The sequence below is a fragment of the Cygnus olor genome, chromosome 3, assembly GCF_009769625.2.
Source record: "Cygnus olor isolate bCygOlo1 chromosome 3, bCygOlo1.pri.v2, whole genome shotgun sequence".
NCBI classification, from domain to species: Eukaryota; Metazoa; Chordata; class Aves; order Anseriformes; family Anatidae; genus Cygnus; species Cygnus olor.
Window position 1 is genome coordinate 57,086,257 of NC_049171.1, and position 839,268 is coordinate 57,925,524.

General features: G+C 39.7%; 8 protein-coding genes and 3 long non-coding RNA genes across 27 annotated transcripts; 4 read left to right on the forward strand and 7 right to left on the reverse strand.

The window, feature by feature from the left end:
- Positions 1–7,172: 7,172 nt before the first annotated feature.
- Positions 7,173–17,468, forward strand: RNF146 (ring finger protein 146). 4 transcript variants are annotated; one of them, XM_040551275.1, is made up of 4 exons: positions 7,173–7,270; positions 11,988–12,144; positions 14,240–14,305; positions 15,709–17,468. In XM_040551275.1, exons 3-4 carry the CDS (start codon positions 14,286–14,288, stop codon positions 16,766–16,768), a joined length of 1,080 nt encoding a protein of 359 aa, XP_040407209.1. In that variant the 5' UTR covers positions 7,173–7,270; positions 11,988–12,144; positions 14,240–14,285; the 3' UTR covers positions 16,769–17,468. The 4 variants fall into 4 exon arrangements, with proteins under 4 accessions (XP_040407209.1, XP_040407210.1, XP_040407212.1 ...); XM_040551276.1 differs by lacking the exon at positions 7,173–7,270 and adding an exon at positions 7,836–10,397; XM_040551277.1 differs by lacking the exon at positions 7,173–7,270 and adding an exon at positions 10,416–11,173.
- Positions 17,469–21,191: 3,723 nt separating this feature from the next.
- On the reverse strand, positions 21,192–60,185 carry ECHDC1 (ethylmalonyl-CoA decarboxylase 1). 7 transcript variants are annotated; one of them, XM_040551283.1, is made up of 8 exons: positions 59,974–60,185; positions 58,246–58,343; positions 57,877–58,016; positions 53,311–53,532; positions 47,146–47,288; positions 43,489–43,541; positions 41,472–41,552; positions 21,192–22,673 (listed from the first exon to the last, which is right to left on the reverse strand). In XM_040551283.1, the coding sequence occupies exons 4-8, from the start codon at positions 53,528–53,530 to the stop codon at positions 22,268–22,270; spliced, it is 903 nt and encodes a 300-aa protein (XP_040407217.1). In that variant the 5' UTR covers positions 53,531–53,532; positions 57,877–58,016; positions 58,246–58,343; positions 59,974–60,185; the 3' UTR covers positions 21,192–22,267. The 7 variants fall into 7 exon arrangements, with proteins under 7 accessions (XP_040407217.1, XP_040407213.1, XP_040407216.1 ...); XM_040551279.1 differs by lacking the exon at positions 58,246–58,343 and having other exon boundaries at positions 59,974–60,021; XM_040551282.1 differs by lacking the exon at positions 59,974–60,185 and having other exon boundaries at positions 58,246–58,401.
- A 795-nt stretch (positions 60,186–60,980) lies between these two features.
- On the reverse strand, positions 60,981–70,542 carry LOC121068406. Its single transcript, XR_005818858.1, has 3 exons — positions 70,497–70,542; positions 67,983–68,107; positions 60,981–62,126 (listed from the first exon to the last, which is right to left on the reverse strand). It is a non-coding gene; the product is annotated as an uncharacterized LOC121068406 (long non-coding RNA).
- A 37,437-nt stretch (positions 70,543–107,979) lies between these two features.
- Positions 107,980–130,490, reverse strand: KIAA0408 (KIAA0408 ortholog). Of its 4 annotated transcripts, XM_040552039.1 has the most exons (8): positions 129,031–130,490; positions 121,926–122,041; positions 120,627–120,733; positions 116,368–116,565; positions 113,756–114,097; positions 113,330–113,409; positions 110,612–111,977; positions 107,980–108,682 (listed from the first exon to the last, which is right to left on the reverse strand). In XM_040552039.1, the coding sequence occupies exons 4-8, from the start codon at positions 116,500–116,502 to the stop codon at positions 108,509–108,511; spliced, it is 2,097 nt and encodes a 698-aa protein (XP_040407973.1). In that variant the 5' UTR covers positions 116,503–116,565; positions 120,627–120,733; positions 121,926–122,041; positions 129,031–130,490; the 3' UTR covers positions 107,980–108,508. The 4 variants fall into 4 exon arrangements, with proteins under 4 accessions (XP_040407973.1, XP_040407972.1, XP_040407970.1 ...); XM_040552038.1 differs by lacking the exon at positions 121,926–122,041 and having other exon boundaries at positions 120,627–120,728; XM_040552036.1 differs by lacking the exon at positions 121,926–122,041.
- On the reverse strand, positions 129,291–160,042 carry SOGA3 (SOGA family member 3). The gene is given in 7 exon segments (XM_040551104.1): positions 129,291–130,615; positions 130,617–131,906; positions 132,534–132,605; positions 154,413–154,571; positions 157,998–158,222; positions 158,538–159,667; positions 159,961–160,042. Coding segments are annotated over 7 exon segments (3,036 nt in total). The 3' UTR covers positions 129,291–130,537.
- A 1,084-nt stretch (positions 160,043–161,126) lies between these two features.
- Positions 161,127–165,980, forward strand: LOC121067478. Its single transcript, XR_005818311.1, has 2 exons — positions 161,127–161,329; positions 165,199–165,980. It is a non-coding gene; the product is annotated as an uncharacterized LOC121067478 (long non-coding RNA).
- A 16,505-nt stretch (positions 165,981–182,485) lies between these two features.
- Positions 182,486–197,688, forward strand: C3H6orf58 (chromosome 3 C6orf58 homolog). Its single transcript, XM_040551105.1, has 6 exons — positions 182,486–182,813; positions 186,876–186,959; positions 191,648–191,832; positions 192,949–193,082; positions 193,589–193,827; positions 197,336–197,688. The coding sequence occupies exons 1-6, from the start codon at positions 182,486–182,488 to the stop codon at positions 197,521–197,523; spliced, it is 1,158 nt and encodes a 385-aa protein (XP_040407039.1). The 3' UTR covers positions 197,524–197,688.
- Positions 197,689–204,539: 6,851 nt separating this feature from the next.
- THEMIS (thymocyte selection associated) lies at positions 204,540–292,975 on the reverse strand. The gene is given in 11 exon segments (XM_040552920.1): positions 204,540–206,681; positions 211,644–211,800; positions 220,235–220,388; positions 263,889–264,439; positions 264,442–264,837; positions 264,840–264,860; positions 264,863–264,931; positions 267,994–268,030; positions 268,032–268,453; positions 276,580–276,738; positions 292,537–292,975. Coding segments are annotated over 11 exon segments (2,067 nt in total). The 5' UTR covers positions 292,628–292,975; the 3' UTR covers positions 204,540–206,671.
- A 16,242-nt stretch (positions 292,976–309,217) lies between these two features.
- PTPRK (protein tyrosine phosphatase receptor type K) lies at positions 309,218–727,322 on the reverse strand. Of its 4 annotated transcripts, XM_040551724.1 has the most exons (33): positions 727,149–727,322; positions 639,312–639,434; positions 590,846–591,117; positions 538,783–538,864; positions 536,899–537,014; positions 524,212–524,386; positions 488,051–488,344; positions 409,359–409,661; positions 398,955–399,064; positions 397,160–397,361; positions 394,157–394,262; positions 386,630–386,903; positions 383,669–383,705; positions 349,619–349,757; positions 342,442–342,602; positions 340,292–340,327; positions 337,368–337,379; positions 336,021–336,205; positions 334,188–334,275; positions 333,131–333,207; positions 332,921–332,938; positions 330,259–330,295; positions 328,475–328,572; positions 327,622–327,738; positions 326,727–326,881; positions 325,511–325,646; positions 323,485–323,634; positions 322,665–322,838; positions 318,793–318,924; positions 318,438–318,563; positions 314,593–314,756; positions 313,105–313,240; positions 309,218–310,675 (listed from the first exon to the last, which is right to left on the reverse strand). In XM_040551724.1, the coding sequence occupies exons 1-33, from the start codon at positions 727,258–727,260 to the stop codon at positions 310,622–310,624; spliced, it is 4,401 nt and encodes a 1,466-aa protein (XP_040407658.1). In that variant the 5' UTR covers positions 727,261–727,322; the 3' UTR covers positions 309,218–310,621. The 4 variants fall into 4 exon arrangements, with proteins under 4 accessions (XP_040407658.1, XP_040407659.1, XP_040407660.1 ...); XM_040551725.1 differs by lacking the exon at positions 332,921–332,938; XM_040551726.1 differs by lacking the exons at positions 337,368–337,379; positions 340,292–340,327 and having other exon boundaries at positions 727,149–727,320.
- A 31,585-nt stretch (positions 727,323–758,907) lies between these two features.
- On the forward strand, positions 758,908–765,209 carry LOC121068162. Its single transcript, XR_005818668.1, has 3 exons — positions 758,908–759,038; positions 760,148–760,262; positions 765,126–765,209. It is a non-coding gene; the product is annotated as an uncharacterized LOC121068162 (long non-coding RNA).
- Positions 765,210–778,724: 13,515 nt separating this feature from the next.
- Positions 778,725–805,846, reverse strand: LOC121068394 (vesicular inhibitory amino acid transporter-like). Of its 2 annotated transcripts, none has more exons than XM_040553538.1 (2): positions 805,524–805,846; positions 778,725–779,898 (listed from the first exon to the last, which is right to left on the reverse strand). In XM_040553538.1, the coding sequence occupies exons 1-2, from the start codon at positions 805,830–805,832 to the stop codon at positions 778,750–778,752; spliced, it is 1,458 nt and encodes a 485-aa protein (XP_040409472.1). In that variant the 5' UTR covers positions 805,833–805,846; the 3' UTR covers positions 778,725–778,749. The 2 variants fall into 2 exon arrangements, with proteins under 2 accessions (XP_040409472.1, XP_040409473.1); XM_040553539.1 differs by lacking the exon at positions 805,524–805,846 and adding an exon at positions 797,555–797,922.
- Positions 805,847–839,268: the final 33,422 nt, after the last annotated feature.

Genomic DNA, 839,268 nt, shown 5'->3' on the forward strand with positions numbered 1-839,268 from the left:
CACTGAGTTCTGAATCTACAAATAGTGACTAGCGATCAGTTTAGCACAAGGAACAGGCTTTTGTCACGGGCTGTAAAAATGAAATCTGTAAGTTTTAAAAAGAACTCTGGAGATTTTCCATGTCTTAGTGAATCCTCAATTATGGTAGAAATATACCACTTTAACGAAAATGCTTGCGCAGCATGGGGATCCCACGCTCTACAACAGTTTAGACGAAAGGTGTGTGGTGAGTGACAAGCAACAGGGCTTCATAGAACAAAAGTGTCCTCAGAATGCAATCAGCATTTGTTTTTAATACAGTTGTGCTTTGGAATTCAACCCTCAGCCCATCCTCTGGCCACTAGCAAAGAGCCCAGGGTGCACTGTCTCTTGGGTGGCACGGTGGAGTCTTCACAGCTTCTGTTCTATACATAGGGTTTGCTGAAGGTGCAGGGGTGTGGACAGAGGGGCATGATACCATACATCATCCACTCCTTTACTGCTAGTGTAACTTACAGCAACTCTGAGGTTCTCCACGCTAGCTCCCAAATCTGCTTTGATATAAACTGACTCAAAACCACAGCAGGAGGAAAATGCTTTCTCCCATCTCTCTCTAACTATGCCAAGTGCAGCAAGGGTCAAGCTCTTGGTATATATAAGACATTGGCATATCTGCAAAGGTTTATATAGTATTACGTACATTTGAAGAACCAGAAGCAAATTCTTTATGAATAGAATCACTGAAATATGGATTCATAGTTCTCCATTGTCAAAGCATCAGGAAAATATTAATGGTGGTGTAGACACTTACCAGAGGAAGCAGTGTCTTTTAAAGACTAATCTAGTGAATCTACTTTTCAAGCCACTGTATTCATTAATAATTTAGTGGCGAGCATCAGACATCAATTCCAGATTGATGACACTGTAGACAATGGTAACAACAAAGAGACACATAAGGGAGAACAGAACTGTGAAGGAAGCAGATGTAGAAAGACAGAACTGAGGTGTTTTCTCGTGTTATAGCAAACAGGTATGAACTAATATGCATTAAGGAAACCATCACTGGAATAGATGGGATGTGTCCATGCCAAAGGCACTAGCACAGAAAAAGATACCATCTGCATTCTGACTGAAATAAAAGCTGGTAATAAGGACTGATAATAGTGTGGGTAACATTTTAGAACGTAAAATCTTACTAGATCTTAAGCAGATCATTTCACATCCCCTTATTCCAATCTGTTCAACTAGATACTTTTGTGTTCCTTATTCCTTTAGTCTAGTGAGGTGTAACACATTTAAAAGTCTTTGTGTTTTGGCACAATCTGCTATTGCCTTTAACTGCCATTCATGAAGTGTAAAATAAAATTGTGCATTCACTAGTGCATTTTCTCAGTCGATCTGAAGCTGCAGTAAACTGTCACAAACCTCCCGAACACAGGCAGGGATATTTTTTTTCCTAAATACCGTTTTCCAAGGTGCTGCTTCTCTTATGAAGCTGTATGCAATGACAGTAGCTGTGCTTTAAGTCCCTGTATCCCCCGAGAACCCTGACTTGCTTTCCTTATTCAGGTCAGATTCCAACTGAAACCAACATGAATTCGGCCTCAGGATTCCTGTGGCCTCAACTTCCACAGGATCGAGCTCTGGTTTGGTACAGGATTAAGCCTACTGCTGATCAAAAAACTCACTGCCAGTAAAGGACTTTTCCTTTTTTATAATCTCTGTTCTTTGGCCCAGCACCAAAAAGACCTTTCTAAATAGCAGGATAGGTTACAGAATCACTGAATCACAGAATTGAAGGGGTTGGAAGGGACCTCGAAAGATCATCGGGTCCAACCCCCCTGCCAAAGCAGGTTCCCTAGAGCAGGTTGTCCAGCTAGGCATCCAGACGGGCCTTGAATATCTCCAGAGAAGGAGACTCCACAACCTGCCTGGGCAGCCTGTTCCAGTGCTCCGTCACCCTCACCGTGAAGAAGTTCTTTCAGATATTGGTGCGGAACTTCCTGTGATCCATTTTGTGGCCATTGCCCCTTGTCCTGTCCCCACAGACCATTGAAAAGAGGTTGGCCAAATGCCTCTGTCTCCCACACTTCAGGTATTTATAAACACTAATAAGATCCCCTCTCAGTCTTCTTTTCTCAAGGCTGAACAGACACAGGTCTCTCAACCTTTCTTCATAGGGAAGATGCTCCAGGCCCCGTATCATCTTTGTGGCCCTCCGCTGGACTCTTTCCAGGAGATCCCTGTCTTTTTTGTACCGGGGAGCCCAGAACTGGACACAGTACTCCAGGTAAGGCCTGACCAGGGCAGAGTAGAGGGGGAGGATCGCCTCACTTGACCTGCTGGCCACACTCCTTTTAATGCACGCCAGGATCCCATTGGCCTTCTTGGCCACCAGGGCACACTGCTGGCCCATGGCCAACCTGTCATCCACCAGGACCCCCAGGTCCACAGAGCTCCTTTCCAACAGGTCATCCCCCAGCCTGTACTGATACATGTGGCTGTTCCTTCCCAGGTGCAGGACTCTACACTTGCTCTCGTTAAACCTCATTTGGTTTCTTCCTGCCCAGCTCTCCAGCCTGTCCAGGTCTCGCTGAATGGCAGCACAGCCTTCTGGCATGTCAGCCACCCCTCCCAGCTTTGTGTCATCGGCGTACTTGTTGAGGGCAGATGCTATTCCCTCATCAAGGTCGTCGATGAAGATGTTGAACAAGACCGGACCCAGCACCGACCCCTGGGGAATACCACTAGCCACAGGTCTCCAGCCAGACTCAGCGCTGCCGATCACTGCCCTCTGAGCTCAGCCAGTCAGCCAGTTCTCAACCCACCCTACTGTCCACTCGTATATCCCACGTTTTCTCAGCTTTGCTAGCAGGATGTCATGGGAGACAGTATCACAAGCCTTGCTAAAGTCAAGGCAGATGACATCCACTGCTCTCCTCCCATCTACCCAGCTGGTGATGCCATCATAGAAGGCAATGAGGTTGGTCGAGGACGACTTCCCTTTGGTGAATCCATGCTGACTACTCCTCATAAGCTTCTTCTCTTCCAATTGCTTGGAGAAGGCATGCAGAACAAGCTGTTCCAACACCTTTCCAGGGACAGAGGTGAGACTGACTGGCCTGTAGTTTCCCAGATTCTCTTTCTTGCCCTTCTGGAAGACCCGAGTGACACTGGCTATCCTCTAGTCTTCAGGCACCTCTCGTGTTCTCCAGGACCTTTCACAGATGACAGAGAGCGGTTCGGCGATCACCTCCGCTAACTCCCTCAGCATGCATGGATGCATCCCATCGAGGCCCATGGATTTGTGTGCATTGATCCCACTCAGACGCTCCTGAACCATGCCCTCCTCAACCAGAGGGGAGCTCTCCATTTTCCAGACTCTTTCTCCTCCCTCCAGGGTGCAGGAGTCCCGAGGGGGAGTCTTTGAAGCACAGACCGAAGCAAGGAAGGCATTCACTATCTCCACCTTCTCAGCGTCCCCCGTTACCAGGACACAAATTCCAGGTTGCCACATGGATGTTTGCCCTTAGATGCAACCATGTCACATTTCCTAAAAACAGTATGAATTACAGGCAGGCCATTCTAGGCTTTTATAAATAACTCAGCAGCTTAACCAAATGTATTTGTTTTATAATTACTGATTAAATTTAGAATTTTAACATTAGATTTTTGATATCTTATATTCTCTGATACCTGTGATTTCTGTTTTAAAACATGAAAAAGTGCAGCTGACAATACTTCTAGGCCTAAAAAGCTTTTGATGAGACAATTTGCTCATTTAGTTACGCTGAAAGATTTAGTTTTGTATTTATGTGGAATGAGTACTCTGATGCGTTCGGCCTCTCTTCCTAGTATCATTAACTATCTGAAAGGAAGGTGTGGGAAGCTGAGGGTTACCTGTTGGCACAGGTAACCAGTGATAGGACTAGAGGGAATGAATCATAGAATCATAGAATATCCCGAATTAGAAGGAACCCATAAGGATCATCAACTCCAACTCCTGGCTCCACACTGGTCTACTCAAAAATTCAGACCAGTGTTAAAACTAAACCCAGGGCACAGGATGGGAGGTGGAAGTTAGTCCCTGTGGCCGAGGGGCAGCCTTTTTCTCTGGCAAGCCAAATGGCCTGGGGGAGCCAGCCTCAGAAAAGGGGCCCTTAGCCTCCTCAGCCCTCCTCCTTGTCCACATGAGGGCATCTTCCAGGCTGCTCCCAACACATCCGCCTTTGGCCACACATGGGCCACTCCATCACAGAGGCTTGCTGAGGTCACAGTGGCCACCACTGCCCCGCCTTTGCTCCAGGCCCTATAAAACAGGACCCCTGCAGCTGGCCCACCACTCGCTAAGCTTCTAGGCACTCTGACGGCCGGCTTGTGCGGCAGGAAGAAGTCCAGAAGCAGGGAGGTGAGCGGCAGGCCTCCTCGGTGTGAGAGAACAGCAATGCAGTCCAAGGAAGCACTGAGAAGGAATGCACTTAACAAGAAGAAGTGTCATGGGCAGAGGGGTAGTGCCTGCAGCACAACAGACACCAGTGCTTGAGGGACCTCTGGCGCGCAGCCCACAGACACTTACAGGCGGTACCACTGGCACCGCAACGATGCGGGGAACAGGCCGCCCCCTCAGCCATACAGCGACAGGGGGCCTGGGCCTTCCCAGTGGCACAACGGTGGTGTGGGGCGAAGGCAGGCACGTCAGGCAGACAGCCGCAGGGAGCAGAGATGTGCCCATAGTCCGGAAAGCAATGTGGGACCCAGCCGTGGCCGTAAACCAGATGGCAGCGTCAAACCCACAAATGGAAATCAGCCGGACAGTGGCATGGGACCTAGGGGTGGAACTGGGCGACCCCCTGGTTTGGCACCCTGGCCTGAAAACATTCCTGATGGAAGGCATCCCGTTTGGGCAGTCCCTGGCAAGGAGTGCTTATCCTTCTGCCAAACATCGTGGGGCCCATGGAGGTGGATCCACCAGCAGACGCGGAGGAACCAATGGAAGTGGATCCACCTCGGCCAGATCAGACCTGCAGCTACCCCGGTATGTCTTCATTCTCTGTCATCTGAGCGCACCAACAGCGTCACAGGAGTGCCCGGCGAGCTCCCTACTCATCACGCAGGCTCCATCCCAAGCATTAGCTTGGAGCCACCAAACACCATAGACATCCTGCAGGCTCATCTGCAAGATGTCCTGGCAATAAAGAACTCTGTTGCCGATTCTCAGGGGTTGTGTGAGTGCTTCTTTCCCACTCCCCAGCCCTTGGGCGAGAGGTGGCATCCCTTCTGCACAGAGCCTCAAGGAAGAGCACAAGAGAGGAACCAGCTCCCTTCGGGCTGCTGCACTGGGGTGACAGGAGGAGTCCCTGAGTGCCACCATGAGCCTTTAACATTTGTGAAAATAGACTGAGGGGTGAAAATAGTAGTGTGTAAGCGATTATAGGTGGCTAATTTCTTATATTAGGAGTGAGCTTCTATATCTGAGTAATTGGCAATGACAGACATGGAGAAGGCTGAGGTACTCAGCAACTTCTTTGCCTCCATCTGCACTGGTAGACGGGCTTCCCAAGTCTTTAATTTCCCTGAACCCGTGGATGGAGGCTGGGGGATCAAAGTCCCACCCACTGTAAGTGAAGAGCAAGTTCTAGACCACCTGATGAATCTAAAGAGGTACAAGTCTATGGGACCTGATGACATGAATCCCAGGGTCCTGAGGGAACTGGCTGATGTAGTTGCCAAGCCTCTCTCCACCATAGTTGAAAAGTCCTGGCAGTCGAGCGATGTCCCTGGTGAGTGGAAAAATAGAAAGGTCATGCCCCTACTCTTCAACAATTGAAACAAAGAATTAAACAAAGAGCACTACTCTTCAACAATTAAAACAATTAAGAGACATTTCTTCTCAGAAAGAGTGGTCAGGCATTGGAACGGGTTGCCCAGGGAAGTGGCCAAGTCACCGTCCCTGGGGGTGTTCAAGGAAATCATCGAATCATAGAATATCCTGAGTTGGAAGGGACCCACAAGGGTCATCGAGTCCAACTCCTGGCTCCACACAGGTCCACCCAAAAATTCAGACCATATGACTAAGAGCACAATGCAAACACTTCTTGAATTCTGACAGGCTTGGTGCTGTGACTACGTCCCTGGGGAGCCTGTTCCAGTGCACGACAACCCTCTCAGTGAAGAACCTCTTCCTCATATCCAGCCTGAACCTCCCCTGTTGCAGCTTGACACCATTCCCTTGGGGCCTATCACTGGTCACTAAAGAGAATAGATTGGCGCCTGCCCCTCCACTCCCCCTCGTGAGGAAGCTGTAGGCAGCAATGCAGTCTCCCCTCAGTCTCCTCTTTTCCAGGCTGAACAGGCCAAGTGACCTCAGCCGCTCCTCATACGTCTTCCCCTCTGGGCCCTTCACCATCTTCGTAGCCAAAGGAAAGGTTGGGCCTGGTGCGTAGGGACATGGTTTAGTGGGTGACATTGGTAGTAGGGTGATGGTTGGACCAGATGATCTCAAAGGTCTTTTCCATCCTTAATGATTCTGTGATTCCATCTGAAGTGATGCATGGATTATCGTTTCACACCATGGTTTATTCATCTGCTGTTGACAAGAACATGGTGTACCTTTCAATTGTTTCTGCTGGCGGCAGAAAACACACCTCTCCTTCCCGTACACTACCTCCAAGGCAGCAGCTGCGGTTTTGTGACAGCCCAGCCCCCAGCTACACCCTGGTCCCGTCCCACAGGCAGGAGGCCAGAAAAGCATCCAGCCCTCCTCGGGGCAGAGCTGGGGCCGTGACTTGAGGGAAGGCTGGACGCGGTGCTTAGGGACGCGGTGCTTAGGGACGCGGTGCTTAGGGACGCGGTGCTTAGGGACGCGGTGCTTAGGGACGCGGTGCTTAGGGACGCGGTGCTTAGGGACGCGGTGCTTAGGGACGTGGTTTTGTGACTGACACTGGTGGGGGGGGCGATCGGACCAAATGATCACGGCGGTCTTTTCCAGCCCTAACGCCTCTGTGACTCTGCAGAGCTGCCAACGCCCGGCCTTAGGCAGGGCGCAGCCCCGCCGCCATGTCACCTCCTCGGGATAACAACGGGAGTGGCCGCGCCCTCCCCCCGTGACGCCACCGGAGCGCGCGCCCCTCCCCTCCGCTTACGGCCCCTCCCTCCCGGTCGCGTCACGGTGGCGCGGCAGCGCCCCCCCCCCCCCCTCCCGCCACCCCCCCTCCCGCGCGTGACGTCGGCGCGTCCCGCGGCGGCGGCAGGTGGCGGAGCGGTGCGCGCAGGGCCCGGCCGGACCCTGCGGGTGAGTCCCGGGCGGCGGCACCCCGGGGAGGGGGGGGGCTCCAACGGTCACCAACGGCCGCCAACGGCCTCGCCCCCCCCTACCCCCCCCGCGGCGGGGCCGGGCTGCGAGGCCCGGAACAAAAGGGCAGGCCGCGGGGTGCCGGCGGGGCCCCCCCGTGCCCAGGCCGCAGCAGCGCGGTGGGGAGGGAGGCGGCGGCCGGCAGCCGGCGGCGGTGCCCGGGGAGGCGGCGGCGCGGCGGTGGCGGCGGCGGCCCTGCGCGGCCCCTCGCGTTGCGGCGGGGCCGGGAGGCGGGCGGTGCGCGTCGCCGCCGCTGGAAATGGGGGGGATTGGGGCTGGGTGCTGCCGGCGGGGTGCTCGGGGGCTGGATTTGGTCGCGGTGCTGGAGCGGGGACGGGCACAGCCCGGAGGGAAGCGCACCGGAGGTGGTGGTGCTCGTCCCAGTACCGCTTTTCTGTGACCCCAGCGAGCAATCCTGTGCGGTTTGCCCGTGGTCCTGTACTATGGAACTGTACACCGGGTAATCCCAAGGAAGAGTAGGGAAGGCAGCTATAAAAAGTTGTGCTTTTGTCAGGTTTGTGATATGAAAAACACAGCAGCCCCTAACACAGGGGATTGTTTAAAATAGGCCTTAAAGTGCCTCCATAAATGCATCGCCAAAAACGGCCTGCTGTAACAGTACTGAGCGCCCGGTACAAAACCCTGATATCGATTTGGTCGCTTTGAGTAAATCTTAAATATCGAATGTTTGCGAGAGCTCGCTTGACAGTTCTGTGTGGTTAATGCTGTGGCTGCCTTCCGAGGGAATCAAAGTGCCAATTGTTTGAATCGCTACAGTGCGGAATCTGTACGGGGAGGAAGAAACAAGTTCTTTTTGTTTCCTTCAAAACCCGCTGCATCAGTTGAGATGTAACGCAGTTGTCATTTGCCGAGAGGGATAGAACTGCAGGGTTTCGAAGGAGTTTGAATAGTGGGCTCTTGGAAACGGTGGAAAAAAAAAACCTTTATTGGAATTGATTTTTCCCCCTCTCCTTCTTCTGTGCATGATAATCAAGTCTTTCTGTTTAGAGATGTTCCTGTACTTAGTTTGTGTTTCCGAAGCATTGATAACTTCAAATGAACCTATTCTTGCTTTGTTTTCCTACAGGAACTTTGACACTATCATTTTGCTTGAGTGAGAAGCTAATGTTTTGCTCTCTTAAATAAAATGAAATATATACTTCAAATTCAGTGGTCCAGTTGTAACACAGGACAAGAAATTCATTTTGAATAAATATGCAGCAGTTCAATACCAAAATGGTTGACTGCTCTGCACTTGACTATTTTTCTGTGGTTTAGTTCTAAATCTATACAAGGTGTGTTTTTCTTTGTTTTTGTTTTTTAATTAATGTGTAACGGCACTGCATAAAGAATGACAGGGAAGTTGAAGCTTCATCACATCAGTAATTCCCAAAGATACTCTAATTTTAAGAAAGAGGTACAGAGAAGTCACTATTAACAGGAGACAGTGAGATTATTTATCTGCTGTGCTGTGCATTGCCTGGTGATGGTTTAAAAAATATCTGAAAGGCTCAGTACCTTTAGCTGACGCTGTGTTGAAAATAACAGGCCTTCAGCTGGGAGAATGAGTTTTTTTCCCTCCCCTTATTTAAAAAAAAAAAAAAAGGCAAAAACCATACCAAAACCACTTCTTTCCTTCTTTTCCTTGTATTTGGCTCATGGTGGCTGGTAGGGAAGGACGGAGTTCTGTCCCCTGCTTCCACCTTCTTCCACCCTCCCTCCCCCAGGAATCGAGGTATGAGGTAGGGAGCTTGATGGAAACAGTCAAGTACTTAACTACATAAAAGCATTTACCGTTTTTATTTTGTAGTGCTGCACCCGTTGATTTTTCAGCCTATGGGGACACAAAGGATTAGCTTGTGGTAACTAGTTTAAAGTAATCTGTAGGGTGCTGCAGAATTTATCATCTAAGGCAGGATTTAAATAAGGCTGTAGGTAACACCACATTTACATTCAGGAGCTGGCTTCTTAAATATGTGCATTTCTGGAATATTTTCTTAAAAGTTATTGTTGCTTTTTTTCTTTTTGCTCTGGTCTCCAAAGCAAAAGAAAAATGGGGAAAAAAAAAAAAAGTAGTTTGGGCTCCGATAGGTTACTGGGAATCTGATGTGCAGCAGTTGACTGACAAGAAAGGTTTTGTTCCGTCTTGGTCTAGTAAAAGCTGGATGTTTTCCTCAAGGAAGACCTCGGGTCGCTTTCGGATGGCAGCTCAGGTAGGAGGTCAGCCACTTTGGAGTCATAAAGCTGCGTGGAAGAGGCTGGCACAACTTCTCCCAGCAAGCGTCCCTGGAGACTTCAAGGGAACAAAGAGCAGTCAGACACCGCCTGAGCCTCAGCGTGGGAGGAGCTGTTGCCCAGCTGCTGATGCCAGGTCGAAGCCCTTGCTCCTGGGCAGTGGGATTGTCCTTCATCTGTTGCGTGTTGAGTGCCCGTTTCAAAATCGGCGTGTGATGGGACGCGTGGGTTTAGTGAGTGCGCAAGGGGAAGGGACTCTTGCAGGTTGCCACAGTTAGCGTAACTCCCCGTACGAGGTGCTCGTCTAACGTAGGAAGTTAATTGCTAAGTAGAGAACACAGCTCTTAGCCACTTAACTTCAAAGGAGCAGAGTCCGGGAAGGGGTGTGTGTGTAACCACAAGCGTCTTTTATCCCGTTTTGTAAAATTTTCATGGCTGGCTTATTAAGTAAATAACAACGTAATGAAGAGCAGAGGTTACCTGAAGTCAGTTTGTGAACTAGTTCTTTTTAAGAGCTATGCAGCATTTAGAAAGTTGCCTTACCATAATCCCATAATTATGCCCTAATTGGATTCTTCCAGGTATAATTACATGCATCGTGTATGTGCGTGCGTTTTTTTCCTAGGAGATCTGTCAGAGCTGACCCAGCGTCCTTCTCCCATCTCCACGTAACATTTGGTCTTTGAATGCTCCACCTCTGACAGTGGATTGTAGGAGGTAGCAGATAAAACCTGCAGAAGGAATAGAAAGCCAGGACCTGAGCTGAAGGGCTGGGCACCACACCCACGGCATCGAGCTTGTTGCAACCGTCTCTTTGATCATAGCAAACACGGTATTTTGTCTGAGTGGATTAGTAGAGCCAAAATTTCAGTGGGATTGCAGCTCTCCATTTCAGATTAATGTGTGAAGAAAGGGGAAGTTGCTGGATTGATGAGGGGAGAACCATCTCCCTTTTGAAGGGGTGCTAGGACAAGTGGATAGGCATGTTAATTTTTGCATTTTTCCTTTTGAACGCTTGCTAAAAATAGCTGGACTGAATGCTACATGGAGCTCAGCTATAAAGAAAATAACACGTTTGAGTAATTTATCTTGCACTGAAGTCATCTGAACATTTCAATCCGACATTATTCGTGATAAATGTTCAATCATTTGATGGACCGTAGCACAGAACACCGTAACACTAAATGGTCCATGTTCTTTCTGAGACTTACCACTCCTTGACTTTGCTCTAGTCTGTACATAAATCTGATCTGCACCGTGTTTACACTGAAATCATTCTTTCATTGAGCAAATTGAAATCAAATATGTGACATTCTTGGGTCTGCTTCAAAGCATTCGTATATGTAAGATTTTGCAGCAACTGAAAATTGTAATTCAAAATGCCTCAGAAATATCTTGAAAGCTACAGCCCAGAAGAGAGGAAGATACAGCTGTATGGCTCATCAGTCTTTCTACATACGATTCCCAAAATACTTTCCGTAACTAAGGGTGGCTCTTTCAGGTCAAGACCTTCCTGTTTAGAGCTTGAGAACAGGACAGTGAAATCCTGGTGGTCTCCCTGCTCTCACCCAATTTGCAGATTCCTACCTGCCTACTGTAGTTATTTAGGTAATTGTTAAGACACTGGTTTCCAGTGACTACTTTGTATTTATGAAATGAATTGGTTCAAATTCTGGTTGGTGACATACTGCAAAATGTATTTTGGCTGACATTAACTGGTAGCCTGAAGAGGGGCACGTTACCTCAGAGTCGCAGAGCCTGAACCGCACCCTTGTCCTCTTTTTCAGAGATCACATATATTTGTTTCAGGACTGAACCTCAGAAGTGCTTGGCACTTTATAAAGAGGGCCCTAAGCTGCAGAGTGCTTGAGATGTGGACAGGACCTAGGGAAATCACGTGTTTGCATGCATGGTTTTCTCCTCAAACATCCGATAACAGCCCCTGTTTACAGACAAGATTCAAAGCTGGACAGGCCTTTGGAATAATACGATATGGCTCTTTTTATATACAGGTTTAGGAAGCTGTTGTTACTTGTTAAACTCTCCGAAAACAGGAAGTCATTTACTAGAGGTTAAATATGCACAAACATAACATGCTCCTAACTTTAGTCTTGTTTCTCATTTTGTATACATGGTTACTTTATGGAAATGAGGCATTAACTGCAGATATAATAAGATAATTGCCTTTTATACTACTTTAGAAAAAGATAATTTGCATAAGTTAGACATCAAAATAATTGACATCAAACTGTAGGCCAAAATTGGTAATTGCAAAAAATACGACAATGTCTGATGGTGTCTGTATCAGGTAGGTTAAAGGATGGTTATTTCTTTTCTGTAACAGGACCATGGCGTTGTGTTTTGCTCGCTCATACCTGTGTACAATGCTGTTGTAATGGTGATACTATTTGCTTTCCATTAGTGTGCAGAGAAGCTGAAACGCTGCAGTGTACCGTTGGGCAGGACAGACAAGGAATGAGCCAGCCTTGGGAAAGAGGACCTGCCATCCTAGCTGGAGACATCTGAAGAGAGGACATCTTAGTCTCGTGGCATGCGTCAGTAGAAATTACCCAGAGAAAGTAAGCTGCTGTTGTTTTGTTAATGGACTTGAACGTGCCAGCTTGTTGACAAACTGCTTAGTTGTAGCTAGAATTTGACCCAGAGTCCAAAATATTACTGTTTTGGGGTAAGGTTATGGGAATTTACTTGCTCTTTGGACAGAGTCCCAGAAGGCCTGGGGAATTTTCATATAGTTTTTATACATTACCTATTCCATACTTTGTGTGTTGATGAAAGCACTCTAGGCTATGCATCTTAAGCTTACCAAATGAAATGTAGGTTTTAATATTAATTAAAAAAAGAGATAATGGAAGTGAGATCTGCCAGGATTGTAGACCAGCTCCTTCACAGTTGGCTTTAGGCTGTATTTATGTTAAAACGTAGCATTCGGATGCTTGTTGTTCCGTTTTTTATATCTGAACTGATGATCCAAATACTTCAAATAATTTTATTTTTAGAACTTGTCACTGATTTTAATTTATTCAATAATGTAATTTTCCCTGTTAGCCAAAATTAATAAAGTAACCCAGCTCTCCAAAAAACAGAGCTTAGTCTTTGATAACCATTTTAATATGAAGCCTTTTTTGAATAAATCTTGTTATAAAATATTACTGTTAATTTCAGGGAAAATACTCTGCACTCAGATTTGTTTAGTTATTAACGCCATGAAGCTGGAATGAATGTGCTCCCACAGCCGTAACTTAGCAGAATAGCAGCTCTAGATGTTTTTCCTCTTTTCCAAAGGGCTTACCTGTTCGATAAAAATCTACATATATATGCCCTAGTACTAATTTATAGACAAACTCTATGAACTCGATCTGATACTTAAAAAGGTAAACAGTAAGGGATTAATTAGCATATTCTTTTAGAAACAAAAAGTGAGAGCCTCAGTTCAGTTGATCTAAATCTTTAAATGGATAATTGTCCTGCATTCTGAGCACATGCAACTGCAGTTGTGCTTGTCTTTTAGTAAAAGTTTTATGTTGCGGGGTTGTGCTTGGTTAGAGATGAGGGTATTCCTCTAGCTGTATTAATTTTATGTTTTCCTCTAATTTGTTAAAAATCACTTAAGACTTTCAAAATAAAGCATTTATTCCTCCTTTCCATTCATATGCTGCATTATTAGCTTGACCTAGTAAGGAATCAAAGAACCTTCAAATTAATAGGTGACCTATTGAGCACAGCTCAAATATTAATGAGAACTCTCACACTGCTTTTTGTTTACTCATGATACAGCATAATACATTCACTCATAATAGTAACAATACCAGAATTTGATTTGTCAAAATGGGGTTCATTTTTAATCCCAGCAGTCTCCAAATTCTTAATTATGATACACAAATTATAGAGAAGTTACTTATCTTCATGTTGTTTTTATCTTTTCTTTGAAGAGGATAACCTTATAAAATGTATTTAGGGAAAAGAAGCCTTTTGTAAACTGTAGCGTGGAAATAAAAATCTCAGCTGCTGTGCCTTTCTGCACAGTAGTATGTCATTATGGGAACACTTGAAAATTCAGATCTTTTTTCCTCAGCCATGGTTGGTACAAATTAATCAATACATGGTTTTCTCTTTCAGCTCTTCTGTTGTGAGATACTGATTGAGTTGTGTTCGTGGGTATTCTGAAATCTGAATAGCTTTTCTTCTCTCCTTTTTCTAATAAGTTCCTCGTCATAAAAACCTAGTTTTGGTGTAAAGTTCTGCTTCCAAATATAACCTGGAAAGTGTGAAGCTGCCAGAGAGCAACTAGTTCACAACACTTTCAGAATGTGTCTCTCACATAGATGTGCAAAATAAAGACAATTACCAGGTGGTAATGCTGTCTGTATCTGCACGCTGACTGAAGAGCTAGTATGCATATTTGTTCTTAATCTCAGAGAAAGAAATTCAGATACAAAGGTGGACAGAGTTATATGCCACTTCAGAAATAAAATATATGAACGGTAGAGCTTAAAAAACCCGACTTGATTAAAAAATTAGATTAAAGAAAGGCATTGCTCTTCTGAGAGGAAATTACAGTGACAAAAGGGAACGGGTAGCATATAGAGATGCATTATTGTAAAGATAAATATAGACACAGAAGCATAAATCTTTTTTTTTTTTTTCTAATCCCAGCATGTGTTCGTAAGATGCATAAAGCAGTGAAGGCTTTTACTGTAACATGAGGGATTTTCTCTTGAGGTAATGCGTTCTACTAGAAATATATCTAATACTGGAACAGGCTGTCCAGGGAGGTTGTGATACCACCATCCTTGCAGGTTTCAAAAAAGTCAGCTAGACAAAGCCATGACTGGTCGGACTTGATACTGGTGGTAGTGCCGTGTGGAGCTGGAATCTGGGCTCTTGTGACCTTAACGGTCCCTTCTGGCCCACCCTTCTGTGGTGACTTTGGATGAACTATTCTCTGCTGTTTGTACAAAGAGGACTAGTTATACTGAAAGGCTTTTTTGCTGAGTATCAGCCCTATGCTGCCAAATTCCTTGGAGATTTGAAATGAAAAAGGCACATTTTTAGGCCCCATTCCCCCAAAGCCCACTCTTCGCCCTCATTTGATATCTGCTGGTTTGTTTTGATGAGAATAAATGAGATCATAACAGGAAAACAACCATGAAAAAGACTATGAAAGATTGCCATAGGTAAAATGTAGTCTAGCAGGCATTTGTATGTCTAGGCTAGAGTATTTTGCCTATTGAAATCCTATAAAATGCCAGAGTAGCATTATAGTTGGTTATAAAATTTCTGTTTAACAACAGAGAAAAGACACAGCCAGAGAAGGCACAGGCAATGACTTCACAAACAAATCATGGCTGCGTATTTCATCTCCTGTGATAGATACACTGCCCCTTCTGCTTGGCTGGAACAATTCCTTTTGAGGTACCCTCAGCTAGATGAGCAAGTTCACCTGTTTTTTAGGAAAGAGAAATCCAGGATAGCTTTTGAAAAAGCCACCTCAGTCTTCAAATCCAGTTCTTCCTGTAGCCCTGTGGTTGTTACGAGCCCTGTCTGAGGGCTGGTACGCTGTGGTGACTAAGAAACAGCGAGTGGGAATACTCCAGCCTGGTTCTGCTGCCGGGCATATTTTGTACTATGGAAACCTAGCCTGAAGTACTGTTCTGGTAATCCCCTAGTCAAACTGATGATCACCAGTACTGTACAGATGGATTATTTTGTGGGTAGGTCACCTCTTGAGAAAAGAATCGTAGCCTCTTCAGATTTTCTGAGGAGGCTCCAAAATAACAGGCTGGCTGGATGCTTTGTAGTACCTTTAGCCTGCATGAAGCTAGCTGATCAACACTGCTTCAGAAAAAGGAGAGAGGAAATTCCAAAGTTTGGCATGGTATTGTGTTAAAAATGAAACAGAAGATTAAAGATCAGCGATTGAGAAAAGAAATTCTACCGATATTCAGCTTAGTTTGTTGACTCAGAAAACAGAGTGTTAACCTATCGGTTAATTTAGAAGTTGGGCTTCATAAATGATACCTCATCTTAACCCAAGGCAAGTGTCTCATTCTGTGGATGGTGAGGTAAGGTGCCAGTTTAGGTTGACACAGTAAACTGATTTACATCTCTTTGATCTTCTGCAGGATGGCTGGCTGTGGTGAAATAGATCATTCGATCAACATGCTTCCCACAAATAGGAAGACAAATGAGTCATGTGCTAATGCAGCACCTTCCCTGACAGTCCCTGAATGTGCTATCTGTCTGCAAACGTGTGTCCATCCAGTAAGTCTGCCTTGTAAACATGTTTTCTGCTATCTGTGTGTGAAGGGAGCTTCTTGGCTTGGGAAACGATGTGCGCTCTGCCGGCAGGAGATTCCAGAGGATTTTCTCGACAAGCCAACCTTATTGTCACCAGAAGAACTCAAAGCAGCAAGCAGAGGCAACGGAGAATATGCTTGGTACTACGAAGGTAGAAATGGTTGGTGGCAGTATGATGAACGTACCAGCAGAGAGCTGGAAGATGCCTTTTCCAAAGGTAAAAAGAGCACTGAAATGCTGATTGCTGGGTTTTTATACGTAGCAGATCTTGAAAATATGGTTCAGTATAGGAGAAATGAGCACGGACGCCGCAGGAAAATAAAACGGGACATTATAGATATTCCAAAGAAGGGAGTGGCTGGGCTTAGGTTGGACTGTGACGCTAACACTGTCAACCTGGCGAGAGAGAGCTCCGCTGACGGTGCAGACAGCACAGCGACCCCGGGGGCTGCAGCCGTACAGCCCCTGGTGCCCGTTTCTGCTAGGCCCCTGCCGTCACTCGATGGTCAGCTGATGAGTCCTTCAACACCATCGCCTGATGCAAGCACTTCTCTAGAAAACTCTTTTGCCCAGTTGCAAATAAATGGAGACAGTATGGCCGAAAGGAGCCACAGGGGAGAGGGAGAGGAAGACCACGAATCATCATCGTCCGGTAGGGTGCCAGCCCCTGACGCCTCTGTGGAGGAGACCGAATCGGATGCTAGCAGCGATAGCGAGGATGTGTCTGCCCACCTCCAGCAACATCCATCCTCTGCCCAGCAGAGACACTTGAATGCAAACGCAAACCAGTCAGGAGTGGATAGACCAGTGGCAGGGGGAGGGGTGGTAAACGCAAGCGTAAGGTCTAGAAGGCCAGATGGACAGTGCACAGTCACTGAAGTTTAAATCTGGAGCCATGCGATTGAAAAACTCAGTCCCGTATCTGTAAATTTTCTGTCCACATTGGCATTGCACTCAAACCTAGCAGTGTGTTTGGTGGGAGGGTGGGGTGAAGGGGAGAACCAGATTTGGCCTAACTTAAGTCTCTTAACATGTCTCAGCTGGAAGACTAACTGTAAGAAACTGGGTCGTCCTGTTAATGGTTTGAAAGCTGCTTAGCAATACCCAGTTTTCTTGAAAATGTCTTGTGTTTATTTTGTAGCATCCTCCCCTTGGAGATACTCGGTCCCTTTTTGGCCAATGTATATCTACTGTACAACTTGAATTGTTTTCATTATCTGACTGTTGCATTAAGTGTCTTACTACTTTCTGCATGGATTGATGTATGAAAAGAACACTAAAGCAATGCGGGAGCAGGCAAGATGTTGGGTGTGAGCAGGATGCTTAATTTAATGTGAGAAAATAGATGTGAGTTTGGAGTTAAAATGTGTTTTTACTAGACAAAGAGCAATCATTTACCTTCAATGGAAATGTAAAAATGCTGTTAACTTTTGTTGCAAATTCTTACCTATACACTTCATGGCATTTTCACTGGCTTTGCCATCTAGTCCTTGTAGTTCTGTTTTTGAGGTCTTTCTTGATCTGTCTCGTTTTTGTTACGGAATTTATAATTTAATAAAATTACATTTTACCAGTAACAATCTTAGATATGTCTCCAGTTTAATTGAACTTCACTGGAGGAACTTTAAAGAAAACTATCATAAAACAGCTTCCTGTGTTTTCTGAAAGGGAGGATTGGTTTAGAGTGGTATCTAAGTTCTTAACATCCCTGACTGACTGTATCTCAAACAACACTGTAGGAGTGTGCCTTTCTAAAGAAAAATCCTGAGTTACAGGCTTAATGTTTACACAGGCTTAACGCTCCTCATCTGAAGAGCTGATCAACTCACTTCACTGTTACGGTAGACAAAAGTATCGCGGTCTTATTTATTAACAGCAGAAACATTGAAATAAAAGAGCGTGAATAATCAAACCTGACCTTAAGCTAAAAAACATGTTATGGAATACATTGCTATTTATCTGTTCTGCACAGCAAAACTAGCAGCAGCACAGAAAAGATAATTCTGGGCTTGTATTAGAGATACATCTCCTGGATACTACATCTCCCAGTTTCTACAAACTTGAAAAGTACAACAGTTTTTTTTCTATAGCAGTTATTTCTCATTCTGAAAAATGGTGGTTGGTCATCTGTTGATTTGGCTTAATCTTTAAAATAAAGCTAATTAAACCCCAATTCTTAGTGCATATATCCCTGAATAGGAAGGGCCAATAGCTGAAATGCAATTATTTCAAATCTTGAAACAAAAGGTGCTAAAAACCGTACACTTAAGCTTCTAAAACATTTTCCTTACAATGGCTGAAATGCCTATTCATAGACAAAGCTGTGAAAGTCTTCCAGTTTCTGGGTTTTATTTTTGCCTGCAAGGTGAGACAGTGGGTCCAGTGAACAAAGGAGATGGCACAGGAGGAGACTTAGATGGAATAAGGAGTATTACTTTCTTACCGCTTCATAGTTCCATAAGGCGATAAGGCAGCAATGTGAACTTTGGAAGGAAAGAACTTGGAATGTCTTTTCTTCCATTTGTTAGTTGTCACCTGCCTTTTTTCTTTCTAGTTAGCATGCGATGGCGCTAATCAAAATCTAACTCTGTGCTGTAAAAACACAGAGTAAGAATGCTTCCGGTATTCGCGTGCATTTCACTTAATGCGCGGTTATGCACTGTTATAGCAAGATGCAAAATACAAGACTTGCTATATATGCTCAATTTGAGGACTTTCAGCACAAATAACATACAATGCATTTTATTAGTGGTTATCCATGGGGGTTCTTGTCCAAAGTAGAGGCAGACCTCCATTCAGGCCAAACACCCATGATGCTGCCTTTGGCTCCTGCTGGCTGACCGCAGCTGTGAATTACTGAAATTAGTTAAAGTAAGGCTGATAACTGCTTAACAGCTAATCATCGGAGTGGCAAATACACACCCCAGATCAAGCTAGGAAGACACAGTAACCTGTAATTCCCATCTTATATTTAAATCATTACCATCAGTAGGATACTTGTTCTCTATTTTAGCCAAGCTACAGCCACGCTGCATTGTATGTTTTTCTGTAACTCTCTGCATACACGATTTTTCAACTTGTAGAGAATAGCTATAGAAACTCAGAATGGAGAGGACAGAGGATATTAAAATACTATAAAATCTGTACTGCATCTCTTCATTTCCAGAATAGATAGCTACAGATACAGGACTCCTCCAGCACAGTAAAAAACACACAGCAAACCACGCATTCAGGAAGAACACCTCGGTTGCCCATTTGGTAAGTATATTCCTGCGGCAAATATGGGAAACTATCAGCATTGCTAAAAGTGACCCCCAGTGTGACTGTATCAGGCGATTGAACACTCGGCTCAGAATCCACACCCCCAGTAAGTACTCGGGGTGTCCCAATACACAGAGGCAAGGAACAAGACAGGCGTTTCACAGTGTAATGTGAAACCTCGTTTGCTGAGGAGGGAGCTGGCAAACTAGCCCCTAGGAAATAGAAAAGCTAGCGCTCCATTTAATTAGGAGACTGGGAGGATCAATTTTGAACATGGGTTTCTAATTCATTCTGTGCATTTAGCGCTTGTTTGGTTTTAGGTCATTTCTAAAGGGGAACAAAAAAGTAAAGCTTGTAGTCTTTAATAAATTGTAATATATCTATATATAAATGCCTATTAGCTGCTGGTTACAGGTATTTGTCACTGTAAGATGATGATAAAGTGATCTATGAAATTGAGCATTTAGGTTTGCAATTGCTAAAATGGGATTCCATTTCATCTCAGTCTGGAGCCCTTGTGATATCACTCATGGTAATTTAGTTAGACTGGTTTTCATAATAAGGGCTACGCTTGTTTTTAAAACAGAAAAAAAAATATTATAGAATACAGCATTAGGCTGAGCACAAAAATCCTTGATCAAAACAAACACCTATAATTACCTTGAGAATCTCCTATAGCAGTGTGTGGTATGTTTGTGATTCCAACAGATCAGACGACAAAATGAGTTTCTGTAACCTTTTCTGAAAGTGTCTTAGCCATTTCTAGCACCAGTTAATTATTTGTGCTGTTATTAGAAGCAAACATTGGCTTTGATACAAATCAGAGAGGATAGCTGGAGAAATGCATTTGCTGAAATGAGAAGTAAACTCGTCTACGAATTGAACTGGAAAAAGGTCCCCAGTAAGATACACATACTAAGTTATACTTACTGTCAGCACAGGTCTACTTCAAAATGTGCAAGTAAAACACGCTGCTTCTCTGCTAGTTTCCTCCCTTTCAAATTTATATCTCGCAGTTCGCAGAATATGCTATTGGACCTTACAACCTGACACCTGAAAAATAAAAATATTCAAGGGTCTTGTTCAGGTTCTAAGTAATACTCACACCCATTTTAAAAAACATAATCACAATGTTAGTAATGGCAAATTTATTCTTGTTGCTATAAAAGATCTAACTAGCTGCCATTGAAAGTACTTTTTTTTGACTAATAACAAAGTGATGTGCTACTGCTTCAAAAAGTTGAGTAGGAATTGGGTGAGCATGGAGTGAAACACGCTCTGAAAGTTCAGTGATGTTGGCAGTCTGGAATCCCTCATGAATCTTGATGAACTTCATGAAAAGCACATCAGCTTCATTACTAAACAGTTAAGTTTTGCCTTACTGTATTAAAACATCCTTACCTCCTAAGTCATGGGTTTGAAATCCAGCTGCACTGGACTAACAGTGAGCTGTTGGATAGAAAAAAAGGGTGGAGCACAAAACAGACCACTACCCTCTCCTACCTGTTCCCATTCCTGTCTCTAACTTGGAAGTAAACATTGAATGTTATTGTTGGGGAAGAGAGGTTTGAAACCTTTCAACAGTTTCAGTTGCAAAGGGAGAAAGGAGGGATCAACAGGACAGGGTAAGTTGCTTATCTTCTGTGAGGTGCCAGCTCAGAACACATCCCTTCCTTCAGCATTGCTTCAGGCTATACACACTCCCCACTGTGAAAGCCATATAATAAAATACCCAGCGGAGCATAGCATATGCTCAAAAGCTTTAGAATCTTAGCAGGCAATCCAAGCCTAATTCCCACTGTTAATCTGTCCCAAAATCCTCACCATCTCAAACTCAGTAATTCTGCCACACTGTAGATACCATAACATGGATTTCCCTGCAAGGAATCACCTCATTTTCCTAAGGGAGCTTGTACCACATACCTGTTAGTTATGCCTGGTCACAGCAAGAATGCACGTCAATGCAAAACATCCCAGTTTCCTCCTTAACATGCTCCCTTGGGGGGGACATGGGTCCCAGGCTCAGGTATTGACCCTGCTTGATTTAGAGATAAGTGCCTTTTAATCAACAATACAGGAAACTCTCAGTCATGGATATGTCTGTACATTTTTGCTACCAAATATATTTCATTTTAAATCAAGAATCATCTCCCAAAGCAGGGACTCAGTCTCAGTTTCTAATTTTTAAAGCAAATACTGTCCCCACTGAATTATCTGGTTATTCACACAGTCACTGGCATGGATATCAAGTTCCAAGTTGTCTGGTCTTTCACAGCCCAAATGTGCCCTGTGAGTAAATGTACTTTAAAAGGCAGACAAGTCCTTCCAGAATGCTGAAGTACTGAGACCATCCAGTCAACAAAATACCATCTGGGAGCATTACGCATCGTGGCTTTCTAAGATTTCAGCTTGATTTTAAGTGAAGAATCAGGTCAGCAGCTTTACACGTGCTCAGTATCAGATCCAGGCTGTGGGAATGTGCAGATATATATGTAAGATCTCTGGTTCCCAAAACAGTCAGTAGACACCTAAATGCATTTAAAGATTTGGATCCATGTCAGTGAACAAGGGCTACAAGCTCTTCAGTGAGCTAGAGCTGCTTCTATATAACAATCACCATTAAAAATGCCATATCACTTTCTCAGCAATTATACCCAGAACTGACTGAAGATGAAAACAGAAAAAAATATCATCTCACCAGTTACCATCCCTACAAAGTTGCTTTAAGACACTGGCCACATGTTTGGGAAGTCAGGTTTTACAGCTTTAGGTGCACCTGCTCTGTAAATAAATAAACCTCTCATCTCTCAAGCAAATCATTTCCATACCAGTTAGAAAAACAAAATTAACTCCAAAGAAAATAATCTTCAGCCTCATTCCAAAAGCATTATAGTTCTATTCTCAGCACAGTATTTACCTTTACATACTAATTTCACTAATCTCCATTCAGTGGGTGATTAGAACAGTAAATTTTCTGGCAATTTCTCTGCGGTTGCACACCAAATATGTCTGCCAGACACGAATGACAGGAATGTTAAGAACTGGCATTAAATGATTCAGTTTTAACACCTGTTTCAGTGAAAGCTTTGCAAAATATCAAGAACATTCCTTATGCATTGACCATCATTTATGTTTTGGCCTTCTAACCAGTGCCTGCAAATTGACAGGCCCACCCCACACAGTTCCAAAAACGTCCTTCTCTGTCCGTAAGGCATCTTCCAGAGGTAGCTCTCTTCCTGCTGTGACCACCTGTTTCACAGCCCGAATCACACTAGCCGGACCCTCTGTGTACTGACTCAGCCAGGCTCGAGCTTCTTCTAGAGATCTGCTTTCCTCTGAAGGCAGCAAGGTTTCCTCCGAAAGCCCGAGGCGCAGCGCTCTTTCGGGGTCCACCTTGAGGGCCCCGCTCAGCAGGCGGAGGGCAGCCCCGCTGCCAACGATTCGCACCAGCCTGGCAGCTCCTCCCCAGCCGGGAACCAGACCCATGTGCTTATGGACGAATCGAATTTCGCTGCCAGGCGTCATCAGCCTGCCAATGGAAAAAAACCACAACACATTCAGAGGTCAGACTTTAGCTTTCAGCTCTCTGGCGTTCACTTCTCCATTTCCTCCTCCCCGCTGCTTCCAAAGGATAATCACAGAATCATTAGGGTTGGAAAAGCCCTCCAAGATCATCTGGTCCAACCATCCCCCTACCACCAATGTCACCCACTAAACCATGTCCCTAAGCACCACGTTCAACCTTTAAATGCAACCTGACAGCATGATAATTAGAGCCGGAGCTATAATACCTTAATTTTTACATCATCCCGTGACTTCAGCTGCAGCTCTTGGCCCTTCTCAAAATGAGACCTGTAGACTGTCGCAAGTAAAGATGCTTAGTGCCCACACCGATCCCTGTAGTCAGTTCTAAAAAGTGTTTGAAAGCAGAATTGCAGAGATGGAAGGTACATTACACTTACAGTACTAGCACTGCCCCTTTAATTCATGCCTAAAGCAACAGAGTTTTGGCTAAACTACGGCACAAAGCTTACTTCTTGAGGGGATGGATCATGCTCTTCTTAGTACTGATATGCACTAGGGGAGTTCTGTCAGCACCGTGGTGCTTGATTATAGTTTTGTTGTTGTTGTTGCTCTATTTTAGAGTCTGCCTGAGTTTGATTTTCTAACTACTCGCTGCAGTAAGGGAAGTCAGGATGGATCTTCTATTTATGACTCCCAGCGTGTAACAGAATTGCTTTCTATCTATGCCTTACAGTGTGCAACAGAATTGCTCCTCTCCAGAAGACAGTCACTTTCCCGTTTTCAAAGATTTCACATCTTTGCTTCATTTCTGCAGTCTGTCACCTCCCCTGTTTAAGAACTCACCTTAGGGTTGATTAAGCTATCTCCCTGGAGGAGCTCTGCTCTGCTGCAGCGGGCTGTACTCTCAGTGTTCACATTGGCACATTAGGTTAGTGGAAAAAGCCTCCCAAAATAGAAACACACAGAGCAGATGTACAGAAGCAAACCAGTACTTGCTCTTTCTGAAGATGTTCTGTGGCGTGGTTAGCTGCTGCCGCTTCCAAGACAAGGGATGGAAATTCCACTTGTGAAGTAGATTAGCTTCCACCCGAGCACTAATTGGCTTTCTGAAGATAAATCATGTAATACTGAGATCTACACTCAAGTCTGTTTCCTAACAACGCAGTTTTCTGTAATAAAAATACCAAGGTGAACAGCTTTAAAAAGGGAAGGAAAAGGAAACGTTTAAAAATGCAACTACTACTGGGAACTCACAGTTCCCCTATCTGCTCAGTTATTGTTAATTGTAAGGTTTTTTGGTTGCTTTTTTCTTAACCAGAGCACTATCAGCATTCATGATGTAATATAAAGCGCCAGGGCTGAAGAGCTTACACTTTATCCCAGTCCCAACACAATGCACAAAGGCAACAGCTGACGTGCCAGATTGCATGAAAGCCATTTTGTAGAGATAGCGGAGGAAGGTTATGTGACAAAAGGAAGAGAACAGAGCATTGCAGGGGAGGAAAGGTTTTTAGCTAACATGAGCAAGTGCTTCCCAAATGCAGCAAATCCCAAGGAGTTCAGGTCTCTCCTCTTCAAAAGGAAGGTTTTGCAAGTATTCCAAAACTCCTTTATTGGCTCAGCTTTGCAATTTGCTGACACCCAATGTCCCACTGGGAAAACACGAATGAAAATATTATTTAGGATTTAATTCTGGCTGTGCTGAGCAACTTAAAGCATTAAAAAAGTGGTGATATGCAGCTAGTCACGTGATGCTAGACTATTTGTAGGCAGTCTCATGACACAGCCCCGATAGATCAGTGAGACAGTGTTGTATTTGTTGAATACAACAAACTGATTTCCCAGATTGTCCCAGGCACCTGTGTTCAGGCCTTAAGGACAGCCATTTCAGTGAACATCCTCTGGAAAGTGCAGGGATTCATCTGGGAAGTTCTCTCGACGTAGTTGGAGGTGCACGTGTGAGGTCAAATTTTACATTAGAAATACAGCCAAACCATCAGTACCAACATGAAAAAAAGCTGAAAGAATTTACTGTGTGGGAAAGGATATGTTACCCTGCTCAGTCATCACTTACTTCAGCGAAAATGGAACCAAACATGCAGAAAGAAAAATAAGTGGTTGACAGTGAAACCCGTACAGAGCCTTGTGAGCCTGCAACTTCCAGGATCTCATGGGAATTCCCCTCTCCCTAAAATGCACCTTTCAACAAGCTCCTCAGAGAATAAGTGGTGCTCAATAGAAGATGCAAAGGTAATCTCTGGCTGTCTTCAAACTCCAGAAAGATATCTGTTTTTTTTTTTTTTTCAGGCACGAATCCTCTCCTAAGTTATTCCACTTGTTACAGAAACCACCTATCACACTCTCCATTAGTTACCACTGCTCACATGCAGTCCCTAGGCTCAGGGAAGCAAAGGAGACCTGAGCTCATTCCAGGAGGCCTTAAATGCTGCTGCTGAACTAGCCTGGGACCAGCCTCAGGACATCACCAGCTGCAGCCCTGCATAAATATTTCCCCTTTTTTATTCTGTGAAAGGAATTGAGTCTATCTTCTGAGACATGACAAATTTGATCTACTATTAGATAAATTTATGTAAGAAAAGTACATCAAACACTGCTAAACACAAAGATGTAGACATCAAAAAGCTGAAAAGACAGAAGCACCATTCTATTCTTGAGCTGCTCGTAGCTTATTCATCTAGTACTGGCCTTGTCTGAGACAGGAGAGTAGATGAATACAAAACGAGCCTCTGATTTGACGCAGTGTGCCTGTGCTTGTCTTCCAGGTCAGGAGAATTAAAATCTGGGTCTCCTATAACCCAGGGGAAGGTCGTACCACAGGGCTCCTGGATACATGCCCTCCCTGTCCTAAGAAAAACACCAATCTGTTGCATGACACTACTGAAAGAAGGTTTATCAAACGTAATTCACACACAGTGTAACTGAAGACCTTACAAGCTGAGAAACAGCCTTCAGGATTGTGAAGGGCAGTGAAATCCTTACGTCTTAAAATGGAGAAGAAAGCTTAAGGTAACATAAGCACTGAAGTGCAGCAGAAGCCTTCTGTGAGAACACTGTAATTCCACGTTACAAACACTGCAACACCCCTAGGAAGAAAGCACAGCTACCATGGGAAGCATCCAATGTTGGGTTAGTCATCCGAAGCAAACAAGAGCTACAGCAAATGTTCCTGCCGTATATTTTAAAATGTTCTCAGATTCAGTAAATGTTACAAACCCTTCACCTTTGATGGAGGATTCCTTCGCTCTGACATTTCCTTGCGCCCACAAAGCGCTGACTGTCACATCACTTCACTGACAGTGCATCCGAAAAAAAACCTCGCCTGCCACTAACGACACAACCTAACAAACCCCATACTTAAACAGGCCTGCTGGCTTCCTCAAAGGCAGCACTCCTTGCGAGCAAATGTCAGTGCTTTCCGGTGCTAAAGTACCTTCCAGCTACTCAAAGCTGTTGCACATACAATGAAGGCTGAAAAGATAATGCAAACAAAAACGTGCTTTCTCAGTTTTTTGAATCTTCTTTTTATAGCACTCGTGTTACTGACCTGTTCCAACAGGTATCGTCAGTCCCTTGGGCAGAACAGAGATGATATTAAGGTCTGTGCTGGCCCTCGCTTCTTCATTTCCTACACTTCTTGGGTCTGAATTAAATTCTGACAAGGCAAGGGCACTAATGACAAATGCCATCTTCTATTTTATGCGTTTTAAAAACTCTTACCACTATGCTTCTGAAAGCCATGATGGAAAGAAGGATGCCTACAATATTAGGCATGTTGTCAACAACCTGGATTTTGTTGCCACCCCTCTTTGGCTCCCAGTGTCACGTAAGGACACAGCTCCTTACTTCCAGTCTTCTCCTGTGAGCTGGCATGAGTCGGACACATCACGGAGGGACGCAGCCAGTATCACACGGTGCTGTAGCACCTGGTTCTCAGCTATGGTTATTCTGGAGCAGGCAGCCAGAGCTGCAGGAGATGACTTTCATCTCTCTCACAGATACGTTGGCCTCCTGCAGCCTCCCACCGCTTGCTCTCAAACCAACAGCCAACACAAGTAATGGGCAAAGCTTATGCCTTTGGGTCGTGTAAGTTCTTTCATTAAATCTACTAACTTCCTCTGTGCATTTTGGCAACTTTATGTAATAACTCTATAACTTTTGGTAAATCTATAACCAACACAAAAAAAAAAAAGCAGTGTCAAAGGCCTTAGGATACAATTAAAAGGCATCCATAAGTTCAGCATGCTGTAGAGCAAGAGATATATACGATATAACAGCATATAATAGAATTAGACATTCAAATACAATTAGACATTTTTGCAAAAGGTCGATGCTAGACACCCAGACACATGAAAAGCAACAGTCATGGACAGCCACACAGGTATTTTGGCTGACTGTCATCACTCAGAGAAACCAGAAGCACACAATATTGATATCTAAGGCTTTCAGCCAACCATCCAAACCACACACACGTGTACTTTAAGCACAGCAAAAGAGAGACATTAAAGCAAGAATAAAATTACGAAGAAAATGGTAACAGAAAGAAGGTAATCAAGGGCCAAACATTTTTTCTAACCAGCAAACAACAGAAGAATAAAGTTCATGTACAATTCAGTCACAAACTTTTCCAATGTCTACATTTTCCTAATACACTCATCAATATGCCATCAGCTTAATTAACTCTTGTTAAATTAAGCAACAGCCGTGCTATGCTGACAGGTGGCTAAAACAGCTTTTTAAAATAAACACTGCTGGGGAGTGAAAGTTACAGACTTTGTTAGAGGTCATACCTTACATTATCTGTGCCTGGTGCTGATCATGCAAATGGAAATCGTTTTGCCAGGTGGGCATGAAACTTTGATGACCTTGCTTGCAAGTGACAAAAGCTCACCTGTAACTAGTTTAGGATTTTCCAACTGTGCTTGGTGAGTCCTACCAGGACAATCAGCAGTTGCGGCAGGTCTCAAATCCACACTGAGCAAGAAATCCCGTGTCTATTCCCTACATCTTCCCTGTTCTACTGCAGCTTCTCAACACTCAAAATACAATCCCTGCCCCATCACTTCACCTGCACGTTGCACTCCATCCTCTCACTCTACCTTCCTAACGCTTCTTCGTCACCCCAAGTGGCATGGGGGATCCCAGTACTGATGGTGGCTCCTTGCAGCAAGTGACTGTGGTGACTCAGGCTGCAGAGATAGTTACACAGGTAATATCCATAATCCAACTTCCCTTCTCCACTTGCTGATGCATGCAAAACCCACCAAAAAAAATAATTTAAAAAAAGAGTGCTACTCTTAAGCACAAAGTGCTGCTGAACACAAGCAATAGATAGGGTGGTTTTACTCAGCTAAGGTGTTATTTGTAACCGTAAGCGAAAACAAAGCAAAAGAGATTTGTGTCTGTTGAATTTATAGCATAAGAGTAAGAAATAAACTACCAGCTCCTTTATCTGCACAACAAAAGCCCTGATTTGCGAACAGAAGCCCTTTATTTCAGCTCGGTCCAGCACACCACATAAATAAAAATAATATCTTCTAGGCAGCACACTACATCTCTGGCTTTGCAAAGAAAATAGCTTTAAAGCAGACAAATGAAGAACATTAACCATTCAGATGAGGTAAAACAGGGCAGCAGGATGCAAGAGCATTTCCTTAAAAGAAAGAAGCCAATGTGTGTCTTTCATGGGAGGCAGAAGCACTGCCATAGGTCTCTAGAGCTCAGGACAAGCAATAGGACCCAAGTAGCTGGGATCTCCCATACCGTCCGTAATGGCACATAAAAACCGAGGTCAATCTGTGCCTGAGGAGATGCAAGTGTGTAAAAGGGCCTTCAGCCAACAGCAGGATGAAGCTCTTCCCATGGCTACAAAACGACCACACAAATCTACGATCAGCGGTTGCGGTACATGCTGGGAACACCTGCCCTGCCCCGAAAACCAAGTCCCGGTGGTCTCTGAAGAATCCTGCCCTTTGCTGCACACATCCAGCCCATCCTGGGGCTTTGGTTTTTTGGCTCGGGCAGAGCTGCCAAGGGGTCTTGTTGTAAGGAACAATTGCTTTGGCATTCAGGTGCAGCTGGCCTGAAGCCTGGGCAAGGGCCACTGCACCAGCATCAGGCACTGCCACCACTGCACCCTACCTTGAGTTGCTCCTGTAATGCCTTCTCCCCTTCTTCTTTGGCATGGGAGACAGCCCTGCAAGTCTTAACATGTATCGAGCGCTCAATCCTCCTCCAACATCTGCATTCCAGATCTTACAGTCAGAAAGATACACTAGATGCCATGTGCCTTCCCATTTAACACATCTGAACCCTGCCCTCCCCACCACGCACATACAGGTGGTTAAGCATGTAAGAAACTGCACAGCTTTCTTAGTGCTAAGAGAGCTCAGGTTCAAATTCTTGAGGACTTTTATATGCTCTGTGGTAATTTGCTGTAAAACTCATCTCTAGCTTCTCCAGCATCTTGTAACAGCAAAAGCTATTGCTGAATATAGCCCTGAAAACAAGACCTAAACGAACCACTGCCTTCACATCTTCACAAAGCCACGGAAAGCCTGAAATGAGAGTACTGTCTAAAGTTAATTGGTTCACGCCAATGGAGACCTAACCTGGAAACCTAAATATTAATACTTAATTGTATTACAGCATTGTGCTCTATTAGTGACAACTTGTCTTGTATAAATATTTAGTCTCTCAAAATATTCTTAGGACCGTAAATCTTATCAGAAAGGCTAGGAATATTTTCATCAGTATTTAATTGCAGCGTGTATGGGGTTTTATTTTTAATTAAAAAAAAATATATATAGTTTTAGCCTTGTTAGGTATTCTAACACACAAGCCTTCCATGGTTATTACAGAAACTCACCTTAAGACAACAAATGAATTAACCAGCCATTTTTTCAATCAAAAAGGCGTTTTGAAGCAGCAAGGTACTGTGTGGAGAACATTCTGCAGAAGAAATATGCAGTACTACACTAAAATAATTGAGGTAGTCAGCAAAGCTGCTGATGAGCAGTTTCCTGTCCTTACTTCAGTTTTTGTGACAGATGCTGTTAGAATTAGACCCTCAAGAATAAGACAGTCTCCTCCAAAAAAGCAAGTCGGGACTAATTAATCCATCTCTGCCTATGCAGTGCAGTGTCTCTTTTATCACTATACCACCAAATAACTACCCAGGCACTCTGTAAAGTGATTATCTAGATAAAACAGCTAAAGATTTTTCTGAAATTCAGCTATTTTACTACATTATCTATTACCAAAAAACCACGCACCGTAATTCTATGAAAATACTAACAAGTGGGTTCATCCTGAGTTAGTCATAATTTCACCTGTCTTTCAATCTCAATTGGATAGGCTTTAAAGGGCTCAAAAAGCCACGACTATATACTTAATCGACGACTCCCTGCTAATTATATTTAGCAGATTATCAAACTGTAGCAATGCAATGAATATCTGCCAGCCATAACTGCTCGGTGCTTTCCCAGCACAGCTTGCAGTACTAATTCCCCTGCTCCTCTCCCATACCTTCTGCCTCATGGAGAGGAGCCTCTCATGTTTCTGACCAGTGCACAGAAAGATTAAGACAATGAGGCATCACAGCAATTGCTGCTTCAGAGCCGTGGCATCATGAAGTGAGACTCCCAAAGCGAAAATACCGTAAAACTTACAAAATGAAGGAATTGTCCACGATAGTCCATGCAGACTGACATCATAAAAACAAACTGACAAATCTTTGCTCTTTCTGAAAATCCTTTAGTCACGAATATCCACTTGACGGACACCTAAATGGTAACCACTACAGAACATAAAAATAAAGAGAAAATGGTTTAAGAGAGTTTGGGGAAACTATGGCCCTTGTACATAGCTTAGATACAATCGCACAAAGCTGCTCCGCAATCCCAAATTTCACTAGGGTAAGAGAAGATCGTGTACATTAATCATCCCTCCTATTTATAAACTTTAATCTGTACTCTTTACTACAAGACTGCAATGGAAAGAAGTAGGTCCAGCCACTATTTTAATAAGCCCATTAGAAAGTCATCCGTCTCAAATCCTTTCAGTGATTTAAAAAAAAAACAAAACACGCATAATAAATAAATAAATAAACAAACTACCTTCTCTACTTGAGATTTAAATAAATTAAAATGATATCCAAGAACCAAAATTTAAAAATTCCCACCTAGTCTCCCAAGTACAGAGTGTTCTAGGCACCTTCTAAAACTCAGTGTCAAAGGAGTAGGCTTAATGCCAGCTTATGAAATCTCACCAACACAAGAGCTCACTTTCCCCTCAGCTCTTTTCAAACTGCGTTGCAGATTATATGGAATTTTATTTATAGTTACTGAATTATTTTGTAACACTCTCAGTGCATTCATTACGCCCCCCCTCTCCCCCAAAGTTTACTTAAAGTAGCCTAGGAGAAAATATTTCGCTTCTCCCCAGCATCTATTGCCTTTACCTTTCATTGCTGCCCTCCAGTCCGATTTTCCAGGAAAATCTGGAAACCCCAAAGAATTAGGGTCAAAACCTGGACTGAGAAAGAGCCTCCTAATGACAGATGTATTTTCTTGAGGAAGAGCTAACATTGCTCTGGGTCGGCTGGGAAATCCAAGCCACTTCCCAGAGGGGAGCAGATGGACCTAAACAATGAGATGCACATTTGAGGGGGAACCTTAAAATAACCATTTATAACCGTGACTATCATGTCTTCTAACATCAACCCAGAATCAAATAAAATGTGGAAAAAAGAACAAAAAAGTCATATTTTCACTTAAATCACAAAACATTTGGTAGATGCTAAAATCCTGAAAAGTGGAGTCGTGGATCAAAAAAAGGTGAGGCATGGTAATGAAAGAAGAGTTGGAGGTAACAAAAAATTCAGGCAGAGATGGAATACAGAGAAATCGAAGCAAAGACTGGTAAACAGACATAAGGTACTTTAGGAGGAATGCAGTCTCTCTACTGCCCAAACTTTGAGGCATTCAAAGGAAGGTGAGCTCCCAGAAGGCACAGAGTCAACTCAAAGAGACTGCAAGATTTCCAATTTCAAATGAAGTCACTCCAGGGAAGAAGCACAAAATAATACTGTTTACTAGAAAAAGATCCACCGGATAACAGGATTTAAATTCTAATAAGCAGATTACAGAAATCAGAAAAACCAGCACCTCCTCAGTAGCAATGCCTGCACACAGAAAAACTCTGAAAATGCCTATCAGCAGTAAAAACTTGTGTGTTAAAGCAGCAGAACACACTTTGCCTGACCTGGCAAGAACCAGACTAAAACTGGTCCAGAACGTGGCTGTGTAAGAACGACCAGAGCACTGAAGGAGGTTTATTTCTCAAGCACTTCCCTGATCAGAGGAGAACTGCTAAAAATAGGGCCAGAAAGACTGTTATGGAAGGAAAAAAACAGGGAAAGAAGTTGTTGCTAACACCTCGCAAGGGGAGCAGGGGGGCAGCCTCAGCCAAGAAAAGGTAGGAATGGCCCCCTAAAAGCCTCCTGAGGTGATGGTGCTCATCGTAACACTGAATGTGATCCATACTGATGGCTCTTCTAATCTCTTTCTGTACCAGGATCTCCCAGAAGTCAGCAAAGGATGAAGGCTCCTCGCCCAGCAGTTCTGGATTAGGGTTTTTTAATCTAATTCTTTATTTCAGGCTGACACTTCCTTGCCTGCGGCGTCACAGAAAAGAGAAAGAGAAAAGTGTGCTATAAAAAGTCACATTTCTTCTTAAAGGGATAAATTAAGCTGAATATTGGAAATTATAGCAAGACTTTTTTCTGTAGCAAGAATGAAAAATGGAATTAGATGACAGATCACAGGGCAGGAAATAGGTGCCCAAAAAAGCATGACTGATTAAAACCCCACAAGCACTATTAAGGGAAGTAAGACGATCCTTTTTTGTTTGTTTTTTCGTCATTTTTAAAAATAAATAATAATAAAAAAAAAAGCAAGAAGGAAAATGATTTGGCCTAACTGGCCCTTGCGCTCCATGGTGCCTGGTCTGCTTCCCTCCCTGCAGCTGTAGTGCAGGAACCCATGGAGGGCCGCTGCATTTTTCCGTCCTCGCCAAGTCCCGATGCCCTTCTCGCTAACACTCTTCCAACTCCCAGCTATGACTTTATTTCTGTTCCCTGCGTGCCAGTGGTCCCAGTCACAGACACGCCGCAACCTCCACTACCACACCGTTATTTTCAGAGCAGCTTCCAACCTGACATAGCACTTTGGTCTTACCCGTGAAGCAGGTATCAGCTACGCTTTACAGGCTGCTGAAGTCTAAACGCACAAGTGAGTGAAAGCCAAAATAAGGCTCACACAAAAATTACTCATGCTGGAAATCTAAAACGTTACATGAGCCTTCCCTCCCAAAAAAGGAACTGGAGCCATCTGGATTTCGTTCAAATAAACGCTTTCAACAACACATATGCCTTTTGGACTTGAGCAAAAATTTCCATTAGAAATGGAGATATTTTCCAGATTTTTCGATGAAAAATGACCATTCGCGGGTAACATTCTTTTGCAGCATATATACCTGTGCTAATAACCTGTTTCCCAAATCTTTATTTCTGTCATATATGTTTATCAAGACCAAAGAAAGCAGAACAAAATCCTCCTGGACCAAATTCAAGAGCCTCTTAAATCAGGAACATTTCAGTCATATTCTTTGCTCGTCTCCACCTGCTGACACAGAAAGGGGAGGGGAAGTTTTCCCAAAAACCTGACTCAGAGATTGGTACCTGAAATGTCAAATAGGCAGAGATCACTTTGCTCTGCTGAACTCAGCTGATTGGAAAGTAACAACATTTCTTAACATCAACCCTAAGAGTTGCAAGATCCAACCTGCTCTATTACTTTATGATGTGTTTGAGATATCACATTTCTGCAACCCACGGCTTTAAAGGATTTAAAAACTACCATAGCATCACACTAACACACCTTTGCAAGAACTAGGGTAACAAGACACACATCGAAATTCAACCATCTCTGTGTGCAGTGTTACTGATGCTGAATTTGCACATCCTACACAACAATTTCTGATTGCAGCAGAAAGATCATTTGAAATCACTGCTGATGAAATTATGACATGATGCCATTTTGTCGAGTTACCAGGTTAATGAACCCATACCATTTTTTTCCCCTTTTTAAAACAATTACATTGGCTGTTTCAAGTTTTCCAGATACATTTACATTGGTTATATGATTTCAGAACTCATCTCTCTCTCTTTTTTTTTTTTTTTTTTTTTTTTGGAGTGGGGAAGTGGTATCACAATGGCATATCTCAAAAAGGCTTAAATGGGATGGAGAATTTAACACTAAAATTCTACATTACAAACAGTAACTAGCTTCTTCACCTTTTCAATATAGCACATTACCTATACTGATGGGGAACTACAGACAGTTTCGGCTCACTACCTGGTGGTAAGTTCAAGACTAGCCAGACAAGGCACAGGCACACTTTCAGCAAGCTGTTGGAAAACCTCCACAAACATGCCTAAGCGTGTGACCATTTCTCTTGGCACCAGAAGTATAATTTCCCCTCGTATCTTTTTATTTCTGATTTTTCTGTCTCTCTAACACAGACAAATCCATACTAACTGAAATTACTGTTTTTTCCTCAGTCCATATATTTGCTTTTTGTTTATGAATGCATCAACACATAAAACAACTGGGGGATAACACCTAGTAACATACCATGGATACACCAGGAGTTCTTAAACATACAACAGTTTAAGTAAAATAGGAATTTATTTGATGTAAGTACTTACAATTTTATTTATTCTTAACTGCGACTGCTGAGTTACAACAGCAGCAACTCATTTCTTACTAACTACTAACTAGAAGATTGTATTCCCATCCCCTCCTGTTCTTCGTTATCCTCTCCCAGACACTGAATTCCTCCTATATATTGATTCTAGCCATTACTAGCCTGCTGAAAATCACATAAACTCACTAGAGGAACAACAAATGTCCAGCCTTTCTGTTGCTTTTAGGTTTGATAATTGATTCATACCAGCATTTTCACTGGTGCTTTGCAAACCAGTAAGCAGTGAGCTGGGAATGGCAGCAGGAACATCGTCATCCAACATTAAGGTGAGCTGTTCAGCCAGTTTGCCCTTCCCATGAAATCACAGCTCAGTATAACCCCACCTCAGAATCAGCAGACTTGAACATGTAAGTCCTTCTCGGACTTTACATTAACCAACTTGTGGAGCAATCTGATATTAAAAATAATTATTTTGGTAGTGAAGATCTGCAATTGAGTGTCAAATCCAAATACCTGGAGGCAGTTTATCTAAACTGGGGCTGAGTCACTTCACAGATGCAATCATAACAGCTGATTTCCGTGCATTTCTACTCTTCCTAAACTAATTCTCCGTGAACCTCGAATGCTTCCCTACAGTTGAATGACAGCCTGGTGTCTCAGCAGGAGTCAGCATGGATCCAGCTCTGCATTCCCTAAAATCTGTCTTATCTAGATTTTCCATTGTCTGGGCTATCTCTATTATTACTGCACAGCAGAGAATCGGCTGCATACAGGGTTATTCAAGAGAAAGGACATAAGGTTGCATGGTAGAAGTGGTCAAAAAGGTAGATACATGCTGATGACAAAACACTCAGTCTTCTACAATAAGATAATTTGTTTTCCCAATGGGGAAAAAAAAAGGATGAAGTAAATCCCTACCAACAACAACAACAAAAACAGCCTCAAAAAGAAAACTTCAACTCAAATTCATGTTCTGTTGCTGTTATTTACATTTCCAGTAAAACCAAACGGTAGTAAATCTGAACTGTAGACCGTATGCAAAAAAATCCTTTGTGTGGAAGACTGTAAACACGTGAACTTCAAAAGCCAATAAAAACTGGTAATAAAGAAAAAGCAATACTAGTCCATAAACATAATTCCAAAAATATAGGTTCTCAAGTCCATTTCTAGCAGTGCTGTGATTGCTTAACCAGACGTCAAGTCACACAGCTAGGTCACATGGCCTCCTTAGAGGCAGGAGACGTGAAACTTTTAAAACCATAATCCATCTCTCTGAAAATTCGTCAGAAAATTGTACTAACAAAGCTCCCAGGGCTCTAAAATGGAAACTGATGCATGACTGCAATGAAATTCTAAAATTACCAACTGATTTGAAGGTTTTATGTGTAGATACACACACACACGTTCCCTCTCATTCATATATATATATATATATATATGTACATATATATATGAGAGGGGAAGTTAATACAGTTAAACGAGTGATTTGTGGCATACAGCAAGCACCTGAAGTTGTCAGAACCCATTCTTAGACCTAGCTACCGATTCTGTCCCTGACAATGTGCAGCGACGTTATGGAGTCACTTCTGATGAAAAGTGCTTTGTCAGCCTGGACTTCGCAAGAACTCGTGAATATGTGAATTCCATCCCATAACATTCATATCATGCTCTGCACAGAGAAAAGAGCTGCTATGTACTGAGGTCCTCTTTTTTTCAAATGGCAACATCCTGTATACCTAAAAGCTCCTTCTGATAAAAATGAAAGCTGAAATCCTTGCATACAGCAAAATATTTACAAAGAAGCTACTGTGTTGTGCTCTGACATTCTGAAGCCAATTCTTGGAAAAGCTTACTGTAGAATATTAACATTTCTAAAGCCTTTTTCTTCTCTCTCTCTTTTTTTTTTTTTTTTTTAAGGGAGCAACAAATGAATTGTAACCTAATAAAAGGATGACTGTCTACAACCAAGAAGTCAGTCACAGTGGGCCTACATCTATGTAGCACTTGTACTTTCTTCTGCTCCTGTCATTTTGTCTGTTACATTTAATGCACTAAGCGTATGCCTGTAAAGTATATAAACAAGTCCTCACAAACACAAACAGCAAAAGTATCTCTTTGTTTGACGGAACACATCTATCACCTTAAAATAATAAGAAGCACGCCTACATGTTTCACAAAAATGCAGAAAACATTTAATTCAAATGCAGCTAGGCCAATCTGATATCAATGCAGTACTACTAGGATAAGCTGCCTCCCGTTAAAAACTTCATTCTGCCATTAGAGACAGAGCAGAAGACTGCTCAGAACGCAAATGCTTCTTTAAATCAATGGTGCTTTTTACAAGATAAGATACTACTCGGCACAAACAAGAGTAATGAAATTGGCCCTTTGTAATTTAACTATGAAACATCAGTGCCACCTGAAGAAATTATAGTTGATTTATTTTCTAAAAAAGAAAATAATACTTCTGCCTCTACTGATGAGCCCATTTTGAGGTCAATATTATGAGAAGGGTGTAGCTTTCTATCTTGGTACTCTTGCCCTCTGCCTGGAGACACCATCTTTTAAATTGGATTCACAATTGACTATTTTGACTGCAGTAGTATTAGAGAAGAAAAAGGGGGGGCACTGGGGAAGAGACTATATTTTTCAAAAGCACCAGGTACAATGAGGTTCATTTGTCAAGTGAGATAGGGCCAGATTTTCAAAGCTGTTGAGGTGTCTAAACGACCTACAGATTGCCCCAGTGCAATTTCTCAGAGGCATCAATGTGAAACAGAAGACAAGCCTGTTCAGAATTCAAAGTCAGTTGTTCCGGCTATTGGCTGGTGGCCCACTGATGCTAATATGCTCAGAGATCATTGTGTTCTGCTAATTGCACAGACAGATCCCTTATCTAACTCTTTCTGCCCCATATTTAATTTTTACTTCATTGCCCAGCAAACCACTATAATTCTTGTCCGAATTCCTTAACCAACCCTGTAAACTCAGCTCTCCTTAAACTCATGCATTGTGCATACAAAATACACTTCAGGTTTCTGTACACAGAGAACTCAGAATGGGTATTTCATTTCACTTCTTTGTAAAATTGCATCACTGAATCAGGTGAAAGCCGCCCCCTCCCCCCCATCAGCCCTCTTCTACCTCCTCTTCCCAACCAGCACAGGGGAACAGGCAATGGGGGCTGCGGTCAGTCCCTAACACTTCATCTCCGCCGCTCCCTCCCGGTCACTCTCTGCCCCTGCTCCACGCGGGGTCCCTCCCACGGGATGCCGTCCTTCCCGAACTGAGCCTGCGGGGGCTGCCCACAGGCAGCAGCTCTTCAAGCACTGCTCCCACACGGCTCCGTACCACGGGGTCCATCCCCCAGGAGCAAACTGCTCCAGCACGGGTCCCCCACGGGTGGGCGGCAGCTCCCCCCAGACCCCCTGCTCCTGCGTGGGCTCCTCTCCACGGGCTGCAGCTCCGGCCCGGGGCCTGCTCCTGCGGGGGCTCTCCATGGGCCGCAGCCTCCTCCAGGCCACGTCCACCTGCTCCACCGGGGGCTCCTCCACGGGGGGGGCTGCAGCGTGGAGATCTGCTCCATGTGGGACCCATGGGCTGCAGGGGGACAGCCTGCTCCACCAGGGGCCTCTCCACAGGCTGCAGGGGAACTGCTGCTTCCTGCCTGGAGCACCTCCTGCCCTCCTGCTGCACTGACCTTGGGGGCTGCAGGGCTGGTTCTCTCACATTTTCCAACTCCTCTCTCCCAGCTGCTGTTGTGCAGCAGGTGTTTCCCTTTCTTAAACATGATCTCCCAGAGGCCCAACCAATGTCACTCCCTGGCTCGTCTCTGGCCAGCAGCATGTCCCTTTGGAGCCGACTGAAACTGGCGTATCTAGCATGGGGCAGTTTATGGATTCTTCTCACAGAGGCCACCCTTGCAGCCCCCCACTACCAAAAAAACCTCGCCACGTGAACCCAATACACACAGCCATTTGTGCACTCCACTGAAATGGCTCCAGCGTCATGCAGAACTGCAACGTACACTAACATTTGGTGGCAGAATCCCACAGCCATCTTTGCAGACTCAGAAAAAATACACAGCAGTGGCACACTGAAAGCAGTCTAGACTTCTTGAAACTACCAAAAAGCCTTGCTGCCAAAACAAGTTTCATACATACACTGTTTTATGTTACTCAGATTTACAGATATAATTGAGATAAATAATTATAGTGTCAGAAGCCTTATCTTCCCAACTTTCATATCAGAAAAAAGTCTGAAAGGGTTATAATTACCTTGCACTTGTCTGGAGAACTATTTTTTTAAATAATTTGTTTACAACCTTATAAGGACCTTGCTTCTTATGATGAGATGTACTGCAACAGTCCATAAAGTAAGATAAGATTGAAGATGATGTCTTGAGAAGACATCCTCTTCCAAACCGAAGTGGAGTGACTTAAAATGCTTCTGCTTTTCATCACTGCCCTTATGTCAGCAATAAATGTGCCAAAGTTCATGCAAGACCTCCCTAATCCAATTTTACATGAGCTGGCTGAAAACAGAGTAAGAGACAATTAACCACAACAACTGCCACTGGAAGAACAGTGTTCTACATCAGTAACATATTAAACCACATCAGATATTTTAAAATTGAATTTGTCCACACCTCTGCTCCAGTATAGACGTGCATCATGCTGCCAGAGTGCATTTCTGAGAAGGTACATAAGTCATTTTAGTTCAAGTGAATCACTTCAACAGCATCAGTATAGTACTGCATTAACTAAGGTAGAGATGAAAATAAGAAAGTTTTTCAGGCCAAGACCAAGACCTTTATTAGTTTAACATGATAACTGTGAAAAATAGAAGTGGATTTGAAAAATTAAATCAAAAGCAGCTACAACTCACTCACCCTCATTAAAAAAAAAGAACTGTAGTTTATTCAAGGAAGAAAACAAACCTCTCTGATCTCTGTTCTCAGGTTCCTCTTTTGGTATCTAGTGATTCAGGACAAAATTTCTGTTCCACAACTATCTGTTCATAGTCCTCAGAGAACTAGGATTTTGTTGCCCAGTATTAAAAGCCTCAAATTCAAGCGCAACAACAACAGCACAGAAAATGTTTCTCTATCTTTTTTTCTGTTATTAAGTCCCATTTGCTTCTTCTGAATTGCTATTATTTGGTTGCACTGGATGGGTGTGTTAGAAAGCAGTGGAAGACGGATCAACAGCTGTAGTTATTGCGAAAATTATGGCAGCACATCAGAGGAATTGCAGCTGCTCACTTCATGCAAATAAGAGCTACTTGACAATGATTATAATTATACAGTATGTCAAACAACATAGCTGGAGTAAGAGTAGAAAGTATATGTTTTATAAAGGCAAAAGATTTCCATCTCATTATGCTCACATGCCTTAAACTCCTCCTTAGGGATAACAGGATCCACTTTCTGTCAGTGGACTCAGAGATATAGTAAGATCTACTAGGCCTCCCAGGTAAAACTGCCCAGTCAACACTGCAGCTATCAAACATGGCACTTCTTACCAGGTATTTATAGTACAGCATTACTCAGAGGCCATAGTCAGAGCTTAATGCTTAGCTATATCTACACTAAATGCTGTGTAGATATGAAGAAAGATCCAGCTGAATGTAGTTTCAAAGCAAAAGTTTCAAAGCCATTCACTGCTTCTGAGTGGCTCAAACAACGTGGATGCCATCTCCTCTTTGCAAAGCCTGGTTTTGATACCTGGAACAGCATTAATATTCTAATTTACTTTTGCATGTAAGTACTTTCAGCTTTTGGCCAACTTCTTTGTCACTTCAGGCACTAAGGCCCTCTTAAAGAGCACATTTCTTTCTCTTCAATAAAAACTTCACTGAAAGTTCCTCATTTTCAGAGAGGCTGTGTGCAGTGCTAATCCTGCTACATCTGTAGGCTGTCTGTCTGCACATTAGCAACTGTTTAAATAAAGTGACATTTTATTATGTTAGTTTCCTCCAGTTCCTGTTCTGCATTCAGCCTCTTTAATTAAAGCCCTCTATTTTTGCTGGTTGTTTCATGCCGGCAAATCCCTGCACCTGTGTGGAAAAAAACAGGAATAGAACCTTATTTGCTTTCCTCTGCATCTCAAACCTGTTTCAAAAACTGTACGACAATTGCGCTGCAAATAGTAATTCCACAACACTAAATACAAGCTAAATGGACAGTTTTATTTATTTTTACTTACAACTGCAACAAAAAGAGACATAAGGCGATATACAATTATGCAGTCTTCCTGCCTCTCACTCACGTACAAGATCTTGGAACCACTTTGTCTGTGACAGACAGTTGCTAAAGTTCATCGCTGTTCTTGTTTTACACAGGTTTTTCAAACTGTGTAACTCAGCAGTAAGTAATCTTTCATTTGTACTATCACAGGAAAAAAAGTTGGAGTTTCCAGAAGTCTGCTAACCAAGGCCCAATTCCAAATGCCTTGAAAGGCAACGAAGCTGGTGAAGGGTCTAAAGAACAAGTCTTATGAGGTGCACCTGAAGGAGTTAGAGTTTTTTAGCCTGGAGAAAAGGAGGCTCAAGGGAGACCTTATAACACTTTACAATTACCTTAAAGGAGGCTATAGCAGGGTGGGTGTTGGTATCTTCTCCCAAGCAACAAGTGATAAGACAAGAGGAAATGGCCTTAAGTTGCACCAGGGGAGGTTTAGGTTGGATATTAGGAAAAATTTCTCTCTGAAATAGTTGTGAAGTATTGTAAGAGGCTGCCCAGAGAAGTAGTTGACACACCATCCCTGGAGGTCTTCATTTAGATGTACTGCTTAGTGACATGGTTTAATGGTGGATTTGGCAGTGCTCGGTTTAAGGTTGAACTTTTATTATTGATATTGTTGATATTAGAGGTCTGTTCTAACCTGAATGATTCTATGATTCTGTGATGGGACTCCAAGTTAAAGTGGTACCTAAAGCTTCCAACTTTTCACAGCAACAGTCATTAAATCACTGATAGATACAACGTGGTGGCTACTGAAACTGTTAATCTTACCTGAAATCACATGCTGTGGTAAGCTCTGCTCCTCCTCCAATAGCTTTTCCTTGGATTAGTGCAACACTGATCAATGGCAATCTACGCAAGAGAATTTTGCGAGCAAAATTCATTCTTTTATTCTTAGAAATGATCAAAGGCAAACTATCTTTATAGTAAAAGCTCAGAAAAACATTCTGCTCTAACTCATTCAATCTTTGAATTCAAATATATTGATTTTTTTCAATAACATCTTTGCAGGTTAGCAGCACAATACCAATTCCACTTCCACTAAATCCATTATTTCATAATTAATATGGGAGCCATGATGCAACAGCAAGACAGAAATATCTAATGGAATCACAGTAAAGCAGATCATGTACTATACTATGAAAAAAAAATGCATGCTACGATTATACCTGAGAAGACTACCTGCAAGAAGGAACGACAGGACAACAACACAACACTCTACACTAAGCCCGGACAATACAGAGAGCAGTAAAAAGGGACCCTAAGAACTGCACAGCTCGGTTATAGAGAAACAATGAGATTCAGCATGACAACTTCAGCAAGCTTCTTCAAACAGCAGTGCTATCATCTCAAACATCAATAAAACTTTTTTTCAGAGGACAAAACTGTCCTTTGAGGATAGCAATAATCCGCTACCTCTGATGGTGTTGTATTTAATCACGTTCAAGGTAATTCAAAGGACAGAGGGAAGGAAGAGTATGTGGGGAGAAACCCGTTTCCTACTGTCATTGTGAAATCAATATTAATAAACAGTGACTGACTTAGGATAAGGCAAGTACCCTAAGAAAGGAAGATAACTGGTCAGTCCCAGACTTGTGTGCTGATACATCTTTTACCACAAAGAGGCATTTAACTCATTAAGCAGTGTTAAAACTACATTCAGAAGTCAGCCTCCCAATCACAATCTGGTATTTGGTTTTACTTCTACTTTAAGAGAAGCACCATGAATTTCTTATGGCCCAAGTCCATTTGCCAGCTGCAGCACACTTAACACAATAATTTGTGCAACGGTAACCTCATTATTCCTACGGTCTGTGGGGAACCAGAAGATATGGGTCCAAGCACTCTACATCCACACTTATCTCATCTGTTTGAGGCACCTCCTTCATGATCACAGTTTGCCTCAGCTCCCTCTGAGGGAGAGCAATCCATCTAAGATAGATCTTTCCAGATAGCAATTTAGTGCTCCACCTGAACTACAACTGGAATACAGTGCCATATACTTCAAGTTCAGATACCTGAGGTGAGATTTTAATCTTCATACATCTTCCTCTTTGCTTTGCCACATTGCTTTTGATTATACCAAGGCCAAATTATACAAATGGATTCTAATTCTGCTCCTGAGGATTCCTTCCAATACAGTACTACTAAGAATAAGTCTCCAATCTCCTGGGCAGTTTTGCAGAATCATGTTAGCTCATAACATTTTCCCATGTATACTATTTGAAAACACAAAATATTTATCTTAACAAAGCCCCAAGCAGTCAAAAAATGGAACCTGCCATACATGCATGTAATAGAAATGTGATTTCTTAAGGGAAGCTGAATCTAAAAGAAAGGAAAAAAAATCAGGAGTACCAGATGGTAGAACTGAATACATTCCTCTTATGAAGTGGGAAGATTAAATAAATATATTAAATAAATGTTACCTGCGTGGGCTGCATAAGCTAGCCCTGCTTGTTTGTTAAGAGCAAGCAATTTCTACTGAGTTACAGAAGCCAGCTTCAGAAACATTAAAGGCCTGTGCTTTCTTAACTATAGTTATCTCCCATCTCTCCACATAGAAACCTATAGGTATTTTTCTGTACCAATCTCTGGAAAGTCTAATAATAGTTGCAAAATGTCAAGGCCTAATTTAAAATCCACAAATACTTACATCATTAACATATGCAAATACAAGGTCTGGGATTCAAAATTTAATATTTAAAACATCCGATTAAAGAGTTAGCCAAAACATATTTCAATCATTGTAATTACTTCATAAAGAAGGGTAAAGAAAATATATTACCTCATGAGTCTGGTTAAGGTGTTTTGCATAAACATGCACATATTCATCCCATCCTATAAAGAATGGAAAATTCAAAAATGTGAATTGGTTAACCTTGTCCATATTCCAGTCCAACCCCACTAAGCACATATAGAAAACCTAGTATAGATTGAGTTAAAAGACAAACACCCTCAATCATTTATTAGAATTGCAGTTATAATTAAGCCACTATAAAAATAATTTCAATACCAACTTGCTGTGATGTGAAATTTTACATCCTTTCCTCTGAATCTCCTGTTCTCATTCCTCCCAGATAAACACCCATAAAGATGAGCTTTAAACATTTGTATAGGACCACGGATGGCTGCAAACTCCATACCATTCTAAATCCACACAACTTTATACAAGTTAAAATTTACCAGCTTTTTATTTTAATCATTTGGATCAAAAGTATTTCAGACAAAAAAAAAAGAAAAAAAGATTGTAAAACAAAAAGGAGGAGAGAAGTAACATCAGCTTGCAAACAGTAGCGACTAGGGAATAATTGTTCCTTTCTCTTCCAGTACAAGAACAAAGGCTTTAAATAAAATCAGTTGCTGCCAGGTTCAGAACAAATACCTCTTCCTACAACATACACAACAGAACACTTTGCAGAAGATTACTGCAACCTTTAAAGGACTACACAAATTGAAGAACAACTACATAATCTCACAACAGAAAAATCTGCAAAAGGTTACTAAATACAAGGTAACACCTTTAGCCTAGTCTCACGTCATAAATTGCTGGAGACTAAGAAAATATACTGAATTAAAATCATTATCTCTCTGCCTTCCCTCTTCTTACATTCCTCTCCAGGCATCTAGTGTTGACCAGGAACAGACACACATGATTAAGCCAAATGATACCGTATGACGATGGTTGTATACGTACGTTAAATGAACTGCACACGTGACATTTAATCCAAATTAAGAAAAATAATGCTTGGGTATAGTGAAAATAAAATAATAATAATAAAGTAGGTAACAATTCCAGCTTGTCTTCCAAGAATGGCAGGAAGAAAAAGAGGAAACAACATATCTGTATTGGTATTTACTGATTTCTAATGATCAGTTTTACAGGGGTTTTCATGTTAAAGAATCTGCCTTAATTAAAAGTTTCTGACTCATACCTCTGAGAAAGAAAACACGCAGTAAATCTTCAGCACCTCTTGGAATAGGAGCTTGCAACAAGAATAGGCCAATTTCAGCCAATTTATTGTTAATTTATTCACGTACTCCCAAGACCTACTCTGCCCGTAGCCAACCAGAATTATGGTATTCAGGGACAGATTTCTGGCAGACAGAAGATGCCATGACAGTGGCATGAGGAGTGGCCAGCAGGCTGAGGGAGGCGATTATCCCTCTCTGCTCTGCCCTTGTGAGGGCCTACTTGGAGTGCAGGTCTGGGTCCCCCAGCACAAGAAGGCTGTTGATCTGTCAGAATGGGTCCAGAGGGCTACAAAGTTGATCAAAGGGCTGGAGCACCTCTCCTAGGCTAAGAGAGCTGGGGCTGTTCAGCCTAAAGAAGAGAAGGCTCTGGGGTGACCTTATTGCAGCTTTTCAGTACTTAAAGGGGGCTTATACAAAAGATGGAGAGCAAAAGACATCGAGTTACTTGAGTCCTGGACAACATACCCTTCAAGTCTTCCTGATAAGAAAAATAAGGCTACTAGTCAGAGTATTTTTTATCTGAATAAGAAAGAGATTCACTGGAGTTTAGTGGAATAATCACATTTTCAGCTCTAATATGGTCCTCAGAGTCAGAAGCAAACTAGAGAAGAAAGGCAGGTGAAATACAGTATGCACTACATACAAAGACAAAAAAGGATTAATAGCTTGGGGTGCAGCTGGGAGATACAAGGAGAAAGAAAGTCACCTTCATAAAGTAGAAAAAGAAGCTGTACCCCTGGCTCTTTTTGTTGCAAGAACTTACAGTCATAGAAAAAATAGAATCACAGAATCATCTAGGTTTGAAAAGACCTTCAAGATCACCAAGTTCAACCATCACCCAGACGTACTGAGTCCCATCACTAAACCACGTTCCTTGGTTCCATGTCCACTCCTCTCTTAAATACCTCCAGGGACTGGGAACTCCATCACTCCCCTGGGCAACTCGTTCCAATGCCTAATCACCCTGTCTGTCAAGAAATTCTTCTTAATGCCCAACCTAAACCTCCCCTGGTGCAACTTGAGACCTTTTCCTCGTGTCCTATCACTTGTCACCTGAGAAAAGAGACTAACACCACCCTCAATGCAACCTCCTTTCAGGTAGCTCTAGAGAGCGATGAGGTTTCCCTCAAGCTTTCTCTTCTCCAGACTAAACAACTGCAATTCCCTCAGCCACTCCTTGTAGGTCTTGTTTTCTAGTCCCTTCACCAGCTTCATTGTTCTTCTCTGAGCATACTCAAGCAACTCAATATCCTCTTGTATTGAGGGGCTCAAAACTGAACACAGCATTTGAGGTATGGTCTTATCAGTGCCACATACAAGGGGACAACCACTTCCCTAGCCCTGCTGGCCACACTATTTCTGAGGCAGGCCAGGATTCAGTCCGCCTTCACAAACCATTTCCATCTGCTCAGAAGTCCTCTGCTGCTTACTGCTTCGGAACCTCTGTTGTAGGGTTTCTAGACAGAGAACAAGGGAAGCAAAAACCTCCTTCATGCCTCCTTCCTCCTAGTTGTCCTTTCAAGAACCTCTTCTGCTTTTCAGATAGCCGGCTTTTCAAGTTTCACTCCAGAATTAGGTTATTCGTTCTTGGGAACCAGGTTTACAAGGACAGAAAGAAAACATTTTTCTTTAACAATACCACTATTAATTTGCCTGCTATGATTTGGTCACCCTAACTTTAGCACTCACCAAAAAAGAACAGGCAGGGGATCTGGGTTTGTTTCAGGATTAGGAACAGATGAACATGAGAGGAAGAGGAGAAAGAGGAAGAAAAGAAGGAGGAGCCACTCGGGTACAAAAATCCTTCAACATTCTTGGCCGTTATTTTGCTTTTCCTGCACCAGAAGGAAAGGCAGACCATATCGCAGATTATGACAAATACCACGTTCATCCAGCCAATTGGTTGAATAAAATAAAAGTGATTTCTGTCATTACTAAAAGCTCTTCAACCCCCAAATTACAGATGACTCCTCTAACTGGACTACGAGATCATTGCCAAAGCTCAACTGAACAAGAGTTGCATTTGTTCTTCCATTTTATTCAGGTCCAGACACAGTGTTGACAAAATTGAAACCTTCTTGTAACAGCAGCCACGCTGCTTAAGTTTGTTTTTGACTTGAGAATATATAAGAAATGATTACTTGTCTTTGCTTTTAAAGGTCAAACTAATGAAGCACAGGTTATTTTGTGTAAATTCACCATATACTGTTCTGAGAAACTGAAATGAGATTTTTAAAAGAAAAGGCTAAAAATAATAAGTCATGTAGGAATTCAGAGTTATGAATCAATTACAGTAACACTTAAGCCATGGCTTAAAGTGGCCTCCAGCATTTTTCCAACCATTAAAAGCTCCATCCTGTGCTTTGCATGTAAAATTGCAGCATAAACACAGTGAAACACCTCTGTCTGATAGGGATCTCTGAATATCAGAAAACTCTTTTTTCTCCCAAAACTTCGTATCACTACTTGCCTGGCAGTTGGATATTGCTTTGACAGCATTCAAATCAGATCCTGAACAAAAAGTATTTCCTGCACCACAGATGATAAGGCCTTTGCCATCCTTCCAGTTTTCCAGTTCAGCTACCTTCTCCTGGAGTTCTAGCATCATAGTGCCTGTTACAAGAGATGAGAAGCAACACTTAGAACAAAATGGCTATGATCAGCGTATTTTACACTACATTCTTCACTACCAAAATCAAGTCATCATTAAGATGTGATAGGCTTAAAAACACAAGGGAAAGCATCACCTTAAATCCCCCCCCAGCATTGACATATGTTTTTAATCCAAAAATGTACTGCCTGAAATTCTGATGAGTATTCTGCAACTTGCATTACACTTACCAAAACAAAACAAAAAAGTGTAAGTAGTGCAAGCATAAATTCTACCTGAGTTATTCTTGTTTGTAATTGCATACATTCAGGACACACAAACTTCTTGTGTCTATCCAGATCAGTCCATCGAGTCACTTTCATGTCACTGCCATTTCACTCTGCATATTCAAATGAAAATATATACAAAAAAAAAAAAGGCGGCAGAGTAAACAGTGTTGAAGGCCAATGACATTTAGAAGTGTCCATCCAAAAGAAAACAGATTTAAAAATGGAAGCAAAATAACTTTTTTAAAAGAACAATAAAAAAGGAAATTTCTCTGAAACACCTCTGATTCCCTCCCTGGTAACTGTCTAGAAAAGCTGTCTTTACAAAGTACATCCTAGACTTCAAACACATGGATTAAATAGTACCATCTTTTTACTTCATATATTCTCATATGTTCACTTAGGAGCTTTCTCATACTATAGACAATTATAACTGTGCTAATCCCCAGAGTTACACAACAGACTTTTTTGGGTTACTTTATTTCTGCTCTAAAGAAACTGGAAAAAAGGATGAAAGGAAGAAAATTATCAGTGCTGTGAGACAGCTATGTAAAGCTCACATTTTAAATGTGGAATTGAGAGGCTTGGACACTCCAGACATTTCATCATGAGTTGCTGAGAGTAGAATCTAGTTTGTTCAGTGAAAAGTCATTTTATGTACTGCCCAAAGCAACTGTCTGAACTTGCATTGGCAGGCTTTACTTCCAGAGACCTTTGACCACACCTACCTTTCTTCATCAACTATATATGGAATTTGAACAATTATTGCAACAGCCCATGCCCATGATTCTTTTCATCTTTTATTGCATAACAGTGAGGTGTGAATTAATATCTGACATCCAAAAGTATTCATTCCTCAGCAAGAAAAAAATTCTCATCCATTTACAGGTCTTTGTTTTTAATCTACTTCACATTATAGAATATCCAAATTGGAAGGGACTCACAAGGATCATCAAATCCAACTCCTGGGTCCCCAGAGGGCCCCCCCCCAAAAAATATATATATATTAAAAAAAGTCAGACCATGTATCTGAGAGCTTGTCAAAACACTTCTTGAAGCTTCTCTGGGCAACCTGTGCCAGTGCCTCACCACCCTCTGAGTAAAGAATTTCGTCCTTATATCTCATCTAAATCTACCCTCCTTTAGCTTAAAGCCATTATTCCTTATCCTATCTTCCACACCAACTGAGCATACCCAAATTAACTTAAAGCTCTTCCTCTGTGAAGGACTCTCATATGTTCTTAAGAGAAAAACATTTATAGAAAGTTATTTTAAAATGCAGCATACCTACAGGCTGATGATGCTCTCAGCTCTACCCTCCTTAGACAAGGATGTATGAGAACAGACGTACCTTCTTCAGATGTAAATGTGCTTTTATCTCAAGGAATCTTTCATTTTTTTCCATGTCTCTTATTTTTTTGACCCTACACCTGTACACACTGAACATTTCCTGTCCTAAAATTGCCCGTTAGCAGCCATCCTAACATCCTGAGATTTTTTTCTTTCTACTTGTTTTCCTTGCTATTCCTTATGAAGTATGCATCCCAGCACCAGGTCAGGAACGAATGCTTTGTAAAGGACCTCCACCTTGGTCTTGGTCTCAGCCACTGAAATAGCTGAGACCATGTTCCTGAGGAAAGCAAAAAGTGGCCATTAAATATTATATACCAGAACGATTCTGGTTTTTTATGACATACTATATACCAGAACTGCGCTTTTACCAGTTCCTTTCCATTTGCTTTTATAATTTGCTCAGGCTTTTTGTGTGTTGCACATTACATCTGTTTTCACTGAATTTCACCTTTTTGATCTTGAGCTCTTTGTACCACTTAAGCAAGATTACTTTGAATTCCATTCCCCTGCTCCAAATAACCTTCTTGCAAGTTCTTCCAATCCGGGGTCATATGATAATTTCAGCAGTTCACTTTCTATTCATCACCCAAGATACGAATGAAAACACTGAGCAGAACTAGGCTAGCAGAGGCTTCCACGAATCTTCACTTGAAATGCTTTCCCAGCCTGACAGCATATTCAATGTCTTTCCTGCAAACACTGTTCTTTAAATAGGTGTGCTTCAACACCATGGATTTTGCTTTTTGTGTATTTCTCAAGTTTTCTTACAAGAAAGGTATTTGGACTGGCATCAAAGCTTTGCCAGAGCCAAGACATAGCACAACCATTGTTTGTGGTGCTGTTAATAACAAAAGCAGTGAGGTACTGAAGAGTCCTTCCATAGAGTATTATGAACCAAAAATCTAGATAACCAAAAAACTGAGCTTATAAAAAGGAACTGTATGAGCCAGCTGCATGCAATAGCAGGTGGGACAAGAGAAGGAGGTGAGCACCCGTCCCCTGTCCCTGACAGAGGATTCCCTCCATTACCGTGTACACTAACACCACCTAATTATTATTTCACCAACAGACACATCCCAGGATGTCTGATACAATGATGAGGACACAATAGTAAAGTAAATCCTCGTTCTGCCAGTCTTGGTCCTTCAGCATATGATACCAGTAAGTTCATGCTCCTCACAGCACTGAATGTACTTGCAATAACTCATCTGTTTGCACCTTAACTGTTATCTAAAAATAAATAACTTATTATTTAGAAATAACAATAAATTATTCTAGATTCTATATTATAATTCTAGAAAATAAGTTTATCATCATTACCTTCTAGTTCTTGCAGTCTGGCTTCCTTCTCTTTTAAATAAAGTTCAACTTTAGTTCAGCAAGAGTTTGGGTTGCTGAAATTGGTTCCACCAGGCTTAAACTGACATTATTAGCATTTGTTTCCAAAGAGACCATTTCAAACAGGTGGCTATCAGATTCCAATTAAGAAGAGAAAAAAGGCATAACAACTTCCACATTGCCCATTAGCAATTTGCCAACAATTTTGTTCTGCTTTCAGTTCCATGAGTTGCTCAAGCTTTGAACAAACATAATTCCTCTGAGATAAAAAGCTGCCGTGTAAAGTAAGTGCCTGGCAAATAGAATTTCTCTCAGCAGTTTAATGATGTTTTGCAGCTTTCTAAAGGAAGCATATAGGTATATATAAATTCATATCTGCCACTCTCAAGAAGCTCTGAGACACAACATTAACAGAATTTCTTTGAGGCAGGGTATTTTACAGGCTCTGGCAAGCGAAGTTAACCAGGTCTTGCTGGAGCAATTTAAGGGTCGTACATCCTATTCCTTTCCACACTTCCCCTGAAGGGTATTACTCAATACACTGCAAATGGAAAAAGATCAAGTGCTTGCTAGTTCCTCAGCACCTATGGTTTACAGACAATGACGTTAAATTGAAGTGAAGAGCAGTGTATAAATTAACATACCATACCATCACTTGTTTTGGCCAAGGGGCCAGCATGACTCTGCTTCTACTCTCCTTGCTGCAACAACAAAAAAATCTCTAGCAGAGGTGCACAGTCGAAAGAAGCAGTTATCTCCGAAACTGCCACTGTAAGATTTTCCAGAACAAATTTCTGTGGCTATTACCTAGCAAAATGGAGTACTGCTCTCTAGAGGGCTCTACACACTACTATGAAACAGAACTGTCTGGTCCCATGGATCGTTTGCTGTATGCTAATCAGGGTCTGCAACAAAGACACAACTATTAATTTCCTCTTAGTTTGTTGTAGCTTCTGTTTGCTACCAGAACATTTAAGTCATTCACATTCACTAATCATTCATTTTCACAGCAGTCATATAATGTTACAGACCACCAACTAAGCCAGAGAGAAAATACCTGCTAATTTTGAGTGTCCAGTTTGAGAGGTCTGATATGATTTCAGTACATTAACGTTATATAGCACTCAGTATAGTCAAAGCACAACTACCAGTGGCCTAAACAGCAGTTGTGACTGCTCAGCACTTCTGGAAATCAGTTCTAAGACCCTCCCTTCAAGCACCCAGAAAACAAGGAACACAGTTGTAAGTTCAAAGTTTAGAATCATAAAATCACAGAATATCCTGAGTTGGAAGGGACCCACAGGGATCACTGAGTCCAACTCCTGGCTCCACACAGGACCACCCAAAAATCAGACTATGTGTCATTGTCCAAATGCTGCTTGAACTCTGGCAGGCCTGGGGCCGTGACCACTTCCTTGAGGAGCCTGGGAGCCCGACCACCCTCTGGGTGCAGAACCTTTCCCTAATCCCCAGCCTGACCCTCCCCTGTCCCAGCTCCATGCCGTTCCCTCGGGTCCTGTCGCTGTCCCCAGAGAGCAGAGCTCAGCGCCTGCCCCTCCGCTCCCCTCGTGAGGGAGCTGCAGGCCGCCATGAGGCCTCCCCTCAGCCTGCTCTGCTCTAGGTTTAGTTTCAGCAACTTGACTTACATTACATCTGATTCCCATAGCAGGCTGGGTTTCATCTGTCCTTCCTCTTTCTGCTATTATTGCTCACTTCTCATGACTCTACCAAATAAAACAACAAAAAAGCTACGAACACCCAGCCCACAAACTGTAGTTTGAACAGCTCTATTTTAAGTCAAAAAAAAAAAAGAAAAAACAACCTGTAGAAAAAGAGCAAACCACAGTGTAATTATGATTGTATAATAACTTGTATGCTGACAGGGAAGTATTCAGAAAGACAATCTCCATGCTAATGTCTTTTAACTACAACTTTTCAAGTTAGGCAACAATTTTACACATGAGCTCTTAAGAAGAAACAAAAGAGCAACTGCAGAGACAACTGGGTGAATTACCACAAATTCTGTGGTTCTGTTAGGTTTTCTTTCAGCTAACAATCATTTGCGGACATTCTCCATGTAAACAGCTCTGTGCTTTGCTACTGTGTTGCAAGCTTATTTGCTGACAGCAAAGGAACAGTGAGGACTGGGCAGGAAAAGAGAACAGCAAAAAAGTAATCAACAAGATGACAAATGTATCCATTTCAAAATATTAAGAGATAAAGGCATTCTTACAGACTTACAAACGGCTCAAGTTCAGGCACATGCAGACCCTGAACTTGTGCCACTTATGTCTGAAGAGAATTGAATAAATTGGAATGTTCCTAGACAGTTAAAGAGAAAGAGCAAATACACCTATCTTGGAGGTCAAAAGCTTCTCATTGTACAAGACTAATAAAATATAGCATCTGGTTTTGATAAGTATTGTCCAGTATAAAAGCATATAATTAAGAAGATTCCTTATCTGCAACACCTGAGAATACCCAACTCATCAGATCTTTCATAAACATCTGTATTTAAGGTACAAGACAAATGAAGAAGAAATGGAAGCCAGTCTGGGAAACTAGGAAATACCAAATTGCAGAAGCTCAAGTTAGAGGGAAGATTTTAGGTAAAGAACAACATAATAAACTGGCCCTTTCAACACCATCTACAAAACAAAGCTTATATCTTCCTATCCCCATAAAAATACCATATATTTCCAGAGCAGTAGAGGCAAAATAAAAGGAGAAATAAGCAAAAACACAGTAGCAGAATAGTCTTCACTGAAAATAAAAAAAAAAAAAAAAAAAGAGAGGTATGTTCTGTGAGACATTCTTTAAGTCATTCTTAAATGACTCTCTCTTCTTGCATTTATGATGTTTAGGGCAAAAGTACCATGAAGAAGAGAGGACATTTACTACACCTGTGGTTAAAAATCACACCTTTCTTCTTTTAGCTAAGGAATGGTAAGGCACAGCTTTTCACTTTGTTTATGCAAAACCCTAGAAGAGCTAACTGAAGGGGGGTGGGGGGATCAAAACCAAACAAACAAAACCCAGCATCTCATCTCCATTAACTAATTAATACCTGTGAAGGCATTCATTAGCTGTGGGTTGTTCAAGGTAAGTATTCCAATGCCATTATCTTCTTTGGAAAGGTTGATGGATCCACCAGCAAACTGTTGCAGTTTCTTCTTTATCAATTCTTCCTCGTAGCCATGAGCAATATTATACAGTGATACCCTTCTCTGCTGTAGTATCCTTTCCTTTGTAGTCTGAAATATTTTTTTCCATAGAGAAACTGCCATTTCTGGGAGAAAAAAAAAAAAAAAAAAGAAAAAGGAAATTTTGCTCCGAGATCCAGCTCAGTTTTCTTTCTGAAAGAAAGATAAGCAGGACAGCAGAAACTAGTATCAAGACGATGGCATCACAGAAGTCTACAAAAATTTGCTCATTACAGACTGTATTCACAAAATTCTTAGTTTGAAGCTACTCCCACAAAGTTAACAGTTTGAGTTTTATGCAGTGATTTTAGCAGTTAAGACAGAAATTACCATCTTTTAAAATCTTTTCTTGTAAAAAGTATTTGGGTACAGAACACAGAAAAGGCTCAAGAAATGTAGTAAAATACTTGCATGTTCCATTAGACCAACATACTCTGTACTAATCTTCCAACCCTCTTCCCCTCCAAAACAAACAAACAAAACACACACAAAAAACCCACATCTGTGTTGGAGAAGAAATCCTACCGAAACCTCTAGTTTTCAGGAAGAGGACTTCCTGTTTTTCTGTAGGCAACTATTACAATAATACCTTCCTGGGAGAAATATTGGAGAACTCAAAAATTAGGAACCAAAGACCTTTCCCACCTTCAGGTCATTCCCTGTCATCTAATTCCATTAACCTATTTATCATGTTCCATCTTAAAACTAGTTAGATTGCCTAGCCCCTGAAAGCCATCCGTATGTTTTCCCAGTATCTCTTGTTGCACTTGGAATTGATCTCCTTCGGAAAACAGAGCACCAGAACCTATGCAGAACCTATCTAAAGGAGGAAAAGTGTAGAGCAGTATTATAAATTGAGCATTGCCCTTGCTTTCTACAGAGCTACATAATATTGGTAGTCTACTTCCATGTACCAGAACACCCATGGCTCATCCCTCCGCTATTTCCACTCTACAAAGTAACCACGTACACCAGGACATAACAAGGAAGTCATTACAAAATATTATTATTTATCTTTTGTAATTAAAATTTAATAAAGTTAAAATCTGACTGAATGCAAGATCAATTAGTTCATATTTAACATCAACCTACTGCTCTGTATCTATGCACATTCAAATATCTGCAACATCTCAGCTATCATCCTTCAAAGCTTTTAAAATTGCTTTTATTTATTTTTATTTTTTTAACAGTGGAAACATATTTCCAAAGGCAATTTCTTAGCCAAATTCTTCGTTTGGTATTCAGGCTCTCAGAAGAGAAACAGTCTTCCATTTTCTCATATCATCTAGTACAGCAAGGTGCCAGAACACTAAATAAATAAATAAATAAATAAGCATAAGGGAGTAAAGTGACAAATTTATTTAATTCATTCAACTTTGACTTACGGCAATCCACGCAAAGCACTGAAAGCAAGCTGTTTCCCTAAAACTTTACTCCCCAACAGACATTCATGCAATAAAACCTCCCACCCAGCTACTAATTTTTGGTCAAGAGAGAACAAACGCTAAAAGCATGGATAGGTGCAGGCTCTTGCTGCAAAACGCAGCTTGCACTATGCTTGATTCAACACAGAGCAATTAGTTTCCCATTTTTAATGAATACAAAGCCTCCCCAATCCTCATAAGAAGACAGATGAGACTTAATTCTCTAGGAAACCACAATGATTGGCTTGACAGGAAAAAAAAAAAAAAAAAAAAAAGTCTGTTCTTAACCTACTCCCTTGCCAAATTATACTTGTTTGATCATTTTTATACTACCTAGATGTTACTTGTCAAAAAATGTACAGAGCAAAACAGCTTTAAGATATGGAAATTTCATTGCACCAAAAAAAGAGTCTGTCATTTTTAACTGCGTGGTTACATGCATTAACAGCTCTTTAATATTATCACTATGGCAATAAAGAGCATCAGCAAGCGCTGGATTAGAAAACAAATTGGACATCTTTGCCTGCTGATCATGACTCATGATTAATGACTCATGCAAGGTATTATCATTGAATTACTTTTTAAAATCCATCTCTTACAGTGCCGGTCAGTACCTACTACTTTTTTAATAAATACAGGATTATTTTAACAGCTCAGTTAGAGAAAGCTAACCACTCAGGAAAAGCGTGAGGTTTAAGCTTCAGTGCTCTCAGACTGAAGGAATTTTTGCTGATCTCTGACAAACAACACTCAAAATTTCAGTAAGTATGGAGCAATCCACAGCATGACCGAGACTGAGTTTTTGTACTGCAAGTGAAAGGAATGCAAGAGAAATCTGTTGCAGTAACCAGCACAGTGTTGTAGGACAAGCCAAGAGATATTGTACTAAAATAACATAAAATAATTGTCTATTTAAATACATTCACAGAAATCAAGTCTTAGTCTAACATGCTCTATCCATTAACGTCGATAGCACACACAATTTATGCATGGCTTTTATAATGACCCGATTTCTGACAGCACAGGAATAACGAACAATATGGACAATTTGCATCTTTCAAATTCTGAAAATTGCTAGAGCTTTAATGTATCGCTGGTAACAAGGAACAGATATGCTGATAGTATGGACATCAAGAGTTGTACATTCCACAATCTTTAGTTATATCAGTAAGCAGGTTTTGTACCTCTTACATAAAGCAACAGTTTAAATTCCATATGGTACTCAAATGATTTTTTTAATACACTTACACATGGGCTAGAAGATCATGGGTTAACACAAACACATGTTGGAAGTCAGTATCAAAGGAATGATTACACGATGTGAAGGTGCCATATACACATGTATATGTAGAGCGTTATACATTTTCTGTGTATGTATATATATCAGAGGCCTTCTGAACACTTTGGTAACTGCCTAGTTAGAATTCAGTTCTCAAATTAATATAAAAAACAAAATAGAGAAAATATCAGCATTGATATTCCCTCTCTGGTGGGCAGATTCCTTGGGAAAATAATAAACCCCAACTCTCAACCGAGCATATCTGTCCTTGCCAAAAAACCACTATTCTGTTGCAACCCTAATTTTTCTTTTAAAACGCATTGTATCAAACAGCAACCTTAGTCAGTACTGCCAGCTGCGATTGCCAGAGAGCATAAAGGTGGCTGGCCAAAGCAATGGTTAAAGGATACACAGAGCAACCTCCTGGATGGGTAGAACTAAGACAAACCAGAGAACTGGATGCTGGGAACCCAGGCGAGCATTCGAGCTGCATGCTCAAACAAGAAAAGCTGCACTATAGAGCAGCTACACAGAAATAATCTGCAAGTTAAAATACGCAAGCAGGGAAAACTCTAACTCCAACATAGTGTCTGAATTACTGACACAAATCAGGGAAAAAGAAAAGGGGGAGAAAGGATGCAGGGATGTGCTATCACCAAGCAGCTTACAATGACTGGCTGTGATATATCAGAGAAATAAGGATGCCCTTTCCTTTGGGTCAGGAAGTCACAGGTGTGAAGTGAAGACACAGACCTGTGCATCACCTGCAAAGAGACATCAGCTGAGTTTCTGGTTTTGGATAAAGGTATCCTGAGATAAAGTGTAGCAGGAAAAAAAAATGATCAAATTTATAAAGTCCTTAAAAATATCAAGAAGAAAACATTCAAATCGCATAACAGAAGAACAATTGGAAAGAAAAATATACGACACTGCCAAATGTGTTAAAGGCAGCTGACAGGTCAAGAAGCACAGGAGAACTTGACCTGACAAGGACCTCCAGCAGCTGTAATTTCAGTGACAAGCACAGAAGCGTGAAGGCAGGGCGTGGAGAAAGGGATAGAAGATGTAAACTGATGATGATCATGAGATGATTCACAGCTTAACCGTGCGTGCGTGTTAACAGTCACTGTCAAAGGCATCCATCTGTGCTAGGGAACAGCGAGGGTGACTGATGGGTGCTGCACTGGGTTCCCTCAGTGAGTGACTCCCGAATGGAAGGCAAGTGGCGAGCCAATGCTGAGGACCAGCACAACTGCCTCAACGGTGTGAAAGCAGACAAAAGATTAGAGTGAAGGGGAAATACAACCAAAGCATGAAAATAGTCCATCTGTACAAAAAAGGTAGGTTGAAAGTGAGTGATAATCGTTAACACCAACTGACTGAAACCTGGGACAGCAGGCTGGTAAGTGTTGGAGGAAAAGAAAAAGAAGAAATTCTAGCGTTGGAGGTGGGGGTGGAATTCAGAAACTGCAAAGAGGGCCAGCCTGGATGAGAAACCAAGACAAGGGCATGGGCCTCGTAGTGAAGAGGAGTCCCCAGACCCTGGCTTCCAACACAAGAAAGGTGAAGGCAGGAGGTATCACCCCAGCACTGGCTGAACAGGCTGCTGATACCAGCTGCTTGTCAGCACCCCTCACCTGAAGGTTACAGAGCCCTCCATCTACCTATCTCATCTGCTTATGCATCACTCCTGTTTCCTTCAGTGATGCATGGCCAGGCAAACTTACCTTACCTGCAGGTTCTTCCCATTCCAACAACTACCAGCCGAGGAAAGCTGCGGGCAGACGCCTCTCCGGCTGGCTTTACTTCAGCCGGAAGAAAGCAGTGAGCAGATCTTAAGCAGGCCGAGGGATCAGAAGCACAAAACCTACCAACAAAACATAACTTACAAATACAGAAACAAAGCTTGGGAAATTCTACTGCCCCACGAAGGAAAACACACCTCGTCTATGGCATCTCTAGACAAAGCAGGAACTCCCACCAAGTTCAACGGGAGCTGCCTAAGGCTCATACCTTTCTCAAGGTACCTGAGAACTTGCTCTCAAACCTGCTGAACCTTGTTCAAATTTTTAGGATGTTGTTGTTGCTGTACCTACATCATTGACAAATTAGGCAGGATCAATAATCCCTGCAGTTCAGTGTGAAGATCCTTAAAGAGCTTTGCAATTCCTCTAAAATCAGACTTTAGAAGTACCTAGAATTAGAGAGGACTTTTTTTAGCCATTATAATACATTCAGAGAACAAGCAGTTTGGGCCTCCCAGTTTCCACTTGCCAGCGTTAGAAACGATGTTTACCTGTCCAGAACTGAGAGAACAGGATGTGAGACATCACGCTTCAAATCACACACCATGAAATAAGTTTTGGAAAAAGATTTTTAACATTGCAAGTTATAAAAAACTTTGTCGGTGGTTTTAGTTTTAATATGGTTTACCCTTTGCATCTCTTTCCTTTTATACTTGCTTTTATGCTTTTTCTCTTTTCAGCTTCTACCTCTCTTTTTTTCATTGTTTTTCATTCTTTCTGAACAGATCAGTTTTTGGGATGGTGTGTGGTTTCCAAATTATTTGTTCTCTGCTTAGTATTGTACTTTTAACAGTCCCTGCATGCTAAGTTTTAGACTGAAATTGTCTCTCTGTTCCTAACCAATTATATTCCCTTTTAATCATGCTTCAATTATTTTTAAGATTTAGTAAACAAATCACACAGAAAGTTACTCAAATCCAGTGAAATATAACGGCCTTCACGGATGCAAAACGGCTGACAAAAGAAGTCCTTCCATAAATACACATGACAGTACCGAATAACATTTGGTTCTGGTCCCATGGTGAGCACAAGAACTGAGTTTCACAGCAGAGGGTGAGAGCAAGAACCTGTTACCTTCTGCAAAAAGCACACAGACACCTCATTGCTAATGCATTGATCTAAAGAGGTCTGTTTGTATAGCAGTGAGAGAAAACTCATTTTAAGTTCACGTAAAGCTCACTGTCCACTAGGTGTATTTTGGACACCTTTACAGGGAACAGATGCACCACCTCACGGGATCGGAAATGACCACAACCAGCTCATCGCTTGCCTTTCAGCCACCAAATCCTGACCCATAAAAAGCATAGCGGTGAATTCATTCTGGCTGTCACCTCTTGTGACACTTTCCCGATAGGCCTTGAAAATCACACGAAGTTTTGTAGCCAAGCAGCGCTCTAATTCCACGTAGCTCAGGTTCCTTGGTACTGCCCTCATCACCACCACCACAGCCAGCAAAACCGCACCAGAGGTCAGGAGGAGGCACGCAGCAGCGGTGTCACCCCCCAGCCCCCTGTAGTGACACGGGGCACTACCAGGACAGCGAGGCAGCTCCGTGGCAGGACACACGCATATTTTAGACAGCAGCCATCAGACTCGAAGGGGTGAAACGCCTTCCCCAGCAGAGGCTTCCTGCCGCCCGCCATGCGGGAGCGCGCTGCAGCTCTTCACCTGACCTAGGCGGGCGATTTTGGCACCGACGTTTTCTTTTTCCTTTAAAACCAGAAGCCGATCTCCGCGCCGCGGAGGGCCGAAGGGGGCGGCAGCCGCTCACAGAGCAAGCCCCGAGGTCTGCGGGCTGACGCTGGGCAGATGGCGGGACCCGCAGCCCCACCAGCACCCTTTGCGGGCAGCGACACCCCGCGCCGCGCTGACAACCCCGACACCGACACGGGCACCCGGCCCCGTGCTGCCCGCCGCCGCCGCCCCGAGCCCCGAGCCCCGGCACCCCCCTGCGCCCCAAGGCGCCGCCGCGGCCCCGCTCGGCCCCATCCCCGTCCACCGGGGGAGGCAGGCACCGACCTGCCCGCGGCCCGGCCCGGCCCCGCCGCTCCCCTTCCCCCGGCCGGGCGGTGCTGCGGGGAAAGCGGCCCCGCCGGGAACCGCCGCCGCGCTGCCGGGGGCCGCTGCTGCCAGGGCAGTTCGTTTTTGTCTCCTCCAGTAGTAGTGTGCATAGCTGGAAGCCGGGTTTTCAGCCAAAAACCCTGAGTTCCTGCCCAAACCGGTGTGACGGATGAGGTTCAGCACGGCTAAGTGCCGGCACAACAGCCGCACGCAGCGCTACAGGCTTGGGGCAGACTGGCTGGAAAGCTGTGCAGAGGAATGGGATCTGGGGGTGCTGGCTGATGCTCGCCTGAACATGAGCCGGCAGTGTGCCCAGGTGGCCAAGGAGGCCAATGGCATCCTGGCCTGTATCAGGAACAGTGCAGCCAGCAGGAGCAGGGAGGTGACCGTCCCCCTGCACTCAGCTCTGGTGAGGCCGCACCTAGAGTGCTGTGTTCAGCTTTGGGCCCCTCACTACAAGAAGGACATCGAGGCCCTGGAACATGTCCAGAGAAGGGCTACGAAGCTGATGAAGGGCCTGGAACACAAGTCCTGTGAGGAGCGGCTGAGGGAACTGGGGTTGTTGAGTCTGGAGAAGAGGAGGTTCAGGGGAGACTTCATTGCTCTCTACAACTACCCAAAAGGAGGATGTGGGGAGCTCGGGGTCGGCCTCTTCTTGAAGATAACCAGCAATAGGACTAGAGGGGATGGCCTCAAGTTGCACCAGAGGAGGTTCAGGTTGGAAATTAGGAGACATTTCTTCTCAAAAAGAGCGGTCAGGCATTGGAACGGGTTGACGGATGGTGGAGTCACCGTCCCTGGGGGTGTTCAAGGAAAGGTTGGACATGGTGCATAGGGACATGGTTTAGTGGGTGACATTGGTGGTAGGGGGATGGTTGGACCAGGTGATCTTGAAGGTCTTTTCATACCTTAATGATTCTATGATTCAAGAAGTTAATGTCCCTGTCCCCATCCATCCAGGATGACACCTTGCACCACAACACGTGCTTCTGCCCCCAGAGCTCTGCCTGCAGCCAGGCTTAATTTAAATCAGTTTATTTGGATGTCCCAACCCCTGCAGCCACGGCTCCTGCCCACGCTAGGCCTGCCCACCACACCCATGCAGCTTATTGCCACAGGCCCTGCGCTGCCATCATAAGAAGCAATGCCCACCCTCCGTGCAAACCCGTGTCCGGTTTATGTGTTGTTCTAGGTGTGAATAGCTACAGAAAGGAGGGCTCCTGGCCACTGCCTCCCCAGCATCAGGTACCGCTCACTGGCACCAGCGTTCTGCAAGCTGTCCCTGCATGGAAAGTAATTCGTCCTGAAGATTCGATGTAAACTTAGAGCTGGCATGAAATGGCACTGTCATATACAGGCCTGCCTGCCCTGTCCTTCCCCTGGCTGTTGGTTTCACCTCCTGGGGGGATGTGTGCTGCCCCACCAGGAACCAGATTGAGGAAAATAAATGCGCGTTTCAGTGCAGATCACTTTGAATACACAACTGCTTTGCGTATTCAAAGCAATATGCAAATGTCTGCTGCTCTTTATTGCTATGTCTTTGTTAATATACATATGTAAGATGACTCACTTCTAAGTATTTGTAGCCTGGATAAAAAATGTGCTTGGAAATACTTCTGCACCTTTATTAAAACTGTTTTTCAACGCAACTGTCAATACAAATGGCATAAAGTTGGTCTAGTTGATTAAATATTATGATTGAACATGCAAAGGATTTCAATTAATCATACATTTGGAAAAATAAAATCTTTGCAGTCTGAACAGATATTTCTAATTTTCTATTGTTAAGAGATGCTGTAAAAATATGAAATATTCTGGTCTCAGATGGCAATATCTTCATAGAACAGACAGTTTCAGTTTTCCTTATTATGACATTCCCAGTATACACAGAAATATTACAAGAGGTGAGCTTGCCTCTTATTTCAGTGTAAAGACTTTTCTCTCGTTTGCAGAGGAGAGATTTTCCCAGCAGGATTCAGTCCTGTATTTATTTCTGTAAAACCTCAGTCCCAAGTCAGAAATCTGAGTGAGTGAAGCAGCTTTCAGCATGTCCTGCTCCAAGGTCTTATCCACTTCTGATGAAGCAATGTCCAGGCATTGTCCTAGCTGTCCTAAGCAGAGGAGAGCGGTGGTGGTTGGAAGCTCGTGGTTTTCCAGGGAACATATTGCCACCTAGCAGCGCTCAGAGAAAGTAGCACAAACCTGACCTTAAGTTTCATAGTTTGTCTCACTTGTTGTCATTGTGTTGTACCATGTATAACATGATGATTGGAAAAAGTTATATTTAGACTACGGAGAGAGGACTCGAGGAAAACAGACTAATAATACCCTCTTCTGATTACTTATGTGTTGAAAATTCCACCAGCAGGACGGTGACACTAGTTCCTGCATGCTTTAATATACAATAAGAAAGAGAGAGAGAGAGAGAGAGAGAGAGAGAGGCACACAATTCTGTAAATAGCTTCTTGTTCTTATTCATGCAAATAATCCCACTGATTTCAATAACACTTTCTCCTTGTAATGCTAAGCCAGTACTACCATAGGAGAGCCAGGTCATCACCTGAATTACTGAGTATGTTCCCGTTTCCTATCACTGACCCCAAAGCAACTTCATTACAGCTGATGACTGTGTACTGGCTAAAAGAACAAAGCCTCGCTCTCAGATCCAAGGCTGCCAGACTGAAATATTGAATTCCAATATATACAGAGCTCCATGGTACTATTTTTACAAACTCCTTTCAGAGTCATTGAACAAACCAATGACAGATCGGGGCTTACATCTTAGGAATTATTAGATACTAACTGACACACAACCCCATGGTCAATTCATAACGAGTCCCTTAACTGTAATTTTCAGGATGAAAATGTCATCGACTCTGTTTGGAAAAATAACAGGCCAATGGTCCAACATATACTCCAGAGAGTAGATCCACAAAAATGACTCAGTACCTGCATTCTATTTCTAAAATCTTTCTCAAATTTAAAGTTTGAAATCCAAAATCATGATGCTCTGTTTCTCCTCCTCAAGCAGCTGTCTAACTTTGGAGGCTCTCAAGTCCCATTGGTGCCTGACAGCCTCACTTCATGAGAAGAGACAATTTATATCAGACTGGCTAACAACACTAGCACCCCAGTTGTCTCTCCTGTCCTCACTGCAGATACTTGAAATACCCCTGAGCTGCTGCAGCTTTCTATACACAGCCCCACGTGCCAAGTTAAATTTGGTTTGATTTCGTTGGGCTGGGGCTGGCTGGGGACAGCGCAGTCACTGTGCATACTTCAGGACTGTAACCTTATCAGTCACTTGTATGTCAGCCTGTCCATCTCATGAACCAAAGCCACCAGCACTCAAGACTAGGGTTGCTTCCCACCTAAGATTCTGTCACTGAACATGTCCACAAAGGGCTCAGCTCTTTCTGGGTAGCTCCATACCCGTCCCACCATGGTGTGTTGGTTCAATGTTGTCTACCCATGCCATTTAAGGGTCTCCATCCTGTGGGCAGAGCTGACCTGGCTCCACCAAGACACAGCTGGAAGAAGAGGTGAGGAAGCATCTGCAAGGAAGCATCTGCCTGTTGTACAATGACATGGGGACCATCACCCATCAGGGCTGAGTGCCCTCTTCTGCCCCAGAAAACGAGCTTGTTTCTCTGATCACCAGTCTCTGCTGTGTTCTAGGGAAGCTGAGGGAGACCAGCCCAGGCCTTCATGCCAAAAGCTATTTCACTTGCTGTAGCATAATTAAATATTCATTACGCCAGAGAGAAGGAGAGAGGTTCAGCATGGCCACAGCTTGGTGTTTGCTCAGTCTCTCAGTGACCCAGCAAATATTGATGTATTTAAACATTAATACCTACTGTAAGTTATTACATGCAATATAGAGCAGTTTGAACAAGCATGATGAAGCAAGTTCTTGTTCTCCAAAGACCTCTGTCTGGTTATGGCCCAGCACTGGAAGAGCAGGCTTGGTGTGGCTGCTGCCAGAGGGCCAGCGAGCCCCTGCCATGTGGTCCCACCTTTCGCTGTTACCAGCACCGTCATTTGTTGGACATTCATTTGCTGGCATGAAGCGTATACCATACAAAAATAAGCTTGTGTGGGGTTTACCTTCCTACACAAGAGCTTATTTCCCAATACTGCTTAATTTACAGTACGTCTTGAATTAGTAGCTCACCCCCACAGAAGGATGGTGGTCCCATGCTTCTTTCTCCTCCTTTCTTGGAATATTGGTGACAGTACTGCAAGCCAGCTGAGCTCACCCAACAGGCAGAAAACTGTTTTAGCACAACATCTAGTGTTTGGTTTGTTTCCAGGGCCAATGAACTGAACCAGACTGGCTTGCTACCAGGTGACCCTCAGGAACACAGAAATAGGGGAAAGAAGTTGGAGGAAACCTTAGGCAGAAGGCTGTCCTGTTTTAGCAGCACTGAGCTATCAAATGGGCTCAGTCATGTTTTTATTCCTGGCTCCCGTGGTGGACAGGGCATTGCCAATTTGAGGAGAGGGATTGGGTTAGAAAATACGTGCCCCAAAACAAAGCTGAAAGCTGCGTGAGCATCTCTGAGGGGCAGCTAGTCACTGCATCGGGTTAATTGTACCGGAAAAGCTCAGCCTAAATCCCTCTGAAGATCCAGCTCTATTTCTTCCCTCTTTCTCAGTTGTCTCTTGCCACTGTGTTCTATAAAATTTCATATTTTAGAAAAAAAAAAAAAAAAAAAAAAAAAGCATTGTACCTTTTTCTCCAAGAGCCTTTGAATCACATAGAAGTAGGCCAGGTGATAATTGCACAGCACATTGTAGTGCTGCTTAAATGTCAGCTGTTAATTAAAAGCCTTCTCTGAAAATGGGCCATTAATTAGTACAAAAGCAGCCATCCTTTATGGGTTCTGACTAACCAGTGAGGAAAAAACAAAACAAAAAACATTATTTTAACATTGATATTGGAGTTGTTAATTTTTATTTGATGGGGTTTATTTACTATTTAAAGAAAAAAAAATAAAAATATAACTTACTGAATTTATTGTTCCTTCTTTTAAAGAGGGTTTAAAATAGATATTCTGGCATGAGAATCTTCACATGTGCACAGATTGTGACAGAAAATATTTCAGTGTTAGGTCCAGATGTCTCTAGCAGTTGTATAACCTTAGTAGGAATGCTAAAACACCGTAGATATTAAAACACAGCTCTAACCTGCAGAACAGCCCGTTGTGGCACTTAATGCATGTCTTCCTGCTCACAAGCAAATGGCACTATCTGCATGAACAATGTTACACAGGCACCAAAATATTTGCTAAATCAGGGCCAGAAAGTAAGGCACACATTTCCTCTGAAGCTTTTCTAAACCACCCTGAATTATTAGGGAGAATCATCGTATCGATAAAAGGTCCACATTTCCCAGGCCAAAGACTCATGCAGCTTAACCATTTCACTTTTTTTCCCACTCTGGCCCAGGTTCAACAAGGCAATTAAGACCCTGAGTAGTCCAGTCGAAGTCAGTGACACGCAAGCACTTTGCTGAATCAGGCCCATCCTGCCTGCCAAACCTCGTGCTTTCTCTCCTTGCAGTGCATTAAAGATTTCCAAAGAGCAGTTGCAGTTTTTATCTGTAGCTGCAGCATGAAATCACGGTAGGTGTTGGCAGTTTCGTGCCTACGCCTCAGGTCCATCCACCAGCAACCACGGAGCGAGCTGGTGAAAGATTTCGGTCTTTTGCAGTGGTGCCATGGCATTTGCGTGAACTACATTGAGGCACATCGCTGGAGATGCATAATAATAACAAATAATCTCATTTGTGACAAAGGCTTTATCCATATGGCGGCCAAATCTTGTAGCTTTATCTCACATAGCAGCTAGAGCAAAGGCAAGCACTTGCTTCTCCCGAAATCTTCCCGCTCCGGAGGAAAAACATGATGGATGCAATGCTAGGGTTGCTGCTAAATGAACAGAATTGGATGTTGTTTTAAGGTAGCATTGTTCCCTACTTTCATTTACTTTTTCATTGGTTTTCATCCTTCTTGCCTGACCATCATTCTTTTTGCCTACCGTATTTTCATACTTCACATTTTATAGATAAAGAGCAAATTGTAGTGGTGAGAATTAGGCAGCAGCGGGAGCTGCAGAGCATTTCTCTTTAAAAGCAGAGGTGTTTTTATTTGTCTGAAGTGCATGTTATGTAAGTGTATCGCTTCTGCAGCTGAAATATTTCAAAAGATAAATAAGGAGCTTCTCAGCTGGGCTGAGGCGGAGCAGCCTGCCTACTCCTATGACCCCAGCCCCACTGGGGCTGCTAGGCCTTACACCGAGATGCTGACCAGCTTAGAGCTTGCCTGGTAATAGACCATAATAAATGGAAACACAACGCATTTAAAAATACTACAGTGGTAGAAGAGGAAACTGATAAAAGGAAACTTCTGACTGTCTTCAGAGATTTCATGGTAACCCACGAAGATTTTTAAAATAGCATTAAAGAACTAATACTGGCTGCGATCAAGCTTCTGAATAAGTTAATTTAGGAATAAACTCGTACCTACACGTTAGAGTTTTTTTGTTGTTGTTTTTTGCTTTTTGGGAGGGGGTGTATATATTTTTTTGTTTTTCACAAGAAAAAGCTTGAATATCTGCTGTTCTTAAAGCCTTTAAAGATAACCAGCACCTGCATTTTTCCTCCAATGAAAGCATAATCCTGCACATGTGTAACATTCTAACTCATCACCCTTTTTATAATGTTAAAATTTACTGCTCCTGTGGTATAACTCAAAGCTAAAGCCAAAGGCAGAGAGATGTGGAGGCCAAACAGACCCTTTGTGATTCCTGTTCTGTCACTGACACTGCACTGACCCATCTCTCCCTGTTGACAGATAACAACTGGATAAACAAACGAAATCTCTATTAACTGACTTTTTGGAAGTAAATAATTTAAGCCCAAAATATCACCGAACCTGAATAACACAGGGACATGAGTATCTTTGAGTTACCTTGTAATTTGTGCTATGTTTTCACTGGCCATTCAGTCTATCCATATCTTACTAAAGGCAATCTAGGTAGGTGCACAGTGCCAGCTGGCCTAAAGTAGCAGGGGAACCAAATCACTTGATTACCAGTGGTAATTAGGGGAACCTGTGCTAACTAGCAGGCTGGAGTCAGCTGGACCTTAAATTAATGTGATGTGTGTCACTGCAGTGGGCTGCTCCTGCTCGCATTGGTTGTATGTCATCTGCTTGTACCTTCAGACACCATTATTGTGGGATGCTGCTGAAGATATGACCAGCCTACCCTGAACAGCACAAAGCAATGAAAAGATCATTACATCACTTTTATCATCTGTCTCTATCGCCTTTCAAATACATGTGAATAAAATTGAATTTAAATTATTAGCAAAAAGTGTTGATCTTCGTAGAATACATTTCTTTCTGCTATTTAAATAACATTTTTTCCCCCGGTAATATAGTAAAATAACAAATTTTACAAGCTTTTAGCTGCTGAATCAAGCAAATAAATCATAATTTAGAATGCATTCAATGCAGACAGTTGTTTTTTCTGCTTCTACAGAGGTGGTGATGAGGCACTGTGCCACCATTTCAGAATGTGGTTAGGATTTGTGTGGTTTTTCCCCCTGCACTTGTTAGCCAGGTGTTACTGGCTGGCTGGGTCGGTCTGCTCAGATGGGAGCTGACGTGTGCATGCGTGCATGCTCACAGCGCTGAGCACGGGTCTGGGAGCAGCTTCGCGGGAATCCAGAGGAGCTATGTGACCTGACAGCAGGGACGCTCTGCTGGTGGGGTCAGGCTAACATCTCTGCTGAGAGCAAGCTAGCATTCCCCATCAGTGAAGACAGCAGACACTGGCAGGAGGAGCCTCCTGCCCTTCCATTCACCTCCCTTCCCCTTCTGCACAATGAGAGAGAAACAGCTAGGCAGACTTCTTTTATAAAGTGTTTTGTAAGACTAGATACTGGTATTATTATTTACCAAATGTGATCAGACATTTGTGGCCATATATATTTCAGCAGCTTCTGATCTGGCGTGCTGCGCAGTATTGCCTTTGTTGTTTCTTCATCAGCACAGGATGAGATAGGTATGGAGCATCATCAAATCTTTATAAACAAAACCAAAACAAAACAAAAAAAACTGGAAACTAAAATAATGGAAATGAATCTTTATATAGGTCATACATAAAGATGCTGTGTAGGGAATTAGCCTCAACTCAAGCCCAGGTGGTGAAAAGCCTGCCTGGGATCTGGCACCCAAACTGCCTACAAAGTAGGAGACCAAAGCACTGCCTTAAATGCCTGTGATTCAGGCCTTTGAGACGAAGGTGGAAAAAAGGGGGTTGAGGCATGGGACAACACAAGCCTGTAGGATATCTTCTACAGCAGAGGCCAACAGCTCTGCAAGAGTTTTGTTTCCCCAGAATGTCACCCCAGAAGTTCAGAGAAGCTTATAAAATGGGTGAGGAGGTATGGGTAAGTGCACGTTAGCATGTACTTCTTCTGTGGTGCTGTAGGTTCAGGGAAATCCTGGTGGTCAAGCACCTTCTCCCCTGTATTTACAAGGAAGAGTGTTCACTGGGAGGGGTTTATTTGGGGCTGGCATCCCCACTGACAGCTCCTGCAGCTGCTGTGTCGCAGCCTGGTAGAGGAACACATGCTCTCAGTCTCCAGGGCTCCCTGACACCGTGGCTGGTGCTGCAAGAGAAGGTCAGCAGCAAGCGTGGACCTGGTAGCCCATAACAAAGGGGAAGCCTTGGAGAGAGCCAGATCGTCTGGAGTAGAAATTTGCTTTATGCATTTGTCCCCATCTCTACCCTTTCTCTTCTTGATAACCAACTTGATTATGGCATCAGTTTTTTCTCCTGGCTCCTGCAGTAAGGAAGGTTTGCCTGTCTTTGCTTTGATTTTGAAGCATAAAGATGCTTTTGTAAGAGCCCACCTGGCCAGATGGCTGCTGCTGCTGGTCTTAATGCTTCAGTAAGCGAATGCAAATTGTCAGATTACATCGTCCTCTGAACATACATGAGTTTGCATGCATTGCTTGTTTATGGCATAATAACTTCAGAGCTAATCATCAATGCAGCAAAAGAAGCAAGGCCCAGGAATGGGGACCACCCACATCTCTCAGTATATCTTGTCTTGGGCTACAGGCTCATGATTGTGTGCTGAGCTAGTGTGGATCAGAGGCATTGCAGTGGTGTTTCTTTGCGTTTGAGAACAGTGCTGCTGAAGTTTATATGGCACTCCATCCTCCTCTGGGATCTCATTCCTAACTCTGTGCAACTTCCATCACATTGGCACAAGGGTTCTTGTGTCCATATCATGAACTAAGACAATGTTTTGGTTTGGCTAAAAAGTAACACAGCCAGGTAAATAAAAGCTGATTTTCAGAGAGATGAGCTCTCTGATCTAGTCCATCATGTGACTACACACTCAGTTGTGCCAGACACAGCAAAGGAGGGAAGTGCAGTGTAGGAAAGAGACACCAAGTGAGAAGAAAGAAGGGGTCACTTTAGCAAGCATTGTAGCAGAATAAAGGTCCATGGACCCATAACTGAGGCTGCTTTAGCAGAAACTATTATTTCTGATGATTCCTACACCAAGTTATCTCCAGTTTTGGTAGATTACAGAGACGCTAACCCTTCTCGGCATCTTTTCAGCCTCAACATTAATGTATTGTCTGTTACAATGACACAACATTGCCTAGGTGTGCATCTGAGCTATCGTAACAGCTTTTTAAAGAGAATAAATATAAAATGTCCTGCTTTCTCGGGTCCCCAGCATGTTAATATCCTTTTGACGTTTCATCTGCATTGACTTGTGCTCTGAGATTCCTTTCTGGACCCAGTCTGTCCGATATGTGGAGCTGCACGTACCTTACAGCCATTCATACCAAGGAAACCTCTGTTTTTTCCTACACAGGCAGTGAGATACAGCAGCTATTAGCACTGTTTCTGGCACGTATAGCTTTTCTTTGGCACCGGGCTCACACCCATATGCACTGAATCATAGGGCTGTATCCGTATCTGTCACCTACAAGCAGAATGAACCCAGAGAAGGATTTTATTGTTGTAATATGGTCATCTGCCTTATATATTCGGGGCTTCCTGACACACTTTCCCAGGTTTTACAGCCCATGTGATGTGGGTAGTCTAAGGACTTTGACTGCCTTGCCTGATTCTCCCAGGAACATGACAGCAACGTGGGGAGTGGAGCAAATCTATACAGACTGCAACCCATGAGCAGTCGAGCTTTCATCCCCTCATAGTAATAACATTTATTTCTTTTCAAGGGGCTGCTCCTCTCTTCTTTCCTTATAAAGTAAAGCCAGGAAGGAACAAGGAGCAAGACATTAATAACAATGGCAAGTTTATACTGTGAAGACAGAAGGTAAGTGTCAGAAGAATAAAAAGGAGGAGGAGAGGGAGAAGACTGGTGAGGTGTTGTGCATGGAGAGCTTGCTTGGCCTGGCCGAGACAGGAGACAATCAAACCTATTTGCAAAGACAGTGTTGGCAGGTCAACACTTTTGATATGAAGCAGGAGTCCTTTTTGTGGCTGTGGCTTTTGAGCTTTGCAGCTGCAGAGCTTATGCTGACAGTTGAGCACAGTCTGTGTGGCATATCAGCACCCAGGTACTGTCCTGTCTGGGGTGGCTGAATGACACAGAGCAAAATCCATTTATTGAGGCTTATCTGGGAGAAGCAAGATGAATTTCTCTAGCGTTTCTTCATGGTGACCCATCTGGAGAAGAAACCAGAAAGCAATCTTTGCTTTATTTATATAGATGGATATGTGTGTGTGTGTGTACAAATTATATTGGTCCATGTTGAAAGGGTGGCATATTTCGATAATCCTGAGGTATCTACTCTACATAGCCTTGCCTTGGCATAAAACCAAAACGGTAATTTTAGTGGTGGGAAACTGGTCTCAGACCTCTCTCTTTTGAGGTAAGGTTGGATGTGGAGAGTGGACACAGAATTATTGTCCAAGCACACCCTTCAGCAGGGGCTGCACTGAGTTTCCAGAAGAAAACATGATGAGGGGCTTGGTTTAGTCCCGGGGACTGGAAGGTCATATAAACAGCAGGATTCATGGCAAATATGACAAACGGGAGAACTCCATGACTATAGCAGAACAGAGGAACAAACGGCATAGCTGGCACTTTGGTGACATTAATGATATAACTCCAGGAAATGCAGCACAGCAATCAATATGTATTTTGGTCTGGCCTGGTATTCATGAAGCAAGTTTGACTTTAAGAAGGAGATACAGAAGCCTTGCATCTTGGGCTTACCTTGGATCATAGACTTCAGGAGTTACAGCTTCTTGTTAGAAGAATGCTTCAACTTCTCATTTATTGCTGTCTTCAACTCCTTGTGAGGGATGCCAGGCTTCCCGCGGTGGAGATGCCAGAGGAATGACACCAACAGGCAGGCCCTCAGGCCCTGGTAAGGATGAGGAGGTGAGGAAGGCAGTCCCGGTCTGCAGCATTATGCTTCACCACAAAGGCTCACGGGAGCCTCGTGCATTACATGTGCCTTGGCTTGATTTCATCAACTGCTGCCCTTGCAAGGAGAAGCCACCAGCTTCCATGGGGTGCTTCATGTTGGCAGAGAAATATTGTGATGGGAACCAATGGCTGAGAGTTAGTGCCAGGTGAGACATCTTCCATGCTCTCACGTGAGAAAATAGATGCCGGTATTTTAAGCCTACATGGGTGGAGTGAGGAATCAACCACAACAACAAATGCCAAGTGAATGAGTGGAATTTTTAGCTCTTGGTGTGCATTTGACTCAAATGTCTTCCAATCAAATTCCCAAGTAATTGTGCTCTATGTGGGAATAAATGGGTGAAGTCACAGAATCACAGAATGGTTTGGGTTGGAAGGGACCTTAAAGATCATCCAGTTCCAACCCCCTGCCATGGGCAGGGACACCTCCCACCAGACCAGGTTGCCCAAAGCCCCATCCAGCCTGGCCTTGAACACCTCCAGGGATGGGGCATCCACAGCTTCTCAGGGCAGCCTGTGCCAGGGCCTCACCACTCTCTGATGGGGTCCGTTTTGCTCAGCTGGTCACACTGTCCTGGCCTTGGCATTTATAAATCAGGGTCGAGTGCCATCAAGTGCCATCCTGAGTCAGCGTGTTACAGAAGGGCAAATGCTCCCTGGGAATAAAAACAAGCACTTTGAATAATATCATTGTGGGCAGGGCGTGTATTATGATATAACCTAAATTTCAGTCAATGGTGTCACAAAGTACAAGATGTTGTGGCTGTCCTACCAAGCCCACCTCCAGCTGTAGCTGCCAAGGTGGGAGCTGCCAGCTGTTCCTCTGTAATCCAACAGCCCAGCGTCATGCCCTCCCGCTGCCCTGGCTTCAATCCTGCAGCCAGAGACAGGCAGCAGAAGTTGAATCGCTGTAATTGTAAAACGGCCTTGACACAGTCAGCAGACAGAGACAGATGTGTGTCCATCTTGCTGTGATATAATCCAACACGTGCTGTTAAATGTGTTTTCAACTGTGTTTCAGGAGGTGGTTTCCCATTCCTGTTGAGTGAAGAAATCAGCTGCCTGACAGCCACAAGCTGCTTTCTGAATGTGGTATGGAGAAGGGGTGACTGGGCCTCATCAACAGTGAAGAGGAATGGGCACTGTGTGACCTGGTTGAAGCTGGCTTTGGCTAGAGATGTGCAAAGTGACTGGTTTGAGCAGCTGGTCCCACCAAACCAGGCTGAAGTGCCTCCAGCCCAGCCTTGTTCTTTTTCCTTATTGATCCAGCTGCTCATGGGGCCTAAGTGATTTGGCCACGGAAGGCGAGCAAAGAGCCAGTTTCCTAACATGGTGTGCAGAACACACCTATTTGTCACTTTAAGCTGAGATTTTTCAAGCTCCCCCCAGCAGGACTAGATCCCTCTGCATCCACAGCCATACTCAGCTAATGGCCCAAGCCTGCTAACACGCAGCAGCTACAAAGCAAGCTTCAGCTTTGTGGCCACTGGTGGTGTTACAAAACAGCTGCAGCAGACTGATGGATCTGGCCAGCATGGTAATCAAATATTCGGGAACCTGTGTGGGAACAAATGGGAGAGTGTAAAAACAGTTGACTGTGGGAAGGTTTTTGTGGGAGAACTGAGGAAAAAATATCCTGTGGTGGCAAAGACTGATGATATTTTGAAATTGCTCATTGTGAAGCTCAGTTATTGCTCTGCATATCTGTGCCAGGGAATACTCTATTCCCTTCCATACAGTTACCAGGGAAATTAAATAGGAGGTTGCTACTATTTCAAGGCTCAGAATGAAAAATAAGAGTGCTGGTTTGCTGCAGCAGAGTGAATTTACAGGGAGTTTCTGGGACAGGCTGTTGAACCAGACTGAAAAGTGCCCAGGGAACTTTATTTTTCTTGTCAAAAGCAGCCCAAGGCTGATTGTCCAAGCAGGACAAATTACAGTGGATGTGTGCACCTCTCACCTTGCCCGCAGTGCAGAGGGACAGAAGTTGGATGTGCAGATGCTACTCAGTAAAGCACAGATCTGCCTCTGTTAGAGGTGTTGCAAAGACCTCACTGGGGGGAGTGCTTTTCTGCTGTTAAACTACTGCTGTGCCTCACTTATAACCTCTGGTCGTTCTTCTGACAGCTGCATGCAGATACAAGGAGGTGGCTAAGAGAGGCTGAGCACTGCTGACGGGGCTAAGAGAGGCTGAGCACTGCTGACGGGGCTCAGGGAAGTGCTGGGGCTGAAATAGCGACCAGTGGAATTGCTGTGGCACAGCACAAGGGCATGCCCGCCCTTCGCCAGGCAGTCTGCTTTATTTTTCCACCAGGAACCCAAAACAGCTCAAGTGTATATTGATGCAGGGATCTGGCATTAACAATGAGGATAATGCAGAGAAGCAGAGATATTTGCTATATGGATTATTTATTTATTTATTTATTTATACAGCTTCCCGAGGAAGAGAAGCACAGAGGGAGGTGCTGGTCTCTTCTCTATGGTAACTGATGGCAAGACACGTGGGAACAGCACAGAGCTGCTACAGGGTGGGTCAGATTGGGCATTAGGGAAAATGTCTTTACTGTGAGAGTGGTCACGCACTGGAACAGGCTTCTGAGAGGTGATCGATGCCCCATGCCTGTCAGTGTTTGAGAGGCATTTGGACAATGCCTTCAATAACATGTTTTAACTTTTGGTTAGCCCTGAATTGGTCAGGCAGTTGGACTGGATGATCTTTGGAGATCCTTTCCAACTGAGCTCTTCCATCCCATCCCATCCCATCCCATTACATCAAGTCACTACAGAAAGAGTAGTGGCAAGCAAAATCCTCCCCTAAGTTATACCCTGATAACGTCATAAAATAAGACATGGTACAACAGTCTGAAATTCCCTCGTAGTTCCTCCAAAATGCTCCGTCTTCCTCTGTGCTCTGTAATGGCACATGAATAATGCATCCTCTGCCATCAGCACTCAGAGTCAGAGGGATGAACAATCTCCTATGAGAAACCGTGTCTTCATTTCATTGGCAGCGTATCGAGTGCCAAAAGTCCCCAGTGAGCTGCAGAGCATCTCTTTGAACAAATGACAGGGGATCAGGGCACAGAAGAACAGGATGTTAAGCAGACAGTGCCGAGCGGCGCCTCTTTGCCACTGGGACAAGCTGAACTGGCTGACTCCCATGATCGCTGGGGCAGTGTGAGGTGAAATGGGAGAGCTCAAGACCCCTGAAAACAGAGCAGGCCAGACAACGCTACACCTCGAAGTACGGCACTGCTGTGCCCTGAATTCATGCCCAAAGTGACAGGAGTCATTTTCAGATGCTGCTTCAGACCTCTGCTCTCCTCCTCGCTCTCCCTGCCTGTAGCTACAGATGTCTCAGTTCTCCGCTCAGTGACACGCAAACAACTGGCCATGTGTCTGTCAGATTTGTGAAATATTTACCAAAAATATCACAACTTGTGGTTTTGCTAGAAATGCCACAAGGGGGAAGAACTGCATTATTTACAGGGCAGCATTCCTATAAAAAATTTGGTCTGTTCAGGCAAATGAGATTGCTCTACATACCCTTTGTTGGGTGAGGCAGGGAGGGAAAGAGAAGGAAGGAAAAGACCCAAGGAAAACTCAAACTCTTCAAACAACTCTGCTTCTCTAGCTTGGCCAAACTGACAAGTTCTGCATCACACTGGGGTTAAATAAATAAATAAATAAATAAATTCTGGCCTATATAAAATCAATCTCTTTCAAAAGTATTCATAGCTTTGCTCCTGGACAAACTGCTTTTGCTTAAATTTTTCAGTAATCTGTTCAATGAAAGAAGATTATAAGGGCTCAGTTTAACAGAAAGTCCAGGTCAACGATTGACTAATCCCTCTCTTTTTAGTAATACATCACATTAAAAAAAAAAAAAAAAAAAAAAAAAAAAGCCCTAATATGGTTAGTCAAAGTGCCTGTAGGCTAACTGGGTATGATTTTCATTGTAAAAAGTTGGGCTTTGGTTTTGCCTTTTTTTTTTTTTTCATCATTCTAATGATGTCTAAGCACCTTGGTGAAAAATGAAAATCCCAGTCATGTTTCAGGTTCATTTCAAAGCACCAGTGCTTGCCTAGCATGCGGAGCTGCAATTTTTGCTGACACAGAGCTCCAGAGCACATCTGTACGATGGTGGGGTAGTAGGTTTTACAAAAAAGAAGCAGAGGCCAAAACAACCTGCTGCTTCAGATTAGCACATCAGCTTTGCAGCCTATGAAATGTAACTGCTGTAAATGTATGTATACATGTATAAGCATCGTTATGCTTATGGATTGACATAATAAAGACATGCTTGCGTGACATCGTCATTTGGATGCTCTCAGGTAACTGAGTAATGAGGTAGTGTAATGACATACAAAGTGCAAATTGCTTTAAAATATTCTGGGATGTTACCAAACTTTTACATGAGTGGTTTGACTGTAAGAACAGAAAGAAGAGAGGCACTGAATTAGCACTCCTAGGAAATGAATAAACTGTTACAGCCAGATCAGGAAGACAAACATAACATTTTCTCTTCTCAGGAAGTAACGAAAGCTAAGTTAATACTGCAAAATATAACAAGGACTGTTTGTCGTAAGTTAAAAACAGTGAACTCCAGCTGTTCTCATGGTCCTGGAAGGTTCATTTTCAATGATAAAATGTTTCTTCTTGCAGGAGCATTCCAGAAAAGAGATCTCATCCTGTGACTGTGATGAAAGTCAGATTGCATGAGACATAGGTTTACAAGCTAGTAGAGAAGCTCTCTGATGCCCCATTAAAAGCAAAAATTGAACATGCCAAATGAGGATTTTAGCCCAATTTATAAAAGATTGTTAGAAAGAGACATGCCTCTTCTTTTGACTGGAGGTTCAGCCTCTATTATGAAAGCTGTCTCCTGGCTTGCCAAGGAGCACTTTCTATTGCCAATCCACCATGCTGAAGCATCCTGGGGACAAAGTAACTTCTGGCACAAACCAGGCTAGCCTTAGGGTGTCTAACTAGTAAAACTTTGGACTGTCTAACTACAAAAGTATCTCACTAACCAGAACAGATCTAGCATTTGGACTTTTTTGTCTTCCAGTCCAAATCTGCTTCCTCTTTACTGTTCAAGAAAATCTGCTGTTTCAGAGCTTTGCCTCTGCACGGGAATAAAAGATGCTTTAAGTCCTTTTGAGAAGGAGTTGCCTCAGTGGTAGAAGTCAGTCATGTTAAGGATCTGGATCCCCAGTTCCGCTGTGATCATAGATTATTCCTTATGGATATGGAAACAAACTTGTGTGGTGGTGAGAGGAGAAAATTAAATGTAAACTGTGCTCCCAGGCAATAAATCTGACAGAACTCCCTTTCCTTTTGGAAACATGTCCCACATAAAGTCTGTTTGGATGGAAAAGAAATGATTTCATAGTTTCTGGAGCTCCTCACTACTGTTTATGTCAGTTCTCCCAGGAAAAAAAAGGAAATCAAAATTGTGGTGAGATTTTTAAGTCTGCCTTCACCTGAATTAGAGCCAGCCAGCCAGCCATCAGAAACAGTCGTGTCACTTCTGAGAGCAAGCACAGAAAGAAGCAGTGTTGAGGGGGAACGGGTTTTGTGTCCCCTTCACAAGCTATAATAATGCCAGCTCATGAATGAATTTAACCAAAATCACACAGGAAGAAAGTCACTTGTACTGCAGGCAAATTAAGATCAGATCCACAGAGTGGTTTGCTCGCTAGCAATTATCCACACATATTGAGTAAATAACTAAATATGTGTAAATAACTTCCCTGTGTTAACAGGAAAGAGAAGTCAGTGGAAGTTAGAGTTACATATTTGTTTCACATTCTTCTTTTAAGATATGTAAAATCAAAATGGGAAAGCAGTAATAGGTAGAAACTGCTGAAATTTCCTTCTATCCAGAGTTCATTCAAAGGATGCCCAACTAAAATTGTTAGTGTAAGACAATGCTGATTTCACCCATTGAAGAATTCATATGTTAAAAGTAGCTTGCACATGTGTAACTTCTCATGGTTTTTGAAATTCTAATAAGAGATATGACCTTAACCTAAAACCTCATCCAATTGTGTAACACAATCTGTGTTGAAAAAACATTCCTCTTTTAAAAATGTGTACTACCTCTCACTCTTGTAGAAAGATCTATGAGACCACATAACTCAAATTTTTTATTTTTTATTTTTATTTTTTTTTTTTTTTAGTGAGGAATCATGATTGAAAAGTGATTTACCTTGGGAGCTTCCGCAAACCTCAGCTCAAGTCTATCAATAGCCACCATTTTTGTCAGGGACCAAGAAGTAAACATTAAGTCACTGCTACTAAAATTGGTGGCTAGGCAAGATGAAAAAAGCAGGTAAATATCAGGCTAAGACTGTCAACCATAATGATCTCTGTCAGTTGTTGAACTGGACCTATTCAATGACAATGGCTTCAACAAAAAGTTGCAAATTATCACGTCAAGGAAGAAGAGATACGAGCCAGACCAGCAAACTGAAAGACGCTATCCTAGGAAACAAGCAAATAAACAAAGTGACCTAAAGAGTTTGATCATGAAAAAAGGTGACACGGTTACAGCATGCTTCATGAAGAATTCTGTGAGGTTTAAAATATCTCTAAGTGTATAGACATGGTGTTACAAAATCAGTGTCTTGAAAATTAAGCCAAACTAATACATGTGAGAAATTACAGAAATACCTATACCTGCCCCTGTGTAAGTGTGCAGATGTATGCATACATATATAAACACAACAACAAAGAACTTACTGAATGGTATGCCAGAGTCTCCATCTCTGTCATCTTTAGTCCCTTTCTAAAGGGAGTAACACCCTTGGAGTTGGTGATGCAGGAGGGGTCTGGTTTGATGGGAATATGCAGTGCAGGATATGAGCATCTGAAAGAGGAGTTTATCAGGGCAGGAAATGGCTGAGTGGTGAAAGCCCAGGGTTGAAGCTGGAGTTCAGAGGCAGGCAGTAAAAGCCAGCAGCCTGGAGACAGAGCAAATTCAGAGCCTGCTTCCGCACACCCTCATTTTCCTGGCTGCTGGCTGCAACAGAAAGTGAGGAAACTTATCTGGCTATCAAAGTGAGAAAGGTGCTATTTGGGGTGTGACAAAACACAAATAGGTAGTAAAACTGTGAAAGTTTTACTTAACCCAGTCCCACCTATTTTTGTGTTTTACTCTAAATAACACACAAGTTCACAGACATTTTCCCCACATCAGAGCCCCTCAGAAAGGACATGCTGTCAAAGCCAAACCCTCTTCCAAAACCCACTGCCCAGAAGCACTGCGAGACGGCACGTGTTTTAAGGCCAGCCAGCGTAGTGCTGACAGTTTTGTTCTGTTGCCAAAAAGCTGTGTTACCAACTGCTTGTGGTGCAAGAACCCAATGTGACCGGAGGATGGATGGAGCTCACCCTGGTGATTGCACCCGGTTGCACTGGTTTGTCTTGGAGGCTATATTTTTTTAGCCTTCTGTTCAAATGCAGTTTGACCTATCTTACCTCTGAGCACATTTCATGATCTGGGGCTGCGAGTGCCGGAGCTGCTTCTCCACCCTACTGCACTGGTGGCAGCAGGGGGAGGTCCTGCTACCCATACACCAGGACAATTCTTACCAAGCTGCACAGATGGCAGCTCTCACATCTAGGGCAGAGCTTGTGCTTGCAGGCTCAGCAAAGGAATAGAGGACACACTGCTGACAACAGGGAGATTCAGAGCAGGCTATGGCACTTATCCATGGCTAGACTGCACAGAAACTTTGTAAGTGCAAAAAGTTCTCTTCACAGAGGTTTGTCTCAAATCCCCAAAATACTTTGGTGCCTAATTTCCAAGGAAAGAAATAGCAATTAAATATCCTGCTACATAAAAAATGCAGGAGGGAATCACTTCACCTCTGATCTCAGAATTGCTGTATTACCAAGATGCAGCTCTGCAAAAATCTCACCAACAGGAACAACATTAAAGGAGGAAAGGCAAATTCTAAATGAGTGCTGTGAACAGCTTCTTGAGATCCAGAGGTTGTCTCCCAAGGGCATCACACCCCAAAACTGTTCTGGAACAATTTGAAGGATGTTGGGTTTCAGGCTATTAAATTCCTCCTTACAGGTTTTGGATGCAACCAATTCACAAAAATCAGAAAACATTCATATTTGCCTCACCATTGCTGCTACATAATAGTTTAAGAAAATGAAAATGAACAGGGCTTAATCAATTCTTCCCACACAAATATTTACTGTTCTGTCTCCTCCTTCTCCAGATGTACGTTGGGATCTTCCCCCAGCAGGACATGGTGAAGCAGCACAGGAAGAGTGAGTCCCTCCCTCCCTCTCCCAGTTTTCAGAGCTGAAGGCAATGCTGAGTCTGGCTGCATGATTTCAGAGCCTTGCCCTTCTCATGGGGCTGCCATTTCTATTCGTATTTTTCTGATGTGCTCAGTGGGTCTTTTTGCCTTTGGCCCATGGTGTGCTCGGGTCTCAGCTTCTGAGCCCTGCCTACAGAATGCACAGGCACTTGGAAGCATTAGCACGCAAGTAGCTTCAGAACTTAAATCTACTCTTACTGTGGGGCCAAGTCCTTTAGGAGAATGCTGCAGCTTACAAGAGAGAGACCGAGGAACTGATTTGCACTTCTGTTTCTAATTCTGCCATGGGAGGTCCCACAGAGCACAAACACGTGAAGGAAGGATAAAGTCCACACGAGAACACATTTTGTATGAGGTTATCATGGTTTAGCAAATGTAATGCTTGTTTACCAATGGGGGTGTTTTCCCTTCAACACATTGCTTGTCTCTGCTAGCAGATACTGAAAGCACCTGGGAACACTGGGAAGACTTGCTGTAAATCGTGATCACAACGGAGAAGAAAACAGGGAGTCTTTGGTTCCTCCAGTCCTTTGCTCTCCTCTGTGCTCACCCTAGCAAACCTGATGCCTCCCCCTGCTGCTGGGGCTCAGCAGAACTGCCTTGGTTTCACGACAGGCACCAGTTTTCTGCAGGCTGCCAGACAAGCCCACCACCCACATATCCCCATCATCACCCCACTGCCTGCAGAACAGGAGGAGAAGTATTACCCATCCTATGCACTTTGGCCTCTTTTTCTCTCAGCAATGACTAGGAAGTGCTTTGGATGAAGGGTTCATCAAAATACTGGGCCTTATCCTTACCACGCCAGTTTTGGTTACTTATCCGCAAATAATTTTATCTGGAGTTTACCATTGTTCCTCTTTTACTTACTCCATGAAGGTTAGCATTTTTCCCCTGCATCTATTTTACACCTTCACATTTTCTCTTTTAATAATCTTGTTGTCCAGTCACTTGCTGTGCCTCAGGACTGTGGCTTCACGACAATTGGTACCAGACCTGAGCACTGCCTAGCCTAACAGGACAAATGAGATCAGACCACCCCATTCCCCCAAAATTAACCCAAGCCCACAGCAGCTATCTGTGGCGACCTGAAGCTGTCCATGAGCAGCAGGAGAACAGATGATACCTGATGTGGTATGAAGTTAAAACAGCGTCACAAAGCTGATAAAAGCATCGGTGTTTGTTGAACACGTGGGAGCTGGCAGAGTGTGTTGCTGTTGGACTGGCTTCAGGTGAGGGGTGAAAACTCTCAACAGATCAACCCTCCCGCTATCCCTTTGGGAACTCTGGTGTTTGGAAGCCTGTTACGTCCATGCATAAATAACATTTTGTCTTCCCTGATGGCAGCAGAGCTCTGGGACTAATATTGTTACTCAAATGTTGCAGAAGGAGGGCTCATACACATTGCCATTTTCTGAGTCCTGAAAACCTAGTTGCACTCAAAAGGAAAAAAAAATTGCAAAACCACACAGCTCGTATGTATTGTAAAGATGGATTTTTAGAGTGTAAAGAAAAGAAAAAAGAAAAAAAAAAGATAGGATTTAGGGCCAAGAGAATAATTTTCATATAGATTAGCTCTATGGACAGCTTTTTAGGTTTATGTAAGAAGTGAAATTAATCCATTCAAGATGTATACTCAGCCCTTTCCCACAAATAAAATAAAGCACCCAATCACATTTCGACAGTAGGAAGCAATATGTGTGTTGCAAGCTGGTCTGGCTGGGACTGAGTTAAATTTTAAATTATTCCCATCTGTTTCATATATCCTGATGCATTTATCACAGTTAAAATACTTAAGAGCACCATTTCATGATAACCCAAGAGAATAAGCCTCCACTGTACCTGGTTCTATACACTCACTCCCCCCATTTCCCTAACCCATGAAACTCACTTTACAATCTTTATGCGAAGAAGAAGCCAAAAGCCAACAAAAATGTGTGTATGTTTGGTAGAGGAGCCACAGTGTGCTAGGGGAATGTGCAGATAGTTTTCCAAATCCCTCTGGCCCTGCTTGTGTTCTGATAGCACTGCCAGCTTAAATGCAGTACATAAGATTGAGCAAAGGTCTGGTCTAGAGCTTGTGCAGGACCATGTTCAGCCTCTCTACAGCAGGGAGCCTTTGGGCAACCATTTTCCGGCAGTGTTCAGACACAGAGGGATCAGCAGCATGGATAGGACTGCCCTGGAGTAGGATCCTTGGTGTGAAGATCTGGGGGACGAGAAAGCAAAAGCTGAAAGGAGAAAGGGGAAAACAGTTCCCCATGGCAATGGTGGGTAAGAGAAGAAAGAAGGGTTTCAAACTAAGTGCAGCATTGGAAGTCCTGTTTAGCTTTTTAGAAAGCTCTCCAATGGCAGGGATAGCAAGGCACAGGAAGGGAGCTCTCTCAGGGACTTCAAGTCTGGCTGATCTTTCCTTGGTATTTGAGAGACGTCCTGAAGCTGCTTCCATCTCTCTCATCATTTTTTGAACTATGCCAGATGGCAACTACTTTTTCCTGGGATTAAACTAGCCTGACCAGAGAAGTGTTCCTCAGTTTCAGGCCTTACATCACAAAAAATATAACTTTTCTTTTATTAAAACTCTGGGCATCTGGGAGTTTCCCAGGCTATTCCAGGTGCTAATAGTTTTAGTGCCATTTTCTTATGTGCAGAAAAGGCATGTAATTCCCTGAGAATTCCTGTGTTAGTAGGGGGTCTCCCGCATCAGCCAGAGAAAGATAGTCCATAAGAAATATAGCTAATGGCTATATCAACTATATATGACCATATAGTGTGTGTGTATATATATATATATATATATAAATATAAATAAAAGGTTTGTGTTTTGGGGGGAGTGAGAAACAACAGTGGTAGTCCTATAGCTCACTCTGGCAAAGCCATAAGGCTGCAAACACGCATGCAGCCCTTGCTGAAGACAAGCTAAGCTAGCCCAGTGCTTTCCACCTCTCTGTTTTCAGAACAGCAGGCATTTCTCAGGGGAGAAGCAGACCTTTCTTCTCACTTTCCTTAGCTTGTTTTTTGTTCCACAAACTCCTTAAAGTGCAGTCCATGCACACCATTGGTCACAGGTACGGCTATGGGAGACAGCTTGCTCAGACTAAATTTATAAGCTAATTGGAAATGCAAGGGTGCAGAAGGGGAAGGAATGGACTGGTGGAGTACTGGAAGCTTGGCAATTTTCGTGGCAATTCACTACCCAATTAAAAATAATCAATCAATATAATGACAGTAACAAGTAGCAATTTGTTGTCATGGAGTACAGAGCAGGCCCACAGGGAGCAGGTTCCCGTTGCCCATCCTACACCAGCAAGGTGCTCTTGAAATGTGGAATTGGGGCCAGCAAAGCATAAAAATCCATTTGACCTGATTTTTGAAATGTTAGTACACCCACAAGTGTTCCTGACATGAGAAGGAATTGCACGTGTCAGCATCTCTGCAAAACAAGGTCCTAACAAGCACGTGTATGACTGCAGCAGTGGGATGTGGGCAGTGACAAAAACCAGCCTGCTGGTGCTCAGGTTTATTTACAGTCTGTTTCAGTCAACAGAGTTCTGTTTCTAATGAGATGCCATAACCCAGACCATTTCCCAGGAACACCTAAATCACTAAGGAAAGACCTATAAAACTGGGTAATGCTCTCATGAGGTTTCTTTTAAGATGTTATAGCCTAGAAAGCTATAAAGTAAATAAAGCTTTTTTTCACATCTGTAAGCAGAGATTTTGAAGAGTCAGATACATTGAGATTATCCGGAAGAGAAGAATTTCTGTTCGTAGTGCCAGGTATTCGTACTATTTTTTCTTGTCTGTGGAGTTCATCTAATACATGCTCTGTTTTTATGTCTTAAGTGATTCTCATTACATCTTCATGGAACAAAAGCCATTCTCCAAAAGAGCTTGCTGCTCAGGCATGTCTGACTTTTACAGAATTCTGCTTTATTGCTCTCTTTAATGGAGCTGCTGCTATTGGCAATGCCTCCCCACTTAGTGTTGCAGGCAGGCTTCTAAAGCAACCCTCTAGTAAGTTTGCAGCGCTAATGCACAGCAATTATTTTGGTGCACACTCACTTAGATATCACTCTGAATGTGATATTAATATGTGGCTCTCTGATGTAACACGTGGAAACAAGATATTTAAAATGCTGGTGAGTACTTAACTGCTGTATTTGCTAATGCATTCTTAAAGCTTTCAACACACTTTAGCATAGACAAATTCCCAAGCAGGAGAGCTGCAGTGCATGGTGCCTGCCTGTGCCATCTACCATGCTCCTTGGCCCTGGCCATCCTCACCAGCTGGCACCCCAGGTGCTAGCACACAGACACTTTGTTAGCAGTGGGCATCTTTGGGGCCACCAGGAGAGCAGCACTGGCACAGCTGGGAGCAATAGCACTGAATCAAGTTGGCGGGACTAGGCAGGGAAGGCTTCTGCTGCACTCTGTTCTCGGTGAATGCATAGAATCACAGAATGGTTTGGGTTGGACTGGGCCTTAAAGACCATCCAGTTCCATGGGCAGGGACACCTCCCACCAGACCAGGTTGCTCAAAGCCCCATCCAACCTGGCCTTGAACACTTCCAGGGATGGGGCATCCACAGCTTCTCTGGGCAACCTGTCCCAGGGCCTCACCACCCTCTGAGTAAAGAATTTCTTCCTTATATCTGATCTAAACCTACCCTCTTTTAATTTAAAGCCATTACTCCTTGTCCTGTCACCACACTCCTTGACAAAGAGTCCCTCCCCAGCTTTCCTGTAGGCCCCCTTTAGGCACTGGAAGGCCTCTACAAGGCCTCCCTGGAGCCTTCTCTTCTCCAGGCTAAACAACCCCAACTCCCTCAGCCTGTCTTACTAGGAGAGGTGCTCCAGACCCTTGATCATCCTCATGGCCCTGCTCTGGACTTCCTCTAATATGTCCATGTCCTTCTTGTGCTGGGGGCCCCAGAGCTGACCGCAGTGCTCCAGGTGGGGTCTCACAAGAGCAGCGCAGAGGGGGAGAATCACCTCCCTCAACCTGCTGGCCACACTTCTGTTGACACAGCCCAGGACATGGTTGGCTTTCTGGACTGTGAGCGCTCATTGCTGGCTTGTGTTGAGCTTCTTATCAACCAACACCCCCAGGTCCTTCTCCTCAGGGCTGTTCTCAATCCATTCTGCACCCAGCCTGTATTTGTGCTTGGGATTGCCCTGACGCAGGTGCAGGGCCTTGCACTTGGCCTTGTTGAACCTCATAGGGTTCACACAGGCCCACCTCTCATGCCTGCCCAGGTCCCTCTGGATGGCATCCCTTCCCTCCAGCGTGTCGACTGCACCACAAAACTTGGCTTGGTGTCATTGGCAAACTTGCTGAGGGTGCACTTGATCCCACTGTCCATGTCACCAACAAAGATGTTAAACACTGCCAGTCTTGATACTGACCCCTGAGGAAAACCACTCATTACCGATCTCCACCTGGACACAGAGCTGCGGGCCACAACACTTCAAGTGCTACCATCCAACCAATTCTTTACCCACCTAGTGGTCCATCCTTCAAATCCATGTCTCTCTGATTTAGAAACAAGGATAGCATGTGGGACAGTGTCAAATGTTTTGCACATGCCCAGGTAGATCATCATGCCAAAATACCAGGTAGATACCTTGTAAAGCTCACAAAAGCAAGACACCTGGCAGAAAGACTGCTCACCAGTCCCAGCCTTGTTCTCATGGCACTGCTTATCCACAGTTAGATCCTCTGCTCTGAGGCTTTGGCAGTACTGGAGGATGTGGAGAGGTGGCTGCTTTCTGCACTGGATTCCCTCACTTTAGTTCAGCCTGGGCGGCGGAGGGAGCCATGCCTGCGGGAGCTCTCTGGAAATCCACCCCTTCCCATCAGGCTGGTGCCCAGGCAGAAGTGGGGCATCACTCCCACCAGGAGCATCCTGCTCCCTGGCTACCACTTCGGCAGCACGGCCCCTCCTCATCTTCACAGGGAGAAGGGAGGAGGCTCTGACCAGAAACCCGTGGACCTTATGTACAAGGGGAGGCTGCCACAGCCAACACCAGAGAAGTCTGACAGGCCTGGGCTGCAAGTCACCACAGCCGTGACTGAAACTGTGGCAAGGCATGGTGCAGAGTAGTGCAGCTTTATGCTCTGTGCTGCTTCAGCTCGCTTTTTTTTTTTTTTTTTTCCTTTTTTTTTTTTTCTAGCATTCGTAGTAGCACCAGAAGTGTGTGACAGGTTGTGCAGTTGTCAGCACGCTGCCAGGTGAAGTGACATGAAACTTGCAGTCACTTCAGCACAACAGCACGGGTTGCTCCAGCCCCAGGCAACCTGGCCCCAAACCACCTCAGCTGTGGTGCCATCTCACTCATGCTGCCCTGGGGCCACTTGGTGGGGACACCTGCTGTGCAGCCGTGCTTCACACTGGAGAACACAAGGTCACACAGAGACCAGGTTCAGCGTCCTGACCGAGGCACACACAGGCCTGAGGCTCAGCTGGATGCACGCTGATGGCCGTGCAGAGGCAGAGCCAGGCTCAGCAGGCCATCTGAAACCCAGGCTGAGACCGCACCCCAGCTCCCCACCTACTGCCACGTGATGTACAGCATGGGCATATATTCTGTGGGATACAAGCACGGCTATCCAGCAGCAGGCAGTGCTGCAAACACAGGTTAGTTAATTCCTTACTATTATACATCCCTTTTCATCCCCAGTGACGGTTAATAAGCAATAAATAAATAAATAAAAATGCTATGATACTTTAAGAATAGATCTACTGTGTGAACATATGGTTGTAATTACTTTCTTTATGAACAAGTCTATTATTTTTCTTTCCTTACATCTCCTCCTTGCTACAGGAAGCATGCCAGTTTTCAGGCATCTTGCTTCATTGTTATTGGAATGAAATTTCCAAAACGCAGTTTGTTTAACAAAGGCTCCTAAGCCTATCCTAGGAGTCACCCTTAAAAACTGGGCTGAAGCAAGCCTGAATGAACTGAAATCTCTAACAGTCATGGGCACGTCCTTGCCTCTCCATTTTCATTCTTCATTGCTTTCTATTACATTAACATCTTGCATGTTTTCACTCCCTCTTTTTTTTCTCCTGATTCTTCTTCCCCAAGCCCAGCCTCCCTTCACCTTCTCCCCATTATGTTTTCTCTGGCTCAATCCCTCTCCTGCCCACAGCTTTCCCACCAGCCTTCATGCCATCCCTGATGTTGTAATGCAACACGTGTCCCTTTGTGGCCCCGGAGATTTCCCTCCATTTCCCAGTACCTCAATTCCCTCCCAGGAGCTTGAAGTCACCCTCCCTCCTCATTTTCCCTCCTTGCCCTCTTTTCCATGATTCCCTGTCTCACCACCTTTCCCCTTTCCATGATTTCCTGTACCTTTTCCACATCCTAGCCCCCCATCCTTTCCCAGTCCCCATCTCCCCTTCCCTCTGCCCCCTCCATTGCCTCTGTCCCCCCCAGCCCTCTCTCCTGGGTCCCTCGCCCACCCCCAGAGCCATGTCCCCAGCCGCCTGTGCTCCCACGTCAGCTGAAGCTGGGACTTGGGATATGCAGGGGGGCTGTGGCTGTGCCGGAGCCGGGTCGGGTGGCTGCAGGCGTTGGCAGGCTCTCTCCACCTCTGTGCTGCTCTGGCTCCAAGAGGTTTGTTTTTAATGAAAACAATCCTGCTGGATTAGGGGAAGCTGCCTCTTCCAAAATACACATTGGATTTCAGTATTAGAAGGGGAGAAGTGGCCAAAGTAACGTGACCCATGAAATGCCTTTGAACTCTTGTGTTCCTGGCACACCAGCAGAAGGCACGGTGTTGCATCCAGCCACCAGAGCAGTCCTGCTTTCGTGGCTAAAACCACTCCTGCTACCACCATGAGGGCAACCGCACAGCCCTGCCTCCCAGCTGAGAATGTCAGAGTATGACACAAATGTTAATTAATGAGTTGTCAGAACACTGTGAGCAGATAAATGTTGTTCTTGTTCTCTCACACAAGGATCCAGATCAGGCATGGTGACCTAGTGTTTCCAGTGCCACTTGGCACCTTCATTCTCACATCCATTCGGTACCAGAAAGACAGTCCAGCTTGGTATCCAACATTATTTTATTTAGCAATATCATTTATTGCCAAATAATTGTTAAGATCAAAGTCGGTTTGAGTTTCAGGGAGGTTTTTTGGCCACTGAATGTCCAATACCGGCCATTTCCAGCCTGCACACATACTGACCTTTCAGGCCAGCGCTCAGCATTTCGCTGCAGCTCAGAAGCGCTCCCAGGAACTGGGTAAGCAGTCCAGTTCGAGGCAGAGGCAAACAGATGGGTGTACTTCAGCATCACCCAGGGAGATACTTGCAGGACCAAACCACATGTAGACCATGAGTGAGTTCGTTGCATTAGAGTGAGTGTCCTCCCTGCAGGTGAGCGGGAAAGAGGGCTGTACAGGGCTGTTCTCCCTCCCACCGTGGGGTGCTAATGCAGGAAAAAGGTATGGAGCCAGCAACCTCTTGAGGATGGATCTTCAAGTGCACCAGTCTTGATGGCCTCTGACATTTTTGCCTGTCCTAAAATAAGACTGTGTTGCCTTTGAAAATGGCATTATGGCACGAGAGACATGCCTACCAAACCAGAGATGTGATGAGCCCTTCTCCTGACTCAACGGGAGCAGTCACCAGCAGCTGTTAGCAAAACCTCACAAAAACAAGAGGAGAACCAGTGAAGGCTGCACAGCACATTGTGGTGCTGAAGTTTGCCAAGGCACAAGCCGGGGATGAGCACATGAGCTAAAGGCAGTGTGTTGACAGCTGAAACCAAAGAAAAAGCATCGTGGACTTCTGAGGAGCAACAGAAATCAGGCTTCATGTGCACAGAGCTCACTGGCGTGGCAGACTGGGGGATGCTGAGCATGGGAAATGCCTGTTCCTTCCAATAGTCCTTGGGAAATCAAGCTTTGTGCTTCTGGGTTAAGTAAGATTACACTGAAGGACACTTGATTCATGTAATTGGTAATTCCTCCCAGTGGAAGTGATCCTGAATATCAATGGACTGCTCCAGCTGGAGAAGACATCTCTTATTTCAATGTCTGCTGGGTACCGACAGAAAGCAAGCCAAGGAAGGAAATCCATTGCATTTTTAAATTGCAATTTTTTCTTTCAAAAGAAACTGCAAAACATTAGTAAGATCTCAAGCTGGAATTAAACTTGTCCCTCACTATATTCACCTGTCACAAAACCTGTCAGGAAATGCACCGTTTCAGGCCAAACGGTGAGTCTGTTGTCTTTTGGGGCGGCTGTCCCAGGGTGGGAGCCTGTACAGATTTAACTGCAGAGTGCCACAGTCACTGCCCTTACCCCCTTGCTTCCACTGCTTTCTGATGATAGTCAGACCCTGCACAAAAGGCACGTCAGTGCTGCAGCCCGATAGAGGATAATTCATTCTCCTTTGATGGGTTAATTAGCTGAGGTTTTAATGTGCTGAACTGCTCAGCACGGGGTTCAACAGACCCAGAGCCATTGCAACAAGGGGACAGACATAGCTGGGAAGGGGAAGGAAAAAAGAGAGAGATGTTGTGTCAGCCAGCAATTGGTCTCTCACCAGCCTAAAACCATCTACGTACCTAGGGGGAGAAAATTCTTCAGGTCTAATGCTCATTTCTATTTTAGTCTAAAAGGACAGTCCAGATAATGAGCAGTCTCCTTGAAACAAACCCTCAAATCCTCTCTAGGTCTGACCTGCATGAACCAGACTGGGTTTTTGTGTGCAATTAAACAGATACAATTTCACACCGTCATCCAAAAGGACATGACTGGCCTGCTGCACAGTCCCAAAGCCTGCCTAGCACCAAGGTGGGGGCAAATTGCAAAACGAGTCAGGGAATGTCTCAGTCTGGACGTCAGATTTTATTTTTCCCCTGGGCCTGTTTGCAGCTGGATGTCTCCCCAGATCCTGCCCGCCGGGTCAGGGCACAGCGATGCTGCTGCGAGCCATCCTGGGCCACGTGTGCTGAGCTAAGCGTGCACATATGCGTGCGTGACCGTGTCCACATGTAGATCCTTTCTCACAGACATAGCAGAGTTTTCTTCACAGGCATGGAAACTGGTACACATATGATTTTTGTCCTGACTTGGCACGGCTTCCCCATCTTGCTGCCATTAGTACATTTTTTCCTCTCAGTGGTCCAGCCCTAGGGACCACCCCGAGCTCTTCTTGGGATATGTTTGGCAGCTAGAGGGGTTTGCATGCCAATTGGATTATATTTTATACATCAGCAGCAGTGCCTGGAACAGCGCCTGATCTTTCGGCTTCCTTCTGTGGTGACCTTCTCTTTCGTTCGACTGCTGCGTGCTCCGAGGCCTGTCGGTCTGCCAGGTGCCAGGGAAGCAGCAGCAGGACAGAAATCCTCCAAGCACGTATCTGCCCTTCCCACATCAGTATGGGCACTACAGGAAGGCTCACGAGGAGCAGCCTGTGAGCAGTTCAGCTCCTGTCGGACAGTGTCCTCTCCGTCGAGCAGTGGGCCAGCAGGAGCTCCTGGGTTTGACAGCTTTGGCTTGTCTGAGTTAACAGCCATGCGGTCAGCCCAGCTCTGGCCTGTAAAAGACAATGAGATCTCCTGTCACCCCTTGGAGATGATATACGTCCTTCGGCTCGTGGCCATGTGAAAGTTTGTGCGTTTGTACCGATCCTGCCCTTGCTATACAGCAATTTGGGTGTGCTCTCCAGCACTCTCTCAAGCTACTATCGGCCACCTCTTTATACCACATAGTGCGTGAGATCAAACTGGTATCCCACACCATGTGGACCAAAGGATAGGGCCTACATTTTCACAGACCTCAAGATACTGCTAGCATCAATATGTTCCCTGGGGATGCTTAAGAAAGATGCTATTCTCTCACACAGGTCTGCAGACTGCACAGCACAACCTCATGGACCACACGTAGCGAGGAGTGGGACCACATCACGTGCTCTCCTGGGATCCATGGGAGCCTGACATGGAATGACCCAGCTGGGCTCCTCCCCTCCTGCACTCCCTCCTGCACTTTGACCTCTGCATTGGGAATATAGTCCTCTGGCTATACACTTTGCTTTCACCCCGGAGACACTTTAACAGCCAGGAACTCATGGAGGACCACGGTCATTGAAGGCTCCTGCAGGGAAGAGGCAGGAGCACTGTCCCCTGGTCCTGCTCATGGTGCCACTGTGGCTGCGGGCAGCACAGAGGAGGTCAAGCACATCACTGAGGAGTCTGTCTCTGGCTCCAGAGGACTGATGTTCCCTGGCACCGTGGGCCTTTCACACAGTGCAGGAAGTGTAAAAGCCCTTGAAGCGAAGTCTGTATCAACTCAGTTGGTGTTTTTACTGCCTATTCTGCTATAAATGAGAACCGGGCCCCAAATTATCCCAGTTAACGTATCATATCAATATGATTTCATGCCGTGTCATACCATGAAGGACAAATGAAGGGTCTAGTCTTGCAAAAAATATTTAGTACCTACAGAACACTCTCAAACAGCCCTCGGTGACTATTTATAGCAGGTGTGCATTGCTCCATGGTGCTCTGAGGTCTGGGGTCTGCTGTAGCAGACGGATGCACAATCTGGAGCAAGATGTATTTGCCCATGGCTAGTAAATAACAGAGTTTGCTGTAGGTCTTCTTCCACTGCTGTTTGCCTCTCACTTTTAAATGCTACTCACTTTCTCTGCCAGAAAAGTAGATTACTACTAATGATCAGAATAAATTATGTTCCTAAAGTAATCTCCACTGAAATGCAGACCCCTCCAAGGTTAATCTCCAGCATAGCTCTGCGTGCTATGTTAGGGTGCAAATAGGGAAAAAGAATACATCTGTAAATAATGAACTGAAAGAATTGTCACAAGCATTTCCAGTAACATACTTTTTTTTTTTTTTTTTTTTTTTTTCAGATGTTCCTTTGCTATCACCTTCTCTTTTTCCTTCTCACCTTTGGCTCCAGTTCAGTGAAATGTTTGTGCACATATTTAGCATCAAGCAGTTAATCATGGCTTATGTGCTTTGTTGAATTTTGGCCCTGTTATTAGCTACCCGCTTCGTATCACTAAGGAGAGTCCTGTATTACACCAACAATCTGCAGACCTCACCTCGGGCTCTGTGAGGTTACTTCAAACATTGGCCCAAACAGACTTGTTCAAGAGCATTGCAAGTTGCTGTTTCCCCTGGGAACACATGGTGCCATCACTGTCTGTCTTGGCCAGTGTGTGCCTCATTCTTGAGAGGGCAACCTTGTGCGTCCTCTGCAGAGAGCAGACTCTAAATCAGCGGTTTCGTGTGACACTGCACTATCACCACCTTGCAGCAACAGCACTGGAGACAGCAGACACAAAATTAAACTCTCCATGGCGTTCACAGCAAGGGGTAGGAAGAGTATACTGTCGGCACACGAGTTTCTCTCTAATTGTGCATGGACTTGCACTGCATTAGCCTAAAGGCACTTTCCTGCTCACGTGCCCATTAATATATACCTCATTCAATTGACATCTGCTTCTCTATTTTTGCACTACGGCTTAAGGTAAAGTGAATCTGGCAGAACACAAACTTTGTTTTCCAATTCAAGCCCATTCGAGAAAGGCTTCTGCTGGGACTGCAGGTTCATGGAGCGACTAGAGGGAAAGCTGCAGAGCCAGGCACAGAGCCACTTTTGCAGGGAGAGAAGACTCATGTAGTGCCATCTGCCCTGTAAATGCTTTTGGCAGTGCAAACATACATACCATGTCCCCAGTGTGTAGCACTTCCCACATAGAGAAGATTAACATCCCTTGATAAATCACACCCCTCTTCCTCTGGATTTCACTCTACTTGGACAGATTCTTACAGAAATGCTCTTTAAATGCTACATTCTCAAGCTGGCTTTAGTCCCTGTCATTTTACACAGGCATGAATTAGTGTGCTAACAGGAATGCATGTTAAATGCTTTGTTCATGATTGAGCAATAAGGATGGAAAAGCTGTAATGACTGTTCCATGATGCAGACACTATAAATAGAGTGTATTAAAAGAGGATGGTCTCTAACACATTATGTTCTAATCAATAACAACAGGATGACTCCAATTATATTTTATTGTGTCTGATCGAGAGAAGTATTTACACGGAAGCACTGGTGTGACTCACAGCAGTGGTTTAGCTAGGAGTCAGATTCAATTAGGAATATTTCAGACTAATGGCCATTGTTTCCTGCACTCAGCTACTGTCCCATTCACAGGTCTTGGTCAGTCAACATGGTTGTCCCTTCTCTGAGCTTGCACTACCTGCATACACGGCTGTCTTCACAAGAGCACTCTCTAAGCTCATTGAACCATAAGATTCATATCCTAGCTGGATGCAAACCTCAGCAAATGGAAGAATTCTTTGTATAGGGAAGTCTACAGACCCCAAGTGCACATGATCCTTCAAGATTTTTTAACCAAAGTAAACAGGAGAGAGGAAAAAGTACAAGGAAAGAGAGGAAGATGACAGGTCAAAACAATCTGCCCAAAGCTGCACAGCAGATGAGTGGCACAGAGAGGAAAAACACTGAGTTTCCTAACTCCTGCATTATTAGATCTAACTGCAGTCCTCCAGGCATCAGGTTTTATTTTCACACAGGTCTGAGTTCTGCTGCCTTACCTTGTACCAATGGCAGACTAGATGTGGGTACACAGCAGACTGACTGTGGTACCCAGGTCTCACTGACACATGGCAGTCAGTCAGCAGTTCACATGGCAGAGACCTCACGTGCCCATATAAGCCTGAGGAAATCCTTCACTTGAACACGATCAACCTGCAGACTTCAAATGCTCAGAACACAGGTAAATTAAATCTGAATACTCATTAACTGTATTAACACCTAATGAGAACTGGACCTATGATAAGCACATGACTTCAACTTTCAGCCATTTTCCCTCCTCAAAAATGAAGTGATGGAAATACTTAGCAGTGAGAAAAGTGCATGTTTTATCTTTCTTTCTGTATTGGGTTTATGTGGCAAGGTTGGTTAGCAGGCAGGCTCCATGGGAGGTTTCTGTGAGAAATGACCAGATTTAAAGCTTGGCTAATGCTGTAGGAAAAACGTTCGATCACATACTGCATTACGATGGCAAGTACAATGTAATTATTGCAATTTCATATATCTATTTTACATAGCAGCAATTACATCCCTACTTAATACTTTCTGACATCTTGTGAAGATGACTCGTTGGGAGGTGAAAAGCAGGGAGGCAGAACACAGTAGAGCATTTGTATCTGTGCGGAGGTTGCCAACGGCAACTAATAGTGTAAAGCTCATTTCTGTCTCCTTAAAGTGTCAAATCTGAAGACACTGCTTGTGCTTTTTTGCCTTTTTCAGCTGCCAGGCAAAGACAGAAAAATGGAAAGAGAGAGAAATAGGTAGCAATAAAGACCAAAATACACGGTGGTGTCAAAGATAAACCAGATTTATTTGTCTCTTAGACGCTGTTATGAGCTGGAGAGAGGAAGCCCACTGCTGTCAGTGAGTTACAAACATTGGAAGCCAGGACTGAAAACATCTATTAGAACATCATTGGAAGGCTAGATCCCAAAATAGCTTTGCCTTTGAGAAGTATGAAGTTTGCTTTCTATTATTCTACACCTCTTATCTTCTGAGATTATGGGATGTGACGACATCCTTGGGAGCTGTTAACGTCTGCATCCTGACTTCCAAAGAAACTGTACATTATTGGGATGGACATTCTGATCCATCCATTCTTCAGAAGCGAAAAGTCATTTCTCACTCACTTTGGAAAGTCTTGGTAGTACTCAAGTAGCCAGAGCAGGCACAGGTACCATGTCACACTTGTACTAGGGATGTCCAATGGTTATTCTGACACAAAATGTGAATTCACATTGCCAAATAACTACTTCCCAAGGCTCTGGGGATCTAACATGCCGCAAAAGCATCATGTGTGCTAAGTTACCATGGTCAGTTGGTAACATCCTCCTCCTCCATTACTGGCAACACTATCCAGTTTCACAGGCAGTACTGAGGCCCATAGGGACCGAATGACTGCAGCCATGTAAATAGCATCACCAGGGTAAATATGTAGACACACACAATGTTAGGAGGAGGTCACGCTCAATACTTTCAATACCAGACTATAGTTAGTACCTCTGCTATGACCTAGTCACTCAGAAATGAGTTACTGCTGATCTCTTGAAACTTGTTGAGCCTGTGGGCTCATTTGGAAGATTTATCTCATTCCGCAGTAAGGTGTCTCTTAATATTTGTCTGCACATTAATAAGAAATGTGGGGTTTGGGATGCCTCTTGATGTGGTAGATTAGACTAGAGCATTTGGAGATGCAGTTGTAACACATGTTTTGGCTATAACATTTCCAGAGATAGTTTCCATCTGATTCTGCCTACAGCAGGAACTTTCAGCACAAGGACATTTTTCTTTTGGTCTCTCCATCTCTCATATTTGTTGTATATTATTCATGCCCACAAGTTCTGATCAATGTGTGTTTACATGTGTCTGGCACTATCAAGCCCTGTTGCCTCTAAAAGGTACACCACTAGATTTGTGTTTTCCACATTAAAATGCATGTTTATTATTATTCTGATGTTTTTAAACGATTTCCCAGCATACCATTACACTCTGCTTTATTTTGTCTACCCTACTTTAAAGGGCATCTTTTTCTGAACCCTAAATTTGGCTGAACACTAAGCACTCTTTTGCAGTCTAAGAGAACGGTTCATTTTTACTGAAACAAAATTATCTATTTAAACACTTTTTTTAATCAAGCCAGGGATCATTAGCACTGGCCAGTGCTAAGCAACAGGCCTTCGTGCACTGCATTTGTATGTTTTAGCTGAGTTACCGTACTCTTTAAAGGAGGAGAGGTCTGTGTTTTACCAAATGAGAAAACTAGCAGCTTTGAGTGAGACTGTATCACAAAGATTTCATAACAGCATGTTCCAGAGCAGGGGCTAATCTGCTTCGTACCTGTGTTGAACTTGCATCCCTGCTTTTGCACACAGCCTGAACTTAGGCTCCTTTCAACTATCACTTGCCCCATGGCAGGTGGCAGCCGTGCAAGCCCAGCCAGTGAATTTTTTGTGAGCAGGACTAACTTTTACATATATATTTGAAGTGCAGCTTTCAGCTGGATTTTTCCCTATACAGTTTTACTGCTTGTCTGTCCCTGAGGAACGTCTAGTATTTCTACTAGTCATTGGCAAAACTCCCGTTGATTTCAATGCGAGTTAAATTTGGCTGCAGAAAGAGACATGTCATTTAGTCTGTGTGATGGTTTTTGGTCTCTCATTAGCATCTGCTGCCCACTGCTATACAAAACAAAATGACCAGTTTCTAAAAAGAAAGATGATTCTTCCGTATGCGTGTTTTCTAACGACATGAGTAATAAATAGTCATGGCAATTTCATTGCCTGCATGCAAATGTCTGAAGCTTCTAGAAAATCACTTTTCAGAGCCACCAAGTGAACCTGCAGGTCTCCTTAGCTGTGACCCAGCTGCTAATTCCATATACAAGCACTACTTAGTGACTCAGAGACAACCACTAAGTGACATTCAGTGGCTTAGCAGCTCTCAGGTCAGTGCTTGCCCCAGCTTCACTGTGTTGTATGGACATGCCCCAGGGCATCCCTGTTAGGAATTAACTTTGTGTTGGCATCTGCCTGCTTTGCAGTAGTGGTGAAAATAACTAATGTATGTCAGAATGCAAAAAGAAGGGGGTGGAAAACAGTATGAAATATGCTCTGGGTCAATTGATAATACAGGGAGAGTTTCTTATCCAAAACAAAGTTTGCTCCTGCCTATTTTGTGAGGACTGGATGGTATTAGAGGCAATTCCAAAGCACAATTAGAGGCATGGCAAAATTCCCCATAAAGGATGCTTGAAGAGTTTGGGGCAGTTTCTGTTGGACTGAGTCAAAAAAGGTTTTGTAAAAAGGAACAAGACTAAAAGCACATAAAATGACCTAATCAAGAAAGTGGATGAGGAAGTTACATTTATTCTTTCTTTCATAAGAGCATGGGGAGGAATGAAAGAAAAGCAGTTAAAAAATGTACATTTTCACCATGTGCATAGACAGCCTATGTTCTCATTAAAGCAGGCACCCCTTAAGACAGAAATGCAGGTTAGGTTTGCTTACAGCTGAAAGCAATTTCAAGAGCTATAACAGTACTAGTGTGCAGGGTCCAAATCCTAATCTTAGCTGGTGGGGATGGTCTTGCATGTGGCTGTAATGGCGAATGTGAGAGGTATGGGTTCAATTTCCTTCCCTACCCTGCAATCTCAGTTTGGTGTGGAGGGAGGAAAGACAATAGAGGGCCAGATGCTTAAACGTGGTTTGGAAACCAAACTCCCATGAGAATGACACATGTCAGTGCCTTTAAAACATGGGTCTCTCTGTGCCTCTGCTCTCCAGCTACAGAGCACAAACAATGGCATTGCACTGCATCCAAAAAACACAGAAGTGCCAATCCATCAAGGCTTAAGAAGTGCACAGATACATATTCCTGTGACCAGGGATATGAGAAATATTATCTTCAGAATTAACTCATCTTTCTAATTCTGTGGTTTTTTTTTTGCTTGTTTGCTTTTTTCTCCTTGTCCCAAAGTACACGATATTGCTGACCTCTGCGAAGGTCAGACTGGGCTAGTACAGCAGCAGTGGTCCTCTCCTGGAGGGGGATATTCTGATGCCACAGAGTCAGGAGAGCAATAGCAGTGCGTGATGAGTCCTGCCTGTGACTCAGCATCCCTCTCCCCTTTCTGCGTTCTTAAATTTTTAGTGACTGAGTTTGTATCCATGCCTTTGCTCCAGCATGAACCTTTGATGACAAAGCATCAATGAAGGTGATGAAAAGCAAAAGTGAACTCAGCGTGAACCTTGGAACCAACTGTTGCCAACTCTGGGATGAACCTTTACTCCTCTTCCATACACAGGTACCGTGCTGAAACTACAAGACCCAGCATGCAATACCACATCTTCATTGAAACAGAATATCAGCTGCATAGGAATTAAACATCTTGGTAACAAAATATCTCCACTTATTATTGTGTAGGCAAAAGTTTTTGGATTTGGTCTTGCTGCCCCCAGGAACCTGTGTTTGAGGTATATGATATAGCAAAGTTTGGAAGCCAGCAGGTTTAAAGCACCCCACAGCTATTACAACTCCACCAGAGGAAGAAAAACGGCTATGCAGCACTTTTTGACTGCATTCTACACAGAATTGGTGTATAAAGCACATAACAAATATCAGAAGATGGACTTTGGCATTATATCTGGCCATGCTTGAATAATCAGGTCAGGCGCATTTGTTCCTGTTCCAGCCTCTCCTGCAGATACTGGCTTCCGTGTTTTATTCTGGTTCATGCAGGCCCCACAACCATCTGCAATTTGGCAGCTTCTGCTGAGTTAGAAAATGTCAGCGGGAGAGGGGAGGGGTGACTAAAGAGAAGAGAAAAGACAGAAACTTTTCCAGCCATCAGCTTGCCTTTCTTTTCAGCATGGTTTGTGTGAGCTCTGCTGGCAATACCTACAACTTCTTTCTTTCATTAGGACATCTGATTGTGCTAACTGCAGCTGCCCACTGCTTGATTAAAGATGTGCTTTTAACTGAGAAGAGTGCAATTAAATGTGAGAGTTGTATGGATCCAAGACCTTAATCAGGGGCAGGAGAATAAAGTATTGCAGACTTGGAGCATACTGCCTGGAATCTGTTAACTCAACGCTGACAGGCAGAGACCAGCTCAGTTTTGAATCCAATATGCCTTATATGGAAGAATCAGCAACATTTTAATAATTTTTATCCACTAGGTTGATAATAGGAAGTTCCTCTGATGACACTCTGTGAGACTTGTCTGCTGGTCTTTGGGATGCCCACAACAATTTTCCAGAACTAGGACAAAAACTCAGCAAATTTTGCCAAAGTGTAATGTGGAGATACTTGTTAATTGAAGAAAGGAATTCTCTTTGCATCTTTTCACGTCTTTCATCCATGGCTCCTTTCCAGATTACTCCCACAAATTCAATGATAAGAAATATTAGGTGAAAACTGATCTTAAACATACTGGTCATGATTCAAGACAGAAAAGACTTCTAATGATTTCAGTGGATTTTGGATTTGTTGCTCTTTGTTTTACCCTGAAATAGGGAGTTCCTGTTGTCTCTCTGCTATGTCTGCAGAGTGACTAACATAATCTAAACAGACAAGTCAGCCAAAGAAAGTATTATTATAACCATTATTTTGCAGAAGGGAAATAAAAGTTCAGACCTGCAAAACTATGCAAGTGCTTCACTCACTCCTGCAGAAACAAGCACTGGGTTCCTCTTTGGCAATCTGACCCAGTGCTTTGAGCGAGATTAGCCAAATTGTCTATTGGTACAACAAGAAACCTGAGCATAAATCCCCACAGTCGCAGTCCCATGCTCTATCTTGATGCTGTTTCTGTTCTTGGATTAAGATGAACAAGAACAGAAAACTAATAGTAAACATGCAGTGATTAGACCTGAAATTTAAGTACAAGGATGAGGCTCTGCAGAACGTATGTACATTTTAAAAAGGGACTCTTCAAATTGTAAATATAGATTTACAGAACTACCTACCCACACAGTTCACTGGCTAGAATAAGCTTGACACAGTTATCAAATTACTTGAGATAGTGATCAAATACCTAAATAATTCATACCTTGCTAACCTGTGGAAGTATGTAAAGGCTGTACCCAATAAGTTACTCTCTGTGAACTGAGTCTGAGAACAAACACTACCTCCTCGGTCTTCAATGTTCTTTAACTAGAGTTAATATAACATAGCTCTGACCTAGTTCATAGATTGATATTTCACAATGGCATGATAACATCATTGGACTGGAGCACTCTTCTGAATGTAAAACCAGCTAGATTTTCCCTTCCCTAATATTAAGTGAGATGACATCAATGACAACATCACTAGACTGTGCAAATTAGGCTAATCTAGGAAAAAAAAAAAAAAGAAAGAAAAAAAAAAGACAAACTGAACAAGTTGGACTAAACCAGAGATCTGAATCTGTCCAATTTTAGATGAATTCAGTTTGGACACAGTTTACATTTGACCTCTGTGTGCCAAGTGACTGAACAGAATTTCCCCAAATCATCCTGAATTGGGGAAATCTTCAATTTTATTCCAAGTCTTTTTTCTACAGCCTTTCTCCAAATCACAGGAAAATGTACATTGGGAAAAATATGAACTTACTCAAACTGGCCCTATAGATATAGCAGCAAACCTATAGTGTTAGAACAAGATACCACGAGACAGGATTAGGACTGCTTTAGCTGAAATGAGTAATAAATGACTCGGTCCAACTCCCTACGCTAAAATGTCTCAACGTTTCCTTTCACTGGGGTGTTGGTTGGGATCCCAAGTCCAGTGTAACGCCACTGTTTGTTTCAGTTTAGCTAACACTGATTCTAACGGTGTATGGGCCCCACTGTTGCTGTTTCCATATAGTGAACTAAGAGCAAAAGCAAGGAGGAAGCAATAACAAATAGGTCAGTGTGTATATACACGTGTTGTGTACATGTGCTGTGTGCATGTGTGTATGTATACACACATAAAAGCAAAGCAAGCACTCTGAACTGGTGAGCTTTGATTTTTCTCAAACACTACAGAGCCCCAGAGGTGGTGTCTCCAGCAATACATCATCCTGCTTCTCCTAAACATATTTAAATGTATAGCTCCTATGAAACACAACAGCCAAGACCAAAAGACATATGGTCTGGCACTGAATGGCACTTCCTAGGAAAAACAGAATATCTAACACATAACTACTCTTAGGAGGTTGTACAGGCAGCATAGTGATGCTTAAATCACAAGACCACTGTTATCTTAATTCCTGAATATTGCAAATTAATCTCACCGTCCACTTTCCCCTCACTACGAGAGAAACAAGTTGGTTTATTTCCCAGAGACAAGAGTAAAGGGACAAATCAATTCTAAAAACCTTGGTGGGCTGGCAGCAGATCACTGGCTGGAGATTTTTAAACAGTTTTAAATTCTTCTTGGCCCTTTATACATCTAGTTCAATTTTTGGCTACCTTTCAATAGAGAATGAGGAATTCTTCACTTTCTGTCCAAACTGCTGTAAAGTTTTGCCATAAAAAGAATTAAAATTGCAGAAGCCCATCCAAGAGGTGGTTGAGAGAGACAGACTCCTGCACAGAAGAGCAGAAAACAAAAGCTTTCTCCCCACTACAAAAAAAAACAACCAACCACCACTAACAACAAAAAAATTCAGCCCCAAACTGGCTGCTTTAGAGCTTGTTGCAGGAAGACCACAAATGACACTTTTCTCTGGCTTCTCAGAGACAGGCCATGGAAACCTCTTGTGTTTTGCAGGTCTGGAGGCCTCCAGAAGAGGAGCTGGAAGGCTGAGAGAAACTTCTAGGCAGCTATTTTTGCCAGGCCCTTTTCCCTTCAGCTTGGGTGGCTGATTCTTCACCTCCCAATGGAAGGAGAGCCAGGGAAGGAGTAAAACTATGGAGGGGAGAAATGGAGGTTCAGCTTCTCTGCATGGACAAGAACGTGACTTCATTTCTTTAATCTTAAACTGCCAAAGCACTACAAAAGTCTCCAACCCATGCAGTGTCATTTTGCAGTGCCTAAGCTAGAGGATTTTTCTAACTCTATTTCCACTCTCCATCCACCTTCTCTCCACACCCTGCAGTACAAGAGGCAAAATTAGGATCAGAGCTTGTACAGTAGGCTTACAGTATTTGGAAGGAAAAGGTGGTATGCATAAGCACATTTTTTTCATTAAAAGATTTGACTGTGTTTACTTACTTAAAAGAAAATGAGCTTTCAGAAACTGCTGGATCCCATTAACTGACATGCTGGTTTTAATATGTAAAGCATGTCAGTACCATTTTTTGGGGAGGAGTCTGTTTACTTACAATATTGGAGATAATTTACCAGTGTTTAATATGAGTCTGACCGTGGTACCCATCTATACACAAAATGGCATCCTAGAGCCAAAACAGCTACACTGGACACTGTCAGACTTCCTGGAGGGAAAATTGTTAACATGTCAGTTTGGACAATATCATCTCACCCAGAAGATCATGCACTTTTACATAGATATATGTATAGACAGGAGATGTGGCAGTGTAAGAGCCAGCTTGTGAATATCTTACCTCCTTTGGTAGCAGGCTACTTCTCTGAGCAGGCACTTTGGTTTCAGAAGAATTCCCCGTGGGACTTCTTACCAGGAATAGCTCAGGTAGCTCATCTGCCTTCAGGTGATTTTGAAAAATGAATCTCAAACTCGCAATGAGAATGCCTTTGTGGAAACTACAAGGATTCTGCAAAGAAACAAGCAGTCCATATGTACACATATATTTGTCTGTGGTGCATTTCCATCAATAATATCTTAAGCAGCTCTACATCATATATGGTACCAGAATTGACGAACTACTGCAGATATCTCATGAGGTAGAAGCAAAACTCAGTATGATTTTCTGTGTCACCATCCAAACTGCACATATGAGTGGAATTTTCTTTAAAGAAAGTCCTTTTCTTTAGTTCTTTTCTCTCTCCACAAGCATGATTTCTTGATGCTACAAATTCTTCCAGTTGCAGTATACTGCTTTAGGGAAATCTAAGGGGCACTGATAAAAGACTATGCAGGCACATCTGCTACATCCCTGTGACATGCTACCAAGTTAGTAGAAGTCCATGCACCCACTGAGACCAAATATTAAAAGAACCTTTGCCTTTACTGGGGTGACTGGTCAAGGGACTTTAGCTCACTCATTACTATCAGCCAGTACAACTTGCTTACCTGTATTATACAGCTGTGCAGTGCTTGCTCTCTTCCCTCCGTTTCATATTGGGATCACATCTACTCCCTAGTAAAGGGAAACATTATCTCATGCAACACAGCCCAGATATTTTGGGCTCACACATTAGATGAAATGACATAAAAGTAAGATGAAGGGATTTTTCCCTATGATGTCATTTTTTCAGTGATTATTGGCCACGGTGATTGTCCACCCACACAAACACGCATCACTGGGAGGAATCAGTCTCTGGAACTTTCAACAGAAGCACTGTAGACTGAGATTACTGAAGAAAAGGCTTAAATCAGCAGCCTCTGGATAGGTACTAGGAAAATTAGTTCCTATAAGAATAAACACTAACTAGTAGTTGCATATTTTTTTCACTGATCTTTTACATAGGGAGTAGTAAGGGATTTAAGACTACGTGAAATGGATCTGATCCAAATTCATGAGATGCTCTGTCCCAGGACAGGTGCTACTTCTCCTTCATTCCCCAGATGTCCATAGAGAAGGGCATCCCCCCAGAAAAGACCATAAGACTGTAATTTTTGTCCCAGTCTGGTGAAAAACGTCCTGTACAGAGGACTGACGTTGCTTGTACTCTCATCAGGCTGCCTGGCATGACCCGTGGAGCTGAGGTACAGCCCGGCTCTTGTTGTACTCAGGCAAAAGGCTGATTTACATTTATGTTTCAGGAATCTCCACATTTAAACAGTGTGACCGAGTGTCCCCTTGTTGGGAATCCTGCGTGGGTAGAAGATACAATCTGCTGTGCATTCAGTAATGTTCATGCTACGAGCACTATCATGTTCCTGGTGGTAAAACCAGCTGCTGCCAATGAAAGGATTAACAAATGAAACAAGCATTCCTCAATAACCACCACACCATCAGATATGGGAAGAGGAAGGATTGGTGTTAATCTGACATCCATTTCAGTATCTCTTGCTATTATCGGCTCACAGAATGGGAAAAGGGTACATACAAAGATGCTGACTGAGAGAAGACAATACATTACGGGAAGTTTCAGGTGGTATGAAGCAGGCAGCACACAGACATCTTCCATTAGAAGCAAAGAACTATCCACAACAATTACTACAAGTGTTACACCCTCCTATTTCCTGTTTCCTTTCCGGCTTTTATTTGCACACTTTCACTTTGATCTTATTGAGGGTTCAAGTCTCCTTACACCACTAAAAAACCAATACAGTTCTTTGTAGAGTAACATAGCTTGCAAGGCACCCTTAGGTATGAGCTCCCATAACCACACAGCCACTGAACGAACCGTACATATCAGGAACACATCTCTGCTGACACAAGCACTTTGCAAAACAGAAAAGAAATGTGGGTAAGGGGTAGAAGCAAACCTCACAAGCAGATCAATCATCATTTCAGAAAGCAAAAGCAACAAGTTTTATATAATGTATGCCATTAACAGTTGATGAAGAAATTGCATTTTCAGTAAAGCGAACCAATAGATCAACTTCTAATATATTTGTGAATGGCAATAATAATATCAGCATTTTTAAGAATAGGCTGTCCAAAAATATTTTGATGGTGGTACAAATAGAAAGTCCTGTGGTATGGCATATACATAAAGAGCAATGGCAATAAACAACCTAAAAATATACATCCACCGGGAATCGAGGAGGGGTGGAAAGGCCAGAGGCAACAAGGGGCTTTGATTTAGTGCACCGAGAGGAAATGCATTCTGCCTTCCAGTTTAAAGAGCATGTACACGATCAGAGTCCACTACAGATCTGTTCAATAGAGAATATCAGCAGTGTAATTGCTACAGCTGTACACCGCAGGTCTCAAAGCCAAAGGAATTCTTTGCATAGCAGCACTGTGAGAATTGCATAAGTTCTCTCATGCTAGGAAATTTAGGCTCGGTCCAGAAACAACAAAACTCTGAGGGAAATGGCCTACCTGCTGGGCTGCTGTGGAGCTTGCTAAAATGCTGTCAAAGACATTTGGATAGAAAATTCCTATTTACAGGTACAAGTTCTTAAGTAGACAACTGGAGCAATAAACTGGTGCTCTGAGTGCTCTGGAGAGTTATATTACACTGATTGCCAACTCTTTGCTATACATAACAGTTAACTCCTTTACAGTAACAGTCAAAGAGAATTGCATTGTTGATGGAGAACAAGCAAAGTTCATCCCTTCAGCAATGTTTTAAAGATATATAAGAAGTCTATCACTAACACTGTAAAGATAAAACATTTAGGGGAAATAAACTCTGTCTTTGAGGAACAATATCCAGAGGTTTCAAGGTAATTTTTTCCCTCTACTCCTTCTGCCCCTGTCAGAGGTTCTGACCCAGCCTGGTTTTGCAGCACTCGGGTGGCCTGCTATGTTGTATATGGAGGCAAGGCCTGGCCAACTCTTCTCCGTGTTTCCTCCCCACTGTGCTACTCCCTAAAAGAGTTTGATGATGTCTCCATCAGTTTGCAGATATTTCGGTGGGCAGCTGATTTCTCATGTGCGAGAGGGTGCCCTTCAATGTGCCTGCCCTGTTATTTAGTTTAAGGTTTTTACGCTTTGAAAATTCGCGGCTGCATTTATTTCAGTGCCCCTAAGCATACACTAGCAAGATCCTAGACTTGTTCAGAGCACAAGTAAGAAGACTCTGTATCAACATTAAGACTTGAGATGGCATGTGGAAGAATAATAAAAACTTATTTTAAAAAATGGCTTAGAAAACAATCAGCTTCCATAGGTGACACCAGCATTACAAGTAGAGTCAATTCTACGTAGATAATTTGTGGTTCTTTTACAAGTGTGTCTGTGTGCATGTGTATAGAGCCTCTTTTGCCCAAGAGCTTCCAAGATAAGTACATTTTCCTGTCATATGGGGGAACCTGGAGCTCTTTCCTCCTACAGCAAGTGCAATGAAGCCGGTACTATGGTTCAGTAATCACAGTTCTGGGAACTAAAAAACTCACAGCAGTGCACTGGCCTTGTCATGGGTATGACTGAAGAGAATATTTAAATAGCTTCAGCAGCAAGTTTCTAAAATTGGTATATTCATCTAGCCACCTACAGACCTAAATCACCAGTTTTGATACTTTCAGGCATCGGAATCAATGTCTATAATTAGATGGACACAGAAAAATCTTGACAAAATGGACTCGTTCTTTATTTCAAAAACCTTCTGTTCATTAACCTTACATACATCAGGGAATGTTGTAAGTATTTGATCCTTTCTCTGTTATTCAACAATGTGATATATGTCCAAAGTGATCAAAAAATAAATAAATAAAATTAAATGAGCTAAAGAAACTCCTTCACCGACTAATTAAGGGAAACTGTTTCATTGTTACATTCGTCAAACAAAAGTGCACCACCATTTTTCAGAACAAAACTGCTTAACATTACCATGAAGGTAATTGAAGGAAGTTTGATTGCAGTCAGCACTCTGAAATTAAGAACCATAATTTTACAGTTCTGTCATATTACCTTTTCCTCAGCTTTAGGCATTTAAAGCTGCTCAGCTACTTAGGCATTTGAAAGGTCAATTTGCAAGGCATTTCAGTTTGCCAGTTTTCACAGTTAGAGAAACTTTTAAGCAGTGTTCCCAATTCACTATAAATCATTTGTAATTTTTCTAGTTCTAAGGAAGTTAATGGAGTGCAATCTCTAAATTAGGTCAAACAAGGAAATTTATAGTACTCTTGATTTTTCACTTGAGCACACGGATTTTTGTGTCTGTCCGAATTGTATATTTTCTTCAAGATTCTCTGTTCTTATACCATTTCCAGTAATTATTTTGCAATAACGTCCAAGTGAATTTTGATGAATTGTTGATCTGTTTGAAGCCTTCATATATCGTTATGGGGTTTCCTGCCACTCACACATAGAAAGTACCAGGAAGTTTAGATTGGGCAAATTATTCTGAGCATGCTTTTGCCAAGCAGGCAGCCACAATGGTGTGGCTAAGGTTGGATTTACGGCTCTAACGCCTGCTCAGTCCAACACTGGCTTGCCCAAAAAGTTATTGATAGTACTTTGGAGGGTATATTGCTCAGAACAAGCTGCCCTCTGCTTTCTCTCTCTGCAAAACTATAGTCATGTAGAGGAAAGAAGAATAAGGCGCTAAAAGGAAGCAAAAAGGTGTGGATTCTCATCATGACTGGAGTAAGACAATATATCACTATCAAATTAAGCACAACTAATTTTCCCTATATTGCCACACAAACAATTCACTAGGACAAAAGCCTATACTCTCTCTGAAATCCTTTTTACATTCACATATGAAATGTGCACATTAATGGATTCTGGGATGATTTCTGAAATTCCTTTGAACACACTATGTTTCTCCAGGAGAAGAAGAAAAGTTGCAAGACAAGATTAGGCTGATGTTGAAGTGCCTCTTTACTCCTTTTAACCTAGACATGTTGTTTAAAGGTAATATTTATCATCTTTACCACACTACGCATCCAGCAACAGCCTAGAAAAGGGTGCAAAAAATCCAGGATGAGGGACACCGTCTTTTCAGCAAGAGTCTGGGTAGTATCTGTATTTCTTTCATACTGTGGGAAGGAACAAGCCAGGCTCTGTACACGTCATCGCAATGGCCCATCATGCCGAGTCAGGTGATAGCAAAAACACACTTCCAATGCCATTTGCCTGGGATTTCTGGCACCACTGTGATGATATCTCGATGCAGTATTTCCGTACTAGATGCAGCTTGCTGCCAGAGTGCACGTAAACTTTGTAACTGACTGCCACGAGTCAGTCAGGGAGCGGTACGTTAGCAAGTGGCTCAGGCACTCTAGTCTAGGAGGAGAGTAAAAAAGGAGTGTGTCTGCAGCACTGGGAACAACAACGGCCCTTGTTCTCCTGCCTTGAGTGAAAGTAAACAAGGCCATTGTTCTCTGACTTTGCCAAACCTCAAAGTATAGAGCTAGAAGGAAAAATAAGTTTCACAGAATTGAGCATATACAACCCTTATCTTCCCTTCATAAACTGTATGTTATGCTAGTTGAAACTACCGAAGTGTTTACAGTATGCTATATATATAATGGCACATTTAAGCTTTTTAAAGGGATTCGGTCATTTCAGGAATGTCTCTGGTGCTGAAAAAGGTTAATGTATTACAAATCATATAACATTTTAATTCAGAAAAAATATGTCTGGGTATTTTGACCTAGTATCATAAGGGTTAGGAAACTGAACGAGGATGCCAGGAAGCATGACTGACAAATCAGTCGAGCTAGTCTGCTTCAGATACATATTGTGCAAGGCATTATCGCTGCAATCAGTCACAAAAATGCATATTTAGTTTTTGTACATTAAATACTACACCTGTGAACCTATGTAAAAGATATACAAAATATAAATGTCATCAGGACTGTATATTTCAAACTTTTTAAAATAAACACAAAGTATATATATATATGTCGGCATATAGGTTGTAGTTTCAATGTCAACACTAGCACAGTTTTTCTCTTCTAAATACAGACCTGTATACTTCCTAGTCCAACACATGCACCTACAAACACATGATCATGCATACAGCTTTACGTTCTGCTGTTTGCAGAAGAGTCAGAATATACAGCACTATACATTGTTCCAACTCAAAATTGATTGGCAAATTAAGGAAGATGCCACTCAAAATAAATTCTTTGTGAGCTAGTACTAAAAAGAAAAAAAAAAAAAGGAGAAAACCAGGGGTATAGTTGTTCCATCTTAATAAAAACACTGAAGACCATGATGATGACCTAAGATTCAAAACGTTTTGTCTGGCATGTGATGGGGTCACTCTTGGATAAGATAGGACAGGGTAGAACTGGTCGCTGTGACACAGGTCGAACACAGTTACAATGAGGTGCAGAGCTTTCACACCACCACCCAATCCATCTCTGGGTTCAGACTACTGAGGTCTCTGAACGAAAGGAGACAGAGCAGTTGTACGCCGTCCTTCTCACAGCAGGCGGTGCTGATGGTGATCTCGATGCCCATCTGGAAGGTAAGCGTCGATTTGCTGGTCGGGCTGGTCGGGAGAAACCCTTCCCACTTGAACATTTAGCTGGCACAGATATCTGGAACACAAAGGCAGCTCCTTGCTTTAACACGTTAGGGCACAAAAGTCTTTTGTGGAATGCAATAGGAATGTAGGAAGACATTTGGGGTGACCGCAGAGCAGGTGGCCTGAAGCTATTAAAGGAACGCAGCAATTCACAGAATGCAAAAGAACAGCTACTTCTATGTATAGGGATTCTCACATCAGTTGCAGTTTAAAATATGTGGAGACAAGTGTCAGACGCAAGGAAAGGGACAAAATGTTAATGCAAGACAGAACTGAACATTCCCTGTTAATTTTTTTTCCTTTTTGGAAGATTTGTGAATGAACTCTGTATACTGTTCTACACATAGAAGTCAGAATGCCATCTTACATTACTGGAGTCTACGTACTTTCAAGCACTTTTTGATAGATCCTATTTCAGCAGTCACATCTTGCTAAGAACTCTTTTTCCATTAGCACAGCATGAAGCTGTTTACTCTTGCTAAATAATTCAGAATGCTTATTTATTAATGCAGTGTCATGTCTGCATGCAGAGCCTTATATACACCAGAAAAACAACAGACTTTGATATTAGCTACAGTGATGTAAATCTGAAATAATGAAAATAAACCAAATTCCTCTGTGCCTCATGCCATGTGTAGCTCTTTATACCTCTGTGTCGTGAATGCTGCTGGACTTAGAATGGCACCCCCTAACCAGGCAGTATCCTACACTTTATTCAACATAAACGGCCACATAAAGTGTGAGCAATTTAGAGTGGAGAAAATGATCCAATTGGCTTAGTAAAGTTATTCTTGGCTGATATCAATATAAATTCAGCCATTATCTGATCATTATTTCTTCCCTACATACTTATTGGTGAAATTTCATTTTCCTATCAAACTTTCACTGGATAAAAAAGAAATCAGAGGTTTTCCTCTATGCTATAGCAAAGGTGTTTCTGTTAAGCAAGATGCTGCATCACCGAAAGGCTGACATAAAGACAAGCAGTAGAAAATCTATATGGTCAGATTCTCAGCTGTTTAAATTCACATGGCTCCACTGAAGTCTGTGAATTTGTGACAGTTTAAGGCATACCAGCTGAGAGTCTAAACCCATTTAAGTTTCTCAGCTCTGAACACATTTGCCTTCTCTTTTCTGAGATGCTAAGGGGCATGTCTATTTGTGTTCTTTGGCCAAGGAGCTCTTCAGAAAAACTGATTTTTCTTTCTTTGTGGCCTTTCATAAAACCTGCAACTTATAGTATATTTGAAAAAAAAACAACAAACACATCTGTTTTTCTCATTAAGAAAGAATGTTGGCAAAGACAATACTGCTAAACTTTTGCAAATACATTCCTGCCAAATATAAATTAATTAGTTATGCCATACTCTTCTGTTCCTGTGAGCCTATTCTTGAATATATAGGACAAGCCTGGAACTGAGACATGAGTAAGAGGAGGTCGCTTTATTACTGGAAGCTTTATGGAAGCTACAGCACCCATTTTCAAAGGCAGTTCCAAGAAAATCCTGAAACAAGCAGCACCCAGGACTGAAGAATCCTGTCTCCTCTAGGATTTTGACATTACAGAGTGTGCTTAAGACTTTTGGAAAGTCTTATGAAACAACTAGCCAGCTAAAGGAAGAGGGGAGAGAGTTAAAATCTGATTGCAATTTTCATTAGTTCAGTCCTTGAATAACTGCACTGCGGTTAAAATCTAGTTTTACGCAGCAGCAGCAGAGAGGAGAATCTGGCACACAGCTTCACTGGTCATGCTTACTTACATGCTTCTGCCTTCTCACAACTCTATTATCTTCAAAGGAAATCCTGATTCATCCAGATCCTCGCCTGAAGTATCTATTTTTATGTAATTATTTACACTATCATGTTAGCTTGCCTCACGTTAGAATCTGAAGCTCAGTACAAAGCTGAACTATTTTGCTCTTGCCATTCTTATGAACCTTACCTCTGGTAACTTCTGTCTCTCCTTTCCTTGCTTGAGTTGCTGCCCAATATGCCTGGCTGAATTCCTCGGAAATTCTTGCTTTCCTTGCTCAATCTGAAGCATTTCTAAATACTGACTCAACGTCTCACAACCCCCATCAGTAGATTCAGTGTTTGCCCGTGTCCATTTATCTTTGCAGCGTTTTTCATTACACGGAGAAGTCACCGTGGATTTTTCATAGTTTTTCAAAAGCTTTTCAACAACACCGTAGTTTGACCTTGAGTCAGCTGAGCGCGGGCGACCGGATAAATTACTTGGTCTCCAGTCATGCTCATGAAGCATGTGTCTATAACTGCTAGTATTTGGAAGTCCATTTACTTGCTTTTGATGCCCTGCTGATCTGACAGCTTTGCTGGGGTTGCTAGTTTCTTGTTCCTTTGGTGCAGAGAATTTAGGATTTGAAACACAAGATGTATCTACAGTTTCTGTCCTGCTAATAGCAGAGTCACAAGGTGGGCTGCAGGGTTTGTGATCTTCTGATGCTGTTCGAGTCACCTGGTTTTCTTGCAAAGCATTGCTACGTTTATCTGTGTGAAATACAGTCCGGTTAAATTCATCAATCTTTGCTGCTAAAGTTTCATTTCTTGGGGTCTTTCTCAAAGTATACCTAGAGTCTCCCAAAAGATCACTGTGCAGGGTAAGGGTAGCAGGGGCATAAAAGTCATTACTGTAAACAGGACTGCTTTGACACTTGGGATTTTGTTTCTGGTGCATCTTGTTGCTCTGAGCCATATTTCCATCTGAGCAACTTTTCTGGGATGACAGTGGGGAGGACTCACTTTTACTGTCTTTGCCAGCATCATATGCCCACGTGTTGTGGCAGAAACTTGTTGGTACATTGCACTCATTTTTGGTTACAGGTATTACAGCAGTTACCATCACAGGACCTTTCACAGTCTGCCCTTCATTTGTCACTGCAGTTTCATTTAGTTTTATAGGCAAAGGATTCACCAGTTTCCTTCCACTCCTACAGTCCTGAACTTTGCAAGTGCTTTTGATGCTTGGATCTCTCACAGGTGCTTCAGAAAGCTGTACAACTGCAGAAAGTGAGTTTGCTAGGTGTCGAGAAGTGCTCCGTGGAGGAACTGGTGGAGCTTCTTTCTTTTGCCAGGGTCTGAAGTCTGCTCCTCTGTCACCAATAAGACCACCATAGGACATGTCCTTCAAACCCTTGGTGGAGCTCATCAGATTCTTCCTATTATTATGCTCCTCTGTTTCAAAAGCAACTGAAGTCTGTGATTCACTGCTGGACACATGGTTCATCTCAGGCAGAATAACTGTGTTTTGGGTTTCTTCAAATTCCCCCAGGAAAGGAAGTGACTTCATTCTGGACATAAAAGAAGAGGTATTTTAGGGATGAGCAGTAAGGGTTTTCCCTCGAGACCTCAGCATGGATCCATTCTCTCTGAGAGCAGGTGTTTTAATGCTGGCTACTTAAAAGGATTTGGGAGGGGTTTTGCTGCAGCTGATACACACAACATATTTGAAAAATACGTGAAGAATTTGAAGAAAGCTCAACCCAGGGAATTTTGTGTTCCTTTCTCTTGACACTAAAATTATTTTTCTGAGTTTTTAGTGATAGATAGTTAGATGACTAGTTGTTTTCTTAACTGTCCTATAGCAAGGATAGTGGCATCTTGTGAGCTTTAATGACTCCAATGAGAGTCTACGTAACTATGAGCTGAATGAGGAAAACCTCAGTACATAGTGCATCCCTTGTGTAGGTTTCCTAACATCACACATGATGGTACAAGCGTGTCTTGAGATCTGTTCAAAAATCACCCTTCTTGGCCTGGATTAGAAACTAGGCATCAGCTATGAATCTATTTTCTTAAAAGATGCAAATGCTAACCTAACTGCAATAAAAACTTAGTGACAGCCAGCACATTGACTGTATGGTTGCATAGGGGAGTGTAAGGAGTCCCTCTGCTCTTTGAGTGCATTGAGCTTGCCACAATGCAGATTTCCTAGGGAGCTCAGCAGTCATAGCTTAGACATAGCCCATCTCAGTTTCTTTCATGATGTGTACCCCGTCACACCATGAGTAGTCTTACCTTCTGAGCATTTATGCACAACTCAAGAGGAAATCTGGTGTTTAGCTTCCTAAAGGAGACCACGAGCATTGAATTTTTAACAGATTGTGGAATATTCATTTACTGTACTTTTCAGGGTGTGGTTTACTACCTTTCCATTCATACAGATGTATGGTTGCTCTTCCTTCTCTTGCTTTCTTCACTGTCTTGGATTGTAATTCCCTGACGTATCTCCAACATTTAAGGCTAAATCTGGGTTTTATGTAAGAAGCCTCCCAGCCTAATATACCCATACAGCATTGTACAGAACTGCATGGAAACAGCACCAGGGCAAAGAGAAATATCTGTTCACTTCCCCAAACCTCTATAAAGCCATTAGAAAAACACATACAATGTCATCTCATACTAGTACTTATCTCATTTTGTAGGTTCTACAGATAAACTCAACTCTTCTAGTAAAACATGGCCTTTTATTATATTTCAGCAAATTTAATTTGAAAGTTTTATGCACTGAAAGACTGAGAGGATAGAAAAACTGCTCAGCTGCTAATAAATTCAAGAGCAAACCTCCCTTCAAAGTGAACAGGAACACAGCTTTATTATTAATTTTCTTCCTCTAAGATAAAGAGTCCAAATATGTTTTTACCTTCTGTGGTTTGACTTCTTTCGAATTTCCTCTTGATAGCTGCATAATTCTTCACTAACTCTGGCAAGTTCTTTTAGAGCCTTTGTAAATATAAGAATAGTCTTTTAACATAAGCCTTTAAATGGTATCTCCAGAATTATTTTGAAACTTGTGGTGATTTGAATTTAAGATTCACAGCAAAGGGAATTAGCAAAGTGAAAGATATTAAAATGCCCCCAGGTTAGGAATTGATGTAAAGTGCATGCTGTTAACACATTTAAACAGTGGGAAGACACACAACAGTGGCAAACTGAGCAGGAAATAGAGGAAATAAAATGTCTGTAAAAATAAAATCTGGAAGATCAGTTCTTTACGTTAACCCTGGCAGGCCAAAGCTCTCAGTATTTTCCTCACCCTTGTAACTGAAACATGCTAGACTTTACTTACTACATTGAGATCACCAATATAATTCTTGGCATTTTTCTTGGAAGTTCTGATGCTGATACTGTCTTCAGGTTCCTCGTGGCTCTCAAAGGCCAAATTGTCCATTAGCAAAATATTGTTCTTGCTCTTGGCTCTGGTTTCTTTACATTCAGGTCCTGTTTTACTGAGCAAACTTCCTTTTTCCATCCTGTCATTTACCACATTGTGTTGATAGTTCAGCTCCACTGTGTCACTCTCTTCTGAAGTAGGGGAATGCATGGACAGCTGCAGCATCTTGCTCTGAGTGGCCTTATTATCATGGACATTCATATTGTTCTCCCTTCTAAGTTTTACCTCTTGGTAAAGCTGAAAAAAACAATAGAACTTTCTATTAAATCACAGCACTCTTCTCTATGACTTAGTGATAAGTCCAGAATGGCATTATTTGGCAATGTGCTGTCACCCCCATATTTTCTTTCACACTATCTGCTAAGAACCAGTAGCTTTATTAGTAAATGAAAAGGTGTTAGTTCCTGTTACCCAGCACATCAAAACCAGGGAACTTTGACAAATTATAAAGTAGAAAAAATAGCAACATCATAAAAACCTCTTCTGCTTACAGTATCATTTCTTGTGCCAAGAATCCCATGGCCCTTTATAAACATTCATTGTTAACTTGCTCTTATGAAGAAAGCACAAAGCAAGCACCTCTGGACAGCCATCTGCCTGCTCTCTCACAGTGTGTAAGGACAACCCAACAGCTTTTGGAAGGACAGTGAAAAAAAATGACAACGTGAAGAACGTGGACATTTCGTGGGTAGTGCTGTGGATCTGAAGTATTCTCATGTTCAGAGACTTGACACTTGACCTCATCCTAAACTCTCAAATTCACTCACAAAGCCCAGCTGCTCATGAAACCTGAGGACTAAACTTTGTAATTTCCAAGAAATGACGGCCTCATATGGGTTCAGCACAGCAACAAGAAGGAAGGATACTACCTCGTAACTTAGCAATACCATCTCCTAAATCACATAGGTCTTCCTGGAGGAATCCATGAACCAAGTTAGTATTTAGTGGGCTAGAGAAAACTACCAAATGAAATTACAAGCTGATAAGGTAGCACAAATTTTGTTGAGGAAAATTCTCTACAGATGATGGCATTTAAAAGGCATCTCCCCTTTTCTCCACCCTTGTGGCTTTTAGTGAAGAAACATCAGGCAACTGATATCAAAGGTAGCTACTTATAGACATAGCTTAAGAAGGGACATTAGGATACCAATAAACTTGGGGTATCATCTCTAGTTTTGTCTGGTCCTGTAGTACCCAGCTATTTGCCTCATCCATTCTCTTCAGCTCCATTCCATTCTTTATCTCTTTTTCTGTCCCTGTCACACTTTTGTAATCCATATGCTAATAAAAAACATTGAACAAACATGGCCTTCACTGCCATTGTCAGGACTACTAATTATCAGAATACCGTTTCACAACACATTACTGTCATTCCAAAACAGGTCATAAACCTAACAAGCTTATTTTCAACTACATACACAGACCACATTACTAACTTTTGAAGCCTCCTCACTTCGGTGGTGAAATTAGGTAAGACAGCAAAGAAATGTCTTAACACAAAGGACAAAATGCAGCAGAGACTGTCACACCAAAGTCTGTAAAAACTGTAGGTAATATATGGGAGAGCTGACATTATGGAGTTATGTTGCATGCTGAGGCTGCAATTCGTTTTCCTTCTCATACTTCCTTGTAAGCAGTCTCTGCCATACATTCCTCTGCTGCTCAGCCACAGGGAGGTGTTGGCAGAGAGCAAGCAAAACTACTCCATGCGTATATTAGCATGAAAAATGTGGAAAACTCAATGATGAAAAAACTTGTCTCTGTATGTTGCCAAAGCAGATTCCATTTATGCATTTCAGGGTGTCAGAGGGTTCTGTTGAAGTGACAATTTGGAGATAAAAGAGTAACAAAAAATTACCTACACTGTTTCTGGAAGGAGATGCCTTAGAAATGGCACAGAGTGAGTATTTGTTAGTATGTGTAAACACAAGTGGTGTCAGGGCTTTCATACTATTTATTGTAGCCGTTTTCTCTACTAAATGCTGTCCATAAATGGAGCAGGTTCTAGCCAGAAAAGTTCTGCATCATACAGCGTTTGATGTATCACATTTTTTTTTAACATTGCCATTTATAACAGACCTGTGCCATGTAACTCCCGCCCCCCCCCATTTTTTTTGGCCAGAGAATTACGATACCTAGATTTTTTTGTTACTAAATATGCATTTTCCTAAACCCCATACATGCAGATCTGTTCAGCATGTCTGAACATGTATAAAATGAGCACTGTGGCTCACGGCCAGAAGAACTGGCAGCAGTATATATAGCCAACAATACAGCAAACTTGACAGAGTTACATTTAACCTCCTACATCGTATTTGTGAGTATTAAATGAACAATTTCAAATACTGATTAACCCCAGGCTTCGTATCCTACCATCAGCTATTACAAAATCCCAGTGACAGATAGGAGATAGGATATAACTCAGAGAAAAATAAATCAAAGTGACCTCTAGTCATTGAAAAGACTTAAGTAAAAATGTCAGTGTTCAGAGATTTGTTTAAAAGTACCTCTTCAATTTTCTTCTGCATGACCTTCCATTGACATTCCCATTCTTTCCTTTCATTGTCAAATCTCTCCAGCAGCTCCATCTTCTCCTTATTCCAGTTCCTCTCTGTATTCTCCAGTTGTTTACGCAGGTCCATGGTTACAGTCTGTGTAACAGCAACAAGATAGCTCTGCTTTTTTCTTTCTTCCCTGAATGTTTCCTGAAAGTTTATAAGTCTTACTTGTCTTTAAATCTAGCTTTCAGAAAAAACAAACAAGCAAAAAAAAACAACCAAATAATTAATGGAAATGCACTTGCAGAAGAGAGCAGCACAAGATTGCATGATATATATCTGCAGTATGACTGGAAGATGAAGAACTAAGTGTTATAAGACACAAACCTAGGGATAGACAGGCCCAATCTGAAAAGAGGAGGGATGCATAGCTGGCATCACAGGATTCTCCAGTGTCTGCCGCAACAGGCTGTGTACCATGGCCACTTCACATCTTTGTTTTTACTCCTCACTATAAACATGCTTTCAATGAAATTCGAGTCTATGTGATACTGAATGGCACTTCTGGACCTTGGGATCCTGTGAGGTCTGCCCTTGAGGGTGACAGCTATATTTACATTTGTTCAAAAGACAACTGCAGGTGTAAAGGTATCATGTTTGCTGACGCACTCCTTTCACACATGCATTTAGCATGGAAAATACTATGACATTCTTTCAGCAGTTAAGACTGTAAACGATACATGAGAAGAAAGTTCTCACAGCTATACGAATGCTTTAGAACACACAAAGGAAAAGTCAAGAGAAAAGCAAGTATTAGGTAACACACACATAGCATAAAGCATCATTCTGACTGTAAGTCACTATAAAGAGTTCATGTATTTTGGATTCACGAATCTACATCTATAAATGCTAGTTCTAGGACCAGCACAAAGAAAACTGGAAACTGTTCTCCAAGAGCACTAACTCAAATTTATTTCAAAACCTTGCTCAGAATATTTCACTCATTTGTGCTTCAGTTTCTCAATCCTCTTCAGAACTCTTTGGTTTCCTTGTATGTGTGAATGAAAAAATATTAATAGAACTACTAAACACATATTTTAAAGGAAATATTTGGATCTGCTCGTTTGACATTGGAGCAAAACAATTACAGATTTACTGGGCCTGATATTCCTCCTGCTTTGTTAGGCTTACAATGGAAACTCCACTACCGTCAGCACACTTACTATGCCAGCTAGGCCGAAGTAACATTCATTCATTCAGTTACAGTGGATTCTGTGGTATAATAGCTGGTAAATACACACTGATGCTTGCGTTGTTAACTTTGTCTCTGAAGGCATGCTGTTGTGTTCGTTAGGTGGACCTGGAATTCACTTCTAGTCACAAAATGCCTCTGCATTGCCTTGGTCTCCCGCCAGAAACCAAGTGTACAGGCAGGCAAATGGCTTATCAGAGAGTTAACTAGAGGTAAACCCTAGTTTATGTTACTGGAATTTGTCCATTTCCCTGACTGACAGTCAGTGATTCTCAGCTCACAGGAACAGCCCATTTTACCGCCCACATTTTCTTTGATGTAGTGAAAATTCACCCTTGAGCTTCACACAGTTCTTCTTCATCCCGTATTTTATTGGGCAAGTCTTGTTGATTCAGCTGTGGCTACTATATAATCAGTGCTTACCAATGTCTGCATTATTTCAGCTGACTGGTAAGCTGATGCCAAACTTGGAGTCAGCTTCTTTCATTAGCAAGTGAGCAGAGAGCTCTGCTGAGCCCGGTGTCTTTGTGTCAGAGGAAGGCCTCCTACAGCATCTCACACCTGACAGCCATCTTGGGCCCAAACCTAACCCCGGGCTTGCAGAACCATTTACCCCCAAACAGTTTGGGATTGAGGACTGAGAGAGTAAGCTAGCTATTCTCCGGACATCTATGCTAGCCTGTTTCACAACAGTGTAACCAAGCCACCACATAACCTGGTACTGGAGCTTACTCTTTCAGTCTTTGGCTCACACCTGCCTAGGAGCTCTGAAATGGCAATCTGTCCCTCAACTATTTACGAACAGATTTCAGGCCCTTCTTCTTCCACCTGCCTAAAAATGTGTGGGGCAGTTTTACAAACACATAAAACTTCCTGAAATTAAGAGCTGCTCAAAGACAACACAGCATTCTATTCACGAAAGAGGTCAAGCACTGGCTTGGTTGTGGCTTCTTAGGGAAGGTGGCCAGGCTATAGAGACTGCAGCTCTTCAGGCCAAAGCTTTGTGCCAAACTTCACTAAGTGTTGACCAAAAACAACTTACAAAAAAATTCTCACAACAACAAAGCAACAAAAAGAAAATCTTAAAACAACTTACAAAAAAAAAAAAACACAACACCTTAAGATCTGTTGCAATCTAAGCACTTATTGCTAAATAACTTTACAACTGCTTCAATACTTCCTCACTTCGTTAGTTCAAAGGTCATAATTTTTAGCAGTATTTTTTTTTTTTCTTTTTTGGCTGCATTTATGCCTTTATTTCTCAAGACACCTCAGAGAAATAAACAAAAGTCACCTCTCTAGTTACTCTACTCCACTGGAGTCTTTTAAATACGTGTCAGAAAGAAACAGAAATGTGAAAGCACTGTAAAGTCATGAACTAGAGAGGCAGAAAGAATCTGTCTATAGCTTGCAGAAGTGGTGATTTTGCCAGTGTACTGTAAGTACCAATGGCCATGCTTCAATTGGCAGCATATTACTAGTAAGAAACTCAAGACTATACATCATATATATATATATAAGAATAGATGTGTACTCCTTTCAAGCATGCATATATCATTAAAAAAGCCCCTGGTGGTTTCTTTGTGCTGGGAACTATTGTTACCTTTGCATTCATCTTAACAATTTACAAGCTGTTTCATATGGGACTGTAATTATAAAAAGAACCCGAGATGATTAAAATGCAATCAAGTCTTGGAAGAGGTGAAGAGCTTAGCAACAGAAGTTACAGATAGTTACTTGTAGCTTTAAGATCCACAAAAACCTTGTATTGCTTCTTATGTTTCTCTGATATCCTCTTGACATAAACTCTGAGAAAAAAACTTCTGCTATTGTACAGTGGGTAATTTCCTCAGAGAGTTTTAACTCCTGTTTCTGTGGCTCTATTCCCTTTTTTTTCTTGGTCTTTGTTTATTGTTTGTTTGTTTGCTTGATTATTTTATTCCCTACTAGCAATAAAATCCCATGTGTAGTTCAGGTAGTATACCCTCTCTCTGTATGGTGTACCCAGATGTCCTGAGGGATATTGCATATGGCTTAAGCAACACACAGGGATGAAAAATTACACTTTTTCATCTGCTGTGTGGATCAGAGCAGTATCTGTGCTCTTGCAATATTGGCACGTTCTGCATGTCCTAGACAAGGTCAGACGCTCATTGCAGCAATCAGCTTCAACCAAATAATCAATTTTGTCTACATCAGCTGTGTTTTCCCTTAACTTTTCCTTTAGCCCTCCCTTCTTTCAAGCAAAAAAAAATGTTTTAAGTTATTATTTGACATTACTGTTACTATTCCCCCACGTCTTAACTGTGTCTTTTTTATCTACCAATTAAAAATGCAGAACAGTTTGAAATCAACCTCTACTAACTTCATAAAATAATCTGCAGTGACACCAGCTGAGGAGATGTTATTTTTCAACAGAGATCAATTAGACTGGATGTGCATGACCATTCAGATACACATAACTTTCACTGATTTTACAAAAAAAAAAAAAAAAAAAGAAAAAAAACACAATTAAATGATATTTCCAAAAGGTGCTATATTTTGGATGACTAAAGAAACCATAAAGTAATTTATTTGTTCAATTATAAAAGAGAGTCAGGTGCCACGATACTGTGCACTTTATACTTGGAAGGAAACTACATTAGAGAGAGAGAAAGAGAGAGAGAAAGGGGCAAGGGGAGGGGGAAGGAAGGAGGAGAGAGAAAATGAGAAAACAGAGAAAGTGAGGAAAAGAGAAAGAAGGAAACAGAAACTCCACTGCTCATATGATACCTGTCATCCCTTTCTGTTGATATATCTGTGCTTGCACTAAAGAAATTGACTAAACTAATGCTGAGTCTTTATCTAAGAATAAAAAACGTGCACCATACATAAAACACCATATAACGTATAAATAGAAACATCAGAGAGATGTTTAAATAACTGTTTGTCACATTAGTAATTTGCATTCTTTAAAATTATGTTAACTGTTCAAAGCCGTTCAAAATGACTGATTTCAAATAAACCATAACCATACCTTTCATGGAATAAGAAATCCTTTGGAAGTTTTTCAGTCCATTTCTAAACAGCAGTGAAAGCAATGAAGTGCGTAGCTAGCTGAGATCCAGTTCTGCAAATCTTGATCTTGAAAAGAAACGAGAAAGCTAAGCAAAGCACAACCTTTCACTTGGGGCAGCATTTGCAACTCTCTTCAAATAACTCCACAACTTTTGCAAACTGAAAAACAGTTCCGCTCAGCATCATCCCAGCAGCTGGCTTCCACGTGACGTCAGCGCACGGAGGATGGCTTTAAAGCCATCTCTTCCAACCCCCAGCTCTGTAACTTTATATCTCCTCATATTTTGTGTAAACAACTCCAAGTCCAGGACATTTTTAGGTTTTATAGTGCAGTCCAGTCTTTAAAGCTTGCCAAAGCAGCCAGTGTTAACATTACAGTTATGACAATAGGCAATTTTAGGTTTCTTTTATTAGCGTCCATGTTGTGAAGGAAGATTCTTCTCTGTCTCCCAGACCCAGTTTCCAGGGTTATATTTTTTAGTACGATCATTTTGAGCTTTGCAATTTGACCCTCATAAAGTGCTTTGTAAAAGGAGTTTGTTTAAAGAAGCAGTTTAGTTGGTTAATAGCTATCTTAAAGAGCTAAAAGCAAACGACTCCTCCCTAAAATCTTTTTCTGCGTTCATATACTATCACTTACAAAGTGCAGAATTACTGGGCATTGTGTAATCTGACTGTCCCACATTCTGGGAATGGTGATAATGGTTTCTTTGAGATATGCCCAAATATTCCTGCTACTTTATAAGCTTTCTGGATCAGATTCCCTGGTCTGTTAAGATACTTTTTGTTTCAGCAAAGTGCTTGAAAGCCAACGGAATCTCCTTTGCACAGGGAAATTCATCCCTGGCATAAGGCTAGCAAGGAAGCTCCAAAAGCACCTCAGCCTGGACGTAAAGCACTGGGAGTGCCCACAGCAAGTGTCGGCACAGGAAGGGACATGGAAAGGGGAAGGAGAGTGTGACAAAAATGACCAAGAAAGTGAAAGCTTGTAGGAGACCCTGAAGCCACTCTGCAGCATGAGGAGCTCTGGCTGGCTCCTTGCCTCCCTGCTGACCACTGCACCTGCACTGCTGCACGACGTGTCACACTGCTCTCCCGCGGCACGGCCAGGGAGACCCCAGGCAGGGCTGCGCACACGTACTGCTGACCCACCGGGTACTCGCGTCTGTGGGGAGCGATTAGGAACGGCCACAGCCTGAAAACTCACATTTCAGGGAGTGTTTGTCCCATTCGGGCCCTGAGAGGTGCCACCACGTACCTGACTAAGGGAGCATAAAATTCTGGGCAAATTGCCCCATCAGATGTTTGTCTTCAAATGCACCAAGCAGAGGTGATGTATGTTTTTGTGGGCAGGGCAGCTGATGACAAGAGGATCTGCGAGACGGAGGACATGATATGAGGATTCACACCTCCTTGCTCAGTCAGCACCCTCCTCCTCAGGACAATAAGATGCATGTGTGATAAAATCTACGCACAGCACAAAGATTTTAGGTCTGGGTGCATTTTATAGTAAATACCAAAGCAGGTTTCAGGGAAAACACATTTTTTCTCCTTATATGGTCTAGCTGTAAGTCTCAGCAAACACATTACTTGGGTGCTTATTCTGTCCCCATGTAACATAAATAATGGGACTTGGGCCATTTGTGAAAATTTTACAGACAATCTAAAACCAAACAAAGACCCCCAAGTATGGGACTGAATGTTCCTGGAGAAAACCCTCAGCCTCTAACTGCTGAGGAATTACAGTTTTCCCGTTCACAAAGCAAAAGTGTGACTTGTTTGAGGAGGTTACTTCCAAGCAGGCCAGCTGCCATGGCTGGCAGCAAAGCTGAATGCCTGGGGGCAGAACGGAGCACGCAGCTGGAGGCTGGGTGCCACAGTGCTGCTCCTCCCCGCAGCCGGCACAGCTGCGCCCCTGCAAATGGAGACAATATGAAGGTTTTTTTTTCCCTTTTTTTTTTTTTTCTTTCTATACATTTCCCATCAGTATTGGCTATTATCCTTGTGTATTTAATATTGCTAACTCAAATTCCCTTATCTTGCTATGAGAAGTCCTGGAAATACAGCACAGCAAAAGCAAAGGAAACAATGGACTAAATCACAGCCTTGAGTTTTCACTCAGGCAAAATCCTACATTTCTGACAGTGAGAGGAATTAGAAATGTGTGAGACTGAGGGACTCATGTAGAACTGGACCCCACTCAGTTGAGTGGGGCTCTCCAGGTGACACTGCAGCTTCACATCCGACCTTTGCTGAGATGGGGGGATCTGCATGAGGGTGTAGGTGCTTGGCTTTCACTAACGAGACAGAGGGCTTCATTCGTGAGGACCATGAAGGAGCTCTGCTCCCTCGTATCCTGGGCTCCCTGAAGTTAAACCCCCATGGAAGCCAGGCAGAACTGCTGTCCTGGATGGCCACAAGCTCTATTTCACTCACATTATTTTGTAGGATGACACTTGGAGAAAGAAAATTTCCTGACCTACACATAGCACTGGAAGGACAGTTCAGAGACAGCTCAAGGCTGGGTAGGGAAAACTAAATGCTTCTGTGCATGAGTCAAATGGCCAGGTTAAACTTCTAATATGGGAAAGGCAGAGCAAAGTTAGGATAAAAAAAACAACAACAAAACCCCACAAAGTGAGCTATTAAAACCTGGGCTCATTGCTCCTCACACCCCTAAGTAGAGCAGTAATGGCTTTTGCTCTGGGGGAAAAGTCATCCAACAGAAACTGTCCATCCTTCAATATCACCAGAAAAAGCAGCAAATGTGGCTTTCTGGGCTCTGGTACAGGCAAAATAAGCAGGCAGGCCATTGTAGGTTGATTAATTCTGACACGCTCCTTCCATAGGCAAAGTGCACTTTGTCCATGCCTGGTATCAGCTCAGCTCGTGTTGGAAGTCAGCACTTCAACAGAACAGGCGCAAGGGCATTTTAATCTGCTCCTCTGCTAAATTTCTCTTCATCGTGCAAGGCTGAAGACAAAGGAGTGTGAGTTTCAGCATGGACTATAATCTGATTACATACTCAGGTAGCGTGTGCTGTGGATAAATCTGTGCCCAAGACTATTTCAGAGCACCTTTAGTTCTGCTGTACTAGCTTGGTGACAGCACACCCATGTTGTTCCGTCAGCATCAAGTGGGTAAGAGGAGGGAAGAACAGCACTGCTGCCACTGCAATCAACCCAACCACTACATCGGATCCCTGAAATATTACAATTTACACCTCAATAATTTTGGCAAATACATCTCAGCTGTGGATATATCTCAGGAAATGGGCAGAAAGCAGTACAAATTTTGCCTCCTCTAACCATTGTGCACTTCTGCAATCACATCTGTCTTAACGGAGAAACAGAGCCAACAAAGTGTTATGTCATGCCAGTTCTCCAAGGGTATATTGGAAATCGGTGGCAGATACTTTAGATGTTTACTTTAAATAGAGCCACTGTAATTTTCCCCATAGGCAACTGCATGTGTAATGGCAAAAGTTGGGTTTGAATATCACTTCCCTCGGCATTAAATCAGAGACAGAAATGTAAGCCAATGGGAGCTGGGCCCCTGATACTGATGCCTTTAGAAGTCTCCTACTCACCTATCAGATTCTGGGGTGATTAAGGGGAAGGACATCTAATATCCTAAAGCTCTGCTTGTTTTTGTAAACAACACCCAAAGTTCATGTGCAGTTCATCTCTTTTTATAACACATATTTAGACAGCCAAGTTTTTGGCAATTTTCTTTTTTCCGACTGCCAGGCATGTTTCTGCACTATAGCACCTGCTCTCTTCTGGTTTTGATTCTGAAGCACTGGTGACATGTGTCAGCAGACACTTATTCTCTCTCTAACTGGAGCTTCAGGCATGGATATTTTTGGTTGAAAGAAATATCACTGATCCTGGAGAAGATGATCTTTCTAGTATCATGGGAATTTTTCAGTAAGAATAAAGAAAATATTTGTAGAGGTATTTTCTCAGGGTATTCAGAGCTGACTCTAAATAGGAAAGAAAATTAATTGTATTTCTCTGTTTGCAGGGAAGTAAAAAATGCATCTATATTCTAAGTGACATAAAAATTCATCTGATTTACTTCCAATTTATACAAGTGTAAAAATATCAGAATTAGATCTACATATGCAAGATCTCTTCTTTCTGAAAGAATGTGGAACGAATTCCCTGGGAACACAGGAAACAGAAATTTAATATTTCAGAGAAATGCAGAAATAAGGCTATCTTGGGGCTGAAATTTAGTAAAGTTTTTCGCAAGAATAGAATATTAATCCCAGCATCCAGACAAAATTCAGCTTCGCATTAGTTCTATCCACAGAACGAAACTCCTGCACCCATTTAAAACATGTTGCTTAATTACATCCCCTTCAGCAAAAGGTTGTACAGCTTTTTTGTGCACTTTTAAATCAGATTTCTAACATTTACTCCCTAGCATACTGTGTTACCAAATTCGTTTTAATAGCCCTATTAGCAGCAGTAGATATTGTATCTCTCAGTTTTATAGGACTGCATACTTGTGCAACTCCTACGTTGTGCTTCAAAGGGACTGCATTTCATCAACTGATGAAATGACTTGGGGAGACTTGCACAGGGTAACTGCAGTGGTGATGTGTGAGAGGAAACATACTTCATAAAAAGGTTGGTTAGCTTTATGATGCACATTGACTTCCTTAACATCTAAGTTTTATGCTATAAAAGAAGACTTCAAAATATTAATCCTACTTAAGGAGAATCTATGCTTTATTGTGGAAGCACTTTCCTTACACTTGAAGAAACATGTATAAATTTGGGTTAATTTAGCTTCCTCTCATCATGGGTTTTAGAGAGCAACAATAAACATTTCTTTAGTCTGCGATACCCACTGTGTTCTGCTATTGCAGCATGTTCTAAGAAGCACTTCTTTGCTTCCAGAAGAGGATTTGTGAACCTCTATAGGTATAACTGAGATTTTAACTGATAGGTAATATGGCATATCTGGCTTGTTGCCACATAAAAGCGAAATCTTATATTCTTCTTATTACTGCTCTTCAGAATTAGATGCTGTGCGGCAGACAAGTTAATGAATCAGCAGTGTGCTGTCTGGCTCTTCTCTGTCTGACTCCCACACACTCCTGCTAGAGGATGCGGACATGTTCAACTGCATTTATCCGCTCACCTCTGAGATGAACTTTGCCCACCAGGCCAATAACTGAGAGGAGAAAATCTGCAGCCTTTCTTGGCAAGTATAACTGTCACATTTCTTTGTGAGACAAAGCTATTTCAATTTAGCAAAGCACAGAACTCTTATTTTTTTGGCTAGATGTTATCTTCTGGCTATGGGTCTGTACTGATTTTATCAGCTTTCTCAGAGGCTTCTGAAATAGTGAAAAATGGAGAGCTGTGAATTTCTCTGCAATATCCAGTGTGAAAGTTAAGCAGCTCTGATCACTCCCATCAAGCTGAGGGCAGCACATGAAGAATGCATTTTATTTCATAGAATCACATGGGCTGGAAAAGACCTCCTAGATCATCAGGTCCAACAGTTAACCCAGCACTGACAAGTCTACCATTAAACCATGTCCCTAAGCAACACATCTTACATGTCTTTTGAAAATCTCCAGGGATGGTGACACAACCACTTCCCTGGGCTGCCCATTCCAATGCCTCACAACCCTTCCAGTGAAAAGTTTTTTCCTAATATCGAACCTAAACCCCTCCTGGCACAACTTAAGGCCATTTTCTCTTGTCCTATCACTTGCTGCTTGGGAGGAAAGACCGATGCCCACCCTGCTACAACCTTGTTTGAGGTAGTTGTAGATGTGCGATAAGGTCTCCCCTGAGCCTCCTTTTCTCTAGGCTAAATAACCCCAGCTCCTTCTCTGTAGTTCCTTCTCTGCACTGAGGTTTGCAGAGGTCCTCACTGTTCTTGCTCATCACAGATTCGAAGACTGTGGGGACCTTCTAAAATGATTTTGGATGCTTCAGGATCCTTTAATTTCAGATTGTAGCCTGTACAACAGCTCCCTAAATGTCCCCAGAAGTCTCAACGTTGACTGGCTTTCATGATGCCTGACAGAATTAGGAAGAGGAGTCCAATTCATGTAAAGGAAATCTAAAACTACATGAAACAAAAATCCCTGTGACTAATCAGTGGAGTTATAATTGCCAGTTCTGTGCAGAGGATTTCTCGGCCTCTTGACTCAATAGGTTCATGGTTACTTTTCTGATTTCTGAGAAAGACGCAATTTTTTTCCAAGTTATTTCCAAGATATACTCGATGTATAAATTCAGTGTATTAAACTTTCCTACTATTTTACAGTAGTAGTTACTGATCCACTCAGTGTAAAGCAAGCTCTCTCTAATCCTTTTGACTACATACAAGGCTGAGAAAGGCATAAACAAGTATAGGTTAAAACCTGAGCCCAGAACTTCAGATCAGGTTTGAGCATGATTTGTCATCCTTTATGGGACTGAGCCTCTAACATTTAAGAAAAAAATAAAATCTTTTCTTCTCCCAAGGGCAACAGTAAAACAAAAAGAAACTCAAAAAGTCGGTCTTGCTCTAAGATTTAATACGACAAGCTGAAGCCTAGAACTATTATATTTTAATATCCAAATGGCAAAGCCATGAGTAAAAACAAACCAAGAGAATTTCTCAGATAGTTGCTGCAAAATCTGACCGTGACAAAAGCAGCAAAAAGGCCTTTGCTCAGTGGTTTGAGAACTATCTTTAAGGTTACAGAAATTCACTGTGAAGGTAGGTTGTGACTGACCATATCCTGCTGTAACAGTTTCTAATATGTGTAACTTAACTTTTAGGCAACAGAGCATAAATTAGAGCATCTTAGAAACTACTCAAAGTTCTCCTGGGCCTGACTTTCTCTTTAAACAGGACACCAGATGAGGTTATCAATTAATCTCTTTACTTATATGTTGACTATCATTTCTTTTACCCATATCTTGATAATTACAAAATAAATAAGAACAACAATATCCCCTGATAGGAGTAAGTATTTGCATTAAATTAAGGTTAAGTGATTTAACTGATCAGTGTTACTACACCTGCAGAGAGTACACAGGAGAGCTAGACAAATACGGAGAAAACTAAGAGTTTTGTTTGATACTGAAAGTAGTAAGTTTACTATCTTTTTTGTTCTTGTAAAATAAATTCTATTGTCCAACCTCAGCTTACCTATAAGGGGTTTCTCTAAAGACATTGTCTCTGCTATTTCAGGTAGTGGGCTACAGCCCTTGGCAGGATTCTGATTAGTTGGAGAGAGGCACGGAGGTGAACTCTTCTCACATACGAACAGGTTAAGCGAACAGTGCTGGCATGGAAAGGAAATCCTTATTGCCAGCTATAAAAGCAGCTGCTTTATTCACTACCACTTATTACTAGATCCTTTATTATGGCATCTGCACAAGACTTTAATTAATACACTCACTTGTAAATGATCAACTTTGGAGAATTCAAGTTTGTGTGACTCTGGTTTCAACACAGGCTGAAAAAAAAATAGATAAAACTGAGCTCCAGTGGGGCACTTCAAATGAGGTTTTCATAGTGGAAGATCTTGTGTTTGTAGCAACTGCCTATGTTCAGCGTTATAGGAAGATCATGAGTGGCTTCTGCTCTCTGTGCAGCCTCTTGTAGTCAAGACAGAAATATTCAGTGACTGATGATGCACACAAGCCTCCCTACCTATGGTTGCTCACCACCACCCACGTGGTTAAACAAGGGTCACTCAGCAGGCCAAGAGTTACTGTGTTCCTTCGTTCCCAAGCTGGAGGGAGAAAACCCAGAGCCCTGGTAGATACAGAGTACACGAGAAAATGTTATCTAATGAAGTAGGTTGCTAGGAAAAGATAGTTGGCATCAGAGAAGGTGACTTCACCATCTTCAGTTCAGCCTGTATTGTGACCACCTTTCTAGAGCACACACACAATGCAGACAGCCTACATCTCTCAGAAGAATCCTTGCCTGCTCTGATACCTCCTCCTTGTGTATCTCATTCTCAGGGCTCCAGCTCCTTGCCACATTTCCACACCAGAGCGTCCTATCTCCATTCTCGTTTTGTCCCTCCATGGTGTCTAATACACTTAATACAGTGCTGAAAAGTATTATCAAAACCAGGCAAAATATATACAGACTGTGAAATATAACTGCAGAACACACATCAAATGTGGTTTCACTATTCATAGGTGGCTAGAATACAAAATATTTCTGAGAGTGGGAAGACTCTTCACACCCACTCTGCATATTTCTCTTTTGCTTCTGATTTGGTACAAATTAATGAATATTAAATTGGTTCCAGACACTTAAGAATATTTTATTCAAAAATGATAAAAAGTAGGCAAAGTGAAAAATATTCTTTTCTGTTTGCTTACCTGGAACGCTGTGATGAGCGGTCTTTCTATTCAACTGGGTGATTTTTAGTTTTTTTTTTTTTTGCAGTTTTTTTGGGTTTGGTTTAGGTTTGGCAAACAAGTAGTCTTCAGTGTTTTTACAGCAGTGGCTATTACAGAAACTATGTCTCTTGCACGTCTTATCTTGGAGGGTGGACAAAATAAACAAACTGAAAATAATACTACAATGAACAGTAAATGATGAATGGCTTACAGTACAAAAAACAGTGTAAAAAGGAAGACAAGCTTAAATATTGTTGTGTATGAAAGGGATGAAAATAATACAAGGATGAGAATAAGTAAAATGATAGGCTGGAACATCTGGGAAAGTAAATACAAAGACAAAGAGAACAGTCAATTAATGGAATAGCAAGTCCAAAGTTTTAACAAAATAAATAGTGAATCAGACTACGCTTGTGGAGGGACCAAGTGCCCATCTCCCATTGACATCAGTAGGAGTTCTGCATGGTCAAACCTTGAAATGCCAAATTCAATTATTACTGTTATTTGTTCAGAGAAAATACCAATTAGATTGCTTTAAATTTGTATGAGCCCATGCAGTGCTCTGCCTCTAAGTTAATGGGAGCTCTACAAGCTCAGAGGTATTGCTAGATCAGAAAGTGAGCATGCCAAATGTCTTTTCTGTTTGATTTCATGCAGTACATGTATAGTAATTGATTAGCTTCAAACTCACTGCGTCTGTGACTTTCTGATACAAGGAAACAAAAGACTAATTAGTCAGCATAGGGATAAGAAATAATAGCTTTCAGCTTCACCTGGTAACTACTTTGACTGTAAACTAGCAGGACAACACAAGTAAATTAACATAGCAAGAGACTTACTAAAACATCTGGATAATACCGTGAGCAATAACAGCATTTGCCAACTATAGGACTGCAATATAAGATAAGGGTAGGTAATTTTCATTTTTCATGGCAGAAGATCTTGAGTCAGCAAGGAATTTGCTCCCCAAAACCTCTTTGGAACAACTCTGCACGTCACATGCAGGATGCTCGTTGGCTCTTTCCTTAGAGGATGAGAGAAGAATAAAAAAGAACTGCAGACAAGATGCTAGTCACTGTTGCATGTAAGCAGTGACCCACAGCCTTTTAACAAAAGATACAACCAGTTACAGCAATTCCAATATTCACACACTACTGTGTGGCTCTGTGACTTTATAATTTTTCATGGTTTATTTTTCTCCGTGGTTTGTCATATTCTTTACAATTTTGGAAATTGTATGCTTCCTCCTGTTTAAAATTAATACATTTTGGTTTTATTCATTTAGCAGGGACCCAACCACCAAGAAAATAACCATGCTCATTTATGTGCCAAAAATGCTATCATACACTGCTTTAGAAGGCACAACTCTGGCAAATGCAGCTGCAAAGCCAGAAGAAGGAGTAAAATCTTTCACCTCCTACAGTACATAATATTCTCTATTATACCTAGAGTATAATTCTTTTAAATTCATGCAGACCAGATTTATTCACCGTTCATGAGTAGGCCCCTTGGTAGAACAAGGTTTCATATGGCCAAATGAGGATTTTAAGTAATTTAAGAAATAGAGACTTTTGTCCACAGTTTAGTGTAAGAATTTTAATATGCCATACATCAAATTTTAGGCTTAATTCATTTGGCCAAGCCTTTTTACCTGTAGGCCGTAATAAGTAAAAGTCTACCTGACTCACTGACAAAGGTTCGTCTGCACTTCGATCATCTGAAGACTTTGGAACTTCAAGTCTGTCGATGAAAGTCTGGAGCTCTTTTCTGAACGCCTTCATCTGCGCATTGATCCGGTAGAGAAGCTCATGCTCACGTATTCTGCTGCCATCGTCTTCCTCATCCATCAGTCCAAACAGGTCCCCATTAGCTACGTAAATTCTTGCCTCTGTTATGATGGTGCTTGTGTCAGAAATTAAGCGATCTATTGTCTTGCCCAGTCGCTCAGCTTCACAGCGAATGTCCTTCATCTGCTGCCTGTCAGTGAAGCTTTTCTGCCATCCAGACGGTGTTGGATAAAAAGACCTCGTGGGTGTCAGGCACCGGATGTTTCGTACCTCTTCAGAGTCACTTTCCCCACCAATGGGCCCTTCCCTTTTGCGGTGAGGGGGGCGGGAATCGTCATCACTCTCCTTTTTTCCTGCATCACTTTCTGCATCACTGTCTCTGGGGCTGCCACGGATCCCAAGATGAGAGGCTAAATCATAGCGCTGCATGTTGGACATGAGAACTCTGTTCTCATACTGGAGTTGCATGACTTTGCCACTCAGCTCATTGATTTGCATTCGTGCAGCTTTTAGCTCCTCCTGCAGTGCTTCTGTCTTGGCACTATCATGGTGCCTGGAGCTCTCATGGGCCCCAGACTTGTACTTGTATTTGTTCAACTCAGCCGTTATGCGCTTGTTTTGTTCTTCCACATCAGCTAAATTTCTCCTCAGCAATTCTGTTTCATCTTCTACTAGCTGCAAATGCTGTCGTAATTCTGACAGAGATTCACTCTGTTCTCCCAGGAGCGGATTAGCGGTCCCTGAGAAATCGTCTCCTCTTAAATCATCAAGCTCTGCTTTCAGTCCTCGATTTTCTACTTCTAGCTCCACTATTTTCCTCCCAAGAATGTTAGCTTCCTCCTCCACAAGTCTCAATCGAAGCTTAAGTTCAGCTTCTCTTGTGGTAGGTGGCCCACCTGCTTCACCTTTTGGCAAGGGACTGTCCAAATCCCCATAAAATGATCTGTATTTTTGCAGCTCATGTTCAAATCTGTCCTTCTCCTTATCAATCTTGGCCATTTTCTTTCTCATCAAGGCTGCTTCTTCTTTGACAAACTGTAGCTGGCATTTCAGGTCTTCATTGTCCTCCTTAGGAAAAAAAAAAAAGGAAAAAAAAGTATTTGAAGAAACTTGCTGTAAAACAGGAGACCTCCAGTGGATGGTCTTAAATTACAAGATCAACAATCACAGGTACATGGCTTTAGAAACAAAGAGGATTTCCCGTGATCATTTTTTTCATTGATCAGTAGGCAGAAGAGAGGGAAATAAATATTTCAATTTAAAAGAGGGAGAAAGCCTATTTTACTTGCAATGAAAGTCTGCATAGTCTCCAGAAAATACCATTGGGGCACCTTGTATTTTCTAGACTTGCAATGCTGCAACAGACTTTACAGCGCTCAAAAACCCTGAAATCTCTATACAACAAGCATATAATCTTGTTCCACTGGTGCTCTGTTTACTTATTTTGCCTAAAATATACAGAGCACATGTAAGCTGGTGGGTTCTGTTGCAGCACCAGTGGTTCATTTAGGTGGTCCCTGACATCATGCCAGCTGACTGCAGGTATGGGGTAAGAGTTCTCCATTTCGCAGCATATATGTATAACGAAAAGACCAAAGAAAGCAAGCAATTGAAGTGCAAAACTGCATATCATGTACATCATTTCTAGAGTGTCCCTGAAGCCTGAGGATCCAGAGTACTGTTACTTCGACATACCTCTGTTGGTGTCTGCTGTGACTTTTTTTCTGATTTTTGTAGGTCTTTGCTCCCTCTTCTTTTCAGTGATTGCTGCAACAACAAAATGAGAGGCCCTGAATATTTCACTAAAGATGTATATAATTTAGTCATTCTTTTTAAACAGTGAAACAAATGCAAACATAAAAGCAGTAATTTCTTTTAATCCTTGAGATGACGCAAACCACATAGGCAAACCACATAATCAATGTCAGTGACATCCCACCAGTTGACCTGGGCATACATCTACAAGCACATCTTTCTCTGTGTCCCACCCACAGGCTTCAAGCTTGCAGTGGACTACCATCGCACCTCTCCCAGGCCTATGCTGTAGACAACTCCGCGCAGACAAACACACAGATCTGGTCACTGGGGTTGTTCTGTTCTCTGAACATATTCAATAAACATGATTTAAAGCTGCTCACATTACAAAGTCCTACACAAAGTGAATTAGCTTATGACCAGCACCACACAAACACATCTGTGTACCACCATATGAACACGATTCTTTGGTACTTTCACCTGTGCTATGTAGCCAAAGTGAACAGAAAAGAAATTCCTGCTTTTAGAGCAGGATGCACTGGGTTCAAAACCTGCTGGAAAAAAATCTCATAATTGCTAACAATAAAAAGATCATTAGCAGGCAAGTGGTAGCAGTGGAAAACAACTGTAACCATCCCACTGTCAACACTCAATACATATCATCAAGAAAACAGCAGGAGAGAGGAAAGTGCCTGAGAAAATATGTTAATACATAACATCCCACTTGCAGCTGTTCCCAGTTTTTATGCTCCCCAGGTAAAATGTAGCCCCTGCAGCAGGGCAGTAATACAACTGTCACCAACTCCCTCTGAGATTATTCTCTGGTAAAAAGGGCCTTTGTGCCACTGAGAATCGAGAAACATGCATTTCCCTGCACCAGCCAGGGAGAAAACAGCTGTATCTAAAAGCCATCCAGTTCTATATAGTGGGAATTCAAATCTGTTCATAATCCTCAAGGAACAGAGTACAATGGGCAAGTATGCTGTACATTACAATCCTTTGCTGTATTCTATTGGTACCTATGCTGGTACCAATTGTTCTCCTTCTTCTGCAGATCACCTTCCTAATGAATATTAAGCTCCGTGGACTGCTCACTCCAAAGGAAAAGGCAATGCCATAGAAGTGACTCACATGTAAATCTAAGCAACCTTAAGAGATGGTTTCTTATAAGGCTTTTTGCTCAAAATCCCTATAGAGTTATACAAGAATTAAAATGAGCTCAGATTCAGAAGAACTAAAATTCACAGATGGATTCACCAAGAACCAGAATCAAAATTTTTTTGTCTCTTGAAGAAATGCTGAGTGCTCTCAGTAGATAAAACAATAAAGCCAAAGATGATTAGTATCTCAGCTAGATACCTGAGAATCACAGGATTCTAGAAGAATCTAGAAAAGACACAAGAATAGTTAAATTAATTCACCTCTTCCTTTAAAAACAAAGCTAACTACTTAGGGACTGAGTCTTATCCTGTTACAGAATTGGTATGTGCATGTGGAAGGCTTTTTGTTGTTTTTCTTTTTGAATTGCAAATCTATAAAGAGTTAACCTTTCAGAGATGCACCTTCCTCCTATGTATTACCATTAGTTATACCACTATAAAAAGCCCCTTTCCAGATCAGTTATCACTGCAAACTTTTGCTTGCACCAGATTCTTGCCAATGCCACCCACTGATAAAGTAACTAAGGGATAGTTAAACTATATTTCTGCTTGATTACATAAATTCCTTCTTGCCAAGCTCAGCATCTCTCCACACATAATGAGGTTCTGAAATGCTGAGCTACATCTTCTTGTGTACCCTACAACTTTTCAGAAGGTATGAGATATATCTGAAACCTTTGAAATTTTTTCATGACCAAAAAAAAAAAAGAATCCTAGAGGCAAAAAGTATTTTTACGGACTTGAGATAAAACTAAAAACTTGTGTTTCTCCTTTCTCTCTCTCTTTTTTTCTTTTTTTTTTTTTTTTTTTTTTTAATGTTAAAGCCCCTTTTGATATAGTCAGGATAGTACCATTTTAACTACAGCAATAGTTGTGGCTATTTAATGACTAGGCACACTTTTCTATTCTGCTCTACTTGAATTACAGCAAACCACGCACAGAGCTTATATTAATCACCAATGAAACGATGGTGTTTAGCAACATAATTTCATAGCAGAAAGCAATGAAGAACATACACAATTCAATGGGCAGGATGATTTGGGTACGTAGGTTAGACTCAGCGGGAATTTATATAATCTCTTTTCTTGTGAAAAACACCAGGACACAATTTCTGATCACTAGAGGTTACGAACTCATTTACACACCTCAGCTGACAGATGGCATCTTCAAAATCACAGTGCCCCATAAACATCATGTTAGGACACTGAGGCAATACTCATACTGAATGAAGAATGCCACATATCAAGCAGTATATCCTGCTATAAATAATCAATTTTGAGAGATTTATTCAGAGTTCAAAAGTTGTTTTTTCAAAAAGCTTTGTGTTTGATCCTCTTTTAATATAACTCTCCATTTGCTGATCCTTTTCCCATGGCACAGTGTACCACAAAGCATATTGTAATTGCCCCTAGAGGCCACCTCTACGGTTTCTCAACTACAGCAGAAAAAAACTGCCCCTCAAATTTTAGAACTGGTTTTGAGAATTCATTGCAAAGGGTAATTTTAGAGCTCAGAAAATTTTTCTTCCATATTTTTAAAAATTACATGCAGTTCAGTCTATTTAATGACTATGAATTTTAAAAAGAGGAAAAAAAAAGTAACAAACACAAGACTGCCTTTGTATTATCTGATCAGTATGCTACCCAGACAGCTTTATGGTTTTAATAACCTCGAACCAAGCTACCCATCTGCAAGAGAAAAGAATAAGCAAAAAATGCCTATCGTACTGTTTCTACAATGGGGAGTTTGCTGAACTGCTCAAGTAGTAATGAAATATTTCAACAGTGCTAGGGATAATAAGAGCAGCAAGTGGGGCATATATCACTGTACTGCATAAGCTCTGCTTACCTCTGGAAGAAGGAGGTACAGCCAGGTTTGAGCTGGCTATTCCAGCATTCGCTGTTGTGAGCACACATAAGGCTGCATCAGCGTGCTGGCAACGCTGAGAGATTTCCACAGTCTAGATAAGCCCACAGACAATGTCTGCATTATGTGCACACCAGATCACATGCAATGGGCAATTCTGTTGCGATGTTCAGCAGCACCAGTTCTCCAGTGACCCCTCACTGGAGTTTATCCAATGTCTTGCTGGAGATGCTAAGCACTTCTCAGGACCAGATGGCAAAATCCTTCTCTTGCCAGCCTTAAGCTGCAATCCAAATGTGCAATCCTAACCACCTGTAATGCTGAGTGCTTCACGGATACGAAAAGATCTGGAATTTACTCTATAAAAACACAATGTAATGAAATAACAGCACCACACTCAGAGTAGCAAAGCTGTAAAATGAACTCAGTTCTCACTACCTGACTCTAAACTACAGTAAATCTCCTTGCAATTTATAAAGAAGCCCTGAATAAAACATACCAAGATTTCAAGACACTTAGGTTTATTATTGAGGGTAAATAATCTAAAAATCAATGTATACAACCACAGGAGGAATTCCTAACACATAAAGGAATCTGTGGGTGCACAGGGCTCCCCAGCCAGCCCTTATCCCTCCTCACAGAGCAGGACAAGGCAAAGGATGTGCAGCATCTGAACCTCCACAGCTGCAACTGGCCCCCCTCATTCCTGCACAGTTGCACTGTACACGCTCACAGTTAGCTGCCTCCTAACTGCTGTGACAGATCTACAGAGCTTTCAAAAATCAAAGCAAACCTAACACTGTCTTTACAGTCCTGAAGTAACATCTTTACAGTCCTTGAGCAACCTGGTCTGGTGGGAGGTGTCCCTGCACATGGCAGGGGGGTTGGAACTGCATGGGCTTTAAGGTCCCTCCCTATTCAAACCACTCCGTGATTCTGTGAAAAGTCACTGAATATTGAACAACTTTGGGGCAGCACAAACTTGCCTCTGGTGCAGAGTGACCGTGATCAGGGAAATGGAAATTTGCCCTAAGACTCTCACTGTCCTTTCCCTTCAGGCAAGTATGGTCGGTTAGCTCATGGATCTGGATCAAAGCAGACAGAAGACAGATTTTTCAGCTTACTGCCACTGAGTCTAATTCAACGTATCAGATTATGTAGTAAAAAATAACTGGACACTCTCCACGTTGGCAAATTGAAAATACACTGTCTCCTGAAAGCAATCTTTCTTTTTTAAAATGTCTCCCTTATTCTGCAACTCTACCAACCTTTTTCACATACAGACTCCGTAAAATGCCAGCCACTTTGGCGGCTGTTTACCAGTAACAAACTCAAGACACTGGCTTTGTCTGTCATTGGCACAAGTATCTAGAATCACACAAACCCTTTACTCCTTCTTTTTCACTCCACACTGTTTCAAGGGCAGCAGACCCAATTATTTCAGTATTCTACTTGCTTGCAAAATTAAGGCGAGAAAGTAAATGCAGGGGATATGGGAAATGCAATGAACCACAGCACCCAAGTCCATGAACCAAACACAGAGCTGTGGGTCTAAGCATACCCCTAATAGCTCTAGAAATGTTCTCTTCATATTAAAACCTGTGTATTTGAAAACACTGCTGAAGAACAATATGAAATGAGAGCAAACAAGGAGAGAAAAATAGATCTTATTTAGTCTTTTGAATGTCTTCATATTTCAGAAGAGAAAAGAGCAACTATCCTGCAATATTTGTATAATTTTATTTGCATCTATGAATTACTTCACTTATCATTTTCAGATCCTTTACCATTATTCATTTGTCAATTAAAAGAAAAAAATAAATAAATGAAAAGAGGGAAAAAGATACACATTTGTGTTTTACCTAGAAAAATCCTTTACATTTTGTATGAAAAACACATTACTAAAACAAATAATAATTGAATAATAGAATGGTTTGGATTGGAAGGGACCTTAAAGACCACCTAATTCCAACCCTATTGCCATGGGCAGGGACACCTCCCACCAGACCAGGTTGCTCAAAGCCCCATCCAGCCTGGCCTTGAACACCTCCAGGGATGGGGCATCCACAGCTTCTCTGGGCAACCTGTGCCAGGGCCTCACCACCCCCATAGTAAAGAACTTCTTCCTATAATATAATTATATTATCATACAATTATAATATAACTTCTTCCTATAATAATGATAACTCTGTGATGCAACCAGATAAAAACATTCTTTGCAATGAATAAAACAAAGCAGCACATTTGCTTCCATTACACCTGCTTCCTCTGTTTTCCTATTTGAAAAAAATCCTGAGCAGTAGAAGATGAAAGTTGCCTTTCCAAAACTCTGGGTATGACCAGGTCAAATAGCCAACCAACTCTGATACTTTGTTTTCTGTGATCGCACACTCCCTCATCTACCAGAATATCTGGAAACAGTGAAAGTGAATTCCTGAAGAGGAGTATGCCTCCTGCCATTTGAACCTTTTAAATGATGAATGAGCTAGACATGCTTAGTTCCCCAGCACTATCCAACTAGGCTTCATTAGGGATGCAGAAATCAGAGTCAGCTAACACTCAGCTCCCTAATCCTGAAATGCAAGAGTAAATCTCAGAACATGAAACCTTTGAAGCGAAAACAGTGGAATAAGGTATTTTGTTGCACAGTGATGCTAGTTTAATCTATTACCTAGTGCTTGTCTAAGTTGCTGTTTATTTGTCAGCTTAGTTTTCTGAGAGAAAAGAGTTAGTCTTTCTGTCAGGGTTTGCACAGTGCCCAGTACAATGCACTCCAGATGTTATCTGGGACTGCCAGTATGACAGACCATATACCAACACAGTTCAAAACACCACCATACGACAACAGCAATAATCATAAATTACAGACACGGACGTGGCAGTTATCAGTAAAATACATTTTAGATTTTACCAAATCAAAATAAAGTTTTACATGCACTGCTCACTAGAGATGTACACAGAAGCCAGTTCTGCAAAGCTGGGGGCTGACCACAGGTTTACAGTGGTTTCAAGTTCATTTTATACTGAAGAGTATGCACAGTCAGCTCTTAAAGTCACTCAGTTGGATTCACAAGGAATGGTGGCATCACGAACATGCACATGCACGAGAACATGTTTAGGTTTGTAGGCATGCAACAGAGAAAGAAGCTTTGCAGCTCACCCTACAAGTTTGTGCACCAGAGACAGCACTTCTGGTTACAGAAGAACTCACACAAAAATCAAATTTTACATTCGATAGGATGCAAAAATTTGAGATGGATTCAGTTAGGAAAAATTCTGAAATCTACACTTGGTCTAGAGGTCTTCACAGTGAGAAGGAGATTTTCTGTTAACAGGGGAAAGAAATCCATTTCTCAGCAATCACCACTCTATCTTCTCACTAGAAAGAGGGGTCTTCTTTTTCTCTTCATCTCTTTTTTGTCTTCATTTCCTTGGGGAAGTTCTATTGCAAAGCTAACATTCTGCAAATTGGCTGAGAAATATTTTCTATAACATGACATGAGGGGAAGTTTTAAAGGTTTTTAGGAATTTAGATTATTGAAAACTTAAGACCGGATTGCAGTGCTCTGAAGCTATGCCAGTGTGATCCTGCCACAAATTAAATCTATGTTTTGTTGAGCAGCTCATGTCAAGAATGCACACTGCAAAAATAAACCAAGGAGACTAGAGTCTAAAATGAAGGGAAGACATTTGTGCAGTTTGGACATCCCCACACCCACCTTTCTCCCTCTATCACGTATCTTATGCTCTCTGGTCTATTACACTCATAAGCCTGCACCCAGTGCTTTTCCCAGTATTTTTACCAGAAAAAGATGGAGATGAGGGGAAGCAAAATCTTGCAGCACTGGCTAGAGCAGGGGACCAGTGAAGTCACTGACTACAAAATGCTGAGAAAACCCGTGACTAGCTCCCATGCCTCTTCCTCTTAAATGAAACTTGCTTAGATTTTTAAGGGAGATGCTCATTCCCAGCAAGGGAAGGGGCTGTAGATTGTAGGCTGACTTAAAATCTTCATGTAGACGTTGCCTTAAGACTCTCATTTAAAGGTTCCCTTTGCTAGGAATGAGGAAATTTCATTCTAAAATGAAGTCTTCAGCTCATTATAAATATTTGATCACTGGGATGCATTTTTAACTAGCCGTCATGAGCAAACATCCACTCTTCTGCATTTATCATAAATGTCACTGAACCAGCAAATCACCTGCAAATTAACACCACAGCAGTCCTAATGGGGTCTCACATGAATCAATTCTTGGTCCTACCCTAATTAACATTCTTCACTCCTGCCTGGGAAAAACATAAAATAATCGTGGATTTAAACCACAGATAGAGGTTGGAGAATGTTAAAAAGGAGAGTCACTCATACAACCTAGGTGCAATGAAATAACACCTGTTTTACCATGACTAAATGTGATAATACACATGTAAAAACAAAGAGTGAAAGCTATGCTAAGACAACAGGAAAACAGCCTAGACAATACAGAAGGAACCTGAAAAGCTACATCTCTGAAACAGACTACAGGGTCAAAGAGGATAATCAGCTGAAGTGATGTTCAAGTGTACTTTTGTGACTGTAAAAGGTTTATAAATCAAGGTTTTTGTAGCAGGGGGGCTGCAGGGGTGGCAGAGCCTACCAGTTGCCCCATGTCAGATCAGAGCCAGCTCCAGCCAGCCGCAAAAGGGACCCACTGCTGGCCAGAGATGAGCCAGGGAGTGTCACTTGGTGGACTTCTGGTAGAGCAGATTTCAGGAAGGGGGAAAAACAAACAAACAAACAAACAAACAAAAAAAAAACATGACTGTGTAACGGCAGCTGGGAGAAAGGAGTTGGAAAATGTGAGAGAACCAGCCCTGCAGCCCCCAAGGTCAGTGCAGGAGGGCAGGAGGTGCTCCAGGCAGGAAGCAGCAGTTCCCCTGCGGCCTGTGGAGAGGCCCCTGGTGGAGCAGGCTGTCCCCCTGCAGCCCATGGGTCCCACATGGAGCAGATCTCCACGCTGCAGCCCCCCCGTGGAGGAGCCCCCGGTGGAGCAGGTGGATGTGGCCTGGAGGAGGCTGCGGCCCATGGAGAGCCCCCGCAGGAGCAGGCCCCGGGCCGGAGCTGCAGCCTGTGGAGCGGAGCCCACGCAGGAGCAGGGGGGCTGGGGGGAGCTGCCGCCCACCCGTGGGGGACCCGTGCTGGAGCAGTTTGCTCCTGGGGGATGGACCCCGTGGTACGGAGCCGTGTGGGAGCAGTTCTTGAAGAGCTGCTGCCTGTGGGCAGCCCCCGCAGGCTCAGTTCGGGAAGGACGGCATCCCGTGGGAGGGACCCCGCGTGGAGCAGGGGCAGAGAGTGACCGTGAGGGAGCAGCAGAGACGAAGTGCTATAGACTGATCAGAGCCCCCATTCCCCATTCCCCTGCACCGCTCAGGGTGAGAGGAGATGGAAGAGGGTGGATGGGGAGGAGGTGTTTTTAGTTCTCACCGCTCTAGTCTGTTATCAGCTGGCAATAAATTACATTAATCCCATTATGCTGAGTCTGTTTTGCCTGTGACAGTAACTGGTGAGTGCTCTCCCTGTCCTTATCTCAACCCATGAGCTTTTTTCATCATGTTTTCCCCTCCTGTTCTTTTGAGGGAGTGTGAGAGAGCAGTGTGGTGGTCCTGAAACTACCACGGTGACCAAATGGCTTAATTTAGTCCTAGGATGTAGATGTCAAAACTGAGGTTCCCTGTGCAATCTCTAGAAATGGATGTTCCTCTCCACGGAGTCATGCCGCCCTCAGACCAGTGGAATGAACCACTTTCAAGAAGTGCCCATCTTTCTTCTCTGAGGGAGGCCAAATTCCTAATTTAGGTTAACAGATTAATTTTTAGATGGCTAAATGATGTTAACCCTAAACATGCAGTTTAAAACAAACAAACAACAACAAAACAAATAAAGAATTGATGCTGGACTCTTGAACTTAGCACAGTAGCAGGAATACATGTTGCCTGGCTGGTAACTTGCTTTCAGCTAATTCAGATGAGAAGGGAGGTGCATAATTTTACCCATTACAGTTCAGGAAGAGTTCAGGAAGAGTGCAACAGTTCAGGAAGAGTTGTGGTAGGCTGTTTGTAGCTTTCAACTTTCACGGAAGACCAGCAACTTTTTCTGAGAAGTAGGTATTGTTTAAATAAAATGTCTTGAGGTATTCTATGACCCATGGTATTCAAGAGGCCAGACTGGCTGATCATATTATACAGTTCTGGCCTCAATTGCCAACTGTATGAAACTGTACCAAAGTCTGGGAACTCAGCAACACCACTTGGAGAAGCACACCACAAGGAAAATGAACCTTCTGAGTGTATCTGTGTATCATCAAGGCAACATTACAGTTCAAAACTCTTCCAGGGGCACTGTTACTGGTGCTTCTAATTAGTCACTTAATCAAAGATCTAAACTGCAAGCATCTGTAAAAATTGAAATAATTCAGCCAAGCCTGTAATATAAAACACTCTTGGTAATTAGGCCGCTTTGATGTCATCATCAGTCATGCTTTACAGGGACATAGAAGCCTCTCATTATACACAACACTGATGGAAACAGATGCATGGCAAATACATTGTAAGTGCAAGTATTCATCTGTGACCTGAGCAAAGAGATTGGTTATTATCCTAACCTGAACTCATGGCTGAGAGTCAAATTCAATTAACACAATCATACAACTAGGATCAGACAAAGAAAAACAGAATTGATATCCACTCACTCTACACATCTCAATAAGTGCTATTGATAATTTAAACAATAGGAAGAAAAAACATATAATATGCCAAAACATCTCAGCAGAAACAAACACTTCAAAAAATTTACCTGCACCTATAAAAGGTTAATCCACTGCCCTTTACTTCAGATTAATAAATGCAATGTTTGCAATTCGTAACTGTGGAGCATTATCAAGACCTGGATCTTAAAATGCCAGAGGGTTGCATTTCATGATGTTACAAACACTGCAATAAGAATAAACCTCCAGGTTGCAGTGAACAAACATCATAAGCTTGGTGTTCTTGTTCCTGCCTAGTACAATTCATAAGAGCAGTGTGGCTGATCACAGCGCCCAGCACACCCTATAGCTGGGTGCTCTCCCTGTTAAGCGGCTCACCTCCATACACCACAGAATATGGCTGTAAATATATGCAAATGTAAGAGTCTAAAAGAAGGCAGCTCAAAACATGCCATTCTGCTCTCCTAACTGTAGTACAATTACAGGACTGTTAAGAGATAGAGCTCAACTATCACACTGGTAATCAATGAAGAATCACGTTGCACAATCAGTCTTTACTGTTGTACAGCCCAGCCACAGAAGCTATTTGTTGGGAAGTATTCCCCACCACTGTGGCAGGTATAATTTTTTGTTATGCTTCATTTTTCATACATCACTCCCCTTAATGCATGTAAGGTATCTGTCTGATGGAAGGTTTAATACTCTGAGAACACACACAGAGTTATATTGCACAGAACAAACTAGTTGCACAAAACAGGGGGCACGTCAGAGCAGCAGGGAAAATGCCCTGCTTGATGTACCTGCATCTGATCTCCTCTTCACTGGCCGGGTTCTGCCTAAGAAGACAACTTTACAGACTCCAAAGTCTCCCTGTTTAACAGAAGTAACCTGGAAACCATTTCATTTCCTCCCTTCCAGAACTGACCTTTTCTACCCCTCTATGCTCTGCCGCAAAATGAGATGTTAGATTATGCTTGTTATTGCCAATTACAGACAACAGAAGCGAGAAAAAAAATCAAAGAATCACAAAATAGCTAAGGTTGAAAGCAACTTCTGGAGACTTAACACAACCCTGCTCAGAGCACAGTCAAATAAAGCAGGCTTCCCAATGCCACGTCCTGTGGGGTCTTGCATATCTTGAAGGATGAAGACTCCTTCCTCTACAACCAACATGTTCTAGTGTTTGATCACCTTCACAGCAAAAATGTTTTCTTATGCTTAAACAGAATTGCCAGCACTGCAATTTTTGCCTATTGCCTCTTGTCCTGTTACTGGACAGCAATGAAATAAATCTGCCTCCACTTTCTTCCTACCCTCCTATTAGGTATTTATATATATTGATATGATTCACATGCATGCACGCACCCCCTTATTCTTCTCCTTCCAGGGTCCTGAGGACACCCAATGATCTGCCTTAGTGGCTCTGACCACCTTCACTCACATACTCTGCCATGGGCCCAGGAGCCCCATTTCAGCTCAGCCCAGGACCTTCAGTCCCTTCTTGAGCAGTGTCAGAGGAGCACAGGCTTCCAGATCACCACAGCTGTACCCAGCCATGGACCCTATTGATCCAGACCCCTAGGGTACTGCCAGAGGCCTGAGCATGTTAATAGGCCTTGATTACCCTGACGAGCTTCACATGGGGCTTCCATCCACACCCCATGGGTCCATGATGTCCACCTAAGCTCAGACCTGTGCCTTGAGTCCCTGCCTCGGCTATGATAGCTGTACCCATCTGCAGCTTTGTCACTGCTGTGCTTGGCCACAGACCCTGTCGATCTTAACCCTGACCTGTGGCCTGAATTCTAGGTTGACCTTGCTCTTTCTTCATCACTGGACCTGATCCCAACCTGTGGATTGACTTCCCCAACTAATTTCAGACCTTCCTCGTCACCACAAACCTGTCAGATGATCTGGCCTCAGGTGATGACAGCTGCCTTCCCCAGGCCTGTTCTGCTCTCCATGCTCAGGCACTGAACTGGTCACTGGTAGGGCTCCCGCCCTCTCAGCTGTGTTATTGCACGTGGCTCCTGGCTCCCAGTCATTGTGAGCAGTTGGCCCTTGCTGTTCCCTGAGAGGTATGCCACTATGTACCTGCTTCCAGATGGACTTTGAGCTGCTGATTACAACTGTTTGAGCCTAGTAGTTCATCAGCCAGTTTTCAATCAACCTCACTGTCCAGTTATCTATCCCACACTTCATCAGCCTGTCTAGGAGAACATTATGAAAGATTGTTGAAAGCCTTACTAAACTTCAGATAAACAACATCCAGTACTCTACCCTTATCCACTGAGCCAATAATCTCTTCATAGATAGCTATCAGTTTTGTCAAGCATGATTCTCCCTTTGTAAATCCATGCTGACTATTCCCAGTCACCTTCTTGCGTTTACTATGTCTGGAAATAGCTTCCAGAATTATTTCTCCATTGCCTTCCCAGGGATCCAGGGAACACACTGTACAATCTGATAAGTGCACTGGAGACAAACACAAGAAACATTATCGAGCATTTGCAACAAAACATTCAAGTTGGATTGCCTCTTTCTTTTTTGGGGGCAGGGGGCAGGGGAGGGGTGGCAGGGTGGGGAGGAAGTGGCTGAGACAAGAACTTTGAAAGAAAAGGACCAAAATGTATGGTGCAATCAAAAGTGAGTATCACAGTACATCTTTTGCTTCTCAGAGTAATCAGGCATTGACGGGTTGCCCAGGGAAGTGGTGGAGCCACCATCACTGGGGGTGCTTAAGGAAACATTGGACTTGGTGCTTAGGGACATGGTTTGTGGGTGAATGTAACACACAAAAAAATTGTTTCATGTGGGGTGGCTGAAGAACTCAATTTAATAGTTGCTTCAGTTAGTGTTTCTGATTCTGTTTCTGACCAAGCACTTTATGCTAGCCACCTAGGTTCACAGAACCATCATTCTGAAAAAGTAATGAGTAACATATTGAATAGTAAATTCTGCAATTTCTGTGAGAGTTTTGCTGCATATGGCTCTCTTGTCCATTTTCCCATTTGAGGTCTTGCCAGTCTCTTTCACCTGTTTTTACACTGGAAACCGCACTGACATTACTCCCTGAGGGCCCATGACATGCTTCACAACAGCCACCTGTATTATGACATGACAAGGTTCTTATTCCTCATGCTGGCAGCTGAGTTCAGCCAAAACACAAAACAGTGCATACCTCCACGGTGCTACTTTCTGCTTACTTTCTTAAGGCAGGGAGAAACGACCCATGGCTGTGAGGCTCTGCCAAAAAGCCATTAGGAATACAGGCACCTGAAAGATGCACTGGTAAATTCCATATGCAGAATAACTAATAAATCTGCTAGGTGACAAAGTGACCAGGATTTTTAACTTTGGACTTGCTATCAGCACCAACGAATATAACAAAAAAAAAATGTTTCATGTGGGGTGGCTCAAGAACTCAATTTAAGACCATGAGAAAAAAAAAAAACAAAACCCTGAAGACAAAAACAGAGCCATTGTAATATTCCCTTCAGGCTGAAGCAACCTTAGCTTTGACCTTTATTAACACAGTGTAAATGCTCTGTTTTTCCAGGTGTTTCTTGAAGGGACTAGTGCACTTAAGCAGTGGACTGAACACAGTGGTATAAAGGGCAGAAATCATTTATTACTGTTATTCATCAAAGCTTTGGTGAGACTTCCAGTAAGACTACGATATTTGGTGTATATTGATTCTGTACTATAACATGTATCTAGACCTCTGGTTTGGCACTCAAAAATGTCTGTATTCTGCCTCCATTCCAGCTGATAGAAAGTACTTTTGCAAAGGCATCTGGATTTCCTCTTAATCTAGAGAATCCTGGTCTACCTCTATAGTCCCCTTCATGCTTCTGTAGCAATACAAAGAGGTTGAATTTGGCCTATTACCCAATTTCTTTCCTTAAGAAACTGAGCAAATCACACATAATGTCTTACAATTAAAAAAAAATCCAGACACCTGCCAAAAATGACAACAGATAAAAATAAAATTGCAGTTGGAATTTAAAAAGCATAATATATTACTTTTAAATGACTGAAGGTAAACCAAGGAATAATGGATTTCCCAAACCTTCATTTGTTAACATCGTATGGTATTTTGAAGACCTTACTAACGTCATTAGCAACATTGCCTACTGAGATAGAGATAAAAAAGCCCTTTCCTCTCCTTCAGATCTCAAGGAAGTCACAACCTAAGGTCTGTAAGTAACACAGATGTATCTTTTCCAGCCTTCCCCTTTGTGAGCTCACACTCACAGACCATTTTCTCTGATAACCAGTTACCTGAGCCACAGTCACCACACGTTTATTTTACAAATATAGTTGTTGAATAATGGAAGCAAATCTGTACCAAAAGCAACTTTGAGAATCATGATCCAAACAATAAATGATCTCAGGTGTTGACTTAAGACCAGGATGTAGGGGAGTTGTGTCCTTTCCCTAATACATAGTTTCTAAGTGTTTGGAAGCTTGTCTCTTACTCTGTTTTCATTCTGTGCCTCCACTCAGTATAGTTTTATTTAAGACAGCTATTACCTATTTTATTTTTTTATTTTATTTTATTTTTATAGAGCTTAATAAAAAGGGACACTGATTTTACCTGTAGCATCAATAATAACATTTTTGACTGGAGAACTTGCAAATCTAAGGCTGCTCATATCCATCACAGGAAAAAAAAGGCAAATAAAGTAATATCCTGCCAAAAGGAAGGAACTCCCTTGCCTCCATCAAGGCAGAGCAATAGCACTATGTTTACAGACTCAAAAATGTTGCTCAAACTTAACTTCATTTTGTGATGGCTAAATTCTTTTCTGTTTTATACGTATGCCAGATATATTCTTTTTGACTACAGATGCCACTTTTATTAATGCTTTCCCATTAGCAAGCAAATCACCCACTCCTTTTGCATGTCCTTGCAAGCTTTATGCTGATTTAATAAGAATCCACAAAGCAGCACATTAGCTTCAATGACTCTCCAAAAAAAAGCCCTTCTTTCCTCACAAAACCTCTTCACAATGAGATATCTTTCCACCTTTATTCTTTTGAAATCTTCCTCTATTTATTATATATGTTTTGAAGTTTATTATTATTGACAATCAGGCTGTTTATTTTCAGTTCTGATAAACTCTCTTTGAAGCACATAGCTCATGAATTGCTGATGGCTAGCACATAATTAAAATGTAATTTTATGAGGTTTAAGTGTAAACTGCTTTGCAAATGTACTTTTTTTCCCCCTCGTGGCATGACATTTTCAGAGAATTATTAATACAGATTTTGTAACAGAAATTAATTTATTTCTCCATTATTATTCTTTTCACATGCTCAGAAAACTAAACTCAAGTAAACTCTGCTTATTCTGCTCACTGTGAAATCAGTGGAACTGATCACAGTGTGCTCTGAGCAAAGAAGTCAGAATCACACCCTCACAGGTTATGAACAGTATTCCCTGCCGAGTACTGTTTGTAAAGGAACAAAATATTTAGGCAGGATACCAAATGTAATAGAATTCCACATAAGCAAGTCTGACAAAAGTAAATGGGGATTCTGCGTCTGCAGGGATGTGACACTTAGAGAATAACTGAGCCAGGTTTGGAGACACAGGATTTTGTTTGCTTTTTCGTGAATAAACCAAGGCAGAGATTTGTTTCTAATCTTTTTTAAAAGAAATTTCATAATCATGCTGCTGTTCACCAAAGCAACTTGAATTTTCATGAGGCAACAAACAGACTCCAGATCACTAAAGCACTCTGCTTAAAGGGACCTCTAGTAGCAGTGCTGCCGAGACTTGATATTTGGGTCCTCCAAAAAACCCAGGGAGGAACTGGGCTTGTGAAAGACTTATTAAATCCTACCCTGCTGCCATCTGGTGCCAGGAGCAAGTAAATTACTCTTCGAAGAATACTGGTTTACTACACTGATCCTATGAAGCTGATCAGCTCCATCAGCAGGCGTAATAACATCTCATCTCTCTCTCTCTACCTTGTACCTGCTCCCTCCATTGTAGCTGTTTGAAAAGACACTAAACTTGAAATGGAAGAATAGGGGCACAATTAGGAAGTTACTGGAGAATGACAGAGAAGACTCAAACATTTTCCATCAAAGCAGCACAACCAGGTGACTATCTCCTGTGACTTGTATGCATGCAGCATGGGAAAGAAACACAAGCTAAAAATCCACACCCAGTTACAGAGCTATGACCTTGCTGGGATCACATGGGAGACAGGACGGGATAGCTCACATGCCTGGAGTGCTGCCATAGATTGATATGATCTCTAATGGTGAGGGGAAAAAAAGACTTTATGCAAAGTTCAAACGCATTGCACTGTTATGGGTGCCGGGCTAGCTACAAGCTATGGGTAAGGATCAAAGGACAGAGAAGCATGGGTGACATCTTTTTGGATATCTGCTACAGACCACCTGATGAATACGAGGAAACAGATGAAAGCTTTTTCACACAACTAGAAGAAGACGTGATTTCTGCAACACGTTGAAGACATTAACATTGTTAATATTTTAGAAAACTTCAGCAAAGTGATTCTCTCTCCAAGAACAGAATATCCTGGTTTGCTCATATTAAGTTATTCTAGCAACTGTTCTTTTGAGAGGTTCCAGTATGCCTCTGTTCTGGAATATTTTTGTGTCAATACACAATATATACTTTGTGCTTTTGTAATTCATCCAATCATGACTGGCCCAACAGTATCCCTTCCAAAATTTTCCATTCCTATAGATCACCAGGTAATTATTTCTTGGAGTTTACCAGCTTAAATTGCAGAAAAATCTGTATTTATAAACTATCACATACTCTCCCTCCCTAGCTGTCAATCTGTACATTTACTCAAGCTGACAGATTATGTTCCAACTCCAGAAGACAATGCCTAACTACTCCTGCTACTATTGCTCCATATTGGTCTAAGAAAGGCTGAAGCCAGGCGTTACAACCAGAAACATTTTCTCTTGTGCTCATAGTTGCTGATATAATTGATATAGTTGCTGTTTCACAGTAGAGTGAATGACCCTCCACTGCCCTCAATCCAGATGCAAAAGTGAAGAGTTAAGACTTGGAAACAAAGGAAGGCTCAGAACAAACCAAAGAAGCTGAGAGATTGATGTGAGCGGGCAGAAGAATCAGGGGGAAAGAACAAATTTTGGAGAAGAGAGAAACTGTAAGAAAAGGGGATAATATATTTGCAGTAGAATATGAGGAAACTGAGCTGGAATAGTCTTAAAATACAGGGGGTGGTTGGACACTGATAAAGAGTTGGAAGGAAGAAGGGAAGATGGGAAAGGGAGGGAAAAGGATAAGACTGGGACTTAAGAACCAGAAGACAGAAAAACAGCCAAGCAAAGGCTCCATTACAAAGATCACACATTGGGGGGGGGGGAGAAGGGGGGGAAGAGGGGGAAAGACATGGGATCAAGATCCGGAAAGAACGTAAAGAATCTGAGACTTCAAGAGTTATAGGAGACAGAGAGACAGAGTAGAAATCCGTGGTTGTGGTTAAATGACAGAAGAAGAGACTTAGAGAGAAAAATAATGAGAGATTTTTATCAAGGAGACATAGGCTGATATTGGTGATCAAAGGGACTGGGATGAGATTATCCCTTACCAGTTCTTTTCACAGCTCTCCAGTTTTGTTTTTTGTGGTGGTGGGTTGTTTGTTTGTTTTTCTTCTTTCTTTCCTTGACAGCAGCTTTTGTTGTGAAATATCCAGCTACTGTCCTGATTTCTGTTCAGTCTGAGCACTCAGTGATGTATGGAGATCTAATCTGTGCCCACAGGTTACATAAACAAGGCAGAACAAATGTTGCAAGAGTAAGCAGAAAGGTGTAATTACTTTCCTGTGGTCCCGCAGCCGGTTTGTATCAAAATCAGGGACAGAATTCAAATTCCTCCTTGCAAGTCCAGTACCCAGCTCCCTAGATCATGCTGCCTTCCTCCATCTTCATGCAACATACAAAACAGACTGACAAGACAGGCACCACGCCAGGAAAACACAGATCCATGCAGAGAGATGTAAACTCCTCTGCCTGCATTCTGAATTGACTGGGCACAAGATGTCTCTGGTTCATGCCATGTAGCAATGGTTATCTCAAACTCTCTACCTGAGCCAATAACCAGAGCTTAGAAAAAGAAAATGTCAGCTTGATGACATTACTCTAACGTGGCTGTAAGAACTGAGCTATCTTGCATCTGCCCAGCTTGGAGCACTAGCAGAGCAATCTATTTCTATCCATAAAGACATACGTCTCTGAAAAAAACACTGTGCCTCCTGCAATTACATATCTGCATTGCAATGAGGATTTATAAAGCCCAGGGTCCAGTACATCTGTCATACTCTCCCCCTACTTCGTTTCTCTCACAACAAACCTTCTAAAACACGGCTAACTGGGCATTTCCTATATATTATATATTTCCTATAGCAAAGGAATGAATTCTTATTTTGTGTTCATATTTCATCATTAAAAGGTCTGTAAGTGTTAATTAGGCTTCAACAAATGCTTACCATATTTTGAATTATTAAGCTTCTGTCAGTAGGAGTATCGTTGCCAATTTGAATACTACTTACTTTTCTTACTGCATATCTAAAATGAGTATAAGAACTAAAAACAAATTAATGAATATGTTAAGGAATGTAAGTCATTAACTTCTTTTTTTTTTTTATATTTAAAAATTGCTTCTAGCTACAGTTGCTTTCTCTTTCTTTCAGGAAACACTTTATTTCTCTAGTTTGTTCTTAGCTTCCAAAAAAAAAAAAAAAAAAGCATTACAATTAATAATATCGAACAATAAAGAGGAAATCAGAAGTGGTTGCCAGAAATAAATTCTGAAAATTGACAACCTAAATTAAAAATCTTGTGTTTCCATGTGGATGCATGCAGGAATAACACTGCAAAATGAAATACCTGCAGGCTGGGGGACTGCAAGTAAGAGTAACTGATAGAAAACATATGCCTTGCTAGAACACCTTCCAAACCTTGGATGCTTGCAAGCTTCTGCTGCAATCAACAACAACTTCTGTTTGTCATGATATATATATATTATATGCATATATATTTATATATATTTCCAAAAGCTCCAAACCAGGAAAGGAAATTGCAACTATTTCCTATCTCTCTGTACTAATACATTCACAAGTCTATATTCACCCCAAAAGGTTCAGTGGAGAACTCTGGATTTGCCTCTACACTCTAGCTTTGTCTACACAAACACGTCTGCTAGCATTTACATTATAGACATGTTTGTGGTCAAGTCTTGTATATTAGAACAATATAGAATCTACACAGAAAGCTTTGGCTCTGGTCACACTCTGGAGACCAACTGACAAAAAATGCTGTTTCTGCCTCCAACAATTTCTATTAAGTCTTTTAACCTTTCTTTGCTACCTCACACCATTCATCATAAAAGGAGAACAAATTTCCCATGGCAGTTATAAATAAATAGATTTTGAGAAGAATGGGAAGTTATCAGCTGGTGCACAAAATTAGGTCTGTGTTTCTGCAGTACTCTAGGTAACATAAAAGTACAGAAGTCGGATATATATACTCTGAGCACTGCTACTATGCTGTAAAATCAAAAAGCTTCATTGGCGTTAGAGTGAATTCTGTCATTAATTCAAAGCACAGTAAAGTGAAGAACATAATCCAGACAAAAGGCCTTGACTCTGCATTCCTATTTATGCTGATTAGAACTTACTTAAGGAGGAGGTTCCATTGGTTATAATGGGTGTACTGAAATAAGAAAGGGTTGTAATACTGTGAAACCACAGGAAATAACTCACAAGCAAACAGATTAATGTTATGACTATCTGACAGTGACATACAAAACCTCCAATTGCTGAAGAACAAGAAGAAGCTTTTGTCACAGAAAAAATCTAATTCACTTTAGACTACTATGGGTTGTCCTCACGGTTGTTTTACGTTAACATTTTCATAGCTTTTTCACAGATTCTAAATTTCAAATTTGTAAGCATTAGTGTTCTTCATCAGCATCCTTCCGTTGGCTCCCAAAGTCATGGCATGTTTGCAAAGTGCATAATAATTTGCCTTTGCTTCAAACTTGCTTTTCTCTGACTTGCATCTCCTCAACCATTCTCCAACATCTCCCACCCTGTGCTGAAGGTCCTAGCCTGACAAATAGCCTCCTCCTGCTCACTGAAACTCAGCAGCCTGTGTGAAATATATAAATGAAAACTCCTGCCTAATTCTGATGACACACATAATAACTGGGCATGGCAGCTCTCCCCAGATCAGTATAAGGATGTATTTCTGTATTTCTTCATCAGCTCCATCTCTACTCTGGTGTAGAGTCTTAATGTATTTCTGAGCTCTGGCTCAGTGCCCCATTCTGTGCCAAAGGGAATCATTCATCTGCTTCAGCTTCAGGAAAATAGTATCATGTAGAAGAGCCCCTAGCTTAAATACAACATTTTTTGTTCTGGAGCCTGAAGTATCCTTCCATGGATGGCTTCCGAGGGCAAAGACAGAAAGATGCAAATATCTAAGCTAAAAAAGAAGTGGAATATGAGAACAGCAGAACCACAGTTCAGCCTAGTGGGCCAGAGGGAAGAGACAGGATAAGGAGAAAAAGACCACTGATGAAAGAGATGAGAAAGCCTAATTATTGGGTTAATTTCCTGCAGCTACACAGCTCCCAAAGAATGCAGGGTATTAAATTGCCACTACATTTCACTATAGTGCAAAGACCTATAAGAAGAAGCGAGGGAAAAGCAAATAAGCTACCTGTGGTACAACCCATCACAGGGCAGGAGGAAAGGATTCAGAAATAGGAATCTACAAGAAAGTAGAGTCTGAAGGACAAGAAACATTGAAAACTTGGTGTAAAGTCAAGCTTAACAAGAAGTTGTAAGGACAATTACAGAAAGATCATGCTGTCATAAAGAAGATGGTCCCGGAAACTGAGTGGTATTTGACAGCATAGACCAGAGTGAAAACAGAAAAAGGAAATCTCAGAGGGGAGAGGAAGCTAAATAAGGCTCAGATTTCATGCCCTTTTCAAATCTGCAATTATCTGGAAAAGCAACAGAAGGTGACAAAAAATAACCACCTGTTTATCCTCTACTAACATGGTTGAAATTCAGTCCCTGTAAAGGAAACATATGAAAATTTTTAATACTACATCACTTAGAGTAAGCATTTGCAATTCTTAAAAATACTGTAACTTATCATACAACTGAGAATCTCCTGTCTTTCTTAACAACTGAAATACATCTCTTCTGCTTCATGTAAGATCAAAGTAGATATTGGCATTTCTGTTAGGGAATATTACTAAATGTGAAAATCAGCGTCATTCATTGAATTTTGAACATTGAACATGAGAGTTGTTTCTAAAATCTGTTCCGAGAATTCATTCTTATTCAACAGTTTCTCCTTTTACTGCATGCTTTATTATCTCTGTCAGCCAGGCTATTACCACTGTAATACAATTTTCTGCTTACTTAATGGGATGGTATCTTGCATCTATCTAATGGCAAATGGAGTAATTTTGTAGATGAATTAGATGTAAAATAAAATTATGCTAAGACTGAAAGGCTAGGTAGAGTCCCCCACTCTCCAGTACTCCGAAAGAGCATGCCTGAACAACATGGAGATGTGTCTCGATTCCCTGTCTTAGTGTGCCTGCCAGTCCCTTGCAAAGGGAAAATACTGGTCTTTGTAAAAATGTGGGGGGAACATCATTTGTGAAGTCAGATGCCTTTGACTCCTTTCAACATTCTATCCACACATCTTAACTTAAGCACAAAGTCTCAAAGCTTATGAACTCTGTTACTATCAGTTCTATACTCCCCTCCCAGCCTGAGAAAAACAAAGCCACAGTTTGCTTTCCATTTCTTCTAGAAATCACTCAATATTTTAGTTCATTCTCAACTTCCCAGTCACCAATCTGTATCTTAGCACTCTTTGCTACTTTCAACTTTTATCTGGCTTATTTTATGCCCCCGAAACAAGTTACAGGAAGAAAAATGATAAGTTTAACAATAAGAATTTGAGAACTTCAAATAATTTGTGTAGAAGTAAATAGCAACACTAACCTCTTTCATTTTTTCCAGTTCATTCTGTAGTGCTTGTTTTGCAGTTTCAACTTCTATAAGCTGCTGCCTTAATTTTTCATTTTCATCTTCTGTTATTGTACGTTTCTCTTCCACATTTTCTAACTCATGATGAAGTCTCACTGATACATCTTTTGCAACCTAAATGAAGTGGTATTTCAAAAGAAAGAAGAAAAAAAAAAAAGAATTACAAAAGAATTAGTGCTGAAGTGCTTAGTGTCTAAGCAACCATTTACAGGTCAATTCTGATGTTCTTATGGAAGCAGCATGTAAGGAAACGTAGACAATGGCATACACAGATAGAATTCCAAATATTCAAAATTCAAGACAATTCCTACAAAAAGCTGGCATGTTCTTCCTGCGGACTTCACTGGAACCACTGGTAACCAACTATTTCTTTGTTTCTGTTACATCAACAATGAAACAGTATCTTCATTATTCGTGGTGACAGTGCAGCAACTGTTTTCTTTCAACCACTGCCAGCCCATGCTTTTCAATGCACTAAGGGATATGCCCTTCAAACACTTGACATGTGGAAGCGTCAGGGCCCACCTTCTCTAGGCCTACTGTATCTGTCCATTGCATAGAACCATAAATGGATGAACCTTTATTTCTACCCTTTTAGTTTCTCTCTCCTTCACAGACAGATAATCTATTTGGCATTTAGTACTACTGGTTAATTTAAACAGTAAAATATGAACAAACAACATTCTTACTGACTTTGTATTTATCCAAACGTTGTCAGTATTTTTAAATTAAAATGAATATGAGGTGGTTTTCTGTAGTTGTTTTTGTTTGTTTGTTTCTAACTTGCATTTTCACAGGAAGAGTTAAAAGGAACATGACAATATCTAATTCCTTTTCCTCAGGTAAGGTAATAAGAATTTTGCCATTCAAGCTATCTGCACTGTATTTGGTGAAACCACCAGAAACTATAATCATACACTAAAAATGTTTAAATATATGCTAATCACTGCTATGATGGTGATTTAGACATACAATTTGAAAAGGCAAATTTCATGCTTTTTTAGAACATCAGAAAGTAAAATTTACCCTTCCTAACACTATTTAGGGGAGCTCAGAGAGCTCGCGTTAGGGCTTTCACTACAGCGATCCTTATGTCAAAGAACTCTCTTTGACATACTAAAGCTCTAAAGAAAAAATATTAACTGTAAGCAAGCAGTCTAGAAGAATCCGATCTATCAGAAAACAGCAGCAGTTCGTGAGTCAGCCTCCCCTGACAAGAAACACAGTGTGTGTGAATTACTGATACAACACTGCAGTATAGCACAAGACCATTCAATAACCTCCCCCACTGCACACACACTCAAGACACATAATGCCCAACAGAAAGAGAGGGTGGAGGGGAATTTCAATTATAAGCATACTCCAAAGAGACTGCAGGATGAGCTGAGAATCACACCACAGGGCTGTATTTTGATGGCTTTTCCCATAGTCAGTATTAAACTGCTCATCTAGTTGTCCAACCAAAGTAAATGGAAAATCATTGGGGAAATATTTTTAACAGCATCTTATCAGAATCTGTCTGCAGCTCATAATTACACTCTGAATCAGTAAAAACAATGAAATAACAAAATCCTTACTGGTAGTGATGTTTTGCAACAAAATTTGGCGGAGTGGTAATTAATGCAGGTAAATCCTACAGAGCATTCGAGATCACCGGGGAATTGGGGCTTACTTATTCAAGATGCATTTTAACACAGCTATATGCAAGACCATACCTCTGAAGAACCAAGTCCCGTAATATATCACCCTAGTAAAATGGAGAACGTTATTTTGGAAAGAAATTCTTCAGAAGCAGATTTGGGATCGCTACAAAGAACTGCACATGAGTTACAAATATGGCTAGCAAGAACAAGAAATTCAGTTTGGCAGAAATATGGACTTGACAAACATCCCTACCCCAAAGCACAACACAATCATCAAATCATTATTCCTTCCCAAGTAGTAAGTTGCATGGTTATTAGGAAAGACACGGGAGAAGTCCTTATTGAAGACAGTCCTTTGTTCAACCTGAGGCCTTAGCTGGTACCTCCTATGTGGCAGGTAAGCGCCTAACTACAGAGTCAACTTCCCTCCCAGCCCTCTGTTTAAATCACTTGCTAATACAAAGTAGCATAGAGCCAACAAAGAAATCAACTCTAGAAGCTGGAATCACAATGTTCACTTGGGACAGGAAGGTTCCCGTTCAAATTCTGCCTGCAAGGTGTGTAGCACAACCGTTCACATCATTTTGAGCGTGCAAAATGCCCCTTGTTTTGATCAGAAATTCTACCTGACCCCTGAGTAGGGTGCATCAAAAAAACATTTCACTAGTTTTATTTCTGACCAGGAAGGCACAAGTTTGTCTATAGCCAGCTACTTATAGAACTGTCATGGCCAAAACAGCAAATGTGTTTTTTTAATGTGCACAGAAAAGGAGTATCAAATAGAAATACTGAGAAGTATATTAGCATTTTTAATGGCATTAGCAAGAAAATTACTGGAACATGCCTTGGCCTGGTATCTATGTTTTAGTAAGAATGATGACAAGTGGGAAACTTCAGAAAAGATGATCCAAGTCTGAAAAACAGGGCTAGGCATAACAGACTCTCAATCCATTGCATTTATCCAAAAGAAGTTTGAAATTGACCTGTTCATGACCATGTACTAAATTATCATTTCCAACTGCAGTCCACAGAATTCAACACAGGTGACTAGTCCCAGGCAGCAATAAGCTCCAATTTGCTCTAACAGAAGTCTGCATTTCCATGAGAAATGCCTGGGAGACCCATCAACTGAAGAAGGTTTAGAAGTGCTGATTCAGTAACAGCCTTAACAAAATCTACAGTATGGAAGCAAAAGTTAAGCAACTTCCAACTAGCAAAAGAAACTTTTTTTTTTCCCCTGTAATTGGAGCAATCTAGAATGAAGATGATACATTATTTACTAATGTCAGTCTTTAAACAAAGACTGAAACTTGTCCTCTGCAACGGGCTGTGGTTCATTCAGATGCTATGGATTAAATACAGCTGATGACACACTGAAGTTTGATGGGCTGCATCTACATTTTCAGGTGGATGTGGAAAATCCTGGCTTCGCTGAAAATAGTTTTTCTACTGACACCCACAGAGTCAGGATTTTATGTATTTAATATAACAGTCCTCTGAAATCTTTACAGAAGAGCACTGCAATCCCCTACAAGTCAGTGGGGCTGTTCAGTGAGGTTGGTCTAATTTTGCAGTGGTAGGACATGGTTTGTGTTCATCATAAAAGATCCAAAACTCTAGACCCCAATTTGTATTTGAGTCACTTATTGCACATTATCTTCACGAAAAATGATTGGACCAAACCTGAGAACAGCCTACCCACGAAGCCTCACCACCGGGCCACTCACTGAAGGGCTTCTATTACTACAGTAGGCTTGGCCGCTGCAATCCTACGTGCCGTGTGGGGTGCGCGGTGTACAACAGAAGGGATGGAAACGCCTGAGTCATGAGGACCGAGAGCACGTCCATGTCTCCATCCCTGGCGCTCCCTCTCCTCGACACCTGCTCACGCCCGTACCTTGAGGTCCTGCTCCATGCTGCGCAGGAGCTCGCCGTCGATCTCGCCGGTCTGCGCGTAGCGGAGCCTCTTGCGCTCGGCCTTGCGCAGCCGGTACTGGAGAATCCGGCAGTTCTTGTTGGCTCGCTCCAGCTCGTGGCGCATCTCTTGAAGCTGACAAGCGTCCTCCTCGAAGAAGCTGTCCCTCATCTCGTCCATCTCGGTCCTCAGCTCATCTATCTCGTTCTGGCACCGGGGCGAGAAGGGGCGGGGACGCAACAGGTGGGTCAAAAACACAAATGCCAGCAAGCACGGGGGGAAGGCGGCCAACACGGAGCGTGGGGACCGGCCCTGGTCCCCGCGGGGACACCGCCTAAGTGCCGCCGAGCTCGTCAGGGGCGCCGCAACGAAGCAGGGAAGCGCGGCTGAGAGCCCGCCAGGGTCTCAGAGACCCCGCCGGGAACAGGGCGGCAGGGAAGCCCCCCAGGCCCGGGGCTGTGCAGCGCAGCTCCCACCTCCCACTACCCACTACCCACCACCTCCCACCCCCCGGCCCCTCACCTTGAGGCTCTCGTTCTCCTCCCGCAGCTTCTCCATCTCCTCCTGCATCTCGTCCTGCAGCTGCGGGCTCAGGGAGCCCTCCGGGGTGCCGCTCCGGCCGCCGCCGCCCGCCTCGCCCTGCCGCAGCCCCTCGGCCCCGGCCGCCGCCGCCATGGCAGAGGGCGAGGAGGCGGAGGATGCAGGGGGAGGCTCGGCCGAGGCGGCGGCCGCCGGGGAGGCGGAGGCGGAGGCGGCGCCGGGGCCGGGGCCGCCGCTGCCGTGGTTGCTGCCCTTGGTTTGCATCTGGGCGGCCGCCGCCAGCCCCTTCCTGAGGTGGAACTGGATGAGCTCACTTTGCAGGCATCCCTCCCGCCAGAACCCGCCGCCGCCCGCCGCCCCGCGGCCCTTGGCGGCGCCCGACGAAGATGGAGGCGCCGGGGCCGCCTCCCCCGCGCCCTTCAGCGGGGACCGCCCCGCTTTCCCCCGCCACTGCCTGGGCGGCGGCGGCGGCGGCGGCGGCTGCGGCTGAGGCTGCGGCGGCGCCGCCGCCCCCTCCCGCTCCCGCTCCCGCTCCCGTTCCCCCCCGCCGCCGCCCGCAGGGGGCGCCTCCTCGCCGGGCTCGGCGGCGGGCGGTGCTTCAGCACCGGCTCCGGGCTGGACAGCGCCCGGCGGCGCCGCGCCCCGCCCCGGCCGCTCGGCGGCGCGGCCCCGGCCGCCCCTCGGCGCCTGGCCCGGCGGCGGCCGCGGGGCCCCTGCCCCGGCCTTGGAGGAGGCGGCGGTGGCCGCGGCGGCGGCGGCGGGCGGGGCGCGGGCGGCGGGCGGGGGTCGCGGGGGGGCGTCGCGGGCCCTGGCCGGGGAGGAGGCCCGCGGCTGCTTCCTGCCGCTGCTGCCCTCCGGGTGCAGGCGAGGCTCGGCGGCGGCGCCCCCTGCGGGCGGCTGGCTCATGGCGGCGGCTATCTGCGGGGGGAGTCCATCGCCGGCGGCGTCCTCCGCCTCCTCCGGCCGGCCGGCTGCGGGAGGAGAAGCGGGGAGGACGGTCGGGGGGGGGAACCGCGAGGAGGCCCCGGCCCTGCCCCGCCGTGTGCCCGGTGCGGGCTGCTGCTGCACCTGCCTGCCTCCCCCGGGGCCTCCTCCTTCAGCCTTGACAGGGCCTCTTCAGCACAAAGTGAGGCCTCCAAGGCACGCAAACCAAGAGCAAAAGGGCCACTGAATCAACTTTTACACCCATCTTTGCATCAGTTTGTTTCCCAGAAGCATTGTCAAGACCTAAGGAGCGGTTCAGGCTTGCTAGCGGTTACACTGAAGCAGCACCGAGGCAGAATCCCTCCAGCACATTTCCAAAACATAGGGATTAAGGAAGGAGTACACCCCAGCCCGGCCCTAGATGTGACACGGTATTCACCTGCGGGTGCTCAGGTGGCAATTTTCCCCCGCAGGGCCTGACCTAGAGTTTTCATCGTCACAGCAGATGGCTGAAATGGGCCGTTAGGTGCCATACCGTGCTGCAAAGATGTTCCGTAAGGCATTCTAAAAATAATAGCTATGATCCATAAACTGTTTTCACATAGCCTTTATTCAGTCATCCTTAAAGGGAAAATGCGGGCCAAAATAGCATTCTTAATGTAGCCTTATGATTCCCAACTGTCCCACCGCAAAGTACAGAGTAAAAGCCAACTGGTCAAAGCCAATGTAGACATTATACCCTACCCTGACAATTGGTTTACTCCCTGCAACACACCAGACAATGACACTGTGTTTGCTCTGCACTCACTGGCTGGGGTACAAGGTTTCCTCTCAAATGCACTGTCATTATCACCCTGATTTTAACCAATACACTGAAAATTAATGCTCAGAAGAACATAATTTGGCAGGATCTTCCCAGGCATTAATAAGCAAAAAGGGAGCATGGGAGTGTAAGCCTACCAAAACTTAGACTTGCACCACAACGCCGATTTGCTTTGCTTCTCTAGCAATCACCATAAATACAATTCCCGAACTGCTCTTTTCAGAGCTGGACAGGTCCAAAAAGCCACTTTTGACAGCCAAACCTAAAGAAACTGGAAGAAGTCAGGGCTCATCTTAGATCCTGCATCTTCCTCTTAACTCTGACTCTTGCCTACTGTTTTTCTAATTTATTTTTTTTTCCCCACAACCCAAGCCCCGTTTGAGCCCAGGTCTGAAACCTCCGAAAACCCTCACAAAACTCTGCGACCCCATCTCCCCTCCAGTGGCAAGCCCACGTGGCGCCAGGACGCTGCGTCTCTGCAGGTGGAAAAAGCGCAGAAACACACGCCGGCAACAAAAGGGGAGAGTCCAGCGGCTCCACCCGGCAGCGTGGGGATGTCCCCAGCCCGTGGCCCTTGTCCCCCGACCCCTGTCCCTCCCGGGGGTGGCAGCTGGCGGGGCACGCCTGCCTTTTGTCCGGGTTTTAGAGGCGTGGGAGGCTTCTCGCAGCTCCCCCTCCACGCCCGGCGCTTTTGTTGAATCTGAATCTGAAGTAACATCCCCCCCACACCTTTAGAAATAATAATTAAAAAAAAAAAAAAAAAAAAAGGAAATAAAAAGGAAGAAAGGCTTGAGGCTAAAGCAGCCGCGTTACTCACCACCGCCCTGCCTGCTGCCCGGCTGGCGAAATGCATGCACAGGGAGCCGGGCACCGCACACGAGGTCCCCAGCGCTGCCGGAGCCGCTCAGGAAAATGAAGCAATATTCATGAGCTGACCTCACCGGGCCGGGGAGAGGGAGGAGAGCAGCGGAGGGAAGAGAAAAGAAAAGATGAGACGGCGAGGACCCCGCCCAGGCCTGAAGGCTGAGTTGCGTCCCCTTCCTTATCTATCTGCACATGGTGCCACCGGATTACGGCGCAAATGGGGGAAGGACGCGCCCGGCTTCCCTTCCCGATCCACCCCGGCGATCGATCCCCATCAATTATTTAGCGGCTCCTCCAGGGGAGCCGGCTTCGAGCGGGCGGGGATGCCGGGCGCCTTGTACATCAGCAGCAGGCCGATAAGAGGGAGGCTTTCCTTTGTTCGCCGCCTTTATCTGCGCTCGCAGGGCAGCGGATCCGCACCGCGTCCCCTTGACAAAAGCCTGCTACGAGCCGGGAAAGGTGGAAACAAAGGCGAAGCACTGTGGTCTATTGAAGATAACCCCCGGGCGTTATTTCTTCGCGTGAATATAGGGCTAACCTACCAGTGACTGTTTATTCATGGCGTGGGCAAAACCCGGAGGCAGCCATCTGATTAACCTGGGGGAGCTCCACCTGCTTGGTGCACCGCCAGCTGAGTTTGGCTTTGCTCTGGGGCACCTTAGGTGGCTTGTAACGTGTCGAGCTGAAAATCTTTCCCGATGACAAAGAGGAGCAGAAAAGGGGCTTTCAAAGGGGCTTTCCCTCCTTCTCCCTGCCTCCGAGGAGGGCAGAGCGGGTGCTCAGGGCGTGTTTCCACCCCACGGCCCCACCCGTGTGCGTATTCATACATCCATACGTCGTGATGCACAGTATATATACACAAAGACATTACGCATACATATGTACATAAATGTTTGTGCATATACACATGTATGGCACACGTGTCTCAATATAAATATATGCCCTTGTGTGTATATATATGTACATATGTTTGGATGCGGGAAGATACCGCCCCTGTCTGCATGTCCTCCAGTTCCGAACTGCATGAAGTGGACATATAAAAATGCGATGAGTTGAGGACAACCAGAAAATGAGAAATGAAAGATTAATGCTGAAGGATATGGGTTTTGAAACCCACCATAAATATTGACTGCAGCCATACCGACTAAACAGAGCAATTGTTTGAAACAAGAGGAATAAAAATAAAAAATAGTTCTGTAATTGGAACTGAGAAATACACCCAATGTGTTGTAGTTTTCCTAAGAAAGTGGTGGGTAGATTCTGGTAGAAGATAGATTCTGGACTCCTTGTCTCCCTGAATATACAGAATTAAGGCAATGAAGCCATCACAATAACAAACCATTTTATCTGTACAACATCTTCCAGAAGGAAAAGCATAGCAATTCCTACCTTTAAGCACTGAACAGAAGTTAGCATCCTTTCTGCTCCCTCTGTATTGTCTGGATAGACTTCCTGTGTTAAAACAAAAATGGGGTGTGATAACATCTCATGCTGCCTACTACGAGTTGCATTGCGCTGTTGGAAAGATAAAGATCCTTATTGTCTCATGTTAGTGTCCAACTGAAAAGCAGGTCATCATATTATCTTCACCTATATTGTCAGGCCATACATCTGATAGTAAAGATATGGTACTACTATTTATGGTAGAAAAAAATCGCCTACCTCTCAGTTTCATTTGGGATTGTTGACTTTCTTCTCAAGCTTTCTATTCTAGCTGAAACCTCAGTGCTGACACAGTTATAAAAATTGACATGGGTACAAAATTGCTTCTGTTCATATCATTTATTTTTGGGGGAGGAGGAGGAAGGGTAGCACAGGTGTAATCTTTTGCTGATAAAAGCTGTATTTCCATTAGGAAATTTGCTGCTAGACCCTGTAGGCCTTTTACATGACCAGCAGGTCCTGTTCAAGAATAAGTCTAGCATGAAAAAAACTATTACAGAAATGTTAATACAGTAGAAACTCAATTTATTTATTTATTTATTTATTTTCTCCATCCGCCTGTGGATGGAAATAATATACAGAATGAAAGACCTAAACTTTACATAGAAAACAAGGGGCTTTCAGCTGACTACAACAATGCAGGAATTAAACAGTGTCATGAAGTGAAATATGTTAGCACAAATGTCCACGGCAGACAAAACAGTGAAAATCAAATATTAGAAGTTGTTTAGGAAGAAACACAGAAGAAAACAGGAAATATCTTTATTGCTCTGGTATAATTTCACGGTACAGACAGATTCTGATTTCCAAGTGTGGTTCTGGTCCCCTCATCGCAGACATGGTAGAAGGTGCAGAGAGGGGCAGCCAGGTTCTGAAGTAGCTCTGTGCAAGGAATGACTTCAGGCTAGAAGAGGGATGACTGAGCGGAAATATAACTCAGGTCGCTGCAACCCTTAGTAAGGAGGCTAAAAAGCATTACTTCATTTTGTGTTACTTTTTGTGCTATTCACAGTCTCTTCCCATAAAGGATGAGATGCAAATCTGAGTGAAAGAAACAAGCAGATGATGAGTTCCAAAATAATAAAGAAGATGGTTCTTGTGGTTAAGCTCTGGAACTCCCTGCCATGGTGTGTTGTGAATTTAATGGTCTACATGGCTTTAGAAAGTGATTGAACAAAGACAAGGAAGGAAAATTAACTGAAGGCAATAAGGCAAAACTAACAGCTCAAGAAAACCTCTGCAATGCCACTTGTTTGATCTGGGAAACTGTCTGGGAGTGATAACATTACCTTGTTTTGTGTTGATCTCTAGCATCCACTATCAGCCACAGGCAGACACCTGTCAGTGAGCTAAATAGGTCTTTGGTTTGACTCCATAAGAAAATTATTAAACTGTTATGTATAGATATATCGCTCTCTACATTTGCTTCTCTCTTTTCATCTTTCTGTTATTTTCTTCATTTCTTTTTCACTATTCCTCCTTAGATTTCTTGTCATGCAGAGCATTGGTAATTTGCTGCACCCTGGTAGACTTTTTCAATACTTTTTTGCCTTCAATGGCTAAAAGTATTTTGATCCCAAATTAAAATTGTGAATAACTTGTTTTCTAGTCTCCATTACTACTTGTTCGCATACAGAGAGATTTTTTAATCCAGCCTGCAACTGTAGTTAGTTATAAGTAGTTGTACAAAAGAAAAGGCAGCAGATTGAAAAGGGAAGAGAGAAAGAGAAAGGAGATGCAGAATTTCTTCTCCAAGCAGAGTTTCAGTCTAAGCCATATAAGTGTTTTTTCTGAGGTGAAGATGAGAATCACCTTACATAACACCCTAAAAGCATGACCTCCAATCTTTCATTAAAAAATACTTTACCAGCAGATTTCAGAAGCTGGTTGGAGAGGATATTTTTCCAGGAGGCTCCCTGGGTGGCACTTGGCTGCTGTACTTCGGCCACATCACATCACTCACCTCATCTGCTCTCTTGGGAAGCTCCTGGGCTATGCGGGGGCAGAAAGAGGAGCTACTTGAGTGTGCTGTGCTAGCTGCATGGTGCTGGCACTGCCCCAGCTGGCAGCTTGTCTCCCTGCCCAAGGAGATGTGCTGGACACGACTAATTATACATCAGACCACAGTCTTTTTTCTCTTTCCATGGAAAATAGAAGGTTTGAGACTTCAGTTCGCCAATTTCTAATATGTTGACTAAATGGCCCTGATGTCTATTGTATCAAGCAGTAATTTGAGAATAAACAATTAATACTTTATCACTGGTCTCTTTTCCTATTTATTTGGAAATGGAAAAGCTTTCCAGATATATTGCATAGCAGAACTGCACAGCATAAAATCATGATACTGGAAAAAAAAAATAATAAAAAGCTTTGTGTTAAAGAGGAATAACACTGGGGAAAAAGTAAAACTAAAAAGTAAATAACATTTAAGTTCATACTACTCATGAAATAGGAACGTGCTGGCAGCACCAAATAGTTTGTTTGAACTGGGTTATTTATTTTGGCACACACCATTTATTACACCATATTATTCTATAAGATAATGGTGATCCTGGTTTTCACATCTCTCTTCTTTTTCCTCCTCTGTAGTGACTGCTCCTCAGCCAGAGGCTGCTACATCATGGCACACTGAGGCTGCACCTTCTGTTCATCCACGGCCTCATACCCACAGAGGCCAACACAGGGACAGCGATGCCATCTGCACCCCCCCAACAATTCACCCCAATGAGAGAAGGAGGTCGTGCTGCTTTTTGTCACTATGTAAAGGAAGCTGTTGGATCTGAACCACTGCCTTCAGCCTTCACATTTCTAATGGACCTCTCATTTCCCAGTTTAGGGAGTCTGCTTGTCATGTGCCGTGTCATACAGGTCTTGGTCTGTTCAGTCCTTGCATTCCAACAGCTGGGCAGTTTCTCAGCCTCGCAGGGGTGACCAGGTACAAAAAATGAAATTAAGATTAGAGGATTCTTCAGAACACCTGGGCAGTTTCTCAGCCTCATAGGGGTGACCGAGTACAAAAACGAAATTAAGATTAGAGGATTCTTTGGCTTTGTCACTGGGGAATAAAACTAGGTAAAATTAGGTCTGTTGTTTATTAGAACTCAATTGTAGTCATAAAATAAAGGCTCGGTTCTATTTTTGTTGTCCAACATTTCATTCAGGCTTTCTGAAGGCCGCAGGAAGTTTTATGTCCTGCCTTTTATTCCTTCAGAAATCAATTGTACCTATTGTTTGGAAATAATGACAGAACTGAGCATGCCTTGAAACAGGTCAGGGCATCTCAACCATTCCTAATGAAAAAATGACCTCATGCAGGCTCCCTCTGCCTCTTCTGGACTTGCTATACTTTCTGCTACCAGAATGATTTTTTTAAAAATAATTTGTGAATTTTGAATTTATTTAAGATATTATTTACACTGGAAAAACAAACAAAAACAACAACAAAAACACAGTCTTTCTGTATCACTGTTTCCTGTTACTTTTCTATGGGTCTTTCTTTCATTTTCAGAGGCTAGGATTATCCCAAACTTACATAAATCCTATCATGCATGCATGTGTCTGCGTAGGCTATATATTGCATTCTTACCTAAAGCTCATTGATTACTTAATGAGGCTACCAGGGGAGGAACTGTACAGAAGATGTTATAGCTAAGACTGTAGGAATGAAAGAGTGACTGCTAGAGAAAAACAATACCTTTTTTTTTTTTTTTTTTTTTTTGGCACTAGCACATTACCAGTAGGCTTAAGTAGCCATTTCCAGAGAGAGGTTTCAAACATAAAGGCAAATGACTGAAGACAACCTCAGAGCTGTTCTCTAGAGCTAAACAGATGGTCTTAAAAGTAGTAACTCATGAGCAGGCTGTGCTCTCGGGTCTGCCCACTTCGTCCCCTGAGGGAGGCAGTGTGGACCTGTCTGCCTGCTCATGCACACCCAGCCACAATGGGTGCATTGCGGAGAGGTGGCTCATGTTCAGTGTTAGCGTTGTGTTACTCATCCTAATGTCTAAGGTCCTCATCATTATGTGCTCCAACAGGTTGCACAGCTTCTTACCCCATCACACTCTACAGCTTAAAGTAAGTAACCACAACAGTTACACATGTTGTGTAACAGTTGCACCCAGGGGCATTTACAGCCTCCTTCTTCTACGCCTAAAGAGAGTTTGGAAGAAGCAGGATCGTGCCATGAGTGGGTGATCTTTCTTCATTATTCTGTTACATTCCAGCAGCTGGCCATCAGATCAGTTACGCAGGTGTAAAACAAAGCTGCACAACCTTAAAGGTGCTTTGGTGCCCAATTCCCTATGAGTATGAAGGGACTTAGACCCCGACCTTGGAAACAGAGAAGCTGAAGTGAGGGAACAGGTGATGAAACAGACTGCATTTCGTTATTTTGTTTGTGTTTTCTTTTGTATTTATTCCTTACTTAATGCTAATTTATTTTTTAATCTCCATTTTGTTAATTCAGAATGCTCATTTTGATTACATATGGATGTGTATAATTATTCAAGCTGGAACTGTATCTGATTATTTCGACTTCCAGGTGGCATCACATTACTATATATGTAAGCTTCCAGGTGCAAAACTGGACACAGTTTTACCAAGAGCTGGTCTTAAACGATTGTTTCCCTTCCACCTCTGGTGCCTCCTGAATTGCTCTCCACTTTATTGTCATCTTCTAACTGATAATCTGTCTCTTCTTTCATCTTTATTCTCTCTGGTAATTATTCACTATAACTTGTATCTCAGGATCAATATCTTTTTGCATGTATCTAAGCCATTTTTGTGCTTAATGCGGTTTTTGAAGATAACTCTTTGACTAGAACTTTTGAAAATGTTGGCAAATTTATTTGTGTTCTTTATGCTCCTAAATGCCTTTAAGAGCTTAGCATAAGTCATTTTGAAAATAAGTTTTTCATTCCTATGTCTTAATGGCTTTGGAATATGATGAATAGAGCTGGAGATTTTATTTGTTAAATTACACTTGCAAAGGTTAGGGAAAAATCACTGTACTTACACAAGCTAAAAATTAATAAGTCAATAGTGAATCAGTTCCTTTGTTTACCAATTTATTGGACCTTCTATCATGCGTATTATGCTGTTATCCACATCCTGGATTGTATCCAAGCTTCTTACATAATGCCCTGTTGGTTGTTGAGAAATGGGAGAACTGCTGGCACACATCAAAACAGTAAAATCAGGATATCAGGTTTTCCACCTGGTACACATAAACACCGCCTGCATAGGAAAAGCTCTGTGGGTGTTTCGACAAGCACGTATAAGAGGATTGATGCATGACTTTTGATTCAGGGACTGCATGTGAGAATGACAATTGAGAAAATAATTTGACCCAAATATCCTTCCTCGTGTACACTGATATTGCTTCACAAGGCTTTGAACTAGGGATAGATTACGCCTACAATGGCTTCTGCTCTCTCTCTGGGCTGCCGGAGAGCAGTTTTGTGTGTGAATGAGGCCAGAGTTGCGGTTTCTATGGTGACTTCACCCGCTTGTCACCCATCCAGCAGCCCCTCTTCCACAGCCTTTGGTGTGTTTTCAGTGCGATCGTGCCCGTGTGGGGGTAGGGAGAGAAGGAGGAAGCGAGGAAGGAGCATTTCCAAAGAGCAGGCAGGGAAATCATAGTCAGTGTGTTATGTTTTCAGGTGCTTTGATAGTCTCAGATGATCTGGAAATGGGAATAGGAGAGAGCTTGTCACTATGGGACAAGCTGCAGGGGGCTACTTTGCTTCACCACCTTGACCCCCTCTAGCAGAAGCACGGAGAGACAAGGCACCAGTAGCCTGATATTTATTATTCTGAGTCCCAAGAGGGTGACATTACTCAACACAGCACATTTACTCTGGTGTAATTCTATTAGAGGAGAACTAGCAACAAGGTTCAGTGGCGTAGGGGCAGGGCAGGTAAGATCGGCGCCTGGCCACGAGGCTCTGTGTCACATTGGCACAGCGGTACCTAAACCTGCACAGCTGCCCCCAGGGAGTCACAGCACTGTGGGACAGATCCAAGACAATCCTTTTTTGATCCAAGGCACTGGAGACCACGATTAAAGGGTACCCTTAAGGATAAGGCAATGCTTGGGCAATGGGTTGAAAAGGGTGCTGAGGGGACCTTTCTGTCTCCCTCTCCAAGCCTGAACTGCGGGGTTAACTTGGTATCTGTCTTAGCAAAGCCAGTAATAACTGCAAGCTATGAATTAATTCATATTAATTTAGTTTATTTTATTATTAATGTAGTTGTTAATAACTTCAATGACCATTGCTGATGTCCAAGGAAAGCCCTGCTGCAGACTCATGCTTGCTCAGATCCTATAATCCACTCTTTCCAAACACACCCTCTAGCCCCCTGCTCCAGTTTGCCTAGTAATTGTGAAAGAGGCACATGTAGGAAGCAACCAAACCTTGTATTACAAGGTTCTTTGCCGTTCCCTTAAAATCCTCTGGGATTAAATTCCGGGTCCCCCGATAGCAAATCTCACACTGTCATTAAAATGGCCAGGCCAAGACGTTAGATTTCATTGGCCATTTTACTTAAGGTCTTTGGTTAGCTGGCACAGGTTTGTTCACAATGATTTGAATATTAACATATTTTATTTATAATTTTTATTAAATAAGCTGCCATAAAGTCAATACATCTTTTCAAGTCACTGATTATTTCTGCCATGATTAGAAAAAAGCAATGTTCTGTTCACTTGAAATGCTTCATATAACCTAAGAAACTCTACAAATCATAGTAATGAGTTGTACTATAAATTCCCAAAATGTGTTTAGAAACAAACTTTATTAAAGCAGCAATAGTCTTTGCTATATTTGCACGTAACAAATTTTTGTATGACAGAAAAAAAAATAAGCAAAATAAAACTCACTTAACATGGTAAAGCAGATGTTCCAAATTTTATAATGAAGCTTTTCTTTAGAGAGGAAATGCTATAGCTACTGGAAACAAGAGGCCTCCATACTCACTTGGGACTGCCGAGGCTTTTGCACAGAGCAGAGAAATGCCTTCTGCTCTCCTGTTTGATGCTGGGTGTATGACACAGCTTTGAGTGTCACAGGCTCCTAAAGTCATCATAATATTTGCTACCATCTCTTCCCCTCCTACCCTTGAGATCTAATCTTCAAAAGAGCCATGAAAAACAAGTTAATTTAGGGAAGTTATGTCCTCGCTCTCAGACTAGATTGATTTTTTTTGCTTGTTTCTTTTTGTTTTTGTTTTTAAAAGTATTTTTACCCACTTTTCTTTTACATGTACTTCCCACCAATCCATAACAACAACAAAAAAAGCCACCTGAGTCAAAGCACAATTCTGTCTTTTGGTTTATCATACTTTTAATAGCTTGAAACACTGAAAACTCCAGTGCTGAAAGCTTTGCTGTCATTAAAGCCCACAAAAAAGACATGTGGAAACTTCTTTTGAACCCAGAATCTCTTTCAGCAAGGATAATTGGCTTCTTCAGCTACTGCTACAGCGATGGTCTCTCTCATTGTAGGATGTTTTGTGAGCCATTGGGAGTCTGAGCACTGAAGCATGAATCTGATTTGATTACATTTATTTTTATAGCCTTTCATCTGCATTTTCTAGGGCATGCGTGAGAATTTCATAACTATAATAAAGCAGTTATATTCGTTTGCACATTGGGTACTCTCTGTCTAAGGCAACAGAGATATACCAAAAACAATGTTGCACTCCGGCAAAGAAGAGAAATTGAGGCGCTATGAAGCAGTCTCATTTTATGACTTCACAGAGTAAGGAAAGTTCCTGCTAGCATCATTCTTGGCATACTAGCAGAATCTAGTAGTTTTCCCACATGCACAAAGGAGGGTGTTGATCTCTCCATAAAGCACTTTAATGCACACAAAGAAAACTCTAAGGCAGGTGTGTACTGCTATATAAGTAATACTGATGAAACAGAAAATGCAGGGAAGCTTTATTTCCTATCATGGGAAGCTGAAGGTGCATAGAGGGATTAAGTGCAAAAGTTCATTTGTATATTAAAATAGTCTTGATGAGAATGTGAGTTTAATACACCACAGGTAGAAAAGTCTTGCTGACAGTGAGGGCATCGTACATCAGAACTTCTCCAATCTGCACAACAGAGGTAACAGCTTCTGTTCCTTTGTTACACTCTTATCATCTTATTTATGATCAGGTTCAATTGACAGAGACCGGTATTGCTCTCATGCTCAAGGAGAGCATTATGAAACCCTGTGCTTTAGGACTGATAATGCTAAAATTCAAGTACTCTTATTGCTACAGATCCCTCTTCTCTTTACAACAACAGCAGCATCCTTCCCAGCTGCTCTGCTGTATCTAATCTCAGAATGTGCATCTTTTCTTTTGAGGTTATTGCCTCAAACAGGATTGCTCCATTATGTTCTGCTGAGCTCTACTCAGTATTGGTTTTTAGACACTAAAAATATTTACTTTATTTCACCTCTTTCTTGATTTTAGTTCAGGATTAAGGCTTACAACTTATTTGTTCACTTTATTTATTCATTTATTTATCACTTCTATACATACAAACAATTCGCACACCTGAATTAAAGGCATTACATCTTTTGTGACTAAACACATCAGCAGCAGTTAGCAGCCATGATGACCTCAGGTAAGCAAAGCAGAACTTCATCAATAGTTGTTAAAAGCCAAGAAAAAGCCAAGAATTTCACACACACACACACACACACACACACAAAAAAAAAAAAGGCAAGGAAAAAAAAGCTGAGCAGGTGTCCAAGCGATCATGGAAGAGCTGAGCAAGGACTCCCATAGAGAAACCTTCCTCTGGCCCAAACAAAAAGAGGAAACAGCAGAGCCAGCACTTGTAGATTCATGATGTGGGAAGGGAAGATAACCAGAAAGAACCAGCAGAGTTGGAAAGTTCATGAGAACAGAAGATAAGTTTTCACGTTTGTGAAAAATTTGACAGCAGCAGTGCCTATGTGAAGTTCTGTCTGGTGTACAATCAAGCAAGTACCATCTTAAATCAATACCAAATCCATTTCCAAAGAGATCAGCAGCTCATACAATTCCTCCTTTCTCCCTCGATATCCTGGAAGAACAAGCACACTCTTTGTGTGAGGACAATAAAAGAATTTCTGTGGGCTCTTGTAACGAATGCACAGCAGCAGCTAGTCACCATTGGCTGATGCTTGCATGACAGAACAGGGTGCTAGAGTCTGGTTAAAAATACTGAATATTTTGATTTCCTCATAGCAGACCTGACATAAAACTGGGAAAGAACACTATGATTACTAGATCTTGAACTAATGAAATGCCATAAGACTTTCATCGTATGCAAAATATTTCTTGTACAGGCACAACTGTTTTCCTATGTGTAAAGCAACCGAAAAATGCACATAGATATTGCCATGTCTTAATCAGTAGACAGTGGAAACACTTTCTGTCACTTAACTGTAAAATATCAGTGATGTTAATGAATACTTTTATTAACATCATATTTTAGTTAGTAGTATTAATACATGATTATTTTCTTTGGTACAGCAAGAGAAGAATGAAGACGTCTGTCAGATGCCATTGTTATTTAGAAGTGGAGGGCTCTTACGTTGTTTGCTCTATCCATCCTTGCTCTGCCAATCAAGAGCTAAGCATTGTCACCCAGTTCTCTGACACCTTGGTAGACAAACCTTACACAGCAAGGTCAGAGCTGTGGTGATGAGCCAGAGCCTGCCAGAGCACAGGAGAAGAAATGCAAGCCTTGCAGAAGGGCTGGCAAAGCCCAGCACAGCTCTTGCCTGTTCCAGGTGTATTTTCTTCAGTTCTTGCGGGGGGATTTAGAAGCTGAATACTTCTTCGACCTCCCTCTGTTCCTGGCTGGGGTAGAAACAGCATGGGAAAAAGGAGGTATTATGGAGATTGTATCTATCATCTTTGTCACAGAGGGGCAGCACTGATCAGAGGCAGAGGGGTCTGAGCAGGAGCAGACTCCCTCCTCTCTCCCGTGAGGAGTGGTCTGCAAGCAGCAGGAGAAGGGAGATGGAGCTGGTCATCCTGGAAACAGCACATGACAAGCAGGGTGTAAGGCTGCTGCTAGCCTTGACATGTTTTTTGGTGTCATTTGAGAGCACTCACTGGGTAAATTATGCAAGCAAAGCAACTGTAATCCAAGTGCATTAGTATTTTTCAATCTTAAGCAAATGAGCAGATTGGCTAAAAATATTTACACGTGATGGAGCAGGTCTCCTCTAATAAGGTCACCCAAGACCTCTAATACTCAATAAGTTCTTTATAAAGTTTAGCTCAGTCGCATTCCTGAAAACTATGAATTTGTTGTACATCCATGTAGTGGAAAGAGTTTGTTTGAGTAGTGGCTTGTAAAAGTCTAGAAGACAAATGAGACTGCTTTTCTGTAGCTCTCACACAAATAAATAAATAAATAAAAAGATGTGGTCAGACACCAAGCCTTTTGGAAGCATTTTGCAAATCTTGGTGAAGAACCTTTTAAAGCTATGTCTTGTAATCACTATCAAAGCATTGGAGAATAATCAAACTATTTTTCCAGCAAGTCTAAATCATAACTCAAGTCCATGTGCCCTCATCAATTAACCTTTCAATTACTCTGATTCAGGACATTCAGATAATGGAGACCTTCACCAGTGATGTGAAATGAGCCCATCTATGACGGCAGAGTAATTTTTATGACTGCCTTATGAACACATTAGTGCGCAGGCAATGTCCCCTGAGCAGGGATTTCTGGAAATTGCATAGACCAATACCTCCCTGAGGCAGGGACAGCTGCTAGTCCAGTTCCCAGACAGCAAAATTGGGGATTGCTCCTTTCAGCATTTCTGAAACTCTCAGGTGGAGAGGAACTTATCTGTATCTCTATCACCATCTTGAGATTCAGCTTCAGTAGTTGGTTAGTGCTTGAATGGTGATGCAACGATGTGTCACAGCCACCACAAACATTCTACCCTGCAATATTTCTCTGCCTGGTTCTCCAGTGGCCAAAATCCTCCTATCTTGATTTATAAAGAAAAGTATATTTACATATATTTACTGCTGTGCTCAATTAGAAGTACAAATCACATTGTAGACCAGCCATTGCATATAGCCTTTGGGATGCACTTTAGGACAAGCGTACAGAAAAGTTGATGTGGATTTGGCCATTAGTCCCTTTCTGGCAATAGTAGAGTATTTATTAATACCGATCCTGTGCACCACCATATTACCTGGCAGTACAAGTTTCATCTGGACCAAAGCAAGCTGACTTAGTTGAAGCATGTGATGTTTATGCCAGCTTAAGGATTTTTTTTTCCTGACTGCAGGAGCTGGTACCTGATCCAGCAAAAAAAAAAAACTGCTGAGAAAACTTAATTTTTTAACATTTTTGAAAGAACTTTTGCTGTCAAATATTTGTTAAAAATCATTATGTATCACATTGTTACAATATTTCTGATCTGGCACAAGGAGCCCTAAAATCAGATGCACCCTCTCATTGCATCCATCTGTTAACAAATACTAACTGGGAGTGGAATGAGGATATTTTTTACTCAAATGCTAAGATTTTGCTTATGTGCATGTTTACCAGTGTATTAAAACCAAGTTCTATTTCAGTCTTCTGATTTTTTTTTTCAGTTACTTGTGAAAGTAATGGAGATGGAAAAGTTATATAGCATCATCTAGTGGACATGTGCAAATGTACAGGAGCTTGCAATTCCACTATCCTTATTCGCTCAAAATATCTGGCACCAGTACTAACTACAAAGGAAAACGTGAGTTAAATTCATTATTTCCAGCTGTCAGCCTGTGGACCGTAAGAAAAAAAATAGAGTATTAGGCTAGAAACTGTGTCATGCTCACATTGTTATCATTCACAGCTGTAGAACAAGGATATCAAAGACCTTGTTGCAAGGGGGTATTTTTTGTTTGTTTGTTTGTTTGACAAATGAGCTTAAGCCAAAGAATTTTGGTGTGGGGTTTTAGTGTAAGGATGGTAAAAGCCCATGATCAGGGCCTATTTTCATTCTGATGTACTCACTTGGCTTTGACAACATAAAATAAAATATTATTGAATTATTTGTTTAAAGGTACAGAATCAGGAGAGGAATGCAAGTTTTCTGGCTCCAAAGCTGAGTTTTTGCAATTAGATTAATTAAGAAGAAAAAGCCACGTAAATCCAGGAGAGAGTTGCAGTCTTTTTATATTCACTGCCCTGCAACTATCTTCTGCCTCCTTTGCAAAAGATCAAGATTTCAAGGTTTCATGATTATTTGCGTTTGACTGTGTGCTATGTTAGTATGTCCATCCATGTTAGCCTGCAGTGAGGTCAATACTGAGGTAAAACAGTGTCTCTGGTCTGTCATTTAAATCCAAGTACGATGTGAGACTTTCTTATACACCAGGGTGCAAGACAGTTCGGCTGTCGAGGTCACGTTGGGCCTGATGCCTATGTCAGTGACACTCCTTGCCATCTCTGCCTGGTATTGTCCTTCCCCAGGAGCCGCAGCCTCTATTGCTGAGGAGATCAGCAGCTCCCTTCACCACCTGGATGGCATGAGGAATTCGGCTCGTGGCTCCCCGTCCGATCCTGCCGGATGGTTTCCCTCGGCCCGGTACCCACTGTGAGCAAGCTCCATGTTGTGGCTCCTCGCAAAGGCCACGGTGCAGGCAGGGAGAGGACAAACTCAGCTGGGACTGCAAGTCACAGTGGCAGGAGGACAGAGAGCTGTATGGGAGGCTGAGGGAGAGCTGCACCTTTTCTTTTAACAAAGATTATGGCAATTAAATATGAAAATTAAATATGACTCCAGTTGAATAAGGTCATGTGTCACATTCATTTCAGGAAATGGCTCTAAGGGGGGACCAAGGATATTTTCGAAGCTGCGCATTTTTTCCCGTGAAGTGAGCAAATCTGCAGAGGTTCTAGTTTAATAGCACTTTCTGGGGACTAAAATTAATTTAAAATCCATTTAAAACACAATATCTGTTTCTCTTGCGTCCCTTAGAAAATCCAAGGCCCAATTCTGGGGCCTTGGGCCAAATATGGGCCTGTGCATTAGAAAGCCCTGTCCTACAACAGTTGCTCACGTGTGTTCAGCAGTGTTTTCATTCATTTTCATTATTGTCCCAAGCATGGGGACTTCTGTGGCACTTACATTTATGTTTCCTGTGTAATATAAGCAGATACCAGCCAGCTACAGGAAATATCATGGCACTATTTCTCACAGGGTGGTATGTGTGGGCAGGTACATAGACAGACATGAGTGTATTACCTATATTTTGGAGGAATCTTTGAGCACTGAACACTTGCGTTATGGAATTGATATTAGTGTATATGAAATTGTGGCATGTGAAAAATCTCAGAAGCAGAGTTCTTGGGAGCATCCAGGTATGGGAGTTTATGAAGTGATCTAAAAAGAAATGAAAGTGAACTAAGTGAAAAAAAGCATGAAAAAAATGGAGAACAGAAATAATTATAATATTTTTCAGAAAAGCATTTGGTTTTAAAATTGTGTGTTCTCTCATCTTTCAACTAGGTGATGTGACATCGCTCCATATACTATCATTTGGTCTCATCTCAAGATAATAGTAGCACTGTTGTGCAAATATCTTTCCATATCGTATAATTTCTCACTTTTAATATCTGTCCATGTATATGTTTGCTCCTTACACATCTTTTCTAGGTATTATAATACCATGAGAATATTTCAGAAATTACTGATTTGATGTAGGCAGTATATATTAAATACACATCTTAAACAGATTTCAGATTTGTTTCTAGCGAGTTATTCACACTTCTCTGAACAAGTCTAAAATCTATTTTTCTTGAAAATCACCCTTATTTCCTCTGTCATTGCAAATGAAACAGCAGAGCCAAATTACTGTGTTCTATACCAACACAGAATATCAATTAGAAACAACAAGAGTGTTATTCTTTCACATGAGACAAGTAAAATTAGTCAATAAAAGTAAGGATGATTTATACATCATGTCTGTTATTTTACTGCATTTCTTTAGAGTAGTCTTGTACCAAAATTTATTTTTCCTGCTTACACAGTAAAACCTAATTTATTTCTTTGAGAAATATTTTTGCTAGCTCTACTTTCCTTTCTTGCAAGAAAGCTTCTCCCCTCCCCCTCCATTTTTTTTCCTAAGGAAAATGGCTGCAGCTGGAGGAAGATGAATCACAGTCCTCTGTAAATTTTCTCTGCAGTCTCTGAGTTTCAAGAGGTGAAAATATCTCCTGATTTAAATTTCTGAATTAATTGTTTACTCCTTCCAACTGGCAAAAAGATAAAAAACGGCTTTGGTCCAAGTTTCTAATTGATTCTGTCATTTTGCATACTTCACATCAGATAGTCTGGGTGCTAACATCTAGCTAAAGATTTACTGCTTTGGATGTTAGTGCCTTTCTTTTAATGAATCTTTGCCATTATGCTGATTTTTTTCTAATTAGTTATTCCCACTTATTCTCATTTTCATCTAATTAAAATGCCATACTAAAAATATAAGTGAGGATTCAGTTAATTTGTCTTATAAATGGATGCATAATTAATGAAAGATTGAAATAAAGCCAATTCAGAATGTAATTCTGATACTTTTTCTGCAGTTTGCTTTTTCCCTAGTGATATACAAACAAACAGCCAAAAGATTTCCTTGAATTTATAAGCAGATTTAGCTCTGCATTTGAGTAACTCTCTCTGGACAAACTAGATATATATTATATTGCCTTTAAACTCACCCTGAAGTTAGTAGGAAGCCTAAAAATATAGGTTAATTCAAATTTTCCTGTTTTCTTGTTTGTTTGTTTGTTGTTATATATATATATATATATATATTATTTAACACTGGTCCTGCAAGCAGGCCTTGTATGTAGGCTTGATCCCAAACCATTATGTTTACCTTGCTGGAACTTCATTTTCTTTTAATATTAGCAATTAGAACTCTGGAAATGTTTGATTTACACTCGTTTTTGCAACCACTTACCCAGCCAGCTGTTTACCTAGCCAGCCTCATGGAAAAATGACTGTTTCATCAGGAAAAGAAGAACTACATATGGTACATATCCCACCATAGCTATGAATCTGGTATTCTTTTTAGAATTGAAGTGTTTGGCTTAGATTGGGAGCATTATTCATTATCAGTTTATTTTCACTTAATTCTAATTTGTGTATGTGTGTGTTACTGTGTGATCAATTCAGTAGATAGCTCCTGTTTAAAAAAAAAAAAGAAAAAGTGATTATTTTATTATGCCAATACTTCATCAGCAGAGATTATCAGCACAGTTTAAAGCCTGAATTGTCAGGATCCGCAGCACAGGTTAATTCTTCTGTTGAACGAGGATCAGCAGGTAACATGAAAAGACTTTTGCAGATGGTAGAACAGGAGCAATAGATAACACAAGAATGATGTTTTCCAAAGGAGGATTTATAGAGGAGCCATGATATGAAGGCACAGCACCTACTGTTTGCTCTACCACACATACGATGCAACTTCCCCTGGGATTCCTGGTGCTCTTAGCACAACTTGTATTGCTGCATTAGTGGTGGAGTCCACCCATGTGGCCATGGGCTTTGGCTGATGACCTTTCCTCGCAGCCACACCCAGGAGAAGTGAAGTAGCAATTTAAAAATCCCTTTTATAGCCCTGTCATGGGGTTTTGCTGGAGGACACTGAAGCCAGAGAGATCCTCCTTTCCAAATATTAAAGACGGGTGACAAAAGGAAATAGAATATCTGTACAAAGCAGTAACTGCAGACAATAGCAACAGAGATTGGTGAGATTGGTAAGCAGTCTAAATATATTCACTGCTACAGGTTTACCCAATAAAATATATGAAGAATAACTTCAACTACAGTGTGGTCTTGTTTTCCTTGGAAACACTCATAACCACTGGTGCAAGTGTCAGTGCCATGGCAAAGGGTGCCAGGTGACTGCAAGGCTTGTCCCTACTGATATTCCATCTAGAATAAAACTCATTCTTCTTCCCCTTAGGATATTTGCCCTAAATGACAGTGAGTTAATCCTACCTTTCAGTGTTGTCTTATGTGGCTAAAGAACAGTGACATCCCCAGCTCACCTAAAGATTTTCTCACCTGCAAATCTCTGCATCAGTTCTGAGTTCATTCGAATTAGGGTAATGATGCCTTTTCTTTACTGGCTTGCAAATTCCTTCCCCAGTGTCCCATCAGGCCTAAGGACTGGGACCAAACATGGGCCACCATTTCTTCTTATAGTCCACTTCATTGGAAGATGCCCAGAAGAAAGACTGCTGGACAAAATCCCTCTGACTGTTCTCCTTCTTTGCACTCATTGAGGATACTTTGATATTTTACAGCCTTCATATGCATGTTTTTTTCTATTTGACACACACACACACAAACACACACACCCCAAGTATTGTTATATTCCGAACAGTATACTCTTTAAGAGTAAGAGACAATTTACCTAACTTTAACTGTTTGTAAAAAAATAAAATAAAAATAAAATAAAATAAAATAATAAAATAAAGTAAAATAAAATAAAATAAAATAAAATAAAAATAAAAATAAAAGACACATAACTGTTTAAATTTTATCTGCAGTGAGTGCAAAGAGGTTGACATATCCAGAAAGAGATTCTTATTAACACCTCAGGAACCTTTAACAAAATGGGATGCATTACCTACTGGAAGTGTTTGTCTGTCTGCATTGACTGTATAAGGAACCTATACAACCTAGACATGATGCCTAGCTGTTACGTGACTAACATTAGGACAAGATAAATACCACCATAAATGATGGTATCTTGTTATATAAGCTTCTTTTCAACAGCTTGGTTTTCTCCATTGACACAGAAATAGTGCTGTTAATACATCACCTCAACTAATCTAATTTAGTATTGATGCTTATCAGCAGTTCTGCAGTTATCTTGAAGAAAACTCTGCAACCCAGCTGAAAAGTATGGTGTTTTCTCTTGAAACCCGGTAACAACTACACATCAGTTCAGCATACCACTATCCACAAGATTTTCCAGGTCTTTCTTCTGTTACAGTGTCTATAAGGGCACAGCCATACCGACTAACTTGTGGAGTGGTTATTAAAACAGTCGTGAATAAAACAGTGATGATGACATTACCAATAGTCTTCCTTAATATTCCACTCATTTAAAATGCTGACTTCCCCAAAGTAATGGTTATGACTCAAGACCTGCCACTGGCACCACTCAGGTCCTGTTGACGCCACGTGAATCCTCTCCTCTGCTCAAGGCGGTAAACAAACATGACTGGATTCCAAGCTTGAAATGCCAGTGTGGAGACGTCTCAAAGGCAAGCTGTTGTCCTTAAAGTATTACAAAAACTGTTGCAACTTATTTGCCCATGACGATAAGTGGGAAAATAGTGCAAGATCTATAAAATTAACTATAATATTTTGCAGGAATATTTTTTATGTTTTTTTTTTTTTTTTCCCTTGAAATAGAACTCTTAAAGATGAATTGGATTGTCAAAGTCCTGTTAGCAAAAGACAAAAGGTTCAGACTTTAAAAGACGAAGGAATTCATCAGAAGTTATTTGTATTTTACAACTTATATCACGTAGTGTATAACACAAATCTTTATACATTAGCTCTAAAATTGGCATAAGGCAGGCATTTATATCATTGATTTACCTTAATTATTTATTATTTATATAATTCTTTATTATTATATTAAGTCTTTTGAGAATTTAATGTTTTTGCATCCAGATTAGTAATTCGTATTTGTATTCCTGCCCTGAATAGTGTTAACAGGGACTGCCTTTCTAGATAAAAGAGTGGAGGACAGGCTTCGTGCCACAGTAAAGGTCCATACAAATCTGGAACAAGTCAATTTGCTACATGCAAATCTGCCATCAGGATGTATATATATGGAATTTCTGTGAAAACTGAAGGTATTTTTTCACATCTCTTTACTGTAAGCAATGAAACTGAAATCACTTGTGTAGTTCTCACTAGGAGAACTCAAATTCTCTACTTTGACTGTATAAAGGCATAGAGGATTTAGACTCCTAAATCAGGCACTTTTTTAGTGATGGTGAATGTTATCCCCACCATTAATCAGTCTTTCATGTTCCCAATCAAAATTTCTATCCTAGCATGATTATAGACTTTGCACCCTTTATTTCATAGAATCATAGGTTTTCTCTATATATCTTGCACTTTAGATAACGCCTTTCATCATCCTTGCTTTTCAGGTGAGATTCACTGCTCATTACCTCAGTTACAGCCGTATATATATATATATAGTGCAGTTCTTGGCATTTACCTTCAAGGTTATGTTACATAATGCCTTCTTTCAAGAAAAAACAACTAAATTTAAAAACATTTCTGAAATTATTACAGAAAATTAAGTAACAACAATATTAATTTTATTTAATCTATATGTTTATGACTGAAACTAAGCCTAAATTTCAACTCCCTTTACAGTCAGCCAAGAACAATACATCTCTCAGTGATGTATTTTAAAAGAGTAATGTTCTGGACATGCCTGTTTCTCTGCTTTGGCCATAGAAGAAATCTGCATAGTTAGATTAATCTTGAAATGTTCACAATTTGCTGAGATAAATTCCATTCATTCAAACATAATAAAAGGACAACTTGGTCATTTGAAATCTCTATAAGGGACCATGATTAGGAAAAGTGTTCTCAAGTCTATGCTAATCTCTATTTGGTTGAACAAGTTTTTTCAATAACCTTTGATTGTTTGTTTGTTGTTGTTGTTGTTTTTCTCATTAGTAGAGCCACAAATAAAAATCAACCATTGAAAAAATTATGTTGTTTTCTAGAAAGTCTCCTTAATACATAGAAAAGATGGAAAATTTTTGAACTGAACTTATACATTTCTTTCAGGTCTACTGTTCAAATTTGCAGACAATTTCATCTTGCTCTCATCCAGGTTGTGCGTTTAGGGTACTTTAAGCACACAAAGACTGCCCAAATCACAGAACTGCTTCAAAGAAAGCAAGCATTTGCAATTTTTCTCATGTGAAAGCATGGCTACAAAGATACGAAATACATTTGTTTGCTGACTACTGTTTTGCAACAGTTCCTTATCTGAGAAAAAGCAGCTGAATATTATACAATCCTAGAAGTAGATGAGGTGAAGGTAACTTGACAATTTCATTTATGTTGAAGTGTAACTAATTCAAATACCAATTTTATCAGTGCAGGGGTTGCCTTTGTATTGCTTTTGGAGTCTGCAAGACCATGGAGATTTAACAGGAGACTTCAGGTCTTTATGGTGAATATTTTTACACAAAACAGACTGACGCTAAAAATACAGGTAGACAGTTGCTACACGTCAACCTGGAACTTACAACATTTCATGGTTTGAAGGCTGTGAAAAGTTGTCCCAAGACCAAAATATAAAGATATCAAAGGCAGCACGTGGCTTATGCCACTGTTGCTCCTTGGTGGGCACCCAGACCTTCCTCAAAGCACCTCATTTGGAGTCACTCAGCCCTGTGTCTGATTTAGGGGTGAGCTCTCTGATACTGCTGTCTGATCTTTACCTGGAGGAACTAGGCAGAGAAAGGGGAAGATGGCAATTAGCAAAAGTCACAGGGACAGAAATGTTCATAATGCTACTGTGCAAAGCAGTACTGCAGCATGGCTCTTTCGGGAGGGTGGGTATACATTGTGGGCATACATTTCTTGTCAGGCTGATCTCCCTTAAACATCTGCTCTAGCTCCTCACACCTCACCAGGAGGACAGAGGCAGAAGCATTACTCACAGCTTGCTCACCTGGCAATGCCAGGTCAGGGTCACAGAAAAGACTGAAGGGAGACAGCAGACCTCTGCAGTCTGAGTCATCCTTTTTGCCCAGCCCTCACCTTTCATGATAAAAGCCCTGCAGCCACAAACACCTGGGTCACAAACCTCCACAATGCGGACCTACGGTGGCATACACGCTCTTCTTCTCATAGCAACTGTTACCCTGAATCCAGCAGCTGCTGCAGCAGCCCAGAGTGACAAAGATGCCACTGGAGAACAGGTCTATCCCCCGCTGTGGGACGTTGTCCCTGAAAACCTGCTGAATTTCCCAGTTAAGGGCAACAAAATTGTCATCGATCCTTGGAACTATCGGGAACGACTGGGAGTGTATAAGAGCTTGCTAAATTCTTCAGCCATATATTTTACCAACTTTGGATCCCAAAACTTTGGCAATATTCTCTGGGGATTACCATTGCAGCATGGGTGGCAATTCCGTACAGGTATGAACTGTGTCCTTAAGTTGCTAGAACAGCTAACTGTTTACCAGACCCACTTTGGGGAGAGGGTCTTTTTCCCCCCCCCCCCCCCCCAAGGTTTCTACCTTGCAAGCTTCCTATAGCATCATATTGTAAATTTTTACATAGAGTGCTAAGCTGGTGATTTGGAAGACAAATTCTCAATGAAGGCAACACTTTTCTTTCTTGAGTAATATCTACTGGATTTTCTAATAAGAAAAGATATTACTAAACATAGAACTGATCGGAATCCAGAGGGACCGTGGTTTAGAAACACTAACATCTCAAATGAAGAGGGTAGTATTTCAGGTATCCGAAAATCTTTGAAAACATATTGCCAGTCTTTTCAGCTTGTTGCAGGTAGATATTAGGGTCTGCATTCTGCAGTACTCTTCATAAATTGTTAACTGATAGGCTTTCTTTGGCTGCTGATGTTATGATCTTTTGCTGGTGGTTTGAGTTTAATTTCTAATACATATTGTTGAAAGCCTGCCTCTCCCACCAAGAATTTTTCGCCCTCTTTGCCTTATTTGATCAGATTAGAAGTAGCCTTAATACATTTTAAAATATATATTTTTTACAAAAAGTCTTTTTTTTTTTTTTTTTTTTAAAGTAGGTTGATTCATTCTTGTTCTCTAGTTGGCCGTGCTGGGAAAGCAGAGACAGAAACTTGTAAAAGGTCCTTTGAGGCTAAAGCTGCAATACCTTATCTAGGGCTTTGTTAGAGAACTTGTTCTCCCACGTTGCTTCCTTGCTTAGCAGGCAGGCAGCATGCACTGAAACCTTCCACACAAAGCTGGTGTTGACTTGCTTTGTTCTAGCAACCAGGAAAGGCAGGAAGAGGGGAATAACAGGCAGTGTTGTTTGTAGAAACTCATGCCTGGTGTTAAATCCTTCTTGCCATGTGTAAGCAAATGCCTGGTTTTTGTTTTATGGGTTGTGCTCTATAGTTTCTTGAGGTCCTGCTTTTACTGAAGGCATATGTTCACCTGGAAGAAAAGAGAGGCACTGTAGCTGGTGGTGAAGAAAGGCTGTCAGCATTTAATTGTACCTAACTGAAAATTAACCACTAAGTCAAAATGAGGAAAAGGAGGTAGAGAAAGCAAAATCTGAGCAGGCAACTAGCTGGAAAGCAGAGAGCAGCAAGGAGAATTTGGTTGGATTTTAAGCAGAAAAAGAAAGAGAAGATGAAGAGGATGACTGATGCAGCAGGAGAGTTGATCCAATGAGTGGCAGAGACAAAGGTACCTGGATGCAGAAGCTACACTTGAGTGGGGAACTGCTGGAAACAATCTGGTTATCTAGTGTGGCCTCATCTGCAAAGTGAAGCTGTGCCTGGTTGCAGTGACAGTTCTCAAATAGAGATGATGGACATGGTGGGAGAGAGGAAGATTTGCAACTGGTTACACAGACAAATAAAGACTTGCTCTCATATAATCGGTCCATAGACAAGGAGATATATTTTTGAAATTACATGAATGAAAAGAGGGAAAAAATAGTAGGAGAAATATCACACAACTAGAAAATGGTTTACAGAAAGAAATGTAAGAAATGTTGACGGATAAGGGGAGAAGAAAGGTTTAAATTTTAGTGTGTATAGTAGTAAAGTTAGCAAATATTTAAGCTTAATTCTGATAGGCAGCTGGGCTAGAAGCTACTACTTTAGTAAGAGTGGTACAAATATTTGTAATGACCTACTCATGGGCATAAAATGAAATCATTAATTTGCCCAAGTTTATGGTAGAGACAATGTTGGCAAGGCAGGATGTCTTGATGGGCAAGCCGGAATAGCTGATAAGAATGAGATTATGGAAACAGAAATCATTACTTTGGAGATGGAGCTAAACTGAAAGTGTCCTACCTACTCAAACTGAGGAAACTGGGTACTCCCACTTGAAGGAATTGGCATATTGAAGTACAAATCCAGGAGCAAGGATTTTAAGAAAGTTTCAGGTGCTAAAATGTCTGAAGAGCGGGAGAAGTATTACCTGTACTTAAGAAGAAGGAAAAAGGGCACAAATATTCTTATTCTTACCTTAACAGTAGGTAAGACATTGGAATAGGCATAGAGAAAAGAATTAAAAAAAAAAAGACATGGAGCTAAATATAAAAAGGGATAGATTAGTTTATGCTAATCTAAAATGGATTCTTCTAGACTAACTGGGTATTCTCTTTTACGATATATTTGATGTTTCACCCAAGTCTAGAAATGCATTTCCTTCCTCTATAGAATCAAAACATTGAATGAAAGTCGTTACACTCTCCAAAATAAGACAGAAAAAGGGAATTGTAAATCTGACAATGGAGCACCTAAAGGAGAGTTTAACAATGAGTGTTGCTAAGGGAAGTTTACAGCAAAGTGAAGGATATGCTCAGAGTTCTTCAATTATCATTCTTGAGAACAACTGCTCCTTTATTTTTTTCTGTTAACAATCTTGTTACAAAAAAAATAGCAAGGAAATCTTGCTAATGAGAAATCATGCACAAACTTGCTAATGATATACATCTGGGAGACACTGTCAATACAGAGAAAGATTGGGATAGCTTGGATAAACGTGAAGACTGAAATAATCATGTTAAGCACAAGAAATAATGGGGAACAGAGAGCACAAACCTGGAGTGTAGACCTGGAAGTGGAGTTAGTGCTTCAAGATGCAAGCAATTTAGACATATCCCATAATTATCACCAATACTTTCCAGGACTCTATTGTCCCCAAATGCCTAGGTTAATGATCTTTGGTAAATTTCATGTGTAATTCTTCTGAAACATTTTTTCTTTTTTTTTTTTTCTTTACCTTTGTCTTTCTCCATTCAACTTCCTTGCACACCAGTGAACTACTGATGCCTACTGATGGCCTGTGTGGAAATAGGATCTTGCAGGAAAGAAACAAACAGAAAATCAAGTCTTTCTGCAACTCTTAAAAAAAAAAAAAAAAAAAAGTCACATTGTACTGCATTCCTCTCCACTGCAAGTTCCTGCTCTTGATGTTCTGCTACTGAAAGGCATGGGCTTTGGTTGCTAGCATGCTCCAACACATCCTCTGTCCAGTCAGATGGAGAGGATAATTAGGATAATCTTTATACAGATGGTCCATGATTCCATTTTCTCTTTGAGTAAAATGCATCAGGTGCCTAAAAGAAAATTTGTTTTGTCTTTTAAAGAATGCAATGAACTTCACTTCTGATCTGACAGAAGTGACAATGTCTGTATTCATCTGACTTGTCAGAAAGTAAGTGCTCTGCAGGACAGGGGTTGAGAACTTCTGGAATTGCTCATGTCATTGAGGTTGACCATGGCAATTTCATGTCATGTTCTTAAAGCAATTTTCCTGACTCCCTAAATGACTACATACCATGTGAAGTATATATCCAAGTGCTTTAAGGAATTATGCTATTCCTCTGTGTCATGTGCTCAAAGTAAAATACACCTTACGTGCTGTCACAGATAACTGTGAAATGTCTCGCATGTTTGTTATGGCACAGATGCTTGAAAACTCTGCTAATCAGATACAACAATGTTTGCATGCTTAGCTTAACAGGAAGGCAATGTTTGTATGCATCATTAAACTGGAAGGGATTCTGTATCACACAACCCAATTAGGTGACACAATTACTAGCACGTTTAATTTGTGCTATTCTCTTCATTAAACAGCTCTCCTACACTAGCAGCCTTGCAGCTACTGAAAATGATGCATCAGCTGTGCGTGTGTTTATGTCCGTATGCACATTCATATTTATATCTCTATAAAAATATCATTGTGATGTCCTAGTTTCAGATAGTTCCATAAACTCTCAGAATACATTTACAGTGAATTTTACAATGTGAACCATAAAACATAGTCAAATTACTATGCGTTCTGTGAAATATTGACTGAGAAATTCAACTACTGTACCAACAGTATTTAATAAAGCAGAACAACAGTAATTGTTCTGCTTCTCTGAGCAAAATTTTGCACCCTTTACTGGTATAATTTTTTTCCCTTCTCAGTGGGATTTCTCATGTAAAAAAGGTTGAGAAATATTTGTGCATTCTTTCATTTTATTCAGGCAGACTAGCAGATCCTTCCAGTGTGACTTCTTGTGGCTATGAAGATGGAGACCTGTGTATATCTGTAAGAAGCTGGTGGTCCTGTAAGTATATGCTATTACACTGTTATCCGAAGTATGATTAGTGTCCTAGAAGGCAATTCAGAGTCTTTCTTCCTCTTGGACTTCTATACTACAAAGTAATTGCAGTGCTACACAGTTCTTCATTGAAAACTTGCAGCAAGACAGCAAAATATGAGTGAACATGGGGAACACCATGATGGGTATCTGTATTTGTAGGCACTTGTAGAAATTACCGTTTTCAATCACTCTAGAGCAGAGTTCTTCAGTTTAAATGCTAATTCCTAAAACTAAAAGTTAGTGTGAGAATGTCAACCAGGAATCTTTTTGGTTCTTGCATCACCCTTAGCAATACAAACCTGACAGGACTTTTTTTTGCCTTTGGCTGCATCTCCACAACTTCACTGTGGTTGGAGGGATACAGAAAATGAAAGAAAGGGAGACTTTTTGCCCACAATGTTCACACAATGCCCACAATGTTCAAACATCTTTGCTACCTTCATCACAGTGACAACATTTTTCCAGTGGACTCTCAAGTATCCAGCAAAACACAGTTATTATTTTGACATGACATACATAAGCTGCAAGACAATTTTTATTCACTTTAATATTGGCTTTGGAATTCTAGTAGGCTGAAATTTTATTATCGTTATTATTATTTTCATTATTCCAGTAAGTAGCAACAAACTGAAGACAGAGAGAGAGAAAATGTAAAGATCGATTTTCCAACATCAATGTCACTGACACTCTCAATGTTTTCCTCAACATGTCTGAAAATACACATCCAGATTAAAAAAAAAAAAAAAAAAAAAGACACCTAAAATCCCCATGTTGTTCTGATAATTCTGTTAATTCATAATTCATAGGTTCCCCCTGTTGAAGTGGAGAGATCAAGTAATTGGTTTTGATAGTCTGTGTTTTTTTCTTAGCATGAGACACAAGAATTTATTTGTAAAAAAGTGTACCATAAGTATAACTAAAAATGGGTCTTTCACTTGCACGTAAGAAAATATTAGACATTGTAGGAAGCAGTGATGGTGAGATCAAATCATATTTGGAACAACCTTTGCGTTAAGCAATACCAATAAAAAACAAAGTAACAAATGCTACTGAAGGAATAGCTGTGAGCTAACTCAGCCAAAGTGCTCACTAACTCAGTGCTATTGGCATCAATATTGGTAGATGGGGCAGAGTATCTTATCCTTCTGTAGGATGTAAGGGTAGGTCTACTGCATCCTCTGAAAGTACCATGGGAGAAATTACGGTGTGTGGGACAGCAAACTGTAACTGGATATTTAAATAGAAAGGAAAGAATAGTTGTATTTGCTTTTCTCTAAGAACTCTGCAGAACAAGAAAGGATGTGATCTGGAACGCCTCATGCAAGTCAAGGGTATACATTTATTGTTCCGTAGGACATCCCAATGAGTAACACTTTAAGCATCAATAGAAAAGACACCAATACTACAATGCTCTTCGTCTCAAGTGCAAGTACTGAGAGCAGCCCTGATGAGAAGGACCTGTGTGTGTTGGTTTATGAGAAGCTTGACATGAGTTGGCAATGTGAGCTTGCAGCCCACAAAGCCAACCATATCCTGGGCTGCATCAAAACAAGCATGGTCAGCAGGTCAAAGGAGGTGATTGTCCCCCTCTACTCTGCTCTCGTGAGACTCCACCTGGAGCATTGTGTTCAGCTCTGGGGCCTCCAGCACAAGAAGGACATGGACCTATTTGAGCAAGTTCAGAGGAGGAACACAAAAATTATCTGGGTGCTGGAGCACCTCTCCTATGAAGACAGGCTGAGGGAGTTGGGGTTGTTCAGCCCACAGAAGAGAAGGCTCTGGGGAGACCTTATACTGGCCTTCCAGTGCCTAAAGGGGGCCTACAGGAAAGCTGGAGAGGGACTCTTTGTCAGGCAGTGTTGTGATAGGACAAGGGGAAATGGTTTTAAAGTAAAAGAGGGGAGATTTAGATTAGATATTAGGAAGAAATTATTTACTCAGAGGGTAGTGAGGCACTGGCACAGGTTGCCCAGAGAAGCTGTGGATGCCCCATCCCTGGAGGTGTTCAAGGCCAGGTTGGATGGGGCTTTGGGCATCCTGGTCTGGTGGGAGGTGTCCCTGCCCCCTACCAGTGGGGTTGGAGCTAGATCATCTTTAAGATCCTTTCCAGTGCAAACCATTCTATGATTCTAAGTACACTTGAATCATTAATGTTGGAAAAGACCTCCAAGATCATCTGGTCCAACCATCCTCCTACCACCAATGTCACCCACTAAACCATGTCCCTACGCTCCAGGTCTAGCCTTTCCTTGAACACCCTCAGGGACGGTGACTCTACCACCTCCCTGGGCAACCCATTCCAATGCCCAGCCCCTCTTTCTGAGAAGAATTTTCTCCTAATTTCCAACCTGAACCTCCCCAGCACAACTTGAGGCCATTTCCTCTTGTTCTATCACTAGTTAACTGCAAGAAGAGGCCGCCTGTGTAGTTTATTCCCGTCTGCTCTATTTACAGCCAGTGTGCTATGTGGAAAAAGAGTTCTCAAAAAATGTGTACATAGATTTTCACAGAGTTGGTCTTACAAGGTAATTTTTCTGAGCCCATGAAAAAAAACATAAATAACAGTGGAATTTTCTCATTTGATAGAACAGAAATATTTAAATAATTTGTCTGCACCGAACCTGAGTCACATATTTCATACAGTCTAAATAGAAGGATGGTTTTATTTCTGTTATTGAAAAGCTGAATGAACATATTCTTTCATAATATAAAATAATAACAATAAAAATTCCTGTTTATTTGGTCTGAGTCAAAACCAATAATTTTAAGCTTTTTTTTTTGCTTTTTTTTTGCTTTTTTTTTTTTTTTTCCTGAAACTGGAACTGACTCTTTTGGAAAGATTATCTACTATTTTTTCAGAAATGGAACTGGCAGGTAGGACAGGAGGAATAAAGAAAAAGCCTGACCTATAACTTACAATCAATACCTATAACTTATTGTAATAAAATTATGTAAAACTCTTTTATATATATATATAAAAATTTTAAAGGCTTCTAGTTTTAATATTCTTTCCCTTCATTAGAAAGAGAAGGCCGTCCCCTCCTTTTTACCTAGTACATTTTCCCTCCATCACTTCTGTCCATTGCTCCCTCTGCTTTCCTGCTGTCTTGCCACAAGTCCCCCTTTCCACAAGACCTGCAGGCGAGCTGCGGTGAAGGGCTCTGTCCCTTCCCTCCATGCCAGTGCTTTATTGTAGAGGCTCTTTGAATGAAGCTTCTGTCAGTGAACCAGCAACTGAATATATATATCTTCATGTGATCAAAGGCATGAGCACAGAGTAAATGTAAAACGTAAAATTAGAGTAAAATCAAAGCTCACTGTGATACTCAATCCAGCTGCTAAGTTCAGTTTCCTATCTCTGAGGGGGACTAGGTACTCTGGGGGAAGGTGTCCCACACAGTGACAAGTAAGAAGGGTCATTGCATAGCCCTGTACAAGTAGAGGAGCTTCCCGGAACAAAAACCTGCATTCCTGCTCTTCATTTACTTCTAAACACTGCAAGTCTGCTTGATACCACTTTTGTTGCCTCCAGAAAATATATAAACTCAGTCTTGATTTACCATATTGCAGCAGCAACACACAAAAAGTGTTTCAGACTGCAGAAATGCCTCTTACTGCTCTAAGGATGTACGTGCTTTTGATTGGCCTTCAGGGTGACCCTGTCTGGCATGCATAGTCATACCAAGCCAGGAATGAGCTTAAACCAGAAATTCATATTTAATATGCCCCAAGGTGTGTGAGACAGTCCTTGTTACACTGCTACTTAAGCATGAGCAAATGACTTCTCAGCTTAATGGCTCAGAGCTACCCACCCAGGAGGGGAAATATCTAGGCTTTAGCCTGTTCTTCACTGAAAGTCATTAAAATTTATTTCTACAGAGAAGGACGCAATTAAGGGGAGAATTTAAAATTCTCTTCCTAAATGAAGGACATCAAATATCTGTATGGGCACTCTCATACAAGATGTGGTCCAGCACAGGCAGGAACTGAATCTGGGTTTCCTACCTACCAGATCTGACTGCTCTAACTTATGGATCAGACCACAGGAAGCCATCATCCTAAAATAAATCATACCAAATTGACTGAGGTCATTTCCAAGTTTTCAATGAGTGAAATGTCTCTTTTAAAAATAAAATCAGTTTCCAGGAAAATATTGCCAGGACTTGCCTTTTCCTTTCTTATACTCTTAGGATGTATACAGAGTTTTTTTATGAAAGCAATACTTGTGATGTCATGTTGGAGGACCTCTTCATCTTTCACCCTGATCATCATTTTCTGTGCTCAGTTTGCAACTAGCATTTCAAAAGCTTTTAATGTTCTATCCATGGTAACCTATAAAGATCTAATTTTACCTTCAGTTTTTCCATTTCTGCAAAGTATAGCACACTGTCAGCTCATGCAAGACTATTAACGGGCAGTATATAAATCTATTGCAAATCAATATATAAACCAATATTGCAAATCATATCTGAATCAATACAGATATCATCACTAGTGCATTTCAGCACATACATCTATCTCACTGCTGAACATAGTTGTATCACTGGCAATTTGAAATGACCGCATTTGGTGTTGGAGAGTTTCCATTTCTCTGTGTGGGAACTTTTCATTGCTAGTGGGTAGTGCCTCTGAATTTTTAATTATCATTACAGGTATGAATTACTACCTGGCCGTCATACCCTTTCTGGGAGCAGTGGAAGCTGGCCTCTTTCGAGAGGTGCTGTATGAGATAGAATTACTGCCACCAGAGGAGCGAAGAGATGATTTCTGCTATAGTGTTGCTGACTGCCGTTCTCGCATTCCTGAGCTCATGGATAAGTGGAAGGCCTATTTTGAAGTAAATAATTTTCCTTTTTTACTTTTCATGTTTTGTAGGAGATGATACCAGAATATTACTTTAAAAATATTAAGATTTAGGGAGCTTGATTTGCTTTCAATAACAGCTTGATAAAAAAGTAAGAAATAGAAAAGTGGAAAAGCATGACATAGAGTGACACAATTATTTTGGTGTCTGTCCTCAGACACTGTTTTGTTAACAGTTACACTTGTAGTCTTAATATTAACGTGTTAATTTGCTAACATTAGCATTCAAAATAGAACATTACCCTTGAGAAATGGCCTCGTGTTGGTTTTGTAGGGCTCATTTATTCCTCTGAACATCTAAACAACTTGAAGTTCTGAAACTTCACTGAGAAGGGTATTTATTTATGCAAGTACGTACTCTCTTTCCTCCTTATTCAGTTGCTCTCTAATCCCAAAGATACCAATATTTCTTATTTCATAGATTTAATGACTATTTTTAAAGGTAGACTTCTTCATTCAATATCTTTGTTAGTAGTCAAGTAATAGATAACAATCAGAAAATTAGAACTGTAAGTTTCTCTTGATAACTGTGAGCAAAGGGAGAGGTTTTCAGAGCAAGATTGGATTTGTTTTCTTCAGACTCTTTATTGTAAACAGTATATTTAGGAGGTTGTTATAAACGATCTACTCCTCAAATAGCCATAATGATAACCATTAAGACTCATTCTTATTTTTTGAAAATCTGCAGCAGTTGCAGCTCAAAGAGTACAAACAATTTTTCAAGGAATCCAATACTTTAGCACGGAAGCTTCAGATACACAAGTCAGATAGACTCAGATACACAAGTCCACTGAATTCTGACAGAATGCCTACATTATGTGGGAAAAATGCTCCATTGAAATTGAAGAATGGCAAATCCCTTTAACTTCAGTGAGAACATTAATTCACTTTATAAATCTATATTAATCATCCTTTTCTTCCTATGTCAGATATTACAGTTACTTACAAAGTAAAAGCAACACATTCTAACTACTCAAAAACAGTTTTCCTTAGGTTGCAAACTTACTCTTTTGTGTGATACGTCTGAAAAATTTATTGGGTTTGAACCACCCTCTCATTTCTCTGCCTTTTTCCCTCCCTGCTGCTGTAGTATCTGCTGTCTACAGAGCAAAAAGCTATGGGCCCTGCAACGTTCTCCTCCTTCATACTGGATGACGCTCTCCATTACATGTGGAAGGCGCATGTTGCCTCCATTGCCTATGCGCTGCCCAAGTTCCAGGACAGGTATGGGAATCAGAGAGGTGGCCAGGGGAACCTTCCCACCCCCATGACTGTTTGTAAGGATAATGTCTGAACAAAGACTGTATGAGGTTTTGGGCTTCTGCTCTTTAGGCTCTACCCTTCCACGCCCTTGGTGCACAAGGTAATGGGTGAGAGATGACGCCCTTTAGGCTCTGCTCATCCACTCTGTAGGAGCGTGGGTTATCTAGTGAGACATGAAGCCCCTGTGCCTCAGGCTGCAAGGGGCAGGCAGGCTATGGGCTAACAAAAAGATGGTGATTCCTCTCTGGGAGCCAGGACCTGAGCCAGAAGCAGTGTCTAACCTGGCCAGAGGCAGTGATGCCAGGAGAAATTAGGTGTAAAGTGCTGAAAGAGACTTTAAGTCACTGTGACACCAAGACCACTCAGGATTTTATAATGAACAAAATACATTTGGGATAAATGATAAACTACTTTGTTCTACAGTGGATTTCAATTATCTGTTACATATTTATTTTGATTTATTTCAGCTTAAGATATCTCCCTGATCCAGAAGCAAATTTTGGTGAAGACTGGGCTAATGCTGTAGATTTCATTGCAGCCACACATTTCTGTACAGATTTACAAACCACAAACAACTTCCAGGCTTTCTTGCCTCAGAGGATGCTTGTTGAAGGGGATGTCTTGCCATCCATCAGTGGCTTCAGTCCACAGCAAAACAGAGTCCTGCTCTCAATGAGAGCTCTCCACAAAGCAAATCAATTAACAGGTAAGAGCCCCACCTACCACGATACCACCATATGCACTTTGTCTTGTTCTTTGTTTCTATAGCTTCCTCCACATGAATGCGGTGATTTTCAATATAGTATAATCACTTCCTGGAGATAAAACAGTAGAGCTGAAAATACAGCCACAAGTAAACAATGCACCAGAGAGCAAATGCATCAATGGGATAACACTGATGGTACGTGGTAAGGATTTCACATGAGACAAAGGCATCATATGTTGGAGCAGATGACCTTACATTTTTTTTCTCTAATTTACACATGAACTTTACAAACAAACACTAGCTTGCATTTCATCATTTACATTTGGAACCATTAAAAATGTAAATGAACTTACTAGATCAGTTGAAGTCATTACAAAAAATGGAGAAATTATCACAAACAATGGTTTGTGTGTCAACAAGTGTTCTGTTGTTTTGTTGTTGCTATTTGTTTTATTTTGTTTTCTCTCTCAATCTTTTGTCTAACAGAAGATACCTCCCCCAGTAAAACAGTTATTCTTAGACAATCGCTTTATCTAAAATAAGTTCTGCATCACCATCCAGCGGTGAGACATAGAATTACACTCTTCTGAGGTTTCAGTTCATTCGTAGAGACGGCTGGGCTGGACGGTTTTTTCTTTTTTTTTTTTTTTTTTTTTTTTGTCCTTTATGAAGGAAAGCTATTCTGAATCTTTAAAGGAAAACACCACATAAAAATATGATGTAAAGCTAGTATTCAGAGCCATAGCACTTTTTTGAGATCTTTTGTCTATACACTTCAGTGAAAATTTTCTCTCTAGCTGTATTTATACCTGGAAAAGGCTGTTTGACGAAGCTATTCAGTGTTACAAAAGAGCATCCCAGAGTTTTCCCTTGCATATAATGTGAGGGTTGCCTCATAGTTTGAATAAGGAACTTTACAGCTCTGTCCTGTGCCTTGTAGCTTATGTCATAGTTCAGGGTTTCCTTACCTATCTCCAGTTCGTGTCCCCACAGTGGGAGGGAAGCACAGCAAGTAAAAGCAGGACCAACAGGGCAGCAAGCAGGGAGCAAAGAACCAGGGCAGTGGAGCAGATGAGGGCAGCACTGGAGGGAGAGAGGAGAAAAGGCATGGATGCTGAAGGCAGTAGGGAGGAGAAAAGAGAGGGATGAAGATATTTCATGTGGGTGCAGCTATAAACAACTAAGTAGCTGAAATTCCTGGCTTTGCAGGCTGGAGATTTCCCTAACTGCCTTGAAGGAATGGGCTTTGCATTCCAGTGAGAGTTAAATGCAAGCTATCTCAACCTGGTGATAGCTTTGCAGATCAGAAATGGAGCTCTAAACTATATTTAACTATATGTGGATCCGGATCCACAGTCTCAGAGGGGATCTGAATAGCTAGAACTTGTTGCTACAGCACTCAAATGACAAAAAGTGACATACCGTTTTTGTAGAGACAGATTCTTCAAACTTTTAAACATGTTCTGTGAGAAGTGGAGTCCTCTTGTGGTGCTGCAAACTTCAGCACAAGAGAGAAGGTTTCAGTAATTCATAGGATAGGACCCTGTCCAGCCCACAGTGAGTTTTGTTTTCTTGATTCAGTTTGGTTACCCTTTATTTCCCTCTAGCTGCCTCTCCCAGTTTAGCAGGGAGCCATATGGAAACATTGCTATGCTGCTATGGTGATTTCACACGAATTGGCAGCTCAACACCACCATGCTCATTCCACCTCCTCAAAAGGATAGGAGGAGAAAATACGATGAAAAAAAGCTCATAGGTTGAGATAAGGACAGGGAGATCACTCAACAATTATTGTCACAGATAAAACAGACTCAGCGTAGGAAGATTAATGAAATTTATTGACTACTGATAACAGACTAGAGCAGTGAGAAACCAAAAGCAAACTAAAAATACTTCCCCCCTTCATTCACCTCCCTCTTCTGTTACCTCCTCCCAACCAGCACAAGGGAGTGGGGGCTGTGGTCAGCCCCTGATGCTTTGTCTCCTCCACTCCTTCACAGTCACTCTTTGCTGGAGCAAACTGCTCCAGCACGGGTCCCCCACGGGCAGCAGCTCCCCCCAGCCCCCCTGCTCCTGCATAGGCTCCTCTCCACGGGCTGCAGCTCCGGCCCGGGGCCTGCTCCTGCGGGGGCTCTCCATGGGCCGCAGCCTCCTCCAGGCCACATCCACCTGCTCCCCCGGGGGCTCCTCCACGGGCTGCAGCGTGGAGATCTGCTCCATGTGGGACCCATGGGCTGCAGGGGGACAGCCTGCTCCACCAGGGGCCTCTCCACAGGCCGCAGGGGAACTGCTGCTGTGGTGCCTGGAACTCCTCCTGCCCTCCTTCCTCACTTGCTGTCTGCAGGGCTGGTTCTCTCACATTTTCCAACTCCTTTCTCCTAGCTGCTGTTACACAGCAGTTTTCCACTTTCTTAAATCTGCTCTACTTGACATGCAACAGGTGTCACTGCCTGGCCAGCAGCAGGTCCCTTTTCAAACTGTCTGGAGCTGGCTCTGATCTAACATGGGGTAGCTGCTGGGCTCTGCTCACAGAGGACACCCCTTCTGCTCCCCTCCCTCACCCCCAACCTTGCCATGTAAACCCAGAACAACTGCCTGTTAAGTTTCTCCACTAACAGTCAGAAAAAGCTTTACTGTTCGTGCTCTGCCCCCCAGGGGTATCTGAAGGCAGATGGGCAGCAGCCACGTTAGGTGAGACCTTTCCTGCTCTCCTCACAAGACTTCCTGGAGAAGGGTAGGCTCTCCATGGCTGCCAGGACAGGCAAGAGGACAGACAGACTGCTGCCTTCTCTTCTTACCTCACCACCTCCCTGATAAAAAACAGTCGGAATCCAATTCTTCATGTTTTGCAGGTGAATAAGGAGAATAATTAAACTCCTCCTGGTTTTCTTGTAGACTTTTTTTTTTTTTTTTCCTTCTCTTAGATTTCCCCTGTGGCCCTTGTTTCCATCATAAAGATCAGCACTGAGTTGTGGGGATCAGGCAATGAGCATTGTACAAACTGGTGCTAATGCTGGATGGGTCAGCCACACTTCATGGAGAACAACTGGTTGTTGCCTGGATGAAGATGTTGGGGTCATTTGCTTCTTTAGCTTGAGGCCTTAGCTGGGCAGAAGGGCAAAATCATGGTAGATTTAGAGTGAAAACAGTGATGTGCATGGTTGTAACCACCAGGCCATTGTTTCATAAGCTATGAAGCTATGTGCAATTGCAGAACAAGACCCTAACATGCATCTTCAATCATTTTGACTTGCAACACTGGTGACAAGGGAACAAGCCAAGTTGTCTATCAATACAAAGGAACCTGAGCTGCATGAATGGCCTGTGTCTCCCTACATAGCTGTAGGCAATTATTACCCCATTGGTGTGTTCCAGCTTTGTCTACATTTCACTATCCACAGGAGAGTGGTAGGTGTTTGTCGCTAGACGTACACTTCATCCCTTGTGAGCCATGAGCTGCGTGTGCTCCATGTTAATTTGACAATGTCATGTTGCGTTTCTTTCCAAGGAGGACTGCTGTTGAAGCTCTGGAAAAAGGCTATGTCTACTGAAGCAGGAAGAAAAATGGGCCGAAAACTGATTGAAGACTTGGCTTCTGGCCAGAATTTTGACCCAGTGGGAATATATAATGATTTGAAAAGAGTTGATTTGACAGCACGCAGTTTCCTGAGAAAAAGCAGTTCCAACATTGATTGATTTAATCTTGTAGCAGCTATGTATCTGGTAAACTGGTCTTGGTAATTTCTTACAGCAGGATTTCCTGAGTAGCCATGTGTGCATCTCTCTCATATTGAATCAATATTTTTATCCTTAATTTTCCTAATTAGCTCATTTGCTTAACTTGTTTCCTTATAAATAAAATGCCTCACAGAAAATCTGACTTTAATACTTTTTCTTGACTTCGGAAATAATGTATCATTATTGGAGAAAAAAATAAATAAAGGCAAATTATATTCTGTTTCAGACTGTTTTGTTTTGTTTTGTTTTTTTCCCCTATATAAAGGGATCCCACCAGATATGTAATTACTCAGGCCCTTGATGGTCTAAAAGATGACCACCCAAAACTTTTCTTTGAAGTTATGATCCCAAGACAATGCCTTGACAGTTTTTCACCAAAGTTATTTTACAGACCAGCTGCAAATAACTTTGAACCTATCAGGCTTTTCAGATTAAACACTTGAATGTAAATGGATTTCCCTCCTATGATGCTGTGTAACAAATAAGTGCCTCACCTGGTACTCAGGAGCCAGTCCTGAGAAGTCCTGAATTCAATGAGCTTACTCTGCAAAAGTTCTTACATGACCAATAAAAATTTCTGTTATTAGATTTGTTACACTTACCATGAAAAAACATTGATCTATCTACCAATTTATGTAATTATGTAGTGTGTATAGCCACAGGTTGCTTTTCCATTTGTACATTAGATGTGATTATTGAGAAAAAAGGACTGACTTTGCAGTATGCATTGTCCTGATGTCTAGCACACTCAGACCCAGATGCTTTCCCAGTCTTCTGGGTGTTAACAGAATATGAAGAATTAATTATAAAAACTTGGTATCAGAGGTTGAGGAAACTTCACCGGAAGAGCAGGCATGGTTGGAGATCCCTTTCCTTGGTGGAGGGCACAGGATGGTGGCACAGCCTCCGCCAGCTGCGTCCTTTCAGGTTACAGCTTGAGCTACATTATAGTTCAAAATAACACAAGCCTTAGAATCATGTCAAAATAACGGAAAGCAGCTTTGCTTTGCCACCATTTAGGTCTGCCCTGACTCTTTTGGTGGTACCTAGCATCTTGGTTACTAAATGTGTCCCATTGGCCTCTCAATACACCCTGACTTGGGGCGAGAAATGCATGTAGCACCCTCTCTTTGACTTCCTGACACAGGCTCAGCAATCAGAAGTTTTCCATGGATATCAGGAAAGAGAAAAGCTCATCCTTTAGCTGAGACACAAGCTCTACGCTGGGGAGAGAGGAGGATGCTGCAGGTGGAGCCACAGCACACTGTATCTCAGAGCTTGCAAGCAGCTCTGGGATGGGGAAGCAGCCCCTGGGGCTCCTGCTGCAGCGTGTCCCCATGCTGCAGGAGCTGCGCAAGGCAGCCTCGAAGCAACACTAAAACTGCAGCATTTCCATACCAAATGGGCAGCCACCCTGCTCCCTCTGGGCACAAGCCTGAGTTTCTCTTTGCACCTGCGCTCCAGGTCCAGAACACCTGAGAAATATCAGCAGCTTGTGGTGCTTCTCAGGAGTCTCCACACCCCAGTGGCGGTCCTGGATTATTTGCTGGATACCAGGTCAATGAGAAGGAAAATATTTGTGTCTTTCTAGGCCACTTTCCCAGTTTGATCAGTCCTTTCTCCCCAAACTTGCATGATGTTTGTACTGTAAATTAAGAAATAATCATCAAGATATTGAGTGGTTAAACACTGTTCTGTCCTTTAATGTCCCAGGACAAAGGTTTCAATTATTCATTGTCATTTTATGGATAAACTCTTAATGTACCATCATTAGCTAACAATTTTCAAAGGAAATAAGTTAATGAGGTCTAAGAAAATGCAGGAGTTTTTACCTTAATTACCTGGTTCATAGATCAGAGTAATTAGATTTCAACAGACTTTAGGTATAATCTAAAAGTAATTACTGCAGCTGCCAGCTGTTAAAATGCTAGGTTAATTGTGCTCCAGAAAAGTTTGAAAACAATTTTCAACCTTTTCTATGGTGAACTTAGATTTAACCTCAGGTGAGTGTTAAGAAAACAAAAATAGCCATTAATACAAATAGGGCAAACAAACTCACGAACTTACAAACTTGCTAACTGCTGCACTTGAGGGGATATTTGTAAAACACATGTTTAAAAAGCTAATATTTTCTTACCTAAATTCATGACAACATTGGGAAATATTTTAGTTTTTTGAAAAAGAACCAACTTAATGAAACATCAGGCATTTATGTATTTCAAACACTTTGTGCCTACCGGACAGGTAAAGTCTTTAGGAATTGGACAGCAATTGAACTCTGGAGATTGAAGCACACATGAAAGTTTAGACAAAGCACAGGGTAGTGGATTCCTACAAGTAAAGCAGATCCAGATAGCCTGAAACAGAACAGATGCACCCTAGTAAGAAAACATACAGGTGTCAGAAAGTAGGGAGAGAGAAAATGAATAAGAGAAGGCAATACAGATGTGGTAGGATATCTCTGGAAGACGACAGGAGAGGACTGGAAGAGTCCGCTCACTCGTTAAGGCTGGCAAAGGCTGACAGGTTTTGCCAAAATAATAATAATTAAAACAAACAAACAAAAAAAAAAACAACAGGGGTTTGCCCACCAAGGCAGACTGGCAAATCTTAGGTGTTCTTGCTCAGCATTAGTCTGGCATTTTCAGCCCTGTTCTCATGATTTTCACATATGTAATCTCTTTGCTGAGGGCTGCTCGGCATTAAGCAGGGCCAGTCTCTGTTCCAGAGAGGTGCTGATAGAAAAAACTGCAAACACATCTGGCTGCAGCTCCAGAAAGCCAGGAAGTTCAACTTCTTTACACACTTGCAAATAAAGAGCCTCGGGGGATTGAAACAAAAAACGTTTGGGAGGCAGGGAGGGAAAGGCTAGAAATGGATATGTGCTAAAGAAAGAACTTAGGAGAAAAAAAAGTCCACCAGGAAAGAGTCTTGTCATCCTGAAAGCCCAGTCGATGGTGCTGAACCCTGCTGCCCTCCCACAGCTGCACAGAACTGGTGGAGAACTTTCCTCTCGAGTCTGCTTTGCTCACTTGCACTATCCAGGCTCACATTAGGCAGATCAGTTCTGTATTTCCCAGGTATGTGACATTTCCACTGCCTTTCTTACAGGGCTGACCGCATGTCTGAGGAAAGGTCAGAGGTGAGGCTGTTGCCCTTGCCTAGGCAGTTGCAATTGGGAATACAGCTGGTGCAATTAACCCAGCCACAGAACAGACCTGTGCATTAAGAAATAGCGTCCCAAATTGTCATATAATGGACATATATAAGAGATGACCTCTTCAGCGTTCTCCCTTTTTTGTTTCATAAAGGGAAAGGCTCTTCTCCTTATTTAGCATAGCTACTTCTGTTTTCACAGAGCTGTGAGCAGGCGCCAGCAGGCACTTCTTCAGCTTTCTTAGTCATTAGGACATAGAGCTTACAGGGCTCACGTGCAAAGAAGTCATTAGCAAAAATGTAGAAAATGTAGAAAATGTAGAAAAACATTTTTTTCTTTCAAGCAGGATTCTTGATTTTGCCTTTCCCTGTGATCCCTAATCTGTGCAGAGTGATTTGGGCTCTCTTCCTTTCCAGCCTATGCTTGCTAATGCATAATTAAGTGCTTTTTGCTAGTGGGAAAAATCACTCTCCTCTGCGTCTGTTAGGTGTGGAGGGAGAGCAAAAATGTTCTTGCCCAGAGCAGCCTTTAACCTGGCGGCTACTGGGCTCTGCTGGGAAGCAGAGGAGGTCGATTTGGACCCTGCCAGACAGAAAACAGAGCTGAACCTAGTATAAATACTCTGACTGCTGGTGCACAACATAAAGACCTGCATTTCCCCAAAGCAAACTGTTCAGTTACTTTTTCAGACCAGGACGTGTTGACTCCTCCCCTCGCAAAGGTATTGCCAGCTGTGGACCTCCAGTTCCTGCTGCCAAAGGGGGTGAAATTGAAGACGATACACTATTTTTTACAACATTTCTCTCACCCTATCCCCACTGGCTCCAGGAACAACATGTTGCCTGTTTTAGATCTCATGTTGAGCTTTCATATATGAAGTGCAAAGAGCAGGTACCTGTCAAAGGTCTGAAATCTACTTCAATTTAATTTACAAAGAAAAATCCTGGCTTGATACCACCTCTCCCACTGCCATTTCATTTTTGCAGTAATGCTGGCCGTCAGAGCACTTGCTGGGCTTTGTTCTATTTTAGTCTGCAGTGCTTAGATCCCATATCCACAAAGGCATTTTGGCTCCTCACACCCAACAGGATGTTTTCAATATGATTTCACTGTGTGAATATGCTTGTAGATTGGAACCTGGACTCATGAATCTTCTCTTCTGTACTACAGAGGAGATGAAATGGGCCATGAGGTGTTTGGAGAATGACTCGCACTGTGTGCGAGGGAAGGGCTGGTGAGGATGCCTGGGAGAGTCTAGGGGCTGCAGAGCTGCCCCACTGCACCAGCAAAAGGATGCTCCAGCTGGGAAGCACAGGCAGCCACCCAGAATGGGGTGCAGAGGGCAAGGAGAGGAGGTAGAACCATCTCAAAATTAGTCATAAGGTATTTATACCTACTTACAATGACTGAATTTCTGTAATATGTTCACCTAGAAAAAGTAAAACTTTTTATTTTATTTTATTTTATTTTATTTTGTTTTGTTTTGTTTTGTTTTATTTTATTTTGTGATTCATTCCTAGCCAAACTCTTCAGGTTGAAACTGCAAAGAAAGCAAAACTTTGATGTCTCCTCCTTCCATCTGCAAACCATTTGTGACTGTGGAGGAGTTGCGTAAGCTATTTGTGCGAATGTTTGCAGGAAAAGACTGCATCAGGTATGTCTGGACAGATAATCAGATAAACAGAATCACAGAATCACAGAATGGTCATATACACCAGTCTTGGTGACTGGAGGAAAGCTTCATTTCAGAAAGAAACTCTGCTTCTACCTCTCCTTCTGTGCAACTTTAGGTCCCCAAGTAGTAACAGACCTAAGGCCTATCTGGTGCGGTAGCAATGGATTTGGAGCAGAGCAGACGCAGAAAGAAATTGCGAGCCATCCTCCATCCTGCACAGCCTCCAGCAGCTGCCAGCCAGTGTGAGCATCAGCCCCTCCTGCTTCCTCAGCCTGAGCTGCAAAGGGTGTCCTAGGGCATACAGAAACCCGAGAGAAGCAACCACCTGCCACTAATAGGTGAAGTAGAAGCTAGAAAACACTTTTCTCTTCTGGAACTACTAGTTTTAATATGGCATCAAGGAGCTGTAAATTAGCATAGTACAGGGGCACCAAGGTGAAAAATGTTAGGAAAACACTTGAGTAGACTTAGGAGAGGTAGGAAAAGTACCAGATATGTTAAGTGAAGAGATAGCAACAATATACAGCGGCTTATTGGGAAGAGTGTCGTAGATAAGCATTTGTTTGACACATTGTATTTAAACAAAAGGGGTTTTGGCATTTAAAGAAGAATGCTGAGGGAAGATTCTTCTTATCTTACCAGACACAAAGGCTGGATATATAAAAAGTGTGCATGTTGATCATCCAAACAGAAAATACCATCTCACTAAGGGCTTATGAACACATGGAGTGCTGCAGAAGCAGCTGTTCCTGAGCAGGCCTTTAGTGAGAGCACAGTGGAAATACTCCTTAGCATTAAAAGAGATAAGCCCTTAAGCTAACAGGTCTGTGCAGAAGCTTATGCCAATCTTTTGCAAAGCAAATGTCTTATTATTTAAATACACTTGTGTTCTCTTCAGGCATAGTCTGTGTTCAACTGAAAATGGCTTTCCCCTCTTCAGCACAGTCTTCCTGAGCAGCAATGTCTGGGAATGATAACCAGGTCCCTCAAGGATCACGGTGACATTACAGCTTTGTCAAACACGTATTAGCAAACAGCATGAAATCACTGCGGTCATCTGTACAGCGTAAGGGAGTCTCAACACTTACCAAATCTTAAACATTGAACACAAGCCTTCTACTACAGTCTTGCCTCATGCCTCCTCCCTCCCCTGCATTTTGCCCAGCAAGACAGTCCTCTACCCACAGCACAGCACCACAGCCTCTCTTCCACGCCAGTAAGTTCATGCAAATGCCAGTGCCCCTCTGTGTCATGGGAACTGAACAGCCAGGCCCGTTCTCTTTCCTGTGATAAGATATGAAGTTGACTGATGTGCCTGAGGAAGAGATACTGGAGACATCTCTGCTACTAATATATTTACAAGGTTCATAAAATCTGCCGCCTTTACTCACATGAACAAAACTCATTGAGCTCAACAAGGTTGAATGCGCAAGACAGGATTGTTGCACATGACAGGGGTGGCAGGTTGAGACTCCTTATGTGACAGAATCTATGCAAAGAAGAGAAATCATTTCTTTGGAAGCATTTTAAAAGAAAGAAGCTGCAAAAAAAAAAGGGCTGATATGTCTTAGTTGTGGGATTCTTTTTGTTGGTTTGGTTTGGTTGGTTGTTCGTTTGTTTTCACAGACTAGGTCCCAAATGCTTTTACAGAATGTTTGAAAGGTGTTGGGTTTGTCAGTAAAGTAGCTGCATCTCCCCTTATTCATACTCATCCCAGCACCTAGGAAAACTAATGAGAGCCTTTTTTTTTTTTTTTTTTTTTTTTTTTCTAGGCTCTCTCAGCCTTTTCTTGTATGTCAGATGATCCAAGACCCTGATCATCTTCACGGTCCTTTGCTGGACTCCCTCCTGTGTGCCCATGTCTCTCTTGTGCTGGGAAGCTCAGAAGTGGACCCAGCACTCCAGGTGTCTCACCAGTGCTCAGCAGAGGGGAAGGATCACCTTCTTCGACCTGCTGGTGACACAATGCTTAGTACAGCCCAGGAGGCTGTTGGCTTTTCTCTCTTCATTTCTAGCTACAAAACTCAGGCTTCTGGTATTTCAGGGAAAGAAAATTGTGATGGTAATATATCTTTCAGAAATCCAATAGAAGACAACATCACATTCAGGAGAGAAAGAAAGAAAAAGACAACCAGTAAAATACACAATAAATTCTTTTTATTCACATACCAGACCATGTTTGCTGGTATATAAAAAACAAACAAACAAACAAATAACAACAACAACAAAAAACTGGCTGTTTTGAGCTGCTACAACAAGAAATATGGATTCTTGTGCAAAATTCTTAAAAAGTATTTCAAAAACCCACAACTGATATGTCAGCCAGTTACAAGATCTGTACAAAAATGCAAGCCCCCGTAATAGCAAGTGATATTCAAAATGCTGCATGCTACATATGCATAGAATCAAAGCACTCTGAGATATTCTTAATACTTAAATTGAAACAGATTTTAATGAGCATGAGCATTTATCTTGAATAAATCAATGTAAGACAATATTGAGAAATCCTAAATTAATTTGCATTAGTGAAAATTAATCATTCAGTAGAATTTTAATAGGAAATCTGAAGATACTGTACTGTCTGCTTGAAAATACTTCTTTAAGGCATATTAAGGCATTTTTTTGTGAGCATTTGCTTTTTAACTTATCAGTAGGATGAAAAATATGGTATGTCTAGGCTTTCTAAACATGTTCCCAATCTCCACCCTAAAACCATCTGGGAAGTTTGACTGTTCTGTGCAGCTGTCTGGCATTTCTGGATACGCCACTCTGATCAAGCTGCTGTGAGTCTGGAAACTCTTGGCACATCAACTATGTATTTACACATCAGTTCTCAGTAATTTTTTCCCTTGAGAGTTAAAGCGTTGCCAGAGGTGTATGTGTTTGCCCCAGATCTAACACATCTAGATACACAGCACTCACTATGCATGTGCTGCCCTGTTCTTATTTTATATGCCATAGGTGGTGGTCATCAGACTCAGTCTACAGGCACTTACACTTCTGTTCTCTGCCAGAACATGAGGATTAGGTCCAATACCACCGGAAAATGTTAATACTGTACCCATGCAGCTTCTGTGTGATTGCACAGAGGGATCTCAGACAGGAATACGGCAGCTCTAATGCCAGCACTGGTTATGTGCTCTCCGCCATGTGCACGGAGATGCTCATCCGTGTAAGCAGAAGCCCTCACTGCTGCTGCTCAGCACTCGCAGGGAAGGGAAGGGGCACACAGGAAGCTCCCTCCTTATGGGCCAAGGAGGTTTTGTATCCCAGATATCATGTAAGCGTTTGGTTTTTGTTTTTCATTTTCAGAAGTATAAACTGAAATAAAATGCTTTCCTGAAAGGAAAGCCTCTTCTTCCAGGTGCTTCTGTGGGAATGCAAGGTACCAGAAGGAACAGGAGAAGCTCTTCAGCGTTGCTTTTCCCTGACCTCTCAAAGGGCAGAGTCTTCCTTTTTCTTGGTTAGGAGCAGCGGCATGGACACTACTCCTTCAGTGCCAGCTTCTGTTCTTCCTTCCTGGCTGGATTTTCAGCAAATTGCTGAACATAGTAGCAAAATCTACAGATCTAGTGTGATTCTAGAGAACTCAGGCTGTGCAAGGTGCCATAGAGATGGCAGTATTGCCTAATTTAGGGACTACTAGTCCTGCTGAGTAGCACTTCCCCCCGGGAGGACTGGCATTGCTTTCCAGGGTGAATTGCTTGTGTTACAACAGTACTACTTGTGCAATAAAGGATTGTTCATCATCTGAAAGAGTGGAAGAATCTGGCTATTTGTAGTTTTGAGCCTTAACATGCAGCATATGTGACCGCCTAAAGAAATGTAAGTTCACCTTCGACAACCCTTCATTCCCTTTTCTACCTCTAAAAAAAAAAAAAAAAAAGGAAACAACAACTGTGCAGCCGTTTTAGTAAGGGATTTTCCTTTTGCATATGCCCTACAGTGGTTCAGAAAATCAACTGGTATTTCAGGTGCAATAAGAATGAAGGATTGGACTTGGCATCATTACCAGAATTCATGAATAAATATGTACAAAAAGAACTTTGTCCCTTCAAAGGGTCATGAGACATTATCTGGTTTGACTTCTTATTTAGGATGAGTAAGCAGTTTAGTTTCTCAAGGGGTTATTATAGTTAAATTACAACCTCATATGCTCTTCATGAGACAAGGACGCTTTCATGAGCAGCTTTTTCTTACAGTCATAGTTGATTTTATTATGTGAAGGATACAGCTTCCTATTTGTCTCCAGATAATTTCAGAATTATTTTGCTTCAGATGTCTCTGAAAAACAAAACAAAATGACAGGGTGAAACAGGAAACCTTTACATTTGGGTTTAAAAATTACACAGGGAGTGCAGGTGAATGAGCATTTGAGTCAAATTAATGGCTGTGAGCTAGGGTTCATCTGTGCCATAAAATGGTTTGTCAGTGCAATTATACCAGTAATCCCAAGACTACAGCAAAAATAAAGCTAATATATGACTTTGACACAGCTATGCCAGCAACTTAGCCTGTGTGTGCGAAACTCAAACCAGTAAATTTTTCTTTTACTAGCATAGCTTATGCAATTTAGGGAAATATTTGACCTATATGGGTAAAAGAGCTCATTTAGTCAATACAAGCTGTGACTCCAGCAAAGAGTCTTTTCAGTGTGTCTCCAATGTGACTATAGCCATGAAGCCCATGTGGTGTTGCTGGTCTAAGAGACATGGGAGTAGAGAGACCACCATCTTGGTGAGGGCTCCAGAGGCTGTGCTCTGGGCTGGGGTAACAGAGCCACAGGTCTGGAGGGAAGTTAATTAATAACTTCATCACAGAATCATAGAAACAAAGAATCACAGAATGGTTTGGGTTGGAAGGGACCTTAAAGACCATCTAATTGCAACCCCCTGCCATGGGCAGGGACACCTCCCACCAGACCAGGCTGCCCAAAGCCCCATCCAGCCTGACCTTGAGCACCTCCAGGGATGGGGCATCCACAGCTTCTCTGGGCAACTTGTGCCAGGGCCTCACCACCTTGCTGTTAATATTTAACACCCATTGTTAACATTTAACAACAATATGCCAATGGGCTAAGGCTTCATCAGTGGGCTCCATTCCCAGCTCTCCCACACCACAAAAATGCACGTTTTAATCTGTCCTCCGGAGGAATAGCAAGGTCAGTGTGTGTTAGGTAAACATCTAGATAATCATGGTAGGCGGGTAGTCTCCCCTGCCCTTAGGGTCTTTAAACCGACAACTGCTTTGAGATGGGCTTCTTGAAGTCCTGCTGTCTTTGAATTGCAGCTCTCAGAGCAGCACCCTGTTTGTTCCCTGTCAACTCCTTCTTGCTTCTGCAATCAGCATTGATTGTGCCATGGATAATAATCCTTGGTTCACACATTAAGAAAAACTGAAAATGCCAAGCAGTAGAGAAATTACCAAACAACAAAAACTGTCAAAGTAGGTGATGCTCCTAAATCTGCATTGAAAATCGCTTAAGAGTGGGAGTATTTTCAAAAGTGTTGAGAACATACTACTCCAGTTATGGATTTGTCATCCTAATTTCAATGTCCCCAATGCTGCAAAGTTTGCCTCAGCCACTAAGCTAAGAGCAAGGGATGCTAGGAAAGAAACAGCTATCTTGGAGGACCACTGGTGTGAAAAGTCCAAATAAATGTCTTAGAAAATCAGTGCCAAAGGATTAATGAAGATGCAGTGGGTCACAAAGGTTGGTTTTCATTTCTAGTACTGACTCTAACCTTCTCCCATACAGGAACCTTCATCTCATCATAACCAATGCAAAAAAAAAAATTCCACCTCAATCTGTTTCGTACAATTGATTAGAAATAAAATAAGTCCAAATTTAAAATAATAATAAAAAAACTTTGTTCAAACAAAGCCACCTAAATGTTCAGCTTGTGGCAGAAGGAAAACACAGCTGTGTAGATTTTTCATTCCCTTCTGCATTTCTATCTCTTTTCTACTTTTTGTCTCCCATTTAAAATGCACCCAGGCTTAGTCAACTGAGACCATTCCTTTTGCAGCACTCGTGTGATGTTCAAGTCCAGAAAGCAACATCCCGAAATAGCCCGACACCAGTGCATGCTTTCAGCTCTCCAGGTGGCTGGACTGTGTTGTTTCTGTCCTTTCCCAGCCACGAGACTACATGCAACTATCAGCACTGGAGGCAGAGGCTGCATTCACTGTTTTTTGCTATTCTTTTACATCACTCCATGCCTCCATCTCATTTTGTTTCCAAGAACATGGGATAAAACATTATAGCAGCATCAGCGCTATTCCAGCTCAGTTCAATGAACCTTCTCTCTCTCTTTTTCTCACACCCAACAAAAACAGCTATTAACGTCTTTAATGCCTTCTGAAAGACTGCCAAACCAAGGAGTTTCCTTATTAAAACCAAACCAAACAAACGAAGAAAAAACCCATGGCAGTAAAAGGAAAAAACTTGTCGTGTCCTTAAAAATAAAGCGACACATTTAAAATTCTTTTTGGGGTTTTCCTACTTTCTCTTGTATCTTTAATGAAATGACAAAATATGTTAATGGTGGCTGTTGCTATAGCAAGCTAAGGCATCTGTACTCAAGTCTCTTGCTTAATTGCTTATTGCTCTGGAGTGATGAGGTCATGTTAACATCATTGACCCTCTGGGCACATTTATTCTATCAAAATTAACATAGCAATGACCCAAGGCAAATCCCTGTTCTTTCTTTCTCCCTCTTAGGTTGAGGACTAGCTCTAACTCGTACCACTCTGGCATGCTTTGGCCCTGACTGTGGAAAGATTTTTTCTGGCGTTGATGAAACACTGCAAATAAAAAAAAATGATTTTTCTCACAGAATTATTGGCTGTTGAGGATTGCTTCTGAATTTCATTAAAACCCTTTTTTGTTTGTTTGTTTTTCCTAATAACTGTATGCTATAGTAATTTGGATCACTAGATTTCATGTTGATACCTCATATATCCAAATACATTTTTAAAAGATATTAATAAGTAGCATAAATGTCCTGAGAGAGAATGGGACCATGGGTGGGAAATGGCTTACTGCTCAGTTCTTGAAGTGAACAAATGTGCTCGAATGTTAGGCCTTTGGCAGAGATACAAAATACTACTAAGTTTTTTGTATTATTTGTCTGTAAGTAAGTCCCAAAATAGTCTTTTTAATTACACCCTACAAACAGCTGTGTAGCACACAGATCAAAAGCTGATTTTTAAGCTCCAATAATCATTTTACCTGGCTAGAAGTTTTATAGGTCTTTTGCCCACACTAAATGTTAATTTCATATGCCTACGTTAAATCCATATTTCTTAAAATGCTCACAAATGCAGGTGAGGAAGCCATAATGGAAGATTTCTGATGGTCAGGGGGAGACCAGCAGGCTGGAGGAGCTATGTGCTTCTTGGCTAGCTAATGATTTCAGAAGGCAGATAGTTCTGTCATCCGCTGAGGATGACAATTTAAGGGACTGCTTCGTAATCTAAGACAGAAAGTGATCTCCCCGTAGGCGGCAAAGGTCCTTTCTTTCATGTTTTGCTAGAGCCCTCAAACAAAGCAACTAATAAAGTGAAGCCTCATCTCTCTTGATAGTGAGTTTAAAGGGCAGGTGGATAAAGACTTAAAGGAGCTGATTTAACAGGAGTAAGTAGAATAATTACAGGCTGATTTTATAGGCTGGCATTGCTTCTTGAAACTGTACTTTTGCTTTCATGCAAAAGTCCTGAAATTCTATAGTCAATAGAACTATTTTAGACAAAAATTTTCATTCTCTCTTTCTCTGCACTACAGACAAAGCTCACATGCTCAGTGGTATGTGGACTGAGGAAGTATATGAAGCACCCTACTTTGTTTCATTTTTCAGTCTTTCCTGTAACTTTTCAACTTCTGTGGCAGTGAGCAGGAGAAGAATTGGCCACACAGCTAAGGTAATTGCCCTGGAAGGCATGGAAGTTATTAGGCAAATCACAAGAAGCTGCAACGTACCTCTGCCAGTGCTGGAGGAGGGGGCAGACATCTCCTGCTCACCCTCCCTCCTACTGATGCATGCAGAGCCTGGGAGAACCTCCACTGCCTCAAGTCCTCATTTAAAGCCACTCTTTGTGCTGAGTTTAGAGGGCAATTTTTGTGGGGGAGGGCAGGGGAACCAGTGGGATAACTGAGAGAGTGAAAAAGTAAGAGACCTTGTTTGGGGAATACTGGATGGGGAAATTGAGGGCTTCTATTTGCTTTTGTCATATTTCAAGATAATTCTACTTGGTTATATATGTTTTCTGTCATGTTCTGGGGGTTTTGAACTTTCCATAAAATAATAAAATAAATAAATAAATAAAATAAATAAATAAATAAAATCTTATTTCAGATTCAGTATACTGCCCAACTCAAATGCAATAGAAATGTTGCATGCCATTTTAAAATAAAAAGGAAGTATATTTTGAAATAAAACAAAAATAAAAGATAATGTTTTTCTAAATCATTAAAACAAATTTCAAACTTTTTTGGGGTTTTAGGCATTTCTCTTAATAAGAGAATTTATTCTCTTATTTTTATTCTCTTATTCTCTCAATTCAGCTAAATCAACAAAAGTTCATAGAGGGTTCAGCTATGAGCCAAAAGAGTTGGAACTATGCTGTTTCACTCAGATCTAGAAAAAAAAAAATAATTGGGTTTGGCTGGAAATGATTCTGGAAATTTTTTAGAAGACAAAGTCCTGTTCACTAGCACTTTAAGTCTTCTGCAAACTGACAGAGCAGAAACACAAGAATTTAGTGGAAACAAATAATTTCCTGAAAGTTTTTCAAGAGACAGACCTTAATTGTGGACTACAAGGTGTCCAGTTCTATACAGAAGAGGATGATTGTATTTAGAGTATCAGTATTTGCTACACCAAACTGATACAAATCAGAAAAAAATAGACAAGCTTTCAGACACAAAGCTTTTCTCAGGGTTTTCATGTATTTTGTAACTAACTGTTGGTCTAATTAAGGTTTTGTCTCCACCTGCAAACCTGATCTTGACTGTGCACTTATATCACCAGAACAACCATAGCTCCAACTTTGACAAAACCGCAGGTCACCAATATTTGTGTCTACCTCTGCCCTTACCATGTTGTTTACAGAACATATGTGGCAATGTTGGTGGCTCCCATGGAAAACGTTTCCTCATTGTGAAGGATGATGGTTACTGGTAAGTCTGAAAATCACTCTGAATGCTTTTGTTTGCATCCATATGTGATCATAGGGGACACTCACCTTCGATCTTCAGAGAGTACGTCCTTATTTCTAGTGGTGGTGTCTTGAAATACTTTTCTTATGTTTTCAATTACATTGTCATCCACATACTCATAGTTGTGCGCTTCTTCCTGTTCCTTTTCACCCTCCCACTTTCCAAGTGGGTTATTTGTTAGACCTGAGTAATCAACAAATAAATAACTGTAAGGAAATGGAAGATTCTGCCCTTGCCCAGAAAAATGTACAATTCACACATGCAACCGCAAAGGTCAAAAACAAAGGTAGCAGTGTTCACTTTTTGCATTTTCACAGACCTAAAGTGACTTGCTCAGATTCCCAAACAACATTTGTACCAGATCAAGAATGAAACCCAGATGAGCATTTTATAAAATGGTCTTCACTCTTCTAAGAATTCCTCTTTCAGATTTTGCAAAATATTTGTGCTTGAAAAATCCGTGGACAAAGCAGATAATCTGTTGTCCTCTCCCTGATAGCTATCTGTCCACAGACAATTCTAAGGTTTAATAAAATGCTTAAAAAGCGTGGCCACTGACAGTGTAAAAGCAAACTCTTACCATATAAAGAGATGAGCAGTCCACCTACCTCATGCAGCACCTACCAACCCTAATGCAGATTTGCTCCTGTGCTTGTGTGTTTCTTTGCCTGAAGAGAAGAATCTGTAGCTAGGAAACTGTGATGTTATTCTGAGATTTCCTCGAACTAAAATCCCTAATTTCTTCTTATTCAGAAGGAAAAATAACAAACAGAGATGAAGGCTTGGAAGTGGTGTGAGGCTGAAGTGAAAAGATTTGAAGTACATTTCTTTGTGTCTACCGAGACCAACCTACAGCAATACTGAGGACAAACCTTTCAAAAAGTGGTGGCCTTTGCCCACTAGGGGAGAGACCCTCACACGAGGCCTGTTTGCAGCTCCAGCTCCTGAGTGTGCTCCGCTCTGATTCATGGCATCGCAGCAGCTTGATGCTATCATTCACGTGTGATTGGCAGTCTGCTGCCAAAAGGCCCCGTAGTCTCCTGCCTTGCCCGTGTGCTCTTATTGCACCCCTGAAACTTAAGGTAGTGGCATGAGACACATGGGACTGTTGATCACACAGAGCAGGACCTTACAAGGATCAGTCATTGAGTGCCCCGTGTCCCCTCTCTGGACCCACCATGTCTCTTGGCACATGCTGCGGTGGGGAAGAGATGGGTGGCTGCAGGACAAGAGCAGACCGCACTTTGGGTTTTTCCACATTTAATTGAACTGGGAGGACACTCTTTCAAAAGAAAGAAGTTTCTTGTGAAATGGAAAACAGTGTGAAAGACTGCTTCTGGAACAGCTGTTCCTGTCTGATTAATTTGCTACAACATAACCTGAAACAACCTGCAAATGTGTCAAGCCCTCATGGCCTATCTGACCTCTCAGCAAGGCCATGTTTATCAAACATATCCTTCTTTATGGCACTGAGTTTCTCAAACAAGAATTCTCCCAAGCTTGTTCTTGGGACTATGGTGCTCCCCTTCACCAAGAAAATACCTGTATATTCATTCTCTCAGCAATCTCCAGACTCCACTTGTGTTTGTCCTAAAACTCTCCATGGCTGAGGTGTCTCTCCCTGAAAAACTGGGCAGGACTCATCTCTTTCTGAAGTTGTGATTCACCCCTTTTTAGAAATTTGAAGGCTAGAAATAACCATTAAGTTCATCAAGTACACCGGGACACAATTTACCATGGACCAGTTTACCCACAAGTACCCCTGTTACCTTTCAGGAATGAGTAAATTAGCAATGTATTTCCAGATCTTGATATCAAAAGGGGGGAGGAAAAAAAAAAAAAAAAAAAAAGAAAAACCACACCACCCTGTGATGCAAATTTAATGAAGATCTCACTCAAACATGTGGCCACTCTCTTATAAATAAACATTTCCAGGTTTGCCGTTCATTTGCAGGTTGGCTGTGTTTGATATCAGTAAAAGTAAACTAATGAATAAAACAGGCACCGAAGGAATAAGCTAATCCTTGTGATTCAGCAAGGGAAATATTTTTTGTGCACTTAGACTTGCTAATATGGATACAAAGTACAGGTTGCACACGGATGGCATAGCTAGACTTTCTTCTTTCCCAAACATACACAATCAAAATGATATGCTTCTAAGCAAGACAGCTCAAGGAGAAAGGAAATTAATGTCATCAGGCCAGACTAAATCACAGCTGTCCCCAATCCCAAATCAGTGTAGGATGCCTTCTGAAATGTATATATTTACACTTCAATAAAGCATTAAGCAATGAATGGGACAAGCTGAATGATCCCAACGGGATTCTGAATAGTGAAATCAATGCAATTTGCTTCCCTGCTTGAAAAAAATCTATTAGCCTCAACACTGAATTACTGAATCAGATATGCCATCTTAGCCTGCTAAGAAAACAAGGTTTATGTCATCATGCTGTCTATCCATCCGTCAATCTCTTCAGTACTTTTAATTTATTTATTTATTTATTTATTTTCCAATTTCAGTCAAATTTGAAAAGGGGGCAGAAGTCACAACGTGGTTATAACAAAGAGAGTTGAATTAGTTCCTCTATTGAAAGAAAGGCATGCAGAACACATCTGTTACACACTCCACTTGGCAGCAGACAGCAGGATAAATCAGCATGTTCGTATTGGTTGGCCACTCAACACACACATAGCTCCAGACCTGCTCTTTTTCATTTGATAGGAGTGCCATAAGGAGAGTTTTGGTTATTATCAGGGAATGAGGGAAAGGAGCAGTAGGGGACAACAGACCTGAACCCTTATTAAACCAAATTTCATTAACTCTGCTCTTCCTGGAACAATTTGTGTAATTATGTTTGGCTTTATAGTGGAAAGGGAGTACTCTGCAGACTAATAATTTCCATTTATCTCACTCATATCCTCAAGTGGGTAGGTTTGGTTTTTTTTTCTTGTTGATTTTTTTTTTTTTTTTTTTTTTTTTTTTTTTCCCCCTCTGAATATACTTACAATTCTTTCACAGACTTCAAGGTCACAAATAGTTGTTATAACTATCCATTCTGGCCTTTTCCAAAATGCAGGCAACAGAAGTAACCCAACCCATCAGCTCCACTGCTAGAATGCAATCAGTGCTAAAAACACCAATTCATATATATACAAGGCTGCACAACTAAACATGCCTTGCTATGACCATAACACAGCTTTATAGCTGTGGTAAATATTTCAGCCCATGATTTATGCTGCATAAATTAACATTCAGCCACATTAATAACATGTACTGTTTATAGATATGCCTAACCTGAAAACAATAGTTCTGAGTAATTATGCACAATAATACTGTGAATTAAACAAGGTAGAACTGTGTCCTTATTTCTGAGCATCACTTAAGTGAAAAAGCACAGAAGTGAAGAGCATATGCATAAGCCGAAGTGTTTTTATGAACAGTAGTGCTTTATTTGCTGCGGGCCTGGTTCCGATGATCCTCGATGCTAATGAGAGCTAATTCCTTAGGGAGTGCTACTGAAAGCTATTGAGTGATAGCAGAATCAGAGCCAATAAAAGTAATGGACTGTTCCCTGGGCTGGTATCCATCAGCCATTCCTTCACTTGATGATTTGGTGTGTCTTTAAAAACTGCTAAGAGCTACAATCAAAATATTTCATATGCACTGTAAGGTTAAAATTTAATTTATATTTAATATTTATTATTTAATATTTATCTGTCTGGAATTTAATAGGCCATTGTTTGGAAAAGATTAATTTTAAATTTTGTTTCTTAATAAAAAATAGATTTACAGAAAGATACAAATGTTGACTTCTTTCACTGTCCTTTATTTCTAAGTATTCTTCTTTGCCACTTCTTCTCTAGTCTACCCTGCTGGTTTTATTGGATCCTTACAGTCACTGATGTCCACTGTTCCATTACTGCTTCTTTCTTGTAAAATAAACCCTCAGTATATCAATAACTTTCACAGATGAGAAACATTTACCACAGGTTTTAATGAATAGCATATTTTGGGTGCCATCGTACCTCAGCGCAGGAGGGTACAGAGGAGGTCTCAGTGCCCCAACATGCACCCCACCTGCTCCCAGCTGCTGCTCTGCACAGTCGCTTCCTCCCAGGGCTGCTGCAGCTGGAGAAGTGCCACAAAACTGGATGGCACAGGCAGAAAGTGGGAGAAGTGACTCATGCAAAGTCCCCCCCGGTCACCTGGCACGTAACCCTGCAACATCTCCTCCTTGTAACCTCTTCTGCATGCTCCTGGAGCCTCTGCGTATTACTGCAATTAAAATCAGTCAGATCTAATAAACGAGGGAAATACGGAAGGATGCAGAGCACTTTCTTTCCCCTGCTGTATGTTAGATTTTACTGAAGAACAAAACAGACTGAAAATCTTTAAACATAATCTACCAAGGTGTACTCACCATCCTATTAAATGATGTGATCTCTTTATTTTAAGTCATTTTCTCACCCTTTTTTTTTTTTTTTTTGCTTATCTCAGAAGATGCACCAGCAATGAATATGCTTTTTGATAATGGCTCAAAAGCCAAGGAAAAGAGTACAATTATTTTTCTAAAGATAGTGGAGCCAAAGGATGTAATAACAGTTTTGCCCTAATCAAAGATGGAGTTAAAGTGTAGAAGCTGGAGGGAATTGTCATACATGTACACAGTATAGGATTCCTAATTCATATTGCTTATCTTTATACATCAATTCAGAACACTAGTATAGATTCCCCGAGACATTGTGAAAGAAAGAAGAAGTTTTTTTTTTTTTCAAAATAATTCAGAATTCTATGTTTTGCTTAAAGCTTTTGAAAATATTAAGTTCAATTCATTTTATTATTTGGTTTGGAGTATAACCCCATAACCAAATGTATTGCCCTAAATGACAGAACAGCAAGTTACAGCACAGGGGCAGAAATTTCTTAAACTATCTTCATGCCAAAGCTAGTATACATTTTATGTGTACTCTGAATTGCAATCAGAAGCTCCCTTCCTTTTTTTTTTTTTTTTTTTCCAGCCCACTGGCCTCCTAAATCAAGTGCCTAAAGTCAGAAAAGCATAAATAACTTCCCTAAAATGTCTTGGCATCAATAAACAAAATCAACATAAACATTTTTTTTATTGCAGAATGTAACAACTCCAGAAACCTAAGGCATATACAAGAAGATTAGGTGATGTTTTCAAGACTCCACTTAGAATAAATTTCAAGGTTAAAGCAAAACAAACTGATATAGCAGATTTCAGATAAGAGTTATGATCCTGGAGAAGTGCTGCTATTTCTAATGAATTCAAACTCAGTCAAATCTAAGAAAATAAGATAATATCTTTAGTGGCCAATTCAAGTTTAACTGCAACACAGGAAAAAAAAAAAAAAAAAAAGTTCTATTTCTTAGAAACAAAGATAATAAATCCTATCTTCACTAACATGAACTCTGCAAGGAAACACAATAGAGGCCTTAAAACTGAAAGAAAAACATGTTGCCTTTTCTTTTCAGATCTGGCCTATGGTAAGAAATAGCAATTGTGCCTGTAAATGTTTTTTTGAAAGCACAGATTCATTATCCTTATTAGGAATTTGAAGCTGGTTGGTGCTTTGGAGGGTGGCTTAACATTCACTAGTAGAAGTTTAAAAATTAGTCAGTGAATGGTGCATTTCCTCCCACTCAAAATCCACAGGAGTGTGTCTGTGTTATTAGTCTTGACATATTTTTCTAATCCATTATCCTGTGAATTAGCAGAGCAGAGTATACTTTCTGGAACAGACAAGCTTGCTGCACGCAACAGTGGACTCCTGGGGATCTCTTGACTGGCCAGGAAGAACTGCTTTATCATCTAATCCAATCTCCTGTGTAATTTTGCAGTTATCTTTGAATTAAGCTCAGTAATTAGGGCTATACTAACACACAGCTTTCAGAAAAACCTTTAGCTTTGATCTGGGTATGTCAGTGCACAATCCATCACAATTCTTTGGTCTAGGTTATTAAATCTGCCTATCTCCAACATGTAACTCACACTATACTCAAATTTAGGTAGTTTGAAAAGAGAGGTACTCTAAGACAGTTAAACAAGAAGCAGTTTCATAGCTTTGTAAAAGAAACTTTATGACTCTTGATTTTCTATGTGTGTGCTGAATAGAGGTCCTAAGAGTTTGTTTGAAAACCCTCAGAAACAGAGTCTATTCTTTATCTGATATTCAGTGAGTAGTCTAAGCTAATGTAGCTTATAGGGTGAGCTTAAAAACTAGCTGCAACTTTCATGAGGAATAAGGCAGCAGACATGTATGGGGTTTGAAATCAGAAGCATGGGTAAGAACGCGGCCAGATGGGAAGAAAGTGATGCAAATCTTTGCAGCACAGGGGCAAGCAAGCCTTCAGCAGCCCTGACACCAATGTTTTCTCTAGTACACTTGGGCATACGCCTAGGACTATTTGCAAAGTTCAGGTCTCTATCTATAAACTCAGGGAAAAGGAAAAGAATAAATAGAGGTAGGAAATGATTAGGGAAAAAAAAAAGAGAGCCTGACTGATACCTGAAGTTTGAAATAAATGGTTCCTACTGGAAGCAGGAAGAATTAAGTCAGTAATCTACCATTGTCTTTTTGTTTGAAACATCAAACACCTGAGCACTATTCTTACAGTTCAAGCACCTCTAAAAGTGATTTGGAAATGGGCTGGGAAGCCTCCTTGCTGGGGATGAGGAGAACAACAGGACCTCATTAACCATGCACATCTTAAAGTCAATAAGCAAGCCTCAAAGAAAAATGTAGCTCTACATATTTTGAATTGAGATCTCAGCTGGTGTCTGGTATGTGGCCATCTCTCTCCTGACTTAGATCTGCTCACTGTACAGAAAGACAAACCAATTGGGCAGCAGCCAAAGTGAGCACAAACACCTGACAGTTTTATGGCAATATACAGGAACACAAGATAGTCCCAACTAGAATGGAAAGATATGGCCACCTCCAAATGCTGTTATTGGACAAAAGCCTTAATAATGGTAACTCCAAACTTCTTTTCTCAGCCAGGGTATCTCAGTTTAGAAACTAGTGCACAGTTCCTGTAAGAGGCACAGGAAACAACTGCATGACACTGCTCCTCACTACAGGAACTGAGCTGCTGAGTTCAGAAAAATCTCTGAAAAATCTTGACTATAAAGGCAATATGTGACTTCAGCCTTTGTGGCTTTCCCAGTCTGTTAGGAGTCTAAACCCACCAAGGTAAAGCACCTTCATGGGCACTGAGACCCATGCTTGTGGAGAAGCCAGTCCTCATCGTAACCTTTAAGTCTGGCTTACTTCAGTAAGGATGCCTTGGTCATGTTTTCTTCAGATGTGTCCCTCCCCACTTCTCGTGTCTGACTCACCCCACAAAGACCAACCCATGCGAGTGATCCAACTGATCCCTGTAGCCTGGACAGAAGTGATGTGCAGGTAGTTTCCCTGGCACCAGAGAGTTCATCATTAACCCATCCCGGCAATAACTTTGTTCTGGAGCTTAAACAGAGGATGTCATTCTCCTTAACTGCCAGAGTGGAAGCTTCACCATTTACCACTATAAAATCTAATCAGATCATTAAGCAGTAACAAAATGGATCCTACAGGGAGATTCTTCAAAGCCACAGAATAACGAATATGGGATTATCTTTCAAAATAGCCAGATACCTAAATACCTTCAGAAAAACTGTCCACAAATAATCAACTTCCACAGCAGTACAAATCAGTGAATATTCAACATGCTGCAGTAATCTTTCAATATAAAAGTTGTTTATGTTGCATTTGCATAGTTTTAGATAGGCAGTCCTTTTTAGGAGTCTCACACACTGAATGAGAAGACAATAAATAGAAATTTTATGGGAATTATTCTTACAATGATATCAATTATCAGTTAACAAATACTGTGAGGATGAGTATTTGTTCCTTAGTCTTCCAAATGTTCCACTGTTGTAATTAATGTGATGTGGTCATATTTCAGATACAACCCATGACTGACAGATCAATGAAATCAACTGAATTTTTTATATTAACTTCAAAGCGTTTTGGAATTGTCCTCATATCATCTAGCTTCTCAACTTCAATATGTTCTGAAAAAAGGAAAAAGTTGAAAGATAAGTAGAAAACCTAACCATTTATCAAATATTCTTGGGAAATCCAAGCAAATGGCAAATTTTAAAGCAATTAATGGTCAAGTAATTTTCTCAATATCATTTTTTCTTCAAAATACAAAAGTATGAGTTGAAGACATCTTCATATACTTAGCGTAAACTGCTTCCTCATCCTTAATACCTGTTGGAATCAGCATTTTTTGTAACTAATGATATGAAGTTTCCTAACGGAAAAGGAAAGTGCGTCTTTTCACACAAGTCTGTTCCTATAAACTACTGAATATTCATGTTACAGTGTCAAACAGAGTTTAACACTATGCTGCTGTTGAAAGCTTGGATGAATTTGCCTTATGGCATTTATGGAGGAAGAACAGAAATGTTTGCTTTTCATTGGTTTTGACAAATCCACAGTTTCCAAATTAAATCACACAAAGCAATCCTGCGTGCAGGTTATTTATTGGGGTTGGGGTTAAGATTTGTTGTATTAATAACTCAAACCATAAATCTTAACTGACCTTTAATCACAGCGGCTTCTACTAATGTAGGTTTCCCAGTCATGTCCTTCACATTGTCATGATGCACCAAAACATTTTGACAGCTAACTTGTAATTCTGAAGCATCAGCAGCTTGATTTGCACATGATTTCTTGGTGGTGTCTACACAGAAATTCTGAAATTACATAGAAGAACACATTGACTTCACATGTAAATTGGTACTCCAAACTGGATACTTTCAGAGATGTGATGCATAAGGGCAACATTCTTTGGGCTACTTATGTGAAATTTAACCACAAATCTGTTTGTCAAAGCAACTCATTAATCACATTTCCCATAATGCTCGTCTTTACGACAAATACTTCACAAAGTATCATGGTTAGAAGACACTCTTGGTGAAGAAATTACCTTTAGAAGATATCTCAAGACTGCCTTTTCTTTATTTGGGTGTATGGACTCATGTAAACACAGGGAGGGATATTTACTTATGCCTTTTGGTTGATACAGGTTTCTTTCTGATTAACTACTTTTATTGTATTGTTCTTTTGTTTGATGCATTCTGATATATATTGCATCACAGGTTCGTATGAACTCTGACATTTCAATTACATTTATACAGTGGCATTCATAGCATGGTGAGTATAGTTAGAGGATAGGAATAGACAATTAAGACATAATTAACTATGGTATTATAACATTGTAGAAAGTAAGTTATGTGGCGGTAATACTTGCACTCCTTGAATTTCATGCTTGATACATACATTTTCATATTTTTTTTAACTGTGAGATATTAGTTATAAATTCTTTCAGTCAAAAAAATATTTTTATCTGTGCAAATAAGTGTCAATTAAAAGTGTCAAAAAGTATATCTTCATTGAAACTATACAGTAGCTACAGCATACTTACAGTCCAATTACAATCTTTATACTAGAAAGTCTGCATTTATTTTAAATAATAAGTATAGATTTTCCATTCAAAATCATATGTAGATTTTCCTCGGCAATGATAAAATCGTTTCTATTCAGAGACAGAAGGTTGCACTGGTAAAACTGACAGTAGTGACCCAGCAATAGTGTCTGATCTTTTCAGGATCAACCCACAATTTGTGAAAGCACAACATGAACTCAGTTTTTATGACAATCTGCCCCTTCTGCAAAAGATATCAGCTAGCAACAGGAAAGTCGCTGGTAATTGAAATAGAAAATTTGAGAGAGCATATTAAGCGGAAGAGCTCAGGACGAAATCTGAAAAATGTATGGACAATTTTCCTCAGTGGGTGGGTCATGACATGACATAAGTGGAAGACCATCATTTTTCAGTTAGAAGAACCCAAGGTAGTTATCTCCATTTTCTGAAATAAACACTGAAACCTCAATCTGCAGGGGTTGACTGAGTTACAGTATTCAATGCAAGTTTGTGCAGTACAGGATGTACAGTGCTTGCTAGCACTCTCCGTGATTGCAGAAGAACCTCTGATACCAAGCAAAGCTTAAAGCAGTGATGTAATTCATGGAAACATCAGGGATTTGTACAAAAAGAAACACAGCTGAGGAATATTTTGCAAAGAGGACAGAAATGTCAGAAGAAGTTCTTAAAAGAAAAATAACCCAATGGAAAAAACACTGTTCAAACTAGGATGATACTCATCCAGTGTATTGTAGAACAGCTTCACTGGAGTTACAGGACCTTTGCCTTTCTTCCACCAGCAAAGTGTGGCCTTTATTTAATTTCTAGCTCTTTTCTTGACCATCTGCACCTAAACACACTTATATGTTTGTTGCCAGCCTACCCTGGCCATATGAACACATTTTACAAGTACTTACTGAGAAACGTCCACCTTTTGCTTGAGGAAAATACATGCTTAAATAACAATTTTTCAAAGCTCTCACTAAACATGTACTGTCCTCCATATCAGTCATATCTGTTTGTCACAAATGAAAGGTCTTGGGAAAGGCAGGGAGATATTTTTATTCATTGGCAGATTGTTCCTGTGTCTAAGTTATTGGGGATACTTGCCACACAGAAAGCTTTCACTCAAAAGACAATTTTCAGGTAACTGGGGGACCTTAATTTAAGCACTAGAAATAAAAAAATAATGCTTTCAACACGATTTCTCTTATTTTCCAGTCAAATCCCTAATTATCATATTAATCCTAGCAATCAATATCAGGAATGAGTATGTTCAGGTTATTTGTTTTTTGTTACCTTAACTAACTTAAAAACAAGCCATGCTGTCAAAATGGAAAGATTCCCTCATTAGGAAGAATGTAACTGAAGTTTGTGCTAATCTTATCGGTCATCAGCAAAATCACACACTGTGATACAATGGTTACCTGGGGCACACTGCAAATAAATTTAAATATGCAGAACTCAAACATTTAAGAACAAACAGGATAACAGAAACTGGACTGTCACTTCATTATATGCTGAAATCTGATATCACTTTAACATTCTTAATGGAGCTATAGATAACAGTTATACCAGAGACAGAGATAAGATGCTTTTTAAACTACACACACACGCACGCACACACGCACAAAAAAAAAAAAAAAGGCAGAGCAAAGTCTTACAGTCATCTTTCAAATACTAGGCAGGCTTAACAGTACAGGGTTTTCATCTACTCAGAGTCATTGGTCTGCTGATTTAAAGAAATGAGGATACCAGCCATGGTTTTCAGTACTGTTACTGCCAGAAGAAACACTGATTCAGTTAAAAACTTTATGTTCTGAACCACAGTCACTTCTTGTAACAGACTACACAAGAGGATATCCCAAATCTCAACATATGGAAAATCCAAACAACTACAGGTGTGTGAATTAAAAAAAATTAACTCAATAGCTAAGCATCGCCCATTACATCTCTAGGTTCACTCACTGTCCAAAAATAACTCAGAAGACAGTCTTGTAAAGGTAAGGTAGTGTAAGACTGCACAGTCCTTCTCAGGAAATAAGAGGTGTTAAATCAAACAGGATACAACAAAGTGTGAGGCTCATGTGAGAACTAAAGATCTGGGGATGAATCATCCTAGTAAGAACAGAAGTTGCAGCATTCTGCAGAAGCTGTAAATGAGTCCAGAGTTTATCCAAGATGCATAAACTGAAAACACTGAAGTAGCAAACTGAGTTTCAGAGCAAACAGTTTGAATGAATTTCCCTTGATTACCTGAAGAGCTTAACACTCTACTACTTGTGTGCATGTGCATGAACTCATATTATATAGCAGTTTCCCTCCCCTTGCCTGCTCCAGAAGCAGTGACATCTGACATCAGTTCTTGTTCTTATGAACAGCATCAGAGAAATAGCAATGTTTTGCCCATCTACAGCACCTGTCACAAAAAAAAAAAAAAAACTCTTTCAAAAATGTCAATTTCCCCTGAAATTTAAGCATATGTTAGCATCCCCTTCTCACAGTTCCAAGGCATATTCTTCTCTGTCTTCACAAAATCAGGCTATAAATAGTTACCTCCCTGCAAATATTTCTTTCATTACTATGTGTAATTGTTTTTGAACTCGTTTACATTTCTGATAGCAAAATCATGTGGCAATGAATTTGAGAGTTTACTTCTGCATTTCTGCATCATGTAAATTGTCCTTTTTTAAAAAATGGTCCTACCAAATAATTTCATGCAGCCATTGTATTCACTCTCTGTTTACTTTCTCCCCGCATTCAGGTTTTTACAGACATATTTAATCTCTCTCCAGAGCCGACTCTTGTTCAGGTTGAGGAGCTCTAGTCTATAGCATTTTTCCTCTTAAAGGAGCCAAATTGTAATCCATGATGCAACGGATCCTGAAATTTCTGCTGCTTTTCAAGATAACGGCCCCAAAAACTACTGAAGGCAGTTCAGTATACTGCATATACTGCTGACAGCACTATTTGGTCACAACTGCTCAGTAAGCCAAGGAAAAACACTCTGAAGGAGAGGCCCAGCAAAACTACTATAACCTCTGAGACAGAATAGAAGAAAGAGAAGCTCTTAAAGCACACAAGGCGAAAAAGCTGTTAAATCTGTTTATAAGGAAAGGAAATTATACATGTGTCCATAATACACATTGTTTTGGTTGCTTTTTTTAAGGGAAAAAAAAAAAAAAAGCCTCAACAGTATCTAGAACATTCAAAGTAAAGAAGGAGAAGCAACATTTGTTTAAAGTGCAGAAAAATGTGGGAGTAAATATGAAACCAACAGCTGTCATAGTCTCTGAAAATGCTGTGAGAGATGTAGAGGCATAAACCAGTCTGACAAAACTATGCCTTTCCAGACAGAAAGTCAAGCTGTTATATGATTACAAATGACTCTAGTGAAGAGGAGCACTCATTTGTTGGAGCAATCAGTGCTGGACATGGCACTACACCTTTGGAGTACATTTATTGTGAGTCACCCATGCTAGCAGATACAGATCATAAACCTTTTACTGCAGTCTTTAAAGACAGTTTGGAGTGGCACTCTTGCTGCCTTTAGAAACTCAAGCCAAAGCTCTAGGCATATATTTTTGCTTTGGCATATACTCCACTGTTATATTTACTTGTAAAATGCTTAATTGCTGCATGCACCTTTCCAACAGAAAAACAAAACAAAAAAACTGCATATATAGAAAGAAAGTGTGATAAATGGTTTTGCAGTCAAAATACATTGCATACTTTCCGGACACAAAGGACAATTTATCAGAACAACCTACAAACAAATGTTCTACAAGAGAGTCAGACAGCAGAATATTCATGGGGAAGCCCAAACCAGGGCAAACAAAATTTTAGTTCTTAATATTTTGGAGAGTATTTTAAAGAAATTATGAGAGGGAGGTACAGAGAGACACATCAGTACAAGTATAACAGGGTAGTCATAGTTGCTGATATGTAGAGAAAACTTCATGAGTTTCAGAGCAACCTACAGAATGAAAACCTACCTACAGCAATAGGGATAATTTTGCTCCAAACTTTTTTTATACCTGCATGACTTTCTGTAGGGACAATTAAGAACTGCAGTGAATCAGAGAAGAATTCCAGGTTTTGATTCCCATACTGCACTGATACAGAACCAAGATAAACGCTATCATAATCAGAGCCATAGGCAATCCTGAGACAGAGACTAAAATTCTCTCTCGATTTACAAGACTGTAAACTGGAGTAAGTACATTTCTTTAAAATTTTTCATCCAGATTTTCATCAATATTAGTCAAAATAAAATTTCACCAACTATATAAATAGAAGAAGGAATGAGCACTTCAATGTAACAGATGGGAAACACAAAATCAAATAATAGAAATACACAAATGGAAACTGCTGACACCTCTTAAGAAATTTACATTATTATGTCAGACAGTCAGGATTTATTCCACTTGAAAGGAAACAATTACCTTTAGATTATTACTCATTTGTATCCCAAGGTAGCCTTCTTACATGATCTATTGGTGAGACAACTTATCTTGCAGATCAAAGTAATTTTTGCAAGGGCACAGTGTACCTGTGGTTAAGGGTACTGACAAGGGTCTATGATTTTGTAGTGAAGAATTTTAACAGCCTTCCCCATTGCACTGATTCCAGTACATGATATCAAACCTTCATTTTCCACAGTCCAATGGAGTGTGGAAAAGGAGAAGAGCTAGTTAGAAGATGCTTGAGAAAGGCCATGGGCAATAAAGAGGATCCTCATTTAGCCTCATTAACATACAGGACGGGAACACTTTAGAGAATTATTATTTGCCTCCAGAACTCGTAAGGTACTATAAACTACAGATGAACTATTTTTGCCAAAGAAGGGGTCAAGGTTATATCATTTCAAAGGCAGGAACAAAATTACATTAGTTTGTGAGCTCTTCTCTGCCTAAAAGGCACATGGAACCTCTGGTTAAATTACTGGGTTTTGATCAGGGTTCAGAGTTTTAACTGGTTTCTCCCTCAAAAGGTACTTTCTGTATGTGCTTGCAATATTGCAATTAATTTGATGTTCGTTGTCAATAGTCCAGCTTTTCCCAAGGATTACAATGAGGATGTTACATAATAAAGCCATGATAGACCGTAGGCAGATGCCACTGTAGGTACATTCTTAGGGTTTAAAACGCATATTTAAAAAGCAGTATTTTCCTGAAAGTAGGGAAAGAATTAGCTTATCCTTGCTCAAAGCATGAATAAGAATATCTGCATTTCAAAAACAAAACGGAGCAGAGAGTCATGTTTTAGCTATATCCGTTTCTAAATAAATAAAACCAACATATCAGACTGAATGGTCTTCAAGAAATCAATGGCACGTAGAACACGCTGAGTTTGCATGACTATTGCGATGGCATACTGACTAACAAAGAATAAACAGCAAAGGAAAAGGCATGTCTGTAAGACGAGAACAAACTCTTCTGGTAGTCAAGGAGGGTGCTTGCGGTGGGAGGGAACCTCGGCAGCCGCTAGATGGCTGTATTCCCTGCCTTATGCCAGCCTGGGCACGTCAAACTTCTTTGCAAGGGCTTACATTTCGTCGGTAAAACAATAGGTAAAAACGTAGCACACCTCTCGCCTGAGAAAGATTTCTCCTTCTAGTCCACCTGCTTCCCCCCATCTGAAACCACAAGCAAAACAAATCTCGCAGTTGTATCTGGGGCTGGGCAGAAAGAAAATATTTGTCTGATTTGATAATTTATTGTGTAGTGTTATGCAGTGAAATGCTAAAACCCAATAACTAAACAGACCGAGGTTTGATCATTTAGGGGGAGCAGAAAATGGGAAAAAACAAGCGTTCCAGACAACAGGATAACTTTTAAATTAGGGCTGTTGTATGTGCACAGCACAAGCTTTTCAATGAAATCTCATGATGGCTTTGAGAAGGTAATTAAATACCACTACTCTTCATGGATAGTTCCCACAGTTCAGGTAGAAAATCTACACTTGATTGAGCTAAAATAAATTGTATTATGTTATCAAGAAAAAATGTGCAAGTGTGTACCTTTATTACATTCTACTATAATTCTTTGCTTGCTCCAGAATTTCAGAACCCCAAGCTTTCTGTTCTTAATCCAATGACTTTCATGCACTCATTCAATGTTCTCAATACTTATTTAACCATTTATTGCTGAATGAGATCTTTTTCTTTTCCAAAGTCTGTCCAAGACTGGCACAGAGTATGTCTCAAGAGATTTTGAAATGAAGCTTTGCTACCAAAGGGTCCTTTATGCCTGTGGGTAACTAGAACTGTCAGTCTCATTCCCAGGCATTTTTCTGCTGTTCTGTGTGTATACAAGAAAAGAGAACAGAAAATAATGTAGGGCATCCTTGAGGGGCCTGAGTTGAAACAATGCCTTATTTAGTCAGCACAAAATCACCAGGCTTACGTATTCAGATATTAGTGATACAAATCATAAAGGGTATTTTAAGATCTTTTTTAGCAATAGTTTGAATGCAAAGTACAGAACTCTCAGCTCCATCTCTTCATTATCGCCTTCTCATGAAACACATAAAGGGGTAAGGGCTTGTTCCCCAGAGCCTCAGCAGAGAACAGTTTTCTCATCTTTATGTAATGTATATGATATTTGCATTACATTTGTTTTTGCAAATACACCTGCTCATCAAGGTCTGCCTTTTTTCTGAGCATTTAGTCTTTACCATCACTTTTTTTTGTTCAATACATCGTGTAAGGAAGTTAAGTATTATTTTCCACACTTTATATGCTGGCAAAGTGAAACATGCTCTTGTCCATGTAAGCCTCAAAAACTGAGTGGGAACCAGTGACGTCCACCCAGCTGCCGCCTTTCCACCCATCCCGCCTCCTCGCTGTGCTTTTGGTGCAGGTGGCACTGCCTGCCCACCTTGCCTGTTCATCTCAGCCACAATGGTGAGTGCTCAGCTACAGAAACGAGGGCTCGGTTGTCTGAGGTTGGACAAAGAAATGCAGTTAGCAGCCACCTGTGAAAATTCTGGTTTCCATGACACTCACTGCATGAGAAGGCACCTGTGAGCTGAAGTGAGAACAGGACCCTGTTGTTCAGGTGCCTTAACCCCAAGGCAGGCTCTGCTTTTCCCCCGGCCAACTCATCCACTGAGCAGTGAACTTCTTGGGAGGAAAAAAAAATCTTCTGAAGGTGTAAATTATTAAGATCTGCTACTGTATCACAAATACAACTCACCTCAGCAAATGGAAGTGCTTGTTTGTTCAAAGACTATGAAATGTTGTATTTTGTGAAATCACCACTTAAGCAGAAGATGCGAATTCTTCTCATTTATCTTAATGGGACATTAACTGGAAATTTAATTACAAGGGAGAGCTAATTATCTGCAGGTTTGCCAAACTGCAGATGGAATCTACTCAACAGAATGAAATCTGAATGCTGAAGTCAACACGAACAGAAGTTCAATTTAATGTGGGAAAATCTGAAATGAAACCAAATGAAAAGAAGAAAAAAAAATCCTGTAACTCCTCTCAGAGAGTCTCAAATAAGGCACCCCTCACTGCACCATTCTCCTGGCTGCCTCTCCCTCAATCCTCTGATCTTTGCCCCTAAAAAAATAAATAAATAAATAAATAATAATAAAAATAGAATAAAAAAAAAATAAAATAAAAATAAAAATAATAACCATACTGGTCCAGGTCAAAATATGTCTCACTATCTTTTCTTCACCATTGTCATAAACAGACACAGTGGAAGAGCAAGGACAGAGCCAGACTACCTGCTCCCTCCAAACACACTCTCAGCCTCTAACTATATTCAGCTCAGGGAATTTCCTGAGTTTGATGTGGTTTGTCTATTAGTAACCCTCAAAGGGTCTCTCTTCCAAGTATTTGTCCAGTCTCCCCTTGAACTCCTGATCCACTTCCAGCCTTGTTGTGGCTCCCCTTGGTCTGAATGCATCCTGCCCCATTTCCTCTAATTGTGGCCCTGCTGAAACAGTTGGGGAGAGGGAGCAAGAATTTTAAAATAAATTGTTTTCAAGTTCTTGCTGCTGTGCTGCCCTCCCTAGCATTAGTCTGCAGGTCCAGCTGCAGAGCTCACACTGTGCTTCCTCTTACTGAATGACAGAAAATGCTGTGTGTGGCAGACAGCAGCCTCAGTGAAGCAGCGGGGCATTGCATTGGTAGGAATTAAATACTTCAGAGCAGATTCTGATCTCAGAGTCTGTTTGTAAATCTGGAGTCACTCCGTGCAGCTCAGAAGCATTATCCTGGATTTACTTACTCATATGTGAGTTCAGAATCAGGCTTCTTGTTTTTCAAAATCATCTGATTTCCAGGCCACAGTAGGGAATATAACAGCAGGAGGGCGGGAGAAATGGGTTATTTTATTAGTAAAATGCATTCCTATTCTAACAGGTATTTCTGTAACATTCGAATCCCTTCAAGAATTTATCCTCTCACATACTTATATACATATAAATGTACATAGAGATATAGGTACATAAATATTTCAGCTTGTCCACTAGAAGCTAAAGTGTTTTGGCAGAAGGAAACTATTCTGCCCCATTTTTACTTCCCCATTTACTCTTTATCATCTGATGTAATTTCAAAGCTCCGAAATGGAATTCACTCACAGTTGTGTTAAACTGTACACTGGTGGTTACCAAATCTGGCTAAGTCACTGGGGTTTTGGTTTATTGTTAATATTGAAAAACATACTAGGGAGTAGTTGGATTCCTTCTCATTAGAAAGAAAATTTTGAATCCTGGAATTTCTAATTGTGAGTATTTATAAAATATATTAAAAGGGGACATTTCAGACTCTCGCAAAAAGTGAGCTGTTATCAGTTTGGATTTTGAATTTCCTCATTTCACTCTGGGGAACAAATGTAAGGGGACAGTAGACCTTCAAGAGTATGTTGTCTCTGGTTTAAAAATAAAAATTTGAGTAACACAAAATGCCCATTTCCGCTTCCCACATCCCTCCACATCCATCCTCCTTCCTGGGCACTGGAGCTGGCTGGACCTACAGAGGTCCAAGAGCTCTCCCCAGCTTATCTCCATGGCAAAGACCAGGCCCTGGTCACCAGCTGACTTCAGAGCCAGGCTGTGGGTTCAAACAATGAGCTGCCTCAGTACCAAGCTGTGAGATAAGAATTACATATTCTCTTGTGCTCATAACATTTTTCAAGTGTTTGTTTTGTTTTTGTTTTGTTTTTTTACATCTGTTCCATTTCTGTGTTCTCTCCAGAGGGATGGGGTTATAGGACAGACCTGGTGCTCCAGTGATCTTCAGAGCTACACCTCTGAGGCCTTTTAAGCCTATCCAAAAAGCCAGAGGTCAGAAGAGAGGATCTGGACAAACACCAGCCTCTTATTTCTTGGATCGATGTTAAATATTGGCTTGCAGAAAAATAACTGGAAAGCCAGCCTAGTAAGAATCATGAAAAAAAGTGACGGCAGTACTTTGCTTGTATACTAAGAGAAGTCTAATGGCAGAAAATGTTTCATATTCAGCCACTGTATGACATATCATAGAAGGCCTGTAACACATGTTCATATTCATATGTAACAGATTAGTTCATAACTGTTCATAGTACATAGATGGACTTGCCGTATCAGTGACTTCCACCACATCACAACTGTGTTTTACTTCCTTTTTCTTCTTCATGGTTATGTGGCAATTACGCATTTTCTTCCCTTGTGGTGATTGTAACAGTGTCCTTGACAGTCTTTTTTGATGCTCCTAAAGGAACCATTCTGGAGATAGTAGTTACTCATTTTCAGTGTATTCTGTTTATTTAGGATACTATTAAAAAGATGAAAATAAAAACGTATCCTGTGCCTGTATCGCAGAGCTAAGGCTTAAGTTACAGCTCCAGCTCAGGTGAACTAAAATTCTTCAAGTATTGCCTCTTAAAATTATACTGTCTTTCACACTGAAACTGGAACTAAATCAAATGAGAAAGGATTAAGCAGAACTTTTCCACAGCTGCAAAACACATAAAACAGTGGAAAAACTCTATATGGGAGAGTAGAAAGTTAGTTAAGTAAGAGAAAGTTGTTGTTGTTGTCATTGTTGTTGTTTTGTTTGTTTGTTTGTTTGTTTTTTAACAAAACTCCTCAAAGTTATTTCATTTTGGGAAATAAATGGTATATTATTTTAGTGAATGCTCTCGTGGAAACCAAATGCACATACTATTCTTTATTTGGAGTTGAACGTTTAAGGGAGCAGAAGAGTGACCTCAGAACTGTTCATCATTGCCTTCTCCTCCCTCCTTCCCATTGTGAATGCTACATATTCGTATTGTATGATGAGGAAACATTATGCCTATCAAGGAAACAATGTGGAGTCTTGTTAGACATGCCACATGCCCTCCCCCGGTAGTGGCACAGAAAACAAACTGAGATTGTGAGATGTAGCCAGTTTTCAGCTTGCATCACTTGATTTTTCAAGGCTGTCTGACTCAAAACAGCATGTACAGTGGTGGGATGAAAGTGTACCCCATACCATTCAGATGATACAGGTCATCTCCCACACATGACCAAGGATTTTAGACAGACTTGAAGGTATAAGCAATTCATCTTCATTGCTCTGATCTTATGGATGTATCATACAGGACAGGCAAGTATTTCCAGTTGAGACAAAAGGCCTGGGTGAATCACATCCGGGTGAATGTAAAGTCTGTATTTGATAACCTTGGAAATGTCTTCACTCAGCCCTTGTGGAATGTCAGTCTTCAAGCCTACAAGAAGGACCAAAAGATCTTTCTTTCATTCTCAGTCCCTGGGGAAATCTATTGCTTACATTCTCAGTTCATGCCATTATCAGGATCCACCTTGTCTCCTGGTGAGCTCTCCCAACACTGATCACAAAGCTGACAAAACTGTGTTCAAATCAAACAGATTTCAGGCAACTGATTGCCACAGCATGTTTTCCATGTGTAGTCATGCTCCCAGACATCTGTCTTGAGCAGCTGTCTTCTTTATAGTCCACCTACCAAAGGCATTGTTCTTACCACAGCTACGGCAGATTGGCAGTCCATTAAGTAAATATTGATGCATTGAAGCATAATTAAGGGAATCCTGCTTTTACAGGAGTCCATATCTGGTTTATATTTGATGGACATAGAAGGGTCTATGATAAAATCTTGTAAGGTATTTAAATATTTAGGTTATTTTTAGAACTTTAAGGCTTTTTTTTTTTTTTTTATCAGTCAGACAGCATGTTTGACAAATAGGTCTCCTTTCACTGCTTTTCTCATTCTGATACGGGACAATTCCTTCATTATAGAATGATACTTCAGCTATAATAATGCTTGGGTTAAAAATAGGAGAATCAGGATTTCATTAATCTCACTGAATAGCTTTTTCTCACATCTGTTCATTGAGTGCACTAGCTCAAAAGGAGAGCATGAAACTTCAGCCATGTAAAGTATGCATTTGTCTTAAAAACTAATTATACCCCAAAAACGCCTGAGTTGTTAGTTCCGCCATTCTGCAGATGACACTAGTGATTACACAGCCTTGAAAGTGGATGTTGTTTCTCCCAAGTTCACGTTCATTTGTATTCAGTATATGTCCAACTTCTTGAAATATTGAATTTTGCATATAGCCTCAATGTACTAAACCAGGCCTTTTAAACAGCTTGTTCAACATCTTTCTGGAAGATCCTATGTGCAGAAAACTTTCTAAACGATAAGTATCTGCATATCCTGACCAAAATAATGAAGTAAATAATTGTTATTTTAACAAAGCCCAAGAAGACAGCCACACTGGTATTTTCTTTTAATACTGTTGCAGCTGACCAATGTATTAACAGCTGTTGGCATGGACAGTCCTGCTGTGTCCTGTCCTAATGGACACTGCTGTTAAATTCTGAGCTGCCAAGACAACTACACACATCTACAAAAGTATTTGCCAAAGTGACCACAGACACACACCAGATGGAAGATTCTCAGACCAAATACCTAATCGCTTGGTGGACAATGCTTGGAAATGTCTCTTAACAAGAAAGCACTTTTCAGATTGCTCTGAGGGCAAAGTTGTAGATCTGTCATGAGTTTTATCACATAGAACTGTTTTAGTTTCCTCAGTCCATTGAATTACCTTGGGAATGTAGAAAAAGTTTTATTTCTGCAGCATAAAATTTGGTCCCACTCACTCTTTGAATAATCTTAATAGTTCATCTGTTTTTCAGTTCAGCAACCAGCCTATAATGCTATTTTCTCCTGAGACTTCATGCTCAACATTCAGATGGTCAGCCAGGTCTTTTTTTTTTTTTTTTTTTTTTTTTTTCTGGTGTGAATACTTTCTTCTCAGGACATGGAAAATGAGATGACCCCATGCAAGCTGGCAGATTTTTTAAAAAGAGATTATTATGACATCAATCTTGAGTTAGTCTTGAGAATTAATGTTTATAGTCCTATTACTTGCCCAAGTAAGACAACTTTCACACGCTTATCAACAGCAAGTAGTTTGAAAATGCAGAACTGACGTACCCTATGTGATAAATGTCACATTAGATTATTAGTAGAGCTTTCATCTTTAACAACTTATGGGCAAGTCCAGATCCGACATATGCACTGATTTTGGCTGGTTTCATTGTCCTGTAAGTAGTGTGACTGCATTCAGCTAGTTAAATGCAGCAAGAAGAGTGAAGCCCTGCACCTGGGGAGGAACAACCAGTATATGCTTGGGCCCCCCCACCTGAAAAGCAGTTTTGCAAAAAGAACCTAGGAGTCCTGGTGGACACCAAGGCCCCCTAGTACAAGACAGACAGGGATATACTGAAAAGAGCCCAATGTAGGCCCACCAAGATGATGAAGGGACTGGAGCACCTCTCCTATGAGGAGAGGCTGAGAACTGGGACTGTTCAGCCTGGAGAAGAGGAGTATCAAGGGTGATCTTATCAAAGTCTATAAATAACTGAAGGGAGGGTGCAAAGAGGACAGAGCCATGTTCTTTTCATTGGTTCCCATTGCCAGGACGAGGCAATGAGCATAAACTGGAACACAAAAGTTGTGTCTCAATATGAGGAAGCACTTTACTGTGCAGGTGACTAAGCACTGGCACAGGTTGCCCAAAGAAGTTGTGGGGTCTCCTCCTTGGAGATCTTCAACAGCCACTGGGACATGGTCCTGGGCACCCTGCTCTGGGTGTCCCTGCTTGAGCAGGGGCTTGGACCAGATGGCCTCCAGAGGTCCTTTCTAACCTGAACCATTCCGTGATTCTGTGATAGTTTGGGAAGGTCCATTGTGGGGCTAGGGACATTCTCATTTTCAGCTTGATCTGATGATGACAATCTGGGAAAACAAGTCATGCCAGTACCAGCTAAACTACATATAGAACTAGGTATGGAATTGGCAAGAAGCTATGGAACTGGTATTTTCTGAGCTATTAAAAACTTGTTCACGTTACTTCCACAGCTTCCATTATAAACCCATTTCAGACACTAATGAAGATTCTGCAGTTTTAAAAAAAAATCTACCTGCACAACTTTTCTTTCTTAAAAGGAACCATTAATTCACTCTACACAAGCCAAACAGATTTGTGTAAAATACTCTGGAAAAAACAGCAACCCCCAAACCCTGCAATCATCCATCATGCCTAGCATTCTCTGGCAGAGGTGCAAATAAATCAATCACTACAAAACTGACCAAGTGGGACATAATATGCATGTATTACATGCCAAACCACTGGTCCTGTATGCGTGGAGCATATGCCAGACCATTGGTCCTGTTCATCATCTGGCTGCCTCTTTTTCCCGTCACGTAAGTTACACGAGAGGTGTTCTACCATAATTCACAGTACAGCACAGAAATTTGTCTTATTAGCACAACTTTAGTGGCAGCAAAACCGTATGATTTCTGAAGGCCTTGCCTTTTTCAAAGGAGAAAATTGGAATAGTCAAGCATCTCTATGCATTGAGGCCAATGTCACAGCTGGAGGGTGTACACATCCTACTGTGGCCAGCTCTGAAATCCATCCAGATCCCAGGGGAGTCCATTAACCTATGTTTACTAACCAAGTTGGTTAAACTGTACCAAATATTACTGGTGCTGTGTGAGTCCTCTGCTTACAGTCAGGCCTTGTTTACTTTCCTCAAGCCGCTGAGGAGCCTGTAGGCAGCAGGGCTGGCTACCTGGACCTGGACTGCTCTCAAGGCCCACTGGCTCAGCTCTCAGCTGCAGGTCCAGGATCAAAAAGGACAGCCGTCTGACTGAGCTGGCAGCATTGCCAGCAATGGGACTGTGTTTTCTAAGCTGAAATGAGTGCTGATCTCCAGCATCCCTTCATTTTCTCTGTCTAGATTGCAAAATGGTGGCAGGTAGGAGAGAAGGAGGCCTTTTGGCTGAGGTAGAAGGAATTAATTGTGGCTGTCTCAGGAAACTACCCAGCTCAGCCATCTGTAATCGCTCGCGTCAGGGAAGAAAGATTTGCTACAGTCAGATGTGAGAAGCAATATCTCTCTCCAGAGCTGCTTTTTGCTGTTTCTTTCACCAAAAATACAGTGCTGTAGATGAGCACAGAATTGAGCAGATGATTGATAGAAAAATGCTCCAGTGTCGGAGAGGCTGGAATGTCTGTCCTAGCTCTGCCTGTGGCTGGCTACAGCGAGCAAATGAAGGCTGCTGTAAATCATGCATGCAAAGAGAGACGTGGCGGAGGTGAAGTTGCCTGAGCTGAAACAAAATGGCAAACCTGAAACGACCCCCACCAAGTCACAGAGGGATGAGGTGCTTGATGCTTTTTTCAAGATGGTTGAAGAGTGGCTTGCTGCAAGTTTAATGAAAGCAACACACATTCTCTAAAGCATTTGGCTGGTTTGGGCCATTGTACACTTCTTGCCCCAGTGAGAAACAAATCAATACAAGAAAAATTCCTAATCGTCTGGAATAAATTAGTTTGTTAAAATCAGTGTGCATACCACTATGAGTAAAGCTATGTACGTGTGTAAATGCCTACAGGAGCAGAGCCTTAAAGGCTTCAGCTCTGCCAACACTTTCACACATACTTAAGTTTACTACAGAGAATAATTCTATTTGGCAAAGGGAAATCTCACTGTGGTGTTGTACAAGCCTAGGAGCTTGCAAGATCAGGACTCTATGTTTTCTACAGCAAAGCATGTTTTGGCACTAATGAAATCATGGAACGTAGCTGAATAATCAGATACACAAATCCTGTAAGTCTTAATCTGAAAGTACTCAGGGAAGGAACTATATTCTTCACAGATAAAGTCAGTGTTCAATAAATTGTGGGTGCTACCAAAATTCAAATAATAAATAAAGAAAATAACTTGACATCATTTATTTATTTCCCTCTTTGTGGACTTATGAGAAGGCTGACATGAATAAAAGAAGAATGTACAGCTTTTTTATCATTAATTCTGTGGTTTAATAGTCTTATATTTACTTACGTGTAGAAAACTTCAAAACTAACAAACCCATCTATGCTGTCTGGGTGCCTGGTGACATTTGAAAGAATATAAATAATACAGATCTCAGGTTAGCCTCACCCTCCAACACTTACTTCAGTTCCTTGGATAGCTAATAAGCTTGACAGCAGGCAGCACTGCATGTGACAATGGCTCTTGAGAAAAAAAATCTCTAATCTACCTGGATCTGGACTAAAATCTCTCATTCATTTTACGTGGATCATCAGAGAGCATCTGTGAGATAGCAACAGTTTCTGGATAACACAACAGAGCTTGCCAGCAAAAGCCTTCCCTTCAGCATTACTCATTTCCTAAGACAAGCAGTCTCAAATTCAGCATTCTTGACTGAAATCATGGAAACAAAATATTGAGAACTAAAAAGCTGTGTCATAGGCAACCTGAGGATACTTCCAAAGCCTCCTTCCAAGCCAGAATTTATTGGGTCAGCAAATTCTGGCTCCTCCTAGCCCATTTGGCCACTTGTATAACCAGCATGTTAGCAACAGGAAAACATACCCCTCTGTGACAGTAACCAGCTCCCATTTTGAGGCCTCTTTTTACATTGGCATAGCAAAACCAGACTTCATTGCAAATAAGAAGTAGCCCTAGGGAGGAACAAGAAGCCATGCTTGCAGTGTAGAGCTCTTTGAAGCCCTTGAATTTCATTGCACTCTGGTTTTAGCAAAACTTTATAGAAAGTGGTCTGTGTGGTGCTGTGACCCAATTGTTTCATTATAAGTTTGGGGACTAGGTGAATGAAGAAATTTGGGAAGATAATGGGTGAAAGATTCACACATATATTTGAAAGCTTCATGATGTCTTTGCTGAACTGCCTGATTTCTAGTCCAAAACAGAAATGTTCCTGGAATTTTCCAGTAAAATTTCTAAAAGCTTTAATATTGATCCATCATACATATATGTGAAATTTTAAAAAATGCATTTTAGAACAGTTTCTTTCAATATTTCCAGTAGTCTACTGGTTTTGCAGATTAATTTAGTAAATGTTAAAAAAATATTTCTCACTGCCTTAGAACTGAATATTAGTAAGTCTGCAGTTACAATAGTTTTTTTCAGCAAAAATGGTTTGCAGCATTCATATAATGAAAGATAAAAAGCAGAGGCTATAAAATACTCTTCTGATAAAAACAATTTACTGATAGAAATTTCTAGGTTTAGATAGTCCTCATCATATTTCTCTTACAAACTTAAGAATGTTCTTCATAACAATTTCGTAACGTAACTATCTAAAACTTCTCTATTAAACCCTGGATTCAAGCAGGTATTCATTTTTAGTGATTTTACAGACACAATTGGTACATCGCTCCTGGCAGACTGGCAAGATAGCACACAGGAATTATCTCATTTAACTGTAGATCAATGCCATGACTGCAACTATAAAATTGTAGGCAAATTGTACAGTAACTACAAGGTTATTATCAATCACTTTTAGCTCTGCAGTGGCACAGGAGAGAGGACAGATACCATAATAGGCTCTCTGCTGAGTACATTTCATTAATATACTCTGTTTTCTTCTAGAGTCTTGCACATCTCTTGCTCCTGATGGCTACTTTTGTCTTGCTAGTGATAAAAGTAAGGAAATCAAACCAGGTTCAAAGCAGTACAGTAAATACATCAGAATCAGTGATGTTTTTCTTATAGATGAACAAGTTAGAGGGGAAGACATATGAGGAGCGGCTGAGGTCACTGGGCCTGTTCAGCCTGGAGAAGAGGAGGCTGATGGGGGACCTCATCGCAGTCTACAACTTCCTCGCGAGGGGGGGGTGGAGAGGCAAGTGACCTATTCTCCGTTATCACCAGTGGCAGGACCTGCTGGAACGGTGTTAAGCTGAGGCAGGGGAAGTTTAGGCTGGACATCAGGGAGAGGTTCTTCACCGAGAGGGGCTGCACACTGGAACAGGCTCCCCAGTGAAGCAGTCACTGCACCAAGCCTGTCTGAATTTAAGAAGCGATTGGACTGTGCACTTAGTCACATGGTCTGAACTTTTGGGCAGACCTGTGCGGTGCCAGGAGTTGGACTTGATGATCCTTATGGGTCCCTTCCAACTCAGGATATTTTTTGATTCTATAAGTTTATTTACTTATATGGTATTTATTAGAAATGCATCACATATGCATTTAATAGAATTAACCAGTATTTTTCTGAACATGGTAGCATTACAGAGGCATAAAATCAAGAGGCTGATTAAACCCCAGTGTTGTTCCTCAACAGCTCATCAGGTTTTAATAGATAATGCACAGGCACAGGAATAGAGCCATGTGCTTTGTCACTGCTGTTCATTATAATGGCTGCAAAGTCATTAGAAGGACGGGCCCAAACAAACCTGGACAAGCTTGAGAAGTCGGACCATGTGAACCTCGTGAAGTTCAACAAGGCCAAGTGCAAGGTGCTGTAGCTGGGTTGGGACAATCCCAGACAGGAGTACAGGCTGGGTGGAGAAGTCATTGAGAGCAGCCCTGCAGAGGAGGACCTGCGGGTTCCACTGGACAAAAAACTCAACATGAGCCAGCAGTGCATGCTTGTAGCCCAGAAGGCCAGCTGCATCCTGGGCTGCATCAACAGAGGGGTAGCCAGCAGGTCAAGGGAGGTGATTGTCCCCCTCTGCTCTGCCCTTTTGAGGCCCCACCTGGAGTACTGCATCCAGGTCTGGGGCCCCCAGCACAACAAGGATGTGGGGCTGTTAGAGCGGGTCCAGAAGAGGGCCACAAAAATGATCTGAGGGCTGGAGCACCTCTCCTGTGAAGAAAGGCTGAGTGAGCTGGGGATGCTCAGCCTAGAGAAGAGAAGGCTCTTGCAAGACCGCATTGCAGCGTTTCAGTACTTAAAAGGGACTTAAAAAAGATGGAGAGCAATTTTTTACATGAGCAGATATTGATAGGACAAGAAGGAATGGTTTTAAACTAAAAGAAGGGAGATTTAGACTAGATGTTAGGAGGAAATTCTTCATTGTCAGGGTGGTGAGGCTCTGGCGCAGGTTGCGCAGAGAAGCTGTGGATGCCCCATCCCTGGAGACGTTCAAGGCCAGGCTGGATGGGGCTTTGAGCAACCTGGTCTGGTGGGAGGTGTCCCTGCCCATGGCAGGGGGAGTGGAACTAGATGGTCTTTAAGGTCTTTTCTAACCCAAACCATTCTATGAGTCTATGAAAGTTATTTAAAAATCTGTCCATGAGGGAGACGAAAATTGATTGATCTGTACTGTTTGCACAGAACCACGGAGCTAAAAGATGGGATGTTGGGGTTGTCTTGCCCCCACCAGCTGCAGACTTGGTACAATACTCCCTAAGTATTCAAGACCTGTTCTTACTCCACCTGTGAGCCACCTTTTTAGATCTCTTGTGAATGACACCACAGTCAGAGAGAGTATCATCATGTAACTCCTGGGCTTCTAATCATGCCATCAACATCTGTCAACCACTCACCCTTTCCAGATTTTGCCATGAAGTCAAGCTTTAGGCTACCTTAATGTACTGATAAACTGGACAGATCCAGATTTGAAGCAGCGATGCAGGACTTTACCCTTTCCTAACATAAATGTTTTCTGCCCATCTCAAATATTTCCTTGTAACAGTACCCCGTTAAAAATATTTATTTATTTAATTTCTGACAAAAATCCTTCATTTCAGGTAAACCTCAGACTTCATTTCTCTCATGGACATGGTGGAACTTAATGTTCTGGGCCAGGGAAACAGTTGTAACACATACTGTCACCAGATGGTCTCCTGAAGATTTTACTCCAGAGGAAAACTGAATATGGCAATTACTTGCTCCAAGATTTCTTGTTACCTGCCTGTATTTCATCTTTACACCATGAGCAGAGGAGGAGGGACTTCCCAGAGAGTAAAGTGGTAAATTTATTCCTCCTACCAGTATAAAGTGGGTGTCATTCAAGGAAGAACTGTCTGCTGATGATCCCTAACTACTTTAGAATAATTTTCCAATAGTAATACCTTAGAGTATTTCACAAGGCTATTCTAGCACAGAACTTCTTGATAGGCTTTGATGTAGATGTACAGGGACACATTACATCCTCATGACAAATGCATCCTTTCAAGGGCATTAATTCAACCCATATAACAAACTCTTGACTTAGAAATGACACGGTCCTTGTGAATTCAGTATATAGGCTATTGGTTCAACAAGCTTTGTATCTGGGATCTTAGTCTATTTTCCTCCCCAAAAGCTACAGAGAAAAATTCACGTCCAGAGAGTTAGTTCAGGACAAAACAGGTCTGCTAGCCAAGAAACCTAACCACTAGCCTGCTGAGTGTCTGCAGGCAAGTCATCTGCTGTCTGTTCCCTCTGCCATGCATTCTATGTCTATGAGGATGTCTGCTGGTACTGCTGTTCACTGCATGTTTCTGCAGGGCTAAAAGACCCCAAGACCCTCCCTCCACATGGTTCTGTAGGTGATAACAATGACTGTAAGTATCTATTCCAGGAGGTTTTACCATCACACCATTTCCTAGTGGAATTTCATTTCATTTCATCCAAATATCCCACTCTTATTTTCCAGTGATTAGTCAAATCAAGTCCCCAGATGTGAGTAACCCTCCAGCTGCTTAACTGCTGAAGCTTTGGACAGCTGCAATACAATTAAATACCTCCCCAGGATCCTTGTAGCTAGCACTAGTCTTTTATTTCCTCTTTTTTTTTTTTTTTTCCCTATTACCCATTACCCTTATACACTTGTTTTGTATAGCTGGTGCAAAACCAATATTAAAAACAAACAAAAAAAATGCAACAACAAACACCCTTGACTTAGTTCGTTTGCCTCTATAAAATAGACACGTGCACACATACATTTATGTGTTTATAAAACATTCATATTTTGGATATGGAATGCTGGAAACCTTCTAAGTGTAACAGAGGTATGAAGTCAGAAGACTTCCAGTAAAATATGCCTAAGGATTTAAAGATGTGTTAATTTAAATACAGTCTGCTAATAAAGAAAACTGTTTAAATTTCTGTGCATACTATCAATGAATCCTGCCTCCAGCTACCTACTTGTCCATCACCATTAATCAGTGACCTTGCAGGGGTATGGTTTATCTGAACCCTGAGAAAACCTATATTAGCGACTCTGAGAAAACTTAAAATTGATTCCTCAAGAACAACTGTTGTTTTTTGAAGGTTCACTGTATATTCCTGTCACCATGACAATAATAACTGAGCATCTCACAGCGTTATTTGAAACACCACAGGGACCTGACTTACACAAAATAGAAAACAGATTGCAGTACACTGCATTCCACTGGGTTATGGCAGGTAAGTATGGATGAACACCAAGATTAAAAGACAGGTACAGAATCAAATCTAGTAAGCAATAGGATCAGTTCATAGCTTGCCCCACTGCCCATAATGTCTTTATAGGACAAATAAGCTTTCTATTTCAGTTACATCATCCATAACACTAGCCTTAACTTTGATACCTTTCTTTCTGCAGATTTTTTTTTTCAGATGGCAAGCTCTCTCAGCAAGGATTACATTTCTTCACTGCTTGTGAGCTAGACAGCCCTGACACATGTTTAGCAGCATTTATATAGTTACAAGTCTGTTTTCCTGACTTCAGATTAGTTTTGTCAGAAGTAAAAGCTAATGTGCAAGAACGGCAGCTCATAGCTGGACCAGGGTTACATGGAAACAAGCCTCAGACACAGCTAAGACAAATACACCAGCAATTAATGCTGAGGAGAATGGACTGCAGAAAACAGAACACAACCTTTATGAAAACCAACATGAGAACTGAAAAGGAGAAGTACTTCACCTGGTGTAATTGCTTGGCTCCTCAGAAATGAAGTGCCCCATTAACAGCTATATGTCCACTGTGCAGGTGAGACTGTTGTCAAATCTCTTACTATTCAGTCAACAAACCTAGGACAAAATCATGTGCTGTGCAGCGGAAAACTTACAGCTCAGAAAGAGGGAGCCTCAATGGCTTTAAACAGTCTTCTTATCATGCAACTTTTAGCTGCCCAGGAGCTATAACTGACATCAACCACTTTTATGCCCTACTACCTTATTTTTACCAAGGTCCTTCAGAACAGAGGGAACATTGCAATGAAGTACTTGAGCTACCATGCAAGGATGTATTTATTTCAGTCAGATCCAGAGAAGAAGGCATGCACAGAGAGATGGGAGATAGGAGAGAGAACAAAATTAGGGAAGTGAAGAGGAGCTGTTTTAAATTAACTCATTGCATCTGTCTTAAGTCATACAAAAAGATAATTTTACCAAGAGCAAGCCTTCCAAACGACATTTATTTTCTAGAAATAATTTAATGACACACCACTACTTGAGTGCCTGGGTACTTACATACAAATAAAATGGCAAGTCCCTGCACTTCAGCGTTGTCATCTAAATTAGATTTTGAGACCAAGTCCTCTGCGGGTATAAATTAGCATAGCTCCACTAACAGTGGAGGAATTATTTATGCCAGCAGCACCAGAAGGGGAATGGTATTGGGAAGAGACATTTTTTGACTGCAAATAGTATGGGGAAAAGGCATTTCTTGACTGTAAAACACTACCCCAGTCCTGACAGTTTTTATTTAAATTATTAATCCTCTGGGCATCTACAGTGAGTCAATGATTTTTCAACATTTGTAGCTCTGAACATTTGTAGAGTTGTAGAGATGAATCCATATATAGATTTTAAAAGCCATAGGAACAGACCTTGCAGCTTGCAAAACGAGGTAAAACAAGCATGAGACTTGTAGAACAAGGGGATTCTATAACCAAGGCTTTTCTGCTGTTTATGTAAAACACCTGAAACTTTTGCTTTAAAGGCCACAGACATCAATAGGATAAATGGTCATAAAAATTAAATATGCTCACATTTAAAACAAACAAGCAAAAAATCCTGATGTGTTAATTATTGTCAGAGCCATTGTATTCTCTGAGCTGTCAGGTAATTTGGTGGAGAATATAAATCTTTCTAAAGAGAAGTAACAAGCAGTAGAGAAGGCATGAGCACACCCTCACATCATGATCTGTGCTGTTAGTAGTTAGTATCCACAAATGAAATGTAATCTCCTGCCTGAATGGATATCAGTCACGAAAGAGTGGTAAAATGTTAATTTTTGCTGTATGGAATTTAATGTCTTGTCAAAAAAAAAAAAAAAAAAAGTATACAAATTACAGCCAGAAGGAATCATGTCTTTAATTCAGTTTAGTGAAGAAAAGTATCCAACACGTTACCCATCATGATCACAGGACTCAATGACATGTCTGCATTCAGGCTTGCCTTGGAGCCAAAGCATTTATAATTTATTGCAACTGGTTATGATTTCATCAAACAGAAGGACTACAACTGGTCAATTCATCTTTCAGTGATACATTGATAGTCCTTCAAAGGTCATACAATATTGCTATATTTTTTTTTCTTTTTCTCAGGAGATGTTCAGTAATGGTACTTTACTGCTGACATGCATCAAGACAGTCATTTCTGAAATGTTCCTTGTGAATGTTGGGAAGCCAACAACTATGCTCCTATTTTATCACTGTTAATTTCTCTTATTTAATATCACTGATATGTTCCTTCTTCCAAAAAACATATCCAAATGGACCCAAGATGCAAATCAGAAAAGCAAGAAGAATTTTAAAATATAGTTTTAAAATATAAATTTAAATTATTTATTTATATTATATAAAATATGTTTAATTATTTAAAGAGAAAAATATTTGCAGTAGTAAGAGATGAAATAGTGTTCTGAACATAAGCACTACCAAATACTTCATCCTTTAAACTTGTACTGAATGCTTTATTGGGAACATTTCAGTCATCAGTCATGTTCTGCAAGTTGAATGACAGTGATGTTTTCCCAGGCTGATCAATCATTAATGGGGATTATATATCACCCCATTTATTGTAAAGTGTAAAAACAGAGGCTAAGTGGATAAAAAACTTTTTGACAGATGAATATTGCATTCCTTATTTGACTACGCAGAAGTGAATCAAATTCTAATATGAAAAAATATGCTTTTTCTGGGCTTAGTTTCTTTCTCCACAAAAATGCTGTTTAAACAGTAGAGATAGCATCTTTCCTTAACTGAGCAAGTTCTTAAGTGAAATGCAATGTTAGGTGGTACAAATGTTCTCTTACTGGTGGAATATCAGCAAATAATCCTATCAGGTTTAATAAAGAGTCTTATGCAAGGTTATCTGAGTACATAAGCTATGACCATTTCAGGTAAATTGATAAAAAACAAACTTACTAGGTTTTAAGTGAGGGTTACCAATATGGTGTGGTGTTTTATAAATCATATTTATCTGTAAATTAAATCTATTCATATAAATCTTCCAGATATGAGAAAAATCAATAAAATAAAGATCAGAAAGCACCATGCAAAAGAATAAATTTATTTCATTGCACCTGTTAATGAAATATGGAACCTGAGTGACTAGAATTTGGGGACACATTTACTAAATACTGAAGAAAAAAAAGAATTTCAGTATAAAAATATTCTGTTAGTGATTTATCTCCCATTGAAAATTATCTAGGACAGCAATTCTGTACAGTAAGTTATTGTGTAATGAGCATGAATTAAATGGATGTATATACTGAAAAGAAAATAGAGTTCAACATTTTTTTTATTTCTGTGGTGCTATATTTGGCAATATCCAGTGAGGAAGAGGAGAGGAAGGGAGAGGGAGGGAGAGGGAGAGAGGAGAGAGAGGAGAGGAGAGGAGAGGGAGAGGAGAGAGAGAGAGGAGAGGAGGAGAGAGGAGGGGGAGAGAGAGGAGAGGAGAGAGAGAGAGGAGAGGAGAGAGAGAGAGGAGAGAGAGAGAGAGGGAGAGGAGAGGAGAGAGAGGGAGAGGAGAGGAGAGGAGAGGAGAGATGTGTGCACGCTTTCTGTACACAGGAATCAAAATTCATGAGAGTACAAACCATAAATGTTTCTTCCAATGTAAATGCTTTTTCAAATGTAAATTCTTGTAATTAAAGTCTTCTTTGTCCCAACAATGTATTAAATCTTACTAGATTTTTTTTTTTTTAATTCAAACTGCTACTTTACATCTTCAACAGGAGTGAAGATTAAGGTTTCAGAAATCCCTGTTATACTTCTTGTTGTAAGAAAACACAGGACATCCTATAAGGCTGAACTGTCAAAATAAACACCTTTCATCTTTTCTAATTAATTGAGTGTGGGCACATTTGCAGAGAAAAAGGGCACTCTTCAAGAATTTCAATTATCATGACAATATTAATTTTTATGTAAAAAAAACAAATCTGAGAAACACAAAATTTTCCCAGCCCTACTATGGAATTCTGCTACATCTACATTTTTGTTGATCATCTTTTCACTTCAGTAGGAATGCTATATGCACAACAGAAGAGCATGAATCCTCAGACCTTTGTTTTGAGGACCTACATGCAAATTAAATGGTGTTTATTTTGATTCCTTGCAGAAATGAACTTCACCCTTGATATGCAAACTTCCAGACCCCATGAGACTCCTGAACAAGACTGAGACACTAAGACACATGCCACACACCTGGAAGAATGAAAAAGGCAAGGTCCTAGAGCAGTTCGTAGGATGGGGTAGAAATAATCCTCAAAGAATGTGATTTTCCCACAAATGTGTGTCACAGGTTCCAGGAGGACGCATGGACAACTAAGCCTCAGCTTTCCCTGCTGAAGCTCTAACTCCTGAACCAGGGTTCAGCTCATCCTTCAGACCTTGCAGCCATATAGCCCTGCAGTGGCCAAGTCACAGAGCCATGGCCTTGGGGCTTCACTTGGACTGGTTGCAGGCCTCATGAGGATCAGCGACTGTAACATGGCAACCCTTTCTCTAAACAGAGGCACAAATCACAGCTCTGTCATATCATTCAGTTTGGGTTACATACTGCACCATGGGCAGAGTTCACTCCAGATAAAGGCACACAAAAGTAAATAACTACAACTGCCTATCTACATGCTCCACATGTTCTTGCTTTGGCTACAGGCAGGAAACTTCATTAATACAGTTAAAAGGTGATTCAGCTAACCACAAAGTGGCTACTTAGCTCTATAGGCACTGCTGACAGTACAAGACATAATGGGAGCTTACAAATGTAGCACGCACACGGCCACCTCAGAAATGCTGCCTTTGTCTGCAGTGGAGCTGTCCCAGCCCATCAGTCACTGCAACATGTTGGCACAGCACTGAAGAAACATGCATGCCATCTTCTCTCTTAAAAAAAAACAAACAAAAAAAAACCTTCCAAATTCACACTTCTTGGAAAAACTTCCAATTCCATTAAAAAAATGGAGCTGTATTTGTTTAAACCAAGTCTGCATGTGTCCCAGGAGGTCCATCTATCCAACCATGGACAGCCTAAAACAGAACACAGGCGTCAAGATATAGTCACAGCTGAGCAGCTACAAGAACAGTAAAGCAGTCAAAAGCATGCTCGTAGTATGGGTTTCAGAACGGAAACAGTTTGGCACGGCCTAATGAACTGTGTCAACTAGAAAAACCAAACCTTCTGACAGGTGTTTTCATAATGGAGTAGAGGTTTCTTTGTGGTTACATCTACATGTTGAAAAAAAAACCCCTAAGCATGACATTTTGGTTAAGGGTGCATACAATGTATAAGCACTTCTGAATACATAAAATACTTTTAAGGAATTTTTGATATCAACAAATGAGTATAGCAGAGTGTCACTGTATTATTAGAACTGTGTTGTACCTGCTATCAGGTGGAAAATTGTATTAATATTTGAAAAAGTCAAGAAAAATATTCCTAGTGATATGTCGTTTGAAATTATCTGAAAAGTTCCATTAATTTCAAGTTGTTTGCACATTCGTTTTATGTCATCAGGTATCAAATCTCATTTTGTAATTATATAAGAGATCATTACCAAAAAAAATAAAGGAAATGTGTTTAGGTGCTCAAGAAAGACAAAGTAGTTTAACCTGTTGTCCATATAATTTTTAAAGTTTATACTACTGTTATTGCTTTTCTTTTTGAAAGCTGCTTTGATTTATTACTACCAACATATAGCCACAAATTGAAAGCATAGATTAAAATGTCTTACTTGACCTTTTCACAGATATCCCATGAATATAAATTTTAATTTTATGTATTCAACAGCTGCTGGCCAGGTTATACATTGTAAAAAGTATTATTTGAAATACTATTCTACCGTATGAATTACATAGTTCCATGGCAAATTTTATTGTTTTTTTGTTTGTTTGCTTTATGCTAACAGGCACTCTAGAAACCATTGGATTACCTCCACGAAGTTATGCTTTGTATTTTATTGCAGAGGTATATGAAAGCTTCTGGTCTATGACTGGATGACCTTGGCACTTCATCAACACAAGAAATACCCTGATATTAACTTTTCCCACAAAACAAATCTTGACTTTTATTTATTCATTTAGAGATGAAACATCAGTCAGCTATTCATGCACAAAACTTTGTAAACAGATGCAGAACAACAACAAAAAGCACTTTCCTAATTCTGTTGGAATTTTATTCTTGTTTACATTTGCAGCACTTTCACTCTTAGCCTTGTCCTTACTTCCCTCAGGCACTGCAGTCTCCATAAATTCTAAGTTCTCTCTGCTTGGCACAAACTAAAGTAAAATACAGTAATGAGCTGTACTGACTAGAGGGGCCACAACCACCCCGGGCAGAGGCCTACACCCAAACAGACCTCCCAGGGACTGGATAAGCTGCCCAGACCCTCAGTTGCAAGGAAATCCTGAATCTGGAAGTCCCCCTAGGGCCTGAAGGCAGAGGTGGATGTTGTGGGTGCAAGTGTGCCCAGATGGATGAACTTTTTGATCAAGTCACGATGTTGCAAGAGGAGTTCACCAGTCAGTGTAGTATCCAGGATTCTGAGCAAGGGATTGGTGCATGGTATTGTGCACTGACATGGGCTGAGCAACAGCCCTGCCTTAAGTTCTGACAATGGGAAAGCAAGCCAGCTTCCAACCCTGAGCTGATGGGCTTGATTGACTTACAAGACAATGCAGACCAGACCCTTGTCTCTGCTTGGAGCCAAAGGAAGAGTTTTCCCCTTGCCCCCGAAGTGCTCTTATGCAACAGATACAATGCCCTGGGCCTGGAAAAAAAAAGGGAGTGCATGAGTAATGGTCAAGGCCCAGGAAAGGTCAACCATATGAAATTGGACCAACCAACCACCTGTATTAGAACTAGTGCCACCAAAAAAAGTGTGAAGGGTGTTAGTAATTGGAGGTTCCTCAATGCAAGGCACTGAAGCACCTATTTGTTAACCAGACAAATTCTCTAGAGAGGTTTGCTGCCTGCTGGTGGCCTGCATTTATGATGTCACGAAGATACTACCAAGCCTGGTAAAGCCAGAGGACTACTACCAATTCCAACTCTTTCTTGTAGGGTCAAAAGAGGCTGCAATGAACAGACTCTAAAATACCTAAAGGGACTGTGAATGTCCCTCAGAAAGATGTTGAAGTGAATGGGAGCACAAGTAGTGTTTTCCTCTATCTTTCCAGCTGGAGAGTGGGACCCAAGAAGAAGGAGAAGAATGGATGAGGTGAATGACTGGCTGTATGGCTGGTGTCACGCTCAGGGTTTTGGGTTCTGTGATCTTAGAAGTACTTTCAAGACAGCGGGTATGTTGACACCGGATGGGTTGCACCTGAACAGGTCAGGCAACAGGTCGGTGTTTTGGGAAGCAAACTGGCTGGACTTATCAGCAGGGCTTTAAACTAGATTCACCGGGGGGAGGGGAGTGACAGAGAAGAACCAGGGAGCACTTTAGGAAGCAACAGGGAAATACCTGTGAATTGTCCCAAAGGAATTATGGAGGGCTCCTCTTAAAATTTGATGCAGCTGATAGCCCAGCTGGAGTGCGTCTACATAGATGAATGCAGCATGGTAAACAAGCAGAAAAAGTTGGAAACCATGGTGCACTTAGAAAACTGTGACCTAATTGTTATCACAGAAATGTGGTTGGATGAATCACACAGCTGGAAAACTGAAGTTGAGGGCTACAAGCTTTTCAGAAGACAGGGAAGGAAGGGTGGGTGTGTTGCCTTCTATGTTAAGAAAATGTAGGTTGCAAAGAGCTGCCTCTCAGAAACAGGCACAAACAGAGAGCTTGTGGATAAAAATTAAAGACCAAACCAATAAAGGACACCTTGTGGTTGGGGTCTACTACAGGCCACCTGATCAAGGGAAGCCTATAGATGAGGCCTTCTTGCTTCAGCTACAAGAATCATTGTGCTCACACACTCTCGTCCTGTTGGGGAATTTCAACCACACAGATGTCCGCCGGGAAGAAAACACAGCAGGCCGTAAGTAATCCAGAAGCCCCCTGGAGTGCATCAAGGATAAATTCCTGGTCCAGGTATTGACAAACCAACCATAGGAGAAGTGTTACTGGACCTCCTGCTCACCAGTGTGGACAAACTCATTAAAGAGGTTAAGACTGGAGGCAGTCTGGGCTGCAGAGACCATGCTGTGGTTGAGTTTGTTTAAGTTTTTAAGAATATGGGCTTGGCAAAGAGCAAAGTCAGGACCATGTAGAAGAGAGAATTTGCAGCTGTTTAAAGAGTTAATGGATGAGATCCCCAGGGACACTGACCTTAGAGACAAAAGAACTGACCAGAGCTGGCAACTCTCTAAGGATACTTTTCTTAGAACACAATAATTCTCCACCTCCTTGTGCAAGAAATTGAGCAAGGAAACCAGGATGGCTGTGCAAGGACCTGCTGGGCAAACTGAGGCATAAGAACGAAATGCACGGGCACTGGAAGCAGGGACATATGGCCTGGGCACAGTACAGGGATGCCATCCGGATGTGCAGGGGTGGGATCAGGAAAGCCAAGGCACAGATGGAACTGAGCTTGGCAAGAGATGCAAAAATAACAGGAAGGGATTCTATAGGTACCTTGGCCAGAAAAAAAGGCCAAGGAGAGTGTACCCCCTCTAATAAATGAGAAGCAAGAACTAGTAACAACAGACATGGAGAAGGCTGAGGTACTCAACAGCTTCTTTGCCTCAGTCTTCACTGCAAGTCAGGCTTCCCGCATCTCTAATTTCCCTGCATCTGTAGATGAGGGCAGGGGGAGCAAAGTCCCTCCCACTATAAGCAAAGAGCAGGTTCAAGACCACCTGATGCAACTGAAGAGGTACAGGTCTAGGGGGCCTGGTGACATGCATCCCAGGGTCCTGAGGGAACTGGCTGATGGAGTTGCCAGGCCTCTCTCCATTAGTTAACCTATCAGGCACATGCCTGGCCAAAATGAAAACCTCAAAAAGACTTGCCAGACCTTTACACCAGCTGTGCCAGCTTCTCATCAGCTCCTTTGCCTCTCTTTACTTTCTATTGAAGCAGATTGATGTTTTTTTCTGAATTCTATTTTTTTTATTGGAATTAGTTACATCAAAACTACATCTTCAAGCACCCCTATGATTTCATGTATTGTTTCCTATCATATCCATAAACAACAAATTTCTTTCCTGGTTCACAACAATTTTCTGATCTTTACCCAGGAACTAGCTGAACTTACCCAGGAATAGCATCAGAATACTGTTTGCAACTTGTCCTACAAGGCAGTGAAAAAAAAATTGTACCTCCTTGTTTGCTAGCTTTTTACTATTCTTTGAAGTGGTACTTTAAGTTCCCATTTATTGTAACCACAATGGTACATTAGTAAACAAGAACACTTTCTGGGAATTATCATTTCAGCTGTCCCAGAGAAGCTAATTTTTTAAATTTAGTCTAAGTTACACTTACTAGGCATCCTTAATGAACTGTGGCCTCCATGGAAATAAGCCACCTCCCTCTTTTACACCCATGGAATAGGGGCCTCCAACATGCAATTTACGGATTTTGCCAACTGAATCTTTTCTAAATGATACTTATTTCAAGTGCTTTCCAAAGTGTTTTCAGTTTCAGCTTGAATATTTGTTTGTCTTTACAAATTTCTCAACTGCTTGTTCTGTCTTTGGCCTTGTTTATAAAGGTAGTGCTTATAAAGATAGTGAGAGTAGGAGCATACACTTTCTTGCCATTAACTCGTTGTAAATATGCCTATAGAACATTAAATTGCCGTGGTTTGAGCAACTTAATCCTCTCTCAATACCATGTAAAATATTTAATACTTTCTGCATACTGAGTGTCCACAAAAAAGCAACAAATTAAAGAAAAACAAATTAAATGTAAATTCACAGCCTAGCACACTTCTGTATATAGTCAACCCATCTATTTCAGTTAATTCTTTGCAACAGGGTTGTAGTGATGATATGCCAGCAACCCCCAGAAAAAGTTGCATTTTCTTGTCTTGCTTTCACTTTCACTGTCTTGACTCTGGAGCTGGTACCTCATCAGTGAGAGAACCTTATTACAGTAATGACCAAATATGACACACAGCAAGGATTAAAGTGTTATCCAACTTGTACATGCATAAGCAGGCTGCCTGGAAATAGAATTCAGACTGATATTTTCATTTGCAAACCTGTATTTTCCTACATCTGAGCAGTCAATGGAGCATCTTCTTTTCTAAGTAAGATCCAATTATAATGAGAGCTTAGATTGACAGAAAACATCATTATAACTGAATGAGCTGTCAAATCCATGATTAATAAGGTTCTTCATTTAGGTTCAACAATAGCAGCATCAGGCCACTGCCATATTATTATTCAATAACTTCTAACATTTATAAGAAGATTTACTTTCCATTTTGGAGGGTAGAAGGAGATCTCACATTCAAATGTTCACATGGGGCAGGAGTGGTTTCAATATTTCATGAGAGGATTTTATCTCTGTGTTTTTGAAGATGAACACTAACAATAAGCATTATGCAAAACCTAAGATTGCTGTTTAAGGAGTTAGCTCCTGTTTTCCTCCTAGCTTCTGTATTTTGCATCCATTTTCTTACTGCCTGAACCATGAGAGCAGAGCAGGAACATCAGCAGTGTTAGAGGCTTGTGGCCTGGGTGTCCATAAGGTCAGATGTTGACTGACTGTATGGAGTACAACTAAGAGGCAAATCAAAATCACTCTGGTCCTTCTCTGTTCAGTGAGGCTCAAAGCAGAAGATAAAAAGCAGACATTTCATGCTCGGTACTGTGTATGTAAGCATTTTTAAATCGTTTTGTGTGGTTTAAGGAGATTATTTTTTTTCTGTACACTACTTTTCCTTTTTATGTGAGAAACAATGAGGTCAGGATAGTTATAAATTAGGATATTCACAAGGAGAAAATGTCATACTTAGAAAAATCCTCCTCCTCCTCCTCCTCCTCAATAAAAAAAAAAAAAAAGAAAGGTCTTGTAACGAAAATGCAATTCCCTCCATATATAATTCTGCCTTCCCATCCCATTTCACAATTTGATAGAAGATAACTGGATATCCCATTTTTCTGTTTCACTAGTTCTCAATTTCACCTTCCTAGCATACCTCCTTAATCCTCTCTTCCATCCTAATGGTGGTGCTGCTCCATCACTACAGGCAGTATAAATGATTTGGCTGTAAAAGCTGTGTGTGAGGGTTGACTTGGAAAATGGACTTTTGGGTCAGCATCCATTTATAGATCATCAGTTATGTCCCACTACTTTTTATTCAAATATGATCTATCAATAAAAAATACATATAACCCATACTGTAGCAGTCTCTTTCCTCATTTTCTTTCTTTGCTGACACCTTGTATGTTTACACAAACTAACCTTCAACATGCAACTTTTAGTTTAATGCTATCTGTCAAAGTCCCACAGACTGGGGAAATTTAAGGAGGCAATCTGAGAAGTGTCTCAATTTCTATCCATAACCTTTCACGTCTCGAAACTCGCTGCTACATTCTGTAAGCCACCAGGTGAAGACATGGCTTAAGATGCTAGATATGCAACAGAAGGTGCAAACAGGCAAGAACAAAGGCTCATGCCTACTGTAAGAATAAACTTTGAAGTGGTTAAGAAAAGATCAAGCTTAAAATGTGTTAGTGAGCTTCAAGGTTAACACCTTGCAAAGTTATATGGGACAAGTTCACACCTCTCTTCTTTCTTGTTTCTTCCTCTTTCAAATATCCACACTTCAGAATTAAGCTGTCCTAGACGACAGCCAGTTTCATTTTGCACCTGTTCAGTAAATTAACTTTCAGTTGAAAACTTTTAAGCAAGGTTAAAACATGTCTGGGTATTTCATTGTCACTATTTTTCTGGTGTTACTGTGGTTCCTTTTGTGGCAGGCAATGAAAAAAAAAAAAAAGAGAAAAAAAAAAAGCTTAATATATATATATGCATAAATGATGCCTGTCTCTATAAATACCCCAAAAATGGGAAAATGAAGCATTATGTCCCATTTCATAGAGGAGACAGCTACATGAGCAAGTTGCTACAAAGTAAATGAGCGTGGATTTACAGCTCATTAACTACTCCATGGCAACTGTCTGGGTGGTTAAGGCTCCAGAGTAAATGTGAGGTAGCTCTGACCCTTACAGAAGGGAGGTAATGTATCTTGCATTTACCTGAGATTTAAGCATCCATATAGAGTAACTAATGAGCTGGAAATCCACACCCTCGCTTCACACATGGCAGTTCCTTCATGTATCTTGAGGCAATGATAGTTATGCGATTTGCCTCGTGTCACAGAAGAGGCATATTAACGACAAGGGAATGTAACCCAGACCTGAGGAGCTCCTGCCAACCCCACTCCTCACATGGCCAGAACTTTCTTGTAGAGATGCTGTTCAACTGCTCGGAACATCTTCCTTCAAATGAGATCACTTCACAAGCAAACTCAGATGCTCTTTTCCTCGTTAATACTGCAGAACATGAACATAGCACTTATGTAAAACAGGTGGATCAGTAAAAGTATCTCTAGATACAGTTTCTTCATTTCCCATACAAAATATTATTATTATAATTATATGATATACATATAATAATATGTTATTTATAATATGTTATATAATATGTTATTATTTTTTATAATAATAAAAAGATGCTTTGGGAGTAGCTTTATTCTGCTTTATGCATCAGGTTTAAACCTCATCATGTCAGATAGTGTCATTCCTGGTCTTTCTTTTGGAGCTAATCTGGACTCCAATCTTCTGTACTCTAAGCATTCTTTAGCCCCAGTGCTGCCCACCAGGGTGGTGCATGTCATGCCACGAACTAACAAAGAGGTTTCTTTTTTTTTTTTTTTTTTTCTGCAGTGTTTCCTGCCAGGTGATATTCTGATAAGACTCATCATGCTCTTTCAAGTGAACCACTGATACAAGCTATTGTCTACAGCCATTGTAAGCCTGTGAGCCATGCTCTGATTTTTCAGTGGCACCACTGGAATCACAATAGTTATAACTACAGAACAACCTGTGCCTCCCCAAAACTCTTGTCGCTATTAAAAACAAACAAAAAACAAACAAACTAATGAGAGGATACTCTGAACCACAGCTTTGCAACATATTGCTATTTAAAATATTTATCAGTAAAATTATTTCATGTCTTAGGATAAAACTACAGCATAATGCTGTTAAATACTTTGACAAAGGTTTGTCTAAATTATACATCTCCATCCACAGAGAAAGGAAATTCATTTTCTCAGTACAGTCATTGAACACATGACATGTATTTTCTCAATACAGTCTTTGAACACACAACCTCTATAAACTCTCTCATATAGTAATTTATAAGCCTCACTATTCATTTTATTATCACATAGTTTTTATATCATGTCTATGTACTAACACATTCAAAAAGCAGAGAGGGAAAGCCCAGGGCTGTGAGTGTCTTTCCAAATTTTAATGGATTTGATGAGTCTCTCCATGGCATTCTCCATTTCCTCATAATCGCTGAATTCCTCATTGTAAGGACTCTGGAAAATGTGAGTCATGCCTACAGATCCTTTGGGCTTTGACCCTGATGTCACACTGACAGCAAGTTTCTCATTTTATTTCATAGGGCAACGTATTTCAAAGCATAATCCCAACCTTTTGGGATACTTTCAGTTCTGGGATGCCTGGCTATGACAGTACTGAAAAAGCTTGAATGTCATGAAGAAAGGCATAACGTGAATGGGAAATGTTAGTACTTTCTTTTACACTGACTGTATTCAACACTTTAGTGACTCTGATGTACATCCTTGATGTACATACCTTTTTTTTTTTTTTTTTTTTTTTTTTTTTTTTAAGAGCTGCTAACAGATTGGGAACCTGCATATTTGCCACTGCATGTCACTAGGGCATATTGCTCTCTTACTAGGTTATCCTTACCCTCAAGTAAAGCATCCAGAGAATAATTATTTTAACAGCATATCCCACAGCAGAATGTTAAACTGCTCAACACCGTTTCATTTGTGCTACTCCACAGCAAGTGCCTGTGCATGCCCAGTAGAGAATGAAGTTTTCAGAAACTGGATTCTGGTCCTTGTTTCAAATCTTGTCAGCCACCCTCTAAGGCTCAGGGCCCTTGCACTGCCAAAGCAGCAAACAGGGCTACATCAATGTTGTCTGATTGAACAGGTTGGTGCCTGTAAGCATTCGTGGGCTCCACTTCAACCTATGCCAACAAGCTATTTCTCAAACTGCTCCTGGGCACAATCTGGGCATTCAAACACCCCAAGGCCCACTCCAGAATGCAGTTTGCAAGCAGCCAGACAAAGCTGGAGACTGAAAGAGTTACTAGCAGAGACATCAGCAGTTTATGCCAGTTGGTCTTCAGAGCCCAGAAAAGTCCCTGAATGTGTTTAAGCAGGCATGTGATAAGTGGCACTTCAGCAGCCAGCTATCCACAGGCTTGATTTTCTGACCTTCTTGCTATGAAGAGAAGGGCAAATTAAGGCAGTGCAGACTGGAGAACAGTGACATTGGAAGTCAGATGGCAAGGAACCCGGGCTGAAAAAAGCATTTCAGATCCCCCACAAGTTATATTTTTGGAGAGTTATTCTGCTGCAGCGCAACAGACTTTTTAAAAAAACCTTTTTTTGTCCAGCTTTGTATTATACAAATATATGATTTTATGTTGTTCGCTTTCTGCATGAGAGAAAAAAACATTCCAGCCAATTCTGCTCCTACTGACATTAATGGCTGTTGGCTTAAACACCCTGTCCAGTATTTTCCTTCTTCTTATCAAGGGTGCCATATTTTTCTGTGGTTGATATTATATTTTTTTCTTCTAGGCATCCCTTTTATTTGATATTTCTTATCTCTTTGTTCTCCAAGACATTCACTTTTAGCTTTAAATTATGCAATTTGCTTTTAACCAGTTGGCATTTACGTCAGTCAGCATATCCAAATGTTCATCTGTACTTCCTTAATTTCATATACTGTATCAGCAATTCCTGCAGCAGTAATGGCTTTCTGCAATGAGACTTACACCTCAGATTGCCCTGCTAGTTTTTCAGGCAATTATCTACTGCCTGTCCTTCTGGCAGGCACATTGCTATCTTCCCCATTTTATTTTGGTTTTGAGAATAACATCAATCCACAGTAAGTGCCTACTACAGACTTGATGCTTCTCTGTGGAAATTTTAAGCTTTTCATATCATTTAAAAGAGAAAAGGATTTTAATACCAGTTCTTCATACTGAGAAAACTGGGAAAATTCCAGACCTTTTTTTAGCTGGGGCTTCAGGGTTTCCTCCACCTTTAACTCCTTCCTCTTGATTCATACAGAGTCTATCAGTGGTCCCAATCCTCTGTCATCCAGATCAGAGCCATCATTGCCTGGTCTAGTTTTCACAGAGATATGGGACACAAGAGGGTATGGCACACATGCAGGCCTCAGCCCAGTGTGGTATCAAGATGCATAAAGGTTTGCCAGGAAATTGTCATGGGCCCTCATGTATAGACGTAGCTATAATGATCTCTGCAACAGGTCACCGATACAAAGTCCTTCAGCTGGGACTCCCCAGCCTACAAGAAAGCATGAAGTGGCTTGATACCAGTCAGCACCTACAGCCCGCTCCAGTTTTACTCCTAAAAACCTGGCTGAAGATCAAAGTTCTGCTAAGGTTTGGAACGTGCTGCTGGGGAAGGAGGTGAAAACCCATGTGTAACTTAGGATTTTCCTGTAGCTCCTGTCTGACAATGGCTGTAGCCTTGGCTTCAGCTCACTGAAGGACTGAAGAGCAAGAAGAGGAGGATGTGTTGGAAGAAACAAGGAAAAGGAAAAGCCAAGCTTCTCTGAAAGCTTGAAATTTCCTTGGGGAACCAAGGTCACAGAGGTCTGGGGGGAGCTGAAGGGCGCTGACAAATGCAGTCTTGAGGGACTCAAGGCATGTAGGTCTGGGGGAAATCAGGCACATGTGTCAAAGGATGGGTATTAGGAGAAGAAGAACCCTGCAGCACATTGTCTTGTACTTGGAGGAGTGAGAAGCTGCAGCACGGGGGAATGTGGAGGACTGGGAGCCTGACTCACCAGGAAGGCCACAGTGGGGATGAGGTTTTGACAGATTTCAAGAACTGGTCCACAGTGACAAGGTGGGATGGTCATAAACATTAAGGACTGTGCTTCCAGCCTTCCCATCCTATTTATGAGGGACTTACAAAGCTACTGGAAAGTTACATGGAGAAATTACATGGGATGTGTGGAGAGAGAGGGTCAAAGGTTGAGGGTCAAGAGTCAAGGACTCCAGGGAGAGGAGAGCTTTTTTTTCAGTGGGGACAGAGAAGGAGGGAGAGGAAGCACAGCTGAAGCCTCAGGAGCCACAACGCTGCACTTGTCAGAGAGAAACCCTCCTTCTTACGCTTGCACATGCATTTTTGCATCCGCTAATGAACCACACTTTCTTACCTCATTTCTAATGCCAGAAGATTATTAATTCCTGGTCTGTTCTTATCTGCTCCTTTCTGGCTTTCCTGCATGCATTTCCTAATACGTATTTATTTAGAAAGGTTAGTAAATTGCTGCACAGAAGAAATATTTGTATTAAACCTGCTGTATAAAGGCCCCAAAACCATGAAAAATCCTCTGGAAGCAGAAAAGAAATAGTTAGGAGGAAGGAAAGAACGCACTGCAGGAAAACTCATTTGCTGAAAAATGCAGCTTATGTCTTATCAATTTAATTCCAGATAAGTCTTCATTTTGTTGTGAAGACAGATGCGATAAATATGTTAATGGCAGATTTCGGTAGTTCAGTTTGTAGAACTGCAAAGCCAGATGGAAGTGATAATTTTTCTTTCATTTTAATTTTGAAATAAAAAGCAAGAAAGCAAAAAGTTCCTGATATCGTAACACTGTAATGACTTTTTGAAGGATAATGGACCTTAGCACTGAATGATGATTAACTATCTTGCCCTGATACTTACTATTTGATTAAATTCCAGTTTCACCAGCTGGAATTCTCTCAGCTTTCTTGCTAGAGCTGAGCAGATTACTGCCTGTGACTGACTTCTCCAGTTCCACATTCATAAAGGTATTTAGCAGCAATCGCAGCTTGAAGCTTGTGAGTATTTCACTGATACTAATGTTCCTTAGTCTAAATATATGCCTAAGCAGACCACTGAAAATAGCCCTGGTTGGAGCTAACCTCTTTTATCGTTTATCAGAAGCCAAATGCTGCTTTCATTTATTTGTTTATTTATTATTGTTCCTTAGGAAGTGTATTTAGTGCCTTTGAAGAGCATCGGGAATAAATTGTGGTTTTCCACAAATTGATTACCATTCCCCCAGTACTAACATTCATTTTTGAATGAATATTCACTCATATTTGGTGAGAAGTATTGTTTCAATTAAAATAAAATAATAATAATAATAATAATAATAATATAATAATAATAATAATAATAATAAAATCTACTTGGGGGACATATATTACCAGCTTCCTAAATCTGTAATATATTTACTGCTTGAAACTCAGTACAGTGTCAGCTATAATTTCTTTCAATCTGTTGGTCACATAGTACTGTGTCAGTCTCTCAGCTGAATCACAGAATGGCTGAGGCTGGAAGGGATCTCTGGAGATCATCTGGTCCAACGCCCTTGCTCAGGCAGGGTCATGTAGAGCATCTTGTGCAGGACGGCATCCAGGCAGGTTTTGAACAACTCCAGAGAAGGAGACCCCACAGCCCCCTGGGCAACTGTTCCAGTGCTCTGTCACCCTCACAGCAAGGAAGTGTTTCCTCATATTCAAATAGAACTTCCTGTGTTTGTGCCTGTTGCCTCTTGTCCTGTCCCTGGGCACCACTGGAGAGTCTGGCCCCATCCTCTTGACAGTCTCCCTTCAGATATTTATACACATTGATGAGATCCCCTCTCAGCCTTTACTTCTCCAAGATAAACAGGCCCAGCTCTCTCAGCCTCTCCTCATATGACAGATGCTCCAGTCCTCTGATCATCCTATTAGCCCTGGAACGAGTCCAGTAGCTCCATGTCTCTCTTGTACTGGGGAGCCCAGAACTGGGCACAGTACTCCAGGTATGGCCTCACCAGGGCTGAGTAGAGTGGAAGGATCACCTCCCTTAGCCTGCTGGCAGCACTCTTCCTAATGCAGCACAGGATATCATTGGCCTTCTTGGCCACAAGGGCACATTGCTGGCTCATGGTTGACTTAATGGCAACAGGTAATTCTGATAAGCAAAAGGAAAAACAGAAGACATTTGATGCCTTGAATCTTTTCAAGGGAAGGAAGCTGCAAGTATCAGATAAAAAGCCTAAGGAAATTTTAGGAAACACTTTCCAAGCCTCTTCTGCCTAGGGTCCCATCTGAAACATTACTCCAGAGTTACTAAGTGAAAACTTGGATTGTTATACTCTAACAGTGGTTCTAGCTCTGAAAAGAGCTTTCAAATGCACATCTACTTGTTCTTTTTAGATGAATTTTAACTTCAAGAAGGTGATATCTTGACTGGTTCCTCCCATGGGGACTTATCTCCAGGACCTCCTTGGCAAGTGAATAAGGTGCCTCATTCTCAAATCACTAGCATTAACTTCTAGGGGTTTATCAGGTCGTTCTCATTTTCTAGCTAAGCTCACCAATGAGAAAATGAATGTCTTAAACTATTTAATTTTAAGCCACCCTGAGAAATTTAATTTTTAAGACCCCCACTGAGAACTTTACTCCAATGGCTCAAGTGAGGAAATGTGGATTTCCTGTGAGTGCTTTATCCCAAGTTTTGCCATTCAACCAAGGGTACAATCATTTTTTTCATCACTGTCCTTGACTGGTGGTAGAAAACCAGTAGGGTTTGTGGGTAGAGGTGACTAGAGGTAACATTTTTTATTAGAGTTTAATCATTCTTAAATACCAGATTCATTCTGTAGTTCAGTGCATGCTATTTAGTTTCATTTATTTAGTTTGCATGTATTTTCTTGGGGGTTTTCTTTTCTTTATTCAATTAGCAACTAATACAAAACAGCAAACATGTGGGCTAGATGTTTCTTAACCAAATAAAATGATGAGATGAGAGGGAAAGGCAAGGTCTACAGTGCCTTGTAGAGAAGAGAGCAGGGATCCCCAGGCTCTGGAATTGAAAGCTGCGTCAGCAGGAGCTGAGCCAAGTTAATTAGCCCTGTGAAGAGAGTGGGCAGAGGGTTTGGTTAACGCAGCTATACATTTGAGAATTCATCTGACGTCTCTGGACTTCGCTGTACTGTGCAGACATACCTGTTTCTGTAGTACTGCACCTTGCACACAAGCTGAGGCAGTTTGTGCACTCTTCTGAGGTCACAGTCCATACTGGCTGCCAATTTCATACAATTCAGTGACTAACATGACCAAAGACACCCAGGAAAATGTGGACTGTATAGTCCTGTTCATGGCCCTAGTGTTCCCATTACCAAGGCCAGGGAACAGCAGGCAGAGACAGCTGGAGCTTCTCCACAACTCACAACCTTTCTGGAAGAGCTAAAAAGCTAGAGGTCACCCCTCCCTGGCAGAGCATCCTTCAGTATTGAAATTAAACAACCAGATCGTGGTCCTTTGTGGACTCATGCAGCAGCAGTGTTTAATCTTGGAGTACGAGGCCAAGCAGAGCTTCCCAACCAGTGAGCAAGGAAGCCAATCACCACCCTCCATCACACAGGCAAGCAGGGAGCTGCTTGCAAGAGGAGCCATGGCAATTCATGCATCACTAAAGCTTATTCCAGGCTGCCACTTGTTAGGCTTAAGTTCAGCTCATTAGGACATTTGTCCGTTATTTATGCAAATAAGTCTGCACAGAGTCACAAAATATGCAAAGTGTGCCATTTATCAGTTTGGCACCATCTCCAGCTTTCCGAACCCTCAGACATCCTTGTTATATTTAGAAGAAAATGCAGTCTCCCCTACTACTGTTGCTGGCAGAGAGGCTAAGGCAGAGCTTATCAGCTATGATCCACGTCCTCTCAGAGGACTTGCTGTGCTTGGGATAGAACAGATAACGCATTCTCTCTGACTCTAAACCTATTACATTAACACTCAGGATGTTTAATCTTATGAATACAGAATCTCTGCTTGTTTCGTCTTTTGAGGGAAAGAGATTTATGAATCTGCATAACTCAAAGCATTCTGACTGCAATTTATGACTTATTTATAACAAGCACGTGACAAAATATGTCCTCTGGAGCAGTCTGCATAAATGTGCTTCTTGGTCTGGACAGCTGCAGTCTAATGTTGCTCATGAACATGCAAAGGAACCTCAGCCCATCCCTCTTGTGCTTATTGCTCTCTCCTCACTTCAGGAAAATAGTATTTTCTGCATGAGTCTAGTCTAGAGTCAACATCTACCTGTTGCTCCCCACACAGAGCCACCAGTCACAGTAGAAAGTCTGCGTCCTCCTGACCATACAGCTCTACCACAAACACAGCAATTAGGGAATTCTTCCCCAGCTCTGTACCACAAGCCAGTGCCAGGCTGAAGGCTTCCCTATTAGCTCCAGGGCCTAGCTTCTCATCTATCCTCCCTAGTCTAGCAGAATGGCTTATTTAAGCTGATACAGGCTTCACTGTACGGAGCGTTTTGCTGTATTACCCTTATCTGAGGGATCCACCCTACCCCTTCACTTCTTCTACAGTCTGTTGCAATCACCTCCCAGGACCTCTGTGGAGCTGAGGACCTACATGGGGTCCTGGAACTGGCATGATGGGACGGACACTTCGAGCAGGGAAGGAAGGGGACTCACAAAATATCCCCTTTCAGGGCTGCTAGAGTTGGAACTTAGTTTGATAGCAACATTAAGAAAAAAAAAACACCTCACTCCACACCACCACCACCACCCTCCACCCAAATACAATGCCATGAGTTATATCACATTTCAAGCACAGCACAATCATTCTGCAGTCTCTTTTCTAGGCCTCAGCCAATGCCTGAAAGCATTTCCAATGTATGACCATCTTCCCCCATAGGAAATTTGCATGACACAGAGAAACTGACCTAAAAAACGTACCTACTGGACACTCTTTCATTGAAGTTCATCAAAGTGCTTTTCTTTAATTCTTTCAATTTATGCAAGAAAATTATGGTGGGTTGAACCCAACAAGCAGCTGAGCGCTCACCCAGCCGTTTGCTCACTCCCTCTCTGACATCAGGACAGAGAAGAGAAAAAATGAGAAAACTCATGAGTGGACATAGAAATAAATTTATAAGTGAAAGAAAGAGGAAGAAAAAACAAGTGATGTCACTCAGCACCTCCCACAGGCAGGCTGATGTCCTGCCAGTGGCACTATGGCCACCTTCCCAGAACAACCACTCCGCTCCGTTTTCTTGCTGGGGGGACAGACTGGAAAAAAAAAAGAAGGTCTTGATGCTGTGCATATACTGCTCAACAACAGTCAAACACTGGTGTGCTATCACACTGTTTTAGTCACAAATTCAAAACACAGTATCTCACAGGCTGCTGTGAAGAAAATAAACTCCATCTCAGCCAGACCCAATATAAAAATTAATGAGCAAATGCGTTGTCTTAGATTAATCACTAAGAAAATTGTCCTAGAAGGGGCACTTAACTTTCTTAACATCAAAAGTTATTCTAAAAGAGCTGCCCTTTTATTCCAGATATATTTGCCACTTGAGTATGTACAAAAACATGCAGTCAAAAATATCTATATAACCTGACTTTCTGTGAATTAATTCAGCTGTTTCCAGCTGAGCAAATTCTCTTAACAAATATCATGAAAACATATGCTACCCCTTAATAAACATTTAAATATAGCCACTTCAAGTCTTTCCCTTCACTTCTGTATTGGTGCAATTAAGGATTATCTGTCCAAAATTATAAGGCCAAGCTTTTCTGCTGTGAGTCGGCATGGTTCCGTTGTTTTTCACGGATCAATTAACACACACTGGAGATTTTAACCATTGTTGTCTATAATGGCTAATTTGCCTATTACAGGGAACTGAGAGCCATCTGTGTACAGTACCATAAGAATACACCAGTGAAATGGAGACTATAAACCAACAGAAAATGACCTATGATTGTAAGAGATTCAAAGACATAGACATGGTGCAATACCTTACCTTTGTAGACTGTAGTACATCGGATGTAACTTGCTTAGATACTGCAGAAACAGTTTTTGGTGCAAGTGCTGCTGGCTTTTTGGGTGGCCTGGGAGGTGGATGTAGGGTTTGGTTTTCAAATCTTCGTACCATATAGTATTCCTCTTCACTGATCTCTTCCACTGTTGTCTTAGTCATGGGAGGTATGACTGTCTGGACATCCTTGCTGAGCAAATGGACTGACATGTTTAAGCGATACACGGGAATCTCCCAGCTCTCTACTGGACTGCTGGCACTACTGATCAGCAAATAAGAATCTGTGATTTCTTCTTCAAGCTGCAGACCAGGTACAGCAGCCAAGACATCCTCCTTAATGGAAAGGTCCCTCACGGACACTTTGACATTAAAAGGCAAACGAAATTCTTTGCAAATCTCAGAAAGCTGGTACTGCTTTTTGTCATGAATCACTTCCACAAAGCCACCTTCCATGTACATAGGCAGGAGCACTTCCTTATATGCATCACTTAGTATTTGTTCACAAGCTAAAACGTCTATGACTTTCTTTCTTCCTCATACAGAACTTCACTAGTCTGACGTTGTTGAACTAGAAATTGATCTCCAACCGATACAGAGAAAAGCTCTGTATGAGGAGAATCAAAGGCTTTAGTTGCTACAACATGAAGCTGTTCCCTTTCACTTCTTGCTATCTCTAAGTCATAGGCAGTTGGAAACTCCCGAGGTCTTCTCTTGAATTTTCCTTTGTAGGTCATAGGGATTAAAAAATGTCTTTTGGGGGAGTCACTTCTGATCTCGGAGGCTAGGACTCTTGTAGCCTGGTACTTTTTGTGGATGACAATCTCTTTCCCTATATGCAATAAGTTGTAAGGTTTCTGTCTTCCTAAAGGCCCCTCCATTATCTCAGCAACCATGGGAAATTCCTTACTTGTTCTCTCAAATACATCTTCCAAGACAGTGGCTGAAGGAAAGAGCTATATCATAACAGTCTGTTATATCCTTGACCTCAACATCCAGATCAGAGAGGATATGAACTATGTCCTTCCGAACTGAAAACAAAAAGAAATACATTTCATTATTTTTTTGTTTGTTTATTTTTCAAACTGATATTGGAATAAAATATACATGTCATGTTAGCCAGATACAAAATTACCTTCCCAGTGTGTGCAACTCCATATATGCCTGTACAATTGATTGGGCCAGTCAAAGTCTAACTGTTTTAATTTGAGATGTATGGCTATCAGATATGCAGCAGACCTCAGAAAGGGAGAGAGAAATGAAATGAGATAACATGAGAATAAGGTATGCAAATATACGAAAGTTTAGGAAAAAGGAAGAGGAAAAATCCAGTTTGCTATTTTTCTTATAGCACCTCCAAGTTTTTAATTATCTATTCCTCTTACCAAACCCTTTTAATTGAGTACAAGATGTATTTCTATTCTTTTATTTCATAGTAAGTTCTGGTTTCTTCTGACAAATGGGTGGGGAAACACTTTTAATGAATAAGAGCATTTGAACCCATTAACACAAGAGGTTGTTATGGCCAATCTGTGACAAATAAAATTTTTATATTTGTAAGAATAAAGAAAACATCAGTAATTATTACAAAATAATATCACTTCTTAAAAACGCAAAACTTTTGTATAACAAAGTCTAAGTTTATTATTACTGAATGAGGAAATTTCCACTATAATGGTCCTCTGTGGAACTCTTGTATCTTTTTCTGAGGCACCTGGATTTATTTACTGTTAGAACTGAGCCATTGCCTTTAACAGTCTGACAGGGAACAACAACATTTTTATCACAACTGAACTTGCAAAATTTTGGATGTAAAACTTCCAAGCTCAAAACTGACTATGCAATTAAGGTTTGTTGAAGAATTTTGCTCCAGATCGGTGGTACCACAGATCACTGACCAAGGCAGTAAAATTTAACAAGCAAATATTATTTAATGGCTCTCTTCATTAAGACTTATTCTGCATAGACCTGCACACATGTATAGTATATGCTGGACCCACACTTCCTTGTAGCAGAACATACTAATATTTTATACCTAAAGTTGGTATCAGACATGTATTTTACGTGACAGACTTCTATGAGAGTGATTCAGGATTTGTTTACTCCCACTCTACTTTTCTCATATTAACACACTCAGGTGACAAATACCCTGACCACCACAAAGAAAAGTCAATGAAGGAGGAACAATTAGAGAAAATGAAAGAGAAAATGAGCAATTGAGGGAGTTCCAGACACGAAATTTTGTTCATTATTAAGAATGAATAAAAGTACAGAGGATTCCTGCTCACAGCCTGTGAAAATGTAATCTGCTATCCCTCCTATCAGGAATCCTTTTTAATTGTGGATAGTATTTCTCATACCTTATCTTATGTCTATTTATAGTTCTAAAATGGTGAAAATGCATTTTTCATGGTCCACAAGAAAGTAGTTAATCATGTACCATGAAACCTACTTTTGAAGTTTGTATTAAATAGTTACTTAGGGCATATTTAATGCTTCTTAAATGTTGAGCACACTATGAAACATAAACAGGCACGCAAATAAAATCAACAAATAAAACTCTCACTGGAATATCTGATTGGAAGACAACCGAATACGAAATATTTCTGAATCTTCTAAAAGTTTTTTAGAAACATTAAATTCTTACTGATCCTGAATATGTATCTAAATGGTCATAGGAATGCACTTAAGTGAATCCAGCTGCAGGATTGGGGCAGGATCCCTGAATATAGCTAGAGCTGCAGAAAACTAAGTATTTTATCTTGTGAAGATATACTTTCCCAAACTCACACATTAAACCACATAGCAAGCACCGTGGATATCTCATGAAAAGCATTTAGCAACTATTGTGATAACAGTCTCTGCTCATTTTTATTTCTGTCTCATGTATTTTATCTCTTTACTTATGTCATTCCCCAGAGAAACTTCCATTGTGAAACTTTCCTGCTTACTATCCTTCTGAGTGACATATTTCTCTCACTATTCCATTTCTGTGGAGTTTAGTGGTATACTTCCAGTAAAAGGAACAGGCAGCAAAACCTTCCCAAAAGCTAAGCTCCTATCCTCCAAACTCTAACAGGGTGGGTGCATCAACAAGAAGAATTGCAGAAATTGTCTAAGTGTTTGCGCTGTCCTCAGGCAAGGTCGAACATGTTAGTTTAAGCTCATTTTTTGCTTATGTAGGAACCTCAGTTCAGATAGGATATGCTATGCAAGCATACATGGGTCATTGCTATAGCTCAGCTATTCAAGCCACAGTAACTCAGGAACATTTCACTGTGCGCTTATACCTTCAAATTTTATTCCCACAACTAATTTCACTAACAGGTTTAAACTAAGGAATAGATATAAACATTGGTAAGAACAGAACCCAGCACTTTCAGTGCCACTTTTCAGTGGAACAACTAGAACAGTATTGACTTACCATGAGAAAAAAAAAAAAAGATTTTCTTAAAATAAAAACTAAAAACACAAATTACATCTCTTAAAGATATTGGATTTCTAATTCTTTTCCATTTCCTAAAACCCAGAGGTTTAAGAAATTATCTGTTTATATTCTATCAAAATTTCTTTTCACAATAGAGTAAATAATATTGGTGTGCATTCTGCAGAATCCTCAGTCTCAAATACACAGTGCAGTACCTAAAATGTAGTTGAGTGTGCTATAAAACATAAGTCTATATATTTTTTCTATCTCTAGCCAGAGCCATAAATGATCAAGTGGCTTTGCCATGGCTTCTCCATGAGATACAAACAAACAAACAAAGAAAATCTGAGAACTAAATTATTTCCTAAGCTCTGCTTTTCCCTATGCAATATGTAACCTTTTGAAAGATGATTTAATTGTAGCGATCAGTAAAATGGCAACAGAAAGAAAAATAAGGAAACTATCTGAATTAATATCTGATAAAGGAATAAAAACGGCAATATTATTTTTATCTTTCTGCAACTTGAAACCAGCATTAGAGGCAAATATGGGTAAGGAATTCTCAACCAAACTGAATTCTTCCTGCCTATTTTGAGCAACTTATGTGTGATTCAGTATACTCTGCTATACAGATAAAACAGATCATTGACTTTAATTTCTACTTACATTTCATTACTGCCTGCACTTCATAGACAGGTGTTAGGAATCAAGCAGCCATCAAAGTTCTCTGGCAGTGGATTAGAGGAGTCCCACGTATGTAAAGTGTTGGAAAGTTTGACAATCCGGTTTCTGCACCTAGGGATTTTCCATTCTGCAATCTCTTTCAGGGTGTATATTTGATCATCTTCGCATTCATAGAATTTTCCTTCTTGTGAAAGGGGCAAAGTAAAGGAATGAGACTGGTTGTTTCTGACCACACCGCAGTTGACAGCCATTGTTCCATTTACCTCTTCCACAGAGTTGAAGGTGATCTGCTCGCCATGTTTGATAGTGAGGTTTGCCAATTTTATATCCTCAGAGCTGTAGAAGCATGGATGGCCAAATCTTGTTGACCCAATAGCAACTTTTCTTGTAATTTCTTCAATGCTGATATATGGAGTTTTATCTGCCACAACCTTATAAAGACCTAAGAACAGAAAACTTGCATTATAAAAAGGAAATGTACAAAACAGGCTGTGCCAAATTTTAGACTGTGCAATAAAATGGGGAGAAAAGCCTATCAAAGAGTTCATGGCTGATAGTTCAGTTGCTAGAAATTTAATTCTACAGAGATAACATCAACAATGTGATATAAAGCATAGGGAGCTGGAATTAGCCCTCTCCACTCTGCAGCTACTATATTTTTGACATCCAGCATTTTTACATTTGTGATTCAAAAAAAAAAAAAAAAGGCCTTTTTTTTTCTTTCTTTTTTTTGCTACAGAAACAACAGATGTATTATCTTAAGTTCTTATCTTTCTTCTCAGGAAACCAGCCTTTAAGAAATAAATGCAGACAGGATATAAGGAAGAGCAACAGAAATGTGATCAGTGAAACACAGGTTGAAGTTTCTCCCTAAACATCAGTATTACATATTCTTCTATGTGCAAACTGAGGATTCCAAGACCAAGTATGTTTCAAGAAATAACACAACTGAAAAAGGAGCATGTAATGATAAGAATGAGCAAGGGAAATTGATCTTGGCATCTCCGATAGCCCAGACCATCAGACGGAGTGATTCACAGTTTGGGTGCTGGAGCACTGTGGCCATCACGAGGCAATTAAAGTGCTGAAGTACTGCGAGGCAGGAGCTGCATCTGAGCTTCCTTAGCCCCCAGGGACATTATTATTTCATGTTAGTCATGCCCCTTGGAGCTGGCTCATTAGGAGTTCACATCAGAAGAAAAATGTGTACGTTTCTATATTTGTGTGAGTGTTTTCACAGAGGAAGATGAAGTGGACAGTTTAGAGGACTAAACAGTAGGGTTTAGCTGAGCTGTGTGATTAAGCTCTCTTCTTCCCAAGATGCAGTAGTGTGAATGTTGCCTCATGGCACTGCAGCTTTTAAGTTGTAGCTACAGCTACAGTGACAAAGAAGCCAAGCTCCCAGGGGGATGCCGTGCCTTTTTTCCTGTCTCCCTCCAAAACCAAAGAGCAGAAAACCCATGGCCCCATTGCCCCACACTTTTGCATCCTTTGGACCATACAAAGGGCACTGTATCCTTGCAGTAAAGGAATACTCCCACCTTTGCAGTTATGAAGGAGGAATGTGATGGGAACTCAAGGAATGCTGCTTGACACTGCTAGAGATATTTGCAGGGCAGTTCTACAACTCATAAGTGGTTCACATCATGTAAAAGGGTTTAAGTGCCCCCTTTACCTCCCTCATCATTTAGCCTGGGAACTAGGGCAACACTGACTACTACTCCCTTTCTGTGGTGACTGGAGTGTGAGAGAAGGGCAGGATGCCCCAGCAGATACCTGAATCTCAACCAGGCATGACACTGCCAGAACACAGTTTCTGCTAGATTCTGGGAAGATGCTCACTCACTCCTATCTCCAGACATCCCCTTGATTGCAGGTTTGTTTAACAAATTAGATCTGGGGATTGCTTCAGTTAAAAATAACCTCCTTTTTTATTTATTTCTCCCACATCTTTTTCCCTACTAAGCTTATCTCCCTAAATACATGATCAACAAAATTGTGGAGCCTGTGTGGAAGCAGGGACACCTTAGAATTATATTCTTTAAAAATGATATATCAAACCATTCCCTCCACAGACTATTTTTTTTTTTCACCCCTCACAGAATTGCTGTGCTTCTGGCTTCACTGTAACAAAAACTGCTACCTTTACATCACAGCTTTAGTACCCTTCTTGTTAAAGACACAAAAAATCTGTTTGGTGAATAGCTTTCATTTGATTTATCACCAGATTGGGCATGTTTGGTTCTAAGTGTCCCATGAGACCACTAGTAACTGTGGCAACTAACAGCACTGAGCACTTGTCAGCAGCCTAAACAGCAATAGCCTACTTGATTTACTGCAGAAATAGTCACTAATTGTGCTATGTAACTGCTGTCTGCAATTCTGTGCCTTCACACTTGTCTGTATGACAGTTCACTTTTCCTGTATGAAATTAGTACCCTCGTGGAAATACATCTGCTACATACAGGTCCTCAATGTAGCACTATGGGAAAGTATCCTGACTTTTTTTCCAGCCTGCAAGGAAGCCACATCCATGAATGCAACTGCACAGATAAAACCTCAGCACATTTCTTTCTCAATGACATTTTTAGTCTCCCATAGCTGTTTTTTAACACAATTATTAATAAGCAAGTTAGCTACCCCAGTCCTAATCACTATTGAAGCTGTCAGTACAGATTGAGACAAATCGATTCATCAGCATTTAGAAATATCACAGTGACAAGGCACCAATGACAAACTGAAATTGTGGAAAAGACAGCATCCCCAAACAGTGTTCCAATGTCATGCTTTGCAAGCATAGGATGGGCATCATCTGATAATGCTGAGAGAAAGGAAATAGGAACATTCTTCATTAAAAGTGTATTCAAAGTACATATGATGTATCCAAAAGGCAATAACTATGTTTACTCATGTGTGATATAGGTGTATGCCTATTGCCCATAGAAAGCCTCCAGAATTACATTAAAAATCCTCCATAAACTATGCTAAAAACATTTCCAGTTGAAAATATCTGGCAATACACAGCCACAAGAAACCTTCTTCTCATCTATAAGTTTGACTCTAAACTCAGGCTTTAGTAATTTCCCTGGGACAATGGAGCTATTTGGAAGACAGCTATTTCAGCAGCAAGCTGATGAACATGCTGGATTGGAAAGCAGTTTTCATATGGAATCAGAATCATCAGTTCTCATACAAAACAGATAACTGATTACCCCTAAGGCCCAGGCAGACTGACTGTCAGGGCTGGGAGCAGAAAAATCTTCATCATCTATTCCACTTGTTTTCTTAATTTCAATAACAGAATGCCTGCATAGGCAAATAAAGAACCATGTGGACTTGCATACTTAGCTTCTGTACTGATGGGGCCCATGAGTTAGAGGCCCCTAATAGCCACCTGTTTATGTTTATGAGTATGTAAAGTTCCATATGCTTCTATCTCTATAGAAAAGAGGTGAATATATAAAAAGTTATTCTGGTATGATGAGGGAAAACCACTGTGGTCCCCATCTAACTGCCATAATCTGTCATGGTATCATCTCATAAATGTTGTCCTTGCTATGACATATTTATTCATTTTTCATGGGGAAACGTGCTTAAAAAATGTTATTTGGAACTATTCGGAACCTCATTAAAATCATTATGAATTAAATTACAAAACCAAATGTTTTCCAAACCTAACTTAGCAAAGAATTCTCCAGAGTAGGAGACATATGGCAAGTTTGAGATGCTAAAGTTTGGACATTTTGAGGTCAAAATAATATTTTTGTACTCTTCCATAAATCATAAAATGACTGAATCAAATTCACTTAGACTTCCCTGAGAGAGCTTGGTGGACTATTAGGGGGATAGGCAGATGGAAATAGTGGATCTGGAAAGAAGTCCAGCTGGTTTATTGAGAGCTGGCATTATTGCTCATATAAATCTATTTTCTAAATAATCTGAGCTATGACCAAAACACACTGATCCCCATTAGTTGGGGGAAAATTACAGATAGAGACAAGAATCACTACACATACATAGTAACTACAGGAATGTATAACCATTGTCACACTCCATGAATCCATATCACCTGGTAGCATTTCACTAGGTGAAATGCCTGCCTAGCTATAATATCATAATTAGTAAGCCTCAAATCTAATTGCCCTGTAATTTTCAAGAAAAGTTTTAGGCACTGACTTATGCATACGGGAGTCTGAGAAAATGATTTTTACTCGTATTGGAGAGAAAGGAAGGCCCATAGATCCCTTGTTTTGTTCTGTGGGAAAGTACGTTTTTACAGAAGAATGTTTTTACCACCTTTTTACAGAACAATCTATGCAGCTCCCTTTTACTGGCTACATAGTGATAAAGCGTACCTCTCTGTAGTTTTATAGGCTTCCTGTTTTCAGTCCTAATTAGAGTCCTGAAGAAAAGGAGTATCCTGTTTATTCTCTCTTTTTCTTCTTTGCCCAACAGAAAACTGAAAAAAAAAAAATCAGGCTCACCTAATAGAGCAGCAAGTAGTCTTCAAGTTAAAACTAACAGAAAGACCTTCTGTCCTAGACTACCTGTTTCTGTTCCCCAAGGTAATGTAGAAGAAGCGGATCATTTCGGTTCCCAGCTTCTCTGGAGCTGACTTCGTTATCATTCCTCCACTATCCACACTTCCACCTCCTCTGCTCCAGTGACCTCTTCACATCCTGCCCCAAAGCCAAACCATCACTCTCATCTCACATCTTCTGCTGCATTTTTTCCCTCTGCCAAGGATGGTGGGTTTTCCTTCTCACCACCTTCCCAGTCTGTGCCAACCACATTGACAGTCACAGTAAGATCTCCAGCAGATTGTCAGAGTCTATGGTCAGTATCACCACTGGAGAGCCATGTGTTAGTAACCACCCTAGCACCCTAACACGGAAGCCTGGGGATTGATTTTCTCATCACTCCTGTTTTGCAGGGCATTCACTCCGCTAAATGAAAGACCTTCAGACTGATAGCACTTCAACTCCTATCAAGGCGAGCCTTTCAGTGCCCAACCTCAGCTTTTTCACACATGCATGGCCACAGGCAAGTCTCCTCCTTTGTGGCTTGTGAAGGCTGAGAGCTCAAAGGGGTGCTTGTGCTCAGCTACGTCTGTCAGGTCCTGTAGGAATGAGCAGCAGCAGCTGTCACAGACCTCCTGAAAACAGGGAGAGCTCAGCAATATTTTTGCAGAAGAAGGAATATAGCAGAACAAAATGAAATCATTTGTGCTGGCACACAGTTCAGGTGTTGTGTAAATTACCTGTCTCTGCTAACTTGTTAGTAGTGAAAATCGTAGTTCAAAATGCTGTTAGATGTAGCCATCGAAGTGTCTAGAGTGAGAGCAGATTTTTATTTTTTTATTTTTTTCAAAATATGAGTACAGAAAGAATAGCCTGGCCCTCTGAGGCATGAAAAAGAACAAATTAAAATGAGAAGAAAATGAAATAACATAGATAGCGAACTTGCAGTTGCAGCGTTTTTTCTAATGCAAAGGCCAGATTAGGACTTTATCAAGAATCTGATTTGCCAGAGCAGAAAAAAAATATCTGTAGACTGCAAATACATTCAGAAAGACAAAGAGCAAGGATCGTTGAGAGCCAATGAGCCTGGCTCTTCTCTCAGAGAGACATTATTCCCAGAGTAACCTAAACAGGCACATGGCTTGCTTACACCAGTGTGCATACAGTGAAGATATATGGGCCCATCGCAGGCAAATGATAACTCACAACAACGGAAATGGAAAATAACATCAAAAAATGTTTATTTGCATCAGCACTAGCAAGAGAGCACTGTAAGTACAGTGTAAATACAGCGTCAGAGTCTAGAGACCTGTGGATATTTTTACTGAAGTAAGTCAACAGCAGCGTAAAAAAGATCATCCACAATCCAGTTCTGTCCTTTGTTGTGGAGATGGGGCAAGCCAGCAATGTTATTAGACTAGAACAGAATAGTTCAGTCAGAAGGGACCTGCAAAGATCATCAAGTCCAACTGTCCCATTCAGAGCAGAGCATGTGTACATAATAAAGTGATAGCTTCATAAAAGTTAAGGGTCAAGAAGAAGCAGAAATTGGGACATCTTGACTTTATAAAGCAGAATCATTCTTCTGTGAAAAAGTAAGTCAAACATATGACAAATATGCGCCTTACCAAAAAAGCTCTTGAATGCACAAGGATACATATATAGAAGGAAACGAGAGCAGTGCTCCCTGTTGGGCTGATAAGAAGTGCCATTATCCCCCTCTTCAGCATTGCTGTTCAGTACCACCCATCACGTGGTGGATAACAATGATAAATCTCAGCAAAAGGAACAGCGAATTTATATTTCTAGTGAAATAACTCAGTTTTCTAGAATACCAGTTGGGAGATTACATAAATATGTATGTAAATTGTAGTGATTATACTGAATTTTAAGATGTGTTCAACAGGGCAACATCCAAATGTCAAGTTGTAAAACCGATCACTTAAATGCAAACAAATCCAGATTCACCAAGTTCAAGCATTTGAAATCACAGGTTGTTCTGTTCTAAAAGTCATGAGATTCACCGTTAATAAATATAGAATTATTTTTATCACTCAGTTGTGTTGGATATTTTGGGCTTCAAATGTTCAAACTCATCTGTCAAACAAGATTTAGAATATAACTTCCTATATGTATGTATATTTTAATGATGATAGTAGAAATGTTAATAATAGCAAAGAAGCTTGGAATACAAGAAAAATGCAAGATATCTTGTGAGTTCACAGTATAACAGTACTTCAATATCTCTAGATAGCCACAAATAATTAAAATGTCTTTGATGATTACATTTGGGCCCTATCAGTATTTGAAAATGACATTCCAAAAAAAGTCTTTTAATAAGTGGTCATACAAATGGTTCTGATACAAAGAATAAGAAAACCATTAAAGTAAATTGAAGATCCACTAGGGAAAAGAAAATGATATATAGGACTACTTCAGAGGGAAATCTGTATTGTAGAGATGGAAAATGAAGACACAGCAGAAGGTACTTTCCTGTGGAATTCAGATGAAACATTACATTCTCATGTGCTTTTACATTTTATTTGCTTCAGGAAGTGTCTTGTCTCCCACTGCAGAAAAAGCAAATGCCAGTTTGGGTGCTGGCACAACCTGAACAGTATATATGCACATGCACACAATCTCACTGCGATACAGTAGAAGAACATCAGTGATGTTACTAAGTCAAACACTCACACACTAGAAAATATCCACATTACACTTCCTTGAGCAGCATCAGCTTGGCCTCCCACATGCTTGCAGTACAATACAATATCAATTGAATGCTTACATGATATTTTTTTCCATAAAACTGCAGCCTCATTTGATGGATTAGCTAGACTGCTGGCCAAAGTGAATTCTGGATGTGATCTCAGGCTCTCGAGGGCTGCGGTGCTATCATGTGTGCTCTGTCCCCACATCTGTCACTCTCAGGTGTCCCGTAACTTCTATCCAAGGCACACAGGGGCTCCCTCCTGCACATACCACTTCCTCTTCACACTGCTCGCTGCTTTCCAGCCTCCTCAACTCCTCTCCCCAATGGGCTGCTATTACCTGCAAGCTATTACTTGCTGCCTGCAGGACTCCCAGCATATGAAATGCCCTACTTATCTATATTTGTAGGGTTGTGGTCCTCATCTGATGGACCAGTTGACTCCCAGCTCCAGTCCCTGTTCCTTGTATATCAAGCCTTTACCCTTCACTTATGCTCCTAGGTCCAACATTTTTCTGCCAGTTTCCCAACCTGGTTTGCCTCTTCCCACCCACACATGCAACCAGTGTTTCCTCCTCTGCGTTTCAGTCACTTCCCTATTTAACACAGCTGGGCCCTTAAAGCAGGTGAATTGAGATGAAAGCCGAATTGAATAATGAATTAGAATGACGTGTGTGATGAACTAGGTAGCCCAGGTGCAGTATTGTCCACTTCTCCCTGACAGGGCCACATGATCAGAAGATATTTTCATTTCGAATATCAAGTCAGTACGAGATGCAAAATATCATTAGTCCATGCTGCAAAATGTAGGCATTTGGGTAATTCTTTATATATTTTCCTCTAACTTTGTTTCCAGGCATGTAGCAGCCACTTTGGCCACTGGAATTATAATAAATAATAATAATAATAATTTTAAAAAGCATAAGAAAGTATTTGTAATCTTTTCTATTCAAATAATAAAATAATTATACTCTAACAATAATAAAATTATATTCTGTACCCAAGGCAAGGAAAATAGCTCAAAGTTTGGCAAAGTCACAAATAACTGAGAAGATAGCTTTGTAATGATTCTGACACTGGGTGACCTCAAATATAGAAAGCGTTCTTACTGAACATTACAACATTAATAATTTCTATCCAGGCATGAAAGAGAACTCTAAGGGTGGAAATCTAAAAATGAGTGGATTGTGTCTTGTGCCATCTGATAAAATTGTATCCTTGACAGATGAGATGTAACCTCAAACAAATATCAATCAAGGCAGCAAATCAATAAAATGCACAAAAGTGATTATTCAGGGTTATAATTCCTCAAAAACATGTATTCATGAAATACTGTACCAGGAAAATTTAGGGGTAATTCCACTTTGGCAGAAAACTGGCTGTCTTCATTATTCTCACAGATACTTGCTATGAGCTTATTAATTTTGAAGCCAATAACTTTAATCACTTCTCCTGTTGACAGGCAGCATTCATTTCCAAACATCTCATAGATGGAACCTGAAAAGAAAATCAAAAGGAAAGAAAAGTGTTCAGCATTTTATCACTTTTTCAAGTATTTTTCTCTCTTTGAATAAAAGCAAAAACACTTAAAATAAGTTATATGAAATATACTTATCCTACAGTAACTAGTCAAATCTTCTCTTTTTTTCCCTAAAGATTATAAGAAAATTCATCTTGTGACTTCAATGATCTTGGAAGTGATCTTCATTGATCTAGTATGCACTGTCCTTAGATGTGTGTAAGGACATTAAGATTTGAAGAACATGCATTTCAAAGTTGTAAAACCAAAATGTAATGAGGCAGAGCATAGACTGCCTGGGTCATCAGGAGCTGCCTTGTGAAATCAGCAGGTGGTGGAGTCCGGGCAGAAAAGGTGCCTCTACATAGCACAGGACACAGCATAGCCCATAGAAAACAATAGACTGCAGCAGAAGGCAAAAACTATAGACCCTACAAGGTACCCAGGGAGAGGCCAGGAGACATCAAAGTGAAATCAACATTTGAGATTTCCATAGTAACAGGAAATCTGAAGAAAGTGAAAGAAAATTGAAGGCCGGTAAATTAACAGTGGTAATCCCTGCCCCATGCTGAAACAAGCCTATTGATTCATTCCTGGCAGAAAAAGAAAAAAAAAATAATCCTTTTTTCTTGTGATGTTCAGAAGTTTGAGTTCAGGAACAAAGCAATCCAACCAAGCATCTCAGAGATTCCTCAACACAATCTGGAACTGCAGCTTGCCCTGCCAAAAACAACCTCTGTTCTCCATTCTAGCTGTGGTCCATCTTTGATGTTTCAGAAGTGTGTGTGTGTCAGGGGTATGGGGGGTGAGGGGAATAATAAAGCAAAATCATAACAAAAGCCAAGTTATGCAGAAGAAGGAAAATTCTTCCTGGTCCCTGCAGGAGATTAGCAGAAGCTTTGAGGCATAGGATTAATTAATTATATATGAAGGCAGTGCAGCAAACACATGGTGATTAAGTCTTGTTTCAGCTACATTTGTAGATAGCATTACTTTGAACACAAAAAGCTTCTCATCAGAAATGTTAACTTTAATGTTAGCTTCTATTCTTCCGATGCAGTGCATTTCCTTCTATGAACTTATAAAGCTCTATCCTGAACTGATGTGGAAGTGTGGTGCTTGGAATCCCGTCTCAGAATTTCATTTCCCTCATGGTGAGAAACCTTATTCTCATTTCCACTCCTAATTTATTGGTGACTGTATTCCTTTGCTCTGCTACTAACATTGCACTGCTATTTAGAATACTTCTGTTTTACTCATTTCCATTTCTCTTTTTCCCAAAGTGCTTCCGAGGTTAATTTTACCCTGTCTCTGGTCACATTTTTGACAAAAATCTAAAAGAAACAAATTCTCTTCATCTCCTCTGAGAAGACAAATTTTTGTTCCCACAATCCTCTGTGGAGGACAGTCAGACTTGTTAGCATCACTGATAAGCACCAGCCTTGGGCAAAGGGGAATTGAGCAGCTTGCTCTTATTTATCTCTTAGACAAACTTTGTGGGTGGAGATCTGCAAGCTTGGTATGAGAGGTTGCTGAGGGAGGGAGTCTTGTGTTGGTGGGACAGCCCTGTTTTGGCAACAGAACAGAATCTCGAGGGCCACAGTACCCAAGTGAAACCTTTTGCTTCATTATGTGTAAAATGAATATTAAAGTTAACTACCTGAATATGATAATGAGCTTAATGAAGTATATGCTAAGCGTATATGACTATAGCATTTGACTCTTCACCCAAATCACATTAAAAGTCACCCCGGGGAGGGAATGGATAAGGTTAGGGTATAATAGGGTGTTAGGAGTCAGTGAGAGAAAAAAAAAAAAAAAAAAAAAAAAGGTGGGGGGTTAAAAAAAAAAAGAGAGCAAGGAAAAAAGAAGAGCTGTTGAGGAGAAAGAAGAAATTGGAAACCTAGTAGGGGCAGCTGACGGGCTGTGCTCCTTCTCCTTCACCAAACGGGGACACCTTCTTGGTAAGTCCTGCGCCTTCACCCTTTGGTGAGGAATACCCGGGATAGCATTTTGCCAGCACTGTTATAATATATTAGCACTATTGCAATAAGTGTGTTGATCAACAGCAATTCCCAATCTGTTATGTCTGTCGCCTTATTCAGTAAGTTCAACATCGTGAAGCTCAGTGAAAGCCCTTAGCAGGGCTTTGAAATAAGCAAGTGTTTGATAAGTCCTCCTTTAACACGACAGCTTCTAATAGCCCTTGCTTGCATCTTGTTCAGTTGAAACTCTTGTCTTTTTCTTTCATCCCTTTTAACCTAGGTAGCCAGAATGGTCTCAGGCAATGACGGATATTTAAAACCCGACCTCTGGTTATATATAGCGATCAATAATTTAGATGGCCTGTACTGAAATATTGTCATTGCCCACAGAAAGTAACAATCTCTACTCCACAGCTTTCCTTTCAGGTGAGGGAGGAAAAAAAAAAAAAAGAGGCTTTTTTTTCTTTCTTTCCTCTTTTTTTTTTTTTGCTAAGTGTAATATCAAAAATGCAACTATTAACCCAGCGATTTTCCTAAGGCTTACTCAATATCAGTTCCAGTCACTCTGAGTATAAGACATATTTATCAACTTTGCTACAGCGCTTGCAGGCAACAAGCACTTGGCCACCACCTTGACATCACTGGAAGTCACTGGGAGACCAACCTGAGCAAAAGTCACTCTCGTATTAGCCTTAAACCAAAGCCTGAGAAGAGCACCACAAACCAATAGGAGAGAGGACAGGAGAGGAGAGAGGACAGGACAGGAGAATGAACAAGAGTAACATGAAACAACCGATGGAGTTTACTCCACCATGAAAATATGTCCAGGCAAACCTTTCTGTTGCTTGTGTTATCCTCTCATAATTGAGATGGACACCAGGGAATCTCCAGCTGCTCCCCTGAAGAAGACAGATACTAATGTAGTTTTTAACCCTATGCAGAAGGAACCTAAGCAAAAAATCCAAATAAAAAAAAATAAAGAAAATGAAAGCACATGGCAGATGCTTTCAGAAGGCTGGATGTACATTGCCTGATTTCCCTTCCAATGGATCTAATATAGGACGAAAGGGACTACTATACTCAGACTCTAAACTTCCCCAGAAGGCTACTGATTTCCTGTTGCACACCAGGATGGTGATTAGCATGTAGTTCTTTATAGTGCCACACAAATATTAACCACAGCCAAGTGAAAGAACATGCATTCTTTCAACCAGTCTGGTACCAACCAGAAGATCAAGAGAGTTGCTGCCTTTTAACTATAAAAGAACAATCTAGTTTTCTTATTGTAAAGATACTGCATAGTTGTTTTCTCTCCCTTTAGCCCCTGAGCAATTCAACTCCGACTAACCCAGCTTTCTCTGCTAGATATTATTACACTTCCTATCAGCAACCTAGCTGCTGCTCTAACAAACACGAGGAATTATCATAGCTCTCATTGCTTTAGCTGAGCTCTATAGGATATTTTATGACACTCAGAAAAGTGTTTGTGCAATACTTATTACATATGAGAGTGAGAGGGAGAGAAAATTGAGCAGCCTCGAAGAGGGTAGTATTCCTTTTGTGCTGAACCACCTCACTCCTCACATAAGATGCAGCAGAGATCACAAGCAACCGTGATATTATGAGGTACAGGGAATCCCAAAGGACCCAGCATGATGAGCTCTGCATTACAGAAACATCAAAAAATGAGCAATATTCCAATATTCTCACCCTTGAACAAATATTTGCAAAAACATGCTCAAAATGGGAGCTTGTGGCTACCAGAGGCTTTTTTTTTTTTAATTCAGCACAGATTTAGACACAGTGCCTCCAGATTACCTCACTTAAAAATAGACCCCAAGAAACCATTTAGCATATTGAAAGTAACTCCACTGACTAATTATGGGCTTCGGGCACATTTACTTTCATCTCTGCTAGTCAGCCTTTGCAAGCACTGCCTTCGATCCACCTGGGACCCACTGTGCACCCACACGCCAGCAGTGCTATTCCATAAGAGCACAGGCATTTAGCGGTGCAGGTTCGGTGGCCTTGCTGCCTTGGGGAGATTTATAAATAATATGGTGGATGGAGTAAAGCAAACCAAGTAACTGCTGTGAGGGGAAGAAGGGAAGAGTTAAGAGGCTGAACCTCTCCAGAAAATGCTGTGATTGATGAAGATTTAACCACTACTTCAGCCTGTATCTGCAGCAGAGTAGAAAATAAAGAAGGGAGGCAGAGGAGGGTCCTGCTTCTGGTTATGGCTGGTTCTGAAGGACGTACTACTTTCATCAGGTTTGCTTTTCCTCAGGCACAATAGCTTTACTACAGATTGTATTGCAGAGAGTTTGAGAAGTACAGCCCTCCACCACACAATAGAAAGTATAAGCAGAGCTTGCAAAAAAGTGAAAACACTTTTAAGTTAGTGGTGAGTCCGAGGTTTCAGAGCCAGTCTAACAGTATCCATGAGAAGAGACTAGATACACCAAACGCTCAAAAACAGATGACTGAATGACCCAAAAATTTGCCTTTGACAAAGCAAGAAAAATTTGCCAAACATGAGAAATGTAGATAACAACCTACAAGGGGTGAACAGCAGCCTGGCAATGTAGAGATGGCAGAAAATCTAAAAGAGTACAAGAAAAGGGTAAAATACACAAGAAAAGAAAATCTGCACTTATAAAAGAGACAAAATACCTGAGGCAGACAAGCATATGGAGTTCAAGCTGGAGTCTACAAAAAGAATTACATGGAGCTGCAGGCTCAGTTTGAAACATCAAGGGCCAAGATAATGCATTCAGAAAAAGATGGATTATAAACGCCAGACTGCAAACCACCAAGGAAAGTGCACAGAACAGACACACAGGGCTGTCATAGCATCTTAACTCCCAAGGTCTTTCATCTGAACAAAAATGTAAGGCTGGGGAAAACAAATGGGCTGACATTCTAAAAGCACCAGTTCTAGGAAAAAGTAATATTAAAATTAAGAAAAAGGGAAAGGGAAAGGGAAAGGGAAAGGGAAAGGGAAAGGGAAAGGGAAAGGGAAAGGGAAAGGGAAAGGGAAAGGGAAAGGGAAAGGGAAAGGGAAAGGGAAAGGGAGAAGAAAAAAAAGAAAAAAGAGCAGAGCAGAGCAGAGCAGAGCAGAGCAGAGAAGAGAAGAGAAGAGAAGAGAAGAGAGGCAGCAGAGATGGTTGTCCCATTATCAGAGAAATAAACTGTTACATGGCTACATAATTCACTGGCAAATATAACGCTTAGTAATAATAAAAAGGAAAGTACACCCATTCTTGTTTTAAATAAAAGAAGAAGAAAGGAAAGACATATTTTTGGCATCATCAAGGAGGGAAAGGGAATTAAGCAGCTAGGAAGAATGCTTTAAATCTTCCAGAACAGCAAAATGCTTTTAGCGGAGCAGATGGAGAGAGTGCCCAAGTATCCCAGGACTCATAGCTGCAGGACAGGTACCTTTCATCCCAGAAGAGAGGCTGGATATAATGCTTGTACAACCACCAGCGGAAGTGTGTCATAGCATTTTTCATCAATTAAGGAAGTCAGAGACCCACCTTCAACAGCTTGTCAGTAGTGATACTCATATACATGAATGGACTGACAGATATGTAGATAAGTATATAGGTAGGTATCTACCTATATGACCATTTTCATTGGCAGCTTGTAGGACTGCAATTACTTCCTTCTTCAGCAAATTCATTTCAAATGAGACCTTTCAACCAAGAGGTTGAAAGACTCTTCGGGTGAGAGGTTGGGAAGAGGATGTCTAATAGACCAAGACTGTCATTTGTAAAAGCCTCCTTTTTAATGATACCACAATTAAAAAATAAAATATAAAATTTAAAATAAAAGAAAAAAACATTAAAAAATGAAACTGCCATCCATACAAGAATAGATCCATTTTGGGGGGGTGCAGTTGTACATACAGTATTGATTGTAATTACATATTCCTCTGCAACTAGATTGCCTTAGTCCTGATTTTAGCCCTTGCTTGGCGGTTTGCCTGGAATAGTACAATGAAGATTACATTCAGACAAGAAAAATGTTACCTATGTGATTTGTCATATAGGCATTTACAGCAAATATTTGTGCTGATAAAAGGGAGGGAGGGAAACTGCATGGTTTTCAAAAGGGAAAATAAAAATACTTTTTCCTTTAAAAGCCACAACAATTAGTCTTAAAATACTGTGAAAATACCTGCTGTGTGACAACATGACCCTGAAAGAATTTATTCAGTCTGTGTGACGTTGACCCCCCCAAAATATACTGAAAAAATAAAATTAAAATTAAAAGGGACCTTTTAGTGCATTTATTTGCTGTTGCACATAAAAGTCACTGAGTTTTTCCCATTCAAGTCACAAAGCAAGTATAAGACGTTGAAAAGTAAAACCAGTAAACTTAAGGACCAAATCTTTTTGATTTGAGAAAGATATATGCAGTATAGTGCAAAAAAGCATTTTAGCAGAACCCAGAATAAAGCAGCTTATTTACAGTGATCAAACAATGCCCCTGAAGGCTGTAATTAAAGAGCTTGTTGCCTTTGAAACCACCTTTTCTGGATTGCTACTTTGTTCAATAAAAAACACGTTTTTATCCTCTCATAAGCTCATCTCTAGTTTGAAAATCTGTATTAGCAACTGCTGTGATCGCATCAAAGCAACCATAACAATTGGTTCAGCATCTTTCTCCTCCATCTTTCCTAAAACGTTAAGCAGCCACACCAGCATCGTCCCTATCATGAGCCCTTTATTTGAATTATTTCTTATTAAATGTACAAGAAGAGTCTTTTCATATTAAAAACAACAAGATAAGATATAAATATAGTTAATGCATGAGATGGATCGTGTCATTCTTCATGTCAGGGCATGTGACAGTACCACTGAGAGAAATACCTTGTAATACTAGTTAGAACAGCACAGCAAACATCTCAGTAATATTTCTCTTTTTCTTTCCAGTAGCTTAGAGCCCCATTCGGTGACTGCTCTAGGAGTGAATGCTTCAGTGATCCCGTTAGGGAGTGTTGCCTAAAATCAGGTCCGTGACTAAACAGCAATAATACATCACTTCTACATAACTCCCTTTAGTCACACACGTCTGGGTGCTTCAGCAAGGAGGGCTAGGGAGAGCGATGCACACCAGACAAAGGACTTGACCGTGGGGGCATAGAGGGCCATTCAGCAGGGCTGGAGCTCAAGCCCAGGCTGGCTGACTCCCAGTCCGACAGCCTGTCTGCTACAGGGTGCTAAGCACTTCCAAATACCCACTATTCTGTTTTTCAACAAAGGCCACACTTTTCTACTAACGCAACCAAGTAACTTTGCAGGCCGAACAGTAGGCATTGACTCCCCAGCCCCATGAGTTTGCATCCTTGAAGGAAATAATTCGCCCTTTTCATCTCTCAGTAGCACCCACTGAATTCATTGTAGCTGGCAGGCTGAGAGGTCTTTGAAAGAAGATCCAAAGAACCAGGAGCCTGGCTGCTTTGCAAGGAGATGACAGATCTCCTGACAAGGCTTGAAAGAGGAGAACTTTGTCCCAGTGTCCTTCTCCAAATGTTCCTTTCTCCACTATTATGTTGTCATCGGTTGCCCATATGGGTGCTGCCTTCCCAGATCAGAGGTGCCTGTGTTTCAGTGGCTGCTGCAATGATTCTGCTTTCACAGAAAGGCACAACACTCTGGTGTAGCCATTCCACCGGAATTACAATAGCCTACTCTCTGCTGTGACATAGCTCGGTTAAAATCAGTTTTATTAAGGCTGCTGCAGGCTCCCAAAGTAATATGAAGGGCATAATGCATCTATAATTAGAGTCAATAAAAAAGATATCATTCTTTATGGGCATTATGTGGGGGTTAGTCAATTGTTCAGAGTTTACACTCTTTAGCAAGAAGTGAGATATATTTTTAAGTTGCAGGGAGGAGAGTTTTGCTTAATAGCATTAATGGTATTACACTCTGCTGAAGCAGAAGGGAAAAGCAACCAGTTTCTGACAAGAGAAAGTTACGTGTCTTTTTCAGTCAAGTATCTCCCAAGCACTTTAGAGGACGATGAGCATGCTGGACTTTCCCTACTGAACCCCATAAACTAACAGCTTCTGGGGAAAATACAGAGGTTGAAAATCACATACACAATGGCAGGCAAAGAACGAAGCATGCCCCAGCTTCTCTCCCCAACCCCAGGCTGTGAGAGTAGCTGCAAACCGCACGAAGCTTTCATCTGCCCAGGTAGCTTCCTGCCCCTGGAAGGTGTGCCCACCGAGAGTGGGTGATCCCAGCTCCCCCGTGCACACACGATGCTCCAGAGGCCCAGCATTTGTGGTGGTTGTGAAAGCGGCATGAGTTTGGTAGCCAGTCCCCTATCAAGTGACTGAGTGACTTACTGGGCTTTCTAACAGGTCTTCCCTTTCTAAAGTGTCCTAAGCAACAAAAATCTGTACATTTGGTCAGTCTGGGACAAAAATCCTCCAAGGAGCTCCATGGCTAAATTGCCATGAAGGTAAACTCCCTTCAAAAGGCTCTTTGAAAAGAGGGCATCCTATCTTGATCTTATCTGCTTAGGCTGCAGAGGGTCTGATTTTTGCCAGCACAAAACCATCAAAAAACAAAAGCTGTAAGATTTATCTTTAGCCATATAAAGTCAAACTTTAAATGTCAAGTGCTTTAAGCCATTTCAATCATAATGGAATTTAAAAAAAAAAAAAATTACTTCTGCAGTTTCTGATTTATTTCTTCCTGATGGGTTTATGGCTTTTTTTTTTTCCTTTTTTTTTTTTTTTTTTTTTTTTCCTGATTATCATCTACCCAGAGGGCTGTGTGGAAGCACAGCTTTTGTGTGTGCAGTACCCACTATAATGGAAAGAGCAAGTGAAACCACAGCTCCAAATGCAACATCTTTGACCTTTTGTTGGTTTTACCCCCACCAGTTGGAATTAATGTAGTAACAAAAAGAATGTCAAAAGCTGCTTCTGAAATCACTGCAGTTTTAACAGTTTGTGATTTATTTAGTCTTATTCATTTGCTTTGCAGCATTAATTTGACTTAAGGTATGTTTAATGAAGTAGATATTTTATAGCACATGTGTAATTTGTTGGACTGGGTTTAAGAAGGCTGCTTAAATTGAGTTGCAAGATCAGGCCAGAGTGTGGAGCATCACAGATGGAGCCCCAAAATGGCAACAAGTTTAAGCACCTTCCCCTGTTGAGACCACTGCACGTTGCCCCTTGACCCATTACTGTCTGCCCAAGGGAGCTAACCAGAAGCTGCGAACCTGGGCAAATGCCACATCCCCTCACACATAAATCATGGCTGGAAGAAAAGTTATTGAAGAAAAAAATACCCCCACTAAAGACCTGAAAGTCAGCAACATGCATGGTCATGGACTTGTGTACCATGAGTTTATACCAGGACCGTCCCACCTCTCTCATTTGCTGTAGTTGTCCCCTTACCTCCCCAGAGCCCAGGTTTGTGAAAGTCATCGTGGTATTTTTACAGGACAGCAGGCTGGTACTCAGGGAAGCATGGCTCCTCCTGCCGCATGCCTTCTCCTCCCATCCCTGGAGGCCACCCCCGACAAGAACATCTGGGGAGCCTGGTCTCCTGCAGGAAACCAGCATGTCCCAGGCACCTGCAGCATGTCAGGGAAGATCCCTGCATCAAAATAAGCCAGGTATTTTGGATATCCTACCCACCTGCTGTGCCATCCACAGAGAGGCTCAGAGCTGAATCTTGTAGAAAGAAAATGCCCATGATCCTCAAAAAGTCTTTGCCTCTCAATGCCAACTACTGAGGGTCAGGTTTTTCACACTGTATCTGGATGAGTCATCCCACTGAGGGCAGCAGCGTGAATAAAATGAGCAATATCTGACCCATAAAAGTCAGGTTTCTTTCGAATGCAATACTGCATTCATTGAAAGGCACTTTCCCTCTTGTTCAGAATAAAATGTTTTTGAAGCAGTCTGAGCAAGTACAGGAGAGTTTCAGTGGTACATATTAATAGAGAAAATTTACTAACATCCTCTGACTACTGACCACAAAAGAGAATTCAAACAATCTGTTGTTACTGCTGTACACAGGGATCTCACTCCTAACTGCTGAATCAAGAGGAAAGGAAATAACTATGTTCAAGGGAAGAAACCCTTCCATTTTCACAGACAGATTTGGCTTCTATCTCTGCAAAAATGAAGCAAATCAGCAAGCACAAGCACTGTACCCCAAAGTAAGTTCTACAATTTCTCATGCAATTCTTCCTTTGACCCTTTCACTCAAATAAGACTCCACCCAGTAAAAACACAGGTCACTTTTATTGATCTTCCACCTCTAAGAAGTACAGCCCTGATTATCTTCATCAAAGCTGTTCAAAGTTGTCCATAATTTTTCCTCTGTTTAAACTGTGTGGGTTTTGTTGTTGTTTTGTTTTTGGTTTTGGTTGATTGGTTGGTTGCTTTTTGTTTTTTAGATACAAAGTGCCTTTATTAATCATGAAGAGGAAGCTTGCTTGGTTTATTCATGGATATTAAATACTACATATCCTAGTTTTCATTGACTCACTGGCTTCTTACACTAAGCCAGCAGGGTTTGTTTCCTCCAGGTTGCCTTAAAAGGATTAAAAATCATTCCATCCTACATGATTGTTTTCTAACTGTTAGTGTTGAGCATGATTTCTTGCACAAATAGGACTTGGGGCAGCCGAGATGATGTACAAGGATTCCTCTTTTGTCCAGTTTGCCTAGATGCAGTTCCAGGGTTAACAGGACTTTTTGTAATTGGTTGCAGTGCTCTGCTGATGGATGGCTGAACCCATGGTTCTCCTGCAAGGCTCACAGAAGCACGCTGTGGAAAGATGCTGCTTCCCAGTAACAGAAGCAGAAAGGGTGAAATTGAAACTGCAGAGACAGCGAACAGGCATGGATATGCAGACAGCAAAGGAGAGCCAAGAGTAACCATGAGCCTGAGCATGTTCATGGTCTTCATGGTTCACCAAAGAGGGTGTGTAAATGTAGCTGTTTGCATTCACCAAAGAAGGAACATGTCCCTGTAGGGTTTGTTTGGCATCACCCCTCGCAGCTGTCAAAAGAGCACCAAATGGTTGCCCAGGGCAGGGGGATGCACACCTGGCAATCTTGAGCATCTTTTAGACCTGCAAGGGCATCATCCACGGCTATGAATGTGACCCCACTGCTATCTCTTCCCACCACTTGCTCCCTGCACAGAGAGACCTGGAAATTTCCAGCCCCCCAGCAGTGGGAGCAGAGCGGAGCACTGCATTTGCAGTCTGCTGCTTCACTGCACCCCAGACCTGTGGAGGCTGCTGCCTTGAAGATCCCTTCTCCCCATAGAAAGAGCGTACAGCATAAACTTTCCCAATGAGTTTCATGGGTCCATCATAAAGAGACATTCTGGCACTGCAATTTAAGCAGCAGGTGCTGCTTTGGAGCAACTCAACTGTGTTGAGGAACTACCAAGTCTCCCCATACTGTAATAAATCCCAGTTCTTGGGGATAATCCCATAGCTAAGTGTGCTTTAGGGGAATAAAAAATACAGCATGGGATTTTTATTTAGATTGAGTAAAAACTGGGAATGCTGTGGGTACGGAACATGGCTAGTGGCAAGAAACACCAACAGAATAGGTGCCTCAAGCAATTCCACATCATTCACAATTAAAGTTTGACACTTTTTACTATCCTGCCACTAGTTAAATTAAGCCTGCAGAATATTAAATTCAATTACCCATAAAATAATTATATCAGTATTAAAACAGACATAATTTTTGCAACATAAAGATGCTCATACTTGCATGCTATCTGTAAAAATCAGTGGCCATACAATACTTAGCTCACTAAGCATCAATATTTACTAAAATGTTCAAAGAAAGATATTCAATCAATCAAATCAGTTTCCAATGGAGTTTCAGCAGTTTAATTTGTTAATAACATATTTTAATGAGCTATTAAATTGTCATGTACTTCAGACTGCACTGTAGTTCCTTTCTAATCAGTGCTGATTACTAAGATATTTGTACGTGACAAATTTGCTTTCATCTTATACTCAGCCTTCCTATTTCCCTCAGCAGTCCGGTTTCTGCAGAGGTGATATTATGACAAGGACAGTGAACTGCAGAGTCCCAAACAGCTGCCTCAAGAGGTATCCCTGGGGCTGGCAGAACCACGAGAATCCTCTCAGCTGTGTTTCTGTTTGCAGACCAGGGATGACAATAATTTTCCTACTTCTGTATGGCCCATTGAGTATGATGAATGAAAAGCACTTCAGAAGAAGTCAAGACTATTACTAAAAACCCATCTTCCTGACTTTGCATAGCGCCAGACAGTCGCAGAGAGTGACTGCAGGCTGGGACTCTGACCATACAGCCACACGCTGGTGGATAGAAAGGTCACGAAGAACATGGGAACTTGAGTCAGTCCCTCAAACCTTGACCTTCCAGCCAAAGGCAAGCTGGCTGGGGCTTCAGCTCACCCCAAAGTCCAGGTATGGCATGAAAAACATTGCAACTGCAGCTGCTCTCATACCACTAAGGTAAAACCTTACAGGAAACCCAACCCTCTGGTTCAAGCCAAGAACAGAAAAGGGAACTGTTGTGCAGAGAGGAGTCTATGTTGTAGCATTCATCACCAATCGCAAAATTTCAAAAGGCTGTAGTTTAGGGGTCTATACAGGCTTGTCCCTTTGCAGTTTTGGGAGCTACAGTTAAATAAATCACAATTCCATTAATATCAGCTGGGACATAATTTGTATAGGCCAATAGAGAAATTAATGGTAAAATGGGTGCATACAGCATGTTTCCAACATTCTCCACCTGGCGCTGTAGCATGTAGGCTTGCATCTAAAAGGAAAGACCTAGACTGCATTTGGTGTTACATGGTATGAAGAAAGGCAGAATGGAACTTTTTTTTCTTTTTTTTTTTTTTTTTTTTTAGGGCTGTTACCTTGTTCAAGGGCAATCAAATTCCCACTCTCTTGCCCCAGAGCAAGAGAGCCCATTGCAGCTTCTAATAAAAACACTTCACTGCATGGACAAAAATACACTGACCCTTACATTACAAAGATGTATAGCATTATGTTTTCCTTATGCTTCCAAAGGTACTGAAACTCTGTCAAGAGCAGTGAGGTAAATTTGCAAGTCATATATTTGTAATATCATTTAGACATAAATGCATTTTGTGCAAAATGTTGTGTCCAGATTGAGTAAATGAAGATTTTTCATCCCCACAGCACATCAGGGCACCACAGAAAACCAGAACATGAATTAAACTCCACTGTCTCCTTATCAGCTATGTGGCTACAACCAACCTTCATCGGCTGGCTGCTGCAGCTTTGATCTGACAGCTCTTAATGGATTTAGTAAATTGTTATTTATTCCATTTGCCAGTCTGTGTAACTGTTTAAACTCGCATTAAGAGACCGTGTAGTATGTTTGTTTGTTTGTTTTTCTGTTTGTTTCGCCTGTGGAGAACTTAGCATGTACATTTGTACAAGTTCTCACTATCTTAAATTCCTATGTCATGAAATTATTCACCCTTTGCTACTGACCAGTTTCAAACAATCCCAGCAGTGTAATGCTTTCAAAATACATCTTTTCCATTACTATCTACATGTAGTACTGAGAATGGTTTAAGATTCTTACAAAACCCAGCTCCATAGATCAGCTAATCCAGGTGGGAATCAGCTGACCAAGCTGACTGTAGCAGGTTGGCAGCTACTAAGATCAGGGCACGAATGCTCTGATTTGGTCCTTGGAACCATAGCAATAAACACATGTTGCTGTCAATAGGCGTGACATTACCGACACCATGATTGCTCGTGTAGTGCATGCACCAGTACGCATGTCAGTGGGGCACCTAGCCTGATGGTGGGGAGGCAGAGAGCCGAGATGAGGGGAAGCTACCGGGAGCAGAGGGCAGGAAGAGGAGGTGCTGCTGGCAGCTTAAGGAGCACCAGAGCAGCACGAGGCACATGCCACCTGCTCCCAGGCTGGGCAGCCCTTGTCTTAGAGCCAGTTGCCAGTTAAGAGCCTTTTCCTCACACATGAGAGAGCACTGCTACAGTGCGGGCTGTGGGCTGTGCCTCCACCGTTGCCTTCTCCTCGTGCCCCAGGGTCTACACAGCAAATGGAAGCCCGCACTGAAATACGCCCTGCTCAGAGGGTGTAGAGCTTTGCCACCCGCAACAGCAGAATGCAACTGGAGGGACCCAGAAACCTGCTGACAGCAGGGCTGCTGTATTTTTATTTTAGCGTTTTGTATCTATGTATGTACCTCACATTCTGTGTGTGTATACACACATATATACACATGTAAATTTGCATCTTGTATTTATATTACCTCTGCTTTCTAGGTGTATGGAGAGAGGCAAATATGGTGGCTACGCCAACTTAAAGATGTGATCTTTAAATTCATCACCTAGGTAGCAGCCTCCTCATCAAGATTTTCATTTGTTTCAAGCTGGAATCAAGTTCTTGGGCCATTTTACACAGTACAATTTGAAAAGGCCACAAGAGAGGGAAGATGGGAAAATCATATTTTCAAAAGTTTCTGGTAATTTTGGCCAAGTTCATCTCCTAGAATGCCTTTTTGCACATCAGCACTATTCACAGGCCCCGTGCAGTTTCCAAGCAGCCAGTTAGGGCAGTCAGGAGAACATGGCAGCCTACCATGCTTGAGGCTGAAGTGTGCCCTTCCTGTCCTCCCGCCTGCCCAAGGCCAGAAGGAAGGATCGCCCTACCAGCCCCAGCTCCAGGAGGGCAGCGCAGACTTTCCATGGCCACAGCTCCTCTTTCCTCCTACTATGGGACAGCACGGGGATTTTTAGAGTGATGTAAATGTAAATATTGTGGATCCTGAAGCTTGAGATCATATCGTAAAGCACCCTCTGTTTTATGTAGTGAGAGCCTAAGTTTACCCTCTTTCTCCCCTGGCTGCCAGGAATTTGTAAAATCGGCACGGTCCTGCTAAGACATTTATTTACATCAGGGCCTCACTTAATCCCTCTGCAAACCACTGATCTGCAGTGACAAGCAGGTAACCTACTTTTCCTAGACTGATACACAGGCTTGACATGGTGTTTTCACTGTCATTAAATGCAGTCTTATGCCCTGACCAAGTGTGGAACTTCTCCCTCCAGTGCAAGCCTCTTTACCATCCTTCCACTCTATTTTGTGTAAAAGCACAGCCCAGCAATAATAAAAACAGCATTAAAAACAAACAAAACAAACAAATAAACAAACAAAAACTAGTGCAGAAAAGCAGAGCAAAATATGGCCCCCGTGGTACTCCTATCTGGCTTATAACCATCCCTTCATATTGGCATGCAACTGAAGCACCCTCAAATGCAGCTCAGAACTTCAGGAAAATGCTTTTCCTTATTGTTCCTCACGGTCAGTTTCCGGACTGTTTCTTTACTTTGAAGACAGAGATTATCGCTCCATGCTAATGCCAGGACTAGCATTAATTGATTAACCTCCGCAAGGTGATTCGCCATTTCTGGACTGATGGCTCTGAGCCAGCGCAAGGCAAATTCATGACTCATTCCAGTACTATTTCCAGGATATGATGAGCACTAATGATTTCACCTCCCTCAAAGCCTGTTAGAAGACCAGATGCACACTATTCCAAAGACTCTTCCCAACAGCATCCTTACACTGCTTTATTCAAAGGCGGTGGAAAATTGGAGGGAAACTGCCAGGAGACAAGTCTGTCAGCATCCTCCCTCCAGCTCCATCCCCCACCCCTCCCAGGGAGGACCTGGTATCCAAGAAGGACTTGCAAGACCTTGCCAAAAGCACGCGCTGCTCACCTTGGAAATAGATGCCTGACTGGATTTGTAGGACCCTGGGAAGGGTTCTGGGGTCCAAAGAATGAATGAACTTCTCGAGGGTAGATGCCATGGTCCACTGCAAGGCAGCATGTGTGTCTGGCACCTAACAGCTGGGGAGAAGCTTTGGAGCATTCAAGGCTTGCAGCCCGGCTTGTGCTGCACCCCGAGAGCTGCGGGGCTCTGAGGAGGGGAGGAGCAGCACAGGGAGGTACTTCTGCTTCCTTGCCTCGCTGGCCGCTTCCTCCCACGGCTGCAGACGAGCGGGGTGAGGAGGGGGGGATGCCGAGCATGGGTACCTGGCCCCACCAAGAGGTGCAGGCACCGCTGTGGGGGCCAAACTTCGAAGTCGTCAGGGGCATCTGCCATAAAACTCCATCTCAGTGGTTACTGATTTGGTGCCTGGAAATACTGACCCCCACAGAAAGAGGACATCCAGCATCTTCCCTGCATAAAGTCATGAAAAGACATCATATTTGGGTGGGTTTGTTTGTTTTGTTGGAGCATGGCAAAATAACTTGGTGTTTGTTCTCTTCAAAACCACAAAGAACCTTTGAAGAGAAGAAATGAAACCATTTTGTTCTGATGCTTTTTGCTCCGTTAAGTATCGTAGCTGGATTTGAGATGTAAAAAGGGAGTACAAATAACTTTGACATGTAAATGGACATTAAAGCACAATGCTGTTATGCAAAATGGCCAAGGTGTTTTAATGTCATCAGTGACTTGTGGGGATTTGAATTTGAGATGCTGCAACTGGGAATGAATTTTTAGAGGCTTCTGCCCAGTACCTTGTGCAAATCTGACTGCACTGAGGGCAACACCCCAGCATTGGTCTCAGACCAGTTTGGAGCTTTATGGAGAGCTGTTACTGCAGCAGCACTCCTCAGAACATCAAGACTATGTAGCAAATAAGGGGTAGAATCAGATCACCAGGAAAGCTGAAATGCCTGATTTCATGCTCCCTCACACCACTCTTGCACTGCGCTGAGGTGTCAGAGAAAGCAGGAAGCATGATGTTATGACAAAATGGAAAGACAATAGTTTATTTAAAAAAAAAAATCTCTGTAGCTGCATTTCATGTATATGTAATAATTCACAGGAGACAATATAAGGTTCCTCATATTTAAAAAAAAAACAAAATGCTTAAAGTGGGTGCTCAGGTTTTTGAGGTGCAAGGCTGTGGCATTTGAAGAGTTTGTTAACTTGGTCTTAACAATTGTTGCTGCAGAGCATGTGAAAGAGGGTTTAGAAGCAGAGAGGCTGCGGTGCAGAGCTTGCTGTCACCAGTTGTTAACACTGCAGGTGCTGCAGGCAAGATGAGTAACAGAGCTTTGGGTCTAGGAGGTACAGGTGTTAGTAAAAACCAAGCTAGAAAGCTAGAGAATATGCACAGCCAACCACTCATCCACTTGTAACACACAGGAGTCCTCCCCCTCCCTCCCAACAATACACATGAAATTAATCAAACAGCACTGATCTGGGGAAATCACACACATTCTCAGTGGCAATCAAAAGGTTGACGATGAAAAGCTGATTTTTGCAGGGCCCAGAGCACCGAAATATGTCAGTAGTTTCAGTTATTTAGGTGGGACGTCTTTATAAGATTAAAAATTGTGTGTAACTCTGACTCAAAGCCAATTTTCTTAAGGTATCTGCTCTCAAGATTCTCAGGGATTGTGTCAGTGCCAGAATCTGGGCTTTACCTGTCCACATTGTTTTGGTCTATACATAAGGAGCCCCTAGGGCCATTTTTACTGTTCCTGAATACACTTGTATTTGGCTCTTCATTTTGCTAAGACTGCCAAGAACACCACCACAAAAAAAAAAAACAAAACATTTAACATGGACTGCAAACACACATAAAAATTAATAACTGGCTTCAAAACCAGTTGGTGCTAACAAAGCAAGTGTACAAACAGGAATGGATTTCGTGCAAGACAAACCAGCACAAAAACAGTTGTAGTCTGCCAAACCCAGCAGCCCAACAGCAGCAAGGCCGCTGCAGGTCCATGTCCCCAGGGCCAAGCAGCTGTATGTGTCCCCAGCAGGTCCGTAGACATACACACACACACACACACAGCACATCTATACATGAATACACCACCGGCCACAGAGGTAAAGACAGAAACCACAGCGCTCACAGAAGCCCCAACGGCCTCATCCTGGTCCCCTCTCTGTCTGATCTGGCTGATGGCGCATCAGTGGGAAATACTGACATACACTTGCAGTGCAGGAGCTGGGCTGGTCACTGGCCTTAGACCCTTGGTCTCCCAGCTGCTGGCAGCAGGGCAGGCGAGCAGCCCTGGAGGCTGCAGCCCTGGAGGCCACAACCCCATGCCAGCAGCTGGCCCAGGCCCCCTTATGAATGAGACCTAACCCTGAGGCATAGCCCCCTCGGTTGGTGACGTGCCCTCAAGAGCTTTTTCCCTTATCTCCTCCTGTGACGCCCTGAGGGGGTCTGGGCAGGACCTCTTTTCTCTGATGGGTTATTTGGGTTCCCGGCTGCCTCTCTTTTTCCTTCTGTGGGCAGCTGGACTGATGGCTTTCTTTCTTTGGGCCCTCAGAGGACTAACGGCTCTCCTGTAATGTGAGTGGAAATACCCTGAGCAGGGCACCTCTGGGGTTCCCCCACCCGCCATAGCTCCTCTCTGCTCCTTCGTGTGCACAGAAACCAGCTCTTTGTCCTGCAACATAACAAAACGGGAGGTGCCATGTATGTATGTTGTTCCGAAATTGCAATCCAAATCAGGAGTACTACCTACCACTCGTGCTATCAGAGGAATCTTGATTTCTGACAGCACCTAGAGTGGTAAAGGATCTGTTCTCCCTAATGCTCTGTGGGAGCTTTTTCCAGTCTGCTGTGCAATGCACAGTGCAGAGAAAAATCATTTGCCATCTCCAAAACATTCTTCATCCCAGAATGGAAGATTACCACATCATCATCATCATGTGCTCTTAAAAAGGCTGCTCTTAAAAAGGAATCATTTTGGGCAGGTTATCATGTAGAAGATTAAATACTCAGGAATATCTTAACTTGGAAAATTTTATTCTGCTTCATCCAAGTCTCAATACTGAAGATAAAAACAAGCTGGAGAAAAATACAGGTAAAATGTACTGAGTGGAGACAAAATCTGGGCCCATTTTTCCCATAGAAAGAACTGAGTCATAAACTTCTCCTTACCACATCTCCATCTCTGAGTTATTGCATTCTGCAGAAAGAGCTTATAGGGACCTCGTTGTTACCTGCATACTCTGGGAATCTGTAGGTAGCATTTGGTTTGGCCACTCCATCCTCGCAATTCCCCAGTGGGATATTCTTCCAGCATGCTGATGAACACTCGTTTGTTTTACTTCTTGATTTCCAGGAAGTCAATGCAATGTTTGAATTTTCTGAATAAAATCATTTCCGAATCCGTGAAGGTGTTTTTTTGTTTGTTTGTTTGTTTTTGTTTGTTTGTTTTTGTTTTTTTAAGCTCAGACCAATCTCCTGATAAATGCAGCCATTAGTTGAGCTGGTTGAAGGGAATCTCTAAAATGGTCCAGTAACTATGAAACCAGGCATCATGTCCACAGGAAGATATGCCCCACTTACTGAGTTTATAAACACAAAGGAAATGTATTTGCAATTTGAGTTGGCAGGGCTATAATTCCAAAGAGGCGGATGCTTTAGGGAAACTGGGAACAGCCAAGACCTGGAGGGCAGATGTGCGTGAGAGCTATATTGACTGGTTATGCTATCTTTTGAATCAAACTCAAGGTACTGCAGAAAGTTCAGTATGCTTACGTATTTATTCCAGTGCAAGGTAGAAACTCCACCTGTCTTTAAAAATAAAGTCAGACTAAACTGTAGGGAATTTTCCCTGACACAAGTGCATTGGGCTGTGAAATAATCTCCCAAGGGAACAAACGCACACTTGGGACATTTAGGCCTCAACTAAATACAGGACTAAAAGACACCATTAGGAACTGTTCTGATAAATACAGGGAAACAAGCCATCTATTCCTATAGGTGAGGATCAAGCTGCAGTGTTATCCTTCATTTACAGGAATCTGCTGGCTCGATAGCTAAGTGGGGTGAACAGTAATACACTGAAACTGCTCCAGAGGCAAACCCAGCATGAAAAGAAGCCACAGAGACTTCAGGAGCTGGCTTCTTCCTCCCCCCTGTCAGCAGCAGTTCTGGTAGGACCATTCAGGTTCCCTGCAGCCACCCCTAAGAAGCACCTGACTCTCAGCAGACAGCCAGGTCTTTTCGATGGCCCTTGTGACATACACTGGTGGTCTCAGTAGCTTCTTCATCACCTTACCTCATCTTACACAAAAAAATCCAGCCCGTACAGTAGTGTCCCTGGATTTGTCCCGGACAGAAAGGAACTAAATTCGCTGAAAATCTAACTGCCAATGGCGCATTACAATGTGATCTTTGTGTACAATTTTTTTTTTTTTTTTACTTCTTCTGTATGCATAGATTGATGGGCTAGTAAAACCAAAATGATCATAAATGAAACATTGAAGTCTTCCTTCCAAAGAAACACAGCTCTGATAGGCTAACATTTATGTAACATACTCCCACATCTGCAACAATTTCTTCTAATTTCACTTTAAAATGTAAAGCACTCATTGCATGGCATATTTCAATGACCAAAGATACGTATACATACATCTTTTAACATTCCCACTTCCACGTGCAGTCTCTGCACAAAGTCTCCATAGGATGAGTCAGTTTGGGTAGAAGACTTTTTAATTCTTCAGACAAAGGCATAGCAAGATCCTGCTGAAATTTGAAATAAAGATCTGTGTCAAAAAGCAAGGATGATTAACCACAGAAATGTATAGTATTTCACTATCAGTTGAAGCACATAGATAAAAATAAAATCTGCCCTTCTACAGATATTATCTTGCTCCGCTCCAAGCTGTTGGACTTGGTACAAAAATGACTGGGTGAAAAATCCTAACGCCTTCACAAAGCAGGCAGTCACCCCAATGAATTGAAATGGCTCCTGGCTTTAAAATCCTGGAACATTTTAATGCACTGTGATTGTATTGTGAACTTTCCTTTATGTTTTCAGGAACTACACTTTGGGTTCTTTGACATTTCTTTGCAGCTCGGCAAAGAGATCTTAGACGTGTTCTTCATATGAAATTTAAATGGCTTAGCAGGTGTGAACAAAAGCCTGTTAGTAAAAGCTCCTGAGCCCAGAGGGTTGTTTGCCAATGTTTGACTCCAGTGAACAGCCTATTGAAGAATTGGGATCCCCCAGTGCTTTTAAAAGTACTGAAGCACATGTACACACATTACATTTTGAAAAACAGTAAGTTTTTGGCTGACTGTTTTTATGGACTGAACAATAATAACCTGTGGGTATTTTCTACATTTTATTGAGCGATTCTGTACCTACTGGAGCCAGAAAGGTCTCTCCATTGATTTTAATACGGGTTAGCACAGATTCTTAATAAGGAAGCGTTATGGCTTTCAGTTGGTTGTGGCTTCCCATAGAAACACCTTGCTGATAATACTATTTTAAGTTACAGTCTTGCAAAGAATATTAACATCCATTTTTTCAAAGTTTCTTCAACAAAGAGAAATTGTTTTGTATACATCCGTGAACTATAGGAAATATATCTCCAGAACTCTCTCTCCATCTGTAGGTAAGTGTTTTTAGCACCATGGTCTTACTACGTTAAATGTTCTAGCACTACGCATGAATTTGACACTCAAAACCCTGAAAGGTTCAAGTGATACATAAGCAGGCAGCACTACAAATGTACTGTACAACCACACAAAGAAGGATGTGATCCGAGATTTGTAACCTCTGCACTTCTGTGGACTCAAAATCTAAAGCCAAACATTGCCCCATTGACAGGCAGGTATTAATTAATGCTAACTTCCTTTATACAAATGTTAAGAGGGTTAATTTGTAAGTGTTCATAAATTACACTGAAGATAAAGCAGACTGCAGGTGTTTAGTACAATAGGAGTTCCAACACAAAGAGGAACCTGTCAAAATGGATAATGTTTACACAAAATGGGCCATACAGGTGACTTCCAATTAGTGTTACTACTTTTTAGTTAACAATGCAGCATGTAAGCTCAGTATTCCCATGGGAATATTCATATGTCTATACAGGGCATCACAATGTAAAAAAACTATTAAAAAACCTGATCCTCAGTATCCCAATAATCCTAAAGCAAATATTTAGCATTTTTGGCCTCTATCTTCCATTTTCTCTCCCTCTTATAACTAAAAAACAAAGAAAAGAATGAATAAAAACACAAAAGACAAACAACAACAAAGCCTAGGTAAAAAGAAATATCAAAGCCACATATCTTTGCAGATTTCATTAAATATCTGTTTTCTGTGGATTGCTGGTTCAGGGAGGGAGAGGGCAGAAGAGAAAGGAAGGGAGGGATCTAAAAAAGAAAGACATTATTTTTAGGGAAAAGTACAAGTCCATTAAAGATTTACTTTGGGAGGAAAAATTACTTGAGATATCTTCAAATTACAAAAAGTGTTTTGAAATATGTTTGGCTTATCGTCAATGTATTTTTGACAGCTGGAGACATGTTGGAGAAATTTTTTGCATTAATTTTAAATATCACTCTCTCCCTTTGTGATTCCTTCAGTGGGGTATGCTGTAATCTATTTTTAAAGAGGCAACATAGGTTTCTAGATGCCATTAAAGGAATCCAAAATAATTTTTTGCACCCTGCCACTGTTCAAAGAAAAGGACACTGCATTCATTTAAATATATTTGTGAAAGATTGATTCCCCCAATGGAATTTACACATCTACTTTCACTAATTATTCCTGAAGTTTCAACTATCAACTGACAATTTTCTACAGACGGGAAGCAAAACAGTTTGACTCTTCCTGACAGCAAAGAGCTTAGCAGAACTAGAATGAAAACTGGCATCTCACACTCCTTACCTCTCTAATGTCTACAATACAGGAAGAAAGAGTGCTAACAACCCCTTTTTATGTGAGCATTGGAACCCAGAGTTTAGTCTACACAGTCAGGAAAAGAAAGCAGAAAAACATGTATTTTAATAATGGTTACCTAGAATTTTTTTGTCATCCTTAATATTTATCTTAAATGACATTCTTGTTGTCTGACTTTCAAATTAATGATAAAGTGGTGGCACTGAATATGTTCGCCTGTTTTTATTGGAACTGAAATATCAGCTGCCATTCTAAAATGTTACAAAAACAAGCATTTCTCTATCTCCCCCCCCCCCCCCCCCCCCCCCCCCCCCCCCCCCCCCCCCCCCCGTTTTTTTTTTCTCTTTACCACTAATAGGAACCTTCTTAGAGAAGGTACACAGAAAGACACAGTCTGTCAAGCACACGATGTTATTGGCCTGATTTTGGAAACAGCTTTGGAAAGTTGGAGAACAATCTTAATTGCAATTACTTCCGCTCTGTTTATGATGTTGAGTCTAAAAGCAAATTGTTTCTGCAGCAAAATTGGGTGTTCATCAAAGAATCAAGGCTGCATATAAAATGCAGTTAACACTTGCCAACATATCAGTTGAATTGATTCTGATTTCCTACTGTTTTCAAGGCATTGATATTACCCTGCTGCAAGGCATTTTGGCTATCAATATTTTACAATAGGAAAGCTTAGTTGCATTTGCTGCTTAACTAGTCTGCACCAATGGCCTTGTTCCAGGTGAACCTTGCTCTTTCTTAAGAAGAAGCTGTCCAAAGGTTTCATTAATTGGTGGACGTATTTCACTTTGTTGTGTTGTGTTTTTGTTGTTGTTGCTGTTTGTCTTTTGAAATATATAGGAGAATGGAACATAGACGAAGGCATTTGAAAAAGTCCAAGAAAGCTGTGGGTGAACTAAGATCTGTAATAAAGAAAGTCTAAAGGGTGATTTTATTGGAAGAGGTAGCCAGACTCCCGGGCTGGCACCTGGCAGAGTTTCAGCCCATGGGAGAAGAGAGGACCCAGGGAGTTTTCCGTCTGCCCTCACTGCTCCTCAACCCTGGGGACAGCAGGGCTGGACACCAGGACATGCCTTTATTTTCTTAAACACAGAGACACAACTAGTGTCCTCTTGTGTTGTTTGTGTCATTTTTTGTTGTTGTTGTTGTTTTGTTTTTTACTTACCAATTACAAAGAATTCTGGTTTCAGGTATGGGTTATAGAGCAATTAAATAGATAATGTTTTTTAAAGGAATAGAGAATAAGGTACACCATCTGGACATTAAAATAATAATAAAAAAAAATGGGTCCAACGTAAGCTACATTTGTTCATTTGCTTCACATTAAGCACAGCACTCCCCTCTTTTCCTCTTACAGATCTATTTTTCCCATCCCAAGAACAGAGTGTTGTCTTCTCCACTGTGCCTGGTACCATTAACATAAACAGAGACATCACCAAAAGCACCTTAATGTCCTCAGGGATGGCATACACCCCATCCTCTACCTCACACAAAAGGTAAACACACTACTTTTAATGGCTGCTGGCCAGTTTTTCCAGTGCTACCTAATCCTTTACCGTCTTTGTGTCACACACTACAATAAACAGGGAGATCACTAACAGCACACAGAACACTTTTCCACTGTGAAAAGCTAAGCTTTTAGAGCTGGAAAAAAAATGCATTTCCTTTTTGAATTGGTCACTGAGCCTGTCTTTCTAGTCGTGGAGGAGGAAAGGGTACAGGGACTCTTCTCCAAATTAACCTGTAAAAAGACTGCCTTTTTTTTTTTTTTTTTCTTCTTCAAGAATGCATAGGTAGTATTTATTCTAACTTTTCTAGAAGATTTTCTCCAACTTCTCTCATGTTTTAGCACTTTCCTATTAAAATACTCAGTCCGGAAGCTTCACCATGTGTTTTCTTACCTGTCTTGTCTGCCTTTCCAACACTAAACAAATCTCATTACTTCTCATCTAGAGTGGTAGCTTACCAAGTAGCATACACTGCATCCATCTCCAGGCAGCCTTGCAACATGGAACATATGCTACAATCCAGCCAAGGCCCTTTTACCTCATACTTCTCCACAAATTTCACTTAAATTATCTAAGATTTCAAACAGTCTGTAAGGAAATGTCCTGGGGCTCTCACTTTGGACTTTAAGTCTTTCTGCCAGCCTTTCATCTAGTTTTCAGTTTGTTGCATATACATTTCTTTGACATCCAAGAGCATTTGTGACCCTTGGGCGTCTCCTTCAATGTGTTCCGAGCACATGTTCTCCTGGGTGAAACATACAGCACAGCAGTTGGACCCATCTCCTTACTTCTCCTCACCATAATGCTAGAGACGCCAAGCCAGGGGGTGCTGAGAGCCTGTAGGGCAATACAGCATCCTGGACCTTCTGGTGCTGACCACATTGCGAGCTCTAACAAACAGCCGGCATAAGCAGATAGATAGATTCATTTTGAAAAATGAAAGACTACAGCTCCCTTCACATCTCTCTGAGGAATGTATTTATAAATGTTCTTATAGCATTATGTCAACAAATTAATTCAAACAGACTTCCTGTGGCTGGAGGATGAAATCTGAAATCTGGAAAGCTATCATCTACACCAAAGTCCATCTTACGAACAACATATTTTACTCATTTCTCTTTCTGCATTCTGTTCTCTGCTCACCTACAAAATCTACCAACACAGTACGGCCATAGACAAGCTGGTCAAGGAAAATCTAATATATAATATAAGAAAAAGTACTTAAAAAGGCAGAAAAGAAGGCATCCAATCCAAACACTCAAACTCTCTGTGGAAGAGAGAATAAAATAAAATCAATGCAAGCAGAGTTACAGCAAAAGCCAGGCCAAAGGTTGAACAAATACACCTGAGAAAATTTGCTGATTCCTTTTTTTAACACAGATTTGAGGATTCTGTACAGCTTCCTGAAACTAGCAGGTAATCAGATCCCCTTGTTCATCCAAGCCTGCCCTACCATAGGCACTCATCAGTATGTCACACCCTGGGGTCATCCTCTCTCCTTGCTCGGACAGTAGTGAAAAGAGCAATCAACTTAAGAGACACTTGCAAGGGAGGGTGCCTCACCTCATTTTGGACAGTTGTGGTCTTCCCAGACCACTGCATTTCTGAATTCTGTCCAAGGACCCTGTTTTTTAACTCAGTGCTATGGCAAAAAGATTAGAGCACACCTCTCCTCTCCCATGTGAACACCAGCTAAAGTAACGTTACTGGAAGCTGAGTGTGTGGAAATTGACTTTTACCACAATCCCTTCACTGGTTAATGTTTATTTCAAATTCACATAACTTCAGCACATTTCAGCCACTGCCACGAGAGAAAAGTTGACTGTACAATGCAGACCAGAGTGCATGCGGCCAGATATTCATATTTCCCGTCCCTTAACCTAGGATTTTTAATCAATTTAACCAACCCCTCCCATACATTTCTGGGTTAATTGTTTTCTTCAAATCAAACACACCTAAGCACATCACTAACCAAACCTTTTCCTGTGCAGCTTCACATTGCTTTTAAGGCTCACAGACCATTAAAGATTTGGAAAAGAGAAGGCTTTTCCACTGCCTCTCTATTCAAACAGCACTCAAAGGAACAAAAGAGCAGTTGCAGTTGTCCCACTTTGTCATTAAGTTCTTGTTATCGTGCTTAACACACTCACCAGACTCTAAATGACAAACAGCAAGAAGCGTGCTTTCAGAGGTGCCAAATGATCTTGCCTAATATAAGAGCATGGGGGTGTTTTATGTCCAGCTATTTACTGTTAATTTGAAACTACTTGAAATCTTTTCTGCTGAAAAATTGAAATGCATTGTGGAGGGAATGCTATGTCCCATCCCTGCCTGCTTAGCTTTGGCTTGTGTTAAGAGGTAAATATAAAGAAAGAGCAGAAGAGGAAAAAACATCAGAGAAAACAAAAAGCGGAGAAACAAAATTAAGCAAAGTATATTTTCAAATAGGCAGTATCCAGTTACTGGATCCTAGTCATGTACTAAAACCACTGAAGGAAGAGCAAAACCAACTAGGTATGGGAAGTTATACGTAGAGTCTAGTTTGAACAACACAAAGTCTTGAAAAGAGATGAGTATCTGTCCTCCTCCTCCTTAAATGTTCGTGTGGCTTTGACGATTACAAAATAGACACCTCCTTGGAAAACTCACGGTAAAGAGCAAGCGCAGCACATCATGATACTGAGATGAGTCTTTGCATGACCAAGTAGGTGTTACTTAAAGACCTAATAGTGAAGATACAGAAAACACAGGATTGTATGTCTATATTATCAAGTAATTGTCAGGTTTTATTCTCTTCCCAGGGCCATCTGCTTCTTCAGTTTTTACTTTGGTGTGCTGGACTGTAAACACAGATAAACAACTTGCAGGGGCATGTGGCCCTCCTGCACTCAAATTTTGCTATTTTCCCCAGACACTAAGTGGTGTAGGACTCTGAAGCTATTTCATTTATGAAACTGGCTTCTGTTTCCAAGACACTCAGAATTCCTCTCATCTTTGAAACCTTCCTTTACAGTGAGTGGCTCCCCTGAGGCCATAGTCAAGCAGCTGTCTCTCAGCAAGCTCTCCCCAAATGCCTTCCCTCTCACCCACAGTTTCTAATTCTGTTTTTCTCAGTATAAATTTTCTTTTTCAAAGAAAGGAAAAACAAAACCAAGCTATAATTACATTAAGAAATGAGAATCGGAAACATGCCTGAGAAGTCACATTTGGGTCTTGATTAAGAGGGGAGAAGGGGATGAGAAATCACGTGCTTGAGCTATAACTTACTGTCAAATTTACTTTACTTCTCATCTGTTGCTTGCCCTCAAAACTAAGATAAAAAATATCTGAATGAAAATTCCTCAGCTTCACAAAAATGTTCTCTTCTTTTTCTTGATCTATGATGACAACAATGGTATCACAAAAATTGCACCTTGTGGGCTTTAAGGCACTCAGCTGTCTGAGTCCAGACACCAAACGGAGGTTATTGGTAACAAAATGAGGTGTGCAAAATAATCTCCAAGCCTTTTGCCTTTACTAAGCCTGTTTTGGGGGAAATTTTTTTCTTTAATGACATGTACTCCTTCCTATCTCTCCTTTCTTGAAGGAGATGCTCACATGAACTGCCCATTTCTTTTCTTGCTACTGTCCCTTACTCAATATCTTTCATCCTCAGTGGCCTGAGCCATTTGTTCAACCTTGCTTGATTATAGGCACAACATACACTCAACATTTGAAACTTTTTCACTGACTGGGGAGTTCTTTTTTTTCTTTCTTTCTTTTTTTTTTTCTTTCTTCCATCTATTTCATAAGTAAACTTCTGGGGAAGCCCCCGTTTGGTCTAGATTTTTATACCCTCCATCCTGCCTTTACTTACATCTGAAACAAGTACTTCATATGCTGTTGCTCAAATAACCAGAGAACAAGATTCCTATCCACGTGCAGATCCCAGACAGTTCACTGTTTTTTCTCTTTCTCTTGCACAAAGATTAAAAAACTCTTATGAAAAAGCAAAACGATTATTCCTGGGGCCTCTGCACATTGCAGTTCCTCCCTGAATGCACTAAGGAATCTATCATATCTGTACATGCTCCCTTTATCCCATACACCAACAGTTTACTTGTATTCAAGGACAGAGACTGCTATAGCCTGTGACTCTGACTACTTAAAGGACTAACATCCTATAAAGGGTCTACATTAAGCAAGGCTATTATTTGAAGTAAACAAGTACCTGAAAGGAAGGCATGCTGAAATAGAAACAAAGCCTGCACTTCTTCCCTCTTTAAATTTTTTTTTTTAAAGAAAATTTTAAAAGCCTTTGCCACAGACAAAACCACACGGCTGTTTTCTCACAGCTGTAATTACAGCTCACTGTCACACTAGCTGAACCAGCTCATCTTGCTGGAGGAGAAATATTAGATGAACCTATACTATCCCTGGTGCTTTTATGCTCCATTTTTATCCTCATCCCTGAAGTTGTCTGACCCGTGGGAAGTACTGCTCAAACACTGCCGTATTTCTTAATGCAAGCTAAGCTGGAAACCTTGATCATTTCCAAAGATGAAACTAAGCAGCAACCTATTTAACAGTTTAAACTGCATCAAGTGAAGCTTCAATGATACAATTTTGTGCAACAGAAAAGATTGCAGCACTGCCACAGCTTCCTAAGTCTATGATTTCTACCTAACTCAAAATGAATGCATACACCCCTTCAGCAGGTGGTTTCAAGAGTTTTCAGTAAATAGAGGCAATTTTGTATTTCTATTCTGTATCATCAGCAAGTCTCGTAACAACTTCATCCTGAAACTGGGGAAAAAGGCTAGAGCACCAGATTATGTCCTACAGATAGTTCAGAGTGTTGGTCCGGATGGGCTATCTACTTATTGTGCCTGATCATGGATACAGCCAATGGATCAGAAATGCTAATGAAACATGACTAGTAAGACTTACGTCCTTGACTGTAAATGAACTGGGATTTCACCTGTTGGGACTGAAGTCCACAAGCACAATTTCTAGCACAACAAACATCTTTCAAAACTTTTCTGAAACTTCTCATAGTTTGTCCTTATGTCTGCTACAGAAAACAACTCAATCTGGTTATCTCGGGAGAGAAACTCTAAAAGTACTATAATCTCCAGTTTCATGTTTGCTGTTGGAGCGCAAAAAGACAGTAACTTTCCTCAACATTTCGGGACTCAGCTGAATACTGTGTCATTTCAGTTACTGTTAGACAAGCAATCAGATACAGAAAAGACAGAGTTTTCCATCGTGAAATGGAAAGAGCTCACATTGCTTTGCACCTGGCAGAAAAATATGCACATCTTATCACAATCTGGAGGTACCGTGTTTTGCCAGATGACATTTCATGCTGATTACCAAAAAAGCTCCAGAATACTCTAAAGCTTGGAAAAAAAAAAAAAAAGAAAGAAAGAAAAAAAAAAGTTTGGTTCCAGGTTCAGAAGAGGTGTTTCATTGCTGTTCCTTTAATGTAGGTTTATTATTTTTTTTTCTGCTTACTTAGTGGGTTTGTGAATCTCTGAACATATGGGGTTTTCAAATTTATCTTGATATAATTCATGAAGTCAGAACTATTTTCTGATCCAGATGGAAGCTAGAAAGGGTTACAAAAGTCTATTGAAATCAAGCTTTTGCATCTCAACAAGGCACAAAACCACCTGTTCTTTGCTGGCCAAGCCACAGTTAATAACCATTATTACTAGGTAAGCATCCTTTTGCGCTTGTCATCATACATGTCAATATCTGCATAAATTAGGAATCTAAACCCTAGAGCAGGGAAATAACTAATTTCTGAGAAAAGTTGGGCAAACTAATGCGTATGCCTGTCAACCACCACCATTTTACATTATTCTTTTACTTCAGTTTGAAGAAAAAAACATCCAGCAAGCTTAAAATAATTCAGAAACACTCCTATATTGTAAGCACCTCAAATTTTGTTGGAACTGAGCCTTTAGTTAAATAATAATAGTAATAAAGAAAAGGTTTTGCTGCATTTAGCTGAGGGGAAACTTACAGGACTAAACCTCTGCATATTCTTGAAAGTCAACCTCAGTATATAGAAGCTGGTGCAAACAATTATTCAAGTCCAAAAGGTAAAGACAGAAGTGAATATTCACAGATATCCTTGACTATCCTGGCTCTGCTGAGGTTACAAGACCTTTGTCTGTTTAACAAAGGAAGAGCACCAGCAATAAACCACCACAAAAGCTCCTTTGTGAGATTAGGATCACTTAACTCAATTCAGACCTCTACGTGACACAGGAAAGTACAGCAGAAAATGAGTTACTTTTCTTTTCAGTACAGAGCAGGGCACTATAAAAGCAGCTTTTACATTTATTTCAAGATCTCAGGGTTTCTTCTGACACAGCAGCAGAATGAAGCTTTAAAAAGGCCCTTTATATTGTCATTTGTCAGTCCAGGTGGCCTGGCCATGCAATGAGTCTGCAACATTTTTTCTCAGGCTTCCCCTTTCTTGTCCTTTAACATTTCAATTCACTTTGGAGGCTCAATGACATAGCACTTGCTTACCATTGCTTTCATCGTTGGCTTTATTAGACCTTAGATTTTGGAAATTGTTAACCCATTTGAAATAGCAGACTCCTGCAGTAGCTTTTACTTTATTTTTCTAAGAAATATTATGTTTCTTAATGTAGTATCTTGGGCAAGGCAAAGACTTACCATAAACAAAATAATTCTATGATCCAAGTGAGCTCTTGAATGAAATAAATTGCAGTAACTGCTTGTATACACTGAGCATACTAGCTTCAAACTTATGCCTGTGACAGTTATCCAGAAAGGCACAATCCCTTTCAATACTGTATTTTCTTGATGACAGCATTTACCCAGAAAGTAGGAAATATAAATGCTAGGATCTCCTCAACCATCTGGAGACCGATCTTTCAGTACCTTGATAAATGCTCAGCAACTGGGTCCCTTCACAACTGCTTCTGCTGGAGCTGGGTCACTATGAACAGGAAAGGCAGATTCAGAAGGCTAAAAAAGTAAAAAAATCTCTCTCATGCTGATGTTCAAGAGCTTTAGTTTTAGCTGACATCAGTCTCCACAACAGGAATATCACTGTTTTAGACACATCCATGTATGTAAGGTGCTTGAGGCCTGATATGCTCCTTCAGTGTTGGATGCTACAATCTGCTTAGTTAGGGAAAATCCAAATAATTTAAACACATCCCTAAGCTATGTCTTTGGTTAGTGTTCTAAAGAAAATGAACCAAAGCCATAGAAGTGGCAATCAGCACTTCTTCCACTAGCAACTATGGAGACTAGGACACTCAAGTCATTATTTCTCAGTTTTACAGCAAGGAATACCTGCTTGCACAGAACAATCATGTTTTTGGCAACTTGTACACTCCTTTTTTCTTCTCATTGTGACGTTAGATCTCATTTAACCTTATTTCAAATTTGAATCACCTCTAATTCCTCCACAGATGAAGTCTTTTGTACCTCTTCTTTCTACTCTGACTTGATGCCCATTTGCTCACTGCTTACTGCTTATGTTCATCTTGTCTTCATTTCATGCAGCTGAGGAAAGCAGAGCGTAAGTGCCTCACAGGATGTAGCCACTTGGCCATATCTGTGCTAATACTTTGGCAAGAGCGGAGCCAACAGCAAGATTTTGATCAGTCTTGAAACCTGTGGGTTGCTCCATGGCAAAAGCCACTGACACATTGTCATACTGCTGCTGGTGGCTTTCATAGAATCATGGAACGTCTTGGGTTGGGAGGAACCTTAAAGACCATCCGGTTCCAACCCCCTGCCATGGGCAGGGACACCTCCTGCTTCAAGACCAGGTTGCCCAAAGCCCTATCCAGCCTGGCCTTGAACACCTGCAGGCCACTGTGCAAGAAAAGAAAATGTCTTCTTCTAAGATCTGGAAGAGGTGGTTATGTAAGCAATACAGATGGGGGCACTGAAAAAAAAAAAGTGAGAAGCAGAATTTCTTTAAACATTTCCCCACCACTTATAGTTTTAGAAGGCTAATTCCATGTGCCTGAAGAAAGAAAGAAACTTAATGCACTTGTTTTCATACATGTGATATGGAGTGTTTTTAAATATTCCCTGAAATTCTGAAGTGAAAAATAGTACAATTTTCTTTTAAGATCTTCCGTATACAAATGTATCAGTCTATGGGCAAAAATTAATCCTTAACAAGGACAGTGAGAGGTTGTCAGAATAGGAAATCATATAAAATAATCTTTAAATAAAAGTTTAATTCACTCTTACTTTACAGAATTTTTATAAGCACCTTATCATTTTACTGTCAGTTCTAAAAAAGACCAAAAAGAGACTGGAATGATTTTAGTTGGCAAAATATAGGAAACCTTGTGAACAAATGGATACAAGCTAAGCAAAAGCACAGTAATATTTTGTACACCACAACTATAATCAGAATCTGGCATTGGTTTATTCAAATTTTGCTTTCTTGGAAGCAAAGCTTACATGTTCGTAAACATCAAAATAAACATTGCTTAATTTTACAATTTGCTAAACAAATACTTTTCACCCCAAAGGGCAAGTGTAGAGCCATCTATTTGCCTGGCAGTTCTCCTGTTGATCTGTGCTTCAATATTTTTCAAACAATCAAATCCCTTAAAATTCTAATGGTGCTTAAAAATTTCTTCCAATGCTGTGCAAGTCATAGGCAAGGCCATTTTGATTTGTACCCTTCCTTATATTGTTTTTGATCAGTATTTAACTAATGCAAATGTGAAAAACTATACATTTTCAGCAAAATGTTCTGATTTTGGTCCTCCAGTAAAAGACCTTCTGTAACTGTTTACACGGATTTGAATCACAAGCATGTACACAACAAAACCACTATACCAATGTTTCTTGGTCTATGCATAAAAAGTATGTCTTCTACTTACACTAAAACATACAAAAAAATAAACTACAAAAATTGTTTACACTTGATTTCAGCAAAAAAAAAACACCTTTCTTCAAGAAAAATGATTCTTCTTTTTTCAGCCATCAAAAAAGGAATGCGAGTAAACAATAAATACATGTGCTTTCTCCATATAGACATATTTACACTTGAGTCTTTGGCTTATGTTTAAGTTTCTTTATAAAGATCTTTATGTGATCCAGCCATCATTGCACATTAAAACAAAATAAGCCAGTTTTTTTTTAAACTATATATAATATATATATGCAACACTTGAAACGTATAAAGAATGAATCTTACTATCAATCTGCACTGTTATTGTACTTTAACAATGTATCAAATGAAAAAAAAAGGAAAATTAATACCATATAGGAAATATCGATACATGCAACAGATGGTCGCTCTACTGTAATTGAGAGACGGCTGCATATACAAACACTGGAAAGTCCTAATTTGCGCAAATCTCTTCTGACTCTGGTTTTCATTAAATAGTATTTATGTGGCACTAAATGTTGATACTGTATACAAGCATAGAAACGGATTGAGATCTTTTATTAAGATACACAACTTCATAAGAAAAATACTTTGCATTTAAAATTTAACCCCCCCTCCCCCTTCCCCTAAAATCTTTCTTCACAGGATCAAGAACTGTTGTCAAAACAGCTTATTGAGATTCATATATTTGGTGAACTTTGTCACATCCATTCCAACTAAGAGGATTCCAGGTACTCCAGTGCAATGTCGTAGCAGAAGCGATATTGCTCCTTTAAAGGGAAGAGAAAAAATATCAGAGAAAAAGTTAAAATCAAGATTCTAAAGCCTTAAACAGCAGCAATATCTACAAACAAGAATACATTTTGCCAACTACTATGCAACTTTAACTTCAAGCTTGATGTGCTTGGGTTTTCTTTTTTTTCTTTTTTTTTTTCCTCTATTACACAAGCATATTACCACCTCTGATTTAAAAACTCCCCCTAACCAACAAAGTGGAAAAAAACCCTGACCATGAAATGCAATGATTTGCTTCTCTGATTTTTTCAGCTTCTGAACTGGTTATTGAACATGAAAAGTTCTCCTATCAGCCAGAGCATTCTTGCAGTGAAGCAGCTCAACTCTGATACACCATTTATATTTAAGTTAGCTGATATTTAGCAGGTAACTACTGCCTGCTGCCTGGATGGCTGGGGAATATTGAACTATGACACCAAGCTCCGCTGGGCGCTCGCTCAGCCCACTTTTTCAGTAGTAATGATGTAAGGTACAGGAGATGAGAATGCACATTTAAAAGAGAAGTTAAAGCTCAGAAGTTCATCGTGCTTAGTGTTTCCCTTTAACAATCCTTCTGTTCAGAGCCAGTACTTGTGGAGAGGGAGGGGGAAGGAGAGAGGAGAAGGCAGTGAGAAGAAAAAACAAGGAAATAAATCCAATCCGTATTGTCCTCACAACAAAACAAACCTGCTTTTGTGATTTATTTTTGTTTGCAAAGTAAGCCAGTGTGATCCATTAGCAGGAAGTGGTGGGGATATCTTAAAGGTTTTATTGTGCTGCTCTTTTTTGTTATCTGATCATGCTGCTGAATGTAGGGCACATGACAATGTTGTATATTGGTTTTCCTGGTTTGTTTTCTAACTAGCGACTCAACAGCTGCTGCTGTTCAAGAGTTCTGAATAAAAACCCACACAGCACAGAAACACGTAACTACGGAAATTCAGTACCTGCAGATGAAAGCTACAGTGGAATTCAGGACTATTCTAAAACTAAATATAAGTTTTCAGATCATTTATCAGAAACATACACAATCTACCTTGGCCTCTCTTTACAGTGACACAAGTAATTTTCCATGTGATCAAACCTGTTTTCCTCACAGCAGTGAACTGAAATCCAGGCAGCAATTCAATGTGTTGTGTCTGAGAAGTCTATAGCACTGCAGATTGTGAAGTATTTGCAGCTAAACCAGCAACACCTAGACCAATGCTATTGCTGCTGCAATATGTTCTAGCTGTTAATATGTTAACCATTTTTTAATTTATGCAGTAGCAATGGATGGAAGTGATACACAATAATTAAGCAAATTGTGCCATGGAAGCCACTTGATACTAAACAAACACTGACACCTGGAAAAAGGGCAGTGTGAGAAAATGCAGCTACAGCCATTTTGCTCAATATGCAAGTTCACAAGGTCAGAAGCAATTTTCAGGATGCATAAACTGCAAAACATTTTTAATTTCAATTGGCATCCCTGAATTTCATGCTGTAGGCAGCCATCTGGCTGAAAAGTGACACTGGCTGCTGGCAGTGTGAGAGTCAAATGGCAGAAGCACCCAAACACTGTCTAACCTGCTTTCACATTCATCTACAAGGAAGAAAAAAAATCCACTTGGGAGAAGAAGGAATTTTTAAAGCACTTTCCACGATGTTCAGTTTTGGTGACTCAAGTGATGACATGGACAGACATGCTGTATGCACACACATTCATCAAAATAGTGAAGGTTGTTTTGAGTTCTGGCAATGTACATAGAAATATTTTTTCATCTTGTGGTTTTGCCAATTCAGGCTTCTATTGTTTATGTACTAATTTCCAAACACAAGATTCAATAGTCTTTGATTTTAAAGTTGAGGTATCATTTTGACTACTATAAATCTGAGTAACAAACATTACCATTATTCAGTATAGCTTCCAAAACAGCAGTTGTTATTAAGAAGTAAAACATGACAATCTCCATTACAGCTGATTCCTACCAAGAAGAAATATTTTGCTCTGTGAAATTTCAGGATGGTTTGTGTGAGCACAACATGCCACAACTTCTCTTCAAATAGACCAGGTTATTTTGAGAGATTAAAGTTCACACTGTTAAATGAAAGCGTTTTTTATGAAAATAAGAGTACCACTAAAAGATGAGTAGCATAAATGCTTAGCCCGGCCTCTCACGGTGCTGACTAGTGTGTACATAACAACAAATTTCCAACACAAGATGTAACGTTTCCCAACCTTATGCTCATGCTAAGAATCAGACCAGCCTCCGCTCAATATATGCTACAATGGGAGGCCAAAATCCAGGTCCCTTTCTTCTTTTAGCTGAAGTCCCACAAAGGTTGCTCTGTTTTATGGACACAGGACTGAGAGAACAGCTCACACAATAAGAGCCTCCAGCTCCCCAGCCATTTGCAGTAACCCTGATGGACTTGTGCTTACCGGAGTTTCTACCATGTTGGGTTTACTGTTCCTCAAAGTCTTCACAGCATGGAAGACATCAACCACATTCTGCCTTTTTACCATCTCAACCACAATGCCGATGGCACAGAACATCCCACTCCGGCCACCACCGTTTCTGTATGCAAGGAGAAGAGATGATTAAATGTCACTAGGGCATAACAGAGAATCCAATACAAACTTCTGTTCTTTCGCTCGGTAAGCATGAGCAACTCCCACAAGGAGACTAGGTTTTAGCAATCATTTTTGCAGCTCCAGTGGGTTTGGTCTGAGACACTTGGTGTTTCTGATCTTGCTCTCAATAACTTGAATTCTGCCCTTGCAGCCCACCATGCCACCCAGCTTATAGCCCAGTTTAAAGAGACATTAGAAATTAAAAAACAAGCTCAATGACAAGTACAATGTTTTCCATTTACTTCTGGAAGGAGACTCATTTAAATTATCTTAGAGTATGAGGGTTATCTAGCCAGAGTAATGCCAAGGCATCATTGATTTGGTATCTTGTTGACCTTTGGGGGCACTTCTGAACTATTTTAATCTTCACTTCAAAGAAATTCAGGTATGTGCTTTTCCTTGTTAAGTTTAAATTAGCCACAAAGTTCCATGTATACTGAGGAGGGGCAGGCAGAAAGGGGCTACAAGGTAATTCTGAACATATACACAGAAGCCTTTTTTTAAAAAAGGAGAAATGTGTAATGTAATTTCTAAGATTTAAACTCTATATTTAAATATCTAGGAAATATAAATATAGATACAAATATAAGTACAAATGTAAATATAAAGGAAAGAGATTGATCATCCTCTGCTGACGGAGAAAAAGACACTGCCTTTTTAAAACCCCCAAACCATTTCTTTTTTTTAGATGAAATTTTACTGGTAATACATTTAATGAACTGAGCACTCTTTTTAGAATATTAGACTACTCAGATAAGTAGCCAGTGGTCATTTACCAACAGTATTTTTAGGATCATGTTACAGAACTTTTATCACATTTCTTATATCCATACCTTTCAGTCTAAACACCTCAAAATATAGTAGGCAATAAAAAAAAAAAGGCAATACAAGATATACAAGACGTACACAAAAAATAATTTGGCATTCGGCACTCAGCATAAAATACTTCCTTACCACAAAAACTCAAACTGTACAGAAGAAATTCATCTGTAAATATTTTCCACTTGAAAAACTTGCTATTATGTACAGAGGAGACAATACACAGTATCACTGTAGTATCATATCTAAAATACTCATAATCACGGTACTTTGACCCGATACAAACCTGAAAGTTGACCAACGGCTGGCCTAGAGTGCCAGTGATATATTTTATTTTTCTTTTATTTTTAAGCAAAAAGGACACAAGAATAAGCACACAAGAATATGGCCTTTAGAGTATCGGTTGAATTTAAAACATGAACCAATTTAAAAGCACTTATTTGAAGAGTAGCAACTGACTTTCTCAAAATTACTCACAGGCAATGAATGATGGTCCGGCCTTCCCCTTCTTCGCATTCCTCTTGCCATTTTTCAACCTGGAGGATTAACTTTAAGAAGGATCTCTTGGAAGCTGGTACATCTCTGTGAGAAGCCCATCCCAAATACTGGAACTGTTGCACCATCAGATAGCCCTCTTGCGGCTGAGAGAAATCAAAGAGGTTTAGTTCAATAGGGCACGCTTACATTTTGGTTTAGAAAACCAAAATATAAAACTAATATGATACCTAAGTGTTTATACTGTGGACAGATTACAACATGTATACATTGCATGATAGGTCTTTAGTTAATTCATACTCCTTGGGCTCAACAAAGATTTAAAAAAAAGGGAGAAAAGGTTAAAAAAGTAACTATATTGAATATAACTTCAAGTTTATCAATCAGTATTGCAACCTATCCTGACTAAATGTCCAAATTCCCTAGATTCTGCCTGTCAAGAAGTTTCACTCTTAGCACCAGTAATGAACAAAAAAACATTTGTTAAATTTTGAGACCTACAGAAACAAAGAGGCATACCTTTGGCTCAGTTTCAAACTTTCCCATACATGAATTGACCCCATTAGAAATAAACAAGTAATATTGGTGTGCAAATATGACCTTTTTCCTTGAATTACGTCTTCCCTTTTTGCCACACTATTATAATCATTGCTGTTAGTCTCTGAGCCTTCCATGTGTTAGATGCTACATGGGAAGAGTTTTGAATAGAATTAAGATGACAAGAAAGGCCTCAATTATTGGAAAAATAAATAGTCTGCTCAGTTTCTTGGAGCCAAGGCAGGTGAAAAGGAATATGAATGTGGATTTTGGAAAAGGAAGAATAGTGCAAAGAGAATAAGAAGAACAGAGCACCCCAGAAGGCTGTGCCGCCATTCAGAGGGACCTTGACAGGCTGAAGGGTTGTGCTGAGAGGTACCTCATGAAGTTCAACAATGGCAAGTGCAGGGACCTGCACCTAGGGAGGAATAACCCCAAGCACCAGTACAGGCTGGTGGCTGACCCGCTGAAGCACAGCTCTGCAGAGAAGGACCTGGGGGTCCTGCTGGACAGAAGGCTGACCACGAGTCAGCAATGTCCCATTGTGGCCAAGAAGGCCAACGGTATCCTGGGGTGCATTAGGAAGAGCGTTGCCAGCAGGTCAAAGGAGGTGATCCTCCCCCTCTGCTCAGCCCTGGTGAGGCCACACCTGGAGTACTGCATCCAGTTCAGGGCTCCCCAGTACAAGAGGGACATTGAGCTACTGGAATGAGTCCAGACGAGGGCTAATAGGATGATCAGAGGACTGGAGCATCTGTCATATGAGGACAGCCTGAGAGAACTGGGCCTGTTTAGCCTGGAAAAGAGAAGACTGAGGGGAGACCTCATAAATGTGTATAAATATCTGAGGGGAGGGTGTTGAGAGGATGGAGTTGGTCTCTCTTCAGTTGTGCTCAGCGAGAGGATGAGAGGCATTGGCACAAACTGAAGCACAGGAGGTTCCAGCTGAATATGAGGGGGCACTTCTTTACTGTGAGGGTGACAGAGCACTGACACAGGTTGCCCAGAGAGGCTATGGAGTCTCTTTCTCTGGAGATATTCAAAAGCTGCCTGGATGCCATCCTGCGCAATGTGCTCTAGGTGATCCTGCTCAGCAGGGGGTTGGACTAGATGATCTTCAGAGGGCCCTTCCAACCCTGGCCATTCTGTGATATTCAGAAATAAGATGTAAAGGCAAAATGCACAGGAAACGAAGAGAAGTAGAGGAGTAGAAAATCAAACCACAGTAAAAAAGAAATGGAAAAAGTGAAAATAAGAAAAGGACCCACCCCCCCCCCCAAAAAGGAAATCTCAGCATACAACAAAAAAATGCTGTAGTGTAATATTTACCAGTGTGCCCCACACCTCTGCTTCCTGTAGTTTCCAAACAATGTATGAAGAGCTGAAAATGTTTTTCTTAACTCTGAATATAAGCAAAATAAAGGGTTTGGATAAAATACTAACCACATGCAAACTGATCTCTGTACTTGGAAAAAACCAGTGTGACCAAAATGATGATGATAAATAATTCTTTATATACACAGTAATCTGTGCCTTGCTCACAGCTATTCTTCTACAGCCAACATGTCTTCACTAAGGGCAGATCATGCCTGACAAATCTGGTGGACTTCTATGATGGTGTTACAGCATTGGTGGATAAGGGAAGAGCAACTGACATCATCTACCTGGACTTGAGCAAAGCATTTGACACTGTCTTGCACAATATCCTTGTCTCTAAATTGGAGAGACGTGGATTTGATGGATGGACCACTTGGTGGGTAAGGAATTTGCTGGATGGTGACACTCAAAGAGTTGCAGTCAATGGTCCAATGTCCAAGTGGAGATCAGTGAAAAGTGGTGTTCCTCAGGAGTCGGTATTTGGACTGATGTGGTTTAACATCTTTGTCGGTGACATGGACAGTGGAATTGAGTGCACCCTCAGCAATTCTGCTAATGACACCAAGCCAAGCTGTGTGGTGCAGTCAACACACTGGAGGGAAGGGATGCCATCCAGAAGGACCTGGACAGGCTTGAGAAGTGGGCCTGTGTGAAGCTCATGAGGTTCAACAAGGCCAAGCGCAAGGTCCTGCACCTGGGTTGGGGAAATCCCAAGCACAAATACAGGCTGGGCAGAGGATGGATTGAGAGCAGCCCTGAGGAGAAGGGATGTGGTCCTTCAAGGACGTAGTCAAGCATCGCTCATTTGTGGGAAGTAGAGATTAATTTCTTTCCTCTGCACTTCCGCACAGCCTATACTTGTTTTGTTTTGTTTTTTTTTCCTTTTCCCCCTCGCTTCTCCCCTTTCCCTTTTTTCCCTTTAGTTAAATTGTTTAATTAATAATAACCTTTCCTTAATAATTATTTTTTCATTTTAATTAAATTATCCTTATCTCAACCCGTGAGTTGCTCTTTCCTTTACTTCTTACCCTCCTCTTCTAAGGAGGGGGAGTGAGAGAGCGGTTGTGGTGGAGTTCAGCTGCCTAGCACAGTAAAAACCACCACAGGTGGTCACTATCTAATATTAGATGGTGGCCTGCTCAGTATTAGATAAAAGATAAGAAGTAGTAATGGTAAGTTAACTAGGCATTGCTGGTTAACTGCATAGACAACTGCATCATGTGCATCTGTAACTCTTTACCTGTACGCAACATTAGTAAGTAATTTATAGAGGTGAGCTAGAGGAAGATACACTGTGACAAACAGGGCTAGAGAAGATGCTGTGACAGTGTGAAACAATTTGGGACAGCAAAAAGGCAAGATGGTGCAATGCACGAAAGAACTGACGAGAAAGCAAGACTGGCATTGGTACTGAAGTCAAGAAAAGGTGACAAATTTAGGTCAAAGCACAGTGGTGCAGAGTCCTTCAGAAGAACTTTCAGAGTCTTTTCACACCTCACTTTGTAGGGTGTGTGGTTCTTGTACCTCAAACCAAGAAGGTGATGGTGATAGAACCACCCTGAGTGCTGCATTTTCTGATTCAGGACAGAAAAGGTTGTATAAAATTTATGAACTAAATGCCTGTCGCTGTATGTTTCTTATGTGGATACCTCTTTCACTGCACATCAAACAAACACAATCCTTCTCATACTTCTACTCATCAGGAAGAACGTTACAGAACAACTATCACTCACCATTCTCTCTGCTTAATGTGCAGCTGTAGAAAAGTCCTGGAAGCTAGCATTAGATTGTGATGCTTGATTCTTTTCTGGGTGATGTCTTAAGAACATTAACATTTGATTACTATTCAAAATTAAAAACCATAAGAGCCCAGAGTGTTAACGACAGTTACATATTGTTATGATAATACTTACTCTTGTTAGATTGCATATCCTGAAAATTCGGTTTATTACATCACAGTCCATTGAACAGGACATGCATTCTACTTGGATGGGACCGTACCGCAGAATCCCTTCTTCAGGCCAGTATTGTGGGCAGCCCTGTGCCAGAGCAAAATGGGTACAGTTAAATGTTTAGTTACAATATGAGCATTGTCTTGCTCCACTGCAGACATCACACCTAGCTTTTACCAGTTTTAATTAGTTGCTGTAAAGCAGAGCCACAGAATACCTGTAAAATAACTGCACTGCTCTACATTTTGATCATGTAATGGATCCAGAGCAATTAAAGTACATGACAGCGTATGGAAAACTCAAGCCCCAAACTAACCTGTGCTAAGTCGACCTCATTTAACATCACAAGAGAAGTACAGCCGTAGTCATACACTAATCTCCAGAAATCTTTCACAGTGTTTGGTAAAGGATGTTGCGTGACAATGAAAGCTGCTGGCTGCCTGTAGCTCTGCAAAGGCAAATGATTTTATTAGCATTGGTAGAGGAAGTACTTCATAACTTCCACTCAAACTCTGCAACAGAAATAAAGTATAAATAGAACAAAGCTGTGACATCAATTACAGCAGATTTCACTGAAGCTGATGTTAAAAATAACATTGCTGCTTCTAGTAAGAACAAAGAGGCTGCTCTGCTCAGGTCTGCTATCTCCTGTTATGGGCCATGTCTTCCTGCAGTTCAGAGGTGCAGATGGAACTGAAGGGGCTCTGCCAGACTGTTCTGAGCTGAAGCTTGGTCCATGCCACTCCAGGCACTGTGCCATGGAGACCCAGCAGAAAACTTGCTCTCTATTTTGCAGAGATGGTCGCAGAGGACTCAGGTCACCCTGTTCACACCAAGCCGCATGAGAGCTCGGAAGCTGACCTGGAGACTAAGCTCAGCCCCAAGTCCTGTTTCAGTGCCACAACCATAGATCACCTACTTTCTTCTTACATGGTTCAGAGTCCTTATTGTTCACTAAGGAGTTTGCTCCAAGAATATCTCAAGCAAACTTTCACAGAAGAAATCCCCAAAGCAGCAGCAAACTAAAACCTTTTAACTCCTCTGCAAGAAAACTCTTCACATTTTGTTTTCCATAGACAGCACTGCTAGTTTGAAAGAAGACTCCAGCAACAAGAGCCAGAGAGGAGTGAAGCAGAGCATTGCCCTACAGTGTACTAGGACTCAATGCCAAGCTGGTGGCAACTTTTACTGGACTTCAGTACTGACCTTCAGAGTTACTGGGGCTAATTTCCACCAGAAAGCAGAGGCCAAACAGCAAAATACTACTTGCAGAAGATTCCGTTTTCTGTGTGCTGCATTATATACAAGTGCAAATAGGGGTTCCAGACCTGCACAGGTTGCCTCAGATACAAGTAGAGGCAGAGGGGCTAAGCCTCTGCAGTACAGGAATTACTAGCAGCAAACACAAGAGGAGAGAACAGAAGTTTTTTGCAGATGATCTGCAACTATGCACGTTTAGCTCTGCAGTGAAGGAATACAGATATGAACTGGCAAGGAAGCAACAACAGGTTAATCTGAGAAACAGAGTAAAATGGTGAATACTCTTGTAGGCGTATGGGAATTTAAGTGGCCAATCTGAAGACAAGGTACTGGGACTGCTGTTTGCAATGCAGAGATCCCCACACTAAGTGTTTAGCACCTGTGCACTCTTTTACTGAAATAAGTAGATTAAGTTAGCCTAGCAAAGAGACCTGGTAGGGTAGCTAAACCACTTCTGGTATGTGAGCTTGCTTGCTTGCAGGTTGACATGAGGGATCTTCATATGCAATGTATTAACATGCCCTCAAAGAGCACAGTTTGAGGCCCAGAAGGGAAAATAAAACTTTTTTTTTTTCTCCATTCTACTTACTGTAAATTGTGAAGATCACATATTCATTTTTTCATATTCATAATCAATACCTTTAGCATCAGTACTCATTTGACAACAGAACAAGGAGGGTGGCATTTTTTTCCCTATTGTTCGCTATCTTTTCATAATGTGTGAAGCACATAGAAGAAGCAGCATGGACACGCAGCCTGTGTCCTACTTCCTCAATTTGCCCAAGAAGCAAATGGGAACATCACCTGTCAATTCTTCCCTTATATTTTTAAGAAATAAAACATGTACTAGAGGATCTTTTTCTAGCCCTTTTCCCCATCATTTCTGGTCTTTCCAGAGACAAGAGAATATACTGAGATTAAGATGACGACATTTTTAAAAAGAGCAGGCAGGATACCTGCTATCACTCTGGGAAGCAGACAACTTTTTTTGTGGGAACACAGGGACAAGTAAATGCAGAAAGTCGAAAGCCTTTGTTTCTGTTTTGCTAGGAAAGTCTCCTTTCCTTTCCCACAGCAGCGGGGTCCCCCTCTCCAAATAAATCAGCATTAAAAGTCAGAAGAAAAAAGAGCATGAAAAAATTCTATTATCCAAAGTTTTAACCCTGTTCTTAAAGCCTTGTTATATGTCTTCATTGTAATGTGTTGCTTTTCCGCTGTTTTTTTCCCCCTTTATTACTATCTTTTCTGTCTGTCCTTACTTGCTTCTGATTGCTTATCCATTACTACATTGCTTGGTTTCTATCTGCCTGCCACACACTGTTACACACTTGGATTCCTTCTGCCATACAGCCTTTTTGTCTTCATTGTCTTACTTTCTCCCCATATCACGCTCCTCTACACAGCTGTGTTCGTTGGTCCCTATCACATCAATTTTATCCAGGTGCTTAATGTAATTTTAACTGCAATTCTAAACGATTTTGGTTACTACCAAAATCCTACTCACTACTCAAATTCATCCATTCAGCCCCTATGACACTCTAATGGATTGGTCTCACACATGCTAGTCCTCTATTTTTCTGGCACAATAGCTAATTGTGAGATTAGGAACTGCATCTTGCTAGCAGATAAACATTTCCTGCACTAGCTCAGGCAGAGCTCCAGGACAATAACCACTCAGTCCTGATGATTTTTGTTGCTATTTACCATTTTATTCCAGCATCTTTTCTTGACACCACAGTTTCTGACTAATTCATTTTTGAGAAAGTGAGATGTTCTGAAAACCAGGCCACTTATTTATGTATTTACTGTAAAAGTGGCTTTAGGGGCCTAACTTTGGAAATGCTATGGCAGGCACAGGCAGGTATCTGACAGCACATGTGCTGAACTATTTTATCTACCAGACACTGTAAGCAGGTTCACCTCCATTCTTCCCATCAATCAGCTTTTTCCCCAACGGTACTTCTGTCGCTCAAACTTCAATGATCTTTAAAGATCTGCAACTCAAAATACAAACAACATAAAACTACCCTATCCCCACACATGCCAAAGAAACATTTCGTTCTTCTTTCTGTCTCTCCTGCCCCAAGGTACATAGGCTTTCTCAAAAATAGCAATAGTAACCTCATGCTTTTGTGTCCAAAGAGGGGCATCGAAGCTGGTGAAGGGTCTAGAGAACAAGTCTTATGAGGAACAGCTGAGGGAACTGGGGTTGTTCAGCTTGGAGAAAAGAAGGCTCAGGGGAGACCTTATTGTACTTTACAGTTACCTTAAAGGAGGTTGTAGCAAGGTGGGGATCAGGTTCTTCTCCCAAGCACTAAGTGATAAGACAAGGGGATATGGCCTCAAGTTGCACCAGGGGAGGTTTAAGTTGGCTATTAGGAGAAATTACTTTACTGACAGGATTGTGTGGCATTAGAATATGCTGCCCAGGGAAGTGTTTGAATCACTGTTCCTGGAGGTCTTCAAGAAGCATGTAGACGTAGAACTTAGTAGCATGGTTTAGGTGGTGGACTTGTCAGTACTAGGTTAAAGGTTGGATTAGAAGACCTTACAGGTCTTTTCCAACCTCAATGATTCTATGATTCTGTGCTCAGGTAGGTAATATTTACTTGAAGACAAACAGCAGATTTTTGATATGCTGCTGGGATTTGGAGGGCTGGAGACTAGAGCTTTATGTAATGTTCTTGAAAAGGAGAGCTTTCCAGTTGGTCTCATAAGGGTGCAAATGACTAACTATAACAAAACTTCTGAACCAGCAATGCAAGCTAGTGGGGTTTCCTACCCGTTCCCCCACCTTTCTTTGTTAGGGCTGTTTTGCTGGGCACTATAGTACGAAAAAATTACCCTTTCTTAAACCAGCAAGTGTTCTCTCTCATATTACACAGCTTTTCATGGCACACTATGCAGACAAAGGAGATAGTCTCTTACGTCCATAAGAGCAGCATTGATATAGTTGCTGCTCTCCCCATCAATAGTGATTAAGAAAGGGAGACATCTGTCAGGTGGCAGCATATCCATGAAGCGGTTCTTGTCATGGTTCCTTGGCAAGCAGGCTATACTGCAGTCCTCGGCTTGCAGGCGAGGGGTGACAGAATTCAGGGTCTAAGGGAGAGAGGACACTGGCTTTAGCACGTTGACCTGACAGACATCGTTCTCAAGAGTCTCCAAGTTATTAATTTAAAATATTGCAATGTGGGAAAACATGAAGCATTAGCAAACAGACATTAGACATTAGCAAATAAATAAACAAATCCTCTTTGTTTGATGGGTGCAAAAATACATTAGCAAATAAGAGCTCCTATTTGTTTGATTATTGTGTTGGAGCTTTTGGAGGGCATTAAACTGCAGGTGTAACAGGTGCTTCACATATCATTGAACAGCTTCCACATGACACCATCCCCTCCAAAAGGAATAAAACAAAGAGGATCCTCTGGAGCCCAAACAAGCTATGCCTTAGCTGTGCAAATGCAAACTAAAGCTCTCTTTGGTTCCTAATCAGTGCTCTTCACTCCAGACAGGTACTTACTGAAATTTTATTTAAAGAGGGGTACTTCATATTTAAAACAACTTTGTAAAGCACATAAAGGTGTATTTTATTTTGTGGGATACAAGTAAGGAATAAAGTATTATAAATGTGATTAAAAAACAACAACAACAACAACAAATCTTTCCATTAAAATAAATTAAATGTATCCAGAGGTAAAAAAAAAAAATAGTGTCACACAGAGTTAGTAGGAACTGCAAATACCTGAAACTCATCTTTGAGATGCGAAGAGTTTGTCTGAGAGTCTATTCTAATCATATCAAAATAAGCAGCTTTGAATTCGCAGACAGGAATGGCAGTTTCCCCACACAGGCAAGCTTCTAGAATGGCATCATGAATAAAGATGTACTGCTCCTACCAAATTAGGCAAAGAAACAAAAATTATTGTTATTGAAAAACAACCAATCTTTCCCTCCTTTAGGAAAAACAGATCTTCTGCATACTGTAAAACTCAGTCAAGGTAGTGTCTGTCCATCAATCCATTAAATATTGCTTTAGTACAAACACACTCTTGCCATAATTGGGATGCAGTTAACAAGGATGTTTTCTTCAGAACTAGTTTATCATCAGTATAAGTTAAAAGCACAGACACAGCAACTGGGGGAGGGGGAGGGCAGAGTGTCAGTTTTCTTGTGGTGCTTGTGGGTTTCTGTATGTATGCCACTGACTTGCTGGCTTTACTTTTTTTTTTTTTTTCTCCCCCCCCCCAAAAAAAGCTTTCAGTCTTGTAATACTAGCAGAAAGTGTAAATTGCTTCAAGAACTACCTGTGATTAGCAAGCTAATTCTCCTTGTGTGTGTATGCAAGCTAGTACACCAATTGCCTAGTAGCTGGGCAAGTCATATCTCAATAGGAACAGCGTTTCTTTCTATTATTATTTTTTTCTGGCTTTCTTGAGAAATCCTGAGTCCTAGACAACTGCATTCCTATTTCACTCAGGCTTTCTATCAATTTTTACACAGCACCTACACTATTTATTCACCTGAAGAGTTACTAATAGACATAAATCATGTCTATACAGCAAGGTGAGTGAAGTGATTCAGCTTTACCTAGGTCCTGTGGATAGCAATGAGGCTATCCAGCAGAAACTTTAACATGTGCCTATAACAAGAGCACATATCCAGAAAACACAGTTGTATTCTTGCTGTACAGCTTGTGCTACCTTACGCACAGCGCTATGGAGCCATTGCCGCCACTGCTGTCTAGATGACCATCACAAGAACTTGCTGCAATTAGAGCTCCATTTTGCTGCCTAAGTATGAATCTCAGAAAAAAGATGAGAGGTAAGAGGCAAAAGGGAGAGGAAGACTAAGGAAAGGTAGTAAGGCTGTTAATTCACATGCAACAGCTGATTAAACTAGGATGGCTGAAGTAGTCAGACTGAAACAGTTCACTCCACACACTTTCCAAAGATTAATGGCCCTGTAGCAGGATTAGTTGATCAGGAACATTTCTTCATTCCTTAACAGCCATGTCTTGCAGCACAGAACACAAACTGCGGTGAACTACAATGATATGCATGGCTGCCAATTGCACATAGTCACATTCAACATTACAGGTGAAATAACTTCTCAGGGAGATGTCTACAGGGAGGACAGGGAGATGGTGAAGTAGTTCAGAAAACCTAGCTTAATACAGATCAATAAACCAAGTTTCTGTGGCAGCTCAGTGATAATCAGGTGGTAGAATGGGAGCTATGACACCATCACTATGGCAATGTTTTTTCTGGGGGGCTGCTGAAGGCATAATGGAAGACAAGAAGGGCAGAAAAGGAAAAAAGGCTTGGCAATGAGGTTAACAAAGCAAATAAAAGATGAGTTGAAAAGGGAGGATGAAATGTATACAAAGTTCCAGAGGTAAGCCAAATTATGGATAAAGGGGATGGAGATAGTCCAAAAATGGTGGTAACCAGCCTCAGTTTGGGATTGCTGGAATTACTGGTAGTGGAGCTTGGGAAAGAAGTGACAGATAGGCCTACTGTAAGGCCTTGCCTAACAGTCCTCTTTGCTTTCCTTTTGTTACAAAGCTAGGTGGGCACTCACTTGTATGAAGACAGAAAGAGCTGGCAGGTTTGTTGTACAACCCTGGCTCTGGGCACTGTTTGTACCGAGTATTGCCTCCCAAATGGAGATAATAACCCCTCAGCAGGTCCGCTGTATGCTCTTTGCCAAATAACAGTGAAATTCTGACCGAGCACATTTCAGAAAGCTTTGAAGGAAAACTGACGTACCTCTGTCTGTACCATGTTGATGCGACGGGACCGTAAGGCTTTCACACAGTTGTAGATATCCACAACTCCTTCTCTTTCTGCCATATCTAACATGATATCAATCACAATATAACAACCTGTGCGTCCAGCACCAGCACTAAAAAGATCAGTAAATACTGTTAGGAATAGTTCCATTAAAACAACTACAAACCCATTACTGTATTTTTACAAAGCCATTCAGTTCTTCTTCATCACAACCACTATCTAATATTTATCTTCTCTCCTTCTCTTCATAATGTCTTCTAAAACTTCTGATGTGCCCAAAACAACCATTTCCCATTAGATTTGATCCACTACATAACAGCAAAAAAAAAAAATCTGTTTTTCTCCTTTTATCACCTAGATCAGTACTTAAAGTAAAAAATAAAATAAGTTAATTAAACTTAAATCTTGAAGATAATTAAGCTCATGCACTTCAAAATATGACAGATCTTGCCCCTATTTAATAAGACTAGGGATGATTTCTAAGTGATACATTACAGTAAGAAATTAAAGTGTCCATTTTATCAGCCAAGCACTAAACCGATTTAGGCAGCACAGTATTCAGAATACTCCTGCTTGATTTGTTTTTACATCAGCACAGAGAATTTTCCACAGTGAATTTTAAAATCCGTAAAGGATAGTAACTGTCTATAGAATGTAATTAAACATTTCACAGTACTGAAAGGAAATTCTATTTGTGAAAGGACTGTGTCCCAACAACACAAACCTTGCAAAACTTGCACAGGAAACAACAATGTGTGTCTGTTGCCACTAACCTCATTCCATCTTCATTCATCTACTTGTTTACTTAGATTTAAATTAATAATCTGTTCAGACACTATATACAACACCAAGCTATCAAAGCAGCTGTATCTACACTTCTCGAATGCTGTCACAAAATTTTTGTAGGCTACCTAAAACGATAGCCTGGAGTTTAATATGCTTTAGCTGGTGCAGTTCTTGTAGGAAAAAGAAAATGTCTGGTTAGTCTATTTAGGAAAGCAATATTAGAATCTGTTTATTTCCAAAAACTGCTTTAGACAGCCAAATCCTATTGTAGTGTGAATTCAGGCAATTCAAAAAGAAAACAACAAAATCCAAATTATTTCAAAATGATGAAGGCTTCACAAGACACTATCGTAAATGATCGTATATATAGGTGTGGAAAAAATCAGTCTACTGCATCTGTACACACCTGCAATGGACAACAATAGGTCCTGCACTAGGAGGGTTAGATAATTTGACTCTCCTTATAAATGAAAGCAGGCCTGTGGCATTGTAAGGAACTCCATGATCTGGCCAGCCAGTGAAATGAAACTGTTTAACTTCACGGATTTCATTGTAGCCTCTCTGTAATACAAAGGCAAAAAAAGGTTATGAATTTCAAAGTATTTCATTGGCAAGATATCCTCTGACTCAAATAATGGATAACATTGATAGAATCTACATGCCATTTTCATCATTTCACCAATTATTTAAAGCAAAGAACATACAAAGTGTAAAGGTCTTATTGTATTTTAATTTCTGTTTTCAAGTTAATCATTCTTACTTTTGCTACTACAGTATGCTAGTTTTTGCCTCATTAGGTATTTCTTCTATACATAGATGCAATTTTTATTAATTTTCAGAAGTTTTGCTAATTAAGACAATGACCTGCAACAGACACAGGGAAGTAAAAGGACGTATCAGAAGACCACAGTTATATCACATATCTTGCATTTACAGAGTTTGTTCTTTGATTAAGTGAGATTGCCTCAGCTGCATTCGGGGCAGAGTGAATGGAGATGAATGACAGGCAGGATTCAAAACCAAGGACTTGAGCTCAGCTCAGAAGTTTGGCTACAGAGAAAAGGTGAATATGAGAGAGGGAAGGGTAGCAGTCAACATTTCTGGCAAATCTAAATCCCAGGATGGCATGCATGTTTGGATAGCCCTGATGCAACACATTACTCCCGCAGTGAGATATGGCTGCCCACACTGTGAGCCTGTTAACCAGACAGAGGGATTTCGTATCCCACAGGAACATGTGCTAGCATACTCCTTGCTACCAGGGAACAATATTTTGCTGAGCCCTTTCAAAATGTGCTCACCCTTCCGAGTGTAAAGGTCCTGACCACGTACTCTGCCAGGGGCTCCATCTCTACACAAGTCACTTTGAAGTCACCATAAACTTCAGTGTCGTCAGGCCAATACTTGTAACACTTGACCTAAATACAAAATGAGGACGTGTTTTACACCCACGAAAAAAATAAAAGCTTGAGGATACGTTACCGCACATACTGCATTACCTCACACATTTCCAAAACGAACCTGCACTCACATGACTTGTCACGGATAATGGTTCTGTTGAGTAAAGCACTAGCTGCAAGGAGTTTATACTGCTTTACATGGCTGTAGTTAGATATCAAATTCATTTCTAAAATGACCTTTTATTATTTATTTTAGTGCTGAGTTATGCAATACATTTCTACTTTATGTTTAACTGGGATTCATTTCATATCAGTAATCAAACTGTTGCAAGTAATCCCAGATGCTTTATATTACTCCCTGAGGAAAGTGTTACTGCTGAACTGTAAATTGCTGGTTTCTAGTCACTGATACAGAAGTACATTTGCTCAGCAGTATACTTACTGTGTTCATTTGAGTGACCTAATATGGAGATCTGTTTTGCAAAAAAATGAATTTTGGATTCAGATGATTTTTCACTAAACAAACCTAGCATAGCTTCAGTTGTCTGTGGTGGCTCTTCAGAAGTTAGCTTTGTTTTAATGCAATACTGTAACCTGCAACAACATGTGGACTATCAACTCTACCCCTTCCTCTGTTCTCAGGATGCAAGGTGGTCCTTCACAAGACTCATCTACATTCTGCTAGTGGTATGTTTTGTCAGCAGGTTTTTCTTTAGACTTGCAGCATTAAAAGAAAAGTGAAACAAAAACTTACTCTTCCAACTTCCACTAAATTTGTGACCATCACAACACAAGCTGATTGCTCCTGCCATATCATTCTCCAGAAATCATACACAGTCTCGTGAACTGGACCTGTAAGAAAAATGCCAGATACAACTGTGTAACAAAACAACAGACAAAGCAAACACTAAAAATAAAATCCATAACTTTACAGAGCTGACACATACAAATGCACTTGTTCAAAGATGAAAGCTTCACGAAACCACATCATCACACCTGTTTCCAGACTACATTGTTATTTCTAACCAGTGCTGAATCTTCTCAGTTTAACTGAATTACCACTTGAAAGAAATGCAGCACTGGAAGTGCCTTGAAAACTACAAGGACATAGTAACGTGCAACTACATCTACACTAGGTTTGCTTTACATGTGCTAAATAATGTGTTGAGTGTGAATTTCTTTGTGATGTTCACCAAGGTGCTGGGGATACCAGTGGTGAGGCTGGTGGCACAGACCTCATGCACTACCATCTTGCTCCCAGTAAAGCACACAGCCACGAGCAGATGCTGAAGCACAAACTTCCCACTGAAGGGCATTTAAAATAATTTAAGTACTTTTCCATGAAGTGAACAAGGAGCACTTGTTTAAGTTTTGCCTCCTGCTCTGCTGCAGAGATGAGACACATTCAGTTGAGGGGCAGCGGCTTTTACCCTGTTACACCCATCTCGGAAACAGCTCCCTGACCACAACGCAGCAGTACTGTATGATTACTGTTCGTGATATACATCTGAAGACTCACAAATGATCCTTCATGCGCCAGATCAGAGGCTGCGGACTAAGGCAGCAACATATTTGTGTATCCTGTACTACATTGTACTACAATGTGCAGACATTTAGTAAAACAGAAGTAAAATACAAATGTAGACTTAACTGGCCACAGAGATTCCAGTTTAAACAGCACTTACACAAAAATAAAAAACTGTGGACAGAAATTTAAAAAGCCTGCTTTAAAACAAGTGTTTAGTTTGCCCATTTTTGTGTTCAGGTACAATCAAGCAAGAGCATGAATAATGGGATATTTCCAGGCAGCCATCTGATTATACTCACAGATCAAATAATGACACATCTAAATCTAATTATTTTTATTTTAATTCATAGACTCTGATATTTCAATGCAATCTTAGACTAATCTATTTGTTTTTCCTCACTGTGAATTTTATCAGAAATACAAAATGAATGATTTCCATAGAAATTCAATTTTTTCCTCTTATTCCCCTTTTTATTAGCAGTGCATTATACTAGAAGGATTTCCTTCATTTCTTCTCATTTCTTTCTACAGAGGCTTTGTCCCTCTTTGGCCTTACTTCACCCAGATTTGCTGAGATAGCGTTTAATTTATCATTATTACCTTTACCATCTCCATCATGGACTAAATCCTTAACAGTAAAATAATATATTGCAACATGGGAAGAAAAAATAATGCCCCAAGGCAGGCTGAAACTGTTCTCTTCTCTGTCCACATGCCTCTTTTCTCTATTCATCTTCATAAATGGAAATCATGGTAGTAGCTAGTGACTTTATCAGCTGAATTTCCCACTTAAAGAGCTGCTCAATATCTAATTAACATGACAAATTAGTGAAACTTGTGCATTTATTCACATTCCAACTGAGCAATGCTATGTTAATTTACCATAACACAAAAAGACAACTCATGATATTGGATATACTTTATTTTCATCCACTTTCATTCTAGCAAAATGCTGCTGGACATCGCAAAGATCATTTATTAGGTTTGATTAATACCGGCCAGATCCTTACCTTGGGTTGCAATGTAGTGACTCGGTCTCTGATATCCCTAAAATGGCAATACAAGTTAGTTTGAGTATCATATTACTAAGAGGGAGGGGAAAATAAAAGCATAATGTACAACAGAATTCTTATGTCTAGACAACCTTTTCAGAAAAGACCAATATTTAAGAGCAGCATGAAGCTCAAAACCTAAAAAAAACCGTTAATGCTGAAAAGGTTTGAATGACAACAAATAAAATGAAAATAACAACATCTGACTTAAACAGACATCATAGTATACCAGAAAGGAGTATTTTAGACAGGTCCCTTGGGCCTAAAAACTCGTCCTCCCTCGACATTATCTCCCCAGCTGAGTACAATGGAGCATTTATTTAAAATTTAGTAAAAATTGTCTTTGCCACCAGATTATCTCAATATTCAATCAGTGTTCCCAACAATTTCAACAGAAAAAAAAAAGTACACAACTTTTGCCTTCTTATAAATAGAGAATTACTGTGAGGCATGTGCACAAAATCGAGGCTTACTGCAAGGGAATCCTCTGCAAGATATTTTGCACTACTGCACAAACTGTGCATGTACTACACTGGACATGATACACATGAGTATATACACATACATATATATATATATATATAGGTAAATAGACAACCCTACACAACCACGTTTCCACTTAGCTGGGTATATGCCAACTCTAGCTGTACCACACAGCATTAAACAGCAAATGTCTGCAGAGAAACTAAAAGACAAATGGATTCAGCTCTTGAGGAAGTCATTGAGAATGTATTTTGACCAATGTTAGAAACATTAGCTACAAAGAGGAAGAAAATATATATTGCTGGTGAGAAGACAATACAAAGTTTCACAATGTGCAAATGTGAAAGGAATAACTCCAATTATTTCATAGAATGGCTTGGGTTGGAAAGGACCTCAAGGATCATGTAGTTCCAACCCCCTGCCATAAGCAGGGATGCCACCCACTAGACCAGGTTGCTCAGGGCCTCATCTAACCTGGTCTTGAACACCTCCAGGGACAGGGCATCCAGAGCCTCTCTGGGCAACCTGTTCCAGTGCTTTACCACCCTCTGAGTGAAGAATTTCCTCCTAACCTCTTATCTAAATCTCCCCTCTTTTAGTTTAAAACCATTCCCTGTTGTCCCCTATTTGTTAAGGTACAGTTTTATTAAGCCACTTGAATCAAGTATTGCATTACAGAAGATAAGGCTCAGGAGCCCTTGGATTCCCAGTACTCAATTCTTGCTACTAAACTGAAGGATTTCATTGTACCCAAGGAGTTTATATCCTTTCCCATGGACTACTTCATTATCCTGTCTAGACTGAGAACACTTTTCTCTTGGGTTTATGAAAAGACTTCTGAGTATCCTACTCTTGACTTCAGATGAGACCAAGACTGCATCAAATTACTAAAAAAATTCTACCGGAGTCCTTGATATCAAGCCCCAGCTTCAAATTACTGAAGTGGAATCTGTGTTACCCTGCTTTGCACTTGATAATGCTTTCCAGAAGAAGGTAAAAGTGTCACTTTAAAATTGCAGAGGGCCAGTTCTAACTTGTTGCCTTCCTGTCTGGTTATAACAAGACCTTATTTACTTCTAAATAAGAAAAAAAAAAGTCCTCAAGGAACTGGAATTACTACAAATCTGTGAGAATTTATCTGTTTAAAGCCCCAGGCAAAATATCATGGGCCTAACACTTCAGAGACTGCCATATAAAAATATCAAAATAAAAAGACAGCAATATACCTGGAGCTAAAGCCGTATACCCTGGAGAGTCTTAGATAATTTATCAACTAACAGTGGATGAGAAAAATTAGTAAGGTACAATTATAAAGGAAAGTAACCAAAACTGTGTATTTTAAAAACACTTGTACTAGCCATTCCAGTATCTTTTGAATTATTATGAATACCACAACTCTTTAATTACTCAAGTGTTAGAGTTTTACTTTGTAAATCAAAAAACATAGAAGAAATTGTTTTAATTTCCTATTCATATCAGTTTCTTTTTAATTTATATTTTAATCAAAGTATGGAATTTTAAACTTGAGATGTTTTCTGCAGAAGTGAGGAGATTACTGCATTAAAATACGCATGTATATATATGTATGTTTGTGTATATGCTTTGTAATACCTAAAGTAGCACCTTAAGAAAAATATCAGCTAAATATTCAGTTTGTCTAAACAGTTGTTAAAAACAAACAAACAAACACAACACAAGAGGCCATCATTCCTCCCTTTTTGGCAAACAGATCTACTTCCAAACATCTACTTCAGAGGTACATTTTCAAATTACTACAGAACAGCATACTATCCAGCTTCTCACATATAAATGAGGAAGGGAAAAGAAAAGCTATTGGCCAAAAACATCATCATCAAAACAAACAAACAAAAAAGTGAACACCAAATTTTCTTTAACTGACAGATTCACCTGACTTATCTAAAAATATTCAGAGCTACATTAAAAGTCTAAATTAACTTTTCAAAATATGTACAAAAATATTCACACAAAAGGAAATTATTTACAGGAACGGATGAGAAATTAGATGAGGCATGCATAGTTATCTCATGATAAAAATAGAAGAGCAAACTAATTAATAACAATATTTAGATTAAATATTTACAATAGGATGCTGTTATTCACATATAGTGGTACTTACATCCCTGTACAGCCAAATCTACAGCCCAAACCAAAGTCAGATGTGAAAGAAAGCACAACAATGTCAGTGAGTACTAGGACGTAGAACAAGGAAAGTGTACATTTTGTTCTTAATAAAAGAAAGCTTTCAATAAATTTGTAGGCATAACATGCAAAAGTTTCACATAGAGAAGCTAGCAGATTGAGAGAGAAAGCTGTGCAGTCCACTCACATCTATGTAGTTGGCATTAATGTAATCTGAAGATGGATCATCTTCAACAGGTTGCAAAATCACCCTGGAGTGGTCATCTGTAAAAACCAAGTGTTTATGGTGCCTTTTTGAAGTGTGATTTTAAAGCAAAATATTATGGAAAACCCTCCAGAAAACCAAAATCAGCTGGCATAAGAACCTTACAATTTACAACCCTTAAATGTAAGTGTTTACACAGAATTACAGAGTCATTTTCTCTGAGGTCTCCAATTACTTCAAAAACATTCATTAAACTTCATTAACTGTAGCTGAAAGGTATCCCAGTGTAACATGGTGAAAAGACACAAATAATCAAGGTTACTTGCTCAAAGTCCCTTTCAAAACCAGCTCCACTGATGGACATCTAGAAATCCAAAAATAATGATTACTGTTTCCTTAATTCCCGCCCCAGCCTGTTCAAGTTCATATTGACATATTAAAGAAAATAAGGAAGTCACAAAGTAGCTGTTAGCAACACACTTTTGATTTGATGAAGGTAACTCTATTGGTTCAGGGACCTCTCCAATAGTTTCATTCCCATGCATTTGTAAAACAATACCAAATTTCATTACCTCAGAGGATGAATCTAAACTATTGAAACTTTATGCCTGAAGACAAGAGACAGAACTCTCAGATATTAATCACATCTTTTAATCATCAGCTTTAAACTACTACAATTCAGATGTACCAACTACAAACCACATAAAACAAAAAAGTTTTGAAGCTGTCAGAATTACTTGAAATAAATTATGACTGGAGAAAACTACTGCAGAATTAACAACCAAATGACTGCTAGCTTGTCGCTATTTATGCTTACCACAGCTTGTACAACAGGGACGCAAATGTGAAATTCAGCCTGAGTTATAAAAGAAAGAAAGTTGAACCGTGAAGGACAAAAATCCTGGAAAAGGCACTGCCATCCTTCTCCAATTGGGGTATTATGCAGGTACGCCACCGGAGATTTTTTAAGCAAGAGAGAGCACAGCACAGGTAGTACACAGCTATGTCTATCACTAAAACCACGCACACTGATACTCACATGCTATAATGTTTCCATAGCGGTTCTTTGTTCTGTTTTGATCCTTCTTAGCGACATCCCAAGAAGCTGACTGCCCCTCAAAGAAACTCTATAAATAAAAATGTTCCGAAAGAAAACATTCCGACCATTAATTTATTTCCAAAACTAACAGTTTAAAAGAACTTCTCTACCATAAAGTAAGCTCAGCTTTGCTCGTCTGCTCTGGTCACCCAGACGGCACCATGGTACAGAAATACATCTAGGGAGGCAGGGAGGCTCTTCCTCCCTGTGACTTTTATGGATCAATGGGCAAGTCATTGAGGGACTCCAGATTTCAAATCCTGGAATAGCTGGGAGGCTAAACATGCACAGACCCCCTTGTTATGGATGAACAACTGCAAGTTGAGATAACACAGGTAGATTGATCACCCTTCTTACAAGACACCATAATATATAGCCTGTGTTCAACAGCATTACATTACTTTCCTCACATTGCTTAGCACAGTGTTTTGTCTTCCTACAGAGCCATCGGGAAGCCTCCTCTGCCAATGTTTACTGGTTGTGTTGCTTTTACTCATGTCCCTCCCTCTAACCACTAGCAAAATTATTTTGTATTTTCGAACTCTTCTTAAGAGTCTGATCTCTCAGTAGTGATAGACGAAGCTTTTGTTCTTCCTTGGGTTTTTCTTCATAGCCTGTGGATATTTTACAGCTGTTGCAGGTCTATACTATTCCTTCCTTCCAGATGTTCTTTTATCCTGAGCGGGACAAGTTCGCTCCAGGGAGTACAGAACAGCCACGGAAACAAAACTTTAACACACACGCAGAAGCCCAAGCCAGGGCAAAGATGTTACGTATAGCAATAGAGAAAGTAGTAAGCAGGACAACACCCAATATGGGATCAGGGACAACCCTCCCCCCAGCAGTCCTCGACACTGAAGGTAGGCAGAGCGTAACGAAGCGTATTTAAGTAAAAGAGAGGAAAAGAGAAAAATATTCTTTTAAAAATCACATATTTATTTATTCCAGTTCTTATGTTACAGTAGAGACAGCTGCAGAAAGGAGAGAAGGTTGAAAACTGAGTCAGAAGAGATTACTTACTCATAGAAAACTCATTTTAAACCTAGCTGTATTGCATGCGACCTTGGCAGTATCATTCCCATCTTTACTGTGTGCACTGCCTGATACTCTAATTCCAAAGAATCACAAACAGATTCACCGATCAGAAGTAAAATGCATCTGTACTCATCTTCTACCTCCAGTGCTGGGAATTTTTGGTTTACCTTTGCTCAGGCAGGTCTAATTAGAAATTCAGGAAGTTTCTACCCTTAGCACTTCTTTACTGCTTCTCAGCTGGAGTTTAGCCCCAGTATTGCCCTACTGAGATGCTACAATAAATCATAAGAGTGCTTCCAGTCTGTGCTTCTGGCAAAACCAGTCAGGCTAAATCATTACTTTAACCTAATCCAGGAGATCTGCATGGAAGACGGCTAGGAAAACTCACATAACTAATTACAGCATTTCAACTAAGAAGCAGTGACAAAGGGGTGGAAATTCTTACAATATGTCAAAAAGATTCAGCTGGGCTTGTCTCCTTATGCTCTATAGAATACATGCAGTATTTTTTCCAGGCACTTGTAATGACTCAAACCATTGGACTCCACTTACTATTTCACCTTTGGATTAGATACCAAGGAATCTTAGGCCTGCTTATCTTTTTTTTTTTTTCCCCCCACTTAATCCCATGACATTTAGTTGCTCCCTTTTGTAATGCAATGCAAACAAAAGGCTGCAGCTTTCAAAGGGATTTTTGCTAGCAAAATATTTTGCAAGTTAAACCACCAAAGATCTCACCTCATACTCCTCTTTAAATCCATAGCTGTCAGAGGTCTTCATCAGGTTAATATGCTGCAGTAAATCAGCCACTCTGATGGCAGGGTGCAGCTGCCCAGTCTGGTATGGGGACTCTGTGCCTTCACACAGGTAACGAGGAACATCCAGGAGGCGACTGGACTCTGCTGTTGCACTGTGATTTTCATCTGCGTTCACAAGAAAGCAATGCATTAGGTACCCATGGGGCAATAACACCTGCTGCTATACATATCGAGATCTATTTTCAGTCTCTTCCTTCAAAAACGTCTAATTTCTGAGAATGCAAAGTACTTACTCTCCAGCACATAAATCCTGGGAAGTACATAAAAGAGTTTAACTGCGAACAAATACAGAAGTTGGCTATCCTTCATCCTGCAATAGAGATGCCTGAAAGGCATTTTATTTGGAGCTACAAAACTTTATGACATTCATGTTCTTGGGAACTCCAGCCTCTAACACCTAAAGTAACTTTTTTAATGACTAATATGTATCATCAACAATACTACACCTTAAAGAATAAATTAGAATAACTCTGTAGTGTTATCAGCACATCACTTGTCTAAAGCCATCAAACAGTAAATTGAGATCCAACTAAAAAACTGAAGCAATTCTGTTACAGCTTCAGAACATCAACTCCATCTGGGAAGAAGAATCAACACTTCAGAGTGGTCATTTTCACTCAGATATTTTAGTAGAGAAATAAAACTGGGGGTATGTTGATTTGAGCTGTAATTTTTACTCTGTATAAATAGTCTCCTTCATTGTCCTGTGTTTCTTTTATCAAAACCAAACACCAAAACTCGAGGAAATGACATTTAGTCAGTCTCTTCTGTGAAACATTTTTTTTTAAATTAGCAATCAGCAATTTAAGTGAATTTACAGAAGAAGAAAAATTATGATTGAAATCATTAGGAGTGTAGCAACAGAACCGAGCAGTGGGTGCCTGACCACTCATGTGTTTCTTTGCAATCAGTCTACCATTTCCCTTGCAAAGGATTCAGGAATTAAACCTCTAGGAAGAAAAAAAAAAGGGGGGGGGGGAGGGACACGGAAGGACAGATGGACTTCCCAAGGGTTGGATTTGCTACAATTCTGCCAGTGCAAAACCTGTTAATGCCTTCCGCAATGAGATCTCCTAGTAAGAAACCCGATTCTTTGAACTGTCACACAAGTTGCTAATTTCAGTACATTTATGCCTCACTAAACTGCTCAATAATGTGAGTGACATGCGGCAGTCACTCTTTATTGTAGTGTCACACATATTAAATGATACACATTTCAAACCACCTCAGGATTTTGAGTTTCCCCCATTCCTTGCTGTATACTTACCAGTAATAGGCACTTTAACCCATTGAAGCAGCAAAAAACAATGAGTGAACAGAACATAAGAAATTTATTTCAGGACTATATTAGAAAATGACTAAAAGAAGATGACATTAATAGTTGTTAAAGCTTCACAATAGGCAACAATGAAAGCAGTTTTAAAAACACAAGGGCCATATTATGCTATCAGTATAACGATAGGGACTTGAGAAAAGCAAAATTGTCATACTAACTTAGTGCTAATGTACAAAGAATGCAGTGTGGCATTAATAAGATACAGATGAAGAAAAAGACATCTAGTACAGCTATAGAATGAAAACAGCTTCACACAAAATAAATTTTTCTATAATTTAGAGCCCATACAATTTTGCTCATCTCTAAATAAAGCAGAGGAAAACTGTGTTGTGATATTGGGCCAAGTAAGGGTTATGTGGAGAAGAAGCATGCCAAATGATCTCGGCTACTCAACCCCTTCTACATGGTGTGCCCAGAAGCCTGTCTACCTCTTTTCACTGTTTCAGTCCCTGTAATGAATGATATTACCTCTTCCAACTAGCATCATTTTGCTTGTAGCAAGAGACTCTCATGCCCAAAACACCATTACCAGTAGATGGAAACACAGACAGGACTGTTACTCTGTTCTTCAGTTAATCCCTTGTCCTTGCTATTCACAGCTGCCTATGTCTGGTTACCTACCACAACACAGTGGCAGCAGATTGGCCTTTGCCATGTGCTCAAAGCCCAAATGAACTGTTAGGAATAGCTTGTCCAGTATCACCAGACCGTATCTATGTAACTTGTGTGAGCCTGAAATGAAGCTAAAGGATATGAAAGGCCTTACAAGAACAGACTTGTTTTTAAATAAACTGTAAATCCATTGATGTAATTTTAGTAAGTATTCAGGATCACTGAGTCTAACCCATTGCTCTTTCAGGCATCTGTGACATTTCACCCCTCCTCACAAACCTCTTAAACCACCTGGTTAGGTTTCCTTGGGTCTAAAGTGGAAAACTCAAGCATCTAACAGCTCTGATGGTCATAAACTTTCTAACTATGCTTTACTGTTATTATATTAATGAGAATGTCATTTGCAACATTACCAAAAAGAAATGGGCAGAATATGGCTTGATAAATCTCCCACATGGTGAATACACACCACCTTGACAAAGACCAAAGACCACTCACAAAGTAGTAAATAATGATTTGCTGTCAGTCTCAGAAGACAACTGAAATGAAGATCTGCAAAGGTTCTTCCTTTATCAATATCTTTACCTACAACTTGCACAATGGGATAGAAAATGCCCTGATTATATGGGCAGAGGGCACAAGCAGTTTGCAAGTACAGGATCAAATTTCACAGTTATCTTGATTATTTGGGACACATGCGAAAAACAACACGGTGATTAAACAAAGAATGAAACATACGGTGTATGGAAAAGGGAAGACAATATAAAGCTACAAAATTGACTCGTGGACTGGGTAATGATAGTTGGGATTTTAGAGGATAACTCAATACAAGTCAACTACATGAGCACAAGACAACACATGGTTCAGGTAGCAGGGACACTGTAAACAGGATGTAGGGGTACCTATTCCACTCTACTCAGTATTGAGACACCTCCTAAGAGCTGTACCTGATTTGGGGCACCACAATTTAAAAATTCAAGCTATGGGTTGGAAAGTGTTCAGAGGAAAAGAATGACAAAAATTTTTAGAAAACATCAACTACAAGATAAAGAGTGAAAGAACTGCGTTTAACTCAACTGGAAGAGAGACTACAGAGAATGTATGACCCTTTTAATGGATAAAACACTGTTTTACAAGGACAGGAGTATGTCAGTTCTCTGTATTTTTTGAGTCTCTCAAAAGGAAACGGGTAAATTTCCAGCAATGAAGATTTAGTCTAGACAACTAAAAACTAGGAGTGGGAAAAACTAGGAGTGATTAGTAATAATACTCAGTTAATAGTAACTAGTACTCAGTCAGAAAACAGAGCTTTGGTCCTAAATTTTTAAAACAAATAACACAATCAATTTCCAGAAACAGTCTAGATTGTGATTACACTAAACCATCTCAAAACAGAGGAGGGATTAAATTGTTTCCACATCCCTTTAAACTTCACTTCTAGGAATCTAACTTTCGACCTCAGTTTATATTCATGTCCACTTCCTGGTATTTGTCTTTTATCCTAAAATAACCTCAGCAACTGACTGAAACTCAATATTGCACACTGTATTTATCATACTAAAAATCTGGGTACAAATTATACTTTTATTTTTGCATTTTGTTTTTAAACTCAACACTTAAAAGAAATGCTTACACTGTTAGATTTGGCACAGAAATAAACAGCCTGGCCACTCCCAACATCTGTTGTTCTTTTTGAAGTAATCACAAAGTTGAGAAGCATACTAATTAAGGTCAATTGAAACATGTAATTAATATAGCAATACAAGGATATTTGTACAGAACCAATGCATGAAATAGTTTCTCTTGGATTTTATAGATGTTTTTCCCTTTTATATTTTTCATTTTATTAAACAGGTAGAAAATTAAGCTTTGGGTGCCAAGTAATACTAATACAGATTTATTTTTTTTCATGTATCTATTAAGAGAATTCTAGTTTCACATGTTAGCTCATCTGAACTCCATTTCAATGTTCTAGGGAGAAAAGTTTCAGTATTTTCGATTTACCTATTTACTCATTTATTCTTCAGTTAGCACTGACTACGAATAACTACTTAATGAGAACATAAAACATTTTTTATTCTAAAAGCAGTGCCAGTTTAATTCTAAATTGATAAACTGAGTGTAGAGTTATTTTGTGACAACAGCATAGCTATCTTTTACATTAAACACGCTGTTTCAATGTTCAACCATGCAAGGAGAGGAAACTCATGCAGGAATGGATAATGAAGGACTACGGTCCTCACCTAACACAGCTGTCGGCACAAGTGGATCATTGGGCACTGTAGGAAAACAAAGCTCATGAAGAAATACATTACCCTCAATTTGTGTATTTTTAAGAATAAAAACAACATACTTAAAGAGAAAAAAATCCAAGTGATAACTAAATCCTATTAATTTTGGTACAACAGAAAAAACAGAATGAATACAGAGTTCCAGAATGCATCCTGAATAAAAGAGAAATGAAAGGCAGTGATTTTGGACTTCAGAAATGTAATGATAAAGGCAAAGAGATCTTACTGAAATGAAATAAAGAAGGCATTACATGCAATTTAGTTTCTGAAAAGGCTCCTCCTTCACTATTGTTCTTTCTTCACAATAAAGGTTTGTATTCATAGAATCAGGTCCTTTCCTTTTAAACCCGTTCACTCATGTAATGCTTGAATAGCTCATCTCAAAATAAAATGGTATTTCTTTAAAGTCTTCCAAGTAATTTAAAAAAATGCATATTTACAGTTAATAGCTTTTTTTTTTAATGTGCTATAATAAAGATACTGCCCTTAATGAATATAGGAAAACCACAGATACACAGACGTAAATGTTTGAATAAAATGCACAGAATTTTATCATTTGCTATTATAACTAGAACTGTGCAGAGACAAATAAGTTGTTTCAGAAAGGAATGGCAGAATCCAGAATTTGGTTTTGTTCCAATGTGGAACAAAAAATTAAAATATCAACAGCTCTGTGACAAAATGGAGTTCAAATTCTGAAGCAATCTGTCTAATAGTTTGTCCCAGAGCTGAAACCCTGGAAACCTGAACAGTTCATTGCCCCAGAACAGATGATGGTCAGGAGAACTGAATCCTCCAACACCCCAAAAATCACGTACCCAGGAAGCTGGAAAACAGTGGTGCCAAACTCGTTTGCCAACCAGCCAGGACAGCTGCAGTGGCTGGGGCTTGGGGGCTCTTGGCTTCAGGTTGGTCCATGCGGAAGGCTGCCCAAGTGCCTGGCAGCCCCAGCTCACTAATAGCCATGTAGATTCCTGATGGATACTTTGCCTGGGATCCACAATAACTTAGTCCAAATCAAACTGTAAAGCTGTCTCCGTGAATTTCAGTGCCAATAAGACATCAAACTTTGGGGAATTTTCAAACAGGTCTAGCTAAAACTGTGCACAAAAACTCACTAACCTACCATTTTTAATTGGTTATAAGACGCTTTAAATGTTAGCACTCTGCAGTTCTGCAGTTTGGTAAGCTTCAATAAACTGAGCCATAACCCTCCTCCAAACTCCATTTTCCTTAAAACAATCAGGAAAGAATTTAACAGCCTTAAGGGATGCATTTTGCAGAAGCATCATAAGCAGTACGGGAGGCAGGAGAAGGGAGACAGGAGAAGGGGTGCCATGCCCAAAAGACAGAAAGTTCAGAAGCAGCTCAGACTGCTCAGAACTGTTTAAAGCCAAGCCCAGAAGTCCATGGTGCCGCGAGGTCAGGTTACTGCCAGCTCTATGGCAGAACTAGTTTACAGATGTAGTCAGTGGAGTATCTCCCTTTGGTGTAAGCCATACAGCAGATGCTGGAAGGCAGGCAGGCGGGACTTTCAGTGGTAGCTACAACCCAGACACTTAACAGTCAGAAACCCAAACTGCCAAACTTTGTCAAAACCAGACATCTGGCAAAACTACAATAAAGAAATACAAATACAGAGCAAATCTGTGGGTATATTAACAAGCTTGTTCCTAAACTTCACAAACAGCAATGAAAATTGTCAATGTTTCCTTCTGTTATAATATTCTTACTGCCAAAAGAAAGAAATTAATTTGGACCTCAGATTATTATTCATTACAGACATGGTGTTATGCAGTAATATTTAACATGTTGGTATTAAATATCCTCATGAAGGAAAACTGTTTCAGAATTTGAGACATTTCTGAAATGTATTTTTTTCCCCAGAACAACAGTGCATACTGAAAGTACATAAAAATATTTAAATAATTGTCCATATACAACTAAGGATAACGTACAAATATATCTATTCAACCTTTGTGTTTACGTGTCCTTCTAGCAAACCTGGAGCTTAGAATCGTTTTCATAAAAAAGTAGAACTGTTTTCCATGTTCCTTACATGGAAACCTACTCTCTGAAATATCTCTGACTGTTGTACTTACATCTGGGGCTGAAGTTATGAGAATCCATAAATGTGATAGAAAGGGGATCCTCTGCATGCAGGGTGCTCTGGTCAGCATAACTTCTGTCCATTGCATTCACCATGTGCGTCATCTCCTGTCGGGTGGTCCCCATGGCATCCTTGCGCTTCTTTGCGAGTTTGCTGCCCAGCCAAAAGAAAAAACCCCAAGCACCTTAATGTTTGATGAACACTGGTGTCTACAATAATAAATATCTATAATCCAAATGACTGAAAAGTTTGGCTGGTTTTCCTGTGTACACCTTTTCCAGCATGAAATCGATAAAACTATGCACCCTGCTATAAGAGTTATGACAGTATGTTTTCTGTACACACACGAATGCTGTAATTGAAGTTCTAACTTCTGTACCCTGATAATATCTTTTTCCTGCAGAGTAATTACACTAATATAAACAAATTAGAGAATATAATTACATTTTAACTGAAATGAAAAATAAGAAGCATCTGTGCATTCAGTTTTATCAACCATCTCCATTTAAATGTGTTTTGATTTTATAAATGGATAAATCAGTCCCCTTGGTTTCCTTATTAAGAAGAAATCATTTAACCTTCTGAATTACTTTGTTAGTTTAAAAAAAAAACAAACACACAACCATGAAATAACAAAAGAAACATAATTCTTTAATATAGATTCACATTACCTTTTATGTAAGAAGTTGTTCCTCCCATTTGGTACGCAACATACGACATGATACCATGCTATCTTTGCTCCTGACACTGAACTTTTGTTATTTAAAAAACAAACAAAAAGCTCCTCACCATTCTGCATGCAGTTTGGGGATAGCTTACATTTTGATACTAACAGCCTTATACTCAGTATCACAGCAAAGCTGTTAGCAAAACCCAGTTTGTACAACTAACCCCCCAAATTAACAGCCAGTGCCCTTGAAGTGCACACTCAGGTGATATCTCTCAGTTCTTTCCTTTTGATGAAGAACTGAAGTAGCTTTCACTGTCCTCAGAAGTCAGATGGAAGCAGACTATATTTTAATTATCACTTTAAGACAATATTCTTAAAGCACAACCTCAAGTAGTACAAAGTATGCAAAGCAGTGAACCTTGGTTCTTCAGGAATCTGTACCATACATCAGACTGTTCTGTAATCTCAATATTTTCTTTCAGTTTTCATCTGAAGCTCTTAATTGTAATGTAGCAGATAGCCAACTTGTTTATTCGGATAAATCTGACACTACATGGGAGAGACACAATCATCACTGAAAATACTGTATTCTCAAAAATATGTTTAAAACACAGCTTAATTCCATGAGTCTTTTCTACATGAAGTACGGTGAGATACCTGGGTAAGTGCTTGTACAGCACTAATCTTACATTTCTCTAAACAAAAGGGCTGTATGCTGTATTCTCTGATAACTTTAGGATTCTGTGCTGCGTTCTAGTATTAGTAGACAAAAAGAACATTAGCGGAAACTATCAATCCATGTACATGTTAAGCCCTGGGAACATCCACCAGAAATGACCTATACCATTCTCTAGGCGAGGGAGCACTTGATGTTTTGTATATTTTCTTCTCCAGTGTTGGAGAACTATTTCTCAAGAATCTTAGTTCAGAATAAAGGGCTACAAAGTAGACTACAGACGGACAAAGCACACCCAAGAATAACGAAGTTCTTCCACTAATCAGACTCATCTCCTTGTGCTTTTATTTCTTCCTATTTTTTCTTTTTCCTTTCACAGTATGATGGTTGTTTTTTGCAACTCTTCTTTTGTGCAACCAAAATCCCAAAGGTAGTAACTAAGCCTATCATTTTTCATCAAATCCTTGTGGTGTACATGAGAATTCTGTATATTTTAGTTGTTCAGTGAAAAGTAAAAAGCAAACAAACAAACAAAAAAACACCCAACAACAACAACAAAAAAGCAAAATACAAACCAGTGACAGCTGGATGCCTCCCCTGAAATGTGTTATTTTCAATGTTTACTCCCAACATTCATATTTACTTAAGAAAAGTTAGTTTCAACAACACTCTGGTTGAACAAATATTTTAAATGAATTTCATCAGAACTTCCAGAAGTGAAACTGCTTGAGCTTTATAACCGGTTCCCAATGCTATCAAAGCTTTCACAAAACTGGCATTTCTAGTTCAGACTTTTTTTTTTTTTTTTTTTTTAAGTTTCAAAGCCTTTCAGATATCCACCCTACACTGAAGACTGTATTTTTCTAAAGCCACCTCAGGAATGGAACAAAAAGACTATTACATCTCATCTGTCGACTGTATTAAGCTCTTCTTTGAAGCATCGCTTTGTAACAAAACTTGCTAGCTACGCTAAATAAATCAACAGCTATTAAGCTTTCAAGTTATTAGCTTATTACAGTAGCTAGGTTTCTAATTCTTATGCTCTGTTTCAAATTCTAAAAAGGCCCATTGTGTTCTAGCACTGCTGCTCAATGTGAGGACAGTTTTATTGTTTAACAGCTCCCGACTCCCTGCAGGCTTGACTTTTTCTCCTTTTCTTTTTTTTCCTTCATTCGGCTAAAGGCATACGTAATCGATGCTTGATGCCAGTTAGGCAAATCATTATGTAGCACTCGAGGCTGGCAGAAGTGTGAGGGGTTCTCCTTCCGAGCTGAGGGACCCCATGGCCTGACCCTGTCCAGGTGGGCGGTGCGGTGGGAGCTGGAGGGGAGAAGCACTCCGTCCATCCTAGTGTGAAACTCTGCAGTTAATTATCTCTGGCTGAAGCAATTGTTATTTAACAAGGAAATTAGAATTTGTCACAATAAACCGGAGAATGGCAGTTAGCTAAGCCAGCTTAGTTTTTTTAATTTTCAAGTTTGTTTAAAGAAGTCCACTAATCTGCTTAAAAATGTGGAAGAGCGTCACTATCAGACACCACCAGTTCATCAAAGGACTCGAGTGCACTCTTAGATCCTTCACTGAAGTCAAGGGCTTTATGCATTTCTTTAAAATCAAGAATGTGTACAACTGCTTTGCTCAGTCACAGCCCAAACCGCTGCAGCCCTCACAAACTCACTTGGGCACCACCACATAGAAAAATGCCAATTCCGCTTCAGTGAAGCAAAACCTTAGGCAAACCAGCATCATACAGTAAGATCCACACTTTAAAATGTGTCTGTAAAGCACCTGACAATCAAATCAACAGGTACAGACCTCTTCACAAAATATATTTCTGTTAAAAATAAATAAATAAATAAAAATCCGAAACATTCCTAGCACTGGTAGGGCAGCAACCTGTTTGTAGAGGTCTGGCATCTGGGCATCTGTGGAGGGTAGGTGCTGCATCAGCCACTTCTGACCTGATGCGCTGAGAAAGCAATCTGTGATTTACAAGCACGGGTCTCTAGCTAGGAAATGGGAAAGCAGATTTTTTTCTTAGTGTGATGTGTCAATGTGAACCATAATGCAAATTAAATTATGATTACAATAAACTAAAATGATAGTTATGAGAAAAACTGTAGCAAAAAGCAAGTGTCAATATACAGTTAGAAATACAATATCCCTTTAAAAAAAAATCAATAAAAACAAACCAGAGTAAGAATAGAGAAACAATGAAATAAGCAATTTTTCAAGCCTGAGAATAAGGAGAAATAATTATCAATAAAACTTGAGACAAATTACAAAGACTTTTCCTTTTTTTTTTTTTTTTAAAAGGGATACTGCATCTTTAAAACATGTAAAATAGTAAGTCACCCGTATTCTACTTACAGATAGTAGGAGTAAGAATAGTAGCTCCTCCTGGCAAGCAAATCACAGACAGTGGAAAAAGAGAAGCAATGGTGAATGAAAAGCGTGACTCTGTCACATTCAATAAAGCAGAGAAATGTGCGTTTAAAAAAAAATTGAAAAATTCATGTTTCTTTGGTTAGCATTTCAACTTGCTCATGCACAAACTAGCCTTACTTTGCCATGCAATTAAAAAAAAATACATTAGCATATAAAAATGATTGTTTTTTTAGAAAGATCACTTGAGAAAATTACATGCTGAGATTTTATTTATTGCCAAAAAAATTGAAAATTAAATGGATTGTGTACTTTCAACATGCAGTTCAGCATAATACAACGATCATCACCTAAATGTCATGACAAGTGAACAGCTGTGTACAAATCTTGTGCAGAAAATATGCTTTTTACTTTTCAGTTACAAAAAATAAAGATCGCATTAATAAATACATTTAATCAGAAATTTCACGTAATTCATTTTAACATCTTTTTTGGTACACAGGTGTATACATGTATGTTTGTATACGTTATATGTAGCTATACAAGTACACACATTTTAGAGAATGACATTTTACAACAGGTATGTGTGTACTGACATATACCACACATTTCCTGAATACAAACATACACTTTATATTTTAAACTCTTACAATTGGAAATGCTGATGTATTCATGCTAAGCATTAAAAATATGGAAGGTAACAAATGGAAGGAAATGAAATACATTTGGAAATAGTTCAACAATGACTAAAAAACAAAACAAAACAAAAAATGGCATTGCTTGTTAAAGATGCAGTATCCCTTTTCTTAGTTGGTTTGATTACTCCAGTAAAACTCTGTAAGAGCTGTTAAGAGCTTCATTCAGCAAAACTTCAAACCAATTCATACAAAATGATGAGGAGAAGCCTAAAACATCTCAAGCACATGAAAAAACAGCTTAGTACTCCATCTTAAAATAAAAAATAATGCTGCATTTAATCAGATTTAGGTATCTATGGCAGTGCATGAGGCTTTAGAAAACAAAGAAGATGCAGAAACCATTGTTTTATTGATGTTTCTGTGTAATAAGTTTGTGGTCAATTCGGGCACCAAAAGGGATACTACATAATGGATCAGTGAACATGTGCACTACAGCAGATGATTAAAACTGATCAGTTTTCAGTCCGACCATGCTAACTGAGGTGTGTTTATGTACGTGTGAACGTGTCAGTGTTGGTATGACTGCTCCTGGCTTGCTTATACGAATAGCCCTGGTTCACTAGATGGACTAAGTTACCTCAGGTGTACAATCTGTGCTTGTCACAAGAGACCCTGACTAAAGCTGAGATTAAAAAAAAATTGGCCCACTTTCCCGGGGGGGGGGGGGGGGAGGACCCACCTACAAAATACACAACAGACAACCAATTAAACTACCATGAGGAAAAATTACCAAACATTAAAGGTTCATTAAATGGGTTAATTTCACACCTATTTTGAATACAGAATAGTAGAGGAGCTTAGAAATGTTATGTACTTTAGAATGATGATCAAGTATCATTCCCTAAGAGGGTCCTGCCTTCGCAGGGTCAGAGGAGAGAAGGGAGAAAAGGAAAATTTTAAGGTATCATTTCACTGGTGTAATTAACTCACTTTCATCAGACAATTCAACAATGAAAGTACAAGTCTAAAATAACTTTGAATGCACGAGCTAAAAAGGACAGTAAAATCAAACAAATGGAGTTTGTACCTATTTCTTTCGTTACTTGCAAAACTAGCCAAACCCACCTGGAAGTGACTGACAATATACATCAGTAGACAGTCTCTCTCTCTCTTTCTCTCTCTCTCACACACACACACAGTCGTCTATTAAACATGAGGGGAGCACTGCAACACACAGCGAGAAGATGGCACTCCCCAGCACGTATCTCGCAATAATCATGTAAAATAGAGATTCCTTCCTGAAAGCTGAAAAATAACTTCTTGTTGGTTTTGTTCCTCAAAAGTTGTGTAAATAAAGAAAACCACCTGACTGCATGTCTTTTTTTGCACATGATGGGTTGGATCTTTTGCATATGTGTTAATTCTCAACCACAGAGGTAAACAACAGAGAAAAGTAAAAGCAATTTTGGGAAAAATCACATATGTAGCTAACTAACACAGAACACTGTAAGCATACCTAATGTTTCTAATGCAGACGTTTCTCCTCCAAGTTATATACCTCCAGAGATAATTGTAAAAAGGCAATAAATTAAAAAAATCTAATGGAAATCAGTAATTATAACATATAGAATGATCTTAGGCACAATTTTAATGTTTTCTTACTTTTTAAAAAGAATAGAAAGCTGTATTTTCAGAGGAACATTTGCAACAATCACAAATATACCCTTCATTAAGAATTCTGCAGAGGGAAAGGGAAGGCAGTGCACAACCCCCTGGAAGACAAAGGTCTCATTCTACGCAAGAGCAAATCAGTTCGTGCACTGTGAAGGGGACGGGCCAGGGAAAGCGTGCAGAGAGAGAGAAAAAAACTGTTTGTATCAGGAGCTATGGTGCTATGGCTACACATTTATAGAGACATGTTATGAACTTTTATGCCAGGTTAAAAGAGTTGCAACTACTGGGAAGTCAACACTCTTAAAAAATGCACAAGCAATGCTTTAGCACAGTTTACACGCAGCAGCGTTTTGTGCTGAAACACAGTTTACACGCAGCACTTTTTTGCTGAGTTCTCATTTTACAGTTCCCAAAGATGGCGCTATTGCTTATTTTCTAAGGAAGCACTAAAAAATTAAAATTCATTCAGATAAATACACTTTTAAACAATTTCATGCACTAAGGACTCACTAGATAATTTTACAGTGATGTGGTATGACTTTTAAGAAAAAACTAGGTTTACAAGAGCATAAACAGAGGTATAAAATTACATTATTTTGCAAGTTGGATAATATATGGATACAAACAACTCATTAGAGCTGCATATAGAAAACCAAATTCATTAGGTGATTACAACATAAAAAGTGCAGTAAGTTACTCTTATTTTGCCTCAAAAAAAAATAGGATCCATTAATTTCAATTCCACTCATTCTAATGTTTTGTACATTCCTCCAACTGCAACTTAAAACCACTTGGAAATGAGTAAGTATGAGAAAAAGAATAATTATTGGATTGCAAATATAAAGCAATCCTCTCTTTAAATCCATCATAAGAATCACAGAAGGAAGGAAGGAAGGAAGGAAGGAAGGAAGGAAGGAAGGAAGGAAGGAAGGAAGGAAGGAAGGAAGGAAGGGGAAAAAAGAAAAAATCAGGAAATACAATGAATTCATCCAAAAGCTGATGTGAATTACTGGTCCTGAAACTTTATTTATTGATTTATTTGAAGACCTGTAAGAAAAAATCCATTTATTTATTGTTGTTTGATATAGAGGAAAAAAAGTGGGATCTTCACAGATCATTTTCTTACCTTTTTTTGACGATTAATATGACAACAAGGAGAAGCAGGATGAATACCAGAATTCCAGCACTTATTCCTGCTATTTTCACCACTCTATCTGTCTGTTTTGCTGGATCCGGAATCACCTCAGGTTCTTCTGTTGCTGCTGCTAAATGAATCAAAACAAAAGTTGTGTAAATTTGTAAGTACTAGAAACATGAAAATTAACATTGATGATAATCTCCACTATTTGTGTATGTTAATATAGTAGCCAAAATATTGGATACATGCATCATGTGGCCAAAATATGTACATATACGTATATAGATACACTATGCATTTCAATCTATACGACATACACATCTGCAACACCAAGTATGTGTGTATGCAGGTGCGTATATATAATTTCATGTATACAGAAGTGTTACATGCATCTGGATTTTCAAACACACTACTGTATTTATTACAAACCAGAAGTATGTTTTTACAGAGACAATCTATCGACTGAATCACCATCACTACCTTCACTGTTACTTTTTCAGATACTAAATGTGGAATATTTAACACAGAAGAGCAAGATTATGTAACTCACAAACAGTAAATCAAACTTTCTTAACCAAGCTGCAGCCAGCACCCAAAACTCTAGTCTTTCCCTCTTACATCCAGCTCCAGCTCACCTTCGTTGACTAATTCACCTAGCAGCATCTAGTCTGAGACCTGCATCCTATACCATAAATCAGTTTTACTGTAAGTATGACTTGAAATTTTGATTCTCCACATAAGGCCATCCACAAATCCAAGCCTAAAGTCAGCAGTAGCTTTATTTCTGTGTATAAGCCCTGAAAAAAAATCACTGTTCTACACAGAGATGAAACCACTCTGTAACACAGCTGACTGGGCTGAGGCCACAGGTTACATCAGAGAGGAAAACAGAATATTTCAAAGTGCACAGCCACTCAGTCTGCGCCTTTCTACATCACAGTCTAGCGTACAAAGGATCAGGAACATGGGATTTTTCAGCCTGGTGGAAATATCAAAAAGTGTTAATAAGTTTCAGCCAGGGGTAAAATCTCATGAGGTGTTTACTTGTAAAACAGCTAACAGTTCTTAAGTTTTCTGGTTCCTTCTCACTTTCTAACTCCGTGGCTCAAAGCTTTGCCTTTCCCCTGCTCCCAGGCATGGCTACCTTCTCTCTCTCTCTCTCTGGCCAGTTTCCCCTCCCTCTCCAACAGGTACACAGCAGATGCCACTCAACCTCTCCCCTCTCACAGCAGCCACACGTGAAGTATTTACAAGTCTTTGGTGTCACTGTGCCTATGCTGTTAATCACCAAATATCCTTTACACTGAAACTAAAATGCTTCTCAGGAGACCAACAAAATGAAAAAGAATGATAAACTAGGTAAAGCCACACCAGAGAAAGACTATCATTCCCTCAAAAACCTCCTCAGAGCTCCTCTCAGAAAACCACTCGAGTCAAGAGCAGTGATAATTACAGCCTAATGCTTTCTGATTTTAACCATATTACTCACAACATTTCTATTTGGGCTTCCTGTGCTGAAAGACTAATACCTTTTGGGGGAAGGATCAGGCTGTATTTAAAAATAATTCTTTATTACTTGCTTCCATAACCTCCACCACAGCAGTATCTTAACCACTTACTAACACCTTATCCTCAGAGGTAGGAACGTGCTGTATTGCAGACACCCCTGCAAGAGCTGGGCAGACAGTGAGAAATCTGGCAGTGCTTTAATCATAAAGCTTAATCAGCATCATAAGACTTCATCACTGTAATCATCTCTCTTCCCTACAGCTTGAACTCTATCCACCAAGAAATACGAAATGTTTCCCTCTTTGTGTAAATACATGTCTGTCTGTACCCTTGTTGGACTTGATATCGAACATTTTGTTTGTTTTATGTGTTGTTTAAGTGTCTTGGGGGCAAGAGTCTGTATCAGGCAAATGGCGTGTGTCTGTGTAGCTGCGTACACACAACATACTCTCAGACAAGCTAGAAGTAATGCCAGATAACCATACGATGCTGTCTAACAGGAAATGACGGGGATGACTTTTGAAGTGGAATTGCAAGAATAAGGTGTTCAAGATTCTCAACACTCAAAATCAATCAACTGGCAACCTACTGGGTTGAACATGACAAACGTGAATGAACATTTGAGAAGCAGCAGAGTCAAAAGATAAATCAGTAGAGCTGAAAGGCCAATGAAAGTTAAACTATAAATGGCTTTATGTGTGAATGGGAAAAAACTCATGTTTATTGTATGGGGTACTGAGAAGCAGCAAGGATGTGGGAACAGAGGAGAGGGATCATGCTGGAGCACAACGGTAGCTGTGGGGTGTGGAACCACCTCGAGTACCATGACTGCAGCTGAGTAGCTCTGACCATGCAAAGGTAAGAACTACTCAAGCTGCAAAATAGCAAAGGCCTGCACAAGAGATTTAGTTGTGTGGATGGATGTATGGAGATTTAAGGTCCTGCTTCTGAGACATCTCAAAATATGAATTACAAGAACTGGATGCGACTTGAACATGCACTTTGAAAGCTGAAGACTCAAAAATGCATCCAAAGCAGAAGCTTTGAGCCATAACAAGGGTGGTGGTATTTTCACAGGAGTATTGGTGAGAGATGAGAGAATAAAGGGGAAAGAGTAAAGGCAGCTGTCTCAGACTTCTCTGCAGAAAGATACAACCCCTGTTGCTCATTACAGTAACCTGCGGAATAGGTTAGAGCCATGTTTTAAATATATCTCTTGGCCACACACAATGTTAGTTCATTCACAAAAGTTACCTTAGAGTAAGAACTCTATACTTCTGAGAAACTCCGAAGGAAAGATAACTGAGGGAGATTACTTATTCTCCTAGCTTTGGCAGGGGTGTTTTGTTATATATTCTGTAATAAATAGTTGAGTATAGATGTTCAGTAACTGTTCAAAATGCAGCTTTCTGTCCAAGTTTTTAGAACAACAGCAGAGAACCAGGAGAATATCAATTGCTTGTCCACTTATTCTGGTTTCTTCACATTACGGGGTTTGAAATAAGAGACAGTAACTCATTCTGTGAGCTGTAATGCTGTTTAGGAGATAAAGCTGCTGCCCACTGGAAACATACCACAGAGTCCTAAATTACAGGAGAAAAATTACACTGAACAGTTATAGACTAAGCAAGTATATACCAATGGTTGAATATCATATATCCAAAATATTAAAATATATGGTCAAAATGCTACCCCCCTCCCCAGTATCAACAGTAAAATTCCTTTCAGCTTGAACCTAGGATTATTATATGTATGTTTCAAGCAATAGATAATATATACATTCTCCAGACTAAATGTTACATTTGGGGATTATATGAAAGCAATTATAGATATAAATCACACTGCAATAGATTATTTATATGCATGTGCATTGTATGCACAAGTTTTTATTATTTTGAAGGAGCTACTGAATGTAGCATAGAATTAGTTAAAGAAATGTATGAATCTGAAAGTATTTCATATTATTTTTGTTTTAATTTTGATAGTTATTTTATTGATTTATGCCTTTGACTACTTCTGGTCTAAGAAAGCATCTGTACCAACAAACAGATCTAATACAAGAAAAAAAGATTTACACAGGAAATTAAAAAAAAATCTGTATACATAACTGTGTTAATTAGGTGGTACTGCTGTTCCTGTAATTGTGGCAAACACGCACATTTTGATAAGCTATGACTTACAAAATATAGCATTGCCAGAGACACAGTACCATATTCCAGACCAGAGCATATTATGATACTGCAATGGCTTGTGTGAGCTTATTACACAAATAGACGCAAAGGACAAAACCACAGAAACCTGGTGCCTGTGTTAAACCCCCACTATAAGATCATGTCTCCTAGTTGCCGATTGCTCAAGGACTACAGTGGCAAGAGTTTCTCCGAGAATTTGCTCTCTCTGTCCTCTAGACTACAAGACTGCTAGGAATTTTCTTTTTCTCCAAAGTGGTTCTGAAGGCTGAATTGCTTTTGCCAAACAAAGCAACACCATGAACACAGCAGCTTTCAGGCTATTTTTTTATGTGTTGGTTCCCAAAATAGTATACCACTGTAGGTTCCTATGTATATTTTGGGTAGACTAGTACTTCTCACGTAACCACATCCCCCCTTTTTATCTAACAATTACTAGTAATTTTTTCATCTTTCTGCTTTTACCCATTTGTTTCTAGAAAAGGACTTTCCTACATTAATGTTAACATATGTTCTGTGTAAGATTAACTAACACTACTTCACAGTTTCTCTTCTGGTGATTTGTGAATATCAAAATCATTCAATTTTCCACTACTTTATATTTCTAAATAAGGTAAGATTGTCAAAAATATTTAAATTATAAAAAATCCTACCTTACTCATTCCTTTTTTTTTTTTTAATTTTAATTTTTAACTATCTTATCTTCAATCCTTTCAGATACTTTGAACAGTAGACTGGATTAAAAGACACTTTCTCAAGTTGAAAAAGAATCCAGCATGATAACAAATGATGATTCCAGGAAAATGGACTCTGTATTGGCTATTAATTCCTTTGGCCAGCCTTACTCTAACAGGCATTTAACTAAGCATATGATTTTACAGCATCTTTGCAAATCTGTGTTATATTATCTTTTTCAAAATTTGACCCTACAAGTCTTTATGCATCTTGCATAAAATTTACAAGAAGAGTTTCTGTTCTGAAACAGGGAGTAATTACATTTTCTCCCCCTATAGGAACAGCTGTCTACACAGAAGATTTATCAGCTGAATTGGGAAGGGAACGCTTGATTCTTTGACTTATCTGTTTTCTTTCCTTGTAAATGAATTAGCAGTAGCAGCAATCATGTTCCACAGTCCCATTCACAAAATTTGTAAACCACTTCATCTAGTGATTTTGGCTCTGTACATTACCAGTAATTGTCACCATGGAAGTAGTAGTTTTCCATGTTTTCACAGATACTTACAGACTAGTCAATCAGTTGACTTCCATGAAGAACAGTAAGAACGTGAACTGTGAACAGAGACTAGGATGGGTAATACTCTCAAGGACAGCAAAAATCTAAATAATTGTTGAGGTAGAGTCTATCTCATTCTCATAAATTTCTGTTTTATTAAATTCCTCTAAAATTTGTTACAATGTTTTTAATCACATACACCTAAAATTCCAACACCCACTTCTAAAACTGCCTAATATCCATATCTAATTCTTAAAGTATATTGTGGCATAAGGAATCCAGTCACGCCACATATTGCTTTCCTGTCTTCTTCCTTCTGTGGCTCAGAATTTACACATAGCCTTGCAAAATTGTCAGAAAATTTATGAGACTCAGCACAAAATCTATTCATATATACCTTCCTAAGGAGACGGTGCTGGAATGAATATAATGATATTCTACTCGCTCATCCAAACAAAATTATTCAAGCAGAAAAGGCTGGTAGGATTTTGCAGGGCTGCTAGTATGGCCCCACTTAGAGAACAGCCAGCCTTCTAAAAGACAGCTTTTAAATCAGGGGTTTTAAACATGATTTTGTACATAACCTTCTTAACATACTGTTTGACTCCCTGAACATTCACACCATTTTATGCAGTGTTTCCTTTCTGTGAGTTAGGGAAGAAATTCTGTTTTATGCATGATTAAAGCTGCTATTTGATTACACTGTATTTTCTTTGAATGTTAATTTCTGTTTGTGGCAGGTCTTTGAATTCACACAAACTGGTGTTATTGCTGCATAGCTTGATATTCAAAATAACTCTGTTCCAGATAATCTGGTCTGCACCTTTGTTATGTGGCATTCAAAAAGTTTTAATTAAAAACAGGAATGACGTCTGAATGAGTTCAACAAGGTAACATCAGGATAACATCAAATGAAACTGGTGCTTCATCCAGCTCTGGCAATATGTCAGTCTACCACCTGAGAAAAGGGCTCTTTGAGAAACTAAGTGAGATTCTCTGATAAATATTTTCTTTCAGATTGGTCTGACTTGCGTTTTAATCATCTGCCCAGAAAGACCGTTCTGTCTCCATCAGTTTTGTTTTGCTGCTGCTTTGCTAGAATGATAATCACTGTATAATTAAGGATTTTTTTAGAAGTCTGAAAGTTAATTAATAAATTCAAGTTCAGATAGAGAAGATGCCTAACCCCTTTTAGCTTAATTGCTACGCGCCCCCCCCCCCCAAAAAAAAAAAAAAAAAAAAAGTCTTGGCTGATTCTATGTGATGAAAACACTTGAATGCACTTTTGCAGGGAGCAGCAAGGTGGAATATGCAACTTGTTCCAGCAAACAGTGCACACGATTCACGTAATCTTACAGGTTTCCTCATGTGAGTCATGGTTTAGCACATTGCTGGCCTCTCTTTAAGGAAGAAGATTTTTCTTCTTTAGATCATAAGCTGGAAATAACGATGGAAGCATTTACTGAGGAAGGAACACCCACAATTCTCCCTTCTCTACTTTTTCCAATGAGCTCTTTTGGAATACAGCTTCTGGAAGATGAACTCATGCCAGGAATTCACCAGAGTTTGAGCATATCTAAGCAGTTGTGTCCAGGACTCTAAATTACAGCTTTCTAGGGTAATGCAACTAAGTAGAAAAATTGTATTCGATAATGGACTGAAAACGTGATTCCCTGAGCTGTGTTTTGAAGTGTCAGACTCATCCTCATCACCATGGTGACATTTGACCCAAGGAAAAGAGTTTTTCAGGCTCTGCTGGTGGAAAGGGGATGCTTGACACCATCAGCCTCCTGTTCCATGCCCATCCTCAAGGAAGAAGGTAATGAAGTGATGCTGAGATGACACCTGCTGCTGCTGCTGCCTCACTTTGTATTGCAACATACAACACCCATCCACGTCCTCGCATGTGCCCCTTACCAGGGCAGAGGGGGAGGTGTTACAGAAGGCACAAACTATGCCTAGCAGAGAGGGCTTCAAGGTCCCAAAGCTTTGTGAGGTTATGATTTTTCCTCTGTATGGAAAATAGTCAGATATCACTGTTCTCCATGTAAAAGTCATTACTGCAGAAATGGATATAGACACTGTTTCATTGGCCCCTACTGAAGAAGCTTTGTGATCCCTCTCAAAGGATGGCTTACATGAAAAAATGAAAGAAATACAGCTTCAGGCTAACCTCTAGTCAGATTTGGGATGGTATAAAATGTCGTAGAAGTTAAGCACAGAAAGTCCCACAGGTGGCTTTGCATACAAACGCAGTACCATGTAAACAGGTGAACACCTTCCTACATGCCCCACTTCCCAGATAATGCAGAAAAATAGCTTGAACATTTATATTTATTTATATGCATTTTTAATCAATTAAACAAACTAGCACATCGTATCTTGCCCTATAATAATGAGAATGCTACCTGGAAATTCCAATATATTATATACGTTTACATATAAGAGACAGATTCCTGGCTGGTATTGTTAATATAGGTACATAGTGTTTTGATAACTCACATATAATCAAAAAAATATCAATTCCATCATTTCCACTCTCCAGAACTTTCACATCAGCCAACCGTTTATTACTATTTTGTTAGAAAACCACAAGAAAAACATAATCAGATGAATCAGGTGTCTTCTGCTACTAGGGACTGATACTAAAATTAATGAGGATTTACTCTTGCAATGTTCCACTGAGAAGCAATTTAAGTTCACAATGACTACTACGCAAACAGTAATGTCCATGAATTTATAACCAATTATAACAGAGTTGACCTTAAAAGATTCAGAAGGATCAAGAGAAAAAGTGCTGAATCTGTTTGCCTCACTAACTGTGAAACCTTGGACAATGTGCAGATGAATAGAGCTGAAGTCAGAACAGTGCTGAGGAGACAATGTTCCAGCAGAACTCAATGCCCTGCTGTCCACAGGTCACGTTAGAAGAACAGATTAGTGCCTTCAATGCATTTCTACACCTGCCATTTAGACTTGTGCATATGCTTTGTAGATGCTTTAATATCCTTCCAAATACTGCAAGGACAGGACTTGGGTATAACAAATGAAGATGTTTAGTGCATCTTAAAATCTCCAGGTTGTACAGATTCTGATTTGCAAGTTGTTATCCTAATGTGAGAGACAGCAGTTTATGTAAACATAACTAAGCTAGCCATGAGACAGACATTTTTCTCCCCTCTCCGCCCCTTCAGTACTACCTTATCTTCAAAACAAATGAGAACAAATCTTTAGAACCCTTTTCAAATGGGAAGACGTTAAAGAGATGTTAAAGGTATTAAAGACGTTTCAAATCTTTAGAATTCTTTTCGGAATAAGACTCTCTTGAGCCATTTGATGTTATTCATACAGTAGCCAATATTCAACAAAACTAAAGAGTCACACCAATTTTTTCTTCATTGCATGTGTACCAACAGATCTTGAAAAAGATATGTAAGAAAAAAGATTTACTAAATATATAAATGAATGCTGTAAAGTATCAAAATGATACAATGGAGTTTAAAACAGCATTTCTCCCTGATTTTCTGGAAAGGGATATTGGTCAAGAAGGTCCCCTAATGTGGATCCACCTGACTGCACCCACTTAGCAATGACTTGTTGGATAGACTGTTCCCATTACTTAAGGTCACTGTGACTACTTCCTGTGAAGATGGGGTCTGTTGCTAGAACTGCTGAGGCATTTTTCTATTGAGAACATATAAAGGCAGCCAGCCTTTTGGTAATAAGATCATTTATCAACTTTTTTTTTTTTTTGGGCGGGGGGGGGAGTTAGTGTTTGACTGCATTACAAATTAATCATGTTTAAAGTTTTAGGCTGAACAAACAGCCTGTTTTCCAACATGCGTTTCATTAAATAAATTTTCAAATGACTTTAATTATAAAAATTCAGCTATGCAAAACACTGCATTAGGAAATTGTCTAGTTTTGACAACGACTCCTATATGGCTTGTTAGCTCAGAACTACACCTGAAAAGAAAATTACTATAAAAGCAATGTTTGGTAACAAATATACAAAATATCCAATCTTTATGTGCCTTTGCACCAGGTAACACTTAAGAAGTTTAGTAGAAAAAGTACGTCATAATGATCATTTTTATTTTTATATGCACACAACATAGTTTATGGGGAGAAATATTACTATCAAATGTCTGAAATGCCATTTTGCTACATTTACTGAAAATAACATTCTGTGAATAACTTTTGCTCATTTAAGCAACTATAAAATTGTAAGTGAGAATCTATTGGCAGTGTAGAAGTTGCTGAGTTATTGCAGATCTGTGCAATTGCACTGAGGAAAGCAAGGACAGCTTACCTCTCCTTCACTACAAAAATGCAAAGTCTCAACCCAAACTATACTCACACAGTACAGAAATTCCCAGGATGAAAAATTATCCCAGATCAAGTGCAGTGCTAAAAACATTAAGGATGGAATCAAAAGCCAAAGGTAATAAGTAGGAACAAAAGTAGGATGTTTCCTTCATCCTTTCAAAAAAGCCTCTGACCATGGTGGCAGGTGAGAAAATAGATGGAAGCCTTCTCCAAGAAAATAAATTGTTAATTCTTCTCTTGGGGGTTAGGTCCCAGTTTTTCCAAACCCATACAGATTCAATCTCATACAGTGCTAAACTATTCTTTAATAGCACCCATCAGTTGTTAGAATCCCAGATCCTTACTGCCAACCATCAGGATTTAGTTTCCTGTAAAATTTGGTACTTTTTCAAAGAAAGTGGAAGGGTAAATATAAGTCACCTGAGATAATAATAAAGATACTTTCATATGAATTCTATTTTTCCATCTACGGAATCTCTTTGCAACTTCTTCAGCTGTACAATACTTTCTTGCCATGACTCAGTGTCTATAGGAGTCCTCTGGGATAGCCAGGAAACAACACAGGATGCTCTGGTGTGCAATGCCTATGTCAGAGAACTTCTCTTTAACATCTTCCCATCTGAAGAGCACCCACTCTCGGAAAGTTACACTGGTCAAAACTCTTGAGGTTCTCCTGAACTCCTCAGCTCTAATAGGTGTCTGAACAGCTGGATGCCTGGGAGTATAAGGGCAAGGCAAATATCCTCTTCCAGGACAACTGGATATTACCCAGCTGCACATCACGGTGCGGTGTGCTGCAGTTACTGGTCTTAGACATTACCCTAATTATGCAGTTGCTCACACATCTGCTTATCCAAATATATCTGAAAGGTTTTATGCTAGCAGTTTAAGCTAGGCCACCTGATTTTGTAACAAATACATCTAAGAAGCAGTGTTTACACATGCTAGTCTACCAGCTTTGATGTGAGGGCAACAGCCTTTAGGAGACTGAAAGCTTTGACATCTTCAGCTACACCAACCAGTTGCAAAACAAACATGAACCTAAGCCTTAAACCCTGTATAAGAAGTCACAAGACTGTTTATAGGCTTGTTTACCGCATTTGACATCTAGCAATAGAGCCATAAGCACTATGAAAGCATTCAGCTAATGCAATGATGACTATGAAAAAAACACACTGATGTTTATAGCTCTAGGTTGATTGCCATTGAGTTGCAAGTTCAGATCAGGACCTGTAATAACATTAAAAGCCTTTCGTACTGTGTCATTGCCTCTTTTCACAGTGGCATCTCCCTTTATTACTAACACGTCAAAGAAACTCAAGCTGAAGGAAGAGGTGGCAGTCAGACAGACTGCAGGACAGAAAACACTCTTGAAAGAAAGACCGTTCATGTGCATTGCCACTTTCTGAACCTTTGGCTTTACTTTTTCACTTTTTTTTTTCTTTTTATACAGAAGTCTTGTTGGCTTCAATCCTTAAACTCCAATCAATACATCTCTTTTGAAAGAAATACAAGACATTTTGTCATTTCCATTATTCAAGAAAATACTCACACAACACTGTGATGGGGGAACCAGATGTAATAAAAATCCTTGATGATTAAAATCAAATGAATTTTTCATATCTGGTACTATTCCGGTTCAGAAAAAAGTAAAGATGACTCAGTTTTTAATTGCACAAAGCTTACTCTGACAGAAGGCAGTCAGGCTGTATAAAAAGTAGTACTATATTGTGCAGTATGCAGAACTAAAATACATCAGTTTGAAAGTGGATTTGTGGTCCCCCTGGCTGCATGTTTGGTGGGTAGTGGAGCATTTAGTTGTTTTTATCCAGAGGACGAAATTAGCTGCTCTGTATTGGATATGCCTTGGGCTGTTGCTTTCCCAGCTAGCTTCTCTGGGAAAATACAACTGTATCAAAGGAAAAAAGAATATCTAACAAAAGCTTCAAATCCACAAGGAAGTCAAAATAAATGAAGCCAACTATAACACACAAACATTGTATTATGATTTATGTAATGGGTTGCTGGCAAAGAAGATTACTGTACTGGTATTTTTGCTTTAAATCTGGTTTTAGGCTTTTCAGCCAGTTGTGATCTGATTAAAATGTGACTGATTTGCAGGAGAAAATCACCTTAAACTGAAGGAGTGCCAAGAACTCTTACAGATGAGGTGGTAAAAATATCTACATTGAGGCACTGAACTTTGCTAAAAATGAGCAAAGACAAATTTGCATTAAAAAAAAAAAGTGAAAAATGAATTAAACCAGGACTGGCATGAAAACAATGTGCTCTAGTGTTTAGGGACACAGCCTAAGACACACCTGTATGTACCTCATTTAAATTGTCCCTTAGGCAAAATGTGACTTGAAATTTGAAACACACAGCCCATGCCACAGTGTGAGCTCCCATTTATAAGTAGGCGCTCCTGACCATCCATGGCGAAAATGGCCTTTCTTCTCTTGAAGGAGGTGAAAAATGGCATTACTCAGTGACTGACTTGATATGACTATAATGAATGACTCACTTCAGCTTTTTATTCCTCAAAAAAACAGGCAGTGTTATCTATCAGTTTTCTTAGAGACAGCTGGCCAAAATTTTCAAGCTTGCACAGAGGAAGTCACCCTGTCACACTCAGCACCAACACAAGAGATGACTTTCTGACAGCTTGAGCAACTCTGAAAAATCAGATAAACTGTTATATTTTAAATATCCACATTTGAGAAGAAATATACACCTGGGGAAACATTAGCCAAACAATGCTGTAATGATAATATCTACAAACAGTACTTCTTCTTGCCTACGTTGTAATAACTAAACTAATAAGTGTTACATGAAAACATAGCACCATCCTGTATGATTATGTCTGCTATTTATGGAATATCTGAAAAGTAAAATTAAATATAAAACTGCTTCCACAACTCAAACATTCAAGAAACAGAAAATAATAATGTGTTTCTAAACCTATGTAATGGGTTTATGTGCCAAGGTTTTGGTAGATGGGGGAGTGCAGGACCAAAGCCCAGCAGCTGCCCCATGTCTCAGCATATTTAATTTCTGATAGGAAGATAATTTCATTAATCTCCCTATGGTGAGTCTGTTTTGCCTGTGATGATAACTGGTGAGTGATCTATCCTTACTTCAACCCTTGAGCCCTTTTCCATCATATTTTATCCCCCTGTTGCTCTGAAAAGGGGGAGTGAAAGAGCAGTTGTGGTGGAGTTTAGCTGCCCAGCAGAGTGAAACCATCTAATATTAAACAACCTGGTACTACATTACGCTTCATAACAAGAAATATAAAAAAAATGGTTTTTGATCACCAGATCACTTTAGAAGTGTTTATATAAGTTATTTTCAACAGAACAAAAGGCTGAAAAGAAAAAGAAATGAAAATGTAAATTTTGATCTAAAATCATATATAATACTAAGTTGTTTTTACTGTACAAAAAGTACAAATCTTAGAAAATCTACAGTATTTAAGTTTAATCATCTTTGTTAACTCACTGATCATTTAGAAGTAAATACACCGACCATTACCCCACCGAGAAAGGACCTAGTAACCTTTCTTTTCTACAGATAAAGATAAAAGTTTTATTCAGTTTAACTGGTAAAAGTACGTGTGGAATTCTGTATTCCCAAACTTGAACCAGGACAGGATATTTCCACTCAGCTACTTTATTATATTATGGGGAATATAATCCCACCTTCTTTCACCTACAGAGACAAATGTAATCCAAATACTGGATTGTTTTATTTGGACTGAAGTCAGCAGGTTGAGGAAGGTGATCATAACCCTCGATATGCCTGACCAATCTGGTGGCCTTCTATGATGGAGTGACTGCATGAGTTGACAAGGGAAGACTGACTGATGTCATCTACCTGCCCTTCTGTAAGGCTTCTAACACAGTCTCACATGACATCCTGATCTCTAAATCAGACAGAGATTGATTTGAAGGGTGGACTGTTCAGCGGATAAGGAATTGGCTTGAAGGCTGCACCCAGAGAGTGGTAGTCAATGGTCCTATGTTCAGGTGGAGGCCAGTGATGAGTGGTGTCCCCCAAGTGTCCGTCTTGGAACTGGTACTGTTTAATATTTCTAACAATGACATAGAAAAAGGGATTGAGTACACCCTTAGCAAGTTTGCTAATGACACCAAGCTGAGTGGTGCAGTCGATACAACAGAAGGAAGGGATGCCATCCAAAGGAACCTGGACAAGCTCAAGAAGTGGGAACTCATTGAGAGCAGCCCTGCAGAGAAGGACTTGGGGGTTCTGGTGGATGAAAAGCTTGACATGAGCCAGCAGTACATACTCGCAGCCCAGAAGGCCAACTGCATCCCAGGCTGCATCAGAAGAGGAGTGAGCAGCAGGTCGAGGAAGGTGATTGTCCCCCTCTGCTCTGCCCCTTTAAGGCCCCACCTGGAGTGCTGCTTTCAGCTCTGGGGCCCCCAGCACAAGAAGGATGTGGAAATGTTAGAGCAGATCCAGAGGGCCACAAAGATGATCAGAGGGCTGCAGCACCTCTCCTGTGAGGAAAGGCTGAGAGATCTGAGGATGTTCAGCCTGGAGAAGACTCAGGGGAGACCTCATTGCAGCTTTTCAGTAATTAAAGGGTTCTTATAAAAAAGATGGAGAGCAACTGTTGCTTGGGCAGACAATGACAGGATAGGGGGAATGGTTTTAAACTAAAAGAGGGGAGATTTAGGTTAGAGGTTAGGAGGAAATTCTTCGGTGTGAGGGTGGTGAGGCCCTGGCACAGGTTGCCTGGAGAAGTTGTGGATGCCCCATCCCTGAGAGTTTTCAAGACCAGGTTGGATGAGGCCCTGGGCAACCTGATCTAGTGAGTGGCATATTTGCCCATAGCAGGGGGATTGGAACTGGATGATCTTTAAGGTCCTTTCCAACCCAAGCCATTCTGTGATTGTATACTGCATATGTGCAACCATCCAGGCTACTGTGCCCAATTTGGGCTCACCACTACAAGAACCAATGCTGAACCAAATCTAGCAGAGAGCCAGTAAGGTGATGGAGGCACAAGATGCACATACAGAGGCTGAGGGAGCTGGCTTTGTTCAGCCTGAGGCAAAACCAGCTTTGAGGAGTGCTGGAGGAAGGAGAGAATTGATCTTGTTGCATATCTTCAGCTGCCTCATGGGTGGACGGACATAGAGACAACAACACCAGACTGGCAGACCATGCTCTGATTGGTACATAACAAAAGGACTAGAGGCAACAGATATGATAGGGAAATTCCCAAGTAGATAGCATAAATAAATCACAGCAGCATTCCCTGAAATGCACGGAATGCAGTTTTAACCTTGTATTTCTTCCAGTTTCAGTATTTCACTTAGATTCATGTTTGAGGTTTTTTTAAAGGCTCTCATAATTTCAAAAACAATCATATAAGTTTCCATGACGGCTGGCTCCCAGACACTTTTTAAAGTTGATGTAGCTTTAAGCTTCTGGCCCTGAGTACTTCACAAAAAAAACTCACGTTCTGGTTTGCTAAAAGATTTTCAGTGGTCATTGATGGCCTACAAAGATGAAGACTGCTCTCTCAGGTCTTGGCTCTCAATGTAAAGAAATGCAGAAAGAAAACAGAGAAGAGACGATGCCTGATTTAGTCCTCGCTTACCAGAATGCCCTGATCAGATGAAGTTTCATTAACTGGGGAAGGAGAAAAAAGCATCCTTTTAGGATGCTCTTAATATGGCTACATACTGGGTTAAAAGAACTTACTGCCTACAGCACATGATTGCTTTCCTCCCTGGAATACTCTCCTCATTTCCTTGTGGACCTCTCCCCAGGGGCTTCCCAGGGTAGGAGAAACCCTGCAGTAAGAAAGAGTGTAGAGATAAAAGAGTGGTGATTCAGGATTTAGCAGCAGAAAGCTTGTGGTTAAAGAAGCTGCCCTAGGTCTGACAGAAGAACGAAAATGCAGAGTTGTGATAAATTTAATGGCAAGGGAAATCAGAAATGAAAAGGAAAAAGTGTCTGGAAAACAGATATGCAGAACAAGGAAAACATGAAAACATAATTAGCCTATTAGAAAAACAGCAACAAACAAACAAACAAACAAACTTGCAAAAAGGAAAACAGCAAAATAAAGCAAGCATACTGAATTAAAAAAAAGGAAAATTGATGTAGAAAACATTTAAAATTTAAGTGATAAAAAACACTTTAAAATTTAAATGGTAAAGTGATAAAATTTAAGTGATCGCATTTAAAATTTAAGTGATAAAAATCAATGATTTTTGACTATATCAGTGACTATTAGTTGTATATGTCAATTTAAATTGTACTTGATTTGTATTCTTTTGCTAAATTAATCTCATAATGTAGTGCTATGGAGATGCTAATGATAATAGAAGCAAAACCACATGTGAAATCTCAGTGAGGAAAAGAGGAGGCTTCTTTCTTTCCTGCTTTCAAAAGGCACAATCCCAGACCTTTTAAAAACATTATTTGTGGACTCCAAAACAGTCATCCTCTGTGCTGGTTAGGAATGAGAATTCAAGATGCTACTACACATGCTCCCACAACACAAAACTACCACATAACTGTACATAAATTGTCTTTTTGTGAGATAGGCAGAACAAGAACGTAAATAGCGTTACAAATCATGGCTGACATGCACTGTCAGATCTGGGTGTAGTGATTTACAGACCAACCTCTTTGTGGTATTTATTACCTCTGGTCACTAATACTAATTCTTCAACTTTAGTTTTATCAAATACACTCTCTCTTTGCAGTTCAAAACAAAACAAACAAAAATGAACTGAAATGAGCAAAGTGGTATTGCCTCCTACTCAACAGAAAAACAGCATAAATATCAAAAACAACTCCAGCCTCCAACTATTGCACTGCTTTTACCCTTAATGTTTTTTATAAGACTTTTAAGCCTGTGTTACTTTTTTTCTAAGCATAAAGAAATTATTTCTCAAAGTATTCTTCACTGACCAAATTGAACTGATATCAAGCCTAAATACAAGCAAAGCAAGGACCAAATTTTGAGGTCCATTTACTCATTAAAATTTTTGTTGTGTGTATTGTAAGCACAGATGAGGATTTATTTATTTTTTTAAGGTACAAACTTTTTTAAAAAAAACTAAATGTTTCTGTTTGCTTCAGTTATTTTCTGCACTCATATACACTCTTGAGATCTGGGAAATCAAATAACTAAATATACATCCAAGGCTGGAACTTCAAATGAAATCAGTAAGGCTCTGCCAGTATGAGCAAACAGGAGCGATCCAACCACTCTTAAAAGAACAAACTAATAAAAGGAAGACTTACTTCAAGTCTCTTCATATTCTACTTCATCACATGTAGTGAATAAAGATGACAACTTAAACACTTTCAGTTCACATAAAAGCAATATCTATTGCAAAATCGTTTGATAATTCGTTAGATGTATTGGCTATATGCTCCCAGCAGAATCATACACAAATAAATCTTACTTCCATTTATTTACAGCAAAATGTATTTATGCCTACTAATCAAAAAATACTTTATTAAACATTCACAGACATTGCAAGTAATTATTATATCAGTTTCATCACCAGAAGATTTTTATATAGTATCAATTTTCTATCCGCCTATTTACAAAGGCTTGTAAAGACTTTTTCAGGAAAGTAAAATATATGAAATGTTTTACTACATAGCAATACACAAAATTTCATTCTCACTCAGCTCATTGACTTAATGTTTACTTAGTGAACCTGAATTCAAAACAAGATTCATTACATTGAAGTGTCTTAACTTTTGGCAAGGGTAAAAGTACCATTAATATTTAAGAATGTTTAATTACAATTGCCAGTTGAAAAGCCAGTGACAGCAACAGCCAAATTCAAGCTCTAAGTTTTAGAAGCCAAATTTTCCTCAACCTGTAACCACCACCCTGAAAAAGTTGTTATATGCTGTACATCATATGATACACTTGCATGAAGACTGCCTCATTAAAACCAAATACCCTTCTCCCATAGTATAGCCACCATGCCCGCATTATGGCAGGTGGGTACCAACAGACCAGAAGCTCCTGCTCAGTGCTGTGCACAGACCCCTCTCACATGTTTGGCCCATCAAATACTCTATTAGCAAAATAGACTTCAGCCTGAATTTCACTGATATCTTTAACATAGGACGAAGGAAGATTACAGCTGAGATTGGAGCGAGTTAGGTTTGGATATGGGCTATGCCTTCTGCTGCAGACGGGGCTCCTTGTACAAAAGGGGCCATTCCAGACAAGACGAAATGAACAAGAATGGTTTGGAAATCACTTCAAAGGTTAAAACAAACACCGTAAGGTGCCATGTTTTGGATTTATGACTAAAGCAGTGTTGATAACACAGCAGTGTTTTAGCTATGGCTGAGCAGTGCTTGCACAGCATCGAGACCTTCTCTGTTTCTCCCACTGCCCCCAGCAAGTGGGGGTGGGGAGGGGACAGAGCCAGCTCAGATGACCCCAAATGACCAAAGGAATATTGCCCCAAAGCCTCAAAGTTTTCTTTCCTTTGTTCTTCTGATTCTCTCCCCTAGTTCTGTTGGCAGGGGACTGAGTGAGCAGCTGGGTGGGTGCTTAGCTGCTGGCCAGGATTAACCACCCCCAGAAAAGCACACTGAGACACAGGAAAAAATGAGCAACACTGACAATTGTTTCAAATCTTAAAACCAAACCAAACCAAATCAAAATACAACTGATACCACTGGCCACTTATATTCAGGTTGGTTATCTGAAAACAAAAAGCTCTCTCATCTTCTCCAGTTAACAAAAAGCTACTTATGCTGTTCTATTCAGGCAGTTTACTACATCATAATTCACATGCCATCTCTCCTCCTAGCTGTATCTTTAAAAGTCTTTTCAGGTATTAACTTGAGACAGAACACTCCTATTTCACAGCTGAAAACGCTGAAACAGAAAATAAACAAGCCTAGGGGTAGCAAGGGTCTCACACTTGGGCAGAAAATGTTTGCAGATAAAGGCAATGGCTGGTGTAACCTACACTTTCCTTGTTTTCCTCAGTAATTCCCCCCACCCCAACACACACACACTCTGCTGCTTACACCAAGGTAAGGTAAATTCATATCAGGTTTAGCAACCTAAAAAAAAAAAAAAAAAAGCAACCTATATTTACTGGCACTTCTTCACACATTTCTTTTTGCTACACCCATCCTTCCTCCCTTTTTCCCCCATGACTCTTTACACAGTATTTCAGTCTGCTTAAATGATTTGAATGACAGACTTGAAAGGTAAAGCACTCCAGTTTACCACTTTTTTTTTTTCTATAGCAACAGAGGATGAATGGAGAGGGAATAAATGACACAGTAGTCCTTTTATACCCCCTTCTTTTTTTCCAAGAGCATTCTTTTTTATTCCCCTTGCTTTCAATTCAACCCATTCACAAAGGATTAGCATAACACATCTCTTTATGCGTGTAAGGGTTACAGCTGTAATCGCTTCACCTCATCACTTTACTTAGAAATCCTGTCTCCAGAGGAGTAATTCGATTACTCACGACAATCCAACTTCTGCCTAACCAAATAGAAATTCATTATAATGCTGTGCTTGTGCATCAGTTTACTCTGAGTGGATGGAAAAATAAAACCCAGCAACCTGAATAGTTGGTGTGAAAGGAAGAAAGCTATTGTTGCCTAACAAAAGACTAGCAACAAAAGACAGAATGACTAGCAGAAATTCCTAGTCTCACCAGCATAGTAGCCTCCAAACTAGTAATGACCTGTACCTTTTAAAGGCCTTGGGTTTCAAATGGGCACTGAAAGTCTATAAATTGAGCATCAGCTTGCTTCAAAGTGACTAGTTTTTACCAGGTATTGGGTAAGTGTATGTAAAAACCTGAGACAGAGCTTTTGCACAGGCTGAAGAATCAGACAGGAACACCTTCTGTCGGTGGGAAATATCTGAATATGCACACATGCTCATCCTTGCAAAGGCCTCTCTTGCTTTCTGCTTCTGAAATTCCAAAATGTACATGATGCATTCTGACCGCATACTGCTTAGCAGTAAAACTAGTACCATCGTTAGCAACTGACAGTGGATAAGGACGGAAGAAAAAGAAAAAGAAAAAAAAAAAGAGGACGACTGGCATCTCCAAATGACTTCCAGTTGTCCATATGCCCACAAGCATGAATCCAAGAAAAGCTCATGCTGACTGTAGCACAGAAGGATAGCACTTGGGGCAGAAGCACAGATGCCAGGATCATGCCTTCTATTTAGAAGTTGAACATTCTAGTTTATTTTACATTATTTCTGTAGAATGATTTAAGAAGACCAGATATAATGGAACAAGTTCTCAAAGGCAACATTTGTTATGCCAAAGGTTTAGGATTATTAGGGTCCAGCTGACAAATCTTTAGCTGTTAGACTGGTTTAGGTCTGTTTTTAGCTTTCGGAGCCCATTATTATCTTCTTGATTTTTATTTCCACGGATTTCTGAAGATTTCAGCACAACATATGGCTGGCATTAAGGGCATTAACGATTTAAAATTTTGTATCATCACGATAAAAACACGAAGTCTGAAATGTATTTGGAGTTAAATGCAATACATATACTACTTGTGGTCAAGTTAAATGTTGATGTGTTCATGTTTGCATTAAGAAGAAAAACACAAAACATCCTGTTGACAGTATCCGTATCAAGCAAGCATTCCAGACTTACCCATGAAGAAAGTAATTCACTGTGTCTACTTTAGTCTGATTTCTTTTTAATCTGGATTTTTTTTTTTTAAATTAAATATTTTGCTCTTTTACATTCCCATAGGCACTTAACCTTTATTGTGACGTGTGTGTACTTTATGGTGACTGGAAATCAATAATAATCCTTTTTTATCTTGAAAAACTTAAAATATCCTTAAGACAGCATCTTTCTTCAATACCACCCATGGGAATTTACTAATAATCACACTGTTAGAATGGAGAGGAACTGAGCTTGTGGAATAAAAGCCAGACTTTAAAATGAAAGAAAGTCCTCAGAGCATGAAAAGAATAGTTGGTTATTGTTATTTTGCAAGTTCCTGTTCAACATATACACAACTTCAATAACTATGCTTACTCTATAAGGGCAAAGTATCAGCATCTTTTTCCCTTTCCTCCTTAGCTAAGAAAACAGAGAAGAGAGCAATTCTCCAATCACAATCTCACACTCTGACCCTAGTGAGATATCCAGGTCCAAGGGGGAAATCTACAGCTAGACAGAGAAATGAAGCATGATAGTCCCAGTGTTCAGCCTTGAATTTGTAACACACCTCAAGAAATTGAGTGAACCATTCAGGTAAAGTGCATACATTCTCTTTTGCCTCTTGACATCTTTTGATTTGCCATTGCTTATTTTTTTTTGCTGAAAATTAAATTACAGTATTAATTTCTATAGGGTGTGCTGTTGAAGAAACAAGTTGTTCTGCTCACAGGTGAGAACTTCTGCCACACTGTGTAGAGAATGCAGGCACAGTTAGGAAGGGCAATGTTATATGTCACAATGGAAAAAAGACCTTTCTGTTTAATAAGTAACTTCCACCAGAAAAGTGGAAATACATCATATTAAACTGGACATTAATCATAATAAAATTTATTTACAAAGAGCACAATGCTTTTGGAAGACACAGCGAAAAAGCCTCAGCACAAACACGAAAGCATGGATTCATATTTCATAAGCCTTACCCCAAAATAGAGACAAGTCTTCAAGGATGTTTAACCAAGTTACAAAATATGTTGCAGAACTGTAAACATCACAAGTTAGCTACCCTCATGCTTATCAGATACAGTACTTTTTATTCTTTGTTATGATATCTTTCCTTGCTTTGCTGTAAAACATCTCATTAGACATTCAGTCAGGAGACAAAGACCCCATAGTTCTCAAAATTAATGCTACATAAACATTGAACAGTAGAAAATGGCTAAGAGTATCTTTTCTCATTAAAATGAATTTAAAGCACAGTAGTCAGTTTCAAAGTGGAAAAAATAAATGTATCTTAAATCTGTATTTAGTTTCTGGTTTAGGGAATTTTCATGTATCTTCCTGTCTCAAAACATTTATACCACAATATAAATTGGTTCTAACCACCTTAATCATGTTCAAAGAGGGAATAGCTACATCTTCAGAGGGGAGGGAAAAAGATAAAAGACTTACAGTCAGCTTATCTTGTATTATTTTATTTCTCCTTCAGCCTAACAAATGGGCAATGACAAGTGTATGTTACCTTCTTAACTCCACATACATTTCATAGGAAATTACACACTCAATGACTACTAAGTGGGTTTTGTAGGAAAATTGGATCAGTATCGGTGCATTTCCATTAGCTGGTATCTCTAAAGGTAATCTCCATGAACCACTTGGAATTGGAGTCAGGACACAGACCCTCTCTATCTTACTCTTACCAAAATGATGTTGAGTAAACTGGTAAAACAATACATTTAAATACCTACTGATGTTGCTGTATCTGTTTTCCTGGAAGATCAAGATTTAAAATAGCCTTTTGAATACCTTAGGCATGCTAAATTTATTATTTTTTTAACAAAATAAATTTCCTTAAACTATTAAAATTTTATGATTATTCATGATGAAATTACTTGAAGAATGCTATTGTCAGTCTCAATACACCATATATTCAAAGTTCAGTTGGTATCGTTACGATGATTTGTTGCAAATCTTGTACTACCAGCACTGGGAATGACAAACCTTTGCTTGATAAAATACTTCTGTATTGGGCTTAAGAGCTCTCCATTCATGTCCAAACAGAGAATGATGTACAGCTGATGTGCTTTGCTTTGAAGAGAGGTCAATGAAGCCAAAGCAGTTTTAAGAAGTTAAAGTTTATCAAGTTTTATCTCTTGATAAAAGCAGCACTTGTTTGTTATCATTTTGAAATAATACTCAAGTATCTTACTCAGCAGATGGACACATCCTAATTTCCCCAAACCTAAGGAGGAGTAATGACAGCTATCAGAGCTCTATCATTCTGGCTGCATGACCCCATCTCAGCCATGACAGGGGCTACATCCCAAGTTCAGACTCACTCGCAGCTTTATTCTGAGGGCCTAGCTACACACAATGTGCTACATATCTGTCCAAACTGCTCACCGTGTCTACAGGCTGGCTGGTGAATGATGAGGCAGTATACACTTGCTCATGCAGGAACTCTGCCCAAGTGGCTGTTCCTCTTCTCCTACAAGCTACAGGCACCAGGTCATACAAAAGTCTACCAGCTTCAGGTCCAACAGCTGGGTCAGCAGTCAGCCATCAAATCTGCAAGTCCAACATTCTCACACTATACTCAAACCAATGCAACTACAGTTTCTGTGAAGAACAAGGGCTCTACTGAACTTTCCTAATCACAAGGTGATCTGGGAGGCCTGATGTGAAAAAGTGAACTATTGTTTCTGCCGCTGAGCTTCTGCCGGTCAGATGACTGTGCTCCAAACATTGCAGTACTGTGTGCCTGCGATCTACTGCGTTACATTATGATCTACCCAAGCAGCACTGACTTAGTCCTTGAACAAACCAAATTGTTTTACGTAAGGAATTGCTTAAATTTGCCTGAAACTGTTCCTTGAACGAGTTACTTAAAAATAAAGCATAAAAGATTTGTAATTGCCAAAACAATTGGGGAAAATACTTTTCAGCTGGTTGTATGCCAACTCTCCTATAAAATTTCATTGTCCGAATTCCACCACTACTACTCAAAACGGGACATACAGGAAATGACAATTTCTGTTGCTTGATTCTCTGCATAAACAAATTGATTTCACTTTCTGAATCTGAGAAAACTGTTCAATTTGAATTCAATTTATATTAGCTAGCAAAGCTATTTGATTTGGCTAAACAACATCATGCTTCAGAGCTTATGCAGAGCAAGCAATATTATTTTATACAAAGGCAACCAGATTAGCAGCTTTCATATTTGGACAAGCATATAATGAGATTCAATTTGCCCTCTCAGTCCCTGAACTGCCAGCTTATGTTGAATGATCATTTCTAAATTCTGTTCAAAACAATAAATTTGTAGATTTGCAAATAGGTAGCGCCTGCCACAGATAGCCACCATCCCTTCCCATTTTACTGCGGTATGACCTAGGCTGAAAAATATAACTGGTTGATAACAGCAACGGCATGCCCTACCTTTAGATATCTGTTCCACAGTTCAAGTGATGAATCAAAAATGTAATCTAACCCTGATGGTTAATATCTGATGCTTATTAATGGGGACTCATCCCATAAATTCCTCAACAGAGTAATCTGAAAAATCGAGCTTTCTGTCTGACATCTATAACAGAATTTTCTGTAAAAGTGTGAGTTGAAAATTAACTGTCTTATTACATATAGGAAACATCATCTTTGATCACATTTGAGAAACAGAAGAGAGAGGCTGCTTCCAGATAAATCACCAAGCAGATGTTCACAGAATCATAGAATCATTAAGGTTGGAAAAGACCTCCAAGATCATCTGGTCCAACCGTCCCCCTACCACCGATATCACCCACTAAACCATGTCCTTAAGTACCACATCCATGATGAAACGCCCAGTGCCCAAGGTTCATGGTCCAGTATCTTACAAAGTTTTACACCAGGGCAAGGAACAATAATCCTCTCCTTTGGGTGTACAAAAGGAAGTTCTGTGGAAGACGAACACATGAACGTAAGTCCCTGCATGAACATTATGGTTTAGTGACTTCGAGCAGAATGGGAACTAGCTAAAAGCCTTTCTAAAATTTAGAATAACATAAAAGAATAATACCTACAGGATTAAATCTTTAAAAATAATCAGTTGTAAGAAACACTGAATGACTATGAGAAAATCCATTCATGTCTGCAGAAAATAATGACAGAACGTTGAATTACCAGTGCTTCTAAAATTTGTTAGAAAACTCCAGGGAATGCAGCACGGTCATTTCAAAAAAAGGAAAGATAGTCTTAATTTAGCAAAATATGAGAAATTAGAAACAGATTAAGGATTAACCTGAAGTTTGCTTGACTACGTATTTTTTCCTGTAATGTGTCAATGAAATAGGAAGACAATTTAGACAATTCTGGATGGTATTAGTGTACATAAAAATTAAGGTTCACAATAAAACAATGCCTGTGCTTGTGCAAATAACTTCCTTCCATATGTTGAGGCAATTTTAATGCCAATTGCAGTAATCGTAGAATTCCCTTTCTCTCCCTCTCATATAGAAAAAGAGTTGTCCTTTTACTACTGTTAGAAACAATCTTAACAGCAAAAACTCTGTCAACAGTTCCGCCACTCAATGATCTGCTTTTCCTGTCACTGTCTAAGGGTCCAAACAATAAGATATAGAAACAGAAAACACATTTAAAAAATGTTTCTTCATATCATATGATTTACAAAATAACATGATTTACTTCTTCCATATGTGGCCTTTTAAATGGCACAATCAGAAACACGATAGCACCAGGGATGGAAAGAGAGTGATTATGACACTTGTTTGCCATCAAAACATAAGGATTTGGTTTTATTGTCAAAGAAAGAGACCCATTTTCATGATACCATAAAGTGTACAGCTGTAATCTGTTTCACCACCATCTTCACTTATGCCATACAGCACCCTTCTGATTTTAATTGCATGCCATGATGGCATAAGTACCTATTCTCTTTCAGAGCAGAAAATCTTCAGATGTAATTTCCCACACTGTGAAACTGATGACACATAACTGAGTATTTGCCTTAAACTTGCCCATTAACCACTTCATCATGCTACCTCTGAGCTTTTCTCTTCATTTTAACTACCCATAGAAACTGGCTTTGGGCAAATTGTTGTCCAGCATGAGAACCAGCTAGGTCTGGCATAACTGCACCTTCTGTAATCTTGCTTCTGCATCAACAATTTGTCAGCAATTTAAGAGCACAGCATCCAAGGTAATATCCTGCAGCTTTGTGGAAGCAAGGGCATGAAAGCAGTGCACTGGAAATGGTTTGGACGCTTGATGTGGAGACCATTACTGGTCCAAGCTTTGTAGCCGTATAAAGACTGGCAACAACTAATGCATAATAGACGTTTACTTTCGTTTGAAGCCAGATGTCTCTCATTTCAGACATGCTGCTTTAACATCCTAAATACTACACTGGCTTTTGCTATTCCCTGCATGACTTTGCTATCAACTGTGGTGTTTTAAAAAAGCACACTGCTGAAGTAGCAGAGCTGTTCTCCCAGATTTCTGCAGTCAGTGCAGACTCCTGCCTCCGGATATTTTCCACCACAGCAAGGTTAGAGCAGGACCTCTTTTTTTTTTTTTTTTCTCTATGCTAATGGCCTGGCCAAACCACTTGGCAGAGGGGCTGAAACAGTCAATAATATGTCGTCTGCTTACATACGTGTGAATAACCAATACTCAGTCATCAGCAAAGAGCAAGTAACACAATTCAGCAGATATATGACCTTTGATTTAATGTTCAGGTTAAATATTCTGCCATCTATGTGGTATTGAATGTGGACACCTTTCCTGTTGACTCGACAAAGGGTCACTGTGAAGCGCGAAGAACATTCAGTCCTTTCCACATTGCTGAATTTGCACAAAAGCCACTGAATGCTTCCAAAGCCAACAGCATGGAAGTCCACATACTGGGTTGCAATTCTGTTCTTCATACTTCGTATTTACCTGGCTACAAAAACATTTCAAAATGCCTGTAAGATGCTTTCTGCTCTGACATATAGTTGTGTGATAACCAGACTATTTCTAGAAAGATCCTCCCTCCTGCAAGGTCCATCTGCATATCCTTCTGGTAACGATCTTTCTAGAAATAGTCTGGTTATCACACAACATCAGAGCAGAAAGCAGTCCATACTCCTGAACTTCAGAGTAATCGTCTCCGTACACAACTGACAAAGCATCAATCTCTATATTTGAGCAATTTGGCAGCTGTGCCAATCAACCATACTGACTTTCTCTGCAACACATTTGACAGCGTTTAGGAAGTGCTACTATGCTTGGCAATGCGGCCCCTTGTTTCTAGATGACTAGCTGTAGAACTTCATTTAGCACTTTGTCAGAGATGACAAGCAAATAATTTAATAAACCCTCGTAATGTTCATGCCAATGATGTAAAATTTCTTTTCATTTAAAAAAGTTAATGATCACATCAATGATCTATTTGCCAAATACACGATTTTTACTTCACCAGTGCTAAGTCATAGCATGGTAAGAAAGCTGCTACTATCTCAACATTGAATGTATCCACTGTGTCTTGTGTAAGCGCACATCTGAACTCTGGGACAGCAATGACCAGGAAGAGCTCAGAGCACAGTATCACTACTGGAGTGCCATTTGAGGTTTCATTACCACTTCTAGGACTTTCCTACAAACTTCCAAAACCAATAAAGGTGTGCATATTAAAATCTCGCAATATAATGCACCATTTCATGGAACCAGTTTCAAGCATGACTGATCTTCCCCTCATCAGTTTGAACTGTAGCTTCTGTACTGGCACTAATGATGGTAGTAATACAACTGTATGTAGGAGTATTTCTAGCATCAGCAACGGTTTACTTTTCTGGGTACAGAATTCAACTTGAACATCAGTAATGTGTATGGCAAAGCCTACTGCCAGTGTCACTCTTCTGACATGCCCACTCATGTGGAGAAAGCATCGTTCCAGCTGCATACAGACTGGTTGTAAACACAGTACCTCTTAGAGTCCCCTTTCTCCTCCTTTCTTTAAAGAGGAGAAACAGTGCTGTCCCTCAATGGGGTGGCTCTAAAGCTACACTGCTACACAAACAAGGCAAACTCCTGTTGCTCCTGAGCCAAACACGCACTTGAGATGACTGTGATGGGCTGCCAAAGGCAGCAATCTCTGCCTGTACTTTCTTCAACTCCAGACATTACCAGAGCCCATTTTATCCAACAGTATAGTTTATAGCAGTATAAAATGAAAGTGGACATGTTGTACAGGTGAAGTTTGGCTGATGAACCCAGTCCTAACTGATGATGACAGTTCACCTTCTCTAAACACTTGTATAATTACTTACATCCAAAATCATCTTAAATATGACACAACGTAAAGACATAGGAGGAGGCATATAAGAAATGATGAAAGAACAGAAAAAAAGGGAAAATAAAAATCAGACCCCAAGAGTTCTAGCAAGTGGTCATTTCAATTTTATCTACCTTAATTAATATACCTGTTTTAGTTCTAGCAATTTTAATTAATATATCTAATTAATATAGAAATCAAGAATTTTCTGTTGCAGTTAAGTCTAAACGTTCCTGTAAGAAAAGTAAATTTCTACATTTATGTCTCCATATTCTTTAACTATGAATGCAAAACATTCTATGTCCACGATCTGATTCAAAAAGTAATGTTCATCACAGCTGAAAAGACCTAAGAAAACAAGCACCTAGTACTAAAGCATACATGCTAAGATACTCCTCCTTCTCTTAGAGCAGCAAATACATCATCTTTCATTCTCTAACATTTAAATATTAACTAGAACCCTCTACCTGAACTTGTACTTTTGAAATGCTTACTACTTGGTTCCTTTAAGGTTCCTAAGACTTCGATTTGCTCATAGCATCTGCATAAACTAATTTGTTAATCACCTATAATGAGAAATACTGCAACATTTTAAAATCAAGGAAAGCTAACATTTATTACATCTTTGGATTCAAATTTTCCTCATGCTGATTGTTGATTTTTTTAATATACTGCAATTGGTTATCACTAGTGTTTCCATTTACAAAATTACTGATTAAAAAAAAAAAAAGCAACCAACAACTATCACAAACCAATTAAATTTAATACAGGAATTATTTGCATGCAATAAACTTATTTGGTATGGAATGTCTTTAAAAATAAAGCTCTCTAGGAAAGCTATTAGATTTATTCATTATATTTATTAGATTTTTTTTTAGTCCATTATTTTTTTTCTTACCAAAAGCAGTCAACTCCTCTTTCAAAAATAGTAATAAACCTATATTCTTGAAGACTTAGAAAAGGACTGGAAAGTAGAAACTAATTCTGTTCATAATTACTCTCAGAGTTAAAATAAATGGTTCAGCTTTAGCTGATGGACAAACTTATGAAGTTGATTATAACAGGAATAAGTTGCAAATATTTTTAAAGCCTTTCAACTAGGAACAGGGAGAGTAAAAGACTGCAGAACTTTGTTATTTTTTTTTTCTGCAAATACATGCAAGGTAATTTTTAGACACTTCTTATACTGCTTTCCTCATATGTATCTTACAACAAGATAACTGTATTTCCATACGCTCAGGCCATGCTACAGGCACACACACAAAAAGGTAATTCGGAGATTTTTTTTTTATTTTTTTTTTTGTTACCCTTGGAAGGAAGAACCCTTATTTCTTAGTGATCTCAAGCAACAAGCAAAAACAAGCACTTCTCTTCAGTACCTTATAATAAAGAATGGGAAACACATTCTCTGAAAATTGTTGTCCCATTCATATCCACCTGGTAGTTTCACTTAATAAATTTGGTTGTTATATTAAATTCCTTTTTACTCAAATAAAAATTTGGTAAGTCAAATGCCATGATTTTGCTACTATCTGCACAAATGCGGATATACCCATATTATAGATTTTGTGTCTGGAAATCTGGAGGCGTCTCTCAGTTAACAGCTCTTTTATAACCATCATCAAATATTCCATGAAAGGATCATACAATTTTTTATTTACAATCAAAGGTATCACTTATCAGAACTGGCAGATGTAGTTGCTCTCAGAGTTACTGCAATTTCACATACAAAAAGGAAAATAAGCCATGCTAAATTCTGTTTCCATCTTTGGAAAGCAGAGCAAGTTAGTAAAAATGTCCTCTTTGTGAGACAAAAGACTTTATGGAAAATACCACTAAAGTTTAAACATATTTAGAGCTTTTTGGTATGAATGAGTGAAAGGAAAGATATGACATAGGCAATGTCTGCATTCTTCTCTATATTTAGATTGTCATGTAGGTCTCCAGCACCTATTATGATGGTACAACTAAAAGTCATTTTAGGAGCATTGATCCAAACATAAAAACAGCACTGAAGGGAGCTTCATTTCATATACGTTTAGCATCTGATATCTTCCCTCATTTGTGCATTAACTGCTAAGACATATATGAGCATCCTGCTACAGGAGGTGATTTGACTTTCACAAATTTCCCTGAGAGCAGAAACATCATCAGGAACAATTTCAAGGAAATAATTACGGTCTAGACAGATTTATGACTTCTAAAGACCTAATCCAAAGCACATTAATGTCAGTGAAAGGACTCCCATTGACATCAAAGGCCTTTGGATCAATCCCCAACTGCTATGGGAATGAATTCAGAGCAATAATGATGGTGGACTAAATGCACACTTGCAGTTGAAATGTTACCACCCAGACCTTTTTATTTCTCAAATCAGATTAAAAAGTAATTTTCTGCTATTTCACAATTACTTCCAGATGCGCATCATCTCAAATGGCATTTTCATCCATCTGTATGAACCAAACATGCATAGAGATGGAGAGCTTCTATGTTGCCTGAACTAGTAATACAAATGAAAACCACAAGGGAAAACAATTTTGGAGGTGAAAAAGTTCATGGTTGAAACGCAGAGTGAGAAACTTTGGACTGCATTCATCACTTCTAAATACTTTGGGACAGAGCTGCCAGTCCCACTAGTACTTTATTTACTGCCACAGTGGATTTCTTCTAATTAAATTTTCAATATTTTTTCTCTAGTCTTCTAAATAAAACAAAGGGATACATGTAAATCAGTGTTAGCCTCAAACTTGGCAGCCTAAAAACTGTCAGAAATGTCAACTTCATATATTCTCTGCTTAATAACAGTTCTGCTGTCCCTTCTGTCCTCTTAAATGTCTATTTACATGCTAAATAATTTGAAGCATCACTCTTCTCTGACCATGTTAATCTAGTTTCATTCTGTTAGCAGTTGATACAATTTTAGATTGTAAAATGCCAATGTAATGTGCTTGTGGAAACCCATTCAAATTTTAACACATTCAAAGTCAACTCTAAGATATGACTGATCAGTCATCAACATAATGTGTTACTCTGAAGTGCCTGTCATTGAAATGGTGCCTCTTGAATTCACTCCTCTAGCAGTACCTTGGTTAGGCAGGTTCAGTTACCATGTATTCATTATGATATGAGCATACTATGTACTGGTTGAACTCTGCCTTAAAAAATTAGTTTTAGTAAGTTTGAGAATTTTCTTCAGGAAATTATATGCAACACCTTTTTGCTGAGCAATGCACGTTCTGCAGCATCACTCCATCTTTCAGTTCCTAATGAATATCTGACTGTACCTTTCTCTGCACTTCAGAGAAAAAGGTTTTTTCTTCCTTCTTCAGTTACTATGTGTGAGAAACTAGATTATTAGTGACTGGATACTGCTGCTACCTAGATTTGAAAAATAATGAGGTAGAGAACAATTAAGTAAAAAAAAAAAAAAAAAAAAAAAAAAAACCACAAATTGATGGTGATCACTGGTTACTAAGAGGATCTGAATGGGAACTGAATTCAGCTTGACAGAGGAAAGCAATATAGCCTAAAAGTATCCAAGGAATTTAAACAGTTCTATTGCTGGACAATAATGAAAATGGTGCTTTATATATGTTCTACCCACCATCTGCACAACAGGGAGTTGATTTTAACACGGTTTCCTTAAGAATCAAAGCTTATACGAACAGATTGTATACGTGGGCAACTTTCATACCCTCTCACCACATCTAGTAACTTGGGACTCTCTTGGCCAATTCAGTCCAATCTGGAGAAGGGCAAAAGTCACAAAGTCATTAAACTCTTACAAGCTTTGTGAAAATAGGTGTCCAGATAAAGGGGGAATCCCGTTATTACCCTAAATCGGTGCCATCAAAGAATCACTCTGGTATTCAGTCTTCAGCTGCAAGTACACATGAGCTGCTCAGGGGATGACTTTTTAATCTGTTGCTGTTCCAATATTTTCTTCCAAAAAAATTAACTCAGTGCATTTTAATACTCCAGACACTAGTAAAACTCTCAGCTTACTCTAAAAACATCTTTTCAAGACATGCCAAAAGCAGCAACATATTTAGTCATGAATTGGCACCACCTTTTAGATGAGTTCACACTTGAGTACATTTTGTTATCAGAAATGTAAGAGAACATTGCACCTGGAATATACAGATTGAAAAAGCATGAGAGCTTTAATTTAGATTTTCTGACTTTCATTAGCTTGATACCAGTAAATAAACTATTGAATTAATTCTCAAAGGCAGAAGGCAACACCTGGGAATGATATGTGCAAAACCCTCAATGCATTAAAATATGTATGAATTATCTTAACAGAAGTCTGCCCAAACAAACAAACAAACAAAAAAATCAGGTGAATAACACAACTTAGAAAGTCAAATTATCAAGGTTATAATTTTGGGGATATGAACTTCTCCAGCACCAAACCATGACATTACTAACATATTTTTTTTCCATTTTTACATCTTATCAGTGTGAAACAGGAGCTGTAAAATGCAGATTCCTCAGGAGTCGTAACAGAAAAATTAGTTCAAACCAGGCCCTTGAACAAGGTAAAAACGACAGAGATTCATTACTTGCCAGACTTTGCTAGTAACACTGAACTTCATTACCAGGGAGATTGTCTTACCTTTGTATGCACCTTTAATTTCCCCCATCCTCCAAACCAGCTCTTAATGATTTTTAATGCCTTTTAAATACGTTTAAGGCAAAATTCAGTTTGACTGGCCAGCTGTAGGCTGCTTCAGGTCACAGGAGATTGCACAGGACTATGCACAACTTTTACTGAGGATGCACAAGGCAAGGTGAGACAGTTCTCTTTTCCCTATATTTATTTCGGTGGGTTAAAAAAACAACCAACCAACCAACCAAACAAACAAACAAAACCACAAAACAAACATTTCTGATGGAGACACTAAACATGCAACTTCTCCTTGGTCAATGATTCAAAGCATACCTACACACAACTAAAGTATCAGTGTAAACAGATGAATATATTCATAAAACAGTATGTTAAGTACACTTTTCTTCAAGCACAGCAAATAATGTCATTATTTTTGTGATGAAAACACAGAGAAAATTTCCATATCAGCTTCTTAAAATGATTTAGAATACTAGCATAAGTTGACAGATACGAATGCATGTGACTTTGAAGTGATGATGTCTAACTAAATGCATTCTTTCAGAGCACGAGAAAGCATTTTCATTTAATGTTGCCTCCCCCCACATCTCACTTTTTATCAATAGAAGTCAAGTCAGAGAAAACATATTACTTTTTAGTTCCACATTGAATGAGTATGCTACTGATGTGTCGGGCGATGCCTGAGGAACTGGAACAACCTCACGAACACGTGTCTTTAGCCACAGCAGTGAAGCCAAGATTTATAGCACTGCGGTAAGAAACTTGCTACTCATTTTCCATTTCCTTCAGACAAAAGTAATTTGTGTACACATGACTGCTGTGGGAGAGGAAGGCATGCAAGCAACCATCTTCAGGCTTCTTGCTCCCATGAACATTGCTTAGAGATCAGTGGCCTGAACATGGTTAAGTAATTTTCTCATAAGCTAGGTGAATTCCTTCCCCATTTTGTTATTACTATCCAGAAACCTTACGACGAAAGAACCACTGCTGTCCCCTACCCCATTTCATATTTCTGCAAAACCTAGGCTATTTTGGAGAGAGAGTCTTTTCAAGACTCTCCCTTGACTTAAATCCCAGCAATACATGCTTGAAGTATATAAATATTTGTTCATGCAAATATACTTAAACTCAAACATTTAATCATGTCAGGGAAACATAAGAAAGATAATGCTGATGTACTTTTCATAGGAGACTTAGCTCACAGTTTGAATTTCCTGTTCTTACTAGCTTCCCCCACTTGATGAAAGTATTAACGAATCTTGAGAAGTACATTTTACTTTCTAGTTTCTCAAGAAAACATTTTGTTGCTACCACCTCACTAGAGTCATCAGCTTTTAATTGGAACAAGTTTTAAATTGAAAGAAGCAATTGAAAAGATGGTGCTGATGTGCCACAGCAGTACCTTAAATGCCTGCTTGCTCATATCTAAAGTTGTTTTTTACGCTGAATATCAATATGCAATTAGAAAGAGACAATGCTAGCAGCACTGGGCCTCTGCAGAGCATTGCTTCAGCATTTGTTAGGTCCTTTCTTGTTCATGCTGCTGGAGTCTTTCAAACAACTCATGTTGACACAATCAAGCAACTACAATGAACAGCTATAAATACAGTCAAAGCAAGAGATAACAATAAGCTGAACAACTAAGTCCTCATTTGAAGATGAAACTGTATTTTTGAGTGAGCAGTATGTGATTAACCTGCTGTATGTGGGGTCGATATGATTTATTCTCACAGCTATGCAGTCGGTCTTAGCTTTGGGCCTCACTTGCTATTAAAGACACACAACTTCCTCAAATCACCCCTCCCCTATGCCTATATAACACACTGTGCTGCTACTTATGAAAATTAACTACCATGTCCTTCCTTTAAATGAAGGAAAAAATCTCCATCACCGCTGCTTAGAAATAATTGTTTGCGGAGAGCAGAGAGGAGAAAGAAAAGCTGTCCTGATTTTGTCTGACTTCTGAGTATTGCTAGAACAGTACTCGCCTGGCCCAATACCAAAGAATAAAAAGCAGTAGCCCATTACATTTTAAGACAACCAAGTGGTTCAAAATACAGGAATGGTACTGGCTTTGGTTCAATTATTTAACAAAACCACCACATTTCATTAAAAAGCTACTTTGCTTGGGGGGATGAACCTCTTACCTTTTGTAGCTATTCGAACACACTGAGTTTTGGTTTCCTGTTGAGAAGGGAAAATTAAAGAAAATAGTCAGAGCAGGTTCCTTTTTCTTGCCCTCCCCACTCCATAAATTAGCCCTAGATCTGTGAGCAGCTCAGGGACATTGAACCAGGTGGCTCAGGGCTTTGGGCTTAGCGGGGGAGAAGGCTGAGTCATTTTGCCTTTACAGAAGCAGCAAGCCGGATGATACCTGCCTAGGCACTGATCTGTGCTATCCATGAAAATAATGGAGAGAAAATGTGCAGGACAGCCTGTTTGTAGCAAAATTACAGATAAGTTAAATCAAATGGAAATTATGCCATAAGAATCCACAGTATGCAGTGGAAGAAAAGTGGAGAATCAGTGGTCATATTTATTTCAGGGCACAGAATCTGTGAGCCATGTAGCAAAAAAGAGAAGGTACATTTGTTCAGCACTGTGCACAAACTAAATTGTTTTGTTGCATCCAGACAATCTCAGAGTCACACGGAGCACGTTGGCAACCCTCTCCTTCATGCTTCTGAGGGTGGAATGAGCACAGAAGCAGCCCAGCCATCCCTTCACATAAAACATACTTGATCTACAACCTATATAGTCTACCCAGGAAAGACAGTGATTTGACAGGGATGTGCTTCCAAAGAACTTGCATATGCAAACACAATTTTTATGTATTTTGATTTTTTTTTTTTCCCTTCAGAAGTTTGGTCAGCAATTGAAACAAGTGAACAGAAAAAATGACTTAGTTATGCACACTCTGTACAACTTGAACAAACGAGGGTCAGTCATAAATGTATTTTCTGACCTTTTTGTAAAACGCACAGTTATTTTAAAGGCAAACACTGAAATGGCATAAGGTTGCATGAGAGGATGCAGCTGCTGCTATACTAGATCATTCTAAACAATACTATTGTATAATTAGAGAATATAATAATGGAAGCTTCATTCTATGAAATGTACTCCATCTAGTCCTGCCACCTGCTGCACTGCCATCCCAATGGTTCCCTGTGCCTCTCTCTCCTATTGACGATCCCTGAGCAACTTTTGCAAACACAGTACGTAACGAATGAGCAAAGTAGTGAGTTGAGGGTTACCATAAGTGCTCCATAAAGACAATTTTGCAATCTAAATGAACCTGCATGAAGTTTATCAATATAAACTTACCTAACTGGCACTCTCCCCACTTATTAGATTTACCAGTCCACTTTTGTTCAAAATGTCTATGAATATCACAGTACAACTCTCATTCCAACCCTACAGTTTATTTCAGAGCATAATTTACTTCCCCTTGACTATTTTGGTGATCCCTCTGGTTTACAGTAAAGCACCTGTTTAAATATTCTGTAGCTCAGAGGTTATCTTTCAACCACTAGATCTATGTCCTGGCAGAATGTGGTGCAACCCCAGCTCCCAAAACCTCCTTCAAATCCCTGTAGGAACAGAAATACGATCCAAAGTTTTAAGTCATACCAGAGAAAACCACTTTACTATCAAACTCTCTCACAAACTGCATTTTGAAGTTAAAGTAAAACATTATTTGTTCTTCCTTCTTCATTTACTTATCTGTCAAAATGTAAAAGCCAAAATAACGATCTATTTATGTATTTAATATTTTTGTTTTACTCTTCCTTGCATTTATTTCTTGGGGAATTAAATGAATTTCCTTACAATTTAGTCTGCTGGAAGCCAACAACAGGAAAGGGAATTACATATAGAAAGTAAGGGAAATATGGATGAGTAACTAGCAGTTAGTTTTCATTTTGCATTGTTTGCTTCACATGGGTCTACAGATAAAATCTAGAAAGACAGAACAGTCTCTTCCATCAGAAAAAGCCTCCAGTTTTCAAACAGCTCCAGTAAACAAATTCATTAGTTCCTGCTTTTTCCTCGTTCTGACTTGATGCACATGCAGTTTTCATAACCATAAGTAGGTGAGATTTTCTTCAAAAGGCTCCAAGGCAAAGCCCTTTGTTAGTTATGGTTTGCTTAGCCACAGCAGAGACCCCAAGGGAGATATGGCTTCTGCTCTTTTCCAATGGTCCTGGTGAGCATCAGCTGCTATCAATCTCGCTGTCTATCAGGCACCTCTTTTCTGGCTTCCCTGACATTTCACACAGAGAGCCTTACAGACACATTACAGTGATTTCCTTCCGTTTTCTAAACTATGAATTGAAAAACTAAATTTTTAATTATCTGAAGCTTCTGTGCCTACCACCTTTTCCACCTTCCCCGACTTTCATTTGCAAGAGAGAAACCATTCGAGAGCAACAGCACAGGGCTCGCAGAGCCATGGCGTTATTCCCACCTGGAGTCCACCGTGGTGTTTAACTTCCTGCCGCTTTTTTCCCTTTCTTATGCATACAGAGCCAGCCGCAGTACTCAGCAACGGAGTTAAAAACAACACCAGGGAGGTAATGAAGGTGAGCGACAGCCAAACTTTGAATACTGCACAGCTGTAGAGCAATCCTGAAGCAGACCTTTCCATAAAGGCTCTCGGAAACACACTGTGGGCCTGGGGTTACTCTTGCTCTAGCAAATTTTTTATTTTTTATTTGATGTTCAGCGTGAGACTCTCCAAAAGTTTATAACGTTTCATTTGCCCACTGAGCAGCCTACTTTCTGTTTATCCTGCAGTAACAAGCGTGCAAGTCCTGAGAGCTGGGGAAAAAGCACTGGATGCTATTTACCAAGGAGGCAGAGTCAGAGCACTGAAATTACTACACTCAGACGATTACTAAGAGAGGTATTAAACACTCATCTAGTAACAGTTACTATGATACAAGGGTGGTGTGAAATGCAAATGGCAGGCTGCCAAGCTGTCACGGTACAGAAGCCAGCACAGGGATTACAACGGTGCTACTGCCAAAACCCCCAGCTTCGGCAGCCCTCCTTGTCACCACGGGCATGCCTTTGGTTTTTTCCAGGAGAAAGGTCTGGCTGGCACTCACCTTCTCAACGCTGCTCATGGCCTGGAAATAGATGTTGTAGCCTTTCCGAGGAGCCAGCGGGGGGTTCCAGAAGCCTTGGTAGGTCCTGTTGTCACCCACAGTGAAAGGGGCTGGCTCCGGCAGGTTCCCAGGGGGCAGCTCGGCAGCAAAGTAGTACGGGGATCCTCCGCTGAGAGCTGTCTGGTAGGTGATGGGGATTTGGTAGCACTCCATGGCGCCCGTTTCTCGCTTCGTGCGGTGCGGGTGCAGCTCCTCAACAACGATCTGGTAGGCACTGGCAAAACAGAGGAAAACCCACTTATCTTTAAAGGCACCTGCTATGGCCAAATCTCTAGTCTCATAAAAATATTAACCTGACTGCTTTGTGTGAACTTAAAAAAACAACAAACAACAGACAGTGGATGCATGGATGCACAGAAGGCACGAACGCTTCATATATATATTCGCAAATGTAGCAAAGCTATATAATTTAGTAATTGAAAAGAAGCAGTATCTATTTTTTTTCAGGAATAACAACAATACAAGTATATATATACAATCTCCTAACAATGATTTTGCTTTTGGAACAACAACAGCAACAAAATAACCAGGAATGAATCTGACTTTAAACTACAATAGATTAAACTCTTTGTCTGATAATCGGAAACATCTGAAGTTAGCGTTTTCCTTTGAAATAATACTACAGAAAGCTCAGCTTCAAGGCCCAACATAATGACTGCCTCCAGGCTGTGCTTGAAGCACCAATTTGCAGTTGTCATATCATTAGAGACAGAATGTGCTGACAGGCGTCTCCACCTCTTGACCTTGCTGTGGCTTCTATCTTGGCTCAGAGCTATGCAGATCTAAAGTACAAGTGACATGCTGTAATACAAGCACAGATGGACAGAAATCTGTCCATTCCACCAAAATAGACTGCCTCATTCCTCTACAGTTGTCAATGATAAAATGTTACAAATTGCTGAAACAGATGGCATTCGGCCTATTAAATTGCCATCCCAACCCCCCAACACCTATCTTGAAATGGTCTGTGGCTTGGTCACTTCTCAAAATCACCTTCTCTAAATAGAACAGGTAATTATCATTCTTCTTTCTCCTTCAGGGTAACTACCTAACTGCAGTATGCTACCAACTCATTACCAGCTCTCCCTGCAGAAGTACAGAACTTAGGTTGAAATAAATGAAATAAAACAGCTTTTTGGTTTCTAAAAACTGTATGTACATGTATATACGTCTGTATACACACATGCATTATATATATATATATTCACATCCATACACACAATTCCTCATCTACATGCAGATACATGAAAGGATGGATGCAGGGCCTTATGAAAACAATCACCTTGTTATCAAGATTAGTAGGAAAATATGCCTACGCATGTAGACAAGACCTGAAGCAATTCAATTAAGCGGGCAGAATTTTCTGCTTTGGTTTTGTTTTAAAGCTTTCTAAACATAAAAAGTAAAATCAAGCAGAGTTCTGGAAACATCACTACATTGCTGCAGGGACTCCAAAAGGAAAGACAAAGACAATCCTCCTTTTTTCAGAACTTATGGGGCAACATTAAATTATTTTGTCAATTTTCTCTGCTACTACTGCCCAGAAAACCTAATAACTGTAGTGGCAGAGATGAAGTGTGATACCGGAGAATGGAAGAAATGAGAGAAGAAAAAATAAGAAACTAGTTTCACTTCTTTCTCAAGCTGAAACAAGTTACCATTCCCTTTTCCTAGCACCTAAAAAATTAAGGAGGAAAGTGTCTACTCTTTCAAAGTATCCAAGAGGAATATACAAAGTCACCTCATTTTGAAACTCCAGGAGAAATGAAGAATGTAAATGAAAAAATAATGAGTTATATTTCCAGGGATCTCTTCTTTCTCATAAACTGTCTGTGAACTGAGCTTGGCTATAAATCTTCTTCTGTGGTAACCTCTGTGTATTAACCATGCCCAGTTAATACAGCCTGCAACAACAAATCACTTCCACATGACCCCTGCATAACCAAAATCTTTCTTTGTGCTTCCAATTAATGTACTAGCAAAAAAAAAAAAAAAAAAAACCACAACCTAACAACATCAATATTTTATTAACTTCACAGCATGTAAATTATTAAAAAACATTTTTGATTATCTTGTCCCAAGGGAAGAAATTTCTACTGGTGTTCATTTCCTCTCAGGCCTGGTCCTGGAGCCAGGCAGGGTTAAAATCACAGCTCCTGAACTGGGCACCCAACCAATCGAGTGTACTGGGAACACAGACACTGCCTCTCTGCTCCGTGCATTCGGCAGTCCTGCTCTTGGGAGCTGCCAAAAGACTGGGACCGACACAAATTCTGCTGTCTGAAGTGCCAGGAGAGCAGGAAACTTGTCATCGCGGTATCCTGCCAACTCAGGAGCACAAAGCCAGCAGGGAGAGCGGAAGGACGGGGCAACATTTGCATGTGACTTCAGCAACCGTCCCCTGGAGTATCCTGGTTGCCATTCAGCTCAGAAGTTGACATTTACCACAGTTTCTAAATCAAACCAACTTCCCTTCCATTGTATAGAATAAGGGAATAAATGAGCTATCTTTTTTTTTTTTTTTTTCTTCCTAAGGTATGTATCTTTTTTTAGGGACAAGTCTCTTTGGAGACCAAAAATAAGAGATTAAGAGTATGAGAAGAATTAAATATTAGGTAAGTCCTTTTTAATAGCTTTCTTTAAAAATACTGCAGTAATGTTTGAATCTGATATAAAGTGCATGGCAAAATTTTAAGCATGAAATCACAACAAAATATGAATGTTCTGAAACATTTTTTTTTAATTTCTATAAAATATGCTCTCATTTAAATAAAATATGCGTCAAAAATACTCCTTTCAGGATCCATATACCTGAAAGACATGGAGAATAAGAAATTAATTTACACGGTGTAGCCATCTGCAGCTACACAATTGGTTTTAGTTATTATTTTTACTATTTTTAGTTAAAGAATAGCAAATGACGGAAAGTCTTCAACATCTCCAATGAGGCTCTTTTCTCTTATTTTCTCACTAAAACTTGTTCCTATCCTCTTTGGAAAGGGGATCTGGCAGTATTTTTCATGCAACATAGTAGGCTAACAAGACACACAGGAATACAATCATTTTCCTCTGGGCCCTTTGTGTTGCCATCTGTTTAAATCCATTTAATAGTACTTTGGTGGTTCCAAAGCAACACTCTATGTACGGTATGTTACTCTATATACTCATAACAGTGTTAGGAAAGGACACTCCACTGGAAGATATGAAGAAAGAAGCCAAAGCTAAATTTGCAACATTAAATTGGGGTATGCACTGGCTGCAAAGGTGGTCAGGTATCACAGTTAAGTGAAAGTTTATGCACTACACTTATCCTTGGATTCTTTTTATGTGTATTACTGTTTCTTTACTGAAGAAAACCTGCACAACACCTCCCTATTGATCAAGCTGATGCAGAACAGTTTAAGCAGCCCCTGCTAACTGATCTTCCTTTTCACTGCTCCCTAAAAACTCAGGCTCAAATAGATACTGCCATGGTGAACATGTTCATACTTCAGCCTTATTCTGACTAGGTTTTAATATCAACTAGAGATTTCCTTCTACTCACCTCGTGGAGACAGTGTCCTCTCCTTAGATGGGCACCACCAGACTGCCTGACAGTCCAAGCTACAGCCTAAGCCCTGGGAAGTCCGACCAACAGCTATGTTTTAGCTGCCGCCTGTTGCAGTCCACTTAATTAGCTTTGTTGCAAAATGAAAACAACCTGATTCTGCATATGGAGGTATAAGAAACCCAATCAAATAAAACAAATCTCAAAAACAAAAAGTTGCCCATGCTGATTTTGATCTATGCTCCTCGTAATCGTTACCTGAAGAAGGATTTAAAAGCAGGATGTACATAAGATTGTTTTGTTGGTGCTCAGTTAGGATTCTTTAGAAAAACTGCAGTAGCAAATCATGTCTTCAAATGAATCACCGAAGCACCGCTGATGCTACTGACTGGAATCTAACCCACTATACCGATGGCAAAACAGTACACGCTTCACAGAGTGCATGAGCCCCCAGCCCTGTCTCCCTTTGCATTTCTAGTTTGTAATTTGGTTTAAAACTTCAGGAAGCCATAAAGCAACCTAGAGATTACACGATAACACTTGACAGGGAAGATATGATTAGAGTCATGTTTACAACTATGATGACTATGGCATGTAGTGTCTTAAAGAAATGATTGACAGCTACCCATAGATTTCACTTGGGTTAAGGAACATCTGTTTCCTGGGGGCTGTGCTGATAGAGAGGCAGAGGTACAACAAAACCTGATCGTAGAATAATTTCGTTTGTAAAAATAAGAAAACAATATCAGACCGTAAGCTTTTTCTTTCTTTTTTTCCTTCCTTCTTTCTTTTTATTCATTCATGTATTTATTATTTTTTAACTAGGACCTACTGCTATTAAACAAACTGATCATTTGACAGTCTACAGCTTCAGGGATTAGAGGGCTGAGTGCAAACAGACCCTTTAAAAAAAATCGGCTGTATTTTTCAGTCTGTGTATAAAAAGCAGCATTACAGTAGAGTCCCTGCTCTACTCAATCACAGCTGCAGGCACGGCGATGCATTTTTTTTCCACCTACCTAGTAATGCTCATTATGACAGCAAGACAGGCTTGTAGTAGAAAAGCAACTGCAGTGTGGATAGAGTGAAGCTTCACTAAAACTGGTCATAAAGTTTAGTGAAATGCATTGAATCAGTCCTGAATTTGTGTGCTACATTTATCTCCCCTATTACAAAGCTGTCAAAAAATAACTGATTGCAATATTCAGGAAAGGAACAATGTCTTGTGCATTCCCCTGGAGAATGCTCCTCATTTAGAGTAAAAACAAAACAAGTGTTTTATTACTAAGAATAAAGCCCAGCTTTCTGGTTATGGTGAAGGAATTATTTCCTGTGTATCCTGATATTATAAATTTAATGCAATCTCTTAGGTACTAGAAATCAATTCAAGTGGAGAGGGAAGACAAGAGACAGGAGACTCATAGAATGGTTTGGGTTGGAAGGGACTTTAAAGACCATTCAGTTCCAACCCCTCTGCCATGGGCAGGAACACCTCCCAGGTTGCCCAAGGCATCATCCAACCTGGCCTTGAACACTTCCAGGGATGGGGCATCCACAGCGTCTTTGGGCTACCTGTGCCAGTGCTTCACCACCTTCTGAGTGAAGAATTTCGTCTTTACCTCTGATCAAAATCTACCCTTCTTTAGTTTAAAACCATTCTGCCTTGTCCTTCCATTGTCTGCCTGAGCAAAAAGTTGCTCTCTGTCTTTTTTATAAGCCCCCTTTAAGTATTGAAAAGCTGCAGTGAGGTCTCCCCCAAGCCTTCTCTTCTCCAGGCTGAGCATCCGCAGCTCTCTCAGCCCTTCTTCACAGGAGAGGTGCTCCAGTCCTCTGATCACCTTCTTAGCCCTCCTCTGGACCCGCTCTAACAGCCCCACATCCTTCTTGTGCTGGGAGCCCCAGAGCTGAACGCAGCGCTCCAGGTGGGGCCTTACAAGGGCAGAGCAGAGGGGGACAATCACCTCTCTCGACCTGCTGGCCATATCACCAGAAAGATGCACACATTTCTGATAACATACTCAAACAATAGTTATACTCTATCAAATAATCCTTCACAAACTATTGATTAACTTTAATATAGAGAACCTTTGTGTCACCCTAATTGGCCAGAATGAGAAGTTCATGTCATAGGACTGAGGATGCTGTAAGGAAAATTGAGAAAATAAATGTGAGGTCTTGTGGTGCAGGTTTCCTCAGAAGAGACTTACTCGCTTGCAAGTACAGTACAGAGAAACTGGAGCACCCAGAGTACATGTAATCCTCTAGCCACATCCCATCCAGTTCATGAAAGAAACATGGGATAAGAGATTGACCTCCCTGAGGGTAAGTAATGGCACTGAATGTGAGGGCCCACTGCAGTGTGCACAAACATGCTGCAGAGCAGTTAGTGTAGAGAAGATGGGCACCACCACCATCAGCAGATCCCAGCTGTTCTGGCAGGCATGCTCTGGGTGAGACTACATGGTGTCCCCTCTGGGAACCAGACGCAAGACTGAAAGGATATGCTTCTGATTAGAGAGAGATACCACGCTTTTCAAAGATGGACAGCTTTGCATACAGCCAGCAGCAGGACACCTGGAAGGTTTTAAAAGCATGTACAGAGGTGCATAGCAAGTTTAAGCACTTGAGTAACTTGGGAGCATTTCAGATCACAGGTCTGGATTCCACTGTATTAATTCAACATAAACCCTGCCTTAGGAATCTGAGTTCTGTACTGAATGTAGCCCTGTACATTTTATCATCCTCCTCCCTGCAAAAAAAAATCCTAGGTTTGTAACAGGGCAATTTTCAAAACTCATGATGTACGGGGGTTACAATTCTATTTACAAATATAATATCGCTATTTCCTGTAGAGGGGATGAATCTAGATGATCTTCTACCACACAACATAAATAAATAACCGGATTTTATCAATCATAAGGTTGACTGTATGATAAGCTTATAGTTATGTGACTCATCCCACAACATCCAAGTAAAACATACCCTCCTTGTAATAGGAACAGTCCTAAGATTAATTTTCCTATACTTTTAGTGCTCAGGCACTGGACATCAGCTGAGCCACAGTAATTGACAGTGTAACACAGAATGAAATGCATTAGCCCATATTTCTCCAAAATGTCACATGGGTCACAGAGCATGAAAAGGTTCTGTTGCTCAGTAGCTAATTAACCCCCAATTAGTCAGTTCTGTCCCTGAATCTTCCTAATGCGACCATATCAGTAAAACACAAACAGAATCAAATATCACAAAGATTTTGCACTAACAAGTAGAAGTAAAGAGCAGGATGTGGACAAACCTTTGCAAACAGAATTAAATTCTCTCTCAAGAGAGAGCAGAAAGGGAAAGACTCCTCAAAGTTAACATAAATGAAAGATTTTAATATGATTATGGGACACGCCAAGTGAAATTTGATAGCTTGCTACATGATTTCTAGAGAGAGAAGCAGTCTGAGAGAAAAAAAGGTCAAATAGTTTGTATTCACCACTATTATTCTCCCATTTCCTCTGAGCTTCCAATTTTCCAGTCATACATATGTGCTATAGAACAGATGATTTGAAGCACTGGAGAGGAAGTGTTATTTTCAAATCCACTTTCTGACAAACACCTTTCAACCTCATATTTCACAGACACTGAGAGAAAGTAAAATGAAATGATAATGGATAGGAGGTGGTCCTGAGGACCCTAAATCAAACAGGACAGACAGCTGGATGATTCAGGTCATGAATATCTTTGAGGGAAAAAAAAAACACATAACAATCTCTTATTAAGTATAGGTCTATTGGCAAGATCAGTCTAGCTAAAAAAAAAAAAAAAAAACATCAAATGAATATCATTTGGAAATGTACAGCTTTTTAACTACAAGACAGGATATAATCAACTAAAGAATCTCTTCTTCCCCCCTCCCCCCCTTTTTTTTTTACCTGATAGGAGCACCTTTGGCCTGTGCTGGTCTCAAGAGTACAGTTATTGTAGTAGCAGTTTCATTGAGAGATGCGTCAACTCCTTCATAGTCTGGTAAAGTGGGAGCTGATTAATGTTGAGTGGAAGGAAAAAAAAAAGAGAAACAAATCAGTAAAAACATTTTGAATTTTCATGAGATTGTGGCTGTTCACAGTATAGTACAAAGTCATGATCTTCATCAGCTACATGAGTCTTTTTTAATGATTTGGGTCAAGTACAATCTTTTATTACAGAGTAAATGGGACTTCACCAACATCTGATAACTCCATCCCTACCTGCTCCCGCTCAAATCATAATACCTATCAAGTTAAACAGGTTTATTCAAGGAGGACAGAGAGGGAGGACGTGACTGCCAAGAGACCCTAAGACTACAAAATCCCATTTTGTTCTCCCTCTTTCTATCTTTCAAAGAAGTATATTCACCACTTCTACCACCTCTCTTCTTCCTCCTCCAACAATTTAGGAATGTTTCACATTTCCTCTTAAATGACATGGGAGACCAAGCTGATAACAACTATACTGCAGGAAAATCAGTCTTAGGCAGATATGTGCCTGTGGACACTGGATGGGTGAGCCTATTCCCATGCCCATTTCTTCTTCCATTTCTAACAATCGATAGCCAATCTGTTCATGAATCAGTTTCTGAGCCACTGCAAATTTCACTCCAGCGTATTAAGAAAAAAAACATGAACAAAACCAAAGTAGAAACTAGAAACAAGTTCAACATCCAATTCATTAATGGGCTGGCTGTTCAGCTTTCATCGAAGCACTATTTGTTGTGCATTGGGTGGCTATTGTAGCTGTTCACTTCAGCGGTGAAACTTTTGTCTGCTACCACAAGCCTGTCACAACCCTGACTGGTAACTGTGCTGTTCACATCTGCTCTAGTGCAAAGAAAGAAAAGGGATTTTTGGTGATTGAGAAAATAATAGATTTCCATTAAATACTATTCTTTAACGATCTTGAAAACTATCTGCATTTTTTTTTTTAGCATGTGGATGCATCTTTATAACATTGTTAATGATACCTGTGTGTTTCAAAATGAATTGTCACTAAAAAGATGTTTCCTAGCAGGATGCCAATCATTTAAGTCATAATAATTTTAAGATAATATATTAATAGATAGAAGAGCAATTAAAGATTAAAAGCCATGCTTCATTAGTCTCAGATCCTAGATGCACAACAAAATTGCTCTTATTCAGAAAATATTATTGTTTTATAGAAATAATGTTCATTGAATGCTCATTTATAAATTACTATTTACAGCATGTTCACTACGATCATGAAATCACTTGTAAGTGTGGTTGAAAGGAATCATTTTACCCCTTATTAAAGTAAAGCTAGCATTTCCTGAAACATATGCATTACTTCATAAAATTTATCAGTTATTCTGAGTGAAACCAGACAACAGTTCAGCATAAAGCAAAACCAAAAAAAACCAGAACAACAACAAAACCAGGCTGAAATTCAGATACAAAGGGTATCATATACATCCTTTTAGCTTTCTTAGTATTAACCAATGTTTTACTATAACTAACTCAGACCCATATTGTGTTCTGGACAGAGTTCCTAAAATTTCTGAATGGAAAGAGAAGACAAATCTAAAGAACCCTGAATACATTATAATCCTTTGAGATGTTATTTCTCAAAACAGTAAGATGGCTGGGACACAGGCATGCTAGCAAGATACCACATTGTTACCCCCCACCTTCCCACACACCCTGTTCAGACAAGTATGTCCTCGCTACGTGTCCATTATTCCTGAAAGTTTATGATCTGGAATCCGTTATAAAGAAACACAAAGACCTTAAAAGAATCTGAGTAAAATATCAGACTGCAAAACAACCTACTAGCTAGATGAACAAAACATGTAATTTGTTTTTGTTTGTTTGTTTGCTTTTTGTTTTTGGAAGGGGCTGAGGAATGAGGAAAGCTAGTACTTATGTTCTGGGATGGAATTCAACAAATTGTTTCAGTTAACTAAAAATACAGCATTTTAAGTTGCTACAGATTTCAAGGAGCTCTGCCTTGAATTTTCTCACATTTTGATTCATGTGCATGCTTTTGGAAACTGGGTGAGGAGACTAGGTGAGTAGTTTCCCATAGAAATGGTAGATGCATTTCAATACATTATTAATCTCCCTTTACAGGAGGATTTAAGTTTCATTATGGCAGATAATAAGGGAAATAGCCTGCTTTGTACTGCTTGCATTTCTAAATGACTAGCTTCTTTGCTATCTGCCAAGCTCTGAAGTCATCATACCATAAAATCAACAGTCTCTCTAGATATAGCATTGACTCATTTTCTGCTATCAACTGCATAAGCTAACTTATGTTTTGAGAATTATATTAAAATTTAAGGATATAAAAATATTAAAGCATTCCACTTGACATTACTTTTTTTCTAAAGTTTTCAGTCTGTTATTAAGATGAATAGTGTCAATCAGCACATTGCAGTAAGTGAATAATAAAGATATGAGGAAGTAGTACTACACAAAGCTGGCAGAAGAAATTCACACTTTCTGCTATCTCCCCAGTTCTGTTACAGCCATGTGTTGCTAAGTGGTGTCACCTTGAGTAAGTCAATTTTCTGCATCTGACTTTACTAATCTGCAAAACAAATATAGTACTCAGTAACTAATGGAGCGCTGTAAGGCTTCATTAGCTAAAGTTTGTAAAGCACTTCAGATTCTTTACATGAAAGTAAAATATTACACAAAACCAAACATTTGATAACTATAGGTGTGCAATTTCCCTGCACTTGTGCTACTGTTTGGAAAATACACTCAAAAGCATTTTCAGTAATGTTAAGGTTACTTTCAGAATATGATAGGAATGTTTTGTTGGTTTTTGCTTTCTTTTACATTTCCTGACCAACCAAGTCTCAAAAAAAAACAACCAACCAACTTGTAAAAACAGTAAACATTTCCCCCCTGCCCCATTTTTTTTTTTTTTTTTTTTACCTGAAATGTTGGTTGTTACATTGATTGTGGTTGCTGGTCCAAACCCTTTAACAGTACTCGCACGTATAAAGAACTGATAAGTAGTCCCAGGATGCAAGTGTGAAAAGATGTGGTGCGTGCTGTTCCACAGCTTTGACACAGTTTGTGGAGGTCCTGCAACTGGAACTGCAGGATCAAATGACCGTATACTGCTGTAGCTGACCTGTGAAAAAGATTATTTCTAAAATTTTGTTACAGTTTTCAGCACAAAGGGATTAAGTTAGCTAGACAGAAAGGAAACAGAGGTCGTATGTTCATCTAGTTATTTTGGGGATACCATGAGTACTTGATATTGTACAATCTGCTTCAGTTGAAAGGGTATACATATGTCCTTCATCTCTCTTCTCTTTCTTTATAATTATAGTTCATGTATGGAAAATTTCAGTGTTACATTTAAGTTAGGACATTCCCAGCACCTTTGCTATCTACACCAGAACCCCTTATTTTTCACTTTCTATAATACATTACCTGTCCTCTTCTAATAATAATAATATTTAAACACTTTCCAAAAAAACAGCAATGATATCTTAATGTACTAGTTTTGGCTTGGATGGAGTTAATTTTCTTCATAGTAGCTCGTATAGTACTATGGTTTGGATTTGTGACCAGAACAGCATTTATAACACACCCATGTTTTAGTTGCTGCTGAGCAGTGCTTGCACAGCATTGAGGCCCTCTCTGCTTCTCCCACAGCCCCCCAAGTGAGGGGCTGGGAGTAGACAAGAGGTGGGGAGGGGACACAGAGAGGACATCTGACCCCAATTGACCAAAGGGATATTTTCTACCAGATGACATCATGCTCAGCGATAAAAGCTAGGGAAAAGAAGGAGGAAGGGGCAGGGAGGGGCATTCAGAGTGATGATATTTGTCTTCCCAAGAAACAGTCCCATGTGATTAGCCCTGCTACCCTAGGAATGTCTGAACACTTGCCTGCTGATGGAAAATAGTGAATGAATTCCTTGTTTTTCTTTGCTTGTGTGTGCAGTTTTACTTCACCTAGTAAATTGCCTTTATCTCAACCCATGAGTTTTCTCACTTTTACCTTTCTGATTCTCTCCTCCATCCCACTTGGGTAGAGTGAGCAAGCGGATGGGTGGGGATTGGCAGCCCATAGGGGTTAATCCACAACAATTACTCAAGGGGTTTTGTTTGGCTAGTAGGTTTACCTTGCTCCTGTAAATCATTACTACACAAAATTATAACCTCTGTTCCTTTAAGAAAGGAGTGATGGAGAGGATGGTGATCATTCCTCAGATCGGTTCATTTTTAGAAATGCTTCCTGCCCATTTCCTGTGGAGGCCACCAGAAGGCTTACGTATTAAATACACTCAAAATATACATGCAGGTTTCTCTGAAGGGAGATACCTAAAGATCTCACCAAAAAAAGGTGGCTCCAAATATTAAAGCCTTCTTACCTTTCATGTAACCTTCTCTTCCAAAAAATAAGATTTCACAGGTCATGGCTGTCATGGCTTTGAAAGGATGTAATAATGATACAAGATTTTTAAAATTAGCACCTCCCATGTGGACTGTAGTATTGTTACATTCACTTGCCAAATTCATTTGACAGGGCCAGCCAGCCAACAATGTATATACATCATGATTATGAATTCTGAACATCCACTCCCTTATTCTCTAATTAAGGTGATATATGAATGAATAGCCTGTCTACAGAGCATAAACATCCACCATCAGCCGCCACTCCTGCCACACTTTCCTAGCCCTCTCCTATGCCTGTAAGTTGTTTAATGATTACCTCATACTGCGTAATGATGCCGTTTGGATCCACGGGTTCCTTCCAGTTGAGGAAGATCTTATCTTCAAAAGGAGTTCCTTTTACCGACTTGGCAGGTATAGGGCCTGGCACTACAAACAGAATAAAACGTTTAAAAATAGGAAATTCAAGAGACAGGCAAATTAAAGAGATGGTGTACATCCTATTAAAAACAAAAGGGAGCACAGGTCTATTTTTATTAGCATTCATTCACATGCAAAAGACAGTGGTAGAGAGTATAAAAAAGCACTTCAAAGTCTATTTTGTCACAGTGCAAAGAGAGCATGAAGTTGAAATGTTATCCCCACGTATGGTTTTCAGAACTTAATGCAAAGTCAAATTCTCTTGTAGTATAGCCAGGGGAGGCAGTTCAGGCTAGATTACGACTTTAGGTGTTCAGGGAACTCTGTAATACACATATCTTAGGACAAGGACTACATGGTTTTAAAATCCTTTTAAAAAGAAAAAATCAAAGGCAAGGAAAAACCTATGATATACAGCATCTTGCAAATGAGAGAAACGCTTACAAAATAGTTTTCAGTCACCCCTTCTTATGATTTGTTGTCTTAAAAGAGGGCTGGGCATGGTAAAACACAGCAGCTCAGCTGCCCGTTCTTTCAACTGCTACAGTGTTCCTGCTGCTGAAGGATCAAAACTGCTTACTTCAAATCTTTCAAATAAAACACATTTTCAAAGCTTTGAACTGAACTGCACTAAGATGACCCTACTTTCTTATTTTAAATGGAACCAATATCCTTGGTGTAATAAAAAGTCTGAAGTGTCATTTCCGGCCTCTTTGCCTGAGTGATTCTCACAGTGCTTGGTAATCCCATCAACGCCAGGTGGGAGCGCTTATTTATCTCCCTTTTCAGGTTACAAGGTATTTTTCCTATACATACAGCTCCTTTTTAACCACAGCAGCTCACCTGGATTTGAAGGTGTATGTGCTGAAGGAAGGACATGAGGATAAGAGAGTGTCTGAAGAAACCCTGAAAACCAAAGAAACACCCTCCCCACCAAAAAGTCAAAGTTGCCCAAATTTTCAGTCTTTCATGTTAAAATGTTACTTCTATTGAAACATATTGACATAGATTTCTCTCCCCTTCTTAATTAGCCTATCTTTTTCAGGGCAACGTTCAGCGAGCCTCAGACATGACATTTCCTGGGTATTAATTTTCAACGCCTACCAAAGTTTTACAGAGAGTAAAAATAAATTAAAAATCACTGGATCAAAGGAAGCACAAGGCACTATGCTAGCAGCACCAAGGAGTGTGTGGTGTGTCCCAATAATAGGATTTATTTCAGTCGACATGGAAGTTATAAATGATGATCTGACCCTTGGTACAAGCAACATCATTTGGTACATTAATAATAAATTCATGGAGTCAAAGAAGCCAGCAGTAAACAGATGAGAGCTTCACAGAAACTGTTCACCCATCTGTCAAGCAAAGGCTTAGGAGAAGTTAACTAAAATCATACACTGCTGTTTTGCTTCAGTGTACCGACACAGACTGGGGAGTGGATAAAGGCTGATATGCCATGACAGCCCCTTTGCGCTCTTTGTGGCGTTCACAGTTTTGCTGTAGGCAGCGCTTTGTTTTTCACAGGAATGCTCTACTGTTTTTCTTCTCTACATCTGAAATGAGGTATGAATACTCTGATGCACACAACATTTTCCCTGGAAGATGTGCACGTGTCTGCATGCACACATCTGTGTTTGAGAGAGACCATACAAATGCACTAGGGCATACGGACTAAATATGAAAATTGACATTAAAGCATATTAAAGCATATGAGATAAAAAGAAAACAGACACAATTGCTCAAAACCCTGCAAAATACTTTCTGTGTGGTGCTTTTAAAGAATATGCTTCGTATTCAGATGAAACTTGGTGCAGGGTTCCAAGTTTCAGGTTTGATTAAAGCCTTCTACATTTCTGTTTAAACAGCCAAGTGGGAGAAACCTCTGGGCTCATCACATCGCATGACTGTGTTTTCTTCTCCTGCACTATAAAATTCTTTGCTTGTGGCAGCAGCGATGTTAAACTGACTGGAACTACATGATCCCACTTAGTTTCATGCTTCTCTTCCCACTGGCATTAGAAGGGCATGAGAATAGAAGCTAGGACAGTGATGAGCAGCTTGCTGGGAATCCCAGCAAAAATAAGGTCAGAAAGTAAAGGAAAGCAAGTGTCTAGAAAAAATCAACAGTAATCTCCACATACCTCACCCAACCCATAAATTCACCAAAAATGAAGCTTGTGATCAACTTAAATTATCTGAGAGCTCAACTGGACTGAAAGCAGAGAAACAAATATAAATTCAAATGCCTACAAAAAGGAATAGGAAGTCAATTTTATTTTGAAGGACACATTTTGGTGGGTCTGAAGTTTTTTCTTCCCTTCCATTTTTCAGTTCAGCCACTGTAAAAATGTATTATTTGCACAGCTTTACCAAAGGGACAAAGGCTAGTGAGGAAGGGGAGAAGCAGAAACAAAATAATTTGCTTAAACAGTGTTTTATCTTGAGCAAGCGCATAGATTCATCCATCAGGTTAGTTGAAATAATGCCTAAACTTCCATGCTTGTGTTTTCATGTGTTTGTATTCAGGCTAGAACTAGTTACAAACAGATTTATTATTATTATTCTTTTAAAGAAAAAAAAAAGAGAGAAAAAGAAAAACCAAACCCCACCATCACAAACAAAAGACCAAGAGCAATGTAACCTGTTAGTAACACTGTATTGAAGACCCAAACTGCAGGCTTCCATTTGGGCAGCTGTTGCTGCCTATTCCTTCCAACTCCCAGCAGGACCATAAATACTCAGCTCCCATTTTCCTTTCTAAGTGAGCTCTTGCTCTTCTCCTTGTACTCACAGATAGCTTATACTAAATCAAATCACCCATGACTACTACAAGTGTATATTAAAGTGAAGTACATTACTTAAGATTCCCTATCAGTGGCTGAATACCTGAATAATTCAAAAAGTGTAAGCAGCAGTTATAGGAGTTGTACTCTGACCTACTGGCCTCTGCACCCTCTCTTTAAAAAGATTCTGATCCTATTGATTTTCTTTCCATCTGCTGACCTTGTGAAGTGTGACCCCACCATCGTTCTGTGACAACAGTAAACTCTCTTTTTTCATATGCATTATTATATGTAAAATTTCCAACTAGTCCAGACTTACACTTAGTTGAAGACATGAAATTATTTAGATGGATTAAACCATACAGTTTTCAGACGAGATTTTCAACTTAAGCCAAAAAAAATATTTTTGCCCTAAGAGAAAGTATACAAATATAAACCACACATGTACAAGGAACATAAAAAAATTCAAAGGGAATTTCAGCAAGATTTTACAGGGGAAACATCACAAGCTCTTCTTTCAGGATTTTGATGCATCTCTAGAGCCTGTTTAATGAAGCTATATATTCATATGGTGAATAGCTGATAATCTTTTCTTGTATATACGTGGCATAGTGAACTTTTATAAATGCTACACATAATAAAATTATGAGCCATCAATCTGACATCAGAGCATTTCATTTTAGAGCAATATATTTGCATTAAATTATGTCACAGTCACAAATAAATTGTTATTCATAAATAGTGTCATTTAAACCTCGTTCTACACTAACTTAACAGAGAATTTATATTACAATACATTACTTCTGGAAGAACAATGTACTAACTGACACCAACCCCCATAAAAATGAATTTATACTGCTTCAGTTTTCCTGCTACAAAATAATGAAAGTGCATGTAAGCAGAGTATTTTTATTATTATTATACTCTGTGAAAGCCGTGCAGAATATTATTATGCTATACAGTAAAGGATATGTGGAGATATATGCACAGTTATTTTGGGAAAAATTCCACTGTGATACTCAAAAAGTAAAGTATATCAGCAACAAACTTACAGCCATTCTCAGAAGGCATATGCTCAATTTTCAGGAGATGGTGAAAGCCAATCTCTCCTACTGTTTAAGTGTTACAAACAATTAAAATGGCCCATCTTTACATTTGCTCTGAGGGAAAAAAAGCTAGGATTTACCATTTTAGCTTCATGCTTTCAACCAGTTCACACCTGCAGTTGCCAGCTCCCGGCCCACATACCTTCCAGATGATATAAAATTACTAACACAACAAATATAAATGCTTACGATCAAGCTAGTCGCTATGCCAACTGGCAGTGGCTCATCAGTCTCAGCTGTAGCAGCACTTGCCGTAGATATGGGCACAGATATCAAATGGGGCTGAATCCGTGAGTTTTGGATTTGCTGAACTGTGGGGCTCGGGCTCCGGTGCCCCAGCACGGTTTGCTGCTTAAAGCTTTTTTGTCCCAAATGCTGACTTCAGTATAATCCTCAGTTCTGGGATTTGGAAATGATTGGCCATTTTAGGGTAAAAATAACCTTACAAACTGACAAAATGGCAACCGGACAACTTTCTAAAACTATGCAAATCAATATTCTGACACTGCTTTCAAGTAGCAAGCACGTGGGCTGGCAATGAAGGCCATTTGCAGGCCCACGCGTCACCCCTGTCCCATTGAAGGCAGCTTCAACAGCCACGAATCCTGGCCTGCTTTCAGGCACGATTGTGTCAAAAACACCATTTCAAGAAAGCACCTCATATTCAGTATCACTTTTTCAGCTATAAAGCTTCTAATATAGCTAGCTAAAGGAAATGGAAGTAGGAAGTTGTTTCAGCCAGTGTAAATAATTGTGTGTTTCAGGGCCAGCTTTTCCTGAGGTATTAATATAAAACCTAGGTCGTATTTCTGGTCTCTGCAATACCTTTAAACAGCTTATTTCATTTGCTGTTTGTTCAGTGGAAGCTTAAAATAAATCTGACTTGAACAGCCAATAATTTCAATATTTTTCTTACTTTCTCACGAATCAACTTTTCTGATGTCTTAAATAAAAAGCACTAAAGTGACAAGTGGCTTGTCTTTACGCCACCACATTTTTTCCCCTCTCAATTACATGCCATTAGTAGATCCTACCCACTATCTGAAAAAAAAAATTGGGGTTATTTTCACGAGCTAAAGGACCAACAGGTCATCCCAAGCTCCTTTTTCCAATGGCAATAAGTCATTTATATTCAGTTTTGGTATGCTATTGCTGAAGACGTAAAACTTCCTTCCTTATCTGATGACATTCACACTAAATTTGCCACTATGCAGTGGCATAAGGCATTAAGTCTCTCTTTCTTGGTCAAGGACTGAGGTCAATACCTTTAGCGAGGGCATTTATGGACAACTTCACATTGAATCTTTTATCTCTTCATTATGAGTTTTGCTTTATTAACTGCAACCATTTGCCATTTTTTTTCCCATTAAGATTAGTATGCCACGTTCACTTGACACCCATACATGTGTCACTCAGGTAGGCAAGTTACATATTTTTGAGACAGTTTGCCATTTCAAGCCATCTTTGCCGCCAGCCCTCCATTCCTAGCTGCGTCAGACATACTGCCTGTTCATCTTGCTGCATTACCTTTTTCCCAGGTGTGCTATTTTTGTTACTTTAAGTATGTTACAAACAGAGTTTTATATCCATGTTCTTCCAAAGTTCCTTGAAGCATTTTTTGTTTCCTCTGAGCAAAACATATTTTGTCTGTCCTCTTCCACCCCCCACCCTTCCCAGTATTTTCCTGGGGTGCTAGAACAGCTTGAAAAAGCACAAAGGATACAATGCTTCTCGTAGCAAATGCTTTATGTGAAAAAAACAATTGGGGAATATATATTGTATATGTATGTGTTTGTGTGTGTGCTTCTAAAGGCAACTTACAGCCTACTATCAAACACAGAAAAATACTAGATAGTAACGATTCCAACTATAAAATCCTCCCTCTTGTACTTGGTGGAACATATTTCCTCTTCACACATTTAGCCAGTATACGAGGTACGTTGCTTTTACTTTTATCTTTGCCCTGTCACTGTAACATTTTTCCGTTCCTCTGGTGTTTCCCAGAGGGGGGAGCCACCTGGGATTTTCCCAGGAGCATGAGTAACGGTAGAGGTGGGCACTGGGTGACTTGACCCTGCACTGTAGCTCTAGGTATCTCCAAAGAGCTGAATGAGCCATACTCTGCAAAAGATCAGCAAGCCTCACTTACGTCCAGTGAGTGAGTCCTTTGACTGAGACCAAAGCTTTGGCACATTTTAAGCCCCCAAATGAGTACTTATCCTATTACAAGTGAGCTTTTTCAATGAGTTGTTCTCTTGCTGTTAGCTGACACACTCCCTCACTAATTACAAAATCACCATCAGATACTTTGAGTTTCATTATTTGCTTTCTCTATAGAGAAAATTCTCTCTCTGAGCTATTGTCACTGTTCTTGTTAATCCACTGCCTTTTGCATCTGTTCCCAATTAAAAATTAAGGAAACATTTATCTGTGTCAATTCCATCCACTGTTCTTCAAAAGGGCTCCTCTGAGTTCGCAGCGCCCTTGTCATGCAGCTCCAAGAATGTGTGCACTGCTGATTCATACAAAGTGATAAATTCACTGCTGTTTTTTGTACTTCGTTCAAAATGCAAAACATCTTTGCCCAGCATGTATGCATCCCCAGATTGTGTGAGCCTTCCTCTTTTCCCTTTTTCTAGGCCTTCAAACACAGTCCATCCCCACCTACTCAGCAAGAGCTTTGTTCCAAATCTTAGTAATGGTAAGTATGGTCTCTCCCCGTGAAATATGGTACTTCAGCTGTAAATCAGTCACAAATTTCCTTGTTTTCATATTCTTTTGGTATAACTTGTTTAACAGTGCATTGCTAGTGTTTCTTTTTTTTTTTTTCCTGTGGAATTTAGCTCCTTGCAAATTGCTATACTTTAAAGATTAATTTTGACAACCCAAACTAAATAGAAATACTTAAACCAACGAGTATTCTGATCCTTCTCTGGTCAGAAAGAGGGCTATTTCAGGCCGTTTGACACTCCTGGTTTTGCTTTCTTCCAGATACTGAATTACAACTTATTAAAACCTTCTTCATTTGTCAGTCATGTTTCCAAAGGTTTCTGAAGCAGAGCTTCTGAAACTCACTCCACTCTTCCACTAATCATTTCCTGAGCTAATTCTGCCCCTGTTACAATAAGTTGCTCAGTTATTGCTCAGTGCTCTAGATGGTCTGCTTCTGGAACCCCCAAAGCCAACTGCCCAGCATTATATACATACAAACCTTTGTGATACAAAACCAGAGATGCTCCCTGTCTCACAGCAGAGATCCATCGAAGTCTGATCTCCTCTGAATTTAGAGAATCATGGATTTTAAAAAACGTTTAAAGCTCCTGACAGAACTGAAGAGGTGAGATGACAGAAGAAGAGAGATGAATGGTAAAATCGGGAGGCTGGGGGGGGAGTGGGAAGGCATGCAGAGGGATGGAAGCATGAGGAAAATGGTCAGAGCAACAGAAGACGAAGGCAAAATGGGAAAGAGGAGAGAGGAGATGGAGAGAGGAAAACGTTGTGCAGGTATCTCTAACTCCAACAGTCTACAAAGTTTTTACTTGATTAGCAGATCCTTGTAAGAAACAACTGCATTGAAGAGAATACCACACTACAGAAAAGCTAATGAAGTTAATTATGCGTTGTTATCATCTGAACTTTTCAAAGTTTCTATTTACAAAATGTACATTAAGTACATAGTTTGAGATAATCGTGTCATCAATGGCTATTTCTAATTAATGTTACTTCCAAATCATAGAAAAATACTGTGATCCCTCCATTTTCTTTTTATAAATAAATCAGTGATAATGCCCCCATAACGTAACTAACATTACACTGACTCCATAAAACCTGCAAAAGTCATGATGACAATGAGGCTATTTCTGAGTCTAAGTGAAATATGTAGGGCACAGAACCATGCATCTTACTGTAGATCTCATCCTCCTAGTTGGAATCCTGCTTTAGGGAGCAAACTGTCTTTTAACAGAGTTTAGATGGATACCTGGTCACTTCGACATTGAACTGAACTCACACCACACACATATGCAGCCAAACACAGAAATTGGTTTACTACTGCTATGGGAGCTCAAGGAACCACACACGAGGGAGTACAGCTCTGATCCTCTGAGATGGCTAAAAGCCCTCAGGACTTCACCTTGCTTGCATGCCATGTATTTTGAAGTATGTGACAAAATGGACATATACTTTCAAGTTAATCAATAGCACACAATTAAAAACCTGCATTTTACTCCCAACAGTATACAATCATAGAAGCATTTAGGTTGGAAAAGACCTAAGGACTCTAAGATGATCAAGTCCAACCACTTCCCTGGGCAGCCTGTTCCAACTCCTCACAACCTTTTCAGTGAAGAAGTGTCCCCTAATTTCCAGCCTGAACCTCCCCTGGCGCAACCTGAGGCCATTCCCTCTAGTCCTACCACTAGTTATCTGTGAGAAGAGGCCGACCCCCAGCTCCCCACACCTTCCTTTCAGGCAGTTGTCGAGAGCAATGAGGTCTCCCCTGAGCCTCCTCTTCCCCAGACTAAACAACCCCAGTTCCCTCAGCTGCTCCTCACAGGACTTGTGTTCCAGGCCCTTCACCAGCTTTGTAGCCCTTCTCTGGACATGTTCCAGGGCCTCAATGTCCTTCTTGTACTGAGGGACCCGAAGCTGAACGGAGTACTCCAGGTGTGGCCTCATCAGAGCTGAGTACAGGTCAGTATCACTGACTTGGCGTCACAAGAGGCTATTTTCAGGTCACAAGCACTACCATTACCAGTGTGTCTAAATACAGCTACCTTTTAAAATACATTAATCTTTCCCTGAAAACAACATCTGCTTGAAATAGTGTACCTTAGCAACTTCTGATCCCTGAGTGAATTTTCCTCTATACCAGGGTACCTAGGACACCAAAGCTAAGTTTAAAGAAGGTCACTGACAGCATGCTGGCGTGCTAGTCCAAAAACCTGCCTAATGTGTATCATTTTCCATGAGCAACCCACAACAAACACAGAAGACAAAGTACATGCACATGACTCTGCTCTTCACAAGCACTGCTGCAATGACCAGCTACCACCATCACTGCACACCTAACTAGATAAAGGCTATCAGAAACCATAATCCTTCTTGGAAATTCAGTTAAAAAGAAAGAGAAAGCCATTTTCCATGGACATAGTAATATTACTACTACTTTTTTTCAGGAAAATAGCAACCATAAATATCCATAATGTAAGTCCATATACAGAAATAATTCATCATGACTTATATTTATAATTAACTTAAAAAAAAAGTAATGCTAAAATTTGAATTGCATGAAACATTCTAATTCTGGCCATGTCAATAAATCTTCACATGATGCATCTATTTCTCTATAGCTCTCTACAGATCCTCATATTCTGACTATTTAATCAGCTGTTCTCCCTTCTTTATTGCAACAGTAAACATATTCCTCTTCCACTTCTTACAAAATAGAAAATATATGGCAAAAAAGTGCTACCAGATTCTAATCTTGATTGCTATCCATATGTATAACTATACATGCTCCTTTATTTTACAGGCAAGGAAACACACTGTACTTTTTTTCAATTTTATGTTTTTATGTAGCTACAGTCTTATATTATCCCAACTACTTTTTTGTTATTGTTACCTATAGTGCTATCTATTTTCATTTTGTTGTTGTCAATATTTTAATGAAGTCTAAATGTAAGAAAAGGAAACTAAAATTGTTCTTCATTTCCACAGCTGTAACCTTATTAGAGAAAATACCTAATTTTATTTTAATTTCTTTCATACCAAGATTCATAGCCTAATCATTGAATGTCACCATCATCATCTACGTCTATTTTTTATTTCTCCCCAACTACATTAAGTTAAACTGCCTTGTCAATGAAATTTCACCCATAGCATTTTAAAGAGGAGTTGTCAAAATATTACTTTACTCTGCTGGGTGTTTTTAAACAGTTAACGGATACTATATACTGAAACCTAGAATATACACAAGTTATTGCTTAAATATATTTGCTGATGAGGTTTTAAATCTTGAATAGACTTAAAGCACGGAACTGAATATTTAAATATCATTTACAGATTAACTTGATTTTCAAATACCACGCCAAAAATATCATGAGGAAGCCTTCACCTAATACCACCGCGTGATTCTTGTCACCTGCATTAACGCATTTTTACAATGACTAGGAAACTACCTTCCTTTTTCTTGCAAGTGAGATATTCAGTATGACTTGAGCTACAGGGACAGTTTGGGCTATATATGCAGGGTGACATTTATAGTATTTTTAAAGCTATTGTTTGAGGCCTAATTAATACATTAATAGGACAGAACTTCCATCCTTCAAAGCACATATTGTAACACACAGTCATTTCCTTCCACCTGTCTGGACTAGACTTGGATATAATTTGTGTAATAGCATTTATACATACCGTCTTCATCTGTCTGGATAATGGTCTCCTCGCTTTCTTTCCTCCCTTCTGGGTTGGTTAAGATCATTTTGAGGCTGACATTCGTGTATGGAGGCAGGTGATCCACAACATGCTGTGGTGCTTTGGGGTCCATGTCCAAGCAGTCTGCCTTGCTCTCATTGCGTCCACAGAAGTAGTGGTAGCATATAGTGACATTGAAAGTGTGGCAACGAGTGATATTGTAGCCCAGAGATTCCCAATCCACAGCAATGTGTCTGGCCTGAATCTCAGCAATCTTCAAAGTTTTGGGTGTTCTCATGGGTTCTAGAAAACAATAAACCAAAGAAAAATGCTGTTAATGTTCTTCATCCTTGCACAGAACTGTAAGATATAGATGATAGCTATAGGGAAGTGAAAACAGAGGATGTACCTAGCACACACAGACATATTACTGGGAGAAGTATCATCCTTTGTACAGGTACCCTGAAGGGAAAAACTGCCACGGCCTCCCTGTTTTTTATTTTATTCTTCTTCTGTCTGTAGGTTTCAATTAGTGATTAAGACTTAGTAACAGTGAGAAAATGAATTGTTAATTAATAGCGTAGCAATTCAAAGCAATTGAGAATATAGACAGCAGATGCAAGAAGATTGACCAAAAGGCCACCCAGATGTCACCACTGGCTTCCCTTCTTGATATCCTTTTTTTTTTTAATTCTTTCTTTTTTATAATTATTATTTTTACCTGAGTAAATTAGATAATACATCACAGTGGGGTAAAGAGTCAACAGTCACTACACTATGATTTATCATGCCACCAGGCAATGCTATGTACTAATTATACTAATCATCTTACTAAGCCAGCAGTTACAAAAATGATGCAGATATTAATTAATGTTTATTATTTTGGTAATGAGGCTACTCATTCAAGCAAAAGCCCTGAGAAATATTGCAAAAGTGCTTCTGGATATTCACATTGTATCCCGCTTCTTTCAGACCCTCAAAACTTTGCCTGGCCACTGCTCTAAACTGGTAATCTCTGAACTGTGACTAAGCTCACCTGCTCTCCCCATGTGCGTGTCCACCAGCAGAGGATGTGATACTCCCCAAGCTGTCATCAATCTTTCATCATCTCTCTAGCGTATTCATTTCTCATGCAAGACTAACTTTTATCATTGAACTTAATTAAAATGATTACACAATGAAAATCATGACCATGACTATATATACGCTAGAGTTTCACTAGAAATACACCAAAGGGATCTTTATACCCTGCTAATACATACTTCTTCACCAGAGAAAATAGAGCCTGCTGTAGGTACAGCTGTAGCCTTGCGTCCTTGTTGGTATAAGGTCAAAAGAGTTGAGATCATCCAAGGAAGTGAAATATGGCATTTCTCTTTCTGGGCCTAACTGTCCTGTGTAACTTGCATTTATGAAATGAGAGTCCCAACCAGGGTACCAGCCAGCCAAAAGCACAGATGGTATATTGAAATAAGGAAATGTCAATCAGTGTAATCTATTCAGCATGCAGTTTGCAAGACAAACTGCAAACATTTAGTTTCAAGCACCAAAACAACCAAATTCTACATATTACAAAGGTATTTCTAGAAACATGATGAGTGTTAAGGATTAAAAATTGTGCCTATTTGTTTCCATGATCTATCCTTCCCTTTCTGGGTTTTGGACAAGTATGTTCCCTTTGCCCAGAATTACTGATTTATCATATATATATGGTGAAACACACAAATGAAAAAACAGACTCCCTGGGCAGTAGCTTTCTAAAAATACTGTATAATGTGACAACAGAGATCTGAAGCTGAAAGATACTGTTGAAAAGGTCCTTGAGAGATAAGAGACTTGAAGAGAAGGAGATAAAAGGGCTTTAATAGAATAAACAATGGCCAGTGCTTTAGCAAGTACAGACAGGTGAGAGGCAGTTGTAAACAAAAAAGTATCAACAAGGTAGATCCACTGATGGAGCTGGTAAGAATCTTCAAAGAATCTGTATTTCTTTGGCTACCGTAAGTACTTAGAAAAAAACAAACTCAGGTGTTGCTTAGGAAAAGTACCATTAAAAAAATAAATAAATAAAATTTAAACATCAGCCTTTTCTCATATAAACAGCAATTAAAAAAAAAAGTTATACATTCTGTGATTTAGATAATTTTGCAGTCTAAAAGAGTAAAATGTTGTTTTGTATTGTAGGCTTATTTTTCTGTCTAAAATGGATTGCTTCTTGTCATTTTATTTTTTTTCCTTTATCATACTAATCCAGGTTGTGCCTCCAACCACCCACAACAGAGGCAGAATTCAAATTTGATTTTAAAGTTTACCGGAACCTCTAAAAGAAGCATAATGTGATACAATTTGTCTGGTCATGAAGGTTGAAACTATTAGTGTTTGAAGCAGACTTTCAGTAACAGAAAATGTACTACATTTTCATCTTGCTTCCATTCTGGCGAGCCTTAAAATGCATTCACACTATGGGGTACAGGACTTTCAAAAAAGAGAAGAAAAAAATAAGAACTTTGTTAATCTTGAAGAAAAATTATTTTACAATTCTATGCAAATTTTACAAATGTGTAACAGTAGCAGAGGAGCTATTGAAAAGCATCCTTTATTCACCTGTCAAAAACGGAAGAATGAAAGACAGAGTGTGATCTCACTTTCTCACAACTATTCCCTTCTTTGGCAGAAATTAAACAACTTCTGCAATATTGAGATGGTAATTAAAGTCTGCAGAGTCTCTCAACAGCTTTGGTAAACTCTGCCAAAATTCCCACTGCTCCTAAAATGATGCTTTAAAAACACAATTTTACTCTCGCCTCTGGGCAACATTCATCTCAGGGATCTCTAGAGGTAAAGACCGATTGTTTTAAACTACCACACCACAAAGCCTCCATCTGTAACACCTCACTAGAAAGCAATCTCCCAATAATTATTTTTTCTCAGATAAAACACCATTGAATTTCTGAGCAGGTTTCCCAAAAATCCCAGCATCTCATTAAAAATAATTTTTTTCTAGATAGCGGCAAAAGGGCATGTTCAACTACCATTTTTTCCTTTCTCCCTCACACTTAAGGTACTCCATCTTCCTGAAACGTTTTCTTAATTGTGAATTAATTTTGATTTACGCATTCTTTCTGATCTTTGGATATTCTTTCTATACTACTAAACCCAGTAATTCATTTAATCTGTCTTCCCAGTTGTTTTTCCCCACCTTCCCTCTTTCAGCCATAGCTAGAACTTTTATCCAAAATGCCTGGGCATCCAAGTCCTTGACTTCTTGCTTTTTCATTGACCTAATTATGCCAAATCAGAACCCTCTGCCAAAGAGGGAAGAAATAAGACTCTCTCAAAATCTATTCATTTCTTAACCTATCAGCTGGAGTTTCAATAATACTAACAATGGCAGAAAGTCCTTAATATTTTCCAAATGTTAATTTACCAATTACCCCCGTGAGACCGGTAAGTGTTGTTAATCTTTTTTCTGCAAGGAGGAAAAGACACAAAAAGGTTAATGGCTTGTTCAAAGCTCCAAGGTGATTTACTGCCAGTGCCAGAAGAAAACTGAGTGGTCCCCATCTCCCAGGTCATCTGTGCTCTGGCCACCAGGCAGCAGTGGCTCAGAGCAGCAGCCCTTCAGAGATTTCATTTACACTTGACTTTCCGGTGCCTATGCAGGAATGTGAACTCTACTGATGGCTCCTCAGATCTAGCTCCTTCTTAGAAGAGTTCATGCTGTCTTTCTTAGAACAAGTTTGAAAGCATAACAGTGCCCAGACACTAAATGAAGACCTAAGCATTAAGCCAAGTTATTTGAAAAGCAATAGTTTGGCTTATTCATTTCCAAGTTAATACTCTGAATCAAGTTCTAACGAGGGGGAGGATTTTTAAAGATACCTTGATTTTGAGTTTAGAAATTGCAAGAAGCAACACATTTTTATTGTTACTTAATCCTGTTTTTAAAATTAAAATTGGGAAAGGGGTATTTATAATTTATTTTTTTCAAGCCTTTCTCTGCAATAGAAAACACATTTAACACTGAAGGCAGCTCCTTGTGGTGACAGCGGAAAGTATTTTGGCCTCCTGTTGTTGCTAGAAACTCAATATCCTGTGACTGTACCAAGCACTTAAACATGAACATCCTGACCACCAGGGTCACATCCTCCAAAAGAAACACAGCAACAAGGCATATGGAGGGTTTGATGGTGTCGGGGTGTTGACCTTTAGGTCAGTGAAAATACATAATTCATTCTTCATATGAGAGACTGAAGAAGGAGGGCTTCAATCCCAGTTTTAGCTGCAGACGGTAAAGTACAATTCTTACTAACTGCCTCGTTATGCCCTTCGGTCTGTATGATTTCCTCCAATAAACCTACCTTGTCCTCCAGAGCCCCTCTCCAGTGGGCGTGCTGCTCCCTGCCAGACCCCCTGCCTGCTGTGGCTGCTTCGACCTCCACACAGCCCCAGCTCTGCCTCCTGCCCTCAGCACCTGAACTCTGTTATATTCCTCCTCATCACTCTCACCGCACCTCTTGGCAAACAAACGCTACCATTTGCTCTCTGACTCAGATCCATCACCCAGTCTGACTGCTGTTACTCTCAATTAAAAACAGAAGCATCAGGAGAATATTAAAAGAAAAGAAAAAACAGTAATAAAAGATCTCTACATTTACACAGACTACTAAGTCCTCATTCCTTATCCAGAAACTGCATTAAGTAAAAGAATTACATGGATGTGCCATTCACTTGCAACAATTTATGGATCAAAACGATTTAACCAAACGTTATGGAATAAAATAAAGAACAGCTTTAGTAATTCTCCAAAGGTTAATAATCCAGGGATAGTTGGCAAAAGAGACAGAACCTGTTGACCCCACACCATCTCTCAACTGCCGGATGATTTAATAAGAAGCTCCAGATAACAGATAAAATGAAATTCAATTTCTTTACTGCTTGATAAGCAACACGTGATACGACAGGTCAATATCAGAGCCTCTTTGTAGAGATTATCTTCACTTATACAGAAATGGCAGTGAAAACAAAAGCCTTCACAGTTATAGAAGAAACAAGGCGAGAGCATGCATTTCCTCAAAATCAATTTTTAATGATAAAACTTACTACCTGAATTACAAATATCCCATTAAATAAGACTAGGAAAGCATGGTAAGGTCCTTTGCTTTTTCAGCCTTTCATCAGAAAGCCAAAACGTTGATTGCAATGTGCAGTTATCTGCAAGGGGAGGAGGAATTAGGTTTACTGACCAGCAGGTAGAACACACATTTTTTCGCATTAAATGGAAAACTATCAGACAAATTTTAAAGCATAAACACTTCGAATAAAGATGGTGCTTCTTGAACACTGCCATATGCTGTCACCCAGTGCATCCTGCCAGTGTATATAATTTTAATTGGGGTTGGCTTTCTGATTTCCAACCCCATCCCCCCCCTTCAACTATTTCTAGTAAGGCATTACAATGAGGAGCTGACTTTAAACTTCTACTTTACCTACACTGACTGAAATTCATATCACATTTCAAGAGTGACTCAGATCACTTCTATTGGTGACACAGAAAGAGAAAACTAAGTGGTAGAATCTCAGGTTCAGGAAGGCAAGATAATGCATAAATCCACAAAAGTTTTGAGAGAACTACAAACAGATGTGGGACTTACATCGCATAAAACCTCTGACATACAAAAGCAAATGTATGACAATTAGTAAAGGAGTAGAGTCAACTGGATTTCAGATAGCAATCCTGTACTTTGAAACACAGTTTCTGACCAAAGGTCCTTTAATTATCTTGCCCTGAGACTTTAAAATAAAAATGACGTAGGAAAAAAATGTCCTAATTTTTCTGCTAATATTCAGTCTGAACAGCCACTGGAATTCCCCAGACTTTTCTTTATGAGAATATGAGCCTCTCTGTCCTGTGGCTTCTCCTGACCTTTCCAGGAGGGGTCTCTCCTTGGCATGTGGAAAATAAAAAGAGGATTATTCTTAGATGTCACTGTGGCTCCTGCTGCTTCCTCGGTTCACGCAAGGTCATACAAAAACAAAATGTTCCCAAAACTCAAAAAAAATGTTACAGTCCTCCTGCTGTAAAGAATTCTTCTAAAAAGACCACTAATAAGAGCATGTAAGAATGGCACGAGTACACTGGAGAAAGTACGATGACAAAGAAAACAGCTGACAAATATGTAGTAAGAAAACAGTTTCCTCACTTGCTCGTTTCAGATGCATTACTCTCAATTATTACGTTTGTTACCAGTGAGCAATGAATAGTGTAGAAAGATTTTATATATATACTGACTAAGCTCCCTCACATAAAAACAGTTGAGATTGCTGTATATAAAAGTGTATCACTTGTTGAACAGGACTGGACTAAAGTTATCATAAATTTCAACACACAACCAGAGTCTCAGCAAGAGAGAACAACTGTGATCACTTCTGCATTTCTGTGGGTGATCTACTACCTGCTAGCATCCTCTTTGCCTTCACAGTCACTTAATTGTAATCATCTAGTATGTAGACGTGATTTTAAACTCTATCTAAATTCCCTTTATGACCAAGTCAGAAAGAGTTTAAACAAAAACAAACAAACAAACAAAAAAAACCAACAACACAGGTACAACATAAATCAGCTGACATAACTTACTTATGGACTTTAGAAGGAGAGAATTTGTGCCTCAAAAGCACTCGATCAGTCTCTCCGCTGACCAAGAAGGCAACCATGACAATTCAGAGGTGGACATCTACAGTTGGTCTGATGACTTGCCCAAAGGCAAGACAAATAGTGTGTAGAAGAAAAGCACTGGGGCTTGGGATCTGACACATCCACGTTATATAAATATGTTGCATGGTTTTACTAGCTGTATTTTGTACCCTTGAATTGATTGTCCTCCAGTGGCTGAAGGTACACCACAGAAACTTATTTTCCAGTTCAGTTTCAAAGAAATATGGTTTGCACATTCTGAGACAGCTCTATGATGCAAAACAAAGTGTACTAACTGGGGACAAGCAAAAGATTTCCACCAAAAGCACACTCCTTTAGCAAAGCTAAAGCACTAACATACTGCATGTCAGTCTCTATTGGAAAAATCTAGGCCATGTTATTTGAAAAGGAGCATCCTGTAATTAAATTATGTTATGAACAAACAAAAAAAGAAAACCCTAGGTATGTTGATCTGCCCTAGAATACACTTGACGAAAACCTTGTGTTTCAAGGATCTAATAATCCAAAAGAATGTAGTTCAGACTCACTCCCTAAGGAACATAAATCATACCAAAAATGCCTAAATTACACTGCAAATCTTGCAGGGAATATGTGTATCCTATTGAGGTATGATTATGGATGCCTACGTGATGTGCTTGCCAGAGGGCTACCTACAACCATACAGCTTGAAACTAGGTATAGCTCTTGGAAGAATTTAATCTGTCTGAATATGGCTCTAGTGCTGAAGAAAAGGAATAGCCATGTAACTTCCAAAAGCAATGCATGCTTCTTTAGGAGCTTCTACAGAAAACAGAGCTTAAAACAAAGTTGATGTAAGAACATACGTTAAATAACAATATGATGATAATACAAGAAGGCCCAATTTATTCAGACATCCCAAGAATGCCATGCATTTCAGCCTAATTTCCTTGAACAGCTCTTTCTTTCATGACAGAATAGTTCTCATTTCCTTTTCAAGTTTCTTTCCTCTAACTCTGGCAGATTTCTGACCATTTCTAAGTAGAGTTAAAGGCCAGCTTAGAATTAAAGGCAAAATCAATTAACAACACAGGCCTTACCCTTACCTACTTAATGATACTTCATGAATCGTTTACTTAGAGCCACAGACTCTTTCATGCTATCTGTGTGCATTCCTAGCCACGCCACAAAAAATCATCCACTAATTGGATCAACATAGACTTTTCCTTTGTTATTAGAATAATAACCTATTATCCTAGATACTCCAGTTTGGGAGCATCTGCAATCCCTCATATCCAGAAAAAAATCCCTCATATTCGGAAACAGGGCATCAGTCCTGTATGTAAGTACAGGTCAGAAAGTCTAACCAAGGTATTCTTTATTTTATTATTCTCCTCCTCTCCCCTAAATCTTGTTCCACGTCACCAGTTTAGAGGCTTGACATTTGCCAACCAAATCTGAAAATTCAGGCTTTTAATCTTTTTAAACTTAGAAGCATAAAGAAATAGTGAACATCAAAGAAAGGCAATTCAAATGAAGTTGAAAGAAACCGTACAATCTGAGGTAATTTCAGCAGTCAGACAGAAAATGAAAAATTAACAGGTATGCATTTCCGTAATAAAAATAGAAGGAATTACCGATCATCTCCCCTTTCAGATGTGTAATGTATATAGAATGCAAATTAAATAGGGATGCAAACACACAAAAAGAACCTATTTTGTGTACATTAGCATGTCCATCTATTCCTCACATGAAATATGCACCCGGAATAAATAAAACAATAGCATTTACACTGTACTAGCAGTATAGATTTATGTCGTTGCTAACAAAGGTTATAATGCAACTGCATAAAAAATCTATGAGATTTTCCCCTTTGCATGTCATCCAGCTAACTTATTAAGCCAGTTTACAAATTTCTTATTGACCATGTACCTCAGGGAGCTGAAGAAAACATACGAATTATTACATAGATAATCAGCTGTACTACACTAGTTTCAGTAGCAATGAGAGGATATTCAATATATTCTAGAACATATCTTTTTGGATGCAAAATATAGCTGTTCCTACTTCAGAGGTATAGCAAAGAGATGAAATATAACTGCACTACTGACAATTATTTGCCCATTCCCTCTTGATAGTATGTTTATTCTATTGCCTCCATGCATGATTAACAGTTTGTGCATCCTTCACATGTAATCAATAGCTGTGAAGCCCTGTATTAGCTTTAGAGATTAGACATCCCTTGATAATAAATTCAATTGATTCCTCCAGTTTAGCTTAGCTGCAGAAATCCCATTACTTTTTTTTTTTTTTTTACTTTTTTTTTGAGTTTAAATTAAAAGGAGATATATAGTCTAGGAGCAGAGAGGAAAAGCTGCCATGACCTCTGTAAACTCATTCCTCCAGATGAACAAAACTATCTGGTGTTGTAAAACATGAATCAGCATGTCAACAAGCATCAAGCCGCAAGAGTAAACACAAGGAAAGCCTGACATTTTAAAATTCCTAGGAAACCTATCCACGACTGCGATGGTGGAGATTAATTGTCTAAGGTCAATTACAAAATTAACAGTGATAGGAATAAATGAACCTTCAACATAAAAAAAATAACTAATAAATTAGAGGCATGGTTCTACTGAATATGAATGAAAGACTCATCATCTAAAATAACCCATACATATATATAAAAAGAATTTATAATACATATTTACGTACACATTTTACCCACCAACCTAGTGAACCTAACCACTTAACAGTATGAAGAAAGCATTTACAAACATTTATTTGAAGAAAAATCACCAGATTTCTAAGGTGATATGTTTTTCATTTCCCTCCAATGCACATTCATAAACATCATTTTATGTCTATGTACAGACAATGTATTTGGGACCTTAAGATGTTTTCAGTATTGATGCAAAATGCCTAAGTTGGAGTAGTGTGAATAAGCAATACAAAAGTCTTCTATGGATATCATTAAAGCTTCCTTTATCCAGTGTATAAAAATATTGGTCCTTCAAGCCAGGAAAATTAAATATCACCATATGAAATAGAGTGACTACAGTCACAGAACACAGTCTATAAGAAACAAACAGAAAACACAGAAGAGAGACTCGGTGAACAGAACTATTGCCACATTCACCTCTGATGGATGAGAACTGAAAACTGGAAATGAATGAGAAATGAAAACTGGAATTGAAAGCTGGAATCATGATACTCACTTAAAGTTTTTACACATACGTCTGCATGTGTGTATGCACACAGGCATTCCCCCACATGCAGATACAACACATCCCTCAAACCGCATCCTCTCTCTGCACACTCAGTGCAACGTTCTCGACTCACTGTGCCTCTGTTCCCATTTAGCCCCACCTGGCTCCTGGTGCCCCTGGGGCTGAAGCCCCTTACCCCCACCTGCCCCTGCAAACAGCAAAGGATGGAATTTCTCTCTGCTGAACAGCCTACAACTTGGTCCTTCCCATGCTGTGTTTGCATGGCAAAGCCTAGCAATAACTGTCACACTGTGCTCTGGCTCTGCCACTTTGACCAAACCAACATATAATGCAATTACTATGCACAAATTATATACAGACATATATATCCGTCATCCACTGTGTATGATTAAACTTGGCTGAAACAAAAATTCATCAAGTGGCTTAAAACCACATACCATAAATGACACAGACAGTGCTGCTAATAACACCCCTTGTTATATTATTACTGAGTTTCTACTATAGATGTCAGTACTCAAGCAAATCAGAATAAGAAAGGATGTATGAAATGCCCTTTCCCACTGGTAAACGATACTCTGTCTACAGCAAATCTCAGTCTTCCCCTCCTGGAATACATCTCATTTGTTGCTGTTATGGCTCTCATTTAAATTTTAGATGAGCAGCATATGTTCAACAATGGCTGATAGCAGGACACTATAAAGATCTGAGTTTGAGATTCTGATCTACCTAAGCCTTACTGCAATGAAGAATGAATAAAACCAGATTTACAAAAATCAGGCAGGAACTTGCATTTTCAAAATTATTTTTCTTTTAAAAAACTTAGATGCCTAGGATAAATTATTAAGGACTGTAAAAATACAGTAAGGTCTAAACTTACTGTTATAGATTCAAATGATTAAAATAAAAAATGTACAACGGAGCCCTCCATAAATGTACATGAAGATTTTAAAATATTCACAGGATCAATGGAAAATGCAACATTTAAAGCCAACAGAAGCTTCATAAATCTATTGCTGTATCATTCAATGCATATGTTGTCTACTTCTTGTTCTACCAGTGAAAAAATACTGGTACTGATTATTATTATTAACCTCAAATGTCCAAACTTGTGGCTTCTATTGTACAGAAAACTTTTCCTTAAGTACCTGGAAATTTATTTAGTAAATTGGCTTCATTTTGTTCATAGGTTCATTCAAAGCTAAGACAGTACTGTGAAAATGTAAGAAAGCTTGTTTTCTTCATAAATGAAGACAAAAAATAAAACAGGTGGGCCAAAAAAAATCCTCTGACATTAAAATCTTGAAGAAAATAAGAAAAAGTTTTCAAAGGTACTTAAAATGCTAAAATTCTGGTACGGTGCCAAGCAGGCAAATAAATTTTTAAATAAATTTTTAAATTAAAAAAAATTGTCAAAGCTAGATACTTGACTACCACGAATTTTACCACTTTTGAATTTTGATGAAACTTTTGGACCTAAGTCACTTACCCACCTGCAAAAAAATGAATTATACAAATAAAAAAACCTTCTTAAAATATTGGTCAATGGCCAATGCCAATTCAATATCAAAATGTGATGGCTTACCCTGTGTAAGGAATCCTTTTTCCTTATGCATCTAGCATACTTTTAGCTGATATTGATTACAAAACTTTTATACAATAAAAACTGTTCTGTGCATTTTAAGCAACCCCATTTCAATTCAACTGTCCCTTGACGTATCTAAGACAAAAAATGTATTTTTGAGTAAACAGGAAAAGCACTGCTATAATTTTCTAATGTAACAGTCATTAGATGAGAAAATGTAAATAATTAGAAAATACAGTCTAAGCTTGTTAATTTTCAGAGGAAAAAGGCTTCTCTGAAAAGTCCTTTTACGTGTTTGCTTTCAGAAAGGAAAAGGATGGTAAGGATAAAATGCTTTTTATTTTGGCTTTATTTGCCCAGTGTCTGGGCAGAATTCACGTGGTGTTGGTTCTTTTTCCTACAACCGTCTGGCTACAAAGGTTTTGCAAGGCCATTTTGGGAATGGGGACTCAGTCCTGCAGAACCCTTTGCTCCTGGGGATGCCATTGCTCAGACAGAGTCCGAGTCTGCAGAGCGGAGCTCTCGAGCTCCTTTTCTGTGCCGTGGGACAGGGGCCTTGCGACAAAGAATGCAAAAGTAGTGAAAAAGCCTCACTCACCAATGGGGGCACTGGCAAGCTGTGGAAGTGCTTTCTAAAATATGCTGTGAGCTCTAAATAATATATTTCCATTTAACATTTAACTGCATAAAATACTCCAAAAAGAACTGTCCTGCTGCTTATGTTCAATCAGCTAGTGTTTCTCGGAGCTATTGTTTTCTGGCTAAGCAGAAACTTGGAAAATGTAAAATAACTCACCTGTAGCAAAACAAGGTAATTTGTTTTAGAAACAGCTTTCGCTTTGCAAAAAAAAGGTGGCAAAGCCAGCAATTTACTGGACCCATCAAAAGAAAATTATTTTAGATGCTGTTGATAGTAACTTCTACTCCTTTTAAAATGAGATGTTTTGTATAAAATGTGATTAATTAATGAGCAATTGATCTTGCTTTGTACAGAACAGATGGTGTTGTTAAATGCAAACCCAACAAATGTAGTTTTCATTCACATGCAAATGTAAAGGATTAGTTCTTCACTGGAAAAAGAGTCACCACTCTTTACTACGTCTTTTCTTATTCTAGGATGTCTATCCAGTCCATGCTGCCAGTCATATTGAATAGTTTTACGTTTTGACTTTCAGAAAGATATTGTACTAGCACAGTTGTCTTGGCTTCACAGTTACAGCAAAGCAACTGCTGATGTGATAGTGAGACCAGCACTACTCTAAGTCACCCAAGAGAGTGTCAATCATGCTTGCTGAGTAAGTGGAGCATTAAATTATTTTTTTATGCTGATGTTGTACATGCTGAATCACTGTCATCATACAATCACAACAGAATGCAAAAAAGAAAGGCAGGCAATTAGTCAAGTCAAGGCCACACAAGCACACATGGGATAATTTGCAAGTGCAGGCTAATTGCTGGACACCAGCTTCATGTCACTTAAAATAGATTTATTGCTGAGTGTAATAAATGCTCAAGAATAAAAAAAACAACAATCCCCTCCTCCCAATTTATTACTGAAATGCTTAAAAATTCTGCTGAGTGTCTGTTCACAATTTTAGAGCTGCCTTCTCTGCTGTAATTTTTTTTAACCTCTTCTAACTGTTAACCTTTTAGAGACTGGCATAATGCGCACACATGCGATCTACTACCATCCCCTTTGGTTGTCACAATCAACCTACCAGCTCATAACCTTTACTGACAACCACAATAATCTGCTGGATTAAAAATCTGCTGTGGAATGTCTTTAATATCTCTAGAAATATAAAATTCCTCAGAACTAGTTGAAGACTTACAACTTGTGAAATGGTTTTCTGACTTACATTCAAATATACCTGATTCTTTTGCTTTCCCTTTCAAGATGACTCTATTCATATTCCTACCCATACCCATTCATACCAGCTGTTGATTACCAGCCTTAATTTCCCACTACTGGCCACATTCTCTAAAACCATCTTCTCACTTTCTCCTTGAATTGACCCTTGAAGTTATGGCCGCTCATGCCTTCCCAAATGCAATAGGCAAAATTATACTACACAATTACTTAAGATGCATCAAGGACAACAACAACAACAAAAAACAAAATACTTGTTTGCTTTTCCCAATAGTCCCTCCATCTCTTGCTTTTGTCTTGCATGTCTGGAAGAGAGATCGAATGACAGCGTCATAGAATTCAGCTTGGAAGGGACCTCTGGAGGCCATATAACACAACCTCCTACTCTAAAAAATTATATCAAGTTGCTCAGGAACTTGTCCAGCCTATTTCTGAATATGTCCATGGAGGGGGATTCTACATCTTCTCAGGACAACATACATGCAGTATGAATATACCCAAATATAGAATTTATAAATGCAACTTCAAGCCTTGAGCTGATTTCTAACTATTTGGTGTTTGGAACAAAACTCCAGAGGAGCAGAGAATTCCACAGTTCCCTACAAAACCTCAGACTCTACCTTCACACTGGCAAGCACTTCACTTAAATTTCACCTTGCTTCACCTCGTCTGACATACAACTTTGCAGTTCACAAAATAACAGAAGCATTGCTTCCTATAAAAAGACATTTTTTATTGAAGTATGTAAATTAAATGTCCAAAAAAAGTTGAACAGAAGAATTTAGCTCTCATCTTCCCAAACTGCCTGATGTTAGAGAACAGAACTGATGAATCCCCTTTACTCTGGTCTACATATTTTCCACCATTATTTAGAGAAGTTTGACAAGAGGCTGCTATTGAAACAAAATGGGTTGAGGTTAAGCTGTTTAATAACCCTTGAATTACTACACATATCTTCCAGAAATTTGTAGCTGTATTTTTTTTTCTTCTTTTCTCTGAGAGAGAGAGATTAAGTTGTTTTTAACTCCTAGTGGATGTGGTAACAGAATTCAAGAACAGATCTCAATCATTATAAGTGTGCAGTGATGCAACTAAGTAATTGGCCTTCTTAAGAAAAGATGGGAAAGGCCATTTAAAATCTGAACATACAAGACACTGAAGCCAATATTTTCACATCTACACAAAATCATGCATGTCAGAGTCTTGTGAGATACTGGCTAATATCCTTACACTTTTCTGATCTGTTCTGCTACTGTAATCAGCACTATGATTAATGAAATTTATGCTTTCAGTCTGCTTTAACTGCTATATTACCAAAGCAGTGCAGTGCTCTTTTCAGCATTACAACAAAATGAGTAATCTGTATTAACTGCTTGTGAGCAAAGGTTTTTATGCAAAGATTGAAGAGGCTGATAGAATATGTGACTTTCACAGCTAAGCATTTAAATCAAGCCAGTTACTGTCAGGGAGAACTAGCTTACTTAACAGTGAGGTCTATTATCAGATATTTCTGCCAGGCTACAGTAGGGCTTCAATGCTGGCTTATCTAAGTGACACATGGTCTGCAAGAATGAGGGCATGTACTCTGAAAGGAGAGAGCACAGGTTGTATTTCAAGCATAACTCCTGAATGGTTTCAGAGAAAAAAGTCACCATGGCTACAGAAATTTCAAAGCGAAGAGCAAATGCTCTACTCAGTTTGTTTCCCAAGGAATGATCATCCCTCAAGAAACACATCCAGTAAGTATTTCATCCCAAAGGGACAACAGACTGCTTGTCCTCTTCTGGACACAAATGCTATTGCCTAATTAAAGCAGGGTATACAAAATGACATTTCACTCATTTGCTGAGGAATTTGCTGGGGCTTTTAAAACTACTCTCTGTTTAAATGTACATATTTTTTTCTCTAAGGGCAAAAATCCTCATGGAAATTTATCTGAAATTTCTGCTTGTTTTCTTTGTTGTTGCTGGCTCTGAACACTCATTCTTGCTTAGCTATCTTGGTCAGACCATGACTGAGCAGTGTGCTAGGAAAACTGCCATCTGACATAGAAAGTGTTCAAAATACTCTGAGTTGGTTGATCTACTTATCAAATTTACCTAAATATAAATATAACTGAAGAAGTTCTCCACCGACTCATAAGAAATTAATTTCAATTAAATAGCCTACAAACCAAACAGCTTTGTCTTTAATAGAACTTGTTGGAAACAGTTTTACACTGCGTGCAGTTTATGCAGTAGTTTAAAAGCCACATTATAACAGTCAGAATTTGGCAGTTGAGAAGGTCAAGCAGTCAAAGCCAAAAGACACCAGAATATGTTGATAACAATAATAGGGACTAGTTGCAAAGGTAGGTGAAGTTGCAAAACTTGCATTGATTGCCCTCATCTCCATTTGAGCATGAAAATCCAACAAGTTTCATTTCCTTAATACTCCTTGAAAAAAGACAAGATGAGAAATAATTTTAGCGATGCTGTTACGAAGTAAAAACAAATGACTGAGCTGTAGCTATGATTACAATTACGATTATACTTTGGTACTGCACAGATGATAATATCCTAGCATTATGTGGTTTGTGCTACTGCTTGAGTTCAATTTCCTTCAGATAATGTATTTGGATTCCATAATATGCCTCTTTGGTGAAACCAATAACTGAATCCAGTGATAATTCCTCAGAGAGTTATAATTTATGGCAATTGTCTGTTTCCACCACTTTTCTCAGTAATTTGTTCCAATGATTAATAGCCTCACTGTTAAATAAGTGTGCCTTACTTCTAATTTGAATGAGCCTGGCCTCAGCACGCAGACATTAGAACTTCTCACATTCTTCCACCTCTAGAGTAAAGAAGCCTTTTGTACCTCATATTATTTTTTCCCCAAATACTCTGCAGTGTATACATACATAGTGCACTCCTCACCTCCCACCTTCCCTCTGATAGACTTAAATGATCAAGATCTTTAAGCCACTTACTGTGAGAACATGTTAAGCAATGACTCCTGTTCTGGCACTCTTATCCCTTCCTCCAAAATATTCATTGCTCTGTTGAAAGCCTGGACACAGGATGTGCACACAGAATATCAATATTTGTCATACCCACAAAATCACAGCTTTCCTCCTCTGTTTTTGTCATAGTACTATACAAAGAACTATTGTTGACTGTTTAGCTTCGTCCCCCTAAAATTCTCAGGTTTCGGTGCTACTTCTTCCAAATGAATTTGTTTATATTTGTATGTAGATAGTAAGACACGGTATCTGTACTATCTCTTCCTTAAACTATCACAGCGGGAAAAAAAAAGCAGAAATCAAAAAACAAACCCAACCCACAAAGCAAGTTCATAAGTAACAAAATTCTGACGAGTTTCACATCATGAACTTACGCTGTGAGCTATCTTGCCTTTGCAGACTCTCACTTCACAGCTCAAAATGTAATCAAAATATTAAAATTTTTAAGATTAAAAATAAACATAACCATCTAATATAAGGATCAGCAAAACTTATCTGCAAATATCTTCACTAGTTTATTTTGCTCATTGCCCCAAATTTAGAATATGCATCTACAGATTTGTGTATATTAAAATGTGACAACTATGCCACATTATCGTCTGCACAGAAAAATAAAAACAAAATCAGAGAAGAATGCCAATGCAAGGGGAAAGTAGGTCATGCTGTCTCCCTATATAAACACCACAAAAAAAAGTCATGCTTGACTGCAAAAAACAATCATACTTTTTTTTTTTTCTTTTTCTTAAAGATGAGTGTCTTACTGAAAGTCACTGAAGCTTCCCCAAGGACAGCTTGAATTAGAGTCAGAGGCCAAACATAAAGACACCTCTCTGAAACCTAATCCCCTTGCCCATTTAAAATGCTTCTGCAGCTTCGGATCAGGAAAACACACCACTGGGATTTCACTGGCAGTTTTTCTTGTTTTTCTTTAGTGTTTTCAAAACCAAATAACTGAAATATCTGAACAAGTATCAACACAACTAAAATAAAAGCAGATGGGTTCAGTTAATCTTTTCCTTTTGCTACTTTATGTTAGCTTAGATTTTTTCCCTTCCAAAATACTATCTTCTGGCATTATCAACAGTCTTTAGAAGACAAAAATGCATTTGAAATATAAGTGTTACTGCCGTTGGTTTATACAAAAGGGGAAACTTAGTCCTAGTTTCCACCATCTTTCTGAGCTATTCCTGTCCGGGTATGCAGTTTGTCTAAGAATGATCCCTGTGCCATTTCAGCTGAGCCTGCAAGCACAGCACCTTTGTTGACCCCATTACCGTGCCAAATTTGTTCAGATATTAGCTCCATAGAAAAATTAAAACAGTAAGTAGAGCTAGGCAAGCATTATAAGTTACCTTGAAAACATTAAGGTTTTCATTCAGCACACCCTATTTCCAGTCTCCGTCTGTCACAGAACAGTAACTTCCAAGGGTCTTTCTGGAAGTGTCTGACAGCTCACCGGGGTCTCCAGCAGACCCTATGCACCCACTCTCACTCCTTTTGCCATAAACACCCCCATTCCCCTGCCCCACCTGTCTACCTTAATCCTCATACCCCCAAAATGTTCCCCAGTAAAGGCTCAGGTGTGTTGGATTCTACTACCATAGCAGCTGCAAAAACATTTCCCAGCTCTTGACTTGATCTAACAAAATTATCAGCAATTCCAGATACTTGTTTGCTGGACCGAGGCAAAAATCTGAAGTATTTTACATTTTATTACTTGCAAACAACAGATACAGAACCGAGGCAGACGCTGTGGGCATAAAAATGTCATGAAATATTTTTATATTGTTTGCAACAAGCATTTTGAAAATCAAGATGGAGGTACTTCAGACTCTCCACCATCTTCTCTCCAACAGTGCCAGGACCTCCCCTGCCTTCCCCATGTTTCCAGGGCTTCTGCCCACCCAAATGGGGCATCTCGGGAGCATTCTTGTCTCGTACAGATGAAATCACATAGGACACAACACCACGCAGAATTGTAACCGGGAGAGCAGTCTCCCAGGCCCCTGTGCCCACTGCCCTTCCACACCGAAATAAGACGTGCTAGTAGAGAGGGAACACGGCCGAGGCACTGGTAGTCTTAGGCCCACACCACACAAATGATTGCCTCCTTACCTACTTTCCTTCATTCTTAAAAATGAATGTTATTTATCAATAAACAAGCTGTTCGATTGACTTTTTTTTTCTTTGGTCAAGACTTCAGATGATGAACTAAGGCTTAAAAAAAAAACAAAACAAACAAACAAACAAAAAAACAACACAGAATTCCAGGAGAGGAAATTTCAATTTGAATTAACACAGCAGAAAAAATCCCCATGTTTTTACTCTCTTCTACTTTACATTCAGAGCTGAAGTCTGGGTAAAACAAGACAAGATATGTAATAACGACACACTACAAACTTTCTAAATACCTTAGGGAAAAAACACGAGTTCTGTTTACAGCTAACTCATGACACTGTACAAATACTTGAAAGTATTCTTTGTGCTTTACCTCCCCTCCTCCTTTGAACTTCATTTGTCAATACATTGACAACCAACTAACCTTTAAAAAGCTGGGTCCCTGTGAGTGCTTTTACTCTACTAAATGAAGCAATTATTCCAGTTGCAAATTCAGCCAACCTGCTTATTCACCTCTGCCAGCAGACAGTAAGTGTACTGAACACTTATTAATTATCACATTTCAGAATCAATTTCTTGCCATTTGACGGATGAGGTCTGTATTTCCATCTGCATCTTTCAGCTGCTTAACAGATATCATGTCTCGTGTCACAGTTACCAAATTTCCTGGAAAGCCTCCTCTGACACTTTTTTGTATGTGTCATTAGCAATATCAAACACCGGTTTTGTGTACAAATATTGCACTGTTAGCTTCCTTCACAGGTGTGCTACCCACAGGGTAACTGAGAATATAAGGAAAACATTAAAATTACTTCATTTTTTCCCCCATAACACACAGAACAAAACAATACTTTACAAAACGTGTGTGTGTGGTGGTGGTGGATGTTAAAAATAATGTTTTGATAGGAAAAATCTAAAGCTTTTTTTCACAAATGCAAGCAGGTTAAATTTTTTGTAATACTAACTGAGTGTAGTATAGATGTAGTAACCCAAGTTAAATAATCTTCATAGAAAACTAATTCATTCAGTGGAGTAGTGTCAGAACTAATAAATCACTACCTAAAGCCCTGATACTGTTTCTGAAACAGGTTATGTTTTGTGAGCCATTTCTGTCTCTGAATGCCAGCCCAATAAACCCAGACAAGCAAAAGGCAGAATGCTACTTCGTACTGGAAGTAATCTTTACCTAAACAACAGCCGACAACTTTTCAGTTGATTTATAATCTGTTTATAAACAGTATCCCAACACGTCCACGTCTGCACACTCTACATTTACTCACAAAGAAACATTACAATGCTTTTATTTAAAAAAGCTAAGAACACCATGAGAGAAGCCTCTATTACTGTCCTACAGCCAATGCAAGCTGGAATTTTTAGATTTTGTTGTTGTTGTTTTTAAAATAACTCCTGGAATTATAGAAGTGAAAGAGTAAAACTACAAACCCTGTAACACAAATATTCCTGTTCAGCATACACAGTACTTAAAATTAGAAAGTGAATCCTAACCCTGAAAAGTGGGTTCAGCAGACCTACTTAATGCTAAAACAGTAGGAAACAATTTTCCCTTAGCGCTAAATTACGCAGCAACCTGAGTTGCTTAAACCAAGCTTTAATTATTTAGTTTTACTACATACCCACGGCATAATGAAGCAGCCATCCTCAATAGTTTATTAGCATGCATGATAACAAATGAATAAATAAAAAGAAGTAATGCAAATATTTAGTTTCATATTCTTTTAACAGAAAATGAAAAAAAAGAGAAAAACTCATACGCATTTTTAGTTTCTTCTGGAATTTAGAATGCATTTAGTATAATGTTCTTTCAATTTCTTCAATTATTTCCTTTCATTTCATATTGCCTTATGCTTTCAGGCTTCACAGTACATAAACAATTCTTTCCCTTCCCCCAACCATACTGGATCAAGTCCATAGCATTATTTTATTTTCTCAAATATGACACTTCTACAAGAAAACCGTGCACTATCAACAACCCTGTTTGCCTCTAATGCATAACTGGTAAGTCAAAAAGTATTTGTCAAAACCGCTTAAAGATAATCTACTTGTGTATGTTCAGGACAGCCTTTAAGTTTTGGAGTGTCACATTATAAAGCCAATTCAGTATAGAATGCATTGTTGCTGAAATGCTAGATTTTTCTCTTCTTTAGTCAGAATAAAAATTGAAAAAAATGTTTTTAAGAGTATAGAAGAAAGAAATTAAGATATAATCTGTTCACATGTTCAGATATTTCTAAACTGTCAGAGAGATAATCAGAGATGGAAGAGATGAAACATCTGCTGTGGCAACAGAGGGACTCAAAATGATTGAGCTAGCAAGAGCAACAAACCCACAAAGTAAAAAAAAATAAACCAAGGCCTCGTACATTCCTTTCACATGGCATTTGTTTTGCATTTGATATTTACTTCCCAGGTACTCCATAGGAACTATTATTACATAAAAGCCTTCACATTTGATATGCCATAAAGTTACTACAATTATTCTCTGATAATCTTGACAGCTATTGTTGACCTTTTGCCATTTGCTGTAATTTTGCATAACAAGAATAATGCATGTGACATTTTTACTATAGGAAAACTTATGAAAGAGATAAACATTCTAATGATCAGGAAAGCTGCTTTACGCTCCACGCCTTGGGATTCAAGCACCCATTGAGATGGACACGAGTGACTCTGGCCGTGCAACCCACGCCATGCCCGGCACTGAGAGCGAGCCAACAGCTTGTAATGCTGCACGCCACCCAGGCCTTGCCAGTTCTTGTAAGCTTCAGAGTAGGCTTTTTTACCTCACAAATACATACAACCTGTGCTACAGTGTTCAGCTGGTAGCACCTACCGAAAGTAAGATTTCCCACTTTGATCTACCTCAATTTATCTCCAAGCCAGCAGTTCCCATACTTGCTTCCTTCCCCTCTCAACCCCATTTCTACTCCCTCCTGGCCACTCGCACTTTGAGTAGCACCACTGCTTGTCTCCAGACCAACAGCTGAAAACTGTGACTGGCCTTACCATGAAAGCAAATGCACTTCCTTCAATGTGGACATAGCAAGTGTGATCTCCTAAGCTGGTGTTTAGACTGTTTACATTGTTGTGACAGTTATGACTGATGCCAAACAAAAATAAAAAATCAGGCTATGAACCTGATGCCATCAATCAAAATCAGGAAATGCTGAAATGATAATATTGATATAAAACCCAGGTTTTGACAGTTGTAGGTACCAAATATTAAAAAAGGTGAAAACTGATCAACCCTTGCTCTTGATCATATATCTTATCCCCTCCATCTGTGGGAACAGGAAAATTTCACTAACTTCCTATTTGCATGCCAATGAAAAGTGTTTTATTTTCCATGGATTCTTTCAGATCTTTTTGTTTAAGGCAAATGTTAAATGTAAGGCATAAAACAAAGAACCTTCAAAAAAGACATTTTGTTGCTTCTGTGAGCGTTCTGTTTATGCAACTTCTCTTTGGCAAACTTTGTTATACAAAGCTCAAGGTGAACTAATACATTTTCATTCTATTTAAAAAAATAGTTACAAAATGAGCATAAACTTACAATCTACTTATTCACTTTTACTCTTCTGGCCACAAGTCATCACAATCTGTACTGGAATCCAATCCAAATGACATGCAATTTACTCTTATACATATGAAAAAAAAATTAATTTTGAAAAAAAAAAAGCAAAAATCAAAGGAACTCTTCATACCAGCTGTCTCTTCCTCCCTGAGCGACTGCCTATTTGGACTTTGCATCTCTCAAACGTCAAAGTGAATTTTAAGCACATTGTAATACTCGGTGGCTTTTTCCAGAAATCAGTGTAGAGATTATGTAACACCTGCTCCTCTCTTTCACTTCGCTTTCTTAGATTTGGTATCAGACCGAGAAGCTGAATTTGGTTTCCCAACACCACATGCAAAAGGAGAGCCGTTAACCTCCTTGTAAGTTTATCACCACGAGTCACTTTGCAGAGTACCTCTAGTGTTTAGGGACACCTCATTTCATGATACAAGGGCAGTTAACACCTGTAAAGTAATTATATCTACCAAATGTTGTTGGCCTGAAATATGAATATATAATTGTGCCTGCCATCTGTTAATTATACTAGTCGAATCACTTATTTAACCATATACATTTACTTGACGTCCACAAACTTTTTAATAGCTTTCACAAATGCTACCCTGGCGTTCAGGCAGAACTAAGCCGCTGCTGCGGGTCCCCACAGGGGACACCCGGTTAGACACGTGGCCAGGTTTGGCAGCGGCTTGCCAAGACGTGCAGGCAGTCAGCACTCGCCGCTCCTGCCTGCTGAGAAACAGTGACGGTGGCAAACGGGGACTTGCCAGCAGAGGCACAGGCATTGCTCGAAGGCAACAAGAACAGCTGGAGCGAAAACATGGGGAGAAGGGAGGACGCTGATGGGCTGGGACGGTGAGGGAGTGGTGGAAAACTGGAGTGATGCTTCTCTGGTGCCCAAGCTTCTCAGGTCAATGGTCGCTCCTTCTGAACAACTAAGGATAAGGAATCCACGCAAACAGCTGTGCAGTATGTCCACAACTTATTAATCATGGCTGTATTGCCTACAGCTTCGACACTGAGCTCCCTCTGTCCTCTCCAGTGCTTCAGAAGCACCTACCACGGCTGTCCAGCCGAGGCTGCTTCAACGCCTTGCAGAACTGCTGGTATAACTGAATTCTGCTGTGCTCCAAGGATAAGAGCGGACACAACTTGAGCTGCCCTGTGACAGCAAAACACAGTTATGTGGCAGTGACAGAACCATTCCCAGGGATGTATCAGTGAGTCATGCTTAGAAGCAACTTTAGGATTTCAGTAGGGAATCTTGGAAGAAATCACCTCCCTCCCATCTCAGAGCTAGTTCCCTTAGGTCTCCTACAATTTCCTAACTTGACACGTGCATCCCAGCCCAAACAAACTCCTTTCTGCCTTCTTCTTACTCCCCATGGCACTAAACACATGTGCAAGGTGACAGAAGGGAAAAGCAGACCATAACTTGTCTCCTTCTGCCTAGGAAGGATAAGGGCTGCAGGTAAGTCAAGATTCCCCTCATCGACACAATTCGCCCTCAGCCTTGGGGTAGCACCCAAAGCAGGGACGGGCATGAAGACAGTAAACCTACAGCCACACCGTTTTCCAGACATATTTCACAGCTTCCTACTCCGACCCCATCTGCAGCCACCTTGTCGCTAGCAAAGCGCATCCAACTACAGTAAGCGTAGGAAACCTGAAATGAGGAAAATAAAACAACTTACTGGAACGTGTAGCATAATTTTCCAGAAAATTGCTTTACTGTCAGGACAGGAGAAAATGGTGCTGTGCATGCATATTTTGGAGATCAGCAACCTAAATTACTCTGAAACTTTTGATGCAAATTTCAATGTCTCCAAGATTACCTCTGTGACTTTCTACTGCAGATACAGAGCTATTACAATACAAATCAAAGAACTGCTGCTAACCTGGCACTGCAGGAAAAGGTGTCCCCAGGTTAAAAATAATAATCACCATTTAAAAAAAATAAAAATTAAAATTTAAGACAGATTCTTATCACTTGTACATTTAAATCGCTGTTTTAACAGATAACATTTGCACGTGTATGGACATATTCTCATTTCTTCTCTTTTGGAGGGGAAAAAATAAGAACTTTAATTAAGGGAAACTTAAAAAGGAAATCCTTTGTATTGGTATATTCCCAGTAGGTAAGAAACATGCACAAAAATTCATGCAAGTGTGAAGATAGATGTCATCTCACAGAAATCAATTTATAAACTGGTACAATAAAGTGAGCCCCATCTTATCTCTCCATTCTCACAGCTGGTTATATTCCACACTGCTTAAAACTGCTGACCTTTCCTAAAGCTGCCTAAAAATTTCCCCTGCTGCTTGAATATTAAACCAGAACTCACAGCTGAACTCTGCTGGTGATCAAGTTCAAATAGCTGGAGCAATGTTTCCAACCTGGTGTAGTGGTTATATTCCAATGCATGGCATATTCCATATGCAGCTGCACGTGGAGTATAACCTGGCTGGCCTCAGAAGCCCAGGAAACAACAGGTACATGTACAACAGGTTCAGCAACAGGACAGGTACAGCTCATTGGCATCTCCACCCTGGAGGACAGCAGCTTTGGCTATCAGGCACATGTCAGGATTTTTAGCATGACAAATGCAATTTCAGCTTGCAGAAAACCAACAGCACCCTTATGCTGGACTCAAAATGTTCTTGTAATATAAAAGCTTTTTTATTGTTGCTGTTGCTGGTTTTGTTGGTTTCCTAACAATTCAATTCAATACCCAAAGAAACAAATTCATAGAAATCTGCTTAGTCTAATTTCCAGATACTTTGTATTTTCCCTGGTTGTTGAGTTATATTTATTGAATATTAATACTCAGAAACGTCAGATATGCAAGTCATGTTTCCATATCTATTAGGAGAAAATTAAGTACACTTTATTTTAATCAATTTTGATTAAATCAAGTGTTGCAATTAATAAAGAGGTCAGCAAGTAACTTAAAATATGTTAAAAAGATGCCTGGGCGTACAGACAAAGCCCTCGGCCGTAACTGTCTCTCCTCATTGCTCAGAGATTCCCTACATAAAGACAATTTCCTAAAACATCACACTTTCTCTGAAGAAAAGAAAGGGAAATAAATCAAAGTCACACACTATGACTTTTTCAGCAAGGATTAAAAAAATTAAGAGGATTTCATCAGGTATCACAAATATATCACCAAGAGCTATGGGCTCAAGATCTAACATTCTAGCTATGCCTGTATTGATCTTACCATTTATTTTGATACTAGTTTTCCCTTTTTCTCAAGCAAGTGTCACTTTAAAAACATGTGAATTGAATTTGGTGAGAACAAGCACTGATGGGCACTCTGCCAAGAACTGAATGCTCAGAGGCAGCTGGGAGAGAGAAAAAGGCAATGGTCTGAACACTGACTCAAAAGGAGAAAAGAGAAAACTAGCCCCAAACTAGAGATCCACTGAAGAAACTGGGAAAACTCAGTGTGGCAATGGATAGAGCCAAAGAATCCCTGTAAATGCACTTAGAGTGCACAGGACTAGCTCAAGGAAAAGCAGACAAGTTTTCATTAGCAATCACCACAGGAATTTTTTGTATTGTTAAAGACAATGAAACTGTAGATGAATTCAGGAGAAGTTATCAGGCTTTGAACTGAACCACATTCTCTGCTTAGACATCCTGGCAATTAACAGCATACTAAACTTCTTATTTCCTATTATTTCCTTCCATATGCCAAAGCAGACAACTATGCATTATTTTCACATTTGCATGCCATGCAGGCACATAACTAACCACATCAACACTGTATTTAAAACGCTGCAGTGAAATTATTAATTTTCTAAGGCGAGAACACTTTTTTCCCCAGAACACGCCTCCCTCGTTCCTGGCCCTGGCCGTGCAGTCTCTGCATACGTGCAGGTATTCCAGCCTCCCTCTCACCAGGCCCCCAGAGCTGCCCACAGCCCCGGGGCTGTTCTGCAGACAGAGCCCCTCATTCTGAGGAAGGGCTTGTATGCCCTAAGGCTTGCTTGCTTTTCCTCAGGTAGACCACTGGGTCTAATATTTTTTTATTATTATTTTTTTTCCCCATAAAGCTACCTCGCTATACTGTTGGCTATTTCAAATACAACCGTGCTACTATTCCTAAAAATAGTAGCAGGGGAAAAGGGAATGGGGGCTGCGGTCAGTCCCTGACGCTTCGTCTCCGCCGCTCCCTCACGGTCACTCTCTGCCCCTGCTCCACGCGGGGTCCCTTCCCACGGGATGCCGTCCTTCCCGAACTGAGCCTGCGGGGGCTGCCCACAGGCAGCAGCTCTTCAAGAACTGCTCCCACATGGGTCTGGACCATGGGGTCCAGCCGCCAGGAGCAAACTGCTCCAGCACGGGTTCCCCACGGGACCCTTCTCCATGCTAAACAGTCCCAACTCTCTCAGCCTCTCCTCATATGACAGATACTCATCTTTGGGTCCATAGTCACCCCACCAGCTTCCCGTTCCTAGACCCATATTTGCTGCCTGCCTTTTTAACCTTTTTTCTCTCTTACACTCCACTCTCCTTGGCTCTTGCCCAGCTATTTCCAACATCTGCCCTCAACTCCTCTGCACTGAATGGGTTGATCCCATTCAACCTATGCTCTGTTGAACTGACCTTCAGTCTCAATTCTGTTCCTCAGACAGACCTCCTGCCATTTTTCCCCCCCCACTTTGCAGCTTTGTCTCTTTTTCCTCTTTTCACTGCCTTTCCATGATGCCAGAAAACTACCAGACTATGAAGAACACAAGGGGACACATGCATGTCCTACTCTGTTCCAGCATCTAGATGGAAACTGCTGCTAGCAGTCCAGAACGACAGCAATAAAGACCTGTTCAGCCCCTGCTGTGCTGGTCAGCAACGTGCTAATGTAGACAAAATCTATGGGGGATCAGACTTCGAGTTCTCAGCAAGTATCTACTGAGATGTGATATTTCATAGACTCATAACTCATGATTCTCACAGGAATAGAAAAAGTCACTCCCTTGACACAAATTCGTTGTGAAGAGTCAAATACTTGCTTGAAAGCCAAGGGACATCATATAGTTTCTGTATTTTTGATCCAGACAAAACAGATATTCCTTGGTTGTCTTTGTTCACAAATCTCTAAAGTCATTTTGCTGAGTTTTCCCTTGGGAAAGATAATTAAAAAACCCAAACACCTGGCATGCAGAATTTCAAGCCAATGTTATATTCATCGGAGAACAATGCAAATAACAAACATTCCTGTAACTAAGGGAAGCACCATCCATCTTGGTAAACATATCCGATGCCATCTAATAGTTCCCGCATATTACTTACTTCTCTCTCCTAGTCTTATTAAAGAAACAGTTTCTATTTAGAAAGTTGTGGTGGGTTTATTTTATTATTTTATTTTATTTTATTTTATTTTATTTTATTTTATTTTATTTTTTAAGTTCAGTCAAGACCTACTTACCAAGTACAGATAGTACTAAACATAATCCTAAGTAAAATTCATGATCTTTGTTAAAGGCTAGGAACACTAAGAAAGATCTATATATTTTTTAGGATCTCTTAAAACCTATTTCTACCATGTCTGTCTTCCCTTTGGTCTTTATGTTTCCTGATGTAAGACAAGTTAGCTAAGCACATTAATCATGTTCATGCTCTGGGAAAACCAACAAAATCCCAACAACAACACAACCATAAAACACCATCGTCCAAGGAAAGCAATGAAACTTTTCTTCAAATCTTTTAATGTGTAAGGGTTTACTGAGTGTCATCAGATAATGTCCCTTCCAGACAACTGTCTTGCCAACCCTGAATATACAGCTCCACACCAACTGTACTGAAAGACCTTGTAACAACCCAGTACCTCTTTTCCTCTTTTCAACAGTGTAGTTTTAAAATTATCTTTACACAGTAAGTTTTGTTAGTATATTTAGGAGGACAGTTGTTTTTTGTTTGTTTTGACTGTTTGTTTTTAATAATCATAGAAGACTCATTTCCAATTCATATAGCAGCCCAGAAAACTGCTTTTAGGGAATATAATTTGATTAGTGGAAAAATACTTACCAATATCACCATAAAAAAGGTGGAGAATAGATCACCCACAAGTTACTTTCTCAAATTAGTGTCAGAATAAACTACACGAAGCAAGGCAAAGAAAGAAATTTAGGAGTGTGAGAACATACACCCAAGAAATAACAAAGTGTTCATTAATATTTGCCCTCATATTGTTTTACACATTCATTTATCAGTGTTGTTCATGGGAGTGGATGTAGAAGCAGAACAGATTAAGAACAGATTTTGCCCTAACTTTCGTATTTCAGCTTCCTTAAAACTTGCATACATAAATCCATTTATATTTTTCACTAAAATAGACCTCAGTAGAATCTTACTCAACCTACTTTTCGGATGATCCAGTCCTAAAATTAATGAAACAACGGGGGTAACACATCATAAAATATACTGTTCTCAACAGACAATGCTGTGAGGCTTTAAATTTCATAGGAAAGTTAGTAGCACATTTTGCAAGAACAAGGACATCTCAATGTCAGTCGTCAATGTTTAAATCTTTGCTCAGAGGTAAGGGGAGATTGCTATTCTGCATGGATAAATTATGAAATACAGTGATGAGTAAGACCTCCTCCTCTTTGGAGAAACTCCATGCTACTTTAAAGTAGATATCTACAATGGATATGTTATGCAAAAGATCAAGTAATCACAGCAGCCTTTGTATAATTAAAAGCAGTTCTAACTCTGGCATTCTTTCAAGTCTTAGAAGACAAGCGAGTGTTTGTAATTATGGCGGTTTTCCAAACAGGAGATGTGCCTGACAGGAATAACTTATTTCCTGGGTAATTAAACATGAACCATTAACAGTGGGGGTTTGAAGGGAAACCTGACCCAACAGAGGTAAATAGGAAACTTTGGCAGATTATGTATGTGTTGTGCTCTGCCTGTGTATAGGATGGAGGGTCAGTTGGATGCACATAATCAATTCAGGCATCACTGATGAAATTCTGTTTTTTTCTCAAAAGCTCCTCCTCAGTATTGACCTCTATAGTAAATAACAGTACTACTATCTCATTGAAGCTTAGCTGAAGAGCTTGCAGTTCTTTTGGAAAAAAAAAAAAAAAAAAAAAAAAAGGAATTTAACAAGAACTACAATGTCATCCCTTAGGCGCTACAGTACAATTTTTTGATAAAAACCCTTATACAGTGTATATGTAAGCAATATGTATGCAAGTAACAGATTTGTAAGAAGGGGACATTTTCCTCCCTCTTGTCTAACAAACAAAGCATGGTTAACCATTTAAACACAAAGAATACATCTTTACCTCCACCTAACTTTTTCAAATTAGAGGTAACTATTGCAGCAATGTTTCATAATAGGATTCAGAAGTTGTATTAGATTTTCTTTTTCACTCTGATCTTTTCCCTGAAGTAGACGATTACCCTGTGTAGTTCATACACAAAACAAATTCATACACAAATTCACGTAGTTCATACACAAAAATAAATTAGGCTCATTAAAGAAAATGCTAAGCATAAAAGATAAACATAGGGGTTTGCCTCATTCAAAGATGATAAAGCACTTTCGTTGTTATAATTTACCATGGTAATTTAAGACAAAGAAAAAAAAGTTACAGAAATTGTGCACAGTTAAAGGGTAATCAAATCAAATCCTATGGTCTTAAATTGTACTTTTCAAATGTATAGATCTATTTTCCCTGTAGAACTTGAAAAACTAAGAAAAATCACAACTGTGTGATTTTGGATAGGGGTAAGAAAAGACAGAGGGGATTGTTGACTAATATTTAAGTTCATGCACAGCTTAAATTCTATACATGTATTTTTCCAGAAAGTTAGCATTTGACGCCAGACTACTCTAAGATTTAACACTGGTTTATTTTCAGTGCCATTGCATGATTAATAAAGAAGCTGGTCTATAACCAGATGCAGAGTCAACACAACAAGAATGCAGAGAGAAATAACTCAAAAGCTCTTTGCTGATAATTAATAGGATATTAGTTTAATGAATTTAGGGGTGATAGATATATACAAATAATGTTTGTCATTATTCTGTCCAAAGTAGAGTTTCTACTTCATTATCTTATTGTTCTTAATAAAAAAAGGCAGATTTTTGAAAAGGACAATTCAATTTTGCAGCTTGGATTCCCATCTATGATAAAATTTATCTTACTGATAAAATAACAAAAGAGCTAAGAAACACTGATATTTTACAAAGGTCCCTGAGAAAGAGAAAGGTAAGATGTGACCCTCCTTCCATAGCCTATTGTTTAAGAGGCAAGTGCAGCATGTGACATTTGAAGTGCCCGTGGAGCTTTCCTTGTTGACAAAAACCATCAATAAACTATATAGCTTTACTACATTTTGAGCAAGTGAAATTCTACTTTCAAAGGTCCTTTTACAAAATGATACAAATACAGCTCTTTTTAATGAAAATGTGACCTACAGAAATAGAGAGACAGCGTTTCTTTTATTAATTCACCTCTCACTTTGCACTACCAGGCAGGAAGAACACTTTCAATATGAAATTGACTTGTCACAGGATCAACTCCAAAATCTAGGTAACTTCTAGGCTTTGAAAAAAACTGATGCCATTAGTACGGTAGATCTTCAGAGTTGCTATTATCAACACCTCTACCGCATTAGCCCTTAGCAGCTACCAAGAAATACAAAAAAAAGTCCCTTTTATTCAAATACCCATCATGTAAGGAAGTTCATTTGCCTCAGTAAAAATGTTTCACACATTTATGGGATAAACATGACTGTATTTGGAGGAGCAGAAATCAGACTCATCCTCTTCACTTTCCAATGTATGCACAGTGTTGTTCACATGCTTGTACAGCTGTCAGAAAGGCAGACAACCTATAAGCACAACTCTCAAATGTCACGTCCATGCAAATGATACATATCTGCTAGCAACTGCTGTCTAGCAATGGCTAATCCAACTTAGTATTACTGATTTTAAGTTCATTCTCTCTAAAAGTTTGTACTCCCCAAAATTCTGCTCAGAATTTCACTTGAAGGTCACCCACATTTTAGATTCCTTTCCAGTCTAGAAGAAAAACTCTGGGACATCTTTCCTGTAACCTGTGTCACACCCACTTAATTTTCACTAACATTTATGGATATTGTTCTTCAAGTTCTACAGATCTTCTATTAGAAGGTACAAGTCACAGGGCTGAGAAACTAAGGGTATAAAAAGACTAGCAACATTACAAACGCCTGAAAACTAATGCATCCTCCTCCTGCTATTGAATGGCATTAAAAAAAAACAAACAAAAAAAACCCACAAAGGTATCCAGCACCCAAAAGGAAACAAAGAGGCAAAAGAAAGTATAGATGAAAGAACACCAATATGGGCAGTGGGGTGAGCAATGCTGCCCAATTGATTTATTTACAGAGTGTTTCCTTTTGAAACCTCATGCTAACATGGAGTATTATAAGCATAATGGTTGCACACTGGAACAGGCTCCCCAGGGAAGTAGTCACTGCACCAAGCCTGTCTGAATTTAAGAAGAGATTGGACCGTGCACTTAGTCACATGGTCTCAACTTTTGGGTAGACCTGTGCGGTGCCAGGAGTTGGACTTGATGATCCTCATGGGTCCCTTCCAACTCGGGATATTCTATGATTCTATGATTCCATGTCCTACAACCCCTCTCCTTTCCTTTCAGGCATGCTATAGTTCTATCTAATCAGTATAAACCAATAGAAACTCAAATGAAACAAATATATTAGTGATAGCTGAACATGGTTTGCATTATATAGCTAGGAAGACTACATACCTCTTCCATACAGAAATTAACTTCACTAACTCCATGATAAATATTTACAATCAAATAACATGGAAACATAACATGGCAAAATGCACCCTGCAGTTTCTCTCCTCAGCAAAACCACATTGTAGAGAAGGGAAAGTATTCCATCACTTAACACAGTAGAGGTGCACCAATAGACTAATGAAATTCCTTCACTCATTACAGATCCCTGCAAATCATTAGTCATTTAAGATGAAACAGATGCCATACATGGCTTCTTCTAGTCATTAACATGAATATTGTTAAACTGATTTCTACAGTAAGATTTTGCAACATTTTATTTTCTATAATGCAAAATGAGAAACCCAGAACAAGATAGCTATTACTTGCAAATCAAACAAGCATGGTTTGGGATCCAAAAACGAAATAAATAAATAAATAAATAAATAAATCTAATACCGCCCTTAAGCACATTAATTTGGTTAGTATTTAAACATGATAAATATGCACAAACTTTCAAGAAGCAAAGTGTAAAGGAGTTCCATCCAATGAATTAACAATTCATTAATATTGCCTGTTTTCATCTTTACATGACCAAAAAAAAAACCCCAAACCGAGTACCACTGGTCATCATACATATGTGTATCCATGACTGCAGACCAAGTTAAATCACTCCAGGAGAGATTGCTTGAGCACCAACATGAAAAGGAAGGAAAACATGAAATCAAGGTGGAAAACCCGAAAACATTTCCATAGCAGATGCACTCTGGAGTCAAGAAACATAAACAATGTGTCTGTATAAGAAAAAAATGATGATAATTTTCAAGAATAATTTTCTTTCTCCCACCTCCCCTGCAAGTGTAGGATGAGACCAGATAAGGAAATAGTTGTATTAATTCCATTCATTCCAATAATAACACGATTAAGTTACCCTTCATGATAAGTATCTTAGGTCACAGACAGATCTGTAATTAATCCAGCTGTAGATAGGTTAGAGAATAAATATCACACACACACACATATATATTTCAAAACAATGAGTAAGTTATTTGACAAAACTGGAAATAGAAAATTATGAATTTTACTATGTCAAAACATAGTGGACAGAATATTTGAAGTTAAACTCCTTTTATGTAAACAAAAAAAAGCAATTATCTCTACCTCTTTATTTCATCAAGATATTCCAATTTCTGATGAAAAGAAGTGGAGGTTAACTATGCATGTTTCATTCTCATGTTCTATCCTCTGCTTTTTCTCTCTGGCTACCATTTTATAAAGTGTCTCTTGAGTTAATAGAAGCGTCTCTCTTGCCCAGAAAAATCAAGATTAGAATAAGGGACTAAAGAAAACTTTCTGCTTTAATACCACATTCTTTCATATTGCTTAAACTTTCTGTAGGAAGAAAGGCATCCTCTAGTCCACAGGAGAAGCAAAAGTTTGCAAACAGCTCTTTCACTATCCATACAAGAGGTTGACACAAAGGAAATGGTACTATTTGACTAAGAATCACCCAAATAACACCAGTGTTAAGCAAACTGTGTACTGAAGGCAATGCTTGTGGCTTGGTTTTTAGCTTGCAGATGTTGAAGAAGAGGAAGAAAATGTTTTCTAGCAGACATATTCCTCCCTTGCTTAGCACACGCTTACTGGAGTGGGAAACCTCTTCACAAGGAGGAAGCCCTAGGAAGCCCATCAGAATAGAGAAGGAAGCACCAGTATTCCAGTTCATCAGGGATATAAACCTAAGTTCTGGACAACTAGTCACAATGTTAGATGCCCTTGGGTCACAAACAAACAAACAACAAACCAAAACAAAAAAACTACCCCTAAAACAAACCACACCACCAAGGCCTCAAGAGCAGGCCTTCTATTGCTGCCTTTGTAGCCTTATTAATGGAGTAAAAGATCATGATAGTTTAGTAGCATTTTCTTAGAATTCACATATTAAAATAAAAGAAAGAAAACAAAAACAAACAAACAAACAAACAAACCACCCTCCTTGATAAGGACAGCTTAGCACGGATATTATGGTCAGGGTAAAGAACAAACACTTCCTGAATCCAATTAAGTCATATACTTTGCATGTAAACAGCTTAAGTAGAGAAAAACATCATATTAAGGAATTTTAGGTAATGTTTTAATTCATTTTTCCTTTCTTGAAACAGCTAATTGATCAGCAATGGTACTTCTCTGCTATATGTTTTACAATGCTAGTATATATACAATCCCTATTATGTTTTACCATTGATTAGCTTGAGCATATTATAGTATACTGATGAGTTAAATGTATTCATAAGTTGGATTTGATTTTCAAAACCTGATGCTATTGTGACCTCAGGCATGCCTCATAAATAAGGTGAAGAAACTCAAGAGTACCAATAAGAAAGTCCAATGTTGTTCAGCAGTTTCTTAACCATCTACTCAACTTGGAAGCCAAGAGTGAGTTAATGTCGGCCTTACAAGATAATGAAATGATGGATTTACATGAAAATTATATGTACCTCAGACAGTCGGTCTTGGACTTTGACTCCGTCTAAAATTAAAATTACCAACTACTTTTGTTCTTACCAATGTCTTTATCCTAGTCAACAAATCTCAGACTTTCCCTTAAGGGAAAAGATGTGGGGGAGGGCAGAGAAGATAATAGTAAAGTAGCTGCTGATCATAATAAAAAAATCATAAACTCTTTAGTCAAAATCAACAACAACCTGCAAGCTTTATATCCTCCAGTCACCACACCAATAGGAGGGTGCAAGAGTAGCTCTGTGCACAAGCTCAAAAAGCAGCACAAATTCATTCATTTTTAGTTTTAAAATTCAAATTGAGCTGCCTGCAGAGACGCTGATAAGCTCTCTAGTAGAGTATAAAGTGTACACAGACCTTAAGATCTAGCACAGGTGGATTATGTGTAATGAAGTAAAAGGAATAAATATCATCTAGGGTGAACGAATCCATCACAACTCTTATCCATGCAAGCAAAACAAAGCACAAAATGCAGCCAGAGTTATGAATATAAATATCTTAAGGAGTATATAAATATTACATTCACAAGAACGTGCCTTAGAGTTCTGAGTAAAATACAGTTCTGGGTACACATTATATTTTTAAGAGAATATAAAGGAGAAAGGAAGCAGTCTTTTTTTTCTTCGGCTATCAGGTTAACAAAGGGTGACCAGGAGCAAGAAGAAAAACTTTAAAAGAAGGTAATTTGAAGAGCATAAACTGTTACAGTTCAGAAAAAAAGAAAAAAAAAAAAAAAAAGAGACGAAATCAAACATGAGAAAGATGAAGTCATCCTGCCTTTTCTTTCTGTTAGCCAATCAACTGCCATACTTAGAACTCATATAACGTACCTCAGTGCAGGATTTATCTTTATACCCGTCACCAAGATAAATCCTTCCTGCTTATTTTAAAGCAGTGGATTTCTCCAGAATTGTTTAAATTCACATTTTATACATGATTTAGCTGAAAAATGATTGCTGGAAGAATTCTAATTCAAGTAATGTTAAGAATGTTATACAGGTTGTTACCAGCACTGTCAAAGCCAAACCCAAGAACGTCTCACATGTTACTTTTCAAGACAAAAATGATAGTTTTAATGAAGGATTTCTTACATTAAATCACCAGATATGGTAATAAACACCTTTTTTAAAAAAAAAAAAAAAAAGTTGTATCATAGCAAAGAGACTAAATATTAACAAATCTAAGTTTCTCTAATATGAAAACCACACTAAATTTTGCAATATTTGTTGCTGCTGTCTTTCATCAGATCAACAATGGATGTACTACAACAAGCTGTTAACAGACGGAACTGCAATAGAATTAAGGAATGAATACACATATCCACTTCCTCTGCCACAAAACTGGTGTGAGTTCATAAAAACCTCCCCTAAGTTACACCATGTAGCGGTGCATTGTCTGCTGAACACTGATTATACCTAAGCTAGACTGCAAGAAGTCTGGGAGCTGGCAAAAGAACAGTAATTATAAGTCTAAGAAGATGGTCTGATCTCATTTGTCAGAAGTATCTGATCAGTATTTTATGAAGGTATATTTCCCTCCACATCTCCTCCTCATCTCATCCTGCCCCTCTCCCGAAAGCAGCTTGTCCGCTCCCACCCTTTAACCAACAGCAGCCCACACCATACAACCAACCAACCCCAGCTGTCTCCTCTCATCCTGCACCACCATGCTTGCCAGGTCCAGGAAGTATAAACCACAGAGGAAAAGGTATCTGAGGAAAAACCCAAACAGTGAAGCTGCTGTCCCTGCTGTTGAAGGTGGAAAGGAGCCAGGAAGGCTGCTGGGGTTGGTGGAGGTGGCTCTGATGGCCCCACTGTGGTTGCAGAAGCCCCATCTCAGTGCTCTTTGCTCTGCACCTCTTCTCCCAGGACAACTCCACTCTAACAAGAAACTCCATCCCACTCTTGCCCACTCTCGATTAAGTGCTTATTTATTGTAACTTGTGTGCATATTCAAGGTTGTCACTCACTATCTTTCATGTAACACTCCATCTCCAGCATGACCACAGCTGTGAGGTAGGTAATAGAGAAATCCAGTTCCAGTGTGCTTTCTCCTGTTGTCTTTGGTCCAGTTGTCCATGAAGAAACATAAGGCTCCTTATTCAAAATATTTCTTGACCACTATGACAACCATTAAACTAATGTGGCTCAGCCAACAGTGCTGCACATTTCTTTGTAATATCACCTTTACCTATGTCAGTCCCTTGTTTTACTTTTAGCTTTGAAATTATTTACAGTAATGACTAGCTTCTTTTCCCCACATTTCTACTGGGTACAGCAGAGAGGAGCCCTATACTATTTCAGAGGACAACTGATGATTTTCTGCAACATGAAGGAGATCCTTTGTAAATCTCTGAACACAGGAAGTGGGAGAGTTAAAAATGAAGAAACAACATATACCAGAAAAATTAGTTGAAATAAATGTTAGCTAATGTTGTTCACAGCAATAATTCACAGCATATTAGCAAATACTCTAAAGTACTTTGAAACTCTTAAGCCTTTTCAGAAATAGGAATAGCTTTTCAGGAAAAAAAAAAAAGTATATTAAGTGAGCTGGAGTGTAAATTAGCATTGGCTGTAATTCTATTCTATAAAATTTGTGGGTTTGGGGGGATCACTACATATGGGCAAATTCTCAGAAAACTAATGCTTCTTTACTGCTGCATTTGCAAATGTGTACCGGGCCAATGACAGGTTGTAGAATTAATACTTTAATATTATTTCTTCAGCAGTGAAACTAGTTTCATATCTTGTTTGCAAAATACACAAGCAATGTGCAATTGCTTCTAACATGAACATTTTTCAATACAAATAAACAGCTTAAAAAACATCCACCAGAGGGGCAAAATGGAAACATTCTCCCTGTTTTGTTATAATTAGCAAATCATTTACTTTAGCTCAGTACCATTGTTATCTTTTGAGATATAGCTTCTATGTTTCTTCAATCTAAGCTGAATTTTAACTCTTGCATACAAATGAGCAAATGTGCCCAAAGTTCACTGAAAGAGCAAATTTGGCTTTCAGATTCTGAGCTCTGAAGGAATTCTGTTTTAGCATATATTCACAACATTCATTCCCCTCATCACTTGACCTTTCTCCCTCCAAAATAGACATAATTTAGTAGAAAGGTACTAGCAATGCTTAAAAATACCTATTTTAACATTAAAGAAACTAAAATAAGAATGGTACTGCTGGTTTTAAAATCCAGAATGGCCAAATACTAAATAGTTGCCCACACCCAAAAAAAAAAAAAAAAAAAAAATCAAAACCCCAAGGTAGTTCTTGTGCTGGAAGACAAAATGAGGGTGAACATGACAGAAAAGACATTTTTGAAGTTGTGGATGAAAGATTAACATCATGAAATTTCTTTTAGGGCCTCAAGCTATCTCATTTGTTTCCACATAAAGCATTTATAACAGCTTACTTTTATTTGAAAGCCCAGGTGATCTCCATGCCATGGTAAAACATGTGATGCTGTTTGACTACATCCTATTTTTGTGCCAGCAGCACAGGTACTTGTGCAGGATCAGAGGTGCGGCAGCACTGAGCTCAATGCATGCAGTGAGCCTCCAAGTTTGCCTGGGTATCTACGCAGGTTTTCCAGCTTTCACAGACATCTCTGCTCCTTCAGCTGCATTCCCAACAATACACAGAGTGGCCATTTTAAAGCCTGCCCAGGTTTACGCAAGTTTCAATAAGACTGTGCATTTCTGCCAGGTAGACATAACCTGAAAAGGAAGTTGGAGAGAAATCCCCTGACAATCATACCTAAGGATGTATTACTTAACCACACGTAAGTAAAACGTCCATTTTAGCATGTTACACTCTCCTTTAACACGAAGGTTAAAAACTTCTCTCTTCTTAAAAGTCAATACTTCTAAGCATTCCCAAGCCTTTAAGCTTTCTTAAGTTACTTTGAAATATGGTGTGATTGGTGGGGGCACATACTATATTTATGCCTCAGACCTATGCCTTTTTCTCTCTTCTCTCCCAATGAGGTAGGTGTTCTAAAATATTTTTTGCACATGACTTAGGCTTAGCTAACAGCTCCAGTCATGGTGAATACAATCTCTGTAGCTCAATCATGAAGTGCATCCATCCCCTTCAGCAAAGAAAATTACTTGCAGGTGCCTGTATTCTGCAGAGGGACTCAGAGATTGTGCTGATAACCTGACAGCATTTCTTCCTGATTTCTGAGAACAGAGATCAGTTGTGCCCTTTTGTTGCACGACAATTCTGGACTTCTACCTCCACATCCTATGTGGGGCCAGGGTATCCAACATACTACTCAAAAACGTAACCTCTACTTGGCACCAGCTGCCTGTGTATGCACTATGGTACAGAAAAGCTAGAAGTGACCTTACAGTACCCTAAAGTGACCTCATATTTTGTTTCTGCTTTCCCTTGAGAGTTCAGGTCAGAATACATTGATAAATTAATGTCAAATATAAGCCCCAGAGAACTAGGTGATACAAAATGAAGGTAGTCATGAGCCCTGGTTGTGATGATGAAACAAGAGTAGTTCAGAGATGAACAAGACCAGGCATTTAATTGCATTGGCCAACAGCTACTGCCTGTGGGAGGCATGGCCAAAGTTGAGCTGGGTGGTGACCTGATATGCCATGCATAATTAGCTGAGGTTAATTATGCACGGCCATATAGAAAGCTGTTATTTACAATATATGAAGAGAAAAGAAAGAGTGCTAGACAACATGAAACAATTTAGTGGACCCTCAAATGCTAAGAACTTAACAAAATACAAGAGCGAGCTGGCAAAGGCTGCAGTGGAAAGAGTATATTTTGCAGAGAATAATGAGGGAGAAAAAGGAGAGCATATCATCTCTCAGATCTTTTTGTAGTTGCGGTGATCATCATGAAAGCTGTCAACGTTTCTTAACAAAGACTATGCCTGATTTCTCTCTGTGGACCTGTTAGCAACTAGACAGTCCAAAGCAAGACCATAAACCATATTCCAAAATAACAATAAGTGCAGGAGAGAAAGGATCAAATTGCAGATCTGATTACAACAGAAAATTCTCAGCAGTCAACCTACAAAACAGGTTAAATAGCCTAAATATTCATTAGGTTACATATTGCTTTCTGTATTTTCATTTTTGTTCTTTAAGCAGACAAATTGGGATGCTTGATCTAAAACAATGTTAAAATCCTTTGTAAAATGTGCCCAGTGGGATTTGAATTTACCAATATGCCCTACTCAGTAATAACTGTATGTATTAAAAATATTCTTTAGGTTTTATGTCTGGAAAACTGTAATTCTGTCTTCCATGGATCATCCAATCTCTGTCACACAAAATTTCATTCTATTTTTGAACTCTACTGGACCAGAAACTACCAAGCTTGCTGAACCTTAAGCCTGATCTACAGGACTGTTAAAGTAAAACATGTAATCCAAAGCAGGCACGAATCCAGCGCAGGAAGCTCAATCTTCCCTTGGGTCTTATTTCTTTCTCTCTTGCCACAGCAGAAGCAGCTTGCTCGTTCTCGTGACTCTTTCACTTCACATCCTCATTAGCCTATTAATCAGCTGGATCTGACAAGTGGCCTACAAAAGCATGAAGAAGCCGGGGGCGCTATGAAGCAGCGAGACATGTTTCTCCATGTCCCTGGCAGCAACCCTGCACTACAGCTTTTCCCAACATCCAGCGGAGAGGATGACGGATGTTCTTTAAGGGGGGCTGGGCGGCCAGGGCAGACCCAAGGGGAAAAAAGGGTCAGAGTTTACCTGGGCTACTGTAACCAATTCAGGAATAACAGTTCAGAAGACCTTTAAAGCAACAATGAGCTATGCAGTTTGGGATGGGGAACACTGAGCTCCAGGTGTTCAATACTGACCAGGTGGCATAATGTCATTTTATTTCACATTTTTCTTGTTTTTTTTTTTTTTTTCGCAACTATTTTATCCTTTTGAGCATTTACAGAAAATGTTGAAATACCATGAAAATAAAATGAAAAGCAAACCATTAAAATATTGGAATACCCAGAGAAGACCACCCACCTCCTCCTTTTACCATGGAAATCTCGATGCAGATCTTCTGTTCTCTGGTATGGGAGGAAAAGCAATGGGAAAATCCTGTGGGCTTCATGACACAGGGCAGACTGTGCATGTTCTTTCCTGTCTCTTAGATATTGCTCACTGTCTTTAAAGAACAATGACTGTTAAAATATTTTAGGAAAGTAATGTTACAAAATACAGACCTGCTCCTATGCAAGAAGTTACTGATTAGTCACCATTTTAGATAACTTTAGTCACTGTTTCATGCACAAAGCAAAACTAACCGTGATAAACTTATCAGTTTCACATGTTAGGATGGCCAAGGACAGTAATGAAAAGGCAGTGCTGCAGCGTGAAAAACAGATTAGGAACTGATCCTCTGGTCTGTTAACATTTTCCATTTCCTCTTCAGTAACGGACAATTCATGAGACTTTGCTTTTTGAAGGCTGGCAGCTCAAGGCAACGTGCACAGTCTCAGGCAGACTTCACACCTGCATGGCTTGGCTCTGCTGCTGAAGGTGCTGGTGCAGGTGAGGAGCCCGGTGGCGACATAACTGCCTGGAGAGCTGTGCTCCTCTAACCTCCTCTGGCCCTCTGAGATGCGTGCAGCAGAAGCAAGGAGCAGGGCAAGGGAGGAAAAGAGGAGAGAGGGGAGCCTTTGATAGAAGTGTCAGCTTTATGCTGGTTTATTTAGGCAATTTATGGAATGTATCCAGCAAACAAGGAAGTGGATCAGCACGACTGAGAAAGCAGGACTCTGTCCCAGTGTTCTTACCACTAAAGAAAATAAGCATAAAATGCACTCTGCTTCAGAGTGTTTACTTAATGCTGTTGAGTATAAAAGTAGTCCTCATTGTGAAGATTTCAGCTGAAACAGTTACTTTACTACTTTTTAACACTTTATTTAATTTTTAACAATTACTTTTGCTTTAAAAACAGCAAGCCATACACATTTTCATTTCCTGAATGAACTAAACATTAGGGCTACGAAGATGGTGAAGGGCCTAGAGGGGAAGATGTATGAGGTGCAGCTGAGGTCACTGGGCCTGTTCAGCCTGGAAAAGAGGAGGCTGAGGGGAGACCTCATTGCGGCCTACAGCTTCCTCACGAGGGGGAGTGGAGGGGCAGGCGCCAATTTCTTCTCTTTAGTGACCAGTGATAGGCCCCAAGGGAACGGTGTCAAGCTGCAACAGGGGAGGTTCAGGCTGGATATCTGGAAGAGGTTCTTCACTGAGAGGGTTGTCATGCACTGGAACAGGCTCCCCAGGGACTTAGTACCGGCACCAAGCCTGTCAGAATTCAAGAAGCGTTTGGACTGTGCACTTAGTCACATGGTCTGAATTTTTGGGTAGACCTGTGTGGAGCCAGGGGTTGGACTCAATGATCCTTGTGGGTCCCTTCCAACTCAGGATATTCTATGATTCTATAAACATACACACTCAGATTCTGATCTGTAGGGATGTCCACACTTCCATGTTTCATCTTACGCATTGCTTCCTATTTCTTTCTAGAAAGATTTTGTCCTTCACTTTTTCCAGTTTCTTTCAACACATATTGGGAAGAACCTACTGGAAGTTAGAAGAAATGCTATCTACCTTTTCTGTTTAGCCTCGCTCTGTTAAGCATGTTCTGTTTTGTTAATCATGTTTTCTTCTTCATCCATGCTGCCATTCAGACAACTTTGACAGGATCATAAACAAAGGTTTACCCCTTTGGAATCCATTTCTAGGACTGCGAATTTGCCCTGTTCAACATAGCTAGCAACATCGTTGGTCTCTTTGGTCTTCACCTTGCACACACACAGAATTTGGCTGAATTGCTCTAATTCTGCTGGGACTACTCAAATGAATAGCTACAGATACTTTTATTTGCAGGGCTGGGATTTAATAATAATGCCACCTGAATTTTTAGAATGATCACAGCCAACACTAGAGAAATTCTGACAAACGTGTGAAGAAAGTTTCAAAGGCACATCAGACACCTGGGGCTTTGGAGACACTGAGGTGCTTTTCCAGCTATCCTACAGCTTTTGTATTCAATTCTATACTTTTGTTTTAGATGACAAAGACCACTTCAAAGTTGCCTGTGCCACGAAAAACAGGATCAGTTAGTGAAGGTTGAGATATTGATAACAAACAACACAAAAGAGATGTCATATCCCCTATAGTCTGTACCACATTCAGACAAGGATTTTTGAATGACTTTTTTGCAATAGTCTTCTGCAGGCTGTCAAAAACAGCCCACTCAAGGTAACTGTTCATACGCAAAAATTATTAAGGAAAGTAGCCGGTGGAATGCATCAGCCAGCCTAGTTATGTTTCTCTACCATTAAGGAACTCTCAAACCATACTGTTGGCAGTACCCTATAGGATGCAAATAAATCGCTAAAAAGCTATTAAATCCAATTAAAAATCCTACTAAAGGTATTATGACTCTTGAAGCTTCCCCCCTGCCCCAGGAACTGTTTTGGGTATTCCACCTCAATGCCACATTTTTTTTTTTCTCTTTTGAAGTCTCCAGAAGATTCAGCAGAGAAGGGGTTACACATTTTTTCACCTCTAAATTTGACTGCTCAGACAGAGGGGGAGCAAAATTGAGGAATTACATGGCAGTCACCCTAAATAAAGATACAGATAGAAACATAACAGAAGCATGTTGGAAACGAGCAGTCACAAAAAGGTTTGTAATTAAATTTGTTCAGGGATTTTCAGGGTTTCAAATAGCTGACAACCTAACAGAGAAAGATCTACCATTAAAACTTCAAAAAAAAACTTTTCATTTTTACAAGGGCAAACTGAAGAGAATGAAAGCGGCCTACACTTAACATTCCAACAAAATCCAAAGATTTAATAAGGATTACAAACACATTATAATTTTCAAAGTTCATTTCTTTCCATGATCAGGTTGCGTGTATTGTACAGCACCCAACAGGATACAATTAAGCAATAACACATACTGGGCATTAGTTCCCGAGAAATCAGAAAACACTATGAATTTCCGTAAAAACAAAAACCAAAACACCCATGGTTTACTTGTTACTTATCACAGTTTGTACAGCCTCCACACTGCTACATGAGGCTTGCACAATATCTAGTCATTCTACTGTAGAGTTGTATAAAAAACTATGTCCAATCATATCCTATAAATCCTTAATTACTTCTTTGGCCAATTTTGAAGACTATCCAACAGGCAGAGTCTTCTCTGCTGAGATCCCTGTAATCCTTTCACTAAGCTAGGTATTACTGGCAATGAAAGTAAACCTTAGCATTCACTAAACATGTACTGATGTGTTTTTATGGTTGAGAAGCCCTCTGTCCCATCCTGTAACCGTTTTGTGATTCTCCTACCAGCAGACAGACAGCCTGCCACAATGCACAGAGGAAAACAAGACACTGTTTCCTCCATGGGTACGACTCAAACAACGACAACAACAGTGAGACATTTCTTTTTAAACTGTGTTCTGGGCTATGCCTTGGAGTTTCATTTGTTGCAATTGAGCAGCAATTGTTTATTGTAATTCAACTAATTTATATTCTAGTGCAAAGTTATTTCTCTGCATGTTACAATTTAGTTGTAAGCTTCCACAGCTCTGACATGTTCCTGAAGCGAAGTTATTTCTAAGCAGATCAAGATCAAGTAGCAGTATTATTGCAATAATAACATTCAAACACGCACCCTTAAATAAGACCATGCTCCCCTTAGAATAAGGGACCTCTGAACAAAACAAAACAAAACAAAAATACAGTTTCATATACTGCACAATACAGTTGCACTGGGAAATTCTGTGAGTAGCGGCTCTGCACTGAGGTACTCGGGGTGCTTTGTTCAGCTCAACCATGAAGTCCTCGGTCCCTTGATAAAGGCACCACAAGACACCTATGAAGTAGGCACAGCTCCAGGAATACTACTTAAAAATTATTTAGAAACAAGGAACTTCTACATTTTGTAACAAACCCTTGTGCTATGCAGAACAATTTGTAAAAACTAATTGTGAAAAATATAAGCCCACAACTGTAACCACTTCCCTCACCTCTTTCCTTCAGGCCCCTGCCCAAGAGAAAGGCTGTTTTACTCCCTGCTAGAGTTTTTGGCGGTTACAGACTCTGTAGCTCAGACTGTTACTGGAAGAGAAAACTAACTGGGAATAGCAAACAGCTCCTGTCTTCTCTTTCCCATGAGGATTTGTAAAAGCATGTCCTTGTTCCATTTCTCCACGCTGAGGGGGAAATGCTACAAAGGGCCTCCAACCTGACACAAGGCTGAGGAGATCTTGCCTGCCCACCTGGCCACCACCCTGGCTCCTGCATTTCAGAATTTTCATTTGAATTTCAATACAGAAATTTCAATTAACTTTTGTTCAGATGTGCGTGACTACTGAACACATGGGTAATTTTTGTGCTTTCCAATTTATGAGCTTACAAGATACGATTGTGAAGCCAGTGATGTATGTGACATTCAAGTCCTTCAGCTATCCAGCACACTACCTATCTGATCTGGGAGGACTTCACTTTTATCTCTCCCCACAAAAGCAACAATGTGCAGAGGTTAGATTTCATCACAGTTCAGTCAAGAGCATCAAAGTATTCTTTGCCCTGTTACTCCTGGAGTAGTTGATGGGCTCCTTAAAATATACCACCCATCACAAGCAGAGCAACCAGCATCTGGAAAACTGACTGCTTATTTGCTCACTAGAAAGACCTCTGTATCTATTGACTTTCAGCTGCTCACCAGCTTTGTGTATTCTATAGGGAAAATCCAGGCTTCATTTTGGTCTCAGAATGGAATGTACAGATATGATGGAGACAAAGCTGAGTTGCTCTTGGGCAGAAATTTGCATAAATATTGCAGGGGTCTGAAAGCACTACTAGTTTTACTTCCTGCTTGTCTGTCCCGTTCCTACTGTTTTGCTCTTCACCACCACCACCCCAGCAGAATTCACCTACTGTTTCTAGACTGGCTTCCAGGCTTAAAGCAATGCTTCACAGTCATTGTTTAATGGGAACAATGGTTCGCAATTATAAAAGATTTCACAAAAAGTTTCATTTTAGTGAGCCTCATGGATACCTGTGCAAGAATTACTGCAGCACTCAGTAACATCACAGCCAGCATAACTGATATTGCACAACATGGGCTGGAAAGTCTCTAGAAATAAACAATACTTTTGTGATGTTGCCAGCTAAAATATATTTAAGTCACAGGTTGGCTCCTAAATTCTTATCCCAAGGAATATTTCCTTCTGAAAAACACAATGCCATCAACATTTTGCAGACTTGTCAATAAATGCTTGGATCACTGTGTCAGGGAATAATCATTGCCAATGTAACTGCAATATATGATAAAGGATGTAATTTTCTTCTGGTGATTTCTTCAGCAATTTACACCAATATATAGCATGTATGGGTTGTTCTGAAGTCTGACCTCCTTTACCAGGGGCAGGATTCTAGTAAAATATAGTGATGAGTGCTGAAAAGTAGACTCTGTTGTCAAGTTCAAAATATTAATTCTTAGCAGTGAAATAATTAGTCCCAGTACAGGCTAATAAATACAATGCCGTTTAAAACTTAAGCTTGTTCTGCCAAGAAAAACACAGCATAGGCTGTCCCTGCTCTCCCTCTGAGGAGGGATGAGCTCTGGCAGATCTCAAAAGCAGGGCAGTTCTGCTAGGACGGGTGTGCACGTCCCTGAGCCACTGCCCTCCCTTTGATCAGGGCTTATGTACAGGCCAAGTTGTTCTCCTCCTCCCTGCTGAAAGTCAAAGATTTCTGGAGCAGCTACAGGAGGAGGGGAAACCTTGCAGACCGTTCAAATTATATCTCCATCTAGGGCATCTGTAGGAAACTGATAAGCTACAAAACTTCAGAAGGATTAGCTAAGGGAACAGCAGATGTAGATTTAGAAATTACAAAACCTCTTTAGAAAATCACACATGTGAGTCAGGTACTCCCCACAAGTTCTTCTTTGCTTGATTGAAGACTGGTAGCCTTCAAAACAATGGGAAGATACGTGCCGAGTATGCTGTGCTACTTTTTTAATAAACTTCTCAGTTTGACAAGCAAACCTCAGAAGCAACAATGTAAAGCTAGGCAAAAGAAACCCCTGCCCCAAACGTGTCTTAGAGCAACTGACGTTTTGCAAACAATATAGGGTGCTTGCTAGCTATAAAGCAGGTCTAATAGTGGCATTCTGTTCTTAACTGTTAACATTCTGTTCTTAAAAACGGCAGCTTTCTGCTGCTACACCAATAAATAGTTCACACATATGTGAAACATGCAAGGTGCCTAATGCTGGCAGGACTAGGAAAAAAAAAAAAAAAACCACAAAAGTGGGTTCTGTGTCTGGCTGATGTGTGTGTTTTGCAGCAAGTTAAATTCATTTCCTTCCTTTTTCTTTAAATGTAGTAATGTAGTCACTAACCTTTCTTTGAGGGCCTTTTTTACCACCCAAAAGAGAAAGTTTCCACACTAGCATCTTTTGGTCAAAAGCAATCCAAATGATGAGGACATTTTTAAGGAAAGACAAGACAAGAACGATGAATCCCACTGTCCAGCCAGGCTCAGTGGCAATCCCCAATGCACACACAGTGGATTGTGATCTCTGGGTGAAAGATAACATTCACTTGCCGAGTTCTATTATGAACATGTGTTTTCGTGTTATAAACTTGCTCTAAGCTCAATTTCCACTGCATTCAGCATTTGCATATCTTCACTGAATAAAGAAAGGGGCAGGAAATATATACTTGGGATTAAGAAACAAAAGAAGCAGATTTCTGCACTGTAGAGTCTCTGACCTTGCAAGTTCCCCATGTATTTCTTATTCTTCAGAGTAGACATAAAGGGTAGGGGGCTCTGAAACACACAGCATTTACTTTTGGCAAGAAGAAACAATAGCATCATCAAAATAGCACTTTTCCAGGGCATAATAATGACAGTTTACAAAAGGATTATGTTCCAGTCCTCCTCACTTTTATAACTAAATAAGAGTATATAAAAAAAAATCTGAGGGAGCCTCAGTATTCTGTATAGCATCCCTGCCTTCCTACAAAGAAAAGAAGATTAGTCACTGTCACAAAATTCTCTTTCTAATACTGCTTGTGCCTCCACCCATGAGTCATTCACATTAACTTTTCAGGACAGAAGGTAGTTTTCCATTATCTCTCTTTATTTACACAGAGCATCTCTTGTGGGCAGAACAAATTAGGTTCTCTTCTCTTATGACCCTTTATTCACAACAGCTCCCTGGTTGGATAGCAAAAGATATACACAATGACAAAAAGAACAGGGAGAGAAAGAAACCTCACAAACTGTGTAAGACAGATACTACGTAGGAATAAAGCTGCTTACTGAACAAAGTCTGCTTGCTGTGGCACTGCCAAGAAATCACCACCCAGATTTCTTCCACACGCTACCAATATCCCAGTGAAGGTTGTTGTGCAGTATTTATCCATTCAGAAGGTAGTACTTAGTTCCAACATGCATCTCATCAGGCTATTACCCCATGAACAGTTTACCACAACACACGTATTACCCTGGAAATTCCTGATTTGTGAGATGGCATGAGGAAATGATCAGCAAATATTTGAGGGAAGTCATACCTATGGCTACCTCTTTCCAAATTTATTCAAACAAGTAACTGTTGCGCTTGTTTTTTTTTGTGTGTGTGTGTGTCATTTAGCTCCAGGCTTCACTTTTTCATTTATCAAATGCTTGAGACTAAAAGCAGAGGATTTCAAATTAGATTACCTCAAGAATCCTCAGACTCTTGCGGGGAGGAGACGGAGGACATGGAAAAGGCTGCACACTGCTTTGCGCACTAGTGCTGCTACAACTCCTGCTCATTCCCAAATGTGAAGTAGGTTAACGTTTGCAACTCTTGCTACTCTCTTCTACTTTTCTTTTCCTCTTTGCTAGTCCATGCATGAGTCAGCACATATGCACGTATGGTCTTATTTCCCTCTTCTGTTTTGTTGTTAAAGTCTAGAGTGCTTTTTGCAGTATCCTGTAGACCACCAGTACTCCAAGGATACATAGGACAAATGTTTCAGAATGGCTTCGCAACCACAGCTCTAGTCTTCTGCTGTGTTTGCAGATGACACATTTCATGCACCACTGTCCTTCCTATTTGTGTGAATTGTATTCACAGGCCTTGCTTGCCTTTCTTTCTCAGGAATGTAACTACGTTGGATTTTCTCTTGCTCTCCTCATCAAAGCTTTATTCTTCACAAGTTTTGGTCTTCTTGCAGTATCATATTTTGACATGCTTGATGCTTTATTTGGGGCTAATAGTTTACATGAGAAATCTTGATTAATTTTTGCCGTGGTCTCTAATCAAAGCCCTATTCCATCCTGTCACAACCCCCTCTACCCAAGGGAAAAAAAAATGTAGACAGGTGAGTACAGACACATTCTCCATGCTTTTACCTTCATATTGAGCTATATATTCATATTTTACCTTCATATTGACAGCGTGTTCTATGTGAGTGCAGTTATTTCACTTTTCTACAAAGTAGTTTTCTCCACAAATCCATAGCTTCCTTACAACTGTTTTCTTACTGTTTGCAACTCTTTATTGCAGTTAGAATGAAGTGCTAGAAACCTCTCTTTAGTCAGCCGTATTTCCATTTGCTTTCCCCAGGGCTGGACTTATAAGATCTGAATTCTTCTTTTCTTAATGTTGAATTAGTTCCTTCATGAGTTCCCATTCTATTCAGAAATTGCTTGGCATCAAGGAACTGGGGAGAAATAGGCTTTGCTTAATGCTGAAGTTTAACTGGAGCCATGCTTAACATAAGGTGCCATACAACATGACTAGTTCTAACTAGTTATCTTAAAAGAAAAACGTTATCATAAATCATTCATATTTTTGCTAACTGAAATGCTGACTTAGCACTAGCAGAGTAGTTAATCACGTATTGAAAGTCATAAGTGCATAATTAGTGCTGAAATTCCACTACCAGTTCATATTAAAATAGAATTAAAAATCAGAATTGGTATAACATATAGCACTAACAATCATATTTGTGCAATTTAAACACAGTGATGTTTTTAAGCATATAAAATAGTCACCCCAATATAACAGTTCTGACAACCTCCTCTCCCCCCTGCTTCATCAGAGACATTTCTTTCTCACCTTTTCTCCCTTCTGAATCAGTCAACAAATGCAGATAGCAAGAATTTCTGGAGTACCCTTCATTTCCATGGCAATAGATTGAGAGATCAAACACAAGATTTTCATTTCACTGCTAAATTTACACAGTAGAAGAGACCAGGGTACTCAAAACCAAAACCAAAACAAAAGAAAACAAAAAACACAAGCCCTCTTATTCAGATCCAGAATTTTGGAATAACAGGATAAAAAACAAAGACTACGGTAATCTAATCAACTTGTGATTTTCCTTTTTTGCGTGTGTGAGCACTGTATCTTATGATAAAGGCCTCCTTTCAGAGGCTGACAGTTGGTATGAGAGATATTAGAAATCCCCAGTTTGTACACAACTGCAAGCAAACAAATATTTTATTCACTTTTTACTCTATTTCTCTACACATACCTAAGATATTACTGTGTTTTCTGATAATAGAAGGAAGCAATTTAAAACACCACATTTTAATGTTTATTTGAAATGGTATCATATCCTAATTGCTTACTTAGGTATGTTATAATTATTTAGCTTATTACAAACCATTAAAAAGGCAATCCATTACTTACTGAATTGACAGGAGACATATGACTTGTTTGTTAAATATTACTTCTTTTTCTAGCTTCTTCCCTTTTTGTTTGTTTTGGTGTTCACTGTCATATTGTTCTTTAGCATTAAAGAGTTTGGCTAAGCATGAAAAAAGAGGCTCATAATATATGAGCCTGGCATCACAATTCATATTAATGCACATCTTGCCATATAATAAGCAGATTTTCTTAAACTTTCACAACTTCACCTAACAAATCATTTTAAAATTAATATATCAGAAGAATTTAAGAAGTTTTCAGAACCTCTCAAAAAGCAGTCAATAAAAGGGCATGTACTGTTTAAAATACTGTTCAATATTCTGATTTCTGTTCAATATGATATAGTGACAAATTCTGAATAATTCACCAGCTAGGCAAAAGCAGATTTGAGATTTAAAACAAATTTTCCTTCCGATGACTACACCATTTTGAAAATGGGCTTTCAGTCTCCTTGGTTCAAATAACTTCCTTTAGCAGCTGTTAAAATACTTGCACTTAAAAATGTCTTCTTTCTAGCAAGCAGTAGTCCTTCACAACAATTTAAAGTTCTAAGACTTCAAACAAAATGATTCAACCAAGAGCTATAAATCATGATCATTAACTGGGCAGTCTCAAGAGCTATGCAGAAAAAAGATGCAAATGTTTACAGAAGCACAGAATATCCTGAGTTGGAAGGGACCTACAAGGATCATTGAGTCCAACTCCTGGGTCTCCAAAGGACCACCCAAAAATCAGACCATATGTCTGAGAGCATTGTCTAAATGCTCCTTGAACACTGGCAGGCTTGGTGCCATGACCGCTGCCCCGGGGAGCAAGTGCCAGTGTCCCACCACCCTCTGGGTGCACAACCTTTCCCTAACACCCAGCCTGACCCTCCCCTGTCCCAGCTCCATGCTGTTCCCTTGGGTCTTGTCGCTGTCCCCAGAGAGCAGAGCTCAGCGCCCGCCCCTCCGCTCCCCTCGTGAGGGAGCTGCAGGCCGCCATGAGGCCTCCCCCCAGTCTCCTCTTCTCTGGGCTGAACAAACCAAGTGACTTCAGCTGCTCCTCATATGTCTTGCCCTCCAGATCCTTCACCAACTTCAGAGCCCTCCTTTGGATACTCTCTAATAGTTTTGTCCTTCTTATATGGTGGTGCCCCAAACACACCTTACCTCCAGGGACAAGACTGCCTCTGGCACCAAGAGGCCTTTCAAACACTGAATTCCTGAAAATTCCCCTACTGTTGCACCATGGCCTTCCTCTTAAAATAACTATCTTCAACATCTAGGTATGTGTATATACAGTTCTCTGAATCAAATGGCCACAGGGGAAGTAAATACTTGGTATTTCTGTGTCATTTTTCAGACAAGCGCAGGAGTTCAAAGCCAAACCACAACTTCCTAGCCACAAAACAGAGGTATCAGAACGGGACCAACAAACCAGGAGGGTTGTTCTTCACTGGCATGTTACCCCAGAGAAAATATACCCCACAGGACTCACAGGAAAATTAACGAGGCACAAGTGAAACACTGAATTTGGTGGTACAGGGTGGGGAAGCCTGCAGACTTGTGAATCATTTCTTTGGTATTTTGGAAAATGTGACAGGTGATTCCTCCTTCCCTTTCAGAAGGAGGGGCTTCATCCTCAAGTATATCTTCACATAAACATCCTCTTTGAATATACTTAGGGCTTTTGATAACAGGTGACAGTGGAAATCTTCAATCAGAAACACTGAAAAGGTTGGTCCTCAAACAGAGGAGAAGGCTTTCCTCTGGACAAAAGCACTCATTCTCTTCCTTCATGTTTTCAGATCCCCTGAAAATTATAAATGGTGGTGAGCTATTCCCTGGCTGTGAAACAAACTGGAAGGAAACAACATACTGAGATGTACAATGAAATGATTCTGTGTATAACCCCAAGGAATGCTCACAGATAGAGCTATGGGATTCGAAAGAAAGAAAAAAAAAAAAAAAAAAAAGGGAAGGGAAGGGAAGGGAAGGGAATTAGTTTCAGTAAAACCAAAGTAAAAGTTTTTCTCTGGATGTCACACTATATTTGTTGCCAGGTAGTTTTTACACTTTTAATGATTTAGCATAGCTCAATTTCAAAACAAAACATTGTTTCAAAATCAAAGAAGTAGAGCCATCTCATTTTGAAACCACTGAAATTAAATATTTAGGCTCCCAATATTTTTTTCTCAGCTGAAACTACTGGATGAATTGCATCAAAACAAGAAAATAGCTTTGATCAATACAGCACTGTGTCTTTCAGTTAATACACTATTTGCATAAACAATTTCATCAAGCACTATTATGAGTGCAATTGAGACCACAGAAATGAGTCAATCTGCCTACTGGGTAATTTGCTACGGGATGAAAACTACATTGTTGCTTAAATTCAAGGACAAGAAATGGAGTAGCCAAAGAGAAAATGACATTCCCTCTGGTCCCCCTGCCTCCCCCTCACCTGATGATGCAGCACCGTTCCCCGTATCTGCTTTAACCAGCAGAGAGGCCTCAAATTTTTATATGCAACAACTGTTTGGAATTTAGATGCTTTTCATTCCCAGAGGATACAGCCAGAGCAACCATGTACGGCTGAAAGATCCTGCTGCTAAAGGCTGACCAGACCAGCAACAAGGCAGGGATTCACAGAGGATCAAGGCTAGGAGAAGATCATCAACAAGGAAGGGTTGAAAAGGTGCAAAATAACTAAAGGTGCAATTCCCTGGAAGTGTAACCCAACCCAAAACTACACTGCCACATTCCTGCCCCACGGCCAGTTTCACATTCCTTCCCTTGGGTCAAGGATTAACCTCGAGCAACCACACGAAGCCAGCTGAAAGTCCACAAGGCTTCCAGGCTAGCTTTCAGCTGAACCGCCCACGCAACGGCTTGGGATGAGTTTCCACAGGCATACAGCCCCACCTTACTGGAAAGGCACCCAGGAACAGAACAACCTGAGCATCTGCCAGGAGAAGCAGTTGCCTGTTTCAGATAGAGGGCACCTCGCTCAGAAGCAACAGAAGGAGCTATTGTTGCCTCAAAACAAATGAGTCAAGCCTGCACCAGCATACAGGCACAGCGCTTGGGTGCTGGAGTTTGGGAAACAAAGCTGAGGCGTTTTGAAGCAATTGGTTTATGGTATGAAATTTCTTCAGAATAACAAATGGTCAATGGCTTCATAATTAACAGTTTCAGGGGCCTTCTAGAATATGAATCAGAAGGAAACAAAATTTGAATAATGCATTAGTGAGATTTCATGTGCTAGTAGCCCTATGTGGATTGTCGGTGTGTATTCCAGTAGCTCGTTATGATTTATCTTTATCAGCCATGGGCTGAAATTACCAGACTCCAATTACTTTGCTTCCCGTGTTCAAGAGAAAAAAAATAATGTCAGGCCTACCACAGGAGATGGTTTAAAATGCCCGAGGTAAAGAAAGTAATCTACTGTTCTCTGACATTCACTGCCTGAAAGTCATTCACATTAACAACCATTCAAACTTGTTTAGTGCAAACCAATTGCTTCTATTTTCCTCTTGTCAGTAACATTAGCTTCAATTCAAATTTAACTCTTTGAAAATTTCAAAACGTAGGATGAATTTCAGTGAGGTCTGACAGGGATACATAAGGGCCTTGGCAGAACATACAGTTATTGAATTTATCTCCTTTAATCTGTTAATTTTGAAATTCCTATATTCAAGAGGGAAAACTGATGATCTGCACTTCTTTCAATATCTCAGTGAAAGGAAGAGATTTATACTGATGTTTACCAGATTCACATTTCAATACTATTCCCAACATAACAAGGACTGCAGAGGCAGAAAAATAGATGCACTCAATTTAAACTAACAAATTGTGCGGTTATTTATGTGCACAACTTGAGGTTTAGTTACACAGCAAAGTACATTTAATAACTTAATATCCCATCACTATGAACACTTAGTTTTGTATAACAGGCCATTAACTTCTAAATACTTAGGGCTTATAAGGTTAATGTCTGCAGTGAGAAGGGGAAGTAGGTTAGATAGCTGAACAACAGTAGCTATCACACTGCTCAAATAGACACCCAGGAGACTCCCTTTCATCTATACTCTTTGTACCACACCCAGTATCAAAATGTGGAAGATCTGAAATAAAGCTTTTATAGTTTCTCTTACAGTTAAATAAAATAATCAAAAAAACACAAGACACCCACATGCCCTCGCTTGTTTGTCATAGTGTATTTAAGAATACAACATACCGATTAAGTTGTATTACTGATGGGAATTTTGAATGTATTCCATAAGATTTCTTTTCTTATGGGTTTGGGATGGGTAGGGAATGATCAGAACTGAGGGAGAAAGATATTTTCATCTTCTTTTATGTTTGTGAAATGAGAAAGAAAAAACATACAAGGCTGTGCTGGCTGTGATAAATTCAATCACATTTCAAGTAAATTAGTACTGTTATAGTCCTTTATGGCATGACACAATTCAGCTCAAGAAAAAGCCAAATCATCACCTACGTGCTACAGAAATGAAAGTAATAAAGCTTGGTCTTACATAGTTAATTGTTTCTAAGCAGTGAATATTCATTATTTTTAAACTAGCAGTAAAAAAAAAATTACAGACAATAATTAACTTTGAACAGTTCGGGAGCAATGGCTGGTTTACAGGCTAAATAAGATTGGTTGGTAAGAGCCTGCTGTCTACAGCTTAGACAACAGATCCTGTTAAACAATCATGACATTTCTTTTCTCAGCCCAACAATTTTCTTTTCTTTTTTTCTTTCTCTCTCCCCCCTTCCCCCTCCCCCCCATACATGTCAAAATGCCATCTCCCTTGGGAAAACTCCACTGTTACTTTAAGATAGGAGACCTGGCACCACCACCGCATTTAGAACACACATTGAAAACACAACCTAGTAGTTAATGGCTATGAAAGAATTTCACCTACTGCCTTATATTAACAATATCATCACTGTTTTTACTGGTGGGATCAGAGCGAAGCTGAGAACTAGAAGCCTGACTTGTAATTCCAGTTGTACTGTTTGTGCCTTCTGGCCTGTACCACTCTCTCTAGGCAGTCTTGTTACAGATAATTTTAATATCATCCCATATGTCATCTTTTGCTACACAACTTAAAAACAGGCATGTTTCAGGTTCCAGGCAAAACATACTTTTACAGATACATGTTCAAGATAAGGAGATAGAGGTGATCATCTTTGATACTGTCCCTGAAAGTATCAGCAGTCCAGCAGTTAGTTAATGCCCATCAGCCAACAATTGTCTGCCCAAAATCTCAGCCAGACCAATGAGCAGGTCTCATTTTCTTCAGTGAAAAAATCATGCAGCTATGATTAAATCACCAAAAAGGGGGATTCAAGTTAATATGCATCGCTGGCTTGCACTGCAGTTGGCAAAGAGGCCTCATGTGGTCTTTTCTGCTCTCCCTGCTAAAGGAAAGGCAGGGAATGCAAGGCGATACTACCCAAGAGAGATGCAATGGGAAGAAGATGAAGAATGTTAATCCCTCAAGCTATCTATATGTAAAGCAAACTTCACAGTCAATATACAGCAATAAAACACAGTAAAATTATTAGGAGCAATTTAAGCCTTGTTTGCTTTCAAGGAAAGAACTCACCAGTACTCAAGGAAAAATATTGCAAGATAAAAATGTATACATGAACTCAATGGGATTTTCGGAAGCCTTAAGACATGTAGTCCTAATTATATCCATACAACTGTTGCTCCTCCACACTTCTGAAAAATAGCTCTCAGGAGACACCTCGACTGATTTTTTTTGCTCTTCTGAGTTAGGCTGTCTCAAAGGCTCACATGGCAAATCCCATATTACTTCTTGAATTACTGAACTCAGGGACCATTTTAGGTGACATGGACTACACTGCTGTGAAAGTTTTGTAAGCACTATCACTTCGGCACTGAAACAAACAATGTAAGTTAAAAAAAAAAATCTTTTTCATAAAGACCTCAAAATATTGGAACGTTTAACATTCTCAGGCATCAGGTATGTTGGTGCAATGTTTTTCATATCTTACAGTACGTTACTGCTGTGGCAGTAATGAGTGGCATTTTCTAGCCACTTTCTATGCATCAAACATTAAGATTACTTGTTCTTTGGTAGTGGTAATAACTTGGAAGCTGATTATTTCAACTGATTTATTTTTATGAAACCGGGTAAAACTTCGTTTTTGAAAAAAGGGCATATGGCTCAGGTGTTATTTTATTTATTTGGTTAATATTTTCACATTTCAGTACAATGAACAAACTTGGCTTTTCAAAATGCAAGCTTCTTATACAGAAATGACTGCATTCATTTATTACCTATGTCACATTTTCAGTAATTCAATCTGTTCTCTTTCAATCAACCCACATTATTAGTTCCTTGAGATAACTGAACTTTAATGTTATTCTCTAGCCTCATTTCAGTTCTTATTTTCTGTGGAAATTGCACTGCAGCAATAGTAACTTTTGGAAAAACAAACTAGTTATCTTTATGATTTTCCTTCAGCTGCCTGAACTGAGTTGTTGCCTAAGAAAGGCACCAAATGGCTTTTTGGAACTTATCAACTTGACACAAAGATTCTACAATTATAAGTAGCAAATCCAATGTTTTTTCAGAAGTATACTAAAGCAAAGTTCTTCATAGCATATACATGGAAACAAAACAGAAGTAAAGTTCAAACCAGTATGAAGTACCTTCTCCCTAACAGGAAGAAAATGATAACATCTACCAAGAATAATCACAGCAGTACAGTCTCTACCTTTTGAGAATGTATGTAATTTCCTGAATGATTCATGACTCAAGGTTTGCATGCTGAAAGCTGAACTGCCAGACACTTTTTGAAAATAATAATTAATAATTAAATTTTCAGCATCAGCTGAAAATTCTACCAAAGAAATGTAACACTTTCCAAATACTGAGTTTTCTAGTGAATCCAAATATTCAGCAAAGCCTTTGACACAGTCTCCCACATTAGTCTCCTGGAGAAGCTGGCAGTCAGTGGCTTGGACATGTACACTCTTTGCTGGGTTAAAAACTGGCTAGACGGCCAGGCCCAGAGAGTGGTGGTGAATGGAGTGAAATCCAGCTGGCGACCAGTCACCAGAGGCGTTTCCTAGGGGGTTGGTGTTGGGCCCAATCCTCTTTAATACCTTTATTGATTATTTGGACAAGGAAATTGAGTGCACTCTCAGTAAGTATACAGATGACACCAAGTTGGGGTGAAGTGTCGATCTGACGGAGGGTAGGGAGGCCCTGCAGAGGAACCTGGACAGGATGGGTCGATGGGCAGAGGCCAATGGGATGAGGTTCAACATGGCTAAGTGCTGGGTCCTGCTCTTTGGCAACAACCCCCCGCAATGCTACAGGCTTGGGGCAGAGTCGCTCGAAAGCTGTGCAGAGGAAAAGGATCTGGGGGTGTTGGTTGATGCTTGCCTGAACATAAGCTGGCAGTGTGCCCAGGTGGCCAAGAAGGCCAATGGTATCCTGGCCTGTATCAGGAATAGTGTAGCCTGCAGGACCAGGAGGTGATCGTTCCCCTGTACTCTGCTCTGGTGGGGCCGCACCTTGAGTACTGTGTTCAGTTTTGGGCCCCTCACTACAAGAAGGACATCGAGGCCCTGGAGCATGTCCAGAGGAGGGCTATGAAGCTGGTGAAGGGCTTGGAACACAAGTCCTGTGAGGAGTGGCTGAGGGAATTGGGGTTGTTTAGCCTGGAGGAGAGGAGGCAGGGGAGACCTCATTGCTCTCTACAACTACCTGAAAGGAAGATGTGGGGAGCTTGGAGTCAGCCTCTTCTTGAAGATAACTAGCAACAGAACTAGAAAGAATGGCCTCAAGTTGCACCAGGGGAGGTTCAGGTTGGAAATTAGGAGACATTTCTTCTCAGAAAGATCAGTCAGGCATTGGAAGGGGTTGCCCAGGGAGGTGGAGGAGTCACTGTCCCTGGGGGTATTTAAGGTAAGGTTGGATGTGGTGCTTAGGGACGTGGTTTAGTGGTTGATAGTGGTGGTAGGGGGATGGTTGGACCAGATGATCTTGGAGGTCTTTTCCAACCTTAATGATTCTATAGCAAGATGATATTTCCAAATAAAATTCCAAAACAAATGGATAAGACCTGATGACATTGTTACGTACTGATGTCAAACCCAAATAGCTGAAGGTTTGGCTACACCTAGGATGCTATGGCCACTGCAGAGCACGAGGTATTTAACTAGCTTATGCCAGATTTTATGCCAAGCATGTGTTTTCATTGTGTTTATGCCTAAACCAAAAGATAAAAATCATAAAAATCATGTCAACAAAAGCACAGAAGTTGTGACTTAGGAAGTCCCTTCTTCCTCTTTTCAGAAAGTGCTGAACGCATCCTTTAAAAATCATGCGCTACTAGACGCATTACTCCAACTGAATAATAAACTGAAACAGTCAATCCATAGTTGCTATTTTAAATGGGTTTATTTTGAGTATATATTAACTTGCTTTTTTTCTTTTGCATCAGAAGCTGATTAACAAGAAAGGAAAGAGCAGCGTTGTCTGTCGCCCCCTGCCTTCAACAGCAACATTTCTTCTGCTATGTCAGCAGAGGACAAAAACCATATAAAGTTAAGAAAAATACAACTTTAAAATATGTATTGTTAAGGCAGTTTGGGACAGGTGTAACAGAGGACAGTGAATACAAGGGGTATAAAAGCAAACTCTGATGCTGGTAGGACAGATCTACAGACTTCTTTCGGTGCTCAGTAGCCCACATCCAAAAAAGTATTTCAATGTCCACGTTCAGGATCAGATACTTAACAGGAAATTGAAATCCTGATACAACAGAAATGTGGAAAGTGAATAACCAAGGGTTGGATAGTTGGATGAGAGAAACACGCGAAGCGCTAAAACATATACAATTCACTGCCACGAGTGCTAGGGAAAAACAGTTGAAAAGAAGAAAACAGTACAATGGCCTTGCACTCTCTGTCTTCTTTTATATTTTCAAAACAAAACCAAACAAACAAAGCACCAAAACAAACAAAGCAACCACCCAATAAAAAACCTTTACTTTTATCTTCCATAAGAAGAGACAAAGGACTGGGAGTTCAGTAAATGAACATCCCAAAGACATATTTCTGTAACTCACTTCTAAAACTGCAAGCTAAATTTATGAAGTGAATAAATCTACTCTAAAAAGCAAAACGAAAGTATATAAAAGAAAGCAACATTGCATAAGAGAAAAAGGTTGTGGTAACATAAATGCTTGTGGAATATAGAATGAAAGAGTGCAGAAGGTTTTATCTTATATCCCTTCACTTTGGACCAGCTGCGTTTCAAATGCGGGATGTTCCCAATATTGTAATTAAAATTACCGAATTACTTCTACTTAATAATAAAATATATAAAGCTAAATTACTTTAGTACCAATTATATTAGCATACTTGGTAGCAAACATTTTTAAATTAAATGTGCTCTTTAACTTAAATACCAACTGCAAGAATGCAAAAAACACAGCTTTACAGGCTGTCATAAGAAATAGCTCAAAGTTAGCACGTTACTTAATTATACAAAAATGTAATATGAAATCGATTTTATGTGCTGTATTAGTGCCTTGCTTATTACAAAATACTTTTGTAGTGCCTTTGTCAACATAAATTAGACTAGCACAATTTTTTTTAAGAATGCCATTTAATTAAATTTAACACAATGCAAAAATAGTATTGTGCTCCTGTGCTTTGCAAGTATAATACTAAACTGATGAAGTAAGCTTCTAAATGCCATTTAACTATTGTATTTCCTCTTTATAATTAAGCTTTACAGATCAAACTAGTTCTTAAAAGATGTGTTTAATAATCTGCAGCAAGAGCAATTGAACTATTAATTTTAAAAAAATATAAGAATAAATAGAAAATAATACATTTGTATCTATAAAAACTTTAAAACTTGTAGCAACTCTTTATTCATTAAAAAATCAAACAGCAGACAGAATGCTACCAGCAATTAATTTTCGGCACGGCTTGCGCTATCATTTCAAGGTCAGGTTGCACTGGCCATGCCTCAGTGGGAGCTTGGTTTCAAGGAGATCACTGAACACTGCTCACGAGGGAAACATCATTAAACATGTACTTGGAAAACTGAAATTACTTGCAATATCAACAACTGAAAAACTGCTATCCTGCCTCGACTCATTTACCCTCCAGACGGAAGCAAATGCCATTCAGTAAGTGTTCATGAGCTACCCAGGTACGCCCATGGAATACATAAGCCTCCCCATAATAAAAGTTTGACCTTCTGACCACAGATTTGGAGATTGGTTCAATCCCAAAGATGCCAGATGGGAACACAAACCCAGTGTCATCTAAATATGACCAATACTTCTGGGCAAGATTGAAAGCAAAACACCTAAAAGCCAAATTATGCATTAAGCGGGGACTTGGGGGAGGAGAAATGGCAGTTACTCTTAGCTCCAGCAGAGATCATTAGAAATCTTGGCACAAAGGATACTACAACACGTGTGTAACAAAAGGAAATCTGGTCTATTCAATATCAGAAACTGTGGTATCTGGTAAACTGTGATGCGCTCATGCCACAAGCGTATTTTCCATCACTAGCAATTCTCTTAAGCTTTCTCCAAAATCCTTTCTTATAAACTTTAATAAGACCTTTTAGAAACCAAAAACAGTATGTTCCTTCCCTCTCAAACTTTAATCAAAACATACCTCAAAATTCATTTCTCAGATGCTTATAAACTTTTTTCTAACTTCCAAACTACATTTATAATCAATACAACTACTTTAAATTTTTATTTTTACTTCTAATATAATTCTTATGACACAATTGTTAAACTAAGCTTTTTCTCGTGCCACAATCCATCCTTATAAGAAAATGGTTCTAAGTATTCAGGTGAGTTCGGGTTGCTACAGGCACCCAGGTAGCTGGTGTAATTTATGTACCACATTCTCATGATAGATTAAGACCAACATATAGAAATGACCATTTGGAAAATGCACGGAGAATAAATTGCAACATCTTTACAAATTATAGCTGGCAGGAACACACAATTTTGTCTATTTTTCCAACTTCAAAAATACTGCAGGTATGGATTTCTTTCCTTCATATCTATTGTAAAAAATGGAGAAAGAAAATGGTTCTAACCATCTCTTTCATTATTAAAGATATAATAATATACAGAAAAATGTTCCCGTGAGCTGAAACCAAATTTTATTTTTTACAAAACTATCAGAATATTTTTTGAAACTGATATATATATTTTGTTATAAACATACATATCTATGTGCTTTAGTATGTATATGGGCATTTGAAAACAAAAGTTTATCTATTTCTTTCAAATCTTTTTGCAGAAAACATTTCCAATAACACCTATCTACAGTAAGAATGGTGATGGACACTCACAAGCTATTGCTGAATGCAATCAAGGACCACGAGATTTCAATTCAACACTGAAGTCCAAACAAAGATAGATCTTTTCCTGTCCTTGAAGACAGCAGAGGTCTGCCTTTTTTTTTTTTTTAAAAATTTTTAGTTCTTTATTTTTTTTCTTTTCTTTTAAAGCAGCTAAGCAAGAATGACCGTTAAGTACTGTACACGTTAAGTATTGTTTCAAAATCTACTACATGGTGTAGTCACCATGACTCAACTGTTCACATTGACACTTCTGCCCATGCCTCAGACAATTTCTATACAAAAGGCAGATGAGGAGATGCCTACCCCCTATTCTGCCTACCTACTCTACCTCTCGTTGCCACATGCAACCCGTTTCCTGACCCATGCTTTAGGGACAAGCATCTTCCTGTCTAGCCTGCTACTAAGAGCAGTGCCTGCCAGACCTCCAGCTGCACAAGAGCAAGGACTTGCAAAGTTGGTTCTCACGTCCTGCAGTGCCTTCATACTTTCCATAACAGTGAATGTTGGCTGCCACAGCTGGGTCTCAACCATGATCTCCTCTGCTCCCTTCAGCCCATATGAGCTCCTATCCTGTGCATCCTGAAGGACATGTGAAGCCAGGAGCAGCTGCCTTGCATTAGTGACCTCATGAAGAAAGAAATTTCTTCCATCACCATGCCACAAAACTGCATAGCCTAGTAGCAGCTGGTAGAGAGGAGCTTTAGTAGCTAATGTGAGGGTAAAATCTATCAAGTAGTTAATTCCTATGAAAATCTGAAAGACAGCGGTGAGCACTTCAAGACTTCTCTCCCTCTCCCTCTGTTTTTATTTTAATAGGAAACACTGTCCCCTCATCTAATGACTTCAGATGACGCTGACATAGTAGAGGACGTGGAGAAAGGGTTTTGGTATGAAAATATACTGTCCTTGTGAATTCTGAGATTTGCTCTGTCCATGTGTAACTGTCGAGGGAGCAGAAGGATTCTTCAGACAAAGCCGAAGCCCTGAAGGCCAGCAGCTACAGAAGATGCATTCTGTTAAATCTTAGTACATACACAGCACTGCTACCAGCACAAATCCAGAGGGTGATATTTGCTAGAAAGAAGCTGATTCAAAGATGCTCTAAGAATACTACTAAAATAGTAACAAAAGTCATAGGGATTGACAAGGTGTACACTGGCTATGCAAGTCCAAAAAACAAGAAGTCACAGGGAAACAAACTTGGCAATGGCTGCCTTTACATTCAAGATCTAAGTAGGGAGGGGAATAAGCTGTCATTGACAAAAAATCTCCATAGACTCTTCAAATTTGCAAAGGCTACTTGTTCAAAAGTGATTTAGCTTGCTAAACAAAGGTGAAGCCTTCTGTGTGGAAACCCACTAAACATGCTTTAACTTACCTAATAAACGTCAGTCACATAGTAATGCTCTAAAATTTGCAAACTCAAGCAATTTAAGTTTTTGCATGTTTTATGCATTTTAAGGCAAATAATTCTCTTTTAAATGTCAAAATGCATTTTGATTAATTTTCTTTTCCTCTCGCTGCGAGCAGAAACTTTAAAGTGAAAGAATTTGGAGGATTTTCTTGTCTGTTGTTGCTTATAGCAAATTAAATGCACAAAAGCTACATTACAGCAAGAGAGCAAAATGAAGTATTCAAAAGTTAAGAAATGCAACCTTTGAGATATCAGTAACAAGCTTAATTCAATTTCCTTATGCATATGCACTGTGATATTATGTTTAAACATGATTTTCCTTAAGGAAGCATGGAAAAATCTATGCAGCACAGGCTGAAAAAAAGCAAGAAATACAACTCTGTACCTATCTTAGCTGTATCAATTTAATACAGTTTTAACATAACCAAACTAGATGGCAAAAGACCTATCAAAGAACACACAACTGCAGGAAATTAAAAAAAAAAAAAAAAGGTGTGCTTTGTCACATGAGTCCTCACACACGTTTTGTACATTGAAGCCCACAGTCCACTAGGCATTCATCAGAAAAGAGTTCTGAAAGTTTTGCTTGGCCAGTAAGCTACTGGTTTGCTCATAACACCAGCTTCACAACTTACTGTTTGATTCAGTATGTGCTAGGGTAGCTCATCTACCTATCTATTAGGATAACACCACCGTTATCCTAACTCTTGTAATTGTAGCTAAGAAATTATACTATTGGCTTTAAAATGAAGAGAACAGAAATACATAAACATACATAATAAATAGAATTATTACAAAAGTGATTCAGGTTTTGCATAAGACTTTGATGTTTTAAATTTTTTCTTGCATCTGATTTAGATTGAATACTTTGAGTTTTCAGATCCTTCAGCTGTAGGAGTAGTGGTTTGTTCTATCAGACCATAAGTTAACAAAAAGAAGCAAGTTCCTGGATGGCACTGACTACCACTGGAGGATTTCTCCACCCCCCCCCCGTTTTTTTGTTTTTTTTTTTTTACTGCAAATATATGCAATCCCTTATTTTCACAGATGATCTTGAATACTAATTTAATCTCTCCTTACATATACAGAAATGTAACAGTTGCAACAGGAGTATCTAATACTTGAAAATTAAAGCAAATTTACTATAACATGTACTTCATCAATATGCAGAATATCATAATTCAAGTGAATATAGTCACTGAAAGGCAGAACTTGATTGATTCAGAAAACATAGAGCCTATTGCAAGAATACAGAATCACAGAATCGTCTACGTTGGAAGAGACCTCCAAGATCACCTAGTCCAACCTCTGACCTAACACTAACAAGTCCTCCACTAAACCGTATCACTAAGCTCAACATCTAAACGTCTCTTAAAGACCTCCAGGGATGGCGACTCAACCACTTCCCTGGGCAGTCCATTCCAATGCCTAACAACCCTTTCAGTAAAGAAGTTCTTCCTAAGATCCAACCTAAACCTCCCCTGGCGCAACTTTAGCCCGTTCCCCCTCGTCCTGTCACCAGGCACGTGGGAGAATAGACCAACCCCTACCTCGTTACAGCCTTCTTTAAGGTACCTATAGAGAGCGATGAGGTCTCCCCTGAGCCTCCTCTTCTCCAGGCTGAACAACCCCAGCTCCCTCAGCCGCTCCTCGTAAGACTTGTTCTCCAGACCCCACACCAGCTTCGTTGCCCTTCTCTGGACTCTCTCGAGCACCTCCATGTCCTTCTTGTAGCGAGGGGCCCAAAACTGAACACAGTACTTGAGGTGCAGCCTCACCAGAGCCGAGTACAGGGGGACAATCACTTCCCTAGCCCTGCTGGCCACACTGTTTCTTATGCAAGCCAGGATGCTGTTGGCCTTCTTGGCCACCTGAGCACACTGCTGGCTCATATTCAGCCAACTATCAACCAGTACTCCCAGGTCCTTCTCTGCCAGGCAGCTTTCCAACCACTCATCTCCCAGCCTGTAGCTCTGCTTGGGGTTGTTGCACCCCAGGTGCAGGACCCAGCACATGGCCTTGTTGAACTTCATACAGTTGGCCTCAGCCCATCGGTCCAGCCTATCCAGATCCTCCTGCAGAGCCTTCCTGCCCTCAAGCAGATCGACACACGCACCTAACTTGGTGTCATCTGCAAACTTACTGAGGGTGCACTCGATCCCCTCATCCAGATCATCGATGAAGATATTAAAGAGGACTGGCCCCAGTACTGAGCCCTGGGGGACTCCACTAGTAACTGGCCTCCAGCTGGATTTGGCTCCATTCACCACAACTCTTTGGGCCTGGCCATCCAGCCAGTTTTTAACCCAACGAAGCGTACGCCAGTCCAAGCCACGAGCAGCCAGTTTCTTGAGGAGAATGCTGTGGGAAACGGTGTCAAAAGCCTTACTGAAGTCAAGGTAGACCACATCCACAGCCTTTCCCTCATCCACCAAGCGCGTCACTTGGTCATAGAAGGAGATCAGGTTCGTCAAGCAGGACCTGCCTTTCATAAACCCATGCTGACTGGGCCTGATCGCCTGCTTGCCCTGCAAGTGCTGCGTGATGACACTCAAGATAATCTGCTCCATGAGCTTCCCTGGCACTGAGGTCAAACTAACAGGCCTATAGTTCTGCGGGTCTACCCTCCGGCCCTTCTTGTAGATGGGCATCACATTTGCTACCTGCCAGTCGACTGGGACCTCTCCTGATAGCCAGGACTGCCAGTAAATGATGGAAAGCAGCTTGGCCAGCTCTTCCGCCAGTTCGCTCAGTACCCTCGGGTGGATCCCATCCGGCCCCATTGACTTGCGTACATCCAAGTGCTGTAGCAGGTTGCCAGCCATTTCCTCGTGGATAGTGAGGGCCACATCCTGTTCCCCAGGAACGTTTCTGCTGAATACGTTCCTGATGAGAATTTTTTAAAAAAAGCATGAAATTCTGCCATAAAAAACAGAGCACACAGACACACTGCTGGGAAGACAGGAACAGGCATGATTGCCTCTCTCCAATCAATTCTGGGAATTAGCACATACCTAACAGGCTACTCAGTTCAGGTTGGAGAGCAGACTCCAAAAGAGTAACCAGTTCGAAGAAGTGCTTGACGTTTTCCTAGTCTACAATAAGGCTACCAAAAACAAAGCTGCTCTCTTCTAGCATTTTCTAGACACCTCTGCAGCCAGCTTCAAAGGAAACTGGGTAACTATTTCCCCTTTTCAGTCAGTATACAAAGCCCATTCAGTATATATTAGCTGAGCTCCAGCAGAGAAACAACTTGACAAGTTAGAAGCTGAAGCAATATGTGTCAAAGAGATTGAATTCCACTTTCATATTAGTACAGAAGAAGACAGTGCATGATTATTGCTTGGAGCATGTGGTTGTTTAGGGGATAATGCTAGCACCTTAACACCGAGAAGTAATGGAAATTGTCTGTCTTGTTCTCATTCTTTCTGAGACAGTCACTTGTGATATGTCTTGTTACACTGCCAGGTCATTTCTCTCTTCAGGCTCCTTAAATATCACCTGTCCAAGTTGACAATACATCTCTCAAATGATGACATTATGCTTTGTCCCTTGCTAAATAGCTAGACACTCACTTTACAAAGCATGAAAAGTTACACTTTCCTTGCAGAAATTAAAACATTACAGGACAAGCAGTGTGTTAGAGCTCTGCTTCCTAGTGCTTCCCCTCTGCACAGGGATGCTCAAGCCCCCACCAGCAAAGTCTCACTTCAGCAGCCTAGCTTCGTGTCCTCCTGGCATGCCTAAATTCAAAGAGATGGATACATATATTAAAATGTTAAACTTAAAAAAAAATAAAAAAAAAAGCATATGCAATGACTTTCACATACTTCTATTACAGAAGACACACTGCTTTGAGTACCCAGTTTTCCCTCACCAACAATTACTCTGTGCAGAAAACAACTTGGCAACTTCCTGCTCCAAATAACAGACCTTCAGCACCTGAGGTGAAAGTTTCTTCCACGAGCTGCCAGTGATATGTAATACTTAACCCTCACTACAAGCCCCTACCAACCTGAGTAAGGCACAGGATGAAACACCGAAAGAAGGATGGTGAGGGTACTAGTAGGTGACTTAAAAACAGATTTTCACTATCCAAGGTTGAAACACCATATAGTAAAGGCTACACATTTTTTTTGGCGCTTGTTCTTTATCACAACTGCTGGAGATTTGTCTCCAACCCTGAGTTATTGTCTATACAGGCAGATAGAAGCATGCCTATAACACCTGAGAGCCTTAGAAGAGGGCTATGGGTGCGGGATGGCTGCTCTTTGGAGGCTAGAAAAAGCATACAAATGGGCACATGTATTTACGTTGACAGAACAGATAAAGCCTCCAAGAGATTAATTTAGGAGAACAAAGTGTATAACTGAAGCACCTGACATTTTCTGATTTAAGCCTGTCTACACGGCAGATTTTCTGACTGCACCAAAAGGAGCAGATGGTTTCCTCCACAGAACCTGATTGGTGTGCACTGCAGTAGCCTAGCTGGAACTCCACGCCTTGGAACCAAAAGCAAATGTACTCTCAAGAGATCTTTAAATCACCTGGAGTCATCACAGAAGTCATTACACAGACTGAGAACTCCCACCTTAAACTTGCAAATCCCTTCTTAAGCACTGAAACAGTAAGGTGATTTGTGATGGCAATACTGAAGCATAGCAGCACTTCTGAGCCCACTGTGGGAATCAGATCAAATTAACACAGGGAAAAAACTGTAAGTTTGAGAACTGACTTTATTTAAAGCACACAATAAGTAGTAAATTCAGGACTAAATAATTCACAGTAAGACATAAAGATCACGGTTATATATGTTTATTGATTTCTATATAACATTACTGTCGTATATGCATTTTTTCCTCATTGTATAAACTATGCTTTATACATAGTTTATACTATGTATATATATGCATACATAAAACATGCTCTGAATATGCCCATGAGGAAAAGTACAACAAAAAATGTCCACCATCTTAACTTGTCTTCCATATGCAGCCACTACTCTTTCCAGTAACAGCTAGACAAGATATGTCCTATCTGAGAAACTCTATTGTATAGGTTCTTATGCTATACTCAGTACCACATGATCTATGAGCCTTCTACAAGCACATTACACAATGTGAATCACTTCTAGGACGTATTTTTCATTCCCTCATCCATTCCTTAAGACAGAAGCATCTGTAATTTTGCTTCTAACTTTAAATTTTGTTTCACAGATGAAGGGAAGGAAGACACAGGTTTTAGAGGGTTTCCAAAAAGCTGAGCAATACAAAAAGAAAACATGGGAATGGCAGCCTAAAAAGTCTTAGAGGTGAAGTAGCAGACAGACAAGAAACATGTTCAACTGGCATGATCCTTAATTATGGCCATTCAGAGGAAAAGACAAAAGTAATAAGACAGCCAAAAAAACACACCACCACCACAAAACATTAAGTTCAGGAATAAATTGATCTCCACTCGTTTCTACACAATATTATTGCTGTATCCTTCCCCAACTCCTCACCCCATTCTTTATTGTATTCAGCAAACACCAAGAGTGGACTGAGCATAGACACACACACAGAAATGTTGGTCACACTAAGAGCTGAAAGCAGAGATCTTCATTTTCAAGGGGGTTCATAGAATCATAGAATATCCCAAGTTGGAAGGGACCCATAAGGATCATCAAGTCCAACTCCTGGTTCCACACAGGTCTACCTAAAATTTTAGACCATGTGACTAAGTGCACAGTCCAAATGCCTCTTAAACTCCAAGAGGCCTGGTGCTGTGACTACTTCCCTGGGGAGCCTGTTCCAATGTGTGACCACGCTCTCAAGTGAAGAACCTCTTCCTGATGTCCAGCCTAAACCTCCCCTGCCTCAGCTTGACACCATTCCCTTGGGACCTATCACTGGTCACTAAGGAGAAGAGATTGGCGCCTGCCCCTCCACTCCCCCTCGTGAGGAAGCTGTAGGCCGCAATGAGGTCTCCCCTCAGCCTCCTCTTTTCCAGGCTGAACAGGCCAAGTGACCTCAGCCGCTCCTCATATGTCTTCTCCTCTAGGCCCTTCACCATCTTCATAGCCCTCCTCTGAACACTCTCCAACAGTTTTACATCCTTTTTGTACCGTGGTGCCCAGAACTGCACACAGTACTCAAAGTGAGGCCACACCAACACAGAGTAGAGCGGGAGTTCCCTCCACAGGACCATAAAATTGCATCAGTAACAAAATTTATTACTGAATGAATAAGAATTTATTCTCCAACATCTGATCTTCATTGTACTAAATCTGATTACATACTATATATTTGAGGAAAGCTTTCTGACAGAGAAAACCAAGATCTTGTTGCAGCAAACACAATAAAAGTAAGAGAAGTGTTTGCTCTAAAAAAAAATCACGAGGTAAATGAGCTTGACAGCAATTGCTGCAGAAACGTGCATATTAACCCCACTTTCCAAATGGCACCGAGACACAATGTTAACCAATTTGTCAAAGGTGACAAAACAGCCACAAACAGAAAGCTGGTTTCTGGAATTGCAGTTCAGTGATATCTTCTAAGGTCATTACTTTAAGGAAATACAGTGCAGTTGATATAGTTGGCTTGTTTGTAATCATTTGAACTGCTACAAGTTGTAAACTGGGAATGCAGCACATCGTATTCTCAGTGGGTGCCCATGCTCTGACATTTCAGCCTAATTGGTAGAGTTCATTTGGCAGACAATAGAGGCCACGCTGTCAAATGTATTTTCACTAAACCCTCACACCGACTATAACTCTATAAAATAAAGGTAATAAACTGCAAAATGTGTGCTTATGCTACTGTTGGACTAAGTACCTGAAATGTTTGATTATCAGGATGATAATTAGTCACGTTGCCATTTCCAAGAGAAACGAAATGGAATAGCATGCTTTTTATCCAGTAAGGTTGAAGGTGTAAAACAAGGAAAAATCAAGTATGTGGTTGAAACCACATGAGAAATCATTGCCTAAAATCATGCCTACATCTATACGAACATAGTATTAATTCTGGGCACAACACACCTCTTTAACAACAAAGTTTCTTTCAGGACTCCAAGTTTCTGCCAGAATTCTTTTATCTGGTTTTCCCAATCCTCCTAACAATAACCTCTTGTATAACACCGTATTTAATTCTATAGAACAGGATACTGCACAGTATTAGGGAAACGGGGATAAAGGGTTCAGGTCAGAAGGAAACTAATGTGCCAAGCAATTTCAAATGTGCAACTTCAAAAACTTCAAAACATTCTTCAATATTAAGGAAAGAGTGAAAAAATTTGCTCTGGTTTATGTAACTCGGGGACTGCAGGAGCTCTTTTAGTAACTGTGCCCAGCTGATAGCCCTAATGCTCAGTGATCCCCAAGTCCTGTCAGCCTCTGCTCAGTGACTGAGCCTCTCCTTCTCCTACTCTGTCATTACAGCCTCCTTTATTGTTAATATATTACAGCTGGCCTACTTGAAACATGGGTTAACAGCAGGCACTTCAAACCACTGTAAATTAGTAACCTGATTCTTTGCTTTTTTTTTTTTTAAAACCACTTTCAAAAAGCCTGTCTTTATAAATCACATAGAACTGTGCCTGATATGACCCAAACAGAAATGCTTATTTAATTCATCCATAAAACTTGTTTTAGATATATCAGCCAGTTCTTCTCCATTTGAGTTGATTTTATTTTGGTTTCTTAATCAAAATGTTTTATATCAAATTAAATGCATTACAGAAGAACAATCTTGCCTTTATTAACCAGATCTGTAATCTAATTTAAAAAAAAAAATCAAGTTATACTGACAAGATCAGTATTCCATAAACCTGTTGACTGTCTCTAATTATATTACTTTCTTAATTCTTCATTAATCAACCCTTGTATTGGCAGTTCCATTATTCTGTTTAGAATTAAAGTCAAGATGACAAGGTTTTAATTAATTGGGTAATCCTGATCCTTTATGTCAGTATGTTTATTGTTACTGTTCAAGTCACCTGGAACCTTCCAAGACTGCTCTAGATTTTTATTTTTTTAAAACAGCAAGTAAAACCAGGTAGCACTGAGTCTTGACAAGCTGTTTTAGGATTTTGGACCTACCGATCACCTGAGGTGCAACTTGACATCAGATGCTGCTTAATATGCTCTCAACTGATTATTACAATGGAAGCCATTTCATTCTCATAGCATTAAAAGCATCACCTGGTCCTGTCCCCATCCCAGTGCCAGCAGGAAGGTTTACTGGGAAATAGAATTAAGTAAAATTCACTCACTTCTGCCTCACACAGTCTAGGTTCAAATTAGGAGGAAAGAATTATGTTGCCCACAATTACAATGAAAGAAAATTGCAAAAAGAAAAAAAAGTAAACAGCAATTAAATGCAAAACAAAGATGCATCTAGCAGAATAAATCCCAGAGAATCAATGTCAATAAGAAGCAGGGCTTTTGGGAAGCCTGTCCTAGCCTTAGGAGGATGTTAATCTGAACTTTATCCGGATCTCGCACTAGTGTGAATGACATGATATTTCTCTGTAATGGCTCTCAAGGACAAAAGACCTATGGGGGAGAGGGAAAGAATAACGAATGCATCTAGAAGATCTCATCAGCATCCCTTCCCCCAAAACACGCTGCTGGTACTCCTTTCCTCTTCAGCCCTTCCACGGTACCACCCCTGTCACTCGCAGCCCTTGCTACACACTGCACACTATTCTGCTAACAGGGCCAAAACAACAGGGAGAAATTAGTATGCTTCCAAAACTGCACATTTAAGTGCTGCATTGGCCAGAGCAAATTCTGAGACCTTATTTAAATTTTCCTGTTTAATTTTAAATAGAATGATAAATGAAAGTGTAATAATAGCCAGTCATATAAAACCATGAGTGTCAAAAAAAAAAAAGTTCATTATATTTAGGTATTTAAAAATTTTCAAACACTATGAAAGTAATACTACACTTTAACAGTTGACAGAGACCTTAATTATGAAAGCAAACTAAATTAAAGTATCAAACACACTAATGAATCATATTCCAAAAAGTGGTTGGTTTTTTTTTTTTTTCAGTTCAAATTAAAAGTCACAGTTCAGAAAAGAGCTACAGTCTTCTGAAAGGGTAAGATTACACTAACCTGCAGTCAGGCTCTCTGGGAGTGAGCACAGACTAAAAATCTGTGAATCTTAATCTGCAAACTTCAGAGATATTATAATCAGGCTCTGAGTTATCTGTCCTGGGTGCACCCACAGCATTTTCAAGTGCTGCAACATGAATTATTGCCCATGTCCACTCTTTTACAGCTGCAATGGATGCCGTGGATTAATGTTCTGCAATACATTTTCTTGCCACAGACAGCGCTCCTTTCGGAAGCATGATCTGATTTGGATAAATCGCCACAGCGTGCGTGCTGCAGCACTCTCTGCTCTGGAAAAAGCTGACCAACAACCTGAGGTGAGGCCGGGGATGGAGGAACCACTGGTAAGACAGGGGCGCTCCAGGAGGTGACAACTGCTCCTTTTCCTCCCCCAGCCAAGGCAGCCTGCTCCATCACACGGTTGATGTGGTCTCCTAACCTCATATCCTTCTCCAGAAAGAGATCCACGAGCTTTAACTGAAAGACTTCCCTCAGCTTCCTTGGAGTTTGTCAGCCAGCTCGGTCAACACCACCAGCCTGGCCAGGACGCAACGTGCCAACGACCAGCAGCACATCTCGCTGTGGGTATCCTGGGGGGGACTTTGGAGGGCAGGCAAAGAGAGGTCCCTGCACACCGCAGTGGCTTTGAAAAGCGGGTGCCCAAGCTAGAGGAAGCCACCGGCTCAGGTCTGCTACCCTAATCCTGGGTAGAGAGGCATAAGGTGATTTACTGCTGGATATGACCCTATACAGTGAAGAACTAGCCATGAACAAGGTGAACCCCCCGAGAAATGCGGGGAGATGTCAGTAAAACCTTGTCTCCAGTTAGCGCAGAGGGAATTTGCAGCTGCAACTAGCAAAGAAAAAAAGAAAAAGATACTAAGCAACGCTTAATATAGCCAAGACAAAAAGTTGAAAACTAATTTAGCGGAGGTCAGTGTCTGAACTTTCGGTTTAATGCCAATTCAACTGAGTCATCAGCATTGCATGCCTTTGAAAAAGAGGATACCACGCTGAATTTACACAATCTGACAAGAGCGTGGCTAGGCAGTCTGCCTGGTCTCCTGCTAGGTAACTCAGCTGTGCGAAGGCCCTTTCTTATGGATATAAGCATCATTAGGATTCTGTATGTGGCAATCAGCACAATAAGCAGAGTACAGGTCAAACTTGCCAGCTGATGGTCCAAGTCAGATAGCTGTTCTGCGGATGCTCTCTCAACAACCAGTATGTAATTCTGGCATTAAGTTCCTTACTCCAGACTTTCTCCATTGTTTAAATACATTTTTTTTTTTCCCCCTCCATACTATATCAAGGCAAACTGGTAAACCTATAAGGAACAGGAGACTGGTGCATCTGGTATCTGCTAGAGAGATCTTAAATGTTTCCAATTACAACCTGGCCAAAAGCCCAGAAACAGTTATGAGTGCCAAATATATTTTTAAAAACAACAGCAACATATAAATAATGGTGTAATGTAGGCACTTCTGCAATGACAAATGAAAAATAATTTTTAAAGTATCACGTTTATCTAGTTTCAAGTTGTTCATCTTAGTTTATTCTAACAAAGTGTTCAACTTGAAAACAACAAAACCGTGAGTAATAAAAATATATACTTTAAGCACTCAGTGTATTTAGGCTCCTCTCTCAGCTACGCTGTAACTGTCTACCATAATGATATCTACTGTGAGGAAAAAAAGGTAAAGGTTTTGTTTGAAACCTGAAGATAGCTTGTTTTGCTATAAAGGTAAATATTCGCTCTATCCACTTCACATTTTTTTCATTTTTAAATAGACAGTTTGAAATTATGCATTTTTCCGCACTTTTATTAGCTTTCAAATACTGAAATAAGAATTTAAGATGCACTACTCCAGGAGACACAAATGAAGAACCCAGATTATACATTCAGTGCCGTATTTTCCAGAACCCGTCTCTGATGTTGAGTGTATCCAATTTTCCACCGCCTCACATACCAACTCACTGAATTCTTATGTACAGCACACAGCAAAGGCCATAAATCAAGCACCCTGCCTTGAACTCTCCACCTCCACACTGAAAGTGTAAAAGGCAAACAGCATTACCTGAAGTAGCACTGTACACATCCTACACTGGCACAAGCCAATTTTATACTGCACTGCCCCTTTCTCTCACCTCATTCTAAAAAGCAAAATGAATTTGCATGTAACAAGAACAACATTCTAATTCTCCAGATGGTCATGCAAAGCTGGCTTTTCAGTGTATCCCCATGTTCCTGTTTTTTTTTTTTTTTTTTTTTGCTTGAGGGGAAAATTCAGCAGTGTCCTGCATTCTGTGTATTTTGTTTTCAAAATCACTGCATGTGCAAATTGTAAACAAGCACTCTGCGCTTGAAGCAGAGGGACAGAAAGCAGCCCAGCTCCCGAGCCTCCAGCCACAGGCAAATCACAGGGCAGTGGTGCACCACGGAACAAGCATCGAGCTCCCATCCGTGCCTGCAGGCTGTCTGCTACCGATAGCGACGACGTCTTGGTGACTGATAACTACTGTGAACAGCAGCACAATAATAACGATAACAATAAAAGTCAATATGTATCATTCCATTTGCAGCTCTAATAATGCTGGAAGCGTAAAGCTTCCTCTCACCCCCTTCTTCATTTTATTAACTAAAGCAAATAATACAGGCAACAGTTTACTGAAATCAAAACATTTGGGGTGAGAAAAATAAAAAAATAATAGTAATGAAAACACACAGGACTTTTCCCCAACTGCTCTACAATTCTTCATGTTTTATTGAAAATCACACCCTTGCACTGAACTTCAGTAAAGCAGGAGTGAGCAATTCTTCTGTGTACATACATTAAGCCCTGGACAGGCTGAACTATTGACCTCCTTTGCTACTAAAATATCCGTTAATCATAAACTGAGCTGTTAGTCGTTACTCAGAAGCAGCAGCCAATGTGACAGAATAACTTCTAACTTACAGTTGATAAAGCAGCCTATGCGGACAATTTTAGATTACAACATATTTTCTACAACCCCCCAAAGGAAATGCAATCACAACTCACAAAATATACTCAAAAATAAATAAATAAATAAAACGAAACAGCCACAGAAAACCACCTTAGGATTACTTGCAATAAGTGCTATGCTCGCCTGTGGTTTTAAAATGCTTGAGAAGAGAATAATCTGAGCAACAGCAGCAGGCAAGAGGTGCAGACACATCGAACTAACTAGCCAGACTGGGTGCACCACCAGGTGCCATAGGAAGCATCAGCAGCTCCTGAGCATTGCTGCCTAAGCAGATGCACCTGGGCACACAACTGTGCTCAGCACAGAATTCAGCTGTGCTTAAAATGGAAATACGAGGACTACACCTGGCCCTTAAGGCGGGGAATGGCAAAAAAATAATATTTTGCTTAACGTGTTTAAGGCTCACTTCAGTTATTTCAAGGTACTCCTTGGTTTCATATATTTGATTGCTCAGCACTCTCTTTAACTGCATATATACAAACGCAAGCTGACAGAAACATCACGCACGTTTTCTAGCAAAATGCAGTCATGTAGCTTCAGCACAGGGGAGATTACCTAGGAAATTCCAGTTAGAGAAACAGACTTCTGGAGGACTTTTAACTACTGGAAGAATTATGTCTTCATTAGAAAACAATTTTGTTTAGCGTTATTGGAAACATTTACTGAACGAGTCACTAGATGCTGGTTTTGCTGTGAGGAAGACAGACAGTGATGTAAACACCTAATAATAAAAGTTCATGTCTGATACAGAGATAAGTACAGTCATTGCTCAAATTGTTTAGAAGTAGGATACATCTCCAGCAAAACACAGGCTAACTGATCAATAAATGTTATTACTAAATGTCATGGAATTATAAATACTGAATGAATTATGTGGAAAATCATTTTCAATCTTCGTTCAAAAACAATGCTAATATTTACTTAGGTATCAAACAAACAGCAGAATCCTAGCCTATTCCTACTGATGTGTCAGTGAGTCAGCTGTCACTGGTTCTTGGAGCATAAACACTAAAAACTCATCAGATCAATGTTCACTAACGTGTACTTCTTAATCTGTACAGAGAGCAGTCAAACTTCACGCTGAAAATTCATTTATTTCCTGCCACTCCATTTGACACTGAGCAGATAATCAATTATAATTTGTTTCAGATTTTGAACTAATACTTACAAAACTTATGGAAAGATAAAATTGACATAGAACACAGAGAGGAGAGAGAGTATTTATCTGAAGAATAAGAGATCTTGTCAGAAACAAGAATTAGGAATAATTGAAGAATCGCCAGAAAGAAGATATTGCTGCAGAGTTATCATCTAATATAGCACAGTAAATCACATGCCAGTCATGAGTACAAAACCAGTAGCAGAAGAGATTGCAGTGTTAGCATTATTAGGCTTTACCTTTTCTGAAACGTCTTCCCTTGAGAAAAGACTAATTTTTATTTTTACAGTTTGCCTTTTAAGAGAAAACTGTTAAAGAGAAACAGTAAAGAGAACTGAAAACTGAAGAAACTGAAAGAGAACTGTAAGAGAAAATTGTTAAAAAAAAAAATCTTATCAATTTGGGTTTGCAATTATGTTACAAAAGAACACTGTGGAAAAGAAATGCCTGCCTGCATTTTTCAGACGAGTGAGAAGGCAACAGGATGACCTGACGTCCAACTCGATGCCCTGCATGACTCATCCCGTGGTGCTGGGCTGAATGCTCCAGTCACCACAAACTCTTGCTGACTCACCATTTTCTAACTGAAGCTGGCTAATAGTGAAGTTAATTCACCTGTGCTTTCATGGAATAAGAATAACTAGTCTTACTCAAGGTAAACAGACAGAAATCTTATTAGGATAATATTGCCATGAAAGTCCATATTTTTCAAGTTTTTTTTTTTTTTTTTTTTAATATATCTGGCTCATTTCAGAGTGGATTAAATTGAACTTGAAAATTTGTCTGAAACCTAGATCTTGGTGCCTTATATTCAATATTTAATTAAAAAATAATAATAAAAAACCACCACACCATCACGTACCACAGTAATGTTGTTTCCCTTACGTCGCTTCTAAAAATACGTCATGTCTTACACAAATCATGACCTCCTTTCTTTTCCTTTCCAATTAGAAAGCTTTGGTCTGCCACACACTGGGTAAATGAAATTCTATATTTCAAGTGCTGGGAAAAAGAAACTAAACATTTGGGATTTGTTCATCTCGGCTCAGTCTTTTTAAAATAGAAGCTGTTTTCCAATTCTTACTTTTTCAGAACACTGTCTAAAACAATTCAGTACCATATATCAATGCTTTAACCTTACTTAGATCTCAACAGCTGTCATCTTAACTGAGATGGACACAAATATCTTTTCACTTCACAGGAAAGACAGAGACTAAATTATAAATAAGATCACAAATTTCAAAAATGCCTTCAGTTTCATCTTGATCTAGCTGAGAGCTTACTCGTTAGAGGATAAAAAGAGCAGCGTGTCTCAGCTTCCGACAGTGCTCTGCCCAATTTCAAAAGAGACCTTCGAATTTTCATGGGATTCATACTTATTGACCTAGTCAACTTGAAGTATTAGCTTGTGATCCAGACATCGACCCCCTTTCTCAAGGAAAAAAATGAATGCTTAGATGAGAACTTGAATAGCTGTCCATCTCAGGTCTGTGACAAATGCTTTAAAAAACATTTTTATTTTATACATGCCTATGTATAAATGAGGTTTGGAAATCTGCCACTGCAGCTTTTCTTTATTACTATTTTAATGCTGTTTTGATAGATGGTTATCAGCACCTTCACTAAATCTAAGAGAGTGCAAATTTTTGAATACTGTAAGTCAGGCCCTACAAATCTTGAGATCAGAAGAAAAAAACACAATTTAGTTTTCTTTTACTTGCTTCCCAGTCTGATGTTCAAATCTGTAATTTTTCTCCTCTACAACTATGAGAGCTGAGTATTATCTTTCTTATAAAAGCTGAGATTAAAATAACTCAATAACTTAATAATAATAATTAAAATTAAAATAATTAAAGTAGCTTTACAAGGAACAGGATATAACAAAAGTTGGCAATGCTTAATCTTCTTGGTGCTGGCCATGGAGAGGCACTGAAAAAAACAAAAGCAGACTGCAAGATTCAGCAACACATGGCTTCGGTGGTAGTAGGTCAAAAATGGAGAAGAGAAGGCACTCTACTGATATTTGCATGTGTATTTGAGAAGTTGCCACAGACTCTGGCAGGCCAGCCTGCTTGGAAAAAAAAGATTACGCAAAAGGACATCGCATTTTTTTTTGCAAAATTCTACTTGTTAGACAGATTCTTTTTCCATGCATTCCTTTATGTGCAAGATGACTTAAAATGCAAGTGAAAATATGAAGGTGAAAAGAAAGACATTTTTTTCCAAGAGATTGTCCTTTCCACAAATGATGAGGTCTCTGCTTCCATGAGGAGAAGTTTTTTTTTTTTTTTTTTTTTACCATCTCACCTGTTAACCTACCTCCTACAGTTAGCATGCAGCAACCTAGACAGTGACCAGGCAAAGCAGAGGATGGAGCAAACCCACATTGGAATAATTTGCATTCCCAAACACTTTGGGATCCAGTGAGTGCCAAAGAACCCTTAAGTTATGCTATAGGTAAATTAGAGCTAACAAGCCTACAAAACAATTAAGTAATTACATAAACAGCCTTCTTTTGTTCATTTTTTTTTTTTCAAAGCAGCACTTACCAGCACACTTGGTTCTGGTGATGAGCGGTGGTCCTGGCTGTCCAGTCCCACCTTCCCCTGGTCTGGTGAGCAGGACCCGAATCTCATATTCGGTGTCCGGGTCCAAGTGCCAGAGTTTGTAGGTCGGTGCATTGACAGCGTGGGTTTCGGTCCAGGTCCCAGATGTCATTCGGTACTCCACTTCCTTCAGAATAATGGGTCCGTCACCAATGATTGAATTTGCATTCAGCTGAATTAGCAAGTACGTCGGCCCCACACCCAGCAACTGTGGGGGTGCTATTGGCCGAGGCGGCTCTGTATGGGAGACAAAAAAAAAAAGTCAGTGATGAAACAAAAGCTGGAAAAGCCATTAAGAGAAGGGCTCTCCCCATAGAAGGTTGTCAGATTTTAGTCAGCAAGGATTTAAAAATACGAAAGCAAAATCAAACTAACATCAAGAGAAGAGCTCAGGAGGATTTCAGCTGATGGAAGCAAGTTGTGTGCTTCTGTTATCTGACCAACATTACTTTTTCCATTTGAAAGTCTCGGCTTAAGACCCAAAAATCCTAATCTGATTTATATATTCCTATTTTATAACACATTTTCTGAAAAAATCTGGGTTCAAGATCATTTATATAATTTGCTATGGCAATAATTTGAATTTCAGAAATTGAGTTTCTGAAACATAACTGATTTTCTTTTAATGACAGAAGCCATGTACACGCTATCCTTAAAGAAAAGGTTGCAATAGTTGATACACTGACCCTACACAGAATATTCTTAAAAAAACAGTATCACTGCAGTTCATTTGAAGTCTGTGGGATGCAGTCAGGATGAGAGATACAGCTACCCCTTACAGGCCTCTAGAATATTCAGCACTGAGCAAAACTGCAAAAACATATATCACTATTTTACTCCTAAATAGCTTACTGCTGACTTAGAAATTCAAACAGTAGGATGCACGTTGCCTTTTGTCCTCCTCTGTTCTAATCACCTTCCACCCAAACATTTCAAAACAGCTGCAAAGTGAAAAGGTAGCAACAGACCAAATGGGAAGGTGAGGTCTCCCTTACCCTGAGAAACGTGTACGTAAAGTAGCACAGTGCCTAGGCATGATTTATTTTAAGAAACAATCACAAGCAACATGCACTTTTCTAATAAAATGAATCCACTGATAAACACGGAAGGTTCATTTTCATTCCAGATGGCTCATATTTCAACTAATTTGTTTCAGTTAATTAGGCAACAATGCTAAATTCAATGCACACAGGGGTTTCACACAGCAGCGATGCAGAACTAACAGCGTGGCAACTCTGAGCAGGTAGAGGGATCTCACAGCGAGTACATCAAAAATAACATTGAGCCCCAGACCAGAGGATTTCCCTAGGCCTGGGCCCTTCTCATCACTAATGTCCCTCACACCTCTGCCCAAGAGAAGTTAGCACGTGGAAGCACTGCACGTGTTCTGCCTCCAGGAATGACCCCATCAATGTCACTTAGCACGTGAAGAATAATGATCAAGAATGGCTTGCAGAAGGCCTACAAGACGGAGGTACATCCCACCCTCACTGTATGGTGAAGGTCGGGTAGGAACTCTCTGGTTCTCTAGGTCCAGCAGTGAAGTTTTCCCTCCAGACACGACTATCAGCTTCCAACAGAATATCTACCAGCTCTGCAAGTAACTGAGTTTCCCACATTTTGCCACAAAAGGATTTCTTGCAGAATTTTTTTTTTTTTTTTTTTTTTTTTTTTTTACAGTAGCTGCATATCAAGCCACTCATTTTGGAGACAAGGAACTTATGAATACACCATAATGGCCGCAAGTGGAGCTTGTTTTCTTCTAGAGTGAAAAGGTGAACACTCCAAGGTGTCCCAACTCCTGCTTCAGCATATACAAAACCCTAGAAAGTATCTCAATTAATTATTAACAGGTTTCACCCTGTTCTGGCAAGAAAAGTGAGTATCAACTAATTCAGATCCCTACCTGCATCAAAGCTCAGAAATGCAACCAGGCTTAATGAGGGCAGTTTATTTGTTGTGGAACTAACACAGTAAATGTCAAACTAATGAATTCTAAGGTCAGTGTATATTACAGCAGAAAACATAAATGTTGATGAGCATGATACACTACCGGCTCCAAGTTATAAACCCCTAAAACATAAAGCTATGTTTAGAAGTATATACTTTGATTAAGAGCACGATTATTACAAATAAAACCTCACATTAATGAGACTAATATACCATTGCATATTAAATTTTTATGTTAAGAGGTAAAGCATATTCTTATATTAGCATATGCATTTTGTTTTTAAGCTCTTGAGGACAAGGAGACTTATTTATATAGTCTCTCCCTGTTCCAATAAATTATGCATGAATTTTAATCAGTTAGCAAATGAACAAGTAATTGTTCTGCAGCATTATTAATATTCTTCATAATACAATATACTATCAGAAGCAGAGGTGTGGTGCAACCAGAAATCCCAAAAGCACACTAAGTATCAACTGAAGCGTGCAATCCCAATATACCAGATAAACTTTTCTGATGTTACCCAATTAACTTTCTATTAATTATTCTCATTTGTTATTCCATAACCAGATCCATCAAGTATTCCCCAATTATAATTTCAAATTACATAATTTCCCTTCGTATATACAGTAACTTGAAACTTTTATAGCTTAAAAATTACCATTAATAACTAAAAGACAGAACAAAGCCGTTATTAGTTTTGCTTACCATTTCCATGGCAACTATCTCACATACACAACACTACTCTATCAGTGGGCTTTTAAACACAATGCACATCCTTCAAGAAGTGATGTCGCTCTTTTTTTCACTCTAGTAATCTGGGTCTAGAAATAAACAACACAGTTTCGGAATGTCTTAAGAAGACAGTCTGTCAAGACTGAAAAACCTCTTATATTAGGTATGGGAATAAAAAGAAGAAAAAAAAGAAGAGAGATGCATTAGCGGTAACCTCAAAGAAAATCACTTTTGGAACTTTGGTCTGCTTTCTAAACAGCCTAAAATGTCTGCTTCAGTCCAGGCAAGTGAAAATGTCAGAGTTCAGAACCTGGATCAGAGGCAGCACTGCTGCAAGGTGAGAAGTAGCAGCAAATCACTGCCCTACACTCTGCCCTGCCTGGCTCTGCCTAGGCTGGCTGGCTGCAGATGGCCACTATGGAAAATGCTTCTGGGGGCTTTCAGTCACCCACCCTGGCAGTCAGGCCATGCAACACAGTGGGCTCCTTCTGCCCTGGTCATTGCAACCAAATCAAAGAAACTTACCCTTAATTTCTGTCAAAACCCAACCAACTCCCCCAGTTATTATGAGCAGGCATTGAAGTATCTTGACAGCTAAGGCACAGGGTATACCTAGTAAAGAGCTTTCACTGAGCACAGTTTCACTTTTCCTGGCCACGAACCTTCTCTGAACAGCCGTAAGGACTCTAAACAACGTTTGACAAAACACATTTCAACCCATGGACAGCTTATTAACTCATCAGTAGAATCAGTGTTTCCAGAGGTATTTAAAAACACAAATGCCAAACAGTATGAACAAAGACCTTGCACGGTGTGTTTTCTTCCTTTGATAAACCCAAACCTTAGAATCCCTTTTCCAGTGTGACTAGTTTAATTGCAAACTCACATTCTGACAATATTTTTAAGCCACTGCTTACAGGCAGTAAATCTGATGAAATCCCTTCCATTTTGCATGGCCACTAACATCTCTGAAAGACTATGTAAAAAGAGCACTTCTACATCTACAATGTATTAAAGAAATGAAAGTATTTTTATGCATAGCATTTTGCAGTATTTGGACAGTTCTGCTTTTGACATAAAATGCCCACAGCTAAGTTAATCAAAAATTAAGACTGACATTTCATCAGTACGAAGCTCCCATTCTGCTGAGCTACTAGCAGTGCATTATGCTCACATCAGTATGTATATGACATTATAGATTAAGCGTGCTGTGATATTTAGGCACCAATGATTAGAATAAGCATGCGGCATCAACCCCAGCTGTAAGTCCTCCTATAGTTAAACTGTTGTGTCATACTCTTAATAAAAAAAAATGTTGCATGCAAATAATTACATATTTATTGACAGGAAAAAGAGAAAAAACAGCCAAAAATGTCATGAGTGTTGTTAGTATGCTAACTAGTATACATGAAACTCTCTACATTCCCAAGTAACATATGCATACAATGTTGTCTAGTATTATTTACCCAATCTGAGTGACAATAGCCTACATGCCTCTCCAACACTAAATACTGCCTACAGTTAAAATAAAGGAAGAGACTTTTGTTAGTATCTTAGTGATAAGCATATACTGTTAGTAATCAATTCACAGCAGGAAAAAAATAAAATCAAGGAGAAAAATAAATAAATACAAATTAAAAAATAAAAAATAAATAAAAAATAAAAAATTAAAATCAAACAGAATCCTACTGGTTGTTCCACTTGGAAGGAAAAGTTGACACTGGATGCATTTTGATAAAATCTTATACATTTACATGAAGTTATGTTTCTGTCACAAGAGATCACCTCCTTGCTCACAGCAGCAGGGTCTGGAGATAAGGGAGGGGAGAGCCTTCCCCACACAGCCCAAACATCGAAGACACGTCGATGCTTTCATTCTTGCAATTCTCCATTCCACATCCCCCTCACACGGAGCCTCCCCACGCTAATATCGTTCAAGCTTCCTCTGCTCATGTGCTGGCTGTGCCTTTGCTCTGGTGATGCCACGTCCAGTCTTCTCTGTCAAATAGCTTATACACAGCCATGCACCTGGTACGATGATGGGCATCAATACTTTAACTCAATGCAAACAACAGGCATTAGCCATAAAAAGCTTTTTTTTTTTTTTTTTTTTTTTTTTTTTACAATTACCTAAGAACGAACCATTTGTTTATTAAATGAAGCACAGCATCAGGCTCATCCCTCCAGAAATTAAAATCAGTACGGCTTAACTACACCACAAAGCGACAAGAAAGTAAGTCAAAAGAATCCAAATTTCTTTCAAAATTTGTCACAATTCAGAGAAACAAGCAAATGGAAAACCAACAGAAATACAGTTAATAGAGGATGCTTCGTACTGCACATGGGGATGCTGCAGCAGGAGACCCACGGCCCAGAGCCAGAAGAGCAGGAGGAAGCAGGTTGCCAATTCCCTGTGACAGCAACACTGCTTCGATGCTCTTCCTGCACTGGAAGATTACACACAGTTTTAGGATTCACGCATTTTCAAAAAATATTGGAAAACTGAAGAATATGTTTGTTTAAAAGTTGGAGAAAATGTATGAAATGTAGCAGAAAGTACTAGCAGTCAAGTGCTTGCAAGGAGATAAAATTGTTGGTCTTAAAAGCTGGTTAATCCAACAGAAAAAAAAAAAGAAAAAAAACTTAGCAATAAGCAATGACTGAAAGCTTAAACTCAAACATGGTATTAAACCCCAAATTGAACAGTAAGCATAACAAGTGAAGAACAATAACTGGTGATATTGTAGGAAATTCTGCAGTCTCTGAGTGTTTTCAGTCAAGGCTGAATGATTTCTAAAAAATTACACACTAGAGAAAAAATTGGAAGACAATAACAATACATAAGGCTCCAAAAAAGTACAACTGAATGAAATTACGTGTTCATTAACTGGTCATAAAATGAGCTATGAAAAATTTAACTGTAAAAAAAATGGAGAATTTCTGCAGAAACATTCTTTTATTTTAAGAAAAATAATTCCATATGTGGCATGTATTTCATATGAAAGAGAAATATTTTCATTCAACTTTCCAAAATGGTTAGGAAGTACTGCTCTGTTAGGAAAAAAAAAATCAGAATTTAAAAAAAAATTATTTTGGACTTATAGCTGGCTGTCTTCTAAGCTGACAGCAGTCTAAGATCTCTTGCCCTCAGTGCCAACAAACACTGCATTAACACTGCACTTTTACAAACTGGAGGCTTTGTCAAGTAGGGGGAGAAACATTATGGAAAGCAGTACTTGCTTGACGAGAAAGTCTTCTACTCAGTTTAAAAACAAACAAGCAAAAAAAAAAGCAGGGCACTGAGGGACCCCCAGTTGAAAGCACAGACTTGGCCAACAGCAGAGCTATAAACAAACGAAGAATCTCAGAAAACCAATGCAGTTCATTTTTAAGTTTCCAACAAGATCTCAAGTTTTCACTTTCTTTGCGTGACAGGCCACACTCACAACTCAGCCTGTCACCTACCTATACGTGCCATCCCTAGTGAGTGAGTGAGTGAGTAAGTGAGCCCCTTAATGCTTTTGCTGTCTCACGCAGAAGACACGAAAAAGCCCAACAGCCGGTGCAGCAAAGAGACTGCCCGGCACGCTGAGGACAGCGAGTTCATTAGTGGCAGCTGAGTGCTCTGCCGAGCTGAGAGGCGACGCGTCTGAAAAACATCAGAATAGCCGAGCAGGTGCACAAGCAAGCTTTCAGTTGCTCTGGTGTTGCCCATGGAAAACGAAGAGGCTGGAGTGAAAGGCAGCTGCCGCACTCTTTTTCGCCCAAGGGTTATACTCCTGCATACCACCTTCCTACCCTGAAAGGTCAGGCAGACCGTACTGGTTACACTCTGACAGCTCGACACGAGCTGCCACAACCCAGCCCAACGTGCCTTGGTCCTGTCCCATCCTTCAGGATGCCCAGGCACGGTGGTGCCAGTCAGCACCAAGCCACGCTGTGGTCCTGAGCCTCACCTCGGAAAGCACCCAGGCAGTCAAAACCAGGCTTCAGCAGGATGAGCTCAATGGCAGGCAGCACATGTTACACAGGCTGCAGGAGGGCACACTTGCTTAAAGCAGCTCAAACCACCAAAATAACACACAGAGACCTCAGAGGTTTTAAATGACTTCCTCTACTCCAAGACCAAATGCTGGTTATAGATTCATAGAATAAAAACCATGCCAGCTGCAAGCCCTCTGCAGCTTCCACAAGCCTTGTACATTCTTCAGGCTTTGAAGAATTTTTCTCTAAGTCATTTTTTAACTTCTCTGTTTGTTCATAAAATCCTTTAGAATTTTTATAACTCCCCCCCCCCCCCAAGTCAAAAACTTCTTGCTCCATTGAGTTTAACTCATTTTATCAACTGCTTCGTTTTTCTACTTTTTTTTTTTTTTCCCATGATCAAAAAGCTTATATTGCAGAGTGGACAATTTGGAGAAAGCAGTTACTTTTGGTTCCTGCTGCTTATGCAGGCTAACAACATCTCCCCCCATAAGTACACTGAAGAGAAGGATGCAAAGATGTTGTTGGCAAATTACTGACTTTAACATACTATACCATAAAATGATGGAATAAAATCATGTTGGAATTTTTAGGTTTTTACAGGTAAATATTCAAAATTGCCACAAGTCTCCCTTTATATTAAAAAAAAAATAATCAAAAGCTAATTCAAAATTATCCCAGAGGCTGTCCTGTGACCAAGTGCTTCATGGAGAGACTTGAACAGTTTGCGATCTAGCATTCTGCCACAAAGCTCTTTTTTTTTTTTTTTTTTTTAGCTTTTCTTCCCCCCGTTTTCTTCTAAACAATGTTTTTGTTCATGCAATTTCTATGACTCTAGAAATATTGTCTCTGTGACTTTAAAACACAATTTATCACAACTATCCAGTATCTAGCACCAGTTGCTTGCCCTGAAGTTGATACACAATACCTACAAAAAGTTAGTATTTAATTAAGAGTTAGTTGTCTGGAACAAAAGAACTCATTCTGAGCAATAGCTCAGTGACTAGGTTGCATCAAGTGATTTACCCAGCTCACCTAAGAGAGCCTGTAAGACCCTTTTCATTGTCTTTTTATTACTTGGAATCGAAAAACTGAAAAGAATCTATTTTAAACAAACATTCAAAATAAATATCTGTAACAGGGTAAGATTTAGGATATTACATATAGAATCAGTTAGCAAGGGAGAAACAACAATCAAATGAAGAACTGAACAGTGAGCTCACAACACCAGGTTACTTAGGATATCGATATATTTCAATGTAATATCATCTTTAATTTTGAGACTGCAAATGGCAATACTACGTCACACGCTCACCTTGAACTGCTGATTTACCTTTGAGCACCTGCCTAATATATCACATTTATGTATTAAGTACCACAACGTCTGCAAGCTCATACAGCTGAAATGTACTTAATCTAAGTGATGTAGCAGTTACTGACCACACGAAGTGCTGAAATAAGAATTATTTCAACAGAGGAAACTGCTAACTTCTGCATAGTGATTTCATACCCTATGCATCACTGTGCCATTTTATTCACCTTGATTTGAAACACCACTGCATTCATTTTATTATCTTCCTTTAAATAAAGGAACAGTGTGCAGCTTTAGCATTGTCAGCAGAAACCGTAAACAAGGTTAAACTCATGCTCAGCTCACACATAAAAAAGGTCTCTCTAAAAACAGGAGCATGTCATCCCTTTACACAACTTACGAACAGAACACATGCCTATTTATTGAATGATAGTAGGTCATGCTACTCCGGGAATCAATTAGAAGAGTACGACATATTTTGTCAAAAAGATTGCATTGGGCTAAAGACGTTCAGTACAATCCTGCAAGAAAAATGAATACATGTAAGAAAAAGTGGTACCTGTAATGAGAAGACATTTAAATCTTAAAAAAAAAAAAATCATCACTCAGTATAAATGAGTCAGCTATAGGAATGTCTCAGGCAAAGACTTGATCAAAATTACTTCATTATCCACATGTACCAGTAATTCCCTTGAGATCTCAACATTGAGATTATTGTTGGAAAGAATTATTTTATCTACTTCATTGTCAGGAAACAGCAGGTTAAGAATAAAATTGAATGCCTTCTTCAAAAATTGGTGCCTCCCAAGAAAGAATTACTTTCGACTCTACAAAGCTTTGCAATGGGATATTTGACGATACTGCATGCACATTTGCATGCTGTGGATGAAGAGGAGTAAAACCAGAGATTAGGGAAGGAGTGCCTGAAAAATGACAAAACATTCTTTTAGGGACTCCAGGATTTACTTCTAGATACTTAGACAGGTATGTAGTGAGAATATTTTTCTCTTTCTTCCTTCTTCTCAACTACTTGAAGATATATATATATATATATATATATAATTTTAATTTCCAATCTGAGCTGGCATAACTGATACTGCAAAGATTTTTTGCAAAGATTGTATATTTCTTGATGCTGGTCATGCTCACACTTTACTGCCTAAACAGGTGCAGCTACTCTTTAAGGTGTATATGCTGGACAAAAGTCATAGTGACATATTTACAAACAAACTATCAAGACTTCAAACACCTCCAATAAAAATAGAGCATTTCAGTGGAGTTATGATTTACTAGCTCTATGCCTCTATCAAATATAAAGTTCACAAACAAAACAAAAAACAACCAGGACTCCTGGAACTCAGGGAAAGACATCAACTCTAGCAGCATAAGACTGATATTAACTACTAGAAATTATCTGCATGCAGTCAAGCTGTATTTCTTCTCTAAGGCAGAGCTCCCCTTTTTAAGAGGGAGCAGCTTTGGGCACAGCTGACATGACTTTGCCCCTGGGAGACCTGCACTCCCCTGCCTGCCCTCTCACCCTCCTGGTGTGTTTGCCATTTGTGAAAGAGTCCATCCAGTATGTTTCCCTTTGGAAGATGCGTGACACCAGGCCAGAGCTAATCCAAAATTTTATCAGCTTTCCTGCATGCCTTTTAAATGACAGAGAAAAATGTTTTACATGCTGTTGGGACAATATGATGGCCAGGCAGAATTCAAAACTGCACCATGCTCTTTAAGTTCAATGAGCTGTATACATCATTGTACCAGAAGGGAACTGAAATATAAAATACCTGCAGTTGAGAGGAATAGCTGACATGGCTTGGGTTTCCAAGCATTTACAGTTTTATTTAATAGCGATTACAGAAACTTCAAGCATGTAAAAGGTGAACCATGCATTTCTGACCTTCGTAATCCTCCCCATTCCCTGTAATAAACCTGCTCACCTGGCACCTGAGATACTATGAGTATTGCCAGAATTGCTCCCTGCCGTTTCATACCTGTTTGAGGTTTTGTATGTGAAAACCAAATGCCTGCAGGCTGCACACTTACAGGGTCACCTTCCAAATCGTGTCCTTGAGGCTGCTCCTACACCCCAATCTTACACTGTTCTCCCTCAACTCCATCTGCCCAGCAGCACTCTGGGACCCACCCCGGCAGTCCCAATCCCCCTTCCATTGTCTCTGTCTTTCTATTGCTGGTTATTTCACCCACCAAACACAAGAAGCTATGTGCTTTAAAGACCAATTTTACCATAAGCATTAACTCCAACCTGGACTTTGACACATGGAGGCGGGAGAAGGCAGAAAGGAAAGCAGCGCACACACCATCTTAAGGAGGCCAGGTACACTGAGACCCTTATAAATGCACAGCAGACTGAGATGAACTTAAAAACTTCCTCTTCAGACTGGCAAGGAACTATGAATACCTGCGGAGCAAGATAAATACTCTCTCTCTTCTCCAAAGTTCTTCCTCAGGTATCCCATTTCTTAGACCTTAAAAGCTTTCTGTCAGCACTTGAATACTATTATCAAAGGAAAAAATGGATACACTTTAGTATATGGGTTACAAATCAGTGATTATTTAGAGATTTTGTGTGTGCTCAGACTATTCAAGTCTAAGGGAAAAAAAAGATAGAATCCATCACTTTAGCGCAAATGTTTTTGATGGACTGTTTCCTTGCTCAAATCCCTCTATTTCTATTCATAACCTTTACCAAGATACATTTAGATGTTCCCACCAGCAATGTCTTCACATTTCTTATCACAGCATGCCCAAATATTTCTTGCCAAAAGTGCCAGAAGGCAGCCCACTGGAATGACGGAGAAGAGGGCTAATTATAGGAGGCACTGAGACACTTACCTCTATCTTTGCAACAAACGAGCAGAAACCAAAAGGGAGACCCACACAGATGTGAATTACGCTTTATCTAATGCCTACCTGAATGGGCAACCCTGCTCCTCCACTTCCCACCATCAGTGTCGTTTACAGTGCTACTCATCTACTTTACATCTAAGGCTTAAAGCCAATCTTTTTGTGGGGAGGGAGGGCACACGGAGGTTTCCTGCTTTTCTAAGTCCCTCTAGCAGCTCCCAGTGGATTGAGATAAGAGCAAGAGTCAGCACAGAAGCAGCAGCGAGAGCCCAAGTCCAGGCGCTCGGGAGAGAGGAGAAGGGGACTGAGACTGCCTTTTCAGCAGGTGTTGGCCATTAGATATGCTTAGCTTTATCATGAAAGCCTCCTTCAAAGGACGGAGTGGGGGGGGAAGGCAAAAGGAACCAACATCCTTGCCATGGCACTTAGATGGGAATCTATGAAGTAAAGAGAATAGATATGAAAGCAGCTGTACACCTTTCTCATTGCCAAATGGATTTCATCTGTGATTAAAAGCCTGGAAGAGCTTTCTAGAAAAACAAAACAGAAGAAAAATCCTCACTGCTTCCACATGCTAACAAGAAACATTTTCTTAACAGAATGAATAAAATATAGTGATTCAGTAAGAGTTTTGATAATGCAGTATTGTAAAGTAGAAAGAAAGAATTTTGTTATAAAATTCATTTCATTTACACCAGGAGAACAACTTCACTCTGAGAGGTGAAGTTGGTTACGGGATTTATTTTTAGCTGTTGCGACAAAAATGGGGAATGAGAATATTTGCCTTTGAAAGAGAAAGCAACACGTAAGATTAATAGAAATAGAGCAGTCTTTTGACCTAAAAAGTATTTAGACTGGTTTTACTGGGACATTTTACTAATCTACTTTTCAGACTGGACTGTTCTGGCATCAAAGAGTTTGAAAATGTAGAATTGTCAAGAGCAACAGAATTGCTGTGAAGAAGGCATCCTTCTAATTAAACTGATACCCAATGAATGGAACCCCAAACGCACTACAAGACATAAAAGTACAGACAGCTTTAAAGTGAGTATGTGCATTAGGTGATTTGGATTATAAAATCATGTTTTGATGAATAGATCTTTCAAGCTTTCTATAAGTTGATAGTATCATGGTCATCTTTATTTTGTTGCAACAAAGATTCAGAGTATGAATATGACAAAAAGTTAACAACCATTTACTCTGGAAGAGCAATTCCTTGAGCGTATGCTAACAGAGTTTAAATTTTACATCTTATTTCTACTGACACAGACATTTGCTTTTCTGTAGTTATATTTATATGATTAGTATGACCACTTACAGCAGGAAAAATCTGACTAGTAACTCACCGAGTGTCTTTCTGGTCTTGTATGAAATAGAGCCATTCAATCTCAACCTAATTGGACTATCAATAAAAGCTAGCTCAAGTGTCTGTAAATCTACACCACAACTAATCCATAATACTAGATGTTCACCTATAAGCAATTAAGAGATACCTGTACCGTAAGATAGAAGTTGCATACCATTTATATATGTGCGTATATTATACATGCACTGCTTATATTTTATGCAACAATAACTGCCACCAAAGATTACAGAGAAAGCTTATTAAGTGAACTGAAGTAGCTGTGAAGTTGCATTAAAACGGTTTGCAAGATTTTGCAAGATTTAATGGAGAAGGGAAAGCATTTCATTTCTATCGTAAGAGTGTAATGTGGGGACGTGATAACAGGAGATCCCAAATGCCCAGGTAATAGCAGTGTTTACATGAAGGTCTTAGCAAAATTATGCCTGTCTTTGTCACCTCCTTATAGCATTTCACATAGAGCAAGAGACCCTCTAGGGTGTTCTGCCGCAGAACACCACAGTGCAGCTCTGATAGAGCATCACCAGTGCCACTGTACTCATACCTCAGCATGACTGCCTTCCAACGGCCCTGCAAGGGGAGTTCAGACTGGGTTTTTAAATACAGTTTGGACACCACCTAACAGAGAGAGACAGAACCCCTTGCATTGGAGTTTGCTGAAATACTCCCTCAGAACAAATGATTAACATGATGATAGGGCACTGAGGAAGGCTCGGCTCTGAAACTCGGTCTCCACTTCTACTAGGTGGGAGGAAGCAGTAGCACTCTTGTTAAATGCCATCTTCATCACCTGAGAAGCACAATCCTGAACACCCCTCCAGACCTGCCTATTTATGAGTAGACTGCAAAAATGTCAGTGAAGGGCAACATCAGTAACTGAAATCATGGAAACTGCTGAGCAGGGCAGAGCTGTACATGGTGGAAAAGACATGATCCAAGGGCAATATTGCAACATGGAAAAAAACAAACAAACAAACAAAAAAAAAAAAACAACACAGAGATATTAGGATTCAATTTTTCTCTGCCTTTTCCAAAACAGCAAATATAGGTTATCAAGTGAAGATATTAGAAGGCAGGTTCAAAAATAAATAAAGGAAGGGGTCTTCATGTTTAAGCCAGTAGTCTCATATCCATGTGGTGCTGTGGACAACAGAAGGTTATCCCTTCCTAATTAGACAAAGCGCAACAGGCTCAGGAACTCACCATTGCTGAAAGGAATCAGACGCTGACAGTGTATCAAAGGGAATGCCATGTATGTTTATTATGCAGCTTGTCCTCCCCTCCCGGTAATTCCTTCAGGAGGAATCCTTGGATGGACCCACTGAGATTGTGCATTGCTGTGCTCCTGTGTTCTGTTATTTAAATCACTATTTAAATCCAGTGTTGGTCAGGACAGGAATTTTGACATCGAATGACTAAGCTGAAGACGTGGATACAAAATATGGGGCAAGAAAACGATCGTTTCTTTACACTGCGCTAATTCATGCAACTGAGCATGAATCACAGCTTTAATATCCGAAATAAAATATATAAAATATATAAATATATAAAATATTTAATAGTCTAGTTAACAAATTTTGTTCATTTTTAGTACCGTATTTTAACTGCTTTACACAATCTTACTAATCTTCTGATGAGTAAACCTGAGAAAGTAACAGCTTCTTATTCTTCTACTGCATTTCTTAATTCTTGAATATGTTAATCAACATCTCTTCAAGCTGAGCTAGCACACTGAAAGTTCAGTAACTAGACTTGTGTATTCACATATGAAAGACGAACAAAATCAACCACACTACAGAAATAATGCAGAGAAAAAAAATTCCCAGAGCAGAAATTGGATGGTACAAGCTTTCCTCTCCAAACACATGATCTACTGTTAATAATATAGCTTGTAATAATATACCCTATTATGGAGATTGCTACCTTGAAAGATTGCACAAGCAAGCTATGTTATTTATTAAATTCAGATTGCCTGTGCATACAGACATTTTGTCTAAGACTGTGTTCAGCTGGTTCTGCATGTTGAACCAAGCTGCTCAGAGCACATTTCAATAGTACCTGGAGACAAAAATAAACCAGATACCACTGTATTACCAGGTAAACAAATAGGAACAGTACATTTTAAAAGCCCTAACATTTCATCTAAGTGTCAGTAACAAAAGCATGTAACCATGGGGAAAAAATGTTGCATAATTTTTAGCTCTTTTGGCCATGTTACACAAAGTGAGTAACGCTTTTTCAGGTGTTTTAAATAGTGCTTTTCATGAAGACAAAGGAAATCATGACTCTTCCTGCCAGAGACCAAAATCCTGCTTCAAGCTTCTGACGTTTCAGAGTTCTTTGAAGAGTTTTTTTTTGGTTTGTTTGTTTGTTTTTTTTTACATAACTGAAAGCACCAAGAAACTTCTCTCATGTGACTTGCTACCCTTCTTACAAACATGGTTTCAGAAAAAGAAGTGCTGTGAACTCAGCCTGAGGACTGGTGAAGTTGCCTCACTGAACTCTACTTAGGCTGCTAAGCCTAGATCCAAACAATGATCTCACCTGCTTTCAGTAACGCCTCCATGTGGTATTCACCCTCCTCCTCACCACGTAATGGGAAAGCCAAATTAGGTTTACAGAAACATTCTGAATAGGTACACACAATTTTTTTTCCAACCATAACAACCTACTACACAGCATTTTGACATTTAAAAAAAAATCCCCCGAACCTTTCCCTTCTTATTTAGAATAGCATTTCCTTCCAAAATTCACTTCACTTTGACTTCAGAATTTAACCATTTTGGCTGCTGAATTGAAAAGCCAGCTACTGGCTAGATGAGCATCTCTCAGCCCTCTCTGAGGGCATGCTGCCATAGCCTCTTTTCCCACCTTCTGAGACACATTCAGGTGCAACTACTTCTGTGTAGCACCCACCTCCAGCCTGTGAAAATTCAGAGGCTACGTGACCCTGAGCACAAAGCCAATTCTGGCTTTTTCTCCATTCCTTAAATAATCTCCACATACCTTTCTCAGGGCCATGCAAGTGCAGGAAACCTATTTCATACTTAACTTCAGTTACAGCCAAGAATATAGAGGCCCCATAAACCAATCTCACAGACACATATTTTATACCTTCTTAAGTACAGAGGCTTAGAAATTGAAAACAGAACTCCACATACAAAAATCTGCCTTCTCCTTGGGAATCAAACGGGCTAGATAGGCTGAGGTTTGGGTTGGATTTGCTGTCAGGGAGAGGATTGGGTGGGGAGGGGATGGAGCAAAACACTCAATAAAAATTAAGAGATGGTTAAGCTAAAAAATTGAAAAATCCATCCAAATTTAGCAAGTAGCAGAAACAAAAATATTTATATTTGCATTTCCAAAACAACATTATTTTTTTTTTTGACTTTTCAGTCCAGTCTCATGTGGGTCATTAGATAACAATATGGGCACTCAGAAGATAGTTCAGAATTCTGTCTATACAGGAGTGACTTTTTCTTTCTTCCTCTCTTCCTCCCTTTCTTTCTTCCTTTCCTAAGGAAAGAAAGAACTTCCTAAGAAGTTCCACATCCATTCCTCTCGTCTCTCTGAATTGTACCAAGAATCTGAGCAAACACTTTCTACTTCCCAGGACAGTGCCTTAGCTTACATGCCCTTGGATTCTTGAAAGTGTCTTTACATCCCCCTTTTTGAAGCTGAAACATTTTCTGCAACACACTCATGAAGTCATATGTCTACCTGGAAGGTCAGGAAGAATGCGTGGTTCTTAATCATGGCTCCAATTACTGCAGCAATTACTGCACTGTAGTGGCAATATTTCATGAATAGATACATAGAGCATATCTTGTTTTCCTTACTATACTGAAGAACTAGGGAATAAAAAGGCAAATGAAGACAAAGTCGACAAATACAAAGAAGAGCATGTGAGGGGGAGAATCTCTCATGCACTCTAAATCAGTATAATCAGACAGGAATAATATCCCTCTGAGGAATTTCATGACCATATCATCTCAATTCACAGTGCCAGACAAGAAGTCAGATAAGATATCAGTGATTATTAGGAACAGAACACAAAAAGAAAGCATAACAGCTTATGCCACAGTGTAAACTCATCATGTTTTCAGATCTTTAACAAAAGGCAGAGATCTGTTTTTCCCATCTCCTGCTGGATGAGCTAGGAGATGAGATATAGAAAAGACCAAAGAGAAGTTATCAGAGTCCTAGGACAACTTCCATATGTAGAAATAGTAAATAAATCTGGATTGTTCAAGACGGAAGAATGATGAATGACGGAATACATGCTACAGGTATATGAAATGACATGGAGCATGAAAAAGATGAATGTGCAGTTAATTGCTATTTCTTGCAGTGAAAAATGATGGTATATAACTATCAACGAAAAAGAGTGGCCTGAAGCTTTCTGAACAGAGGGAAGGACTTCCTTCCATGCAAAACTCAAGCTAACTGTGGAAATTCAATGCCGCGGGATGATGGACAAAACCACAATTTAAAATGATCTGACAAATTCATAGAAGGTTCACAAGGATGTTGTGCACAAATGTGTAGATACTCTGGCTTGAGAAGTCTTAAGCTGTAAATTGAGAGATACTACGACAACATACAAAAGGAGAAGAGTGTCACTCACTGCATGCCTCCCTCATTCTTGCATCTTCCCCCAAGGTTATATACTAAAATAAGTAGATTTTATGGCCCAGTATTAGTGTTTTCTTAGGTTGTTACCATGTTCTCCAAAGGAAAAAAACAAACAAAAAAAAAAAAAAAAAAAAAAAAACACACACACAGCAGCGGTCAAATTACTAACTGAATGTTGGAAAAAGATGTGAGCATGGCCTTCAAACAATCAGTTCTAGGTGAGCACCCCCTCTATAAAACCATAAATGTTCCAAACTTCCTCCGCTTTCAGGGTATGAATGGTGCATCGCTACATGGTTACATTTCCTGTCCATTTTACTATAAATGATGAAGTTTTCTTTTTTCTGATGCTTGAATGGAAAGCTTTTGGTTCAAAAGAAAAGCTACTTTGCAGATCTAAAGCAGTATAAGAAAACTACTTGAAAAAAGAGATTCATTTTCTGCAGATTTACATCCCTGAATGGTTAATGTTATACAAAGGTAGTAAGAGCATACTTGCATTGCATCTACACTAAGTCATCCCACATACATAACATATATGAAAAACTTTCTCTTATCCTATTATCCCCTTAATGTGTGTGGTGGGGAAATAAACAGCTACGGTAAACAAAGTCGGCAGGTAAAATAGCTTACGTGAACTCTAACTCTTCCTTTCACTGCAGGCCAATCCATGAATACTGCTGGGGCTTAGAATTGTTAAATATCTTAAAAGAAGATAAAATTACCACTTGTCTACACAGCCTCTCCTGCCAAGGCAAAATGTTTTGCCCTGCTGTCATCCTTTGTTTCACAGTCAGAATAAACAGTTCCCCCACTGGTAAGTATTCTAACCCTGTGGTGTATATACTTTTGTTGGCCTATATTATTTATCATTTCTTTCTCTGCAACACATAAAAGAAAAAATGTGTAATGGAAAGGGGCCAGTAACTCCGTTGAAGCTCAAAGTACCCCTTGACAACATTGAACCAACCCAGATATTTCCTCTGTGACATGTTATTAAATAACTTGAGAAAAATTAGATAAAGTGTTCCTGCTCATGTCCTATGTCATTTATACCATATATTAACTCACTGTAAAAAATAAATAATAAGAACATACAAACATTTCTATCTAAGTGTCTTTAGTCTCACCCTTTCCTCAGTCCAGGTTCATACTCCTTTGCTCTTCAGCATAATACTTTTGCCTTTGTATTGCCTCCTTTCTTCTCTTTTGAATTATGAATACCTTAAAAATGCTCTCTGGTTTCTTCCCTCATTTCAAACGTCAGTCTTTTCAAGTAACTTGAATTACTTCTAATGCCACAACCAGTCACTTTTTCTTCAGCAGAAGGATATTTTTATTTCAGACTCAACAAATCATTTAGGAAGTTTGCGTTTTTCCACACTTTTTTTTTTCTTTTTTTTTAAGGTTTAGTTAAGAAGAAAATTTCAAGTACACTTCATAGCAGTGCAGTGATGTGTCCACAGCTATCTTGCTACTCATATATTACTACTGTAGTATAACAACTACAAAGACATGTTTGGTTTTGCACACTTCATTTATACAAATCACATTAGCTTACTTCATTAGGATATTGTGGGAAAGCCACTCTAAGTGTTATTGCATTAATTTTAGTGATTATTATTTCAAACTTGAATGTTCTGTTTGAGACTTTTTTTTTTTTTTTACTTTCTTTCCTTGAATTTTCATTTCACTTTTTTTTCCATAGATTCTCTCCTCTTCCATATGAAAGCACAACCATTCCTTTTCTTAACAACCCAAAGATAAGGTTTATTGAGCATTTTACTATACAGGGTTGGATAATGGTTATCTCCTCTACTAGGAGAATATAATGTGAGCTTGAGGGAACATACTAGTATATCCTATCAGCCCCTCTCTGTTGTATAAAATCCTCTAAGCACATGTTCATAAAAAGAACCTGAAATAAAAACACAACATAACACCAAGACAGCGGCATTTATCTAAAGAACCATTCCACACCATATTTCCTTGTAGGCACAAAGATTTTTGCAGTTTAGTGTAATCCACTTGCAAAGCAGACGTAGGATGTGGTTTCATGTTATAGCTAAGCCAATCTAAAGGTGACCACATCATCAAGGGAGTGAACCATCCTGGTCTTTTCATCTTTTGCAGACCAGTTGCAGGAACAGCACATTGCTGGGAGTGGGAGAAGGAAAGGAGAAAGAAGTATGGCCATGCCCCTTGGTGCTCCTGCTTTATGTAACACCAGACACCAACGCACACGCACCAGGCCTCCACTGCACCCCAAAGTTCCGAGTCCAAACAGAATTCTTGCCACGAGAGGATCACTTCAATAATTCCCTTACATGTCTGGAAACCCAGAATCCTGTGAAATTTTTTAATTGCCCACAGGAATTCCACAAGTTCTTCTAAGCAGGTGATAAATCCTTGCAAGTTTCAGTAAAGAAACCTCAGGTGGCAAAACCCCAAAAGTCTGGAGATCTGGAAGTGCAGGAAATGCAAGGACACTGAACTGACACACGCAGGAAACAGACTGTAGGTACCTGGTCCATTAATTTCTGTTAATTGCCTGAGAGCTCAACTGAGTTTCATCGTTTGCTTCCACTTGGCATCTGCGTAGTCAGTTGGCCAGAAGGCTGTCTTTTTGCTGAAATATAGTTCATCTTAATTATTAGAAGTCCTAATGGTGCAAATGTCTTAGGGAACAGAGTCTCCTCAATAAAGTGACAGTTTGCACCTACCACATACTGTTTGGCACACGCTTTTTCTTCTTTTTTAATGTAAGCAGTAGCAGCTGTACAAAATGTTCACCTTCAAAGCAAGAACACACGCCTCCTTTCGTGAGGCATGTTTTAACACATTCTTTTTCTAGCCTGGAAGCATCAACATACCATTAAATTCCTTTTTATTCACTTATTTTTAAAATAAATAGTAACAGAATTTGGTCAAAATGAAACATCGAGCAAACCAGTCTTCTCTGTCTGCTACTCCAGCAAGTTGTCTGGTGAACTTCTTGAAGCAGCCACCTGGCTTGGCCTGAATAAAGCCAACCTGTACTTCCTCAATCGACTTTTTAACCTAAGTAAAGGACTTTGCTTCTAATTGTAAAAATGTCACTGATAACGAGGGTAATTTGCAAGGAAAAGAAGTGTCACTAGAGCATAATTTTTTCTGTTGCAAAGTCCACATACTTAGAGGTCAAGTATTTGAGAAGTTTTCATGAAAAATAAAACTCGTGAAATATTTCTTTAGGCAACGACGTTGGATGAAAAATACAAGAGAAAGGTCAAAGACATTCCTGAAATAGCATTAAGAAATAGTTGAAGTTAAAGAATTTAAGCAGCAAAAAGAAAAAAATAAATAAATAAAAAGGTGTGGGCAGGTTTTCACATGGGAGAATGACAAGTTTCAGGAAAGACAAAGTCCAAAGCCTAAATTCAAAATACATCTCAAACATGTCAGCAGCTAGCCAGAAAGTTGGCACAGTCTAATCTTGTACTTGAAGAGTCCAATTACATTCCCTTTTAGGTTTCCCTTTGGAAAAAGAGTCAGTTCCTACAAAGACAGACTTTTTAACCACTTGTCAATGAGTTGGATGCCATTTATTGGCACATGCAACCCAACAGCATTTTCTCTGCTCCATTGATAATAGCAGCAACCAGCAGGTAGGACACAAAAGATGGGTAAGTTAAATCACACTGCAGAAAGTCAAAGAGGTGCTATTGGTGCAAAAGTGAGAAGGGGGGAAGGAAGAGGGAGAGAGGAGAGGAGGAAGATGGAAGAGAGCACAGAGGCAAAGCTGAGGATTGCAGCAGGCCATACTTGTAAGAACTATCAATGAAAGGAATCCACTGCAAACTGAGAGTGTGCGCCACATCACTTTGTTAACTTGCTGATGGACAGCCAATGCCAGGAGTCAAGAAGCTTGGGAAAACTGGTGAGACAAGTCCCTCCCTTGCACAACCTGAGAGACGAATATTCACAATGCTGCCTTAATGCAATGCTAACCGAAAATTAGTAGTGAAGCTGTTTCAGTCATACTTTCTTGGGTGGGAGCACAGGCCAAATGGCTTGTTTTCAGAGATGAAAAATGGGACTTCACAGGCTGAGGTCAATGAGCTCAGAGAATCATCACGGGAGTGAAGTTTGATCACCTATGCTTCTGCTAATAGGTTAACGCTACTCTTGGAACAACTAGAAAAAAATATCTTTGCAGAAATACTGAAAGCACATTTGCAGCATGTTTTTTGTTTGCTTGTTGTTTTTTTTGTTTGTTTGTTTTTGTTTTCCAGAATTATCTACCAACTTCTTGGAACATATGCCAGGTTTTGCCTACGTAAAAGCAAAATGGAGAAACAGGACTCTGGCTTATGTACTGTCAAAATGCTGAGTACCACTAATGTCATCCAAGTTGCTTTTATTTGTTCAAGAGCTGAGCAGAAACCGTTGCTTCAGTCATTATTACGCTTAGGAAGACTGTGCTGGCTTTCCTCACTCTTCTGTTTTCACACTCCGCAGAAGTCTGTAGGGGTTGGTTTGAGGACACTGAAAGGTGATCTGCAGAGATGCTGCTTTTCTTCTGCCCATATTCTCATCTCTTGCCTTTCCCATTGCCCTGCACTGATGTGAGGTAGGGGGACTGGTCTAGAAAAGGGTTAAAAAGACATAGAAATACTATGTTTCTGGCTGGTTTTCAAGGTGAACACTATACTGTAGGATGATGCATGTCTTCTGCGGTGACACCTGAGATCGCTCCTCCTCCTCAGTTCATTCAGGTGACCATGAGCGGTGCTGTATATGTCCAAAGGAAGGACTGTGCCACCACCCCACATATGAAAAAACACAAAAACAAAGCCCACTACTACTGTACCAACTTGTCTGGACGTGCATGGTGGGCAGCATGAAGCACTGCTTCACACACTGCCAAACAGCAGCTCCTTTCTATACACAACAAAAGGCAAGTGGAGAACACTGCCATGGCCTGTAGGTGTAACCCATATATTGTCAGCTTGATCACCATGAGCGTATCTTGTTTTCTCTAGGACACGCAAGTCATCTAGTCCAAGGGAAGCGGAAAGCTGAAGAATAAATCGTTAGTCAAGACATTTCTACCTGCTGTCAACACACTTCCAAGTCAGAGTGAAGTTCAAAGAAAGCATTGAAAGTCATGAGACTGCAACCTCAATTTTTAAGCGTAAGAAAAGCACTCGGTTTGCTCACATCTCCGTTCAGAAGCAGTAGCCTTTTCAACTCCATTTTGAAAAGTAACAGCACAGACAAAACCCTTATATTACCATGAGGATAACGACATAAGAATAAAACTGAGATTTTCACATACATTGTGAACTGCAACCTCAAGTTGAAAAAAAGAAATCAGAGAAAAAAAAGACTTAACAGTTAATGCATATTAGTTAACAAAATAGAGCAGATAATCAATATAATAAACGAATCTCGATTTCCTCAGGAAACGAGTAAGCTAGTCTATAGACAGCTTTACAAAAAACACATGTGGCACTGACGCTTTGTAGTAGCCTTCCTTGTGTCCACAAACAAGTACAATTCCACATGGCATTTGGGAGCTACCACAAAACATGGAGCAAAAATCGAATAAAATACTCAAACATTTAAATGAAACACCCTGCTGTGTTACAGAAGTTCTAAGATGCTTGGCAATTTCAAATAAAGCTTACATTCAGTAGTGTTTTAAACTATTTATTTGGAGAAAAATTGAAAATATTTCTAAAAGAATTAAAAATATTTTACTGTTATTTATTCATTCAAATTAAGTAATTTAAGTTGGGATGATCAGTGTCAACACTACAAACCTTCATTAGGCATGGTTCCTTCTTTATGAGCCTTGAACCAACATCACGCAAAGTCTAAGCCGTTCAGATCATATTGGTTAGGAACATATTGTGTACTTAAGTCCTGCTTTCTTGGATGATAACAGGAATGTATAAAGTTGATTGTTGAGAGATTTACCCCACCATCTCTCCTAATCATTTTTATTAGGCTCTTAGATTTCCAATATAAGTCACTTCTAGGCAATTTTGAATGCAAAAAATGTACTTTCACTTGAACACTAACTGTTCACTGTTCAATTAAGTTTTTTCTCAGTTTAGTTTGCAAGCCTACTAGAGGAAATTTCCTTTTTCATTTATTAGTAAAGAATCCAGAAAAAAAAGATCAGTTCTTACCATGATCAATTCAGATATCAACTGGGACGGCAAACTCAAAATGTTTGACAGTACAAGATATGCCACCATTTTTAGAAGTTAAATGGGCAAGAAAAAGGACCTGAACAACTAATATGAAATGTTACCAGTGAGGTCCTGGACACAAAATAGTTTTCCAAAAAGGATCACACAAAGATAAGGCAAGAGCTGAAGATTCAAACTTCGTTATCAACACAAGAGTGTTCTCCCTCCTCTTGGAGGGAGATGGGAAGGACACACACTCTGCCAAGAGCAGCATGCATGGACCTGGGGAGCAGCAGACAGAAAAACATTTATTTTCCTCATACCACTCCTTAAATCTTCTCTAAGACTTGCCTGCTTGCAGTCCCCTATCAGTCTCAATGTCAACTTCTCGAGCAAACCAGCACATCCAAATTCAACTCAGCGTCTCAGCAGGAAGAAATCTTTCTTTCTGCACGTAGCTAAGCCTCCCTCTTCTTCAGGAAAGATGGATACGTTTCTCTCTATTTTCTATATATAATTCTGCAAACATACTATCTTCCAGCACTTAACGCTGCAGGATAATCATGTTCCAATTTCAGTTATGAATTATTAAATAGACAAATATTTAAAACTCTTTAGGAAAGAAAAAAAAAAACAACCTTCTATCCAAACTATTCTGAGTAAACTTTTTGTAATCTCTTCGAAATTATCCTCAAATAACTCCCCCACCAAGATGATTAAAGGTCACTAGTACGTTGCAAAGCATATTTTTATGAGATAAATTCCATTATAATTGCAACAACTATTCCAGCCACAATTTAGACATAGGATCCAATTATCCATTTCATTTTCATTTACACCTCATGGGCTAGATCATTTATCATGTTTCATGATAATGATCAGAAGGCACATGGAAAGTGATTTCTGGAGGTAACAAATTACCTACCATATTAGCATACCTTACAAGATCCTGTCAACAAGTGCTATGCATAAATATGAGGTAATTAAATTTACCACGTGCAAGAGTGTGTGATACGTTGCTTGCTTTTCTAGCAGCTGCCAAAAAGTCCGGGTTACTAAAATCAACATACCAGTTTAGTTGCTTAAGTACAGTAATTTAGCCCTTCATAACACATCAGAAATCATTACGCCACTAGAACACCAACAGGTAGACAGCATGCAGTGGGCTCAAGATCTGGAGATGAATCTCTCATCATCTGGTATTATTGCTTCTTGCCACCGAATCATCCATCATGTTTCCGAGACAGCTTGGAATGATAGCGCCGGACCCTCACATTACTGCTCCTTGAACTCTGTCTCATCCATCTTTTGCATCATTCCCCATTTGCAGCTAAGTATCATCTCCCTGCTGCAAAACCGAGTGTGAACCTGTAATGCCTTTAACCTGCAGTGCCACTCTAATAGTAATTGATTTCTTTTTATTGCAGAGACTGTGTTCAGTAAGACCACGTATGGCTGCTGAAGCTGGGAGATGGTCAGACCAGTACCATGCTGCAGGCGTCTTGTGTCTTTCAGGAATATGACCCATTTCCAAGGAAATATTGCTATACTTCCATAGAAAGCTATTTTATACTGCATATAAATTTATCAATATATAAAATTGGTATATGAATATATATGCAGTTTGTGTTCCTGCAGTTCAGCTACAATTTAATAGCAAGATTCACTCAATGCAGTTGAAAATTAATGTCAGGGGTGGCTTCACTTCGTATTTTTGTTAAGTGATTCAGTATTAGAACACTATCAGATTTTTAAATACAAACTAAAGCACACAGGTGCACCTGCATTCAAAAAGGAACTCAGATTAACTCTACATTGATCATGGCAAGACTTCACTAGCATGATGACTTGTGTACTATAAACCACCCAAGACTAAGCGTTTTAATTCAGCTTCATCTGAATGCTGTTATAAAAGTTTAATAAATCAAGATGATCAAAATGCCCCCAGTGGCAGGTTGGGATTCAGTTTCCAATTCAAATTCCCTTTAATATATGGCTTCTCTGACATCCTGCATTTTCTGCCATCTATGTTGAATTCCAAATGCACTCCTTTTCATCATTACCATGCATCTACTCATTGGCACACTTTTTAACAGCCCTGCACTATACACAGAGATGTCAAATCTAGAGGGGTTTTTCCCTCCCCCAAACTGGAAAAAGACGGCAGGTAAGGGAACGTTGTCTACCCTTAAGTAAATATTTTCTTAACCTCCCCACTAACATCAGTGGCATTTAAACTGAGACAGACCATCCTGAGCTGCAGCAATCAAATGGAAGTGTTGCTTTAAATAAACGGGCAGACAGAGCAGCTACTGGAAGGTGAATTAACCAAGTAAAATACAGCAATGATGTGGTGGGGCAGTCTGGAGATATCTCTAATTAAGATGAGAAAAATCACATTACCGGCAGATGATCTTTTGCACTTGAATAAAGTGCAGATGTGAAGAAACAAAGAAACCCCTTTATTTCCTCCCTGAAGTTACACCTTCCTACAGCTGTTTCCTCATCTCTTTCTTTCCTTTGCACTGCTCCCCATAATCTGAAGATAAATAGGGTTTCCACTATGCAGAGTGATTACATTTTAATTCTTCAGATATTTTGTTCCCTGATTGGATTCACCTATGTACCTTCCCAATAAGGAGGGGTATGAGAAAATGACAGGTATAGGATGATACGTACATAGTGAGACCACGCTCAGGCATCATTAGCATCACCCCTCTGGTTTCACTGGCAGCACAATTTTCACCTGGGCTGAGTAAGGCCATATCAAAACCTGTTTTTGCTGGATTATGCAGAGATTGTGATGCACAGCTGATGCTGCCTGTAAGAGGGCTGTTAATACCTGATCTGCTGTATGGGCAGAAAATTCCAGGTGAACGTTACCTGTAGCCGACACTAAGTCTGCTGGCACAGAGCTCACTTTTCTGCTTCTGTGAACCGCCCAGCCAAGCTCACCCCAGTTCAGTACTTCACATTACAAGCCTTCAGCATTTTTGACTAAGTATTATGGGCCCTTAAAGTTGCATTTATTTGACTGCCAAATGATGATGATGTTTCTGCAAGACCCAACAAGAGTAAGTAACAGCTCAGTGCCTGCTGAGCAGGAGATGGAGCATTTCCTGCCCCTTGCACCCTCCACCCTCTCATGCCAACCCCACTGCTCAGGCACCTCCGAGAGCCAATTTAACTCACTCGCAGGGCAGAGCGGTATCCCAGCCAGGCGGAGAGGGAGCAGCTTTACACCCATTTTGCACGTTGAAACAGCCTGTGCAGGACTACAAACCTAACTTTCAAAGTGTGTTTTCTGGGTTAATCGTAGCCCAGTTGCCTGACACACTGCACTGCTGCAGGAATGCCTCCCTGCACTGGCACAAGAAACAAGGGCCAGAAGACAGGAACAGATGGAAGTGTTTTCTTGGAGCAGTGGCAGCACTCTTTAATGTAAATCTATGGTATCTGAGAATTTTTTTTTCATGAAATGCCTGATGAGCTGTTTAAACATGTGTAAGATGTATTCTTGCATTGGTTCTCCTGCTTAACAGACTGGAATCTAAACTTAAACAGATGAGAATTCACCAACTGCGTCATAGTTCTATGAAATCAGCATGAAATATTTTTAAAAACCAGACATGCAATTCAGTTCTGTTCAGAGCTTATGTAAAAGCAGAATCAAAAATACCACAGTCAAGATTCAGCTGCCCCGTGCCACATTGGCAATTCCCTTTAAAATTCCCCTATTTTTACAAGTTATTCATAGTTCATGGGCACAAATTGAAACACAAAGAATTATGTGTAAACATTATTTTTTTTAATTACAATTATTATTTTTTTCCCCCACTGTGAAGGTGGTTGAATGCAGGAACAGGTTGCCCAGAGAGGCTGTGGAGTCTCTGTCCTCAAAGACATTCAAAAATCGTCTGGACAAAGTCCTGGGCAGCCTGCTCTGGAAGGGGGTGCTGGACTACATGACCTCCAGAGATGCCTTCCCACCTCAATTATTCTCTGATATATAACAAAGCCATCAACAGTGCTGAAAGTACCTGCTGTCTGATTTTGTGAGCTGCAGAATGAAGTGGATGGGAACCAAAGGCCAGGAAGTGGGGATAATCCAGAGACTCGCTTTGAAAGCACATTCCTGTCTGAGCATTTATGTACGTGGTCAAAGACAGCCTTTGGAAACCAATTAAGCATGCTCCATGTTCATTCCTGGGGACAGCTAAGTCAAGTCTCCTTTACTGAAGAAGGATGTGACTTAATTGCACGCATAAATTTCACACCTAGTAATTATAAAAGGTGTGGGAAAAAAACTATTTGTAGTTCCAAAAGAGATCAGCTTCAAATTTACACAAGCAATGTTCAAAAAATAAATAACAATAACCATGATTGGTAAACATCAGTCCAGCTTATCACCAGTACCCATGGCCTTCCTTATCCTCTTTTTTCCTTTGTCCTGCTGGTTTCTGTTCAGAGATCTGTGAGAGGAGAGTTCTCACCACAGTTTCCACTGCAAAGTGAGTCAAGGAGAGAGAAGATAAAAGGACTTGCACACAGTTTGCTACCCATGTGCTCTCCATATTGGTTTGATGAAGGCTTGCATGAAACAGAAAAAGAACTGCTGGCTGCTTGGACTCACAAAGTAAAGTGCCACACAGCACTGGCATCCACCACAGAGGTTGGGAAAAAGTATACATCACCAGGCAATGAAAACCATAAATAGACACCATCACTTGGGAGAAGAAAAGAAAAAAAAAAAGAAAAAGTTATGCAAATTTCATTTCCTGATCTCAAGTTTCCTAGGTACCTTTTCTCCTTTTTATGTGATTTAAGAACTTGTTTAGGAGAAAAGGGGGATGTGTAGGAGCTTGGGGTATTTTTTGTTACACTTTTGTGTTTTCTGTATCTTCCATTCCTGCTAGAAAGAGTAGTCAAACAGGAGAAACTACCTGAAAGCACATGGAAACAATAAATCAAATGGTTTACAGAACGTACATGGTGAACAAAGGAAAAAAGTTTTTTTTTTAAATCATTTAATTAATCTGTTAGCTCCTGCATGGTTATTTTTAATAGGTGATTTTAAAGTTAACCATGATTCTTATATGAAGGTATTTATTAGTTACGCTAGACCCTACAGAGGTTATAAATCTATGCCTTGGCACAAGAGGTTATACATTATCCATCCCTATCTGCGAGCGATAACAGGATTGAGTTTGCTTAGAAGATGATATAATAAAAATAATGACAAAAAAATACAGCTAGTATCATCTTAATCACTTTGCATGGTCACTGTTATTTGATTCCACTGTTCAGTTTGTATTTTATTAGTATCTGGTAAGCTCTTTCAACAGGCTCTGTAGTCTCACATGCATAGCAAGCAGCCTGCTTTCAAGAAAAAAAAAAAAACAGGTTAAGAGTAGCAGTCTTCTCTTCCTGCCCCTCTGCTCTACTCGTGTGTTTTCTCCATAAATGAGAAACTAATGTCCAAGCTGAGAGGGTACCACCCCTTAGTGAAGTGAAAGATGCCTGAACCACAGACCCTTGTAAGGTAAAATTCTACACCGGGGGGCATGCCTCTACATCTGCTCCTCTGACGTTCTGCACCAAGCAGCAGCTACTGTGTCCAACCGTGGGCTACAGGGCTTTGGCTCTGATCTGGATCATTCACCTTAAAGTTCAGAAAATACAGCAAGAAGACGCGTATCAGCTCAAAAGAGGCTATCTTTTGCCTAATCAGAATATTAACCTAGACTATGTCAAGTAGTATAAAACTCTTCTCTCAAGATAAAAGCAAAAAATGTGCTTTACCTTACATGTTTCAGATCTTCCTGAAGAACAAATCACAGAACTACAACGTAGCAACAGTTCACATTAAAAGGATTTCAAGAGGATTATAAAGAGATAGAGGCACCCTCCACCCAAACTAAGCCAACACTGCAATGAAGCAATTGGATAGGCAGTGTCCAGCACAGCAAACAGCACAAACTAATCTTTGTCAAGAATGCAAGGTCTTATTTTTTCTGATAGTACCACACAACCTTAGAAAATCCCATACACGTGAAAAGACTTCAAAAAAGAAGCACCTCTTTCCTCTCTTGAAAAAAATGTAAGCCCTGATGCAATGAAACTGACTGCTGCAACGTATTTTAGCATTTCAAATAAAGCCCTATGCAGCCAGGATTGCTCAACACCAGACAGTGAACTTGAGCCTGTTCCAAATACAGTGCATGTCTGCTAGTTCCTGGGAATCTACATCTCTATAGCTTTGTCGTGGTTTAACCCGGCCGGCAGCCAAACACCACACAGCCGTTCGCTCACCCTCCCCCCTCCCTCTCTGGGATGGGGGAGAGAAACGGGAAAGTGAAGCCTGTGAGTTGAGATAAAGACAGCTTATTAAGACAGGAAAATAATATTAACAATAATAATAATAGTATTACTAATAATAATGTGTACGAAACAAGTGACGCACAATGCAATTGCTCACCACCCACTGACCGATGCCCAGCCTATCCCCGAGCAGCCGGCCCCGCCATCCCGGCCAGCCACCCCTATATATTGTTTAGCATGACACCATGTGGTATGGAATACCCCTTTCGCCAGTTTGGGTCAGCTGTCCTGGGTCTGTCCCCTCCCAGCTCCTGCTGCACCCCCAGCCTGCCCGCTGGCAGGACAGAGCGAGAAGCTGAAAAGTCCTTGGCTTGGTGTAAGCACTGCTCTGCAACAATTAAAACATCAGCATGTTATCAGCGCTCTTCTCATCCTAATCCAAAACATAGCACCCTACCAGCTACTAGGAGGAAAATTAACTCTGTCCTAACTGAAACCAGGACAGGCTTGTTTTTAAATCCAATTAAAAACTAATTTCTCTTGCTTCTTCACAGAAAAGCAACTGTCCTGCAACATTCTAAACAAAACGGGCAATGCACATATTAATTACATAAACCAGAGACAAATGTTGCCATAGGGAAGGGGACAAGCAAAGTTTCATGCACAGACGACTTGTCTGATGACAAAGTGCGGCTGTTACTCTTTCTGATACAGTAGATGTGTGAAAAGCCTGTAACTCCTTTCTGGCTCAATCTATTAAATATGCACAACAAGACTTACTGAGGTATTTTCCTATGTACTTGCTTCATTCTTCTTGTGTAAAGGAGGCAGTATTTGACTTCATGGTGAACACCCCTGTCCACCTGCCGTAAGAAACAGGATTGAGAATAGGAAATTTCCAGAGTTAAACCTGCTTAAAGAGGGTAAAATCTTAATAAGATAAAGAAATCAAAACCAGAGGATGTCACAAAGACATTGTTAATTAGATCTTGCACTCTGAAGGATGCTTACAGCCTAAATACACACCCAAAATATACCTTGCATTTTATTAGTGAGGTTGGAAAAACTTCACAAAATCATTGCATTAGTTCTCCTACTGCTTGTGAGGTCATTTAGACGTTATCATCTACTTTTCCTACAAGCATACAACCATGAGAGAATTACACTTGATCTAACAGGAAAACTTGGGATATAAAGCAGCTTTGAAAGTGCTGAGCGTCCAAGAAAGTAACGAGATTAGTATTTGTACTTCAGAAATGCACCTTATGAACCAGGCAGAGCAGCCACATGGCTCTTCCAGATCACAGCTTAAAAGTTTGCATACTCCTACAGAAGCCTGGCAGCAGTCCAAAGGGGCACTGAGCCAAGATAACGATGCGAAGCCCACACATTCCAACAACTTGGACTGTGGAAAATCCCTCCCTATTTTCCCCTCTGCTCTGAAATTCAGCGAATTCAGAGAAACATACACCCAAAGACCCTGCTCAAGGCACTTCAAAGATTCAGTCCCGAGCCCTGCTACATATCACCATGGTCTCGTTGACATTGTATTTCTGAACACATTGTTAATAACCTGATTTGTCTAGCATTTACAGAACTAATGGTGGGTGACAGAACCAGAGGGAAAAAAAAAATCTACTATTCAGACAGAGAACTTAATACTGGAAGACAGAGATATGTGTCATTTTCCAAAACTGGTCCAAAAAGAGTTAAGCTGTTTGCAGACAGGCAGTATACAAACATTCAGACTACATGATGCATTTTCCTCAATCTGCCACCTAGTGCTCTCCATGTCATTAGACAGGAAATTTAAGTTCACTAACATACTGCACAAATAAACCAGGTAGCAAAATTGAGAACACAAACACACAAAATGACCAGAAACTGCCTTTTTTTTTTTTTTTTCCCAGAAAAAAACACACAGCAACAACAACAACGAAACATAAGCAAAACTGAAATTTGGAAAGTGAATTGAAATTCACAACAATTTTCTCAAATGGAAAGACTTCAGTTTTCTTGTTAGAATAAAAACCAATACTCTCAAGAGACATATTTGCCAGGGGCAAACTCCATCTTCAAAGTGTTCTGGCATCATCAGCGGATCAGTCAAATTGCTGGTTTTCCTATATAAAATCTCTAAAGGGACTTCAGACAAGAAAGGCAGAAGTATCAGTGCCAGAATTATTTCCACAAGAACTGCTCCCAATGGCAAACTAATCCCAGTAAGGGAAATAAAGATCATGACCACAAACCCCCACCAAAACTTGAACCAAAGGACTTAGAGGACAGAGCACTTGCCAAGTCAAAGCAAATAAAAGAAACAAAACAACCTCTTTCATATTAACAAACTCATTCACACAGATCACTTTACCACAGCTTCTGACTTGAAGAACAGTCAGGAGGTAGTAGAGGAAACCATGTGGAGGAAAAATGCCTTTCTTTTGTTTTCTGTAGCTAATTTGCATTTACTAGGGACATGAAGACAATTCCATATTGGAACTATAAACCAATATATAGGCCTCCCCTGCTTTGACCCCACCACGGAACTGCTGTTTGGATTGGATAAAGAAATGAAGGGGGGGGAATTACATTCATCTAGTGAAAACTTTTTTTTTTTTTTAATTTACGATTCTAATAATACTTTGAAACATATCAGTAGAACCAAACATATGGTGAAGCTATTCACGGAATACTAACAAACATTACAGTTAATACGTATATTCTGAGGTTTTTTTCCTTTGTTTTTCCTCTGTCTTTAATACTAGTCTATATGTTCTTCAAACTAATCTGCGTTAAGATCCACTGCACCAAATGAAATGCATTGCATTTACTGCTGATTTTGCAGTATTTAGTAGAATATAAAACATTTTGCATAATAAGCCTGCTAACAACATGTAGCTACTTCAAAAGAAAACAAACACAGGAAAACACACAAACACTTTACAGGAAGTGTAATTCATTACCATATGATTTGAGATGGTGTGTGAGGCAGGCTGTTTGCTGTTTTTTTGGATTATACTTTTTGGCAATCTGAGCAAAAAACTGCTGTTTTATGGGGGGAGGGAGGAGAGAAGACAGTACTCATTTGGATCTTTCAGGTACACTGCAGCCAAAGAAATGGATGGTTTCATTCACATGGTCTTCCAGGATTACCTGACAAACTAAATTGGGATTATTCTAGGAAGTTTGCTAGCAAACCACATAAGAACACAGCTCACCTCCTCCCAATAGTCACTTTTAACACACAAGGTCAACCAAGAACTGTATTACAATTCCTGACAAAAACTAGCTTGTTTCTTGATGCAGAAGACCACTTTCCTGAAGAATATTGCCAACTTCAGACCAGCGTGCCAGTAGTTTGTAACAGCTCTGAACAAAGACATAATGCAATGACTGGTAACAGGGCTAAGATTTTTACTCATTCAAGAGATCAAACTACTTGGTACTCTGACTCGGAAAGTCTCCACACTTGTATATACCAAGTATATACATTAGCCAGGGCACAGGCGATGTCTTTGGGCCATTGATTTCCACAGTTCTACAGTAAGTAGTAAAAGGAGTAGGAAGACTTTAGGAGCACAATATATTTGCTCTCAAAAGCAAATAAAAAGAAAAAATGTCAGTGTCTTCTTGTTCACTCTTACTTAAACATCACGCCTGTCACTACTCCCAATCCTGAAGACTTTAAGCAATTACCTGCCCAGAAATTGCCGATTTACTGGTCATCCAAGGAAAATATAAGTAGATGATTAATCTGATGGACCTATTCAAGAAGACAAGCCAACTAACTGTACTGACAGTGCCAAGCTTTCTCTAAAAAGAAGGGGAAAGCTCCTTCCACACATCCAAGAATGACAGCAATGCCATAGAAACTACCTAAAAAATCAATACAAGGCAGTCACTGAGCTGGAAGCTGAAGATCAGCTCTAAGCAAAGGTGAGACATTAAATTATTGACTGGAACTACTCTTGGTAAAATGATAAAATTGAATTACAAATCCTATGCTAGTCTGATTTTTCTTCAAAAAATTAATCAGAGTAATCGAGTTATCTTTTTCAGGGTCTTTAAATGTATGTCATCCCTCCCAGGTAACTCCATTTGTAAGGAAGTCTTAGAACTCAGTTGAAAGTAATTCTTCTGTTAAAGCTCAAAATTAAATAATGATGTTTCAACATGATGTATGTTATATAACTGGAAATGTTCATTACCAGGACTGGCTTGTGCACGGCTCATCAGGAAAGTATCAGATGCCTCTACATCTATATTACTGTACCACATGTCTGTACAGACATGGAACACGTAAAGATTTCAGCCATGTACCTAACCACCCAGAGAGTTCCCGAGCAGCAGCTGCTGTTTCTCACCTCTCGCTTTCTAGTAACCAGTGTCGTCAATGAAGTTTGGCTTCTGCAGACCAAAGACCTTATCGTTACGTAAAATGATCTGGAAGCAATACTAAAGCCATGACAAAGTAAATTGTGTTTCATAGTATATTTTTTTTCCTCCTCTGGCTGTGAGAACACACAGATCAATACTCTTCAGCATGAGAATTCTACAGTGAAATTTTCATTTGTTACAAACAGCAACAAAAAGGCCCCAAGCATGCCCTGTCACTTCCAGTTTAGAAGGAAATGCACTAATAAACTCTTACCCCTGGGTCATCTTTGACAATGGGCAATACTATGCCAGCTCTTATTAAAGGCAATTCGTATCAGTGGCCCAAAAATTTCCTTTAAAATTATCATCTTTTGTATCCATGTAGCAGGATGTCAGCTTTAAAGTGCCACTGAGATATAGGACCTGTCATTATGGTTAATTTTCAGTACAGTTTTAACACCAGGGTAGCTGATCCCTAAGGCTATGCTTTTTTGGCTAACAAGATTTATTTGGTGGTTATCCAGACAAACAAGAAAATATATTACTGTATATTGCTTTTCAAATACAACAACAAGCAATAAATCCTACTATAAAATAAAAATCCTTGTTCTTTACCATGATGTCAAATAAATGAAACTGGTTTTAGAAGATTAATATTTTTTGTTTCCTTTTTATTTATTTTTAATGATATATATATATGTGTGTGTGTGTGTGTGTATACACACACACACACATATATATAAAAAGAGTTAACATTTTTGGGCCTCCAATCCAGAAAACACACAAAAAGTAAAAGTAAACTTAAAATATCAGACCTATATAGCTGTTGCGTATAAAGCTATGAACTTATGTTTTAAACCATAAAGACAGTATTCTCCATCAAATGACCCAAGCCTTTCAAGCAGGACGATATACTGCATTTAAAATGAGAGTACTGTGAAATTTGATGTTGGTATCTCATTTTTTTTTTGAGACATAAATAGTGATTTAAACACTATTTTATTGCTCTATTACAACATGGGAAAAAAAAAAAAAACTTCATATATTGTGTAAACAGATGCATTTGTCCTGCTTTCCTAACAAAATAGAAAGTCTCTTTTCATGCTGTAACAGGACTAATTTCATTGCATTAGGATGAAGATTGTCTTGCACTTTTGCTAGACAAAAGGGTACATCTACAGAACAAAAAAGCTGTTAACATATAGTCTAAATCCATGTGTGTTCAGCAAAGCCCATTTTTATTGATGTTATAAAGAAGGCAAAAAATCTAGTTGACCTCAATCAACTGGTCTCCCAGGAAAAAGGCCTCTGCCAGCAAATGCCAGATATCAAATATCTTAGTGCATTTACTAGGCTACCTTTATTTCTACAAGCTGAAGATGAACTGGCTTTCCCTGACCTGGTTCCAGACCCATGGCTGATCCCAGATGACTACTGACCAAACCACCCATGGTTGAACCAAGGAGTCACGTGAGAGCCCTTCATGAGCCCAGCCCCATACCTACCTAGCCAAAACAGCCCCCACACTAGGCAGCACCATCACAAATAGAATTTGTATACCCATATAACATCTTCCGCATTTCAAAACATTAAGCTTCACCATAAACATAAGAGTTAAGTGAAATGGACAATTTTACAGGTGATACAATTAGTCAAGGAGAGGCTTAATGGCTTATCCCAGGCCAAATAGCAAGCAAATTTTAGAATCAAAAACTGAATTCCTATTTTCGACCTTATCTTTCACTGGTCAGATGACATGCTTCCAGAACACAAACAGAATAAATAAATACGACATCAACCTGACATTGCCCCACTTAATTATGGTTGCAATCCAGCAGCCTTCTGAATGAACCAAAACAAAAAAGCAAGTATTTCAAATGGAAAAAGCAAGCGTTTCTTTTTCTTCCTCCTACTTAACAGGTTGGAAATCCCTAGAACATCTCTGTAATGCTTTTAGTCCTTGGGCAGGTGAAAGTTTAAAACTCTTTTTAGATACCTGACTCCCAGGTAACAGAACAATGTATTATTTTGCAACAGATTTTAAAAGGAAATGTTAACTACCTACAGTGGATTCTCCCATCTCTGTAAAATATTTATGAAACATTAGGCAGTTTTCACCTTACGTTCAACAAGTACATCTACAGAAAGAGCATGTTACGCGCATTGCAAATTCAGGTATTTTACGCAGACACATTCTATGGAAAATACTTGTAAGAAGCTTTGCAAACCAGATTTGTTTTATGACCATTTTGGAAGCCTCATAGGGCTACATTTGCATAATCAGATCAAGGTATCTGCAGGCTAAATAAAAGGTATAAATGGAAAGCACTGCTATTAAGAGCATTTAAATGGATAAAATGATCAAAACTTTACCTCGAACAATAAGTTGAGCAAAATTTGACACTCCAGAACCTCTCTCTGATTGAGTTACACAGCGGTATAAATCCTGGTCGGTTTTTGTCACCTCTTGCAACTTAAAGGTAGCAGCAAATCTTCTGTGATTGATATTTTTAGTCAGAGCAACTGGAATATCTTCCCCATTTCTTCTCTGAAAAAAAGAGAAACCAAGGCAAAGATATCTTGTAAGAATATAAAAGACATTTATCATGGTCATCATACAAATAGTACATAAAAAAAACACCTCTACACAAACTCATTCACCCCATGCTGCATTTTCCATGGTAGAAGAGCTCAGTGCTGAGGTCCCACCAAGAGACAAAAAGTACTCAAAAGTATTTCAGAACCGAGTTTGGGGATAAAAAGCACTGCCAGGCTTTTGTACTGACACAAAAGACTGACTGTGCCATACTCAACTGCCATTGCTTCACAGCTGGAACTATCATAGGAGAGCCCAGGAGCAGCAGCTGCATTCCCAAGAAAATTCATTCAACTTCAAATAAAATTGTAATAGATACACCGGATGTATTGTAATAATAATAATAATTTCAACAAACCTGGCATTAAGGGATTTCATAGGTTTTCAATAGCTCTTTTTAATCAACCAGCCAACATTTCCTTTTTAATGCTTTTATCTGTCCAAATTCAATACATTCTAAAATTATAACTTCGTTACACTACACACCACCTACTTACCTAAAACTAGTTGAAATAAAAAGGGGAGGGAAGGAATCTCTTATAGAAGGAAAAATGTATATCTAAATTAAAAGAAGCTCTGAAAAAATATATTAATCACAAAAATTAATCTGCCTGTAGCTGTGGGGAAGGCGGACAGGTCAGTAATGTAGAAACAGTTTTTGTTCTTGGGGTCTTTGTTCTCACCTGCATTCACAGGAAATACTCAATTCTTATTTTAATTGAAAAACAGACTCTACACTAAAGGTTAGCATTTAAAACAGAAAAACAAACAAAAAAAAAGGAACAGTAACGTGTACCAAGTGTATAAATGTCCCTTCTCTCTTCCATGGATCAACTGCACGTGTTCCCATACCAGGACACAGTTTCTGAACACTCAGCTTTGCTCAGTCACCAGAAAGACATTATATTTTCCTTTGTAGCTGCATATGCAGCTCGATACGTGGCAAAACGTGACATCTGTGGACATTTTTAAGCTCTAATCAACCCCTGGAATGAGAATCTTTATTGAGGTCTTAAACTCAGAGCTTTCTGTCTAACACAAGAAGCAGGGCTTCTGAGCCACAGAGTTTAATAACCTGAAAGCCCGTGGCAAAATACAAAGGGGAGAAAGACGAATCGAGTTAATGCTGCACATGTATATTAACTGGCCTCTGTCACAGTCAGGAGTTCTCTTCATAACATTAAAACGCTTCATTTCACATGTACCACTTGTGATCCTAGCATGGGTTAGTCACTCTCTACCGTTTCGCTGCAGATTAGCCAGGGGTTGAGCTCTGCTTAAAACTGGCTAACAAGTATTAGTTTCAACTAGTAATATGTTTTAAAAAGATGAATGTTCAGCTCTGCAACCTTTCTTGCAGCAGTCATAAAGGACGCTTCCCTCGCTTCACTGCAGGCCTTGTGTGAAAATGTTCATTTACATGAACCTTCTGGTCACAGACTTTTTGCTGGGAAGACCGTGCTGTCACCTTTGTTAGCAGCAGGTTTACTGCTGTGACTTTTCCTCAGCTCATGGGGATTGGAAAAGCCCCCCCAGCTTCCCCACCACCCTCCACACTGTTAGGCCAGAGAGGAGGCTGGGCCCAGGCTGTGCTGAGCCAGCATGGCAGGACCACGTCCAGCAAAATGTACACACTGATCTTCACAAGGACATGGAGAACGAGACGCTTCAAAAAGGTGCTTACAAAGCTCCTGCCTTAAGCAAAGTCCCCGTCCTGTAACCTTCCACACCCTCTTACTACGTGGATGCTACACGAGGGGTGCTCACAAGGCACAAGCAGTGAAGGACCCATCCTGCGGCAGCACCGGCTCTGCGAGCACCTGCCTCCTACTGAGAGGAATTAAGGAAGTTTGCCGATGCTCGCAAAGGACTCCTGTGAATGCAAGGCCTTACTGAACTTACAGGATCAATGAAATTGTTAAATCTCAGTATCAGGTAAATGAGGGGTGATGTTAAAGGCTTTTACTTCAGTGCTGCTTAAGCTACAGCAAATTCATTTCGCGGGAGACGCGCCTCCCCCTCCACCGAGCTGGCTTCTCCCAACAGTGAAAGCTAATTCGGAAAGCAAGGTTTTCTAGCTGCCTTTTCTCCCTCGGTTTCGATCAGAGGCTTAAACAAACTATGACTCGAACTCTCTGGAATGATAACTTAATACGAAACTTGGATCCGGTGCCTTGAGGTAACTAAAATACACAAACCCGATGGCATTTTTTTCCTCCCCTGCTTGGCTGTGCCCCCCCCCGCCCCCCAAGCACATGCTCCCCTCGCTGCAGCACAGAGGCAGCCAGCAAGGGGAAGCTAGGCTGCCCCAGTGAGCACAGCTTTGCCACGCTATTATTAAAATGACCAAGCAGAACGTAATGAACAGAAGGCATATTGTTAAATATGATATGATAGTAGACCCGACAGTAGCCCATGTAACGTAATAATTCTTGTTCTCTTGTAAAGGAAAAAAATAAACATCAGGGACAGTTTTCTAAAATTAAGGACTCCCTGCGAGAAGTCCAGTGCTTTAAATTTCAATGCCAAGCTCTCAGCCTGCAGCAGAGCAGCCCGTCACAAAGCTCACTGTGCACAATTATTCACCCTCCAAAGCTCCGAACTTGCTTGCTTAAGCTGGCCTGCACACTTCGTGCTAGAGAAACAAGTGAGTTGGGCTCCTATTTAAAATTAAATAATTACGCACTTTTAGAGCTATTAATCAAAACTAAATTTAACAAGCTTTACAGTTCCGCTCCAACAACAAAACCTAGGATTTCCTTTTCTGTTTGCATCAGTGATTTCCAACTACTTTATCTTACAAGACTTAGAATATATGCTCAAATTTCTCCATATTAGGATTTGTTTCTTGGGAATCTGGCTGCACAATTACATCTTCAAAGTGTGTTTTCATGTACAGCTTACCCATTAAAGTATTTTTCAGTCATTAAAATCATGAAAAGTTCAAACAGTAGAGTCTTCTCACTTAAAAACAAATGTTAAGGAAAATAAATACCCTTCATTTATTTCTGTGTGTCCCTTACATTGGTGAGCCATTAACCAGTCAGAGTTCAGATGCACTGCCACGATCTCTTAATTAAATTCTTCTTTTTAATGTCAGTGCAGTACTACTGATTTTAAAGGAGAGGAAAGAAAGGCAGCAGCATTCTCCGCTTATTAGAGGGCTCCTGGTACATACTGTTTCAATTTATGTCCTGCTCACACTGCACAGAGCTTGAAAATGCTGCTCAATTAGGTTTTAAAAATTCAATTTAAAATTAATGTGGAGTTATACTAATAGGTAATGGCTGTACCCTGTGCGATCCTTGGTTCCTCCAGCCCCTTGCTGTCTGATTTGATAACCCTGAATTGCTCATTTAGGAGAGGTCACCACCAGGCAGCTCTTCTCCTTTGCTGAAAATAATTGTGAGCCTCACCAAGAACTACAGTCTATAAACACTCAATTAAAAGAAATATAAGCATGTTAAAAAGCCTCCTTAATTCTGGAATTTCAACTATTTAAATATGTGACTTTAAATAAGACTATAACTTCAAGGTTATTTTTAACATGATGGGAGCATGATTTTATTAAAATTATTTACCTTTTTTATTTTCTGGCAACAAAATGAGAGCACCTTTCATTTCATGAAAGAAAACAAGTATTTAATATGACATGAAATTTTAGTGGGTCTTCCAGAACAGGAATGGGACCAGAAACATCCCAACTCTAAAACCTTTTCTAATTGGTAGCATTAATATACATTTCTAGTTTTCTAATAAATATTTAAAACTTACTTGCCTCTGTCTCTCAAGTTGAAATGTTTTTGTTGTTATTGTAGTTTTTAAACAGCAATAAGATACCATATGTTTCCATGCTGATGTTCCCTCTGAATTCTCCTGAACTTTTTCTTTTTTTCCTCCTAACAGTGATTTTTATCAGGCAGGACAGCTCAACCTTACACATCTCTGTCCCTTTCTTAGTGTAAACACCTTAAAATAAGTCCGCTCCACTGTTAACAATCACAGTCAGCCCTGTTTGCCTTCTCAGGCTCTCAGCTGGACTCTGGTACGCCTCCAGAGATCAGAAGATGTCAACACCTCAGCTGCAGTGACACGCATCGCTCTGGCAGCAGCGCCCACCGCAGCACTCTCACTTGCCCTCTCCCTGTCTGCACTTCTATCTTCATACAGAAAAATGAAAATCTGGAAAGATCCGGGAAAAAATCCTTCCTGAAAAACACACTCCTTTCTCCCTATCATCATTATCAAGTGGACGGGTCCATGATCTAATTCACTGCATAGCTGCAGAGAGTGGGCAGGATCTGTGCAGGGTGCAAGAACAGAGTTTAACCAACTCTGTCCCCAAATGTGAAATCAAATCTTCACCAGAGAAAAGAATTCTCCCTGAACCTGGGGAATTACACTCTGATGTCTAGAGGAAAAGCGAATTTGTAAATCACATGCTCCAAGTTTTTTTTGCTTTTATTCATAGCGTAAAGGCAGAAATTTCATCTTTTTGCAAGAGGGAAAATGGTTGAATGAATGAATGAATATAACCTGCTTTAACTCACTGTTCTCAAATACATGGCAAAACAGACTAAGATATAAAAAAAAACAAAAAACAACCTTTTTCCTTATAAATATACTAAAAATTTTGAGTAATGTGCAGAGCCAAATTCTATCATGCACACTGTACTGCAGCACAAAAGAGTACAAGATTATTTTAAATGTTTCAGTTAACATGCACTTCTGTTACTCAGACTTGTCTACTTAGAGGTAAGCTCAGTTTTTCCCAGGCTGCACTGAACCTCCTATTGAAGGAAGCAATGGTTCTCATGAAATAATCTAATTGAGAGCCATCTGGTACCTTCAGAGGTGGCAATCCTAGCTTATTTTATTATAATAAAATCTACCAGAGGCAGAATAGCAAAATCCATAACACAGTGTCCCTGGCCATCCTAATACAAATAAAAAAGACACTTGCTTTCCCTGGACATTTTAAAGCCTCTTATTTTGAATCTAACACATCACAAAAATCTACATTAAAAAAAAAGTTTTCAGAAAACTATAATTCTTGATTAAATAGTTCACAAAAGCATAAATTCTAGACACAATGATTAAAGACCAATATCGTCTTGAGCAGAGCATGCTGACCTACTGCGTTCATGCTGCAGGACTAAAAAAAAAAATCTGATTAGAAGACGATGAAAGAATGAATTTGCAATAGGGAGAAAAAAAAAAAAAAAAAACACTACCAAAGCCAACACAAGACAGTTCCTCAAACACTTCTCAGCAGTTGATTTTATTCTTTTCCAAATGAACCTAAGTACACCATCTGATTTTATCCTTCTGTAATTCATTAAATCTCATAGCTATTTGAGCAAACTATGGCTTGGGGTGTAAAGCTACCTGTCACACATTGAACCTCTGAGGAGAGGACCTGAATGCATGCATTAAAAGACAAGGCTCACAGGACCCAAAAGGAATTTACTGTCAATAAATTCCCTCCAAGAAATGCCCTCCAGCCCGACCATGGGAGGATGCAGCAGCACAGCTCCCAAGCGCCCAGTGCTCCAGCCTTGACGAGAGCTGTGGCATCCCTAAGGAGGATCTACAGGGACGGCAGCCCCAAAGGCTGCAGTGTAAACTACGTGACTTGTAGCTATGCAGGCTGGAGGAATTAGGTAACTGGGGCAGAATTAAATTAAAACCAGGAGGATTACAGGATTTGGTGTTGTTGAAAGCTAAGATGACCAGGGATCTAGGGAAAACTGCCACATTTATTCAAGAGGCTAATAAATTGAGGGGGAAGAGAGGAAGAACAGTTCGTTCAGGGTTGATACAGGTAGCATCAAAGGTGGATACAGAGTGAAGAGACAGATAAGAATACCTTTGTGAAACAAACAAGTTAGGAGGAAAATATCAAATACGAAGTTACGAATACTGTTTTTCATTTGTGAATACTGTTTATAACCATGGTTTATAACCATACTGTTTATAACCATGTCAGAGTCAGCAACTGCAATCCAGAGCAAACTACCAGTCAAGCCATTCAAAAGCACCTTGATTTATCACTTCAAGGCAGCTTTTCATACTTCTTTGAAAAATGTTTGGAAAGCCCAAATGTCTATCAGAGAACATAAATACACCGAGGCAAACTTGCAGGTAAAATAGACAAGCCCCTTTAAAAAGATGAGACCTGTCCTCTGTGTTTCGCTATTCCATTGATTACTTTCAAAATAACCTTTCTATAAGTAAAAGCAACAACAATGCGAAAAATGAGGGAAGTGAAGTTTCTGTGCAAGCCTGATGCGCAAGAGAAAAGAAACTTGTATGCTATATGTCCACTGTTAGTAATCAAGATACAGGTAAGACATGAGTGGCATTTTACTGAGAAAAACAAATTCAGTATCAATTACCAGTAATATTTACTGTCACAAGTTAGCATGTGTTTTAGGCAGACAACACTGATGATTCGAAGCCAGCCCAGAGGCCATGGCAGCCTCTCAGCAGCTCCTCAGAGGGCCACCACTCCTCCTGCAGCCTCTGCAGGATGCCCTGGCTTCAACTCCTCTGCAGGGCAAGCAGGCCTGACTCACTAAGTTCAGTTCAACAGCACAAAGCATCAAACTTGACAGCTACGAACAAAAATGAGATCAAAAGTTTCCATTGCAGTTCCATGGCTGAAACCCTTAGGGTGCTAAGAAGGCATCTGGAAACACCTTTTCTTAACTTCCCTTAGACTCTGTGAAAGCAAAAAGCAAAACGGCAAAGCTTCTTAAACACTCAGAACTTACTCAGCTCCCCTTAACTGTCAGGGGTTGTAAAATCTGTGAGAATCAACAAAAAACATTCTTCAAATGTCATGAAAACAGGGAACGGGAAGGTGCACTTCAACAGCAAATGTTTTATCAGCCTAACGAAACAGTATCTTAACCTGTTAACTAACTGTCAAAAAGCAAAGGATCTCAATATGTAAAGTTGTCTTAGAAAACTATGAAAATTTCCAAGCGAAAACATGCAAACTTACATGATACCAAGTTAAATTAGATGGGATCTCCCTATTACATATCAACTTTTTTTTTTTTCTTTGAGAGCAAGAGTATGCAAGCCTCCAAACACTCAACAGCAGCTAAAGAGTTTATGTTAAAGGCCCAAGGCCTATTCTCAAAAGCCCAGTGCTGGATAACGATCCCTTCCTTCTACTTCTGGATACAGTGAGAAGAAAGAAATCTCGTAGCACAACTTCCTTCCCAGGACGGAAATACCGTCCTTTCACAGAACAAAACAGTCAATGACGTGTGCCCTCAGCCCTCTGCTAGAGCCACAGGTTGCATATACACTCTCCAGTTTAAGATCCTGCAATGCTGTATTGCTCCTACACAACGATCAGCCCAAATGCATCATCAGAGGACACCATCTGCAGGTGCTCAGCCCAAATCCTCTTTAAAGAATACACACACGCAGTATCTAGTGGGTTAGTAACTAACCACCGAAAACCAGACGAATGATGCACGTCAAATCATGCGCTGTGGCAACCAACACCGCAACCCAATACCCCGTTAAACACGGTATTAGGGGCCATGGCAGCTTCCTCGAGAACAGGAGCATGGTAGGGACAGTTGTTCGGGTACAAACAAACGAGCCGTGCAGACAGTCTTTCATCATCCGGTAACAGTTGGCATTGCTGGGAGGTCAGCCCGACTCCATTGTTGTTACAGCATTTTGCATTTTATTTTCCATAATGCTTTCTAATTTCACTTTTTCAATTATTACTTTCAGGCAATTGCTTTAATTATCTGTTATTCCGCAAGGAACGACATTTTCCTCTGGCGGAGAGAGGGGCTGGATCAGACCGCATTAATGCTGATGAGCCTCTCCACGGGCAGAAGCGGCGCTGGCTGACTTGCCAGCCCTGGCAGCCCAAGTGGGGCGGCCGCTAGCCAGCGCCCACAGCCACTGCTGACAGATTGGCCCACTCGCCACGGCTCCGATGACAAGCTGCACAGGATTACCAGGCACGTATTAAACATTTAAATACGTGCGCTACCCCCTTTGAGTTTCAGATTCACCAGAGCAAATGGCATCACCGAAGACCATGGCAAAATACATCCGGCTGCAAAGCCAGAACAAGCCGCTTTCCCTAATCCAATGCTGTGTTAATGCAGAGCTCAGCAATGATGGATGGACTCATTAGTGCCGCAGTTATCGGCATCTGAACCAGGTGCCAAGACATATGGTTTAACAGATGTTCAAGCAAAAAGCTCTATTCTCTGCGCTGTGCGAGAGTCCAGTTAAACTGGACATCGATAAGACACTGAAAATCGTATTGGGCTTACGGGAGTCACAATTGTTCCCAACGCAGGAAGCAGTTAAACACAGCCTGATTATGCAAAAAACCCTATTGCTCTGATATCCCAATCAGATCCACAGAACAAATGCTGGACAATACGTACACTGCTTTCTGGAGTCTTTGTGTACCAAAATGCCATTTATTCTATTCAGGCAATCCTGTTTCTACACTGTCTCAGTAAAGAAATGAAGCTTAAAACCATGGAAGCTTTCTTCACACGCTAGAGAGATACAATGGGCAAGAAGCCGCCCCAGCCCAATCTCCGCATTTTAATGTTTAGATTGTTCTCTGTGTGCTGCTCGTTCAAATATTTAATACTTAACACGTATCCATCCTGAAAACAGCATTAACGTGCAGAACTGACTCTTATTTGCAAGGGTATTTATTGACCTAGCCCTGTTGGAATGCATGGCATTTCTCTCTCTCACTCATCTATCTCACCAGGATAAAAAGGGGGCTGTATTTATACTAATTGAGCAAATTAATGTGAATAAAAAGCAGCAAAGTACATCAAATGTTAATAAAAGAATTACTATTCTTGAAGTGTCTTCTAAAAAAAACAAAATTCATAGGCTTTTTTAAAAAAAGAAAACCAGCAGAAGTGGGCAACAACTGATCAGCCTGTTATGATGTCATATACCTATTCTATAGCATCCTTAAGATTACATATGCACATACACTTATGTTCACCTCCTAAGGAAAGAGTTTTCAACAAATACTACTGCTAACTCCTGAAACTTATAAAGCAAAGCACACCACAGCATAGCAGGTAGAAATGCCAGGTTACCATCACGGGTGTGGGGAGACATCACACAACCCAAACGCCTCAGCACGTACAGTGGCACCAACCTGAAGTTGTTAGTGTGTGACATACTACAGTGGAAATTTTAAGAGGAAAAAATATTGGGAAAGAAGCCTGCAGCACTACATTCAGAAGGTGACGGTAGGTGAAAAGATAATACACACCAAGACTGAATGCATTTCAAAAAGAAAATCAATGCTCACTTTAAACAAAACCTAAGGACTTTGAAATTCTTTCAGAATTTGCCAATAATTGTAGGCCATGAAGAAAAAGTTTCAGCTCACAACTGTAATAGATTGGATACTATATCATGTTGAAAAAGTGGGGGAAAAAATTAAGTGCTGCGGTGCTATCCTGCTCCCACACCTAGTATTCACAGCCACAAAAGGTATGTTTCAGATCATCTTGTTCAACCAGTTAAATCTCTTTATCTGTGCAAATATTTGTTTTATATTAATGCAGCTGCAACTTTTAACAACTTCTGTTATCTTTACTGCTTATCTTTCAATGCCAGAGCTCTGACTGTCCCAGACCTTGGTCCGGTGGGGCTGCAAAATGCAGGGCTGGGAGGGGAAGGGGTATGAAAGGGGACACAGGAGACAAGCTACAATCTAAAAACAAATAAACAAGCAAAATCTACATTAATGTAAGTCAGAAGAAGTTCAATTCAATGTTAATTTGTTTTTGTCTGAAATTTTTACAGATATGCATTTGTAGAAAATGGAGCTGATGAAGACTTATTACAGCAATAAACACTCAAAAACAGTGTATTGAAATGCTGTACCTATTTTCATCTATTTTTATTTTCAGCCACACAAAGGTATATGCACTTAATTTATATATACACACAGAAACAAACATAACAGTGGAAATGTGCACGCACACAGATCATCTGTGTATTATCAGGGTTTTATCCCCACTAACTGGAAAATTGTAGTCAGGTCACTACAATGTGACACCCTACTGAGATCCACTCTTAACTTCAGCTTTGGTTGTTACAACACTTCACTCTTCCCTGCTTCTGACCAAATATCCCCATCTTTTCCCATCTGCTGGCACTTTTTATGTAGTTAGGTAAAATTCAGACGTGAATCAAGCTAAAAGGAAACAAAACAAAACACACACACACACACCCCGCCCTAAAACAACAACAAAAATTAAAATAAAATAATCCCCCCGTCCCTAATAGCAACAACAACAACAATCCTTTTCAGCCAGATCAGTTTCCTGAACTGACCTACTGGAAAGGTGCAAAAGCTCCAGTGTTAGTGCACAGAAGGGACGGGGAGGGAGATGCTGAGATTGCCGCAGCTCAGATTATGCCCAGCTGAAGCAGCTGGGGGACTGCACCCAGAGACAGCACAACTCTGAAAACAAAACAGGGTGGCTGCTTCCCCCTGCTGCTGAATTTACCTCAGGCCCTCTCTGCAGAGGGCTGGGAGAGCCAGAGCAGTGGTAGATTCTGTAATGAAATCCGTACCTGCACAACTCTATTACTTCAATGCAAGCAAACAGGTTCTTAGATCATTTCAGATGTGAGAAGTCCTAGTGTCCCAGACTGGACCTTGGATCTTTACTTACCAAAAACTGTTAATAGCAACTTGTATGCTACTTTTTCTTCTTCTCTCTTCCCTCCTCCTGCTCCCTGCCCCCAAGGAAATATCTTTTCTCTTTCAATAGGGACATGACCAAAAGCTATTTTCTCTAACACAGTGTTCTTGAAAAGTGTCTTTTTTTCCATTGGTCTTTATTTTTTCTTTTTTCCTCATTGGCCTTTGTTGTTATGAGAAAAATACATTCCTAGAATGTTTCAGCTCAGGGCTCTCAAAAACAATTACTTAGGCTTTTGATTTGATCTGCTGGCTCTTCCTTCCTGGGTATCCAGGCTTTATGAATCTCTGGTTCGGTCAAAGGCTAAAGTGAACCTCTTCCAAGTCACACACTTCAGAGTCTCATGAAGCCTCATATATATCCACCCTATGTTTTAAGGAAAAGGAGTCAATTCACTATTAGCTGAGCAAAACAGCAGGAACTTGCTGTGTTATCTGTTCAGAGGTAGGAAAGTGGAAGGTTTGCACTTACACCTAGGAAGTAGGATGGAGGGTTGGAACAATGAAGGAGGAAAAAAAAATATGGTTCACCTTTAAATTGGTGAAAATATGGCATTATTTAAGAGAAAACAAGCAGGTGAATGCAAGTTCCAGCAGATTTTAGTAGCAACTTATCTTTAAGAATATCAAAGCGCTTCATAAGCACAAGCGGAGTTATTCCAACGTCAAAGATATCTTTTGCATGGTCAGGAAGTACCACATCTGTGATCCACACACAAAAAACACCCACAAAGTACATGAAGGGACAAAACATACGTTTTCTGAGTTGTCTGGCTGCTAACTGGGCTTCTCAAGAGCCTGAAAGTAAGCACGGATAATCTGTCAGAGTTATCTGACTCACAGGACTGAGTGCTAGGGAAGATTTCCAGCTGGCTGGCTGTCAGCCCTTTCTGACCAATTATCTACTGAAGGTGGTGCTTTACATTTTTTCTTGTATGCACTTCTTGTTATAGTCCTGTCTTTGGTATAGCATGCCAGCTTAATTTCAGTTTGTGTCCTTTATGTGCTCTCTTTGGCAAGTCTGTTTTGATGCTTGTCCCTTTTTTTTTTTTTTTTTTTAAATGTTGCAGACATATGTCTGGCAATACATTTTGCATGTCAGATTTTCCTAATCAAATACTCCTATTAAAAATATTTTTTTTTACATTTGAAGCTTATCACATGTCTATATGCAACTGTTACTGAAGGTTTGTCAGCCTCACACTCTAATAAGAGAAAACCAAACACACTGAAGGAACTGATTATAACTCATTTCAGAAGTATATTTGAAAAAAAAAAACATTTTAAAATAATTCTAACTGATTATAGCCCATTTCAAAGAATGTTTGCCAAAAACTATGTACTTTAAAGTTCTGAAAACGTACAGAAATGTATGACAACTGCGTTACATGTATGTTTTACTAGACACCAAATGCCAATTGTATGTACTTAACAGTAATAAATTTTGATACAAACAGAGGAACTTATTTACAAGTAGCAGGACCAAAATGCCTTAAAGAACAACTTTCCTCTATTGGCCATAAAAATTGTCAATAATTTTTAATTCGAGGCTTTTAAACATTATAGAACTGATTTCAGGTTTCTCCATTACAAATTTCTCCAACATAAAATTTATTTAAATTAAATGTTTTACATGCAGAAGAAAAAAGGAATTTAAATACTTCCCCTCCAGAAAGCATTTTGTCCTCTAGCCAAAAAGACTTGGATGAGTTGGCCTTACCTGGAGCCATAACTTGTTATTCACTGCATCTCTCCCCGTAGCAATGCATTGAAATGTAGCATTCTGCCCTGCATTGACCTCTACATCCCCCAGCCTCAAGAAATGTGGAGATTTATCTGCAGAGGTGGAAAACAAAAAGTACAAATAACACTTATCACTAGAAAAGGTACCAGCAACATTATTGTCTCCCCAAAGACGCATGTTATAACAACCTTTGGCTGGAAAACAGCAACAGAGGAAAGAAAATGATTTGTTTCATCTCAATTCAAGAAGAAAGAGTCCTTTTAGTCCTTTCCCTTCTCCTCTGGTGATCCTACTACTTTATTTTATGCATGAGTTATAATAAAGTCTTTTAAAAATCAAAGCCAAGAAAAGGAGATCAAATGCCAGAATGTCAGTAGCACATTACAAAAATTATCCCAAAGAATTTCAATTGTATAAAATCCGTCATACTGAGAAAAAGCCAATTAGAAGGATATTGCTCAAGTAAAAACATAGATATTGCTCAGATTATTTGCAATGTAACTTTGAGCTCCATTCTTTTACTAAACGAAATCATTTTCTGCTGTTGAACATAATATTTCAGTAGCTGATAAATTTATTTCCCACACTGGCAAAACCCCTAGGAAAGCTCTGTGGCATGACCAGCTGAAGGATTTATTAGATATAGGAAGCTGACAGACACATTTGAGGAATGGGTATGTTACACAGCTCTCACCCATTCCTTTCTCAAGAACCACCAACTAAAATAGCAGCTGAGCTGTTAATTCTTTGTGCTTAGAGTAAAATAAACAAAAAACGACAAGTGGAATGAAAAAGGTTGAAACATCAGCACAGAAAAGCTTATCTGAATACTGTGTCATGCTGATAATCTGCTGTCCTGACCATGCCCAGGTACCTTATCTGGTAAAAAGGAAAATGAGGGAGAAAACAAAGCCAGATACTGAAGACAAGGAGAGTTTTGCTGAATACTGAGATCAGATAGTTGGGGTGGCTAAAATATAAAGAAGTAACTCAAATACCCCTTTAAGCTTGGTAGCCCATGAGAGCTGTGGTCTTAACAGGCTTGGGGTAGAAGAAAACAAGGTGCGAGGTTGCCACTGAAACTTTATGGTTTACCATCTTCTCACAAATCTGGAGAAGGAAGTTTGTTGTGGTGTTATCTTTTCAGAAAGCAATTAAATTATGAGCCATGAGGCACACTACAATGAAATTACATTTGAGAAAGGAGATGTCTAGGGAAGATCAGAAGAGTGGAAAAGAACCAAATGAACAGCAACACACACACACAAAAATGTGATAGCAAGTGTCAGTAATAATTTCTTCCTCAGAACTTTTGTGTGTGCAACATTTGAATTAACATAACTTGGGTTTGCATGTGTGTAATTTTGCCTAGGATTAAACAGGAAAAGGCAAACAAGTTCCTTAAGTCTGTCCACAAAATAAACCAACAAAACCAAAAAAACTTCCTTCTACAGTTTGATAGCTAGAAGCCTTTTTAAAAAAAAAAAAAAAAATTACCCCCAAATAAGAAAGGACGTGAAATCTGGTAAACCCACATGCAACTGCCAACTCAGTTTTCTGTGGTCAGTGAATATACATATTAACATTAAAACCCAATTTTATCATGCACACCAGCTACGGTTATCATTAAAGGACACTAAAGAATTTCTGCTTCTGTATTTGTGCAATACTTCTGGTAGACAAAGATTTTACGCAGGTAAATTGCTATTGCACTACATTTTACCCTGGAAGCTACAACAGAAATGCTATTGAAAGAACAAAGAACATCTGTGATCAAGTGATGAAAACTCAGCAGTCCACAGCAATATCAAATATGTCCTGAAAAGACAGAGAAAAATGCAGCTCTTAATCATTACTTACCACAAGGGTAACTCAGAACCTGGATGTCATCAATGGCAATGTAGCCATTTCTCCCATCTGAGACTTCAGCTTCAAATATTACCTGTCAAAATGAAAGAAAAAATGTTTACAACACTCATTTCTACAGAATTCCCACAGTGGCAAGCGTGTAGATATAAGACACATTGCCTTTTTCATTTAGTTGAAGTTCTACAAGGTTTGACGACTGAATGGAATATTTATTACCTAATGTATTGCACTTCCTTACTGTTCATATACATGACTTACTTTGGACTTGATGCTTCTGGCACAACAGAAAAGCATGTTTATTACCTCAATTAACGGCACACTGTTTTCACTCCACTAAATGTATAAACATGAGTCAATTCTGAAAAAAAAAAAAACCACTGCTACTTTCAGACAGGTTGAACATCACAGAACACAAAGGATCACAAATTTTAACAAACTTTGTATACTTGTTGGGGGTCACAGGGTAGTCCACACTCTCCTGTAACTTTCTGCAGCATAATTGCAAAGGAAAGCATGCAGCAGCACAGAAACAGTGCAGCACTCCCCAGTGGCAATGAAAAGAACAGCTGCAGCAGGAGCTCTCTGCAGCAGCCATCAACTTCATTCTTTATTCTTGCAAGGCAATAAGGAAATTGCAAAAGAAGACATTGTCTTCACATTCAGCTTCTAGTCCCACTCCAAATTGTTCTTGGACTGCTCCAGAGTACAGAGCCGTCTTCTGCTACAAATGTAATGAAGTAACATCAAACTGCCCAGAATAAATTGTCAAAGTGATAGAAAAGTAGAGTACGGTGAAAGGGAAAGAAAATAGAAAAAAATAAAGTATGAAGTATGAACACCTAAACTAAAAGGAAGATATAAAAGAGGAAAGCACAGCAAGATTGATTCAAGTGATACGATAGAAATTTGCAGTAGTGCTTGCCCAGAATAAGTATCTTTTGGGGTCTTCTTTGCAAGACAGGCTCAGAGCAAGTCAGCTGCTCTATACATCAACTCTTCTGCAGGTTACACCTTTTGTTCCTGGGGCAATGCAATAGAACAGGAAGGCGAGAGGCCGACAGTACAAGGTACCCTGCAGCTGAGGGGCCAAACACTATCCCCGTCGAGGACCTCTCCTGGAGCTTCCTACTGGGGAAACCACACCTGAAGAAGAAGTAATGGCCCCTGCGCTCTCAAGGCAGTTCTGGGAGCAAGCAGCTCTCATCAACCCCTGGAGCGCCTTCTGGATCTTTCATTCATAATCATTATCGTCCTCGACAAGCTGCCTGGCATTTATGCAGCTTGGCTGGGAACCTCGCATCAGTAACACCTCTGCGCACTTTTGTTTCTCTCAGTCCATTTCCTCAGCCTCACATCCCACCCAGACACGAAGCGCAGTGTCTCTTCTCACCAAAGGGATCGCAGTCAACCTCCTTATACTCAGAGCTAGTTCCACAGCCTCCCATGGGAATAAGGAAGAAAAGCTTGCATAGAAAAGTAGATATAGGCATGTTTACGATGGGTTCAAAGGGTCTCCCCCAGCTTGTTCGCAGACTGCAGAAAGGGAAAGCCTGCAGGGCACGTACACTTTCAGAGCACCAGGCACAATCCCTACTCCAACTTCTCCAGAACTTCTTGCTTACATTCTGTCTGCCCTTCCCTCCATTTTTGCTTTTTTTAATTACTATTATTATTTTTACTCACTACACTTAAGTGGCAAAAAAAACTTCATTATCTGCCTCCTCCTCCTCCTGTGATGGCCAACAGCTCAATGGAAAGGAATTCAGTGCCTGTGGGTCCTACTTCATTCCCTCGCACTATGACCTCTCCAACCTGAGCACTATTTAACAGCGTCCACCAGCTCCTCAGACTTCTTCAGAGAGCTAACACTTCTCCCCACTAAGGAGCATCAACATGAATGTCTTCCATTCTCTAACAACCACACCTGGATCCATTCCCTTTTCTTTTTTTTTCCCCCCTTTTTTTCTTTTAATGGTAATATGGTATGAAGACAATCAGAAAAATAAGTAAGAAATAAAATTTAAAGCCCTTCCAACTAACCAATTTCTTCACAACCCAATTCAGTTTTATCACATACATGGAAAAACTTGTTTCTCAAATTTCTGTTAAGAACTTAGAGCATCTATATTAAACAGTGGGCTAAATTTACATCCAACTCTGAACTGGGCTGTTATTCATTCATTTGAAATAACGTTGACTCAGCTCCCAGGGAAGCTTGGCCTCATGTGCATCCCTCCTCTGTATGTTGATAATTTCCTAAACAGGGGACCAGAGGGGAAAGCGTTACATTTCTTGGGACATGGGTGGGAATTTACCACCCCACCCCAAATCTTCCAGATTCATTGAATTAATCCCTTACCAAAAGAAGAAAAGTTCACAGGGAAGAAAAAGATAAAGACACTGAGATCCATAGGGTGAGGGGAAAAAAAAGGGTAAAACGGAAAATAAAGAGGGAAAGGAGAAAGGCAAGAAATCTACAGAGTGTTAAAGGGAGTAATGGTTATCAGGTAATCAAAGGAAAAATGAAGTGATTAAAAGGATAGAAGGATAGAGATATTAAAGAGTTAAGACTTCACATGTACAGCTTTGCATTCTTTTTTAGTTACACTTCTAAGAGGTATAAATATGGAATATAATTTCTCTAGGGTATACTTAGGGATATAATTTCTCTGGGGAACCTGCTTTGGCAGGAGGGTTGGACCCAATGATCTCTTGAGATCCCTTCCAACCCCTACAATTCTGTGACAAATACAACTAGAAAACATCCATGGCTATAGACACTACATAGTAAAAGGTGTAGCTCAGTTACAAAATTCTCATCAGGCTTTAATTTGATAACATCTGTTCACATTTAAAAAGGGAAATGGAAACAAGGAATTGTTTATATAGATGAAGACAACAATTTAAAATGTTGAGAAGTCAGACCAGAAACTGAGGTAGTTTTTTTTTTTTTCCTCACGTATACACACAATACTCGAGAAAAAGCAGACTGTTCAACTATTCCTTTCACCAGAGAAAGTTTATCCTAACAAAACACCAGTGCTTTGGGAGTGAACCCCGCAGCTGGTCTGAACTGCTTTTCAGTTTACAGTCCTAGAAAGAATGGTTTAAACACCTGTATTGTAGCTGAAAAATAATTCAGACTATCACTCCAGCCAGAAAGCCTTACTTGCCTGCACAACTGTAAATGTCCTTTCACTTACTACAATTTAATTACATGCTCATTTACTGCATTTTTTGAGACACACTTGCTTTCTTTAATGGAGAGGACAGACTGTTTCCTGGGGATGAGTCAGGCTTGCACACAGAAGACTTCTGGAGACAGTTATCCTGTTTTGTTGGTTACAGGCATCAGTGCAATGAATGAGAATAGGAAATGCTGAATAACTCAGATAATTCAAATGCAGCTCACGGGAATTACACTTCATCCCTGAGTTTTCTACACAGTTCCTATGTAGTGCTCAAATGGTTACTTACTTCTTCAAATAAAATTGCGTGCTCTTGTTTATGAAGTGCCTGAATTCAGATACGAATGAATTCAATCACAAATGAAATGTTAAAATCCCCTGAACTGGGCATGTTCCTATGTATTTTGCCATCCCCAATGCACCTCTTGTCCACATATTTGTCCATTCTACCCCTAAAACCATGCAAGCTTTCAGTGTACACAGTATAATTTGAGAACATCCATAGGTTTACTACTGGTAGCACGAAGAACAATTTGTACCTGTCTGTTCTGTACCTGACTTCGTTTAATGACCCAAATCAGTGACAAATCGATCCCAAACATCCTGCTATATTATTCACAACTTTGCAGACCTCTACTGTATGTTCCAGGGTCATTTTGTTTAAAGTTTGAGGAGTCCCATATTATTCAATCTTGTATAGAAGCCTTTCCTTTTTTCCTTGATTATCATTGTCATCCTTCTTTGAACCTCCTTCTAATTGTACTATACACTTTGAAGAAAATGAGAACAGAGCTGGCACACTAAGTGAGATGTGAGTGAATCATGGTCTCAACAGCATAATAGTGTTATCTAACTTATATCGAACTTCTTCATTAACAATCTCTAAAACTTCATTTGCTTTTTTGACCATCATTGGGCCTTGAGCTGATATTTTTATGAACCACAGGATCTTACTGCAGAGTGCTAATGGTAAGCTCTGAGCCTATCGTTCCATGTGTGAAATTCATATTTTATGCAGTGTGCAGTATTTTCTATCTCTATCAAAAACGTGCCTGTCGTTTATTGTCCAATTACTCACAGTTGGCGATATTGTGATGGTCATTCTTCAGGTCCTCAAAATTAGACATTGCCCTTCTTAACCTAAAGTAGCTTTCAGATGCAAACCTTTGTCTTGTCACTGTTCTCTGCCCCTATTCTGGTCCCTTATGAAGGTGTTGAAAGACACAAGTCTCTGTAGAAGCCCAGTGGATTCTTCTGGACATATTAACAATTTCTATGCACCTCCTCTTTTTCCTCTTTTAAACGATTATCTATCTATGGAAATATCTTTCTTCTCATAGAATGGCAGTTTAGTTTCACTACAAGCTTTTGTACAGGAACCTAGTTAAAAGCCTTTTGGAAGCCTCTACTAGTAAGATCACCCTTACGTATAATACTTACTGACCTCTTTGAAGGGATCCAAAGTTGAAAATTAAGCTGAAGTCACCTTAAGTGTATGATGTGCGACATACCACAAAAAAGCGAATAGATTCTAGTTGTCTCATACGAGGCACTGCAAATAGCACATAATTCATTTTCACAGCCCAACTCTAAAACACAGATGATGACAATCACTCTTCATCTAATTTTATTCCACAAACAAATGTTTCTGAAACACTTAAATACTCAACAGTATTTGAATGCAATGCAAGAAATAGTAATTATTGCAGCAGAGATGCCCAAAGGGATTTAGCTGCTGAAGTTTAACGACTACACAAATCTTCACATTCCTACACAGCCCTAACATTGCATCCTATAATCACTATGAAGACTAAGCTTGCATTTGCAGGAATACACAAAACATCTTAAGGAACAGACTTCGCCAATATTTTATTTTATTTTATTTTATTTTAACTCTTAGCAGGATTAATTTAGATTTATCATTATTAGTTCATTTGAGGCACTCCCAAAGCACATCTGGCAAATTATGTACAAAATGCAGCCAGGAAAGAGGAGAACAACTCCGTATACCAAAGTTTATAAAGTTCAACATGAAATAGGAAAGTAAGGTCCAAACTTCTCTGCAATGCATGCTTTACATCAAACTTTGCAGGACAAACTGGAATGAATGAAAGATGCACATTAAAAATCACAATTTATCTCGGTCATGCTTCTAGATGTATGTGTCCCTGAATTCACAGCCCAGCTCCATCCACCAGGAGAGCAGAAAATGCATCTTCCATTCCCCAGAAAGCCCATTACCTCTTGGGCTATTCTGCACAAAAACTTAGTAACCTATGGCCCTCTGGCTTTTGGCTTACATACCTATATTCCAGAAAGCATTCACAGCTCATTTTCATACCTCTAGATTCAGCATTTTAACATACCATTTACTGCTTTATCTAATACCTAACCTTAGAACCTAATTCTCTCTAGATTTTGTAAAAGCTATTTTCTTGATGTAAACCAGAATCACAGAATCATCTAGGTTGGAAGAAACCTCCAAGATCACTGAGTCCAACCTCTGACCTAACACTAACAAGTCCTCCACTAAACCATATCACTAAGCTCTACATCTAAACATCTTTTAAAGACCTCCAGGGATGGTGACTCAGAAACCACTGCCTCCAAGTAGGTTACTTCAGTATAGTTTGAGATGTTCCTCATCCCTCCTCCATTTGACTAGTTCTGCCTATTTGTGATACTGAAGAATGCTGGAACGTCTCAAAGTTTTGAAGACAGTCTTATCAGATGATCATACATACAGAAGAAGCATCTATATAACAATTGGACAAAAGTCAGTATTAGTCACATCTTAGTTACAACAGAAACCTAGTGTTTCATTGACTAATTTTTCCTGCTAGGTTCTAAAATGCATCATCAAAACAAGCTGAATAGGATTTTGAGATCGAAATAAGAAAAAAAAAAAAAGTGGAAACATTTAGATCTCGCATTTCCACAGAGCATTCAATTTGCAACCATTTTTGTTCAGCTATAGGAGGGCTTCCAGTAGTTTAATTATCTGAAATTAAATTTGTAAATAGATCAATTCCAATGCTTGGTGGAAAGTTGTATTAGAGAGCTCTATGCAAACAGAAGGTATCTTGTGTGACAGCAGTACAAAACCAACCAACCAACAAAAAAAGGAACTGGTGATCATCAAGTACAGTCTACGATGACTTGAAACTTTGTGCTCTTTCCTCACTGCTTCAGTATGCACAAATTCTGATAGCATGCATTTTGACCACCCTCCCACATCTCTTCTATTTAAGTTGTGAACAAAGCAAATGAAGAAATGACTTAGAACCAAGAGGAGCAATGGAGCTTATTAACCTCACCAGACCTAAACATTTAGTCTTTCATAAATGTATCTAGTGTGAAAATTTCAATGATTTTTTTCTACTATATACATTTTTCCTTCATTAAGTAATTTTTGTAAAAGCACAGTAGAGTGACCCCAACTATAGTACAAGTTAGTACTTATACTATAGAAACTGGTTAAGATTAAACAACACATTGTTTGTTTTGTAGTAAAATAGCTTTCCGCAGATGAAAAGACATCAACAGAAAGACCAATTATGCAGAAAACAATAAAAACATCAACAAATCCCATTCAGTGACAAGGTTCTAATTCTATTTAATGCTTTTGCAGCATTAAGGACATTTAAAAAAAAAAAAAGCAAAGATTTTATTCACAAAAATATAAAATAATCATGAAGATACTATCACATTACAAAAGAAATACTTAACAAAAGCTAGCTGAAAACAAGAAGGGACAACGAAATAAATTTTTACCTAACATAAAATTTTTGTTGACATAATAAAAACATTTCCCTTGTGAAAGTTATAGATCATTTTGCTGAACTAATTTAGAAATCATGAACACATAATTACTTCCATTTGAATGCTTAAGTAATGCTGTGAGGCAGCCTTTACTGCTGACAGGGCCCAGGAGAATTTCCAGCAGAGTAAATCAAACACTTGAGTGAAAACTTTGGGACCTAAATTCTGCTAAGTCAGCTACTGCCCTATTACTTTTTTTCCCCTGTAATATCACACCTTCTGAGACTGAAAGATGAAGGAGTTAAGGCTGTCTTCTCTCCTATAACCTTACCAGCAGAGCTGGCCTGCAAGGGCTTACGGGTTCATCAAACCTCTCAGAGTCATCCACAGGGGCTCTTGGCACAGACACCTCCTCACACCCCCAAACACGTATCTAAGGTCTGACAAACCTTGAAAAGTCTGCACTATCAAGATTCATCTCAGTTCACACTCTGGTGAGAAACCCCCCCAGAAAACATGCCTATCAGTGGTCCTCCTGACCCGAGATCATGTAACCTTAGAGAACTTATTAGTCATAAATGAGCTAGCGCATCTACACAGTCCCAGCTAAACAGCAACATTAAATTGTCTCTTTAGACATAAGAGAGAGTTGTAGGTAAGCTTTAGGTAAGTTCTGCAATTTAAACGAGGAGAATTGCTAACAATAAGCTACCTCCACAAGCAAAATACATAATTAAGATGAAGCACAATAAACCTTTGAAAGGGAATGTATCTTCAGTTATCTGATACAGGGGAAGCTGGAGACTACATTTAGTGCCCCTGGATACCCCTGGTATTACAGTTAGGAACGCTACAAAAACAAAAACCTTCACATCCTTCCACTTCTCTGCATTTACTCCTCTTAAGCTGTGTATGCCAAGCATTTCTAGGTGCATGCTTAGAAAACATCTGGACGAACCACCACACACAGAAGAGTTGCAGCTGCTCTGGCTTTGTAGTAGCAGTAGTTTATCCTCTGGAAATACTTACGGTCTTACAAAACCCCACCCTGCTCTTGACCAGTTGATCAACGTCTTGATCAACTTGAAGAAAAATCTTGCTTACATAGTCTGCAAACAAGATCTTCAATAAACCGAAATATTTGTTTAAGGGTAAAAGTACTTAATGATTTAGATTTAAACATAAGAATAATACTGGGTGCAAAGTCAGGACACTGAACTTTAGCCACAGGAAACAAAAACCTTGATAGGACTGTAAATCATGACATTCATATGCTAAAACTGTTACAGTAGCAATAAGAGACACAAGCTAAGAACCAGGATGAGTTATTTAATACTTATTATTGTGATAAACCTAAACTTTAAGAAAACAATTTCCAGCAGGACAGAAGCAGTCCTAGCTAAAATAAAAATGCAGCAGTACAAGTCAGGCATGATGCCACTGTACTCTGCTGAGACTGGAGAAGAGGTCAGTCTTTTTTGCCCTTCAATGACCCTTGGGAATTCCCTACCACGTGGAGCAAAACCAAACAGATTTTTATATATATTTATATATACGCACACACACACACAGGTACATGCATATATACACATCATGAATATGTTCCTTCTCAAACCAGCCAAATTAAGGATTCATTTGAATATACTCAGTAATCATAACCATTATGCCTTCAAGTAATATCTGCATAGATCAATAAAATTATCAGTTTCTAAACCATGAGATATTTTTCTTGTTCAAGTAAAATAAAATGACAGCATCATAGATTTAGTGTACAATGAACAGAAAAAAAGAAAAAAAAAGAGAAGCCAACATGAGAGACTGAAACCATCAGACAAAATTCATTGGTTCATGTTACATCCTACATATTGCTTTCTAAAACAACGTTTTCCAGTCCATATCAGAAGAAAATAGCTAAAATTACTTATTTTCAGAACAGCAATGAAAATGATTTGAAGCACCTGTATAGGGCATCAAATCCACACCCAGGCATTTGCTTGCTTCAGACAGAGACACTGTTCAAAACTACTTTCTAATTCCAGCAACCACCAATCAATGTTCTGACTGGTACATAGCTTTCTTTCCTTTCCTTTCCCTTTTCTTTTCTGCTCCTCTATAATAAAACTGAAACGAATTAAAACTGGAGCTATCACTCACTGTCACTTCCACCAAAAGTGTTCATATTCAACTTATTTGAAGATGAGCCCCTCCCAAAAAGGGACTGAAGTGTGAAAAAGCAAATCGAAAAGATATGTTCTTGAATGAAGTCATTCTTGTAAGGTGTCCATTCATACCAGAATGCAGGAGAAGATAAGCCTTTTTTCAGAAAGAGAGGAATAAAAATGGTACCCAGCTTATTTAGAGAAAATCTTTAAAGCGAAGAAAGAAGACGAAAGAAGACGAAAGAAGACGAAAGAAGACGAAAAGAGAAAGAAAAAAAGGCTTGATCATAGGTTTTTGCCAATATGAGAAGAAAAAAATAATTGCAAGCAGAATACAGTTGCCAAAGACTGTTGGCCACTGATGTTCTTCCAGTATACAACAGTTGCGAACATCATGATGGGAGCAAAGACCAAGAAAAGGCAAGAGGCAAGACTGTGCTACATCTTCTACTCTGGGTCACCAGGAACAAAGTGAAGAATAATGACAAGAATTCTTAACTCAGGAAGGTTGAGACCAAAATCTATTGTAATACAAATGGAAGGCTATCTAGTAGAGATAATTTAACAGATATTTGCAAAGAAACTTAACATATATATATAAAAAAAAAAAAAAGTAACTCACTTGAACCAACAGACAGGTTATATCAAACAGTACTACGGAAGTACTCGTTGCATCAGCACCAGCCTATACTAATCCTGAAAACAGCCCTGTTTTGTGTAGGAAATTACTCTGATGTTCTCTCCAAAATGTACTTCAGGATATGAAAGTAAATTTCATCCCCTAATTCCATATATCATCTTATTTTATCCTGTGTATTCTTGCATTAATTGGTGCTGGACAAATACAGAAGATGACAGCCATCTGTACGAACAGCTTATGTCTAAAGACACAGGAGGGATGATGATGACGCTTCCTTGCTCTCAGTCTTACACAACATCCACTAAGCTGAACTGAATTTGGCAGAGTTGAATCTGGCATAGGATGTCGAGGGCAACAAGAAGGACTTCTGCAAGTACACAAGCAGCAAAAGGAAGACAAGAGAAAACGTAGCCCTGCTGCTGAACAGGACAATGGCTCTGGTGTCACAGGACAGGGAAAAGGCAGAAGTACTGAATGCCTTCTTTGCCCCAGCCTTTGCTACTAAGACTGGCCTTCAGAAAACCAAGGACCCGAGGCTCAGGGGAAAGTCCAAAGAAAGGAAGACATGCCTTTGGTGGAAGAGGATCAGGTCACATAATACTTACAAAATGAACATACACAAGTCCATGGGCCCTGATGGGATGTACCCACAAGTGCTGAGGGTAAAGTCATTGCAAGGCTATTCTCAATTATCTTTGAATGACCATACTGAGTGGTAGAAGTGCCTGAGGACCAGCATATGCTGGGGACCAACTGTCTAGAAAGCAGCTTTCTAGAAAAATGCCTCGGGGACCTGGTGGACACCAAGTTAAACATGAACGAGCAACGTGTTCCTGTGGCAAAGAAGGCTAATGGTGTTCTGGGCTGCATTAGAAGGAAAGTTGCCAGCAGATCAAGGAACATGATCTTTTACCTCTTCTGTTCAGCACTGGTGAGGCCACAGCTGGAGTATTGTGTCCAGTTCTGAGCTCACCAGTACCAGAAAGACCTGGACATACTGAAGAGAGTCCAGCAAAGGGCACCCAAGGTGATGAAAGGACTCCTATAAGGAAAGGCTGAGACAGCTGGGACTGTTCAGCCTAGAGAAGAGAAGGCTCAGGGAGATCTCATCAATGTCTACAAATACCTGAAGGGAGAGTACAAAAAGGATGGATGGGGCCAGGCTCTTTTCAGTGGTGCCGAGTTCCAGGACAAGAGGACATGGGCACAAACTGGAACACGGGAAGTTCTATCTGAACATTAGGAAAAGCTTCTTCACTGTGAGGGTGACTGAGCAATGGAAGAGATTACCCAGAGAGGTTGTAGAGTCTCCAACCTTAGAGATACTCAAAAGATGTCCAGTCCTTGGCAACTGCTCTAGGTGTCCGAGCTTGAGCAGGGAGGTAGAACCAGATGACATCCAGAGGTCCCTTCTAGCCCCAGCCATTCAGTGATTCAGTTGTGAAGCTGTTTACCCCACAAAATATTGATTTCACTGACATTAAATACAAGGGCTAACATTCAGTGTTGACAACATTCATTAAAGATAGTTACTGTAGTTTGGATTGCATGTAACCCCTTTCTCTTTAGAAAGTGTGAACAGAAAATTTTCATGTATGGCACTTAAGAAATAGTAATGTAAGCATTTGCTAGAAGTGTTTTGCCAGAATGACAGTCCCTGACTAACACCTGCCCATTTGGGATAATTCCTGCCTGCCCATGATTTGTGGTGTGATGGGAGCACTGTTTATGCAAGTCACCTGTACTACCTAACTCAAAAAAGCCTTGCTGTCCCCTTCCACTAGAACCGTATCTATCAACAAAGAAATTCTGAGCTACAAAGGATTCTCCAGCAACCATTTTTAGCCATGACAAGTGTTATCCATAACCACACAACACCTGAGGTCCACAGGAAGGACAGACTCCTTCAAAAGACAACACAATATATGTCAAACATCCTCCCTACTCTCAGAGCTTTTAGACTGAGCTCAGAGATATTTGGTATCTGAATAGTCATGAGAGGAAAGTTTTTAAGCCTATTTTACTAATTCACACTTGTTTCTGTTTTAGAATCCATGACAAAACAACTGTCTTGGATTTTGGAGATGACTCCTGAATAATATTACCTCTTTTATCTACTTTTGCTTCTTTATATCTTAAAGCTGTGTTAGGGTCTTCCTCTACTGAACCAGAAATTAAAGAGAACAGTCATTACTGTATTTCTGTGATGACTGTTTGTTATCAATAATGACTACAGAACCAAGAAACCCACATATGAGAAGGATAACCACAGGACCATAAGTTACAGCTGAAACAATTGCATGGAGAAGTTATCACCTCTGAGTTCTCTAGAAGCATACTACATCAAAGAAAATAAATATAAAATGGCTTCTGTCACAGTGAAGCAACAGAATACAAGCTAAATCTTGTTAACCATGCTCACCTAATTCATTACTCCATAGTAGATTTGCAGAAATCAGATCAACAGGCAACACTTTGACTTTAGTATAAGTAGCATAAATCCCACATAGGGTTAGGGTAGAACAAGAACAAGCCCAAGTCACACCTAATAACTAGTTTAACTCCTTATTCTGTTCCTACCACAGCTGAAAGAAATTAGTTGTAAATAGCTGGCAAAGTAATAATGAAGCCTAGCAAATTCACCCTTGTGAATGAAAAAAGCAAAACATGGTGATTTTCTAGAGCATGATACAGTGAAAATGAGAACCTGGAGAAGAAAGAGGGATAAACCAACTTATATTTCTGCCTACATAAGCTATATCTCTTTTGAAAGTCAGAGCACATCTTCAAGGATACACTACGGTATCCATACTTTTTTATTTTTAATTTAAAATGTTTGTTAAAAAATAAACAGATAAGATCACTAACTGAATCTTTCAAAGTATATTCTTGCACAATGGAATTGCATGCCACATCTAGGGTGTATACTTGGCACAGAAGTTTTGATGATTTTGCCTTTAGTGAAGAAGCTACTGATGTGACCAAAGAGAAGGACCTTGGAAAGGCCTCTAGATAAACTAGGTGTGTCAGACCTCTAGATACTCAGGTTCCAATGGAACAAGTCTCTCTGAAAATAATCTTCTTAGTTCTGAAAACATTAGAGCAATAAAGTTGAAACCATTTAAACTGTCACTATTACTTGCTTACGTGCAATGTCACATGCCTTGGTTAATGAACCAGACAAGTCAGGCTAATTTCCTAATTCACTAGTTAAAGCAGAAACTTGCACTTGAGACGCTGACAGTGAAATATTTATTTTTCAATAAATAGTTTTAATCAGAAATTGATAGCGAAGATGATAAAGCACCAAAAGAGATAGCTGCAGAAACTGTTAAGGAAGGTCTGTGAAATCAGTAAGATGAACGTCAGCCAGGAATGATACAGACTTCGTTTACTTGGCCTTTTGGCAAAGGCCAACATGTTACATTAACTCAGAATGGATTTTTCAGATATATTCTGGGATAATTTTAGATCTTTTAGGCATTACATCATTAATAATAGGAGAATTAAATGCAGAATCTTTATAGTTTCTTCCATTTATTTAGAACAGAAGGCTACAGCTGTTCACGCTATATTATCAGTTGACAAGAAAGTATGAAAAGCTAGATGCTATTAAGTAGCTGAATAAATGAAAGCTGATCAGAGCAGAGAAGACAAGGTACTGACAAGTCAAGCCAGGCACATCACAGTAAGAAAAGAATCAACAAGACAGACACTTGGGGAAAAGAACCCCTTCTGTCCCCCTTTAAATCCTTACCATGAATATACCTACTGAAATCTTATTAGTCCTTTCCCCTTCTACCTTCCCTCTACCCATCAGTCTGCGAAGACATCTGCTATGTCAACTGGCCTTTGAGCAAACAAACTAAAATGAAAAATCAAATAAAGGAATGATGAATCCTAAATTCAGGGAAAATGGTCTCTCCTTCACTCTGAAACAAAACTATTTTCATTTTTTAAAGTGTTCAAGATTAATACTAAGCAGACATTCTTTACTTTCTCTGCCAGCGTACCTCATAAGCTACTGTTTCTGTGATTTTTGTCTACCAAAATGAGTATTACCCATGGCCACTGTTACTGGCCACGAATTTATCCTTTTCCTCCACAGAAAGAGGAGGGCAAAATATAAATAACCACTTCATGCTCACAGCCTTTGAACTTTTTAAGGACAAAGTATCAATTTTTTATTATTTTTTTTTAAAACGACAAAAAAAATCAGAAAACAGATATGAAGCACCAAGCAACTACTATTCTTCAAGAAAATTAAATTTTTAACTAACACAACAAACTTGCTACCATAGTTTCTTTCCATTTGCAATATTTATTTTCAACATTCCTATGGAATCTTTGTCTACAGATGGATTATTAAATGGCTGGAAAAGATTGCATACATGAATATGAACTTTTCACCCCATAAAATTACAACTTTATCTACAATAAGCAGATAAAGGAGAAGGACGTCCTTACTAGTAACCTTCTGGAGATAAACTTCTATTCCAAAATAAAAACATTTTACAATCTCCACTCTCAAGGTTTATCTTTCATTAGTGTAAGCTACACTAAGTTATTAAATATGTGACATCAGCAATTAGAGGAGAAATCAAAACCTATATTAAACTGTCCTCCTTTCCAGATGGTAGGAGGTGGGTACGTTTTCATAGAATCACAGAATGGTTTGGGTTGGAAGGGACCTTAAAGACCAGCCAGTTCCAACCCCCAGCCATGGGCAGGGACACCTCCCATCAGACCAGGTTGCTCAAGCCCCATCCAGCCTGGTCTTGAACACCTCCAGGGATGGGGCAATCCACAGCTTCTCTGGGCAACCTGTGCCAGGCCTCACCACCCGCTGAGTAAAAAATTCTCCCTAATATCTAATCTAAATCTCCCCTCTTTTAAAGCCCTTACCTTCTGTCCTATCACTACACTCACTGATACAGAATCCCTGTCCTCCTTTCTTGTAAGCCTCCCTCTCCCCCCTTAGGTACTGAAGACTACTGTAAGGTCTCATCAATGGACCCTGTTACATCTGTATCATAATCTGCTGCATTATGTTCAAAACTGTGTTTTTCACGTAAATGATATTTTATAATATAATGACAAAGATATTCTTAAGGGGGAATAAATAAGGAATTCTGATTGAAATGGTGATTCCCTAGTCACCAGACCCAGGTTTCCACAGTCTCTGGCAATTATTATCATGTTCGGGTTCATAGATCTTATGTTAAACTCACTGCAGGCCTGAAGAAATTCCCAACATCAAAACACAACTTTAATAACCACAGACAAGATGCAGGCAAAAGCCTGGAACCCTGCTCCACCAGAACAAATACTGAAGGCAGGGTTATGTCAATGCAATAAATTCGCTACTATTTCCTCTTAGAAAATGCAAGTAAATTAGCAACAATCTCCATGGAATACACATTTACTTCATGCTCATACCTAAATATTTTGCTTATGTATTATTTCACAATTCTATAGAAATGCTACAAAATTACTCAAAATTCATCCCTACATGAGAACCTAGAGGCCTTCGTCTGCTTATAGAATTTCTTCTGACACCAAGCCTCACAGAAGTTTGAATCAAGTCACAAGCCTAAGCTGTAATGCAAAGTTCAACAAGATATATATACACATCTCTGTACAAGAAAAGAACAAGACATTTGATTCTACCATAGAATCAAACATTTCTGCATTTAGTAATTGATGCATGTATGCATGTGCATACATATGTCAATATATAGTTTAAATTTGGACGAGATACTGATCACATGCAACAAACGGGGCGTTGTCTCCTAGAGAACACTAACTATGCTTATCGAATGAATGTTGATAAATTGTCATACTGTTGGATGCCATTTGCAGGTAGTAGCAACTTCAAATACTTTCTTACATATTCAGCAACAGAGCATTTGGAACAAGTAATCTGAATTGCATAAACTGCCTCAATTTTGACACCTCTTTTGTGAAGAGGTGTCAAAATTGAGCTTTCTTTAATTGCTCAACGGATCTACATGGAAGAATCAGATTCCTCCCTTCTCTCCCTCAGTTACAGCAGAGCAGTTCTCTTCCACATCTTCAATGTGGGCTCTCCTACCCACACATCCTGGCTGCATCAGACTAATGGCTATTGATTGCATGTTTTTACACCTGCACCTGACCTACAGGATTGAATGAGCTCTTCCAATCTACAGAAGAAATAGTCACTTAACTCAAGGTAAATCTGCACAACATCCTATTAAAATGAACATGGAAAAGTAACTTAGAGTGTAACCTTTACATATTGTATGTATATATCGTGTATATATATCATTTAATAGTTGCTTCATATCTCTTTTCAGACTTCCCAACAGCTTTCCAAGGGATGAAAAATATAAAAGAAATTCAGGAAAACAATGTGCAGCCCTCTAATGCAAATTTACTTCTCCTTACCTTTCCTTGTACCAACATTCCCCTCTATCAGATGTTTCCTGACGCTTCTTGTTTTCCTGACTCTACTCTCTACCCTCACCTATCTCATTCTGCTCACTCTTTCCAAGACTGTACCCAAGAGAGTTTGCCCATGTGAAAGCAAGGTTCTGTCCAACTACATCTCCATCTTCTTAACTCTCTCTTCAAATTTAATTCCAATGGAGTTCTCTCCACATACACAATTCTTCCCCTCCATTTCCCTAGTTCATCTTCCACTCCTTGAATCCCAGCAAAACTACCATCACCTAAATTTATCCCCAGACAAAACTAAGATCCATTTCCATCCCCATCTGACAAGCTGTCTTAACTGTCCTCTTTTTAAAAATTGCCAGCACTTGGCTTCCATATACTATCGTCTTTGAGGTTTTCTCTCAGGATGTCACCTGAGGTCTCTCTTGCTCATGTAGCAATGGGACTTTGCAGAAGCTTTATTGAGGCATTGTCATTGTTGTTTTTTTTTCTTCTTTTCTTTTTTTTTTTGCATTCTCTTTTTTTTCGCTTGACAGGCAGCACATGTACTCTGCCTCAATCAAGAAAAAACAACGAAGTCAAGAAGTTCTTTTACATTTTGATATTAACTGCATGAAACAGCACAAGCTCCTGACAAATCTTGTTACTTCTTGCCTCTTAGAGTAGCTGTGAGATTGAGCTCAGCACCTAGCAGAGCTGAAGATGGAGCACCTCACATGAGCTGCATACAACCTGGCAGCTGCAGCAGAACTCGCTTCTTTTAACTACCTCTCAATTTCCTACTTCTAATGGACGATTCTGAGTGAGTCCCAGAAATAAGTGCAGAAAGTATTAGCTCTTTGTCAGTACACACGGTCTGAAAAGTCTTTGCTACATCCTCTGAGGAGAAAGCGGCGAACTAGTCAGAACTGCAGAGCTCTATAGCTGCACTTGCTTCATCACAGCAATGTGCTCCATCAGCTGGACTGCCTCGCTGAGAGTAGCCAGTGAAACAACCACAGCAACCATTACAGTGCTGACACTGCCGGCACTAAAATGGTCATCAACTGAAACATATTTCTACTGCTTTTAAAGTAGAACATAAAATGGTGGGGAAATTTCTGGGTGCAGTAAGCAATCTTTTTCCACTTCAGGCAGTTGAGTGAAAGCAAAAGGCCAGTGTATGAATGAAATAGATAGAACAACAAGGCTGGTAAGCACAAGTATTGAGGCATCACAGGACAACAAAGACACCAAAGTATGATAGAGTTAGCACTAATCCCAAACTTCAAGTGATCTACTCTTTCTCATGAAATCACACATGAAAATGGGGATGACCATTTTGTCCAGAAAAAAAAAAAAAAACACGCGCTGCCCCCAGATCTCTCTTCAGATAGTCCAAGGTTTACGTACTTCCAAACACCTATTCACGTGACAGCCAGCACCTAACGAGTCCCAGGAAGACAATAGCCACAAATTTCACCGGTTATTTGTATTGTTCATATTCTCCAGATTCTCTTCTAACAGTCTGTCTCTAAGCAGCTTAGTAAGTGGAGAGCTGTACTTTGCTGCTGCTCTCTCTGACACTTTCTCAACGAATAGTACTTTTCTAAGTTCCTCTGCCCATTTTCCACCCAGAGACACAAACTGAACGCACCCCCCACATACACACTTGTACACACATGTACACATTGTGTACAAAGAAGGCAACTCCTACTTTCCCTGGATAGGAAAAGGCTACAAAGATAAAACTACAAGTATCAGAGTAACCTCCTGAAATAACAATTCGATAAACAGGATTTCCCTTTGCTTCCAGTACTTCAGTCATGTTTCAGACTCCCTCCTTGCAGCTGCAAACACGTGAGAGCAGACATGCAAACCTTGCTGCCCAAACCTCGGCCCAAGGTTTCAAGGATTTCTGATTACATTCTCCAGCTATTTGGACCCCAGAGATTCCAAACAGATCTTATCTCCCCAAGCTGTTTATACAGCACCATAATTATCTTCTCTCAGTGAGTGTGTCAGCTCTGTTCTTGCAATCACCATCCTGTTACACAGCAGGGCTTGAAACATGCCCATGGCAAAAGGTCGATAAAAAAGTCCACATGGTATCAGACTTTGAAAACAGATGGCAGAACACGCACACTCCCATGCAAAGCATGCTGGCTCGTGGACTGCACTTTTTCCTCTATTATCCCAACTTGAAATGGCAACCATTACATGTTGTATTTAACTACTCAGTCAGGTAAGTTATATTTTTCTAGGGATACTCAGCAAATAACATTAAGAATAACCAAGTACACATAAAATACTATATAAGGAGTACTTGTGAGATTTAAGGAAAACTAGTGCGATTAGATCTCCTGTCTCATGGTGGTGTAACACTCCAGAGAGATTCAGTCAGTCACCTGTCAGCTAAAGCCGCAATACTTTATTACTTCTGAAAAGCAATCTGGACTGTAAACCTGAGCAGCACATTTAGCTCTTTGCCCGGGTTTACTTTATACCTCAACTCCTGACATTTGAGCACTAAAGCTCTACCCAGATTAATTCTTTTAAAACAAACATCACACAAAATCTACCCTTTTTAATTTATTTCATAACATTTGCTAAAACTACTTTTGCGCACTTTGCTTAGAGAACCGTAATATGATTCAAAAACTTCTATGCCAGCTCCTTTCCAGGCAGTAAAGAGGAAGTGTTTCATTGACTAACACCCCAAAATATTACAAAACATTCAAGTATCACCTTTCCAATATCAGCAACTGCTGATAGCTACAACCCAATGAGGCTACAGAGGACAGCTTCTCCTCTATGCTTCAAATGCAAAATAGTGACATAACCTGGCAAAAAGATGTACACTGTGCTCATGGCAAGCACTGATAGGACGGGGCTATGCAAAGCATTTCTGTTCCCCTCAGTTATAGTGATTACTGTTTAATAACGGCGAACACGACATAGTGAGTAATAGGCATTTGTCCTTTGGCACATCCAGCTATCCTTGGCTTAAGTTTAGTCAATTCTGTGCACAAAAACAAAGCCAAGCATCACAGTCCTGACAGAAGTAAGTGATGAATAAGGACAACACAACTAAAAGAAGGAAAAACTCTGTGATCCATCTCTGTGCTGTAAACAGGTCTTGGATGCGAAAAAATTCAAGGTATTTGCAGAACAATAAATTTAGTAGATGCCAGAATATCTAGGCAACTCAGGCACCATTCATCTTGTGCCTGAAAGGTATGTAGAACAATCCCTTACTAACAGTTGTGACTTCTTTTCCTCCTTCCCCTTTATCTTTCATTCACTGCCTTACTGTAAGTTGTTCAATGCCTCAGTTCTTAAATCCAGGATGCACTTCTGAGAAAAATTCTTCTGTTGTAACTCAGCAATTTACTAGGTATGTGCCTCTGGGTCTTAACACACACATGCACGCATGCAAACATAGTTTTTCCACTTGATTATTGCCACCATTTCTGGCAGCATAAAAGATTTCAAGACACTGTAAGAGAGCTCAAGAAAGATTTTCATATTTGCTCTAAAAATTTCATCCACACACTATATGAAGGTCCACAGGACAACAGAAAGTATACTCTTTCAATTAACTTTCCAAATATAAGCCAACATCAACAGGCAGCATAGAAAATTCAAGTAAATTTATTTCTAGTGGGACATTTTAGCAGTTTCTTAGTTCAACTAAGGCTTAGTTATAAGCTAACACCAAAAATAAAATAAAATAAAATAATTTTATTTTATTTTAAGAAGTCCAGTTTTTAAAACACACTTCTACAAACTACACATTAAATAAATCAATCTCTCAGTGTCTCCCACTATGCCTCAAATACCACTCTGTTTCTATCATGAAATAAAGAATACCAAAGGACACCAGTTAAATGGCTATTTTTGATCTTTATAAAAGTGCTAACTAAACATATACTTACCAAGTACCAAATACAGACAATTGCTGATACGGAATATTACTTAAATGTAATGGAAATATGTAAGAGATACAAGAAGGGCTACTTTGCAATTACCAAATATTTCCATTTAAAAGGGAGAAAAACAGAAGTAACATTAAAGGGAATGCTTCTGAGATAGATACAATGTGCTTATTTCCATACAGCTTTTCTTCAGCAAATCACTGTGTCACTGCAAGATTAATTACAGCATTTCATGCTTTACCAATTTACAGAGATATAATGGAAACCATTATATTAACTAACACACAAAAAAAACCCAACACATTCATTCTGGAGATGTTCTTTGCAGTGTTTCTTCCAGTGCAGCCTCAAACATTTGCTTTTAAAACTTCATACATCAAAAACAGTAAATATTTATTAAGTAGTTTCAGCTGTTCAATTTTATTTAGTTTCAAACTCTTCTTCTGACAGTGAACAGAGGAGGACTAATCAGTTCACCTACTCAGCTTGAAAACAGGCAAAACCAGAAGAAGAAAAAAACCCAGCATTTCCAGCAGTGCTTTTACTGAACAAGGTAATGAGAGGACTGGATAAAAATTGTCAGTGTTGCAACAGTTCATAAAAATTGCTGCTATGTTAAATCAAGCTCACAGCAGCTGGCTGAAATTAAGTTTCTTAACGCACATGGTCTAAAGAAAGTGCAAATAAGAAATGTCATATTGCACCCATAGAGATTTCCATGTCACATCTAAATACTAACCAATGAAGTCCATTCCAACACTTATATGTGAATAAATTATGACTCGTATGTCACAGAACCACAGAATGGTTTGGGTTGGAAGGGACCTTACAGACCATCCAGTCCCAACCCCCTGCCATGGCAGGGACACCTCCCACCAGACCAGGCTGCCCAAAGCCCCATCCAGCCTGTCTTGAACACCTCCAGGATGGGGCATCCACAGCTTCCTCCGGGCAACCCATGCCAGGGCCTCACCACCCTCCGAGTAAAGAATTTCTTCCTAATATCTAATATTCTAATATTTCTAGAATATAATAAAGTTTTTCCTAACATCTAAATCTACTTCATGAGAAATACATTCCATAAAAAAGAAAAGTAACCATTAAGTTCAAGCTGATGTCTTTGTATGTAATTTTCAAATCAAAAGTCAAGCTACTCAGATATGTGCAAAATGATTGCTTTCAGAAGAAAAGATTACCCAAATCTACAGTGGTCTTTTATCTTTTCTTCCTCTCCTCCAAAGTTTCCCTAACCATCTCCTATCTTTCTCTTTCCTCTCCTTTCTGCAAAAGATAGTGTCTTTTTCTATCTTCTGAAAAGATCTTGAAGGACAGTAATTTGATAACTCCCATTAAAAGTGTTCCACTTCATTCATGAACAACCACAAAGACTTCTATCCAAGGCTATTAGGACGTTTTTTAAATAGATGTGTGGAAAACTTCTTACATAGGCAATATCTTTATTTGTAAGCCAGTACAGTAAAAATAAAGCCAGAAGCTGAAAGTGTCCCACCGCTAGCAGCTAGTCTAGAATGGGCACTTAAAACAATAAGGCCAAAATAAACAACATTCTTGAGTCACACGTTTATCTGCAAATACCTGTTTTAATGTCCCTTTAATTCACTGAGGCTGGAGCCTGTTTAAAAGTTAACCACCTTAAATAAACACTTTGCAGAAAAAGAGCTTAAAATCCCGCTTAACTACTACACCGTATTTTCTCTTTGAGAGGTGGGAACTCTAGTGATTCATCATTTGTGGTTGTCCCCTGCCAACAAAACATGCAATTTGTCTGCTCTAACCAGTAAGACCCATTTACCTTAGAAAGTCACTTTTCAAAGGCACACAATGCTAAATACTCCATTGCCCAGTAAACACTGAAGACCTTTATTCATATTATTTCAAATTTCTAAATGACTAAGCAACCAACTCACCTATTTCAACAAATCCAGCAATTAAATACATCTCTAAGAACAAAGCACTTATTCCACATATTCACTTCTAAAAGTAAAAATAAAGCATATATATATACACACACACATATATATACATATGTATGTAAAAGCCACATGCACACAGCACATCTGAACAGTGGGTAAACAGTTCTGGTAATTCCCCTGTGCTGTTAAGAAAAGCACCTTGCTAAAAATAATAAACTTGCAGAAATACAGTGAAGTCTCAAAGGATTTTAAGCAGTATTTTCCTTCTACACACCACTATTATACATCACATGTTGACATGACACAGGGACTACCACGTCTCCACTGCACCTCTGCCTCAGTGTAGCACAGCTCACTTACTTATTCAACACCTCCATTTACAAGACCTTATGATGCTTTACCCTTGTCCTGGGTATGTTTGCAACTGTCACTTGTTCTACTCCTACCTTCCTGAACTACACACCTTTGAACACACATGGCCTTTCCCGTATCTTTTCTACTTGTTCTGATTTTGCATCTGTTTTCCATGCTTATACTCACCAGACAAGACAGGTCTGAACTCTTACTTTCTCAGTAGGAGCGTAAGCTGTTTGCCAGGCTGAGGCTTGAAAATGCAGACAGGTAGCCTGCTGCAGATAGATGCGGTAGGATTTGGTCAAGGAGCAGATACACTGCTTTGCACAGATACAGGAAATTTAAGGGATCTATCTGTACTTGGAAGCAGAAGATTCATTAGATTCTGGACCGTGAAGCCATGAAGAAGCCTTGGTCCTTTACTGATCTTCACTCACGTTAGATGTGAATTAAAAGTTAAACAAAGACTGTTTCTTCTCCTCAACCATTCCACCCACAGGTCAGGAAACAAAGTGAGAGTATTTAACATGCTTATTAAGGAAACCTATATCATCTCACATATCTATTAATTGCGAATATTGCACTTAAATCTTCTTACAAGAACTGCTCATTTATTAAAAAAAAGGATCACAACCTTTGTTTCAAAGATAAGCACGACATTACAGGCAAGGAAATTATTTTCTTAGCCAACATTTTGCCAGCTTGAGGTAAGTGTATTGAACTTGGCTGTAACACTAACTTAATAATGATTATCTATTTATTTGAACTCTTCTATATAAAGGATAAATTAAAAAAAAATAAAAACAAACCAACAGGGATAAAAAAATAAATGATCAAATAGTATTACTATAGGAGCAACGAATCCAAGTGCCAAATTTGTCCCACTTAAAAGGAAAACCAAACAGCCAGAGTTAGACTTAGGCACTACTGTGAGTAAAATTGTACAGTCTGAAAAGAGTCAAATAACTTTACAAGAATAACTACAAAGTATATATATTAAAAATATAAATAAAGCTAGAAACAGTGAAAAACGGTAAAACAATCAAGGTGATGTGAAGTCATTCAAAAGCAAGCCTGAGTAAAATTCTTTAAAGAAATTCATAGCTGATGCACCAAATCAGCTACATTACCAAAAGCAGATAATTGTTGTTGAAAATAAAGAGTATCATTAAAAAAACAAAACAAAACAAAACAAAAAAACATAAGGCCTGTATCTAAGAGAGCAATTATTTTCTCTGGTACCATTTACTACCTGTAAGTGATACAGTTCTTGCTAAAAATACACATATGCATATTAATGATCACACTATTAGTTAAGTGACTGAAGCCTGCTCAGTTGCTGGCTTTGCTCTTGGCTTTACATACCAGATTTGCATTCTTTAGGAACAAATCAGAATCTATCGGGAGTACCATCTACCCAGAATTATTCCGTTCTATCCAAGAATGTCCAATGTATAATCTGCCAAACATACTGCAAGCAAACAAATTAGTGTTTATTTTACTGGCATTGTTTTGTTTGTTTCAGCCTTTACTTAGCAATACCAGGCTGCTCACATTTCTGTAATGCTTCTCTGATTCACTGTCATTTACATTGCGTATTTTCACTTTGTAAATAAGCTGCTGCTGTTATAACAACATTCTTGCTATGAATCAATAAAATATAAATCTGTTTTATACAAATCAAAGAGCCATCACATGCCAATGACTGCAAAGAGCACTGCCTAGCACTTCCGTTTTCAGCCCACCCACACAGATCACAAACAGTTCAGACTCTGCAACCTCATACAGTGCTCAATTCAAACATATTTGTTGTAAGCTGCTTCTTTTAGGAGTCAGTTACTGCTTTATATACAGAATGTAAAAGCAGAAAAAGAGGTAAAGGTTTGGTTTTTTTTTCCCCCCTTCTTTATTTTCTTCCTGCTTATTTTCCAATCCATCAAAGAAGTAACACATACAAGCACTGGAAGCTTTGTCATCAGTGAGGAACTCATTCATTTCTTCTTCCTTGGAAGTTGCCTTGAAAGCTCCAAGTCCTTCCCCTGCAGAGAAGAGCAACTATCTTTAACCAGGTGTTTAGAGCTGGCGTTTCCTTTTCCAGGACCAGTTGTGTTTGTGAAATACATCCTAGATGTATCGCATTTGTATAGACAGGATGGTATGCAAACAGCAGACTGGGAAACTAGTTAATAATTATTCAAATGTTGATATGAACGTAACAAGTCTAGAACGGAATCATTCTGATGATAACAGTCCCAAGAAGAAACGAAAAGGACTATTTCTTTACATAATAATTTCATAAAGATTTGCTCAAATTCTTCCAATCGTAAACCCTATATAAGCCTCCCCCTTGCAGCTGACCCAAAATTGAGCAACCAAAATTGCCTCCAAGAAGCAGGAGACAAGTGCTTTGTGACTCCAGAAGCAGTGCATGAGGCTCCAGACATGAAATGCTGGGACAATGTGATTGTCCCAGGATTGTCCCACAATGAGCTATGATTCCACCTATTAACGCTATCCATGACAGGGCAATACCATGACAACATCTTTCTAAAAGCTTGCAAATCCAAATTGTGGCTGCTTTTTAATACCCAAGACCTAAATTAAGAATGTTCTACATAAACACAGTATTGCCACAATTGCCTCCTCCTTTAAAAAATAACTCGGGGTAGATGAAAGAGCTGTAAGTAAACTTTTTTCTAAATAGACTGTTTTCTGTAGATTCACAGAATAACTTTGGTTGGAAGAGACCCTCTGGAGATCATCTAGCCCTACCACCTGCTCAGAGCAAAACAATTTTAAAGTTACGACCACGAGCAACCTGATTATCCAGTAAGGTTTTGAAAATCACTGGGGACAGAGATTCCACCACCTCTCCAGGCAACTCGCTTCAGTGCTTAACCACTCATTTTTCCCTATGCCCAGTCAGAATTTCTGCTGTTGAAATTCGTAACTGCTGCCTCTTATCCTTTTACTGTGCACCTCTCAGAGGGGCAGAATGCTATCTATTTACACACACATGAGGAGAACGAAAGAGAAAAAAAAAAAGGCAGAAGACTCATCCAGTTATTTGTGATCATTCAGGAGGAAAGATTCCAAGCGATATTAATTTTTTTAATAATGTTTGCCCCTCTAAGCAGTAGTTCAGTGGTTTCTATCTTTTAGTTAATGGGATGTATGTTTCCTTAGCCAGAAAATGCTGTCAACAAGAACACAGCAAGAATAAAAATCAATGATATCCATACATTTTTTTTCCTTCTGATACCCCAGATTTTTTTTTTCCTTCTCAGTGTGATTAGTTATGGGACACTAAATGATGGGAACCACCATTCTATTGATTGCCTTTTTAGGGCTGAAGATGGTAAACGATCAGAAATTAAACTCCTCAATGAAACCTCCTTAATATACTAAAAAAAAAAAAAAAGGTAGGAGGAGAGAATGACATTCAACAACATGGATAGCATTTGATATCTGAGGACACCTTTAGATTAGAACTTCCTCTGAGGCATTTAAAAATTGAATAAATTGAGAGTAGAAAACTTCACCTTTCTTCTACATAGTTTAAAAACAAAGAAGTGCACTTTTCTCATTTCACAGAATTACAGAATCATCTACGTTGGAAGAGACCTCCAAGATCACCTAGTCCAACCTCTTACCTAACACTAACAAGTCCTCCACTAAACCGTATCACTAAGCTCAACATCTAAACATCTCTTAAAGACCTCCAGGGATGGCGACTCAACCACTTCCCTGGGCAGTCCATTCCAATGCCTAACAACCCTTTCAGTAAAGAAGTTCTTCCTAAGATCCAACCTAAACCTCCCCTGGCGCAACTTTAGCCCATTCCCCCTCGTCCTGTCACCAGGCACGTGGGAGAATAGACCAACCCCTACCTCGCTACAGCCTCCTTTAAGGTACCTATAGAGAGCGATGAGGTCTCCCCTGAGCCTCCTCTTCTCCAGGCTGAACAATCCCAGCTCCCTCAGCCGCTCCTCGTAAGACTTGTTCTCCAGATCCCACACCAGCTTCGTTGCCCTTCTCTGGACTCTCTCGAGCACCTCCATGTCCTTCTTGTAGCGAGGGGCCCAAAACTGAACACAGTACTCGAGGTGCGGCCTCACCAGAGCCGAGTACAGGGGGACAATCACTTCCCTAGCCCTGCTGGCCACACTGTTTCTTATGCAAGCCAGGATGCTGTTGGCCTTCTTGGCCACCTGAGCACACTGCTGGCTCATATTCAGCCAACTATCAACCAGTACTCCCAGGTCCTTCTCTGCCAGGCAGCTTTCCAACCACTCCTCTCCCAGCCTGTAGCACTGCTTGGGGTTGTTGCGCCCCAGGTGCAGGACCCGGCACATGGCCTTGTTGAACTTCATGCAGTTGGCCTCAGCCCATCGGTCCAGCCCATCCAGATCCTCCTGCAGAGCCTTCCTGCCCTCGAGCAGATCGACACACGCACCTAACTTGGTGTCGTCTGCAAACTTACTGAGGGTGCACTCGATCCCCTCATCCAGATCACTGATAAAGATATTGAAGAGAAGTGGCCCCAGTACTGAGCCCTGGGGGACAACACTAGTGACCGGCCTCCAGCTGGATTTAACTCCATTCACCACAACTCTTTGGGCTCGGCTACCCAGCCAGTTTTTAACCCAACGAAGCGTACGCCAGTCCAAGCCACGAGCAGCCAGTTTCTTGAGGAGAATGTTGTGGGAAACGGTGTCAAAAGCCTTACTGAAGTCAAGGTAGACCACATCCACAGCCTTTCCCTCATCCACCAAGCGCGTCACTTGGTCATAGAAGGAGATCAGGTTCGTCAAGCAGGACCTGCCTTTCATAAACCCATGCTGACTGGGCCTGATCGCCTGGTTACCCTGCAAGTGCTGCGTGATGACACTCAAGATAATCTGCTCCATGAGCTTCCCTGGCACTGAGGTCAAACTAACAGGCCTATAGTTCTGCGGGTCTACCCTCCGGCCCTTCTTGTAGATGGGCGTCACATTTGCTACCTGCCAGTCGACTGGGACCTCCCCTGATAGCCAGGACTGCCGATAAATGATGGAAAGCAGCTTGGCCAGCTCTTCCGCCAGTTCTCTCAGTACCCTCGGGTACTTTGTACCACTTGAATACCTATAGCACTGGTCATTTTTGCCTTTGCAGGAATGTCAGAAATTTATAAAAGATGGTTTTCTTTTAAGATACATTGCATACTTTCTAAAGCGTTCTTGCATTCTGTACAAAAATGTCATTTTCATTGTCAAAATGTGAGTTCCAAAACAGAATAAAATTCTAACAATGCTCTTCATATTTTGATGAACATTGTATTTATTCATAAATGTATGAGTCAATCAATTGTTCCTAAACTTACCAATATAAAACAGACAATATAACTTGAATTAAGTTGTTCAATATTTTATAATACTACACTAAAAAAGTATTTACAAAGTCTACCCAAGGTACTACACATGATAAGAAAACGCTCTTTGCTACAATTGTTATGAAATGCACATTTCATGAAGCAACATACTCAGTAGATTTCCTGCTCTTTAAGAATTTTATCCTATCCAGAAAATTTGGTGGGTTTTTTTGTTGTTTGGTTGCCTTGCCTCACCTCTCCCCCCTTTTTCTTTTTTTTTTTTTTTTTAAATTATTCTTATTAGGACACGACTGCCATTGTTTAAAAGATGTCCTCTTACTCGTAATTGTCACCTTCACTCTGGTCTTAGAATCACAAAGCTTTTGGTTTTACTAGTGTTGGTATATATTCTTGGTCATCTTTCCTTTGTTCTTCTTGACCCCTCTTACACAGAAGGGTTGTTCCATGTTTCTGCAACAGCTTTAGCTTTTCAGATTCTCCTTTCAACGTATATTCTTTCTTTTGCTGTAGTTGCAGAAAAGGTCTCACTCCTACAAGACTGGTGAGCTGAAACGCAACAGGATTGCTCCTATGGAATAGCTATTGAGGTAACTGTAACTTGATTTTTCCTCTGTTAGGCAGAGGATTCTCTTTTGTAGAGAAAAATCTACCTAGTTACCTCAAGGAGTAATCATTCATATACATGAATCTTCCTGTTAAAAGCTCCATGTTGCATATCAATATTTACCCCACCTACCAGGGTTAATAGCTTAGTATATCCCATTAACAGTAACCATCCTAGCCAGTTCAGGTGGACAGTCCTACGATAATACTCACCCTGACAAGTTTCACATCTTTCACTTTTTGAGGGGGCCTCCCTGAAAATTGTAATTTTAATGCTCTTACAGGGCTGACTCAATTTTTTGAGAGTCTGACACTACCCTGTAAATAAATTGGTGCAAAACTCCTGCACCTACTTACACCCCTTCAATGAGTTATTTGTTTAGGAGACTCTTCTGATACCTCCACAAAGAGAGAGATAATATTACTACAATATTTCTTCAGGAGTTTAATATGGCTTTCCTCTTCTGCATTTCTTACTCTTTATTGAAAATTTAATAGAGGAAATGAAAAGTAAAAATGAACCTACAGATTCAGCAGAAAAGAAGGTTCAAGCTTTTCAGAAGACTAAGGAAAAAAATTCCCATGTAAAGTCACACTAATTAAAAAAAAACTCCAATTAAATGTACTTTACCTTCATTTTAACCAAAAAAAATCCCCAATTAAGTGTACTTTATCTTCATTTTAACAAAACCGTTAGCAACCAAACATCGTAAGATTTGGTTGCTATGACAAAGATGATTATAATTAATATGGTTGGAAGCCAAATAAAAGCTGCTGTGCATTGGAGAAGGTATCATAACAGACCACAATGATAAAAGGTCATTAGATACTGTAGTTGATAATAATTAACTTCTCTGAAAAGTCCCAAGAGAAACTGATTTTGTGTTGTATTCTCTAACATTCCTTGAATTGCAATTTGAAACTAAACCTACAGACTTGACATCTCATCTACCATGAGCAAGACAAAACAGCTGCCTAATGCAAAATTACATTTTTCATTCTTTCAGTGTTCTTCAAAGAATAGGAATGCAATTTCCCCATATTTAACAAATGGTCTTCATCACTGGGAGCTGTATCTTCAAATTCTAACATGAAAAACACACTTAAAACTGTTTTTTGAAAACTTACTTTAAAAGCTCTTAACTATAGTTTATTCCATTATCAGCTTTCCCTCTTTACTACCTTTGTTTTTCTAAGTGCTTTTAACATTTTTCAGGCTTTTAAAAAATATATCTTTAGATAGCAGTAGTTACTATTAAGATAGTTACTAGATGCTAATAGTAACCCTGAATGATAACAATTTGAGTGTCGAAGCCTTAAATAAAAGTGGGAAGACTACGTTTAGAAACAATGATGTGACATACAGCAAAAATTATTTTTCCAGACCAACATATTCGATTTGGTATTCCTGTGACACATCAGATTTAAATTACTTTTGTGATTTTTTTTGAGTAACCAGTCAAACAGCATTGTGAAGCCCATTTAAGCAGTGGGTGAGGTTCTTAAAGTGAACACTCAAGGATAACCAATGATGGACATTGATTGATTAAAGGGATTTCTGTGACACTGCACACATAATAGGTGACTGCTTTTTTCTTCAAGTTAACAGAGAAGGCTGTTTTTAATGTGTAAGACCATGAAACAGTATTTAGTGCTCTTTTAGATCCCAAGAGCAGATCCGTACCCATTCCAGAAACACCATAAAGAGAATACAGATGCCATTCATAGGGATATTTTCAGGTCCTTTATATATCTTTTTTTTTTTTTTTTTAAACAAGCACCAGTATTGCAACAATCTGTAATTTTCAGCTTCTGATCACATTAAGAAACACTTGGCATTAATAAGGTAAAAGCAAATGTTTTAAATGGGCTAATGATACACAAACTTCAAAGACAAAAAACAAATGAAATTCCTGAAATTTGGACAGCCTTGGCACCATTTTAACAAGCAGCTGACCTACTAGCATTTTTTTCCATCAGCAAGGGCATGTTTCTCTCTTAACCCAACTGATCTTGCCTGCATAGTCCACATCATGTCATCTGCCAGCATCAAAGCTAATCAGATCCTTCCAGACACCAGAGCAACCCTTCTCTATCAACTGGATTGCAGGCTCAGGTATTTGTTGCCAGGCTAGTGAATTAAACCAGCTGGCTGGTCCAACGAGTGCCAGAGTGAGCAGAGTGTGAGCAGTGGTGCTCTACAAAGAGGGAAGGGGTTGTGGGGTGGGATAAACTGACCTCACCTTCTCCTCTAGTCCTGCCTTCAATGGTCAAAAAATACAGTAGCTTCCTTCATGTGTAGACCAATGTTAAATAAATGAGAATTGTATCAAGTCCACCTTTTCAGGGCAATAACAAAATTGGAATTACAGACGAAGCAGCTTCATGCTTTCCCGTGACCAGGTAGCGTTCTCCCTACTAAACAATGGAACACTGTCTGGGGGCTAAAGAGCTCCCGGCTGACCTGTCTGCAGAGTGGTGGTGAGGGAACATGTTCATAAACTTCCATGAAACCACAGGCAAGCATGGCTGACTCTTTCCTGACGCCCCAACAGTGCTCCTGCTCTTTCAGTAAGTGAAAGTTTTCTGTTGTCTCCAATTCAAACTGCAATTCTTGGAATTTCCAAATGTCAGTCTTCTGGCAATTTTTATCTGCCTGTGCTGTTCTTCTCCCGTAAATCCTACCCACAAGGTTTCCTTCTCTTTAGATGAGGGAAGTGGGTGAGTGATATCTTCTCATGAAAAAAAAAATAAAGAGTAACTTCTCTGAAGATGTGCTCTAATTCAGGCAAGAAGCAGGACAAAGAAATCACTGAACCATTCCTACCATTTCTATCCAATCCTACGTACTATTGTTAACCCTAACTTCAAATGAAAAAAAAAAAAAAAAAGATTTCATGGACAGAATAATGTAACTTAACTCTGAAACACTTCAGAAAAAGGAAGCAAATCCCCAGTGAAATAAAAAAAAAAAAATTAAATCTTCAGGAAAACCACAAGGTTCCCCATACTTCACCTCTGGCAGCTAATCCTATGAAAGTTGCTTAAGAATAGCTGCAGCTCACACTAACTTAAGGAGATGACAATAAACATCAGAAATATTTTACCTTTCAAGTTACTGCCACTCTGAAGCTCCAATTCTAAGTTGGGACAAATATTTAAAATAAAAATTCCTCCTTCAAAATTGTAGAAAACTCCATTCAATTGCTGCAATGTACATTTACAAATGACCCCTCAGGCAGAATGACTGAGTAGAAGGTATACTACTCAACATGCTTTAAGGGAAAAACATTTTCCCTCATCTTCTTATTAAAAATAATTAGGGGTTCATGATTCTGCAACTCCCTCCAAATTGTTTAAAAATCATTGTTCTGTACAGTATGTTAAGAATTTTAACATCTTTATAACATCTGCAGAACTAAGTATTTCTCTACTCAAATGGACCAAAAAAATTCACTTCAAATCCTGATTGACATTCTGTCTTGCAAATATCTCTGTTCTGTTCGAAACAGATGACAAGGAGTTGCTATAATGTTTTTCTTGGAACTGTTATTTAACATCTTCCAACTCTGCGAAGGCATGAGAACATTAAAACACTTTTGTTGCAAGCACATTGTTTGAAAGCTCATTGGCAGAGCAGTTACATCCACTTTTCAAGAACACATGATAATTCTCTTTCTGGTTTCCCCAAATAGAGGAGGAGGGAAGAATGCAGAAAGAAGGAGCAGCACACACAATATGTTTTTACTTCCATCTGCCATCTGTTAACAGCTTCAGCTACTTGGATAAATATGTATTTATACTCATCAGGAAAGATTACAGTCTTGTCTACATGCAGTTACTCAGTACAGCTGTTCATGAATAAGTCCAAGGTGAAGGCATTCTACCAAACCAGTAGTTAAAAGTGCACAGAAATATGACATTTGGAAACAAGAACACCCAAAATAAAGAACTATTCAATCGTAGGTGCTCTTGAACAACTAAATATAAACCAATCCACATCATTCATCACAACAGGATCTTCTACTTATGTGCTCACTAGCTACACAATGCAAAACTTCCCAGCGTGACCTTGCCCTTCAGAAACCAGAGAGAGAAGAAATTACTTGTCTTAACAAGTATAGCTATGTGGACAGACACATAGAGCCATAACAGAACCTTTTCACTATTCTGTTTCATATTAATTTAGGAAGTTGGCTTAAACGTATTGAAAAAAAATCACGTCTTTGTCAAAAGGCTCTTATATCTTGAGAAAAGTAATTGCTTTTTCACTATAGTTCAGCTGCCTCTTTGGCAGACAAACTGTAAAACCCTTGCAGCTTAGATAAGCTCAGTTTAGCACTACTGTCATCTCAGATCCTTCCTGCCTCGGCCTCTTGAATAAGTGCAAATAATCTGAACTAAGAGGACATGATCAGACCCTACTTCTAACTACACACTTGGAGTAATGATTTTTTTTTTTTTTCTGGTGGAAGTGCTTCTAAGATGAAAGATGTCAATTGCAGCCTTGTGAGAATTTTTCAGTTTTCTCCTGAAATTGCTGCTCAGCAAGATGAAAAAATCAAAAAATACAACACACAGGACAAAGATAGGGAAAATGTATTCAGAGGAGAAGCAAGCCTCTAGGCCATGACAGCAAGTCAATAGTGCCCTGACTTATAAAGTCTGCTTCTCCTGAAAGCAGCCCAGAAACATCCTATCTAGACCAAGAAACTAACTATTTTTACCACGTGTATGTTCAAAAGACATGCAAGAATACCAGACTACGTAGCTGTTTAAAGCATATAGCTGCTAAATGAGGATTAAGTTCACCTCTGCTGTTCATAACTGCTGAGACAACAAAAAAATGTTAGGTCTCACATCTGCTAACTGATATCAGACGTGGCAGTATTAAGTTCATTCCATGGACTCCAGCTCCATAAAGCAGCTGAACATATAAAATATGCTCGTTTTGTTATTTTCAAGTAGAATAGCTCAGGAATTCTCATTATTTACTGTATGAAAATGCATCCTAAGTTAAAAACCATTTCTATAAAAAAAACTTCAGCATGCAGGAGGTTGCCTTAGTATTATGAATATTCCCTTTATTCTCCAGCTGTGTATTGAGCTCATATTTGCATGTGAGTCTTCTGATGGACCACGTGTGTACCAAGGACCACATGTCCATCTCCTCCACTGTGATGCTAGTCAAACTTGAACTGTTGGACTGCATTACAAATTTCAGCAGTCTGAACACAGCACAGTGGACTTCAGGAACTTCTTGAACTTGCAGTTCCACCATATGAATGTAGTTGTCTGTCAGTGGCCATGCTGTACTATATTTTATTCCTGACTTGGGTTTATGTACCTATGTTGCCAGGTTTGATTTCACTAGGAAGGTACTGACAGATCACTTTTAACGCCCCATCAGTCTTTAACTTTATAGCGCATCGCTCACGTAACAGACCTCATCGTCCTTTCTCTGCAACACTGACAACCGAGAGCTGCTGCAGTGATGCACGTAGATATTGAATCTACATTACCAAATGCTGTAACAGGCTGATTTCAGTGATGTATATATGCCTGCAGGACACAACAAAGATTAACAGTGCACAAAATACCTAAATCAGCTATCTAGGACCAGTTCTTAAAAACAACTTATATTTCACTTGAGGAAATGTACATCGTGGGATGCTGCAGCTAACCAGAAGAGACAGAGCAATTGACGTTCAAACTGAGTTGTTGTTACTTGTTTTCAGGACCACTGCTCTCCTTGGTCTACACTAGCTGCAGCATATTGGCTCAGTATCAATCAGTCTTAGAAAAGACAGCCTAAAACTAGCACAAAATGAACAGCTCGTTTGCAGGGAAGGAAACAAGTCTGAAGCAAGAAATTATCCCATTAAGAAAAATAGCAACGATTCATTTTTAGCATTAAAATGCTGAACGCTGCAGTACAGGTGATGAATCTGCAAAGTAGATAAAAGATAAAGGTAAAAGGCGGCTGCCAGAAGTTTGAATCACGTCTAATTTGACAGAAGAGGTGTCTTACACTGCACATGAAGATCAAGCACAGCAGAAGAGAAGATAACACAGCAACTCACCATCAAGGGGTGGAGAAGCAGGGGTATTTTTCATTTTGATTGGCTTGGGAAAGAAAACCTGAAAGAGAAACTAAAACACTATCCTTAATGTTGCCTTTAATTACTGTTACCTGCCATGGGAATAAGAGTAAGGAAATAGGAAACACTATTCCCCCAGCTACGTGGGAAATTGCATTAAATGGCAGCCACTTGATGCGTCTTCCTAATTCAAAGAAAAATCAAAGTTTAAGTACATTAGCTAGCAAAAAACAACACCAATCAGAGAAAGCATATTAAAACCCACTAATAACCACATATGGATTTTCTAATAAAACCTGCAGATCTTAGTCTTATTTTATACAAGATGAATGAAAATTCTGCCTGGAGAATATCAGAAAATGTAAATCCTTTCCTGAAAAGAACTACTCCAGAATATCATTCTCACTAGACTCACTCAGCACCTTTCTTCATGATTTATTTGAAAATAATGTGCCAAAAAATAAATCTACAAAACTTTTCTTCCTGAACACATAGTATCTTTCTGCAGGAAATCTGTATAAGCTTTGCACCCAAATTTTATTCCCATTCTCTAAGTAGTCAACTTCATTTGTAACTACACTGAAGCGGAGGTAAAACTACTTCTACAGGTTTAAATTGTATACTTTAATTATATCTTAAATACCATCACTGTGAAACTAAAAGAGGAAACACCTGTAAAAAACCCTCAACATTAAATAGCATTAGTAAAAATTATATATCAATTAGAATCACAATATTTATATGAAGACAAAGAATTTAGAAAAGCAATTAAGATCTCCTATAAGGCTCCTTTGTACACCATGAAAATTTACTACATTTTAAATTACAGTAATTGAAATAATAAAAGTGAAGCAGTCAAATGAAGCTATATTTTAAACTTAAACACAAACCACGTTACTTTCTTTAATAAACTATTCTGATTTTAAACTGTAAAAGACACCAGTTGAAAAAAGGAAGTCCAGTTTTAATGCCTGGTAATATTTCTTGGATCGTTTTTCAGCTATTCAGCATTAGCTTCATCTAACACTTTATGAGAAGTGCCGAAGAAAAATAGTTTCAGCTTCAAGCTTTTACACAGACAAGTTCCATATGCAGCTACACACTTTCCCTATGTGACTTTCATATGCATTAAGTATTTGCCCCCACTCTGCACCTGGAATACATGAAATATAACAAAAATGTTCAAGTTATTAAACTTCCCAATATATATGCTTGAAGTTGACCTATTTTTTCATTTTCTATGAAAATTATACTTGTTTTTTAGTTCTGATAAAAAAATAGCATAAATCATGATTTCATATTTTAGGGGAAAGCATACTAAACACATTGACTAAACTTAAGCAAGCAGATCTTACTCTCTTTTTGACTTATTTTCTGAAAAGCAAATATCACTAACAATTATTACAAAAAATAAATTGAAAATGTGCCCCAGAAATACTCATGTGTGCACTTGTATCTATCAGCGCTCCAGAGACAATTTAACTAGGTGCTAAATAATGCCTCCAGAAGGGTTTGTTACCCATTACTAATACCATCACTGAAATGATAATGTTCTCCCTGCCTTCTCCTCCTGCTTGTTACTGCTCCAGTCACCTGGTAATTACTCTCCCTTCTCACAGACTTTTTTTAAACATTTAAAAGCTGAACTGTACCTCATGCCAACTTCTCTGCACACTGCCCAGTGCAGCCATGAGACCACCATGCCCCACCACCGCTTACTCTCCATCAGTGGAGAGGTCTGTGTCCGGTTCCGAGCTCCCCAGTGCAAGAGATATGGAGCTACTGGAGAGAGTCCAATGAAGGGCCACCAAGATGATGAAGAGACTGGAGCACTTTTCCTAAATGGAAAGGCTGAGAGAGCTGGGACTGTTCCACTGGGAGAAGAGGAGGCTCAGTGAGATCTCATCAATGTCTATAGATACCTGAAGTGAGGATGCATTGAAGATAAAGCCAGGCAATAGGCACGAACTGGAACACAGGAGGTTTCTCTGAACACCAGGAATCACTTCGTTGCTGTGCAGGTGGCGGAGCACTGACACAGGTTGCCCAGAGAGGCTGTGGAGCCTCCTTGGAGATCTTCAAAAGCTGCCCAGATATGGTCCTGAGCAACCTGCTCTGGGTGTTCCTGCTTGAGGAGGGGAGTTGGACCAGATGCCCTCTATTGCCTTCTCCAGGCCATGCCGGTTGCACGGGTGAGAGGGGCCCATGAACCCGAAGGCTCCTGTGGGGCCTGGGGCTGACCCAACAAGGCCGGACAGCTTGTGCTATGCTGGTACTTGCACATGGAGCCTTCCCTGCAATTCATCACCTCTGTCTCCCTCCACAAATTTCTGAGAAAAAGGCCTTGTAGCAGTTTGTGTTTGTTACGGGTTCAGAAAATTCCCTCCCAGAACACAAAGACTGGACACCTGCCTAAGGCAATCCTGTTGAGTACAGCCTCTGAACAGCCCTGGCGCAAGGTTTTATATCAGCCACCCCTGAGAAAACAACCTCCCAAATCTAAAATGGAAATAAAGCCATTTGGTTTGGTGCGAATCAATAGGGAGGGCTTACTGAGGGAACCGTCACGTTACAAGTTCCAGATCATTCTGGTGCAGCAAGCACAGGTCACAGCACCAGTGGCAGAGCAGTGCAGCCCTGTTGGCCACACAGAGCACCAGCCTCCTTGTCCTCACACCGCTCCGCCTACACAGCCCTGCCCTCTGCCCCACACCCAGCCAGGGAATCACCACATGTCTCAGCAGAACTAGCCATCTCACCAGCTCCACACATAAACAATGTATTTTTTCTACTTAGTTGAGTAATGTTTTGGTTTGGGAGTTTGCAATTATTATTTTTTTCCCCTGCCATAGCAGCAAGAACCTGCTCAGGGAGGAAGCCAAAGAGCAGCTATAGAAGAGGTGGGCTCACGCAAATCACTGTGCCACGGTCCAGGAATTTGGAAGCAGCTCTGGTTTTGCCAGCAGCTCTGGTTTTGCCAGCATAAGCAGCCATGACCTACAGTGACTTGTGCCATGGCACTCCTTGGGCACCGCGCCAGCCAACTGACCAACTGGTATCACCAGGAGAGTAAGAGGGAAAAAATAAAGGGGGGTGGGGGGGGGGTGGGGGGGTGAATTTAAACCTTAAAAGCCATTTCTCATCTAGATCTATTCCCCACTGCTGTTCACCTCAAAACTCCACAAGTGTTTTACCTCCCAGAAGGCAGAATGAAGCACAAAGTGGGGAACAAACCAGAAAACAGGGAGATGACAGCAGAAGCTGCCTCTATTGGGTGTGCCACCAAAACATATTTGCAAAACAGCACAATTAAAAAGTCCTTCCATGTGCTGTGCTTTTCCCCTGTCTTGGCCCAACCCAAAGCACTTTTCTCCAACTTATCAGAAAAGATTACTGTTAAAGTACAAGGATTTAAAACGCATTAGCCAAATAATGCCTGGTAAATAAAGCAACCAATGCAGTTTCTGTGGAGCTTGTACTGGAGGTGCTCTGTAGCGCAGAAACTGCTTTGCAATCTCACGCACAGCCCTTGCAGAACCGGTTTTAACACTACCCTCGGCCTACTGTAGCAAAATCAGCGTGGATTTAAAAATGGACAAGCCAGTTTTTCCAATTTAATTAACAATCTAATTAAACTGGAGAAGAAAATTACTTGTCTTCGTCATGACTTCACTTTCGAGTAACATTATAAACCTCTGTGTGGTTATTAAGAATATCTGTGCCTGGATTACACTGACATTTTTCAGATTCACAGAAAAAGAAATTACCCTTATTGCTTGTACTGATACTGCTACTCCTTTTTAAGAATGAGCAAAAAATACATACGCTCAAACTCACATGCTCTCTAACTTTAGAAGTAGAAACAGGAAGACGTCTGTATTTCAACAGACTTCTCCTTTATATAGCTGACCACAGTCAACTAGGTCCTGAAGCATGCACATTTTTCAGTACTGTTTCACCACACATAATAGCCTTCAGAAGGTAAAAAAAAAAAAAAACATATGTAAGTTTCTGGAAAATGAAAGAACCACTGTTACAATTTTGAAAAAGAAAAAATACCTTCTAATTTTGGGGGCAGTTCTTCAATCAAATATATTGAATCTAACTGATGGGTCTATAAAGCCGCATCCAAAGAAAATGTACAAGCCTAGTTTAACTGCTTTGTTGTGACAAAATACCCACTTAACACATTTTTCTGTTTCAAAGCGCTATGCAATATTTATCTAACATATGTAAACAAATAATGTATTAAAATGCATGCCACATTCTATTTCACTAGGATTTTTGAATCAAGAGGGACATAAAACTGAAACTAATCGCACAGCTTTCTGGAAGATATTGGTTATACTACACGTTATACTTTGGACAAGTTAGTAATAAATCAACACTTGGGCAACGTAATTCAGACTGAATTCAACGCTACCAAGATAAGTGTATCTGATGTTGCAGCTCTTTATGGAAGACCAGACAGCTGCTGTTAAACTTTATGTCCTTTTATTGTTCAAATATATATGGTGTTAAGGTTTCATGACTGAGTCTAGGATCAAAGATGATGTTTTACTTTAAGGTTCATTTTTATCCTTACAAAGAAATAAAGCAGAAAAAAAAATGAGGCACATGCAAACCCATGTTCATGTACAAACACACCCCCTTAACATGGACATCCATCATCAAATCTGGAGTGTGCCATTTTTTACTAACAAAGAAACATGTCAACCAAGCGAATTTCAGCTTTGTTCTTTGATTTCTCTCTTAAGATACACAGAAAAGTAACTGGTTTCCTGACAAGATCTATTACAGGAAATACTCTTTTTTAACATACAGACATATCAAGCATTGCAAGTTGCTTGATAACTTAACCTGCAGCAATAAATACACCACCACATTGGTAACATCAGGTTCTTTTTGTTGTTGTTGTTTTCGTTTTTTACATATTACAAAATAGTTTAAAGTTCCATTCATATAGAAGAGAAATTTTTGTTCAACACGCTATGTTCATATCTTCAAGAATCCTGTTGTTGTTTCAGTTTGTTTATTCTTCAGAAGTACAAGTGTAGCGCATAAAGGGCAGCATATAGTTGCTCTGCCAAAGGAGAAAACCAAATATCACACTGGAAGTGTGTCATCAGACAGCAAGGAAAGGACCCATGACAGTGCAGACCAGCACCGATCTCCCCCGGACCCTTTCCGGGGGCAGCAGCTGGGAAAGCAAGGAGAGGGGCGGTGGCATGAAGAGAAGCAGCATCACAGATCCTGTGCTTGAAACCAGGGGTGCGAAAGGAGATGGAAGCAAGGACCCCAGTGCCACTGCCCTCCCTGCCCCGAGATGAAGGGAGAACCCCACTGCTCCTTGGCTTCTTCTCAAGACACATAGCACAGTGGCCGTGTGGTAAGGAATCAGAATTAGAATAATGCCAAAGTTCAATTCATCAGAGTTCAACATGGCAATTAACGGCAAATCACTATCTGCAACTAATTTTTATTAATTTTTTTTTGTAACCGTAAAACCTCTGAAAAGGTTAGGGAAAAAAAGCAAAGCAGTCAGCAATGCAGACAGAAAAAAAAGCGCGCTTCTAAATGGTACAAATGGTAATGTGGTGATGCAACAAAACAAGAAAACAAAAACAACAACAAAAAACCACGACACACCAATCAAACAAAAAACAAATAGACTTGTGCACGTTGCAACTGTTTCTTAATTCATTTTGTGAAGGTTAAAAAGTTTACCATAATCATCTACCCATTGTAAGGAAGACAAGGGGCATAGTAGGCCTTTGCTCATGAATGAAAGAATGCGCCTTTAAATTCACAAAAATAGAAGAACAAAATAAAATTATTTTTTTTTAAAAAAAGAGGAAAGATCACCTACCTCCATTCCTGCCTTAAAATCCACAAACTTAGAGGGAATTTTTTTTTTTTGTATTTTCATATGAAATCCAATTTTTAAGTTTGCCAGTAAATTTTGAAGAAAATCTGGTCCTAACAAGTCAACTAATGATCAAAGTCACACATGAGCACAACGCATGCCCAAAGGGCAGTCATAAGGTGCCACACATGCTGTCAGGAACACCAACATTTGAGTGCCAACCACGAATTCCCTAATATTGGGTTCCTCTAACAGTACTTCAAAATCGCACCGGGAAGGCTATCATTAAAGGATTTTTTTTTAAAGGTTCGTCATAAAATCACTCAGATTGAATACATTTGCTTCCCTTCCTTGTAAACGATTTCACACCTTAAACAGCAGCAAACCTCTACTACTTCCAGGTGACAGCCTTACATCTCTTATATTTGAAGAGCCAAAAACCTTTGGCATTGAAATTTCAGTCCCTGAATGTACATCTGTGCAGCGCAATTAAAAAAATAATAAAATAAAATCCACTGTTCAACAAAAGAGAATTGGCAAAAGTTATTTTCTTTCAACACCAACTGAAGAGTACAGCACCTGCATGAATTAGCAGGGATGCCCGCACCACCTGGCCCCTCCGCCAAAGGGGAAGCTGCTCCTTAGCTCTGCCGTGCAGATGTTGAGCACGAATGTACTGTCCCAGCTTGACACAGAGGAAGAGCCAGTGGTCAGGTTTCCGTTTGTTGTTACCTGACTGAGATGCAGGCAGAGATGGGGTAATCCCGGCACGTGTACCAACAAAACCTCAGCCAGCAGCTCTCAACCCGAAAGCAAGATTTCCAGCTACAGGACCCTATTCCAGCAACAGTATGTGTAAAGGTCTCATGAACCACATGCAGAAGACTTCATCAGAACCTGAGGACACACACAACCAGGCAAAAAAACAGACTGGCCTACAGGATTACACTGGGTTTCTTCTTGGCAGCCATGGTACTTTGTTTTAGTAATCCACTCCAACAAATCTTGTACCGATTCTTTAAACCTTCTGGGAGCTGCACATAAAGACATTTAAAAAAAAATATAGCAAAGGAGCTGCACAACTGACAGAGAGAGATCTTTCAAAGAACAAAATAACATGTCTGCAAGGACTACAATGTGACAGCTCCTGGCTCTGTGCCCAGAGTGCTAGCTGCCTGACCACGCCATCGCCCCGCATCCCACAGGGCAACGATTAGCTTGCAAACTTCCCATCATCTACTTTATAGACAGAAAATTATTCTATTCCAGATGGTGCTTCAGAATATCTAGAACGGGGGCATCATTTACTTCACTCTGGCATTAAGGGGCAAGAGGAACAGGGGTGGGAGGGTGTGCTCTTTAAATTCTTTGTAATATATTTTATGCAAAGGGGGGAAAAATCAACAACAGTTTGTTTCTTTGTTTGTTTAAATACACAGACCTTGAATAATTGATTGGAGTGCGATCTCAGCATAAAGAAATTGAGACTCCAATTCTTCCCCTGTATTTGAATTTTGAATAATTTTACCTTCAGAGCAAGCACCTCAGTTAGTTTGTCAATGTCACCTCAAAGTCTAAACTAAAGAACAGAACTACATACAGGGTGGAGTGAATTTAAAAGATGTGAGGAATTTATTTCCCTATGAGGAGGTCATATCATCACTCAGCAAAGGATTCCTATCAGATACTTTTCTGGATGATGAAAACCTTTGCACTTTACTCCCAGCCTCAGGCTTGTTCACCACTTAGCATTAGAAAAAGAAAGAAGAAAAAAAAAAAAAAAACCTACAACACATTGTGCACACAATGTTACAAACTCAAAACAATTTTCCTCTGGAGCATTTCATCTTGCCCTAAATAATACAAGTCAGAAAAGGAGAAAAAGAAAGATAAGTGGGCTGCATAATTCTCAGTATTTTTTTTTTTCAACATGAGCATTATTAAGGGGGAAAAAAAAACAGACATCTAGAAACATACAGTGCTTTACAGCAAAAAAATAGCTAACAACAATACATCTTACCAGTGATGAGTTCAGATTTTTAAGCCAAAGTCCCTGTCTGTTCAAGGCACATCAATTTGGAGAGTGAGTTGGTTCCAGTTTTTGAATCTCAGAGATTTTAGTGGACTTTTGGTACTGATTCAATACTGCACTATTATCCTTTTCCTTTTATTTATTTTCACTTAGTCATAGCCTGCAAGCCCCTAGCAGAGCACAATTCATTATTCTGAATCTTTTCAGAACCTGTATGATGAAATAAAGTATTACCAATTTCTACTCTCCTCTAACCATCTATTTCAAGCATATATCATTGATTTCTGCCATAACCTCTTTCATTCATTTCACTTTTCATATGAATAAAAACATCTTTTAGGAGCAGGATGGGAGAATGCATCACCACCAGCTGCCTGATACTGTGATATTCACAATTTTTCTTAGAATCTTTTTTTAGGATCTTCCAAAAACTGTTAGAAGAATGACAAAACTTCAGGTGGTTATATGTAAAGTACTCGTGCCTTCCAAGCATAGACAAAAACCCTAAAAAAGAAAAATCTTGACAAAAAGAACCATCCTGATCTTTTGTTTACACACGATGATTTAAGTCAATTTTGTAATTCTGAAAAACTGAATCAGGCACTCCAAGGTAGCTGATTACCAATAGCGTGTTTCACTCTTCACTGGCTGACAGATCCTGCAGTATGACGGGAAGGGGAATGCCACAGGCTTTTCATAATCTTGGTAATCAAGGATAATATAAAATTTGCATACCACCTTGTTGATGAGTAGAATGTTTCATGGAAAAGCGGTGGGGTTATAGTCACATATATTTCATCAGAAATTAAGCACTGGCTAAAAATATTACATGTTTATCTCAAAGTAAGTCTTCTTGAGTTTACAGGCAGACAGTTTTCTACCTTAACTGCCTTAACTCATACAACACATTAACTTCCAAATCCTTTCCTTGCCTTTGGAAATGCCAAGCATCCATTATATTTTGGTCATCTTGCCCTGAAGATATTAACTATCCTGCAGGGAATGGTGAAAAAAAGTCAAAATACTCATCAGCCTTACAGAAATGGGGCTATTCAGTGGGAAAAAAGAGAATTTTACACCTCATATGTACAGCCATACAATTCCTTCCTCCAGCACTTCAAGTATGACATTTCCACACTAGTTTTAAGAAGTTCACATCATAAAGGTAGCAAAGGAAACCCAGAACATGGCAGAACAAAAGAAAGCCACTCACAGAATGTAACAGAAAGCAAAGCAGTGGAAAAGATGACTTTGAAAAACTTAAACAGGAAAAAGAAAAGGGAAGGAGTAATCTTTGAGCAGTATGCTATTTGTGAAAAGCTAGCTCATTGCTGAAATGATCTAGCTTGTAAAAATCAAGGCGGCAAAAGTCTTTCCTTCTCCCCCCTGCTGGAACGGCTGTCTCTGCATTTTGCAGAGGCAGGGCCTTCTCTGCTTGCAGTGGAGAAGTACACTTGAGTCACCAATTTCGACCAGGCTGACAAATTTTATATGATAAACAATAATCTCTATTTTTAATTGTAAAATTTGACACTAGTTTAGCATGTTTTCTCCTTTTAGCGTAGCAGACCCAAAAGTCCAAAGAGGCTAACAAAATTAAATCCATGAAGGTAGTAATTTTGTACATCCTCACATGACAGTTTGAAAGTTCCTAAACCTTCTAGGCTCACAAATAACCCTTGGATTGGGAAATATATAACTACATATATATATATATATATATATGGCTGTTTTTATGCCACGGAAGAGTCAAAACCAGCACATTAGCACCGTCATTTTTAAGAAAAATTAAAGAGGTTCAATGAAACCTCCAACATTTCTGACAGGACTCAAAACCTGGAGGTTGGCAACTCAATCATGTTGGAGCTTCTTTGGGCAACGTTTACTTTCACTCCATGCGCTGTAATTTTCCAGTTTGAAGACTGGAATGAGACTGAATGAGACTGTGTAGAAGTCCTTTGAGAGCTGGAAGTGCTTTGTGATTTGCAGAACCAAATTATTACAGTCTTGCTGGTAATCACTCTACTGGAACTTAATCTTTCTTTGTCCTCACCAAATTGATAAATATCTCATAAGAAACAAGACAGAAATGTGACAGATATGCTTACACACTTGCATGTTTATCCTAACAGTTAAATAAGCTAATGTTTTGTTTGTATTAACAAGTCTTTGGGAAGCAGGAAGAAAGTTCACTACCAAAATGCATTTCTCAGAGTAACTCTTCAATAAACTGTATTTTAAAAAAAATAAAAATAAAAACACTCTTTTGATTAAGTGTTATCTAGAAAGCAACAGTCAGGAAAACACTTAGCAGTTTACAAAGCATTTCTGACAAGAAAGCAACATTGTTCATGTTTGATAATATTTCCAAAGGGATCCAATTTTTCATCATTAGTGATAATGATAAAGTGGTAAGACACTTAATAGTGTTTTCACCAGATGAAAACATCTGAGGAAAGACAGAAACAGACATATAAGCCATTTCATTGTGTATTAATAAACTAGGAGCAAAACAATTGATGGACAGTTACCCTAAGAAGCACAAAGTATTCTCAAAGGAATTACATGAAGGAAATGCTGAAGAATGATGCACCTCTCTGACAAGCATTTCAGCGATTTCCGCCAGCTACCAAACATAACCTGTTGCAGGCTTCAGAAAAAAACTGTTAAAAAGAAAAACATAACTGTTTTCTTTAATTATAAAGTTAGTCAGCTTTTTACCAGTACATTTTACTAAACAATTTTTAAATCTCTGCTTGAAGAAAAAATCTAGCTGCTCCCCAAAACAAAAGTTATGATTCATATTTTATTTCCAAGAATGCTTAGGAATTGGAAGAACTCACCATATGTATGGATTGATACTAGGTGAATTTATGAATGAAGTAGCCTGTTCTCAGAATCATACTGGTGATTCTGAAAGTGGAAGGTCAAAAAGCATGCACAAATATGACCAAGCGATATAAAGAGCATGTCTTAAAAACAGCTGCCCCACAAATTCAAATGTAACTCCAAAGTAAACAGCATCAAATGGACTGCACAGTACTTAGGTAAGTGATAATGGTACTGAAATCACTTAAACATTTTTTTCTGGAAGCTGTAAGTGAAGCAAAGTATAACCTTTTATGACTCCTCCAATGTCAAAATTTAAAGGCCCAGATGCCAATCAACAGTCAAGAGACTTGACATTGATTTCTTCATACATTAATACCCTGCCCTTCTCTTCCCACCAACAACTCTGACAGTGCCAGCTCAGCTCATTGTCTTAAATGGAACCCCTCTGTCTCACATCACCAAAGCTCAGACTTCTCCCTTTTCCCTGCTTGTTGTGCCCGTATTTTGATCTCAATGTTGGTCCTTAAGGCATTCCTATGGAGAGACTAGCTTCCATCTGGCTGCCATTTCAGGTGAGTACTTTCACTTCCTTACACAAACCTTACCATAACATTTCTCAGGAGTGAAACTCAGTCATGATTCATTACTGAATCATAGAACAGCTTGGGTTGGAAGGGACCTTAGAGACCGTCCAGTTCCAACCCCACAGCTACAGGCACAGATGCCTCCCACCAGACCAGGTTGCTCAAAGCCCCATCTAATCCGGTCTTGAACACTTCCAGGAACAGGGCTCAGAAAGAGGCTCCAGGAACAGCTTCTCTGGGCAACCGTGGATGCCAGGGCCTCACCACCCTCTGAGTAAAGGATTTCCTCCTAACAACTAATCTAAATCTCCACTCTTTCAGATTAAAACTATTCTCTCCTTTCTTATCATTATCTGCCCAAGCAAAAAGTTGCTCTCCATCTTTTTATAAGTCTTTAAGTATTGGAAAGCACTAATGAGGTCTCCCTGGAGCCTTCTGATGGTGTGAATCACAATTCTGAGATTTCATTTTTAAATTCTAATTTACTCTTGTAAAAGCCATTTTAATTGAGCCAGTATTAATCAAAAATAATAAGATGGCTTCCGCTGATTCATTTTGAAATACTGTTTAGATGTCATACTATAAATCTTTAGTAGTAGCTAGAATCCTGAGTCATGGCCAACAACACCACTGGATGCAGTTCTTTAAAACACAAAGACTAACTCCTAATCTCAAAAGTAAATCAGGACGTGACAGAGGGTATGCTGTAATGCTTATAAGCTTTTGTTAAAGAGGCTCAGTTTTTAAATTACAATTTTTTAAAAGTCTACAAAAATCTGTTAGCCCAAGTTAGATTGAAAAGAGCCAAGAGAAATGGGTGTAGGTCTGCTAGCGGCAGAAGAAATGAGCTTTCATTTCTACTACCAGAGCAAAAACTTTAACAGAATACAACCAGACTGGTTTAGGTAACCACAGAGTATAAAACTTACAATTAGTATGCCTAGGAATACAGAAAGAAATTAAATGTACATCCACACCTAGACAAAAAAAAAAAAAAAAAAGCCTTTGTCCTTTGTATGAAACTTAACAATGCCTTTGAGCAGTTCAGGCCAAAGGTCTACATACCCCAACACTCCTTCTTTAACAGTGATCATAAGGAAACCTCTGTAGAAAGGTAAAAACAGGGCAAGAGTACACATACCTTTTTGTTTCCGACAAACCATCCTCTGCTCCTCCAGCTAATTTCAGTTCATGAGAGTTCCTGGTCCTGTTTGCATAATTACTGATTTCTAAAAGATCTCTTCCAAGAATTTGCTCAGCGTCTCCTTCAGCCTACATACTCATCTGGCATCCCCAACAGCTATGCCTGACGTAGGCTTCCACTGGCCTACAGCCTGCTGCCTGAGCCACCCTTTGCCTATTTTCAGACCGGTTCCCCCACCAGACTGAAAAGGCCTTAATTCTAGAAGTGGAAGAGGATTCCTCTTCACAGCAGTCCTGGTTTTGCAGACCTTTATCATGTTTCCCTGAACTGCATCTTTTTCTAGGCCAAAGAAACTTACCCTGTTTGAGTATTCCTCTCATGTGTGCCTACAGCGCTGCTCCTCTGGCACTGAACTCTTGCTCATGCTGGGATTTCCACAAGGCTTGCACTGTCTTGCAATTCAATATCCAAGACTTAGAGCAAGCTTTAACATGAACTGTCTAGCTACTTATCAGTGTTTCTTAAAATATTCAAATACAACACTTCCCATATTAAATTCTCCTCTATTTAGTCAACAGAATTACACTGTTTACAAGTTTTATTCAACCAGAATGTCTTTGATTTATTTTTAGTCATTTTCTGTATTCCAAATTTAATTCCTTTGAAAATATCAGTACTTTGGAACGCTTGTCCTTTCTTTAAGAACTTCTTTGGATTTTCCTGATTCTACTTATCGCTTCAAGGCTAGAGACTATATAGAATCAAGGAGATCTAGCTTATAAATAGGAAGCGGGAGTTCACGAGGGTTGGGTTTCTTCTTCTTGGCCTGTAACTCAGTTCTGTGCAGTTCACACAGGCTGTATTGATTGTACTTCTGTACTTTCTAATAGCAATTCACTCATTGCTTCCTTTCAGACGTATCAGCTGACTAAACCAAATAAAATTCCCTGCTTTCCCAATCTTTTCCCACATGCAGCTCGACAACAGTCTCACATCTCTGTAAGTTTAGAGTAGTGATCTAATAGCCAAAAAGACAACAAATTTTCTTATCTAACAAGAAATCTGTTTCTTACCTTATCTAGCATATGGCCTGAATGTACACACCATTAGTTAATATTCAGTCAATCTGCCATCCTGTTATAATTCTGTTATTGTTTCAAAAGCTCTTAAAATCGTACGGGAAAATAACTTTCCAAGATCTTTGAGCTATTTAAACATTTACAAATTCTATAAACCATCAATATTAAAATAATAACACATTCATTATTCAAATCAGGATTCACAAGTCAGGAATAAGATGATTTGGCTTTCTAGAGTTTTTCTACACCTTTTAAATGGTCAAGCATCATTATTAGTCTTCCTGAACTGATAAAAACAACATCTACTTGGTAATGATTTCATTATTTCTGGTTTGCTAGCTACACTTCTAAGTGTAATCATCACTACTATCAAGCGGGTACCTTAGCTAGCCTATTTTTAAGCTGCAGAGAACCATTACTGTATAATGAAGTTTTAAAGATCCATAAAGAAATCAAGTAATTCATTTTTAACAAGTTTGGGATTTGTGGTTCCAAGTCAAGTTTCCTTATCAATTTCTGGTCAAGAGTTACTAAAATCATGAGAGAGGCAATATAAAAGGAAAACCAGAAAATCCATGATTCACGTTGCAAACTGGACCTTACTGGTGACTGAGCAAGGACATGACACTACAGTAGCAACAGGAATTTGCTGGGGAAGATTTAAAAAAAAAATTAAAATTAAAACCAAGGGAAAATAGTGTTCAAGCAGACAAACCAAAACAAAGCAACCCCATCCTTCATTTAAAACAACAAGAACAAAAATCAAAAAAGATGACATAGGTGGCAAGAGAAGAGAAATGGAAAATGATGGTGACAAAGGCAGAAAAGCAGCAACAGTCTTCAGCAGCTGTACAATCCTTACTGTGCAAAGCAGGAAAGAACTTAGGGAAAAGAACAGAAGCATTAGACAAAACAACACATCCAGACAGGAATAAACATTTTAACTAAAATAAACTAATGAGTGACAGTAGTAACCAACATACAATAAAGACAAATCTCCCAAACAATTATGAAGTTTAAAAGACAGAAATCCTCAAACAGTTTTCCTTTGAAGTAAACCTTAGATAGGTCAAAGGTGGAGTATTTCCAACAGAGCGATAAAAAAAAAGATTCCAGAACTAACAAGGATCAAAATCAAATCATGTCTTCAGTCCCAAGGGATTCTCTAACCAAACCCTTTTCCTTGACAGTTCATCCCCATGTTAAACAAACAGAATAAAAGATGCAGATGCCTTCTAGCAGGAGAGAGAAGACAGACCGTATCATTACAGGACTGCAGAAATTTCCTGAGTGCAAAATGCAAGAACAGAAGAATTACAGGTCCCATGCTTGGAGAAACCCACAGGAATGGTCCTAACATGTAACTGCCATTAGAATTTCATGTCATATACACTGTAGACACTAGAAGCTTAAATCAGTGGGAAAAAATAAAAAACTGAACTAACAGAAGTCTGCAAAGGGACTAGCTTGTTTCTTATGCTCCAAGTTCTTGAACCGCAAATTAGCTCAAGGCTAGAGGTGTATTCTGGGGAGGTGTGACCATGAGTTTGTCCTGATGGTGAACTCATCTACAAAATTCTACTGTTATCTGCTGTCAGGGACAGGATACAAAGCTAAACAAAAATACAGTCTGATCCAGTAAAGCTATTGTAATAAATCATATTGTATTTCAAGAGGGAAAAAAAAGAGAAAAAAATCACTTAATAATATAGTAAAAAAAGATGTAAATGATTCCTTTTTTTTTAAAAAAAAAGAGGTATTTTCATAAGTAAGAGGAAACGTTCAGTCCATCTAAAAATATATTAAACTGTATCTATACTGTTGAACAGAGTGATATGCAAGACCACTGTGCTCATTTTGAACAGGAAGCAATAAAACTGCACCAGCACAGAAGAGCATAGAAATGCTTTTAAGGAGATAATTAGCTGAGCTGCAGCATTATATTAGTATTATTACACAGACATCCTGCTAACTTCCAGCTCGCTGTATGAGGCTTCCTTGTAACGTGAACTATGCTGCTCAGCCCCTGCTAATCTCTGAGCTTTTCCCTCAGTTAAAAGTGAAGGCAATCACAATGCAGCTGACCTGACGACCCAAGTACCTTCGCACAGTTCTGCTCCACAGTCATCTTTAGTAGTGACCTTGCTTGGACAGGCAGGAATCCAGTCTCCCTTCTAGTAAAAAGCCTCTTCCACCTCGTTTTACAAACCGTTGCGTATTTCCCTTCAGTGCTAGCAAAACTCATGGCCCAACAGGTAGATCAAAGTGACAAAATCATGAGCTGGAGCTCTACAGCAAAGAACTCCTATGAGGCAAATGAAAAAAGACTTCCATGCCGATGAATAACTCAACTCAAAACTAACACAAAAAAAAACAACCGTGAAAAGCGATGTTGACTGAGGCCTCAAAGGACCACTTAAAACCACAAAAACACCAACCCTGTTTTTTGTGCGAACAAGCAGGCATGCACAGGCAGCATGCATATTTCCCCTCCTGTTTATAAAAACAATTGTACGAGTCATACAGTCACAAATCATGGCAGGCTGCATTAACAATTTTCCAGTCCTACTCCAGATTTATTTTTAATTTAAAAATAAACTATGTTATACATGATTTCAATATTCTGCTGGATGACCGAGCAAGGAAAAGAACGAATTTCAGTACAGTCTATGAAGAGATAATGTGAAAGCTATAACGCAAGTGAAAAATGGCCGTGTTGCTAAGATAAGGCCCCAACCACCAATCTCATTGTCAAGCCTGGCCATCTGTCAGCAGAAACCTGATTTACTGCATATAATGCTGCTATACTTGATTACTACTATACAGCTATAAAAGGCTCCTGGTTATTTTAAGCACACCAAAAGCTACTTTCTAGCAACATAAAAGGGTTAATAAAACACCTCCTCAGAAGCCAGGCTTTATGAAACCAGGTTTCAGATCTTTAAATCCAATTCCACATAGTTTCAATGTCATGGATAGATTAAATTGCTTTATAAATAAAAATATGAAAACCAGAGAAACAGAAACTCAAGAAAAATTTAAAATACTAATAAATAACACTGGCTTCACCTTATAAGTAAGGCTGCTAGCAATTGCATCAAAGCTTGTTTTTCATGGAAATTATTTTGATGATGGGCAATCACAAAGAATTTTAAAGAAGGCCTTTTAAGAAACATTCCCAAAAAATGAAAAATCATGAACAAGAAAATCATGAACACAGAGGCCATTTTGCTTCACATGATAACTGGCCTGGATATCCGACCCGCTTGCAAGAGCACTAATGTCCTGGAGCATCCTTGGACAAGGCCCTGTAAGCCCTGCGCACAACCATGACATAATGCCTCACAGTGTAAGAGCTCTGAGGAGCGTACCTAATCCAACTCTTCCCCTTTTGCACGCCAGGACAAAAATGCCTGTGTATGAGATTCATCCTTCACATCAAATACCCACCGAGTGAAACAGCTGCGGGTACTTCCTCAGGTTAATCAAACAAATCAAATAACAGCATCTAGTAATAACATGACTATTTTTCTCTCTAAACAACAGGCCTACGCTGCAGGTGGTTTTGTCCCATAGCAAGCAAACAGGAGACAAACATGTCCTGAGCAGCTGCTCATTAGGTGAGCACCATTCTGCCTGCACAGCAAATGAAGCAAATGTCATGTGGAAAAAACAGTTTACGGTCATGTAATTAGACACAGTAACACAGGCACATCCAAAAGAGGAAGGAAGACAGGTACAAATTATAGTGGCACAAGCAATTTATTTCTCGGAGTTTATAATTTTTGATGTTTCTGGACTTTAACCTCACCATTTCTTTTAATGAGGCTTGGTTCCTGTTAATTTTTCCCCATTATACAATGACGGGTAACTTTGAATAATCACTTCCTATAAGAATCTCCCATCCTCAAATACTTATTTATTCAGAATGGAACACGATATTTAAGGACACTGGGAAAGTACTCCAAAAGAATAGACCAGAATGAATGCAAATTGTACAGGATCTAGCTGTAAGCATTATAAAGAGGTAAAAATTTATTGCAAGCCTACCTGATACTCGTTGGGCCAGAAGGTGCTGACAGCCAACTCTGCTCGAAGCCAGTCTTTGCCAGTAGAGCCGGTGACATTCCAGATGGGATTTGCCAGCGGGCCTTTGTTCACCCTCACCAGGATGTTCAGAGTTCCTGGGTTTGCTCCATTCTTGCTGTACAGAAGGTAACTGAAATCGATACAGTGAGTATCGTTTTCTTTCATTGTTGGAAGCTGGAGCCGAGTCTTTTCTCCAGGGTCGTGGTCTGAGGAAATCACTATCATATACGATCCTAAAGAAGAGGGGAGTGGGAAGGGGGAAATAAAAAGGAAAAATAAAACAGTAGTAAGGAAGAATACAAATATAAAAAGAAACTGATTTTCACTGTAAAAAAGGATGGAATGCATATATTTTCATATCCCAAAATCTCAAAATTCAAGGAAGAAATTCAGCATGCTATAAAATGCCTAGAAATGTCACTGAAGCAGCATCTACAGAAGACAGCATATCAGTGAAGACCTCTGTATATGCTTCCAACTACAAACATTTCTTCCTCCTGTTTTAGGATCAGATAATTGGGAATAGGATCACAGATGGACTGAATAAAAATCATGAGAGGTGCAAAGGATCATCATTATTCTGAGGTCACTAAGGCCAAAATTCTCTCAACTTGCTCCACAGGTTTCCTGAAAATGAAGAGTATGGAATAAGTTCCACATTTCTCAGCACAGCTTTACCAGATCTTCCTCCACCCAGAAATGGAGGCAGACTTGATTTTCAGATCTACTAGCAACTGAACTAGCTCACTTCGGACAGCAAGCTGCATTTGAAGTCCTGAAAAGTTGGGTTTGTTGCTACATTTGCCAGCGGGTCCGAGAGGATAACAGAGGTTTCTATTGCTGGAAGAGATCCCATCTCGTATGTTTATTTTACCAATAGACAGAATACAGAACAAACTGAGCCTGCCTAGCTACAAAGGCGGAAAGTGGAAATCAGATGTTTAAGTTGATACAGGACACAATGCTGAAATGGTTTGTCCTGATGTTCTGCAGAATGGACAGTAAGTGGGTGGCTGCCAGTTTCACAGCGTCCTAGCCCCATAGCACCCTCATTTCTTCAAGAGCGACAACTTCATGCCAGTGTACTATCTTGCAAATGAACCCCACAAAACGACGCTTCTGAGATATTGCACATCAGCCAAAACTTTACAACCAGGTGAGAAAATCAAGCTCGGTATACAACATGAATCCTTGCCAGTCTTGCTTAGTGGTTCCAGAAGGTTCATGTTATCATATTTTGCTTCTACTTTACTTCTTCAAGAGCACTGTTATAAAGAACTCTTCCTCCTGAAGAAGACTCAGTTAAAATCCATCAAAAATATAGTTCAAAAATTAGACTAAATTTAAAAAATCGTAGATTAGTGAGCACTTGTCCAAAGGAATAGTCCCATACGAGTCCTGTGAGTATATACATGAATGAGCATACTATCGATTGAAAGTCTTCTCTTACGTACGTATTTGTATAAATTACTACATTTATGTGCATGAAGTTTCATCTTTTGATTTTTATGGAACAAAGAAATACTGTGTTCTCAGGCGACCCAAACAGTTGTATCTATGAATATGGAAGTTGTTGACAATTTTCATCTTCTCAGGAGAAGATGAAAATTCAGGAGTATGGATCAAATCATCTGTATGAGATGACAATTTACTGCCCTGTAAAGCAATTCTGTGCTAAAAAAAAATGTAGCAAAAGAGTAGGCAATGCTACAGAATGAAAGCAGCTCTGATTAAAGTACAGTGCTGGGATCTTTTAATACTCATCTTCAAGAAGAAAAAAAGGGGAGGGGGATGTTAAAGAGAACTACTACAATGCAACATAAGCACCTAGTTAGTATTTAGAATTATATGCAGAATCTTTTATAAGATTTATTTATTCTTTAAAAGAGAATTTGGCAGACTATCAGTTCTTCATTGCTACGTCTTCATCATTAATTCTCATTTATAAAGACACAAAAGAATCATATTACACTATGTAGGTTTGCTGTTAGAGATCTTTAATGATTATGTTTTAAAATCAATTGAAAATTGCACACAAGCTGTTCCAAAAAGTGTTTCTAAACTACATCCAATGGTGTGCACTGATTATGTCTCTTGACTCTAGAATAAACTTACTTAGAGAAAGCCTGCTTGTAATCTCTACCTCAGTACATATGACCTTATAAGCACCAGATTACTCATGAATGACGCAATACAGAATATTATTTTCCAAAATTTGGAATAAATACTATGCATTTGGCAGGGGGAGCTTATGTGTCAGCAATTGTGGGATATTTTTTTTCTAAACAAGTTAGAAAAGTGAAAAGGATCAGTGAAAAACTACAAAGAATACTTTCCGCAGCATTAGCACTGATTCTATACAGGCATCTACATTGCCTCTTAGCCTTTGTTACATTCATCTTGCAAATATTTTTAAGTAATAGACAAAAAGCAAAATATTTTTTTCCACACCAAATACTTTTTTTCTACACTTCTAAAGCTAAGAGCAGGAAACAGATAAACCCTCCAACTTTTTTTCTGAAGGGAATCTGTGGGAGAAAATGAAGGAGCAGAATATAAGAATTAAATTTTGCAGAATTTTTGAAATATTTCTTTCAATTTACCTCAAGATAAAGATAAAACTACTGGGAGGAAAATAAGATCACAACCAAATAACAAACGAACTAGAAATATTTCAAGATCTTGTTCTTATACTAACGCATCTGCTATAATCTTTGGAGGCACCAACATACATTTTTCAGCATATACACACATTTTTTAATACTCTACTTCTCCAATCTCATTCTTCATCATTTAAAAATACTTAGAAGCAAATTTGCATATATCTATCTACATGTGTTAGTCCCACAGCATTTCATGAAACGCTCCAGACAGCATTCATAAACCATTTGTCACAAAGCCAAAGCATCTGTTCAGCATCTTGCAAACTACTTCCCCTTGCCTCCCCTTCTTAAACTTCTTACCAGGCTATCTTCATGAATGTGCTCCTCACTCCCTCCTCAAGCATCTACCTAATCCAAGAAAATCGGAAGACCATGCCAAAGTAAAATACACCTCAAATTTATATTTTTGAAAAACACACAAAATATTTTCTTACACCTTCTCCAAGAAAGACAGTCTTTATTTGTAAAGAATACTATATACTAAACCAGGATTGAAATATTTTTTTTTTCTTATTTATGCCAGCTTGTAGTACCTTAAGTTGAAACTTAAAAGCCTTAGACAAAACTTAAGCCCTAGATACTCTGTACAGTGTTGGGTTTTGTTAAAAAAGCATTGCCTTCCTTTAATATTTAAAGTAATATATAATAATAATATGTATGTAACACAAATTGCTGAGCAATACATTAAAATAAGTGAGTAATGAATAATAGAAATTACAGAAATAATATGAATCATAGAAATTACAGAAAGAATAATGTTCCAAACAAAAAGATTTAGAATTGTAAGTCCAGCAAAAACTGAGATAGTCTGGTGTTGATAAGAACAAGCAATAATGCTTTTAAACTTGAAAGGTATTTGGCTACCAAGACACTGCTTTTATAAAGCAATGTCTACTGGAAGAAGGATCACGACATGAATGTATCCCTAGGAAAATAACTCCTCACAGAATTAACACCTACTGCCCCTTCACTTATCAAAGCAAATAATATTTTAAAAAGTATTAATGGAAATGAAGTAATAGGAATAAATAGTGCCAGTACCATGAGATTTTCCTTTAAATTTTAAATAACTAGCTACAGAGCACAAGAATGTTGATAAACGTCAAAATATACACAACTATTTTTAAAAAAATAAAAAATTAAAAGATAACATGCAAACATACATTCAGATGGTAGCATATGCTACCATGCACTCAAACATACGTGCAGATGATCTGTTCTCACATAAAGTTATTGCAGACAACTTGTACATTTATGCCTACATTTCACTGCTTGTGTATAACTGCATTAAAAAAAAAAACACAGGAAACAAGTTTATAATACTGTATTATTACAAAAAAAAAGCTTTCAATTAATAAATTTATTTATTAAAAGAGTGACAAAACAGCCAAGAGGCCAGTTAGCATAGCTAACTAACATCTTGGATGATTATTAGTGGTAATACTGGCAGGGTACAAAAGCAAGAGGTGGGAAGTGAACCTCAGCAAACCACTTCAAGCAACAGGGAACAATTACCCAGATATTTAATGTGAAAACAGAGAGAAATAATGATAGGACAGGAGATCGCAAGTTATAAAGTAAGATATTATTGGACTTGGCAGAAATGCAAAGTGTAAGCAAGGGAAATGTTCACAAACCCTTAGATTAATTAAATCCTTATTTGAAATTTTTGAGGAGAGTGTAGCGCAAGTGTCACAGCCAAATATTTAGAAATCCGTTCCACACTGGAGCAGGGGAACGGGGCAAGGAGGAAGGAACAGCAGTGACCCAGTGGTATGGACTGACGGCAATCTCCATTCCCCATGTTTTAGTTTTTACTTTTGTTTCTCACCATCTAAATCAATTTTAAGTGGCAATAAATAAAATTTTGCCCCAAGTTGAGTCTATTTTTCCTGTGACAGCAATCAGTAAGTGATCTCTCACTCTCTACCTCAATCCACAAGATTGGTCATCTTATTATCTTCCCCTATCCTGTTAAAAAAAACAGGGACAGAGAGTGCCCTGGTCAGTGTCTGAACAAGGCACCATAATTGCCAAAAAGGTAAATGGTAGCATTTAGATAGCGTTACCTACCTGCTGTTAGACACTGCAGAGACTAGCCATTTTAGTAAATCCCAGTGAAGACAGGCTCTCCGATTTTTACCATTATATTGGCCTAAGAGTATCTTAGTGGAAACAGAGCACACAGCTTTACAAGAAAGAAGTCAATGCAAGTGAGTTGCTTCACTAAAAAACAGAACAGTGCCAAAAACATCCATACTTCAGGGGAATAAAGAAAGGTAAGATGAAAGAGGAAGTTCTTGCAGGATAGAAAGGGTAATGTCATCTTTGGATGATGCTGTGAGAAATTAGATGTGAACAGTATCCAAAATCATCATTTACACCTGGACAAAGAGCGATTGCTGTTAACTGTTCTTTTCACCGTCCGGTTTTCACCATGTGTAAGTGAAAAGACTTTAGTTACTCTGGCAGGAGGACTGTTACAAAATGCAGCATAACTCTTGAGCAACATTTTTCTTGAGCTTGACATTTATGTTGCTTCACCCTCCTTCCAGTAATTCCCAAAAGTCTTACCCATCACTGCAAGTTTACAATCTTTAAAACATATAAACAATGTTCTCTTTCTCCCACCATACTTTGTTTTTTTTTTCTATTTATACACCATTTATATTTCCCCAAATCAAACTCCACTCTCCCATTTTTGCTCTTCTTCTCTGAAGTCCATCCCATTTATCTGCCAGTTAATAGCTCCTAATATTATCATCAATGTAACAACAACAACAAGACCAATACAATTCTCTCCTACACAGAATAGAAACATCAAAGCATGAAACAGCTAAACAACACTGCTCCCTAAACCTTTAGTGAGCTCACGTCAAGAATTCAACTTCAGGATCTGAGCTTCAGGAGGATTTTGATGCCTATTCAGTGCTTAGATAGTCACAGACTCTGAAAGGCAATGACATAGATATGAGATGATGAGCACCACTTTTTCTTAGCCATATCATTAAATATATCCCTCATAGCTATCTCTCTCTGATTTGTTTACTTTGATAAAGACTGAACTTGGTTTTCTAGCTCAGTAGCAGGGATGGTTCATTTCAGAATAAATTCATGCTGTAACTAATTATTTGGGAAAAGCCTTAGTTTTATCCCCTACTGAAAACCAAGCTTTCTTATCATCTAGCAGTTAATTGCAGGTAAGAAATCATGCTAAGACCATAAAGAAAGAAATAAAATCCTTAAATAAAACACTTCTGCTTTAATGTACCAATGTGGCAGATCAAATTATTTTCTCTCACTTCCTTGCTCCCTGAAAAATGGGCTTCTATTTGAAGTGTGAAACTTGTAATTTTCAGCAGTCTGGTCTTCGACTCCTGTAAATCCTCTTCCCTTCAAACGTGTACTAACCATCAAACAATCTCCACTTAAAGGGTACACGGTGGTAACTTGCTTGCCTTCTATTGTGCTCCTTCAATTTTTGTGACATTATTATGTCACCTTGGCAAGGTTTAACCTAGTAGGCAGCTACACTCCACACAGACATTAGTTCACTTCTCTCCCTTACATCCCCTCCGGTGGGATGGGGGAGAGAACTGGAAAAAAGGTAAAGCTCCTAGGTTGAGATGAAGACAGTTTAATAGGACAGAGACAGAATGGATAGTCAGGACAAATAATAATAGTTAGTACAAATAATAAATAATAAAGCGAGTTAGTACAAATAATAATAGCAAAGAATATACAAGGCAAGTGATGCACAATGCAATTGCTCACCACCCATGGACCAATGCCCAGCCAGAGCACAAGCAGCCCCCTACCCCCCACCACCAGCCAACCCCCCCAGTTTTACTGTTCCACGCAGCACCACCTGGTATGGGACATCCCTTTGGGCAGCCTGGGCCAGCTGTCCTGGCCATGTCCCCTCCCAGCTCCTGGGGCACCCCCAGCCTCCTCGCTGGCCAGGCAGCACCAGGAGCAGGAGAGGCCTCGGCTCTGTACGAGCACTGCTCTGCAGCGACTGAAACATCCCTCTGGTATCAGCATTGTGCTCTTCCCAATTCCAAAACACAGCACCACAGCAGCTACTAGGAAGAAAACTAACTCTATCCCAGCAGAAACCAGGACACACTTTCAGGTGAACATAACAGTTAGGAAGTTCTGAATTTTATACGCAGCTAGATTTATGGATATAGAAGTGGATTCAATTCTACAGCTTGCTAATGGGGAAAAGAATTACATACTTCCCACTGTAGTAGGGTGTAATACAAAGACACTTGAATAGATTCACTGAACAAGGTCAGGTAAAAAGAAGTCTGACCCATAAAGTTAAAAGAAGGGGTTGTCTTTACTTCACGTCACCATCAATGGCATGAGGTGAAAAGTCAATGTAATTAAGTGCATTATCCTACAGCTCAGGACTATGTGACCTTTTTATTTCATTTTGTAATACCTACTACTTAACATTCCTAACATTATGGTTCCCAATTAGGTATCAGGCAGCTTTTGAGTGACGCTGGGCAACAAAGTGATACTGAAATACAGAAATGGATTTGCAACTCGAAGTAGACTGCGAACAGAAGAAGTTCATAAACTTCTATATAAGTTCATAGAAAATGTACATTGCCCTTGCATTAGCGTTTACGTTTTTGTTCTTCAAAGTATTATCCATGTGATCATTTAACAAAGGGCTGTGTATTTCTGTAATTTGCAAAACGAGAAAAAGTCAAGGCTAATTGTAAAACCTCAAAAGCTATTAACTTTTTCTCCTTCCAGGAAGGATATTGTTTTCAAAAGGCAAAACCAAAGCCAGTAAATAAATTGAACATACTCCATCTGCTTAACATACCCAACAACAACAACACACCTCAATTACAGCCTCCTCTTCCTCTTTCTCTTTCCATTATCCAATGCATAGTGAATATCTGACACTCAAGAGACAAACCAATATGAAAAAATAATGATGAAAAAAGAGAGACATTGATTACATTCTTCAATTTTAATGTCCTACCCCATATGTTCAGTTTCATACCTTAAGGAGTGTATCTAGAGATAAATATAAAGGCAGTGTAATCCCACTTAAAACACGTTACTGGATGCACATACAAAATACCCCACATCATTATGTCCTGACTTGCCTGTCAGTCAATTGTTTTCATTAAAAAGCATACACCAATAGTATTATTATTGACATAACACAAGAGGTCTCTGACGTCTTCAAATCGTTCTGGGTCAGAGGTATCTGAGTACTATGGAGACATATTGGAACATTATCTATACACTTCATTTGCTAGGAGTATTATTCCCTACACAAGTCTCAAATTCTTGAAGACCTGTCTCAATTTCTTTACAGATTGTCAAAAACGAAAGGGGAAAAAAAATTCAGGATCGACAGTTTTAACTTCACTGCATAGCTCACTGCCAATGCACCACAGCTCAAATGCAAATCAAGGCAAGACTCAGAATTTACTGCGAAGACTAAAAAAACAAACAAGGAAAAAAAAAAAAAGACATTTAATTTTGCTGGGAAATGCAGCAGATTTATTTCTTTCTTCTGCTTTCCAAAGAGGATGGGAATTGTTAAAATACCACACTGAAACAGGTCATTCACGTACATCCTGTAAATAAAGGCAGAGTAAAGACAGAAACTCAGCCTAATGGACACTAACTGCTCATCGCTTTTGCGCAGGCACAGCAATTTCACCAAACAAGAACGGGTGTCCTGCCCTCCACTCTGTACTTGATCATACCAAAAGCACAGCTCTAGAGCAAGGTCAAGGAACCGGGATTCCCCCAGTTTCCATTCCATAGAGGCAAAGCACCCAGGGGACAGTTTGACATGGCCACGCAAAGTGAGACCGACCCAGGCAAGGCAAATCAGAGCAGCACCATGTTAGCCACGAAATTAGTATTGTGGGTGCCGCAACACTGTAAGGGTATAACTTGTGGCATGGTACTACTATCATTCATGACTTGCCCACTCCATAACAAGAAGAAAATTGAAAATTTTCACCAATTAAAAGAAAACAAAACAAACAAACAAAAAACTTCAAAGGTAGGCCAGTACTCCCCAACATCTCTTCTAAGCAAAGTTTCTGAAGAAGTTTTAACAAAGTCATTCCTCAAACTTTAAGCAGCTACAGAAGTTCTGTTCCTCTTATCAACATTTTACATATGAATATACATTAAATATATACACTTTTAAAGTGTTTGAATTCCTAGTTCTCTCATACATAAAACCAACTGCCTGTGAATTTGTTTATAGCCAGGCAGAGAGAGAAAACACAGTATCAGTTTTTAAGGTATGGTAACTTCAGACTTTTCACTCTGCTTTTTCTTGTGATGGATCTTTAGCAAATACACCGGTTCTAAGTACTGCAAAATGTGAGATGAAAAAAATGTCAGCAACTCAGATTTTATGGAAGCTTGCAGCGTCTGCACAAAAGAACATTTATGTTAAGATGTGCTCCTTTGAACGGCCTCTTCCAACAAAGCATTCATGAAAAGACATTTGATACAGTGCATCAAGCAAACTTATGAAAGAATAGTGCTATTGAGCAGCAAGTAACTGAAAGGCAAATGGAAAAGTTTCATATTTATTTGGGAACTAAGCAAGGCACTCTTTCAACATGAATTTCTAACATCGGCGACCATGAATGGATGCGCTAATATGAAACTAACAGCAGCTCTGCACAGTATGGTGACTGTACGATGCTTCTCAGTCATCCAGTGGCTGTGCTGGCTGTGCAAGAAGCAGCATACACTGCTCCAGCTAAATGTCCAGAAGAATATACATTTTCTAACCGTGAACATTAGACACTCCCAACTCTACAGTAACTTGATCTCAGTATAAAGTTCTCCGATTGGGATATCATATAAACGGGTACCATCCATGCCTGCATAGCCTAATATCAAGAAGAAAAATGTTCCAGCATGTGGCTGCTCCCAGAGAAGCAGCTGGCAATGCTAAATTAAGGCATTCTGCAATGGGGAAAATTCAGTCCTACAAAGATGCACTAAAGACTACAAACAATAGCAACAACCTCCCTGTATGAAATAGAGTTGCAGAAAAAAGTTGAAATCCATTTTGCTTTGGCATTGCTATCAGTAACTCTGCTATTAACTGGTTGGATAAGATCAGCAATAACGCAGACATCTCCCTATGCACTAGTTTTGTCCCACATGCTCCTTGTGGTGGAGTTTCCAGGATGGAAGACCAGTGCTGCATCCACCTACAGGTGGACACGCTACAATGCCACTGTATCATCACCACTGCTGAACATAAGCTAAACACCCAAACAGTTCCTCAAGCCAGGAGGCATTTAGATTTTCAAAGGCTGATTAAAGAGCCTCAGTTCTTTATGGAGAAAGTTATAAGCAGAGATCAAATTAACCACTTCCTCTGCTAGGTATTACTTACTTGAAAAGAAATTAAAGAGAAACTTGAAAGTATTAAAAATATCCTAAGGCAGACAGTGTTATAGACAACATGAGTACTTTAGATTTGTGTAGGTCTTTGGCATACCGAGCACTTGCCGTGGCACAAAGAAACACATTCACGTAGAATTCACGCAAGTCCACCAAGGTGGCCCAAAAGCCCCCTGCTGCTGAACCACAGCACACAAATAGACCCCTCTCTTATTCCATCAGACCCTTCCACGAGCAAAACCGCCCAAATCCAGCAGACTACCCAGGTCTCCTGTCCCACCCCGAGGGGGGATGGAGATGATGAAGGTCCTTTTGTTTATTTGAAATGAAATGACGCAGTTCCCGGGACAGCTCAACAAGCACCAGAACTGATTCAAGATACGAGAGGAAGCTGAAGCCACAATGCTTCCAGATAAGTAAAAAATTCAGATACAGGTTTTTCCAGACCAAAAAATAAAATAAATAAATAAATAAATAAATAAATAAATAAATAAAAGTTAAAAGTAACTTCTTTCAACTAGTCAGAAAGTTTTTAAGGAAAGAAAGCTCACCAAATAGCTTTAGGATTATTTTCTCTTAATCACCAACTAAAAAGTAAGAATCCAGCAAATTCTTTAGCTATTTTTTCCCTTCTAGTACTAACTGTCATTTAGATTTTAACTGAATAGGGAAACATAATTTTTGAAGCAGCATTCATATTCAGAGTACCTTTAACACTAATTATTCTTCCAAAAGAAAGAGCATTTAAATTGCGCTGAGAAGATATTTATTGCTACAAGCATAAGGCATGGAAATTGAAAATAGAAATTAAACTGGTCATTCCCTGGCTGATAAGCATATGACAGCAGAAAATAAGAATTAACAATCTGCTGAGAATACAACTCCCAAGGATCACCCAAAATCTCAAAAAGTTAAATAAGCCTTAATCATTACCATATGCAACAGAAGATTACAAATGCTATTACAGACCTTTCAGAAGAGGAAATTATATGCCCTGTATTTCTTGAACTTATTTAAAGGAAGGTTTATAAAAGAGTTTCAATTTATTTATTTATTTTAAACCGGAATAATAGTCATTCCATCATTTTGGACCACTTCTTGGCACCTAATTATAATTTTTCCTCCTACAAAAACAATTTTCCTCAGAAAGTTGCTTTATACAACAGCTAACTGGAGAATCATCTTTTACTTATACAGTTTCTTCTTTTTACAGGTTCTCAAGAAACTGTTAAACGTGATGGGCCCTGCTTTCCTGGAACTGGCTGAATATCTGCCCGCTGATGGGAAGCAGTGAATGAATCCCTTGTCCCGCCTTGCCTTGCTGTGTGCACTGCTTTTGCTCTACCTATTAAATGGTCTTTTCTGAGCCCACAAGTCATCTCACTTTTACCTTTCCCATTCCCCCCTGCATCTCACTGAGCAAGCAGCTGAATGTTGCTGAGCTGAGCTGCCTGGGGTTAAACCACAACATAGGTGTAGGACCTGTACTTAAAGAACTACATAACCCTTTGATTAAATATAGCCCTTTGATTAAATGCAAGATATGAATTAACAACCAACTACTGAGAGACGTTACTGCTGATAAAACTTTGGGAAAAACTATACAGAGCAATATTAAAATGTTGGTTAAAATGTTGGAAAAAAATATTCATCTATATATTCAGAAGAAAGATCTCATAGCAAGTTCTGTCACCAGTTCTTCAAACTATCACTCATGCTCCCCTCTGAAGTACATATCTTATTTTGTAGTAATTCATGCTCCAGGTGAGAATAACCAGGAGTCATGTCTTTATCAATACAATTGCAGCACTATTTAGTGAACTCAGGTAGTTAAGAAAATAAATAAATAAATTTGTAAACCTTGAAATTTATTATTTCCAAGGAAGAGTCATCAACCTGTCTTCACACCAGCTGCATACAGTTGTACATACTAAAATCTTATGCAATTTAACAAGCATGGCACGTTAGTACTGAATGCCCAGTAAGTCTCTGAATTTTACACAGATGGAAAGGATGATTGAGCAGATGCTAGAGCTGGGGGTTGGACCAGATGACCTCCAGAGGTCCCTTTGAACCTCAGCTATTCTATGATTGTGTGAACAGGATACAAAGTCTACAAAAATCTCCTTCTGCAATTTCTTTTGCTTTTCCAGACACTGACTACAATGTTGATCTTCCAAGTGCAAAGAGCCTTATAACACATCTCCATTATAACCATAACAAATAACCTAAAGAGAACAGTCAAAATCCACACATCCTACATATCCAAAAAATGCATTGAGGAATACTATCCAAGAATATTAGAGTACATAATCATCACATTAAATTCCACAGAAACAAAATTTAAAAAAAAAAAAAAGTATCTGCTATGCACTAGAATTAATTCATAGAAGGAATAAAAAGGATAAAATACAGAGGGGAAAAAGGAGAAAACACCTCCCAAAACAGAGTTGAAACATTTGTCTTTATACTCACGGAAGGCCTATAAAATTCATTAAAAACTTAGGTTCAAAAATTGGAATTCCTAGCTCTCCTAGATGCTGAAGCTCACAACATTTATGGTGTGTGACAACTCCCCTTATGCTTCACCTCTCGCTAACAACTCTCCGTTCCACAGACAGCAACCACTCTTCTCTCCCAAATACTTAAACTGATTAGCATTAATACATTACTTTTAGAGTAATGGTTATAACCTGTACTTAGTCTGATTTTGCTGCATCTCCATCAGACATGATGGAGGCTAGCATGCCCGAGAGATCATCATATTTTCCATCTGAATCAGTTGTTTAAAATAAAGGAAAATAAATAAGTAAGCTCAACCTATAAGCCCTCGCTTCTCAAATAATATTAGCAGCTCAATTGGTTTTACACTCTAGTACACACCATCTTTCTTCTACAGCGGAATACTTTTGAGATGGATGGAAACAACCCTATCTATTATAAAAATCACTCAAGCTAACATACCAGCATTTTTGATACTGTTTTGAAAGAAATAATTGGGCTCTGTGTTCAACAATGGGAAGAACAGCAAGGAAAAAGACTGTGTATAAACTAATACTGCTGTTTTAGAGAAAACTTGAAGTTCACAGCTATTAACGGGGTTTGTGGGGTTTTGTTGTTGTTTGGAGGATTTTGTTTTGTTCTCAGAAAGCAATTCATTTTATGGAGATGAACATCCTTCCTCTTGACACTTCAACTTCCAATTAATTAAAATTTAAAGTTAGTTATTTCTTTCCAAGCAGCTAGCCTATGCATTCTAATGTTATTTAAATACTCCTGTACTTTGAATACTGAAGTTCTCAATGCCAACAAAATATATTTAGACACACTTGTAAAGCATTCTTTCACCTCACCTACCAGCTAACACTTGGTACCAACTAAGGGGATTATTAATCTGAAGTTCTAAACAAACAAAACAAAAAATAAATAAAATAAACTATCTAAAGATGAACCATATGAGAGATGAGAACCTAGTCTCAGTTTCAGACAGTTTGTGAACTTCTAATACTAATATTCATTAGTTAAACACTACAAGTAACACTTAAAGGAGCAGGAATTGAACCCATGTTCCACATGTAATTTCAGGCAAATTTCTTTTTTGATTGAGTTATTTCATATTCTGGTTTCCTCCAACGACAGAGTACATATACCAGAGTACCAAGTCATCCATGGAGCGATTTCATTTTCTTTTCTTTTTTACACTGCAATTAAGCTTTTAAATGAAGTTTTTTGCAGTCATACTTCCTAACAGAATGTATAATTTATACCGAACTAAGAGGACATACCAATGAGAAGAGTATAATCTTAGTCCCTAAAACTTTTCCTTCAAAACCAGAATTTGCTGACACCATAAAGTAACTCCAAAGTTAACAACTATGAAACTTAATATTGCCTTAAAATGTTCTGAACGTTTAAATAAAACAGAATCAAGTGTCAAGAAGCGTCTCAGAAAATAAAGACAAAATAATCATATTGTCTTTTAATACTTATACTAATCTTAAAAAAAAATCTATTTCTATGACATGAATATCACGCTGTTAATCAATTATAGTAGTTTCTAAATAAAGGAATTTAGATTCCTTCCAACGAAAACAGATAAAACAAATAGGCCATAAAGTCTGTGAATTGTTAGCTGACAGTTTTGTTTTGTTTTTCTTGCATACAAAAGACACGTTTTTCAGGGCTTTTATATACATAGAGACATTTCAGGTGGGGGGAAAAAACTGTGACAACAGACAGCAGAACACTTACTGCTCAGGTAAGAGACAGCTATTAAGCATTCCATTCCAGAATTTAGTTAATGTTTTAGCTAATCTCCAAACTGAATCTCTCTTATTGCTATTGAAGATTATTACTTCTTAACCTATCATCAGTTGACATGAAGAATCAGTTACCACCTTCTTCTCTGCATCAACCTTTTATTTTTTGAAGAATTTTATTTCCTTTTTCTCTTGTATAGGAAAAGCAATCCTAATTTCTTCAGTCTTTCCATAGAGAATATGCTGTCATTTCTCTTTCATTTCTGCAGCTTTCCTCTGAGGCTTCCCCAACTGGGAAATCTGCTTGCATGCTCCAAATGGAATACAAGTACCCAGTCTTCTATTCACACTAACAAAGACTATTTTACACACTTTCATATACAATATCCTATAGAAACGAATAACAATGGTTGCCACAATAGCATCACAACACTGACTCACATTTAAAACAGTAACGCAGAGCCACAAAACACATCTGTGCAGCTCTACTACTTCATCTTGCATTCATGATGTTGATTATTCCACCCAACCTTAGTTGCAAGGCTACTGAGTTTCACTGAATCGTTTCTTTTTCATTGTTTTTCACTTCCTCTTGATTAGTTCCCCATTCTGTCATAGTCACTTTGAATACCAGATTATCCTCAAATAGCCTTGCAGGCTCAGAAACCTGGATATCCACAGCAAGTGCAAAAGACACTTGATAATCCATCATCCATGGCACCAGTGGAAACATTAAGAATGACTGGACACTACTTGAGTCTTCCCAGGGGATTTTCACCTACTGTAAAGCAGTTGCAGTTTCATCAAGACATTTCTGCCCTAAGCTTGAGTAAGTTTCGCAGGTGAAGTCATGTAGTATCTACTGCTTCAACTCTCTTCTCTTCATATATTTACAGAAATACATTTGTGCTTCATTAAACATTACAGAATTTCCTTTCCTCTGTACTCTCCATCATATCTACCTTTGCTCACTACCACCTGAAACATACTGTCACACTGAAGGGTGGCTGAGGAGCTGCAGACCATCCCCTCTGCTGGGCTGCAGATGCTTTGTTTCAGTGTCTACCCCTTGGTGTCCAGGCCAGCAGCAGGCCCTCAAGACGCTCACAGGTGACTCCCTGCAGACTGGCCAGGCCACCTCCCTGCCACTCAGCCCCAGTTATCACCCCACAGCAGCTTCCCTGCTCCCTTCCTTGCTTCTTCAGTTCATAACAGTGGGGGTGGAAAAGGGGTTGCATTTTAGCTGCTTTTAGCTTGCATGATGCCAAGGCTACCATTTTGGGAGCAGAAGACATGCTGAAAGCCTGGGACACTGTAAGGCATGAATGGAAGAAGTGCAGCACCCTCCTGCCAGCCCAAGGACGGGCCCAAAACGGGGCCTGGTTTTGGCAGGGAGGAGCCAGGTGGTTCCCTGAGGCCCCTGCCCTGGGACCAGGGGGCCAGGGGCCAGCGGTGAGGCAGTGGCACACCAGGCCATAGGCCGACAATAGCGACATGTCAGGTTCTCTTCAAATGCATCTTGTCGAACCACAGCCCTGCAAGTAAAGAAACTCGTGGCTCTGGAAGGCATTTGCCCCCATTAAAACAAAGCATAAATGAGTTAATAACAACAGAAACGACTTACAAATATTCTCATGACTTAATTTATGTAAGAATCAGCTGTTTGGGTTTGGGGGAAGGCATTTTTTGGAAAGTGGCTAGTAACTGGCTGCAGATGGAGAGGAGGCGAGGTGGAAAAGGATTCCATTGAATATAAATACAAAAAGCCATTTGGACTCTATAAATCTGCAATCTCAATTTTCCCCAATTCCCTTTCTCCAATATTCTCATTATTACATGAAACATAAATAAATGAGAAAAAAAAAAAAAAAGCCCAGGGACCCAGAGGAACAATTAGGCTATAAAGCCTGGTTTGTTATAACTGCTTTATCTGAACAAAGAGCAAAAGAAAAAAAAAAAAGAAAAAAAAACTTATTTTTAGCTTCTGAAGGTATTTAATTTTAGAAGTCTACACGGCTAATAAAAAAAACATTCATTTCATTCAATGTCAGGTACTAATTACCATTTTAGTTGTAAATCTACTGAGAAACTTAGACTAAAATAGAGAGATGTAAGGTATTTTGAAAGCAAGTACTTTTTTTTCTTTAATATAATCAAGCATTTTTATAATGTGCAACATAGGCAAGAGGCAAGATTTGCAGCAAGTCTTATGGCTCAGTCATTTAGCAAAACAGGAATTAAGGCAGCGCAGGTGGTTATAGAAGTATTCAATGATGTTTAATTTTAATGAATCAATTTGAACAATACGCGATAAAATCAGCATATAAAATGATGCATATTGCTAGAATTATCAAGAGAAATGCCTCTCTCCTGCAAGGCTCAATAGTTTTACATAAAAGGCACCTTCAGAGATTGTGGGTGTAGAAGAACATGGGAGGCTGAAGCCAAAAGAAGCAAATAAAAGCATGTATCAAACACACACAATATCTACACCTAGTCTGCAGGCATCTGACATTAGATATCTATAACAATTACTCCAAACTCTGACCTTAATTTCGTGCTTCTCTTTTGCCAGAATTATTCAGTTCTGTGTCTGATCGCAACTAATCAATTGTCATAATTTATTTCTGTAATTTACATAGAGAATATATTAATTTTTGACAAATTAGCATTTGCATTGGAATGTTAATTTTTTTGTATTACACGATATCCAATGAATCAATAGTTTCCATAACAAAGGAATGATGAAGTTACCTAAACCATGCTACTTTTAAGTTCAATACCACAGACAGGCATAGCTTTAAGGGAGGAAAACTAGAAATAGACCATAATTTTTAATATCTGCCACAATTTCTGCTTTAATTCAAAGGTCAGCAAGCACATTTGCTTCTCCAAGTGATCAGTGCCTTACTGTCCTTATAAGGTACAATTATTTGGAAAGCTATTTATCATCTCTACCAATTAAAAAAATTGTTCCTGTCTTCAGAGAATTGAAGGTTACAAAGTTTCACCTCCAGTCAAAGCCTTAAAAATTTGATTATTTACTACAGACTGAGGGGCACTGCATCAGTATGATAAAAAGAACTCTGTACTGGTAAATCATAACACTATTGAAAGTGCCATGCTGCCAGAAAAAAGAGAGACTCGCTTTAACACTGGAAGATTTTCATCCAGTTTAACAGTGAGCCATATAACATGGCTCTTACTCTTTCATTTCAAACTCAACACACACCAACCTGAGGTATCCAAAGTAGTGAAATGAGCTGTGGTCAGCCTGCGTCACCTTTAAAGACATAATTGTCCCATCAAGTTAAACAGAAACCATCTTCACCTTTCATGAATCATGTTGGGCACAGTATAATTAAGCCAAAGTAGGAAGAAGACAATAACATGTATACCTACTCAAAATTACATAGGCAGACAGTTCAATATTGTTCTTAATTATTTCTGAAAGTTAGCCAATTTAATAGACAAATTTAATACTACACAATTCTCTGTTCGCTTTATTAGTTTCTACTCAATACCAATCACAACTATGAGATGAGTAAGCAAAAAAAAAAAATCTTCACATCTAGCCCTGTTTTACTAGCTACTTCCTAGCTATAGCCCTATGGCAAGAACATTACTGCCCAGAACAAATGCAAGAGGGGAAAAAAAAAATTGGGAAAAAAAAAAGCAGAGAGAACTCAGTAAAAGCTAATATATAAATATGGTTTTCATCCTCCTGAAACTCTTCCCAAAAATCACATCAAATATAAAGGAGAAAAAACATTGCAAAACCAAATGGAATAGCAGAGATGGAAATTAGAATAAAAATGTGAAAGGTACACATAACTAAATTTAAAAAAAAAAAAATTGTTTTCGTTCAACCATTAGGCTGCAGATAGGTTAACAACAGATTTCAACAGGAGTAGCCCTAGAGTAAGCAGTAATATCCTGTGAGATTGCTTATGATACAATGCTGGGGGACATTTCCAAGCAAAGTAGAACTACAGCATTACATACAAATAAGGGCTATCAAAGGAAAGGAGAGTAAGAGATGAAATATGGTTGCAAAAGAGAATGCCAGGAATGAGAGTTTGGATGATTCCAAGAGCTCAAAAGAGGGAGGAGGAGGGGAGGGAGGAGAGAGGTTCAGGACAGACAGATAGCTAGTGTTCAACCAGTTCTAATCAGTGTAAAATATCACCAAGTCTAGATACCGGTTTTGGGTGGTTTATACCACTTCCTACATCTTTTATACCACTTCCTACATCTTCCTACATCTTCCACATCTTTTTCCCAAAAGATGCCCTTGGATCGTTATTTCCAGAGTTCCAGGACACATTTTTCTCAACGTACATCTTGCCTGTGTTTAGAAAGCAAAACCTTCCACTTCAGGCTACTAATTCAAGAACAGGATTGCTGTGGCAACAAGTATTTGGCAATATAATCATTTGGTAGATAGCATCAATTCAGTGACTTCAATACACTTAAGGCCAATATCTGTATCACACAAACACTGTCTATTACTTTAATTTCAGTAGAGAAGCCATTAAGTGAATAAGCAATAAAAACAAAGTACTTAAGGGTTTTTGTTCCACATAAGTAGGCGCACAAGCAACACATAGAAGACTATACTGGGAGCAACTCTTTCAGTCCTCGTCTATGGATAGCTACATAATTAAGCCTCCAGACTATGAAAAACTTCAATCATTTCATGAGCAGTGAAAATAACCTTAAAGCACCCAAACAAGCCCCACTCTGGACTCTCCTCAGCTGAAGGAGGACGGAAAGGATAAAGACAGCACATGTTGAAACAGATGCAGTCAGTCTGCACCAACCAAACATCCTGCAACACTGCCACCCCTTTAGAATATGTCATTTGCCTTCTACCAAAAAAGCAGTCTCAGCAACTATGAGGCACTGTTAGTCAGATTAGAGAACTACAGCTGGAGGAACAGACAGAAGGGCCCAGGAAACAGCCCTGGCTCCACTAATTCTATTTCACACAAGACCTTCAACCTTTTCCACTTATTTCTAGATTTCCTTTTTGAGACTGAGATAAAATCTCTTCTGCCACTTCCAGAATATCTATCTTTCATTTTCTTACTGCCCTGCAGCACATACGTTGTGCCACCATTTTTGCCAAGCAATGTTTCGCCACGCTGCTTGCCTCCCACGTCTCCATTCTGGTTCATGCAAATTGCACCAAGTCTCTTATAAAAAGATTTTATCCATGCTCACTGTTTCCCAAAGACAGTCTGCCTAATATACAACGTTTTCTCGTGAAGACACGTGGCACTGAACTGGGTCCTACATATATTAACTTTAAATAAATCAAATTATATTAATATTGCTGAAAAGATGTACTTCAGAGGAAACTAGACAAATATTAGCCCACATCCCATCCCAGTTATATAATGCATAAAAGATTTACTCATATGAAACCTCAAGCTGTTTTGCCAAGTCTGGACTCCCTGTTAAATTTCAAATCCCGGAAAATATCTAAGATCTTGCACTCTCAGTAAGTATCCCGTGGGAAGGGAGGGCAGAACAACATAAACAAGGGCTGTCAATAATGCACTGGAAGCAATTTCAGCATGTATTTCATGACACTCCCCATTGATCAAATCTAAATAAAAAGTTTTAATCTAATTGAATAACTGATTACAGCTTAATTTTATTACGGGATAAAGTCTTTTTGCAAAAATAGCTAAACTAAGAACCTGTGAAATTAACATTTAACAAAAAAAAAAAATGTTGTCTAGCATGAACACCCTCCAGACTACTACAAATGTTCAATTTTTCCAAGTACTCACAGAATGCAAAAATCTATGACTAGTGTACTTTTTCTTACAGTTTAGTGCTTCTAATTGACTGATCAATATAGAATCGTAGAATCACAGAATATCCTGAGTTGGAAAGGATCCATAAGGATGATCGAGTCCAACTCCTGGGTTCCCAAAGAACCCTAAAAAAAATAAATAATCGGACCCTGTGTCTGAGAGCATTGTCCAAACACTTCTTGAACTCCGTCAGTCTCGGTGCCATGACCGCTGCCCTGGGGAGCCTGTTCCAGTGTCCCACCACCCTCTGGGTGCAGAACCTTTCCCTAACACCCAGCCTGACCCTCCCCTGTCCCAGCTCCATGCCGTTCCCTCGGGTCCTGTCGCTGTCCCCAGAGAGCAGAGCTCAGCGCCTGCCCCTCCGCTCCCCTCGTGAGGGAGCTGCAGGATGCCATGAGGCCTCCCCTCAGCTTCCTCTGCTCTGGGCAGAACAAACCAAGGGACCTCAGCCACTCCTCATACGTCTATATGGCATATATGTTTCATTAAGAAACAAGCTGAATACTTCAAAACACATATGCAAATACTCTAAAACTCCTTGAGCTCACCTGTTAGCAAACAGACATATGAGGGAATCACCTGCAATGAATCACCCCTCAGCTTACCAGATTTACACTTCAGATGTTTGCTGATAGTTTCCCACATGTTAACCAGGCATCCTCGTCAGCCCATGCAGCTCTCAGCTTAAAACTATTTATTTCTAAAATGAATTATATGAGAATCTAAGTGGATATGGCTATTTCTGTACACAAACTTGTTCCTTAACCTGCAGAAGCTACATTTAGAAAGAAACAAAGTAATGGGAAAAAACATGCACCGAAACAAAGGAATGAAAACATTCCTCAGGAAGACCAAATACTTGCCAGGGAAATGGACTACTCTTTGTCTGTTTGCTTACTTCTTTAGCGCAAAGGATTTGGTAGTATATAACGAAAAAATTTACCATTTTTGAAAGTCCATTGGGAAGATGCCTAGGATACATAAGTGAGCCAACTCAGCTATGTACGTACGGCTTCATTGAAGCTGGCTACCAGACTTTTCTTTCCTGTTAGCACTCTACTGCTGAAAATGCTGTGATTGAAGATGCAGCTCTCTGGCAATGCTGACTCCAGGACCTGTCTGCTATTGCCTAAATCTTCAACAGGTTGGAGGAGATACTCGTGGGCAGAAAAACAGCAGAGTTTTTTTTCCTCATAAACTCTTTTTGAAACTATCAAATCAAATCTTCTGTGAAGAAGGGATGCAGAAACATGCTTATCTGTTTACGGCTAGACAGCCTGTCAAGGTTTTTGTTTGTGTTTCTTTGAGTATTTTTTTCTGAATCAAAATTCACACTTTAAATGAATGAAAAACAAAGCTGGATGTTGCTTTCCTGCTTTCCAGTGAAGAGGGGTTTGGGAAGAAGGGAAGGAAAAGGCAAGAAGACAATTACTTTAAATTCACTTTAAAAATTAACTGTTCTGTTTCAATTATATCCTATTACCATAAAATGTATTTTTAATCAGTTATAGACAGAAAACAGTACTCTTGACTATATGAAGAAGCTAAACAGCGATTCATACTTGATTACTCAACAGAATTTCGAGAATTTGAAGACATACCTGACAGAACTATGCACCTCACCGCTCAGAAAATAAGTAACAGATTGTTCTGTAAAAAGAATGCAGCCTCACAGTTCCCTTCTGAGCTTCTCCAGCTTCAAGCATCCCCAATCCAAGCTGCTGAAGTTGTTAAGCAAATTAATGGCCACTAAATTCAAAAACTCCCCACACCTTTCAGAAGATGTATCTGATTAAGAGCAGTCCAGCAAGAATCCAAGTTTTCTCTAAAGAGCAGAATGAGTCAATTCTCCTTGCTTAACAAGGAGGTTGACTTAAGAGCCAAACCCTTTTGGCAACATCAGCGGCTACCAGGTAGTTCCCAAAGTACCTCTTCCAGCTCCCAGTGCAGCTCCCATGAGCCCTGCAGCATGGAGCAGAGGCTATTCAGCTCCTCTTACTACCCACTGCAGGAACAACCATAGTCTCACAATAATTTCCATCCCTATTACTTGGAAAAGAGCAGAACGTGCCAGAAGTTACTTAAGGGGAGCAGCTTCACAAGTCACTCTAAAACTATTTTTAATAACCTTTGATCCTTTTGCACTCTACAACAGGCCCATCTCCTGGTAAAATCAAAACCTGACTACTGATGTAGCATGCCAACACCTATGCTTCCCAAAGGTAGTTTAGAATCAGCCACAACTACAAACTTCAGCTCTAACAGCAGCTTTCTCTTAAAGTCATTCCTGGATGGAGCTGGAGAGAGAAGTGAACAGGATCTTCTGAAAGCATCTTGTAATAATTGTGACACTGGCTGGTTGGGGTGGTTAAGGAACAGCACAAGAAAGGACTAATCTTTTCCCATGTTTATTCTTCCAGGAAGCAGATCAGGAACTTCAGGAAGCACACTTTGTAGCTCCATGAACCCTGGTGCTAAGTCCTACCATTCTCTCATTCATCCAGCACTTGTTTTAACCCAGCTATACTTTCATCTGTCAAAACATTTCATTATGTGCAAACATACATATCTACATTTATTCTGACGTGCTGCTTGATTTCATAGGCTCACCCTACCTCCGCCATTCTACCAACAGTTGTTCTGCAATAATTATAAGAGCAGTTTTGTGTTCCTACATACTCTCTCTTTCATGGTTTTACCTAATCTCTAGCAGACATGCTCTCTCAGTTCTCTTGCCCAAGCTGCTCTAGACTGCTTGGCTCTTTTCAAAATTCATCATCTTCAAGCAAAGGCAGGAAAGAGAGACATCACTCTTTATTCCTCTTGCTCTATTCTGCTTCATTATCTTTTCAGATTTGTTATATTCTTTCAGGTAATACCTTATCCAGTTCTGATCATGTCAAGAGATGAAAGCACCATTGATTTATACAGCCACCTTGGTGAAAAAAAACTCTGTCAACCCAAGCCTACCACTCTCCTTAACCATGTAATACACCTCCTGCATGCTCATAACAGAGCAAATTGGCAAAAAAAAATGTTATGTAAAAGGGTTTTTGCAACTATTGCAACACTAAGGCTCTTTCAAAGAGCAGTATTTTAACAGATATATAACAGCAGTATACACACAACTATACGTCTGCAAAGGAAATCGTAGGAAAACTGCATACACCTGGAAGATCGTGCGAGCTGAGCAAGCATTGTCTAAATGCTACTTGAAATCCAACAGGCTCAGCGCTGTGACCACTGCCCTGCACCCTCTCGGTGAAGGATCTTTTCCTATCATGTGTGCACGTTCAAATAATACAATCAGCTTCCCTGTAAAATAAGGCAATCTGAAATGTTCTTTTTAATCCATCAGTATTTGTTGTACCCAACAGCCACCTCCAAGCTCTCGGCACCTGACAGCTCTCAGAAAGTTGAGGTTTTAATTATCTTCTATGCTTTTAGCAAGTTCCTACTAAAATTTTGTCTTGGACAGCCTTACTGCAACATTATATTTAATGTTTCAGGGTTTGTACTCTTTCCCAGTCTCTTCATTGGTACATGATTTACACTCCTAATACATTAAAATTAAATAAAAAAATTAAGACCTTGAGCATTACCAGTACCCTCATTCTTCAATTATGGCTAACTAAGCCTGAATTCACAACTCAAGCCCTCTCCGTCAGGATATCAGCTTTCTCTCAGCTTAGTTCACTATTTTTCATATTAGGGCAAAAACTGATGTCACCATTGTATCCACATGTACCCACTATATACATCAAACACCACACTTACCACTGGGAATTATCTTTATCTTATTCTAAATTATGCCCTTATTAGAAAAATGGGAGAATAAATAGGTTTTCACTGCATTATTCTAAGTAACAGTCACGAATCTGGACTCAGGAATATTAAGCAATTGTTTGTCCTTGCCTTGACAGGATTATAAATCCAACGGATGGGACATAACCGACCTACACAAATCATGGAAAAACATAATCCAGTCTTCTCCAACAGTACAAGAATTTTATGCAAGACACAAACAATGCAACCTCCCCTGATTTTCTAGACAAGTTGTACAACACAGTCCTGACACACCTGGGAAGAACTGAAGGGTTAAAGAACTGAAGACTTAATCCTGCCAGTAACCTGAGCTAGAAGAAGAATTAAGTACACCTGTGTTGCTTGTTTCTTAATCAGGAAAAACTTGTTAGCCAGGGAGCAGTGCTCTGAGTGTCACAAAAGCACTTAACTAAGCTAGGGTGACAATTTCACTATTTTCAAGATGGGGAGAATGACACCTTGCCCTAAAAGCTTCGACGTCTTGCCAGAGCTCCTCCCAGAAGAATTTTACAAGACTGTACCTAAACATATCTTCAGAGAAATGTACTTTCCTTGGCTTACCTCCAACATCTTCAAACTCTTTTCAAATCACTGAAGTACTACCATGCTTCAGTCTATTGGATTAAAAAAAAAAAAAAAAAAAAAGACAAATTCTGAATTATAGCAACTACCCTCCCCTATTTGTGTTGTCCCTCTTGCAAAGATGATGCAGGAAGTTCTTGAAATGACATCAAGCAAAACAAGGCAGAATTATAATTTCAATTATAATTTAAAAAAGAAAATAGCCTAAAATAAGAACAGGCTAAAGGCAGGTTATGCAGATGTCACATTATGACCATTCCAATGAGGCTCCTAAACAGTAAATGCATGTGTCAGTGTTATTTTTATTGTTATTTGATCAAACATAGTACATATGTATCAAATCCAAAAATGGACTGCAAGAACTGCAACTCCAAATCTACTACATTTAATTTTGCTTAGCATTTATTACACAGAAATTTCAAATCATTTGGCTTCAGAAACTGGCAGGAACAATAGTTTACTCTTTCTTTTGGGACATTTAGATCACGTATCTACACTATTCATTCTAGTTATTGTTTCTGTACATTTTCAAAGGCTTTACTCTCTTGGGACTACTTGTGGGAAACAACATGATTAGATTGATTTTAAAAAGCCAGAAAAATCCATAAATTAAATCAAAGTTAAGAAATATTCCTCGGATCTGTATTTTTACATCTGTGTTACAGGTTTAAGCAAAACCAAACTTCTTTGGTATCAAAGCCATGGATAGTTTTCCTATATTTCACTTTTTTAGATTTATTGTACTAAGTTTTAATTTGTTGTTCACTGTAGTTCTACAGAAATGAAAATATATGGACATTACATAATCATTTAAAGAGTATTCCAAATGCGGAATATTTTGGAAACCATTTCAACTTTAAAAAAGGGGGGCTGGGGGGGGAGAAAAACCATAACAAAAATGCAATCCATTTAGGATTGGCAGCATTGTTATTATGTAATTACGGGTCTAAAATGTTAGTTGCCATAACAACTTGGAACAGTTCTACATCCATTATAAATCTTTTGCTCTCTCTTCATATATATGCTTATTTTTAACCCTGACTTCCTCCTGATGCACTTTTTGCTAGGCAACCTCATTAGCTAAAACTCCTGCTGTGTCAGATTGGCAGATACAATTGCAGACATTCCCACAGCCAAACAAACATTATCCTCACTCAAGCTGCCAGATGTGCCATATATCTTATAAATGTGGGTTTGCACCTCCTTTAATTATGTTCTCATCTCTTGCATATCAAAAAATCTCCAATTTCTCTGTTCCTTAATAAAGTGCTTAAATTCTTGAAATTACTATATCATGCCAGTTAACAGTACAATGCACTGCAATTTATGCATACACTTAATACAATACTGCAAGTCATAAACCTCAAACTTTAAAAACACTAAAATGAAATTATACCTACCTTCTACAATTTTACAAACTTGTACTATCTCAGAGTAGATTAAATTTCTGAAAATGATTTATTTTACAGCTATATTTAAATTAGAAAACTTAGACAAAGATTGAAGAAAATTTGAACAAAGCTACCCTTCCCTCCTCTCTCTCTCATTTTCTCTCTCATAAATCTCCAATATTGACATGCATGCTACTTATTTGTAGAATTTTCATTATAATGAAAAGCTGTAACAGTAATAAAACTGTCTGCGCTGCCCCAGGAAACTGTATATAAATTAACACTGCCAACATGAGAAATCCATCAGAAAAATCATGCTAAAGTTGTGATTATAAAAAAACAGTGGCTTAAGATGAAGACATTTTACTCGAGTTGCACTGACTGTGAGCAATAGTGCCTGCATCAGAAGGGAAAAGTAACATAGGAGTCATAACAACTGTGTAACACACTGGAACAAAATGATTATTCCAATGCTCTTCTAGTCTTGCATTCAATAGAGGTAAAGACAAAACCAAATCTGCTTCCTTATATACAGATCACAGGAATAAAAGACCTGGACAATACTTTCAGAGCTGGAAAGCTCTTTTGTCTCACTGTTGAGAAGCAAGAAATCTTTTTTTTAAAATGTATTCCACTTTTATAGAAAATATGAAAAGTAGATTCCAAAATTTCACAGAATCACAGGATGTCTGAGGCTGAACGGCCTTCTGGAGGCCATCTGGTCCGTCCCCCAGCTCAAGCAGAGACACCCAGAGCAGGATGCCCAGGACCATGTCCAGGCAGCTTTTGAAGAACTCCAAAGGAGAGCTTCTCCACATGGGCAACCTGTGCTAGGGCTTCGTCACCTTCACAGAAAAAAAAAAAAAAATAAATAAATCTCCCTTCTGTTTAGGGGAAACCTCCTATGTTTCAGTTTATGCCTACTGCCTCTTGTTCTGGCACTGGGAACCACTGAAAAAAGCCTGTCTCTGTCCTGTTTGCACCCTTTCTTCAGGGATTTATAGACACTGGTAAAAGCCCCCAACTTCCTACTTCACTGATGCATAAAGTCATATATTTGGTCAAATTCCGAGAAAAGCAACAGTGATGGTGTTAAGCATGGAACCTACCAGATCAAAGAAAGACCATGACTGAAAATGAAATATGATGTAAGAATTGTGTATCTAACCTGGCAGTCAAGAGAAAACCCTTGGCTAGACAGACTCTTTTTAAAGTAAAAATACCCATTCTTGGTTAAAATATCTATTTGTTTTCATTAGTGATCTAGTCTTTTATTTCATTCAAAAGTAAAAGATAGGCCATGATTTTGTGAAGCTCAAATTATTAGGAGACTTGCTTATATGAACATAGCACTGCATTGCACCAATTTTACCAGAACAAAGTCTGAGCCAGAAACCTGAATGGTCTCTGTTCTACCTTATTGTGATAGGGCCACAAATCCCAAATCACATACAGTCAACCCCAAATTTTGCCGTATATCACAGACAACATTAACTCTCTTTATGTTCCAGCTGATAGAGCAAAAAGGTCCAGTTCTTTATCATTAGATGTTAAGTCAGTCTTGTGTAAATAAAGAGTAAACAAATCATCCTGCAAGCTCCAGTTCATTTTACATACTCCTTATTTACATTGTGCTCCAAGATGCCCACCTACTCACGGAGACTTCGGTCTTCTGGGCTGCTTTCAATAGAATTAATTTAGTGAATAACTCCTTGATTTATATTTCAAAGGTCAATTAAGAATTCTGCAAATGGCTTGCATCTCATCAAATTGAGAGAAGATTAAAACTTGAGTCATTAATTATTTTTTTTTGATAAGCAGTGCAAATATGTATGAAAAATTCTTGCCTGTTCTGCTGCCTCAGGCTTCCTTAGTGCACCACTTAGTCTCATTTAGCACATAGGAAGGTACCTACAGAGCAAATGACATGAAGTGGATAGTACCATCCTTAAGATCTTGCGCATATGCATTAATTTATGCAAACAAACTGATTGCAAGCACTGAAGATAATCTTGTTGCAGCTTTGAATGTCCTTTTATTGTATGACCTTGTTCCTACATACATAAGGGTAGTTTAAAGCATTTCAGGAGGGTAGGAGATAAAGATGGAAGAATCAGAAGAAAAAAGAGAAGGGATGGCTAAGAAATGACAAAGTACAAAATCAACGTTTTTCATGATTTAGGTGATGAAATAGAACTAAAGGTAGTTACCATTTTAATTAACATGGAAGGTCAAAGACAAACATCATTATATGTAATTTTTCTTCCTATTATAAATTTCAATCAAGAACAGAGGCATTAGAAAAGCATGTAAATTAGCATAGGTTTTTACAATTATTAAAATTCACTTATTTAATACAAAAAGTATTCTCTTACCTATCAACTCTAAACATGGGAAGAATTCTTTCACAACTCAAGTTCAGATCTTTGACCGAAGGTTGGATTTTTTGTGTTTTGTTTGTTTTTGCTTTTAAATCTACATAGCATTTTAGACCTTACAGGAAAACTAATACGCTGATGACACTGAAGAATGAAGACTTTGTTGTGGTAAATGATGAATTAAAAGCAACTTCTGGTTAATGTTTAGCACAAAACATTCCCTAACATTCTTGGAGAAAACCACTATGGGAGCTGAAAAAAAACTCATTATACATTAGAAAATTCCTTTCTTTATTTCTCAAATTTTAATTCCAAATATAAGCTTTTAAACAGAATTATGAAATATTTATGAATGCAAACAGATAATTTTAAAATTCAATCCAGATCTTACAATCTTGTCAACAAAATTCTTTGTATACTAATATCAGTTCTGTATTAACGTTAGATTTTCTTTATCTGTATTACTGTCCAATCAATCTCACTTCAGTTTTTCAGAGAAAAATTGTCACCAGACCAAGAGGTTTTAATCCCAAATTTACAGTTTCTATTTGGAGTAGGGGTGGAGGCACATTGCAGATTTTATTTTCAACAAATATTTAGTCTTTAAGTTCATTTAAGTCCATTTTCTTCACTGTAACTTCCACGCACCCCCAAAAAAGATTTAAGTACGTTTCTAACAAGTCATGCTAAATCTTGAAGTGAAGGAACACAGATCATGGCAGTGTAGCATCCCCACACACTCTTATGTCTTTAACTTGGGGGATTGTTGCTGGGCATCAAAAGATCTCATTATTTCAATATATCAATATTTCTTCACCTTAACATGTCTAACTTAGTGACCAAAAATAATAATAGTATTTTGGAATCACAGATTAGCCTGAGTTGGAAGGGACACACAAGGATCACTGAGCCCAAATCCTGGCTCCACACAGGACCACCAAAAAATCAGACCATACGTCTGAGAGCGTTGTCCAAATGCTCCTTGAACTCTGGCAGGCTTGGTGCTATGACCGCTGCCCTGGCGAGCAAGTCCCAGTGCCCGACCACCCTCTGGGTGCAGAACCTTTCCCTAACACCCAGCCTGACCCTCCCCTGTCCCAGCTCCATGCTGTTCCCTTGGGTCTTGTCGCTGTCCCCAGAGAGCAGAGCTCAGCGCCTGCCCCTCCGCTCCCCTCGTGAGGAGCTGCAGGCCGCCATGAGGCCTCCCCTCAGCCTGCTCTGCTCTGGGCAGAACAAACCAAGGGACCTCAGTCGCTTCTCTAAACCCTTCACCATCCCTTCTTTAGACACTCTCCAATAGTTTTATGTCCTTTTTATAACTTCATGCCCAAAACTGCGCACAGTACTCAAGGTGAGGCCACACCAGCACAGAAAAGAATCACTGAATCATTACAGTGACACACCTGGTCCAACCATCCACCTACCACCAATGTCACCCACTAAACCTTGTCCCTAAGCACCATGTTCAACCTCTCCTTAAACACCCCCAAGGACGGTGACTCCTCCACCTCCCTGGGCAACCCATTTCAATGCGTGACTACTCTTTCTGAGAAGAAATGTCCCCTAATTTCCAACCTAAACATCCCCTGGCACAGCTTGAGGCCATTCCCTCTAGTTCTATCACTAGTTATCTGGGAGAAGAGGCCGACCCCCAGCTCCCCACACCTTCCTTTCAGGCAGTTGCAGAGAGCAATAAGGTCTCCCCTGAGCCTCCTCCAGACTAAACAACCTGAGCTCCCTCAGCCAGCTCCTCATAAGACTCATGTTCCAGGCCCCTTCACCAGCTTCGTAGCCCTTCTCTGGACATGGGACAGAGCAGGACAATCCCTTCCCTCGACCAGCTAGCAATGCTGTACTTCATGCACCCCAGGACACGACTGACCCTCCTCCTGGCTGCCCGGGCACACTGGTGACTCAGTCAACTTGCTGTTGACCAAAACTCCCAGATCCCTTTCTGCAGGGCTGCTCCTCAGCCTTCTGTCCCCCAGTCTGCACATATTTCAACAGCTGTATGGCCTCTTCTAGGAACATACTGCAATATACTAAGCAGTTATCTATGTGATTGTGGGGAAGTAAGCTATAAAAAACGTATACAAATCTTTAAAGAAAAAATCATTTTCAAGTGTATTTCTGAAGTATCGTATCATAAGTTTTAGTTCCATGAGATTCTGGTTTGCATCATTCTATTTTCTTTCCCTGCAAGAAACAAAGGGTTTCATCATTGTTTTTACAACTAATTCCGTTTTTACTAAGTTTCTTAGTAAAATCTCAATGAAGAACACCTGAATAAAACATAAAACAATGTAACCTACTCCACACTTGAAGAACATAAGATTTGTAATTATCAAATTTCATCCATCTGTTAAATTTGGTACCTATTCATTATGGCAACCAGTAGAGGAGGCTTAAAATACAGAAAAAAAATGTGCATCCTACTATTTCTCTTTTCAGTTCTGTAAAACTGTTGAAGAGAGGTGAATGTTGAATAAATGCTTTGCTATTCACTATTTACATCCTTAAACATGAAAATTAATTCCTTAAACAGATCAAGAATTTACATAGAAAAACTAAGTATAACTTCAGCTTCATCTTTTCATGTGATGCTGTAGTGATGGTGGATCCTGATGAATGATATCACAATTTACTCGAGGAACGGAAGTGATACAATCATAAATGCTGTCATAATTAGGATTTCAGTTAAGGATCAAAGAGATGGAGCATATGGGATGCAAGAGAGAAACATTTAAATGCAAATATCTTTGTTAATAGGGAACACGTTAAGAAAAGCTATCAAAGCACATGGAAGATAAGTGTTCAACTATTTAAGTCAGATGTATTTGAAAGTTTCACCCAGCAGGGAAGTCAGTTAAAGTCTCCAAGCAATCCAGTAACAGTCAGTGTATGATTCAAAAAAGAGCAACAAAGATTTTTTTCCAGTTGCCTTTTCAGAATCAAAGAATATCCTGAGTTGGAAGGGACCCACAAGGGTCACCGAGTCCAACTCATGGCTCCACACAGGACCACTCAAAAATATAGAAACAGAGAATATCATGAGTTAGGAGTCAATACAAAACACTTAGCAAAAATCTGTATGGGTCTGCTTACCTGTTCTCCCCACAAAGCTACTATTTCTGATTTATTCATGAAAAAAAAAAAAAAAAAAAAAAACTCTCACTAACCCTTAACCGTGCTTTTCACTTGCCTTCTTGTAGGCTGTTAACTGACTCTGGGAATCCTACTTGAGGGATGTGTTCAAATCCCTGGTTTAATGAAGGTCTGTTCATCAAAATACGCATCAGCCACAGCTGTCAAAATGGCTAAGAAAATTATCCTTTTGCTCCTCTATCGTAAAATGGTTGAAATTCCAAAGTATTACTACCTCTAACACAGACGGTCTATTGCACATGAAACCCCAGAATGAGGAAGCTGGCAGTACTGCTCGAACAACTTTGGATACTTTAATAAGCTGCTTCATATGCTGTTTCCTTATTAAAATCTTATCAAAGCACAGCTTAAATGTTCAGATAACAGTGATACATGAAGTATCCATGCTGTGCCTTATTGCCCACAGTAGTTGTTCTAAGATCACACCTCTGCTTCCTAACCTGTCCTGGGCACACAGCTGGGCCAAGCCACATCCTGGGTGGCAGGTCCCTGGTGGAGGCACACGTCTCTCTCTACAGCACTGCTGTGACCTCCCACATTTAACAACCAACTGGACCAAGGAACAAGAGAGAGGATGAAGCACTACAGAAGCATTTTATGTGTGACCACAGCTACAGCATTAGGTCCTGACTCCACTCTTAGGACCTGCTTGTTGATGCATGTGACCAAGCACGTGGGGTCTTTCATCCCTTGAGGTCTAAAAACTAGCGGAAGCTTGGAGCAAAGGGGAACCTGTCTCACTGAAGGATAGGACACATGGTTCGAGGAAACAGCAGGGAACAGGACACAGCAGAATGGAGGAGTACTGGACTGGTGACGGATCATCCTAGCCTAGAGAGATGGTGCTGAACATCACTACATCATGATTTCCCAGCTGGCATATTTGAAAGTTTTGAACAACCCTAACACAGGTTTTAAAATGCTACTGCTCTCTAAATATCTAAAAATAAAGTCTTTCCACCAAGCAGCTTTCTGGAAATTAATTTGAAATTATTTTTTCCCAAAATAGACAAGGACAGGCCTAGCCACCTTCAGGCTTTCGCATTCCACCTCGTTACTCATTTTGCACCTTCACTGCACACATACATGCAATCACTTCTCCAATTCAAATTGTACAGATATGTCTCTGTTTTCAGATTGCATATGTGGACACAAATGAAATAAGCCAAATTAGTCATAGTAAACTGAAAAGTGACTAAACAAACAACAAACAAAACCTCAACTAACAAAAATTGTTTCAATGTTAACTTCCCTCACTGGGGAAAAAATGTTAAAGTAGGACTAAGGAGAATTTATATCACTTCTGCTTATAATCACTAGATATTACAATGTCTTTGTTGGCTGGGTTAAATAGCTATTACCAATTCAACCCTTTCCTCATGCTGCCTCAATCTGGCCATCATCAGAAGAGCTGAATTTTCTTTTAGATTGACTGAAGAGATCATGATTCTTTACTCTTATCAAGAGGCACGCTTTCTGAATCTTTAACCTTTCTCTGTTCTTTCCAATTTGTCAGCATCCGGTTTTGAAATGGAAAATATTGCAAGGTCAAATGCTCACTGCAGATGCAATTGCATCTGCCCACCAACAATTTATACCCCAACTATACTTACATCCATACTTGGCTGTAAGACTGTCTGTGACCCCCAAGATCTTCAAGTCACTGCTTTTCAAGCCACAGTGCTACAAATACATTGAATTCTAAATGTCTGACTGAACAGATATCAAAACAAAGAATACTTTGTTAACAACAACAAAAAAAAACACTACCTTCATGAATAAATCTATTTACAATGCCTCATTCATCCCATGATACTGTTCTGATGACAATATTGTATCAACTGTCTCAGATTTTTTTTAAATGGCACAAAAAGTTTTGTTTCATTTCTAGTCTTCAAAAAAAAAAAAATCCTAGCTTATGCAATGACATTATCACATCAACTAGCTCACAGATTAAAAAAAAAAAAGCACAAAAATTTCTAATAATATGTAGTCTTCATTTAAAAAAAGATAAATAGTTCATCTTTAAAAATGACTATCAATGGCTTGAAAAACCCTTGAATTAAGGGTTTCAAATGGTCCTGGATGCAAACTATTGTCTCCTACACATTTAGCATCTATTTATTTTTCAGCAGTTGCCACTGATATCCCAATTACCAGTGGGAAAAAAGTACGTTATTACCCAAATATTGTATTTGCAGTATTGCACCCTGCCTATTCCTGAGCAAAACTCTGAACTTACTCATATCTGTATTATCATTGCCTAACACTGATCTATGGCAGGAAAACTTTTTTTTTTTTAAATTATATTTAAATTACTAAACTCATTAGTTTATTTTTTTCCTGTTTAATTTGAATTGCCTTTATTTTCTAACCTTTGATTTATATTCTTTATTAAACAGCATCCCTGTGTATATACACGATTTCGTAGGGTTGCAGAACAGTTCAGGTTGGAAGGAACCTTTGGGGGTCATTCTACTCCACCCTCCTGCTCGAATCAAGCTTGATCAGAGCAGGGCTAGCTGGTCTTAACACCTTTGAGGATGGAAATCCCGCACTCTCTCTAGGCACCTGCTTCAGTATTTGTCCACTCTCATAGTAACATTTTTTTTCTAATATCTAATCAGAGTTTCCCATATCCCAACTCAAGTCCACTACCCCCTATCCTATCACTGTGAGAGAAGAGTCTAGCTTCACTTCTTATCCTCCAGTCAGGTCATTCTAAACAACAAACAAGGCCTTCCCTGAGCCATCTCTTCTCCAGGCTGAACAGGCCCAGCTCTCAGCCTCTCTTGGACATCCTATCCTCCAGTCCCCAGCCAGCTTGGTAGCTGGCCTCACTTCTGTATGTCCCTGTGGTGTGATGTTGCCTTTTTCCAGTCCTGAGAAACCTTCCAATGTGCCCTGGCCTTCTGAACATGTCAAACAGCAGCCTTACAATGCACTGGCCAGCTCCTCCAACATTGTTGGGTGCATCCCAGCTGCTCCCACAGACTTGTGCATGTGGTTAAGTGATCCCTAACTCTGGCCTCATCCCCTGCAAGTACAGCCTCACTCCCACAGACTCTGCCAGCTGACTCAGGCCTGTAAAACCTGGGGACAAGCTGTACTTGTGAAAACTGAGGCAAAAAAGGCATCAAGTATACACACTTTTGACTGTGTCCCCAACCTCACGGAGTAGTGGGCCCACTTCCTCTTACTGTCAGTGTATATATGGAAACTTTCCTTGTTGTCCTCCACCTCCCTTGCTAGGTTCAACTCCAGCTTAGCTTTGGCTTTACTGACTCCATCCCTGCATAAGCAGGCAATGTCCCTGCATCTTCCCACAAGTAGCCTGCTCCTACCTCTGTGCATCTCTTTTTTTGTGCTCAGGCTCACTGGGGATCAACATGTTCACCCAAGACAGCATGCTGCCACACTTGCTCAACACACTACATACACGTGGCAACAGCCCATCCTTTATGCTCTGAGGGGCCATCTTTGATCAACCAGTTCTCCTGGGCCCCTGTGCCCTTCAGGGCACCTTCCTGCCAAGCAGGTCCCTGAACAGGTCCAAATCTGTTCTTCAAGAGTCTAAGACTGTAATTCTGCTGTTCAGCTTAGTCACTCCTCTTGGGATCTGAAACTCAAGTCACATGGTTGTTTCAGCTGAGGCTGCTCTCAACCATCATCCAACAGATTTTCCTTGTTATTGATGGTAGCATCTCCCCTGTCTGCAACCATGACACTTTCATTAGCCACATATAGAAAGCTTCATTTACCTCCTCATCTTGCTAGATGATCTGTAGCAGGTGCTTACTACAGAACAGGTGCTGATTTGTCCTCTGATCCTTACCCACATGCAATTTACTGTTTAGTTTTACTTCTTTCACCCTCCTTAATCAAAATCTTTATATAAATTCTATATGAATATTACATGAATATAATTTCATATTTATATAAATTATACATGTAAATTAAATTGTGTGTATTATGAGTAAAATGAATTTTATATAAATCTGAGTAAATTTACATGGTAATTTTAATTTTTATATATATTTTTTTTCTTTTAGAGCAGCTGACAGGATTGCAAACTTTATTTATTCTTAAGGGGAATCATATGATTTTAAGTATTAAGAAGTTCCTTGTACACTTTTGTCCATGGTTGTTTTAAACTATGGTATACAGGTCTTTTTATTGAATAGGCTCCATTTGCTTGATGGAGGAGTTTTCTTTGTACAGTCACTTGCTCCTAGGTAACCATCACTTTTTAACTGGTGATACCATCTTCCTAATCCAGTTCCTGAAGTCCAGTGGAGAACATTTTGCAACAAAATATTATCGTCCCTCTCAAGAGCTTTGGGCTTTATACCTGACAGAAACCTACAAAGAAGGCACTTCTGTGGTTCTCCACATCTGGGGAGGGTACTTATGCACGAATGCATATATCCGTTGTCTGATTACCAAGATGAACGGACTCATCTCTTGGTTTCACACAAGATCCAACACAAGGGCATTTGGCAGATCCATGCAATGAAAAACTTGGAGCTGACAGAGTGGAAATTAGATTATATTTATCATGAAACTCAAAACACAGGCTGTTGTTTACAAACCGGTGCCATGACCTGACAACTCCCTGCCTGCCTCTCCTGTTGTTTTTATGCATCTCCTCCTTCTAGCTCCTTCACTCCCTTGTGCTGCTGGCTCCAGTGCTTGTCAGACCTTTCCGTGAGTCAACGCAATTCACAAAGACAGTTGAATCCAGAAAAACAACAACATTTTCTCTGGGATAATGAGTTATATCAGCTCTCAGTAAGCTCTGATGAGTAAAGCTGGCTACAGAAGCTGGCTGAAGCATGAAGGCAGGGGAGGAGAAGGAGTAAAGAGGAGCAGAATAATCTTTCAGCAACAGTAAGGTATTAGACTGGCTCCCTGTGACCTGTGAAGCTGCAGCCTAATTGGAAGCTTATACTGGCTTAAAATCTACCTGCAACTGTAGTCTAATTAGAAAGCAGGGCTGTTACTGCCAGTCAGGAGGAAAGTTGTAAGACCCCACCTACAAAGCCTGAAGCCAAAGCATCCTGCTCCCAGGTCACTGAAATCAACAGACAGAGAGCATGGGAGAAACTATCTACTTCCTGCGCAAGGGACATTCGCTTCTGGCACTGTGGATGTCATTCTGTTGTATGTTTTCTCCATTTCCTTTACAGAAGTCCACACGTTCAGAGATCTCAAAGTGATTCACAAGTTTGCACAAATGTGCATAGTAGGAGAAGGAGATGGAAGGTAAAGGCTGGGTTAGCAGACCACCAACAACAAAAAAATAATGAGAAGAAAAGTTTCTTCTGTTTGAATGTGATATACTTGCTAGTCCTTCATTCATGGGAATTAGTTAAGAGAAACCAAGAGCATGACAGAAATGCTTAGTTCATATTGTTTGTTGACTTTCTCTAAAATAGTACAGTATGTCCGATTTGTGTTTATACATGGCTAGCTTTTCTTTGTCAAGGGAGTTTAAAAAAAGGTTTGATCCAAAATACAGCAAAAAGGTGTTATATCCTGATAATTACTCTTTAAATAGACAAAAGACAAAGAGGAAGTTTTTATTTGGTTTTGTTTGTGTTTTGGGGTTGTGTTTTTTTTTAAGCGAAATTCTGAAGCAGCAACAAAATACTCAAAAATCCCTTGGTAATCAGCATTTTGGTGCATATGTGTTCCACACAAAATATGAGATGCATGAAAACAAGCACGTCCTCCCAGCACTGCACAACACACATGTTCCTGAACTGGCACAGCTGCCCCAGTGCTAACTCAATAACAGGTCGAGAGCTGAGCCTCCTCTCCTACTTCAGGAACATTAAGTTAGCTGGTATATCTCTGGGTAGTCCTGCCTTATGTACCTATTGCATTGCATGGCAAGTGTACCTATAAATTGTGCACTTTCATCCATTTTTTTCTGAAGCTGTGATTTTACACTGTAGAATAGATTGAGAGCTTTAGAACCTATTTCCTTGTAAACAAACCAAGAACTCAGTGCATCTTTCCTTTCACAAAATTCCAGAAGTGTGCAGAAGGAGAAATGGGAAAGAGGATCTCGTTGTGCTTTTATAAGACCAGAGAATTTCTTAATTATATCTCCACAAAGTAGCCCTGATACCAGGCAATTTTTTTCAAGTCTGGTAGGACAGGTTTAAAATATTCACGGAAAAAGCTCTCACAGCTGTGTGGTAGAATATTTGTCTTCTCTCTACGTTTCTACTGATGCACAGAATCTGCTAAAAGGCAGTTATTTCGAGACCTGCCAGGAACCCCCTTTCTTTCTGCTTACACTTGGCTAACTTGACCTGGGTAGTGCATTGCTGTGTCTATCCTGCCTTGGTGGATGGCATAGGAAGCAAACCTTAGCTTCCAAGCAAACTGAAGACAGAAGGCTTTGTCCATGCAGGTCAGGCTCAACATCCTTGGGAGAAGACAGGCTCATACCCACACCACCAGCTCTCTGCTGGAGCCCTGCTGACAGCCACTGCCCACATTCCATTTTTTCTTCAAGTCAAACAAGAAAAGTGTTGTTCTGCATCCACCAGAGCAATGTATTTATAGCACACCTCAAGCATAACTAAGCTGTAGGACATGAGGGGACACTTTGGGACACAAGCACTGCTACAACAGCACTAAAAGAGAATCTCCTATTTTCTCTTCTAATAGCATTAGAAGAGAATCTCCATTTGGAGAGCAGCAAAGTTGAGGCAATGTGGCCACTGCCTACGTAACCAGAGAAAGCTATCAACACACAGACCCAGGCTTCTCCTCAGAAGATGGCTTGCTTCAGAAACAGACCCAAAAGAAAGCAGAATGCTTGCTACGTCAACAACAAAAAGGGTTCAAGCTCTTGTATGGAAGTGGGAGTAAACAAAACTGACACTGTAAGTACACAGACTGAAAAGAGGCACATATTCGTTCCTGTGAGGGTTGCCCTGTAAAATACCTTTGGACAGATGCAAGTGCTAGCTAGACTTATCTATTACACATACTCCCATTCATACCTCCTCTCACCAGAGGACCAAGTAACTTTTGATACCTAGGCCATCTGAGCCTGTGACACCACTGACAGCTCTGAAGAATGGCTTCTTGAAGGAGACGGAGGCCTTTAAGAGGGAGGATACAGGGCAAAAAATATTGCCTTTTTTTCCCTTTTTCCAAAATAGACACTAACGATGTAAAATGCAAATCAAAGTTAAAACGCATGATTTAACTCAAGTTTTCTTGCTTGCTAATTTTAACTACAGTTAAAATCTGATTAAAATCCACCTACCTTTGGACAGAAGCAACACATTTTGGAATGAAAAACTGCTCTGCATTTTTAAAGTATTTTTTTCTAGTGGTTCACATTCTTTGTGGATTTAATTTCTGAATGATGTTCTATAATCTCACAAAAAAAATTTAAAGGCGATTACACTTTCAAATTCATGAAGAGATTGGAAGAAAGGAGGAGAACTTTGGATGTTGCTGTATCTGAGGCAGCAGTATCACCCATGCAAGATTCTGAAATAAACACAAACTTCACTTACAAAGCAAAACGACACAACTGCATCTGTTCCCATATCCAGCATAAACCTATAAACCTGCTCATCTCTAAGAAATCTAATTACCTAAGTAACTGCCTCTTCACAACCTATATACTTGCAAATGAAGTTAGTGTGACCCTCAATACAAAGGATTTGCCTTTTCAAGGTATCTGTATAGAAAGCTGGGAAAGGGAACAAAATAATCCCAGCCAGGATACCCCATCCTCTCTCCCCTTAAAAAAGAAACAAGCCTTACTCAACATAACGAGCTTGATAACAACAATTTGAACATGTATCTGTACACGTCATGACAGAAATGCCTTAATTAAAAATCTCATTGTTTCCTTGACATAGTTGTTCATTAGCTCTCCATGACTTAAGAAAAAGTTTAAATCTCAGTTCATACTAAGTCTGTTCTGTAAAATAATATAGTTTTATTACTACTGCAGCTTTACTTACCATTAGCAAACATCAAGGACTGCTGCATCAGCATGGACTTGCAGCAAAAGCACAAGAAGGGAACATAAATTACATACTGAGCAGCAAGAGGGTTAGAGCTCAGAAATCAATATTTAAGCAGACAGGACAATTTCAGATACTGCACATGGAAAAATATGGAGGAGAGAGTATTGCTTCACTTTGTTTTATGGCTATTATGCAGCTTCCTGAAATTCACCTCATCTCACTTAAGGGTGTGTGGTTTTTTTTCCTTGTTTTTATACACTTTACCTCTTTTACTGTTGGTGTTACCATTGTATGGTACACAGGCAATTTAGGTATTTCCAGTTGCACAACAGGCCCTGTACTACAAGTGGGATTGTGAATGCTTTTACTCTGCCATGAATTCAAAGTAGTTCACAGCTTTGCTTACACTTCCAAGAGGCATCATGTCTGATGTGACACAAGTGAAAAGTTAGCACAGGGACAGGGAGATAGTCACTCGCATCACGAGGTACCCATCCACAAAGGGTTACTACAACACCTTGACCTCTGCCCGTCTATGGTATTTCTGGAGATTATTGCTGAGCAGTAATCTGCATCAGCAACCACTGTAAATTACCCATTCTATTACAGTCCCCCCGCTACCCACCTCCATCTTGTCTTAACACTTCTTTTTCATATGCCATCGTCTTACTCCTTCACTGCTTCCCCCAACAGGGTGTGGGATCTATTTTTTATTTTCCCTGTTCTAACCACCAACACGATTTCTTTTCCCTACTGCTAATCTGGTTTCTTCTGTATCTCCTGCAGGCCATCCTGTAGTTACATTGCTGTTTCGATCTGGCATTCATTGGACTACTAAAAAATGATACAAAGGTGAGTGGGAGGCAAAAGCAAGGAATAAGGTTTCCAGTCAGGTCAACCTACAGAAATGTCAAAGCTAAAGAATAGAGCAGCCAGAAACATGTGGCTGCAGTAGGAAGGGAAGAAAGGAAGCCACCCAGACCTATACCAGATAGAAGAAGCCATGTAAACACAGAATAAGTACATGTACACTACTTGGCTTCATCATTTCTGTGGAAGAGTCCAGCCAAGCAGTGACAAACAGAAGGGCCATAAATCACTAGATATGCTTATACCATGCCATGCTTTGTGGGCAGGAGCAAGTGAGCTGTGCCCATGCTCTGAGCCAAATGAAACCGCATGAGAAGCGGCACTATCTTAGCTCAGGCCTGGCCCTCCACTACACTCCAAAATAGCCAAAATTCCAAAGGCGAGGTAAACAACTGTTACCTCCAGAAGGAATTTAAAAAAAAAAAAAAAAAAGGGCAGGCTCAGAGGGAAAACAATGGTAGGAAAAGGGCACAACAGCAGTAGGCAGACAGTATGCAAAAGCTGGGCTGTCTTGCTCCTCCTCCATTCAGGGAAGCGGGGAGAAACCAAACAAGTGCTATTCCTCAGCCACGCTTCAGGCTTCCAGCCTGAATACTGAACGCTAAATGCCTCAATCCGCAACACCTTCCAAGCTGACAACATGCTATTCAAACTCTTTTTCCCTCCATGCTGAAAGGCTAGCACTGTACCATTTTGCTTTTTGTCCACCCCTCACAATGCTATCAAGATAGCAACTTCAGGTAAAGCCACTTACTGACATTCACAGCTCCCCCATGCAGCAGCTGACTCCATAAGCACCAATGAAACTTTTCCACTTTCAGCCTGGGCTTCTGCATCGCAGTGGTAAGAGCTGCCCAGAAGTGGGCACAGTAATGGGCAGTACGATTTGAACTTCATGTGATACTGATATGTGAAATAGAGAGCTGCACCACGCTGTAGAAGGCTGCACCATGGGCAAGAACACTGATGACTGCTGTGGTAACACCAGCACATGGTAATGTTTGTAACTTTTGGCACCAGCATGGCAGAGGTAGATTTGCCCAAGATTAACCTACTTCTTTTGAGGTCTGAAGCAAACATATTTTTCACCTTGCTTTAATTTGTTACCCCAGATTCAGAAAAACTAACACACTTCAAATACTCTACTAGGACAAAAAGGAGGAAAGGAGAAAGAACAGTTTTTTGGAAGGCAGCATTTTATATAGCTTCTGTTGGTTACCCTATGCTCAAAGTAACAAACTGACAGGTTCTCAAATGTAACCGAGACCTGTAAAATACACTCATTTCAGGCATATAAGCAAGTAAAAAGAGAAGTTATTCAATAACAACTTAGTTTTTTTGGAAATTGATATTTCATGGAAGTATCATGGTTGAACAAAATAATATTTTAACTTTAAAGGGAAAAAAATGGAACCAAGTATTACTCTACATATAGCAGCTGGCCTTGGAGGTAAAGCATACCTGCTGTATTTGCACAAAATAATCTTTTTTAAATGTTCTTTCACTATCTAAAGGAAACAGGATAAATCCATCTGTGTCAATGAATGGAAAAACAGCACACGCATGTTACTTATATGAGTCATTTCTATTACTACAAAAAACTTACTTTTACTAATCCTGTGTCTAAAGTTCCTGATAAAAAAGCAGCTTACCTAAATGTACAAAAGCACTGCATCAACTGTAAAGCCTTCCCTGTGCCCCTCCTCTCTCCACTTTATACCAAGTTAAGCGTGCTTGAGAACAACAGGGAACCCTTGGAATTGGTCAATAGATTGATTAATGCACTGTACATAGCAAGCCAAATAGGATCAGGATGTTTACAGGTGTTCTTTTGGTAGACATTAATTGCACTGCACTAACAAGGTAGGCTCCTTTCTGTTAAAGATGCTACTTACAAATAATACAGACAAGAAACAAACCATAAAGGTTACTGAGTAAGAAAAGCAGTAAAATATGCTCTTTCTGATAACGGAAGTACATCAAATTATTTAGGCTCTTTAGTATATTGACTAGTTAAACAGCATACAAATACCAGTTAACATTTGGTGCCAAGGAGTGTATGAAGACTGCAGTATGAAAGAAGACCAAAAAAAAAAAATCTGTCACACAGTTTAAATTAAGCATATCTACCCCATCACATAAATTTAAAAGGAAGAGAGAAACAGAAATTCTTAGCAGCCCCAAACACAGATCCAAGCTTTTACAGTTTATTTCATATGTAATGATCCAGATAAGCTTTCAATGGTCAAACTTTAAAACCACTACCTTCCTGAACTGCATTTGCCAATCCACGGATCAGTAAATAAATTCCCTTGTGCACAGTTTCTCTGATCTATTACCTTTATACTAGCAATGCAATCCATACAGCTGCAAAACCGTAGGAAGTTAGTAGTCAACTGCTCGGTGGACTGGTAAACTTTGTCAGTCTGTCTATTAAAATAGCAAGACACCGAAAGCATTCTGTTTGAACTTCACTCTTCTGTAGTGCAATACAGCAAGCTAGCTGGTGTCTCCATGGAAGAGCTCAGGAAACCATGACTGGCTCAGTGTTCTTCACCTATTTGCAGAGCTCTTTTCTTTCGAAAGCCTCAAGAAACACATGGCTTTCACCAGACACTGTTACCCCATTAACATTCATCTTGTGGCAACCATACATACCCATACAATTTAAATTTATTCATGGGTTGGTGGTTTCACTTCTACAGGAGAAAAATCAGTTCTAAGTGAAGTAAAAGGCCAAAAGTCTCAGCTATACGACCTACACATTACAGCTTTCCTTCCTGAGCCATGTTCATACAAAAATCTATACTAAAACACAAATTTCATGACCTTCTAGCTCCCCTCTCTCATTTATACACTTCAAGAACATGCTGGTCCTGTACAGAAATTCATTTTGGGTCATGCAGGTGACACAAAAGCTATTTCGTTTCTGTAAAAGGCAGAACTTAAATGATGCACAGCTGACCTTCCAGATCACAACAAATATCTCAACTCTAATCGTACAGGAAAATTAAAGTCACACGCAAATTTAAGCATGTAATTCTTAAATTTCTTTCAGGCACCCCAGAGGTTTACCCAACCCCTGTACCCACCCACAACTCTTTTTACAGGCACACAATGAACTGGATCAACGAACTGACCTGTTCCAAATAATAATTTTTTTTTTTCCCCGAGTTATTATTTTTAATCCACACCAGTTCCTGACCCAATTTGCTGCACGATCACATGCATGTCAGAGCAACTGGGAGCAGGCAGCAATATGAGAATGCCTCTGGGAATGACAGGATACAGAAATGAGCAGCCACAGACGTTCTGCCTAAAACCCATACAAAAGCAATTACCATGAAAGTGTGGCCTAAGATTACTTGTCAACACACTTCTTCCCATTTGCTTCGCCCTTCATAGTGTATGTTCTCCATTCTGAGTTAACCATGCAGTCTTCCACTAGGGAGCCCAAAACTTCAGCCTAAACCTGAATCTTCAATTTTTTACCATTCAAAGCTGTTAGGTTCAATACTTATTTATTTCCAAAGAGCAGTGAATTTAGTTTTATTCTTACAAATGGGCCAACATGCAAGGTCATAAGTGATTTCTGCAAAGTCAAAATTAATCCCTGCAATATTCTTCGCAGTAAAGAAATAAACTTTGCATTTGTGAAACAATCTAATACTAAGGCACATCTGTAGAGATTTAATTTGTTCTCCTTTAGTCATGCTGAGCAGTAAGTGCAACTAAGGACTTCCCCCACTATGCCTAATTTATTTTCCCTGGATTTCTAGAAGACTAACTCACAAAATTGCCACATATCCAATCTGGGAACATTATCCATCTGAAAGATCGGAAATAAGATGTCCATCTCAGCACGTCGTTATTGTCCACTATAATTTAGACATTCTTCAAATTGCATTTGTATCCAGGAGGGTAATAGCCCTCACATTAAAAAAGCCCTTCATTAAGTGGCTCCCCATCATGCAGGCCACTACAGGCTCTCATGCCCTGACCCTGCATAGCCTCAGAGTTACTCTGCTTTTAACAGGCAAAACAAACAGGGTAAATACCCTACCTTCTCTATCTAAGGGTAAAAACATCAGTAAACATATTAACATGGACAAAACCACCCCTTCACAAATCCCCAGTGACATAAGAAAACACTATTATTTATGTTGTCTCCTACAATATGAATTTATCCACACATAATAAATACTTCCCTAATACAACTGCAAAAAATCCATATCAAAATTGGATTTCATCTTAACAGCAATCTCTAATTTCTATCTTGTACTGTACAATGTATAAAATACATACATCTGAAAGCATATGCATGCTCTAAAGGGCTTGCTTCAACATACAGAAGATGTCTCTTCAGAATTACAAAGACCATTAGGTAAATACTTTGACTGTTTTCATCACTGTGTCTACAAAAATGTAATACTTGCCTCACACAAAAATATAACCTTGTCTCATACAAAATGCAGATTTGGACTTGTGGAACTATTTCTACACAAGGAACTAGATAGACAGGCCATTGAACTTAGAAATTATGATGTTGGGAGAAGGGTGCATGTTTTAAAGGTGCATGCATATTATAAAAGTATCCAAAAAAAATGGAATGGCATGGAGAAGGTGATTAGGAATCATATTTGCTCACTTCCTGTTGCAGTACAAGGTATCAGCACACATCAAATAGAAATAGCACGTAGAACAATTAGTAAGAAGAGATGCTTCTTCCCATAATTTGTAGCTAGTGTTGGCACTGTTACTGGAGCCCACTGTAAGTTGTACAGGAACTCACAAAGAGTCAAACAAAGCTGACAAGGAAAAACATGAATTCATTGAGAACATTAAAAATAAAGACTCTGTCTGGTTGAGGAAATTCCTAAATACTGAGCAGCTGGAAACTGGGAGAGTATGCTAGGGAATTATTAGCACACACTCACTCTTCTACAACCCTTCCCCAGGCAATGTCTAATGGCCACTCTCAAAAACAGCGGATCATCAGCTTGATCTAGCACAGTCACTTTTATATGATCTTGGACAACAGATGTTTTCCAAGCTTTTAATAGGTAATCCAAAAGGTTTTGTCATGTAAGCTGCAGTTCTAACCATTTACAAGATGGTATTTAAAGCTGTATGCAACCACCTGCCTAAACTATTCATTTTATTTCTAAATTAATCATCATGTGCACTTATTTTTCCCATAATAGGAGTTAAGTGGCTTTTGCCTTCGCTCATAATTTGTGAAATACAATGTAGGTCAGTACAAAAAAAAAAATCTGAAGTTGCTTTAATTACTCAGAAGTAATTACACTTGTCTTACCAATAATGATTACTATTACTACACCTGCAAAATGCTTTCCATTATGACAAGCTTTGACATTTTCACAGCACTCCATAACATGTGCCATTAGGTCTGAAATTTCCTATGATTTATCCTTCTCCAAAGCAAAACACTGAATTAAATCACTTCCTTGAATCAAAAGAAAAACATGAACTCAATACCCACATTTCTCCCTTTTTCCATTTTAACCTGACTTTCTCTTCCCCCCCCCCCCCCAGTCCCCTTAAGACTTTTGGAATGTACTAAAGACTAAAAATTGACATTTGAAAATTGAGCATAATATTCTATGACTACAATGATTCTGGGTGAATCTGGTAAAGTTAGAGCCCTGAAAGCTGCACAGTCAGCATAAGGGCATTACCTTTTTACAAACTGTTAAAACAGTGCGCCTGCAGAGATAAAGCTGTACTGGAATACATATTTCTCCAGCTAAGGGCAAGGCTAGGACATTGGATTGGATTCCCAAGGGATATAAGAGATGAAGACTGCAAACACTGCAAAGGATGTCCACAGAGAGGACTTCAACACAAGAATTAAGAGGCTTTGTGACCATCTAAATGATTATATAGCTTGAGGAGAAAAGATGGGGAGACAAGAGACTCGACCCTAGGACTTCAGTTTCTGCACTGCTCTGGGAAACCTGTCTCTTCTCTCATTCTCACACTGCACAGGAAAAAGTGGGCTAGCTGTGATCCCTAAGAGATCCCTAGCTTCTATTAGAAGTTTAGGAAAAAAATAAAATTCAGGCAGTAGTTTAATTTTACCTGTACCTTCATTACCACATCTTATTCTACTTGGATAACTTCTTGAGTAGTGCTTTCTAACCTCAAGTTTCACCAGTAATCAGGCAAGGGGCAAGGTGGAAAAAAAAATGCATGGCAGGTTATTACATACAGTTATTTCCCTTCTGCTTTTGCTTAAACCCTCCTGCTGCTCCACTCCTTGCAAACCCACCAAAGGAATTCAACGCTCATCTCAGAACTGTTACATTCTTAGACTTAATTTAAAATTGAAGATTGTACTATTTCAAACACAAATGAGGGATACAGCATAGATTTGCAGTCTGAAGCTGGTGAACTTCTTAATGGTATCTCATCAGATGAGACTATTTGCTCACTTGTAGTCTGGAATTCTAACCAAAAGAAAAAGCAAAAATCAGAGAGCCACTTTTGTATTTGTTTTAGATCACCTCCAAAACATTATTCTGCCAGTTTTTATTAAGCAGCCATAATTTCACATAGAGATGCTTTAAAAAAAAAAAAAAAAACCTTTCTCCAGAAAGATAGGAAGCATAGGAAATGGGTCTGTAGCAGAACTGAACAGAAATCAGTTGCCAAATTCAGAGAGCACCATGTCATTTCCTTCTGAAGACTGTCTACGGATGACAGGTATGTTGTTTTGGAGATGCAAGAAGTTGTTACCTTGTCATTTAGATTCAATCAAAATAAAATTCCTCAAATTGCTGTTCTTCCTATACAAGATGTACCTGAAGTCTGCGAATACCAGATTGTGTTTTCTTTGTTTGTTTTTTTTACAAAATGGTGCTTCCACAGCAATTAAAATACCCACAGCATTTTAACAGAGCACCTAACTCTGAAAAATGTAAACTGAAAAGTGACTAACTTTTGCCTTCCTAAGGGAGATATTATTTTGAATTTGTTAATACAAGACCATCAGTATCATGAAGGCTGATGCTTCAGGGCTTAAATTTACTCTTCCGTACACCAACCTGAAGCACCAAGCAGTCCATTAAATAAAGCGTGGAGCTTGCTTAATACATTAACCTATTTTGTAAGACACGGGGCATGGTAACAGCCACTCATGTCAGTGACTCCAAAGCAGGGGGAACCCAGCTATTTAGCAGTTAAAAAGCAAAATTACATACACTAACAGCCATTAATAATCCAAAACAATACATAAAAAGCAGTGAAGATATGGTGAAGAGGTTAGGTTACTTCTGTGTGGCAACATTTCCCACCCCTCCTCCACACATATCTCACTTCACAAAACCTTTTAGATACAAATAAAATAGCCATGACCTTTTTTCCTCCTCTGCATGATTAATTACTTAATGTACTATTAATTGGAAAATGTAGCTGAATTTCAAATGCTTTCATTTTCTCAGCATATCATGCTGTCTGGGAAGCACCGATTAAGCTGTTCATCAAAGGTGAGCACGCAAGGTCATGTAGGCTGTACCTCTTCAGTTATTCATTACCTGTCCTAAATACTAATTAACAACAGCAATATTTCCATAAATCAAAGCTTTTCTGATTACCTTCAGATGATGAGCAGTTTGGGTGGGGGAGGGGGCCACAACGATAGTATGGATTTTTGCATGTATCCTTTATTCTAATGCATGCCTGAATAATTCAATCAATACATTAGCTGTTATTTAAGACAGAATTTCACCACAAGTCAACAGGAATTCCACACAGAATAAAGAAGTTAACACTTCCTTTCCCCCTTCCTTATGTCCCCCCTCAACCGCACTTTAGAAGGGGGATTTCATCTAAGAAGGTCTCTCAATTAACAAGATTTACTGTTATAATTATTAGTTTTATTTCTTCTTATTACCACCATTACAAAGTTTAAATTGGAAATCACAGAGCACAGCCCTGAGGCCATATTCAATGAGGTTCCGAACTTTTTAATAGAGAAGCTTATTCCTTCAGTATCCCTGGGGTTTCTCACCTTGAGGCATCTCAGGTGGCAAATAGTGAGGCTCTTGAGCGCTGACATGTACCCAGTCAAAGTCATCATACAAGTCTTGATGGTAATCGCAGGGCCCAGGACCATCATCAAACGTACATCCCCCTAGGGAAGAAACATGTTATTAGTTACAATTCTACGGTTATTTAAAAGCAGAGATCTTTCAAGGTCCATGCCGAGGTGTTTGACCTGTGCACAGCACAACTACGGAGCCCACACAGCCCATGGCACAGCTTATAAGCTTCCCTGCGCAAAGCTCAAGTCTGCAAGCAGCTCATCCATCACTGTTCCTCTCTTTTTACAACATCTCTGCTTCCTGCAGCCAGTTTCCCCCAAGAATGCCTTCTGTCAGAGCAGGAAATCACAGGCTGAGTCCCTGATCCCAGGTGAAACCTGGCCCAACATCTGCAGAACAAAGAGCAACAGATTGCCTAGACCAAGGGGAAAACAGAAAGCAATAGACGAGGCTAGGAAACTAACGGTGAAAATCAACAACCCTGATGCACTGAAAGCATACCAAGTCTAGACACAAGTATGAGGATAAATACTGTGCCCAAAACAAAAGCAGTCAGGCAGTGTAAGTACAGCTACTTAGAAATGAAATAATTACTGCAGAATGAATTTGATAATCCTGCTTAATTAAATCAATCTAGTATAACAGAATGAAAATTAAAGGTGCTTTTTCAGGGTTACATAAACAACAGATATGAAAACCTTACAAAAAAAGTTATGAGGAGAAGTGACAGGCAGAAAGAAGAAGGAAAAGAACATAAAAGATGGAATGGAAAAAAAAAAAACATATATAACACAATAATGTGTCTGCGCTGTTTCATTTCATAAACAGTTGTTTTTGTTGTGTTTTTTTTTAAGCTACATTTTCCAGTGAAGGCAATTAAGTAGGGTGGGAAAGAGAGAGAAGAAAACATGATGATCAGAAGAGGAGGTCAAGGTTTGAGACAGAAGAAACAAAAGAATCAAAAGAGCCCAGTCAAAGAAAAGTAGAGCATAAACACAAGAAAATACAGATGTCATGCGCACAACTTTGAAGCATTTTATCTCCATTCATGGTAAGCAGCGCTTGAGTTTGCTCCTTCTGCTCAAAAATAGCTGGAGAAACTGAAACAGTGAAAGAGAAAATACATAGCATTCATCTTTATTTAGGCAGTATTTTTAAATTCAGAAAATAAGTTATATAAGAACTCAAGAGATAAACATCTCTTGGAAATCAGGGGAGACATTTCTTGTATCCTCTCCTCCCTGTCCTCAGTAGGTTGGGCATATCAATCCAAATAACAGCTGTTCCAACTAAAAATGCTCCTTTAAAAGAGTAAGCCAGAGGACACACCTGAAGAATAACAGGAGCATTTGTTTTTACTCCACTGTCCATCTGACTTTTAAACACTAAATATGGGACAAACATTGCAGGTTCCAAGAACAAAGACCATTACGGTAAATACCAGTTTCACCCTAAGATGAGTCACCCCACACCATGTCTGGTGAGTGCTCTCAGCAGCCCACGCTACACCCCAGAAGAAAATGTGACGGAGGTGGGAGAGAGGGAGGATGACAACAACGAAGAACTACAGTCATTCCTGCCTACTGAACACACACAGATGGCCTGGAATGAGGACTGGCCAGAGAATAAGGAAAGGAGGACGGGGCACGTGTTTCATCAGATTGAGAGTAAAATATTTTTACCTGCTCACAATGGAGTATTTACCTTTCACATAAGAGGTAGAGAATTTACAAAACCAAAGCGTTCATATTTGAGCATGTCCTTCTTATTCAATTGTATCAGCAAATCTAGACTGTCCCAAACTGAGATTATGTTGCATCTTCAGTGAGAGAGAACTCAATTCCCACAGTTGTGAAATTCATTCAAAACTTGTCACTTTGAATTAATGACAAAACAGCCTAAGTTTTAGCAAATTCTATTTCTCTGAAAACACTGTCAGATACTCATCCCAGGACATCCCTTGGACTGCTTGTTAACCAGTGTGTTGGCCAGTTAAGGACGCCAGGAGGGAAAAGAAACCTCTACGTTCTAGAAAAATTCTTGCTAAAGCCCTGTGCCATAAAATGTTACAGCTTCATATTCAGTTCCACTTCAGCAAAACCTTCTCAAATGTTACACTGCAAGAACATAAGCACAACAACAACAAAAACGGAACCAACGTTCCATACTCTGTACTGAGTTGATTACTACATCAGTGTCATTGTCAGACTGTTGAGTGCAAAAGGAGAAATAGTTATGCATCAAAGGAACATTTATGCCTTCAAAAGTTCCAACTCCAATGCCCTATTACCACCAAGAGACTTTTCTAATTAACATCTATCATTATAAAGCCAGAAAGGCTGAGAACATAAATCTTGTTCTTTGATTTAACTTACAATACACTGCTATGATCACTCTACAGCAAAAATGTACATTTCCTTCGACATTTAATTGATAAATGAATAGCAGTTTCCCTTAAAGGGAAGTTATCACTGTCTGCTGTCCCAGCACCAAAATGACATACGGCTTTGAAGCACATGCCTGCAGGGCACCCATTACCCTTTTTAATGGTTTAAGTGCCCTCAGTATATAAATTTAAACTACCAATGAATCTTGCAGACTCATTTGGAAGATGAATGTTCTTAATTGCTTGTCTTTGTGCCCACTATTAATTTTAGTTATCAGGTTCTGATTAGTAATAACAACGAGCCTGTTAACACACAGCAGGCAATCCAAAGCTCCTCATGTGTAGCACACCACCGCTGCATCAACAAAACAAGCCAGCGTCCTTTTATTGTGTACACACCAACAAAGTTTATCAAGATGGATTATTGACCCGCTACCCCTGTATAACTACTAAAACCAATGGCTCCTCCTCATGGGGTACACCTCCTCCTCTTACCAACAAAACTTGACATTTCCAGGCAAGTGAAGTAAAAGTCAGTGCTGTAGCTATTTATTCGGTATAACATGATGAGGCGTTTTAAACCCCTGCAGGTTACTCCCTATGATTTAAAGCATGTGCAAATTTGGATCTCATCTTCTCTGTCTTGACTGTCAATCGCCTGCACGCTATTTCTGTAACTCTGGGTACTTGGCGATAAACCCCATGGAACGAGCTGCAAGGAAAACTACAAGGAGAAGAGGTGATGGATGGATGAAGCCTGCAGTAATGTATTTTGTTCCTAGTCATTTATTCAAAACCATATACTTTTTAAATCAATATTTAATCACCCAAATCTAAAACCACATCTGACAGAAATATTCCATAGTTCAGGATTTCTTAGCACCCTAATTCACTTCCTGGGCTGCTATTCACAATAACATACAGCATTGTTCACAGAAGAAAGAAGATAGACTAGATGAATGCTTAGTTCTTTCCAGACAGGTTCAGCAGCTGAAATCAAATACATATTGCTATCTCCTAACATTTTGCAAAGAGTCTGCTATCTTCTACAAATGACAAGTTAGAAATCTCCAGCTCTGACAATTGCAACTTCCCCTAAACTCAATAAAAAGGTACTCCACTACCAGCCACTGTCCAGTTACGTATCACCACCACCTTCCTTTCACTACGGCTGATGTATAGGCTACAATTTATCTTCAATACTACTCTGCTAATGGGATTCGTGCATATCTATCAGCACACACGGCACACCACAAACATTGATTTGTGCACCTCTGCTCAATATCTCAGCAGGAAGCACACAGCACTGACATTCAAATGCTCTTGGACCTGGCAGTACCTAAATCCAGATTCACCTTACATTTCGAATACCATCCACGAGGAAAAGGCAGCATTGGGATCAAAGCATTAGACCAGACTTGTCCAACCTCAACAGCCCGATGTGGGCTTGGAGATGGGCACACAAGGCAGCCAGCATCCTCCCTTCAAATGATGCTGCCATCAGCTGTGGCCATGGTCCAGAAGGGCCAGAGAGGGCTCTGCCGAGGAGGCAACCCAGCCCTGGCTTCAGAGGAGCTGAGGCTAAGGCTTGACAGCTGGAAGAAAACGAGGTAGTCCAGCAGAAACACATAGTCTGTCGACAGCACTGCTGGAAATGTAAGGTAAGAAAACAGAAAGAATTTTAAATCTGGAGGGTTATTTTGTCAAACTGCTGAATGCATTTTAGGTCAACTCAATTTGTTGGGTTTTTGAAGAAGTATCTGGGAAACATTCATATTCCACTGAAGCCAAGCAAATCAACAATTCACTGTTTCCATTATCTTTTCCCATAAGCTTCACTATGTTATTAACTTCAGGTTAAGCACACCTAGAATTCTCACACTTTCCTTTTCAATATCCTTCAAATAGAAGTGATAAATCATGCTGGCCTCATAAAAATTTCCTGACTACGTGTCCATTTTCATTTATAAAAGATATAGAATCTTTAATGTTCATTATAAAAAGAAAAATATTAATATCCCACACTGAACTCTGGAAAAAGAAATTAAAGTTCCACGAAATAATGTCATTAAGATTAACCCAAATTTAATCTCAAAATCCTTAAGATTAACCTAAATTTAAAAAAGATCATAGTAGTCAAGTTTACACATCACCTATAAAAAGGCATTTAAAGACACTTGAATTCAAAAACAAATTACTTTGTTTTTTAATATTACTGTGATATTTATTTAGCAGTACTCAGTACTGGCACTGCTCTGATTTTGATATCTCCTACATCTTTTTTTATAAACCCAGAAAAGATGGACTGAGTCGTTTTTTCCCCTACGAGGATTAAAAGAAAAAAAGGAAGAAGAATATGCTACAGACTAAGACAAGCATGTGCCTGTAACACCCACTAATAAATAGACATCCAGTACAACTTTCCTGTGACCTTCCAGCTCAATAGCTCAGGTCAGAAAACTGATTCAGATTTTGAACGAATTATTTTTATCTAAAAATTCAAATATCATCACTACAGTTCCTAGAGACCACATCACTTCAACTATTTAGAAGAGAAGCAGTCAGTTTTAAGTGTTCTGCACACCAAAATTTCATGAAATTTAACATATCCATAAAAATTATTAGGAATGGCATTATAGAAATACTATACTGGAGATCTAATGACTTCTAGATGAACAAAACTACTCCCACATACCACCTAAAAATTCTGTATGCCAGTTTTCATATTTAATTAGACATTAACAACTCCAGTGCCCTTTAAAATATACTCGGAAAAGCAATGCACAAAACTATCCAAAACATTCAGGTAATACCAAATGATAAAAGTAGCTGATGAAGAATAATACACATTTACCGGCCACTCCTTACGCCGTCTTAAAAAAAAAAAAAAACAGACCTTTAATATCCAAGGAGTACGGGAAGGGTATGGCTAGACTTTTCTAATCTGATAAAGAATATGTAACAACATAAACAAGGTACTAATTTTGAAGTCTTCTATAGTAACCGTATCTAACTACTCGAAGTCCCAAATACATTCTCACCCAACCCGGCACTAAATTTCAGAAATTAGTAACAAAGCAATGAAAGACAACTGTATATTACGGTTTTGGCACCAGGCTAGACAGAAAGGACATTGGAGTACCTGATGTGATTGGTTTCTTAAACTAATTGATTTTACAAGTGTTCTTCACTACTGATTTCTATAACCTATCAGCATTACAAAGGCATTTTTCTGCCACGGAATGACATGTATAGAAGGACAGCTGAAAGAACACATACTGAGAGTTTATTTTTGAGATCTATTATTGTATCTCACTACCTCTGGTGTTATGCAAAATATACTAGTAACATATTGAATGTCATGTTCCTCAGTTTTAAAGAGTTGGTTATAAAGCCAGAAATTCACCCACCAAAACCAAGCAGATGACTAAGATGAGTGGGGAAAAAAATCTAGTATAAGAGAACAGCTATACTACACTCACACAACAAACTTTCTTCATCATGTTTTGCTTTATACAGGGATCTGTTACCAATGGTTTCTTTGGGACTCGTATGTATGAAGGTGTCATACCAGGAATGAAATACTCTTTTCTCCTCCAGTTCAAATGACTTGTTGGAACAAACTGCTCCTTTTATTCAACATCATGCTTTTATTTTTTTCCACCACCTGCTGCAAAAGCATAATGACTACCTCTAAATCTATCAAAGTAGATAGCTCCATGGTAAGAAGCCAGTACAAAATTATGTTTATCTGGAATGTCAGATAAAAGTCCAGTGAAAATTTAATTTTTCTGCTCACGCTGATTGGTGAATTTGAAGCTTGAAGAGGACAGAGGCACTGTATCAGGTCTCTTGTCAGTCATATATCCAGAAACAGGTACTGCATTTAAAATCACCTACCCACCATATTAATTTACCTGTTTCTGTCACAGTATGCCTCAAAGCACAGAATGTTTTCATCTTTTCAAGGCCCCACATCATTCTAAAACACACTGAGAGCAGAGCATTCATATATTAAAGAATATACTATGAATTGCTGTTAATGCAGCGTGAGAATAAATTTTAATGACTTATGTTTAAATGCCTATGTTCAGTATTGCCTACTGAAATACAACTGAAATAACCTTAATTAACCTATGGCATCTAAAAATACAGAAGGTCAGAAATACTATTTATTTTTTTAAAAAATACCATGAAAACTGTGGCACTTAAAGAAAATGACAGGTTCTCCTTCATTACAGAGAGAAGCAACACCAAGCACTAACAATATTTATCTTCTTTGCAATGATATCTTATTTTGTAGTACTGGAAATCATTACACAAAGCATGACTGATTATAGTTAAGAGCAATAAAAGTCAAGTAAACTCAATTACCTGCAAACACCTTTTAAAATTTTTTAGCTTTGTTCCCATTATCAGTATACTTTAATCATCCTCTTAACTTATTAACTTGAACGTGGAACTCTAGGTCTCATCCAGAAACACCAGTGGAATATAAACAGTAATAGCTTAAAAGGAAACATGTCTGATTATTCTTAAAGGAGTTTTATTTGATTTTCAATGTAAGACTTGTGTTGGTGTTAGAACAGCCAAGATAATCTAAAATAGACCTGTAAATATTTCAGAATAGTAAGTTCACAAGACCACTCCTAAATCACTACATGATATAAATCACTGACATTAAAAATCAACCACACCCCCAACAGTCATAAAGCAGTACCATAACTTATAAAAGCAAAAAATAAAATAAGGTCATAACCAAGTCCCATCTACACATACATTTTTCATTTTGTATCCGTCTTCCATATTCCTTATTAATAGCATGCAGTAGCTTATTTTAGAAAGGAAAAGATTAGATTTAGAAAGGAAAAGGAATTTGAGAAATACTAGGTATAAATTACAAAGAATGCAGGGGGCCTCATGCAGACATCCTTTCCTACCACCATCAGGAAAAGATGCCACTATTAATCCTAGCATTTATCCTAACCCAGATTTTGGGAGAGAATGAAGATTCCCAGTGAGATGTAGCCTACCTGGCCATGCCATTTATTAGATAGCTTCTATTAAAATAGGTTCTTTCCCTCTACACTATGTCTGGAAATGGTTTCTTCATCTCTGATTTTAAAAGATACAATATTGATAGGCTGCAGGAAAACTTTCCATGCTTTACCATCAGTGAACAGGATGAAAAAGAGAAGGAGATGAAGGGGGAAGAAGATCAGTGTCTACTACGCTGTCTGTACTTCAGTTTCTAAGAGAAGCAAAATGTAATCTGAACAAAAGTGCCTTTAAATTTCTTCCTGTTCTTCAGGGAAGGGGAGGCTTTCTGTTTCTTTACATAACTGAAGCTACCAGGACATTTCCCATGTCAGCTCACAAGGTATTCCTAAAACTATTAAGAGATTCAACGGTTTCATAAAGCTATGAACAGACTTTCATTAATACACAAGTGTCAACATCCACAAAACACCAAGGATATTTTGTATTTCAGCTCATAGGCTGTGAGCTTTAGTATTCCTCCTGCGCACTGAGCAGCCTTCTGACCAATTGCACTGGTGACAGGGATACACCGTTTGAATACAAATACTGGGGGGATAAGGTGGGGTAAGGTCATATCATATTTTTGTGACTCTACCAAGAATCAGAAAAATGCCAGCAAGTAAATTCTATGACTTCAAAGACAATTGAGAGCTCCAAAGTGAAATCAATCACTGATTATTTATGGCTATGTGGTCTTAGAATGCTACTTCCGAAAATAACACCTTTTTTAAAGGCACTGTTAATGCTTATTTATAGAAAATCTTAGGTAGATATCACAGTCTCTGGCATTTCTCCTAAATGTTCTCACAATATGCTGTTAAAAGTTAATGGATAAGAATGCGATCAAACTCAGTAGGAGTGCTGAGCGAAGACAGCCCAACATCCATTACATTAAATCACAAAATCTTCTATAGATTCAGAGTGCTAGGTTATTTTGTAGCCTGCTCACCAAGACAAAAAGGTGAAACAAGGACTCGGAAGGAAAAAGTTTACAGCTAACTTTTAGCTCTACTAATCATGTCAGCAATTCAACCAGACAAAAACAGGCCTAACAACTACATCAGCCACCCTATTAAAATTTTGACAGTTTAACCATAAAATATGGTGACGGGAAAAATAGGTTAATTAAAATTTCTTCTGAAAACCATCTCTTATTAAGAGCAGATACAGGTATCAAAATTTTGCCTAGCGGATGAAGGTGCGAGTTTCCAGCTGGGCAGTAGGAGTAACCACGCAACACAAAAAGGAGTCAGATCTGAGGTCAACATAAACTACCAGAAGCTACCTCAATGCCAGTGCAGAAGCCAAACGAATGAGGAAATAAGGGAAGAGTGCATAAATTATATACACCAAACTATAAAAGGGGCTCAAGGAACAGAAGGACAAAGAATATGGAATAAGGAGTGTGGTCAACATGAAAGCTGAGGACTTCCTAGGAAGAGGTGAGCATTAGGTGAAACAATTACAGGAATTACTCCCCATTCCTGCCATTGACAAGGATGGGCAAATAGAAAGTCCAGTAACAGGAAAATAAACTCTTAAGTAAAAAGAAAAGAATGGGGTAAGTAAGGGAAAAAGAAAAAAATAAAAGAAAAAAAAAACATGGGAGATGTGAAGATGTGACTGTACAAAGCAAGAAATTGAGGCAGAAAATAATTCTAATTAATACAGTGCTAGAAAACTGTATTTGTGTTCAGAGTCCTTATGAAATATGCACAGTGTTTTCAATAAAATTGAGGAGTTCTGCTTTGATGAGACTGTGCATAGAACTGTAAATGGTCATGCAAAAAGGAAGATCAAATTAAATACAAGGAAATGAAAAAGACTGATGTTGAAAATGATGTAAGCTGTTAAAAAAGATCATTTCTGAAGCCATTGAAGGAGCTAAGTCCAAGAAGCTGGAGAGATGACTGAAGAGTTCAGGCACGGTATAAATCCAGAGTCACAGGAGAAAAGGATAACAGGAACCTCTCAGAGAAGATCTTTCAATATATGACACAAAGATACACGAAGAATTATGCTAGCAATGAATCAAAGAAATCAGGCAAATGATTGAGAGGAGTAAGGTATAATACTGAGATCAAAAGAATCTTTTTACACACAGGCACTGCTGACCTAAAAGCCAAATCTTTTTACATCATAAGGATACATACCCTTTGCAGTTAATGCTCTAGTTTCCCATGGTACAGCAAGAAAATGGTCATAAACATTTTTAATCAATACGGGGCACTTCATGTCTTCTCATGCAATCCAGCAACATTCTCATGAAAGAAAGGCAAGAAAAAGGAACAACATATTTTGAAAACGCAGACATTCTGTGAAGTTGAATAAGCACTGGAACAGGCTGCCAGTGAGGCTGTGGAGTCTCCTTCTCTGGAGATATTCAAAACCAGCATGGTGTGGGTCCTGTGCAATGTGCTCTACATGACCCTGCTTGGCAGGGGTCATGACCAGACGATCTCCAGAGGTCCCTTCCAATCTCAACCATTCTGTGATTCTGTTTCTATATCCATAAAACAAAGTTTTGAAATTTAAAGAAAGATTTGCTAAGATACAGACCAGCAAACCGAAGATTTCAAGAGGACTGGCCCACTATTTACAGAATCACAGAATGGCTAAGGTTGGAAGGGACCTGTGGACGCCATCTCCCTGCTAAGCAGGGCCGCCCAGAGCAAGGAGCCCAGGACCCTGTTCAGACAGCTTTTGAAGATCTCCAAGTAGGGAAATTCCACAGCCTCTCTGGGCAGCCTGTACCAGTGCTGGCACAGTTTTTACCTGCACAGAAAAAAAAAAAGAAAAAAAAAGAAAAAAAAAAACTTTTCCCTTGTGTTCAGAGGAAGCCTCTTATGTTTCAGTTTGTGCCAGTGGCCTCTTGTCCTTGCACTGAGCACCACTGAAAATAGCCTGGTCCCATCTTCTTTGTACCTTCCCTTGAGTATTTTTAGACAGTGGTGAGATTCCCCCAAGCCTTCTCTTCTCTAACCTGAACAATCCCAGCTTTCTCAGCCTTTCCTCACAGGAGAGGTGCTCCAGTCCCTTCACAATCTTGGTGGACCTTTGCTGGACCCTTCACATCTGTCTTGTACTGGTGAGCCCAGTACTGGACACAGTACTCCAGGCGTGGCCTCAACAGTTCTAGATAGAGGGGAAGCATCAACCTCCTTCAACCTGCTGGCAACACTGCTCCTACCGCAGCCCGGGATACCATTAGTCTTCTTTGTGGCTAGGGTGTATTACTGGTTCATGTTTCAACGTGGTGTCCACCAGGAACTCCAACTCCTTTTCTGCAAAGTTGCTTTCCAGCTGACTGGCCCCCAGAATATACTGCTATTGAGAGTTGCTCCTACCAAGGTGCAGGACTTCACTGAACTTCATGAGTTTCTTATTAACCCATTTTTCCTTTTGAGGCCCCTCTGGATAGCAACATGACCTTCTCGTGTATCAGCCACTTCCCCCAGTTCTGTATCATCTGCAGACTTGCTGAAGGTGCACTCTGTCCCATCATCCAAATTATTAATGAAGATGTTAAACAGGACTGGGCCCAGTATTGACCCCCAGGGTACACTACTAGTTACGGATCTCCAACTAGACTTTGTTTTCTGTGAGATCTTCATAGACAAACTGATGAAGTGCAGGTTAGATAAGACAATGAGGTGGATCACGAACTGGCAGGCTCAGAGCGTGGTGATCAATGGAACAGTGTCAAAGCCTTACTGACATCTAGGTAGATTATATTTGCTGTTGTCTTTCATGTGCCTGGAAATGGTTTCCAGGATCAGCTGTTCCATCGCCTTTGCAGGGATTGAGGTGAGGCTGAACAGCCTGGACTTCCCTAGGTCCTCCCCTTTTGCCCAACCTAATATTGTTTGAAATACTGCCTTATCTTAAACTTCTCTCAGTAATACTTCACATTTCTCTGATAGCAAGAAGAAGCTCTGCACAGCCTTACAAGTTTTAACACATTTTATTCAATCACACGGACCAGTATAATGTAGTCCATTGCACTACATTGCTTACACACGGACTATAAAGTATCAGAGAAAAGCTAGAGATAAAACCCCGAATTATAAATATATATATATATATTAAACAAGCTGAGAGCAGAGAACACACAGAAATAGGGATTTATCTTTCTATCTTCTACCCTTCCACTTTAGTCTCACAAATCTAAGTCATTCTTTAAAGGTGCAGTATAGAATCAAATGAACATCAAATGGATTATTCATTTCACATGCTACTCTTACTGTTAGTTGTTAACTTCATTCTTCAGCAAAGTAAGATTTATCAAAATATTTCACAGACTATCAGGATAATATTTTAGGTAGATTTGATTAGAAAAGAGTCATTTCGCAACAAAACTAGTGAACACAGACCACACAAAAATATGCTAACAACTCACTTTCCTCCTTTACATTGTGCAGGTAAATCACTTCTTACAGTTCTAGACTGATATGACATATAAACCGTGCACGTAAGCATATGACATGTCTCTCTTATCTCAGCATCATCACAATTAAGCCTCGATGAGACCTCTAATGAATAAACAACACAACCCATCATATTATCTTGGGCAAAGCTTACTGGTATACCACCCAACTTAGTTCATGCAATAAAAATTGCTCTCTCCAGACAAATTGCAATGTGCTCACAACACTTCAGCGAGAAATCACTATTTTAGGATAGAAACATTTACAATCCAAAGTGTATTTCTACTACAATTTAACCAACAAAGAAAATGTTACTCTGTGACTCCCCAGGGACTTGATCTCAAATATTTTTAATCTCCAAATCTGCACTTTAGTTTCAACAGAAATAACTACTGCAAGAATACTGAGCTGTATTATGGTAATTTTAAAGCAGACAAGTTGTATTTAATCCCTCTGCTTCTTAAATGGAGAAATACTCTCACTGGGATGGCTTTGTGAAACAGCGTATAGGTAAACCTTGTTAGATTAATCCTATGGCAGACTGTGTAATGAAGTTGTAGCATTTTGGAGCCAATCATCTGTTCATGTTCTGAAGACATACAGCCCAAAGCACCACAGAACAGAGAAACATGATCCCTACAATCTTACAATTCCAGCACAAGTAAAAATGTATCCCTTTATGTTATATATATTGAATACAAGACTAGCACAACGAAACCTATGGCTTGTCTTCGTAGGCACTGACAGGCTACCAATAATAGGCTCTGAGCAGAAAACTACTATTCAACCTTAAAATTTTACAGCTAAATTAGATATTTTCATGAAAAAAAAAAAAATCAGCTTCACACTAAATAGTAGTTAAGAAGTTATTCAAAACATCTAAGGAAAAAATATGAAAAGTCTTTGAAAAAAGTCAACCATATTTGTATATATATAACCACCTAGCTACTTTTTTCTTTAAATAGCACTTCAGAAGTCTGTAACCGAAGCTACAGTCGTAAGACTAACTACACTCTGGAAAGGATGCTGCATTTTATGTTTTCCATATGATTCACTCTTCAGAGTACTGAAATATGTTCCTTACTCCCCATTCCCATTAAAAAAAAACAAGTCTCAAACTTGGCTCTTCTTACTAGCATCTCTTTCTCGAGCTAGACACGGCATTTACACATCCAGCTAGAACTTGTGGAAATACTACATGCCTACGTTTTCACAACATCTTCAGTCACCTTTCGCTAGTGTATTCACAAAAATTTATATATGACAAAATATTCACTTCTTGGTATGCCACTACCTAAAAAGGGGCAGTTTGGTAGCAGTATGATAACCGTCTGAAAAGGTATCAGAAGATCAAGAATGAGTTAAAGTTTGCCCTATATCTCAGCAAATGATGAAAACCTCATGAAAGGAGAAAACAGCTGAAGAATTTTTATTTAATTATTATTTTTAAAACCTGGGAAAATAAATTTATATTATTTCAGTGGGCAATGTGTGCCCTGTAGCCCACATTACTTGCCACTGTGTACATCAAAAAAAAAAAAACAAACCACCCTCCACAAAAGAAACATTCTTCTGACTTTTTTTTTTAATTATTATTATTTATTTTTCTGTACTATAACTTAAAGAAAGCTATAAATTGTAAAAATTGGTTCTGCACTACCAAGATACCTTTTTTAAGTTAAGGTACAGGACATAATGCAGAGCTATACAGTCGAAAGAAAATACTTCATGAAGAGAAGAACCCAAGAAAAGCATAGAAATGTTTAATACAATATAAAAATCAATATTTAATAACCAACACGTAATCCGGATGCAATGAATAAAGCAACAAGCATAATAAAATTTCGTTGGTTTTAAACTGAAACACTTCAGTACCAGAGGAATATACATAATGTATAATATAAAAAAACAGCCTCAAGGTGTGACCAAAAGCTTCTCACCCCCCCATCTTTTGCTATAGTCCACCCCACAGAAGTATGAAAAACAATAAATGTTTTGTTCATACCACCACAGTAGGTTAATCACATTTTCATAAGGAACAAGAAGTGACAGGTCTAGACTATTGAAATTGCCAGTTTAAGTTCAAACAAATTCATGTCACCCACTGGGGCTGTGAGATTCTGCCCTCTTTAGATTCCTGTAATTCTGAATACTTGCACACACTTCCGAGGCACAAAGATGTACTCCAGGTCTTCTATCTGCATCTCATCTCTGGATATCCTCTTTTGCAAAGACATTTGCAAACATTTTCTCTATGCAGTTAACTCCAATATAGCCCTGATCCAAAGCGTTCTCCTTCTGACTAAACTACATTTCAGGTTGTCTTCCTGACAAGATCTGGCTATCTGAGCAGCACAACACAGCTACAAAAGCCCTTTTACTCCTTTCCTCCCATCTTGATCTCAGGTCAGCACCTCCTTTCTCAAGTATTACAGACACCACCGTCCATCACTCACATCTGGATTCGAGCCTTTTCCTGTGTCCTTCACTCCAGCTGTCTCATTTTTGAAGGGTAACTAAAAAGCTTCTCCCAGACACTTTCTCTGTAACTCTTCCAGCTTTCATCTCCCCTTAACCCAATCACTTCAGCATCTCCTCTATGCCCTTGATAAACGCATCTTCTCCCACTCCTATCTATTCACAGTACTGCTGAAAAGACTCTTTAAGCCCATCACTTTGGCTGCATTCCACTTTCACTTCCTCTCTCCATTTTAACAGAAGAAACGTATTTTTGTAACCATTCACTGTTTATGCCCACTTACAGAAAGCCAGCCAATTCAACTCAACAGAACTAGCGGCAGCAACCATGCAAAAAATTATCCCTTTTCCTTTGCTGATGGATTTTTCTGGTTTAGCTGATTAATACAACCTGGAGAGTAATGGAGGAGCGGGATTGAAGAGTCAAACAAGCGCCATAAAAAGGAAATGACACAAGTCTGTTGTTAGGAGTTAGGAATAAGGCAGGTGCATGTAGAGGAAGGCCAGAGAGCACAGAGCATTAAGCATGAAAGCCAGCAAACCACGTGGCCAGCTATGCTTCCTGCTTTCAGCTGCCTTAGGTCTCCAATGTAAAGATCACAGACAGTCCCACCCAGCTGAGCTGCCAACATCATTGCTTAAATTCAGAGTTGCTCACCTGACAAAGTGAGTAGGGAGGTAACAACCTGCCACTGCTCTTGAAAGAGAGATTTTAAGTACCTACATGTGCCCTGGTACTGTCTCTGGGACTAAGTGTATCTCAAAACTGGCAGAGCCAAACCAAGAGGCCACCAACGTTATCCAACAGTCTCGCACGGCTTTCATCTCTTACTGGCTACAGAGCAAACAGAACTGAACAAGACCAAATTTGCCAACACACATTTTTCACTAGCCAAAAAACACCACCAAGATACTGTTGGTGCTTTCTTGTACAAGACAACTCCTTGTAACACTTATATGTGTTTATGCCCACGTATCAGATTTTTGGGGAAAGTACAATTCAGTGGTGATCAGTCTGTCTTTGGATGGCAGATGGGGTCTTCTGTCCAGCAGTGCCTGTGGTGCCCATGCACCATTACACCTGTGTGATGTTCTTTGTATAGTCCAGTTTCATGGAAAGCACTCCTGATCTACCAGTCCAAGTTAGTTTCCCATAGAGTACTTTGGCAGACACAGCATTACATACTCAAGTTCTGAAAGACATTTTACAACAGTTTTGGAGCCTATTCACGTAGTATAGTAGTTGTCTTAGATGCATCTACAGATGTACTGCAAACCAGGAAGAGTAGTATGGTGCTCACTGGGGGGGCAGGGGAAAGTTAACATATCAACACTGTTTTGATCCCATCAGCTCAACTTTTTGCTCGACCACAGCCCTCTCAAAAGGTGAAAAAGCACTGTCTGGTGACAGAAATACTCTTCTGTAAATCAGGATAAAAATCCTTCACACTTTGTAGAACTAAATCACTGCTCAGAATTTGCTGCAAGGCACTTTAATAATCAACCTCATGGACTAGCCAACGAGCTACTTTTTAGCACTGGCTTTGTACTGAAGGTCTGTTCAACACCCCATTTCACAGTGGAAAATGCTGATGGCTGATGTTGTGTTGTTCTATTTATAAAGTATACTGATACAGTCTACTACCAAGCTTACCTAAAATACCCCTAGTTAATTAGTTTCCACTGTTCACTGTCCCTGTAATTGGTTACCCTTTTCAGTGTCTACAGAAACAGCTCAAATGAAGAAACCTGAAGAGTCCTTAAGAATATTAATGCTTCACATATTCAAAATTCTTATCTACGTTACCCTTAACTTACAGTACAGTTATCTATGCTGATGTCATCTGCCTGGGTACCTAATCTTAACCCTTTTCTTATCCTGAGTGGGCCAGGAATTACAAACTGGCAGTTATATCAGACTCTTACTGCAGTTGGCATATTTTCCATCTCTAGTAATGCTTTTGTGACTCGGTAGCAGAGCATTTCCAAAAAAGAGCTCTACCAAAACAATCCACATCTGTTCCCTCTCAGCATCACTCTCAGTAGGTCTGACTTACCACAGCCATCTGATACAATTGGATGCAATCCCCTTCCCACAAACCCGAAAACCACGATAATAGTCTTTACACCAGCAATATTGGATCTGCCCAGGGATCACTCATACTCTCTGGACATCTGCTCTTGAACACTGCTACTCCACAGCCGGAATATCACGTATCACACTGGGCCCACCTACCCTACATGTAGTTAGCTGTCATGCAACTCCGCACTACTGTGAGTGTCATTTCAGACTACAGATGGCATCTCTACCCCAGCTGCCACTGCTGAGTCATACTGCTCTGCCATTTGTTCACTTTGACTACACATTTGCGAAAATAGTTGCAAAGACTGAAAGCTCATCTGACTTATTGTACCCTGAACTGTTTTGGTATCAAACCTCACATTGTTCTTACCACCAGCTTTGTCACATTGCTGTTTGTCACAGGCAACTCACTGGAAGAAATGATGGGACATGCTGGAAGAGGATAAGATAGCACTCAACAACCACGTTCTTCTCTTCTTTGCTACTTCAAGATGTCCCTGAACCATCTGTGTGCTGGTCACAGGTGCCTTTGCTTCAGGGAGGCAGCACTGGACTCAGATGGACTCCAGTTTGTAAAGAGAGGCTGGCACATCTGCATGCGGATCTGGCAAGCGGCAACCTCCCAGAGGACACACTTCAACCCAGAGAGGTCACAGGCTAATGCAAGAAATTTCATTTCCAAAATTGCTACGACTTGGTTTCTGTACATACATCAGCAAGCAACTATAGTAATGAAATTTGAAACTCGATTACCAGAAATATTTTGCTCCCACCCCCCTTCTAATCCATCTACTTCAGTCCATTCAATACTACTACATTCAAACCATAAACTAGAGAACTATTAAAGCCCAAAATGGAAGAGTGCTAGAAATCAAAAGTCTTAATATGTTAATTAACAGGGACAAAATGATGAGGACTGACCGCCAGAGAATATTTGATTTCCTTTGGCATTCAGTTAGAAGAAGACAAACACACCCCAAGCCACTGTCATACTTTGTAAAGAAAATGGTAGGCAAGACAAGTGTTCCCAAATATTAGCCAAGACAAATGACTATTATGGTACAGTTATGCAATTAATAACAATAACAAGAGTCTCAAACAAATAAACAAACAAAAAATACTAAAAATTGGGATCTTGCCTAATCCTCAAAACTACTTTGCCATGGGAGGGAAGGAGGGAAGGAGGGAAGGAAGAGAAAAGGGCAATTAATTTCTTCCCTCCCATCATCTTTATATTTGTACACTGCACAGAGGAAATATAAAAGACTAATACTAACTCTACATCACAATCATACTTCTAAAAAATATTGAAAGACAATTAGAAACAGTTAAGATGGTAGGATACAAGAGGAAAAACTATGAACATTTGTCTTTAGGCCAATTTTTTTTTTCCATTTTCATTTTATTTTAGTATCGGTGTCACTGTGATGAGGGTTCAAAATGTGTTTTCTTGCGTTCTGTTTCAAAGAATGAGAGAGGTTGTGGATGCCCCATCCCTGAATGTGTTCAAGGTGTTCAAGATGTCCACTTGTTCCTGTCACTTACTTTGTTGCTTTTAGGTCTACTAAACAGAAATTCACAACTCCAATTTCAGAAAGTAAGCACAGGAGGATCTAATTTGAGTTGGTTTTAAATTACACAGCTGTAAATGAATTAAGATTATGTTTATTCAATCAACATTTTCAGGTCACCTTTAAATCTCCTGCTACTGATTCATATGCTAGACTAATTGCTTCAGTTGCATCTTTCTTTCCTCTGAAGAGATAATTCTTATTTGTAGCTGTAGACCTTGAAGAGTAGAAGATGAAAGGACTTATTTGTTTTGTTCACTTAAAGTCTCAAAGCGGTGTTCAGTTAGTACTGTTCTGACTTCTAGAAAAAAGTTAGCACATTAAGTTTCTAATTTCTCTATTCAACCGACAAGTTGAAGTTTAAAAAGTTATGGTCAATTTACACTTTTAAATATTAGATAAAGATCAGACAAGTTAAATATCAGAAATATAATAGTAAGGCTATTAAAGAACCTATCAATTTAATAGATCTAAAAGATCTATTAAAGAACTTATCATTTAGGGGTGACATCATCATCCTTAAAACCCACAAAGTAAGCAGGGGCAGATAAATTATTCCATCTGGCCAGCGAGTTTGAAGCCCCAAAATCTGCCTCCTCACTGAGATTCAAGACTCATCAGTGAACTATCACATCAGTGGTCATAGTATGAAGTAACCACTGGAATAACTTTGTTTTAGACCTTTTATCAACAGACATTTCACAACATTATTTCATCATGAAAATTAAGTTGTCTTACATTTCTGTAAGTTGCAAACACTGGCACTGTAATTTGTAAGCAGCTGACAGAACAGAGTCGTCATAACTTTGGACAAGTATACAACTTAGCCTGTAAGAGAGAGCACTGAACATTACTGCTGATGCAAAGAACTCAAGGAGAAAGCACCAGTTCGAGAACAGCAAGAAGCCAAGGAGCATTGCTCAAATGACACAATTCTGCCTTAGGAGGGAGTTCTGCCATAGACTTCTCTCATCATCATTGGCTGAAACACATAAAAGCAATGTGAAATAAGGTTTAGCTGTTACTCAGGACTAAATACTCACAGTAGGAGTAAGTGCAGAGTGATGCTAAATTTACAAGAACTTTTGCAGATTTTTTTTTGAGTCGAGATGTTATGCGTACAGGGGCTATTCACACATGTTAATGTTTCTAATGCAACAGCCTTCTTCAACTCAGGCTGTTCAAAATAGAAGGGAATGGGTAGGAGGAGAGGTCCTCCTCTATCAGAAGCATCTTTAATTTATATGAGAAAATAAAAAAGGGAGATGAAGACTAAACATTGAAACACAAAAAAGAAATACACCAGTGAATGTTCATTAGATGTCACACTAGTTTGCTTTTTTTCTTAAACAAATAAAGATTTAATATAGAATTTTTATACATATATACATGCCATCAACACAGATGAATATTGAAAAAAAAAACAGTAAAGAATATTTTGCAGTTAGAGTCACTGTTGCTAATGATTTCATGACAAATTATCAAGCTACAACGTCAAACTTCCAATTTAGGAAGCAAGTCTTAACTCATCTAGTACATAAAGACACCAATTACGAAAGTAATGAATAGCTTCATAGCTTCAGTAAAGTTTAGGACAACTATTTTATACAAACTCTAAATACTGTTCTGCAGAAAAAAAAAAAAAAAGAAAAAACACTTCAATTATCATACTAATATAAATAGAGGATCACAGCTGTGAAATTTCTGCATTTCTTTTGTTAACCAAATATTAGAGTAAAAAATATTGGAAAGTATACTTACAACTAATATACTCAAGAAAATATAAATGTCAATATCACTGACAATAAGGTACTTTTTGTAATCCTGACAGATGCTCCTGCTCAGCATTTCATTCCCTTACTCTGTTACACAGAGGGCTGGTGATCAGACAGGAGCAGCTATTGCCAGAGTGCAATAGGACAGTACTCTCTTATTTGGGCTTTACTGACAAAGGCCTGGAAAATTTCACCTCTCCTGTTTGAAGTACTCCCTTCCAATTCTTTCCATTTATTTTTCATGAGAACCAAGTGCAGTAAAATTAAAACAGTCTCAGGTTTTATTAGCACAAGTTGTCATTCTTCAATAACGTAGCACTGTGCATTAAAAAAAAAAAAGCGTTATTCTTACAGACTCATTTGTCTTCAGAATCTCTCCCAAGAGACAGATATACAAAATCTGCTTTCTAAAGAAGCTATAGGACGAAATGGATTAACAATTCATAAACAATCTGAGGCTAGTTGCACATTTCTTCTCTGAATCCGTGAAACATGATAAGGTTCGCTGCCTTCAACTGTTGCTGCAGATATTGCTGGGCCACTGCTGTTACTAATCAGTTTTTCCGGTGCATCAGAACATTAAATTTCCAGTGATGATGGTCACTGCTACTCTTTCAGCTATGCATCAGTCATTTCTGATAGTTTCACCGTTTGCTAGCTGAGAAAAGAGCAGCAGATAGTCAGCTTTAAATTGATACCAAAAAACGGGGCTTGTTTTTATTACTTTTACTTTTATAGAACTATATAAAATTAATATATATTCCAGATGTTTGGGATGTTTGGCTATAATGTCACAAGGACACAGGTTTCCTGGAAGAAACTGAAAACAGGAAGCTTCCACTACATACATAAGCATCAGTGTAATCACCTACTTCACCACCCATGCTTCTAGGTGGTAAATCAAAGTAATTAACTTGTCATTAAGGGATTAAAACTCAATTTACCTACACTTAGCACTTCCTTCTTCCTTACCAAGCAGACTGAGGAAAGCAAAAATTTGGACGGAGAGTAACAGCAAGTAACCGCTATCTTCTATTACAGTTCCAGAATCTCTCCTCCATAATAAACAGGTTATCAAGGGACCATGGAGCTCTCATACAGCACAAGTCCCTCTTACAGATTTCTCCAATTCAACTTTTTCTTTCAAATATAGCATGTGTTCATCTTTCATCTTATGAGTCCATATGCTAAGAATTATAATTTCGTTCTATAACTCATTCTTTAAATAGTGAATGAAACACAAAGATAAAAGATAAAGTATCTGGGGTTTATTCTGTGCTACTAACTGAACATGCATCCAGAACAGCAATTCCTCATTCTAGAGGTTATTAGCAGTTGGCATTAGCTCTCGATTAAAAAGATAGTACAGATTCAGCCTAAAAGTAAACGATACATTGACCTACGGCTAACAAATGGCAACAACCACAAAAGACTTGTCATGTATGACAAATGAGATCTTATCTACACAGTGTTTTTAAGACTTCCTGTGAATTCTAAGTGTTTATTGATATTCATCTCTTCTCTCCAGAAAATATTTTTGTGCTTTGTCATCTGAGGAAAAGCAAAAATCATTCTCTCAACATCACCACCTTTTCCAATTGTATAAGTATAAAAAACTTCTGAGTTAAGGAAAGTGTGAATCAAAGTTTTTGGTTGGCTTTTTAAAGGGGGTGGGTGTGTGGGTGTGGGTGTGAAAATTCACCAGAAAAAAAAAAAAAAATGGAATTGTAACTCTAAAAACTCTAAAAGCCACAAGAATAAATGTCCAGGACAAAAACCATAGCTTCAACTTGTTATGTACCCAGTAATACCTGTCTTCTCTTTGGCAGTCAGTGGAGCTCAGTCATTTTGGTTTCTGAGGCTAGAGTTTGACCAATGGAGTACAAACTACTGAGCCTAATCATGTCCTTTATGAATTAAATGTAGATTCAGATAAAGGTTTGTCAAAATTGCCTGAAAACTGTCTACTTCACAACCATGTGCAAATCCCACTAATCACAAAAACCTAGAATCCTCTTTTGAAGTAAAGCCAAGTCCAAGAAAAGCAGTGAAATCTTTCTCTAATGAGCAAAAATATTAAAAAAAAAAAAAAAATCCCTTTTCTAACATAAAAAACTGTCTTCCCATCACCATGTAAGTGTTCCAGTGACTCCATCGCAAGCGAGGCACGCGAAATGAACCACTGCTTCTTATAAAACGCATGGGCTCCTTGTTAATAACTTCTTGGAGGGACCGAACCATGGCCTGCACTTTGGCTGTGGGCTCTCCCGCAGGCCCAGCCATATGTACGGCCACAAGGCCGCGAGTTCAGCTCACCGAACTCAGTGAGAGCATCCATGCCGGGCAGACTGGGACCGGAGCCACTCTGGCTCCAAAGCCCAATGTGCCTCAGGCTCGGAGCACGCTCCTGTGGGACTGTTGCAAAATACTGTATGGGCATACTCAGTACTGGCCACGTGCATGGGGAAACTGCAGCTGAGAGCTGTCAGCAATTCTGAAAAATGGCCATAACGGCTTGCTAGAAAATAAAGCTGGAAAAAATGTGCTGTTGGTATCTGGTATGTTAAACACTCCTAACAAAATAGGACATCACTAAACGCTAAAGATGAAACTGCATTGCCAGTAAACAATAGCTTTATATTAGAGCTCAGCTGAGCTAAGAAAGGTTTCCAATCATGGTGACTGTTTGGGGGTTTGGTGTTTTATAGAGAAGGAGTTGAGGGGCAAGAAAAAAAAAAATCAAATAAAAACCATGATGCTTCTTCACCGTGGGGACTGAAGATAACTATCCTTTCTCTTCCAGCAGGCGACCCAAAAACATTCTCCTCAAAGTCATAGAACATTCTTATGCAGTTTATCACTTCAAAGACACAAGTCTCACCACAGCAAAAGGCCAACATAACACAGAAAAACAACCAGATTTAAATTAGCAGTAACAACAGTGGAGGGAAGCGAACCCTGACCTCCCATCCAGAGTACTTTATTATCAGTTAAATAACAGATTTATGAAAAAACCTTTTGTCGGAACAGTTTTTCAGATGTCACCTAAATTTACACACAATTCACGGCAACTAAAACTAAATTTAGTAGCAGATAAATGCATCAAATAAACATCTTCTACGTACAACACTTCCAAATTATCACTCCGAAATTTGCACTCACACCTACAAATCACTTTGACCTTTAAGAAGGCGTGCTTGACAACAACATACTGTACTGAAGCAAGACAAAATAAATGCAAAGTGATTTTAATTGTAGAGTTGTATATGAATGGCCTTTGGAGAACAAGAAATTCCTAATGTGTCTGGAGAGCAGTAAGCAGGGTATTAACAGTACAGTCTGGGGGCATTTTGCTGAACTATTTCAACAGTAAACAGGTCAGACAAACCAGCACTATTTGAAAAAAGAGAAAGCACATGATCTACACTACTGCTCCAACCAGTTTTAAACTGGTTAAAAAATGTTCAATGTATACAGCCCCAAAGGCAAAATAATCCATCTTAAATGCCCTGGGAAGACATTAAACAGTGATGTTCAAGCTGCTTCTACTAGCACCAGACAGGGATTCTGAAATCCAGCCCTACCAGTACAGTTGAGAGAAACAGAAAGACAAAATATAGATAAATATAATTAATAAATATGTAAATCTCACCAGAACAAGGAGAACACCTTAAAGAAATACCTTATATTTAAAAATGAAAAAATGAAAAGAAAAAAAAAAAAAAGGAAACCTAGCTTCTACACCTCACAGCAACCATTTATTCTTTCCATAGGCTCTGGGGACTAGACACAATATAACGGACAGTTCTTTACATGGAAGAATTTGATTGAAAGAATAATGATGCCTTGCTGGAAGTAGAAAAAAAATGTGAAGCATGTAATTACATGACTTCACCGTGATTTAAAAAAAAAAAAAAAAAATCTCCTTTCCACAGTGATTTTAGTATTTCTTAAACAAAGAAATATAGCACCTAAGAATCCACGATCAAGGTCCACCATATCTTTGTCTTAGTTACTGAATGTGACTAAATCTTTCCAAATGTAATTACATTTCCTTCCACTAGGTTGTTCTGAGCTTCTTGGATTAACAAGACCTCCCTTGTCATTTCCATCTGTGAGTAAATTGAACATACTTCGCGCAAGTGAAAGATTCAGATAAAGATTTAGATAAACCCAAAAAGGTTAAAAAACATTCTAAAATGATAATCACCTTACCATGAGAAGTCTTCACATTATAGCTGTACACACTTCGGGTTTTTTTAACACCTGATCTATTGCTGTTGGTATACGAGATTAACTTACCTCACATGAACTATCTCCAAAAGCAGCTAGAGAAGACAGAGTTAAATCATCATACAACAGCATCGCCTATAACACAAGTCTAGAATTTGAGGAACATTCATTGCAGTAAATGTTATCAGCCACACCAAGAAGCTCGCAAATGGAAATGCCCACCTGGAACGATAACAGATTTTTATTACAGCCCTGCCAAACTCTGCTTCATCCTGGCATCATTCTTGGTATTTCACATCAAAAGTTAACCTCCTTCCACAAAATTCTTCCTCAATAAACCAGCTTGCTTTACACAGATACATAACTGTTTTGCAATTTTATATTAATGTTTCAAAACCTGGGAATGTCATTTTTCCACTTATATGCAAAAGTTTGACTTACTAAGTATTTTCTTCAACAAATTGCCAAATAATAAGTACCTTTTACAACAGTTTCAACTCCTCAGTGCAGGTCTGGTTGTTTCATATACATGAACTCTTCATTTGGAACTGTGATCAGTTGACAAACCAATAACTGATTGATTACTGACATTATTTCACAGTTTTGGGGGTGTGCAGCTTATGCACCACCTCTTTGTTCTGTATCATTAACATGCATTTATCTTTTTAAACTAACCTATCACAGCTATCAAAACTAGTTATCAGAATTCATTTAAGGATACAAAGATAAAGCTTCTTAGTGATATTAGAAGACATCAATTATTGTCTCCAGTGCTATTGATAGATACTTCTGTTCTAGAAGGCAAACTTCAGAACACAGCAAACATTTAAATATCTACCTTAATGTCTTCCTTAAAGAAGACATTCTTTAAATCCAGGGGTTGTTGATGTATGCATCCAGTCTACCTATAGCTGAGCCATGGCAGATATATTCATTTTAAAGAACAGACTCAACAAAGCATACGAAGATCCAAACACCAGAAAGAATTTCTAAAATCAACATGGTCTTTGAAGCCTGTTTTTGAAACACTAGCATGCCTACGTGTTCTGATTCAAAGGCTTGGCTAGAAAGTCAAATGTAAAAACATAACTTCAGTAACAAAAATTTATTAAAGCAACGAAGGTCATTTCTTCCTTCCTAGTAGCTGGGAACAGCAGTGGTTCAAGGAGACAGGTTGCCTGAAGGGATATAAACGCACTATCTACCATTAGCATTTCTGCAAAGCCTGCACTCTTATCTGTATCTCTTGATATTGGCTGTCTCCAAGGCTTCAAAATAATTGACTGGAAGCTATGTTGAAAGAGCCATGTTGTGTCAGCTCTTTGATAAACTGGCCAAAGAGAGCAAGAGGGCTACACACCCAGCACAGCTTGGGTTGCAACCTGTGACATTAAGAAGCTATTCAGCACATCTAGGGCCATCCACATGAAAGGGGAAGAAAATGGATGTCTTTTGAAAGCCAGGATTACACTGATTTACTGAGCTTTTTTAGATCCAGGCTTGCACCACAGCTAACACTCTTTCAAGTCTATGTGACCTGGAGTTGATGTGGTAGGGTTTGTTTTGTAACTCCTAGCAATGATTCATAACATTCTTAGCAATGACCAAAAAAAATGCCAGAAAAGAAAACAGAATTTAACACCTGCTACAAACCCCACATCTCTTTAACTACTTGTGTAGCCACTGGTTCAGCTGTGAGGACCCAAGTGAAAACAAGGCTTTACCATCCCAGTATTTATGTCATCAAGTTTATTACATTCACAGGGTTCTAATCACTGAGCAATTTCAACTTAAAACAGACTCATTCCTTTGCTTCAGTCCAGCATTCTGGGATTCTCCAACCAAGAGACTAGTAAGTCACATAGGCTCTCTACAAGCAGTGCACACACAAGAGTGTCCCATCTAGCCTGGACTACACCAAGAACATCCAGAAAGAACAAAAACTTTTGAACACAAAGTGAAAAGTGGCAAAGGATGCTTAAGTAACATTCTGCTGTTGTTGTTTACAGGTCACGCTAGTAAGCCTCATATTGAATTATGACTTCTTCAGAGAACTTCTACTTTCCTGATTCCATGAAGATGAGAGCTTTCAGCCTAGTCCCTGGACTACCAAAGGCAGAAACAGAGTAACGGAAAGTAAGTTTACTGTATGTAAGCTTCAATTTATTATTCAGTGGTCTCACAATGCAGCAAAATTTGTAAGGATGTATAAAACCCAAAGTTTAGAAAGCCAAGACTTTCAAGAGAAAAGACCTAAGAATCGTAATTCTAAAGTGGCAAGAGCTAGTCACATCAAAACTAAAAGCAGTTAACCATCAGATTTGCTAAGACGAAAGTAATGGAAAAGATGACTGACAGCAAAGCCACATTCTAAGGTTTAGAAACAGAATAGTACTCAAAACAATAGCCCTGATCATGTCTCATCACTACTGCTTCCATCAGGCATCTCTTGATTGGCTTCAACAAAACAGCTTAAACAACTTAACTATACTGCAGCTTGCAGCTTGATATAAACACAACCCATTACTTCTAAGCGGCATATCTTCTGTGAGTTTAAAGTAATGATTTTACATGAATGCAACAGAAGAACAATTAAGGCCAGAGCCAAAATAGCAGTCAAGAACCTGCACGTGGCAATGCAAGATCTCTGAAGGACACTGAAAGAAACATATGCCTTTACATGTATCTATTGATATTAATATAAGCCCACATGTTTCCAGCTCTCACTTTATCATGAATAACATGATTCTTTAAAAAAAAAAAAAGCTAATAGTAACACCTGAACAACAATTTTGAGTTCACTGAGAATATTAACAACTGGTATCTCTAAATATCATTGAGGTGTGGCTAAAATTCAGAAGAAAGATTCACAAGGTATCTCTAGTCTAAATAGCTGAGGCAGCCCATTGACAAAGAATTTGACATCCAGCACACACATTCATTCATTGATTGACTAGTGCATTTGCAAGGCACTCATTTTAGTAATTAGAGTGGGAAGTCCATTAATACACTATCCATTAAATAACGATCTGTAACCCTAATGGCTAACTGGAAAAAAAATATATTGTGGAAGGGATTCAAACTCAAGTCAACATTAACAGGAAAAATACTTAACATGCTACATATTCAAGGTATATTTTAGAGTTTACTATATAATCATTTCAGCTTATTTTTGTCTCACACGCATGCCGACTGCAAAAAGGATCAAAAATGACATTTCAAGCAGAAGAGTTGCACTAACACAACATAAAACTATTTTGCAAAAGCCTGACATTGTCTTTAAATATTTAGGACAAGTTTTATAAAACATTGTAAGATCACAAGATTCCTTTGTGGGTATTTTAAATAGCCAGCCAACATTTCAAATAATCTTAACCAAAAAAAGTGTTCAAAAGCACACTGTACAGATGTTCAGTATTCATTACACATTTTTATGTCTTTATGTATGCTGTATTATAGATGAGAATTGGCATGAACAAACTGAGTACAGACAAAGCCAATACGCATTAACACCATTTCCCTCGCTAGGGGTGTTATACATCAATACTGCTGCACCAGGGCGAGTCAGAAGGTAAAGGAGAGCGAGGGCTGAGCAGCAGCACTCCGTGTGGCTCGCCCACCCCTCTAACCCTAGCCCTCTGCACCTCCAAACCCAGGGCACCGCTGTGCCATTTCTCTGTTGGACCACAGGTAGGGCATAGGACATGGGTGATGAGCACACATCCTGCCCACCTCACTGGAAAAAACACTGAAGCAAAATAGAGCTACCATGCATGGGGTCACAGTGGCAATGTCTGCAGTATCACATGTCTTCGCATCCCAACCCCATTCCTGCTGTCTCCTCATCTAGCAGAGATACCACCATCAGAGTAACAGCAGCATATTTGGACACTAGCATCATGGAACAGCATAACCCAAAAGCTACCGTGCACCATTGCTTCACATGCCCATGTAACCCTGATGATAATGACAACACCTGGAAGCCAGCTGATCACACTGTCTGTTCTTGTGGTTCAATATTCCATATTCAACGTCCACATTTTGCTTTGAAAAGTAATTCAGAAAAAAAAAAAAAGAAACAAAAGGTGCATTTAAGCCAGCCTATTGTCTCTAAACAATTTAACCGTTACCTGGTAAAAGGTCATTCAAAAACTATCTCATCCACCCTTAAGAGCACGGAAACCTTCCCAAGTATTTCTATACATAACCAGGTTCTCACAGACTAGATTGCTTCTTTGCAACAGTCTAGAAAAGAAAACTGTAACAAAGGGCTCCATAGAGTACATACCTAACAAAGAAATCGTAAAAAGAAGAAAAATAAAAGGGAGAATACACTGGGGGGAGGGGAGGTAAACAACACTTTTATATAATTTATATAATATAACAACAATTTTAAATAATTGCTGCTTTGCTTACTGAAGAAGGCTACATAATTCTCAATTAAATAAGTTTTTAACTAGCAGGGGAAAGAAAAGCAACTCCCATAACAGTCCCCTGCTGCTAAAAACAAACCGCAACTAGAAGCACAGCTAGAAAAACAACATCCGTAATTCACTAGTAAAAGATACAAGATCTTCAATGTGACAGACCACCTTTTCCAGTTAAACAGCTGAGTTCACATGCCTGTGAAACGCAGTCCTATCCTGTAAGGCTCAGAACGGAATTTAGATATTCCGAACTCCAAATCAAACTTGGCTAATTCTTTCCATATTGAGCAAATAGATCACAAAAGAACAAAATTAAGCAAGCTAGTTAAAATCTGCATAGTCCACATCAAGTGTAGTAACAAATAATGCATTTATCAAGGACCTATACAAGGGATATACATCTATATATCTAAATCCAAGACTGTCCTAAGTCAGAAGGGTCAAGTCGTAAACTGTATATGAGCAAACACATACAAGAGCTCCCAATCCAAATACGAGGAAAATCTCCTTGGAATGTTTTTTTCTTTATATATATATATATATATATAAAATGTATAATGTATAATGTATATAATGTATATATATATTATGTATATATATACACACACACATTGTTTTTTACATTCAATTTTACATGACAAGCCCAAAAATTTAATTTAAAACCTTTTTTTTTTTTTAATGACACAAGAGGAAAGTACCAGAAGTTGCTCCTCTGACAACAGTACAGAAAGAGACAAGAAAAGGAGAAATTTGAGGAAGTAGTACAGGACGAAAACTTAAACAAGTCTGGAGACAATGGGAGGAAATGCAGGCTAGAAAGTACTAGAAAGACTATCTGTGTCACAATGGACAGAATAAAGCCATGAACTGATAGTGTGGACTAAAGGACGGAGAACTGGGAAGATGACAGAAGACAGGGACTTTTAGTCCAAGATTTCTCTAAAATGTTCAATTACAAATATATATATTTATACAAACTAATACGGATATTTTATCTCACAAGCTAAGCTCAGTTAAGGTAACCTCACTTCTGTACGGGAAGAAACAACACTGATAGCAAGCAACCTTTACCAGTAAAAATTCATATAGAGTACATGTAAACTATGGCATTTTTAAGATAAGACTGGTCACTTAAGACTATTTTAACAGCTCGTCACAGCTCCAAGTCTGTAAAATACAATACTGTAAGCAGAGAGTACATACCACACAGACAGCACAGATATTTTTCACTATTGTAGCAGACACGAATATTAAGATAGAAGGCATCAGAATTATTTTCCATCCTGATTTTTAATATATTTGAACATATATTTTTAATCCAAAAATCAGCTAGATGAAATAAGAACTCACAAGCTGCAAGAGGCAAATGTTCTTGAGAGAACATTAAATACAAAAAGAAAATTAATCTTTTTCTAAAATAGACTGAAATAGCATGTTTCTTCATTTAGATAATCACCTTCATTTTGAAAGTACCATCTATTTGTCTTTATGAGGTAAGTGATTAAACTTAAGGGAGGATGTAGTTCTGCAACAAGGATCAAACAGTATTTGAAACCTAAACCTTTTGGCTCTTAAGAAAACTGTTTTTCATTGTGATGAGCCACTCCCCCATAGCAAGTATTCAACTCCACCACTTTCTTGTACATAAACATCATCTACTATAGGATTTTGTTTCACATTTCCCTTCAAATGAGCCTGAAGCTCTATTAGTGCATTAGTGGCAAGCACCAATATACAGTGGCCACTTGCATTTTTTTTTATTTTTTATTTCTTTAAACTACACCACTGCAGGGGAAGCACCCTGGTCTACACTAAGGCTGCAATCTGCAATGCCCACAAAACCTGTAAGAGAAATACTGGCACAACTGCAGGGCCTCCAAAGTCATGCAGGGTGAACAGACCAGGCTCGATCCAAGAAGGGGAATTCACCCGTGCTCCTGACTACCTAGAAAACACCTATAAGGCTTCAACAACCTCTCCTACCACTGCAGCACCTGTTTGCAACCTAGAGTTCCCAAAGGCCCTCTAAATCCTTCTGGGCCAGAACACATACCCGTCTATCACAACCCTTGCCTCAACCATTCTTCCCTGCCTCAGCCTGGCCATAACCTCCCTCCATCACTCACAAGGCACTGCCCCTCCACACAAAGTGGACAACAAAACATGCACAGGCCTGAATTTATCTTTGACAATTAATCCTACAGGAGCCAAATTCCAAATCGCTGAATAGAATATTTTACACAGCAATATCAACAAGACTTGTAACCAAGGAGAATCGCACTATGCCAGTCATGTGTAAGCTGTCAAACTTGAGCACTGAGGGGGCTTTCATACAGACAACAAGTAGCAGAAGGCTGGTATGCCTGGGCTAGAAGATAAACTGGCAGCCCATCTATTTAAATGTATTTAGGTTTCAATTTAAACTAAATTACAAGGTTTGAAATTAGCCACATTTCAGGGCCCTGAAGCTACTTCTTTCCTTCTCTCAATCAAATCTAATACCTGGCCCAACTCATGAATAATTAAATGCAAAAACCAAGATTAAGAAGTCCAATAAGATCATTAAGAGAGGCCTTGTTTACTTAAACAGGAATCAATTCTACAGTCAGACAGTGACAAAATTGAACAAAAAACTGACAGAAAAATTTCCAAGTGACCTAACATAACTATTTACACAAATCCCATCTTCCACAGTTGCTATGCTTTCTAGGCAAAGTTCAATAAAAGCTATCTTAGCAAGTTTTGGCCAGTGAGAATGGATCAAGCTACACGAAGAGTGACAAAAGGACTAGCAGACAAGAGCAGGGGTTTCACAACCTTCATCTTCACTGAACAGCATTTCACTCATTTTTTCCTCCCTGTTAAAAGGAGGTTCCCTGCAGAAAACTGTCATGCCGTAAATGAAGGGCTTGACCTCATGCCCACTTCTAATTATATAGCGTTAACCCAAAGCTTGTGAAAGCACACAGTTTATCTCCACTCTACTCCCATAATCCATGTACTGTGACCTGACCTGAATTGGTTGTTCTCCATATCCTATATCTTACTATTCCATCCTTCTTTAGGATTTGTATTTTGAAAGTGTGTAAGAAAGACAAAGTATAAAACAAACCTGGTTGGTTAAAAAAGTAATAATAATAAAAAAGCTGGAAAACATTTAACTACATCTTCACAATTTAATACACTTATCTTTCCAGTGTCACAACACATAAACAGTGCAAGGACTGAGCTGAACAGACAGTAATTCAGAATATACATGAAGACTTCCAAAGTGAATTAGATAAATGTCAAGGAATAAGAAAACTGGTAGTGCCATGACTTTACTGCAACAGAACAGACTATTTTAGCCATGCCTGAACAGAACTCCATTAGCACACAGGTCACCCTGGTGCCACAATGAGTACCACTTGGAACAAGCATATCTATAGAAGCACCACCCCATTAAGCCAGACAGTGGTGCACAGGCAGGAGAAAATGGAAGAGCCCTTGCCTATCAAACAACTTTCCAGCTCCTCATTACCACAGGAAGGATTCGGGACCTCACAAGACACAAGAGTCTTCCATCACTGTTATTAACATAAAGAATTCCACAAACAGTTTCTAGGAAGCAGTTTTTGTAAACTTCTGTGAGCCGATCATCTCTCTCTCATTTGCCCTCTTTCTACTAAACTCCAAGCAGTTTATTCAAAGTTGTGGGCAGGCAGGAAATAAAATTAAGATACACCTTCTCATAGCAGCATGTGTAAAAAATTTCATCGCTGGTTTGGAGAAAGTTATGTAATTTTAATCTGTTTCTTGGAAATATTTTCACTTTGAAAAAAAAAATTGCCCAATCATACACATTATAACACAACTTGCATGTCAAGGCTCCTAGACATTAGACAAAACCAGTAAGACAAAAACACTAAATTCCTGAAGATGTTTAAAATAATGTAATTTCCCAAATCCTACATTTTACCAGTATCTATTAGAAGACACATAACTACTTTCTTGCCTTGATTTAAAGACTCAAGGATTTAAGAATGAAGCGATAAAGCACCAATAGCAACAGTCCAAAAGTACTCATCGTTGATGCACCAAGGCCAATACATAACCTTGCTAACCAGAACACTTTTTCCCACTAAAATACAATTTTCTAAGAGGTGAACAGTAAAAAATAGCTATTTATTGTTCTTCAATAAGTCCTTTAAAAAGAAAAGGCATGATTTGCACATTTCAATGAGTGCCACTCACCTAAAAATCACAGTTATCACAGATACCTATTGAGAACTGAATGAACGTGACCACTTCAAAAAAGCCAAGCGTTCAGATTATAGCATCAGTCTCCCTACAGCACAGAAGCTGAGGACTCAAATGCTGGCCATAAGATGTTGGTAGGGTGATCCAACATTTTTTAATAAAAAATGTCCTATATTCAATAGATAGCTTACAAATTAAGCTCCAAAAGACCTTCACAGATGAGGAAACCCTTTCATTCTAAGACTATTTTAGAAATATTTCTCATTTTTCCATTTTTGGTGGTCAGCTTGGTTTTTTTGTTTGTTTTTGTTTTGTTTTTGTAAATTTCAATAAGGATTAGGTCATCACTAAGATTTCTAGACCTTTCCATTTATTTTCCATAAATACAACAGTTTGGAGTTACTAGTTTTCACTAACTTCCAGACAGTTACTAGCTCACTGAAGGGAAATAAAAATTATGCACACTGAAATAATAATCACAACTTCTTATATAAACAGAGTACTCCGACAAGCTGAATATTATTGAACTGGAATATGATTTGGAGACAAGAAAGTTCTAAAAATAAAAGAAAAATCATATCAATGTTCAAGAGGACTGAAAGGAAAGCAAATCAAATGTTAAGGTTTGTTAGGAAACAAATAAAGATCAAGAGAGAGAGCATCTGTCTACAGACTCACAGTTTGCTTACATCTGAAATATCACGTGCAGTTCAAGCCCTCCATCTCAAACAGAACATAGCAGAGAAAACTAAAGGGAGTGGAATGGTTTCTGATGAGCTACCAAGAAAGCTGGGATTCTTCAGTCTAGAAAACAGATGACTCAAGACAGAATTTAGTAACAGGTCCACAAAATTCATGAGTAGCCCAAAAGTGTATACTCTCTCCTCTTATACAAGATCTACAAAGCTTCAATTAAAGATAATAAGTGTCAGGTCCAAAACAACCAAACAGAAGAGGTTCTCCTCACCATGGATAGTGATACTCCTTACGTAAGTATGCAGTGACTGCAAGAAGTTTTCAAAGGTGTCACTGAGAAGCAATCTAGTGAAGCTTTCAAAAACACACCAAACCACAAAACACAACTTCAGAAATTTGTAAACTGACCTTAACTAGAATTCAAGAGAACTAGGGAAGGCAAGGGGATAGATATCATATATGTTTGACTAGCTACATATATGCTATCTATCTAGAAGATATGCTTGACTAGCCACATACACAAAAACACAGAGAGTCCTGCTTCTACATAATATCTCTTACCTATAACTTCACTCACTAGCCCAAATGCAGGCTGCCAAGGAGCTCCCGCAAAAGAGAGGAAAAAGGCTAACTCACTGCCACTCACCATAGAAAAGACAAAGTTCTTGTTGCAAACCTTTTCCCCTCAGTTGCTGTTGGGAGATTAGCTTCCTGGGCCTACCCCCATTTTCTTCAGCATTTCTAAAAATAAGTGAACACATTGACCTGCAAGTATCCCAGGTAACTGTGGTGATCAGATAGCTCAGATGACTGTTTCTTCCCCCAGGGTATGTAAATTCAGTACATTAGTATTAAGACTGTGACGGGTCACTGAAGAAACCACCATACCTCAACAAGCATGCAAATACTTCTTCCATTGCTAACTCAAATTTAGAACGAGCCTGAAGTGGCTGATAGACAACTCAATGAAATTTCAGTCACTTAATGAAGTCCAGCTCTACACAGAATTAGTGAAAACGCGAATACGTCTTCCTTGTGTACATACACATATTGGTTTAAGATGTAGAGAAATCAATACGAGCCAATTTTAGCAAGAAAGATTTAGTGACTTCTTTTCCCCTGGTTCTAAACAGTGTTCTGAAATTCTGCCAGAAAATACCTAGAGGCAAACTTTCAGCATGCTTGCTATTAATTCAGTTTAAATTATAGTGAAATGTTGTCTAAAAGGACTTTTTTTTTTTTTTTTTTTTTTTTAAGAGAGAAGAAAAATTCTGGAGATTTAGGAACACTTTTGTTTCCATCTCTCCCACAGAGAGGGAAAGGAGGAGGAAAAACCATCAGTAGGGTTGTCTCACCTTTTATTTTAACAACCACTAATATAACTCAAGACTGTATTGACATGCTTAGACAATTTTAGGATCTTCAAAACAGAAGGGAGCTTTTGTTAAAGAAAGGTTTTGAATGAAAAATATGTATGGGTAATTAAAAATTATCCTATCTGTTGAGCTGAATTAAATACCAGCTTGCACTGATGTATCTCTTTGCACGTTCCTCACTGCCTTGTCTTCGTTAATAAGAGAAACCAACAGATGGAAAGAAGTTTTAAAAATAGTTTTTCTATATACTCTGAAAAAGAGAGAAAGCATTTGGTTTTGCAAGATAGAACATGATATAAAAAGAACATGAAAAATGCAAACAGCATTCAAAATGTGAACATGTGCAATGGCGTGCTTTTAAGCCAGTCCTACAGAAATCTGCATTCAGCCAAAAATAGCAAGAGCATCACTGCAAACTACAGCCATTCAAACCAAGATTACTACTCTCCACCCACCCATCAAGCTTCTCCAACCCAAGATATTTGGAAAATTGAATGCGTAATTATAAATACAAATCCTAAATAAATTACAGATGCTTCTACAGGTTTAAAGTGGCCTTAGTTCGAGCATTAAACACTTGTCTAAATTAAGTTCAAGAAGGCTTTTTAGTACCAAATGAAAACAAGCAAGGTTAAAACACTTTGTTTGTTCAGCCTGAAGCTAATGCACATAAATTAAATGACAAATTTCCTTTTGTCAAGCCCCAAGAACGTTTTAAAATTTCCATAAATAGCTATATCCACTTACAAGAAACTATGAAATCACTGTTAAAGCTCCTGAAATTCCAACATCCTGCCAGTGACCGAAAGCCAAGTGCATCATCTCCAAAGACAACACGGGTACGGGGTTTAGAAGGGAGGCAGGGAAATGCTTTTCTGTGTTACAAAGTTAGGTGATACTTTACTTGAGTGTTTACAAGGCCAGACTGTTCTTTCCTAATTTCTGTTTGAAAAGCCAATGCTATATACCCAGCTCTCTCATATTATTTCTCTTTCCCAGCCCAAACTTCCTCGTAATCCCCAGCTTTTGGGTGAATATGAAAGGATTTCTGTCAACCTCATCACCTTTCTTTTTCCTCTTGACTCATCTTTTTCATTCTCTATTCCAGACACTCTCACCTATGATTCATCCTCTTTTTCTGTCTCTCTCTCGGAAAATTCTGTTCCCCAAGTTGTCCACATTTCTGGGGTTCTGGCTAAAACATAACATCCTTTATCCCTTACTTCAAGGCATTCAAAAGTACACGTACCACCTCACACACTCCCTGTCACTATCAGTTGATTTTATTTATGCAACTCGGTATATCGACATTTCAAAGCCTAATTAGAACAAGGGGTTGGGACACACAGGTGTAATCCGGCACAACTATTCACTCCAGTCCACTTTCCCCAGCCATGCTGCTCCACACACCATCCACAAGGCCACGGGGGAAGAAGGAACAGCTCGCCAGCCTAATAAAGAGCTCCCTCCCAACTGCTTTCAGTGTATGCAGAGATCAGCCACCACATTATCATCATTGCCATTTTAATTGAAATGTTTGTAAACTATCAATAACAAAAAAAGCTCTTTGCCACACAGCTGGTCCATCACTTTTTTTTTTTTTAAACAGTCCAGACAGTCCAGAAGTTGCGTTGAAAGGTTATGTTGATGACAAAGCTCTCATCCTTGACATTGGCACTTTCTGGTATACAAATGTAACATATTTGGTCTGGTCTTCCTTTTTTTTTTTTTTTTTCCCCCCCTGATGACTTAAACTGCCCACGGGAGGGGGTGGTAGGCAGGAGGAACATTTTACTTACAAAACATGAATTGGTTCTACAGTAAAAAACATTTGAATATGTATCATGTGTTTTAAAAACAGTACTATACAAATAGCTCAAACCAACTGGATTACAGAGGTTTTAAAAAATCTATTCACGATCACAACCAGCTGGTGTTTTCAACTTTTTTTGCAATAACTCTTTTATCTGTTCCCAGTCTCTTGGGAAATGGTGACAATGCACTGCTGCAGGTCCCCAGGCATGAGAGCAGCAAGTCGTTGTGGCAAATCAGACAAAATGAGAGCTGCTGCATTGCTTTAGATAAAAGTTAAATGGAGTAGTCCTAGATTAAAACAATAAAATGTCTCTCTTATCCTCTTAAAACATGATAATCTCAGAAGTTTCCATGCACAATGTATTGGATGAATCAAAGCTGACTACTCAAAATTCCTGAAATAGTTCATGGGGGAAGACAAAGCAGAGTGTTCAGCCTACTTGACACATGATCACAGCAAGGCTTAAGCATTTTTCTTTGAGAAAAGCCTTTAAGAGTAAGTGAGAGAGCAAGGTATATACTGCAAAAGAACAACATTCAATTTAACTCTGAACTTAAGTTTAGAGACAAGATAGATTTATCACAGACTGGTCTTAGTCCATTACAGGCACCTTAAAGAACCCGTCCTGCAATTACGTCCCGGTCCATTGGGAAATGTCTGCCAACGTGTGCAGTCTTGCTGCATTTGGGGAGAGGGATGAGGTGTAAATTAAGACTTCCTAAAAATTATCTGCTGTCCATATGCTAATGTATAATCCTCTTGAAAGCACATCCACACCTGCCAGCTGCAACAGATGACCTCTCCTTTTTTTTTTTTTTTTTTTTGGGTGGGGGGTGCATTCTGACCTTCGCATAGAACATCGCTACCTGGAGCAAAACTCAGCACGGCCAAAGTAATTTGTCTGAATGGAGCCAAACATTACGTGATGGACCTTTATCACACTTTATTTAAATCACTTCCTCTAAAGGCAAATGTCTTTAACTGGAAAGCTGCTATTGTGATTGTAATTTTATTGTCATGTTAAAGTCCGAGCAGGGGAGACTGTGTAAGTAGAGAAACAAGTAGAGCAACTAAATGGCAATGTTTGTTCCGAACTAGCTGGCACACATACTTAAGAGCAAGCATTAGCTACTATGAAAGCAATATGTAGTCTCCACCTATTGCATATGGGTCCGCAATCAATGTAGAGCTCAATCAATCAGTGTAGAGCTCTTGCAGACAGACGGCTTATTTTTGTTTGTTTCTTCTAAAATAATGTCACCTTTTTGCATAAAAAGACAAAAATTAATCAAATAAAAGCAGCTCTGGAATTGCCCTTCAGTAGCTCAAAACTCACGTTACATTGTATTATTCACAAAGTGACTTACTTGTCTTTTGAAAAAGACAGCCAGAGGATTTGTTCCCTGTCAGCTGGGTTTGCATTTGTGCTGCTCTGAGGAGCTTGGCAAGCCAAAACAGAGTGAGTAAAGTTCAGGTCCATGTGTCTATCAACTTTGAATGTTTGTTTGGATTTTTTTCAGTCAGTCAAAACAGGTACCTGGCGCGTTTGCCATAATGTAAAGAAAGGGAGAAAAAAAAAAAAAAAAAAAAAAGAAAAAAAGCAGTTATACAGTACTAAAATCAAGAGTTTTTCGTTTGTTTGTTTCAGGTATGTTTAGCAGATGTATTTAATCAATAAACTTTCCTATTGCTTCCTCTCTCTCACACCTCTCCAAGAATCACATTTTCTAACTACAGTTAAAAATGCTGTCACAGACGGGAAGTTTTCCCACTTGGGCCTGCCATCCCTCTGTCTCATAAGCTGTATGAGGTGTGGCTCATCTGGTGAGCTTTAAGATAATAGATGTTGCCTTTTCTTGGGAATTAAAGAATTAGTGCAGTTCGAGAGAAACGTAATAGAGACTAGTTTTTGTTAGTATTGTCTTAACTACTTAGAAGGAAACTAATACACAAACACTGACTTCTCTTGCAGACGAAGTGCATTAGAGAGTCTATTTGGGACCAAAAAAATATAAAGTTATTCGTTCTATTCCTTACAGAAAATCCAACTATGCAAACAGGCTCCTTTTTTACCATATAACCATTGCCTATCTGCAAGTCTTTAATCCATATGCCTTCCAACAAGAAAAGTAACACCACTAAGTATTTTCCTGCAAGCCTGTATAAGGGAGAATGCTAATTCAAAAATATTTTGTTTTCCCAGTTGTATTTTTTTTTATGTCTAGAAGATTCAAGACAAGATTTTTCAATTAAATTATATTTTTATACATTAAAGTCTTTATTTAAAACCAATTTACACACATTAAGCCAATAGCTGAAGCAGGGGCACACAAGTTTTTACCTAATATTTATGCAGACCTCAGTTAAAAGAAAAAAAAATAATAAAATAAAAGAAAAAAAATACCCACTCTGAATTTGTCCTGCAGTGTGAGAGCTGCAGGCTCAGCAATAAGCACAGAGCCGACAGAGGGGACGCATCCCCTGCCTGAAGCTCACTGTAAGGCGTGGTACAGCAACGGGATCTGAACTCCTGCCAGGACACCAGGACTGGCAGGGGGACACTTGAACCCCTCTATGCTTCATTCTTCCTAATGCCAGAAAAAAAAAGATGTGCTAAACATCTGCTGAAATCATCCAGTACACTTTTTTTCAAATAAAAATGAATATCATCACTATATCTCAGGTTTCTATCCTCACAAAAAGAATGCTAGGAAAAAGTGTACATCCTCTCCCATCTGTTTTTTTTTAAATATATTTTTTAATACACACACAGTTGCTTTTTTAAACTGAAAGAGGAGCTGACTTGGAATGATATTTAACCTAAATCCAACCTTTTCTCTTTTTCATTAAAACTAGGGACCTGAATGTCAACTGCAGTGCTGAAGTCTTCTCTAAAAGTACGAATTAAGTGAACTTTCAAAAATATCCATAAGACATTATTACATTTTATGTGATACTCTGAAAACAAAATACATCAGGGAAGAAAAAACACATTCTTATTCCCCCCTCCTCGCTCTGTTTAATTCTCGGTCCTTCCTGAAGGAGTAACGGAGCACATTTAAGACCTCCTCTTGTCACCCTCGAGCCCTGTGACCTGTGTCACCTGCCCAGCCTGGGCAGCTGGCAGCCCGCACTGCCCCGCTACAGCAGTTGCTGACGGAACTGAGTCAAGCCAAGGAGAGCAGAGAGCTGACACCAGCCACGGTGATGGGCTGCAGCCCGAACTTATGGCGGATGCTCGTGTCCTTCAGTGCCTCTGCCAGTCTGTGGACACTCACAACTAGATGAAATTTGCTTAGTCAATGGTGCCAAGAGGTTGCACCTGCTTGTACAGGTCCCTTTCCCAAGAGCTAACTGGACCACAGAAGTGACAAACTGTAACACTGGTAACCTGCTAAAAGAAAGCACTGCATGTTTACGCTCATACACTTTGGCAACCTGACTGGCATTCATGATGTGGGGACAAAAATGTACCATGACTTCATGAAAGTCACTTTTAGTACCATGTCTCCTCAGCCACTGTTAATATAAAGCTTACTTAATCTTTTTAGAAAAAGCTACCCCCAAAAACTGTATAAACTGTTGCCCTAATGGTGTTCATTTACAGCTAAACAGTGATTAGAATAAATAGTCCTTTACACTCCTTTAATATTTTTATTCTTGCCCTTTTGATTGCTTCCATGTAAGGAACGCACAAATACAGTTTTTGGAGGAGGGAATGTATAATCTTTTTGTGGACTATTTTCTGATGGACTATCTTCATTTAGATTGCAATCTGAGAGAAAATAAATTAAAAAACAAAAACAAAAAATCCAGTGGCCGCTCCTCCTCAAGCAGTATTTTCAGGTTTAAGACAGAACATCACCAAACACAGCCTTCCCCACCCACCTCCTCTCCCAGAGGAGAGGACACAAAAAGGAGACTTGTGAAATAAGACTTAAATTTAGACTGGAGAGTTGGTGTTGTTGTTTTTTTTTTTCCATGAAAAAGAAAAAAAAATCATATTGAGAGACTTTATATACACTCAAGTGGATAAAGGAGGGCACAGATTCCTGCAAGGAAACAGAAGAAAGTAAATTCTCTGAAGCCAAGCAGGAGCTGCTGCTGTACTACAGAAAACAGCCTCTATCAGCAAAGGAAAATAAAACCAATGTACCAAACCTAACTACTTCCTAGGAAGAAGAATGTAAAAATATTACTAAAAAGGCTGCAAAGCAATTACTTTTGCTACATTTTCCACTCAGCAATACTACATCTTTCATTAAAAAAAAATATTGGAGAAGCCATTTTTAATCAAAACTGGAATTACAAATTCCTCAATAGACCAGATAACTACTGATCTAGATTCAAAACATGAACTGTTTGGCTTGAAAAGCAAGAATACTTGTTTAATATCTGTTCACAAGGAAGCAGAAGTGATTCAAAGGACTTGAAAACAAACAAAATCTAGTTTTGTTTCTAGTAGTTATGTTTTCTTCCAATTTAGCCCTTTCCCCCCCTCCTTCCTGCTGCTCTTCCTTCCTTTTTCCACCGTTTTCATTTACATCGAGTTCTCTTTTTCAAGCAGCCCAAGCCCATGTAAGTAGTTTGCCAAATCTAAACTCCTTTGTTTCTCATAGCCTTTATTTATATTCACCCGTGCTCATTTTAAAATCTCCCAACCAAGGCAGCTTAGGGCGGGCAGATGCAGAGATGAGAAGCGGATGAGTTTCAAACCCAGAACACGCGGGGTCGGTGAAGAACAGGACCCCTGCAGCCCCTCGCTGCCCCCTGCCCGCCTCCCAGCACATGCGTGGGGAAGGAAGGACACGAAGGGAGCTCCCTTTCCCCATCCCTCCAAGTCTCCAACCACCAAGAGAGGGACCATCTATTTCTAATTCCTTCACTCTCCCAGATGAGCTTGACAAAAATGTTGAAGAATAATTCAACAAAATATTTCTTCCCTTACGAGCTACTTGATAAACAAAAATGTAAAGAAAAGAGGACTGCAATTGGAAATGAACTATAATAACTGTACACTTCATGCATTTGTATAAACACACTGCAAGCCCTGCCAATTCAAAAGACTTCTTCCACCACCCACAACTACTTCCTTTTATCTTATCAGAAAAAGAGCTGTTTGCCGCTGTAGTCTAATTACACCATCTGTTTAGCCCCAGTGCAGCAACACTAAGACATAGCACATTAACTCCTTAACTTTCCCACATGGAAGTGCCTGGCGTTGCCCTCACGCTCTCAAAGATGTGGACCGGGCAGAGGGAAGGGAGAAGCAGCCTCCTGTTATTTATATTCCCTCTTCCCCCACCACAGCTCTGCTGCTGGACTTCACAGGGATTTAAGCAACCTGACAATTTCTCTCTAGCTCACCTCGGTACACAATGGTGCCAGTTGTCACGACTGGCAATGAAAAACATCAATCACCCACGTGCACACAAAGGAGAAGGAAGAGCCTGGGCAAGCCCACGCTGCTTGTCACATCAAGCGAGCTGGCTCTTGAGTTTCCCAGGACACAGGAGATGCACACCCTAGCATTAAAAAGCAGTATTTCTCCAACTTTTGGAAAATAGGAAATGCGCGCCAGCCTTTTGCCTCTCTGAAGCAAACACGTCCTGGCCCATCCATCAGGGCCAGACAGAGCCTACAACGCACCAGCTGTCCCCAAAGGCACCGCTCAGCAGGTACCACACGCTGGCATGCCGGAAGACATCTTCACAAGGTCCCTGCACTCTCTTCTTTCATCCTTCCCCAGCCCCATCTCCTCTTCCCCCTCCACTCCTTTAAATCAGCCAGAACACACAAGAACCTTGCTGCTTTGAACACCTTATTGAAGTCAGCCCCAACTGAAGATAAAGGGGTGACCACGGGGCACGAAGCGCAGCGGGCTCAGACAGAGAGTGCAGGAGTCCCTCCAAGCCCCGCGCTGTCACTCAACATCAGCAGCCTGGCCTCAAGTGTTCGCACCTTCCCATGGGAGCCCATCACTCCCCACTCCCTCCCAGACCCACCAGGCTGTTTAACTTCTCTCCATCTTCTCTTCTCGCATACAGAATTGCGCAGGAAGCCATTAACCCAGCTGATTTGGGTACATGGGCTGGAAGCTGAATGGAGGAAGTGGGAAGGCAGAAGGTGAGAGGGCAGCCACCCCCTGCAGGGCAGCTGCGACATGCAGATACCTGTAGCAGCCTCTCTGGGCAGCAAAGCTTTGGCAAGGAGGGAAGGTTTGTCTGCATCCCTGCAACTATCAAGAATTTTCTTCCACAGATCTGAAAGTTGGCAAACTTGAACCTACCTGACTGCATCTGGGATTCTTTGTATCTCCCTCCCTTTCACCCCTTGGTAGAAGCATTCCCACATTTGTAACATGGTGCTACAACAGCCCCACTACAGAGACACATTCCAGTTGAGAAATTGCTTTCATCAGAATATACTACATGTTACTGATAACCATTAAGATTAAGCCAAAGGCGAAAGGAAAATCTGTAGACATTTAACATCACTTTGCATTGCTCAGCCACATAGTTTTATTAACAGTTATTTATAGATTCCCACTTCTGCTACATGTCACATTTTAAAAGAAAAAAAAAAAAAAAAAAGCAGCTTGGGGAGGCTGGAAAGGGGAGATCCAGAAATAAGAGAAGGCTTCATCTTACAGAGACTGCTCAGGAGGACATTTACATTCATCTGTAGAGCAGCAAATGCATGGGTCACAGGAAACAGGATGCAAACTGGGATAACAGAGAAGGGGAAAAAAAGCAAAGGTGAATTGAGCCCAGTTACGTTCAATAACTCTCTTGCCCTCAGGTTCCATCAAAACTGAATAACATGAGGCGTGGATGGGGTAGGAGATAAAGCAATTACATGCACTCTTTACGACAGTATTATGCTTCTTTCTTTGCTTATTACTTCATATCTAGAAACAAAGTATGCAGGTATTCTTCATGTTGCATACAGAAATTAGAAGTGTTTTCATGGATAGATTGCTCCTGACCTTTTTAGTGATGAACTATTCAAAAGGGGAAAAAAGGCAGAAAATTACTTCAATCAAGCATTTGCAAGTAAAGAAACATTAAATGCTTGGACAAAAACACCCAGATCGTATCCCACAATTTAGTAGCACTCTATGCAGAGCAACATTTAACGCAGCCACAGCTCAGTGAAACTGCTGGAGGAGCAGGCTGGCTCAGATTCAGGGGCTCGCCATCAGTAAGGTCAGGGCATACACTGTGCAAGACACACTTCATGTGGCACTGTACTTGCTTCTATTCTCTGAGGCACTTTCCTATCACGGAGATAAAAATGTAAGACGAAGCATCCAGTGCCATGACAGCCGTATCTGCCTTCCAGCTAATGGAAAAGTACCAAGCACCAGCACCAGCCTGCAGAGAGGAGGATCTCGCTCAGCCACTGCTGTCATTTAACGTGTTCCCTTCCCACCCACGGTCAACAGCAAGGCCAGGGTAAGTCACTAGGTAACTTTATTAACTAGGTAATCCATTAACTTCAATTGGAGGACAGAAAGTACATAATCTGCGGTTATCAGCTCCGAAGAGGTGTTGAGATGAATCTCTCCATTTTCAAAGTTGCTTTGATACATTAAGCTTGTAAAGTTTGCCAGACAATCCTTAACTGAAAGGCAATAAATGTTGCGAAAACAAGTACAGTTGATAATGTAAAAGAAATTCTACTAATCAGCCTAATGTATTCTCTTACCACAATTTACAACACGTCTGTATGCTTAACATGTGAAGGTAAACAAAACATTTATATTTTACTAGTAAAACAACATTTCTATTTGTTTAAGAGGCAGGTCCCTGCATTCCCTATACTGATTTGTTCAAAGAAATAGTTCACAAAGAATTCCTGTACCCCAACATATACTTAGTTTAAACCAAGTATCCTAATATTGGCAATCCTTTAAAAAAAAAAAAAAAAAAAGAAAAGAAAAAAAAGGGGGGGGGGCATAATTCCCCCTGAGAACACTGCTGTTCAGATACAAAGGAATGAAGGCAGTTTGCTGTCCCATAAACTGTAGCTCATTAAAGCACAAACAAAACTAGCTTTAGTTTTACATGAAGAAAGGGATTTATGGCTTGATGAGAAACAAATTGCCAAAAACCCCAGTGCAAACTCGCAACCTAATTAAACGCCTTCTGTTACACATAGCATGAAAACTACCACCACTGCTTTTTGTGCCTATAAAACCACTCTTCCTTCTAACTGTTATTTACCTCCCGTTGACCAAGTGTAGAAAAATGCTGGCATGCACCCTTCAGGACTTCCAGGAGCTCCTGCAGTCAGTACAGCTCTGTGTACTGCCACTCGTGCTCCTTTGCAAGCTAGCACAAATCTATGCCCTCAAAGAGAGGGGCTTTTTTTCTGGGTGATATGCATCTTTGACATAAAAATGCACTGTAAATAACTTAATTGCCTTGGTAAGTTACATCAAGTGTAATACATACCACCAAAGGTTAACTACAATGCCCATTTCCCTTACCCCAAAAGCTCGCTAGAGAAGTCAGACTTATGAAAGATGACTCCCTTGAAACATTTGGCAGTCATACAGTCAGATTATGTAAGTATACATGGAATGCTAAGTACCTATTTAGTATTTCATTATCTCCTTAGCAAATAGTGCCATTCTATCAGATACAACACTTTATCTTGCACTTTTTAATTTTGAAAGCAAGCATCCATTAAAAAATGAAATGATTTAAAGCAGAACTCCTAAAAACAAACGAAATATTTCAGCTGTACACAAAGACTAAACTATCAAAGCCTCTCTGTGAACCAGAAAATAAGAGAAATATATTCTGCAGCCTAAGCAGTACAAGTCTTGATACTTTCCAAAATCCTGGACATAAAGTAAAATTCTGATCATTTCAACAGTGAATTCTCACTCAACACCTGTCTGCTGCCACATCACCGAGTCCTTCAGAAGACTTCTGTCACAAAAGGTATAGTAATCTTCTGTAAGGTTCAAGGTAAAACACAGAACACTTCCCAGACTTCAGAAGTCCTTAGCAGAATTCAAACACCTATAATAAAAAACCAGCACACAGACTACTTCTCATATCTGGAAAGTCCTAACAGGTCAGCTGCGAGCCAGAAGTTTTGATAAAGAGCCACGGGGGAGTCCTAGAGAAGGGAGAGATCACATCCGTAACAAATGGCAGTGGGGAAATCCCATTTGCTGTTGTTCTCCTAGGTTAGGTTTCTCCATACAGAGAGAGGTCTCTAAAAGTTTCCTACTAGCAGCAGTATCATAACTCCCAAGCATTAACAGACTTTCGGAGGAAAACGAATCTGACCTTTAGTGCAGCAAAGTCAAATTTCTGCACCCTAACAAAACAGTTTGGTAGCCTGACGAGAGTCAATCTGGTCTAGTAACACTTCCTGTCAGAAAGGCCCCAGAAAAGGCTGCCTTTAACTACTCTGGAAGTGTTAACTGTCAGTTGGAAATAAATAAATAAACCAAAATAGAATAAAATCAAGCTAAACACAGCATGCACTCTTCCAAGAAGCAAAACACAGTCAAAATCTACTTCCAGCATTCTGGCGGAAAAATAAGGCAAGTGTGACAAAAAACATGTGAATTTATACTCTGGAAGCAAATCCTCACATGAAATACTGTCCACATACAAGGCTGGTTTATATTACCTTCAGAGAAGCCTGAATATCCATCACAGATGTAGCTGCACCAAGACTTTTTAACACTGCATTTTCACGCACGTTACAGGTTGCTCACGAGACTGATTTTTATTTTTAACCCACACAACATCTCCTACTATCACCACCACATCTATTTCTTCACTCCATGCATTTTCTTACGTATGAGGAAGCAGTATTTGTGAGGCTCCTGTAGAGCTAGCTATACCAACACACTGATCAGATGAAAGAGACTTTACAAGCATCTAGAAACAATGTGCGTTCATGATCACCTTGTAAAAATAGCACAAAAATTCATCCTGTACTCTAAAAGATATATCCCATGTCCGAGTATGTTGGGTTCATGAGGACAGACTTAAGTCTTTCTACTGGTATCACTTCATAATCTTACACCTATAATTCTCTCACATAAACACACACAGTTTTTCTCTATTTTAAAACATCACAAAGAACTTTAAAATGCATTATCCAGGTTAGCTCTGCCTTACAGATCATCCAAGCTACTTCCCAAGAAAACCACAAAGGCAATAACATTTTGTGCCTGATTCTGGAAGCATCCCACTATTTTAAACTCGTGTTGTCACAACAGAAATAACAGGGGCGTACTGCTACCACCTCCTACACAGAACCAGAGGCAGCAAGTACAGACCTAGCCCTTCACCTCATCTCTTGCTGCTGCTGCTTCTCAGCATCTCCTCTTCAACTCTGTGCTACATTACAAGGAAAAAAAAAACAGTCCCAGGTACTCATGTTCCTGCTTCCTTGCCTACCCATTAAATCCCGTTTCAACATAATTTATTAAGAGCTAGGTTGTCTCCACAAGTACCAAAGGATACACTGAATGCACAGTTGCTACAGTCATTGGCATGCTTGGAGTTCATGCCCTACCTTATCCTGTGACAGCTTGCTCAAATACCTATACCTTTAGCTATACAGGGAAGCTGTAAGAAAAGAAAAAGAAAAAAAAAAGTGCTGCCAAGTAAGAGAGAGATGATAAAACTTAATTTGCTCTTCACTTTCCTTACTCTATAGCTGAGGAAAGTATAGCAGAATCCAAGTTGCCCTGACCCACAACAAAACTTACCAAAATATCCCTAACAGTGCTTGTCAGATGCTGCTCTCTCCCACTACAGCTCCTGTCAGCCCTTCAGACTGCAAGAGGTAACTGGCAAGCTTGACACCTTTTTTTGTGGAAGACTTCCGAATGAGAAAAACATGGTTGATTTGCACTTCCCTGACACTTAAATGCTGAAAGCAAACCCAGTAACAACAATCAGAACTCTCCAAAATATAAACCACCATGTACCTTGAAATAGATTGGGTAAAACTTAGTCTAATTGTATTCAGTAATCACTAGAACACTCAAAAATCAGATGCAATAACAAGAAACAATCATCTCACCCTACCTTATTTTTTTTTTTAATATAAGCGCAGAAATTCTGAACGTTTACATCTCAATTGGCTTTTTCCCTCTTCCAAAACAACAACAAAATGAAGGAACACTGTGTTTGGTCCTACCTGCGCAGTTTATGAGGTCTGATCTTTTTTGCGAAAGTATTATTTCAGCTGCAGCAGTTAGCTAGTCAGAATACTTTAAAATATGAAAAAAAAAAATGTGATTCTAAAAGCCTACATTTATCCACAGAGTCTCAAAGTGACATTTTGGCCCAATTAAGCTCTTCAGTGTATTAAGTCATCTCAATAAAACGAGTAAAATTGATGCTCTTAAAAGTTGTTTTTAAATATTTAGAACTAGAGTCTGATCTCAGTGATTTTGGTTCATTTGGTGGTATCCCATGATACCAGTGTGGCTCCTAAACATAAGATATTACTTTTTAATAGCTCCATTAAACATGTTTCAAGATACAAAACAACTTTGTGAGGCCTGGGGGAATGAAAAAAGAAAGGGAAATTATTCTACGTGTGAGTCAGTTATGCTATCTGTGAGTCAATGTTAGTTCCCCTTCACTCTCTAAGTACCTACACACAGAAGACTGTTTCATAACTGCATTCTGCCTTGGATTTTTTGACAGTATATGATTGTTAATTGTTTCTTCCTCAGACTTGAAAAGAAAACCTGGAGGAAAACAATACAACTTATAATAGCTCATAGTAGGTCTATAAGAACAACTGACTGTGTATTCGAATACGCTGTTTCAGTCCTTGTTAAAGAATTAAAGTTATAAGGTTAAACATAGCATTATCCACTAAGATCCAAGCAGTTTTATTTATGCAACCAGCATTTTTAGTTATGATTTAATGTTTCCAGTCATAAGAGTGACGGTGAGATTGATTCTTTTACTCCTAAAGGACTAAACCAACAAGTGAAGCAGGAGACAAAAGCTCCGTGTACGATCTTGATGCTACAGCTTCTGGGAAGAGTAAACCTGTAAAACCAAGAGGGTGATTCAGCCACTTTGTGCACTTCTTCTTTCATTCTTCTGCAGCTGGACATAAATTTGGATTAAACTTACCAGCATTTTGCATTATCACACTTTCCCTGTCATGTGTTAATGACTCTTGGAGTACTAAACCAGGACCACATAAGCAGTTGTGATCTTGGACTGTAAAGACTCAAACCCCGTTCATTACCTATACCACAGAAGTATGTGAAGTTCACGAAAACTTATTATAACAAAAATTCACAGAAATTCACAATAGTTCTTTTCCAACGTACTTTTGTACACTGAAAATAAGTCTCAAATTTATAGGTGCAAGCTTTATCTTTTTACCATCCAGAATTGCTGCAAAGGTCTTTTCAGCAAATGTCCAAAAATAACTGAAGCGCGAAGGCAAGTATCTTCACATTTATCTGCATTCATCAGGAGAATTAGATGTCCCGAACCTCTTGCAACAGATATTATAGAGACATGGCATAATATGGACACGAATAAGTAGCCTAATTAACAAATTAGTCAGTTTTACTTGGCAATCCCACAAGAGTAAATAATAGACTGTCGAGTTAAGCATCACACAGCCATCATCCTTTCAAACTACATGGTAAAATCAAAATACCTGCAGTCTACACAAGGAGGAGGTTTTTGCCTTCAAAGGTGTTTTCCCAGAATATCCATCTTATTCCTCAAGAAGTTCCCCACTTTTACTACTCAACTTGTCAAACTGCAACGCAATCAAATAAATCTAGACATTTTGTGTACACACAAACTATGAATAAGGCCATTAAAATCCCTGTATCTTCTGCTTCCGATTCCCAGTCTGCAATACTCATTCATCTCTAGCACAAAATGCCCTAATGGAAATAACACAGGTTAAACTTAACGATGACTACAGATCTGTATAATTAAATGAAATGGGTGCTTTTCTGATAAAATGGGAAATCTCTTCCTTTTAGTTCCTGACTGAGATCACAGCTTAAACCCTTATTAATCTGAGATGCGATGAAAACATAACAGCATTTACAAGTATCCTATACACTCTTAGAACTTGGCACTTAAACCACTGTTAATGGCATCCCTCCACCAGGGATGTCCACACCAATCTGTCAGGTATAACCTAGTTCATCATCTCTTTTTAACCATGCGAACACAAAACTCTCAATTAAGCGATCTGCCAGTGTATCTACTAACGCATTAGTTGCCAAATTTGAATAAAAGGAAAACAACGCTGACAGGCATTCAAGCCTGTCAAGATCTGTTCTAGAGGCACATTTACCTATGCAAGACCCATTCTGCTGAAGCCAACAAGCATAAACAGGCACGATCCCTAAGAAGGTGGCCCTGTCCTCAGACACTCTTCCTTCCACTGGCATCACCGAGACAATACAAATGAGAAGGACAGAAACAACCTCCCCTTCTGGCAGCAACGCACAGTATCTGCAAACAACAAGTTTTTATGACACAGTAAGAACAGAAAATATTTTTCAGACATCTTCTTCGCAAGTACCACCATGTCCCTAGTAAATTTCCTACTCCAATAAAACCTTCTACTATGGTATGAAATAAAGGGGTCTGCTGTTGTTACAAAGAGGAAGGATCAGCTTACAAAGCACATAAATCTTTCCTTTTGTGGCCGTACAAGCTCTATTTCATGCCTCTCGTTAAGGAAGAACACAAGTCCCATGCAGGCAAGTACAGAACAGCATAACCATGCAGAAGACAATCACAGAAAGCACACTTCCTCAGGCAGTGCTAGAGAGGACTTCGGTTAGTTTACCTCTACCTGCTCTTCTCATGCTCTGGCCTTGGGCTGTAGGCCCTCGCCTGACTGATGGTACGCCACTTAGTTCATCTTTACCTGTTTATTAATCTATACATCAGGGACAAAAATAAAATTTGCAGATGTTCTCTATCCCATATAGCCTTCTTTTAAAGAGAAGGATAAGAACTTGTATTTCACAGGCTAAGTGTAAGAGCAGCCAGGTAAAACAAGACAATTTGAGAGCTGGAAGGTGGAAGACCGTAATCACCCAGCTGTGATGGGCAGCAGCCAGATTAGTCTACCTGACTCCATCTTAATCCACCATGAGAACGAGCGGACTTCAGCCCAGCTGAGGACTCCACTAGAAGCAAATATTAATTCCTTTAGGCAAATATTACATGAGTGGAAGAGTACAACACTTCATAATGCAAAAGAACTTTAACCTTTCCCCAAAAGACCACAGATAGTCACAGCTATTTTACAAATGGAATCAGACAACTTCCTCGCTGAGATAAACCAAATATCAAAAGGCTTAACTGCAACAGTGACCAAATGCTTCAAGTTTCCTGGCTGCTGCTAACTGCTCAGCTCAGCAGTAGAGCTGCTGTGTTAGAGACTCCACGAATTTTAAGCTGCATTTTTAAAGTATCTGTAGAAAGGACAAGCCCACTAATGGCATACAAAGATTATTATTCAAGCTCCACAGTTTTTAGCTTAAGCACAAAAGCTAGCAAAAGACTAAGGAATACTAATTCAGTATTTGGGAGGACAATTAACATTTCTCAGTCTAGGCTCTCCTTTTTTATAGCATGCACAGGAACCACAGACACAGTATATACAAGTGCGTGTATATATATTAATTTATTTAACCTATATCCCAATCTTTCATAGATAGAGGGATATAAGTATACTTACTATATATACACACACAAGCACGTGTGCACACATACATGGAGGCAATTACCATGGCTACTTCAATCCTACTGGAAAATATTACGCTACTTTTAAAGGGCTGAATTATACAAAATTCAGGGAATAAATCTGATTATAGGCTTATTTAAAATGTTCTAAGGACTACCTCTAAAAATAGAAGAAAGATAAACATAGCTAGAAGCACATTTGATAAAACAAATATATCACTATGCTAGTGCTATGACTAACTAGTAGGAAATGCTTTACTCTGTTAGCTTCTTCAGTCAGGGGTCTAGCCATACACAGAGAAGCAAAGCACCCAGGGAAAAGACATCATCTTTCATTAGACCAAGACACACAGTTTGGAGAAAAAGAGAAATTAACAAGCTACCTGCTACATTCGCCCTTAGCTATTATAGAACAGACATTAAGATAGCTTAATAGTTAGCTATTCTTCAGCTATTCGTTGATTAACATAATTAAATAAAATTCAGAGCAACTGATTTAAAACTTCAACCCAGTTTGAAGCTGACTTGAATCTGAAAGTGTGTTTCTTTTCAGGTGTCTTCCCCTGGTGAAGAATGTCCACTGCTTCCTCACAAGCAGAATGCTGTCTGCAGATTTACATACAATGATTGCTCTTACAGATTAACATAATGGCTAGGAGACCAATCTTTTTAAGCAGAAGGGTAGGAGGGTAGGATGGGGAGGCTAATCATGAGGCATGACGGGGAAAAGGGGGGGGGGGGGGTAGTATTCTTAATGGAGGTACCATGGACATTTTTTTGTTTCTTTTTAAGGTTTCCACCTCTATATCTGAAGACGGTAAAGATGTACAGTCTACAGTGATAAACATAACTGTTGATGCATTTCAATTTTTCTAAGGCTTATTTGCTTTACTAAACAAATGTTTAGAAATGCAATTTAAATCAACAATTTAAAGCTAACCCTTAATCTACATGTAGGTAAAAAATTGCTGTGGACTGTTCCAATGCATTTATATGAACATGTTTGACTGATACAGAGTAGAAAAGGACAAGATAAATTAAAAGACCTAGTATCAGAATACAGAACAGAAAGCTATTTCTCAAGATACGATTTTCAAAGGCTGCATGAACTTTTTAGTGAGTCTTACAATATCACTCTAAAAATCTATATCTAGAGCTGTATCAGAATTCAGCCCTTCAATAATGCATCTAATAAAAAAAACGTTCAGAGGAAGTGACTGAATGAGGTCAGAAGAGGTTTGTGTTTCTTACTGGAATCAAACTATGACACCAGTTATATCAAAGCCAATTTATTTTACTGATGAGCCATCTCCCCTATTTTTATTTTGCCTTGAAAACACAGCATGACAAACCAGTTATATTTGCAATTTAATCACTTGTTTCACCTCTCGAGTAACACAGGCAAGCTTTGTATGCTGTGCTGCAGTACACAAATAATAAATTGATCATGTAAGACTTCATAACATTAGCACACAGTAATAATAAAAAGTAGTATTCAGTCATCCTGTTTTCCTCCTCAGTATTCCCTTCCCCCCTTCTTTTTTTCTTTTTTTTTTAAAAAAAGGTGGTTAAAAAACATAATTGGAAGTCTCCTCCACCACGTAAATCAGTAACTGCTATCTGGACTACCTAATAATCAAAGGATACAGACACGCAGCTTATTGAAACTTGCCTCAATGTCTTCCACGTACTTATGACTGACAAAAGCAATCCTCTGCTGTAATTTGCAATCAAATGTTGACCACCCTATAGCATCCTTTGCTGTACTGTGCAGTGCATGACATTCTAATTTACTGAAAACAAGTAGTCATTTCTGTTTCCCACTAATTTGAAGACAGGGAGTCATCTCCTAAGCATTATATTGTCAACTACATGTAATTATTGGTCCAAGTCCTGACCAATATTGGATTATTGGTCCAAGGCTGACTACGTTATAAAAAATAAGCAGTTAATTCACCCCTTTTAAACAGGATAGCAACACTGTCACAAACCTTTTATTATTTTCATGATCTCAGGCATAATCGATCACAGAAAAGATGTGCCTTTTTCAGCTATGCCATTACATTGCTTCTTCTTCCAGATGACAAGAACATTACTGACAATCCTTAAAAACTATCTGTGGAACATATCTAATCTCCCTGGGATTAAGTCTTAATCAACTTTATTTCATTTCCTATTACAATCAACTCATTTATATAATAGATCAAAGTACAAATTACATGATGTCAACTTAATGTTTCTTGGCTACTAAGCGCCATATTTTCTCATATTTTCACAGTGACTAGCAGAGGAATTTCAAGAATCCATTCTTGTATCAAGGCTCACCACCATTTACTGGTGAAACAATCCTGGTAATCCACTCTGTTTATGTGTCCTGCTACATACAATAAGATTTTGAAAAAAATTCTTCTAAATTGACTATGGTAAACTTTCTCTGAAGCCTGCTATGAATTCCCTCCTAATTCCATTAATTTGTTCTCCTTTTAAGAGAATCAAGTACTTGGGATACTCTGTGAGAACACTGTCACAACCACAGAAGAACACGACATGATCAGCTACAGAACAAAGTAATTCAACCGACTGAACCGTGAATTTAAAAGTATGTTTTCCATATACCAGGCAAACAGAACAGTAAGTAACCAGAAATGAAAGCCAGTTTAGTTACTCAAGGCTTAAAGTTACAGAGTCACCCTGGTGGCAATAATTTTGCAGATATATTGAAAATATTTCCTCAAAAATACCACATTTTTTTTCCCACCGGAAGTGGGAAGTGACAGATACGTGGAGGCCCTGCCACAGGGTGCCCTCTTCTCTCTAGGACTACATTGCACCATGTTACTCCGGGCCTTTTTCCTCAAAGGTCATCATTGATCGCCCCTCTGATAACACCAGACACCATCCTAAATTGCTGCTTTTCTTTTTTTTTTTTTTTTCCAAACAGATGAATTCCTACAGTTAAAAGGACCTGTAACAATATTTAATTTATAAACTTAAAACTTAATTGTGCCTTCTTTGTCCTCCTCCGTTGCTCTGGGCACCAAAGAAAAATAGTGCTCTACAACTACTATAAGCTTCATTTTCTAGAAGACAAGACACCAGTCTACAGGGCCTCCACAATTGATTTCAGTTATAACTGCCTCATTTAATTCATCATCCCATTGAAATTTGTGCATCTTGTTTTCAGCACCCTCAAAGATAGTAGTGATTACTACAAATGGACTAGCACGAGCGTTGCAAACATTGCCACAAAGTCTTCCCCAGTGGTTAAAAGCTTTTCAGAGCATCTCTACTCAAAGTCACTCACTTTACTGCTAGGCTTTGAAACGTAGATTTCATAATCCTCTCCAGGTTTTCTCATGTTCAGTTGTGAGGTTGAAGTTCATCTCACTAATAGCAAGAAGAGACTATGGCAGTTCATAATTTACATGAAGTAGAAGTCGTGCTCTACCATAAAACCTGTATTTTTTTTTCCTCTACATTGTTCACCTCATGCCAAAAAATGAAGTCACTGAATACATAAAGATAACCCGAGTTCTTGCAGAAATAATAAAATACTGAAGAGGCATTTACCTCCCTATACTATCAAAACACTTCTGAGCATATTCCAAATCAGAATAAACAAAAATCTTCAAAAATATTTCGCTCCTTGCATTTTATGCAGTATGTCTTCAGGACAAGTTACCTCGTTATCAGTCCACAGCCAATATACATCTCAAGTCTCCACACTCCATGGAGAATGAATATGACAAATGCTGCTAGGCTAACCCAACCATCTTTGGTTTAACACTGCTTTGTCCACTACCTGACCCCAGAAGGAAAGTTGATAATGTCTTAAGGGAACAACCCCCCCGTTTAGAGAGCAGTGCATCATTTCTCTTCACTGCTCCGTTCAACCTCTTCATTTGCCTTTGAAAGGATTCTGTAGAGGCAGCTGCTCTTCATAATAGCTAGCCTCCTTTGGTTGACTGCTATGAATGCCTCTATCCAGAGGATATTTGTTTATCTCATCCCTTCAGATAAACTTTGAAAAACCTTTTATAATAGACTCCACTCCCAAGGTCTGGTTTTAAGCTGCACCCTCCTCATTAACTACATTGTAATTGTTTGCAGCCAAAACCCGTTTTCCTCCTAGCACCAGATCTCACTAGACAATGCTGACGAGGAGTTTGTGGACTGAAACAGCCCGGCAGGCTCACTCCAACTTCAGAGGTATTATCACACAGACCTGGTTATTTCAGAAACATTACAGGAGCAACCCTTCTCTGTCTCCCTATAGGTACAGCAGAGGTCACAAAACCAGTTCTCCAAAGTCCAAGCTCATCCTTATTAGCATGCACCCCTGCATCTCAATGCCATACATTTGTTCTGTTTATACGCTTGGACCTCTTGCATGCACTGGATGAAATCCACTCTTCAAAGCACCAGTCATCAAGAAAAAACAAGCTTCACAAATTGCTCAATTTGTCTACAGCAGCCACCGACAAAAATTAATACGTATTATTTCCCCCCCTATGCTTCCACACTGGGATTTTTCAGAAAGACAGTTTTAGATCCTGGACCCAGTAACATGACTCATTTCCCTTCATGTCTCAAATACACCCTTGGATAACTCTTCTTCCTTGTTAACAGCCACTGATGATAGCTCATCAATAACCATTTTACTGGCAAAACTTCTCTATGTACAGTTCTGCCTTCATGGTCCTTGCTCCTATCACATCAGTTCTATTTGGCCTAGGAGCACTCAGGAGACCATTTCTCTCCCATTTTTAGCCATTTAACTAAATTTCTTAAAGGAATTACAGTAAGACTCTAGAGTTACTTTTTTTTTCATTTTTGAAACTAATCTAATTTCCTACTTGCAATTTTGCATACGTCCCTGTAAGAAAGCATTAGGCTTTATTTTCTTCTTTATCGACATATTGTGAATTTCCCTTATCAATCTCCAAACTAAATTCCAATTTAAACCAAGTTCTGTCACAACATTCTTCGAAGCTTTGACACTAGGCCGTTGTCCCTCCCAGTTGCATAGCATGCATCTTGGGACTTGCTGAGTAACAGCTACAAGGTTTTCTTCTCCTGTTGTCTCTTAACTTGTCACTAGTCCCTACACAGTTTTCAAAAGAACATTAACTACTTCAGAGTAGTCACAGGTCCTTCTGAAATCAATCAAGATTCCTATCTGGAAGCTGTCAGCAAAGAAGTTTGCAAATTACAGTTAAAAACGTTGATGAATTCCCTAGTTCCTGAAACAAGTTTAATAGCAAAATAATAATTGTAATGCCCCCCCCAAAAAAAGAAAGGGGGATTTTTTTTTCCTCAAATAGTGACAGTATCTCAAGATAATCATGCAATATTCCAAGTATCTCTGATGCCTTTTGACATAGTAGATTCTGTATCAGCAATTCTCCTGAGCATACATGCTAAAGATAAGCGGCAAGCTCAGTAAGAGGCCTGTCAACCCTGTTATACCACACTAAAGTATTAATTACAATGTTTTCAGGAAGATAACTCACTCTTCCCAACAGCGTGGAAAACATAACAAAAAGAACAGTCAAGAAAACACTATATTGCCTAATTTTTACACCTAACATGCTTCAACTTATATTCCTTCCTACCTCAGCTTTTCCCTGTAATATAGATGGAAAGTAGCAATTAAAATGCAGTACCACTTCTGCTTTAAATTGTTCTAAAACGGTTGCAAGTTTATTAAACGTAATATAAAATTAGGGAAGTGCAACTTTGTGTGATCTTGTACAATACTTTCAAACTATTTGTGCACAGAGCTACTGACACATTACTCCTGACATGTTATCCTTTCCCAAAAAAATGTAAATACTGAAAACAAACCTCAATCCCTTTCTCTCGTAACAAAGTTTCTCACTGTATTTAGCATGTCAGAAAACACAACTTCAGCTACAGCAGAGCATTCCACAGCTGCCTGGACAAAGGACACACAGCAAGTGTTAAGTATTAAACCAACACAAACAGCGAATTGATTTTACAGAAGAGCTTTTTAGAACTTCAAAATGGAGGAAAAGAGGCAGGAAAGGGGAACTATGAGAACTGAACTGCTTTGTCCTTCTCTAGATAAATGATTTGACACTAGCTGCACATGACAGACCAACGTAAGATGTTAAAATTCTATTAATTAATAACAAGTAATGATAATTATGAGTTTGAATAGGAAATAACTTCCAAAGTCCCAGGAGTTAAACCAGCACACTGCTCAAAATACACAGCTAAACTGCCATTTCCATGCAAGTTAGCACTGACGTTACTGTTAGTACATAGTATTCTTGAAGTGACTGTAAATGGCTGAATCTTATCATTTGATATGCAAAACTTTTTACTGAGTGCATATGCTCCCAATATGTATGAATTAAGATAACATGTGAAAGCAACTTTGCACTCTCAACATCACGTCCCCCAAGTACAGCAGCAGCTTGCCAACTTCTAGATGAATCCATCTTCTTAGCCAGAAGCCTTTCTCCTCCGGAGCAGCCAGCCGGCCAGAGGGGACCCCTTTGCCGAGGGGTGCCCACCAAGGGTGCAGGAGAGGAGGTCTCCCCACGCTTTGGAAATCCAGACACATGCCAAAAACATAAGCCATCTGAAATCCTGTGGATGTATTGCCGCACAGTACACAGGCAGCAGTCATACACCACAAAAGTTTTTTTTTGTTTGTTTTTTTGTTTTTTGTTTTTTTTTCTCTTGTGTCCATCCCCAGACTGGCAGAAGAATTTGTCTTCCAAAAATTGCAGTTCCATAGGGAAACCATTTTCTCAGTGAACAGGTGAGATGTTCACACAGCGCATTGTAACAGAGATAAAAAGTGATATTGGAGGATTTCAATATTTTCCAAAGGGTAAAAATTTGAATTTAACAATAGGATGGTGTCACACTCTCTTCCATCTCTAATTGTAACAGGGAGCCCTATCCAGAAGCCAGGCACACCTTCAACTCGCTGACAGAGGAATGTCAACTTTAGCTGGTACAATTGCACGCAAGATAGCCTTTGCCAAGCCTTTGCTTGTAGGCTTGGTAAAGACAGAGTGCAAGAACAATTACCCATAAACAGTGCAAATTAGCTCATAGGCTTGTAAATTGGGCAAATAAAACTTATGCTTTCGTGCCAACACTGAGACAGATTTAGGAGTGGGAGGGGAGGAGGTACTTCACTGCTATGGTTCAACTTCCAGATTCCCAACTGTTCCAGGCACACCAGCGTTTCAATGAAGCCAATAAGCTTTCCTTGGTTTTTAACATTTCCCCAACTTCAAATCTCAAACTCACGAATTTCTATAAACCTGGGGAGAAAAAAAAAAAAAAAAAAAACAATGCCTGGTAAAACTAAAACCGAAAGATTCCAATTTTGCAGGTGACAGATAAGGAATTTAGAAAAGAAAAAGCCCACACAACCCTACATAAATCAGCCACTATCTGTCCCTGTAACGTACTCCAGCTTTAAAAGAATGTGCTGATTAAAATGTAGGCACTCACTTTGCTAATGCCTTTTTTTTTTTTCCCTGCTTTTCTCTCTAGTTTGGGCTAAGTCAAAATAAAAAATTATAATAATAAAAAACCACCACGTTTATAAATGCACCATTTTAAAGAGCAGGTCTGGGGAGCAGGAGGAGGCGAATGGACCCCACTGAACCGAACGGCTCCGTGCCCACCCCTGGCAGCGCAGGGCCCGAGCATGGAGCCGGAGCCCGGCCGCCTCCCGCCCCGCTCCCCGCGCCCGTGAGTGTTTTCCACTGCCACCTGCTGGCCTCAGGCCGCGGACGCTTTTAACCGAAATGGTTATGGAAGTTTTGTTTGTTTCCTTCGTTTTTTGCCTCAGTTGGAGGCAAAGGGTAAGGAGAGAGAGGGAAGTTAAAGGTGGTCTGGAAAGAAACTCGGTAAGGGAAGAAGAAAAATAAATCAGTTCTTGATGAAGTTTGAATATTGTATTTTTTCAGACTTCCTTTGCTTCCCCTCCTCACAAAAAAAAAAAAAAAAAAAAAAAAAAAAAAAGGAAAAGGCTTCAGTAGAAGGAGTGGAGGTAGACAAAAGTGCTTTAGCTGCCTGGCTGAGGCCAGACGGGGCCCAGCAATGCAACAAGATGACAAAGTCTAAGACCACTGCTAAGAAGCATCTTCCGCAGGATAAAGCAGCTTCATCCATGCCAAAAAAAAAAAAAAAATCGAAAAATACACCAAGTACCTATAACTTTTGTGCTCCACAACAAGTCCAAAAGCCAACACTCTGCATGCTGGGGAGAGCTCATCCGGATATTTACTTATCCGCTGACCTCCACAAAAGGGCCCCTAGATGGGCCCTGCATGGGTTGCGTTACCACAAGGGGACATGTTGATGGTCATACAGGGACAACGTCTATGGCTTTCAACCAACTTCATGGCTACACAAGGCAAAATCCAGCAGAAAACTTAAATCTCGCTGCAGCAGGCAACGTCCCCCCATCCACACAGGTCCCAGCTAGTCAGAAAAAGACAGCATGGAGACAAAACCGCAAAGCCCTTCAGGGCCATACTCAAATGGCTAGAAAACAAAATGGTGCTTTCCTCCCAGGTGGGGAGAACCAAAGCATTCACCTCAAGTCTTTTCTTACAGCTTCTTCTCCAATACTTTTTAGTCATACTATTTCCCTGCACTTGGCCACCAACCATTCACAAACGGGATGTGCTTCTGTAAACATGACAGATTCAGTTTTAAAGCAAGCTACTCCATATATAAAATTTTTAATTCCATGAGAAATGAAAGCTCTGTGTCAGAAAATACACAAAATTGTATGCCTTATATACAAAAAACAAGAACATATCGTTTTCAGCTACATTTCTTTTGGTTGTACCTAATGATACTTACGACAACTACCCAAGGCTGTAGGTCAACAAAAAAGATACAGAATTTGTATGTGCAACACCTGTGAAGCCATTTAAACATCTGGCAAAAATAATATTGTGGTTACATTTCAAGTCACTGTTGCATTTATATTTAGTTCACAATAATTACACAGAAGAGTGTTTTTCTTACAAAAACTCTACTTTTCAAAAAAAATGAATTTAAAAACATAGCTAATAAGCATCTGAAATTTTTGATGTTTTTCCAACATAGGCTGCTTATGTAAACAGATTTTATAACAACGTTGCATGTAAAATAAAATGTGACCAACTTTGTTTGTTAGAACAATTTACATGCACTTGCGTGACACCATGCTATGAGCAACTCAACTCTACATTCCTGTCCAAACAAATCTAATCTCTTCCTTACAACAAGCGCTCCAGAGCCTTCAAGTTGATTTTACCCAAGAGTATTTCTGGGCTATCTTTGGAATGCTGGCGGGGGGGCAGCAAGGAGGGAGTGGAAGAAACACAAGCAAGTAGTAATCTGGCAGTTAAACCTCAAGCGTTTACCAAAAAATTATACCACTCCTTATAAATCACTGCTTGGCTAACACTGACCTTCACTAAAATGTTTACAAAGTTAATGCTGTCCTGTAGATTCAACCTCTATGAAAAATGGCACGTTCACCTCCGCTACCAATTTATGTTATTCCATCCATATGTGCTTGCACATTGGGTCATAAATTATGGGCTCATAACCTGCTGTACGTGCAGCTTTCGTATTTCCTATAAAAAATGCTACTTACAAATAGTCAGGCAGAGGCTTTCTACCAAGACTCCTTTAAAAAAAGGAAGAGATTTTTAATCTGAAAATAAAGATCAGGAATTTCATGTCTTAACTCAGATGAAGATTGACTGGAGCTACTGATCCAGCTTGCCCTGTGTTTTGGATCATAAGCTTTTCAGAGAAAGGAAATTTGGCTATTTTCTGAAAAAAAAAGTGTCTTTCACATTTACAATTCTACAGAAATGACAAACAGCACGCATACCAGTTCCCTCAGAAACTGCTTCGTTATAAACATTTAAAAGTTTCAATCAGTTTAAAGTTTTAATTTGTGCCAAAACTTTGTAGTAATGTAGTTTAGGTTTGCTCTTTGTCTTTATTATCACCACCACTGATAGTAGAATATACTAAAAAGCCTCTCACTTTCTACTACTGCTTGGAAGTTATGAAACTTGGTAACTTGAAAATTTTACTCCATTATTTTCAAGAACAGAATTCAAATGGATGAGTCAAAAGATATTTTTATGTCTCTCAATTTTATATTTTCTCAAAAGGTTTCTTCCACAGAGAATGTGTAGCAGTCAGCGAAGAGGAAGATAACTCCTTAATTGGTTTCGGTTGGAAGTCTTCCTCACTGCAGGCTCAAAAGAGAGAATGAGTCTACTTGCAATGAAGCACCAGTCCATTAATCAGAACTAAGTAGTTTAAAGTAACTACTTTTCAACAAAGATCATCTGCTCCTCTAAATTCCAAAAGGTTGTTTGTAGCCAAGGCTTGTAAGTACCTGTGATTTCTAGTCTTCTATTACCTCTAACACAGACGTTTTTCATTTGTAATATTAAGATTACAGAATGTATTTGTTATGTAAAGTGTAATCAGCTTCATCTTTTTTTCCCCCCTGATGTGCATTCTGTTACTTGTTTGCCCATATTCTCCAAAAGAATATATTAAATCCCAAAAACCTAATTTAGAACCAGGAAAGTTATAACATCAAATGTCTTAGCATTCATAAAGCATTCACATGTTTTATCAATGGCTGCAGGAACATTATAAGTAACTTAAATAAATCCTAACAGTCTTGTCCTCCTTCCGTGGCTTGAACAAAGAGATCTAAATAGATGTAATGACCAAAAAAAACTAATTAAATAGAAAGAGTGAGAAAATGAAGGCATCTAGTCCGAGATCTCCCAGAAGCATTAAAGTAATACCTTACATAATAGTAGTGGACAATTACTGTAAAGCTCAACTCTTGCGAGATACAGAACTAACTTTGATCTTTCAACGAGATTGAGGATGAGGACGATCTAAAATTTTAGCTCTAGAAGTAATTCTGTAGCAACATATTAGTTAAAAAGATCATACTTAAAATGCTTGCTGCTGTATCTATGCAGACATTGACCTCACCTTCTTCACAGCCCCTTTGCAACCATCTTGCAAGAAACTTACCAAGTCTCCTGACACAGATCCCATTTTCTTAGAAGTCTCACTGGGAGAAAAGCTGAATGCTACAATTAACAGAGACTTGACATTAACTTGGAATTAGTCTTCCGTGTGTATTATAAATGCTAAGCAGCAAAGTGCAGTATATTTAGACAACAAAAGACAAAAGCATGTTTAACATCACATTAATATACTATTTCAATGTGAAATAGACTGTCACAGACTCAACTGATACTTCTCCAACTCTCAGACACACCAGGATGTGTCTCCTTACCCTCCCAGTCAAGATATCCAAGACGCAGACTGTACTTGCAAGCATAACAACCTCTCCAAGCTACACTTACCTCTTCCTAGAGAACCCCTTTATTTTCCACAACTGCAAATTGGAGATGAATGACTCAACCACGAGAATAAGTCAACACCACTCAGATTCTCATTTGTCTACAGAATATAGAATGTTCATACAAAATCTTTCTACTGTTTGTTCTAGATATAGCCAACTATTTAAACAAAACTAAAAAGCAAAAAGGATTCAACTACTTATCTTCACATCCACTTTCCTCGTTTACAACAAGATCGTTCAGTAGCTTTTAAATAAGATTCTTTTCTAAATGCCCTTGAAGCATGAAGTCCAATTCTGAGCTTAGGCACATGAACATATAATCTTAAAATTCAAGTGATTAAGCCAGAAAAAAAAAAAAAAGATTGAAATTAAAATAAAACAAATCCAGGCATGGCCTAGCAAAATCAGATATTCTTATGTATTTTTGTTCCCAAGGTCAGTACTAAATAAGACACAAGCTATTTCCTGACTAAATTTCTATAAAGTAAACTTTAAAGGCCACAGCAGCCACTAGTGAATGGCTTTTTTTTATTTATTTAAATAAATAAAATATAAAAACAAAAAACCCATAGCTCTAGTAAACATAAACGTAGTAGCATGTTAATTGGTAATACTGCTGTTGGTATCACAAACAGGCAGTATAGAGCATTCCCTAACCATGTATTCCTGTTAATAAGACTATCAAGATTACTTTAATTAGTATCACTTGTCGGCTTCAAACCCTTTCAAAGAAATTAAAAAAAATAAAATAAAATAAAATAAAATAAAAAAGAACCAGCACGTCACATACAAATTCTGCAGTTAGAGACAGTCGCACTTTTTGTTCCATGCAGTTAATAAGCTCTCAGGTTTTAATCACATAACGCTACCCCTCCTCAATCTCACCAAGAAAAATATAGATCTGTTCCAAGTGTTATACTTACAATCTGGTTTGTATCTCCATCAAAACAGGCACGGAACCCATAAAATTAAATTGTGACTGGAAAAAGCAGACTGTATCTCCACACAACACTGACAGCATGAGGAATTCAGAAAACAGAGCCTTGGAACCACAATAGAAAGAATAATCTGGAGACAATAGATGTTGATCGTTTGTGTCTTTAATGCCGTCTAATAATACTACACATGTAATTACAGTGGAAAGATATAATTAGGATGATTTATTTAGAATAGGTAGCACTTTCAGTCTTTCATGAAAAAGAAGGTACCAACCTACAGTGGGAATCTACAGATCTGCTTTTACAGAAATATTCTCTGGTTTCAAATTCCTGCAGAGAAATCACTGTAAAATCCTGGATGGTATTAGTCCCATCCAAGAGGGATCTCAATGTTACCTTGAGTAAAAAGAAAAAAATGAAGTTGTTTCACTTCAGCTATTTCATTAACCTGCCCTTTTCAAGTCTCCCAGCATTAAATTAGTAACATCAGTAACAGACCGCCTCCCTGTTTGCTTAACGCTAAAGCAGGGCTACTTAGGAGAAGAAAAACTGCAACCAAAAAATGCATCCAAAGTGCTGGCACACCAACTGTAGTGTGCTCATGTTTATAAAAAGGTTTCCAAATGCTAACCAAGAGAAGTTACAAACAGCCCGACTACTGTTAAATAATTTATAATAGGGGAAAGCAGGCCTTTTAAATTGAGTCCAGAAAGGAATGTAGATTTGATTACCAATTCTGACCTTCTATCACCTGAAATCACGGAAGAAAAATAACATCACAATTGCAAGCATGCAAAACCCTTTACGGTAACATTATAGCTTTTATGAGCAGTTCAAAACAGGTATTAATGAATTGTCAAGAAGGCTACAAGAGACATAAGACAGCAGCTTAGGGATGTTTTCACAGCATAGGCTTGCAGAGGGTATTTCAGATGGTCAAGCCAGCGTGCGGCTGAATACAGGAGCGCTAAATTTCTTGGTGTACAACCGGTGGCAGTGAACATTGCGCAGTGTTTCAGTATGAAATAAATTGCATCTTCTCCCTGGGAGCCCGTGTAGGATTCTGGAGGATTTCCAACCTTTTAGCTGCAGCTGTAGCTGTGGGGAGCCCAGGGATACTGGGTAGGCACCTCAGCCTTGCTAACCAACGTCAGGCAGTCTGCCCAAGATCAAGCAATGCACAGAGCCTCAACTCTGAAGTCCTATAAAGACACCCAGTAATATGTGATTGGGGGAAAAAATTAAAGAGCTGCTAGTAGATAAAGGGGAAGATGAAGGGAAACCCCAGGGGTGACATTTGACATTAGTCACCCTTAGCCAGTGGCCACACCAACTTGGGCGTCCTCACTGCATGCTGCCACTCGCACCCACCTGAACCACAGTCACGGACCTGGAGTTCGCTAAGATCTAAGCTCGAGCCTGCGCTCCCAGCATTACCGCTGGCCCCGCTGCCAGCCGGGTTGTCCTGCCCCTGCGTTTCACCTGCCTAGCGCCTCAGGGAATAGTTTCCTGCTGGATGATCAGGCTGGACTGGCAAACCCGGACCAGGCAGGTTTGTGCCAGAGAAAGGAGAAGAGAGGGACCAGGGAAGCGTCAATTCAGGTGAGCTGGCAAGGAACCAGCTCCTGACTTTACCTCACTAAAAACCCAGAAAAGAAAGACTACTTTTTATTTGAAACCAAAATGTGTTACTAACATTCTGAAGTTATCTAGGCAATGGTCAGAGTCTGCTCGGGCATAAGGAAAAGCAAAAGCTAACCTTCCTTCCACATTCCACGCGTAGTGATAAAGTACGCTTGGAGACGCGATTACTATAACCGCCTACTTTCCAGAGCACTAAACCTATATGTAAAGCTCAGCTTAAACTATATCCCATGACAGCCTAAAGCTACCATGAGTAATACTGTCTTCCACAGCTCAGAAGTTTGAAGCTTCAGCCAGTCTGAAGTCCTACTTTATTATTTGCAGAGTCTTCATAGGCAAGTTGGCTACCATCCTCAGAGCAGGTTGAGCAGGAAGGTCACAGGCACTGAAGAAGACTGGAAAAAGCACAAATTCCTGGTCTCAGGGAAGCCCCATGCCTGCTGGGGTTTCCATTTCAGAGGAACTCCAAACCTTCAATAACTTGCCTCCAGGTGCTGGAAAGTTTCTGTCAGGCTGTAAGCAACCCTCCCATCAGCCTTCAGAAAGTGCCATAAAACTGGCTCCAAATTATACATTATCTATAACCACATGATGGAGTCCAACTTGCAGCTGATTATTCCAGAAACGTGCAGAAACATAGCCACTGAATAAAATGATTTCAGCTTGCCAGCACGAAAAGCAACACTTTGTTTACTCGTGCTTTGTCTTCTGCTTTCCCTTCTGTTTGCATTTGCAAAATCAATTAAAATGTGCCCAAAAATTAGAAAATTGTGTTGTTTTTTTTAATAATATATAGAAAATAAGAAGAAAATAGTATATAGGGATACATACATGCACTTTACTGTTGACTTTTAAAGCAGTACATGTCTCACGTAAAAGGGAGAAAGTGTCATGTTTAATTCACAGACTTGCTAGAGAAAGAGGAAGGTATAGCTTCAATGAAAACAGGTATAACAATCTCTTGCAGCATTTCTTAGCCAATGCCTGAAAGATTTCTTGTTTAATTAAGGTGTTCCTGGAAACACAAAGGGGGAAATAAGGCACCAGTCTTCCTGAAGGCAAGGGGATTTTTTGAGTTTTTCATCTAACAGCGGCAAATGCTCTACAAAATTGCCACTCCATATTAGGAACCTGCACCAACCTTGCCTGAAAACAAAAATATTCACACTTCTCATTTCCCCCCTCCTCCTTCAGCTAGAAGTGTGCAGTATCCATAATGCATATGGCTCCACAGTGAACTGTGACTTCAGCGTACTACTTGACAATGAAGAAAGCCCCAAGGCCCATATTTATAAGAATAAACCAGATCATACTAATCTGGCTCTAGGAATTTAAAGACTGGTATCATATTGCAACTGGCTACCCACTTGAACATAATTTCTCCTCAGGTTTTTCTTTCTACTTGAAGTGCCAGCAGTGTTAATCAACTCATTCAAGCAGCACATATTACCACTGCAGAATCCACAGAAAGCTCTAGATCCTGCACAGAGCTCTCTCAAATATATGAAACCACACAGAATTTAATTTAATTAGTTCTGACATCCTTCTAAACAAACTAGTTTCCACTAGCAAGTCTGAAGCCTACACACTGTATTTGAAATTATTTTACTCACACAGTCCTGAAAGCCTGAGAATTTTTGTTTCATTCGAAATAGTAAGCCAAAAAAATGGGAGAGATTTCCTTGGGAATGCAAGGAAAAGTTTTAACTGGAAACCACAAAATTTATTCTAACTGCTTTGGCTTGTCATGAAGTATTCACTGAACAGAGTTTGCTTATCTTTTCAAAGCACAGGCAGTCAGAAAGGAATAAGCAATAAACATCCTCTACAGGTGAAGAGTTTTCCTAGAAAATCCAGCAAACTGTAACAGTTTCAATTCCATTCAACAAGATGCAACACTGCCACTATTTAAAAAAGGGATTCAAAGCTTTATGCAAACAAATGCCTTTTTTTTAAAAAAAAAAGAAATCCCCTCTCTTACTGTACTATGTCATATCTGATCAGAATTTGACCCCTGCTTAATTTCGTTTTTGTTTTAAAATGGGGGAGGGAGGACATTAAGAACAAAACAAACACAAAAAAGCAGCAGCACCTTACTAAACACAGTCTCCTTGCTTTGGTGCTTCCATTGTTCTTGGCCTTCTCATTCTTTCCTAATTTCCATTAATATTGCACGTTTTACCTATTTAAAAAGGATAAAACTATATACGCACAGGGGACATCAGGGTGGGTGGGGACACAACACTGCAATCACAAAGGTCACAGAGATCGGACCTATGCAACCCTGAACACATTCTAGACGGACTATTCCTTCAAATATAAAAAATATGGTATTATTTGCCATCTTCTTTACGTGTAGTGAGCATCCCATGGCAGAAGGCATCTCCTGCAAAGAAATCACTATGCAATTGTGTGCCAGTTAAAATAAACGATTAAGATTTCTCTTTTGCTTAATCTTCTAGTTAAACACTAATCAACGCAATAACCAATCAAAATTACACTTCCATATTAAAACCTCACATTGAATCTACACGAAGTTGTCTAGATACTACAGAATTTTGTATTGATCATGTCTGAAACACCGACACTTCAGGTGCTCTACAAACAGCTCGCAGTTTTTCTACAAGGACAGTATTTTAGTATTGTAAAACAGACACAAGCTGAATGCTTCTGCTGAAAAAAAAATATACATTGTGTGAAATAATTAGCAGTCTTAGCTATGATACCATTTAGAAAAGGGTAATGAGCATCTACCTGACCTAGTGACTTTGGTCACCAGGCAGCTGAGCAAGAATCACTACCATAAAATATGCTAAAACCATGGTTAAGATTAAAACTTAGAATGAAAGGGCTTTCCTTTTAAAATAAATAAATGCATACTTCTGGAACAGAAACTGCTTCTGTTGTAAAATCTAGCTTCACAAAAATCACTCCATTTAGCATAAATTAAAACCTACATAAACAGGTAAACTTTCTCAAATACCAAATATTTTTGAATACATTAGCCTAAAAATCTTTGGCAATATGAATAAAGCTTGTTTCTCACATATTAGTATACATCACATCAAATGCAACACACACAAAGGTGCTATTTTGTGGGTTATTTGGTTTTAATGGTTTGGGAGAGGGGGCATGTTTTCTTTGGTAAGCATCAACTTGATTCTTGTTTTTTTTCTTATGAGGTTTCCTATAACAACTTCAGAGCACAGAGCTTCAAGGAGACTTAAACCAATCCCTTCCAGAATCTGCAGACCGCATGCTCACCGCTCCAACTCCCGCTGGATTTGGTTAAAACAGCCGAAGGAGTTAATCCCACCCTTAGCAAATGCCCACAGAAACCAGGAATGGGAGCCAGGGAGGTCACAGCCCAGCGCATTATCTGTGCCCGTCACCACTGCAGCAGAAACAGGGCTGCAAACTGCAGCCGCAAAGGAGAGGATGCATGTCCCACCCCGTGATTGATGCTTCAGTTTCAAGCTCTGTTGGGGGTTACTGGAGCAGACAGTTGAGGATGATAATTCCTCAAATGGCCCCCGTACCAGATCATTAGAGCCCTTAGGGACCTTAGTTATCTGAATTATGTCTGACACTAAAGCTAACCGATTCTTCTGAAGAAAAGCACTATGCAGATACATAAGGCACTGCTGCTGATATGCCTGGGCCAGTACCTTTAGTTAAACAACTGTTGCTCTGGTGGGGACATGCCTTTATACACAATTCCTAATCAATATCCTGAAGAGCAGCCTTGTCCTAAAAGCTGCACCTGAATACCCAAAATGCATCAACCTACTTCATTCTTCTTCTCATGTAACCTAATTATAGAATATTAAAAACATACTTCCCTTATCTACTGGGTAAGAAGATTCAATAGGGCTTTCAGAGGCTTCCATACACAGATGGGAAAAATGAGCTCAAAAAAAATAAATAAATAAAAAGGACTTGAGGTTTAAGATCCAGCCCTTCATTTCATTGCTCTGCTGAAAATTAAAATCTCAGCATAACGTATGTTTGCCCTATAATGACACATTGGATATAATAAAAATTAGTCAAATTAACTCTGAAGTCATTTATTTAATTTTGAAAAATGTGCGTAGCCCCCTTTTAATCCAATTTACCCTAATCCATTCCTCAGGTGAATTATACTAACCCGAATTTTAATACATCACTTTAATACTGAATGAAAGCAACCCACACGTAAGTTTAACATGATTTAACTGAACTGTTTCAAATTCATACTTAATTTGAATTAGTTACCCTTATTGTTACACATGGATAAGTCACCTTCACCCATGCTTTGAAAAAAGGCCACATCAAATACCAAATTTGGGCCTGACAAGATGGGACTTCTCTACGGACACTATCGCACCAGGCAGAAGACTTCAAAGAAGGTGTAATCTCTGCTGGAAAGGCAACTTCTCACTTGGCCACATCCATAAAAAGCCAAGGATTAAACAGGTGTTAAGGCTTTCACCTCAAAAAATGTTATTGAATACAAGTGAAAGACACCTTTTTGTGGAACACTGGAAATCACATGGAAAATCTTGTGGATATCCTCTTCCTAGTAGCGCTATGCTTACTAAAGAACAGAAGCAAACAGTTCAACTCCAAACTCCAGCTGCCTTCATGCTCAACTTGAAGTATAACACAAGTTTGTCAGTGACTGCATTTAGAACCATAAATTTCTAGATTTCTTGCAATTTTCTAAATTTCTCAAGTTCTTGCAAGCTCCTGTTAAGATCTTCTCCTCTCTTCATCTCTGGAAGACCAGAACAAGCCCAACTCCCTTCAGGTGACCCTTGGAGGTCACACCATCCAGGCCCAACCATCACAACAGTGCTCCTTTCATCAGCTTCTCAAAAACCTTCTGTTTCCCCATATCCTTCTCAACCTGGGAAGAGGGCAAGAGCCCCAATACCCACCAAAATACCCCACAAACCAGTACCGAGCAGAGGGGGACAACAGCTTCCCCCTACATGCTGGCTATGCTCCTCCCAGTGCAGCACAGTACGCATTCACTTTATTCACAACAAAACCTGGCTCACACTCAGTCAGGTATCTATCCCAGATCCCTTTTTGACATTTCTGCCAGTCAGCCACTACTCAGCCTGTATCCAGGCACAGGTTATTCCTCCTGCCAAGACTGGTCTATGCACTGATGTTCTTGGTCCAGACGTCCTTTGTAACGCCATTCAAAATAAAGTGATCAACCCCAAGCTACTCTGGCTTGCAATAAGATAGCATGTGTCATGACTACCGCAACAGCATGAGGCATCATCACAACTCACTTGGTGAATTGTGCCTTTTCAATAACAGACAGTCCTCGTCAGAAACAGTCAGGGGCACTGGTCACCCTCCATTACAAAACTGAGATTCAAAATGAAAATGCAACAGCAAGTGGTAAAGTAGGTATTGTTACTATAAACATCAACTACAATTACGCTCTTCTGAGTGCCTAGTAAAGTGCTAAAATGCACACCTTTGAAAGTTAAAATCAGCATGACTTCTAGCAGAAGCAAAACTATACACCTGATAGTTCTGAATTGGCAGTGGGGAGGGTGGAGGTGTCCCCATCTTCAGATTTCCCTGGTGTGCAATTGAGTAGTTCTCATCTATAATGGTACTTTGAGATCACTACTATTGGCAAGTGATAAACTGATACACTAATACTTCCTCAACTTCTTCAGTGAAAACATGCACTAGGAGAACTTAAAGGGGAAACTATTTTCAGTTTGGAATTAAATAAGTCTTTCAGCTGATATGCTTATCTAACCAGATTCAAACATAATATGAACCACAGTACTCAAATATCGAGTAAAAGCTAGCTCAAATTCAATTTCAGAAGACATTCAGCAGGGAAAGTGCCAAAGGAACACATTCTTGCTAACAAATGAGAACAAAGTTTAAGGAGAACTAAGCATAAACACACACCTACCTTTTCTCTAAAAAAAATACTTTCTTAACATTAAAATATTAAATACAAACTATATTACACTTTTTCTTTAAACAGATAAACAGAGACTATGGAAGGTTTGCACTTCCCTCCTCCCCAGGGGAGATCTAACTTCTGAAACTCAGTACTTTCAGTAGCTATTGAAATGACAGAGGCAGGAAGAACTGTTTGATACGTCAATAATGACATCCATCTTTCATTGTTTAAGCAGAAACCTAATCTGTTTATTACTTATTGTGTAAGAAACAGGATTAAATATGAGGAGAGAGAACTTACCATGATTTGCTTTGCAACATTAACAAAGTGTTCGATAGTAGTTTTGGTGCTAAGTCTGCTGAAGTAAAATGTTCAAATGGCCTTGGAAGAATCTATTTGACAACAGAGCATTAATCTCTGAAAGAAAGTCAAGGCTATTTACTATGCAAGTGCTATAAGATCACCCCCTTGGTATGGAGAATGCATGTTTATCTTCTTTCGAAATCAGATTTTTCTTATTCTGTGTGATATTAATCTCCATGGGGGTGGACACCTCTGTGAAGGTGCAATGGTTCATCTCCTGGTTCTGGTCAATTCTTGTTTTAATCTCATTTCCAGATCAGAGTCTTCATGCATAGTGAGATATTAATCTCTATAGGGGCAGACATCTCAGCTGGCCCTAGAGCACAGCTCCCCCTCTTCTGGTCAATTCTTATTTTCATTCTAATTTCCTGTGATTTATATTCCTCTTTCAAGTTTAATATATTCTACTTCACTCTTCTCAACAAGTCTCTCTCCCTCCACTGCTTCTTTGCGGAGATTTTCACAGGAAAACAACTGGTTTGATTCCTTTCACTAACCATTTCCTTCAAAATCCTTGCAGTACAGATCAGGTTGATGGCAATAACACCTATTTGCAGACATATTGCTAACACTTGCCTTATTACGGTTTAGTTTTCTCAGCAGGGTTTCATTTTGTGCATCCCTGCTTCATACAAAATTTCATTTGCCTGTTTCAGGATGGGATAACCCCACAGTTAGGTAACAGACTAGAATAGAAGTTAAAACATTAAAAAATTAAAATATAATGCCTTACCGTACACTTGCTGATTGACAGCCAAGCCCCTGGGCATGTAGTCCTACCTCTGCAAAACGAGGGCTGTGGTTCAAGCATACCTCACAGGACCAGCATGAGGATGAAGTTAAAGTATTTCAGGCCTCTCAAACATTAGTCTCATAAGGGACAGCAGAACCACAGGGGAGGCAAACAAAACCAGAGATCTTCAACCCGCATCATGCCTAGCCTCAAATATTTTGAGACCTTATCTCTTTGCTCTTCCCACTGAATACTGAGCATTGAGCAGGTATGGCATTTAATTTCACTATCTAAATAAGCTTTCAATTTTCCCTGCAAGGTTTGCTCCTCAGCCCTGAACACATAAGCACTTCCACATCACCAAATTAATGTATAATTATCACCATCTCCCCTTTACTCACCACATGAGAAAAACACCAGCCACACAGTTAAATTCAAACACTTGGAGATGCATGCTTATAGAAAAGGCAAGAGACGTTATTTCAGAAATGCTGCTACTCAGAAGAGTATGTTTCTCTTCAATGTTTAGTCCCACTGATTTTTATATATTCTATTTGCAGGGAGTCCTACCTAATTGTTGTTAATATGTTGTACCTGTATTAGTGATTGGGTTCAGAACAGCAGGAAAAAGTGCTTGGTAAATGCAGGGCATTCATCAGTTTCTCCACACAGTTCTTGCACATATGCATTCAGAGAAGAGCAAGCCAGAAGCTCCACTTCTGAAGTCCGCCACCACTTCCCAGGGAAGCTCAGTTTGGAGCTAACAGACCATGAGGACCCTAGGAACACAATGTCTTTTCCCCCCTAGAAAGCTTCAAGTGCGCAGCAGAGACATTTGACCCACAGCTAATATGAAATAAATTGCCTGGCTAAAGCACACCATGGTTCCAAGATCCTCACATCTCATAAGTCAGTTTAGTGACCAGCATCCATTGCACCAAATTACTTGCCGGTGCAGATCCAGCCCGTCTTCCTAAAACGCAACAAAACAGAATTGCCCTGACCGCTACGACTGTCACAGATAAAACTGCCAAGACCTTTCCATCTTTTCTGCATAGCAGCTTGTAAAGGCTCAAGTGCAAAAAGGCACTGCAAACAAGTGTGTAGACAACCCTATCCAAACATAACCTGGCCTTGCCTTTGGAAGTTTTTTTGAAAATGTTTCTATTCGCAGCCAGTCAAGTTAAAAGCTTGAATTAAAAAAGGAAGGCTTCCTACTTACCCAAGTGTGTGGGTTTCCAAATCTTCTATTCAAAACCTTTTGCAAAGCAAATTATATTACACTTCAGACCTTTTATCCAAATTTTGATGTCTATTTAACTATACTCAGTGTTTCCATTTTTATACACAGACCTTATATGACTATCTGCTAGGCTACTATCTTTTGTAATACATTAGCCAGTTTTCAAACACAGATTACAGTCCTCCATTAAGAGTATCTTCTTTTCCTATCGCACTTCATCTCCTGCTATTACAACCTTTCATCATATCAGACTCTGTAAACAGTGTCTGAGAAGAAACTACTCTACGTCCAATATGAACTGATCAATCATATATGAAAGAAACAAAAAAAACTCCAGGGAGCCTAAAACTATTTATGTATTTCCACCAGGTATAAACACATTCCTCAAAGAGCCTTTGGGTCCATTTATGAACTATTTATCAATTACTGAACATTTACATGGAAGATACAATCATTTGTAGTTTATCTTACATACCATTAAAGGCAAATCCTCTTAATTATGACTTATTTAGACAGAAATTTTCAGTACGTACAATCCTAATGTTCTTAATGTTGTTATACTTTCTCTGCTTTTCCCTTCCCCCATGATATAAGGAATTCTGAGGCCAAATACCTTTCTTTCTTTTTTTTTTTTAATGGGATTCTGAATCTCAAAAGTTTAAGGAAATATCAACTTCATTGGGCCACAGTACTTCACAGCCAAAATATTCTTTTATATAAAGAATTTTATTTAAATGTCAGGCTGCATACTGCTTTCTCTTTCTTAATTCTTCCATATAAACACAAAGAAATGTAAATTTAATCAGAAACTTGATTACTATAGTTGGGATGTTGTAAACAAAAGGTGAGAAAGGAGGGAAAAGAAGGGCATGAATGATCCTGTGACAAACAAGACAGTCATCTCTGACGCAGAAATTCTCAGAAAAGAATCTGAAACCAAAGAGATGGCAGTTTTACCTGGATACCCTCCTGACAAGCCCATTTTAATGTAGTAAACTGGACGCTAAAAATGATTAAATTTGGGTGTTTAAAAAAAACAACAATAAACCAAAGGCTAAGCAGAAGCAAGGAAGAACCTGGAGAACTTCCAGGAGAGTCACCAGAAGCCCCCAGCTTCTGACCCTAGGGTGGGAGCCTGGAAAATGATGTCTTAAGTATGAAGGTATTCATCCCACATGTGAGCTCACTGGTTTGTTTTTCAGTTCTGTTTAACCTGGCAATGAAATCAACATATAGCACGACTGGAATGGTTTAGAATTTTACTTATTACTGCCCACACACCTGCAATTGTCAGCATAACAAGACGAGATAAAACATGAGTTATTCCCAAAGCTCCAAAAGCAAGAGAGCAGCAACAAGCACGGACTTAAATTCCTTTGTTTCTCAGTCCACCTTTTGCATCTTATACAGGATAAAACTACCTGGCTCATTGACGGCACACTATTCAAGAAATTAGAAAACTTTGATTTTTGCAACAGATTTATAGCCCCTTCTGCCGCTTTTTAAAATTGTGCTTCCTTCTTCAAACCTTCTGCTTTACTATCATAGCTACAAAGCTGCTTACCAGCTCAGTACTCATTCCTCAACTGCAAAGCAATCACTGCTGTAATTTGGAAGAACAAAGAAGAGGATTTGGGATCTTTATGGTTCAAGATTTTTTTAATTGCAAAATTGTGATCCCTGGAACAAATTTATTTTTCCCCTCCCAGCACAAAAGCAGTTGCTCTTCATTTCACTGGAGTACACTAAAAATAATTATTTTTCTTACAGCGTTTTGCTGAACAAGAGTAATGCATTTATGCCTCCCCTTAAATCAAGTATGATTGTTTCCCCACTTTTCGAAGTGGTATTCAGGCCAAGAACTTCTGAAAAACTATTTTTCACTAGAGTTCTGTTACAAACACTACCTATGCAGTGGCAAGACAACAGTATTTAGTAAAAACTTATTAAAATATCCATTATGTAATCAATACCATCACTACAGTCATACCTAAAAGCGAATCAAATGTTTTCTTTATTTTAGAGATAACTAAACATTTAGCAGCTTCATTCACTCATTCCTGTATCCTCTAGGGACTGTATAATACATAAACTAAATAAATTTGAGCATTTTCTTTGACATTTGTTTCAGTTCCTAGTTGCCTTATGTTTTTAGGCCTAGGCTGACAATACAAATGCTTCACAAAGTACAGATTTTTATTTTTTATTTCTTAACTCATGCATCCACTTCCATTAAACAGATCTTTTTTTTCTAATTCTCTTAACTTGAACTTCATAGGATATGGCTGACCTATAAATTAAGACTTCTTTCAGGTGATGAAAAGTGAAGAATACATGTTTTAAGACTGGCCAAAATTCTTTCCCTGAAACACGAACTAATACTTGTTTTCATTCCCTTTTCTATGTTCAAGCAAATGGACAGAAATGTTTATAGCTAGCATCTGGATACCATCACTACGCAAAGCCATCCAACATATTCTTCCAGTATTTTGAAGGTCTGCAAATGTCATTATTAATCACAAATCCTACTCTTTCAGGTTCACAGCCTCATCATGTAGCCCATAAAACAGACCAAAGATTTTCAAATACATGGTTTCCGTCAATTTGAAAGTAGTGTACAGTCTCCCCTCTTCTGGATACTCATAAAGAACATCTGTGCAGCCTCTCTCAACGACAACATAATTTTGCCCAAATGCTGGTCAGTTAACGCAACACTTTGTTCAATAGTTGTCACAAACACCAATAAATCACCAGAAGAGTTGCACATTTGAAGTATAAACTAAAAAAAAAAAAATGTGGGTAAGTGAACTGGAGGGAACAATGGCCACCCCCCAAAAAAAGCTGTTTAGTACAGCTACTTCAGTGTGTTTAAAACAACCTGTAAACTGAGCCTGGTAGCTAACTGCTGCTGCAGAGGCAGAGGATAGACATGCAGTGAGGAACTCGCTCATCCCAGAAAGGACTGCAGACCTGGAAGCACCTCATGCCTGAAACATGACTCAGACAGAGCTGTTAGCTTGCCCTGTACTACTTAACCAAATCAGCATACAGGGATTTCAAAGCAGCGTTTCAAGGCAAGCAAAATAAAAAGTACTAAGAGAATAACACACCACCTAAGAATGCAACGCCTTCCCACTTATGCAAGATGTATCAAAGAATGAAAACTGACTTTATCAAAGAAAAAACATAAGCTAGACAGCTTGGCTATTAATAGCATCTGAACTCAGTAACTGCTAATAGAATTGTTTTAAAAATATTAATATTAAAAATAATAATTTGACAAATTTTCACTGCCAGGTTTCAGCCAAGTCACAGCCAGAAGAGTCATCTACATTTTACACTCATCCATTTAGTCTGTGTTTACCAGGGAAATTATGTTCCCTTTCATTACTCAGCTTTGTTTCAACTGATTCAGAAATCCAACATAACACACTAAAGGTTTCACCCTTACCTGGAAATTGGCTATCCTTATTTTACACTTATTTATATATGCATGTACATTATAGGTTTATACATATAAGCAGGGAAATGAAGGCTTTTCTTGGGGGTGGGAGTTGTTAATAACTTCTTGTACTATTTGAAAGACAAGGTACCAAGGAAAAGAAAAGCCAACCCCACAAAGATTTACAAATGCAAGAAACGTATTATAAATAGACCTTTTGCACTAAACAAGACCACACACACCCAGCATTCATATGCTGAAGAGCTGGCAAGCCTGAGGAATTAGTTTGCAATTTTTAGTACTTTCACAAACTAGGTTAGGATGGATTACTAGTAAAAACTAACTACAAAAGGAATATTTGTCTGGCTTTTCTGAATTGAATAAGGAAAAGACTGAAAAGAGCACTTTATGACATTTCTGTTGTGAGAAAAGTCCTTTAATGGAAATTTTCTAGCCTGAAAAACTGAATGCAACAAAACACTTTCATGAACAGAGAGATACAACTAAGCAGTGAAAAGGAGGAACATATACTAACATGCTGAAAAGCCTAATGATATTTATACTCATTAACTATTCTGGAGTAAAGAATCACAAATACCTCGCCTCCCTTCAATTATAGCATGAAAAAATACAAAATTGCCATTAAAGTCTTACAGCAAAAAAAAAAACAAGGAAAACCAAGGAGATTAAAAAAAAAACAACTACAACAAAAGCGAGTAGAAGCTCACACGAGCAGTGAGAATCTACCCCTTTTTTCAGGAGCACGGGGAAAAAGATTATGGAATGATTAGGTGCTTTCTTTTTGCTTTTTTTTTTATTATTATTATTTTTTTAAACCAACGCCATTATCTCCTCTGCAAAACATCATGTGAAAAACAGAGAAAATTTAATACACCGTTGTCTTGATCTGCTTACTCATAGTCCACTTAAAACCTACACAATATTCAGATTTCAGCATACTTATTTAAGAGACATCAGAAGAAATCTCTTCTACAGTCATAAAAAGCATGTCGTCAAAGGAATCAGAAGTTGAACAAAACATAAAACTGCCTTCACTGTTTTGGATTAGTAGGTTTTAGCAAATTGTCCTCTTAAAGCATTTTAAGTACTGTGACAGCAGTCAGCACTGAAAACTTATCTCTGCTTTGAACTCTGCCAAATTTCTTCAGTGTTCCCTTGTTTGATAACTGCTTTACATTTACAAAGAACAGGCAAACGGGATAACACTAGAAGAACCAAACAACTGACATTCCCCATTTTGATCTTACTCCAGCCTAACACCACACAGAGATGATATAGATTCAATGAAGTGATCAAAGATCAAATTGAAGCATTTTTCTAATAGCTACAGGGCAAGTCTCAACTAGGTCTTATAATTTTTTCATTGTAGTTAAGTTAAAATAAGTCTAAAATTTCCATGTTTCAATATATTTTTTCCTTATTGCTTAAATCCTTTATTGATTTAAATTAGCAACAGGTATCCTAAATCACACTATATGATTCACAAATAAAGAAAGGCAAGTTGTATTTGGAAATAACCAAAGGAAAAGAAGATTTGAAGAAGTCAGTTATCCACTCAAAATTTTTGTTCTGACCTGTTCTGAATTCACCAAAACTACAACCATGTTTGTTCTTTATGACTTTTTTTTCCTTCTGGTTAATATTCATCAGTCACTTTCATTGGTACAGAACAAGTGTTTAGACACAAAGAAAGCATGTAACTCCACCTCTATATAAATATAGTAACCAGTGTGTAATAATTAGAATGAACATGCCAGAATTTAATTGAAGCAGAACTTGGTTTTGAAGTATACAACAGTGCCTCATAACTCAGCAGAATTAAGTTCCTGACATGGTAGTTGAAAAATGGCTCCTTTTGCTACCCAATTAATATATGTAATCACATCTTTTTAGTAAATGGTAGCAGAAGTAAATGACATTCTGGCAAACTGAAGAGTGCAATCTTTCACACACCCGCTAACAAAAATAACCTCACATTATTCATAGCATGGAGCACAGAATTCAATCTTTTCATGGCACTAATCCTTGAGAAATTAATTTCTCAAACTCTTTTTCGAAGTTTCTCGAATCTTTTACTGAAGCATATACAAAGTGCAGTACTGTAAACATCAACCAACACCAAAGACGCACAATCTTCCTAGAGAGAAGAAATGCCCAACATGTCTATGCACAGTACCTTCTGACTTCAAGCAAGTTTCTACATGTTAAAGTTAATGCATGTTGCTGGAAAAATATTGATTTTTTTTTTCCCCAACAATCATATTTCTGGACCAAATCTCCTTCAGGCCTCATCTACACTTGGTTTACTGTTGTTATGGTTTTTTTTTTTGTTTTTTTGCATGTCTACCATTGAGTAACGTTGGGGAGCACACAGACCTATTACCAAGTATGGCTACGCCAGCAAAAAAATCCTGATGTAGTCCCAGTTTCAAACCTACAGGAAAATAAGTCTGCTCTAATGGCTTATTCAGTTTGAAATCACTGCTTGACAGCAGTACAAGGTCACCCTGTTGTTGTAAAGCCAGCTGTCATTTTGGGGAGGCCCTCCTTCCTTTTGGTAGTGGCCAGCATTTATCTTTTCTGTACAAGGAAACTCAGATGTTTGTCAACCAGAGACTACTGTATCATTTACCTATTGCGTTATTACTTTATAGTAGTTCTCACTGCTATATGTTCATGCTATGTAGTTACCCCAGAATATAGTTACATATTAAAGATGTTTCAAGAAATAGAGTGACTCAAATTCCTGTCCATTCACCCAGTGCTTTAAGGACGCATTACCCCTGTAGAGGCTCAATTCTACAACCATTTCATACACCAACAACAGAAATTACACTGATCAACAACTTTTCAGAACTTTTCACCTGCAGTCCTTCAAATAAAACACACCACAGCTCTGCACCACTAGTTCATTGTTTTCATATTAGGTAATATATATATACAATATTTTTAAACTGTTTAAAATAAGAAAGTGCAAACGATGTCAGGCAAAGATTTGGCTGTGACAGCAATCACAAAACAAATTTGATTAGATCAAATAAATGGTTCCTAACTGAAATACATGTAGAGATCTGTTAATAAAAACTCCACCTTAAGTGGAAACCAAATTTCAGAAACAGAAGGCAAATCTAAAAACTTAAGTATCGATCAGTGAATTTGAAACAACAGAAGTTTTACTCTATTACTCTGTACCTTTGAACAAACAAATGAAGCTCATTTACAGAGAAATATATAAGATACAAAAATCAACTAAAAGAAGCTCCTTAAATGTGTAAATATTCTTCAAAATTGACAACTGTAAGACTATTTCCACAATTTACATGGGTATTGAGCAGCTTAACATTCATAAGCCAAAAACAGATTAAAAATACTTTCAGATGCAACCAACACCAGCTTTTAAAGTTTGAGGTTATATGTACATATAGTTTCAAAAATAAATAAATTTTAAAAAAATCACCACAAACAGCTATTATTTTGTCATAGTGAATGTTTTGGGGGTTGAGGGAGTTATTTTATTTGTTGCTTTTTTGTTTTTAAAACACAGCATTGAGTTCACACAAATACTCATAACCTCCTGTTCAGGAAAAGATTTCAGTATGTTTTTTTATCAGTTTTTATATTTATATATTGTATAAATACAAATTGTATATATTGTATTACTTCCAGAAATACAAACATGACTTTCAATTACATAGCTTCCTGGTAAATGCAGACTCTAAGTGACTCCAAAGTACTTGGTAAGCATAGACTATATATAGGTGACTTCAAACTAAGTATTTTGCATAGCTTTAAACTAGAGAGTTTAAAGTCACCTATAGTCAATGCTCACCCGTAAGCAGCACAAGGTAATGACTTTGGGGTTTTTCAGCCTGGAGAAGAGAAGGCTCTGGGAAGGCCTTGCAGCAACCTTCCAGTGCCTAAAGGGGGCCTACAGGAAAGCTGGGGAGGGACTCTTTTTCAGGGGGTGTAGTGATAGGACAAGGAGTAATGGCTTTAAAGTAAAAGAGGGTAGGTTTGGATTACATATAAGGAAAAAATTCTTTACTCAGAGAGTGGTGAGGCACTGGAACAGGTTGCCCAGAGAAGCTGTGGATGCCCCATCCCTGGAGGTGTTCAAGGCCAGGCTGGATGGGGCTTTGAGCAACCTGGTCTGGTGGGAGGTGTCCCTGCCCATGGCAGGGGGTTGGAACTGGATGGTCTTTAAGGACCCTTCCAACCCAAACCATTCTGTGATTCTGTGATCCTGCTGCCATTCTGAAATAAGCTCAAAATTCCTGTTAATGTCATCTACCGCTCTTCTACCAGCTCCCCTCGGCCTGCAGAAACCATGGCTATTTTTCCTCTTCCAGCCTCATGCATATGTGTAATGGGCACTCCCATTTACACACCCCAAACTACTCACAGCCCCATGCAGCCAGAGGCAGCAAGGAAGGGCAGTCGCTGTGCCTTGCTGTGGCAGCAGGTCACTCACCAGAGCCCACACAGGAGAAGGGAAGGACAGATCACACAAGGAAAAAGGCGAGACTGCGGAACAGGGCTTTAAACTGGTTTCTGCTGCACCCTAAATTGGATGTCACAACATCATCTAATTCTAGCCTAGTATCTAGGTGTTATCTTCTGTAAGTCTTATACACCATCTACACCAGGCTTGCCACCACACCTGCTCTCTGTTACATGCCATTAATAAGCCACTTCTTGCTTACACATTTATATAATAAATGACACTTATCTATTACAATGAAAGAACATATTTAAGCCCGGTTTATTCAAAGATGCACGTCAGGGAAGGAAACATGAATACCATGTCATCCGCGCGTGCAGTCAGCCAGACGGCAGCCCCAAATGCCTTCACCCAGCCTAACTCCTGCAGCCTCACAGGGAGCGCCACGGCAGCCCCGTGCCCTTGGCCTCCTCCTTCCTCTTGCTCGGGTGAATGAAGTGCCGGGCCGCAAGCACAGCCCAGAGCCAACCTCCTGAAGACAGCACAGGTTCAGCTCACCCCAGCCACACTGCCACTGCAGCTTGCTCTCAAACTGAACCGTCCCCACCACTGCCCCTCATCCTCCCATACACCAGATTTATGAGGCGGCGTGTCTTCAACTCACTGATCAAAAGGAGACTAATCCCAAGATCCATCTTTCCTCCAAGAAGTTTCACATAGAGCTAAATTAACTCACTCACAGGCCGCATGGTGGCCAGATCCAGCACAGACAAAGACCTAAGAGCCATTCAAGAGATGGAAATGCCCCTCTCTGTGGCAGCAGTAACTTAAATTGGCTTAATGGGATCGTCAGATTGTAAATGAAGCTCCAAATCCCAGTGCACACTTCTGGGAGCAGCACTACAAAGGCATCTTTCCATGACAATAATAAACTATGACAGATGGGATCCTATTAGCACATGAAAACATGAGCCTTGTCCTGACTGACTAGGTTATCAGGAGTAAAGTAATAGTTTTGGAGGCTTCCTATTACACATTCAATGAGATCTGAGTTGAAAAAGGAAGAGTAGGGATTTCCCCAAAACCTATGCTAATGTGAAGCAAAGCTGACATTTGGCAATGTATCCAGCTCCTGAGGGGTGAGATGACTGAAAGGTCTTCCAGCTAAGGAGGTCATACAGAGACATCATGAGACTCCAGAGCAAGAAGTACCACTGTTCCATATCTCTGCTTTTTAATCCAAATATTGCCAACACTTCCATAAAAGAGGATAAAGTCTCTTTAGCTCACTTGTATCAACAGCATTTCAGAAGGATACAAACCGTAGTGGCAAGCATTAAGCAGGTTAACTCTCCCAAACACCAACAAGAGGCCAAGGGGTCTTCAAGAGCCTTGTTTAGAAGTTCTCTCCCCCCAAAAAAGGGTTGGTTAAGGACCTTCCATCCTCCCAGGAGCTCCTGCTGACACTGACACAGACCATCATTTAACCACACGATCTCAGCTCTTCAGTAATGAACCAGATAGTTGCATAAAAGTGTCAGCTCGCAACCAGGAATGGTACAAATGGAAAAAAAAAAAAAAAGCAAATGCCAGGAATGGTTATGATATGGGTGAGAACAAAAATCATTACTAAGGACTATATAAATCCATCAGGCGGCTGTCTTGGATACTCTAAGCAATGCAGTAGAACTGGAAAAGAAAGAGAAAGCCAGTAAAGGATGAAAAAAAAAAAAAAGAGGTAGAATGGTACCTTTGTAACAAACAGTTAAAACAGGACTTTTCAGACTACAAAAGGAATAGTTGAGAGAGTTTGGAAAACTACAAAATCCTGTGTGGCATGAAGAAGGTAAATTGGGAGCCATTATTAACCATTTCTTTCAATACAAGATGGGAAGATATTAAATAAAACTAGTAAGTTAAAAAAAAAACAAAACAGCTTTTTCCATAAAACATGTAGATTCCTTTCCACTATGTGATGTGAACACTAAAACTGATACAGGCTGAAGATGTTATTAGGCACAATTGTGGTTACAAGAAACCACTTAATGACATTAAATACCAACACATTGTCTCTGCGGTCACAGTATCCAGCCAAAGTCACTCACCTTGCCCATATCACTCTCGCAAGTGCCTGCCATCAGACTGGAAGCTGGGCTAGGTGGACCTCTGCCTGAACCCGTGTAGGCTTCTTCACCCTTTTCTTCACCTCATTCTTAAATTATCTTAAGTAGATCTTAAGTAAGGGCAAGACAGCTACTTGGTTTAAGATGTACTGTTTACATTAACTAACTAATCAAGGTCTACAATCATTTCTCAGGGAAATTGGACTAAGAGGGACTTCTTGGGTCTGTGTCTTCTGGGTGCTTTCAACCCCACTTTCACAAGATCCATTTTGAAAATTAATACACGTGGTATAATTGAACATGTTATAATTGAACACGCAGGTAGACAAGTGATCTCTACCACAGAAGAGAGATGAACGCATAAAGGAAAGTAAAACATTTGGGAAGGAGGGGGTGGAAGTGATAAAATAACTTTGCTTTTAATTCCACTCATCATCCATATAATTTGTCAATACATTTTAACAGCTTGGTGGAAGAAAAGCTACTGAGAAGTCTCTTATACATACACGCCTACCTGCATAAGTGTGTCCTGTATATCATATGGTAATTGCTTCAGTCATTTTATTCTTGAACGTGGCTACAACTTTTGTCATTTTGACAGCAAAAGGTTAATTCAATTACTTAAAAGGATTTAAAAACATTTTCAAAACATGCTTAATTTGTTCTACATGATTACGTATACAAAAATAGATGTGCTTACTTTGGTATATTGGTGTATTTCTCTGTGTATAAATGTATCAAACTACAAAAAACTTATAAAAAAGTAATATTTCATGCTTCATAATATCAAATTTCTGAGTTACTTATATTCTGTCTTTGGGAGAGAGAGTCTATTTTATCAATGAAAAAAAACGGTTAAACCAGAAATATTTACTCTTGCCTGTTCATTTGTGATACCATAACATTGCCTGAGAAAGTCTGAAGAATAACTACTCTCATAAAGAGCTTGAACTTATAAAACATACAGACCTCCTTTTTATGCTTAATTATCCCTATAGTCTGAAATACCACACAGTTAAATAACTCCAGGTAGGCTGACTCATTTCTAGAATTTTTATCTTTGCATCTTTCACTTAATATTAAAAAAAAAAAAAACTTTCACAGATACTGTCTGAGGCAGTGCAAAGTATATTTCTATCAGCTAGCTGTCAAGCAAGCAGCAGTTACCAAAAAATGGTCTTTTTCCAAAATTTAAAAACACACAAATTGCTAAAAATAATATTAACAAAAAATATATAAGCTTAAAATTATCAAGTTGTGAAAACAAGCTGAACTTGTTCTTTATCGAACTGTAGGAGTTACAGATGAAAGGAGGTGCTATATAAGGAATAGCCAGACTTCAACAAAGTACGCGCTGCCAAAACATTTTGGCCTAGATTCTGACAGGCACGCACCCAAGTTGAAGGGTCAGGGAAAGAAGCAGTGTAAAGAAACAATGTACAGAGACCAGAAAAATATGACACTGTGGATTATGGTTGGGTTTTGCGGGGGGTGGGCAGAGAGGAGCTGCTTGCTTTTTGCTTTTGAAACCTGTGGGAAAAGACAGCATTTCAACTGTGTGCAAAGGGGGCGGAGATAATACACAAGTACAATTTTTAAGACAGCAACAAATTACAAGATGCATCTTGTTCCTTTTCCTAACTTGCTTCTGTTCCTCCTCTCGCCTTCTCATTTGCTTTCACAGAGCAGCTAACAACCGGCACACACATGCTCTTGAGGATGGCCAACTTTCAAGAAGCCTGTATTCTAGCATTCAATTAGACACCTAACAAACACATCCAAATTTACAGGGGGAGTTCTGGATCTGGCCCACATCCACCATTCGAGAGTGGTGAAAAGCATCATAAAAATGAAATAAAAAACAAATTAAAGCAAGACAGACAGATTTGTGAAAGGTCCAGACTGAATTAATATCCTCGTTAATAAGCAAGAAAAATTAACAGCGTTTTAAATTGTTACAATGCCAACAATAAGAACACTAATAGAAAGGAGGCTGAAAATGAGTTGGGTTACATTTAACACTGAAACCCACACGCTCTTATATTAAGGTGGGGAGGACAAAAAGACAGTCAAATGAAGATGCTTGAAAAACAGTACTCCTGTTAAAAACAGAAAATTGTTATGAGGAACACAAATGCTCCTATGTGCTGGATATACAGACTGTATGCCAGAGAGAGGCCCTCACTGGAACTGACATACAAATCCCAACCTCTGTGTCCTGCATCCACTAACAGAGTAACAGAGTGATGAAGTCTAATCAACAGGGAGGAAAAAAAAAAAAAAAAAAGGTGCTTCAGGGACCAATTTAGAATAAGTAACAAAACCAAAGTCTGTAGCGATTATTAAATTCAGAGCCTTCAAACCAAGATCATAAGCAAGCGTTCAGTAGGGCATCACTCTACATGTGTGTATTGAATGTATTTAGTAAGTGTCCAGGCATCATACCTTACTTGAACTGAGCACACTGAAAGCATCAGCTACCAACAAATCCATTTCTCCAAACCTTCGAGAAAGTCCAATTAAGCCTGCGATTAATAAGCCTCTGACCAGCACAACACATCAGTATTTTTGATGTTTGGCAATAGGAACTGAAGTCTGTAGCTGCTGACATGCTGCACAAAAAAATGAATCTCATGTTTCCTAGATACAATTGTTCAACTCTTTGACAAGCTTCACCTACTCTGGTCAGAACGATCCTGAACATTCCTCTCAGCTTACTTAACACACACCCCAAGGTAAAACCTGACTTTCTCTACTTTCAGGTCCAAGAAGGGCTACAGTTTATGCTTCTCAGCATAAAATACCATGGACCATGTAAGTTATCAGAACTTCCCACTCTTCTTCCACCAGTAAACAAAAGCTTGTGTTAGCCTGACAAGTTACAGAAAGCAAAATCACTGGTCTGATTTCAGTGTGGTTTTGAACGAAGAGATGTCACACTTCAGAACCTTTTATTTTAGCTACTCCTAAAGCATGCCAGCCTCATATATGGTACGCATCCCTTCCCCTGGTAAAAGCCTTGTAGGTGCTTACGTAATTGTACGGTTCTGATACGCAGACACCGAATTATAGGCACCAAAGTCAGCCACGCAGGAGGGGCGTAATCTGTTCAGAGCAGCCCAATTTACCTTATTGCTTCAGCAGATTTCTTAATTGACAGTGACACATCTCAAACTTCTCAATTAAAAATTAATTTATAGGATCGGGGGAAAAAAAACAGCCTCCAAACTACGCATCAGCCCTTATGAAAACCCTTATGAAAACTGCTCTTCCAAGTCTCACTAGCCTAGATACTTTTATTAGTGGCGGTTTTCGAGCTCAAGCTTTCCTATCGATATTAAAGAGATGCACACGCTTGTCCGACTGATGCGCCCGGCACAGCAGCGAGTACTGTTAACAAAAAAAAGAACAAGAACAGAGACGGGAAAGCGCCTGAAGTCTACTTCGGGCTGCTCCACGCCACTCTGGAGCGACACAAGCCCACGCTACAGCCCCACGGGGACCGACGCCGGGCTCCGGCCACCGGCAGCGGCTGGGGGGCTCCGGGGCAGGGCTCCCCGCGCCCCCTGCTCCCCGCTCCCCCCGGGGGCTCTGCCCCGGGGTCCCCCTCGTTCCCAGCAGCCCAGCCCCGGGGCCGCAGCCCCCCCATTCCCAGCCCGTTGCCCCGGGCTTTCATCCCGCAGACCCGAGGGGAGGAAGGGGCGAGAAACTCGCGGCTTTCAAACAAAACGGACGCCGCCCCGCACGCCGCCTTCCCTCCCACCGCGGTTCTATTATTTTTATAATTGTCCTTTTTTTTTTTTTTTTTTTTTTTTTTTCTTTTCCCCTTTTAGGAAAGGGGGCGCCCCGCGGGGAAGCGCCAGGAAAAGTTTCGGCGGGGGAAGGGGGCGGCGGCAGCTCCGGCCCCGCCGCCACCTGGGAGGCTGCCGCGGCGGGAGGAGGAGGAGGAGGAGGAGGAGGAGAAGGAAGGAAGGAAGGACGGACGGACGGCGACTTCACCAGGCGCCCGATCCCCGATCCAGCCCGCGGACACGCGTGGGGCGCCCTCCACGCTGCACCCCACAGGGCGGCGGGGGGAGCTATATGGGGTTGGGGATGTACGGGGATGGGGGTACCCTCCGCAGACCCACCGCCGTCGGGAGCCGCGACCCGGCGCCGAGCCTCCCGCGGCCCCCGGCCCCTTCCCTTCCCCAGGGCACCCTCACCTGGGCGCCGAGCGGCGACTCACCTGCGGAGAGCTGGGCCCGGGCCGCCCCGGGCAGCGCTGGCGAGCAGCCGGCCAGCAGCAGGGCGAGCGCCGCCAGCAGCGGCAGCAGAGCGGCGCCGGCCCCCCTGCCCATGCCGACTTGCCGAGAAGTTTCCCAAAGCGGCCGGGGCTGCCCCGGCCCGCGGCGGGCGGGCGGGCGGAGCCGGCCCGGCCTCCCCCCGGCCTCGCCGGCCGGGAAAGCCCCGCGCCGAGGGGCGCCCGCTGGCCCCGGGGCCGCCCGCTCGGGGCAGCGTCTGCGGCGCGACGGGCGCAGCGGCGGCGGCAGCGCCGGCTGGGCTCCGGCTCCGGCTCCGGAGTTACTTTGCCGCTGGGCGAGCGGGGAGGGAGGGAGGAGCCGAGCGCGCACGGCCAGCCCCCGCTCCCCGGCACTTGGCAGGGGGAACGTGGGACTCCGGCCCCGCAGCCCCGGAGCGGGCGGAGCGGCGCCCGGCAGCGCCTCCTGCTGCAGGCGCGGAGGGCAGCAGCGGCTCGGCACGGCTCGGAGCGAAGCGGTGCGGCGCCGCTTTCCTCGGCACGGCTCGGATCGGATCGGGCACCGCCGCCGGAGGAGGAGGCGGGGGGAGGAAGGCCAGCTCCGGGTCGTCCCGGGCGCGGCGTGCGAGGGGAAGGTCCCGCAGCCCCCGCTCGGCTTCGCTCGCTGCTCCTGCCTCTAAAAACGCCTCAGAGCGCGTTGCGTTATTGCCGTGCATCGAGCAGGTTGACTCTGTCTTCCAGCCGGGATTTTTGTTATTTTTATTTTTTTTTCCCCCTCCCCTCTCTTTGGCAACACTCTCCTGGCTCGTCGTGCCAGTAAAGTCTCATTGATCGGAAGTGAAATCGTAATTAACAGCACCGCCATTTGCGCTGTTATATCCACGTGTAACAAAAAGCTGACCTTCCCGACAGGTCTACACGCGGCCAGGCGACTCCGGCACCCGCGTGCGGTGAAGCGGGATCTCCCCAACACATCCAGACTCGGGGTCCGCGATGCCATAAAGGCCCCGCTCTGTGTCTCACAGCAATGCAACTCGTGCACCCAGAAAGCATTTGGAATAACAGGTAAAGGCGCCAGGGCTGGAATTTTTTGTTGAAGTGAGTATGATTTCCTCCACAATTTTTAAACCTATTTTTGACGAGTTTTTCTTTTTTTTTGCACGGCAGCTTGTAATTAGAGATGCTATGTAATGCTCGCAACAGAACCCGAGACCACTGGAAACTTGCAGGTTTTATTGCAAACTGGAAATTCAATCCAGGTTCATCGAAGGTTTGCTGTGATTCCAAATCCTTTCCAGCCATTGTGTGGCAACTGATAGGTTTTGCCTCAAAACCCTGCAAACCCTCATGTTTTCACAGCGGAAAAAAAAAAAAAAAAAAAAGTGAAACAGCAGTTTGAAGTACATGGTAGCTTGTAAAACAAAGCACACCCCCCAAAAAAAAAAAAAAGAAAAAAGAAAAACTTTCTTCTTCCACCTCTACAGCTGGAAACCTCTGTACTTCATTTGGGTGGAGTGGCCAAAAACTTGCATGCTTACTGTAAAATACAAAATTATATGCTTCAGTGAACACTGGTTCTTTGTTTGAACTTAGGATGGGAGTTTCATGAGGCAGATCTCGTGACAGCCAGTGTTTCAGGAAGGATGGGCCACGTGCTGGTTGCAAGTAAACACGGGAAATTCTTCTGAGCAAGGTGAAGGAAAGCAGTGTGCTGGCCCTGCTTCCCATGCATTAGGCTACATCATGATTGCTGTGGAAATTTTTAAGGAAAATGCAGAAGTTCCTTGTATAGGGTGGGGGGAGTACCTGTGTACCTGGTGTTGTCCTGTTGTGTGTGTGTCTGATGGGGTTAGCTCCAGCTGGGAGCCATGGAGCTAACACTGTAAAAGACAAGTGCCAGACAGACAACTCATGGGTAGCTGAGGAGGTCAGGGGAAGAGGAGGACCAACATGGCCTCCCCATAACCTCGCAGCAGTCTCGCGGGTACCCCCGGTGACCGGCACTGCCGATGGCCATGTCCAGACTGTGGGCGAGGGTGGCTGTGCAGCACCAGCTCGCTGCTCCGTTTGGAGGGCCTGTGGTGATGGGTCGTGCTGAAGCACGCTCCCCCATGCTTTATCCACATAGTTTCCTTATCTGCCAGCGGGAGTCCTGTGGGATTTCAACCTTTTCCGCTGCTCACGTTCCTATTAAAAGACAACAAAGAGGATTTTGATTGCTATTCTTTCCTTGAGTAGACAGTTCAAGCTTGAGAGGTATGGATGAGATGCGCACGTGACCCCACTCCTCTTCCAGGTACGTATCTGCTGAGATATTATGCGCAATTCTCTCTGTGTGCCTTCTAATGTACTTGGCACCCTGACAAATACTTTAACTTACATATCAGGTTAGACATCATTTTTATCTTATATGACATGAGTGGATTTATTTTTGTTCCAGCTTTTACATTTTTAGAGCTCTAAATGTTTCACTGTTTTTTGCATTTTCAATTAAGATCAAAGCATACGTATATTACCTCTTGAACGACATTTAAAAACTGTCCAAGGTAACACCTTATGTGCCAAATGTAACAGCAGAAAGACACAGAGGGCTTGTAGAAATGCCTTTCCCTTCATCTCAAGGAATATTTGGAAATTAAGGAAAGTATGGCCTTTATCCTGACAATTATAATCTCTAAATAAAATGCGAAATAAATCTGTGTCAAGTTTAAGCAAGTTTGATTCTGAAACTCTGCTAGATGCCTCCACCTTCTTTGCATTCCCTGTTAAAAGTTTCCCATTATACTTTTGGATGTTGCTAAGCCCGTCATAACATAGGTTTTTAACACAGGCTGTCATCTAATTTGGTTCCTAATGACTGACAACTGCCTAGCATAATACACCATCTTGCAGTAAAATATCATAAATTATCGATAACCCAATACTATATGACAGAATTTCTATCTGACATGGTATTTTCCCAGGATATTTGCATGGTATGTAAAATATTAAAATACATATTCCTAACCAGCAAAAATATTTCTCTCTTCCCCTCCCCCTCCCCCTTTTTTTTTTTTCCCCGGGAACTGTTAAATGTTCTCCTAGAGTGTGAGGGGATTTTGAGACATTTAAATGAAGTTTTTCTAGCCAAGTGATCAGATAGTCAAGGATGCTCATTATCCTGCTGCTCTCACCCAACTTTCCAGCCCTCTGCACTTTCACTTCCTTTGTGAAAATCTGCCTGCTTATTCCGTGAGCCCTAACAAGAACTGAGGCCTCATGAAAATCTGGCTCTTCAAGGTTGGAGATCCTTGAGAAAACTGAGTATTGTATTGACCCAGGTTTTCTTGATGTTATCCAATAATACCCACGGCAGGGTCTTCATTGTGTTTCCACTTCTGAAAAAATTATCTCAGTAAGATGTACTGCAAATTTCAATTAAATGTATTATTTTACTGCCTGGTACTCACAGAGGCTGTTTTAGAGCATACTAATTCCACGGAGAACCAGCAGCCGATACCCTTGTCGTAACAAACCATCACCGGAGAGAAGGAAACGATGCTGAGTGTCTTACTGATGCCTTTGAACAGTCTCCCATCATACAGCTGCTTTTTGGATGCAAATGTGGAGCAGGTAGAGGGTCTAAAAAGTCTGGGGATTGTTTCACTGCTGCGTATTGCATGTGCACGGATGATTCCATAACAAGATAATAGCTTGTTCAGGGAGCACTGCATGCTCGTCCAGCTACCTGTGGTTTATGGTGGGAACAAGGCATGCAACAAGGGAATTGTCCTGTGACTCTCTGTCCCCAGGGGCACTTCTGCATCTCTTGCATGCATTCTCCAGCCTCCTGTCTGCAGATTTAGTGACGGGCTCGTGTCATTATAAGAGAGCTCTGTGGCATTTCTCATCCCAAACCTCCTGTTCTTACTTGACCACCATTCTCAGCAATATTCACCTTTTGGGCTAGAATTTTCCATTCTTTATCCAAAGACTGGATATCACTTTGCTCTGCTTGTCATTTCTGTGGTCTTGATAAAATGGCCTGTGATTTTTTTTAAAAAGAGTACATTCCCTATTATTGACCAAATTCTGTCTTATTTTTCCTTCGAGCAGACAAAATAGTTGACAACTGAAATATAGCATGGGAATAGCCTTCAAGAAGGAGTGAAGCATGGCCTTGTTTTGAAATAAATTGTTTTACTGAATTCCATCCCTTCAAAATTACATTGTACAGTGCCTTTCTTATGTCAAAGTGCAACCCAGAAAGAAACTGGCGTCTGAGTTTGCCTAAACATCAAAGGCACAGTTCTGTAAGAGTCTCTATTTGAGTAGAGTCATGTCCTGTAAGACACTAGCCCATTAATGCAGTGGCCATTGGGAACTGGTCTTTGGGAAGCTTCTAGTAGGTGAAGCACAGTGTATCAATCGGCGATTACGAATGCATTAAGCTCCTTAGAACTGTTTACTTTCAAATAAGCTCTTGCAGCACATTTTGTGTATGTATGGGTTTAAGCAAATGCATCTTCCCACATTACCTAGAAGCCTTTTACTAGTCTTCTACCCCCATGCCTTTCCTCACGGCTTCACGATGGTATTCCTCATCAGAACCATAGGGGGAAAACTTCATTTTGTGTCATTGGGGAAGACGCCAACAAGATTTAGGAAGCTTCTGAGGACTTGCAGAGGTACATTGCATTTCTGCACTGATTAGTCAATTATTTTTAGATTAGCATACCTGTACCTGCTGCTTGCAATCATTTGAAAGCATGTAGAGCTTTAAAGTCCACAACATTAAAGCTTAGCTTGAACTCAGCTGAAGGCATTCATTCAGCTTTTGGAACAGCTCCAAAAGGGCACTCAGTATGCCCTTCAAGGATTCATAAGAACTTGGGAGAAAAATGGACAAATGGCCTTAGGGCATGTGTTGCCACTGAAGTACAAAAGACAAGGAGATCCAACAGTAAAGAACAGTTGAGTTGTATGAGGTCTTGCAGGTGTTAATCTGATGCAGTGAGAACTAGAAGCTGACAGAAAAAAAATGAAAATAAAAGGATAATATATGATCATCATCAGAATAATATATATCAGATATATCTCAGATATATAATATATATCAGATATATGATCATCATCAGAATGATCATTTTAGCTGAGGCTTTTCGGGCTAAATCATTGGCTGTGATCAGAAGTATAAATCAGACAGCATTGCTTCTGTTCCCTTATTAGGTAAATCTGCATATATTTGTGGCTTAATTAGGTTAAAATGCACGTTTAAAATTCAGGGAGTAGAATGCTTGTAAAAAGTTAATGGATCAAAGGAACAAGCTGAAAGTAAAATAAACACGATCTAAAATCATGTTGCAATTTTCATCCAAATTTTATCTGCTCTTAGTGTGTTGCGATTGGCACAAGCAACATTGCAATATTTTGTACTTTTGTACGTAAAGAGAAATGCAGAGCTGAGTAATTTCCTCTTGAGAATCTTAAAAGAGCACACAGTTTGTGAGAGTTGTCAAGTGGTAGGCCTGGAAACACTTACATCTCTCTTTCATAGGCTCTTTTTTACAAGGTTTGAATGATTCTGAGGTCACAAAGAAGGCACCTCATACAAAACAGACATCAGCAATGCATTTGTAAATGTCAAACTCTCACCCCATTACCAACAAAATTTGAAAACTTCATTTGAACAGTGTGATTCATCTGGGGAGAATAATGCAAGATGGCCATAGCCTCAAGACCTTTCACAATGCTGTTACGTCCAGTTGTGCTGCATCCAGTGATCAGTTTATTAAGGGACCTTGGAGGCAAATTAATTATTTAGGAGTATAATAAATTGTGAATTCAGTCTTCCTTCCCTTAATGGAAGTAGTATTCTTGTGATTACCCTTAGATCCTCGATACCAGATGTTGCTGAACTCTTATCCGAAAGAAGACCTATTTGAGCAAACCTTGAAATTAGACAAATAAAGCTTATAAATCAAAAATTACTTTTAAGTACCTCAGAGTGTTTAACATGTCTGCTGGCATTGGTGGTGACTTTGTTTGGCTTACCCAGCCATAAATGTCCAATATAGATTACTTCAAAACCTGTTACTGAAAAAAAAAAAAGAAAAAAAATAGATTTGGCTTAGAGGAAGGCAATTACTCTCCCTGTAATAATTGTTGGTGTTACAGTAGTGTATTCAAAACTCTTCTATGAGATCCAAAATCTTACATGTTTCCACTTCTTCTTGATAATTGGAAATTAACTGCCTGAATTTAAAATGGACTAAGGAAAACAACCCTGAGCATAAACAAGCAGGAGTAAGTGACAATATAAAAAATATATATATATTATCCGTTCCTCTCGCACACTTATCCATTAAAAAAGAGTATATTCAAGTTCTTGCTGTTAACCAAGGGATGGCTATGATTTGAATAAGAAAGCAGCTCAGGAAGCCCAGTATGATTCAAGTCTACCTTCAAAAATTTTAATGATAGCCAGGAATGAAAATTGGAATCTGCAATCAGTCCATACTCAAGGGAACAAGAATATGATTAAAGTCATTTCAAGCCCGGTGCTATACTCACATTTATTTTGCAACCACACTGACTACCAAGTGAAAGCAAAACTGGGGCCCAGGTATGTATGCTTAATACCTGTGGCAATAGTACTGATCAGTGACAGCGCACCTGAAAAGGAAAGGTCATGTCTGGCAGCAGTTTTCTGGCATTAGCTGCAGCAGGGCAGGGAAAGATGCTAAACAAAAGCATAGCCCTCTCTTCTTCAGTCTACCATGTAAATTTGTCTGCTGGGATTGGAATATATGGCCTCTCAAAGAACAGAGGAATAGATATTGAATTCTTTCTTCACCTCATATAAAACTGAGCAATTTTTAATGCTCTGAAGATACTTTTGCAGAAACGATTGCTAAAAATTCATGGGTGCCATCTTGTCTATAGTTTTAGGCAGATTTTATCCTCAAGGGAAATTAATCAAGTTACATTAATACATACTCAGCAGACTCACAAGTCATAACTGACGTCTCATATCGTGATTGTTCATGTCATTCCACAAAAGCTTTCTGTATTAGAACAGTCTTTCATAAGACACTACTAAACTTCTCTTCCAAAGTGGAAAGTCTCATCAGATAAATCTCACAATCTCATAAAGACTTTGTCTCTGGGGTCCAACAGCTATTTTCTGGTTTCTCCTAGAATATTGCTGCCTCAGTGCCATGTACTTTAACTCCAAGATTTCAGTGTGACTTTCAGATATCTACCATAAAGCCCTGAGTTTCCACTTTTATGTTCCTTCATTTCAGAGCTGAACTGTTCTCTTCAAATTCCCAGTTTTTAAAATAAGCTACTAAAATGGAAAAGGCTACCTACTCCAAGAATAGATGTGTATATATCTTACCCAAAGTAGGTTAACTTCTGCCCTAAGAGTTTATTGTCAGTTGAATTACCATACTTTGTCTTTGCAGGATGGCAAGTGACTCACTCTGAATTGCTGTATGTCAGGATGTTGGAGTCATGCGTAAAGTTATTCTTTTTATTTTTTTTTTTTTTTAGTTCTAAATTTAAAACACATATTTCTTAAATCCAGTTTAAGTTGTGTAATACCTGAAATATTTCTTCTTTCCCTAGAATAAGGATTTAGGGAATAAATCTGAAAACTTGGAGGAAGCAGCTTTGGGAAAGACAGTACAGAGGCAAGACATTATAATAAATTTAATAATAATTTAAATAGAGTCAGGAGAGTGTTGACAAGTTAAAACTTTGCAGAGTGGAATTGGTGGGGTTTACCTGGAAACTTGTAACAGAATTTGTTGTTTCCTGAAAATAGAGTTCACATAGATATTTGTATTAGAAAAACGTTTTACCTGTCAGTGTGGTTCATTTTAGTTTAAAAATATATTTCCACTGGATTCTGAAATTCTTTTCAATTTAATGTCAGGTCCAAGGGAGATGTCAGTACATTTTATGTAGAATAATCTGGCAGCTTTTATAATGAGCTTGGCTGTTTTTTTTTTCTATATCTGTACAAGGGTGACTCTCTATTATCATGCCCATCGCTCACTCAACTGATCCATATTACTGTCTGTTTTATCTCAACAATGGCAGACTAGGGGACAGGAGAACAGTTCAAGAATACTTATGGCAAATCCAATGCAAACCTTCACCAACTATGAAAAATATATCATGCTACATTACCATCCTTTTATGTGCTGTAAATAAGCCCTTCACACATCCTTTGTTTTGCCTGCCTTCTTGCAGTTGCCACGTCCCTCAAACAAATCATGGTTCTCAGATTCTCAGAAATATTTACTTGTGGACTGAAATGTGATTATGGAGCTTCCTTTAGCCTACAAGAGGGTAGTTTCTCCAGGTTCAATGACTGGATCTATACATCTTATTGTACTGTGCATTATCCCATCCTGTTCCTGGAATGCCATCTCCTCCAGGTAGGGGCATTTTGGATTCAAACAGGAGCCCTGCATCCTTGTAGAGCTGCTAGCAGCAGTAGTGTTGATATAGTTTGCAAAGAGGTCTTCCTGTCTAAGGGTTGGCCATTTCTTTCCTTGAGCTTGGGACAATGTAGTTTATCAGCTTATTAGCTTTGTGAATCAAAAACATTCCAGGAGAACTAGGACAGTCTGTAGGACTGCAGCCTGTCTTTCTCTACATTCCAGTCTACTCCTCTCCCCTCTTGGCTGTTCATCCTCCAGAGAAGAAAGGCAGAATTTTCTTCTAGGCTCAAACACTTCCAAGAGGTGGTTAAGGATGAATCTGACCCAAAAAGTGTATCATAGTAACTTCCAGTGATTTTGAAGCTTTCGTAGTCAGCAAGATTTTGGTCTCCAAGAAATTCCAAACTATTTTTTAGGTCATTTTCACAAGCATTTGGAAGGTTAGTGTTGTTTTTTGGCATCCCAATGAGAGGTTTATACCTTTTACAGTGCCCACCTGAGTTCCAGCAGTTAATGACTGTTGACTACATGGTACCACAATAATGATAGCACTAGAGAGATAGCACCACTAAAACAACAATATCATTAAATAATTTTCCCGGAAGAGATTATAGACAGTGATAGAACAAAAGAAGAAAACTATAAATATAAATGATGTTAGTCTTGGAGGAAATCACTGTTTTATTCTGCAGCAAGAAAAAGGTAACAATTATCAGAAACCCTCCAATTCCTACAGATGAAGGGTTAAGAGTCCCATGAACTCCATCTAACTACAGGTTTTATTTGGACAAAATATAGATTCAGAGAAAACCTGTCCTTGCACAGCTGAAATGCCCTTTCCCTATTTCCTTTCCCACTGGAGTAATTAGCTATGGTAGCAGATCAAAAGAGGTTGCCTGGCATTTATGATTAGAATTGTTAATTCCATATTGCTAAATATTTCATTTAATAAAGAGTACAGCCTGCTTAAAATCTCACTTCTGCATACATTTCTACATTTGAGGTTACAAGTAACATCTACAAATTACTGTCCCAGAAAGATCAGAGAGTATATGTTCCCCCTATTTTTCAATGCTCTCACATGATGCGTTTTATAGCACTTCAGGTCTAGTCATTTTATTGTTTTCTTTATATAATCAATGAGAGTTCTGTAGAGCAACACTGGCTCTCCACGTGGTATTGTGAATAGTCCCACTGAAACTGGGGCCTCATTCATCATGCCTGATGATAATGGCTTGCCAAATTGGGCCATATCTCATAAATCCCCCCCCAGCACTTTCTGAGGACATTTTAGACAGCATTTGTAAGAGAAAAATAAAAATAAAAATAGAACACACATACTGGTAAATACACAAATTGCCCTTAAATCTGACAATTTTTCAAGATTTAGTTTTTAGGTCCGCTAAAAGGGATCATTTTGGGGGTTTCTGTGTAACACAGACCAAACAGTGTCATGCAAGAATGCCCCATATTAAGTGACCAAAATCCAAAGCCTAAAAAGGCATTCAGTCTTTATTTTGGAAGAGTCCGTCTTTAACCAACACTTTGCCTCATAATGGATTTCAATGACTAGTCAACTTAATTTTAAAAATGTGTCAAGCTTTAAGTTCCAAAAGTTATTCTTGACAATATCTCTCTAAATTAGTCTTTGCTTTTGCCTACACTAATTATTGTTTTATCTATGTAGTATAGATCTCCAAGGGGGTTGTCAGTAATAAATGATTAAAAATATATTGTTAGCAAGCACTTAAAATGATTTTTACTGTAATTTTTTAATCATAAACTGTCAGGGGTTTGAGTCATGCAGGAGTTACAATGAAATATGCATTTCTAATGCCTGGAAAAGATGGGTTATTCTATTGGCTTATGCTATTGTAATTCAGCATGTCTTTTGGATCACAAAGTGGAAGTTTACCTATCCAGTCATAAATTATAAGTAATCTCATTAATTTACATCATGTTAACACACGAAGAGTTTTTTGTAACTACAGTTGCTATAAGGCAGGTAGAGTGCTTAGCAGCATGCACAGATTCCAGAGAGGTTTGTGATCTTCTAATCCTGCTGTGTTCAAAGTTTTAAGGATTGTCTTGAAGCGAATTTTTGATGGATGGCATACAGTGCTTTTCCATCCAGCACTGTGAGTCATAGCATTGTGTATTGTACCAGTTTATTCAACTTCCATAGACCATCATATCCCACACAGAGTACTGAGTGCTTCTCTTTCCTCCCTCTAAGGACAAACTTTCTGATTTTACTTTATATTCTTTACCCACAGCTTGTGAAGTGGAATAGAGTTCCAATTGTGGAGATGGTGACTTGACTCTGCTTTTTTTCTTTTTCCCCCTCCACGTGGAGAAATAAGCCTTGATTAATGATGAGTTTCTGTTCACAGTGTTCTTTCTTTTAAAAGGCAAAACCTGTTCTCAGTGTGTGTGGAAGATGACAGATTGACAGCCCTGTGAGACTGAAAGCCCTGTGTTTATCCCCAGTACGGATACAACACAACAAGCAAAAATGCAACTTTCCACAAACTACCCTGCTAGTGTATTTCAGCCCTGATCTACACAGCCAGGGAAACATTCAGAACACTAGGGGTTATTGTGGTTATCCAGGCTATGCAGTCCTTTGTCTTTGCAGAAGCTACCCACCACTGCGATGGCAGTTTCTGTGATGTGGATGTGTGAGAATGAGCTTTCATTGAACAGTCATCACATGGTAGTGGCTTTCATTTAAGAATGATCGGGTCTGAATTTGAACGGCATTTTATAGATGAATGCCTTAATGTCTTGTTTCCAGTCACCCAAACCTTCCAGCTACTCTCAGTGTCCCTTATTTGAAAGGAAAATAAAGAGAGGCTGTGTTTTACATTTTTTTGGACTGGGAAAGGGATCTTACCTGATGATGCATGGGGCTGATTGCATTCATTTCAGTGCTTTGGTGCCTCCCTGAAAGTGAGGGGGATATGCCTTTATTTATTTATTTATTTATTTATTTTCAAGTCTTCTTGCATGGATGTGAAGTTCAGTGAGTTCAGAGGACAGGTAAGTGGGAGCACACTGAACACATGACAAGGACTATCATAGTGAATGAGTGTTTCTTTGCACACTGATTATTACAAAAGGTTTTCATGGATGCAAATTAGGAAGATTATAGATCATAAAATGTTTTAGTACCATTTTGGGAAGTGTTCCAGTGGAGACGTAGATGAAGAGAGATTGTTATTGGCTCGTGTCTTGGCACGTTCCTGTTTCAATGTAGTCAAAATTAAGCTGGCATTCTGTGATGGGGTTACACAATGGCTGGATATAGGGCTGTCTCAGGACAGCAAACACAGGTGAGGGAGACGACGAGATCAAGGCAAGAATGCTCTTGTGATCAAAGAGAAGGCTGGAAAAACATGCAGGGGGAAGATGATCAAAGAAGCTCCTCAAGATCCTTCTTCATATCCTATGCTTGGCATTTAACTTCAGTCATACTGCAATACACAGAATGTGACTTTCAGATTATATGACCATGGTAAATTTTGGTCATGGATCTGCTCAGGCAGCTGAAGTGAAATACACTCTTTTTCTTTCTGAAAACAAGGTTGTGTAGAGGCCTGGTACAAGGAATTCAGCGGTATAAGAAATTACTAAGAGGACATTTGGTCTTTGCAAGCATGCTGTGAAGTGCTACCTTGCACTACTGCAGTGGCAGTGTATGATTAATATTGCAATTAATAGCTCGTGTTTTTCCCCTGTGCACCCAGATACTGAGCTATCTGAAACCTGATTCAAGAGATCTTGCTGCAGCTGCAGTGTTCTTGATACAACTCCACTGTGCTTTATAACACAGTAACTAATAATTTCAATGCTATTCTAGTCCCAAAGATCCCAAATCTTATTTCACTTTTTTTTTTCCCTTCCATTTTCTACAAATAACATTTGCTACAGAGATGTGAATACTCTCTGTGGAGATGAAGGTCTACCTGACTCTGTAAGCTCTGTTGCTTCTGTATTTCATACCGAGTTCTAGAGCATGACAGCAATTCCCTCTGTCCTCCAAGACAAGGAGGGAACTCATGTCATGAAAGGCAGAAAGTTTGGGGCACTGAAGTTCCTTTACAAAATCTTTCCATCCAGCTCTAGAATCTGCACAAACCTGGACACGCTGGGAGCTTTCTGGGAGCACATTTAATTACTCACAAAAATGCATACTCAGTAGAGCTGTTTTGTTTTTGGTGGTTTGTTTTGTGGTTATTTTTGTTTGTTTGTTTGGTTGGTTGTTTTCGTTTGGTTGTTTGTTCGTTTTAAGTGTGCTGAGGGTCTAGCTTTTCAGCTACAGGTTTTTTTGGTTTTGTTTTTTTTTAATGACTGCCTGAACAATATGCAAGATAGAGGCTGCATGTTTGCTCTCCCACCAAATTTTGTTTTGTCCTTGAATAGCCAGTACAAACATCTTCATTTCTCATCTATGAACATCATGCCCTATCAGGAAAATCTCTTTTCTCAGTAACTGAGAAAAAATATTTTCTCTGTTTGCAATTTCATGTGCTATCATGTGATAACAAGCCTGTTATTTGAAAAAACTCTGTCAATTTTCATTCTTATAATTACAGTGCTTACTTAGTTGCCTTTGTTGAAATGTTCTTTGGTCCCCAAGGCCATTTTCTATAAAGCCAAGCTCAGTAACAAGTATTTTTTATGTCTTATTTGAATTTCTATTAGCATATGAAGTGTTTTTTTTTTAATATATTTGTAAACTTTTCTATCAGTTCAGTTAAAATTTGAAACATAAATTTAGTTCAACTAGCATCATCTGAAGTGTATGTACTTTTTTACATTCATTTTGTCAGCTATACGTCCCCCATACCATATGGTATGATACTCTCAAAGAGAAGCTAAATCTTTTCTGCACAGTAATTGTTTTCATTTCTATTAAAAGAAAAAGGCACAAATAATAGGTACAGTGCAGGCATGCAATCTTTGGTATGTCACTAAATCCTTGATGTCTATTAAAACCCTACCTAAACTTGCAATTCCCTTGACAGAGCACGTAGGAAGGCCTTTCTCCATCTGCTGTTTTTGCTGATGAGATGCCAAATGTCTTTACAGATACTCTCATAGAAAAGGAAGGAAATGCAATTACAGAAATCAAGCTCTTTAAAAGCACTATTTGAAAGAAAGAAAGAGAGAGAAAGAGAGAGAGAGAGAGAAAGAAAGAAAGAGAGAAAGAAAGAAAGAAAAAGAAAGAAAGAAGAAGAAGGAAAGAAAGAAAGAAAAAGAAAGAAAGAAAGAAAGAAAGAAAGAAAGAAAGAAAGAAAGAAAGAAAGAAAGAAAGAGAAAGAAAGAAAGAAAGAAAAAGAAAGGTGATTTTACATATACTAGACCACCCCAGAGAATGATTACAAATGATTTTCATTTACAAAAGAACAGAATCATAACTGGTTTTTATATATTGGTTTACATAACAGATGACATTTGAAATGTTCATCATTCTCTGCTAATTCAACTGTACTCTTACCTTTAAACTTACAGTTTAGCACAGGATAAGAAAATAGCCTTTATCAAGTGTAAACAAAACTACTATAACTCACTGCATCTGGTTATTTTAGTGGTAGGATCAGGGCTTTAAATACTGTGAAAATGTTAAATCTTAAAATCATCCTAAGTATTTGCCTCAGCTGTATCTAGAACAGTTTTATACAATGCTATTGTATTGTTAGATGTATGCATGCAGATGTGCTTGCAAAACAACAGCAAATTGTTACAAAAGACACACTTTTTGTTTTGCGTGTTTGTAAAGAACTGGAATGGAATTAAACATTTCCTTAGAGACTAAAATGATAATTATACCCTTTTTTTTTTTGGTAACACATCTAAATTAACATGTCCAGAACCAATTGACTGGTATCTTTTGACATTTGTGTTGACTTACTCTTTTTTTAAACAGAAGTAAACACGACAAACAGGATCCAAACAGATTCAGACGGGGATTTCTTTCATATTCACTACCATTTGCTTGAACTGAAGTACAGATCTTAAAAGCATCAAGTTGCTGAAAGAGTGTCTATGAAAATAAAACTGTCTTTGTGAACCACAGGTGATACATTTTCTGTGTTCTCAAATATAGGTGTAAATTGAAACAGAGTAAAACTAGCAAGAGCAAACAGGAAAAGAATTAAAACACTATGTCTTTGTTGTTTCATTTCCTTTACTACAGAGTGCAATCAATACTTTACAACAGGGTTAATATGGTCTCTTCAAACATGCTATTATTCTTTCAAAATAGCACAATAACTTTATTAGTTATGCTGTCTGCAGTCTTTCCAACGTGACAGGCTTGTGTGGGTGTTCAGATTGTAAGTAATTTTCTTGGTGCCCTCTGTTGGAGTATTTTCCGTGAGTGCTAACAATAGCAGCTAGCACCACGCAGCTGCAGGAAATTTGAGTGGTGGAAGTTCTAATTCTAATTAGTATAATTAACACAAACAAAAAAAAGTCCCACGCTGCGAGACCTACTGTTTCTGCTCAGTAGTTATTGAATATTCAGGTTCCACATCTGTCAGTCCTTTACTATTCAAGTGAGTCTGAGGTGGCTGATTTTTTTTCCAACTTCAGTGACATTCAGGTGCACTGAAAGGTATTTTAAATCATAGCCTAGAGACCAATCTCGTAACTAGTTGTTTGTATTCTTTCTCATACCTTATTTTTGGAAATCATTTGTTTTGTTAGTAAATACATTTGAGGGAGCATTGGCCCTATTTGGCATAGCAAGAGAACAAAGCGTATCTTGCTTTTTGTTTCAGATGGATTTCATGTTCACAAAGCAAGATTTCTTCCTTTGTGAGAGAATCAAAACTAAGCAAGTTTAGAAATAATACGTATGAATTCATCATAGGCCACATGGCTGTAATGAATGCCTCAGTCAAATGGACCATAGGCTGATTCAGCTTTCGGGAAGAGAGGAAGTATGTCATCAAACTTCTTATTTGAGGAAATTTGAATCTCATGGACCCAGGGACTACCATATGAGGTAACTTTGTCAGCATCTGAATCCTGGGCCTTCCCTTCCCTTCCCTTCCCTTCGGTCTTGACATTCAAACCACCTGAACACCGAAGTTTCTATTTATAACCCTGCCAGTATCCTGGCAGGACAATTTTTCTTTTGTCTTTGATCATGCATATAATGTTAGTAAAAGGGCAGAAATGTGATGTTCTTGATTATGGTGAGAACTATCCTAGCTACAAGTAGCTGTGTTCATGTAGCAAAGTACTACTCAGCACTACTTTGCAAAGTAACTCTCAGTAGCATCCAGCACTACGGAATAAAAGCGCTGCCTTTGTGGCTGGTCTCAATGAAAGAAACAGGGCAGAAGTCATAATCTGCGAGGGGACTAATCTACACAGAAAGGACAGATATGTTGGCTGGTGCTTGTGAAAATGGAAGCATTGAAGAAAAAATTATCTTCTGCAACTAGGTACATGTTGGGCAATCCAGCCTGCCTCACCTGCCAAAGTCAGAAGTGGTCATATCTGCACAAAGTGATAATTTTTCTATCCCTTTTCTTGTCAAGATTGAGTCAATCATCATGTGACAGACCACCCATGTGTAAAAAGATGTATGTCTGGTGGGAGCTGATATGGAACCTGCAGATGGGCTTACTGGCTTCGAAAAGCAGGTAATCTTCCATTAATACTTCCTCTGGAGGATAAGGCCCTGGTGTCTTTCAGATGAGCTGTAATTAGGCCAGTTTTTGAGGTCTCAGATACTGCAGCTGATAACTGTGCAAGTCATAGTCTTTTTCTAAATTGCCCTTTCATCTTTCAGTTTGAATTTATGTCTAGGTATAGAACTGAATGAATCACTCATGATAATTAATAGTCAACATATTAGCTGCATCAGTTGTTTATATTTTTTTCCTCCCTCTGTCAGCCTCACCTCAGATATTCATTATTAATAGTAAACTGTTTTATAGAAGCACCCACTAACAGTTAGGTACTGTGTAAATATGTATAAAAGCACAAAACCACAAAGCACAGAAACTAAAGAAAAATAGAATTAATGGTCTTATTACTCCAGTCTGAATCTCTGTAATATCATGTAATCCTCAACACAGGAATTTTGTTTCTGCAACTTACCCCTACCTTGGAGATTTCTCATTCTTTTTATGTGGTGCAAGGAAAATGTATTTTCTCAACTATTTTAAAATAAAACAAGTATAACATTTATAATAGCCTTTTTAATGTAGATGGATCTAACTTTGACATGTAATTACTAGGATTGATGTGTCACAAATTTATATTGTTCAATTATAATATTGTCAAATATTCATTTGGGCTCTGGTAGTTCATCTGTATTTCTTTTCAGGTGTTTCTTACATGATCACTTACCCCTTAAATAATTAGTAACAAGCAGTTGATCTGAAATACAATATGTAGTTCTTGGTACAGATCTCATAAAAATGAGGTATTCCCCAAGAATTACTGAGGGGGGAAAATAGATATACAGAAAGAAGGAGTTAAGTATAAAGAAGAACAAACAGTGCACAAGCATCAGTGAATTAACGAGTACATGCTCTCATACAGAGACTTTCTTACTAGGAATTGTAAAAAGTTTGGGGGTGAGAGATCAAGATGTTTGCAAGAGTCTTCTGAAGGATTTAAATAGGGCTGAGGGCCTGGGAGCAAAGAAGAGAGGAAAGAGACAGCTCCCAAGGGAGAGGGCGGGAGAATTTTTTTCTGGATAAACAGGAAGGCCAAAGACTGAAAAGACCTGCTAAGATAAAATACTTGTGTGGAGTGGAATAGGACACAGAGACAGCACACTATACGCCCTGAAGTGTGAGATGAGAGGTGAGAGAGCACTGGACAGAGAAGTGCCCTTCTAAGTACGATGCAAAGCGATCTTGTTAAGATGCTTTTTGATTACGGTTAACCAAGGCAAGCCAAATTCTCACTGATTAATCCTGTCAGAAACCTGGCTCCATGTGTCAAGTGTTGGCACTGCCTTACCAAGCAGAAACATTCTGACTGCACGGGTTTTGTGTTCGTTTTCTAACTAGCAATATCCTCAGTCTAGAGGAGATAAAAGCAGCAGGTGAAAAGTGTTAAGATGCATCTAATTACACTGCTTTTACACCTGCACTTAGCCTGATAGAGGTCATACAGTTAAAGAAAAGATAAACAGAAAACATTCTCCTGCTTTTTGTTCTTTACTCTCTTCAAGAGGCTGTTTGCATAGACCTCTGTCAGGACACAGCTAACTGCAGCAGAAAGATATCAGCACTTCTCAGTGCTTGTCACTGAGCCCTGGCAGAAGATAACTGCGTATTCTCTAACTCACCGCAGTACAAAGTCACGGGTAGGTCCGGGTCACCTTATCCTACAGTCACCTGGAGGAGGCCAAGGTTGCAGGGAAGCAGGTGTGGCATGTCCCCATGATGCATACCTCCAGCTTGGTGGAGTGCATCCAGGAGGCGTCTTAAAATACATAATCCTTTTGAAAGTGGATCTTTATCTGTGTCTTACATGGTTGTTGCAGTGCTGGAGTATTTTCTGTTTTGCTCCTCTTTCAGTCTTGCAATAGTCAGTAATAAATAACTGTAGTCAGGAGCAGTAAAGATAGAAAAATAAAATTGCAGCTAGTGTACCATATGTTGATCTGCAGCTAGGATGCAGACCCTGCCTTCAATAACATCTGTGTGAAACGGCTCTGCTATACAGCTGCCATCACAGTTTTCTCTTTGGAAAAATGAAAATCTGCTTCTACATCTGAGTTCACTTAAGGTACGTGCTCTAGAGGGGCCAGTTCTAGCATTACTTTTTCTGAAAACTAATACCAATCATCAGTAAGACTTCAGATGAGCCAATAAAGCTATTTATAGAGAATGTCACTATATTAAATATTTTGTGTATTGTCTGTGATTCAAACTTAAATTTTAAACCCTTAGGTTTGGAAGCAATAGATATATGCCCCTGACATTGTTATCTTCACAGAACATTTACTGTTGCATGAAATTGTTCAGTGAATTCTGTGGTTCATGAGAGAGAGAAAATAATTAAATAAGCAAATCAGCTAGCAAAGATGATTGTGAAAAGGTGTGAACTTCCCAGAACTTAGGTTTTTATGCTGAGAATTACTGTGTTATATGGAGTAGTTTTAGAATTACCACAGAAGTGTGTATCACAGTTCTGCAGCTGAGCTGGTCACAGCATTTCATTATTATTATTACTATTATTATTACTATTACTATTATTATTTTTCTGTTGAAATGTGCTGTTTCACAAGTGTGCCATTTCAACAAAACATTCTGAGAGAGGCTCTCACATCTGCAGATGGCCATTAGCACAAGCACCTGTCATGGAGATGGTCTACATTCAGTTCTTGTTTCTGAGGCTTTCACATGTACTTCTCATTAACATCAACATCGAGTTTGTAGGTGAGAGATCCCTTGTCCTGTGTAAATATTATAGCAAATGGACTCACAAGTGCTTTCTTAGTCAAAATGTACTGTCCCAGCACCATACCATTCACATACAAGTGTTCAGGAAGTGTTTTACCTTGTAGGACTGGAATCATATTTTTAAGACACACTCATTAAATTAAACTGATTTCATAAACTGTAAGTATTAGGAAAGTCAGGGGTACATCTGGGTTTCCTCTTTCCAAAACACAGGAAAAGGTTCAGTAAGAGAGCTATTGCCTCCTTGTCCTGTGCCAGAAACAAATATATCTGATCCTTTTGCTTACTGTCTGTGGTCCTTACTGTGAGCATGTACACCATGCGTGTTGCCATGTCTTCGTCTGCATGCTATCATTTTGGTTGTTGTTGTTTTATTTGTTTGTAAACTAAACTCAACTAATGCCACAGTCACCCTTCAGATACCCATTTATTTCAAATGGAGTTGTGCAAAGGATATTGTTTGTTTACTAACTGCAGGTCAAACAAAAGTGTATTAGTGTGGCTTATGGGATACGTTACTAGCATTATAGCATCTCCAAACCTTGTCATGAGGTAAAGCTACATAGTGCTTCATGCTATGTCCTCTGTGTAAAAGAAAAGACCCCCTTGTTCAAAGATGCAATAGTTTATGACAAAGGATACCAAGCAGGTATGCGCAGGCCTGGCATTAAAAGGAAATAACTTCTGGGTGACTGACCACCTGTGTCCCAGCTGGTTTTGAGGATACCTTCGTAGAAAAGAAATATTGGAACTGCTTACATACTTAGAGTTCTGGTTTCCACAATATTTGAAGAGGAAAAATAGCTTAGAAACAGATTTATCTGCACATACAAGATCTTGACTGCATTTAAATTCATTTGAAGACCAGAAGTATTTACAAAATACTTTTTCCCTTCCTAATGTGAAAGGGAGTTCCTTGATTATACTGCTGTTCCTTATTTTGCTCTTTCAGGTGCTTTAGCTATTGATTTGCTTGGAATTTCAAATGTGTTTTTTTTCCATATAAAAGTAATTTCAGATTGTATTGCTGCTCCTGCTGGTGTTTGTGACTAGATGCCAATGACAGGCTGTACATGGTCAGTGGTGCCCCGTCCCCTCCTTCTGGCACTGCTGAAGCTATAAGGGAGCCCCACTGTAAGCCGCTGCACTGTATGGGAACATGTTATCCCACCTCTCCCCAGAGTGCACATGGTGCCTCCATGCAGCACACCTCCAGAGGTACTGCGTGGATGGCCCAGCCCCAGCTGGTCTAAGTCGGCACTGCCCACCCAGCAGTCCAGATGTACTCACTGTGAATAGGCACTGTGCATTGTGTGTCTGTATCACTGTAAAGCTACATCCCTGCTATACTGGGGCTGTAAACACTAAAACTGAAGTTGCAGTCACTTGCTCTCCTTGACATAGGAAATATGGTGCTTCATTACATGTTTATTTTTAGGGAATGTACAATGCAACATGAGGGACTTAAAGTTGCCATGGAAACCATGACTTTGAATTCGTGACTTTTTATGCATTCTTTTTTTTTTCTGCTGTTTTATTAAAAAAAAAAGAAAAAAGTGTACAGAAAAATCATGAGCAAAAATATCAGTCAGAACTCCAGTCACTGGTACACTGGTATAACTAGCATCAGGGAGTGCATAACAAACCTAAAATAATGTCAGTCTTAAATAGCAAACAAAATTGTGATTGGCAAAACAAGATGAGTTTTAATACAACTAAACAGATCTGGCAACAGGATCCCAAGCTACTATTGTATATATATATCTGCTTCAGATTTCATATACCTGCCCCAAATTTTATTGAACTAGCACCTGAGCATGATCATTTGTCTGCCACTCTGTTGCGATGGAAAAACAAATAGCTGTCAAAAGGAACAGAAGAAATGGATCTATACTCCTATATGAAGATTCAGCCTTAGCTGTTGAAGATAGCAAAAGGTTATTTTTTTGTATCTGTTGATTTAAAAAAAAAAAAAAATCTTTTTCTTCTGTCTCAAAGCATATTTATCCTAAGGCAGTTCTATTCTATTTGTCTTTATTGCACAGCCTACACTGTAGCCTGTAAAGGAGAGTACTTTGACCAATGCCCCATTTTGTAACTCTAGAAACATATAGATTCAGCAGTATGTTAATAGACACCTTTGAACAAATTGTGCTTACAGTCATTATCACCCATTAAGGAGGACACGCTCCTTGCAGCTGCCCACTCAGACTCCCTGGAAAATGGAGGTTTCACTACTGTCCTGTGGGCTGCAGGGAAAAAGTACTGGAGATTTTTAACTTGTCGGCTAATCTCACCAAAGGAGGGGGCTGTTACTGATGGGGAAGGTTCGTTGCTGTACCTTTGCTTTCCGTCCAGCCCTGTTCCCTGCCTGACATGACTCTATCTGTGTGCATTTTAGGCCTGATACAGGTGAGAGCAGTGGGAAGAAAGCCTGACGCGTTACCTCAGGAAGTGTTATTTACTAACAGTGGACAAACACGCAGTGGCCTTGCTGTGTCTACAATGCTTTGGATGGTTTCTAAGAGTTTCTGAAACACAGTGAATAGCTATTTATAGTGAATAAACTATTCTACAAACTATTCGAAGCGTACTAGTTGACCCCTATACAGTTGTTTTTGACAGGTACCAGAAAACTAGTGCTTTATTACTTCTGTGCTTTATCGCATGGAGGGGTAACCAATGAACATTTCCAGGGGGAGATAAGCACAATCTTTAATATAAAAGGATACAAAAAGTTAGCTAGGCATAAAAGTTACTGGCAAATTTGTATTGTTGTATTTGCAAAGCTCAGAGATGCACTATAACATCTTTCTAGATAACAGTTTATTAGCACCAAGGTAGCATCTGGGAGAGCGTGCAGACATTCAATATCCGTGCCAGACAACCTGGAATGTATCCATATCCATGAAGAGTTCAGGTCATTTGCAATTGCTGCTGGGGTCTGAGTTTCTTTGGTGTCATCACAGGTCTATTTTGACAAGTATATGGTAGTCTGTGTACATAAATAATAAATAATATCCAGAACTGTGCTTATCTGTTCATGTTTCCTCTATGAATGGCTTTCTATCCGAACTAAAAGGTCAGTGCCATTTTTATCTAGCGCAATGCTGAAGTAACCTACATTAATCATTCAAGATACCCGTGAATCATTTCCGCATTTGCTCTCTAAGACCCTTTCTTCCCCATGAAGACTGCACAGCTGTGTCTAACCGTGGCTAACCGTGCGGTCACGTTGTTCCTCTCTCAAGAACATCCATCTTAAGACTGCACTTAAACAAGCCTGGGCATGATTTTATATTCCCTCTTCCGAGCAACCGCTTGTGATTGATCTGTTCTGTCACTGTTGCCTTTCTCTTGGACAGCATAACATTTAAGGTTTTGTTGTAAGCTACCTTCATTGAGAAACAGCAAAAATGATCCGTGTGTTTTGTCTTCAGCTACCTTTATTGAGAAACAGAACAATAATCATTTGCTGGTATTTCTTTATAAGTCTGTTGATGGATCTGTCTTTGGGAAAACTGTAAGAATTCCAGTCTCCTGGCTTTGTATATGCTATTTATGGTTTTATTAACTTTATTGCAGCAACATCCAAGGAACTGAGGATTTCCCCATGCTTTCAGTTCTCTTATCACTGATCTTCCTGGGTATTCTCTAGTAGTGGGAAATCGTGACAGCAGGACAGCTTCTGGAAGGCATGCTCTTCCCAGATTTCTGCTCTCCATGCTGGTCTGCTACTGCTGGTGTCACCAGTTCTCTTTATCCTTGTATATATCAAAATAATGTGAAGAATTCACACGGCCCCTTTTAAAATCTGATTACAAGCAGCTGACCACTCAGGCTAGTTTCTGTTGATCTAAAAAAAAAAAAAAAAAAAAAAGACTGTATTAGGGATTATTAGAGAGATCAGAGCATTTTAAAGGGATATTTTTCTCTGCACTGTAATGCTTTTTCCTTGTATTCATAACCTAAGGTCTGTCCTCCATTACACTTGGGCTCTTGGAGCCCAAGAGAAAGTTGAATATAATGCTGCTTTGTGCTCTCCTCCACCAGCTCTGGCTCTGCCCTCTGTTCCAGGCTCATGTTTGTACACAGAGGCGTACACATCATTCATAGTGGCAGAAGCAAATCTGGATAAGCTGGGTCCCTTGTGGATGTGGAGCCAGAGGGCATGATCAAGCATGCAGTTGTTCTTGACTGATGGCTCATTCACACAACGTGAATCCAAAGTAATTCTTTCTGCTAGATAGTTTAGTTTATTGTTACAAGAAAACTGCTTCGTTTTTATTTGGGTAATGTGCCTGCTAGAAGGGGTGTGCATAAAAGTTGTATCTGAGAGCACTGAAATGCATAGTATTAATGTGATCATGATGTCGTCTTATTAGTAAGACAACTTGTCCTTATTGTCAGGGAATTGCAAAGATCTGTCAAGGCCCAGTTTAATCTACTCCCTGTAATAGGATTTGTCTGTAGCTTGAGGAAACAGAAGCTTGTAATGCATAGGGTTATTAAGAGTGGGATGTAAGCTATTTGAGACTCTTTAATAAAATATAATATCAGTATATTCAATGAATATGGAAAGAGGGATCTAAATATTTCTTGTTACAACCTTCAAATATCTTGGGAAAGGAGAATGATACTAATTAAAACAAGGGTAAAAAGCAACAGCTCTCTGAATTCTAGCCTTCCTCAAAGTTAAATATTGATGTAAGCTGGAGTTCAATTCAAGAATCTCATTGCCCCTGCTGTAACCATTAAACTAAATCCCTGCCCCATTCCAAGACAAGGTTAATGTATTTCAGGAACCTTGTGAATAACAGCTTTAGTTACTTTCATGTACACCCATGCGTAGCCCTTTTGCAAACAAGGCAGTTTTAAACAAGGAAAGCTACAGCTGCCAGGAGGTACAAAGTATTCTGCCCTGTGAATTGCCTCACTTCCGATGTAACAAGCTCTGAGACAGTTGAAAATATTTGCAGTCCCAAACCTCACTCACCTCCTCCCTCAGTGTCTTGACAGGAAACACAGAAATCGAAGGCTTTGTCTCTTTTTAGAGGGAGTTTTGGTGTCCGGAGCAAGCAATCAACACAAAGTGATTGAATTTTTTTTTTTTTTGGACAGAGCCGTAAGGAACAGGGCTCTGTTTTGTACGCTCCTAAGCACTATCATACACTGCAATAGAAAACAGAGTATAATACCAATAATTCGCAGATACAGTTACATCACAGCCATATCAGGCTCAATACTATGTACAATCAAATCCCTGTTTTTTGAGATTCCTGGAACTGGAGTAACTTTAATAAATGAACGCTGGCATCTTTTAGTCGATATCATCTTGCCAGCCCCTCTAGTACATCAAATTTGCTGCTTACCTTTCTGATTAATATGACCTTGTCTGTGTTACATCTAGACAGGTTAAATACTTAGACTGTTAGTCACCGCCAAAATGTCACTAAATCTATTGAACTGAAATCATAAATAATCAACCTGGGGCACCTCCACTCTCTGGGAGTGCGTTACTTTACAAGTACTCCCTGATTGTGGCCCTCCAAAAAAGACTGTAGGGGAAAACATATGTTTTGAAATATGTCCTTGCTCCCGTAACTGGTTGCCTCTGATCACAAAGTCTAGATTCAAACTGCTGAGAGCTTGGCTCACAGGCTGTGCCGGCATACTAAGTACAAGTAGTGCTCATATGGCAGAAAGGGAGAAAAAGGGGGTGAAATGGGCAAATTTCATTTTCCGTTTGTTGGGGTCAGGGCTGCTTTGGGAGTGTTTTCTATTAACTGTAGAGTTTTGCAAGAATTGTGAAAGTATGGGAAACTGTATGGTAATATTTTCTTTTTTAAATTGGAATAAAAATATGTGGGGATTGTTATTATGAAATTAAAATTCTCTTTGGACAGTAATAAATAATGAGATGACAGAAAGGAATTTTTCCCTAAGGAATTACCTTTTGCTTAATGACTAAGAATTCATTATTAATTAACCCAAGTTAATCTGGAAAACAGGAAAGCTGAGCTCACCCTGTAAAGTTATTTGCTGAGGGAATTAGGCCTGGATTTTATCTCAGATAGACAGAAGGGAGGAAGGTACATGCCATTTTTCTATTAGTCATATCTGAGTCAAAATCATGCAGTAAAAGATTCAGAGAGAAATTTAGGCCAGTCGTAACTGAAATATATCCCGCTGAGGTTTTCCCCAGGTCAGGAGGAGTGCAGCAGGCCTTCATGGACTCCAGGGCTCCCAAACGGGTTTGTAACCAGCTGGGTTTGTGGAGAGTCAGCAGAGGGTTATTCTTGCAGCCTGGCCCATCCTCTGTCAGGAAGCTTGTCCATTTTGGGAACTGTTGCAGTGGTGGGACTGTTCTTGAGGCTTAAATTGGACCTCACCAAAGAGGAGCACATCTCTATCTGTATTTCTTCCCTGAGGCATCTCAGGCTACTCCTCTGATTCCTTCCTTACAGGGCAGATATTGCCTCTTTTTTATTAGAGAACGTGGAACATAAAACATCTTTTTTATTGCTAGTCTGGTTTAGGTCCCAAAGGTTTTACTTATGATGAGCAACATGACATCCAAAACATTTCATAACTTCCTGAAGAAATTTGAAGTCAGTAATTTTCAGTGAATTCTAGCATAACGGAAAATTGAACAGATCAAGAGCCCTGCTCACACAGGGACCTGAGAAGCACAGGACTGAGCGGTGCCAGGGGACAGTGGCAATAAAGGTTACATGCCTGTAACCTAGGGAAAGCAGCAGCTGTAAGATGTCTTGGCTCCCTGTACAGTCACAAACTTAGAAGTAAAAATAAAAGGAGAGAAATAACATTTATTCTTTCATCCTTTCACAGAGGTGAGCGTTTTTCCCAGCTCCTTGTCCCAGCCGTGAATCCTTCTCAGTGCTAAGGGCCTAAGAACCAAGCCCTTCCCTTTCTAAGTCACAACAGGTAAGTGTCACTTCCCTCTTCGCTGTTTCCCATAGCCAATGATACAATGGTAAAAGTAGTCACTTGGGGTCACATAGAGGGCACAAGTCCATCCTTTGCCTGGGAAGAGGCAGGAATTTGAAGGTTGTGTCAGTTTCTCAAATAAATGTGATAACCACAGGCTGCAGTGCAATCTAGGATGCATCTGGGAGTTTCCTGGACTCGTAGGTCTGCCCCACGGGTGCTCTACCTGCTGGGGTGCCGTTGATTCTCTCTGACCCAACACATTTCCACATCTGTGCACAAGAATGAAACTTCAAGGAAAGCAGCAGGAGAGACCAGCTTCAGAAACGTCTACAGACTAGTGAAAAGTATGCTTATTGATAAAATAAGAGATCGTCAGTCAAGTAAGAATGAACATTTTCTGTGCACACGTTGGTTCACTGAGTTATTAGTGGGACACAGCTTCTCCTGTCAGTGCCAGGGGTGTGGTCCATATTCCAGTATTGCCAAGTGCAGGCATTGCTGCCAGTTCCCTGGGCAGATCAAAATTGAATCCAGGCCTGTGCCTCTGTTCCAGGTGAACGCTCTAACAGTTCTAATGGTGTAATGAGAGGGATCGCTCCCTTCCCTTCTTTGCCTTTAGCTTGCATTAGACATGATTCCAGAAAAACAACACAATCAGGCCTTGTAAAAGCCATAATTAGCAGCAGGGAACACCTAATTTTCAAATTCTACTGAGTTTCATGGAACTCAGACTTTTGCCAAAGACTTTAAGTGGATAGCATGAGAGTTTTAGGCATCTTGTTGCTTGTTGAACTGAGGTGGCACCTTCAGGTCTTAACTTCACAGCCAGATTACAAGAGATGAAGGTCTAAAATATGGACATAAAAAACACATTAAAAAGCTTTTTTTTTCTAAAGAAAATATCCCTAATTAGTTAATTTACCATTCAAATTCCAAAGTGTACCTTACTTCATAAATACTCAGATTGTAGAAAAAAAAAATTAAACAATGATTTACAGTGGTGTGAGCTAAAATAAGGACTGAAAAGATAAGGCATGAACAAGGTGGCAATGGAGTTCTGCAAGTGAGCCTATTTCTGGATGTAAATTATTTTGATAAGGCATGCAAGAGAGAACTTTCTTCCAATAAAATTGTTGAAAGCCACTGCTAAGCTTAGCATGTCTTACTAGAGCTAGAGGCTTCTAAAAGGATTTGAGATTTTTTGGGCCAAATCTTTTGCTTACCAATATCTCATAATCTCAACAATCGAATTGTGAATAATTCAGCATTCAATCCTACATGTTTCAAGCAAAGTTTATGAGCTTACAGAATCAAGACTCCTAACTTCAAAAGGTTAAACCCTCTGTTGACTTCACCTTTCCAAATATTTCAGGACTAAATAAGAGTCTGTTTGCACACAGCTGCAAAGGAAACAGTGTTCCATGCTTATTTTTAAATCTTATTTACAACAGTAGATAAAACAGACAATTTTTGCGAACACATACACACGATAGGTATGCTGCTAGTGAGATATCACAGCCCATACATTGGACGCAGCAATAACAATTCCAGAAATATTGAACAAAACTGAGGAAATAACCCACAGGAAAAAAAAAATTAAAAAGATCCTACAATGCAATCCATTATTCTGTTGAGTAATCTATCAAAGGAAGGAGCACTTAACGCCATTTAAAACTACACTGGCCATTTTTCTTCCCATATAGGATCAATATATATATAAATAGCAAGGTTGCAGTTAGAAAATGGTTTCGATAACAGAGCTTCAGCTTGAAAGTTGTGTCATTGATACAACAAGTGCCAAGATTCCTTTAACCCACAGATACGCTAAAAGTTGCACAGATCTGCAAAAAACAGGAAGAGGAAAGAAAATCTAGTTAAAAGTGAAATTTCTTTCTACTATTAGATCCCTTTGGTCATAAGGGGCAACAGAGCTTCACTTTGTGAGTGGTGCTTATGGCTGGATAAGGAGCTATTTCCTGCAGGATTTCTTTCTGAAAGCCTGAACTTTCCCTGTGGGAAATTTTTGTACAGGCAGTAAATGCTTTCCAGGCCATTGTACACTAGCTTGCCAAATTCTTCCTTATTTCTAACTAACTGAGATAAAAAGGTAACTGTGGTATTTTGAGAAACACAGTGGTAGACCTTTTTCTCCCTCTACAGTGAATGTTAGGAATTTCCCATCTTTATTTTGATCTTCTCCAGATTGCTCAAGTTAGGAAGTAGACTATGTCCAGAGCAAGAAAACTGTCTATTGTCTAGTAGAGTGTATCAGGCAACCATGACCTTCAGAAGTTCTAGAAAAAATATCTTCTAGAATTTAAACCAAGCGTAACAATCTGCACAGTTGTTGGAAGACCATATGAAGTAACAGTGGACAAAAGCAAGGTCTGCTTTTTCTCAGTGGTCATTTTCTCAGTTGCATCCCACACACATCATGGTAAAGAAATGGAGACAACATCAGTGATGACTTATCCAGGAGAGGTTGCCACAGCACACTTGGTGTTGCTCAAAGAGAGACAGAAACTCTAGTGCTAGATTTCTGTTGTGATATAGTCTACAGCTTATTTACAGAATGAGGAAGAAGCATTTGTCTCAGAACATAGATGTACAAACTATTGATTCTGAGATGGACTGCAGGTTCACAGGCAGCCTGTTTTATAGCCATCTTCACCTTCATCCTGAAAGCTGCATATTCAGATATGAAGGTCAGTCTCTTTAATTCTGAAAGACTTGGAGCCTCTTGTACCCCCTCTGAAAACTGGGATCTAGCTGGGGACAGCTGGGCTAAGAAACCCATGCCCCCTCTGGTAGCATCAGAGTACATGGTGCAGAACCCAAGCTCAGCATCATGTACCAGGGCAATACCCTCCTCACTAGGTGTCCCTCTGAGCTTTCCTCTAGCCCTTTGCCTGTCAAGCACTAGTCAGAGATCAACAGCTGAGCATAAGAAGCAAAATGTTTGTTACATGTGCACTAGCAGGTATTTCCAGATGTAGTGCACAACATTCCCACTATTCTGCATTAATTAAAGCTCTTGCTTAATGAGCACTTGTTTGCAATTCTGGAAATTTCTTTGCTTTTCGTTATAAAATGCAACACAATAAGAAATAAGCATGTGCACTTTTGACACATTTCATCTTAGGAAGTCAGAGCACTTCACAAATACTAATTAATCTAACACCCCATTTATTTATCAGAAGCTGTTAAGTGTTCTCAAGCCATAAATGGTGCTGTACCGTCAGTGCAGCTTGTGTTGGTGATCTCAGCCAGTGCGCCTGGGATTAATCATTCTGCTCCAAACAAGTCACAGCAGATAATTTGTTCTAATATATATGTTTGATAAAGATTACATAAATTAATATTATTAACTATTTTAAGTGTCCTTAGGCTTCATAAGTGCAAGAAGCTTCCTTGTAGATTGTTGTTGGTGTTGTGTTTTTTTTTTTTAATAATGAAATTGCATTAAAAAATTGTTAGTACAAACATATTTTTCGTAGTACAAGATACTTTGTATCTTTACATGTAAACAAGAAATTCTGTGAGTTTCTAAGGACTTACTGTAGAATTAAGCACATTAGTCTTTTTCCCAGATTAGTCTCAAAGCAGTGAGGTTAACAGCCTAATCCAATAGTCACTGCTTTTGATGATATCCTTTTATAGAGGCTTCAACTAGATCAGGATGGGATCTGATGCAGTATATCCTCTTTTCAGCAACCCGGTTGTTAACATATACTTAAACCTTGTTGCTTAAGAGCACACCTGAAGAGAGACTGCCTTGAGAGCATTCTTAAGGTTCAGCATGTGCTCAAGTACTTTGATGAACTTTATGACTTTGAAGAATTTAAAACATTTCAATGGAAATCCAGAAATGAGAAGGGTTCAGGCAAGAAATTAATTGAATTTGAGAAATGACTCTAATGTAACAAATGCAGGTCAAGAAAAAATAAAATATTGAATCTTTTAATCAAAAATGTGGTACCAGGGCTAATCTTTAATCTAGTCCACAAAACAAGCCTTTCATTCCCCTGTTACATGAAAATATCTGGATAAGGAATGGAGATATCTGTGAGAAGTGAGTAAGGCTCACATCAGAGTTCAAGATGAAAATCTTGTTTCAGAAAAATTTCTGTGCAGATGACTGCCTCCTAATCCTGAAGGATATATATATAGTATACTGGGCCTTCCTGTCTTTCTGTCAGACCTGTCAGACTTGAAAATTCAGTGGAGTCCTGTACTTCTACTTTGGAGCATCCCAGCTCTGTGCTGTGCAGAATAAGGCAGAATCCAGGACAGAGGCTACCATGAGGTACCCTGTTGTGTGGATATGCCCTGACAGCCTGTGATTCCTTCACAAAAGGCAGGATCAGTGGATTCAGAAGGAGGAAATTCCCCCAGACCCTCTCCTGCAGTTATGTTCCTTGCCTCTCCTTCCATGCAGAGCCATGTTCCTCCAGCCTGCTAGGGACCGTGTCCCATCACGTAGTGCCCCATTTCCACAGCAGGGGAGGGGACATGCAGCTGTCCTGCTCTCCAGCCTGACCAGAGTACTTTCCTGAGTGGTGGGAGTTGTCAGTCTGAAATCTCTAAGTGATGCGATATTGAACCAAATGCATCCAATTCTTGTGAGCATGAAGCAACTGCTAAGCCAGTGTTGTTGGCACGTGGGCACAAGCAGCATCAACTCCCACTGGAGAGAAGCTTGATAAGTTATTTAGAGACAAGTGAATGCTTTGTTCTGTGGCGGATTAGAGACTGTGAGTCCTGGTTAGAGGACGTTAGAAAAATGGGAATTTTGGATACTGCTTGGGTATCAGTGGTAGTTGGTGAATAGGCAATTCTGTGTTGACCATATGACATTTTCTGATAATATTTGGGGTGTATAACCATCCTACATACACTACTGGGAGCACAGTTCTGGGTGCATGTGTGTTACTCGTAGATGCCTAAATCTGTTTTAGATCTATTAGTAAGTGTTTAAAGTAACAGGTTAAATTCAACTTTGTGTCGCAGAAACTGAAGAGAAAATGATCAACAAAACTGTTTGAATAAGGGGAAGAAAAAGTAGGAAACCACCTACTGGAGAGTTGGGGCATAAAAAGATAAATCTTTGCTGAAGGAACTGAAACCATTTTATAAAAGCACTCTGATGTGTCTTCGAAACTCCATTTCACATAGAGATAGCAATCTTGATTCTCAGCTGGTATAAACTGTCAGAGCTACATTGAAGCCAATTTCCTCCAGCTTCTGATCTGGCCCAGAGATATCATCTACTGCTATCTACACTAGTATCATCTAGTATCATCTGTACTGGCTTCGGGACTGAATGCACATGTCTGCATATGGCTTTGTATCTGACAAAAACTCAGAACTATGCTAACGTAGAAAAGAAGAATAAATATTACAGAATAAAATGTATACTGACAACTGAAAAGTTCAGTGTACATGATAATTTGCTGATTACTTCCTAGTTGCTCTTTCTACTTATTTAAAAGATGTTTTTCTTCAGACAGGCTGATATGTATATTAGCTTCATTTATAGACTTTTTTCCAGTGCAGTACAAGAGCATATTCCCTGCTACTGATTGCAGGTGTTGTAGTAATATACTGGTACTCTTTCATGTAAAGTAGATAAAATATGTGATACAGTCAGGGAAATAGTGGCTAGGTGTGACTACTGCGTTGTTTTTGTTAACAAAGTGTTAATCTTTTCCTTCTTTTTATGCTTGGATAAAAAAGGGGGCACTTCAGAAATCCAAAAACTTGCAAGCAGTCATTTAGAAAGCAAAAGCTAATGTGGACAACAGACCGAGGTTTATTTTACAACCCTTTGTCAAGAGTGTTACAGAGCCTCACAGCTCTCAGATGGATTTTGGATGGTGTTTTCCTCTTGCAGAGAGCATGTGTGTGTGTGCCTGTGCCTGATCTCCTAAGGAAGCTGTAAAAGTCTTCTACCTGTGGAAGTAAGTTCAACGATGCCAGCCTGCAGAGACGCAGGTCTGGAGATGTGGAGCGTGATGGTACCGGCCTCAGGAATACTGCCTGAGGTGAGAGATTCCAGTAATTTTCCTTGCTGTTATGGGAAATGTCATCTGTAATTCCAGTTTTGGCAGGTTTTTCTGTAATTATTTGCCTGTTGGACGCACCTTTTGCTGGAACAAGACACTGCCCCTCCGGCTGTGATCTGGCAGACATCAGCAGTGCTGCTGCCTCTGCTTTTGTGCTAACACTGGCATCTGCACGGCTCTGCATGGGAAAAGAGCAGGAAATGAACCTTTTTTTTTTTTTTTTTTAATAACCAACAACAACAAAACACCCCAACATCCAAGCCTATTTTTTTAGCTGGATCAGATCCTTGTGCTGGATCAGTGAATGGTTGTGGAAATACTTGTGCCAGCTTGCAGGTGGGCAGCAGGTGCCCTGGGAAATAAGGGGTGGTGGCTTCTTCAGGCAACTTCTTGAGGCACAAGGCCAGGGAGAATTGTACTTTCTCTTGTGATCGTAAACTGCAAAAGACACCGCTGCAGGCAGAACACCGGGGCTGCCGCAGCAATCCCTCCAAGCCCAGGCAAGGCCTTGATGTGCTAAATGCAAAGCTAAAGACTTTTCTTTTGTACTGACTTGCCTACTTCCTCTCAGCAGCAGCACTAAACACAACTTGCTGTCAGTGTATACACAGCACCCTATTTCTAACACCTCTGCCACCATTCAGTATGTGAAGTGTGTTCTGGCACACATTTTAAAATGGCTGTATTAGCACTGTATTAGCATGTAGGCAGCTCAAGATAATATTTGAAAAACCTGTGAGCAGACAAACCCTAAAATTAGTATGCCTTGTGTAGATTTGGCCTGAAGATGGGTAAAAGCCTGATCTGTACCAGTCAAACTGCAGTTCAGCTTTAGCTCCACAGCTCTACAGGCATGCTTGGTCTGGTACTCAGCAGCCACCTTTCCTGCACCTCTGATCCAAGGCTGAGATGTGGGTAGGTCATTCTTTAGGGTGATACGACTCTTTTTATAAGGAAGATTCTAACCTACAAAAGGATTTTCACAAGGTGTGTGGTGTTGAAAGTTTGTTTCTTAAAATCACCTCTTCTGAGAAATTCTGACATCAGAATATGATTAACTGTGCTATTCCTGTTGTATCTTGTTTCAGGAAGTCAGCAGTAGTGCCATGGAAGCGGGAGGGTATTATTTTACATAGCACGCAGATTTAATTTCAAGATGTATGCTGACAGCCTATGCTACTCTCTCTGTCATAATAAAACAAGGTAATTAAGTTTAGAAAACCTCAAATATTCTTTTTACTTGATCTTTAGAGCTGCTGTAAATACTTTTGCAGTCAGAAATACACATTCTTGGCTTGTGCTGTGACAGTAGAGAGCTACTGGCGTTATAGCTGCTTTATTGTATGAATGGCTCTGTGCTGGACATTTTATCTCTCTGTTACTATAAAGTTAGACCCTGAAGTCTGTACCTGTACACATTTTTTGTTCCAGCACAGTTTCCTGTGAAGTCACAAGACTTTTTTCCAAATAGAACTAATTAAATATGTTAGGAATTAGACCTCTATTTGTTTAGTGCCAATTGTTTGTTCAGGGCTGTCAGTAATTGTTTCCATCTCAGGCATTTAAAATGCTTTATATAGTCTAGTGCCTACAAACTAGCTCAAGTAACTCCTTTTTTTTTCGTGAAAGACTTTTTCAGTTTTTCCCTAGGACTGTAAAAATAAACATAATTTCAGGATGGGATTTCAAAATACTTGTGAACAAATTAACTTTTTTTCCTTTTTTTCCTGGTTCTACATCATATCCCTGTGTGGGATTTCCCTTTTCTAATTGTGAACTTAAATTATCACAAAGGCAAGAAAATATAAGCTGAAATACTGGACCTACTGAACGGCAAAAAAAAGCTTTCTATGGAAGCTGAGCTCAGAATTTAAATTATAATCCTATAATTTCATGTCATATAAAGTTTACTTGCCAGAAGGTATCTGACACTGAGCAACTACTCCAGCACAGGAGCAGGTGCAGCCCCAGGGCAGGTTTCCTTGGCTCCTGAGAAAAAGGCTGTGGTGCTCAAGACTGCAGAAGGTGCCAGGATCTGCCACTCTGCCTGGTCCCTGCCCTGTTCCCATTAGTGATCTCAGTGCTTCACCCCATCAGGCTCTGCCTTCCTGGGGACAGAGCTGGGAGGCTGGAGACAGGCCCTGCCAGGAAAGGTGGAGACAATAAAGAACTGAGTCTTTTCTTCCTCAGGACACACAAAAGACTGATCCAGATCCACTCTGGATTTGACTTCTGCTTTGAGCAGCACATCGGACAAGATGACCTTCACAGGCCCCTCCCAGCCTAAACCATTTGATGACAACGTTTTTGTGAAATAACTTCCATACAGTGTAATTCATCTGAAAAGCATGAGCAGATTTTTTCATGTAGAAACTATTTACATTTATTGGGTATTATCAACATTTAAAATAAATTACAGAGCATTTCTACAACACTCTTCTTCAACCTCGATTTAATGGCAAGTTTTTTTTATTCTTTTTTTTCTCCTTTGCCTCTGAAAATCTTCTTAATGTATTGATATATGGAAATCAGCTCCTGATATATGAATAAAATGGATTATGCATGTCCTTAAGACCAGTGTTCTTGTCACCTGTGCAATTTTAGAAACATTTTTCTCTTATGCCTTTAGCTGGATATGTGATCAATAAAACTATCCTGAAGTTCTACAATTTATGAATTAATTGTTCCAAGTAGCTGCTAAGACTAACATTAAAGAGGTAATTCTCCTATACCAGAGATACAGCAAGTATGTAGTAAAAATATATATAGTGGTAACAAGTATATGATGAATAATCAAAGAAATCAAACAGTTTGCAAAGTAAAAGTGTATTTAATGAGCCAAATCCAGTTCAGAAACAAGAAGAATTGATTCAGTTTGTCCTCTGGATTATAGTTTAATAATAACAACAAAAATATCTGAGCAGGCAAAGCAAGCTATCAGCCAAACTGTGATACTATTACTTTCATAAAGCCTTTTATTCCAAATGGTTCTATTAATTTCATATAGCAATATGAGAGTATTGCAGTTATGTCATGCAGCCTTGAAGATTGTACATGAAGACCTGTGGCAAAGTTAGCTTTAGTGTCACAATTTTTTTCTATTGGTAAGCTGGAACTAAACACTGTCTGTTCTGAACAGAAACACTGAGGAGAGCAGGATGTTAAATCTGATTGTGTATCCTGTTTTTTAGTCAGCTTAGTATTACCTTTAAAAACTTGCAGAGTCTTCTGCAGGCTTTGTATGAACAGAAAATAGTCACCTCTGTGAAAGCTTTTCCTCCACTTGCTGAAAATTAGTATCAAGCACTTCTACAATACAGTCTAGACAGGAAATTGCCTTGTCCTTCAGCTGAAAATTGATTAGGTAATTCATTACATCAGTCATCTAAGACACTCCATCCTTTGAAATTTTTTTTTCTGTGGCTCTGATAAAAGTAAGATCTATAGGTCTTCTCTTCTAAGTAGGTGAGTCATCTTAGGCTGGACATTTCATATATTTACTTAGGACAGCAATTTTTCTGTGTGGCTAAGCCAATTGAAGGAAAGCATCAGACTTATCTGATGCTTATCTGTAGGGTGCTCAGGATACAGGACAGAATAAGCATCCTATAAGGAACTTCTCATACTTCTGTTCCTCTTCAGCCCACAATCAATGGCTTTTGTTCATGTCTGAAATGTTTGCACTCCCCCAAGAGAATGCTCTCAGTAGAATTTAAGTCTCCCCAAGATATTTTCTTTCCATTGCTAGCTATAGATTTTTATTTATGTGTGTAGATCACAGCATATACATTAACTCTCTAGGTCAGCTCAGAAAAATTCTTGTTTATATCATGCATTCTTCTGATGCATAAGTGCATCAGAAGTCACACTTACTTGTTTTTTAAATTTAGAGTCACCATGTGACATTGGTGAACCTAAAAAATTGGTCTCATGGTTTCCAGCCAACAGAAAAAAATAAGTAAAGAAATGAAACAATGTATACCAAATTACACCAATGTACACCAGGAAGAATTCAGGGAATAGGAAATTATCAACAGAACAATAAAGCTGAATGTGAGTATAAAACATGGCAAAAAGGAAAACAATGAATAGATCAGTCACCATGCTAGCACTGAATTACACCAAAAAGTTTGACAAAGAAAACTTTGACTTGATTTTCCTAACTCTAGGATAAGGAAGAAAAAAAAAAAAACTTTTTTTTTTTTCTTCACTAGAGATGAATTGAAATTGTACATAAGTGGTGAAGGAAATAAAGAAAAAGTACTGAACAAAAGAGAGAGAAAATGAAACATTTTGAAAAGATAATAGAATTTTTAACAATGATTCATAAAAAGTTTTGTCCATTTTTCCCCTAAACGTGTCATTTTACAAACTTGATTTGGACAGAAAGCAATTCTAGAAAATACTGAAAAGTCTCCTAAAGAAATATCATGAATGATTAACATATCCTTTTAATGTTACAACACTAGAAAAGCTGTTAAGTGGAAATTAAACCACCTAGACATATAAAAGCAAACAAATTCATCACATTTTATTGCCAAAAACAATTAAGAATCTAGGACAAACTTACTGTATAAGTAATTAAATGGAAATTATGCTTTGTAATGATTTTAAAGGGAAAACATGACTTGAATGGCTGTTAGCATTTTATCACAAGTGAAATCTACCTTATTTAGATTAGTGGTCTACATTTTTGCTTACAAGAGTTGCTCGTTTGTCTACACTTCAACACAGTGTACAAATCAAAGTGTGGTTGCTTATAATAAAGGTCAGGCTCTTAGTATTAAGTCACTGAAAAACAAGATGGAAAGGAAACAGACAAAAAATAAAAAGAAAAAAAATCAGCTTGGGAAAATGAAGCAACAAACATTGGGAATAAATAAGCAGTCCTGGACAAGATGTCCCTGCTTGAGCAGTGCGGTGGGACCAGATGACCTCCAGAGGTCCCTTCTCACCTCAACCATTCTGTGATTCTCAGAAAACACTCTTTCTCCTCAAAAGGTTTGTCAGTAGTTTCTTAAAGTAAATTCTAATAGGGTGTTCCACAAGCAATATCTCTTCACTTTAGCAATTCCATACTTGTTAACAATTATTTTTTACATATATACATATATAAAAGTTCCTCAGGCCTGAGGTAAAGATACATTAATGTTCTGAGAAGATGACAATGAAAGCACTGCTGAAATAAGCTGTGGTTAGAAAGTAAATGCAAAAAAAGCTCTCCCTTTTGCCATATTTTCATCTGTTCATTACAATCAAAAGTAAGAAGCACTTCTCCACTTTTTTTTTTTTTTTTTTTTTATATAGAGAGGAACTAGCTCTACTGTTCAGTGACAGAAAGGAGGTATTTTCTCATCCTTTCAAGCTCTTGGTCACCACTTTCTTAGTAATCTGGAGAGATGATTTGTGAGTAATAGCCTTGCTTTGGGGCTGAAACACCACTCTAACACTGATTTACAAAGAAAATTTTGACAAAGAAAATTTTGACTTGATTTTCCTAACTCTAGAATAAATAAATGTCTTTCTTTTTCTTTCTTTCTTTCTTTCTTTCTTTCTTTCTTTCTTTCTTTCTTTCTTTCTTTTTCTTTCTTTCTTTCTTTCTTTCTTTCTTTCTTTCTTTCTTTCTTTCTTTCTTTCTTTCTTTCTTTCTTTCTCTTTCTTTCTCTTTCTTTCTTTTCTTTTTCTTTCTCTTTTTCTTTCTTTCTTTTTCTTTCTTTCTTTCTTTCTTTCTTTCTTTCTTTCTTTCTTTCTTTCTTTCTTTCTCTTTCTTTCTTTCTTTCTCTTTCTTTCTCTTTCTCTTTCTATCTTTCTTCTTTCTTTGTTTCTTTCTCTTTCTCTTTCTCTTTCTTTTTTCTCTCTCTTTCTTTTTCTTTCTCTCTTTCTCTCTCTCTCTTTCTTTCTTTCTTTCTTTCTCTCTTTCTTTCTTCACTAGAGCTGCATTGAAATTGTACATATTTTAACACCTAACATGTAATTGAAATAACCGGACAGATCAAGGATGTCTTTGAGAGATCTTCTGTCTGAGATACACAGTTCTCGATAAGTATCACTTTTCTTCTTTTTTAGCACCAATATGGATGCTGGAAAGAGGAGCACAGCTAGAGTTCTTTCTCCTCTTAAATCATTTTCCAAGGCAGTACAACACTCACAACATCTGCTTAGTAGGTAAGAAAGTTTCTTTCAAAAAACTGAAGCCATGTCCAAGCAAATAAAAAAGAAGAAAACGTGAAAGTGGCAAATTAAGCATAATAACACAAATCACAGACCATCAACAAATGTTTTAAGGAATACTTGCTAAACCCATAAAAATTAGAAGCAAACTCTTCCTCAAAGCTATTAGATGTGGGGGAGTCTCCCTTGGAGTCATTAGGGCCAATTGACATATAAATGAGAGGATGAGATACAGCAGAAAAAAAAAACAATGGTATTCTTGCATGTTTCCTCAAGCTGGAAGTCTTAGGAAATTCACACTCCAGAAATCTTCTATACAAGGACAAATCAGGAGATCTGTTTTAAACTGAAATGTCTGTGGAGGAGGTTATAGAACAAATTTACAAAATGAACAGTAGCAAACTACCAGGACCATATGGTATTTACCCAGGAGATCTAAAGGAAATTGAGGATGAAATAGCTGAATTACTATCTGTGGTGTACAGTCTCTTTCTGAAAACTGCCTCTGTACTAAAGATGTGGAAGGTGGTGATTGCGACAGTAACTTTTAAAAAGCATCTCATTTAGGAATTCTGGTATTACAGACCAGTGATCTGAGAAGTATGACACAATGTGGAAAAAATAATCATAACTTTACATGCAGTGTGAGAAATTCTGTACTAAATACTACCACTCATTAAAAAAAGGCTTGGAAATTTAACACATAACTCTATGAAAAAGCCAGTTTTATGTTCAGTAACAGTCAAGGAGGCAAGTACAAAATATGATGGAATTTTGGGGTATTACGCTTATTATTTGGCATATGACCCCCTTCTTAAGACACACACCAAACATTATTCTATTTTTTTCCAGTTGTTCTGATAAGCATATTACCTTTATTTCCAAGCCACTTGTATTGATATGTCTTTAGACCAACACAGCAAGAACAATGCTACCAATAAAAGATCAGGAAATTGTTACTGCAGGACTTGAAAACACAGCAGTGTGTCAAGCTATGACCCTTCTTTAAAATTGTTGCATTTCTGGTCCCCCCCCACCCATCTCCCATCTCTCATCCCCAGAAGGAACAGGGCAGAACTGGAAAAGTTTCAGAGAATAGCAGTCATCAAAGCAATGAAATAGCATCTGTAAGAGGACCAACTAAATTGTTTAGGACTCTTCAACCAGGGAAATACAGCTTAATTAAGTATAGTTATCATGTCTTGGAGAAGGTGAACAGTCCATATCTTTTTTTGCCTACAAAAGCTAGTCAGAGATCAAATGATAATTTTTGGGAGGTAGGTTGAAAATAAACAAAATTAGTTATACTATAGAACTTTCCCACAAGATATTTTGATATTGGAAGTGTTCAAAAGCTTCTAGACAAATTAAGACAGGAAAAATCCACTAGATATTATAAGCATAAATATAATACTTCTCATTCAGGATTTTGATGAACCACTACTTGCTGGAGATTGAAAAAGTATTGTGGGGAAGTAATGGCATATTCTCGTTTGGTTTTTAAACCATTACCAAGACACCTTCTATTTGTCACTATGAAAGAGGTGTTACATTTCTGGATAGACTTTTGATCTTATGCAGTAAGCTATTGCTATAGTCCCTCATTTACATATAGGGATACCCTATATGTTATAAGGGATAGCGAAGTTAATTTCTGAAGTCCCTTTTGCTCTTGGTGTGCGGGCAGAGTTTAAGTCAGTATCTATGTTCTGTTCCTCTAAGGCGCAAATATGTCTGTATTTTAGGCATGCAGGGAATGGCATAGCTACTGTCAAGATTGGGCCTCTCAAGAATGCAAGCTGCTTCATCAGATCTTGAATAAATGCAAATCAATAAATAAATAGTGTTGGTCTGAAATAGTAAATTATTGTTTTGTATTGATTGCACGCAACATTGTACCTCTGAGGAAGTGTGTGAAATTCTGTGTGATAATCTTAATGAGAAGAAAAAGCAAAAATGAAACGTTACATATGGAAAATTTGTGCCCATGAATCCTTAGAGTGAGGGCAAAAAATAAAAAGGAGTAAAAAATTATATTTTTTTCTGTAGCAGGATTTTTTTCAATGTACAACAAAATTAGATGTCCTCTCAGGCTTAGTAACTAAATATTGCACATTTATAAATTCCATCAGGAAAGGGATTTATCAGTACAACTCTGTTGCCAACTTAGAGCTGATTTTTTTTTTTTTTTTTTATTTAGAAAGAGGTCCTCATGTGGCCATTTTCCACACAGTTCCTGATGAAGGTGGTAGGAAAAAAAGAACATTCCTTGACAGTTTGCACTTTAACTGCTGATGAGTATTTGACTTTTATGACAACCCTTGCTTTGTAAAGGTAAAAATGGATGTAGACTATTACCTTCTGCTTGTTGCTCAAGACCTTACAGGAATTAATTCCACCCTTTTTGGTTTCCAGAAACAATATTCAAACAAAAAATCACCCCTGCATTGACTGGCAACTTTGCTAGCAACCCCCAATTCCTGTAGATCAAATGACTGGCATCTGACCTCATTTTTACTCTTGGAGACAATAACTATAAAATAAAATTGCATGGACTGGTAGGTAGGGACCTATTCATGCAATTTAAACTGTACTCCACTATAGGAAGAATGAGTAGAATTTTGGTGCAGGAAGTAGCAAGACATTTCTGTCTCCAACCTTAGGCAAGTCAGCAAGTCACTTAGCTGTTCTTTCTTTCGTTCTTTCGTTCTTTCGTTCTTTCATTCTTTCGTTCTTTCGTCCTTTCTTTATTCTACCTTTATATATATTTATGCCAGCAGAAGTATAATGCCAGCAATGTATGTCCTTTGTTTGCACTGCAATAATTCCTGATAGCTACCCAGATGCAGTGGCTCTAAATTAATACAATAATCAATTGGCTGGACCTCACTTATTCAGGGAGATTTGACTTCACTTAGCCATAAGACACTAACTGTTAACCACTTTGTAGCCCATTGTAACATCAAAATTGTAAAGTTTTGAATTTTTCCTTGAAGTTTGACTGTAGCCAGTGACAATACACACCAATGTAGCAATGAGGAGAAAAATTCCATTTGTTTGCTGAAATCCATGTTTTTTGCATCTCATATGTGTTAAGCAGGTAGGATTCTCCTCGGATACTGCGCTGGGTTCTTCCATCCAGTTGGGTTGGGAGATATTCTGAATTCAGTCCACTTTCTGAAGTCTCCTCAAATGATTTTTTTTTTTCTCTCCAGCTGTAGCTCCCATTCAGCAGGCTTTCTTCAGTAAAGCAAACAACTGCAATATCAGTTCTTTTTTTTTTCTTTTCTTTTCTTTTTTTTTTTTTAATGGAAAAGTACCTCTGTGGAACAAGAGGTGAAGATAGCAAAGAGAAACTCAGTTTACTTTTTTTTTTTTTTTTTCCTGCTAACTGTATAACAAGGACAGTATTTGTAGATCTAACCCCAGAGTGTTTAATTCCACAGTGATGTTAGTTTGATTCATTTCATCACAACTGGCTTTTTAAGTTGCTTTTAAAAGATGGAAAATTCTACGAAATGTGCACAGTTATAGCAACGAGCTAATAGGGAACAACCTGCTACAGCCTAAAGTATATGAGCCCTCACTTGCCAATCTAACAGTCATTCCTTGTTGGTATGATTGGATTATTTCATTGGATTATTTCCCAGATGGGCATTAATGTGTTTGTAGGGCACATTCAGTTAAAGGGTCAATGTTTATTAAAGCTGCAGATATTGCATTTGCTCTGAGCTTGTAATTAAACCAGCAGATTGCTCTCTGTTTTGCCTTTCACATAGTAGGCTATATCATATAACAGCTCTGGATAATCTTGCCACCTGCTTTTGACAAGAGCTTTAAACTAGAATATATTATAGGCTTCTTATATTAACTGAAATAATATTTGTCCATAAAGGTAAGGTTTTCAAAAAGTATGATTTACACTCTGGAAGCAAGGAATTTTCATATTCAAAGACCTCGAAGGCCTCTGCCTTGGTTTACAGATTTGTTGTACCTTCCTCCAGAGTTCCCTACTCCTCTTATTGAATTTGTGGAGGGGAGGCTGATCTTCTGTGAAATAAATGTGATTTAGGTCTATAATTTCTGAATAGATGATACTGTACATATCCATTCTCGCATAACAGCAAGATACTGATCATATTGTGATTCAATCATATTTTTAATGTGTTCAATATTAGTAATACTTTTTGTCTTACAATTGTCTGTGCCTGAATTATCAATTGTATATATTATCAGGAAGACACAAAATTATTTTTTCTTACCTATCTTGTCTCATCCAATTCCATTCTGTACTTTATATTATATATTTTTTTATATGTGATGTTATATATTGTTTCAGTTCAATGGTGAATGAAATTGTTTCTTACATGTAATATGTTATATATTATGTACTAGAAATTAATCATTGAAATGAAGCAATCTTTTATCAGTAGTTTTAATAACATCAAGCAGTAAAACACAGTAGTCCCAAGCTATGTTCACCTCTCCAAGACACTATTTCTACCGTAAAGAAATTAGTATCCATTGGCTCTGCTTTCCTTATTCTACCCTAGGAAGAAAGTGTCAGAGACACATCCCCAGGTTCAGCCAAGGAGAAATCTGCAGACCTGAAAAATGAAGGCAGAAGGACTTATGGGTTTTCAAAGCAAACTTTTAACCATATGTCGTTAAGAGGCTTCATCTCCTCAAAGCCTCTTCCAATTGTACTGGCTTAGCACTATTCCAGAAGCTTACCATGTCCAATCACCCTAAAAGAATCCTAATCAGACCTTAGGCTATAATGCTTCATTGACAAAAGAGATGGACACTTGGGAAGATGTTCCATTTGTTTCAGCCAATGGCCTTGTCAAATCACCACATTTCCAACTTGTGGAGTTAAAATAGATGAAGTGCTATTGAAAATCAAGTTCAGTCTTTTGTGTTTCCAGGTGGGCAAACAAGTTAGGCCTGCAAGTAATTCTTAGTAGCCTTGAATCATGTAAGATGGTTTGGATCTGCAATATGGACCTGGATTAACAAAATATTAGGACGATGCTTTGCAGTAAGCATAAAAGTGTCCTTCAGAGCTGATCATATTGTCCATCCTAGGAGGACAGGAATTCTTCAGGAATTCTGATCCAAGTCCTTCACTCGCTGAGGTCTGTGGCCTTAACAACTCTCAAAACTCCTGCAGTTTGTCTCTTGTCTTGCGTGGTGCTGCTTCTGGACTCTGAAAATAGTTCTGTTGTACTCTTGACTCCAGTGATGCACAAGACACTGGACTAGAGCTCTCTCTTTGGACATGTTATGGGAAGATTGATAATTAAACATTTATGATGTTGATTTACTTTTTTTTTTTTTTAATTTATTTACTTTTTTTTTCATTTGAGAGCAGAAGAAAGTATGATGTTTAAATTATTTGGATTAGTATTTTAGAGGTTTCATGGTTTCATGTGCTTGAAACATGTGAGACATAATTGTGAAATATAAACTATCAAGATCAGGTTGGGTTTACCTGTAATAACTCAAGCAGCTATATTTTATTTGGTAGTAATTTATTTTGTTTTGCATGACTTCTGTTCCTAAAAGATGAGGGTTGAGCCCACAACAGCAAGGCAAGTGATTAATATGATTAGAAATATGGTGGGAGCATTCACTTTTCTGCTATTTTTTATTCAACTGACCATCTGTGGTAACCAGTCTGTGAGTTTATTTGCTTGTTTGCAGTTTATCATGTAAAAGGAGGAGGCTGCCCGCTTATGTTTCCCTTGCACTGGCTGCTGCATCAGGTTAAGAGCAGCTTGTGGAGTCTTGGTAAATTTGTTTTAAATTTGTTTCTTTCCTGAAAGCTGTTGAAAAAACACAGGGGTGAGTTGCTTGTGATGTGCAGGTGAGAGAAAGAGGGAGGGACTCAACAGCACAAAGTGGAGAATGAGGGGACATCCAAGAAAAACTGAGCAGACACCTCACTGGGACTTAACTGTGATGGAAAGCAGTCTTCTAGGGAGCAAGTGGAGATGGTGGAATTTGTTGCAATCCAGAAAGTCTCTGATTTGCAGAACTGAGGGTAAGACTGGAGGAAGGGGTTGGCCCTATTATGACATCTGGGCCAGAGGAGAAATTTTCTTATAAATCTTCTGTTTCTGTTCTGCTTCACTATGTATGTTCATCTGAGTTCCTGTGCTCTAATAAGACAGCTTTTGGAAATCAGTGCTCAAGGTGCTCTGGGAACACACACAAAAAGGTTGACCTACCTTCAAAATTTGACCCAGTTCAGGTTCCCACCACACCACACTTAATAAAACTTTCTCCTGAAGTGTAATTAGCAAGTCTGAATGGATGAGATTAGTGTTGTCTAATAAAACTGATAACTTAATGCCTGCTCTGTGTTCCCATCTGATGCCTCAGCTGGCAAGACATTCCACTCTGTAGCCATTACTCCTTGGATTAGTTACCAGCTGATTAAATCTCAGGAAAGCTCTTGTATTTTATGGATTGGGTGCTAGCCATATCCCCTGCAAGCAGGTGTGGGAGCAGATATTTTCTGTTGATAGGGGGTTATGTCTTTGCAACTGTGCAGATCATCATGAGTGGTAGCACCAGAGATGCAAGCCACAGATGGCAACAAGGGGATGCAGCTGTCTGCATAAGGCTTAGTATCCCTGAAGCAGCTGCACTGGGAATTTGGTAGATGTAGCATGGCTTATGTGTGCTGAGTGCTCTCCTTTAATCCTTCTGCCTTCACCTTATCTTTGCTTATTACATTATTATAACAAATTATGAGCATTGCTAAAGTACTAATAATTTGGTAACCTGTTGACATGGCCCCTACCCTGTGGTCTCTGGGTTCCTGTCTTAAGGTAGACGACACTCCACATTCATCACTAATTATTCTCTTGTCCTTTTTCATTTGTTTTGTTTTGATTTGTTTTGCTTTCCAATTTGAGTAGGAACAATTTTATGCTCATATTTAACTATGGGTGTCTGGCTCCTTGTGTAGGAAGTATAAATAGCATTTTAAACAGTAATCCATGACACAAGTTTTAACTGTTGAGGTCAGTCCCTTTTGAATCTATCACTGAAGTCAAAAGACAAATATAAAAGATAAGCTTAACAGAATACTTAAATTTGATCTATTATTTAAATTATGTTCAGTTTTGCACAAAGAGAAATTAGGGTCGTCCTTACACTTTTCACTCCCTCTTCTACAGCACTCTGTGTTCCTTTCATCTTCATTTGCTTTTTCTTTCTTTAGTCACTTCCAAATTGTTCGTCAAGATCCTTGTCCCTTACTCCTTCCCATCCCGTTAATTTATTTGATTAGCTATTAATAAATTATTTTTATCTTATTATTCTGTGTGCCATCATTAGTGCTTTCATGTTAGCTCCAGAAGTGTACAGTAAAACTTCTCTTGATCTTGGAGCAAATCTTTTTCCCTGAGGCATCCATGCAAAATTTGGATTAGTACTTAAGCTACATCCAATGGTTGCCTGATCTCCTGATCATGTATTACATACTCTCTGGAGGGAACTGTCTCTTGCTCCAGCCCTCTCCTGATTCTGAGGGAACAGATAGGCTGATTAGGTGCCCATTACCATTTGAAGAATCTCACAGGGGTACTTACATCTTGTGGCAACTGTGGAGCAACAGAAGTACAGTACAGTGCCAGCTCAGTGTTACCTTTTCCCAGCTCCAGCCTGGCTGGAGTTTGCTAGCAGGTACCTAAGCAGATGTAAACCATTCCCAAACTGGAAACACTACATAGATACTAGCTTTGGTTCTGGCCTAAGGTGCAAAAGACCCTCTGTGGTGTTCATTGGAAAAGGACTTTTCCCAATTTAAGATCTTTTTGCTTTGTCTTTGAGGTTGCAAGGCAGCAACTTTTTAGGGCTAGTGTGTAACTCTGCCTCAATACTATAGGAGAGGCAAGGAAGTGGAATAGATAAGGATGCAGAGAAATAGAATTTGCTTATTTACTATTTATTCAGCATTTTTCTAATTCATTTGGAAAACAGAAAACATTAAATATCACAGCAATAATTCCAGAGAAAATAGAAGATTTTTATTTTAAATGTTTTGAATTCAACAGAGATATGGGGAAGTGGAAGAATGAAAATTGTTCACACACAGAATATATCACCTTGCATCAACCAGAGAAACTTGAACTACTGCTTGTGCAAAACTATTGGAATGTTTACAGGCAATGTTATTCTTACATCAGACAATTTTCCCTCCTTTTCCTTCCTCTTTTCTCCTTCAGAGCTTTTTTCATTTTTATGGTTTTTCTTTTCCTTGTTGCTTGCTCTCAATTTCTCAAAATTTCTCTCCTAACTTTTTGCAGGTTCCCTGTTTTCCCATTCCAGTACCTCAGGTCCCATTTGCCTTCCTCTGCCCTTTTGCCTTTTTGTTGCATTTGCTCAATTTTTAATTTCTCTCCTATGTGCCTTCATCCTTTCTCATCACTTGCTTCTTCCCTATAATTACATATCTGTTTCATTTCCTCTAATCTCTTTATATTTCTATCTTAAAAGACAAAAAAAAAAAAAAAAAAGATATGGGAAGGGCAGCTTTCAGTTAAATATTTATGCTGTACCATGGGTTCCTCACTGTGTTATGTACCTTCACATTATTCTGATATAAACCAGCAGAGAAAGTAAGGTTGAAGAAAGAAAAAAAAAAGAAAAAAAAAAAAGAAAGAAAAAAAAGAAGCAATGACTGTGCGTATCATGAAGATGTGGTATAGTGAAGAGTATTAACCTGGCTTCCTAAATTCTGTTGGCACTCCCTTTTGGGTCCTTCCACATTCTGAGTACTGGTCTTGCAACTGTAAAATGGAGATTTTGGTATTTCCCTCCATCAAAGAGGTAGTGTGAATACAAATATATTAGAAGTTTGAGAGGCTACCGCATAAAGAAAAACAATGACACCATATAAGGATAAAAAATAGTTAACTGCAAAGTGGCAACAGCTTGACAAATATTTAAGTGGTGGACAAAAATGCTTAAGTGCTTTCTAAACTGTGTATTCTCAAATTCATTACCAACTACTAGACAACACAATAATTTTTCCAACAATTTATTTCCCATGTGAACACTGGGGACAAGTAAATCTGAACATACTAGCAAAATAGTTTTCAAGATACATCTCCTTTCCTACTCAATTTTGGAAGATAAACATTTTCTAAGACCAATATATCTTCCAGGTTATTACTAATAATGCAGAAGAACTGAACAAATGTTTCCTAGAAATCAGCTATCAGTTTTTAAAAACTTGTAGTTCTGAAAAGAAACACTGAAAATTGAAACTTGGTATAATGAAATAGACAGGATACCAGATTTGTTTTATTTTTGTACAACCATATTTTTAGAGTAACCAGTTAATGTAAGAATAGTGTATTTCTTACACATAGTTCAGAATTCACTTTACAATAAAAATGAAGTGAATAATCAAAGATGAAGAGTTAATGAAGTAGTGTTAGCCTCAAGAATTTCTTTCAATGGCTTTTTTTGATGTATTTCTAACATATCAGTAGCATCAAGAGGGAAAACATTTATCTCACTGCTGGAAAAAGAGAAAAGATGTGATAATGTGGAAAATAACCTCCAGTTATAAAGTAAAGTGACAGTCAAGCTTTGGTGTAAAAGTGAATTAAGCATTGTTAATGGACTATAAACATTAGAGACTTGGTCCACTGAAGACAATGATCATAGTTCCACTGAGTCAGTTGGAGACAAGTTTTCACCCTAACTTCAGATTTGAACTTTTGCAAGTTTTCTTAAATAAATACTTGAAGCTCCTCAGCTTACCTGCAGGAGACATGTTAGTTGATCCTACAATTTAATTTTAGAGTTATCTGATTGACTTGAATCTGCATAACTACTTCCAGAATTATGAATCCGGAGTCTGGTGTTGTCACTGCAATCCATATAGAATGGGAGAAGCATTCTGAACAACACTTGTGATATTCTTGCTGAATGAAAACGGGATCCTTTACTCATACCTTTGCTGGCACAATAAATGAAGCAAGACTGTTTGAAAATGCTTTATTTCAGTGTATAATTTGTTCCTGAGCATTTTTTTCTCACGTTCTTTACTGCTTTTTCTTTTTTTTTCCCTTTCGGAATTAATTTTGATAAAACATGATAAAATATTACAATGAATAATCCAGGAGAGACCAAATAATAGATTAATAATGTTTAGTCAGTCTTTTACTTTTCTAGCTTCAGTGGTTCTAATGATTGGTAGTATAAATTTAGTGACAAAAACACCCAATAGTCATTATACAGATAAATACAGTGCCTTCTGGTTTGTAATTCATAGTAATTCCATCTTTCCTAGATTCTCTAGACATTTTATATAGATGGAATTTAATGTCTACTATGGACAGTTGCAAATTTAAGTTAAAGCTGGGGAGGGACTCTTTGTCAGGGAGTGTAATGATAGGACAAGGAGTAATGGCTTTAAACTAAAAGAGGGTAGATTTAGGTTAGACATTAGGACGAAATTCTTTACTCAGAGGGTGGTGAGGCACTAGCACAGGTTGCCCTTAGAAGCTGTGGATGCCCCATCCCTGGAAGTGTTCAAGGTCATACTGGATGGGGCTTTGGGCAACCTTGTTCTAGTGGAGGTGTCCCTACCCATAGCACAGGGGTTGGAACAGGGGTCTTTAAGTCCCTTTCAACCCCAAATATTCTGTGATTCTATGATTCCTTGAAATATTTTATGTACATTTTAATATAATTTTGCCTTTGGAAAGTATTCAGAAATAAGTATATAAATAAAATTATGCATTTGTGTGTTTTAGAAAATAAATTTTCAATGAGTCAGCCTTATATGGTGTGTATTTATTTTTGTCTTTACCATGTGCTGAGTATCATATTCAGGCTTGAGCTGTAAGCGTATCTTTGCCTTTCTGAGTTTGAAGGGTCATTTAATCTTGTTGACCCCTGAAGACAGTTTCTCCTGAAGATGCCTGGCCATGGCTTTAATGGGAAGCTCATACAGCTTTTGTGTCCTACAACAATAGCACACTTCAAAATTGCCGAGTGCTGGTCACAAAAAGGGAATCTTGAACTACACTTCCTCTCTTATTCTAGTGGTGTCTGCTAAGTGACTTCTCAAGGCCTTCCACTTGGATGACATTCCGTTCAATTTTGTGCATTTACAGTTATATTTGCTTGATAAAGCACCAAAAAATATTACAATGAATAATTCAGGAGTGGTCAAATAATAGTTTAATAATAGTCCCTGCAGTTCCCTAATGTTAAGTGATTAAATGATTAAATAAGGGCAATAAGTACTCATCTTACAAAACATGAATCATCTCCCTTGGTAGGAAAAAATGTACGTAAGTGACACAAGTTTGTGGGGAAATGACCATCTTTGGCTTAAAAGGAATAGGCATTGGCTTCCTGAAAAGGCTGGGAGAAGAAAATCCAACTAAAGACAGCTTTAAATCACACTGATAAGCCAGGGAAATCCTAAAATTGCCATATAAATAAACTGCTTATCCCATTTCCAAGCTTTCCTTGGTAGCAATATCAAGAATTTCTAAAGAGTCAGAGTCAAAATACATTAAATAAGAATAGGAGATGAGAAAAAAAAAGGTGAAACATTTGTGGAGAGTTGTTAAGTAAACTAGCTGAAAGAATTCTTATAAAACTCTTTGGACTATCTCTCTTTGTCCTCAGAGATTTACATACAATAACTACAACAAAGACTATTCCTGTATATTTGTTTATCTGTGAAACTTCTCCACACAATAAGTAATGACACGCTTTCATTGACATCATCCAAGTAATAATATCATTCTGACCATGTCATAGGGGTAATAATAGGCTTTCAGCTACTTCACTGAGTTACATGTCTTTGTCATTCTACACAAAAATAAAAAGACTTCTTAAAAAATACATACCTTCTATTCGTTCCAGTACAAATCTCAGTATCAATCAATTAAACTGTTGTGGATTTAAGATAAGTGCAGAATTTGATCCATTGTAACAAAGAAATAATGCAAGTTCTAAAAAACTAGTTAATTTATCAGTTTTCTTAATACTTTTGTAATTATATAATACATTAATTCTAATAATGATTTCATCACTATTCCATGCATGACAAGTGTACATTAAGAGACAAAGAAAGGAACAGGGTGACATACAAGGCTTATTAGGACTCTCTTAAGTTTAATTGCATGTTATTTACCATTCAGCACATAAGCCTTGAGAGGTCACTGTTGCTCATGCAGGACAGCAGCATTCATGCTAAGATACTACATAGAAAAAGCGTTTACTTAAGCAGTTACTAGTGGGCTTTTTACTCCATGATCCACTCTTATATTGACTTGCAAAGGTTTTTTCATATAACAGAGTAGAAGGTTGTGTGAAATTGTTTGTAACTGAAATGCAAACTTTATTTTTTCAAACCATTACTTTAATTACCTAACATAACATAGGTTTAGTACAATAAGGTGATATGTATTCATTAAAGTACTCTGATTAGATTGCTTCTTGTCATAATGTTTTATCCCTAAAGTGAAATACATTGTGATGCTGATCTTTTTATTAAGATGATATCTTTTAAAGCTAAAGATCCAGTAAGTTGTATAGGAAGTTAACTGAGTGTCTGTTTATTGAACTTGATTTACTTCATCTAGCTTTTAATATCATCAGATAAAATAAAAAGATCAAAGAAATTTCCTGCCTAAGAGGGAAAGCGAACTGCATATTAACTTCTTCCGGCTACCAATGAGACTTCTTGTAACCCAACCAATAGAATAACTGCATTGCAGGGGCATGAATCTTAGGAATTATACTTGCAGAAAAGCTGCAGTCATCAGCTACAGCTTCTTTTAGAACAAATTCCCTTTTCCATGACTGTGAGTTGTTAGAATGCCCCTTTTACTTTGACAATTCCCATCTGAACTCATGATAAAAACAGGCTTTCAAAGCTGTTATAAACTGAGTTCTCTTTTTGCCTACTCTCTTGAAAAACGAGTAGTAGAGCTTGTCTTACATCAAATATGGAATTCACTGATTTGTTCTGTTCACATGTTGGATTACATTCTGCCAATGCTGTGAAATCACATTTTATCAGTTTGCAATGACAGCTCTCTCAAACTCTATCATATCCTGTAAGCTAGATTTCATAGCTTTGAGAATGAGCAGTATCTAACTCTGCGAGACATTCTGGTGAGGCTGGTAGAATCCCTTGCAGTAACCTTTTTAGGATGTGCATGTCTTGTATTAACAAAAATATATAGTAATATTTTAATATTATTTTGGTGCTGAACCATCTCAAACAACTTCCTTCCTCCCAACATTTTAAATGTGGGTCATTTTGTACATTTGAGCTATAAAGATTATTTTTCAGTTTGGTTAGAACCACATACTTTTACAAATTAAAGCCTTGATCCTACAAACATTTAAGCATATACTTAATTTTACTTAGTGATAAAATTTGTTATATACTGACTAACAGGGCAAAAGTGTTTATAAAATTAGGGCCTTATTTGGCCTTCTGAAAATCTTTTTACCCTTCTTTTTACCCTCCAAATACTTTAAGTAGCCCTCTTATTGAGCAAACTATGCCTGCAAGGCTGCAAAGGAAACCCAAAATAAAAACAGAGATATCTGCACATTTCTCAAAGAAGGATAGTTTTTTCCATTTAAGTTTTAAGTGGAAGAGAGAAGGAAGAAGAAAAGTCATAGCAGCACCTGTTATACTGCCTGTTAAACCCATCAGCAGGGCAAAATGTGGTATGAACATGGACATCAGCAGAGTTAACAGGAGAAATGAGCCTCTTAGACCCAGAGCAAACAGTGGAGAACTGTAATTGGAATAGTTACCTCTAGAAATACAAGCATACACAATTTCTGTGGCTGCAAAAAAGGGCAAAGGGTAAGAAAGAAGAGCCTTGGTTAAAAGACACAAATTCACTAGGGTTTGAAGAAATGATGGCAGGTTGTCAGTAATAACTTCCTTTGTCTCCTCACCCCAGGTTAAGAATGCAGTCAGGGCAAAAGTTGTTTTCAAGACACAAGCCAAAAAATGAGTCCAATTCAGCATGCACCTAAATTCCCCTGGTTTTTTCATGTTACCTTCAAGAGTGGGAAGAAATATTTGTGAAGTGTAACTGAAAACGATCACCCCTATAGAAACCAAGAAGTCCTCAAACTCAATGGAGAGTTTGAATTTTGCCCAGGACCACTGATGTATTTGTGTGAGACAGTAAGTCATCACTACAAAGATAATAATGAAATGAACCAAGGAGCAAAGCTGGCTGAGTCTGGAAACAATTTTGAGAGTCTTGATAAATACACAAGGCAGCAATGTAATAAATGCAATTACAGACCAAGTTTTCTCAGTCATTGGTACATACGGAAAACTGTGTGACAGCAAGTTCCCACTAACAACCAGATACAAAATACATGTCATGATCAGTTCCATAACTTGGGTCACATTGACAACTATACCACCTAAGTTGGGAGATAGCTTTCTGCAGCAGGCATTTGCAATGTCTTCATATGTGTCTCTCACTCTTATGAGCTGCCCATCTTCATTTTCTTCATACAGGCAAGTGATTAGAATTTTGCCTGTATAACAGCATAATGCTGCAGCCAAGACAATAAGAAACAGGCCACTGTATCCACTGTGGAGAATAGCATACGGCAATCCTAAGACGAAAATTCCCTGAAGAGGAAAAGAGAAAGAAAAGATAACACAACATCCCCGAGGCAAAATGTTTACTAGAATCCACACTCCCAAGCCTGCCCTTCATTGAGCATTGCTTTCTCTGAACTGCAAGGTGGAAGTACTGCTACATTCGGCTAAGTAAGCAACAATCATGAGAAATGTTTTTATTTATGATAAATTAAATTATTAGCAAAAATAACTGTTCCTACTGACACACATGTAATGATAAGCTAGGAAAAAGAGTGGGTGAATGATAGAGTCAGGTTCTTAGTTAATAATTAATGCTGATGTGATTAGAAGCACATTTTAGAAGGTTCAGGGGCATTTACTCAGTCAACATGCATATTAATGAAGCAGGTTCAATAACAGTAAAATTAAGCAGCTGTACCATCATCATCTCCACAACTTCCATTTAAAATAAAAATAACACTGTAGATAGATCCAGTAAGGACAATTCTCTTCAGTGTAAAAATTGTTAACACACCTCTGGAAAGAAAAGTGCATTAGAGTGACATCAGAGTTTGCTTGTGTTTCCTCTGTGGCTTCTGTATGCCTCATGCAGCCCATGCTCTTGTTAAGTCCACTACTAAAGCAATTATCAAAGCTGAGATTTTAGAAGATGTAAACTTATTTAGCTGTTTAAAATGTGTGAAACATGTAGACATACTTTAAACAGTTTCTGAAAGGAACAGAATTATATTTTTTTTATCTAGTAAAAAATGTGGCACTTTACTTTCAGAGAACAGTGTGTGTATTTCTTTGTCTTTTTCTCTATATTTTGTCTCTTCCTTCTTTATACTTAAGGACAAATTGCACTTTTATGTGTTTTAATTTCTAACAGCATAAACTCAACAAAACCCTTGAACTATAGCTATTCATAAAAAGATCTAGTTTACGAAAGAAGCTTTTGTGGCATCTCTTTTTTTCAAAGCTGAAACTAAGCAATGCACATTAGTCATATTGGTTAGGAGTTTTTTTTTTGTTGTTGTTGTTCTTGATGACTGAAGAAAGGTAGGGAGGAAACAAAGTATAGTTAACTAGTTCTGCAGAATTTTTTACTTCAGTATTTCTTACAGCAATGATGATATGATGAAATAAGAGCATTCATGCTCATTCATGGTCACCACTTTAGCCTGATAGGACTTGATTTGGACCAACCCCATCTTAATTTTATTTCTGAGTAAACATGAGCAACTCCATTCTGCCCTGCTAAACCTGTGAACCCCCAACAGGAAGAGGCCTCCTTTGTACGGACTGTAAGCCATCAAGATGGCCACTTGGTGGCTCACAAACCGGTAGGATCTTCTTGGAGTGCTAAATTTCATTTCAGTATTAGCCGGCGGAATTCATTGCTACCCTCTGTTTTAAATGAAATCCTTGCTACTACATACTAACCACCAGTGGCTTTCTGAATGTCACTTGTTACTGGGTTACTAATCTAACCTGCTAGTCATGGCTCCTTTCACAGTGAATTGGAATCCCTCCAAAGGAGGGTGACATGCATCAATCTCGTTGATGGGACAAATTCTGTCCTTTGGACATATACCTCTAGGCAGAGGAGGAGGTCTGTTGTGTACAGTTACACTGTGTGCCTGGGTTTACTGGCTCAGAGACTTGCATTTTGCTCCCCACGAAAAATGGTGGACTCTCCCACTCTCCTTGAGGGGAGCGACACATTTCTGCTCTCTCACTACCTGAGTGAGTAGTGCCGCTGATTGCTTACAGGAGCCAAGGCAGAAGAGGTGAGTTTAACTGTCTAAACCTTAATTTTGGACTTTTTCAGTCACAATCTTTGACACAAGACCATGTGGAGACAAGTGTTTCAGGCATGTTTCTGTCTTTGGTGTTTTCTGTCAACTGACTCAGGCTCTGTAGCCAGCATGTTACTGTCTGTGAAGGCAGCCTAGGAGCTCAGCTCTGCTGCAACTTGTCAAGAAGGTGGGTGCTTGCCTCAGCTTCACAAGGTTTATACCTTGCATCCCAGTTCTACATGGTACAAGCACTCGCAGGCCCGTTCCTATACAGAGGACTCTAAAGAGGGACAATTTTTCAGACACTGAATAATCATAAAAGTGTATAAAGTATTTCTCCTTTTCTTCCAGCCATGAGATAGCACTCCTTTTCCGGCCCACTGTGAGCCTGTATCATGAACCAGAGAGGAAAAATTAGAGGCCCTTGAATCAGATAACTACTTTTTCTTTAAGTCAACGAGAGTGTCCATCATATGAACCAGCACTGCCAATCTCACCAGGCTTCACTCTAGATACAAATATCTTCAGCATTCACCTGAATTAGAGCTAGAAGTAACATATTAAATGCACATCAGTGCATCTTGATTAAAAGGTCTATGCCTTTGTGCACTGTAACAGAGGTACTTCGGTTATTACTGATATAATAATACAGTTATTGACTAGATATCTTTTGGGGTTGTTTTTAAGACTTCATATGCAGCAGTGTCTTTGTATAAGTCACAGGTGCCATCTTTTGTATATAAACTTCACTGAAGTATTCAAAATTTTACCATTTCTGCCATCTAATAATCTACTTTCTTAAAAATACTAGATATCTGTCTGTATCTGGATTGCAGGTAGCACATGTGTAACAGTAACTTTTGTTATCATGCCATTTTTAATCCTGGCTTTCACTGACTGGCAAGTTAGATAGTTGCCTAACGTATACAATGTGTTTCCTTTCCTATGAAAACAATCCGTGGAAAAGGAATTTACATAACAGATTGAGTTTAAAAGAATCATAAATAAACCAAGTCTGTGAAAAAGTCAGGAAGATAAAAGCCACAGTCATCTTCCATATTAACATAAGAACAATGATGTTTTCTCAGTTTCTTGCAACTTGTAGCAAGCTTATCTCATTTGTTCCACACTCACAGCATCATTATTTTGCCCCTTCACCTGCATTTGGGAGTTCAAAGACTATCTGCTGACCTGAAGGGTGACTGTATAATTAAAATGCAGGTAAGTGTCAGCACAGGCCTTACCCACACAAAGGCTTTTCCCCTGCTGAATTTAGTCCATTAACGTTTATATGACTAGCCTCAAACTAAACTAAAGCATAAGTCTTTCAGAGACGTTATCACATTTGACAGCATTTAGTCCTCCCCACAGGTGTCTGCTTTTCCTAGCTTAATTGTTAGTTTAATCAGAGTATAACATAATTCTAACCTCTTAACATCGCTTTTCTGTTTGTTTATATCAAATTTTCATTTGGTACCTAACACACACCACAGGATGAAAAAGTTTTTTTTTTTTTTCAACTTTTTAATTCAGACCTTATTAAACAAATCCAGTTTTGTGCTATATACATTCTTCTTAAAATTACATAACAGTGATTGCCAATTTCAAGTCACATACAATGAGCTTAGAATTTCTAAACTGACCATTTCTACAGAAACTGTAAGTTTTCCTTCCAGGTGATGTCTTCAACATGACTTTTCCAGAATTTTCAATCAATTCCTGGTGAGATCTGTATAAGGGATTTACTATTTCTGTGTCCTTCAGCTTTCAGTTAATAAAGGAAAGCAAACATTGTGGACATAACTGGTTTTGCTTTTTTGGGGGGGATGCAGAGCCTGGTTAGAGAGAAATGGGAGAACTCTGAACATACCAATGTACTAAGTATGTATGAGGTGAAATGACACATTGTTTGTCATGTCTTGCCAATGATGTTTTTTAAATTAAAAAAAAAAAAAAGTTAAAATAAAATAAAATAAGAAAAAGGTAAGGTTTCTTGTACCAGCACATTGTTATATTTCTACAAAATAGTCAGAAAATGTTAGTGATGGCAATGAGAGCTGAAAGAATGAAAGACTCTTTTTCAGAGTTCAAAACCCATTTTGGATTTCATAGAATCATAGAATATCCCAAGTTGGAAGGGACCCATAAGGATCATCAAGTCCAACTCCTGGCACCGCACAGGTCTACCAAAAGTTCAGGCCATGTGACTAAGTGCACACTCCAAACGCTTCTTAAATTCAGACAGGCTTGGTGCAGTGACTACTTCACTAGGGAACCTGTTCCAGTGTGCAACCACCCTCTCAGTGAAGAACCTCTTCCTGATATCCAGCCTGAACCTCCCCTGTTGCAGCTTGACACCATTCCCGCGGGTCCTATTGCTGGCCACTAAAGAGAATAGGTCAGCGCCTGCCCCTCCACTCCCTCTCGTGAGGAAGTTGTAGACTGCGATGAGGTCTCCCCTCAGCCTCCTCTTCTCCAGGCTGAACAGGCCCAGTGACCTCAGCCGCTCCTCATATGTCTTCCCCTCTAGGCCCTTCACCATCTTCGTTGCCCTCCTCTGGACACTCTCCAACAGTTTCACGTCCTTTTTGTACTGTGGTGCCCAGAACTGCACACAGTACTCGAGGTGAGGCCGCACCAGCACAGAGTGGAGCGGGACAATCACTTCCCTCAACCGACTAGCAATGCTGTGCTTGATGCACCCCAGGATACGGTTGGCCCTCCTGACAGGAGATTTGATCTTCTGTTCTTACTTTTCCAAAAGCAATACTTTCTGTTAGGACCATTTCCTGCATGTCAACATGTGTAAATAGTTTCAAAGAAAAAGATACCTTTAATAAGCACATATTTTGCTGTCACTGTAATAAAACAGCACAGGCACTGGGCTGTGTTCTCTGGTTTAAAGCTGTTTGGCAGCCTGCGAGTATTGCTTGAAGTGACTTATCTGCTGAAAATTCCTCCTCCATAGAGAAATTCTTTCATGGTGTAGTGTTGCTGAAGGTGGCTTTTCTGCACCTCTCATGATGAGTGATTGTACGGAGAATGGGGACAGTCTGTGTCAGCATTTCACTGATTCTCTGCCACTGGAATAAGGACACAGGTAATTCCTACACCATCTGCCAGTTCTTGTTTGGTCCAGCCTGTCCACAGCACTTGTTCATATTGACTCTTCTGATGCCATCTTCTTGTGTCCAAATTATGTCACAGACAGCCTCACCTGTGAGGCATCAATTAAAAATGAGCAGCAAAAGGAACAGTTTCTTAAATTGCCTCCCAGAGCTGAGTTTTAGTGTTTGTATGGGAAGTGTACCACCCTGAGTGGTTTTATTTTCACCTATTCTAGTGCGAAGCCAAATAGGTTAACTCTAAATATGCTCTTTTAAGGCGACATGTTTATAAAATAGAATAGCTCAGAGAAAAGTTGTTCACATAGTTGATTAGAACGGTGAAGGAGAAAGACCCAGTGGGGTGAGCCTTCCTTGGCCCTTGTCTTCTAAGACACTTATTTACCCTAAAATGAGCATGGAAGTGGAGTGGGTACTGGTGTGCATTGCCAATTAGTGAATACGTGTGCCTGGATGGAGGTCCCCATCAAACATCTGGAGTAGACTTAGCCGTAGGTATCTCACTCTAGAAAGAAGGAAGGACTGGGGGATGAACAACTGATCAGCCTTCAAAAGAAATGGCAAGGACAAGAGTGGAAAGGGCATGCAAGGAAAGGTCAGCCACAGCTAGAAGCTATTAGCCTCGTTAGAATATCCCCAAGAGGAAGCACCAGAAATTATTGATCCACCAACAATAAAAAACAAGCATGTCAGCATTTCAAAATTACATCTGCACATTAAAATGTTTCTGCATTTGTTGATGGCTTGATTTGAACTACATGGTAGTGTTTTCCCCACCACGAAGACTGGCTGCTTGTTTAAAAAGCCCAGATATCTGGATTTGCATAGAATGCAAAAAGTGGGCCATTTACTGTGCTGGCCTTTCAACACTAGTTCGTCTAGGACAAGCACCTCCCCAGGTAATAATATGTGTTTAGAAAAATGTATAAACGAGCACAGTTAAGAACCCTGAGAAAATATCAAAATTTCTTGATGTTCAATTTTAAGACATTTTTAATCCCAAGTAAAAGCTTCATTTTAAAGGCTGTTCTGACCTGAAATATGACACTTTTAAAAACAAAGCAGATTGAAAGGTAATTAAAAAGTAATGAAGATTGAATTGTGGTCAGAGTTAAGACATGCCAAAAGACAATTAAATAAAATGGAATAAAAAGTGATGCTACAAAGAAAGAGAGAAAAAGATTTCACCCTAAGACTTAATCAGATAGAAAAAATAAATTAAGAAATGAAGACAAATTTAACTGAAAATAATTCAGTTAGTACAGCTCTGCTATATGCAGAACACATGCTAATACGCCAGACTGCTGAATTAGCTCTGATTGCCTTTCTCACCATCTGCAGTTACTCCACTGGAACAGTTCATTTAAGCCTAACTGTATTCCCAACTATGTATTTGATTCCCTGCATGAATTTGGCACAGAAACTACACAGGAAATCCTCCTTCGCATATCTTCTTGGAAAAGTAAGGAGATAAATTCAGGAAGCACTCATTTTCATTTAAAATAAATTATTTTCCAGAACTGATGCAAACCTATGTTGCTGTGGTATTTATATGAACATAAAACTTTATTAACTCTAAACTCAAAAACAGAAAACCCCTTAATCTCATGTTATGATAAGAGAGCTACTTGCTTGCAGATGTCCATGGTCTTTTTTCTGTCTCAGCCACCACTGTGATCAATGGCTATTTTGTATTTAGTCCAGATCACTGTTGATTACATTGAATAATTCTGGACCACATACCAATTAGGTTCTACTAGATAACCTTCTAACCCTACCAGAAACTCATGCAGAACCAAGTTGCAGAACAGTTGAGGTTGGAAGGGACCCTTGGAGGTAACCTGTTTCCAACCCCGTGCTCAAGCAGGGGCACCTACCACAGGTTTCCCAGCACCATGTTCAGGCAGCTTTTGAGTATCTCCAAGGTAGGAGACTCCACAGCCTCTCTGGGCAACTTGTGCCAGTGCTCAACAACTTGCTTTGACAATAAATCTACATTGACAGTTACTTTTTTTAGGATCTGTCACCTAGGCAGTTGTTAATCTATTTAAGATGTATTTTATTGCTGCACTAATTGTTAAATCAGAATGTTGTGTATTAATGTGTCAAAATTCCTTTTGAAAGTCTAAATATATTATTTATATTTCACTGCCTATGTTACAATAAAAATTATATGAAGTGTACTTAATAAAGACTGTAAAGACTTTTTCTTCAAACCCATAGTGATTGACACTATTATATTCCTAGCTTTTTATTCTATATCAATTAAAACCCGCATTAACAATTACATTATTTTGCTCAGAATTGTTGATAGGTTTAACTAGTTAAAATTTATCTGGCTTTTAAAATAGTATTATGATTTCCATTGTCTTCTGAGAATTCTAAATATAATAGCTATTAAATATTATCAGACCAGATGAATCTTTAGCTAAGTCTCCCAAACGCAAACTTGCTGGGCATTTCAAAATATTAATAACATTTTAACATCCATTTTAAATGCTATCTGTGGTTATCTAATAGTTAGTTGTCCCTGTCTAAGCTAGTCATCAAAGCTGCCTCTATAAATTGTAGAAAAAAAAATTGTAGAAAAAAATAGGCACCTGAACTTATAACTCACCTATCTTAGGATAGATGGTTAGCAAAGCTGAAATTAATTTCCTGCCAGAGATGCCTATTTCTCTTGCTGGGCAACAAATGGACTGCAGACAAATAGCTTAGAAACTCTGAGAGTTAACTTCTAAATGTCCCATGTGGAATAGCGAGATTCCCATCCTGAAAATTTTCAAAATGGCCCACTATTATCCTGTGCTATGAGTACACCCTCCTGATTCCCTCCAAATAGAGACTAGGTACAGCTGCATTTTTTTAGAGTTCTGAACACATTTAGGTTTTCCCTCTACATATTTAGGAACATAGGAAATAGAAAATCATATCTAGGATATAGAAATTTGGTGTAGCAGAATTCAGTGTGAGATCAGTGAGCAAGAGGAAGGTGATCTTATAATACCAAATTATAAGATATATATATATTATAAGAAATTATATATCGCCGAGGCGATCAGCTCTGGGACAGACACATCCAGGGGGATCGTGGCAGGCAGGGCTTTTTTTCTGGCATCAAGGCCACTCGAGGCACCCGAGGGAGCTGCCAGGACCCGGCAGCCCTCGTGAGGGAGGCTGACGAGGTGTGGGCGCAGCCAGCAGCACCCCCGCCCCAGCGCAGGCAGGGCGAGTAGGCAGGGCGCCCTCACCGCTCTTCTCCAATGGTCTTTTCCAATGGTGGTTGTAACCCTCTCGTGAAGAGCCTGGCCATGGTATCCACCAGGCAGAAAACCATGGCTTCCGCCTCTCATGCAGACTCTCCAGCCACAGTTACCGATATGGCTACTCAGACAGAGGGCTCAGGGAAACACGCAGCCATCCAGGTCTTGGGCTGCAGGGTGTGCCCGAATCTTCTGTCGGTGTCCGACAGCAGCAGCGGTGGGTATGCCTGTGGGAGGTATGCCCAGGTTGAAGAACTGCTCAGCCTGCGCAGCTTTGGGAGGAGGTGAGCAGGCTGAGGAGCATCAGGGAAATTGACTGGTGGAAGCATACTCTACCCTCCCTGAGACAGACACACGAGCCAGCCACAACACAAGTAACAAAGGTTCCTCTATCCCACCAGGCAGCAGCTACACAGAAGACAAAAGTTCCCCCATCCCGCCAGGCTGTAGGAGGGGACCTAGGCCAAGGGGGGGAGTGGAAGCAGGTTTCTGCTTGGGGTGGTAGGTGAGCCCTCTCCCTGCCCACCTCACCTTCCCGACTACCCTTACGTAACAGGTATGAGGCTCTAGAACATGACAGTCAAAACATCGATGTAGACGAAAGCCCGTCCCAGTTGGAGGGGTTGCCTAAGGCAAGGCAACTTACCCTCCACATTGCTACATCTTCTGTCAAGAAAGAAAGAAGGGTTATCGTCATGGGGGACTCCCTTCTGAAAGGGACAGAGGGCCCAATATGCCGTCTGGACCCAACCCACAGGGAAGTCTGCTGCCTCCCTGGGGCTCGGGTAAGAGACATTGCTAGGAAAATCACTCACCTTGTACAGACCTCTGACTACTACCCGCTGCTGTTTTTTCAGGCTGGTAATGATGAAGTAGCAAGGAGAAGTCTGAGAGTGATCAAAAGGGACTTCAGGGCTTTTAGGGCCAACCATATCCTGGGGTGCATCAAGCACAGCATTGCTAGTCGGTTGAGGGAAGTGATTGTCCCGCTCCACTCTGTGCTGGTGCGGCCTCACCTCGAGTACTGTGTGCAGTTCTGGGCACCACAGTACAAAAAGGACGTGAAACTGTTGGAGAGTGTCCAGAGGAGGGCAACGAAGATGGTGAAGGGCCTAGAGGGGAAGACGTATGAGGAGCGGCTGAGGTCACTGGGCCTGTTCAGCCTGGAGAAGAGGAGGCTGAGGGGAGACCTCATCGCAGTCTACAACTTCCTCACGAGAGGGAGTGGAGGGGCAGGCGCTGACCTATTCTCTTTAGTGGCCAGCAATAGGACCCGCGGGAATGGTGTCAAGCTGCAACAGGGGAGGTTCAGGCTGGATATCAGGAAGAGGTTCTTCACTGAGAGGGTGGTTGCACACTGGAACAGGCTCCCTAGTGAAGTAGTCACTGCACCAAGCCTGTCTGAATTTAAGAAGCGTTTGGAGTGTGCACTTAGTCACATGGCCTGAACTTTTGGTAGACCTGTGCAGTGCCAGGAGTTGGACTTGATGATCCTTATGGATCCCTTCCAACTTGGGATATTCTATGATTCTATGAAATCCAAAATGGGTTTTGAACTCTGAAAAAGAGTCTTTCATTCTTTCAGCTCTCATTGCCATCACTAACATTTTCTGACTATTTTGTAGAAATATAACAATGTGCTGATACAAGATATTGGGATATTCTATGATTCTATGATTCTATGGTTCTAAATCTCTAAGTAGATTTAACTCACTCTCATATTCACATACCCATCAGCACTACTGTGTGTGTCCTAACGGCCTGGCTAGGATCACTTGTACACAACAAGGAGGTCAAGGGATGTCATCAGTCAAGGTCTTACTGTGTCTCTGGGGTTCATCTTGACTGGTGATGACAAAAAGATTTTAGCTTTGCCTTCTATATTCACTTGGAGCGTGTGCTGGTTCAGGTCCTTCACCTCATTCTTTTGTCTCACCTCTCAGAAGTATTAGTCAGAATTCCTGAATTTCACAGTACTTTGCCTTTCTTTATCTTCATGTTTTATACCTACTGTCTTCTTCTTCATTCCCTTGACACTTAGCTATAGGTCAGATTTTCTCTCTCTTCATTTGGTTAAATCACTTATATGAATATGATGCACTATGCAGTTAACACATACCAACACAAGAACAAAGTTCTGCTCTTTCTTCTGGTATTTTTACACAAACATATACAGTCACATAAAGATTCACACTTCTATTCATACTTAATTCATACCACTACTAGTATTTATGTTTCAAATTTCTATACTAAACCTATCTTTTTTTTTTTTTTTTTAATTCCTAAGAATTATTTTCTTATTGTCCTACTCCTTAGGGATGCATTTTTTCCCCTAGCACCTTTGGGTTACTGAATCTCTTTTCTGTACTTCATAATTTATAATTTACAACGATTACTCTCACCCTTCTTTTCTCCCTTTTGTTATATATGTGTATATTTTAAATTTTAATTGATACATTCACTTCACAACTGAAGTAGGAGGGGTTTAAACGCATAGGCGTGCTATTTCTTAATTGTGAGATGTGACTTCTGGACATCTCATAAATTCTTGTTAAACAACTTTCAAATTACTTTCACAATTTACTGTCTGTATTTTTTCTTTCTAATCAATTACCTCTCATAATTTTCTCCATGTTTTTAAAATTCACTCCTTTGAAGTACCTAGTATATATATATTACTGCCCTCTGTTTTCCTATAATGAATGTAATTAGATCCACTGATCTGTTCATCTATATTCAAGGTAATGAGGCTCAAAATAGAATTACCTTATGTTTGGTTCAATACCTTTTGTGTTAGATGATTATCATCTGTCATTTTTAGAAACTTTAATGATGTTTTACTACAGACTACATACAACCTCCAGCACAGGTCTTTAAAACCGAAGTCACCAAGAACAATACAATTTGTCTTTTTAGACAATAGCTGTAACACAAATAATCATCTCTCTAAAGTAGAGTGCCACCCTCGCTTCTTTTACCATTTTTTTTTTGTAAACATGTTTTATCTAATTATTTTAAAATTCCAATCACATAAATGTATTTGCAATATCAATTATATCCTATTTCTCCTCACTGGTAAGAATTTCCAGTTTCTCTAGCTGTTTACCCAGACTCCTGGCATGGGCCTACAGACACCAGGAAAATAATTCATCTGCTTTCCCTGTCACTTCATCATTTGTTCACAGCTTGGCTGAGTTAGAATTCAAAAATGCTATGAATTGTTCTGTGGAAAACTTCAAATATTGTCCATGGCCTGTATGACCCTAGCAGCTGATCCATCTCCTTTAATATCAGTGAAAAGTCTTCATTTATCTTCAGGGATGGTTGAATTAGACCCTAGCAATCTTGTTTTTCCTGATTTTTCTTATTCTTTCTCTCTGCCGATGCCAGCCTGCTTTAGCTGCAGGGAGGAAAGTGACTAAGGTGTTTATTTTGTGATTAATGCCTGCAATCACCTTATACACTGAGAGAAACTTCAGAAGTGTTGGTCTGTCAATCCTTCAGGTCCCATAAACAGATGCTAAGACAGATAGACTGCTCAGGAGATACTGTGGTAAGATATGCAGGTAAGGAAGTTGCAGTGTTTTTGTCTATTTAACTGACAGAGAAGCCACTGATTTTGTTCTCCTGTTAGTGGCCAGATTAGTTTTAAGAATCTCCTAAAGATTAGGAGAGGGAAGAGAGGAAAATAAATGTCTCAACAAATAAAAAATTTGATGCTATTGAGTGTGACAGCTGATCCCATTGGCTTTGCTATTGCTTTAAATATTTGTTCTAAAACTGAAATAATATGCTTGATGCTTAATTCTGGTTTGACGGAAAATGTTACTTTGCATAAATTCATAGCTGTCTGCAAGAATGCACTGAATCACACAAAGTAAATCTCCCAAGCAAATTACCTTTTAAGAAAATATATTATTTCCCTTGGTCTCAAAGGAGAAAGCAGGCTTTGGTAAAAGAATGAGGGCTTTTATTATGTATTATCAAGAGGAGAGGAAAAAGAGATGAAAAAATTAAGGCAGTCAAAACTAAGGTAAACTACTTTGAAAGTTAGTAGTGGTGAGCAGTGCGGACTCACTGGCTGCTGACCTATTTCTCCCATCATAGGTCGTTACTGACTCTCAGGTTTCCACCTGATGGAAGGCAGGTACTACAAACAACCAGTACATCAATGTGAAAGTGGAGCTCCTTGAACGCGTGGTTGAAATAGCTTGAGGGCAAGCAGAGAGGGGATTGTGGGAGTCTGGAAGCAAAGCAAAGCAGTGGAGAGATTAATAACTTTATTTGAGTGTGCACTGACATAATGAAAAGAAGAGTTAGAGTGCATAGAAAGTTCAAACTTAGGCTCCGAGAAAGCGTTTGGCTTGTTAGGAATTTTTCTTGAATGCTGCCTGTATGGGACAAGCAACAGTTCTTGTTACTTTTAAAAAGCAAGGATGCAGAGAACAGATCTTATGCACCTCTGAGAGGTGAAAAGGAAGGTAGTTTATGTCTTCTGAAAGGTGGCATAGGATTTACTGTGACTGCATGCAGAATAAAAGGTGACTGTATCGTCCCCTGGCTAACATTATCCTGTTTTTTCTTCTGCACGGACCCAACCACCAATTTTAGGTGGACTTTTACGCAAGCTATAATGACTCCCGGAGCTCAGCATATAAGGGGGGAAATTTGTCACTGCCTGGAGAGAATGCAGTTAATAGTTTGGGTGAAAAACGCAAATAGTCGTATACTACTATTTTTGGTGTCTGTGAAGCAGTAAACTGATATGGAGAACCATAGTGTATTCCTTCTGAATACATGAGAAAAGATACTGCCTTATAACTAGGCTGCATGTAGACAACAAATCTCTGATGCTTTTCCTCTCTTAACCTCAGTTAAACTTCGGTGGCACCCTGAGGCTTCTGTCTTCAGGATAAAAAAAAAAAAAACAGCAATGGATTTTACTTCTGAAGTTTCATCATGAGCAGATATAGATAAAGTTGATATTGCAAATGAATTCCTATAGTGGAGGTTTCTCTATCCTATAATGGCTTAAAAGATCACATCATTCTTAAAATTCAACAAAGGTGAATATTTTGATGAATTTTGAATAGATTAGACAAAAATCCTCTAATTTGTATAGTTTATAATAAAGAGAAAAACTAAAAATCAGAAAAGAAATGTGACTGACTTTTCTAGCATCCTCTGAGTAATCAGTATAAAAGTTAATTTATTTTTTGTTCTTTTCCCCTAACTAAATTTATTTTCTTGTATTCAAATATTTAGACAAAATACCAATTTATTTGCAAGGTGAGATTCATGAATTTTAGGTGAAAACTCGGTGCCTGACTAAAGTTACTAAAGTGACTACTTTTTTACTATCTTTACCAAAGGAAATGGTCACTTCTTAACATCTATGAATCTGAGTTATCTCACCCAACTTTTTCTGTCTAAAACAGCCATTCGATGAATGAATACACACAGAAACAGGAAAAAAAACATACATGACAAATCTACCTTCTTTTGATGCATGTTTAATTAGGAATGGGATTCCTAACTTCACCTACATAAATACAGCAAAAAATACAACTAATCTGCTAGCTCTGGAGAGAGTGGATAGAAATAAGCATCACCAAAGGGCTATTTATTCCAACAGTGTAGGGCACTTATTTTAGAGTGTCTATAGACACCAGAGGTGTCTATCTTTCTATATCATCTATAGAGTAAGATGGGTTCCATTGTGAAGGCCATGAGACTTTGAGGTGCCTGGAAAGAGCAAAGGAAGAGCTGGAAAGCCTGGGAACATGACTGCACCAGGGGAGCCAGGAACAGGGGGAAGAAGGTGTGTCTAGGCAACACACGAGGTAGCAACAAGGGGTAGGAGAATATGATAGGCAAGAAGCTGTGCAGAAAAATGACTGGATAGGAGAAATACGTAGCTGCAGGCATAAGACAGGAATCAGTAGAAGGCTAGAGGGAAAGTATGAATTATGCAGACAATTATCCTTTCTGATTAGGAAAGGAATCCTTCAGGGGTGGAATGGCAGCTCCTCACAATTTAGGAAATAGCAGAGTCTCTGAAATCCATTCCAAGCAGCAGAGGGAAGCCTACGGTTTCGTGCAGGTATTTTATTTTTAACTTGAGATGACAACAATGAAAAGTACAAAAGGAAAAGCACTGAGAGCAGCTGGCTTCCCAGCAAAAGTGAAAAAAGTCAGCAGGCAAGCAAAAGCAACAAGAGCAGAAGTGGAGAACTCATTTTAAACTCCAGATCCCAATTAAAGCTCAGAAGATTTTTAAGTCCCTTAAGGGAAGGTGGCTGGGGATATGACATTTGGAGTTGAAGACATGATGCAGAAAAAGAGACAAGAGAATTGCTTTAAAATATGGTGAGATAGAATAGACCTCAGTGTCAACTCCTAAATATGATACAAACAGCTAAATGAGGGAATTAGCAGTCATTATATATGTATGAAAGATAAAACTCTTGCATCATATAATTCTTGTACCCATCGCTGCAATTCTTTAAGCTTCTATGGGACTATTCATTATTTCTGAAATACCTGGGTTTATTTTGAAATAATCAAGCTAGAATTATTTTTAAAACTGAAAAACAACAAAAAATATGTCTGTTTATGAGGGAGGAACTGGCCTGAATCAATATGTATCTTGAGGGGAAAGCTGAGCAATGAAAAATAACTATCATGAATGGAAATACCCATGTACAGTAGCTGAAGCTACTGTTGCTAGTGATATCATAAAGCAACCAAAAATGCTTGCTCTAGGGACCTACAAACCATAATCTGTTGGTGCTGTTATTTGTCTCAATTCAAGAAATGGACTGAGAGAAAATGAAACGGATAGCAGAGTATGTGTGTATAAGCTGAAGTGAATGTTTCCTCTCTTTGACTCATGTTTACATTTTTGAGAAGTAAATATTATTATTTTTTTTTGGTTAGCTATTTAGTGAACACAGTATTGTACATATGGCAAAACTAGTGCCACTGGCCAAGAATACAGAGAAACATTTCCATCCAAGATACATGGTGTGTGTGGGGAGAAGAGGGAGAATAGATGCAAATGGAAGTCAGTATCTTTTACTTAGCTTTAGGGGCAAAATGTTTTATACAGCTAACAATGCTAAAACTAGAGTACAATATATCATCTTTTGTACTGTGTGTAATCAGTATTTAGGGCTTTTTATTTTCTCAAATAGCTCCATTAGCTCATTCAGACAGAGCTTGTACCATTTCAGTGAATCTCCTGCTGTCAGGAATTATACACACTGAGGTAAATTGTAGATTAACCACCTATGGATTGTGTGGAAGAAGCTTTGCCATTTGGAATGTCAGCTACAAAAGCTATTTCTGATTCTGTCAGTACATTAAAATAATATTATAATAATTCAGATGTCCTTTACTTTTACCATTAAATTCTCATACACTATAGATTTTGAGATTGTCTTAACCTTTATACTTTGATGAACCCTAAAGCTCACCCTTTCCTTATGTAAAAAAATGAACACTCTGCTGAAAATTTGCTAATCAAAATGAAGGAAGTTTATATAAAACAGGAAAGGACTTATATCTGGCAAAATATTTGACCTTTTGCCACCCATCACCATGTTCTTGCTGTCTTAGGAGGAATGTTATCTAGGGAGGAGTTATGTGTAAACGCTCTTCATTACAGCAAATGAAGTTACACATCTCATAGGTTCAAGAAGTCAGGTAGTAAGAAGATCTTTAAGAAAAATATTTTCCATCAGTGATAGGTGGGCATTGATACATGCTAGAACCTGTAAAAAGGCACAAGTGAGTGTGAATTGAAAATATTATGCCATCTGTTTGCGTTCATATGGTAAAAAATACACTCAGGGGCTGATAAGATCAAAAAGCATGGTAGGTTGATTTGATTTTAGTGTAAAGGAAAAGTACCTCAGCTACTCCCTTCACCTGAGGGAGACAGAGATCCTTCTGAAACAAATCTTGGTTCGTTGGGTTCTTCTTTGGAATAAAAGAATCATTGCTTTCAAACAGCTGACAGTTCTTGATTTTGTTTGGTTACATTTACTATTTCAAAAGGTATATATATTTATATATATATATATAATATATATAATATATATATAAATATATATATTTCAAAAAAGGTATAACTTTTGTAGTACTACTATACATTTATCTATAATACCATGGTTCTGTCATTCTCTTGCTTGACCATCTGCATTTTTAAGATGGAACACTGTGGTGGTTTTACTCGGGTGGGCAACTGAGCTGAACCACAGCCACTCTCTCACACCCTCTCCTCAAAGGGAGGGGGGAGAAAATACGATGCAAAGGGCTCAAGGGTTGCGATAAGGACAGGGAGATCGCTCAACAATTATTGTGATGGGCAAAATAGACTTAGAGTAGGGAGATAGTAAGATTTATTGCCTATTACTGACAAGCTAGAGAAGTGAGAAACAAAGGAAAAAAAAAAACATAAACGCCTTCCCCCCATCCACCTTCTTCCATCTGCCCCCCCCCCGAGCGGCGCAGGGGAACTGGGGAATGGGTGCTGCGGTCAGTCCCTGACGCTTCGTTCCCGCCGCTCCCTCACGGTCACTCTCTGCCCCTGCTCCACGCGGGGTCCCTCCCACGGGATGCCGTCCTTCCCGAACTGAGCCTGACGGGGCTGCCCACAGGCAGCAGTTCTTCGAGAACTGCTCCCACATGGCTCCGTACCATGGGGTCCATCCCCCAGGAGCAAACTGCTCCAGCACGGGTCCCCCACGGGTGGGCGGCAGCTCCCCCCAGCCCCCCTGCTCCTGCGGGGGCTCTCCATGGACCGCAGCCTCCTCCAGGCCACATCCACCTGCTCCCCCGGGGGCTCCTCCACGGGCTGCAGCGTGGAGATCTGCTCCATGTGGGACCCATGGGCTGCAGGGGGACAGCCTGCTCCACCAGGGGCCTCTCCACAGGCCGCAGGGGACTTCTGCTCTGGAGCCTGGAGCAACTCTCCCCCTCCTTCTGCCCTGACCTTTGGGGTCTGCAAGGCTGTTTCTCACTCCTCTCTCTCTCTCTTCCAGCTGCTGTTCCCCAGCAGTTTTTATTTTTCCTTTCTTAAATATGCTCTCACAGAGGCACAAACAACAACCACTTACTGGCTCGGCTCTGGCCAGCGGTGGGGCCCGTATTTAACGAGGGGCAGCTTCTGGATTCTTCTCACAGAAGCCACCCCTGTGTCCCCCGGTACCAAAACCTTGCCACACAAATCCACTACAAACACACATTTTAAAGGCAGGATATTTTAAAGGTACTTTAATCACATTAGTCTGCTGATTTATTTTGTATTCAGCCCCTACAATAGACCTCAACAGCAAGGAGAATCCATTCTATGTATTAAAAAAAATAAATAAATAAAAAAAGGAAATAAAAGGAGAAAAAAAAGAGAGGAAATCGGACCAAATGCCAGACTGATTTATCATAGGCCACATTTAAGCAATTATTATTTTGTAAAGAGTCTCTATAAAATAGAAGATGTTTCGGGACTTACTTTGAAAATTTTTTTCATTATTGGAACACCTGGAAGCCCTTGATCAGAATCCCATTGTGCAAGACACTGTGCAAACAGACTGCAAAAAGATGGTCTCTTCTCCAAAGAATTTAAAATCTAAGGGTGAGATAACAGGAAACAAATGCAGACAAACAGTGGAGTCAAGGAAAGCATGAGTCAATACCAGAAGCTGTGAGTCAAGAGCATAAGTGGTAGTTTCACTATAGCTTGTAACTGTGAAGTTTTCAGCAAAATGATATTTATATGCAGCTTAGAGGAGTGCAAATAAATATCTTCATATATATATATATATATATATAATGCTTGTTTAAATATTTAAAAAATCGACAATGGCAATTTTAACCGGAAGAGCAGAAATCAGAGTCAATAGATGCAGAAAGCTAAATAATAGATTGTTAAAGAAAAGATGTGTAAGCTTATGTTTGATTCAATGTTTGAAGATGTGCTTGCAAAGAGCTGTGAAGAGATAGTTGATACATGGAGTATGCTTTTCCGTATAAAAAAGTAGATTTATGTAACGTGTGTTCTTGTTCTTATCTCCTATCACTGCAAGCAAAAGCTTTTTTAGGCATTAAGACTCCCAGAACAGGCTATCTCCTGGGAGGCTTGAAGGTTTCCTAATGATGAAAGGAAAGAAAAAGAGGTCTGTGGGGAGACAATGTTCAGGTTTCTGAAGTGCTACTCACACATACCATTTATTCTATATATGTCATGGGAGAAATACACACTGACACACCTTTTTTTTTTTGCAAATATATGTAAATGTACATGTAAATCACACCTCTGACACTTGGCAGGTTGTCTACTGAGCTCTAGCAACATCATTGCTAGTAGTTGGCCTTTGAAGACTGTCAAAATTTAAAGTTCTCTGGTGGATATGTGCTTTCATTTCATTCATGTAACTGTACTTAAGCTGACTGAGATATAAAATAGCAGAAATACTGATGTCCCTGCCAAGGGTGTCTGCCGGCAAGCTAAATTTGGCAGCATGCCAAAGCAACTAGCAAATTCCAATTAAAACCTTGTGTTATTGTTGCCTGGAAAGCATGTCTGTAAGGACATGCAGCAGTTAGATCAATGCACCAGCAAGACCAATGTGCTTTACTACATGTATAGGGTTTCTGTGTCCAGGTGTAGGCAGCAGGCGGCCTCTGTTGGGAGGACAGTGCTGGACACAGCCAGCTCCAGCAACCCCACAGCGGGGCACAGCTGAGCCCATCGGCTGCAGGTGAGGCACCTCTGGAAAGTGTATTTTAGAAAGGGCAGAAAAGGCCATAGAGAGGAGGAAGGAGGGTTTGTAGAGGAGTCTGGAGTGAACAAGTTAAGCTGAGCATGGAAAAGGGAGGAGGAAGGGTGTTGCTTTAATGTTTGTCTTTTTGTTTCTGAGTATGAGATGCAGGAATGAAACGTCTATATATTCATTCGTAATAAAGTTAATTTTCCCCATGCTAACTCTGTTTTGCCCATGATGGTATATGGAGAGTGATCTCCCTGGTTTTACCTTGAGACATGAACTTTCTCACTCCTGCTCTCTTTTCTCCCTGCCACCCAGCTGAGGAGGAAGGGGGTGAGCGAGGAGCCGAGTGGGAGTTTTGCTATTAGCCAAGGCTAACCCATGCTGCTTTATGCTTACTTGCTAGGTCATTTGTCGTTTGATGTACACACAATTTTAACTCATACCAGCTACTTTATGTAGGAGAATTAGAGCCTTACACCTATAACATAACTGTTCCAAAAGATCAGCGCTAGTAGATTTTGCAGACAAAAATATTTTCACACTTAGGTGAAATGTGAACAATCAGCTAGTCTCTGCTTACAAGAAACGTGCATTTGCCAATTCCATAAGATTTTCTTGACCAGACTGTGACAAGCTGAACATAAAACCCAGGATAAGTATACTATGCATTGTAATAACTTAGCTACTACTTCTAAGAATGATTACCTGCAATACTGTGGCTCTGAAATTCAGACACTGAAACCTACAGATTTCATAAATACTAGCCAAGAAGAGCTTCAGCTAATGTTGTTGGAAATGATACACATTTGACACTGCTAAAAATCAGGTGTCAAATAAATATCTTGTTTGTTTATGTATAATTTGAGGTTTTAAATAGAATAATTCAGAATTATTTAAGCCTGACAGTGCTTCTGGCTACTGTTATCAAAAGCATGTAAAGTTGGTTATGTCACTAAAACTCAGGTAAAAATCAGCTAATGAGATTAAAGGTATCAGTTAAAAGCAAACATTTTAAAATACGTGTTTTATACCTAGTGAAATCAGGATATTCACACTTTAGGCTGAGTTTGCATGTTATATTTCAAGTGCATGTTGAGTACTATACTTTAGAATGTCTCCCTTTCATCTAAAATATATGCCGATTAACTTAAAACATATCAACGTCATAAATTATAGATCACTACAGATTAGTTATAGCCAAACTACCGAGGCTATTAGAGTCATTTATGAAGGGGGCAGAGGAAGGGTAAAAGAGAGACAGAGGCAGACCTCCTTTAACTCTCTTGCTACTCATCTATTAGGAAAGGAAATCTGGGGCCTGTGGTACAGGCAAGCATGATCTAAGGACTGCTTTAACTGGTAAAGATTTTTAATATGTCTTTTTGACATCTAGAAGACTGCAGGATTTGCAATACTTTGATTCATTGCTTCTGTAAGCCATGTTTCTGCGATGCTTTAAGAGCTAGTATGGTGCTTTCTGAACCAAAGCTCCATATGTTGGGGACTGTATGTCCAGGGAATAATTTGTCGAGTAGTTATGTTATACCACAGCTCCTACTTGCTGGCAAATCTGACACAAAGGGGCTATGGAAAACTGGCTTGCCACCCCTAACATTTCCATAATAGTTAAAGTAGAATATGCTGATGAAATCCATTCAACACTCCCTCCATCTGTTCATTGCCCAGATGATGTGACAAACAACATAAAATGCAAAGCCTACAAAACAGCAACTTAAATCCCATGAGAACAATCCAAGTATTTCTTCGTGGAACAAGGAAAAGTTTTAGATAAGCCACCTCTATATGTTTAGGAGTCCTGGCTTCATAACACTTTCAGTGTTTGCAGCTGACCAAGGGAAAAGAAGGCTGATATAGAGCATTCTCTAATGAAATTTATGTGAGTGGCAGTTAGTTAACTCAAAATCAGTCCACTGCACAGTGCTTATATGACATACTCACTTCTGTGAGGTAGATATAATTTCATTGTTGAAGTATAATATATTGTTGATAAAAAGCTTTTGTGAAAAAAGTAGGTTTGGGAATACAGAAAATATATATACAGTATGCAGTCTTCTCTGTGGTATCTGAACATGTGTACAAAACTAAAGAATTACACTAGTCTGAGCTGAATTTGAATATAAAACGTTATATGAATAAAAAGTTGAATATAAAAGGTTATATGAAGTAGCAACGTATGTCCAGAATTTTATTCTGCCTCCTTCCCTCCACCCCCCCAAAGAAAAAAAAAAAGATCCAAAGAGAAAACCAGTGCACAGACATTAGTTAGAATTTTCTTCCCTAAAACACATTTTATATCAACTGCATTCTATAGTGGTGACATTCAATCAAAGGAATAACACATTTGAGTTTAGATGGCTCGCACCAGGTTCTGAGATTTTTTGGGTCTCCAGTTTCAGCTATGTGGGTTTGTGGTTGCAAATACGTAAAATAAATAAATAAGTAAATAAAAATTGTCCAGTACTGCAGGTGCATTTTAGCTAAAACTGTATGAACTGCCATTTTTATATGCACCACATAAACATACAGTCTTGAAATTTTGCTTTGTGCTGTCACTTTTTGACTAGCTCCATTTAGAAACTTAAATTACTTGCTGTTCCTAGATTGGATATGAGCATCAGGCATCTCTCTAATTTTTAGTACCATCCCTTCATATGAAATACAGCAGTTTGTTTCCATCAGACATTTATAATTTAGTTCAGAGTATAACTTTAGCTTCAATGTATAATTCAAGGAAGCTACTGCTCTGGGCACCAGACAGGATTAACCCTTGTTCCCAAGTCTAGAAAATAAATACTGAAGATCAAATACTGCAGTTAAGATCTAAGTGGTTATTTAGTTAAATGTGACTAAATTATTTAAGGCTGAGGATGAGATTTGTATTGTGGTACGTCTAATGACATGATGGTGAAAACATTTAGCTTTCTAAATGCATAAGGATATACATATTTATATTTATATTTGTAAAATACTTAAACACACTCAGTAAAGCTTAATGGGAAGTGTGTTTAGGCACATTTAAAGGATGTTTGCCTGTATATCTTTGGGGACAGGTCTGTTAATTCTGCTTCTCAGTGTCACTGTGTTTTCCACTTAACTGTATGGGAGTTGTTGATAGTAAGCACTCTGAAGATTGAGTCTATATTAGGGAGATGAAGGCAGGTAACTGAAAAATAAATACAAACCATTTGATATTCTGAATTGAATCTTATAGAGTGACATAAAAAAAGATGAACCAGATTAGAACACAATTTGGAAATGTATCTATAATGGCACACCTTAATGGAAATGGAGATATACTTTTGTTTATGAAAACAGTGAATATTGAAATGCTGAGTCTTTTCTAAACTAATGTATGGCACACAGAATATAAATATAATGAGCATATTTATGATCGCTACTCTAATAATTAATTTATTATTATCGCAACTTTAAATAACTATAAATAATATTAATTGCATTATCATTATTTTAGAAGCCCACACAGTAGACAAGAATCTTGTCATGTAATTCTGATCATGGAACAAGAAAATGGCCTCTGCCATAGGTATTTCCAATGTTTATGTAATCTATTTCTTCAAGAGATGGCTACAGACAGAACTTGTGAAAAAGAAGTAGAGAGACAAAGACGTACAGCTTACAAGACCATTAATTCAGTCTGCCAACAGCTGTTGACAAGTTTTTTAAAAAGAACTTAATGAGAGAAAAAGAGCTCTAACATGGGTTTTGAAGGAAGATAATGCAGTATTCTTGTACCTGGTGGTTCATGGCAACTTGCACAGCCACCTCTTTGGATAATTATGATATGTTGCCCTTAGGTGATGGGAAAGAAGAAGAAAGATTGCTTCATCCTGAGGATCTAAGCAAAAGGTGCAGGGGAGTGGGACTGACAATCCAGAAACACACTAAAACCAGTTATAAAATATAAAATTAATTCTCTCTGTTAGGTATCGGATTCATTGAATCAAATGACAGATTCGGTATGATTTGATTCAACATCATATTTCATTGGATGTCGAGTGGAGAATCGTGTGCTTCTACTACAGGTACAAATACACACTTGCATTATATTGTATTTTAAAGATTGTAGAAGCATCATGATACTGAAAGTACTTTGGAGCTGCCTGGTAAAGTGGCTGAGTTTTTTGCACTGTTAAACTTGTTTGTGCTCCTGAGACCTAATAAGGCGAGATAGACTCACGATGGTGTAAATTACAGCCATGATGGTATGAACTTTGGTTCTGCTGAGAAACGTTGTACCATTAGAATTTAACTGCCTTCTTCTTGCTACTGTTGTTTTGCTTATATATCCAGCTCTACCATACAAGTTAGCACAATTTTTTTCAGCCTTTTACTGCTCTATAGAAACAAATACCACTTGCATCACTCTGACAGATGATGCTGTTCATTTTCCTTTTTGAATTAACTCAGCTTTATGGTCTCTGTCCTTACCCAGATTAACTGGATACAGATTTTCATTTGCTTGTGCGGTGTTGGAATATGAAGCATGTTTCCCTGGAAACTTTAAATGTCTGAAGCAATCATTTACATATACAATATTGTCATCAAAGCTGCACACTTTTTCAGTTGAAGTTAAAAACAAACAAACAAAAATCTCTACCTGTTTGTATGAAAATATTTGCATTTTAAACACTCTGAGAAAACCCTTATATTTAATTTTGGAGACCAAAGACTTAATTGTTCTTATAACAAATCTGGAAATAATTTCACTTGTAGACTAATTGCATTCACTGGAATAACTGTTCAAAGCTTCAGAATTCTGCTTAAGTATTTACCTCTAATTGCCATGCAAAACACTTCTGCCCTTTCCTCCGTGTAGGGCAAAAGCAACTGTCACTTTAGCATAGATTTACTTCACCAGTCAAGAATGTTTGGATTGTTTTAATCATTCAGATAACTCTGACATTCTCTTCAAAGCTATTCACAGAAATTTCTTCTAACTGTTATTTTTTACTGACAGATACCCATTCAATATTCTCTCCCCCTCTCCTGCCTTTCCCTTTTCCTTTCTCTGCTCTTTACCCTCTTTCCTAAGCCAAATGCCAAGGTATTGGGAAACAGGGAAAATGCATGCATGTGCACATACGTGCTCGCATATGCACACAGCTCCACAATGTGTCAGAAAATTTCGACAGCGCTTTCAACTTAACTGCAGCTCCAAGGCTTTGCCATCCTCAGTCTGCCTTAGAAGGAGAGCTCAGTATAGCAGCAGGCAAATATTCTTTTAATGCTAATTTCTAAAATATTTGACCAAATGAGATTGAATAGCAGTATGCAAAGCTCAAAATGCTGGAAGTTTTAACTAAGATCATAGTTACTGATCCGACTGGATTACCTAGCTCAAATTTATCCTGTTTTTAAATAGGCATCTGTATCATATAAGTCTATCTTTGAACTGGAAGCTACAATATTAATGATTAATAGTAATTATCTACATAAAGACATTCAGGAATTTTTAGGCACTTTGATGTATTACAGAGACATTATTAATTTTGTTTTTCAGAAGGGAAAACAATAGGTGAGAGAGAATGCAACTCTCCAAAAGGTCATGCAGTAAATATTGACAAAATTGACTTCCAGAATGAAATCTTGGCTTCGGTGTAATCAAAGGCAAAACTCACAGAGAAAATGATGGGCTCTCATCCCAGACTCCTGCCCTGACTAGATGCTACTGAGGGAGACTGAAGTTAAAAATTGTTACTAGAATACAGTTTGAGTATTTTAGGACTTTTATTCACAGCTGAACATTTTCTGAGTATGATATGCTACTTTGCCCTAGATGTTATTACATTGGCTCTCATATGGTGGTGCTCATGTTTGAAAATACAGCGGGGTTAGAAATATGTCCTTTTTTACTCCTTTGCAGAGCTGAGGGATAAACTGATACATAAACAAATGTTCATCAGCATTTGCACAGACATGTGTGTCATGGGAAGGATTATTTTTCTATAATTAGAATGCCATAAAAAGTGTTTAAGTAACAGCTACTGGGACTAGATGCGTCTGTGGGTACTGATTTCTTACCTTATCAGACACAAAGTTAGTCAAAATGATAGAATTATGTAAGAAAATGAATCATGAAAAGTGAGAAAAAGAATCTGAAATATTTAAAGCTAAATTTAAGGACTCAGAAAGATAGTTATATTCCACATGAAGTGCCAAGATCAAATACTTTCAGTCTTTCCAACTCAAATATTTTCTTTAACATTAAAAAGTATTATTACACTTACTGTGCTTCATGCTCCAATTCATATCTAGTAACTTACATATCAGTAATTTATATATCAGTAAATGTCTGACGTCAGTCTGACTCTTACTGTCCTCTTTTTAGTAGATATTTACCTCACATTTTATCAAACATCTCTGTCACTTAATTAAAATATACTTATTGAAGATAATTTCAGCACTTCCAAAACAGTTGTAATCGCCACCTTTTCATCTTCACCTAGTTTAAATAATTCTGAAACTTTAGTTGACATTTTTTTTTTCCTTTAGAACTGTATTTTTACAGTGTTAATCTTATGCAGAAAGGTTGAAATATTTTAGTAATACATTCATAGAAACCTTTTCGAATATTGCAGAGTGATGGTATGGTTAAGTAAAAGAAAGCAGGCTAAGTGATGACCAGTTTTTTAAATGATGGTTATAATGAGTGGGGTAGTAAGAGGTTACCTGAATGGCATTTGTTACATTCCATCCTGCTTCCCAGCTGGTGATCTGTCTGACCTGGGCGTGTAACAGGGGAGTTGGGGACTCATATCCTGGATCCTGGTGGCAAACGTCAAGCTCAAAGTTCAGGGGTCCATCTGATTCCTCTCTCTCCTCAATGTGAGCCCTGTTCAGTTCATCTCTTCTAGCAAAATTCACATTCTCTTCATCAGTTTCTAGGCAACTGTCCCATCTTACCATTCCCCAAAAGAAAGATGTTTTTTCCCTAAAGCAGTTGAAAAGAGATGAAAAAGTCTGCTCCAGGTGAGCCATCTTGAATACCAAATATTAAAATCTTTCCTTACTTGTCTTTATTTTTTTCAGCAGTTGTACAGTGTTAATCCTTCTGTTAGATTATCATTGGTATTGTAGCTGCAATTAATAAAGTTCATTGTCCTTAGCACATTTATTTGTTCCAGATTCAAATGCCAACTTAAGAAATATCTCCAGGCTCTTCAACATGCTGCCCAGGGTAGTCTGCAGTGAGATTTAGTAGTCTGCAAGCTGCAATTTAAAATTCAAATCCTTTTTTTTTCCTTTTACCTATGATATCTACGTGGATCAGTCATTCATGAAGCATCTACAGGTGGCTGCAAGAATCTCTTCCTGGAAATTATGCATGTTTCTAATACAAATAAATAGTTCTGCCAAAAAAAAAAAAAAAAAAAAAGCTTCATTAAAAACTTGAGTTGATGGACTGACTGCTAAATAAGTGCATATAAACAAGTTCACTTTTCCAGATGTAAGAATTTTCTGCTATGTTTTAGTGTCTACAGAGGTCAGTAGAACTTTAAAAATGTTCATTAAAAAGCTCAAAGTTGCAAGAAAAAAAAGAAAAAGTAGCTTGTTCGTAACTGTATCTAATTCACAGTTGCTGGTGGCACTTAGGAGAAAACATAGAGCTATGATTATATGCTTACTATAGGGGTGTAAGCAGTGATACATTGTGATTATTCATGCTGCGAAATCTTAAAAATAGTATTTACCTAAGTATCACCGTGATTGGAAGGAATTTGTGAAAGAAATGTAAAGAGAAAGAAAGTTGGGCTGCACAGTTGTAGAATTGTTTATGCCCATTTTTTTTGATGTTTCCTATCCCTGCCATATGTTTAATTTCCTAGTTTATTTCTTTAATAAGAACACTAAGTTTTAACAGCTATATTTCTACATTAAAAACTAAATTGTTGGTACAACACTACTAATCATGCTGAAACAATTATTCACTTATAACAGGTCTGAATTTGACCACATGGGATGAATTCTAGTCCTTTTTTTTGCACTAGCATGACCTTCCTGTTAGCTGAAATTTCAGAAATTTTCAAAAGAAATTTGTATTCCTGAATGGGAAGACTGAATGGATGACTTCTCTGCCAGGTACCTGTGAACTTCAGACTTGCTAGTAATTCTAAGTTTTCACCCATTTCCAAAACGAAGTATCCTTCACCCAGGATCCTTGTTAGGTATTTGTTTTTTGTGTGTGCTCAGGATTAAACAAATGTGGAGACAAGCTTCACTGTTGTATCTTTTATGCTCAGAGAATGAAATTACTTTGGTTCTAATTGCACACTAACATTCTGAAGCTCTCCACAGTTTTCCAGTCTCATGCATAAAATAATGTTTCAGAAATGCTACAAGTACAGAACTATGTTCCTGTGCCTAACTAGTTCAAGCATCATTTTTGATGCCTGTGTGTGTGTTATGCCCAAGGATTTATCCCTTGATGTTCTATAGTATTTTATAAATTGTGAAATTTGCTAATGTTGACCTAAGCTGAATAAGTGTCTCTCACATGACAAAGTATCCATTTATTGGTATTTCTGAATACCACTGAAGTGAACATCACTAGTCATCTCACAAACTTGTCATGATCTCCTGGAGTGACCTGGAAGGTGCTTGAAAATGCAACTATGTTATTTACAGAGAATTTTGATGTCAGTCTGGTCCTCTCACCGAAGTCATTTCAAAAGAAAGTTTCAGGCAGATTTCTGAGGGTAACTGCTCCATGATAGGTGCTTACATTAAGTAAATCTGGTAACAGTACCTATGGAGTGTAAATAGTAACATAAAAATTAGAGGGTCAATTTTCCTAATATATAAAGAATGGTCTGAGATACACAAATGGAACTATGTGAAGTGGTAAATATTATTATGTAGTTTTAGTCTATTTTTAAGCATTATTTCTGTAGATGTTTCCATTTCTGGACAGAAACTTTTTGTTGTCATTGACTTAAACTCTTGTGAGAGCTATAGCATCACAAAACACGTACTTAGCATATAAAAATATATTTTTATTAATTGAATACAGATCAGAACTGTTTTTGCGTCCTGAAGAACTGAATTACATCAGATGCAAAATTTCATGTTGTAATTGTTCACCTTATAAATGATGAAATACATGAGAAATTGCATTGTTTATCTGGTGTTGGTAGTTTACTTATTTTGTATTTTTTATTTCTAAAAGAAATTATTGAGACAACAGGCAGAGCTGTTTGGTGGTTTTATTTGATTTTTTCTTTCTTCTTTTCCTTTTCCTTTTCCTTTTCCTTTTCCTTTTCCTTTTCCTTTTCCTTTTCCTTTTCCTTTTTCTTTATTTTTTTTTGGTTGTTTGCTTTTCCTTGTAAATTAGTCAGGGTTTCATGCAGCTGCCTTAATCAAGGAAAGTATGATCAACTTTAGGAACAGATAGATAGTTCTGTATATAGTACCATTTCACTTGTCTGTACAGAGTTAGAGAGGAATTGTCCAGTTTTATACAAGGTCCACTGACAGAAGTGGAAAAAATCCTATTTTCCGGTCTCATATTATCTTCCTGACATATCACATCTAGATGTCAGAAAAAATAAATAATAGTTTAGAAATTTTCTTTCACGGTTACACAAAAGAACTTCTAAAATAATGTAAAATATATTTAAATATATTAAGTTTTAGTTGGTTTAAATTCACTGCTTCTCTACTAACAAACTAAAATGAGAGTAGGTTTATATGTTTCCAGAAATACCTGAATTTTTATTAAAATATTTATGTCAGATGTCTTAGGCTTGATGTACTGTTGGGACTATAAGTTTCAATGAAATATTTGTATTAATCTATGACATACAACACAGTACAGGACAATACAGATGTTCATTGTACAGTATTTACTATTATTTATTTATAATACCACTTAGAAATCCTAGATGAAATCAAGATCCCTTTGGATTCGGTATCGTAAAACCAAATAGTAGGAGACAGCTTCTTCTTGCAAGGTTTACAGTTTAACAAGAGAAGACAGGCAGCAACTTGGCGATTTGGGAGTCCATCCTTCTTTGTCTACTGGTCACGGATTTTTCCTTTTGTATATTACCTGCAGCTTTGATTTTTGCAGTCAGTAGTACAAATTATGCTCTTAGTTACATCAGTGTCTAGCTACTGGCTGTTTCACTGACATAAATAATGTGCAAAGAAAGATATATCAAGTCTTGTTTTATTATTACATTAAAAAGTGCTGTCTATGTGACTGCAGGAAATTTAATACTCATTGCACTACTTCCAGGGCACTGGGAAGAAGAAAACAGTAAAAGCAATAACTGAGGACTGGACTCAGTCAAAGGGTAGTCCTGTTCTTTACTTTTCCCATTCACTACTTCTATTAGTCATTTTTTTCTAAAAATGTTCTTTATCCACCTAAGCCAATATTAATTAATTAAACCTTATACTTGGTCTTGGGAAAAAACTTCCTGATTTATGGGGGGCCAGTAAGTATGGTCATCATCGTCCTCGTCAGTTGTTCACATATTTCTATTTCAGTACCTGAAACAAGTTTGAAATTTTCTCTTTGTAGAGGAACAGTTGTCACTGTGATTCATAAGCTTGGTAGGGCTGGATTTCAGGAAAAGGAATAGTGGGTGGATATGCTTGTAAAATACATCTTTCTTGGTCAGTAGGATCTCATAACGCAGCTGCTTGTGCCTTCAGGAATTAACTCTTCAGAGCTGCCACTTGTTTTGGACATTTTTTTCAAAATCTCTTTGACTGTAGCACCTTCTAGTTTTAACCTTCAAGGGCAATGTTTCAGAACAGCAATGAAAAGTGGGTCAACACAATAGTTTCAGAATCCCATACACTTTTAGCTTAGACAACATTGCGTTTACAGATCATTTAATGTGAGACTCAATTTTGCCTCTTACTTACAGCTGTGGAACATGGATTTGGTTCAAGTACAAGAGTGTGTCAAGTATACCTAGCACACTCTTTTATAAGGGAAAAGATCTCTCTTCACAGAAAGAGTATCTTAAATATTCAGTATTAGTCAGAAGGCTAGCTGGAGCAAATATAGCACTTCTAGATATGTAAGACATTTATTTTTCTCTAGAATAAATGCCTGCTTAGAGGGTATACACTGCTATTACTTTCCATAATGGAATCAGCGTACAACCGAAATACTTTTCTTGGATTTTCCATGCCAATGCACAATGCTCCATGGGTCCAACAGCATGAAAATTTGAGAGTTTGGCAGAGATATATTCTCACAGAACCTCGAATCTGTATGACGGAGAGACTAGCAATGCAGGTGCGTTGCTGAGAAACCATGTTGCACAGTTTAGGCACAGCCTGGCAATCCTGCTCTACTACACAAGGTGAATAGGATCCTTTTTGGTAAAGAAGTTTATTTATTTATTTATTTATTTGGTATTAGTCCAGCTTTCAGTAGTGCCTGAGTGACTTCAAACTAAGATCAATGAGAAAGTGCAAAATGAAAAATACCTGAAACTAAACAGTGTTCAGTTCGACAGACATATCCAGAAACAGACTACCCATTTACCCTTTGTCTTGTTAACAGTGACTGAGATTAGTTTTTTTTTTTTTTTTTTTTTTTTTTTTTGTAGTGAACTGAGGATTTCGGTTTCGGTACTGTGGTTCTCTAATACAAACTCCTCTCCTGCTACATTTTTCACTTCTGTAACTGATACTTATGAATGCTCAGGTTTCTGATCAGAATTCATCATATCCAGATGAATTACACAAATTTGGAAAGCAGATACAGAGAGGGTATAGCATATAATGAAAGATAATATTAGTAGTTGACTGTGTGTTTGTGGAAAGTCTTCTTTGTCATGGACTTAGATTTTTTTAAAATGATTCTGTAAGGTTTTCTGAGACAATGCTTGCTCTATGCATATTTTTATAACAACTCTTTAACTGGTTATTCAAAATGTTCATGCATGCAACATCATGCAATGATGTTTATGCATGCAAATCTAAATAAGTATATGACTTCAAATGTGTAAATGTGATACTAATGTAACTTTAGAATTACATAAAAGATAAGGACCCTCACCTGAGAAGCTAACCATTAATCTAAACAGAAAACAAATAATGAAATAACAATTTAAAACAAAAAGAAAGGAATGGAGTGTTTAACAGTGAACAAATTGGTACTGGAATGTTTCTTGAATGAACTTGATTGCTGGCCAGAATTTGTAGAGTATGGTTCTTCTCAGAGAAGGAGTATGAAGCTGTTCAAAGACTAAGGGACGTGAAAGGAATTAAAGCAATAGTAGGATGGATAAAGAAACCACAAGGAAAGAGGATTGTAAGAGACATACATCTGAATAGTGTAAGTAAGAGAAAATAAGAACAGGCATAGAATCACAAAGGAAACTGAAAAGATCAAGTAGTCAAGGGCAGGATGTCATAATATGAAGAACCTTTTTGCTTATTTACACAGAAGATTGCCATAAGGCATGCCTCAGAAATCTCCATATGACACAGAATTGTGAGTCCTTTTCTGAGGGTTTTAAAGTTTCTATATGTTAAGATTGTTTATATTTCTTGCAAGTAGAAGGAAAGAGTATCAATTCTGGCAATTTTCAGTTAGGGATATTATGCTGGACAAAGAAGTGTAATCTGTGAGTATGAGAAGTAATGTTGAGGAAAAAGATGGAAGATGCTTCATCAGGAGTGGTTATTTAAATGCATCCCATGGATGGCCCTCAAGGAACACATGGTCTTCAAATCAGGATCACAAGAGATGCAAATGCTAAAAGTAGGTGTTAAACTTAATTAACCTTAACTCATTTTGAGCTACCCATTTTGGTTTCTTTCACATGAAGAATAAGGCAGGTGCTTCCAAAGAATGGTCTGTTTCAGTCTAAAGCTGGCATCTACAGTAGGTCAGATGCCATTAGTCAGTGCCGTAAAATCAACAATTTTTCTCCACTCATTATAAGGGAAATCCAGGATCACCAGCTTACACGTATATATCTATCTGTACTGAACCCATCTGAACGCAGATGAGATGAATCCCACAGTATTAATTTTCTAAATGTTTATTTCAGTTTGTGAATAATTGTTGATGCAAATGTAACCCATCTCAGTGCTCTCATAAAATCACAGAATGGTTTGGGTTGGAAGGGACCTTAAAGATCATCTAGTTCCAAACCTCCTGCCATAGGCAGGGACACCTCCCACTAGACCAGGTTGCTCAAAGCCCCATCCAGCCTGGCCTTGAACTGGGGCATCCACAGCTTCTCAGGGCAGCCTGTGCCAGTGCCTCACTACCCTCATACTAAAAATTTTCCTCCTTATATCTAATCTAAATCTCCCCTCTTTTAGTTAAAAGCCATTACTCCTTGTCCTGTCACTATACTCACTCTTAAAAAGTCCCTCACCAGCTCTTACCAGATACTGATTAAATTTGTTATTCAAATCCATCAGCATTTTTTGGCAATTTTGCTGATAATCTCTATACTTTGTCTGAGGTACATAAATAGCATATAATCATAGATTCATGCAATATCCTGAGTTAGAAGGGACCAACAAGGATCCTTGAGTCCAAATCCTGGCTCCACACAGGACCACCAAAAAATCAGACCCTGTGTCTGAGAGCACTGTCCAAACACTTCTTGAACTCCGTCAGGCCTGGGGCCATGACCACTGCCCTGGGGAGCCTGTCCGAGTGCGTGAACACCCTCTGGGTGCAGAATCTTTCCCTAACACCCAGCCTGACCGTCCCCTGTCCCAGCTCCTTGTCATTCCCTCGGGTCCTGTCGCTGTCCCCAGAGAGCAGAGCTCAGCACCTGCCCCTCCGCTCCCCTCGTGAGGGAGCTGCAGGCCGCCATGAGGTCCCCCCTCAGCCTGCTCTGCTCTGGGCTGAACAAACCAAGGGACCTCAGCTGCTTCTCCTCTGTTTTGCCCTCCAGCCCCTTCACCGCCTTCGTAGCCCTCCTTTGGACACTCTCTAACAGTTTTATATCTTTCTTATATTGTGGCGCCCAAAACTGCACACAGTACTCAAGGTGAGGCTGTACCGATGCAGAGCAGAGCAGGACAATTGCTTCCCTTTACCTGCTAGCAATGCTATGCTTGATGCACCCCAGGATACAGTTGGCCTTCCTGGCTGCCAACCTTTCATCTGTATGTATATCCAGGGTTGCCCTATCCCAAGTGCAGAATCCAGCATTTCGTCTTGATAAATCTCATGTGGTTGGTGATATATTTCATGTGGTTGCTGATTGTCCAACCTCCTAATTTGTCTGCATCTCTCTGCAAGGCCTCTCTACTGTGGAGGGAGTCAACAGCTCCTCCTAATTTAGTGCCATCTGCAGACTTACATATATACATAGATATATGTAATCAGGAATAATTAACCCTATTTCCAAAGGTTCATTTTTAAAGAATTAATGGTAGGATTTAAAGCTTTTTTGGAATTACTCTGCTCTCATTGACTTAGAAAGTTAGAAGCTTACACATCTGAAATTATAGCCTAATGGATAGTAGGAATTTGTTGATTCTTTGTTTAAGCTATAGTTTGAGTGTTGTGCATTTGTTTTACATGAGGTTCCACAGTGAGAATGAGGACTGAAAATAGATTGTGAATAACTGTCTCCTACACGAACACCATTCCTTTAGCACTGAATAAGATGGGAGTGAATATATGCAATTTTGTAATAAAAGACTATCATAAGGAATACGTATAAAGGAGCCAAGTTAAGATTACAATAGTAAATCATAAATAATACTTACAGCTCTAATCCAGAGCACACCTCCTGCAGGCAAGGACACCATCTCCTGCACCAGGCCCACCAGGCCCTTTCTGTAGCCCCAGACCTGCATGCCATCTGCCCTTCAGAGCTCAGTGTCGAGGCCTCTGCTGCATCACCAATCTGTCCAGTTGATGCTGGGGACTGCACCCTGTGGCACATCCCCAAGTTTGCTGAGCGGACTCATGTTGTTTTAAGCCGCCTTCCAGCTCCCTTCCATGCACACTCCTGCACATACTATTCCATCTACTAGCTACTGCTTGCTGCCCTGTAGGTGTGACAGTGATATAGATCATCTGCTAGCACTAGCTCAGTGGGTATGTGACAGCTCCTTAACAGGATTTAGTAGCGGACAAAAGGTCTAAGCACCTTTTAAGCAAGAAAGTCTAGTAGATGTTTTTACAATCTGAAATTGCTAGCAGCAAAATCTTCTAGTGCCCAAACTTTTCCAGCAGCAGCAGGCACCCCAGTATTCTAGGAAGAGTTCCCAAAAATCTTCCAACAATTCCAAGCAATAGAAGAAGATGAGCCCGGAAACTGCTGTGTAAAGTGTTGTGTCTGTTAGATGCCCTTGTTTTCTGCACTCTGGGCATGTTTTGAAAGAGGAGGCAAAGTTTAAATGACTTAGTTTTACTTGTATGGCCCTATATTGCATACTTTTTGAGTAGGAGAGGGTCTTTTCCTTTATGCTTTACTGGAGTATCTACTATAAGGCAGCCAGATAGATAAATAACCCTGTCAAGAGATTCTTTTAAACTACTTATCATGAAAGGGGGTTAAAATCTTCTGCATGAGCAGAATGCCTGAACATTCTGCATTTCCTGACAGTTGGAAAAGTTGTGCTGAAGACAATGTTGAGAAGCTCCTCTCCCACACTGAACAACTTATATGGTTTCTCTTAAACAGACCATTATTAATTGTTTTCAGAAATATTTCAGAAGATTGATTCATGCATAAAAATGCTTTTAGTCAAGCATTTCTAGTTTCAGAAGCTCTGCTTAAAAAGCTTTATAATTTTCTTCTTGAAGAAAGATCTTTAATTACATTGGAGCAATAGAGTGGGATTTATGCATATATTCTAATTATGTACCAGTAAAACTGAAAAGCTCTTCGTTAAAACCATGTGGAGAAAAATCAGACACATGCCAGCACTTCATTACTGAGAACTTAAGAGGAATTGTGTGGTGCCTTATTATCAGTACTACATAAATAGAAGGGCACTCCACATATTGCATATGTCGACACAGTCTTTTAGATTAAAAAATAGGCTGATTTTAAGAAAACAGAAGAGGATACAAACTAACTCAGCTAATTAAGCCAAAGCAATTAATTCTATATAGTGATAATAGCGCCTTGTTACCTATTTAGTAGAGCAAGTATAATAATAAACATGTTCTTTCTAATTTAAATGTGTATATACATCCATGCATAGATATAGAGAGAGCATATAGGATGAAAGATGAAGGTCCATTCACCTACAATCTAATTAGATCTTAGCGATCATCAAATTGTACAGTTAGTTCATGTAATAATAGTTCATAAGAACTACGTGCATATAGCATGAGCAGAATATATGCCATGCTTTATGTTTAAACATAAGCCTTTATGATGAAGGGTTTTCTCATGCTGTAAACAAGAACAGCTGGTGCACAGGCTGTGTTACAACACACTGTAATAACAATACAATAGACTTACTGTTAGTTGTAAGATTGTGTATAAAGAAGTTATTCACATTTTAAGCAGAGAATTGCTAAGCACTTCTTGCCAAATTGCAGACCTTCGTCAACAATTCCCTTTGAGTCACAAGCACGTGACTTTTCACTTCTTAGGGTTAATCAAGTTATGATAAAATAGTCAAGACTCACAAGGGGGGTGGGTACAATATCCATCTTCTGACTCCAAATTTGTAGAAAGAGGGAACTGAATAAACTCAATTTGAGCAGGGTACGGGATAACAGTAGGCAGTAGAAATGAGAAATGAAATAACAGCATGTCCCTATAGTGAGTTCTCTTTCTGAAACTCACATTTGGCCAACTCCTGCAGCTCTTTCTTTGCTATCAAGTCCCTTCATACTATACCTTTTCTCACAAAAAAAAAAAAAAAAAAGGATATTGCTGTATGTTCTAAATGAACCAGCTCATTAAACATGAAGAAATTTGATGTAGTGGTTTGATTACAGAGAACATTTCTTGTGGCTGTATGTATAAAATACTTAGATAATTATTTGTTAGGTAAAAAAGTTTAGCATGCATATCACTGCATGATTAAACAACAAAAAAATCCTGATATTTGCAGTATCTCATGTCTACCTCTATCAGTAATTATTTACAAGGGCAGCTATTAATTATTTTTGAGGGGTGACTTCAAAGCAGAGCGTATATGAATGAAAGGGACTTCCACTGTCATCAGATTTAGTCTTCTCTTATTACAGGCAAATGTCTTGTGTAATCTGCTTCTTAAACTGATCACATTTGAAAGTAAGCTCCTAAGACTTTTGTCTAAATAATTCCTATGAGAAGAAACTGCACTGATATTTCTAGCTTGTATTTATGCTTAGTTACATGATGCCGATTTCTAGTAACAAGAATTAGCTGTGTGCTTTTGCCCCAACACTGGTGTTTTCTTAGACAGAAGTCATAGAGTTTTTTAACTTTTGTGGTTTTTTTTTTTTAATTATTTTAACTTTATTTGTTTGTTTCTTTGTTTATTTATTTTTGCTGAAAGAAATGAGTGTTCCTTAATTGTTCCAGATTGTTAATTAAGTTGTTAAACAAGACTAACCCCTGGGGTACTCCACTTGCTATAAGCTTCCAAGTAGGCTTTTCTTTACTAATCAGTACCCTCTGGGTCCAGCCGTTAAACAGTTCTCTGTGAGAATCTTAGAGGGGACAAAGGCCTTACTGAAGTCCAGGAAGACAATATTCACTGCTCCCCCCTCATCCATCAGGTTGGTGATTTCATTATAGAAACTTACCAGGTTGGTCAGGCATGACTTCCCCTTGGTGAATCATTTCTGACTACTCCTGATGACTTCCTCCTCTTTCATGTGCCTGGAAATGGTTTCCAGAATTAGCTGCTCCCTCACCTTCCCAGGGATTGAGGTGAGGCTGACAGGCCTATAGTTCCCCAGGTCCTTCTTTTTGCTGTTATTGAAGATAGGAGTCATATTTGCCTTCCTCTAATCTTCAGGTGCTTCTCCCAGTTGCCATGATCAAGCAAAGATTATAGAGAGTGGCCTCACAATGACATCTGCCAGCTTTCTCGGTACTCGTGGGTGCATCCTGTCAAAGCCCATGGACTTGTGAATGTCCACTTTGCTCAAGTGTTCCCTGACCTGATTCTCTTCCACAAAAGGTCCTTGCTCCATCCGTTCAGCCTGATCCCTGGAACCTGGGATTACTGAAGTCCAGTCTTGCTGACAAAAGTTGAGGCAAAGAAGGCATTCAGTACCTTGGCCTTTTCACTGTCCTGGATAACCAGATCTCTTTTTTTCCTTCAGGAGAGGGCCCACACTTTCCTTAGTGTCCCTTTTGTCACCGAGGTACTTGTAGAAGCCCTTCTTGTTGTCCTGGATGTCCTTGGCCAGATTCAGTTCTATCTGTGCTTTATCTTTCATATCTTGATACCTTCTCGGACAATGTTTCTGCATTCCTCCCAGGTTACCTGTCCTTGCTTCCACCCCCTGTAGACTTCTTCTTTGTTGGGATGTTGCTCCTGAGTTCCTGAGCTTATTCTAGCAAGAATTCCTACTGTGATTATCATAGTCATAGTGGGACTGAATTTGTGTGTTAGTTGTATGTCTCTCACAAAATGTTTCCTGACAGAGACAAGCAAAGCCGAACAAGTAGCACTGCATACTGAGAACAGCTCAGAAATCCAGAGGAAAATTCAGAACTGATAAGCATCTGCTGCTCTGGGAAACCCTTAAATATTATCATCATCACTTTTCCAACTGGAGATTGTTAGCAGTAACCAAAAGAAAAAAGGGGTTGAAAAGCATTATAGGGCTTCAGACAATGTTCCACGCAAACAAGAGGAACAGGAAAAAATAACATGCTGGTATCATTTTTTTCTTTTTTCTTTTTTTTTTTTTTGTTTGACAGATAAACTCAATTTCTCAGATTTGTAATACAAAAAGATTTCTCACTATTAATTTCTAATAAAAGGAAGGTTTTTTTTAGCATCTGCAGAAAAGCTATAATGAAATGTTAAAGTAAATTGCGGTTGACTTAAGTTAATAGAGCCACAGAACAGTGTATGTGCACTACCCTATTGCCTGTATCATGGATTTTCACAATAAGCTATTGAAAGAAGCAAGTCATCAATGCTGAAAATACAATGTGACTAACCCAACTCTCTTTTTGTCAACAGGAGCCAGGAAAACATTTACTTTTACTAGAAACAGTTGTATTGGTATAGGTCATATAATGTCTGTTTGCTTCAGAGTCAAACTGAGCTTTCTGAAGTGGATTCGTAAAGCAAATATTTTTCCCCTTTCCAAAAATTTCTGTGTGTTCTGCTGTCACTATTTACCTCTCAACGAGTCCTGTTCACCTATAATACTCATAATGAACAGACCTGTCTAAAGGCCTTCTTCCAAAGAGGGCTAGAGGTTAGAATTAAGATGTCTCCAGAGCTATTTCTAACTTTACACAAAATGATCCTCAGGTTCATTGTATCTTGACACAGAGGTGAAAGTTCAGCTGCGTGTTCCATTAAAAGTAGTGATTCGGTCACAGCACTTAATCATGTTTTAAATTCTATCATTGCCAGAAAAAGATCTAGAAACTTTTATTTTCGGGAAGGCTGAATATTCCCTTTACAGTACTACTTCTAAAGCAATGCAGTGCTTAGTTCATTCAGCATATGGAAACAATATGGAAGTCAGTGACAAATTAATATTCTTATATATAGAACTGTTTTGTAATTGTTTATTCTTGTCCCATCGATTTTTCTTATTTCACAAAATAAGATAATTTTCTTTTTTTTTCCTGAAGAAATATGTATGAATTGCCTCTATGCAGGCTAACATAGGGGTTCTGTCTGAGGGAAAATGCACCTCAGTGTGTATTATTGCTGAAATAAACAAGGCTACAAGCATGGTCCAGGCTAGCAGACACTTATTATTGTCCTGCACAGAAAGATGAAACCCCTGTTCAGACACAGGTGATTTTTCAGATGTTGTTTTACAGTCCTCAGTGGAGCTGTCTTCTGCTTTGGAAACCTGTATTTCTTCAGCTCTCCCCTTTCTCTGTTAAGCAGTTGAAGAGAAGATCATCTTTCCACTCATCACGTTTATCTCTTGGCACACTGCGTAAGAAAGTGTCAGGCCATCCCAGAAAGTACCCAAAAGAAAATGTGGATGGGCAAGAAACTGAGTTCATCATGTCATTCTGTGCCTTCAGTCACCAGAGGTAGTTCAGTAGCAAAGCCAGGCTGTCATTTGACAGATGAAAATCTTCTTTACAACATTGTTGTTCTGCCAGTACTTGTTAAGGACAAATGAAACTGGGATTTCAAACAGGCCTCAGTGGGCCTCTAAAACAGACAGCGAGATAGTACTGCTGCATCTTGTGTTGCTGTTTCTTCTTCCTAATTACATGATTAGACTGATATGGAAAAGAATTGGTTCCCAGGAGACAAGTTTTAGTAGGTGAAAGGAGTCTAACACCAGCAACTGAAGTTCTATAAAATGAAACAGATTACTTGGAGAAAGAAAAAGGACATAAGCCTGTTCTTCAGGCACTGATGCCTCAAAGCCCATCTCTCTGTCCCCTCTTCTTGTAAACCCCACAACAGGAGGCAAGTCTTCTATGGATTTCTGCTGAGTGATGGAAACCTCTTCATGTTCTAGCACTTTGTTAGCCTGGACTTAGAGACCTCAGAGAATAAGATTAAAAAATAAAAGGTGGGGTAGTATGTCCTGAATCTAGGTTTCAGGTTCAGGGAAAGCAGGGGAGAGAGGGGAAAATTGGAAATGTGTGGGAAACATCCCACAGACAGATTTTTGGACTTGCTGCATGCATGGGCAGCCACCCACTATGCCTTACGTTAGGCACTGAAAAGAATGACATTTTTCCTTCAACAGGACCTGGGCTTCTCTGAGCATGCACAACAGCAGGATGCTACATATGAATGTGATGAGGACTTGGAAGTGGTCATGCTTTGCCCAAAATCATCTTCAAGTGCAGGAAATCTGACCAGAGCATGGCTAAGTGATGTGTATGTTCCATTGTGCTGGGAAACTTATTTTACAAGTAAGAGAAAAGCAGAGTTCACATAGGGTAGAACAAGTTTTCTTTCCTTAACCTAGCCAGCTGAGTTAACCTGCTGCCTGTTATAAGGAGAAAGAAAGAAATCTATTGGCTTCAGGAAGAGGGGTAAATGATGGCAGGAGAGATGGAAAAGATGGGAAAAAAAGGAAAGAGTTGGACTTACCTAGAGTCAGTTAGGGAAAGTGGAATCGGTATAGGTACAGATGATGTTACAGATAACATTTTCCTCATGGAACAAGATCCACAAGTATCACATGAGCAAAAGTCTTAGAAATTTTTATTCTTACTGGAACTATGTGAGTGAGAAAGATTCATTTGCCTTCCATACATTGAAAAGTTCACATCATCAAACCCACATCACAATCAGCCTTGGTGGGCAATAACATTTTAAACATTCAGCAATGGCAAATTGTACCAAATAATTACCAATGCTAACAACAAAAGTAAAACTTGCTATGCAATGAATATCAGTACAGTAGGGTGAGAAATACATTTGCTTGGCATTCCAAAAATCCTGGGCATCATAAACGTGTCTGATGTGTCTAATACTGGTGTGATGTGACTGTGAGAACACAAAGTATAGTGAACAGCCATCTCTTCTTTCAGTTAGTTATGCTAGTCACAGATTCTTTTCCATGGATATTGGAAGGAATGTATATCTGCCTAAAGCCCAGAACAGCTGGGCATGTTTCCCCATTAAACATGATCATGTTGTCTTAGGTTTCATTTTAGGACCCAGAAATAACCAGACCTAGTGTTAATTCCTGAAAGATAGACTTGGGTATACTGAAATTTGTAACTTACTGTTGATCAGCCGAGAATCTGGAAGATGAAATGGTACTATCAGTAAACAGTAGTGTTGGAGTTCCTTTCAACCAGGGCTGTGAAGTCACATCAGGTTATGATATTCAGAGATGCCCCAGAAATTTAAAGTATGAATGTGAATGAAGTTGTGAGTTCCCCAAATATTCTTCCTAGGACAGTCATTGGAATAGATTTAGAAAACATTGTAAATGTAGGTATGGATCTTTCTGTTGCAGATGTTTAAGTAAAACTCCCTAATTATAAAATAAACAAGCCTTCTGATGAAAACTGTCAGGGAGTAGCAACAATAGGATGCACCACAAGGTAATGTGAGTTAGTGGCTCACCATTACAGAAACTGAGTTGAAATGCATACAAAACATGAGGAACTCATATTCCTTGAAAACACATTTGAGGCTAAAAGAAGTCTAGTACCTGGTAGAAGAGAAAAATGGAGCAGTTTTTGCTAAGACCAGGACTGCAACACATTTCCAAAGTAAAACACTATTGCTCAAGTGATATATAGAAAATGATATAATTCCATGCTTAATAGGCTAACTAGAAGCAAGAAAAGAACACCTGAATGTTTTGAACTACTAGGCTGGAACAGGAATGATCACTTGTTAAGCATATTAATTCTTCTTCATGTGCAATGAATCTTGAAAACTACAGCAGTTTGTCAAAATAATTAAATTCCATTTGCTTTTCAGATATAAATGCCTACATATCTTGCCAAAGTAATCATTGCTTGCTACTCAGATGCTTAAACTTTCATATGTGTATTTTCTAAACCACAATTTTTCTTTTTCCTTTATGAGGTAAGAAAAAAAGAAAAAACACATTGCTTTATTCATACAGATTATAACTTTCAGTGTTGCTCACGCTGATCCTACTAAGAGAATTATATTCTCAGAATCAAGTTCACATGTATTACAGTGATAAAACAAAGCTGAATTTTCTGTATTTTTGACAATGCTAATTTCTCTTTGATTTGTTTCATCTGTGTTATCAACCATTCAGGCTACTGCACTATAAAATGAAGAAGACCTGGTGATTTCAGGTACCATACCATTATTTTATTTTGTAATTCCATTATATCTGCGAGTAGACATCCACATGTATTTTTTCATAGATTTCTTACTTCCTTCATTGATAGCAACAGTCAGTTAATCAAAAAAGGTTTTTTGCTATCCTTTGCAAATCCTCTATGATTACTGCTGTGATGCTTCTGTACAGATCAAGCGCCTTTGTTCAGTACAGTAACAGCCCTGCACACAAAGCCCACCAAAAACCCCAATGTCAAACCACACTAAAGAAAACCATGAAACTAGTTAATTGTACTGACGCACAGTTAGTCTATACTTAGGTCATAGGAAAAGGAAGGCTTAGGAAGGCTTTTCTCAGTTCTCGTCAAGGCTCTGAATGCAGTCTGCCACACACTCCAAGACAGCAGGCTGCCTGCACTCAGCAGGAGCTCTAACATGGCATGGCCATATAGCCTTGGGTCAGAGTGTAGTGATGGTGCTGTGTGAGCTGGGAGGGGCTATCCTGATTACTGCACAAGGGAGAAAGAGGCTAGGCTGAATGTCTTCTCAGCAAATCTCTGAACCTGCTCAAATTTGTGTATGTGTGGGATGAAAAAAATTCAATAGGACCATTTGTCTGCTTGAGGGATGTTTTTTTTTCTTGCTCCCTCAAATCCAGTCCCAGTCCCCAAATACTACCCCAAATATATTTTGATTGAAAAAAGGCTCAGCTTTGTATTGCCAATAATAAGCAGCCAGCGTTCACAATCAAATTCAGAATTCATAAGAATAGAAAGATTTTTTAAAATGAGTTATTTTATTTACTAGCTTTTTGATTCTTTTGGATGCACCTAGGTCAAATTTTCATGATTTCCTCTGCAATCAATATGACTATAAAATAATAATAATTAAAAAAAGTTTTAAAATGCAGCTGTTGTTCACAGGAAATCAGTTACCTCTAGGAAGTGGTCTTTTAAAGGAAAAATATTTTGAGCCTTCTAATGAGCTGTTCAAAATTCACTTTGCCAAAGGTCAGGATTTTTTACCCTTTTCCCACCTCTTGGTTAGTTTATCCGTCCTCATTGATAAGGCCTCCAAGGTAAAGATTGTCTCATTAAAGCTATACTCTGCTTTGCTCTGAAGGCCTATAAAGGCCTTCAGTCTTCGTGCTGAAAAACACTATGCTGAGTGATGTAAATGGATTGGTATCTATATTGTTCATGATTCAAGTCTTTTGGGGCAGGGATTCACATCCATTCCAGCAGGACATAACACCACGAGAGCACTAGGATTCAAGGACTGTTTCATCATCCCCTGCACCTCAACAATATGGGCCTTGTATCCATAGGAAAGGGTTGTGACCTACTCCTAATCCTTAATGAGGGGACACAAAGCTTCCGCTGATGTCTCCATTCTTTGGAGAACAGTAATGGGCTGAGCTAATCCAGGTCACTTTCCTACAGTACGCAGACTTCGAATCCTTATGAACACTATCTTATCAGTGTCAGGGAGTAGCATGAGGCGGGCTGCCCCACAAGGCAAGCCTAAAGCTGAGGACAACACCAAGGCAGGGAGGGCAGTGGCCTCTCTCCAAAGAGCACCCGAATGAGGAGAGCAGAACAGGTCTGGTGACAGTAGTCACACAGTCTAGTGATTGCCAAACAAGTCTGTAGTTCCAAGACAGGTCTGAGACCAGGCCAGAAAATCAAGCTTGCAGGTCAGTGTCAGGGAGGTACGTATGCACAAGCATACCTGCAGCGTGGCTCAGGAACAGAACCAGCTGAGAGCCTGAGCTTACATCCTGCTTCCAAGAGAAGTGGGGAAAGGCTCCCAAAGAGGCTTCTCATAGCTCTCCTCAAGGCCTTCACCATATCAGAGCTGGTCCTACATCCAGGCAGCCAAATTCTCAGGATGTGGGAGGATGCACGCAGTTCTGGCAGTTCCCAGCTGACATGGTAATTAAATGATTTCATCCATTTTGGAGTGTGAACTCATTTCGTGTTAACTCAGAAATCAGAAAGCTGAACTGACTGGAGAGTGTTGGTGCATTCTGTGTATATGTATACTTTGCGAAACAAGTCACCCTAAGTATTATTTCAATACTCTCTATCATAACAGTAAAGAATCATTAATCTTCTTTTGTAGATTTGATATAGAATTTAGTATCTGTTCTAGCATATTTTTTTATTATTTATATTTAATCATCTGAACCGGGAAACTGTAAGTGATTTCATAAACAAGAAATTAATCTTTATAATCAGCCCTACAGAACGGAAGGTGGGGGTTCTGGCTGACAGCAAGTTGAACATGAGGCAGCAGTGTGCCCTGGCAGGCAGGAGGGCCAACTGTACCCTGGGGTGCATCAGGCACAGCACTGATAGCAGGTAAAGGGAAGCAATTGTCCTGCTCTGCTCTGCGCTGGAGTGGCCTCTCTTTGAGTACTGTGTGCAGTTTTGGGTGCCGCAGTATAAGAAGGAAATAAAGCTATTAGACTGTCCACAGGAGGACTGTGAAGACGGTGAAGGGTCTGGAGGGCAAGACGTGTGAGTAGCAGCTGAGGTCCCTTGGTTTGTTCAGCCCAGAGCAGAGCAGGCTGAGGGGAGGCCTCATAGTGGCCTGCAGCTCCCTCACGAGGGGAGCGGAGGGGCAGGTGCTGAGCTCTGCTCTCTGGGGACAGCGACAGGACCCGAGGGAACGGCATGGAGCTGGGACAGGAGAGGGTCAGGCTGGGTGTTAGGGAAAGATTCTGCACCCAGAGGGTGATCAGGCACTGGGACAGGCTCCCAAAGGCGGTGGTCATGGTACGAAGCCTGTCAAAGTTCAAAGAATCATTTGGAAAATGCTTTCAGACTCTTTTCAGTTGTGCCCAGCGAGAAGGTGAGAGGCAATGGGCACAAACTGAAGCACAGGAGGTTCCAGCTGAATATGAGGAGGCACGTCTTTACTGTGAGGGTGACAGAGCACTGGCACATGTTGCCCGGAGAGGTTGTGGAGTCTCCCTCTCCGGAGATATTCAAAACCCACCTGGATGCCATCCTATGCAATGTGCTCTAGGTGATCCTACTCAGCAGGGGGGCTGGACTAGATGATCTTCAGAGGTCCCTTCCAACCTCAGTCATTCTGTGATTCTTAATAGTACTTTTAATAAAAGTAGTATCTAACATACAGCAAGTGTTTGTGTATATATAGCATCAGAAAATTAAAACCATATATAGCAACTGTTAGAAACATATTTATATGTACATATTTAATGCTGTTCTTTTAGTGTTATATATATATTTTTAGTGTTATTAAAGTATAATGCATGGATTTAATATTCGTTTGATATGTATTTTAAGATTTTATTGTCTAATATTCCAAACACAGAAAACAGCTTATGTCACATACTTCATTATCCATTTGTACTTCATTATCCATTTGTAAAAACAAGTATTTTATAAAAGCAGTAACTGGATTAAAAGATGTAAAATACAAGTTTTATAACTAGTTAGAAGGTGAATGGTTTGCAATACATTAACTGGAATCTACCAAGGAAAAGTATTTTCTTCTACATTTCAATTTATACGAATCTTACTATTTTCTTACAACATCATTCACAATTTATAAAGGAAAGAATCATCTTTTTCAACAACAGCAAGCATAGAATCATAGAATTGTTCAGGTTGAAAAAGACCTCTAAGATCATCTAGTCCAAGATTTAACCTACTACTAAAGTCTACTACTAAACCACACTACTAAGTTCTGAATCTACACATTTCTTGAAGGCCTCCAGGAATGGTGCCTCAACCACTTCCTTGGGCAGCCTATTCCAATGCCACACAACTTTTTCAGTAAAGAAATTTCTCCTAATATCCAACCTAAACTTCCCCAATGCAACTTGAGGCCATTTCCCCTGGTCTTACTGTTTGGTGCTTGGGAGGAAAGCCCAATCCCCACCTAATATACTGAACTGGCATGCCATACAAATGTGACAGAAATCACAGACAGAAAAGTTGGTTGGATGAGATGCTCAGAGGTCCATTAGTCCAACCTTCTACCAGATGCATTTCTTTTGCCAACACTAGATTCGGTCAGCCATGGCTTTGTTCAGCTTCTGTTAGTCCTTGAGTATCTCCAGGTCCCACTGAAGTGAAGCTCTACCAGTTGTTGTGCCAGACCCCTCACGTAGTTTAGTGTCATCTGCAAATCTGCTTTGATGAATGAATTAAACACTACGTGGCCCAGTCCAAACCTCTTTGCTATTTTGCTACCAGACACCATTTGTATGTCAAGCCATTGATTATGACCTTTTGAGTCTGCAGTAAATTCTCAGCCCATCTAATGGTCCATTCATCTAGTTCATGTCTTCACGTATGCAATGAGAACCTGCCAAAAGTCCTACTAAAGTGAAATATATCCCAAACATGTAAACAAATGCAAGAAAAGAGAAGTAAACATTACCTGCATTTGTCTAGTGCATATAGTTGTGTATGTTGCAGAATTTTATTTTGTTGCTCTGATGTGCCAAGCCATTCCTCAGTATTTATAAACAAAAACAACAAAAAGTGCCGAAAATTGAAACAAATGCATGAGCAAATGAGCTGTCCATAAACTAATTGTCCATGGCAAAGAAATCAAATAATGCTATCTCAACATCTTTGGGACAGTAACTTGAAAAGAAAAAAAAAAAAAAAAAAAAAAAGGAAAAAAAAAGCCTGATATGAAATATACAGAGCTCTGTTGTCTAGAGTAAGCTCAAAACACATTTCTTCTCATTTTTTTCACAGTTCTTTCATGAAGAAATAGATTTTGTAGTATGTTCTGGAAGTTTACAACCTTGGACTGATTAGGAGAAACAGAATGAAGAGCCTTCTGTTCTTCTGAACATCCAGTCACCAGGCTCATATAAAACAAACCTAGGAATGTATCTTGTTTATCTTAGCCAAGCTGTCAAGCTAAAGCTTGATGAGAGATGATGTGCAAGACATTCAGTTTCTTGCTGGTAAAGATAGAACAAGATCAACTGTTTCACTAGCAGAATTATTTTCCATATGCTTGTTTCTTCATACGTTTTATTGGTTCTGTGCAGAAGTGGTATTATCTTGGATATCTAGAACAAGCAGTGTATGCTTCTGTACTGTGTGTAGTTCTGCAGAAAAACAGATGGGCGGGTATACCAATAACGAACGCATTTAGAGATCATGTCACAGACTAATTTTGTTTGACTAAAATCACTTTCCAGCCAATAGTGATACACTGTACCTATTAATAAAGATTGGTTAATTGAATACCTATTTAAACTAAAGTTGCTCATTTAACCTGTCCATTTAAAATCTTATTTTAATAATACGACAATCTTCTAAAATAAATAATTTATGTATGGTCACAACTTTTCTTTGAGGATCTGCATACATATTAGAAACATTCCTTAATTTTGCATTTTAAGATTGCTAAAAGGAAAACTATATGCTATTAGTATAGAAATTGACCCTTTGACAAATGTTATTGTAGACACACACAAAAGCATTTGCTCTTCTGTGGAAGAGAAAATTCTATGCTATTCTCTGGAAGAGGGCATTGCATTCAAAATTCTTCCATTTGTATATGTCTGGTGATAACCAAGTTGAGTGGTGCAGTTGATACCGCAGTTGAGAAGGAAGGGATGCCATCCAAAGGGACCTGTATAGGCTTGAGAACTGGGCCCACGTAAACCTAATAAGGTTCGACAAGTCAAAGTGCAAGGTGCTGCACCTGGGTCAGGGCAATCCTGGACATGAGTACAGACTGGCAGAAGAACTCATTAAGAGCAGCTCTGCAGAGAAGGACTTGGGGGTTCTAGTGGACAAAAATCACAGAATCACAGAATTGTAGGCGTTGGAAGAGACCTCAGGAGATCACGGGGTCCAACCCCCCTGCCAAAGCAGGTTCCCTACAGCAGGTTGCCCAGGTAGGCATCCAGACAGGCCTTGAATATCTCCGGAGAAGGAGACTCCACAACCTGCCTGGGCAGTCTGTTCCAGTGCTCCATCACCCTCACCGTGAAGAAGTTCTTTCGCATATTGGTGTGGAACTTTCAGTGCTCCATTTTTTGACCATTGCCCCTTGTCCTATCCCCACTGAAAAGAGGTTGGCCAAATCCCTCTGTCTCCCACACCTCAGGTATTTATACACATTGATGAGATCCCCTCTCAGTCTTCTTTTCTCCAGGCTGAACAGACCCAGGTCTTTCAGCCTTTCCTCATAGAGCAGATGCTCCAGGCCCCGTATCATCTTTGTGGACTTCTGCTGGACTCTTTCCAGGAGATCCCTGTCTTTTTTGTACCGGGGAGCCCAGAACTGGACACAGTACTCCAGGTGAGGCCTGACCAGGGCAGAGTAGAGGGGGAGGATCACCTCCCTTGACCTGCTGGCCACACTCCTTTTAATGCACGCCAGGATCTCGTTGGCATTCTTGGCCACCATGGCACACTGCTGGCTCATGGCCAACCTGTCATGCACCAGGACCTCCAGGTCTGCAGAGCTCCTTTCCAGCAGGTCATCCCCCAGCCTGTACTGATGCATGCGGTTGTTCCTTCCCAGGTGCAGGACTCTACACTTGCTCTTGTTAAACCTCATTTGGTTTCTTCCTGCCCAGCTCTCCAGCCTGTCCAGGTCTCGCTGAATGGCAGCACAGCCTTCTGGCATGTCAGCCACCCCTCCCAGCTTTGTGTCATCGGCGTACTTGCTGAGGGCAGACACTATTCCCTCATCAAGGTTGTCGATGAAGATGTTGAACAAGACTGCACCCAGCACCGATCCCTGAGGAACATCACTAGCCACAGGTCTCCAGCCAGACTCTGCGCCGCCAATCACCACCCTCTGAGCTTGACCAGTCAGCCAGTTCTTAACAGACCTTACTGTCCACTCGTATATCCCACGTTTTCTCAGCTTTGCTAGCAGGATGTCATGGGAGACAGTATCAAAAGCCTTGCTAAAGTCAAGGTAGGTGACATCCACTGCTCTCCCCCCATCTACCCAGCTGGTGATGCCATCGTAGAAGGCAACGAGGTTGGTCAAGCACAATTTCCCCTTGGTGAATCCATGCTGACTACTCCTCATAAGCTTCTTCTCTTCCAATTGCTCGGAGATGGCATGCAGAACAAGCTGTTCCAACACCTTTCCAGGGACGGAGGTGACACTGACTGGCCCCTAGTTTCCCGGATCCTCCTTCTAGCCTTCTTGAAGAGAAGTCTTCTTGGAGTCCATCAGCAGCCCACATACCCAGCTTCTCAAAGGCCTGCCCAAGATCAAAATACCCAAAGCCTTGGTCTAGACACCACCCCCTCAGCCGGTCATTTAGTCCTGTTCTCCTCCTTCATTCTGGGCCCCGGTCACCCATCGGGAGGACAGAGGACACTACCTGCACCCCCAATCCCTTCAACATCCTTCCCAGGGATGTGAAGTCCTTTTTAATATTACTCATTTTCCTTGTTGCAGCTTCCCGGGACCCAGCCTGAATGACAATAATAGGATAGTAGTCCTCTGGTTTGATGAGCTTTGGCAGAGCCTTCCTAACATCTCTGACATGTGCTCCAGGAAGACAACACACCTCTCTGGAGAGGTTATTGGGGCAGAAAACGGGAGCCCTGGTGCCCCCCAGCAAGGAGTCCCCGATCATTAAGACTCTGCCCTTTTTTTTTGTGGCACTGGTTTGGATGCAGTGCCCCATCTGGCCCCAGAAGAGGGGGACTATGCTTGGTACTTCCCTCGACCTTGACATGCTTCTCAGGGCCTGGGTTCCAACTACTGACCAGACCCTCATCATTTTCCTGCCCAAGAGCCTCGAATCTATTACCCAGGGACACCGTGGGGGTTGGTGGTACCATGGCTGTTGGAGGCAGATGCCTCCTTCTGCTTCGAAGAGACACGAGGGTCCAGCCCCTTTCCTCTCGTGGGTGGTCAAGCCCTCTGTCCTGCAGGTGAGCAGCTGGATCAGCTACTACCCCTTGCAGGGACTTAGGAGGGGGCTGCTGGGCCTCAATAGGGGCAGGCTGACACCTCCTATCTGTCTCCCTCAGAGACTCCCAGGAGCACCTCAGGCTGCCGATTTCTCGCTGCAGCCCAGCCGTCTGCTCAAGTAGCTCCTTGAGCAGTGCACACCTGCACCCACGACAGCCCCCTCTTCCCTCAGGACCCAGGGGGGCCTCCAGATTCCAGAACTCCCCACAGTCTCCAGTCTGGACCGTGACTTCACCCCTCAGGGGATCCACCTGGGTGCCCACATGAGCCCAGAGAGGCCGTATCCCCTCAGTTTGGATTACCACCTCGGCCAGGCTGCTGTGATGGGTGCCCACCATGGTGAATTATAAGTTGTAATAGGCAGAGTTCCCAAAGGAGAGGAGAGGAAGAGAAAGGGAGGTGGGAAGGGGAGGAGAGCATCCTCCCTGCGCTCCTCCCTGCCCCGCCTGAACTGCCTGTGCAAACCACCAAGCAGGTCATGTCCTATTGTGCGTCCTGTTCGCTGCGCTCCCTAAGGACTGCCTTTATACCATCAGGGGTTGGTTGGCTGCTGTCACCCCTGGCTCCGCCCGCACCCCGTCAGCGCCTGCGGTAGCACAAGCACAGCTCCTGCCTGCTCGGGGGCGGGCTGGGGCTGTGACTCTGACTGAATGGCTCTGTGCCGCGTTATTGGGAGGCGGGGTGTAGGGGTTGGCTCTGTCCACCTCTCTGCCAGGAGCCCTCGCTGCCGTCGATCCGCGCAAGGTCCTCACTAAAATGGCCAACACGAGTTGGCAGTGCACACTTGCAGCCCAGAGGCCAACTGCATCCTGGGCTGCATCAAAAGGAGTGTCCAGGAGGTTGAGGGAGGGGATTGTCCCCCTCTACTATGCTCTGGTGAGGCCCCACTTGTAGTACTGCATCCAGGTGTGGAGCCCCCAACACAAGAAGGATGTGGACCTGTTAGAACGGTTCCAGAGAAGGGGCATGAAAATGATCATGGGCTGGAGCACCTCTCCTACAAAGAAAGGCTGAGAGAGCTGGGGCTGTTCAGCCTAAAGAAGAGAAGGCTCTGGAGTGACCTCATTGCAACCTTTCAGTACTTGAAGGGGACTTATAAAAGAAGATGGAGAGCGACTCTTTGTTCAATCAGATAATGACAGGACAAGGGGGAATGATAAAATTAAGATTTTAAAGATTTTAAACTAAAATTAAGATTTTGATTAGAGGTTAGGAGGAAATTGTTCACTCAGATGGTGGTGAAGCACTGGAATAAGTTGCTCAGAAAGGTTGTGGATGTCCCATCTTTGGAGGTGATCAAGACCGGGTTAGGTGAGGTCCTGAGCAACCTGATCTAGTGGGTGGAGTCCCTGCTTATGACAGGGGGGTTGGAACTAGATGGTCTTTAAGGTTCCTTTCAACCCAAGACATTCTGTGATTCTATGATAAGTATCCAGATTTCCATATTTTTTGCTCCAGAAATAGGGATGAAAACTCAAGTCAGTCAAGAAACTTCTACTCTGAAATTACTTTTACAATCCCAGTTTAAAGACTGTGGATGAGATCTGGGGGGGGGGGGGGGGGGGGGGGGGGGGGGGGGGGGTGAGGGGGTGGTGTGCTTCTTTATTGAATGAAAAGTTATGCTACAACTTAAATAAAGTTCACTTTTAGCTACATATACAAGCATGTAATTGGACAAAAATGTAACCTTCACTACTCTTTTACAATATTCTCCAGGTTTTCCTAGTGGAAAAAAAGTATACTAATTAACTTGACATCAAAATAGTTGAAAGCATACCTAATGCCGATCTCTGCAGTGAGGAACACTTTACAGATCTCTTGCTTGGCCCTTTATGTTTGAGAGTAAATAAGCTGAGAAAAACTCAATAGCAGTCTAAGGGATTCAGGAGTTCCTTCCTTTTTTCCTTCCTTCCATGCTTCCTTCCTTTTCTTTTTGATATTTTGCTTTCTAGTTATTTACAAGCTTTTCTATTCCAAGCCAAAATTGTTATCAAGTTCATGATAGTATGACAGAGTTCAAAAGTCTTGATCCAGAAAAATGCTGAAGATTTTTCCTTGCCATATCAAACTGCAATACCGCCTGCTCAGTAAGATATAATCATTTTGTAAGTTTAACAATGTAATTGCTCTCATTGGTTTTAATACTTCATAATCATTTCAGTTGTCCCCATGAATACTCAGGTGATGAAAGACATTTGTCTAAATGCTTTGCTAGATTAGCACCTGCTCTGATTCCTTGAAGTCACTGAGAGGAGCGTGTTGCCTCTTGGATAGTCTGTACAGTTATCCTTCCATGAACGTAGGGCTTAGTTCATGAACTTTGTTTTTGTAAAATGTAGCAATATTCATAACACATCTTTCCTTCATAAAGGAAGTCATTGAGATTCTGGGAGATGAAAAATAAGCTTTGTTTAGCAATGCATCAGGAAGTGAAGAACACACAAAACTTAAGCAGAGCAGCTGCAAATTCAGATTTTTGCAGCAAAAGAAACACGGCCTTCAAATCTACAGGAGATCATCAGGAACTCTTCACATCTTACCTGACAATGATCTAATGCCACCAATGTACTTATAAATACATCAGTTTACTATCTATATGAAGAAATGTTTGGTGTACATTTTATTTTTTTTTAAATCTAATTGTACTAGTGTTATTATTTCTGGAAAACTATTTCAAAAGCAAATCAAAGTGTTTATCAAACAAATTCCTGTAGATAAAATCTTTCAATTAAAAAAGAGGGAAATTTAATGCCTATATTTCTGAGGATATAAATTGGTAATAGTCTAGTGAACCGATCCTTGCTCTTAGATTAGTGCATCAGCTTGCTTTTGCTGGTCTTTGAGTGTGATGTCATTGAGAAGAGGAATATCACCTAAGCAACCCTATAATGCTAAAAAGCTTATAGTTGAAATGTGTAGAAGGAAACAGATGGGGCACTATCTGGAAATTTTATTTGTCAGATATCACCCATCTGTTTCTCTCTCTGTCTGCATGTTTTGCAGTAATTTTCATTTTTTAGGATGGCAAGCCAGTATAATTCTACAGAATTGGTTTAATCTTCTGTGTTATTATTATTATTTAATTTTTATTTTTTACAATTCATTAATGACTGGCAGGAAAACATAAAACCCACACTGATGATTCAGCCAAACATACCTCTGTTTGATGAGAGGCAAAGTTATACTTCAGGGCAAAATTAGTAGATATTAACTCTTTTTATTAATCATTTCTAACAATTCTGGCAGTTTCTCACATGCAACAGACCTCCCAAATAAATGAATGATAGGGACTATTTTTAAATGCATTCTAAAACTGAAAAGATTATGTGTCATTATAGAGTAAGTTCTAGCGTTTCTTTTTGTAATGAGTAGCTATTAAAATCGGTCTTTTTTTTTTTTTTTTTTGGTAGCTATCTGATTTTCTGAGAATAGAGCTGGAAAATGCTTTGCAACAGGTATCTTATTTATGGAGAGTATATAAAGGCTTAGGCAATAAAAGTTAATTATGGGCTGAGCAACCCTATTTGCTTTCTGCTTCACATTTCTAGCTAAACGTAAGCTAACATAAGATCACTGCCATTCTTCTCCAAATTGCTTCTTTCTCATAGGACAAAAATTAAAACAAATGCCACTTAAAATAGCGGCAGAGGCAGAAATGGCAATGGTTTAAAAGGAAGTTATTAGAAGTCAAGACAAGAAATGAGTGGCTCTTACAAATGGCACATGGAATCCAGTATCAGGCAAGACCATGACTCCTATCTGTTCCTTATGCCAATAACTGCAAAGTGTTAACAGATAAGCATTTAGCTTTGTAAAACTTCATCAAAAATAATGGCAGTAGGTGGGTTAGGTACATTATATTCATAGTCTGAGTAATTACAGGGATGGTGAGCAAGGCAAAATAGAGGGTTAGAAATACGACAGAACTGAAATATAAATGAGCTCCATTCTGATGCCATTGGTAGATCATCAAACTTAACAACTCTACTCTTGTCTCTTGTGGTTGTAGTCACTACAACTGTCATCCTTCTCTTCATATCCTTTCACGTCAAATTACCATATTTACCCTCCCTTTAATACTTAGGTCTAGGTCTACCTTATTCTCTCCCTGTTCTTTCAATTATTTTTGCTTTCTCCCTTTTGATTTTACAGGATTACATCCTGACCTGCAGCTATTTTGGATCTGTTAGCATATGTGGTGATTTTACCTTGCTGGGCAGCTGAACTCCACCACAACCACTTTGTCACTCCCTCTCCTCAGAAGAAGTGGGAGGAAGAAAGTATGCTGGAAAGAATAAAAAAAAGGCTCAAGGGTTGAGATAAGGATAATTTAATTAAAGGGAAAAGGAAGAAGGAAAGAAAACAATCTAAGGCTGCACTGAAGCATGGAGAGAGAGGAAAAAATATTCTCTACTTCCCGTCAATGAGCAATGTTTGGCCATGTCCCAGGAAGTAGGGCCTCAATGTGCATAGCTGTTGTTTGGGAGGGCAGACGTTTTCATAATGAGAGCCCTCCTCTCCTTCCCCTTTCCCCCGTTTTATTGCTGAGTGTGACACCACATGGCATAGAATATTCCCTTGGTTGGTTTAGGCCAGCTGCCCTGGTGATGCCCCCTCCCCACCTCTTGCCCACCCCCAGCCTGCTGGCTCCTGGGGGGTTTGGAGGGAGTCCTGATGCTGTGCCAGTATTGCTCAGCAGTAGACAAAACACTGGTGTAATACCAATGCTGTTCTGGCTACAAGTGCAGAGCACAGCACTGTATGGGCTGCTGCAGGGAAAGTTAACTCCATCCCAGCCAGACCCAGTACAGCATATTAGCCTGTAAACTGACAATACTCAATGACCGTCAACAAAGTCTCAGGAGAATGCTTCTCCATCAGTGTTGGATTCCTCCTTATTCCTCCTTATGTCACCTTTGATCTTGAATTTAATTCCCTATTTTGATCTTGATTCTTGGTCCCGTATCTCAGTTCTTCAGCCTTGACACTTGTCTTTTGCCAGCCCCTTCCCTAGTACCTGTTTTGGGTGAGCAGAGCCCTGGCATAGGGATATCTCTGGTTTCTCCTGACTTTGGGCTCAACCACTGACCATCTCTCACCTTGCCCTTAAAATTGGTTAAATATTTTATTGTTGTGAGTCACACATTTCAGCTCCTCCTAAGTGCTGTATTTGCTTCTACTCTCTATCTTTACACTTCTTTTTCATATTCATTTGCTTTACCCTCTGATTACAGTCCTCTTAGGAACATAGGACAGGGTTGCACAGGTCGTCAAATCCATTCATCTGTCTTTTGCAGGCAAGTTTGTCATGGAACTACTTTCATAAATCTGCTGAGCTCTACCTTCAAATCAATTAAATTTTGTCCTCTTGCTCTCCTGGCAGAAGACTGTTTCCACACATATTAATTAGAAACTATCTTAGAATCATAGAATCATTAAGGCTGGAACAGACCTCCAAGATCATCTGGTCCAACCATCACCCTACCAATGTCACCCACTAAACCTTGTCCCTAACCACCACATCCAACCTTTCCTTAAACACCCCCAGGGATGGTGACTCCACCACCTCCCTAGGCAACCTGTTTCAATGCCTGACTACTCTTTCTGAGAAGAAATTTCTCCTAATTTCCAGCCTAAACCTCCCCTGGCAAAACTTGAGGCCATTCCCTCCAGTCCTACCACTAGCTATCTGCGAGAAGAGGCTGACCCCCAGCTCCCCACACCTTCCTTTCAGGCAGTTGTAGAGAGCAATAAGGTCTCCCCTGAGCCTCCTCTTCTCCAGACTAAACAACTCCAGTTCCCTCAGCCACTCCTCACAGGACTTGTGTTCCAGGCCCTTCACCAGCTTCGTAGCTCTTCTCTGGACATGTTCCAGGGCCTGGATGTCCTTCGTGTAGTGAGGGGCCCAAAACTGAACACAGTACTCGAGGTGCAGCCTCACCAGAGCAGAGTACATGGGGATGCTCAGCTCCCTGGTGATCTTCCAGTTTTCCAGCTTATACTCATCTATATCTTGCTTACACTCATTTCCTTTTGTGACAATTCCATCCATTAACATCTCTGATATACTTAAAACTGTCTCACTTCTTTCAGTCTTCATTTTACTAGGTTAAACAAATCAAGGCTTTCTAATATCTATATCTGAGTTAAGTTCTCCATTCCCCAGAGGCTTCTGTTCTGTTTAAGTCTGAATTCATTTTTCTTGAACATGGGTGTTCATAATTGCCTGTGATATCCTAGGTGAGATGTAACAGTACAACGGTATTAATTTTCATATCTTCACTGGAAATATTTTATCTTATCCTAGGTCTTATGTATCCTAGGCACTAGCTGATTTCATAGCTCTATCATTCTTGTCACTCAAAAATGTTTTGTGAGTAATCACCCAGGAGTTTCACCTGGCTAGATTCTCTATTAATTCTCATAGGAAATGGTTATTGTTAGTCTTTAGGTGTATGACCCTGGATCTTGTATTATTTAGGATCGGTACCTTCTAATTTTCTGTTACTTCAATAATCAAGAACAAAAATTGTATACATGTATGGTCATGCCCAATCTTAGTTTATCAGCAAAACTCATTTAAAAAAACTCTAAATTTTGTGCAAAGATCACAAAGATACCAAGTGACATTTGTCCCCAGATAAACCATTACCTGATTTGACTGACATCCTTCTTGAAAGGATGTTCTCACCTCACGCAGCAGTTCTCACCTCAACAAGTGCTAGAGCTGACAGCTTCATATCAGTCTCCATTTCGCCCAGCTAGTCATGATGCTGGGCGTACCAGCAGGCCCTGCAGCCTCTTCTCCCCACTTCTACGGGTTTGGCTGCCTGTGTTCAGAGTGCAGGCACGTGACCTTGTGTCTGGCCATAGCGACAGAGCTGTGTGAGGAAGAGCTGGGAGAAACCTTGCTGGTGCCTCCCTGCTTTGCGTGGGTGCTGCATTTAAATTCAGACCCTTGCCCCTCGTCTCTGCCTGCACTCTGCCTTTCCACCTCAGTGACCCAGACCCTGATTTGCAGAGCTAGCTTTCTGGCTTGACCTCAGATCTGTCTCCTCACTTTGAACCAGTCCAGAGCTGTGGACTCTTGGCTGATCCTATTTATCATCAACACACCTGCTCTGCTTTCATTCATGTGCTGTGGGACCAAGCCCCACTGAAGAGACCACTACCCTGCCTGCCTCAATGTTGTCTTCACCTTCTTACTCGTTTCCATTTTTGGAGCAGCCTCTTCTCACTGCTTCTTGACAGAGCTTGGCATTTCACAGTATGAAATTATTTCCTGTGGTTCAGATGTGAAAATTGTAGTTGATTTAATAAGCCAGGAGGTTATCCTGGCATATCTTGCCTCTCTGCATCCCCAAACTATTAAAGTTTATGGCTCTGGTGTACAGTTACAGAGGTGTCAGTGCTGGCTGTGAGTGGTGATTAGGTACCAGGGTATGACAGCAGTGCAGCTGAACTGGCAGTGGGTCCTTACAACGCCAGCTCACATTAAAGACCACACAGGCTCAACAGCAGGAAAAGCCGATTTGAAGAAAAGGTCAGGTAAATAACATATGTTGGGTTTAATATTGGTGTAATATTGATATTTTGGGAAGTAGAGACCTCTACAACCAATCTGCTGTTGATCTTAATAGTTCATGAGTCATAGAGATATTTTGCAGAGACTTAAAAAGAGGAAAACATGCTGAGGCAGACACTGAAAAAGTGCTAGCTTTTGTTTTCAAGAGTAACAGCAACCTGAGAAGCTGCACTATCAACAATGAATTTGAGTCATCTCTGGATATGAATTAAAAGGGTGACAGGATCTGAGTGGCATTTGAACATATAGACAAAACTATAACCCATTGCAACCCCTGTAAGTGATGAATCCATATCTGAGTCTACTACCTAAGATCTGAGGAGACCTTTACATAAAGCAGAAGACAATCTTGCCTTCAGGTCTCACTTGCAGTTTCCACAGTCTGCTTCTGGAGTGTTGTCTCAAACTCATCCCTCGTGTTTGCAGCCCTTGAAGCCCTGGGAGGGATTTCTCCAGCTAGGGATTTTGTGACTCATGCTAGTCTGGCTGGTACACAGCAGCTGCCACCATGTTTGGCCTAGTGCCATCATCAGTTCTATGCAACTGATAGATGTGCATCTAGAGTCAAACTGGTGTAGACTTGGTCAAATCCCTACCAATAAAACTGACACTGAATTCTCCAAGTTGCAGGCATATAGTTGGGGTGAAGTGGTTTTAATAAAGTAACTTATAACTTATTCCTCTCACATATGTACACAATCCTTCACAGTCAAAGTATTTGTATGAAGAGCATTACATAGGGAGAAGCAGCCAGGGGAGATTAAGGACAGTTACCTCTGGTATGGAAACACTTGATGGACTAAACAGAGGCAGTGAGAAAACTGTGGATAGTGCCATAAAAACCATCTCTCTTTCTGTCCCTCTCGTCTCACTGTATACTTCTACAACAAAGCAAATAGTTTTTGAGATGAAAACCATCAAGATGAATCTTGAACTTGGGTTTCTCTGTAAGAAGTGCAGAAGGTCACTACACCATCTCTTGGCAAGAAGAACAGAGTATTTTTCATTTGCTTGTGAGTGACAAATGGCTGAGCATATAAGAGCATTATTGTTGCTGCATTTTCTTGGGAGAGGAGGCACAGCAGCTTCTAGACTGCCGCGGAAGTGATGGGTGTCCTTTAACAACAGTACAGGCACCAGAACCCAGGCTATTTGGGGTGAAACCTCAAAAGCGAGCCGTTGCAGTGAACAGAAAGAACAAGTCTACTCAGTGCGGGATGACGGGGGAAGAAACAAACAGGCTGTGTTGCTGGATGCAACCGTCTATTGTACGCAAAATGCTGTGTTCCCTTGAATTTGGGTTTGGAGTAACAAGAGAAATTCACCAACAGAAAAGGCTGTGGTTTGGGAGCTGAAATAGACAATATAACAAATTCAGAAGTCTTTTTCTGCACACCAGACATATCTATAAAGTTGCTTAATGTTGACTTCAGCAAGTAAAGATGCGTTTGTGTGCATACATATTGAAGTACTTATGTCGGGAAATACATACAATTGCGAAACACAAAGAATGTTCAGTTTGAAGTGCTGTGCTGGATGGTCTGTGAAGGCACAGGGGTGACTGTGCAAGCCAGAATCAGCCTTATTTTTGTGCCTTCTGCAGTTCAACCAAGTTCTATTTTTCTACCAATCACCACTATTATGCACTTCTTCAATATGCTTATATGCAGGTTCCAAGTCTTGCCGTACACTTCCTTCAATTTTTCAGAATCTAAAGCAGATTTTTTTTTAGCATTTTTTTTTTTCTATTCAGAAAACTATGCAATAGATTTTAATCAGCATTTTAACGCAACATTAATTTTTCCTTTACGCATTACTATGGATTTAATTTTCTGTCACGCATGTAGCAATGACAGTATTACAAGACACAACTGCCATAATACTTCAAGACAGTTGGGGAAATGTATTTGGCTGAGTTGCAGTTCTAGTTTTCCAATTTTTTAAAAAAAAATTATTTTCACCGTACAGGCATTTTCCTATCTTTTAAGTAACTTGCTAAACGTTCTGTTTTTCAGAAAGTGG

What these genes read in the sequence shown, in the direction of transcription:
- LOC121068394 (XM_040553538.1), bottom strand. Translation starts at nt 805,832, where the DNA reads ATGGCTCACCTGGAGCAGACTTTTTCATCTCTTTTCAACTGCTTTAGG. An exon ending in ATGTAACAAATGCCATTCAG is followed by an intron (nt 779,899 to 805,523) that starts GTAACCTCTTAC and finishes TTTCCTCTTCAG; the next exon opens with GGAATTTTCGTCTTAGGATT.
- PTPRK (XM_040551724.1), bottom strand. Translation starts at nt 727,260, where the DNA reads ATGGGCAGGGGGGCCGGCGCCGCTCTGCTGCCGCTGCTGGCGGCGCTC. An exon ending in GCATCATTACGCAGTATGAG is followed by an intron (nt 397,362 to 398,954) that starts GTAATCATTAAA and finishes TCTTTTTCACAG; the next exon opens with GTCAGCTACAGCAGTATACG. An exon ending in TGTTCGAATAGCTACAAAAG is followed by an intron (nt 349,758 to 383,668) that starts GTAAGAGGTTCA and finishes TGATTCATTTAG; the next exon opens with CAGCAGCAACAGAAGAACCT.
- ECHDC1 (XM_040551283.1), bottom strand. Translation starts at nt 53,530, where the DNA reads ATGGCAGTTTCTCTATGGAAAAAAATATTTCAGACTACAAAGGAAAGG. An exon ending in GCTAATGAATGCCTTCACAG is followed by an intron (nt 47,289 to 53,310) that starts GTATTAATTAGT and finishes CTCTTGTAACAG; the next exon opens with GCACTATGATGCTAGAACTC. An exon ending in ACCTTAACCAGACTCATGAG is followed by an intron (nt 41,553 to 43,488) that starts GTAATATATTTT and finishes TCTCTTGCGTAG; the next exon opens with ATTGCCATTGATCAGTGTTG.
- KIAA0408 (XM_040552038.1), bottom strand. Translation starts at nt 116,502, where the DNA reads ATGGACCTGCGTAAACAACTGGAGAATACAGAGAGGAACTGGAATAAG. An exon ending in ATATTGGTGATCTCAATGTA is followed by an intron (nt 113,410 to 113,755) that starts GTAAGTAAAGTC and finishes ATATTTACAAAG; the next exon opens with GCTCTAAAAGAACTTGCCAG. An exon ending in AGAGACAGAAGTTACCAGAG is followed by an intron (nt 108,683 to 110,611) that starts GTAAGGTTCATA and finishes TTTGTGTTCCAG; the next exon opens with ATATCTGTGCCAGCTAAATG.
- C3H6orf58 (XM_040551105.1), top strand. Translation starts at nt 182,486, where the DNA reads ATGCGGACCTACGGTGGCATACACGCTCTTCTTCTCATAGCAACTGTT. An exon ending in TGGGTGGCAATTCCGTACAG is followed by an intron (nt 182,814 to 186,875) that starts GTATGAACTGTG and finishes CATTTTATTCAG; the next exon opens with GCAGACTAGCAGATCCTTCC. An exon ending in TGTAAGAAGCTGGTGGTCCT is followed by an intron (nt 186,960 to 191,647) that starts GTAAGTATATGC and finishes TTATCATTACAG; the next exon opens with GTATGAATTACTACCTGGCC.
- RNF146 (XM_040551275.1), top strand. Translation starts at nt 14,286, where the DNA reads ATGAGGGATTTTCTCTTGAG. An exon ending in ATGAGGGATTTTCTCTTGAG is followed by an intron (nt 14,306 to 15,708) that starts GTAATGCGTTCT and finishes GATCTTCTGCAG; the next exon opens with GATGGCTGGCTGTGGTGAAA.